Raw genomic sequence first — 1153433 nt, 5'->3', positions numbered from 1 at the left:
TACGAAGAGATAAATCAACGAGCAACATCTCACTTCTTTAAAATTAATTGCACGCCGGTAGCGAGTAAACTGGCAACGAACTTCGAAATTTTCTTCGCGTTCTGGATTTATGTTCGGCCAATCACCGAGCACTTCATACCGTCGGTCTATCAAGAAAAAGACACCGCGAAGAAATAAGCTCGACAATCCAACGCTCTCCTTTTCCTACCGCTCGCCCATCCGAAGGGAAAACGAGCGTCATTAATCGCGTCGCGGAAAAAGGCCAGAAAGGACTTCCGCGACTAGCTTTTACCTCTCGCCAAAGACAAAGAAGGAGAAAACGGGAAGCGAGGGGAGATGGAGGACGAAGAAGGAGACAGGAAGATCCTGAAAAATGTCAAAAAAGGAGGCGGCAGCTAGGAAAATGCTGCGGCGTGTTGTCAGGGCGGCTGGGGTCACCGCAGACAAATAGACCGTGTCAGTTTTAAAGCGTCCTTCCGGCGTGCAAAGGCATGCGTCGGTATTCGTGGAACGTGCGTTGTTCGGGGGACATTTTCCCTTACCTAAAGGTGGCCCTTCGGTCGCCACGGTAATAGTGACCAACAACTCGTCGCTCATGACTCGGTATTCGGAAATGTTCGATACTGGATATGCGGCGCGTTTCAGAAATCCCAACAAGAATCATATTTAATGAAATTACGCACGAAAATTATAAAATAGGGAGGAAAATTATGAAAACTTGACAAGTCATACACAGTAAAAAATTTTGTGTCAATGGAAGTCCACTCTCAATTTTGTGTTAAAATAACTCATTCATCGTGTTATTTTTGACATTTAGAAATGTTATATCGACATTTATAACATTTCTAAATGTCAAAAATAACACGATGAATGAGTTATTTTAACACAAAATTAAGAGTGGACTTCCATTGACACAAAATTTTTTACTGTGTATTTATGCATAATTATTTTAAATTATAATCACAATTTGATAAACGTAGACTATAGAGATTAAAATAGATTTCTTATTCTCTCACACAATAAGTCGATATTTCTAAGATTTTAATATCAAGCAAGTACTAATTAACATATATTGACATACATACAAATAACATAATTGTTCTGAAAAATTAAATCGGTGAAACAAAATTTTATACGTTGTCACAAATAGATTATCGAGTCTAAATCTAAGCTGAAGTTATAACTACATTAGAAACATTAGCCACCAAAAATTCTATAAAAATGAAGCTAATTAACTAAGATATATTTTTATATGAATACCGCTGAGAATGCTGAAATGAAAATTTGCCTCTTTCTGATGAGATAGGCGAGAGCATTCAGTACGTTATTGAAAAGGAAAATCGTTCGTCCCTCTCCAGAGATTTCCTGACATTTTTCCCTTTCGCACTTCACACGGATCTTCCACAGAGTTTTGAATTTATCGGTCGTCCTATATCCTCGCGCTCTCGCATCTCTTTCCATTTCCCTTCCAAGATCTTACGCCTAACCCGCTGGGATCTGGAACATGCTAATGGAGTTTCGTACCTCTCCATGGTGGACGATCGAGCAGAAGAGGTCGAGCTTCTTCGGTGAATGAGATTGCAGAAATGGAGCATTCGCTACGAGCAAAGTTCCGTGTACACGTTAAAGATATACAAAGAGTGATAAAAAATAAGCGCTTCTTGGCAGAGTTCACAATGCGAGAAACATCCCTTAGGATTCCAACTCGGTAGTTCTACCAGTATTACGTGACCCAAATCTCAATTTAATTCATCGTATATGTTTCAAATTTCCTTTATCACAAAAATTCTCCATAGTTTCTGTCATTAAAAAATTCTTTTAATGAATGTAATTAATGAAATATATTCTTCTCCAAGATTAGCCAAAGTTATATTTCGTATTAGCATAAAAATGAAACATGAATATTTGTTTATTACCTCATAGAATACGTAATATATATAGTCACTGTACTATTTTAAAATAGACAAAGTAAAATAAAAGAAGCAAGCTATTCTTCAAATGTTCTGCGGAAATTTAATCCGAGAAAACGCCGCACACGTCCTTGACACGGTCGTTTGTTGATTATCGCAGAGGAGAACTGCGAATTTATTGCCGCACGACACGTGATCGTCCTACGAATTCCTCCCGGTTTCCTTCCCCAGGACCCCATATCCTAAACAGTCAAACAAATGGCCGCGGAACGGATGCTCGTGAATCTTCTTGATTACCCGTCCTAAAACCACCGTTCTGACGGCGGATCACGTGGCCGACTTGCAATGATGCAGGGTGTTGCGAGGAGAATAGAGCTCATGGAACGCGAACTATGAACAATAGGACCGTGTATAGCGGCAAGCTGCTTGCGAAGGGACTACGTCCATTTAGGGAATTTTAATGACGATATATAGCGTGTTCTATATCGAGCAAGGAAAGCCTGTTGCTGGCGTTGTTGTACCGCGTAATGTTTACGTTTATTAACAATCCCAATTATGCGTTTTGTTTTATTCAAAATAAAAGTACAATAGTTCCTGGTTAGTTATCGAATCGGTGACGGGTTTTCAACAGTAACTCTAACGAAATTTCGCAATATGGTTTGCTATATGAATAATACAGAAGTAATTCACTGAGACAAACAGTGTGTACTTGTTAATTTGATACACGTCTAAAAATACCGCAGACGCAAGTTTAAAATGCTTTACCCAATTTAGGCATTAAATTGAATTGCACCGTACTTTTGTGGCATAATTGCGCGACACTAAATAATATCTGTAAAAGCGGAGATATGTGCGAGGAAGGAAAGTTTTGCTGAAATAACCATTTGAATAAAAATTTAGTTGGATGTCGTCCAGAGACCGACATGTAACTACGCGTGCACGCACAAAATGCAAAAAAACCTACTAGTCTAGGTCTTTCCCGCGATTTTTTCCGTAGTCTCATCTGCATTCGAATGTCGTAATTTGAATATTTAAGTTGCACCGTGTCGGGGCGGGTTATTTTTTCATGTTTCTGATGGTGAATTTCATTTAGCCATTTATGCTTATTCATAAATTAATACGCGGAGTGAATATTTTGTGTTCCGTCACTCATTTTCTCGGCCGCGAAATTCTGGCAATTACGAAAGTTAGGTACAAGTACAACGTACAAGTAGAACGAGATTTTACCTTGCAAACTTGTGACTAAGGCTACTTGTCAATTTGAAGGACTACACGACCGAAGACATCGTTATAAGAGTTGTCGTGTCGCAGCCCTGGAATCTATCCAAGGTGCAAGGTTGGTGGATTAATAGACGTCAGAGGGTTGAAAGTCCCCTGAGAAGGATCATCGGTGAGCTTATGAGCAACCCCTTGGTTTCTTGAAACTCGCTTGGATGATTAATCGTGGCTCCCTAATTAGTTCAAAAATCGGGACACCGATTAACGTAGTTGATTCTGGTGCTTAAAATTGGAGCAACACTGAAAGGATTTAGGATCTGACAACAAATATTCGGAAATTATTGCTCTATTTTTTAATTTAAAATAGAAATTGCAGTTTAGTTAAATGTAAAACAGCTTTCCCACGTTGTTAAATTGTACATACTTTGCAAATCCCGGAGGCTTACAAAATATATTTAAACAGTTAACGAACATTGAAAATATTGACACATTTTCGATGCCATTAAAAGTTTAACTATTAAAATCTAATTTTGGAAGTCTCGTAATGAAGCAAGTAATAATATATGAAGTAAATGAGAAAAATAATTTTTATACAGTTTAAAAATATCTTAGCTTAAAATTAGTCTCTACTTTAATTACTTTACTCAAATTAGTATCTACTTGAAAGAAAAAATATTTTAAGATAAGATAATCGAAAAGATTATGTAACATTAAAACATAATTAATAGAATAACAATTAAAAGAATAAATTTCTTTGTAGTTCTCTTTGAGATCCGTTTATATATTGCCTATATATTGAAGATTGGAATACACATTGAAGACTAAAAAGATGTCACCTTCTATGAGGACTATCTTTGCGATAATTATGAGTGATTTGTATCCATCCATCCATCCATCCATATCTAAAAAAGGCATGTAAAGTCGATACTCGAATCTAACGAAGTTTATTGTTGTCGCTTCATGAGCAGCTGTCATCGTATATTTTAACAGTGTGTATCAAGGAGTTAATAATGTAATAGTAATAGTATAATGTTAAAGCTAAATAGCGTGCGCAAAGGGCGCGTCTGTGATGTCTAGTATATGAAATAATATATACGTAATAGTAACAATAACTGTGACAGGTATCGTTTCGGCAACTAAATGACGCGTAATATTGATTTTAGAAATAGAGATAGAGAGAAAGAGAGAGAAAAAGAGAAAGAGAGAGAAACGCATCCCGCATGTAACGACACTTGCCTCAGGTCCCGTAAATTGGTGGGATAATATATGTCCGAGGTACCACGGAAAGCGAACGGCAAAGGGTTATCGTGAAAGCAACGCAAACGAAATTACATTGCCGCGCGTTCGGTAAACCGACGAACCCTCGTAATAAAACGCGCGCGAAAGGAGCCGTTTCACATTTGCGCTTTAATTAAAAGTGTACCATGCTTTTTGTCGATTCACGCGCACGCACGAACGGAGTAAACATTACATATAGCTTTTCGCGAGACCCGTTCGTTCGATCGGTCGTTATTCTGCATTACTTTGTTTGGCAATTAAATAGTTACGCGCGGCCCTTTGTTTATTTATTAAAATATCCATGTCTCGTATCCCGTTAAATGTCTGAAAATACGTATCTTTATGTCATCTTTAAACATCAAATTACTCAATTAATTGTTGCGTTGGTGACGTTTAATTTTATTTAATTTGTCAGTTAAATTGAATTTCATGTTACATATCTGATGGAATACATATTATCCACACTCATTTCGCGATGCACCTAAAAGAATTTATAACAAATTTTTCAGCGATATTTTGATCAACCTTTGTTTAGTAAAAAATGTTATAAAAATTTTTACCGCATTTTTATAACTTTTAATATATAAAGGATTTTATTTTTTAATATATATAATTGAACATATAATAAAAATTTATATTTTTAATATTAAATATGCAACGTGGAGTTAAATTTTGTATATATTAAATTATTTTCTAAATAAAATTTGCTAAAAATTGTACAAAACTACAAACAGGTTTTTATATCAAGAAAAATATAATTTTCTTAAAATAATATCAATTTAACAAGCTCTTATCTAGAAAATTCCCAGCGTTGCCGACTGTAAAGAATTTTAACACACACACAATGTTAAAACGGGGAAAATATTTATTTTACGAGTATTATACTTATACACATCTCATGTCATGTTTGCTGCGTAAATAAAATTTATATTAAACAAAATATAAATATTTATTCCGTTGTATCTGCAACATGTATGTACATACGTAATATCTAACATTTTCTAGGATATCTAACGTAACTCGTAAAGACTTAATTGGCAATTCGCTATTCTAAGAATTAGCGAATAATTGTCATTTTAAATCCCGTCAAATTCTTCGGTTAGGGAGGTTCATACAAAAATACACGAATATTCACATAAAGTAGTCTCGCGGATAACTGCCTCGCATATACAGGTGTTCCTTGAATCCGTTTTCCACGTGGAATTAATTAAAATGCGCAAAGTAAAAGTTATCCAAGCCTCTTTCTTCTCCATATGAACCGACCTACCACAGTTTCGCATCCGCACTATCAAAGCACTTTGTGGTCGTCCACAGTGCCGCAATTGTGTTCGTGCCGACCACAAGCACGCGCTTCGCAAGTTACACGGTCTAAATGTACACGACTTGGTAGGATTGTCGCTGGTTCGTCAAGAATAATTAATGAAGATTTATCAGTTCTCTCCCCTTTCGCCACAACCTTGTTCTCCAGGTCAGAGACACATCTCTTGCTAACGCGATTGACGCTAAAGCTTTTTATGCTTGTCGCAAATCTTGTGCCACAATGTTCTTGCGAAATACATTAGCGCGTGCCGTGAGGGAGCTTTACGGGATATTGCTTGAGACATAGATATACAAAGCCTCGTAACAGCTAATTCTTAAATTTTTACGATAAATTCTTTGCAAGCTTGTAAAGCGATTTTTTAAATTGAAGCATATCGAAAAAGCAATTATTTTGAAAAAAGTAATGTTTTTTCTAATATCTTCTACAATGCTTCTATTATTGTAGAATGTAGAATTGTAGAAAAACATTACCTAAAGAAATGCTTAATAATAGAACAATATTATTAAATAGAAAAGAGAGTATTATTATTATTACTGTAATAATAATAATACTTGCTTACTCATCATATTCTCTACATTTAATAAATTTTGCTTTTTTAAGATTTTAATTTAAATTTCAATAAGGTTTAATTAAAGTTTTGTCATAATATATTTAACGTTGAATATATTAAAATATTCAAAAACGTGGTAGCTTTGTTCCTTAATAATCGGCAAAATCGATTCCAAATTTATAGAAAATTCTGTCTGTGAAAAAGAAGTTTGGAATTCCAGAATATTTAGTGTATTATATCTTCTGGTTGACCTATCGTGACTTACAATTAGTAGTTGGTACATAATAATTATCATTTTTAACGAATTAAAATATAGAGACCTCATCTGCTTCTTTTTAAATCTGTAAAGTATTTATTTAGCATCGATTATTTTAATTCCACTTTTTATAGAAAGCGATACACTCTTTTACGCATTAAATTATTATTTAAATATTCATGCAAGGTATTATTTGATCAAAATAATTTATTTCCATTCAGCGTTATTAAAAGAAATGGTGCATAAAATCGACTAATACGCTTGCAGCCGGAAGTGGCGCGGTAATTCATTATCGATTAATCATTGGAACACCGACGAATGTAGCATTATATCCGCACTGCCATTAATATCGATATCAGCTTTCGCGATTAACGCCGATTCGCGACGGATTAAACTCGATTCATCCGCGCGGAATCGGCATTTCATGGGAAAGTAATTTACTCGACAAGAGAACGTCACGAAAAGAACTGAAACAAATTTTCTGCTTTTCTCAAGTTTTCTTTTTTTTTAATGTCACAAAAGAAAAAAGCGTGCTCATTAGATTCGCTGAAAATCAAACCTTTATAATACAAGTATGTCATGGATTGGAATCGCTCTAATTTGATAAATTCAATCTTTCGTGTAGATATTATAAAATATATCTTACGTCAGTTATTAACAATTATGTCGATCGTCGCGAGAGAGAGTAAACATCAAAATTATCTACATTTGCAGTATTGAAATCTGCTTCCACGAGATAACATCGGTTTCAAAGAAGTTTTCCCCCATCTCGGTGTGTGTCGTGCATCAATTTCACGCAAACGACAGAAATCGAATGCACCCTGCGCAACTTTAAGGCGCCGCAAGCTGCCAAATATCTGGCAGCGTTTTCCTCGGCGACATGAGTCGCCAGAAGAAACCCTCTCTCTCTCGGAGGGTTGGGCGACGCGGCGGTGTGTTCGCTTGGGTGTTTCGAGGCCGCGTAGTAGGGAGCTTGCGCCTAGCCAGGCCGACTGGCTCGAGCTTGCGAGCTTTCTAGCAGCAGCCAGTCGCCGGCTGCCGGGCCACGACCTCGCATCAACCCGGCTGCTCGTTCGCTTGGTTCAATACTGCGCGAGAGAGAGCTTTCACAGCCACGTTTCGGCAAATCTTTCGAGTTTGCGCCCGAGTTTTTGACAGACTACGTCTTTTACTGCAATCTTCGTCTATTCATGAAAATGTCACGAGAAGGGACGAGTTCCACGAAGTTTTGAAAACTGTGTAAAAATTCTCAACCGTCCGCGAGCTTTCTTACGCAAAGTGTCCAATTATTGCAAGCTTTTACAGTCGTATTCGTTACATTAAACGTGAGTTCTTCGACTGACTTGTTTGACTTTCTCATTAATTTGTTTGCAATAATTATATTCCGTACATCCGCGAGGTGAAAATTTTCGTGGTGTGCGGACTTGGTCGGGGTTCAAGTGCAAACTTCAAGCGCGGAATTCGGACGTGTAAGAATTTGTGTCAGGAATTGTGGTACTGAAGGTTGAAGGTTGAAGGTCGAGGTCGGGGGTGAGAATTACATCGTGCGAAACAAGTGACGCCCATCGGTTGTTTTTCCGAGGAACAGCGGAGTATGGCGGATGGGTGACAGACGCGGATCCACTGCAGGCTGAAGGTGTTTTTCAGCATCGGTGGGACCATGTGAGGCTTCGACCATGAGGGTGAGCGTGTGATTATGAAGCTATTTTACATATATATACGACAACAGTTTGAGAATTTCCATTTTTCAAGTTCTTCTTTTCTCACAATACTTTTGTATAATTTAGAACAAATGCGATTTAAGAAGTCTTACTCTGCAAAAACATTTATATCGAAAAATCAGATTTTATAAATCGCGACACGAATCAATCAGTATTACATGAAAAATGTTGTGAATTGTGTTGCAATTAGAAAGATTTAAATTGAAATATGAATTTTGTATTTATTTCTGCCAACTGTTCGAAATTTGCAAAGAATTTATCATCAAATATTATGTAAATATAAATTTACTTTGTCATGAATTGTGATTATGGGCAGTTATAACAATTATGTCATTATAACTTATATAAAAAGTTTTGTTTATGTTGCAAACAAAAAATTTCTTCGCGCATAGTTTAGATCTAACAGTTATCTACGTTAAATATTTACCTACAAAAAAATTATGTATAATAATAATTCTTGCTAATATTTAAAACTTAATATTTAAAAACAAAACAGAGAACTTGAGTCGCCAGTAAATAATTAAGAATTAATAGAGGTATAATGTTCGACCCAACTGGCCAAATTTTATTGCTCAAACCAACGCTACGTTTCGACCGTAGATTCCGGTCCTTTTCAAGCGTATAATGTACTCACAAATATTGATTGGTCAGACATAATGTCCAAACTATGTCGAATCTAAAAACTAAGCAACAAAGTTGAGAGCTCCGCAATAAATATAAAAGAATATAAAAAAGAATGTAAAAAATTCTATAAATAATTATATAACCCTGAAACTTACATATTTGTGCGTTGAAATTAAAACGATAAGAAACTTATTAAACGGCATAATTCGCTGTGTCAGAGCCGTGCGGTGGCAACATCCAAACTGACAAATTTGACAAACAGACCGTGTGCCGTCAATAACAAAACAGGTCGTGGAGAGGGAAGTAGCGAAGAAGGAGAAAGGCAATTATATTTCCTTTATAATATGTTCGTAGAGAACGTTAAGATTCTCCGTGTCCTTTTGTAAGTTAATGGTGTCATCAAATTTTTTAATAAAAAACATCTCCGCTAATTCCCTCTTTCTGATCTGTCTCTCTTTATGTATTATCTCTGGTTTTTTCCAATCGAAATCGTGCCCGTAAGATATTCGGTGTTCGCTCACTACGGAATGATTGCTAGTGTGTTTTCTGACATCATTCTGGTGCTCCCTGAGCCAGTTAGGTCGAACATTATACCTCTATTAATTCTTAATATTTAAAATTAATTAAATAATTGTGTTAGACAACGTTAATAAATAATTATTTTCAAAGTTACTGCAGAGCATGTAATAATTTCAATTTTAATTATAGCTCTTCCAGCATGGAATATGGAAGTTATTTAATGGTTGAATTATTTAAATTCTTTTTAATATAATTTTATATTTATAAAAATTCTTGCTATCTTCTTTGCAAACATAAATTAAAAATATTTAGATATATTGTATAATATATAGAGGTATATAAAGTTGTACGGTTTTTAATTGCTAAATAAATTAAAGAAAAAATAAATGACCTGAATGCGTGAATTTCTGTTTTATCTAAAAGGATATTATAATTGCGAAATAAATGAACATAATTATTCGCTTTTATTCGTTTACTTTTATTTAATATTAAAAACAGTATGAAAATTTTCATGGAATACACAGAGAAAATTATCAGAAGTTATAATTACGATTTCCATTGAACGAGCACATGGTATACCTAATATAGCTTTTCACCTCCTCGAAACAGCTTCAATTATTTCATGCTAACTAATCTCTGTAATTGATTAACTGAAAGCAGTTCAGTAGTGAATTATTTCAGTTGAAATTTATACTAGTGTGGGTAACCGACATACTTTGATATACATCTGCTATATGTTGTCCATTTTCGGTTCGCATATTACATATCATTTACGAAAGAAAAAATAATACGTAAAAAATACGTGAAATACTCTTCCACAAACTTTACTTCATGATAAAATATATCTTTCTAAAAAATTTAAATTGATGTTAACAGATCTTTATTGCCCAAAAGATTTCGCGTCCGGGCACCTAGAAGATTTATTCCAGGAACCTAAGTAATACCAATCTTTAACTGCCTTTGCGGGATAATTTAATGCCAAATAAAACGCGTTCGAATGCGACAAAACTTGTAATAAGGAATGATTTAAGTGACAACAGATTAAAGTCATCTGGGGAATTACAGTGGGTTAGTTCTCCGCTGCTGTCGACCCCGTAACACCAACGCCATAATACCCCTGGGCGAATTTTCATCCATAGTAGTTGGAGCGCAGCGTGGCATAACTTCTACTAACTTAGCCGAGTCAAATTGGGAAGTGTCCTAGGCTACGGTACTTCGAAATGGCTTAATCGATGATGTTCAAATTTTGTATCGTCTTAACTATCACAGTTGAAATAATTATCTCTCCTAACTTGACTTGCATGCGCAATAAAATCTTCAATGTTACACGTAAATTCTTATCTCATTTTCTAGATTCAATAGAATATTTTAATATTTTTTTCATGCTACATTCATGCATGTTAAAAAATAAATATAAAATATACACCCAATAAAATATATAGAAAATTTAATTATATCTCATTTAATTTACATATTTTAAATTTGGGAATTAAAAGTTAAAAAATCTACATTCTTTTAGATATAACAAAATTCAATTTAATATTTATTAGTTTCCTTTATTGTCGTACTTCGAAAAGAGCGATAACAAATCGCTCTAAAATTCAGAGAGGTCCCCAAGTACATCGTCTCCGAGATGCTGAACTACTATTCGAGCTTATTAAAAGATGCATACCATGATAAACTCGGGAACTCGTCGCCATACTAGGCAAGTTCGGTCACAAACTTCGGTGGTAAATTTTATTTGCACGGCTAACACGTCGGTACTTGCCGAAGATTTTCCCCTTGATAGTTTCGGGCACAGGTTGAAAAAAAAAATCGCGCTCGAGAGACACTCACGACGTACTTCACTTTAAGCTCCAGTTGACGCGAGAAATTTCGAAAAGTTCGGGACAGGTGTCGACGGAACATTCTCCGAGATAAATTACGCGTCTTGTCTGACAAAAAAATCCTGTTTTAAAACTTCAAGCGATGAATTAAGCCTGTAAGTATCTGGTTTCGCGTTGTAAACATCGTCTTTGTAAAATAATTTTCCCGTAATCACAATCTCGTTTTAATTGAGACTATTCAAAATTAAAATAAGAGCAAAGTCTCGCGTTTCTGATGATCCGTGAATGCAAAAATGACGTGGAAAATGGAAGATGCGCCGGTAAAAAGCCGCCAATTAAGAACATAATCAGCAACTGCTCTCAGACTTCGGTAAATGCTGGAATCTGCGAGCCTTCCTTGTGTTTCAAGCTTGATATTTATATTAGCAATGCAAATTGGAATCGGATGCGGCTAGCGCTGCAAACAACAACCAACGGAGTACGGCCACACAACATTCTGCGAGCGTTTACATAAAAGTAAAATTAGTGAACATATAAATATAGTTTACATCTGTATACCTTTTTTCTTTCAAGCGTAATGAAGTTGCAATTTTATAAAAGTAATTTTGATGTAGAATTACATGAAACTCGAGCTTTAAACACACGAGTGAAAATTACATTCCTTTGACATCAAATGGAATACAGTTCCGTTGATATAGTTTTTCCAAAGTAAATTATTTGTTAACGTAAAATATAAAACACTTCAAGCCGCTGAAAAACACAAACAATATGCGTTTACGATAAAGTATATATATCACTGAGCAATGCAATACTATTTGCATAGTAAAATTTCAAAAACTTCTCGCTTCCAACAACAAATATTTCTCCTAGCGAGTTAATCATAAGTGAAACAACGCGTGTTTAACTTTCTAAAATAGTTAGGATATTTCATGACGATAGTATGTTATTTCTTATTCTGGAAATTCTGGAGATTCGTTTTAGGAACCTTTTTACAAGCATTTTAGATGAATTTCTTTAGACATAAATTTAATATGCGCGGATTGTGTAAACGAGCTATTATACATCATTAACATATTTTGTTGGACATGAAAAATGTTTATATCTTTTATTGAGAAAGTTATGCATCTTTTTACAATCAAAGTAAACTGGACTAGCTAGCTTTAGTTCATATAATTTTGCATATGCTTTTAATTAAATCAACATTTAAATAGTTTAGAAGTGGTAAGTCTAAATACAAAGATGTGTTAGAAGAGATACAATATCAGACCGTAATGTAGTCCGGTTTATTAAAGTAAAATTGAAAATGTTTAAATTAAATTACGTCACTTTCAATATAACTTCAATTCACTTTAATCTTAATCTATTTTCTATAATTAATTTTAATACAGAAACACATAATATATGTAGCGTACATTAATATACAATTACGTACATAAAACCAAACTCAGCAAAATTTTCATTCGATATAACAACTGTTTTCATACAGAAATCTGTTACAATCGCGTAACAAGTGTAATGAATACTTCAATAATTGAATTAACGGGATTTTCATTTTCGATAGACTCTGTGCAATCCATTTACAGTTGTAGATATTAAATGGTTTTATTGTAATAATAATACATCGCAGTGTGTTGGAAACAAATTTGCGTTACTCGAAAGATGTGAAAAGTATTTTTGTGAAAGATATTTTTAATGAAGATAAATTTAAATGTTAGACATAGCTCGGTTAATTACTGGAACTCGTAATTGATTAATTGAGCAAAAAATTTAACAAACGACTCGATTGGATATGATATAAATGCATATACGTATTGCTATATTATCGTATATGAACATTTATGAGATAATTGGACAAAGTACAGATAAAGAATAGCTTATATTAGCCAGCATATGATATGTCAGGTTGTTATTGCATTATTTATATGTCTAAATCGCCTATCTATTAATTACAATTTTTATATCTAGTATAAAAAAGCATTTCGACTAAGATAAAAATTTCATGATACGAGCAGTGTGAGATAATTTTGACAACCTGAAAAGCATTTTTTCGTATAATATTTAGGTTTCTAAAAGTTTCCATTTCCATATACTGGGAATTTATATTAATATAATTATTTCATATGCATGCACACCGAAGCAAATGATCAAAAGATTTTCATTTTATGATATCAGCGAATAACGCTTTTAACGTAGCTATTGCTACATGACTCGTTATCTATCGATATAATTCTGCATTTAATTATTGGCAAAAATTTTAATAACGAGTGCTGTAAAATTTATAACATATATCGTAGAGCGTGCACAATCAGCACAGTAAACAATTTCCGTAATCGGATAGATATTTCTCCTTCCACATACGTTTTTTAATAATTGCCAATGTTAGTTGAAAATCTCAGAAATAAACGAATAAGATAATTTGTGAATATTTGATAGAAAAATTAACATGAAAATCTGGCAACGATATAAGAGAGTGTTATTTCTTTTCTGATAATAAAGAATTTTCGGTGAAACATAAATTCAATAAAATAAGTATCTGTATAACAAATATAAAAGTTCTTGATAGCCTAATCGACAAGAGGGGATTACGATATCTCCTGGATCGCCGAGAATACTGCCGAGTGAGCGCTCGATTCATACGATACCGGCGGCCGTCTAATTATGTATTCCCTCGTTGATCGAAATCCCCGTTTTCCATCCGAGCGACCATACTCGCGCCGCGCCGCCGCCCGTCGAGACACACTTCAATGGTATCCGTGCCGGTTCAAGCGGAACATCTTGTATCGCTCGTCCATAAATCGCCAACGGCGCGCGCAGTGATATCGTTAGCATATGTATTGCATTTTACTCGTTCCAGTATTACCGCCGCCGAGGATTGGGCAGTTTTATGTCGGATACGTAATAGGAAGAGATGTTACACGCGTCGAATGTGCTATAAAGGAGACACGACATGCATGATACACTTCACTAAAGAACGTCGCTAAGAATCGGGAAAGATTGTTTCAACTCGCTGAGATCGATTTCGCAAATACATTTAATAAGAAGATCAATGCAGAAGAGAGAATCTAAAAACTGTATCAAAATAGGCTGTAATCGATCATCTTAATTTATTTTTAGTTTTCGACATCGTATTGTTAAAATAAAGTTTGCTCCAAAGTTAATTGAGCGCCATAAAGATAAATAAATCAAACCACGTTTATCTACAAATTGCCAAAGTTTGTCGCTGATTAAGTCGATCTTTGATCTCCCGCATAAGCGAAGGGAACCAAGATGCTGGTTGATTATACATATATGGTATTTACAGGGCCTTTAGCCTAGAGTAGCTATAGGGGCAACCCGTAAATTGAGAAACTTCGAAATTCCTGGTGTCACCGTGTATGTTGCCTCGCGCAAGCTGCGTCAAAGTGTTCTTTCGCGCGATTTGAAACGTCACAGAACAGTAATCCGCGAAAATTATGCCGCAGAGTACTTTGTAAAATGCGTTTCGATGAACAATCTATAATTCTACAAACTATTCATGTCAAACGGAAGTTCAAACTTGCATGCAATTTTAAGACATTTATTTTCTTTCCATTTTTATTTTATCTGGGAAAGTATATATAATAATAATAATATATAAAAATTATTATTATTATTATTTGTGCAGTCCTCTCTAGTTGTACTTTTAAGATGTGGATTTAAAATGTGCAAGAAGTAAACTCACCACAACTCATTTCGAAAATTATTTTAGTCTCTGTAATAAAACTGCTCTACAAGTTGCGTCATACCAATACCAATCAAGTGCTTAATATCTGCAATCCCATATGATTTACTTTTCTAATTACATTGCTCGCGTCTAAACGGGACGACGTCTTCGGAGTCTAAGTTACTGGCGAATCCGTGGCGCGGATTCGTAATACTGTAATAACTCACAAATCCTACTTACGACACAATCCGACCCAGCATCCGATCGTTCGGCGTGGCACAGCGCAGCGTTCCAACTAGAACCGCAAGTAATTTATTTGGGTTCGCCAGCACGAATACGAATAATCATTCAGACTCTCGCGAACGCGCCGCGTTTTCATAATCCTCTTACATTTTCGGCGAATTGGGTCGCCGGAAATTATATGTTGTTATATTCGCAGTCGGCTATTTTGCTGGTGCATCGCTGATTTGCTGTGCGAATCAGAAATGAAACTGATATACGCACAAATCTTCTATCGAACGTAACGACCATGAGTATAGCATTAGCCAAAATTCAAAAAGAAGGAAAAATTTACGAGATGATATTACAGAAAGAAAACGCTAAAGCGGAAAAACGATTGCGAATAAGAGATTATTTAATTTGATCAAATTCTCATTCAGATTTGAGCGGATGCTTTTTATTACGTAAATAATGAAAATCAGTTTTCTTTTACTCATCTTTATACAAACAGTAAAATATCTCTGTATTGAGATTAAAATTTGCTCCTTCAGCTGTAGTTCATACTGGCAGTTACTTACCTCTTGCGATCTTTCTCATATCTGTTTCATATATGCATAATATATGTATAAGAATATCTCGGACTGAAGTGCTGACTGGCATCGTTTTTCCTTCCTATCTTTTCGATTACTTGACATCTATAAAAAGTCTTGACGATAAAAGAAATGTGGGAAATTGGTTGCCAGCCCGAGAAGCTGCGGAAGCTGAAGTTCCGATCGTCACGACGGATTTGCATATTTAATGTAATCACGTTAATCGACTAAAAAGATTCGGGCGTGCAAACGCGACGCGTGGGTGGAAACAGGTGGAAAAGGATTAAGAGATTCTCGCTACTTCTTGCAAAGTATCCATAAGCATCCTGTAACGAACTCAGGCGTAGCAAAAGTTTTCACAGCGCCTTATAAGCGCGCTGCTCCGCTTGAACGAACGCTCCATTACCATTCATGGCGATCAGAGAGCTGATTGAAAAGTTATTATAAGCACTGCTATATGCCCTCGGAACGTCGGGAAAATGAGGAACGAGGAAACTTGGGATGATATAATGTTTCATTATGATCACTTTTATCTCTCACGTAAAACGATTAAATAATTTTTGATTCCGTGTAATGAATTGTTTCATTATTACATTTTCTAGTTATAATTGAGCGTTGAATAAGCATACGAAAGATATTTTATCGCGACTATCAGAACGTGTGACATAAAACTTTGATGAAATCGTGAACTTAAATATTATATGTGCAACGTTATGGATAACGTTATGTCGAGAGAGAGAGAGAGAGAGAGAGAGAGAGAGAGAGAGAGAGAGAGAGAGAGAGAGAGAGAGAGAGAGAGAGAGAGAGAGAGAGAGAGAGAGAGAGAGAGAGAGAGAGAGAGAGAGGGGTCAGCCAAGTTTTTCCAACGTATTAATGCCTGCAGTAATCTAAATAATTTATTATCCGAACGGAAATGTCCATCTCTGCCACCGTCGTGAAAAAGTAACAACATTATTTCTATCCGCCCGTAAATGGAAGGAATAAACAGATGTATATATAACGAGAAATGGTACCCCATTGTGTGTTGGTGCTACTTTTAAACTTAGAGCGTGGGCTATAACCCAGTTTCTTTCCATTCTCGTGCATCTTGTTCTCTGTGTGTGAAGTTTATATCTTAATATACTCTTAATTTAATAAAACGCTGTTTTATTTTTAAAATATGCAATGCTCACGAGTTTATATAATCACTTGTATCCTTAATATTATTGAAAAGATGAAAAATAGATTTAGTGAAATAATTGCGAATACAATTAATTTTTCTTTATTGAACTTCAGCATATTTTCTTAATAATGACATATTTTCAATATGCTAATTATTGAACATGTGCTATAAATGTGTTTTTTCTAGATACATTATCCAGTTTTATTTTGTTCAAAGCAGTAAGGTTGTTTTATTTAAATAAAGTACATAAAATGCAGACGTAAAGAATACATTTATTACGTGAGACAATTTAAGAGCTCTACATATGTTCAGTATTTTGTGAAATATAATTGCTTAAAAACTATGCTTTTTCACAAGAATGAGTTATCGTAAAATTTAATTCCGTGTTATTGCATAATTTCTCACTTTTATCTCTGATAGTCTGTTTAAAATATAATGTGCAACAAGATAAAAATGAGATCCAATATATTTTATATATCTCTGCCTTTATAAAATATACCTTATTAATTATGTGAAACTACAACTGTCTTATCTGATTACGTTATTGGAATTAAAGAACAATTGCCTCGAAATCGCCATCATTATTTTAAATATATTTTAGATGCGTATCTCTATATGCCTAAAAAAAACATGATTCAATTACAAGGTGTTTCTGTTCCACGGTTGCAAAAGCGTTATTGTAGAAGAGCGAGATTCATTTTCACGATTTCCACGATGAAATATAAATTTCTGATCGCGCCAGTGAATTATGGACGTGCTTGGAAAAACGGCTGACCGGTACTTTTTCCATTAAAATGTTTAAATGATTTAACGGACGCGCTGCAGCCGCGAAATGTTTTCTCGTAGCTGAGGAAGGAAAGGAAAGTGCAAGGCAAGGACGAAATTAATAACGAATGCAACACTAAATGGAAAAATATAATATCGGCGCGGAGTGCCATTTTTAATTTTACGCTACGAGGGTTCGATTGAAAGATATAGAAGCCGCGGCTTAGACGATAATTAACGGAGGATAAGAGGAATCTCGCATCATCGACGAGAAAAGCGAGATAATAAATAAGCGAGGGATGTTCCAAAGTGAATTATATACTTGAATCGGCGACCGAGGTTATATCGGGGAAAGTTACGGTCGAGTTTGGCTAATGCGGATAAGGATTTAAATGTAGCTAGCGTCCCTCGTTCCTATTCGCGGAAATTGATTTCCTTGGAAAAAGATGAGCGCAACTTGAATAATGTGAATTTATTGGAGTAACGAGATTTCGTATTGGGTGAGCGGTTTCCAAGATATCTGAAGACATTTAAGAATAAAAAAATATTGGCCGAAGCCATATTGGTTAATCGCATGAATAGCATGTTTATGGAAAACGATCATTCGATACCGACGTCATAATGAAGCTATTTTGAAAAAGACATGCAAATTTCTAATTATGAAAAATCGATTAATATCGCGTGTTCTTGAAATCTCCAGAGTTTTTAATAGTAAATTTTAGATGTTGCTAATATTTTTTTATTATTCCTCCGAAAATAATTGAAAATGTATTATTATTTTAAATCAGAATAATTTGGCAAGAAAGAAATCGTAGTTTATCGTAGTTAATTTCTGAAAAAGCATTTTACAGAGGAGATTTAGATAAGTTAATAACACAGCTATTCTTTTCTTAATTTTGGTAAGATCAAATTTGAAATGACTTTAATTTTTTTGTAAGAACGTATTTTTACTATCCATTTTGAAAAAATATGTAAAGATTATCAACGCTAATAATTTAAGATAACGCAACAGTTACAACGAAATCCAATTCGGATGTTGTATTATAACTAACATAAGCTATGCAATGCGGAATGAAACGATGGGGAATAGACAAATGAGTAAGTAGAAATAAAAGAGTATTATGCCAAAGAGAAAGATGTTTGCATAATATATGAAAATTTCGAAGCCACCCTCTCGGGAATCATGAACGGGAGAGGGCAGCCAAGAGATGAGGGGCAGAGCCAGGCGGAAAGGTCAGAGTGGGTGCACTCCGGTGAAAGGAAGTCGGAAAATAAGAAGGATCTGCAGGTCACACAGGAAGCAAGGCGGCAACTGGAGTCGCTGGATTTCCGGAATTCTTTTACCCTTACTACGTCGTCATCGTCGTCGTCGTCGTCTCCTCCGTGCGCCTTTCAGTCAGCCTGTTTCAAAAGTTGTTTCTTATTTATTCATGAATTACGCGACGCGCGCCCTGCCGCATCAAAGGCAGACGCTCCGCGCAAAATATACCGGCGAAGAAACTTTCCATCCGCCACCACGGAAATCCGATGTTATCCTGGGCTAGAAGCTGGCAGGATTAATGGATTGATCGACTCGATCACATAGCCCGGCATGGCCCCGAGATGTTCGGTCGATGGAAAACTTTTAAGCGCGGTTTTAATTGGATGACATAGTATCCCACCTATCGCAGTGCAGATAACTGCCGTAATATAATGTTAAATATTCTTTACTGAATTAAATATACGCCTGTCCGCTCGTCATTATGTCAGGACATAAAAAACACGATCCGCGTCGTCAATTTTCATAGCAAAGTAAGTCCAGTTTGGCTCTCCTGGCAAAATCAATAAACCACTTTATATAGGTGTCTCATTGAAATTCATAGAGCAGAAAATATAAACATACGAGAGAGATACTTATAGCTTTTTCATTATACTCCTGATCTCCAAAGTTGAACATTTATATTTGTGGGTTATATGTTATATCCGGTACAAATTATGTATAAGATCATTAGGCATCTCAAATCTTTATATCTTTTATCAGTATCACATTTTGAGATACACGCTTTATATCTTATATTTTTTATATTTGCAAAGTGGACGTACATATAATGAAAACACCCTACTTGTTATCGTGTCTTTACAACGATCTTATTCGAGATGATCGAAAAGTTGAAATAAAACTTTGATTACCGTCTTAAGATCGTTCTTGATCCACTATTCTTCAAGATCAAATGGCACCGTACTCTTGGCATGATGTGAGCCCGGTCGACCTCGAGATTCACGGCACGTCGAAGGACTTAATTCGCGAAACGTCCAGAAAGGTGGTAAGCATGAATAATCGCTATGCCATGTTCCTCAAGTCGACTTTTGCAGACTCGGCCGCTCGAAAGCGGGGAAACCATCTATTACGCATCATTATCGAGTCTCGATTTATAATCCTCGCGAGCGTGCAAGCTCCTGGCCTGGGTTCTAATACTTTATTGAACGATCGGTCGGTACTTCAAGCTGTATCGACTCGCTTATGCACTGAAATCAGTAAACTTCTTAGAAAATACGCAAGTTTTTTGAAATAAATGACTAGATAACTGCATACTAATTTTCTATATTTAATTTTTTCTTCTTTTGTATTTAGTTGAAAACCTCTTAGAAAACCACTGATACTAAAATATGACTTGTAATATTAACTTAGTTTTTAATCTAATTTTACTTGTAAAAATAAAACTCAATAGTATTTAATTTAATTCAATTGTAAAAATTTTAAAAATTAAAAGAAAAAGGAAATAGTCTAAATCTCACTTCTCAATTTAATACATATTATTTTTTGAGCTACAAATATTAATTTTTCGTATATGATCAAATGCACAACGACATAAATCTCAATAACGAACATTCCAGGAGTTTGTAATAATTTTTAGGTATAATTATGTAGAAATAATTTACCAAGAATTCAGATCGTTTGTTTCTTTAATAAGCAAGTGTGGCTACCGATGTCTTCTTTTTCTCTTCTATTACTTTCTTATTCTCTTTTCTTGTTTTTTAAATGGAGGTCCAAGTGAAGATTAAGGATAAAGAATTACATGCCTCATTACTACAGCAATTCCTCAAAAGCCGTCGACCAACATGTAGCAAGGTTAAATTCCAGTTATTTACAACTATCGATTGCTGTTGGCAGAAATACTCCCACGTTAAAGTTTCAACTAACCCAATTAAACTATAAGGTTCTCTCTCATCGGAATCCTTCATATAATGTTATCGTCTAACCGCGATAACGAGCTCCTCGTTTCCCCGTAACATTCGCCATCGGAGAGAAGCTAGAAAATTTAATACCACTCTCTCGTCGATACGACACGACGCTCAAGGCTTGTCTCGGATCGTTTATCAAACTGCAAATTAATGTACTTGTCTAAATACGAGTATATGACGTACGTTTCTAATGTTACGAAACCATCCATTATGCTCCATTACGATCTACCCTCACAATTGACAACGAGGTAGAACATAGCAGGTGCATTAACAAAGGTCTAGTGAAATCTGATATTTATTATGACCTAATTTGCGAGGAAGATGATGATAACTGCAATGACGCTACATTTAATAACATATTTAAATATTTAATTAATAAAATAATTAATCCTTACGCATCCAATATGTATATCGTTTGTAAATAATCATTAATTTATATTGATTATATTACTACCGAATATTAAATAAATGTGATGAATATGTAAATATATCTCGTTAATATTGACGATTGATTAATCTCAATTATATGTTGCATGAAGCATGACTAAATATTTTTCTAGTAATCGCTAAGGAATTATCTATTACATTCTGCAGACAACTGGCTGGGAATGCATTCTTGCACTGCACAAAATTCAGAAAAACAGATCAATACTCCGATTTGCTCGAAGAATAATTCATGATTTCGCGAGCATGAGTGGTGCATTAATCGGTAACTATAACGGTTTTTTTAGTTTATGTCAGAAAACTCGCGTGCACGATGCAATGTCGTCTGATTTACGATCTATTGAAAGTTTGGGGAATTGGAAAAAGAGGGGGGGGGGGCATACGTTACTTTGATAACATTTCGTCAACGTCGTCTAAATCGGTATCATAAATCGATCTCGCGTGCGAATGCATATCGCGATTTATGCAACGCAATGAGATTCTTACACTCGGAAATATTTACCGAACAGTCAAAATAACGGTATACCATGCGAAAGTAATAAATTCACCACTGGATTGGACAATTCAGGAACGGAGAAGAGGGACCGTGGATTTCTCTTCCCTTTATAAATTTCCGATGCACTCAAAGTTCTTTTATATCGTGAATGCTTTCATGGACGTCTTTCCATTCCCTAAATGCATCTCGACATACGTGCAAGATTGTTCGATTTCTTGTCCCAGTACAAGCAATGTCTCTGATCTGTTGTTACCTTGATACGAACAAAATACGCATCACGAATCATCAGAGGACAATGATAACAAAATTTGTCGATTTTATTATTTTATAGTATTTTTTTATTTATTAAGTCAGGTTCTTCAGTCTTATTTTCATCACAAAACATGGATAAACTTTATTCTTTCAATTCAAATCTTTCACAGTAGATTTTTTCTTTCCTTTTTCAAGTGAAGTGATTCCTCAACTATATAAATTTTTAAAACAAAGAATTAAATAGTTCGTGCATAATATTCAAAATTTGTTACTAGCTATCAACTTGCCAATAACAATTGCTTGTTATAGTATACGTAGTGCTTACACACATACGAATATAAGATAAGAATGAAAGATAAATTCAGCTAAGCATATTAAAATCAATATTACTTGAACTTCACATTTGAAAATCAAGTTTACTTGAACAAATGATAAATCGATATGCGTACAGACAGATATGGATCAGATCGCATAAATTCTATCGATGTAGCTAAGTTCAACCCTGATTACTTACTAAACTATTTGAGATTTTGATATTTTCGTATCGGAGTTTTCAATTCCAGTTAATTCCCAAAATATACGTTATTAAAATATTATTCCGTAGTTGTAAAATCATGTATAATTATAAATAAATGTGATGCGCGCGTTATATTTACCACAATTAATACAATCGCTTTCTATATTATTCGTTTTATATTATTCTTTAAAATTTATCTCTACATACAAATTGATTCAATACGTATCTATATGATTTATAATAAAGGAAATGTAGGATATAAACATAGAATATAAATGTTTCTTCTTTTGCAGATTTCTCTCTTGAAATTATTAAAAAAATAATTGCGGTAAAAGATTCGAATATTTTTATTCATTTTTATTTCTCTGAAGTTATTTTAACTTCCTCTTTCAATAATTTCTATTTTTAAATGTTAATAGCAATTTCTATATACATTTTATAATTTAACTCTCTGTACCGCATGAGAAAGATTTCCATTTATCCTTTTTATTTTATTTTACTTTATTTGTGCTTTTCATCTGTATTTATCCTATTCCTACTAAAATCGTTGAATACAAAATCTTGTTTCAACAAATAAAGATTACTGTAACAAACATTACGTATTACAAATTTTTGAAATAAATTTTCAAGGCATATATTTTGAAGGTAAATTTAGGTATCATTAATACCATTTCATGACGTGGCATTAATACATGTTTGCAATTCTCCGACGTGCGTCTTAACTGTGCCGGCGGTTCGGCTTACGAATACCTTCAGGAAACGCCTTAGGCATGCCATTGTATACCTTAGTGCTCCAAACGTTTACAGAATGTCCCCGAGATGTGCTATTGTCTGTCCAAATATTCAGAATGTCCGCACGATGCTTCGTGGACACTATTATGCTAGTTAGGTCTGTACATTGTATGCTGTTTATTACGTAATCACCAGATATGCCAGCTCATTTAAATACGCACTAATGTGCAGCTGCACGCATCCCGTACATGCATATGAAATGCAAATATACATAATTATATACCGTTTATGTGTTTTAAGATTTGAACACAGCGACGTAATGAATTAACGGATTATACCGTGCAACAAAATTAAATTAGCAGAATTTTCATCACAAGACAACATGTCTCTCGACTGTTCCGTGACATATTTAAAGTTGAGTTTTAATTAACTAGATATATATTATTCAAGCATACAATTATTTGCGTCGCTAATGTATTTTAACAATTAAATTTTAAATTAAATTTCTGTTAAGATTTTAATATCCGGTTAAAATTAATTGTATATTTTTGCTACCAACGCACAATTTCAAAACTTGATTTGTCTTTTGACTTTCTATTAAATATTAATTATTAATCTACCATCGAAATCTCGTTATTTAACAAATGTCACTTTTATAATTTCTTTCAGTATTTGTTCTTGAAAGAATACCTAATTCTTTGATACCCTATCTACAAAATAAATCAATCATGATACAACTATCACTCGCGTATGATTTGCAGCGAACAAGTTAGTAAGAAATTCCCGCGAGGACTGAAGTAATCAGAAAAGAAATACATTCAATAAACTAGACACGTAGTTTCCCTGACCGGCTAGCACACCTTGCGTTTCTTCGCTTATCGATTTAACTTCCGCATTTTCATTTCGCGAAATATTCACGTGGGTATGAGATTTCCCGTTCTTCTCCGTATCTATCGTGAGTATTCGTCTGAACTTGCAGTCGGATTTCAAGCCGAGCATAAAGCCGGCAAGCACATTCGTTGAGCATGTGATTTTCATCTCTTTTTGCTCTCCTACACTTCTCTTTACTCGTTTCTCCCCTTCTCCATTCTGTCTCTTTTTTTATTTGATTTCTCTTACCTTTCCTTCGCTCTCTCTTTCTCTCGCTCTCATTTTCTATATAATATAAAACTGACAAGCGAAATCGTCGAGCACGCGATTCTGCTGGCTCTCTTTCTTTATTATGCATTCTATTTCTCGTTTTCTTCTGCCTCTTTCTGTTTCCTTTTCTTTCTCCTGTTTTTCTTTTTTTCTCACCTTGCGCATTACTCATCCTCTGTCTTATCTGTTATTTCTTATCTCATCCTCCGTTTTACTCCTATTCTTCACTGATTTCTCCCTTGCTCCACCTTTTGCCTAAAATAAAAGAAACACCCACACTCTCTCGTCAAGCACGTAACTCTCTCTTTTATCCCGCTTCTCTTTTTTCCTTCTCGCACTTTTTCCAACTCCCCCGTTTCTTTATGATTCCTTTATTTCTTACATCGTTTCTGTATTTTAACCATTTTTGTTTTCGTCCTGTCATTCTTATATTCTTTTCTTTTTTCCTCTTTTGCATTTTGCACTATTCTTTCTCATCCTTTTTCGTTTAAATCTCACAATTTTTATTTGTTTGCTGTTTTCCTTATTTCTCTATCACCTGCTTCCCTTTTTCTGTTATATTTGTTTTCTCTCTCATCTTTTCACGCTTTCTTGCTTCCTTCCCGTTTTACGTTATTATTTTATGTTCTTTTCGTTTATTCTTAACTATAATGTTGTCTCCGTTTTTTGCTATCCTCTCCATTTTTATCATACTTTAATTCTTTTTTCTTCTTACGCTCTATTTTCCGCTTTTCTCCTCTTGTTTCTATCCTCACTTCTTCTCTTTCATGCATTTTACACCCTTTTCCTCCGCTCTTTCCTTCCGTTCTTTTGTTATTCTATGCTAACTTTTCTCTGTCCGCCATCGCAATTTCACCTTGGGGTGCCGGTGTATTCGCGTTTACACCGGCGAAAGCTTTTGTTCGCGAATTGAAATGCCTTGCAATTACGAGGCTCGCGGGAAGTATCACCTGTCGGGTGACGCAATTTCTTCGTGGCTCATTGTTATCGCTCTCTCTTACTATTCGCGGGACGACTAACGAGCTGGCCTTGCATCGATTTTACGCGAGATTTTGTTGCATACCCCGACAATCCATCGGATACGACGATACACAAAAAGCCAAAGGCCCGGCTGGCCGTTGCGCCGCAAGAGCTGGGCAAGTCCACTTTTTCAAAGCTGTTACACGGAAAGCTGGAAAACAGTTTGGTCGTATTTCACAGGAATGCCGAATAATGAACGTGCTGCAGTTTTGTGACTAAATGCGCAATGCACTTCAATTGTTGTTAAAATCGAACGTTTAATTGATTTTTGAAATTAAACGTAGATCCGATCAATTTGTTTTACTCTGTCTTTCTTTGGTATGTATTATCTAATAGATGTGTTTGATTCTCTCTCATATCAATTAAGCAGCTTATTATAAAAGGCTTCTCTCTTTTTGTGGGTTTAACTTCAAAAGGTTACGAATTGCGGTGAGTACGTAGAAAGCAAAAAATTATAGGCTTGCATATATTTTCATAATAAACGACGAGTTAATAGACTTGACTCGCAGCAATCTAGTGTAATAATATACTAAATAATAATATGTTTTAAATAATAAATAATTGATTTAATGATAAAAGCAAAAGTTCGTGACTTTTTTTTAGGCATTTAATTATTCTGTTAATATGCTTAAGCAGTTTAATTTTTTGTTTCTCGTAATTATTTTATTATAATTCGACTATTATTCGAATTAGTACTCGAGACAGTTTTACTAAAACGAGAGCGATTGTTGAAATATCATTAATGTCTCTGTGCAAGCAAGCGCTAAATGCACTTTTGTTGATTAATAGTCGTCTATTCAACTCGAAGCTGGTTTGCGATTTTGCGTCCTGTCCATAGCGTAAGTACATCAAACACGATTACATAGCCGATGGGACTTGTAATATGTTGGAATTACACGCGGTATTTTGGACGGTAATATCGGTGCAATTTGTCTTTGATACACACGAATTTCGCTGATAACATTACGGTTATTATTTTGCAACTTTATTACCGTCGCACGCGGCTGCTTCTCGTTCCGCTACCATTAAATATCGCGTCTATACGACGAATGATGGTTTCGACATTTTACTGTCACATATATACACATACACGCAATGTTTAACGCTCGAACATATTACAATCGCACAGATTCGATTCGTATTAATCACGTTTCATAATTACGCTGATATTTTAATGCATGTTTCATTCTTATATTTAAACGTTATACAAAAATATATGCTATACAGTCAACGACTTTATATTTATTTTTATATTTGATATAAAATATGAAATAATTATAATTATAGTTATTCTCTTAATCATTTTTGATGGAATAAATAAAACAAATATTTTTTGTCATGGTGTTAAGTGGAAGAGATTTTCTTTCGTTTCTTTGTGAAGATAGTGATCCCTTATTAATATTATTACTACGATTAATATTCGTACAATTTTAACATATTATTGTCTGACTTACGTAAGTTATACGCACTGTTTATAAAACGTTATCCCCAAGAAATCGGTAAAAATTGAAAATTAATCGGGTTTAAACAAGTATGTTTTTTCATTGATAAAATTAAATTAACAGTGATTAAAAAATAGCGAACAAAAGTTTTAGAGTCTTAAAGTGGACATAAAGATTTGATCGAATCTTTGAAGTGTTAATTTACAACTGCAAGCAGGAAGATCCCGAAATTCGGGCGAATCTACTTAAAATAACGCCCGATGAGCAGGTACTCTAAATTCAAAGCAGTAACCAATGGAAGAAATCAGCACCGTGGGATTTCAACGAGATTTCCAGATGGCAAGAACGACCCACATTACATCAGCTCTCACGCACTCGAATGCCGAAGAAGTCGTCCGTTGCACCATTGGTAATGCTCTCCCGGCCGTATGTTTCGCGTAATTGCGGGGAATTTCAATGACGTACGAGGCGAACGTTCTCTCATGTAAGTCAGCTTGATCTCACCGAATCGTCGCGAATACGTTTTTCGGCGCCCAATCGCTCTTCCTTTCAACTTAAAGCGCCGAATAGTGAAACTTTACTTTGTAATTTCAGAAAATTCTTTAGCCATTTTCTCCTATCGAAGAAGAGGAGAATATAAGTTTGATTAATAGTTCGCTAAAATGTTCTTCGCTATCGGAGAAGAGGAAAAGATTCGAGGGAGAGCGCGTTTTTCGATTCTAACTGGATTCTATAGCACAAAAGAAGTAATGGAATTCGAGGCTGCAATTTTACAAGACGCGCCGAGAAAGATTAAAAGACTTGCTAATCCTTTTAGTTAATGATACGTAACGAAATAGAACCATCTGTTCGTAGAAGTATTCATGCTATGTCGCACTATTCCGGAAAAAAATTTCAAACATTTTATATTATACAAAATTTTTTAAATATTTTCATTTAATGTACAACTTGTAAGGTTGAACAATGTATCCGTATTACAAAGAAACTTCCTCTAAATACACAGCGGTAAATACCAAATTACTTGAAAATTAACTCACTGGATGGAATTAACATGCGTGACGAGCATTAATAATCCCTTGATGAAAACCTGATGTTTTTAAGAGCGGAAAAGCGATGCAATAATTAGTCGAAAATGCATACGGTAACTCATGCAGGTGGTTACATTTTACTTAATTAGAGAGTATCTCAATGACGACAGAAAAAAAAGTTGCGTTTTTCGACCGTGTAAATTCAATTCCTCTTACTTAGCGCTTGCGTCAATTAACTCGTCGCTCGGCCGAAAAAAACGCACTGCGAATTAATTACATTGCCGGATAAACGCTACGTCCTCACAGGTTACACAGTCCTCATTAAGGGACTCGTACCGGTGTATTTTTAATCTCCCGCAGTGCGAAATTTTACAAGAAAAGAACTCGTTCGATGTCGCTCGTACTTTCATACCGCTGTGGAACGCTTTGACCTCCTCCGATTTCTTTGTTGTACGAAATCCGATATTGCGCTATTCCAGTTTCGTCTCTGTGTAGAATGAGAGGAACGCTTTTCATTTATCGATATTCTTAACCCTTTGTCCCCCTCGTGGAGTGTTGGGCAACGCCAGAAGTTTTCGCTTTCTTGAGTTACCATCCCTTATAGTGGACGATAATTGGAACTCTTAATCCCGTAAAAGCCAAAAGGGTTTATTGATCTTAACAGTTACTCCATTGTCAAATAATACATAGCGATAATATTACTTCGCCGTGTAATATTTCTTAATTTATATAATTGTACATGGAGCATTTGAAAACAAGGAATAATTCGAGTTGCTTTCGTTCAACTCTCGCTATTCCTTTTTCAATATTACAATCTAATAATGTTAGTTATATATGCTTATCCCTTATATATTACGATTTCATACGGGTATCCGATATTTCACTGCTATGTAGTCAACGTTTTATTCTAGTGTGGTCTTATCGTACGATTACATTCTTCTGACGTATATATTAAAATGAATTCGTGGGATTAAGCAGTAAGTCGGAACAATTAGAGCGTTAAGAAACGCAAAAGCCCCGTAACCATTTCCTAACAGGCTCGAAGTCATGGCTTATGTAAATAACTAGTGGTAATGGTAGAAAGAAATTTCATGGGACTGATATTAAACCGAATGTGCTCGTACACCGAAGAAGAAGTTTACACGCGGGCGACAGTAATCTTGTGTAATTGCTGAGAATTTCAATGGAGGGTAAATACTGACGATCGCCCGCGTGTAAACTGAACCGCTTTTATTTAACACGTTTACGTTATTCAGGCCATTGAAGTAGCGTTGCGCCGGAAACCACCCTGTGCAACGGCGTGGTTTGTTTGAACGTATATTTTTAAATGCGAGGTAACCACTAAGAATGCGCCACAAACCGATGTCAAACGCGAATTCAGTTCTCAACTTGTTACGGTGCATTTTATGATCTTCTATGTACATTACATTAAAAAAGTTCACGACTTAAATGCATTAACTGAATAAACGCAACGAAATATCTCTGACTCAAATACGATCTTATATTGAAAAATACACTTTACCGTCCGTATTTTTTCTCGATGATTTAATGAATGAGACGTATTCTCTTAGAGAATTTCTTTCCGCGAAATAGAATTAAATGTATATATTTTTCAGTGTATTTCTTTGGCAAATAGGCACGTAGAATAAAATTTAATATTTTTGATAAGAATATTTAATAGCAATCTTGTAATTTCCATACTGGGGAAAGATACTACATCTAAAATTATTCGATTAGATTGTATAAATAGCTTTTATATATTTGAACAGTTTGCGGTAGCACCGATTATTCCGCGTAATTGCAAGTGACGACTTGTCGTTATAAATGCCTAACACAAAGGATCATCTGTACAAACTCAGATATACACCTCATTTAATCCGTTGAAATTACACTTCCTATTTTTCATCGTAATTAGATTCGACCAGCGGTTGCCTTTTCTTCTTCTGTTATTTCTTAATGTCATTAAGTACAGCACTACCGTAATTCAAGGTAATTTCATCATAAATAGTAATAGTTACAAAATTTTGCATATTGTTGTTTTTACCAAATAATGAAAAATATTGTAGAATACACTTTGTTTGATTTTTAAATTGGATAATAATAATTCAAAAGAAACAATTATGCAAGTGATAAGTTACGGCTTTATACAGAAATATGCACAGGATATAGATTTGAAAACTCTACGAGTACAAAGTACAAGAGTTTACTAATGCAACAAGGATAAATTATCAAAATTAAATGTAATTTCTTTTGAATACTCGCAGATCTTAAAGTTAAAGTTCCGAATAAAGTGACGCAAACTCTAATATAATGCACTTTAAGGAAAACACGCGACAAAGTGTCTCACGAAACGCAGACTGAGGCGGCTAGACCATTTCTCACTTTTTCCTCGTTTATAGTAGCTCGCCGCAATTAATGCTAATCTACGCATAGAATAAATGAAGGAAGAAAATTGAGAGATAGAGCGAGGAGACGACGGAAACTACACTTGGAGGCTGTGCAGCTCTGAAATATTCGAGTGCATTTACTCGTCCGTTGTTCATGCTTCTCTAACCATCAACCAGCGCGGAAATAGCTTCTCCTTCGCTTCGGTATAATATACCCAAATCCAACATCGATCGCACCTTTCTTAAGACCGTCTTAAAATGCATATCGCAATTTAGTATAGTATCGAATTTAGTAATATCGATCGAATGGCTTAAGTTTCCATATTTGCAAGGTAAAAGATAGTATTTCTCAGAGAATCTGATCCTTTTCTCTTGAACTTTTGTATCAGTAGCTCGAGTTTCACACATATGGACAATGCGTTTTAGAGAAATAACTTATGCTATGTACAGAATATTTCTGCATATGTCATATATGCTGCAACTCACTATACTAAATTGCTGAGGCCACTTAAATTTATTACATTGAAAGAGATATATGTTCTCAAATGTGGGCTAGTACACGACTCATCGCTTTGTGCTCGACTTATACACTGAGAAAAAGGATTTGCTGTATTAGCAAATCATTTGTCACTATAGTGACAACAAACACTTGGTTTGCTGCGAGAGCTAATTAATTTAGCAATAGTAGCAAACCTTTTGTTGCAATAGCAAAAAGTTTGCTACCCGCAGCAAATCAAATGTTTGTTGTCACTAATTTCTCTCAGTGTAAATAATTTCTTTACGACATAAGTTTATAGCTCATCCTGTGCAACGTTAACTAATCACGCTAATTAATTTTGATATATACGAGCTCGTAAAATTAAAAAGAAACAGTAAACATACTTTACACTACATTAAAGCTTTTATAAACTGTGTCTTATAAAAGAATGCTATATATGGAAGCACAAGAAAAAGAGAAAGCGTTAAATAACACGACAAAAGGGCGAGGTTTCATTTATTTATCGTACTATAGGAGTACTATAGGGGGGGACTTTACATTTACAAAAGAAATATATACATAACTACTTTCAACCATAACTGCTTTTGTGAACTAATTTAATTTACTGTACTAATTTGACCAACGTGAGTGTGTCGTAAACGAATTCTTCATAATTCGTCCTTCATTACTATTCATATCGTACACGAACAAGCGTGGGATACGGATTCTCTTTCCCTCTAGCAACGAGTCCTTCTACTTACAAGGAATTATAATTAAACAGAATATTCCAATGTTTCAAGCTCGGCGGTATTGCGAGAATTAGGGTAGGATGTAACTCCGCGTCGGGAGGTTCTTTCCCCTTGCCTCTCTCTTCCTTTCTGTTATGAGAAACGAGAGAAGAACGCGAGGGCATGTAGCCCTGGAAATTTCTCTAACTCCGTCATCGAATATTACCAATAAATTTTAACTTTGCGCGACCAATTGGAAGGCGAGTGAAACGAGAAGCGTAAAACTAAAAGGAAATTATCGCGAAACGGAAAGAAGAGAACGGGAGAGTAAGACCATTTTCTCAGTTTGTACATTTTTAAGATAAGAAAAACGCGGAGAGGGACAGTGTTGAGTTAGATTAATGAAATTGCAGGCAGAAGACGCGCATTCGGAGCCTTTATTGTTACTGTACTTATTTACGAGAACAAGCGTATCCCAGAGCAACGACTTTTACGCTATACCCATCGCTGCATCGCAGGGATTTATTTGCTTAAACATGATAATAAGTCGCTTTATTAAATTTCTCTCGCTCCGCACTTGCTTGCGATGCCTAACGTAACGATTACTGATATATCTTCTGTACTATTGTTTTTATTCATGTAAAAAGAATATTATCTCGCATTTAAATAACAAACTTTGGTTACTAATTTTTCATGCTCAGGTATAAAACTATCGGAAATAATTATGTAATCGATAAATTTTTATAATTACCGGCATTTAAAATATTGTATAAAGTTTCCTTGCACACAAATGCATTTTCTGCATGGATAAACATTAAAGAAGTTATTTATCGAATTTAACGGAATTGTTAGATTTCTTTATTTATCGTGGTAAATTTATTTAAATTGAGTACATCTTTACTCTTACAGACTATGAATAATTTAATATTATTGAATTATATATAAATAATAAGAAAGAAGTTATACCTTAATATAATTTAGGTGCAATTTTAAATAATTTAATCTACTTACAAGTTTTTAAATGTAAACTTTTTAAAATATGATTTACGTATTTTGGTAATTTAATTAAGAGAAATTTACTTTTGAGTTCGTGTAAAACTTTAATTGCATATGAGATTAAGATTATTTTGATTATAATTTGAAAATTATTACTTAAGAATTCAATTATTTTAACAATTTTTAAAAAATTGACCAAAAGCATTGTCCAGGCATTATTGCATTCTGTTATATATTGCTTCTTCTCTTATACAGCGCTAAATTGACTTTTTCTACTACGACTTATCCTGCTCGAAGACCTTATGCAGTTTCGAGCGCGACAGTTTTTGGTATGGGATTTTATGGAACGTGCCGATGTACACGATCAATTTCGCCGTCCGGAAAAAAGATGTATTTTCTCAAACGAGAACCGTTGCACCAAGTGGAAACTCCTCGACATAATGAAAAATAACAGCCGTGCGCGCGCGCGAGAGAGCGATACGAAGCTCGCGACGGATGCAAAAAGCGGGAAATTTTTTCCGGCCCCTTTTCCTGACAAGTGCGAGAGAGGGAAACGAGCTCTGGGCGTAAACCGGAAGCGAAAATGTTTCGCTTTTTGCTACGTCGATGAAACGGGCATCGCGTCGCAGTGGACGGTCGGGAAATGTTTGACAATTATTTTAATATTTCCGCAAACTTGCCGCAACTGACTAAAGCTTCTTTTCTGTCGGTACGTTAATTAAATACACTACGTCGGGATACTCAAAGATGCAAAACAGAGAAACCTTTGAAAATTTTATGCACGATATTCTTACAAAAGTTTTGCATCTACTTTTTTCTTTACAACTTATATTACAACTTATATTTTTAATTATTATTTTGCAGAAATAATAATTTATATGATTTTAAAAGTTTAGTATATTACATGATTCTTATATGTTAAAATCTTTCTTTATTATATCTGTATAATTATTAATTTTATTATTTGATTAATAATTTACGCAGGAAGATTTACGCAATTTACGCGATAAAAGAGAAAATATTTATTTATCACAAATTTCGTTGACAATAACTGTGATTTATAAGCGGCAGCATAAAGCTGATGATATATTCAAGTTAGCACAAGGTTATCGGCGTGCGAGATATAGCACTACCTATATATTTAAATTTCTCGAATTCGGCAAAGAAAGATAGCGTTCGATGAGAGAGGAGACATTGTACATAGACATAGCGTTGAATAGCAATGAGCGAATAAATGCAAATTATTCCGTGGGCTGTTTGAAAAATTTAATTAGAGGGAACTTCGCGGCAGTCGCGAAAGGGGCAATACCCGGTGAATCTTAAAAAGCGATAGTATCCGGGTCTCCGTTGAATTTCATAATTACGAAGTTTCCAAATTTCATTATTATGCGAAGAACGGGAGAGACAGAGAGAGACTGAAAAAGAGAAAGGCTAAGAAAGAGAGAGACAGAGAGAGGGGAACAGCTTATTTTATCGATGAACATCATCATATGACGAATGTCTCACATAAATATTTGCGTTATTATACTCTGTACGATATATGCAAAAATTGCTAGAATATTTTATATACATTTTTATTGAAATAATTCACACCGCTAAATAACAGGGTTAGGGCGCAAATAGTATTTATTTGAATGATTATTCTTTATCCCAATTATTCTAATTAGTTATATAACAATTATTAGATGTATTTTGGAAATATTTATATGTGTAATCACATTTATTCGAAATATAATAATGACGTCCCCAATTATTCAAATAATCTGAATAACTTATTTTGCATGGCGGGTAATTATTATTTGAATAAATTATCTAGATTCTAAATGAAAATATTTAATAGTTTGGCTAATTAATTACATATTTACTGATTAAATTAATTGAATAATATTTAATTTTTGCTATAACTTATGTAAAGATAAGTATTTTATTCTTAATAGAATAATTTAATTTTGACCATCTTTTTGATCTCACAAATTACTTCGAGTATCATGAAGGAAGAAAAGCACCCACATATTTGTCCTCGGAAAGATATTGCACACAATTCAACAGCACCCTGACACTTATAACTCTACGAAACTGTCAAATTCTCGGCTTTGGTAAAAATGGACGACACTTCACTGTACTTCTTTGACGGTTTGACGTGTCGTGATATTTTGGCAAAATAACGAAACGCTGATCGTGCGGTATAAACAGTCGCTTCGCTTGCGGCTTTCGTGAATAGGACCATTGCGGAAAAATCGGAGATACAGTCGAGAATAGAGTCATCCGAGGCTCGAGAAAACGCGATGCATCGATCCGTTGTTTATCCGAAGCTGCGACAGTGTTTCTGAGATCCGAACAAAATTTTCAGAATTCCGGATAATCTTGTCGAAAAATCCTGCAAAGCTCAGACTTTTGGACAGTCCGATATGTTTTCGCTAGAAACTTCTGCTCATGAAACCATCCCCTATGTTTCTTCTCACAATCAAAAATAAATTTCTATAATCCTGACATAATCAAACCTATATTTCATGAATTATAAACTTGTAAGACATTTTAAAAGTTGTATTGATGTATAATTTAATATACTTACACAATAATAAAGTTAATGTCTATATATGCCACGTTTCTGATAAATAATGGAACAAAATTAAACGTTTTACCTTTTTATTACTAATTAAGAAATTAGAAACATAAAAACTTACAAACACGCTGCTTTGTCTTCCACTTTCATGCCACAAAGAACAAGAGAAGAGAAACAAGCAACAAGGACAAAATAATTTGCAATGTCCCAAGGAGCCAATTACGGCAGAAAAGGTTGCATAATATTTTTCTGCACTAAGTCCCAGATTACATTTCAGTGTTTTAGATTTACTTCTCCGTATGACATCTGTGCCATTATATCCTGTGTGTATATTTACTCGACAACAGTAATATTTTTCATGCTGCAAAATATCAGCCGACATTTTCCTCTCGGATTACAGCGAATTATTTTATTGAACGCTTTGTTAACGGTAAATAATGATCCCGATGCGCCGTATTTTATCCATGTTTATCGCTTGGGCGCAGCAGCACGCGTTTCCTCCGCATCCGCCACATTCTCGGCGTATGCATGTACATACAGGACATGTTCAACACGTAGCACGTACCGTGCAGCAGGCGAGGAACCCCCTTCGGAGTATTAAGTCGTCTTAACTAGCGAGGGCAGCACCCTGGGCTAGCGTGAAAAGTAAGCTCGCACCGGCAATAAAACGTTCTCACACGACATGTAATTTCCTAATATTTACCATGCTTCTTTCGGATAAATTGCGTTGTCTTCAAAGCACATATAGCTAAAATAATTCTTGTTTTTAAGAATTTATTAATAATTTACTATCTCCGTGGTTTGGAATAAATAAAAGATAGGAATCCAGATATTTTTGAATTCATTTGATATAAAATTTTAGCAGTAATGATTTATGATTTTACATAAAGTTATATACAATTAAGTATATATCTATATAATCTTAAGGCAAGTAACAGCAAAATTTATTTTATTGTTTACGAATCCTCCGAATTATGTACTTGAATTGAGTCCATTGCATGTGTGTAACTAGCCGATAATGGAAACTAATCCATTAGCACAGTGGTAAACAGGTGCGATGAAAAGACAATTGCGTTCGATAAAAACGAGTGGCTTTTAATGCAGTTGTAATTGCTGGGCAAGGTAAATGAGAAAGTAACACAGCTCGAGACGTCGCGTCGCTAATCTGAACGGAATTAGAAGACGCCCGTGGCCAGACACTCTTGAAATTACACGGGGTGAAACAATTCCCTCAAATCACCGGGTAAACGAGGTATATCGTGCGCGCACGCGCTCACCCTATCTACTCTTATCGCACAACGATAAACGAGTAATAACACCAGTAGTTGTTCGTACTAATGTCGGGCTATATCGGTCGCGACCATCTCTACACGTACACCTGTACGCGGCCCGTGAAATTTCCCTTGTGCCATTATGGGAGGGTATCTTTCTGTTCCGTTTAGAAATTACCTCTGCGGAGATTACTGAAGGTACGGAGAAGAAAGTTACCGCTAGAATTTAGAAGGAAAGCGTAACGTGTTCATACAAAGTAGTATTTAACGGTAATTCCGATTTCCGTTGAAGACTGAAAAAGACTTGCTTATCTCTATATCTGATCTAGATGTAAAAACATAAAAATTTAGAATTCTAAGATTCTCGAGTAAAATCATCAGATTTTAAGAGTTTTCCAAAGTTTACTTAAATTCTTAGAAATGAGAATTTAATACCATCTAAAGCTCTTCGCATTATACAAGAGTCTGAGAATGCGAAAATTTATACAAGTTGTACATTAAAAATTAATATTTTATAATTGTCTTTTTTTATGAGATTTAAAATTATATAACGAGAAATCTATATTTAATAATGAAAGATTTAAGTAATTATGCGATGTGATTGGCAAATTTTAACGGAATTATCGAAATCCGTATTAAAATTAACGTATAGAACGTGGCAAACAAATGACAAATGCAGGAGGCTTTAATTTGATTCTTATCAGCCGGTGATATATTACATAATGGCCGACAATTCGCACGGGACATTAGCAATTTTCGGTACAGCCTTCTTTGTTTTAGTGCACATCGCATGTGCACAAAATGCAAGCGCGCACAATTGCAACCGCGCAATGCATGAGTCACGTACGGTCCATTGCGCATTTCCATCACTGCAAAAGCCAGGCTGCGGCCCCACAGAGCCGCAACGTTATCGTGTCTGGACCGTGGCGCATTCTCAGCCACAAATTAAGCTAATCAAACAAAATAATAATAGCCGCGCAAAACAGGGTGCCGGAATATCGCGCGGTTGTGCAGAATGTTTTGGCCGCATATAAATACAAAGGTGATTATAGTGACCGATAAATGTATAATTGTACGCTATTACAATGTGGGAAATCTGTTCATTGTGGTTCTCGATACCGAAGAATGGAACGTATTGTTTAAAATACAAAATTAAATGAACAACATAGAAAGTAAGTAAATAATAATTTTAACAACAATAATTGATAATAAGTAAATTAATATAATTCTCAGTAAACTGGAAACAATATTCTCTTTGCAATATAATGTTACAATTGTAAATCCATATGACTGCAAAAATGTTTTAATGCAATATTATCTTTGCACCGTATGTTAATTAATTTTAAGTTACTATAACATATTCCCTGGGCCAGAGTTTGAATATCGATTCGATATTCCACATAGGCAAAAGGGAGAGGGGCGATTATGTACAAACTCCTATGTACCGTAGAACAGCAAATTCGGCGGTCATTAATTTATTCTGTAACTAGGTACCCGCGAAAACCTATATCCGGGGCCTGATGGATTGTGTATACCCAATGGCGTGCACCCTTCCCTTCGATCCGGAGATTATCCTTGCGCCGCAATTAATGTTTGTTGGTGATAGTAATTAACAGAAGTTATACGTAACATTAAAATTAGCATTTTAAAATCTATTAGATGATATCATTACCAAATAATGTCAGATTATCTTGAAAAATATCTTACATAATTTCTATTAAAATTTATGATACAAAAGCAAGTTTTATCTTTGCAAGAATATTTAATATTATTTTATTGGAGAAAAAAGAAAGACAGTAATATTTAAAGAATATTTAGAGCAATATTTTTTTTATATTACTCTTATATTTATATTTAATCTTTAATTTTATTATTTTATTGATAGCATTTCTTTAAATAACTACAGTTTTTTGAAAATAAATTAAATTAAATAAATTAAAGAATATTTAAATAAAAGTTGTTCTCTCACTGGTAATTAGCTTATATATTATAATCGAAATACGCAAGTTGCACAATAATAAAACATGTATGTATTATATTGTAAGCGGTGAAAATTCGGCGGTAAAATTGTGCATGCGATAGCCTATATGCGATGGTGCAAATGTAATTGCACAGCTATCGCGGCCACAAGATAGGAAACCATAAACATCGCTCGCGCTTCCGCCGAGGCGTCGACCATTTTGCAATCGCAGCAATATAATTTTCCAGGAAACGTAATGGACGACGCATCATCATGATTGGGTAAATACAAAATGCACGTAATTCCAAGCCGCTTTTATTTTGAAATGGGAATAATTTCATAAATAATTCTTAATTTCCACACCGGCAACGCCGAACATTGTGTTTTTCCGATATTTGTGATTAAATATTGACTGCGTGACGTGCCGTGATATAAAATAAACATTCAAATGAAATTATACCGAAGCTTTTAACGTATTACATTACTTAAAATGTTTTTCGAGTAAATTAATAAGTTAGTTACGTTGTGACTCATTGTAAACAGCAATATATGTTTTTCTCAAATTACGTTTTTGTGATAAAAGAATATATTTAATATTTAATATTTAAAACTCTGAGTTATTGTACATATAAGTAAGAGATTCTATAAATAATTTTATATAATTTTATCTAATTGTAAGTACATAATATTATCTAAATAAAGAATATTTAATTTTTCTTTCCGCAATATCATTTACAATTTAAAATATTATATGATATCTCGATCTAGATACGAAAAGATGTTAATGATCCTGCCCTTTTGAAAGAAACTTTACCAGAAAATATACTTGAGATATCTTTGCTTTTTCGCGAAGTTATCGGCCGAAACCAAACGACTCTCTTGAACGAGCAGCAAGTACTCGTAGCTCGCGAAAGTGTTTCTTTGAGATCAAACTATGATCCTTCGCGTTTACGATTTAGCCGATAGAATCACAGAAAGTCAACCGATCTTGAGCGCTATAACTGGACATTAAAAATAGTTCCTTTTTCAATGAAAACTTTTAAACGCAATTCTCTTTATATTTACTTTATGTCAGACGTATCATTTATATCCCTAATATTATAATGTATACTCAATTTATATTTAGATCATTATCTTTTACCGAAATTTCTCCCTAATATAACGTGACAGGATTTCCTTTGACAAAGTACGCCCATGGTGTAATGTGGTCTTGTGATGTAACTATCGGATAACACATCGTATTATATTCATATCACGCTTGACATTCTATAAAGTGTGTTACATCCTTTATCTACGCGATAGATATCACAACGTTGCGCTCCACATTATCTAACGTGAAAACACACGGGTCATGAATTAGAATTCTTATCGTGCTCGCAACGATTAACTTCATCCTTTTTCAGTCCAGCGACTTGAACTGAATGCGAGTTTTCCGCCAGCAACAATATAAATCGCGAAGCTGTCGAACTTCGCGAAACCACGACTTCTCGTTTTATTTTTCATTTGACACCAAAAGTTGCGCGCGGGCTCGCATGCTCGATCCGCGGGCGCCGAATTCGCCGGGATATGGCGAAAGAGCTCATTTTTAACTTTTGCAAACGGTGGAGGAGAATGGAGTATATTTTTGGGCAGGCAAAGTTTCAGGAATTTCTACTTCGGCAAACTCGATGGGGGCGGAAGTTGCGGAATTGAACTTCGCACTAAAGCTTAAGACGCGCTCTTTTCGCTAATGCTGCACTTTTGGGATACAAAGGAGCAGCAGAATACAATACCGTGAAACAAAAATTAAACTTTTGGTAAAATAGAGATTAAGTTTCATGCTACGTTTGAAACTAATTTCCAAGTGTAATACCACTTTCTTACTATATCTAGCTTCTTTATATATTATTATTTATTAATTTAACTACACATTATTATTGATTATTATTACGTATTTTAATTAATATATATTATTTATTATAATTTATTTGCTTTTTTTACAACACAATAAGATTCATATGATTAGAGATTAATCTACATATTACACGCTCGTTAGAAGATAAAATATATATCATTAAAATTTTTAATATTTTCTTCTAATGACTTGTCAACATATATATTACCATTACATCAAGAGACCTATGTCCTCTTTTACGTCTACATAATATTACTTATTTACTTCTGCTTCTGCCTTTCCATTTAAAAATCGAAGCTTGCTCGTACCGTTTCTGGTGAGCGGAACTCTGAAAATCGAAGCATCCGGAATCTAAAGAAATAGCGATTTCGCATAGTATTCGCAAGGATTCTGTGATATACAGGATGGTTCGTCCGAATGCCTTGCACGTTTGCTCATATTACATATGTATGATATACATTTTATCCATTCTGCAGAGCGAATACATGTATATAATGTTGCTGTCACGTGATCGAATATTCGATGATATTACCCGGTGAATCAGGGTCAAAATGAGGAAGTATGCGTCAACGGATAGTAATTCATCGATATCCGACTGAATAATTTCCGGTGAAATTTTACTAACAAAATATGAACGATCGTTTACATACTCCAGAACGGCGATAATAATTTCGAATAGAATAACATTGGTAAACCTCTTTTTCCTTTTTTTTCGAAATGTCATTATTAATCTACATGTTTGGATAGCAATTTTAAATAATCTTCTTTTTTATATGTGAAAAAAGCCACGTAAACAAAAAGCATAAAGCACATTTTATTTTTGTGTGAGCTTGAAATTATTTGCGAAATAGAATGTTGGTTCTTTTCTCAGAATTATATTATGAAAAATACCTTGCATTATAAAGCAGAGGTTTAATTTAATTACTTGACAATCTCCTCAGAAAAGATAAAGTACAAAGTATGGAAAAAATACATTTTATTGTGTGTGGGTGATTTATATTAAAAATTTTTTATCTCAGAACTGTGTAATATATTTAATAACATATATTTAGTAACATATACACATTAGCAGATCAGACAAATCTATTATTATATCAATTGTATGTCAACATCTGTACATTAAAACGAAAAAGATAAAATAATAAATCGCGAAAATTAAATTTATCCTATATAATATTAAAACTAAGGATTAATTTTATTTTTGAAGTAAAAATTAATATATATTTTTAACTAGCTTTTTCAATTTTTAATAATAAAAGTACGGAAAAATATATTTTTTGACAAAGAGCAAGTTTTTACTGTCACAGACAAATCCATTGTTGCGTATATATGCAGCACTGCAAAATCTGAACTCGTTGAAATTATATGGCTTTCAATCCCAGCTTTTATTCGTGCCGAGTTGTTGATGAAATTTTTCACATTCCCGCGAAGTCAACGCGACAGGAAGTAAATCAAGGGAGAAAACTGCGAGCAAGGTAAGTGCTCCTCCGGACACACTAGAAATATGGGTTTCTGGTAGCAACGAGAGAGTGGGTGGCTAACGTCCCTTGGGAACACGGACGGCAAGGATTCTTTACGGACACTCTCGATAGGAAACAAGTCGCAGGAACGCGTGAATTCCCACGCGTAACATTGCCCGTGTTACATATGTACATACGACTCTCGGCGTTGGTCTCCCGACGGAGCTACACCCTTGTCAAGGATATTATCCGCGAAGAGAAAGTTTGCACGGCCCGACATTATAAGCAACGTAATTTATTATCATTAAATTATTTGCTGCACGGTTAGTCGTCAAAAATCGCAAAACAAAAATAACAGTCAAACAAAATTAGTTAGTTTATGAAATTGATTCTAATTCTTTTTCGAAAATTTCCGCGTCTTGTTCCGCGACCATGTTTAATTTTCTTCAATTAAATACAACCGCAATATACTTTTATTTTCTGCAAGCATCATTTTACCACAATTTTTCAAAATATGCTAAAGCTACAAAATGAATAACGAATTATGTAATTGATTTGGCAAATGTAAAACATGAAATTATGTTTATCCTATATGATTAGTATTGAAGCGGGAATTACGTAGTGCACCGTTGTAATAAGATTTTCTCGACACTTTTTAAATCGATATCTCGGCACGTGACAGCCGCGACGTTGTCACAAGTATTATCAAAGAAGTTTTGGCCATTAAACTTCAATCATTCTTCCGAGCGAAACCAGAAGAAAAAGGCAGACGGGGCTCTTGGTACTTACCCCGAGTTTCTTGTATAGTCATCATGACCCCAAGAAAACATATAGTTGCAATACGTTGATGCTTTACGGATTTGGAACGACACGGTATATAATCGATAGCTTACATAGTGAAAGGCGTCTCTCGATCCTATTACTTTGTTGATCCTTTACACATTCGCCAAAGGATCAAGACTGCGATTCATCGAATTAGAAATAGCCGATATACACCACAATTGGCTCAGCATCCGCTATTTTTCGACTAACCAAAAACATCATTTAATCTCTCTCACTATACATATATGGGCGCGCTATATATACATATACATAGGTATATGTATCACAGTACAATTTTTAAAAATTGCAATTTAGTGTCACACCTTTCGAAAAATTAAATTATAGGATCATGCATTACATATACGCGCGGGTTTGTTTTATTTTATTAAAAAAGGAAACTTAAATACACAAAAAACGCTGTTTTTAAAATATTTTCCAATGGATCTGCGAGACATTATATATTCTGTAATTATTGTGTATTATCACGATATTATCATATTAAGATCTATGGATATAAAACATGAAAGCTGGAAATATATAATTTCCATGAAAATTTCCGATGCAATAATAATATTTATATGCAGCCGACATTTTCCTCCAAATGATTACCGTGCATTCGCTTACGTAACAATTGCAAAATTAATTCCCGGGTATACATATGAACTTTCGATTAACTCTGGCGTGCCAGGGATTCCGCTATGGTCGCGTTGTAAACCATTATCGCGGCTTAGCTGGCCCATGAACGCGAACAACATGCCGCTGTGTTAATATAAAAATATTTTTATAATGCATACAGCGCGCTGTAGACTTAAAATTGAAAATTATGAATATTAGATATTGCATATTAACTATGACTCGAAGCGTTATCTTTAACAAATATTCTATAAAAAAAAGATCCTCTATCTATGTCATTTGTATAAAATATGTACACATATAAAACATAAAACAAAAAATGTAAAACATAAACTTATAAAGAAAACGATGGAAATATTGAATGTATAATGTTTCACGTATCTTTTTTATATTCCTTATTTGATATATGCATAAATGTTATTTTATTTCTATTATATGTAATTAAGTTATTATACAATTGCATTTAATTATTAACTTCAGGTAATTAAATTCTGTATCTTGATATATCGATACATACAATACATCGGAAGTGAAATACTATCTTCAAAGTATTATTTACATATATACTCGTATTAGATTCAATTTCTTATTATATTCGTACCAATATTAAAGTTTATCCATTTTCAGAGATGAATTAAAGTTCATACATTGCACATAGAAATATAAGCAAATACTTCATTATAAATCTGCGTAAGTTTAAAGTTTATCTCAAGTGTTTCACATATGCAATTAAATAAGTTCTACGATTAGTATCGGGATCTGTGATGATAGATGAAAGACATCTATCAGATATATCGCTCGGAAACATTAACGCGCGAGTCTGAGTTAACTCGGACAAGCGGTATTGACAAAATTGTGCAAGCCCGAGTTAACTCAGGCAGCGCTTTATGTCATATTCCCATGATGCACGCGCCCGTGTTAACTTGGGCATGAAAAATAGTTACACATTACACATTACACATTACACATAAAGTTATTTATGTATACGTACCCGATGAGTATAGGTGCCAGACGACCGGCTCGTCAGGAAGTTTAATTCTGTTTATTCTGTTATCAGAGCAATGTAACTAAAAAGACATACAATATTTGATGAGTGCATTATTATAGAGTTAATTTTTTAAATATTGTATTTGATCCAATATTTATGCTTTTTTGTCCATAGAAGTGAATTAAGTTATTATGCGTAATTATATTAAATTATTAATTTCAATGGATAAAAGAAATAATTGTTCTTTGCCATTTTGTTGCAAAAAAACAGTGCATTAAGAGGTTGAAGTAGTCCATAAGGAACTGTAAATTTAGTGATACGCCAATATTTGTAAACGAGTTCTTCTCAATACACATCCACACACAATAGATTTCAGCAATATCTGCGCTGCCGTGTCTCTACTGATCGATATCTGCTACTATTAATCTACGCGAGCAACGATAATCGATCACCATTCGACGTGGTGTAACGATTTATCGTGGGCGTTTTTCACCAGACGTTTATTTCAATGTCTAGTGTCCGCACACAACATGTTACTGATTCTTACAATTTAAAACGCAATTTTCGTGCATTGTAGCATTTTTTATTGCTTTTTTCCGTTTCTGATTATTATTAGAAATTCAATGCACAAAATGAGAATTTTGCAATTTATTTAATGCAAAGCAAATAGAGGAATAATAATGATCTAAGACATAAACATGCAGGAAAAATAAAGAAGTAGCTACTGCAGCGACTTATATGCATGCATATTTTATTGTAATAAAAAACAAAACAATGAGAATAATAAAGTAATAATTGGCAATTAAAACTTTGCTCAAAAATAATTAAAATTTAAACAAATAAGAGATAGTATCTAAGAATATTTTATTATATTATATAATATCTTCATATTATATAATTATATTATATAATATTATATAATTTTTATTTTATTATATAATATCTTCATATCTTGACATATAACTGCGGTATGTACTGCAGTACTGCAGCTTCGGGGTAACGCGTCACCTAGCTGCACTGCCGCAGTGAATGCCTCAGCATTGACACTGCCGGTTACTAAAGGGAGATTACTACGACGACAATAAAGACGTTCGGATCGTAAATATGCGGGATATGCCGTAAAATTTAACGATTCAAGTTCCCGGCCTCCTTTTCCCGCGCGCACAGATACGTTTATTCGCCGGGGTGATAGGCAGACCGGTGGCAGGTAGGGGGTAGCAGATGTCGAAAGTGGCGCAACCCTTGATCGCGTACACTCACATTTTGAAGTAGAAGTCGATAAATCTCACCCTTACGTTGCACGAAACGGCACATTCCGAGATTAATTTTGTTCCGAGATTAAACCGGCGCACGTTTCAGCCGAATTCCCGTTGCACGAGATACGTGTTACGAAAGGGACGCTTAGAGAAGCTGCGATCGAAGGTCGAGTGGCAATTTATTTCACCTACATGCATTTTATTGCAGCTATCGTCGAGAGAACAGATCGGAAATGAATAAGTTATTGGATATTGCACAAATTTCCAGAGTTTACCCCAAAATTTACGATAAAGTCTTACATATCTACAATAACTTATTTATAACGCGTTTGGTTATGCTATGTCGCTCTAAATTTATTAAAATAATTATGTTCTGTATCTTAATATTAAATCTTTTTATCTATTTAGGGAGCTCTCTTATCTCGTCAAAGAAAGTAAGTTTTTTCAGAAGGGGGAAAAGTATCGAGAAAGAATCAAGGGTGAGGGCAGATGTTTTTGGAAAAGTTTGCGACCCAATAGTACCTGGCGGCATCTCACCGCGATGAACCTTCTAATATAGCCGAACCCCATGGTGCTATTCGCCTAAGATCAATAAAGCACCTTGCCCCTCGCCATCACGCGCTTCCAAGGATGCGAGTTGCGGTCGCGTCCTCGGGAGAATTATGTTGAAAACGCTTTGTGAGATTCACGGAGTTTAAACTTAACGTGAAACCTGGTGCTCGACGTTAATTAGAATATTTTCCATATTTACACAGCTTCTTAGCAACATTTTTAAAAACTTTTCTTTCATCGTACTTCTCCCGTTTTATAAGTGTTTAATTGATACTTATCTTTTTTTACATATAGACTGATAAATTGTTAGTTAAACTGTTTTACGAAATGTAACTTTTACTCAATACATCTCTTTTATCGTTTAAAATAATAAATTAATAGGTGGCTATAAATAATTAATTGTATAATTAATGTAATTATATTGACCGCGGCATACTTGTACCAATACGTTGATCAATAATGCATAACATTACGCAATGTAATGAGGAGAAATTAAATAGCAAATAATTGATATCGAATGAACTATTGCATATATTACTAATTAATAGTGTGATTAACGGTAATGTGGTAAAACTTTAATTTATGCGTCATTGACAAGTCACTGACATTTACCATTACACGTGCTGATAACAGCATATTATCTTTTAGCGCTACCTCGATAATCCGACGCATAACCTGCCCCAATTATTTGAGCTAAACTAATTGAGCCGGGGCTGCCGTTAACATGTCGCCACTGCGCGCCCCATAATCTCGTGAGCGTTTTCACGTAGAAAATCGATCACAATATGGAAAACAACGAGAAATCGGGAAAATGAGCGGAAGAAGGAGAAAAAACGACATGGTTTTGGGCACACGATTTCATCTCTTTGCGAACAGAAATCTTTTTTTTGTGTATTTAAGCTAAATCTCGAGATACATTTTGGGATCAATGTGATGTCAAGCGAAACGAGCGTTCACAAATCCGTCTACGGCACAAGTTCCGATTGGTTTACGCCACGATGTTTTATTAACTCACAGAAATACCACGTTTCCTTTGAGAGCTGTATCTTTTGAAAAATCCCCGCCTTGCTGGGTACCGTGGTTAATTCATATTTATGTGGACAATGACCTCAGTAGAGAAACGGCTCCCACTCTATTGCATCGGATCTCCTTTTAATGCCTCCCGAGAGGGCTGCTCAGAATCTTCATAAAGGAAATCCGCGGTCGCAACTATGATCCTCTCGCGCAAGCAGTGCCCGGTGTCCTTTAATCTCGACATGGAAGGTCCCCCCAAATAAAACAAGACTCCCGACAAAGATTTGCCTTATCTCCGCCTCTCTGCTTTCATTTGTAATATTTATGCCACACGGACAGAGCACAGGCAGGATCAACGAGTCCGACGAGAATACATACGCGGTCACCCTCTGACCGAAGCAGATCTTTTAAGTCCAGCGGCAAATCCTTGTGGCGCAAAATATATTCAGGCGTCGCTGTTGACTGGCCGTTTCCCACTCATCATAATTACGCTGTTATAAATTATTCAAGCATTACGGTTGCTTTATCCTGAGATTAATCCTGAGATTTTTATTTTCGTTAGAAAACTTCCTGCAGTTAGATATACAGTGTTTACATACTCTAAGTCTTGAAACTGTAAAATGATAACGTAGATATAATTTTTTTTTTATAAATTATGGAAATTTTTGTCCCAGAAATTGAATAACGCCGTTTACACATTTAAACTTTAAATAAAATCGGCGTTTCGGATATAAAAGATGCAATCTCTGCGGCTGCGGTCTCTCGATCGTTCGCGTGGTAACAATTATTACAGCAGAAAGCGAGATTGAATTTAGAGAGTGCAGCAAACTCTGAAACTGTGTGGATCATTGAAAACACATGCTCACCCCTTACCGCAACGCTTGCACTCATCTTTGCCGCGACCGCAGCAATGCCGCAACAACGACGCGTCCTCCCTTTCCCCCGCTATACAGAACGGATGTTTCATTTGCGGACGCCATTATTGCAAGTGAATAAATGCCGCCGCTACCAACTCTCCGCCGCTGGGGTACCGGCCATTAATAACTCCCCGTAGGACGAATAACCGGGGACGCCCAAAGTGGAACGCCAGTTGGAACCATCGTTCGCTGCCGCGCTACACTTGGCCGAAGAAAAACATATCGCATTGTCACCGTGCTCTAATTAATATCGCGTGACTGTCGAATATCTCCGCGCCTCGATATCTGTGCGCGATTTTAGCGATTCTCGCGAGATGAAATCGAATTATCAAATTTAATTACTGCTGTAAAACATTAATAAGCTGGTTTTTTTTATTAACGCATAAATTTTACATCGCTATTATTCTTGCTCCATTAGAAAGAAATTTTAATGAGTAAATTAACCGTTATGTTGCCATTGTAGTTACGAAAAGAAATGATTAATATCATAAAAATCTTTAATAATTGAGCTATTCTGTACCCAAAATAAACTATGAAGATATATTAATATTTATCAGTGTTACAATTAAGGAGGATTTAATACATTAATATTATACATGAGTACAGTCCATTCTGCAGTGCAGATTGCACAGTTAGTGCGATCCATTCGCATTGCATTCGCTGACGTCCATTCTGCAAATATTTAAACTGCGCGAATCGAGATCAATCTACGCTTAATCCAAGCGAATGTAATCCTAATTCGGTGCCGCACTTAATCCAGCCAGCTTCAATCAGATCATATGCATCTGCGATTTTGGGAAACGCTCGGGCGCGTAGATCAGGTTTGAAATTCCGATGCACGCGAATTTACATCGTACACGCCTGATGTAGACCCTTGATTTAGCCGCGACCTCGCTGTAACTCGGACCTAATTTATATTTGATCCATACGAATCCATCTCTGAGGTATGGTGAACCCCAGCGTGATTCCGGGATTCAAGCTAATAAGTCGCAGGCTGCGATCAGGGGGTTTCTCTCGCATCTAAGATTAAAATCGCTTGCAGCCAATTCTCGAATGACCGATCCCCGAGTCTCTTTATGGACATCCTAATTATTCGTATTTATATACTAACGCAGACCGTCTCTTTGAACTTACGGCTTTAATATTAATAATACATTTTTTAAATATAAAATCTTGTTTTAACGTAACCTGCCGCGTATATGAGAGCTTCAGAGCTTGCACAGATTTCAGTTGTACCGCAAATGGCAAACTCATAATTTATTGAAACAAATAGTTGCCTCATTCTATTGCAGTTGTAAATGAACGATGTAAATGCAGAGGATATTGTGCAAATTCAAATAATATTTAAACAATTAATCGTATGTTAAATTATTCAAATAGAAATTTGCGTACATACGATACGATCAAAAATTCAATAGCGGGGGTATATAGCTAATAGTAAATAATTTTACCGCAACGCAAATTAGAAACATGATTACATTCCAATAATGATCTGGTGCTCGTTTAAGTTATTCAAGTCATTAATCAAACGCGAATATTGTATAAGGCTAGTCGTATAACTACCCTGGCTTATGTTACGAATCCGCGCGAGTGTGTATCTCGTTTTAATATTTTACTTCAACAAAAATTCATGCCGTCATTAATTCGGCATAAAAAACGCATATCGTGAACGCGCCTCATCGTAAATCTGCCACATAGAGGTCTGTACCACGCAAACCATTCCGCCACGGGACTGATGATGTTTTCGGGCACGCCAACAATGAAACTTCGTAAAACACAGCACATACACGCGTGCACGCATCACGCATCGCGACGAGCGCGCGATTTATGCGAACGTATAATGCGATTTCGGCTGCCAGCGCGCACGTACATGCTGTCTAAATGCCGAACCGCATGTCGAACAGCAATGTCAAACTCGATCAAGTTTCCACCGCACCTCGAAGCAAATATTTTCACCGCACGCTTGGCATTGTTCACTAAATTTGTTAGACGGCTCGCAAATGAGCAATCGCATGTAGATAGGAGTCATTCCGTTTTTATAAACTCATCACTTGGGGACTCTAACTGGCGTTTGTTAGAGGATGATTATTTGAAAGGAATAAAATTGTAAAGTCAAGAGGATACGACGCTCGGTAATGACTAATATAGTTTGTAGATATTAGAATAAAATTAATTTTTTAAAATTATTAATTTTATTTACACATTACGTATACATAAATATACAACGCATTGTGATTTTACGTTGACGAGTGATTCTATCGTCTAAAAATCATAACTGTTCAAAATGTCATTCAAATTGATATGTAATTCGGATCTCTAATTTCAACATGATTGCATGCCAACAACATGTTTCGTCATACTTGCATTTTTATTTAAAAATAGAAATACAATATTTAATTTTGGCATTCAAATATTTCGATTGATTATGAATTAATTGTGACAGATATTTTATTAAGTAGCCTGAGTAAATAAATAATTAAATAATTTTACACAGCAAGATATAAGAACCTAAGAACTTTGCGTGCAAGTTGCAAGTTGTCATTTTTCTTCAGACTCCGTCAGACGACAAATTAAAGAAGCAAGCGTGCAAAGACGCACACAGGTAGAAACTATTTCTTTTGATATCGACACACCGAGCAACAGCACTCGTCGCGGCTGTTGCAGCTGTAATGGGGTGATAACGACGAGACGAGTGCAAAACTTGAACAAGAGGGTTGTACAGGCTTTCAATGACCCGTGGAAGTAGTCTCGGTTCTCGCGTGTGTATTGATCCCTTACTTTTTTTCCTTAACGAAAGGAAAGTTCTTCGTTCTCCGGCTCTCGTTTCACGGGCTATCTCGTTTCAGCCGAAGGTATGTATAATTACACAAGCGCGGCAACTTGAAAAACGTCTAAATGGAATGTAGCGCCAGTAGTTAGCAACAATGGAAGTAATGAGAGGAGAAGATACTTTATCTGTGAGCAATATAGACATTCGTGGAGTTATCTCGCGAACGAAAGTTTAAGCGCTTATGAAAAGGAACGTTTTCGAAACTGTAATAGTCATGGAACTTTTAGCTTAATTATTTAAACACGCTCGAGATTTTATTAATAAAAGTTAATATTGAAAGAATTTAACATCTCTGTTATCTTGTAAATTTTTATTATGTTATTTTCTACATATTCTAAATTATTCTATAAATGATTCACATTTTTAAGATAACAATACAAATTGAAAATATTAACTTTGGGATTAGAAATATAATTTTGTCACCATTCCTAAGCTGAATTAATTAAATGCTTAAGTTTTATCACATTATTACGAACTGTTATTAACCCAACGACCCATTAAATTATTTCTTATCTCATTTCTTACGCACCTACATATATGCTCGATAAGATTGACGATTGAAGAACATCGAGAAGAACTTTTCTGATTCTAACCCATCCGACCGTCGCGTCGGCTCTACCTCGGTCGGTGGTGTAATGGCGTAATAACGACAAACGTGACTCCAAGAGTTGGGATAAGAGCTTTCAATGGTGTATGAAAGCAGCCTCTCCGCGTACTTTCTGCGCGTCTCTTATTTCACTCGAGCAGAGAGAAGTTGGGCTGCTTCATTCTCACCCGACTCCATTCTATGGCCGCTGCTGTATATAATTATACATAGGGAACACAAGAAAAAACTATCTACAGAACACTTCGCTAGATATATCCCTGAGAATCTCCACGCAGAGTTATGTCGCCTTTTGCATTGATGAAACTGTTACGAGAAAAATGAATTGTGTCGGAAATTAGGACAGGTTCGAGAACGCTATACGCGAACTTTATGGAGAATCATGCTTAATCTTTCTACTTAACTCGGCTAGGCGATTCCAGCAAGAAAGTTGTGCATAAGCATCACGGAGTAGCCCAAGGAATTTTTTTGTATAATTACATTACGCGAGATTGGAGAGAGCCGCAGAATTGCGCAGGAAAAAGTCAACCTTCATTTTCCGCCTGAAAGAGACTGCGTAATATCCTGAGAGATTTATCTGTATTTTTTACAGTACTGAAACTTTACCACAAAGGATATTGCGAAACTTTTGCTAACTTATATATTAATTGAAAGTATTATAAAGTCAGATGTAACGATTTCTGCTTTACTGCTTGATAAAGCGTATCTGAAGCAATTTAATGATTGAGTAAAGCGTTTAATAATTTGATGATAATTTTACATACTGTCAATTTTTTTCATATTGTCTTTAATCACAGTTGACGTAAAAAAATTGACAGAACAACATATCTATAATCTAATAGTTGACTAATTTGCTAATTCGTGCAGTGCATTATAATATAATACATTGCCCGCATACACATATACACGTCTTGTGCTTTGGATTTATCTATTTAAAAATAATCTCACTAAAATTATTCGAGTTTGTCGTAAATAATGGTATTCGAGACGAAAGCTGAAAATAAAGAGGACATTAAATTAAATTATATAATCTAGTTATAACATCCAGAGAGAGAGAGTACAGTATACTCACTTTTATGCTGAATAAATTACCGCATTAAATTCTTCATCGCTAGGTAGATTGCATTTTTTACAGTGTTATTATGAACCGATCATAAATTTCTTTTAATATATTCCAGCAATGCAGCAATTTTTTTTAATTTTTAATATTCTTTTGTAATACTCTCCGACAATGGTATAATTTTATAACAAAACTTATAATGCAGATTTTCCAAAATTTATAGTGCCATGTCTTTGGAATAATACATAAATCGGAATATCATGATTCACGATATTGCTACAGCGGTTATCTCACCGTTTTCGCAATTCAGCTATATTGCACAGCTGCTTTTTCCTTTTATTTATATCATATACCGCGTTTACACTGCCGTTAAGCGTACCAGCAAGCGCGACCATGCGATTCGCAAAAATTCGGAAAAAAAGAAGCATCCGTCGTCTGCCATCAACCGGTCGCCATAAAGCCCGCTGCAAATTTTGAAAAAAGCTTCACACCGCGTTTCGCTCGCATACGCGCGTCATCGCAAAGCTGCATAAGTTCGCTCGCGCGAATATTTCCGCGGATGCATTCGAAAGCGTTCCCGTGGCATCGCTACTACGGCGACGTGGTATTAAATTACACGCCGTACCGTGCGTGGATGGCCAACGTCATCGTGTAACGATATTACATTGAGTTTCGCACACGCACCGCGTTCCGCTCTCGAGTATATTAAATGCGAACCGTAAATGCTGTAGATCTCGCACGCGCAATGCCGACAGTTATCGCGAAGGACGTTATAATAATGCGCGTGCGAGTTATCGTCGCGTAATAATCGCGCGAGTACAATTAACTGCGATGTCGAGACTGTTATCGCTAACTGTCGGGCGCACTTGCAAAAGTTGTATTTTACAAATCATGCTGGAAAACAATAAAGGACAATTCTTATTATCTGACAGTCGAGTATGTGACGGACCCAAGAATCCGAAAATCCAGGAAAGCCGAAAATCTTAGGATTTAAGGACTTGAAGAACGGGCTCGAAGTATTTTACAAATATAGGGATCTATGAATGCAAGAAGTTAAAAAACTGAATTTCAAAGAATTCAAAAGCTTTAGTATTCACTAAAAAATAAAAGCATTTAAAAAATTGGAAGATCTAATTACAAGTCTAGCAAGTGAGAGAAGAGAATAAAAGTCTTTTTGTACTTAATGATAAAATAATATCTGAGAACTTGTCAAAATAATTTATTTACTTTGCTAAAATTTATTTAAAAAATAATAATGGTGTATCTTCTACGCTTTTTTTGCACAAGACAATTTCTCAGATATTGTTGCTTCGGGAGAAAAAGCATAGCTTATACGCCGATCGATACTGAACTGCACGGAATTAATTTTGGAACATGGCTCGATGTACGTGTAACAGCTGGTTATAGAACGCAACTTGTTACAATTTGCGAGTCATTAATATTGTAATAACAAGGGTCCAAAATGGAGGCAAAGTCACTGTGGAGGAAGAAAGAAAGGAAGAAACGCTTGTGCAAAATGTTCCGATGGAAACATCGTAACATTATCTCCACAATTTCAGCACTTATTTATTTAATTTTAAAAAAAGTGCATTTAACAGGCAACTGTTGTATAATATTAGATTATAATAATGAATTACCATTTAATATAAATGTTTGAATAGTTCTTAGGTAGAAGAAAAATATTAATTAAATAAAGAGTTTGTTTTTTATTATTTTGTAAAACTGATAAACTAATTTTAGTTTTTATAAATTTCTTTGTATACTAGGAAAATATTCCAATTACATTCAGTAGAAAAGATATAACTAAATCAGACGCGTAATCAGCAGAGAAGATGTAACTATATAACGGAGTTAGTGAAAAAAGATGTCATGGTCAGACAAGTAGAGTAGATATACCTATTCATTATAGGAATAGTAAATTACTAAAAGACGATCAAACACATGAATTTTTATAATATGAATTTTACATTTAACTATATTACATAAAATTACGTTTATGTTTTATACCATATATCTACTTCCAATTTTCTTCTAATATAAGCAAAAATTTGTATGCAGTTATGAATTTGAAAGCGATTCTATATTGGCATTACCAGCAATTACTCAGATTTAATTATATATCTAATTATCGAATATAACGTAAGAGAAACACACTTGGATAATTTATACATAATACAAACATATAATCTGTACGTAGTGAAGCATATAATAAGCTATCCAAAAAGTGTCGTGACAATACCGAAAAAAAAACGTGCGGAAGCGCAAGCTCCTCTCCTTCTTCGTTCCTATTTTCTAGCTTACTCGTCTCTCTAATATTAAACCCTGTCTCCGTCGTTTCTTCCTTCTTTTTATATCTTCGCTTTAAGCGTAGCATCGCTCGCATCGAGGAAATTTTTGCGGTACGTAAAGTCCACGCTCGAGACGTAACTGGCTTGCTCGATCTTGCTCACGGTATTGAAAAGGAAAGAAGGAAAGCCGAAGTAATAGATATATATAAGACGGGTTCGAAGAACGGGAAGATGAAGTCACATAATCTGCATGGCGTCGGTGTCAATGGGATCAGTCGCGGCATCTTCGGCGTTCTTTGAATTTTAACATTTCACTTCCGTGACTTGTTATCGATAATGCCTCTCGGAATCCTCGATAGCGCCGTTTTATGACGCAGACCTGTTTTCTTTGGAAAAATATCAATTTGATGATAATCTTTGAAAAAATTCAGTGCTACTCAAGAGATAAGATGTCGCCGTTATCTTCTTTCCCTGAATCTACTTGTTCGATTTAAACTAACTATAAGTAAAGAAGTACTTAAACGTCTAATAGCGTCAATTTATTTCTCGGAATCTTGACGTACAAAAATGATAGTACAAAGTTACAATAAAGGTAACGATAACGAAACAAATCAGTAATATCGCTCATTTAAAATATTATTTTTTAACATTTACCGCGCTATACTCTTAAATTAGTAAAATAACGAAATAAATACACGAGAACTGTTTAATAATAAATGTATCGCAATATGTACATTTTTTTTATAAGTAATAGACGTAATAAAGCGGATCACATGTTCTTTGCTTTGAAAGCAAACACAAACCATCGCTAGAAAATATCGCAGCAAATCTGGCTAAATCTCGAAAAAATAAGCGGCGCAAGAGGAATACATTATCGCATTGCCGCTCGTAGACATCATCAACGTGAAACTCGCGTCGCCGGAAACAGCCCGCGGCATCTCTTGCTCGCGGAGATTTAATGATATACGCGTAATTTCCTCTCGTGACGTATGCTCGAACTCGACTAGCTACATGCCTCTCGTATCCGCATGAGATACCGCCTGCTCTTTTTGCGTATCGCTTATCAAGCCGCTCGTTTCGCGCACTTTCCTCCCGTGTGCACCCGTGATTTAATCCTCGCAGGTACAATTTACCTTTAGCGATATTTCTTCCTGCACTATTCTACCTGATGCATAGAATGCAGTGACGAAGATCATGGTGTGGCATGGACGAAAGAAAATAGAATTTATTAAAAAAATTATATTATTGTTTCTTAGAAGCTTATAAACTTGTACAATACTAATGTTTATTTATTAAGAACGATATTCTATAATGGAAATTAACAGACAGTTTATTATGCAGTTTAAGTGCAAACAGCTTACAATTTCATTTTCAATTAATTATAAAAGAATGTATACTATTTTTTTTTATTTCAAGCAATTATCTTCAGCTTATTGTGTACTGTAAATTGGATACTCGTAATTACAATTAGAATGAAATAACAAGAAGACAAATTTCACTCATAACTTTTGGGACTCTTGTGAAAAATGTAAAGTACCGCCTTCTGTTCGTAGTTAAAGATCAGCTGAAATATGAGACGCGGGACAGCGTTATTGCACCACTATCTCTTATCTCACCTCATATGTAAAACGTACTTTTGTGATAGAATTTTGTACTTTAATATCCTGTTGCTCGCTGTTTTCCGCTCCCAGGATATCTCCGTCGGCGCAGGACACTGCAGCTCTCACGGGAAACCTTCGGACAGCCGTTTCGTTCACTCGTTTATTCGTTCGTTCGTTCGTTCGTTGCCCGTTACCGTACACAATTTATTTTCTCGGCTCTGCTCGTGATTTCTGCCGCATACGCCGCCAAGTCGTACCTTCCATAACTGCCATTTTTGTCGTATCTTGTTTGCAGAACGGAAATGGAAACGGAACGGATAGAAATTATTTCTTGCACATAATGATACGAAGCGTTTATTTATAATTGAAAGTTCAATGACTGATTATACTTGTATGGTGATTGATTTCTCAAAAATAGAAAGCTTATAATAATTTATAATAAAAAAATATTAATTTAAAATTTACGATATCATACGAGTATGTTAACGAAAGATAATACGTCATACTTCTTTATATATTTTTTTATTTTACGTCATGTTACTTCATACTGTGTATCATATTTCAGAAATAGACATCAAGTGCATTTTTAAATATTTCAATTTAACTTTTGTTGTACGTGCAGATTTATATGTAATAACCTAATATTTATGAAAGAAGATGGATTAATATATTAAAAAGCAAAAGATATATACATTGAACTTGTCACAAATATACAAGACAGATCTTATTACAGCGAAATGCTTGTCTGAGATGCGATAGAAATAAATTATGATAGAGACATAAGACATTCACGCATAATCCATTCTATCATAAGACCGAAGAGGAATTGTGTTTTGTAAATAATCATGCACGCGTTTCACGAGACAACGCGATAAGGCTATTCCGGTTGGACAAAGACAAATTATTTTTATAAATACATGAGAGAAAGAGGGTGCCGACCCTTTCCGGACAACAGGACCTGATATACAATAGGAGACAAATGAAACGCTGCTGCTTGTTGAGACGTACACCGGTCTCGTAATGTGTGTGTGTGTATGTGTGTATGTGTGTGAGCAAGGGATCGTCGAGGCCTCTAAAAAATTAACAAACCCGCCGTAGAGACGGCGCCGAGTTAATGGCCGCTGCAATATTCACTGGCCGAATGAAGTAGGAGCCTTTTCAGCGACGAGCTCGTCAGACGGTTCTCGCGATCGCGAGGCTGTCGTCCACGGTAGTTGACTTTAAAGTTACTCCCCCGCTGCAGCTTCTAACAAATTCAAGGCAACGAGAAACAACTTTTGTGAAAAGCCTTCTCTAATTTTTATACATATATAAGATACACAAGTCACACACATTTCTTTCTAAAATTTAGTTGTACGATTAATTCTGTTGAGAATCTCGTCTCTAAAAAATATATAATTGACAATAAAATTAATCATTACTAATTTTAACGTTATGTATGATAATAAAATCTTACCAATCTGTTATTTACTGTTACTTTAAAAAGTATCTTAAATTATAACTAATTATAAATCATTCTGAAGAACGACAGAAACATACTCAAACTGAATTTTATTCCACGTAAATTGAAGATATCGCATGCATAGCAAAAGCACTATCTCGCACACATCATCTGGGAAATGAATATCTTTCACGGCGATATAAATGAAATTGAAAGTGTCACATAATTTAGGTGCATGTTCGTTACTCGTTTCTCTACGGCGCGCGGCGGGAGGACAAGTTCCTCATGGACGAGATATTCTTTCCTGAAACGTCCTCGTAAGGAAGATGTACGGGATAAAAGTGTCAAGAGCGCCCTGTCTTGAGACATTTCCAGGGGAAACGCGCGAGAACGAGCGAGGTATAGTGAAAGAGAAAAGAAAGAGAGAGAGAACGCGCGCGCAACGCGCGAGGAGCATACGTCGTCCGCTCTAATATAAACCTTATCTCGTGAATTTTCCGTCATCGTGCTCTCTGTGCGAAACGCAACGACTCACCCTACGGCAGAGTTACTTGCCACTTTTACACACTTGTCCGGCATCCGCGCTGTGCCGCGCACGAAGAACACACCGGACCGTGTTATTATAATAAATTTTGCAATCCCGTTTGTGTAAGAGAAATGAGATCAATCCCATCTTTATGCATACGTATGCGCATGCAATTTGTATTCACTTCTCCCGACGTCTTTTGCATTCTGAAGAAACTGCTTTGTCGGAATGATAGCTTCGTAAAAAACAAGCTCGCGCGTAAACCTCAATGAAACTCTGTTATCCGCGGGACCCGTTTCCTAGTTCTCCATCTATTTCTCGACATCGTATGTAGACGTACTCTTGGTCGCGACACGTTCCTCTTCTGTCGATTATCCTTTGGTATATTTCTTCGCACACTATACAATCGTCGCATTGCGTCGCTGCGCGCTGGCGATCGTAAAGCACGAAACAACTTTGGAAAATATTATCACCCATTCGACCTGACGCGAGTCGTAAACGCTGTTCAGAAAGTGTCATGAATCTTGCGTTCTGTTCCATAAGAAGGAAAACAGGATCGAGACATCTTTTATCTGCGATACTCTTCTACGCGGTTATTTCTTCTCTACGATGCGCGCATGGTGTCGGATATTCCGAATGCATGCTACTTTATGAAGAAATATATTTATTGTCAGTGTGGCATTTTTATATATAAAGCAGTTATATTGTCATGCGCTGACAAATACGTTTTGATTACACAGTAAGAAAGAGAAAGAAAGAAATTGGAAAATTTCTTTCATATAGTAATGACGATTATTGTTTGCACGATGTTAACATGTATTATTTTAAGATTTTCATAATTCCTTAAATGTAATTACAGTTACGACAATAATTTATAAGCGTGCAATTATATTTTTATTATAATTTAAATAAGTATGATATGTACAATAACTAATAATGTGTTATATTAGAAATATACGTTACGTCAAAAACGTGATCCACGTATTCTGTCAACATGAATTGTATGTGCGAGCAAATCGATCCAAGTATCAAAATACGCTATCGTCAATATAGTATATTTTATATGACCTTATCGTCGCACAATTTATATCGGATATTGGACCGTGGCACACGTTTCGATGCTTATCGCACTCACATTTTGCGTAGTGATTTATACGGAAACTCGAATGTTTTAACCAACGTGACATACGAGATTGATACTTCTTCATTACAGTGTTGGATTACTGCGTTTTCAGTTTGTGTCGCTACCGGAGCTACATATCGCGCATAAAGAGTGCACGCTGTTGCACGTTCGAGACGCATGATGGATAGTCAGACGTAATGAGGAAAATACGTCGGATGCAGCACAACGTCAAAAATTGTTGCGAGTTCTACTAAAACCAAAATAAAAACGAGAGGTAAAAACGGCAAAAAATATTACGAGAATACTTGATTTTCATTGAAAAATTTGATGCACATTCTTGTTGTAGAAACTCCAATTGTGTTTAATAACCCTCGACTCATCTTTCAATCTTTTCAATTTCGAATCTCAACTACGAGAAATCTAAAACTATAAATCATTAACTGTAACTACACTGTAAACAATAAATAGCGATAAAGAATTTTCTATGGTGTAAAAGTGTTAAAATAACAAATATAATGTGTAAGATGTAAGGAAATGGGGAAAAAATCTTACTATTTCTTAAAGATAGTAATATACGTATAGAAATTTTCCTGATAATAATAATAATAAAATTGTTTAAATTAAATTAATAATGAAATAATTTATGTTACTATAACTATGTATGATATTAAGTTTGATTCTGAGTATTTCGCTGAAAATCTCTGTTTAAATAAAATTTTCCATTTCCTTCGTCGAGCTAACAATCCATTTCAAAATATTTTCACACCGGAAGAGATCAGATGAAGAAACAAAGAAATGTAGCTTGATAAAACAAGGCACTGTGAACGAACAGTGCAGCGGTGATAAAAGGGCAAACGGGGAAGAACTATTCGTAAATAGGACAGATGGTATATATGTGTAGTTCGCACAGCTTGATCGTGTCTCATCGCTTCCATTTCTGTATCACGTCTTCCTTCCGGTGCTCAGTTCTGTGATTTCTTTGCGCTACGACGATCATACTTTGACAAAGCGTGCGAGAAAGAGATGGACGACCTGCCGCGTCGCGAACATTAAAAAGAGACAATGAGTTCCTTCGCGTTAGCGATGCGAGAACGCGCGTCCGTGTAAGCTCGGACGAGATGGGCACGATACGTCCGCCGTGTTTTTCTCGTTTCTTCCCCGAGCGACACGGTGCATTTCGGATGCGTAAAGCAACGGGTTGTTTGTGGCACCATATGACGGGTCGCGGTGTCGAGCAAACTCGCAAACGTGGTACCTTCCGGTTAACGCGCAAAGCCAGATTAGAAATGGTACTAAAAGTAGTAATGCATTAATGAATATAAGGAGATTAAGCGCGCGTGTCTAGAGCGTTCACAAAACAGTAGAACTATTAAAAAGAAAAAGCTCCTATCTACATATTTTATTTTAAAATCCTAATGTTATACCATCTTTCTTCTTCTTTAGTACTGTTTTTATTTTTTAAATCCCATATCGTGGAAAAAACATATAATCTTTTACGTGCTTAAAGCTTTTAAAAACTTTATTTTTGCTTTAATTACAGTAATTTTTTTACATTAGAATTATTATCATTTTTCTGTGTGCTTGAAAGTATATATGTATGGGAAATTATATTGTTAACTTTTTTATAATTATTAATTTTATATTAGTTATATTTGATCGATACAAAGGAAATGTTTCTAGAATTCCTACAAATTCGTAACACATATTTAAACAAAATAAATATAAATTATAAACTTTGATATTGACATTGAACAAAGTTTAACACAAGCTATTTTCTATTTGTATGCAAATTTCTCTTCTCAGAGAATGTAACGTTAATCAAATTTACGTAATTAAAACTTGTTTAAACAAGCCTTGTGAAGCAAAACTTTGAAGACAATAAAGCCAAGAAGCGAATATTTGTTCATTAGAGAATTACGAAGCCGAATTCAGAATACGAAAGATGATTCGAGGTATAACCCATGAAGTATCAAGTAACAGAAAATTCAATAGTTAGAAAGTTGAAGGAATCTCTGTGAACTTCGTTTACCTCATACCCCTTTCGCCGAAACTACATAAAACATGCATAACATTCCGTTTCACATTATGAGAAAGAGACATTCCCTAGATAGTGAAATAAAATGCTTCAGCATACGCATATGTGTGTATTTTATGAAACAACACACATCGCGTCAATTGTCGAGAGGCACTCGGAAGAAAGATATTCGTTCCTGTTTTCTTTATGCAACTGGAGCGAAACGTAAACCGGCGGTAGTTTCAGCATGAAAATAATAGTATTTCTTTTCAGCCGACTGTAACTAACTGCCGAGTGCAAATTTCGCCAAAAGTTGGTTCACAGTTTGCCACACGTGGTCGCCGGCGAATACATGCAACGAATTCAACACCGTCACGTAACGGCGTTATTTATGAGGATGCAGTTTGTAGCCCGTGATTGCGGCAGAAATGGTCGGTATACGTTTGTTTCGGTATTTTGTCCTTCTTCCGGCTTAAGACACCGCGGGCTAATCCTTTTACTGGCTTGACCGAATCCCGCTGAAACGGATTGCCACCTCGTGTTAGCGTTGAGTTTTTGCTGGCGACCCTTTTCTTTCCATCAGATACCATTGTCTCGCCTAAGCGCTTCCACGGCGACGGACGTCGTTATTGACACGGAAAAACATTAGACTTTTTTTAACAAACCAGAATTTGGAAACAGAAATACAATCGGTTCAAAAATAACTTGAGTGGCAATTATTGTTAAAGCAGAGCGAAATATACATGTATATTTTATATTAAAAATATTAGCACTGTAGAAATTTACAATATAAATTGAAAGAGAATTTAAAAAAATAGAATTCTATATATATTTTCTTTAAGAATTAATTTTAACAATAAATAACTACATGACTTTAAAGACTGATTCGTTTTATTTAAATGCTGTAATAAGAGTATTAAATTCGAGAGTTCTTCCTATTATTTCTATAGATGGTAATTTGTGCGCTGAGTCCAGCATGAGAAAAATGGAAGCACCATATATAACAAAAGCGTAAATGTCAGCATACGAAACTAGTGATAAATGCAGCAACGATCACGCATCTCCATTGGGATATATGCATTCATCATTATTCTATTCAATGGTCCGTATTCATTTCCACTTTTTTTACGCCTTTTTTCATCGGAAGCGTTGCACCGCGTCGATCTATAATGCCGGATCCGAGACGAGCAATTTGAGGCAAGGGGCTAAAATATTCCGAGATATTTATAGTTCGCCTAATATTTAAATCTTTATAATAATCGTAAATTCGTTTTACAATAACAAACAAACTTTGTTTTATTTCACATAATAATTATTAGTTAATGAAGTACATGGCACATTGCATAATGTATTTTAAAAATTAAATTTACATTGATATTTAGACTTATATGACAAAAGTCAGAATGCTGAAACGTTTTTAATTAAACCTACTTACCTTGATTGTTATATTATAGATGAACTTAATAAAATAAATATATAGATAGATATTTCCGGTTGCAGAAAGGTATTGCAGCCATAATCCAGCGAATTATTATTATCAGGAGAGATCTGCAATGCCAGCAACACCCGTCGGAGGGATGATAAATGTTTGTCCCTATTTAGCCTCATTACCAGCGATTCGTTATGTCGCATATGGTCGCGTCGCCTCGTTGAAATACACTTTTACTCCTAAAAAGCATTACTTTTGATCTAGAATACGTTGTTGTTCACCGATGATTCTACTTTCATCTCAAGATATTATTAAAATATAAATATAGATATGCTACCGCTATATATATTCTGGTATTATACAAAATTAAAATAGATACGCTAGTAAATGATCAATTAAGAATTACAATTAAATTTTACTTCTGTCTTAAAGAAAAATGCTCTTGGTTTTAAGCAAAATATGTAGCATTAAAATGTAAAATCTCAAGAATGAAATAAGAATATTATAATAGCTACTATCAATAAGCACAACTTGTTTTAGCAAATGTTTTCTTTTATCTATAATAACTATTAGCAATGAGAAAGTAATTATATATTATATTTTTCTGAAAAGATATAATTGCATGACTTCTCGTATACAATTGCAAAAATGAGAATAAATCATATATGGCCACTTACGTGCGTATATGTTTTACATAATCATAGCTGTATGACTCCAACAATCAGATCCTTTTTAATTTCGCCAGTGTAATCCTATCTTGGATATTAACCCATATATAGGGAAAGCCCATTAATATCGAACAAGGCGACTCGCGGACGGCGCAGAGCCTGTCAAGTGACGAAGTCAGTACACACAAGCCGCATTTAGCCTTGGTCAGTTGATCCGAGATTATAATGTATGGTTCGCGTCCTAATATTGGATTAAAATGTAATATGCAGCGATGCGTACGCGCGCGAGTTCATAGATGAATCGCCTCATGTATACGTCCGCGCGTATGGCCATTAGAATACGATTATGCGATAGTTAATCACTTAATGGAAATATCCATATATTGAGATTTTCATTCTGGAAAGGATTAAGCGCTCATGACGGAAGAAGATTGGATTTGTACTATAAAAGTAGTGAGATAGCACTCGGAAAGTGCTGGTTTTGCTTTTTAGTGATATAAAATATAATACAACATCCAAATGCTAAGCAGAAAAGTCTCCCTCTCGTATGTTATTCCAGTGGAGAGTAAGAGATTCATCCTTCTTATTCTGATTGTTTGTCATGAAAATTAAAATTAAATAGAGCAGGCTAGAAACGAATAGAGAATTCAACAATCGTAAAATTATCCTTTCAATTTTGTAAAGTAGCAGAAGTGACATGAATTTTCGTCAATTCTATATCTCTATTTCTGCATTTTCCGCGTGATTTAAATGCCAGCCGTCACTTCTCATTAACAATGTTTCCGTAAGATACGCCGCTTAAATCGTCGAACGTGTTCGCAATTGAACTCTCCGCTCGGATATGCAGATACGCAGAATTCATAATTAGCGGTACAGTATTACGTGGCGCTGCACCTGAGCGCGCCGCATGCCATTTAACTCGCTCAAAAATCTCGTTCCTCACGGAACGAGGGGTTCAATTACGACACGTTCAACGATTCAAGTGGGCGCGGCATCACTGGATGTGATTATCGCGACGCGGAACGATGGAACTGTCGCACGGGTTCGCCCGCGTCATCCGGCCGTTTTACGACGAGGAAATCGTGCCAACGTGAGCCATGAATATTTATCAGCTTCGAGGACAGCTCGGTGGTGGCCTCGCAAGAGTGCCTGGCATTGATTCGACCGGCTCCGCAAGGTTCGGCATTGTATATACGGTGTTATTAGCGGCTTCCGAGTAATCAGCGTGACAATGTCGAGCTTATGTATTGTTTGTGGGGGAGGTAACAAGATAATGGATAGAGGATACGAACGTGCGTGTAGTTAATTCTGGCATCGCCAGATTTATTTCACATTTAAATCCCTTTGGGCGTGGCCCCCGCGGATATTTTTCTTCCTTCTTGATGAAATGCGATGAGCTGCAGAATATTTATCTTGGGCAAATATTTGCTGATTAAGGTTTACATTCTAAATACCTACATTACTTATAATTTCTCTGATCCATATTTAAATGCGTGAAAGATTGAAAAAAATCTTAAAATATCAGATTTTATTGATACCTACACCGTAAATAGTACTATTTACGTACATTTTCATAAAAGTGTAATTTGCATAATCTAAATCTCGCAAATATGCGTAAAAACTTGCATCTCTATTAAAATATAAATTTATCTCTATATATTCAGTTTTAAAATATTTACCGAAAATAATCTTTATTGAATAAAAAGTGTTCTGATGTACGTTGCATATCTACCAACGTTGCTGCCAACAACTTTTACAGAATTTAAATTTATATGCTGTTCACAATACATGAATAATTTATGATAACGTACACGTCGGATCGTTAATTATCTCTCGATAATCATATTTTAGTTCTTAACGGGATGCAGTAACCCGAGGCTTTTAAGCAATTAATGGGCGCCGTGTTAAAGGAGGGATATCGAAAGTGCCGGCGACGCAAATGCGATTTCGCGACATGGAAAATTGAAGGTCCCAGTCATCGCGCTCGGTGGAAAAAACCCTTCGCGGTTTGGCTTCCGACGGCTGCGACGAACGAAATAGATCATAAAAGTTTCATTAACCTGCTGAGTGCTTATGTTTCTTATTTTCAGCATTTTATCTTCGCATATTAAAAGTTGTTTTAATTCTACTCTAACAAATACAAAATAACGTTTAAATTAATAATTATAATGTAAAAATTATGACAAATCCGACTACTTCGGATATTTCGAACTATTTATGTTTCTAATTTTTTAAAATAAAATCGGCAGCTTGTTACGCGTTTCTACTTCGGACGCGTAAACTCGCACATGAGAGAAAAGTGGCCGTTCAGCCGCCGTCGCGGCTGAAGACAAACCTGAAGAGATGGTAGATGTCATGAAGAGGAAGAGAAAGGCGTGGCACTTCCGCATGCTCCATCCTCTCGAGGAAGCTGACGTAATTTCCACGCTGAATCAGCAGTCGGCGCAACCAGTCGGCGAGGCGCCGCGAGGCGAAAAGTCCATTAAATGTCCGACGAACAACGTCGCTTTTCTCCTTCCCTTATTCTTCACGTTACGTCCATGATATTCGTCACCGCGGCCAGTTTATATTCCTTCCAGGGACAGCCTCAGGTGCGCCTTCTGATTCTGTGCATCGATTCTCGCGCGTGAGGGACTTTAGCCCTTTATGGAAAGTTCCGTGCCATGCACACCTGACAACCTTCAGGCATAGTAATGCAGCGCTATAGCTACATTTTTCCGGGTGGTCAAACGATAATATAGACGTGAATGTTGTGCGCATCGAAAATGTCCACGCAATTTTGCGCGATGGCGAAGTACTTCGGTAAAATTGGCGACAGCCTCATACGTCAATAATTTTGATTCGTTACCTGGAAAATTTCACGAAAACGTGCCAAAAACGGCTGTTTATGGTATTAATTAATAATATAATTAATATTACGAAATTAATTCCGTTGAATTAATTAACTGCCGCACAATCGTCTGACTATAATAACGAGTTCCATGGATTGAAATTGCGGATCATAAAAATTTCATCATCGCGCGGAAGGTGGCCGACCGGCGTGAATTATTGCGAGACTTGCAGCGAAATTTCCCCAGTTACAAAATATTTATGGCTTCTTAAACCTGAATCGCAATATAGTGGAAATTAATTAAAACCATATTTCTCGGAGTACTTATTTAAGCAGGATTCTTTCGTTTAATTATATCTATGACAAAATTTGCAAGAAACACATTTGTATAAATTTTTATTATTAATAAAAGCTTTGACAATAAATTTTCATATTTTCAAAAACAATGAAGAAATTACAAAATTAGATATTTATTTTACAAAAAATATAGAGAAAATATGAAACTGTAATTAAAAATTTAATGATACAATTATATTTTTTATTTTCCTGTCTCTTATTTTTACTTAACTTCATTTACAGACGTTGAATTTGTTCCGATTATAATTTTTTACATATTTCATGGTTCTAACTTCTATCTCCTTGTATCTTCATTTGCCAATTATTTTCATGAATCTTTTCATGAATAAATTCTACGATACTTTCTGCCTCAAGCGGCAATATGTTAAAGTAACTGCAATCTGAGGTATATAATATAGTATTTTATCTTTATTCTCCTCTCTCTTTTTCTTACATAAAACTGGCGAATGAACAGTTCACCGTCCTGGTTTCTGATTACCATTGATCCTTCAAAGAGGGATCCACTTTGGATTTCTTTTAAGCCATATAAGCTTGCTCTAGGATTTCTCTGAAGTGAAAACATGTAACATCCGGTACATAGACTGATTTCACGTATTGGGACGAGTCCGGTAACATCTCGCCAATTCGTTCTCTCACGTTAGGATAAAATTTAACGACGCCCGTCTGATGTGCCGGGCTGACCAGCGACCACGGCAAACTACGATGCAAGTGCATCGAGACGTGCGGATCGAACTTTGGACGATGCACTTCGAAGAGAGCTCTACGGAGTTTCGAAAAGACAACCATTTCGCGGCTTGTCGGACGCCCTGACGAATTTACGATGAATATTCAGGCTTATTATTATCGCATATATTAGTCGCAAGAAGTTTTGTGTGTAACGATTTAATATTAATGAGTGTATAATAGTTAAGTGTGATTTTCAGTCAGTTTTCCAATAGTTTTTAGCACCCCATTTCTAACACGATTTCTATAGCCACGATCGATTATACATTATTACATTCGCATAACAAATTATACAATAAAGCTAATTGATCAACTACAACAAAACACAAAAATATGTGCATACTTATATTTTTAAATATCTACTAAATCGAAACTGTACTTTTTTTATATTGCAAATATTCTTACAACAATGGCAGTTTAAAAAAAAATTGTGTTTATTATACATACTGTCGATGTCGAATTCCATTTCGGTGAACATAGCGCGTTCTTGCTCATCCATAGTCGGATCTAAAATTTGTAAGTCAACTAATGTCCAGCTAACGGCCATATTGACAAAAGTATGAACGTCAATCTCTGTATTTGTGTCAGCCATTGTCAAAATCACATTTTCACACAACGCCTGCAGCACCAACATGCAAATAACCAAATCCAAATCGACACCCGCATCCCAAACTTGTTTTACGCTCTGCGAAATTCGATCCTTAAATTCCCACAAATACCTTCCAGCTTTGGCAATGCCTCGTCGCTTTAATAACTCTTCGGTTTTACCATGCAGATCGAATTTCCCGGGCAAAATGTTCCTATCAAAAAAGTTTCGAATTTTATTAAAATTCGTAATTTAGAAAACCGATGCTGCAAATTTGATGTTAAATTTATGATTTTAATATTAAACATTTTAGTTGTTATTTTAAAACAGACACTGCATTGAAATATTTCATGACAAACCTGACGGGCGAGGGAGGTCGTTTTGGTAATATAGTGCACTCGGCATCTTCGTCATTAGCGTAGAAAAGTCTTGGTTTCGGCATACGATTGTATGGTAGGAGTCTAAGGAATTTGAACAAAGCGATTGTGAAGAAGAGAAAACACGCGATCAGATCTCCGTGATTTCTCCTGGTCTGGCCGGAGATGAATCGACGGAAATCACGGAGAAGAAATAAGAACCGCTGGAGAACAGTCGTAGCTTATCGAGCTCCAAGCTCGAGTTTTTTTTCTGACAAAACAAAAGCACAAGAACAAAAGGAACAATAAACGGACGTACTGATTGACAATTAAATAGTACTATATCTAAGATGAAAGAGAGAGAGAGAGGCATGTAGTTTTATATAAATTATATATGCATTTTATATTATATCTGATAATTACACAAGTTTTTACTAATCATGTTTTAGAATATATGAAATTTACAAGATATAAAATATTGATATAATCTATTTTATTTAATAATTTATCTAAATTTTGATAAAACAAAATAGCATATCAGCATAATATAGAATAAGAGATCAAATCTGCAACAAATGCGGCAACAACGAAAATTATCAAGAAAATTGCCTCGATCGGTTCAATGCATTCAATGGTCACCATTTGCTACGACTGCATTTTATAATGTTTGTTGGTATCTTTTTAAGCAGGGTGCGATTAGATGGAAATTGTAGGAGATGTACTGCAATCATTCCGTTTAATTACGACTACAGCGCGTAAACGGTTGCGGGTTTACCTATTCTGCAGTTTCTTGGCGGTTTAGGTGAGGTAGTGATTGAGCGGAAATTGGTGGAAAAGTAACTGCGAGATTGCCCGACAATAGCTAGAGAGACTGATTTTGAGCAGATTGCCTTTTTTGGTTGCCTTTCATTGAAAATATATATTATATACTTTTTATAGAAGCGCAGTTAACGAATCTTCTTCATGAGTAAATAACACCAAAAAAGGTTTTAATTATAATAAAATTTTCTTATTAAACACGAGAGCTATATCTTGCTACTAAATAGGATTATTTTATGTGAGATTGCATTTTATTCGTAAAATGTCCAACACATGTAACATAAATAGAGATAAAGTATGTTTCTGAAAAGTAACGCGTTCGAGATTCACGCACATTTAACGAACATGAAGTAGCGCGAGCGAGATAAGGTAATAATAGGATAAAGCTGTCGCGCAAATAACCTGCAAATTGTGTTAAGTGACTGTGAATTACGCACGATCGATAGGATATTATTTCGGCTCTATCAGGCGCTCCTCCCCCCTCTCAAACTCACGAAAATTCACGGTCGATCTCGATAATGCTTCTTCATTCGAAAGAGAATTCAAATACACAATAAAGAAATTTTTATGAAATAGAAATGGTTGTTTAATCAAACTTTTGTTGATAACATACTACACAATTTTCTATTTAAAACAATTATTCTAGACTATTATCTTTTTTAATCTATTGTTATATTCCACGACATCATTTATTTATCCATGCAATAAACTAATAATAAAGTAAATGCATAATAATATAGAATAATAATATATACAATAACGTAAATATAAATTATCTACAAAACTTGGGGTTGTTTGTTAATATTGTAATGTATACTTGGATTTCATGAATTTCACTTACATTTTATCAGAAGTTTTCGCGCGGAAAGTTATTATCGTTTATGCTGAGGTATGAACCTGAGAATTACATATCTCTATATGGGTAAACATCGCTATATACATAGTTTTCCCATTTAGCAGTCCATTAAACTCTCAAAAGTAATCATCTCATATTATGTTGTAAAACTTGATCTCAGCAGTCACTTTTCACGCATAAATAAAGGTAAAAGTCTAAATTCTGCTTATATTACACTTAATTGTATCTAAATATCTTGTTTCAAAAGCATTTCGCAGCAAGAAATGTGTTCTTATTATTATGAACAAACTGATTCAGGATAAACAATATAAATTAACTATCACTTACAATTCATGAGCTAAAAGTGGATCCGTCATGTTAGGATCTTGATATTCGTGATCGTTCCTGCTCGACAACATACTTTTACAATATAACGGCGTTTTATCCTTTTCCACATTGTGGCACTTCCGATAATCCGTTTCGTCCTTTTGAAAATCCCCCGTTCCACTCGTGATGATCTCCTGAATCGCGAGATTCGAGATAGTCGTGCTGTTCGCTCAACTTCGGGGCACTCTGCAACCGGAAATGAAATCCGTGCACGTACATACGTTGTGAATGACGCCCTGCGAAGTCACCTTCTTGATCAAAAGGAATTCCGTTCGCCAAATAGCCTACGAACAAAATATGCAGTTGAAAGACTCCCGGTAAAACACAGCAAACACTATATTCGGTTTTTAACTTTTTATAAAGGTTAAATATTGCTATAAAACGTTTAAAATAATTACTATCCTATAAAATATTGTAAATAAATGTAACATAAAATTTCATAATTTTTACTATTATAATTGTGATATATTTGTAAAATAATATGAGCTTTATTTTCACTAAAATATTTTTTCTATTAAAAACTGATGCTTTATACAATTTTCTAAAAAATTTTTGCAATGGAGATTGTAATTTTAGACGACAAATAATTTATCGATCAATTTTGGTTAATATACATGATTTTATGCGTTTAATAAAAAAATATTGTTTGTCAAGGAATCAAAGAATCAAGGAATTTTAAAGTATCAAGTATCAAAAGTTCCAAATATTTACAAATATTTCTGTAAACATGTATTGTAATTAATTGGGATATTGGATTCAATCAATCGAGAATTACTGGTATAAAATCGCAGAAGGAACCCACAGAATTAGGTAGTTCGAACTCAACTATCGTCAGTCGCGGAATTTGGAAAAGTTATTCGTGAGTTATCAACGAGAAATATCGCGCAAAACCTGCAGCAAAATGTCAAATCGACAACGATTGATAGAGAGACCATTTATGGATGGATGCACGCATCATGTATATCGCTGCACCCACGCGTTCGTATAGAAGCTACAATTCTCGGTGCAACGAATTCTCCCAGGATCGCGTTAGCATCGGTATTTGCATCCAAAAATCACGTCGATGTTACGTCTGCGCGGATGACGATTGATAAAACGCGCAACTTGCACGAAATAAATATCGAAGTGATATTTATCATCGATTTGTTCAAGCAATATTAATTCCTAGATGTTATATTGCGCGAGATAATCAATTTTAATAACTGAATGCTCGACTAATTTTAATAACTGTTTTATCTTTAGCTACGACAATGCTTTCTTTATTTGAATCAAATATTTAAAGTTATAGAATCATAGAATCATTTGTGTAACATTATTGCAATGTCGATCGTTAAACTTTAATTTTTTTTCTTTTTTCAAAGAGATCAAAGAGATCTTTAATAGAATTTTTCCAATCATATATATACCTTTTAATATAAATTACTTAGTTTTCTTTTAATTAAATCTTTAATAAAAATATCCAGAGTACAACGGATAATCAATTTAATTTAGTTTATATAGAGATTAATACTTCAATAAATTATTTTTGTGCATTTGTGAATAAAGTTTTGCTGTCAATGTTATGGTTATATTTAAATCGTAATGCATTAACGATAAAAATTTACAGAGTATCTTTTCCTGATATGGATGGTAAATCGAACCCACCCGCTTCGCAGTATAGTCGAGTAGTCCAATCCTTGCAGAGCCTCGCAGATTGCTTCGCTCGTTACTTTCGTATCTTTGCAGGAAACATCGGATTTGCTCGCAACTTTCTCCGATCGACCCAACATCAAACTTTTTCTCTCGTCCGTGGCACTCTTTCTAAAATTCGAACCGAGAAGATTCGCGGCACCTCTGTCGAGAGAGATAATCTTTTTCACACGCCCCAAATACGCATGCTGAGTCACGTTAAGATCGACAGTTCCTCTTGACACTTGTAGAAAATTCTTTTCGATTGGTAAAAATTTCTAGTGCTTGCACAAATAGGAAGAAACGGAGCAAATTATAGAAAGAAATCTTTCAAGACAAATCCTATTTCTTTCCTGTATTTATATCGAACTACAAAACAGAACTTTTTGTCTTCAACTGTGATGTACTATTGGAAAATTTGATCATTTCAAAATCTCTACATTCGAACATATTCTGTAATCACACAACGTCAATGATTTATTGGTTTATGCTGAAAAACATTCGTATTTGGATATTTAGGTTAAATGAGACAAATGACGAAAAAACAATTGCAAATCAACTCCATTTTTATTAACGACTCGACAAACTTTTTGATCATTAACATTAGTATCTGCAGTCAAGCAAATTATAATTTAATTTTCAATAAAGTGTAAATTTGTACATCTAAAAATATACCACAAAAATGACGTGCTAGAGTTTTCATATTTTTGCGATTTTTTTATAGACGGATAAAATTTTGCTTCAATAAAATAACGTACATTAAGATAATGTAACAGAATTAATTAAATGAAATATACAAATGTAAAAAAGTATAATAAAAAATCAGATATAGTAATATTACTTGTGGTGTTTGTGTATGTGTGTGTGCCAGCGATATGAGTTTTATACATATATTGAATATATATTTTATAATTAATACATTGGAAGAATTACATTATTACATTATTAAGAATAAAAAGAAATATTAATTAATATTGTTAAAATTAAAAAATTTATTTGAAAAAAGCATAGAAAAAGATGAATAAGTTTAATTTAATGAAATAAGTATAACTAATGAACGTCACAATATAAATCTTTCAAAGGAAAACACTTTTAAATAGATAACAAACACAAATAATTTCCATTAATTGTAAGATTTAATCAATTAAATTTTTACTTAATAAGCTAATAATTAACTTGACGTTTAATCGAGATTCTGTTGATTCTCTCTATCTTAAACTTTACAGAAAGAAAGGTTCCAAAAAGAATTATTATTTCTGGTATAATATAAAACTGAATCGAACGATATCGACTCTTCATTATTTTAATTAAAAATAATTTCAGATTATTTTAATATAGCACTAAATTAATTTTATTATACAAATATAAATTTTATTCCAAAGATTGAATCTTAATACAATTATTATAATACAATGAAACATTTATTAAAGTATTCATTTTAGAATTATCTAATGGATTTAAATTTAATTTAAGTGCGACAAATATAATTATATATCGTCAAAAGATATTATCTCAATGCCCTTTTAAAATGTAAACCCGTATTGCCCAGTTGCCAACAAATCCGCTCATTCGCCACAACGATCTAGAGAAATAATGAAGCTACTAATTCCGAATTTAATTTATAGCGTAAGGTACAATTACAATTAGCAATATAATTAAAATCAACAAAATATCGTCGCAAATTGATTGAACAATACATTAGTCTCATTAGCTTAATGTTTGTTAGTTGACTCTGTATCAACAATACAACGTGATATACAATTAATTTTACTTGATTATTATTATCATTAACAAACAAGATAAAGAATTGAAATTGAAAAAAGAAACGGAAAGAAAGGACATAGAATTTAGAAGGGCTAAATATATAGCTTTCTTTTATCAGTATTAGTAGCAGCGTAAGCACGCATAGTTACCATTAAGTCGGATTAGGCATTAGGCCATTAGGCGAACAGAGCAGGACTAGACATTGTGCTGTTACCAGTAAGAACGTAAATCGTAATCAGTGACATTGATCACGCTAATTACGAGATCGTCGCAACACGTATTGTCCATATGTGATATACGTTTGTATGTGTGCGTATATGTCTGTACATGTATATGTGCGTGTTCAGAAGCAAAATTCTGTCGGTGTGCGAAATATCTGCGTTCGCTTTTTCTCGTGTCCGTTAATTCTTTGGGAGGGCACTTGAACGAAATAGTATTAGTTATAAGCTCTCGTTTGAAGTAATTACGTGTAGCCGGCTTAGCGCCCCATTGTTGGAAATTTCATTTCCAATAATCACGTGAAAAGGCACCTGCGGGTGAACGCAGTGTTCTTAAACGCAATGGAAGATCGTTACGTTGCGAAAATGTCTCTTCCGTACAAAAATAAATTCTACAAAATTTATTTTAAGGATTATTGGACATTTAGAAACTGGCGTCGCCAGTATTGAATACAAAAGTAATGCCACGTCCCGTAAAAAAAAAAATAGAAATCGAGGCGGTCTTGATACATATATATGTATGTAATTATTTATCAAGCCATTTTACAAGTTTTTCACATCCTCTTCCTTCTCCGCTCTTTGCAATTTTGCTGATGAAAATAACTCAATCTTTAAGCAACGATAGAGATTCAAAACACCGGAAAATTATGAGGGGGCGATAAGAGATTCATAAAGGGAAGCTGTCAACGATATACGGAAAATCGATAAAAGGCACCTTGTGCAACAAAGTGTGTTGCGTATCGGTTTACCGAATCATAATCGCGTTAAAGTCTGACTCATCTGCCTGGAAAATATTTGCCGCAGCTTCGTTTACATGGAAAAGGGACATGCGTCTGAACTCACCACCGCTTCTCGCGCAAAATTGAAACATGTCACATGAACATTAATGCCACTTTACAGCGCAGAATTTAATTTGACTGTTATTAGAGATGCGTAATACTCATTTTTATTATTTACGTGGCAGTCGAAGACTATAATTTATCAAAGTAAAAACATGTGATAAAACTCTATCTTATTACACAAACATGTAGTTAAAAATTACATATTTATACATTGTATACACATATTTATACGAATATATTTATTATTAAAAGTATTTAAAAATTTAGATATATTTGCAAGTTGTAATAGTTTATAAAGCATATAAGAGCATATGAATAGTTTTAAATAACTTAACTTTTTCTCAATAAAATTCCACATAATGCATGTACATTTTCATATAAATCCCATAACCATGTCTACACAAAAGACGGCAAGATATTACTTATCGGAGTGTCTCGTTAAAATATGGTTAATAAAAGCCGTCTACGTGCCGCCGCTTTGTGCGCGGACCTTTTCGTACTTTGTCTATTACGATCGCGTCGCACTCTTTTGCACTGCCTGCCGTTATTAAACCGTACAACACTTCGTCTGCGTGAAAATGAACCCTTGCTCGCCTCTTCGTCCGCCTATTTCTGGTCCTGGCACTTCCACCAAATGCTGGAAACGCGCGAAAACCAGCTGGATTTACGGCAAGAACCAACGCAGGAAGACCAAAGTAAATAGTCCTTTAAAAGTGCACACGGCTCTCTGTATGTACAAGACATCTATATACAGATATACATAGTTCTATTATACATAGATATAGAAACACATAAATACATTTATTAACACACCAGAATTCTAATTCAAATTTATAGAAAGAAAGCAATTTTTAAGACTATGATTGCAAAGACATGGAAAATAACAGTATCTATAAAATAATATACGCAATCTGTATTGTCAAATTACAAATTAAAAATAATATCGACATAATACGTAGGTTGCAAACTTAAAAATAATTCAATATGAAAATAATAAATTTAATAAAAATAAACATTATTAAAATAAAATACGACAAAACACATGTGAGTATACACATACATTCTATATATATTATATGCATATTCTGTAACTATAAAATAATGATAACGTAACGTATGTAATATTTCTAATAATGTTGAACATTAATTATTAAAGAAGACAGTCGTACTCTGCGATGGAAAAAATATTTTAACGTATAATGAAGACTTTGTATAATAATGCGTGAAATAAGAGAGTAGCATTCAGCAATGGAACACAAAGTACAAAAGGGCTTTCTCGTCGAGCAATGTTGAAGCTTTTAATCGCTGCTGGTACTTACACAAAAGAATTCAAGAGGCTCGTGCTCATGTAATTCTCGTTGAATCTTGCTGCGGGCTCTCGAAAAATTCTTTTATTATTTTAGTATCTTCGCAAAGGTAACCGCGATTTATTCGCAAAAGTTGACGGCAAAAAAAGAGTCTACGAGAATCTCAGCAGAAAAATATTTTTCTCATATTCATACGCGTGAAATAAGAGAGTTGGTCGAAACTCCGTCTCAAAATCTCCGTTCCAAATTCTCGAAAGATATTCTTCATCGACCGTAAAGGTACTACACGTATATTCTTTTCACATTTTATCTCGCGTCATATATTTTTACCATACACTGTTAAATATTAAAAGATGAAATTTAAACCAATATATCTTGAGTTAAAAAACATTTTGTTATTTTTAACTATACCACGTGTGTTGGAATTTATTATATTAATACAAAATAGTATTATTCTAACTTCATTGGTTTTAGTTAAATTAACAACATTTTGAGTAGAAGCAGTGGTGACATACCTATAGGAATGGTTAAAAATGACTCAAATTGAATATAATTTTACATTACAAATTTAACAGTGTAAGATTGCATATAACGTGTTTGTATTTTCTATAAAGCTTATTTATTTTAAAGAGTCATAGCCTCAAGCAACTCTTTTAGAGAATTTTGTCCCTATTTCTTTTTTAAATGAAAAATGAGATGGGTGCATATCAGCATTTTTCATACGCCCGGCATATCGAAAAAAAATTCCCCTGCTATCTTTTTACACTTCTCGCCGCCCTTCTTCGGTATTGCAAGCTCGCGAAGGGTCGATAATGGAAATACTCGAAGGGCATAGATGAAATTCCTGCTCTGAATCCAATAGTGACGAATATCCCGTATTTAAGATCGTCGAAAATGTAGTCGATTGGTATTTGATGAAGTCGCTATTGAGGGAAAAGAATGCTTACATGAGTCGAAGCTATTGCTATATCCAGGCGATTAACGACGCGATGGAATGTTATTATTTGTCGATCACGAGCGCTCATCAAATCAGTAATGCAATGTATTTCATATTTCACATAATTTTAGCTTTATATGATTTTTTAAATAATATAATATTTGTCAAATACAAGTCAAGATGTACAATTTGCTAAACACTTTTCCCTTAACAGTTTAAATGTTTCTTCAAATTTAGTCAAATTAAACTTAAAAATTAATTAATTGGCTTCAATAATAAATATGTCTATAATTAGTTACGATATCATGTTTTATATCCATGATATTAAAAAAAAAAGATTTAGAGTTCATGGAAGTTTATACTATGCGACTAACGAATACGTATATAACGTATTATGTGCCAATTAAATGACGCTTTGAATCGATTATTTCCAAACTAACAGTTGAGACGCTCCAGGGTCTTCCAATGTTACGTCTGCCAGTGAGACGCGAATTGAATGCACAAATGTATTGCACATAGGTATGTCGAATCACATAGAACACAGTCGAATCAGGGTCCTTTGTTAAGGACAAATCTACCACCGCGTTGTGCAATGGTCCATTCCGAGAACCAATTGAGTTAAGGCCGTTTGTGATGGACGGAACGCAGACGAGGAATTCTCTTCAGGGCAAAGTCGATAGTAGAAAACGGATAACTTACCAATGGTGCAAGTAATAAATGCGTAAGAAACCGTGAATACAAACTAAGATTTCAATCAAATCTACGTTACAAGATAGATTTCACTCCATTATGATTCCAATATTTTACGTAAATTTGATACGTTTTAGTAGCAATATTTTTTCACAGACTAGTTTGTGATACTTTATCTCTACGTATAATTCTTCTCTAGTATTTTTATGTAAATTTATCAAAACACTATCGTATATTTACAAAGTCAATTACAATATTTTTTTATTAAAATATTTTGCCGAATTTAATATAAAATAACATTAAAGGAATCTCTTTCTCTTCTTTTTACATAATATTAATACAAAATTTATAAATGCAAGAAATTAAATGTATTTAATAATATATAAAGCATGAGGTTTAGAAGATTCCAAAATTATATAAACTGAAAGTTTTTTATGAATACAAAAGCTTTTTATATATGTATAAGTATATGCTTTACTTCACAGATTTTTTAAATTATTCACTGGTTTCGCAACTTATTCATATACACATCAACAATTCACTTCCCCCGAGATCTATAGACGCGCATGACTAAATTAATCGTAAATCTCATTTGGAGTTTCCCACGTTTGCTCGTCGGTGTTAAGATTCGCGCCGAGAAGTCGCGGTGACGACGAGTCACATTGAGTTGGCGAAACAGGGGCGACGTTGGCGTTCAACTTCACCACGAGATGAGGCATCGCGAGCCGCCGCCGTCGCCGCCGTCGCCGCCGCCTCGTGGGCGACTAATTCAGCCGACATCGAAAGCTGAAAGCAAACTAATCCAAGTTTTAGCATCGCGGCGGCATATGAGGGGAGGTTGCGACGCTTCGCAAACTCGTAAACGAAGATTCGTATATAAGCGGAGCGAGCCCTTCGCCTGAGCCGAGCAAAAGCGACAAATTGCATCCGGAGCAATTGACTGGAGCGCTTAAGTTCCCCAACGCCGCGCCGGGCGCCGAGACTCTTCGAGGGATCGTGAAGTGCGACGAGACCGATTATCGAGTGCACCTGCTACGCGACGATCGATCTCGCTCCCGCGCTCAAGAAGAGTAAGCGCGTCGAGCGGGCATTCTAAATTCCCTCGGAAAATATTTATTAGACTCAGCGGGAACGACCGTCGAAAGTCTCTCCGAGAGGTTGAACCTGCGAATGACGTAGACTTGAATCCGCCTGTCTTCATAAAATTAATCAAAAAATGCCTGTTCCGCGGCGCGCCACCTGCTATCCGAAGTTACTGTCAAAGCACTTCAGCGAAATTAAATTTTTCGGTGAAATTACTGTCGCTTGCGTAATATGATGCAAAATCGGAATTACACTTCCCGTTACGTTCTCATAGTATGGTATCGTGAAAGCATCCATAAATGCAATCCATAAATATTTAATTTTCAATACGTTTTACGTTTGCATGTCATATAAAGTGGCTCAACAAAGTTCAATATTAGGCAGTTACATATTGCATTGAATATACACCAAAAACGCAAACCATTGCGCAACCAATGAAATAATATTTAGTAACAACGGCACGTTGAAAGGTAAAATTATACCACAAAGTTAGTTGATGAAAAAGTTTCCTCATTCAGTTACATTTCTAAAACTTGAGCTGCATAAAATTCTTGCGTAAAGGAAACTTTGTTTTCTACTTAATGCCAATATCACTTTATTTCAAGAGAAATTACGTTTCTCAGAACCTGGAACAAGAAATTGAATATTGAAAGATGAGAAGTTACGATGAATAATGACTCTCGGCATATTTACTAAGAAAAAAATTGATTGCAAATTCGCTCCTAATATTTGTTCCTAAAATATGTTTTGGCTTGGACATCCCGTGTGTGTAATGGATGGATCTAATATGTTAAACCATGTCCACTTCGGTTCTTCGGTTATACAACGATCGCGTGAAGAAACAAAAAATACTTGAAGATCCATCGAGACACGCTAAACGGATGTCACTTTGTTCAAAATTCGAAAATCCGCTATCTAGCATCCTTCGTTAAGTAAGCGACACTGGTTGTCGTCGTCACCGGCGTCGTCGTCGTCGACAGAATTTAATTACACGACGGTAAATTACTAGGTAATCGAATTGCCGGTGCCTAGGTCGCTTATGAAAAAGCAATAATCAGTGCGGATGAAGTCGGCGCAGCTGCAATGCGGCGCGAAAATTTTCAATGAGTTTACTCAAATCAAGATAATTTCGCAAAAATTCCTGACGAGATCACTTAAATGTCACTTACTTAAATCAAATTAATCGTGCTTGCTCCCCTACACATAAACAGTGAAATCAAATGTACAATTTATTTGCATAAACAAAATCTATTGCAGTATATCTATATATTGGACATTATTGATTACTTTTATTATAGTTTCTATTATTATCTTGTATTGTTATGTTTATATATAATATATATATATTTTTTTAAGTATTATATTATTATGCATGTATATTATTATTGAATTATAAACGGATGCAGTTATGCAATAAAAGGAACTAAGCACCCCCCATTTTCGTGAATTTTAGTTCTGCATTGCAGTGATCATAAACAGGAAAGAGATTTTCTATAAAAACATATACAATACATGGAATTGTATTTGAGGAAGATTATAGTTTGGTCATTATATTTAAGATAACGTTGGCACAGAATTTTGTTTCTAATATTTCGCGAAATTAATTTACTCTAGCGTAAAGTTTTGGAATTAGTTCCGCATTGCAGAATTGCGTCCAATTATCTTTATCTTGAGATGGTATTCTGTAAATTAGCACTGTTTGTGTTTTCCTCTTTTTGCTTCTTACCGTTCTCGTGTACTCTGTGAATAATTTCCGACCTTGCTTGACATTACATGTATCATGGGATTCAATTGTCGCAAATAATCCGCGCCATCCCGCCTGGATTTACGACTTGGTCCCTTAAATTCTCGTTAACGTGATTAGGAACGTAATTATGCGACCGCGACATCCTCTCCGGCAATCAACGCCGATGGGCAAATATGGCAACGATGATGTAACCGGTGGGAGGCTTGAAGGTAATCAGACATGTAAATGACACCGTTACCTCTGAGATTTGCATTAATTCCGCTAATCGTTTCCATCAACATCGAACGCGGATTCGCGGGGAAGTTAAACATGTAGACTGTCCCTCATAGAAAAAACTTGGACTTTCCATGGACCTTCCGCAACGAATAGCAAAAGAATATAAGCTTTATCCCATTACTATCATTTTATCATTTATTATTCTTTAAACTTTTTTATTATGAATGTTTGCTGCCGTCAAAAGAGATTGCATTAATTCAAGCATTCAAATCTACTAATTTTTCTATTACTACAATCGTTATCTTGCAAATGGAAATAGCTAATATTCAATATTTACGAATATCATAATACTGTACAAATAAATTTATTTGTCGTTATATTTTATTGAATAAATTAAAAGAACTTCCCTTCAAAAATTTAATTTTTAGAGATATTTAATAATATGAATATAATTTACTTATCTTTAATGTCAGATACAAGGATCTTAAAAAATATTTTTATCCTTTAAAATGCAATAATTTTAAAAGAGTCTGGTAATAATGGATCAAAATTAACGATTACACCGTATTGCAATTAACATCAGACAATATTAAATAAAGAGAAGCGGAAACAAGATAAAATATTTTGAGACTAGGTCCTTTTTAAGTACACGCGGATTACGATATTTGCGTCGTGAATAAGTTCGAAATTCGATAGCAACATTAAACATAAATACGTGTATCGCAAAAAGCACAGACGAGGTGAAACAAACATTGAAGTCGTGAACAAGTTCGAGATCGAAACCTCGTTGCCGAAGAGGATTTGCTGCTCGTGCGCGCCTGTACATCGGATGTTTCCAAGCGTGTACGCGAGGTTTACGAGCAAACATAGCGGCGTCCCCCTTGGTTTGCGTACCTCCGTGTAGCGTAAACCGAGACCATCGTGCGCACAGACGGTAACAAGAAGGCAGGAGACTTCCAACGACTTGTCCGAAGTTGCAAACTGCAGATTGCACCGGACCGACGCGACGGTCATATAACGTCTCGATCTAATTGCGAGCAATGTTTCTCTATCCCGCTCCCCCTCCCCCCCCCCTCGGCATACCGAGATTTAATACTAATATCGCACCCGCAGTTATGCAGATGTTGTCTCCCGCTACTAGGTAATAATATAGGCAAATGCATTAAGGTAAACTGTACGTGATACATAATCGCACTGTAACAATCTTATAGACGATACACTCTATAAAGGACGGGAAGGTAAATGGAGAATAAGAGTTATAATGATATATATGACGATAGGACAAAATTCTTAGTTAACAGAAACGGAAATGAGTTTTAAAAAAACAGAACGATATTGTATTTCCTATATTTTTCTTTTTAGAAATATTATGAGCGGATATAATTTATTGTTTGTGTCAAATGCGCATATTGTGACGTACAGTTTCATTTTTATTAAATCTATCTGTAATCCATAATGCACTTTGTTTTAAAGTACAAAGTCCTTTTGTTCTATCATATATGAGACAGTTTTTTAAAACCTTGCGGTAATCACTTTTTTATGTAATATTTTTTCCAATAGCTTCGATCACATTTTTTTCTTCTTCTAATTTTTAAAGGAACTTTGAAGCTATCTTTTTTATTCCCTCTTCTGTTATTCGAGCTCTTGCAAGATTCATTAGGAAGTCCAAGGGCAAAAATAAATCCGCCGGCTATATAAAAAAAAGCTCAGGTCCAGGATGACCTCCGACACCTTTCGTTGCGCGTGATCGTCTTGTTAAGCCGGTGTTTTGCCACGATCTTCTGGCTCTTGTACTCGACCGCTCTCGCGTTACGAGAGTAGGGTCTGGCTGGTTTTCGATTACCCATCTCGAGACCGCCGATATACACCAGCAATGCATTCCATTACCCTGTAACTATACGGTGGCGACCCACGTAAACCCGCTAATGGTAGGTCTGTTTGTATCTTTGTATGCGTACACCCGTGCATATCTAGACCCGGAATGTAAACTACCGCATAAAGCTGATTTCTGCATTCGCCATCCTCGGCAGGCGGGATTGCCTAAATTGTATTTCGGGCTTCGCGCAACTTAGGCAAAACCAGTTGGAGTGTCTACTTAGGTATTGACAAGTATGATCTACGGCAGCATATACTTTACAATATATGCGCAATTGTTGTGTCGCAGTGTACATATTTCTCTTGAATTGCGAAGTGGCGAATTGCTAGGAAGCTAACCCAATGCCAATGATATTGATAGAATAAGCGGATTGCGACATTTTTATATTTTCATCATAAAAAATCAATTTTTCATTGATTTATTTGCTATTTCTTTTGTATATTATTTTTATAGTTGCTTATGATTGTCTTTATTAATCTAGTAAAATTTTCAATCTTCGCATAGCGACAAATATTTCAGCTTTAACCCATTAAATATCCAATTACCAATATTTAATTTTGATAATTAATTAATGATTAGTTTATTCTTACAATTAGTCCATCGTGTTAAATATTACGATTTAATTTTTTTAGAGTGAATTTTATTATTATTTCTAATATAATCACTTACTTAATTGTAGTAGAATAGTTTTAGTTAAAATTTTTTGCGAAACGGTTGTTTAATATTGCCGACCAGTATTTTCGCTCGTCATTATTTATGTTTGTGCTTTTCTTTCTTTTATCACTTTTTTTATCGCTCAGTCTTTCTCGCCTTTCATTAAAATTTGCGAGTGCATGCACGGCGAGTATACGTCGAGATTTATGAGAGTGGCAGATCTTTAAGAGAATTACCTTTTGCCAGGTGGTGCTGCGAGAAAAAAGTACTTCTCTTAAAGGTTCTCGATACTGAGGAAAACACTGAGAGAAGCTCCCAACAAACGCCCTAAAAAGGATTACCTACGTCCTCCTACTTCTGAGAGCGCGATACAAAACTGCGCCGTTAAGCCGGACGCTTAAATCGACGTACTCTACCTGATAAACGATACTTTTCTTCACTCTATATTTTGTAAGTAACATGTCGGAGATCGTGTAAGAATTGCGCGCGAAGTAAGGTACGGAAAACGTGCCGAAAATTCGCTACAAGATATTAATAATTGTCTAGTTCAGCCATTAGTATCGAGTTCTTCAAACTTTAATTAGATTTTTGAAAAATAGCTCAATTGCTTTTTAATGATTAATGAGATTTTTGGATTTTAATGTGTCGCTAAATATTTTTATTTCAAGGTATTATGTAGCGCTTGACACTATAATATTTAGCGTTTTATAATTATCGGGTACTCAAATCCTCGAGTACTAAAATTGTTGAACCTCTAAATTTTTTAGGTCTTATTATTATTTTAAAAGAAAAGAATCTTTAAATTAACACATTATAATATTCTTGGATGAAAATTTTTAACCATTTTAGTAAGTTGCTGAATATTTTCAAAGTCTCAAATTTTATATTTAAAATTAGAATTGTATGTCTCTTGGATGCTCTTAGGAATTAATATATATAAATAATCATCATTTTTTTACAAGAGTGAATATTTGGATAAATTAATCTTACACAATATACATAACATACTTATATATAATCCATATGCAATACATATTATTAAATTAATAAATTATATTAAGAAAACACGTATTGGTACTTTGATCTCTGTTTTCATTATTTCATTGACAGATCAAATAATAATGCCGCGTCACGTAAACTTTAAACCTCACTATTCTCTCGCCCGTTCTATGGAAGTGGCAGAGCGAGACTCTTCTGGTTCAGACGAGACTGTCTGTCCCGAATTTTCTATCCCGCACAAGAGACACGATGCCTTTCATCCCGAAGAAAGCATCGTCGCGAGTACGGAGGCTGAACTTTGGCTTGATTACGAATTGAAGGTATACCGCGCGATTCTCGCCCACGCTCGCTCTCGCGAGGGGACACGAAGACGGAGTAAAGGGACGTCTGTCGGTCTTATAACCGACTCCACAATGTAGCAGCAAGAGCAAGATAGGAAAGAACAATTTTATCCGGCGAACAGTCACGTGTCGATTAAATATGTATGACCACTGTGTGGCACTAGACGAAAAGCGGAGAATTGTAAATCAGAATCGGGATTGAGAGCGTCAGAAAAGTCGTCGACAAATAGTGGAAACCTGAATGTATGTAAGCTACGTGTTAAGAATACATATGTATATATATATATATTTTATATATGTATCTATAAAGGACGACTCTCTCTTGAGCAAAACTTCGTAACGGAAGTGGCCGAGTACAGTTATCGTTATCGATGTACTAGGCAAGATTATAATTTAATATTTAATTATACATATATTATAATCGCAAACGCGATGGTGATTTATTTGTTAATATCGAATATGTGTGTTTCGTGCTGACACTTTCTCGTGATATTTTCGACGAACAAAGGAAAACGTGATTCTCGAAAATTTTTGCAATAATAAACATTTAAAATCATCGTGCAAGTTATATAATATCGGCATTGATAGAATTTTTATAAATGTTGCTTTATGTATCTCTTTAAGTTTCGTTTATAAATAAATTAAATATTATAGGAAAGCGCTTGAAAACTATAATGCCAATTGAAAAAAAGACTTTTACTTCTCTGCTGGAAAAATAGAATAAACTTGATATATTCAAATAATTTAAAACTATTTATCAATTTTTTTTCTTTTTATCGCTGACTTTTTAATGCTGAAGAAACTTTCTAATGAGCAGGAACAAGATCCAATACTTCAAAACTTCGCGTCTCCTTACAACGAGCTTTGTCAGAGAATCCGCAGGAGACTTGTAATACTTTCGACAATGATAAAGAAAAAATAAATGTTATTATTACTAAAATTTAAATATTATTACTAAAAATTATAACTAAAAATAAATATTATAATCGAACGTATCCGTGACTAATCTATGACAAAATACAATTTCTCTTTTTGCTACGTGTATGTAGAACATTAATAAACCAACATCCGTCTTGTATTATATTTAATAATAATAACATTATTATTATTATTAAATATATATATTATTATATTATTTGTTTAATAGCGCGACGTAAGTAAATCACTTAAGAGCAAAGAAAAAGAAGATAAAAGAATTGAAAGAAATATTTGTTAAAAAATTAATCTATATAGAATAAGGTAACAACGACTTTTTAGTGAAATGCATACTCTCTCCGTTTTCGCCAACCTTCGGATTGGCAGCAGTCGCAGTACCTCCGATGTAATCTCAACGAAAATATTAAATTAACGATCGATATTTCCTATTGTGCGGCTATCTAACATGCCGGCGAGATGTGGAAAGATACATGTAAAAGAAATGTGATGTCGTCGCGTCGCGACGAGATTGGGACTGATTCCGGACTCGCTCGACGAACAAGAAAACTATTACAGCGACATCAATTTCTGCGAGGTGTCCATTCATGCGAGACAATATCGCGGCGGTGGCGGCGGGAACGTTGTTTAAATATTGAGGCATGCCGGCGTGGCACGGCTTATTAAAGTTTTCGCAGACCCTTTTTTACCGAGACCGGGAGAGGAAAAAAGGAGTTTTCTTGCGATATCATGCTTGCGGGCGTAGCTTTCGCGAACGACTTTTTGAACAAGACCTCCTGACCCGTTTAAAAGTTTCGTGGCTTCTCCTCTTCCTACTCGCTACCCTTCCTCTCTCTAACTCGCTCCCTTTGCTCCTGTTTTTTTCGCATCCTTGTCACGAGTGTCCAACTTTCGTGAAATGTTTTCCCTTTTCTTCCACTCGGTTTTTCCTGGAGAATTATTATTGGGGCGGACATTTTAAGGTGTTTCCGTTGCACGCTGTGATCACGTCTAAGTTTGATCGTGTTATGCAGAATCCTCGATAGTTCTATAAAATTGGTAATTTATGTACCTTGGCAAATCTCAATGATTTTCTTTTAATAGCTTGTCATGAGCGTGACGAGATTAACAGTAATTATATTAATAATTTATAATTATTAACTGTGTTTCTGACAAACACACAAATCTCTTATACGCAAATTAGTATTGACAATATTTAAATATTATCTGAAATGCAAAAATATCTGTATATTCGCATTATTTGAATATATATAGCTATTTGCAATACAATTAAGTATCACACCATGATGAATATTTAAGAAAGGTTATTTTTAAACGTTTATAATATCTCTTAAGGTAAATTAAATTTTAAAAAGTTTGCGAGTTCTCTCTTAAGAAGCAAAAGTATCAAAAAAATGAAATGCTGGAGCAATAATATTTTAATTTCGGGTTGTATTTGACGAATGCATTGAAAACATTCTGTTTTTTCTTTCATATTTAGGTGTACAAAAACACAGGCAAGAAAGTTTTGTTTCACTTTATTCAGATTTCAAAATTGTCTCATCCGCGAATTTCAAAACTATCTTTCATTATTTCTCGAGTCTAAGACTTGAAAATATTAAATTCTTGTATCTTTTCGTCAGTACAGAGACTTTTCGCAAGGGATACCCTTCTGTCTCGCCAAATCGCTTTCAGAGGCGCAGGAACTCGAAAACGCCATTATCGCAGATACCCGTGCCTCATTATCATAAGCGCGCGATTCGCGAGGCTCGGCACGGCAGCTGTTAATCGTCACGTTCCCGATTCCCTTCTCGATCGCATTTTCCCGCCGGCTATTAAATAATTAAGTGCCGGCACTTAATTCGACCCAAGCGAGGCCTGGAACGCTGAAGAAGATCGATCCACCGTAACTCCAAAATACTTCCAGGGAGACGCGGTGAGACTATGTTGTGCTCGATAATGAGAAGTACTCAGCGAGAGCGATGTGTAATTAGAGACGATGGCGTGCGCCGAATGATTGAACGTGGTCGACAGTTCAGTGAAACGCCGCGTACGTTTCAGCGACGGAAAGAATAGTCCCGATAATGAGCGACACTTCGGCGGTCTGTTCCTAGTTGGATTTTGACGAGTGATTTCGTGAATAATGAAGAGCTGTCCTGAGAGTATTACAATAGAAATCATTATTTTCCGAATAGAATATTAACAAATTTCTCGTCAAAAGAAACGAGTCCGTTCTTCAGATGTCAAATTTTCCAATTAGAACTGAAAAAGATAGAGATAGAGACAGAAATAGAGAGAGACACACAGAGAGAGAGAGAGAGAGAGAGAGAGAGATGCAATTTTATATTTTAAAAAATTATAATAAAGTAAAACTTGACCGTATATTGGCGTTAAAATCTTTTATCCATATAGTAACGTTAAATCTTTTATCAAATAACATTAATGAGCTACGTAATATAATATAAATTGCTTGATTAATGAGAAACTCCGTAAGAACTTATAATTAATTAAGTTTAACTTCATTAACCACGTTAACTAATTAAACAGGTGTTATGATAAAATATGGCGAGTTTATATTTCATTTTTATGATTATCCGCAAAACATTACATTTTCATAATTTCTGCGAAACGTTTAAACTTAGTGCAAATAATGTAGTAAATACAGCAAGATTGCAAAAAAACGATGGCGCATTGAACCTCACCAGATTGTACCGCATCCAGTTTCTACTATTGTGTTTCTATCGTTGCCGCAAGGATTACAAGTACGGTTCATTAAAAACGGTTGTTACACAGCAGCGAGAAGCGTGCCATATGTACCTCACCTAACAACGGTCAGCGGAAAAAGGAATGCGGGAGAACAAACTTCTACCTCTGTAAGAATTTCCAATAAACGAGTTACACGTGTGTCGTTATTTCTCGTTTCGAGTAACAAAAGCTTCACTTTTTTCTTTAACTATCGATTTGCAATCGGTAGTCGAATTGTGTGTCTACATAAGATTCGTTTGTTTCATTTACGTAAATATTGTTTGCCAGTGGAATGTGGAAATATACTACGAACACTTGTGTGTTCTGTTTGGCTTTTTTTTTTTTACGAGCCGAAAGGGAGATAATGAATGACGATTGGCGATCTGGTCGTTTTACCAAGCACACGATCGGATCAAGCGACTACTAATTTTGCATATCGCGCAATTCTGCGAATGGATGAAAGGGCGTTTAATTACATCTCTTCCCGCGAGTTGGATTATCGAATCTGTCCGCAATGAATTTTCTACGAACTGCTCGGATCACGAATGCCATGTCACGAACTCCTAATTGATAATTCGAATCGCACGTAATTTTTTATGTAAAATTCTCACTTATTTGCGTGTAGCCACAAATCGCGACTGTACCATCAGTTTGAAACATAAATGCGAATTAAGTTGTAAATCTTTTCACCGTGTGATGTTAAATTTTACTCCAATGCATTTGCATTAAGCGCATCGACTTGTTCACAGTTGTTTTATCGCACGAATTTTAAAGGTTTTTTTAGAATTTTTACAAGAAATGGAATTGTTGTTCTAAATAAATTGTATATGTATTAATTTAAATTATTGAAATAATGTCATTGTAATCAGAATGTGTGTAATCCATCAAGTTTTATTTTTTATAAACTTTTAAAAAATTCTTGATATTAAGCTATTTCACTATTTGCAATTAGGATTAAATACTTGCAAATTGATACAAGATTTATAAAAAATAAATTTTTCAGTTTAAAAAAATTATCATTGTACATAATAACTGCTAATAACTTTTCATAGTTCTTATTAATTGTAATATGTTGCTTGATAACTCGGAAAATTAATTAATAACTTGGAATTTATACGTATTTGTCAGTTCTCTGGTACATAGCATATATTGAAAGAGACATTATAAATTCAAATCGTTCGAAAAAATTAATTTTTTCAAAACTCAGCGCGTTGCGACCCAGAATATAACATACAACCCAACATCTATCACGCGCACTTTTCGCCGACCAATTTTCAGCAGAGCCCGACTGCTCGCGATTCTGTATGGGGGCACGTACGTAGTGCAGAGTAAGTCATAGACGTAATATTCAGGCAAATCCTGTACGAGTAGTCTCTTTCCACGTCAGATGTGTATTTCGCGTGTTCGGAATTTGAAGATGCTACATGCGTACCTCGAATTTACGAAATGAACGTATATTTCAATGTGTGCTCCCCAATATCACACATTGGCCTGGAAAGTACCAGATGCATATAAATCTTATTTTTATAATCACACGGCGTTGATTTTGACAGACGTCGAGAATTTGATTTAAAATCGATGCTAACCTTATATGTACTCTTCTCATTTTGAATAATATGCAATAATTGAATTATTTAAAGTTTAAAGATATCTATGATCTGTATATTTCACAATCTTTTGTCTGCAATATAAGTAAACAGTTAACAGGCTTGGTTTAAATCGAATTCAGCATCTACCTCTGGCGCTTCCCAGTTGTAACATGGGTGGTTTGTTATTCCAGTGCGGAAGGGACGCCAACGCTGTTCTCTGCCAACTTTGCGCACGGAGTTATGTCCTCGCGGGCAAATGCTGCGCATAACTTCGCCACGAGTATCTGGCCTTACTCGCAGCTACTCGAATGCTGCGGCATATCCTGCGGTGCGGATAATATTGAGTTATACTTGACAATGCATACAGCTTTCTGTGATATCAATAAGCGAAAATTGTTACGTTAACGCGTACGAAAGAAGAACCACAGTTGTTTCTATACGAATTCTTTAAATTCTTTATAAATACGACTATTATTTTTGTGATTATTTGAAAGTTACGAATACTATTGACTGGATATCATTGGATTATAAATAACTTATTGTCATGAAAAGATATTACCGATAAAATCAGGATATTATGAAATATTAAAAAGTTTACAATGTAGAGTAGCCACACATAATTGTTGGCGATAAGATGTTTATATTAAATTTATATTATATATAGATATTTATATTATATATTTGAAAATAAATAAAGTCGATCTTTTATAAATTTTGATGAGATTGTATACTACGAAAAGGATTGCAACCAAGTTGCTGCCCCCATAAATAACTTTCTACCCCGATATAAAATGAATCGATAAAAATAATAATGCTCTTCTTTTCTTCCCGATAACTACCCCGGTAGTAGTACTAAAATTGGGTGCGCAAATTCGTGCTGAGCGAATCCATGCAACAATATTTCACGTTTGAAAGCACCGTATGCTTTTCCGATACCCGGCTGGTTTGTTTTCCTGTTTGCCTACACAAAGCTCAGCGCTATTTTCACATTTCAATCTATCCGACTGTAGAAAGTCGTTACACGAGTGCAATCGACTGTTCTCGTAAGCAAAACATTTTTGTGTTTTCGCGCTCCACCTACGAAGAAGCATGTCCCTTATACTTCATACGCGTGGCATTTGCGGATTTAGACATTTCCGCATAGATCCCTAAAAAAACGGAAGCCGAAAATTCGGTTTGTATCAACGCAATATACGTCGATTCTCAATCGTTTTATCTTTCAAATAATATTTACACATGCGGATCAAAACAAGGTGAATATATAGACTAAACTTTAAATATCTGGCAAGATTATCGAAAAAACATATTATGAATTCCGTTTTTAAATATTATGGACGACCGTAAAAATATCTTTTTATCTTTAATATATTTAATTGAGTTTAATAAAGTATTTTATAAAATTGAGAGTTTCTGTCTGTGCAAAGCATTATTTGCTTCTTTATATAGAATTGTCTATATAATTTTATATAGAATTATATAGAATTCTAATTATATTAAATGTCATTATATTAAATATCAGGGTTTTGTCACTAAAAGTGGCATTTGATAAATTTTAGGCTAACACAATTCCTCAAATATTAATTACCAAGTAAATCTAGGCGATTTGCAAAGCATCATTTAGCACCGACGCGACTAATGCACGATCGATCGACGTAAGTTTTCCGTAAAGATCGTATCACACTTGTTTTGCCCGGTCCCAACTGTGTGCCGCAAATTTATCGGAAATCAAGTTCCCTTTAGACCTCAGGCGTTCGGCGAACTTTGGATCGCGCGATTCGTGCGTCGAAGATGCGGTTTACCACCATCGATTCGAAACTCGCGCACAACTCCGGGCACCGTATCAAAGTGGTTTTCGAGCCCGTCAATCCGTTACCCTTCCTGCGACATAATGGTGTTAAACATCAAGCGAATGTTGTATCACGGAGTTAACACGTTCTACATGTGAATTTTGTTGCGCTGTCAGCGCGAGTATTTTTTTTCTGTGGATTTCAAGTGAAAAAATATCTTCGCTGTATCAACATTTTTAGACGGAATTTTATCGCGCCCGTATGAATATTGATTACAGAACTGTATCACTACGCAAATTGAATTCGATTGTTGCGGATAACAGATTTGAATTTTGATGCTTTTTGTCGAAAAAAAAAAAAACGGTTCGAAGAAACACGCGGTCGAAAACTCGTTTGACGTCACGCAAAAATACACAAAGAGATTTTATTTTCACCGTATCTGAAACGCCTCAGTGAAATGTGTGTATTCGTGGGTGTGCCCACCCGCCGCATGTTATGGAAAACTGATCGACTTCCCGTCAATAAACCGCCATTCTACTTTCAATACGCAATACTCGCGTATAATGTGGATTTATTTTAATTAACGTCAGTTCCCAGTCAATCATATGTAAAAAGCAAATTATTATGCACATCGACTAAGCATGGCTAAAAATATTTTAATTAGCGCAGGTTAATACACCGAAACAGGTCTCGATTATCGACTATTGCACCTGATTGCTAGAATGGAAAAAGAAAAATCGTATCGAAACGACCGGATTCGAAACGGGAATAAATTTGTGGCCGTAATTTGGTAATCGCTTGGCTCGAAAGCGATTAAAATCGGCGGTATAGGGTTTATAACAATAGTTCGGTTAACGGTACGTATCTGCGGTACGTAATGCAGTCCCGACTGCGAACGATTGAAGGTACTTGTTAGCCGACTAATTAGCGGCGGCAAACGAGATTAAATTACCGAAAAAGAAGGAAATTACGTAGATGCACATAGAACACGAGATGCAAAGAAAACGCGGAATACAGAGAAAGAGAGATATAGGAGGAGTGAAAATAGATAGAGAGAGAAAGGGGAAGGTCGAGGGGAAGAGAGAGAAACAGGGGTCGTTTTTTTATCACGCCTTTGTGCGTGCATAGCAGTACATAGCGCCTCACGCGTGGCAGCACACAGTGAAATTAGTTTAGACCGGAGCTTATGGTAGGACACAGCTGAAAGAAAAAGCACTTGCGAATCCACGGTAACCGCATGACTTTATTAAACCGTGAGGCAGTATTGTTGACGTTTCTCATTGTGGAAGCTTCTGTGTGAACGTTCGTTGGTAATTAGATCGCGAGAGATGCAACAAAATTTATGTGTGTGTGTTTGCAAATACATACATTTAATTTATTAAATATTTTGTTTCTATATTTATAGGAATAAATAAATAAATTATAAATGTATATTTATATTAACTGTATGTTTGTCGAAAATATTGCTAATAATACAAAAATATAAACTAAAGTAACGTTTTTAATAATAATGAAGAGAAGGATGTTTGTTTTGGATGAAATACCACTTATCGCTTTACACGTGTGTTCTGTTAATCATTCTAAAAAATATCATCGGTACTAAATTTTTATTAGAGTTGCCAAATTATTGCATCGCAAATTGCATTCTAATTAAGATCGAGGGAGTCGTTAAACATAAAAACACTGCGTTTTTTTCCGTATATAATTGCATATCGGAATAACACACCGAAATTACGAAAGTACACGAACGATACTCACAATCAGCGAAAAAGTTCCAATCTGTTGATTTACGCGAATTCTGGCAAAGCTATCGAACGCAAAGCGCGACTTCGAGCTCTAGAATGGAGAAATAACAACGCGAAATATTTCCAATCTCGAAGTTTCATGCTCCAAGTTCTCGCATTGAGCTATCTTGCCCCCCAATGCCTGATCCTTTCCCACGTCGCGCCCACCATCCTTTACACCCACACACAAATTGCATCCTTTGCACCCCCGCCCCCGCTGTGCTCGCTACGTATGAATCCTCTACCACGGAAATAACAAAGTTCCCGGGACTGAAAAGTTCGCGACAGTTTTATCTTTTTTTTTTGCCCCGGTTCTTTGTTTCTTGATCACGTGTGTCACACTTCTGTGACCACTTCACCCTTTGCCTATCGCGTAATTCCACGAACTACAAAGAATTATCTCTCGCATGATATCTGGCTACTCTTTAATAATATATGTACTTTAATAATATAGTATATGAAGTGTTGAGCAAATATGAACAATAGAATACCTAATTAAATAACAGTGAAGTTTTTTAGCTCAATAGTTTCCCATCAATTAATAAAAAATTGTATACTGCTATCAAAATATCACAATTAACCGTACTTGTAAGAAGCCTTTTAATTAAGATTACAATATAAATATTTCAACAATAAACAGAACTATTTATTTATTATTAAATCAGTAAAATTTATTAATTGAATTATTTTACACAATATATTATCTCTTATTTTCTAGACTAGATTATAAGACAATTTATGATTAATAATAAGTCTCATACTTGTTATTATTTATACTGCTGAAAAATAAAATACGCGCCTTTTCTTCTTATATAAGATAAACGCGTCATAAAAGAAATGACAAAATATAATAACTTTAACAGAAGCACTAACATTTCTTATAACGATTCAACTCTGTTTTGGGTCATACCCAGAATACCTCAAATCCCTTTGCCCGCATGCCAGATTCCTACCTCCAGCATGTGAAAGTCTCATACATAATTTACTCCGTATCATATACGGCGAGTGATCTGCAAAATTAACTTAAACACGAGTGTGCGCTGCGCCAACTCGGAAATGTGCGAGAAATATTCACGGAACCGGGGCGCGAGAGTGTTCGCCGAAACGACCGTATCGATTACGAACGGCCACAATCTAGGTAGCTGCAATTCGGCGCGCGTACCCGGGGAATCAAAACACGTCACGGTAAAAGGAAGGGAAAAAAGGAAGCGGAGCGGAATAAAGGGAAGGTTCCGTACGGATTCCTCCATCCTTTTGTCTCGATGTTTTCTCGCAGGACTATCGCACTTCACGGGCGCTTCCGCGCCGCGGCCGATGCTTTACCGGATTGCGCGCCCGAACCACCATCCATTTGCGCCGGTCGTCGATTTTCCTCGGCGACAGGAATAGCGCGAAAATCGCATCCGCTTTTTTTCCCAGGGAGCTAAAGATCGCCCCCTCCCCTCCCCCCTACGAAAATACACGCCGTTAGTCGCGTAAATCCACTCACCGATTTACGTATTACCATGGGGCGCAGCGTCGAGTAATTTATTCGCGCGGGGTTGCACGCGCGCTGACATTTTTCTATCATATCGGAACCATAAAACATTCGCCGTGACAGATCAGCGTGACGTATCCTCGTGACAAGTGTCGCAGTTTTGACGGGAATATTGCCACTGACGTGCCTTGCTTACATGTGTAATGCCTGACCGTCGCAAATCACGCTGGCCGCGCGGCGCTCGCTTGGACGCGTCGAAAAATTGCAACTGTGACGAGAACGCGTCGCGCTCTAAAATATGCACCGGCGGTATTTTTAACAGCGAAACAAAACTGGAAAACCACATGTATAGAAGGCACATCTCATAATTTTTATTTATTTAAATTGTCATATGAATATTTAAGCTGCATCCGAAATTTTATAATTAAACAACACGAACAGAATTTAGGATGTAAAAGTTGAGGAAATCAGATAATTTACGCATGGTAATAATGAATTAAGTACGCGTGACAAATTAAATAATATAAATACAAATACTATTATAAAATGACCATATACAGAGAATAAAGTTTTTTTCCTGTAATGGCTATATATAAGAATGATGACATTTAAAGAATCACAGCTTCATATGTTTTACAGAGTTTTTACACCTAATCGCTGATGCTCTCTAGCGAGATTCAATGCTCCAAGAGCATACGAATCATTTCTCTGACCATTGCCCGCCATCTTCACGTTTCTTCTATCCCTAGAGAAATTTCCATGAAATATTGCGCTCAGTCACGTAACATGAATTGCGACCGTGGAATTTCCGATTCACTTGCCTTGTGTTCGCGCATTTGCCCCTGAATTTCCACTTACATGCACCCGCTCTATCTGGAAGATCATAATTGAAAAATCTGAAAAAATCAAATAATATCTCGAAGAGAAAGATCTTCGCAAGCATCTCATCGTGATACGAAATATGTATCTATTTCGATACATACATTTAATATGTGTCTTATGCGTGCTGTACGTGCGTCGCGCGTATGAAATGCATTTTTAAAAGTACTTTCGCTAAACGTACCCTGATCTCGCATAAATGTAATACATAATTCTATAAGGGAGACATATGGCAGAAATTTTGCAAATTTCCGTTTCTTCCGTGCCGTATAAATTCTCGACGCGTTAAAATGCATGCCGCCGTTCGGGCGGAACGACGTCTTTGGAAGAACATCTCGAAGTAATTTTTCTTTCCAGCAGCGAGTCCCGGCGAAATGGCTCCAGCAAAGCTGGTTGCGGAAAGATCGAGAGTCTTCGATTGTTTTTTTAGAATTTTTTTGAGTTCACTCGCAGTAGCAGAGAGAGAAAGAGAAAGAGAGACAAAGCGAGAGAGAGAGAGAGAAAGAGAGAGAGAGAGAGAGGAAGAAAGAGAGAGTCCGTGCGCCGCCGCCGTGCAATTTCAAACGTTACGATGTCCCCGGGGAAGCGAAGCTACAAAGTAATTTTTCCCTCGCCTCTCTCTCTCGCTCGCTCGCTCCGCTCGCTCGCAGGATATTCCCGGTGAAACTTAAAAGTGCCGCGAAACCCAGTTTGCCTCGCATGACCCCTTTTGAAGCTCGCCTATGTAGTTCAAGCACTTGAATAACGAATGTAACGATGTTTCCCGTCCGTAACGTACGACGTTCTATGACGTTGTGCGCGGATACTATATAATACTCGCGTAAACTGAACCACGCGCTCGATATCGTATCGTACGTTCGCAATTGTCCCGAAAAATTCATGGATATCAGTGCGCGTTTGGAGAGCCGAAGCGCCCTTTTATGCCAAAATGGCTATTAGAATTCGGATCGCGACTTAAATCGGCACGTCGCTTTTTTATGGCCAAACGGCGTCGATCGCCAAATTGACGCGTTAATTATGAAACGAGCAATATCGCAGCTCCACGTACGAGCACGGAATATCGAATCGTCCACCCAATTTAACCCTTTGCGGCCGCTCATTCGGCGAGCCAGATAGGATCAAATTATCCATTCATTACGAAATAGCGGAAAGTGTGCGACAAAGCGAACTTTTAAAATCACTTTTATTATCAAAATATTAATCGAGCAGAAATAATTACGATAAATAATAGGTAATGCTTTTTTAAATCTGATCGTAAAATTAACAGATATATTTATCTATTGATACAGCAAAGTAACAAAAGTCATCTAAAGCAACAAAATGCTATTTTCCCTGACGTAATATTTAATGATTTGTGCCCTCACAGCAATAAATGAGACCAGTTGACCTAGTAAATAATCCCATGGATTGAATCTTCAAAAACATCGATGCACGCATCCACTGAGCACATTCAATGGATGGCACGCCTCGACTATACTCTTTTAATACGGTCTTTTATTACAGTTGACATTTGGATGCAAGCCAGTTTACGACTTTCCCTGCCATTCCTGCCTCCTTTTCCAGCCTCCTTCTGCACTTCCGCTTCCATATTCAAGGATATTAACGGTAGACTACAGACTTGCATGCAGAATGTATTTTCTAGATTTTAATGAAACTGCAGTTATCGCGAGTGCTGCTGAATGCAAAATTTGGATGATGGCAATTTCTCTTGAATAGCTCTCAGCGATAAATATTCCAGTGAGCCGTACAGTTTTGCATTTACATTATCGTATATACTATCGTATACTATGATCTCTTTAAAAGCCTGCCATATTATTGTAAAAAAATATACACTTCTGAAAAAAGTAAAGTAATCTGAAATCCCCTTTAAATATAATTTAAGTAATCCTAAAAAATTCTCTGTACATTCTTATCTTGTCTACATACTTTGAAGCGTATGCCAATTGGAATCAACGATTTAATTTGACTAGTGAGAATTGGATGAAATTATTTATATGAATTACTCGCCCTTCTCCCTCCGTAGAAGGAGACGGATCACGCGCAAAATTATGAAAATTTATTTCAAAGGCGGATGAAACCAATATCGACTCATGGTTAATGGTAAAAGCTAAGCGTGACACGTGCGGACGGTGCGACGAATGTAACGTTACTATTCAGCAACTGAATAGATTCGGTTCAATATCAATCGTCCATAGAAGTGAACGATCGTATAATCGTCGTTCGAACCAACGGGTAGGGTTTCAACAATATCGTTCATGGCACTAAATCACTTTCTATTCATTAATCATCAGGCGGTGGGTTACGTCATAGTGGATTTATATCTCATTTCGGCATTTTGCTTGCTCCATTAAATTCGCGGGGAACGAGAATAAAAATCTCTTATTTTGATAATTACATTATATTACTTTATACGGACAATCGATTGACATTTAAACGAATTTTTATATCACGCAAAATTGAAATTTTGGAACTATCTTTCTGTAAAAAAAAAAAAACACTTTTTAATAATAAAAAATTTTTTTTTCTTTGTAATAAACTATTCTTTATAATCTGCATATAAATTTTCAATCTATCTAGAAGTTATATTATTGTTCAGCAAAACAGGAATAAAAATTTCGTTTTAATTTATTGTTTTATAAAGAATTCCTAATAATTATCGTTTTTGAAAATAATATTATCTATGCTTAATTGCAACCTATCTAATAACATCGCGAAACATTACGAAAATATACGGTGTGATGAACCGTAAATTCCGTAATGATTATTGCCAACTAAAGTTAGCTTCGCGCAAATATTTCCGTAAGACCGCCGGAAGTTCAAACAACGCCGAGGCTCTCTCAGAGCCTGGCTGGCGCAGAAAGCGACGTGTATGGCCAGCCGAGTATGAACAGACCGCATTCCCGCGGTCAACGAGTAGTGCGGGTCGTCGTTTGGTCGGGCAGTGGATACAGTTAAACGACATTGCTCAGCACTCAAGTAATTCTCGTTCTTTTGTACACGGCTAGCACCGAGCTGAGCTAATCCCTCTTGTACACGAATCTCTCGACTCTCGCAGCTGATATTTTCCGATGCGATTGAACCTTTTATGTATGTACCTTTTGATTCATGCCATTCGATCTCGTCGGCGTAAAACTCAAAGATACAAAAGCAGAAATGCGCAAAGAAGCTTTATACGTTCGTTAAAGAGATGACGAATTTCATTTAACTAAACGATTATTTTATCAGAAATTAACGTTGTAATACTTGGACACCAGATTAAAAATACAAATCCTTGACGTAAATAATGCATGATAAATAAGCTTCTTCCATAATCAATCATCGTTGAGAAGAAAAAAAACCATCAATCACGCTTCCAAAGAATTTACTCTGAAGCGAGCGTGTTTCTCCTTTCGCTCAACAATCTCGTAAACAGAATAATGTACGGAACAAAGGGATATGCTTCATCTACAATCTACATTACTCTTTCATATAATCATATAACGTATGGGAAGGCACCGCAGGTTCGTCCCTACGGATTACTCGCGGCGAAAATTAAACCCCGGCCATCGTGTACGATTTTCCTCCATATTTGCAAGCTGCCTTGGCTGGCAAAGGAGAGAGCCTTGGAAAGTGAGCAGCGAGAGCTTTTGATGCCTCGCTCAAGAAATAATTCACTGTTTCGTTCCCTGAATTTCAAATCCCGGCGACAAGCAAACATCCACCGACATCGCTCGGATGAGCAGGGCTTAATAATTTAGAATCTCTATCAAAGCCGCGTGTCTCTTTCTCAAAAATATCACTCGTTTCCCGAGGTCATCGACTTCAAAGGGTACAAGGTGCGGAACAACGGGCGAGCTGTGTAGACGATTGTAGCTATCTCCTTCCCATGTTGTTCCCCTTTCGGTCTATCTTCATTACGCGAGATAATCCCGCGGGAACAATACGTTATTCTCGTATGTTGTGCTAAATATACATGTATCAAAAAAACTTTTACGACGTGGTATTAAATCGTTTTGTGCCATCACTAAAGTCATTCGTTTTTCCGCTCAGCAATTTATCTAACAAATTGCCAAGAAATAGCCTCTTTGACTCTGATAATACGTATACAGCACCCACACTCGAACAAAAACTTGTTTTTTGCACAATACTCAAAGTATAATACAGTATATTTATAATATACTTTGTCATAACTATTTAATAACTAATTAGCATTATATTGTCATATTTTTTAATTAGCAATTGCATCTCTAATTAATTACATTCTAATTAATGTTTAAAATTTACATACATTTTGCTTATCAATGAAGAAAATTTGTCTATATTTTATATTCAATTTTTGTACAAATGATTAGCTATCCCCTTTATCTTTTAAACACAATCGAGACATGGAAGATTACCTATTGCATTATCTGCTGTTGCAGAGTGGCGGCCAGAGTGGTGTATTGACAGTAAGCGTGATTATACTGTCGATTGGCACCTGGGTGGGCAGAGTCGGGCCACGTCCAGCGGATGGGGAGCTCGCGCTCCTGACGTCGCCGCGTGAGCGATTGGAAACCGTTCGACAGGTTCTTTCTGAGGTGCCTTTGATCGACGGCCACAATGACCTACCGTGGAACATCCGCAATTTCCTCCATAACCAGTTGGCGGAATTCGATTTCGACAGGGATCTGCGTCAAGTCGCGCCCTGGAGCAAGAGCGCGTGGAGTCAGACCGATCTGGTTAGACTGCGGCAGGGCATGGTCGGCGGTCAGGTAATTGCAAGATACTACACCCTACACGGTCGTGTATTTAAAAAAAATTTCAAAATAAATTAATAAAATAATAAAATGATTGAATTTAGTCTTAATAATATATATCCTTCGATAGATGAACGTTTGGAATCAATATTATTCAAACACAACTTTGAATATTATATCAATCTTTATCTGTAATTGTTATAATCAAAATTGATTATTAAGTTTCTTATATATTTAATGTAAAATGTATCACAAGAAACGCGTTCAAGAAGCAACTTGTTATTATTTGTTATTATGCAATGCAATAAGCAATCTAAGCTCGGATGTTTCGCGGAAACTATACTAGAGATGACTAGGCGAGTTTCAGGTGTCGGCGATATTATGAGCGTGACGGATTGAATGCATCGATTATCATCGCATGCGAGCACTCAGGAGCTCGTTAGGTCTGAATGATGCGAGCATTAAGCGCGTATCATGCTTGCACGCACACATATATTGTAGAAATGATAGTGATCTAAGGGGAAATAGTCGTTGTGTGCTAAGGATAATAAAGAATGCTATATAATAATATCGTTGAGTCTGTTTACTTATCTTGCTAGTAAAATTTAAAATAAAATTGCACATGAAAACTCGATATATTTAGCATAATATAGTTTTAATAAAATGCAACAATTACGCGAGGAGTTGTGCGAAAAAGGAATTTAAAAGAAAAAGCAATTTTTTTAACGCAAACAACATTGTAAAGGACGCAAAAACTTGCATTCTTCTCTTGTAAAGTGAAGAAATTGCATAACTGCGGGTAGAAATTACATTCTTTTGCACATTTCTAACATCATATATATATATATATATATATATATATATATATACCTAATATACATTGTAAAATATATTATCATAAAGGGAGAGATTTTCTTCATTTTAATCAATCCATGATTTTTTTAATATATAAATGTAAATTGAAACGTATATTTTAATTAAAAACATATTTTCTTAAGAAAATAAAATATTTTTCTATGCTTTATCTCCCGTATTTTTTCGGGATTATTTCGCCGTTTCTCTTTAAATATACGAAAAAAATATGGTCGCTCTCAACTACCTATACAATTCTTTCCAACAATTATATACAACGATTATTTTTTTTCTAGTTTTGGGCCGCTTACGTGCCATGCGAATCTCAGTATCTTAACGCGGTCCAGCTGACTCTGGAACAGGTGGACCTGATTAAGAGGCTCATAGAAAAATACTCCCAGCACATGCAGTTCGCTGCATCGTCGAGAGGTAAGTACAGCTCGCCGTAATGCAAAACGTAGAATGCTCGAAAATAAAATGTGCCGCGATCGACAAAGCGACAGCTTTATTCAACTGCATATTTCTGACTTCTAGAGATTTTGGAGGCTCACGGGAGGGGCAGAATTGCTTCCCTGATTGGAGTGGAGGGTGGGCATAGTCTAGGAAGTAGTTTAGCCGTTTTAAGAACACTTTACCAGCTAGGTGTACGGTACCTTACACTGACACACACCTGCAACACTCCGTGGGCGAAAAGTTCGTCGGTGGAGGACGACGATGAAGATGGTAAATTAGATGCAAGTTTGGAATAAACATCTTCTTCAGAATGAGCAGAGCTGAAACTTGCGAACTTGATCTCATACAGATTCATGGATCCGCAGTTAAGAAATTAAACTAGAGTAAACATTTAAAATAAATAAAATATCTCTGTTCATATTTTTTCCTGATATTTTTTCTAAATGATATATATATATCAATATTGTATTAAACGCGTTAAATTCTATTATATTGAATTAATTTAATACAATATAATAGAATTTAACATGTTATTTAATACCATATGGTATTGAAACGTATATTATATAACATATATCTCTATTTCTCTTTGACATAGAATTTATCGTAATATTTCACTAATTAAATAAAAAATTATGACTAAAGATTTATTAAATTAAATAATAGATGCGGTACACTAACTGTTATGTATTAATATTGTTTGACAAACTTAAAAGATTTACATCGCAATCTTTTTAATATAGATTCATAAAAGCAGAAATAACATCAATGTATCTTTCAGGCGGAGGTCTGACGACATTCGGTGAGATGGTAGTTAAAGAAATGAATAGACTCGGAATGCTGATAGACCTCAGCCACACTGCGAGGGCAACTATGAGGGATGCTCTAAGAATCAGTAAAGCGCCACTCATTTTTTCACACTCTTCTGCGTTCGCTATTTGTAATTCCTCCAGAAATGTGCCCGACGATATTCTTAAGCAACTGGTAAGTATACAGAAATTTCTATAGTCTGTAAAATACATCTAACATTGTTAAATATTTTTCGTTAATTGCTTGAAGATAAAAAAAGAAACATTTATTTTAATCACAATATAATTTTCAAGAGTTTACACACAAACAAAATTATATAAAAATTCTTTTACGACGTTTTTTTTTGTACAAAACATTTCCTGCAATAATTACAATCAGGATAATTATATAAGAATAACCAGTGCGAGTTAAACGACTTTCTTGCGACAAAATTCGCGTTGTGTAAGTGCGAAAATAGACAATTGGCGATACGAAAGAGCAACACGATGTGCCGAAGATAAAAATCCTTTTCTTTTTCTCTATCTGCCTTCACAGATCTTCTTTCAGCGAGCAGATAATTATCCTGGGGCGGCGCGGCGGCCAGAGTTCCAATAGTGGCTCGAAACATTTACCGGCGGCGATTCCTTTCTATTGTCGAGTTTTGTGCTCCATTAAGGAGCGCTCGGTTCACTTGAGCTCGTTAAGAGGCGAATTATCAAGGTCGAAAATTAACGGCACCGAGTCGACGGTGAATGCGGTACCGCGATAACGAGGTCTCCCTTCCGGCGCTCGTCGATTCTATCGATCCCTCTGTCGCCCCGGGGGTTGTACGTTTCGTTTTCGAAGCAAAGGCACGGGCTAGGGTACAGTTCTCTCTCCCATGCGCAAGCGGAAAATTACGTGTTACACCTCTCATTGAGCTGGCTTGAAATTCCCGGCGCGACGGTGCGAGGCACGTTCAAATCGCACAACTATAGAATTACGCGCTCCATTCTCACGTGCTTGTTTCCAGGCTGATAACGGCGGACTGGTGATGGTCACGTTTTACAATTATTTCGTGAAATGCGGACCTCAAGCCAGCGTCTCGGACGTGGCCGAGCACATATATTACATTAGAAACCTGATTGGCGTGGACCATATCGGAGTCGGCGGAGATTTCGACGGCATCAACAAGTACGTTAGAGACGAGATAAGGTCGAATGTGGAATTAATTAATAATATCTTTGAAAATATGTGTAGAGAACTATGCCTTGATCCTCATGTAATTTGCATGCGCGATATTGCTTCAGTAATAACTTAAGCTGGAATTCAATTATCACAAACTCTACAACAGCAACTATCGCAGAAGAGCTGATCCTTTATTTTCGCAGATTAATTTTCAGTAAATCATTTCGTATAATTTTCTTCGCAAAAAAATACAAATAATAATAAATAGAAAATAAAAATCGCGTTTCTAATTACGTGCGGAACCTCTTCCTCTCTTCGTAGAACTCCTCGTGGTCTCGAAGATGTTTCGAAGTATCCCGAACTATTCGCCGAACTTCTCCGGAGTGGCAAGTGGAACGTGCTTGACCTAAAGAAAGTCGCCGGCTTGAATTTACTGCGAGTCCTCAAACAGGTTAGAGTCGATTAAGGTCCCAAAGTGCGGTTGTACGTACATAAACCTTACGGCGCTCCGGGTCTTAATGCCACCATATTTCTATCGTAGCAATACATATTGCTAGTCTCGCTATGTTAGTTAACTGCAGTGCGCATCTATATAGCTTCCCTCAATCACATTGATAAATCACCGTCCTTAAATATTTAACAGACGATGAAAAGTGATGATAACAAATTTTCATTACGCGATGATCATTATTATTATTTTGTTCACAATTCACAAGCTTATATGCAATCCATATAAGCATATAGTAATCTATCATAGAAAAAATGGGACAAAAGAATATTATTAAAACATTTTCCTAAGCTCATAAATAGCATAATAATTTTATAACGCAATATTAATATTTTCTACGATGACATTAATGTTATTACGATGGCATTAATATTAATAATATTGCATCAGGTAGAACGTGTGAGGGACGACCTGAGGACAGCTGGAATTACGCCGCTCGAGGATCTACCAGACTCGCCGGACACGATCGGCAATTGTGCTCTGGATATTAACTCCGTGCAAAGGGTCACGGAAGTCTGATCGATCGACTGTACGCACTGCCCCGACGACATGCGAATTAATCTTATCCCAGCACGACCGTTCCGCGCAGATGGGCATGGCCGGAAGATCACCAGTTATGCCGAGAACGCGGATTCAAGGCGAAAATTCGATTATCTCGTTCACTACGACTCGTACGCTCACGAGAGTTCTTCGAACCTCGTGTAAAAGCTCAATTAAACGTCGACATTTGCGAAGGCTCAAAATAAACCTACCTCGATACCTGTTTCACAAAGGCGACGGGCAGCGGATATCGATTATGTTTTATTTAAAGGAAGGTATATTCGCGCGTTATATTAAGAAGTAATCTGAAATTATGTATTGTCAATAATTAATCATGAAAATATCAAATATTTAACATAAACTATGGTTATCTTTTATATTTAAAAAAATTAAACATTAACAATAACAAAAAATTTATTTTAAAATAATTCTTTTCTAATACGATACTTCTCTGGCTTCTTTAGCCATATATAACGACTTTATTTAAAATTACAAATTACAAGTTATAACATTTAATTGCAGAATAATCTGTTCGTCGCCATTCATTACCCATAATACACAAACAGACTTTTCTACTTGATAAAATTCTAGCGAATCGTTAACAAGCTGGTCATTACTTTAAGATCTCTACTATTTTGCTGCAAATATCTTCACGATCATGTAAATATCTAAACGATAAGTGATGCGCCATCCAGTATTTGCGTGAAGATAAAACGTCGATGCACGAGATTGTTTCTAAACTTCGATGTCTTCCTCTCTTGGAAACGATCGTAATATGTGTGTGAAACTGTGAATCCCGGCTGTATACCTTTGAACGTCTTCCTTCCCCTCATTGCACCGACGAAAACACACGTGCTCTACAAAGCGGAAGTCTGTAAGAAGGAAAGAATCGTCGTTCCTACGAGCAACATACATGACGCTAATAATTAACAAAATTCTGAAATCTCTCCTACGTACATTTGTAGACATTTTTTAAATTTATTATAGCTTAAGTCCAAAACCTGATTCCAGTTGATAATTATAATGTTTTAAAAGATTTATATTTTTATACACGGAAAAAATTAAATGGTATCATCATTATGAAATGTTTCGTTGTTTAATTTTTATTTCTGAACTATGTACATATAATCCCATAATTGGATTTCCGAGTTAATACGTAAAAGCTATTTTTTACATTTAAAGATTTCTTATAATTGCTTTGTTACTTCAAAAACGTAATTTAAAACATATATGATGTATGTATAATCAATGAATATAATAACTTAAGATATCAACATACTAACATTAGTTTTTCAACAATTATCTGAAAATTATGAAGTTACCAAAAACTCTTAAACTTAATTCTATAAATAGTCAAAATTGCCGATAAACGAATTATCTATCTCCGGACTTTCCAGTGTCAAAACTCAAACTTACACATATCAAAGTGAAATGTTAAAATTACTCATATTTTATACAGCAAAAGCCATTCTAGTTTTGCACAAATTTCTCACGATAAAGCTCGGAGTTACGGAGTCCATGAGAATATTAAATCGAGAGTCGCGTACAGTCCGAATATGTTGCTCGCAGGTGTCGATGAGGACATAGTTGATGACGGACGTACGTGTTTTTCGACGCATTATATGCCGGGCTGCAATCTATCGTTAAAACGCACTCGGCAGTTTCCTTGATCAAAGCATCATCTAAAGTCTAAAGACGGGACATTTGAAATTGCCTGGAATAATCGGTCGAAATTGTAGACGGGATCACTTTTGCGACAGTTTATTCCTCTGGTAATTTTTATATATCGCCGTCCACCTATCTGTGTCTCGTGTGCACTTATTATATAATTCGCGCAGGATGAAACCCTCGATCAGAACACTGTGTGAGAATCGAGTCGACGACTCGGACAAGAAATTAATCAGTTTGCGCGAATTATGCCTCACTCCGCCGTTGGGAGTAGGTGATAAATTCTAGGATATCAAAAGTTTCGTTGTATCTCTCGAACGAATTCTATAAATAAATGTTTCTATTGTAACCTTGCTATATTTCTCCCTCTCCGATACATACATTAGTCTTTATTTAATAACGTATATTTAATGTAAAACATCTGCTTTTGATAATTTAATAATTTTCTACCTTGGGTAACTTGGCACTTACTTTTAACATTTAACGCACTGAAAAAAAATTTTTCTGCATTTTAGTAAATATTAGTCTGCATACAACTGCGACTCCATTTACTAAAATAAAGAAAAATTTTTTTTCTCAGTGAACACATATACTAATAAAAAGGAAAATTTTCTTTATTTTAATGGAATTGCAGTTGTATGCAAACTAATATTTACTAAAATGCAGAAAAGTTTTTTTTCAGTGCGTGATTTAAAAATCATGTTATTTATATACTTATACTTATTCGAAAAAGATACTATACATGGCTTATTATACCGGCAAGTTACACCAAAATCTAATGAAAGGTATGCAAGAACTATGCAAAATAAACTTAACTTTATTATCCAGTGCGATATTCTTATACAAACGATGTATCATACATAGCTTCTTAATCGTAACATGTAATAATTACATGAGGGAATGATCATCAGTGATAATGTAAAAGACAATGATATTATTTTACAACGTGTAAATAGATGAGCACTAATCGTTAATATGGCTAAAACTTACATCTAATATCGAAATGGAGAAAATGTTATTTACAGAAGATTCACAAGGTACATGATTTACGTTGACTGACATTTCAACACATCAGAGACGATCTCAGCCACTGTAAAAAAAATCCGCGATTTAATAGAATTTTTAATGACTTACGGTACGTAAAAGTAAAAGCAAATATCTTGATATAATTTTTACGTACCTCTGACAAGCTTAATTTTATCGTCCCATTTTGCAAAGGGTCCTTGCTCTCGAATATACCTAAGTAAATGTGAAACACTCAATTAATACAAAATATTTAAGAGCATATAAATCAGATTATACAAGATAATCGAGAATCTCAGAATAAACGCACCAAATGCATCGCTCAAATGTAGGATCGCCGAGACAAAGTCGCCGAATCGAAGAGTACCGTCTTTCCTCATGTATCGAAGAATTAAAATGGATAATACGTCCGTATTCAATTGGAAACCTAAGATAGAAGTTATGATTACTCGATGATGAGATAAAATGTTTGAGCACTATATTACATTTTCTTTTTACGTACCAACTTCCAGCAGAGCATCTCGCAGTCTTTCCGCCTTAAGTATACCCGTCTTTTCCTTCGTGTGATTCTTAAAAGCGGCTTGCCAGTACTTTAAACTGCACATAAGATCTTTGAAGTCATTGAACTTCAACCGGCCACTCCCAGAACTCTGTTTAGAGACGCAAGAAATGTAAGGAAAGTATTTTATCATTTATTCCATTATTCTACGAAAGAAAAACGATTTTATTAAATTATTTTATCATATACCCCATTATCCAAATAAAGAAAATAAAACGAACGATTTTATTTAAAATTCTAATTAAATATCGATGTGTATTGTTAATTAAATAAATTATTTACACATAAAGCTATGCAAACAGTTATCAAATAAAAGCCTATAGACAGACCACAAATTTATAGCGGTCGAAAAAATATTAGAAAATGATTTTTATTGAAAGGATACGTCCATAGTGAGCACTACTTGTCGGCAGACTTCCATGCAGGCACAGCTTTTGATGTAATCTAGAAATTAAAGAAAAAACATTTATTTAGATCAACATTACATAATATTTTAGTGCATTTAACTTTTAGCAAGATTTTCTGTATATTTTACGATGGAGAAGCACGTCGTACCATTCGGTAAACAGGCTTCTAAAAGCTCCTGCAACTCGAAGGCGTTTACGGTTCTGTGCTCGTCGGCGAGCTGCAGAAACACGGCTTCGTATTGAGAAAAGCCTTTTCCTTCGAGAGGAGGTGCTTTAACAATTGCTGATTTCATTAACGACGGCGGGGTATCTAACAATCTGAAACAAATGGTGGTATACATGTAGAAAACGGTTTTCTTATCCACTCCCTCTTTCATTCTAGAGCACAATATCTTAATGTGTAATAATCCGAAACCGTAAAATTTTACGTATTTTAAATTCCAGACAAAGCACTTTTAATAATAAAATAATATATTACAAACACGCGCAAAAAAGAACAAAAGATGGATCAACAAAGATACAAAGGTAGCAAATCATTTCGTCGAAAAACAACTTTCGACGTATTGCGTTTCCTTAACAAAAGAGTGTGTGCGCTCGGAAGAGGCAATTACTTGATGCATCCTTTGAAATATGGTCGAGTGAGGATTTTAAAACTATAGTTGAAGGCGGGTATACGACATATCCTCACATGAGTTAATGTATGCTGCACATTAAATGCACCGAGGCGGCCATACGATCCTTTATGCCGCCTCGTGCGAGCGTATATGACATCGGTAAATGCAATATACCTACTTGAGCTTTAGAGGCTTACTGCTGTAGACCCGTAATGTGAAACTCGTTTCTTGAGTCGGCTCGAAGGTCGTAGGTACCAGCAGGTAACCACCCTGCTCGAGCTGACACCTGTGGCTCACCTGCCGACTATTCGTGTACTGGGAATTAACTAAGGACTTGTTCTTCTTGAAAAACTGTTTGTTTATCGATTCGGTACTGTTCTTCGGCAGCGTGTACGCCGTGAAGCCGATCACCTTAGGACAGAGCGAAAGTTCGATAAGCCAATTTTGATAAGAGACACGTTGGACGCGCGATATTCTGGAAAGGCTTCTTTACCTTCGGCTCCATGATTGAATGCTGGTTCAATGAAACGATTACTTCTTCCATCTCACTTAGAATCAGATGTAACTGTGGATTTATATGAAAAGTTTCTGTACCGAGAAAAAAAATACAGTCGTTAGTTAATTATTTATATAACTTGGTTGGATTAAATAATATAAAATAGTTCGAATCAACTGTTTACTGTCGCTTTTTGATGACTACAATTAATAATGTTAGTTATAATAACGTAACATTAGTACTAGCGATAATATGCAAACTTGTGAGTGACGTAATCGAACCTTGGTTATTTCGACATCCTCCTGCAGTGACGCCTCTCCTCCAGCTGCCTTGGTATAACTTCATTTGCCAAGTGTGCTTACTGTGTAACGACGGTTCATCTCTCGAAGTTTCAGCATCCAGATGCACAACTTCCAGATGAGTAAACGTCTTAACGAAATCTGAGTATGATATCCTGCAAACAGTAACAATACATAGTTGGGGCATTACATAACTTCAGCGAAGTTTGGAAGTCTAACTTACATATTCATTGCGGAGACTATTCAACAACATCTAATCCAATATATTTGTAACTTAAATTATTCAGTGAATGAATAACACAAAATTTTTTTTTTCATTCTGGCTAGTTTAATAAATTTTCTGATGTTATGTCAGTTGTTGTTGCGATTCATTAGAAATTATTCTTTTCGTTGTCCTCTTTTGTGTACTTACCAAAATTCTCCTTCAGCCATATTTCTTACAGCTAGCCGTTCCCTTTCCATTGCTGGCACTTCATCCCACTCGAGCCCACCTCTCGCCCAGGCACCGACATATTCCCCGCCGGGCCCAAGAGGATTCCTTAATTTTACTAATTGCACTGCTTCCCCTCCAAAAGTTTCCACCTATAACACCCAGATCATATCATTCTTTCAAATATCTTTTATTATTACTCTCGTTGTTCTTATGATTTATACATATACGTGTAAAAATGTCGAATGCGACTGATATACTGACCCTCTCAATCGCATACAATCTATAATTGATTCCCATTTGTATGCCATTAGCAAGCTTTTCTGTACTGGCACGTATCTAAGGTAGAAAACACGCAAGTGAGCAAAGTGTTCTGAAGAATTTCAGCTCTAACGCTTTGAAATATTCTGTACCTGTTGCTGTTGATTATTATTTACTGTACAAGTAATAAGAGACGTCATGTCCAGAAGTTTCGACAACGCTCGTCCACAAGCTGTGGGGTCCTGACGAATCGCGATGCTTTCGGTAATACCACCCGTAAGATCAGACAAACCATCCAGCAATGTACCATATTTGAGTGCCTCGTAAGAACCATGAAGTCTGAAAATAACGACATTTATATTATTTTATATTTATATACGCATGAGATAATATTTTTTTTACTTAACAATTAGGACATATTATCCTTCCAATAATAATCAATAAAAATGTAATGTTAAGAGTCCAAGAAGCATCAAACACTTTGAGTAAAAATTTGCGTAAATATAGTTAAATATATATATATAAATATTACTTAATAAACTCTATATATAAATAAAAATGTCATAATAAAATGTCAATAAATAACGCAACATAATATTTAATGGCAACAATCCGTTATCAAAATTTCAGACTTGATTCTGTATCTTCACGCATGCTACTTAGACCACCTACGACATAGGTGGAGTAATAAATGACTGAGCATACAAATAAATACGTAGAAAAAAATAATTATGAATCTCGAAGTGACGAATGAGTTAATAAACGAATGAGTGCGTTAATCATAATAAAATTGCCATCGCTCATCAGCCACGATTTATCGTGACGGCAAAGATCGATCGGTGATTTCTCACACTATTGTATTGGTACCATGCGCGCGTGTAGTGGTATGGACTTTCTTAATCGCTGGGTACTTAGGCCGGATGAGGGAAAGCGGATGGTTCGGATTCTTTTCCCCTTACGACCTCTCAGCGCTGACATTATATTATATACTATACGCCATTATAAACTACGCAAGAACCGCTTTCATCGAATCAATCAGCGAAGAATCGATGTCTACATACGGCAAAATTGAATGTTTGTTATTACATATAAGGAAATTCTTAATATTTTCATGCCACTATTATAAGCATTTCTGTTCAAGTTAATATAATTTAATGTCTTATAAGTATATGACAGTATTTTATAATTAATGGCATCTGTGTCCGAGAATAGTAATAACTTGTACACACAATCAAACATAAAGAAAACTTTTATTAAAATCACTTGGCCATTATTTTCGATATTTATGGTAAACTTGAAATAAAATTTAATAATACATTTTGTTAGCTAAATTTTTTAATTTCGCACATATGATTATAAAATTGGAACTATATATTTTTTTCCTTTGTGGTAAATAGCCGAGAAATTTCGTTAAAAAAATCTCTCTAGAAATAAATACTGATATACAAACATATTGAAACCAAAGCCCGGGATAATCTTCCACGTGGAACCCAAAGAGGAAACGTAATTTTATTAACGTTCCATAGCCGCTGGTATCGCAACAATCTCGATGATAACGAAGCTTTCAATATTGAATCCGACGGAAAATATAATTGGTATTTTATGGCGGGACCGTTCCTGACCTATGCGACGCGCAAGTAAAGGAAAGGTGGAGAGAGAGAGAGAGAAGTAGAAGAAGAGGGTCACGAAGATGCTCGGTGAACCTGTCGGAACTCGGAGTAAGATCAAGGGAGTATATATATATATGTATATGTATGTGTAAACGATATTATCTTCCTTGCATGTGCCGTTCCTGCAGGAATTAACATTCCGTAGATAACGGAGCTTGCGCAGCTCTCGCTTCGTTTCAAACGCCTTTTCTTTGTTATCGCGCGTGCGGTTTGCGCGTGTGTTCGAGTCAATCTGGAAACCGTAACCATTCACACGCACGATCGCGGGTGTTACCTGGGTATTTTCTCAAGGAAAACGTGCGTAACACCCAGGGAAAAAGATTCCGAGCGTGCAAATGGATCGGTGTTGCAGTCACAACTCGCGCTTCTTCTTAGGTACTTCCCTTTTATCTCGCTTTTTCTTGTAAGACCATAAACCAATACGCGAAATTTGTTATCCATTGTGATTTAGAGGAAACAATTTTTTGAAAGAAAGAAATTGGAAGATGATGCATAATGAAGATATAAAACTGTTACATAATCTTTCTATATAATATTTAAATATTGTATGCAACATATTATTAATAAAATTTTTTATTAAATACATTCAACAAATAATGATAAAATAAATTAATAATAAACTTCATCTTTGATAAATGTCGGAAACAAACACGAAGAAGCCATACAAGAGTTCGAGTAAAAAGGTCACCGCACTTTCGACCGAAAGAGCAACCGCGGTGGCTTTGTCACTTTGTGACTCAACGGTTAGCAGCACGTTTGCCTGTTGATGCACTTCCGTTCCGCGTTTGTCTAACGGAGCGATGCAGTCGCACGCGTATATGCAACGTCATTGTCACGTTGCCTCGCTCTTATTACCAATCATCTACATCATCGTTGTCAATCGCCTTCCGCTATTACTACGTACTCGTTACATCCTACTCACAGTAGCATTCTTGAGATCATTGCGTGACTTAGATGACGTATAATCACAAAATTATTCTCCTTTCGTTCATAAAACAGTATGGCAGAGAGAGTATAGAGGATAATCTCCACTAGGCTTTATTTATTATATTTATTCAACATGTTAGTTAGTTATATTTTTTAAATAAAAAAGAGAGGGCACAGAGCCACAACAGGATGTTCGTAATCTTTAATTAAATTAATACTTGACATACGTTTCGGTCTGTCATCAGTGTGATAAATTAAGAAAATACATAAATGCCGGAAATCAAAAAATCAAAATAAAAAATAAAAACTGCAATACACGCATTAATCGTACTAGTTTTTTATTGCAATATAAATTCGAATCGAACGTACATACATCCTATTTCTTCGGTGTCGAAAAGTAAAGTATAATAAAAATCAAAAAGTAAAAAATAGGTATTGTAATAAGAAGACCTATGGTATTCTATGAAAAGAGTCATGTTGTAAAAAAGAGTCAAGTATTCATTTAATTAAAGATTATAATTAAAAATTTAGCGAAACGTTAAAAACATATATGCATAAATGATAAACAGGCAATCAGAAACTCACGGCATCTACTTATTAAAAATAACAGCGAAATATTCACCCAACCGGTCATAATCATATTTCCGCCCCGATGAATATCGCGAATAATAATAAGTTCTATAGCACGTCTTGCGACATCGACAGCACTTTTTACTCGCATTTCGTTTCTCGATCAACAACTTTTAATACGTGCGCACGTCACGCGATTCGGCCTGTCAGATCTCGTTCTATTTTCTCTTACGTAAGCTCGGCATATCTTTCTCTCGCGTGTATAGAAAGCGGCGGATCGAGAAGTAACTCGACCGCTTAGTGAATCTAGCGTGCACTCGCATGATTTTACGAACATACGAACAGCGAGATCTTTAATGATACCGAGAGCCGAACGGGCAAGATCGACTTGTAACTGTCCGCACCGGCGAGCATCCACCTTCAAGGGATTATCGGCATGCTTTCGCGGCCGTTTTGCGCTCGCGGATACGAGCGTGGACTGTGGTCACCGGTGCACTGACCTCCGATCCATTGCTGGCAACCAGCGATACCGACTACTTGCCGAGTGAAAGTATCGGGGCCCTGTGTGTACCCTCCACCAGGCACACTCTCGCGCCAGACGTGTGCGTGCTGCGTGCACGCGAGTCACGCAGCACGTTCAACATAACGATCGGGCCGACGAAGTACCTCGACGCTGCATGATTTCTTTTCGGGTCGAGTGTCTTCGATCAGAATTAAAATAATGGAAATATGTGTTGAAAACTGTTACGCGGATCCGCTGCTACGTGTATCGCATTTGCAAGCATATTAATACTGCGAGAAGTGTATATAAATTACTTCTTCTTACGTAAAAATATTTCTCAAAAGATAGCTTCACGAGAGAGTGAGTTTATACAAGACGAAAGATAAACTCTGAATTTACATAAGTTCATTCTCGACGAAATTTAATAACTGTTAACATTTTTAAACAAAGTACAAATTTTATGTATTAAATCAGGATTACTTCAATTGCTGATATAGCGTTCTACTTAATAAGACTATAATAAAACGCAGTTATACATGCTTTTAATATAATTAGAAGTTTAAAAATGCATATATTTTAATTTTTTACTTTTTATAGATCAAACAATCTGGCAAACTTGATAAAAATTTATTATTAATAATTTATTAATACAAATAGGATATACAGTATATAAATAAATTGCATAATAAATATATATACTTATATATATATTTACAACTGTATTTTATATTGTATGATTTGTGAAAATATAAATACTTTCTTCACTGCTCAACATTTTAATTTCCATACGCAATTACTTTCCATTCTACGGGCGTGTTCGCACAATTTGCGATATTTTTCAACGCAACGCACTTTCTACAAAACGAATGAAATATACGAACAACGATAGGGGTCTGTTCGGTCGAGCGAGATCCGAGGGGAGCCAAACGATGTTTTCTAATGGAAATCGACGGAGCATGTTGTGCATATTCTTCTTGCGCATATTAGCACGCGAAAGAGCGCACGGAGCTTTCTAACCGATTGTCGATGCCGCTACTGGTTTAATAAAGCTTGGCCGATCGTTCCGGATCGGCCAGATTTACAGCAGGGTCGCGGCGAAAGAGGAAAGGTCGGCGAACGCGAGCCGCCTTCTTTCTCTTTCTCCCTCGCGATTCTCATTCTTCGCGATTCTCCGACCGATACCCATGGATGTGTGTCATCGCGTTGAGATATTTTACCGGCTCACGTACACGACGTGACACTATTGCAGGATTAATTCATCGTATCGCCGCGATTCCATCGGGAAATATATGGCGTTGGTGCGAAAGTGTGTCGATGATACGTCTATTCGAACCGGCCTCGATGTCCGATGATATGATATTAATCGAGCAATCCATATTTGTATTGCACTAACAATCTGCCATACACCATCGCACTCGATATGACTGACGATATAGCATTCTAATATACGAATAATTACGCAAAAAATCAATTCAGCTTGAGAATATATCAAAAAGTGCTATATGTTACTAATGGATACATTTGGCATTAATATAATTTTCTCCTATGTTTAACACATAAATGACACAAAGTATAAGATTACATTATGATTGAATTATTCAACTTAATCGCTTGCACAATGCATCGCGCGATTATTCCATACTGTAATTACGTTTTACTAAAATTACGTTGTACAACTTTTTACCGTGAAAACTACCGGGCATATGCGTGATGCGGTATTTCCTGACACACACGGAAATATGATACGTTAACGCGCTAAACTTATTACATCTGCATAACTTGTGTAAGAATAAGTATTACAACACTTACATATGTGTGTAAGGGTCACTTATAATATTTCCATCATCGCGCAATCATTATCGTAATCGTAATTACGATCGACACTTGCAGCAGAAAATTATATTTCCGCGAGTAAAGTCGTTTTAGCGGCTTCAAATTGCGTTTTAAATCGAAGTTGCAGCCTCAATTAACCGCGCTGTATATTTTAACACTGACGGCCGGAAGTCGCCGTAGATCTGCAACGTGCGATTAATTATTAACAAGCTACGACCTCGATGTCTGTAGTCGATGTTTCATAGTCGGTCCAACATGTATTATGTTTGGATACATATTAGACGAATTGTTTAATTCATCTAATATGTAATTAAAAAATCAAACTTGAATTACACATCGTGGACGTGCTAGTAATACAACATAGAAATTTATAAAATTCTTATTATTATCTTGTAATATATTGAAAAAACTGTACTATTATTATTGATTAAAAACGTAACACTGTAAACATAACATAATAGTGAACTTTTAGATTCTATTTTTATATGAAATAACACATCGCGCGTTAATATTATCATGCCCATAAAAATAATTTTAAATAAAAAAGGTTTACTACAGTTAACGTGCATTACTGAATGCACACCTCTTGACAAGATATACGCAATTTTTCCCGCTTGAAACCCGTCATCATCCTGTTCTGCTTTCACCAAGAGAGCCAAGCGCAGCCACGATCTCTCATTACGCACGTGTATGCAGTATTGTGACGTAAAAGTGGTGCGTTTGATGATGAAATTATAGCAGAATATGTTCACGGTTGTTAACTGGGAAACATATCACTATTTGCCAACGTGGTGTTTTGTCAGATACCGAGGTTTATGCGTATTAATATTATTTAGAAAAACGATGCATCCTTAGCATACTTGTAAGAAAAATAACTAAGTCTTTTTTTAAGCACTTATGTACATGATCCTCCTCGAGCGTGACGGATGCACATATTCATGAAACTCATCATTATTTAAATAGATATAGTTAAACAGTGTGAAAATCCTGCAATTACCTAGCCTCATTCAAAACTTCTTAACAACTTCTTCTTAAGCTGTTTAATATTTAGTAGCAATAAATGTAAACTTCTAATACAATTTTTAAATATATTACATGTAAAATTTGAAAGAATGTTGTTTAGATTTTTCATTCTCCATACAGATTGTTACATACTTTGATTCTCAATACTGCTTCTTATAATTTCAAACGAGTATCATAACAAATATTTTATATCAAAGTTATTTAAAATTTAATTAAAAATTATTAGGTAGAAAATTTAATGATCAAGAAAATAATATCCGTAACGCAAGAATATCATTTTTGCAGGGTAAATTACATAATACTCTTAAACTCATTCCCACAATGGGAAAACTATCACTCCTTATTTCGAAATAGGTAATTTCCCCTCTATTGTCTGAAGATAATAGATAAGTAAAGATATGTGACGAAAGAATACATGCACAAAACAAAATTTTCTACGTTATTTTACGAAGAATCGCTAAATAATCGTTTCTCGATCGTCGTTTACTTTCTCGAATCCCTTTTGTCTGACGAGGGACGAGGTCGTCTTTCTTTTCGATGCCATCACCTTGCAAACAGTTTCGAGAGCAACGCCCAGGCGGGGGTTTACACTCACGATGGGGCAAGAAATCGAGAAGAAGAAGAAGAGAAAAAATAAAGGAAGAGAAAGACAGGAGATGTGCGAGACGAGGATAACGAGGGAAAGGAAATGGTAGAGAGGAGGAGGTACGTACGGTCATCAGAGGAAGATTAAGAAGAGGAGCAAGGACCTCCGACAGAACCGGTCATCGTCGTCCGTTCGTCCGCGTAAACTCATCTTCCATCTCATGACGAGAGATCGCGCGCCTCGATTACTCGCGCCACGAATCTCAACGGATCGCGGGATGAGAGTTCTGTCTGTCGCCCAAACTGGCTCAACATCATCATCCCTCTTCGCTCCGCTTGCCAAAATACATAACGAGCAAAGCTATAAACAGTACGTTCGCGCCGCAACAGACTGTGCATTAATTATAAGTTTGATGCATGGCAAAATTCCGTTTCTCAATACTAGATTATTTTGAATGAAACTATACGGACTCGTGTAAAAGTTGCAATCACTATTTATTTGATTTTTTCCGAGCTACACTTCTTGCAGATTATTTTCTATAATTTATTTAATTCTACATTTAATAGTAATTTTACAGAAACAGTAATTGCAGTGTAAAGGTATCTTGCTACTTTGAAAAAATATTTCTTGTTGTTAGTTCATTTAATTCTATATATAGTTCCATCTAACGCGTTTAAGGTTTGGCCAAATTTAGAATAACATCTGAGAGTCGATCGACAACCACTCGCACTCACGCATACTACATCCACAGCAATGGTGATCGAGGTTCATCGATCGAACGCACTCAGGTCGATCTTCGCGCGCGAGTTCACCTTGAACAGCCACCTGGTGAACGCCTACGCCGCCCACGGCAGCTCGCCGTTCATCTCAAACTGGCTCGAAAACTATATCTTCGTTGTTAAGAACACAACATTTCGTCTTTTTACTTCTATGATCTTATGCGAAGATCGAAGATTACGAATGAAACTGCTTGTTGGTTAAATTAAACAAATAGAAAATTCCTCATGTATAAATAAAAATCTACATCCTCGTTTGTTATCAAGCTGCGTCATAATTAAAAAATCATTCTACAAATATATTGTAATTTAACACTTTATTTTATTTATGATCTCTTTAGATAAATTATATTTTAGTTTATCTGAAGAATTCGTTGCTGCTTGCAATAGTTTCACCAATAAAAACAATTTAAATATATTTCTTGTTGGATAAGATATAAATTCAGGCATCAATAAAGATACAATATTTCTACATTAACCTGGAAAACAACGTTGGAAAATTGAGGTCAAAGCCACATAATCGCTTAACTCATCAATAAATAACTCTCCTCAGTTTTATCTGGGTCAACAAAGCGCTATATTTCTTGTAGATGCGATCTTTCTGGTTTATCTACCCGCGGATTCATTTGTCCGTGAAGATCTGACGTAAAAAAAAAACGATCGAAGAAAACTTACTTGGCGTACGCTTTCTCCAGCAACGCCGGCCAGAACTGATCGCTATGGCGACTTTGCACGAAAGCCAGTCTTCCATGAACCGCTGGTAATCTGTCGTCGACGAGAACCTCCACCCACGCGCCACACCACCACAGTCGAAACCTAAACACCCCGGCGTATTCTGCGGTCGGCGAGCTCGACGGTTCCCCACCGCTGCCGAAACCCTGGTCGGCTGGTACCACCCTGTAGAATAGACCCTTGCTAAGGTGCAACACTCCCAGACATGACACCAACCACTTGTCACCTGTCAATAAAACGGTGATATCTTACATAATGTCCTGTTTGTAAAATCTAAATGTTCTAAAATAAAATAAGAGCTAAAACATTTTGTCTTAAACAATTCTTAGTAAAAAGTTATCCAAATATATCTTTATAGTAAACTTCTTGCAGCTACATTTCTTCATTTGACTTTTGTTCAATAATTTTAACAAAGATTTAATATCTCGTAAAGAAAATGAGATAATTTACGCAAAAGTCTGAGAACTACATACGGTAATTAGAAAAGATTCAAAAAGTTTAAGAAATTATTTATATATATATATATATATATATATATATATATATGTACATTGTTGCTGTTATAACCATTTTTTACTTTACTTTAATTATTTTACTTTAAAGTACTCATTGATATTATCGCCCTAAATTCATCTAATATGCGATAAATTAAAATTCCATTTCAATTCCAATGTTCAATATTCTTCAAAAACTTAGCAAATTGCGTGATTAACAGAAATAAATTCTTTTTTTTTTAAGATTGTTAAAGATAATGAAAAATGAAACGGCTCGGTAATGATTGTCGAACGTGTCTTAATGTCGTGAGAAAACTAGGATCCAAGAGCGACACAACGCTCTATCTTGCTGCATTCACTCACTTTACTTTCGTTTTCGAAGGTCTAATCGCTGATCGAGCGTTCGCTTTTACCGGCTTTTTGTCATTCGACGGAAGGAAAAAAAGGAAAATCGAGAACAAATTGCTCGAACACGGATTTACATTGGCCACTTTCGATAATGGCTCTCATGTTACGTTAAGATTAGCCTTTGGGGGAACATTAAAGAAAATGTGAATAATAATAGTTGAATTTTACGCTTCTAAGTAATAATCCGAGATAATTTATTATCACTTTCTCTTGTTTTCATTTATTATCATTTTAATTAATCTTAATTACTTATTTTATTTTTTTATCGTTCAACTTATTTCATTTAGAACATACCATTTTTCTCTCGACATTAAAATAATAATTTTATTATGTAACTTTTTATGATTCTTTACTCCAAGTACTACATTCAAGTATATACTCGAAATATCTCTTTACTTCGAGCAAAGTTTATCGGGATCGATCGAAGGACAGACCATGTCGACACACCGGACCGCGAAGGTAGATCGCCGAATTTTGCGGTGCGGCTATGTAGGTCGGTACAAATTATTACATGTCGTCATCTTGCTCGGCTGTGCGTGCTGTTGCGTACATGTTAACGGGACACGTCCCGCGCGCTACAGCGAACGCAGTTATATCTTCAGGAATGCGCCCGCATGGCTTACTCGAGGGCGCTCGACTTCCGGCGGCTCGGTGCAACACTCGTGAATTATATCCGAATCGCGGAAGAGATTACGTCGCAGAACGTTCTATGGTGCATTAGCTCGCGTCCGAGGTAAAGTCGTATTCCGTTTTAATATCCTGAATCGGTTGTAGTCGTGAACATTCGAAGGCAGAGTAAAATCCGAAGGAAGCGCAAAACTATTGTTACCACGTATAATAAGCGCGCGCGGTAGGCATATTTCACTATGCACAATAAAACTTGAAACTAAATTAGTAAAAAACTGAAGTTTAGTAGAACATACATAATAACCATATAATTAAATAAATAAAATTAATTAATTGCACGATAAATTATATTTTATATATATTTTTATTTTTGTGATTAAATATTATAACTAAAAGTAAAAATAAGTCATAATTATAATGTAATGCACTCGGACCGGTATTTGTAGTCAGATCTTATATTTAAGACTGTCTTAAGCATAAATTCAAGATGTTATAAATCAATCACAAGAGCCGTATTAGCATCTTAAGACATTTACTCAAGACGGTTTTGAAACAAGAACGGGCTATAAATACGAATCTTAATAGCAGTTGAATTAATTTACAAGTTTATTATTTAAAAAGACATTAAAAACAGAATTTCCTCCTCAAGAATGTGGAAATAATTATACTAATCATAGCGTATAATAAAAAAGTGTCATGGTTATTATCTGTCAACCTGTACTAGTAACGACCTGAAAACTGGTTTGGCTTCCTCTCTTCTATTCGACTTCCTGTTCTAGGCAGAAATCGAGAATTTCAAGAGGGATAGTTTATCTGCTCAATCACCAACGTTATTATTAGCGAAATTATTTACCATTTTATTTGCTAATCTTGTCACAGCGTTTATATATATCGCGAGAAAATAATTCCAATATTTGATATAATATGTAATATTTAACAAGTGTTACTACCTTCCTGACTTAGTAATTAGCGGAATAAGTTCTCGAGTAAGTTGCATGTTAAGTACTCGGCGCAGATGCACAAATTCTAATTTAATTAATATATACCGAGCTTTGAATACATATACATATATCAAATGTTATGTTTGTCGGAAGATGATTACGAGCGTAAGCTCTGACTATAATTAAACTGTTGATGTCATCCTGGTTTATTTAATTGCGAATATTATCTACGTTAAATCATAATTACAATGTAACATCCTCTCGTTCAAAAAGTAGCGTCGACAGTATGTAACCACTTTCTTAATTACTTAATTGATATCACCTGCAAGACTTGTAACTATTTACGCACGTACATTTCATACGCAAAGGAGTGCCAACATAAAAGAGTGCCAACGTTTTTTATGTCACTACAATTAAAATTCAATTCTTGCTCCTTTGATTACAAAAACTACACTTACAACATCTAAAAGTAACAAAGAAGAGTATTTCTTGTAACACATATTGTTCAGTTACAGGAAAAGTACGTATCTTTAAAGGAATAAAATATCTATGACACTTTGTGCACGAATATATTAAACATAAACTACAAATTTTTCGAATAACATTTTTCTTAGTCATTGATGTATTATTAAATGGTTTCTTATGTAAACAATAAGTATAACAAATTATAAAGTGACAATTTGTCGAGATTTAAGCAATAAACGGTTGTGAAAGTTTAATATTCGATTATAGACTCGAGGTAATGAACTCGCGTAACCTTTGGTCGCGCAAGAAGAAAAGGAGTTAGGTAGAAGCCAAGGTTTTCAAACACTCGTGTAAGAACACAACATATCATTATGTCTATCGAGGGAATTCCGTACTGTCGGGATAAGCAGGAAAGGCAAAAGCGGAACGACCATGTTCTATCATATGCGCGGATGCCTTTCTTTCGTAGTTTATTTATGCACGTTTTACTTCGGTGACGTTTTTAGAACATATATTCTTCCACATTCTACTCTTCTGCGTTTTCTTTTAGGTTCTCTGTCAGCTAGAATACAATTAACTCTTATAAATAACACTCAATACTCACCCATCTTCCCAGGAATAACGTCGAACTGAGCCGGCGCATCGCTGACGAAAATAGGTCGATTGCACAATTCCTGTAACAAAGGAAATTCTCTTTTACTCTTCTTCTGGTTAGTTGACGTTGATAATTATTCAAATTTTAAATGGTTATACATAAGTATAAATTATTTAGGTAATACAAAAAAAGAAATTAGAAATACAAAACATCAGTAAAAATAAAATGTAATGGAAATAATAAATATAACAATAAAGGTTGAGTGCAAACATGCACGCATACAAGTTACACATACAAAATTATTATAATTTAAAAATAAATTCAAGTCTGATGAAAATCTTTTATAATGAAAATTTTAATGTTAATTATAAAGTTATGTTACATTATGTATTACTAAACTTATTGGAACGTACCTAACGCATTATTTGTCATTGCATAAGAATTCCGTTGCGCATTTTCATTTATCCGGCATAATAAATCAGCGCAATGTGAAGCGCAGGTTCTACATATTATGCGAGTTACGAAGAATAGTGATTCTCATTGCATATTTCTCTATTAATGTGTTCATGATTCACGATTTGAGCTATTAGTTCAAGATAAATATTCCTGGCAAGATTCCTTCAAACCAACCGAGGCAGTTTGCTTATAATTTATTAAATGTTAATTATGGTTAATTAACTAACTCTGAGTACCAAATTTAATACTTTTATTGTCGCGTTCATCTCACATTTGACACAATTGTTCTGTAATAATTGCACAATCTTTTATCGTTACTCGTGTTTAATGATTCTCGTTAAAGCAGAATTGCATTTATTTAAGACAATTTTATACATTTAGTAAAAATTCAGGAAACTGTAATTACTACAAATAGTAATTAAATATGTATAAAGTTTTAAATAAAATGAAAAAATGTTATATAATAAATGACCATTATAAAATTTAACATTCTATGTTTATATCAGACAACAAACATGTATGTAAAGTATAAATATAGCATAGACTATCTTATTAAACTAAAAGCAAAGTAAAACCAAATCTCATTTGCAAAGTGGCTCTTTATAGATACCCAATCCTTATAAGCTTATCGCAACTAATGAAACATTACAGGACGCTATAATTTACGCTATAATTTGCAAATGTAATTTTTATACGTCTTGTAAAAAAAAATTTATAAAGCATTTACATTTGATTAATTTTTACTGAAATGTATACCATAATTATACAGCCCAAAGAAATAATTGTCTATTAAAATAATCACGTACACGCCTCGATTATGTTACCTTGTGCCAAATGGAGAAATGCTAGATACTAACGCGAAGCACCGTATCGCAATAATCGGGGCCGTATTAAATAACTGTTCTCCAACTGTTGCATCCCGTGCTGGCGTAATACCATCCTCTTTCGGCGCGTATTTCCGGCCGGTGGCACGATCGTGACGGGAATCGCAATTCGCGATGACGATCTTTCAGTGACTGTGTTAAAAGCGCGACGCACACACCATGCATGCGCGTTCTTCACGCAATTGTTGACCTTGTCGTAGGAATGTATAGCTGTCAGTGACTTTTATTGCGATCATTATATCCGACGCGACACACGGCGTGCACGGCCACGCAATGTCTTGTTCGGTAAGCAGAAAAGACCCCGGTTACGCGTCGACGGCTTCACTTGCCGCCCGCTCGTTTCTCGTTTCATCGTACAGGTTGCATAACTAACGCAGCAGGATCGTTGATCCCGCCATCTGATCCTTGCTTCGATATTCTAGAATCACGACTGTTTCGTGGACCTCGAAAGATCTCATTCTACTCAAGAAGAATAAGATTCGATGAGTTTAAAACCGGAATTTTAATATATTAACAAATTTATATATATACGAATAAAAGAGCTGATCTAGAGAACAGTCATACGTTTCAGCTATCTTAAATATATTTATAAAATATAATTGTTTCTAAAAAGAAGTGCAGTAATATGTTAGTAAGATAATTGTGAAAATATCAAGATCTTGTGATGGAATGAATGATTCCGTTAGTTTTGCTCTGACTAAAAGACACATTGTTCCACGATTATAAGCACGCAGGCGACAGAGCTACGTGTCAAGGTTGCGAACTGTTTTCGTTACGGTTCCTAAGTTCCACGTTGCACGTCTTTCCGTTCTTTAGGAACTGGAGCGAGCCGGAGAAGCTAGTTTAATTCCGAATTGCTCCCGAAGGAACGACTTTGTTGCATCGACTAACAGAGGAATGAATCTTTTAATGTTCATGCCCTGATTACAAGAAAAAAGTATGTGTCATTCTTGACATGTTTTTGATCGATAAAACTTTTTAATATATGATAGAAAAAAACTTTGGACGTATAAAGATATGTCAAAGTTAATTTATCTGGATTATGAATAAAATTTATATTAAGCTGTACGCATATAAGTAATTATATAATTTTATATACTTAACTAATTAAAGAACTGTTAAGAGTTAACTAATTAAAGAAATTAAAGAAATTAAATAAATTAACTAATTGAAGAAATTCTTAAGAGCAATAAAAATAGCGTTATGTTAATTTAAAAAAAATATATATATAATAATAATTTTTACTCGATCCAACTGTGTGGCATATTTATTAAACATAATCACAATGTTTTATCCATTGTTTTTGGTCCTTTTCAAGTGTAAATCTATAAATATCATAAAATCAGTAGAAACATCTCTAGTCATGAAATTGTGCCAAAAGCCAAGTATATCTAAAACCTAAATATGTATAAGCTGATTAGACCAAATGATATAAGTAAGTAGATCACCGTTAATATAAATTCCAAGGCTTACATGTTTTGTATGTCATATAAACGGTAAAATAATCCGTGTAACAGTAACACTTTATTTCAAAATTATTAAGCAGATGAAAGAAATACAATCTTACCTTCGGCCTTTTCCATTGAAACTGGAATGGCGGTGTCTGGTGATAAAAGACTGATGCTTGTGTCGCTGGAAATTCTGGATCCTCCCAGAGCTCACCTCGTTTCAAGCACGAACGCTTGATTCGTTCGTACTCGCTCATTACGTCCTGAAAAATAACATGGGCAAGATAACAATTTTAATGAATTAGGAGCTAACATCATTATTAATTTAAACGATTAAATACCAATTATATATTACTGATGTTAAAATCACCATTTAATTAATAATGTAGAAGAAATGTAATTTAATATTTAGATCTTATATAAAATCAAGATTATAATTGTAATGTATTTTGATTTATCCTTAATTATATTGATCGAAACAAGTCACATACATACACATGCACATGATGATAGCTATTCCCTAATTAAAACTATCTGGAATTTTCATGAAAGTAATTTTAGCTGTTTGTAAGTGCGTACGAAGACAAAAACCTGATATCCTCTCGACAGAGAACTTCCTACTTCAGTTAAATTAACAGATTACGCGATCTAATATTAATGGCTCGTTACTAATAGAGGGTGAGAATTTAACAGTACCTCTAACCGCATATATCGTATCCTCATTCTTCTCTCCATCTCATCTCGTAATTAAGGCACACACGGAGCAAGAGAAGCTCAAAACCTCTGAAATACTACAGTGCGGTTCTTGCGACGATTAATAATACGCATTAGCAAATGTCGACGTTTAAATTGCGCGAGGATATTATCAACTTCCTAAACATTCTCACGCAAAATAATACCGATACCATTTGAAAAGAAACTCGCAGGAGAATAAACGAACGTGATCCACGGATATCAAGAATTCACGATATCTTGCAAATCTTCATTCTAAAATATTTAAAAAAATGTTAGAAACTCTCTCACGTCCCAAAATGATCCTCTCAAAGAATCTTAAACACGCAGAATCTCAAAGAATATTAATCGTAGCGCTTTTAGAAAATATATCGCCGCGGCGCGTGCTGGTTTGGCATTTTTCGGAGGATCGTTTAAAATTCTTTTGCATATCCTTTCCCACGCCACAGGCGTACCTCGTTGACCTCCATAGATCCTTCGATAGCGATCTCAACGACCGACTCGCAAAATTTTGCCTCTCGCAAGGTAGATGCGTCATTGCTTCTAAAAATCCTCATAATAATATCTTGTCAGCCAAGCAAGGGCAACAAATCACTTTCGCAGGTACTTATTCGCGCATTCGTTAATCAACGGCGCATTTGTGACCTCGATGCGAGCGTCGATAAAGGTTTCAAGCTCATCGAACACATTATATCCAGGTCGACACTCTCTCCTCGTCGAGTTTTCACCAACCGTGGTTGCCGAACGATTCCTTTTCTCTACGCGGTATTTGGCAGGAAATAAAAGTCATTGACACCTCTTCACGAGTGAAGGCTTTCGGAATGTATTACAGCGATTAGCCTCGCCTGCCGCGCGTCCGTAACACGTGACTTTATGCACAGTTTTTTCAGCTGCCGGTCTAACCGGCAGCTCGTATCGACGATTCACACCAAGCTTAGCGACGATGTTCGCTCGTCTAATGGCCTTAAGTGATACGGCGTTAACGCCAACGCGAAATTAAGAAATATCCTGTCGGCGGCACACCGGATATTCGCGCGGAATACACATTCGCCTGGAAAAACACGCTCGCTACACGTAACCTGGGAATCTATTAATATTAATGCTCCCGCGATTGTTAACACGTTCGATACTTATTCTACTAATACCTCGTGCTTATGTGATAAATCAACATAGGAATGAGGAAATAAGAAAGGAAACGCTTTACAAATGGAATATTTGTTTCTTCACTTCTAAGTCATCGTGGAATGATAGTCACTCATTTCAAAATGTTATTATGTAAGAAATATTTTAATATAAAATATTCGCAAAATATTTTTTATATTCTATTATTAACAAAGTATAGAAAATTACGTCCATTCTTTAAGAAATAAAGATCTCAAAAACATATTATTTTATTAATTACTAAATTATATACATCGCAACTAATATAATTTTTAACTTAAAATTCTATTTAAACAAGTTTTATTCAAAATTTGTTAAATTAATTTCATTGTTTATATTCTTTTCTGAACCTTAGTTTACAAAATTCTCTTTTTGCAAATTCTTTACTCAATTGCCCGCTTCTGTAAAAATCGAATGCATATTAATTAAAATAATTTCGTTAGCGAAGCATCGACACGATATTATCACTTTGTACATTCGAAATATCAAGCAGTTGAAAACAAACGTCCACGCTCGTTCTGTCCTCACCTCTTCTCGTTGCGGGATAAATGTCGCCATCACAATGATTGGCCATTGAATCGTTTCTACGACGAGGGAGATGTCCTCCACGCCTCAGTGAGCCGTAACACCGTCATTATATTTTGCAACGGTCGTTGATAACATATTTTCACCGCGTAGGCGATAATGCGGGAGAAGGTGTGCGCGCGCGTGGTCGTGAAAGCGTCACGATTGCGAAATACTCAATTACTCGTCGGGGCGCCGCGTTCCGGTTTCGAGCATTGTTCCCGACGCCAGCTAATTCCACCAACGTGGTGCACCAATTAAGATCGTAATAAAACAGCAGCGGATAATTAGACCGGGGGCCAGAGGTCCTTCTGTCGCGCTCATTCAGCACGAAGTCGCCGCGTTTCTTTCCGTATTATTTCTTTCTCGGTGTCCCTCCTCCCTTTTGCAATATCGTTTGCAAGCAGCTGTTTTGTCGCGTTGGAATTGCCTTGGCATACCAGGTAGAGGCGTGCCATTTTGCATTGTCGTCGCTTGACAAAGAGCCGTACGTCTGAGCTACCTCTTTCGTAACAGATCGATCACGGGACAGTTTGATGTTTTTCGCTGCACCTGCACTGCGATAAATTATTTGCGGAAGTCAATGAGCGTGCCTCGCGCTTAAACGTTTTCACAATATTTTACGTTCACTTCTCGCAATTGGATATTAATACCGTTTTATTTAATGACCGGACAACTGTATAAAACCGGTAATAGATTATAATATTAGAAGGTTTCAACCAATCTCTCGGAGATTGTCAAAATCAGTATTTTTCCTGCTAAAATAAGAAACAAATGAAGTTACCATAAAGTAAACATTTTTGCACGAATCTCGAATAAGGAAGTGCTCACCGACGAAGTCTGGCTTTGCGCGTTGCTGTTTCGTAAATCTCGAAAATGGCCCTTAATCTACGTTTCCGAGCTCGAAGCCATTTTATCTGCCCAAGAGCAGCACGAGAGGTACGGTTATAATGACTGAAATTGCGGAAGGCCAAGGAGTACTATCGTGGATCCGCAGTCCACGTCGGGTGAGGTAAGCCATAAAGGCTTTCTCGACGACCACCGACACACCGCGTAGTGGTCCGTGCGCCTCAAGGCCGCGAGAGAGAACCAAGCATGAAACTAGTTCGACCGGTACGAGAGTATATGGTAGCTATTATATACCTAACGTGTATAGTAGATCGTTCAAGTATTCGCTTTAGCGGAAGGTGGTTGCTCAGGAATCCACCGCGTAAAACGCATCGGCTTCGGATACGTCTTCTAGAAATGCCATTCGAGAAATAAGACTAGACGTCTCGACATTCGTCTTTCCATTCATTTCCACACTATCGGCCATTAGTCGTTCAATTCTTCGACTATCAAAAACGTTTTAGAATTCTTTTACCAGAATGGTTCAATCGTGACCAAATCAATTTTAATTTAACGAACATAATCTTTTAAAACGACTCGTTCAGTCATACATATTATATATTTACTAATTGTTATTTAAAAAAAAGGGCTTCTTAAATATTTATATGTTTGTACCTATGAATGTATATAAAAACATATACATTCACACGACAAATAAAAATAATTTACCGTAAAAACAAATAGATATATCTACGCGCAAGCGAGCGCGATCGTTGATGACTAATCGTATACTTTCTACACTGGTCAGAGAATTTTTACACCAGGCTTGCATTGCATACATGGCCTTGAGACTCAGGCGCATCCGAGCGGAGTGCTCGCAGGGCGAAAAAGCGTGCTCCTTCGTCGTGACTCTGCGAAGTGGCGAATGATCGTGCGGAAATATGAGAGCTTTTGAGTTCTTCCTGTCGCAATTCTTGACACGTCACTCTTCGTAAGAATGTTTTAGATGCACGAGTCTCTCGAACGGAAGGATTTTACGTCGGTCACGTGTTCCAAAGGCGTACTATGTTCACTTTGCTACAAAACGAGCAAGGCCGACCGATTTGATCGGCGTACACGTTTGATCGCCAACGACTATGCTGATCGAGCGCGCAAATGCGAATTTTTTGCAAAATGTAATTTACAAGACGCTTGAATTCACAGAAATAAATTGTAGCGTATTAGGAACATTAGTTATTTTATATAATAAGAATTTCAAAAATTTCTTTTCTTGATATTTATTTTATGAAAAGAGAAATTTTAGAACAATAATATACGTAAACGTTGAGTTCTTTGCACTCTTAACGTTTGCATTTGTTTGATGTTAAAAACTTTTAATTAATCTTTGTCCAATTCTTATGTCACATTATGAAAACAAAACTTAGAATTAATAACAAATATTCAGCACTAAATACCATGAAAAATAGCCAAAGCACACTTTTAGAAAAGTATCTTTATATCAAGAGTTATTTTTAAATTATCTGATTCAGTGAAAGCAGCTGATTTTACGGAGAATCTTATCTCGGGCGTAAGAATGACTTCATCTTCGACAGTAAAAATATTTATTAGCTTTATCAACGTTATTCCCTTGATAATAGCGAGTAGGCCGAGATGCACGTCTATATTAACGGTACTCAACAGCGAGCATTCTCCGTAACCTCATGAACTGTGACCCTAATTTCCTCCTCTCTACTATAACTCGCTCTATTTTTTTTTCCCTTCACGATTATGCCGCCTCCGTAGATTCCGTTGCCTAGCTCATCAAAACATCAAAGAAGTTCTTGATTACTATTACGTGGCACAATCATGACGCAATAATAATCCGCCGTTAGAGATCATCGAACAATTTTACTCTCGATTTTTCATTAATACAATTTTATCTTTTTTGAGAGGTATGAGAATAGCTTTTTTTATTCTTAGTAAATATTCGAAAGTAGATACAGATATTGAATAAATATCAAACTCATTCAGACTGATATATATTTGTGTTTTAAGATTTTATCATATTATCTGCTTTAAAACTTATTTTTAAAAATTGTCTATATAATACACACACATAGAGATAGGTAGAAAAGGGGAAAAAAGTTTAAATAAAATATAAAATAAATAACTTTATACTTGAGTATGATAAATTATCCCGAGTTTCTCTGAGTATCTTTCGTTGAACCTTTATTGTTGCTTGTGCAGTGGTATTTCAAGGTGCGTTTTTACGACCGCAAATAAAACCGAGCACTCGTGATGGTTCCGTACCAACAGCACAAAGCGAAACAGGAAAATGACGGTAATTTCGATTACGCATAATTTGTCGGATCCTGCTGATTGCACTGTCTCTCGGCAAAAGCACTTTCTCTCCTCGATCCAAACACTTCTCGCTTTTAAACTGTTCACTGCAATTCGAAACGGTGTTCCGGCGCGGATTGCATTTTTTAACGTCTCAACTTGAAAGTCAAGCGTAATAACGTCTCGCTTTAGCGTCACCTTGGATAATCGTTTCGATCGATTTTCCTTCCGATAAGACGATCTCGCGAATGGTTTTGCATAATCGACAGGCGACAATTCACGCGCGCGATTTCCCTACCGGAAACCCGAGGCATGACACTTCCGCGACGCCGGATTCAGCATTTTCACTCGCGGTGCGAAACTAGAAACTTAGAAAGTTGCCACCTAACGTATTCAAATGCGTAATACAGAAAATCGGGCGAACGCGAGAGCGTTATTAATCTTTTTAAAAAGCGAGAGAACTTTGTAGACCTTGTAGAACCTGCAAGACGGAAATGAGTCATTTAAATTAGAAATTTCGCTGATAAACTTCTATCAAAAGAAAGTTTCTGAATAAATAATGTGATAGCAAATGACTTATTAAGAAGGGAATGTTAAAATATCTCTCCTATATTAACATGAGGATTTTTATCACATTTACCTTTCATTTGAAATAGATTTTTATTATTATTATATAAAATTGATATTAAAAAATATTGAAACTTATAAAACCTGCAGACCTAATAAATAATCTTCTTTTATTTCCAATAATATGTATGCAGACATATATATCTATAATTTATAATAATTTAAAAAACTGATCTAAAGAGAAAGTATATTAAATTATTATAGATTTATCGTATCATTGTGGCACTTTATTTGATTATAACTAGCATCAATGTTTATATAACACTTCGTTTAACCCATCAGCGTGTTTCTAACGGCAGAATTACACGTTGACATCGAAAGTGAATTTACTCGTAAGCACTCTCAATCAACGTAACGTGACAGCAAAGCACATAATGCACAGACGGTTTTAAATCTGCTTAGACTTTCATCCATACTTTCATGAATGATTTCTTTGCGACTAACGGGAAATAATTTGATCATAAAGACATTAAAGTAGCTATAATTTTGTTAATTATAAATGATTCAAGATTAAGGGTTTTGCAAACTAATTTTTGTTCTGTACATTCTCTGTAGTGTGCTCTAGTGTTAACAACGAGCGTTCAAGCCCTCCTGCTCGAAGTAGTTCATCCCGTAATTCTTTGCACGGGGTCTTTCATTTGCGATCCCTTCGCACGATAATCAGACAACCCGTAAGCAGCCGCTCGTACTCCCACTCCCTTGACAAATGCCGGAAATTTGTGCAAGCGCCTTAACGTTATCGCCTGGTCGATCGAGGAACGCGCGACTCTTGATTTTCCACGCGCGTCTACTACCTTGCCACGGTCTGCGGATCTTCGTATATGCACTTCCATGCCAAGTCTGGTGTACCAGTGACGAGGCTTTCCTCAACTTATCTCGCTTATGATAACCTCCATGTATCCATCATAGCCTTCGATAAGTTCAAGATTTTCTTAGCTTCAGAAAGCATAGACCGAATATCGCATGCAAATTATTATTCAATGTTATTATATTATATTCAATATTTCGCAATAAACACTATTAACTTATCTTGCTAATATTTTAAATTTTTAAATACGATTTTAATTTGAGAGACAAATGTATGAAAAATGCTTATAAAATTACGACTCGTATAATTTCGAATAAATATTCTAAATAAAGATGCATTAATATACTGTAATTCAATTTCATGACTAAATAAAAAATCTATGAAATATAAGTAATTATATTCTTAATAAGAAATTTCATTGAGGATTTATTTCCATATTGCAAAATTGGATTCAAATATTAAGAGACTTTCCAGCTTTATTTGATTTACCCGGAAGTAATAATTGGAATATCTCTTTTGATAAAAATTTCGTCGACACTCATAAAAAATTATGAAATATAAATTATAATGATACTCCTGCATTAGCTTCGTGATTTCACTTAACACTTCCGCAAATCAATCTTAAAGCTAAACTAGTTGCATTCTGGTTTTCTTTTTTTCAGGGCACTTCCAACTTCCATTTGAAATGGTTGGATGAATCAAATGCGAACGATAAAGCAGTTATTTATGAGAAACGAATTACATTGGTAATGCAAACGCGATACTCGCGAGAAGTCATAAATCGTTGTTTTCTTCGAAATGCATGCTGCTTAATTCCATTTCGCCAGCGCTCGCAACGTAACGTCCAAACGTACCCCGGCATCATAATATCCTTTAGCTGACACTAATTTCATCCCGAACGGATACTGATTTACGGGGACTCGCCCAACAAGTCGAGTTTCCTCGGCAAGGGATCACTTAGTCGTTTTTCTGATGTTCTTAGCGGGGTTGCCGCTCTCCTCACGATCACGCTCGAACTCTTCACCGCGGTTCCTGAATCGTAGAGCCTTACGCTCGAGTCTACAATTGACTCCTTCGACCCTGAACGATGTTCCTCATGTTCCAAGAAACACTTTCCTCAGACGGCTCGAGATCGATGACTAATAATTTCCGCAAGTTAACGGATCTATCGATATATCTAAATTGATTCGTCGTGTTTCAGTTATACATTTAAGATCCTATCGTTTCTCTAAGTCTTATCTATAATATCTCTCGTATATCTCATGTTAATTTCTCGTGTATCATCTGTGATAAGATGACTCAATAAGTTGTCATTGTGCAAAATTACTCAACATGATTAATTACATACGCCAGATTATCTCTTGTTAGAAAAAGAGAGCATTCCGTTTTATTAAACGGACATTTACATCAGAAAATTAAAATTAACTGCTCTTACTGTTTCCTGAAGTAAAAAGTATACGCTATACTAATTCTGACGCAAATAATTAATAGTAAAAATATTTAATGTGACGAACTGTTATTTCAAAAACTAGCTATTGGTTTTTTGATATTTTTTATTTTTATCGAATCGATGGGGCGAGAGGGAACGAATCGGAATCCTTCGATGTCCTTGAGTTCGCTTCGAGTTCATCGTATTCCTTTCTGCTTTATTCTTCGCTTCGAATTGCAATTCCTTCTTGTCTTGTTCCTCGCATCAAGCAATACTCACATCGAATTATTTTCACCGCCCGAGATAAGTTCACATAACTATAAACCCAGGATCTGAAGATCCAATGCATTATTCCTACGTAGTTTGAAATATCACTATCCACGTTTATTGTAAATGATAAGAAATGGTACGAATCCTATCGAATCCAGTCGTCTACAGAAATGTACAATAAATTTTCACAATATAAAGAGAGATAATTACTGTAAATACTATGACGACACGACCGACCAAGAGAATTGCAACGCCTACGCGAGAATGTAAAACTCGAGTCCCGTAACACGACATGTACAAGGGGCCGCATGCATTCCATTTTGCAATACACGGCTAATGTACAGCGGATTAATAAATCTGGAGGCGACGCAGGACGTTCTCTCGTATCTTGTACCTTAGTTTAGCTCACAGAGAACGAGGAAGGGCCGCATTTTGAGAATGCAGCTTTATCCGAAGGTATTTCAAATATAACTTCTCTTCAACTTCGTAGCTTCGTCGGCTAAACTACTTTGTGCACGAGTACGTGACACGTGCGCACATGTATACGTGTTAGTATACGTTAGTGTTGGACATCGGTCTCTCCCATCGATACTCCCGTATGTGCAACGTCTGCGCCGTTCGTAATTTGTGTGTTTCGAGGTCGCGGAGAGAAGAAGACCCGGTTTCGCAGGAGGCAGAGAATCTCGCAGCGGCGGTGAGGTAGAAACGCGCTGCGGCGCCGGTCGACTTCGAGGTTCCTCGACCATGTCGAGAACGCGAAGGAACAGGTGAACAGGTTGCCCCCCCTCCTCTCTTTCTCTCTCTTTCTCTCTCTCTCTTCGTTTCTTCGTTTAGCAGCTGTATTATCTTTTGGCGCGAATTTTGCTGCCGCGAAAGTGCAACGAGCGGTTAGTGCAAATTCGTGACGTCAATGTGCTGATTGCTGGGGTAGTGTGTAATTGATTCAGTCAGATGCCATAATTACATGAGGGAAATTCATCGAGTGAAACGCGAAAACATTACGAGTGAGAAACGTAAACATTATTTTAAGAACATAGCTATTACGTGTTTTCCCTCTTATGTTGTTTTCTTTTATTAAGATTCAATACTCGATAAAGATTCAGAAGTAACAACAAAAATAATCTCTTCGTTGCACGTTATAAAAGAAACAGATGTTTTAAATGTCTTCTCTTTTCTATACGATGACATTTTTGGACAGTAGAAATATTACCACTTACCACAGACTTCTGTAATATATAGAGGTCCGTGATTACGACCCACAGATTACACTACACGGATGTTCGCTTATAAGGGATGACTGACCTAAGCTAATGGACCTCAAAACGGAGTTTAAAGATGTAGGTAGGGATTTGCGGTTTATGGGTGACGCATTCGAAAGTAAAAATTCTTCAGAGCCGTATAGATTCTTTCACAATAGCGATGTCCTACGTTCACTGGCAACATTATAGTAATCTATGTTAAGTGCTAACAAAATTACCGAGTCGACTCATGTGCAATTACTTGGACAGGAAAGAGCTCGGAAGTATCGTTCACGCGACAGTTTGCTTTTCTAATAGTTACTTATTAAATAAATTAAAAAACACATTTTTCGTGGATGTCAATATACAAAAAAATATTAGACAATAAATATTATTAGCAATCTAACGTAAAAAAAGTGTAGATAAAATTTTAAAGCTTTTTAAAGCTAAAGTTGTTTTAATACACAATTTAAAATATTATTAAAAATTTATTAGTTTTAGAAACTCTCACTGGAAGAGACTTTTTATGAATAACATAGCAAATAACGTAAAGTTGAGAACTACTAGATTATGAAAGCAAAAATCGTGCGTCTTTTTCAAATACATATGTGTTACATATTTCAAAGAAATTATAATAAATGGAATAAACAGAGTGTGCGTGTTTAATGTTTAAAAAAATGCACGCCGCTACGAAGCGTAACGAGCTCATGAAAGCATTTCAATAGAAAATTTTCTATTACTCCTATAGTTACTCTTGTAGTTTAAATATACAAAAAAATCATATATTTTAATCTTTCATTCATTAATATCACAGGTAATTTGCCGTGAAAAATGATTCATGACGTCAATCTATCTTCATAAGGAAAATACGATACAATCTAATTTTGGAGCCACAATTCAGATGAATAATTTTGTTTCAATTAATAATCTTATATGAAGTATTTTCTCATGTATATTACGTATATTATATATATATATAAAGTATTAAATACGTAGATAGTAATAAAATTAAAATTAATTAAAAGGCACATTTTGTGTAATTTGACACCAAGATTTCAACAGTAAAGTGAAACCTACTAATGCTTCTCTATGTTAATATTTGTCTTCGCACTTGAATTACCATTCGTGTTTGCGTGCCACGTGGGTCCAATAATTTCCATTTCACTAGTTGGATTCGGTGCAAACAGAGCGGGATGACTTTCTCGCAAAGAAATCATTCTCGTCACATAGCGCGCCGCACCTTGCTAGAAATTCCGTAGTAAACTATCGGTAGAAACGGAGAGATGTGGGCAGATAAAGAAAACTTTCGTAAGAAATGCCTTGAAACTACCTTTATACACAGGCGAAAAGAAATTTGGGCCAGCATTTTCGAAATACAACCTAGATAAATCTCCAAATTTGTACATGACATAAAAGACAACATTTCTGACAATGAGCCATTAATATTTTACAATTTAAAAATTCTAAATTGTATCATTGCATGTGATATTGTATCAATTCGAATATAATATCAATTCATATCTTAATTGATTTATAAAAAATAATTGAAGCAAAATGTACCAAATTGTTTCATACAATTAATTTATAATTATTTTGAATAAAATATTGAAGATTATATAAAATGTATAATTGTTTTATAATTGAAACACATTAGTACAATTATGTACAATTTTATTTTTTATAATTGTACATTGCTATTTGTTATTTTTATAGTAATGTTAACAATGCCCTAGCAAAACAAAATTTAAAAAATAACAAAAGTTTATACTCCTTAAAGTTTATACGCACTTATCTGCTTAAAAGTCTACTTTAAATTAATAAGAATTAATTTAAGATTAGATGATGAAAAAATTAGAAGCTTAGATGGACATCAATAAGACTATTGCATTCTCGCACGTACTTTCGACTTAACACGATACTCACGTTAACCATCCGTAGTCAGGTTTCTGCAGCTTCTTCTAGAATATCGTTTCGCGCCAACAAGGCTCGAGTACCTTCTCTTGAACCCTTACTGCGTAGCCAGCACTTTATCACTTATATATCAGAGGAGAGCGTTTTTTCATCCGGCACTCGTTATCAAGACACTCCGCGCACTTACTGTTAAGTTCGCGCGCTACCAGCCACTCCGAGGTTTCCCTGAGTCGCACGGACGATCGCGTAAATCTCGTCGCGGAACGTGAGCGGAAGGTGCCGCGCCGTCGAGATTTCCCGGCAGACAAATGTAGAAAACAATCAGATCTGTTACGGAGAGCGTATACCGAGGCGCGAGAGAGCGCGGCCCCGCGAACGGAGCTGCTCTTCTGGTACCGACTGACTACGACCGACTGGCTGAATTGGTGACTGACTCTGCGCCGGCTACCCGCGCCATGGACTGCCACTCGTGGATCCGAAGCCGATCACCACCATCCTGGCCAGCCTTCCTCCTCCTTCTCTGACCGTCGAGCGACCGCCGGCGATCCTCTCTCTTTTTCTCTCCCTCTTCTAGACTCACGAACGACCGCGTCGCCGTCTCTTTCCTCGTGGCGAGGAAAGAGGCTGGAGTTATCGTTTAAATAACTAAAGCATGATACATTTATAGAGCGGATAATTATTTTGTCTATGCAATCAGCTGATGGAGATTTTGATGCAGCAATACATTGCGCAACCTCGTATAAAAGAGTTTGCGTGTTTTTCTTCCTGAGAGATGCATAAATCGTATCGAAATAAATATCTGTATGAAAACTAGGAGAATTGATAAGTAATTAAATATTATACACAAATGTTTATAACAAAGTACGTTTATATTTATATATACGTGTACTTCAAGGCTTTGTGAGAATTAGTGAGAATAATAAATATAATTAAAAGTCTAAAAATATTGTTCGTAACATATTTTCAATTAAAAATTTAATTCAATTTGACATAATCCAATAATAAAAAAAATATTATATTTTATATCTGTTACATACAGATATGTGTTTTAATCTTTGAAAAATTTGTAAATTTGTTCCTCTCTTTTATTTTTGTAATTTACATGCTGCAAAAAGTTAAATATCAAAATTACTCTTAGATTTTTACGATAACTGAAAACAGATATGTTGCCTGATTCTACTTTCCTCAACGTCTTATCTCACGTTTCACGAACGTGTAATTTCAAACGCTTTATAAACGGGTGTGCATAGGAGGAGGTCAAGGCGGAGATGACAGTGCGGATCGCAATCACGGGTGCCAAATGACAGGATTCGCGAAGGAGTTCTACGTGATCTACAGGAAACAATGACGCAGGCGATCAATGACGATACCAAATCATTCGCTATGACAACGTGATTTCCGTCTATCGATACCGTGGAAGCGGGTCGGTTTCGTTTCGGTCGCGAAGTGGAAAGTGTGCGAGAGAGGAGCGGGAGGAGAACGGTTGAAGAACACGAGAACCGATCTCGAGGAGAGCGACCGGAGAGACCCGATCATAGCTTGGAGGTATAGCCCGTTCTGGTGAAAGCTTGTGCACGTTGACTTTACTCGAAAGGTTCACTCCGGCGCCATGCCAGAAACTGTTCTCTTCATCGAGCGTAGTAACTGATTTAAAATTCTCTTTATGGAATCCGCACTGGATGTCTTCATATCTTTTCATCATTTTACAATACACGACATTAAAGTTAGAAACCTAGCAATATTTATCTCTTCTTCTATCCGTACTTATATTTATCTCTTCATATACGAGTAACTTTATATAGCTCTGTCTTTGTTCAATATTCTTCTTCTCTTTCATTACAATGCAAATAATATGTCTTTTCTTTTCTATAACATTTATTTTCTTCTGTATTTTCAATCTTAATAATATTTTCGGAATAGCTTCTCTAATTGAAAGAAATTCAATTCTAATTCAGTGTACCGTGTATGTGTGTATAATTCAACAATCAACTATGCAAGACTCATTTCTTTTACTTGCCTTAGATTGCATTGTTGTAATAACAAAGATGTAATTCTTAAAAATGCATACCAGATAAAAACACAATAAATATTTAAATTATTTGCCGTATTTCGTATCTAATATACATATAATAAATTCAGAACACTAAAAACTGTATTTTCAGAATGTGATAAGTTGGAGAATGCTAAGTAAGAATTATCAACTGGGATTAGCTTCAACAAGAAAGGTATATATTTTGTCGCCATCTAACGGGTGTGCCTGAACTAAAGACCGTTTCAACCGGGATGGCCTCTCTCAGACTTCTCTCTGCTTTTACTCTGGGATGTCACGTATACCGACAAAGCAATATTAAATAATACTGTTGATGCTCTTATGTTTAATAAATAATACAATAAATTTATATATCTGGAATTATTTTATACCCAAAAATTATATCGTCCAATATCTTTAATAGTATAATTTCTAAATTCATTTCTTTCATATTCAGAAAAATTAATACTTTCCGCATTCCTTATTTTTATATACAATTATCATAATTATTCCAACTTTAATATTACATGTTTTAAATCTGTATTTCACATATATATCTGATATTATTCTAAAGCCCCTTGCACAATAAGCGATAGCGACAGCGATAAAGTTGCCGACAAAGCTATACCTTTGTCGGCAACTTTGTCGCTATCGCTATATCGCTATCGCCTATTGTGCAAGGGGCTTTAGTCTGCGCTAATTCGTTCATCTTATTTTAATAATAATAATTTAATCATCAACAATTGATTATTTTAGCACTCTTCAGTTTTTGGGTCTACTAGTCCAAAAACTAGCAGTTAAATTGTAAGAAGTCTAATATCCATGACTATAGAGTCTTCAACGTTATTTCTCGTCGATAACCACGAGCACCATGCAGGTAGACCATGCAGGTTTCAAGCACGACTGAAAGATGGCAACTCCGTGTCAATTTAAAACAACAGATCCATAATAAAATTCCCAACAACGACAACATTCTAAAAAAATGACTTTAATTCTCATAATTACGAAAGCCCATTTCCTCTCGTTTATGATCGCTTCAAAATTTTTGGCTGTAAATACTTAATCATTGGAGGCTCGTAAAATCGCGCCGCATGGACGATCGCGGCGGCACTTCTGATGAATAACCAGCTCGAGAGCCGTCCAATTGTAATTTAAAACGACGGATGCTAACTCGACTAACGGTTCGAGAAACGGCGCTTTTGGCAACGCGCTCGCGCTGTGGAATTTCACGAGTATCCTACGCGAGATTCCCCGCGAGATTCGTAACGCGCTAACGCGCCATCCAGTCCGGACCTTTACGATCGGTAACGCGCTGCCTCTCATTAACGTGTAATTTATTCAAGAGGAATACAGAGAGAGGGAGAGAGGCGGCCGACGGCATTGCCACCCGCGGGCCTCGATGGCTCGCGGCTTCGCGCTCACTCGCGCCGAGAGCTTGCGCTTGTGGGAGAAACTCGTGGAGAAACAAAATTCATAAGATTCTGGAGATCGTCGGCGAGATAACAGGTCGTACTGACGGAAACCCACGGAATACGATAATCCGACTTGACATTCGTTATCCCGCTACTCTTCACGATTATTTGGACTCCCCGTTACAACTACCACTGAGCGGCTCTCTCTTTCTCTCTCTCTGAGAGTGCACACACACATTCAGTGCACATCACGTCCAATTAATAATCTTCTAATTCCTCGTCGAGCCTACTGAATGCTTCTGTCACCGGAGATTCAGTAAATTATCGTGTTATTTCGTTCTACAAGATACGCGAGGTATGTCAATAAATTCTAACGAACGCGAGAAAGTTATAAGTTAATTATGAACGCGCTTGTTTTCATGGATTCCTCGTCGTTTGTATATTATTTACATATAATAATATAACTTTTATATTATGATTATACAATATGTAAGATTATGCTTTACCTACTCAATGTAATACAATATGTCTTTCAAACTTAATTTTATTATATATATTAATTTGCTATATCTCTGTAAAGTTAAGATTTTAACAAGTCTCTCTTGTATTCAAAGACCCCTTTCAATTCTTGACTATAAATTTCCTATTTTCTCCCAAACTATCGTAATTCTAACAAATATATTTTCCGATGATAATGTCCAACAACATAATCTATAAACTGACCGACGTTATTGCAAATCTCAATGTGCGATCTACAAAACGCTATCATTACAGCATCCTTATGTAATGCTCCCTTTTCCCGATAACGATTTGCATAGATTATGACGTTACGATGAATGACAAAGCGATCTTTTTTACGCTCGTAAAATCGCACTCCGCTATAAACGATTTCGGAAGCGCAACTCACACGCATTTAACGTGCACTCTCGCGCATCGCGCACACCACGGGCGCGTCCCCATTATCTTCGGGCGTGCCCGAAGAAGATGCCTCCGGCGGTTCTCACCGGGCGACGAGGAAGACAAGACAACGGTAAGCGGGGTATATGATGGTATGTACACACTTCGGGAACAGTTATATTCGCGCACGTACCAACGACCCTTATTTATGTCGTCGCCGCAACCATCGTCGACGGAGACCCTACACCGGTCGTCCTCCTCGCCCTTTTCTCGCCCTTCTGCCTCCGCCTGATGTTCTCTTTCTCTCTCTTTCTCTCTCTCCGCGCATTATCGGGCGGCAGCGTGCTTTTACGGTCGGCGTATATCAATGGTCGGCCTAAAGGAAGATCCATGGAATGGCGATGCTGGCAGGTAGGGCCCCGCGCGAGATGGTATGGGGGGGCCCCGTGACAATGCCCGGGATATAAAAACTTGCGTAAAGCTGTCCCACTTACGTGGGACCCCGCGGGATTCACCGCCCGTGCTGAATGGGGCGCAATAACCTTTTATTTATCGACGGCTTAAACAGCGACCTTTCGCGTCGAAATTGAAGCCGCGCTAAAGCTCGAGAAGATGTCTTTCGCCGAGTACGAGAGACTGTAGAGCGAGTGGAAATCGTTTCCCTCTCGGTCGATTCAATTACACGATTTAATAGCGTGCTCGATCGCTTTGTGCGACTTCTGCTGTGCCACCATTATCGCGCCCTTTTTTAATTACATGCTCAATTACGATAGGTATTCGCCCGGACTCCAAGTGATTCCGCGGCGTTGTTCATGTCGAGGAACTTTGTGGAACGCGAAACGAACGCGACAGCTTCACCTGGCATCCCATTCATATTTGAAACCATTTTTGTTCCGATATCTTCAAAAGTCTAATGTATATTATTTTTCATCATTATAATAATAAATCAGCAGAACCGAAAATCGGGAAGCGAGAACTGCAATAGCTTTAACATTCTAAAGATTCTTGAAGAAAACCAAAATTTAAATATAACTTTTCTCTTTTATGATTCTTCTGCATTTTTCAAAAAAATAATTATAACAACTATAACCGAGAATTGCACACTGAGAAAAAGGATTTGCTGTATTAGCAAATATTTGTCATTATAGTGACAACAAACATTTTGATTTGCTGCGGGTAGCGAACTTTTTGCTATTGCAACAAAAGGTTGCTACCCGCAGCAAATCAAAATGTTTGTTGTCACTAATTTCTCTCAGTGCAGTCTATACATATCATCGCATGTTCATCTTTGAATTATTAACAACTGTAAGCCTTATTAATTTATCATCTTTTTTTTTCAGAAAAACTTTAGTATAGCAGCCGGAAGACACCTTCTTTTGACATTCTTTACACTTCTATGACGAAATACGTAGCTACTCCGATCTCTTGTCTTAATCACAATAATAACTGACGCACTGTACGCCAGTCGGTGCTCTACGCATTATTATAACGCGTAATCCCGCGTAATATTTATGATGCGCGCGACATGATCCGTATAATGTTGCGTTACACGATGTAGACCACGGCGCGGATTGATTCGCCGACATAGATCCGGTGCAGCTGATGAGCGGCTTCGGACCCCTCGCTTTAAAAGCAGATCCCGGGCTAAAGGGTGGGTGTGTACGTCATGGACGATCTTGGAGCGCACCGCGCCTATCTCGGAGGGCCCACCTTTTCCAAGAGGACCGCAGCCCTGGGCCCCAAATTCCTGCTCGACTATTACATGCTGAAGAAAAAGCAAAGAGAGAGAAAGAGAGAGAAAGAGAGGGTCGAACGGGTCCCGCCACACGAGCGCATTCTCTCCATTAGAATTACAAATATACGTGCCACACGGCACGCGCCCTGGGCGCTGAACTTCGTCGTAGCTTAATGTCAGGCATTTCGCGAGAAATTCATCACAGGCCCCGCGGCCTCGAGGCGAGAAGCGAAGGCTTCTCTTTACGGCCGTTCCACGACTCCGAGGAAGCGGACCGAGAGCGGTTGCGCCTCTCAGGGACGCGAGCCAAGTCGCAGACGCCAGATGGTGGAGACCGTTTTCGCGCTTTTTTATAAATTACAGAGAGCGTTCTGTCGGGTCGCGGTGCGGCCCGCTGCACGGATGCGCCGAATGCATCGAGAGAGAGCGCGGTTGATTTCTGAGCGCGCACGCTAGACTCCCGTACACGAGTTGGAGAACTGTGTGGCCACTCCACAAGGACTACCGTTCGTATATACGTATAAATGCACGTGATTGCTTCTATTAAAGATCTGAGAAGATTGCGCGATTAATTCCGATGAAATTACAGGGTTTGACAAGGATGGGTGTGCGCGAACTAAAATCGACGATTCATATATGCGGCAACCCGATAATTACGATAGCGAGGCACGCAGCGTCTATTAGCGGACTTTCAGAAAATGTATAACGGTATCCCCATACACGCAGAATGTTCTCTACCTGTTGCCACTTTCGAGATGCATTGAAACGTGTTGGGGCACGGAAGAAGATTTAGTCGCAGAAAAAATTAATTAATCAATGGATGATTTTGAGACACCGTTCTACTAAGATCTTTTCTAAAAGTAGAAATCTTTATCTTTACGATGTCTTATTTCCATCCTCGAGGGAACGCTATTTCGAAGACGAGACACCGAATATATCCCACGGAAACGGGATGCCGATCCCATCGATGAGAAATATACGTGTACACGCGTAATCGCGCGGCCAGTGTATCCAACCGCATTACACTTTCGAATTTGTGTACTTTCCCATGAGAGGGGTAGGAGCACGGCGGTGAAAGGAACAGGACAACACTCTTCATGCATGAACTCCTCTCTGTTCGAAGTATCGCGCGCCGAAATCAGCAAATAACGACGGTATCGGCGAAAAAAAAAACGGTAACAACGACGTCGCGTTGTCGATTTACGATGCGATAGATCTCTGCCGCTGGGTATATACCTCCATCTCATTCTTACAATTTAAAGGGGAGGGAAAACACAAAATTCCACCACGACTCGCAGACCGGTCGACTAGATGTTTCGCGCGATTCCCTTTGGGAGCTGCCAGCAGCGAAAAATCGTTATCACTCTTATACGTCGGCACGATAAGGCCCCTATTTGCGGTTCCCACGCCCGCTCATACACGGGCCCCGTGTACACACATGGATTTTTCGACGCTCTTTCGCGCTATCGCCCGCGCCACACTTATCGCGATAACCGACACGAGACGCCCGTCTGCGTCGACGAGGACGATCGCTAATTCCCCCTTCATCGTCTTACTTGGCTGACGCAGTGGTTCTCAGCGATGCATAGAAAAAAAAAGTAACAATTATTATTTATCGGAGAAAAACTCCTTCAGGAAAAACTCACAATTAGACAGAGAATGAAAAAAATTAAAGTATGATATAATAGAATTCTTAACCAGAAACACACAGAAGTCTATTATAAATATATATTATGAATTTAATCGATAAACACGAAAAATTGCTTGTTTATTAGTTTATTTCAACATTAGATATAAAATACGAAATAAGTCAATGTGTATTCGAAGCGCATTTAATTATCGCGCTTATTACCGAAGCTTATTCAACGTTTCTCTTACACTCGTTTCACCTTGTTCGTTCAATTTACGGAGTCTTCCTCACAACCGTCGATAACGTATCGAGTTTCCTCCGAAATACTTCAGCAAGTCCCAAAATATAAGAGAGCCGGGGGGGGGGGTCAGCGTAAAAGAAGGGGGTCGCACGGCGGAGTGCAATTAAGACGAGACACGCGCGGCGTCCCGATAAAGATGCGAATAAGATTTATGACTTTTTAATAATGTTTCTCGACGAACCTGACGAATGCGTCCCGGCGTCGTCGCCTCGTGTGAATCAACCTTGAAGACGGTGGCGTCCCGAGCCGGTTGCCTCACGGAGCGATCGTCAACAAGCAAAAGAAGCACGCGAATACGACTAAGACTTAATTAGCCGAGCAGAGGCCGGTCCAGGATATCCCACGTCGTTACGACAAAATCATTTGTGGACGTTGCTCTTCGGTTCTCTCTCTCTCTCGTCTATCGAGCGCGTACGATTGGGCCCGACGCGACGATTTAATTACCAGTGTCTTACGTTCCCTATCCCTCCGCGCCCGGCGCTCGCCTTCGATAATTAATCGGCCGCTTAATTGATTAATCGATTAATGGCCGGGCTTGATCGAGCGTACTTAGGTACCGCAGATAAATCGTGCGAGCAATCGGGCTGTCGTGAATCTCGGGCTTGTATTCTTTTTTTCGAATAACGACGCGACAGAAACGAACTTACCCGACGGAATTCAGTCGCAAATTACCTATAAACGAACACGTTAAAAGTTTATTTGCATTGCGACGAAAACAATTTACATTTTAATCATGGAATCTAGGTGAATCAATAAAATGCACAGTATAAAGTATTGGTTGAATAAAGTGGAACAATACCGTATTTATCTCGTATGTTCTAGAGCATGGTCTTATAAATAATAAAATAAAATACAAAATGATAAGAGAATATGCATAAAGACAAAATTTATATATTTAAAAAACTAGTAACATGACATGAAACACGATATATATCTCATAATTGACTGTATAAAATGACAAAAATAAAAGTGCTTTATCGAAAAACTACATATAGGAAAGCTACATTATGCAAATGGAAATGCGATAATAAAAAAGTCATAACAGTTAGTAAGTCAGGTAACAATTTCGCGATATTCACAAAAAAGAAATAGTAAATTAATATTATCTTGTACAAATAAGATGTCTTCACGAAGTCTTATTTTCAGATACATTAGCAGAGAGACTTATATTAGAGTACTTGCAGTAATATCAACTTTGTATTTGTACTCCATGAACCCATCGTATGACGAGCTGATGCCGGGCTGAGTGAGACGCATTACGTCGGGGATTTTTCACAGCGGCATCCCGCGTAATTACAACAGCAAACTTTCGGACGCCAGTAATTATCGGATTGTTCGCAGTCTGTCATCTGCACGCCCCTGTGTACCCGAGGACGGGACGTGCATTTCCCGCTGGTGCGATTTCGATCGGGAGAAATCCGACCTCGGTGGTTTATGCAGATTTCCCGATTCAAGAGTTTGATTACACCGCGGACCCTTCGGCTCTCGCGGCCGGAACTAGTTTAGCAGTTGGTTTATATCCACCGTAGGATGCGCCAAGTCGGTTACATCCGCGCCACGCCGAACCAGTTCCGAAGAGACGAAATGTGCGCGCGAGACGAGAGCGATAACGTAGTGCCTCCGATTTATCGCGCGCAGCGTACGGCGGCGACTCGCGAGCAAAAAATCAGGTTCGCTGTTAATCGTAACAGTAATTAAACGACGCGATATCGCGCGACGCGTTACGACGACGGAGGCATTCGCCGTGTATATATCACATGCGCAAGAATGCAAACGTTAGCGTCGCACAAATCAACGATCGCGTCCAGTAATGGTATTCATCCTGTATTTACTACTTGCACGTGACATCCGTTAACTAGAGCAATATTTCGTCATATTTATCAAGTAAAACGCATCACTATTAATCGCACATATTTATCAAGATATTGCATGCTACACTGTATTCTCTGTGATTCTTTAGTTATGATACATTTAATGAAGAATAAGATTTATTTATGTATTTACATGAAGTTAATTACAAAAATTATTAATTTTATTTACCTTTATCTTTAAAAGCTTATCCATATTTTGAAAAATTAAGGAAAAGTGAATTTCAAATATCATATACGGTATTTATTCCGAATGTGACATAAAATGTTCTACGTATCACCTATTTGTGCAGTTACAGTAATTTTTAAATTACTCATAAGCAATTTTGTGAAAACTGCAAATTTTGTTGGAGCAAAGTTACAATAATGAATTCGTGGTAATTTAAACTCTACCGCTGTGCTGTGGTGTGCGTGTGCGACTCTTTCCAATGGAAAAAATAATCGGAAATCTCCCCCATGTCAGGGCGAAATCCCCGGGTGAGTTCCACGAGCGTCGCGGTAACGAGGTGGAGGATGTAACGAACATCTGAACTAATCTCATTTCCGGGAAGGTTCTGGATACGACGGTGTTGACCATGATGGTACCTCCTTGTTCCGCGCGTAGGAATTAGTTTCCGAAACAATTCGGAAGCGAGGCACGTGCCTGACCGCTGCCTCGATAGCAAGTTTGCAATTTCGTGACGTTATATCTGACGATAGTCGCAGAAAAAAAGTTTCGATAGTTACATTTGCTCTTTTACATTGATTATGTAAAAATAAAGATATATTATAAACTGTATGTAGAGAAAGAATTTTGCAATAACATTTTCTATTATCACTTAATTACATATAACGTTACCTCCTCCAACCGAATAAATTACTGTTGCTTTTGTACCATGGCTGTATATATGGTTGGTTTGTTTAGAACCATCATAATAAATCCGAAACAGTCGGAGGTCAACTCTGAACTTTTGATCTAGATTCTAGATGAACCACGTGCGAGATTATGTCGCACATTTCCAGTTCCTTTCTCTATTCCTAGATTCTCGTTGGTACATTCCACATCGTGGACGTGACATAACGAGAATGTCAGATAAAAGAATTTTTTTTACGTACTGTGAGAAATAAACGGTGTGTCTCTTTATCATGCAATTTTTGAAAATCTTTATATGTAAGGATAAAATATATATTCGTAGAAATCAAATGCATTTGCTACTTGCGTGTACATACATTTTTATATACACAATGACTAAGAAAAAATTATAAGTATAAAGAGCTGCTCAGTAATCATCTTGCATTATCTTATTAAATATTTAAAAAATGACCATCTCTAATGAAAGGCGTCACACTTTTAATCATCGTGTAAATAAAATAATGGAAACTAAAATCTATTTCTCTACCAAGATAAATCAAGTTATTCTTGATCGTGGAATTACGTCCGATCTATAATCTATTTTTGATAACTTGAAGAAATTCGTTCATATAACGAATCATCGTACGCAAGCGCCGTATTAGGTATGTCGATAACTCGCTTCGTAATCAGCGTGCGATCGGACATCGTAAAAATATAACTTACCGAAGCGAGAAAAGAAAAATAGGCAGAGAGGAAGGAAGAAAAAAAGGGAAAAAACATACAGACATATTAGAGGCGTGAGTGAGAAAAGAATTCTTTATAGGATTCGATGAGCGCGCGATGGAAGGCGAGGAACGAAACCAACAACGGTGCGAGCGGAACGAGCGGCGCAACGATGGATGCGCGGAATTTATTACGACAGTTTAAGAATATAGGTAATTATTTACGTTTATTGTTCGATCCTGATGTTTATGGTTTATGTAAATTATACGCCGTAATGGGGTGCCTAACCGCCGCCTCTTCCTATACCTCCCCTTCGTCGCGAAAGCTCATCTTTCCGCTCGCCGGAGAGCTTAAGATCGTTCCGCGATATCGCCACGGATCCAATTCGTGCGTAACCAACAACGATCGATAGTATATCATCCATTAATCACGCAGGCACGACTTTCAATTCGCGGGTAACTCCGACGTTACGAAAGCGTACTCTTGTCTTAACGACATGATAATCCTTAATAGTATTCGTGGTGATTAGAACGGTGATTAACCCTTTGTGACTCCTAAGAATCTTGTGATATTTAAGAATATATTACACACACTATTTATGTGTATAAATTTATTATTATACATATATTATTGTAAATACATATAAATCTCTATTGACATAAATCAAGAATTATTTAAAAAATTTCGAAATAAGTAATCAAAGATTGGAACACAAATATGTTAATTTTCATATTTAACATAATTTGAAATTATTTTATAATTAATACACTGAAAAAATATCGGTTAAACTAACAAGAACTCTGAACTGCAATGGCGATTGTAATAAAAAATATGCCAAAATTAATTATCGATCTGGCATTTAATGTCAGAACAAGACAAAACTAGATTTAAAATCGATGTCCACTGATAATCTAATTTCCTATTCCGAGCTACCCAAATATTAATATTCGAACATGCGTACGCTGTTCAACGCAATATTATTTTCGGGATGACTGTTATATGATGTAGTCACTTTTATACTCGATTGGTCTACCGTATTCTCTCGTTGTGACTGATATCCAAGGGCAAGATCGGCAATCGACGACAACGACGACAACGTCGACGACGACGACGACGATGACGATGACGGCAGCGGTGGTTGCCGACATCCAGAGAGCTTTTAACGTCGCGTTTGCAAATTGGAACATAAAATCACGGTTGTAACGGGCATCGCTGATTGTTCGTTACCACCGTTGCCTACGCACCCGAGCGTGTGCATGTGCGCGCGCGCGCGTGTGACGATGCGTGTCGCGAGGAACACGTGCGTGTGAGTGCGCGTACAGCCAACCGACTGGCGGAGGTTAACTACCACGGAACATTGCATATAAAAGGCCGTTCCGATATTTCATCGGACGGTATGCGGTAGAGCCATCGGGAGCGTGTGTATCGAGGGCGAATCGATTTCTCGAGAGCGAGCCGATCGTTCGGCGAGAGCGCGCCCCGCTCGCGCTCGCATCGTCTCGATCTCCATTCTAGATCTTCATTCGCAATTTCGACTCGAGGTATTCCGGCTATTTATTATCTTACCGTCCGCATCTGCTGCCGGACCGCGAGGATCCACCGCCTATTGCATTTTTAATTAATTCATAGGCACATACGGTATCGCGCGTCGACGATCTCGCAACGTCGTCGAGGATTCGAAGTATTCAATTTCGTCGATCCTTCTCTTCTTTCATGAGCTATCGCTATATTACTATGTTAATCGTGGGAACAGTTTTATAAAAAATCTAATATTGAGGCAAATTAGTAAATCATCGATATGGATTTATACGAATTTATACAAACCCAAAATTTGTAAAGAATTTTTAAGTAGCGATCATATGTAACATTTCATCTTTTACAAATGGCAAACAAATGTCAGAAATCGAACATTAATTAGATGAAGGTGCTCACTCATGCATTATATATGCATATATACTAATATAAATACTAATCTTAATTGTATAATATGTAAATTATAGTTTCAATAAGAAATTGATGAAAGCGAGATTATATATTCTCAAGCACAACATTTTTTGTTATAAGATCTCAGATCTATCAATCTACAGAATGTTGCACGATCCTAAAACCAGTTAAAATCTAAACACCAAGTCACTCTTTTCGCACGATTACGATTATTTCGCACATCGATGCAGCAATCCGAGAAGGGAGCCTCTCGTCGTTACGTGAACGATGCTGCACCACAAAGTCAGCGGCTGTCCGGGTAATTACGCGAAATAGATTCGGTATCTCGATGTCTCCCGGCGAGGTCCCGGCCGATCGGTTGTTTCTCTTAACAAATGTCCATTACGGTCATCCTCGGTGACTCCTTCGACTCTTCGTGCTCGTACGTAGCCGGTTGACGTGCTCGGGGGCGGTGAGGGCCGGAAAGAACGCTGCCCCTCGTTGCGGTATTAGTTGCCGAAGGATAGAAGGGGCCGGCGGGGGCTTGGAGGCTTTCCGAGGCACAGAGGGCCCCCGCCGGGTTACTAATTGCAATCACGGTCAACAATCTGGTGAGGCAAGAGGCCAACGGATGCATCGGCGAAAAGAGACTGTGTTGGAAAGCGCTCTTGTGTCATGCCGATCGGGAATTAAGCTGCGTGCACAGTGATTGTTAAAACTCTGACGTCTGTCCATGCAAAATTGAAGTTTTTTTTTTTTCGAACAATTTGTTAAGTGGAAAGAAACGAATTTTTTTCACGTAAAATGTAATAATGGAATTGTACTACACAATATCGAGATGTTTATATAGCAAAGTATTATTTTAATACTACTAATTGACACGTTCGTCCTATTGACGCAAAAATAACCATTATTAACAATGATTTTTTACGCGGCATTTTTTTCGTGCAATAGCTTTTCTGAGCAATTATAAATTTAAGCATTTACGTAAACTCAATCTGTACCAATAGATGCGCGTTTTAAAGATTAAGATAAAATGTAAAAATCACATTATTCAGTGGTATAATAATGCAACGAAGTGTGCTTTCGCTGACGAATGCACGGCAGTGAAATGTGCTTAGAACCGGCAGCAGATTGGCCGATAGTTCGTTCGGAGCTAATGGGTACTCGCGATGGTTACTAATTGGGTAGATCGTCGTTCGTCGATATTGCAACCGGCAGCGGGATCCAAGCCGGCAGAGGGCCCAATGGAATCTCTCTATCGGCGGAACTGACGTCGGCTTTTGTGGCCGCGGCTCCGCGTACCTTGGAAAAACATGCCGTTGAACGGCGGTTCCCTCTTTCGCCAAGTCAAGGGCAGCCCTTTGCTATCCCGCCGATTCGCCGGGGTACAAACTGCTCCCCAGAAATTCCACTGCGGGAAACATTCGGCTACCGCTGAAGCTCCCGATACAGGATTAATCCTAGCCTCCGATGATTACACATTTGCTTAACGCTTTTTGAGACGATTCGCAGCATGAATCCCCCTTTTAAAAGGGATTATTTATGATATTTTTAAATTTATTTATAAAATAAATGCATTTTAATCTAAAAACGTGAAAATACTATATAAATATTTGCCGATATAGATTTTGCTTTATTATGCATATTAGAATTTGATTATTTAAAAACATGATCGCAATAATATGTGGCTTTACAAGAATATATTTCTTTTATTCCTATTTGAAGTTTGAGTCTGTTTATCTTGATTAAAGGTATTGCTACGTTACTCAATATATAAGATTTAATCGGGATTGATGAAATCGATGCTCGTTTCAGTGATAAGATAGTATGTAAGTTAACATGCATTTATATGAGTATAATTGTTTAAATAACAATGATCTGAAGAGCATCAGTCCCGTAATTTTCTTAACTTAAAGACTATTCCGAAGCAAAATCATTTAGTGATTTTCGAATCACTCTTTTCGAATCTTTTAGAAATTCCTCCTCTCCAGATTTAACAACTAACATGTAAAATATATTTTGTCAAGTGGATATATTTTAAAGGTACCACACAACCGGACCGGCGGAAGAGTTGTCGGGCCCTTTTAGCTACACGAGTAAAATATTTACTGTAAAGCCGCGCCGAGCGATAACGCGTCTCCGATACCAATCTAGCATGACGCATGGTGTCCTTCCGAGGAATTATGTTACCTGCGAGTATTTATTGCCAACATGCGCACGCGGCATACGAGAGAGTGCGTCAAAAAGAAAAGACGATAAAAAAAGCATTTTTTATGTAAAACCAAATTTTATTAATTCAGCTACAATTAAGGATGATAGAATTTCCAATCGTGCTTTGAGAGCGTATCAACAATCTGATCCAATGCGGCATGAGACGGTACAGGAAGCCGATCCTTTACACAAACACTTACAACGCTAGGATAACCGCTAATCACGGCGATACCAGACGGACACTCTACTTCGCAGAGAATATATCCTCTCTTCGACGAGCGGCAACGTCCTTGCGAGTCTCGGCGAACGGCCTCGAGAGAACCTCTTGCCGGGTTTCCGGGCTGCAAGTGATGCACGACGATGTGTGCCAGACACTCTCGCACGCCTAGGAATTCCTGACCCTGCCCACCTTGACTGCCTGCCCACGAAGCCAGCACCCAGGCAGTTGCCTGGAAGCGCGAGCCTCCGCGCCGGGCTCCGCGCGCGGAAGATAATCGCGGGCGTGTGCAGCGCGCGCGCGCGTGCAACACGCTGCGCGCACACGCGAAAACTCGCGACCGGTCTTGCATGGGCACGGCTCTCCGGCTTCCTGGCATCCCTTTGTTGCACCTACTACCAGCCGACTATTTATAGTTCGCGACCTATCGCACGCGCGCATACGAATGCCTGTAATACTGATTCTTCTCAGAAGCGACTCGAAATTTGCGACAGCGTCAAGTCAGGACATAGCATATAATCCAGCAATAGACATAGCAAAATAATCCAATATAATACTACGTTATATTTTTGTTTAATTCTAAGGTCACATAAAGTAAAATATTTAGATAATTAAGAAAACGTGATATTACTTCACGATTTTTATATATGCAATTAGTTTTAGCTGAAGCTGTAAGCCTCAGTAACTGAAGCGATTGTTTACTAAAGTTATAATTTCTTAATTTTCATTTTTTTAAATAACTAATTTTAAATAGTGTATTTTTATGTGAAAAATCGATAGCATTCAAATATTAGTTGATATTTAATAAGCAAATATATATGAATAAAATGTAATAGGTAATGTGATTTAGAAAGAAGTTGAGCATGGCATTCAGAAATGTTTCTAAACCGGCCATTTACTGTGGTACATACATCATTAAGAAGGTAACGATTGAAAATTGAGAATAAAATATTAGTCTCTGGCACTCCTTTGACCAGCTTCGTTGCTATAAGCTGTGCTCGGTAGATTAATGTGAAAGAAAGAGTGGTAGTACCGTTCTATACGTCCGCGCACTGTTCACAAGTACATTTTTCGCGTCTGAATTATTGCAATCTTAACGTGTTGTAATTACGTCGCGATGCCATTATGTTAAAACGGCGCTCCTGAATGACACCGGTGTGTCGCAACGTTACAGCGCGATATGGGCTCGAAGAACGATTATTGAACGCGATCGCGAGGGGTATAAAATCCGCCATTACACTAGATAACTATAGCCGGTGATATAGTGGGGCATAAAATAGCAGGCACTATTACGGCATTATTACGATAACTATTATATATTGTTACGACTGCGCGCGCGGACCTGAGTAACGACGAGCGCCGCCCGCTCGTGCGGGGCATCGAATGGTTCGTTCGCTTCATCAGGAAGCGATTGTCGTCGTCCCGGCGCGGCACGACACGTGGGACGTGAATCGTCGTAGGAGCAATCGTCTGGATAGACTTTCACTGGCATTTTCCTGGCGCAGCTATACACCCACCCGCGTTGCGCGAACGCGCCGCGCGTTCACGCGGCGATCGGCGAGGAATTACGACTCTCGACCGTTCTCATCGGCGATATGCCCGGTCGCGATAAATAAACGCATAATGCAGGTTTCGCGTGGCCGTCCTAAATTCGTGCAAACTGTCATTGCGTCGACTAGTAACGTCGCGGCAACTGAAGCGCGTATCCAATAACCCGTTGGCAGCGATCGCCGATTTATCGTCAGTTTTTCACCTCGGGGTGCCTGCTGGCACTCGTACAATCCATGTCGCAGGCGATACGATTAATACGCGGATGTCGTTTTGATGGCACGCAGCTGACATTAAATATAGGCTTTAAACTTATGTGATATAATAGTCCTATGTGAAGAAACCATTTTTAGTGATGTAAATCAAGCACGACGAGAATTAGACATGTATACCAGAAAGAGTTTGGCTTTTAATGATTTATACAAGCTGTCTTGCAGCTACCAGAACTATTAAAGATATATATAGTTTATGATGAGTATGGCTATGAGATAATGCCATTCAGTGATGTTACGAATATAAGTGAACATAACAAATAGAGGATTTTTAAGATTTAATCGATTTGCAATTATATGAAGCATTGTGGTATTTAGAAATCGATCGATCAGGTTTAAATTCAGTTAAATTGTATTTTTGCTGCTCTAAGTCGCCTGCAATCTCTGAAAAATTTTCATCAAATAAATCAATTGCTTTGTTTACTGCTTTAAACTGCTTTATTAATAACGTTTACCACAGACAAAATACATAAAAAATTAAAAGATTTTTCTCTAATACACATAGCACAAAGTGAAAATTATTTTTATACGTTTCTTCCAACTGTTAAATGACATCCAACGCAGTCGCATTGAGATAATGACGTGACAGATTTTATTTCGTCGCACAAAAGTGTTGTTATGCGTTAACGCGTTTTGTTATCGCAACGGTTCCGTGGTTTATGATATTCCCGACACGGTGGTATATCAGTTCCCGAACGTATACCTGCAGGTGGTCAATAGGTATAAAACGTCGAAGGCAGGAGAGTATTGCGAACGACGACCTGGCAGGAAGTAGCGGTCTCTCGAAAGAGAGCCTCGTCGTTTATGAGGTTTCTACAAATGAATTTATAATACCAGTATAATTGGATAATTTATGAATTATTGAATTTCCCGGCAATTCGAAAATCAGCGCATGCATTGAGATGCAGGGATATTGTCGGTTATATGTCTTGAATATTTGATTTACGATAAGCCCCATAACGCTCGTAATTATTAAAGCGAAAGAATTTGGAATTTACACTATTCCTGCTTTATATCTAATTAGTATCGATTCTTACCCAATAACCTCATTCGTTCAACGACGACTCGTCCTAAATTAGCTTTGTCATTTAGAATTCTGCTCTGAATTGATTATAGAAGAATAGTTAATATAGTTATACAGTGCATTACATGTTTCTGCAGGAGACAGAAATGTCTGACGCGTATCAGCTTATAATTTAGATATAAAAAGTCTTAATATCATGTAAAAATAATATTTTAATACTGATATACAGAATGTATTTGTTAAATAGATTTTATTTTGGAATTTATTCTATATTTTTATCTTTATATGGATTTCAATCCGTTTCATCTAAATAAAAATTTACTTTATTATCATTGAAAAACTTAGTTTCATATATACAACTTATGATAACTCTACAATCCTAGCATGTAAATCTCAAACGTTCACTTGCTCTTCCTTCAATCGTGATAAGCTTTATCTCGATTATTACTATAGCGGAAGGCACGCGCAAGTGGCAGCTGGCTTTCCAAACGATATGACGACCAATCGAACCGACATCTGTCGCGCAACGTGTAATCGATCGACTAATTAATGCGGATGAATCGGCGATCTTTATTAGCACCCCGTGGTTTTTGTATTTGCAATTGATTGCATAATTTATAGCATTACAATATATTTCAAATCGCGCCCGGAATGGACTAATGGACGGTCGACGCACATAAGCGTATTCAGAATAAAAAGACGTTGACGCGAGGGTTCGTCCGGAAGTAGCAGCGCGATTGCGGCCACGTGCATAAGTCTCTGCGTTTACGAGGTCTCTTCGCATAGAGGAGTGGCGTTTAGCGAAATTCATTACTTCGTTCATTACTATCAGCTCTTCTTCCTTCTCTCGTCCTCCCCTCTTTCTTTGCTCTCGGTTACGTGGCTGCGCCTTCGTATCGTCGTAATTTACGAGGCTCTCTTCCCTCTACCTCGTCTTCCCATTCGTTTAGCATTCGCACTAGCATTACAGCGTGCGTTGCACGCACGATCGGTGTATACGCTCGCAGTTAGTATAAAGGCGAACAGAACCACACGCGGTATTAATGTATAAATTTATGTGGACGGAAAGGGAGAAGGAGAAGATGTTGAGGGAAGAATCAAATATGACTCAAATATCAAATATGACTCAAATCACTGCGAACTACAGACAATCCATATTTCTCTTTTCTCTCACTTTTTGAAAATAAATATTTATTCCTATCATTATTACCACATATTGGTAGATAATGTTACTAAACGTTAATAAGTAAAACTTATTGTTAGTGTGACGGTTAATTAAATCGTAAATAGTAACGATCAATGTCTAATTATCACAATAATAAAATCTTATATCATCACATGTAATAATATCATGTATAATTATTACATATTATCACTATATAATCATCATAAAATTAAAATCTTAAGACTTAATTCTTTTTCAAGAAATATTGTTAAAAACTTACATCTTTGGGAAACATATTATATATAAATTAAATTACGTAATATGTGTATTACACAACTGGAGCCCAATTCTACTTATAATGATCTATAACAAATACATAATACTGGCATCATGCTATTAATATTTATTTAAACGATTCCAGCGTGAAAGACGTGTCAAGTATACTCGCTACTGTCTTTTAAAATTCTCGAATCGAAGAATTACACCATAGTCGTTCTTGTGGCTATATTAACGATTTAATATTTATTTCTTACGTGTTGGCGTAATTCATCGGCCGATTACTGTTATCTCCACAGTTCCAATTATTAGCCACAGTGGTTCTGAGAGCGCGCTGGAACGAGCGAGGTTGTCGTTTTCAAAGACTCGTCGGTGGAACGTCGTCGTAAAGAAGAGCGGGAGACCGGTAAAAGGTGCGTCCTCGAAAAAAGGAGTCGCGAGCGTTGGAAAGATCGATCGGCGATCCTTTTCAACGATCCGCCCTTCGTGTCTCCGACGCGGCACTCCTGGCCACCTCGTACCTTGCAATTAGCGACTTACGGCGTACGGACGGCCGTTAATTAAATTGAAAGCGATAGCCGTAGGAACGGCTTATTACTCGCGCCTGAGACACCACCTTCTAGGAAAACGGCTTCCATTTGCCTCTGTCTTCCAAACCAGCTGCTATATCATAAAACTGCAGCGCATTCGTGAATCTTGTAAACGACAAGAACGCGGTAACACTATACTATTGCGTGGAATATTTCTTACAAATTATTTATTTGCGTAATTATCTCTTAGAGATAATTATGGAAAGTTCCAAATACGAAATAAAACAAATAAAATAAAATTATAATATTAAATAAGCATTATTTATGGTAACATTATTATAAATTGCATGTATGGCAAACAGCACGTATCTGTAACTATTGCAATAATGTATAATTCTATCCTGATATTGTAATAAATTGTTAAAATATATTGTATTAAATGGGATTAATGTCAATCACGGTAACTGAGGATTAATAAAAATATTATTTCAAGTTTTCATATATTATTTATGTCTTTAGATATTTTTATATATTATTTGAAAAATCGGAAAATGACAAATTCGTTCAAAATTATTATTATCTGCTAAATTCCCTGTCAATTCCGTAAGCTATGCGAACCAAGGAAGACTATGTAAATCATTATAGCTTCACAATTGTCAGTAATATCTCGGCGAGGGTAGAGCAGCTCTCGATTTATGACGTTTGAGAATTTTAGCAGCTTCGCGTCTGTAACTGCCGATATAATGATAAATCCCGGTACAAACAGTCTCGATTTCACCTTGTGCACCGCGAAAGCATCCACTCCCTTTTACATCGGTTAACTTCCCTATCGAAGCTCTATCGGACCCTATATATATGTTTAAGGCGCACATAACCGCGCAGAATGACTGCACACACGGCGCGATTAAACGAATTATAACTAGCTGATAAACATACGCACGAGAAATAACATCTAGCAGGCTTTCTGAGGATCTTTCCAAGATCGCGCAAGCGAGAGAGTCGCGATTGCATATTCATGCTAGGCAAATACATATCTGAACCCAACAGTTTTCGTTGGGACCAGACCCAACAAATATGTACATATAACCGAGACTGCGAACACACACACCATACTAGTATTTATCAATATCGATGCACGGGGTGGTGTCTTCCACGTGCTATGTATAATACATACCGCAAGTGCAAGGGTCGATCCGATAATGGAGATAACCATCGCCCCGTATTTTTTTTATATCTAATCGCGGAAACTCGGCTGGCCAACCGAAGGTGATGTTTAATACTTACTACCGATCCCGTGGTCTTGTAAACGAAGACTTACGAGACACTGGGCCCAGTCGGGGAATAGTTCCAAGTACCGGCTGCGAACGCCTGCATGAGTAAGCGATGTTCCAAGGATGCACTTGTCCGCCGAGTATTCTTACTGGCGTCGGGTGTCCTACAGCATATAATGGAGATTAACACGATGGTAAATTCGTATTTCGTATATGTGAATTTTGTAAAATTCCGAAATAAATATTATTAATATATAAATTCCCAACATTTACATTGTACATTTTAGATTTAATTATATATTATTTTAATGTAAGCAAATATGGGTACCGAGATTTCCTATTTCTCTAATAATTCATATTTTAATTTTTTTCAAAAGCACGATAAGTATTTTAAAAAAATTCCTTAACAATTTATTTAAAAAAGTAAGACTGTAAGAATATCTTTTTTTTTCGTTTTTGCTCTGCCTGTTAAATTTAAGTACATTCGTATCTTGCAGCCGCGAGCCTACAGTTCTGTCTTTCGCGAAACCGACAACGCCCGTTTTGCATACCGAAGCAATGAATGCCGGGGCTGGAGAGAGCTTCATAGGATCCCTTTTCTTTCCTTTCCTCTATTTGCGTCCTCGTCGCGTCCGTTCCCCTTCCTCGTTCTCTAGCTATCTTTCTCTCAAGATAGCTCGAGAGGCTTTTACCTTAGCGCGAGAAATGGCGTCGCGGCCCTACATGGCAGCAAGTCGTTAACGCGGTGTCGACGGTTTTCTCCTCTTGACAGTCTCTCGGCATTGTTGGCGCCTACCTGCCTGGATTGCAACGACACTCCACCTATCAGAAGCCTCACCCTCGCTTCTCACCCTAATAAGGCGCTCATGAACACGAGGAATGTCTTGTGTGAGGTATTTCCGTGAGCGCATACCGGTCACCTTAGCTACCAACCATTGAAAACATCTATTTTATGACTATAATTACAGTAAGAATGCATTTATAAAATGCAATTTTATTTCAAATCACAGCATAACTTTTAATATGGACATTTTTTTGTTTTAATAACGTACAATGTGAGGGATAAAGCAAATTCGCATGGAAATACTTCTGCCATTTTATGAGTAAACTACTTCTCTATTTTTAGATCTACATAAATTATATTTATGCGTTCATTTTTAATGTTTCCTATATGTTTTCAAATGCATCCTACATTTTACATTTTTTAATTCTCCTAGATTAAAGAATATTTACATATAGAAACTCAATTTGCATGATTTTACTTTGCGTAAGCAGACGTTACAGACATGCAACGGGAACTAAATTTATCATAACGGCGTGGGTGTTCCAATTTGGAACTGCGACGATCTCCAAACTCAAGAATGATATACGCTGATTGTAATTTCAATGGAGCTCGCCGACATAAATCCATTCATCCAGGATGGAATACGCCGCTCATCCATATTAACCTAAACGAAACGGTTCTTCTTCCGGATGTGTCCGTGGTAGATGTCAGTGGACCATCTTTTCGATATCAATCTTTTACTTAAGATACAGTTCAATCAGTATCTCAACCGTTTATTTAATATATGGATACACTTCCATTATTGTAAGCCGCGATTAATGACGCGGAGTGCCGCTTCCTCGCCGTTGCATTTTACTTAAAATACCCTCGTGGACGGAAATCATTAAAGTGATATTTTAAAACATTATCGTAATTATAGCGCAAGTATTTCATAAGTAATTTTGTGTAATTTTTTATTATTTTAATATATTTTCTCGATCTATATCGTTAATGGTACAAACCGATTTATCGTCTGCTCTATTAAGCCGATATACTTGCTCGTTTGCTTCACAAAGTTCTTAGATTGAAAGCTATTGCTTGTATATTTATAAACGTCTATCTCAAAATTTAAACATATGTAGCTTTGTATATTATGTATGATAATATAGAATTTGCAGAAAAAAACATCGATCGATGAGCAAAAATAGTAAAATAATAATTATTTACATTTAAACATTAAAACTATTAATTCAAAATATATATAAGAATATTCTCTGTAGCTGGCCAGTTACCAATTTTATTAAATTAAAAGTTCCTGCTGTCCGTAATAACCACAATAAGTATAGCTCCCGCCAATGCTGAAATACTTTCGTATAATTGAAAGATCGAACGCGTTAAAGTCCATTTAACGGTGACGTTTTCCAGTTATTTATAATACACTCGACGCAAAAATATCCGTGTCCCGATAAATCCATCGTCCGTTGATATTCAATTAATATAATTGCCCGTATGTACTTTCGGATACCTAAGATCGATCGTTTACGTCCAGGATCTCGCTCGGTGCCCCCGGATTTCGCCATAGAATCAGGTGTTTCACTCTCGGCTGCAGGACGGAACGATAATCGCGCGAACAGTTCAAAGGCAGTGGTTTAGTGCGTGCTCACCGATCTTTAAAGCCTTTAATAAGGGGCTTTGGCAAATAACAAGGTCTGTCGAAGTAAACGTGTCTATTTACGAGATACGCGGCTACGCAAATTCTGTTTCCTCGATCTCTCTCCTTTTTGGTAATCACTGCATCGGGTTTAGGAAACTACTGATTAATTTTTCGAACATGTTGCCAGTACACGTAAAGCAAAAATTTCAAGAAACGCATACTTAATTAATTCCGGACTCTCATGGCAATATAACAGTGGAATATACTTGATATTTTAGAAAATGCTATATTTCTGTATTACTCAATATATGAATAACATCATACTTTTTTACAATAATGCACATGATTTTAAAGAACTGAAATATTGAAAATATTAAGAAAAGAACACTATTTATATTAAGAAAATTATAGCCTAATTATTATTAATAAAAAATTATTTTAAAATGTTCCGTGAATTTCATTATTTTAATAAAAATTTCTTATTTGAGACATTGAATTCGAGAGTATTGAATTTATTGAAATGTATTTAAAAAAAGAATATATTTGTTTTTAGTCATGTCTTTTTTGTTACTCGTCGAGTCGCGAATAAAAGAGAGCAAACATGCGATTTTACGTAATGAAAAATGACGGCTTTCCGAGTCGCCGATTTATCATCGATATAACGAGCCAAACGGCTTCGACGTTGATAATAATTAACTCTCATTGATTGGCTCTATTGTGAATAAAATAAGGCCCTGGTCGTCCGTCTCTTCGGCGTATACTAATCGAGACGGCCGTGTCACGGACAAGTGTCCCCGAAGATGAGACCCATCCAGCAGGACGAACAGTGGGAACACAAGTGTTAGCTTAAAAGCACATTAATTTCTCAGCAAAGCAAAATTTTATATTTTTTAAATAAATGTTGACTGCATATTTTTATGACACATTTTATATATCTTGCACATCTAAAAACAGAATCCTAAATAAATTAAAATTAATATTACAAAATACTAATTTCGCCGTCAAAATTAATATTCTAGATAATCCCAAGTATAAGCTTTATTAAGATAAGATTGATAAGATAAACAAAAAGAGGCTCCTCTTAAAATATCATTAAGCTATACGATTATATTCAGAAATAAAGACATCGTTCGATAATAGGTTTTCCGATTTCCTCAGTAAATATAGCTGCGTTGGTACTTTACAAAAGTGCCGGAAGATCTGAAAGTGCACGTAAATACGTAAATTATAGTTTATCGATATCTCGGGACGATTTGTCACGATTTCGGCGTATTTTAAATATATACGGAATGGTAAAGCAATACAAACGAGACAAAAAATAGGAGAGAGAGAGAGAGAGCACGAAAGAGAGCGATAACACGCGATTTACTAATCGTGGTATCGCCTCTATCCCCAGGGGTCGTGGGGTTGGACGATGAGCAACGGCGGTGTACATTATTCGTAGAGAGACCCCGAATGCACGAAATCCCCCTTTCTCGTGTGAGATACGACCAGACGTTTCGACTTCTCGGAACCGGCGAGGTCGACGAGCCTGGTGAACCGCGGGGATCCTCGCCCACGCTTAAAGCGGTGCACAAAGCGGAGAAATCAAAACCAAATTCGATCCGGGATCCGACGTTCCATCGGACATGGGTAGATGAAACAGGTGGAGTTTGACCTCGGTGGGTCAGCGAAAATTAATACGACCATCTCGAGACACAATTTGATTCTTTTACGTCAACCTTTTCCAACGTATTCAAGAAACATATCTTTCTTTATCCGATGTATGTAAATAAAATTAACGTAATAAATTCTACGGAAAAGAAAGAAAAACTTTCCTAGCACACCTGTATATTTAAAATGCACTTCTAAAAATAAAATAAATTATCATAATTTACTCCATTAAGACGTAAAGAAACATAAATGCATAAATTTCTGAGTCTGTCACGTTTTTAACACAATTTAATGCAAGTATCTTTGACGGTCCGCAAGAAAGATAGCGGGAAGGAACTCGAGTAAGAAGGAACTGTAGTATAAATGCTTCGAAGTACAGCCATTCGTTAAAGTCCATCGCAGGACTTACCATAACTCACGGTTTATGGCAGTATTAGATCTACGGTACAGCAACATGATCAGCTTTCTCGACGAGGGCGCGTTGCTTTTTGCGCCAAAATCGGCACCCTTAATACGCCACCGCAGGGCGATGTAACATGTATATTATCGGCGCGGAAGAATGCCGGCCGGTCGCACAACTCGAGAGAATGCCACGTTTCCGTGCGTGGTCTTAGGTATTCGCACGAAGGAACCTTGTTTTTCCACGGCGAACCATAAATCCTGGTACAGCGGCTTGCTACCCGACCGGGCTGAGTTCGCCACACAGATCGTGCCTAACCACGGTAAGATAATTGGCGAAATGTGGTAATCCCTAATTATGGGAGGATACCACGTCTAATTCCGCGACAAACTCGCGACGAAACAAAGGTCAACGTATTTTTTTCTTTTTCTGGATTACTAGCTGAGCTGTCCGGCGTCTCGGTAATTTGTCCGTCAAATCTATGCCTTATTATCAATGGATAAATGAACGACCGTGTGTATTTTGTAATAATAGTCACTAATTATTTTACCTATATTTTGCTCGAAATCGTCTCAGTTCTGTAACTATTACAGTCACATATTAATTATAATCGCAACTTATCCAGAAATGAAATATAATATATATAGTAAAATGTATTTGAATTTTTTTTCTTAAATAAATAAAAATAAATGAAAAATTTAAAGTGTTTTATTATAAACAAAACTATTTTCAACCTTTCTCTTTGAATCATTCAATGTCTCCATTATCAGTGTGCAAGGGGAATGTATAATCACAATAGTCATTTCATACATATTAGAAATATGATATAAAATTATATAATATTCCACGTGATTTGACATTTAGCCTGAAGCCTGAAAGTCAAATTAATATGTCTACGATTTCTGCGAATATATCTTTCTAGCGAGAAAGGTGCCATTGATATTTAATTATCCCATTAATACGGTCATCAACCCTCGTTCGCGTCGTGATGTTACATCAGGCACATAATTTAAATTTCGAAAAAAGGTTTTACTGCTCGTCAATGCTCGTAATTCAAGGATCGTCACATCGTTAAAGCGCAAACGCGACTATCGAGGTATCGCGATGACCATCGAAATTTTACGCGGCCGACATTTATACGGGATTACGGATATCTTTAACTATCCTACAGAGCCCCTAATAAAGATGTCTCCACACGGTTTTATATGACTCTATTATTGCGTAGGCAGCGGATTTTACGACGATCTTTACGTATTATCGTCGTGAGAGCGTACGCCACGTCGATCTCGCTTCGCAGCTCAGTTCATAGATTCGCACTCGGTTTTAACACCTCGTAAAATTATGAGCGATCGCCGCCTAATGCTGCCAGGCTATCGCAAGTTATGTGTCACCCCATTGTATTTCAATGTCCCTTTGATGCCGTCGATTCAAGCAGGTGGAATTCATATATATGCACTATCATCGAATCTGCCGGCGTAATATCTTAGGTCTTAGGGTAATATCATTCCGGTGGAATTTAACGCCGCAAAATTATTCATTCAATCCGCAAACGGACTATTCAATGTTCTAATTAAATACTCTTACGGGAAAATCGAAGAAAAGTTATTTAGGTATACTAAAATATGCAAAAGATCATACCATGAAAATCGTGGAGAGAAAAAAATATAGCGATAGCAAGATCAATGCAAACCTTTTAGCGATTTAATTTAAATTTTAATATTATTTGCCAAAAACAAGAAATTGATCAGAACGAAATAACAAATCAATCACAAGGAGAGAAAGACCAGTGCTAATTGGAAGTGCATAGCATAATAAAACATAAAATTTTAAAAGAATTCGATTAAGTGAGCGGACACAGCAAACATAATGTGAAGGAAAAATATACTATGTGTATATGGTTTGTATGTGTGTGTATCTGATGCTTTAATAGCCGCATAAACCTTCGAAAAAGAGAATTCTGTTATCTCACAACTTGTTAACTTATTAATCTATTAAAGAATTATAGAGTAATTATAGAGCAAAATCATATGTACGTGCGTAGATTAAGTGTCGCCAAGGCACAAATAGTGTGTTCGACGAATGCAAACGGTCGTTTGACAAACTCGCGATAATCCTAAGCGACGGCTATTAACGCACTGTTAATACGAACGAGCGGGCAGGCGACGAACGACATCACGGGTGGTTCGTCCTCGACGAGCATCCCAGAGAGATTCTGCCAGTGTAGACGAATGGCATAAATCAGCGGTGCATTAAGTGTCTCCCGTATTAATTAAGATAGCGCGCCCCGACCGCAAACGAAGACAAACAACAACAGATGAATTCGCAAAGAGGAAGAGAGAAGAAACTGTTTTGTGGAAGGAAAGAGCTTAAGCTTCTTATTCGCTCAAGAGCAAGAAGAATAAGTGGCAAGGAGAAAGAGGGAAAGAGAAAGGGCAAAACGGAGTCGCGAGCGCGACGAAGGTGGACGGCCGGCTAGCGTGATCCTTTATAAGCGGGGGCCAAGGGTACAAGACGGGAAGGTAAGAAGGTAGGCATAATGGCGTAATTATCCGAGGACGAGACAAATTGCATACACGCCTGCTCGCGACACGCCACGGTCCACATGTTCAAGCGAACGCCGCGCCGCCGCCGCCGTCGCCGCCACCGAGTCCGTCGGCCGGCCTCCACGGCGCGTAGGAGTCGAACTTCGGCCCTAAGGGGATTCTTCCCTCCCATGCGTCGCAATTGTCTCGTTAAAGTCGCTGCGGGACGCCTCGGAAGAAAGATCCACCTGATCGCGTGGGGTGGCGAGCCGAAGGGGAGAAGGGGATGGAGATGGTCGCGTACAGCTCACCGTTGTCTTCACGGTGAATTATATCCGCGATGCGGCCTGAAGATTATGATGCGTTCCTCGTTTATTCTACATGTATCTTCACTTGTCTGACATACGCGGAATACCAACGGACATTTAAATACCTTCAGCGTTTTGACGGAACGATGGCTTTTCTTTATCGGTACGGACATGGTCGGACGGTTAATCATACTAATCCGCGCAGACGTACCATATTACATTGTTGTTGCATGACTGCAACCGCTGATTCTGAAACTGTTTAGTTTCTGACGTTACGTGACTTCATGGATGCGAAGAAATATGTGTCGTGAGACACGCTTCTTACTTCTCGCTTATCTCAGACGCGGTGAAAATTTTAGAAAGAGAATTTGAAAGTTTGGGAAACGGTTCTACTTCCTAGGCGTACACAAATGCGATGAAGATAATGTGTATATAACGGTTATGAAAGTTACATACTTAGAAATCCAGGTATCTTTTAGCGATTGAGATAACGTTCTTCGTTGCATAGTTGCGATACGACTTTTCGAGTTGAAGACAAGCGTGATACTTGCGAACTTCTCGTTTAGTCGAAAATTCCAGTAATTGTTCTTGACTTAAACTATAGATTTAATTAATGTAAAAAAATAACATACTATTTCCTCGATTACAATTATGAATAAAATCCTGATTAAGATTCTATACATATAAAGACTGTCAAAATATAAGCAAACACATTACACAGGTTCGTATACTCATTTTATCTTGTGAATACGATTCTTAATAAAGATAATACTGAATAAAGTTTTCACGCTATAAAAATAAATTTGTTGTACGACATAACGACGCCTGTCTTTCAGCAATGAGACAATATAGCGTACGAGTACATCGAACCTTTGCATCGCAGCTCGCTTTTGCTTATAATCTCGTCGGATACCGCTAAGAACCGTGTCTTACGATCGTTTCGCTTTGCATCATTACCGTCGCGATAGCGCTGAAAATACCTATCTTTTATTACCGGTCTCTTCTTTATCTACTTACTTACGTATCAATTTACTTATCTATAAATCACTCCATCGGCAAATCTACGTATCTCTATCGCGGCGATACAGAAGAGGCGATACCTTCCACGGCGACGTAACGACCACCTAATGGGAATAGTAGCCTGCGCGTGTATAATTCAACCCGACCCGACGGAAGGCAGCCCCGTTGTTTCTGGCGCTACACCCTGACAAAGTGTTCTCCGCGAGAGAGAAAGGCATATGTATAATATAATCATACACACACACACACACACACACACACACACAGTAACAGCGAGATTGCAAGCTCTCGTGCTATCTCCCGAAAATACATCGCTCAATTACCAGCGAGAAAACCTCGAGGCTATTGTTACGACTTGCTTCTTACGTCAGAATGAAATCGGTCGAATGTGATCGGTTTCAAATACTTTTGCAATTCCGCAATTCAGATCTGTTTGATTAAAACGCGTCACGTAACGTAGCTTACATTCTTGTGCTACTTGTGAAAAAAAATTTTAAATCAGGGGCTTGCTCTCGATTTGAGCATTAGATTGTTTTCTGGCGTTACAAGAATATTTCTAAACAGAGAGATCAAGTCGGAGTATTTCAACACGGCATAATATTTGCTGATAAATACAATCGTGGAATTATCAAAATATGAAACATGAAGTTAAATGTAAAACATCGCAGATCCTTCATATCGATATGATATTACAAGGCGGATGAGACGCGACGAGAGTTATCGCCGCTTCGGTGCGCGTGAGAACGCTCGTGTTAGGTCTTCGACACGTGCGGTGCGGTACCGTAGGTAGAAAGGTGGCTCTGAATCGTCGGTAGGCGCAATACCGCGTCTTCGAGAGGTAAAAGTGCGTTTTCCATCAAGCGGCGAACCGCAATGCGGCGTAGCGCACATGGTAGTCGCGCGCGTTGGCGAGCCGGGCCGGGGTCCTCGCGGTTCCGCGAGGTGTACGTACGGTGCATCGCAAATTGTATTATGCCGCATGTATGCAGATATGCCTTTCCCCTGCCGCAAAACGCAATTGTCCCCGGTCCCCCGGGGTACAGTGGGACGGGACGACGCATAGTGCACAGCAAACGTAGACGCATTAAATGCGCGCGACGCGTAACTGTAACCGCTTGCACGGTTTGTAAGAAGAAGAGTTCCCTTCCTGTGCAAGTTGCGTGCGCCAAACTGCGCACGACGGCGTGCGTGATTATTTTTCCCGCGACTTCCCTCGCTCCCGGCTGCGGCGGAGCATCGCGGCGATTTACGAGTTTATCCTTTTTTCTACACACTCTCTCTCTCTCGTCCGGAGATAACGACTGTGTTCCTCGTACCGGGAGCGATTCTTTCTCCCGTACATTTTTCGAGACGATGATGCTGTCGTATAGCTCCCTCCCGGCAATTTCCGCATTGTTCGCGACACTATTATGACGATCCGCGGTGTTGACTAAGAGCATCTTCAAATATCGCATAATAATGTGTGGAGCAATCGAAGCAGATTTGCAAGTTGTCGTCCGTGACCATAACAGTCGCAAACAATAGGTGCAACGAGATATTATTATGCGAAAATACTTAACGATTAAATAACTAAATGTGCAATGTCAAATATATCCGAGCGAAATTCTTACCTTGATTGCCAACAGCCTTCCATTCAACAAGTCTATATAAAAAATGGTCGAGATATATGCTTGCGAAAACTCGTAAGGGTTCTCCAAATTATTCAAAGCAGTCCGGAAAATGTATTAAGACGTTTTATGCCGAGTGGATACGCTGCTGAGCAGACAATAGCGCGATAACTCATAATAGCATCGGGCATTATACCATTGATAGGATACAGGGCTATGTGCTCCATGAATGCCAATGAGAGCGCAAACAATGGTCCACGTAGGTAATAATTCTGTGATCCGTATTCTTTCGTCGGTAGATTTAAGCCCGTCGCGAACCCGCGGGCCGTTAGGAAAGTGCAACCGCATTTATTAGCGCCAGCCGGCGCGGCAGTCGCGCATCCGCGACGCGTCAACGTCCGCATAAATATGAATATGAGGCTTGCACGACGATACAAAATAATTAATTCAGATTTTGATAGACGGAAATAGTTCTGCACTTTAAACGCTAATAATATACTTTTGCAATATTATTATTAATAAATAGTAAATTTTGTAATACATTAAATCATGCAAAATCATATCGTGAGAAAGTCAAAAGCTCATGAAATTACATTTTTTAATAATAAATAAATATAAATTCAAAAACTTACAAAAGTATCAAAATTTATTAATAATTTATGTCGACTCTGTTTTATTTATTCGCGCCCCTGTAAAATGCATTTTATTTGCCTTATAAAATTCTGAATAACTTCGCATAATTAACTCCAACTTTGTTGTTGTGCCAATCGTCGCAAAAACTTGGGAGGGAATGCTCGAGCGCATCGAGACCATTAACTCATGAGGGAAGAGAAAGAGATACAGCTCGATCACCGTCCGTTTATATTTAGTTGATCTTTCGATCCACTAAGCCAGTAAACAGTCCGTGGATGGGACCCGGCTCTCCTTTTCTTCCTCGGCATTCGCGCCTGTTATTTTCGCCCTCGCCACCGGCGCATCTTCACGCAAAAAGGCCATCGGGAGCTCTGATCGGAGACAAGGGGGCAAAAGGTGGGTAGAAAAATGAGTATAGTGGAACAGGGGCAACAAAGGCGTACCAAAGAAGCATCGACAAGAAAAAGAATCGAAGAGCAGCGCCTACGCCCCAACGGACAGACTCCCTCTATTGTAATAGTCTCTTCCTCGTCGTTGTCGTCGTCGTCGTCTTCTTCTTCTTCTTCTTCTTTTCGTTCTTCTTCGTCTTCGTCTGCTGCTTCTTCTTCTTCTCCTCTGTACATGCATGCCAGCCACTGACTAAGCCCTCGCTCCTTCTGACAATGAGTCAGTGCACTCGCCACGCACTCGACGAGGGAAGTGGGAAAACAAAAATAAGATGAGGCCGTTCTCGAAGAGCAGGAGGAAGAGAAGGAGAACAGCAAGAAGAAGAAAACTCACCCATGGAATACGGGCCAACGACAGGATGCGATGCATCACTGTCGAGGATCGAGCTTGGTTGCGGGTCAAAGTTTACGGAATCGGGAGGACAGTTCTTCCTCGCGTCTTGTCCCTTTTTTCTTTTATGTCTGGTTTCCGTTGGTAGCTCGTTGCGCGCGAGGCGCCGGGACATAATTGAATTTTGTGCAAAATGAAGAATACGTATGTATATGAATACACGGGTCTCTCGAATATTTGCATGTCATTTATACGCAATGTGTCATAAATAATGTATTAAAAAATTGCTTTCTCTTCAAACTGATTACTACGTAAATGGAACGTTTTTTTGGACAGCCTCAAGGATTGTTTACACCATGTAACATCATGATCTTTTCAATGGTAAGCGACTCAATTATAATCCTGTCTGTATTAAGGATGCGCCACTGTACGTGTAGGAGAAAGGCGGCGCAATAAGCATCACGTCAAAGACCTTATTTCTGCAGAACGGACATCCGGCTACTTATTACCACAACGAATAATTCAGTCCATAATTCCCAAGAAGGAACGTAGAAAGCGGAGGCGCGTAGGTTAAAGTTCGATACGACAGATGGACGGTTTCGATTTTTCCGTGGTTCGACAGCGGTGCTTACGTTTGCTTGCCTACGCACAGAGGAAAGTGGTACGTGAGTGGATATCGTGAATCAATTTATTTGATGAGAGAGAAACTATGATGACACAGTACGCATCAAATGAAACTGATGACTTTTTCCGAGGCTTTGCGACTAATCATTTTCATTGACATTATACAGCTAATATAGAATTGGAATAAAATAAATATAGCTTCTTTGAGAAACACGTTTTCTTAAAAAGGTTATACATTTTTATATTTATAAATAAAAACACAATATGTGTCACAAACATAGGATAATGACAATCTCTTATATTCTTCAAAGAAAGAATGTCCTCATCTGTTCTATACTTGCGTGTAATATATTTTACTGTAAAAAATTTCGATAAGTACTTCCGAATAAAATCATTTTGCGGAAAGGCTTAGTATTTGAGAGACCGAGGCTTAACTTTCATTAGCTCTCGCACATATTCGCCCTCGCTACGCACGTATGCACGTCCGCGTACACTCGCGGCGGATTTACTCGCGCTTACCAATTACCGTTAAGCATCCAAGTTGAGCTGAGTCGTTTCCACGGTAATCTCGGTTTCTATAATCCCGCGCGCGCCTTCTTCCCTCCTGGCGATTGTCCAGCTGTCAGCCAGCGCGAAACTATAAGCGCATCTCTACCGAGAGCCGCCATTCGCTTTTTGTCCGGCTAGGCAGCCGCTCGCGCCGTGTCAGCTTTCCTCTTCCTACCCCGAGATCGCGCCCGTAGATTCGGCTGATCTTGGAAGCCGAATGATGACGGCGATGCAGATAATCCGAGTGCCGTGGCCGCTCGAGGCCACCGAAGTTTCTCTCGCACAGAAAAAAATACGCCCTCGGCAATCGGAAATGGCGTAATGACAATGTAGTCATAATTTAAAAAATGTTTCGCACAGTTATTGAACATGTATTGTCGGCATGTATCTTATGACATGGTTCGCCCTTGAATTGCGAGCTTGCGTTCTAAGGAAGAAAATTATCTACAATACTTGTAAATGTGACTCTTTGCCACAATTAACACGATTATTACTTACAAAGATTTTACGTACTTACATTTTGTAAATCATAAAGATTTTTACATCGGCATAATTATGATTGATTCATTTTACTAATGCTATTATCGATATACATTGGGCAAATAACAACAAGTAGCTTTGTTATCGAAAGTGATTTCTTTCGAAGTGCTCCAAAATAAAGCATTCGAGTATAATTTTCGATAAAGTAATGCTATGGTAATGTTTCTCTTCAATTGATGAGCATCATCGTCGATTTCGTCATTGTAGACAAATATATTTGTAAACAAGGTCTAGATAAAACGCGTATCCGGCTGTCGCTTCTTCTCAGAGACTTCGGTATTGTATAATTTATTCTTCTAACGTAGCCTATTATGCGGTACAAGATGTCATCTGGCATACAGATCTGGAAGAGAGCGTGCGACGCGATGAAGAGGGACAGAAAGAAGGGAAGGAGAGCGGGCGGGTTGAAGAAGAGGGAGAGATTCGTATCGGTAACCAGTAACACTGGTAACACAGGTAACTGTTAGTGACGTGACGATTTCGGCAATGGAACCTACCGGACTTGGACAGCCGCTCCATCATGGTATAAAGTCCCATCGTCACCATCGGATCAACCCAGGCGGAAAGACGTGTGTTTTCCCTTCCGTTCGTCCGCAATGGACACCGGCGAAGAGCGATAACCGTGTTCGTGATCAATCGGATAAGGTGCGGACCACCGTCGGTCAAAATTTATCACCGATATTGCGATCATAGTCGATTTAACCGTTTTGCATCTAAACCGTTTTGCATGCGAATCAAAAATGCGTAATTTCTTAGATGCCGTTAATCGGAAGATGAAGAAATCAAGAATACAGAAACAATCTCGTCAAGATTCAAGTAGTTAAATTCGAGACTAATCCGTTGTTGAAATATCCCTTGATCTATAATAATATTTCACGTTATTATGTTATCCAATTGCATTTTCGAATATTGTATAAGCAGAATTGAAAAGCTTGAGTCAGATATGATTGAACAAAATATCTCAGTTAGTTAATTAATCTGAATGCATATTTTTCAATCACCGTTGATCGATCAGATTAAGCCTTTGTCTGTGTTCTTTAAAAATGTAGGAATTCAGAAGCAATCTTGTTAAGATCCAGTAAGGTTCGATTCTAAGGTCACAATCTTTCGCATGCGATAGTTGGTGCAACGGTGGTAATAGCTCGCGAAATCGAAAGGTCACGATCCCGGGAAAGCTCGGCGCGATCATCGAAACGAGGCAAATCGTCGCCGATACCGATCGGTTTCCCCGACAGCAACGCGAATGCGCTGTCGAGATCGGCAGCGAGAAATCTACGTGACGGCATTAAGCGGCGATTTCGCTCGATTCTTCGTAAATTGCCTTTGTAAATTCCCCCCGCGGTGCAGAAATATTCCCATAAGATGTCGATCGGATTACATCGATTTCTTCCCTCACTTTGTGGCGGCCATTTCTTCGTTCGCATCGTTTCTTTATCGTAGGATATACTTGCGATTTGTCTCGGTAAAATTGTGCCAGAAGGTGAATAGTAGGAGGAAATGGGATGAATCGGCGTTGATGAAACGTTTGTAATGGCTTTCAGCTAAACTGCCAGTAACCGCCAGTCAGATATTTCCGTGCAATCATTCCTTCATCTCCCATAAGTGGATTTAACATGTGCGTTTGTGTGTAATTCATAAATATAATATTTTTTAGAATACTATAATGTATACACTATATGCCTTACTCTAATCTTGTTTTAAATAATAAATAATGCATATTACATTTGCTATATATGAGAAATGAACAAAATAAAGATGTACCATTATTCTGAGAAACATTGCAACAAATAATATTATCTCAAGAATTTATTATAAAAGAAAATATCCTATTTAATTTCGAGTAACCAAGATGAGTTGCTCTCTACCAGCTCCTAATGATACGTTATCGATCATCTTGTTTTACTATCGATCATGACAGAATCGCTCAGCTGTACGCGCGGATGCGTGTGTCTTAGAAGATAAAAATGCTGCACGAAGTGTGTACTACATCGAACACATACCATAACTCCCGGGCTTGTTTAAAAGGAATTTCATTATCTCTAATCTTGAAACAATATTGCGCCAGTAGTAGCGACATAGGGGAGGAGAAAGGCACGAGGAAAATGTAAAGGCAGCATGCCAAAGGTAACTGATTGAGAGAAAGGGAAAGAAGCGCGTGTACCAGAAATAAGGGAACAAGAATGAAACGTGCGGATAGCCGTCGATAGGAAAGTACAAATGAGAAAAAACGGAGGAACAATTGCCGCGAAAGAAACGCATGAAAGTATACCGGTTACATGAAAAGGATAAGAGGAGATGAGAGAAGACTCCTACTAGAGGGGAAGAAGAAACCAGCGCGGATCGCTTAAAGAGATCCCAAACGGACGAACGGGCGGAAGAGACGAAAGGGTAAGAAAGCATCGAGGGAATCAAGGAGCGAGGAAGAAATCGAGCGTTGTATCGGTTCGGGTCCGCGCGCATCGCGGTCGAACAACCCATAGATTCAATGGGTACGCGAATGGACCATCAGTCAGCAGATAATCTGTAGCTCCTTGGAATATTGACAATGACAAAGGGGCGTCCGATAGACGCGCGCGGGCTGCTCGCCGGCACAAGCGGCTACTACCTGCTACCCATAAGGCCCCCGCGCAGTTCGCCTCGAGCGCAATCCTTTCGTGCGCGCCACTATACCACTCTTCTGCCTCGTCAGCGAGCCGACTCCGCTCGTCCTCGTTTCATCTCGGTTAATTTCCCTCTGTCGCTTTTTCCGGGTGCCCTTGTTCGTCACAGCCGCGCTCAGCTTATCAATCATTTTCTGCTTCTTCTTCTTCTTCTTCTTTCTACGTTACGGTCTTAGGCGTTTTATAGTCAGAAACAAGCGCGGTTGCAGAGGCTGCTAGTTAAAATTATTAGAAAGTCTTTTGAATCCGTGCATTTATATATCTAATGTATTATTATTAATTCTTAATTATTATAGTAAATTACATAAAATTGATAATATCTACTTATTATGAAGAAATATAAAAGATGGAAGATTCACTAATGTGATAATAAAGAAAGATATCGATTTCAAATAAGAGTTAAATTAACTTTACTAGAACAATGTTTAAATAATAGATATTCCAATATAATATTTATTATAATACTATTAATATTCATATTTATTGCATCAAAAAAATAATTATAATTCTTTTAGCGCATGAAAAAGAGCAGAAAATGATATGTATTAATTACACTTCGTGTAATAATAACTTTCAATTTGTAACTTTCTTGTATTCAAACAAATATGAATATAAATATTTAAGGCGCAAATTAAAATGCTTTAAATAGATGCTCTAAAGCAACGCGTCATCCTTAGAACACCGTCTCCTGTCGAGCAGTTTGCGGGGTAGGAGCGTCGCTCATCGGAAACTCATCTATCTCTTCCAATGGCTACCGGCACTGACGTTCTAATGTCTCGCGCGCACAACAGCCGGTCTATGACGTCTACCAGATATCCAGTTCGTATCTAGCCAGGTCAGACGTATCTTAACGTCGGATCGGCACGAAACCCCACTCGGCCATCACCAGAAGCCAGACGGATGCTGGATAACGGCCGTGGCTGACCGAACATTAATCGTACCGACGGTGGACGGCTCCTGTTTTGAAAAACATAAGAGACCAACGAGGGATGTCGGATAATCGGGATGTTTGGCGCGATGGAACCGCTCGCTTCACGAATCATTCTGATTGCAAGGGTTCAAAGTCCAGTCATTTTTCACGAGAAGACGTAGCAAACAGTTTCGGTTTCGCGACGTTCCTCGCTCGATGTTCAGTGACAATAACAAGTGCGCGAAGCGCGGTCGTTTCAATAAAGCAGGATTCAGTTAGTTGTTTATAGCCGCATAGGATACAGCTCGTAAAGACCGCGAAACAGTAAAAACATCCGAGAGCCACGACGATAAATGGGATAAGAAGGAAAAATGCCGTAAACGAAATTCGATAGCTGTACGGGCACATTAAGAATTTGAAAATAGCGATGATTATTACCATGCACAATAGGATCGTAATATGACAGGACATTATTTATCTTCTATGGTGCAATAAGAAATCTTGCTGCGAAATCGACTTACAAATATTTGATGCTATTAGCCATTTCTTATTTCATCAATACCACGACGTCTATGGATTCTATCGAGAAATAAGTTCTAATGAATCAGTTGAAGGACATTAAGATTTTCAAAAAACTACAGACAGAAATCTTATTAATAAAATAATGACATTGCAACATTAGCTTAAAATAATTTTCGTTCTTAATAATTTTATAATATTAATTTCATTATAAGGGAATTCATACGTCATTAAATTTACCTAGGAAATTCTTAGAAAGTTGCCGTCATCCTCGATGTAACAAGTTACACGCGAATGCTTCGATCATATTGGAAATTTCCGGTTCGCATGATTCTTCCTCAGATTGAACTGGACGAACGCGCGGCGCGGCGCGGCGCGGCGCGGCGAGCTAAGAAGTAAAAACGTCAAAGTTCTGCGGCGGCGTGGAATGTAACACGCGGAAGAGCGGCCGCGAGCGTATGCGTCGACGACGAACAGGACGAAGAGGGCGGACGCGCGATACACGATTCCCGGTGCGGATAGTACCGAGGAGGCTCGAAGTAAGACTTCTCGCGCCGGCCGATGAAGAGCCGTAACCGAGAGAGGAAGAACCCGTTCGAACGAGGGTTTATATACCGCGTATAGCTCAGGGCAAGGCTGTGGCAGGCCTTGCGATACCGTCTCACGTGAACAAGTTGAAAGACTTTCAGGAGTCCGCGATGCAGAACAAACGATTCCTTTTCTCGTGCCTCGGTGTACGACCGATTAAAGTACCGCGCGCGAGTGCTAATAATTGCTCGTGACGGCTGTTTCTAGCCTTCGAGGTGAGGAAAGGTTTATTAGAAAAGTGCTCGTTTTTCGTCGCGTTAACGTCAAGATTGATTCGCGCTCCTGATCTAGGATTAGAAAATAAATGGATATCATTTTATCGCCCTTAACTGTATTTTACACTCTATGATACATGACATCGTGAAGTTGCAGAAAATGAAAAAAAAAGAAGGTAATTTCAAAGTACTTAATTCAAAAATTGCAAAAGAATGGTTGAAGTTTTAAGAGTCTAAAGAAATTATAAGAAAAGTATATACATGTAATTCAAGTGCACTGTATATTTTAATTTATTTATTGTCATATTCTTTATTCGCCCGGATTCGTATACGCGCGCGTAAGAAAACAAAGACCAGAATCAAATCACACGATCGAATACTACTGATCGTGCGCGGTTGTCATCGAAAAGGCGAGCTTCCTTCGGGGAAAGAACGTCGGATGCCGCGAGGCAGGCGAGGGCTAAGTTACATGTTACACCGGTGGGGCCCCTGGGGCCCCATTACGCGCGCTACCTCGTCGTTGGCGATATTACCGCAAATTGCCACCCTCAAAAGAGGAACGGCCCCGGCTCCGGCGGTTGCTGGAGCCACAGAGTCGGGCCGATTGCTCGGTGCATCGCCTACGTCTCGCAACGTCGGTTTTACAACTGGAGCCCCCTCGAGCCTCCTTCGGCCAGCCCCCTCGCAAGGAGCCCGCGCGTCTTCTCTCCTCCCGCGTCTTCCACTCCCACCATCCGCCTGTCCGCGGCGTGTAATACTGTAATCGGGCAATTTCGGGGCTTCTCCTTCGAATAAATCCATGGTTAATGCCTCCATTGGCTCCCCTCGCCTCTTTTCGTCTCCTCTTATCTCCTCCGCAGGCCTCCTACCTCTCCCCCTTCGTATCTTTGCTGTTCAACACCACCAGCACCACCACCTACTTCCCTCCCGTTCTTTCACCCTCCGTATCTTTCTCTTGTGCACTCGGTACGCTAAAAATCGAGAATATATACATATATATATTCGAATATATATATAAAGGATAGAGAAAAGGAGAGAAAGAAAGAAAAGGACTTGGCTTCTATCCGAGCACTCGGAGGCTCGCGTGCGGCTAAGTGGGCCCCAAGAAAAGGGGCCCCGAAAGAAGAAGAAGAAGAAGAAGGAGGAGGAGGAGGAGGAGGAAGAGGAGACCGGAGGTAAGAGGGGCATACAACACCATCCACTACCTTTTACCTCAACCATCCTTTCGCCTCACCCACCTGTCTGCCGGCAATCTTCTAGTAGCCTTGGGCTACCACTCCGCGGCTACTACAGGGGCTACTCTTCGGCTACCAACGTCCGGTCCTGGTTTCATTCGCGGTGCAGTAACCCTTCTGCATGTCCGTCAAGGATACTTTAAGACGAGCCACGCAGTTCCCGCGTGAGCCTCTTTTTAAAAAGATTTTTGGCTACCGCGATTAGATCAGCTGGATTGTAAGGATTGTAAGGATTCTATTGTGTGTTTCAATTTCTCGGAACGTTTCTTAGCTCAAAATACTTCGCTACCATTAGATTATTATATATTTTTTCTATTGTCACACAAAGTTCAGTCTATAATATTTTGTAAATTTAATATCGGTAACTACATATATCTGCAGTCTTTTCTAAAGCGATTTGAATCCATATATAAGAAATACAAGAATATTTATGTGCAATATTATTTTGTATAAACTTAAAATAAATTTTATAAATTAAGATAATAAAAATAAAATGAAAATTTTTCTACAATAAAAGAGCGTTATAGCATATAATTTACTTGCTGTAAAGATAGTTTGCACGAAATGTAACAAGATAATAATAAAACCGCTTGTAAACATCATTCACTAAAGATGGAACAAAAGAAAGTAGTTTATAAAATTGCCCATTCCATAAGAGCGATTTAAATGTCTCAGATCAATTTATAAAAGTACCAATTCTTTGAAATATATCATTCCCTTCTCCGCCGAGAGACGAAATTTCTGGTGCAACTTTTTGTGATCTCGCATCAGCAAGAATTTCCTTCACGAATTTCTTTACGGCTGCCGGCAAAAGATCATCGGGCGGCCGCCGCGCAAGTGCCCACGCTTTTTCTTACCTTCTACCTCCTCACCGGCCTACCCTAATTTTCGCGTATGAGCTGCCGGATTCGCCTCGGCATCCGAGATGGTTGCAGGTGATCCACCTGCCTACGCAGAAGCTGGTTCGCCTTTTACGCCGCTTCGAAAAATATCACATTAAAAAAGTGATCCCCAAGAGACAGAGTAACTGTGGCTTTTCTGACATTGTTTTCGAGACTATTTTCTTTAACAATTTGTAAAAATATTTTTGTATCTGTATAACAAAAGCTCTGTGAATTTATCATCCAAAAGAAAGCGAAATAATTGAATCATAAAATTTTATCCATTTCAAATTGTACAACGTTACATTATAAAGTTTTAATTATTATTGAGTTATTATATTGTTTATTTTCATTATATCTTATCTGACAATTTATATATCTAGCCATATTAATTATTCATTAGTCATTACATCATAAAAGTATACGCGCGTGTGTGTGTTTTATAAATATAAAATGTTATCTGTCATAAAAAATGTAGTAAAAATATTTTCATATTAAAATATTTTCACATAATGATGCATGTTTCACAATATTATAAATATGCTCCAAGATTTTTCAATTTAATCATTGATATTAAAAATGTGAAATAACTTAACAAAGATATTTGACCTGTGATGTGTAAATACGATTGCATTAGCAACTACCTATGGCAATTTTCGTCATCGCGTCCAACGTGCTCGGTACCTTACACAGCGGTCGATTTGAATCCAATTAACACTCTGGAACGAGCATAACCTCGCCGGAGCGAGTCTAATTAAAGAAGACCAATTACATTCCGCGAGATCTCGCAATTAGTCGGTAACGAGAGAAAGAGAGGACAAACGGAGAGACGGATCTTGGATGCGACGTTCGGAAGAGCGACCCGGCATCTTCTGTCTCAGCGGGACGCGCGACGAGTCACAGCTTCATCTTGGCGCAATCTAATTGGCCGGAATGGTCGCTTACTAATTAAGCATTCGGCTAATTATTAATTACATCGACGCGACCGCTCGAATTAATTCGCCTGGCGGCGGGGTGCCGGTTGCACCGCGGGGCATATTAACCGCGCATAAGTATCGCATTTAATGCGCGCGTGCAGGTCGCGCGACAGCGTGGCATACACCGAGAGCATGAGCTACAAGGACGTAGGATCCTGAGAATCCCGTGTTGGTAGGCTTTACGTGTGCGCGTCCAAGAAGTATCGCCTGTTCATTCGTGCACGGCTTTCCGATTTATCTACTCTTTCCGGCTTGGTAGAGCCGAATGAAATAGCTATTTCAAATAGCGGATAATAAACGCTTTTGAGAAACACCACCACAGTCGACACGAGTTGCATTAAGACGGCATGTGCAATATATGTCGAGGTAGAAATGGGATTCCATTCTTTTTTTTTTCTTTTTTTTTTTTGTTCAAGTCAGGCCGTTATTTCGGAATAGCAATAATCATTAAAATCTTTTTAATCGACGTACATTAAATTTAATTATTCCATATATTGCATATTTCGAAGCGATTTCATTTCTCATTATTTTTCACAATATTACCATTTACTTTGGGTATATCTCTCTCGACTCTCTGTCTGTCATTGAGATTTGCTTTGATATGTCGTACGCTACATGCATGGATTTACATTTTGAACAGACGTGAATTTATTAGTTGCGAATATATTAACTGTTCGAACTATTTAATTACTATCTAATTTTATGATTAAAGTAGCATCGCTTATCTAACAAAGGTAGTAGCTATTGCGTGCCATGAATGATGAATAAGTTGCACACAGGTAACGATTTGCGCGCGATTTATATGGCGCCAAGAGTACGTACCCGGAGGCTGTCAAGGCACAACATTGTCATTTCGATCCGTCTGCGTGGCGAAGCGATAGCGATTTAACGTACATACGTATGTTTATAGCAGAAGCTTAGGCGTTCGAGTGATTTGCATGCGCTCTGATACTCGTGAAAGGATTTATCAAGTCATACCTGTGATTTATTTCATTGGCATTGAAGGGCGCTCTTAAAACCTCAGCATCCTAAGTAGCAACATTTCTTACTTCATTTCTTATACTTAATTTGCTTCGATATTGTCGAGCAAGACATTTTTCGTTATTACAATATCATAACAATAATAACATGCATTCTTGTAAAACAATCAAGAATATATTATTATTTATTTCACTTTATCATCAGAAAGAAAGAAGAAAATATAGAAAAGCAATATTTCCAATATAAGAAATAAACAATATAAATTTATTCGCTTATAATAAATTCAATTTTAAACTAAATTTGAAATAAAATAGTTTAAAATTTCGTAAAAAAAACAGACGGAAAGCACATTAAAAAGCTTAATTTCACATTTGGAATCTTACTTTTACAATCAAAAAATAATAGCGAGTAAACACATAAATTTTGCATAAATGCTTCGGTACCGTGTACGTCTAATTTTTATCGATTGGAGCCAGCATGGCTTTACACATTTCTACTAGTTATCGGAAATTGGTATCGCGAGCATCGATACGGTTTAAAAACATCGGCGGCAATCGCATGTGCTTGTTGCGAGAGAAATCTTCGTCTCTGAAAAGAGTCCGCAAAGGATGTGTAAGAGAGGAAATCCTATATCTCATTTCGATTTATCTACTTTGTTCGGCAAATACTCGGGTACTTGTGCCGAGGAGCGCGTCCAAGGTATCGCGCCGGGGCGTAGGTGCACAGGTGCGACGCGCACGAGTACACGCACGAGGACTCGCAATTTATTTCGACGCACGCGAACGGGTAACACACGCGCTCTTGTTCGTAGATATCATTTATGATTATGGATCGCCGCCGTTTATAAGTTCGGTGGTACCTTGACCGACTACAAGCACCGCCTGTCGCGGCAGTGAGTATATCATCAACAGTTTTATAACAGCGGTGGTTATTAATAGCGCGCGCGCGCGCGCGCTGGCCCCCCCCCCCCGTGCACAGGGGTTGCACGTGCATTATTAATTCCAGGCGGCTCCCCGAGTATACTTTACTCGGGAGGGTTTCCGGATCGACCAGGTATCCTAGGTATATCGATTTTAATCAAGCTCGTATTATTAACGGGGAATTTTTCGACGGAATTGTGCACAAACAAGAGTCTCCGTCGTTGGATTGGATTACACCTCCGCGAACAGATGATTGACTTTTCATTATAACGCCCGTGGATGCGCGCGTTGTGCATTAGCTTCAAATTATTACCTATCCGCCGCGAAGACTAAACATTGAACGATCATATCCGCCGAATGACGTGCGGGCGCGCCGATATCTGATTCTCGATTATCAGATCGTCGGATCGTGGCGATATAGCAAAGAGAAGTTTTTCATAACCGAAACCCCAATCGCTGTCGCGGATGTCTAGTCATTACGGCAAATCAAACCAATTAATCTTGACGTAGCATCTTTATCTTATCGAACATTTCTAACTTTATGCACCCCGATATTATCGCGCGTGTCAAATTCAGAGAGAGACAACTGCGAAGTTGATTTACTTATTTGCGATTTACTTATCTAATTTATATTGATGCAGTAGCATTTTTTAATTATACCAATTGTAATAACATCACATCTTGATATCAAGTGCGAATTGCAAAGCATCAGAATCGTTGCAAAAATTAATAGTTCAACCGAGTATCAATTACCTTCCCCTTTCAGGCAGCCGCCAAAACTGTCGTAGTACGAGCGAATTAAAAAAAAAGAGCCTGATCGCTGTTGCGACGCGGGACGCAGGAGTGGTAGGACTTTAGTAAACGAAAGAGAAAAAGTCGAGGGCAGAAGTGGTGGAGAAAGAAGAAGAACACGACGCGAATGGCGCGCGGGGAGGATGCGGGAACGGGGAGAAAGGAAGGGACGATGTGCGTGCATGCCGCTCACGTAGCGTGCCAGCCAGCCTGGCAGCCTGGTGGACTCCCTTCGGTCTCTTCCTCTTCTCTCGCAAGTAAAAGTGAGGCCCCCATCTCTCCCTCTTTCTCTCTCCGTCTCTCAGTCTCTCTCGCTCTTTCTCCCGCCTCTCTGTCCCTCGCCTTTTTTCCTCTCTTTCTGAGGAAGAGCAGTGCTACGAGAGAGAGAAAGGGTATCTTCCTTTTTATCAAACTGCAGCCTCTTACCTGGAGCACTCCCACCCACGGCCCACCTGCGGCTGGATGGGTATTACAACAGGTGAGCGACTACCGAGAACGCTCGCCGCGACCTTAAAGCCGTATCGCGCAACGAGATTTTCCTGCGTGACGTCCGAGGGATTGACAGACTAGTGAGTGACCAATTAAGGAACGTTGTCGAATAGTCCCGCTTCTTTGCTAAATAAAGATGCGTCAATTACTTTCGTCCCTTACCGCCAATGTGTGTGGTACTTATGTTCATCTCAAAGGCTCATAAAAAGAACCTCGATATTTTTGTATAAAAAGAAATGACGGAATACTTTTTCGTGATTGTCTCACGTTTCATCGTTGTTGAAGTATTTACGCTGCATTTATGCAAAAAAAAAAACGCTTTGACATTGATGATCGACAATCTCGGCATACAGAACGAAAATACTGCTCGGAATAACTTGTTCTTTATCGCAAATTACCATAATTCGAGTAATATAATGTTGCAAGAACTAAGAACACGGTATAACTTATTTCGTGGTCGTCACACGAAGGCGCCTGCCCAAGTGCCGAACGACATAAAGATTATTTCGCAACGACACTGAAATGTGTGTGTGTGTGTGTGTGTGTGTGTGTGAATGATCGGGCTCGTCAAAATTATAACGGTTCCAGCTATACGGTGTATAACGCGCGTGGTTTTCACCGGCGATGTGTTCGCAGAGAGAACAACCTGATAATCTTCGCAGTTATGACGTATCAGAAATTAAATTGCGATGAATTCTAATTCCTGATATCTCGAATTTCTTAATATCCATTATCAAAGGGAATTCTGTTCGCAATTAACTGGCAAAGTCCCGAAGTAAACTGAACCGGTACACCTTAGATAATTTGCCAAGATACTAGCGATCTCGTTACCCTATCGCACTACCGCGATAGTAATAATAATAAATTAGTTTCTAATTAGTATTTTTATCACAATAATTGTGTAATACTCTCGATGGTATCAGCCTTCTTTCACGAAGTCGGTCGAAGATTTTTCCTGTATACAAAACGTTTATTCAAAATGTATATTATACACAGTATTCCGATAAGCTTCCCGACATGCGGCGCATATAGAAAATTAAATTGTAACAGAACGCATTTCAAATTAAACTGCGATTTTATTAATCGTTATTAAAGTGTCCCTCTATGGATTCCCAAGTTCTTCCTCCTTTCTTCCTACATTCTCTTTCTTTCTTGTGGCATAATCATTAATTACATATTTACACGCAACAAGAAAAGTGACATAATTCTTATGTGTGATCCAAATTTTTTGTATATATTCTCATCCTCATTCAAATTTGCTGTCAGTCCTTTATATCTTCTTTGGGAACGGACATCTTTGTCTTTCGTGTTGCCCTCGCATGAATTTCGGGACCGTTTATGACACAACACAGAGATCTGTCAATACGTTTGATGTATAAATAATGATTATATGCAAGCGAACGGGAACGTCTTTCATTGAAGTTATCGAATGGGACGATTCCTTCGTAGAACGCGAGTTTTTACGGAGTGTTTTTTATTGCGTGCGACCGAGTGCGTGCGTGCGTGCACGCTCGCGTGCATGCGTGCGTGAGCGAAATACCGAAAAGTTCGGACTATCTTCTTCTCTTCCTCCATCCCTCCACCTTCTCCCATGCCTCGTCTTTTTCGCCCTCTTTTTCTTCCTCTCGCGAGCCGTTCGCCGGAAGCGAAAGAAGCTCGAGTCCTGCTGCGATTAACCTTTTCAGGGGATGAATTATCTCGCTCGTCAGGTCCCAGTCTCGGCCTCGCGATATTGCGATTTCGCGATTCGTCGAAGGAACACCCGCTGGGAGTACGCGCTAGGAGTCGGCGACAGAGGAATTGTCGCATTATCCAGCTGTAAGGGACGTTGGCAACGATAATCTGCTCTCAAACAGCTTTTAACTCGAGAATTAAAACTCGCGTAATTTCAATAAATTTCAATAAATGTAAAAAATATTCTACATATCTAAGTTGTAACAATTACTGTAATTACATTACAATTAACGTTGCGTTAATGACAGTAAGCGTTTCTTAAACGTTTTTAATAGCAATCTCGAATCCAAAGATATTTGTTATAAAATGTATGTACGTTTTTATTCTTATCTTGGGTTGGTGGCAATTTAGTTAAATTATCTACAACGAAACATCGGAAAATATACTTAATTAATTAGGACATATCTATAGATACTTCATTAGGACAAGTCTTAACTATAAGAACGATTCTCTCTTGGAGCGACATGTACTGTGTAATAATCAATACAGATAGCACGAATTAATTGAGAATGAGTGGACATTAATTGAAAGAGAAAAAGATGAAGCACGTGCAAGTTTCCTTAAGCAGACAAGCGCGTGACTACGACTTAAGGATCGTGTAGGCAACATAGTCAACTATACGAACGAGAATCGAAAAGAAAAAAATTAATTGAGAACTGAAAAATTAAATAAAATATAAACAATTATGGCAGTTCAAATTTTCATCACTCGAAATCTTAAACAAATCCTCTTTTCACTTACTTAGAACTTGTGATAATATTTTCTTAAGTAAAAAATATTTAGGACTACGTGTTTAACCGCGTGAATAACGATTGCATGTTGCAATCATGGTAACAAGAGATAGTAAGAAATTAGATAATAATTTCAATCCTGAAATAATCCTGAAGCCATATTCCGAGAAACTGCGCGAGAATTGCCGGCAGAAAATCGGTCGAAAGCGCACGGCCCATTGATGTGCATGCAAAACAGCTAGTACTGGCTGGGTGAGATGCATGAATGAGCTCTCGCGAACTACAGTCGCTCGAGAAACTATCCGTCCCTCGCGTGCAACGCAAGATGCAACCGTAATGCGGCTCTCTCTTTCACGGGATCGGGTGCCGGTGGGTGCGTTCGTGTTACATACTTGTAAGGGCGTAACCTGTGCTCACCGAGACCTTGTAACGGTCAATCACGGATTCAAGAACTTGGGTCAATAATATCCTGCAAGCTGTATGAACGAAAATTATCCGAAATAAATACTCAAGTACTTGCTCAGGGAATTCTCGGGAATAGATAAATACTGCCGTATCTATACTTACTTTGAGATTAATAAAAAATTCTTATACTCCTTACAGAAATAGTATTGTATATAAAGAATAAAATTGTAAAGCTGGAAAGAGATTGAGAGAGAGAAAGAGAGTATGTGTGTGTGTGCGTGTGTGTTCATCAATGATTTATGCTTTCCAAATTTACTCCGTGCAATTTAGTATGTTATTGATCTGAACCCTTCAATTACACACACCGATCGATCGAACCACAAAAATCGCTTTGAGGTCACATCTTGACCTTTCGGTGGATCCTTTCTGAGCATCGAACTTTTATGTGAGAAATTAGCGTGTTAATATTACGATACTACGAAAGATCACGCGACTGCAATATTCAATGAAATAATCAAGAAAGATTTTTAAAGAGAGCTACTGGGCAATCGCTATAGTTATTTTAATTTTATATATATTCATTTATAAATTATTATTTATATATAATATATATAGATATTGTATATATATATCATCATTTATTCGCAATGTATAATTTGCAACTTACTCTAATTATATAGTATTATATAAGAACATAATTATAATTTCAAAGTAACATTTCAGATTTATTGACTACTTAATGAAAAATGTTTCATAATGCCATAATGATGATAAATGAACATATTTGTGATATACATAGCGTTTCATGGCGGGATCACATTTTATCTAATTACGTTTGATACGCACGAGTTCCCAAAGCCTGTCCCCCGCTTGATAGATGATTTAATAACGTAACATTAATCTGATCGTATCTCGAGAAATAGATTTCTCATTTTTGACGTAGAGCGTATTGATGCCAAATCACACTGTAATTTGCATTCGAATTTCTCGCAGGATTTCCATCCTTTCATCGGCATTTCACAAGGCCCGAAGTCACATGGAAAATGATTTGAGGTAGTCTTGTACGGTAATTTAAGAACCACATGATTCTCCGGGAGAGCCACGGCGCATTCGATATCGGCTTTGCGGAGGTGGACGACGATCCTTCGTCGATACACGTTCTTCAAGTCGCGTAACCCTCTCGGTAATCCGGGAAGATCGGATTACACACCTGCCAATAATACACAAGTCAGTGATATGCCCGTGATATTCCGTTGTTTCGTTCTTCTCGATGTTTCGTGTCCTCATCAATCTTGAGAACCAGAAAATGGGATCTAGCCCAAGAAAGAAAAAAGATACCAATCTCCGATAAAATTACATCAAGTCCAAAAAGTTAAGTCTATCAAACTCTTTAGCTATTCTTATATAAGTGTATAACTTGTCGCGGAAGTTACTTAATTTTTTTAAGTAATTTGTACTATAAGTGTACCACAAAAAATTAAGTTTAAGTTCTTAAAATTAAGAAATCAGAATCTGATAATAAATCGTGAATTGATTTAATTAATTGCGCATTAATTGTCAAAATAAGAATCAAAACCTGCATAACTTCAATAAAATTTCTGTTAGAAATATACGAAAATTATCTCTCTATATTCAGTCTTAACAATTGACCCGAGAAACTTTCTCCATTTAAAAACTTATACTATTCTTTCTATAGAAAGTATTGAGAATAGATTTGAAAGAATTGATAAGTTGCTAATTATAGCAGTTTAAATATATTCAATTGCATGTTTTTTTTCCCGAAACGCCGGTCTCCAATTAGTTAAACGGAGTCGATCGTGATCCAAGGCTGCGGAACAAATATATTCGCCATGCAAACTGGGACGTGCGATTACGCGCACGATATAACCACGCCTCGAAGAACGTTTATGCGTTCTGGCAACGAATTTCACTTCCGATTGGCGGAAATTATTCAACCCACGATGCTATATCAGCACCGGCGTCGGTGCGGGAGCTCTCCAAGGACGTAAATGCGTCCGGAGCGAGAGCGGGCGCAGATGCAACCGCTCATTACCGAAACCGCCGCTTTTATTGGTTACGCGTGAAGTTGTACGCCATGGTGGAAGAAAACGAGCTGAAGAGACGAAGAGAGACGCGAAACGACGGCAAAGAAAGAGAAACAGCGAGCTATCATCCGGCACTGCATGGCAAAATATTCTGCTTGTACATGCCGAGGGCGGTTGAAAGAAGTTTCAGTTCTTTCGGTTATATCGAGATCATAATTCGCAATGAAACATACTTCAAAATCTTGTATATAATGTTTCAAAATCTGTATCTTGTTGCATAGTTAGCAACCAATTTATCTATTTTACATTAAAAATTGTACTACTGAACAATCTCCTTTTTAACAACATTTTTAACAACAGATCATGGATAATTATATGAATCGCTTTAATTCGAGATTCTTATAATAATAATCATTAAGAGAGAGTGCATTTATAGAACACGTGTATTCGTTTGAATATTTCACTGCAGTATTCATCCCTAGAAAGCTCATTTGTATCGTGCAATAGAATAGTCGGAGAAAAAAGATGTGAAATTTCATAGAGCCCTTATGCGCTTTTGCCACACATTGACGTCTTTGAGTTGATGCAGGTTCTTTAGCGTGAGATGATGCCCCTTAATGAGAAACGGAAACGCGCAAATCCTTGTGGAGAGCGAATGGCCGGCGAATGGGCGAGCGCCAACAAATGAACGTATTAATTATTTTTCTTGATAATAAGCCCGCCATGCCGCATCATTCGGCATCTTCGCAATTATAGTTTCGTTTCGACCCAACGTAACTGACAGCCTATCAACGTGCGCGTTAGTCGTGAACCTCGCGGCTGAACCGGAGAACCGACCGCGACAGAAGTGGCATTAAAGTCTCCCTCGTATTCGCGTTTTATAGCTTTGTACATCACTACTTTTAAATACTTCGTTATTAAGTATTCGATTTCATTGTTGTCCTATGTGAAGTAAAATGAATTACCGATAACACGTCTGGAATACGATACGATACATTTCTATTGCAGTTTACAATTAATGCCCTTTTTAAATATAAAGTATTATTAGTATTAAAGTATTATTCTATACAATTTTCAAATAATAGCTAAATTATTTAAAAAGAATTTTACGGGAAAAAATATTATCCCTTATCACCATTAACTTCAATGCTCGAAAAATCATATTTCGATCATTTCTAGTCCTATATTTTCTTAAGATTTTTTTATAAATTTATAATATCTATCTACATATGTACCTGCAAAAATTTTGCGTTTGAACGAATTCTCACGCGTATATATATAAAGGATATCGATCTCGACGTGAGATTCGTTTACGTCATAATAAGACGGGCACGGTCGTTACAATTCATCAAACGATGACTTAATTTTATTACTCGCAAGATTTACTGCCGCCATTGGATTAATAAAACGGTCTATCGCGAGACCGGCGATATTTTATCGAGACAGATCCGTACGCGCGATCGCGGCCGCGGTGGTTCTCCAGTGGTCCACACAGTTTCTAATTCTATCGGAACGGTGTGCGGTAGATCATGACGGATGGATCGTGACGGGCGGAACGTATTGGATAGATCATGATGGATATATCACATCGGAAATATATTCTCATTTCGTATGGCCACATATGGAATTAGATAGACCGGCGTTTTGCCCGGCGCGAGATTGCTGCTTCTGAGGTACATCGATTTCTTAACCACTCGCTCCTATTCATTCGGCGCAATCGATCCGTCTCGATTTCGCGCCACAACCTTATACGGACGAATCTAATCTGCGGACACTGAATGGAATAACAAGAAAATAACGAAATTACGAAATTATGGAACATTATATTAATGATATCATTAAATCACTCTCGCTAAATTACTAATAAAATAAATTCATGAGGACTAAATGTAATTGACGTGACTGAATCTATAAATTTCTGTCGATCTCGTTATCTGTGTAATCACTTTTCCTATTTTACAGTATGTTCTTTGCAACTAAATGAATTTTACTTCTTAATGAGGCGCGCGTCGTGTATTACTTAAATAAAGTATCAAAATAATAATTACAGGTTATTACACATGTATATACTTTTTCTTCATTATTATTCAAAAGATTAAGTTTCTCGTATAGCTCCTATGATTTGCGCCACGATTATGCACCGTTACGCAAGCTTGCTCGTGAAGCAGAACGCCTCCCTCATTTTCTGCAGGTGTCCCGATCGAGAAAATCGGCTTCGGGGAACAGAGTCGTCATGAAAGTGGCGTTGGCGTGGGCCGGGATACCGACGCGTCTTCGTCTCCCTGAAATGAAGAAGGGGGCCACGTCTCACGACGAGGAATCCGCGAGGGAACGATCGATCAGGAAGGAGGCCTGACACTAATTGCGGGGAACACTCGGGGAACACGCGTGGTTCCAGCGCGCGGAACGATCGTCGGAACGAAACCAGCGTGATTTATCGCTTATCGCCGGCTGCCTCGTCCCGTTGATTGGCTGACGAAGAGGACTCCGGTTCGGCGCGACACTCGTGTCCTCCCTTCGATTTACGATCGGCGGTGTCCGGCTAGCATGACGCCGAACATCGTCGACATCCCGACCGGCCGATATAGTCGAACCGCTTGTTGATTGGCAACGAAATCGAACAGGAATTGCTCGCCGACGGTCTATTAGCTCAGTGTCCGGAAGATACATGTCTCGCGATCACGTACGCATAAGAGTCGCCGGCAGCGGCCGCAAGTAATGAGGCCGGCTTTCAGAGAGTGCATCGTTGAATTCGATCCTTAAATACCGTCGTGTCTTTACAACGCATTAATGCTACGACCTATCTATCACGGCGCTAATACATCTGGGATAGTTTCGCGATAAAGTACTAATAGCATTTCAGTTTAGTCGCGACACGACGAGAATGCCCGAGGAAGATCTACTAGTGATTTGAAAGTAATTTCACATGTCACTTCTGCGTACAAAGATCATACATACATAACTACCTTTTTCTCAGACAAGTTAATTAATTTCGAATTTTTGGATCATGATATTAAATGCTACATGTGACTTCATATTATCGATATATTTATATATCTTTAATATTATATGCATAATGAGAATATCTTGAATCAAAGTTAAAGTTTTATTTGATTGGCTTGAAATTTACCAAAAAGAAGAATCTTGACACCTATATATCTTCTTATTTGCAATTTAAATTGCGAAACTTCCTTAAAAAAATAAAAAGAATAAGAATAGAAGAAATTTTTTTAAAAATTTACCGTACTTTTCTCTCCGAACTTCACAAATAAAAAATAGTAAAAAATGTGCTGCCTGGGTTTTAAAATGTCCTATACAAACTTTAGATTCTACCGAATCGTCGAAACATGAGATACGTCACGATAAATGGAAAGATACTATTACGTTCTCCACGCAGCATCGACATTCCTCTAGTCTTTGCCGGGTATTTCGAATAGTCCGAGAGATTCGACTGGAGAAATTAGAAACTCCCACGACATACCTACTTCTTTAGACGGCGTTAACGCGGAACGGCAGTCCAACAATTTGCGAGACATGCATTCCTAAAGGTGGAATGACCGGTCACAACAGTGTCCGTCAATTTTTCTAATGCGATGCTTACGGGCACAGCGTACCTTCCGGGAAGCAGCGGTATTGTGTCCCGGAGATTTTTCCTTCACCCGGATGCACCTGATGGAAAACACAGGAGATGCGGCGTCGCATATGCGTGCAATGTTTTTCATGAAAGTCACGCTCATCATTATATTCATAAAATCATATTTACGCGTGATAATTTTAGTCGTTTAAAGATTTATCGCACTTATAATTATTTATCAGCCCATTTTTTTTTAATAATATAACTTTTATGAACTATTATAAACCTCATTATTTGTGAAATTAGTTTAAATTACTATTAACACAGTTGCAAATAGTTACGATAATTTTTTCATTAAAATTATTGCAAGATTAAAATTCAGATTTGCGTTTTTTATATCGCGTCTTTTGTCAGTGTCGTTGACTTTTCAAGAACGAGATACGGAAGCTCATAAAATTCAGTGATATCCGTTACGATAATTTGCGAATTTCCGCTTGATCTTATTTCTCGCATCCGCCGCGATGCAATGCGATATAAAACTTAATGAAGAAAAAAAAAGAAAAGCAGAAAGAGACAAGTGCGACGCATACATTATCGCACATAAAACATTACCGGTGACATCGGCAAGTAACGCCGAATAAATCGTTTCGCGCGCGTATTCTCGAATCCCCCTGAGGACCTCCGATGATCCAGTTGGCGAAGAAAGAGAGGGACCGGAGACGGACCGAAAGTGCATGCATCGGGACCCAATTACCTCGACTCGCGGTGCCGCCACGGCACGTACCGTTAGGAAGTGCGTATATATATATATATATGTACGAATGAACGCGGCGGCCACCCCGAATCAAATTGAGCGTCGTTCCGAGCGAGCTGTGTCACGTCCGCAAGTGCGGAAGAGCGTGTACACGAGCCCCCGATATCGGGAGAGACTCGACGTGGATCTGCAAGATGAGGCGGGAGTAGGAGAAGAAGGAGGACGGCAGGGCGAGGTTTCGAGACAGCCTCGAGGATATATCGCACTTCCGGGCTGCCCCCGAGGCCTGACCTTCTCGTCTCTGCCCGCGAATTCCTGCACGCCGCTGCGGATGTGCAACCGAGGACTTACGCCACGCCGCGCCGGCCTCCCGTTTTCTTGCCGTATGTGTTCGCGCGCTCGCCTCTTTCCGGTTACAAGCGAGTTACAGGAAAAGCTCGTTTCTTTGGATTAGAATGCGAAAGTAGAGTCTTGTACGAGACATTTGTACTTATGTAAGATATATACAACATGCGGAGCTAAGAATAAAATTGTTTTGTAAAAGCATTGCGTGTATATGCTGAAATATTCTAAACCATGCATTATTCATTTAAAACAGCTCTATAAAAATAAAGTATGTACAAAGGATAAAACTCTTAAGAATATGTAAAATACAACAATATAAATAATAACTCTGAAAAATGTATTAAAAAATTAGATGCAGTATTAAATACTTTATTGAGAGTGCAAAGATAAAAATATTGATATTACTCTAAAAATATCTAAAATCAACTGTATTTAAGATGTTTTACATAATGTTCCGATCTTGTTAATATTTGTAAAATTTTTCTATATATGTATATATATTTCTGCATCATCGTATAATGCATCTTTTATGCCCCGTATATTTTCCGGCTCTCGATAAGTCACCGTTACATAGTACACAGAGCATTTTAATGATTCGCAAACTATACCGGGGATGCAATCGCGCTTCCGTTCTATCCTCGGGGGCCAATTCATTCCTCTGCATATATTCCTGCGCTCGACTATTCAGTATTAATCAAACTCTCGGCAATCGAAGTCGAGATATTCTTGTTCTTATATGCGAAAAGGAAACTTGTGGATTTCTCTATCTTGTTAATTTTTTATTTGGGATCTATATGCATCATTTATTCAAGTATTTTGTTAAATAAGTCATACGAGAGAAATTTTCTATTAAATGAGTATCCTAGCGGAAATCGTTTCCTTCTTTTTTTAGCTATACCTATGTATAAAACGTTGCGAATTGTGAGAAATAGAACGTGGTGTTTCGAGATACGTAGTTTTCCCGAGAAGTCAAATAGAGTAAAAAGGAAGGAAGGCTTTAGATTATAAACAATGACACATGCGAAAACAATTAAACGCATTAACACGTCTCAATACTGTCTGCCTGGGAAGGTTTACCGTGGAACCTCATCAACTTCCAGTGAGAGAATATATGTATATTAGCCCTAGTGAAAGAATATATGTATATTTATACACAAAGGCTCTTTCGCATGCGCAAGTGATCTGAATAATGTACATTAAGTCAAAAACACGAAAACAAACGAATGATTTTAAAAACGCAGTCTCACGAAAACCAACTCCGACGCAATAAGGAAGAATTATTGTTATCACGATTAACTTCAATTAAAAGTTTCAAACGGAACGGCGCGGCGCGACGAGAATGTTGAGATGCCGAGATAATACGCCGGATATATTTCACTTCCGGAACGTTTCCGGAACGTGGGCCGACCTCATTTCTGTGAATTTTTTAGCGATACAGAAAAGTGACACTGCATCATTTATCAAGGCTCATTACTTCTATTTTTGTAGTGTCTGCGTTGATAATGCTATTAATGTCTCGCTGAACGATAAATTTTATTTATATGCTAGATATTTATTAACCTTAAATTATATAAAGCTTTGTATATAATCAAAATTAATTAAAATACTTAAATTAAAAATAAGTCAAGCTAAATGTATACATTTTCATCGTACTTTTTAACTTCACTATTATTAGTTAAACAAGTAAAAATTGTTTTCGAAAAACAGTAGAAATATGTCTATAATGCGCACAGCTTCATTATTCCGAGAACGTTAATTTTGTTAGTTTATCGAATTTCTTTGAAGATATTTGATCATGTTTTATATAATAAAAGAGAGTTATGAAGCGGTGGTGTCCAAAAGTTAATTAATTTATGAGGCCGCTTAATCTGATATTACGCGAATCCTGTCTTCGTCGGTAACGTTATGATAGAAATAAATTGCTGCCGAATGTTGGTCACGGATAGCAGGAGGAAGGAGGGAAGAGCCGAGTGCCCTCCAGGCGAATAAATAATCGATACACGAGAACACCACCTGCGAGAGAGGATACCTAAATATATTTCGCACTCCGTATATTTTCGGACAGCGCTCCGGCGGCATCGTTGCTACTGCAAGAGAAAGAGAGAAAGAGAAAGAGAGAAAGAGAAAGAGAGAAAGAGAAAGAGAGAAAGAGAAGAGGTCTCTACGTTGCGACCTCTGACCTGGACCAAATTATCGCCAATATAAAAACTATGCTACTATAACCATTAACATTCGATTGACGTTATTTTATGAGGGATATGACCAGAGGCCAAATTTGATGTCGATTGATCATTCTTTTCTTTCTTGATCTTTGCACCGCAAATTTTATTCCGTCACGAAATATTACACCTCTTTGCCCAATTGATTTAATTCTCCTTTTTGCACATTCTAAAAATTAGTTTATTTGGAATTTATAGATTCAGGAATCACATGATTTGCTTAAATCTGTCTTGTTATTTTTCTCTTTAATGGTTTAAAATGAAGCGGGAAATACCTATACAACGAGGGATTAAAAATATAAAAATATCGATTATTCATTTGTAAACACGGCAAATTCTTAACCAAAAAACATATTTACATAAAATTTTAGATTTTTATTTTAATTTTCTTGCAATATATAAAATCAATCTAGTTTTAATTAAACTAATACTTCTGATTAATTTCGTTTTTCTGAAATTATAGCTTTTTGCATATATGTTGACCGAGATGAAAAATCGAAATAGAGAGTCTGTTGGAATGCTTACGTTCATTGAAGAACAAAATTTCGTTATCAATTTTACATGCAAGAAAGAACAAGGCAGAATTCTCCTTATGATTCTGTCTCCGATACAATCGGTCGATCGATCGATCGGTCGATCATCATCGACGACCCGCACGCACCCACAACTCGCAGCCGTGTAAATCCAACGAGTTGGCGAGGAGAGGTAAGGAGCGCTTTTTACGATGATGGATCGCCGGTCGAACCGGACGGGAACGTCGGTCAGGTTCGCCAGGTTCGCCAGGTTCGGTCCCACACGGTTACACGCCGTGGGTGGGGACGCGGGAGCCATACACGTCTCCCTGGGCGCACATAAATTCGCACGAACCACCATAAATCGCGGGCGGAGGCGCGAGCGCGGGATGCGGGACGTGTCCGCTTCGCGGTTTCGTATACTCGCAGCGCGCGGTACGGCGATGCGGTCTCGTTTGGGAATCACGTTGGGACCTGGCTCTCGTCGGGCCCCGTAGTCACGAAGGCATCCGGTATAACCGAGACGGCCGTGCCGCGATCACCGAACCGTTCCTCCGACCGGTTCTTGTATCTCGCCGCGAATATGAATGAAAGCATTCTCCGGAGCGCGGCGCATTTACTACGGTAATTATTGATCGATGCGACAGAGACCGCATCCTGAATTTTTATCCCATGCGGAATAGTCCGCGATGAAAAAAGTAAGCATTGTCGTAATGACAGGGCTTTTTATTGTATTCAGATGCCTTCGTGCGATCGAAATAAATTCGATTAAATTAAACGGTCAACGGGTGCACACACGGAAACGCGAACCTGCAACATCCACGATTCGTTTGTTTTTATTTGCCGAGAAGAAGTGTATATTGATGTCTTAAATAAACGTTGCCATTAATTTAAATTTAATTAAAACTTATATTCAATTAAAGTAGCATTGAGCAATCACACACGCAATATAATCCTACTCGTTATATATATATATAATATACTTAAGCAATTTTTCATATAAAATTATTTATCTTACATTAAATAATATATGTTTATTCTTTATTTTAGACTATTCATTAAACTTATCCTTCTTCACAATATATAGATACATAATTTTATTTATTAAACAATTTATTAAACAATGACCAACATCGACTGATTTATACTGTCACCGATACCACCTGCAGATCCACGAGGCCAAAAATCGGCAGTGCATTCGTAAATCAAGGCATTCACGAGAAATGCGCGACGTCGGCAAAACCGTCCGCCGCTCTTCTGCTCGCAAGTAGAAATAACTCGTCGAACCATGAAAAGGAGTGAAGGAGGTGAGGCCCTGAGAAGGGTCCACAAGGAGAGCAACGGCCTTACATACTCGTTGGCCCACTACTTGTATCCCCGCGCGATACGCGTTCCGCATTGATATTATTTCATTAACTTTTTGCCAGTCGCCTCGCTTGTTGGTATAGTGGTTCCATCGATCGACCGCCTCCTCCTACAGACCTACTCCACCTCCCCCTACCCTCTTCTTGTCGATGCTCCCTCACTATAAAATCAGGATCGTCCTTCTCCTACCACATCCTCTGGATATCTTTTGGCAGATTGCACATGCACCTGCCATAGATGCAATGTGCACTTCACGGAGAAGAATATGATTTCAAATCAACGATTAATGTTTAATAATTCTTTGATCTACGCTGCTTCAATAATGTAGAATAAAAAATCAAAATAAAATACAAAAGTTCCTGAGTTATCCTGCATATTCGTTAAAATAAGAATTACCTATGTTTAAAATTAAACAGCTTTTATATATTACATTTTTAGTATATTATATATAATATACTTTAAAACCGAAGTATTATACTTTAAACCGATAATTCTAAAAACAATTGCGGCTGTTTTTTTTTATTAAATGGAACTAGTTGGTCCTGAATAAGCTTATGAGATTATGCCAAGGGTGCTTTTCTGGATTGTATATTGTATCACTCTGTATTTTAAGTGGAAAACACACGACTGATATATTATACATATAACTAGTTTTCACATGCGTGAGTGCAGTAGAACAACGTAATGCGATAGCCAGAACTAATCCCAAGCTCGGTCACCCGCTTCGCTTCCTGCTCCGCGTTACAAAGTACGGGCCGCGAGTCGCGCGGAGAAAAAGAGGATCGGCGCTTTATTAACGAGGCGTTCCGCAATAAAGCGGGACGCGCGAGCGTATTGCTCTCGTCTCGGGTCGAAAGAACCGCACGGGGGCCATGCTGTTATCGGGCCGATCTCCCGAACGGTTCCGCGCGAGTTCCTCCTCGCGAGAGAGGCGTGTTCGGAGGGCACGAAAGGGGTGTAGGTACGCGATACATTCGTTGCTCTTGCCCTCTCGCCCCCTCGCGTCCTCCTTCGTATCGATCGATTCTTCTTCTTACCCTCTTTTTTCGTATCGGACAATCCTGAATCTTTTTCGAGCCGTATAACTCGCGATCTTTTGTATATTTTCTGCCGGTTCCTAAAAATCTTGAAGAGAAACTTGGTGTTATCCGATTTACATTCTAAAGATTCGAGGATTCGATAATCCATAACTTGGTTATGCGAGTTTTTAGAGCTCATTCTTACAAAATCTCTTACATAATAAAATTGACTACTTTGTAACTTGACACATACCATTTAATTCTACTTCAAAATTTCTATAAAAACTCTCCAGAAAGCCACGTTTTGAAGCGATCAGTATATCATCTAACAATTCTATGGTATATAATTTATCTCTTATCTTCTACCGGAAAATTATAATCTCTCTCATGGGGGGTTTCATAAACTCACTCCACGCGCGCTCCTACGCATCTGAAAAGTGCGCTTAGAATGCGCGCACGTTCTCTCTCGGGTGTAGGTATGCGAGACCCGTGAACGTTAGGAAGGCGCAACGGGTGAGCTCTTTCGCGTATATACGTGTGCACCGCGCAATTGCAATGGGCTCTGCATTAAACATAAAGCCGAGCCCCCCGCAGGAGCTCGGGCAAGGCGGCGATCTCGATAAAAACCAGTCCCATTTTCCGCGCATACAACCGATCTGACGCTCCACTATGGTATCAGGCGTTCGTAACCGCGTTCCCGCTTTCGTATCCTTTGAGAATTTCTTTCTTATTCCTTCTTGACCGCCGCTGCCGCCACCGCCGCCTACCCCTCGTTGCTCCGCACGAGCTCGTTTTATAAACACAGCGGACGTAATAAATCCTGCCGCCGTTAATTCTAGCCCGAATCATCTTTCGTCCTTTCCCATCGTAATGGAACGCACATTCTCTAGTTAAGATCCCTGCTGCTCGTGTTTACTAAAGAAATAATCCAGCACGGGATTATCTAATTTGTGAAGCGTATCCTTAATGATGTACCATCAATATCTCTCAATATCTAAATACATATTAAATGATCATGAGAACCAGTGGTAATAATAATTAATAAGTATCCGCATCTAATTAACATAATTCAAAACGAGTAAGATATAGCGGTACTTCAGGAGGAATATTTCTGGCAAAGCTAGTCAATCATGCGCGAGAGACTCGCAATCAGAAGAAAGACGAAAAAAAGGAGAGACATGTACGTAAAAATTGCGCAGATATTGTCTCGATACCACATCTTTATACCGCGTCGCCACGCGTTTTCAGCACGCGGAATTCCGCGTAGCTCGCTTGACAATATCGGCGTAGGATCCTCCCAAGTGGGCATGACACACCGCGCGGAGGCGCATGTCGAACCGCACATGGACGACACGAGCCTTCAACCTTTTACGGGCTAAACGCACGTTCTTGATGCCAGTACCTTGATCAGAGCTGTGACAAAGCCGCGCCGAACGTTGCCCGCTTCTTATCGATGCTTACGTCGTAAAACGGCAGGTGGCATTCGTCTTCTGATAGACGACAACGAGGATGTCTTCAACGAGTTATTGGTGAACACAGGCTAGAGAAATGTTTATGGAAAACGTATGTTAAAGATGCGAGACGGACTTTATTTTATAATAATTAATGATGCCGATTCAATCCAGTCTGCTTTCCTCCAATCTTACAGAGAGAAAAAAATAACTTCGTAATAGAATCTTGAATATTTCATAGAATAATAAATAATCATCGTAAATAAATTATAAAGATTCGACAGCCCACTCATGTCGAATGAAACGCTTATATCGAGGCCATAAATATATTTCCGCGAATAGTCGTAGGAATGCTGTCGCGCTGACCGACGAGTCGCACAGTTCGAAGCTATATAGCTGGTTTTTATTAATTGCGAGAGGAGGTAATTCCGATGTCGCGCGATAGATCGTAATAGCTGAACACAGAGTCGTCTCGGCTACCGCGTTTCCAATGCGCTAATACCGATTAATCAACACACATTCGCGTCGTACGGCAAATACGTTCCGCACGTGGAATGGAATGTCGCAAGGATTCGCGAAAATCGCGTAGGCGATATAATGCCACTTCTCGCGGCGCGTAATGCGCGTGCGGTTGCGTCAGAAGGTAACGCATATGTAATTTATTAGCGTCGGGAAAAGGCGAATGATTCGATTTATTCCGCGCGGAGGCATTCGCGGAAAAGTTATGGCGTTTAGACCGCTCAATGCGCATTGCCCGCGGCGCGGATAGTCTAAAAGGGCTATTAGGACGGAGAGGACTTCCCGTTACGCGAACATCAACCCGAATGTTTTATTGTGCGAACGATCTATTACTAAAACGATTTGCAGAGGTATCCAATTTAAATGCAAAACACTCCGCGGTGCACAATTTTTCTCGCAAATGTGACACGTAATACAAATTACATCGAACTATCTAACAGACAAGAGATACAAAGTTTATTTCTCTGATAAGCACAGAAAAAACAATAAAATTGATATAAAAGAGATTGAAGAAAACACATAGAACGAATTTTATTATTACGTTACCTTACGGCTTCTTCTTCAACTGCAACTGTTCTTTTCAACAACTTGCCAGAGATACGCGATGCATTATCTCTCGTTACCCAAAACTGAAAATAAAAAAAAATAACGTTCAAAAATGTTAATAAAATAGTGTAAAAGTATTTAACGCGAAGTAGAAACGTGTGTGAATATAAAGAGAAGAACAAGCAGGAGAAAGAGACGAAGATTGAAGAGACGAACTCGCGCGATGCAGCCTCAGATGTTATTGTCATTTCACATTGCATAATAATAAGCCTTGATTAATTAACGGTTTGATAGATTGCGCCTGCAGTCGTACGGTATGGAAAATAATGAATCCGGTATACTAACTAGGAAGATGAAGATGAATTATTATAACTAGAAGAAAATGACGATAATGATGATGACGATGAAAATGAAAGACGATAGGCAGCTAGCAAGGCGAGGGAAAAAAACAATCGACATTGTATTCTTCTGCTTTTTTTTCCTCGTCCGCAGAAATTTAATCGCGAGACCGATTTACGCGCGCGGGATTCAATCTCTCGGCTTCACCGAGTCAATAAACACGTCACTTCCGTCATGTGCAACGTTATATAATATGGAAAACTCGACGTGGAGGCATTGATTCTCGCATCGCAAACAATACGATGCAAATTTATTAGCGGATTTTTCTTTTCAAAGCCTTATTATGCGCGGCCGACCGATCGCGCACCAACAAGGATTCCTTTGCCACTGTGCTGTAACGTATGCCGTCGTCGTATTATGCGGAGGCACCACCTGTGGATATGTCGATACGCATTATTTACAGGCACGCAACGACGCGACGTCCGCAATCTTCCCGCGACGCGACGAGACGGGCTTGCACCGCGGTTTGTTTTGCACCTCGACTAATTTTAAAACGGGTCAGCCGCGAGTGCGCACCGCCGCCGCGACGATACATGATTAATGACAGACATTAAGACAACGATAGCCACGCTTTAACATAAAAGACAATGGTGTCCACTAACAGCCTCGCACGTTTTCCCTAATGACCATTGACTGGCAGAGGTTTCTAAGGTGCCACCTTTGCACGCGAGACACGAGCGTCGGTTTCGAGCGCGCAAACTCGTTGCACCGGCCGGACTCTTGAGATCTCGGCCGGCAATCTGCTCGTGTACACAAATGACACGTTAGACGACGGAGTTAAAACAGCGAGTTCAACTATTTTACCCTCTCATTGCGCATCCTACTTCCAAGAATTGCCTTACGCCTACTTGTGAAGATTACACTAAAAGCAAGCCTTTGTAGAACGTCTGTTAAATGGATTATAACAAGAATAGATTATGAAAAGTAAGAGATTAAATTATTTATCAGAATTTAAATCACTATTTATTATTATAGTGTATATTTTTATTGTCAAAACAAAATTTCTACTTTACATCTGACGTTTAAACTGTAATCGCTAGAATGAAATTTAGAAAAGTAGAAGAAATTTAATTTTTCAGATATTAATTGAAATTAATATCTGAAAGTATAATAATTAATTACACTTCAATATAGGATACTCTTACTTATTAGATATTGGTTTATATCTAATATTGTATTAATGTATCATGTACAATTAATGTTAACATTTGTACATAAAATTTTACGAAAAAGCTCGTAAAAACTATAATCCTCAACTCATATATCTCATAAATTCATCGTGGTTTCACATTATATAAAGTTGACTCGCAACAATAAATTATGAAAATTTGAATGCATTTGTCTAAAGTTTCTCTTAAACGAATAATTATCTAATTCTCTTAAACGAATAATTTTTATTATATAAGGGTTCACCCTTATGTATAGTAAAAGAAGAAACCGCCGCCCCTTCTCCGTCTTCGGTGTACCCCGTGTAATTAGGTGGCCATTTAGAAGAAGGCGATCGCGCCGTAGAAACGCGGGTGCTCCGAGCGTTAATGGGAACCGTCCTGGTCTATCATTACGCGTAATACGGACGTGTAATACCGGCTGGTACCTCGCACATTCGTACACACGTGTATACATGTAACGTGCACTTAAAACGAACGCTCCTGCCGCGGACGGGAAAGATGCGCGCGGACAAGAATGGACAAGCTATCGCCGCCGCTGACATCAACAACATCACCGAGATGATGGGCACCACCATGTCGGTGTTGCAAACCCATATGAAATTGCATATCCAGGATCTAATAATCCATGCGATTAAACTATCTGTTACACTTGTGATGATGAGCGGGTATAGCTATATTTTGAATCAGACAAAAATAATGAAAAGTGAAGCGTGAAGAATGGATATTCGGAAAATTCGGAGACAAATATAACAGATGTTGATATTAGTTTTCTCTTTATCATAATTTTAAAATTAATAAACACAATAAAAAAAATTTTTTTTAATATAGACGATAAAAGTAAATATGGGAAAATAGTAAATATAATAAATAAAGAGACACCTTCCTTTCATAAATACAATATTTCATTCTGTATTCGTTGCTTCGATGCAAAATGACATAATATAATATATAGACGAAGAATCGATGAGAGAATACTTCTTCAGATTATAATATTTTAAATCGTAGAAGTAAACATACAGATTTATTATTTTAAGGAGGACAGGCGCGTGGAGAATTTACCGCTATCCCAGGAAAACAAAAAAGGAACGCGGAATCCGAGATAGTAATTTCCACGATTCCGAGAAGCGCAATGTTGTTACCATTAGCATTACTATTCGTACCAGGCGAGCACTTTCTCGCGCGAAGATGATCGTCCACCAACGACGAGAGCAAGAAGATCCGCGGAAACCGGCATTATGTAATTGGCTAAGGTTTTCATTAGAAACTATTATGAGCTACCGCTGCCGCGCGGCTGTCGGCCAGTAACGCGAAGAAACGGAATTATCGTGGAGCTTGAAGATACAAATAAGCCCGGCATCAGCCGGCATTGTGGCAGACACACGGTGGGGTTCCCTCGTCGACTACATTCAACCATCAAGGTCGCAATTTTCTGGTACCGTTAAGACGCTATAAATTAATTATCCACGTGCGTTTGCGCCAGGTCGGACTATGGAGATTATAGTTATCATGCGTTTTGTGTTATTGTGTTTTATCGTACGACGAGAACCTCTTCTAGAAGCACTCAAATCGGACTGTAGCCAATGTGACACGTGATTTGTTGACGCTGCTATGATTCACTCCGCTATGTTCCATCGGTCAATTACAAAAATTGAAATTTCTTTATTCTTAATTTATTGTCGATACAATTACTGTATGCTTAATTATTAGTTCATTGTTTCGTGGTTTTTAATTGTTTACATATCAAGCAAAAACGCTTCGCGTTTCTTCCATTATAAGTGACAAATTGACCAAACTCTGATTTGATCAATTAAGTACGACCTCTTTTTTTCAGTGACAATATGATGGATTACTTTAAAATGTTCATTACTTAAAAATTTCTTTATTTTATCGTTCATCGTACTTCATCTGGTTGTCTCATCGCACGTTTCGACTTTTTATAATCATCTATTATGTTCGAAAAATACCTCGTTTACGTTATACGATATCGACAATTCGTATCTTATTGTTGCGCGCAATATTGTACCGTCGGAACTCACTACAATCAAGACATTCCTATTGATGTTCCCGCGGCAGGGATCGAGATCTAAGACGACTCGAGAAGGAAACTGGTAGCCTTGAACGGCCTCCTATCGCAAACACAACGCCCGAGGCATCGAACGGCTCGCATTATCGAGGATAGAAGCTTGGCTCCCGCGTGTGGCTGTCTCGTATTATCTCTTTCTCTCTTATTCTCTCTCGTCGTCTCTCTCTCTCTTCTCTCTCTTCCTTCCTGACGTCGTACGCGTCGCCGGAGGTACGCGTACAGTTTATGGTTCTTGTCAATAGCTACGAACAGCCCACGAAATGCGGAAGCGTATTTACTGCTAGCCCTATGGCCCCTATTCGGATTTGCGATTGTGTTTTAACTCTACCCCGAAGACCTTTGCCTTTTTATTATATAAACCAAAGCCAATGGTCGAAGTGCATGTTCTACGATGATATTTATATTATTAATAGCGATCGAGTAGAGCTCTTATTGATTAAAAAATAACAGAGAATATCTAATAGAAAGAGAGCATATATAATTATATTAGAGTACATCAAAATTTATAAATTCTTTGTTTTAATTTAATAAAAGTGCTTGCAATTTTATTAAATTAAAAAAATTTAGTACATTAGATATTTAGTACATTCTCTATTATATAACAAGATGGAAGGTATTCCTTATTTTCTTGTCCTTAAATTATGCTTTGCTTCAATTTTTTTCTTAACTGTATTACGCTACCACTTACCAGAACACATAGGTATGTGAGATAAACATAAGTATCTACAGTATATTGAGTTTAGGTCCGTGAGCCTAAGCCTAAATGACTGCGCGGAACAGTCGTTCCTGCGGAATCGTGAGAGAATGCCGGATGGACGCTGTAATGAAAATAAACAATCGGCACGAACGAGTTGATATTTTTATCTTATGATGTTTCCATCTTATCTATAAACAGTTACTCTACTGTGCAACTACGCCGATTGCGCAATTGAAGAAATATCTTGCAGTCGTTTTACAAGTATATACGCGTAGAGAAGCAATTATTTCTACGCACCATTTACTCTAACAATAAGCTAAAAATTTGACGAACAACGGGCTTTTCAATCACCGTGCAACCGGCTTGAAAATTGCTTATCGGCTCTAACAACGTGCTTCTGTGTCTCGATTCAATAGATCGAAGATCGTAAATCATAGAGAATTCATCGATCCGAGTGCGTGTCGCGAGAAAGAAGCCGCTATTAGCTCGTATTGTGGGAATGTGAGACGGTAATCTGCGAAAACATGTATAATAATTCGTCGCGTCCTAATTAAATCCTTGCGAAGAGAGCACGGACCTAGGCTATGAAAAGCCACCATTGTATGCAAACGATGCGGTAAGAGCGTAGCCGCAGAATTTATCAAAGCGACCGATATGAAAAACGCAGAGAGAAGTGGCGCGGCTACGGCAGTCCCTTCCATCTAAACGTAACGCCCGAGGCTTCGAGAGAAACGAGTTCGCATTATCTATCCACATTCACGCGCACGTTCAGCCGAACGACTGTGCATTCGTGACGGGAGTGATCCGCGAAATTATGATCACCGATGGCAAATAACACCACAAAAATGCCAGCTGTCATTACACGACCTGAATTACTTACTCGGGTTAATACACTTCGCTTTTTCGTAAAACGGAATTTTTTAAATCGCGTGATTCTTTTGCTCGATACAACTGACAATTCATCGACGCTCGTTAAGCTCGGAAAATCCACTTTAATTAAAAATTTTACTTAAAAATTAATGTTCAATTATGCCATTTAGTGATGATAAATCAACAAGTTATTGTCTAGAAATTCCTATAGCGCGATGTTCATTACTTTCATAACCGAAAGGTTTGTACATCAGCCCTCTGGCCTCTTTCCCATCTTCTACAGAGAAATGCGTTCGCGACGCGTACGCGCTCAATTACGCGTCGGTATATACGCGCACGCAACATCCTCGGTGCATGGCGCATTATCCGCTGCTTACGATGGCTGATGGTCGCCTGATAAATTTACGGCCTTGCTCCCGGTATGCCCGGAACGAGTACAAGAGGGGAGCGGCCCTGCGTGTATTTACGGGTGCAAACGCTTTTTATTATCTGTACATGCGGTAGGTCACTTCCTCCCGTTCGCGTGCCCCGCGTGATTCCTGGAGGACGAGGCGGGAGCGTATCCTCTTGCCAACTGGACAATTACGCGATTAGCAGTTTAGCGCTTTTTGTTCCGAGACGGTAACGCGGTGTCTTAACGTCGTAATGTTAGGTTGTCATGAAAGATTTGTTGACTTTTCCAACGCGATCCTCGGGCTAATGACATAAAAATCCAGACTTTGTAAGATCCAAGAATGAAAATATGAAAAATTGAAAATATGATAAATATACAAAAAGTGATGATTATATATAACGAAAGTAAGTTAATTATTTTTGGTTTAAATACTAATTATTTAAGTCTAGATATCGAAAAGTGTGATATAGCTGTTCATCCGATATATCTTCAAAAACTTTAATATTGGGAAATTTTAAAAACTTAATTTTGTGTATTAGCTCTTTTTCAACAAAAAAGTTTTAGAACCCAAGTACCATGTAACGCACGAGCAAGATATAATTCACCGCAAAAAGATTTTAACAAGCTAATAGCTATCATCAAGATGCAAACCACGATAAATGTTTTACAATCACCAACGTTAATAGGAAGCGGCCTCGATGAGCGATCGCATCGACAAGCCCGATAACGCACCGATAAGCCGATAATTCAAAACGATACACGCTGGCGCGCGAGCTTTCCGCGCAGGATCGACCGGTATCATATTGTTCCAATGTTAAGCGGCAATTGATGCGTTACGATAAATTATAACGGCCGCGGTCGGCTTGTCAGTAATGATAAATAAATTACGTTGGCCAATATTTACGAGCTGCGGCGCGCGGGCCGCGCAGAAGGCGATCCTTCCCTCCCCGTATATAATACCGTATCGTGATAGCGTATCGGCCGATAATTCAAACCGGCCGGTCCCGCGGCCGACGACCCGGAACGACGCGTTTAACGCGCGTCGAAATTTTTCGCCGCTTATCGGTCGCGCGCGTGCTCGTGGCGAACGCGCAGCGCATCTCGTTGCCGCGCGCCAGCCAGGCTCTTACGGAAACCCGAGAGCCTGCGGATGCGCTTCGCTGAGCACCCGACCGCCGCGCACGCATTAAGCGCCGAGCAATAAAGTATCCTTAATACGCCCGTCGACCGAATACATTATCGCCTTAACGATTCGGAATGCGGACTGCCAGCGGTAATCGGACGCATGCCCGCAGCAGGAAAATTCTAGCGACATTGGCGCCATGAACAGCCATGCTCAATTCTCAATTCAATCGTGACGATTTCGATGCATAGGAAGAATGCACATCTATTAACTTGGACTAACTGATGAGAGCGTAGAACGTTCTTACACTTTTTCCAGCATATTTGTATGGCGACTAACGTTGGGCTTATCGTATATGTTACAATTGTCTTATTACAATTACTTTCGTATATCGATTATCTTTTAATCTAATTAAATATGTATCAAAAATCTCTTTATATACCTAATATATACATATAATATACCGCGCTAAAAAAAAAAGAAAAAGAGAGAAGAAAAGAAGACGAATAAGATGCTTATTTTTTGGAAAGGTGCAGTAGGTGCTGAAGACGGATGGTTCCTGGCCGGATATCATTTGACCCCTATTACCCTCTCATTCGTTTTCTTCTGGTCTCTTGATTTTTATTAATTTGTCTGCCGAACATTGAAATCCCCCTTCGACTTTGTTCGCAGAGAATGTCACACATTAAATATGTGATTTTTCTCATCACTGTTTATAATTTTTAAATTTTTTATTAATTCGTAAAACAATTGAGAAATAATTCATAAAATAATTGATTATTCTAGTCCAAAGGTATTAATTAATTTACATACAATCACACGACACTATCAGAACTTAATATTTATCTAGTTAATTCTAATTTATACGGAATAGCAACTATAGAAAATCCTTTAATCAATACCGTGAATTACATCGACCATTTCCCTCGAAAATATTGTCATTAATTTATATGCATTAAATAATTGTTTGGGAAATGCATGTTGTGCATAATAATGCAATGTAAAATGCATTCTCGATAAAATCAAATCATTATTCACACTAAAACGGGACAGACCCTGTTACAGATCGATTTTTAACCATTTGACCCCCATTATCCTTTCGTTCGTTCTTTCTCGCTTTTACGATCTCTCCGTTTCCCCGCCCCCGCTCGCTCCTTCGCCCCGCGCTGTTTCTCTTAATTTTTCTTCGCTGGCATCGAAACTCCACCGGTGGAAACGGGCCGGTCGGAAGAGCGGGAGAAAGAACGCGGGACGCATATTTATTCCCAGGAGCACACACCTAGGGTACACTGATATCTCGCCCCGAGGGCGGTTACGCAAGGATAATAATTATCGTCCCGGCGTACCTGGAGTCGAGTCGTGAGCGGCGGCGATCAAACGAGTCTGCCGAACGAGTCGCCGCCGCGAGGATGGTGGGGACGAGAAAGAAGCCTCGGGAGCCCGGAGAGAGGGATCGGGGGCCCGCCGCCAGCACCTGCCGGATAGGGGTCCTCACGGGCACCGAGGTCGCGACACGCGGATCGATCGAAGCGAGCCGATACCTCCGTCTTTTGTCTCTGATCTTCTCAGGAGTCGCTTTTGTGTCCAACCTGAATATTCTCATTAATCGTGATTCCGAACTCTCATTAATAATGACGTTATATAATCAATAGCAACCGTAAGTTATTTAGTCGGGACGGGATTGACCGTAATTAGTTAGCGGTAGTAGTCTGGCGAACAAAACATTTTTTCAAGTTAGGTAATTGGATCCTTTTTTTCTTAAATTCTGTTACAAAAAAAGATACCTCACGTTTTCTTTCTACTAAAAATTATTTTAAGCCCTTTAAAATAGCATTGCTCGATTTGTATTCCTACTCGTTAGAATAATAAATAAATATTATCTTTTAACGGTTTAAAAAAATTAATTTCTATCGTTCAAATTGCATGTGCACTTTAACACTTGCAACTCAATAAATTTAATTTGTAATCCTGTTTATCTAAAAAAATTAATGGCTCATGACTATTTGCTGGTTAATTTCTCCAACATATATAATAAACAATATCGTTGCTATTCTTATTTAAATTTAATAGAAACCATTGGAAAATGTATCCAATTTTTCGAAACAATATGCAACTACTATCGCCGATTATACAGTCCTGACAGAGACGCATTTGTATCGTGGTTCTGCGACTTATGTCCGAAGGACTCTCGAAAGAGTATGAGTCTAGTGACTCGGCTTGAGTGGGGCCCGTGGACCTCACGCTGCATACGCTGTGGTCAGTGGCCCCCGGAGGAATAATATTCCCACGCCCGCGCAGCATCTTTGGCCCCCTCCTTTACCGCTTTGCCACAGAGTCGAAGAACAAGACAGGTACAGAAAACCTATTCAGTTAAATGACATCTGTTCCAATATCCATTAAATTCAGGACAGACCACACCATTTTTCTACTTTGTTACAATGAAACATTAAATATTTCCTTACATATTTCTTTGGTCTGCAATGTTCAATCGTCATTTAACGAAGTACTATTTTCCTCTAAGACATTTTTAAGATCCTGATTGAATATTTCCGATTTCACTAAAAGTTAACACGCATTTATTTATCACCTCAAGAAGTATACATTCTCTTTTAAAATTAAGTAATGAAAATGTTCAAGAAATTGGACTGAAAAAACTTGATAGCAAATATAATAGCGACATGCAAATTATAGAAATAATGCGATGATAATTTGAAAATTACTAACGAGTGTTCCACGCAATGGTATGACAAATACAAGGTTTCGCGTGATAATGACGAAAATAAAGAGGCTGCACGATTAACGATAATGCCTCGAATGAAAAATTCGCGAGACCCTCTTGTACGCTGTGCGATTCTAATTAATATACTCCTCGCGCCAAAATTCCATGCCATCCGCGTATGCAGATAATTGTTAATAGGTAGCGGAACACACACGCACTGTGATGCGCTGTTTCTTTCTCGTGGGAACGTAATCCTCGTGTCACACTGCGTCCTTGGCCTTCGCGCTGTCTGACAGTGGCCACAAAGTCGGCACATAAGAGAGAGAGTTGCGCTTATCACTCGCCGGAATTGTAAACCGTGGTACAGCTTGACTCCCGATGTTCCTACGTCGCCGCGCGTTGCGATGGACATGCGATTAGAAACATCTTACATTAATGCTGGCAATTAATGTCAACTATACGAACATCAACGAGAATATGTCGATTCAATGCGAAATAAATATTTAGAAACATCATCGATATTTCTCTTTGTATTAGAAAGTCACAGTTGGTGTTAAATAATATGAGAATTTGATTTAAGCATTATTTGAATCATTAATGCAAAGATTTCACCGTTGCTCTCAAAATGTTTTAGGCTTAAAATTGTGATCTTTCCAGCTTTATATTAAATAAATTAGAGAATATTAATACAAAATTAATTAGTACAATTGACACAACATTTCGAAATAAATACGATATCTCATTATCAGTGTTTCTTTATGATACTATTGAATCTTTTACATAAAATCGCTATAGAGTATGAAACTATATCATTAATTACTATTTCAAAGAATTAATTAATTACAGAGATTAAAACATTTTTTATGATAATCATTATAAAATTCCTCAAGACAATAGAAAATGAAGCTTTCGCGTGTAGCAGAATTATAAATTATTATATCCGGTACCGTAGAAAATGAATCGTGGCGATCTTGTTGACGTATGTTTTGAACACACCATCGCAGGTAGCCGTTCTCATTAAAACACGTGACGAAGAATCGCCCCGGGTGACATCGTTTAGACGATGACTTTAATTGCCTGAAACACATTAAAATTCGATCCGCCTGGCAATCTAGTTTAAGCCTGTTACGTTCCTCACAATACACGTACCTATATAGAGCAACATCTGGCGTCTTTATCAATTAATAATTTCTTTAAGATATAGCTATTTAATCGCTTAAGCTTAATAACAGATCCAAAAATATAAATTGATTGAAAAAACTTTGATAATTGTGATCTATTAAGAAAGGCAAACACAAAGTCACACATATATGAAATTATGGCTATCTTTTTTATATTAACTTTTCTTTGAAAAAAATATAGAGCCAATAACTAAATTCTACTGTGTATAGATATCTAGGTTCAGTGATCAGGTTGAAATCTTTCAGCCAGTTTTGAGAAATGTGTAACGCAGAAAAACGCGTGCTCAGCATGAAACAGACCAGGATTCGACAGACATACATCGTGCGAACGCAAAAACGTAGTGACAACTTGCATCACCAATTCGTCGTCGGCTACGACAGCGAAACTCGCGGGACACGACAAACGGTACCGCCTATCGGTACCCCGGCTTTTAATTCTCGCCGTCCAACTTGCTCGATCGGGAGGGAGCTTGACCCACTTCTTCTTCTTCTTCTTCTTCTTCATCGTGTTACCATCGTGTGACGCGCGTCGTCACATCACCGGGACATCGATCGATCAGCTTAAGAAACACACCTGCGGTTTTGCGCACGAAAACATCACATTGCAAAACTATTCACATCCGCGTATTTGTATATATAATTTTTCTACATCTGTGCTTATTGTATTTTTAAAAATTCAATATCATGTACTTTAACTGTGGCTGCATTTCGAAATTTACTGTCAGCAACTGTCAGTACTGAAAATCTATGGTATACGTGTCATAAAATATAGATTTTCAGTATTGACAGTGAATATCGAAACGCAACCTGTACTGTAGAAGTACAATAAGGACATATTTTAAATAAATAAAAGAAAATTAAATTATTGCAAGACCATCATCCTTTCCCCTTTAATTAATATTTATACATTGACATTAGCAAAACCCCAATTTTTCAAATTAATTTATGAATATAATTTTTTCAATTTAATTTATGAATATATGTAGAGGATGCGACGTGTAGACCATTATCTTTTTGTTGAGTTTCTCACGCGGCCTCCATATCAATGAATAGCGAGTTTTGCGAACGTGAATTCGAGGTGCGGATAGACCTCGATATGAGAATATCTATAGGAGCTCCATAACAAGAGACCATGTAACGCCTACACGATTGCTCTGCTATCTTCGCTTCTACAGGCGAGTCATATGCGCTCGTCCCCCACCGTCGGCTTTTACGCTTGTACTCGGGAACGATGATGAAGAGGGCAACCTCCCGTGGATAGAAAAAGATCCGTTCTAACGAACGCTCCTCGTTGGATTTATGTCGCCGTTTATCAAACGCGGGATGAAAACGTAAGCGAAATACATATAATAAAACGAACTTCGAAGTGAGTATGTGGCTTTCAGCAACGCGCTCGCAAAATATGCGATCAGTTTTGGAATAACCGACTGGTAAAAAGTTTTTATGGATTTATCTGATTTAAACTTGAAGTTAATCCTGTCACTAAATTATTATAAGAAACGAGAATTCTCCATATTCCATAATGTAGAAGCGACGTTTTCACATTCCCGGGCTTTAGCTAAAGATTTTCCGAAATATATTATTATGATCGCTTAGGTAAATTCCAAACAAACGCTTAAAGGTGATAAGCAATAATTGATAGAGCCTAATCGAATTGCTTATTATCTCATTGAACGGCGAAACGTGATGAAGTTGATAGGATTTATACCGTCGCTTATAATCCACGGCGTGATTACATTAGCAATACATCTTTATTAACCCGCTATCTACAAACTGTCCTCGTGATCAAGTGTTGGTACTTGATTATACGGGCGTGATTCTCGATTGCTACGCGAATAAGATCCGATCTGGAGAAAACTTGTTCCCCGACACTCCACTTTCGATTATGATTAAACACTCTCCTCTCGCCGGTATTCACCTACTTATCATACCCGTGTCCTTTATCACCATGCAGATAGCTAGGAAGCAACCTCGAAAATTTATGCCGTTCAGGCTCGCCGCGACCGTCGCGCGTCGGGTGATATTAAGCCGATGGATCATCGCGATTACTGGCCGTCGTACCGGCGAAGTAGGCGAATCGTGCGACATCGACGTGCCAAATCTATAACAGTAATATCAGATCGTATCGACGATGATGTCTTCCTTCTATATACAGTGCAGGAAGAACGGTGACGAAGGAACGTCCCGCGGCAAGTAGAAACATCCGTTATGGGGAACGGCGAACCCGGGGCGACTCCATCGTTTATCAGACGCAGGAAGGAAGCTCAGCGCGATGAGAATAATGGAGCGTTTGATTTTTCACCTTGCACACACGTGATACAGCGACTTCTAGAAAGACGGGAGAGAAAACTCACGCATTTTCATGGAGGTCACGTAGCATCGATAAAACAAAGTCGTGTTCATGAGGCTTGTACCGGCCATCTACCGCGCGATTGATATCACAGATAATAAAGAAGTAACGGTATTGGTCTCTAACATAGAAAAGATCGCGTAAAAAGCACTGTATTATTAGGGAAGGGGCAAACATATCAATTTAACGACGATTTTATTTATAATAAAATAACGGATGGGGCGTAAGGCTCCAGAAAATTTTTTAGTTAAGAATGTAATTGCATATTATGCATCAAGAATCATCTATAATATCTGTCTATTTACATTAAATGGCTATCGTATTTTTACGCGTCTTTTTTCAATGTTATCGTTTTATCGAACAATCTCAAGCAGCACTTGCAGTAACTGACTCTTCTTTCTAGATGTCAGTTGCCAATTTCCGAATCGCGTGCTCAATCACAGAGATAAGCGTAAAACAGGTCCATGAGATCGTATATCGATCCAGCTTGTCGCAATCACTGGATACTATCGCGCTAATGAAAGCGATTATGACTTACGTAAGTTAAGATACAATGTATATGTGGCTCACGCAGCATCGAAACATTAAACCTATATCGGTGAGATATAAGAACGCATCTTCCTCCTTCGTGTACCGGCACGGGTGATGAAGAGAACACTCACCAGAGAACATACCTTTTCTCCAGAGTTTCCTGAAGCGGTGATGCTCCCGCTTATCAGATACGGCGCAAGAAGCAAAAACCTTTAGACTTGCATGTCGTACGGCAATTAAGAAAATTCGTGTAGCAATCGAAAATAATGCAACTTCTGAAAAGGTCAGACAACAACAATTACACAGTCTAAAAAAACTGATAAATTTTAAGATGAATATTGCGAGAAACTGGTACTTCTTTTTCTATAATTATAAAAATAATGGAGATCAGGATTATTATATTTATTAAAATATAAAATTCTTGTACACTTTCTTTTGATTAAAAAAAAAAAGTATTCCGCTGAAGTAGCATCTACCAAAAACGAAAGAGTAAAACGAGGTGAAGCTGTGAGTGAAGCATGATAACGCTTATCACGCAAAAAAAACTGCTACATAGCGTCTCGGATATCTCGCTTTAGAAATTGAGTTTTTCGACTGGTGCGTTTCATAATTCAAAGCTCAATGCGGTATTCGAGTCTTAATCTGGCTCTAATTCCACACGTCTTCCAGCAGCCGCGGATTAACGCGGTAGCTAAAGTACTAACCGCACGGATGGACGTGCGTTGCCTGCTTCTAGCAGATACCTGCTCGTCAAGCGAACTCGGCGGAAGCCGTCTCGCGAGTTTACATCGATTCACTCTGCCGCGGCGATCATATACCACCATCATGCTGATGTTGCGTAATTGCGGCTTACAACCGACTAAGCAAACTGATGAGCAATAAAATGGTATCCCCGAGCCGCTTGCAAACGCATATCAACGCACAATTCTTGAAACCGTTATCAAGAATCCATTGCTTTCACTTGATTATCCAAAAATACATTAAAAAACAATATTTTATGAATAACTCTAAGAAGTCGAATTGATCGAATTATATAACATTTCGACATTTATATTAATATAATCAGACTTCGAAAGATTTGTAATATAAAAAATTTTGTGAAATTAAAGTTTTTGTAAAATAGTACCATACGATCCGAATTTCACAATTAAACCATAATAATAAAAAAATAAAGGTATAGTTTCTTAAGCATATGTTGGAAATGCATCGCGTAAACAATACCAAGTATGTTAAAAATCGCGTTTTTCTAACGCGACGTGTAGGAAGTACTCGCGACCTTTTCTACCAGGAATCGATGTCTCCCGGTTTACGAAGAGACTTCAAGACGACCGGCACTAATCGAGACAAATGGTCATCGCGCGAAAAGGGAAGAGAAATCTCCCATTGGGAAGCGTGACAATGCAAAGAATGCGATTTGATTCCTTTACCATCTTGCACCGCTTTTACACCGGGAGATTTAATTTCTCGAAAACACAGTTCAACTCTTTTACCGTTAGAAAGGATATTCCGTAGAATTGATTGAGAAACAAAGAACATCAGCTTGCGATGAAAAAGAATCGCGGAGAGATTTACACAAAAAGAATTATTAAAAAAAATTTTTTTAAATTGAATGTAATTTAAATATTATATACACAGTAAAAAATTTTGTGTCAATGGAAGTCCACTCTCAATTTTGTGTTAAAATAACTCATTCATCGTGTTATTTTTGACATTTAGAAATGTTATATCGACATTTATAACATTTCTAAATGTCAAAAATAACACGATGAATGAGTTATTTTAACACAAAATTGAGAGTGGACTTCCATTGACACAAAATTTTTTACTGTGTATGTAATCAGTGTTATGAATCTATTTTTCATCCATATAAAGAATATACATTGTATTAAAAATTTATTAAAGCTTAATATTGCAATTGTAAGGAAATAGCGAAATGACTTCATGCGTGACATGATAATTTTATCCGTGGTATTATAAGGCAATAAAACGATGCGCTGATGATATGTTAAAATCGTAAAACGCTTTTGATGCGTTGCTAATATTTCCGCGTAATGTTTAAATATAACTCCCTTAATTTCTCAATCAATAACGCTTTAGAATCGTCCAGTTTTTTACTATTTACCATTGCACCGGAACAAATCTTTATCTTCGTGCGTACAATTAAATTGTCGAATTCAGGAACTCTGTTTCTGAAGTGGCGTTGAAAGAAAAAATTCGATAACTCGATACGCATGCCGCCGATCCGCAGGGATTTTGAGAGGCAAAATCAATTAGCCGTTAAATTTAATTCGACGTGGTCGCAACGTGTCGCAAGAAACACATTGCGTTACGCGCGAATTTGCCCGCGGCCATTAACAGCTCCGCTCGTCCGTTCCGCTCCGACCGTAATTAATTAAGCTGAGCTTACTGCCTGCTCACTTACCCGTCGGCGTCAACCGATCCCCGTACGTACCACCATGCGCGAATATCAGCAGGAAGTGTCCATGAGACATCTCGCTGACGAAAATATCGTTATAAGTTGCCCTCGGGCCAGCTGCTCGGGGCATCGCGACGAGGCCGCAAACAAATAAATATGACGGAGACGACGCGAGGCCTGACTCGTAAATCAGTCAGGCCTCGCTGTGGATTCTCTGTCGTCCAGCAAAAGCTTGGATTCTCATGCGCTGACCTGCAAGGATATTTTTCCAAGTGACGTGTACACTACAGTTCTCCCTTACGTAACGTCCAGAGCATGTCAAAACTACTACTTTTTTAGTTTGCAAATGTTTAATTAATTCAACAATGATTTTCTTTAATAAAGAAAATTTGGCTATGTATTATTTCGTGATTTTTTAATACTAACAATTTAACCTAAGATTAAGATTCTGTTAAAATAAAATTGAAGATGCACTCTCAACAACGTATCACAGTTCCATGAAGATACAAAAATGTAAATTCTGAAAGGATTTAAAGAATCGCAACCTTATACATAGATTAACAGACCTAAAGAATTATACGACTTCACTACATATAGCATATATATTATGATGATGATGTGACAGCCTAAAATAATAACTCATGGATCAAAGGCGTGGCCATTTTGCGACAATCAATCAAGATCTGCTCCGTAATATATTTAAGTAGTAACTTGGAAATGTGTTCAATTTATCTTCTATCAATCTATCAATCTTCAATGCCTTCAAAGATTCCTCCCATTTGAACGCGTAGAATTAACCGACGATTCTCATTGAGGCAAACGACCGGAACTAGAGTCATTAATGGCCCGCATGGACTTAATTATTACTTTCGGTAATTACACTTTTTGTAAGCGTTTCTACTTCGCGGCTGGAAAGGAGTGTTTCATTAGTGCCTCGTACGGTTCGTGACACGATACGTCATAGTTAACTACCACAGAAATTTTCAATATTCCCGACGCTATTAATTATGCAAAGATGTAATCTTACAATTCTACAATCGCCCATTGAAGCACTTAAATGCGGTTGATCATACACTCGGAATAATGGAAGAAGTGGTTTTGAATAATGAAAAGAGATACGAGTCATTAATCAGGATCATATATCAATCGATTCGCAAATCGCTCACCAATCGATTAGAATATAGATTCTTATTGACATTACTGCATAATAATCTTTCATACAATATCATGAACAGAAACTAATGTACTTCGTGTTTACAGCAGGTTTCATTATTAATGCTTAATGTATACTTATACCAATAGTGGTTCTTTTAGAATTTCAGTTTTCATAAAATACGCTAATTTTTAAGATAGACCACTAGTGAGGTAAAAGAAACAGGGACTAAAAGATAAAAAAAAAGCTAATATGCTAAAGAATATAAGAATCAAAACACACTTATATCCTTGGCCAAGTCTCAGAAGACGTATGGATCATAAGTCAAGGGTATTTCGTTCCCGCTGATTCGCGACGTTGACGTCGCGCAAATTGCTGTCCGGTAACGCACAATAAGGGCGTTTCGCGCGCGATCTATTGAGTTAAGCGGGGAAAATAATGCGCAGACGTGATGAAACGATGACATCAAAAGGGACGCCAGGTTTCTCTCTCATGAGGTCGCACAAGCTACGCGAGCCGCGGCGAGCCTCGTCGATCCGTACTCTCGCGAACAATTATCTTAATAGCGCGAGTGGCTCTAACGAATAGCGAAGTTTTTGCTTAGGCGAAATAAGGAGAGGGAAAGGCAGGACGCTGACGCTCCTGCTACTTCTCGTCCCTCTGCGGTATCGTCCGCTTGGCTCGCCGGTCCTGATGAACCGCGAGGCTACGTGAGGCTCGTTACCTCAACGAGAATACGAAAGAGCGCGTAAGAACAATCAAGAGAGAAAAGCTCGTTAAACCCGAAGTCGCGAGAATGTCTGCAGGATCGCATCAAAAAGGAAACCCCGCTATGAATTTGAGTTTCACCCGGACGCACTCCTCGTTAACGTCATTCGACGGTGTGATCTTATCTCGATTCACCTTGCTACGTGGTTTAGAAAGTTTTACCTGTTGCCTCCTCACTAAGCTCGGTAACACAAATTGCCAGGCTCCTGCTCTTATCTTTGTTTTAGCAATAAAAAATGGTCGCATTTCTCATACATATTTCAAATACGCTTTGTAATTAGGATTACGATTTAGGAGAGCGATTTCAAGGAGATTATTCTCCGTGATTTATATATTCGATCTATATCGCGCTTATGTAAGATGTAAGAAGTAAAAACGCTACAAAGGAACACTATTAAGATTAAAAAGTTAAATAAATCACTAGGCGCAGTCACATGGAATCACATAAAGTTAAACTACAAGTATGTGCTTTATACTTACATGCTACACTCATTGTCGTCGACTATACATTATGAAACAGTTACGAGATAGTACATTTCTCTAGATAGAAAATCTTAGAGTATATCATAGATTTAAAAAATTATATAAGAAAATTATTTTGACTTCAAGATATCGAATCACTTTCCCAAGTAACAAATTTTTTCTCCCATTATACTTTTTTCTTTAAAATTTTTAAAGCTACGTCATTAATCAACTTATAACTCGCCTTAATCTAATCTCAGAATTTTGTCTGAAAATCCCTATGAAACAATTTTCCAATCTTGGCAAGTTTATACCTTCTTCCGTGATAGAGAGGATCTATAGAAGCTAAACAATAACGCACAGATAAAAGAGAGAAGATAGCGATAAAGGGGCTATAGAATATGCCAAAGAAAATCTCCGAGACAGCCGATTATTAAACCTTCGCGGAAAAAGCGCCGGTAGATTCACGGTGATGGAGAAACGGTGTATAGACACTTTATCGGAGGCTACCGACACGACGGCTCGATTGGTTATCGAGAATCGATCACCAGGATTGCTGAACGTCGGTCAGCGTTCGGAGTCGTAGAAATCTCTTCTTGCCTCCTTGCGGCTCGTATTCGCTGAAAGATATGACGTTGATTGCTCGTCCGTGGAGGGGACCCGGTGATGCACCGCGCAAGTCGATGACCTTCGTGACGCCCGACCCTTCGAAGAGTGAAGAGAAAACGGCAAAAAGAAGGGAAAAGAGAGAAAGAGTGAGAGAGAAGAAAGGTTCGCGGCAAGAGGAACTTTGACTCCCTGAAACGTCAGTTTCTTCGTCATCGTCTTTGACGACGACGACAACGACAACACTCGCTTCGCGAACGTGCATAGCGGGCGGCTCGAATTCTTCGATGATTTCTCGAAGTTTTTCACACCTTGAGATTGCCGGTTATATCCCGTTAGCGAGCAAAAGGTTAAACGACGGCTAACGTTAACGCGAGTCAAACGGTGACGTTCACAAATCGATCGTAAATTCGTAACAATTGCAATCAATGATTATCCTCGCTTTTCAATCAACTATCAAAAAATTTCCAGCCTATTTCTTGCTCCGATCATCATAAACTGCAATGGTCCCTTCTATTTAGATAAAAAAAAATAAAATCTGATTAGTTTAATTTAATATAGACAAATCGGCAATATTGGATTGCAGTCAATAATGACATTAAAAATAAATTACAAAGAGAAACTTATGTATGTGTATGTGTACATGCATATTATAAATAGGATGGATATTGGTGGAATATTGAAGATGGAGTATTTTACGGAAACTTGTCTCGATTAGACTGAAGATACAATGTTAGTCCAACATATCGAAAACGATCGACCCTCGAATTAGCCGATAAAATTCCTCCTTTCATCCGCTCCCTTCCAAAAATATCTAGAGATAAAAGCGGGCTACTCGGACAACGTGAAACATCGTAAAAATTAGGATAACGCTTAAAGGTGCCGAACGCGGACGTACGAGACGTCTTCACGCTCTTATCTGTTTATGAGTTTCGGAGTCGTGGCGACTCCGCGCTGCGCGAGATGGATAAAAAAAATCGAACGGACACTGAATGACGCGGGTGGGGTCCAGCTAGCTCGTTTGAGACGACTGGACTTCTGCAGGGAGACGGAGAGAGAGAGAGGTACCGCGCGTTTCTCTCGTCCAGTGCCTTCGTTCAAGGCAAATTCGTCGATAACGTCCCACGCCTACCCGCCCGAATAATTAATCATCTGTTCTCGATGAACTGACGTACCGTTAGAGCAAGCCGCCTTCAGGGTACGTTGATCCTGCGTCGAGCAAAAACAATTTCAGTAACACAGCTTCAGTAAACACTATCTTGCGACATCAAAAACGCGACATGCATATTTTAATGAAACTATATTTAATTTAAAATAAGCGTAGAGCATTTATCGGATAAATATCGACGACAAAATGAACTAAAGGAGAAACTTTTTACAAAGAAAAAAGGCAATACAATATAAAAATTAAAGATTATTAATACAAATAAAGAGAAATATTATAATAAAACATAGCAATAATAAGATCAAAAGAAAATATAAATAAAAAAATTAATATTTATGTTTTTTAATGCTTTTAAAAAGTGAAAACGAGTCGTAAAAAAAGACTGACTAATACTGCTAATACCCAATTAACCATAAGTAAATTAGTGCCTCATTAGTAATTTAGAATGTTCCCTGATAAGATAATCATCCATTAACTATAAACGAGAATTCTTCTCGAGAGAGCAAACTTTCATCTAAATAATAATGTCGCAAAAAATATCGCAAAATATCAGCAGTGCGTTGATTTGTCTTTATCTCTGCAAACGAATGTGTTACAATGTACCTCGAGTACAAACATATTTGTCTCTTGCTAAGAAACAGGCTGCGTTCCTCTTAATGCAGAACACACTTGGCGAAGGATCAAACTACATGTGGCGCAATGTGGCGACTAAGATTTCGAAGAATCCCCTCGTTGAACTGCGAAGTTCCACCATAGTAATCCTGAAGCCGGTAAGAAGAGCCTTCTCGGTAACCCGATCTCGCCGAATTTTACCGAGAATTTTTATGGGGCTGCTTAATGGCGTTTTAATTGCGTGGCCTCGCCGCCTCGGTTGATTAAGCAGTAAATTCACGTATTCATAAAACACTGTGGTTTACGAATGTACAACGCGCGCACGTATATGTGTACATATGTATACATATACAACGTGCAACTTTTATCCCGCCGCTTCGCCTCTCGCGCATCACTCCTTTTATTATCCATCTTCCTCTTTTTTCGACTCACAGACCTCACGTCGAGAATTATACGCACCACGGCGTCATTTCGATCCTCAGCATGTCGCGCCTGATCGAGGAAAATCGCCTTCGCGCGTTTTACGACGCGTCGCGTGAATCACTCCGCGCATCAACCGACGTATCGTTCGCACGGTGCGATTAAAAATGATATAACACAGTAATTAATCGAAGATACGCTTTCATCGAAACGGACATTAACATCAGCGATCCGCGCGTCGGCCGAAAATTCTTTACGCCAGTCGGCGGAGACTAATGAAAAGTAGCAGCAGAGTTTAATCTTAATTTAACGCTCGTTAAATGAACGGCATGTAACTTCCTTATCCGTACGGTAAGATATCAAAAATAAAAAAGAGACGTATGTGGAAGTGGATTTCAAACTTATCTTTCGTACTCAAGAGTGTGTTACAACAGCAACAGCGTTGCGCGGTACAGATTAGTTACGTTTTGTCCCTTTCCAGAGTACACATAGCCCATAACTATAACGTAGATAGAGATGAAAAATATAGCTGACTGCGGTAGCGCTAAGCCGTCATCGATGCAACCGGCCCCCGAGATTGCTAGCTACTTTTAATGAGATGGATGCGGTTGCAGATACGCGATATCTGCGCGATAAATCACCAGTGATTCTATCTCGGCAGGGCATCAATACTGTACTCGCGATGTCGCCCGTCCGTCATTAACTCGATCGCGAGAGCATGCCGTCGCACGGATTTGAGAGAGAGAGAGAGAGAGAGAGAGAGAGAGAGAGAGAGAGAGAGAGAGAGAGAGAGAGAGAGAGAGAGCGAGAGAGAGAGAGCTAGAGAGATTCTTCTTTTAGAAGCTCGGCACGGTGCTCGAAAATGAAGGAGGCGTGTGAACGAGAGAACCAGCTTCGTAAAGCAGAAGAAGAAGAAGAACATGACGAAAAAGAAGAAGATGAAGAGTAAAACGGGGATGAGGGAGGTGTGTCCGTGCGCAGCGGCTACCTGCAAAACCACTCTCGGACGAGCTATATATCGCGGTCCCTCCCCCGCGCAGTATCGCTTTAATTTTAAATTAAAATTCATGAACGGGTTATTACCTTTTTGTCGGATCAGGTTACGCACTTTTTCGGGGCCAGGCCGTTGCGATTCTCCCCGGCCGCGACTCCGCGGCTGTTACCCTCGGTCGGCGTGCCTCTCGGTAGCCTCAAGGACGTTTATTTAATAAAACGTCATCGGAGCGACTAGATGCTCGTCGGCAATTATAAATCCTCGTTACGCCGCGAAAAATATCGAGCACCCCATAGATTATATCCACCGTCGAAGCTGTTGCTTCGCGTAGTGGAACATTGCTGTACATTACAAAACAGAAATTCTACATCATCTTCTTTTGGTTTCTCAGATAATTATAATTAGCAGGCATAATAATAGATGAACCGTCCGATAGAACAGCGATATGATGATTAATACCAGTTTTCGTATCAGAAAACAAAAAATTTCGCACGTAATTATTATTTATTTCATCGAAATATTTTTTAAATTTCATAAAATCATCTAAACCTTTATGTCACGCTAAAATAATTATGCGCGAAAAGTATGTACACATTTTCGCTCATAACTTATGTTATCACCAGCTAATTCTTCTCTGATTTGTAGATGTCAATGCGTTGTATCAAATATCTTTTTAATGATTACAGAATTCGTTCTCGGTATTGATATTTTCGCATAAATTATAAAGGAATGTCCAACACGAAGAAAAAAGTGAGTTGCACGAAAGAATAGCAACGCAACTGCGATTTCGACCGACCTCAAAATTATACTTACAGAGTCCTAAAGTTAAACGGGTCGGCATGTGCTCTAATAAAGCTAGGAAGAAATTGCCCTTTTTCGCGTAAAAACCACCTTCGATGATCGAAGGACGACACTTCGAGGTGGCCTTGGTCTTCCGACTAACCCGAAATTATTGTTCTCTCTCCGTGCCGGCGATGATTCTTCGAATGCCAAGGACGCTTTTAACGCGCGATCCTCTTACCCGACACTTACCGAACCTAACATTATTGTAAAGATTATTGGAGCGATCTTTTGAGTAACCGCAGTTTATGGCGCAACGTCTACGAGTTGCGAGTCAAATACATCTAGTAACTGATAAATGGTCCAATCTACACCACCTTTATTTACGCGAAACTATAGGTATGGTGTTAACTACGAACGATAATGTACCAGAAGCTCGATAAGAAATAACCATAACCACTTTCCCGATGTTTATAGACACAATAATATATATTTATATCCCAATTGCACGATTAGATAGATTTTATTCATCGCGCGAGAACTAAATCAACTCCTGAAATTACTTGTTCTTGCAATTAGTTCTAAGCCAAGGCTTATTGTAATTGTACCTTACCGTAATTGAAGAATTGAGTGTAAGTAGTATGCGACATTTGTAGCAGGATAAGAACATTATTTACCGATACTTCATATTATCTTTCTCCATTACTTTTAGATCAAATTTTTCGAATTTAAGCAATGATATACATGTGCGTTTGCAAAATTGAAACTTTCTTGAGTATTTCTCGTAGATTTGTAACTTAATTGTGGTAACATATTACCTCCAGCCTCTCTCGGCTCTTATTCCACTCATAAGATTAGATCATACTTTGTTTTTACGCGCGATAAGCATTAATGCTGGTGCTTCGTATTAAATAGCGCGTCGTAAAATGCGCTTTACCCCGTGGTTATTAATTTTTTTCATCCTGGTGAAATAATCTCCCTACACAAATCCCGTAGTCGACGAGTTACGAACAAGATCGTTGCCTCTCGCGAGGGTACCCGTGAACCGCGCGTTCAGCAGGACGTAGCGTACCACGTCATTAATTAGGAGCGCGCTCAACTCCCTGCGTCTCGAGGATTCATTTGGGCCCAGTAATGAAACTCGAGCAACACGCAACCTCAGCGTACCGAGCAACGGTAGTAAGCTCCGCTTCGTGTATAAATAAAGCGTATAAAACATCTCGTAAGGCCAGGAACACAAAGGGATGTATTTTTTTTACAGATTATCGTAACTTGTTTCATCGTAAATTATCATTATTCGGAATAAATCGATATTTTGGCATACTTTGTCATAAGGAGAACACCGAGAAGTCAAGTAACTTCTTGATGTCTTCTCTTCATGCATGTCAATCGCTTATCGTGTGTGTATATGTGTAAAAAATAAAAGATTTTTAAATTCTTCATATCAATTGTAGCTATATCTTATTAATATTAATTATACTATAAGATGTAATTTATGCCATTTACGCACAACTGAATTCTTGGAAAGAATAAAAAATAATATCAAGATTAAATTAATTCTGTGATATTTAAATTTAGAGACACACATTGTTTCTACATTAAGTTAATATATTATACTTTTTATATTAGCAAGAGACAAAAAGAAAGAATTAATGAATCGCAGATTTTAAATCTGCATATCACACTTCTTAACATAGTGATTTACAATCCTCCGCCGCTTATCTCGTTTTTTCTATTATTAGAAAAATACCTTCCACCTGGTCGTCATAAACTTATGTTCAACGGCAATGTGTTACTGTATTGCGAGACATAGCAAGGACGTTCAGCAAGGACTACACCCTAAGCCGTGACGGGCTTTGAACCGCCATCCGTCGCACTGAAAAACGTTTATTTGCATACCTATCGATTACGGTGCAATTTGAGAGAATATATGGCATACACGTTCGAGGTGTCCGCATAATACAGATGCCACAAAGTGAAACCCACGGCACGGCGAGCAAGATAGGCGGCATGTTCAGGGGCGGATTTAAATAAAATAATGTTCCAGGCTCATTATTCCCGCTATTGTTTTTTGTGGATCGACAATGTGTACATGCTTATTGTAGGTTGTAAAAGAAAATTATGTATGTTTGTGTAAAAGAGGGTAAATAAAGAAAGATATAAATAACTTTATCTCATGCTTCATTTAGTAGAAAATTTCCTTTAGGAAGATAAATTTCTAATAACAACTTCGACTAAATAAAGTTTAAAAGTTTTAATTAGAAAATACAAATATATACTAAAAATTTAGCTATTTAAGAAGACGTTAAAATATTCCATAATTAACTCTTATATTCCAAAAAAGATTAATGCAATTATTTTTTAATAAAACAAAATACATTTACCAACGTTACTGTCGTACTTTAATAAATAAATAATATTTATCGTATATGATATCAATTGTCTCATGTATTGAAGTGTGTATGCGAGAAAGATATAAAATAATTATAGAAATTGTTCACCAGATTAAAGCCTGAAACGATGGAAAAACTATTTTGGTTGAGAATTCAGGAATTCGCCTACAAGACACGTTTATCTTTCTTCGGAATGGTGTGCCCCCAACTCGGAACCTCGTGGTTCGGTACCTAAATCCAGCGCTGGCGGTGTGGAAACTCGTTTCCACGCAGCGCACTGCCCGGCTAGACATGCGTGGGCGTGCGTAACGTAGCGTAACGTAGCGCAGGCCGCTGCGAACGCAAGCGCGCGCGTATAAGAGGGAGGCGGAATGGCAGCCAGGCATTTCCAGATAATGAGCGGCACTTAGGCCCGCGTGGGTGGCTGAAAATAGCCCCGTACAGACGATACGAACCATCGTGTGGCCTGTAATTCGAGCCTTGGTCAGGTGCGCCGGGTCGATTACCTTAATTCTCGAAACTCGTTCCCTTCTCGATTTACAGGCGCTTCCACAGGAGGAAGCATTATATCCCGTCCAAGCGACTTCGGTAATACCACCTTCGCCGGACGCTAGTGCGAGATTGCTCACTTAACTTTCAGTTTTAAGTTATAAAGTTAAAATATTGCATTTAAACGCATAACTATACCTGCCATTTTATTTAAATCCGTCTGGACTTCTTGCCTGAAAGAGGTCTATCACCGCTAATAAAGCGGTCGTAAAGCCTGAGAAAAGGTTGTATATTGATTTAAACCTCAATTAACGCACGTAGTTATTATGATTTATATTTTCTTGAGGATATTAATTATTCGTACGACTTGCTTTTTTCGGAATTATTATCGTTTCCAAAAATTTGTATTTTTACGGATTATTTTTCAAGATTGTTACTTTCCTAGCCTGTACTAAAATTGTTCATGAAAGGATATTATATTCCATTTTTTAAGGATTAGCAATATTATCCAGAAAACTTACTAAATTATAAAAATAGCAATATTATCTACAAGACTTATTAAATTATATAATTTTTCAAGCAACCAAATTTCATATAAAAGCCCACTTGTTACATTTTATAAAATGGCAAAGGTAAGATTTGCAAAAATGCAAAATAATTTCCCGTTGACAGAATGCACCGTTAAGCTCGTCAACGGGTCACAGCAATCAATTTAAACAGAAGCGAACACACGCTAGACAACATAACGATGCGCTCCTCTCTTTCGCCCGTACCATTACCCGTACCGACCATTAAGTATCCTCGCCGCGACGTTCTCTAGGAATAATAACCGAACCCGCCGTCAGCGCGAGAGTCCTGCGAAGGGGGAGCTTGTTAAAGCTTTAGTTAATCACGGCTCGGACATCGGTCACACGTTGTCGTGCTTAATTCTCGAAGTACGCCGTTCCTCGCGCCTTGTCGCATCTCTCTTCATCCCGCGCGGTCCCACACCGTCTTCCATCCGTTCTCCATCACCGTCGGAACCTCATCCTGCCTTCTCTTTCCCCTCCTCTCATGAGCAAGGGGCCCATTGGACATCCCACATAGATGTATCTCGGTCTCCGTATCGCAGAGCTGAAAACTCAATTAATGCTTAATGAATTGGCACGAAGGCCTCTCCGGCACGAAGGAGGCCAACAGGCTTCGCTCGAATGAGGTTCCAACGCGGCCCACCAGTAACGAGCCGCACGGTAACCCGTGCAACCCGCACGTACATACATCGGGGAGGCCGAAGAGATACGGGGCCCGAGATACGGTGATCTTCCCGAGAATCGATCCTCCCTTAGTGGCGTACGCTCGTCTCTTAGCATAAACAGCTGATCGATCGGCACCGCGCGAGATTCAGCGCGATTCCGTAATCGGCGATTTCCCTGATCCGAGATCGGCACTAAGGGAAATACCGGTCGCGAACGCGCACGGCTTCAAATTTGATGAAAGATATTACATTGTACGTGATGGGCGGGATTGAAAAGTTCCGCGTGCACCGCTCGAGCGATAATCGCGAGTACGTGTGTAAGATTTAATGAATAAAACCTTCCCCGTATGCCTGCAAAGGGCCGTTAGCTCGAACTTCCGGTAATGGAACCGACCAAACGCCCGAAACTTGACCAAAGGTCAGACGTTCGTATTTCATGTAATATAACGTTCAAAATTCGGCAAATAAGAGACAGAAAAAATCTGACTACTTAAAAAAGTTTTAAAGGCTATGTATGTGACAAAATGTGATCAAGTTTTATTTAAATAAAGCTTAATTACATTTATATTTATAATATTCTTTAATTGATCACTCTTTAGTCATTTATTTTTCTTTTTTTACATTCGATCACGAAAGTCGAAGTGAGCATTCAAAACAAAAGTCTTGTAGAGAGATAACTTCATTAAGCACGAACGGTAGGAGGACCACGCGGAATAACATTTATCTTGCCACGAGAGGCAATGACTATAACGAACAAGCGAAGTTTTAATGAAAAACACGGCATGGATCATTAGCGCTGAACAATATTTACGAGCGGCGAGCGCGTGAACGGCTTAGATTCCGGCGTAAACCGGGGGTATAAAAATTTTTCTGAACCAGCTTTCGCGCGCACGCATCGCCTTCCCTGCGTGCTAATGGATCGTCAAGCTTTCCTCCTTTTCTCTTTTTTATTTTTTCGAACGCGTACGAGCCGAGGTAAAGGCCGAGGATTTCACGAGCGGCGTCGTGCATGTTCATTGGCCGATCCCGCGAAAGTAGGAGCGCAATTAAAAAGGGCCGCGTAGGAATCGTACGATACGCAATTTGGCGCTAAGTCCATGAAATACCGGCGACGTTAATCGCCCGCGCTACCTGGCGCACGATCATAAATGTAAGGCGTAAACGCGCCGGGAACGCTACGGTTATCCCACATGTTTTGACGAGGCTCATCTCGAGAGGGCGGCGGAAGGAGAAGGAAGCCGATGAAGTCGAAGTGGTCTCTCGGAGCCGCCTCGTTAGCTATCGTTAGTAACGTCGCGCTCGTCGAAAGAAAAGCTCTTGCTCTAGCTAAAAAATTAACCTTTGGGATAATACTAATACCGTATTGGAATTGTTGATACGTCACGTGCATGCAGTATGTTATATTCGAGATATTTTTTGCAGACACAACTGAGCGATTTCAATGCTCGGTGAAGCGATGTCGCGCCAAGAAAGTTCAACGTCTGCATACTCGATGCATATTTACGCAATGGTTCAAGAAAACAGTCTATTCCCGAATAAATGCACACTATATCGATAACTCTATCATTTTGCATGTTTGCAAATAATTAAACGCGCATGCCTTAATGGTAAATAAAGTAAAACACAAGATCGTACTTAAAAATTATAAAGTTCATATGTATATGATCGTTTGTATGCATCATGAACGTCATCGTAAACTGTTGTAATTAAACAAATTTCAAATATTTCTAAAATATATTGAGTAATGAATTTATCCAAATCTGATATGACCTCCACAAAATGAACTTTTTTGTATAGCTTTAACATTGCCAGTTTTTAATCGTAGGAAGAATTATCGACGGTGTACAAACTCGAACGTGAAAACAAATGCACCTGGTAACAATTATCATAACAATCCGCAAACGGTTATTCTTCGCAAACCTGGAAAAAATCCCAAGAAGAGAACCAAGCAGCTTTCTCGCAGCCGAGTATCGATAAGTTACCAAATCTCGACCGTCACGGATTACCAAATAATTCGTTAAATGTTTCGCGAATGTTCACGGAATTACCGGTAAGTAGATACGCCACGGAAGAACGGAGAGAAAAAAGGAAATGCCGGAAACAGGAACGGGTAACGCGTTGCGGCAAAAACGGGGCAGAGTTGGTTTCTTCCCCGCGAAGAAAAAGACGCGCGCTTCCTGTTACGCCGCGCGGCCGCGGATTTATTTTTCGGCGAAGTGAAATTAAATTTTATGTCCAGCGGCAATAATGAGACCGTTGGTAAACGCCAGAACGAAGGAGAGAGGAAACCACTACGAGATGATAATTTCACCGCGTAAAAAGGCGAATAGCACGAACTTGCATTTGAGCTCTTTTTCAGCAAGTGACTGTTCATCTCACGAGTCACTTAATTCCTATACTTACGAAAATAAAGAATGTAATATTTTCTAAATTCGTATGAAATAAAACAAGTAGAAAAGGCAGATGTACGATTGAATCTCTTAACGTATCGCTTATAAATTCGCGGATTGAAAAACAATGCTCGAAGAAGCGAAGAGGACAGGAGATATTGCTTTGTCAAGAAAGGTATATTAGGTATATTCCCCGTGAGAGCATGTCGAGGTGTTCGTGGCCATCGCGTGGGCGGGCACGCCGATAGAGCCTACATGCTCCTCGGCATGTGCAAGCCAGACTTCGTGGTTGCTCGACTTTTTCGATTACCTTTCTGCCTTTTTTATTTGCCGCCACATCGAGCCGCAGCGCGATGGGGCTCATCGCCAAGAAAAAAAGAGAAAGAGAGAGAGAGAGAGAGATGCGATGTTCGGCGCGTGGGAGGAACGCTTCGTTCGTTCGTTTCGTTGTGTTGGAGAATCGAATTTTAATAGCCTGGATGCCTTTGAAGATCCTGGTCGATCGCGTAACTCCCGCCGCAAAAGAAAGCGAGCGACGACGATGGCGGTGCACGGTTATCGATTTAAATATGCGGCAAACATCGAGTAACATACTTGTAAATATTGAAAAACGTCATTTTTATGCGAGAGCCTTACACTATTCTTTCGGCACGCGATAAGACGCAATAAAATACTGACTTGTATTAAAGTCGGTAAATTAAAGCTACGGTTTGTTCGATCTAAATTGTACCGTTCAATCTAAATTAATGAGAATTGTCACATATTGTTCTTGTAAGGACGGCGGAATTTTAATTAAGTTCCTTTAACCGATATGAAATTAGCACACGACGTTACGCGCGAATGCGGAGATTAATTCGAGCGAATAAATACGCGACTACGACCGATAATTACCGTCGACGTAACCGACATTGTTTTACCCTTTATTCCGCAACAAGATACGCTAATGGGCGCGCACCTGCTCGCGAATATTGGCTCTTCCACGAAGACTCCCGCTTCGACGAAATCGCATCGCGGAAGATTCAAGGCACTCCGCCCGTAGATTATGCATGCCTGTCCTCCTACTCCTCCCGAATGGCGAAGTGGAGCATCGACTGCACCCGCGGTATGAATATGCAACGCGCGTCCATCGCGCGCGTGAGCACAAGCGTGTTAAGCCTCGTCTACAGCTGAGAGCACGCGGGACAAGCTCACATAACATGCAAATCTACTTGTTCCCGCTTAAGTCATTCCTCAATGTATACTAAATAATAACGATTAAGTTAACAACATCAGTGACAATAATAACGCATAAAGTGAAAGAATTAAATACAGAGGGAAATTATAAGATAGTGCAAGAATAACATAATATTGTTATCATATGAATAAGATTTAAAAGTCATCAATAGAAATACATAAATTCATGAACGATACTAAAGTTCTGAGTCGATCGTAACGACATTCAGTACGATACGAAGTACAAGCAAATGTCTCTTTGAGCGTGTACCAGAAAGCGATTCGAATCTCACGTGCGTCGGGACTCGCCTCCAACATCCGCATTAAGTCCGGTCTACATAGGCCGCAATTCGCAAAACGCAAGACACACGCACAGAGATGTTAGATTGACATGTAGACTGTGCGTGTGTCTTGCGTTTTGCGAACTGCGGCCTATGTGGACCGGGCTTTAAACATCCTCTGCGAAAAATGCACGCGTGCTCGAATGTGGAAGCGGCTTGAAGGCGCGCTCACACGCGCGTACGGCGGCGCGGCGCGGCGGCGGCGCGGTGACGAATGCGTGCCGGGACTGCCGGGTACATCGGTAAGCATGCGTGTAAAATTGTACGTGCGACACACGTGCGTGTCGAGGGTGAGGCTCATGTGGGTGACTCTCTCCGTTCCACCCACACGCTACGTTCGCTCCTTGCTCACGCGCGACGACCGTACCTCGAATGGCAATAAATATCAATGAACTCTCTTTGTACCTGTCCCGCGTTAATTACCCGAGACCGTTTCTTACTCTCACGAGACCTAAAGAAACCCCAAGGAAAATAAAGGTCCTCTTAATTACACATAGCGGTCGTCCCATCCCGGCGCTTTCATTCAAGTCCCGACTCAGAGAAGGTATTAAAAGAGGGCTTTCGGGTTTTAATACCGTTAATGGCCATATAATAAACATCATATTAATAAGATATAGTGCGCTTTAACGGATGTATCTGCCATTCGAAATCTCGATAGCGGAAAAATCGCGTGATTTAATCCAGTAAATTAATTTTATTCCGGTGATTCGTTAACTCGGGATTCTCTAAGTGAAGACACTGGGAGTGCAGATTTAATTAAAATTCCTTAAAGTTGTAAAGAACGCTGTTAGAATCTTAGAAGCATTAGACGTAGACGGTTGGAATTCGCAGCAGGTAACGCCTAATCGCCTAATGTATTTTTAATTTATTGTTCATATAAAAACTAGATATAGGAATATATAATAAATATGTGCATACTATATAAATGTGTCCAATCCATAAATATGTTGACGTTAAATAAATATTTTATATGAAAAGGTATGTATTGTAATTTACCTTTTTCAAAGTCTTCATTGCAGGATAGAATCATCAGTGATTTTAATTTCAATAAAATTGTTCATTTTAATTTATTACTACATAATAATACGTCTTTATTTTAAAAAAAATATGATTAAATTACTATAGATATTATTTTTACAGACACTACAGATTTTTACAGATACTGCAGACACATGACAATACGCGTCTTTTATGCGTTGGCGATCCTCTTGTTCACATAAATTATGCTGCGCCAGATAGGCCCCCCAATGCCCGAACATTTGATTAAAATTATCTGTTGATACTTGTACACATTTAATCTTATGCAGGCTTTCTCCTTCGATACTTAATTTACGCGTGTTTATCGTTCACGTAACAAACGAAACTATTCTGCATGTTCAAAATCGTTTTCGCACTCAACAAATAAAGAAAAATGAGCATAGAAATTCGAGATAATAAAGAGTAATTTATACTTTTTTGGGAAAAATGTAACAATTTAGGAAACACGCTAATAAATCTTGATGTTGTTGGAACGTAAAAAATTCAGCACGTAGGTAGGTACGATCGACAGAAATTGATTCAAGATTGTATAAGTGATATATGATATCTCGTATTTCTGTTTTCTCATCAACAATATTTTTTGATACATTATTGTACTTGTATTGTCAAAGCTGATCACGTCTTTCGGGGGGGGGGGGGGGACTTACAGGTACTCCATATACGTCGCGTGTGGAATCGATATCCGTCTCGTAAAATCTCGTGATACGTCGGCTCACGCATTATGTCAACCGAGAGGATACCGGATTTATACACGAATCGTCGTCCGACCGGCGCCTTTATCGTCGCGCGTTCAGGTTTTCAGGGTTGTCGAATCGGTTTCGGTTATCTAAATTGCATCGGAATCGATGTCGGTGCCCACGGCTTTGCCGCGGCGTCATAAACCAGCACCTGTTGATACCGACGCGTGCACGGGGTGGTCCCGCACGTTGTCGATGGACGACGTGTAAAAAACACGGAGACTGCAAATACTTCCACTTGAAATATAATCGTTGAAAGAATTCATTTCTTTTTATCATTAACGAATGTGCCGAGCTCAGCAGACATATTTTACGTAAGATAATGATAAGAAAGATAAATGGAATACAAAGTATATTCGGAATAACCGAATATTTTAGAAGAATTCTTTTTCGTTGCAATTCCTTTCTCAATCTTTGCGATAAGTGAGCAAATAAATCTCAATTAAAGTTCCTATTGAAATAAAATCAAACTGAAATTAATTGAAAAATTGTGTTATTGCATCTTTCAATTAGAAATTTCTTTACTTTTATGTAGAACATTATTCTAATCAAATCATTTAAAAATATTCGTTCAATTCATGAGAAGATATTGTTCTCAATAATCTCAATATTTTCTCCAATATTGTTTCTAATTCATTACGTATAATGAATTAGATTATTGTTTTGGTATTTTTCAATAGTTTAAAAATATTATGTACAATGTATTATGCCCATTTTTATTAAAAATAATTATTCAGTCAATCAGTTGAATCGGTATGAACAGATCTTCATCTGTACGACAATATTATCCTATTTTTACGTTCCTCTACTTATGTCGCCATAAGCAGGCGAGCCACCAGAGAAATGGTGCAAAACTTGTTTGAGAGTTGGGATATTTTGAGTTTCCGTTGGCAGAAGGACCGCGGGAGAGGAATTCCTGGAACTGATCGACCACACGAACGTCCAACTCCTACCGCGTGCCCGCGTCCGCCAGAAGGTAAGCCAGCTCACTTCCTTTGTAGAATATTTCATCGTCTGATTAACGCACGGCCTCTAATCACTCACACGCGCGTTTCTCACCGACGCGTTTGCGGCCTTAAGCCACATACACACGAGCGACGAGCGCATATACTAGCCGCAGGACTTACACGAGTTCGTCGCGCAACACTTGTCACGGTACGATAATCTGACATTGAATAATGAACTGTGAATAATTACGCAAGGTGAAAGGCACGCCACCGGCTCTTCTGGCTCTTCGGAACGTTTTGACGTTCCGGAAGACTCGCCGTCTAACCATCGATCGTGGGTGAGCTCGTAAAGTCGAGGTCGATGTGCGACCTTCCAAGGTGACCAAGATGTGCGTTTAAACGTAAATCTATGCGCAAACTGTCCATAAATTTTACATCCGTTATTACATCGTATTATCATTGTACGAAAGTTTTTCCTTACGTATTATTGTAATCCATTATTAAAGACTGGAAACTTTTGCTTGCAAAATCTTTTCCTTCGCTTCTCACTTAAATATGTACAGTTATTCTTTTGCAAATCAATTTCGTAATTAACATTTTATACACTTACATCTCTCCATACACTTTCTATATTTTTATCAATATATCTCATTTTTTATGTTTTACATATTTTCTTTTATTATTTGGAATGCTTTTCACCATTCTATACTGGTTATTCAAATAATTGTTATGTATTATTGATTTATTCATTCTATATTTAATTTAAATAATTAATACATCATACTTTGACTTAATTACTATAAATAATGATTAATAGTACAGTCAGTAATCAATGTAATTATCAATAATACTATTATATTATATACCACGCATTTTATACTTTGAATCGATTCCTGACGCAGGATTAATTCTAGCAGGTAATAAATATTCATACTCTCTTTTCGTCCTTCTTCTTTTGTACACCTGGACAATTATAGAAATATTATTTTCTATTTTTATCTTTGGAGAAAGCGGAATAAGGAAGTTTAATGCTTTCAAATTATTTCCTATTCCTAGGCATCATTACGAAAGCAATTCGATTATGTTCCGTATCTATGGAAGAGATTATATTCTTATAAACTGCAATGATTTATTGGTGGATTGACGTTGCGCGCTTAGAAGAGAACCGTGTCGAAACACCGAGAGACAAAGACGGAACGAGTCGGCTCTACCGGCTCATTAATTTTCTCTATTAATGACTGCAATCAGCGGTACAAGTGTGCCCGGTGAGCGCTCAATTCTGTTCTCGATTACGAATGATCCTCGAGATACGATGCCGACGCCTAATCACCATCGGTAGGAGCGCCGGTAATCATTGAAGACTCGGCAAAGATCTCTCTATCAACCTTATAATATTGTCGATTCACGTTCAGTATTCCAATGGAAATAAATTATGGCAATCTATACCACAAGAACCAACTACCGGTGATATCTGTAGTACATTTGAAGTGAAAAGGAAACATTAGCAGATATAGATGAAATTCGGAAACAAAATCATTCAGAATAAAATTATTCCTAAGAAATGATATCTCATGAGAATAATTTATCAGATTTTAGAGCAGACTTGTATTGTTTTAAAATGATTGTGATCGTTGATTTTTATACGTTAACAAATGCGTATAAAAATTAAAAGATCTGAGGTCTTAAGAACTTTCCAAAAGAAATAAATGTAAAAAAAATAAATTTTGAAAATCTATAAACTTTAAAGAATCTGAGGATATGAAATTTCAGGGATGAAGATCTCCAATATTTCAAACGTATTAAATTTCATAATTTACAAACTTAAGGACGCAAGGTATTAATCGAGAAGGAAATTAAGTTCTCCAAAGATTGACCAAGATGCAAATTAATCCACACTACTTAACATAAATAACAAGTATACGATAAGTGGTCGCAGGCGACTTGGGTTGTCAGTTCTTCGCTAGTTGAACGGAAAGATAATCCTTCGCTGAAGGGCTATGAAAGGAGCTACTTCATGGCACTCCTCTAGTCTACCGCAAAAGAGAGAGCGGACACATATCCTCCTTCCATTCCTCAGCTGTCCGAGTTTCCCACAGTTCTCCGAAGGGGTGACCTTTGTTTCGGATAAGAAGGTCTAGCCAACTATCACCCTCCTTCTCACTATGCCCTATCTTAGGTCGGTTTTCACTACCAGCGATTTATCGACGGCGAATTGTGAAAGTTTATGTACCGAAAGTTTATGCGTTGCGCCGTGTTTGCGCCGAGCTCTCTTAACGACCGGTTTCTCTCCGAGGGATGATCGAGGAAAGCACCCCCCTTCTTGTACCCCCGTGAAAACGTGATGCGTATCGATTCATCATTCTAAGGGGAACTTTGTGCCCACCAACACCAACGAATTACGTGACAGCTACGGCTAGTGTTATTTCTTTGAAAGCGCGTAGAAAAGGCGAGAGGTACAAGGCATTTCAAAATCGCCGTTGCACATTTTAATGACAGGTGTTAGAAAAATCACTAGCGATTTATTCAATATCGAAGTACTGATAGTTTCTGAAATATAGCTTGCTTTGAATATAAGTGTCAAAAAAATCTTGTAAAGTATTTTATCATTACAGAAAAGTTACTATTATTTTATGTTAAATATATACAAATTTGAAAAAGATGAATACAGAACAAAATTCATAAACTCATTGTCAGTTTATAAAAAAATGTATATGGCCTTAATATTATTATATTATTATTAAAATAGGTATCGATAGCATTGTCAAACAGTGATTTGTGCATTGTGATAACAATTTGTGTTTAAAGTAACAATAACATATAAAACGTATTAAAATGATAATTAACATCATCATTCAACTTGATCTATCGAGAAATACACTTGCTACACTCATCGAACGGCTTTCATAGCACTCAGCCATCATTTGAATAATGCACGAGTCAAAAACTGAATATAGATGGACCTGGGGTAGCGGCGTGTTGATCTTACGAAAGGACAATAGCGTACAGACAAAGGTAAGACAGAAAAGAAGTCGATTTGGAGATAAATAAAAAAGAAAGATCGATTCCATTCGGAATGGATATCTGTGATATGGCGGGGGTGGGAAAGACGACTGAGAGAGAACATGACTGTGTGGTGGGCGTTTAGGACCGGTTGTATACGTGTACATGTGTCTGCACGTGTGTGGCTTTCCTCTGTGCGTTATGAACCGGGAGCTCGTTAATGCGCGTGCATGCCGTAACATAATGCGCCATCGAGCAACGCTAATAGTTGTTTCGTACCGACGACAATCTCGTGAAATAGGCCCCCTCGTGCTGGCCCATGTATCGTACGCCGGTACTTGTACGATTCAGCCGCCCACGCGGATCGCGGATGATTCACGCGACGCCTCCTTCGACGAGCCGACGCTCCTAAAGGACTGTAAATTTGTCTTCTTTACTTTCTTTATCCGAACCGTTCTGTAATATAATGCGCCTTCTCCTTCACGATGCTCAATGAAAACTGACGACCACGCGTTAAATTTTCAGCCTAACTTCTTTGATGTCTGCGTAGCGATTTGCACAATTTAGCTTAACGAGTAACGATCTATAATAAAATTATGACAATGATGTGTTAATATTGTACGTTAAGCTACTTTATGAAGATAACGAGATGTAACCTTTGTTAAAAATATACTAATAAATAATAAAGCTTTATCTTTCAAATAATTTTTAACAGTTTTTAACTTCATCTTAAATTTCAATACCGATATAATTTATTTCGCAGTTTAAAAAAGTAAACTGAGAATATAGCATCTAATCAAATTTTGATAAGGAACGATTTAATGTTAAAAGAGAGATTTGTTTTTATCGATGTACTCAAAAATTCACAGACAAATAAATTGTCTATATTGTAGGAAATTTTCAAAAAAATTCTACTAATTTGTATAAAAATAAAAAAACACTACCTTTGTCACTACCTAAAACTTCGGTTAGAGCAAAATATTTTATTACAGGAAAACGCCCGTCAATTTGTGCCGGCTCGACAGTAACTCTCGTTATAACAAGCGGCGTTATTACGTCGTAATGTCAGAATAATGGCAACTTTTACTAGAACAATGGTGTTGGCGACACAACGACGTACCGCCGCCCCGGACACCTTCGTTCGTGGGCAAACACGATGTTTCTTTTTCCCCTCTCGCAAAGAAAGGCACCGTGTGGTGCAGCACAGACGCGTTATATTATGTATCGCGGTCTTCGCCACCTACGTGAAAATTTTAGAGAGACACGACAACGGGATGCGGCGTCTCTCTACTTTGCATACGCGGATCTTGTTTCACTAAAGCACGTGTTAGATCTTAATGTATGCAATAACATATTTTGCTGAAAGCAGCATAAGGTGTAAAAAATAAACTTTCCGTATTACATCACTAATCCGAAATAAAAATTGAAATACTCTATGTGGTATTTTTCGCTTGTTATACAATTTTGTTTTTAATATTTAAAGAAATTATGTATTTATATAAAAATTTCTTTTGTATATTTTAATCAACAAAAAGATATTTTAAGCGGCAAAATTATATTTATGTCAAAACTAATCAATAATAACTGATGATCAAAGCTTATACGTTTCTCGTTCTGCTCAAGACATTTTAAAGGACGATTTCGGTGGTGTCATCGACCTTTGGAAAATAGCATCCAGGTGTATGCCGAGACTTGTTTTCCGAAATCTCTCGGCACGCATGAAAACGCAATCGGATGATACCGATGGAGGGTACCGATGGAACGCTTGGAAGGCGAGTCTCTTAGCTTTCCCAGCTCTAAACGGTAAATGTTCCCCTTCGCATCTTGCGCGGTCAAGAGGGTGACGTGTTCACGTAACGAGAGTGTGCTATGTAAAAAGGGGGAAGAAGTAAGGAGGGGTAAAGGAGGGGAACGCAGCCCTGCAGTTCTTCAAAAATATGCACCGGCAGAACGGGCGGTGTGCGTAAGAACACGTGTGCTTGCATCCGTCGAGAAAACGTGGGGGGTAGAGAGTAGCGACGAATATCCCCACGTGGGAGTGGACGCTTGAAAAATTCCTTCACAATACTCGTTCCCCCACAAGTCCGATCCAGAGAAATGTCATCGTTCTTCGCGTAATGCGCATTACTCCACCACAGGTCGGATTCTCACAGTCGAAAAAAACTTTCGCGAGTTGTGACATAAAATATTACTGCGATATTTCTATACCTTTAATTTCGAGAATATTTAAATCGTTTTGCTTTAACTAGAATTCGTGGAACTGGATTTACCTTTTTATCATTTCTCAATAATTAATTTGGTCAAAAACGCAATTGTACATTAATTGATAAATTCCTTCTGTCGTTTCTTTACTATATCTTTTACTTCTAATTTGTTTAATATATAAAATTCAGAAGGGAGGAGAGAGAAAACATAACTTCTAAAATTACAATTTTACGCATACGCGTTAAAAATTGAAAATTTAACATCAAATTTCAAAAATAAATATTTCTAACACCGATTGTTAAAATTTCTTTAAACTTAAGAACTCTGCGATTCCGATTCTTACAAGTTAGTACAAGCATCTGTCCTTCGTCGATTTTACAGTTCATTGATTTTATAATGAATGTTAAGTCACCTGCCGGAACTTTAGCGGGAAAATTTCGACGATGCCAAACTCGCAGCCCTGCGCCCTCAGTGCGTTAAATCCGCGGATCCCTCGCATGACGTGTCGGCTGCACGTATGGGTCGAACGTGACATTAAAGGTTCTCCGACGGTGTTTTGGCGGGAAGCAATAAGATGTCTTGCTTTTGAGGCGCGCCTGCGTGCCTTGCGCAATTCCCACACGAAGACTGTATACGCACCGAAATTTCCCCCTCGTCATCCCCTCGTTAATAACTCCCTCGACAATAGAGGGACCGTTCCTTTAGGTTCCTCGAACAGCGGGAGGAGGGGGATGCTGACTGGATAAAGGCCGCCAGTTACCACCTGGAGGCACCGTGCGCCTGGAGGCAACGTGGGAGCTGCTGGTTCGTGATATACTAGAGTTATATTTTTTTATATTCGCAAATTTCACATGCAAAAATAAGGAGATGAAATCCGGACGCTAAGAATAAACTGCATGAAAGTTACGTGAATTTGTGCTTGTCTCAAATCGTTACTTGAAATTTACAAACTTTCGAATAAAGAAATTTGAAGGAAACAGTAAAAATATAAGAGGTGTATTATATTAAGAAGTTTTGCGAGATGATAGTTTTCCCGAGAATTCTGTTTTGCAACTGAAACTAACAAATAGCGACATAATATAGAGTATTAGTTTGCAAGATACAATATAAGGCACATTATCATCGCTCCAGCAATTTGCGATTCACGATCAGCATGAATCGTGAGGCATGAATCAGAAAAATGAGAACATGTACAAAAAGATTTCTTGAAAAACTCAAGGATGCCGAACAGATATTAGAATTCGGCAACTCGTCGATCGTTAAGCTCAGTAGATACAGTGTAAGGCATATTACGATCGGCATTCGAGCAATTTGCGATCTGCAACCGACGAGGACCGAGAATCGCGTACCTGTCGCGTCGACAGCCCGAGCTCGCCATCCGCTGATCCGCCCTGTGTCGCGTTCCTCGTACGCGCGGCGCGCGGATACGCACGGTCTATTCGGAGTTGCATTGTGGAGCGACGGGCCGAGGTCAGGAGGTTCTGAATCATCACGATCCTTATCGGTCCTGTCGACTCTCCCGAGTTGCACGGGCAAAGGTATCCGAGACAGGTAACCCTCGGTTGCCCGAAGATAAGTCACTGCATGTCTAAGCGCCGTAGCCGATTATCGTCCTCGTCGATCGTGCTCGATTATCTGCAATTCAAAATGCCACCAAAACGACAACGAGGATGACGATGACAACGACGACGACGACAACGACAACGACGTGGAGAATGACGACGAAGTATACGCGGCATTATCTTTATGCGGGAGTGCTTCTGCCTCTCGCGAGCACTGATTTGCTCTCGCTCGCAATCAGCAACGTTGGTTACGTCGCTCGCATTCGCATACGCGTCACGTAGAAAGCCGTGCAATTTGTGACACGACAAATTGAAAGACTTTGCATTGGCGACCCGAGTCGCGAATGAAGTCGGCAATGAAACAAGAGCGATTGAAAAGAAATATTATTTCTATTGTAAACCCTAGTAAATTTTTCTCGCATGAAACTTGATCACTATTATTGTAAATTAAGCTTCAAAAGAAACAAAATTCAATAAACGCGAAAATGAAACGTTATCAATTAGTGTAACAAATGAGCATGGTGAATGTAATAAAGATTGTTTACGTACATAACAAAAAATTTTATTACTTCCAATCACAGCGCCCTTATTCCTTTGACACAATTACATTTGGCCTAAACGGAAGCAAAACATAATCGTACACATAACGTACAACCAGCCTCTGGACGAGCAGATCACAATCACATTGTTACCAAAACACTACTTGGAGCAGCAACAACGGTGGACCTAATTAAAATGCCGGTGCGAGTAGTGGAGGGCGGTCGTGGGAAAGGCACAGAAATAAAGCACGGCGAGATTTTCGAAAGACGATATCGAGAAACTCCCTGTTTCCTCGCAGAGGAGGCCTAGCCAGTATTTCGGCGACCCTCGAACCCTTAATCTAACCCCTTCGAGACGCGAACGTCTCTAATTTGCATGCGCGCGGTGCATTACATCTCCCCCTTCCTCCCTCTCTCTCTCTCCTTCATCCGCATATGTTTTCGTTCTCCTCGTTTGACCAAGTAAGAGCGACAAGTAAAAACGTGACGTGACGTCACCGTTACTGCGAGGAGCAAGCAACCCCCGGCGAAACAGCTGCTCGCAAATTTCTCACGCGTCCAAAAGCCACCGCGAGACAATTGAACTTGATTCCGGTTCGCCTGGGGTGGCTTCCTCGAGGTGTAAGAGACGAGGGCGAAGAAACGAGGGAGAGATCCGGTCCACCCATATGGGCACGCACCTTCCGCCGCGAGGAGCCCGCTCCGATGACGCTTCCGGAAAAATCGATAGACAGGTGGAGCAGATGCAATCAGGATATACCGCGCGCTTAGATGACACGGAAATCACCGCTGAACGTTTAAGCGAATCGCTTAACGTTTCATTGGAAATATTTCGAGATCAAATATTACCCGTTATTAACATTTGTTCATTATAAATTTTTAATATAGCTATTGAAAAATATTGAGTTAGTGATTTTTAGAAATATCTTCTATGGACTTATTCTATGGAAGTTATGTCGTATAAAAAAATAAAAATCTGCAACAAACTTAGAACGGTATATGCTATTTAAAATAAAGCATGCAGATAAATAAATCTCAATAAAATCCTTAAATTCTGTAAGAGTAGACCAATGATTCTTCAGGTTATCGTTTCACTATGACATGATTTTATAGTCAAGCAGCAGTCCTTGTTTACGATATATTCTTCTTTTGGGGACACGCACACGTAGCCGATCCTGTTAAATCCTGGATTTGGATCCTCTCGTCGAGACGCCGCGCCGCAACGATCAACAGCGGTTATCGATGTCGAACTATCTCCAGACGATTCGGCAATTCGACCTCATATTCAGAACTGAGGTCCTTGCGTCCTGATCCCGCTGTTCGACTCGGCTAGATATCCTGAGGTAATATGCATTCGCCGGCCAGCCGAATGAATTATGCAAACTCCCAGGGACCCGATCCGCACAGTCTTTATGCATCGATTCCTTCTGCCTTATTTTCGTTTCCTTTCTACGACGCGTTACCCGCTCCTGCTGACCTAGAACTTACAAACGTCTAGGAAAAAAATGTAAGGATATTCCAGACGAACCGTATTAGGCCTTATTCTTATTTTTGCCTGGTTTAATAACTAATAAAATAATTAATAACTCCATCAAATCACTCCAGACTGCCTCGAATAATTGTTACTTGACTACATTAACGTTACTATTACTATTAGATGCAGTTATAGTGACAATTTAATATCTAAAATGCAACAGTTATTAATCGGAAATCAACAACTTTCAGTTGTTGATTATGATTATGTAAGTTTGATAATATAAAGTTCTGTGTAAAAACTCTTACAATATATAACAGATTAATAAAATCATAATAGAAATGTAATAAAGTATACATAATACTTAACGGAAACCTCTTAACATCTAATTCGTAATAGATAAAAGTGATGTAAAAAAATAGGACAGGGAGTGATGCCAAGCGATTGTTTGTTATTCGCAACGGCACTAGCCGAAATATGAAATGCGCGCGTGTTGCTAAGCGAATTCAGGTCCGATCTAGCAATGGAAACTGCACTCGGCAAACTTACGGATCTAAATTCATTTATTCGACCGCGCGCGATCGACGCAGTCTGGTTTCCGCAAGCGATGCAAATACCAAACAACGAGGCGTAGGTCTGTTTGCAATTGCCTCCCACTGCCACTCCGTAGTATCATCGCCGTTAGATCTAAACATAACCAGCTAGAACACTTATATTTATATCGTATAACATTGTGTCTCTGAGAAAATTGAGCATCATCGATATTCGGATAGTTGATGTTATTTACTACGAAAGTCAGAAGTTTAAGAAAATATATCTGTCAAAGTTGATAAGTCTTTGTACTTTATAAGAATACAGTTAATTTTAAAAAATGATTAAAATCAGATATTTTTTGAAGCTATTGTTAAAATGTACTTAGCATCGATTATTATTTGTCGTACATAAAGGAACAAAAACGTAGAGATATCTTCGTGTATCGACATCGACATCAATTTTTTTAGTTTCAATCATTGTTACATCGATATATAGTACTGATTTCGATCACTGTAGTGAATAATTAATGGCAGGTACATTAATTTTTTTTCAAACCCTTGCAGGAACGTTCTGGGAAGTTGTCATTGGCGCGACTAAAAGAGGTGGAGTTCGATACGCTTGAACGACCGCTGTGATCGATAGAACGATTCCTCGCGCAACTCGTATTATATATTGCCGACGTGAAAAAAATACAAGTTGCTTAGTATTGGAGCATAGAGTTGCAACGTGACTATTGCCGGATTGCAGTAATGTGAAAACGTTTAATCGACGCAGCATCGACGACACTTCGTGTGCGATTAATTATTCACGACGTCGACAACTATGTTGCGCGTCCGCCTGTTAATCATTTGTTATATCGGAGCGCACGAGCTCTGCGTGCCCTCGTTCGCACTTGGCAAATGACTTGATTTACTAAGATCGGAGTTAAGATTAAGTAACGATAAATTAATATTTAGATCGCTTTTTCTACCAAGACTCGCTTTTCTATACGTATGTGTCTACGTAAAAGGTATTCCATTAAAATTGTGTATCATAAGATTGTAAATACTTATATGATTGTACGTTAGTATATACGTTTTTCTCTATTCATTAATGATATATAAATTTAATACATATGAAATTAAATAGAGATTCATAATTCCGTGCCAGTATAAAATTTTATCTATCGTTTGTCTAATTATATAAACTTACTGATAACGTAAAAGATTTTACAAAAATATTTTCCTATATGTAATATTAATTATTTAGATTCCCAAAATTATTACTAGAGTAGAAAAATATGAGAATATATTATTTTCTCTCTCCTCTTAAACATTGACGTTTCCCTATCCGAGATACCGTTAGACAATCGTTGTTATGGCCGGTTATCATAAGAAAATAGTCCATTTATTTCATCGGTTGGATGAAATTAATAACCACACCGCACCGGAAGTGGTACGTATCACGAATATTCTTTCACGCGCATTGTACCCACTTTCGTATTGTACCCACTTGGTAATTATCAAGTTACTTTCGCACGTTTGTTCTCACCGCGAAATTCCTCAAGTAAACCATTTGAAACAAAGAATGCAAAATTTTAATGAGATATGTAATCGGGAATGAATTATTCAATATAATCTAGTGCAATTTTAATGATTATTTGTGTCATACTGTATTAAAACTGTGATAAAATAATTATCAATAAGTATTGAAATAATTGACGGAGGATTGATTCGCAATTCAAATTGCAAGAAATTTATTTTGACAAAAAGAAGATCGTGTAAATTTATTTTTATCTTTGCAAAAGAGAAGGAAGAGAAAGGAGAGAGCGGCCATCGTGTGTCGCGGTTCATGACATACACGACAGAAGATGAATGCTCTGCGCTTTTGTGAGCGAGCCGCAACTCCTTGGGCGGGATGCGTGTTTTCTTCATCCCGCTCCGACACCGTATGTGTACTCTTATGATGAATGTCGACATTAACTGAAACAATAATTCAATTAAGACTACCGTTATTCGCGGCTCGCTGGCGTCGCGAGGTCGACAGGTACGTTGCTCGTGCGCGCGTGCCCATTGTGTATACCTACTGCCTGTAATATTGATGTCGATCGAACGATATACAACTGAAAGTCATTCGTAATTGATACCCGATTTAACGTTGTTATGAAACAGAATACGTCGTGGTTTTAAAAGTATATCTTATAAGACCTACACACACGATATAAATACATAATTAGTGTAATTTATCGGGTATTTATTGATCTTCCATGAAGAGTTTATAACTGCACAATTTGTAGATAAATGCGCAAAATTCTTTATTTATCTCCGCTGTCTTTACTTAATGTCTAAACTTAATGCTTTTTCCTTCTAATAAAATATAATATGTTATCAAATATAAATGCTGTTTACTAAATACGATAATACCATCAGAACGGAATGTCATTTTGCTTTTCTTTTGCAATTCTTCTTTCAATCTAAAGAAAAATAAAATTCAAACTACAACTACTACTTTCTCGTTTCAACGCAAGAAGGAAACTCGCGTTTATTTTACGACACTGATTCGATCAAACGAGTTTCCGTACTCTCGGGATTGATGAGTGCACGGGACCATTGTTTCTACGTTTCGTCTGCGGCTTTCGGTTTCCACTCTCGCTCTCGGCGAGAGATAACGGCGTAGGAGAGAGACGAGGGTCCCTCACCGAGTATAATTATTAGTCACGCTGTGGTCAGGGAATGTATACCTGGACGCGGTCTGACCGAGACCAGCGTAGATTCCATGTTATTTCCACTGATTACATTCATTATCGGATTTAAAGTTAGTAGACCCTTAGTTAAGAGCGTCCCGAGCGTCTCGTTGGCCTGCCGAATGCTACGAATCCGACTGGGACTTCTGATGCACGAACACGGCGAGGAGCCGCCGAGAACCGTATATTAATTTTATTAAGCCGCACCGATTATTTTGATTTGTGTTGTTCTCCACTGCCCTACTTCACTATTTCTTGTTTTGTTATTGCGAAAAAAGTAGACGTTTCCGCCGTTATTCCAAGCAACCAGACGAAATCAAATGCAAGTTTCATTATTATTAATGATTATGTTTGTACGTTTATGTGCGTGATTAATAGTTTGATTATGAAGCTACAATACAAAGTACTTATCAGTAGTAGTAGCAGAAGTGCTACGCCCACGTAAGATAATGCGAAAGACACGTACGTGTATAAAACACGTGTATCAAAAATATTCCGAAAATAAACGCTTGAGAGTACACGCGTTCTAAAACGTTCCGTATTTCTCTCGCACGGCGGGATATCACAGGCTATAAGAAAAGTCTCAATCGAGTGATCAGGTCGACGTTAGGTCATCGCTTGAATTCAAAATATTTTGTCGAATATTCACTGATTTTTTAGCGCAATTAACGATTAAGTCATTCTTGCGGTTATAAAGATAAAGTGGTTGACATATTTTTTTCTTAATACTAAAACAAAACAAACGCACATTTTGATTATGTTTTAATCATGTTTTGATCGCGAGTTTACTACGACGTTTTTAGTAAATTGTAATTACATCTGAATCTTTATAATCTAATATTAATTTCAATTTAATGTACCTAATCTTTAATTTTCATTCTTATACCCAAATTATAAAAGTAATTTTTTATTTAGAATAAATAATGTTTCTAATCATAGCTGCGTATGATATATATTATGTTTTACAAGATAAATTTGACCTTCTCATATTGCAGATGCATCAAAGCATGAAATGGATCAATGAAATCCATGACAGATTTTTCCGTCGGGCAATGAAATTGCTGATCGAACGATGTCATATTGGCCCCGATCAATACAATTGCGGCCAATTGTCGATGTTCCCGTTCCCGATCGATTGAATTTGCGGTGGGTGCTCGACACAGAAAATAATTCCGCCGTATCAATGCCGATGCGAATGGTACGATCAATGAGTGGTGTTCGAAACGCCCACACTGAACATTACGCAAACACCGATAATACGGTTTTATCAAGTTTTATTCATAAATTGTCCGCGTGATTCGTACAGTATATTTCCTCCAGCCTTCAGTGTGTCTCGTGATTTTATGTATCTCAGCTTTTATTTTCGAATTAGTCACGATAAACGAATACAAAAATGTTGTCGAGTAAAATAATTATGATAGATAATTTGCTTCTTTAGACATACGATTATAAATTGATGCATAATTAAAAGAAATAACATTGATAATAACACTAATATCAAATATTTAGAATCAATAAAATCGATGTAATGGGTAATACCAATTGTTGTAAACATATTACGATAATATTATTAACATATATAATAACTATTTTATTCTTTATACTATATTTTATATTTATTTCATATATCATCCTTGATCTATCAATCGTGTAAATAACATTAGCTATTACATATTCCGAATCGTGGCAATTGAAAGAAAGATATCAGATTAAACGCGACGATGTTTAATTTATGTATAACTTTATATAAATAGATAACTTTATCGTTTATTTGAATGCTCCTAATAAGCCTTCAAATTGTTAGTTCTTTTCTGAATAATAATTTAATAATTAATAAAATATTTAATGTTAAATATTGAAAAATACTTCAGTATAATAAATAAATTAAAATTAAAACTATTAAATTAGTCTTCTGACAGATGTATACGATTATTCGTTATATTCGTGAAGATATTAATTAATCATAAGAGTTAACTTATTCTGTGCTAAAATTAATTGCACAATTTAATTGTACGTAAATTGAAACAAAATATCACATCGTGCACGAAAAATTCGTGATATTGTTAAAATCTACAACTTAATTATTATCCGCGAAGCTTCTACGTAATATATTTTGAGAGAGCTGGTCTCGATACGTCAAACGAGATGATGCCGAATAAACTCGTGTCTGGCTCCACTATCGATACATTAATTAAAACATCAATGCTCGGCCGTGACTGGCAGCGAACTCACGCCCAGATTCAATGATTCGAATTTAATATAACGTAGTACTTTTATTTTGCTCCTCTTCTCTCACTTGACGTATCTCATTCTTCCTTTACGACGCCTGTTTTTAGTCTTGTTCTACAAGTCCGTTTTCTTTCATTCCGTTTACTCTTGCAAAATTTCCCACATACAAATTAATTAAAAAATGTATCAAGAGAGTGATTAATTTACTCAAATAATCAAAATTTTTTTAGATTTGGATTATCTTATTAAATATTCATAATATATCACGCTGTTGCTATACCAATAAAATAAACTTTAAAGAATTTTATATAAATTAAGATATATAATAAAATAAATATATTTATGTAATTTCTGGTGGTTCTATTGCTTAAAATTTAGCATTATATAATATATTATATGCTATATTATCAATGTTTTATTGTCATTAAAACGATATTTGCAATATATTCGAAATTTAGTTTACAATTTATGTATTTCATAATAAAGCATGGAGATATTTTCAGCAAAGAACCCTGTATAAACCTCGCCACCAGTTGCTTCGAAATTACATCACTTCGTGTACAGCTACGCGCAGCGTGGGACACGACGAATAAATCTCAACCCCCGGTGGACGCACCGGGGGCGGTAGCGGACGACTTCCGAGAGGAGCGGAGAATAGAGTAGTACGTGCTCTACCCCTGGAGAAGGGCGCGTCTCTAAGGGAGGAGCCGGGCAGCGAGGATGCCGTCGAGGAGGCGGTGGAGGAGAAGGGACGAAGAGAGGTATCGGAACGTGGCGTGGGAACGGAGGGAGAGAATGCTCGCCACCCCTCTCATCGCCGACTCGCACATCGGAAGGGGAACAACGGGGAAAGCGGGGGAAGGTGAGTTTTGCAACCCCAAGAGATGGTCGACAACGAAAATCGTCGTCGACACTTAGTCGTTTCTCGTTCATTGACACGCGTGGGTTTGTTTTTCAGTCTCGACGTGAGACACGCGAATTCGTTATGTGCGATTCATAATAGAAGAAAAAAAAATTCTAGCTGAAAATTCTTTCTTCCGGTATAAATACATATTAGCCAATTTACGCTTTTACTATTTACCAATTTAGGAAATTTTATTGTTAACTTGTTCTTTATCGACGCGTGCTGTCGTAGCCTTAAAGAAGAGTGCAGAAAATATCGTGAAAGGATATCGTGTACTCTTAGTTCTGAAATAATTCTAGAAATTATCGATTGTTATCATCATTTATCGATTTTTGATATGTTATGAAATGAATGCCGTCTCCCAGAGAAATTGTCAGCTTGCTACTTACATGAAAATCTCTTACGATGGTGGAGGTAATACATCCGTCGTACGTAAATGAGGAGCGAAGTTTTAAAGCGGTGAGTACAATAGATTATATAAAATAGTTCATAAACGATCATATTATTATGTTGCATCATATTATCGAAACATTCGATTAGTTTCGCTAATGAGAATGCTACCACTATAATCCGTGTAGGTAGTCTCGTGTGTGAGACGTTCCATTACATTAATCAATATTACACGTGTATGAAAGTCAAATTCATTGCGCATACCATTTTAATAGACATTTCTTTCAAAAGCCGACTATACAAATGTCCTATTTATGTCTATTCTACAATTGATTTGTTATTCTTGATAGAAGCGTTTTTATACTAAAAAAGATCATGCAATAACATTGATTTTATAAATAATGAATTAAACTGATGTAATCTCAAATTATTCACGTCGGTCAAGTGTTGGCCGTAGTATATAATTAACAATAAGTTGTTGATCTGTATAAAACGTATGCTTGTGTACCGTGAGGCATATTGAGAGGTTTCAAAGGTAAATGTACATGTCAAGAGAAAGAGAAGCCAAAGTAGAGTTTTCTTGCGAACCAAACGACACTCTACGGATACGTATGAGAAACCAAGGTAACGCGCGTAATCGAAGGAGATGGAGGAGCATACGAATCGCGAACGAGAGGCTGAGATCGGTGGAGAGAATGAAGTGGAAAAAGAGAGAACGCGCGCAAGAGAGTCTGACGCGGAGAGAAGAGAGGGTGCCCCATGAAGGGGGAACCCGGAGGAACGAGGGGAGACCGTGCGTGCCCCACTCCCACTGACCCTCTCTCTCCCTACCAAGGCTCGTGTCGCGTGTCCCATCTCCCACTTCTCTCCTACCAACACGTACAACACCGACACCGCCGCCGCCGCTGCCGCGAATCCGGTGTACCCACACGCGCGATCGCGCGCGCCCATGTGTGCATCTGCAAATGGTTTTGCTGTAGTTGGCCGCGCCGGTATCCACGCATTCGTTCCGATGAAAAATGTAGTAGGTATCCTATCGACGTGAAAGAAAGAAAGAAAGAGAGAGAGAGAGAGATAGGGTGGCCCGCGCGGGCTAGGGAAATTGGAGGGGGAGGCACAGGAGGGTACGTCGTACGTGTCGGAGATGCACGCGCGCGCACGACGGTGTGACGGCGGCCACGCGTGTGGTGGAAAGAGAGACCCCGTCGGAAGAGAGGAACGAGAGGACGAGAGAAGAGACGAAGGAGAGAGAGGTGAGACTTCTCCTCGGGGGCCTTAGTCGCCGACTGTCCGCTACTACGCGCGGTGTTAACACCACTATCATCGTCATCGTCCGGTCCTCTCTTTCTCTCCTTCATTGCTCTACCTATCCCTCCCACTCTGCCCTCTCCTCCTTTTCCCTCTCACCTGTTGCGGCGCACCCCTTTGATCCAGTCGTTTTCGTGCGCCCCGCTTGAAGATCGCACTTCGCAGCGACGCGACGCGCGCTACCTCGTTCAGTATCCTTGGAGATTAACTACCACGTGTCCTAGAAACAGCCAGGGTACGACTGGATCAGCGAGATCTTCGAAGGAAATCTCAAATAAAGGACGTCGAGATATCGATTGCTTCGCTTCTGGATAGCAGATCGAATCGAATCGTGGGTATTGATCGAAAAGAAGTTTTAACCGTTAGCTCGCATCACAATGGAAAATTATTGCTTGTGAAAGAGTAGTCTCTCTCGAGAAAGAACTTCCATCTGCAAGAAGTCGTAGTCACTTGTGAATTTCCAAAACGTATGATGTCTGGTCGACGGTTATAATCATTCGAAATTTCGTCGAAATTGGTCTATTTACGGATTATTCACCGAACTAAGATCAATAAATCCATGACACGACGACCATGGACGTGGAAAGTGTCGAACGGAGTATAAACAAGATTGTTATACTCTGCTACGTTCAAGATCTCCGAGTGTACTTCAAATATATGTGTTTCACTCGATATCGTTGAAAGTATCTCTGTAACTGTTTTCACGCAAGCTATGAAAGAGCGACCGCGGCGCAAACTGATGGAACAATTTGTGAGAGATAAGGTTGTCGAAAGCTTGACAACAAAAGAAGTGGAACACTACCGATGAACTTGTGGCCGTGTCAGTTCCCTTTTCATCCTAGTAGAAGTTGACTTGTTTAGAAAGTGAATTTTCAAAAGTGTCAGACAAATGCATATGAGTCCCAAGTGAAGTGGAGTGTTGGCTACGAAGTGTACTGGCATTGAAAGGTGCTCTCCATCTCGTCGTCACCATTGAACGACCGTCGATAAACGGATTCACGCTGCCATCTGCACGAGAGGTGAGATCGTCGCGAAACGTGATTCCTTATCAGAAACTTTATCGAATTTACATACCATTAATTTTATCTTAAACCGGACTCTGCTTACATGAACAAAAAAAGCCATGGAAGAATTAGCAAGTCATTCAGACTGAAATATTCGATTATTTTTTATATTCTAGGGTTAAATGTATTTCTCTAATATATTTTAATTAAAAAGACGAAAGAATTAAAAGACTGTCTTAATAATAGATCGTTGATATGCTGTATTAAACAAAGGTTCGCGACTTCTCATATTTATCAGGAGGGACAAGACTGAATTAGTGATGGAGAAATGTGGCGCTAATTTATTTAACAAACCCAATGCCCGCAGAGTTATGAATATTCTGTTATAATTGTCTATCATGTTTACATTCGGTTAACCTCATTTTACTAAATTGCAAAGCATATCAATATTATTGGCGTAATTTTTGTGTAAGATTATTTAATTGTCTCATATTCTTTCACTTATAAACTATTTATCAAATCTAAGATGCTTGTACAAATTTCATGATGTATTAAAAGAAAAGGAAATTCCTATTAACATTATGAAGCGCTTAAACGTTACTCATGTCGCCAGAGATTATCGGCGGGAGATATCACAAAAGTTCGTCTACTAATTGCTTTGGGACAACGGTGGACGGGGGTGACGTATGCTGCAACGAATGTCATTAAAAATAAATGGCCGTTTGCCTTATCAGAGATCGTCAGTATCGGCGTCTCTGTCTGTCTGCATCTATCGCTCCGAAATATTTATTAACGGTTCCTCCGCCACGTTGACAATTAAATCGGTTCCTTTTGTCCGTTTCGTATACACGTGAACTCAGGCGTCATCCCCGGCTCAAGAACAACGGGGCCCGATTGTAAAGCTGTCAGCGAGAACGATAAGCGAGCGTTAACTTTATGAGCGTTAACCCCTCAACAAAACGTGCGTTTGGTAAAAATAAACTTTCAAATGATATCATTTGCGGAGAATGTGTACCGAGAGCAAGTCTCTCGTACGCGCTCGCGTGCACGCTTTTAACGAGCGGTAATAAAAATATCTAATAAGCTACCGCCACAATAATTAATTCCGGCAATAGCATTAATCGTGGCCATCGAGGCGGCAATTATTTTTAAACGTACTGCCGTTACGCGTTTCATCGTAAAATTCGCTATACTGCCAGTGCTTTTTCTACCCAATATCCCGTAGCGGTGTAAAACGCTGGTTCTCTCAAAAAGCAAGACGCGCATTTACCGCGCATAAACGGAGCCTATCTTTGGAACATTTGGGCCCAGATAAAAATATTATCCGAGATCCTTTATATGTAATACACATATATAATTTTTTTAATTAAGGAAATAAATGCACCGTATTGGACTATATACAGAATATCCATTTCTATAACTTAAAATTAAGATAAGAGGATTGTGGATTTGCTGATATTGATTTTATTTAGCCTCATTATCACTTTCTCAGAGCTCCTAATCCGTAAAATAGATATTACGAACATTCGCGAAAAGTCTCTCGATATTCTGCTCCGAGACTTTCCGCCGTAAGTTATGGCAGACACGCAGGGTATCACATAAATCAAGCATGAGTATGCGGAATAAAAGGAAAAAAAAAGTGAGAGGTGAGGTACGGTAGACACCATAGGTATATCGTCTAACGCAGATACACTATCGCACAATAATAGCGGTGCGTACACGCTCGCGTTGGCACACGCGGGCGATTCGGTACTTACATAATTCGCGCATGTTACAAGTAGTAACGCGGGTAGCCGACATGCAATCCACTCATTCTTTCGCGGTTGGAACTGATTGCATCTGAGATACGGGCAAGGCGGGTAGCTCATAAGAATACGTTAGCACACAGACAGCTCCAGACAAAATAGACCACTCCTTCGCTCCGCAGCGCGCGAAAATCACCTTTTAACCTCGGATGTAATATCTACTTCAGATATCTATATATCTTCATATTGCCTTAATATAAATAGAACTGATGGAAACAGGCTCGTTTATATGTTTCTATTACTTGTTGTAATGCACGTTTAATTTTCATACATCTCATCATGCCTCCTTTAATCTTTCTGCAGAGGGATAAAATTATTCCAAGGAATTCTTTTTATCTTCTAAGTTTATTTTAAATGTAGGTAATTAGTATTCGATAGTCTGACACAAACATGGCTCTTTCATAGTTTTACAAAGTTTCAATCAGGCTGGATTATTTTTTGCTGATTTTTTGAACAAAAATGTTGTCTCCTTTATTTTGCAATACAGAAAAACATCTTAAATTAATTTACACATTTAGCTTTGTCGGGAGTAGTGCACGTCTTACTCGTGCGATCAAAGTGAAGACCGCCATAGCAATACTTTAGAACATAGTTACCATTACTACATTCATGATACATATTGCAGTGACATTCGTGAGGGAGTTTAACGCCATTCGAGCATAATTCCAGATTTCCACAATTTCCACCCGCACGATTTCCAACGCAATCTTGGCATGTGCGACTGAAGCACTTATCCGCAGGACAATATTCCAAACGCTTTTCACCGTTTTCGCACACGTAGAACATCCTACAATTGTCTGTTTCGTGAGGTATTTTGGACCGCGGCCAATTGCCATTTTTGTCCTTTCCAGGACACTGAGCGCAACCGGCTTGCCATGGCCAATCGCAGACCTGTTCGCGCCTATTGTAGTGCAACCTTTTATTCGGGTCTCCCGCGGTCATCAGAGGACAGTCTTGTAAGACTCCTTTACCCAGGAAGCACTTGTAAAACTTCGTACAATCGGTTTCATGTGGAAGATTAGTCGTGATGTTTGTCTCTGGGAATGGGCATTTTATCGGAATGTCCTGGTAAACTCCTTCCTTCTGAATCGATTCTTCAGGTTGATATTCCTTCGCAGTAACCTCAGTCCAAGATGCCAGGAAGGCGATAGCAATTACGTATATTCCTGTACCGAACGAAGTTATTGCTAAGATGTCAATCGTAGTACAATCAGATTGTCGACTTTTATTACAATCAGCAAAATGTCAATTATTTATTAAATTAATAAATTTGAATTAATAAAACTCTCGGCATGTACGATGTAAATGTATATCTCTATCGTTTTATTTTAATAATCTTATTACGGAGATACGTTAAGCGCTTACCCTTCATCGCCTATTGTCCAGTCAGTCCAAGATTTGGAAAAAGAAAAGATGTAACGTTCGTTGTAACACCTTTCTCATCGGTTCAAATACCGTGACTGGTTAAAGTCAAACGGACCGGCTTTTATAAATGTACATTATCGCGAACAAGGATTATCATATCTATCGATCTCTATCAAAGATACATATTTCCTGTTTATGTGAAAAAATATTATCCGTATCATTTAGCAGAAAAATCTTTATGCAACGTCAAATTTTAGTCATGAGTAATAGCAGTTTTTGTACGTCATCCGTAAAACAATAGTTATGACATGAAAATTTGATTAATAATGAAACCCTTTATCGTGCAATTTTTATCGTTAAATTTGATTTGGTCAAACGTGATTTATAAATACTAATGATAAAAGATACGTAATAATTTAAAGAGGCGCAAAGATAACTCTATTGATTTTTCAGATGTTAGATAAAAATCGAATATTATCGATCAAAGATACGTAATAATTTAAAAAAGCACAAAGACACCTCTTATGATTTTCAGATGTCAGATAATAATCGAAACTCAAAAAACCTTTCATCACAAATTCCTAACGTATTACTGTACTTCCCAGTTGTTCCATTGTGATTTAAGGATATACATGAATCATTGAATTCAATATAATCTTCTGTCACCAAAGTCTTGGACTTTTACGTCATATCTCAATTAACCTTTGCTTATAACGTTATAACGTTATCAAAGCACAATCTGCATTACTATCAAATATCATATAAAAGAAAGAAAAAACGAATAAGAATTTCTCACATAAGTTTAAATGAGTAATCGGTTAATCTTGCGGATACACCGAAATATCTCCGTGCCAATGAAGAGACAGTTGCAATGACATTAAAATACGACGAAATACGGTCAATCCATCGCCGTTGTCGAGAAATTTTGACTCCGACATCGTTGCGCGGTGTATTGTAACATTGTAACTCCAATCCAATATTTCGGTAGCATAATAATAATCAACAGTTGACCGTTCTGCAGGCGATTCATTGTTATGCTAGGTATAACATATAAAATCGTTATTATCGTATTTTACATATCCGAATCAATATACACGCATGAGTTTATTATTCTATATGTAATTATATCGCTTTATAATTACATCTTTCTTGAATCTGCACAACATTAAAAAGATTGTAAATATGTCTGTGTATCATCTCTCTCTCTATCAACTATCATCTATTGTTAAATTTGAATGGTATAACTACTGTGGTATAGTCAGTCTGTTTAAGTTTAGCATAAATGAATTAGATGTAATAATTAAAGTGCAATAAATTAATTAAGCTTCCAACAATGTTAAAAAACAATAAGCTAATTCTACTTTTAATTTTTGTAATATTATGTGAAAAGAAAAATAAAAATACGAAATTACGAGAATATTAGATATCTAAAATTAAGCCAAGTATGTGAATGCCTATTGCTTAATTCTAAGTAGCATCAAACTATCATTGTTCATTAAGTACTGTGACAATCACGACAAATTATTTTCGTTCACAATTATGTTTATATTATAAAAATTGAATTTTGTTAGGAGAAAAGAGGCTAGAGTTATAATCAATAATATATTCTTCAACATCACATTCTCTATGAAGGGATTTCGACATCGATTGATTGATTTTATTCGCGGTTTATCATCACGTAGCGGTACATGAACAAAACTGCAATGTGAAATACAATGAAGTGAAAGTAGTTTCGAAAGAATGAACTTGTTTCACCGGATCTATTATTCCTGATTTATTGGCGATGTTATGACGGTGGTGGCGTTCGATACGAAGTTTGTTTGCGATATGTCAACGCTGTAAAAAAATTCCAATATTGCCGTTTGCGGGGTAATGTAACGGCAATGCTTCAGTTAACGTTTGAACGCGTTACGATAATATATTCAATGCTTTAGAAATATCTAATACGTCCGTCGCGCGCATCCGTCATTTTATGTTGCGCCTAAAATTTAATATTTGCACAATTAGAATTTTTAATAGTTATTTATATTAACGCAAAATCGATTCTGCATTCTGTATATAATTTAAAGTAATTTAAGTTACAAATTTGTAAAAAATTAAATACTATTTCGTGTCAATTTCGTTTTATCATGTTATTATGTTTCGATATTAATACTTTCTTGATAAAATACTTTCTTTTTAACCTTTACATAATTTATAACGTTATAACAATATTATTATTTATAATTTAACAAAATCTAACAAGACGGATCTACGTTCGAAATTCCAAGGACAACGGAATCGTAAGTTTCGATATGGCCTAGCTATACAGATACCATTCGATCATAAATCCCCACGCAATTCCGGTTATCGCATCGAAGTAGACTGCCACTCGGCGGCAATTTGTTATCGGCCGATTTATTGCATTTCAGCGGCTGTCGCGGCACGTCGTGGTAAACGAAAGTATCTATTCAGGATTGCGATTTCTGTCGACAGAGTATGTCAGTGTACTGTGAAGAAATGCCAATGCACTACGCCATAACCCTTTGATCGCCATACGTACCTACCAGTAGCATAGCAACTGGGGGCTGGATGTACCGACCTTATTGTATATGTGCACCATATATCACTAGCTCTTGCATGCTCGAACTCGCACGCACGCACGTACGCACGCATGCACGGATGTACGGATGCCTAGGGGCTGGATTACGTGCACGCGTCATACGTATAAATACGTTCCGCGTAGCGATCATATGCGCGCAAGCATCGTGTGTGCGTGTATGCGCCTGCCCTAAAGGTGACAGATGCGTAGCGCGCACGCATTTGCGTCCCGGCACGCGAGCACCCTCGCACGACTCTTTTCTCTCGTACTGCAGACTTGCCGAGCGATTCCGCCATCGTTCAATGAGACGGTGCGTCTTGCGATGCATATAAACTGCATCCTGTGCAAAAGATCTGTGAAAAAGATCTGTATAGTTCTTCAAAATTTATTATTAATAAAGAATAGATTTCATAAAGCACACTAAAACAATATAACTATGCTCATGCTCTATGCTTTTGCATCTAAACGTATATTTTAGACACGTGATAAGAGAATAAATTATTATAAATAAAGTCAAAGTTAATGTAAGATAAAATAAATCACTGACGATGAAACACAAAATACTTTTCACAAACAATCTTTAAATATTTTGACTTAAATATTCTTTAATTAATTATTTTACCTAAAAAATATAAAAGCAAAGAAAAATGTTCATTATAATTGTAAAAAATTGTATGCTCATTGCTTAGTCTTTTCTGTAATACTCAAATTAATTTGTTTTCTTGATTTTACATTTCAATTTCCATCGAATAATAATGTTAATTGTACCGCAATTACCAATTTCTTGTGCATCTCAAGATGCGTAAGATACCGAATCAGATCGTGTAATCAAAAAGCGAAATCGCTACGCTACGTATCCGTCATGGTCATCGTTGCCGCGAGGATGGCCCGAGGTTTGTACATAAAAAGATCCGTACACGCGAGAGAGACACGTGCCGCAGGAATCGCAACTTTGGCGGAGCAGCTGGCGAGGCGAGCCAAAAGAAACATCGAGGAGTTTCCTAGTCTAGACCTAGATCCGTCTCTAGACGATCACATGGACGGGCAAGCAAACGGACAAACGGAAGGGAGGGAGAGAGAGAGAGACAGATCGCCAGACGTAGGGCCCAAAAGATCACGACGACGGTAGCACGTGCCCCATTCAAGACGCCGTCTTGCTGCTAGGGGCCCCTCCACCCTCGTAACTTAGCCTCACCTAATCCAACCTCCTTCTAGCCGGAACTATTCAACCGGTGACGAGGCGAGCTCTTTGTGACCTGAGTTCGATCAAAGTAGCGCTAGTACTGATTCAGCCGCCGCCGTCTCGTTTTCTTTCACGCTTTTTTTTATCGCGCCACACATCAGGAAGTTATAACGTCCGTTGCCTTTCGACGGGGCCTGCGAGGCCCCCCGAACTTAAGACGGCTAATCAGCGCGAAATAATAGAACGGGGAACGGTAATAAAGATTGGGTAGTGTGATGTTTCTGCTTTCAGCGCGTAACTAGTCCAATACCTCTCGAAACTCTGATGTTCTTCAATATCGTGGCTCGCGAAAGGAAAGGGGCATAAATTTTTTGCCGAGACATGTGAAATACATATATACAGATAAATTTAGTTTTATAGCTGCAACCATATAATTACAGAATATGTAGGTACTTATAAAATGCAGGGAGTTGATTAACAATTCTTTTAAGTAATTCATTTATCGATTCTTTGATCATGTTGAAATCACAATCTGCTTAACAAAATAAAAATTTATTTTTATCTGATCTAATTTTAAATATCAAGTATTTTAATAACCATATATCAAATTTACATTTCTTACATAAAGATGTAATAAAGAAATTATATATATAATTTCAACATATTAAATTCAATATCAAAGATAATGAGAAGTGAATAGAAAAACAATCAAGAGAGTATGGCACATCGTTTGTCAAATCTGGCATAGAAACCGCAAGTTGACATACATCCTGCCGCTTTACTCCGAACGTTCACCCGTGTCTCCATTTTCCCTTTTCTTCAAAGAAAATCCGACTTTCCAATAGTAAGTGCCAATTTGTCAGAGGTTCGCAGATAAATGGACATTTAGCACGCGTAACCGCCCCCGCACATAAATCAGAAAAAAAATATTAGCTTTTAGAAACGTTTACACGCCCTTCAGAAGCCTACAAGGGATTGCTTTCACTGCCTCTTGTAAACTCGGTGGCCATAAAGATTCGGAAGCTTTTTGACAGCTTTGACTTTTCTTTCGGGATAGCGAAGAGGGGGTAGAAAGGCAATGGGTCAACGAAGCTGGACCGCCCGTTGTTCCTGTTTGCACCATTTAAGGACAATGGTACGCGAGCTACGCGCCTTGAAATTGTAGTGGACATCGCCGTCCCGTTCAAAGAACCGTAAAGATCGCGGGATGTTCACTCGCAATAGAAAAAGAGAGAAAAGAAGAACGACGAAAACCAACTAAAGGAGCATAAACCTTCCTAACACCAGGTCAGGGTTCTTTCCTCAAGAGGCGTGTCATCGCCATGGTCATAAATTTATAATTCCCCAATTTAGCCAATACAAGAAACTCCTTCTTATCTTTTATTGTATTGTAGATATTCTCTTTTTTTCGCATTTTGTGCAGTAATCCGTAAAATTTAGAAATTATAAGTATCAAGATTCAAACATTTATATTTGCGCTTTTTCTTTGCAAGATTCGATATATACATGTATGTACTTCTTATATTATTCATATTTGCTACAACTATTGTAAATTGAAATAAAATAATTATTTATTTTTTCTTATGAATTACACACTCCACATTATTCTTTTCTTGTTTAGAAATATATGATTAAAATTAAAATTGATTTAATTAACAAGTATATCTAAATTAGCAAACATAAGAGCACAAATTCTATCTTTTTAAAATATTTAATCATTCCTAATATTATTTCTCTATAATTCTGTTTATTAAAACTTTACTTTAATATCCACGCTAATTGAAAAACAAAGCGACAGGCTAGTAACTTGATCAATAATGCGTTTTAAGCATCATAATTTTTGTTACATATCGTTCAGCCTCTCACGCAGTAGTCCAGGAATAATGGTGATGGCCTCTCATTAGTTCTCGGAACACTAAATCCGTCCGTCTAATTACATAGCGGCCAAGGCAAGTCTCGTATGAAAACGACCGCGCGAAGCAATGATGCCATAAGAATTTCTCTCTGAAATCCCAGAGAGTGTAGGTATTTTTATTTGATTCTCCATCAATCAATACCGTTACACAATTATTTTACATAAAACATTTATGATATTTTAATATATTTTGCGTATCAATTGAAGAAATCTACGAGAAATCGTGAGGAACTCATGACGATAATTTTTAACGTTTTGTGAAAACATGCCATCTGAAAGTCACGACATATATATATTTATCTTGTAACATTTGCTCAAAAAACTTCAATTTTGGCATAATCATCATCAATAACGAGATATGTTGTCCAAAAAAATCCTCTATTATATGAAACGTATTTTCAATATCTATATTATACTAATACGTGTATATGGAGAATTATAAGATGCAAAAATATGAAATAAGAAATAATTCTTTTTAAATTTTTCGCATTGCGATAATTTATGCTAAACGTTCATTCTGCGTCATAATATCACCGTGCTCGCATGACGCGTCGCTACTGGACGTTACCGCGGTTAGTAATATAGCGGCGGTGAACCAATTCAGGTTTCTTTGGGGCCCGACTTCTCTTTTCACGTCGCCTCGAAAGGAGAGCTCGATATTCTTTCAGAAGAGCGATAAAGGTTTCGCGCGCCCGGGCGCACGTTGAAAGGAGGACTCTCGCAGCGTGTGAAACCATCGGCGCGATCTGCCGCGGGCGATCGTTAATAATAAGGCTTCATTATGGCCCGCGGAGCAACAGTACATAGCGTACAATTACGCGTCAATTCTGTCAACGTGTATCGTCACATCGCGGGATACCTATGCTATTCCTGAAAAGAATTATAGACATTCATGCGGTACACACATACGCCGGCCGGGCCGTGGTATGCAAGTTTCTTACAATTAGAAAATATTTCTTTTCGATCTACAACACATGTATGTACAATCATAAGCATATCGAGATTTTTCCTGATCACGCAGATTATTTTAACATTGGCAAAAGACATCGTCTTTCATTTAAAAAAATTGTACAGTCTAAATCACTTACGATATTAGTATCTAAGATCTTATGGCTGCTTACAATATTTTAATTACATCATTTTAGTATTTTTGCACATTAGGTTTACTAAAAATTTTAAATATGTTTACAATTTTTAAATATTTGTATCTTTTTATGATTATATCTTTAGATTCTTGGGCAGTTAAACAAAATTTGAAATCTCTTAAGCTTTAACAATTTGCAAAAGAGGGAAAGAAGGAACAATTTCCCTTTCTTTTCCAGATTACTCTGATCAAAAGATTTTCTCAGAGCATTGATATAGCGGTGAGGCCCCCCACAAGATCATAATTATCTTCGCAGATCCTTCGATGCCTAGAAGTAGACGTAACGCAACATGACGGGCAACTCGGCGTTGCGCACCTCTCGCGAAAGATACAAATTGAGATAGCTGCATCACACAGAGGGCTACATCGCACCCCTGCGGCTTCGTTGTTCCTGTGCCATTGTCTCGTGAATACGTGTACGGTGAGGGGGCGGAGGGGGCCCTAAAAGGCACGTACACGCGTGGTTTACACGCGGAGTACAAGGCAAGCTGCAACAGCGAGCGCCTCATCATAACGGTCGCCGACGAGGTCACGGGGAATACGGGCGACAGGACAGGCAGCCAGCCCGAGGGCCATTATTGTGTGCGGACGACGATCTTTATGTGAGATCTTACACGGGGTCCTGTGGGGCCCCCTTTTCCGTCCTGCGTCGCACGCCCAGTACGGAGGGTGCTGCGGTTTCGCTATTTTTCTCTCCCTCATCAATCCCTCCCGTTCTTCCGTGCACTGAAGCCCTCTGTAATCTCTCTCTCTCTCTTCGTACTTGGGCACCCTCTCTTCAACGTCCTGTAAATCTCTTTAGGCGTTGAAAAACACTATACATAAACGTGAAGAAGGAAGGATTTTATGACCGGGAAAAAAGTCACCGATTGATAACCCATGACTTCACTAACAATAAGTTAATATAAAATAGGTTTTTAACACTCTTGTCTGGCTTCAATTGTTTATCCTGGGTGTATAACAGTCCTAAAGCCTTTATCAAAGTATATAATAGTTCTCTTTTTTTTTTAGAAAAATTATTCTCATTTTTTTAAAAAGAGAAAAGAAGATCGGTACAAAAGAATTTTACAAAATCTATTTTTATTATACCTTCTTATATCTTATTTCTCTTCTCATTTAATGTAATGTCTAACGTTACTCTAACGGGGATTCACTATCTTTGAATTAAATTATCCAACAAAGTAATTATCCTGGGGTACAACGAATATCTTTACTCATCTCTATCTTTTCGTTATCCGTTCACTCTTTAAAATTCCATTCTCGCAATTAATCTTCGCAACGACGGGAGTGTTCTTCATACAAAAAACCATCTATATGATTTCTTACTCACCATTATTTATCTTATATAACTGATGCTACAATCCTGTAAATACGTATTCGCATTTAGATTCTATCAAGAATGTATCTCCCCAAGAATAAATCGTGGTCTCTTTTTCTCTCTCTTCCTCTCTATCCTCAATGTCGCGATAGGAACACACTCAAGCGGCGGCAGTGGCGATAGCATGGTAGGGGCAAAATCCTAATGAGGATTCCCTCTCTACACCGGTTACAGCCGACCGGCGCAAAGTAAATGAGCAGGTGCCTCTGGTATGCGCCCCGCCTACGCTTTCCACTCCGCTCCTCGTTCTCCACACACGTTTCTCCGTGCCTTTGCTTTTTTTCTCACTCTCTTCTCGCGCGCTCGTGATGGGAGATTGCGTGGAAAAATGGTCGCCGCACCCGACAAATTATTCGTTTTCCTTCGCAGTCTTTCCCTGCCGACCTATCCCCTTTCCTACAGTCGCGACCAGTCACGACCGTATTAGGGTGCATTAGGAAAGCCAACGTCATAATTTACGCTCGAATTCTCGGTGTTCCGCTTCGCCACATTTGGGAACCTGTTGCGCTACGCGTTGTTGTGTCGTAGGTGGATCGTGTAAATTACTTCGGTATTCCATGTGCCACTTTCATGATGCAGGCATTACTTAAATTTCCTCTGTCCTCTTTACGTTACTTCTATGGCCCGTGTACTAATCCGTATATTTATGATTCTCAAGCGGCGCCCGACCTTCCTATTATATTACTTTACAAGTTTATTCCATAGATATCTTAAAGATTAAATTATATTTAGATGGACATGCTGCATTTCCAATAAAAAGGGAAGAACTTCACGACTGTAAAATCGCCATTCTAAATTAATTGGATTAGTAATTATAGAATATCTCCAATAAGATTCGAATTTCTAAGTGAATAAATTAATATTAACTATATATAATTATACGTTACAGAATAATAATTGTCTAACTAAAATTATGTTCTAATTAGCCTAAAAAAGGTTAATTTTTAATTAATTTTTTCTCTTGGACGATATTAAAATACGAAAAACATCAAAATTTTCTTCTGTAATAAGCACTTCTTTAAGTATTCTGATTATTTTTAAATTTTCTGTGGCTTGTTACATAATCGTATATCAAAATGCGAGTACATTAAGTTCGGGTCTATTTTCTTCCGACGAAAGCAATCGACGAAAGCAGGAATTTAGATGAATCGACATGTAATCCCCTTATCTGTTCGATCACGGATGACGAATCGACGGGACGGTCGTTAGACTTTCAGCCTTGAAGAGAGACCTTCCGAAGGTGAGCAGAGACGGTGACACGGCTGGCTAAATCGGGAGGAGAGTTCTCGGAGCAAGACTCCTCTCTTCTAGTCGTACGTGCCCGCGAAGAGGTCTTCGAGACAGAGCAAACGCGCGCGCTTTTTTAATACCCGTAGTCGTGCATGCTCAGTTGCGTGCTCGCGCATGAACGCGCGCTCGCGCGCGCGTACCTGCACGTGTTTGCTTAAAATCTTGACGCATGACCGACCGTTTGATTTGTTTTTCCTTCCTCAGGGCCGGTATAGATGCTTGCACAAAACTAAGATGTCGGCCACGAAATTGTTACCCTTCAATAATACCAAAATTTTTTCTCGAAACAGGGATATAGTAATTACTATTTGATGAAATTATTTTCGTTTCTTCTTGTGCAATTTAAAAAAAATAAAATTGTGCTTTTCATATCCAAAAATTAATCCACAAAGTTCCGCAATTCCATTTCTAATTAATTCTAATTAATGTAAAATTACTTAATTGACACTACTGAATGCAGTAATTTAAATGATAACGCGAAAGTGTTATTTGACCTCGAGATGGGCGAATCCGATCCTGATTTCTGGAAGAGAAGTCACCGTCCGTCCTTCGTCGATCGTACATTACTGGCGACCTTAACGACGTGTACGTCTCACTCTATTCGTCTTCCAAAGTTATCGTATCTTCTCTCGCCTCTCGGAAAAGGACGAATACCTCCCTATGGGACCTTCCTTCGCCGCGGTATGTAAATACGAGAAACGAGAAGGCTCCTCATCTCGGACGACCGACCGCGGTGCATCGTATCGTATTCCGCAGCCATTTGTCTTCGCGATCCGGGATTACGTTACCACGATGATACACGATGACATTTATTTCGGGATTTGTTCGGCTCGGGCCGTGGTCCTTTCTCTCCTACCCGGGAATCCTTCATGGGATACTCCTTTCGTCGCGAGCCACGCGCATTTGTGCACAGCCGGAATCATGCGAAATGAATGCCCGAAAAAGACATTTTCTTAAAAATTATTCTTACACATATTATCATACATAAAAATAAGACAAAATTTATCTATTTGAGAAGCTTAGTAAAATATAAAGATAAATAATAGCACTAATTTAAATTTTTGCAAAATGTCAAAATTTCATAAATAATAGAAATTATTTCTTGAATGTTACATAGCCAAGTTCATTATACCTAAAATTTAGAAAATTTTGTTTTTTTAAGTGTTATGTGTGATGTACCGTATATAAAATTATGGCGGTTCAGATTTGTTACCGGTACCGGGGTGTTCTCTCGTCATGCAGGGTATTAGCAAAATCTGATATAACGCGACATTACGAGCACGGAGATTCTGTAAACGCAGATGCCGTTACGAAATCCCAACGTAACGCGCACGAGCTCCCTAAAAAGGGAGCGCATGGCGGAGATCAAACAGCTGGATCATCTCGTGCGTGCCTTTAGGTAAGGATCTCTTTCTTGCGGGAAAGGTGGGTATACACCCAGGTGCAAAGCTCGAAAGGCGTGCGTCACAATGCGCGTACGTACGCACGCGTGGTTTGTGCGACGTGACGTGAAAGTCGCGCGTAAAAAAAAAAAAAAAGGAAGTGCAGTCTTTACGTTAATACGAGTCAATGACCGTTTTTTGCCTTCTAGGAAAGTGCATTCAAAAATACGCGGGAAATCTATCTTTATCAGTGTTCATCATTGAATTGTTAAAATATATATAATCATAAATAGATATATTTTTAATTATAAATTAATTTGTAATTATTAATTATTTTATCAGTATAGATGTGATTGATGTAAGTATAAACATGATAACGTACAAGAATAAAAATTAAAAATAAATTTGTATTTTAATGTATTTAGCAAATCAGCAATTGCGGAACTATTGAATAACACTTGTTTATAATTAATATATATTTCTATAGATCTCTCAATTAGATCTATCTTTTAGAACTCTATTAATAGAAATAAATATAAATTTGATATGATTATGGTTTCCTAGTATATAAACAGTCATTTACCGGTGCATCTATTTTACTGCATTTTCATAATCGACAAACATGTGAGCATCGATTCGAGGAAGTGGTAATCAGAATAACGCAAATTGCATCAGTTGTTTCGCACTTGACAAAGAGATCAGAGAACAACGAGATACATTACGATCTATATATGTTGTACGCGCGTTGTGTCGCACGCTCCAACCTGCAATTACGTTAGATTTTACGGACCGACCGGCGCGGCGACGAGGTGCGTGGGCACACGCACTGTGGAGAAAATGCCGCGCCGTATGGATCGTTTCGAAAGTGCAACGGTTTCTAAGAGGCGTTAGATCCGACCTGAGCTCATTAAGGCTAATGACGTGGATTGCGCAATTATTCCAATAAGCGATGGTCCGGCCCGAGCTTCTAACCTATCAATTTGTTATAATTACAAGGAGAGTGAGAGTAGAAGAATATATATATGGCTTCGTATTAGTCTACGCACTTACCAAAAATTACGCCTCTCGATTATAGGAATATTACTTATTATTAAGATGGGATAGATCGCGATTTCTGGTTCCGAACATACGTCGTCACGATTCACACGAAATTATATTGACCTCGTCTTTGTGGAGCTTATTAATGTCGACAAATCATCATCATGATGGTTCATAAATCATCTAAAGGCGATTAAAAATTATGTAATCGTGATTTCCTACGAAAGTCTGTAACGACAAATCATATTTGACTGCTCGCCAATAGCGAGTGATAAACTATACTGAGCGAGCTCGTTGCTCGTTGTTAGGTATTTTATTTTACGTGGTAATAATTCCGCGCATTATACGCGAGAAGAGGAAATGGATGACGTTAAATTTGTATTCGTGGCACGCGAGAGTTCCTAAAATAAATCAACTTCGACTATTCCGCGCTTTACGGTTCTCCATCTGGCATTAGGTCGCCGCCGCGCCGCGGCGGCTTCTTCGGTAGAAAAAAAGAAAAAATGGAAAGAGGAAAAAGGCAAATACGAACGTCTAGAAAAAATTCAAACGGTCGAGCAGCCACTTAGCGAGTACTCTCGACATGGTGGACACGTGTCTAAAGTGTGGCCGGAGCCTCAACCACGTGTCAATATCTCAAGGGGCATTTGTTTACAAAAGTCGTACAAAGAGAGGACGACGCGTCAGGTATTTTTATCAGAAACTTTCCAAAAGGCTATATTTGAGTTTCTGCGTTCACGGAACGGAGTGGATGTTCCAAATTTGTCAGGCAACTTGTTTGCGATTATTCTTGAAAAAATGTTGCTAAATAAGATATACTTATTGCTGATTAAATAAAATATTTCTTAATAAACGACAAATTAATGAAAATCAATAATTAAGCGACATCGACAAAATATTGGCACCTGAAACGTCGTCAGACATAGAATATATTGAATTTCGCTTAGGAAAAATTATGACTGCGATGGTCCGATGGTGCTTCAGCAGAATCATTTGATAAAAAGATAACTTTTCCAATGTTATCTATTGGAAACCGTAGAGTCATCCGTGATAGTTTAAGAGCTATGCAGCGCGTGCAACGCCGCGCCGCGCCGCGCCAGCTTTCTTATCAAAATGCCTGTGCGTACGTGTGTACGCACCCTTGGACGCGTGGGCAGTCCCGGCGAGACGCCAGTAAGATCGCTCTTTCTCTTTTTCCTCCTCTCTCCTTCTCTCTCTCTTCCTCCTCATTCTACACGTCGCGTGCAACCCTATTCCCTCTCTCGTCCCTGTATGTCGTTCTCGCTCTCGGTCACCCTTGGCTATTTCGCCAGTAAAAACAGCGTGAACTGGTCGGTCGCGTGCACGAGGTAGGGAGATAGGCGTGGTTCGACGTTCGTACGTGCACCCACGCGCGATGGTGTGCGTGCGCGTACCTCGCGCCTATTGCTCTCGGTTAGGCTGACGCGACGACTAAGAGAGGGAACCGGTCTCCGGAGCCGGAGTCGTCGGAGAGGGTACCCAAGTCGATGGTGGGGCCAGCTGGCACGGGTTAAACATTGACGGCGGAGGGGACCTAAGGTCCGTGAGACACGAAAGTCAGTGGGGGATGCCGAGCACGTGGAGAGAGGGACGGAGGGTGGCGAACGCGGCCGAAGGTGAAACTTCCGAGCCGCCGCAGCCTCGTACTCCTCGCAGTCGGCGCGAGACCGCGCTACTGAAAGGATTGCCGTGTTGTCGGCTGTGCGAACGTGCGCCACGTCTTTCTCCTTCTCCGAGGTGTCCAACAACGCGTTCTCTCCCTCTCCCCTCATTCTTTCACTCTCGTGCGACAGCGAGAGAGCCGGACCACGTACGAGGAGTCATCGGAGCGCGAAAGGGGAAGTCCCACGAGGGGTTGTTCTCGAGAGGGATGCCGTTGCTCCCGTAAAAAAAAAAAAAGAAGCGCGCGCGATCGTCCGTCGTGGCGAAGGATCGTCGCGGAACAACTCAAGTCCGCTTATTGAGTTCGTCAATAGTAGCTGTCACGTGATACTTGGACGGTGACATCCCGACGGACCAGAGAATTCTGTGATCTCGATGTGCCTGATTGATCTCGCTAGCCGGCCGCTCGTATTAGTGTCCCGCGCGAATCTCTAACTGTTAATGATAGCGGAATATCGGGGGAGAGAGAGAGAGGGGGGGAGAGAGAAAGAGAGAGAAAGCCTACGATCGTTAAACGCGTGGGAGAGAGCATCGTCATTGCACATCGTCATCGAGTAGTGCCATTCCCGATCTCGACAGGAGCGTTCGTTCACACGTGAGCGAGAGGCGGAGGCTGTGAAGTGCCGCCGTTGAAGGGATCGGCGAAATTTCTGTGTGTATGTGCTAATGCAATGTGATCAAGAGTCGCTTCGTCGAGCGATCCCGCAGTCGTTGTTGTTCATTGTTGTTTCCGTTGTATATCGACTGGAGTATTGTCCGAGGGTATTAACGCCGCGAACTGTGCGCCCGCACGACGACGACGGCCCGAACATTCGATTGTTACTGTGATAAAGGAAGGAAAGGATGGTCCCTGTATAAGCTAAGTTCAGTGCCTGCTGTATTGTGATTTGTGACTATAAGGAGATAGATAAGGAGGGGTGTCCGGTACGATTAAAGTGTCCCAAGGTGGAGGAGGTTGAATCTCCGGAGGATCGGATGCGCGGCAGCCCCTAACTGTTACCCGGTAAGCGACGATCCGATCTTGCCACCCTTTATTGGTGAAAGCGCGCCGCGATGTCCGTCGATCCATCCTAATTATCGATACCTATTTATCGCGAAGTCTCGCTCCGATCGGATAGGGAAATCGCGAATATTGCTGGTATAAAAGCAATGTTTCGTTAATAATGAATATCCCATAACGTTATTTTCATTATGTGTCATAATATGCTGGTCTCTCCGACTTCATTTTTGGTGAGCGTATATTTTTTTTAATAGTGGTTATGCCCGTCATGTATAACGTGAAAATTAGTGCGGAATTTGTGAGCAAAAAATATTATGTTTTATAAACTAATTTTATATGGAAAGAGAGAAAAAAAATTAATTAAAGTATTGGAAAGTGGAAGTGTAAGATATTATACAATATGTTTTACAATGCTAAAAGATTATCGTGCAATTTTCCCTTGCGGGAATATACTGCCTATGTTATAAAAATGTCACGTTAATCGAGGGTTACCATAGTATCACAGGCGCGCGCTATATCGAAACTCGGTTAACGGAATAATATTTCGTCGTAGTTTTATTCGCTGCAACTTTGTTGCTTGCTCTATTAATGTCACAACTTTAATCGCTGCTCCCATTGCACGTTAAAAGAGAGAGAGATAGACAAAAAAAACAAAGAGGATTAAACAAAAACTCGAAGAGTTGTACATTTTATCGGATGGCCCATAAATTGGGGTAGCAATGTGCTGCAAGTAATCGCTTAGTCTTAGCGCATTGAACGAGAGCGAAAGAAGCATCCGCGGAGGAGTCTCGTCGGAGGAATCGAGAGAGATAATAATCGTGCAACGAACTGCCATTTAATATCAAAGCCGCTTCTTCCACCCTCGTTGACACTAGAATGCGTTTATAATCGATCTCACAGAAGCGAGTTTTCCTTCGTTGTCACGTGCGAGGGCGGTTTTAACATCGTTACGCCGCGCTCGTCGAAGCGTCGCGGCGCTAAGCGTCGGAAGTGGAGCGGACACGCGTGGTAAAGTAAATACGTACGAGGCGTACGTTCTCGACTACTCTTTTTCACGCTCGACCTTTTCCGCCTCGCGGTTGAAATTTTCAACACAGATCGATGCAGAAGTTCGAAAACGAGTAGAAAATATTTATTTATTATTCCTCGATCGTTGCCGTAGAAATACATTGTTCCAAGTTGTACGCAACAAGGAAATTTAAAAAAGAAGTATTGCGGATTTTAAATAAGCACCTTTAAACAATAGTGCAAATGCGTGTGTTATATTTTAAATTAATGAATTCTCCAAGGCTTTGTTTTTGTGCATTCATTAGCTGTAATCTCATGTATAAATTGACAGTCAAAGTCAACTGCGACAGTGACGAGTAGTAGTTTAATATTGAAATTGGCAATATTTCCTAATTTTCTAATTAAAGTTTACCGATTTAATCTACGTGATATGTATACATGCATAATGTAGGATTATTCTTTCTCTCACTATTTTAAAATATACTGTACTGTAATCCGGATACGTGCATACGTGGATATGTATATGCTATCGGAGATTTCGCACTTTCGATAGTGTGATCGTACGGGATTTGCGCGCTGCAAAGACTCGCGAGTTTTGAAAATATCTCCCAGCGACGTTACGCTGAATACGGGTTACCATCTTACGCGCGAGGGTGGCTTAATGTCGGAAGTGGAGCGGACACGCGCGTTAACCCAGCCACGTAGAACGATCTGCTGCGACCAATCTCGTTTACGCGCTTCGTCCCTTCACGCCTCGTGACTTTGACGCGTGCTAAGCGTGGACACGTACGCGTTAAATCTCTAACGTCGTTACCGTCGCGCACGCGCCGATCTACCGCATATTACTACGCGGAAATCGGCCACGCCGAAAGTGCGTGCCAATATACGCAAAACAAACTATCGGATGATACAAATTAAGAAACGTTTAATTTAAATAAGAATAGAAATTTCAGAATATCTCAGTTTCCTCACCCCATCTATTAGGGCTATAGTTTCGTTTTTAGATTGATATATATGAATTATAATTTTGTACACTGCTTTTAACTTATAGTATTTTAATAATTATATTTATTTTTATAAATATATCCCAGAATATTAAAGAAAACATAGAAGTAATTTTTTGCCATTTCCATGATATTAAAAATTCTCTACATAATATATCTTAAAATTAACAAATCTTATATCAATAATATATCTTACATACCTACGTTAAATATTTTCTTTATTGTCATAATGTCGTTATTAATTTGGTTAAAGGTATACTGATTTTTGACATTGGATATAATCAGTTCATAGATTTAATCATATCACATTACTCAAGATAAATCGTCAATAACAGTTTTAATTTCTCTTGCATTTTGGGTTTTAACGAATGTTTATTGAAGGAAGTAAGATATTCGTGTGAAACTTACTTCCATTGTTTCAATAAGTTCTTAATACGACGGAGCAATCCCAGAAGTCAGCGTCCTTCTTGACGTGCGTGGTAAAGAGAGTGGCCGGACACAGAGCACACAAAGTGTCAGATGTCACGGCTGTCCTGCCTCATTTGCAAACAACGTACTGAGCGACGAAAACGTTCTTCAATCCCACGAGCGATTCCCCTTTTAGCGTCAGCGCCTCATTTCACATGCTTCTTTGATACATGATAATCGTGTTAATGTAAAAAGTGTTATATAAAGATAAATTATTCCTATTTTGTTTACTATTTCAAAAAACCAAATTTTGTGGTTATTCGTGCCTGTCCTTACGAAGGGAATTATTAAATCGTAATTATTTGATGTACACTTACACGATAGATTTAATAAAGCTCTAAATTATAGGCGCGATTTGGATATGACTAATATTTTACTCACGCATTTGGGTTTTAATCTATTTACACAATTTTAATATTTCAATCAGTCTTATATTAATTCCAGCAATATGCTTATTAAGTGTCACTACACAAAAAGGAACACGAATCATCGAAACTAGACATAGTTTTTCTCAATTATCACCGTTCGGTGACTGTCATCCGTCGATCGATATCTATTGGCGGGCACGATTTATCGTGCTTTATGCACATATTCGCGCCCGCCGCCCGCCGCCAGTCGCCGATGCGCTGCAGCGGCAGCTGCATCAGCGGAGCCCTGGGTCCGCGCGCATAATGATACATTGCGCCGGACATGAAAGTTATAAGCTTTAATTCGAGGCTCGCGCGATTCACCGTGCGTCGGTGACCGTATATCGATCGCCAATTTGCTATGCAGATCGAAGGCCTTTCGGTACGCTCGCTCCCTGACGCAGCCCCTGCAATCTTCCTCCACCTCCTCTGCCCCGACTCTTTATAACCCTCCTCCCCTCGTCGTTCTTTCTTTCTTCCTGTACGCATCTTTCGCGCTCCCACGTAAAGACGGCGGCCGTGCAGAAATAGAATAAGCGAGGATTAAGGTAGTCGCTATCTCGGCGATAAGATTACACGCGACTCCTCCGTTAGGAGAGACAACTACCAGCGCACGAGCGTTTTGTTGCTCTCCTGCAGCGACCACAGCGCGAAACAGTGTACGCGTGCTTCTCAGGTTGTTCTTTATTCTCTGAAACGATTATCAATGGTAGGAGGGTTTATCATGTTTAGTGAAGTTCCTCGAAAAATATCGCACATTCAATTTTTCCTAGCATTTAGAAAGATTTAATGTTCTTAAAATTCAAGAAATATGTATTAATTTAACAATAATCAAGTTTTCACGGTAATAACTGGAAATAAATTTGATTTTATGTGTTCCAAAATAAACTTGATTTTCGAAAAGAGACCAATTCTCTCTTTTATTTTGCCAATCAGAAATATTCATTATCGAAACATTTGAAAATGCTCAGATTCATTCGTATATCAATCAATTTCGTGTTTCATGAATTCTGCGTGCCAGCGCATATCTTTCTGTTTCATAGATAAATGTATCGCGGAATCGATCTTGTCAGATCGATTCCGGCGGCAGATATATTTCTCACGACGGCACACGAGAGTACGACGGCTCGATATCGCGATTTTTACTGATTCAACGGACGCGGGACGATCGAACGTGAGTAATCTCTTCGTGGCACGGCGCCGCAATTAGGAAATCCATTTGGCGTAATTGCGCCAACGATCACTCTCGGTACTAGCTACCGCGCTTAATCAAACGGCCGCCGCCATCCACTTCGCCATTTACCTGTACAGAACATTTCATGAGCCTTCGAGGGCTACAAGTGCGTATTTCTTAATGTATTCGTAATCGACTTCTTCTTTCTAAAGATTGAAAACTGAGCGTAAGTACGAAACTACTTAATATCGGGAAATTACGAAATTTTACCGAATTAAACTTCAAAGTAAAGTTTCGAGTAAAACTTGAGCCAAGACGCGGATGTGATAAAATCGTATTCTTCAGTCAATGCGGTCTTTTAAGTATATCTCAATTTAAGATCTCACAAACTTCAAGATGTGTTCCAAGATGCATTTAAAGCTGGGTATACACTTAGCGAACAAAAAGCGAACGCAAACATTCGTTGTCATTATTCAACAGATATAATCAGAAATCTCAAATTGCTACATGCAGCAAACACCGAATCTGTCGAATTGTGTTTGGTGCAACCAAACAAAAAAAAAGAACAACCAACCTAGGAACATAAACGCGAATGTCCAAACGTTCGCGTTCGCTGTTCGTTCGCTAAGTGTATACCCAGCTTAAGATGTCTTTAGAAATTAATATATTTATTTTATCTTATTGATTCGAATCATCTCATCTCTAAAATTTAATAAGAAAATTCTGCGGAATATCGTGTATCAGCAACGAAAGGCGGTCTCCGACGCGGGCGCAATCGCATATTTCGATTAGATGCATATTTGCAATCTTGTCAATCGATATTGGTTGAGTAGGGGCAACGATGATAACAAGAGACAGTGGCGATCGTTAACGATTGTAACGACAGCCGATTACCGACTTAACGAGCATAGATCGGTAGCCTCGCAGTTCGCTAAGTTCAAAGAGCATGTGACTAAATGACGTACATATACGTATTGTTCTTTTTACCCAGAAAGACACTTTTAAGTAAGAGAAGCAGATATAAAGAAGACTTTGATAAAATTTCACAATTCCATAAATGCTTATCACTGGTTGGTTTCTCTAATACAAGTTATACATCCGAGTGAACCGAATAATTCATAAGAGATAGCAAACTGAACCATAGTATTGAACAGATCTTGTTTGTAATGAAAAAAATATTAAAGGAGATCGTGTATGTTGTACACGCAAGCAACGGAGTGAAAGAAATTTTAGAATATATTCTGAAAATATACAAGGCATTATGAATCCACACACATTCATGTTAAATTTTTACAATTCAATAATTTTTAATGTAAAATAAATTATTTTATTCTGTTATTTCTTTATTGTTAATATTGGGTAACGCAGTGCTCGATTTCGTTCGTTTTAGAAATGATCAAATAATATATTCTTTATTAGTTGTAATTATTCATTGTTTCAAAGTATATATATCGGAACCGTCGCAAAGGATTAAAAATGTATTCTTTCGTGTTTTGTACGTTTGCATTTCGTTATTTCATTATTTTATTATCTGAAGAACATTCATTCGCACGTGATTTCGAATGTACGCCCACGAAAATCTGATGATGTCGGCATAATGATCGGTGATTATGCTAATCGCGGAGTCTGCGAAGGCAAATCTCCCGCTACGATACGCGTTGCGAATTGTCACCTGCACAACGCAAAGAACGCACTGCAAATCGTACTCGCGAGGAGGCACGACATGCAAATCACGCCTTCAAGGCGGTCCGTAATTGACGATGTCGATTTTTAGAGACGCACGTTCAATAGGCGGTCGAAAACGTCGCGAACGTAGACATCGCGAAAGCCTATATTTTGTATTGTCAGTCTAATGATTCAATGGATCATAGCTACGTGTACAATATCATCAATAGAAACCGTTCAACGAAACGTATTTAATCTTTGAGGCTCGATGAATGGCGAAAATTCGAAGTTTTCTAGGAATTCTAAGGAATTTAATCGTTCCGATTCATATCTGATAAATTATATTAGGTATAATATAGAGCTTGAAAAAATTGCGTTTAATTTCCCGCGTTCATATAATAATTCTTTCATCGTTCAAATAAATTATATATACTTAGTTATTATAAATTTCGTATTTAACGCACAATTGTAATTATTATGATTTTCTTTCATTTGAAAAAAATTAGTGTTATTTAGAAACAACATACGGGCCAGAGAGAACATCGTTTTAGGACGGTATGAAAATGTCAGTGAGACTTACGCACGCGTAATTGTATGCACCGACGACGAGCGGACGTACGGAGGCGTGTGAATTCTCCTCTAATTAATTCTTCGAGCGAACTGATAATACGGTTCTGAACGCGTCGAGCGAGCGAGCGAGCGAGCGAGCGAACGAAGCAGTGGAGTGCCGCCGCGTAGGTGGGCTCGAACGCGGCGCGGCGGAGTTTCCTCATCGCGTGGCACCGTGCGCAGGTGTAGCCTTCGCGTAACGAACGAACGAACGCCCGATAGCTTTCGACGATATTTTATACCGTTGTCTGTCCTCCGTCGATTCCCGCCGCACGCCAAGAGATCTGTGGAAAGTAAACGCTTGCGTAAAACCGTCGTCCGTCCCGGTGGCCCCTCTCGCTGGCTCTCCCCCCGTGTCCCAAGGCGACTTCGTGCCAACGATTCTAAAATGTTCACCTCAGCGGGCGAGTAGGGTAGCCAACCTGTGCACAGAGGCAAATTTCGCTCCGGCTTCGTTTTAGCGTCCTACGCGAAATTCTTCCAGCTGCATGGACAACGGCGAATACACTTGATTTACGCAAAGGCGCCGTTTATTACTTAAAAATATAAAATGTTAACTACTATAATGATTTACGAATATAATAGATGTATATAAGAATACTTTTAAATGATCTCAATTTAATATAATAGAGCAAAGAAGTTAGTCATGCAAAATATATATTTTAAAATTTGCATTATAAAATTGGTATTTCTTTCAAGAACTTGGCTTCACATTAATCTGTGAATTGTGGAAAATTGTTATGTGTGCTTTGTGTACTCATTGTCGGACACAGGATATTAATGCTCTAAATAAACCTATTAACGAACTTTGTATCACATCTCAGCTACAGGATGACGTTGATCGTTCTAGCCGCGAGATATAGATACACGAGCGCGGAGGTTGAAGTCGTTAATCACAACACCGTAAAGCTTAACCGGGCGCGCGTGCCGGGTGGGTGAGAGCGAGGGTCGCACGAGGATAACACGGAGGGTTGGTTTCACCGGCCTTGACCGTGAATCCACCCCCCCCTCCCTCCCAACACGGCACGGAGTTGCACAGGTCGGTTGGGTTCGTTCCACGGCACAATGCACACGGGCGCGCTGTGTGCGGTATGTCGTCTCGTCTCGCTCTTCCTCCACTCCCGCTGGAAATCAATATCGCTCTCCGCTCGTGCACCAGCAGAAGCTGCGTCGCGCCTACGGACCGATCCACTCCAGCCAGGCGACTCGGATGTATAGTGTTCTGGCTCGCATTGAAAAATATATCACGGTTTATCGCAATTACGTATTACTTTGTTTATGCATTACGGATATGTCAAATAAATTTACGCGAAAGATGGATCAAAGATCGGCTGTTGGCGCGCTAATATGACGCTAGGATACGAATTTTAAGTAATTCCAAATTATTTCAAACAAATGTATTCAAATTCTGTATTTAAAAAATGTCAATTTTAATTCGTCGTTGCGTGACATTTGGGTTTACGAGTCACGAAATTGGGATACAAAATTCCACTCGATTATAGTTTCTCGCGATAAATGAAAGTCAGTGGCCATAAGATGCAAAGGGCTTATTCAAACTGTAACAAACGAATATTGCAGCGAAAGCTACATCACAAGCTTCAAATTGGAGCGAAGCTCATCCGTGCGGATGAACCATGAAGTACACCCGCATTAATAAATTGCATCATTTGCTGCGACAAGCAATATCTAACTCGAATGTATTATTAGCGAATGTTATTGCGACTGGTACAATATTTCTGTTAATGGATCCCTCGAATCTTCCGCAGGACTTTAGATTGCTTACAAGTAAAATGATATACGACAATCTGTCTTTCGAGGCCGAAAGGTGCCAAACATAGATATTCTCTCTGTTATAATCTAAAGCCGTTAATCTTGGAGATTATTCGCCATAATCGTAGCGCGACACGAAGCTCCTACATTTATCTTATTATGTTTGCAAGCGTCAATATTTTGCTTTAACATTACTTATACGATTCCACCGATTTAGAAACTTCTTTTTAATTATCCTCATAATAAATGTAATAAATATTAAATTGATAATTCATTCATTTCTTACAGTATAATTTAACTTGTCGCAGTTTAATTATAAGTCTCAGTTCAATCAAGTATAATATTAATTGACAACAATACGGACTGTTAGTTTTTTTTATGATAAAAACTGAAAAGCACAAAGGAAAACACAATTAAAATTAACCAATGTTAATGAGACCGGCTCTGATAGGCAACCAGAGTCTATCTACCGTTGGGCGTATAATATTGCGATGTGCCTGGGACAGGCAGCAGCCGGGTATATCTATCAATATTTTATATGCCGGTATCACGATGTCTAATACTCCCACTAACGTTGCGACGCGGCGGATTTAACGGAGTAATTAACGCCCACGCACATCTTCATATCGCCAAGTGTCGCAATTGCCTTTCGCCGCAATTCGCCACTTTAATGTAAGCAGATCGTACCGGCACTACCGGCAATCCGATGGCGAAGGTACGCAACGGACGTGATGTAGCGATTCACGATTTCCGGCGACGAATTTTTCGCCTTTTCCTCGCCAACGAGGATCGTTAATTGCCTATCGGCACGAGATCGCGCTTTGTCGCGACTCGTACATACGGCTAAAACAAAAATCGACGTCCACGCGAGACAAGCTGCATGTTTACTGTTAATTGGACGATGGTGAATTTGCATTTTAATCGATCGCCAGTTCGAAGCCGCTAGCGCGCGTTTTATTTACCCGTGAATCACGTTTTTTGAAATTTCCAATGTGGTAGGAGACTCGTTGTGCGGGTGCTTATACGAAAACAGTCAATGTCCGGCAATTTGAAAACTAATAAGTGGTAATCGATTATCCCCGCTACTCCCAATAACATCCTTTAGCCTTTCGTTAACACGGTTTTGGCACACGGCATAACATGTTCACGGTGTGATGCGATAACCCGCCTCTAATTTAAAATCGTTGCGCAATATGTTTATAGACGGATTTACGTAGATGTTGCAGTTTATCATACAGCTTACAGTGTTAAAATTTGTTTCTATATACTGTCTAGAGCAAAATTCGATAACGCGTATCGAAGTGCAAAGATCCCAGACATTTTTATACTTTGTTTGTTATTTACATGGAGAAAGTTCGCAAGGTGCTTCGCACTCGCCGCCGCTCGCGCTCCCTCGCCCGGAATTTCCGATGTTTATATAGGTCAGGATGAGATGCGCGTGGCGCCTATCGATCGACCCTGGAATGAGTTCAAGGTCGCGCATCTCGCGTTTCAGAGGCTGCACTGCTCTCTCGTGTTAGTATAAACTACTACCACATTCGCATGCTGAATATACGAGCGATAAACGTAAAGCTTGTCAGACTTTTCAAAGTGATCCCGAACATCCGGAGTGTTTGCATCGACATATTTCATTGGCGCAAAAAAAAAGTAGCTCGTATAATATAACGCGTGATGCTACTGTTTTAATATACCCATTATAGAAAAGAAGTAAAGATATTTTTATGCTTATAATCTTTCTTATAGTATTTTGTACATGAAACAAATTATGTGTGCCATATATATACTTGTCGATTAAAATTAAAGTTACATATGGAGGGGTAAGTCAATATTTAAAAAAATTTGACTTACACCACTATGGCTCTTAACCTTCCATATGTATAATGACACGATCCGAATACAAAGATATTAAAATGTATAAAATACTAAAATCAAATGCAAAATTGGAAATCGAACATTATTCGGTACGTCAAGATTGAATATTAAATTATGTATATGTGTGTACACACAATATTGATATCATATTATAAAAGCTGTTTTATCCTCGATAACAAATCTTCTTTCGTATGCGCGTACTAACATCGCGTCGTATTTAACGCGTTTCATAATTCATAAGATTTTTTTATACAACATAATATATGCTAGTAATTCTTATATAATATCTCCATAAATGTACATAACTGGTTTCTCTGATTGTAAAATATGGCCGCGAAGATCACCTTCCAAAGTATTACGACGATAAATTACTTACACAAATATATAATAAATTACACTTTGGCATTGTTATAGGCGCTTATGTGTCTTCACAACGTTTTGTATAGAATATAAAAATATTCAACTAAGATGTATGTGTCAAAGATTTTCCAAAGTAATACTATGAAATATAATAATTTAGAATATATATATATATATATATAGAAAATATAATACAAATTAAATAAAAACGAATTTATTATCCTAGACTCTTGGCTCTTGTTCATTTTTTACAAAATGAAAGATGTGTATTGTTACGTGGCAATATTCCTTTCCTTTACCTATTGTATAATGGAAAGTGCAAGATTAATAAAACTTTGACAGAATAAAATACGTTATATTTATTTAGATTATTGCTTGAAGTTAATACGACGCGATAAAGGCTTAAAGATGTATCTCAACCACACTACGCGAACGCACTGATTTCAGTCATTTAGCACGATAACATTCGACTCTCGCGCTCGAAGCGTTAATCTCCGGACCGATTCTCATCGTTCTCGTTTTCCCTCGCCTATCGTCATCCCTCTTCTTCATCCTTCTCCTTTCATCTTGCGGTTTGCTCGTTTCCGCAACCGTTGCTACCGATGAACGATCGCCGGCGCTAGGAAAACGATCATTCTCTATGGTCGAACAGGTAGCTGGGTTGGGCTTGGGTCGTTAAGTAGGTGTATGTACCTGCCGCGCGCGATCGCAAAGTTGCCGAAGTGCTATTCAGCTACCGGAGTTAACAAGTTGAATCAAGCTTCTCTCGTCCGACTCTCGCGGTCATCCACCCTTCCTCTCGCTTCTCTAGGCACGAAAGTATCGAAGAGAAAATCGATTTGGAAATTATCGAGTTGAAGAAACATGTTACAATTGATCTTTTTTCGAAACACGTCGGGACTAATATGTCAGTTTTTTTTTTTTACGATTGATTAATGGACCGATTCTTAATTTATTCGTGGAACCATTGAAAAGTATATATTTACTTATGCTGATTAACAGTTAATCGTTATCATAATAATTGCGGCAGAATAAGAGCAATGTAAGTTTTGTAGACAGACCGGAAAATGGTTATCTTGCGTGTAATATTCTTGAAAAGTCCAGTCAACAAATCTATTTTAAATTTATATTCAATTATTTATATTTCAATATTTCTCGGTATTTTGAGACACTGAACTATAAAACGTCAATTTCCTTATGAACTAAGATTTGAATAGCCATTTTTAAAAATGTATTGAAACTAAGGAAAGGGGTATTACTTTGATTAATCAATCAAGCGTCGTTTATCTCTAGTCTCTAGTCTCCGCTTCTTCGTAAGACGCCGATCGATATGTATCCGTGCGGGAGAAAACGCATCGTGAGAGATATCGATATCTAACCACGCGCCTCGAACCGAAGATGAGGTGCATGAGGTCCCTTTACCTCTTCCCGCGCTCTTGTATTCACCGCTCGTATACATACAGAAGCGATTCTTATCGGAGATCGGATCGCCATCCTCTTCCTCTTACGGCAGCCTTACGTTTGACGTCCCGAGGCTCTCGGTCAGTGGTTCCCAAAGGATCGATGTTTCTCACATAGTATATGTGACGAAAAGCAATACTCCGCGAAATAGAATATACGTAAACAAATTGACATATCTTCAATGACTAAAGGAGAAATTAATTTTAAAATTTGTGCATTTATAAAATTTTGGATTCTTTGAACACCTGAATATTTTAAACTCCTGAAGAATTTAATAGTTTGTTAGATTTTTAAAATTCCCAATAAATCCTATTTCCATTAGTTTAAATAGGCTTTAAAAATTAACGATCATAGAACCTTTGGTACTTTTACGATTTTAAATTATTAAATTTTGGACTATTATTTTCTTGGCACTTTGGTTTTTATAAGCATTTAGATTTAGAGCGTACAGCGTGAATACATAAGTCTGTACATTTTTAATTCGATGAATATCAGAATACACAACGCATAGAGAACTTTTAGAGGCTGATAAGCAAAACAATATTTTTTTACGAATTTTATAATTTCTTCAATTTCAGTATTCAATCTCACAATTTCTCAATAATATGAGAAATAATATGAAGTTGATGCCTCAATGGAAATGTTCGTTCAGGATATCCGCTGTTGAACTACCCGAGATTAATTTCTTATCTGCGTCGATTGAACAGAAAAAATGATGTCATTAAATGTCAATGTTAAACAGTCGAGTCGCGAGTGGCTCAGATGCGCGCAAAATTTCGTTGCGTTCAAGGTTCACCCATTACACCTGTTACATGGTGGGCTTTTCAGATTCTTCTTCTCTCCTACCTCTCATTTGTAAGCATTTCGTCCCTCCTCTCGCCTCGAACTTCTTATTTGTTGGCGCGGCTGCCTCTAAACGTTCCTACCTACTTCTCGTCGGTCTTTCGGACCGCACGGCAATAAATTCTCCGTGTTGCTACTTCTTCCTTGTTGCTCTCCAAGTTTTTTTCCTCTCGTTTCTCCATCCTTTTGACCACTAATCTATTGTCTTTTCATCGACATTATAAACTGGAGGTACAAAAGATATACAAAGGTTTGAAAAAATGCCTCAAAATTCGAAAAATTAGACTCGAAAAAATATAGTTCAGTAATATTTCATTAATATTAAATTTTTTAATAATTGAATATAAATATAAAATAAATTTATTGAATATGTGATCAAGAATTTATGTGCAAGATAACTATTTTTTTATAATACTTATTAATACTTACAATATTTCAAGCAATAAGATTTTTCTAAATTATTTGAGTTTTTCAAAGATATCAACAAATTTTCATAGAGATTGTATACATCGTCTTTCTTTACTAATTTCAGCGGTCTAATTTTTCAAATTTTTGTTTTAATTTTATAGCATTTTCCCGTACTTATGCGAAGGGGATAATTAAATAGCGAATCTGCGAATGTAGAATTGTAGTCGAGATTATTGAAAGCCGTCCGTACTAACGCGCGTTAACGATATAAATTGTAATGGTAATTGTATAAACATTGCATTTGGCTGGATTTTCGAATGTTTGATGCCGTTAGATCTCAAACTACAGCTGTTCTATGAAACTGAGATGCGTTGGCTCGTGCGCGCGATTCGGAGCGTATAATTTAAAGCCCGATCACTACGGAAACATTCAATATTGACTCGAGTATGTAAACACCAAAAAATATTTAGGCTTTCGAGTACACTAGCGTCCCGAAAATCCTGGTCTCCAAATATTCGACTAGTCAAACATCCAGATGTTCAAACAAACCGCCGAATTAGTCACCTATCAATCGAATATCGAAAGATCAGATATAGTATGTAAGTAATCCTTAAAAATATAGCCTTTAAAACTTTTGGTATTTGTGTGTGTGTATATCATGAAATAAATATATGTTTTTTGATATCATAAAACTTTATATCAGATTTTAATATCCATTTTGTATTTTACGAGTTTTACTCCTATACTAAAACGTTACAAATTTTTCATTTTTACCATCATTAACAACCTAAAATGGCGAATATTTTCAAACTTTTCCAAAGAATAAATGTACCACCTAATACAAAATTAATAAAAAATTAATAGAAATATTATGTATTAAAGCAGAAATAAAACAAACAGAAATAAAAATTATTACGACCAATTCTACAACTAAATTTGTCTCTATCTTCTGTTTTCGACAATATTGTTATTGTCCATTACCATTTGTTTTATTCTCTGTTCGTTAAAATTACGAGCCACCTGTTACTTGTTCTTATTCTCGCAGCTTAATTCGTTATTTAATTTCTTTATTCTTGATATGTAATATTTTAAATATAATTGAATTTAATATAATTGAAGTATTATACTTCGAAAAGGGGGGGGGAGAAAGAAAGAGAGAAAAATTTACCTAGTTTAGTATTTTTTCCTCAAGGCTATTTTATTTAATAGCTATTTTGAATGGTACATTAAAATAAAATACCCTGTACATCTACCTTGCAGGTACCACCATTTTACACCATCGCGCCATCATCACTTTTTGTCGTCGTATGCTATTATTATTTCAGTTTATACCCGGTTAGCCATGTAGAAGAATTGAGTGCAAGTATGAGGCGCCAGGTGTCTTCTTCGAAAAAGTAGCTACGGGCTCGATACTGGTCGCGCGAATTCAGACACATCGAGCTGTAGTGATTAATTTTAATTGGCCCATCTGTCCTGCCAAACCGCGCGTATACCTCCCTTTTTCAATATCTGCCTTAAAAGGATGACTTTATCGATCGTGATTTATATATATGGTGTGATTTATGTATGGCGATTCTTTTTGAGCGAATTCGCATAAAGATTCGTACACTACTGATAAAGATCATCAGCTTGATAAAGTATTTTCTGTCGTCTATTTTGTTGACAGCTGCAACAACGTTATAAATCCCATCGAGATCTCATTCGGATTAACTAACTTTTTCTACATTTATATTCATTGTAGATGAATGAATATTAATTTTATTACATTAATTACACGTAATAAAGTGTCATTCTGTTTAATATTTTTAGGAAAATGTGTGTGTTAGAAATAATATCTTGACTAGATTCTGGTTTACTTGGACTCTTTGCTGATACTAATTAGCTCTAGTTACTATTTTAGTTACCTGGTTACTACCAATAAAGAGAATGCTCCACTTTGAAATTTGTTCGACGGATGGAAACGAATTCCATCGAACTGGGTCATTTACTTAAAGTTTTATCGATCACTGCGAAAACACTGCTTGAAAATTCTTTATTTACATTGTTGGTGATTAATTTTCAAGAATTTCAAGTCATTATGCACGATTAACTTTGTCACGCTCGATCAGATAGAACATTTTTTCTAAAAACGGAATGTTTCTGTCGAATTAAACAAGTATATAACATGCTTTCTTTCTGTTTTTTTATATTAATTTACATATGTATAAATAATATTAATTTATTATCGCGGATTGAATTACTTTTATTTACTACGTAATATATAATATTGCAAAATCCAAACGATACTGCGAGAGTTATTTTCAATTAATAATTATAATTTTCACACATTTAGTATGTGTTACTGCTTATTAGATATTGAAAGCGTGTATCTGCTATTATAATAGTAAAACTCATATGGATATTTAATAACAGATACATAGACAACAAGTAGAAACCTTTGGCCGCTTCCTCCGTCCGTATCTCCATAGAGATTTATCATTTTTTAGTCAGAAAAATGGACGAAAAACCGTCTTCTGCGCTTCCGGACGTCTTCTGTAGACCGCGCACTTCCTTGATAAGATCGCTCCTTCTTGCGTGGTATTAAACTCTAATCTCCGAAGGGAAGCGGCTAACCAATGCGGAAGGCGATTGCTGTACCGCGCTTTCAAAATTGTATTACGAAAAGTATGCAGAGAAATTAATATGTATCATATTCTACAATCCATTATGTTATCAGATCGTTCCAAATTGATCAATTTAAATTAATTGTTATTTGGTTAAAAACAAAATTAATTTTAATAGTGTTTGCGGGATTTTCCGTTATTATAATTATGATTTCCGTAGTACGATTCAAGAGTTGTTCGTTATCTTTTCCTCACATAATTCGTAGACTACAAATTACGCGGTTCCTATCGGTATAAATTACAAGTTACTATCAATTTTTTTATTTTGAATAGTTTGGCTTTTCAGGCATTCTATCTTTGTCCCTTTAATGACAATATCTTATTTTCGAATTACTGAATTTCTCACATCGGAATTTACAAGACCTAGAAGAATCTTCTGGTTCGCTGTGGACAAATAAAGATAAGACAGTCATTTCGATAAAAAAATATTACTTGTTTTATCTTTTTTTCCACGCAATATTGTACAATGCACACGATGATATTGAACGGAATTATTTGCGGAATTATCGTGCTTGTTTATCTACAATATTATATGTTTGTATATATCTTGTTTAATATTGAACATTTATATTTTCCGCTCATTTCGAAATAATGTAAAGTGTGCATCGTAATTATGAAAATATATATATTTATGCAAGCTATGTATTAAAATAAGTATAATTATTGTTGCGTCGCAATAACATCTATTTTTAAAATTATGGTATCTCTTATAATCAATAAATAATTATTATTACTCGAAACTGTTCGATGAATTTACATTATTTAATATATTTTCATTATATTTACCGATTCTTCCACGTATAGAAACTGTAATTCGAAGTTTAGTTTAATTATAGAAAAAGGACAAAGTTGATTCTTCACGTGTTAGATAATTTTCTGCTGCGTGATGAGTTTTCTTATCTTTGCTTGAGGCGTTGAAGTGCGAAGTACGAATTGGAAAATATTATAGATACGCGGCGAAACAGATATTTATCGATTACTTTCGCCATCGTTGACAAACAAATACAACAGCCGCATTGCAATAATTACAAAACAAATTTCAGATTTTAGAAAATTAGAATTGATATTTGTTAAACTTATAATATGATAGTTAATTGTTTCACTATCTTGAGACATGATATTAATTTACATTTTTCTCTCTCTCTTTTTTCTCCCGATTTGATATTGAATGAAAGCATTATATCTTTACACATATATCTTTATTTACAAGCCTATCTAAACCGACATATTTGTTTTATATATTTAGCTGGATAATGTCAAATTGCTCAAAGCAATAATTTATGCAAACAATTGTGTAATTTAGATTTTGGCATTCAATTTATGTAATTGGCACGTAAAATTCTCGTTCATAGGATATTTTATCAGGAAATTCGGCGCAAGAGAAGTTCTTCGTACGCTCAAAACCGTTCATAGTTAGGGCGAGACATTTACTGTACCGCAACGAAGTTAAAGTTACAAGGAGCCTATTCTAGGTTTAATGCACCTGCGACTACAGTTTTACGACTGGCTCTGGGAGATCGACGTCTCCTTGCGAAAATAGAACGTCATTTGGGACATTGTCGCAGTTCTCCATGCGTGTGAGCAATGAGGATGCGAAACGGGATGAACGAAGATAGCCGCAGGAAAAAGAGAGAAAGCCTTCGGTGCCGACAGTGACAGCAATGATTTAGAAAACGGTGTCCGCCAACGCGCAAAAGCGCGTACGCAATTTCAGAGCTGAAGCTCGCCCCACACACTATATCTCGCGCCGAATAGAATGAACCCTAGTTCATGAAAATAAATCATATAGAAATAACTTATAATTAATATTCCTTTAGTAATCTGATGCTTTTATGCGCTCCTATTTATTTAGTATTTCGATTACTATGCTTTTATATATATGTATAATTAGGAATATATAATTAAGAATAATACTTATTCATGGGAATTACTAAGTTAATATTAGCGGTTACCGTGGGATTAATGTAAAAATTTTTAATTAGCTATTCCTAACATACTATAGTGTCCCGTTAAGACTTACGCGTCGGTACGACGTGGAGGCGGTGACTTCTAAAACATGAAGAAATCGAGGGTTAATGCCTTTTGTTTGTCTTGGCGGAATCTCGACGAAGTGAGTAGCTCATTTGCAATTTCGTTCGCTCGAGAACAGTCTCGTAAGAGATCTCGAGAATGCCACGAAAACTCTCCAGGCATTTGCGTCGCACACATATCACTAACGTTTCTTCATCATCATCCTACGTCTTTTTGCATTGTCGGAAAATAGACACCGACAGAAATTATCTATAGGAATCCCGGAGAGAGAAAATTTCTAGAAAAAAGCTCGAATATCGAGAGTATAATAAAACGCCGCGATTATATACATGTACCGAAAGAAAAGAATCACGTGATATTCTTAGGCGATTTATCGTCTTGGAAAAGCTAGAAGAGAAATCTGCCGCTCTCGCGGCTCTTCTTCTCTCGGCGCTTATTTCCATTAATTCTGAAGCGATGGGTCCGAAGAAGGAGTCCTTCCGGAGGACGATGTCGACGGCGCGGCGTCGCGTGGGGCCGCCATTATGTGGGCAAGTGGAATAGCCATAATATCTCGCGGGGCCTCCGCGGAAGGCCGTAACGCAATAATGTGTCGACTTTATGCGACAATTATCGCAAAGGCTCATGGCGCGGAAAGACGACGAAACCGCCGGCGAGATCGCATTAACCGGCGTATGGTGAGCGTCTCAGCGTGTGGCACCTGTCCGGTCTTTCCTCTCTTTTTCTTCCACCCTCCTGCACGCTTTACCTTCGTCCTTGTGCAGACACATCGCCATTAGGACTTCTTTTCTCTCGAGATCCTTCTCCGAAGAGTCTTCGGAGTGTCCGTTGCGACATAAGAAAGGCCTCCCACTGACGTGCGATCATTGTGCTCTGGTTCCCTAGCCTTTTGTGATTATACCGCATATCTTTGGCCTTCCGGTTAGAGCAAATATCTGTATCATTGTTGAAAAAAAACTTTCGAAACCATTAGGACTAAATTTTGTATTATTTTAATCTTCCTGAATTTAAATAACAGAAGAAAAATTTTATAATATACTTGAAATTAGAATGTTTTAAAGATTTTGGATTTAAAAACTGTAAAACTTCTCAAAAAGCTTGAATTTCCTCGTAATATTGCATCTTTAATGACAAAAAACGTCGAAATTAATACGTCTCTTTTCTACAGAAGCACGAATAGATAGCACGAGATATTGGCATGATAAATTATCACGTTACATAAAATAGAACGATATTACGAGAACGGTGAAAATCGGTCAGATTATCTTTAACACGATTTGCACAAAACAAATCGGCCGTTAATTGAGTCAGTAATCAAACGGTACGTATTAGTCATCATCTTTTACGCGGATGAAAGTATCACCGCGTAAAATCAGGCGTACCGACGTAATAGCCGTGACTACCGCACAAGTTATTCGATCCCGTGTTTGTGCGACAGACCATATCAAACCGATAATTATCAACCTCGATTGCAGACCGGAGATAGCGGGTGCTGTTCGCAAAACCGCGCAAAATCTCAGTAGGTTTAATGGCGTTACTGCGACTTCGTGAAGTTCTTCTCACAACGAGTTCTTGCGTGCACGAGCTCTTCTTTCTTGGAAAGTCGATTCTTCGAGAGCTCACGTTAAGGCGACGGAGATACAGAATAAAGTAATATAGTGACTAAAGCTGGCGCAATATCGCTGTTGTAAAATAAACGAGCTCAGACCGTGATAATTTTTCTATAATGCATCTTATCGTGAGAGTAACTTTATCTGCAATAATAATTGCGCTTTAGAACACAAGAGTACCGTTGGAGTAATATTTTTTACTTCAGCGATCAGAACTATAGCTATAATTTTATTATAACACTTGAGTATAATGTTGTAATAGTTTTCTTAACGTATGAATTAGCTTTATAATAATGATTTGATATTAGCGCGCAAGAAATATCACAATAATTCCGCTACTGTGCAGAAATACTGTACAAAAATCACACGTGCTACTATAATTTTCTTTCATACAAATGATAAAGCATATCAAAGTGATAATTATCTCGATTCATCGAGTCGGAGATAATCAGCTGTTGTTCGCGTAACGATGAGCATTTGACGCGTAAAACGACAACAAAGTCGTCGTTTTCATATATTAAATTTTTTCATATATTAAATTATTGTAATCATACATGGCGATAATTTAATATCGTAATATTTGGTTCAACTCACGACAGAGATACGAACACGTCTGTGTGCGTAAAATTTCACGAAATGCTTCGAGCTTAATTCCTCACAGCGAGTGATACCTTCACCTTATTCTTTAGTGTAGATTCTACGCTGATCAATAACTAGCAAGTACCAACAAATTAAGTAATAATCTGTGCAGATGAAATAAGCTGAACCAAACATATCCCTAAACTCTTATGAGAAACGAAATGTTTAAAATGAAAAAATTGCCTAAATCCAGTTATACTATTATTTACAATGTATGTACGCAGCGGCATTTTAATGCTTACGTCTGTAAGATCACTGCTTAAGCCAGAATTTACAAGAGACCAAACTTTAGAAAGCCAAACTCGCGCGAAAGTGGAACGAACGTTAAGTTAAATAGTTAAAAGATACAATTCTTTTATTATTGAGTGCACACAATTAGGATCCATATAGGAATAAAAAGCACTGTTATAAGTAAGATCGTAAAATAAATATGGTTTAATAAAAGTTTCGTGACAAATCTTTAACGCGATGCTCCTGGAATGAATGCAATAAACTCTGTTCGTTGATGATTTCGAGAAAGTTAGCAATTCCGTATGCTGGAACCACGTGGCATTAGACCTTGTAACAAGTTCTCCCGCGCAAGTTCCGTTGGAATTCCCGACGATTGCACCGGAGATGAAAGTGGTGCGTTTTACTTCGTAATAAATCGTTGGTATTAATGAGTCGCGGGCGAGATGAAAGTCGGTGTATTCAGACAGTTAATCGATCGGCTCATTTTAGCAAAGTGTATCACGTGCAGCGGCGAGAAGCGCGGAAAGAAGCGTGTTTGTCGCCCCACCGGTGCATTCGTCAAAATCTTCGTAATTATTTTTGATAAATGAACGAGGGGCACACGGCGCACGGTCGTTCGAGACGGCTCGAGGTATGCAGTCAATTCAGTGATTTTCGCCGGCGATGTGGGCTGAATGCAATTAAAAATGTGTCATTGTTATTAACGACTTCTTGATTTTTTCTTCGAGTCGAGGTAACAGGAAAGTCGTCCGAATGGGGAGGGGGAAAGCCAGCGATTAAAACAAGTTAATAAGCGTTAATTAAATCGGCGGGCTGTAAAATCGCGATCGAGAGGCGCATTTTCTTAATTGCATCCGCAGGCGTGTTCCTTTTTTGTTTTTTGTTTCTTTTTTGGCTTACATTTTATGTATTCCGGCTTCGATAAAAAATTCATTTGTGATAATTACCCGTCGTGGATTTAAGGAAAGTCAACGGTATTCCAAATATAGGATAAAAGATCGCGATGTTTAATTTCGAACAAAATTACCAACGTTGAATCGCACACTAATGTGCATCAATTAACGAACTCGACGTTTCGATCGACGGTCCTCTTTTGAAGAGATAATTTCCAATTTCCTATTAATTCGTAACATACTGATCTCCTTTTCATTCGATCTCACGTCAATTTCCAAAATCAACTATTTACGCTAACGAATCATTCTTCTTTAATTAAAAGAAGATATAAATAAAAAGTAAACTTTAACTTTCGCTATGTTTCAAATGTTCCATCTATATCGAATACATCTATAGGGTAAATTCAGGTAAGATGACTATAGAGGAAAAATGGTCAATCTAGCTCGCCATGAAACATCGAATGAACGTGGGTTGGCCACCTTTCCTCTATGGCCATCTTACCCGAGTTTACCCTATCAATCTAGTAATCTAGTTCTTATTTTTACTTTTTTTACACTCTTAAATTGAGTTGTATCTTACTTTCATGTTTCTTCAAATATTTATTGCACTATCACTCATAAAAACGAATGTACGTTATGTGTAAATGATATATGAGCGGTCGCAGCATATTGTCAATGAGTCCGTGGATTCGCTAAGCCCAAATAACTGTAAGTACAGACCAATTACCCCTGCGGGATCCAACGGATCAGAATGAGACAGTGTCGCAGCAACACGCTTTGAAGCGTTTATTCGCCGAACCAGCAGTATTTTTCTTTCCACATTGCTAAGTCGTAGACACAGGTCGGAATTCCGTACGACGTCTGGCAGGTTAAGCGATTACTGACGTGCAATCGCGACTGTTTTATAACTTTTTTCTCTTTACTTCCATTTTTTTCCCTATCCCGCTCGTCTACATCGATCTCGGCGAAGCGCGAAAGGAAATCGCTGCGAAACATCTTTATAGCGGCAATCAAACCGTGTTTCCTCGCGGAGAAACTCACGCCCGAACGGAGGGATCGGTTAATCCGTTGCCACCGATGAAGCCATAAAACGAAAAGTTCGTGAAAACGAGGAATGCGACCGGCTGCCCGGTAGGCTTAGCGGAAAAACGGATGACACGGTAGCATAAATCAGTTTCTATCATACGTCTACTAGTCAGAAATATGAAAGAGTGGATAAATGCAATTAGTAAGGAAAAGTAAGACTAAAGGAATGTACGTTCGAATCTTTTTGGGAATTAAGATTATTATTATAAGACAATCTTATATGCATTTATTTGTTTAATTATTTACCTACTTACTTATTTATTTTATATATTGATATTAATGTATTTAAAAACGGCATTTAAAAACTGTTGTGAATATACAGTCAACAAAATAAAACTAGAAAAGCGACATTGTATTTTCGCGCAAATAATACTGTGTTGGCGAAGATCTAGTGAATAAATCACTAATGAATAAATAAACAATATACGTAAGAGCGTCAAATCCGCTTCTCGACTAGGGACCGCGGAAGCCCATAATAATGCCGGATTATTAGACGTATCGTATTATTGAAGTGCCGGATTAGCGAGAGCGTATATAAAATCTCGAAACGATATAAATTATATAATTAATGATGAAAAAGAATTAACTTAAATACCGAAGTTTGTAGCATGCTCAATATATTTTTTCTCTTTTATCAAAATTGAAGTTTATCACAATTATAAAAAATAAGTTAAAGCCCATAAAGATATAAAAAATGCAACTTTTTTAACGTTAGAAACAAAATAAACTATTATAATTTCTGCACCGTCATTTTTTTCCAAATCTGAAAAGTATATCGCATTTACCCGCGTAATACTGCACGAGATGCGAAATAACGATTTATGCGAGTGCGATAAATTTTATTCAAACTCGTCATTAATTATCCATTATATTGCGTATTTCTTTTTCGTTTCCAGCATGCGCATTATTTCCTTATTAACTTTGTTTTCACATAATCCCACCCGACATACCTGTTCTGAGCGCATATTACAACATTTATCAGCATGTTTCGCAGTGGATAAAACCATCAATTAAAAACAAACTCGTGATTAAAATATTTGGAATTAATATTTTATCTGCGCCATGGCATATATCGTTTATACGCTGCAGCGAATGTTATTTTGCCAGATAGCGACAATTCTATTTACAGATTTACTTTGCTCTCGGTAACTTTACTTTTAAAGAAAGCTTTACGTGTGGACTTTTATTCGTTCTAAGAACGGCTGCGGAAACGTAATAGTGATACCCGCGAAAAATCGAGGCTGTTCGTAACGAGCTGTGGTGACGTGGTGCAAAGTCCGGTCGGTCATGCGAGGATCACTTAGGGCGGTAATGACGATCGGTCGGCCAGATGGTGGCCGCGATAAAAACTCGCCTTCACCACGGCCATAGTCACCATATAATACCGTCCGTCCATCCATCGTAACGCGTCTTCCCCCTTCTCTTTCCTTCCTCGTGGATCATTTACCTTTCCGTTCTATCTGTCGAGCTATTTTCCAGTGCCGCCGATCTCTCGCATCTGCTAGTCTGCTAGTTAGTTTTAAAAACACTTTCTTCGCAATATTTCACATTATTTTTATCGTATATTTCCTTACCGTAAGAAATTCACATTTATTAATTAGTGATAGTAATTTAAAATCTCTTTATTATTTAACTGTAAGTGAATATATTAAAGCTTTTAAATACAATGGACGTTAGAGAAGAAGTGTGTATTTTTCTAAAAAATGTAATATAATGAAATTATATAAAAGTAACAACGGTATTCGTTACTTTCTTACGTAAAAGATATATGACATTGGCATATTTATATGATGTAGATTATATTATACTAGATCAGAACACTTGGCTAAAATTGTTAAAAATAAAAATTCATTACATTACTAAGAAATAAAAATCCAAGAAACAAAAATGCATGGAGTGAAATTATTTACAATAGTGGTTAAAGCGAACATTTTTTTCTGACTTTTTGGAAGAAGCGTATCGATACCATAATCGGGAATGAAACCGCATGAGAACCACTGCGATACGGTTAATCGACACTTCATTCGACGAGATCGTTTTTGTCGCGTCCGCGAAACGGGACCGTTAATTTCTCGCTCCGCGCCGTGAGATTTAATTTCGTAATTTTACGAGCGGCACGTAAGAGATCGGCGCCTTCATCCTCTGACGAGAGAGATCGTGCCGATCCACATCGAAATAGGCATATCTCGATGAATCGAGGATACTGCAGCCGACTGACTAGCGCCCACGCTGGGTGGATCGGGTGTCGAACCGAGATCATCTGCGTAACACCCAATCTTTTTTTCTTTATACGGATAGAGCCGTCAGATCTTGCAATTGGTTCTCTTTTCTGATCGCGTTTGCGAACCAAGTGATTGCACGAGTGATGGCAACGCTGCTCGGGCGGGCGATTCGTTGAATGACAGAGAGGCAATGCGTGGAGAAGAGATCGGCCGGTCGATACATCAACGATAGGAGAGGAGCGCACCTCGCCCGCGCGTTCGATGACTCGGCCCGATCTGCCATCTAGATACCGTGCGCGATATCGCTGCGAGGAACTCTGAAAATCCGCGGGCGGATTCTCGTCGTGGCCGAGCTATATAATTTCAAAAGGCTCTCTCCCGGCGTCTACGGCGGGTGATTTATGTAGGACGCGTCGCGCCCGTTGCGGCATATAGAAACTGCCGTGGAGATGGCGAGGTGGAGCCGCCGCGCTGCGCAAGATCGTACTCCGGATAATCCTGTAAACTGCAGTATATTTCGCCTTTACAATCCACCGGCGCGCGGCGTTTCTCTCACGCCTGACACCGCGTCGCATTTTAATACTGTCTCGACAAAATCGCGCGAAATTTCTCACCGCGCAGTTTACTAACGGACCGCGGGTTCCTTACACCAATCGTGAAAATATGATCGTGAATCTGACGAATAACGAATAACGAATAACGAAGATTTACATGAAAATATGCTTAAAAATATTTTACGCAAATTATATATATGATTTCGTATATAAATGTTAGCTTTTATTAGAAAAAACATATATAAGTTTCTATAAAATCTTTCCATTATTACACGGAATAAAATTAACTACCGTGGCAAATCTGGTCGTAAAATATGAACATCTAACATTTTTTTGCTGCGAGAGCTATATTTTTAGCAATAGTAGCAAAACCTTTTTTAGCCATAGTTGCTAAAAATATAGCTCTCGCAGCAAAAAAATGTTAGTTGTCCATATTTTACGACTCCTTTTTCTCCGTGTATAATTGGAGATTATATAAAACATTAACATTTTAGAAACAATAACATGAGAAAAAATTCCATCTTCCCTTTAGCTTTAATTGTGTTTCATATCAATCAAGGATAAAATTTTAAACTAATTATCAAGGTACTTGATATCAAAAATATGAAATTTACTCGATAAAAACAATGTTTTGAGAAAATGTTCGTCACTGAAGCGATTTTCCGATAATGACCAGGCGTATATTTTGTTCATGCAGACACGTTTTCTGCTCAGCATCTGTAATTTCACCGTCTCGCTACGACGCGCATGCGAATGTGGAACCTGTGAAAACAACCCGCTCTGCATTCTCATTTTTCCTCGCCCGCCGCGTTATCAGTCTTGCTCGCGCACCGCACGGATCTCGTTCTTGCATAATATACGTGGCCTGCGTGGCCATTCGCGATTTTATGCCTTTGTCGTAGGAAACATTAGTAAACGCTCGATAAGGCGTTTGAATAAAGTATGGGCCATTCGTTTCGATATAGCGATATCAGATTTCTGTAAAGCATTTCGACGTCTATTCCGCCGATCGATTCGTGTCACGCGCAAAATCCGATCGTAATTTATCATTTCCGCACGTACTTAAAGCGATTGGAATGTTAAATAATGTTATTTGTTACACGTTCCTTTTTTCTTATCCAGTAATGCTTCCAACAATTTTAACTTTTAATATGAAAATGTTTTTTTATATATGTGTTTATAAATACATCATTATTATTATATCAGAGAGAATATTGAAAAATGAAAATGCTTATTATTTTTCGCGCTTCTTATTTTTACAAATATTCCATCAGATTTGTTATCCAACTTCTATTCCTGTTCTGCGATAGAAGAGAATTATGATTTACATGTAAAAAATAACGTCCTCGAGTCGAAGACGTTTCAACGCGGCCACTCGCTTGCAGGAATGCGGCGATCAAACACGGGAAGTGCGTACGCGGCGTGTGCGTGATGTTTCGACGAAAGAAAAAACCGCGCCGTCGCGAATTCGTATAATAAGCAAACCTCGCGTTTACGTACGTAATGACCGAGTAGCCAGTCGGCAGGCGCGCCTTCTCGCAGGAAGGAAAACCCATAAACACGCGCGATCGGCATGCAATGCCTCGATCGGCGTGTCCGGCCGGATTTTTTCCAATTTTTGTGCCACTGCCACCGCCACCGCCACCGCCACCGTCACCGCCACCGCCACCGATCGCGTTCCCGAATGGCGATTGTGACTATAGTCGTTAGATTGGCACCTACTCGCGAGACGGCCGCTTCTAATTATAATGATCGCCAAATGCGGTTACTGTTTGCATGGCCGCAGAGACGGTAGCGAAAAAAAGAGGCGGCGGCGGGCGGTTCGCATGCCGAGCGGCTCGTGAGCGGCTCTAATTTCTATCTTGGGCTTACGAGCGCGCACCCGTTTCTCTGTTTCCGTCGGCCGCGAGGTCGCTCGATATCATTAGAGCCACGGCATCGGCTGTCGACACGTTAATTAATTGCACCCGCCGCCCGTTCAGGCAGTTTTAATTGGTGACTCGGATCTTGCACGGCGCGTGCACTTGACTCTGCCTTCGCAACGTCGACGGAATACTCTCGCGAGCACGGAGAGAAGGATCTTTAAACTAGAAAGCGATAGACCAGCGGTTAAGTTTATTGGAAAGATACAGACGCCTCTAGACGTCAGAAGAACGATCGCGTGAAATGTTATACGTATAGAATTCTTGGATTTAATGAGATTGCATTTGGCACAACATTATAGACGATAGAAGCATAAGTTGCAATAATTTCCTCTTAAACATGATTTAAAAAATTTATACAAGATTCATTGAATAGTTGATATTTGAATTTATATACTTGTGGTTTGACTCTGTGATGTGATAATTCAAAATTATATTGTAGAGTACTGCCTGAGAATTTTAATACATAAATTCATTGCGATTTAAATGATCATAAGTTGGATCTTTTGCATGCGCTCGTATCAAGAACTCTGTTTCGTGCAAATAATATATTGAGAAAGTAAAAATAAATGATAATCGATAACTGGTTTTTGTAAAAAAAAATAATATTATTTCAAGTAAAAAAGCGATGTTAAATCTAATTTAATATCTTGCTTTAATATTAAAAAATCTTTCGTGATCATTATATCTATTATAACTATAATATACTTTAATATTTATATACGTTTTAGTAATCAATTCTCACACACACATACATGTACTTCAAACACACATATACATATTTTAATGCTTATAATTAATGTTTGAAGCGTTTGAAAAAAATAACTGAAATTGCCAGTAAATCTTGTTGGGTCCCCTTTAACATAAAACGGTAAAGAATTAAAGTTTATATCACGGCAGTCCGTTTAAAGCTGAAGTAAATTCTTTATGTGCCGTCCGATGCTTGGCAAATAGTCAGTATTTATTTGTAGACGCTACACAAATAATTCATATTATTGTACTAACGATAGACCATTAATATGAGGACCACGGATAACGTTCGAGAAAGCGAGAGCAAGGTAAGAGCACTCTCGCGCTCGGCACGCGACGTTCATTAAAGGCCTCAGGGTCGGTTGCTGCCGAGCGGGCCCTTTTTTTACCGGATACCTCGAACCTGCAGTGTCTCGGGCCGGTGCGATATCGCGCCTGGCCCCCCTTGTCTGAGCCGTTATTCGTCGGCGTCTCGTCGGGGGTGGTTAATTTACGTGTCGGCTAATTTACGCCGGCCACTCATCATCATGCGCCGGCTTATTACTACTCTCCTTCTCCTCGTTCATCTTTCTTCCGCTCCTATCTCTCCTCTATATCTCTTTCTCTATCTTGCATTCACGTGAATCCCTCGCGATCGCGCCTATGGCGCGGGTGGAAATACTCTCTGACGGTTAAGACGAAGTACACATGTCCCTCTCTTCATCATCTCTGACTACGCGCTCGTGTACCGTGACGATTGCATGCCACATGCGACCAAATTGTACTGCCGCGATTTCTCGCCTCACAGCACAACACGACTTTGTAAAATAAACGTATTTCAAGAGATTGTTAAATCCGAGATGAATGTTCAGAATCAAAATTCAAACGTTAAAGACTCCTTTGCATATAAAGATAAAGATAGCTTCTAGTTTACGTTTTACTTTTTTCCTGAAAATATTATGCCAGAACTTGATCGATTATAACATCAAAAACACTTATATTTTATCATTTTTTTATAATTTTATAATCTTACATGTATTTCTATTTTATGTGATCAATACTTGATAAACAAAAGATTTACAAAAACTTCTGAAATATATTTTAATATATATTTCGAAATAATTAAATTCCGACAAGCATGAGAAGATTGAGAAGTGTTATAATGTAAACAATATTAAATGTTATATTCATAAAGCACGTCTTAGCACTTCTCGATTTGGATCTTGTACGCGGGAAGTTCACGCGTATAATAAGAATTATAGCGGAAACCCATTTGCCAGCGACCACATATCCGGTAGTCCGTAATTCAACTCTCCACGAAAATGAGTCATCTTAGGTCCTTCGTACATTGGTCACTTCTTTCTTCCGCAATTTTTTATACTTTATAATTCGGTCCTATACGACTACGTGTGCACCTTTTTGGATACTGTAACATTCATCTATAACGTTTTTTAATTAATCTATAACGTTTTTTAATTAATACGGATAAGTATAGAAAATAGAAATTGAATTTGATATTTCTGTGATGAATAGAAAATCGTTAAACTTCAAAGTTATATAATTGAAACCAAATTATTGTAGATATACTAATTTGATAATAAGTTTCAAACTAGAACGCTTGTTATAAACTTTTCTTTAATTTTTCTTAATCTACGATTTCTTCGAGTGAGCATTATTCTGGATTTATAAATAATGGATTTATAAAAAATTTATAAATGATATGATAAATAACTCCGAATAGAAAAAAAATCACAGCGATCATAGAGTAATGACAACATCAAGGATCGAGATACGGAAATTGCGCGCGATCGAAAAAGAGCAAGCACCTTTAGGTCCGACGCAGACTGCCGGTTTACGTGATCGCGTGCAAACTGCAGTACGGGACAGGACGGCAAGTAGAAGGGAACGAGGGAGGTCGATGATATTTGCATACGGGAGATCGCGAGTCCGCCGCGAATGTTTACGATATCCGCATAATGAGAGCGTGGGTGTTTCTATTAAGGCATACGGCCTATACCTGCCAGCTAAAGAGACCCGACCTATCCGAGGCTGATCTCTCTCTGAGAGAACTCACATTCACGCACGTGCGAGCGTGTGTACACGCGTATATAACGACCACAGCTCGAAGGAGACCTTATGCTTGACACCGAGAACTTAGAATCTGCTTGTGCATCTGAGTGCATCGCTCTGTGGAACTTTCTTCCAAGTGCCACTCGTTCCTCTGATTCCTTCTTTTCCTCCGCATCTAATCTCGTCGAAACGATTCCTTTTTAACCGAATAAACGAACAAACACCCACGCGCCACGAATAAATAATTGAGCTGCGTTCGACGTTGAGATATCTCGACTTCGTTGAGATCGACATTGTCGGTCTCAAGAATTTTCCTCGCTCCGTAGAATTTATCTAGAATTCTGCATTGCGGATTCTGCGATGCCTCGAAAAGAATATGGATTACTCCATAGATTTTCGTTTCTCTTTAACAAGAAAACAATTTTATCAAAATATGTTATTTACAGCTGTTTCATACGAAGTCCACTATGTAGATAATCTAAACAATTACAGATTAATTGTAAAATCCATAATAGTTTTCTAATAAAAGTTTTCAAAAATTCAAACAACAGAACAATGATTTTTATAAATTTAAATTGAGTATTGTCGAAAAAATATTTTCTATAAATAATTTTTATACTTTTCATATGTCTGATGAATGACTCTTATCTATCTTCACTTTCTTTGAGTCCAAGCTCTGTGTAAATGAGTCTCTAGATTTCGCGTGCCTGATTTCCATGTAAATTATTGCACGGACAATCGTCGGTTTCGCGCGACGAAGCGTAAAATATGTTCAACGAGCGTTGGACGAAGAGCCCAAGAGACTACTAGGAGATGTCTCTGTCGTTTGGCGAATGCGATTGCGTGCAGCTACGCGAAACGACAAAACGAGACAGGCCTAAGGAATCGCCCACGCCTTGTACGCTGTCGTCTGCCAGCCTCGAATTAACCCGCAATTACACGATAACGTCCGCCATACGAATGCCGTGGTTGGGATAGATTGTAACAGCCGTTACGACCGAATGCATTTACGCGTGTATACGCGCCGCACTACAGGGCTGGCTTATTATCAATTTTAGAGGATCTGTTAACTTACGACGTCGGAAAATTATATTTAAAATTTTTGAAAGATATTATAATTCTAATGTCAGATCATAAAAGATCATTAATTTCATTACTTTATAAAACCAAATTTTAATGAATTACTATTTCATATCCCGAGATTAAATTACTGTATTAAGTAAAGGTTATGTACAAATTATATTACTATATTATATTTCAGAAATGTGTGAAGTAAAATCGATTATTTTAATATCCTTTTGTCCTTTCTAATTTTATATATATGCGTTTTATAAATTCCTCACAAAATCATCCTCGCGCAAATCAACGAGAAATGCTATCTCATGAAATGCATACAATTTTAATTATAACGTCTTTTTTTAATTAGTCGATTATTTTCACGTCTGATCACACATCGCCTATCTTATCGATAATCGTCGTGCTAATGATCGCAATTTACTATACACGAAACCATCTCGTGAACGACGTTGTAATTCTCAGCGTATCATCAAAAATGTAGAATCGACCGTTGGCTCGTAAACTTTTCCTTCTTATCGCTTTTATCAGATATTATCGTTAAAGCTAAAGTGTAATTACTACGATAAACGCCAGTTCGTTCATACACGTGTGGTTAAACTTTGTCAGTTCGACATAATAATTGCATCCCGCTCGCGGAAAGTATTACAGCTGTGTAATAACGTCTACCTCTCTTGTCAAATTCCTGGCAAATTTTCTACTCGTTATTATTGCATTTTTCCGGTTTGAGGGGCCTCCGTGACCGTATATGAACGAATACTGCGCTACATTTTGGAACCTGCTGCAGTTCTGCTGCACTGCAGTGCTATGACACTTTCGATGCGGCATCGGGACAGCGCGCATACCACACCGTACCTTGCATCTGAACTGTTTCGGATCGAAATACGCGTGCCGAGAAGAACCCATTTGAAGCGGGTTATTATCAAAAGATGAAAGTTTTCAGTCATTACCTTATTTTAAAGTTTAACTATTTGTAGGTTACATAATTTATTTTCTTATACGTCTATATAAACATGATACATTATATTGCAGTTGTTAATAATAGACATATCTTAAAAAATCAGCGCACCGTACCGTTTATATCACCTGAAGTTTAATTGCAACTACATATATTTAATATTTCGAATTATAATATACATTATTGATAAATATAATTATCTACTAAAGTATTCCTTTATGTTATTAAATATTATTATATTAGAATGAAGCATTTTCTATGAAAATGAAGCTTTAGATTCTTTTTAGGTCTATGTAATTATATACAATTTATTAGACTTATTTTTTAACAGAAGAAAAATTAAAAAGACCCATTTTATAACTTATTTCGTCATGCGTTTGTTTTCAATCCCATCATCAAATATTCACGATAGTTAGGATTTATGTCTGTGTAATCAGACAGTGAGATACTTTCCCCTGATTGTTATAAGGATATTCAAGTGCCGCTCTCGGAGCGGGTTATGTGTGTTTTTATGCGCGTGCTCGTAAAGAATCAATGTTACTCGATTTTACGCGTAGCTGATATTAAATTTTTATTATTTTCCACTCGCATTGCGTTCTATTCGCGGATCATTTTATGTAATTCGGTAGCAAGTTGCGCTTTTGATATTTACGGCCCGCGGTGCGTACCATAATGACATGCGATAAATCGCGCGCACTATTATAAACGGTGCTGTTCATATTGCGTTGTCAATGATATGAGTTCGCGGAATACTTTAGCGCCGTGACGCAAGGGAATCGATTGCGGACAATACGGATAGCGAACAGGAGCAAATGTTAAACGAATTGACTATTTATTTGTCGATTCGGACGTCACCGCATCGTATTGCCATCATCACGGATGTGTATTCTAAATTATCGCAATGTATGCCCACACAGGCTCGGCCATTTTCACTTCGTTATACGTTCAAATCGTCGCAATAATCTAAGTACATGCATCTATTCATGCAAAGTTTAATTTGATAAATTATAATTTGCATCCTCTTGGCTCGATCGCAATTCATCTCATTCAACAAACTGCCGCACTTCGCGATAACCAAGTTAAATATGTACTGCGATTTACCATGGCACTCTATTTTCAAAAACGAAAATTGCTCTGCTTTAGAATAAGAAGATTCAATTTTACTTCTTCGAAATTTTACTTTTCCGAAATATATTTTACACATATTAAATATTATAAATGTTAAAAATCATATAATAGTTTCTTCGATATTCTCTTTGGAAAAATCCGTTATTCAAAATAAGGTCGAGTGTTCTGAAATATTCTGTATGCACATGTAAGCTTTTTCAGGTGCGATGCGGCTCTCTTTGGTTTTCGTCGAGAGAGCGCTAGGTCGTTAATGATTACCGCCCAGTTTTACGCTGGCCCGTAAGGCGCCGACATACGCGTCACGTCTCTCTTTCTCTCTCTCTCTCTCTCGTGTATGTGGCGTGGCGTGCAAGGTGCAAACCGTAAAAAGCCAACGACGTCGACCGACGAACGACGGCAAGCAAAGTCGCGCGAGAGTTTAATTACCAGTGCGCGCCTCTCTTTCTCCCTCTTTCTCTCGGCACTTGGAGAGGGTCTCGGGACCGCGGGACCGACTGACTAACGACTCGACGATCTTCGCGGCCGCGGAGATCCCTCGGCGGATAACGATAATTTCAGGAGCGTATTTTCAAACTGCCTCGTTTGACTCTCCTCTCTCCTCTCTTCGATCGCTGTCGCCGTCTCCCTTTCGCAAACGGATCGGCTCGGCAATCGGAACGAAGAGAAATAATATCGTTTCGCGGGAATGGGTTGGCATTTGCAGCGGCATTTAAATATATCTAGAATCTGCACCCTCAGGAAGTGAAATGAAAGAATATCGAGCGTTTACGTACCGTAATGGGATGCGCGGGTTTTGCGGCGGCGGCCAGGTGCATGGAGACGCATGCCGTGGAATAAAATGCGAGCGGCGCCGGGAAAACGCGACCGAATGAGAAGCCGGGATAATCGGATTATGCGCCCGTCGAAATGAACTCGCCTTAATGTCGACAGAACAGCGTGACATCGCAATACGTTTCGGTTGACTGAAAGATCGCAGAGTGTAATGGAGAGTTTGATGGGGGCATTTCGGAACTATGACAAGTAAATAACGGAAGTATATCGTATTTTTGATACCTTTCTCAAGCTTCATAAAAATATCGTTATTTGGAATGACTGGAATGGTAAAAATAAAGAGTTGTTAATACAATTATATTAGAGATCAAATATATATCTACTTTTTAAAAATTTGATTTATCTTGAAGTCTACTAGTCTTCAGGGCAAATTTCCAAAAATCTACAGATGCTAAAAAGTAATTTATCTATGCATGGCGATGAAATAACTTTTACAAAAATGCGGTATTTTCAACCTATACTGAATTATAATGCATTTACACGTGGCGTAAAAAGAAACAATTGAACTAGAAATCCTTATAGTAAAAAATGATTATGTGCGCGAGAATAAAATGCAGATAGATATCTATATATATACCTGTTTTTCCTTTTTCATTTGCTTAACATATCTATATATGGCACAATCCATTAAAATGAAGAATACGGAATTAATGTCTTATTCAATAATGCATGATGCTGGATATCGCCATTTCAGCGTAAACAAGTGGAATCAGAGGAAACGGGGCGTTATCACATCGGCAAATTGTCCCGAAGGCGGTGTGATTCAGCGAATTCTAGCCCGTCCCCTTATATAGAGACGAGGGCGATCGATTACACGCCAATCGGATCGATGGATCGCGCTAACTAGATCGTAAGAGTCGAGGACGACGATGCTCTATACCTGCCTATGAGCGCCAAGTCCCGCCTCGCCATCGCAGACGCAAAAACCGCGTCTCAGGCTGACATCTTTTCGTGGAAGTTATCTAATGGAGGAGACTCTTGGCGACTCTCCGGTATCGCGATGCTCTCTATAAAGCGAAACCACGGAGGTTACTTTTATAATAAATGCATGCCGAATCTCTTGAAAAAGCTACATTGAGACTTTACGTGATCTTTCTATCTATCTGCATGCAAATTATATATGTATAAAATTATAAACATACAATAAGATATATCGTTGAACGTTTTAAAGATCTTTCTCTACAAATTATGTACCTATATCTTTTTACGTCGCCAAATTGCTTTTTTTCGAACAAGGATCAGAATATGTATGACGAGCCTACCTCGTTTCCGTCAAAAAGTAGAATCAAAGCCTCCGCAAAGTCGAGCGCAATCTTGCTACACTTTATATGCGTCGCGTCGTATATATACACGAAACAAAAAAAGAGACATGCCATAGCGGCGTGTTAGCATCTTCGTTAGGAAAAAAGATGAGCCGACAAGGATCGAGGAAGACGCAGAGAAAGATAAACGATCGCGCGCGCGCCTCGTTCGTCTCGTAAAACTTTAAATCAGTCTAGTTGGCCTGTCAGTCGTGCCATGAATACGCACACACTATATCTGCGCGGTGCACAAATTGCCACGCATTTAATTACTGTCCAATATCCAGCGGGGGGCCATTAATCACCCTCTCGATAACCCGTAATTTTCCGCCGACGATAAAATCTGTCGCGCGACGGACGCTCACTCGAGCTAGCGACTTCTTTGCATCGTAGAGAGACCGCATCAGGGGAAATGCTCTGCGGAGGGAAGAAAGACGGAGAAAGGAAGAGATAGATGGAGAGAGAGAAAGAGGCGGAGAAAAAAGAAACAGAATGAGGAAAGACGCATTGCTTCTGCAACTCGTTCCGCGGAAAAGTGTGTGCTTGGCGGAACGAGTCCTCCGCTGCTCGTAGGCTTGATATACGTTGTCAATCTCCTAGACGAGCCACCGGCTGGTGTGCTTCAGATAGGCCTAATGGTTAACGAACGTTCATTCGTCGAGACAGATCGTCGACCTTCGATCGCCGGCCGTCTCGATTCCTCTAATTCTTTTTGCGGGCCTCGCCCTCGCGGGAAGATACGCTCGGATGGTCGCAGCTTCACTACCTCGTAGCCTATATAGATACCAACCACCGGCTTCCCTTCGGTAGCCCGTCTGGTTTTTTGGTAGCAGTTCGCCAGAGTCCTACCGCCACCGCGGCGAGCCTGTCTGCCTTAAGGCCGCTCTTCCTTTCCGAAGCAGGAACGCCGGATGGACAGCCAATAGCGAAAGGCGCGAGTCACGTTCACATTTATATAACACACACGCGTAACTACATTTGTTTTTATATATTTTTTTACAAAGACGACATTGTTTTTAATAACACCTTATGCTATTTCTTTTTTAGATCGTATCTATCTAATTACATCTTAATTAATCGTTTAGGTAAATGAAAATGATGATTAATAATGCATCAAATCGTATTAAAAGACGCTATATCAATTGCGATTATCGAATGCAACTTGTAACTACAAACGTTTGGAATGTTGATACGATTAAAACACAAAACTTTTATAAAATTCTAAGATAAAAATTCATTTTTAAATGTCACATTTTTTTATGTTGCGTCTATTAGAGTGTAAAACGCCAAAGAGCATTCTGACAAAGAAAATTATTTTTTAAGGAAATGAAAATGTTTTTTGTATGTATCTATGTCTTCAAGAAATAGTGAGCATAAACTCGCGCGCTAATCGTACCCATCACTGCCGTGGCGCAGTGGCCAGTATATGGGCAGATCGTGCAGGAGAGAAAGATCAAGCGCTCCACCCACGCCCACGTCTCAACCTGTTCTGTTTCTCCCGTCGAGCCACGGTTACAGGTGCCTGCTCGAGGGCATTCCTGCTGGAATTCTTCACCGATGATCGTCCGCTCCGTTTTCTTGCAAACTCATATCCTCGAATCATCACATGTGTATCAAATCGTAGATAGCAACATCTTTACTACTTCTCTTTCTCGATACGAATATTTTGCTTATATCGAACTGAATGCAATTTATATTTTTCTTTTCGCAAAGAAAATTATTATTAATTTTTATGAATATTTTGTTGTATACTTTTAAAAAATCAATACTGTCATATTTTTCATATATCTTAAAATTTTTGTATCGTTAGATTAGCACTTGAGAGCCTTAATCTAAATTTTTTAATCATCAAGGGAACACTTCTTAAATATCATATGGAATAAAATTATTTTTGATGTGCATTTTGTTAGCTTAAGATAATTTCATTAAACGGAAAAGAATAAGAGAAATAAAGAGAGTAATGAAATATCGCAGCAAACTCTCTAGAAGGGTACTCCTCGATCCTGAGCGAAGGCAAAAAGGAAAAAATCAAGGTGGTGGGAAGGTAGCGAGTAAGTACGCCCACACCGTCCTCTTTAGGGGACCTGTTCTCGACATTTACGTTCTGATATCTTTTCACTTCGTTTACGAGTCCCCTTTACGTTTTACGACCGATCATCGAGACCCTTTCTCTCCGCGAATGAAGGCGGAGAAGGGTAGGACAAGTGGCGGCGCCGAGAAGAATAAAAGAATAACCACTGTAGTAAAGAAGAAAGGACCGAAGCGCCTCGAGCACCGTCAAACAAGATTCATTACGGATCTTCTCTAATCGAAGCGCTATTCTATGACATGAATGTTCAGATCTATTATCTATCCTCTTTTGATTGATGCGGTTTTGTAATCAAGCCATGCAAGTATCAATCTATGAATTGACAGCATAAATATAACTTTTGTTAAGAAGACATCTAACCAAACACTTTATTCAAGAACAACCTCCCGCTAGGAACGCGCGTTCTTTTCTGTGACGCCACTACATGTCCTGCAAAAGTGTCATCTAGCTAATAAAAACAATCACTAGCCAACATGTTAATATTCATCCTGTCTCTTTAAGAGAACAGCATAACAAGACTTTCGAATGCGCATAAAGCAGTTTTTTTTGTGCGACAAAGGCGCGACAGCGACGAGTCCTTATTCTAGAATCCCGAGAATGCCCCGGTGGTGCAAAGTTGAAGGACGCACGTGGATTGAAATAAATCGCAGATTCAGCCGCATTAAGTCACTTAAGCGACGTCATTTAAGCGACTATCGAAGTCCGCCTCTCGCTGCCGCGATGGGACTGTGGCCAGGAATTCGCATGTTTCTCCATGAACGGATTTCTCGGTATTCATCGGAGGTAAGCGGGGCTGGCCGCGAAGATCGGTCTCGAAACGGCGCACTACGCACGTACGCGTCGGTATGCAGCACGCTGGAGCCGCTGGAAAACCGTTGGACAATTCTCCACATCCGCGTCCGCGACGCGACATACCGCGTTTTTCCAGGAAGCTGAGTAGAATCTTTATTCTACGATCGTGACGTGCTATCGAGACCGACGGCAGACTTGCAATTGAGATTATGCACGCACACGTGGCGCCAAGATACCGTCACATCGGGTGCCATCGTATGTATTGGTTTTAAAAAGATACCTTGTAGTTTGATTTCTCATATTCAATTATGTATTTAGTCTGCAAAACTGGAAGATCCTAAAAATCTGATTTTAATTTATTTTGCTCTCCTCTTAGTTTCATTTAATATGTATAAACACTTACAGAAAATTAATCGATTATTTTAATCTAATATGTCTCTCTTTTAACGCCGTTGGTTAACGAAAACGAAATCCTAAAGTTCATCATAAATTTTACCGAGATTGGATAACGTCGCATCATAAGTAGTTATTTACATCATGTTTGATTTTTAGAATTTTATAAGCTTTTTATCTGTAAAAGAGCCGCAAGTAAGAAGAACCGCCGGTAATGGAGTCCCCAGAGTTAATTTTTTTAAAGTGCTGCACACATGAACAATAGAAATTCGCCCACGCCGTCAAAAAATCGCGGTGTTAAATGCCAGTCATCGGTAGTCTGTTCGTTGATTCACGTGCTCGTGCTCGCGCGATTTAAATTTCAAATATTCAGCAGATACGTCTCTCAAGTTACATCGCGCGGTCTTATGACAAAGTGACGTTGTCACATCGAACAAGACGAACAGTGTGGTCCACACACATACATTTACATGGTGGATTAAAATAAATATTTTAAAAATCCCACACGACTCTTCGTCTATATTCGTTTCGTGGGAATTGGGTCCCCGTCGAAAATTCTGTATTCTACCAAGAGAACGCAGCGTATCATTATTCATCAGTCACTTCGTGAATCGTCAAAAATACGCAATTTTCTACACTTTCAGAAACGCGCAATAATGTTTTAATAGATATTCAATTAATTATTAACCCATGACAAATCTCTTCCGTTTCTAATTAATTTCCTTAGTAACGACCGTGTTTCAATAAATGATGATGCCGCTTGTTTACAAAGTGGGCAAGATTCTTTTATCGAGAACGTTAAAAAAAGTTCCGTTAGTCGTGGAGTGGTCGAAACGGGGCTGTATCGCGATAATCGGTACGGGATCGAGCGCGATCTCGTCGAGAGGCGATCGTCTCTCGGCTTTTAATGGCGGCCACGGCACTAATGACAAATGATCGGTCGATATCGCGGCGCAAAAACGTGACGAATATTCTAATCGCGTCTTGTTACGACGACTTGGCGCTTTTTCGTCGTCTCCCCCATTCTCCAGAAGACCTCCGTTACCTAGATTGCCATTCGTTCTAAGACGAGTCACGCGCAGTCCACACCTGTTGGTCTTGCACGTCAATACCTGTTCTTTTGGGATTGGTAAGATGGCAAGATTATATGCAAACGGTCATTCACACTGATATTTCATTGTTCTCGCGATTAATATAATAATTATATTTAACGTTTTGTAAAAGAATTAATTTTCGACACTTTTTATTTTTGATGTTGCTCACGTTAACCTATTTGCTTTTAACATAAATCGCATTTCATGACAGAGAACCGATGCACAAGACCGATGTCTTATTTTATAATATTTATGTGTTAAACTCTGTATGGTACTATGAACAAATTTTTCAAAAGTCATATAATAAAGTCTATTCTTGCTGGTCTATTTTAATAGACATACTAAGTTTTGTACTTTTGTAATATTTCTTTTTAATTTATTAAATTTTGCGCTTAAAATAGCAAAAATATATGAACGCCTATAAATTTTGAATTATTTGTTATAATTAATAATATTATTTGCATTACGTGATCATATTAAACATGAATTGATCGAAGTTTATGTCTCTCGGAATATTATCATTAACCACGTTTCATTTACAAGTAGCGCTATCATAAATTCATATATTATTACGAAGTCATAGTTTATTAGCACCTGCGAATCTAAACCTCGCCCGTATAAATGTCACCACGATATGTCAATTACTATCATTAGCAAGCTAGCGTTGTTAACAACAACGTTGCGCCAGCAAAATACCATCTAATTCAATGGCGCTCAAATCTCAAAGTATAATAACATATAATTGGAAGTTATTTCTCTGAAAATTAATTTGCGTTCAAGTGAAATTATATATCTTGTGAAACTCAAGCCCGAGTCACATACTCTGAATAATTTCTAACATAAATTGGAAAAAAGATCACGACCGAAGCAAGTAAAGTAATATATCTATATAAACCTTAGCGTAGACATATATCAACATAACAAGGCATAATTCAACGATTAAACAGATTATCGAAATAATAATTAAGCAAATGCACATGTGCGATAATTTAATCTATAAACGTCACCGCACACTTGTTCATTATTGGTTCAGTGCTATTCAAGTACTGTTTAAAAGCTAAATTAAAAAATTTATTTAAACTCGTGTAGATAACATGAGCATCTTCGAATAACATCATTATCTTTTAATTGTTTCAGGACGAGGTGGGTGGTAGTACGGTGGTAGCCGAGGGTGTCGTAGGTGGCATAAGGGGCCCAGGCGGCGGGTGCCGCGCATCCTCGATGACGATGGCCGAGAGCGCCGTGGAGGACGCCGCAGCCGCGCCCCCGGGCCCGGCCAAGCCGCCACCACCCTCCTGTACAAACAACAACACCCTCGCGGCGACGGCCAACCGCAACCACCGGAACCCCCGCAAGAAACGAAGACGGTTGGAACAAGTAGTGGACACATTGCAGGCCCATCGCAGTTCACCATCCGAAGGCGAGGTGTTGAAGTTCGAAGGCAGCGGTCCCGTGTCCGAGGAGGAAGATGTCTTCGGCTCGCCCAGATCGTCGTCCTCGCGATCCGCTGTGGATACCACCGCCGTGATTGGCCAACTACCATTGAGGTTAAAAGATGCGGAAGCAGTGATGTCAACCGAAGAGGAGTTCAACGAGATCAGTCAGCAGTATCACCATCATCCCCACCGACCATACCGCTATTCGTATCATCAACATCACCATCATCGACATCGTTACTCGCCCTATCAGAACAACCACCGATTGTCGGCGACCAAGTACTCGGACTGTATGTGCAGCCAGTGCTCGCAGTCGCTGGCTGCGTCGGCAGCGATGATGTCGGCGACCTCTCTGCAGACACCGCTGTCGCGAACCAGCTTCACGTACAGCAGTATATGCGGCACGTATAGCATATTCGAGCAGTACATGCATACCAAGTACCTGTCGTCGTCAGGCGACACCTTCCGCGGACGCAGTCACTCCGATTCAGATGTTGTACCCAAGTGGGACGAAACGCGGGTACCAGCCGCGACCACTTCCTTTTCCTCTGTCGTCAATCATCCTCCGCGAAGTAGCTCTCTCGAGAGTGATGGTACAAGTCCTCAAGAATCGCCGTTGGATCTCTCTATGAAGAATCTGATGCTACAGTCCACCGCGGCTGCTTCGGCAGCCTCCAGCAGGTCACCGTCTCTTCAGCTGCTACCGTCTGGCATCGTAACGCGGGGTTCCGTCAGCGTGCCCGTAGTCAGGGGCGATGTCGCATCACCCACGACAAAAGAAAGCGTTGCAGTACGGTATAATTTGGAGGTTCTACCCGTCGTTGAGGAAATGGCGCCGGGCGCGGACGTGGCTTACGTCTGTCCAGAGTGCGGACAGATGTTCAGTCTGCATGATCGTCTGGCAAAGCACATGGCATCCAGACATCGTCGACAAGGTCTCCATGATGCCTCGGCGAAAGCATACCTCTGCGACGTGTGTCAAAGGAGTTTTGCGAGGTCAGACATGTTAACTAGGCATATGAGACTGCACACCGGCGTCAAACCGTACACATGCCGGACTTGCCGACAGGTGTTCAGCAGATCTGATCACCTCAGCACCCACCAACGAACCCATACCGGCGAGAAGCCGTATAAGTGCCCGCAGTGTGCCTATGCAGCCTGTCGCAGGGATATGATCACCAGGCATCTGAAAACCCACAATCGGTGCGCGGACGGTCCTATCCCCAAGACCGAACCCGGTCTACTCGCTGGTGAGGAATGTCCCACTTTCGACCAAAACGTGACAGGGACGCCATCGACGGTTATTAAAGCTGAATGACAACGATCGGTCGGATGACCCTGGCTGCACTCTAGCTCCAGGTCTCAGCGAGGACATCGCGATAGGATCGATCGAGGATCCTCAGGAACCTTCGCGGGTCGATCAGGACTTCGTGGGAACATGTTGAGAGAGCGAAATCACCGCTCGACAACCTTCATGAAAATATCCAAGCGTTAGAAAAAAATCGATACTTGAAGAGATCGCGATCTTGATGGAATAAGAGAATCGGCGAGAGGCAAGATTTGTTTTGTTGTCGTAATTCGATTTCGCAAGAATTCCGACGGACACTAATCAGAGTCTGTGATCGAGCTTGAACTTCTGAGACGACTATTTTGGAAGAGATTGCAGCTAGACGCGTTAATTTCATTCTTTCGCTGCACTTTGAAGTTCCTACAGAAAAGTTTATAATATAACCACATCAATAGATTTAAAGAATTTGTTAATAGATTTATGCAAATCTAACGATTATTTCTTCTCTTTTCTTTTTCATTTATGATATTAAAAAAATTGGAAAATACATTAACAGTGTGCATGTAACTTTTTCTACAAATTAATTTTTTTTTGCTTCAAAATTATTGCAACGTTTTGCAATCTTTTACTATATTTGCAAACTTGAAATCTCCCTTATGCACTCTGCTCAGCGAAAGAGTTAAATTCGCAGTCGAAAGCAGCATGGAGAGCTGAATGATAAAAATGAACTTCGCTCCCGTGAGTATTATATTGTATTTATCAAAAAATAAATTATTTTTTGTTTAACGATTTTTTTTACGGATTGCCTAAAAATTATCATCTTTCACGCGTCACACGCGATCGCGCGCGTTAACAGCGAACAATGCCGAACAGTATTATCGTACTTCTTCGCCCTCCGCATCTGATTCTGTTTCCGCGATTCGAGTTTTATTCTTCCTAATGTTTCATCGCGACACACAATATCGTGACTACAACTTCGGCCAAGGAACAGTCCGAGAGTAATCTATTTGCATGCGTAATAAATTATTAATTTATCAATAAACTTATTCCTCGTCTCATTTGCAATTATTATTTGCATTACATATATCTTTATGTATATTCTAATAATGTTTTCAAAATTTAGAAATTTTCTTAAAGCTTAATCTTATTTTTTTTTTAAGATCTTATTTGGTTATCAACTGTATCGATTGCTGTTCTCGGAGATTTCTTGATTGTCATGGGAAAGATACAGCACCTAACCAATTGCTCTCTTTGTACATCTTTCGCTTTTTCGTTCTCGAGTATAAAATTGAGACACACACAAGCTGAAAATAAAGCATTCCTGCTCGGCCGCACAAGTGCACGGAGGTACATGAAAGCGGTGCTTAAAGGCTCAGCGTTAGAATCGAATCGTGTTTTTATCGTGCTCGTAAAACGACCACGTGTCCAATAATACTGTATGTACATAATCAATCACATCGCGCGTCATTTCTTCGCGAAAGACTTTCCTAATCTTTAACATTAACTGTAGAGAAATCTGGAACGTAGCCAGTCGGCGACGCGAACATACGTGCCAAATTTTAGATGAATATTTCGGACACGCGATTAACACACGCATCAACCCCAGTAAATTGTATGTCGAGGTTTAATGAAATCTTTCTTATTTTTTATATAAATTCTTTAACTAAAAGATAAATCGAAACGTAAATCGTTGTCCAGAATTTAATATGATTTAAAATCATATTAAATTAATCGAAGATACAACAAAAGATTATATAAAAGATTATAAAAAAGATTCATTAGACCTCAGTGAGCAGTTAGAGTTATCCTGTTTAGAACATATCTGTCGGTCGAGCGCGATTTGCGGAACGGAGAAAAACTATTGGTGACGAGAGAACAATCTCGTCAACAATCTCAAAAGAAGGCGAGACAGAATCAAATCAATCAACGAGATAATTTCTCTGATTGAAAGTTTATTTACCGCCAATATTTTTCTCATGTGTCCATATCTATAAATAGCGAGTCGCCATTGGTAACCTCGTCGATTCGCCCGAAACCTGCTCAAGTTGTTGTTACTTGAAAACTTGTTAAGTCGACTTTCTATAGAAGTCGAAAAAAGCAAAAACAGTGATGTATTGATAGTTATAAATGTAATCGTGATCATTGTTTTGCGATGGACATTTTGTTAATGCGGAGTCGGGAAATCACGCGATCGCAAGAATAAGGACAATGTGAAAAAGAAATAAACATATTCGTACCTGCAGAAAGAGAGAGAGAGAGAGAGAGAGAGAGAGAGAGGAGAGAGAGAGAAAAAAATAATGTTAAAGCATAATAAAGCGTATAGAAATAACGTTAATTAGTGAGTAATATTATTGACACTATTATTGCGTTTTATTATTGTAACTATTACGATTATTAATTATTCGCGCCGCCGCACACCGGTAAGGAGATAAAATATTTTTTTATACAATGCACTTGAAGTATGTGACTTCGCGAAAGGCTTCGAATACGTGAACGCGCGAAGTTCAGTTTGAAAGTTGTTCTCACCTCGAAATTAATGCTAATTAAGTAATGTCGAACGTCACGAGAAATGATAACGTCGGCGTCAGTTCGTTACGTTATCGAGGAACGAACATTCAAATTGACAAGATCGATACGGTCTCTTCGAATTTTTTTAACGTTTTCTTGTAGAAGCTAAGTAAATAAGTATGCGCGGAACAGCGGTCGTTGCGGCGCGATTAATCGAAACTGGTTGTGGTGCTTAAGCGAAAAAGGGCGAATCCGACAGGTATCTTTGCGCTGTGAATCGACGAAGACAATCTAAAAGTATACTCAAGAAATGATCTCCGTACGGATAAGGTAGCCAGGCCGAGTAAATGGCGGATTGAATCTGGTAATGTTGCTCTAATAGATCTACAGATTTTTAAAAAAGTACTTTATGCATTATTTACCAATATTTCTCTCACATATCGTAAAAATGTATAAGATCTAGAGAAAAATTACAGAGAAAACAAAAGTAAATATGATAAAACGTCGAAAATAAAGATTTAAATAAGTGCATAGTAGATATTATGCACTTATTCTACAAGAGTATCCTAAGAGATACTCTTATGTTGAAATACATTAAACGAAATTTCGTCTCGCTGTTTGCTCGGTACCGCGAATAAGTTCGTCTCTCGTTTCGGAAACGTCAATTCCATATAGTTTTACGATAGTCATATGGTGACTCGTTGAGCAGCACGCGCCGACATAATACTCGAGCTTACTCAGCCTCGATCGTTTTGTCCTTAATCCTTATCCTATACGTATGTATATTTGTGTACTTCCGATGTATCTCCTATTCCTCGTCGAAAGAAAAGTAAAAGTATCAATACGCGCTGATATACGCGTGGCACGCGCAATGCGTGATACGCGCATAGGTATATCTCTGTATTTTTGTATATCGAGATTTTTTCTAATTACCTATCTACCGATTAAGCGTTTTCAGAGGACGAGTAAGTAGCTATTGAGGAGAAAGTATTGTTGCTCTCTGCTTGCCATTTTACTTGCCCCCTTGATCGAACAATTGCTTGCGGTGTTTATCGTATGGTGCGACGCGCGCGAGGGAGGATCGTCGAGTCGAAGGACACTCGTTTCGTTTTTTAATCGATAATAGTTGAAATACATGTGCGGCCATGCGACCGGCTACCGTTCTAAAATAAAATCAAACGTATTTTTTGCTAATTGCTTCCTTTTAACTTATAAATTAATTAATTACGAAACTAAAAATACTTCAGGATTATAAACAAAAAAATATACATCTCAATATGTGATGTGCGATTAATTTTCAAGTGCAATCGAGTCTTTGACGCGTTCCAACGTTCTTTTTTTGTTTCTTTTGTCATATTTCCTTTGCGTGATTATTAAAACGAGAGCATCGAGACCTCTTGACGTTATCCCTCGCACCAATTCAGCCTTAAACTGACAGAATCTCTTGCGTAATAAGTCTGTAGTAACTTAAGTAAGAAAAGACGTGAGAAAAGAACAAAACACGTTCGCGTCTTCGGGCAGTTAAGCGATCGCCGTGCCAGACCTGTTCTTGTAATTATTAACAAGTATATATAGCCATTCGTATGATTATTATTATTTCTATTATTAATATTATTAATTATTATTAATATTATTATTATCTCTAGTTACGTTGTTAAGTGATTAATCATGTTTATGCTTCTATTATTTATTTTGTTATCCCGTTCATGAGTCAAGCTTTCTATTCTCCTCTCTTGTCTTTCCTCATTATCTCCATTCTTTTCTTCCCCATCCTATTATATAATTTTCCGTTTTACTTATCTCCATTTGATTCATTTATCCTTTACCGTCATCGAATCGGAAGAAGGGAGAGAGAGTTCAACTTAAACGAAAAAAATTTATGGCAATGTCTTATAATTTATAATAAATATTTAACACATTTTCAACTTGAATAAGACAAAACATATTTTGAATCTCAAACTCACCTCCCTTTTCTCCGACTTACATGGCACAAAAGAGCTTGTCTCCGAAGAGATTTTGATCTCCAATTCCCAAACAAAAGCATATCTTTTGTAACGATAAAATGCTGATGAAAATTTGTATAAATGATTGATGATGATTGTGTACGTTAATTTATAAATTATGTTGTGTTTACGATTCGTGCCAGAATGGAAAAAATATAATTTTTCAACGAATCATCTCCGTACTTCGTCATTTTCACCCATATGTTTCCCATTATATTTTGTTATTCTATACATTTCTATATTTTTTCCTTTTTTTTTAATGTGTGACTTATATTTTAATATAAACTATTAAATATTAAGTAAATGAACTGTGTGATATATTTATTGAAAGATATTTTGGTAATATTAGTAATATAATGATTTTAATCCGGACTACACAGAAGATTAAAGACTTGCAATAGACTTAATTTGCTTTCGATTATAATTTAGAGCGATAAAATTTTGTTTAAATCCTTTCTAAATGTTAATTTGATAATTATGTCGGAAAGTATGCGGTGCCTTGCAATGTTCGAGAGTTCGTATTTAGGATAAATAGATAAATCAATATGAACAGATGCGAATATATCTATCGTATCATTTTAAGGCTGAAACAAAAATAAATTATGTAGGAGCAGGATTCAAGCGAATTATTTTTTCATGCGACTTTTGGATAAGAGAGTTAGAACTTTCCGATATATACACGTGATTAAGAATTCGTAATCTATATCTATACACCGGCAGTCAGTGTTGTGCAAGACAATCGTGATTATTACCCAAATGAGAAAGTGTATCAAATATATAGATGTAACTAACGTGCTGTTGCTATTTAGATCGTACGATTTATCACATATCTTATACAGAACAACTTTTAGAAACATTTGATCAATCGATAAAACTATTCCTATTTATATCGTAAACAGATTTGATTAAAGAAATTCTTATTTGATGAATATTTGCATTTATTTGTATAATGCACAACACTACTCGCGATACCTACTGCAATACTGTAAATATTTCAAGGCCTTTAACAACAAGGGCTTACATTCGTTTTGTCACGATGTCATCTTTGTATCCTTTTCTACTGCCATGAATTTATAATCTGCATATCTGTACATCGAAATAAGAACAAGAACCTGTATGTTGCTGCACTTCTATGATGGAAATATAATATATACACGTTACTTGTTTCTTACTAAAGGATCTCCATAATTTTTCGTTGTACATTTATTTCAAACCTATCATGACAAAATTTTATTTTTCTTATCGTTTTAAATCTAGCTAAATAAAAAAGCACATTTTTCTATATTAGCTCTTAATTCAAATTTAAATTATGTGAGATTATTAGAAAAATTACTTGAGAAAAAATTAAGCAGAGAGAGTGAGTATCTTATCAAAGTAATATCATATATAAATAGCTTTGCATTTCCTAATATACATTTATTAATAGCCAGAAATATCTATGAATGTGTAGCGGATACCAAATGCTCGACCGAAGATGTAGCACGAAAAAGGGAAGTAAATACGTCCCGATTGAGACGACACTGATAACCCGGCCTGAGGCCTGAGTGGCCTGTGACCCAATTGCCAACAAATTCACAAATAGTCGATATGCATGCTTCTTCCGCTTCGTAGGCGTAAAAACAACGAAAGCAGTCAATGTCGTCTATTTTCTCACATTTGAAATTTTTATGACAATTTATCCACATTTATTAAAACCATATTTATGTCCAATTATCCAGTAATTGGATTTAAAACACGTTATACTATTTATAGAAGTTTCTTATCTAAGCTATTAGAACTATCAAAAATAGAATTCTACCGTTAGAAATTGTATAATTTGTACCATGTAACTTCTAGAAAAAATAGTATATAATATTTTAACGATGAATTGTAATTATTATTGAAGAAAAAAGGGCTATCAGGGTCGAACGCGGATCTTAGTGCGTGATGTCAATCATTAGATTTATTCTTCAAAATACAGTACTGTATTTTGAAGAATAAATCTAATGATTGACATCACGCACTAAGATCCGCGTTCGACCCTGATAGCCCTTTTTTCTTCAATTTTTGAATTTCGAGGGTCTACTAGTAATTTATGTAATTATTATGTCCAGTATTTATTATAAGACCCAAGATAAGTATCGTATGATTATGGTCATCAATTCCTTTCGATTTCGCTTGACGTAGCCCAAAAATGAAAGCGGGAGAAAGGTGATGGGTATGAAGTACCAATATTAATTAATTATACTTCATGCCATAATTAATATATTTGTCAAAAATATTTTTTATATGGAAGCGGATTATTTGATCAATGTCTCATGCAACCGCGTGACAAAGCTTTAATCTAGTTAATAACGATTGATTTTTTAACCACAAGATTTGATTGAAAAAATTGAATTTGAAATTCGGTGGATACGAATCTATCTTTGTCACAATATATGCAATACGTATTGTATCACACGGAAAGAACAGTTTTGCTAAAGTATCTAAAAATTTAGCAGATCTGAAAATAATTTTATTGGATCACCAAAATAATTATATGAAACGCTGAAGCAATGATAATAAAAAATTTTGAATATTCTAACAACTAGCTTGAGTGCCCTATAATCTACATAATTATTTTAATGATCTAACAAAATTTTTAGATTTGTATCTAGTTAAATTTTTGGATACAACAGCAAAACCGTTCTTTCGGCATAATAAGGGATAATAAATACGCTAGATTATATAACACGCAATAACATATTTGGATATTCTATTATAGAAAATTGATAATCAACATAAACTAATAAATTAATACAAAGAAATAAGTCGAAAGCCTAACGCAGCATCCAAAATGTACTGTAAATCGTGTTAAGTCTTTATCCAGAGAATGCATATTGATGATCGGCTTGATGTTTACATCACGCGCCTGAATGAAATTTCAGCTCTACACCTTATTATACGCGCATTATGCGTTCGCTGGACGTACATCGCATCGTATCCTTTTTGGCGCGATCGATATCCCGGATAAGCGGTAATGGAATAATCGACGTTTCGTGTAAGGGATATTCGGATAATCGGCTTGCCGATGCACTATCTCCATAACAATATCTGCTGACAATTTTTCAAATACACAAGCTCGCCCTACCAGCTGCGGCGAGCGTGCCGTAATGGATACAGTCGCTGTAACACGGACGAAAATGCGTCAATAATGAAATTAATCCGTTTTCGGATCCTTAAGCATTCGGACCACGCCGAAATTCCGGGCGTTCTCTCCATCCGAATGCGAATATCAGCCCTATCGACCGGAATAGTTCGGTCTATTTGCTATGCGCTCGAAGACTAATTAATATGATACTATACCAGATGATTAATAATCCGATTTGCACGAGGTCTGTTGTTTCACGTATACTGTGCTTATTTTAGAGATTTTATTTCCAATATATTTCCATAGATTGTATATAGAAATATAGTATTGTTATTAGATTAACATATAAGTTATTATCCTATTTTTAATAAAGATTTGATAAACATATTCATTTTTTAAATAAAAATATTATTACAAGAAGAGATCGCATATATGCGACATAATATATATGCTATCAAAATTATGCTCATTATCGTACGACACGGTTTCAAAATTATAACTAAAATAGAAGAATCCGCTGATATATACGAGTTTCTTATTTTTGCAGCCTTCATATCATTCTTAGAGGTAACTCTTACCTCTCGTTATCTTTGTGCGAGAACGTGATGATGCTATGATACTCTAAGAGGTACCAAGCATACAGCCTTGAAAAAACGCCGACGAGGCAAATCGTGCTTCTTTCGCCCATTCCTTTTCGTTATAATTCTACTCCATGAATATCAGCTGTCAAACAATCTTACTTTTGCGAAATTTGTATACCTACCTAATCTCTTTTATATTTTACTTATGAATGCAATTAAAAGCACACAAATTCTATTTTTTTTACGAGCTACTAATATCTAAATTAATTTTCTTTCATCTACCTATAAACAATCAGCTATAAAAAATTTTTTGTTTTCTTCTGTTATCAAATGCATGCACTATTCTAAAATTGTGTGTGTGATATGTCCATTATTTATACTCACTAACTTTAAACAATATTGAATAATATGTATTTCTAATTTTAATTATTTAATTTGTTTTAAGTCTCTTTTTCTCTCTCTCTCTACCAAAAGCATCGAAGAAATCAAGGCAGCGTTAACTCAGAGTATCACATCGTCGTGTGAAATCGAGTTGTGGAAGAAAATCGAAGGAATATCGAATTGGCAACAGTCTTTTGTGACGATTTATGGATTTCCTCCCATCATCGTCGCGACGTGTCGGCACTGCCTTTCCTTTCCGCGAATGGCCGCGCGCGCCGCGCCGCGATGTAGCATGGCACCACGTGACGCGATTCCTGTGTCCGTTTTCTCGCTTTTTCAACGCATACACACGCGCAATCGCCAATGCGAACATAAATTATTGCGGACGATGGTTGGAAAACAGTTCCGAGACGCAGACAAAAAAAGCTCGCACGATGCATTAGAAATTATAAGTGCCGCATCCCGCGCCACGCCGTTCGCTGATCGGTTCTCCGCTGACTCCCACTGATCTTTTTTCTCATAATACTTCTTTCCTTCCCGGCCACTTTTTCCTCCTCTTCCTCCGTCAATTCCACGTGAACCGGCCGCGATCGTACTTGTCACCGCTCCCCGCTCCACCCACGCCGCCGCCATGCTCTCAGCTTTCTACGGTTCTCGGACCGGTCCCATTTTTTTGCCGCGACAGCCTCCTTTACCCTCCCCCCTCCCCACTTCTGAGGGAGTCCACCGCTGTCCTTTTCCTGATCTATATGTTCGTGTTCGTCGTCCGTTCGCATCTCCGCTCGGTCGCCGCTCCTCTCTCCCTCTTTCTATCTCTCTTAATCTTTTATGTAGTGGAACGACTTGTCTATCTCACAGAAAAATATTGATCGTTCACCGAGATACTGCTCGGACTGAAATGAGTTGTCGTCGTTGCCGCGAATTGGCACCGTCATTCGATCGTTATACTAGGTAATAATAATAACTATCGTTACAACCTCGCTCTCGCCAAACGTTATTATATAGGACCGGAAATAATTTCATTGGGTTGCGTTTGTCCAGAATTATGTTTGCAGTTTAGATTTTTTTCAAAATGATGACGGACGCGCGAGTTCTATCTTGTACGAGATTCAATTTTATTCAATAATCATAATGCCATAAGAAACATATAACTTTTATAATTTGTCGAGAAATTATAAGGAGAGTTTAAAAACATGAATCTTTTATAATTTGTCGAGAAAAATTAGTGAACAGATAAAGCTACTCACGATACTACGTTCAATACTCAATGTTGAGGTAATAATCGATCGATTAAGGATCAATATCCTTGTGAGCGAGCAACGGAAACGCATAATCGTCACTGATGATGGGTGCGAGGCATCCGGCGAGTGGCTCGATTGCTTTGATTCATGAGCGCATTCGCGGCACAGCGCTAATTGAAACATATACAGGCGTCGAACCGTTACAATTATCGGCGCTTCCAGCGGTAACATTTAATTTCTAGTAATGAACGCCAAGCCGCGGTGCAAATCCGCAGATTCACGCGGATCGCGCGAGCGCGAAGATTAACGAGCGCGATGTGCTCGTAAATTACGACTGCGAGCGGACGATGAGACACGGTGCGACGAACTTTGCACACCATTGCCAAGCAGTCGCTTAATATGCACGACATTTAGTGAAAAAAAGCTAAGTCGACAATTTTTGAGAACGGCAGATTGAAATATATCGGAATTATACATCACTTATTGTGCAAACATCATAATGTATTTTTTAAGTTTTCGTATCATTTAACTGATACATATTATTTAATTTCTCATAATTTAACAATATTAATTATTTTATTAACTAATAGTTTGATAAATGTAATTTACTATTTTTTCTGTATATATCTTAAAATGTGTATATGTGTGTGTGTGTGTTCTGTGTTTGACGCTCTTACTAAACCGATAATATCGCTTATTTGTGATTTCTAATTTCTTTCAACATAGCAATATATTATATCGTATTAGTCGTGGCTACTCCCGATAACTCGCAATCCTTAATTATATTCTTTATAACTTTTTCAACCTAAATATCACTCGTGTCATTAAAGGCGTTATTTTACATTATTGTGGACACTTTCATAAAACAAAAACCAGACAGATTGCGAATTAAAGAACATGTAAGCTGTTCATTATTATACGGTAAATACGGACCGAACGCCGATCGAGACCGTGCGTTTGTCTCGTAACATGGCATTAGAGATCGCGACAAAAACCAGTTTACGAGAGAAGCTGGAGACCGGAAACCAACAATAGACAAGTTCGAGCGTGAAAGAGGATACGGGAGAAAAATGTGGCGCGTTTGCGCGAGTTAGCGAAAAAGAAACACGCGCGAGTGCAGAGGGAAGCGCACCAACGCAACGCGTGTGCGCAACTTTTCTTGCAACGACGACCTCGAGGCATCCGGTCTTTCGCACGCATGCTGAGCACTTCTCCATTTATTAGGTCCTTGCGGCGTCGCACGGAAAAACTCCACGGAATGTCAAAGACTTTGAACCGTTTGATATAACTAAACGTCGCGCGTCAATCAATAATGATATTTATATTGTACAGCTTGATCCGTGCCTTGAAGCGGCGACTTTATTAAGCTAATTGTAAGTTTAGCGATGTGTTTAACCGTCGTGTAATCAACTTAATGTTTAATCTAATTTAAAACTTTTACTTCTCTATTTTATCGAGATTTTTCTTTAAAAAGATTATTAGTTTAAATGCTGAAGAAAAAAAAAATATATATATATATGTCTCCTAAGGATTATTTAAACCAAGTATCAAGTTAATATAATTAAAGATGTGTGTATATATATATATATATATATATATCCTTAATTACATTAACTTACGCTTATCATTAAATAAACTGTTTGCTCACAGATAGTAAATTATGTCATTTCATGTGTCATCAGGTGACATGGCAATTCTGCAAAGTGACACGACATCGAGGAAGATCGCGCGTCGCGATATTGTAATCGATTAATAGCCATCGCGAGGCCAAATTTACCGCGTCCGTTAAATAAACGATCCTATCGGCAGGTGCTGCGTACGACGCGAAGAGAAATACGCGGCGCTGCGTGACGTACCCGAAAAAAGAAAAACGAAAGAAAACCATCTCCACCGACGCGATATGACGATGCAGGAACGCCGGAACGTTTTACGCGTAGGCGGTCGCGATAGTATCGGATCGGTGGTACTTACGCCCAGATATATCTCTGTACACATGTGTATACGTACGTACAACAAGCTCTATCTCTATTACCCGGCTAATTTTGCACGGCACGGCACAGCACGGCACAGCACGGCACAGCACGTCACGCCACGCGAACGCGATCGGCCTCGGATATGAAGTCTCCGGGCTACGGGACGAGCCGCGCTTACAAAATGTTCGCGCCGAGAAAACGAGGTAGCCGTGAAGCGAGAAACGAGTTCCCGGCGTGAAAAATATTAATTGTAAAGGAGAGCTAAGTGTTCGATAACTTTGGATACCGCGCGCGACGAATGCGACCACGAGCGTGGTAGCCAACTTATGCCTATGTCTTCTTACGAGCCTGTTATCTGTCGGATGAAATCATTTCGAGCAATCTCCCCGCGAGAGTTTTCTTACAATCACATTTCCTACCCCAGATTGGCTATATTTCGACTATATCCTTATTGAAGCTGTTCTAATCTTGTTGCCAATCGTTTTAAACAAGTCTATCGAACTACTTTTAAATTCTGCAACGGTATGTTTTACTGTCAATATATTCTTATATAATCCTTTATTTTTAGAATAATAAGCTTAACACACACACGCGCTAAACATTTTTAATAATATGTATCACATATTCTTCTTTTTTTATTCTTTCTTTATTAGTCTAATAAAATTTTTTAAATACTTCCTAATAATATTGTGATATTTTTTCTATTTTTCTATATGATATTTTTAAACTTCTATAACTATTTTACAACAATATAACGATAAATTTTTATATACAAATTTTGGTTAGCAATATAATTTTTAAAAAAATTTAATTTCGTTTTCTTTCGATTTATATCTTTCCTTTATAATTTCTATTTTGATCACACAATTAATCTATTAATTTATTCGCTACATATTTGTACAAAAAATAAATTAGTTTACGTTTTTAAATATTTGTATAATAGTGTCTTTCTCTCCGCTTCCTCTCTATATAGCTTCTCGTAATCGGCGGCATTACGGAACATCGAGTTCGATACAGGATCATTGAGTACTTGTAAAAGTATTGAGGTATAACGAATCGCCACAGTGGATAATCCACCTTCGTCGTCGCGTTTTTGCGTTACTTTTGTTGCGTTTACGCTTACCGCCGTTTAAAGTCAGGAAGGCGAATGCGAGACTCGGAGTACCTGACAAGAAAGTCCCGAAGATCGCGCAAGACTCGCGGCGCGATAATGCGCTTATTCATAGCGAATAATCCGCTTAATATGCCGCGACACTCAGTTATTAACACGCGCGCGCCGGTCAATTAGCACGGTTTTTCGACCCACGCCCGAGATTAAAATGCTCGGGATTAGTACCGGTAATTATACTGTATCGGGCATTAATTATTCCTCATCTTCGTTCGCGCGATCTGTGCGTTATAATTCTTCGGGAATAGTCGAGAGACGCAATTAAGCGGGCGGATGTTGCCGTCTAGGATGCAAAATTGCGTTGCATCTGGTTGAAGCATCTTATAACGATTTATTCAGTTTAATGTGAAAATTATTATTATTTTACTTGAAATTGTTATGTTTTATTAAAATATCCACTCTTGTCCAGATAATAATAGACATAAATTTATAATAGAAATATCGTCACAAGTAAAAAATATATATATTATAATGTTTTCTGACGAAGATAGATGTGAAGAAAATCGTACTAAATCGTCACGCAACAACAATAAATAATTAACACTTGCTCGATAATACTAAGATAGTAATAAGTGTATCATATTATATATAGTAATATCGATATATTTCTCGCGTAGAAATTATATCTGGTGATAACGAAGCAAGTAACATTTGACACGATTGCTATTAAACGCGATATCGTATTTCTCTGGCGTGATTATGGCTGATTAAATCGTATCAAAGTATCTTGGCGTCGCCGCGGCGGAATTAATGCTAACGCATAATCGTTATTTCTCGTAATGACTTTTTACCGAATCGCAGCCGGGGCCACGCGGAGAAAACGGCTCTCAACTTCGTTTGCTTCTTGCGAAGGGAAAGCCAGCGGGACGTCTCGAAGAGCGCACACGTACATCAACGCGTACAGATATATACTCTTTTATATCTTTTATATCGTTTCGCGATTCGCGCGATCGTCGACCAACGCGCGAGACATTTATCTGGCGTAATGGGCGCGATCAGACGCGATCGAGCCGATCGAGAATTACGGCAGCACGGGGAGAGCTATCAGCCGGCGCGGCGGTACGGCGTCGCGTCGATCCCGAACGCAAGCGAAATCGTTGGCCGACGGGATCGTAATTATCTCTCACAGTCATTAGTCGGAAATATATCAGCCGGGTGACACGCGAAAACGCGCACTGACGTGCGTCTACCGACCAATGGACGAATGAAGAAGGGCACGGAAGATACTGATCTCGGAATATCGTATGCACCTTTCCTCGTATGCACCGTGTGGTGCTGCCGCAGGTGACTGCCAATCCGTCGTGGCCGTTCGAGCAATCGGCACTCTTCAACGTGGAGATACTTATTTGCTAGCGTGAGCTTTAATCACTCTCCTTGCAGTTAGCTACCATTGCGAACAAGAATATTATTCCAATAGTTAGATATATACGCCCGCATTAACCAATATCATCACGTTGTATTAATAGTAATGTTTTAGTAGTAACGATGTTACAAGAAAAACAATAAGAAGTATGTGAAGTGAAGTAAATTATAATTTTTCATAATTCGCAGATGTATTCCCTAAAATAATCCGTAGTTCTACTTTTCTCCTTTGAGAACACTTTGAGAACATCAAAAAGAAAAATAAATTTTCGTGGACCTTACGTTGTGTACGTGTGTATGTGTGTATGATTTGCACAGAGCGTGGGCGTAAGGATCGTTTTATTGATCGTTACTGTCGCACGACTGAGCATAGATCGACCTTCATCCTTTAAGATTCGATTACGTCTTTAAAGTCATCTCGAATGCCATCCATCGCGTCTCGCGAGACCACACAAGGTGACCGACCAAATCAGGTGGGCTTAATTAATCAGTGTTCATTCTTTCCGATTCCTCGACGGAGAATTTCGCCGATCGTCACCCGATTGAAGATATTCTTCGGAAATGTCACGGTTAAGGAAGAGAAGATACGAAACGCGACGAGAGATTGGCCACGAGATCTTCACGAGAGATGAAGAAAGATAGAGAAAAGAGACGACGTAAGACGCGAAGAGAAGAGGCCCCGCAGGCCGACGAAGAAGGAGAGGAGGACAAGGGAGAACCGTAAATTTCCGTTATGGGACTCCTCGTAAAGCCGGCTCCGGTCGGCGCGATAAAAAGGCCAGTCCGCAGGTTGCTGCTCCCGAGGATGACTCCTTCCTCTTGCCTTCCTCCTGCCCCCACGCCCCCTCTCTCTTTACGCCTTCCTTTTGGGCAAGAACGACCGGGAAAACTGTGTGAGGAGAGACGGCGGCTGTCGTCTCCTACAAAGGTGTCCCTTAAAATTCGCGAGACACTACGATCGGCAACGCTAAAGAGAAAGAGGGTACTCGGCTCGAAGAGCCCCCCCTCCGCTCGTTAAGGCGGCGGTGGCGACTTTGCTCATCGGCTCCTCGCATCGTAATTGCTGACGCTCGCCCACGCGAAATCTTGCCAGGCGTAAATACGGCTTAATGTCCTCCTCCCCTTCTTTCGTCTGCTTCTTTTTTCTTTTCCCATGCAACGTTCGTGTTCTTCCATTACTTGGATGCAATTGACAATCGAATGCCTTCTTATTTTTCTATTTCACAGCACGATACTGTCTTACAGAACGAAGTCTGATTTTGAGGCAAATTATAAAAGAATTCATAACAAATCGCTACAATTGAGACATAAGGCTTGAATTAATCATTCTTGCATCGTCACAAAGTCACAATGCAATATTATTATGTTACTTATAATAATTAGCTATCAGTTTAATTTATATTAAGAATTAAACGGATTAAAAAAACTGCAAATATTTTCTATCTCTCTTTTACGGACATCATCTCGTATATTACAAAAAGTCTTTTATATGATATAATGAAACTTTAACCACTTAATATCAAGAAACAAAATATCTGTAATATATATTAATGTTTAAAAAAAAGTGCTTTTAAACGACTTTTAGAACTATACGCTTGCGGATAAATCTGGAGCTGCATGCTCGCTTTATTCATTATGAAACGGTATAAACCGGGTCGCCAACCGAGATCAAATATTATTTTACCTTATCCGGAAATACCTTCGTGTGAATTTCATACGTAAACGGGCATAATTTGGACTACAGTCTGTGTGCACGGCGCGGCGTCCACATTCAATAATATATCCGGCGTGTTCAATTTGATTAACGTGGATTGACATCCGCGAGGGGTGAGTGCACCTGAGCCCAAAATCTAGAAATTTCGGCTAATAAATAACTGAATCGTTGGGAGAGGTCAGATGCGATATAGATTTGCTTCGTATCATTCCATCGTCTATTTGAAAATTCGAGCTCATCACCCGGATGCAATATGTCAGTTATATACGGGATTTAGGTCAGCTTTAAAAGTGGCGTAAATCCTCCGCGTATTTTAAAAGCGATCCGTTAAGCGTATTTCGCTTAATAATATCGGAATTCGTTTACATGTGCCAAATAATTTATTAAAATTTAATAATTTTTCAATGGAAAGTATTATCGATTCATTCTTTAAACCCTTTTTACAAATGTAAATATATTCACGATATTTCACTGAATTGTAATTAATTCTTTAATTCTTTAGCCTTCTTCTCTTATTCTGTGGCTTATTAACTTTTGTTAAGTTTACGATAAGATATTATTTTTCAACACGTGACACGTGGGGAAAAAATTCGTAAAAATAATTTGCACGGCCCCCTTCCGTCCGGTTTCCATCTTTTCTAATTATCTAATTAATGTAAATGTACGTCAATAACTTACAAGCGTTATTGACGTACATTTACATTACAAGAGGCTCATTGACGTCGGGCCGTATGTAGAGAACAAGAAGATGCGTTCGTAAATAGTACATCCTGGCGATCAATAAACTGCAATTCTATCCGCCGTGGCAGAGTCATTCCGACGTAGTACGAGTAATAAAACAATCGTTTCGTTTTCCCGATTCGTAGTGGCAACTCAAGGTGGATTGCCGGCGAGATATAAATAATGTAGAGCCATCGGTCGTTAGCTCTAAAAGAGCTGCCTGCTTCTCCGCATTTCTACCATCCGCCGTTGCTCTTCATCCAGAGACAGATTGTCGAGGATCGCAATGGCGAAATCGATAGACGGTGGTCTGTTTCAAATTATTATAACCGTTTTTGTCAATTCGCGAAAATAAGATTGCTTGTACATAATCCCTTTAGATAAAAAAATATCAGCGTCTTATCTCAGAATTCAATTTACGCTAAGCTCAATGTGGTCTATTAACATGTATATCATTTTTTAATACCCTCTCGCTATTATTTGCTATTATCTCACTATGAGTGTGTCAAACTCCGCGACATTTATTGAGCACCAACAGAATGCCCTCGGTTTGCACGCATGGTCGTTGCTGATTTTGTCCAAACACGGATAGCATGTTCGTGGCGAGAGAAACGCGAATGCCTGAAATGGTTGGGACTTGGTCAATCTGTAAAACATCGGCTCTATCAATGACTCTAAATACTTTCGCGTTCGATCATGCCCAACTTTTTGTAAATGATTTCTCCTAAGTCGTCAACGAGGGGAAAGAAAGAAAAAAACTGCGACGGTTTTACTACCCACGGCCACGTAGTGAACACGCGAAAGGAGACTCGCGCATGTGATAGCCGTTTCATGAAAAGTTGCATCCGATTGTTCGATTATAAAGCTGAATTTATAAATATGTTTCTGTCATAAAAATGTAAGTGCAAGAGTGACTGGAATAAGGGATAATCATAATGTTCGCGGTAATTCAAGCCCTTATTATACATGTGTGAAGAACAATCAGTAATTCAATTATTACATTAAATATTTATATCTGTCCTACAAGATAGAAAAAATTCAATGCTAAAAAGTTTGTGATAAATAATTAAAATTTTTAGTAAAGTTTTATCTGTGTGCTCGAGACTTCCATATTAGATTATTTTAAAAGTTATCTAAATGGCTAAATAATGGACAGGCTATAAAAATATAAAATGATATGATGAGGTAATATATGTATCATTTCTTGCAATAAAATACTTTTATAACAAGGCGAATGCTGCTTTCGACGCAAGTGGAACAATCGCAGTGACAATTGTAACAGAGTGCACAATAATGCCCGAGCGAGAGAGCAGTGCTCTAACACCGCCGTGGATCTTCTCACGGATGAAAAGAGCTCGCGCGTCTCGGTTGACCATTAACTTCTAAATCTTCGATTTACGGTCGGTTTCTCACGCGTTTCAACTTTATGCGTGCGAACAATGGCCGCCCACGCCGTAGTATTATATTTATTCGTCGATTTACCTGGTGAATGCGTGTACGCACCCTTCCTGCGCGCGTATATGTATGCACAACGTCGCAAGTCCCCGCGCGCGTTCACAGCGTGGCGTGTATATATCTCCTTCACTTCCTTTCCGCAGCCATAAACTTTCGGAGTATCTTCTCCCTACTCGACACGCCGCGAAAGAACGAAGAGAAAGAGCCATGGCATATACATTGTCAGCCACACTGCGGCTTCACGCATTCTTCCCCAAAAATGAAAACGCGTTCCTCTGCTCGTTAATCCAAGAAATATTTTTGAGCTCATACCTTACGATTATCTATTGATTCGATGTAAGATTGGATATCCTATTTTTACATCTTAGTTTTATTTAGTTAATTTAATTTCATTTTCATCAATCAAATTATGCGCCTTAGACATGCATATAGAAAAGCAGATTAATATAATTATAATATTATACTTGTCTATTCCAGATAATTTGAAATCTAATTCATATCCCCAATTAAAAATATGTCTAATTTTTTATTCATGATATTATTCCTAAAATTAATAATATAATTTTGTCCCATATTATAGATAACATAAATGGAGCTATGTCTATAAACTCTCTCTTTCATGATTCAGAATGATTCAGATTCGAAAGAATCTGAATTATTAAATTATCGAGCAAGTATTACATAGTAAGAGTGATTTCAGTCTGTTTGCTAATTAACAGATTAATTTTTATTACCATTAAAATCAAATCGTTAATTCTTATGTCGATATTTAATATAATGCAGTATTTTATTTAATTAAATGAGTTGTATTTTGCAAGCGCTTTGAAATTTAATCGCAGAGACAATTCTGATTCGAGAGAGACGAATGGTATTGACCAGGTCGACGAATTTATTTATATCTGCTGTACGAGAAACTATAATCGTCGTATTATAATACTTGATCGAAGCATGCGAAAACTATTCAGTCTCACTCGAGAAAAACAAAATTAACGCTAACGGAAAGCACCGTTCTGATCTTCATCAATATGAGCAGCAAGGGAACGAATGTTTTTGCAGAACGTACAATGAAATCTAAAATGGACGAAGTTTTGAGGAGAAAAAAGGCAGGGGAACAATGAAAAATCGATTAGACGCCTATTTAGTGGACTTCGAGATAGCAAATGTACCGCGAAGCAAATGTCGAGCGATTAAAGTTAATTTCGTCAGATCAAAGAGATCGGGCTGTCGATATCGAATTTTTTGTCGGAAACTCGTTCTCCAGTTGCGAAGTCCTCTGTTCTCCTCGAGGAAGGCGGATGGCTTGACGTCACCTTTCTTTCCCCGTTCCGCCCGCGGAATCCACGACCGCAGATTCGTTTCGAATTTTTTTGTAGGTGCATGCGGGCACACCTACGTCAAATCGTAAATACATTTATTCATGTTAGGCAGTGGCCAAGTATTGTATTCCATTCGAACGACCCGGTAGACAATGAAACGGGGGCGTTTTCGTCGGTCTCTTGTCGGGCCCGTCGAGAAAGAGAAGGGAGAGGAATTGTGGATACTGGTAGCGAGATAGCGATGAAACTGTTCCGAAATTTATTTTGTTGTCAAAGACGTCAATTATACGTCGGCGAACTCTTACGTTCTCTAACGATGCATATGTACAAAGAAAATCGTCGGAATTATTGCAATATCGATTCTATGATGCATTTGAAAAGTTTCTATACGATTCTATATTAATTCTGTACGAATTCAAATTAATCCAACCAGCGGTACGATTTTAATTTTAATGTCGTTTGTATAAAAGTATATATAGTCAGTTTTTCATCGTAATATTCGATCGTCACGATCATTATTCATGATTTAATTATTACACTAATTATTTGCTAATGCTTCTTTTTCGTGTTAAAAATTTATGTTATTTATGGTATATTTTATTATACGCGCGCATTAAAAATAAAACGGCTTTTTAAAATTATTATTTAATCATTATATAACATAGTGCTGATGGTTGTACACTTAAAAGATTATAATCAATATAAAGAAGAAAAAATAAAAAATCTAAATAACAAAAATATGCTCGAGAATATCGTGTTTCGTATTCACGCGCGAATATCCACCGATGGGGTGTACTAAAGACTAACAACAAAAAAAAAAAAGATAGAAATCGGCGGTCCCTTGATAGAAGGATATCCACTATTTTCTCGCAATTGGCAACAAGGACGATCGATGCGCGGGACGTTTAATTGGCAATTATTTGTTGAGGCAGCGAGACCGACACCATAAAGCATTGTAAATCGACGAAGGATAAATCCTCTCTTCGTCGAGAGGACGATCACCGGCGATCCTCCCTTCTCTGTTTACGACGAGAAATACATCCGGCTACGTGAACGCAATCGCGAGACAGTCTTCTCCCGCCCTTCCTTTCCATCCTTGCGATTTCCTTTTTTATGTACGCGCTCGCACACGCGGATGGGAGCGATATATGCATAGAGAGGCACAAAGAACGCGGTTTCGTGCATTCGGGAACTGATCAACCAAGGAAAACTTACGAGAAAGCAGGTATCATCGCGCAACATAACCAATCAATCTTCGATGCTTGAAAAAATTTTAGTGAGAGTTGATGATTTATGAGCTAATGTCCATACCATTCGGAGAGAGAGAGAGAGAGAGAGAGAGAGAGAGAACCATAATATAGTTAATAACTTCACTTTAATTTAATTCTTTTCTCACCCTTAAAATAAAAACTTTATTGCAGTTGTTTCAGTATGCGTTATACGATTGCATTGTCGCAGTAATACCTATTGCAAAACGTATTCTTTTATTTTCGCTATTTATTTCAGAAAATATAAGTAACGGCTCGAAGGTATGCAACGGTGAACGTGTGAAAATAATTTCTAAGAAAATATATTTTTTCCGCGAATAATTTGTGGCTTGCACGTTCCACGAGATGGAATTTCTCCAACTATACGGACGTACAATTTCTCCATACACGAGTCCGAAAATCGTAGAGAGAATGTAGCTGTAACGTCGCGAAAGTAACGGAAGGGAGAGAAAGAGAGAGAGAGAGAGAGAGAGAGAGAGAGAGAGAGAGAGAAGCATCGATCGGCTCGTTAACCGCCTGCACCTGCATAGGAGGTGCACATATCGTTTGCGCGCGGCCGTGGCGTACGTGTGGGCCGATCTCGGCGGCGACCTCGGGGGCTGTTCGTAGCACTGTGTGTGGAACCCCCCCGGGACCGCAGGGAGCCGCTTATTACCGATGCGGAATCAATTTCAATTTCGCGCGGGTTCACCACCTGCGATGCCGGCCGGTCGCGAAGGCCGCGCGCCTCGCCCTGAGATTACCTGGCAAAACGAACAAGCCTCGCAGCGCGCTACCTCGCACACGTGCTTTTCCTGTGCCTCGCGTTCATTCAATCCGAGCAACGTATACGGCACGCACAAGCACGGTATTCGACTCGTACTTATAATCGTTACTCTCGCATCTCCTCGACTCATTACCGAAAATAAAGGATAATTTGACTCACCGGTACGACGCGCAGCAGCGGAGTTGCGGCATCTCTCGCTCTCTCGACGCTCTCATCTGCAAAATAAAGATACATATCCGAATTAGTGTCGTCCAAAATAATTATCTGAATAATAATCTGAAAAAGTAATTAATGCGCGCGTCTTTCATCCGACTGTCAAATAGATACGTAGTAAAACGATTATATATATTGTCCAAAAGAATTATTTTCTCAAATATAAATTTTCATAAAATTTTATAAGACAAGTAAAAATTTCTTTCTCCCTCATTCTCGTAAATGTAACATATAAAATTCTATTATGTGTAATTCGCAATTCGCGATTTGCAGTGAAATTCGTCGTTCGCTGTTAGCAATTCGTAGTTGATTCGTTTGGTACAGCTCTATACGCGAATCAACGCGAATTAACTGATTCTTTGATAGGTATTCGCGATCTTTCATCGAAAAATCACTCTGCTGGAGAATTGGCACGAATTTAACGAATCTGTCCCCATGCTATTCGCGAATCTCACGCAAATGGCAAAATCACGAATCGCACATAATCTGACATTCTAGCATAATGTATAATAGAATAACGTAATAAATACATAATATAAATGACAAATGAGACTCACCTACGGTTGCTCCGCCGTCGCCTGATGCCTCCCGGGCCTCCTCCTCCTCCCCTCAGATCCCATCGTTGCACTGGCACTCGCGGAAAACCCTCACTCGCGGAAACACTGAAATTAGCTCGCCTATTAATGCTCGCGCGTCACTTTAAACGGCACTCCCGGCGTTGAACGCACACGACGCCGTATGTCGCTCCGTTTTGCAACGAACAATGCGGAAAGAGCGATAACTTACGAGACTACGAGCCCGGAGCCACTCGACACCGCGACGTGTCGCAAACGCAACGGACGCATCTAAGATGGCGGAGAAACTTCGCGTTCGCAAATCGCGCTACCAACTTCACGCGTCAGGGGCAATTACCAGGACGCCGCCGCGACGACGCGACGCTACACCTGTCGCTCGTAGCTACGCTTTCTTATACTTTCTATACATTGAATATTAAAATAATACACGCTCCCGTTTTCGCGTAATTGCCATCTCGTCTAATAACGCGGACAAATATGCGAGTTGAGAAATAGACGAGTCAGAAATAAACGTTCGCGGGACACGAGACTCAAAAATATAATCGTCACTTTGTCGTTTGCCCGTATAGCAGATTTCGATCGAGCAAGCTCACGAAACGCACGTTTCAATGATTTACGAACGCCGAACGATTTGGCCACGCTGCAATGATTGTCAGACATTGATAGGAGGGTGACGAATCAAATTTTAATCAAATACGTCGCGATGTTACCTGACTTGTAGCTGATCCGTTCTGTATCTGTGACGTTTCGTTTATTCGTTTTCGACGACGAAAGATTGGACGACGAAGGTGACGCCGGCAACTTCATACTGACGCGACGCGCAATACGACGCTAATCAAGTTGATTGGGCCGGACTCCGGAGTCGGATGTCGGAACGCACCCGATAGGCCAATGAGAGAATTTCTTTCATTCTATCGGCTGCGTTCCGACACTCATCTCTAACAAACGACTAATTGTAGAACCGGCCTTAGCTAACAAAAATGCGATCGATTATTTGAAATCGAAATTCAATATTATCCATGTATCCCCATGTATCATTGTAAAAATTCCGCGAAACACACTTTATTTATGAACGCTCGATATATCACAGCTTTCTTAGTTATTAATTACACTTAAATCGTCGAAGATTTAAAAGTGCGATGCGCGAGATTTAGCCAGATCGAAACGTTATTAAAGAAACACGTTATGCATGCGAACTCATTGTGAGTAAATATCGTGATGACACAACCGCTTGTAGTTCACATCTTTTGTTACTTTCTTAACTTCGAACGAGTGAATTAAGGAACGAAAGCGAAATACGTGTCTCTCAGTGAAGAGATCCTCGATGTGCGTACAGCTTGTTAATCGCGGGAGCCAATCACGCGGATCGATACTCGTTATAAATATTCGTAGTGAACGATCGTGTTCGACGTAAGGTACGATATTATTTATTCTCATAAATTTCCATCCCCCGTTTCGATTCTTATTTCGAATAAGTAAAGAAAAATGAAAACGAAGTACTTTCTCGACAAGGAGAAGGAGCTATCGTCTCGATGTGCTTCCGATTACTAATCGTGGGAGTCAATCACACGGATCGATATTTCAATATTTGATAAGTATTCGTGAGGAACGATCGCTTTTGGCGTCTCCCAATACTCGCCGTTATCGGTTATCATATCACGAAGAATAATGCGACGATATCCGAAACAGCTCGCGCCGCTAACCGTTCGAGTCTTGGTCCTGTGTGTACGCAATGCTGAGATTGCTGAGTAAATGCTAGAACACGTTAGAACGCGTCGCGGCGCATGATTGGTAGGGCGGGGAGTGGGAGTAAGCTGACTAGCCACGGTGCGCGCTCTCGGCGCGCCTAGTTCCTTACCCCCGCTGCCCCTACTACTCATGTTTACGTCGTTTACGAGGTCGCGCGATCATCGTGTATTCGTATGGCGTCTACGGCGACGGTTGAACGTACGACGACTACGACGCATAGCACGGATTCGGCAACCGTAATTGGCTATTGTTGAATCACGTATGTGCTTCACGGAGATTTACGCGATCGAGATACGTAGCCCGAACAATCGATAAAGCGACGATCGTATTAGATATCGTGTTTTGACGATTAAATTCATTATAGCTTTGTTCGCGTCGCATGCCCCACCATGCTCCTAATCACTCCAACGCACTCCAAAAACTCATCTGCTCCAATCGCCACCTTTTATCCGTGATCCAAGTGCTCTTGGTGTTTATTGGAGTATGCGACGCGAACAAACCTGCGATCGAGATATGTAGCCCGAACAATCGATAAAGCGACGATCGTATTAGATATCGCGTTTTGACGATTAAATTCATTATATCGTGGACATTTATGTTACAATCGCGAGATAGCAGTCGTCATAAAACAGTGAGTGAATACTGCACGATTAGTGGCTTGGTAAAACAGACGTATAGTGTCGGTGCGTTTGGTGCGTTGCGTGAAAATGTCCCCTTCGCGATTTACGCGAGTTTTTTTGCCATTTTAATCTCGCGTTTGTTACGTGTGCTCGCGGAACGTCGCGTCGGGTAGCGAGTGGATCGCAGCTTCGTTCTTCGTTCTAAATTGCCTTCTTATACGCGTTATTCTTTCATTTTAAGTAAAATGCTCGGTGCTTGTGATTGTGATTAACGTCGATTAATTGTGATTAGTGTCGCTCGAAGGATCGCACGAGCATCGTATTCCGACGGTTAAATATACGACGCGTGGCACGGATTCGGTAACCGTTAATTGACTGTTGTGGAAAATCACTTGTGTGCTTCACGGAGATTCACGCGATCGAAATCTGTAGCCCGAGCAATCGATAAAGCGTATTGAAAATGCGTCAAGTGCGCGATTAGTAGTTTGATAAAACAGGGGTAGTGTCGCCGCGACTCTGGTGCGTGAAGTTGGCTCCTTCGCGATTTACGCAAGTATCTTCGCCATTTTAATTTCGCGTCCGTTACATTTGCTCGCGGAACGTCGCGGGTAGTGAATCGAAGCTCCGTGATATTACCTTCTTCGTGTTATATTCTTTCATCGTGAGTAAAGTGCGCGTTGCTCGTGATTAACGTCGTTCGAACATCTTATGCCGACGGATAGATGTACGACGCCTGACACGGATTCGGCAACCGTACATTAGCTATTGTTGAATCACGTATGTATTTCGTGGAGATTTACGCGGTCGAAATCTGTCGCCCAAGTAATCGATAAAGCGGTGATCGTATTAGATACCGCGTTTTGAGCACATAAATTATATCGCGAACGCGCTTATGTTACAATCGAGAGATAGCAATCGTCGTAAAACAGCGAGCGAATAAGTACACGATTGTTCAAAATGCGAAAAGTGTACGATTAGTAGCTTGATAAAACAGGCGTAGGCACTGTTGCTGTAATCGCTTTTGGAGTGTGAAGTTGGTCCTCCGCGATTTACGTGAGATTCCTCGCCATTTTAGTCTCGCGAGTCTCGCGTCTCGCGACCGTTGGGTAGCAAGCGGGTCGCAGCGACGCAGCTTCGTTCTACGTGTTATTCTTTCGTCGCGAGTAAAGTGTGTCGCGTTGTCGCTCCAAGTATCGCGCGAGAGCCTTCGACAGTATTCCGACGGTTAGATATACGACGATCGCGAGGCACGAATTCGGGAATCGTACATTGGCGATTGTCGAAACGCGTACTTGGCGGAGATTCACGCGATGGAAGTATGTCGCCCGAGCATCGATAAAGCGACGATCGTATTAGATAATGCGGATATTCATCCTCGCGACGCGAGACAGCAATTCACAGTCATAAACCAGTACATCGTAGTACTGAGAGAACGATTAGCGTCGCCGCGAATCAGGCGTCGGTACTTTGACGCGTGAAGTTAGCCTCCCGCGATTTACCGCCAAGTCCCGTCGCTATTTTAAGTAGTTACTCGTTTCTCTCGTACGCTTGCTTACGGTCCTCACAGATAAACGGAGCGGATATTGTTTTCGGAGTCTCGTGATATTACTTTCTTCGCGTTATTCTTTCGCTGTAAGCGCGTTGCGTCGGGAACTGTGCATTAAGTGTGCGTTTACTGTGCGAAATGTCGCGTGATCGTCATATTCTAATTAGTGCGGGCGCGATCGTAATTAACCGAACGTTTTCGCGAATGTTGTGCTACATGTATATGCGTGTGTGCATCTGTGCGGGAGGAAGCAATCTGATAGAAGCTGAGAGGAGGAGGAGGCCTGGGAGGCATCAGGCGACGGCGGAGCAACCATTGGTGAGTATATAATTTATTTTTTGACACATTACATACGATATTTAGAAATAATTATTTAATCTTTGTTTCGATTGTTTTTTTGAAGAAAGAAAAAGGTACGTGTTGCGAGAGGAAGGCAATCTGATGGAAGTTGAGAGGAGCAAGAGGCCTGTGTGTGGGAGGCATTAGGCGACGACGGAGCAACCATTGGTGAGTATATATAATTTATTATTTGACACACTATATATACAGGATATTTGGAATCAATTATTTAATCTTTGTTTCGATTGTTTTTTTGAAGAAAGAAAAAGGTACGTGTTGCGAGAGGAAGGCAATCTGATGGAAGTTGAGAGGAGCAAGAGGCCTGTGTGTGGGAGGCATTAGGCGACGACGGAGCAACCATTGGTGAGTATATAATTTATTATTTGATACACATTACAGGATATTTAGAATCAATTATTTAATCTTTGTTTTGATTGTTTTTTTGAAGAAAGAAAAAGGAACGTATTGCGAGAGGAAGGCAATCTGATGGAAGTTGAGAGGAGGAAGAGGCCTGTGTGTGGGAGGCATTAGGCAACGACGGAGCAACCATTGGTGAGTATATAATTTATTATTTGACACATTACAGGATATTTAGAATCAATTATTTAATCTTTGTTTCGATTGTTTTTTTGAAGAAAGAAAAAGGTACGTGTTGCGAGAGGAAGGCAATCTGATGGAAGTTGAGAGGAGCAAGAGGCCTGTGTGTGGGAGGCATTAGGCGACGACGGAGCAACTATTGGTTAGTATATAATTTATTATTTGACACATTACAGGATATTTAGAATCAATTATTTAATCTTTGTTTCGATTGTTTTTTTGAAGAAAGAAAAAGGTACGTGTTGCGAGAGGACGCAATCTGATGGAAGCTGAGAGGAGGAGGAGGCCTGGGAGGCATCAGGCGACGGCGGAGCAACCGTTTGGTGAGTATATAATTTATTATTCGACACACATTACACGATATTTAGAATTAATTATTTAATCTTTATTTCGAGTGTTTTTTAAAGAGAGAAAAATATTTTTATTTATAAGAAGTTATTAAAGTAATCGTCTTATTAAATCTACTTACTTGTCAAATAAAAAATTCAATATCTATAATATTTATTATTCAATATATTAACTATTATGTATAGCGTGTGTGTATGTGAACGCTAGTATAATTTGAATGTTTTTTTTTTGCAGATTGCAGATATTAACTCCGCTGCTGCGCATCGTAACGGTGAGTCAAATTAGCTCTTATCTTAATCTGAAATGGATCTGATTTAGCGGAACGTCTTACTCCTTCCACTCTTAAACGTTTTTCTCTTTCTCTTAAATAATCTTTTCGCTATTAAACTTTCTGCTAATGTGATCCCTTTCGGCCTTCCTATAATAATATAAAGAATATAAAAGAATTCGGATTACGCGATGCGTCGCGCACCGAGGCTCACAACAGTCTCTTCTGTTCTCTCGTCGGTAAAAGACAAAAACGATCACTAGCGCTTTCGCGATACCGACATCTATTATGTTACGCATCAAACGCAAATGATCTTACCAATAGATCGGTTTTTAATGTGTGTATGACTGTCGATTTTGCGTGTAAGAAGGCACACAAACAATATACATTAGATCTAAAACGTTCAATTCATATTTCTTCTATAATTGTATTTTATTTCGTTGTGTACATATGCATTTTTTAATCTGAAAAAGGAATATAGAAACTACTTTCATAGATTTTGAAATTACAAAGCTCCAATTCGACGATCTCTATCTTTGTTATTTCTTAATATACCGAAAGATAATTGAACAGTCTAATCTTGATAGCTATAAAGTATCAAGCAAGGCGCGTTTTAAGCGCAACTCGTATGTGCCAAGGAGAAATATGATATTTGTTTGTGCCGTGCGAGGAGTCACTCAAAATTTATTACCACTGACGTATTCTTTCGATTCCTTGCCAACTATATATTAGCTCTTATCGTATCTCTAGTATACATTTTAGTATATATCTTTCTTTTCGATGCTATTATATTTAATTAATTACCGCCGCGGCACGCTACGCCATTTATTATAATCTTTACGCCACTCGATATCGGCGCAATCCCCGCGCGATGCAACGTGCAATTTATTTGTCTCGAAATTACTCGTGTAAATAAAGTCTTATGGTTACCTTGCAAGGTGCAAGATGCTAAAGTCATCTAAGGAGTAAACCGAAAACGTGCTACCGCGGTGATGTTATAGATAGATATTGATCTATTTTATTATTATGGGTCCCGATTTATTTTGCGCGACTTCGTTTATCCCGTATCGTCCCCGATCAGCGAACGTACGTGTTCCGCAATAAAGAGGTAGTTACACGCAATGAAAATTGTTGCAGCTGTGCATCTATTTCTCGCCCAATGGCAGGACTTACCTCCTCTAGATCTTACATGTGAGATTATGTTATTCAGCTTCCAACATTCACAACAGAGATACGTTAAAGTCGCGATATAACCGTTTAGCACAACTTTTTTTTTATATTATGCTCTTTCGAAAAGATAAGTACAATGGCATTCACGCCGATATCTATTAATTCGTGACTCTTCGATTCTCACGGCTTCCTCTCGTTCCTTTATCCGTCTCGCTAAAGTATGATCGCGCGCATAAACGTTTGTGCACGTGTTTACCGATAGGATTTTATATTAAGCTGTAAATATGCTCGGCTATGCGAAGGCACAAGGTACGAGCGTAAGTCGCGCAGGTGTAAAAGTCGGCGAACGCGTATACGATCGTGCGATTTAAAATATTGCCGATAAAGTTTGCTGTTTCATCGAGATTGGAATCGCGAGGTTAGAGCTATATCGGTAGATACGGCCTCACTAAAGCGATCGCATCAGCCATTTCAGCGTCGTTTCCAGCGGGGAGTTAAGGACTGCCGAAAGAGAGTAGCCCCTTACCGTCGGAAAGCGTCAATATTCATGGTCTTTAGTGGCTTTTATCGCGATGCAATTATCTTTTTAAACGTATTCGTAACCTACAAATAAAAACATAATGTGATTGTTTAAATATGTACAACTATCTGTTTCTCAAATGTCAAATTCTAAGATGTCATGGATTTACTTTTTTAAGATTAATTAATTGGATTTTCTCGAGATATCAGACTTCTATTCATTTATACTATATTACCCGGGGCTTCGCCCGGGCGTCTTTTTTTTAAACAACTTTATTTGTGTTATTACAATTCGAATCCCCATTTTTTATTGTAAATTCTTATAGCTTACTTTGTAAGCTTTTTAAATTTTTTTAAATTGGGTTGTAGCACAATGGCATATAGCCTATGTTACTCAGGAAGATATAAGCTATCCACCAGTGTAAAAATTTTTTTAATCGATTCAATGGTTTCTAAGATTACCCTGAACATTGGAACAAACAAACTTTTCCCCTTTATATAATAGTAAAGATGTATGTATTAAATTCATAAAACTTCTGCTAAAAGATGAAGGACCTAAATGAGAACGAATCGATAAGTGGAACAATATCGTCTTGGTTAATTAACTTTCTAACTACTTTATATTTGACATATTCTTGTTGACACATGCAAATTTTTTCAATAAATTTATAAAATTTAGCTCGAAATCGATTACTTTTGAACTCTCGGAGTATAATTATCGTTCGGGAAACAAAAGATAGAGTAAATCCGGGTTTCACTTTCGCGGCGGGAACAAGAGAGTTGAGAGGTACGCTCAGTGCATCAAAGTACGAACCGTGCAGTATCTGTACGCACCGTTGTTGAAGTGGGTTCGGCTCACTTTCGTTCCGTTCGCCGTTCGGAGGATGAGCGGCGACGGGTTGTGGCGGCCAGGGCGGTTATAGAGCCGTAGCAATCGCCGTGGAAGAGGGGTACCGAGAGAGATGCCTCGCTCTCTCTGAGCGGAAAAGGACGAAGAGATGGTCGGTGCTCTCGCTCTCGAGAGGTTGATTGAGGTTGGTGGGTGGCCCCGCGCTCTCTCTTTCTCGACGCTACCCGGTAATGCCCTCTAATCACGGCCAGCCATTGACCATTACGGTTAAATACGATTTTGAGCGATCCCATCCGCGGCGGAGTCTCGGCGGAACCGGGCGCGGTGGTGTCGGTATACGCACTACTTGCTCAATGTAGCGTGCGATACGGTACATCCAACGTTATTACGTCATATTTTACCGTTAATTAGCGTATAATGTTTCATAAAGATGCCGGTCCAATGATATAAATGATCCATGCGCGCATACAGATTTAATTGTGACATATAAATGATGCTGTGTAATATTATCTTGTGAAACCGCACGCTACGTTTTTATACGAAACGCATGTCTGATGGCATAAATCTGCGATAACGCAGATAAAATTTCTATTAAGATAGCTATAGGAGAGAGATTGTTAAAATATCGTGGAGCTATGACACCAAGTCACACATAAAATATTTATCTTTGATATCTAAGATCTCGGTCTTCTAGATTTTATATATAGGATCTGTTCTAACGAGAGATATTTATCATAGAGATATTTATCATAGAGATCAATAAAATGACAATTCATGCTAATGTAAATATTGTAAATCAACAAAGTCGCCTAATTACCTGGACAATTTCTCTCGCATTGCACGATCATATAATTTAACGATGAATGCAATCAGGATGGAAAATTTCGATCTACTTGCAGTAGTAGGTCTGCAGTAGTCGATCGCGCATTGCTAATCCTCAACTTCCGACGATTATTTTTCCATTTTACGCGCTCGCGTTTCTCCGGATATATTTCTCGCTTCGGAATGTTTCGTTCGAAGAAAAACTCGGTTGCTTCCGGTAGTATGATCGAAGTCGTGCCTTTCCACCTTCCCTCTCGATTCTTTCTTTCGTTTCTACGACAAGGCACTCCTCCTGCAGGTACCGACGATGGAATGTAAATACGTCGTGACCAATAGGTTTTATGGTTATTGCCATTGCAACTCGATAGGCGAGGGCACAGTCTTCTCCGCTGTCGCGTACGTCTCGTTTCTTCTGTGGCGAGCCGCTCGCGAAACTTCTGCGACTTTCACCGCGTAGAGGAACCACGAGGCCTCGGACAGTCCCATCGACAGTACGCATCGGTATTTCCCAATCGAGTCGATTAAGTGCGTTTCCGGCACACATACTGTTGCCGCTTTGACAAGTACGTTATTCCTTGACCTCTTTCATATGGAATATAATGGCTATATAATCGTTATACGCCCATCGAGTAATTTTTCATTTACTTACGTGTTGCGAGTCTCAAAGCTATATTCATACTAAATACTGGAATAGGCGTTTTAATTATGCGTTAATTTTTAAGTAGCATTGTCAATCTTCTTGCAAAGATAAATGATTAAATAGGATATAAACAGTTTGAATTACGGTGAGAACTTTGAGTGTAATGCTTTTAGGATGAAATGTAATAATAGATATTAGTTAGTTCAATATGATTGCATAAACTGTATTTTATTGGGTGAAAACTTTATTGCCTCGTGCAAGTTGGGCGTTTACAATTTTTTCTAGATGAATAATGTCCAAATACTTGTCAGATTTATCTACTTGGTTATCAACTAATGGTCCTTTTTCCGTTTTTTTTCTATCTCAACCATTTCATTTTCTTCTCAATAAGGCGTGGACTCCGCCTTAAAACCCGTTTAGCATTTTGCTTCTCTCCTTGATTTTGCATTTTGGGTGTAATAGTGAAATCCTCGTCCTGTAGTTTAACATGACTTTGAGGCTTAAAAAATTTAATAGGACGTGCCACTGTATCCGATATGTTTAAATAACTTTATTTGTGTTATTACAATTTAAATCTCCATTTTTTATTGTAAATTCTTATAGCTTACCTTTTTTTTTAATTGGGTTGTAGCACAATGGCACATAGCCCATGTTACTCAGGAAGATATAAGCTATCCACCAGTTTAAACATTTTTGAAATCGATTCAATAGTTTCTAAGATTATACCCTGAACAATGGAACAAACAGACTTTTCGCCTTTATATGATAGTATACAGGATATCTTTATTCATTTTTTTAAATGTTACCTCGTTTCCTAATTATAGCCACTTTTTGGCACTAAAATTCTTGGAACTTTATTGCGAGATAAAAGTATAGATAAACGTAAGAGGCCAAATAAATATTAGACATATTGTGACATTTATTTGGTGTTCTACAATCATGTTCCGGATATCGCGATACATTAGTTAGCTCGCAAAATTCCGTCGCAAATCCAAGAGTCGGATCAGCCCATAAATCGTACGCGCTAATTAAGCGATAGTAAACACCAATTCACACCATTCGAGACGCGCGCGCGCGCGCACACGGTACCGTTAGGTTTTATCGTTCCACGATGATTCCGATGTAGATACTGATGCGAGCTTTATCGTCTCAAAAAAGCGACCATCAACGATATTTACAAGGGATATGATCGTGGGAGGCAGGTAGAGAAAATAACGCGCTTCGCGATTTAGAGAGGCCGACCACCGTCCCCCTAACTGGGCCGTAAACATCGTCGGTGAATTTATCAGGCCCAGGTAGCAGGTACCGCGCATACATGACGCACATTTGCCGACGTTCGACCTGTTCCGCAACGCGGATTATCGCGGAAATTGCGAAACTGCTTACCGCGCGCGACGATCAGCGTCGCCGGTGAGGCGTATACCGCGCGCGGCAGTGTGGCGTCTCGGCGCAAAATCGCTCCTCTCGGGCGAATTCTGTGGTCGCGGCGGCGGAAACGAGCCGCGAAGATTACGGCAAAAACTGCTCCCGCAGTCTCTTTTACACGTGCTGCGGACCGCGCAAGCGGGAACGTAGAAGCGAGTCGAGCGAGCGAAGAAGGAACGAGTCATCGTTCGACTTTTCCGGAAAAATTCTCGTGCCGCACGTGTTTCCTCTTCCTGCTGTCCGTTACTGATCACTCGTGCTTTTTGTGATCATTTCTACATTCCTTTGTGACCGTACTGAAGTACTTATCACTTACACTTACACTATCATATTAAAGTATTTATCATAAAGATAAAACTAATTAAATTTTTCTGAAACTGATATAACTAAACATAATAGTTTTAACTGGCACAAGGAGATATGGATAGATAAGCTATTTATTTATTTATTCACTCTGAAAGCAATATTATAAATTTTATAAATTTTTCCCAAATTAATAAAATACATGAAGATATTCTTTGATCAAATAAAATATGAACGTTGGTAAAAAAAGATATCTGTATTATATTAAAAACGGAAATATTATCGCAAGAGGTTAATTGCAAATAATAAAATTCAATCATGAAATTTCTCTGTATTTTTCATTTCTTTTTATAATATCTGATATTACGAACACGCCCATGCTTCTCCGAACGTGATGGTGGGCGGAAATTCGCATTTATTACGATGGAAGTATTCTTGAAATCATTAAATATTCGATTCATCGTAATCGTGGCGTTGCAGTGCGGAATTCGTTTTAATTATATAAATCGCTTCCTCTTCCGCGTACTTCTATGCGTGCCGTAATTTTTGCCTTTATATGATTCTTCCTTGAGTACTCTCACTATACGCGGATTACTCTTGTTCTCTTCTTTCCTTTTCTGCCTCGCACTCTCACCAAAATAAAATTTTAAGTACGGGTCTTGTGTACCGTGGCTGAAGTTACCTACCGCATAAAACGCGTCCGCCCGCTCGACGATTTTACGGTGTACGGTCCGTGGTTTGGAGCGCATCTCGGGCCAGAGCACGGTTTAAGTACCAATTAAAGTACATTTAAAGAGAAAAGACTTCATTATTTGACCGGGGATTGCACGTCGTGCCCTATTTATTCGTAAACGAACATTCGTTTGATTTATTAATCAGGCGCCATCTAATTTCGTTAAAACTTTCTTCGGCGTTATCATCATATGTATCGCAATAAAGCATATTATTGCTTCGTGACAAGTACGCAACTATGTTAACCACTCCGCGAACTTCAAGTGTTGTTTTTTGCTGTTTAATGCTTGAATAAGCAATTATTTTTTAAACTTTATAATTATGAAGCTTATATTTATAGATATTTAATCAATTTAGTTATTATTTGATGTGTTGATTTTGGTACTAAATTGATTATATAATTTATTGTTCTTAAAATATAAAGTCTGAAATTTATTACTCCTTGGTTAACTTAACAAACTCCACCAAGAGTGTGGCGGTGCTCTATACGTGTTTTTCAGGAGTGGGGGTGCTAGCGTAACATGAATGCAGCACCTCCACTTTTGATATTAATTTCCTGCAAATGGGGAGAGATTGACTCTCGATATACGACAACGAAGGATCGAGCGAAGGGCTTTCATCCCACGCGCACAAGTATTTGCTATTGTGCTAATTTCAAATTATTCAATTCTTGCAAAAAAATTGAATTTTTATGATATATTTAGAATCAGAAGATACATAGGATCTGTTTTCTGTTGCTGAACTGACTGCACTAGTTCAAAGTTTACCTTTTTCCTTCCAATGTGGAGTAAAAAAGATAAACTCTCAACTAGTGCAGCCAGTTCAGCAATAGAAAACAGACCCATAGATTGTTATGTACATAAACTTTTCTTCTTATCGATGACACCAATATCTCGAATATCTAATACAATTTAGGTTGACGATAAAACAAAAATATTGTAACTGCATTTTCCAACATTTTCTCAATTTTAGTCAAAGCGAAAAAAAAACTTTGTCATTAAAATGTTCGAGTATCTGTTTAAATGTTTTCGATACCTAAATGCTCATAACATGAATCAAAAGAATCAACTACTTCAAATCACGTCATCTTCTTATTAACATTTAATCCTTATAGTTTAAAAAATCCTCACAAATAATATTAAATTTGAAGAAATCTCTACATGAAATATCTCTGAATATTTTAAAGATCGATCGCGAGGAGCAACCGTGGTGTTCTTTTCGGGCCGAATCTAATTCGCTTCCGCTCGCCGCTTCCGCTCGATGCGTGTCTGAGAGGCCGATTCGAGCTGCTCGTTAAATTATCTCATTATAATCGGCGAGCTTTCGATCGATCTCTGAACTATCTCCCTCCTTCTCTCTCAGCTGGATGCGGCACGACGGTTAGAGAAATCACGGCTGTTGAACAGACGTCCCTCGCGGAACAACCGCGAGAAAATTAGCATAGGAAATTGCGCGGCGCGCGGCGATGAGAATCTTAAAGCGTGATTTGTCTTCGCCGGTCATCCACGCGCCAGGCGCGGTAATCAATATACGAGGTGCCGCGATACAAAATTATGCAATTAAGCTCGCAGCGACTCTTGAGAATTGCAAGCGACGCACTTGACAAACAAGCTTCATGCTACAACTTCCGGTATCGTGACGTTATAAATTAATCTTGTCTACCGCTTTTTCCTTTTGCTTCTACATACTACTAGACATACCTATCCAAAATACATCTCTCAAAAAACATTTCTCAACCTAGTGCAAATCTTTTTAGAATCTAATGCATTTCTCTTTTAAATTGATGAAATACTCTCAAGAAAGTCTTTCTCTTTCTCCTTTTTATCTCTATCTCTATCAATCTATTTGCCATTTTCAAATATATGATTATTAAATTCTGATAATAAAATGATAATATAATTCATATTATTACTGTAATAACTTGTATATTTTACATTGTCGATAAATTCGCAATACACGTCAAGAGTCATCGCTGTCAAGAGTCGATGCGCAATGAAAATGTTCGTAACATTTTGTTACCACATACTCGGCACGCACTAATCTTTAACAGACTTTGTCCTCGGGTAGGAGTCGATTCATCGCGAACGATCGAGCAACGATAACACCACCTATTACGACAATACCGGTCGTTACGAATCGGTCGAAGTCGACGGCAGAGGTTTTTTGCTTAAGGCGAGCTCTCTCGCGCGCAATTTCTTGCTCCCGCACGCACGACCTCTTCCACGTCCGTCTGTTCCTTCGGAATCGATTTACGAGCAAACGCCATTGCGTCAGTGCTCGGTGGCCACCACCACGCGTTGGCGCGTGTACGCACACGCCACGTTTCTCGTCCACACTAGTAAGGCGAGGCGATATACTATGGTACGCGCGCGAACGCGTACCCGGTGGGCAAGTGGCCTTACAAGGACGTGCTGCACGACACGGCGGCTGCGAGAGTATCGCGCCGTAGTCCTGAATGTGCTGCACGGCGGCGGTAGCCGCCTCACATAGAGCAAGGATTTACATGCGCGCGTACGCACATGCGTGCAGGTTACACTGATGCTGGCGCGCACATGTACGCGCGCACTGGTAGGTCGGACTTGCATATCACGGAACGACTCGAGAGGCTATCCGCCGCGACGGCACGTGCTTAGAGCGTCGGTAAATTTAACCAGTTTTCCCTTAAAGTGCCAAAGATAGTGACACTTCTGGGGAAACAAATAATTATTTATCATAAAGTTTTTAATTTAAGTATTCGCTTTGATTTGATAAATTTGACATGAGCGAGTCTTCTTTTGAATATTTTATTTTTTAAGCAATTTTAAGGTACGTCTAGCAGGACACTTAGCAAAAATGTGTCGTGCTGACGATTTTTGGCAGTTCTAAAGGTATAATAGTTCTCGGCAGTTCTACAAGAGTTCTGTGTTTTAGTATTGGTTCTAAAAAGAGTTCCGGTGATTAACTACTTTTAATTATTTAAAAATAATTAAAAAGAGTTCCGGTGATTAACTATTTTTAATTGTTTAAAAGTCAGTCAGTGTTCAGCAACAGAAAACAGACCCTATGTATCCTCTGACTCTAAATATATCATAGAAATTAAATTTTTTTTACAAGAATTGGATGATTTGAAATCAGCATAATAGCAAATACGTGTGCGCGTGGGATGAAAGCCCTTCGCTTGATCCGTCGTTGTCGTGTATCGAGAGTCGATCTCTCCCGTGTTCGGCGATATCTTCGGCCGCGGGCGAAACCGAAGAGATTGTCGAAAGTGAAAGGAGGCGAAGAAATCAAGATGGATCGTGCGTTCGTTATAACGCAGGTTTTCTCGCTGCGTGCAGCACGCACCTTCCACCTTTTTCCACGTGTCCCAAGGACTCTCGTGGTGAGTGCGCGGCAATCGATAGCACCGACCGATAGCATGCGTTTCGTGTTGGAGATGACGAAGAAGACGAAAAGGCAAACGGCTACGAAATGTCATCTTAAAACATTTTAACAAAAGATTTGAGTCGAAAAAAGTAAATTATTACAATCGATAAAAAAATGGTTGTTATTTTCTACAATATATTTTCTTTTTTTGTCGATTATACTAAAAAAATACGTATTTATGTATTAAAATATTTATATGGGACTTATACGTATTTATATATTAAAATGTATCAGGCCTTAAAAAATATTTTAGACTACTCAGACACGCATTAATCGTTTATTCATTCATAATAAGTTAGTATCTTATTATGACAATTGTATTTTTTCATAAATTTGTTGTCTTTTCCTCAAGTTCTTTAGTGAAAAGATAGTATATAATCTTAATCTTCTTATTCAGTTTGTAATCTTATTATTTTTACATACCATAAGAAATTACATAATTGTACGAAAAATATAACTCCACGATGTGGCAATGCGTTTTGTTGCCACATTGTTCTCATAAACAGCAAAGGTAATTCCGAGTCTTCGAAGTCGTAGGAACCAATACTTATGCTCATGCCCCGATACTCAAAGTTGCCTTGGGACGAATTCCGTTATGTTTTCGTCCATAAAGTCTAACCGCTGTCCGTTACGTTCCAGCGAAAAAGAAGTCTTAACGGCGCTCGTTATAACAATTTCGGTGCATCGCCGCACACCCTTTCGAACAATAAAGAGGACCCCCCCGAAATCCAGCGAAGCGCATTGCAGATCTTTCCAGATTCTTTCAGATGTTACAAATAATATAACATAACATGTAAAATAATTATTTGAACATTGTAAATTCTGTCTCTATATAACGGAGCAATGACTATTATATCGCTAATGTATATTAATGTCGAAACGCTCGAATAATTTATAAATATTGAAATTAAACACTCGAATGCTAAATTGCCAATCAAATATCCGTATACACGCGAACATCCAACATTTGCATATTTAAGAAATCTCAACTGTCCAAATATTTTTCAAATTCTCAAGTGTATGCGGCACTGAAAGGACACACAAACCTTCAAATACCGCAGTGATGGCTTCGTTGAAACGTACAAAACGAGAAGGCACTATCGGGGCAGCAATTTTATCGCGCGTATTCAGTCAAGATTCGTATTCGTACCTTCGAGTACCATCGAGTTTCGTTCAACTCAGCGGGATTCTCTCGTGATAGATTCTCTCTTCGGAGAGTGAGAAAGAGACAGAGGTGCTCCAGATTGCCGTCCAAAAGAGACATGCGAGTGCACGTCACGTAATCGCAGAGTTCTCCGGGGGCGAGAAGAAAGAGAGAAGGCCCTCTTTCACCGCTCTCTTGGTAATTTCGTGCGCTCATACGAAGGATAACAGCGTGAGGGATCGGTCAGTATATAGGAAGAGGAAGGGACAGGGGAGGGTGAGGGAGAGCGGCGAGCAAGCGGTACCACGAATTTAACGATTCCGTCGACTTTACGACGGCGATCGCGCCGCCCTTATTATAACGCGGCTCAGGCCGGTTTCGGATCGCCCTTGGGAGACACTCGCGCATCTCTTCTCGCGTCTTCCACAAGAGGCACCCGCGCTATTACGTCATTAAGGCGTCCAATAAACTTCTTTTACTACTTCCTCGACCGCCGCTTCTCACCGCGTGGTCGTTCAGCTCGTCCGCGTTGCGTCGCCGCGATTTCGTCCGTGACATCGCGCGGGTCTTTCACCTCCTGTGAGTGCAAGTCGTCGCCCTTTTTCGAAGTATGAAACATGAAGCATGAAGACCCTTTTAAGACTTATAGTATAGAAAAGGAATTAAATAGTTTAAATAAAAAAGGTACATACAAGTTATTATTTACGAAAACATCTAAAAAATACAGATTTTCGCGTACCTTAACTTTAATATTGCTTGATCAATAAAGATGATATAAAAGGGAAATTAATTTTATTGGTCAATAAAAAAGATCGAAATATTAATATCAATCAAGTTATTGTAATAGAATTTATACTTAAACTTTTTTACATCATACTCTCTGATTAACAGAGATAATTTAAGAGAATTTTCGATGAAATCTTGTGCTGTTATTTTGATAAATTTATATCATTTTGATTGGACTTAATTACGTATACAAATCTTTTATATTTTCTATAGAGATAGTGTTTTTGAAGTAAATTTAAATGGAAATGTGTGTTTTTATTGAAATGTGAAGAATTCTAGATATATTGTGATACCTTGTTGATTGTTATCCTTAGCCAAGATTGGAAATGAGTACCATATCATATCTCGAAATACGAAGTATTTTGTTCCCGATCACCTCGGGCTAATGAAGCCTCGCCTCGAGTAGCACTAAACGATGATATGCGACTTTATATGTATGTAAAGACTTAGTTATCCTAGGAACTGCAGTTTAATTTAAATTCCGTCGGAAGACGAGCGTCTGGAATTTAAAAATGAACGGTGGATTCGATATTTACGACGATTCAATGACGGGAACATCCCGTCTCGTGAACACGAGATTTAATTTTATACAGTGTCGGTCTGATATTACGTAATTCATGAATATCGTTATACGAACATTGGAGATTTCAACTGTTTCTCACAGTTTCGTGGAGACGAATTATCGTAGCGTGTTTATCTCGGTAAACCTTTTTTTCTTTATTCGAAAATCATGAAAGGATAACGTCGCGCCGACACACAAGGTGCGAGTGAATAGGCACGCACCACCGCTATTCATAATGCGACAAGAAAAACGAAGGAGCCATTTCCCGATTGGATCTTTTTTTTTTATTATTTCTCTACACGATCTCCGATGCCCAAAGTTCTGGCCGGCTGCTGGAAAAAGTGTTGTCGACCGACATTTCTCCGGCGCGACGAACTTTCGGCACAGCATCCCGGTCCAGACTTTCGCGGTACATGTTCTCTCGGTGTGTGCTATTGACCCTTTTTCACTACAGGTGAGTTGGGAGGGGCCTCGGACAGGTAGATACACCTAACCCACGTACCGTAAGATACCAAGACTAACATCTAACGGGTGTCCATGCACGAAAACGCTTTTTTCTCTTTTCTCACTGTGTGACACTTTGATTTGCATCCTGTCTCAATCAATCTGCAAAATCGTTTAATTAGATATACGTAGAGAAATATATATTACATTACGACAATTAAATGCAACATTGAGCATTTCTAATATTACAGTTACTTTATTTTTATCAATGCTTGGATTAAACATTTAAAAAAGGAAATCTATTTTTTATCTAAGAAATAATACTCCGAAGATCGTAAAAGCATAAACGGCACCGATAATCGCTTAAGCCAGCTACGAACAATTAGAAAGACGATGACTATCGGATGGTGTTATCTTTAAAAGTTATTCACCCAGTATGTGGCGTGGCGCGATGCTGTGTAGATATGCGGCGAGAGTGAGCATAAGGTGCACAAACCATCATACATGCCCTTGCATGGCATTCGTGTGTTACGACACGCGTATGCACACATGCGGAGCAAGCTGAGCGACGTGTGTGTGCAGACCTGGTTACATCGCTATCGTTGTGGCCATTAAGTACATTGTGCTGGAAGGTGTTTTCTATAATGGATTCCTGTTGTTTATTAAAACGGAAGGCTCTTTACAAAGTGCTGCCGTTTGCTCCTTAACGACGCGCGTCTACCTTGAATTATGCCGGTCTATCCTCTCTGCGATATTGCTTACCAATAGAATGCACGCAATTAAAAGAATCCAAAAAGCGAGTGATTTATGCACGTCTTGCGGTATATATCAAGCGACGAGAAGAAACTTTCTTACTGATGAAAAGTGCAATTTGTAATTTAAATAATTCGAGTAAGCTGTTCAATATAATAAAATAAGGGACAATTTTTTGGGATTTATTTCTATATCAAATATATTGGGTGACATATATATTTATTTTATATATTATTATCTTTTGGTTAAACTAAATTAATACGTTGATATTATAATTATATCTATAATGAAGTGTATATACAATAATTTTGTACTTTGTTACGCACGAAATCGGAATACTTAGATTGGTTTCATTAATCATTCGCCGACGCAATAAGCAACAAAAACGATTCAGAGAAAGAAATGAATTAGCTCAATGTTGATTGTTACTTTCTTGCGAAATGATACAAACAGGAAGCACGTTTAAGCGTGCCGGGATATTCTCGCCACGCGACAAAACCCGTAGGGCCGCGTGCGGACGCGACGCAATCACCCGTTACTACAAAAATGAGAGTATTTATCTCGATAAACTGCGATTCGCGGGTATAGAAAATTACCTCAATTTAGCTGCAAGATCGTTGAAACTTTTTTCCTTCTTTCTCTCTCTCTCTCTCTCTCTTTTTGTTGCGCGCGCGATATTAGTATCCCGCGCTGTCTATATTACGGTCGTCATTGTGCGTCGTATTACGGCATCGCACGTGCGTGACACGACGCCCCGAGAAAGGCTCGTGCGTATTGCGAAATATCGAATTTAACGAAGCTGGGGAGAGATAGAGAGAACAGGTGTACGCGCGCGATATTGGAAACTCAGCGCGCATATTTCAACTCTTTTTCTTTTGCCGGCCTTCTGCCTCCCGGCAGTATGATAATCAGAAGCGGTAAGAATAGAGTGGCGCGGATTATAGAGTTAACTGAATTAATGTACCTTGTCGTTCTTTAGTTTTCTTCGAAAAATATAAATCACTTTAGAATACAACAGAGTATAGGATTTCCAAAGAGATTTGTTTGTAGAGAACTTGATAAAAACATTTTTAAATATGAAAAATGGAATTCGGTATATAAAAATTGAAATTGTAAAGTAAAATATATATAAGCGTTTTTTAACGTTCAGGAATATAAATTATTATGTGCCAGGTTCAATGTCAGACAGAATTTCTAATAGATATTTTTGGACTAAGGCAGGAATGTTTAAGTATCATGACGTTGTCATATAATTGGCTCGAATTGTGCAAAAGCCACGCTATTTCTAAGACAATTTCATGCTTCTAGTTGAGCTACTTACTAACTGGAACTTTAAAGACCCGTTAGAAAACTAGGGATTAAAGTGCCCGAGGAAATCGAAACTCTTTGGCGATAATAATCGCAGTGCACAAATATTGTGATTATTGTGCGCTGTAGCCCGGCTGCTTCGTTCAAACGCGATCATTTCTCGTTGTATAATCTGACGATATACAATCGGCTGTTTCTCGTTGTGTAATCTCGTACGTTATATTTAGTACGTATACCATGAATTATTATTAATAACAGCGTAAAAATTTTCAACAATAATTTAGAAGTATCTTATCTACTATAATTTTATTACACAAATAATTATCCGTTTTTCGATGTCTGACATTTAATTCAATTACTGAGAAAGATATATTTGATATAACGAGGTAATGAAAAGGCACTGCAAGAAAATATATCAGAACTGAAATAATAATACATTTACTAACATTTTCTAACATCTAATTTTCTTATATGTATGTTTATTCTAAATCGACTTAAATCGATAATAAAAATCTTTTTTCCTTCACTTCTAACTCTCCAAGTTGCTGCATTGCGGCACAATGGCGAAGTGTTCGAAAGCGACAGCGTGACCGAGAAAGTAGCTCGCTCCAAGGCAGAGCTCTCTGAGCCTGATTGATAATCGCGTTCTGCAAATATCGCGATTATCCGGTGTAATCTGAACACGAGCGCGAGCCCATGGTATATGCGATCGTTACTCTAGCGAGAACAAATAGAGCAAATAGAACTCCACAACTGTCCGTGATCCTCGCGGGCACGTGATAGCTAATGTTGCGCACAAGATTCCGTCTCGCGAGCCAAGTTCGAGCGGGTTCGCGCGCGATTGAATTTTACTTCCGGCATAGTACGAATATACCTAATCGAAGATTCAATGGCACGCTAATTTGATCGGTCAATCCGGTATCACGCTTGGGTGCGGATCATCCCTTTTCCGCGAGCGTTTCTTGCTGCGCAGCACTTTGCTAATAGCCATCACAAGTCTCTGAATCCCGAGTGTGCATCTTCAGTAGGAGGAATCCGATCCATTCACTGACTTTTTTTCGCCGCATCCTCGTTCTCGCATACGTCGATCCAATCAGCCGACCGAGGGTTAGCCTCTCGTCCCGGTTATATCGACTTCTCGACGTTGCCGTCGACGTTGCTTCTTTTCTCTTTCCTCCTACTCGTTCGCCTCATCATCGCTACTATTCACAGATCTTAAGATCAATATTTGCTTAGCTTGCCTGCTTCCGTTTGACAATCGTTTGTATCAACAATTCTTCGCGCGATAAAACGGCTAAACCCGAATGCTCGTGTGTGTGTGTGTGTGTGTGTGTATGTGTGTTTGCGTATCGAGAATCGAAAGAGCGAAAGAAAGAGAACATTCTGAGAGAGAGTCCGGCCAATTTGCCGAGTTCAATTTGAAGCGAAGGGGACTGGGAAGTGAAAGCAAAACTTCGGGTTCTCCTATTTCGAGATTTTCAGGACATACGCTATCATAAATACGCATGTAAGTTGCAATATGCGTAATTGCATCGTTCGATCTGCGATTTGCATTTACGTTTTTTTAAAATGGAGAGAGATTTAATCTTTTTTCACTCTTTTCAGGTAGAAAAATTTTTGCAATTTGCATATCTTTGCATAAAAACCACTTTTTAGACAGCAATTTTTATTGATGAATTATTTAGCACATATATCTATATATATTTTTTTTAATGCTATAAGTTAAAAACTATTTGCTAATTAATTTTATGCTTATTTTTATTATATACTACAATGCGCACCTATCGTTCATTATCGCGAGTTAAATAAACAATTAAGAGAACAAATAAATAGGTTCGCGCGAAAGTTACTGCGTTGCTGTTACCTGTAATCACGCAGGTTCGTTTGTCGACGCTGACTGCGTCGTAAAGTCGGACAGAATCTGCCACGCTCGTTTCCGTCGTCCGCGAGTATCCCTTTGAGATTAATGGCCGTCGTAAATATACCGCGTTTCCTCGTATCGGCCGGATCCTGTGCCGCAAACGGTGCGCATTCTGCCGCACCGAATGCGTATGCAAACCGGCATTGCTGCACGCGTATCGCGGCGAAGTCACGTTTGCGCGACGCGGTGCACCTGTGTAAACGTAAACCGGCCACCGGAGTTATTACGGCAGCGTTAACTCGTTCATTCGCGAGACGTTACCTGCGTTACGCGAAATTAATCCCGCGACGCGCAGCAGGTAGTTTGCGACGTACCCGGCGTACATCTCATAAAATAATAATACGTTGTAACGAGGCGTCACCCTCGTTATTACTCAAAATGGATATTCAGATCGCCAAGTTTAGTTGACAACTTCTCGTTAATTACCATTGATTACTCACCATTGATTACTCACTGAAACGGATGTTGAATATCTAAATTTAAATTCGGCAAAGGTGTAAAAAAGCGAAGTTAAAGTTAAAGAAAATATTACAGAAATATATGGTCTGCTTTACAAGGGGATTTTAAAACATATAATTGTCCGAATTTCTAATAAACGTGTATTTTCGTTAGTTTTATCATTATAATACTATTGAAAAAAGGAAATTTTTATTATATTCTATATAAAATTATCTCAGTTTAAAAGAAAACTATTTATCATTTATTTCACATTATCTGCTTTTTTGAAATTTTAATAAAGAAAAGAATTTACATTATATCGCGGAAATAAGTTTTTAAAAATAAAATTAAATTGATGTAACTTCCCATTTTTGCAATGTGAAAAGATCTTTTGAAAAGAGTTATAAGAGTCGACGAACTTATTAGTGATATTGTAACACAAAAAAGAGTGAAAGGTTCGACCGGCGCCGCGTAAAAGGTCCGCGCGTGATAATTAGTGCGAGCTAGTGGATAATAGACCTCTGCGGAAGAAAGACACGAGCGAACGGCGCGCAACAGTCGGGCATTAATTAGGGGAATAAAAAATAATAGCGTACGTTTATGCCAAGTGCGCAAAATCATAATTCACTGACTGCGCATAGTCGAGTATCTCATGAAAAACCACAGACTCGTAATTGTAATTGATTTCATGCGGCCGCTTCTCTCTGCTTGCGTTCTTTACTGCGAAAGATAAATTAATCCGGACCACTGTTGTATTGTCACACTTGTATTATCTCCTTTCTCACGTTACACCTTGCTAGCGCACCACGGGTACCATGTGCTTATCCGCTTATTTATAACGAAACTCAGGCAGCGCCTCGAGGAAATGGCGATGCGATTCACGTGACCCGCCAATGCAATTGAGAAAAGTCCACTGTATTGCGCGGAGAAGCACGTGACGAATTAATGTTTGTTTGTCGTTTCCGCGCTTGTCATCGACGCAATGGATATGTATATATGTGAAAAAATAAATAACAAAATAATAATAAAGAGCATTGCAAAAGAAATAACGAGCAACCTGGATAGCTGCTATAATAATAAAGGTTTTGTGTAACTTTAAAGTGACTCAGACAGAAGAGAAAGCATGCTGATATGTATATATACGACAGAAAAAATTATATTCACGCAGGGATTAGATTTTACTTGTATTCCACAGTATTTAATATCGTGATTGCAACCATAAATAATCGTCTGCAATAGTTTCGCGGCAACTGCTATTCGAAACCGTTTCAGCTTCCATTTCGATGGTAGGTAGAGAGAGAACGGATCAGCGGAGCAGGTATCGAGAGTAAACGCGCATGTTCAAAAATATCGTGGACGCGTAGCGGCAAGAAGATAGCACCACCGTTTGCAATTAAAAAGCGATTTAAATGCTAATGGTCGTGCGTAATTAATGCGCGTCACACGCGAGCCTACGCACTGACGCCCCGCGCCGCCCTCTCCACTCCTTCCCCCCCTTCTTCGCATGTCAATTATTATTTCACCGAGAGATCCGGGGTGGAAACCTGCAGGGCGGACCCGAGGGAGGCAGACGTATCGATTTTACGAGACACACGTCCAAGCTGTCGATGGATTTATAATGGATTACTTGGCGGAGAAGAGTATCCATTTTGTGCACCGTGAAGATCGTTAATACTACTCGGCGCAGTCGACAGCTCAGAATATCATTTTCACTTTACCGGAGAGCCTCGTGAAAGGTGTGCCAGTAGGAGGTACGCTAGCATTGTATTAAAGTTGCTTCAACACTTTGAACTCGGCGGACTTTTGCAATCACGGCGCGTCAACTCTTTTTGTGTCAACTGTCAAACTCGAAAAATTATAAAGTAATCATTCCTTTATATTTCATCTTGTCGTGAATATTTAGTGGTTGTTCAATAAGGAAATAATAATAATTTGTGTCGGGCAATTGAATAAATAATGAATTAACATGCAATAATCAATATGTAATAAAATAGGTGTACAAAAATTAACGCTATATTTCTATATATAATTGCCTCTATACATTCGACCTTGTAGATACTGAATAGATACTGAGAGACCGTGAATATTTTCTCGTGTCGAGCGACAAATTCTCGCTTAGTTATCATGCGGGATAATTTATCTGTGGCCTGCCAAGTAATTGGATTCCTTCGAAAAGTCGATATTTGTCTTCGTGTTGTAATTGGGATACGCCATTGGGCTCGTCGCCGATCCAGTACGATCGTAAATAGATTTTTAATCGGGCAATTTATCTTCCCGAAACGTCGCGGTGCACTCTCTTCGGCGTGGCGCGCGACTCGATCCCGAGGGAAAGTATCGGAAAATTGACTTCAGGGAGGCCCATTAGCCCATTACCGCCTCGAGAACAGGTCGACGATTTCTCGGGCTAAGTGGCCCGCACGATCCATACACGAGCTATCGCGCGATATCATACCCGCGACATGTAGCACCCGTTCGTGTAAGAATCGTAATAACAGTTATCGCCGTCTGTCAATTGTCGATGAAATAGGAACTCATTAATTCAATAATGTGACTGCGGAGAGATAAGCGTGTTCGAAAAGAGCCCGTTCCCCAAAAACAAGCCGCCAAACGCAACTTCCGCTCTTGTCTGATAAGACACATAGTACAGTTACGTTGAATTAAACGAGGCGCAGCTTTGTATATCGACTTTGTATATCGAAAGGCAAGGAAAAGGATATTTTCAAATAAGAAAGAGCTTATTCACTATTCTTAATAATTGAAGAGCTTATTTCCAAACCGTCTTAAGACTCTTAAGCCGCTTACAATATCTTATAAATATTACAGTCAATCCCCGATTTTTTAACAGCTGACACGTGATTGCCATCGTCATGATTTATTTTATTTGACGCAATCCGAGGTGTGAGGAACACAATTATTCGCGAGGATAATCTTATTGAAATACTTTCAAGCGAGCGGTTCTCTCCTCCGCACGGTTAAAACGATTTAATCCACTTCACATGCACGGCCGAGAACGCAGCCGTGAACGATCCGCGATTGGCAATCGATTAATCGGCATTATCCGACAATACTGACAATTCGTCGCGCCAATCTCCCAGTTCCCGTTTACCACTCGCCGTGCAAAATTCTACGTCAGTTTCTTTCGCTGAGGTCGAGTCGCCACGTTCCGTTGTCGGCAATCATATCGTGTATTCGCGCTTTTTGTCAATTGCAGTCGCTTTATTTTTATTGCAATCGCGCTCCTGACAAACTACTTTTTCGTAGAGGCAAATTCAAAACTCTTTTCTGGACATCATTCTTGAAGAAACACTTTTACGATAGTAATTATTATTAACTTACTAATTACAGATTTAAATTTAGTCGTTTACCCGTTAAAGATACTTTATTCTTTCATATACTTAATGTAGCAGAACGTATATACGGTTTTAATATATTTTCGGCCCTGCAGTTAATTTTAGAATATATAATTAAAAGTTGCTTTCATCAAATTAAAACAACAGAAAAATTTATTTTAGGTAGGTATACGAAAAATGTTGATAAAATATTTTTGATTGAAAAATATCGAGGCAATAATCTATATATTATAGCAAGATTATATCATCAATACATTTAAATGAAGTCGCTACATTTAATATTGTAATGAACATAGACAACCAACGAACTGACAAACGGTCTGAGAGAATTAAGAAGAATCGCGAAAGGGAAATTGATTTATCTCTATCTCAGCTCTCTCTCTTTCTGGGATAGTAATTAATCGACACGAGACCGCAGCTTCTCCATGGTTGCCAATATTTTCCTCTTTCAAGTTAATAACCGACCTCGTCAATTAAAGAGCTCCTCTAATCGAGGCTACGAGTAAGTTTTACATTATTACGCGTCAGCTGATCGCGAGTATGAGACGGGCTCGTGCCCTTTGGCCCTCCTTTAGTTCTCAAACGTTTTCTCCGAGCTTGTTCTTTTACATTTCTCTTTCCCCCACCGCTCCGTGTATCGATCCCGCATGGGCGATTCGGTTACGTTGATGGTCGACCCCCAACCGCGGCTGTCGAAGAAACGGAGTGCTCGTCGTCGATTAAGACGTGACCGATGAAGAGAGGCCTATCGAAACTTCTTCGAGGTAATTCCGTTTCCTCGCGGGGGTTGCGAGACTAAGCGTGCGTAGGTCGATGGTTCTCGCTCTGTACTCCTTTCTGCTCTCTTCGGGAACGGAATGATCTATGAGGGCAAGGTGGAATCGCGCGCTCCAACGGTTTGCGTTCTTCAAAAATGGTTTCATTAGAATCCAGGCGCAGTGACGCTTGACTCTAGAACTTTTCGAAAGGAATCAAATGAGCTATTTAGAACTATTCTGACTTCAAATCAAAATTTTTCATTTTTTTTTAAAATAAATTTTTCTTTTATCAGGAACTCTAGTACTTGTCAAAATGCTTTAGATGAGCTATTCAGAACTATTCGGTCTTAAAGTTGGGTGTGAAGTTAGCATTTAAAAGGCATTTTTTAATTGCCTTTTTCAGAGTGTTAATTGCCGGAACTCTTTTTATAAACATAAAAATACTTTTATACTCTTCGAAAAAAAGCTGAAACTCTATAATCAGAACTATCGAATTTAAAGTAGGGGTGCGAACTTTACACACCCGTTCCGCGGACGGTTAGGAAATTATTCGATTTACATGAAAGCGAACGGCGTTTAGTATCCTGCCGTCGCGGTTGTTTATGCGTTCATTCGAAGCGCGTCGCGGTGTTTTTCAGCTCTTCGACAAATCCGCCGAGTCATGTCCTATCTTTAGCCCGGCCGCGAAGGTCGAGCCGCCAAGAAGATCCTTGCTTTACGATATCGCGCACCTTCCGCGCGCGCGAAACAAATACATCGCCCGGGTGGATGTACCGTGAGAATGACGCCTACGTGAACCAGTACTCGCGCGGGCATTCGGGATATTTGAACGTCGGGGCACGGGCGAGCCTGCGAGATCTGAAACGACGATCTATAACGTGGATCGTGAATCCCACCGGTCGTTGAACTCACTCACGGCCATTCGCGGCGTGCCATAACGAGAATTTTAACACCCTCGCTCGGCTTGGTCGGCCCCTTTGCTCCGTGCCGAAGGGTATCGCTTCCATGTGATGGCGCGTATACCGACAACGTATGTCCGTTACTCTCTCACCGTCATTGCGGCATCCTTAATTCCTCAGATAAGGAACATCGAGTAACTTGTCTGGCCCGGGTCGCAGCTCCAATTCTTAAAAGTCAGCCTACAGAGATTATCGCGGATAAGGTAATGTCGTTGCTCGAGGTACGAGGCAAACTCGAGGATACCCAGCCGCGATGTTATTCATGGTAGATGAACTGTGACGCGGGACTAACATATAGTATAACTTATATAAAATGTAATTTTCTTTATAATATATTGAATAGGAAGTTAGATAAGCGCTAGATCAACACTCGAATCACGAGAATTCAATAGATAACTCCTCGCCAATTATTCACGTTCGTATATTGCACGAATCGAAATTGTTATTATATAAACGAATACAATTCTGCGAGAAACCTCAACTATCAAACGTTAAGCTCTTTCTGTCGAGTCTTTGTGTTGACGCATGTAAAGTCCTGTGTAAGCCGCTTTTACCTGGAAGGGAACTGGTTAACGAGACGGTTGTCTATATGCGTTTTAAAAAACTGGCTTTCTTTTTCTCTCCTCATAAAACTGAATCATATTTCATTTCTTTTATCTGATTCGAAACAACGACGCAGAAAGTTAAACAATTATGATGTGCGCGAACATAACGACATCGTGAAGATTATCGTCCTTTTACTCAATGTCATTGCGTATTAACAGGGGTTTTAAAATAATCCGGTTTTATCAAATCTCTCTCGTTTCTTTTTATTTGCATGTCGCATAAAGTTGTGATTACAATGAGTATATTTTTAAGTATATGTGTACAATACAATTATATGTGTAATTTTTAGCTATTTCTATTTCGTTTGTATATCTATAGAAATATTTCTTTTAAACATACATGTCTGAATTTATTTTTTTCAAATGCTCGTACATCTGTATTACATTTCTCGACAGTTTAGGCAGATTTGACATTATCGAAACCGTTTGCGTCTTTATTGAGCACGTTGAAAAATACGGCTGCGTGTTAATCAGCGATAAGAATCGGACATGCGTAGGTCAAGTGTGCGGATCGTGCGATTCTCGTATTTGTTCGTCTGTAAGTTGCACGCCCGTTGCTTTACTCACGCGATGCGTGACTCGCCGGAAACAAAGGGAAGTCCAAGAAATAAAGCAACGTGGATCTCCTCGCGCAGTTAGACGTTTCTATCATTTTTACGCGTATTTACGACTTGATTACAAGGCTCTTGGCCGCACAACGAACGCCGGATACAGCTAACAGGCATTAATTACTACATCATACAACCGAACCTAACTGACAACCTGTTGCGTTCTTTCTAGTGCCTACCGGTGTCGCCGCTGCCGCACGAAAAGTGCGTTCACACTACGAATTTCCCATTCGCGAATTATTATGACAATCTTTCGACAAATATATACCAATCTATCGAACGCTACGCTACATTTCCAGTCTTTTTCAAAAAATAATAATTATTAAGATATATAAATGAATTAAAGAAATATAAAAACAATTATTAAATTAATTTATTAATACAAATGTAATTTTAAGCAGACGGCACTTTTTTTATTTCGTATTCTCGCATCTGTTATTAGAATAGCGCCGTATATTAGATAATTTCAACGCATCCCGTATATATTGTAATATGTTTCTAGTGCGAGATAAATTCTTATCAAGGTTTCTTAAAAAAATAAAAGGTTTTGATAACATAATTTTGGTAAGGATAATGCAACAAGGACGGCTCTAAGTTTGCGAAATGAGATGAGAATACGGAGAACTGGAGATATCATATCATGAGCGGTAGAACGGCATACGATCTGCCGCGCTGTCGCCAGTGAGGATATACGAGCGATCGCGCGCTGATGAATCGCTCCGAAACTTCAGGACGCCCCGGGATGGTCCGATATCGTCGCCACCGTTACCGCCGGTGTAAACGGAATCGTAAATCGTTGAGACGATAAATGACAATTGCGGTTGACACGATTGGCTGCCGTACGTGATGCCGGGCCGGTGCGAAGCCGCGCGGGCGTCCGAAAGGGAGGAGGGAGAGAGGTAGCTCGAAAGCGTGGGTGGATGCAAGATAACGCGTTGCATTACGCGCGTGGGACGTTAATAAATTATTATTGCGCCCCGCGCGAGATCCCCTGCCGCGGAATGATATCTCCATTGTCCTTGCGAATTAATAGCCTGTGGGCAACGCGTAACGCGATGGTTAACTTGCGTACAGCGAGTAACAATCGCCTGAGTATCTTATAGTCCGTAAAGGATCAACGCGATGATCGACGACATTGCTGCTCGAGCGCTCACAAAATTTATGGTACTTGCGGATGCAAATGTTACATAATGAGAATTGACAGATATATCTCATCGCAGGACAATATTCTCGGGAGAGTTATTACGAAGGTAATGAGATAATTCGAAAAATGTAAAAAAAATTATGTATCATATATCAAATTAATGCATAAAATCGCACGTATTAATTTTTTTAGCTTTATTGAAGTAGTAATATTTGTAGTAGTACTTGAAAGTGAGCGTGAGACGAATAGAGCATTCACCAAAATCGTTGCGCGTGACGACGACCAAGCATGAAAACTTGGGAGATTTTTATCGAATATGACAGGTCAGCTGTACCTAATTTATTTCGTTTTATTTCTTATCTGGCGAGGGACACGCATTTATATTATGGAGACGCGTCGCGCGCGGGACAAAGATCTCTGTCGCGCGTTCTTTCCCGGCGATCCATCATCGTAACAATTAGTGTTGGCCACGTTTCTTTATCGGCTCGCACGTGGGAGGTGTAGGTGGAGGACGAGCCTTCGTGCTTGAGGATGATTCAACGTCCGATTGCATTAATGGCACCGTGGAATGTCTTTGTCTCGATTTGGTAGCGGAAGCCGCGCATTCTGACTCATTGCACACGAGCTCTTTTACTTTCATTCGCCTTTCATTTAATATTATCAATTTAACATTATCAGTTTTTTGCATTAAACTTATGCAACTAAAAATTAAAATTACTTAGATAACTCTTTCGCCGCTGAGTTATCGATTTTTATAATGCATTTGAAACATTGCGATTATATAGCCTCACAAACGAGAAGATTGAATTTTAATAAGGATCGAGTATCGCTTTGCGTGAAACTAGTGAAGTGGAATATGAAAATGGATTTAAGAGTTAACGGTTGCAAGTGTTACAAGGTATGATTTAGATACGGACTACTTTTAACGTATGATTGTACAAAATACAGTTACTAGCAGCGATGATGGTAATAACATTAATATAGCTTCTTACTCGCATTACACCATCGCATAACGATAAAGGCTGCCTCCGTATTGACGTACCCGTTAGTCATGCGTCAAAGAATATACTGTGCGGGCTACTTACTGTCGGATCAATCATCTAAATATATTGGCGTCATTACGAATGCGTGTAATGCCGATAAATCTATTCCCGTCGCCTTTACGTTCACCGTTCTTCTTTGTACGTCTCCCTGTCGCCAAGAAGTATCTTTTGCGCGTGCAGTGCGACGAATGACGTTGACGTTTGCTTGGCAGTGTGACAATTATTAATGAACATATCCACAACACTTTGCTCGCGATAAATTCTTTACGATCTGTTTATGTTCCATGGTTTGTAAAATATGTGTTAAAAGCATGTATACTTTCCGGTAGTAGATAATGCAAAAGGGATTTCTCTGGTAAATTCATGTTATACAATTATGATAAGCGTGTTTTTTATGGTATTTGGTTAAAATAAGCAACTCAATTATGTATATAATAGTATTAGTATACTGTTAAGTTGTTTTTCTTGAAATTTTTTCTCTAAATGCAGAAGAGTCGGTATTTAGGATTTAGCAATTATTTATTAAAACTGAATTAAAAAGAATTTGGACTTTGAGAGTCTTAATTTTGCAAAACTTTTTTTATTTGTATAAAACCGTAGCATCTATCTTTATTATATATCTTACAAAAAAATCGAGCGAGATCACAATACAAGGAGCTAATTTAACCAGCTGTAATAATATATTTAAAATTGAATGAAAGAACGCTGTTAGATTAATTTGGATAGATTATTACTTTATGCATATTATTTTGCGATAGTTTTTTAAATGTTGTTTACAAGAAACATTATTGCATTTCCAATGTTTATCTCAATAACATAATTATATATTTATAATTATGCACATATGTTAAACTAGGAAATTATGTCTTGAGAAAGAGGGTATCGTATTGTGGCTACTCACCATTAGGCTAATGAACCGCTGTTACGTTATAGAGAGCTTGTTACGTTCGCGATTAGAAATGTTTCATCATTGATAAGGCAAAATTATTAGCTCTTCGTTCGATCTATTCTAGAAACTTGCCGAGAGCGATAAAGACTCTGTTAATGGCTCGGCGTTACACCTGGATGGTTTAAATTTCCCACCGGTGTGTTGTCCACCAGACCAGGCGACCAGAAAGGCCGGTCTTGACACAGTAGATTTATTGCCGTTAATATCGACACGATATTAAAATGCGCGCCTTAATTAGGAGTTCGCGTCCCTTAGTGCCTCAAGCGCATTTTGTCGAATTCTCTGATACGCGCGTAAAATACATTATGCTTTACCCCGTTTCGAAATAGCTACCAAGATTGTCGGTTAACCGGGCCGTGTCTTACAAATTCATGCCTTTTACTTGTCAAATTTCGTCCCACAGCTGCCTCGAGAAGCGGTGGCGTTACCAACGTAATTAATTTCCCGATAAACTGTGACGAAAATACCGCTTCAATATATAGGTACTTATGTACCTTTATCGGCGATCTTTATTTGTTTTTCAAATTTATTTTTCTAGTTCATAATCGTGAACACTAAAGAATTTGTTTTCAATCATCTGTTAATTGATAAAAATATTAGCGTTTTAGTTGTCAAAATTCTATTATTGCGATTAAATAAATAAAAAGCTGATAATTGACAGCAATGAAAATTAAAATGTTTTATACATGTCGAGAATAAAAGACTGAATTTTGATATAATTAAAGAGAGAAATAGGGCACCAAGTAAAACCATTTCCAAGACCGAATGATTGAATTACGTGACACTGAACTCATCTCTCTTTCATAAAATAATGGAAATTAACTAGTTATTTTACAATAGAAAGTCAAATGTAATAGATTTTTATGATTTTACTGATATACTCGGAAAAAATGATATCTTGAAAACAAATTCTGTTTTTGGTTTAATATTTCAAGTTTTAAATTTTATTTTTGTCAAAATTTAATGATTTTTTACTTACCCATTTTTTGTTCTTAATATCTTATTTAAGAGACAAAATTGACACAAGATAAATTTTATCGTATCCACAATATAAAAATTTGTGATTTTATCTTTATACATACATATCATAATTATATTGCTTTCGATTCCCATTTTCCGTCAAGCGCGAATCACAGGTTAGTAAGAATAGATATTCTCTCGTTAAATGAATAATACCCATTTTCCAACGCTCAATCTTACTGGGAAACGCGAGATCACTTTGCAACTCATCTCATCTCAACTCACCTGATGCGGTCAGCGATGTTAGTAGCACCTGCCGAATGAATCGGTTAACTCGTCTCGCTCAGTGGTGGGTATAACTCCACCGAAATAGCGTATAAGCCATGTGGAAACGTCGGTCGTTATATTTATGTACGCATATACGTTACATGTTCAATGTACTAGCACTTACATCTCAAATATCAATATGGATTTTTCAGATATTCTAATTTTTTTCATAGATCTTTTTTTTTCTTTTTGAACGGTAATAATTTTGTTGTGACAATTAGCTCAGTTCGTTTATTGTTAAAATGTTAATAAGCGATTAACATATACGTAATATTTAATCCAAGCATCAAGCCTTAAAATTCGCTTCTTAAAAGAATGAACTCGTGTTGTCAGATTTATTATCTTGCTGCTGAGCTAAGTACCTATTCTTTTGTCAGTGCGATCCAACGCATGTCATACGACATCAAGTGAAATACTTAGCTTTTAGCTTACTCACTCCGCAATGTGACACTGCATTTCGAGATGAAAGTGTTGACGCGAGATCGTACAATTGTTTTGTCTTAAGATTGTCCTTCCTCGATGACTACTGAGCGTTTTACTGCCTCTCTTTCGTTTTCTTTTTCATCCTCCAATCCCGTCATTAGATACTCTTCTCTGAGAGAAGACCCCAAGCATTTGTGAATAATTTCGTCTTCTCTTGCTCCACTTGTTAATTCGACGATGGCTCCGCACAATGAACGAAGAAGAAACGTCTCTCAGAGGCTAAGTTCTACCACATCGTCCACATCGGACAGTATTATGACTACATAGTTAATTAATGTCCCGGATTATGTTCCACCGAGGCACTTCTTCTTCCAGTCCGTTCCTTCTGATTTAACCGCAAATTATAATCCTCCCGCGCTTTTGTACGAGAGACAAATCTGTCGGCTATTTCATTTCTTATTGCGTGTGCTCAATATGTCTTTGCGGAGCAAAGTTATTATGGCATGATTCCATCTCTAAGAACCGAGAGAAACAGCGTGGACAATTCTTCTTACTCACTCTAACCACGCGAGTTATACAAAATATTAATATTATGAATTGTGGAAATTGTGCGTTATAACGATTGCAAAACGAGAAATGCAGCGGTTCTACATGGCGCATCAATTTACGTGACTTTACACCGCCAACATTTGTTTTCGTAGTGCTATTCTATACAGTATATACACTTTGTGGAACTAAATTATCATAGAATGAAGAGGTGGAAAACAACAGATGAAAATACAGCGATGTTTAGATAAAAAGTAGGTAAATTGTACTTATACTGGCACAGAGAGAGATCGATATTTCTAAAATCGTGATAAAAAAAAGAAACTATACAAAAAAAGAATATGGAACAATTGCCAATTTAAAATATCATCCATTATCTCAATAACCACAAAACGTTATAATAAGTGAGATGTGTATATTCTTTTTCATTATATAAAATACTAGCTGGTTACCCGGGGCCTCGCCCGGGCGTCTGTTTTTTAAACAACTTTATTTGTGTTATTACAATTAAAATCCCCATTTTTTGTAAATTCTTATAGCTTACTTTGTAAGCTTTTAAATTTTTTAAATTGGGTTGTAGCACAATAGCACATAGCCTATAAGTATAATATGGTACTCAGGAAGATATAAGCTATCCACCAGTGTAAAAATTTTTGAAATCGATTCAATAGTTTCTAAGATTACCCTGAACAATGGGACAAACAAACTGTTCTTCTTTATATAATAGTAAAGATTAATCATGCATGGATATCTTTTGGAGTTCTTCAGAATATCTCTTAAAGTTTCACGCTCATATATTACTTAATTTAATTTGGTCTAGCCATAATCGAGACTCTATCGATAATAAAGATCTGTTATTCCAGTAATAATTTAGTCTCGTCTTTGAAGCTAATGCCCATGTAAATCATAACGGACCGTCAAGCCGCGCTCACAAAGTCTCGGTCGTCGTGCGAGTATAAAACAGATATTGCCATCGCGGTCGGCGTAAATTGTGTTCCTCAGCCGCCACCGACTTCAGACACAAAGGCAGCCTACGGTAAAACGTACATTAATCAAATCCAAGCGCAGGCGTACATCCAGCACAAAGAGCTAATTGAGATTTCTGACCATTACGGTACGAACCAGTGACCTTGCGCTTGTTGTTTAGTACTGATTTACGATTATTTTCAATGAATATACTTCATGCGCATAATACCCGCGAAAATCAAGAATATTCTTCATCTTCGATCATTCTTAATCTTCTTGGAGAGTGAGAAATCGTCTGATATTCAAAACTTTTTCTATGCTATATTAACTTTGCTAACATTCTAGCATCCCTAAATTCTAATATAAGCCTTTTAACGAAAGAATGATTTTTCCTATATTTTATAATTTCCACTTAATTTGTTCAACTTTTAGAATATCAAACTCACATATATTTAAAAAATCATTTAAATTTTTTAATAGTTTAGTTCTTATACAAATAAAATCAACATATTGAATTTTTTAATTATGACAAGATATAGCAAGAGATGTTCACTTTTTCCCCCGATACTCATGATTTCCTGTTATCGACCTCGACTCGACTTTCGCACCTCATTTGCACGAATTAAGACTGACCGACGCCCTTCCTCACGTGAATGCGTTGTCTACGACACGTTCGACGCGCATCAGGGCGATACAGCGCGCGTAGACGGTCGCTGTTGTCGGTATCGCACGCCCAATGCGAAGCAGCCCGAGCGTGCATAATGCGTTAGTGCTAAATTTACGTTCTGGCGACGCGAATCTAGACGTACGTAGGAGGAGTCCGCCTCTTGCTATCTCCTTCTCCATGTTTCTCTACCTCTTTCTCACACTACGATTTCCCTTCGCGGCCCGCCATTATCACCGTGTCTCCTCTCTCTCCAATCTCCTTCAAACTTGTCTTCTCTCGTGTATGTTCTCTTTATCCCTCTTCTGCTAACCCTCCCCCTCTCTCTTTCTCTCGCACACACTTGCCTTGCGCAAGCTGCCGACGGTGTTGCCACTTGACTGGCGATTTGTTACTCGCAACCATACGCGATGAATAATTGCGACGTCACGCCGCCAAGGCGTAAGACGCGGTTTCCACGTCGGCGACGGAATCGTTTCCTACACGGGGACGACGACAACGAAGAAGACGACGACGATGACGCCGATGAGAGCGTCCCTCATACGCGAGAATTACGGTCGGCGGCTGCTGACGTCTGCTCCGATCTTAATCCCGTATCGTTCCATCGATTTGTTTCGTGTATGTCCTGTTTCAAGAGCAAAATCTGCGTTGCTCACGACGGCCTTTAACGCTTGCAAATTCTACTATGGGCAATTTTCTAGTTTTCCGAAACCATAACTTAGTATCGATATCGCGTGATATTCTAAATATCCTTAATATTATATTTCTTACAAATTAGCGCCCAAGGGTTCTCTCCAGTGCTACTGTGTCTGTTATATTATGCAAGTATCTTTAGATATCGGATCTAAGATTCATATCACAATCATTTTTGTGTGCTCCTGATAGCGGTAATACATATATATAACACGTCATTAACCTGCCCACACGTGAACAAGATCAGAAATTGCTCATTTGCTATGGACTACGGTGGTTAATTTGTCAAAATTATATCGATGTGAAATTATCTGAAGAATTATGTAGCTCTTATATTGCAATTTATCCATCATGCAACCTGTACATTTTAACTTTAACAGTAAGGTGGGGGGCTCAAAATTCGTTCCCGCGCCTAATTTCGTCCTTTTCAATTTCTCGGTCCTGTCGCTAAAAGCGCTATCGGCGCCAGCACATATGTAGAAAGAAAGGCAAACAGAGCCACTTGTGAAAGTTAGGTGATCCAGGAAGCTTCCGTACTGGTTTTATGAAGATTTATCGTTTTCTTGATAACGTGAGTTCTTAAATTGCAATGTCATTATTAATAGTCCTATACGCCTAATGTAAGCGTTGTTTTTATATTCTCTGCATGTCATTGGCTTAGGTACGTTGTCAATAGAAGGGTGTGTGAGTTGTGTGCCGTCAGGTTAACTTGGTGAGAAGGTATATAGGAACCTCGATGTTAGTTTGAGGGTTTTTTCTAATTTCGTCCCCCTTCATGTTCCTAAATTCGTCCCCTGGGTGAGTGAAATTTATTTGTGATACTTGCTTGGAGAGAGAGAGAGAGAGAGAAGGCTAAATGCTCATTTTAAAAAATAATAATAAGTTTATTAATGTTTTTTTTTCCAAGTAAAGTTATATTTTTTCTGAGTTTTGGTAAATTCATGTTTTTAATTTTCTATACGTATAATTTGTATTAATCCACTACAATCGATTAATTATGTTCACTTTTGTAATGACTTTTAGTAAATAATATGAATAAAGTTGAACATTAAAAAAACATTGTAATTACCTCATTTTTTTCGGAATTTAGTAGGTATGGGGACGAAATTAGGAACACTTTTTTTGGTTTCGTCGAAAGCAGACACTTTCGAAATTAATTTTGTTGGGTACTAACAATTGATTATACAGGAAATTTGGCTTGGTTTCTAGGTAAATATTTAACGAAGGTAATGTCAAATTTTTGAGCTCTTACATCATTTATACGGTCTCCAGGTACGAAAAAGTAACTAGGGGACGAAATTTGGGCCCCCTACCTTATAATCTTTGCTCTCTTTCACTGGTATGAGAATAAAAGATCAGTAGATTGCAAAGCTTCTCCATGTATTGTTTTAATGTACTTACTCATTTCACTCTGAGTAAAATGCAAAAATTCTTTGTAATGGAGCGGATGTTGTTCTCGTAAAAAAAGTTATTTCAAATTTTCTTATCTATATCCATTAAAATACTATCAAATTAAAGAAAATTATCCAGAATTTATTATTTTTTTATAATATACGTATACTAATATAAATCTAGAAAATTTTATCACACATAAAGAATCGAAATACAATCGCGTCACAATGCCAAGCAACAAAGAAATACGCAAATAATACTCGCTAACTTAGCTGTCGAGTGTCGTGATCGACCTGCCGCAACTATAGATAATATTAAACGCGCGCGAGTTACAAAGTCTCGCCCGGCGACACTTTCCCCTCGAATAGAGCCGTCTTAAAGCCGCGCGTGGATACGCGAGGGGAGAAAAGGGGGTTCGAACCTCGGTAACCCTAAGTGCCAACGAGTCATTAGCCGGGCAAATGGCGTTACGGTGCCTGGAACACGTGGTATGGAGTGTGTATTCGATGCTCGCTCGCTCGCTCGCTTGCAGACGCGACCAACATGTCATAATCAGCTGGCTGTGAAAGCAGACGGAGAAATGCGCAGCCCATTAGGCGAACAACGATGACCGGTGTTCCGAGACGGTGCCGGCCGTTTGTCGTCATATCGCGCCGCGGTGAGATTCAACCACGCCGCAATGATTACGACGCTGACAGAGGCGCGATTCGCGAGCGAGCGGATGAACAGCCGAAACGACGCGCCACCCGCCAGCCCATTATCCGCTTCCGCGAAACCTATTCAGTCGTTTTCTCGAGATTTCAATGGACTGGAGACACGGACCTCTCCCTGTCTGTCATTCCAACGTCTATCCACGTAATTCGGGATATCAACGGGATCGAGGATATATAATTAGGTGTCATACGTGACGGACGTCTCGAGCGTTTAAACCGCGGCTAATGACGATATAATGTTGCCTTGTTACACGATTATTACTGGCCGACTTTGTATAAAGCGATATATTTGGGATAATCCGATCAGTTTCATCGTTATATTATAAATAATTGACAAATATATCGTTAAAAAGAATCTCCAAGTATAAAAGTTAATGTCAATTTTATTATTAGCAATTTCTGAAAAGATATTACTTCTCTAATTACCAACTTTAAGATTACTACAGAAAGATAAGCCGCCGATTAAATATTTGTACATAATAATTATTTAATATCTAAATATCAAATAACAAAATACTTTATAAAATGACGTTATACTACTAATTTACTAACAATAATTGTCCTAATTTTTTAATATTATTACGATTAATTCTTTAAATCTGATAAAAGATATATCTTTAAAAGTTCAAAGCGTGTGAATCATTGAAAAATTAATAAATATTATTTAATTAAAATCTAGTAGAATAACTAAATAATGGTCTACTCTAATTATACGTTTGCTACTCTAAATCTACGTTTATTAATTTCTGCTAATATTTCACAATTACAGATAGCTACTGACCATTGATATCTTGATATCTTAAATTGAAAATATTGGAGTTCTCATTGTATTTAATTAACGATGATTCCAGAAGATTTAACTTACAATAATTCACTATTACGCATGTGCGTATCTAGCAAGGCTATAAATCTTAGGATACGCGCTCTCTCTTCCTCTCTTTCGAAGTTGTTAAAAAACAGTTCCTCCCGGTTTTGATTAGAATGTATGAAACACATCGATCGGTGCTACCCGGTTAACGCACTCTGCTCCGTACGGAAAACTAGACGGTTAATTCCCTCGATAATAGAAGAGATTGAAACGGGAGGTGAGAGCAAAATTGACGAGAGATACACGAGAAACAGGTGGCGTTTTCTCCGGTGTCGAATCTTTTGCCTTCGTCACGGTGAGGCAAGGATTTTCGCGTGCGGACGCAAACCTGGTCATCTCATCTCTCCGTTTTTTTTTTGTCCGTACGACACCGCGACACCGATCGCTGACAGGTTTGTGGTTGTCCCCTTATAATAGCGCCACACGGCGTGCCACCGTATAGCTATCTCGCGAGTACCGTATAACTCGCCACACTGACTTCTATTTATATTCACGAACGTGTGCGACTCATACAACATACGAGATGTTACGTTAATATACGCAAGTACCATGAGATAAAGTTACCTTTACATTAAAAAATAATACTTAATATTATTCTAATTTATATATGTATATAAATATGGAAATAACAAGCTTTTCGTGGGTATTATAAATGTATATACAGATATATATTATTTTTTTAAATTAAAAAAGAAGTCTTTTTCGATTCTCGTCAGATAAAAATATGTAACAAAAGGATTTATTTCAATATCCGTATAAACGTGCTGTTTAAATTGCATCTTAAAAAGAACATTTGTACGATTAATGTAACAATTTTAGCTACAAGCAAAAAATAAAATCTCTTATTGTTCCGAGATATTAAAATTATAATAATTTGACACATAGTCAAATAACATCCTGTATGTGAGTTTGTTGATTTCGAGATTTTTAAGTGTGCACTTACGTTGGTTGATTTACGGAAAGATGATCGTGTTACAAGTTACGACGTATACTTAGTTTCGCTTTCGATCGAACATCGTCTCATGTGCAGGACGGGATTTCAGTTATAGAACGAACGGAGAACACAGAAGCCGTATGCACGCCTTCGTGCGAATCGCGCTCGCCGATCTCGCGCCCACTTGAGATAATTGCGTCGAAGACGAGGTGATTAACTGACCAGGGTGACTGCGTGGATTGTGGGTCGGCGATCTATTTCGATCTAGGTACTATTTTCCCTCGCAAAAGTGCTCCGATGTCTTCTTAGCTACATTATCTTCTGTTTTTTTTTGTATGTGAGGTATATGGAGAAATTAGGAGTTTACATTCTTGACTTTTATACATATCATTTATTATAGTAAATATATAAATAATATCGTAATTGTCTCTTTCTCTTTCTCTCTTATTATATGCTAAATAATAATTTAACAGTAATTATAATTAATAGTAATACTGAAATTTTGAATACTTATATTAATACAATTTAATTTAAACAGTGTAGTTCTCGCGAGACAGAATATATGTATTATCTTCTTTTTATGCATGCATTATTATTCCAGGTATTATTATTTTTACATAGAATGTATTATTTTCATTCCATTGTATGTTAATAATTTACACGAGACTTTAACGAGTTCTGTCTTTCCTTTCCTTTTGTCGATTACCATTATTCTTCCTAATTTTACACGACTGCTGACTTAAAATAAGTTATCTCGTAATACACGTTAGTCGTAAAAGGGGGTGGCGAGAAGGAGGGGATTGTCACAATGCGCGTCGACTCGTCGCAAAAGGAGAACACGCTGAGCTTTCGCACGTTGTACGTATGTTACCGCCTTCTGATCTCTTTTATCTCCTCTACGTATTCCTTCTCTCGTCGCGCCTCATCCAGTCATCCTTTTTCCTTTCCCATCGGCGGCGCTTCGCTCCCTTCATTTACTGCAAGCACGCAAACCCACGAGCAGACCTGACCCTCTCTTCTTGAAGAACAAAAGCCGGTCTGCCTTCCTTTCGGATGCGACCGCGCGGGGTGAAGTCTTTAACTTCTTTTCTTTTTCATTCCGGACGGGAGATTCCATCTCTGTGGTACTTGCATTGTTTTATGTGGCGAGTGTTTAATTAGAGCATCCCAAATGCGTAGAACATTTCACGCGCCACCAAGGACATGACAAAAGCTTATATAAATTTATATGCCTTAATTTATTTATCATCTTATATTAATTTTTCATGGTTCGAGTTTGTATATTATTTTTGTTTTCTGTATATATTCTGGACATATATTTGCAAAGATAACTATTTGTTTATATGAATGATAACGTGGTCTCGAAAACTTAGTGATACAAGGATTTAGATTTAATTGATTTGAATGTACGCGCGAACGGAAAGACACACACGAGCGTTCGTCTACCCTCGCGAGTCTCACGGCTTCTCCTTTCAATGAGATCTGTGACAACGCGACTTCTACTCAATAGCGTTCGTTGCCTTCGTGATGCACCACGATGTACATACGTAGTGCAATAAGGAAACTTGGTGCGCGGTCGACGACGGTCGCGCGAGCAGTTCGCTCTCTCCACGCCGCCAACTCGAATAATTCACATTGTCCGTCGGGAATGGTAGGCAGTTCAGGGTTTTCTTTTGTTAATTATTTCGGGACACGTTGGTGCGAGGAAAGAAAGCCCCGCGAGGCAGAATAGATCGCGCGATTTTCTCCGGACTAATTTAGCCGCGCTCTTATTTAACGTATTCTCTCTTTCTCTCTTTCTCTCTTTCCCCGCGTCCGTGTCTCTTTCTCGCATTTTCTTTCTCTTCGTCTACGCCTCGCTGCATCTACCGGTGTGTGCCTTCCTGCTTGGAACTCAACTCGATTATTCTCCTCATTAACACCATCTGTATAAGTACAGCGAACGATATTTTACGATTGACATTGTCGCAACTCGCAACCAATCGGCCGACCGGTTGGTATCTTGTCTATTGGCACACAGGACAGATCTCTATCACTGGCCATTTCTATTGATAACGACAATCGAATTCATTAGTGAATCGTCGATAAATAAAACGGTCCCAGCTGTATCTACTTAATTCACATTTCCGAACTATTAACCTCAGCGCAGTTACGTTAATACACGCGTCCGCGTCTAATTTTAACGGATCGACTGGCTCGACTCGCCACCGCGTCGTTCCGAAGACGCACACTCATTTGCGGAAATTTCTATCGGCGCCGATCTATCTGCTGGATAACGGCAGATTAATGAGTAGGGGATTGGTAGTCGTTCGCGAACAACCCGACGAAACCTCGAGATTGTTTTCTTTTTTTGAGCTTCCGTTGTTTTCTAGTTCGTTATTTAGTTTTAACCCTTCGGATATTTTTTAATCTCTCTTACGTTATTGATGAAATGAGTTAGTCTTATAATTTTAAACATTGAGATTACTAAAATAGTAATCTCTATCGATTTAAAATATTTACTATTTTTCTCTTTTTTAAGTCTCATTTAACTTCGAAATTTATCTTTAGAATTATATACAACGGACTTTTTATTTTACAGCATCCTCTTTGGCAATATTAATTTTTAGCCACATTTTATCTCTCTTTAAAGAAATTTCTATATTATTATTTTGCATTACCTTTTGTCAATGTTACATTAATTTTTAGCTACGTTAAAATGCAAACTAAATTCGTTTATGGTTTCGAGATCGAAATCGTCTCACTATAGCGAATTCGTGTGCATTCCAATCAAAGTTCCTCGCGCTCGTGTACCCGTCGGGATTTCCTCTTCTCCCTGCTGAGCGTCCCCGCCCTCATCGTCGCCGCTTGCAATTTTCGACGCGCCTTCCTTCGCCCAGCGAATTAATGCTCGCGGTGTTTCAGGGATCGCGCGCGCCATTCATAACGCGAATGTTATTAGTGCAGATCGGAGCAGATATACCGCCCGGCCCGCGTCGTGTGGTTAAAATAAAGATGATGAATGCCCGGCCGTCCCTCGCCGCGGCACTGGATGTAGATTAATATCGGCCCTCGCTCGCTTACTACTCCGCAGTCCGCGCGCGCCTCCTACTAATATCTGCCGCCCGTAGTAGGTAGTAGGTACACGAGGATCCTGGATCGTCCCCCTCGTATTCGATCGTTTGCACTGGTAGCATCTTCTTGACGAAAAATCCTTAAAAAACACGCATTCTCTAATTCAGAGATAAAATCTATCAAAATGAGAATTATTATTTCTTTTATCCATCGATTCTTGGGGAGTCATGCGAAAATAATCTTTTGCTGGCAAGAACGTCTATTGGACTTACTATTCGCAGTAACAATTTTAGAAGTGTAAAAGCTCGTAATTATAAAGCATTGATAAATGTAAACATTACAGTTAATTTATGGGAATTGCTTAAGGAAGGATTGTTAATTACTATTTCATTAATTATTTTTTCTTTATATATTAGCTCTGAAAGATCTTTATAAAGTTTAATCTTGAAACGAGCTGAAAGCAAAGTATATTTATTTGTTATACGTCCTGTTCACAACAACAATTCTATTTCTAAATAATGTGTTAAATGAGTATAACGATGTGCTCTCTCGTAATTTTGTTCTCGATATTGCGTGCTTGATCTTGTACGATTCCGTGCCAGTGACTTCGATTCTCTTCCGATGTGCGAGATGAGAGAGTCGTTGAGAAAGAGCATGGCGTTTCTCCCGTGATAACATATCTTACATTATTGCGAACGACTATCTGTAATTTTTACGAGGCCCCTCTGCAGCCAGGCAGCTGCTTCTGCATTACACGAGCTCGAATTTCGAATTTGAATTATTATTATAATAACGGCTTTCAGCGCAGTCTATACGTTCCGCGCGCGTTAAGTATAAATATTCAGATGCTCTCGCATCGTGAGTACGATTTACCGGTGCGGGACGTTAATGAAATCGCGCACGCCACGCATACCTCGATAAATTTGCATAGTAGTTGCGTGCATATTTAGTCGGCCGGCGATTTCAGTTTAAGCCGGGGATCAAGGAGTTCGATCAACGATGTTGCAAACAAGCCTGCATCTCGGAGTTTGCTTTCTTCGTTGAAAAACGGTCCAATACACTCGACGATTTGTGTTTGTGTTTTCGTAAGGTATAATATATATACTCATACACGTTTACTTCGTGTACAGTTTTTACTTTTTAATGACAGGGACGAGTGACATAATAATTGTATGTGATTATGCGTTAATTGTAGAACTTTATTTATAAGTCTAAGCTTTATATGTAAAACATTAAAAGTGATACTTTAGCTGATTCTATTTCTCTAAATGTCATAGTCTTCTATACTTAACTAAGATTAATCTTTTTTCATCTTTTGTGGCTACGTATAAGCATTAAAAAGTTAAAATGAGTGTAACTTAATTACATTAATTATATAACACTAACGTAAAACAATCGTAGTTAAAAATAAACCTTCATGTTTATTTTTAACTACGATAGTTCTGATCTTTAATAAATATTTTACATTGATATTACTCATTACAAATAAATTCCACGACACTAATTTTATCGATGAGGATGTACAGATTTATTCAATGACTATGCTTTAAACGTAGCTTCTCGTAACACACTTTATCTTTATATAAGTGTGCCCTTGTCCATTTAAATGGCAAAGCTTACACTCGGATCCGCTTTTAATTGGATTATACAATTGTAAAGCGGAAGCGATCGAGCGAACCAGTGCCAATGTATGCTCGGCGTTACGATCTCGACGAAACTCATCGACGCTTTAAAGTTTGCTGGAGAGCCGTTCGTAAGCCACCTTCGACACTAACGATCGCGTGAATATCCGCGACATCGACGCACGTCTGTATAATCCGTCGTAACGCGTCGCGAGCGGGTTTTCCTTCGCATATGAAAACGCCTTCTAACGAGACAAGGGCGTATCGCATCCAGGTAAAAAGAGAAATATCGCGACTTAAATCTATCGCTTCCACTATTAAAGCGGATGGTCATCCGATCGAGACGAGTCGCGTAGGCCGTGGCAGGGGCGGAATAAGATCTTTCAGAGATTATATCCACACTGAAATTTTAACTAAATCATTATTCTTTATCTTGCAACAAGATTTAGTAGCCTGAAGCAATCTATGCAAATTGTATAAAGCTAATCATTAAAATAAAAATTGTTATATATATATATATATATATATATATATGTATGTATGTATATTATATTAAATTACAAATGTTATGTCAAACAAACAAAAACAACCTTTAATAAGGTTTGAGTTTATATAATTTTAATTTTATATTTTATATTTTATGAAATCTTAAAGAAATTTATATTTATATTAGATCAGATTTTTTATTTTTTATGATTAATTTTAAAATGGTATCTTTTTATTTTTATATGTTAATTTCATAGTTGATATTAAATATCTTCGTACCTTCGAGCCTTTTATGGTTTTTTCGATAAGTCCGCCCCTGGGTCATAGTTGCGAGCAAGCGAAGGACGAACGATAATGTCTTGGCGACATACTCCGGACGCGTTTCAGATCCTGTTCGCGTTATCCGGGCTCGCGCGAATGGATGTACCTTTCGGTCTGACAGAAGACGCCTTCGAGCAGTGCTGTTATGTCGCAAACCCGATCAACTCATATGCTCAGAATTATGGCTTATAATATAACTGCCAGTTATTAGATTACTACTAGATCAGATTTCAAAGTTAATAATTAATCATTAAAACTTGTATTTAAAAAAAGATCAATATTTGTAATCATAATTTGCACGTGACTAATAAAATTTGCAATTAGTAATTTATCTATTCATCGATTGACTCGCGGCATTTATCGAATCAGTATTTAAACGATAAGATTCTGTTATAGATAATGCATCAACAGAATAAAGTACAACATATGCAATAATAACATTAACTGAAATTGATTAGAAATACAAACAGTATTTATTTACATATTTCATAGTACATTAAATGAGCTTTCTTAGCGGTAACGAATTTGTTAATACACAAAGCTCGATGCTTCGGCGCTTGTTTGGTAACATACGCACTGTGTTGTGCGGTTATCTTGAGCCACTCGTACGCCGAGACTCGAGCAAAGCAGGTAGTGGCGCGAGTTGTTCCGCATGTCGTCGTCACATTACTCTTCATGATACGATAGCAACGAGTAGTTATAGGAGATGCCAAACGCGATTGTCCCTTACGAATAGTTATCAAGTATCGATCCGTGTGATTAACTCCCACGATTAATAATCGTAAACACATCGAGACAACAGCTTTTTATCGCAAGTATTTTTATTTTTCTTTACTTATTCAAAATAAGAATCGAAACGACAGGGGATGGGAGTTTATCTTATTGTATTTTATAATAATTATATTTCACGGAATCATGGGCAAAAATGTACATTTGACAGAACTGTAAGACTTTGTCATAATGATTTATTTATCTGACGTATGCCGTTTTTATATTTTCATTAGAATTATAATTTTGCAATAATAAATAAAATTGTTCCAACCTATGAAATCTTCTTGTAGCAATGCCGTTAACAAGTTATGAAAAGGGGAAGCTAATAATTGTACTTTATTATATCATTTGAAAGGAATATTTCTTCGTATATCTCTAATTTAATCGACGATCTAACTGCTCGTTTAGAGACGACAAGGCGCGATACGGCGAGATATAAATCACGAATGTAAAGTCAACTTGTCACTCTTTCGAGAATAGCAGGGGCCTCCAGGGAGACTAAACGCGGGCGCTGTTATTCGTTTTCGGATGACAGTGGGTCGGCCGCGCGGCGTTCGATACGATCGGGTCAAGATCGGCCAGCAGCCAAGCAGCAAAGAGCCGCTTGGCTGCCAAGAGCAGAAGAACCGAGGGCGCAGCTGCAGCTGATCGGGGCCGCCACCACTCCCTTGCCGGTTAAGTTGGCGCGTGCCATCCCCATGCTACCTATCTTTCTTTTTTTTTTTCCCTTCTTCTGAAAGGTTTCAGGTAGTGGTCTTGGATACGTTACCGGGACTCTTGCGTAACGTACATTCTATATGTACCTGCCGCGAAAAAAGTGAGGAGGGTGATGGATTCGAAACGAACGAATCGAGACTTGCACATTGCGTGCTGTTCTCATCAAAGTAGCCATCATTGATCATGTTAGATCATGCTGCGAAATATTTTTATATTCATAAAAAAGTAAAGTTGCAACTTTGCTTTAGCGTTTGCAATCGTTATCTCAACGATAGTATCTATAACTGCAATCATAGCTGAACTAATTTATAATATAAATATATATTTAATTTTATTTAAACTAAATTTTAATTTAGTTAAACTAAATTTTAATTTAATTTAAACTCTGGTTTTTGTTATATGTATACTTTTCGCAAGCTGATGAATTCTGAAGAATTTCGTTAATTCTCTAAATTGAGATTCACAGCAGTGTCACCGACCGCAAAATCTGTTCTATTTCTATCTCTATATTTTACTCAATTTTAATTCAATATAAAATAAGCAATTTATTTTAACAATTATTCTCTATCCTAAAATTAAAACAATCTCGAAAATTGCTTAATGTCAGTTCAAGAGAAAAAGTAAAATATATTAGTTAATTTCAGAAGCTATCATTTTTCATATTTTATTTTTCTCTATCGCGGATAAAAAGTAAGATTTCACGCGCGCACGTTCTCGTCAATCAATACCGTAATCAAATTATAGTCTCATCACGCGAAACGCAACGTCTCTGGTGCTGAAGATAAATCTAACGGCTCCAACGTTTTTTGTTGTCAAAAGACGCGTGCCAAAATTGAAAGTTTAGTCGCCCGAGGCAAGATGGGTAGTAAAAAAAGAAGCCGGAGCTCAGCGGAGGGGCAAACAGCTGAGTCGCATTGAATCGCGTCGCGTGTGTGCTCAAGGTGTTCGCCAACGGCTCAGATTCGAATTCAACGTGCAAGAGGATCTTGTCCCGTGCCTTCCTTTCATAACGCTTCTTATTATGCTCCCCACTAAGCCTGTCCAGGAGCCGGAATTTCGGTTAGACTATCTCCTATCGCCACCCTAGGGCGGGTGTCTTCCTTCGGGATGACTCGAGGATCCACGTGTCGCGCGCTTAATATACCGTGACTTCTGAATAACGTACCGATCTGGTACGTTAACCCTAGCAGAGAGAGAGAGAGATAAGAGATGATATATTTACGTCTTACAACTCTTAAACGGCATTTGTGTAATTTGTACTGTCATAAAAGCTTAACATCAGCGTTAAGTTATAGTTAAGCATATCTTCTGATAAAATCAGGAATAGTATCCAGGGAGTTAATTGATTCAACTTTTTTTATATTTATTTGGCAATTTTTAAATACTCAATATATTCGTATAGCAATATTAGGGAGCGCAGTGTCTAGTTGTAAGGTGCCAGACTCATAATCCTGAGGAATCGTCGTATAGCAATATTAGAACTTATCATAGTTCGATTTTTATTATTTTATCGATTAAATTCCTATTGCTTCCTTCTTCCTGAATTTCTTCTCTTTGACTGAAAATTTGAATATTTTTTTCTGTCATTCTTTTCACATCGTCTGTAACTCAGACGACTTCCAAAAATATTCCTGTCCAAATTTATTTCTTCGTCTGCGTGGGAACGTGCCTACGCGTTCTCGTGCTCGTCTAGTCTACATCGTCGTAACTTTGTGTTCAATTAATAGGAATGTCACTGTCCCAAATATCCGTGCAGATATAATCGAAATAGCTGCGTTCCCTGGTTGCCGAATCACATATATCTAGTGTAAGCTCGTGCCAATCAAATTTATAGCCGTGCGCCATTGCTCGCTAACGAGAAAGAGGTACATGCATGATGAGTGAGAGAACGAGTAGACGAGATAGAGCCTAGGCATGTTCGAAATACGCGACATGTAACAGGATAAGGTAGCCTAAGAGGACGCCTAAGAATCGGATTAATTTTCAACGAACGGCGATCGGGGTACACCTTTTACAACATTGTCTCGTGAATGGTAATCGCTGAAACAACGTCACAGATATTGATTCGTAGAAAGAATATTCGCTACAGAACTAGAATTACCGGTCGATCGGTGAACGGTTATCGATGTCGCTAATGCTAACTATCACTCTTACGCCTCGTTTTATTACGCGCGCGTTCTGGATATATTTCACTAGTTACGCGTCGTGGATTATCTACGACGAGCGCTCTGATTAATTGTCTGAAACGACTAGCATCGAAGGTATCGATCCACGTACGCCAAGTGTGGCGTGGTGCGCCCGAGATCCCGCGTTTAAACTGGATCTCTCGATCTCTCGCGTCTCAGACGCTTCCGAGATGCAGATAGTCATCGGTAATTATCGTTGGACCTTCGATAACCCGCGGATAAGCGGAAACGCTGAGGCGATAAGGAAACGTCCAGGCGCTATTCGAAAATAATTTCGAATAACGGATCGTAAACAGTATAGGTACGTGTCGCGGTTTTAGCTCGCGTCAGTTTATACCGGGAGGGGTTTATCTCCGGTTTTGTATTTCGTTCGATTGTACGGGTTGCAATAAAGTATCTGAGATGTAGAGAAGAGAGCGTACCTGTTACTAATCGCAATAACTCGCATCTCAGATGCCCCCGATAGTGCAACGGTAAGTAGGCAGGCATTCCGGCATATGTGAACGATAATAAAATAGTAATAGGCACGCTTTCCATTATTGCGTCGAGCTCCGGGCGGATCTGGAAGCCCGCTTTCCGTTCCGGGGAGAGAGAGAGAGAGAGAGAGAGATTCATTATTATGCGCGGGCAGGGCAACCTGCGTCGATGCTCCCGTTTCAAGGAACAAACCGATCTCTTCCTTTTCACTCTCGATTCGTCCTTTGTACCTCGTCGGCCTATTTCGCGAGGTAAATGCACTCGCGGGTCGAAAATCGATAGCGCAGGTATGCGGCAGATGCGGGGCTTCAACCCTCGAGGACGATGAAAATGGAACGAAAGGGAACGTCTTCATTCTATACGTTCTGGAATCGAGCTCTTAGCATATTTATTCAGCGTAAACGTCGTCGAACGAATATAATCGTCATGAAAAATTGAATACATTTCTGCATGGTGCGCAGGTGGTCGCGAAGGTGCTTTCCGGTTTGTCTGATGTGTCCGATGTTACCGGATTTCCTCCGGAAATGATATCAAATCTTCTTTAAATTCAGTTTCTTCTTGTTGCAAATAGAAAGACAAATTAATGTTTTATGTAGTAATCTGGATTTTACACATAAGATTTCAAATCTTTGGAAATATATATTCGTAAGAAGAATATTATGAAATAAATTTTATTTGTTTTTGAAGAAAACGCATTATTGCATTATTTCTAATGGCTTAGAAAGATTTATACGGAGAAATTACAAGATAAGTAAATTTTAATCAAGAGATTTTCTCAAATATTTTTAATTAAATTTTCGATAATAAAGTTAATCCTGCGTTATCATCAAGCCCCGTCGTTTTTCTTCAAAACCGAACGCGACGGCGCAATCGTTTTATCTCGTTCTTATGAAAGTCCATGTCGTATATTGTCCCGACACGTCGAAAAGCTATCGACTACGCGCGGCGTCACGGCGTTAAAACCTGCACGCGGCGGCAATACTCCGCTTTATAACCGTCCAATCAGATCGGGATATTATCTCGGCAATATACAGCGACGTGGCCGCCGATTGGAGCAAACCCACGCACCGTCGTCTCATATGCATATCTGCGCGTTTAATAGTTAATGGTCCGCCTCGCCGTTACGTCGCGCTTCCCCACTTTCCTCAGCTTGCGGCTGCCCCCCTCTGCCAACACGAGTACGCGACGACGATCGAGATCGATACAATCGGATCGGTGAGTTACCGGTGGACCACCGCACCGTGTTGCCGTCATTAACTTTATTTTGCGAGATTCTGTCGCGATTCCGCATCGCGAAGATAACGCACACAGTCGCTCTTCCTTTAAACTATTCCTTTAATTGTTTATCAAACGTCTGCGCCCGCAGCATCAGATTCATAGCCATTTGATAATAACAATTTAATTCAAGAAAACTTTTGTGCGCGATTAGAGAAATCAGTTTAAAAAAAAATTCGCATTGATAAATAACGATTAATAATAATAATAATAATAAATTAATATATTGAAGAAAGGTGGAAAGCAAGAAATGCATTTTAAATTTATGATAGATGACAGCTATGGTGAAAGCGGCAATATATAAGTCCCATCCTAACTTCGCAACTGAGATTCTGATTTAAAAGGCTAATCCGGCTTCCAAGCTGCTCGCTCAATCAACGCTTAAGCTACCTTAACCCTGTTGAGAGCTCAATCCAGAAATACTAGCGATGGTAAAGCGGACAAAGCAAATGCATTAAGAGAAAGAATACACGAGATATGCGAAGATTGGTGTAAATTTAAAATTTAACTTAAATTTCGTTTATCTCTAACGTGTACTAACATTTCAGGAATCATATTTTTATATTAGTAATTTATTTATATCACTTACAAAAATTAATAAAATGTTTCTTCGCAAAAATGAACGAAATTAGTAGGTATCTATTTAATATTTGTGTATCAATTTTAAGAAATTGACAGCTATCGTTGCTTGTTATCTAAGTAGAATATTTAAATTCGTGTTAAATGTCGCATTGATCGACGAGTCCCGTTATAAGGTACAATGCGTTAAAGAGCCAAAAGATCGAGCACCCGTTTCCGTTGATTTCTCGCGCGTGATTCGCGGCCTAAACTTAGCCCGATTCTCGACTTAGGAAAATGTTTCCGAACACAATCGCTCGTCTCGGTAGCATTGCTCAATGTCCGACGTTACAAGGCCTGATGGCTAGAACGTTTGTCATGAAAGAAACCAGATCGTAGTGTGCGTAGATTGCGTAATTGGGATACTTCCCAAGTCAAATCGAACAAACGACCAATCGTAGTCGGAATTTCGTTAAGATAATCAGATAAATACTAGCGATTATTCTGAATGTATGAATATTTCGTATATCGATGGTATATATTTATGAATAAATACCTCAGATAAGAATTCTTAGAATAGAGCTTGGACATTTGAAGAAAGTACAGTTAATCTTATAAAAATCATAAGAAGTAAATACTGACGGCTTTGAACATCGATAATGATTTCCAAAAGAAAGTGAGCCTTTCACGCAAAGTTTTTAGAACAGCAGTATTGCTTTGACTAATTTTGTTATAAAGAAGTCTTTCTCAAGCATAACCAGTATGCTGTACGTCATAAAATTGTATTCAACATATATATTGCAGAGACGGTTAACATGTCTACAAATGATGAAAAAGGTAGAAAGGTTTTCTTTCTTAGGTTTCGAGAATACGATCGGAAAAGAGATCCGTCTCTGCGTGACGTCTCCTGGGGTGCGTTCGGATTCCCCACTTGAGTGCTGAAGATCTATAGTGCATGTAACATATGCTATAGGATTTTTAGCACTCGGGTGGGAGATCCGAACGCAGCCCTGTATAAATTTGTTATAATTGCTTAGTTTGTAAAACCATAATCTCTAACGATGTTTATACTGTTAAAATAGACAAGTATATAATTAAAGAAATGTTCATCAAAATTGACTTGAGATTTTTTAAAATAAATTATAATAAAGCACATAAGACTAAGCAGTACAATAAACAACTATAAATCCATTTCTGAATAAAATTCTTGTGCTAATTAGTAGAAATTAGCAATTTATTAAGATGTTTTTCAATAAAAAATTTCTTTCATGATTTTTGTAATCATTGTAAAGAAACAAATTATATCTAACAATAGAATGCCTCAAATTCGAATTCTTAATGTTTATTTCATATATTTGCATTACTGTCGCGTAGAACTTGAAAGGGCGACGGGAGTAATTAACTTTTTTGACAGAAAACACAATGTGGCGCGTCGCGCACACAAGGGTAGATTAAATTTATTAGAAATATCTTTAGCGCAGACTGCGGTCGTTCTGCATATAATTTCTAGAGGATATTCTTATTATTCCGAGGGCAATTATAATCTCCGATGCACCGTGCCGTCGAGGCTATATTAATTCGCGGCGACGCCGTCTGAGAATGTCTTGCGTATTAACAGGGGCCACTGGACTCGCACAAGTTTTAACCGATGAAAGTGTCGGTGTGTGGGAGCTTCTACCAGTAGGAGCTTTAATTTAGATACGGGATATGAGTAATCCTTATTCTCAAATCAATCTTTCTTTACGGAAAATTTACGAAATTAAAGTGGAATAATCGAGAATTTTGAGCTATAATCCATGGAAAAATTGTTAGAACGTCAGTACACTAACTAACTAAAGATATTATAAACTGAATTTTAAACGCTCGGATTCGAAGATTAATTGACAAACAGCAGTTGTGTTAAAAACACATGATTTAGATGCTTGTTAAGACTAATTTAACAAACGATAGCCCCTTTTTTATAGTACGGCTATATAACAATTCTGTCCATCGGCGATCGGTATTTTACGGATGGACAGAAGGACGCCCACTTTCCGATCAGGAGTAATAAAAACGCTGTGCCCCATTCTCGCATACTAATAAAACCATTTCGTTGTGATAATATTATGATATAGCTTTCTTCTCGCATGAGATGACACCGAATTATAATAATGCAAAAAGCTTGTCACGAGAAGCGTGACATAATAAAGTATCAAATTATTTAATAAAGACAAATTTAGTCAAGCTATTGATAAAAATCGTAATAATGAAATAAAGAAAAATAAATGACTATTGGAGAAAAAATTTTAATTATGTGATATCGATTAATTCTGCGATATATATAATCTATATAAAAAGTTCTTCTATTTTACAACCAAGTATTTTTTGAATTTCCACATACATAACACCGTTTTACTTCAAATGATATAAATTTAAGTAAGTATTAAACATACGAAATTTGATATTAAATTGGCAATATTTTAATCACAACATATTTTAATTACAAATTTTGCAAAACGCCCATGTTATCAATAAATTATTAATATATCTGTTACGTTAAATTATTCGATTCGACAAATTACATCTGAATGAATCGACGAAAATGTAAAATATGATGTGTAAGGTACAAAATTTGTTGTACGTTTTGCGTCTGTAGTTTCAGCATTAAAGTTTACTGTTGCCACGTGCATCTGGTAGAAGTTCGTCGTTAGCACCTATCTCGTCAAGCGTATAGGAAAAGCGCCTAAGGCCACCCTCGCGCCATGTTTAGACACGGTCGCTATTCGTTTGATAAACGACCGGTGGGCGGCTGGTCAAGCGGTCAGTATACAACGTGTTGTCAGTATTGTCGTTGCATTGTGCTAACTGCGCGGAAACACGACGTGTACACGATTAGCCACCCTCGTAAACCCTGGTTAAGAGGGGTGCCGCTTCGGCCACCTTCAAGGCTGCGTGTCCTCACATGCGTATATATCACGAGGGGGACGACGACGACGACGACTACCAGCTGGCGCTATAAGGAAGCGCCCTTCTCGCGGGATTTTCGTCTCCATTGTCCTCGTAAATGCCTCGCGTGAACGTCCGATCGTCACATGCTGCGTTCTAGACGGATGTGGACGCTTAACTTCGATTTTTTATCAATGCCGCATCACCCTCCGTCATTTTTCCTTCTCACTTCAAGACAATAGTAATGGCCCTCGGCACTTAAAGAAAGAAATAATATAGCATGTGGCGTTATCTATGTTTATCATGAAGATAATGAAATTTTATTGCAAGTCAAATGTCATAACTAGGATTAAGTAAATGAAATGGTACAATTATTTTTTGATGAACATAATTTTAGTATAAAATCATTAAAACATAAATCTATAAAAATATCTTTGAAATTCAATAGGAATTAGAATGGCGATTATTAAATGTCTACTATTATTTTAGAATATTATTTTAGAATAATAAATTGTATTGTCGCATTTACCTAAGGATCTCGATTACAATATTTAATTTTTCATCGTATGTTACTATTATAATTGAATTTTAGCTTAGCATACAGTTTTGACTGGTAGTTCAATTTTAAGAAAGTTTTGAGTGGGAATAGAAGCCTTATTTCAGATCGTACGCAAAATGATCTCGGTCTCGTTTCCTTCGTAGTTACGTCTCTGAATATACGTTCACTTTTTCAATTATGTCGGACGCTATCATCGACGCTACAACCGTAATCACTGTCGGTGTACGTTTATCGGTTGCACAATTAAATTATCATAGCCCTTTCAGGAAAGAGGGCTTTCGCGTTGATCCAGGAAGGAATAAGCCTCAGGCCAATATCCGAGAAACCGGGCTCAACCCGCCGTACATGCGAGATAATTTATAGAAATATCCATCGTTGTACGACTGGTTAATGCCGCGACAGGAATGCATTCGGTATTTCTACATGTTGCGCTCGGCATAATGCATCTCGTTTTCTCCGACCGACGCTTTTGAAGTAACCGACCACGTAAAGATGTTTCGCAAAGATTTTCTATAGATATGGAGCATTCTCAGAGTCTAATATATTTAAAACCTCTAGAATCTTAGGGACTTAGGAGTATTCTGACTAAAATAGAACTAAAGTATAGAAAATATGTATTTTGCATTAAAATATTTTATGACAGCAAGAAAGTAATACACGACTCGCATACTCCGAATACTAAATTTGATTAACAAAGTTTTACAGCATCTATGAAATATTTGAACGACTTCTTTACTTAATTAGAACGTGAATAGTTTATTATCCTCTTAAAATTTCCATGAATCTCGACAAAACGAGTACGGATTTCATAATTGACAATTTTAAATTAGGAACGACATCTAATTTCTCAAATACACAGTGCTCGTACTTACACGTGTAATGCTTGTGTGTACGGCTTTACATCGACATTTCTTACGCGTGACAAGTACGCGCTTACAGGTGTAACGACGGAAAATATAGCTCCCTGGACGCACGCGATTCACATTTTGTCCGCGTATCGAGAACGTATAGATTCTTCGAGGTCCCGCGATACTCGTTAATTAAAATAGCGAGCTGTTAGTCCCGTATTAACGCCGGGTTTACTGCCGTACGGAATTCATTGAAACGTGCGTACGACCGTCACTCAATGTAATTACCCGTACCGTTCCCAGCCGGCGGTGATCGCGAGCGATTCTCGTTAATGTCCAATGCTCCGTAGTTCTCATAGAGGCTAAGCGCGCGTGTTTTTCACTCCCGTCATGTATGTACATAAAAGGATTTATATATCACCACCGGCACAATCGCGCTTGATTCCGTTAAGCCTCTTTTATGATAGATTTTATTTTCTATCGCCGGTGCATAAAGCCGATGATACAACAGACGCGCCTCGCAAATATTCGCGATATCATATACCTTCCACGATACGTTATTTCGGCTTCGGACAGACAATAACCCTAACCAGAGAGGATCAAAAAAGGCTTATAATATTTCCGACTAATTCTATTTCTCGTTGAACTACGTACTATGATTTTGGCTTATACAAAGTTGATTGTAGTTTTCTTTAATTTGAAGTAAAGTTCTCTGATATTAAAATAAAGTTTTTCCTAATTGTTACTTGTTAATTTCAATATCGAGAATCTTTAAGTAATTATCTATTTATTTAAAATAAAGTTATTAGATCTAGAAATATATAAATATTGGATTGTAGGTTATGTATTTTTATTAAATCACGCTTAATGTGTTTTTTATTTAATTAGAGTTGAAGCACCAACAGAAATATACTATTAACATGACTGGCACTAATAAAATTGTTTAATTACCCTGATATTAATATAATTATCTTCGATTGATCATTAGACTGATAGTTCTTCAGTCAAGAGATAGCGAATTAATAATGAGATCCTCAGAGAAGCGTTACACCGTTGTATCTCACATTCGTTTTCATTGAATTTATTTAATAGTCCGGAAATAACTTTCCTATACTAAATGCAATTTTCATTAAGAGTGTTCGGTCGCGTGACACCGTCTTAATTCGTAATGGAACGGCTGAACGAGTAGCTGGTTTCATATAACGCGCTGATTTACAGGCGTTAATTAAATATCCAGTTTGCATGATTCCAATTTGATGCGGCATAAATGTGCAGTGAATGTTTCTTGCGCGATGATACATGTCGCTTATATCTCGTTATACGCGGACAATTCTCGTCGTATCAGTTTTCTTCGAATATACAAAATGCAATTCACAATTTTAGAGCAATGTGTGCATTTTTCTACGCGATTGTACAATATTGTTTTTAACTAACTTTCACCATATTTTAATTTCTAATTTTTAATCAATATAATTAGAAGTATAAACATTATTTAAAAAATATCAGATAGGATATTTCAGAACTACATTCTTTCTGACTGGAAGTCATAAATTATATACATCACTTCGTCTTTTTATTTTTCAAAGTAACTGTTTCGTTATTGATAATATCCTATATTTTTCGTGTCACTTTAAAATATCGTTGTTGCAAAAATATCTAGTTATGCATATCTGACAAGTGTGCTATTTTAAATTAGTCCAGTATTATTTCGTCGCATTGAACGATGGGTGTGATAAATGTTTTCTACATCTCGTTGTCTACAAATAAATTTTCGATTTTCTCGCGCATCGTGCTTGCTTCGAAACAGCAGGTGGCGTTTGGATCCAATTTTAAGGGCGTTCGCGCGATGAATCTCTCAGATTTATATGGCCTTTTTAATTGCGTGCGCGCAGGATCCGTAGGCGGCACGAATCACCGCGAAGGGAACTTTATTCGAGTCGCACTCAGAAGATCTGAATCTTCGACAGAAATCACCTAATAAAGAACACGCATTCGTACATTTACGTTTCTATACGTATATACGTGACTTCGGTGAAATATGTCACGTAATAAATAGATCTAATTACCCTTTAATTCACCGGCTGCGTACGTTTCTGAGTAATTTTGGGGCATAACAATATTATTTCGGAGATAAGGTCGAAATCATTTGCGCTCAGTAAAAAAACAACGCAGTGGTATATGAACCATACCTGCCTGCGTGTTTCACCGCGACCGTTTATTTCTTTTTCTCTCCCCTCTCTTCTCTCTCTCTCTCTCTTTTCCCCTCTTTCTTTTTCTCTCTCCTTCCTCACGTTGGAAGCGTGTTCAAGCCACAATTTGCCGGCAGGTGCTCCAAATTGAAAACCCTTCGTCTACTCCGCCCCTGAAGTGCGTCGCCTACGCGCCTTCTCGGTACGAAAATCGCCGGTTATCGCGCGGCTTTCCATTGTGCGCCTGTTAAATTCTCGCCGCTCGGCCGATCGGTCGATCTTATCGCGCCGAATAAAGTAACGGACGGGCCGGTAATTGAGCAACCGCCCGCCGCCAGTCGCGGTTGTAATCTACGGCCGGATTGTCCGATTCGTGCGCGTAAGCAACACGCGAAAAGCCTCCTTACGTCCCGGCGTCGCGAATAATTAATCTCCGCGGGGAATTATTACCATTTACGCGCGACATAAATCTCGCGGACCGCGCGCCTTTAGAAATCGGATGGATACGGGATCTATGAGCGCGCACCGAAAAGCGTACCGAGTTGATCGGCAAATTACGTGATTGGATTGGAAATGGGCAGAGAGATCGATCGGTGTCGCTTTCCATTCGCACATTGCACGGCCGCGGTGGTAAAATAATGAACGGACAGCTTATTGCTTTGACGTTTAATAATCTCTCTTGAAAGTTCACCAAGAGTATGTCTAGAAAGCACTGTTATTTAATATCCTAACAGAAAGGATATGTTATTTTATATTTAATATCCTGAAAAGATTAATCTTCTGAGATGCTTTTTTAAAATCAAACCTAATACTTTGTCTATGTTTCTTATTCTATAAGTTTATTTTACTTTATACTTATTAAAATACGTACCATACATTAATAGTATATAAAGATTTAGTTTCTCTCTAGTTTGAATTATTTCGTATAAAAAGTATATTTTTTTACGTACGCTGATGATTACATTTTTCCAAAAAATTAAAATCAGCTTTTTTCATAAAGCATCAAATATTTTCTTTTAACAGAATTTAATTGACATCTTTATATTTAATTATTTGACAATTCTACATCAATACAACGATATATATGCCTAGTCCTTAAGACACAATCTATATAACGTTAGAGGAATATAATTTCAAGTTTAAAAATATTGAGCAGCGTTAAAAATTATATACCCCAGCGGCGACGATCACATAAAGACTCATAGCTCCTGCGTCTTGTCTGGTTAGCATTTTCAAACGATATTCTCGGCAGTCTCGGGATACCAGTCTCTATAAACGATGGGGACATCGTTCCCGCGCTCGGGTAGACTATGTAAAGCGTAAGTCTCGCTTCGGGTGGTGCCTCGTTAAAAGAGAGCAACGCTACGGCGCTCATATCTCCCCGCGTTGTAACATGAAACCACCGATACAAGAAACGGGCATTTCCGGAAACGTACGAGAGAAAGAGGCTATCTCTTATCGCGTCGGTAAAAGGTACGCCACGATTCCTCGAGATACCAGCCTCGCTTCAGGTGCCAATAGCACTCGTTTAACAACGAGTCGTCGCTATAGTTATTATTCTCAGTTTGTAACAGGAAATCTGTCATTAATTTCAGAAGTTACGGGTACAACCGCACTGAATTCCGAGTTACGAGACAACGCGAGACAGCGTCGCGCCTTCCGGACAGGTCATCTTGCATTAGCTGCAAACAGTACAAAATATTTTACGCGGATAGCAGGTTGTCCATATATACGCTGTGACAATAACTTAATATTCTCTTACGAGACATACCTTCGCTTTGCTACAGACATAGTCTCGTAAAGCTACATTGGAGTACTAAATTATTTATTCTATATCAGGAGTTTTGTTAAGAAAGCTGATAGCAAAACTCTCCGAGGTATAATCTACAATGTCTTATATTATATCATGATGTCTTAATATCACCCAATATTATGTCGCATTAATTCATGAATTCACAGAAACTTATTTCTTTTCGTGCGTAGTGATATTGTATGTTACTTAAGAAAAATCTTTTATAGATAACATATTTTTATCTCTAATTTATCTCTAATATTATCTCTAACGTATTTTTATTTCTGATGATATCTAAAATATATGGTTGCATATTTCAGAGCATAAACGTTAATTATATGCATTCACTTTTAGTTATTTAATTGAAACTCATGACTTAATTATATCAATTTAAAGCGAAGCCTTTTTCTAACGCAATCACTCACGGGTTGAGATAAATTCAGAACGGATTAACTTCATTAGCAGGTTAATGATTTTACCACAGCTCAGTCGTTCGTATCTCTTGGAACGCAGATTGGTTTACTGTCAGTTTTAACGCGCAGTTGACATATCGCCAGTCATATTTCCCGGTCGCAGGAGCGAGAGCTGTCGGGCGACGAGAACACAATTTCGCCGGGTAGCGGTATAAATTTGCGAAAAGCTATCTAATATTAGCCGACGTTTAGCGGCAGTGCACCGGGCAGTGCCGCATGAAGTACGAGTCTCGCACTAGGTGGTAGTGTTGGTGGTGATGATGGTGGTGGACGATGGCTAAGAGGAGAAATGGCGCTGCCGAGTGCGGCGCTTATGTCTTCCTCTGGTAATCAGCTGGTACCTCCTGCCGGTCGAGGCCTCGTCAAGTTATGACGCGATGCACCTGCCATATGAAAACCATCGCCGCTCGCCTTGGCGTCAGCTTGATGGTGCCGCTTCTTGCGATGCAATGACGCCATCTTACGATCGGTCATCGGCAATTTATTTATTAATGAGTTCGGGGCTCCGCGCGACGTGGGCAGTACACGACACTGAAGAGTCCACTTTCTCCTTCTCTCGCTTCCTCCATCTTCCTCTAAGACCCTCCTTCATTGTCTTCCTCGTCGCTCAAACTAATTAAACGTCCTGCGGCCGAGAGAGCGAATCGGACGAGTCATGATGCGAGTCATGTGCAGTCATGGCGCCGTGTTTGTTCTTGCGACAATACGATGCTACGCGATAATGGCAGCGATTTTTTGCGGTCGATCGTCGCTTTGTCATGCCCGAGTCGCGGCGACTCCAAACTGTTATTCACGTTATTCATGCAGCACAAGCGAGAGCTTCTTTCGATTTCGCTCTCGTTAATGATTTCCCGATCTTCAATGGCTAGTATAGATCACAGGGGAAATCACTTGATCATTCAATTATCTGCGCTGCTAACATTCTCATCGGGCGTTTAAGAGAATAAACTTATAACTACGATCTGTTCTTTCTTCCGCGTTTTGTTTCTCCGAACATAAAGATCGTCGATGATCTCGCCGAGCGATTGGTAGCCGATTGGCGTTTTCCTTCTCGCACTGCTTTCTGGAAAGGATCGAGTGGGATCGATTATCCAATTATCCGCGAGCCTCCGCTTATATTCTCGGTGTATGTACGTTTATGCGGACGCTTTTTCGCCGAAGGCTGCGCATGCACGGCGCCGGCGTAGCGCGCCGTGCGCGCTGCCATGCGCCGCGGCCGGCCGCGTCGTGCCACACCGTTGCGCTGCATGCGTGTAAGTCACCGTGTAATTTATTACCACGCCCAGCGAGATCTTAATACGAATCACTTATCGGTTACCGCGGATACGGTGCGCACCGCGCGCGGTATCGAATGTATACGCTATAACACACGTCCGAGGACTAATAACCGGGAGAGGCAATTAAGGCGAAGCCAATGGACGCCGAGGGAACTCGCGGTTGCGTTTGTTCCCTTTTTCTCTCACTCTCCGCCCCGCACCTCCCATCAACGCGCCCGTATCTCGACGCCTACACTATTTCCTGGAAGACGTGCCGTCCTTCATCCGCCATCTAACGCGACGCGAGAAATCGGAGCGTCGGTTAAGAATTAATAAGGTGTACAGTAATTTAGAAAACCATCGATAGAGAAACCACCACGGGTTATGTTAATGCGGTGCTACCGCGCCGCGCTGTAACGAGGTATGCATCGGCCGTTATCACTGGATAATACCATATTTTCCGGATTATAGATCTGCATACGTGAAAAAGACCGCAGTGGTCTTTTTTTCTGTCTTTTTATGGGTGGCGCAAATTACTGACCATCTTAATCGAACGTTTATTAGACGTCGTTTGCGGTGTCATAAATCTGCTACGTCGCTTTTTTTTACCGGCTTTCCACGAATTAATTTCATTAGATTGTAATTATCATGTCATTGATTCCTTTTTGCCACGTTTATCGCGCGTAGAAATTTGATATTTAATAGATATTATTTTATTGATCTAAGAATAACAAGTTTTAGATTAATTCAGAACATACTGATAAGTTATTTTGACATGACAATATGTTATAATGATTGCTCTTGTGACTGAAAAATGATCTAAAGTCTAAGAAAGCCACTACCACTGCAAGCCAAATAATAGCGATATCATTTTTAACTCGTTATTTGCGTAGTTTAACAGAATTTAATTTTTTTTGTAATTATAATCTCTAGAGATATTATCTCCCCTAATAGAAACTTCTTTTGATCGCAGGCGTAATACGATGTAACAATACAATATTCTCCTCTCTTTTTCTCTTTTTCTCAAAGAAATTTATACGCCAGACGCGAATAAATTAATGTACTTGAATTATACTTAGATATTGAATACTAACTTAAATACCGACTCGTACTTACGAGTGTGAGAGAATACGGTACCGCGTTGTTACTTTTCTTCCCGCGCGATCTTATTATTCGTATCATCTTACCGAGCGGCGATACAAACGTATATAAGCGCGCGTATACAAACGTATGCATACAGTCGCGATAACTGTACCGAGACAATAAGCCGGCGGGGAGTCAGGATATGGTCTTATACGTCTTAATGCGCTCTCATTGTTAGCCGTTACATATCGTCGCTACGTATACGGCGGCCGGCGTGGTCGAGATGCAGCGGGAACTAAAATCAGATCGACAGGAGTACCAAAGGTTCTCCATGGTTGGTTTTCTGTACCCCGCGGAGGTTACGGATCAGTGATTTAACTGGGAAACACAGATGGAATCTGAAGCACATTGTCTCTTCTTTCATAGATCGCGCGATACCGCAAGCGCGGTCGTCGCTGCGTCAGTTTTCTCCTCTCGAGCGTATAAGCGTACTAGTAGGATCGCCCTTCGGCTGTCTTTGTATTATACAGAGTGCAATTCTGCGTAACATAATTTCTATCATGCTGTATTCTACATTTAACAGAAGAGTTACGTAATCTAGGAGTACACGAAATAATGATTAAATTTTGATACTGCATAGAATTAATCGATAAAGCGTAACAGAAAACAAGAATTAATGTAATACAGAAATGATATCTGTATTTGCAACTGCAACGACGATGATAAAGTTATAAAGATTCAAGTATGATGTAATTACTATATCTCCTTCTATTAATATGCATCCTATTAATTATAAATTGTAATATGACAGGTAAAAAAGACTATACTTATATGGAAATTGACGCTAAGCTATTAATATCCTAAATCTCTTACAAATGTGCGTAGCAATTTGCGAGATCCCGTTCCGCCGATTAGCAGCGGCACTCCTATATTACTCAGATCGGCGCATTTAAAGTCGTGCACGAAGAACGATCGCGCGTACGCGTCGGGAGCATGTACCGGTAATGCGCCGGTACCAAAGGAGATCGGTAGCCGCGGACGCATAATGCGGCACAATATTTCCACGGACGTATGGGAGCACCCATGTACGGGGGACCACACACTGGTAGCGTTCAATTTATATTTTGGGCGGAGTTACGTTATTTATTGCTGCCGGCCTTCGTGCCTTCGACTGCCATTCCGCGTGCCGCCTTCGATGTAAATGGGACGAACCGCCCTCTCCTCCTCTGAGCGGCGAGCCAGCACGAGCATGCACCTTAAAACGCATATCGATGCAGGTCCATCTGTCGGTCTCTCGCGCGCTATATTCCCCTACCCACTCTTCCCCCTTCTCGTTTTTGTTCTCTCATGCTCTCGCGCCGGGGCTTCTTCCACGTGCGCTCTCAGCCGCACTTTTGACCCCGCAAGATACGCGTTTTAACGAGCCACAGTGCATAATCGCGGAGACGTAAATTTTCAGTTTTGCGAGCGGCCGCTTCCGCGAAATGCTCGTATCAAGTAATTCACAAGGATCTCCCACGTTCAGATCCGTTAGATCTCTCGTCAGCCTTTTACCGCTTTCGTAAATAAGTCGCAAATAGGCTTTATACGGCTTCATAACTGTAGCGATCAGCTGATTCAATTAATGTGTACATTTTTGCGATTGTTTTTAATGGGCTGATATCGGTTGTGTTGACTTTACGAAGATTATTGCTTATGTTGCCAACGCGATACTAAAACGTTAAATGGTATTACAATATATTAATAACTAGATAATCTCACGCTAATAGTTTTTATTACTTGTGTCGACTTTAACAATGATGTTAATGCTAATGTATGCTCTTATTGAATTTCAAGATTTCTTTTCTCTTTCGTCAAGAAAAGGGGGAAAATTGTTTTTAAAAATCCTTTTGCAATAAATCGCGTGAGTGACTAAAACATTGCTTATATCTTGGTGAAAGCGCATTTTTAGTACTGATATAATCGATTTGTCTCGAATGTTGAAATTCGAAGGGAAAAGTTTCGTTTCTAGTGATATTTCACCAAAACGTTCGTTCGTGAAATTAAGTATTCACACCGTTTTCGATTCCCCGCTTTTTTGGAGTGTGAAACATTAATGACGCTTTAACTTTTTAATTCTGAACGTGAAATAAATTGTATGAAATAAATATTAGTTCGAAAGTGAGGTAGTAAAGTTTTCAGTCACTTGATGAGTGAATATTTGAATACCTAATTGTCAGAAGTTCCATTTAGTGCATGTTTATTGGGTTATAAGTGTATTAAGTGAAGTGGTAAACATTTTGTATTTTTAATAATACATTGTTTAACACTTTACATTGCATAATATGAATCAAAGATTCAGTCAAGATATACAACAAATAGTCTTTTGGCTTTTCACTCGGTAATAATTGATTCTCGTGAAGAGGACCTTTTCGATATATGATTCGATCATCTCAGAATAACAATAGTTAACTTTATTCAGGAATGACAAAGTGCATTGTTATTCAGCGGTCCACGTGCAAGACGATCGCAAACACGTCACTTGCACACACATTGTACGCGATCTTTTTCACTTACAATTAGACATCATTGATTATAAAAATCCGCGGGCTTGGATGCATACAGATGTCCAAAAGATGAAGATGGAGAAAGCAATAAAGTGCTGAATAAACGTTGCAAACATATGAGCGCGAAGAGGCAAGTTTTGCGAAAAGTCGGAAATTCGATTCCGTCTAGCGTGCGTTATGTTGTGTGATTTCACCGAAGAGTCTAAGGTCTATACAGATGTACAAGATCCACGTGAATGACACACAGCAGCGACAGGAACGCATAAGAAGAAAAAAGAACAGGACGATAAGGAAGACGAAGAGAGAAGAAGGAGAAGAAGAAGAAGACGAGGAACGGAGCTGCCACTCAGCGGCCTATAAACTGTATGAAATATTAATAATGGCGCCGCTCGTTGGCCGTGGGCTTCGGCATACTCTGGACTGGAACGACTGCGAAAGAGACAGGTCCCGCGGGATCGTCGTCGGTTCGTTAACCCGGGCCCCCGCGCCTGTCGATTGAGGGGCCTTCCGAGCGAATTTCCTGCGATTTTTTGCTAACGACTTTCCTAACGAATCTGCGGCGCATCGTTAAATGATGATCGGCAATGATGATCTTTGGACGTCTTCTGATCGTTTAATCAATTTAGCTGATCTGCCACGCGTCATTCGATCGCATGCATTTCACGCTTGATTACGTTCAAAAAATGCACGATGACGCGGCATTTAAAGAAACTTAACTTTGAAATGTATTATTGTGAATATTTTTTTACTTAAGTAGTATAATTTTTATATGAGTTCAGCAACGATTATTTTTAATTTAAATCATATTTGTCATCTCTCTGAATTATATACGAAAAGTATAACATTTTTATTTAACAAAATAGTTAAATTTTCTAACATTATTTATTTTAACTGGCGCATCTACATTTCTCATTCCAAGTCAGCGCCGAAATAATTTAAAATTATAATCGTAGTTATATATTCTAACAAAAGATCTAAAGACGCATACAATTTTAATAGATCGGACGAAAAGATGAATATAATTTTGAATGCGTAAATAAAGGTGGTTTGGTTATTACTATACTGAAGATTTATAGTTGGATAGGCTTTTAAATATCATTCGTAGGCAGCAGGTGCTCTCGAACTTACCAAGGTTCGACCACTGACCACGTCACAGTGAAAGACAATAGACCGTATTACATTGTGACAGCTCTCAACCGCTCTCAACGTTCATAGTTCGATCGTGGTGGGTTTGACGTCTGTAAGATCGCGGAACACCTGCCGTGTACACGGTTATCGAGCGATCGTTCGTCGTTCACCTTGACAATTATAAAAAGAAACGACAGTGATTCTCTCTCTCCCGTTGTATATATGTATATTAGCGGAAGATAACAAGACAGCATTAGGTACTAAAAAGATCTAACGACACGAGAACGTGTCACTAGAGGAATTACTACGTCAATATACGTAACATAAAGGAAAACGCAAAATGTGCGCATCGAGTTTAATCTAAGTGCTCAATGTCGATTCCGTAAAATGTATATTCGATCGACGGCGACTTCTATTTTCAGAGCAGAATATCTCGTATGTTTATCCGTCGACATATCATCACCGCCGCCGCGATGGCAAAACGATTCTTATCGGCCTTATCGCGGTGGACTGAACACCGAGTGATATTCGAGCGACTTCGATCATTAAAGAAGCATGTCTCGAGCGGTTGATTACTCATTACGAGAGAGAAAGAGGGAGGATAAGGCTCGATTAATCCTGATAATTAGCGTCTCAAGCGTTCCCCAACTACGTTAGGTCGGCTTCTTCTTTTTTCCACGCAGGTACTTTAAATGGGTATTTACGCTTACATTGTCATAATTATTTCATAAGGACCACTGTAAAGTCGGTTACGTTATTACACCGCTGCGCGCTGTGTACTCTCTTCTTCGTTTGCCTCCGTTCTAAGTCTTTCTTCGCGTAGGGGAACTCATCGTCGCTCGTACGCGCGCCCAACCGATTTTGCCGCGGGCAGGTAATTATTATGCAAAATGAATCGTCTACTTTAGCTCTGTTACCCGGAAACTCGGGACGTATCGTCGTTCTGATATCGGTAAAGGAGAGGAAGTCTGCTGACGGACGGATCGATATCGGAACGTCGACTCGCCGTCTCGGTCATATTTCGATCGTCTGGATACTCCGGAGATCGTTACGACGATGTTAATAATTGCTATCGGCGCGTTGTACAAACCGCATTCGAGTTCGCTAAGCTGTCACTTGCCATGTCATATCCGAAGAGGCAAAGAGAATCGATGGGTTAACGAGCGCGCGTCAGTGGGAATTAATCAGCAATGGCGCAGGTGGCAAGGACACACGGCTGTTGCCGTCTTGTATCTTGATCTATCATACATCTCGCATTCCATCATTCGTCGAGCGCGCCACGTCACCACGAAAGTCAACATTGTTGACCGGCGAGTCAGATCGGCGCCATGGCGGTGATATTTTACGCGGTAATTTCACAAAATTAACGGCGTCACTCGGTCGTGCTGTAAACATCGGCGGCGTGTACATTTCAGTAAATCTATGCCGGGAAAAAAATGACCGCGATTCGCAGTCCGTATTTAGTCCGATGTTTGATATCGGCCGAAACATCGCGCGGGTAGGCGCGTCATCCGAACGCATGGAAGGCATCCGGTTATATCGTTTGCTGGGATGCGACGCGTTATCCCGATCTGTTATCGCGGAGCGTGAAAGAGCGTGATGCGCCGCGCGGTAACGGGCTGATAAGGGATAAATTTTGCGCGATCGGATCGGCCGATAAGACGCGAGAACTCGCCGCTACGCGGAAATACGATCCCCGGTTGGTTTACGAAACGATCAATCGGCGGCGATCGCCGGTCGAGTGTTACGCACATACTTCTGAAGACTTAACGAGAAAGTTAGTAGGAATGCGTCGACGGGCGGTAAAAATTGGCCCGTGACTTTTTAATTGCCTCGATACAGGGTGTGTCGACGGGAGAAAGATAAAGAGAAGCAGAGAGAGAAGCGTTCAAGAGATCTGTACCGACTGATTATAGAAAATTAAACACGGCCGCGGAAGCGACGCTAATACATAATTATTTTGGCGTCTGCTACGATGAAATCTGTTTATCGTAGTTTATTACGCAGAAATCGTTCAATAAAATTGTGCGTTTAATTTGAACGTTGATAGTGTGATACGCGAAATTAAATAAAAAATAACGATGTGCAATATTTAGGACGGTGAGCTCAATAGCTGCCAGGTTTTATTTAAAATAGAATTGCGTTGCCTTTTTCATTCTTTATTGATAAATGCCAAGAAGTTGGGAGATAATTATATACGGGACATAAATATGGAAATTGTAACTTTTGCCGAGTTTCAGCAAATTTATAACTTTTTGTTTGATGCAGGTCATATGCAATAATGCATGTATGCATACAAAGTATTATATGTATATGCAGGAACATCGAATGTTCTCTCTTTCTCTTTCTCTCCGGAGGCAGAACAAATTTTTCATTAGCAGACGTCGTAAAAACAAGGATTCATCTTTTTTTTTGCGCCGAAAGATACTTCCTGGAGTCGTCGGCTCGCGAGTCTTGCCTTGCACGCCGGTTGGCGCAGAATTTCTGATGTTTTGCGGGTTTCTTCGTGCAACGATTTACGCTCTCCTGTCGGGCGTAAATAATAATCAACCCTCTCCCTTCTGCTTGAGGAAGGCACTAAATCCCATCACTGATATTTCCCTCCCACCCTCTCCTCCTGCGCCTGACGTTATCCTCAATTACAAGTGGCCGCTTCGTTTCGGTAACGAGCGCTCCGTGTGCTACCGACCACCGATTCCTTTCCTTGCCCGTGCAATTTTTTTGCTAGCCTGTCCCGCGTTTTTGTTTAATCCTCCTGTTGGCGCGTTGGCAGCACTCGGCTGCTGCAATGTCCCAACCGGCATGCACATAAATCTTGCGCACTTCGGTTGGATTAATGTCGTGGTATCAACGGTGAATAAATCAACTTCAGATAAATTGCCAAGAAGCAGATTCCATTTCGGGGAAATCAGTCGCGAGCGTAGCAATAGTGAATGATTTGTTTATTATTAAAACATACATATAACATGATAATTCGGCAATATTCAGAAAGTTCTGTTAATTATGATCAATTAAATACAAATATTAAGAAATGGAATTTAACCGAGTTTAACTCATTATTAATCACAAATATCTTTTATAAAGTCAATGAAATTATTTTGTAAAATTTTTTTATAATTTAAATATGAATAACTTTTTAACATAGGAATACATTGAATATGTATGAATCTACTGTTTTGATAAAAATTAATAAAAAAGGAGAGTAGCGGAAATTTATATTAGGGGGGAAACATTATATATATATATATATTTATATATATATATATATATATATCTGGTGCATTCATTATGGAAGACTGAGAACTGCAACATCTATTGTAATTCATGCAAATTCCGCGTGGCCAATTCGCGATTAAAGTTTTATTCTGGCTGAACTAAGTATCGACGCCGCATTCTTGCTGCCACATTTTGTAGTGAAATATATCTAATTCTGTATGGCTTGTAATGAGCATGCCCAGTTTGTGTGACTATAGAGATTTCAAATCTGTTAAAGAGATTGCGCAACTCTGTCGGTATCTCACAGTATTGCAGAACGTACTTTCCTAAGATCATGCCTTTTACTCCCTGATTTTTTATAGGCAAAGAGCGTTACATATATTTTACTGTATTACAGTGATAAAAGATTTTTTTTACGTTCAGTTTTTAAACTCGAATGCAATATTGACTCGACGGTGATTTTATTGCAAGATTGACAAAACTTTTAAAGTCGTCATGATCGCGCATTGCATTAAGGTCAATCCGTGACTGACCCTGGCAGTTCATCACTTCGGGCGTGCGACGTCTTGTGGGAGGTATAGAGCTTCCATAGTAAATGGCCTTACCACCAGCAGTGATTTCTACAAAGTACATGCCGGTTACACACTTCGCTACCGTATACCGCGTGCATACGCTCGAGGCTATCAGCGTTTCCTAATAAATCGCGAATTTATTCTCGCGGCACACATAAATCCCTATCCGGTCGGCGCGAAGAAACTCATCGGGTATTAAGTCCTAATTAGCGCGTGGAGCGGACTCTGTACGCACGTCGTCGCAGTAAACTATGATGAAGTTGTGAATATATAAGTTGCTAATTATACGGATGGCTTGGTAGAAACGCGTGTTTTGCGAACAGACGCACCGCAGAATTAATAGAGCCGAGATTATAACGAAAGAACCGTTAATAAAGTTGATCGGGAACGCTATATCCTCGTAAATTAGGATTCCATTTCTCTTGTAATTTATCTTAAACGCGTTTTTTTAGTTGTCATAATTAATCTCGTATTATATTGTATGCATTTTGCGTATGCATTATGCTGTTAATTTGTCACATGCAATTAATTTTTATTTCTTTAGATATTGAGTCGTTGAATATGAGACATCGTTTTTACAGTAGTAAGTTTTAATAATGTTTAAGGAGAGCAAAATACGCTTAATAGAAAAAATTTAGCTCATTTTTAATGCAAAGTTCTAATTTTTGTAAAACGTAACTTTCTGTTTCCCTTCTTTCTGTACAGATCAGAGTACTTCGGACCAGCCTAGCCAGTTTCGCCTCGTGTAATTCGCGCGGTATTCTAAAATAAACCTATCGATAAATAACTCTCTTCTTGCACGACTGTCGTTTTACGAACGCGCGCACGCGGTTCGGTATCAGGTGCGTACGCAGTGCGTCATCTCGATAGGATCTCGAGTCTGATATATGCGATTCGATACGACGACTGAACATTCCGCCCACTTACCTCTTGTACGGTCTGCTCGAGCTCGCGAAGCGCTCGTCGAATTTTGTCTCGTAGTCTGCTCCCGCTCTTCGAGATCCGTTCTCGCGATTACCGTATGTACAAAAACACTTCAATTCCCGGCACTTCAATTCCTGACAGACTGTTTTTAATGAGGATCATGGGAGACAGTGTTAAAAACTCTGCACAACGTCCCTTATATGTTTACATTTCACGAAACTCTTCGGGATGTAGCGATAACTAATTTCGATTGAACTCGTTTCGATAGGTATATGATTTGATTGAGTAGGGTCCATTTCTATTGCGTCACATATATGGCATTAGATATGTAATGCGGTCTTTAATATAAAGGAAAATATGTCAACGCAATAATGCGCGTAAATCCAGCTCGAGCCAATAATACATTCAGATTGGATTGAAGATTGAATCGAGCAGCCATCCATCATACGAACTGATAGGTGTCACAACTCCAAAGTTTGAGGTCTAAAAGAATCTCATCTTTGGGGAACTCTTTGCGCATAGAAAGCTTTGGACAGTAGTTTTTTGTAACGGGAAATGTTGTATTTTGTAACAAAAATTTTAATTTTTAGCGAGATATAATATGACACTTTGACATGTATATATGTATGTTTCTATTTGCCTAATTATGTTAATCTCGAAAACGATTATACTCGTAAATCTCTAGATTACAAGAAATAAATCTTAATAGCGATTTATATAGACATCATAAGTCATTGATACCGATAGTAAATTATCACATATTCCGTTTAAAAAAAAAGAAGGTGAATAACTCATCTCTTCACATTCAAAATAGTGAACTGAATAATCTCTTAATCGATGGAGTATCGTAAGATATAAAATAATAATAATAATTTTCCTTGATTACTTTTTTAAACAAAATAAATTTTTTTGAAAACGAAATAACAATAAGCTAAATTTCAAGCTCAATTTCTTCATTTTTATATTGAAATGTGACAATAAACAGTAATAATAGATTATTCGTAATAGATGACATTGTACTTGATGAACAGACACACTTTTAATGACTTATTTGACAGCATGACTCTATTATTATCACACCTTTATTATTGTAGCATAAGGGAATGATGTCTCTATCGAATGCAAAATATTGTCGCGCGTGTAATCGATTATTCCACAGAGTCAGCTGAGAATTTTTTCTCGACGCGAGAGATGAGAGATAGAGGGTCGATCGAGTCGAACAACGTTTAATGTCCATTCGCGCGTAGTCGTCACGAAATAAGCGATCAAAAACCGTCCGTGGCAGGCCGCGCGCGAGACGGTTTTCGTCTTATCTTACATTCCATTACGCGGACAAGCTCGGGGACGACGGGTGGAAAGCCGCTTTAATGGCGGTTATCAGATTCAAAACCAATATCCTACGCAAGGATAAGCCGGGCTGTGGGCCCCGGTTGAATGATGTGGGCAGATAATCATGCGAAGCGGAGGTATCTCGACGCCACATGTCTCTCAATCGCCACATACGTCTCCTTCTCCCGCATGATGGATATATCTTTTCTGTGTACGTATATATTATATATATATATATATATATATATATATATATATATATATATATCGGACGCGCAAGAGACCGAAGCCGCGCATTGGTTGCTCTCGCGATCTTCCCAGCTGCCGAGCCGATCAAAACTTTCGATATCGATTGGATATAATGACGCGCTCGTATATAACTATTGGATACTGCGGCGAACCGCAGGGTATATCGCTGCTCCAGACCTAAAAGGTAAGAAGAAACGCGTACACAGTTGCATGAAAGTAGCAACCGCGATGAGTGGAAAGGAACGATCGGCAGCGCTCATTGTCAGTAGACCACTCTATCGTCGAACCATCGATAGCCGATCGATCGCCATTTATGTTGAGCTTTCGCGCCAATTATTTTTCTACACGTTGGTTGGCCCGATTGCAAGTTATCGATCTGTTTGCCACATACATAGATTGAAAGATAAATACTTTGCAATTTACTTTATTATGTCGTTCCCAAAAAAATTATTTTAATTAAAGAGGCAGAATTAAGGAAAAAATAAAAAGATAAGCACAAAATAATTAACATAAATATTTCAATGCTATCAAATTATCATATTAATACTCTACGTGTGTTGGAAGTAATTTCAATTTTCTTATCTCTTCTTATTAAAAAAAAAAAAAATTATTTTACTCTTTATTATTATTTGTTACACGTTAACAATATATTCTGTCAATCGATACTTCGGGAGTGGAGAGAAAAAAATATTCACTTCTGCCTTTTTTGTCTTGCTTTTTCTTCTTTTACCAATTTATCCTTTTACATCTTATTTTGTTCTTACTCGGCGTGAATGGCATGATGCGCTCGTTAGCTTCGTATACTATCGCGTGTACACGCACACGCGTTTTTTCCGTCTTCAGCAACATATATGCGGTGTGAGTATCGCTTGATCGAAGTATCGTCCGTGATGATCAGGATTGTAAGACAAAAACATAATTTCTGTAATGTAATCTTGATTTTATCAACATATTTTTATTAAGAAAATTACATGATGAAGAATCTACACGTACAATATAATATACTAATTTTTATTATACAATTAAAGATATTATCGTTGAATCTTATAAAGTTAGAAAAATACATTTCAGACAATTTTTGGAAATTTAAATTTTATACGCTATAAAGATATGTAAAATTATGTTGTCCTGTGAATCTAATATTGATGTGTAATTGTTATTCTTATATTATTATTATTATAGACTTATATATGAAATAATCCCTCATATGATGTTTAAGAAAATGAAATTTATTTTGCTTAAAGGAGAAATTGTCTGAAATGCGGATCAAAAGAGAAGTGATATTGTCGCGACGCATATATTATACAGTCTGCTTCTTACGACCACAGAATGCCTGACAATGAAAAGTGAACACTGAGCACTGACACGTATCATGCCTCGAGAGATCCGCGCTTTAAACTCATCCGCGCATATCGCGTCGCGTCTCGCCTCGAAATCCAAGTTTCTTGGTAAAAGTTGGTCCCGTTGCGCGAGGAGGTCCCCTCGTATATCACCGGGGATTACGAGCCGACGCGACGCGACGGCGAGTTAACTCGCACAGGGCGTTTCACCGATGGACAAGAAAACTTCTTCGCCGTCGCCGCCGCCTTCGTCGTCGCCGCCTTCGCCGCCGTCGCCTTCGCCTTCGCCGCCGCGTGAGTCTGTCACCGAGAAAAATGTGGGTTATTCTTCTCCGACTGTGATAAATGCGCGCCGCCACACGGATATACCTGGGCCGACGCGGGCACACGCGTGGACGTCTCCATTTCCTGGTTAACGAACGATCGGCGTCCCTCTTCTTACACCGTGACGCTGCAGCATGCGGCCACCGTTGGTCAGCCGGTCGACAAATTAATGTCAAAGGCCAATTGGAGAGACGCGTCGCGGGCCGAAGAACGTCGCGTGTCTCTGAGGCGGAAGCTCATCTTAGGATTCTTGATAATGATTCGACGTGAGATCTAATCTACTCTCTAAGCTCGCGCGCGCGCGCACGCTCTCTTCTATCGTCGTGAAAAAAAAGCGTATCGCCACCCGTCTTTCCCGTCCTTCCATCTTTCTGGATTTCTAGGAACGTTAGCCGCTAATATCTCAATCAAACGGTTTATCCGTAGGATCTCTCTTCTACCCACGGCTTATGTGACTTTCACGTATTAATTAGCGGCTTACTCGCGCATCCGTCTGACGTGGTTAGCAGTGACGTTTATAGCGTAGGCAGCCAGTTTATTTGTGCCGTTGTTTTGTATTATTGCCAGGACGATTCCGCATCCTACGTGAGCAAGCAATCGTCTTAATCATTTGGGTACCAATATATGCGTATATATTTTTACATGTTCTAATTATATTCTAAATTCTAAAACTTTATCTCAGAATTACATCTTAAACGATATTTATATGAATATGCAAATAATTATCAATCAACGTTATATTAAACTTTTTATTATATAATCTTCTTATGAGAGAAAGAAGATTGAGAATATCTGCATTATCGGCGGGATGATAATAGATTATAAACGAGCGAAAATATAACATGTTAATGAGATATCCCGACGAGGCTGTGATAATTAAGGAGCCTAGGACAAGCTTGAATGGATCTGCCAATTATCAATCCCCGATAAATGATCCTTTTGACAAGTGGTATTTATTTTGCAGCATCATCGATAACTGAGCCGCGGCATTAAGCATTGTTATTGCTACCCGTAGCAATTCATTTTCTTTCAGGGCGACGTAATTAATTATCGCGGGTCCGATCGTCAACGCGCGCCGATGCCGAGGCGCGCTTGTAAATATGGTTTCTCGCGTACGTAAGATCCATCGATCCGCGGATCGATCGATCAAACGGAATGCACACGACGTCGCGTCGTGTGCGTGCGTGAGCGCAGCGCTTGCTTGCTTCTTTCGCTGCACGAGGATGGCAGCTGTCTTGTCGTTCTCAACGAGAGTGGAGGGAAAAAAGCCATTTGTATTATCAGCACTGCGTAATTATCCCGGCGCGGTTTCCGTACAAATTGCACGATGTTTAGCATTTTTTATGCTTTATCGCGTGTTTGCTTCGGGGCATGAAAGGAAATAGTCGTCATAACGAACCGGTGTGTCCTGTGCGCGAGCTTTCGCATTACCCGTTTAATGAGAAAATCGAGTTGAGAGCGAGAGACGGCGCGCGTCGAAGCTCGACTGTATAGCGTTACAAAATTTGCCACGGTAAGTAGTTAATACCACCGTGCAGCTGGTACCGTTGGTCGTCCTGCGCATCACGATGACGTAAGTTGCCGATTATCGAAAAGATCGCACAGCTGATCGTGCCGCTGGTTATTTGAGTAAATGAAGTCGATAAGCATACATGGTACAAAATTGAAAGTTAAAGGTACCCAATACGTGTCGACGTTAAGGGGAGATCATTTGACGATGCGCGGTTTCGAAGAAACTTTTACGCCACTTTTGCTTATCATTGCGCTTAATCGCGTTGCTAACCATATTCTTAACAACATCTTTCATTAGCATTTTTCTCGTTGGTGTCTTTAAATGAAATCATTACAATGTTAATATTTATGCAGATAGTGATAAGAAAGCGTCTCGCGCATACATGCACCTAGAACGCTATTACCGAGAACGAAACGAGATTTATTGGCGAACAGACTGTCAAATAACAGAATGTATAATGGACGGTCGGCCAGCATTTCTTCGGAAGAAAGCGGAGCATTTTTTCGAAGGGTTTTACCTTGAGGGCTTGGTTAAATCTGCGAGATCGGCAAGCTGGAAGTCCGATCACGCTGACTCGCTGCATGCGTGACTCTTACGCCTAAAGAAAAACGATGCGTGTGCCAACATATGCGAGGGCTGACATAAATGAGGCTGCGAACATATGGTTGATTCATATACATATCATTATAGATCGCAGATCTGAGCTTCTACGAAACGACGTGAGTTTGAACTTGTTCGCGGTTTATTCGTGGCGTCTCAATGACGAAGACGGTCATTAAATCGAGCTTGAACGGAATTTCGAATCATCCTCTACATTCTCATCATATTCTACATTACATTACAACTTCTAATACGCCATTATGTAACATATAAATATTTCTAAGATTAGTGGTTATTTAAGATGTCTTTTTTAAGTAGAAAAAGAGAGAAAGAATAATTAGCTTTTCTCAAAGACCTAAAACGATACAGAATAATAGCGATAATCGCGTTATTGATCCTTACAAAACCTTCGATCTCTGTCAACTCCGAGCAAGGAAGTTTCGAAGAAAATCGAAAACGAAGTTAAACTGCGCGGTTCGCGTGCGTTTGATTACCCCCTCGAGCTTCGAGTCAGGTGGTTGTCTACCCGAACCTTGAAAACTTGAGATTCAAACGCCGAAGAGAGCGAGAATTCCTGGTGTAGTAGAGTGCCTTCGGGGCCATCGGTTTCTGGCTCTGGAACCGGAGACTTGTCCAGAGAGACTTTACTTAGAATTCTCTCTGCGAATGTCTCTATTCAAGGTCGGCTGTGCGCGACCAATTAAACATAATTACTATTTTTAACAGTTTTTTCATGTAAAAGCTAAACCGTTAAAATTGTTAATTCTGTTTCTTCGCCAAAGTAAGATAAAGTTGTTTAATGCAAACCGCGATTTATCGAGATACAATAATATAATTTATGTGGTTTCCTGAATAATTATTATTATCGCCACGCATCACAATTATCGATCCGATAATAATACATTGTCAGTTATTTCTCGGTATTATTATCGGCCTTGTTTTCTCTTGACGTATCACTCGTTCGAACGAATACTCGCGCTATATGTCTCATACACTTAAAAATATATCTCATGCACAGAAATATATGTATATAATAATGAGAACTGTTCTAGAGAACTACTTCCCCTTCTTTCATAATCGATGTCATATTCGACTTTTGGGTTCTCTTTGCATGTTTATAATATCAATGTACCGAGTCTATCATTTGTTTATCACCTGTCAAGACATGATTTCCGAAGTGATCGATATTCGCACGAATGTTACGTAACGTTTCCATTGTAACATAAAGAGAGATATGTCTTAAAATATAGTGATACTAAGGAGAAATATATAAAACATTTCTTCAGGAATAAAACAATTTTTTTATTATCAAACATTTATTAATAGCACTTAAGTAAACGATTAGGAAAGCAGGGCAATTTAAATATTATTTACAATATTTCGTTTTTTTTTAATTCTTTAAATTTCCGAGTTTTTGACGCAAAATGGCATAGTCATCATTCATTAAACGCGAAACTTCCAATTATCTAGAATATTGTTTGATTTATGTAAGGATTATACATAGATAGAATGATTACGAAAAGTTTGCAATATTTCGATGAGTATTAGAACTCCATCGAGAGAGTCTTTCGCGAAGAAGAAGGCAGCCCTCGTTCCGGTGGAACGACTCGGCGGACAATCCTCCTCTCGTCGGAAGATCCCGCCGCACGATGATGGATGCGCGTTAGCGCGGGAGTGCGCGAAGACAAAGATCCTACGGACTCCCTCCCGGCGTGCGCAACGTGCATTAGTTTGCGTCGCTCCCGCTGTGCGCAAATTAGAGCCGAGAGTGTAGCAGCGCGCACTGCCGCGCGCGTCTCGCGGCGCGGAACGAAGAGATTCTGGTGGAGAATGGCCGCGGACGGATGAGGACGGACGAGAGAGAGCTGGAGGGAGGCGGGGGGTAGGAGGATAGCAGGCGGGTGGAAGAAGTGGCGGTAAGGACGGGAGTGAGTGAAGAAGATGGTACGGAGGCGAACTTGCGATGAACGACCGCAATCAACGCAACACCGCCCCGCGAAAATTGCCCCCTTCTTCTCTCGGAATACACCCGGAATATATTATCCACACACGGGTGTTCCACGGCACGGCGCGTCCTCCTCGCTGGGTCAAGGGGTCGCGCACTCCGGAACGGACATGGCCCCGAAGGAAGAGAAGCGTGCCCGTGAAGAGCCGCACGATCGACCCTGCAGCACACCGTGTTGCATCACGAGAAGAGACCCGCGAGTTACGATTGCATTTCTCGAGACCACCACAAGATCTTTCTTCTAGTTGTTCAATTCCGTTGATGTGATTATTCGATTCATCCTTTCACATTATGTGATGAACTCCGCATGTCCGTGTCGCTTTATATTTTTGGTACAAAAAATATCGCAGAAAAATCTTTGTAGTTGAAGTTTGGAGTGTTCTTGGAGCGAAAATTAAAAATTTGTTCTAATCAAAAAGGATTATACAAAGAAACATATGTAGATAAAGACATAATAAATATAACAAAAAACGGATACATCGAGTTAAATGGAGCACTTTCGGGCCTCGACTGTTAACAAACTATTTTATTACAGTCAAGAATTTTAGAGAATATTTTTACACTTGTATATTTTACAAGTCACAGGAATCAGCGTTTTTGTGAAGATTTTATATATATTTTTTATAATTTTTTTAAATTAAGGCAATTTTTTAATTTTTTTTTATAAACGCTCCAAACTTTATTTACATAAAAATCTTAACATTATTTTCTTATGTAAATTGAGTGAGGTTTATAGAATTTTTAATGGAAAAATATATTTGTGATAATCAAATATGTTCGTTATGTTTCAAATACGTAACGAAAAAAGTGAACAGATATTTCTCGTTAAAACGTAAAACTTATCTGTAGCTCAATTTATCGTATAGATATCATAAGTATGGCGTATGGAGTTTAAATAAGATTTTAATAGTCAAAATCGAATTAGATTCTTATGTGACCGACGTCGAACAAATGCAACGCCGCGATGTAATGCAGCTTCCTCCAGAAAAGCACGAGTTATTCTTTTTAAGGTAATCCTCTCTCGATATTGGTTTTGACGGTGCCCGCGGGACAGGGACGCGTAAATCATTACGCCACTCGTGGCAGCAGGCCTCGACCGCATATCCGCCCTAGGTGGAGTAACGTGTGGAAGTCGGTTCCACTGTCAGTATCACTGAGATATGTTAGCTCATTACCGTGACGTATAGCTGCCGCCGGTAACGCATGCCCGATATATTCATAATTGTTGCGGTGCCGGTCGCGGACTACGTAAGATCCTCGAAGAAGATTCCTGCGCGGTTCTAGCGGAATCCGTTTATTGGCTCGGTAATTCCGGGCACAACAAAGTTTCGAGATATGTACTGCCGATTCGCGCCGGCCGATAGTACCCTCTGCAAATAAACTGCCGCAGAAATATGAGCTCGCTTCGCAACCGCGCTCTCGCGCCCCTCCACATCTCGGGACAACTTTATTTAATGCGCATTCAATATATCCCACGTGCGCTATCGGCCCGCCAACGATGCTGCCTTGTTGCGATTAACTGGCTATTACACCGTAATGCATACTACGATTTTTTTCGACTTCGCTCTCGCGACGGGATACGGGAATAGGATAATTCCGGTGCACGCATAATAGAAGCATAACATTGGTCTCATGCTAATTTTTCGAGTACACGAATCGATAAGTTAAGACTCAAGGGTCTTGCATACCTAGACAATTTATTGCGTGATAAGTTGCACAACAAGTTACATAGGAAAATATAGTGGACTGCGGAAACAACCGCACTTCCAATTTAAACCAATTCATTATGCTATCTATTGACCATTAACGCATTAATTTACCATGTATTTTTTTATTTAGTAATGGCTACGTTATTCATTGGAATATAAAGGGAGCTTTCCAGCAAGCGACACAAACATCGTTCTATCTTTCTTTTTTGGTAATGAGTAACAAAGATAAAACGATACTTGTGTCGACTTGTGTCGCTTGCTGGGAAGCTCCCAAAGTTGCGTATACAGTGCTTTGTCCTAATTTATTTTACATTTTTATTAAACGCAACACTACTATTAGTTAAATTTATCGTATTTGCAATTTTAGTCTAAATCGTAGTCAAGATTATACACAACATAATTGCAAAGTATCATGCAAAGACATGCCACGGTTACGCGCTGATAAGATATCGTTCTTATAACAACGTAATTTCACATTACATTATTGTAATTTCGAGTTTAAGTTCTCCTAGCCGCCTACACATCGTCCAATTAATGTATGATAAGGGGAAAGCAAAAAATGATTTTTTTTTTCTTTCCTACGCTACCAACATAGATAATTACGGATAGCCAGGATAGTTAATCACGTCCGAACGGTTGTCCGTTGACGGTTTCTGCGCCTGGTACCCAATTTTACCGTGAGAAACCATCTTCGACAAACTGTTATATCGCCCGGTACTTTAATCGACCTAGAACCTAGAACCTAGAACCTAGAACCGGCCCTATGCGTAGGTGTTCGGGAGACTTTTCGGGGCCGCTTTGAAAATATGCGTCCACCCGACGGGCGCCGATAGACATTCTTTCACAGGTGTGGAACGATCTCGAGTGTCCGGTCGAGTTTATAGGATGCTTGAAAGATGCCTGAGAAAAGGGCGGAAGCCTGCCGCTATAAAAGGATACTTTCTTAACGATCTCACCTGCGTATATTATCATCCAACATCCGCGCATCGTGCTTTAAACTTGCCTATAAAAGCAGCTTTACAAGTAAAACGCGTATAGAATAAATTTTTTAACAAATCTTCGTCTAGTCGAGAGAGAAAGAAAGAGAGCGTATGTGTGTGTGTGTGCGCGTCTGCCAATGATATATGAACGTAGAGACAAAAACAATTTGAAGCCGATTTACATAGGACTGTTACAGCATAAGGAAATTACTAATTTACCTTGTTGACGCTGTCGCTTTTTTTAAATCGTCGACGTGTGGTTAGCAAAAGACCGACGTGCACGCAGATGGAATTCATAAAGTTCCATCGAGGAATTTGATTAATTGATCTGGAGGTTATAGGTTCGATACGCTCTTGAGAATCCCGCGATCGGTTTTCGTCCGGCTTTTATGCATACGAGCCTGTCCGGTGTAACGAGATTGAAAAAAAGAAAATTTTGTATGCTAATGTACGATCGACGCTCGCGTCTACAAATGGCTATATTAATAGCGTAAAACAGGCGGCAACACCATCGTCGGACTAACGCCGAGCAACGGACAGTGAGCAAAAATGTTACGCAACGTACATACTTTTTAACTCACGGCCGAAGCTAATCGATTTAGTTTTTGTACTTGTTGTTAATGCCTAGGTTACGACGTTGAGATATAGTCCGCGACAGAGAGAAAGAAAATTTATTATTGCTTGGAGCTCGCTGCTGTCTTGAATATCATTATCTACGTCACATATCATTGTCATATATAGGTCTATTACGTCATTTACATGTCATGTTTCTAGCGACGTGGTAATTTAATTATTCGACAAAACGGAAACGAGGATAATTAGGCAATGAAGGAAAGAAAAGATTAATATACGAAAATATATAGCATGTAATTAAGCTTTTTAAGCTTTAATTAATGATGATTAGTCGATCGCTTTGGGGAAATTTAGTTCGAATATGGCTATGTTCGCAAAATTGAACAATTGCCAAGTGCGTGATAAATGGGACGATAGGTACGAAATGTATGCAACAGGTATTCGCGCAACTTCGAGGTGTATTCCATGACAAGTAGAAGAGGTTCCTTGTTACAAGTAATCGTGAAAGAAGCGAGGAATGGCGGAGGGGCAGGCACGTTCAAGTAATACCTTCTTAACTTTATGTATACTACGTAATGGTTGGTCGTTTATCACCCTCGCTCTACACGCGAGATATAAATGCGTTTTCGATTAATTCCTTCCGCCGCGCTCACCGGCACGCTGGCGTCCGCGACCTTATGCATTCAGAAATACGGTGCGAGGATGCAACCGGGTCACGCGAGTCCGCGTGACGATAAACTGAACGGATGTTATATTCGCGCCTATTTGCTCGGGATCGTTTCGCAATCGATCTTTTGTGAGCGCTGTTGCTCTCTCTCTCTCTCTCTCTCTCTCTCTCTCTCTCTCTCTCTCTCTCTCTCTCTCTCTCTCTCTCTCTCTTTCTCGCAATGTAGCGATGTATTATCGGGGCTTAACGCACGGATAAACCGGCATGCATCGCGTCGCCCGATTTATATCTCTATCAGTGCGTAAGATGTTCCGCTCTTTTGACGCTCTGTTTACCCTTCGAAAGCAATTAATATATACGAAGAGTTAAAATTCACGCTATACGCGCGCTAAGCCGGATGGACATCCATACAGGTCGATGAAAGTAAAAATAATAATCCTATACTAACCCTGCATATGCAAACGACTTCGCATTTTTTTAATTTAAAAGTGGCGAGTGTATTGTAAAATTTCATAATTTAAGTATAATCTAATTTAATCTCTAAAATATAAAACTATACATAGAACAAAACTAATATTCTAACAAAAAAAGTCGAATTGTTTAATTCTGATATTTATCTTACAATTATTTATCTATTTGCAAAGTTTATTTATATATAGAACGTCGCGCGGTGCATACTTCGTTTACTTCATTAAAACCAGACGCGATAATCGCACGGTGCAACTTTATATCCTCCGTTCTTATCCCAGCACTTTATCACTCGCGTTGCTAGAAGCGGAGCGGAGCAAGGCCCGATTAATTCACAGGCCGCGCGCGGTGGCGGTGGCGAAGGAGGCCAGTACCTAAGTCATTAACGTCAGGGCCATCGATGGGACTAATTAGCCCCGCACCGCCGTACTTCGGAAGTGCGCACGGAATGGTAGCAGCTGTTTCGTCGGGAGCAGGTGAATCTCGCTACCGTTCACCGAAGCCATGGCACTACAGCTCGGCGACGTCGTCCTAATCGCCATCGCGCCCCTAATGACGTCCAAACCCTTTCCCGCGCGGCCACACGTTCCATTCGAAGTTCGCTTAATTGGCTGTACTGACCAGTTATTTATTGCGCCCCAATATATATACTTATGTATATACTTGGCGCTGTCTTTTAACGCCATAATAGCCTGTTGACGGGGCTATTTAGACCTTTTAGATCAGTTAAGAAGAGTTTGTGGAGCAATCGTTGAAAGCGAAGTGTCTGTTTTGAAATGCCGCTATTGTACGTGATTGCGTAGCTTTATGCATCGATGCCCGTTCCATGTTAAAAACTTTATTATTCTGTTGGATATAAAGACTCGTTGATGTTGAACAACAGGCTCTTATGCGAAATGAAAACGCAGTGCATACATATAATTACTTTTCATAAATATTAAATAATTTAAATATTATTAATTATCTCAGAAAAACATTGTTTACAAATTTTACTTTAGTCATTGCTATAATTAGTAATGCTAAACATTAGCATGACTTACATTCAGCATTGCCGTAATTTAGCTTCGGCAAATCGAGATGGTATCGTTTGGACTACAAATAAGCTTTTAAATTGTGTAAGTATATCTTGAAGAAAAATCGTCCCATTGCTGTTTTTTCTTTCTGTTGATGTCGCAGCGACAAGCGTGTAATGCGTACGCACATGGCGCTACGTAAATACGCGTCGGCATCTCGTTATCAGCTTATTGGCGATCGCGTTTACACACTCGCAACGATACCAGAATCCGTAACATCAGTGAACAGGCAAGGAAAACGGAATAAAGAAAGGAGGGAATATAACAGAGTTAAGGTAGATCAAAGAACGCCGACAATAATTAAAAAAATATGCGTTGATGCATACTCTCTTGTCAAGCAATTCCCGAAAGATCTTATGCTGCTGCTATATCACCACCAGATGTTATCGCTTCCTCCTTCTTATTTCGATAATACAGTTACTCATTCATCATCTTGTCTATAATCTATAAACACGCTGTATCTCTAAACTACCTTCTCTATGTTCTCTATAACTCAATTCTTGATCTTATGTTTCGACCAGTGTACATGTAGTAAAAGGGAGGAAGGAGGTGATTAAGGGGAAAGTTTCAACATCGAAATTTAATACTTATAAGTGTTAATTTTAACGTTTTAATTTAATGGGAATAAGCTTACTTTTTAAATAAGTTTGTTTATTTGAAAATAAATTGCATGTATGTATATCAGTACAAAAAACATTGTACATTCGTACGAACAGCCGGATATGTGAACATTCTGACGTCTTAACGGAAAGCATATTATCTCGATCCCATTCCGGTACGTAACCCGCGCAAAACTCGCTGCGCGACGATTCGGCCGATTCGCTTTTAAGGTCTGGATTAAGATTCTTGAAATTATCGTTTTTGTGCGGCTCCGAATACCGACGTACGCGAGTAACACGTCGCATTCGCATTGCTCGCCGATTCCGCAACATAAATTAACTTTATCAGTGGGGTAATCGAGGATCTCCGCGTTTCCACAACGAAAATCGCGGGCGAGCCGGCAAACTTATTACAGATCTATTAGATCGGCCGACCGGGATAAGGAAATATCTTCAGGAAAAGCCCGCGCTTTGGCCATACGCACTCCTAATGAACGCTGTTTACGAATTACGAACGCTTCGTTAACTCGCGCGCACGCGGTCGCGCCGGGTATTCGCGGATATTCAACGAGGAATGGTTATCGTAACCGTTTTTGCGAGCTGCGCTATAAAACCAGGCATCCATAATCGTAAAACCTTTCTCCCGTGCGAATTTGCCGTGATCAATAACCCAGTTATGTACAATATTGTGCACCGAACAACGGCGCGCTGTTGAAACAATCAAAATTTTAGAAGAAAATATAGCACTGATACAAATATTTTTATTTTTAAATTTAAACTAAAAAATTATTATCGAAAAATTGCCTTTTAAAATTATCGTTGGACGCTAAAAAATAACAATATCAATTTTCCAAAGAAATGTTTACACAAATGAATCCTATACATTGCTTCTTTATCATTTATGGAAACTGAAACTTCTTGGAACACCAAGGACTTTTTTCTTCTACCTTTGCGATACGAATATTATGACGATCTCCGAGAGAAAATTTAAGCACGATGTTCGGACGCTGGTAAATGTGAACATTCAGTTTACGAGGTAACATGGTTGCAGTACCGGAAACCGCGCCCGATGCTACGGGCTATCGTCAAAAAGCCATCCATGCGGCAAGTAGGTACCGAAAGCTCGGACTGCTGCACGGACAATGTAGAATTTCGTTGCCCTGCACTGCCTTGCCAGGTCCCAAGATCGTGACGTTCATCACATTGTGTCCGTCGGGCGCGTCGGGTTGCCAAGAATTTCGCCCGGAAGCGACAAGCGCGAGACCTCGCGTTCGCACAACCGCGTTCGGCTTTAACGGATATCGTGAGAGATCGTGGGCGGAGATTATTGTGATCGCGGCGAGATCGCTCGGACAGTAACAATGTTGCAGAACCAGGAAGCGAGTCCCTAAAGCGACAATGTAATGAGGAGCGATGCAAGAAAGTGGCAAAAGGATCGGGCATGATATATGCTCTGGATGTTGCCGGTGAAGATGGCGGAACGGTTGGATTGGCGCGCGGTATCTACCGTATTCCATTTTGTATAAATATACCTTTCTGCATCGCGAGAGATAAAATCTATACAGGCAATACCGGAGATCGTCTCGGAGAGAGCGAAATAGACAGTAAAAAGATATTCGAGCAGGTTGTCCGAAATACAAAGCGACCGATGCGTAATTTCCTTAATGGCGTTTAAAAATTATGACGAAGAATCCCGGAGGCGTGCAACAGCAACCCGGAGTTCTCGTGTTGTACAGAAGCACGGAAAGTAATGAAATTTCAGCTTCAGGCTCCCAACTGTCAAGGAAGAATAATTTTCAGTAATATTCATATTTTACATTGCAACGAATGTCATTTTTGTTCAGAAGAAAGCGACTTGTATAGAGAAACTTCTCATAAAATCTATCTCTAAAATAAGTATAAGATATAAGTTTAGAATAAAAGGGAACGTAACTTCGCTTTAAATCGCTTGCTTGCGGCTTTTGCTAAGAATTACAAAAATTATTAGATCCTGTGCAACATACGTCGTATAAATGTTGTCAGAAAATCCTCCAAAGACGACGAATTGACAAACGTGTTACTTACGCTTCGTATTAATTTTTTCGCATTACATAATTATCCATTAGTTTATTCTTTAAAGCTGTCACGTCTTCAGGAAGTGTCTTTGATATCCGCAGTTTTACGCTCGAAAACCTTATACCATTGTTTTTAGCGGAATACATTCTTTAATTCGTCGGAATTTTTGCTTGGCAGAAGGGTGACCGTGAGCCACAAATGCACCTTGCATCTATCACTTTCTCATTCGCGAGAAAATGCGATCACCGTCCGTGTCTCTCCAAGACTTATTACAGGATACATCTGTTTCTGCACCGGTGGTAGCAGCAGCGTGCAATCACGCACGTAATTCGAAAGCAGAAAGAGGGAAATTGCCGATTAGCCAGGCGCGTTTCTTAATTGCGTAAGGCATTATACTTCAAGTGCAATCGACAGCCTTCGCAGTTATTCTTATACTGTTGCCAGTCATTCATACTGTCTAGAGATAAATGAGAAAAACCAGGTCATCTAATATTTAAGTGTATAACGAAAAAAGACAAAAATTGATTTTGACATGTGAAAATAATTTGCCATAACAAATAATGAATCTTTGAATATCGTGCTAGATCTCATATATTTGAAACGACACTTTGAGTGATTGATTAAAAAGAATTAAATATATATTTTTTATATTATTATAATATAATTGTATTATTTTACATAATGTAATTATGTTATAAATTTTTAATAACGTATTTATTTTGAATAAAAAGTCAATAATCAAAGATTTAATTAATAATGGATCTATTAGGGTGTAAACTCGGGTAAGATGGCCATACAGGAAAGATGGCCAACTCATGTTCATTCGATGTTTCATGGCGAGCTAGATTGAAAGAACATAGGTTGGCCATCTTTCCTCTATGGCCATCTTACCCGAGTTTACCCTATATTTGCATAAGGAAATTAATATTTTTTTCTCTTTGTTAGAAATTTTAATTATTTTAATTATAGTATACGCACTATCCGAGAGATCATTTACCGATATATATATTCCTAGTCGTACGTTCCAACTTAAACAAGATATCACATGTTACACGAAGGCGTGTCTAACATGTCATGCGTCGCTGCGATTTCGCATCCGTTATTTCACACAATGTGTATTTTATGCGTCATAATCAAGAATTACGGGCGCATGGCGCACGCGGCGTAACTTAGACTTTCGCTTGACGAACGCCGCGGACCTTCGCGGAGGCGCGAGGGGGAGCTTCCGAGTTCTTCTCTCATGTAGGCGACAGTACGGTCGGCTCTAGGAAAATGTAATATAACTCGTCGCGCTGTGGGATGAAAACACCGTGGTTTTACTACTCGCGATGCGCCAAGACGTACAACGGGTGGCACCTTAAATAATGTGACCTGCCGACTCGTTGAGCGACAATCGTGTGTCTTCTCGCTCGGCGGAGGTGCTCGTCCTTCGCGAGCACGACAGTCACGCGTGTTGCGTTGAAACATGCGGGGATTACGTTTCGTAAACTGCACTAAATCATTGTGACTGCAGTGCGCCGACATGCGCGTCTATCGCGGCTCGAAATTCTGCGGGATCCTCTGTTACATCAATATCATAAATATTCTTTAATTCTTTAATTTTTTTTCGTTTTGCATGTATCAGTTTATGGGAATATTTCGTTAGCACAATTACTACTATATAAAAAAGAATTGCAACAGGAAAGAGCTTTTAATAAGAAACTATTAATATTAATTATTTATTGTAATAGTTAAGGATTTAAACAAAGAGATCTATGTAAAGTTAAAATAATATTAAAACTGAATGACGTAAAAAATATTATTTCTATGATACTTTTGTCTGCCGTTATTTAAATAAGCATTGCTATTACAATAATATCGTTTGATATTTACCGTTTAGTTAGTCTGTTGCCTAATAGTCGTCTATTATATTTAAAACCACCAAGAATTATGGGTTTTACGATTTTTCCTAATATTGACCGCTTATAAATTTGTGTGACGTCCGATTTACATAAATCGAATATGAATTCGATTTGTAAGTAAGAAAAGAGGATTTTCCAACAGGATGTCAAGCACTAATAACTTATATTCAGCGACATACTGCGAATTTTCTAAACCTACTATTATCCCCTGTTGCAATATCGTACAGGTGCGGAGAACGTTTCGACCGGAAAGAAAAGTCTCGCATATACGTCACGACTATTTATAAAAACTAATGGCGGCTAAACACTATAACTCATGAACTCATTATACCTAATAGCCCCTGGCGTATTTATGTCGAACGAGTTCGTACCGCTTCTCGGTTTTGCGGCTTACAAATTACACACAAACCAGAATTATCTTGCCGGGGTGTGTATAAAAACGTGCTAAGATTACATGACAGAAACGCAATTCTGATCGATTAGCAAATTTTGGTAGACCAAATTTTGTAGATACGTAGTCACAGCGTTGCTAAAGGCCTATATTTTACGCAGATGACAGCTATCCGCGTCGTCTGAAATGAGAGTTATACGTAGTATGATTTTGTGTCATAAATTTAAGATTTTCTTCTTGAATCAGTTTTTCACTCAAAGACGTGCAAGTCAAGGTAGTAATGTTCTCGTTGCAATATTTATATTTAATAAATAAGTGAAAACACGACTGATATGGTATACAATCAATTAAAGAAATACACAAAACATTTTATGGTCCGGACTGGATCTTGATAGCCTAATAATATTATTCGTGTGAATTTTATGTGCATTTCTTCGCCTGAAATAAAATACACACGAATAATGTTATTAAGCTACCCAAACCCAGTCCTGACGATAAAATGGCGTTTTTTCCTAATTAAAATTATAAATCGACATCGATAAATTCTTTTCAACAAATATCAACGCCATATCGATCATTCACGATATACTGGACGTCTGATCTTGACCGCTCGAGTCGCCTGCACGCGCTCCGCCGGAAACGCGACTTTTAATCCGCTCACATAGCGTGAGGAAAGATCCTTCGTGCACGCGAAGTCATTCAAGCGTGAACGACGAGAGGAACGGACCATCCCCCTCGGGCATGCATTAGAAGTGTCCATTGAGTCGTCTAATTTTATACGTTGTAAATCTCCTCCTACACCCGATGACGCGTCGCGTGCACAAGAACCCGTGTTTATGTATATCAAGATGCCTACACATGCGACTACGTGAATCCGCACCATACCGCACCGCAGGGAGCGTGGTGCATACCACGGTTGCATTAGGTCTGTTCTTTGCAGCTGAACTGGCTGCACTAGTTCAGAGTTTATCTTTTTTACACCACATTGGAAGGAAAAGGATGAACTCTGAACTAGTGCAGCCAGTTCAGCTGTAAAGAACAGACCAATTATTACGTTAGCGAAGTGTACCGTGGAGATCTCCGCTATAAACTATTTCGTAGCGTCTCTCTCGATAGTTTTCTTATCAGAGTTTGTCACATGGCAATCAAGAGAAACGACGGTGGCGAAGCCTCACTGACGAATATACAAATCGATTGCAACGACCGAGTATCGTACGAAACAGCCGTTCTTCGTCGCATTCAGGTCATCAAACTTACGCGGATTACGTAAAACCGTCTTAGCATCCTGTTGCCCAGACACGAGAGGGGGATGATATATAGTCGTTACGTCGATAGCGCGCGAAGAGCTTGGGTACCGATCATCGATCATTGTCGCTCGAATATGGAACGCAAGAACGATAACTCGATGTCCACCAACGTCGCCGCGCAATCGTTATATTTAATATTAGCGCTAGTCGGATATCGCTCGTTATGAGCGATTTAATAAGAGTCAGCTCGTAATAGAGAACGGCCGTTAACAGCGAGTTTCTTAACGCAGATAAGAGCGAATTGTACGTTTTACCGTACGTGAATTAAGTTTTCTTCGAGCGAAGATTTCATCCGACTGCGCAAAACCGTAGGATGAACGTTTACAAAATTACCGTGACCATCTTTCATCTTGTCCGATTGTTACGTCAGCCGTTATTCGTATCAACCGTTGAAGCATCGTCCGAGTTCATAGGGCATCGACGTTGCGGCCGGGCAAGAAGAAGGAAATTCTAATAACATTCGGAGAGGAAGATAAGAGTTTAATTATTCACGCAAAGCGGGGTTCCCCGGTGCCTGGGCCGCGCGGAGGGTCTATCTATCGGGCCCCAGCGCGTGTGTGCACACGCGCTCGGGTTCGCATGGTGGTGTTTGTGTAGTACAGCGGTACGTATAGGGAGGTATATACCTTATATCTACCTATCGTGAGCGCGATAAATCTCGCGGAGTCAGGTGGACGATGGTCATCAGCTAGTTGCCGCGTGTAAGAGGCCCAACGGCTCTCCTCTCCGAGAGGGGCCGCGATGTGCCTGGGTTTAAGTCTGTTCTCATGATGCCGGACGGCCTAGCGACGACCCACGACCCTGTTGGCCACAACTTACCGCGCGGTACACCCGCAGTATGCTTTCTCGGCTACGATCCACCACGGCATTCCTGACCCTAACCGTGACGGCGGACCGGGCCGGAATACGCAATTCCGTGGCGCGACGCGGAAAAACGCTGGATGCAGGAAATGCCGCATCGATCGTGACGTCGCGTCGCTCGTACTAATACGTTGGATGTTCGCTTGATTTCCTTAGTTAGGTGATTGAAGCTCTCTTTGGTCCACACAGCGCGATACTGCGCGACATAACGTGCAATCATAAATTAATAATATTTCGACATTTCGAAGAAGTTTGTAATTAAGAAACATTTACTATGTTTAGGACAATAATCTGAATTTTTTTGGTAGTTATTTTTTTTACAAAGAGAGAGTTAAATATTAAAAAAATATTTTTTAGATCGTTTGGGAAAAGATTTCTCCAGCAAAAATGTCTAGCGACGCTTGGATATTTATGAGCAGGGAAAAGAATTCTTAAGGGTTATAAAAAATAGATTCTGCTGAGGTCAACTGCTCCTGGAGCGCAGTCCCGAGGCGTTCTGCGCGTCGCTGAACTACCGATTTAGCAGACCGGAATACAAAACGCGCGCAGAGAGGGCGGAACGTCAAAGTGATTCAACTGCTCGACGCGAAATCTCTACAAATCATGAGAGGAATGAGGAAGGGAGAGGGGGAGGGATAGCACCGTAAGAGACCACGGGACCTCCTTACAGTTAGAACAGTACGAACTAAGGGGGCTTGGCTCTCATTAATCTCGGGATCTAATCTCGTCAAAGGGGACACTGCGAGATACGCGAGGACAAAGGGCTTCCTCCGGCGCGGTATCGCCGCGCAATCTCGTCACATCGGACGCTCGCGAGGCGGTGATCGCGAAACATCGAGAAGCGGGCGGGAACCTGCGGCGCGAGATAGAATCTCGACGAGCGACCACACAATGCCAAACATATTAATTAATGTGCATCGCCTCGGGAGCCGCGCGCAATGACGTGGGACCGTAGGTGGTACATTTCGAATACCAAGTGTCCTCGCAATATCGTAGTACCTTGTACTTAGTAGTCACAATAACGACAGTGATAGTTTGGTGATAATATAACAATACGCATAACTATATATTTATTTATTTATTTCCTTACTTTTACATTGTTCTTGTAGTTTTCTCTTACGAGCTCGCGTGTTTAGTAAATATTACTTAAATTATATTTTTAACGCATATTCGCAATTTAAGCGAATATGCGTTAAAAATACAGACATTATTCTTAGGAGATTTAAATGATTCGCGCGTGCTTCGTACATAGCATCGTACGTGCACGTCGAACTTGAAGCACTATACGCTCGAAAAATGGGCGTCCGCCGAACGGACAAGTTCGCGCGCGCGCGAATATAATTGCGCGCACGAATATTATCTGCCCGTTTCGTCGGGGAGTAAATCGCGACTACGTCAAATGGGCCGACTAACTTCAGGGTGCGAACGCTTACGCGCATCCTCATTACGGTTTTTACTGCCGCAGTTTCTCCGAACCATTACATCGTTACACGGCCGGGAGAAGAGAAAGAGAGAGCTCGCGGCGGCGGCGTCTCGCAAAACGCGCTCTCTCGGTCGAGCGAACGCGACCGTAAACGCGAGACAAAAATATTGATAAACCGGACGCAAGCTCGCGGGATCGCTGCATTACATACTTTGTGCGCATCCTACTTTCGAAGCGGTTTACGAGTGCTCGACCGTTTGAAGGAACGGCGCGAGGCGGACCCGCGCGCACGAAGTCTTATCGGACGATAATTTGTCGCTTAATCAACGGGCGCGATTAAGAAAGAGTCAGGAAAAGAGAGAGAAAGAGAGGTAGCGAAAAAAAAGAGGGGATCTTGATATTTATTATATTTAATTTGCGCTCTGGCGAAGCGCGGGTAATTTGCCGCTAAATAAGAGCAGATGAAATGTTAGAGTCATTTTACGAGCGCACTTAGGCGGCATGCGGAGGCGATCTTGGTCCGCCTTCCCCCTCATTCTCCTTCTCGTCTTACCCTGTCCCTTCTTCGCCTCGCATCCCGTCTTTTTGCATCCCATGCGAAATCATTTTCCTAGGTCCTTTAACGAAGATGACGGTGTACTCCTGTCACAAAACAGGGATCTCGCTCGCGGACATTAAATTAAAGGGCCCTCTCCCACCTTTCTTTCTCTATCGTTTTCTCGTCGCCGTGAGACGTACCGCCGGGATCGTTTTCTTGCGTATAATATCCTGTCATTAGTCGCCAACCGAGAAGAAACAAAGCGCGCGCACGGCTTAGCGCGTTCGGCTTTTATCGCGGCAGCGTTATCTGGCTGCTTCTACGTCTTCTTCTTCGTTACTCTGTCTTCCCTTCCTTCCTCGTTTTTCTCCGTATTTCGTCGCATGATAGCGCGACCAGACGCGTTTTACGGCGCTTTAACGCCCCGATGCCGCCGCCGGCAGTGGTGCTACGTGCGCTCGACGCCACGGAAATCTGGAAGTACGGATGCACGGTTGTATGCACCGTGACGACGTTCCGTGGAGAGGAGATGATTCTGTGCTTCGGCGTCTTTCATGGCAGACGGTGGTCGTAGCAAATATGTTAACAAATACAATACTGTTACTCACTTGGCCTTCAAACCTTAATCCGGCGCACTTTTCAAATTCCAACATTAGATATCTCGAGGTGGCCTTAGATTCTTAGACATACTGAAGAATCTCGCTCACAGGCTGCTTTAAAGTCGGCAGTTATCGCATAATCGATTTAACTAATAAATTCTATCGAAATTTACTATCGTGCCTGCCAGATCGTAAATTCTTTCGAGCAGAATTACTTTTCCGATCATATTAGCAATAGTTCGCGTGCGTTTTAAACTTTCAATGACGCTTTATTAGGTAAATACCACGCCGGTATAATTAATTCGGCCGATTTTATTTTCGCTAAACCGGTCGATTGATTTTTCGCGCGCCTTCCGACCAAATGGAGAAACTAATTATCGACGCTGCCGATAATACGCATTGTCGTCCGCCTCATTGTTCTCCGGATCTATTGTAGCGACGTGGCAAAACACATCGTCGTGCCAGTCTCGCCTCTCGCTCATTCAAATCGGCGAGCGGGGCGCGTTGCGTTTCGTCGCGCGTTTCCATTTTGCACGTGCATAGCGTGAGAGAGACGCATGTGGGTGTTGCGTGATTTAAGCGTCTCGGCGGCACGGCCGCGGGCGATTTTCTTGATCCGATCCGTTCGCAAGTCGCCCCCGCCATTGTGCAATCGTCGCGTATTACATATACCGTATCGTGCATTATCAGTTCGTCGATTACTCCGCCTAATGGCGGGTCATCACGCCAATCTCCGTCAAGCGTGTTTACCGACTTGTCGATTTATATACCGATTCTGCAATCCGAAACGAAACTAAGGGAAATCTGCGAAACCTCGTCAAGATATCTTTCGCCATTGCAGTATTTTTAAGAAATCCCACGCGAGAGGTAAAGAGATCACGGGATATCCGGAAAAATACTTCTATAATCTCGTTATATGTACAATATATTCATATTTATTATAGCGTTCAAGATATTTTTAGAATATTATTTAGATTTTTATTATAATTTCTATATATCTTTTTACTGAATACAAAATGTACTGAATATCTTAGAGAGCACATATGCAATAGTCAGGTATTATTCTAATTCTAGTTAAACAGCAATTCAATTATACATTTGGGAAAATCGATCTTACGTCATTCAGGATGATTTCAATATATCCATTGCCGTACGAGATTCTGGGTCAGAAGTTCACGAAGTGCCTGGACCCGGGTAATTCTATTCGCCGCGGAATCCCGGCGAGCGCGCCGGATATTTTTGTCAGAGGAGTATCGTAGCGTGTTTGCGGCGTGCGGAGAGAATGGAGAAAGAAGACTCATTTAATTGCGATACTCCGATATGGCGGAGAAGACGCGGCCTCGCTGCGCGACGCGCGATGAAACGTTTTGGAATGAATAGAACGCACGGCAACGGCGATAACTAACTACGCGGCTAAGCGTGCGTGAAATTATAAGTTATTGCAAATGCGCCCGTAACTCGCAGAACACATCGTTTATGTCGCTACTAATTATCGAGTTTATGGATTCCGGCTTGCGATTATTCGTCGATTTCGAACGATTAACGTAATTTGCTCTACAGCGAAATTGTGATAAACGAATTTATTGCATACTTCTAAAACCCGTTTGTTTATCACTGCAATTAGACATTTTTTTTCAATGAATAGAAGAAAATTTTATTTTTAGGATAGTTTCGCGAGATCCGATGTAACATGTGCACTTGGAATATTGCACTGTTAAATTCGTAGTGTCAAATTATACTAAATTTGAGTCATTTTTAACCATTCCTGTAGTCAAGAAAATGATCGCCACTGCTCTTACTCAATATGTTGTTAATTTAACTAAAATAAATCAATGGAGTTAAACAGTACTGTTTGTGTTAAAATAATAAATTATTTCGACACACATGGTAGTTGAAAATGTTATTTAATTCAAGATATATAAATTTTATTCTTTAATATATTTAACAGTGCGGAGAAGCGATTTTAATAAATCATTATAAGCATGAGATTTTAAATATAATTATCAGATTGAATTTAAATAGGCTTCATCGATAGATAGCACCTACACGATCTTTGCGATGAAACACAGCTAAATATCACTATCACGCGAATGGAACCTTTCACGTTTTCCGTGCACAATTTGAACGGATCCTCTTTGTGACTCGTGGGCGAGATAGGGCGAGATACGTAGTCGATGAGTAAAGGCAAACATTAAATCGCGCTACATTACGAACAATGCAATGTGCCCACACGATCTGAAATCTTCTGTCTGTCGCCCGCCCCGAGAATTCCTCGCGGCCGCGGCGCGCACCAACCCACCATGCCGTGGCCCGCATTCTCGACGCCACCCGCGGTCTCTAGCCTTCGTAAATATCATCGCGCGCGCACCATTGTTACTACCTTAACACCGGTGATTTGACGTAATTAAAGTGCAAAGTCCGTTCCACCGTCGCGATGACATTTGATCTCGAGTAAATTCAATTTGTGCATTCAGCGGCTTAACACACCGTCCCGTCCGTACTGGACGATCGCTAATTTATGCCCTGGTACGACGTCGAGATCGGCTAATTGTTTTTTCTATAGCGCTTCTCCGAAGAGCCGTACGTCTTGTTGCGTGTCGACTCGCGATCACCCGTAGATCACTCGGCGGCTCACGCCCTGCGATCGGCCGATCTATCCGACGCGTAAAAACCATTCGGCCGGACAATTTGCGTGCCGCTCCCGGACGAGAACGGATTCTCGTAGGATCCTTCGCACCTGGCATTCCGGTTCCCGTCGCGCAAGCGAACGGCTGCCGAGATCGCAGCGATCGGAGATGTCGCGGGCGATTCGCGTGGGCGGCGAGTCCTCGAGTGAGGCTTCTTGCGGTGTCATTAAGATACGGTTAATTTACGGCAGTCGTAATACGAATGTAGAACATTGTTCAGATTATCAGCGGCTAAATTGTCGCTTCTTCGGACTTCGGACGTCTCATTACACCGCGCACAGCAATAAATCAGGACCTGGCAGCTCTCAGCCGCTTTTCTTGCTGCTCCCTCGCTTTAACTGCTCGAATAATGTAGAGATATAAAATATTTTTTCAACGCCGCCGTTAAAATATAAATATGTAAACACACGATACTGTTGTCTTTGTTTAACAAATTTTAGTCTTTTAGTATATACGCAATGAAGTTAAATGAATATTTATCGGGACATTTCTGCAAATTTTGCTAGAAGTTGGTACCATCTTTACAGATAAGCAAGGAAGAGAGAAGATATTTCGAAAGCACGATCGCATGACGATCAATGATTACTCAAATCCTCCCCTCGCGTCAGCCTTAGCGTTCAGAGTTCTCCCTTCTCCATCTTCTTTCCGGTCTCGGTTGGCATTCTGCGGAAAACCCGCGGCGCGAATTTCATATACACGATAAAATATACCGGTCGAGCATCGAGTCCAATTAATCACTGTTAATTACGGACGCGGGGGTCGGTCCGGCGAACGAGGGCGATTAATGAGTAATTGATTTCGATCACGCCACTCGCCGATTGGGAAAAGAGCTACATCGCGGTCACCGAAGATAGTCGATCGTAAATTTTCTTTTCCACACTGGATTCACGTATGTTTAAAAACAATGAGTGTTACGATCGTTCGTGACTATCACAAGATTAGGAATTTATACAGATGTGCGCAGGATAGATAAATCTTTCTGGGTTTGTTAATTTCTGCTATAAATTTTTAGCAAAGTAGAAAGAAAATCTTAGAAAGGAAATTAGATTTTCCCCGGATATTAGAAATATCGATTACAATTTTAGACTTTTATTAATAGTATTTATATTGCTTCACATTATTATATTTTACGCAACTCTTTTAAAAGATGACATGTATATCGTTTACTTTATGAAATTTCTGAACAGATACTTATTATGAATTATGAAAGCAGATGTTCGAAAGTAGAAACTTATCGTGTTTAGGATTAAGTTAACTCATTCGTCGCTGCTTGATTGCGCTCTGACAAGCGTGTAATTAGTGAGCCTTAATTTCTTGATCAAATCGAGCTTCGTTGGTATCTCACTTCTTCCGCGGTATTGACGATGCCAGCTGCGATTAAACGTATCCGGTATGCCTCCTGTGGTCCTACGTCGGGTCCTTCTGTCAGATAGACTAATCTGCGATTGATCAAGTCCCAAACTCACGCGTACTATCTGCTCGATTAACGATCGCTGGACTCAGCTGACTCGCCAGTATAATTCAAATTCGAAGGCAGCCAAGAAGTGCCGTGTATAAATGTGTGTTGTGTTGCGTGCCGAGTTATTATTCATAAACACGAAAGTATATAAATTCTTCACTCCTTTCCTCGTCCCGCCGTTCGAGCGGGACCATACCTGGACAGACCATATCTCTGCAAGGTGGAACGGAACGCGTGCAACGACCCTTTACAAAATCTTCCTTAATTTCATTCCAAAATCGCGTGGACGAGTTCGCCGATTAAGCCCCTGATCACTCGTACAAGAATGGATTTTTATAAGACGATGGCAATTCAGATAAGCTTTCTGCAACGGACTTTAAATTGCATTTGCTTTGAAGCAATTTTCAAACTGTGATTTAGGAGACTTGATTAAATTACAGTGCGTTTCGATTTCAGTAAATCTAGTTTTGAATAATGCATGTGGAAAAATATAAAAATATTTTAGGATAATATTAATAATGTGTTATTAAAAATACTTTATTTAAAAAGAAGCTGAACGGTAAATTTGCTTTGAAATATTGTATAAACGTAATTGCACAGATATAATTACAACGTTAAAATCACATCATATATAAAGAAAATTCCCAATAAAATTGCGCACAAATTCGTGAGACAGTAGAAGATGCAGCATAACGTCGGATTCTATTTTTGCCAGTATAATAATCGCAGTTCCTACGCCTGAATCGATCGTAGTCACTGGGATCCACAACGAAACGATGAACAGGTCTTTAATTAATTAACGCCGAGTTTCATCTTGAGACGTTGAGTTTAAACGAGGATGCGTTGATCGACGGTCGATTTCGCCGATCGATAAGGGAGCGTCGCGGACGTCGCGGAAAACGCTGAGTTGTGATTACATTGTTTGGAGCTGAATAGAGCCGTCCGTGCACGGATACGCAACACCATTGTAGGCACTCAGAGAACCTGCCGGTTCCGTGGTTTCATACCTCTCTCTTTCTCTTTTCCTTTCTCTCTCTTCTCTCTTTCTCTCTCTCCTCTCTCTTCTCTCTTTCTTTCTCTCTCTATACGTGTGTTGGGTTTATATAAATACAAGACCGGTAACCCAATGGTTACCGGTTTCACGTACCGGAAGGTGCTCTCTTCGAGGTAGCTCTTCTCTCAACTGCGTTTCGATTAAAAATTATGTCATTGAATTACCACGACCCGCGCATTAACTATATAAAACGGAGATTCTACGCGGCGACGTGTGATTATTTACAGTTAGCCACGCTAAGAGATGGCTGTTTCACAGTGATGGCCTCTGCTGTAAAAGAAACGTACGTTTCGGCCGGGATTTGCAGCCTCTCTCGCGTCTCTGTCATAATTACGATTTATTTTAAAATCAATTAAATGGCGGCGCGAGCACCGGCAAAAAAATTACCGGTTGTCACCGATGCGTTCACGTCACGTTAATCTCTTCGCTAAGCCCGAGTATAGCGCATCGCTTGCATATCCAACTCGTTACAATCGAAAAAGAGCGATCAAGAGCCGATCGAAAAAGAGCGTAACGATCGATCGGAACGTCCGTCGATTAAACTGACGTTCTTGACAACTCTCCGAAATTATATAGCGCGAACGCGAGAGTATGAAGAGCCCGGAAGACTGAAAAGGACCTTTGTTTCGCATCGCGATGCCGGCTTTAATGTCTGTGCGAAGCTGATCTCGCGAGGATTCATAAGCGCATGCAATACCGTCACATTTGCGAAAGTTCAATCTTCTTCTAAAAGAGAAAATAAAACGTTGTGTTAAATTTAGATTATAAACAATCCTGTACCTCAAAACACACTTTACCAGAATTACAGATTCCTGTTGATAATATGAATAATAATGGAAATAATCTATAAGAGCAACGTTTCGTGCATCATTAGAACAAAATTTATGAATACGAATAGTGATTAATAAATAGAATGAGATTTAAATAATTGCAAAATTTTATGTAATTATATTTGACGCAGGAGACAACTAATGTTTTTGGTCGTACACTTCAGAGAGATAGTGGCGAGGATATTTTAAATAAACTCATCTTTATTTATACGCACAGAGATCCTCTGACAAAATATCCGAAGAGATATCTAAACGTTCTGCCATAATGCCGTCCTGCTACGCGTATGGTTACTCATAATGCGTATAGATTATCGCGACAGGATTAATCGGAGACACTAATACGAGCGATCGACGGACGAAAGGGATAATTAAAATTCTTGGTGCGATTCCGACGAAAAACAGAGCGGTTAATGCTATCAACGTCGATATCGACCGCGCGGAACCCCGCTAATTAGCGATGCAAATGCGAGTTGCAGGGTTGCAACAGGCGATAGGACCGGTGTGGATACAACCAGCTTGCTTTTAAGATGCCACAAAAACCGTATCCGTATAGCGTGTCTATTAAACGCACGTCGCAGGTGTAACGTCAAAGCTCTTCCGCTAACCCACAGTATTTATGGCTCGTCACGCTTTTGCGGGGCTTGCATTCTACCCGCATTTCAACCTTATCTCAAGGTTAATTAAAGCAGAGTTAATTAAAAGACCGTAGATAAATAATTATCGATATCATTGGAAGGTCTTATTTGACAAAATAAGGTGCTTTTAGAAATAATTTTCTCACCATTTAGTAGAAATTGTAGTTTAGAAAAATAAGTTTGAATAATAATATATGCTACTAATAATTAATATACTATTTTTATAATGCTATATTGCGATATCTTATTATTTTAAATTACAAGTAACTCTTTTACAATTCTATAATTAATAAACATAACTCGTGAAAAATTTCGTGATAATATATCGCGCCTCCAATGTCGTATGTGTTGAAATTAGTATAGTAATTGCAATCAAAAGAAAACAGAAATCCTTTAAATTACGCAAATGACTCAATGGAAAAGTAATACTACCGCTTTCTAGCCCGCAGCAATAACATTATTTCCAGATCCGCGTTTCCAGTCGAAATATCAATCATCGGAAACATTCACGACACCACGAATTCAAAACCTGCGGCTTTGCCGGTTATGACTTTTTCCAACAGAGGTGTGACATGATGGACGAGGAATGAATTTCACAATGGATAATTATACGACGTAAAAGCGGTCAATAAACTCGCTCTCGCGCTAACGACGACTATAAGCTGACCGACGCGGACGTGCCGAACTGGAACCAGAGCTATTCACGTTCCATTTTCGCGATCGCGTCGTCCTCGACGGTTCTCTCGCTCTCGGATTTTCATCCGGATCGAAAAGCAGACCGGTTTGCTCGCCGCACCTACGACTTCCGGCCGGATTCGCGGGGCCGCCCGAGTGGTAAGAGGCGCTCGTAAATTACGTTGAACTTACGCACCCGATATTTTCTTCGTGCGACTATCGTACCATCGAGATCATTATCGTAAACACACTATTAACACCACCGTTGCTCGGGTCTGGACAAGCTGGCCGGGGGTAAAAGAGCCATGTACCAATCTAGACTTATAAAACTGGCCGAGTGTCCAGTAATAATGTGCGAACGCGCTATCCATCAGCTGGGACAAAACAGTTAAGCGACTATACAGCGCTGCTCTAAAGCGGCTGTGGTAATGAACGCCGATCGGACGAGGCGAGGCGAAAAGAAATCCGGCAGACCACGCGCTGAATCTTCCGTATCAAAGAGGAGCGGTGATAGTATATAATTCACGTTTACGTTTTGTATAGTTGATCGTCCGCCACTGCCATTCTTATTACAATTGTAATAGATCTAGTATTTCCGGTCCTTTTTTTATCGTGCTACTCGAAGGTAATATCTCAAGCGAGAAAGCCAACATGAAGTTTAAGTCTTGGTGAATTTAATGATTTAAATATATTAGAACTCTATATGGAATTTATTTATATATTTCTTCGCAATAATGAAGGCACGATAATTGATATAACACGTATCATTTCATATCTGTAGCATTGAAAGTTGATCGATTTTAACATCGGAATAATTTTTAAAGAGAGAATTTTAAAAAATTGTCAAGTTTCTTAAGTTAAGGAGATGAAACGGGATATCGAAGTTGAAATTGTATGATTAGGTGGCGTATACATCCATCACGTAATGTCAGTACCGTCTCGCACAATGTAAGACAGTCGATTAGGAGAGTGCTGGTAGATGATGCGGCATACTTGCCCGCTAGTTAAGCACAGGAGCCGTATTGCGATCGATCGTTAATAACACTTCGGATTATAATCGGATGCCAAGATCGCCACCTGCTGTTTCCATATCGTCGATGTAGCCTAATTCGAGTACCCGGTAGTTATCAACGATGCGGATCGCACGAATTAAAATCTCTCTCGTGTGGTCCGGATATATTAGCTGCGAAGATGGCGGCGCAATTAAATTCCTCGAGCGGTAACACGAACTGGAGAAATAATCCTGAGCAATGATTCATTCCTCTCAGTTTCTTATTGTATCTTCTCAGATTTTTCTTTTTTCTTGCTTCCGTAAATGCGAGCAAACATAAAACACCATAATCTTTTTTTGTAAATGACAGCTCGTCCAAAAACTGAGATTATCAAATTAATAAAGTCAATAATTAAATCATGTAATTATAATGATTGATATTTCATATTTAATATTTTAAATTCAAAAATTTAATCTTAATTCTACGCTTTTCTAAATCCGGAAGACTTAAAAAATTCGACTGATAATAATTATGCAAAAATGCATTTCTGCATGTTTTCAGCAGAGTTTCAATAAAATTCCTTTAATAATATTTTATTAATAGGAGGATTAATTAGAATCATTTTTTAAACCTTACAAATTTGTTAAAGAAACAAATGTGTTAAAATAAATTTTACATATAAATTTGAAATAAAAATTATTAGCTTTTGCTTTCAAACGTAAGAATAAGTTAACAAAATATAAAGCAAGAAAGATTACGTTCATGTTACAAAAAAAAATTATTTCCGACTTCCGGGATAAAATCACTTGCGGTAATCGACTTCATATTTTTTTTGTTTTGCTAATAGAGCGTTAAGTGCTCGGCGAGCACCACGTTGCGTGTACGTTCGGACACACTTCTTGCACACACCGATGTAAGTTACGATATAAGTTAAGTCAAGAAATGTCCGCGGGCGTAGCCTCTATGGGCTAACTCCTAATCTAGCCCCGGAGAGTCAACGCTGCCGCCGGTGGTAGCATAAATCTACCTTAATGATATCACCGCGTAATGCCGGGATGACGCTATCTCGGCCAAGTCGGTGCATGTGAGAACCCACTGACACCTCGGCATCCGGAGTTTCACGAGCAATAGCGCGCAAAGAGAAGATGGTATCGCCGAGGTTTTCTCTCTGGACCTCTTCCTGTCCGTCCTGTCCGGCACGTCATTTAGGTGGAACCACGCAGCGACGAGCGGCGTGAAACGCTGTTCGGGACACGATGGTTACGCCTGCCAACGACCGCGAGTAACTTCTATTCTCCGTGCAGTTTCGTTATTTTTTGACCAAGTAAGAAAGATTACCAGAAAAAGCTACTATGAATTCATTAGTACTCTTATTTTTTCGCGCGACATTATCTCATAAAATAATGCATTCTTGTCGTTTGCGCAATTTTGTGAATTTATTAATCGAGAAGATGCATTATAATTGTAATGCTTCATTATTCCATCAATTAATAATAAACAAAATTTTATTCAGAGTTACTCTGTACGTTCGTATGACATCATTGCGTGCAAGTCTCGTCGGAAGCTGATATCGCATTAGGAAGACAACGGAGACAAATCAACTAACATTTTTAGATTTAATATGCTTTTTTGTATCAAAATTAATACCTTGGATGGAGCACTAAAGAGAATTTCGCTTTTGAACGGAAAAACGGCGAACGGTTCTCCGACTATAGGATCTTAGGTGTTAGAAAGAGTCACCGTTAGAATCGCATTAGTATCGCTTGATAGATCCTCGGTATTAGCGTCGCGTCGGCCTCCGGGGAAGAGTCCTGTCGAAGAATAGGGAGCAGTTAGATCACGGCATTGTGACCGGCGCGGCGGACCCGCAGGACATTTAAACGGGAATCGGCAGATGTCTTTCTCTCTCGCTCCGTGTCTCTCTCGCTTTCTCACTCGAGACCGGTAAATACCACTAATCACTTCTCGATCCTTTCTAACGTGCCTTGACCCCGTCGCGACAAGAGTTATAGCAGTCGGCTTTATTTGAACTACCGCCATCAGGACCTCGAGCCACGTTCGCACCTGAAAGTCGTGCCAATGCACCCATGAATATCGTGATTTCACTTTTCGAAGAACACGGCAGGAAACATTAATCGGCGTCTCTCGATATCATTTAAATCCAAGAATAGCTAATAAGAAGGAAATAAGAGGGTTAATTGAAATAAGAACAAAAGTAATTGATGGTACAACAGTGTATAATTAGTCAGTGTAAAGGAAACATATAAAATTTGTAAAAAGTCGAAGACTACAAAACAAGGCTCACTGTCGACGTACATTTCGGACCACTGTAATTTATCGCAAAAATAAAACAAGATCTAGATTCATGAGAGTTATCCCCGCGTCACTGATCGATAACCACCGTGTCGAACAATTATTAATCCTTTGCAGTCTCGATTAAAAGGTTATAAAATTTGCTTTCTCTTCCAAACCAAATCGAATTTTACGAAATAATGTACAATAATACATTTCTTGATGTATCCAATAAAAATGTTCAATTTTGTATAAAATTTTGATCTCAATTTTACATGGACGATATACGACTGCGAAGGATTAAGATCCGCAGTATCTTTTCGTGGGTAGATGTTCACGGCTGATCGCGATTTCGGTCGTCAATCATCTCCTTGTCACTGCTACTCGATCGGCTGCGCGTCTGACTTCGATCTCGACTACGGCTCTGGTGTCTGGACGGCGTCTGGTTGTTGGTACTGTTCTTGTATAAATAAGTCATGTCCTTTCGGAGGTTCTCCACCGGGGAATTTTGCAAGGTGTCCTCTGTGCGTTTCCTGGACGAGCATTTGTTGCACCTGGCTGCAAGAGACCTCGTCCTAGGAAGCGGTGGACTTCCTCTCCCTCCGCTTCTTGTGCTTCTGCTTCTCCTCCTCCTCCTCCTTCCTCTGCCTCGGCCTCTGCCTCGGCCTCTGCCTCTGCCTCTGCCTCTGCCCCTGGCCCCGGCCGCGCCCCTGCCCCTGCCTCTGCCCCTCCTGCGACCTCGGCGACTTCGTCTTCGCCTTCGCGATACTCCGCGGCCACGTCGTCGCCTCCTTCGCCTCCTCCTGCCTTGCTCCAAGGGCGCTACGGTATGCGCTTTGTACATCATGTCAGGATCCGTATTCAGGCTGTAATAACCACGGTCCCTCTTCAGGATACCGTAGTCCAAGCCGCGTTTCAAGGCAGCATATATCTGCGAAAAGAGCACCCCTTTTATTATTACTAACGAACTTCTTGTACGATTAATAAACGCTCTTTTTTACTGCGTTTATTAATCTACAATTTCTAGTAAAAATTTTTCAAGTAATATAATAAAATCAGAAAATTTTAAGATATCTTTCGAAATTTAAGAAAATAAAATTATCAAATTTTAAACATTAGCGTATTAACAATAATTATTATATAATAATTACTTCTTTCTGATGAGAATAGGAAATTAATATTGATAGGAGAAGTATCATAAAATAATATCCGTAAAAACATGCTTTTTGCACAAAAAATGAATAATATTGATAAAATATTTTTGGTAAACTGGTAATTATTAAGTACCTGCTTTTGTATGTTGGCGTCCGACCCCGTATATTGGGATTTAATATAACTCATGATTTCCTTCGACGTGGAACCACGAATTTCCCGCAGATTGCGAATGGCGGAGGCCACCAAGGCTGACATTTTTGGCTTCGTCATATTTCACCTTTTCTCGCCTCTTCTATCCTTCGAAAATATTCCGAGATGGCAATGCCGTTATGTGTCGTCTCATGAGCAGCTCTCGTCAGATATTTAGAGGCCGGATGCGAGGAGCTCGGAGAGATCGAAGGCAAGGAGATCGTCGTCGACGTTAATTTCAGCGATCCACTTATCATCTGGCACAATCCGTGATGTTCCGGACGATTTCTAAATATTTGCGATGGCTCCTTTGCGACTTCCCGAAATGTGCGACGACGCTAAGATAACTCGGACTCGGTGAACGCTTACACTTGGAGACGGCACATTTAAGCTGGTGCGCTTAAATAATCACTAAGAAGATTTAATAACCGATAAAAATCGGTCGTATCGTGGTGCCGAATATGATTTTGGGAAGAGAGGATGGAATGTGTTGCTCGTCAATGGCCTGTCCGGAGATAACTGAGCTGTTGTTATTGATGCGCTATTTTGTCCGACGCGCGTTGCTAGGAAGAAGCCACGGAATCTAGATTCAGATCGCTCAAAAAGTGAAGATCTGTAGGCGATTCCGAAATTTTATTCAAATCGTAATCGAATATATGAAACGTTATGGAAATAATTCGTAGCATAAATTCCATGTTTAGAGAGATTAATATTAGCATAAGAAAAGTGGATATTATGCATGAAAACGCATTTTTATTTTTACTTCTTTTCGTAAATTTTATCTATTTTATTGATATGAGATTATGATAATATGTTAATTCTTACTTTACATAATCCAGTTAGATTAATAATTACAAGATGTATTAATAATATGAGCGTATCATAAGAGTTAAAAATAAATTCAAGCAATAATTTAAAAGAATTAACATATCGATCGTAATAATAAGAGATAAGAAGTCTCGCACGATAAGTTATATGCGACTGTCGATGTTGATCGTTGAATAGCCTCGTTTCTTGCTCTTCGTCGCTCATTTCATATTCCTCGGGCGCGCGGTATCCTTTTTTACATTTCCCGCATAATTAGCGTCGTCGCCGCGCGTGCATTGCGATACAGGTAACACGTATAAGTACTACCGGCCGAGTGAATATCGTGTCACGTAACCGAGATGCACCACTCCCATTGAAAGCGCCTTAATTAATAAGCTCGTTTTAACACTCATAACATCCCGGCGCGCATAATTAAGAAAAATAAGCGGCACGATCGGTTATCGGCGGTGTGTCGACCGATGATCCGCACGCGACTCCGTCCGATCGATAGTAGCCGCTCATAATCCCTACCCGAGCATTCATCATCGTGATGAATGTAATATAAGTAATATTAATGACAACAAAACGTTTGCTGTTGCCGAAAATAAAAAGCGCGGAATCGTGCCTCGCTCGTGGCCGCGTCTCTCGTTCCGTTGAATGCAAATGTGCCTCTCGGTGTATCTTGGAATCGCGGCGGTGAGCGGCGATGCAACATTGTGACTATATAAATCTAATGGAGGTTCGGGGTCATCACGTCGGGGTTTACTCGAGCTTTGTATATGAAATTGCGCTACCGTGTATATACTGTACGGTAGCCGGCGGTAATACGACGACGCGCGCTTGCAAGGGGTTTCTCTCTTTCTCCGCCCCGACTCGCGACTCGTCTCATTATCCGTCCTTAACGGTGCCGTCGCCGGCAGAAAAGAAACCGCGATTTCAAGTCGCCGCGCGCGCGCGCGCGCGGAACGCGTGTATCCCCGGACGGAGACGACTTGCCACCTCGGTAATTGGACAGTCGTGGGGATAGCCGCGGTTTACAGGAATAACGCGGCAATTTAGCCGGCCGCTTAAGTCGCTACGCGCTCGCTCGCGCCGACGATTTCGTTCGTTAATCAGCACCAGGTGTCGCGAAATACCGCTTCTCCTCGAATGCGCACCTGCTTGCAAATGCCTACGTCTATACTCCAATAATTATTTATCAACGTCGCACTGAGAGCGGGGGGCACGACAAGTCGGCGGCGTTCCGAGTTCCGACCGCTCCGCGCTCCGGCATGCGGCATTCGGGCGTTTTATTATTCATCGATCGAGCAGCGACGACGGCGCGCTTAGATCTCCTTATTTCTATCCGCAGTATTTCTTCCTCGCGACGACGCGCGCGCGGCGTTAGAACGATCACGAGTGCCGATGTATTTCCGTAATTAAATTCAATCGACGTGCCGCGCGAGCGTAATCCGCGATATATCATTCGCGACGGCAAAGGCGGTGGCTTTGCTCCGTCGTTAATTGCGTTGTTACCCGCATGTCGTAGATTGAATTTGCTTTGCATCGGTCGCTCTTGGAAGCCAAACTTTGGTTCTGTGATAACATCAGTTCCAATTTTAATTTCGGAGTAGCGCATCTCGATGCAACAACTCGGATCTCGCGGCGCGTTACACGTATATACCGATGTTACCGATGTCGCGCGAGAAATTGCTTCACCGACTTCTCGTATCGTGAAGGGAGCACCGGCAAAACCGATCCTCCAGGAACTCGAGGACCGAACGTGACTTCGTAACATCGCTCGGCGGCACGACGAGCGAACAAACCCGCGCGCTCCGTTCCGAGACTTTGTTATCCGCCCCGTCGGGAGTGTCGGGACTCCGACCGGGCGACAGGACCCTAACAAATGTCGCGCGTCAGGATAATTGCGCGCGGAATTCGCCGCTCCCACGAACGTGTTGTTCCTAACGCCGCGGGAGGACGACGGGCGACGCAACTCGGGCAAGGTTTCTCGTGCCACACGCTCCTGATGCCGACGGAACCGCAGCGGTTCCATGTTTCATGCGTCTATCGTACGAGCGTGTGTGCATGCGTGTGTATGTAAGTACATGTATGTGTGCGGAGGAGCCATCACCTCCCTCGCCGCGGGATGTCCGGCCGGACAGAATGTGGCGAACCGAGCGTGACGATTGCCCACCGAGGCATTTTTACACCTACGCTCGCTCTTTCCAGGAATCCATCGATCCCGATCCTTCACACCTCGCGGCGTCTAATCACCGTGACTTCGCCGGCGTACTTTCTTTCTCTAATTGTAAGACAATGCCGGGGCTTCCCGGAGCGCGTATGCGCGTCCGCGATTTTACTCGACGTAGTCCGCTTCTTGTTGCTCGGAAAGTCGTTAGGATGTTGCGAAAGGAACGCGGGACCGTTCGCAAGAAAGCTAAGTTCGTCACAGATCTTGCGCCTTTTACGATCGCAACGGTTTATTATATACGAGGCATACTTCGATGAATCCGTACCGAATTGCAGAATGTCCAATTTCCGTTAATTATAATTCTAATCATCTTATCTATTTATCTACATTAAATTATGTCAAGTAGGTCAAATAGTAAGTAATAAAATTTTATTTCTATAAATTATCTAACTGTTTGCGACAATTTCTTGTTTTCTCAATCGTCTATAACTCGAGAAATATCAGTACATTGACGTTTCAATTAAGGAAAAATCGAGACTGCTTATCTATCCTGTATCTGTCGTTAAAATGAAAGACACTTTTAATACATCCTGTGTAGAAATTCTAAGATTTTTTTAGCTTAACCGTAGGGTTAATTGCTACTTGTAGAGATCAAAAGACCTAAGGCTGCGACAACGATCTTAGAGGTGTCACGGTTCGAGGACACAGCGCTCGATTGCGCTTCGAAATATACCCGGAGGACGCTTATTAAATGACAGTAGAGTCCGCATGTGGAAAGACACAACCCTCGTGACACCGGTGTCGTTCGGCCGACCAATCGACGTGTCGATCGGCACATTGTGCACCGTACACCGCGATGATTGCGATTGGCCGGTTCGGGCACCTTTCTGCCTTCCGCAACCGACAGTCGCGCATAAGTCGAACGTATTATTCGCTTTGCATACTTGACTGGCGGCGCCCGACGCGGTTCATTATCCATCGTAAACGCGTTTTTTTTTCCACCGCAAATCGCCATTTTGGATTAATTATCGACCGACTGGGTGCGCGTCACATTAGCGTTTTCCCCCGTGGCGCAATATACAAATTATTTGATCGACCAATCATCGAATGCTCGCTCGCAGCGGTAAGTACGATCGCGCGCATGAATATTACGAGCGTAATAAATAATTGGTGTTCTCGGAACGGAGAGATCAAGACGCGTTGACAATTTTATTATCATAATTTGTCTCGCTCGCGAGCATCTATCAGCACGACGGTGTGGCAACCAGATTTTAATTATTGCCACGCGGAGATATAATCTTACGCCGCTTATGACGCTCGTGTCGCTTACGCTTTAGAAAGTGTTATCCACAGATAGGTACTCATTAGCGACGTAATTTTTCGTACTTGTCGGAAATTGTGGCCATTTCTGTAATAATATAATTCAATGAGAGCATCGCTTTCACAGAGAGAGTGAGATATTAACTTAATTACAATGATCAGTTCACATTTTTAATCGTATGTTATGCATTTTCTGCATATCTTGGATGATGAAGTATCCTAAATGCCGGAATAGCAAAAAATTGCAAGAATTATAATGTTTATAATTGCCGCGAAAGCGTCGCGTAGAAATAGTTTTACAATAATAACAATGAATCTGATTCGTCGTCTTTCATCAAATTATATCTATTCTTTCATCATCGGACTTTTGACGCTCTGGTGTGCTGCATTAGGTTTAGGTTTGCATCGCATTGCACGCGAAGAGACGGCGGGTCCGGCAAAATAATCTCTCTTTCTTTATCTTCTTTTTCTACTTCTTCCGTTCACTCGCTCATTCTCGCGTGCCGGATTTTCGGTTCTCAATGGGTTCACGGCGGAGGGGTGAATTAACGGTCCAATGAGAACGGGCGCAGTTAATAAACCGGACATATTAAACGATTATATTAACGCAACCGTCGCCGGAGATTAATGCACTCGCGGCTCTCGAACGTCTCACTCCTTTTCGCACACGAGCACCGAGGAAAGGTAGAAGCCGACAAGAAATATGATCTACACGCAGTGTGGGCACCATTGCACCGCGGTAGCCTTAAGATAATTACGACCGTATGATTTTTGCGTATCGAAAGGCTATAGTTCGAGCGACAAGTCGGTCGATTCGAAAGCGGCGCGTATTAAAATGAACTTTTTTTAATATCGTTTTAATCAGGGTGTAACGCATCGCAAAGACAGCTGTGATAAACGTCGTCGAGCTTATGAAATTGTTCGAGTCACTATCATAGTAGTGATTATACCGTTAAATGTGTAGATTAATTTAAAAAAAATAGACTGTATTCAATAATGTAGGATAGTGAACCATTTGAATCAATTAATGATAAACCTTTTAATTAATGATAAAGCTTTTTTAGAATAATTTATTTAAATTTCTTTCTATAATGCATATAGATATTATATTATGCATATAGATATTTCCAAATTATTATTATGCTATGTATTAATTATTATTTAACATTCAGCACCATCTACTGTTTATGGAATAATTCTAATTACAATATTTCCTCTTAAACATAATTTTTATTCTGTGGGGTCAAATTCTTCTATTCAAGTCTTGAGTTTTTATTTTTTTTTGCGCAAGTAGTTTATATTGTTTGATTAAAAAGTTGTTTGTAATTCGAAAATGTGACAGTATAGTTTTTCGCGGAAGAAGATATTAAAAGCGATCGAAGAATCTTCTTGTGGAGGAATTTAATGTGAAACCAAGTGTGTACGGAGTAGATATGAGAAGGAGAAAGAGGGGAAGGAAGGAGGTTGCAAGAGGGAACGTTTGATTACACGAGAGCAGGTGGACTAGAAGAGGCGAGAACACGAAGCTACTCGACTGTGGTAGCGACGTAGGTTTTCTTGGCCCACCCGCACCTACCATCTCGTCTCGATGTCACGTGTTTATAAATAGTGCATCAACGTAATTCCTGGCGGCTGTAACCACGGCGAAAGATTTACGAACACCGTGCTTCGAGTAGACGAGACGTTCCCTGAATGCGGAAAGGAATTCGGCGAGAGATGTAATAACGAGGTTGAGCGACTCGCGCCTGGTTAGGCGTTACCGATGATTCCTGAAATGTTCCGTCTGGCTAGAGATTGTCGGGAATATTATCTGGAGCTGTCACGTTCACGCATTATTACCTGTAGGAAACATGATAGAGGATTTCGTTACGTGTTGGCGCTGAGCTTTGTCAAAATCAGATTACAATGTTTTATTCTATTTTCTCTTTTTGAAAGCTTATTGTAGGTATTTGTAAAAATTACTTCAAGTAAAACAAAGATTTAAATTAATAAAACATTTTGATGATTTGTTCAACAAAATTTTAATATTTTTACGAATAGCAATCCAACTTGTTGAAGAATTTGATAAAGTATGTTAAAACTTGTACAATACAAGACGATAATTTAAAAATGTGACGCACTCAAATACCTATATCGCACTTGCGTTATAGATCCCAGCGGCATTACCGTAAAAGTGGCTTAACTGGATCCGACACGAACGACATTAGAATTCCGAAAGCCTCGAAAGTCGTAAAGGTATCTTCGACAACGTAACGACACATATTTCACGGATCATGACTTTCTCGGATGCGTGCTAGCTATTTCGGCTATTTGCAACGCTCGCTTGTGTCGGACATGCATGCTCCCTCGTGTCTAACGTCGCGCTATTCCGCAATGCGAGCAAAGCGTTCGTGATTTCAGTCGAAATCCACGTCCGTGGTCTAGTCATCATCGTTGGAATTCGTAGCTCGACGGCGCCGATCGTCTCCAATTAGTCGCGCGCTTACAAATCGCGCGGTCCGAACATAATTAATAATACGGGAAAACATCGTTGTCGTTGCCGACAATGCAGAACGAATTGCGTACCAACGAGCGATCTAAATTTAGTGTATTTGCATGCTCTCGGTGACGTACGGAGTCGAAGAGTATCGACCGTGGTCGAGAATACCGTCGGAATTTGAAGGCAGAGCTAATTTCCTTAGGGCTATTCGTGTGTACGAAATGAATAAAATATATACTGAATAACGTATGAAAAGGTGTATATTATTGTATATAACCAATTTAAAGGAAGTGATTTTGCAATCTTTCTATAAAAATAGCATAGTTGTTAATTTATTTTCACACGATATTAAAATTAGACAAACGAGAATTAGAATATTTATTCTATAATATAAGGAATCATCTTGAGACACATAACGATCGATTTTATAATATATCAAAGTGTACAAAGATGCGTTTATTTCGAGTATATGTTACATTCATAATATAATATTTATTCATATTATGCTACATTGCGTTTGTCACATTTGTATCTCGCAGCGACATTAGTCGAAGTTAATTTGAGAGGAAACTCGTATATTCCTCTTGCAACGCGATTAATCACCTATTTTAACGACTCCCGGGATATTACTCGGTACGACATGAACAAGCACTTAAATTTGACATATGGTGAATGCAAAAGATCTGTATCGTGTAAAATCGCGCGCAGAGACAAAACAATCGGGCGATGCACATTGAACTTAGAGGAACGGGGCTGAGAAATGTGGCACGAAGTGCACGTTAACGCACGCGATTCCCTCTTGGCGGATTATATACGCAGACATTTGTTACGTTAATGGAATTTCTGCGACTAGCAATACACAATGCACGAAGAAATAATGGAAGTCGTAAGTTGAAACACACCTCAACAAGATCCAATTCCGGGCGAGCTCAACACACGTCATCGAATATTAATTTCTGATTATTTTAAAATTTGTTGTTATCAAGATTAAGATCATGTAAGATTTCCTATTAATCATAAATTCCACTATGAACTTTAAAGCAATTTTCCCTAAATAAAATTGTTATATCTTAATAATAATTATATATAATGATTGCAATGTATATATTTTTTTTCTTGTTTTTTTCATACATTTTATTTAATATTTGAACATTAAATGAAATGTATCAACAAAACAAGAAAAAATATACATGTACATTACGATTATCATATGTATAATCTGATCATTATGATATATCCTACACAGATTTAAAAGTAGAATGTATGAATTTAATAGTACATACATATACGCACACGCACACACACACACACACGTACGCTTGTGGATATGCGTTTAACAATAATAGATAATACATTGGAGTAAAATATACATTTTATTATAATACTGCATAACATTAGTTATTATACATATTAATATTCATTAAGAAATGCACATAAAAGTAAAAAAAAACTAAATTGCACAATGTCTTGCTTCAATAAAATAATGAACATATCTAAACGTTTTATTAAATTTATGTATATATAAGTATATATATTTGGATTACCCGTATGGATGTATACGGGTGATTTAGATCGTCCAGAAGTAGGTGTTGCCGCCGTATCGGCGTATTGGTAAGCTTTCGGTGTCATTTCAGAGTAAAAAGGAATTTGTAATGTCTTGTGCTGGCTTGGCTCTGCCGTGCTGATCATGTTCATATTTGTTATTTAATTCCTGTAACATACATAATGCGTTTTATTAAAATTTGTAAAAAAATGTTCCGTTCTTTTTCTCTTTTTCTAAAAATACCATATAAGATATTTTGTATCATAGACCGTACGAATATTTATATATATTTTACATTGCAAAAAAGAATATTTTTTAAACTTTATGAAACACATTTATAATGTTCGAAAAATGTTTTATTTTCAATATTAAAGTTGTGCACATAGTGCATTTCATTAATCAGATTTAAATTGAGAAATTTAATTAAATTTTTAAATTTTAATTGAAAAATATTTGAGCAAGAAATCCATATCGTTTCGGTCGTAATAATCAATTAAATTTCAATAAATTGGACAAAAATAAACATTTTTAAGCACATAAAATGAATTATATTAAAGCTAGAATCTTTACCTGCAAAGATTTCTTTTCGGGTTCGTGGTGTGCAGCCCGTGGATCCGATCTTTTCCTTCGGTTGTGTACCATCTGGAGAAATATGATTCTTATGAAATATTCAGTAACTTACATGATCAATTCGTGTACAAAAACACGATAAATATCAGCGTTATATAATTAACAAAAAAAGCTGTCAATAATACAGTGATGTACATATTTGTCGCATAAGGCAAATTGTTAGGTGTTACATATAGGTGTTTCGAATTAAATATTACATTTAAAAATATCAAATAAAATAAAATTTGAACTTTCAATAAAATGATAGTAATATAAATAAAATATTGCGAATGTTAAGTTAATGAAACATTATACTTATACCATTTTCTCAGATCAAGTAATAGGATAATGAGCATTTACCAAAGATTGAGGATGGCCGACATACACCGAGGGCCGTACATATCCATGACCTCCTATTCTTGCGAAATGCACATGGTGTGGCCTCTGTAAATAATGGTAATAGTTCGGTAAATAATTCATAAGGATACACCATCCCTATGAATCGAACCAAGCCGCGATGCTCGTTCACATGTGTTAAGCTATCCACATCGTCCACCGTACCACCATTATTTACCGAACAATTACCGCACCAGGTATCGACGCGATATCTTCCGGGAGTTCAGACGGTGTGTCTCAAGTGAAACTGTAAAAGCAACACGATGTTTCCGCACCGAGGATTAGTGAATAAACTTTTCTGATATCAATCAATCAAAGTCGGTCCCTTATTACTCATCGTGAGCACATGAATCGTGGACCATCCGTCGCCATGATTCCCTGTCCTCAGCTCTGCGCATCGCCTCGTGGATGGGTCCCTGCGTGGCCCCTCTGACGGCATCGCCCCACCTGGTCGGGGATCGGCCTCTGCTTCTCTTCCCCTCGACCTGACCAACGATCATGAGCCTTTCCAAGCTGTCCGGCTCGCGTCTGGAGATGTGTCCGAAGAACTGCAGAATACGCCTTAGGCAGATCGTAGACAGGCGAGTTTGAATCCCAAGCTCTTGCAAGATTGACGCGTTTGTGCGACGGGCCGTCCAAGGCACACCCAGCAATCTTCGCCAGCACCACATTTCGAGCGCATTCTATCCTGCTCCTCAATCTTGCCTTCAGTGTCCACGTTTCGGCGGCATATAGGAATACCGAGAAAACCAGGGACTGTACTAGTCGGACCTTGGTCCTCCTGCTCATGCCACGATTCCTCCAGATCTTGCCGAGCCGCCTCATAGCATCTTTTGCCATTTGGGTGCGTCGGCTTACTTCCCTGTCGCAACTTTCATCGTTACTGATCAGGGAGCCCAAGTACACGAAGTCCGAAACCACCTCCAAGTCACGGAGGTGCGCTGTAGGGTCCCGGCACGATCAATGAACATCAACTTGGTCTTGCTTCTGTTTATGTGGAGTCCCAGTTGCACACTCTCGACCTCCACCCTACGAAGCAGCTCTGCCAACTCGCTTTCTGTTGTACCCAGAATCGTGGTGTCGTCCGCGAACCTGAGATTGCTGATCTTTTTCCCGACTATTCGGACGCCCCCTGTCCAGCCCTCCAGCACCCTGCGCATGATGTACTCGTCGTAGAGGTTGAAAAGCTTTGGCGATAGGATGCAGTTCTATCGCACTCCCCTCCTTGCGCTGAAGGGCTCTGAAGTGGCATCCTCCAGAAAATTTTCTGATATATATTTTATATTTATTTAATATTTTTATCACTAATCCTTGATGTGAAAACATCGTGTAGCTCTTCACAGTTTCACTTGAGACACACCGCCTGAACTCCCGGAAGAATACGCGTCGATTCCTGGTCCGGTAATTGTTCGGTAAATAATGGTGGTACGGTGGACGATGTGAATAGCTTAACACATGTGAACGAGCATCGGCTTGGTTCGATTCATAGGAATAGTGTATCCTTATGAATTTTTTTCTATGAATTTTTTCCATTATTTACCTGGTCCGGTGTGTCTGAACTCCCGGAAGATACCGCGTCGATTCCTGGTCTGGTAATTGTTCCGTGCGATATTGTTCAGTCGGAGACTGTGTCCAGTACTGCGGAGCAGACTGATCTTGCAAATAGCGTGGTTTGCTATCGTATTGATGTTCATAGCCGGGTTGAACGAGGACGCCGGCAAGTGCGATACTTGCTAATGAGATTGTCACTGCTAAGAACTGAAATAATTAAGGAAACTTTAAGCAGATTTTTCTCGAATAGATGTTCGATATGGCAGAAATTTGTTCCCTAAATAATTTATTTAACAATTTCAAATTATTGAAAGGTTGTATATTTATGGAGTTACTATGGAATATTATTTTGTTAATGTAAAAATCGATTTAGAGGAAAAATACAAAAGAGAAATAAATATTTTATTGTATTAATTTCTACAAAGATTCTGTCTAACGCTGATGATATATGGTTTAATTATTATTGAAAAGTTCTAGTTCCAGAAGTTAAAGACTCATAAAAATATTAAATAAACATATGTCAGAAAAGTTTACTCACTAATCCTCGATGCGAAAACATCGTGTAGCTCTTACAGTTTCACTTGATACTAACGCGATTCCTCAGTGTCACTAACTTAAATAACCCACTAACTTATAACCCACTTAAATGACCCAAAAAGAATCGCTGACGTTAGCTTGAATTTTGCGTATTCCATGATTTCATTAGTTTGCACATTGTGAAACCGCCTTGGACAAAAAGTACAGACGTCATTAAAATTTTAAAAAAGTATGTTATGTATATATGTATTCTAAAAATATTTTTAAAATACATATATACATAACATACTTTTTTAAATTTTTAATGACGTCTGTACTTTTTGTCCAAGGACGGTTTCACAATGTTAAAATTTTAAAAAAGTATGTTATGTATATATGTATTGTTAAATAAATTATTTAGGGAACAAATTTCTGCCATATCGAACATCTATTCGAGAAAAATCTGCTTAAAGTTTCCTTAATTATTTCAGTTCTTAGGAGTGACAATCTCATTAGCAAGTATCGCACTTGCCGGCGTCCTCGTTCAACCCGGCTATGAACATCAATACGATAGCAAACCACGCTATTTGCAAGATCAGTCTGCTCCGCAGTACTGGACACAGTCTCCGACTGAACAATATCACGCGGAACAATTACCGGACCAGGAATCGACGCGATATCTTCCGGGAGTTCAGACACACCTGACCAGGTAAATAATGGAAAAAATTCATAGGAAAAAATTCATAGGGATACACCATCCCTATGAATCGAACCAAGCCGATGCTCGTTCACATGTGTTAAGCTATCCACATCGTCCACCGTACCACCATTATTTACCGAACAATTACCATTATTTACCGAGGCTACACCATGTGCATTTCGCAAGAATAGGAGGTCATGGATATGTACGGCCCTCGGTGTATGTCGGCTATCCTCAATCTTTGGTAAATGCTCATTATCCTATTACTTGATCTGAGAAAATGGTATAAGTATAATGTTTCATTAACTTAACATTCGCAATATTTTATTTATATTACTATCATTTTATTGAAAGTTCAAATTTTATTTAAATTGATATTTTTAAATGTAATATTTAATTTGAAACACCTATATGTAACACCTAACAATTTGTCTTATGCGATAAATATGTACATCACTATTATTGACAGCTTTTCTTGTTAATTATATAACGCTGATATTTATCGTGTTTTTGTACACGAATTGATCATGTAAATTACTGAATATTTCATAAAAATCATATTTCTCCAGATGGTACACAATCGAAGGAAAAGATCGGATTCACGGGCTGCATACCACGAATCCGAAAAGAAATCTTTGCAGGTAAAGATTCTAGCTTTAATATAATTCATTTTATGTGCTTAAAAATGTTTATTTTTGTCCGATTTATTGAAATTTAATTGATTATTACGACCGAAACGATATGGATTTCTTGCTCAAATATTTTTCAATTAAAATTTAAAAATTTAATTAAATTTCTCAATTTAAATCTGATTAATGAAATGCACTATGTGCACAACTTTAATATTGAAAATGGAACATTTTTCGAACATTATGAATGTGTTTCATAAAGTTTAAAAAATATTCTTTTTTGCAATGTAAAATATATATAAATATTCGTACGGTCTATGATACAAAATATCTTATATAGTATTTTTAGAAAAAGAGAAAAAGAACGAAACATTTTTAAATAAAATTTTAATAAAACGCATTATGTATGTTACAGGAAATCACAAATATGAATATGATCAGCACGGCAGAGCCAAGCCAGGACAAGACATTACAAATTCCTTTTTACTCTGAAATAACACCGAAAGCTTACCAATACGCCGATACGGCGGCAACACCTACTTCTGGACGATCTCAATCATCTTTCGTTACTTATACGCAAAATCCAAATCCATATATGGATCGGTTGAAGTTGTGTACTTGAACATCTTCGCGATGTTCTTCTTGAGCTGGTAAACGTAGTTTCCTATTCTCCCTGCATTGGCCTCGATTTGCGAATCATTGGTTGTCGATAAGTCTTCGTTACTTCCGTTAGAAGTACTTCCGTTAGAAGTACTTCCATTAGAAGTAACGAGGAATTATCGACAACCAATGATTCGCAAATCGATGCCAATGCAGGGGGAATAGGGAACTACTTTTTGCAGCTCATGACGAACATCGCGAAGATGTTCAACGCAACAACTTACACCGATCCAAGCTGGTTGAATCGAGACTTTAAATTAAATTGTCTATTTGGGATATGTACGATTAGTAATGCTAGTAATAACATAATAGGGTAAAGTGCCTATTTCGGATCAGATCCTAATTCGGATCAAAAAATTTGAAATGCGCAATTTATAAGTAGGTATGTTTATAAGTAGATATAAGTAGGTTGAAGATAGAAAAGATAAAAGACGATCGATAATTCTGAGATATTTTGCATAATATTCAATGCAAATGTAATTTCGTGTTTTTCAGCGAAATTACATTTCAATCACTTTCCATCAGAGATAGAGCACTTGTAAAAGTTTTAATAAGTCTCGAGATTAAATCACGGAGAAGGTTAAAAGTATTACTTGACTGCCTGTCCGATAATCTCACAATCCCTTTTACTTATGATCGATGGGACGCTTTAACTCGGCGAAACGCCATTTCTCGCAAACGAGGGCGACTGAAGAGCCGCTTAAAGCGGACGCGACGATCTCCTTCCGTAGTCACTAAATCATGCGATTCTAAGCTCACAGATGCGAGTTTATAAATGTATCTCCCACGCCCTCCACTGTCTGGCTGGGATTTCTCTTTTTGTACTCTTTTCAACACCCGCTCGCGACTAGCGATGTCTTTCGCTCTCTCGATTCTCTGTATTACGTGCGAATGTTTTGGAAGGGAAGATTAATCTGCCTTTTCCTGGACGTGTGATATTAACACCACTGGAGAAATCACGTGTGGAAAAAATATTTTTAAACTGAAAATCTGGAAACATATTTAGTACAGGAAAAAAATATATATCTTGTTAAACTTTACAGAAGAGACATAAAATTGGAATTAAAATTTTATTATTTTGAATATTGCAAAGAACATTCCGGAGCTTTTATTTCTTATAAATATTAAAAAATCTATTTCTATAAATTTTTAATTTTTTAATATATTATTTTTATTATGTCAAATATTTTAAATACGATTTGATATTGCCATCAGTTCCAACGATGAAATATATTACTTTGAAATCAGTTGTAAATTTTATTTACAATATAATTAAACGTTAAATATTAATATAAATAGTGCAAAAATAATAAAGATAAAACTTAAATAAAATACAAATAAATCGGGCACAATACATTTCATTTATGGATCTACCATCTATAAAACTTCACACATTTTTGCAATCCATATGGAATAAATTGAGCAACGTCAAATTTAAGATGTAATAAAGATTTAAAGTCATTTTAATTTGACGTGCCATTTCTCCGCCCCGAAAAAAATTAGAATACGCGATCAAGTGGCGGTGTCAGTTAATGAAATGATAATCGATGTGCTTAAGGGGAATAATTACCAGCGGTGTGGTTATCGTAGCGGCGCGCACTTTGCCATCGGCGGAGAAGATCCGCCACGTTAAGAGATGACAACCGGCTCTCAAGCCCGTAAACGCCGACGATCAATTAATGACATTTATGACAGCCGACTCTACTCTTAAGGGGTACCGGAGAAGCGCGTCCTCTTCGTCGCGTCGAGAGCGTCAAAGTGGCTCGTGGAAAACATCCTCCGAGAGCTCGTAACGAATTAACGATACGTGAGAAAGAGAAAGAGAGCCCAGTCTCTGTCTGCAGTTTTTATTAATTATCATTTTATTAATTTTAATTGCGCACACGGGTGGGGGCGAGAGTTGCGAAGCCAGTATCCTGAATTTCTCGGTCTTATGTTAGCTGCACGATCCTTTTGCGGAAAGCACTTTTGAGTGAGCGTAATTCAAGCTGTGTGAAATAGGATCTCCTCGATTTCCGTAAAGTTCTGCATAATTACAATCATTCGCGTTTCTTACGCAATACCAATTTTACATGAAACGTATTCCTTGGCTAAATAATTGCTATTTGAGATTCAAATACGGTGGCAAATTCCATCATTTTTTCGGTAGACCTAATTGTAAGCAATTTCCTTTTTTTTTTATCATTCGTTTTTCAACTCTGCATTAACGATTGACTTCATTCCAAGCGCGCCGCCGTTCCAGCGCGAAATCTTTCCGGCTCGTCGACTTTAATTGACCAGGGGGTGGTCCACACTGCTGGACATTCACTCGGAATCATGCAACAAGGAGCGAGGCTGTTTGCGACGCGCGGCGCGCGTGAAAATAGACGCTCAATGCCTCACAGTCGGTGCAGACGGTAGACGGCGGCTGCCAACGCGACTGCCGGCGTTGCCTGCGCGATGCTTGACTGTTATGAGCAGCTATAATAACAGTGGCCAGTTGCCGCAAGGAGGAACTCTCATTAATGGTACACCCGCGAGACTATGAATCGTGGCCCATGGTGGAAACGCGCCCGTTCTGAACGGGCTGAGGCCCGCATGGCGGTTGCGAACACGGATGAATGTACTCGCGCGTGTCTCTCCCGCGCGAGAACTCGTCGTCGCCCTCGTATCGTGACGCCCGTGACAATAATAGCCGGTGCGAATGGTCGACTCGCGGCTTGCGCGCGTCCACGAGGAACGATCTTACCAAATTGTCTCGAAAATCGCGATAAATCAACACGAAGTATCCTACGGCTAACAAAGGCGATATCATTAATACTGATGTCGCGTGCGCTTACATAAATATTCGCAGAGATGAGATGGAGATAATAACTTTTGTTGAAGAATTGCGGTGTTAAGTATAATGAATATGGATTAAATGGTGCATCACAGCATCACGCATAACATATTATAATAGATACATACATAAAAATTTACATCTCGCGGAACATATATACCTTTTAAAACATACAATAATTTTATAATATGTATTAATTTCAGTATATTTTATACATTAAACGAAATCTTGGGAACCAATATCTCAGATCTTTTATCAGTTATTGATGATAACGTCGTATCATGATAAAAGATGTGAGATATCGGTTTCCAAAATTCCGCATTATTCGTTTTAGCCCGCGGGACATTAAATAATGCAACGTTTTGATTAAAAGCATTAAAGACAGTCAGCACGAAGCGGTAAGCGAGTTCGGAGATTCCGTCAGAGTTACGAACAACATAGGAGATCACTAATAGCGCGGGATGGCACTCGCAACAGCTTCTTTATCGATGTAAACAACCGCTAGAATCACTGTGGACGCAGTACACTGTGCCAAAGTGCCGTCGTATTTTTGGAACGCACTCAGCGTCATGGCGTCTCACGTCAGCACGCCCTCGCTTGAGCCACCAGTGTCTAGGTGCTAGCAAAAAGTGCCATCAGACAGAGTCTGTCCTCATCTAAACTCCGTATGAGGATGAGGATATAAAAGAAGCAAATAAGCGTCCCGTCTACCGCTTAATCCACGTACGGTCAGAGTTTCGCCGCGCAAATAAAAAAAATCGAGGGTTCTGTTTTTATACAACTTTCAGTTTAGAGATTTGCAGCAGTTATCCAAACGATCAGCTGAAGTCATATTCATTAAGTTTATTAAAAAAAATTATTCGGTTTTCCTTGTATTTTATTTCAGTTGCAAACAGGCACAGATAACGGAAAGATTAAAAAGATTCTTTAATCCCGGCATACGTTTTGTCGCGCATCGTTTGCACTTCTTTTTTAACGGCGTATCTGATGTGGCGTTAATTCGTTCCCGAAGTCGCAAACGCGGTTCCGCGCTACCGCGGGAAACCAATATAACGTTTACGAGTACACATAAGAGACGGTCATAAATCAAACGCTTGAAAACGAATGAAAGGATAGGGATCGGGCCGGTTTGCAACATGTGATACATCAAGGCGCGGCATGCCGCATAAATCGTGTTTATATCGTGCCAAAAATCAATGTTTGACAAGCGATATTTTTTCAACTTCTTTATAGCGGTGCTACCATGAGCGCGAAACTTGGTTGACAAAACGAATATGCAACATCGAAATAAAATGAGAGCAATTAAGAAGTGAAATTTGTCATCAATGTTGCGCGAAGTCAGGCCACTTAATACATACAGAAGTGATTTATTGCGGTTAGAGAGGGTCGCTTCGTCATTCTGTCACTATCTACTCTTAAAACTGAAAAAAAAAAATTATATAAAACTCAAAATGACTGAATAGTGATTTAAGATTTTGAAAAATAATAATAAAAATAGATAATAAAGTAGCTCACACGAATAGCGGACGGGTTGTTACGTTTTAGTGATAATAAAAACGGCAACAATTTCAAATTTACTATCCAATAAATTAATTCTTTGCAATTAGCGTTTAACTATCTAATCTACTTAAACAGGAACATTATCGGAAGAATTTCAGAGGAAGATAACTTATAAATGCTTGTGTTTTATTATATTTTTAGTTCTTGATTTTATGACAGGGAGATAATTTTCAGTTGCAAGAAATGTTACATTTTACGGGTAGAAATACATTCTAGAACGAGAAGATATTCTTTATACTCTTTAATACTTTGATGGTGCTATATAAAGATATAATTAGGGTCATAAAAATTACCGTAAAATTAATTGGGCTTACCCAATTAATAATACGATAATATAAAGATAGATAAAAACCTTTTTAATTTTCTTTTCAATTTTATGTCCTTAGTGACAGTTTTCACTAATTAAACCAAATGATGCCCAACCTGTTTTACTTTTACGCATTTTATACGGTAATTTATCGTCGAACACATTAATGTCATCGTTCTTGCGCGACGTAAATCCCGCGGAAAAAGAGCAGAGATTGAAGAAGTATTTAAAAGATGTCTATTATTGGGAAGGAAAAGCGCGCCATGCGGGATAACGGCACGCTCGCTTGTTCGCTCATGTTGGACGTCGACCAACTTAATAACATAAATGTATCTAACACATATCCAGCGTGACAACTGTTTCTTCTTCAACAATTCTCTAACGTGGTTGGCATCTAAACGATGTCCGGACTAATGTGTATCATTGAGCGCGACGGAACCTCTATTTAACCCATCGATGCCGGGGTCGAAAATCCACGCTAAAAGCGATTATAATCCCATTTCGGACGGCCGTTTCGTGAGTTTCTTTATATCTCGTAATTACTACGTATTTGATCGGTGTTTTAACGCGCATTTGTCAACTTCTAGCGGCCGTCGCTTTGCAGCGTGTCGCGATTGTGTGTCGCTAGGACATTTTCCGATTAAACCGTGTAGCCCCGCTTAAAACAGGTTCCGTGATTGATTTTTTTATATATGTAGAACCCGATACGCTTCGTACATGACAGCATTGCTTCATCGTGACGATCGTAGATGACCCGTGACTATTTAAGAGCATAAATTCTATTCCATTTAGCATTATTTGTTTCTGTCGACGATTAACCCGAATTGCTATGACGAAAATTGTCGGGAATATTTAGGAACTATAAACGACGCGTGACTTCCAAGTTAATATACCCGAGCTTATTTTTTGCTCGGCAAATCGGATTTTAAATGCCGCTCGCAATACATCCGCGCGGATCTGACAAAGTGGTAACGCTAAAGAAAAGAAAGGTAGAACGGAGAACACATCAAATTTGCAAGTGTTATTCTTATCTATAATTTTGCAGCCTAAACTTAACCGCGGCATAACGATCCGCCGATTAAACGAGACATTCTGATTCTGCATAATTTACTGTTTCACTTAAGCGCTCACGTTCTGTCTTTTTTAAGCCACGTCGCTTAACGGACACTTTTGTACCGCATAGCGTTAACTACAACGAGCTGATGTATTATTGAGCCAGTAATTACGTCAAAAATCTCGCCATTGTTACAATGCTAATCTTTGATATTACCTTTACGACACATCTCTAACTCTTCCCTCGCTAAGCAGATAATACGTTCATATCTTGCGGCAGTAGATAATTTTATTGAGTTTTATATTACATTTTTGCCATATAAAATATGTACTTTTGTAAATATGTAATTAAAATCTAGTAATATGATATAGAAGTACTCAGCGATATAAATTCTTACATGACATACGACATAGTAACATATTTAATAAGTAAATAATATACATATAATTATAATTAAATTTTTGATGCCAATTCTAGCAAAATGCTGATTGTATTTGTGTGCATGTTCCGATTTTTCATCGATTTACATCGATTTACGGTTGCTGCCATCGAACACGATCAGTGCGAATCGTTTCAGGGACTCCAGCGACACCGGGTTAATTGACTTCGCGTTTTCATTGTCCAAACGGTCACGATCCATTTAACGTGGTTTATTTCGGGGCGACGCGGCGCGCTCCGCGCGGTTGAGCGCGTCTGCCATGTGGGTGTTGCGCGCTGGTAAATTCCCCGCTATTTACTAATTTTGACGATTCCCTGCGTTGCATTGCGTTGTCATGTAATGCCACGCGTTAATTGCATTGCGTTCTCGGTCTCATTGTGTCCACGAATCGGCTACGATGCGATGCAATACGACGTTCTTCGTGGTTGAGCGACGAGTTACACTATGGGTACAGTTACAAGGGTACGCTCATTTGATTATCGAGTTTCTTTCCTACTATATGTTTATACGCAAGCGATATTTCTGTAGTAACTTACGATAATTCACTCGTTTACGCGGAGTGAATTATCGTAAGTTACTACGGAAGTAACGCTCGCGTAAACATAGTATGCGTCTCTGGAATATTGCTTTCTTATTATCAGTTATGGGCACACATTCACTGGATACAACATATTTACAACAGGATATTAATTGTCACATTACGGTTTCTGTAATCATTGAGTGCTGACGACTGTATATTGCCGCGATTATGTTAGATTATCATTAAAACTGGATTCTATATTGCAATCAACAATCAAACACAACTTTATTAATACAAAGTTTTAAAGTTTTTATATTTAAAGATGTTCCAGATTTGACCAACTTTTACAATTCTAAATCTGTCAAGTATATGAGTTGATCTCTGCTTAGAAATTCTATATTAGAGATACGAATAACTTACGATAAAAAAATTCTGTCAGAGAAATAGGCATAAATTTATATCTCGCAATTTTCTATCTTTGTGTATATAGCATCCGAGATCTGTCATTTCCTCCTTCGTTTTTTGTTTAAATTTTACGACAATCCAATCGCGAACAGGAAATGCGACTCGCGACCATCCTCTAACAATTGTATCATATAACCCTATCTGCCGTGTGGGTGTCGGCCGGTAAATCTTATGTGCGTAATATGTCGCACGCCTGTGTCACGCGTGCGTCCCGTTGACAATGGAAGTGACGTGCGTGCTCTGAGTCGTGCATGTACAACGTGGGTATAACGCGTCGCGGCGTTGCGACAGCCACGCATCGGCGACATCATCGGGCGCACCCTGAAATCGAGAAGAAACAGCCCAGCTTCGCGCAACGACGACAGTGTGCTTCTCTTCGTGAATTTGTCGGCACGACTATAACCTATGACCGCCGGCTGAAGCAGTCCCCCCCCCCCGTTTGTGATATACGCGCGAAAATTGTCACGCGAGACGTTATGGCTCTGCTTGCTATCTGCGATACTCAAACGCCTCGCGGACGCATAATATTGAATTATATAATACGTAAGGCCGCTACATAGTCCGCCACATAATGCAGCCTAGTAGGCTAATATTTTCCGCGATACTCGTCACGTTCTTAGGTGACGTAATAGAGACTTTATGCAGTGAGTTCTCTATCTTAAGACAAGTTAGATCTTAATAATCAAAGTACATTTAATATACCTTCATTAATCGCGTTGGTTCTTCAATATACTTGCTATTTCTGTTTTACTCCACTCACTTTGCATTTTATAAATTAGATTTTGTCATACTTAATACCGCAACAAACGTTAAAAAGAGACGAAGATCTGATATTTATTCTGAGTTAAGTTTTATTTCCGAGGTGAAATATTTATCATTATCTTCATCGTGGCGTGAATAGAAGTAATTTCGGCTAAGCGACAATGCGTTCATTCCTACTCTGTTTTCTTTTTTCTGTATCTTTTTTTTTCTTTAAATTCCATAATGTTCCACGAATCCACTGTCAGACTAAACATCTTATTCCAGTCGCAGAAAAAGAACGACGAACGTATGTCCCGTGCGAACAATATCGGATGGTGCGAGCCGGAAGAACGAAAAAGTACCAAAACGAGAAAGATGATGTATGAGAGAGAAGAGTCAGGTCTGGAACGCTCGGGACTTTTTGAGAGCGACAGATGCTCGTTCTTTTTCTTCGGGTTTCTCTAGACGCGAAAAAATTCTTCCTCTGTCCGGGCTTTTGCCAAAATCGTCTGAGAAAAGACTTATTCATTGGTGTCTCGTTTTCTTTGATATGCCTGGCGATCGTAATTCTACGCATCTATCTAAATGGAAATTTTGATCTAATTAATAAAAGATTTCTTATCAACTTTGCAATAATAGAATCGGAATGAAAGGAAATCAAGATATGAAATATATTATCACCCTGACAATTATGAGTAATCAATGTTTATTGTATTAATATAAATGTTTTACATTCGCAATGTCATTCCTCCATTCTTTCATCGATTTTTTCAAATTTGTTCATCACGCTGCGCTTCCGAAAAGCTCGATTTTCTGATATATTATCAATTCACTCAAAAATATAAAAATATAAATATAGAATACAAGTATATGTTCATAAGTTATAGCTTACACAACGCAACCAGTTGCCGAACTGTCAAACTTTTCTCTAATCGGATGTGTCTCCATCGTCTGCCGAGAACTGAAACGCTGAGAGAGAAAGAGAAAGAGAGAGAGTGAGCGGGAGAACGTTTGGCTCGAGACGCGCGGTCTAAGTTTGCCACAAACGCCGGACAACTCTGATATATTAGTTTCATGCGCGGTTACATAACCGAGCACGAGAGTTCTTCGGCTCCTCGCGCGCGCGCGCGCGCGAGAGCGCGCATATTCGACGTCAGGCGCTGTCGCCGCGAACGAGGCGTCGACGTGGTCCTCGTCGTCGTCTACCGCCTCGTCGTCGTCGTCGTCGTCGTCGTTGTCTTCGTCGTCGTCTTCGTCTTTGTGGTCGTCGTCGTCGTCTTCGTCGTCTAAGGTCTGCTGCATTTGCATTCTGCTGGCGTCGTCGTGTCTCACAGGAATACATATGCGACACCATGCGATGACCTTAGTACTGCTGCCTTCACTTTGACGGAACTTTGATAGATGTCATAGATGTGTAAATTCCGTTCTGCAGCCGATGATGGGAGTTTTGATTGCGGCACGTTCGTTAGCACCGAAACGCAATATCGTTAATCGGTGACCCCGAAGGTCCGTCTAATCGAAACGCTGATTGTCGGCGTTTACGACGAGATAGGCATGATAAGTCTACCGCGTTGATGCGTCTTTGCGAAACGCGTCGTAACGGAAATTGATGGTAAAAAATGTGAACGGTGATTTCCAGAATTATCAAAGTGAACGGACAATGTGCGCGAGATCTTCCGCGATAGAACAATCTGCAGTTTATGCTTTCCAAATTAATACTCGGGAAGATCTTGCGCACTTAGCCCACAATTCATTTTTGTGTCATGAAGCTTCGATCGCGATGCACGCTTGTAAAATTGCTAAAGGCGATGATTACAATCAATTCAGGCACATTAGTGTCATGAAAAATCATTAGTTCTCATCAATTGCAGCTTTCACGCTGTCTTTGAACATAAATCAAGCTAGAGATAAACGGTATAAAAAATGAAATAATTTAAAAAGATATCTGAAAAAAAGTTTATTAATTTTAAAGAAAAGTAAATTTGTAGATAACATATTACATAAAAATAAGAATAGAATGTCCGAAGCCAAATTTCTACCTAGGGAACAAATACGAATTAGAGAGAAACATGCGCGTGAGAACGGGCTCTGTTGTTTCCTCAAATGTGACATGACAATCTGACTTGTCTCATGCAGAACATTGTGTATTCGTGTGGTTTTATGGTGAACGCAACAAGAGATGAGAAACATGATGAAAAGCGAATATGATTTCAGTACACTCTCTAAATTCATAGTTCTTTCGCATAACGGTGTAACTCTTTGAAAAATAACAAGAAAATGACATTTTTTCGCCAATAATTGGATGATATTAAGCATTCAGTAATTCGCAATACTCTTTGATTAGATTAATTGCGAATAATGATCTTCCGATACAACGAATAGGAGGTAGTGGGAGGTGTCGGGCCGCATTTCGCTGTTTTGTTCGAGGCAACACGACAGTTTGGTGTAATAGCTACACGTGTACTATTGTTCGTTCAATCTGAGACCACCTACCTCAGACGCCGCGTGTTATACACGCAAGAGCGAGTTGAAAGACGAAACAGACAGAGAAGGAAGGACGCAAAGAAGGAAGATTTGGAGGGAGAGGGGGAAAGAGAGAGAGAGAGAGAGAGAGAGAGAGAGAGAGAGAGAGAGAGAGAGAGAGAGAGAGAGAGAGAGAGAGAGAGAGAGAGAGAGAGAGAGAGAGAGAGAGAGAGATGTTGAAAGAGAAGAAGGAAGTTAATAGTGATCCGCTTGTTGTTCGGCGATCCCGTGCATCCAAAGTCAAGCCATGTATAATCGTCACTATTAAGGCTCCTGGTCCCTGAGCCGAGAACTCCGAAGCGACGGTGGCGACGTACCGTCGCGGTAGAAATAAGAACTCTCTCCTCTCACTCTCTCCAATGGAGAATTCTGTCCTTTCAGTCCTTTGTGACATGTTGACAACCTATTTTGTTGTGCGTGCTATTTCTTTATTATTCGCTCTGTGCTTGTGCTCTAACGTTTAACGTATTCGTGAAAGTCGTAAAATTGGCCGAAAAGTAAGATTTGCACGCGGAAGGAACGTTTTCACCTCCTTTCGATAGTCGTTAAACGGCTGTTTTTCCCGTATGTTTAGGCTTCGTTTTATGGTTGTTTGTTTATTGTCGAGGGAAAAGGGTAGTTTTCGGCCATTTTCGGAAGTGTTCTGAAACAATCTATAGTGATGTTTTATTGAAATGTCTTTTTATTTGAAAATGGCACGCACAACAAAATTGGGTGTTTTCCTCGCCTCGATAGTAAGAATCCAATATGGCCGCGGTGACTACCCAGGAGCCTTAAATTACTTCCTCGCCACCCCCGACCTTTTTGATAGACAATATGACAGAAAGTTCTCTCTCTCTCTCTCTCTCTCTCTCTCTCTCTCTCTCTCTCTCTCTCTCTCTCTCTCTCTCTCTCTCTCTCTCTCTCTCTCTCTCTCTCTCTCTCTCTCTCTCTCTCGCTCTCTCTCTCCTTCGTTTCGTCTCCCTTTTGCTACTTTACTGCTTTGCGAGTACCAATAAAAGCATAGTGCTTCCGCAATTATTAGAATATGCGATCGATGGATTATAACGCAAATCAGATTAAACTGAATGATTAGAAAGGTTCGAACATGCACTCCATGCGTTTCCATCTGTCAAAACATGGTAGCGGAATGTCTGTGTGTACTAGATTATAAATACATCAGTAAAAGTATCGGATATACTGTTAGATAATTTAACGTTATTAAATTATTCTTTAAATTTATGGACTGTTGATTTTATGCAGGAAATAATAGTTACCATACTAAATTAATTATATGTCAAAATAGCAGATTCATCAACAAATTGTCATAAAGCTGTATTCACAATCATTCCTTCTTAATTTATAATTATATAAATTTGAAAACTGGTATTCTTTCTATGTAAAATGTCTACTTTTTAAATGTGCTATTTTATTTTAAAAATTAAATTACTATTTTATATATTCGTAATCAGAGAGAAATAAAATAAATATATTAATTTATTGATCGCTTGCTTCCTAGTATACTATGGAAATACCACCGTTTGCTAATATACTAGTATAGTCGGGTATAGTTCCCGAATCATATAATACGTAGTTAGTTACACTCGAGAAGAAGAACGCGCGCGTTGTTTCAAGAAATATCAAGCTCATTGTACGACTCGTTAGTTCAGATTTCCTACTCCGTAATTCAGAAGATGCTAAGATGTTGTCACGAGTTTATTCTCTTGCAATTAGTGCCAGCATGTACGGCGACATTGCACAAGTTGATACGAAAACGTTATTTGTCGGGCACGAGTCTCAACGTATCTGCAGACACGTGCATACTGACGCACACACGGTGCCGTAAACATCGCGGATGTTTTATCGTACCGTCGCGGTGGACAATTATATTGCCAGATGCGTCGACATTGCTGACGATATCACCGTCGTCAGTGGCATCGTCGGGAACAACCGCCGCCCGTTGAGAATTCCTCGTGACTATACCTCGAAATTCTCGGTGGATTTGCATTACGATGTTTCGCGTGCTGTTTCGTGCTTCGTGCATCTCGCACGCAGGCATGCACGCACACGACAGAATTACGGGTTACTTGACACTTTGTTGTCGGACAACGTAGCTCCGCGTGTATGACTCACTCATCATCCAACTTGTCACAATTTTGGCGATCCAGTTGCGTGCTGCTTATTAGCCGCTCTCGCTAACGCGACTTGTCGCGGGACAATGTACGACACGAAACTCGTTTCATTTGACTACTTTATTTAGGCGAACAAGCGCGGGAAGATGAGTTAACGCGCTCGCGAGAGAAACGTCATAACTCATAAGTTATACTCCACTTGAACGCAACAATGCAAGTGTTGTAAGGATTATGTTCGAGACACCTCTCTCTCTCTCTCTCTCTCTCTCTCTCTCTCTTTCTCTTCCCCTCGGTTAGCCTGTTCGCTGAATATAAGCAAACACCTCTTCCCTTTACCCTGCTATCTTAAGTACTTTCCCTTTCAGTTCTAGGTTCTGGCTCGTTATGTTCTCGTTTCATCCTAGAATCCGCATTCTCCGCGCATTCCGCGACGCCGCACTGACGTAATTTCGCATAATACGCCTGCATTGGATTCCTCTGGCAAGGCAGCGCGCGTAATTTCCACGATGCCGCTGCCTTTAACGCGCAATTCGAGCTGCCACGTCGATGACAGTGATATTGCCGTCCTGCGAGCGGCGCCCAGTTAACAGCGATCGCTGACTGAGACGTGCCACCGTCATTTGAGAATGGGTATCCCGTTCGTGGCGTCGAAAGCAAAGTTGTCACTAACTTGAACATGCGATTCGGATTTCACGATCGCAAAACGTTGCCGGGTAAATCTTACATGGACACGTTGAAAATGAGATATAAATGATCATCGGGTAAAGGACCTAATAGGATTACGATTTTGCATTTCTGATTCAATAGTCATTATTGTCATTAATCGTCAAAAAGGTGATAATTATTTATCTTATCATAAAGAATTTGTAACAAGTTCCGTTAATCATAAAAAGAATCTCGATAATTATATACTTTATTCTAAAAATTCTAAAAATTACAGAACTCCACAATCAAATGAATAATGTATTACATTATTTTTTTTTATAGAAAACTCAACGTTACAAAATTGCTATTATGTTTGTAGAGATATCATATTTAATGTAGACTTGATCTTCGATGCTCTAAAGATTTTCCTATTATATAAACTGGATGAAAACAATTAGATAGAGCTATCGATAATAGTATCTCAGCTAGACACTAGAGAGCAGTAATCTCTTGGTCAGTCCTATGATCTTATTTTTCATCAATTTTCTTCCTAATTATAATTTATAAAAAATGAACTCTAAATGCAACTTCGATAAGCGCAATACGACGGAAAGATTATTCTTTATATTGCTTTTATATTATTTTTCGTAGTTTTTACAATTATTTTTCTTCTCTCTCTCTCTCTCTCTCTCTCTCTCTCTCTCTCTCTCTCTCTCTCTCTCTCTCTCTCTCTCTCTCTCTCTCTCTCTCTCTCTCTTTGATCGAAATCGATATCCGCTCGACAATGCGCATCAAAGATCACTTGGGATTTGGGTCGGTCAAGAGAAGGGAAGAGAAGCGGTGAGAGAGACATATTTATAATCATCGTACAAAAGGCGTGATGGAAAAAGTCCCGATGCACTTTGTGCAGCTCGATTGCGACTTACGTAAGCATGTGTGAGAGAGGGACAATATTTCTGCGCGTGTCACGCGACGAGACGACCGCTCAGACGGACGATGCGACGCGACGGACTTACCACCCACGCGAGCGGCGGCCAACAGTGGCGTTCTCCATTTGTCTATCCGCCCTGTCGTCCGTCTTGCCAATCGCGGAACAGCGTGACCGACGCGCACATCGCGACGTGTGTCCCCCTCGTCGTCGATGACGTATATGTCGTTTCGCGGCGACAGCGCGCACGGTCCATGCGAAATGTTACAATCATCGCTCATTCCGCGGAGAGATTTGCCCTGTGGCCGGTCGCGTTTGCCCTCCTTCCGCGCCTCTCGCGCTCGTCGTCCGTCGTCGTCTCGCTCGCGTTAGACACACGCACCACGGCCACGTACGCGGCTGACGATTCTTCGCTACTATTTCAAGCGAGCCGCGGAAGCGGGTCCGCGGTCGAGTCTACGAGCATGTCGCGTTGGACCTTGTCCAGGGCGATCGTCCAATCGCCCGCGGAGATTATTAGCGCGAGCGCGCGGTTAACTGATTGTCGCTGAACATCCCGCGATTTTGCGAGTGAGCATTAAACAATAAGCATTAAAAAAGCATTAAGTAAATTAAACAAGGCGTTTATTATTAGTTTGAACGTCGAGTTTGAACATCATTATCGTTATGAAATTATTAGCATGCCACTTTAATATTTGATGGTATCACTGAGGAAATGATATCCTACGAGCATAAACCTCAATAAATTTAAATAATCTAAATTTTAAAAAATAATCAATTTGCATTGCTGGATATTTTGTTGTTAAAGATATTCAGATTCAATGACTTGGAAGTAAAAAAGAACAATCAAATGTGTTCTCTCTTATCAGAGTAGAATATGTCGGGATACTTATTATATTTTTCTGAGCTTGAATCGACGTTTTACACCTCCGTTGAGTCAAATCGCACAATAGCAGGTTCAAAAGTGATGAATAGTATTTGTAATGTTCAAGTTTCTTTCATGTCAACAAGAGACAAAACCTTTATCCGTCGGATATTGTTATCCACGATATGCAGAATGGATTTTCTATAAGGCTGCCTTCATTCCGAAAGATTAGGCATTCTTGTCGGATTTCGATGAGATTGTCGCGAAACGGTGTGGAACGTGCTGAATACTAGGACGCGCGCATCTCGGATGCGTACCAAAGCATGGAGAGAGTCGTACGAACAGAGAGTGAAGGTACGACGAGGCTTGGAAAGAGCCAGACGTCGCCTGCAATAACTTGTTGCACCCAACCACTTGTTGCACGCCTCTCAAAATTCTTCACGCCTCGCCGAGCAATTTTACCGTAAATTGCCTCTTCGGGAAAAAATCTCTCTCTCTTTCTCTCCCTTTTCCTCTCCCCCCTCTCTTTCTTTCCTGTCTTTCTCTCTCTTGTGACGTATCTCATCGGGTGCGAGGCCAAGACCGATGCAGGAAGACTGGTCGAGCTACGAGCTACGAGCGTGGCTCGTGGTATCGCGAACAGGAAGAGCCGAGAGGAAGTTAATAGACAAACGTAAAATAATAAATTGAGATTTTGCCACGAGAACCGCGGACGGTTCGCGGACGAGAGTCGCGGTTATTATTCCATTTGCTATCCTTACAAGATTTCCTTGCGCATTATAATTTATCGTGCATCATAATTTTATCACGGTAATTTGATTTTAGAAAAAAAAAATGATACGAGAGCAAGGGGAATAACGAAAGAAATGAAATTTATTTTAAGCAAACTTGTTTTATTTGTTAGTTAAAATTTTTAACAGAATTAGCTTGTCACTCTTTTCGTCCTATTTAGTCATGTGTACACGTATTCCAAAAGAGAAACAACTATTTCTTTTATGACAAATTTAGTATGGAAAACCTATTTATTAGATTAATTTTATTTCATAATGAGGATATTTCGATAAATTAGTCCAGTGCAGTGGTTTGGAAGTTCGCTGACATCGGTATTCGTGGTAAAAAGTACGATCATTTACATCGTCGTGCCTTCGTTCGTCGCATGAATATAACAAGCGTCTCCGGACGTATCAGCGAAGCTCGTATCAGAAGACATATTTTTTCTTTTTTCTTTTCGTGAAAGGATACCTGCTTATCGCTTGCAGTCATCCGTCATCGTTGTATCGCCTTTACGATTACAAAATCACGCCCGCATGCCAAGGCTTAAAGGCAATTAAGGCTCCGGCGATCAAATTATTCGGACATGCCGGTCCTTTGACGCTGCGCCGCCTCCGTAGTTACATGATTTTTCATGTCGCGATAGTGTGCGTGATCTCATAACACCACGTCAACCGGAGCTGAATACGAACTTGGCGGATATTTAGCACTTAAGAATTTAGCAGGAGAAGGTATTACCATGCAAACTGCTGCATTTAAAAATATGCATTTACAGATAATAATAACAATAAAATTATAATGATATTAAAACGTAGCATTATATTGAGCTTTGATATCAATTGATGTATATCGACTAGAGTGCAACATTTTTGCGTAAAATGGACTTTCCAACAATAAGTATTATGAAACACAACTATTATTTATATTTTTTTTATTTCCTGTACATAAAAGTGTAATTTACAAATTATATAATTGAAAAATTACTTTAACATTTCGTTAAAGCATTTCTTTCATAAATAGTTACATTATTTAATCTATTTAAGGGATCTGTTTAATCGATGATTATTTAAACACGTTCTATTGATCTGACATTTCATCGTAAAATCTCTTCAAACATAATGCCTTTAAAACTTTTGAAGCCTGCTCCGGACGGAGCGTCAACAAAACCACACGGCGAAAGAACGAGTCGTCTCGGTTTCAGACCAAGTCGCTTTGAAAGGGGAGCGGCTACATGTGGATTTATTAAATGCTGAACGATGCGTAGTACATCAAAGTAAGTATTATTAGACGGTGACACGTTGCGACGAAAATAGGAACACCCCCGCTTGTGCGTTCCAAATATTGTTGGAACCTCGACCTTGCTTCAGCGTAGCCATACATCATCGTCCACTGAACGTCTCTCTTCTGTTTCCATCTTTGTGCTAGCGGACAGTTCGCGTTGATGCCGTTTCATTAACGTCAGCAAACGTAACAAGCATGTCACTGTGTTTCGTAAACGTATGATAAATATTTAATCGTGATTGTGTCACTGTAATGTACGCGTTGTGATATCGATATTCAAATTTTTATTACGCTCTACATTGCTTTAGAAAATTATTAATTACCGCATCCGAGAGAAAAGGGAATGTAAATAAAACATTGAATGTAATTAATCAATTCTTCATATAAGCGTATGGTCACCGCTGTAAGGGCGATATTCAATTCTCTGGCTATTAGACGCTTAACTGCTTGTAATATAAGTCGTCGCGCGAACCAAGACATCTGACGTCTTTTAACGAAGATTAATTAAATGCGTTACGATGACAGTGATAAATCGCGCATCGATATAATGTCGCGGTGATATTGCACGTTTTAAGATTCCTGTACACCGGCGATTAACTTCTACCAATTAAATTGCCTTCGCTAGCTTGGCCGCGTCCATCTACCGATTGGATGATCGCTCGACGATCGCGAGGAAGCTCTGAAATCTAAGTCATCGATACCACGATCTCGTATCGGATCTCGAAAGTAGGTATCGTTCGCTCAATCCTAACGCGATCAACGTTCACGCTCCACATGTCGCGACGAACGATCGAGGAAATCGGCCTATTGATCGGCACCGATTGATGCGACGGATATTACGATGTTGGCGATGCGTTATGATTCGCCGCCGAGTCGTGGAGATCCTCTCGCCGTGTGTCACCCTCTTTTTCTCGGCCGATTAATACACTCGTAGCGCGCGCAATTAATATCGGCGCGTTACAAGCGTACGCGTGCGGCAAAAATCGTTTCCAATGCATGCAAATGAGCGACTCGGCATTAATTAGCGTCAACGTCGAAGCGGACCGCCTTGTGTTGCGCGAACGTATAAAAGACCGTATAATGCAAAAACGATCCATACATTGCGCATTATAAGCGCATATATATGTGTATGCGTCGCGTGTCTCCACCGATAAATGTCCGCGGTCGATAGCGCGCGTCAAACGACACCAAGTTTTATTTTTCGCCGAGCGGAAGGATACTCGGAGCATCAGTATGAATAGTCGATCGTAAAGTATTTGCGCTCCGTCCAATTAATCGCATGTCTGTAAATAAGAGTTCATTTCTTTCCGGAGCGTGTTAAATTCTGTGTTACTTTGTACACCGATATTATTCGTTAGCGCCAGAGTGTCTTAACCCGATTATAAGGGATTAATTCTAGGTAATTGTATGCAATAGATTTGTATGATTTATTTTGTTAATGCAACAGATATATCGGTGTCATTTGACAAGAGTATTTGAGAGGAAAGCTAGCGATTGATTTAATGGAGAGCGACATCGGTTTCTGCAAAATTTACGATTGGAAGAATAAAATTATCTTGTATATCACGTACGCTTTCCTATACAATTAATATGGTATATTATCGCGTACAAATCAACACGTCCAACATCGTCTGACAACATATTTCGCATGTCGCACCGTCTATAATTACGATATTTCAAAGTCTACAATAAGGTAGTACTAACATAGTATAAAACTCTTTGGCACTTGTCCTGTTGATTTAAAAGTTGCTATTATTTCTTACACGATTATTACCTCATAAACACTTTTGAATGCTAACATCTATATCTGCATTGAGCAGAAAACGAGCAAAGCGAGCCGACCAGGAAGTATTGCTGTTTTTCTCGTTTTCGCGTTAATTTATATGTCCAATATAAATGTCGTGACTTGTAACACGCAAAATTTCTGAGGTCATAGAAATTCATGAACATAATATGATGTATTACTATAGGAAAGGCGTGAAAATTACCATTATATTAATATACTAAATGGCAGTAAATTTACTTCATAAAGATTTCAAAAAGATTTTCTAATTCTATTATTTTTCAAGTACATCAAAACTTCTACAAAATATACATTGTACAATAAGCTAGTACACTGCAAAGCCAAGTGTGTGATTTTTACACACTTTTCAAAAAAATAACACGCGTACAAATGCGTAAAAAGTGACTACACGATTTTACACACTTAAATGTGTAAAAATAACACACTTATGGATTTGCAGTGTACTTGTAACATACATTATTTCTAATGAAAATGAGGATAAAGGTTCAATTAACAATTATTCGCACTCGTGACTCTCGCATCATTCCTTCGAACGAAGAATAGAATCGCGTCGGCAACGAATCGTCCGCGAAGATGTTCGCCCGATGCCAAAGAGAGAAAAAAAGTCTCGATTCACAGCTCGACTTATTAATGGCCGTTGCTCGAGCCGTCGTTCGAGCGCGCTAAAGGAGGCGTACGTCTTGTTTGCCTTTCCACCTAATTCAACTGGCACACACGCGCCCGGGCCTCGAATACTGCACACGCATACTATACGCACACGCACATACGCACGCATCGCGCCTCTGTCACGGAAATCGCACCTGTCCGAGACTCGTTCGTGCCGCGAGCCTTAAGCCTGTCAGCGAGATTCATACGGACTCGGATTGATATATCTCCGCTGAGCGCGAATCCGCTCGGCCTCTCTCCTTTCGGTGCTTCTTTCACCCTCTTTCGCGTCTTGCCGATCCAACTGCGACGAGGAGTCGCGCGGTCATTCGCGCGTTTTACGCTTAGCATTCGGACGTGTACGAAGAGACCGAGATGATAAAGATACAGAAGAGCGGAGTTCGCGCTTTACGTCACAAGCAATGCAATTATTTCGTATAGCAGCTGTAATAGAGGATATAGAACCTTGCGAGAAATAGCAAAGGTATTCTCGCATCTCATTACAAACGCAAAGGTTATCAAATCGTGATTTGGAAAGAAGAATGGAACAAAGAAAGTTATATAATAAGATCATAAGTTTAAAAGAAGTAAAATTTTATGAAAATATACATTTTATTAGACGATTTTATTAGAATTTTTTTAAGATACCACAGAATTTTTTTCTTGAAAAAATAAAAGCTTTTAACTTTACAAGGAAAATCTTCACTAAATCTTGTACTTACATATATATATATATATATAATACGAAATTTAGTATAAAATTAAAAATCAATTAACAGTAACTAACAGTAAAATAAGTCTTTTCGTCATTTTTTTTTTTTAATAATTCAATTGTATGTATCAAATGCTTCGTACTTGTCACTACCAAATCAAATCATTCTATGACAATTAAAAAAATTACATTTATCAACAAATTGTGTTATAAAATTATCACGAGTTTTAATAATTATATCCGATTCAAGATATGCTCCGCGATTAAAAGAACTACGTACGAGGAAGTAGCGCGATATAAAACCGACATGTAAGGAGGGGGTATTCGCGTGCATCGCGATGACGTACGATAAAAAATCTCATTTTCGTTGCACCTTGCGCGCGGTGCTTGCCACGCCCGCTAAATTATGTTTTCCCCAAATTGCTTCGCGCCACGCCCGCTCATACGTTTTCGACATCGAGAGGGGTTGACGGTCGTTAAGAGACGGCCGATTTTTCTTGCGCCGGTCTTCCGCTCGCGTTTCAACGTTTAAACCCCCATCAACCGACGGCAAAAACTAAAAGAACAAGACTAACGTTCCGGAGATAACATTTGGAAGCGCTTTACAAGATGTGTACCCTTACGAATTCAGAGATAGTATGTTTTATGTTTGTTTTGATCTGCGAAAATATCACAACTCAGAAACATAGACATAACACAGAAAATATATGTAAAATATACTTGAACCAGTTTTAATGATCTTTTTATAAAATGTGTTTATAAATATATGCAATTATAATATGTTTAAATTGTAGATTATTACAAATCCATATAGTGAGATATATTTTATAGGATATAACATCAAATTTGTAATTTTTAAAAGAAAGACTTAGTTCGTGATTCTTACGCTTCTGAAATGCTATAAAATTACAAGGTAACAACTTGTATGTCCGCGATCAGAACTACGTAGTATCCAGTTTCTCGAGATTTCTTGGCGCACGAGTAGACCTCTCGCCGGATGAATGGAAATCGCGTGAATGACCGAGGATCGCCCTCGGGTGATCGGGAGAGGCAGAATGAGCGGCGGCGATCCGGTATGCGTGATCGAGAATGATCGAGCGAGTCTTTCAACCGAGCTCCTCGTGATTCCTGCAGATCGTTCGCTGTAGGGGGATCGGTGATGAGGAATAATCCTCTCTTCGTGGTGCATACGTACACACGGTTCGGGGAAAGGTGGGGAAGCGGGAAGAAGGAAGGCGGGAGCCACCGAGAGAGGGACGAGCGAGGAGAAAGAAATAGCCAAGTGGAAAGTGGCAGGCCACCGTTACCGGCGCGGCCAAAAACGCGCCGCCTCGAGGCGTACAATATGCAAACGATGCTTTAAAACGGGATATCTGCTTCTTCGTGCCGTCGTCGGTATTATCTCGGTTTTACTGTTCTCGCAATGCGCCACGGCGCGGCGGCACGCCTGACGCCGTCGGCCCGACCGGACGGGCGGCACATTAGGTCCACACACATCTGGACCTAGCTGGACGCCAGTAACAAAATTTTATAGGGCCCGTGTATTGAAAAAAGAATTGATAAGAGATCGACGAGAAATCTTTGATGTCTTGTTAACGCATATAGTATAAAGTCTTGTATCTCTAATAATTATATTATTACAGATACATGCGAAGGCAGTTCTAGATCCTCTTTGTTTGTCAGAAAAAAAAATTACGTGTCTGATTACTTATTGTAAAATGAAAGAAAATAGGTGTAAATGATAAAAAACGAATAACACAGATGTACAACCGACCGAGAAATAATATCAGTAATTCTTGAGGTAATATCCTCCGCTCCCAAAATTCGACAATCCTGCAGCGGAGCATTTTGCTATTCCGAAGGGGGTTCCGTTACGAGCGGGCTCGCGTAAACGCCGACGAAGAAGAGGCGCAAGAGGAGCCTCGGGGAAGGACCAGGTCGAAGAAATAAGAACGACTCACGAAGGACGAGACGAAGAGGAGAGCACAGGCGGGGGAGGAGAGAATTGCTCTACATATAAGAGAGCCGTAGCCTAAGGCGCGACTCGGCTACCGACGTTCCCTCTCGCTCTCCGGCGGAGCACAAGACTCGAAGGGGACTCGGTAGAAGAGTGCAGAATCGAGATTCGAGGCGAACGAGGGAGAAAGAGAGACAGGAAAAAGAGAGATGAAGGAAGAGCGAGAAGCGAAGGTGGGGTACGTCCATCTCATCCATCCTTCTACCTTCTTCCTCTCGTTCTTGCTTCTCCTAATGATAGCGTGCACGTTGCCCCCCCTCGATGCACCGCGCCGGGCATCAGCGGCTCCGGCAACAACAACGGCAGCAACAGCGGCAGCAGCATCCAGCTTCGACGAATATATACAGCGGTGTAACACGACGGTTGGTGAAGGCGAATCTAACTACCAGAGCACACCTCCGCCTCCGTGCACTAAAACATTACCACGCCGGCAGCGTCGACTGCCGCCGCGCCGTTGCTCCTTGTAGGGTATCATCCGAGGCACGTATAGAGGGCCCTAAGTGCTACTCCGGGGTCCCGAACCACCAGTGGTACTCCTCGGTTGTTCTACTTTTCCTCTTCCTTTGCCGCTATCGCGAGGGAGAGACGGATAATCGAGCGAGGCCCGTGATTACCCATTGAGGGTGGAATTCATTATGAAATCTACTTTGATATTACACTCGCTTTTCGCTCCGTCTGGCTCCTTTGTTCGCCGTGCGCCCCGTCAGCCCCCTTATTAAAATAAATAATTTTAATTTCCGAAGTTATTCGCGTGCAGAATATTATAGAATAGAAGGCTACGTAGACTTCTTTGCTGCTTCGGCTTGCTCGAGAGGGAAAGGGGAAGATTGACGACGAAAGTACGGATGTTCGCGTATTTTTGCCGCGTCGTTTTTTAAATTACATTTTTCTTGCTAATATAAAATTATCCTGTCACATCTCGTTAGCCGCGGTCAAACGGCGATGGAACGGCCTTCGAAGCGGCCGAGTCGAAGCCGAGCGCATTGCAGGCCGAGAGACGTGACCTCGCGGCTGAAACCCCGCAATCTGTCTTCCTTTCTACAAAGTTGAATTTCAATTCTAGCGTGTGTCGACTTATCCGGCGGTAATTGGCGCATTTACCGCCAGACGTTGTCTACATACAGAACACGTTCGGGCAACGGACACGTACCGGAACAAGAAAACGCCCGTACGAAACGATATAATCGTATAATTTACACGCCACAGCCTCAAATGGTCCCATTGAATACAATCTAATATCTAATTTGCGGGCTATCTATAGATAATTTCGTGCGCGTTCATGAGTTAATCCTATACGCTTCTGCAAGCGGACTTGTATGTACGTAACGTAACATTTGCACAATATTTTATATAATTCTTTGTTGTGAAATAACAGCTGCAATATTAATCTGCAGCAACTTACAATGATGCGAATTGATGAAAGACTTATTCTACAACGAACTCGATAAACATGTACCTATAGATGTAATATAATCTTCAAGTTATAATCTTCATCTTCCCTTTTCTCTCGTTTAAAAAGAACTCTGATGTTAATTCTAGCAAAACTACTTTGGTATTCGGTTTATCAGATGATAGACCGCTACGGTAGATACTTAAACTTATTAGGAAATCACGCGTCTCCCATATTTTAACAATTTCTTTTCGACAACTGTTGAATGTCTCTTAAATTGCACGATTATTATGCGGGATAACTGTCGCAGACTGAGATAGTATCGATAACACTGGAAGCGCAGAGTGCCGTACGAAATGCATTGATCTCGAGATTACTGTGCGGCATCGCGTCGATGTCGAGCGCGAAATTGAAATTCAATTGCACACACGGGGAGCGAGCTCCTTCGGTCATCCTCACCGCTCGTTCTCCACTTGGCGAACCTGCCTGGCCTTCCCCACCAACGCGTTTCTCTCTCGTTTTTTCGCATCCCTTCTCTTCGGGCGGGGTTTTTGCGTCGTTTGAAGGAGAGAGAGAAAGAGAGAAGGAGAGAACGAGACAGCGAGCACGCGGTTCGTTCCACGAGCGCTCGCCGCGTAACACGACGGTCGTACGTGACAACGATAATCAGCGAGTTAAGTGGGGTTTAATTTCCTTTGGGTGCGGGCGGGTGGAGAGAGACGCGAACCAGAGTGGCGGCTGTGTTACGGAGCGGCGCGGAGGGGTAGGAGGGAGGAAAATGCGTGTATACACCTGCCAAGAAACACGCAGGCTTGTACACAACATAGGCGGATCTTGTGCCGACTCCCGTGGACGGAAAAGAGAAACGTGGGGGAGGGTGGACGGAGAGCGAGAGAGGAGAGAGAAGAGGATGGCTGAACGCGGCTCGACAGGGACACACAAGAACGTCCTGAGAGCCCGCCCGCGCCACCTGTAATTGGGTCCAATCATCGTGGTTCTCATGCGAGCTCTTTTCTAAGATCCCGCAAGTCGATATGTGTGAAACGACGAAGCTGCTAAGTCAATGGCTTACGATCGGAGACACATGGAATTGATAGAAATCGCGTTTTTTGATATATTTTATTTACGATAAAAATCTCGGCAAAAAACTCATGGAAAAACCATGACAGGTACATGGTAGAAACATATATTTATGTCCATGTAAGCGATGGCAGAACATATTCATTAACGACTGGAAATTATAGAATCGATTTGCTTTTCAATTATAAATCGATGGTTGCACGATAGCGAGGATCGTGTGTCAAAAACGTTTTATAGCTGAATAAAATGTTCTGGGCACCTCACGATCGTAATTGGCTCGCTTGGATAATTGGACCCAATCATCCTGATTTTCACGCGACACACCTGCCAAAATCCTATAAATCAACGTAAACGTGACAGCTTGCGTGAACGAAAGAGATTCCTGTGACTCGTAAAATTACACAACGAATTAAAGGAGTCTCTTATAAACTCGTTTGTGCGTAAAAGACGCATCCTGAAAAGAATAAATTGTGATATTACATAAAGGGAATATTTGCAAGTACACTTCGTTGTATAGAGATTGTCTCTTCAAGGAATTTGCTTTTGGCTTTGTTACTTTTTTAATCATCACATATTTTATGCGTTGAATAAATAATGCATCTCTTCAAACTTTTCTACTTATGTATCTAACATAAATTTGCATAACTGTAAATAAAACGACGTTCCATTATTTGTTACACGCCACTGTGCAGATTTCGCTGATAATTGCTAATAAAGATTATATCAAAGATAACGTTCTCGTGAAGATCTTTAAATGATTTTTAATGTTACGACATGTTATTTCTTCAACACTTCCGCAATCACATGCACGCTTTCGTTTGCTACGTTTTGCTACATGTTGCTACGCGTGCCATCGACTTTAATCATCGCATCGGTATAACCGCGGTTTCCTGGGACTTCTCGTTTCTCCGGATTCGAATGAGAGTTGCTGTATCTACAGGAGTCACTACGCATCTTCGAAGGCAGCTGCCTCGCCTCCTTTGCCTTGCCTATACAGATCGTACACATCTAAACTCGATAGAGCGACGGATAAGAACATCGATTGAATCCGAGCAAATATAGAATAGGGTCCGTATCTTACGATTATAGATATAGATTTTTTTTTAACTTGACATAACTACATATTGTAACTATCTGTTTATCTGTATTCTGAAATTTATTGTTGAGCGAGAAAGACCGTATTTTTATATGTGCTTTTACAATAAGAAATAGAAAAGAATATTTAATATTTATAATATAATCTCTGATTACTTAAAGACAAAAAGGAAAAATTAATCAAAGTAAAAATATATAATTTATTTAAAAATACACAAGAAGTACATCAAGATAATATTTTTGAGGAAAACAAAAATTTTATTGTGCAAAATTTGTGAGTGTTATTATGAAGTTATTATTTTATGTTAATGTATATTTATGAAGAAAAGGCGATCGGCTGTATTGCCGATCGCAGCATCTATTGATAGCGAGGAGATGATGCCGTCGTGCAGGCCTATTAATTTCTAACTGCAGATAAGACTCAGGCGTTATAGAGCAATGGAATATATCAGTAGTCGCTTTGTCGGTAGCGAGACTCGCTACCTAATGATACCTACTGCATCAATTATATCTTAGCAGATAGAATGCTAATATGGGAAGTGACAGATCCGTAAAACGACGCTTTGTTATCTAGATCTAGATAACAATCAAAAGGAACGGGATAACGATCGTGTAGTCACACTGTGATTTAAAATTAAATACATAAAACGCAACAAATATGTCGATACATAATTTTATTAGTAACAAAGTTAAATTTTCTTTGTTCAATATATACATAATTATTTCTATTTTGCTGCACCGATTTCGACGAGACGTTATTGTCGTATAGCGAAATAAAGTTTGAGTAGAAAATGGGTTTTGCCTTATAATTGAGAAAGTGTAGAGTATCTATGATATTACCTTGAAAAATCTCCTCGTCAGGATTTACGACCTTTTAGATTGCGATGATGAGAAAAGTCATTGTCCGAGAACTCGTTAGAGCTTACTTCTTATTGTTAGCGTCTGCATGTTTATGATCTATTCCGAAAATTTGATGTACCTTGTCGCCGTGTAGCTCGTCACAGGATGTCCACTCGGTCGCTTTAAACTACCGAAGATATTTATGATACTACTGTTTCCTCGTAGTTGCACAATGTAACGTAGATGAAGAGCGAGTGGGTAGCATAAAGGTGGGTGTTGGTTATATACCTTAAGCTGTGAAGCTGTTAATGACACCTACGATGTCTCTTCAATGAAAGCAGCCTCGAACTACCATGACTACTTATATCGATTCGAAAGAAGTAAGACTTCGATCTATCTTGAGAACATCGTCGTATTTTCGTTTCTTATCTTGTAGTAAATCTTACACATACCATCGAGAATCTTGTTTTAGAAAATATACATATATTGTCCATTAAACACTTTTACTTATTTAAATACGTTTCTGTTATTCGATATTCTCGGTTGTTAAAGATTATTTTCAATTATAAATTACAAACGTATAAAAATCCATACAGAAAGAGATTTACGTTACCCTCAGTTATCCTCAGTCGTCGTAAGAATATTTTACATTTTATATTTTGTACTGTATCTGTATTTATAAACTCCTTTTCCTCTTTCCTCTATTTTCTGTTCATTTCTCTTTCGCTTCGCGCTATCCTTCTTCCTCGCTCCTTTCTCTTTCCCTTCCTCCGCCTATTTTCTTTTTCCTATTTTTTCTGCTGGTCTTTTTACTTTCATCTTCCTCTTCTTCCATCTCCTTTTCCTTCTCCTCTATGCACTTTAAATGTGTTGCATGCGCGTGAACTTAGTATACGCCTCCACCTGCTACTCGAGGATGAATCGACGATATAAAAAGTGAAGAGAGAACCTTAACTCGTACCTTCATAGCCATTGAACGATTCCCTCTTTAGCCGCGTCCACAAATTGCCTGCTTCGTGATGCAGTTTGCAGAAATATGAGATTGCTATATCTAAATCGCTCTACACCGGCCTGTGGTTTCGTCTTCTGGACATTAATTTCTAACAATTACATGAAGAAGAAGTAGGGACAATGACATAAATTTCAATTCTAGCCATCTATCTATCAAACTTAAGGTCACATCCTACGTATTAACTTTTTGTTATACGAAAGAGACGTCCTTTTAGAAGTGCCTATCAATTTAGACAGTTTCATGATTCTATACCTACATTTTAGTAGCAGGCTAGTTAATTTTCATTCTTCTCATCCTGTTGATATCCACATGTGTGGACACAAACAACAGCAAGTCCCAATAATATTGAACCCTTCGAACGAGAAAGTTACGCGACTGGTTGGCAGTAAAACGCGCGAATCGCCGTTCCCAAGGCGCAAAAAATCGCGTCATAACGGTTAAAGGCCGTTAAGGTCCTGATCCTGGTTTGTTCGAGGTGGCGATTTCGTCACGATTATTTTTCACTCACAGCCGGCTCTCGCAGAACAACAAATACTTTCGGGGCCAGAGAGTCCCACGGCGCGGCGCCGTGCTACCGGGTCCGCTATCAGGATGCATAATCGACTGGCATTCTCCGGGAACGACGGGAAAGGAACTTATGGCAACGTCTTGTAATGACATTAGTAAAGCGGGACGAGACCGTAGCTCATCGGTATGTGCCGGAGATTCCATAGATGAGCCGTTGATACGCTTTTATTGATGCAATGTTGCTTATCTTAGCATAGCGTGGGATTTGTTTTCGTCGATTGAGTTTGGAAGATCACTCGAAATTCATTTCTTTGTCAAAAGCAGTCTTCAAGTGTATTTAGTAGATATGTTTCATGATTAAATATATTACATTAAAAGAAGTATCTACATATATATTAAACATGCTGCGAAATCACCTTTTTCCTGTTTTTGATTAATTTTGTAGAATAAAGCGTTTTTTTGCGATGCCATATCTTTATTTTGATAAATGTAAAAATTGAACGTTTGGCTGAGTTTATCCTGTTTAGCATCTTGCATTAATTTACTTTCCTATTACGAGAGAACGATGTCAAGCGAGCTGTCCTCTTTCAGTAACAACTTTGTTAGAAAATGAACGTCGCAAAGCCGATAAGGTCTCACTTTGGCGCGTAATCGGCGGTAAGAATCGGTATGAGACATCGGTACACCGCTGTCGGGTTAACTTCTTATTCCAGTGTGGCAGCGTTCTTATCTCGTGACGCGCTCTTTTGATGCTTGCCTTTTCGGTCTTCATTTTTCTCTCGCGGATTATCACTCGCCTCACGCTCCAAGGTATGTGCTGTCAACGGTTGACGATAAGGGAACTGTAAACGGCCATCTTTAACCTGTTGCAATATCCTTATATGCATAGATAGTATCTACATACTAATTAGCATAAATAAACATCGTGTCGTGGAAAATAAGGCTGCGCTCGGCAAGTCAAAAGTGCTTCAATTTTACACCGATATTACGAGTAATTTTTGAATAATTCTATAATTATAGATGCCTTGTCATTGCGGAACGGGGTGGGGGGCCCGTCATCTTTCTCAATTTGTTTTTTCTTCTTTTCTTAGCGTGACGTCCGAAGGATATCCTCATGTTCAGGCATTCTGCGACACCCGTGTACACTCACGACGCGCGTTCCTGAATCAAAGCTACCCACGTTCGTCTTTGGCAAAAGGGAGATCAAAGGCATGCGCGGGTCCGTAATGCGGACGCGGGTTCGCCACCCGCGTGTAAGAAATAATAATAATTAAATGCGCTTAATTACCGGCGAGTTGCCGCGAAGGATTCGGACGGGCGATAACTCAGCGCCGGGCACTCGGGGCGGCGGGCAGAATGGCCGACGAGAAGCATTTGGTAGGATATTGCGCGTTGTGTTGCAAGCGTGCGCAGTTCATTAGGGTGGATCCTTTTTCGGCTGGCGAGGCAACGCGGCCCAACGGGTGAGCGCGAGGGGACGAAGGGGGGTAGCGCGCGCGAAAGAGGCAAAGATAGCTGCAGAAGCACGAAGCAGTTAATATTGTCTCCTGGGGGCATATTTTACGGCAGATACAATCTTCAGGATGCCTCGCTAAAAGCTACACGTGTTTATCAGCGTAAGCCTTGCCCCCTTCGCCCCCGTCCGCCGTTCCGCGGACCCCTCTTTCGTATATCTCGCCGCATCTTCCTTCTTCCGTCTCCACCTAACCGTAGGCCTCTTTCTCTTTAAAGCTCTACAGCTCCCGAGCCCTTCGACGCTGTAATTTCTTTCGGGATAATTTCTGCCGTCGTTTTCATTCGCCCCTGCCTTCGTCGTTTCCGGATTTATTTATCGAAAATCTCGCACGTTCTCTTCGTAACCCATGTGCCTCAAGAAAGAACGGCGTCCGTCATGGTGAGATATTTGTATATCGTTGAGTTTGATGTTTGAAAAATTTACACAAGAAAGGGAATTTAATTTTTCTTTCAAGAAAGTTTGTTAATAAATCCGCCGAATTCAGGAATATTACACAGGAATAAAAATATCACTTAAATAAAAAGGCAATAAAGTACGTGAGTATGATTTCTGTGTTTGCAACAGCGAGGTTTCGTTGCGCGCCTCTCTCGTCTTTCTCGCGTCGCGTTCGGTTCTTGTGCGCGTGGGACGGGTATGCAAGTGCATCTGGTATATAACGAAGGTCGCTCGTACACTAGCTTGTCTACCGGCTGATGATACCCCCGTCGAATGATGCGCACCTACCTGCTTCTCGTACGCCGAATACCATTCCCGATACCCCTCGGGCGTCGCAGCCCGAGATCAGGCCCCGGTAGCCGCGCGCTTCTAATATATTATTTTCTCTCGCTCTCTCGAGATACCTGCCCTCCCGGTCGGCGGTACTTATCGAATTTTGTAATATTAATTATTCCCAATTTTCTTATTTAATTCGTGGGCGAGCCGTGCCATTAGTGTAGTGAATGGTGCCCGAAGCTAAAAATTTCAACGGCTACAACATTCAAACTTGTTTTTATTGTTGTCCTTTAAATATAGCCCGTGGAAGTACAATTATTTGCATTATGGTCTCTCGTCTAATTATCTCGCAAAAGTGCACGTAAATATCGGACATCAAGGACAAAAATTAAGATTATAGTTGCACCCTGTCATTTATCAATGTCATATATGTATATTACTCTATTCTTCATCGTTCGATTTTATGTTAGATAGCGTTTATACTTGATTATAAGTCCTTAATTTAGTTAAATTTATTATTTGGACAAATAAGAAGATTTTCGAGATCTTAACCAGAGCAGAGCTGCAGGTTCGCATATATCTATATAATATGCAATAAATATCACATAGAAAGACACAGTTTTTCCCGAGCGTAAAAGACAAGCAGGTATGTCTCTTTGTCCCGATTACGAAAGAAGGCCGGTCTTGGCTATGATTTTCACATTTTTCGAGCGAGTAATAGATTCATAAGACAACCCTCCTTATGTAGTCCACTTTTCCTTCCGTTCGACCCGCTTGACATTATTTATGATCCCGATATAATCGAGAACTATATCGAATATACAGCGTAAATAGCGTATTTTCATTGCGCATATAATTCATAAGAGAAATCGCCACCTGCTTCGTGTACCGCACCGCGCCGTTATTGCGTTTAATAACTTTTACAGTGCGCACCCGACATTTCGCCGTCGCGAACGGCGCCTATAAAACAGTACGGTAATAGTAATATTAATCGATTATTGCGCTAAATGATAGTTCACGCACGGTGACGTTGAAAAGGAGGGATAATAATCACGCGCGCACGCGGCATAAAGAAAAATCAGTATTGTGCAGGTAACAATCATTCATGACACCGCGTTCTGGCGCCGTGTTCGCAGCCTGTTCGCTTGAGTGGCGAATCAATCATATCGTTATTGTGTTATCTTTCCGCGTGACGATTGCGCGCGCGCACGCGAGAGAGATACGGGACAGTGATCTCGATAGCGAAACGGAGGCAACAATTTCCGAACCGATCTTTTCATCACGTAGAATTATATACAATCGTGATGTGAACGAATACTCCTTTTTCAACGGTATCCGTCTGATAAATCGACAGTTTCCATTTTTTATTCACCTTATTACTAATTCAAGATGCGAATTCGAAAGTGGCTAAAAGCTTCAACATAAAAATAACCATTACGTTTTCTTAATTTGATCTCTCCGTCATTGAAGTACATGTTTGTGAGTGTTTTCGGGCATTCCGCAGAAATGCGTGCTAATGTGGTACAGGAAAATATCACAATGGCGACGAAATAAAATTGGAGATCGCACGCGATCAATGCCAAATGAACGAAGAAGCGGGCCAACGAAAGAGCGCTTATTTGCATATTCAACACCCAGTCGTGTTACGACAATAAAATGCCGCTAAACACGTGTTCCGCGGTACGATACGGCGTGTCCCCCGACGCCCCGGTACCATCGGAACGTTCTTTCGATACGGGTCGTGCTTCTTCGCGAACAGGTAACACACGCCACCGACCATAATCGCAAATTACCCGGGTACGCTGAGCATGTGTACGCACTCGCGATTACACGTTTCTTCGTTTACTCGATACGGAAGTGTCGCAAATTGACTCACTCGAAAGGTCTCGCGTGAAAGTCCTATATAGTTTGACAGCGAAATGACGAATAGATATACGCGAAAGTTCCTATTTACATACGTGGCGAGCGACACGCTCGCAGTACCTTTTACCGCAATCCCTCGATCCGCGATCATGAGTTCGTTCATTTCTATTAGACTTATTAACACGTTGACTATCATAATAGTCATCCGTCTTCCGCCTGATTTTCAGTTGACGCTCTGGTAATCGTTGGTAATCGGTGTTATATTAAAAAAATTTTTAAACACTTATGAAAAGATAAATGCTATTTAATATACAAATTTGAATGACATAAATGGCTAGATAACAATAAAATACAATTCAATACACTACCTATAAGAATATATTCTTATTTAATCATATTACACAATAATTTAATCATGGTATGCTTATAATAATAATAAAAATTCTACTCGCTGAGAAAATAACGTGTTAATAACTATATAACTAATGCTCACTAATACTTTTCCTGCAATTAACGCCTTATATGTACATGTATAAAGCTGAATTAATGCTTCGAATATTGACTTAAAGATGACTAACGACCAACGGTTCATTATCGTTCCTCGATAAGCCGCACAAAGGACGCGAATCGTGCCGTACCGCTGGCAAGGCCCGCGAGCAATTCGCGCCAGCGAGCTATGCTCGCGCTTGCCGAGCAGCGTGCGTGGGCGCGAGCGATTGTCTGGCGTGTCTCCTTTTTGCGCCTAGATCGCTCGCGGCAAAAATGAAAATAGCTCGGCTATGTGCGCTCGCGGCTAAGCCTTACCTCGCGGGCCGCGTACGTTACCTACGTGGGCCCGGCCGCGCGCGAAAGGGCGGACAGCCGCGTGTACAAAGGTGTCTGTATGCGTGCGCGCGTGTGCACGTCAAACCGCGTCGCTTAATTCTACTACCGATTTACGTACCGCCGCCGTATCACACGACGCGCGCATACATATGCACGCACGAGACGGCTTTATGCGTCGCCAGTTTTGTTCCGTGCGTCAAATGTCATGCAGACACCGGCCGCTCAATGCGCTTGGAGGTGTCGTAATTTCAATTAAAATCAGATCGAAGCGTGAAAAAACCTTTTTAGCGCGAGATCGATAAGCATCGATCGGTTCTATCAGCTGTCAGTCTGAACAGGTGGTTATGAGGTCATTTCAATTTTCAATAAAGCTACTGTTTTTCCTTTACGTCTATCTCTCGCTGCGATCTTGCGAGAAAATATGACTTTGTACGAGGTGCACGAGTTATAAATGTTCTTATTGATAAAAATGCACCTGCTATCTTGGTATATTTGTTTTTCAAGAAATATTAATTTAGCCACGGATATATTGCCAAGTTTTTCTCGAACGATCGAGGTATCGCGAACTCTCGAGACGGCGAATGATAGATTTTGCCGCACCCTGCTGTACATGTCGAGATTATGTATATTGTCACGCTGATTGGCGTCGCGTAGTTATGTCGAGTTTATACGTCTCTCGCATAATAGACACGACACGACCGATGTCAAAGAGAGTCGATAGTCGACTCCCCTCGCAGCGGAACGCTGCCGTGTGCCACGCGTGGCACGGATTCAACGGGAAACCGGGCCCCGGGCACCACTAGTATTTTGAAACCGGTCCCCGCGAGAGGTCCGGAATGACACCTACGCCTTTACGCGCGGCTGGCGAAATCGATCGAGGCGCGACGAATTTCGCTGACATACCGACTTCCAATCGGCACGAGCGGCGAATTTCTCAATAGGCGTGCAATAATTTAGCTGCGCCTGATAAGAAGCGAATAAAAATCTATGAGAGGTAGAAATCACTCAATTTTTATTCAAAAACTAAATTAGATGTTTCGTTGCAAATTTAAGATTACTTGATCATCTATATCGAAACAATTCGATTAAAATACATATAGCTTCTAGCGCAGAATTATCAGACATTAAACAGGATCGGATTAAATTGCGAGACATCAGTTCTCGCGACTCCGGTTTATAACGCTGCATCAATTTCAAAGGAGATTCACCTTGGTGTCGAGAGACGAGACGCGATTTTCAATATATATAACTTTTGTTCGAAAGCTTAATTACTTTGTCACGTATCCGAGCACGTATAAGTGTCTTATCTCGCGATCATGGGGCCGAGACCAAAGGATGAAGTGTGGAAGACCGCGTTTCGTGGGAATCGATTCAACGGCGATACGATCGCCGTCGTCGTTAATTCCCATCAGGCATCGCGAGTGTGATACTAATCCGGCAGTCGGCCCGGTCCCGAGGCGAGGAGAAGGACACGGTCCGTGCCGTGCCGTGCCGGTTTCATGCGCGTTTTCTTATTTCGAATGGGGCGCAAAAACGTTTTAATCTGACGCAAGAATGGGTGCCGTGACGGCTCCTTCGTTAGGTTGCACCCACGAAGAGGAACGTAACTGATACTCGCCCGCATATGATCGGATAAATCCTCGACTCGATGTCGACTCCTCGTCATCTCGCCATTTCTCCGTGTCTGTAACTGATCTCTCGCTGTCGTCACTGATCTCGTATCGGGCCAAAAAGAAAAAAAAATGTAATAAATCGAAAAAGACGCCGAAGCCTTAACTTTCTAAGAAATTATTCGTTCTTTTTGAAAGAACGCTGATGTCTGTTAAGATACAAACTGCACATATTAATATTTAGAAACTAACACAAGTACATAATGTATTCGAAATGTTCCAGTTTTTAGGCTTACAAGTTAAAAATTGCATAATGATATTAACTGACTTACTTATTCCATCTTAGAACAGAGAGACTGTAATTCTTTGGGCGCTTCCAGAGCTTGTAAGGATAAAACGCTTTACGCGCCTTTCGCGTATTATCATAAGAATCACGCGTTTATGCGATCTCGCGCATTATCGTAAAAGATACGCGTGGGAAGGCATAAAGAATAGCGATAAGGCTTCGCCTCGGCTTCGCACGATTCAATTGAATTGCGGTAGCTGCTGCTACATAGGGGCCATTGTGCGCCCTCATAATATATGCGATTCAAATGAAATTGTAACGAATGTAGTAAGTTGGAGGAAGCAAACAGCGCTGATTTTTTTTCTATATTCAGACGCCGCGCGATAGCTGCTTTCTCTCGTTTTCTTTCCATTCCTCTTCTTCGAGTTTGTGGCAGTTATAAAGTATTGTACCATTTACAAGCACGCGGACGGACAGACGGCTTCCCTTTATCCTATTCAACTCGCATTATCTCTAGATTGGAATTCACGAATTTTAGGGGAGATCCTCCTTTCTGGTATCAGAGAGAAGTTCAAGACGTCCTCTGAATGGTCGAGTCAGCTGTCCGCTATGGTATTTTTGACGTCGCCGTCTGTTGGACCGAGCAACGTCTCTCGGTCGAACGCTACGGCCAGGGATTGCAGCTTTTCATCTCCGCCTTAAACGGGATAATTAACCGTCTCTGCTCGCTTAACGGTAAAGCACGATATTTCAGGTTGAGCGCGGCGGCGGCGGTACCGGGCACCGGTCATATATTGTATCCGAAGGCAGAGTGCAACCTCTCGCGCGCGCGTAAGCCGCCCCTACGGCTCTGCCCGCGCATTACGCACCTTGTAATTTCGTCCAATTAAAAGCGGTTGATAGTGATAGTCGAGAAGATGCGGCGCTCAACCCTAGAGAGACTGCGGGCGCATTTCTATTAGCGCACCCACAGAAAAGACTTCTAGATACACAATGCTATTACTCTTTAATCTATCATAAAATAGGATCAAAATAGGGCCAATCATATTTAGTATTGAAAGAAGAATATTTTAATCTTAAATAGAGGAATTCTTAAATCTAGAATAAAATAATCTTGATGATATCCCTCTAATTTTCTCAGAAAGATTTAGATAGCAATTTCTAATAATCTCATAATATTCTTGATTCAACTATAGACGGATCTAAAGGAAATCTTATTCTACTCTTGCGGAAAAAAATTTGTACACTGAGAAAAAATGTTCTGGATTTTAGTAAATATTAGTTTGCGTACAACTGTGACTTTATTTATTAAAATGAAGAAAATTTTCCTTTTTATTATTAGTATATTTTTTTCTTAGTGTAGATTGTCAGGAATCTTATGTTATTCTTCCAAGATCCTTTTTGCGATAAAATAATTAAAGTAAAGGTTTTTGAAATACAGATATTATGAGCGAAAACACAGATATTATTTGGTAAACTTTTATTCATAATAAATCAGATCCACCAGGCAATAATTAGATCCACCACAGGCTGCACGAACACGTTACTCGCGTATGGCTGAGAGAACGAGACGTCTGTCGTAGCATAGATATTAATTAAGGTAAAGAAAAACGTAAGACGAAAAAGGTTGTTGTACAATAGTCTTTCATGACTTACGTTTTACTCTGCCTTACTTTATATCCACGACTATGACGTTGATGTAAACACACGCTTCGTTCTCGGTCAGTAGCGTATCACGTTATTGGCGTTAACGAAAGACGGTAGCACACATCGGTTTCGCGCTAAATATTATGGCGCTAACACGGCTAACATCGCGTGAAGATTTAGTCTAAACACAAGAATATATAAGCTTAAATTTATATATATTACTCTTGTTTCAAAAGATATTAAGTCAATCTTATTTTATTCGACAGAGGAGAATTAAGAATTATTAATTTGATCTTAATATTGTTTTATTTTTATACTGCTTCAGGTTGTGATGACATTAAACATGTCAAGAATATTTTTTGTCTCGTTATTAGAAATCCTTTCTGAGAGTGCATGGTATAATAGTAATTAAGTGTAATAAATAGAACATGAAAACCATTACGATCAATCAACTCGTTGCTTCAAGGTAACGTGGCAGAAATTGATAACAGAGCCATATCTGTAACACTTACTACTCGAAAACTTTAGCAAACGTTTTTTAAGGTGGTGTATATTTGTAGTCGTTGAATCTTTCGTCTTTGACACTTATTCGAGTATGAGCGTTCTCCCAATGCGGGTAAAATGGATCGCAAGGCATCATTGTTTTCCGTTTATCTACAGTGGTTCTTATATATATATATCCAATATAAATAGGCCAAAAAGGTGGAATATATTTTGTAGTTATAGTAATCCAAGGTTGAGTTGTTTCGTTTTTCTTCTTGAACTGGATAAAGAAATCCTCTATTCCCCCTGCATTGCTCCAATCATTGTTCCAATACCGTATATTATGCTTTATACTATATATTTACTTACTTTAATGATATAAACACATATTCAGAAGATTAATTAAAAGGATTAAAAGGATAACATATTAAACCATAACATTTAAAGTTTATGTTTGGAGCATTGGTTGAAGTTGTGTCGTTTCCTTTCTTAAACTGGATAAAGTAATCCTCAATTCCCCCTGCATTGCCCCAATCATTGTTCCAATACCTCGGATAATTATATAAATAGTTAAAATTAGAATTTGGGGACGGTCTGTCATTTGTGTCATATGGCGCACCGGCAATCTCATTGGTTGCCGATAATTCCTCGTTACTTCTGTATGGATTTTGCATATAGGTAACGAAGGGTGGTTGAAATTGTACAGAAGTAGGTGTTGCCGCCGTATCGGCATATTGGTAAGCTTTCGGTGTCATTTCAGAGTAAAAAGGAATTTGTAATGTCTCGTGCTGGCTTGGCTCTGCCGTGCTGATCATGTTCATATTTGTGATTTCCTGTAACATACATAATGCGTTTTATTAAAATTTGTAAAAAAATGTTTCGTTCTTTTTCTCTTTCTAAAAATATCATATAAGATATTTTGTATCATAGACCATACGAATATTTATATATTTTACATTGCAGAAATAGTATATTGTGCACCAAAGGGCGAAAGAAGCGTTTTTCAAACGAGTGTGAAGTTTGGCAAATCACATGAGTCTGAAAAAGCTTTTGACCCGAGGTGCACACGATATTTTTCACAACACCTTTTTATGGAAATATTCGACTTTTGAATGCCTGTAGAGTGTATGCGTTTAATATTCCATTCGTACAGTTTGTACGCGCGTGTAGTTAAATAGAAAGAGAAAAAGAGAGTGATGCGGGGTCCAGGGGCGAAGCCCTTGGTGGGGGGTGTGGGGGGGGGGGGGCAAAGCCCCCCACATAACACAAAACTAAAATAATAATAAAATTTTAAAAAGAAATATAAATAATTTTCGAATAAGATACAAACCGTTTTCGGTCTAAGCTTAGATCTTAGGCAACTCAATATTAATTTCCGTGTATATGTATTATTATAAAATACATGTACATATATATTCCAACTTATTACTGCACGCCGATCACAGTCGGATATAAATAATTTTAATTATTGCAGTAAATCTGATTGATTTGGGATTTTATTTAGGGATATTATGTAAATAGGTTTAATTAGTTATCTCATTAGTGATATTATTAAGAAAAAACAATTTCAAATCAGTAGTGTTTTAATACAAGTAATTTTTGAAATAGTAATTATTTTTTTATTTATTGAAATTAATATAATTTTTACAAAGAAAAAGTCTTATTAGTTAGTGAATTTAATATTTACATTTTTCAAATTGGAAGATCGGATTATTTTCTCGATTTTATATTGCCCGTTACTTTACTTTTTGCCCGCTATACGGAGCAGAAAGTACCAACTTTCCTCCCTAGGTAGGAAAGTAACAACCTTTCTCCCTGTTCAGCGGGCGGAAAGTAATAACTTTCCTCCCTGGCGTGAAATTGGCCACTTTCGCCCCTCTCTACAGACATGGAAAGTCGGACTTTCCGTGGAGGTGTTGTGAAAAGAATATTTTTTAAACTTTATGAAACACATTCATAATGTTCGAAAAATGTTCCATTTTCAATATTAAAGTTGTACACATAGTGCATTTCATTAATCAGATTTAAATTGAGAAATTTAATTAAATTTTTAGATTTTAATTGAAAAATATTTGCGCAAGAAATCCATATCGTCTCGGTCGTAATAATCAATTAAATTTCTATAGATCGGACAAAAATAAAAATTTTTAAAGCACATAAAACTTTACTACTTTACTACTTTACTACACATAAAAATTTACTACTATAATCGTTATCGTTCGATTTCCACAAACTCGAAGATATTGCGCGAATCTCGTAAAAAGTCTATATTAAAATAAATCGTCGCAACATACCTTGTCTTGGGCGACGTATGAAGGTTGCGTATGACGATTTGTATAAAACTGGTGAATCATACTTTGCATTGTGTTGGGTATGTAGTATGTACGTCCAGGGTGCATATATTCCGTATAAAAACCGAATGAACGTGGATTTGTTACATAGTCATTGATCTGACGGTTTTCCACCCGCTTATCTGTAATTTGAACAGTTTACATTGAAGCGTATTAATATCGGTACAATGATTTATGTTCCTGTCTTATTGGAACTCGTATAAGCTAAAGTTACACGACTTTTAAGATAAGCGGTGCATTAGGTTATTATTTGAAGATGTTAAATTTTAATCTTGTTCTATGAAATATTTACCAGTAGTATCAGTAGGCTCATGTTCTGGAAGTAACGAGTCGATGGTTGTAGGATGCTTGGCGTCAGTTAAGGGCGACTTCGCGGCCACATCATTGTTATGTGCAACGACCTCAGATTTACTCGATTTAGTGCTTGCAGGATCCGATCTTTTTTTTCGGTTGTGTACCATCTGGAGAAATATCATTCTTATGAAATATTCAGTAACTTACATGATCAATTCCTGTACAAAAACACGACAAATATTAGCGTTTGTGTTATATAATTAACTCCAAGAAAAGCTGTTTGTCAATAATACAGTGACGCACATATTTGTCGCATAAGCAAATTGCTAGGTGTTACATACAGGTGTTTTTAATTAAATATTACACTTAAAAATATCAAATTAAATAAAATTTGAACTTTCAATGAAATGATAGTAATATAAATAAAATATTGCGAATTTTAAGTTAATGAAACATTATACTTATACCATTTTCTCAGATCAAGTAATAGGATAATGAGCATTTACCAAAGATTGCAGAGGATGGCCGACATATCCATACACCGAGGGCCGTACATATCCATGACCGCCTATTCTTGCGAAATGCACATGGTGTGGCCTCGGTAAATAATGGTGGTACGGTGGACGATGTGGATAGCTTAACACATGCGAACGAGGATCGGCTTGGTTCGATTCATAGGGATACACCGTCTGAACTCCCGAAAGATATCGCGTCGATTCCTGTTTCGGTAATTGTTCCGCACGATATTGTTCAGTCGGAGATCGTATCCAGTGCTGCGAAACAGACTGATGTTGCAAATAGCGTGGATTGCTATCGTATTGATGTTCATAGCCGGGTTGAACGAGGACGTTGGCAAGTGCGATACTTGCAGCTAACAAGATTGTCACTGCTAAGAACTGAAAAAGAATGATTAAGGAAATTTTATGCAGATTGTTCTTGAATAGATATTCGATATGGCAGAAATTTGTTCCCTAAATTATTTATTTATGTAACAATTTAAAATTATTGGGAGAGAGATTACATATTTATGGATTTATTATGGAATATTATTTTATTAGTATAAAAATCGAATTAGAGGAAAAGTAAAATGCAGAAAAGAAATAAACGTTTTATTACGTATTGATTTTTACAAAATTTCTGTCTAACGGTGATGACATATAACTTTATTATTAAAAAATTCTAATTCCAGAAGTTAAAAACTTATAAAAATATTAAATAAATGCAAAACATGTCAGAAAAGTTTACTCACTAATCCTCGGTGCGAAAACATCGTGTTGCTCTTACAGTTTCACTTGGTAAGACTAACCGCGATTCCTCAGTGTCACTAACTTAAATAACCTGAAGAATCGCTGACGTTATGTTGAATTTTGCGCATTCCATAATTTCGTCAGTTTGCACATTGTGAAATCGTTTCGAGGCAAAAATACCGACGTCATTAAATTTATAAAATCGTTGCTGCAAATTGCTGATTGACTAAAAAACTGGCATAAATTTTTTTAAAATTTTATTCAGTTTATAATTCAAGAATTTTCCAATCTTATAAAATAAATAATTTGCTAAATATGTATTTATATTAATTGGCAGTATGTGAAGTGATAATGTGCCATGTATATATTTTGACAGACAATTAGGTTTCCTCGTTGACTTAATTAATGCTTAATTGTAGTGAAATTAATTCACCTGTTACGTGCGTATTCTTGTAGTCGTTATTACGGTAAGCATTATGGAACGACTGGCCAACAATTCGTACTCTTTAAATCTGAATTACTGAATAGTCACTGATTCACAGTACTATTCACTGATTCAGATTTAGAGAGTAACTTCCGTTTAATCAATGCGCTTTTCCCTAAATTTCGGATGAATCAATTACATGTAACGGCAATATCAGACTGCAACGCAAGATGATACAAACAAAGGGGCCTACTGCATCCTAAATTTGTCATGCAGTAAAATTCTTACTACGTTATTGACAACCAACTTGAAAGAGGACGCAGCGGAACTCAAAGATCTCTGTTTTAGAACTGATCGTACAAAAGACCGAATTTATTTCGCGATAACGTTCATTCAGATGTAAACCTGCTTTCAAGTCAACGAACGTCTATCATAGATTTTTTTCTCATCAACCTGCTGTTTTTAAGGATGTAAGTAGCTAGAAATATGGATTTCTTTATAACATGAAAGTCAATCCAATATTTATAATCCAGTCTTGAGGACTCGAGACCATCAGTTCTACATTTTTGCACCGATATGAAAAAATTATCGTAATTTCGACGATGCAATATTCACTGTAATGGAGGCTTTTTGAGAATCGACGATGACCCGCAGGATGATTCGTCTTCCTTATCTGCATGGGCTGGATCTGTGCCGCGTGCGGCCAATAAAAAAAATGAGCCGTTAAACGAGATCACGACGGTGTATATGGAATTTAAACGATCTCATAAATTATTATAAATAGGGATTGCGAGAGTGATTCCTAGTCCGACAACAAGCTACGAAAATTATCCGCCCGATGCATGTAAGACCGCGCACCTGCTCTCTCTCCTTGCACGCACCGTCTCGCCGTCGCGCGCGATAAGGGGAATCCAATTTAAACGACACTCTCGTAATTTTATATGGAGCGAACAAGCAATAAAATTCATTTTCGCAGAAGCACGGCCGAACGGCCGCACGCGCCCTATAGTTAGCCAGATGAAATCATCAAATTCGAAAGTTATATGATAATTTTAATCGCAGACAGGTTCATTGACGTTCCCGGCAGTAATAATAATAATAATAATAATAATGTAGCGAATAATAAGATAATGACGTGCAGCGGTGCCGTATCGGGGAATAATGTTCACGTACGTCAGTACTCCACATATGACCTATCATCGCAAAGATCTATCGAGTGCCAGCCACGTATTTTCGTCCCAAATTATTTCTACATGTAAAACAAACATGTATATACGTTGTCATATTTTATTAGAGAGGAGAAATCAATGTACTGGCATGGACTCAAGCGTTTAAATTTTATAATACAGACGTAAATGAATTGCGCCGTAAGAATAACCGGACTGCGCTCGTGCATATAAATATCCGAATTTATGTGCACGCCGTTAAAAGCGTTATGTAGACAAGTGTATATTTGCGCTGCACGGCATAGTAAATCGTCAAACAATAGATTTGTCCTGGGTGCAATTAACATTTCTGCTAAGTTTCGTATCTCGCGAAGCGGGAAGGGGCTCAAAGCGAGCTCGTGCTCACGCTCATTAATAACGCGATTATTAGGCGCGGCGCCAATTTACGCTATTCAGATTTTAACCCAATTGGCATCGGACAATCGGCCGCGCCACGAGCCATTTTACCTTCCTATGAGATTTATCTTCTTTCTTGCGATGCACCGCGTGGCGATGCCACCTCAATAATTCTCCCTCTCTGTTTTCGTTTGCGTAGCTCGTGCTCGTCGAATAAATTTTTACCCGTCACCGACAGCCTCGGCGTGCTACGCCTACGCGTGCATCGAGATACGAGAATAATACGCCCGGAAAATAATACTCGCACTTCGAGGACATATAGAAGAGACTTGCGCCGAAAATGTCTCTTTTGCAAAATAATTCGATTGCTATTCGAGCATCACTGATTTCTTTCTCGTATTATTTTTATTTTTATTTTACATCAAATGTCTCTCCAATAACTTTTGAAAGCTTTCGATTTAAACATGTATTGACTTAAATATATCGTTATTCGTAGTTTTGTTAATAGAATTATCTTTTCTATCCATTAATCGTGCGATACCTTCTATGTTTCCAGGTGGGAGCTAGGGGCACAGGCGAAAGCAGCATTCCGGAAAAGAGCTCGCTTGCTCGCGCACAGCACGTTCGCGTGGGTGGAAGGTCGAAACAGGATTCACGGATCAATGTGTTTTTGTCGACGGAGGCGAAAGGCAGGACGTGTAAGAACTTTTGACATAAATCGCTCTTGGGAACTTTCATTGAACGTAATTGGATCGCGGCCAAATGCTGGCCGGCTTGTCATCGATGGGCAAAAGGTCGTCAGAAATCGAGAGCGGCGCGGCGCGATTCTTACGCCGCGGGCGAGCACCGATCGCGCGGCTGATGGCAGGACGTCTCGCGAGGAAAGAAAATCGGGACGAGCGATTTGCCGGAGAACAGAAGAGAAAGGATATCGATATAGTCGCGGAAGCGGGCAGCGTCCGCTCGAGATCGATATCGAGAGCCTCGCGAATTAAATCGCGATGTGTGCCGGCGCGCTTCCGGTTACCGAAGATTCTATCGCGAAGTTGCGATCGCCAGCAGCTATCCTCTCGCTATCCTATCGATACAACGCGTATCTCCTTTTTTCCTCGCGCGTGATTTCTAATAAGATTAAAGAGCCGGTTGTGCCGGCGCGGCGCGCGCAAGCCGGCACTGTAACAAATAGATCGTAGCGTTTGCAATAATAACGATCGCAACTAGGCCGCGGCCTAGGCGTGTAAAGCTAAGCCGTTTTGAAATACCGAACAGCCGGATAATTGCAGCGACAGGTGGCGTTGGATTGAGATCAGAATTTTTATTAATGAAATTTGCAAGCGCGGATGCTTAATGCCCGGCTCGGGTAACTCACATTGGCGTATTATCGAGCGGATAATCATCACCGATTTTGTCTGCGGCCTCTTTCTTATTCTTCATAATATATGTAAGAAAAGAAAGCTTTTCTACTCTCTTGAACGATATATTTTTCTAAAATTTATTTAATTCCCTCTCTCTCTCTTTCTCTTTTCATTATATGCGACTTATCCTTTCAGTCTTTCTGCATTCGTATTAAGTCTAATCTCCGATTATATATAGATTAACGTCAGTATCGATTAATAAGCACACCAGCAGAGATGTATTAAGGCTGTAAAAATCGCGGCGCGGTCCTTTTTCTGCGGATCACGTTGTAGTGGAGGCAAATTAGGTTTTTATCTCGGAACCGGTTAAAACTACTCGGATTTGAACGTTTTTTTTTTTAAATGTAGGTAATTAAAAACACTACAATGTTTATGGGTTAAAAATTGACGCTAATTGTTTATTTAATAAATTTATAAAATAAAGTTAATAAATAAATAAAAGCGTCAATTTTTAACCCATAAACATTGTAGTGTTTTTAATTACCTACATTTAAAAAAAAAACGTTCAAATCCGAGTAGTTTTAACCGGTTCCGAGATAACGCACTTTTTTGGTCTAATTTGCCTCCACTATTGACACTTTGTTTCCAGTTGCCGTTATCATAAATTTAATTACGATTAAATCGACTCCCGCAACTCGGCAGGGTATGTGTTTCCAGTCACATCGTCCGTCTAATAAATCGACCGATCAAGCTACGAACCGTACGCAACGCGCCTCGCATTACCGCGAACTCAACGTTCGCGATTTACATACAATCGCACGACTTGACGCAGCGTTTCGCGCGTTTTCGACGCTCTCTTCTTAGACGCTGCGTTTGTATCACTGTTCGATTTCCTGAAGCCGGTGACGTTTATTACATTGACTTTACGCACGATTCAGCGACTAAACTTTTTCATCACGAATTCTCTACGGAAATGCCTGAATTATTCGTGTAAAAACATTCGAAAATTGCACGTTTACAAATAAGAAAGAAATATGATTTTATATTATTTTTTAGAGACAAGTTTTCTGTTTTATTTGAACATAATCATAAATTTTCAAAGAAAAAAAAAGGAAAATTAATGAAAATGTAAATTAATTAATATGATGTAAATAGATAGGCTTTGATCGAAATAAAAAATATATAAAAAATAAAACGAAAACACCTTCGACCGCGTTCGAAGGTCTGTCGATAGTTAGTATAGATGGCTATCGGAATTATGGCTCCAAATTGAGCGTTATATGCACATTATAATATATCGACCGGGGTATACTTTTTTTCAGGATCAGGCCGACGAATCATCCGCGTTAGTGATGCGCCCTGGCGAAGTTCACGTTCAGAGGACCGTTACGCGAAGAAACAGCTATAAATCTGCTGGATCGACACTGATTGCGCCCATAAATCGATCGACTTATTAAATCAATTAAATCGATTTATTAATTTTGACGCAGAAATCGCGGGACCGGTCGCCATCTCGCCAAGGTGATTGATTTATCGGCCTTAATCAATTTCCATGCCGAAAGTTTCGCATGAATAAGTAATTCCTCTCCCTGCGTGGTCCTCGGCTATTAGCAAGTCGTCCGAATATTACGGATATTATCCGGACGACTTTCGGCGTCGTGACGCAGCGCGCTCCATTTTTCAAAATGACCAGAATTTCTCGAGAGGAGAAAGGATCGTTAGGTCAACCCTTACGGAAGAGACACGGTTTCGTAATGAGGTACCGCGAAAGCTGATATAAAAGATAAATGATAAATGAGACAAATTTAAAAAGCTGTTTAAAGATCCGCTGCGCAAAGAGACGTAGCGCTCTCAAGCAATATCCGGAAAATAAAATAATGCATCGATGCTATGTCTGCAGATCATTCAGTACACGTGTTATTAATCATTTACGCACAGTTTTTTTTACAAACATCCCATTTCCTAGTTTGATGGATTCTAATGTTAGATAGGTGGTTTAGAGCCATTACGTATCCTTCTCGATTTTATCTGTCCGTGACTCCCGGTCGTTGTTTAGACACGTTATACTTATACAGCGATCTTAGTCACGATGATCTGTTATCGTCGCGAGATAACAACATTGTGTAATACACAGCGGTACCGATCGCTCCTGTCGGTCGCTACTGGAAGGTCGGCAATACGTGTCGATGACTATCTGAATGACACTCGACTGTCTTCGAGTGCTCCAATTTGTTTACAGACGCGCGCGAGTATTACCTTGATAGACCTCCTGTCGAGATCGACCATTTTAAGTAGCATTCAGAACTCTTAAATCGCGTTGAAATTATGGTGAGAATAGAGATCCGTGTCTGATGTCTTTCCTGAAAGCTTTGTGGAGTTTAAATTAGATTTTAAGAGATTAACATCTAGTTTTTTTTTTCTTTTGACTAGCTAATGATACTTTCGTGAAATGTGATCGATTACATATTGACTCATCAGAAAGATTAATATTGTAACAATATTATCGAACGATTATAGGTATTATTAGTATAATTATATGAGACGCTCGGTGAATACGAACCCGTGATTAAAAATGAGCCGTGACGATGTTTTTACAAGCACTTTTTATCGAGGATTCTCTCCGATATGGAAGATTGTGAGCTATGAACATCGATGCCTTTTGAATTAACGATCGCTGTGAACGCACCTTTAATTGTCGGACCCTGCCAACTCCGCGGGATGCCATGCCTCGAGTCAAGCATTCCTGACACCCTGAAGTGACTGTCGGAACCAGAAATGGAAGGAGAAAGAAGGAGAAGCAGAAAGAGACTAAGAGTTAAACCAAGAGACCGAGAAAATATCTAGAGTTCCGTGGCAATAAAAAGACACTCTCGTCATCTTCGCTCATTATTTGCGTCCGACGATTATCCAGAATCAACAATCACGTAATAACGCCTTCGTCGGAGTCTTTAGCCTCGCCAATTAGTGTCCTCACTTAGTGCTAAAATAAGTGCCTCACGGCGATTCAGTAATCTAATAGTTTTTATCTAGAGCACTACGTGTGATTTCTGTTTTATTTATCTTGTTTATTACAGAGAAAGAGAGAGGAGGAGGAGAAAGTATTGTACTAGTAAATTAGCGTGATTTCGCTGCGTATTAAAAATATTTTTCGTGACGAGGATGGATTTCACACGAGAATGCAATGCGGAAATTTCAGGAGGGATCTCCGTCCCGATCTCCCCACTTTACGCCGCTTTGGTCACCGTGCTCGTTGACTCTCTTAGTAACCCCATAATGCACCGGCATTGCGACGCCGAAATGGCATTAAGAAATAACGGCGCCTCAGTCTCCTCGTAAATACCACACGCGACCGTTCAAGAGTGTGCCTAGCGCCTTCTTGAAATACTTAGTCTTCGACGCCACACATAGAACTCCAACTGATCACCTGATCTTTTACCAAAAGAATTCTCTAAGTTTGTATAAAATTTTGTACTACTTTTGGAAAGTGAGAGTCATCTTTGGAATTTATTTTGAAATATCCGCAGTCAAGAATTAGATTTTAATATAATATGTAATTGAAATAGTCTTGAGTATTTATCTCAGGAGTTTCAACACAGACATGAGATTCTCTTTAGAAATTCTTTTTGTGTAAAAAGGGTACTATGTTAACTGCACAAGAACAGTCGTGGATAATATAATAGCAGATTGTTACCGCTGTAGTCCCGTACGTTGTCGTAAATACGCGTGTAGTAAAGCATGAAAGCTAATCCGCGCAGTTTTCCAGCGGCGTCGATTAGCCGTTAGTCAGGGAAGAATTACGGGAGGGAGAGACGGAAGAAATCGCGCGAACAGTATCAACGACGTGCGAGTACGCGCCAAAAGTCGTCTACGACGGCGTCTCGGGCGTATACTGTTGGTCGGCGGTCGAGGAAATAAGAGTGCATCTGCCGCAATCCCTGACGGAAATAGTAGCCAGACTACAGACGGAGTCTCGTTGCACGATATTTTAAGTGATATCAAGTTATTAATACCACGCGGTAGGTATCCCGCGCCTAAATATACATTTTTGGCGCGAGCCCAAGTCATCCCCGGCTGGTTTTAATCGCGGGGGGATAATGTTTTACTCGATAATTGGAAACTGTTGGTTTCTCGCGTGGTCTCTCCCTCGGTACATCGGTACTTGATAACTTTTAATTGGGTCTTATCGATGTTTACAATACGTCTCACATCTGCTATACTGTATGCCGTCTCGATATTCCTCGGAGAAAATAGCGAAGTATCCAGATACTTTAACGAATCCTTAAAGTTTGATCGTTCCTTCAGCATTCTTTCATGGTCTTTTTTATTCTTTTTTCGTCTTGCGTCAGGCAAGACATCACTCCTCTGATTTGATAATATTTCGTATTGTTATTATATAGTTCCAAAAAAAGAAGGAAATTATCTACATTTTTTAAATATTATATTTATACATATACATCATACTTTACACAGTTGCTTTACGCAATTATTAAGCGATCGATATTTATTGGAATGATCAATCTTTCGCGATTAAATGAGAGATGACCGCGACGGTTACGTCCCGCGGGAAGGAGGAGGTCAATGGTCTATCAAAAGACGGTCGAAGAACCCTCTCGCGACAGCTTTAATGGTGGGAGGGTTGGTAGTTAGTAGCTGAAGAAGCATCTGTTAGCGCCAAGCATTTACATGTAAATCAAGCACCACTAAGAGAAATAAACAATTGGAAACAAGCGTGCGAGACGAGCCTGACGTACGGGAAGATGCGCAAGCAAGTTTCTGCTTGAAGAAAAAAAAAGGACGAGACGAGGAAGATCCGACGTCGAGTACGAGAAGGGTGCGTATATGAATTAAAATCGTTGCTCGCAGCACCATTGTCACTCGATCTGTCCGATCTCATCCGTGAAAGTCACTGTAATATTATCTAAGATTCCGCGCTCCACTTTGTGAAAAGCAAAGCCTCCTGCATTCAGTGCCCGGACATGGGCACTTTCCGAGTAACGTTATAAATGTATTATTATACACGCATCAATGTTGGTGAAGTTGAATGGCTTCCAATTCGGCTCTTGGATCCTTTTCAACATGACATTATATATTATGAAACTTATTACAAAGATACGTGAAAGAATCTCCACCTCAGAATTTGGAAATATTCTTCTTTTTTTACGTAAGATTTACGTTTAAAGCTTCTCCTTAGCATTTTAATAGTCCGCACTTTTTTATTAGACTTCAATAAATCAGTAATCGAAATATCCACATTTTATTGCGCCAAAAACAATCTCGGTAGCTTAATAATCGCGTCACGTAGGAAATAGCGGTCAAGGAAAAAGATTAAACGCCCGCCCGAAATCGGACTATAATTACCCGAAGAGTAAGGTCACCGCATTACATCGCCTCTCTACGCTGCGCATACGTATATTGAGGTTCGGTGAACCCACACGCTATCAATCTTGAGACGTAATCGTCGACGTTTCATTAGAGCGGCACAATGTAGGCGCGCGAACAATTTCCGTTCGCGTTCCTCTCGGACGTACAAATATCTCTGTAACGGAGCGGCGGACGTTAATTCGCATCTTCCTAATTTCGAGTTCTCATTATTTATTCTCCCCGCGTTTCCAAATAAAGCGCAGCATGCCGTCTGCGTCTCTCTCGTATGGTTCGGCGGTAATTTCGTATTTTCTCTCATTAAATCGACGTCATTATTGGTAGCTCGCGCGCGCGCGCGCGAGAACGAGCGCTTTTGAAGGGCGAAAGAGCCAGTAATTGCAGGTGTAATACGTCCTTCGTTACGGACGATTTATTCGTTTCTGTTAGTCGCACGCAGAGGTCCGATCGCGATCTGTACGAATATTTCAGGATCTCGCCCGGTCTTCGTTTCAGCTTGCGTTTCCACCTTTTTCTTGTTTCTTACACTTTGATACTGGGACGCATCGCAGATATATGTTGACGTATGTAATAGCCAAGCAGCAGCAGCAGCTGGTTTTAACACTGTACGTCTTGTCGACTGCATTCTGATAACAGTAAATCCTTGTCGACTCTCTCTCTCTCTCTCTGCCTTATGTTTTTGTATAAAATAAGAACATATTCCTTTGCTTTAACATCTTCCGAAGTAATTTCAATAAAATGTTAAAATATATATCTCTCTCGCGACTTGTACAAATAATTTTATACACATCCCGGGCATTATATAAAATGTAAAGTAACGCTTTCTCTCTTGTGTATTTTAAGTTCACTAATTACAGCTCTGGTCGTATTCTACCGCCAAACGCGCGGCGCTTGAAAACTCACGATAACCGATACCGATAGTAGCGCCGACCTTGCGGAGTGAGCGAGGGTAGCAATTTCGTCGCGGCTTAATAAAATATCAAGCACAACTCTCGTTTCTCTCTCGACGAATCCTTTTCATCTAAACGAGCGGGTACGGGGATTAAAGTGAGTTCATTGAGAATTTCTGAATCACGTTTGCCCCATTCCCGAGGGGCACACTCGTGCCCGCCAATTACGAGAGAAGCTGCTTCCCTCTACGGTTCTTCCCGTACTCCAGCCTCGCCTCCTGCTTGCAACCGCGAAGGTCACGATATGCGCTCGACCGCAGTTACCGGCCTCGGGGAAACAACGAGAACGAGAGGAGGTGACGGTGGGAGGCAACTGGGCACCTGGCCTTTAACCCAAACTCCCTCATACCGCGAGATCCGCGATCCTATATTGCTTTCCTTTTTATTTGTCTTGTGAGGTCATCGATTATTGTAATCGAGAATATGTTGACTGTGAAATTGTTGTGTGAGATATATATGGATCAAAAATCAATTATGTGTTGAAAAGATTTCAAATTTATAGGAAAGTGAGTGTAATCCTAGTCGTGCGATTTTAATTGTTTAATTAAAGTTATTTTTTCCATTAATTACAAATAACTTATTTTTTTTTAACACATATATTATGCCGTAAAATGCTACAGAATATAACTCTGAAAATCCATTAGAGATGCGCGTATCTAATAGAAACTTTTACCTCCAGATTCGAATCTTTTTGAATTTAACTCCGAGTCCGAGTAATATTATCTGATAGAAATCGACGAAACCGAATACGAATCAAAATAGTAGAGGTGAATGAAAGATATCATGTGGTGTAACGCCAGCGTTATCAATCGCCTGTAAATCGCTTTCGTTCATTTTTATCTTTTAACGATAATAATATGAATCCTGTATTCCGATCTTGAAAATTTATCTCTAGCAAACAGCATAATTTCAATTTTTGTTGCAAGTTATCTTTAATTAAATAAATAATTCACACGACAGTCTTTTAATGAATTATTCTTGAAAAACAAGTAGTAATTTATCGAGAATTTCTAAGAAGCTAGCGTAAAACTTGGCATAAATATCGGTATGAATATAAATATCATTTATACGCGGTGAAGAGAGTGAAGTAGCGGTGGAGAATGACGTTGACCTAATTTCAGATTAGTAACTGTCGCACATGAAGATAGAGCGCACATGTTTCATTTGATTTGTGTCATAGCACCACGAAGACAAGTTGTCTAAGCATCTCAGCCTTTCCCCATCATATTATCTTAATTAGACCACCGTAAACATAATAAATTGGATGAATGTTACTGCGTATTGACAAAATGATAATTACAAATCCAATGTATTAATTTTGATTGAACGATTAGATTCACATCCACTATAAATTTAAAATCTTCTTAACGCAATGTAGGATTTTAATATTATAATATTATATATCATACATATATATGATGATTATTACATTTCGATGATTATTATATCTCTAGATCTTTTCCATTCTTTGAAGTATTAACGTACATTTATATAATATTACAAATTTCTATTAAAATTTCCATCAGATATATATGGTATAATGAAATAAGAACCAAGAATGAATTATAACAAAACTGTATATATAACGCTGAAAATCGATAGAACGAAAGCGTGGAAAATTTATATTGTTAAAGAAGAAATCTGTCTGAGAGAATCTATTCCGATAAATCTATGAATCTAAAAGGAAATGTTGAAGAAACGCATCTACGTGCTCGTGTCCATTCTCACGGACAACTTTCTTATAAATGACGTGTTTGTGTGTGTGCACGCGCGCGTCCGTGCATGTATGTGTTTGATCGATAAAAAAAAATCAATCTTCCTGTAGAAAGTCGCCGTAAACACTCATTTTCACGGTCGAGGGAAATCGTGGGTGTACGGAAGAGACGAGCGATAGGGAAGATAGAGGTGGAGGCGAGTATGCGCGCCCTTGCCCGTTACGAGAGAACGTGCGCCGGCTTTCGTGCCTCGCCGAGATAAGTGGTGTATGATTTGGCGATGATTGATGGGGTCATAGGTCAAAGTGATCAGCGGCGCTCCGGGCACCTCGGCTCACCTGACTCGGCGCGAACCTGAAAGTCTGGAATACCGGGGGCCCTCCCGGCCCTCCCCGCGTGTAATACGCCTTCGCTTATATCCTCCTTCGCTGTTCCCCTTGCGGTTTTTGCTCTCCCTTTCTCTTTCTCTTACTCTTTTTCTTCTTTTCTTGTTCGCTGGTGCCACATGCGAGTGCTCATCGCGCTTGATATCGCGGTGCACCGTCGTTCTCGTCGGCACCTTCGAACGGGCCTCAAGCGACGTAACGATTTAAGACTTCGATGCGTGTTTGGATGATGTTTCATTCGCTGCAAAACGACATGCCGCCGGGTTGGATTGAAAGAAAATTATCGCCGCGCTTTGTAAATGCCGCGAAGGAAATGTACTGTGTCCAAAGAACATTTCGACGCAGTTTTTGATCACTGACTTTGTCTTATCATCTTACTTGAAAAAATTTTATGAATCTTTGACATTTGTATACCTGAATAATAATAATACTCTGTGTAAACGAATAATTATTGGTAGTTTAAAAATTACTTTATAAAATATTGTAACATCAATAATGATTGAGATTTTTAAATTGTTTTTAAAATTGTTTTTGAGCGCAATAGATTTAATTGTCCAATTTAATCGAGATGCATCCTCAAATGTCCCAATCGCGAAGCGATCATAACTTTAGCATCTTCAAACGGATTTTTTAATTTACAAGAATAGTCAATCATTACGCGGGACAGTCGGTGATATACGCAGTAATAAATAAACACCAGTGAAAGTCACCATGTTGAATACAGGCATAAATTTAGATTTATCGGCAAAAGTTTAGCGACGCCGCGCCGGTGACTTCTGCAACCCTCAGGGGCGAAAGGAGAGAACTCGCTCGTCGCGCCATTAAAATATATCGACATCCGCGTGTAATAAAATAGAATCTCGCAGGTACGTGTTCCCCGCAATCCATTCAATTTCCACCTGCATGCGCGCCGATTAATTATTCGATCGGATGGTTAATCATCGACACTTATGATAATGAAATAGATGGATTCGACCAAGTGAGAAATGCTGCCCGTTGATGCACCTCTGACCCCACCCGACTCAATAGTTTTAATTGTGGCGTATAAAGCGCGTTTCGTCTCTAAATGTGAAACGATCCTGGGTATCGACGAGAAAAATGACCGTCCGGCGAAAACGGACAGAACGAGGATCTACTCCTTACAAACTTTTTTCAGCTCGGTGCATTACGAAGCCTGCTCAAGCAATGTCGACCGCATTAATTCGGGATAATCAATTTGGGCCTAATTGGGGATTACGACGAACCGCTCGGGGGCCCTCAGTCCCGCCTCCTCGTCCCTTTTTCTCCGTAGGAACGCGGGCGCGACCGCGGCGCTAATAGATTAATTTATTACGCCAAAGCCCTCAAAGACACCGCCCGACTTCGTAGCTCGGCGACATATTAGTATCGTGTCACGGCCATCGTTAAACGAACTCAACGGAGAACCGCGAACCTTCCCCACCGACGGAATGTTAATTCCGTCGCAATGTACGCACCGGATACGTCCAGGAATGCACGCACGATGTGGGTGATATCGGACCTTTTTTTGATTGCACCTTTTTTCTGAAGTTTCGTAAAATTCAAGGTTTACAATTTTTCTATTTACTATAAAATCATAATATCAATATATTATATTAGTGTTGTATTAAAATAATTAACATATGGCGTAATTCAAGTTTCTAATTTAATTACGGTTATCATGTTAGGCAACAGATATATCGTATTGATCTCGAAGATTTGTACACGTCGCAGATCTGAATTCTTCGAAGTTATACGCTCTCAATCTCCGGCATATGCAAACGTGACAAAACGCGCCTATCGTATAATAATATTACGGTCCTTTACACACAGTCTAATCACAATTGCCCCGTTACGGTTGTCTCCCTCGCATTTGTTAACGCGTTAGATCTTATCCCTTTTCATTACGTTCTTATGACATTACGATCATGCACGGAATAAGCCCATTAGTGCTATCATAAACCAGCGCCGCAGACTAATACTGGTCAATATAAACGATCTATTCCTGTCTCACACACTGCAGTTTTCTCTTATCGTCTCCCGACGATCATCGTCAACGTCTTCACAGTCTCTTCCCCGCGATTGCTTTCTGCGATTGCCAATTGAATATTGAACGACATACTTAACACATCGAGTGTTACGAGAAATATCAGCCTACGATGCTAAAATTATTTATATAGAACGTCTGATGGATTGAGAATTGATTACAACTTTGATTTATAGTTATGAAAGACGTATTCTAGCATTTCTCTAATAATAAGTGATATAAATACTTAGAATATATTTAAGTTATTTTATTCGTTGCAATAAATATAATTGATTATGTCGTGATCTCGCGAATCGAGCATATATCATACATTTTATATTTCTTCCTTTTTCTTCAGATTCTTTTTCGACAGATTTTTCATTGAATCACCATAATTATGATATTTCTCGCACGTCCGACTATTTGTCGATTATTTGTCGGGGACGTATAAAAGCTTCCGCGAAAGCTCGATTTACACGTGGCATATACTCAGTCCAGCATTCGTTCCCCGGGAAGAAGCCCGCGTGAAATCGCGAGAGGCCCTTAACTCTCAACACCATAAATCCAGGCCGCGTAGCGTCATTAGCACCGAATAACGAGGCCGATGTTATGGTTGCTCCAGCTGGAGTCCCTATCGCGGTCCCACGTCCGAAATAACGATACCCGTCACCGATGCAACCGTGGCGCACGGGGTGCGTCACATTCCCGGGAGTTCCCAAAATAAGCCCTCTCCAAACGCGACTCGTTTGCACGAAGATTCCGGGATTCGCTGTGCGGAAATCTTTCGCTGTTTTCCTGCGAATTTTTTTGTGTCTGCAATCGCTCATTACGAAGTGTAAGATTTTGACAAAGAAATCATTCAATATTATTAAAAAGTTTTTATGTGAAGTATATCATATGTGCTTTCGATGGAACATCAGATTTATAAATTGTTAAATGCTTATTTTTATACTTAATCTTAATTGATATAATACGTTGGTTCTAAATAGGTTTTTTTTACTCTTTTTCAGTTTTATGTAATACTCCTTTCCAAAAATGCTTTGCGTGGGAATATTGTGCAATAAAAGGGATGACTCATATTTACGAAGAAGCGTCGCTTGCGATCTCGCGAAATCCATTTTCGACGTGTTTGGTTTTCGGGAGTATACCCATTTTATATATGCTACATAATTTAAGTTTCCAGATTATAGAGCACGTGCTCGCGTAGCTTCCTTCCTTCACTTCTCTCGCTCCTGTTCTGCTTTCTCGATTTCTACACGCGATCGAGTTGGAGAACAACGCACTAAATATAACGCCGAAAGCATTTAAAATTATACGCAAAAATTGGACGTTTATTTTGATATTAATTTTATTTACCCATTTTAAATAAACATAAAATTTATCCCGTTAAAAATTAAAAAATTCCATTGTTTACAAAAATGTCTGAGGCTGTCTGTCGTACCTTTAGATAAATAGAGATAATTTAGCCCAGAGATCGCGCGCAAGCTGAACCGAAGGACGATGACGTAGCAAGAACGAATCGATCCCGTCTCGTCACCTATTCATATCGATCTACGTGGCGCGACGAGAGGTCCCATGGAAATTTATTTATCTTACGATCGGCCGGCGAACGACAACACCCACGTACTCTCACGTCCCTCATTTACGGCCGTCTGAACGCACAACGCGCATTCTCGACGCACAGAACTGTCGACATCGCTCAGTTCCGCCAATGGCGATTACGCTCAAAAAATTAAAATCGTCGTTGCGTATCCTGACCGCTTTTACACGGTTTTTTTTTCCCCTATACGCTACGTAAATCTACGCACAACGAGGTAAGGTGAGTCACACAGTTGGGAAAGCGTTGGAACGCCGGGCTTCGTCATCGTCCAACGATCCTCTTTACGGCTAACGAAATCACGCTCGTGGACGGCGAGTAATTCGAGTTTAATATTCTCGCAATTTTAAAGAAATTTTTTGATCGCTTTAATGGTAGCATCGGCCGCGATAATCAGGAGGGCTCGCGCGCGCTCATATTATTATCGGTGTGCTCCATATTTTTCCGCCCTCAACGCCGTGAGTGTGCACGCACACCGGCACCGAAATCGTTGTGCAATTACTCGCCCATAAACGAGCGACGCTAAAGGAAGTTATGCGCCCGGCCAATAAAAGCACCGTCAATGACACACACGGCCGCTAGCAAAAAGCGTTAATGGCCGCCGCGCACCGTGCAAGGCCCACGAGCACAATGTGTACGTTATACAGGGTGCTTCTTCGCTTGTCTGCTGTTAGAGAAGCGGGCACGGAGGAGCCCCGGCGATAAAGCCGATCGGTCAAGCTGCCGCGCCGAAAATTAACGCGGTCAATCACCGCCTAACGATTCTACTGCCAGATAAGAATGACATTTTAAATATCTTTATTGCGCTTTTTACAACGTATACCGTCCATTTAGGCTCGTCGAGGAAACGCCAACTCCTTTATATCTTTCCACTTTGAAGCATAGATAATTTGCGAAACGAAATGACGAGATGTTAACATTAGAAGTGTGCTAATGAACGTGCTGAGATAGATAATGCGGTAAATAACTGATTAAGAAATACTCTTAAGTAATTAAATTTTTCTCGTAAAAGAGAAGAAGATTATTTTTATTACACTGTTATCGTCAGACTAGCAATCAAGTTTAAAATTTTTGAATATTATCGATTTCATTCAAAGAGAATACAAGAATGTAAAAAAAATATCATTATTATTTTAATATTGTTATAACGATTAATAATTCGAATTTAATTATACGATCTTTTTCATTTTCAGGAACTTATAATTGAGATTCTGAAAAGAAAGAGACAGAAAAATAGTAAAACTTATTGTATCTGACTGTATATGTAATGATATAAAATGAAGAGCTAAAGGTTAAATAGAAACTCTTTATTAATTAAATATACTAATTGAATATTTATTTCAAACATCGCTCATCCTCTCTTTTTCTCAGCGCCTCAATTACATTACTCCATACGATCACAAAACGAGTAATAGATGCAGCGAGACCATTCGTTGTCTGCTCTATATACGTACATCACGCATATCTTCGATAATAAACATTCGCGGGCACTGCATCGCGCACACCATCTCTAATTGAACTACTTCGAAAGTGACACCCTGTGTGCATCCACGCATCCGCGATTAAATCACTCGGCGACGTCGAGAGCCACCGCGGTCAACAACACGCGGCGGCGGCGGCGGCGGCGGCGGCGGCGGCGGCGCCGCGGCCGCGCCGATCGGCCAGCTCCCCTTGCTCGCGGACCATAAATGCTTCCTTTGCCGTGCGCGCTCTACGCGAATATAATACGCTTGTCAATAATTTATAACGCGGTCGTTAACGGCCGCTTTTTTTCCCTCCCGAAGGTTCTTGCCGAGGAACGCCGACGACGTACTGTCTTGCGCACTTTGCGCAACGACGCGCCCGCATTCGGACATCTCTTCTTTCTCCGGGCCCGATAATCGTTTATGGGTTCGGCTTGATTCCCATCGTCATTAAAATCTCTCGCTCGCTCGCTCGCTCGCTCCTCCAATTAATTACGCGCGAAATGCTTCGGCGATCGGCGTGAGCGATGGCATACCGCGGCTGAACTGCAGTTGCGCGGTGCTTTCCATCGTGGGCTACTGTATATGTACGGCTTATACCGATCGCGGCGAAGATTACGTCGGAGTTCTCTTGCCATCTCGAGTCGGCGGTCACGGTCTACCATTGAGATCGATGATAACTGCGTATAGACTGCATCGGAATTAATTAAACGAGAATCGTGGAAGCTTCATAAGAGTGCCGAAGAAAAAATGAAGGAAGCAGCTTTTGTTGCTATAAAACTGAGATTAAAATCGCTACAATTTTGATAGGAATTTACTTTCCGTAGATAGGGGAAACGTATTTTCATTTTTGGAGTAAGTTGCTTCGAAATTTAAAATTATATTTGAGCGATCATACATTTCTCTCTGTTAAACATATCCCTAATGTTAAAGAGAGCGGTATTAGTCTAAGCCGGTAAATAAATTGAGATATTGGCTTCTCTTGCATTAAGACGCTGTGGACGCTGCTTAAGAAGGACAAGCAGTACGCTGGCAGGTCAACAAAAGCATATTTCGCATTCGCTGGGCATAAGCAGCATTAACTCCAAGAATAGTGCTAGCGTGGGCAGCTCTCCCACATGCCTCCTTACACGTCACACGCGCGTCACGCGAAAGAAGCAGGTAAAGCATTCTGTCCTGAGACAAAAACGAGCATAAATACGATATCTGTCCGACGGAAAAGTTGTGAATTTTATCAAATCGTGTGGTATCTTAGAATCAAAACGTCAATACAATATTATTAGGGTCTAGTTAGAAAAAGTTACAATAAAATTCAAAAGACTATCTGCTCTATTTACAAATTACAAAATTTGCATGATTTCTTTACATTTACTTATTTAAATTATAAAATTACATGCTCATGTGACAGACATTTCATAATCATAAATCTCTAAAATTAAGAAATTAATATTATCTCCTTGATACACCAAAGTACATTCCTTTCTTAGACTGCATCATACTTTTACTACCGCTACAATATATAAAAAATATGTAAATAAATAATTACAAGTATATTTCCGCAAGAAAGTATTTTAATTATTAAAAACAAATGATATTTGATAATGAAAAAAAGTTTAGTATCATCCAGTCGAGTTCTCCGTGGAAGTATCCAGCAGAGAGGTGATTACAAAATTTAAAAGTGCTCTGCAATTACATTTATAGTATCTACATTATTATCATCGAGAAACTTAAAGTACCAACGAAACGATCAAAGTATAAATCGTTCTTAACGTTAATGCTTCCGAACACGCAACTGATATTAATCGGCCCTTAATGAACACCCACTTAAGACGAATCGATAAACAACTTTATTTTCGAATCGAGGAATATCTCTCTCCCCTTCTCGTAATAAGATGTCGCGCTATCTCGGAGAGGAGAGCAACTCCCTGCGGGAGAGTCGTCGTTCCTCTCTGTCGGTCCGTCACGTCGTCCGGAGCGGTCGGCCTCGATTAGGCCTACAGAATAAATTTCTGCGGAGTGTGGGAGCGAGGCGGCCGAGGTCCTCGTCTCCAATTGACCCCACTTTGCTGCGAAACTCAAGTCACTACGCGGGCAGATTTCAGTACGTATACACGGGCGCATGCCTAGATTTTCGCAGATTACGCGCGGGTCTCCCGCAGGTGAACCGTGCCGCGGTAGATCGCGCCGGATAAACACTCTACGCGCGCGCTTATACCTTGGCCAAGATTAAGAAAGATAAATTTCAGCGATATAATAATAAATAGTATAAAGTATAATAATATTAATAACAAATTTATGATAGTAATAAAACCATAATTATAATAATTATGTAAATGTACAATAATCTTCTTATTCGCAAATGAGAGAGAATGCATGTCTACACTTTAGAAATCAGAGATCTTACAGAATACATTCTCAAGTTTAGCGCGAGGCAATTCCGCGAAATTTATTTACCGTTTGTTACATGGCTAGATGGGTTATCACTATTGCAGTCGGCCATTATATTGCGCCTACAAAAAGATTCGAGGGATCAAGCAATCGCAGAGTTTAATTAAAATGATATCCTTGTGAAAGAACGAGAAGGATGATAATGTTTCAAGAGAGATTTTTATTTCTATAGACGCTAATTTTTGTACAATATTGCACAATTTTATTTTATTTATTATATTACCATCTTTCTTTCTTTTAAGCATTTATTCCTTGATATAAACTTTCTCAATACGGAAAAAAATTTCAATTTAAATAATTGTTTTAATATATTGAGAATTTAGGTCAATTATATTGGTGTTCGTAATATTTGAAAGTTTTTATGGATTATAATTTCTCTAAAAATAAGTATTTATTCGATCGTCTTCGGTAATTGAGCAATAACACGACTTATTTTACATATGAAAAGAAAGTTCAATAATCGAGACAATTTTCACGGTTGCAACATTGCACGTAATTTCTCGACATTAAACTTATTTTCATTGACGTCACGCAAAATTAAGATCATTATCACGACTCTCCTTATAAGATAACGAGTCGGTCTCACGCGCAAATATAGTACATAAATGACGTAGTGGGTGGTGGTTTCGTGTGGACGAGTGTTTAAGCATTAATTGAGACAAGAGCCGCGCGTTGGTGGTCTAAATTCTTCGCTATTCCGGGAAAGCTATTTTAAGAGACGTGTATCTACGACAATTCGCCAAGTCCAAGGAAACGAGGGGTGAACGATGACGTGCATCGATATGTAGGCTTCCACTATTTGCGAGATGTCGCAGACGTGTCTCGCAGCTGCATTTTATTGCGTTCGATAAGTACTGACACTTTCCATGAAAATATTTGTTTCGCTTTTGCTAAACGAAACTGATCGATATTTAAATAGCATTTATTTGCATCCATACATAATAAAGGCGACTTTGCTAGAGATAGAACAAAACTCCATAAATTTTCGAACAAATTAAAATATATTATCAGAATATAATTATGGCAATTAATGCTCAAGTTTCATTTATTCCGATGTCTTTATTTACTTATTACGAATCATTAATATTCCAAGAAAGATGGAACTTATAGTCGAAGTATAATTTTATTTTTCTCGTATCGTAATTTTGGTTTGTATATATTTTTTAATTATATTTTAATACGTTTTTTATCCTTATATTTTATATTTCCTTATTATATATACTAGTCTCAAACACTCAATCCTTCCAACACAACGATTACCAATAAACTTCATGCTCCTTTACAGGCTGACTACTTGATAATTTGATGGCACGTGAAATTGATTATATCCCTTGCTGATAAAATCAATGAATCTACATATATTGAATAAAAAGTAGTAAACATAAAATAAAATACATCTCCCAGGTGTATCACAAATCCATTTTTTTATTTACGACAGATTGTGCCGATCATTAATTCAATAAATCATAGTTGTCGTCCCGGTCGCTGTCTAGAGTTATTAGTGTCAGACGTGTCCAATATCATTTAGATTAGCTCGAAATTGTCCGGCTCGGAGCAGCACTCTCGATCGTGTCGGGCGGGGAACGACGCCCACACGCGCAACGCTACGTCGCGTCTTAAGTGGTCCCAATGAAAAAAGCACACGCCCGAGTCTCCGGGGCCGGGTTCCCCGACAGTTGCATTATAATTACTACAAATTGAATCGTTTAGCCGCTTTTAAGGTCGTGAGATAGCGCCCGGCGGGAATGGAACGCACCGAATAAATCCGTCGTCGCATCCGTCCTTGATGTGCGCGCTCGCGCGCTCGAGTTTATCGGTGTGAGGCCACCTTTAATGAATGTTATTTGCGCAAGAAAACGGCCGGTCCGACGTTAAAACCGCTTTACCACCGATCATCCATCCGTAATCTCCATCGGCTTAAGAGAATATCTACGATAAAAGCAATACTCGATAGGCGTCTCCAATTCGAGACTCGTTAATGGAATAATTAAACGATTACTTTTCTCTATTTACTTCATCCTTCCTTGCGAATGTGCAATGCCTGAAATTGATGGAAAAGTCGGTTAGTCGTTTGTAACGGATTTTATTATATACATAAGACATTTGAATCTGATCGTTACTATAGTTTCATAAAGAACTATAAATTACCAGGAAAAATGCTATTTGCTACGATGAGCTTATTAAATAAATTCCAAAAAATAAAGTCATTAATTTTGTTAAAAATCCGTAAATAAACTTGATAAGATCTTATTTTGTCTCTCTATAATCAATATTTATTGAATTATTGCATGATTTTTATTTCTCGTCCTCTTAAGTATTTTTATTGAGTGTATTTATAATACATTTTTTAATCCTTCATAAAATACATAAAATATTCGGATGTTCTTAATTTTGCGGAATTTTTCTCAACTTAAGTTTGCACTGAAAAAGTAAAAAATAATTAACTCTTGATATTTACAAAGTTAATTTTGCTATGAAATAAACTTCTGAATATTTTGTAGGTACGTTATATTTACGCTCCAGAATTTTATATTTAATATATGCTAGAGGCTAATTCGCTTTAAAGAAACTAAAAAATTATTAACCAATAAAGTAAATATAATTTTAGTTGACGCATTGTGTTTCCGTTTGCATTCCTTCGAATCTTTTGCTTGATGAGGGTCATAAATGCCCATAAATGTCTTGCCCTCAGATCGGAAATTTACGGCCGCTGTTCCGTAAAACGAGGGACCGGCGATTATCGCTCTAATTGTAATTAACGTCTCGCCGCAGCGACATGAACCCATAATTTTTTATTCATACGCGTATTTATGGCTTTTCTTGAGTCGACGATAATGACGCTTGTCGCGCGAGCGTGTTGCTTTTTAATACGAAATTACGTAATCCCGATAACATCGGAGCGCATTACGGTAGACGTCGACTCTCGTGAATGTCTCGTCGTCTCCGTGACTACAAAGAGTGATGGAGGGATAATTAGCGACATAAATTAAGCCACTTCACTAATATGTTACCTTAATTATCTTGGCTACTAAAAGCTGACAAATTCCGTGAGATCGTAAAATCAGGAGCTACAGTTTTCAACGTTAATGACTTAACTTGGAGCTTCGCGGCAGAAACCGGCGCGATTATCGATGCTCTAAAAGCGCTGCTACTAAAAAAAAAAGAAAATAATTTTTACGCATTGATATTCGTTCGTTCGTACGCGAGTATCGAATTATGCTGCGTCTGCGCGAATTCTGTCGCGAAATTCCGCGCGACTTGAAGCTTCGCGGCAGAAACCGGCGCGATTATCGATGCTCTAAAAGCGCTGCTACTAAAAAAAAAAGAAAATAATTTTTACGCATTGATATTCGTTCGTTCGTACGCGAGTATCGAATTATGCTGCGTCTGCGCGAATTCTATCGCGAAATTCCGCGCGATTGTCACGAAAAGAAATCCGAGATGACGCTCGCGATCGATTTTATCCGTTCTAGCTCGAGGAGAATCTCTCCACAATGTAAATATCGCTTTTCCCCCGAGGCTGACTCTCTTCGCCGAGCGGAGCGCGGCGATGAATATTCATGCCGGTAATGACGCGGATAATTGTGGTGCGCGCGCGGATCCTAAAGAAACTCGAGGGGGACTACGCCTTCTCTGTACGCTCGCGCCTTCTTCGAGGGCCCTCGGGGCGGATGCGCGCGTAACTCGGTGGTTAATTCAACAACCATCGGCGGATTGGAAAACACGATTGCAATCACTCCGCGGTACGGAGGTGGAAGAAACGAATGGGACGTGCGCGCGACTCGCCGAGGCGGATTACGCGGAAGGAATATTAAGCGCGAGCAGAAGCGAGCAGCACACCGGTTTTAAGGCAATAAAGATGCCACCGTCCGCGATTTGTTTTAATATTAACAAACTTCGTAGCTTAATTGACTTCGTCCCGCGCGATCGTAAATTATATAGGGAGAACGGTAGCAGCCCGCGAGACGGTAGCGAGAGAGTAGCTTTCATGCGTTTTCATCTACTCGATAGGCCACGGTAAATGCTCGCGCTTCAACGTTAACGTTCGCATAATTTCATCGAATGACGGTAAGACCGACGTATATTAATGAACAGCGGAATTTCATATCGAAAATATTAACTTTGATATACACGCATAAATTAGGAAAACGGTTAAAATCATTTGCGCTCAACAGCTTCGTCGAAATCGGAGACGAAATCTGCGCGCGTTTCTCGCGAGAGTGCGAGTGAGTAAACGGGTTGAGAGAAAGCCCGATATGCATCGAGAGGGGATTGGAGAAAGAGGGAACGAGAATATAGAGAGCAGCAAAGTGAAACGTCTCGGGCACCCACGCGACCGCCAGTCCAGATGAACTGTTTGTGCGTTTCAGTGAATTTACGAGCGGGCCGTGGCCCCGTGCTATGGAGCCGTCGTATATTAGCAGCTGAAAGCCAGCAAATGAGATCCGGGAAACATTACAATTACCATCGCAAACAATATTCCGCGGCGCTCGGACCCGAGAAAACGGTTATTTACAGCCCATTATAGTCAAGGGACAGCCAAAGAGGGAGGAAGGCGCATAACGCGAACCGCCTCTCGACGACACGCGTCGTGGACGAGCCCCCTCCTGAGAGGAGAGTAACTCCGAGAGAACCGGTGTGTAGAGCATACAGAAAAAGATTCTGTGTCATAAGAATAGGAAGCGGATTATTACTTTCTTCCGTTTTAATAATCACATTTATAAGGTATTACATTAACGTGCATATCGAGCTGAACGTTAATTGTACATGTTGATGTTTGTGATTTAATTTTTACTCTTTTATAAAATCTATTACAAACACCTTAATGGCTTTATACTAAATCTATTTAAAAATCATTTGTCGAATTTGTGAACCGTATCAATCTATATTTGACAAATTTATGAAGCAGGCGGTATAATAATTTTCAGCGTACAATTACCACACAGAGAGAGAAAGAGAGAGAGAAACCATCGCACGGAAAATAATGAAACGCCATTAGTTCGCGGGAGTCGCGATGATTTACGCTAAGCTCCTTGTCATTTCTGTGCCGCGCGCCGCGGGATGATAAATTCTACAGCGTCGCTAGAAAGTCTTAAATCCGGCGCCGGTAAAAGTAATGAATAAAATGATCCCTCTCGCGAAGTATCATAAATAAATCGTCGACGACGTCGCGGGGGCCCTCATTGTACTCGGGCGATTACTTCGCCGCGCATTGACCACTTGGCAGTTTAGCACGTAGAACCGGCGGTTTAAAGGAATTTTTCTCGAGTCAATCACGTACGCACAAACACCGGCTTGCGCATTCCGCCGCTTGAAAACAGACGTGTACAATCCATCAGCCAGCAGATCATTTCGCGGCACGCTGTAACGCGTCATGCTTAGTCGCGGATTGGAAAAAGTGCATCAATGCAACTGGTTATTACATGGACGAGCAACGCAATCCTCTATAATATCTGAATTCACACATATCGAGAAAGCTGCAACTATTACGCGGCATAAATAAATGTAAATATGCGCGGACGCACGTCCGTCTCCGTTTATCTATACATTCGATAATCTATCTTGTATAAATGCATGACGCAAGTGCAGTGATGCAACAAAATGCGCACGTAACTCGTCGAACGGCCTGCAGAAGGGATAAAAATTAAATTAAGGAGCCACTGTTTTATGATGCAAATTACGCAGTGGATTTGATATTAATATTGATAAACAATACAAGCGTTCTAGACATGTTGCGTTAAAGTATATTAATTAATAGTTTCCGAGATCGAAATATCGAGTTGTATCAGAATTATGAATATGACAACTGGATCGATTGAAATATTCGGCGTGATATGTAGAAAACAGCGTAGAAAATTAAGTCATTATATTGTGACGTTATATAATAAGAGCGTGTAAGTGTATAAATACATAAATATATGGAAAGCAAGATGTGAGTGTGAGTATGTGAGAGCGCGAGAAAAGAATTGTAATATTTAAGGTAAGGAGAATTGGTATGACTTCACGCGTTAAATGTCACGAGTCTAATGCCACGTGCGGCACCCTGATGGACACCTAATATCTAATAGCTATGTCACAGACACACACAAAGCAGTTATGAAACAAGTATCGCGACAGCCTTTCTTCTTTCTCTCTTTTCGTTATGTCCATGGTGCCCTGTGTACCGGGATACCGCCTAGACATTAGGCGCATTCAAAGCATTCCTCAATGTTTCACGGCAGAATTTATAACATATTTAGTGACCGGTGCCGCGATACAACCAGCGAGATAACGTCGCGCGGTTCGCGGTTCGCGTCACATGTGCACGGGCGTATGCACATGCGGACCCTCACGAGCAACCCTCGGTCGGAGATTTATGTACGGCGCATGGAACGCGTCGTTGTCGCCATTGTGCGAGCATTAGGTAACTCGGTTGGTGCTTCATCATCGCCGATATAAAGGGAATAAAAAAGCACGATCGACTGGACGCAACCGGCGCGGCGCGGCGGTCTCGGCTGTAACGAGAATAGCTCACACGAGCGGGATGAAACGCGGCAAAACAAACTTTGAGACAAAAGTTCGAACCAGCTAAAGCGCGACTGAATAGAATAGAAATCGTTATGGGAAACTTTCCTACTGGCTACTTGCTACCCTTATGCTATATCAGCTATTATAATGCAAGCGACAGAACTATATCATCGGAATAAAATCTCTTCCCCTTAGCAAGCTTAGATTGTGTGACCTCATTTAATAAAATCTCAGCCTCACGTTTTTCGATTCATGCAGCGCCATAAAACTCCATAAATTGTTTTATGATAAAATTAAATTAAATCTTACTTTAATCTTGATTGAGCTTTAATAAAGTACCGCAATGATTTCTTGAAACCGTTATACGGTCATTCTTCGAAACGACCAGAAATGATCGCGCTCAGCGCGCGCGCTGTTGATCGTGCAATCAATCGTGGACTATTAGTACGTAAGTGGTAATTTCTACACTGAATAATCACGCAGACTATTTTACGGTTCAATTACCCGCGGCAATCGCTTTTGGAAGACGTTACGACCGATCATAACCAGTCGGGACGTCCGTCAACGGAGCCGCGAAGCGTAGTGACGATCTCATCGTCAAGTGAACGAGGTCACTTCCGATAATTCTAGCAGCTAGATCGGCTCGATCTAGACTGCCTTCGGCCGCCTGCGAGAATGCGGCCGGCATCTAAATAAGACACAATCGTATCGAACAATCGCATACCGCCGCTTTGCTGCGGTGTACGACTTTCTAGCTTAGCGTCGTCTCGACCGGCCTTGCTAGGACTACCGGCAGTCGAATCGACCAGCCAGCCAGCCAGCCAGCCAGCCAGCCGGACTCGGACAGTCTCTCCGCTTCGTTCAACAACCTGTTGCTTTCCGGCGCCGCGCGTTCGCCGCTGCGCGATAAATCGCGTCACTGGAATGCCAGCCTCGGTCCAGCCGTTGCCAGAAGGGTAGATTTCTCTGCAATGTAGAAATATTTTATACTTGCAACCCTAAAAAAAGAATGAGAAGATCCTTAACTCCTGAAAACGTATAATTATCACACAAATCTTCGTGAGAAATCGAGTATGAACTTTTTGTTTTAAAAATAAATAGTGATTATTGTAAAGAAAGTTTACGATCGCGTTTAAAACGTTATTCGTTCTCTTTTATCGTGGAATTTTTTCGAGTAAAAATTTAAGAAGTTTTTTACGATGCTGGGTGAAGAATTTGTGAAAATGTGGAGAATTTGTAATAATATTTCGAAAAAATTTCATTAAATTCTTACAATGTGACGCGCGGGCGGGACAAAGAAAAGACCCGATCCGAAGAGATGACTAATGATCGGGATTGGTGCCCGACTTGCTTTCGATGGCGGTTAATTAACATTAAGCGGGCGTCTGTTACGGGCTGTTTTCGCTCACTCTCTCTTTTCTTTTTTCCCCGAGTGACCACGCAACTATGTACGTATATAAATACGACGGTTTTCTCCTTCCTTCCGCGGCTCGTGTCTCGTGCTACCGCGTCGGGATTCCGGCGATAATGATACGCATCAACGCATATATTTGGCCGATAATTAAAATTAATATAAAGATTAAGAATATTTATGATGCGTGGTACCGGCTCGCGGATTCCAAGCGACGTGCTCTCGATGGCCACGCGAGCGCTCTCTCGGATCCTCGCAATCGCGCGGGACGAAATTAATGGTATCGTTCGACAAATGTTCGTTCGTACCGAAGCCCGCACAGAACGTGCCCTATCTATTTCAAAGCAGTTTATCTTGTAATACTATTTGCCCAGGGTCTGCACGGGTTTCGCTCGCATGATACACGCGCCAATTTCCGCTATCGCAAGTCTATCCGACATAACCGCTTAATATAAGTAGAGCGAATAGAACGGAAGGATTTGAGCAATTAAAATTGATACTGCTGTCTCTTTGCACAGGTGTGAACGTTTAATAAACGAGGAGTAAGTCTGTAAATTCTGTAAATAAGCGTGTAAAGTCTGTAAATTCTTTAATAAATTTCAAACAATCACTTAAATCAAAACATAATTATTTGATAGACTAATCTTCAGGCCTAGCAAGATATTATATTATAGTTTCAATTTTGCTTTGAATCTATGTTAACGCAATAAGATTCTAGTTTCAGATTTAACTATGACCATTCAGAGGTTGCAAGAAATGTTACTAATTAATTTAATTTTATTAAATTTCGCTTCCCAGAGTCACCGGATACTCCTAAGGCGGTTAGACGAGTCAATTTGTCGCATTATCCACTTCTTGTTCACTCCTTGTTTATCGCGATTGCAGTTCGCGTGAGCACGATGGAACCTACAATTTCGCGACGTTCGTTTCTGTGGCACTAGCGGATAATTTCATCCCATCGGCGTGGTTTCCGGTCGCTCTCGTGGGATGACATAGGAGGACGATCATTCCACATCGTAGTCGAGCAAACACCTCGTCATCGTTGTCGAGCTGGTCGCGCGAGCGAAACTGCCGCCTCCTTGTCGCAGGCACCATCGAGCACCTGACATAAGTCTATAAATACGCGGACAGTTCGCATAGCGATCGTGATTATGATCCAAAAAAAAATCTGGATCGACGATAACGATCGGGTTTCATTCTTCCTCTATTCACGACTATCCGCATTCGAATGCCGCAATTTTTACCACTTCGGAGATTTTGTCTCATACGTTTGCGTGTAAATGTTATTTTAGGATTCATTTCTGTCACAGTTAAAAAATCATTAAAATTTCACACTCGACAAAAGAATAATTGTTATTTGAAAATTTAATGTATCAATCACTTCTCTTGTCTCGATTTAGAATTGCCTGCTTTTAAATCAGCAAATGTCGCGAATCTTTTCAAGCGCAAAGTATATTTTTTAAAACCCTCATCTTTTTGAAGCCTTTGGACTTCTTTTCGTATAGTCTTTTTAAATTAAAAAATTAACACTACAATAATTGTTCATTTATTTTGATTCTGTCTATATTTATCGTTATTCGATATCGGTCCAAAATCTTAAACAGGTGCTAGTTTCCTCAATCGCACTTTAATAACTGCATCGTCGTCAAATCCGCCCTGATCACGTGCCTCATTGATAGAGCCTAGACTTTTCGAAATGCAAATAGGACCGGTGATATTCATAACAGTCCGCGATAGGAACACAGGAAGCTTCGCTTCGTACGCGCTCTCGCGAGCCTTGTTTCGTTTTTTTTTCTCGCGCGCGAGCCATCGTTTCTTCCTACGTGGTAGCTCCGGCGGGTCCTTAGTTGCGAAGTTTATGCGACGGGTACGGGATGCGTGGCGGATCTGTCGGCAGGCTCGTTCGCGAATCGCAGGCGACAATAATGCTTCTAGTAAATAAATAGCTTTACGTGATCTTCGGCCGTTACGGGGGATCTCGTCGTCTTTCGTTTTTTCTCTTTTCGCGGGATTCCTTTCCTCCTTTCCTCTTCTTCCGAACCTTCCTTTCGTTCCGATCTCTCGTTATCGGACTCGACCTGGCCTAACGCTAACTGCATCTCGTCGGGAACTTAAGGTACAACTTACGATACGCGCGCGATGTCAACTCCGTGCCGCGAAACATTTATGCATAATACAATGTGATGTAATAAGTAATAATGTCTCGTGCCGCGGAAAATGTGCCCGGTTACTTGTTCGTGGTCTCTGGAACTTCTACGGTTTCGCAATTAGAGTAGCCTGGCGAGAACGCGCAAAAATTCGCGCGCGCCTATTGAGTCAGCGTCGGGATAATACGAGCGAGTGAAATAGCAGGAATGCAAACGACGATATGTATAAGTCTCAGTTTTTATTAATAGCACTTAAATATTTCTCTAGATCCGAAGGCACGTGTTTCTGCTCTTACGAAGGATATTGCCTGCTCCGGTATGGTAATGTATTCATAAATTTCTGGCTACTTCAGGTTATAAGAAAAGCACCAAGCAAAAACGTTTGCAGCGTGCCAGAAATTCGGCAGCAGATTTTATCGATATATTATTTGCATTGGATTGTATCAATCACGTCGCGGATCTGTTTGATCTCTGTCACCGATATCTTTACCGTTACACTCTATTAGCAGATCTCTTTAGATCTCTGCTGGAGTTCTTGCGAGCCGACAAAATTTGCAACCTCGCAAAATCCGCTTTCGTCGGACATGGTTCCCCGGGGGCCATAATAATGACAAAGAGAGGGATGCTTTTTGTATCGCCACGTCGTACGCGCATGTTCTATTGATTGCTTCGATGACCGTACACAATATAATATCGCAGAAAAAAAGCGCAATTACGCGAAAGCGTACATAGTAGCCCATATCTCGACGCTTACGCCGCGCGCCGCCTCGCCTCGGGACGAAGCAGGTGCCTCTCGTGCGCCTCCTTCGTGTTTTATTTGCCGAATTTCGCGCGTCATGCGGCCTAAATGATATTTTTATTCCTCGACAAGAAAAAGAAAGACGCGTACCTCCAATACTCGGTGCAAAAAATAAATGAGTCACTTACGAGACGTGAAACTGTGAGGCTCGCGGAACCCGCTGGGTGTGTCTGAAATGCATCAGGAAGTTCCCCGCGTTCTCTAGGTCTAAACGAAGTAGCTGAACGAAGTGTTCGAAATCTGAGCGACATACAGAACGAGCGGCTTCAGAATAAAAAAGGACGGGGAGAGATGGGAGGAGGCAGACGAGAGTAATCGTCCATTCACTTCTTGACGTACCACTCGTCCTCCCGCTTTGGCCGTCGGCCTCCTTCGACCTAGTCCTCCGTCCTCGTCTGGCGCGGAGGCACCTGTTGTGCCCAGACTCGAGTCACTGCCGCTGTGTGGCGGCTGTGATCAGTGTTGGGTTCCGACGGCGTTCGATGATTTTTCTCTCGTATTGTTCCAATAAAAAATTCAAGTACATATAATCGAAAGATCGAATATAATTGTAGCATGTAATTATATTCGATTTCTGTCAGTGGTCGGCCTCGTTATTCCATCACGGACGATTTTCTCGACAACAGAAGTAATTATCCACATGTGATGATTTCGTAACATTTGCTTTATTGTATTGCGTAACATTTACTGCAATTGTTTATCGAGCACTCGTGAAATGCAATTCTCCAAATAAATTCATAAATTTGCACAGTTCACGAAAACGCAGTAAATGTTACGAAGTAATATGTCCATTAGATTCGAAAGTGATGAATTTACGTTTTAAAGTATCTGTACAAATGCCGGATCGTAAACTTGAATCAAGTGTGTCGACGCTATTTAGCGTTCGCCACGTCCGTGAACTTTCTCGCGTCATACGCCAGGCCCATCTCGCCTGGACTCTGAAAATTATCCGCGATGTCGAAAGCGTCGTTATGCCTATCTCCGGGGATCGAGCCATTTCACTCGAGTTTATCGTACGGTCGTCCTCTCGCCGCTTAATTGACAGTAGCGCGCTCACGACAGGGTTAAACGGAGTCGCGCATTACCGGTGCGCGTTCTTATTATCGTTAATTTTAATTAGGGATTACCGCGGGTGTCCGCGGTCTCTTGTGCCACGGTGATGCACGCGGGGATGCGGACGTTCGCGGGAGCAGCGGGACGTCCGTCCGCCGGAAAGGAGGCTGCCCCCGCCGCGGAAGGTGACGCGATAGAGGGACCCGGGGAACAAGATCCTGATCCTGGTTATAAACGACCACACGCTGCTCATCGCGAATAGGGAGTCCCGCGGCGACGAAGCGCGTCGTGGGACCACGTTTTCCAAGAGAACGCCGGACCGGAATCCCGCGAGACGTTCCGACTCTCGGGGGCCACTTTTCTCCCCTTTCCCTCCTCCCTGGGTAAATCTTCGACTTTCGACGGCGATATCTGATCCCGCCGACCGCGGCTCTCGACGGCTCCCGGATTCCGGTGCCCATGCCGCGGAGTGTCCCACTTAAAGCCAGGGAGAGCGGAGCGTCCCGCGGCGGTCTCTAATTCCTCTAATTTGGCCGGGGACGATAAAGCGTGCGTGCGTGTGCGCGACCGCCTTCTGCGGGAGTTAAGTCGATGAAATTATTGACGTTGTTAAAATCCTGATTTTCGGCCGATCACGATAGGCTCATAGAATGAAAGTGGCGGGCGAAGATAGAGGGATATCAGCCTCTCGATCGCGGGGGATATCCGATTTCAATGCTACGGTTTCTCTAAAGCTAAGTTGGAGGAGTTAAGAGGATCATTACTTGTAGCACAGTTATTGTTGAACGCCGTTGTCGTTATTGGACAGTGCCTGTTTGCGATTGATGGATAGGCAGATTTAATCAAAACATCATTATGCCGTTTTTGTAATTAATTATATTTCCGTTTTATATCCTATGTCTTGAATAATTGCTTTCCTGAAGTTTCTTAACAAGAATTTCTCGTTCTGCAGGTACTTCTTCATAAATTTCCTATGATGCTACTCGTCGTTAAGCGAGTTATCATCATCAGTTATCGTCGTTAAGCGTGATTTCTTGCGGAGCTGCTGCTTAAATTTCTTTATCCTACGGAATAATTGCTTTCGTGGAAATGAAAGTTTTCTCGGTTTGTAGGTACTGCTTTGCATATCCTTTAACTACCCTTCGTCGCTAATCGCTCACTGTCACAAGTTACCATTATCAATCCTTTTTCCTCCTTAAAATTACCGCGAGAGTCCTCATCAGATCTCGAATAGAAAGAGAGAATATCGCGAGCTTTTTACTCCTTCAGTTTTTGCATTATTCCCATCGTACTTCGTCGAGTCATAATGACGGCGAAAAATTTCAGCGGGCTCTATATCGCCGCTTCACGAACATCACTCCACTTCCCTCACGAGAGAGGAGAAACGTTCCTCCTAGAGCGAGGTTCGGCGCGTCGGACAATTAAATATTTTTAATCGCCCGGCGTAATTGGCGCGGATTAGAGATGCCGTCCATCCACCGACGGCCGCGGCCCTTGATTATCGCTGATCGTCAGGGCAAATAACAGTGAGATAAAGAGCAACCGAGACGGGCAAATATAGAGTGATGGGGGAGGAGGGCGAGAGCGTGGACCAGCCTTCTTGCTCGTCGGGAGAGCGCCGGTGGTGGCATTCGGGGCCCGGAGTCCGGGGGCCCCGAAGTGCGTTTCAACGGAGGGGAATACTTAGCGGAATACGTCCCAGTGATTATTGGCCGTGATAATGATCGAGTCGCTGCGAGTTGTCTATGGCGTGATTGCAGGTCGCGCCGTTGATCCTTAGGCCATGTGGTGCGAGGGTGGTTATTAAGAGCGACCGGTTCCATCTCGAGCAGCGCAGCGGGGACCGGGCTTAGAAGGGCACAAAAGCTCTCTTCGGCTTCTCAAAAGAATGCATCGTTGACGCCGCAACGCGGCGGGTTTTCGACACTATGCGAAAAACAGATCGAGAAAGAATCGGCAGCAGTCAGACTAGACCGGAATCATGTCATGTTTGAGCGAATTGCGAAGAAATATTATAGATATTTCTTTGCACTTTATTTCTTGAATATTATCTTTGTTACACAAAATTCTTATTTTTCTGTAATAAGCGGTAAATACTTCGTAATATTGGAAAATATTTTAATAATAATAAGTGAAATAGGACCGCTTTGATATACAATCAATTAGAGAACATATTTTATATATTAAATTATAATATTTTACATGTTAAATTTTATATATTAATTTAAATCATATTATACATTGTATAATTTTTATTATTGAAAAGAATCACATATTTTACATATTTCTAATATTTTCAAATTTCCTTCTATTTTGAATATCTTTTACTGTTCGTCGATGATTTTCGGGACTCTACAAATTCTTTATTTTGACATGGGTATTTAGCTCGACGTATTTACCCTCGAGAGACAAAGTAATGGGTCTGCAATTAGGCGCGAACGATTAAAACGGGGCCTTAATTGGCCGTAGTGAAGGCTCCTAAGAGAGATTTGCACTCTTCATCCCTCTTCGCGCGTCCATCTCCTCTCCTTCTTGCCGCCTCTTTCTCTTCATATCTGCTCTTCTCGCTTCTTCCTCGCCAGTCTCGTAAGCGGTTAATGCTAGGCGATAAATCATGTTAACTCACGTAAGTAGTAACTAGTAACCGATTCGCGTTTGTACGACTCTCGTGAGATATTGGCTATTACGTGGAGTTATGGCGAAGATGCGCGCGTCCGACCTCCACCCGCTAGCTACGAAGTTGCAAACGATCCTAGATCATCAAGTCTGCAGATCTTGAAACGTATCTACTACAAGCTATACGTCGGTAGAAAAGAATTGATGCAAGATTTAACAATGCCGACGGAATTTCAACAGAAAGAAGGTAACAGTATAAAGAGGCCGATTCATTGCCATCAATCGTATGAAAACAAAAAAAATGTTAAGCGTTTAATAATTTGCACGCGAGAAGTGTTTAAAAAACTGGCTTTTTCCTTTTTTTTAATATTATTTTATACTATGTTACAACATCACAGGATGCGTTTCATCGTCTATCTTCTATACCTATCTTTTTGTATGTCTATCTAACGGCTAGACATGCCATCCAGATTCATGCAAATATTTTCGAGCAAATACCTATAATAATCTTCAGCTTGCCAATTAAACGAATTTTTTCACTCTGTGTTTAGTAAGCGGTTTTTTCCTGCGTAAAATTGTGCTGCGCTCGACATTTTCTGTCACGCGAAGTTATATTCGCGCTGCAGGCTATGAACGCGTAAAAACCATATTTAGAAAGAAATAAATTAGCATTTTTTCTAAGAAATATTAATATCTCACATGATATATAATAATAGATAACACAAAAGTTTTTATGTTTAAACGTAGGCTTTGTCTTGCTTAATTAAACTTGAATTTTTTTTTTGCTCACTATCCTATTACTCTTTGATGTTCGATTCGCTCTTGTGTATTTAACAGTGCAGCGTGTAGGTGCCCGCCGTCGTCCACCTACCACAAAATGTATCCTTAAATAGCCACGGGGATAACAACGTCGTCTAACGCAATAATTTACGACGAACTAAAGTACCGCGAAGACGCTTTTATGCGAAGCGAGAAAGAGCGCCGACCGATTCTCCCGAAAGGTGGAATGCCTGGACGAAAGGGCCCCACAAATTACGCGCGTTTCGTCGCATTTTATTCGGGTCGTGTCTTTGGGCAGGCCCCCGGGTTCAATCCCGGGTCGGTGATTACGAATTTCTGGGTTCGAATGGCCAGGCGACTAGGAACCACGTCTCTCTGTATATGCCATCCTCCGCCGCCGTCTTCTGCCAGGACGACGACGACGACGACGGCGACGACGACTGCGCGCCACGACGAGGGCGAGGAGGACGGAATCGTCTTAAGCGCCAAATTGCACGTATGCTAAGTGGCCGCGATTCAAATTATTATTATCATCTCCTGGCCACGGGAATTACCCTTCCGAGAATGGTTATACGCGGGGGTCGGGGACGCGCCGCGTTTATACGGCAAGGATCGTTTCGCTTTTGGGGGCCCCACGACGAGGGCAGCTTCTCTTCTCCTCATTTGAATGCGATTTGGAGACTGCCAGCGATGCGCAATTCTTCGTAATCTCACCTCAGAACAGTTTTCTGAAAACAAAATCTTGCGCAGATATATAGATAGATCAATGAATAACACAACAATAAGATAAAACGACCAAAGAATTTGCTGTTAAAAATATTTTAGAAGTAAGAATGTATATGTTTAATAAATCAACTGTATATCATTGTGGCTATTTTTACTGTGCTTTTTATATTAAATTTCGCAATTTAATTAATTTTTCTAAATCCAATTTTTAACATTTTAGGGAAAAAAATGTAACAAAATGTAGAAACGTGTAGTATCGAAAAATCTGTTACGATGAGATAAAGCATGAGAACCTCTGCGGAAATGATAGAGTATACAAAGCAATTCGTGCGCTCGAGCTCGATTGGAGGTGATTCTCGTAATACGTTATTAATTTGAATACCTCGTGCGTGATGAATTATTTAACGGCGCGATTAGCCTAATGCATCATCGCATGGCCAGCATGGCCTTTCTTTCTAAGTTCCCCGGTTCTCGTTCATAAGCGCAAAATCACTTGTTCGTGATCACAAACACTAATTTCTCTGTTCAACTCTAACTAAAAGCCCATATTTACAATACACCATATCGAAGGACTCGACCAATTTTGAAATAGTTGAACAGCTTGAGAGTCAGTTTGATATTCGCGACATATTCGTAATATTTCTTAATTACAATTCGAGCGAGGAATTTGGATGATATCTGTCCTGAGACTAATGTAAAATTCATTTTCTTTCCGGCTAGAAAGCATTACGACGAGTATAGTTATCCGGAATCCCAAAAATTCGAATTAGAGCCTATTGCCAAATATCATCGAGCAAACCGCAATAGGAACGTAGAATTAGCGAGGAAGAGAGAGCGTCGCACCTCGGGGGTCATTCCTGGAAGACTGCGCGAAGCACGGCACGCCGGGGCCCCGATTTTGTAGGTGGGCCCCGATAGAATACAGAAACTACATTTGTCCTCGGGGACCCGGGTAACGTGTCTGTGCTCGTCCCGGGACCGAGCATTGCGCACCGATAGTAATTAGGGCTCGTAATATGGCCCGCGGTGAGGATTTCGAAAAATCCCCAAGCGCCAAATCAACCGAATTCGTCGAATCGACAGATGGTTCCGACAGACGCACAGGAATTCCGTGGGTGGATCCTCGCCCCGGGGACACTTCCCGAGATACAGGATTAGGTCCAGAGATCACGGAATTGGTCTCCGCGACGGTTGCCTTCGCCCTTCTATTCTTCGCGCCGGCGTCGATGAAATTTATTCCAAAAAAGGCGCATATAATATAAAATATATTATTTTTTACACAATTTTCACTTATCTCTTTTATCGTATTATCACTTATCCAACTTTATCTTCAAAAATCTATGCTTTACAAATGATATCATTCTGCATATGGCTATAAAATGTCGTTTTTAAAATACTGATTCTTCAAATTTTTATACCAACCATCTCTTTCTTATGACCATTACTTAATACTTCCCTTTAGGGCAAACAAATTTGTTTCAGTTCCACGAAAATCGTGCGAACGTACATCGAGAATTTTTTACCTGTTCGGTGTGCAGTCGGTAGACGTGATATATTATAGCGGCAGTTTTTCCATAATCTACAAAAACAAGCTCTATCTAAACGTCGAAATTGCCGGTTCTCCATTAAATGATTCTCATTAAAAATTTCTTTTCGAGACTAGAAGGGTTTACGCTCACGATCAGCGTATCTCTGCTTCACGGAATCGGATCCGTAGAGCGCCGAATTCGGCGCCACAGGTAATACATGCGGGTGGAAGATTACATGATTACAGTTATTATGGGAAATTTATAGAAAATCGACCGAGCTTTCATGGCGCGTATATATACCATACCGTACGAACCCACATGCCGACGTAATTTCTTTCTTACGGGGGCCACTAATCGGTCCGATTACCCGAATTTCTGAAAAACTGGCCCGATTGAGATTAGCGGGGGCCTTTTAATGAAATTCCGATGGGTTGTTTGGGTGTGATTTTCGTTATCATCAATACGACCACTTTAATAACGTAAATTTTATTGTTTAAATTAGACGTGACATATTATATCGTATCTACAAGAAAAGTACAAAGTTATAAGTTATATGTCATGTGTATACTTATATAGTGCGTTACGTGGTAATACTCGAGTACGAGATAATAAGAGACTTTTACTTTAGACATTTACCAACTCGTTTGGAAATATTGTGAGATGAGGATATTACTGTTGTGGGATGAGGAACGTGGGGAGACGGGAGGGGGAGGAAGAATAGCTCACAAAAAATACAAAAATAAAATGTAAATCGCCGAAAGCAGCCACGACAGAAGGCACGATAAATTGCTACATGGAAGCAGATGAGCTTGCATTGAGTCGCTATTAACAAATAATCGCTTCCGTCCCATTCCGTTTGCTCGCCATCGTCATTCTGATCTCTTTTGTCAATCATTACAAAATGCAATGAAGCAGAAAAACAAAGTTGTTGGATAACAAGATACGAAACGCACTGTTATCTTGATTATTTACGAAACTTTGAATTTCTGCCAAAGTCATTTAGAAAATCGCAAACTGGACAACATAAAAAAATAATTAATAAATGGAGTATTCGTAACAATAATTTTATCAAAAAATTTGTTCTCCAAAGAAGAAAATAATTAACAGTATTACATCATGCGATCTTGTGAATGATTGAACGTGAAAGATCACGAATTTATTTAGCAAGCGGTTAACTTCAACCTTCCTATTATTCACCCGTTTTCCCTTTATTTTGCTTTTACTATCTCTTATTATTTCTTTAATATCTCTTTCCCATTCTCCTTGAATACATTCGCGATCTTAAAATATGATTTGTCCGTACGCCGAAAAAATATGCTAATAGGACAAAGTAAAAGCTCGCTCTTAACAACGTTGACGTCGAAGTAGGATAAAACAAATAATGATATGATTGCATTATCACTCGACAAATTAGTGATTAAATCAAAGAATTGCCGAAGTCAATTTCCGATGAACGTGTATTTACAAAATCTTCGTCCCATGTTCAACCATTGAATCACTACATCGATGAGAAAATTGCTTTCGACAGTGTAAAGTGATGCGCACTTTTCTCTTTTTCTCTCTTTCCATATCGCTGTTACTGCGAGCTTTGGCGATTGCGACAAGCAACTTAAGTCTAATTGTTAGTTCTTACGACTTTATTTTACTAAAGAATACTATCTTCTTTGCGCGTAAACTTAGTCACATGTCGCGACGAATCGCGTATATAAATTGCTTGACGCTCGGATAAACTCTCGCGATTTATATTATTTTAGTCCGTAAAAAATAGCGATTAGTATGAGCGTACGTATATAATTTCTTTCGCAGATACAGATATATATCTATATATATGTATATACTATGTACTAGAACGCGTGTGTATATTTGGCTTGTGAGTTGATAACATGGAGATGGAAGTATGAGCATCTGTGTAAATTAAATGCGCGCGTAAGTTGCAACAATTGTGGCAATAAGTTTTTCAATAAATCAAGAATAAAATAAGTAGGACAAATAATTCTATTTAAACGTTGTGAAACGATGCAACGATGCGGTACTGAGCGAAAGTAAGAGAGCGTTAAAAACTAGAAATTAACGTCCTGTACAGGAGCGTGAGTATCGTATTTCTAAAATTTTCTTAACATAGCTCAACGTATCTACAATACAGGCATCTCTGATTATAACAAAATATTTAAAAAAAAAAGAGACCGGGAAAGGGGATATTATCGCACCGCGGTTCTAATAAGTACGCGTGCGTTGTTCGTGATAAAAACATTCTTCGAAATCTGAAAACCTACCCTCATATTGTGCAAAAAGAAGATATTTTAAACTCACGATGTATACGATCCAACTTCGCGTAGCTGTAAAATAGCATCAAAGCGAGGGATTATTCATCCGCAGTCTTGTGACTCCCGATATTTAATTCATAGCTAAAAACAATCTTACTGATGCTCCTCATCTTATATCGCGCGATTTACGCGTTCTTTATTCCCTTTTAACCCGAGTCTTCAAAGCGTGTTACGTTTTAATCGTTTAAATGCTTTACTTTCGTATCAATGTATTACGCTGAATTAATGACGTAATCGTACAAATTAGAGTTTTAATTGGTCATTTAACAAATAATTAAACTGTATGCAAATACGAAAATATGTTAGAACATTAATATCGCTCGAATTTTCACTTTTTGCGATTGTAATGTTTCTGGGATTACTTAAGAATCGAAATCAAAGTATGAACCTTTTGTGAGAATCAATGTAAAAAAAAAAAAAAAAATCTAGACAATATTGTCAAAGATGAATTATTATGGTAAGATGTTCTTAAAAGAACGGACAATAAATAACGGTGCGTTATCATGTCGGGCCTTTAAACAGGCGGTAAGGCCCACAGGGTTGCAGTTTTGTCAGCGGAAGTACTGAGAAACGAGAACTCCGTCGGATGCCAACGTCCGGAGATGACTTTGTCCTGATGTTGAGCGACTACGACGCTAGGTAGAGGCATTGTAAGATCGCCTGCAACATGTATTTCATTATGCTTGTGTTATTCTATCGTTATAGACACTTGTATCACAACAGTATTAAATGTTTCAATTTCTGTAAGTAATGTCTCTTAGAAATTAAAATCAATGAGGAACCCACCTTGCAAGTCTGTGAGTACCAATTTGTTATCGTATCCCGCCGTCAATAAGTAATACGCCGACGGTGAGAATCGTATGCTCCTGATATCTGCCGCGTGAGGTTTGAAGCACTGCACCGTTCTGCCGCCGCGAATGTCAAAGAGAACGCAGCTGCTGTCCTCGTGACCGGACACCAACAATCGGCCAGACGGATCTACGCACAGCGCAGCTACGGGACTGCCGACCTGCAATGGAATCAGATTCTGATCAGACAAATAATACTGCTTCCATTCTTGACAACCAGAAAAAAACGTCCGATAAAAATCCGATTTAGAGGGAAGTGACTAATGCTGTGCGATCGGGAGAGATGGTGGTGCAATTTAATAATGTAAATCGAATATTTATCGGACGTAGAACTTAATATGTGACACTAGAACGAAACAGAAAGATGCTGACGATGCCAAGCCGGATTCTAAACGATGAAATTTCTTTTCTAATTTTATCCATTCTAATTTTTATTTTTGATGATCACTACAGGCATATCGACGGAGAACCCGACTCACCCGGCTCCCAGGTACCGTCGCAGGTGTGACCATGTTGACGCAGCTTCTCGTCCTCAGATCCCAGAACCTGACTGTTTTATCCTGCGATCCGCTGACGAACATCGCTCCGCCCCAGTTGTAAAGCGTCAGCACGTGGCCGCTGTGGCCGCTCAAGGCCTGGAAAGGTGTACCGGTCGTGCAATCGGTAACGTAAATCTTGCAGTCGCCGGCACCACCGCTGATCAGAAGGCTCGACTTGTTCGACGTGTCCTCGAGGAAGCACAAGTCGCGCACCGTACCATCGTGCATGGTCAACTCGACCTCTTGCCCTGCAGATTAGAAAAATATATATAGAATCGATCATCTAACGATAGTAAGAAATATTAATTTTTAAGAATTAAATAAATCCGAGTAATAATAACAAACTAATTACGTATCATGATAAATTTCTAAACTATGAATTACTCTTCGATGTCTGACAAATACAGATTTTCGAGAATTCAAAGATGCAAAAAAAAAAGAAACTTAATAATTCATGTATTTAAATATATGAAAAATTTAAAATAAAAATGGGTTCAGTCTATAGTTCATAAAGCCTACTTTTCTCTTTTTTTATTTTAAGTTTTTTACGAATACCAAGATTACATCTATTTTCATCTATTTACGTCTATCAAACAATACCTTCGAGATTCGACGTATCGGCGTTAAAGCGCATTAACTTCACAGTTTTATCGTTGCTTCCGGTCGCGATCAACCGCCCGTCCGGTGTCCACGCGAGGCAGTATATGGAGCCTTTGTGATGCTTCGTTCTCTTGAAGAGAACGGTGGGTTGATACGTCTGATGATCCTCCCTGAAAGATATGCAATGCTTCAGTACTAAGCGATGATAAGCAATAAACATTTCGACAACTCGGAACATTTCGACATAAATCATTCGTCTAAAAAAAAAAGGTTTTCAATTTCGCTCTATTTCACGAGCCATCAATCTTCCCCAAAGAAAAAGAAGAATGCTCGGGGTTCTCTCGGACGTCGCTTTCATCGAGCAATTTTCCTTCCTCGTTCCCAGCCTTCATCAACCGCGTCTCTAATTGAAGTCGATATCGTTGCATATTGTGCACGGAGTTCGGCCGTGGAAACGAGGGAGAGGCTCGATGATCTTAAGGAGCGTGCCGTCGCTTTCACGGCGCCGGTTTTTTTCTGCAGATTTCAATTAAGCGCAGCTCTTTTCCCACCACGCGCGGCCGACGCGCGTGTGAGATCGCGAACGTTCGCTCCTCTCTGCCGATCAAGATGTTCGCTCGTAAAATCTGCCCCGTTGTTAATTATCATTCGTCCCCTTGAGTCTATTCGACTTGAGCATGACGCGCAAGATTAACGTCACTTCTGCCGCAATTTCCAGCGAGCGCCGAAGGGGAACGACTTTCGAAAGTGACGATACGATTATTTGCAGAGGCGGTTTCTCCGGATAATAACGACATAATTGGAGAAGAGGTTCGTACTGAGTGATAAAAGTGATGGAACAAGTGAATTATTGCGCAGTTATTTGAGAAAAGGATTAACAGAAGTAGTGACGTTAAAGAGAGAGAAATTCTCTGCTGAAATATATGTAATAAGAATTTTTACAAAAAAGGCTCTTATATTAAAGCCCCGAAAGAAAATTTTAAAACTCTATAGATTTAACTTTTAATCGCGCGCGGTCAAAATCAATAAGTTATTATAATTATAAGTATGAAACAATTTAAAAAATTAAGCCTTGCTATTTTTACTTGATGAATAACTCTTTTGGCTTTACTTTTGATGCATCTTGCATATGGTTTAAAAATTAGAAAACAATTATCAGAATGGTAAACTGTAAACGTCGCCAGAAAAGAAATACATACTGCTATTTGCTAGAACAAGTATCTATAATATTCGAGATTAGCTATTTTTTTATATTTTGAAAGTTGTTTAAGGAAGAAAAATATATCAACAAAAAGTAGAAATTCTTATTTCAAGCGACATATGTAGAAATACTCTCGTTTATCAATGAAGCAGGTATATGTGCACATCCGTCATGTTTGCATGTGCCTAATTTACGTTAATTACAATTATGATTTTCACATCTCGCTATTTAGCATTTCTTTTCGTTTGTATTAAAATTAACTGCAAATTCTCACGAGCTTTTCTACGAGTGTTTTATGTATCCTCTATTTTATTCTTAGTTAGGAAAATCTTTTTCTTTACAATCTCGACAACAGCACTTGCCAACAACGTTACTTTGATCACAAGAGCACAGGTAATGAAACCGCAGACTTATTGACTCTGCAACACGAGATGAAAATGTCGACGGTATTAAGTTCGTGATATCTCAATTTCGAGTCGAGCAACGGAATTACGACGTTCTAATTGAACGATCACGGAGTCTCTTGATAGTCAAGTTCTCACAGAGACCTCCCGTCGTTCGTATCATTGACTTTTGCTCCTATCGCAACACCGAGTGTCACGGAGGACAATCTCCTGGCGCCTCGTAATTTTACGCAGGTATAATTAACGAGCTCGTGCGTATCGTTGACGTTATAATTGCGGCAGCACCTCGGACAGCGTAGTCGCGTTCTTTGGAACCATTAAGCGGATTTTACGAGTCGTTTATTCGCGCGCGTTGTTGTTACGACACATGATGAACTTATACGGCGGTGTGCTTGAGAGACGTTCCGTGTTCGGTGGCCGTCCCGCAATTTCGAAAGTTACGCAAGACACACGCATATGTTGTCGCACTTTATGTTTTGCCGCGAATACGGAGTAGGTGCAAATTTTCTGTGTGGCGCAACGGTAATGTATCTCGCGCGCGTAAACTTTCTCGACGCCGCGCCGCCGCCGCGCCGCCGACGTGAATCGTTCCGCCCGTGAAACAGCAGCGGAGCACGAGGCCGCTATCGCAAACGGACAAATGGAAATTGCTCCGCGTTATTGACTTTGGACACAAATTACAGCTCGTTGAACTTACCGGAACACCGTAATACAGCGTTAAATGCGCATTGCCGTGAATTGTTAATGGTAGACGGAATATTTGCGAGTGAAAGGTGACCATTTGTTGTCTACCTTGTAATGCAAAACAGACTGTCTTGAACTGTAACGTAATGCTACCTCAAAAAATGAAACTACAGTCCCGTTCCAGGCAATTCCTACGCATCGTGCGAGCACGATTTTTGCCTCGTTATTATTCTTAATTATTACTTCGTTATTTATTCACCCGCGACTACTTTACGTTCTCCGGTTGTTTTTATCGCGAGTTAACGTTACTTTTTATAATCCACTTCCATGTCTCACAATGTTCTTTCTCGTTCACTGAAATTTACAAATTGATCTCAAAACTAATCTGAATTTGTGTGATTTTCCGATTCTTAACGTATTTAGTTAAAAAATAATATTCAAGAAATCATCATATTAAAATTATGCGGGATTGTTCTGAATTCGCGTGACCGGTGCAAATATTGATTGGAGGAAAAAAATATTGCGAATCGCGTTCAGGACGATGTAAACGGAAACGACGTGCTGCAGGCTGCAGCGTGCGGTAGCCGGTAATGGGAAAAAACTGTACCGGCAATCCACATTCGCTGAACACGCAGGAATGCTCCGTTTGGCATGAAGGCCTCTGCCGCTCGTTAGGCCAGCATGCCCGCGTAAAATTAGTTTAGCGGACGCGAATTTATACTTGACCCGCCTCAAATTTACATACGACGAAGCTCTTTTGTTACGTATGAGTGACAACGAAGACTCGATTATAATAAATGTAGCTCATAATCGTGCAAGATTATTTTTTCTTGGCTTTCTATAACATTAATTTAATTTAATACATACTCTTTAATACATCTTTTTCATACTCTCAAATAATCTCGGATTTTTTAAATGCTAATTAACCGGCAATTAGCAAGAACCTTGTTTCGCGTTAATCATTAATTGCGCTTTTAAAACGCTAGAGAGTAATTATATCTTTGAAACTATGAACCTCTCTCTCTCTCTGTAGAACGGCAGGACTCTCTGTAGAACTTTTAAAGAACGGCAAAATATTCATTACCAACCTGTTTTCCATCGATACATATTTAAGTCTGAAAGTTTAGCAGTAGAGAAACGATCACGATAAAAGTTTTTAGCCCGTGCAAAAATATTATTAAGCGTATATATTACATATGCATATATTACAAAGTAACCCCGCCAAATTACAGCTCATGAATATTTGCAATAATACCGGGCTCCTTGCCTCGCGATATAAGTGATATCTATTGTAACGTGAGAGAACACATTTGATTAATCGCGATCTCTGTTCTAATTACATCGCGGAGCGAAGTTGCGTTGATATTATCGCATCAAGATGATAGATAAGCCGGAGCTTATTGAATAGCGTGACGCGTTCCGCTGTAAGAGCCGTGATTTCTCTCGCGCTTCGCTCCGCGAAAAATGTTTCGAGGTGCGCGCGTTATCTCGGGATCCGAAACGTGTCCACCGCGAGGTAGAAACGACGTCAAACACGGCTGAGCAGGATTTATCGTCGCCACGACGAGTGGCGAATTTTAGCTCGCGAAACTTCAGCGCGCTTATCGCGAACACGTGAAGTCATTTCGTCGTCGACGATTCTTTCCCCGACGATCGGGATCGGCTTTTAGCCGACTCGTAATTTACGGTTATTTACGCCGGCGCCGCTAAAATGTATCACAACTCTCTCCCTCTCTTTCTCTCTCCATTTTTCGCGGGAGCGTGAATGTAAGTTCATCTGATTTCTCTCGGCTGGACGGGCTGCCGTGATGTATTCGCCTGTCTGAGTTCGATAATCGCATAACGCAAACCCGTTCGTTATTTTTGCATAAGGCCGCTGTAACGATACAGCGATACCGCGATTCGTCAAAACGCAACGCGTATCGGAGACTGTCATTAGCCGTCGACATGCCATCTCGAAATATAGCTTACGCGCCAACGAAAGGCTCCGTTGCGAGACACGCTCCTCGAGACAGACGAAGGCGGTAATGTTACGATCGCGTTATTTCCGCGCTTCGATTGACTCGCAATCGCAATTTAACGATTTCCCGAACGTCCGGTGCGAAACGGCTTCCACCCGCTATCCTATCGGACTTCCGCCGCCGATATGAAATGCATTTTGTAAGAAAGTTCAGTATATCAATATCAATATCAGTAACTGATTGTCGATGCATATTTAAGTGGTAAATGTGAAATTGCATTATTCATAACAGCATTAATCAGCAGAATGTTCGTGAAAATATAAATCTTTAGGCAGCAGATCGATCTATGTATTTCCGAATAGCGATTTCGAATTATTGCAATTAATTTAATTAATTAGTTAGGAAAACATTAAGATTATTTCATAGAATATTTAAATTATTATATTTACAGTTTCAATGAGAATAAAAGTGAAAATATCACGAACTTGTCAAAGAACCCACAAATGCGATACTTATGGAAATTATTGAACGTCGGAGATAAGCTCCTCGACAATTAATTGTCGCGTAACGAACGTGATTCTCACCTGACATCGTGCAGCTTCGGATAAGCGCATATTCGCAGCGTCTTCGAGTTCGATCCCACGGCGTACAGCTTCCCATGGGGGTGAAATTCGGCGCAGCGTACCGCCTGCACGTCCTCCAGAGCGGTGACGGGAACGAAACGCGGTCTCCCGCCGCCGTTGCTGCTACCATTGCTGGTCTCGAGTTCCGGTCTCGGCTCTTGCTGCAAAACGAGATGCGCGATCGTGTTACTCAATTTGCTATTAATACGTAATAATTATCATCGTGCGAGCGAGCGCACGGAACTAATAATATGCCCGTTGTGTTGTAGCGCGCAGACGATTAGAAGCCACGCCGCGCCGTTGCAGCTCTTGCAGACGGAATGCAACGCGGAAAGGTAACTACAACTATCGCGATACACACCGTACTGCTCTAACGAGATCTAATGATTCTAATGAATGCCTGCCGGCACAAAGTAACCGTTTTTATTTGCGGATAGGACAAGTACCATCGCAAATTGCGGATGCAATTCTGCGTCCGGTTGTAGCGATGAATATGGAAACGTTGCGGTGAGATGAACGTAATATCCAAACAATATCATTGCACTTGATACTCGCATTCTCATTGCTTCCTATCCACTTACAAATTACGTAGATATGGTGGCGGAATACAATACAATTATATTTCCACATGTTAATTGCATATAGAAAACAGTAATTTTAATATTGATAAAATATTCAAATAAATAATTTAATAAAAATGTTCAACAAAAAAAATAGACATCAATGTGACCCGTGCACAAATAGAATTAACAAATTAAAAAAAAAGTAAACTGTCAAAGAAGAATATTTGTAAGAATTGTTCAGATTATGAATTACGAGGATAATTTTTACTTTTTTGAAAGAAACATTATATGAGATGTTAATTACATTTACCTGGATAGTTCTATGATAATTAGCGCTTTCAATTTAACTCTTTCGCCGCTACTAAATTTCTTTTTTGAATCAATTAATGCCTAACATGGAGATATGCATGTTTATGTACACATGAAGAAATTTCACTTTCTCGTTTCGCGCAAGACGCAAATGATGTGCTCTTCTTGTGAGACAGTTATTACTCCGAACTCGCTAAACCAGCTCGCGCATTGCAGGCAGCGAACCGAACGGAAGGTGAAAAATTCAGAAATACTAGAAAGTTGGACCTTAGATGAATTTCTACCTCACTAAGCTTTTTGCGTATAAACATGTTTATTTACTTCAATATTTATGCGATAATCTTCCACCTAAATCGGAAAAGTGGTGATTTTTTTTTCTCTTCGACATTATCGAACAAAATGCATGAGTTGGCACTATCGATAAAGGTTTTCTATTTAAAAACAAAGAAAATACGCAAAGTGCACGCGGTGAAACTAATGTAAATCGATAATTTCACATAGCCATTTTCCGCGTAGATAATCGTAATAACCGTAATTTTATTTCTTCAACATCGACAGTTAAGCAACGGTTATGGAATTATTATTCATAGAGAAAAAGCTCGCGACACGATGGTTTTTTGGCGCGAAGCACTTCTTTTGCTGAAGCTACAGGTCCGGAATCGTTTCGCGATTCGTGTTTGCGCAACGACGCGCTTCGCCACGCTTTTACTTTCAAACCACGAGATTGGCCGCGACCGTTTATCTAGATGGATAAATTAGCAAAGCAAATGAACACGCTCTGGCCGCTGTTGTTCTCTTCTTGGCAAACCGTGCAGCACGAGCGGAATTATTAGCGCTCGCGTGCGTTTTCACGCGGCGGCGTACGCTTAACGGCGCCGAAGCTACTTCTTGCCAATTGGAATGACTTATGTACGCGTAATTAGATCTCGAATGCATGCGTGACAGGGGCATCAGATCCTTACGAAAAGATAAGCGATATAAAGAAGCCATGAACCGATAGAAATGTTTTCAAGTTTAATCGTTATTAATATAATTTAAAAAAAAAATTCGTAGCAATGATTCGATGTAAAGATAAATTCACAAACTTGTGAAGAATATATATATCGTTGTAAAAAAAGTAACGTATAAGGAACAATGGAAAAGAGATTGCATTAGGAATGGTATTCGATATGTCACTTTTGTTTCACAATTCCATTCTTGCTTGAATAAATATCGAGTCAATAACCATTGTATGATTCATTGATTTCTTTCGATAAAAATTTTTTATCTAGTAGTAGATTCAATGAGTCAATCCGAACAATAAGTGAACGGAATTGGATGGTGAATCGGACTGGATTTTTAATTACAGTGTCTCGCTTGCTAATTCTACCTTTCACCTCAAGTTGTTCTAATTTGCTACGAAACAGCCATTCTTACGTCCAAACGTTATATTTTCTGTGAAAAATCGGATTTTAATTCGATTCACCCTTCAGTCCTATTCGCCGGCTATCGTTATTGTCCCGTGACAAGGGAAACGACAGTCGTGCACTTCGACGATCGCTCTTTTGCGAGCAGACGTCGGTCGTCGCGATTTACGAGCGAGAACGGGGCCATAGAGGAGAATCGATCGTAGATCCGAGAGAAATTCCCATTTCCGCGGAAATTCTGGCATTCTCCACGATCTCCCGGGCGGCTTAACGAGCCGGAAACGTATTCTCGATCGTAATTCTGTTGGGAAAAGCAGATGAAACATCGCGCATCGGTAGAAGTATATCTGAGAAGCCTAGTTTTGCCGATCGGTCAATCAACCCGTCTCGACCATCGCTATAGACGTTCGGTCTTAATAGCTCTGTACAGCCTTGCGAAAGCGACGATGTAGACAGAAACTTTATAGCATATGGATGGATACTTCAAGATCCCGAACGAAAGCGGGACGAAGATGATGCAAATGCAGTTTCGAACATCGTACTGTTTCGCATTCGCTCTTTCGGCTGTCTGTATATCAATAGAATCGATGAATGAAAGTCTTACCTAACATGGTAACAAAGCGTTATTCTTCAATAGGATTATAAGATATAATTAATAACTTAGCAATATATAATAATTCTTTTATATTCTTATGAAATGAAATATATAACCTATATATGAACAAAAACTATAGTTGTTGAAATCTATCATAAATATTAATCGAAACATCGATACATCCGGACGATTAGCAATAATTGACATCCGCGACCTTAATTCCCTTATAAATGGTCATCTCCTCCGTACTCTTATAAGGAGGAAAGGGTGGATCGCGAAGGATCCGCCGGATGCCCTGAAGGCCTTCGGACACGCGTCTCCGATCGAAGATTGGAGGGACGGATCCAACGACGCGTGGCACGATGAAAAACAACTAATAAAGAGGCCTTGACCTGATTGGCGACTCCGGCTTTTTACTTTCCTCCATCGACGCATCGTAAAAAAAAAAAAAACCGATGCGACGCACAAGAATTTACGCATATCGCGCATATAAAATATGCGAGATATCAATTATAAATTCACTCGCTCTAGATGCAGCCTGCAATCGACGTAAGAGATCGCGACAGCGCGACGTACATTAACGATATTAATGGTATTAAGCGATTTTTGTCCCGCGGATCGCCGATGATCATCATGATCAAAATTTTCACTTTTCTCTGAAAAACCGGTTTTACCGGATCTATTCGTGATCGTTTTCGATCTCGGACGTCTAGACATTCATCGAAAAAGAAACACAATTTGATGATTAGTTTAATGAAATAGATGCGAAGGACGAATAAATGCAGAGTACGCTCGATTATATTTCGGATAACAAAATCCGATGCAACCAATCGTTTTCTGTATCTGGGTTACGGCATACTTTTTCGTCGTCAATCGGTATTCAAACAGAAATCGAAGGTGCACGCGCGTGCGCGCGTGGGCTTAAGGGCATTCGAGATTCCTACGCACGAATTTCACCGTGTAATTTTACCGTGACATCTTTATGTAAAATTACGAATGCCCTGCAACCGGGAAGAGGACGCTCGTACCACGCGCGCACAATGTTCTTTAAATGCATATTACGTACAATTAATGTGCTCAACTCCTTATTTAGCGTGTTACATTCAATTAATGTGATTAATTATTGTTACACTCGCCTTAGCTTCAGATTTTTTTTTATCAAGATACGAAATGCGAAGTTATATTAAGAAGTAATTTCTCTTATATTAATGAGAATAACAACCGAGAAATTTATTCAGATATGCTAAGCGAATGCGGAAGTGAATTAACCATCGCGGATATAATGCTCAATTCTCAAAACAATTCTCGGCGGTGTCATCGGACGCGGAAGATCTTTCTACAATTGGCGAAAGACATGGCCTTAAAAAATTAAAGCAGATTAATGAAGAAAAAGTCACGTTATCAACTCAATCGAGAATGGAATGTAAAACGATTCCAGAATTCTGGCGACATTTCATAAGAGGTCACTTGCAACCAACAAGTTTTCGCACTTTTTTCACCTGCGAACGAGATATAATTGCAATTCGGTCTCAAACGAGCTTAGTATGTGCAATATTTCCCGACTAGAGACATTTAAATCGACCGGTCACTTATGGAATTCTTGTATAGTTCAAATGATGATATTGAATCACCTAAGGAAACCGAGGCTAATGTGCGCCTAAGTCCTTAGATATCGCAGCGCTGGTTATTACGCTGGTTATTAATTAATGCGACTGTTATTACCCGGGCTATTATAAAATCATTTTTATCCTTGCGAGACCATCGAAGTACGGTCTGCGGATGTATCGTCTTGAATTACGAGCGACGTCGCATTAATTTTCTTACGTAGCGGTAATTTCGACTCTCGAGGAAGTCTCCGTAACTTTCTAACCGTATGTACGAAACGCACGCGACGGAGATCATAATTAAATGGTCGATTACAACGTGGCGCAAAACGCTCTTAGTTAATAGCAGACTCGTTGCGGACCGGAGCGGGAGAGGAATTCGAAAATTATATCGTCGGTCCTTTCGACATACGTGTGCAATTCGTGCCCATTCGCCGAGAAAAAAAAATTGCCCGGCCAATATACGTTCTTCCTCTTAGTCGTCACGAACTAATGTGTCCCGTCACACCGATTAATTGCGCAACGCGAAGAATACCTCGCTTTCACTGAACAGTCACTGGATTGCCGCGTGCGCACCGGTCATTTACCGCAATAAATCTAGTAATCAATCCAATTTCTTAAACGATTGTTTTTCGCAACGAAGTGTGCGCGCCGAAACGAGCAGGAAGTCGGGGAGCATGATGGAGCTTTGACGAGCAACAGAAACCAATCGACATCGCCGATCAAGCGGAACGGTCTGTTTTTCCATGTACGCTCGTAATTGAGATTTATCGATAAAGTCACAATATGTAACTTGTGCTTGGACGCAACATCACGCTCTTGATCGATCCGCGAGCCTACCGATCCGCTGATCTGGCAATCTGTCGATCCGTCGACACGGCGTATCTAATTAGCGACGAAACTGGCTAACAATGTAACGATTTAATGACCGGCAGCTGGTTAACGACACTTCTTAACTGCGAGCACAATGTACACTAGATTGCGATGGATCACCGAGACGCGATCGATCGTGAGAAATAATGGAATATAATCTCGTGATCGTCAGCGAGAATCTCTCCGTGGCTCCGCGGAGCGTGGAATAAAAGGTCGAGATTATTCGCGTTGATTAGCGATTATTTCGACGGGGTGAATTAACTTTCTTAATAAAAAAGTAACGGTTGATTAACTCGGTACCTATCAGGAACACTTTCTATACCGGGTTAATCGAAAATATGGCTCATTGAAGGTGCATAATTTAGAAAAAGATATGAACCGGAACGTATTAGTATTATAATAAAAAAAAGAACAGGACCTGTGCAACCACTTTGTTTTTGACATTTGCGAACATGAATATGAATGAAGAGACATTTAGAAATATAAAAAAGATTTTTTTATAATAAAAAAAAGATATATAAAAAAGATGTAATATATAGAAAAGAAGGGAAAGAGTATTAGAAATCAAATTGAACTATCTTATTAGAATTAAGAAATTCTTTTTACAAGTCTATAATTATTATCAATACTCCGCCATTTTCTTGGTTTATTTTGTGCATGTTCATACAAAAATACACCCTATCGTTCCTGAAGCATTTTGTATAACACAGCTGTGTAATCTGCATAGCTCGTCGTGTAAGCTACTCAAGCGGCTATTCCTCGAAACAATAAACGCGACTTTATTTATTTCCGTTTTGTGAGCAAAAATGAATTCCACGGAACACTTTCTTCGACCGACATTCACGATTGCGACAGACGCGAGAAAAAGTGACTGTCCCCATGTTGAATCAAAACGCCAAGTTCCGGAATTGTATAATTGGCAACGAGGTGAGTGCGAAATGAATGTCGCGACGTGGTTTCTCCTTGAAACGAGCATTTTGTAAACTCATAGACGATTATAATTCTATTATTGCGTACCAGATGATATTGCTAATTCAGTTTAGAACGCAAGAAGCGGCACGTTTCCGGAATTAAGAGCGTAAGAGTCGCGGATTGTGCAACCGGTCGGTCACCCAGACCAGATTAGCAAACTCACTGATCTGTAAATCTCAGCCTGAAAGTCGTTCTGGCAATTTACGTGTGTGCGAAATTGTGCATTAGTCACGTAGTTAAATACATAATACGGGGAGACACCGCGATAACTTGCACGAAAAATTATATCGAGAATGAATGGGCCTGTCACTCAGTGACTTACGAGATGACGCAAATAGAATCACTAATTGCCTTTATAAGCTATTATTAAACAAGAAAATGTACATAAAAGTTTCATACACAAAAGAGATAATAAAATGATATTACATATGTTGGACATCAAAAAGCGTCGACAAGTTAATTAATAAAATTAATGAAAACGTTTAATCAATTACTTATAGAAGGGACTTAACACAGTTTTTAAAAATGTTTTAACTCATGATATAGCAAAATATTTCTATTACATATAAAAGGATATGCGCATATAATAAACAATGTATTAAATATTTATTGCGAGATTTTTACTTGATACGTATAACTCTTTCGGCAATACAATCAAGAATTATATTTCGCGTAAAAAAAAAACCTCTCATATTCCTTCATTAAGAAAAGTCCGCTTATAAAAATCTCAACACACCATATAGCTACCGCGTCGCCTTCCCGACTTGTCGCTCCTATTCTCCTCGGATTTTCTGCAGATTTTGCCGACTCTCTCGAAGGTGTTCAGCGCGCGTTCCTCCGTATCAACGTCCAGGAGATTCTCCATAGACTTGCGAACCTGCCGACAAACGTTCACGCCCTTAGGGCTGTTCCGCTGCAAATGGTTGCCATTCTCGTCGTGATAATCGTCCCACTCGCTCATCTCGCTCCTGACATCCTCTAGAGACCTGGTTCTACCGACGGCACACGTGCAAGGTGGCATGCTTCTGGTAAGGCCGCCCGAGCTCTTAGCTCGTCCTCTCGGCCGTTCCATCATCATCATGCCCGGTGGTGGCATCGCCACCGGCGATACTTGAAGCGGTGACATCGCTTGCGGCGGAGGTGGCATGGCATTTCTGTATAACGGGGCCAGGTAGTAGTAGTCCCGCGATTTGTTGGGATTCGCGGTAATCCTCGGAGCGGGCACGTAATTGTAGTCGGGGATGTGAGGGGTTATCCATTGGGCCAAAGTATCTAAGGGCACGGGTCGATAGCAATAGGACGGCGCTCGGTTGTTTCTGTACATCGGCGGCCAAGGTCGGTGCTGCTTTAGATCGAAACGGGGATCCATACGTGGATCCAGCACTCGGATGTCACCCATCGTAAATTGTGATCTGTATTGCTCCTTATACTAGATTTCGGAGCCAATTACTTTAGGATCAGTTGAGATATACTGTCATATTTCCTCAACTAATTTCTTCAGAAAATACGCTTTATTAAATAGGTATACTCTGTAATTATATTTCAATATATATTTTGTATATCTTAATATAGATATTAATTGTTTTTGTAAAATATTAAAGTTTTTCTTTAATGGTCTTTTCAGTCGAAATAATTATATGCTTTTCTTCTCAAGTAAATGTAATATCCTTTAAGAAACCGGCTGCTGAAATAATTTTCTTACGTGACAAACGATTATCACGTTTGATTATTTCAACAATTATTGATTGTTAAAAACTTTGGAAAAATCGTTAATAATTCGACGATAATGACGTCGTCAAAGATCAATGTCGTTGAAAGTGGTGTTTGATGATCGCGCACTTAGAGAGTTTGGCACGCTCGGTCGGGTAATAGTAATAGAGAGATTCTGGATTAGAAACGTTTCTCGTGGAAGGACGATGAAGCGAGGATCGATAGAAAAGTTCGATCATGCGCGACGAGAAATTTCGGTTGATTTTCACTACTGTTCCGGTGTCCTCCGGGGAATTCGCGGCGAGTGTCAACGAAAAGAAAGATCACTTTCAAATTTGATTCGACACCTCACTTCACTATCGGACGGACTTATCAATTTTCTAAGTTGTCGCCGAAGGTTCTGTCATTTTGACTCAACATCGTGCTCTTTTCAATCGTCGCTCTCGGATCTCAATCTCCTAGCTTTTCTTCTGCAAGATTTACCGAGGAAACACCGTAATTTCCGTCACACTCGAGAAACACTTGAGGCGATCGAAAAACGCGGATCGCGAGCTATCGCGGCCCGTGCTCAGCTGGGTACGACGAAGGAGTGCGTAGACTACGTTCTCGCCGAGCCACTATGGTCCGTTGAGAAACGACCCACTTCTCCTCGTCCGAACGCGAAAGACTTCGTCTCTCCTACTACCGCGAAACTCATCCCCTTTCTTTCGCGCGTATCGTGCGAAGCGAGAGTAGTTCGCGGTTCCGTTTGGGGGGGAAGATTGCTCGGATCTTAAATAACTCGTTGTCAAATAATGTTGATTTATGGATTTCGTCACACTCGCTAGAATAGGAATAAAATGTAGTATGTTTTCGACATAGATAGAAAGGTTGGGAAAGCAAGTGAACTTATAACATTTGCGATAATGCAAATGAATCATTTTTATAAGTACCGGAATTTTAATAAGAATTCTAATAAATAAAAAGACTTTTAATTTATTTATCTACTCTGTAATATTATATTTCGATTTATTCATTGTACCCCTTCCACAATTTAGGAATACCAATCATTACATGGTGCAATATAACAGAAAATAACAGTTAATGAGAAAACATCTGCAGCTACAAAACTCTATAGAACAGCTCCATATAAGTGAAATTTAATTTAGTGTAAATTGCCACATTGATGTAATAAAGATATAAAATTGAAGTTAAAATACTAGAATAATTATATCAAGACAAGTATGGCGTGAAGAACAATGGTGATTGCATGATAGTCTCGCAATATGCGTGTGATCTCATTTAAAAGAATCAGCGAAGGATATCTTCGTTAGAAACGTAGCGTGTAAAGATCACGCAATAGAAATAGAATTAAGAAAAGGACTGCATAGAGGTAGAGACGCTTGTTACAGAAATGCGAGCGTTGGCACTTAAAAGAATGTAGAATTTTCTTCAAAACTTCAAGATAGATGGAATATGAACTTTCCATGTGAAAATTTATAATCTTAATTCTGTTCCATCAAAACTCACAAGATCTTCAAGATCAATTTTCGAGATCTGCGAACCGAGGAAAAAGAGATATAATCGCACCCATCGGGAGAGTTTGACGTACATGACGGATGAAAAAAACAGAAAGAGGAGCAACGGCAACATTCGTTTTCTATCCTCTCTCGCTTTCACTGCGCCATCATCTTTTCCAGCGACAACCACCGGGGCCCATCCGCTCGTATTAATCTTGTTTCGAGATAGAAATCGCGTCATTATTCGCAGGAAGTGAGAACGAAGGTGGGCGTCGAGAACCGACGTGTCGGCTCGATCGTTTTCATATCGCGAAACGCGTTGCCTCCGCGAATTCAATCGCGAATTGTGTCGCAACAATTCTCAATGTGCGTCAGGACGGAATTGAAGGTTGCTGCAAAGCTGTGGCAAAGAACACAGAAAACACATGCATAATAGCATGATAGTTGATGCTGTTTCTCCTTTTCAGTCTGTCCTTCGGACTTAGGCGGCTGCGAATACGTGCGTGCTTCAAGATTTTTATTTAGATTTGTAAGTACTTCAATTGATACGCTTGAATTTTGTTTTTGATGTAGAAAAAGAAGACTACGGGTACATTTTAAATTTCGTTTCAGAATAATCGAAGAGTTTCTCTATATACATAAAAAATAAATATTAATATCATTTACATGGGCTATTTATCAAGTAACAAGTAACAGATAAATTATTCTTGTGTTTTATTATGAAGATTTCTAGATTGAAAACGAACTTTCTATCATTTTTACCGTTTTATAGCTATGAATATGAATGAAGTAAACCTGAGTATTATTAATAGTATAGCTAGTATCTATTCGATTAATTATGGGTAGTTTTATTCTCGATTCCAAAATTTTTTAATCATCCATGCATAAATTTGTTTTCATAGAAATATTATATTTTATATAATTGTTCTTTTATAGACAGTAATTATATTCGTTTATTGTGCGCGAACGCATGAGATAATTTTCTTTATATTTCAAAGTTCTTTATTCACGCAAGAATGCATAAGTATGTAAAATTAAGAGCATATATATTTAAGAAAAAAAATGTGAAAAGAGAAATTAGTTCATATCTATTTATTTATTAACAATGTGTGTGGAGTACAGATGCGCACTACTTATTTCCAAGGCGTTGCGACGAATCATATAACTCGTTTATCCTTGCAGCAGCACCGTATATGGCCCGTTGCACTTTCTTGCATTGTGATCGATGCCGTTAACAGCCAGGAGTTAAATCGATATTATCACGTGTGTTTTACAAATTTCTTCGGTCGACTGATTTTACGAGCGTTCTGCGTATATCGCGCGAATGGATTTATCCCGACGACTGATCCGGGGGCAATATGTATATTTTCGTCGCGGCACAAATTACCGGATCTCGCGTCTCGAGAGAGGAGCCTTTCAGATAAACGCGAGTAAGAGTTTATGTTTATGTGATTCATGGCATGATTCTCGGATATGGATGATGACTTTACAGCTTAAAGATAATGTTGTTTATTATATATATGCATAATTTCACTCGAACACTTTTCTCAACTTTATTTCTCACAATACTAATTTTTATTATATACTGATTTATTAATATTAAATTAGGAAAATCGCTTTAAATGAAGAAAAACATGCTTTCTGTTGATATTAAAAAATTGGAGATATCTTTTTGGTTAAAATTATGTCTTAGTTGCTTAGTAGCATTGATACTCATAGACTCACGCCTCTGGCGCGCATTCTTTGAAGAAAAAAAAGATGTCATGTGTTTTCTTCAACGCGGGGCGCCGCCCTGTCATACGATCACGCCAGTTTAATTTTCCCATTGCTGCTTTCTCCGATACGCTCCGTTAATAATCCACCGCGATGTACGGCAATCATCCACTATTTTTCTTTCCGGTCTCTCTTCCTTTTTCGCGCCGCGGCATCATCGGTCGCTGTGGCGCGTACACGCGAAATTTCCTTTCGCCGCGGTAATTAGATAATTACGCACGAGCTCGTAAATCGTCATTCGAGTAATCATCAACCGATTATTAACCGTGTTTTGCGCATCGCTTCAATTTCACTTGCGTTCTCAGAAAAAATATACGAATATATAATACTCGTTGATTATATACCGAGAACGAAAGTGGTTCGATCCTTTCGCCGTGTTCAAATCAAAAGTCACTCGAACAAGATCATTAATGCAACAGATAAAATCAGGTCTAATAATATCTTAACTAATCAGAAGAATAAAGCAATCCTGGCACTACAAGTAATCTAATAAGTGATAATACCTATAGCGACTAATATGTGATATAAAGTCCTTATTCATTATTATACAATTACAATTTTCTACAGTTAGGTATATTAATTCGACATTGAACGTTTCGCCTGTGTGATATAATGTATTATATAATGTTTCTCAACTGAGAAACTTTAATCTGTTTAGATTCTATGTGAACCGGAATTGAATTTGACGAATAACCGCGAGATACAAATGTTACGGATGAATTTCTCCAGATGGACACTCGAATCAATTGACACAAAAATCACGGAAAATAGACCGCGAAGCATATAATCGACGCGAGACGTCGATGCGTCACCTCCGCAGGACATCTGCGTTTTAGAGAAAGTGTCGCGCGACACAAAAAGTAAATTGCCGTGATCCGGTGGCATGAGCACACGCGATTTATCTCAACGTGCGAAAAGAGGATAGGGCCTTTCGGATATCTTTTTGTCACCGCGTGGATCTTCGGGCAATTATCGTGGTCGGCCACCGTTAGAAACGCTCGTCCCAGTGACGTTGGGTCGTCGCGTGCGAGCGTCGATGGCGGACTATCGCGCGTCGCTATTAAAATGGCGATGGCTCTCTACGTGGATGTAGATCGCGAGAAAACGAAATCTGGAGCAGGCGTTTGTTTGGGAGACAACGGCGGCAGATTATCTCATGACGAAACCGAGGGTGATCTACACGAACCGCGAAAGAGTTCATCTGATTAGGTGGAAGATTACCACCTTGGAAATTGGAACGTAATAGCGAAAGGAAGACGATCCGCATCGTTAAATGGATGATATCGCATTATTAAAAACGTAACAGACGATATTAGCATAATGTGTTATTAATATTAACTACTGAATATTAATTAATTACTTTCTTAACGTATAATATACTTATACGTTAAATGTCAATCCGAATTTAATTTTTTTAGCACAAAAATGACAATTTAAAATCTATAATAAAAGAAGACTAATAAATTCAATAAATATCTTCCTTTTGTTCAGTTTAAAAACTTAATTTTTGAATTCTAATAATATTGTCTTCTCGCGTAGAAAAAATATAATCGCATTCCTTTGTATGATTGAAGAGAAGAGGTCATTGGTCAAATATTAGTGCGTCTACGTAATGCCTACACGTGTCCAATACGATTTCTTCTTCCTCAAAAGGAAAACGTCATGACTTGCGAGAGCGCATCGACAAGAAATGTTGTCGAGGTCAAAGTTATCGCAGAAACAGGCACACGTTGACCGAGTTTTCGGTACCGGAATTACCAGCTACCAAATTCCTACTTCAATTCGCGCAATGATTTTGCATTATACAGCTGTCAGCCCACATGAAGAATACATTTTGTTTTTTCTCACGGTCCACATTCGCTTCTTTTCCTTATTCATCAAACTTGATTCACATCTTCATTATCATTGATCTTGGAAAGTTCTTTGTATTGGAGGTAAATCGTATAATTCTACCTGATGATCAGTCCTTATTTCTTGCGATCCGGTGGCTACTATCGCGAGCGCGAATGAAAAATTACTTTATTTGCGCGTGACAGAGCAATCGGATTGACCTTTTCATTTTGAAAAGTTAATCGATGGCTGATACTTGCAGTTGAGAAACAGCTTACCGGCTCCAACTCATTGCGCACCGCGCGAATAGAATTCGACGTGCTGCACTCGTACGCGCACCTTCTTATCCGAGAAGCCGCTTGCAGCGTGAGAAAAAAAAAGAAGCGCGACCAGTTTTCTTGTAAAACCGCTTGCGTAATGCTTGCGTATTGCGACCAACCGCGACTTCTTTCGTTCGGAGGTTCAGAGCGGAGTTCGGAGCGGAAACGAAAAATGTAATGCCGAGTATGACCGGATTGCCGGCGTATCGTGTACCGTTAAAAATACTAATAACAGGTTGACTGGTGCCTGTCACGAAAACGGGCAACGCGATAACCGGCATAACGAAGTATAAACCGTACATTACCATTTACCAAGTATACACGCGCCACGTTGCAATTATCATATACGTCCTTTCTTGATACGTGGACCATGACTTAAGCCACCGCTGACGGATTATACCGAAAAAAAAAAATCGAAAGCGATATCTCGGCGTAAAAGGCGGAAGGATAGAGGTTTCACACGCTCGCGATGGTTCAAAATCAGAATGTTGCCAACGAAGTTGGTATGACGTTAATTATTGCTGCGTTGATATAATACGTATAAATCATTGTACTTACAACTTTTATTTTTAATTATACTGTATACTTAAAATTTTCATTTTGCTGGCTAATTAAATTAATGTATTGCTTTCTAACTAAATTAACGTTATCCTTTTTTTTATCTTCGAATAATGAAAAGGTTATTGATTACAAATAATTAATAAAATTGTAAACAACATATATTTATGAATATTAAGCGATAATCACTGAGGATAAATGATAAGTAGTATTTGGCTTAATCTTCTCTTACGTCACTTCAATTAAATGAAAACTTGAATTCCGTTAAATTTCTGATCTGTCATTAAGTGTCATAAATTAATTTACAGCATACACGAGCATTGCGGTGTATCGTGTTTTCACAAATTACGAACATCACGATTGAGAGAAAAAATCGCGCCGGTTTGCGGCAATCACAAGAAATTTACAAGAAAGTGGATTACAAACATTAGATGCGCCTGGTCGAACTTGCATCCATCAGCGCGAAGATTGCGACCCAGATTTTCTCGGCAATTTAGCTGTTCGGCCACGTTTTGAGTAGAAAGTAGAATTTTCAATTTACTTTTCTTCTTATGAATGACAAGAAAAACTCGGGTTTATTAAGGCATGCTTATTATCGCGAAATTAAAAATAAAAATTAAATACCAAAAAAAGAAGAAAAAGAAAGATCGTCATATACCGATAACGCAGAACTCGTCAGTGAGATAGGAGAAGTCTTGACCAAGGATCGTCGAGGTAGAGACTGTTGAAATCGTTTACCATCAACCTTCTGGTACATTCACCAAGCTAACATAGGTTTCTGTTTTATCCACGTTAAAGTGTGGTGTTTGTCACACCCGGTGTATTACATATAAAAAAACCTGGTACTTTTAAAAAACGTTAAAAAAAGAAGCAATTGAAATGATTTAGAAAATTTAGATATACTTGAAGATATGCTTTTTTAAAAGATATATTAATAAGTGATACCAAAGATTTCAAAACACAATTTTTTAAATTTTTCTCATAAAACACATTTTGATTTACAAGGAGTTAAACAATTTTAAAATTATGAATTATAATTTTTTTCTCAAAGAAAACATGATTCGAGAAGCAGTATTTTTAAGATATACGTACTGATGTTTTAAGAGAATTACGATGTTAATAAGAGGATTTTATTTTATATATACTTATTTGTATTCAAGACATTACACTCGTATATCAAGATGTTATATCCGTGAACTTGAAATTTTTGCAGACGCTCGCATAGTCATCGCCGCGCTTTTTATTATTCTCGAACACCAACGTTAAAGTATAATTGGCATCATCATCATTCAAATGGCGATTACCGTTTTGTTGCCGCCTACAAATGGGAAACAATAATCGTTTCGGCGGCAACAAGCGGATGATGGACTATGACATCGTTAGCAATGTAAATTATCTCGTTTTCTACGCGTGTAATATATTCCAAAGAGAAGCGATATTCAATTTACGATTAATAACGCAATTAGATACTCTAAAGCGTGTATAGAAACTATATTAGAAGTAATCTGGATCCCGTAATTTGCAATCGCAATTTTAATTAAGAACGTTTGCAGATCGTGATTGTACCAATCTCGATTCTCATCTTTATTTCAAAATAAATTTGAGAATAGAGGAGATACGTTTGCGTCCTCTAAAAAAACGACTAGAATATTATTGTGCTTGAGGAGCAGAAATATAATGAAGTATACTTGAGAAAGAACTCAGAAAGAAAACGAATATTCATAGGCGTTGTCGGCCACGTCGGCGAGCAAAGGTGCAATGACGACCCACGCGGATCACACCATACATGGAAATCCGACTGACCGACAAGTTATTACTGATGACGAAAGAGGGATAACCTGCGTCTAATTTTAGAGTACGAGAAAAATACCGATCGTTGCAAAAACATGTTTGCTCTGGTAAGCGTCATATTAAGTCAATTACTGTGTAATCGTTATATTTCCATCTGCAGCTTGGCAACTAATTGACATTCGGTTACATAATTCCATTAGTATCCGCAAGATGTTTCAACGCTTCATTTAAATCTGAAAGCCCGGCGCGGCGTTACGATGCAATATATGAAAGAGAGATGCACTAAAGTTGGTTTTACGAGACTAAAAACAAAACGTCGAACCACAAGCATCTCTCGAAGAAACGATAGATGTGTTCGTTCCGAATGATTGAATAAGGTTTTATCGTCGTAAATGTCAACCATTTCACTTGGCAAAGAAAATGTTCGCCACGGATCATGGTCATAGCAGAATACAGTTTGTGGTACCGATAAAAAGGTCATGTGCCAAGGTAGAGACGAAGAAAGGAACGCTCGATTTCACTGAAATGCAGGATGAAGAGACGGTGATTACATAGAGGACTTTCACCAAATTAGCAAACATTTTGCGTCGTGCAGGTCTCCCGGTATAATGTTTCGAAAAGTATCGGAGACTATACGTGACGCGAGCTCGAGATCTCACGCTTTCCCGGAACAGTTTTGCACACATTGCAAGATTGTTCATCAGATTACAAATAATCGAAGCTATACGTTCAAGATAAATTTACACATATATTAATATAAATTATTATATAGAATTTAATTTTAATTATATACACGTAAAGGACTTGTGATATTCTTTCGATCACTTGCGATACGCTTTCTTATAATTAGAGTATTATACTATTTATTAATGAATCATATTAATATTTTAAAAAAAGTTTAGAAACTTTTAACGGCGAAATCAATTAATACTATGAAACTCTAGCATAATGAGTGGACGATAATTTGATAAGTCTAATTTGCACGTTAATAACGCTGATAAAACATTATTTTATTAATTGAAATCACAGCCGGCAGTATTCGCCAACCACGCAAAAATCTTTTCTAGAGTTAATTAGTGGAGTTGAGTACCGCATGAATTTGAACGAACATTTAATAGAGCCTTATTGACGTGTGCTTCATTTAATCTTAATTATGTTGTTAAATTAGCCGTTAATTCCGTTAATAAAAGCCAGGGAATACTACAATAAGAGAAATACGAAAAACTATTAATCTTCAAAGAAATTATAAGATAGACACGTAAAAGACTTGTGATATTCTTTCGATCATTTACACCTACATTTTCTTATAATTTGTTCCTGATAAGATATGTGTATGCGAAAGTCTCAAATAAGTTTCCTCACCTGAAACTCCAAAGAATCCATCGTACCATCTGAGAGAGATTCGTAACCGATTCGATTCTTCCGCACGAAATACGGGAGAAACTTTTTCTCAAAACACGGTAGTCCTCGCATGACGATTGAAAGAAGTGATGCTTCTTCGAGGTCGGTTTTGCAAGGTCACACTCGAGATTTTCGGAAATTAACACCAGCAGTAGATAGATACCCGTCTAGCCTAGACTGTCTGGCTGACAATAGCGGAGTGAATGACCCTGCCTACTTGAACCGATTGGAACGTGGATCCAAGTCTTCGGTACTTAAAGACTCGCGAGCGCAGTCCCCCGGATATTCCGGGCGATCGAGAAGATCGACTTTCCATTTCTATAGATCCAATCCCGGATCACTTTCGAAAATTTCCAAAAATCTGCATCTACAAAGACTACCGTAGATATTTGTACATATAATTCTGTACAAATTTTCGTATCGATTGAAATTGTGTAGGATTTTTGTAGTAGAAAAATTTCAAGCTGTCTAATAAATAACTTTTACTTTACGTGAAAGAAACCGCCATCTTGAGTACCACAAATAATTTAAAGTGCTTTTCCATGTTCCTGTTAGATCATCCGCTATCAGTGCTGCACGATACGTGCAGCACTTCTGAGTCATCGAAGTTGAAAATTAACATGTAAAATAGAGTAATTTTTACGACCAATTCATTGCAAAATTATTACGATTTACCTAGCTGTTTACTTCCGGCCAGTATTTGTTATGCGTAGAGAAAACATATTGCACTACCGCGGATGGACGTGCGTGACACACGAAGTATCCTTTCGTGGGTCAATTTTGGCTAGTTTGTGCGCCAATAAGAGTCAATTTTTCTTAACGGTACCGAAACTGGCGATCGGTCAATCATCTTGGATGTCGTCGTACCGTGAGACGGAACGGTTCCGGAGCCGTGTGACACGCGGAAAATCGCGCGTGCTCGTCGACCGTGAAGCTGCATGTAGGTAAAGCGCATCGCGCACGAAACACGAAACACACGTGCGGCACAGACCGGATTGAGGAATTTCGATACCCCGCGTGGTACAGCAACAATAAAAATATGCATTAGCCGAATGAAAAAGCTCAACCTTCTTTCTCTTTGTATGAGCTTAATATAATGATTATCAATATATCAGCAATATTTAAAAAAAAACGCCAAAAAATTAATTTCAGATCTACTTAAAAAAACCAAAGTTGCTTAATATTTCGCACACTAAGATATTAGAAGAATGAAAAAGCAAGAATCTTTATCTTGTATAGTGCATAACTTGAAAAACTTATATTTCTTGAAAAAGTTTACTTAGGTATCATAGATTTTTTTTTAGCACTGTTATATTAATGGGTAAATTCATGTATATGCAAAAAGTCATTCATGTATATGCAGCGTCGCAGATATATAAGTTCACAATGAACTAATATAATGATGTAATAAGCTACTTTTAAATTCTCGTGTTCGAAAGACCATATCGAGCGCACCGACGTGGATCGTGTGTATACAACCGTAATTCTCGCGTTATATAGAAAAACCGAGCGTCCACAGAGGAAGGAAGCGAGGGAGAGAGATAAGGGGGAGTCTGTCCGCAAAAATGTGAATTATCGCTGGAGCGAGCGCGTAGGCTTAACCGCTCAGGGCCGAACGCTGTGCGTAGGTTGCACCTGCGAGGAACTTGTTTCAGGAAATGCTCGGATCCATTGCCTACAGGGCAAACAGCCGGAGAACGCAGGTTACACCGTAATAATGCAAGAGCTAACGTATATTTGCCGGAAAAAGTTAAAATTATAAAATATTTCTCTCTTATCTAGTATAATTTATCAAACATATCAGAATATCATGAGAGTAAGATTCTGTGCAGGCTTTAATTCCTTCTTTTATAATATAATACTGTTAATATATTAAATAAAAATTAATTAATTGTAAAGAATAAGATTTTTTTCTTTATCAAAATGAGATTATTTCAGTAAAATTTTAGTTCTAGCGCATGGTTCTTCCTAATTGTGCACCTAATAAATTATACAACGTGACAAATGTTCATACAATATGCTAATTTTAGGTTTATTTTTAAAGATTTCAGCGATTATTGTGCACAATAATAATTAAATATGATTAATCGATAGATTTTGAGAACAAAAAATATATCAAACTTAAATATATCAAGACTTGAGCGGATAGAAGCATTGTCGCACATATTTCCCCTATCTGCAGTGCGACGCTATCACAACGTTTTGATGACTAACACTGCGTGACACTTTCATACCATGCAAGGCACGTCGATGACGTAAGCACATATCGGAAGTGTGTTTGTTCCCCTCAGTGTTACGTGGAATCAATCAACTTAACAATAAAAGTCAGTATCGTGAAGCATCTTATCAGAAAAAAAACACTTAAGTAGAGCTATTTAAAAAATGCAGTATAATTTTAGTCGGGAAGGCAAGCAGGAATTAAAACCGGTATAATATTGATGAGTCCACAGTTCGATATTATAAACAAACAAAAATGATTTCATAATGCCTTATTCGTGGCAATGGTACGAAGTATATTTTTTCATTTTATAAAAATGCAAATTAAAATTACGAAATAAATTTTATCAGTTCCGAAATTACATATCGCAAATTTAGCGAATCTATTGCGTCATGAAATGCCTCTAATCATGGGATCAGTTTGCAAAATCCTGTAGGTTAGATTTTCTAACATTTTTTTCACGGACTCCAATTGTCGAAGAGCGGGTTACACGGCGTAACTGCGTTCCGGTAGATACATACCGCAATCTAATATTTAGCGTACACATTAACGGATCCTGAGGTTTTCCCACGCGTCAGCGCGAGTCACTCGTGTGTGTAGGATCGCCTAACAAGGACCGATAAATTTTTACTCGCTCTCGTGCAGCAATCCAGCCAGGTAAGTCAGCCTCCGGCTGACAAACCGACGTATTTTCATGTCGCTCGTGGCATGAGAATGGAAAATAATGCGAGACAATTCGCGCAACGTAGATACGAACGTTGTAAAAGTGCTTTTCACACATCCTACAGATAACAAATATTTCTAACTTTATTACGGGAATAATAATCTACTCATGTGACAAATCCTTTTCACGTGGACATGTTTGCCGATCGACTTTCATAATCATATCTATATAACCGCGCTATAAAAGCGATATTACCGCATAGCTTACTCAGCTCTTCTACTTATCGATGGCATCATCAGCGGCCTTTCACATGATCTCTCTTTCTCTCTCTCGAAGTAAACAGAACTCGTTACCTGATCGGTACCACCGCCGTAGCTTCCTTCCTCCCAAATCGGATCATCCCATCCGCCCGAGGAGCCTGAAGAGCCTCTGCGACCTGGATCCCACGAGTTTCTCTTCAGGTTATCCAAGGAATCCGTGGAGAGTCTCCTCCGGTCATACGAGCCACGTCTGCCACTAGAAAGCGCCAACTTGCCATCGGGCCTTCTCAGGCTATCCGAGATTGAACTTGTCGTCGATGACGGATCGCCGCTCAAGGTCACGTTCAGGTGGCTCCTCAAATTCCCGCTGGAACCGGCGAGGCAGCTCTTCAGGTTCCCGTTGGAGTAGCTGCGCGCCTTCAGATCCCCGTTCGACGTGCTCAGCCCGGTCCTGAGGCTCGCGCGGGGGTCCGCGGAGGTCGCGAAGAGGCTGGCCAAATTCGGAGCAGCGTCGCGCCGCGTTGTCGCCGGTCGCTGAAGATTCGTCATCGACTTCGCCACGTAATCCCGTCGCAACGGCGAGTTGTAGCTCGATAAGGTGTCCTTCCTGAGACAGCCCATGGAGCGGCCTATGGGGTCTCTTCGTAAAGGCAATCCGCCGATCGTGTTCGAAAAAAGATCCTTCCTGGTGTTGTTGATAGCGCTCATAGATGATCCCAAGGGATTCTTTCTCAGGGTACTGGGAAAGGTCGAGGGGTGCAGATCTCTCTTGGGCGGCGACATCGGTATATTCAGCGATCCTCTTCCGGTCGGAGACGTGCCGGTGTAACTATAATAGTCATGACGTCCAAAAGAATCTTTCTTGTTCGCGTGATACAGACTACCGACTGATCCTCTGCGATTCCAACAGTTCTCTTTCGCGTGCTTGCCGTGTATCTCGCAACATTTGTCGATCTTAATCTCGTGCTTGATTAATTCAGGATTGTTCTGCAGTTGCTCCAGTTTAACGTCCCTGAAGAGCTCCTCGAGGCGACGTATGGCCGCTTGCTGGTGTGCCGATGACATTGTGAGATTACGATGAGGAAATCTTTTCTCGAAATGTGAAATCAATTGGAGATTACGGAATCCTCTCCGAATTTTCCGGACCTTCTCGATAAAAATGTCTAGTATTCGACCTTGCAAGTATACAATTTCCACGCTTCGCTCATACACCACATAATTGCTTTCCAGGTACTTATGTAGGAATTCGTCCGTTCAGATTGTCTCGCTTGGTGACTTTTACGGCTACCAGGATGTTAATTAGCTCGCAAAAACACTCCTCGACCCCGATGTAAGTCAAGACGGAAGATATTTCGTCTTGGTCTTATTGTTCATCGACCATATATTCCGTCATAATATGATAATGCTTCTGTATTACCGTAACAATAATAATCTTCTAAATGCCTTAGAACATTATTCGGTACCGAGGAAAAATCCTCCACGCTTTGTTTTGCAGATTCTCGAAATTTTTCCAACCACATCCACTTTTGTTAAGTTCTCTTGTTATATTTCAGCGAGTTTCAGCGGCGCACTCACGTATATATACGTTTTTATAGTAATAAAAAAATGCTCTATTTTATATGTAGAGAATTGTTAACAATTACGTAGCATCACGTAGATTTCATATAGATGGTGTCACAAGATAGATTTAATTTGCAGTATACCAACGTCCGTTCGATATACAATTATGTACTCACAAGACCACGTCAAGGGACTGGCGATCTTCGATTCTACCTTCGCGGCTCGTTAAGCAACCGGCGTATGTGCAACGTGGTGGGAGTGCGATTGTAACTATATGAAAACGCGTGTGCGTCGTAACACACGTCTGATGAGGTACTGGAGTACCGCGGTACGCGCGAGACCCGGTGCCTCGAAGGAGCTCTCCGCCATGCGGTGATCCCCACCAGACCGGTGTGCCATTCGTTCAAAGGCGAAGTATCCATATTAGGTCAAACCTTATGGGTTTGTCACGCAAAACTGCGAGAGAACCGTCGATATGACCTTGGCACGTCGCGGAATCAGGTCGCCAACGAAGGCGCGCTTCATGACTATGGGGTCCAGTTACCATCTTGATAAACGCCGATGCGCGATACACATGCCTGCGCATCACTAGCGAACTCTGCGCTAACGCATCATAACGCGATATTTCCTTCTTCACGACAGACGTATATCGTTCTGTCAAATCTATTTTTTTACAGGGAGAAACAAATACTAAATATGTTCGCAAAAATACGATTTTGAAGAGATCGCGTCAAAGGCCACACAATAAACTTTGTGGAAATATTTTTAGATCTATACGTATAAAGTGTTGTGTGTTTCAGAATCTTTATAATCTTTAACAACCGATTATGTTAATCCGCCGATCTATCAATCTATCGATCTATCAATTGGAGAACAGATGATTATAGAGCAATTATTTTTTAAATGTTTAGATAATCTTCAGAGCGAGGTTAGGTAGATAAAAAGTAGATAAATGGAATCGGAAAAAAAATAAATTTATACTAAACGCAGTGCAATTATGAACGTCAGCATTTATCTTCGTACCTAATTATCACGTAATTAATCAAATGTTAAGGATAAATTCATAATTGTGGTAGACATAAAACATATCACACACGGCGAAATAAAAAACAAATCACAATTTTTAAATTTTCAGATGACTAAAACTGGTTTAAACATCTCTAAACGAGATTTGGTTGTAGCGTCGAATCTCGATGTGCAAGAAAAAACATTTCCATTGCAGATTGTTGCGAACTAGAATGGCAAGTGACTCATTCCCCAGTCTATGTAAACACCAAACCGCATTATGCTTTTAAGGAATAGTATTATTTTTTCTCTTAAAATACAGATACATTGTAGGAATATCATAAATTGAAATGAAAATTAAATAAATTAAAATCAAATTGTAACAAATGAATTAAAATCAAATTATAAAACATGATCCGAGTTTGGCGAAGAAACGTATATGAAAGCGGAAACTAAAAAGAGAGAAATTAAATTAATTTCGAACAATATATCAAATTTCTTTTCGTAATTCTGCTAATTTCACTTAAATGATAATCATTTACATTATTTTCTTCTTTATAACAATCTCCACGAGATATATGTTTTCGAAACATCCGCAATAGCATTATACTTTCACTAATTGTGAGTAAAATGACTTTTGAGTTCACTGAGGAACACAAAAAGATTTTTTTATATAAGATATATCATTAAACATGAACGCAATAATTAATACGTTCATACTAAAGCATTTTTTATTTGTGACAGTGTGATCGTAATTAGCGCCATCTACTCCTGATTACCGGGAAGGCAGAAGAAGGATTTGCGAGCATGGTATCTGGTGAACGGAAACGTTCTTTCGTGCAGCCAACGAGATGGAGCCGCAATTGCGTTACACTTCATAGAGGCAACACAGATTGCGGCGAGTGCATTTGTGTACCGCATATATCGCAATCATGCAAATATGTATATGATTTCTGTAAATAAAGACTACAATGCACCCAAAATTACATTTGCACAATCTCCTAAAATCAAATTATGTTTTCTTAAGCATTATACTAAAGCATTATATTAAAGCGAATTAGAGCGAATTGTATTAATAACTATGTAATTTGCTCCAAAAGAGGAACGATAATTTAACTGATCATACTGGTTAATTAAAATTGCTACAAATGTATGTTATGATCGCATTAGTCGTAACTAATGTAAATATTTTAGCTTTCTCTCTCTCTCTCTCTGTCATAATTTTATAATATTAGAACATCACAAGCGGACATTATGCTATTTATTTTCTGATGCCATGTATTTTTCAATAGATTACAGTCGAAAGCATAATTTACTTGTAAATTTATTTCAACTTTAATTTTAAAATTTTAGATCTTAAATTAAAAAAAAATTATCTTAAATTTTATAAACTTCTGATAAATTAAAAAAAATGTATTTAAATTTGATTTAAAATTTAATTAATAAATAATAATCCTCTATGCTTATTAACATTTATTGGTAAATTTATGCATTATTAACCCACCCAATGTATAAACCGTCAAAACATGTAATGACAACCGCTCACAATACGAAGTAACATCGAAATGAGCAATTAGCATTACTACAGCAATTAGATGCGAATATCCCTTGAATCCCTTTTTAAAAAATGGAATTGGTATAAACATCTTGTGCTAAAGATTAAATATAATTTATAATTAAAATATATGTGAATAGGCACGTTTGTTTAATGCCGTAATTCGATTTTCTCGGAGCATGTTGCTAAATATCACGATGACATGATGCGGCGCGGACCTTCGAGAGCAGAATCACCGTGAAGTAGCGCCACGATCATAAAATTTTATCGCGACTGTCGGTCGGTTGCAAGTCACGTATTGTCAGAAGGAAACGCGCGTGCATGTATTCGCCGCGGGTTATCGAGTTACCCGGCTTCTCTTTGACACCTACACGAAGAAGCAGTGGCCTATTCCGGTTCACCTTGACGATCGAAGATAAATAACGACTTCGTTCCGCGTGCTGGAAAGGGTATACTCCCTCTTGAAAAAGCGATACATTCGCAATACCGGTGTCGCGTTGTGAACCGAACGTGAGTTGACGTTATCACAATTACGAGTATTATGTCTGTCAGCGGTTGTCAAATCGGTTTTGAAGGATCTCAAAGCTTTGATTGGGCTAACTCGTCTAACTCGGTTCGATTCGACCTCCCACCGTGCAACTGTCGGCGACCATGAAGTAGCTTCTACGTAATTCTTTCGGATGAGTGGATGACGGTAGAGCGTAATGCGTCGAAAAATCTCGGAAGGGCACCCACGCGATAACACCGTTTCTGTCAATAACGCGATGCTTCCTCCAATTGTGCGCGACAGCGAGATGATAATATCGGCGCTCTTGTGCGACGTAATTTACATGCTACTGCTACGTCACAGCACAGTATAATTTAACATCGAACGAGAATGGACATTAGAATTTCGAGTGTAGGCGTAGATCTCATCGAATTCTTGCCGCTGCAGTCGTAAAACATTAATCGCTTATTGGCGTCTAAAAACATTATCTTAATTAACGTCTAAAAACATTATATTGACGATTATTAGATAATCTTAATAAATTTGACAAAATAATATCATCGAAATTTGTTAAAATAATCTACAAAGAGAATTATCGTAGAAATTTGATGCTAAATGTTTCGCAATTATTAATAAGTAGAGATAATCTCGTCGTTAAATTTTCACCAAGAGAAACTGCTCTCTCGCAGCTGTTGACTTTATTAATGCGAAAATCAAACGTACCGCTGTCATCGTATTTATGACGCGAAGGCCTTTAGATGCGCACGATTGCGAATGTAGAACGCGGATGGATATTCGCGAGGTATGTCAACATGAACTTTCATAGCCGATCTGCAATTCGCTAAATCGTACAAAGACAAACGGGTGAAAATGGAGAGCCGGTAAAGCTACAGCGTCGCCGGCACACTTACGCGGAAACGCAACATTTCGATTCTCAGTCGCAGTTGTCGTATAGTTTTCGCGCTGCTCTAACAGTTTGTTATACTGCGCCGTTGTTGCCGACGATGTATCGCGAATGAAAGAAAACAAAGGTGCGTATAACTGTACCAAGCCCTCTATCAGTATGTGACAAATAAGCGGCCAATAAACGTACATTAAAACGGGTATCGTAACATGCCGTTGCGAAGTTTAGGAAATCAGTGATTATATCGGGATCTCTATAAAACGCGTTTACTGCGATTACCCACACCTAGCTGACGTCACGGCACTTCCGCGAAATTATTGTATTGCATAATGCAAGCGTGTCAATAACGAGGCCACTGAATCCAAAGCAGTGATATTTTTTTGTACGAGAATAAGCATTTCGATTCTTATCATTTGACATCGTTTTATTCGCAGCATTGTTTTTTTGTATCTACGCAATTAATAACAAAAATAAGTCAATCTATGTCGAACGTTTAAACCAAATTAAGTCATAAAGCTCATGTTTCGTTTATATATTGCATTATTTTAGTTTGACAATTGGTTCAAAAATTTTCTTGTTGAAAGTTTAAAATTATTAAGTATAAATAATTTCTAAACCAGCTTTCCATATGAATTCTTCAGAGTCATGCTCTGTATATGTGGTCAGGATTGAGCAGACACGATATGCGAAATACGGGAGCAGAAATGATGCAAGGACAGAATGTAATAAATAAAGACCAACTACTAATAATAAGTCATCATTGTTTAACATTATATCCTTCAAACGGCACGTTTGCGTAACTAAATAGCCGAATTTCGCAGACACATTGGTATCACCTGTTTATTTGTCACTTCTGTTCGTGGTAAACGAGCCACCATTCGACTCTTTTCATCGTTGTAACATTTCCGCCGTCGAGGACAGAAAAGGGAATTGACATGCAAATTTTCGGCTACCAGCGCGCCGGTCACTATTATTGTATTATCCGGCGCGGAAACGCGTAATTTCGTATTGCATGTGAACATTGATCACGAGTGCCGTAAATCTCTAAATTTTATAAAAAGAAAATTTTACATAATAAACCATATAGTATTAGAACTTTAACACTATATTGTATACAGATTTTCAATAAAATAAAAAAATAAAAAATCACTCAAATAAATGTGTAGTTAGTTACTAATTAATTGAAAAAAGTCATTTTTTTCTGATATAAAAAAACGTTTAAAAAAAAATGAGCAGATGAGCAATGTATAACGAAAGATATAAGAAGAAAGATCAATCGAGTCCAGCAAAAGGGCATACGGAAGATTGTCCCATAGTTAATTGGCAATTGAGGCAATTACCGTTTAATTGACAATTTCTTGATTAGCCAAGACTAATCAATAACGAAGAGAATTAAGCCAAAAATGTAGAGAGCCAATCAGCGAAAATAAAAGACTTATATAAATTTTATTACGGTATGGATATATAATCGTATAAATTGTGAAACGAATGTATGATTTATTAATAACGTGCATTTATGAAAAAAAAAATATATATATATAATTTGCTAGAAAGATACTAAATCATAAACTTAAATTTCTATTTTCTGGCGTATCTATGTTAGTATACGAAGTATGAATTTTCGATTTAATGTGTGTTTAATCAGATTTATGAAGCGTGATATATTTATGTTCAGTAATTTCAATATGTTAAACAAAATTGAATTATACATTGGGCAGTTTCCACTCATATAAGTTTACATAGCGTACATACATTCCGTTGGCTTTATCGGCGCATTTGTCTTTTATATTGAGCATTACGTTCTTACTTGGCGTAAAAATGGCGCGGTAACAATCTTAAAATCTCCTCTGAATTACACCGGAAGAGATGTGGAGAGAGATATCGATCGGTTTTATGTGCCTGCTATCTCGATCGATTCGCGGAAAATGTGGGAAAGCCGGTTTCTCCGGCGAATTACGGACGACACTATAAACGTGTTATAGCTTTTACGTCAAAGTCTATAGGAAATACGGAAAGACGGATAGAAGGTACGTTCTGTACGCTGTACTGCGTGGTGGCAAGTCAACGTGCAATTTTTTTTACGATGGGACAACGGACACATTGCCATAGACACGGTAATAAAATGACAGTATGATTTAGAGGAGTACGTCGATGCTCATGATTTACGCTCGTTATGCGATAACCGAATGACATACTGTCGTATTAAATAACGCAGCGCACGAGTGTGCGTAAACGTAATATTACGGTCTTGTTAAAAAAGAAAGCAGCCGGAGATTCGTGGGCATAAAATAGACAGCGACGCTAAAACATATATAATATTTCAAAATTCACTTACCTTCGGTTTGATGACGTCGTAATGTCCTTCCGAGACCCTTGAATCATAAATACCGCTTGACACCGAGTTTTGCCTCCTGCAAACAACAAAATGCACGATCAATTTAAGTATGTCATGTTGTGAAAATAAAGATCATGAATTTTTTGGAAAAGACAAAAATGTACGCAAATAAAAACATACAAATGTATATAATAACAAAGGAGAATGTGTGTGTGTGTGGTGTGTGGTGTGTGTGAAAATTAATTATGTTTGTCAATTAAAGAATATCTCTAAAAAAACGAGGGATTGAAGGAGATTTGATGGTTAGATAATCGGAAAAAGAAAATTATTCCGACGCTAAATGTTATCGATATTAAATGACGCAATGCCGAGAGAGCCATAATTTTTCGCGTATCTTTCGCAGTGGGATTATCGGGGAATTTATACACGATGCGACTCGAGGAACTTACGCGACTGGATCCGATCCATTGATCGTAGGCTTCGGCGACTGGATTCCAGACCGGACAGGTGCACTCGTGTGAACGGGAGAAGGTCCTTTGCTTCCCAAAGGTTGCTTTATTCTGCAAATGCCAGAATGGATGCGAACGATAATTTTCAACGGCAATCAAGTTTCGCCGCGATTCACACGCGATCATAAATTCTCTTAAAGTACGAGGAATTTATGATTGAAGGTATTAGTTTCGTCACACGCGATATCATCTGTCATTTATTAATCTCTCATTTCCGTTGATATTTCCAGCCAGTAATCTCACTATTAAGCCGGCGTAAATCCAACTGTTTATTGCACGTTACACGCAATAACTTTGTAGAGTTGCGTAAAACACATCTGAATCTAAGAAGCACAGGATCTAAAATTAATCTTTTTATAAGCAGAAGTTTATAAAAAAGTAATTCTTATTAGAACATATATTACAAGTAATTTAGTCGTTTCCGCTTCTGAGATACAGAGATTTTCTCTATCGAATTATTACAAATAATTCACGATATCCTGTTTTTAAGTGCCTACTCTTTTTCGCTTTCAAAGAATAGACCTGGGAATTAGCCATGACCGCGATTTTCATGCAGAAACAGAAATAAAGTCTGAGAAGTCGCGAGACCTCTCAACCCGAGCCATTACTCAAGTGAGACATGATTTATCGGGGATTCGTTGTCACCCTCCGAGTTCCAACGCGGGAAAACGAGAAGTTGGACCATCTTGACCTCCGCGAACTCAGACTCGCGGGTCTTCGTGGCATGAACAGCGGATTAAGTGTCTTTTTAAATGTAATCTCAAGTGATATGCGATGTGCGATCATGAACAACATGTAATAATTCGCAAGATGCGTTATCTCTCTCATAAGACTTGATGTACGTAAAATTTCGAAAGCATTTCAATTTTCTCGAAGTCTCCTGGACCTCAACTGCGAATCGACGTAATCGTTCAGTCAAAAGTGGACCAATTTCATAGTGGCATTTGGTCGCGAAGGAGCTGTTAGTTTTTTCAACGTAACGGTTTGATATGTTACATCGCAGATGATTTACAATCCGACATTCTCTAAATCACTGAAACAATCTCTCCAGTCGATCACCGTGCGATGGCTCAGTTTTCGTTACCGTTATACAAAATCGCGCTGCATCACGGCGCGTGCTGCGTTCTCAATCGAAGTAACGTTTTGCGATGCGACATGAGCTCCCGGCGCAGCTCCACAAGCTCAGCAAGTTGCGTCTTTGCTGAACGTGGCTTATAAGTTATACAATACAGCGAGCGCGATTGACTCATATTCGCGGAAATCGTGGTAAACAATTTATATTTGGGAGTACTAATCATCTCTCGTTAATACATTAGCCGACATTGATAAATATATAGAAAATTATACGCATAGAATATAACGTGACATTGTAGATAATGTTTATCATGTGGCAATCTAAAAAAAAGTCAGCGTTTCAGAGTATGTCATTCCATAATGTCAATTAATTGCAAATCTCTTCTGAAAATAGCAGCTCTAGATTTATTTGGAAATGGATTATTCAAGAGATTAAATTAGATCTCAAGAACAATGGATTGTTGAAATGACTATTCGCGCGATATTAAATGCTCATTAAATCTTTGCGATTTATATAAGCTTTATAAAACTTTTAGTAGAAAAGAATTAAAACCTTAAGATTATTAAGAATTAAAATCTATTTAATATTTCGAGAACCGAGGATGCTTTGCCTCGAGAATGCTCCGCCTCGAGAATGCTCTGAATAAATCATACTGCGGCAAATGTCACCGAGCGATCGAACGAGTAGGTAATATTTACCGACTTATACACGGCGGCGTGGAACCAACGCTCCGAAGACTGCACGTGCTGCTGTGACTGTTCTGTTTATTATAAGTCGGCCGATTGTTAGGAGGCTGAACGCAGACCCGCTCAGCGATGCGGAATCGCGGCGTCGTCGGTTTGTGATAAATCATGCTTCCTGCACACTTTTCTCGTCGTCAAGCCGCGACGCGTCTTCACGCCTTCATCGCCACACATACACGGGTCTCTTTTTGCGCGGACGATTTCGATTTTCGTTTCTCGACGAGCGAAACTCGGGGGTCGATGGTCCCTCGCGGTCGCAAACGGATCGGAATGCACTCGACGATCGACGCGGCTCCGAAACGCGAAAAAAAGGGGCGAGACAGACCCGATACCGACTTGACCGCTCAAGAAGCCGCGGAATTCGCCGCTCGTTTCGTTTCGCAGTTGAAGGACTGACGTGCGAGAGCGGTCGCGAATAAGCGGTATGTCGTTTGCTGTCGTGCAGCTGCAGCTGCGGGCGGTACCGGACCGATACTGCCGGCCAGGAGGCCCGATGTGGAGTATCTCGCGAGGGAGCAAGAGCGGCGGCGGCGGCGACGGTGGTGGCGACTATACGATTCGCCTGGCAGCGGCATTAGGCACGACTGAGCTCAGGCCTGTCGGTGCTCCGACTCCGCTCCGTAATAACAAAGCGTATCGCGAACCTATCAGAGGCTGCTTTGATTCCCTCCGGCCGCCTGCACGCGCGGCACGGCGCGGCGCGGCGCGATGCATCCGCGGCGATCAGCTGTCGCTGTGTGTGCAACCGCGATACGTCTCGCGAATGCGATTCACGACGAGAGATGTAGAAAGTTTTGCGAGTTCTTAGGGAGCTCAAATGCAAATGTAGAGATAAATGAAATAAGGGGGGAAAACACGGTCTGCTCCTTTAACGGAGTAAGTAGCGTGACGACATCTCGCTCTCTTTTTTGCATTTTGATAAATAGAAAGTTAAGGGGGAGCATCACGAATGATTAACAGAAATGTGTATAGGAAGTGTTAGATAATAAAATCACGCAAGAAGTTCTCTTTTGGATGTAACTTAATTGTCATTTGCTTGCTTGATCAATGTGGATTCGAAGATCCTAATAAACTCTTAAAGTATAATAGGATATTTGAGGTCTCTAGAGATTTACCATGATATACAACTTTATCCAAAAAATCTTAAGAACTCATAAATGTAGAAGAGAAGACGTGAAATTATAGTGTTAGCAGAATTTTTTGATCGAGCTATTACTTTCAACTGGGTAATAATTTTCGAGCGAAAGAACATCGAGCGCGCGAACAATCGCTTTCGGGAGAATCGCGCGTAGGAACATCTGGCAGATGTCCCGCTTCGAGAAACAGAAGCTACAAGCAGCGCCTCACAGTTATTTCTCACGTAGTTTAAAATGATATACACGCGAGTTATACTCAATTTCACAACGTATCGCCACACTTTCTGCCTTACATCAGCAACGAACGTGAGACTTTATGAATTTTCAAGCGCTGCTCTGACCGCTCATCGGCAAAGGAATTCTCCGGTCTGCTTTCTTAAATCGTTCCCGCGCATCGAGCTTTTTACATCGCCGCGAAATATTTCGAAAGATATCAATGCATCAAACAATGCCCGAGGTTTTTCCACGTCCTTTCCTACTAAGGTAGGCTTGTAATTCTGCGTTTACCCGCCATCAACAAACTTTCTCACTGTTTTGGAACGTGACTACGTACGCTCACGCGATATGAAATTTGTAGTAACGCTATTGTACCACCGCGCGAATATATTCACAAATCATATATTACCTATGTATAGATTTGTCTTGAAAAAAGTCTCGGTCAACATTTATTGTCAATGTAGGTCAAGAAACGCGTTGCTGTCGAATTAAATGGAGTAATTGAGATTTTTTGATAAATAGACCAAATACAATGAATTTTGAAAGATAAAGTTGACTACTTTTTGTGATAATCATTAAATAAGTATAATCATTAATAATTTATTTATAATAATAATAATAATTAATTTTCATCATGAAAAAATGATTACTTTATTCCGTTTATTGATACTTTGCTGCCACATTTTCGATTTTGCTTAATATATTTCTAATGTAGATATAAGTATAAGATAACATTTTATCGTAAACTGTAATAAAACTGTATACGCTTCTATCGTAAACTGTAATAAAACTGTATACGCTTCGATAAGTTTACTTATTACGTAAGTTCGCAGGCAATTAGAAGAGAAATTAATTATACAATTATATAATTGTGCTTAGTAACTCAATTATGTAATTGTATAATTAATCTTTTGACTGCATAAAAATTTACACAATACAATAAACTCATCGATGTGGAACGATTATTCAAAGCGGATTTGTTTTTCTATATTCATCTCGAACCACACAACACCTGGAGTGTTCAATGCTAACGAGGCGCTTTTAATCCAAGCGAAAGAGAGAAAGAGAGGGACTGCTTCGCGATTACTTCGTATTCCGATGATGTTCCAACAAAGCCTCGTTTGTTACCAATGACGACCGCTCGCGCGTTCTAATTACGCACTGCATCTCGCCGTATTCGCGCAAGTAGGTGGCTGCGTTACAACGGACGAACAGCATCAAGTCTCCGTGATGTAAAGAGAATCCGAAGACCCATCTTTGGCATCGGCAATGTTATTGAGTCGAAGCAATTTCTCGCCCAAGGAAATTCGATGCGTTATATTTACGTGGACGTAATCGACGGTAAAAGCATATTTGTCCGCACGATATTCTCGGCAACGCGGTATAATTAGTGGAAAGGAAATTATTAGAAAGACCAGCAATTCATTCTTATATGTACGACTCATGTGTGTGGATTTAAATTTTATGGTACATTTTCCGAGACTTTTTATAAAGGTATTTTTTAGAAATACTACATTATATGTACGTTTTTCCTAATTTTATTCGAGTCCTTGAAAACTTCTTCGTTTCACTTTATATCTGTTTTCAGAAACTACTTATATTTTTAGAATTTTATATTCCAGAATAGTTTCAATTTTGGAGATTTAATTTCAAATAATTTTATTATCTAAGATATCTGTTTTTTAATTTCACTGACAAATTAAACAATTTAAGAATTTTTTGTTTTTCACGTTTTCAGATTCATAATAATACGAAATAATAATACCAAGAATGTTTGCATAAAAATAAAAATTACTTTTCAGCAATATCATTGTTTTGAAAGAAGACAGAATTCTTCAAAGATAGAGTGTCTCAAAGGGAGCTTTATATCAGTCGTTAACAAAAACAGAACGCGCCGTCCGATAAATCTAGCGAATCATCAAGAATAACCACGTTTGTTGAACTCGCCGAAGGATCAAGGGCTCTCGTTCGGCCTCCATCTCGTCGACCGCGAAATGCCGTCGTCTAAATACGCCGTATTTCGCCGCTAACGAACTGCCAGACACTCGAAGCTCCTTTGGACCGAATTAATTCCTCGATTCATTCCGCGAAAACGTCGACGCCGCCGACTGCGCTAGCTAGTCTCATTAGCACGTTCGTGAAAACGTACGTAACCACCAATGAAAATACTATTCAACCGCATACGACGAAATAGTTATTACTCGGAAAATATCTCGTAATACACTCATATATTTTAAGCTAGCTCTTCTAAACCAGCTAAAGCTTTCATATAAATGAAAGATGAACGATAACGATAATAATAATTTTATTGCTACAAATTATGAACGTTGCATCAAAATTTCGATTTAGATTATAAAAAGTGTTGATTAGAATAATGCAATTGTGGATATTTAAATAAATAATGAATCTAGTTAATAATCTACGCTATTTCCCAATCCATATTACCACATTCTATTTTGAACTTTCTATCGCGGCATCGTTAATTTTCAAGTTAAAAGAAACGTGATAATAGTTAAATATTAATTTTTCGTTTTAAATAATGTGACGTACGTTCGCAAATTCGAAATAAGTATAAATGTACGAAGTTTACGTGTTGGCACACACTTTGCAGGATATAGTCACGCGTTTGAATGAAACAATGCGGCCATAAATATAGAGGTATGCGCGTGAATCATCGATAGGGCAGGACCGTTGGCGGAATGGTACGGTCACCGTTTTGCTGTACACGCATCCGGTATCCGGTTCGAGCACGATGTCAGCGGTCGATGCCAATGAACCGTGATCGAATTCCGTTTTCAATCGCCGGTCTCTGTGCGAGTAACGTTCGCTTTCTTGCAGAATGTTTCAATTGCAACACGGTATATCGACACGCATTAAAATTATTTCTTGAGATCGATCGTTGTATATAGCGCGAAAAAACAGGTTTATATAGACAAAAAACGCATTAAAATTATTTCCTGAGATCAATCGTTGTATATAACGACAAAAAACAGATTCATCTGAAACTTCGAATTTTAATCAGCGTTAATTTTATACAGGAATTATGTATGAATGAACCAATCGACTTCTCATGTTCAAGTAACTTTTAATTGGAAATAAAATTAATATAAGTCTCAAAGAGAGAGAATCTTGTTAGAATATTTTTCAGATAAATTATTTCAAATATTTAATCAAAATTTGCTTTAATACAAATCTGTTTTAAAAGATTACGGATATTGAATAATTTAATAAATTCAATATTACGGTGTTAAATGATTTAATATTTAATATATTACTGTATAGAATTATAATAAATTTCTGGAACGACTAATTCCATGAATTTTTATAGAAACTCATCTACTCAAGAATTTCTTAAACGGCTTTCACATAGGAAAATCATGTAGAAGTGATCGAAATAGTCAAAATAATCAGTTTTTTCTACCGATTCTCAGAGGAGGGTAACAGTCTATTTTTAATCAGTGCTTCATCGGAGTCTAAATCTAAGCTGCTATTCTCGGCACATGTTTTACTACAATAAACGTGACAAAGGCATTTAGCTATCGCCATCTGTTGGAGAATGCAACGGGCTCCGACTTTTCATTCAGTACATTCGATGCAACAGGATCGATATAGACAATATTGACAATACACATATATTAACTATGCGGTAATGCTACTTAAAAATTATCGCATTTCTTAAACTGTGCAACTGTTCTTTTTTATGCTTTATTACGCAAAAACATATGTACCTTTCTGGCAACTTAAAAATCGTAAATATGACGATTTTTCATTGAAAATATCTACTTTTTAAATAAAACCTAATATTTTTAAAAAATTACTCACCCTTCTCCCTGAAGTCTATTATCTGCTACTTGCATGGGTAACGGTGCAGTTAGCTGCCTGACTAATTCGTCCCTTTCCCTTTCCTTTTGTTGGATAGTCTCCTGCAATCTTTGCTTCTGTTTCTGGTATTCTTTAAATAGGCCACCGTTGTAACTTTGTTCGAGGTTGTCGCTAGGAGCCACCATCGCTCTAATCGGTATTACGGATGGGTCTGTAATTTTGGCTGCGACTCCAGTGGGCTTTTCCGTCAAGGAGTCCCTTCTGGAACTCCTGGCGGTCGAAGGCGCCGGCGATTCCCTTCCAGCCACTCTGCGTTCCGGCGTGGATGTCGCTGAAGGATCCACTTCCCCACCTATAAAAAAAAACATGAAAAAAAAAAATTACGGGTTACTTTTAAAATAATTTAGAAACTTTCTATGTAATATGGAACTACTTTAACAGATCCGTCGTAGAAATAATAAAATCAATCAAAGCTAAGTAAATTAATTGAAATAATTAAACATGTGTTATTAAGTACTTGCTATAAAAGATCGATTAAAAATCTAATCGTTCTTTCATTCAAATGTTTTGTATGATATGTGCACGTAGCGATATTATTTAAAAACTTTTAAATGTACTTCTAAGATGTGCTTTGTAATCTTACCGTCGGGGCTTTTGGAGTGCCCTCGAGTTCTCGGCGGAGCCTTAGGTTGAGCATTCATTGTGGTCTCTTGTATCGAGGGTAGTTGTTGAAACTCGGTGTAATTCGAGCTAAGGAAGACATCACCCTCGTTTTCGAAGAGCCTATCGACGCTAGTATTCATCAACTTGTTGTTCTTGAAACCGGTTAAGTGGAAGCTAGCGAATGATGACCTGGACATCGGGTTTACGTCGCCGACGGATAGCGCCATAAGTGCCGCCGATGGTATGGATGTGTTCTTGGGACTCCTGGGCCCGAGGCCAGCCTCCAGAGCCGGCACTAAACTACGAGACATCATGTCCGCGGCGGATCTCGGCCTGGTAAACGGCATGGCGCTGTGCGGAAACGTCTTCGGTTTGATCGGCGTTATTAGCATATGTTCCGTCCACGAAGTCTCCAAGGAGGGCCTCTCCAGGCGCTCCACGTCGACGTTCAGGGTTCTTTGTGCAAAGGGTACAGCAAACGTCTCGGGAGGTATACTTTGAAGCCATGAGAGCAAACTTAAGTCCGAATCGCTGAAGCCCACGGACCCATCCAGTAGCCTCGAGAAACTCATCTCTACCTATAACATAAGAGAGAATGCACGGAATTAAAAATCTAAACGAAACATAATTAAATTATAAAATATAAATACTATAAATAATATAAATAAAAGTATAAATACTATCAAAAATGAAAATAAATGTATAAATATATGTAAATATTATAAATATATATGTATAAATAAACAATTAAAAATTTTATCAAGTAATTATATAGTTTACGTGTATACAGAAAAAATAAAAGTAACTTTAATTTTAATTTTGATATAATTTTGGCAAATCTTATCCTTTAATAAAATAAAACAAAAAAAAAGATAAAGAGACAAAAATCACCTGTTCGCTCTCTTTCGACCCGGTAGCTTTCGCTTGGCAATAATTTACGCAGGATTCGTACAAGATTCCTTTGATGATGAGCTGAATGAGCCGATCGTTTTTCGCCGAGGTGATCGGATGCGCGGGGTCGGCGCTCTTCCTGTCGCCCGGCAGGAACTTCTCTACCAAAGGGTGAACCTCGCGGAAACATTGTACCCTCGCGTTACTGGGATTCCAGTCCTTGTACTGCAGGTGATCCGTCAGCCGCGGCAGAGTAAGCAACAGGCACAGGCTACTATATTCTTCCTTAGAAGGCGCGACCTTTTCGAGGTCGCTCAACACCTTGACAACCTCCTCTACGGCGTTGTCGACGCTGCCGTTCATCCCGGCGGCGATAACGTTCGCCTCGGACTTGATGCACAGCAGCTCGACATATTTGTGGCGCAGGATCGAGTACGTGAACTTCCTCATGTCGAAATCCGACAGCGCTTCCAGCGGCTGGATAAACTCGAGCACGTCGTCCCATTGTCCGTCGAGGATCAGCTGGCGCAGGAACAGCACGTCGTCGCTGTACTGGCCGTTTATCACGCCGGTCTCGCGCTCGAGCGAGAGCTGCGAGATGTGAAGGTCGCGGCTGTGGAGAAACTCCAAGGTCAGTCGCACCACGTCCTCCTCGCGCAGCGTCAGGTGCGCCGCCGGCATCACGTACCGAATACGCAACCTGGATCATTTCATTAAAAACATAATTTGGCGTATAGTGCCTCGAATCTTTATGCATTGCACGAAGTCATTGAGACATACTTCGTAAAAAAATTTCTATCGAAGAATAAATGAAAAATTTTGATGCTGACATTGAGTTTTGATTATTCATGAAACGTATAATCGTCTTCTGATAATGAAGTCATTTTACAAAAATACATTTCAGTTTCTGCAAAATAATTGTGATCATTCGAATTATAATAGGTTTGTCGAGATACAGAGGAAATTTAAAAAATTCATAATATAACGTTTACGATTTTATAATTGGATATGACATTATGGAAAAACATGTAACTGTCGCACACTTAACACTTAGGAAGAGTCATATTAACACGAGGAAACTAAAATGATGTAAAATTAATATATCAAATTCGTTGGACTATCAAACTAAAACCTTTGATTTTTAACTTCCTATCTTTAAAAAAAAAACTTTGCACAAACTAGGCAATACGTATTACAAAAGTGATATTTCATTCTGAGAAATATTGAAGTTGCCGCGAATATTACTAGCAATTTAACATGATATTACCGTATCGCTAGTAGATATTACTATGTAATATCTAAGAATTATTAAATCGCTTCAGGAATTTACCTCCTAGTTTCAAGTTTCGCGTGCTATAATATAATGCGGGAAAATGAAACGCAGACGAAAGATTGCTTAGCAATATTTATATTCAGAGTGGCCCGCAGCGAGAGAGAAGTCTAGGTTCTAGATCAACGTCTCGGCATCCAGCCACCCACTTATGCGATAATCAGGGCACGTCTGCGGGTGCGCTGGCTCCGTAGTGCAACGTACTTTCGGGGAAGTGCTATTTCGTGCATTCCATACATGCATATCATTACTGAGTTTCGTAATCGTGCGTTTTACAACAAACGGAAGTCCGCGCGCGAATCGAATTGCGTTCACACGAATCCTGATGATCGCTTTACAGTTCTTTTGCGAGCTGGCTGTTAGGCAAATGCGTGGTGTTTACAACATAACGCAAGCACACGCTATTTTGTGTGATGTTGTGAGCGCACAACGTAGTTAAGACTAATTAATGCACTTGGCAACACCAAGTGCCTCCGATACGAAATCCGACCCTACACGGAAAAAAAATTAGCTACTGTAGCAAATGTAGGGACACCTAATATTTTTTTTGCAGCGAGAGCTATAATTTAACAATAGTAGCAAAACGGTTTTGCTACTATTGTTAAATTATAGCTCTCGCTGCAAAAAAAATATTAGGTGTCCCTACATTTGCTACAGTAGCTAATTTTTTTTTCCGTGTAGCGACGGACATAAAATCCACATCCGCCGAAAAGACTGACGATTGCATCGGGCGACCGATCATCCGATGCAACTCGACACGACCAGAAACGCTGACCGCGTAGGGTTAGCGCTAACGCGGGAGCCCCCGAGTTAGCGACAGACGCGGAAAAATACCGCCGAATCCGACGATCGGCGGGCAGTCGTCAGTTAACAACGAAACGGTAACGTGCGTCTAAAATATAAAAGCGTTTCAACTTCGCGAGTATCGGAACTAGAATAAAGGGAACTGATGTAAAGTGTAAAAGGGAAATATATTTGGCTCAATTATTGTACACATTGCGACGTGCTTTACTCTCCGACTCGGAATTCCCGAATCGTGTGCCGGCCCTGAGAACAACTCCCGGTTACGGCACAACAAAATGTAGCAATTTGCATCAACCATATTTTCAGAATATATGTACACACAGAAAAATATCGTTCTACAGCCAAGAAAAGCAATTACTCATTTTATTTTATTTGGTTTGAGTAATAGTTTTCTTCAACAAAGAATATTTTCTTAATATTAGTTTTAAGATATACTTATCATAAGTATTAGAAAAGCTTATCATCATGTGCTTAAAAGAAGAATTTATTCTTCTTTCAAGTATATTCTGAAACTTTATCTAAGAAAAGCAACATAAGCTTGATTTGAATATTTACTGATTCTTTAGGTAAGAATATGAAATACTTGGCTGTATAGAACAACATTCTTCTAGGTTAGGAGGTTTTCGTGCGCGGTCCGGAGGGGTACAGTTTAGAATATTAAAATTCCTGTCTTCAGATGGACTCGAACTCGGTTCCTCGTGGTTATGAGTCTGATACTTTATTACTAGGCCACATCTCTGATTATATTCTTAGTGCTGCAGTATCTAGTTTTGACAGAAGTGATTCATTGATTTCAAGTATATTCTGTAAACTTTATCTAAGAAAAGCCACATAAGCTTGATTTGAATATTTACTGATTCTTTAGGTAAGAATATGAAATACTTGAAATCAATGAATCACTTCTGTGAAAACTAGATACTGCAGCACTTCAGTACTACCTGCAGAAATCTTTGCAGGTAAAGATTCTAGCTTTTATATAATTCATTTTATGTGCTTAAAAATGTTTATTTTTGTCCGATTTATTGAAATTTAATTGATTATTACGACCGAAACGATATGAATTTCTTGCTCAAATATTTTTCAATTAAAATTTAATTAAATTTCTCAATTTAAATCTGATTAATGAAATGCACTATGTGCACAACTTTAATATTAAAAATGGAACATTTTTCGAACATTATGAATGTGTTTCATAAAGTTTAAAAAATATTCTTTTTTGCAATGTAAAATATATATAAATATTCGTACGGTCTATGATACAAAATATCTTATATAGTATTTTTAGAAAAAGAGAAAAAGAACGAAACATTTTTTTACAAATTTTAATAAAACGCATTATGTATGTTACAGGAAATCACAAATATGAACAAGATCAGCACGGCAGAGCCAAGCCAGGACAAGACATTACAAATTCCTTTTTACTCTGAAATGACACCGAAAGCTTACCAATAAAAGTAGTTCCTTATTCCCCCTGCATTGGCCTCGATTTGCGATCGATATTGAGGCAATGGCGGGGGAATGGAGAATTTCTTTATCCAGCTCAAGAAGAAAAACGACAACTTCAACCAATGCTCCAAACAGGGGGGATCTAATCTATGTCCCTAATTATGTACTTTTGACAAGTAATGATCCCGAGAGCACTTTTCCAATCATCACTGGAGATAAATAGCGTGGATTGCTATCGTATATTGATGTTCATAACCGGGTTGTACGAGGACAGCGGCAAGTTCGATACTTGCCTATGAACTTCACTTGTCGGTGTCCTCGTTCGACCCGGCAACATCAGTCTGTATCGCAGCACTGGATACGATCTCCGACTGAACAATATCGCGCGGAACAATTACCGAACCAGGAATCGACGCGATATCTTCCGGGAGTTCAGATGGTGTATCCCTATAAATCGAATCAAGTCAATCGAATCGTTCAAGTGAGCCAGTCGATCAATCTCAAATACATTTAATTGTAGTGTATACTTATACACTACCCTCAATTGTTTCAAATAATAGATTCGCTGCTAAAAAAATTATCAAGTACAGAAGAAAATAAAAATAACATAGATAATTGGAATCGGAGGCCCGAACTGTATGCCAGCTCTCCTCAACCCTTGGTAAATGTTCATTATCCTATTACTTGATTTGATAAAATGACATATGTTTCATTAACTTAACATTCGCGATATTTTATTTATATTACTATCATTTTATTGAAAGTTCAAATTTTACTTAATTTGATATTTTTAAATGTAATATTTAATTCGAAACACCTATATGTAACACCTAGCAATTTGTCTTATGCGACAAATATGTACGTCATAAAAAAGACCCTAATTACTATTTAGAATTATCCGAATTTATATACAACTATACTCGTATATAATATGGTAATCTTAATAAGTTTACTATAATCTTTTAATCTTTTAATTAATCTTTTGAATATGTGTTTAAATCATTGAAATAAGTAAATATATAATATAATGGCATAATATAAAGTAAATAATAATAAATGTATAATAAGTTTAAATCTAAAACATTCTGTATATCCTTTAAATAAGTTAATTAATAAGAAGATAATTTCACGATTAAATAAAAACCGATAATATCCGAATTGCATATCCAAAATCATAAAGTTTTTTCATGGAATATAAACACACCGAAGCACTTTCACTAACAATCCCAACTTTGACTGTAACCAGTAAGCGCACACAACGATGAGACGAAAATGCAATTTCAGACAATTTGCCGGGAGAGTTAATTGAGCCGAACGCGGGAATCGAGGCGCCGCCCGTACGTCTGTAAAATATGCGAATACCGGAAAAGGAGAGCAAACACTGATCGAGATTTCTGACTCGCCCCCGGGTGCATCTCTCTCTGATGAAATGCAATTTCCTCGATTCCGCGGAAAGCTATTTCCTATGGCATGCGCGAATGTTTATCTTTCGTTATTTTTATTGACGGGGCAAACATCGCATCAAGGTTCAAAACGCGATAAAAATTGGTCAGAGAATTATATTTGTTATATTTGTCCGAATAGAATTAAATGCAAATCTCAGCAAACTACAGAAATGAACAGATATCGAACGAACATTAAATCATAACCCTCGGCTAATGTTTTGCGGAATCAATTGGTATATAGTAATTGCAAGATCCATTGATCGAGATGCATCGTTGATCTCTTCAAATGGATACATAATGCGTAGCTGACGGCTGTTGTAGTAGCAGGTTGTAAACTCATCGTACGCGTTGAGGTAACCTGAACCTGAACGCGTGGTAACGGAACACTTAGGAGTTTAAAGTGCGCTGGAAGTTATGAAACGAAATGTAAAAGGCACGCACCTTGTTTACAGCAATGTAATCATCAACGCTGATGCGTGAATGCTATCGCGAAATAAATTCGATATTTTGTACGTTCAATTCTAAACAGAGATCTTTAAGTTTCGCTGCGTCCTCTTTCAAGTTGGTTGTCAATAACGTGGTAAGAATTTTAGTTACAAATTTAAGATGTAATTGTGGCCGTTTTATTTGTATCATCTTGTGCAGCAGTCTAATATTGTTGTTACACGCAACTAATTTATCCGAAATTTAGGGAAAAACACATTTATCAAACGGAAGCTACAAATTGTTGGCCAGACGTTCCACAACGTTTGCCGTAACAGGGACTACAGAAATCGACCGTTACGCTCGTAACAGGTGAGTTAACTTCACTATAATTAAGCATTAATTAAGTCAACGAGGAACCTTAATTGTCTGTCAAAATATATACATAGCACATTATCACTTCACATACTGCCAATTAATGTAGATACATATTTAGCAAATTATTTTTCAAGATTGGAAAATTCTTGAGTTATAAACAATATAGAATTTTAAAAAAAATTAAGATCGTTCTATAAAATAGAATTAGAAAGAATAAGATAAAAAATCCTTGAAATAAAGGATTTAAATATTCAAAATCGTAGATAGATTACACAGAAATATATAAAATTATGTTATATATATTCTATTTCGCTCTATTTTATTTTTTATCTTCCAAATGTATAAAATAAAATATTTATTAAGCGTTTAAAAGTTTGTTGAAGTTTTATGTGCTTTTGGTATTTCAGATCTTCAAGACTGAGATAATATCTTCAATGTACTTATTAGTCGTTTGTATTCTGCAGGAATCTTTGGTTTTTTTAATACGTCCGTTCTTTACTCTTCGATAATCGAAGCGTGTCGAGGTCTCTTGGCCGGAAGCCGGTTTCATTATAGAGAACGTATAATCTCAAACGTATAATTTCAAACTCCGATTCACGAAAGTGAAAAAACTTCAAACGTAAAAAACGCCGTCGCCGAGTAAATTTCAAAGGGAACGCTCGTAAGTTCGACGAGCCCGAGCATTTTGTCGTCCCCCTCCGACTTCAACTTTGACATCTCCTTGACTCTTTGAAGCAACTTTTGCTCCGCGTTTCCCGCGTTCGTAATTCCAACTTGCCGACGTTCACATATTCCGTTTTCTTCGCGATATTATATATGCGCAGGCGACAAGGATCGTTTGTTAATTTATACGACCTTTGAGGCAATCCAATATAACGGCGCCGCATCCTTCTGCAGGACAGAATTAATCGAGTATGCAAATGAGAGGCAAGTATCGCTCTCGCGGATCACTTTGTTTTCCCACACATATCGATTTTTCCGGTTAAATGAACAATGAAACCTTCGCAATCACAGGAAGTACGGATATGAGAGAAGTCTATAATTTCTCATTCTAATTCTAATAAATCAACATTTATAAGTAATGTTAAGCTATTACTTTAATTCTGTCATGAGTTTCATATTAACACTAAAATATCATTGATATCGGAACCTTGAAGAAACTAACGAGTTTATAACTCACGGTTGCTTAAGTAACTTCTTGATTAAGAAGTTTCAAAGTTTCAAACTACAGCTTTCAATATTAGACGATGGCATAAATCATGAAAAAAATTAAATTTAAATTAAAAATAAAAATTTACATATCTATGATATGGCAATCAAGCTCTTAATCTAAGGATTATTTTCACGCGCGACAAAATAACCTAATTAATCTTTTATTTCTCAGTTTTTGCGCACTATATAGCAGAACAACCTCAGATTGCTTTGATAAACTGGATGTATTTTAAATGCTTCGGAAAATCCTTTTATTTTCAAAATGAGAGAGAGAGAGAGAGAGAGGGAGGAAAATATGATCTGTGTGCTATTATAGTAATGCAAACCGCTTATCTGAGAAAAATTCGAAACTCACGATTTTGGTGGAAGCTGGGCGCGAATACGCTAGAGAATTTATATTGCCTGCAGGAAAAAAACAGAGAACACTGTCGCGTGACCTATCTCTGTGGGTAAATCAAGCGTCGAATACCGGTACCGGTCTCGGCTTACGGGGTCAAAGCTGACCCGCTGAATACCTCCATTACAGGATAGTTAATGGTTTCTTTGCACCACGAAGAAGATTCCCTCTTGGAAATATTGCTTCTGGTTGGTGAAAGAGCGGAAAAGCCTTCCACCACTCGTTCTTATCACGCTAGCGCAGGTTCAACGACTCAACGTACTGACACACGAACTTAACATCACATCGTTACAAGGTTCTAAATTTAACGCAAACACTGCAGTGCATGAAACGCTAAATTAAATCTGTCAACGCTAAATTCGTCGCTAAATTAAATCTCACAACATTAAGTGGAACCTGTCGACGCTAAACCTCGCTAAATTAAGCTGCCAACATCAAGATGTCTCGCTAAATAAAAAAAATCTATATTTCGGTTATATATATATAGCATATGTATGTATTTAATTTTATAATAAATCACAATGTTTCTTTAAATAATAATTACACATTCTTGGTAAATCGCAAGCAATTGTAATAAATGTCGCGTAGAAAGGTTAGCTGTAATCAGAGTAAAAACATTGTTAATAGTACTTCCTCACATAAAATATACCAAATCTTCGCTATATCTAACGATGACTCATCAGTGCATTTACTACCATGTGCGAGAAACGAAATACCAATGATATTTCGACGACAGGCGATGTTTGCCATTATACATATATACATGAAACCGTCTTTAGTTGTTAGAAAGAAAAGCTCATATTACATAAAAGAAAACAGGTAAAAATAAATTTACAAACGTTGATAATCGGACGATTGCAGCTATTACCTGATCGTTCTCGGACTGCATTACGAAGGAAAAGTAGAGCCGCAGCATTAAGATTTTTTGCTACTGGTGCAACGTGGAAATCGAGCTATCGAAAATCCGTGTGTTATAAATGAGCGAAATCAAGATACATACAAGGAGGTTAATATACCTATCTCAGTAAGTCAACTCAGGCTGAAAGATCGTATCACTAAGTAAATCACTTGATTCGGGAAGAGTTTTTATTTTTGGAGTAAACGAGTATCGGACGGGTACCAAAGGGAACGAGGAAACAGGAATCATGCATAAATTATCACAAGTAATTAACATATTTACGTCTTCTGGACCGCGCGTTTATACGTCGTGGCGAACATTCACGCGAGAAAGAGGGCTCAAAAATTCCTGAGTAATGTACACATTACACGCACGACGCGAACATTTGGAGCGAGATGCACGAATAAAATCGACGGAGCACGTGATCGAGGATGCACGTACGAGTGACGTCGCGCGACGCACTGACTCGTCGTCGCCGGACGTCGGGGCGCCGTCCGTCGCGACGGCGCCGACGTATCGGCCGGAAGTAATACCCTTTGCGATTATAGTCACGAGAATGAGCGCGATGCGCATCGAGATCGCGTCGCACGTGCATAAGATAGTCCGCGAGAAAATCGATCTCCGCGACAGTCTCTAGGAGCGAACCCCGTACGGTCGCGTCACGAGGCGCAAAAGGAACCCAATGACGTCACTGGAACATCCGAATGCGGTTAAACAGTATCCGTTAAACGAGAAATAAATCGCGTGTAAGGTCAAGACATTAATGGGAAACCACTATCCACTTATCCCTCGGTGCACAATTTAATCATCCAACGTTGAGAATCTTCTTTTCAACATTTAAATATATACTTCGGTTTATTTGTTCGATTACCCGTCCACGTTGTAATTAAATTGACTTGAAGATTGAAGAAAATGATACACGAGTTGCTTCTCCGAAGTGACCATCTTAATTGGGATTCTAATTAAATACAATTACACCTGAAGACGAACCAGTTGCGGTGACGGGTTCGCGAATATCGAGCGTTGCATTAACGCGAAGAATTTTAACAAGTGACTTCGAGATAAGTCTTGCGGCTCTGACATCTTCATAAAACCGACCGTGGAAGTATAAGTCTCTCCCTGTGACCTCTCTTACACGACCTACACCTACGCAAGCACCTTCTCCGGATTACCTGCGGCCAGGTCGACTTCCGTGTCGAAGAAACATATCTCCACGGCCGCAAATATCTTATTGCCGAAGGCCAGTATTCACCCATAAGCGCTTTTTGCATAATCGCGTCGAGAAATGGTGGATAAAGCGAATAACGGCGAATCTCACAAAATCCTGCGAGCGTGTCGGACGCCTTACGAAAAAAAAAGAAAATTGCACACTACGAGCTGCTTATGCGATAGTAATTATCAACAAATTAATATTGCTACTCGCGATGTAAAGCTAATTGAATAGCGCGTTCGTTGCGTAAGATGTTTCGAAAGAGGCTATTTATACAGAAATTAATTTACTGTATTAGCATGTACCGTTTCAAATCTCGGAAGAAATAATGACAGATTAACATGCAGGTTTTCGTCAAAGCGCACGCGCATAGACGTTAATCAAAAAATATATATATCAGAAAATCTCTTGCAAACTGGTTTAGGTAAAACGCGTGCCATTTACGATATAAGCACAAACATTCTTTTCGTCAATTAGCATCAAATGTAGCAATTTGCATCAACCATATTTTTAAAATACATATATACATGACATGCTTTTTTAAAATTTTAATGACGTCTGTACTTTTTCTCCAATGACAATGTCACAATTTCACAATGTGCAAACTGATGTAATCATGAAATACGCAAAATTCAAGCTAACGTCAGCGATTCTTTTTGGGTCATTTAAGTGGGTTATTTAAGTCACACTGAGGAATCGCGTTAGTCTCATCAAGTGAAACTGTAAGAGCAACACGACGATGTTTCTGTATCGAGGAATAGTGAGTAAAATTTTCTGTTTTACATTTATTTTTACATTTATTTAATATTTTTATGAGTTTTTAACTTCTGGAATTAGAACTTTTTAATAATAAAGCCATATGTCATCAGCGCTAGACAGAAATTTTGTAAAAATCAATACGTAATAAAACGTTTATTTCTTTTCTGCATTTTACTTTTCCTCTAATTCGATTTTTATACTAATAATATTCCATAGTAAATGCACAAATATGTAATCTCTCTCACAAATAATTTTAAATTATTAAATAAATAAATAATTTAGGGAACAAATTTCTGCCATATCGAATATCTGTTCAAGAACAATCTGCATAAAGTTTTCTTAATCATTCTTTTTCAGTTCTTAGTGACAATCTCGTTAGCAAGTATCGCACTTGCCGACGTCCTCGTTCAACCAAGCTATGAACATCAATACGATAGCAATCCACGCTATTTGCAAGATCAGTCTGTATCGCAGCACTGAATACGATCTCCGACTGAACAATATCGCGCGGAACAATTACCGAGCCAGGAATCGACGCGATATCTTTCGGGAGTTCAGACGGTGTATCCCTATGAATCGAACCCCGATGCTCGTTCACATGTGTTAAGCTATCCACATCGTCCATCGTACCACCATTATTTACCGAGGCCACGCCATGTGCATTTCGCAAAAATAGGAGGTCATGGATATGTACGGCCCTCGGTGTATGTCGACCATCCTCAATCTTTGGTAAATGCTCATTATCCTATTACTTGATCTGAGAAAATGGTATAAATATAATGTTTCATTAACTTATCATTCGCGATATTTTATTTATATTACTATCATTTTATTGAAAGTTTAAATTTTATTTCATTTGATATTTTTAAATGTAATATTTAATTCAAAACACCTATATGTAACACCTAGCAATTTGTCTTATGCGACAAATATGTACTGTATTATTGACAAACAGCTTTTCTTGGAGTTAATAATATAACACAAACGCTAATATGTGTCGTGTTTTTGTACCCGAATTGATCATGTAAGTCACTAAATATTTCATAAGAATGATATTTCTCCAGATGGTACACAACCGAAGGAAAAGATCGGATCCTGCAAGCACTAAATCGAGTAAATCTGAGGTAGTTGCACATGACAATGATGTGGCCGCGAAGTTGCCCTTAACTGACGCCAAGCATCCTACAACCATCGACTCGTTACTTCCAGAACATGAGCCTACTGATACTACTGGTAAATATTTCATAGAACAAGATTAAAATTTGACATCTTCAAATAATAACCTAATGCACCGTTTATCTTAAAAGTCGTGTAACTTCAGCTTATACGAGTTCCAATGAAACGCGAACGTAAATTAACGTATCGATGTTAATGCGAATTCAATGTAAACTATGCTTAAGAGTGTACAGATAAGCGTTTGGAGAACTGTCAGACCGTGAATAACTTCTTCGTATCCTTTCAGGAGTTGAACCTGGGTTCAGCTGATTCATTAATAACATTTCCAGAACACGAGCCTACCGATACTAATGGTAAATATTCGAAAGAACAAAAATAAAATTCGACATCTTCAAATAATAATGCACTGTTTATCTTGAAAGTCGTGTAACAGCTTATACGAGTTCCAATGAAACGCGAACGTAAATTAACGCATCGATATTAATGCGAATTCAATGTAAACTGTTTAATTACAGATAAGCGTTTGGAGGACTGTCAGACCGTGAATAACTTATTATTATCCATTCGTCTGAGTTCAACTTTTTCATTAACAAACATAACACTTCCAGAACACGAGCCTGCCGATACTAATGGTAAATATTCGGAAGAACAAAAATAAAATTCGACATCTTCAAATAATGCACCGCTTATCTTGAAAGTCGTGTAACAGCTTATAAGAGTTCCAATGAAAGGCGGACGTAAATTAACGTATCGATATTAATGCGAATTCAATGTAAACTGTTTAATTACAGATAAGCGTCTGGAGAAATGTCAGGCCGAGAATATTTTCATTATATCATACATGCAGCTATACCTGGATTATCTAAAAACTATGTTTCCATATGGTTCAACCCCTTCAACCTCTTCAACCCTTGGTGAATGCTCATTATCTTATTACTTGATCTGATGAAATAATATATGTTTCATTAACTTAACATTCGCAATATTTTATTTATATTACTATCATTTTATTGAAAGTTCAAATTTTATTTAATTTAATATTTTTTAATGTAATATTTATTTCGAAACACCTATATGTAACACCTAGCAATTTGTCTTATGCGACAAATATGTACGTCACTGTATTATTGACAAACAGCTTTTCTTGGAGTAATTATAACACAAACGCTTATATTTATCGTGTTTAATTACAGATAAGTGTCAGGCCGAGAATTGCAAATTTATATTTTACTTTGAGCTAATCCTGAATTCTCTGAAAGCTGTTTCATCAGGACATTGGACCCTACGGGAAGCATTTCGTTCTGTAGCAGTTCATGTGTGGGGTACACCCTGCAGCACACCCCCCATGAGGGTCCCCCCACATCCTATTCCTTTTACGGTCCTTTAACAATTTTTATTGAACCAACAAACATAACAATAAGACGTTAATTTTTATAAGTATATATTCTTCCTCCTTTGTCCGCTTGGTAGACGAACTTTTATATACGATTTTCTAAATAAAAAATAAAATGTTTTATTTCAATATTATAAATCTATGTGTATGTACTAATTCCGTAAACGTAAATATTTTAATAAGATCATGTTCTTTTCGTTACATTTTTAACATGCCATAAACCTTATCATATCATAAAACTCTAAATAAAAGACTTACTCTATACATAATATAGTAATCTTAATAATTTTACACTGTTGGAAAATTTTTGTAGTTTAGTTAAAAAAGATCCTTGTTAAAATTTTTGTGTAAAATAATCAACACATACATGTGTAGATTTAACATATGCCTACTATGTTAATTAAACTTTACAAATTTAAAATGTAAAATTATAAAAATAATTTTAAAAATATGTTAAAGTAACACAATTTGAACGTATTTATTAAATGTGTTAAAATTTACAGAAAAAGAGTGTTAATTTTACTCTATAACAGAAATGGGAATAAAAATTTACAGAAAAAGAGTGTTGATTTTATCGTACAATCTTAACTTCAACATAAAAGTTATGTTAATTGTACACATAATTAGCCTCAAATTACGATCAGAATTACATTTCCTTTTTGTTGAAATATTTTAACGTATCGGTGTTACCATTTAACACATCCATATTATGTTAAATTAACACAAAAATTTGAGTGGACCGTTTGGGACATATGATTTATGTTATATTTAACACAAATTTTCCAACAGTGTACCTACTATAATCTTTTAATCTTTTAATCCTTTAAACTTCTAAATACGTGTTTAAAACAGTTATTCATACGGAAATTGAATTTACTGTATTAGCATGTACCGTTTCAGGATGAGATTCAAATCTCAGGAGAAATAATGGAAGATTAACATGCATGCTTTTGCCAAAGCGCACGTGCATAGAAGTTACTAAAAATATATATGCATGTATTAGAAAATCTATCTTATATTAAAAATGAACATTCTCCTGTATATTCTATGACATTTTTATATAATTTGCCGTGTATAATTTTATCTATAATTTTATTATTTTCTATATTTGCTGTTTTAATTACATATACCATTATAAAAAGTTCTGACAAAGTTAGGTTTCTCTCTAAACTCATAAGAATATAAATAATCTTCAACAGTATATGAATAAATATGCTTACGCATTGTTTCCTGGATAACACTACTTTCTCAATTAAGGATTGACATTAAAAATAAATCAAGAGACAAGGTAGTGTCTCGCGCCAAGTACACGCGGAGCGAGACCGACCGTGACTCTTTTACGCGACGCGACGATTTGTGAGTACTCGAGATGTTGAGATCTCGATAACGAGTGAACGGATCAAGTTCTAAATAGGCTTAATCGATAGCTTGGGGTCGATTTGGGGGGGGGGGGGTACGTTCTTTTCATTTTTCCGCTATATTAAATTACAATATTTTTACAATGACGTCTATTTATGTATAGAAATTAAATCATCGACATTAAGTTAAGTGTCAAATTAAATGTTCCTAAATGCAGCTTTTGCCTTTGACGAATATCAAAGCGAAGAATGTAAGAATGGACTTGACGAAGTCGGTGCAGCGCGACGTGTTCTGGAGCAATGTCCGTTCCGGGCTACGTGCTTCCCTTAATTGAGCATGCACTAATCCCCCTTTCCCCCGGTTGCTGGCCTGGAGGGGTCCACGCGGCACGGCGATTCCCCACGTGTGGTCGCGCCTTAATTAAGCGTGCGCCCACTTCGAGTCAGACGATTCTTTTCTCATCTTCCTCGTCGTCTCGACATTAAACGCGTGCTCACGTATACGCGTAATAAATTGAGTTTGTGCATTTTGTATGCTTGTGTGCGAAATTGTACTGCTGACGGTCCTAGGACGGAGCAGCGACCGTGAAGAATGCGATTAACTCCACGTAATTTGGTGTGACTATCGGTTAAAATACCAATTTTCGGTTTGTCACGTTATCCTTCTCATTGCATTGCAAAAGCACAAAGTGCTAAGGTTTCTTAATAATGTCTTAGCCGTCTTGAATTCTGACGTAAGAAACGAGGAGAAATACATGAATAATTCTTGCGCTTTACATTCACTAATTTTTCACGAATAAAATCAATATTCTATTTAATGGAGTTTGTAAAATATGGTAGAAATTTGCGTATTTTTTATTTTTGAAAAGAAAATATATCATATAATTATAATATTATAAATGATTATGTGTGTGTACCTATATGTTAAGATCTTTAGAGAAATTATAATGTATTAATATCAAAAATATTTGATCTAAAATAATCCTGTTTTCCATAAAAATAGCAAAAATTTAGAAAGTTGAAATTAAATTAAATCGCGTTTTGATTCTAATTAAGAATATCGAATATTTAATTCGCGTGTTAAGTGCTGATTTATTTTAATCGGGAGAAAGATCGTACAAGATCGCTTTCTATGGCAATCGTGTAAGATTTAGGCGAAGTGTCAAGTTCAAGGTATTCGATGAGATACGTGCTATTTTAGCACGAACCATCGACTCACGATGACATTTACCGAAGTTCTTGCAGTCGTTTAAAAACTCATTTATCAATGTCGCAACTCGTGTAACTTTGTTACCATAAGATCATTACGATCTGTCTAAAGTCAAAGAAGCAAGTCACATTAAGAATTATCCCATTGACACTCGCGTAGAATTAAATGTGACTTTTTCCTCAAAAGATGATTCAGATATTATTCCTGACGTAATTTATAACGTTCATGATGATGACACGATACGAATCTACAATCAGCACAAATATTGCCGGAGCGACATCGCAAGTGCCATGTAATCTCGGAGTAGACCTGTTTATCAGTGATTCATCGCTGCGGATCTTCCTGAATTTATTATAGAGGTCAAAGCGAATCAACTAGTTGAGTAATCCGGCGGTTTCCTCATTTCTCCAGTATTAACTAATGCCACAGAAAAATTGATCAACATAAGTCATATTTATGCTGATCAATTTTATGCTTAAATGACGATTTATGTAAGATGATAACAAATGTCTTTCTTTACTATGTCTATTTGTGTCTATACGAGAGTATTTTCTGTGCAATTTTACAAAATTCTTACTAAAGCTTTCCACACACGATATCAAGCTACTAATACATCTATATTTTTCAACATTACAATTTGGAGTAGAACAAGACTTTTTCTATTTCGTGATTATTAAATGCCGATTTATATCAAATTCGAGGGAAAAAATCAATTTTTTTAAATATTTATTGTTGAATAAAATAAAATGATTCTATTTTCGTACATTTGTTTTAGTTATCTTGTTGTATTATTATCTTGCCATCGGTTTCTCCCGAACTCCCATAATTATCGGTACGTCTTCCACCGAGTATCAGGAAAAATTCGCTGATCGAGGCCAAGTTCGTGACGATGTCCGGCATCGTCTACGTGATGCATCGTCACGATCGGAACTAAACATACTTTCGATCCACCGCATGTGCGTTCCGGCATGAACGACGCGTCGTCATGGGGCGTTTATTTCTCCGCGAGGAGAAACGATCTGGTAGAATTTCACCGACCCAAAAAACGACTTTTCTGACGTCGCACGAATCTTTTTTCCCCCCCTCGCGGAGATATTCCTTCTTCCTACGACTGTTTCTTACGACATGGAAAAGAGATCGCGCGATGAATCGGAACTGATCGCTCGTACTTGAGCGATGATATTGTTCGACGCAAGGAAAAAAAAAACGATACGAGACCACTTGAAAAAAAATGAGATCGCGCATTATCACGGGAATCATACGGGACTCGACGCCAAGTCATTTGGAGCAATTTGCGTTGAATCAATGCGTATCGCGGGGACTTGAATGCGTAACGGCTCCAAATTTATTACCGTTGCCCGTTCTGACCGAATTCACATAACGCAATGTCTTGAGAGGTCAATCGTCCCACGATTATTGAAACGATTACTTTCAAAGTGCTTCCTCAATATACGATGTAATATCGCGATAAGCGCGTGGTAATTTTACACGATAGACACGTAGGAGCGCGTGCTCCTTTACGTGCTAACTTTACATCATAAATACCGTGGTTAATTACCGAACCGTAATTGTTGAGAATGAGATCAGCATAATAGCACGGCTATAGCGCTTCATTATACCTTCCTAGGGTATCCTTTGAGAAATCCTCAATTACAGCGATCGCCGATGACATTACGACGACCATGGTAGGGCTCGTATCCCATATCTCGACAGATGAGAAAATCTTAAACGTTTTGACGCGTACAATCACCGCACTAACGATTTGATTCACTGCACATTCGCACAAATTGACATTTGACGACACCAGTTTTTCTCTCGTAAAATAATTCTTATAACTCCGCTTCGAGAGTCGCGCTTGCTGTTCTATATTTAAAAAAACATCGAGGAGGTCCTTCATAAATCTGATTAAAATGCGATACGCGGTAATGCGTCGATTATGCAAATCCGATCACGATCGTGAATCACCTTGAGGCCCGATTCCTCTGGAATTTATCAATACTCATCGAGTCGACGACCCTAGATCAGTTGCGATCTGAGATAAGCCTGGTCGATTTCTCGGAAGATGAATACCGAGATACCGGTGAGAAACGCGCGTTGCCGGCACACGCCACTAACAATCGGCGAAGCAGGATCGAAGAGGCACATAATACGACGACTGACACGGCAAGCAAGTCACGTCGATCGGCTGGCCGGCGCGCGAATAATTGTTTTCTAAATTCAGATCACACGACTCACCGCGTTTTGTGTATAAACGACCTAGTACAAGGTAATAATTCAAGGTAACTCGCGATCTCATTAAAAACTACTCGCTGCACTAATTAAATTAATTTCGATGAAGTTCCAAGTGACATACATGTTTCACTTTTATTCCGAATTGACTTTTAAAATACCGTCCGAGAGATGTATGATCGCAACCCGGATCGCAAGGTAAATAAAAATAAAAATTCCTGCTCCATTTTTTGAGATACCGAGTCGCGGTCCCACAAGGAAGAGCGTCGTCATCGACGGTTACGGTTTCGGCGAGCGGCGGACTGCAAGTGCACGCGAGATCGCGGGGAGAACCAGCCGGTGCGCCGTCCGCAATGTCAAGGAGGAGAGGAAGAAGGTCCGAAGCACCGAAGGTGCTCGCGCCGGTTCCGAGGAGGCGCATTCACCTTGCCAGGCTCTTACGCACTTGTGTGCACGCGTAAGCGAGCCTGCGTTGTTGCCTCGGTCGCCCAGCGGGTCGTTGCGTGCACGGTAAATGCGCAATATCGAACCCGTGTGACCAACGAGTTTCTCTGTCACGATAACTCCGAAGCGCCGGGCTTCCACAACCTTGATCTTGATCTATACGTTACGAAGTGTCGCGCCTTGGTCTGGTACAGTTATAATACAGCGAGATCTCGTCAATTGGAAGCCACTCGGCTATTACGACCGAAATCGATATATCAAGAGTAAGGAATCTTTATTTTTAACTACCATACAGAGGAAAAATAGCTCAGTCTCGACTTATCCTTTATATGGAATGGAAGTCTCTTTAATTTTCTCGAAACGGCACTCAAAAAGACAATAGCAAAAATTATTATTATAAGATCTCCGATAAATGAAAATGTTAGAATTTATTTATTCATAAAGATTGCTTTATGATAATTTTTATGTTCTGAAGTTAAAGCTAAAATTGTACATGGATTATACTTAGATAATAATATTTAGTACACTAACATTTCCTTCTAAAGTTATTCGTACGAAAGTAAACTATCACGTTAGTCTTGTAAAAATATTAAATATATATGTCATTAATAAAAACGTTCAGAGATCAAAAAATAAGTTTGGAAAATTTATCTCTTAGATAAGTAAATTAATAATACAAGACACATATCACCATTAAGCTTAATTTTAAAGTATAACGTTGTTCAGTCTGTTACGATAAAATCTTCACAAGCGAAAGAGGAGGATCAATAAACTAGCATGCTACCGACAAGGAAAGTCATAGATAAGAAGAACCCGTAGGGCACTTCGTTTCATACGTCAAGAGGCAATTAGGCGAAGAAGGAATTCTCTGTTAAGAACCGGTCGGCAATTGTAAGATTGCTACTGAAAGAGTCGGGAAGTCTTTGTTCTCGCTTAAAGAAGAGAAATCGCTACGACGAATCGCTTATAGTAATGTTCGAATAACAGAATATAAGAATAGACGCGATTCTTGGCCAACCTGTAATTACTCGCAGCCGATTACAATGCCGTTAATCGCGCTAATGAGAGCACGCTTTGACGGAACTTATGCGTTTAGAATGCATCGTACGCACACCTTGGTCACACTCTGAATACGATGAAACGACGACATTTAAATATCGCGAGCCGCTCTGCTGGATGATTACGAGCGACAAGTAAATTCGCGTGAAAAGAATCTCCTGCCGTTGCCGCACAAAAAACACCGTATAGTTATACGCATTCACCGAACAAAATTGGCGACTTTCTACTTCACATGCATCTTCATTATATTATACGAAAATTGCATGCAAATTATACCACTGAATAATATATTTCATGGACGTATATTATAATAAACGCGACGTTTAAAAAATTTCAGACAACCCCTGAGTCAAATCTCTCTCATTACTGAAAATCAAAGTTTAACGTATACAGTTTGTATACGTTAAACTTATACAGTTCGTTTCTCGTTCATTTTAGAGTTTTTATATTTAGATTCCTTTTTTATAAAATCATAAAAAAATGTCCTTATAACAAAGCAATCATATTTTATTATATACACTTCCATAAACTTTCCTTTCCAGTTTATAAATAGGAGAAATGTCTTATATTGACTTATAACACTTTTCCGCCTATACATAACAGTTCATTTATCAATCGATTAATTATCTCTAGTCAATCGGGCAACTTGTCGACAAAGAAAAGGCGTGCATATATACGAGATGCGTTCGCAAACACATTTACATAATTAATGCACCTCACGTACCCACTGATGCGACAAGTTTGACATATCTTTTAACTTTCTATTCTAACAGCAAACGCGAAAGAAAAGGAATTGAACCAAAGAGAAAATGTAAAGTTGTCTTCTGATTCACACTTTCAAATGCACATACGTGCAAAATGAAATATATCAATATATAACGACACAGCTGATTCAATAATTTGCACGTGGTATAATTAATTAGCGTCATTAGATCAATAATTAGGATTCTCTACGCTTTAATTTAGAACGGAAAGACATCTCGCGTGTTAAATGGCGAGCACGTGGGCATGAAGGTTGCGTGTTGAGCAACAACTATATTAGCATTTTACATAAACATTAAATTGCGCCATTGCCACAAAGATCTCATCGTTTATTATATTCATCTAATATTCACATTTCAATATTCGTATTTTAGGCAGTGTAGAGTAGTTTTATTTTAACATCGCAATATAAGTTATATAAAATGCTAAATTATATTCTAACAATTTAAGAAGCCAGGGTGCCTTTTATTAGATGACTCAAGAATTAAATGAATTATATTTAAATAATAAATAATCAGGTACGCTTACATAGGGAAACAATGTTCCATATGTGTGGCATCGTCGCAAGAGCAATATTTTTCCCACCCGAATACTTTGTATCAATAACGCCGATCCAATTATCGGGCGTGCCGATCGCAACATGTGTTTGGTTGCAGTTCGTAGGTACCTGTACGGGTAAAAATAACGGTACGATGCGATCTCTCGTCGCCGAAACTGGTTCCCCGAATGCCTCGGAGAGGCGATTCGATTATAAGAGGCGGACTCCGCGCGGCGCGTTAAAACCAACCGCGGCTACGGGGAATAATCGTAGAGAGAACGCCTTCATGAATTTTCATATCAAACGAAACTGTTCGCGTCCCGCGCGATTCGCGGCGAGGTGATCGCACACGTGCGTGCACCTTGGTGACAGGTAATTCACCTCGGTGGAAAAACGGTGAGCGCTCTCGCTCATAGGTACGGCCGAGAGATAGGTGCATTGTGTGCATCTAGCGCTTCGTCCAGACGAGCGACAGGCGCGTGCTCGACGTTACGACGCGTGCTACGCACGTGTCCGAACCAGTTTCGCTTCGCGACGGCTCCCCCAAGAAGGTTCTCGAGGTAGAGCCTATCGTCGTCTGAGTCGTCTCGTAAATCTCGTATACAACCCGACGAGATCGCCCGTTCTATTAAACGTTCTTTCGTGTGTCGTGTGTTTCGTGTGTTTCTAAGAAATCTTCTAAGAAAGAAATTTTATTTTAATTTGTATATAACTGCATTTGACAAATTAATCCCGCTCGTGCTTTAAATAGTTTTACATTGAAATTACGGAGTTTAAGTACCTCTGAGATTTTAACGCCGATTCGGCTGACACAGCAGAGAAAAACGTTTCGTCTGCGTTAATCTCGATCGCGATACGCAGTCGGGCCATGAGCGAAATCGATTTAAATCTCGAGACGCCGCGTGATTTACCGTTCATCTGCACTGAGCGTAAAACAAAAAAAAAATGAACGAAGAAAAAACATTACAGCAGTAAAATCTCGTCGGAATCACTAAGAAGCTTGATGAATGCGATATTAACATTAACCACCTGTTCGTGCGGACGTCATTACTCGGCAATAAACACACACGTATAAATACAGGTGTCCACTTTTTTTTGCGTGTATCTTTGCTCCGAAATTCAAAGCGCGTTCTGCTTTCAAATTTTTTACGCATTCCGTTTCTCTTTTTTTTTTTAATTAAATAAATATTATTTAATTAGCGTTCCGCACGAAATTTGAAACAATTTCTCTCTCGTATCTGGCTTAAACTAACAAACTTTCAAGCGCAACTCTGCAATAAATTATATTTATATAAATGAAATATGTATAAATATAAGTTATGTTTTATAAATTAAATATAAATATAAATTACATTAACCTTTAAATGTGCAATTTTTCGTAGCGTTCTGAGTGTTTTTACAAATAAATAATGATTTTCTGGGCCCTTGCATCTAACGAAAGAAGGGTCAGAAAGAACAGAGAAGGCCCTTTACAAATATATATATAAGGTCACGCGTTTTCAGTTCGAATTTCATAAAGGACAGTACACGAAGCATCAGAGCATATATGCAAAGGGTTAAATAAGCTTACTCTATACAAGTTATGTTATACGCAGAATGTTGAGGAGCAAATATAATTTTTATACATAAACAGAAATAAACCCACCTCGCAGTTATTTAAATCCGAGATGAAGTTAGGTGTAAAATATTAACCGAAAGGATCTCGAGCCGGCGCACTGGATAACAACATGTCGCGACGAGAGTCGTAAATAAAGCAATATCGCGGAGCAGCTAACGGCAGCTGACAGCACGTCTTGTGCGGCACGGTAAGGTGCAATTAAACGCACGTTATGAATGAACCAGCGCAATGTCAGGGACGGTACCTTCCGAGGACGAGGCGACGTCGCGCGCGCATCCCCTGCGAGCTGACAGAACGCGCCTGCAAGTGAGGTTAAGAGACGTCGTCGCGGGGGAGGAAAGTACGAAGCGAAGTGATCGCCGGAGGGCGAACGACCGGAAGTCCGCGCCGTTTTCACGACGAGTTAATTTCCTCGCGGGAATCGCGTGGGACGAGGAATCTCCGAATCTTCTCCGAGTCGCGCGACGACTGAGGGAGAGAGAGAGAGAGAGAGAGAGACTCGCGCGCGATTGACGGCGAAACGTGATTTCGCTGGCGACCGGAGACGCGACCGCGATTCGCGATAAAAATAAACACGGCGATGCCGCGAGGCTATGACAGCGGAAATGCCGCTGTCAGGGTGGTACGAACGCGCGTAGGAGCAGCTCACACGTCTCCTCGCCCGCTCGCCGTATCTCCCCCTCTCTCTCTCTCTCTCTTTCTCGGAGCAGAGACGTCTGCCGTGCTGTGTCGGTTGTCGCGCGACGGGAAACCCGCGCTCGCCGCCGGCGGGCGCGCGACGCGTCTCGGGGATTATGTAACTATTGTTGAACGGCATGTAAATAAAGGCTACTTACCGCTGATCGAGGCGAAAAACGTCAAGATCGCGCGCGCACACACACACGTTACACGTTCCGCGGAGACCGCTCGCGGCGCACTGCCGCGCGATGGCGCCCGCGCGTCGCCGCCATCTTGGATCGATCGCCGCCGCGACCGTCGGCGGTCGGCGGCCGATGGCCGGGTGGGACGCGTGAATCCGTGAATTTTCCAACTCGTCCGTGTGCGGAAACAACGATGGAACGATTGTGTGAGAATCTTTTCTATTCTTGCAGATATTCCGTAATTTGCATTTTAAACGAATACGGTAATATTACACGATAATTGTAATCCGATCAATTCAAAATTCAACCGGCAAAAATTACTGAACAGCGAAATTTCAAACTGTGTAATTCGTCCCTAATCTCTAATCTCCTTTCCCACGTATTAAATAACGAGATTAATATTTCTATCCATTAGCAAAATGGTACAACGTATTGATAAGTTAATTTCCGATTAAGTCAATGCTTGATCGAATTTATCATGGAAATGCAATACAATATTTTATATATAATAATAATAAACTTCAATTCAACCGACAGAAATTGCTTATAGCGATATTTCTGACTACATAACTAATCGCAAGCTCTCATTTCTCTCTTCACATGTCAACTAATAAAAGAAAATATATATATCTATCCATTTACAAAATATTATTATTTAATAATTTAATCGCCGAATTTATCGCGAAAATGCAATACGATAGCGCGATTGATTTTGCAAAGTTAAAGCTAGGACATTTCAGTTTCAATCTTTTTGTCTCTACATTCCCAGCCAACGCAGAATATTCTAATAATATTGTAGCAATAGTATAACATCTAGTTATATTGCAAGAATCTTACACTATTGCTGTTCTGCGTTGCCAGAATTGCAAGTGTACTGTAATCTCGTCTAACGCTAATTCTAATTATTATAGTCACCGATAGTGGAAGTCTCGCGATGCGAAATAAAACGACCCGTTTGATTCTTCGCCATTTAATGTTTTCTTATACATTTAGAACATAAATAACAACAACTAATGCGCGTAACATGTATCACGTCGGTTTATTTGAGAGGGGATTATTGGTGAAACGCAAAATATAGCGAGGTTACCAAGTTCTGTGTACGATAATAATAAATAAATAGTATAAATCTCGGAACGTATCGGCAAAATGACACTCGCAATTGTCATTTGATTCTTACAAGCTTAGAGCTTAGAGCGTAAAGAGTAACAAACGACGTGCGCACGCAACATTCATATACACGACCATTAAACACAGTTATTTGCGGAAATAATGTATTTGAAATATTATGAGCATCGAGCGAGTAATAGGAATAATATTAAGTGCGTGTACATATACATACACACGACTGTTGAAAAAGTATAAAAACAAATGAAAATCGCGAAATGCAATTATTAGAGTGACTTGTCAACTGCTTTATCGAGATGCATCCAGACATAAAGAATTTTATATATATGTATATAATTATATAGAATTATATATATAATTATTTATATATATCTATATATATGCATATATACATATATATATATATATGTATGTATGATGTATAATTATATATATTGTATATATAATGTATACAATTATATGTTAATAATATATATATGTATATATAAATTATGTAACCTGATTTTATCTATCATCATCACCCGTTTCTATTATTTAAATGATATTTAGAGTAGCATAAGTTCTTAAATATACATTTCCTTTACATACAATAATTCTCATCTGAGTATCATTTATCGGTACTAAATATTCGATCATTTCTTATAAATAGTACAGAGAATTACATTATTTTACGAAGTAAAATACTTAAGAGTCATAATTGTATATGGATATCTCTATTATATCGTGCATGTGACGTACAATCCAAACTCGCTTCTTAATTTGCATAAGAAAGTTTGATACAAGCTTACACGTTCTTCTGTCTACCGTCAATAGCTAAATTACTAAATTTACGGAGATAGAAACGGCTTATTCATTACTTAACAGGTATATCCTCTCGCGTCGCAGACTTATCACCGTATTAAAGGGATGCGTTTCATTCTAATATATCCTACTGTAATTTGCGTCAATTCCAAATTTTATGAAAAATCACAAAACAGCACTGAAAGCTTAGAACGTGTGCGCGTTGCGGCAAATGCCGCAACCTAGAGCGAACTCTTCTCCCGTCGGTGGATGTTTCACATGCAGTGGACATTCGTCCCCTTCCAGTTGCTTAGCCTTGGGACCTTAGAAAAAAAATCAGTGTTATACGTTTGGAAAATAATTACCGTTATGAGAATCAGAAAAGCGTATTTTACGTACCAGCGGGACACATAGGCAGCTCACTCTTCGGAATAGTGGTAACACGCTGAAAGTCATCGTGGCAGGGCTTGCAGAAGTGCGTGGTTCCGAAGCAGAAGAATACCGCCACTGAACAGCAATATCGGCATTTATACTCGAGGAAGTCTGCCCCGTGTTTCGGGCACATCTGTGCCCTTGCCACGTCGCTACAACCGCCGCATACTAGTTCGGCAGGGTCGAACGATTCTCCACCTAACTGTGCGTCGCAGCGCGCCTCGCCACCGTAGTAAGCCTTCTGACACTTGTAGCACACGTAATACGCATACCGTTCCATCGCGTAAGCAGCGGGGTCTTGATAACGACCGCCAGGTGCGAAAGCTCCTTCGGCCCTGCGGAAAAACGAAATAATTTCAATACAGTTATATATCACGTCGATCTTTCGATGTCAAGTATTGACGAGAAGATATTACTTGTGCAAGCCTTCGTATTCCAAGCGCATTAACGCCTTCCTTCGTACGTCTTCGTAGAGCTCCTTCACAGTTGCCAATTGTTCGGACAACGTCGGATGATCCATCGGTATTTTGCAGATCGGACACAGAGAGAAGCCGAATGTGATTCGTGGTCCCACCCAGCGCTTCATCAGGACGTGTCGGCAACAATGCAGATGGAACACATGGCCGCACTGCAACTGAATCGCCGGTGCGCAAGACAGGGCCTCGGTGAAGCAAATCATGCACATGTCATCGGCGTCCTGTTTCAAATCGGTCCCTGGTAAGCAACGATGGAGACAAGGCAGGCAAGTTCTCTCATTCCTAACACCCCCACAAATGTGACCGCAAGGGTGGACCATGTTACACGCGTTTTTCGCGTGTTCCTGGCAATCGTGATCGGCGCAAATGTTGCCTATTGCTAGTAATCCCGTGTTTCCCGTGGTACCGCAAAATCGACAAATACCAGTAGTGGCGCCAACCGGCTTCCTCGGCGCGCCGTCGCGAAATTCTACCAGTGCCTTCAGTGTCCTGCTATCTGCCAAAGCCAAGATCCAGAAGAGCTTCGTTCTTCCACAACCTTCGTGGAGATCCACCCGTATCGCTTCTTCTTCCTCCTTACACACTTGTCTGAGATGCGTTCTCGTTCTTCTGTGAAGGTGTAGAATTCTATCGCATTCCGCGCACAAATTACCGCAGACGTTACATTGAATAATGGCCGTGGTTTCGTCATCATCGTGATTACTACATGTTGGCTATAAAAAAAAAAACAAAGTTAGTTACTCTTACACTGTACACGGTAGTTTGAAAATGCAATGATAATTTTACCCGAGGTGGCAGTGGCTGTCCTTCAGAACCGCTCCATTGACCAGACGACAATCTTTCTACGTGTTCCGAATTCAAAACGCACAGAGAAGCGAGTGCTAACCATAACGTCGGAGATCGAAGGCATTCAGTAGGATCGCGACTTTTCTCGTCCAGTCTAGTTAAGTTTAGGATATTTTCCGCTATAGCCGCTTTCGTTACAGATGCCCATTCGTCCGATAGCTTACCCTAATATAAAAAAGAAGACATTAGTTTAGGTATTACAAAACGAACCAATCGTGATACTCACCGATGCCATGTCCTTCAAAAGTTGAATTATCACTTCGGCCAGCTTACGCGTCATGCAGCCCCGTAACCACCATCTCGTTCCAACATAACTTTTCGGATGAATGCTGGTAGCTAACGAAACAGTTTGAAGCGCTTTGCCGTTGTTTTCCTTTCCTTTTACTTTGACTTGCACAGTTAATGCTTTCGCAATACAGCTTAAAAATACATCGAGAATTCCGGCGGAATGTTCGTCGAATTCCGAAGCATGAGTAAAACCGCTATTCGCTGCGGATACGATGCTGAAATCAGTAGGCGGCAGTCGTTCGACGTTTATAACGTTCGCTAGTGTTTCAGGTTTAATTTCGGGCAATATTCGCCGTAAGAGAGATGTTACCTGAAAAATATAAAACAATATTATGGCGGAAATTATTTCAAACCTCACATTTAATTTTACAACGCTAATAAAACATACTTGACGTTGCACTCTTGCCGATCCGGTGTGCAATAAGCTCAGTAAATCTTTTAATAACCCAGTCTGATGCGATAAGTAATATTGTCCTACAGAACTACCGCTTAGAGCAAGAACCATAGAAAGCATTTCGAAGCAATAAGTATCAGCCGCTTTTGGAAGATCACTATTGTCGCTCAACACGCTATTAGCGGGCGTCGGCGAACATAAAAGTGTCTCCCATTCTTCTCTCAAGCGTATAGTCTCCTTTCTAATCGCTTGCACGATATGAGTACACACTTGTTTCTGCAAATGTGTTAAATTGCTTCTGCTGAACAATATTCCAACCATATGCTCCCGGAGATCGTTACTGTCCTCCAAATCCTCATTAGCACCTTCCGTCGGTTCCATCTGTTGTTGCTTTTCTCCTTGTATAAGTTTACCAAACACCTGTAATACGCAACGCGACATTGCAGAAAATGTTACAATGAAAGGTAAATTACGAGAAATCATGTCTACTCACCTGAGATGTGATTAGTCGAAACACCTTCAAAGTTTCTGCCTCGCAATTTCTTTGTTGAATAGTCTGTGCGCTTAGCTGTTTTCCTACTTTCAGAGATCCTCCTTCAATCTCGCCCAACATTCTGATTTGACGAACTCTCAGAGAGTTATCTGGGCCCTTTAGTTCCATACCCACAACTATATGGCGTTGATCTGTGAAAAAAATATTACAATCCTAAGAAAATTATATTATTGCATACTGCATATAGAGGGACAGAATTAGCATTCTTGAAAGATACATCTTCTTTGAATATGTTCATGTTTGAATAATGTTCATCTTATTATATTAATAATTATAATTTTTTATATTACCAGTGATGGGGCAATTAATCCAACCAGCTGATCTACTTTCGATCTCTACAGATCTTAATTTTATCATCTCGTCGGGGTTGACACCAGACAGGAAAGTTACGCTGGATACTTTGTGCTTGTGAATAAATTTCAAATTAGACAAATATTATTTGACAAAAGCACGTCAGTTTTATGAAAAAAAAAAGAACTTACTGTTAAATCGCGGCAATTATCGATGTGTACATACAACATCCTGGGTAAAGAGTGAGCGCCACAGAGAATTGTAATCACTTTAGTTTTGTTACGATCTTCGTCTCCAGATTCCCAAAATGTTTCTGTTGAATTGTCTGTTAGGCTACCAATCATGGCTTGTCTACTAGAGGCTTTGATCTCAACGCTGGACGTTAAGTCTTTCAAAGCTTCTACCCAGCTGCTTATTTGTTGTGAAACTGTCGACTGATGGCTCTCGTGCATACTCATCGTAACATCTTCTTCTTCTTCGGACCGTGAGAGAATTTTACTGATGTTGCTAAATACGTGACTTCTATGTAGAAACATATGATCTGCTGGCGTAAATCGAATACCCCAACATCGAATCGCAGCTTGTTGTAACGGAGATCCTATAAATTAATATTATTATAGTATATTTATTAAATATCTGTTTTAATTTGCTGAAGCAACTTACCAAGTGGTGGTAATAGCATTAAATCCGCAATTGTTTGCAGTAAAGTATGAAACACAATAGGTAGCGGATGTACGGACTCTCCGGCTATTACTAAATCACTTAAAGGATGCTCGCTGACACCAATCATATCCTACAAATTAAAGTATATTATAATATTAAATATCATATTCGTATACATTAACAAATAAATTCTTATTAAAAATATATCACTTACGTGATCTTCCTTCTTCTCCGTTCGGTTATCATCATCGTTCGCATCTGTACTGTCAGAAGGAACAACCGGTGTAAGAGACGAGACGAACCACCAAAGTAAGTCGTGCAAGCAAATTGGTTGCGTCACGCTTCTCAAAAGCCAATTTAACGCCTGCATCGCGTAAACTCGACAGGCGGCACGGCGCAACGCTTGCTTCATCGCAAGCTGCAGATGTTGCAAGTTGTGCTGTTGAAGAACGAACAACATTACAGGTCTCATGAGAATCTCTATCCGATCGTTACTCGCTACTTCGGTTTGACTAGTTGATACTATAGCAGATTGATCCATTGATGGCACTAATTTTTGCAGTGCAGCGGATGGATAACATAGAAGCGAAGAACCCGCCTCTGAAAAGTAGCAAAATACATTATCAATATTTATTCAGGAAAAAATTATCTCCGGCTTATTTGTAATTATTATTTAAAGTAAAATCGTACCGTTATTCATTTCGCTACTGCTGTTATTTCGTTTCCTCATCATAACGACTCTACCATCGTTACTATTTCTGGCCCAAGGTGCACCGGTAGACATAGATACCGATCTATGAAACGTACTACGATTTTTGCCGCTTTCATTATCACTATCACTCGTTGGGTATTCTGATAATGGCTGCAAGTAAGACGATGATGATTAAAGCGATGCCGATTATTATAGAAAAAAAAGAAAAATATTTCTTTACCCTGCCGTTTGTATTGTTAAACGTGCCGCTGTTTCCCTCATAATTATTTTGTTGTCCATTTTCACGTCTCAGAGTTTCTTCGTAATACCTTTCGTCGTGACTCTGCGAGTGATGAACACCTAAGGCTTGCAAACATTGGAATGGTCCAGTTGGCGGAAATGGTCCTGTTGCCTCGGGAGGACTATAATTCTCAGCTACGGACGATAAAGTCTGTGACGGTCGTCTCTGCTGTTTAGGGATATTAAAGCCAGAAGCGCTAGCCAGATCCAACAGAAACATCGCATTGTTCTTCATAATTATGTGAGTTTCGTTTCCGCCGGGACTATTAATCGGAGATAAGACTTTGCTCGTGCCATTCTTTCTTTTGGAAATCCCGCTGACAAATTTCTTCGCAAACTTACTCTTTCTGGCTTTCAGATATTTATCTCTACACGTGTCACAGATTAGATACCACGAGCTACCACCGACCCCGCCATCGCCGCAGTTGCCTGCCCACCCCACGCAATAATTTCCGCCACTGTTGTATCCTTTTCCGCCCGCGTGCCAGCCGCAGCCTGGATGCATCATCTTCATATGATAAGTGACTGGATGTGGGAACATCAAGCCACAAAGTTCACAGATAGTCTCGCGTTCAATTCCCGCTAAAACCTCAGACGCGTTTGCTCTGCCGATAGGCTTCCATTCCTTCTTCTTCCGGCTGCCTTTCTTCTCACGTTCTTTCACTTTGTCCTCTCTAGGACGTTTCTCCGGTATCGGTCGTTTCGCCAGCTTCATCGTTTGTATCTGCGATATGGGACTGGGCAGAATCGATTGTTGTTCGATGGCTTGCAGGCAATTGGTACTGAGTTCTTCCCATAGAAAAACTAGGCTCTTTAACGCCGGTGGTAGTACCGCGACCGTATGAAATTCAGGCAGGGAACTAAGCTTGCCCGTACTCGCCTGAATTTCTTCTTTGATCGTGATCTCCTGCTTTTTCCTACTCCTATTGGCATTAGCATTTGCGGCTGAACGCGTGAGAGTCTCCAACGTGCTGGGCTGAATGTGCAAATAATTCCCGGCGTTCGTCACCTCGACGGAGTGTCTCTGACGTGCTTTTTGCTCCTGTTGCTGTTTATCACTGGATTGCACCATGGTTTGCCTGGTTACGACCAGTGCACCCTGTTTCGGTAAACTAGGGTGAAACTTAAGGAAACTAGCGCAAGCCATGGCATCGTGTACAATTCCCTCGTGCCACAAAAACGCAGCGAAAACAGCTCTCAGGCACTCCGCCACGGAAGGACTGATCGCTTCTTTCACCTTGTCTTTACAGAAATTTAGAGCACGATTAGGACTAGGACTCTGTTGCGCGTTGGCGGGTGACATGGCACGTTTTGCTCTCGTTTTCACGGCTTTCATGTGATCTTTCCTGTTCATTTTCGGCGAGTGTCGCTCGTCCTTTACTCCGGATGAACCGATGTTGAAATGACCCTTCATAGCCGTCGTAGCGCTCTCGGGGCTTGTCTGCGTTTGCGCTTGAGATACCTTGCGCGGACTTTCTTGCGAATCCTTTAAGAAACAATATACTTCTCAATTCTTTGTATAATTCTATAGACGCTATTATATATGAAAGTCTTCTCACGTGTCTTTTCTATCGAGAAAGATAAGCGTTTAAGCTTATCGGAAAGAAGGCTTTTACGCTACATTACTTACAGCACATTCCTTCTTGGGAGTGCCGGGCGGACTAGCTATGCTGCCCTCAGATCTCATATGTAAAGAACTGCAACTTGGACTCGGTGATAGATCACGCGTATTGGCAGTAGTGCTAATACCGCTCGGTGACTGTGATGGATCTCTCGTCAGGCTGCTAACCAAGGCACTTGTGTCGCTTTGCGTTGAGCCGCGACGTTGCGACGTTGTGCTGTCAACCATCCCTCCTGACACTTTAAAAGAAAAACAATAATAATATATTAACAATCAAGTTGCACGATTTTCGGAAGATACACATTTCGGATATTTAATGCAGATGGCAAGGATATCGGTTTCTCACCTTACTGGTAGTGACAGAGCAAGACATTTACAACATTCGCTTATTACAATTCATTCAAAGAGTTTAAATCGTGCAGACTCTTCGTGCGAACGTGTTGAAAATTAAAAGTTTCAAAGGATATGTAATATGTATCTTGATATGTATTAAAGTGTAAAAATAATAGCAATATGGAATCTTGTACTATAATTGTTTGTAGTATAAATCTCAATGTATTGTAAACTAGGATAGGGTGAATTAGCGTGTATTAGTGATCTTACCTAACGGGGAGAGGCCGACACTTCGGGGGGAGCCGCAGAGTACAGGGCTGCTACTCATACTCTCTCCCCCTCCTATCGCGCTTCTCCCACCTAATAATTTTGATTAATTGTAGTATATTTATGTTGTGTCGAGTATATCTTAATCGCAAAGCTTTATCACATTCTCGGATTGCGCAATAAAGAGTTTACTTTGTGCGTACGTAATCATTCGTATCATGCGTGTGCAAAGAACGAAACGATGTCGCGTGCCATTCCGATTGCAACTACGTTATCGCGCATGCATAATACGATATCGTAATATTCACTAATCAATACGAAGTGAATTCTATCGTGCCATCAATCCTATATGTAAAGTAAATGGTGATAATTACAATAAATCTCCGAAGATACAGAAATTGTGCACTATTCGATATCTTACAACTCCAGTACGGTAATTCAATAGGATAGCAGCGAGTACCTGGTGCGTTAGCAGCAGGAGGGAAGAGGCAATTGCCAGAAACAGCTGGCTGTCGACTGGACCCAGCTAAGATCAACATGACTAATTTGTTTTAACTAATCCATATAGAGCGTATTCAATATCATAGTTAATATAATTGTCTAAAATTGTTCTATTAACTATCGTATATTTTGTTATAATATTACTATATCAAATATTATGTCTTTATTCTAATACACAATAGAGAAAAAATACATGAATACATAAAATATTATCTTACAAGTATCAGCATCCGTTCTCACAGCTTCTGAAATAATTTCATTTTCAAAGCGATTGTAATGCCAAATTATACAAAAGTACACACACGGACGTATAATGTTAGAAATGAATTATAGAAATAAATTAGTTTGATAGAGAAATGATGATCACACGTATTCAACGCAATGCAAGTAACACATACGTACCGGGTATTGGGACTGGACTGGAAGAAGGGCTGTGAAATCTTGGTGACCCACCTTGGGGATTCTTTGGCGAAGAACTTCTTGACATTCGCCGCGGAGTTTCTGGCGGTGTCGCTCCATTGCCATTTGCGCGGCTCTCTCCCATCGCTTTTACCAACTCCTTCACAGATACGCCCATGAATTCAGAGAAATCTCTGAAAATCATTAATAATACATGCTAAGATGGATACTTGTATATTAATAGAAAATTTTTAATTTAAAAAATTTAAGAATTTGCAATTTATGATAAGAAGAAGCAATATGACTTAACTTTTATGCAAAAAAAATCGATAATTCGAAGTTCATGTATGAAACTCAAAAGAAATTTTTAAAATTAAAAAAAAACTGCATAAATAAATCCTTTAACTTGAAAAAATTGCACTCCATTGAAATATTAAAAACTTTTCAGAAGAATACACATGCGAATAAATACCTGCCCGGAGAACTTCTTTTCTCTCTATGACATTTGTCATCCCCTCTCAGCCATTTTTGAAGAGCGCTAAATTTTCCTCCGCCACCTTCTCTTTCCCGTTCCTTCGCTACTCTTTCCTTGGAGTGAGGTTTCGGGAACTTTGGCGTGCCATCAGCTTTTTCTGGTGTGAAGCGTTCGCTCCCTAAAACACATACATTTAACAAATGTTTGAATGCAACAAGTTATTTAATTGAATTTCTTTTTACGATGATATACCTGGGGAGTCATGTTGATTGTACGAGCCAAAAACAAATGGGTTTGTGTTGCAACCATCAATAGATTCCGCCGTATCTGGTGTGTAATTTTGCGTGGTAAAGTTGAAGCCTTCATGACTAACGGAAGGTACGGAAAAATCGAAACCTTTATTACTTGGTGAAAGGGCCGGGTCCGGTAACATCGGCTTCTTCTCAATCGGATCGTTTTCTAACTCCTGCTCGAGTTTCATATAAATTACGCTGGTCTGTTTATTAATCGCAAGCGACCATGCCTCTACGCCTCGACCCTTATCGAAGCAATATTTCGTCACTGAATCATCATCGATGCGCACCCAAGTTCCTTCGTGATTTACGCACTGTAAGAGATGAATCACGAAGTGCCATATAAAAGGAGAGATGCGGGTACTTAATAGTAATAGATCAACTTACATATTCTTGAACTGTCACGGTATTTCCAAGCGCTAACATTCCGATCGGCGCGCCTTTCAAGCTCGGTTTGCTTCTAATGTTGTGTCCGGAAGCCCCACATTTCACGACTATCATACTTCTTCCGGCGTCGAAAGTCACCGTTTTTCTCTTGCTGCAAGCATTAAATTAGGAAATGGTCGAAAATGGATGACAGACGAGACATTTCTTACGTACTCATCGCTAGTGTCAGGACGTTTCCGCAAAATAGTCTCCTTGATGACTTGATCCAAAATGGATTTTGGTTCCTCCACAGGGAGAAGCAGAGTTTTTCCTAAATGTTGATTGTATTGTAAGCACCAGGCCTCAAGATGACTACTATTACAGTATTCCTTGATCGTCTCTGCGTTTAATCGCAACCAGACACCATCGTCATTATGAATCTAGCCAGACGAAAGCAGAAAGAATTTATTATCTTAAACATTTGAACATTTAATTCGTCTTAAAAATGTGTAGAGGAATAATTTAAATGGAAATTGTACACGATAAGATTATATAAAATATTTTTTCCGATTTTGCTTCCCGATATCTTCGATTTTAACGAAAATGTTTTATTTGTTCGTCCTTAGAGCCAGCTTTAAAATAAATTCAATATTAAAGCGTCAGTAATTAAAGCTTGTTAATGGTATTACCTCATCAACGAAAGCTATAGTGCCGTTAACCGAGACGAATCCGATCTGTTCGCTTTGCAGCGACGGATGGGCTCGTATTCTCAAGCCGGCGCTGTTCTTCGCCACGAATTTTCTGAGTCTGCTCGGCTGAAGCTGAGGCTTTTTAACAATGTTCTGAGTGGGTGGTTGCATGCCTTGCGGAGGTTCCTTCACCTCGACTTTGTAATTCTAAATAAAGCGGAATTGGATTAGTCTACCTAAAGCCTATTTTAATTTCAAGCTTATTTCCGACTACAAAAGCAGAAATTAGAATTGAATTCCGTCTAGCCCTGAATATCACGAGTATTCTCGGGAGATAAATGATCTACTACGCACATCCTCCATGTTGTAACCATCCACCGTAATCATCAGCGAGTACCATCCGACGGAGGATGGGGTCCACGTAGCGCTGTAACTTCCATCGCCGTTAGGCCTGACCAGCATACTCTCGCTCGACCTCTTCACGGCGGGTGACATGAATCTCAGTTCCTCGAACGAGTAATTCTGATAGGCCTTCATGATGGTAATGGCGTAGAAGCACATTTTGTTGTTGATGGTCACCTCGTACGGAACGTCCAAGGATGGTTGCGGGTGACCGCCAAATGTCATGGGGTCCGGTTGGGAGACACGACGGATCTTTCTACTCTGGTCGGAGTCCGTGATATCCGTCTTGTCGATCGGCACCGCTTTGACTTCGATCTGTAAAGAGATGATTTGCGTTCTCGACATATATCTTAGAACTCACCCGATGCCGCGTGCTTCGCATCGCGATATCCGAGAAGGAGAAATACCTTCAATCCGGGCACGTGCACCACTTCGCCGTATTGATCTCTCGTGAGTACAGTGACGATGGCTGGCCATCCGCATCTCATTTCTTCTCGTGAATATAACGCCTCGCATTGAGAGGGATCCACGAAGCTGTCCGGTTGCAGCCATCGCGCGAGTCTGCCGCCGCTGGTGCCGGCCGAGCAGGAGACAAAATCGCGCAGGAATAGACGTTCGTTCGAGTGACAACTGAAAATAGCACGCGTACGAAATTTTAGAAAGATTGGAAAGACGTCCCCTTTCTCTCGCTCTCATAAAAATTAATTTTTTATATCGCTAGATCTATATATACAGCCACAACTGTGTGTGTTTAACTCTAATTAATTCTGTCCTTCTTTTCGTATTGCAACTCGCAATTTATTACGTACACATTTATGAACTTCGGTCAATATAAAATCTGGTAACAATACAAAAGTCTTTTATTCTGAATATACGAAATGTACAAGTTGCACGTCAACTTAATCGTATATTTTGGTTAAGCAGTATGATATAAAATTACGTACAAGAATAGTGAGTGGAGAATTTCTGCTAAAACCTTTAGTCTTTCGTTAGTCACATTAGAAGGATAAAATAGACTACAACGTCGGGAATATCAGACCATCGTAATGAAATGTATCGGAATATAAAACATCACGAGAGTTCGCGACGATTCATCTTTATTACGAAATCTCGGTCTGAGCCCATCACGAATGCAGGGGACGGCCGCGAGTACGGTTCGTTAAAACGAGTTTGAGAATCGCGATGCCCCTAATTGGTCGGTGCCTCATATCGCGGATCCCGTCCGGGTGGATCGCGAAATAGAGGACGATGCTCCTCCGTCAGTCAGACAATCGTCGCTTTCCCATCGTTCGGACTCGTCGGGCTCATCCCTAATAAGGCGCAATCACGCCGCGGTTCTCCTCTCCACGGGTCCACGTCGACGTGATCCGCGCCTCGCTACCTATGTACAGCGGAGTCGACCCCGCGTTTTTACCGCGTCGCGAGAACCGGTATTCTGGGAAAATCACGCGCGCGAAAGGTCTCGCGAGAGTTCAGTCATTACGGTATCGCCGCGTGAAAAATAAGGGTCTAATTAAAATTAACGGCGAACGGGAAACCTCGACATTTTCTATGACGACTTCTCCGCCGTTGATGAATCTACGATGCGTCAAACGCAATAAGCAAAAACTTAATTAAACTCCGGTATGACGAGCATGTGTAATTCTTTTCAGACCTGTATTATTTATTATGAAAAAGAAATCTGAACGTTCGACGAATCGTCACTGCACGATTGTAGATGATTCCCGGAGTTCTTAAAGAATTTTCGTCGAGGTAAATAAAATGGAGAAGAGTATGAGATTCATGTTTATGTTGCCCTTCTTGAACTATACATTCGAAGTTGTTTTATTTCATTTAAACTGATTTGTATAATCAATTTTGGGACCGTTCCAACAGACCTCACCCCCAGAGTCAGAAGGCGTTAAACTCCGATAATACCCCGAGTCACGACGACGAGGTACCTCGGGACTTCGGGTGGTTTGCGGTATCAAACCATGTAACGAATGTAATTTTCACGCAGTCAGATATAAACGCCGCGGAAGCAGGGCCCTCTCGCCATCGATCATAGTCACGATGAAAAAGATGAACGAGCGGCACGCCAAAGATAATAGACGCCCAGAGGAGGACGAGCCGGCATAATGCGCGAGAGATCGCAGCCCCGAGGACCGGGAGGATCGGGAGCGTGCGGCTTTAAAGATCGGTATCCACGTGACGTACAGCCGGTACGTGACCATTTCGGAAATGGGCACTTCGCGGACGACGTCGCCGCCGCTGCCGTCGCCGCGTTTCTCCCGGCCTGGAGGAGCGCGTTATGAATGAATGGACGACGTCGGGTCGGACGTGTACGCGGGGCCCGGAGGACACACGCGCAATTTCTCATGGGAAATTAAATGGTCGGGTTTCCGCTCATAAACCGAAAAGCTACGACGGTAGCAGGGCGTTTTAGGGAAACGCTATCTGCTGCCACGAAGAGCGACGAGGGCGACGGACAGCCGTCCTCCGGACCAGGCTGTCTCCGTTTTTACGGGTATCACCCTCTTCTCGCGTCGCGTATTTCCGGCGACGATGGCTCGCGCCCGCTTTTTGTCGCCTGCAACGTATCTTCCCTCGCTCTCGACAAGAAAAGCGTAATCGCGGAGATTACCGGCGCGGGGCTTACGGGATCGCGGAAAAATCACGAACGCCCGCACAAAAATCCGCGCGATATTCGTACTTGTGGGATAACAGTTCTCTCTCGATTTCACTTGCGGAACTTATACGTAAGAAGATAAAGTTTCGGAATTTTTAGGAAACTTTGCGAAAGTTCACGTATTAGGGTCGAAAGAGTTCTCCGGTAACTTCGAAATCCCTTAGACAGTAAGTTTGATAACATTCTAAAAATAGAAATTCTATTTCCGTCCAATACCGTGCGATGCATGTATGGATGCTGAAAGGAAACGTGCATTTTCACTAATAAATAATTTAATGGTTAATTTGAATAATATTATCTTTTAATGTTAATTTGGATAATTTTATCTTCAATTGATTTGGATAATATCTTTAATTAATTTGGATAATATTATTTTAATGTTTTCAGCCATTAAATATTTTCAAGATTTCGTAATGCGGTTGCAAACTTCGATAAATGCTCTTTACGTTTAGCAACTAGATTTACGGTACAACATAACAATCATATTCATGATCTTTATAGCAGCGGCACCGATTGGACTCCATTAACCAGGGTTACGAGCCCTGAACACGGTTTACGCAATTAACATCCGTGACGAACGTGGGTCATCAACGTGGCCGAGGAACGTAAGTTGGTCAAGGTCGTCTTCGCAGGTGTGCGCCGACGGTGTGGGCCCAACGCGCTCAAAAAAATCGACGACCGCGCTCTCGTGGTCGATTCTCCTGACCAACGTAGCGAACCGATCGGACCCCGAAGAGGGCACCGACGTCCGTCCCGTATTCTCGGGCCCGATGACGAGTCCTGGCGTTTATCTCGCCGAAGGCCGAAGAGGGAGAACGCGCGGCGAGAGCTGAAGCGAGCGAGTGGCAAGGCGAGTCGAGCTACATGGATCTATGGTGGGGAGCAGACACCGATCGTGCATGCCACCGGCTACAACAGTTTAAAAGCAACCTCCGTGATGATCGCGTCTGCTGGCCTCTAAATCGTCCCACCGCTTCTTCCTTTTCCTCGTCTCCTTCGGCAACGAGCCGACCGCGCGCGTATCGAGACAGTCCGCACGAGGCAGTCCGCTCGAGATAGTCGGGGCCAGCAGTTTCTTCCACGCAGCCGTGGAATGTCGATCGTTACGGATCGATAAGTGGAGGAGATGAGCCTCCCTCTCCGCCCGGACGCGGAATCGATCGATGGAGGAAGTTGCAAGTGGATGAAGAATACAAAGTGGGTGATACTCGCAGGCGCGGTGTCTTCCGCTCGATCGATGGAGTGAATCGATAAAAGGGTATCCGCTCCGCGCGAGTGCGCCGTTTCTTCAAACCGCGAGTGAATCGGATCGTTATGAGAGAGGCGAGGGATCGACGCTGATCGGCTCGTGATGATCTAACCGCCTCGATCGGGGGAGATCGTCGCAATGAGCGTCAAGCGAAGAGTGTTCAGCGCCCTGGACGGGCTTGTTAAATGTGATCGTGCGATCGTATGCTCGGTGTTCCTATGGCATCTCGCGTTCCTGCTGTGCATCGAGGCCGCCAAGCCGGGGATATGCGCTATGAACGGCTGTAACTGCACCGTCATGGCGCATACCTGGATTAACATCAAATGCGTCTTCTCCAAGGAACAGGTGAATGCGTGAGCATGTTCTAACTCGTTACTTCGCTGCCGGGGCGATAATTTTGCGTTCGTACACACTAGAAATACCGAAGCGACGGCGAGGCGTCGATCATACCGAGATTATATACCGTAGGTTCTCTCTTTCTTATCACGCTCCCTTGAAGAAAGATAATTTACGAGCTTAACGGCAGCATAAGATTCCTGCCGAGTATAAATATATCTATTCTATATATATCAGTGCATTCCTAAGATAATAAAGTTAGAGAATAAAAGTATCAATCTCCGTTTTTAGTCTTATCGCGTTAGAAAAGTATTATTTGTTAGTATCGCGAGACATCAATGATCGCCGTCGAAGCAAAAGTAAGCGGACGAGATAGTTTTAAAGTTATCAAAAAGAGATTGCTTTTCGCGTGCTGTACGCGACGACACGCGATATCTCGAGATTTCGCGAATTACGCGAATTCATTCATTTCGGCATGTCGCGTTCCCTGCTGCGAAAGAGGAATTCTTAACGCACACGGCAGTGAAAGTTTGCCGGAGTCTTGGGAGACTTGGATTCGCCTTCTACGCGGGATTAGCATATAAATCATTGGCCCGTGAAGACGGTGGGAATCGCATGCACGCACGCGCACGTTCGATTCGTGCGCGTGCACGCAAGGGTATGCATTCGTAAGCATAACTGAAATGGGCCTATAAACGTCCATTTCCACCAACGCAGATTTTAACTTTAATCTCGGTTCAACTCATTTTTTATTTTTTTCCCTAACTTCTAGAACTAGAAAAACTAAGCATTAGTAGAAATGGACGTAAAAGCGATCTAAAGTTAAAAATAATTGCGAATTGATATTAAAAATTTAAACCTTTCCTCATACGAAAGAAATCTCGCTTGCTCGTAATAAGAGAATAAAGACATACATTGACATGTATATTATTTCTGGGCTTATGTGAGGGCACGTTTCTTTCTTTGTATGTATTTCCGTAACAAATGCAGCATCCTTTTGTATTCCAGTATAAACGGTAGTGCCGTATTTGTAATAGAAATGAAACAATTTTGAGGATATAATAGAGACGTTGGAAGAACAAAAGAACGTAGGACCGTCTTTGGTCTCGAGTCCGTCCCTGCGTAAGTAGGGAACAGGCTGTAACTTGTACTTGCCACGTTTCTGCACGTCGCAACGTGCAGCAGCCGTAGCTCCACTTTGCCGCTCTCGTTGTCAGCTGCACTCAGCTGGATACCATCCGCACAACCGACGTATTACGAAGCTCCGCGCTTCGTAATTCACGCCAAGTTTTCAACAAGAGAGAAGACTTGGATAGAAAACGTGATAAAACTATCGCGCGTATAACTGTCTGTCGGGATAACTTGTTCAAGTGCAACACCGTAAGACGAGAAATGTAGAGTAGCAGCTCGTTGATTTGAGATTTTAAGGCAGATCTGGATACAACGCTGAATATTATAAAAGAATTTCTATGGTATGGTATATGTTGCGCATTATGGTGAGAAATTCGATTTGGTTTCGAGCATAAATCTTACGATGCGTTACAAGGTAAATCTTCAAATAAGATGGTACATTATATCAGTTTCTGATGTGGAAAATTGCTTTTATCACAAAAGATTAATGATAACATCGTTCACAGAAACGCGTTCGATACATTATATAATATTTAAAATTATCGTTCCTCTCGTTCAAATTTTAAAGTGAAAACATCTAAAGAATTATTTGACTCGTCATCAAAATATAAGCTGATATAAAAAATAATAAACATAAAAATAATTGCGCGTGTTGATTTAATGCTGCACGTAATACGCAGAGCTGATAATACAGAATTCTTCTTCGGAAGGGGAGAAAAATGATTCATTGAATTTCTTGTACGCTTCTTGACCGCAAACTGGAGTGAGCCTATTCCCTATCTACGCTACAATCAACCGCTCGCATAGAAACGCAACGGAAACCAGTTTTAAGGGGCATTCACAGCACGGCCTTCTCTCTCTCGCAGTAGCCCGACGCACTGTCTAAGGACCTTATTAAATCGTTTCGTTTCATTGCTTTGTCGCCATTCACTATTACAGTCTTCGGACTGCTCCGTTTTAAACGCGCTCCGAATAATCGGCCTCGCAACAGAATATAATACACATTTTTCTTCTCATGTAATTTCTTCATTAAATAATAAACAAAATCCAATTAGGAGCTACAAATAAGTCGATTTACATATTTGAAACGTTTATTAGATATTAATCAAAGATAACGATAAAAATGGATATGTCGGATTAACGTGAATTGCTCATCGTCAAATCGACATTTATGCTGAAAAACGTAACGATATATAAATATTTCGCCGTATGCAAAAAATTTAAAATTTTTAAATCAATATTTTAACGCAGATATTTAGATTCATTTAGTCATATCAACTTGCTTGAATAAGATGTAGTTAATATGATTCTTTAACGTAATTTCGTACAACTTTTAAATCGTTGAGAACGATTCTTATCTGTCAGATAAACGCCTACCGTATTAAGCGTGGGCGTGACGCACAGAGCATGTACTCGGTGTCCTCGGCAATTGACAGACAGCAAAGTGACCGGTGTCGATGAATCAAGTCGATAATACGGTATCTCGATCCTACCCCCTAAGAGTAAAGTAATAAACGCGATGCCCGAGAGCCATTGGTTTCTTTTTTAGAGGGACCTTTAGAAACACATTTAGCTTTCAAGGATGATATAATCGGGAAGCGAGAGCATTGACCAAACGAGTCGTGACGAGTCGTTTTGCTTGCTCAACGGTGTCTACAGAAACAACAATTGGCAGCGTTAGGTCACTATTATACTACCGGACGGCAAATACTTGGTAATCAAATCAGATTCAGCCACGGCGTCACTTATCATTCCAACGCCATTAATTCCATTTACCGTGTAGCCAGCATCGTCGCGCGGTAACTGGCCGGCAACTCCTTGCCGGCTCGTACAAGTTCACTCGTATCGAAACAAGGACATTCTAATTTGATTGGCGGAAATGGCAAATCAAGCGATGATCGAACACTGAAATCACGGTGATTTCAGAAGAGCGCAGAAATGTGTGTATTTCTCGCGTATCTCCCTCGCGAGGGAAATAATGGGATGTTTCCTCTCGTTGGTTATCTATCCCATCAATAAAAAATGATTGAGCTAAGCAAGGATAAGTTTGTACATAGGCTATCCTCCGCTATCTTAGAAATCACTAAACACACTACTAAAGAAAAATACGACGTTATACGTTTACGTGTCTCATGTAGATATATATTAACTTTATCTTACGCTATATACATATAATTTCTTATATTTTCTTAGAAATCACTAAACACGCTACTAAAAAAAAGACGTTGTTATGCGTTTACGTATATCTCATGTAGACATTTAATCTTATGTTACGCTTATTTCTTATATTTTATCGTACTTAGATCAGCTCGAGAATGTCAGAATAAATTCATCTATCATGTTTCAAGAAACTCGATTAAAATATTAAAGCAATGCATACTTAACGATGCACCGGCGTGTTACATCGCGTCGTTAAATCTGATTACGACTTACTGAGGCAATTCCTCGCAATGACCCTCGCGCGACTTAGATATGTGAAAAGATTTCCGACAATAGCCAACTTGCTTGGCACTTTGCACGAGTAGATCGACCCGATAGGTCCCTCGCATTCGTCCTCACGCATTCGGTTGAACCTAGGCGATTTCCGGCGCATGCAATTTCCGGTCGGAGGGTCCATTACGGTCAAAGTAGAGGTACGATGCATTGTCCGAGCATAGCTGCTTCACGACTATTTTCTACTTCGCCTGTTCGAAAACCTGGAATCTATTTCACCGTCGTCGCTTAAGTTTAATAGTGACGTAATTGTTTCTTCACTTCGTCTCGGCTTTGGAGTCGAATATTTTTAAGAGAACTTTTCTTGTTTTCTTTTACTCTTAATTTAGAAAGAATGATCAGTTGACGTTAAGCAATATTGGTAAAGGACTCATAAATTAGATCAGAGAACGATTCACGAATTCTGTGCTGATGTTCTACGCGGCTGCATGATTTTGAGCTTCATCTTCAGGTGCATCGCGCTACGCTAAAGCCAAGATTTAATTGAAACGTTTCGCGGCACCGTTATCCGGTGGCCGTCGACCCGAAATTACACGTGGAAACAACAATTAACGTTGGCGTACCACGTGTTGGCCACTGCGCCGAAACAATTTCGGCATGGCGGCAGTTTAGGCGTGCGATTTAACGCTCACGGACCCGTTAATAAGCGGCGGCTTTTCCCGACTAACTCGATTACAAGCCGATCGCGCGATTATGGTCGGGGCGGCTGAATCTGTTAATGTAAACCGGCGAAAACAATGCGCCGCCGATTAAACCGCGGTTGCGTGCATCTCCGCTGCTGGCCCTTTCCGCAACGGTCTAGCAATGCCACTCCTCTTTCTCTCTCTCTTTCTCTCTGTTCCCCTGCCGTCTCTCTTCGCCTCTATATCTCCCTCTCTTTCTCTCGCCACAGTAATCATCTCGAGTGGAGCAAATAAACCTAACAATCGGAACTGGAAAATAACACGTCGCGCGAAATCGCGCGAGAGCGATAGCGGCACTTAGGACGGAAACGATGCCACCAGATACGCGCGCATGTACACGTCCGCGCTGTACACGTTCGACGACCCCGCTATAGAAATATCAACTTGTGCTAGTTGTGCTGTGTGCAATTATTATTGAAGAATTCAAGGAAACAGAGCCGGGTCTCGAAAAACGAGGGAGCGAGGTGAACGATGACGCGTCGAATTTTACATCGACATCGACGGGGACAATGCGTAACGATGTCCGCCTGCCTCATCCTCGAGGACGGTCGCACCTCCGCGGCTCTTTCATACGCCTCGCTTCTGCTTCAGCTGCTTCGGTGGATTAATAAATTGACGGCTCACGTGGTTGCTTAGGACCCAGGGGGACGGCGCGAGGGTACAGCGGGGTAAGGGTGTCGCGGTGGGAATTTCGTGCGGACAAAACCGCGCCGCGATGGAACGCCGGGTCGATCCTCGCCTCGGCTCAATTTATTCACAATAGGCCCTTTCAACGAATTACACTCCGGTTCACGACGTATCTCTCCGGCCGGGGCGTCAACGCGAGAGAGCGTAGATGATGCGGGTTTGGTTTGCATCAGCGGGAGGCGAGAAGTGTTCGGGATAATCTTACGTAAATCGACGTCTACGAGCTTTCGACCCTCGCGCGAGCGAATAGAAAATTCTATATGTTGGCGAGCGACGTGGGTGTACGTATTAGAATTTATATTATACGGCGAAGTAGTGAAGTAGCGCGGTCGCGACTAGAAATATATATGGCCAGGACGCATAAATAACTACGATAATTACGAATCTATAAATAACAGTTGATATATTTGCATCTAAAGATCTCGGTGCATATTGCGTCAGAGATTAACGTAAAATTATAACGGCAGTTTCTGAGGTATCTCATAATATAATTATTATGGTCGATTGCGATCTAACTGGGGAAAACATTTCCACGTGGAAATTCGACGATCGCCATCCGATAAGTCATCACTATTTTCCGCCGTAACTGCTTCGACCTGCCTTCGTGCGCCCCAGCGCAATATTTCACAATTAAAATTGGCGAGCGTGCAGCCGCGAGCGTCGATTCGAAAACAATTTCCCAGCTTCACATAGCCGCACCTACGAAGATAGAAGCGAGAGCGAGGGATCTTTTATCGTACTCGTGAATCTCGGAGCCGCGCTCTCTCGCCGACACACTACCGGCCCCGATAACTTCGATAACCCAATAAACGGCTCGGAGAGAGGAGAGATGGGAGATGCGATCGAGATCGCGCCATTATCACTCGCGGCTCCCCTCGCGGCTCGCGCAACCCTACGATAAATTATTTTAGGATGGCTCGCTGCGCTGCGCACAATACATGCACGCGCATCCGAGAGCCGATTGCGGTTCGCCGGCTTTGTCTGGAGAATTTGCTCCGGGGGCGTAGATATAGCCCGACGTCCTGCTTCGTTCATTCGCAACGATATCTTTCTCACTCACTCTCTCTCTCTCTCTCGCTCTCTAACACACCCCCCGCGAGCTCTCATGAGTTATCGCGATTAGCCACACGTGCGAAGTGCCTCGCCTATCTGTACGAACGCATTCCTGTGTATGTTACGCGTATGTGCATGGCGGAGACCGACAATCGCGTAAATACACATGTGCACATTTATGCTCGCTCGACCCGGATCATTCGCCGTGTATCTTCCGCGTTGCGTTTGAAACCGTATAATCCGGATATTCCGATGACTGTGCGCGCAAGGGTGATCGAGTTAACGTTAGAAATGGTCTCTGCACTGCACGTTTAAATTTAGAATGTCATTGTCCTAATAGAAGATTTTACACTTGAAAGAACGCACGCATATCAAATTAGATCTCTTTGTTTGATCAGAATATAAGATTATATAAAGTCAGAAGACGAGCCATCGGATAGAACAGTCGATTTTCTTTCTCTCTCTCTTAACAAAGAAGATAAAAGTTTATAAAGATGCTTAAAATAGTAGTATTTTACTTCAGCAGATTCTCTATAATTTTGTAGAGAGAGAAAAATTTAAGATATCATACCCATCCTAATAATTGATCAAATTTTCATCTCTTTATTGATTTATAATATCATTTAGTCTACGATTGTCAATCTCTTTAGCATGATTCATATATTTATTAATTTAATTATTTGAAGTAAGACGGGACTCGTTCTCCGGGAAGCAGAGCACGTAAAGAGACGCAATCGATAAAATCTTCCCTCGATTCGATGTAGCGAAAAACGGAGATACAGGAAATATAGATCGCATGAGATTAAAGCGATAGAAATGAAACGGGAGCGATTGCTGCGCGCGGCTAGCACGTCGCACTTAGCAGATCGCAGGCCATCCAGTACCCGGTGTGCTGCGGCAATTAACCGAATTATCCCTTGACGCGACCCGGCCGAGGCCCCCGGCGGAATAATGGCGCTCGCTCGCTCGCTCGCTCGCTCGCATGTCGGCAAAGGCAGGCGTATCCTACCGTGGCCGCATATGCGAGGGCGAGTAGTAATTTCATCCCGTGCGAAGCGCGCGGCGAGAGAAGGCAAGTGTCAGCGGGTGCATCGCCATTCCGCGAATTAACTTCCGGCATTCCCCATGGCGATCGCCGTAACGCCCCCGCTTCGAGCTTCGCAAATTTCGCAAGAACCAGATATCGCGGCCCTGGTGGAGAACTTTGCGTCTTGTACCTCGATCGTTTCGCACGAAACGCCAAACCCATATGGACAAATGCTACCGAATATTAGTAATGTGCGATAACGCCGTCTAGAAAGATAGAAATTACCTAGCGGGAGATATCACGGATATCATTATACATATGTTTAATCACATCCATGCCGCGTCGAACGTTGATACAATAACCACAGTGCATATTTAAGTAGCAGTGTATATTCAGAAACAAATAGTTGTATTCTTCCTTCGATTAGAAACAAATTTCTGTGTTCTGTCAGTAATCCATAGTATAATTTTTTATTAATTTAATACAAGTTCGGTGGCTTCGGGAAACAATGATATGAGTAACAAATTTTGCCAAAAATCCAGTAAATTTATCGTCGCAATGACGATTGCCAAATTTAATATTTAAATCTCATAATAATGCGCTCTAGGTAATTAAATCGGAATTGTTTAACGGTCGCCATTAGAGGATACGAGAGAAATGCGTAATTGTAATTTCGTTATGTCGTGAATAGTATTAAATATTCAGCCTCATTACGCAAAATTATCCACGGTATATCAATGACCATATCGGATAATTAACAATATACTTTATTTCCGAAATAAACTTCTCGATCTAATTTCTATACGGTTTAAAGTTAATTTAAGAACGCGAACATCGTTGTTCTCGGTCGGCCCATTAAGAACCGGCGACCATTCTCCGGCGTTTTTTAAATTAAAGAAGGGGGCTCATTACGACCGCGATTAATTTCAACGAAGAGAGTAGACGGCGGCGCCTCGCGCCTGAGGGATCTCTACCATGCCGGAGTTTAGAATAACTCGATTGTCGTCCTCTCGTTCACCTCGAACTAGAACTAGACACAGTGAATTGGGTTATTTTTACACGCCGGAGACACACCCGAGCTGTTTCCCGACTGCGTCAATTAGCCACGGCGCAACTTCGACGGTGACGAAAACGGAAACTTGCGGGGCCTTCCATATAGGCCTCGGCGGCTCCTTCTTCGCCGCGCACACCTTCCATTTATCCGGTTCATTCATCTCGCGACGATCACCTCTCGACACCTCGATAAACGGATTTACACGTCGTGGATGACGAGAATTGTCGCGGCGCGGCGCGGCGGGAACGTCATCTGCGTTTCGATTAGCGCTCGCATTAGAAGTTAATACGTCGCCCGATGATATACGGCCGTCAAATATCCACGTCGATTCCAATTCAAACGGCGGATCTTTGATGTACGTGACTTGACTGCCGTGAATTTCAACGCGCGAAATCGACATGCGCGACACGTACTTCCAAGCTGCTTAATTATTTATCCATTCGACGCGCGGTGCGCTTCTCATCGCATAATTTGGGGGTCGGTTGTACTTGATAATGATGGAGAGGACTGCCGAAGGCTACGCGGAGAAATTCAATAGAAAGGCGCTCACTTATATTTTCCCATATAATTCATCTTACGTAACTTCTCGTTCTTCTCGTTTTATTTTTATTCATCCGTCATCCGTGTCGGCCATAATGCACCGGCTTAATTACAGTTCTCTTACTACCTTTTCCCCCCAATAATTTTTGTTGGATTGGATCGAATACCGTAACACTGTTGAACCGTAATGTAAATTGGGAAAGTTTACGATTTATTTTTATCTTTATTTTAAAACAACTCTTTAGTGTAATCGCGCGGGTAAAAGTACAAAATTTGAGGAATCTGACAAGTTTCAACAATTCAGATCTATCTCTGTGTTTCTCTGTCGAGATGAATTTAACATAGAATTTTGCGGCAGTCCTCCGCAAGTTTCCCAAACAAGTTTCCCAAATGATACGAAATGACGCCTTGCAAGATTATAATCAGCACAAAAAAGTATTTCTGTGCAGGTAAATTTCTAGAATTTTATGTAGGTACTGTTTTTCAGTAAATGTTTGGCCCTCGATAGATCTCATTTCGTACAGTAATTCTCGTAATAGCTGTTCAATAACTTGCTCAGTTAATTTATAAAGTTAACTAAAATAAAACGGCAAGACATTCTATCACATCTAAAATTTTTGTGAAAATTTTCAAATAACATAAATTAATTTTTCGCATTAAATTAACAAAACAAAAATACATTCAAAATACTTAATTGAAATTAATGAACCGCAACGGATTAACATGCTGTGGAAACTTGCAGCGTTCAGCATCGTTTTCTCTCGTGTTTACGCTGGCAAACGACTAACGCGGGCGAAAATATTTTAACGTTGGCATAAACCTCTATACGAGCTCTATTAGACTACTATAATAAGCAGGGTTTCGTGGTCATTTCCGTTCGTCATGAACGTGGCGTCCGGCCAAAACTATCGAGTTTTCTCAATGCCGCAGGACAAAGTCGGTTACCACAGATCCACGGTCCGACGGCATTCGCGCAATCCAGTTAAAGTGGTCCGTTCCCTTTATTTCCGCTCCGACGCATTCCGAGCGAGCGCCGGTCGCGTTGTACAAGTCGAAATAATGTTTCCTCCCGTGTGCGCCATGCCGACGATGTAACCCTTGCGAATCATCGATATTCTAGACAGTCGGCTTGAGATCCTCTTCGGCTAACGGTACATGTACTGCAACCTCCGCGTTGCGATCCACGTTGCAGTGCTTTCTCGCCAGAAAGCAACGCTCTCTCGATATTATGGACTTGTTTTCGTCGCAATATTGCCGCGTACAACTGTTTGGATAGCTGATCAAATAGCGCAACATTAATTAATGCATTCTCTTTACCGAGTCGCAAAATAAAAATCTTCGACGTACAAATTGATTTATTTCAAGAAATATATATTAAAAATTGCACGTTCAGTCTTAAATAAAAGTTTCTAAATGGGTGATTCTCGTGTTCAAATCGAGATACCAGACATATTAGACAGACATTACTAAGAAATCACAATGCCGAACTTAGCGTTAAATGTATCGTAAAAATGCCGGAATTCGAAGAAATCTCGAGGTTTCCCTCCCACGAAAGTTTTCCTCCGAACATATGGAACCGGACTAAACCGAAACGATAACGGAAACGATTCGACACGCTCCGTTGCGGAACGAAGCGAAACGAGGCGGAGCGATATTAAAAAATTTCTGCTCTAAAATTTCAGGGCGGATCGAAACAAATTGAGTAACCGTTCTCGAATAACTCCAGCTGGCAGAAAATTTTTCGGAAGCTCATGTTTCCACATGGATTTCTTTGTCGAACGATCGTTTTGTCAAGAATAATTTAAAGCGAACAATAAGAAATCGCGCGGTCTTTGATAATTGAAATCCGGCAAACATTTTGACGTGTTAATTAGCATGAATTGATCCCACAATATGTTTTCCATATTCAATAGCGCGGCGGCTCTTGTTAAAGCTCGTCAATTATATCGCAACGTGGACGAACGAGCGCGGGCGGGTATGGAAATTAAACTGCCACGTAGAACGCATCGCGGCAATAGAAAATTCTACGATGGCTGCGGGCCAGCGCGCGATCCCTCGTCCCCGGTACCGCGAAATTAATTCGCACCGGCGTTTTAACATCGTTCGTAACTCGCGCGGGACCGAGAGAGAGAGAGAGGAGAGAGAGAGAGATGCTCTTTGTGCCCGAGGCCCGCGATGCAGAAATAACCGGCGTTACCCGCGCGTCTCGACCCTTGAGTCACACCGGCCGTGTACGAAATGACATGACTTTTCAGAAGCAGTCTTAGTCATTCATCGAGGAAGAAGAGAGAGAGAGAGAGAGACAGAGTGAGAGAAAGAGGAGAAACGCATTTTCCGACTTATGTCGCGCAGCGTTCGCGCCTCCCTCCCGCCACACCTGACCGCGTTCCTCTCCGTTCCGTCGAAGAACCGTCGACTGCAACAGCTGTTTCACGGCACGACGCATCCGAAGTAACATCACCGATGATACACAATGAAAGCAAAATCCGATACGAACGCGCGCAAATAGCTATATCGCGCAGCACGCTTCGTTTAAAGCTGGGTATACACTTAGCGAACGAACACCGAACGAACAGCAAACGTAAACGTTCGTTGTCATTATTCAACAGATACAATCAAAAATTTCAAATTGCTACATGCAGCAAACACCGAATCTGGTCGAATTCTAGTATATTTGGTGCAATCGAAAGAAAAAACAACCAACCTAGGAGCAAAAACGCGAATGTCCGAACATTTCGCGTTCGCTGTTTGTTCGCTAAATGTATACCCAGCTTTATACACTCGACGTCGCGGTATTTCCCGTGCTTCTATTCTGTTAATTAACTCTGTCCGCGCGGAATTTTCACGCTGGATTGCAAGGAAGTCACGCATATTTTTAATTAGGAACAAACTACCGCCACACCGACGCCGCTACATTTACTTTGTCCGCGGCGTTATCAGTCGGAGCAGCGTGTATCTCTATGGTACGCGAGGTTTAATGCACAGGAAATTCGCTACATATTGCAGCTGATGTATATCGGAAAGCAATACGACTTCGTAAGAACTTAAAAGAAAGCGAAATCACGTGTCATTAAAATCCTCATAAAATGTCAGGTATCGATACATATCAGAGGCAAGCAAATTGATAATACGCATCTCATAAATTGATTTCGACTGGATTTCGCAACTGTGCCCGGTACGTGTTTCTGAGCTTCGCCGAAATACGCGTTATCGGATGCTGTCATGAAACTGAATCCAATATTATCGGAGATCGTATCTGTCCGGATAATCTGAGTCGTAATGAAGCTGCAGTCACCGTGATCCAACGAGATCGTCTGGCATAGAGCTGCCCTCGTGCGCTCGTAATCGCGATACATTTCATCTCATTCCGCTCGACATTTACATTAATCCGGGATATATACGGACGATATCGATGTCCTCCTCTTTCTTCTTTTTCCAATAGAGAGCATTCAAGGGTGACTCGTCGGTTGAAATCGAACCGCGAATTATGGTGGATGGGAACACGATGAAAACACGACTACGACGAAGCAAGAAAGAATAAACCGGAGCCTCGTGTTACCCGTGGTGTAACCGAGAGACGGGATGCGAAAGTCGAACCGCACGCATTACTCGACGCGACGAGCGCGAACAGTGGCGCATGACTCATCGGCGTTCTAATGAACTCTTGAAACGATTTTCCGGTGCTTTGAAGGAACTAGGGCCTGGGCGCCGCATTATGTGGTCTACGTCTGTTTGACTTTTTTCGCATGAAGTCAAACGTGAAAATAAACCAGGATGCGCGGAAAAATAATTCTCTACGGAAAGTAAACATCGCGCGCATGCGAATCTGGAAGATATCCAAACGGGAAGAGAGTAATAATATTTCGTCCGTTTCGGTAACTGAAATTTTATTACGCGCAGATAAATAATCGTTTTGGACGAGAAAAGGAAAAATGTCAAACGAATGGCACCTACAATAGCCGCGGCAAAATTTTTTAACAAAGTAATAATTTTTAGAATACTATAGTATCTTTCTACGTCAAAAGTCTTTGATGTCAAAACCGCAAAAGAATGATATATAGTTGTAAGAAAAGTTAGTTATCCCGTGCTTGCGCCTAGCGACACGTACAAAATAATTCAATCGTTGAATGTTTGCACCTTAACATCCGTCGTCACATTTCTCTTTCCTTATCTCGGAAGGCATTATAATGAATCAACTCATCGTGCAGTTAAGATTACTTAACATGTCGCCTAACACGTCGTATTTCCCGAGCATGTTTAACACGCGCGTGTAAACAGCGTTGTGATATCTCAGACGAAAATATCTCAGATAACGGATTTAGTTGTCGGGGGTGGGTCAAAGGTGCCGTGAAGAACCGGATGCGCTCGCGTGCATCACGGCAAACAAAGAGCTCCGGTCTAAAAATAGAAGCGAATAAATAATTTCTAATAAGCGCGAGAAAGGATATCTCCCCGAGGGGCGAACGAAAAATCGGAACGGCGCTGATGTTTATTCAAGGTATTTATTTAGTGGGATCGTCAAAAATTCATATCTCACGAGAATCGGATTTTTCGAAGTCAGTTTTCGGCAGAGAGATTCGGATTATCGTTCGCGGGCTGGCTGCTGAATATTTCTCCATTCTGTATTTTTCAGCGATTTTCAGCGGCGCACAGCTGTTCTATAGCCGCACAAAGGATATTGAGGGCATACGGGGATATCACCTTTTGGAAAGCTTATCGCGATCCACCTTTCTGATATAACGTGGAGAGAAACTGAGAGACGTTAAGAAGTCCGAGTGACATATATGATCGGGCTAGCTCAGGGAATACACCGACAAACTGGCGGCGCTGAGATAAATCTATAAATAGCCGCCAGGAAGTCGATGCAGAAATCAATGGAAATATTTCAAACTTAAACTCTGAAATTCTATTATTCAATAAGAATAAATTAATGTTTTGTGATTTATTTTACTACTTATCTAGGTATCCTTAGCCATAAATAAACAAAATTGCTCCTTTTTTATAATTTACGAAACCATATCTACTAAATCAATTAAAATGTCATTATCACAAAATGCTAAAGACATAGGTACTAATTTCTAAAATAGCTAAACGATTTGACAGTATCGCTGCAAATAACGTCAAACGTGTTCTTTGTTCTATGCTGTGTTAGCCTAAAATACAAGATTTTATGGTTTTTGATAGTGCAATAATCCTCGACAAGACTGCTGTAAATCATGCGAGGTCTTAAGTAAGGAAATGTAAACGCGTTTATTACGTTTCCAGAAAATGATCTTAGTCAGTCGTCTTGTTATGATACGCATTACGCAACCGAGATGTAAATCTGGAGAAGGAGAATGACGAGGCACACGGCCTTGGCAAGATATCGATGCCGTGGAGCGTTGCAATCTTCTCTAATTGTACTTGTTAACGTGTAAATCGTAAACAATAAGAGGCTCGATAACACCATCATGTTCTATCTTTCGTTTCGTTTTCACTCTAGAGCGTGGAGTTGCTGGAAGGGACCATTCCGTCGAATGCAACGGAACTCGAGGTCTCTCACTGCCAAGAATTGAGAATACAAGCGGGCGCGTTCGGCGGGGGTGCGCCCCTGAAACGCGTGCATGTTTCGGGGATCAACAACGTGGTCGCCAAAACGCAGGCCTTTCAGAATCTCAGCACACCCAACACGCATCTCGAGGTGTCGGAGTGCGATAGCGTGTTCCTGGAGAGCCACGCCTTCCGGAACACGCGCGGCACGCTGAGCGTCTCGATATCGCGATGCAAACACGTGGAGATAAAGCCGAACGCCTTCACGTGGCTGCTGTGGCTCAAGATGAGGGATGTACCATCCTTGGAGCTCTCCAGCAACGCCTTCAAGTTGGAGGCGCCTCAACCCGGACGACACGGACCAGCGACCAAGGTCGGATATCTCGCAAATTATTCTCGTGTCCATTACACGCTGTTAAACAATGCTCGTATATAATGTCTACATTCATTTTATCTTGAAAATTACAACTGATATTAATCTTGATACCGATATTGGCATCTACATAATATTCGCATCTCAGTTACATTACGCTATTCATTTCTGATATCGGATAACATATTCATATGAATAAATTACATAATATCATTCATAATGCTCCGTTTTGAATGTCACTAAATGAAGCTCAGAACAATTTGCACTAACATGAATTGTCAGTTAATTAAATCTAAAAGTCCGCGGATAATCCTTAGAGCGGCCAAGTCTCGGAAATGTTAATTACAATTTTGTATGAATTACCTTTGATACAGATTACGTTCCAAAATGTGAGGATTGCGGAGTTACCCACGGCGGTCTTTCCTTCGGCTATCGCGGAAATTCGCATGGACGACATCTCAATGAGGGTTATACGCAAGGATGCCTTTTGTGCCATGACTATTTTCAACGTGATTATTAGCAACGCGACTATCCAGGAGATTCAATCCGGCGCTTTCAGCGACAGGACTCTTATCCAAAACCTCGAATTTGTCGATGTGCAACTTAAGAATGTCGACACGGCGGCCTTCAGAGCCGGGCACGATAATCTCACGATCCAACATTCCAGGTTGTCAACATTAAATTTACTTTACGACCCTTACTGTTATCGCGCAGCATAAATTCATGGAGAAGGAAATAAAAACTCGTAGACCTTTTTCTAGAAGGCAGATTCATATTCAATATTTCTAAATTAACTTTTCGATGTTTTTCAATTTTTATTCCTTAATTACATTTTTATTCCTTAATTATATTCTTAAATTTCTTAATATTCTTTAGTGGGTACTAAGTACTAACATGCGCTATAATCTTTTTTATTTTATCTTTCTCGTACAGATTTTCCGAGGTGAACACTGGTGCTATCAATACATCGGCAGCGACTGTAACCTTCAACAACAACGAGTTCCAACACCTGAAACAGGGCTCGATCGTGTTGCATCAGTGGAACCACATAGCGATCGACCGCAATGTCTTCGTCGATTTGGAGAGCGACGCGATTAAAGCGGAGGTCGGTGCCACTTCGGCGCCCAAATTCGAATTTTCCTTCACGGACAATCGTATACGAAAAGCACGGCCGGGATCCCTCAGGTTCGCGGCGATCTCGCAGAGCGTGAACTCGGCGCGCGTCGGCAACAATTACTTCAACGAGAAGTGCAGTTGCAATCTCGAAAGCTGGGTACGCGGAGTGACAGGTCGCAACAGCTCGGTCACGTGGATGATGGACTCCAGCTATTGCATGGTCGACAATTTCCTGAAAAAATGCCTGAATCTGCCCGAGGGTTATATGGCTATGCGAAACTTCACGCAGCTTATATGCACGCAGCGGGATCACGTCAATTGCGAGAAGCCGTCGCCGAAGCTAGAGCCGAGTGTCAGTCCACCCAGCGTAGGTCCTCACATCTATCCAAGACAGAAGGGATTCTTCGACATGGAGATGAATGAGTCGGAGCAGGTGTCACACGAGAAGAGGATCATCGTCATCGTATGCGTCGTGGCGGTCTTCGTCGTCGTCGTGGTGATCCTAGCCTCGGGGATCCTCTATATGCGCCGTCGCGGCGTATGTCCCAAACTGATATCCGGCTCATTGATGAATCTATCGAACTGGCTCTCGTCCAATAACGGCATGACCGCCGCGACGTCCGCTAGATCGATATCGAGGCTGAGCGTCCACGAGTACGCCGGTCTCCAAGCGGAGACTAGGATTCTCGAGATGGACACGCAGACGGAAGGTACGGAGGACGACGACGAGGAGGGTGACGTTTACCCGTACACGGAGAACAAGGCGACGCAAACGTTACCGGAAGAACTGACGGAGGAATACCTGAGGGATCTCCAGGAACGGCTGAACGATCCCGACAATCATAGCCAAGCGAGGGACATGATCGAGCACCTGTACGATCTTATCAAAGTCGAGGAGAGTTGCAACAACAACAATGACCGGCAACCGACGGGTGATCGGGAGGAGAATGCGTATGATGTGATCCGACCGAGGATCAGGAGACCCCGCGGTGCACCGAGACCGTCCGTCAACATCGGCACAAGAGCACCGTCCTTGGATAAACTGCTGCCGAGCGGGATGCGTATCAGACCGCCCATCACTGAGTACGCGCAACCGCGCGATCAGCTCGGTCCACCGATCAAAACCACCGATCAGAACCATCTGTATGCCGAGTTGCCGGGCGACGAGACGGTGCCCAGTACAAGTCGACTGTCGCAACCGATGCTGGAGAGCCTGATCGGCAGGGGGCCGCAGCCGTTACCGCCGGACGTGGTGAACGATCATCTCGTCGGCAATGATCGTCCTCCGCGGAACCTCGGCTACGGTGCCGACGATTGCGGGCCGCCGCAGAGCCCAAAGCTGGACTCGCGGAATCAATCTGCCAAGCCGATGAGCTTCCTCAAGGCTCTCGGCGAAAGTATCATGGGCGCGTCCGCCGGCAAAACGAACAGCAAGAGGCCGAACTCGCTGCTGTGCGAATACGCCGAACCGTCCGACACGACTCATCTCTACTCGGAGCTGTCGGAACCCCAGCAAACGTCTGCATCCACTAGTAAAATGGCGAACAGGCCACTACCCACCAAGCCCGACCAGGATTCCGTCGCCGCGAACGCGGCCAAGGCGTAGCGGCGTTCATTATCTGTGATATAAGTGTTACGTGTTGTCGAGAACGAAGATTTAAAGTGTTCTCTTCTTTTTACCGGCTGTATGAGGAAAGTGCTCGCGCACGTGTGCGTGCGTGTGTTTGCGCGGTGCGATTGCGCAAGAGAGTTTCCGGCGAGAACGGGTCGCTTGGAGTCTCTCAGCTGAGAGAGATTGTGTGCCTGTATTACAATGGCGGAGGAAATACGCGTTAGAAATTAGTGCAATTCATGCGTACAAGGCTCGAGCTTGTCGGCCTCGGGAGCGAGAAGTGTCCTTATTTTTAAACCGTGTATGAATAAAGCCTTGTTAGAACAATCGCGTACAACGTTGCGCACCATTCGGATGATGTTCCTGCGGAAGGGGAAGTCACATCGCGTCTGGATCGACCAAAGCAACGTTTACGCGAAACGTTATCGCAGCGAAGGTGTGCCAAAATTAGTGCATCGCATATGACTGTATATTCGCGCTCGTAACGCGAATAAATCGATAAAACCTACCTACTGCTACGCGTCCGATTAGCGAAAAGTTCGAGAGAGAAATCAAAGGATTATTTATGTTTATCTGTGACAAATGGATGTAACATAAATTTATATATATTTGCTTCGTCAGGTATTATTAAATAAGTATTTTACAACTGACATCTGAAAGAAATTAATCACTATCCACACCCCAATCCCTGCTTTTAAACGTTTGAGTTTATTTCTAACATTTTAAATTCCATACAGACCGAGGGTCGCATTCAGAAACTGCTCTTTAATATTTCACAATAATTTGATTTTTATTAAATTATTAAGAAATCATCCATCGACGTATGCCCATCTTTTTAATGGCTTATTTGTTCCGAATTTGTATCGCATATTCTCATCAGATTATATTTTCTGTGTCAGTATCAACCTACGTGATTTATTTTCGTAATACGAAAGCTCGCATAGAAACACGGATATTTCTCTTTGTTTCCGCAATCAACCAGTCTGAATGGGCGATAAAGTACCGGTAGGTCCAACAATCAGATCTCCCTCCGGCTGCTCTCGGACAAGTATCTCTCGTTTTAGATAACGCGCGCGTTGCTGGAGAGCGTATTTCTCCAATTCACAAAGTACTTATTCGTAAGTTCACTGAGCGCATCGATTTCTCCTATCTAAATCTCTCATGTTTAAAGTATCCCATACCATCGTTGTCTTATCTCGAGGAATTTTACGATTCAAGTAGTTTTTTCTGGACGCGGCCTTCCGCTTCGCTCCTCGGGAATGCTTCCGAGTTCACTGGTTGTCACGGCGCGGCGTACTCGTCCCTTTTATCAAACGGCCCACAGTGGTGCTTCACTCGAAGGGAGAAGCACCCTGGGAGTGATGCAGCCGCGAACCAACGCCAATTCGCCTCGGAACGTCCGACGAGAGCCGAAAGATATTCTTAATCCCTCTCGGGGCGCGCAGTCACTCGGTGTATATCCACGGCGAGACCGAACTATTCCATGAAGAATGTAAGAAGAACAAATAGAGCCGACTAGCAGTCGGGGCGGGCTGCGACGCAGCTGTTGACGTCTAAACGGCCGCCGTTCTCCGCTTCCACGGACAGTAAAATCCAGAGAAAACTTCGTTCAGCGAGTTGCGAAGGCGAGCGCGACAAAGACACTCGGGTTTGATGGAAAAAGTATCTGCGCGAAAGGATCGTGAACGGAATATGTCTCTTTACGGCGACAATTAATTTTCCTAATTTCGCGTCTCGCTCGATACTCGCATTCTGCCTCTGTATTCTCCGGCGAGTCTCAACCGAGGTGTAAATTTATAAAGAGCACTCTTAGTAATTCGTAGTCAATTTTTCCCTCAGCGCGAATTTAATCTAAGACCTAATTATCGCGCTATTTAACGTTGAAAATTAAAGCGCCCCGGTAAATTAAATGTCAGGAGCGCAAATGAATAATGGGACTTAGTTACTTTTCAATTAATTTAGAGAGCTAAATGTTCATGGAATTAAAATTTAATTTGTTAGGAGAATAATTTAACGTTAAAAATTAAACAGCTGGTAAATAATACAAATCAAATAATCAGAAAATTATTTTTAACTGACAGAACATCTCACTAACGCTCTACAAGGAAGAACGTTACTTATCGATGTGCATTTTTCTGAGAATATCTATGAATCATATCTGATTTTGATAATTCCCAATTTTCTCCTAGATAAGGAACACTAAGCTTTCTGTCAATATTTGTGTCGCGCGGTACATCTTTGTGCCTTTGGTTATCTCATAGATAAAATAAGGAAACATTCATTCTTTGTCTCTGGCATTGTGTTAGAAAAATTTGTGAGTTATTGCGTTAAGACCAGAGAGACCATGGAAAAACTCTAATGTTTCAACAAAGGATAATATTTAATGACACGCGAACACGTGATCAGCAAATGTTCGCTGATAATTGAACATTATCTTATCTACGCGAAGACAGAGCGAAACTTTTTATGTCCGTGTAATTTTTCTACCGAAGTCACGATTTATCCCGAATTTTATCACGCGGTACTTTGTCGACAGGTTAAAGAGCGATACCAAGACGTGCGCTATACGAAAGCAGCAGCCCGCCCGCTATCGTACACCGATTCGCGGGATTGTTTATGGCCGGCCATTTTTCAGATAAGAGTGTCATTTTTCTCGAGACCGGCTGCTCGTCGTGGAAAGTCAAGAGAGATGGCCGAACGAGTTTTCAACTAGATGCAATTTGTTGCTTTCTCTTCCCCCTTCGATATCCGCTCAGACAATGCCCCGACTCGAATTTATGGATACTTACGTATTATTTAATTTATGATCAACGTACACGTCTATGAATAGCCGTATTCCATCCAAAAGAAAATACAAATGTGCCGATATATCTATATTTAAAAATATGGGATCTTCTTCAAGAAGATACCCAAAGTTGAAAAATATGTATCTGAGTTTCGCTCAAAGCTTATTACAACAATACTCTTTAATAAAAATTTAAGTAAGATTTTCCTCAATAACTAGAGCCAGCATAGTTAGAAAAGTATCACAGGAAATATTTATCGTACTATAAGTGTCTTTATATTTGAAAAGTAAAATACATTCCTTCGTATTTTCGTAAGTGACGAAAACTGGGCCGCGCGGCTGAAATTATAGCGTATCCAATTTCTGAGTCTCTCAAAATCGAATCTTCGAGTTTCTAGCGGTAGGCATGTCAAAAGGTCGCGGAGCAGAATAGGTGTCCGAGGCGGAAGTGGATGAGATCAGGGGGCGGCTGTGATCCAGCGTGCTCTCTCGCACGGGAGAACCTAATCCGCCAAGCCAGATCGGCCAAGCAGCAGGCAGCTCTATCAGGTTTCATCAGCGAGCCAATCATCTCATCACTTGGATGGCCGTGCTAGCATCCGATTCGCCGTGCTCTAACCCGTTTCTCTGGTCCCTGACCTAATCCCTTGTGTCGGGAGATACCGGGAAAATCGATCGAGGATCGTCTCTGCGCCGGCGAACATCTCGCCGGCGGCTGGCACGACTGGGTTATCGAAGTACCGAAATCATGGGCCGATCTGGGGCTTACCCTAAGCCGAAGCTTAGATCGTAAATGGATTTTCCATCTCATGATTCTCTCCCTCTTTCCCTCTCTCCTTCTCTCGCTCTCTCTCTCTCTCTCTCTCTCTCTCTGTAGTCCGCAGTCGGATAAAACACAGCTTACGGTATAACGTGTCAAACTATTGTAATTATCGTGAAACTCTCCGCAACACGCATTAGAAGGAATGATGATATCGGCTAGCACGTGCGACAGGAAAAGCAATTCGAACTCGTATTTGTTAGTCGCGTCCACGTTAAATCTGTCACTGACGTAACCGTTAAATTTCATCGCAAGTGCACACTGCCTAAAATTCGCCGGCGATAATTAACAGATAACGTTACCATATGGCCGTGATTGTTTAATTCAACGAGGAGAGGAAAATTTTCCATCTCGATTAAAAACGGAAAAATATGGGTTAAACGGTGGATATGTATATTAGCCAGCAGTTCGCGCGCGTTGCATAAATGTGGAACATGCAATTTGTTTATTTACATATCGATGCGTTTACAGCATATATTTTCGAATGCTCAGGTGAAATAATATTATCCCTGTTTTTGATCGATCGGAACGAAACGTGTTTCATCCGTGTTTCCATTTCGCAGTGACGATATACCGGGTGGCGTGTCCTTAATATACGCCATCTGCGTCTTACGATCCGGTGTGTCACCTGTCGCAACGATATTGCATCCGGAGATCTAATGGACCTTTAAACCGAACGTCTCTCTATATAAGCTAACGCGTGTCATCGACCTCGCTTCGAGAACGAGATATTCCCCGAACAAGTTACTCGCGGAAAACGAGAGAAAAAAAAACTGCAAAATCCTGAAAAGAGAGCTGGCTGTCGCGACTTTGTGAGAATTAATAGTAAATCCGAAAACCAGAAAAAAAGATTCTTCACTATCGTTTCTCTCGGTATTACATCTTCGCGCTTTAAGCCCGAAAAAATGCGAAAGAGAATAACGGTTTCCATTTGCAGTAGTGTTATTTCTTTTTTAGAAAATTCGGGTCACGAGAGAACCATCTGTAGCGATCTCCGGTGAATGGAAGTTCGACGACGTACGGAGGGCCGCTTTCAGTTCTTTCGGATATTCATGGAACGTCGGATAAATCCTTAAATATTTTAAGGATTTACTGGAAAACCATAGACGCATACTTATTATTCTAAGAAGCTTTTTCCAGGAGAGCGACCCCGGGGCTTCGGCTGCAACGTGTGCTGTATAGGGTGTATCCGTGAAATCGCGGCGCGTTTGCCAGTCACGTGTTGAGTCTCGGGGTTTCTCGCGCGCGCACGAGAAAAACGAAAACGCGAGACAGAGACAAGAAACAGGATGTCGCGGCAGACGTCGCAAATGCACACAGCGGACGCGCAGAGCGCGCGCGGAAACCGCCGCCGTGATAATTATAAATATGTACCAGAAAGTGCATTCCGTTCGGGGCGCTTCGTGCTCCAGAAATAATGCGATTCACCGGGCGCGCGTAAATCCGCGTCGAGACATCGCTTAAGGAACGAATGCTGCGCGGGTGTAACAATATTGCGCTCGCGGCTACAGCGACAGTGAAGTACAAGTAAACGTGAAAGACATCTTTTCTTCCACAGAATTAAGATCGATACCTTTGAAATTCTTTTGGATTCGGATCAGAACGTCCAATCTAATTATATATCCAATCTAAAGTGAAGCTGCGTAACGTACAAAGTGAATTTACAAATTATTACTGATCGTGCGAACAAGCGCTGTTTCCTAAAACTAATTAAAAGTAGTAAAAGCTTATAGAAAAGTAAAAGTGCCGCCGATCTATCAAGAATGCGAGGACGAACTTAATCGATACTAATTCTTTCAATATTGATAATGAGGCTTCAGATAAGAGCACTCCTTTATTGCAATTCGCCCAAGTAATTGCGCTTTGCAGACGACATATCGGACGAGCGATTCGTAGTCTCGCGTCCTCTTCCCCATTGAAATCTAAATATACCCCTTGATATTAATAGCGTATGGTGCGGCGGTGGCAGAAGAACCGTTTCATACGCCCATGATGCGGTATCCTTAGTGCAGGAAAGAGCGCATTCCGCCGGGGCTATATGCAAACCGGCCGACAATGCGATCCTGCGAATTCTGCAAAAGCGCCATGTATGCGTCAACTGCAATTGTTCGAATCACATTCATAATCGTGAGACGTTCTAAAAAAAAAAAATATGCCTAATAAAGAAATTAATTAAAAAGTTTTTAAGTATTTTTAAAAATATTAGAGGTGCAAAAATATCAGATTCGAAAAGTTAAAAGTTAATTGTGTTTGAAAATATAATAAAGAGTCATACAATTGTGTTATACTCATATTTTTCACGTGTTCTAATTCGAGTAAAGATATTCCCTTAAAAATATAAAATGTAATAAAATAAAGATCATCTGTTATTTACGTAAGTCCTAAATGAACGCGACTTGACATAAATATTACTCATGTGTTTAATTTAATATCGCATCGCCGACCGAGATGTATGCGGAATAATGCTGGCCAGGAATGGTAACGTCTGAGAAATGAGACGGTAGGTGGAGGTCAATAACGCATCTTTTCTCATGATATCGATAACGCTTGAGCTATGGACCGTCTATATTTTGCACTGATTGATCGCTCGGTCATCCGGAAGAATTATCGACCGTTCGATTCAGTCTAGAAGAGTTATTGTACCACTCGGTTTCCACTGGAAACGCTCCGACCGTCAGTGAGTCTCCCCCGCGACCCTTCCCGCCGCGATTATTCATTTCCTACTTACTTGATATCGTCGACTATGTCGCGAAAAACGCGTTAATGATTAGTGTAACGCGACTGTGGGCTTCAATGAAAAAAGCGAAGGGAAGGGCTCCAAGAGGGAAAGAGGAATGACTCCTTATAATAACGTGCACGCCGATCGAACCGTAGGAGGAGCGCGATGAGATCATCGGGGCGGAAGTGATGTTTGAATGGAGTTGAGAACTTAATTCGTCTCGCTCTCGGCATTCTTTATCTCTCTTCTTTTCGCCGTCGTCGCCGCTGCCGTCGTCGGCCCTCGTCGATCATAATGCCCCGTCGCGACGTGAGAACTCATTATGGCCGGACAAAGTGGCAATTTCGTCAGATTAAGCGCCACGCCGAAGCGGGACCCGCTTGCGGAAGGATGCGATTAAAAGTAAAATGTATTGCGATGAACAATGATTATCGAGCGTTCGAGGAATCACTCCAAGTAAACATAAAGTTAGCATTCGTAAAGAGAATGTGACAGCAGAAAATCGCTAATTAATAAAATTTATATTGCAAATAGCATAGAAAATTTTCCATTTAATTATAATATAGTTGGACTGTCTAAACACATAATTGAATATTATAATAAACAAACTTGTAAGAAATTTCATTGTAAAATAAAATCTTGGAAAATTTGAAAAGTAGCATTGAGACGGTGACTGCAAAAAAGGAGTATAAACCGATAAATCATATTTGGAATAATGTTTCAAAGATTATATTTTAGATCCTGTAGAAGAAAATATTTGAAAAAAGAATATCATGCATTAAATTTTGAAAAGTGGCATCGAGACGGTGACAGCAAAAAAGGAGTATAAACCGATAAACCATATTGGGAATAATGCTTCAAAGATTATATTTTAGATTCTGTAGAAGAAAATATTTGATAAAAGAATATCATGCATTAAACCATTTATGCATCAAATTTACCTGCATTAATTTTTCGATAAAAAATATATTATTAAATATTCTACAAATATTCTACAAAAACGGTGAAGCTTCTGACGTTTAATCATTCGACAGTAATATAGTGGACTAATAAAAACCCCAAGTCGGTTAGCACAACTAGTTATATAACTTTCCAGAAATCGATCTGGAATTATTAAATTGATTATTATTGACATTTTCTAAACACATAGAGAAATAACAACCTCTAATTTATGACGTTATTTATTTATCTTGAAGCAAACTTTCTAAAATTTTTGCGTGAAAAATAGCCAATCAATTATGCATGGCAAAATGCATCGTAGGCTTTTATTATCCCGCTATTATTACCGTGAAAATAATTTTTACGTCTACTTAAGAGGTATAAATATTTCAGAATGACGTCTAGATTTATCGCTGATGGAGAGAGCCCCGGCGGTACCAGTCGAGCTTTTCTCGTCGTGAAAAGTTCAGAGTGCGGAGGTTGGTGCACATCGTCCTAGATGGCTGCACGCTGCAAACGGGGCTTCTACGAGGCCGGCAATGCATCACGTTGTATGCACGCCGGGTATTCGGGGTCAAAGGGCCACTAGGTCATCCGATAAACTCGAGCGGCAGGTCCTCATAAAGAATTCGCGCGCGACCGCTGAAGAATTCGAGTCAACTGCGGGAGTAACGACGACGTAAATGCAACGTAAATGCACTTTGTGTATGTGTACTTTGAGCGTCACGTCTTTTCCGCCAATATTTCATCTGTTTCACGGAATAGAAGTCCTGATGTCCGTTTAACGGTTAATTAACGAGATAGTTTGTTTACCGATTAACCGTTGCGGAAGCTGTAAATCGATTAATCGGCGATTAATTAGCGGACATTAATAGAATTGCAAAATTGATTTCCCCGCTCAAAGGGACCAAAAGCTTAGGGAAACATTCGCACGATGCGATATCTGTAATAATAACGATAACAATGCGTTCCTCTACAAGACACTTTCGATCGAAGACTCGTTAGAGAAAAAAAAACCGAAAATCTTGGATTTATACAATAATTGAAAATGAAAGAATTTGCAACAAATAGTTGTTTTAGACAGAGTAAGTCTCGGCCGCACAAATCATCTGAACTGATATCGAAATTGAAGTTTCGTTGTTGAAATGCCTGGCTCTCTGTTTTAACGTGGCCCAAGGCGGATCGATTTTGATGCCATTCCCCTCTCCTGTGAGTTTAAAAAAGCGAATAATAAAATCGAAATGAAATTTTTGGTGCGCGGACACGCCGCCGGAATAGATCGAACGCTCTGCGTTCGGTTACACGTACGGAAAATTGGATGAGACGCAATTTTCTGCCCATCGTACTAAATCTGTTTCCCAAGTTTTCAGCGCGCGCGAACGTTAGCGATATAGGAATTCCAGTTTAATGAAACATATAGGTGAGAAAGCATAGCTTGTCCGATATAATGTCAGAGTTCATAGCTTAGAATTTATGCATTTTAACGGGACTCATATAGCTGTCGCGTGCCTTTTTTTCACGATAAAAAAGAGAGAGAGAGAGAGAGAAAGAGAGAGTAATTTATAATTCACTGCATTTATGTAGCATGTATAAATTCTTCTGTTGAATAAAAATATAAACATTTAAAATAAAACATAATATCAGGTATTGAATAAAAATGTAAATATTAAAAATAAATATAATATCAGATGTTGAATAAAAATATAAAGATTCAAAATAGACATAATATCAGGTATCACATGCATGATATAACCGTACAATTATTGTATTACTTATTGAATCTTCGATGTTGCTGAACTCACTTTTAGAAACGTTTATTAATACATGATGGCTTACCATTTTCTTTTAACTTTAAAATGTATTATTTTCTATACGTTTATAAAATAAGATATTTCTGTGATAGTTACAAACAAATTTAAACAAACATAAATTTTTAATCAAAAAGTAATGTAATCCTTTAACTGTTCTGTATATTCGCACTCGAATAAAATTGGGAACTTTGCAATAACGAAACTTTGTCCGAAACTTAAACAAATAATCGATTCTCCATACTGTTTAATATCGCGTAACTAAAGGGATCGTATAGAATCGAAATACGGGTTTTATCAAAATTTAGAGAGAAAGCATTTAGACGCATGTAACCAAATACAAGAGAGAGTATTGATGAATAATAAGTTACACTCCAAAGCTAACGGCAACCGCCATATCAAAATAATCAAAACAGAATGCGAATGAAAACCACGTGAGAGCTCAAATATCAAAAAATATTTGCCTCGTAAAACAAATCCAGCTTGACACTAAAGCTGAATTCAACGGCCATTATTTCTGTTTGCGCATTTCGGTAAAATTGCGGCTCAAATGTCTCTTTACAATTTACGCTATATCGCTATCCAATAAGATCATTCTAAAAGCAGTATCAAATCAGAATATATACAGTTTATTGTTTATCAATATCTATTGCCACCGAAAAGCTAAAAAGAGATCGAAAAATATTATTTCAAAACGGAAAGAATATTATATATTAAAAGGTAAATCATATGTGTAATTCGATAAATAAATTGAAATCAACATGTAAAATTAAATTGTTTATCGCATTAGCTTATTTTGAAAGCTAACCGGAGCGTGAGCATATTTTCTGTAATATGAAATTTAATGACATTTTCTCTTTTCATTTTTGTAATAAATTCCACAATATTTTAAAACGAGTTAACGTGTAGGTCGAGAAAGACGCGATTCGTCGTTACGTGACAATATATCGTTATTATTTTCCGCTTTCGGTCGAAATACGTGTTATAGCGAAACAATGAGACGTCCAGATGACACGGATAAAGATCCGTCGGATCCGTCCGCCTTTCTGTCCGCTACAATTTTGCGGGGGTTACACGCCCGATGTACGGCGGAGAATCGCGTGATTCATTATTCACAGCTTCAGTCCCTATCTCCTCCCCCTCCCCCTCCCCCCATTCCGTCGGTGTTCCTAATGAAAGATAAACACAATCAATCCCATCGTGGTCGAAAGAGGGAATATTATATCGGGTGGCCGTGTAATTTTGTAGCCGCGGGCGGTGGTCCAGCCCTCGCGCGCACCCCGGGCCCTGCTGTTTTCGTTTCATTATATCATGCTCCGCCGGGTTATCATCGTACTAATTACCCGTTCAAAAGGACGCGGATGTCCCCCATCGAATCCACGTAATTGACCGAGAATCTTTTATCAGGCTACCTCGATTTTTCCGACCGGGATCAAAAGCCCCCCCCCCTCCGACGACAGCCGTAAAGCACACAATCGCACGCGTCGCGGACGAATTTTCATTTCGACGCGACTCACCCTGTGGCGCGGCGAGAGAATCGCATTTCGTTCTCTTCCCTCGCGAAATGCGCCGTAATTCAAAAATGTCAAAATTGATTATTGCCGGATTTTCGCGCCGCGATTTTAGATATGCATGATTATAACAACGCTTTGCCGTAACACGTGTACGCGACAGGCGGCGTTATCTCTAAACAAACGGACACGCATTTGCAACGGCGACTCGTGTTTATTGTCACCCAACGCGGACCATTTATTACGAATGAAATACAATGGAGTTTTGCAGAAGTACCGGTAACGAGAGCGATACAAATTTAATGCCGGTACCGTAGTAACGTACCTGCTACGGACATTGAATTCTGTAAATTCATTCTGCGCCGGATGTTTGGATATAATATTAATCTTCGAATATGGCGGGCGCGTAAAACGCGCTCGTCGGTTCATCGCCCGCGCCCGATATTATATCCCCGCGGCCCACAATCGAAAGAACGGACATTTGCAAATGTACGCGACCAGCATCATTTCGGCCGGCGAATTACAGCCGCACGCGGCGCGCGTACGTTTATATTACAATAATATTCACGTAAGCCGTTCCACCAAAAAATCATTCATTATTAACGTCGTAATGATTAAACCAGTAAACGTAGTACAGCGTCATAAATAATATAACCGCGGTCGCGCGGCGCGAAGTAAAATCCCCTAAAATCACCCCGTATGCGGGGAAAATACCGTCGCGTGCACAGTCATAGAATTAATGCCATTTGATTCGGCGACGTGACGCTGCTGCACGACGTACGTTAGCCTACACATAGCTCGTACATCACTAAGCGGGTAATAACGTCTGGCAATGGCCAACATTTTTCGAATAAAAATTCGCTCTTTATTTCCGTCATTAATTATCATGTCGATTTGTTCGCTCGTTCGTTCGTCCGTTCATTCGTGCGCACAGCTTTTTATTAACGTACAATCTCGTGTTCATGGCAGGTGGAAAAAAAATGTGGGCAGAAAAATATACAGGAGGGGGAGGTGGGGGAGACGTGGGGGCGATAGAGCAGTATCACCGCCAACTATTAATCCCCGTCGCTATCGAACCCAACTCGATGTCCCCTCTCGTATTAGTTAAAGAGAATAATGTCAACAACAACAACAACGAGAGCATAGTGATAACGTCAGTGACGATCGTGTCATCGACGAATGCAATTCGCTTGAGCGAATCGCGCAAACGCCCGACTGAAAAACAACGATTCGCAGAAGCGTGCATCGCTGGAAGAGGGTGAAAAAAAAAAGAGAAATAAATACTCGATAAAAATGGCGATCTCGTTACCACGGAGAATATGAAAGGCTTGCACCGAGTGCCGCCGCCTATACCGGCCCTTGAATTTCGAAGCTACATTATTAACGACGGTATATCGGCTCGTTTCTCCCTTTCGTTTGCGCTCGTTGTGCTCAATAGCTCCTTTTCGCCCGGATTATTTATACCCCGTGCACGCGCCGTATTAAAAATGAGTAAACCAATTACACAATTCAATACCTTTTCCGTTGAAAGCTGGCAATTGCCGGGATTTACTAATAAAACGTACTCGATCTGACAAAATTAAGTTCGTAGATATATTCTTTTTCTTTTATTTTGATAGCATTGATCACATCTACTCTTGCATTTTACGTTCCATACACTTTTTTTAAAACTGCTGCAAGATTAAATAAAACTTTCGTTTACAAAGTTAACTAATATTACATTACATTAATCAAATTACAAAGAATTTTATCTATCCTGGATGGTACTCATTTGACCTCTTTCTATTCGTGTATGAATTATCATCTTATCGAAGCATCACATCTGCACATGTGTTTTCTGACACGATTGACATACGCACGATATCTTTTTTCTGTACAGATACATTTTTTTTGCAAGAATGAGAAGTTTCGTTCCACTAAATAGTACAGTGTATGTACGTTCGTACAAAATTTATACTCGAACGTTGTATGTCACTAGCGAGTCCGGATAATGGATAATTTGTGTTCGCAAATGAAAAATTTCTGCTTCTTTCTCATATTGTCTTCACCGATATTTCGCCCGCTCTCGTTGCTTTTACACTATTTCGCCGGGCTCGCTCCAAAGTTCGCCCCCGAGAAGAGAAGCGCGTTTCCGAGGAAAAACCATATTAATTACCGTTCTAATTACTCGGGTCGAGCCGTGGATGTTTTACGGGCTCTCGCGAGGCGGGCGTCTAAATCGAATAAACTCCGGCACGCTCGAGGCCGATAATTTTCCACGTAGGTATATTAGCCGGTAGGTAGCGAACGCGCGAATCCGGTCCTCCATCCATCCCTATTGCCGCGTTACATCGCGATGCTTGCGCCTGAAAAATCGGTACACGCGAAAGTTACCGATTAATTTTCTAATTAGTCTCACGGCGGATCGATCGCGGCGCGCACCGCGCCGTTTGTCCGCGGCGTTTAATTACAAAATAGTCGCTTGAAACGCGCACGCGGATTCGTTGTAAATGCAGATACCATTGCAACACCCGCTTCTTAAGTTAAATTACCGGGGTTGTTTAACGAGCGCCATTCGTTCGCCCGGGATCTTGTTAAAATTAACGAACGTTCTTTGGCGCAACCGATGCTTTTAAAATGGACGACCGATGGCACACCGGATGTTTCCCCTTTTTTCACTCTGGAGCCCTCATCTCTCTCGCTCTCTCTCTCTCTCTCTTTCTCTTCTTCTTTTTCTCTTTCTCTCTCGATAGCCTAATTAATTACGAGTTTAAAGACGGAATAAAAATACGACAGAACCGCGATGAGGAGGAACGCGCGGAGAAAGGTTTATCGGCAATAGAATCCCGTTGTTTTAATGGGCTAATTTTGTTTCGGCTTTAACAAAGTCAGCTTAATGGGAAATTTCCTTTTTCCCCGTGAATAATTGCCCTCCTTTACCCTTCCCCCGCTCCTCCCGCATCTTGATGGATCGAATGCGACAAGTTTAATTTTAAAAGCGTCGAACGCGCGGAATAACCGCCTCGTTATATATTCATATTGTCGCGTGACTGATCATAACGCTGAAACGTACTGTCGACACCTCTCAAGAGTGGATCGATAATGCGGTTGAATCGAGATTATCTATGCATAAATCTCTGGTTTCCATTTAAACAATCGTTTCTTTTGCAAATTACAATTGATTCGCTCGGAACAAATTCAAATTTCCTCATCATCAGTCGCATTACATTTATACGAATTATTTAATAAGACATCTTGTTTTCAAAATTTGTAAAATTTCAATTTTTTTGCTCTAATAAATACTTTCTGTGCTCTAAAGGTAAGATAAAACATTCGTTTTGATTACGTAGTGATTCATTGATTAAGTTAGCAAGCCGACGAAGCGTTCTTAATTATTGATCTCACGAAAGTCCCACAAAGTCGCGGGCAATCGTCGGCTTGGAAGCTCGACGAAAATTACAGGCCAGTTGAGATAATCTCGTGACGTATCTACTATTGTAAGGATCGTACCGCCGAAGGCGATGAATTCATTACCAGATTGTTCTTAATTATAATGTAGCCCGAACTGACTTGTAACGACGTTAAAATTAATTCGCCGCGATCCACCTAAGTCTTAACCGCGCTCGGTTTGCAAATTGCAATCTTCCGAGCGGGATAAACATGCCGGGAGGTAGGCTTCTTATTAGGAGGTTTAATCGCCCGACTTATTTATGTAGAGTAATTAATTAATCCCACGTAAATCTAATCTTGATCGCCCTGCGTGTGGCATTAGAGATGTTGGGCAAAGTCTTCACATGTTTTTCTCGATCTTGCAGTTTAGGCAAATAACCCTAAAGTCGCAGGAAAGTGCTTCGTTTCGAAAATTAAGTACATTAATCTATCTAACGAAATCTACGAAATTATACGAAATTTTTACTTCACTTGATGCTATTCCTGGAAAATGATTATTCCATCCCTCCCTTAATCGAAATGGAAATAATTGCCGTAAGAAGTAATTGAACGGGCGAAATGACGACATATTCCGCCATCTCATTTAAATGCAAAAGCTCGCATTATACACATTACAACGGCATAATGATATCACGGAAGATCCAAAGGATTAAAACTAACCCCCCCGGCATTAAGTTCGACTATACGTGAAGGCAATTTTGATCTTGATTCGTCGGACTGAGTCGACACAGGGGACGTGGAAGTTATGTAACTCACTTGACACGATTATTCTTCAAAGAGCTTACATGATGCGAAATAACCCTTAATGGATTCGAGATGCCGACGGGGACGATAAGCACTTTCAACGAAACTCAACGAAAAATCACGATCGTGGCTTTTCAGATATTCTCGCTTTTCGTGTTAATCGAACTCGTTCATGTCCATGACATTATATATAGGTATCGCTAATAACTACCTGGATTTATATTTATATCTATATTTTTTTACACAGCGAATACGGCACAAGTTTTAAATGTATATATGTCGTTACGAAAGTTTAAATGTGTTTCTAACTATAATACGTAATTATCTTATTCATGAAATTATTTCATCAGAAATTTTTGAAACACGTTTTACGTTTGCTTTTATGAATATTCATATATACGTCAAAATTTATTCCATACAACGTATAGAAGGCCGTAAATAAACAAGATAATTCACATCGAGTGCAAAGTCCGACACTTGAACAACATCAATTTAGACTTATTACGTGACGTGGCGTTTCATATACGTTTGCAAAACATGAAGTTAACGAATTTTACGCCACGCTAATCATTATGTTTCTGACAAATGGCTTCGCGCGATAAGGACTCTTTCGCGCACGATGAATAATTTATCTCGCCGGTCGACCCAATAATTGCAGGTCGTCCGAATGCGTAGCGAAGTTTCTATCGAGTGGGTAATCGGCGTATGTATTTGCGTTTTACTATTTGCCCGGTATATAATTACGGTATCAGTTGATATACGCGCAAATAAATTATTAATCGAATACATATGCGACACACGCGCTGCCGTTTCTCTATAACGCAGATCTATTAATCGTCACTTTACTATAATACTAGGTACGCGATTGCGCAACCGACGGCACACGCATACGTTAGTTATCAAATCAGAGATTGCGTGATGAGTCGCTTTTATGGATCATACGATCTGCGTGATAAACGGGAGCGCGTGAAACGTTCAATCTTACAATACGCCTTGCGATACGGCGCTAATTATTCCTTACCATTGCGATTCGTAACCGCGCCGCTATTTTCCTAATATACGCTAATGGGAAATGAGACGTCATAGAGACGGAGAGACATTTGCACAGGCGCTCATCATCAGTCGACTCGAACTTAAGTGCCATTCGGTTATACCGTGCCCGGCTCTTATCTCGGTCGCTAACTCGAAAAGTTAACAACCATCAGGATACGTACAAACGTTTCGTCGCTTCCCGAAATGTACTCTCTCCGCCCTAATGTACTCCCGCGGACGATAATGACGAGGACAATCTACGAACGGCTCTATGAACCTGGTAGATAACGCAAGTCGCGCACACGATCCGCATTGGATGCATCAGAATAAGGAGCTCGCAAACGTGATTTTCTTTTTGCAAGCTACCCCTCGTTCACCATTACGTCTTTATATCTTTGAAGTCGGAAGCTATTGACGATAATTTAAAGCGAAAAGCTTTGCCGGTTAGGAGCAAAACATATCGCAATGAGAAGCAAAGCACACGTTTGCTTCTCACTGAAGTGACGAGGAGACTTCAAACGCTGCAAGCGCGCCAGTTAAATGTAACATGTACTGCAATTTTACATAAATCAATAGCTTCTCTCTCTCTCTCTCTTCGCGATAGCTTTATGTCGGGTAATAATATTTGTCTCAATAAATTAAAGTTCAATAAATAACAACCCCGCTAGAGCTAAAGCTTACTTTTCCGGGCTCGGTAAATGCGCAAAGTTCGAAGCGTTAAGGAGATGCATGCAGAGCAGTTCACTGCACGCTCGCTCATTAAAATTTAGCTGCGAGGATGCCTTGTTTCAAAGGCGTAGCACGGCCGTTTGAAGACGGAACGTACCACGACGAAAGAGTAAAAACGCTCACTTCTCACGGTCGGAAATATTTATTTTTTTTATTGTTATTCTTCTTTTTTTAACACGGCAACTCTTTTACGCACATAATATACCAAGAGTCTACATTAATTAATTGCAACAGCCAATCTGAAGTGTTCGAACTTCGGAATCGCCACGATTTACGGTAAATTTATTCATTTAGTAAAAGAAAGCACGAAAAAAACAAATCTGGTGAGTTTCGTGTCATCTCGTAACGTTGAAACGAAATTATCTCCTCCGCGAACAGTGAGACCGTGTTACCGACAATTACGGCGACGATTGTCTTCGACATGCACGTAACTTCTACAACTTGTGAAAATTACGTGCTACTTTATCGTCGTGTGCTTTCTCTCCCTTTCCCCTTTCTCTGTCAATCTTCCTTCGCGCGTTCCGGGGGTAAGATATACTCTCAGCTGGAACCTGCGCCACGAATTTGGCGGAAGCCAAGACGCGTTCTTAGGTGTTCTCGGAAGTTTCGATCGAACTTCTCCCCAGTCTCGTCTCTCGTCGAAGCGCCAAACTTGTCACGCAGACACTCGCCGAGTCTTTCACTGGCGAGAGAGCGACGAACTCGTGCGTAGTTAAGTGCCAATCAGTATTACCCGAGGAATATACGAAGCGCGTGTATTTTAGACCGTCACCGTCTCCACCGCATCCGCGACGTTTCTTCGATTAGAACTTTACCGTCGTCAAATATTTTCGAAGATTAATAGGCGAAATCTCCTCGCCTGCGATATCAACCAGCGAGATAAAACGTAAGCTACCTCATTTATATTGGAAAATGTCTGAGCAGACGCTTTAAGCTCAGAGTCGATTTTCCTTTTTCTCGGGCACATATTTGATAAATGACATAACGAAAAACACATTTAACGATTACATTTTAAAGGATTCTATTAAACTGAAAATTCGAATATTTGAGACATTTCTAGATATTTAACGATGGAACTATATAGAGTAACGAAATTTTTATAAGTTTACATTTATAGCGAATTTTGGAATGTGCATTGGTAAAATCAAATTTGTCATATTAAAGTCATGTAATCAAGTTTATCATATCACAAAGAGATATAAAGATGTATAAGAGATAAAATCAGCCAGAAATTAAGAAAATATTAAGAAAAAACCGATATCAGACTGATCATCAAGAATCTGTCGCTAAAAAATAGTGTGAAAAAATGGGACATCCTGTAATATGGCAATCTGCATGGAAAAAAAAATAATGTTGTATCAACAGCATCATTTTTTGTATCAACAGCATCAGTGTTATCGAGATAAAATTTATTGATGCAACATCAATATTATTAATAAACAAAAAACATCAAATAATTGTTTTACTAATTTAAATATTTGGTCCAATAATATCCAATCGAATTAACTATTTATGCTTGTGGCAGCCCGTGACGTTGAAGTTTAATTAAAGCAACTTCATTTTTTTTCCGTGTGGGTCGCACAAAATTACTCGATAGCAATAAACTGGTTTTGCGAACTAATAATCTACGAGTGACCGACCGCAAATCAGATCGGTACTTCACGCGGAATGTATCTCGCAAGGAAGTATGCCCAGGGATTCCTTGAAGTTCAAGCAATGGCAACATCTGTTGGCAACATTAGCCGCGAGACAATTCGCGGCTTCCGCCAGATTCCGCGAAATCCAAAAGTTACGTAACGGGAGAAGCCCGTAACGACGGAGGCTCGGGTATCACACCGGCGTAGATCCCTTTCCTGCAGGAATAGCTTTTCCGGATGGAGACCCGAAGGCCATGCGCCACGTAGGTATCTTTCGTGGACGCGCGTGACCCGACACGTGGTTAATCTCTTTAGCGTTCTGATTTATGCGAGCACATGTTTACACGTCGCGCCGTGTGGGCCGCGCGCGTAATTTTGATTGTGTATCGCGCGCCTAATTAAACGTGCGGTCTTTACGGGACTTACCCCGCCGCGCGCGTCTCGCCGCATAAAGTATCTTTATCACGGCAGGTGAGCACGAGCGAGAGATGCGTTACTGCGTGTACGCGACGGCCACTTGGGAGTTAGTTCATCCGCCGCTAAAAGCGACGTATCGTACATGCTCTACTCGTTTCTATCGGATTAATTATTACACACTCGCAACGGGGGTTGAAACTGCCTCGCGTGACTTCCTCTTTGACTTTCCTCGAGCGACTCGACTCGATTAAATCGTATCTACATTTTTTTCACCGCATTTACCTTGGAAACTACTCAACATACTGGTTTCAAATAAAAGAAACAAGCAAACAAATATTACAAACAATGCGTGTAAGTGAATAAGAGATACACGACTGCAATGTGAGATAATTTATCGAACAAATTGGAAATTTAATAAGCGAAATACATCAGTATTAGAGAAATGTCGAGATCGAAAACTTCAATTATTTCCGAGTATTCTCTTAGCGTTCAATTACAGAACAGTAATCGAAAGCGAGCAACAGTTAACCCGCTTTCGAGTATGCCCAAGGACTCATATCGCCTCCCCGGGGAACGTATACGGATGTTCTCAGAAAGTGGCTCTTTGTGCCACGTCGGATTCGATAGCGGAGGTTGGGAGAGAAGTTACGGCAAGACGGAAATGGCAAGACGGGGAAGAACAGGGGTGGAGAGAAAGAGACAAAGAGAGAGGAAGAAAGAGAAATAGACTAGCGCGCAAGCTCTGAGAAAATGCTGCAAGTAGCCACAATTGTAGAAGACCGGAAGGGGAGAACTTGGTCGTAACAACTATCGCTCTAAATCTTGACACACCGCGAACTACTTACGGCGACTTCCACTACCGACCGTGAAGAGTTTCATTATAAAAGCCAAGTTGGCCGCTCGCGCTCGGCCCGCGGCCGAACGGAACCTCACTCCTCTCCTCTTCGCGAGTACCAGGATCGCCGACTCCGCTCGTTCGCGACCGTCTCCGTGAATTTCCCATACTACACGGGTTGCCGCATCGCAACCCTCCATTCGAATCGAGCCCCACGGGCACAGGCGCGGAGAGCTGTAGCCTTCGAGCAAAGTTTCCGAACATTTTAATCGAGTTCGGAAGGAGCCCGACTATATCCGCAAGTATTTAGCCGCGAAACGAAATCGTTTAATATCTTCGACTTGAGCCACCGGGATGCGGCGTAATCATTCCAAGTTCGGAAACCCAACGATAATGTAAAGGAATCGATGTTCTGATATAGCAGAGGAAATAGTACGGAAACTAAACGTGGATCGAGCATTACTTCCGGATCATTTATCACAAGTAATTTTTATATTTTGCATGAAATAACACGTACCAACAGATTCTTTAATTTCTCTCTTTTGTTCAATTATTTTCTACCAGGTATAACGATATTTACACAATGCTCATCAATGTCGACAAATTATAAAGAAATTATTAATTGGAATTATTTCAAGTACTTTTATCGTTGGTTATTTTTAACAATGCATCCCTCGCGAATAATCAATAACGTTAAAATATGTAAATGTAAATATTCGATAAAAATAGTATCTTGTTTTAGCATACGAGTTAAATTATCCAATATTCCAACTCGCCGCTCATATTGCGCATCCCTCCTGAGTACACATAAAGAATTAATTTTACTGTTTTCTTTTAATATTTATTTTATCAAGTTTAAAAAGCGCTTGTTTTTTTCCAATTGTGCGATCAGAGTCGCGTCACGAGAGTTTCTGAAAACCCGATTCCACGATAAGAAAAATCAGTCTTCCCTCCGAGATCCATCGAACGAGCGAACGCACGTCGCTCGCATCTACCAGGCTGCATATTCGCTCTAAATCCGAGTCGCAGCACCGATCCCTGTTCCACGGTTAACGAATACGTCGCGACGACGTTGACGGAGCGGAAAAGGATGAAAGATCGTCCTGGGAGCGAAGGCGACGTGGAACAAACGAAGACGAGAGGGAAACGCCAGGTAAGACACCCAGGTTTTGGAGCGAATGCAAACACGCGTTCTGCATTCCGAGCTTGACACGGCCGCGTTTACGTACGAATTTACAGTCGACCGAACCATTGTAAATCACGTCGTGGTCTACGAGATGAATTCGAAATATTTCCCGCGACGCTAACGCAGTCGCCATTGCGGCAAGCAAGAGAGAAGGTCTTCGTATCGTTTTAACGCCGGGCGGGCGTGCCTGCGTTATTTCTTGCAAATTATCCTCTATATGGACTAACAAATTGAAAATAGATTTATAAACGTGCAAAACGCTGCAGCGCGGATAATTTGAGCGTCGATCCGAGCATCCGCGTACGCACGATTAAATAAATTATTAACAGCATATTAATTTCATCGTCCAGGTCGTTGCAGTCGATACCGTGGAGTCCCCACGAGAGATGCTTGACATTTTTTCATTCCAATTTTATCTCGGACGCTCGCCAAATAACGTTATTAAAATCCTTTTTAGCAGAAATTCAAAACGATCGTACTGGAAATTATAGATTATCGAGGGCCGACGTTGTGAAAAATGATCGAGTACACGATCGTAAGCATTCAAAGCAAAACGCGTCGACTTGATGCACGCAGTTCAATCTTTTTATTTTTATTTTTTAAGTCGGCCACGGCTATTAAAATAATTAAAACCAGACATACGGGTTTATCACGCCCTTACGCGCGAAAGAGTTTTATTCACGCACATATTCCGTGTTTTATCGTTCCGCTCGCGAGAGTGAAAGCGATATGACCGAAGGTGCGATCGCGTCATTGTTTATATTGCACATCGAAACTTCCTGGAACAGGGGAGCTACGCAAGCCCTGATAAATCGATGCGATACAACCATCGCTTATACGCTACTGACCCGGGGCCAACTTCGGTTTCAGAGTTATCTGCAAAGTTATTCCAGTTAAGCATTCCAGTTAACTCGGGCAAACTTCTAAAAGCATCCTGCGTTGCCGGCAAAGCAATGGCAAATAAAGTAAACGAGGGCACGAGACGTTAATCCATTACAAGCTTCTCTTGCAAACCGGTCGTCTACTCGCACGAGGAGAGAGCGAAACAAACATTTGCTGGTTTTAAGTTCTTGTCTGAGTAAAAAATAACATCGACAGATTTCAGCTCTTATATTTTAGGTCTTAACTCAAAAAACTTAAAACTATGTCGTATATTTGGTTACTAATATGTATATTAAATAGACAATTGTATTCATCTAAACTGAAGAGAATGGCATTCAATAGTTTGTAGAAAAGATTAAATATAAACAAATTTTACTTGATTCCATTATATTGAAAAAAATCCAATCTATTCCTCCCATGTTAAAACCGTATATATTGAGAAATTCATTGATGCCGATAGAAAATTCATTTTAACCTGGAAAACTAGGTCACTCTGTGTACTTGCGTTTAGCGTATAAAGTAATAAAAAAGTTATCGCAACTGACGGAAAATGAAATCTAAGAAATCCATTAAAAGATATAGAAAAGAAATAAATCTGTTTCAATTCCGTGATATGTGAAAGGTTCAAACTATGAATATTTCGTATTAAATTACGAAGTTGTGTATTAAATTGCGAAATTTAAATAACGTAACATATACATTATAACGTGTGTACACGTATATTATGTATACATTCAAGAGCTCTCATCTTCACCCCTTACGTGGTGAATGCACTGTGCGCAAACTACCTTCTTTAATACAGTAGCACGCGCGTATTAAGTAGAGGAACGTGCGAGAGAGCAACCTGCCATTAGGGAAGAAATATCTCTCGTGCAAAACGGCCGCGTGATAACGCGGGGCGAAGATTCCCGTCGGAGATTCTCTCGGAGTAACGCCTTGATTCGTGTTCCGTTAGGAGATGGTTATTCTTTTTTCGCAGATTGATCGCGGGCCGCGTCCACGCAACGCGGAGAGGAAGACGAAACGTTGGGAGCGAAACAGGCGAGGTTTTCCGCATCCACTCCGTCACCGTCTTCCCTGTGATAGTTTTCCGCCGAGATGAGCCTGTAAATGCGGTGTAACAGCCGCCCCGTCGTGCGAGTCGCGTTCTCCGCGCGAAACTTTGCGGACGGCGCGCGAATAGAAAACCGCGCTTTTATCAGTCGATTCGATAACATCTCCCATCTGCAGAGTGACGAAACGCGTAATGCCTGAGAAAAGCCTTCGCTACAAAGAGCCTCGGTTTACTGCGAGCCGTAAGTTTCGCCGGTTTATCGCTCTCCCTTGCGCGCGCGCGCGCGTAAACTCGCGATAACATAGCGCATAACTCTGTCGCACACTGTCACCCAAACAAAAGGTGCATTTATAGCGGTTCCGAGAAGAGGAACTGCCTTGCAAGCGTATGCGAACGTAAACGCGGATGCCTGAAGACGTTTCGTCGCGGCATCAGCGACGTCCTCCTCTCGTCGTCGTTATAAAAATCAATAATGCATTTCCCCGCATTTCCCCCCCTCTGCATTATCGATTAACCCGTTTGACTGATCGACTCTTGCCGACCCTCGATTCCATTACCGTCGCGGAAACCGGTCTCTCATGCAGCAACAATCAGTCTCTTCTTTCCGATATTGCCGGATAAACTGTGCTGATCGCACGGTTCTCGAATCTCACGCTCGCGATCATATAAAAATTTGATGCTGGTCACAGTTATTTTTTAGTAAAACATACATTAATTGGACCGCGAGATTTATTTTGTTTATCTCGCATGGAATAAAAATACTCTCACTGCGTTATGACTGAAATTTTACGGTAAACACTGAACATTGCAAAAAAGTGTAAATATAGGTACTATTATTTAACTTTGGAGAAACAATAAACTTGAAATTACGCTTATAGCGAATAAAAAAAAAGAGAGGTAATAGAATTCGCACATAAAATAAAATAAAAACAATTTTTGTTAACCTTTTAGAACGTATATGTTTTATAAAATATAAAGAGATTTACAGAATTTAATATCACATTTTAACTGGATTTAAGAATTCACAGGGCTAAGCAATGAAAAATAGAGATATATTTCAGAGGAAATACTGGAAAGTTTAGCATTAAGACGACGAGACTTATGTAAGGACATAAGTATGGCTGTGCTTGGCAGAAAGGTATAGGATAACTCGTCTAAAGTAAAAACTAAACTGAGGATTATCTTTATCTCGAGATAAAATGTATCTGACACTACTTCCTTGCGCCGGCTTTGTCTAATATGCAAATGCAGTCGAATCGATAAATTAATTTCGTATGTATTATCAATAATTAGTTTACCGATTGTACAGACAAGAGGAAACGGCGCGTCACCGTATCGGCGTTCGCCGTCGTCTTTCGCGGCGGCTGCTTTTATTAAATTAAATGTACTCTTAACGAAATCGGTACCAATCGCGCCCATTACGCCGGAAACTCCTTGACGCAAAGTAACTTCCATGAGATTACTTCGTCTACTTTGTCGTCGTCGTTGTCGTCTATCGGGGGAACTGGCGAGAGATTTTCTCTCGCGTTGGAGAACGTGACCCGGTCTTCTCTTTGAATTTTTTTCTTCTCCTCGCCGGATGGAAGAAGGAGTCACCTCCTCTTTCGAAGAGAAGAGAAGTCCCCTAGTTACGGGAGAATACTCCTGAGACTTTAATGAATTCCGATGGGAGGACCAAACGGCGATGGTGGACCCGGGAGTGGGAGTAGGGAGAAGGGGACAAGAGGAAGGATAAAAATGGTAATTACGATATAAAGGGGTCCCCGAGATAAGAATACCCGAAGTAAGAACGAGTAGCGCAAAAAGGAAGAGAGACAGAGTAAGGGAGAGTCGAGAGGTGGAACGACAGGTTGGATGGAGACGAGGGATGGAAGTAAGAGAGATGGGGTTAGAACCGCAAAGTTATGAGCTATTCGCAGACATCTAGAAAGAGGTCGAGCGGAAGAAACGCCAGGGAAAAAGTTAAGAAATGGACGGGCATAAAGAGCGAGCGAGAAAGAGCGAAAAAGGACCGACTCCGTCGCGCGTCGCGGAGTTTAAAACTCTCCCCCAACGGGGGGGACTTAATAGTTTATTAAAGATCGCCCATTAGCCGTAATGTATTTCCATCTTTCATGCATCGGGTCCACCTCTCGAAATCGTCCTCGATCACGTCCGGCTGCAGCCTCGTCGGGTCATTAAATTTTCCGTTTCCTTCTCAGTTGTTACGCGCATGGAGAGAACTTCTCGCTGAATATTAATCCCGAACGCAGCCGGCGCGAAAACAATGCCCGGTATATCGGACGCGACATTAATACTGATATAGTTCCTTCAGACGAGACTCGTGTCCAGAATGTAAGAAGCGCGACATAAATTTAAAGATATCGAATAGTCGTTCCTAACAGATACGATTCTAACAATTTTCATTAAATTGTACTGTAGAGAAAATTGTAGCAAATGTTTTAGAACAATATCAATGGTATTAGAAAGATATAGAAAGTTTTTATTATTCCAGAAAGAAGTTTTCACATATTTGCTGCAAATCGCTAATTACGCAATCGTTATAAAATATGCAGTTATACTTCGATACAAATGTACTATAAATACGATAATGATATATTGCTAATTTGCAATGACATGACTCAAAAAACAAAGATTTTAAGAAAATAAATTTGAATGTTTTAAATTATTAAAATGTTGTAATATTATTTTTAAATGCGATTTTAGTGTAATAATTGATTTTTAGAAGCTTAGTTGTCATTCTATTAGTAATAAGAGCTCCAAAGACCCGTTCTTTTTTGTAAACAATTTAAAAAAAAAGACAATTTTTTGTCGTTATTACAGCAAATGAGCAATATATGACCAAATTATATGAATGAATTGGCCTAAATGAACGATATTCTGCTCCGGTTAAATGTTACCGTTGTTGTTTGCAAAAGCGGAAAATTAAATTGTCAATGACGTCGCAAGTAAATAGGAGAACAATCTCGAGTACCATTTGGAAGGGTAGAAACCTTCTCCCAGGTATTAAATAACGCTAACTTTCCGAGATCGAATTCCGGCGTCTATTTTCCACCTAAATCCGTGTCTAAAAGGAACAAGGGCCTAGCCAGGGGAAAACGAATCTACCTACCCTTTAAGGCTATTACCGGAGATCATCCCCGGTTTTCAAGAGCATGGGCGGAGAGTACCTGCCGAGTAGCAGGATAAACAAGGTGGGTTGCGCTCGGAAGTTAATCTAATCCTACGTAATAAGGCTGTAAACGAAGAGACGGGGAGTGAACCGAGAGTCGAGTGGCCCCCGAAAGGAAGGACGAGCGAAAAGGGGAAGAACGAAGCGGGGAAAACGCGGATAGATGGGAGGAAGCGAAGCGGGACGAAAAGAGGGACAAAGTGAGTAGAAGACGTAACAGGAAACGGATAGGCGTCGGGGCGAAGAATGATTAAGATGCATCGGTTTATAATGATACGGCGGTGTCGCAAGAACGGCGCCGTCGCCTATCCGCGGGGCTTTCGAGCGCGCGACGCGGAACTTAATTACCGCTTAATGAAACTCCCAGGTGAAATGAAATCCTTATCGGCTCGCGCGCGCGATGCTCCCGCGATATCGTTCCGCAAGAACATCCGCGACAGAGCGCGGATCGCACACTACATCAAGATGATAGAAACCCGTTGGACGGGATATACATCGTTAATAAGTAAAAATAAGCACGTGCGCACAGCGCGACTGTAACTGTACATAGCTATTTTGCGACGTCTATTTTTATACATGGAATAAATAAAAAGCTAGTGAAGTAATTGAATTTTATATTAGATATCTTGTAACGCCAGGTGACTCAAAAATTTCTGTTTTTCTGAAAACAATGGCGTATATACCACTATTATAGCGTGTAACGATACAAACGATTGTCTGATTCTAATCTGCGTTGCATCAAATGCGCGCATTGATAAGTCAAATTTCCAGCTCTAACCGGACTAAACCGCCTCAGGCATGGCTACGGAGTACAACTGTGTGAGGCAGATGCTGTACACACAAAGCGGCTGTCGCGAATTATTCCAAGTGCTGCAGCAGGTAATCGCCTACTTACGCCGACAGGCAGGATTAGCATCTCGGACGTGTTTATCGTAGGATTACCAATTTTATTGCTCGCGTCTTTGCAGACGCGAGTGCGTCGAAAGTGGATTCTTCTCTCTCTCTCTCCCCCCTCTCTCCCCTCTCACTTCTCCGAAAAGGAAATGCCCTTTCCAGGTTTTGTGCGCCTCTCGCCCCGGTCGTCCCACTGTTGGCGCAATCTTCCTACCTCTTCTCTCTGCCTTCCAGAGAAGATCGCTCCCGCACTTTTGACTACCTTCCTTTTATCCCCATTTCCAATAGAAACGGGGAAAAACAGTGGGACAGAAAGAGGCGGCAGTGCCGCAGCTTTCCTCGCGACGAGAGAATTCCTCCTCTTTCGTTCTACATTCGCGCGCATTACATTTTATTCCGCCAAATATGCGACCAGCCGAATAAATGCGCATGAGTGCCTTACAGGTACTCTCACAAGGGTGAATAAAAGAAAAGGGCGTGAAGAAATATCTGTCGTACGTTGCCTATCCGATAATATGTCATATTATAACATAATACGACATATTTGAGGAAGAAGCGATATTATTTGAGAAAGAGGCGACAAGAGAGCGACACATATTGCTCAGCTTGAAACGTATTTTCCGAAGATCCTATTGTCAAGATATTCGAAAAAAACGTCGCGATGTTATTCCTCGATAAAAAAAATTAATTTCTGAATCAATTGCAATAATCGCAATTTTAACTTCTCATTATTTATCAATGATTAATAATTATTTACTTTTATCTATTATTGTAAGTCTCCAAAAAACTTTCAATATACTAGAGAGTTAAATGGATAAGCAATATCTGTTTTTAATTTGTCTTTACTTAATCAACTACGGAAATATATAATCAAATACTTACTACCAAATACAACTACCATAAATTAGAACTGAATAATATGTAAGTAAACTATTTCGGAAAAATTCTTATGGATGATGCAAATTGATACAAACTAAGTAAATTCTTAGCTTAAAATATACTATGACAGTTCCTTTTAATCTCTATCCCATTGGATATTCAAATTTATGATTCCATACAAAATCGCTATGTAATAATTAAAGATATAATTAAATTAACGCCGCGGCGTTAATCTACGGCGCACCGTTAAAATACAGTTGCGGGTGCATTGTGGTATTTATTACTGTTTGAAGAGAACGCAATCGTCTAAGAATTTTGGGTAGCTCCTTGGCATTAGCGAGGCAACCACACCGTGGATGGGGCCGGACATTCAAGCAGAAGTAAACTATTGTTCTCGTTATTCAATTGCGAAACGGAAAGCGACAGGGCAGACGAACGAGTAAAGAGCAGGCGTGGCGGCCGGACGAGACGGAGAAATGCAGCCTCTAACAGAGAGGAAACTCTAGATCTCTTGAGGGAATCCCGAGTGCACTAATTGCATAACAACGCAGGGCAAAGGGGTCGTCGGTGTAGATAAAGGTTCGTTCGTGGCCACAGCACGTAATACCGAACGGCGAAAGGATCACCGCCAAGATACAGTTCGATCGATTTATCCTCGATGAAAATACGAAGAGAATATGAAATTATACTAAAAGCGGAACGTATCTCTGAACCACGTAACTGTTATATCTAATTGATAAAAGTATTAGAGCGTAAAAAGTATATTGCATATATGGCTTTAAGTAAAATAATCTTTAAGTAGTAATAACTAGTAGTAATAATTCTGAAGAAATTTATATAATTGAAAAATTAAGCAATTCTTCATGTCTTTCAGAAAAAAGCACTTAACGTCGTTTCCACAAATTAACTTTGGAGAGAATTAGAAAAATTGCGAACATCTCGCGGAAGTTGTAGTAGTTAAGAACTTTTGTGAGAAAATTACTGCTACTTCTTAACATGATAGGGGAGACCGGGGCTCGTTGGCACCGTTTTCACAATTTCGGCATTTGAGTTTTTAAACAACTAATTTTCATGATTAAACAGTACTAATATAATAGAGAGAACCTTTCTCTACATTTTCATGCCAAGAACGCTCCTGTATACTGTATAGTTTCTTTGTAATAAGTGAAATACGAACATGCTGCATTGTAGCCAACTTGCCCCGATAGTAGGGTAAGTTGGCTATGCGACAAAAGTCCATGTTAAATTAATGAAAACGTAATAGAAACACAAAACGGGTAACAGATATGTACTTCTTGATAAAAATTGTATCTTTTGAAGTTATTTTATAATGACCGAATAGCAAAATGCTGTTACAGAAAAACAATTGTAAATTATTTTAGATGTAGCTTTCTTCGATATAAAAATATTAATATAAATAAATATCTAGCTTCTATCAGCATTGTAGGTAGCAAATCACATGCTCACACAGGTCTCACGCGCGCGGGAACAACAAGTCAAGCTAAGCATGCCTTGATATGAGCCAACATACCCCATCCCTACATGCGTTTGATTTCAGTCGTTTTCTTACAATAAATTACTGTTGTTCCTCAAAATGACATGTATACTAACAGAAACTTTTCTTTTAACTAATAATACGTCACTTTGATTTACTTCTTAAGCTGAAGAGCATTAATACGATATTTTGAAACGCTCGAAAATTTACTTGCCACCTCTTGAATCAGAGTTTTCTCTTTTTCTATTGTAATACTTGTTTGATTAAAATAAAACTTTGGGAAAAGTACCTATATCATAAAAGAGATATTTTGTGATAACTTTTCCATTATTTCTTTCGCTATAAATACATAAAACGGAACGCATTGCCAACTTGCCTCTTATGCCAACGAGCCCCGGTCTCCCCTATATAGGATTCTTGATTGTCAGAAAATATTTATAAGAACGTTCAATAAAACGGAAAAATTTCGGAATCATTTCATATGCAGCGACCTAATAATTTTATGCTATTCTCATGGTAATCTTATGGTAATTTATGATATTCCTGTGGTACTCGTTCTAGATCGAATAACGACTATACCTGGTGTTCTTAATGCAAAAATCCGATGACCTCGTTACGATTACGTTCGCGCACGTATATCGTAGACAGTCGTGTATACCGTAGTCGTTAAATCAGATGGACTAGCAAATCGATGACAACGCCGGGGGGAATACATTGGCGTTAATTAAGTGGACACTTGTTGATTGGCATGGCACGAAATCCAATAACGCGACGGCGTTTTCGAAAGGCTGGCATTCGAGAGAATCTCGCCTGAAAACGACGAAATTTACGTTGTGCGCTCGAATTAACCGTCGGTAGACTCGGCAAACTTCCGGTAAAAATGGAGAAACGGAATGCGAGCGAACGAGTATTGAATCTTGGGTGCTTTTTTCAATGTGTTCAATGCATGATCTACAGGAGACTATTAATTCGATGTATCATCAAGTACCAAATAGGCGGCGAAATGGCGACTCTTACGAGGTATATTACTGTTTCCGAGTAATTTCAACTATCCGTTGCAAAGCACGGTGATTGGATTTAATGAAGATGATCGAACGCGACCGATTTGCATTCGGGCGAATGCCCGACGGTCTCACGGCGGAAAGCCGGCTCGCATCCGGCGAACGAATAATGCCAATGACGGCTCAACTCGTGGAATTTTAGGCATTCTAATCGGGAAATTCCCAATATACTTTGGTAGTACGCGGACGGAATGCGGAGATATATCGATCGCGCGCTACTAATCGGATGTCGAAGCCACTGTGCATCGGATATGTGCGCGTGATTCGATGTGCGCGCTATATGAAGGAGTAGCGCATCTTTCGCGGCACTTACAGGGAGACGTGAACCACAGGCTATACGAAAGTAAATCTCGGTTTGCTCTCGTATTGCCCGATTCGATGGATAAATTCGCTCGCGAATAAATTTATTTCTTCGTTCCTTCATTGGAAATATTACCCGATACACCGAGATATCGCTATGTGCAATCCCCTTCATAGATAGGTAACATCGAACATCGATGTAAAATGCCATTCGTTCGTATATACATGCAATGCATTGTTAAACATCAAATCTACAGCGACACAATTTCTCTTTTTAACTGCGTAAAATATCAAAGAATATTACATATGTACGTCGTTCATAAAATAAAATATAATTTTTTATCCCTCTTCTAAAATATAAATAGTAATAAAAGATTTATCTTGAGATTTAGAAATAAGATTTCTCTTCTGTTATATTGTAATCTCCTTCTTTCTCCCTCTTCTTCTCCTATTTCTTTCTGTATTATATTTATCGCATTATATTACTAGATACCTACTAAGAAATAATAATCACATTTTTCTCTCCAAATAAGCACGTTTCTGTAAAACATTCGCGTCTACGATACCAGACAGTCACATTTCGCCGAAATATCTTGCGTTAAAAGTCTTGAATTGCGTTTTATGAGAGCATATAAACAAGGGTAATGGAGGGATCATTCAGAAGAATTACGCCTACGCGTTGCAAGGCCGACTGAGTAGAACAAAGTGTCTCGTCTCGAGCACTCGGGTTCGTTAGCACAAGTGCATCGAGCAGTCGCACGGCCGTTGCCGCTCGGCGCCATGAGCCAAATCCAACGTTTTCCAAGCAAATTAGCACCTACCGTGTACCAGCCGACGGCTAACGAGTAGACGGAATCTCTGTCACCCCCGCTCGCGCGGCCTCCCGGCCAAAGCCCAAGAGAGCTGTTTATCGCTATGCATTATGGAAAATGTAACACGCACACACGCGTTCCTATCTGGTGCCGTCCAATGGCGGAATATTAATCGAGGTAATTAACTCACGAATTAAATATCGTCCGCGTATACCCGACCGTTTACGTGTAATCGCTCGTAGGCCACCGTGATATTTAGAACGGCGATTTATCGCGCAGACTTATCTCGCTCTAAGCTGAGTTTACATTATATTACTTTTAGACGATGTGGTATAAAATCAATTAATATCACAACCATAGGAGAGAAACTCGATAGATTAAATTTAATAACATATAATAATCCCAGAGGATCTCTGAGATAGATTAGTAATCCCTTTCAATTTCTAAAATTCTATATGCACCAAATTGAATTATTCTCCAAGTATCTTATTAGTATTTAAAGTGATATTTGTAAATTTCATTTTTGTATTAATTAATTATTAATTATATCATTCATACTTTACGGAACAGCGCATATTGCAGCTAAAAAACCGATTGTGTATCTTAACAACGTCGTAAGTATATCGTTTCGCGCAGAACAAACAGAGTGTTTGCAGCGCGAAACTCGGGTGCAGTAACAGATGCGGGAAATCGTTTTGCTACACGTAGAAAGACAAAAAACAATTAAAGGAAATTGCAAATATAAATATCCGAGTCGCATACCAAGCCACAATCTGCTACGAACGCTTGGTATAATTGCGCACATTATTAAGCCGTTCTTTTTTCCCCTGTGAATGCAATAATCATGCTCGCAAATAAACAGACCGGCCGTTATTACTATTGGAACGTCGTTATCGGTTCATCAGAGCGGAGCAATAATTAGAGATAGCAAATAGCACTGCGCAAATACGGCGAGTATTTCCTCTTTTTGCATCATATACTGATACAGGCGAATTTGAGAATCATTTAAGCCTTCATCTTACGCATCGCTGGCAAACAAATCGCGAAACTCGCAACAACACATATGATGTAACGATACACGTTACATCAAGAATAACAAAATCTCGATCCGGCTCGTTAACGGTGATTGTCGGATAATGTAGATAGAGATCAAGACGATCTGAACGCAGACTCCTTCTCAGATAAGACCGGAAATACCGTCCGGGAGCGTAACTCGCTCTCTCGCTCCTTCTCTCCCTCTTCGCCGTATTCGTGGCCCGTGGGCACTCGAGGCCCGTCATTTCCGGCGGGTTAACTAGGATAACGATGTGTAATCACAGCTGTCGAGAGCGGGTACGCCCGATTATAAACACGGCGATGCTCGTGGGACGTATAAATAACGCAAATAACACCCTGCGGCCGGCCACCATCCCTCTTCCCACCTTTCTTCCCCCCCTCTCTCTCTCTCTCACCCCTAGGAAACCCGCTCCCTTTCGCGCATAGCCAAGATACTCCGGTTTGATAACCCGCCTTCTCGAGCACCTCGAGCACCTCGAGTACTTGAGTGAAACAAACGGGCCCGGACCGCCCGGATCTAAGCAGCACAGCAGCGAATGAGCGACGTTTAAGTCAACGTATTTCGATAAGAGAAATGTGGCCGTAAACAATCAAGATTTAATCGACACAGATCAGCAACAAATCTGAACGATGTAAAGTCAGTTTTGCCATAAATGAACCACGCTGTTTATTCGATCGCGTTCGACATGGTGCACCGAACAGCAAACGCGGCAATTTTAGCCGCAATGGGACCATTCGATTGAAAGTCGCGAGCAGGAATCGTTGTGGTCGAGCGTTTTATCATTATTACTGCTACCATTGTGTTATTATTATTATTATTATTATGAAGCGAAATAATGCAGGCTGTCGAGTGCATAGCAGCGGAGCAATTTCCAAACGATAAAATTAATAGATATTATAAAATCATTCAAAATGATGACCTATTAATTTAATGGACATCAGAGTATTATTAAAAAACCAATACGCAATAGCAATTACGTTGTCGTGAAATTATTAATATCCATTGTAGAATTCTATTCATCTAACCTTATTCATAAGCGTTAAATAATTTTTATGTTTATTACCTTTTTATAATTTTCTTTCTTTAAATTCTCGCTCTATATAGCTCAACTCCAAAACGTATAAATAAATGCTTTAATATCTCTACTGTTTTCTCGCTCGAGATACTTCATTTTGTACATATTCACGATCCATTACCTCTTCGTCAGGAATTAAACGTAACCGACAGAGAAATCCGGAAGAACATGATTAACGACGGTTGCACGAACATATCGGCAAACTCTCTAATTTATAAGAGCAACGTGCGGTCGCGATAATAAATTACGCGACGGGCGCAAGCGCGTAAATATTAGTCAGACAATCCGTATCGCGCTCGCATCCAGCTCGTCGTAATTTACATTTTCCAGTAATCACAATCCTGGCGTAGTGCGGATATGATTTTCAACGGTATTAGCATACATCTGGCACACCTGCACCCCCGCCAATATTAATTGACACGCTACGTCTCTCTCGCAAAGAACGATACTGTTATATTTATGCTTGGTAATACATTAATTATATTAATGTTAATTAATAAAAACAGATCTGATCAATTTAATGCATCGCTGAAAAATCATCGCTGAAAAATCGATCAAATGTGATCGGAAGAAAAAACTTAGGGAAGTTTTAATATTGTCAAAATAAAATATTTGAAAAAATTCAAAATACAGATTACGAAGATAAATTAAAGAGAAAAAGACAACGTGTGAAAGAGAAAAGGATGTTTATATAAAAATGGAGATAATCCCAGAACTTGCTCAATTACATCGCAATTTGACGCACTACAAAATTCCTAAATCATTGAATACAAAATAATCATTATAGTTTTTATGATAAATTTGGAAATGAATCTTGCTGAAAGAGAAATATTGAAGAAGATCATTATTCATCATTTTTCCAGATTTTAAATATTGAAATAACATTATAATTTATCTTACTTCTCACATAAGCTTCGGATTAAAATTCTATCAGAATAAAGCCCCAGTCTTTGTGCAAAGCTTGTGAGATTAACTAAAGAGAGAATACAATTTCATCATTCATTTTCTTTCTTAAAGAAAGCTTAATTCGTCAAGAACTTGTTATTCTTAATCGTTAATTATAAGACGACAGGAAGATGTCCGACATTCTGTAGATGCACTTTGACCGTGCTATTATATATACGTGTATCCGAGAATTCTTTAAGCAAGATATTCCGAAAGCTTCGTAGAGACAACGATAGCAAATGAGTGAAGTTGAAGTAAAAAAAGACTGCAAAAAAAAACTACAAAAAAGGAAAACAGAAATATCGCGTACACGGGACTAAAAATAATGACGGAAAATATTTCCACGTTGTAACTCGGAAAAAACTGTGACCTAAATTTTCGCATGAAAAATGTACGGATGCTAATTGGCAACCTCGCCCCGCCTGGGCGTCGTATTATTGAAGCCGAATATTAATTCTGCGGTATGCGCGCTTATGTCAAACAATTATGAAGACATACAAAGCGCAATATGCAAATTAATGCGCGCAGCCATGAAGACACAGCAAACTAGCAGGGAGGATGAAATTATGGGCTGTGGCTGGAAGGTAGAAAGGTTGTCGCGAGAGACAGAAAAATATAGCTACCGTACACACCGACGATAAACAACGAAAGGGCGTAACATTTCTTTACGCCGTCTCTAGATTTCCCACTGAATACACTCTTCCCGCTTTCTTAGCTTCTCCCCCGTTTATATCCCCCCTCCCTATCTCGAGAGAAATACGCCACGAACGATAATTAATTTTGCAGAAAGTAATTAGCGATGTTTTATGCGTAGCGCGAGCCACGCAAGTTTTTGCCCGCCGCGCTTGTTTATTTTTCTTCAACCGCCACGCATTATACCTTTTTAGCTGTTTCCGCATATACGCGCGCTCGGTCGTTCTATAACGCAATAGCCTCGCCGCAACATGAATTTTCCCGGACGGTGAAAGCCACGAAATTCATTCAAACCCGATTCGCGTACCAAATTCGAAATAATGACGTTTACGTTGATGCACTCGGAATCAAACTACTTTCCGATGATCGAAACAACGGATGTATATGGATCGACACGATTCGCCCGTTCGAGCGAACCGCAAATGCTCGGTCGCGCGCGCGCGCGCGCGAAACATCAGCGCGATATATTTTCCAAAAGTTGTACACTCACCACGGAGGAAAGTGCAAGCTCGAGGCAAGTCGCCCACTATCTCTTACCTGAAACAGACAAAGAGAAAAAAGTCTTTTAAAAGGAAAGCTTCGCATACGCGCACACACATACACACATACATGCACATCACATTTCAAGAGGTATATCGGTTTCCACCACGCGAGTGTTCCCGCACAAGTTTCCGGAACGAGACCGAAAAGTTGTCCGCGCGCGCAAGGAGTTTAATCGTATCTCGTTAGATTGCTCTTTTTTTCCATCGTAGAGGACTCCTCGCCTCCCACGCCTTCTCCTCAAGCCGGGAAAGTTCGCCGGCCTTAATCGCCGCCAAAACTCGTCGCGACAACTGCCGACACGTAAGCCCTCCGTTGTCCCAAATTGCATCGCGTAATTTCTTCTTTCCCGCTTCTTATAGCCCGATAGCCACCGGAATGTCTCTAAATGCTGCTGAAGGAAGCTTCCCGAGGAAATTACTCGTACGAGCGGCATACCAGGCTGCCGCAAAAAGTACCTACTCCGTTCGGACAGAGAAGGAGATATCCTAAAACTATTTTAATTGCGCGGAGGAGGACGTTTACTCGATTTGCGCGCGTTTAGGAGACAGATGGCTTAGAAGATGTATGGCCTCGGTTCTCTTACACGCTTCGCTCAAATCAATGCGCTTAAATATTTGCACAGACGATAAGAGCTCGCGGCTTGATTGAATATCCGGTGCCGAAGCCGAATTCAATATTTCACGGGTATTTATCTTCCTCTCCCCCCCTTTTTTTAATCAGGACACACAACTGTTCCGTTATGGCGAAACTTCCATAAATCCCAACGCATCGATATTGGAAATTAATGCAAGGGAAGTGATTTTTTTTTTAATTCACCCGGGACATGGAATTGTGTACAATGCCCTGCGAGAAGCACTGCGCACAATGCACATATTGTTTAGGTGATATATGACCGACCAATTCACAAAATGTCGACGCATTTGATCCTCGAAACGATCCACATTTTTCGAACAATAATATTATACGGTCATTGAAAATTCTAGCCTGGCTACGAAATCAAAAGCAGAAAAAAAAAACACGCGCCGCGACCGTACTAACGATCGCGGCGCGTAAAATTACAATCAGCATACAAAATCGAATCAACGCCTGGACAATCAAGCGCGATGTTTTCAAATCGTAAACGAGAAAATGTGTTTTGTACTCGCGGAGAGCGCTTCGGTTTGGCCCTCTTTCCTTTTAATGCAATCGCTTCGTTAACGCACTTTTTAAAACGCGCATCATGACATAGAGTTTATGCAGATAAGTTACATAATAAACCAGCAAATCTTTCGAATTTAATGGCAGCGAAATTTTAATTATGCGCCACCTGGGTCGCTCATTCAAAAACTAATGTAAATAAATTTAAAAAAGTCCTAAACTTGTTTTAAAAAATTCAATACCCCGCGTTACATTAATTTCCGCCCGGTTGAAATTCGCATAATATTTCAAAGCTGAACCCGCGGTCATTTCAACACAAGCGATTCGCATAATATCGCAAGTGGCCCAATTTGTTTGTAATTTAACGTTAAATGAAGGTCTTTCAAAGCCAAAACCCGAGACGATGAGTCAGACAACTCACTGGAACAAATCGTTTTCCGCGCAATGCGGGGAATGATAAAAGAGCCGCCGAGACGAGAAAGAATATACGCTGGTTTTAATGGCACGGTAAAAGAAAATTCAGAGAGAGAGAGCGCGCGCCGTAGGGTGAGAGGGGGTGGAAAAATCCTATCAGAAAGAACTTCACTCCGTGTGGCCGTGTTTGCTCTCTTTTCTTACTAATGAAACCATTAAACACGCCGTCTTAGCGTGCCTCAGCTCTCGGGCGATCTCATTTTCGTTTGGTCCGCTTGCAGAACTTGTCCCATGAACCGCCCCCTTTTCTTATTTCATACCTTTTATCTTTCTCCCTATGTTTCTCCACGTTCGCGTCTTCGCGAGAAAATAAAGACGGAAATCTACCCGGGCTCAGACTGTCGTAAAACGTTTCTCACGATGATCAGAATTTTCGCGAGCTGAAAAGAAACGCTAGCTCGGAATTAATTCAGAATCTCCTGCGCGATTAGCACATTTCAGCCGTTCTGTAATCAGTTACCTCTGTTAACATACGTGCTAATAACTTCGTTGCTTTACCGCTTTATCCCAGCATTTCCCAACGTTTATTTTATCATATATCTGCGAATGTGCTTTATTTAATTCGAATTACTATAGTGGTAATAAAATATATTATTGTAGTCGCAATATATATTTGTATATTTTGGTTATTTTTAACAGATCAAAATATTATATTTCATATTTCATCACAAAACAAACTCAAAATATGATAAAAAAATATTTGGACAGTCGCATTGATATTTCAAGAAAATCTACGGGAAGAGCGTGTGAACGAAACATCTTACCCGAAAATAAAATACAGTCTGCGCGCGTATACGGAAGACATCGGCTGTGGCAAAATTTATGCAAACGGGGAAAAAACCGGGAAAACCAGCGCAAATGAATGGGTACTACCCTTGTTACTACCGCGTAAGGGTTCTCGCTAAGAGCTGGCGCGGACAAGGCATAAGCCCTTTCTCGTGTCGCAGCGTGCAAAGTGAAAAAAGAAACGTGAGCAAAGTGTCGGCTCCGCAACGCACCCACGTATATATACTTATATCTACGGCATCATACCGAAAGAGCGGAGAAAGAGAGGAGAGAGAGCGAAAAAAGACGGGGGCGTTGACGGGACGAGGAGGGAGGTGTTGAAAGGGGGAAATATTTTCCACGTCGATTTCCCATTCTGGCTGATGGTAGCGCAATACCATATGATAGCAGAGGTCAGCCAGCGGATGCACTCGACGAGGATCGTTCTCATGGCGATCACGCACACCTTTCTGTCTTTCCGTGGATACCGAAGTACGCGACCGGCATCACGTACAGATAAAAAAAAAAATTTTGTCCGCTCGGCGCGGAGATATTTCGAAATAAATATGCCGTATAAAAGTCCGTCGCATCCGGTAATAAATATTTTCAGAAATAAAATACATTCCCGGCGACTAGATAGAGCGACTATTTTTCATGATCAGAGTTTCGGAGATATGCGCTCTTGAAGCGCACGGCAAGGCGGAATAAGAAGCGTACGGTACTCGCAAAAATGGTACAAGAAAAATCGAAGTAACCTAGATCTGCAAATCAATCTTGACAAAAATGATAATTACAGATGTATACAGATATTTATTTCACGTTAAATTTTTATTTTGCCTGCCATCAATTGCAAATTTCAGATTTCGCCTCTTCTTTGTCATATTTTTTACTTATTATATGTTTTGAAATTTAACGATTTTTTAAAATTCATTTATATAATAGCTGCATAAAATAACTGCATGTTTTATTATAAATTTTCGCTTGATGAGAGTTAAATATACTGCGACATGCAACAATAGACCGTAAAAAATCTGGAATCTTCAGAAAATGCAAATCTTTAAATCTATGACTGTTTAAAGCCGCACAATCGACATTGCAAATTTCTTTCTTATCGCATGCAGTCGTAGCATGTTCTATTATATAAAATATTATAGAAGCAGTGTTTTCGTATAACCGAAACATTGCATACAATTGTGAGATTGCCTCAGTTAAGACAATAGAGTGTTAATTAGTGTACACTATGCTTTATTAACAAGATGCATTGACAGACGTGTATTGGAACGTTTCATGAAATGTGTATTGAAACGTTTCACCTACGTAAGTTAAGAGAATGGGATTATCGCAATATTCTCGTTTGATAGATGCTAGACGTTCACTGTTTGTGATTACGGCGACGAGACATCGATGAGGTGGATACCATTTTGGTGATGCATAGGGCTTAACGCACGTATTCACATGGATAGACAGTGGATCTACGGATCTGCCTGCTGCTAATCAGGGCTTTATTGGCTATAGCCAATTAACGGCCTGCAATTGGCACGCGAACAAAGCCGTGCGCGCGTTCCAATAGATCGACCGGGGCTTTCTGCAACGCGCGTGGCCCAGCCGAGCTCCGAGCCGAAGGGCCGAAGATTAGAGGAATAAGCCAGGAGAAGAGGAACAGAATGAGACGCCTGTCTCGAGTATTGCCCAAATGCCAGCGCTAAACGATTCCATTATCTTGTCAGACCTGGCCGTGGATCAACGTGGATCGTAGCCGAGCATAGAAATCATGGTCCGTGATTTCCTGCCAATGTTCCCGCTGAATCCAGGAAATTCCGGCGAGCGTCCGTTGTTGCGCGATACCGCAATCGACAGACGTCTCTATATATGATCGGCTATACGGAATGTTTGATAATCGCAAAATCGCAAACCTGGCGATGTCTCATACCGCAAGATTCCCAAAATTATTCTTTTCCTCGATCAATTTCTTCACGATTTGTAGATTTATTAACGTTTAAGTGCACAGTGAATTTCTTACATATTAGAATTTATTCAGATGTACTCCTTTCTCAAAAGTGTTATTTGCTCAAAAATACAAATAAAAATTTTGTAAATTTTCTAGATTCATTACATTCTGAGAAATCGATCATTTTAATAGCCCTAATCATCCTTATTTTGTACGCTAATCGTCAATATCTTGTGCATTATTCGGAAGAAAAGCCGCCGACGGCCACGGAGAAGCGAGAATTTAGCGAAAAACGAAACACATCCGCTCGACGAAGATCGAGTGCGCTGCAACGACCGCTTTACTCCGGATGCACGACGTCAATTTTTCTCCGTTTTCGTGAAAACTTTCACCTCGAAACAAGGGGCGCGTAAGTTTCCCGAGAGATCTCGGGATATTTTTCTTCTGTCTCGCGCGAGGGGTAATGTAGTATGTACGAGGAGGAGATACTTCCACAATATAAAGTGGACGTATGAAATTCTCCCCAGAGTGGCGACGCCCCGGGCCATTGTTGTCAGAGAGAAAACGGGGCCATCGATGTTTTCTTTTTAAGCCTGACGAAATTACGGGACCCTTCAGAGCGAGGAATCTGCGCGGAAGATTATTAAACTCAACTCTGCTTTGTCAACTAAATATTTCAGAATACCAAGATTTATCCGTGAAGCGGAACAACAAGATATTCCCGAGGAATATACGCGATGTGAAACGACGTGTCACGATGCTGCAGAGCGAAATCGAATAATAAAGAACCAACGTGTTTTTATGATCCTATCCAATGCTTGTGCATAATGCATCGCTTACGTATCCGTATCATACCGATTCGAAATGCGCATTTATTCCGAGATACACAAAGCACGTACCATAAAAATCGAAACTTAATTTCCGGTAATACTAAACTTTGTACATAAACGCGAACGTGCAACGCAATTATTTCCGAACATTCTAAAAGACGTTTCCCTCGATAACAATCGCAAGCCGCTTCATTCTGGTTGCCTTTAAGATTCTTCAAGATTTTCCCAATCGCTAATCCTTTTAGGGCGCGAGGCGGACAAGGAGGATTACGCCGCCAAAGTACGTAACTGCCCTCCACGTATACGAAGAGTGGCTAGAAAAGTACGTGAAACGAGGTCGAGTCCCGACATACAGTCGGGAGAGGAAGAGTGTTGGTCAAACTAACTCCTTCTCAGACGGGCCACCATCCCCTGGACCGATGGTGTCAAGCCCCGGCCAACGGTAAACAATGAAACTCGTAGTGTCCGGCTTTCCTGGCGGAGCTCGCCGAGAAGGAGAGGAGGAGACGAGACTTCCGACGGGCTCGCCGGAAAATAAATTTACGGTTGAGCTCAGTGCCCTAACCCACCGGACCTACAGACTACAGACTCGCGGAAGAACGAACGGCGGGGAGACCATGAAAAGGAGAGAGCGCAGCCGCAATTGCCGTTTGTCATCTCGAGAAGATATAAGGCACGAGACTTTTCTGACACGGGGATTATCACCCGCGCTCGAGGGATAATGTCGCAACGCAAGAAAGTGTATATTTTCTTAAATATTAACACGTTAAAAAATATAGATAAAACCTAGATCTGAATATAAGTACAAATGTCGTTTTAATGATATGTTTAATGCAACATACTTAATTATCAAAAGACATTTAAACAACAAAGGGAATATTAATCGACTCTACTGGCCATTATAATCGCCAAGGCAATACGACCACAATTTGGTTCGATTATCGTCAAGACGCTCTTTTAACCAATATAAGCTGGATGTAATCTTTGATACTTATATATAAGCATCTCATTTAAATAATTAAATTTATTGCGAAAAATATTACCTCAGCCAGGGTTCGAACCTGGAACCTCCCTCATTCCGTGATGGGTGTCGTACCAATTCGACCACTGAGGCATGTGGTAATATTTATCGCAATAAGATTACATCAGCTTATATTGGTTAAAAGAGCGTCTTGACGATAATCGAACCAAATTGTGGTCGTATTGCCTTAACGATTATAATGGCCAGTAGAGTCGATTAATATTCCCTTTGTTGTTTATTATTTGACTAGCGAAATAAAAATTTTAAAAGACATTTAGTCTGCGTGTTTCATAAAATTGAATAAAACTTTCGAAATATTTTATTTGCAATAATCCAAGATAAAGATTGCAAGAAACGCCATAAACAATGATAAATATTAAGGAGGTCATGATTTTGTAACATTAAAACATATCGACCTTAGCTTTCCTTTGCTCTCACATAAACTTTGAAAAACCGGCGTTCAAATATGTATCCCGTGGTCGATATTCTCTCGTCGGTATTCGCTAAAGCGTTCTTTCCTCTTTGTGGTACCTCTAATGACGGTCCTTATCACCCTCATAAACAGGGATTTACCTTCACATATTTCTACCGCTCGGTATCCTTGCTATTCGTGTTCGTTCCCTATATTCGTTTTTCAAGAGGCAAGGATTCGACGCTATTCGTCGAACCTTCCTGCCTTCCCCGCTCTAATCTCGGCTCCACTTTTCAACGAAGACTAGTTGAATACGTGAATTCGATGAGAAATATGAGAATAACGTCTGACTATATATATTTATCCGAATTAAATATAGAATTATTAGATAACCTAAATGCTTCATACGAACATATTAATTATATTACAATTAAATTTTTAATTGTTATAGACAAATAATCTCTACGAAACAAATAAAAAATCAGACAAATAACTCCGTCGAATAATTAAGTCGAAAAAGATTGTTTAGAATAGGTTGATGAGGATGAAAGAAAAAGAAAGATACCTGTCGATACACGTTCGCCCGCAAGTAGAAACCCTTTTCCACCGATTGGCAGATAGTACGTGCTCGACGCTCGCAAGCATTCTTTCAAGCAAGGGTCATCCCTTCAGGGCGGATAAGGTGAACTGTTACTGTAAAAAACTTTCGATCCCTTTCAGTCAATACTACTACTCGTTACTTTTTACAAACGCCCAGAAAGCTTACTCCTTGCTTAATACAGTATCTCATTACACACGACAGCTTAATGTATTTCCCTCATTAATAATGGCAAGAGAAAAACTGCTTCTGATTAATCACGAAAGCTGATATTTATTGAAATAATACGTCTACTCTCAAGCAACATGGCATTAATTCTAATTCCTTAGTGGTGAATTACTATTTCCTGAACCATTACCTAACTTGTAGTTACAATAAAACGATTTCAATATAAAAATAACATTTTTGTTACAGATTTATAAAAAAATTATTATTAATCGCCACTGACGCAGATCAGAAAAAACTTTGTCGATCAGCCTCTATTTATTAAAGAGAAGAGACTTTAATCTCGTCTATTCACTCTCCGCCTCTCTAAAATGACATATCCCTTCTGCAACATAGCACAGTACACCGTCTAAAAGACAATAATCATTGCTGTAGCCGCTAATGGCTTGTTGATTAATTAACCACGGTCTGGCGATTCTCCAAATGTTTTCCCTCCAGCTCGACAATATGCCTTGGGCCGATCGATAAATTGTTTTTGTTCAGCTTTATTACGACAAATATCGACAACAGAAGCTTCAAACGTATATAATCTCCTCGCGTGCAGCAAATTTAAATATAATTATGAGTTCTTGTGGCACAGCAAATTAAAGTATAATTCTTTTCCCGACAATAGCTCCATAAATTCTTTACATTTAAAACAGGTTGCGTGCAAAGAAAATTGTAACTGCACACGTGTTACATATGTTAATCAATAAATAAGTAACATGAAACAGAGTGCAAAACAGTTATAGAATTATATATTTAACTACATTTTTATTTGTCACGCGCGTCTCGTTTTTATATTTATATGCTCTCCGTTATAACAAATATAATCGGGATAAGTCCGATGTATGAACGCGGGCACAAACATAATGTCTCAGTACATATCTCGTGCGAGCTACGGTATAGTCACGACTATCGCTGTCCATATTTAACGACGTTAAATGTCTCCCAGAGCTCGCTGTAAGGACACCCTGCGGCTCTTTGGATTCCGCCCATTCGGATTCGGATTCCGCCTCTGTGAAGCTCGTAAGACGGTAACCCGGCCCGGAGTAACCCGGAGTAACCCGCACACCATATATACCGTAACACTGAATGCGATATACGGTGTAATGCCGTAGCCCTAAATCAAGGGAACCTCCGTAGGACTCTGAAGCGAGACGAACAGACGGAATAATTATTCGACGAATTTGCATGCTGATTTTGAGGTCACACGTTTGCTTCTATGATGGTTCGAGAACCGACGACGCGACCGTCCCTTTCCCCCTCCCACCTTCCCGCGTGTTCTCCATGTGTCCGACCACCATCCCTTCACGGATGACGCGCTTATGAGCTTCCGTACTATTGGTAGTGGCATCCAATATGCGTACAAATGTGGCCTGTCTCCCCGTTAATTTGGCAGAAATATGTCAATTATGATTTCCAGCCTATCCTCTTGTGACATGTGCCTAATATATGTACTTTGACATATCATCGACGTACGATTTAATTCTAATGAAATTTAACGTAAATGAAGACAAGTCATCTCTCATTATACAAAGAGTGGTAATGACATATTGTGATTTTACGAGAAGTAATTAACGACGTTTCACAGAATAATTGAAAACCCTCCTATATCTTTATAATAACGTTATACGATTTTATAATAATAATTTACAAAAATATCTGTCGAGAAATTATTGTTCTCGTTACAATGCTAGATATTACATTGATATATATTCTGCTAAATTACGATTTACGTAACTCTGACTAGCTTAAAGAACGCTACATCGGCCTTTAAGCAAAGCTGAATATTTCTTAACACGTAATGAACAAGGAGTAATTTTTTTTCCCGGCGTTGGCGTTGCTCTACACGCAGGAAGCGTAGTCCTGATGTTCTTGCGTTAAAGTGTCTCTTTGATTTAACTAGTCTGGACAGGACACGATATCCATCTACTTTGCATGAGCTCGCAAACCACTCAGTGAACACTGTCAATGTTTATGCAAATCTCGAATATGCGCGCGGTACGAAATACCTTGTCCGCCTGTGCCAATTTTCTCCATGGCTGTCGCAACAGTCGCACGTTATGTCGCTACATACGAGTCTGTGTGCGCGCCGGTGCTCCGAATTTTCGCGAAATTTACGTAGCGAGAAAGCGCTCTTGTTAAGTAATTGCAACTTTGAATCTTATCAACCGAAAGAAGAGAGTAAATTAAGCAGAATTTATTTTATATTCCGAGGTTTTTTTCTTAACAGAGGACCGTCACGAAGATCCTTCTCTTCGTTTTAATAAAACTTTTGGAAGCTTCCTGAATAAGCAAAACCAATATTCACGTATTTTCTTTTCTAACAGACGTAACTTTCCTAAGTAAATTGTCGCAGATAGATCTTATTTTGTTCTTCTTCCGCTCTCTGCATTTAAAATCATTAAATTTCTACAAGAAACTTTGATAACATTGTAATTTCACTAAATCTATTGGCAAAGTTATTTTTGTTTGACCTATTCCGCCAATCTCACGACACACATGTACAATGAAAGACATTTAGATATATATACACGCGCTTTGTTCATCAGTATCGATTCTGTGCTGAGTCTAATGTCCTAAATTCCGCGACCATCAATTACCACATCTGTGGCGATGTGCGCGCGGGAGGAAATTGGCACGTTCGTCGGAGTAAAGCTCGTTCGGGATTATGGGCCTCTCAGTAGATGCGAGTAGTATATGCTCTAGTTTTATTGGGTGTACACGCACCCGGTCGGCCGGCCGGCCGGCTGGCCAGAGAGTTCGACAGTATAAAGCAATCACCAGAGGTACGTAGCGGATATATGCCGTAATTTCTGGTCGTGGCGTCATTTCGTCTCGGCAATTAGATCCGGCTATAACAAATGGGAACGATCGTTGCTACACAACGTCCCTCACACTCCCGCCGCGCCACGGTACGTACCCAAATACCCGTCGGGACTTCGAGGTGATAGGGGACAGAGGTAGGCGGTAATACACGCCGACCGCTTTGAAAATCCAATTCGAGCCGCGAGCGCAACCTCCTATCCGCGTGTCGATCCGACCCATCCATGTAGTCTCGATAATTGACCGGAAATCGAGGAGCAAAATGAATCGAAATGCTCGCTGCATTTTATGCATAGCGATGAAGCAAAGGGGAGGGGGTCTCGCGAGGGAGAGTGCGTTTTAGAAAATTGCCCACGAGATGCACCGAGCGAACGGGAGCAAATGGCAAAATATGCCACGTCTTAGAAAATGCTTGCAATAATAAACTGCAGTCATTTCCTCGGATGTGGGAAGAAGCGCGTATTAACCACCAACCAACGAGACTCGTCGGCAAGAATATTTGCATTACGTGCGGGGTCATTAAGACCTCAGCAATAATTTTTTGTAATTTCACGACGGAAAATGCAGTTGCTAATGGATATTGAAAATGAATATTCATGGCACGAAATATTACAAATAAAATTGTTACGTTATGAGAGAAGAGAGAGAGAGAGAGAGAGAGAGAGAGAGAGAGAGAGAGAGAGAGAGAGAGAGAGAGAGGGAATATACAACATGAATTGAAGACATATATTAAAGTATATCTTCGCCTGGAATTATATTTATCCTCGCGCTCGAGTCCCGCTGCATATAGCTTCTGCCTGCTAGATTAAATTTGATACTTCCAAATGTTGCGTAATAAATTGTTTATTCAAGATTTTGATAAATCGTTGTTTCCCAGTTATTATTATTGCAACCGGCGATTATCTCAAACAACTACGAACTCTGAGTGCTCGGTATTGCTCGAAACGCAGTATTCAAATAGACGTAGCGGCGACCACCATATATAGTTACTAAATAGCTAGTAGTCGTAACTGTAAACCACCTGGAATTGATCGCGTAACCAAATCGCGGCCAGAATCTACTAGAGGTCTAGCCCCGATGTAACTCCCAAATGTGTAAATTTACGCAAATAATTTAACTGTTAGATATCCTCAGTTATCTGTCAGTTGCGTGTTCATCAGTGTTTAGTAGCTTAGATGCGTCGGTAAACGACCGCTGAATCTATCCGTGGCATCGCCACGGAATATTACATACATTTGATTTTCTCATGTTTCAGTATATTATCTCAGAATATTATTACTACGAATATATTATACAGAATATATTATAAAATACATATATTACCACAAATATCTCCTATCTGTGAGTGTTATCTTCAGGTAAACATCCCCAGATACACACATTCAGATAAACACGCATGCGCAAACAGATTTTAGTCTTTTGTGTTTCCGCGTGCAATCTATAACGCCAGAAATACCTTGTGCCATTCGCTAATCCTAGGGAGTATACAAGAAAGGTCTCCTTTTTAGATTCTACTTAAAAAACTCGTTCCAGGAAAGGTACACGGTGGCATTTTCCAGACGATATACTTGGCATTACCGCATCTTTTTTAATATAACGTAACTGCCAGCTGCTCTATACGCAATCACGAGGGATAAAAGCGAGGAAAAAGGGAGTGTACGATAGTTCACGACTTTGTGATATAGTTACGAAGTCTCGAGGCTACTTCGCTACGGACGACGGGGACTGCTTCTATTGGCCCCCACCGGAGCGGGATTATCTTGACGCAAAGTTCGTCTTCCCAGCTTCTTCCCAGCCGCATTCGTAAAAGGACTTCCCGAGACATTAAAGATACTCGAGTCCGCACGCGCGCCCCGAAGAGGACGGCGATTTATCATCCCCGAGAATCCCGCGGACCGGATGGAAAAACCTATTTTCTATCTCTACACCTCCGTATTTCTCTATCGATATTTCTTTCCCATTTTCTTTCACTCTATTCTTTTGGTTTTGCCATCGCATCTCGCATTAATGCATTTACCGTTGCAAATCACAAAATTGTTAATGAGCAGGTCGTTCAACTCGAATCAAAAGTTGTAATACGGTTCAGTGTTGTAGCTGCAACATTGAATACGGATTCATTTCGATGTAATTCACGGGTTCATGGCTGTGTAAATTAATTCTAATGTAAAGATTGCGGTAATAAAGATACGCCGCTACAAAATGTTAATTATTATACATTAAAATTTATATATTATAAATTAAAATAGTTATCAGAGGTACTAAGTTTTAGTTACTAATTTTCATTTTTTTTTAGTTGCCACTTCTAAATCGTGTATCTATCATGATGAAATAAATAGCATTCAAAAATTTAAATATTATTACCTAAGATATCGGTGATACATTAGCCACTGTTTTTTATACATTTTTCGCCGTGCGGTAGTCAAAGCTTATCGCATGTCACGTTACAAACATTCAAAATATTTGAACGGATGGCTCTCATGTGATCCGACAAGCAAACGTAATGCTTCATTGATGGAAAACGGCATGCCGAGCTAGCTGGATAGCCGATTAAACGCAATACCGTAATTGCAATGTCGAATCGGGTACAAGCGTGTTTAGTGCGTTGAATATACAGACATCTGCGGAAAGCTACCATGCCGTTGTTCGAAAAAAACTTTTTCCAATGTTCTACGTAATGCCTGACAGATCCAATTATTGACTGTGACGCGAGACGTAACAATGCGTAATTATCATTTCGTTCGAACGAGCTGGCTGAGCTGGAAATCGCATTATCGCCGGCTGTTCGATCGAGGAACGCGTCATTGGTTTATAAAAACATTATGATATACTATTTGACAAGCGCATTCGTCTCGTCACAGGGAACATTAGCGAGGTATCGAGAAATATCGCATGAATGCAGTTAAGTCACTTCGCTTGTTCGGAGAATTAACTTTCCGCAATTTCATTAATTCGTCGTTATGCTCTGTGACGATGAATTAATCTTCGCGAAAATTTGTCGAATCGAATCAAGTGAAACGAAATGGAGTCAACTCTGGAAGAAAGCACGTTATACATTTTTTGTAGTATATACACAAGTATAATTATCGAGTTTATAAAAGTTCCCGCTGTTGGCGGAGTCATTGTTCGCCTCTTTGTTTCTCGTCGCTTGTCAACGCTTCTACATCCAGGTGAGACAAGAGAAACCAGATGCAGACTCCGGCCACAGCAAAAGTTCTCATAGGATATATAGGAGTCGGCGCAGACAGGCTTTGGGGTTTTCGATGATGGATGGCTCGTGATCATAAATTAAGCTTCTACCCCGAAAAGCCACCACGACTCACGACACGTACACGTCGCACAACACGCCGCGTTCTTGTCACCAAGTTTCACCATCGTCTGGCGCGTATAAGACGAAGCGTGTGTTAGCGAAGAAGTTACGTTTACTATATAGATACCATTTTCAAGATTAGCTGTGTTGGACTAAAACAATATAAATGAGCGGCATTCGCCAAGGATCTTTTGTATGTCTATATTTAAAGTAATTAACTTTTATTTCGAAATATTTTAAAACGATCTAAAAAATTTCAATATTAATTTCTTTTGATAATAATTAAATGGTTAATTTAATATAATTAATTGTAATTAAATATAATTAAATATGTGAATATATTTATGCAGTAATTACGCAATTCACTTTATCCATATAAAACATAATAATAAATACACACAATCGCATGTATTAATTCAATATCTGTCACACATATATTTATATTTCTATTCCATCTATTTAATTTTCTTTCACCGCATTTACGTGATGTCTCGAATATTCAGGTGGAAAAGTTACGACATTTTATTAATGGCAATTGCGAACAGTGATACATCATAATTAAAGATGAAAGCGAAGTTATGAGTTACGACAACGCGCAGCCAAAGGTACGACTCGCGTCGGTCGGTGAAACGTTACTTGAATGTCGCGAAGGATACTTAGGTTGAGCAAAGTGAGATAAGTAAGTGTGTTCCCTGGTACTTGCCGAACATGCAACCCAGGTATATTCCCTCCCGTAAATATGCGCGCTCACGCGCGCATAACTGCAGGATGTTAATGAATGTATATACGTGCCGCGTGGACGCGAAAATGCGCGCCCGACGATATCAACGGCGACGCGTCTCTAATGTCGGCCGCCGGGTTTCTTGTCTCTGCGGAGGTTTGCGAGTTGCCCCATTGTTTCGAGCCCGTGCCGTGGCACGACGCGCCATATGTGGACAACTTGCACGCCTTCCTTACACGTTACACGCGAGGCGAACGCAAATAACGCGGCGAGTATAAAGTCCGCCGGTAATGGCAAAATTTTGGAAAGCGTCACGTACGAAATTAATTGCTAAAATTAGATAGTGCACAGATGGTAGTTAATAATCGATAGTTCACAACCGTTCGACTCGATGTTTCGATATCGACATTTGCAATTACGAGAAATAGTGCAGTGGCTGAAAAATATTGTCGGACGATCCGACACGTTTGCTAAATAAATATTCACATCACGTATCCTTTCAATATTAATTAAAGTTTGTGTTTCCAAAGACTGTTAATTTTACGTTCGGAGGTATGCGGTTCAAAGCCGGAAAGAGAGACAAGAATATTGAAATCGGAAAACTGAATGACCACTAGCTCGAATAAATAAGCTTTAATTTATAATTAATATAACACCTAAAAACGGATGATATCGTGTTTTTATTTCTGAAAAAGATTATGTTACTTTATACAATAGATCGCGCATAAATATGAGATCAATAATAACGTATTATTTTATCAATGCATTTTCACAAAATACTGTAATAAATCATAAAAATCTTTTTTATGTTAACCGACTTTTTGCACGCACATTAGAAAGACACACTGCAATATTTTTGTATGTTCGAGTTTCCTGGTTGCGGTTTCGCTCGTTACGAGAGTGAATCAATTATTAAAGCCCTGCGGGACGCGTATGACAACTAGGAGTGCGCGTACATTGTACGCTGCATGAGAGGATAATGCAAATGCGAGCATAAAGCTATGCCGGAGTAGGAATCGGGCTCGGATAACAAAGATTCGTGTTACGCGAAATTAGACGCGGATCAACGGTCAAAGTACCCAACCTTTATTAGGCTGATTAAAGCGTTAGGTACATTATTCTGTTCTCCAGCCCGTATGACAATTGAAAATTGTTATCTCGATATGTCTCTCTACCAAATGCAACAGATTGTAGCCTGTTTACAATTATGTTTGTGGCGAAACATCAACATGATGCCTTGTTTCGTCCCAAGCAAATAATTACAATCACATTTTAAATAAATGCAAAAGTAATGATGCTGAGGTATTACATTTTATGTATTGCAGTTTCACTGACAATATATAGCGAATAGTTTAAGCACAAATATTAATATAAGTGATAATGTATATTAACATCTCCAATTATCTCAATTTTACATAAATATATATAAAACATATTTTTGTACATCTGGCTCTGTCATGTATTTATTCATCTTGAATGTATATGAATATCCAAGATCCAAAAACGTTATGTCTTTTATCTTTGCATAGATATTATTTCTTACTTCAATGTTCTTTGATAATGCTTTCAATATTTTCTTACTTATAGAATAAAGATTGCCTCGTTCGAATTGATAAATAAAAATAATAGATAAATAAATACTGAAAAACGTCAAAACATGCGTCAATTTCGTTAATAAGACTTCCTGCATGACATCGGATACCGACGACGAGAAGACGAGTTCAGTTAAAAGCACGAAGTCGCGACTGAATGTGCACGGTTGTAAAACGCGCAACTCGGATATCCTCTGGACCACCGGATGGCTTCGCCGCAAGAGTAGCAGCCTGGTTAGGTCGTTAACACCAACCCTGTACCAACATTCTCCGACCGCCCCTTTAGATCCTGACACAATGCAGGCTACCTTGGCAGCCGGGCGCAATCGTTTTATTAGAAACGCCGCGTCAGCTTCCGCGGTAACGGAGACACCTCGGCAATAACGCCGACAGCTCGTTACAACGTTGATAAAGCGCCGTGTGCGGCTAAGCCTCAACGCGGCGACGCTTCAACGTTGACGACACGACGACGACGACAACGACGACTACAATATAGACAAAAGTTCGTTCCCCGTGTGATTGAAACGCGGAATCGCACGACGCAACTTTTCCGATACGAATCCATCCTGTCGTGATAGCGAGACATTAAAGCAATCGTTGTTATGAATCTTGCGAGTAAAACACTATCTTAAAAATTCATGTGGTGTCATTTTTGTCGATTTTAGTCGATGTACGACAGACATGTTTCTCTGCGCTTTGATTAAAAATTATACTGATTAAAATTACTTTTCTCTACAAAAGAGGGTATTTTCTTTATTATTTTATTTTCAATATTTAGTATTTTCATAAGCATATATATTGTTTCAATTATTTATATTACGAAATTTAGATGAAAAATTAGAATGCTTTATCATGAGACAAAATATTATCGCTGTCATTAAATATTAGACATACCAGTCAATCTCATATTTACTGTTCAGATTTTCCGAATTTAAAGCTAGCAGTATAAAGGTATCTTATTAAAATTTTATAAGATTAGAATTACCAAAGTACCACTAAATTACAGAAATATAGAAGATAAACAAGTTAAGTTAAATTATACATATATTTATAAGTTAAAATACATAATATTAAGTTAAAATATATAAACTGAATTACTAATAAAAGAATCAAGTCTTGCAGATCCTTTTTGTCCCACTTTCCGGTCGCACACTTTAAAACGTAATTGTCAGAATTATTCAACGTCATGATATAATTAAAACAGTGAGTTATGAAAGTTTAATTCATGGATGGTCTGAAAAAGAGGTCAACGCTAAGAATAATCTATTTTCAGATTGATGTTCAAATCATATATGCTGTTTGTCAAGATATTTTAGGATTGACACAAATCAATCTCTAGAGAGATTAAAACGAACTTTCGGACATATATCGCCTGGAACACAGTTCGGCTTTTTTACGTTAAAAATCTGAAGCGGTTACCAGTGTCGCGCATATCTGTAAACGCATGGTAGTTCCGCTCTCTTGACGACAAAACGATCAAAGAACAAACGCAGATTAATCAGCGCAAGCCGAAGCCACGAATTACATACACGAGTTTTTCCATGCAAAAACTGAAATTGCGTTTCTCTGTGCAATCCACGGGATTCGTAAATCTCACGATGGCATAAACAATAATGGCTGGCATAGATCACGATTGTTAATATTATTCCTACTCAACTGTAAGCAATAATAAAAAAATTAAAAAATTTAATCTACATTTATATTTAAGTACCTACATTTATTGCGTTTCACTCTAACGATTATGATAAATCATAAAACAAATTAGTTTCTATTAATTAGACAAAATAATGTATCAAAAATATATTGCAAGATTTCCAATATAATTTTTAATACAAATAATTTACCGACTTCTGGAATTCACGGTCTTACGTATTTTGCGAAAACTTATGCTCAAAGCGTAGTTAATCTTTCATCGGGATTTACGTTTTAATAGTCTAAAAATCATCGTACAACACAATACGAACAGCCAGGTTTGCACTCGGGATTTCGATAAGCGGGATGTCGAAATGAAATGGTCAAAAGGTCCGCGGCAGCGGCGGTGGCGGCGGCCGCAGGGGAATTTTTCCGGGCAAAAATAAAAATCGGGTTTGCCCCGGTACGATGCGCTCTGCCGATCGTTGCCGTTACGGAAGGCACAAACTCGATTTACAGCGCGACACGCGACACGCACTGGCGATAACCACCATGGTTAACGACGTTTCCCTATTGGCGCGTCGAGCATCGAGTAATTTGATTGCATTGGGACAGGATGTTGGCACGATGAGAGAGATAAAAGGGAAGAGGGGAAGCGGGGGAGGAGACACAAGTAGTGGTCTGAGAGCGGTTGGCGGGAGATAAATAGTGCACGCGCGTGCGTGACTGCATGTGTCTACGAGAAAGAGAAAGAACGAGAGAAAGAGAGAAAGAGAGAGAGAGAGAGAGAGAGAGAGAGAGAGAGAGAGAGAGAGAGAGAGAGAGAGAGAGAAAGAATACGCCCAAAAATGCCCTCTTCGATAACATATGCGTGATAACATTTCCTACATCGTTTCGCGTTTAACTATGATATGGTATAATGTATAAGTCCCTTTTACGCGATATTAAGGTACATCTTTATATAATCACCTTTCAATTTATTGTGTTTTTTAGCCTACCGGAAAATAAAGCAGAGATTTTTGTTTCACAATCAAGTGGTAAAGATACTATTTAATAAATGTGCTAATAAGTATTTAAATAATATCCAGTAATATCGTCCGGATATCAGAGAATTAATTTACAAATTTTTAGTAGCGATATTTTGACTTTTATAACAATTAATCCTCGTTTGGTGACAGCTGTAGACATCTCTCGAGACCCGTGAATCAAATGTTTAAAAATAATGTCAAAACAAATGGAAAATGTACCTACAGTCAGTCAAATACATGGCAACGTTTCAAAAAAGAAGATAATATATTTGAATTTAAAATTATCGCCGTATTTGATTAAAAAAACGAGATAAGATACTCTCTATTATATCAAAAGTTATATTTATACGTGTATTATGTAATAATTCAATATAAATATTATCAATTTTTCACAAGATTAATTTTTTAAAGAATTTAATCGCTCAACTTTTCATCTTTTATGTCATGTAATAGTAATGTCTATTAAAAACTATGAAGTATTATACACATAGGTAGTCAAAATAAAGTTATATATAAAATTCCAAAACATATAGCGAGTATGTTCTTACATTGTGCAGCAATTTTTTGATCTCTTGACTTGAATCAAAATTCGTGATTATCGATTTTCACAATTCATCTTTCAAGAGTTATCTAGTCTATTTTATTCTATAAAAAAAATGGTTACACGCAAGATATTGATCCACATTGATATTTAATTAAAGGAGAAGTCAAACGCTCGTTATGAGCTAAGTTATGTAAGAAGGTCAACGGCTAAAATACGAACACAAAATAAGGGTTTAAAATAAAATCTAGTTTATTAACAATAGTATATTAAAAACAATTGGACGTTTCGACTATACTTAGTATTCTTCAACAACATAATTAAATATAAATATCTTTTTTAATATTTAATTATGCAGTTGCTAAAGAAGACTAGTGAAGAAGTATAGTCGAAACATTTAATTGTTTTTAATATACTATTAATATACTATTTAATACACTATTTAAAAACCTATTAATACTGTTTAAAAAACCAACATTCTTTTGCGCTCGTATTTTGAGAACGTTGGTCTTCTTGAGATTCATAATAATGTTATGCGTACTGTTATAAAATGTTATGACGTTATGAGTAAGACACCATTTAACATTATACAAGCTAGATAGTTCGATAACTAGGTAAGAAAACATGATTTATATCGCTATACGATATACACAATATATATACACAATAAGCATACAGAATTGCGTCACGAAGTCTCTAGTGCATTACCGAGCTTTCTAATTCACTCTCTCGTTTTTCCTTTATTCGGCAGTTGTCTTAACCTTTGCCATGTTGGGATTGATTCGTAGTCGGTCTATCTCGCCAGGATTTATTCGCAGACTGGTTGGCAGTCACCCGGCCGGAACAGCCGACTTGAGATTAAGGCGAGTTGTCAATAGTGACCGAGAACGTCGGCAGCAATCTCGACTCATCGAAATTCCAACTGGAACGACGACGACGACGACGACGACGGCCCTTAGGCTAATCTTCGATAAGGGAGACCGTCTTGGAATTGGCGGCGAGCAAAGTCGTTAAATCGCGTCTCCCGTCGATTTACATTCGCGATGATCTGCCAACGTGCCTTTCAGTTTTTTCTTTCGATCCGTATCACGGTCGCCGATTATAAGACGAGAAAGAGTGATACTTTTCTCGATTACCCGAACTAGATATTTCCTCAATTCTCAAATAGAGATATATAATGACGTTTTAACAAGAGCAAATAAAAATTAAGTAAAAGAATGTGAAATGAAGAATGTTATGTGCATAATAGAGAGAAAGATAGCCAATTGGAGTATTTTGTGTTACTATACCTTTTTGTGAATGAAATAATTATATAATAGATAATATTAAAATATTGCGAATTAAACGATTCATTATTTTGTCTTTCATTATGCCGAAAAAAATACAGAAATTTCTTGTAATTCCTTGTACTGTAATCTTATTACAGTACTTCCTTATGTACTCCCTTGTGTACTCCCTTAATTTCTTTAACTTTCCTCGGTTTTTTATAGTTTTTTAGATTTTATATCAACATCCACGTCGCATTCGCTTTCAATTATCAGCTCTTCCAGCGAATATCACGTTATATAAATGAGTTATTACATCGAGTCAAGTGACGAACTAACGATCGCGGACGAAAAAAACAACTACCCGACTCTAATTTAATTTATCGCGCGTATCGAAGCTTTAATTAATTACTACAGATGATTTAACATGCTTCTACTTGGTCGGAACGCGCTCTCCTGAATGCGATCTCATTATATAACTTATCACGTTCAACGATGCCTTTTGACATAATTTCGAGTTTAATAATTCGAGACGCGGCAATCACACACTAAAATATCCGACAAACGTGAAGGAATCAATTACATCATCTGCCCAATTAAAGCAGCACAATTTATACGCCACGTGGGGCGCGATTCCGGTCGACCCGACTTCGTTAAGGTCTAGAATTACGCGTTGCGTTTCCTTCCAGCGCGATTGAGTTTCAATTTCTCGCCTACGAAACGCAGTAGCGCGTAACCGTATTTAAGGACTTAAGAGAGCCGGCAGCTCTCTGTTTCAAGGAGTCAGCTTTCTCCCTGGTGTCAATTTCAATGCGATACGCCTTTGTGCCTTCCTTTCTCTCTTTTCCGCCCGCGCGTCTTAAACTTTACATCGTCTCGCGTGTCTCCTCCTATTTTACACAGGTCGACGTCCGCACTAGGATTGTCCACCGCAAACCGGAGCTCGCTCTCTTTAATCTTCACGATAACGTTATCGTGCTTAAATTCGAAGCACGATATCCTTCATATTACTTCCGTGTGGATTCAAACAGAGTTCCGGATAAATGAGTAATCAAACAATCTTGAATATTTGAAAACTCTGAAGTCTTTGAATAATTAAACACTATTTTCAGGTGCAAAATTATAACAGTTGCAGAGGTTGGTAAAATGCGTGGTAAACATCGTTACGCGGCTGGTCCGGTTTAACATTGCACGTTCAAATATTTAAATTCATACTACTCCGTCCAGCATGTTGGTCGGAATACATAGCAGAATAGTTTAATCAAAATATAATATTTACACACATAAATATGTTCGTATAAAATTATTATGGCATAACAAAATATTGTTTTTGTAAAAAAAGTACCACAATGTAATTTAAATTTTTATATTAAATGCTTTTAAAAATGCTTTTGTGTATTTCAACGCGGTAATCGATAATGGAACAACGACAAAACGGCACAAAAGAGGCCGGATGTACAATGATATTAAAATATATCGAGTCGAGACTAATGCGTTCTAACTGGAGCCTGCGCGAAGCTCGATGAGGTAACTTAATTCCTAGATTCGTTAACGTTTTCGAGATCGAAAGAGAGGAGAAAATTCATCGACAAACGTCTAAGATACGTTTTAGACCACGATGAAAACCATGAACGGGAATACAGGTTTAAATTCGAATCGACGGCCTGCCAACCACAATATCTGCTTCATCTCAGGCGGAATAAACGTAGCGCCGCGGCGAGGTAACCACCGATATTTCCCGTCGTAGGCTATCGGAGAGGCGACTTAATAGAAGGATAGTAGGGCGTCCTCTTAATGGAATATTGCATAAAACCACTGTGGCATTAACCTCTGGCCGTCGACCAAAGCGGTGCAGCAAACGGGCGGGCGTATAGTTATCGGTAGGTCTCTGACGCTTCCAATAATTAGGACGGTTATAGGATTACGATCTTTTCTTTTGCGCGCGAGAATCAAGGGACCCAGAATTACGCACCCTCGACGCTTCTCCCCCAAAGCTGTAAAGTGACCGTCCGTTGACGGTAAATGAGCAAATTGCTACCTTCGTACGCAAAATAATTAGGCGTATTTGATGTAAGTGCTACTCTTTGGCGGTCCATTTCCGCGCAAGTTAATGATCCGTGGAAACGACCCGGCCCGTCCCCGCGCTCCGGTCTCTTGATGAAATATCGTCGATCCAATTTAACGATAATTAATTGCACTTCAGTCGAGAGGACGCGATCAAGAGCGATCGTCCGGCCACCCGATGCACTCGATTTAATTCGATTACGCGTCGTAAGAGGAAAATCCGTCTTATCGCGAAAAATCCGGAGAAAAATTGCCAACGTCGGATTAAAGTCGGCGGGATTTTCCTTCCCTTTCTTTCTTTCTTTCGTTCTTTTTCATAAACGCATTTATACGTCGCACCTGTCGCTCGTCGTCGGGAAATCTAATTAGTAATCGGTCCGCTCACGAAGCGGCGCGGCTTAAAAGTGAGTTTAAAGTGGTCCCGCGCAAAGTATAAACCGCCTTCCACGCCTTCCACGCCTTCCACGCTCTCGCACCACCACCGCGTTGTCGTCCCAACGTTCCAATTACACCGCGAAATTACGGCTTAATCTGAATACGACGCGCAGAGAGGGTTCGTTCGTTCTCTCGCTAGCCCTCTGAACGAGATCGCTCGACACCTTTGTTTCACGCTCCGGCGGAGTTCGATCGGTCGGTCGCCTCGAATCCGCGCAGAGTTGAGTGCCAGGAGGGACGACGCAGTCCGCTTACCACGGTAAAACTTTGGCGAGACCGATCATCCGAGTCCGCGCGACGAAGAAAGATCCCCGCCGTTGCGTTAATTAATCCCGTCCTAAGGATGTAAAACGTATCAGCGACATTAATTAATACCCCCGCCGGCGCGCGGCGCGGCGGCCGGCGAAACGAAGCTTCGCAAAAGTTTGATAAGCCGGACAATACCAGCAGTGCTGGGCATTTAAAAACGTAATAGAGTTCGTAAAGTTAAAATGTGATGATATATTCGCGTTTCGATCGTGAACGCATACATTAACGTATGCAGGTATGTCCCTCTCGAGCTTGCCATACGCCATTGGACGCTAATTAATTAAATAATTTGCATTCAGAAATTTTTCACTTGAATTTTAATCAACGAGTTATTCGATATGCACGAATTAAACATTTCGGCAAATTTTACATGACGCAGTTATGAGCGTAGTAACGCGATCTTATTTTCTAATTAATTCGGCCTGGATTTCGCGAAAATTCAATCACTGCGTAAGGACTTTTGCCGCATTTAATTACACAATACGAATAATATCGCTGACTGAGTTCCGTATTAATTAGATCGATTGTGTGCACAATAGGTAACTACAAATACATATATAGACTCTCTGGAGAAAATCGAGGGGGTTAAAAATACGAGAGCGCGAGCTCGAAATATGGTAACTTGTATTTTCCGATTTCGGGACAAAAACATTTGCTGACTGTGTGGACGAGCGGAAAACGCTCTGTCGGGGCCATGCCGGAAAACAGAGTGCAATTCGAGCGCGCGACTTTCCAGCCCTATGCAGCGAATAATCGCGGAGATAGAGGCGGCAGCGGGGCTCGAGTTAAATGATCGATCGGTCGTTCGGTCCGCGGAAACTCTCGTTAATCGTCCGCTTCCGTTCCGTGCTTCCCCTATCTCATCACGATGGAAACTCTCGTGAGATAGTTTCGAGCCGACGATTTCGATAGCGCTCCTCCCCGCTTCTATGCCATCGCTTTTCCCTCTTCTTTCGCTAAGCCATCGGTAAGCTAACCGTTATTCCTTTTGCGGCGAGCAGGAAAATGGATCAAAGGCACTTTCTCTCATTATCGGGGGTTTATTCTTCGTAATTTTTAAATTATTTGTTTCACGGCTTATGTAATATTAAATATTCTACGAGTATTTCTACGCGGTATATAATTTTGCGAAAATAAAACAAACCGACAAAACGAGTTTATCGGATGTGCATAACGCATCACATAGCAGTGGCATTAAAATGTTCAATATGCAGAAATTTTCAATCAAATGCGTTATAATATTTTCAACAAGTATAATCTCATATAACTTTTATAATAATCCAAATTTTTATTTCATTCATGCATCTTCAAAACGCAATTAATATCCAATTAAATCGTTCAGAATTAGTGAGCGTATTGCTTTACTGTATCGAAATTGTAGAAAATAATTAATCTGCCCCTCGTAAATATATTTTATATATATGTATATATATATATATACATATATTTAAAAAATTGTATTTTTCCTATTATAGAATCATAAAAATTGCTACATAGTAAAATTAGTGTTATTAATTTTTTTGTTATTTATTTTCAAAAAGATTCTTCGATTATGGAAACATAATAGGAAAATTAATGTAAAAATCAACTACAATTTTAAATGTATAAATATTTTTAATAACTATTGCCACAGAATCATAAAATATAAAAAAAACATCAAATATTTTACTCAACTGGGAATTTTGTTCGATAAAACAACACAATTCAATAAAATAAATTTCATTATATAACTGTTAGTTTCTTTTCTTACTATTATAACTTTACGTCAAAGAACCTTTTTTATTCACGTTTATTTATCTATTATCATAAGCATGTTCTTTGTTCATTTCGCGTGCCAATGAGAAAGATAAAATATATCGCTATGCCGGTTACAAGAGATCGAATAAAGTCTCGAAATGAGGCGGGTGACCCGAAATCAATATGAAATTTTACAACCGGAGTGTCACGATAAATCGTACGGTCGCCTAATGCCTTGATGATCCAAACGTGCAAAGGGAACGAAAAAAAATGGACGCAAGCAGCGCGCTCGGTGATCGTAAAATCTGAACCCGCGAACCACGGCGAGGAAAACGAGAGTGGCGACGAATCGGGGATGGAAGAGACCCGGGTGGCGATACGATGGAGAGTAACGCTTGCGCTGGAAGGACAAACTTCATGACCGATTTTTATTGCCATCCTACGACCGTCCTCACTGCTACCGTCATAAAAACGCGAATGGTCGTTCCGCTTCTGCTAGAGTAAGAATTTCAGATCTCGAGGTGAGCCCCAGGATGCGCGGCAAATACCTCGAAAGATGTAAGAAATCGAAGACGGCGGATGTAAGTAGAAAGCGAGCCTAGAATCGTATATTTGTCATCTCATAAGATAAAGATTGATCATGATTCCTATCGAATTTCAATATAGATCACAAATCAATTAAATTGTTCAAAATAAACCTGAAAGAGAGAGAGAGAGAGAGAGAGAGAGAGAGAGAGAGAGAGAGAGAGAGAGAGAGAGAGAGAGAGAGAGAGAGAGAGGATCGAAAATTTATGTGTTAAACACTTAAAATATTTTCATGTTGTCTAAATAGTTAAAAAATACTATTGCGCTACTACTGCGCTAATCTAAAATATGTAGCAAAATCATTACACCTCAATTTTATCCAATATATATATATACTCTTGATAGATCATATATATTGTGTAGTAGAATAAGAAATAAAGAAAAATATCGTTCTCTGTAACAATACTGCATTTGTAAAGACAATAGACCACTATCCAATTAAGAATCGAAGGATAACAAAGGTGTTTGGACGAATTTCGTGCCTTGCATCACGTATAAAAGACGGACGTGCATTTCAACGGCAAATAGTCTTTCGTCAAAAAAGGACAGAAGAGCAAGGATAATTAAAGAAGCTAACCCAAGCTGGACACTGGCCATCTCCAGTCCGGGAAAGATCTGAGAGCACTGAAATTCCTCTTGGATGGCGGAGTAAATTCGCTGGCGAGCGACTCGAATACTAAAGTTGCGTCAAGACGCGATGCACTGGATCGCGCGATTCAGGAAGACACTCGCGCTGCATGCCAACGAATTTTACATTTCCGCAAGTAACAAGGGAGGAAAACTGAGAAATGAAACTATCGGGACACTTATTTACGTAGCGAGAAGAAAAAGCGCAAAATATGTTCATAAAACACAAAAATACATTATGATACAAATGCGCTATTTTAAAATCTTATTTTAAACTTATTGGAAAAATATAATTATGCAGCGCAATGACATTGACTTGCAATATTAATAAAAGATTGATATTTTACGAGATTGCTAAAGAAAGTATTTTTCTAAAAGATCAATCAAGTTTCTAACAAATTTAATCATTTTCCCAAGTTCGCGGAATAATTCTTCAAAAGAAAGAGAAAGATTAAAAAATTAACTCAATTCAATATAACTATATCTAAATCCATATTTCAAAGCGTAAGCGTTGTGTGTTTTCATAAAAACCATTTGCGTAGACTGCCTGGAGGCAGTCCATTAACAGCAATATAATACCAGTGGAAAAACGTAATGCCCCATAATGTATGCAAATATTAAGGAGACACGCGTCCGTGCTATTCACCAAGATGTCTATTGTATGGAAAATGATAATAAACGGAGCGATAGCGGATCAAACGACAAAAAGTGCGTGCTGCACTTTTGTCGTCGCTATCTTCGCGCGCGGTCCTCTGGAAGCTGGAAGCTTACGCGTCTGGAACTTTGTCGGGTAGAAGAGGACAGCCACGAGAGGTAGAAGAAAAAGAATGAGAGCGAGAAGAAGGAGAAGAAGAGCGAGCGCATAAAACATTCAGGGTACCGCGAGGTACCGGTGAATAATGCATAACCGAGGAAATGGACCGCTTAGGCGATTTAAATCTCATAAATGCATCGCCCGTTTGTTCCCAAGGACACGTACCGTTTTGTCAGGACATTCGCCTCCGCGTCTAGTTCGTATCCGTGATTCCCCCTTCGATCCATACGTTGCGAAACGAGAGGAAACGTTCCAACGTATTCGCTCACGAATTTATGAATTCATAAGTGAAAAGGAACTCGGTATTACGAGACAAAATGAAGGTTATAAGCACGATAGACAACATAATTTCCCGTCGTTTCTTCTTTAGCGCTGATACTTTTTAAACTCCATCGTGCAGCGTGTACCAGCGTAAGCGATATTACCTGGAGCATCAAAGTTGAAACTTCTCGCGAGGAATACATTCCAGAAAGAAGTCATGCGCAAACCTTCCCCTGTGGATGATACGATAAAATATCTTCAAAGTGAAAGCAAGAAAAAAGAAGTACGCACTGCCAGAGGGATTCCCTGCGGACTGCGGTACGCTCTCCACTCGTACGAAAGGAATCTGTTTCACTTCGTGCTCTTCGACAATGATTATAACGAATCTTTGCGAAGCAATTTTCGTGTCATCGCGGTACCCAAGAGGCAGTTGGTTCATTGTGTCGAAAGGAAAAAAAAGAAGAAAATGTCGCCTCAAAGAATGAATGTAAGAAACAGCCAGCCTTAATCCTCGTACCTTCTTTTTCCTTCTCTCTGGCCTTCTTCGCCAGGTCAGGATTTTCCAAACAATATCACAGACGCTCGAAGGATACTTTCCAAAAGAATTCGCGTCTTTTGTGAGATTATTTTCTCTCGTGCTATCGTTAATAGGCACATCGATATTCAGCGCGACCGCGTAATAAGCTTTATTAAGAGGTACGCAAACCCCATCGTTTGTGTAATTAATAATACACAGAAGCGCGACTAATTACAAACACGTTTTTCCTCTTTGCACGGAGACTGGAGACCCTCATTTACCTCCTTCCAGTCACGACGTGAAGTCACCGACGAGAAAAAAACTCAGTCTCGTCGGTGTCGTTTGAAGTTTAAAGGGTTATCCAAAGTCACCCTCTGTTCCACGTGGCGGAGTGATTTTTGATTGGGTCCAGTCGCGAGTTATTGAGGTAAAGAACGGCGCCGACGCGACGGTCCAGAGATGAGATCGAAGGGGAAAATAACAGGCGAAATCTTCATTCGTGCAGGACTCGGAAGGAAAAGTCGGATCTCCGTTCGTTCGTCCTTCCAGAAAATCCGCCGCCTCATAATTCGCTTTTGATGGATGTTGCTGCGAAACTCATTTCTGCGTTGGTTCGAAAACTAACAGAGCTCGTCACGCAAGAGAGAAAAGACTCGCACAAGAACAAAGGAAATATTTTCATGCCTTAAAAAGCAAAGAGAGGAACGATTATACAGAAGAAACTTCATACAAAAAAAATGATCAGCGAAATTGTTACAACACAGAAATGATCTCAAAATTATCACACACACTATCACTAATTATTATCGCATCGGTTATTATATTAATTATTAATCATAATCATAGAAAGTTTCTATTTAATTTTTTTTTAATAACAGAGAGTAATAAAAAACGAAAAATACAAATCTTTTTTTATATTAACGTAATAAATAAAAATAAAAGTTATTAAATAAAAAAAGACGAGAAGAAAGTAAAGCTTAAGCTTAAGCTATAGAAGAAAGTGATCGATGAATGGAAAGACGAGAGAAGACTAGAGGGAGAAGAAAAAAATGACAACTTCGATTCGTTCCAAAAATTCGGCAGCACGAGAGGAGATTGGTAACTCAGTTTTAGTAACTCACTCTCAACACGATTCGAGTCGGAGAAGCTAGCCTCAAACTCTCTGCCGGATGTAACGTGGCTCGCGCTTCACTGAACGTGCAACGAGGTCGACGTCGCTCGCGTGGAAACGAGTTTGCACCCGAGTGCTCGTTCGTAGAGAAACGTTTGACCCGAAAAGGGGGGTGCGATCCGCCGCGTTCTTTACGCCACCGGGCGAGAACGGGAACGGTGTATCCATTTCGTATTCGTCTGGAAAAAAAATTCACGCCGCGGGGGAAACCACCGTTGGAAGTTCGTGAGTTTATCAATATCGAGTTGGAACAGTTCACCACTTGAACCGCTTTCCTCGCGGTTTTCTGCATATTATTGCTGTCGGCGATCACGAAACTTCTTTCAAAGCGTGGCCCGCAAAATTACCGCGATTTCAAAAACGCGTAAATCAAAATGAGATGTAAACCTATCGGATGCGGTTTTCAGAGCACGATTTATTCAGACGAGGAAAAATCCAAGATACTGCACTTTATAAAAAGGAAACCGTATATAAATATGACGCTGCGGCGCTCGTCGCGCGAAAATAAACTGCACAAAACGCTAAGGAATATTTTAAAGCACCTTAAAGTATCATAATGATATACAGGGCGTATCAACCTCGAGACATCCTGTATAATTCATAGACGACACACGAGGGGATACGCGCACAATGCTCTACGGCCGCTCTCAAGTGACTCTATGCTCTCGGCAGTGAATTCAAATTAAATAGCCGGCAAAAATTGAAATAAATGTATAGGCAAGCGTAAGAATTTGACGTGACACTGAAAGCCTTTCGAATTTCGCATGGCGCACCACAGACATTGCATAAATAGCTTAGTTTCCTTATTCAGTCGGCGAGTCACTTCGTGATTTGTACGTGGCATAACGATGGAACAACAATAGCACACCGAGGTACAATCAAGAGCTCGAAGCTGTTTACTACAAACAGCTTTTGTCAGGTTGCGCTACTCGAACTTTCATTGGGGAGGGTGACCCTTCGTCCACCACTCTTAGTTCACTAACAAGACGAGACGACGGGCGTCGAGTGTGTGCAGCCAAATGAATGTATACACGAAAAAAAAATTGCGTAGACAAAAATTATCTAGAATCCCCGCTGAGCTTGGCCACATTCTATACAGTTAATAGCGTTTCTTTTATCTCTAACAGAAATAACGATTAATTCACCTAGCTAATAATTATTATGAGAGAATTACATAATTTAAGATATAGCAAAAACTATATATAAACAGAAATTACATCTAGTTATTTCGCGTGATTAACGATCCTCCAATATACGTCTGAAAATTTCCAATATATTTCCAAGCCCTCTGTAACTAAATTTGTCATATCGGTGTTTAAAGAAAAAAAAGGTCGAGCGAATCAAACGACGTCCCTCCGCGCTCGTGTAATGAAGGCCCAAAGATTCAATCGAACGTTCGAACGGCTGAATGTTTGCGGTCTGATTGGCGTTTGCCCGCCGATTCAATTGCGGCCGGTTAATCGGAAGAGATTAAAAGTGGGCTCGATCGAGCCGAACGAGGTAGTATATCGGAAAGGTTGGATCGATTATGTTAAACGACTGTGGAGCATACCGCGCGCTGGCGGGAGGATTTCGTAGCCGGACGAACTGCCAGCTACAATCCCACGTTAAAATTTCATAAATCACGACTATGCGCTATCGACGGTAAACCTCAAAAGGCTTCCACGGCTCGATGAACCCAGGAAGAGTACGTCGAGCTCGCTGCCACTATTTGCGCCGAACAAAAATGAATTGAGAAGAATGAAAATTACTATCGGCGATATATATATATATATATATATATATATATATATCCCGTGCGCGAAATTTTGACAACTGCGTTCCACTTTCAGAACACATCCATCACATTTCACAGATCCCCGGTTTCATTCGCCGGTCAGAAATCCGAACGAATGTGATATCATCGTGACGAATACTTCGAATAACGTTTGTAAATTTCGTTATATTTTATTCGTAATACAATTGCATGTAAACAGCGTGAGATTGTGTCAACAAAACAGAGGTAACGATGATTACGGCAAATTCCATAAGCGAATTAACGTGAATCGAGGTGTTTGATATACGGATAGTTTATTTAATCGAGCTTCGTCGAAGCGTAATTATTTTTATCGCGCGAAACACTGGCATAAATGTTTTTCAGGGAGGGAAAGGGTGAGGCGATAATTGCAATTTCATGTTCTCCACTTTTTTTAGCTAGATCGCTCATGCTAGAAATTACGTATATCGACGACGAAAGTATTTTGTAAATTGCTCGCATTAGGGACGAAGCTGTAGAATATATTGTCCGCGTAATGAGCACCCGGTATCTTTTGTTCCCGGTAATCTGTGCACATATTTCTCTGCAATTAGTTTAATTACATCTCGTCACGGTTCGTTTATTTGCATAATTCGGACAAATAGTCCAGTGCGGATTTGCGCGCGGTCAACGAACGGGAGCGTGTACATATATATATATATATATATATATATATGATCCTATATATCCCCCACGTCGTATCTCATTTTCGCTATCGTGTCATCTCGTCGAAGGAAATCGATCTTCATATTTTTCTATGACTTGACGTACGTCGATAGCTCTGAACAGTCTGAACGAATCGATAAACGTTATATCCGACTTTCAGTATGATCGTCATCTAGGCACTCTGCGCACGCTTTACGATCCTCGTGTAATCATATGGGAAAGGTGGTATGTTGGAAGAATGGAGATCTTCATAAAATGATGGATGTCTAATAGAGAGCGTGAAAAGGTAATATCCGAAACGTTATTGGATGTAAAGCCGCTAAAATACGGATTTTTCTCCTCCAAAATTTTTTTCTCAACAACTGAATTTAAATGTACTACTAGAATAATTATGTAAACATACTGGAATAGAAGATTGTGAATATCGCACCACGAAATATAATTACGCGTTTATGTATGCAATTATTAATGCAACCCATTGTAAAATAAACCGAATTACAAGTTACAAATATAAAGCAAATGCTCGATGTAAATCCATGTCGCGTGTGCGTAAATCTTGTCTACGTATTAGCTCAATTCCTGTTATAAATATACATGAATTATGGTAAATTGTGATCATTTTCATAATCCTCAAACAATAAACATTATATTAATAGTAATTGTGTATTACTATCATTATATATACGTTACATGTTTTTAAAATTTATCAATAGTGTTCTTATAAATTATGCGGTGTCGTTTTCAACTATATAAATGATTGTTGTTTCAGATTGTCATTTAATCATGTTTGTTACACGACATATAACAAACACATACATACACATTTTGATTATTAAATTAATAAAATCGATTAAACAATATCGACAAAACAATACAAGTTTTAGCATTCATTTCATTCAAATACCCACCCGTGTTTTCGTGAACGGATTGCTCATTTCCTGTCGAGAAATGAAAATTTCAGCCATGCAATTATTTATCGAATGACGTACAAATACTTACAGATAAATGGACAGTAATTTTATCGAAGAGCCGTTATAAATGTCACGATTTATCTTTTCCCGCGGATAGCGGACGGATTTACGTCGCATCAGATTTTTATGTCGCCAGCGGGAAAAGCTGGCTCGGTATTGTCCCGCGTAATGCGAACCTTTATTTACGAAAAAGCAGAGACAGTGCGCGCGTATCCATAAATGTTTTTCATATGGACCCCAACGATACGCGATTATTATTTTTCCCTGCAGAACGGAGAGTGATTCACTCGTTTGCTCATTTGTAGCTTCCTCTCGCGCGCGTTCTCGTACCCGCTGTTAAAAACATACCGGCGATCCTCACTCGCAGAAGCGGCACGTTTTTTTATCACGTTCCTACGCACTCGTGTTTCTCTTTCGAAGCTATAAAATTGTGCCATCTAGAAAACGTCGGGTATTGATTAACGAGAAACAAGAGCAATCGCAGATGCGAGAGAATTTATTTAACGTGGTAGAGTTATTCTCTATTTTACTTTTTCCTTTTTAATTAAACCTTCAGCATATAATAAAAATTGATTTAGCAAATATAGATTTGAGTAATTCTTTCTTTATTTCCTTTTGTCTTTCTCTCTCCCTTGTTAATTTTGATCACGGAAATCGTACAGAATATTAAAAAGAGGAAACGTCTTATAAATAAAACAAAAATCTTGTAAAAAAATTCCTGTACTCTTCATATACAATTCTGCATGCAAGACTTCGTACCGCGAACGAATTTTCAACTTCTCGTAGAGATAAACAAATTTCTGAATAACACTGGTCTCTCGGAGCAATTCAGCACATACTGAAAAGCGCCGGAGCATCTGCCAGCTTCCTCTTTAAGTCCTTCTCTCTCGACTCTCTTAATATCTATAGTTTTCCCAAGCGGAATTCTGTCGATCTCTTCGCACAGAAGCAACTACTTGTCAGAAAAGTCATTAAGCAGCAACGACGCGCGCTCTATTGGAATGTTGCAGTAATTATAGTAGTTTCGAAAAGGAATGCGCTTTTCATTTCGGCCGGTAAAAAGCAGGGTGAAAGATGACCGTGTTAGCCAGTGGAAAACATTGCGTTGCATACCGGGAACAGTTTCGCGGTTGCACGAGAGTACGGAACGGTCACGAATATCCACGAACATTTCCTCCCTTCGTATAGCGCCGTTCACACCAAATTTTACGGAAGCGCTCGGAGGAGACTGCTACATCGAAGTTTTCTGTTTGCCTCGGGTAAATATTTAACCCCGTACTCCGGACCATTCTGATAGCTACCTCGTCTTTCTCTAGATCTCAACCGCCCTCTCGTCGTTCGCTCCCTCTATACATCTCCATATGTTCGTGGCGCATGAATCTTCGGAAGCCTCTTTTTGGAACCGATCGATCAAATCTTACACGATCCGTTCCGGGGGCGGTATTTCGATCAAGTGTCACCGTGTAACGCGTTTCCTCGCTGAGACGACGCGAAATCCACAATGATCGCGTCAAGAATCCGTGACACAGATTCGTCGAAGCCACTGCGGAGCGCCGCATAAAGTGCAGTAGCTGCGAGAACCGGTGTTTGCGATATGACGGAAGAATTTTTCTCTCTCGCGCCGGGGAAAAGAGCGTAATTCTCGAAATGCTATGAGAACATTTCAATCGCGCGATAATCCGTCCCGAAATTAAATAACACGCAGGATATTTCTCTCATAATAGAACATCAAACAACGAACATATCGTACATTGTTCGCCGCAGTGAACGATCACTGGATTTTCACCCTTGAAATTATTTTAGCCGAAAATTCGATACGCGAAAAACCCTTGTTTTACAGCAAAAAAAACTGCGACGCGCGCACGATTGTAAGTAAAAATGAAAAATGACGCGGGCATAGGACGTGCGAAACATTACCCGCAACAACGGTAACCACCGCGAAAGTTTAACGTTACGTTTTACGTATTTTACAACGCCATCGGACACGCCTCGCTCGCGGACCGGCTCTACCAACACCAGCGCGGACAGTACAAATACATCAACGTCCGTCCGAAATTGCTCGCCCCGGCGTTCGTTCTCGAAATTGCGTTGATGGAAGGCCGGCGCAATGCGAACGTGTTACCTTTCCGTAATTTGCAGTTGCTGCGCGTTAAAAGAAAAGTCCACGCGCGAATCGACTGACAGAACGTGAGAAGTGGAGCAGCCCGCTTCCGAGCGATCGATCTCGTTAATTAGATCGGAAGACAGGAAGCGTGTTAAACGTGAGATGTTGCAGCGGCAGGAAGCTCCGCGTTTTATCGAGGTTCCTTCGGAATCTCTGTTCTCGCGAGGTATATTGATATACGGTGTGACTTTAACTTCACGCGACAAGAGTGGAAAGGCTCGTTTGTTCCTTTTCATATGCGTCGTTTCGCTTGAAAAACTTTCCGCTCGCGTGCTCGACAATACGTATTTTTCCTCCCGCTGCCGGTAGCTGTGCCGCGAGACGACAGACAACAGAAAGGATGGGGTAACCAGGTGGCGAACTTACCAATAAAATTCAAAACGCGAGAACGAAATACGCATCGACGCTCGGGGAAAGAGCGAGACAATATATCGTCCGCGAATTATCAAAAGTGGAGAGACGCCGATTTCTCTTACGAGCGAGCGTCACCCCATCGGAAGTTCTCGTTTTTCTTTGCTCTCGCGCCCTTTATCCGCCGACGAGAGCCCTGACGCAATGGTAGAGCCTGCGGGGATGCTGGAACTCGGTCTTTGAGTTGGCAATAAAAACAACGACAGCTCAAGGGGTGCGCGAAGCGGGGATGAACGTGTCTTCGCCAGCTGCGGCTCGTCTCTCGCGCTGCGGCAATAGGGAAGAGCATTGTGCAATTAAATTATCACCATCTCCTTCTGCCGTCTTTCCGTCATCTCGCTCTTTTCTCGAACGACGTGAATGTTACGCCCGAAAGAGCACGATGAAATGTATTTATTAAATAATCACACCAGCGTGTTTCTCGATGTCAATAATCGCATTCAAAGAAAAATGTCAAGTTATCGAATTATAATCGAGACTCCGCAAAACGCCGCAAAAATGCATTTCAAACGCAAAATACGAAATAGCCTTGGCTAAAGCGTAAAAATGTTCACAAAAAAATATTATTCAAGATCCAGTTCTGGATCGAAAAAAATGGCGTTCTTCTCTAATTGAAAAAATATTCTTTCAATTATATTTTAAATTATACTTAATTGATTATAAATCATAATCCAGCCAATCTCAGAATATACATATATGTTACTTAAAAGTTATGTAAGTGTTATCTGTGTATGTGTGTACGAATATAGAAAAATAAAGACTAGCGCTCATCAGACTAATTTATAACAAATTTATAAATTTATTATAAATAATTTTAAATATAATAGGAGCAAGTGTAATAAGTTTTTCAAAAAAATATTGCCGTGCACAATTAATCCTCCCTCGATGCAACGCTTCGTACACGAAGGAATGTCCGAGATGCCGCGCGTGTTTCACGTTGTACGACCAATCAAGGATAGCTGCCAAGGGTCCAACTCGATTCAACGAATGCTTTCAGTTTTTTTTTTTTTTTCTGTCGGAGGAAAACGATAGAGGCACGAAATACATTTCCACCCCTCTACCCTATCTCGTCCCCTATTCGATTTTTTGCTGCGTAGGGCCACCAGATGCCCGACGGCCATTATATTGCTTTCAGTTCACGACGGAATTTCGCGTTCTCCGTTTCCTTACCCGATATATGCTTTATCGATACCAATAAGGGCCACGGCGTTCGACCGCAGTTCTAACCTGGCTATCGAGTGGTATCTAACTTAACTTCGCGATAGAGAAACTGCTCTGCCCCGGCCCGAGGAAGGCGCGGGGCGAGGAAGACAGAAACAAACTTGGAACTTCTCGACTCCCACCCGATGTACTCCCGGAAACGTCGCCCGGGGACTTACAAGGAGAACGGGAAGATCTCGCCAGCACGAAGTTACCAAGTCGAAGGAAGTATCATCTACGTGACAAGCCGATACTTACATACAACATCCTAACAGAGAGAAAGAGAAGGACAGAAAGAAAGACGTTGTATATAATTATCCTGTTAACTGAAGTCTTATGAACGGCGCACGATTCAAGAAGTTCGTCTCGACCCGACTCCGTCGCCGATAGCGTGCATCAGTTTGCCATACGTACATTTCGTCTGCATACCTACACGAGGAGATACGTGCTGAGGAACGGCTCGCGACTTGACGAGGAGGTCCGGTGCGGCTATCGGAATTTAATCAAGAACAAATGTTTATGCACTAAGGCGTGACAGCAACAAGTGGCTTAACATCGTATAACTGACACTTTGAAATGTGCTGGCTAAACCAGACGTAAAGTCGAACCCGTCAACGTGGAAAAAAATACCGACTCGCGAGCGTTACGTTCGTGGAAGCACGTGAATTGAAATAAAATTATACAGATGGAGCGACGGGATGCCTCTCTTGAGAGAGATATCCCGAAGGTATATAAGACGAAAGAAGCGGCGAAAGGGCTGGAAAGACTCTTTTCTAAAAAAGGCAAACACAAAGACAGCACGTCCCTTCGGACATCGCTGGAAAATGAAGGAAAACGTACGTACCAAACAGATTCCCTACAAAACTAGCCGGAAGGCAAGTCTCGTAAATATCATGAAATAAAGGAAGCTAGGGGAGGGAAGGTCGGCCGCGGAACGAGGTCAAGTACTTTCCGGTTCGTGTTTCCGAGTTGTTGATCTTGAAGAGGAGGACTTTGCAGACACAAAGATCGAAATCTTTGTCACGAGCCGAAGTTTAGATCCCGCGCGGAAGGATAATATCGTAACTGACAAGAGACTGGCTGGTCCCCAAAGGGAAAACGGGGGGAGGGGAGGGAGGGTCAGGTATCTTAGCTTGACAAGTTGATGCATCCCGCCCGCCTCCCGTATCGGGTTTCTTGAAAGCATCGGCGAACGGGTGGAGAAAGGTCTTATCGAGTTCGCTCACCCAGCGGGGGGAAAGCGACGACGATACCGGATCGACGTGCCTCGGCTTTTGAAATTCTGCTGTTGAGACGATTTTATAGTGTATACGCGTGCAAAGAGAAACAAGGGATTTCGATAGATCCAGATGCGTGTGCCAGTAATGCTACTACCGTTATCGCGCGATGCAATTCTTCTTCGGAATTCTCGCTCGTTCATGGAAAGGCTAAAGGTCTGCTTACATTGGTGAACGAAATCTGTGCTACATCTCGGAAACAAATAAAAGAACAGTTTAATCGTTGTATCAAAATTCTTCTGACAAATAAGTCACATGAAAGTGTGGGAATTATTATAGAGAAAATTGCAAAATCAGCATACAAACGTTTGATCAGCGTTTTTCTATGTCGCTGGAAATGATACGCTGGCTATCACACGTCTCGCAAGCTCTGCACAATCGCAATCTTTCCAAATTCGCCGCGGAATATAGTCCTTTTCCTCGCAGTATTATCTCAATGAAGTGTTCCTTCGGGATCCGAAGACAGATCTCCGGAACGACGAGGCAGATAGATCGGTCTAGGAAAAGAACGAAGAGCGTGCGGAATAAGGTCGCGATGTTCGCGCCAAGTTCGAAAGTCACTGGCGAGTAACCCCGCAGTTTTATCAGGTGAATTGTATCGGTGTCGGACGTGCCGGGTCCCATCGGGCTGGATTCTTCGACCGCGCGGAAATTACATTCTCGGATGGAACGCGGGCAGCCAGCAGTGCGAGAAACGTAGGAAGCGAACGGATAGAGGTGGCAAGACGGAAAGGAAGAAAAGATCACGAACAAAGGAACACGGAGGCGCTAACATCTCTTCGTGTTCGTCGTTGTCTGGAATTAAATTCTTCTAAAGAATGCTACGTGTCGTTTCGTCGCACTTCCAGGGTGTCGGTCTCTGTGCTTTCTGTAAAAAAATGGGCCTAAACTCGATACCGTGACCGGAAATTCTGTTGCATCGTCCGTAAAACGAAAGAATACTTTGTTCTTGTACGACTTGTACGTGATCCCGCAAAACTTACGGACAAAAATTATTCAAATACAAATTCAATTCTTTCGTTTATTGTATTAATGTCTACAAAATATCTTCGTATACCTGTGTATCTACTTTAACGTTTCCATTGTTGGAGAAATATTTCTGAAACTATTAAATTGAAATACTTTTTTTTTTTTTAATATTACTGAATAATTTACAAAATTTTTTTATTGTTAAATTATCTGTGAAATTAATTTTTTTGTATATTTGGCACGCGTGTAAACCAAATATTTTATTTAAAAAAGAAGAAAAGTAGAATATTTTTATTAAATGGATATTTTTATATTATATTCACTCGCTCTTGTTAGATTTACAAAAAAAGCATTCAATTTTAATATAAAAAAATCAGTCTGAGCAACTAGTTTTACTCGTTATCTGAAATATATATTATTCTATCCGACTTTGTACGACGGTATAAAAGTAATGCGTACGGTAAATGAGCATCATTTTTCAAACACAATATTCTCATTGCATGGCAAAATCTCCGTGCTCGGAAGATACGAGTACATTGATACTTATTAAGATAAATACTCTTTCTTTTGTACTATGGCATTATATGCATTCAAGTAGAAGGCTATTTATCCAACATTCTTGGTGAAATATGAAAGACCTTTTAATATTACATGTTTGAATCAATATTCACATATTTAAATCTCCGTTCACGTAATGCTACAACTTGCGGTAAACGAAACTGCTCCGCGCAATGCCTATCGAAAAATATAAAATAGTAAGAGTAACATAGGGTCCCCTACAGAGAGGGAAAAATCTTTCCGTGCGCGCTCAGAATCGATCGAATGGAATCACTTGCGAAAATATGCCAAAGCGTATTACGCGCGTGCACATACACGGACCGTAAACACTTTGCATCATCCAAGTTCGGTCCGGATCGCCAGACTGAGCGAGTGCACAGGGGTAAATTAAAATAGGACTCTGATATTCCTGTCAAAGTGCACAAGGAACTGGAGTGAAATAACATGCGCAGACAGGGCGAGAGATACCGCCGTGCAAATATGGCTCGAATGACACCTTTTTCGTTTTTACGTACTTTTCTCTGCAACGTGACGGCATATTTCCCGGTGGTTTTGCTAATTACATATGCAATTTGCAAAATAGCTGCATATGCGAAGACTAGTAATGAAGACACTGCTGATTTGACATACCCCGAATTTCACTCTGATGTACCTTTCAGAAAATTGCGAGATAATTCGTGGCAAAACACCACGCAGCTTCGTTGCACGTGAAATTATTCTGTTGAATAACGCACCAGATGCACGAATCTTTTCAAACCTAACCATGGTTTTTTATAAAGTGATTGTATACATATATATGAAGAAATGAGTTTGTAAAAAGATTTCTATCTCGTTTGCTTCGAGCGATGCAAAGTTCGTTGAATCTGTAACGAAGTCTTTATGTTCCCTGATAGAAAAGTCTCCTTGCGAGTTCATAACTTCATAGCACATACAAAAATCATAGTAGTTATATGAGACATTATTATATATATGTATAAAACAAAATATGACTAAAAATGATAAAAATACTTTGTAACAATTTTTGTTTAGTAAAGTATATGAATGTTTCGTTGATATCTTTCTCTCTCTCTTTCTCTCTCTCTTTCTCTCTCTCTCTCTTTATAGATTTAAAATGCTAACAAACTTAATAAAGATGATAAGCATGTTGCGTTTAATATACCAACATGTTTAAACACAGCCGTAAAATTAAAACCAAAATAGAAGTATTATATTAACGTTTTTTAATCATTATTTTTATCATCAATTTAAAAACCAATAAATTCTATGTCTACGAAATAAAAAACAATTTGATCATTCCGACGCCAACAATGCAATCAAATTTTCGTTAATAAAAACTATCAATTTGTATCGATAAAGCATAATGCCATTGAATCAGTGGCATTCAATTTTATTATCTCGTGTATTATCTCGAGAATCGCGGACGTAAAAGAAGAAACGAATAACTCATCGTGCGGTGCCAATGGCACGCGCCCTCTTCTACTACCCCAAGAACTCCTCGAGGAATAATTCAATCTTCGCAAGTCGGAACGATCGAAAGTTTCGGGGAGCGCGTTCTTAGAGATTTCGAACGATGGCTATTGGCGGGACGGAATCTACGACTTCGGCGACGAACCGTTCGTTGGTGTACCGCCGATCCTTCTCGCCTCTATATCATAGCAATTTTACGCCCGAGCGGACGAACCGTTTCAAAGCTCACTGAACTCGCGCGAAAACTTGGAATGATTTGTACGGCTGGCCCGGTCCCCTCACTACTCCACTTTTACGCGGACAGAAAGGAGCTTCTTAATCTAAATTCTGCTATAGCAAGTGCGTCATAATGTTAGATTTTTCAAAAATATATGTTATGGTACACATACGTGAAAAAGTACAGCGGTAAATAATTTGTTCACACACCCGTATGCGTTGTTATTCACATTTCCAAACAATGTTCTAACATATTATCCTATAATAATCACGAAAAAGCAAGTGAATGATGTAAGCATATCAAATAAAGTCACATTCCAATTCGAAGTATATTCTACAAATTTATCCACAATTTACGAAAAATGTTAAAACAATCTCGACTAAATAAAGTCACTGGGAGTTCTATTTTTATGTTTCTATTCTAATTCTATCGTGAACTTCTTTCGAAATTTACATATAATAAAACTGAGAGAGTTTTAGTGCATTTAGTATTTAAATTGTATACAAACGATTTCGGTACGAAAACCGGTTTATAGTACACATTAATGTGAAATATACACTTTGTCTTCTATGGCGATGTAAGTAATAATAAGCAAACGCGGCAATAAAACGAGCTGCTGCAACGGCAAATTAAACTTGCTTTAATACTCCCCGCCGAAAAAAGCGTGCGCTCGTTAAAGAAGCGTCTCACAAAGTGCTTCCTGGTTGAGATAAGGAGGAAAGACACCTAAAACCGAGCGTAATCGTTGCGCAAAAGAGGAGGAAACGTCGTCGGAAGGCGGTGACGCGATGCAATATTCTTTCATTGCCCCGCCCCAGCGATCCTTAATGTACCGAGGTTTTATGCGACATGTGCGACGGGATGCCTCGTCACCACACGAAACTTTAACAGAGAATTCTGGAAATCTCCAGACTTTGATTTAGCCATTAGAGTCAAAAATCCTGATACGAAAATGTCAAGAACGTAATAACTTTCGAGTTGGAAATGATCGAAGTTAGCCAATCATGTCAAGTTCGCACGCTCCAGTTCGCAATTGCGCTTATACGCGCATACTGAGTTATTACTGACTTTCAGATCTAAAATGATATCAAAATTTATTTTATTAAACTTCTCAGCTAACTTTATTCTTTGACTTTTTATATAGCTAACAATCAATTGATATCGACAAGTTGTGTATGATTGCTAATAGAAAATTTTAATTATCACACGCAAATTAAAACGTTTAATAAAATTAATTTATCGATAATTGCGAATGGATATAGACCATAAAAGATAAGTATAAGTTTGGGTAAGCTCTTTCTATTACAAGAACAAATAAAAGTAATAAATTAACGCAATTTGTATTCATAGATGAATTAAATAAAATATATTATATAACGCAAAAATTCTACGCAATATCATTGGCCAACTTTGCTTACTTATGATCTAAAAAATATCGTCATCTAGAAATATTTTAATGTGAGTATATGATACTAATTGAAATGCATAATGCGTCTTTAAAGTATGTCATAGCAATTTTGAGACATTCTATATATTAAGTCAGGTAAAATACAGTGAAAAGCGCATGGGTTTTGTCCATTACGATCAAAGCACAAAATTGCTTTACCAAGTCTCGTAAAAGGCGTTTGCCGCCTTTTACGAGATTCCGTCTAACAAAATACAAATTAAAATCGCGGTGAATGCAATTCAGTCAACTCGCAGCTAGGTAAAATATATTAAAAGGCGAACGAGGTAAAAATGACAAAAGATGATAAAATTTTCAAGGGGAAAACTAAATAATAGAGTACTGCAGAGGAAATTTAACATTCACTTCCATAAATTAAAAAGAAATTAGATATCAACAAATAGATTAGCATGAAAGATTTAAACAAAAATAATATATATTTCATTAATTAAAAGTAAAGTAAATAAATATAACAAATAGAGTATTATTTGTCTCGTATAGAAAGTAGTAAGAATTTAATTTGGATCAAGGCTAAAATCAAGCCGTTAAATGAACCATTCATTTGTGCATTCCTTCAGATTAGACCATGATTGCTTTGCTACTCTTTCGTTTAACGAACGATTCAACAATCTGCTGCAACTATTCGCGTTTTCTTTACTATTTCTGGCAGCATCTACGATTAAAACAAGTATAAACGCAATATCTCGAAAGCATCACGTTTGGTTTCCAATACCCGGGCTTGTGCACACCTGTATCCGTGAATAAACCATACCGTGCTTCGCCGCTCTCGTAAAAATTGAACGTACGAGTTTCAGTTGGTGAAAATTTTCGGCGGAGTTTTTCCTCGCAACTAGTCGAGCGGGGAATGACGGTTTGTTCTCTGCGTTCTTTCATTTTCGTTCAAAAAAATCGACGAACTTGCGATATGTCATTCTGTAATTTCTTTTAGTGTATAACAGAGTTAAATATTCCCGATACAGAAAACTACATTTACATCGAAAAATATTTCTGTTAAATCTGATTTCCGTTAATTTCTGTTTATTCTGATTAAATAAACGGTTAATAAACAGACGGATATTAACTAAAAACCTCGATAAAGCTTCGAATAGAGTTCTCTATGAAACAAATATATGTACCAATAAAAAATTTTTCCTATTTCATACACACATTTATCCTTTAGCTGATCAATTAAGGTTCAACTTTTTACCTGTCCAATAATAATTTAACGCTAAAAATGTTGAAATAATAAAATGCCTAGCGAATATTCACTACCTCTGGTAAACTAACTTAATTTATGACTATACAATCATTATATTTTGCTAATATTACTTGCTATTTCGCGCGGTTACAGAGATAAGCATGGTAATGCAGTGTTTACTCAACGACGCGTCTATTCTGCAGCCCCATTTCATCACGCTGCTTTTTCGCAAACTAAATCTAAAGTCAGGGGGAGATCATTTGTCGCACGCACACGGGGCACGCAACGCGTGCAAATATTTCGTAGACAGCGTCGTCGTTGGCATCGTCATGGCGCGGTAGATACGGTCGAAACTTCAGCTTCTCTCGTTCGTAAACTTCGTAAACCGAGTTACTTTAACGGGCGCAAAGCCCCGCGGCCGGAAGTTCTGACTCTCTTCCGTCGCCGTAATTTGGTTAGGTCCGCGCGCGTTGCTTCTTACCGCGATATAGACAAACTCGCGGAATTGCACTATCTTTCGCGAGCTTCTCTTCCAACATAGCGGCGAACGGTCTCTAAGCAGTTAGAAAGGGCGCGGACGACTTACCGTAGCGGCCGCGAGTAACAAGGAAAAAGCTCACGCTGTTGCAGCAATTTCCTCGTAATATGGAATTTATATCGAATAAAGAGTGATAGGATAATAAAACGAGACTAATAAAATACACAGCTGCTAAAATTACGTTCAACCGAAAATTAAATAAAGAATTAAATAAATCAAGCGAACTCTAGTGTTCGGTCGAATAATATCCTTCCTATGAAAAAAATCGCATTCAAGAGAAAAGGTCATAACAAATTGAGCTAAAAATTTTAAAAGGTGAAAAAAGTACAATAATCGTCGATTACATAATATTACAGTAATGTATGTAAGCATTATACAATCTGTTTTGTATCTTTCGCCGCGACTTCACAGACAGATTATTATTCCTATGTGAACGCTAATGTCTGTTGATTTCTACCCGACTTTCTCAGACAATAACAAAGCTCGTAGCTGCGGCAAAGTTGCAAACATGTTCTCACCAAGTAATCGGGTGAAACTACCAAATCAAGAAGTATTTGCCTGCTACGAGAAGTGAAACGGGCGCGCACGCGGCAAGTAACGCCTACTCGAATAACCTCGGTGTTCTGGATAGTTTCGAAATTACTCTGACTGCACTTCCGCATGGTGCGTCGAGCAACGCGGAATAATTGCATCGCATTAAACTCACCCCTTTACAGCCGGGCGTTCCCTCGCGCGTGTCCGTATGGGGATACTCAGAGATAAAAAATTCACTATCATCCGTGAAAATTTTTGATCTAGTGAAAAAGTTGAGCTTGCAAAACTCCGCTTTAGAAAAGTATATATACATTTTCACGAAATAATTCGCGATATACCTACGAATATATACATGATTCTCTAACGATGATGTCTAAATGTACTTCTCATATACATATACATTTTATAACATTAATAAAATTAATAAAATGCAATGTTCGCAAGTGAATTAATTTCTGTTTTATTTTTAAACTTTAAAATTTTTTATTTTTGCAAACAATAATTGTACATATCTTCTAAAAACACCTACATGCACATGGAGAGAATTTTCTCTTAAAATTTACCCTGAAATCATGGTAGTTGTGGGACAACATGTACCACCAAGAATTTTATGCGAGCTATTCTGATTAATATCTACCATAATAAAAAATATTAATATCTATTACATTAAAATATAAAATATGTTTGATTAATTTTACTAAAATATATCTAGAAAATTTCAATAATTTTTCAAAATTTACCAATCTGCTTGGTAATTTTTATCACGTTGTTTGTAAAATGTCTTTTGTATAATTTAAAAATTCCTTGGTTGCCAAGTTGTCCCAAGTTTGTAGTAAATTTAAGGATAAAATATAACAAAAAATTCTCTCCGTGCACCTACTGCATCGATAACAAAAGCATTTAAAACGTTAATGTAGCAAAAAAAATCGAATATACTAGTTCGGGAAATAAAGAGCCAATTGAAAAATATAGCTCAGCAGAACACGATTTAATAATTGCGGTTCAAATCGCGCAATTATTTATAGTTAATCCGGACACACAACATGACCTCTCGAATTGTACGACCAAGCCGATAAATCATCGTTGCCGCACGCGCGTTCGTAAAATTATAACGAGGCAATTATAATCGTGAAATTTTCATCGTTAAACGCGAGCCATTAAATCTTTCGTCCGCGCGGAGTCCGCAAGAGTCTCATTGAATTACTGAATCTCGGAGATGCAAGAAAGAGATCTCCACTTTCGGACTCCGCGGTTCGTGAAACTATTCCACGAACGCTTAGATATCTTTCCACTTTTTCTCGGCGAGTGGAGAGACCGGGAGAGAATCTATTTAACTTTTATGATGCCCTAGGAAGGGTCTTTACTGTTCCTCGATAGACCGGCGCGTTTCGCTCGAAAGGAAAACTCTCTCTCGAAAACCTCGACGGCCTTTTTGTTCACCGGAGTAACCGGTGATCACGACGATACACCGGATAATTCTCAAATAGCGATGGCGGTCGATCGTTTGATGAAAATTCGTCGGAACTCAAACTAACGTTGGTCACTCTGGAAGCGCGGTAACGAGGTAGCGGTCGCGAATTCAATCTCGGTCCCTGACCGACGATTTAACTTCTCCACTTGCCTCTCGACTATGAAGTTCTCCCCTTTCGACGAAGTGGATCTTTCAAGCACAGTAGACAAGTGAAGTGTTTCGCAACTGTTGGAACAGGAATGTTTGCGCGTTATTTTCCCATACTCGACTACGTGGTGTTCTCTGGCCGCGATCGATGTGTCGAGCGGCAAAAAAAAAGAGACGACGAGAGAGTCCGCAGCTATCAGTGAGGCGGTAAGATTGATAGAGGAATCGGTCGTTCGATCGATGAACCTTCTACCAGTCACGATAAGCACCGCCGCCTCGGGGGATTAAATCCGCGACGTAATTGGGTAGAAAAATGACCAGCCACTGCCGTTTCAACGACGAACGAAAATAGCGTCGTCTGATATTTGTTACTGGGACAGATATTTTTTTCTCGTTATCGATATACGTAATTATTAGAAATTATATTGTATTTGCAGATCGAAAAAAAATTGCAAAAGTTAAAAATTGATTTTTCAGAAATCGTTAAAAAATCTTCATAAATTACGCAAATTTAATAAATTTTATTATCCAGCAATAATATATTCAAACTATTCTGAAAGTTTAAAAATTTCAATTAGGAGACATTCATAAAAAAAAAACATGTTACACTCACAACGGTACTTCCTAAAATATATGAGTGTAATCTTTTTATATTAAGGTACGATTTATATTTATATCAGATATAAAACAATCCTCCCGGAAAGGTGGAACTTTCTCTTCCTTTTTTAAAGAGGGCGACTAATTTTAATGAGCAACCTGTGCATCTACCAGACACGTCCGGAGAGCGACCTAAAGACGTACAACACAGCGCGGCGCCAGGTGCATCTAAATGGGGCTAGCGAGGTCTAGAATCACTTCCAACGGTCACGTTTCGGTATTTACGAGCTCCCTCTTTCGCTGAGACGGAACCACGGACACCCATCGACCCAATCGCAGCAGCCAGCCAACTCAGGATCGTTTCGAAACCACCGATGGTACGCTAACGTACATCTCCAAAACCGCATCCTCGTTTCGTTGACCGTACGGACAAATCGACTATACCATTTACTACCCGAGTTATTAATTGCCGTTATAAAACAAATTATAAAACTACACTACAACGAACTATGATTACTGACTCTACCTAAAAAATATTTCAAAGTAGGTATTGTAAAAATAATGTATACCTTACAAATTCATTTTAAATTTCTTATCTGTTATACCCCCCCCTCTCTAAGACACTATAAATTTAATTATTATAGTATCTAATTATTTTTAATAAAAAGATGTTCTCACTTCAACTCGCATTCTAAATTATATATTTTACATAACGTTACGTATAAAAAAGGACACTATTTATATTGTTCAGCATTATACAGCCTACGGTAACTGAAAGTGACATCTCGCTAACAAAACGTATCCTCAAAAGCTTTGAACGCAAACAATAAAATGTAAAATTTCGTAATATCTCTTATGAGCGAGCACGCAGCAATTCTGTCACAGCAGTTGTGACAGAACGGGATGCTGCGTACAGACCGCGACAAACCCGTCTAGCAAATTGCTTTTAACCTCTACTCTCAATGTGGAAACTAAATCGCCAATTCGTGAAGGAAGTGCCCGAGAAACGACGCAGAATGTCTGAATAGCGTAAACCTTATTCATACCGCGGCTCCAAATCGCAACGAAGTTGAGCCGTAGGAACGGCTCCGAGGAAAACTATATTGTTCCACGTAACAAAGCCACTTCCCCCTTGTTATACGCATTAGGATCACAGTTCAGACGTAACATCTTGGAAGAAGGTACGATAGACGCATCGAAAGAGAAAACACGACCGGGGCAAATATTCCCCTACGCACAAATCCTTATTTATACGCGCGACGTAATCGGATTTCGGAGGTAAGAATTCTCTACAGTTTAAAGTACCCATAAAAGTAACGAACGAAATTTTTCTTCATTATTTTAAAGTAATTTGAAAATGTTGGATTGATATATCGTTTCGAACAGAGCGCGTGCAAACTGCACTAATTACCCGTGGCTGTCCAGCCATTAGTATGAATAAGTAAGCATCCCCCCGCGACCGTGAAAAATAAAAGACGTTTAATTAAAGAGAGTCTTTAGGGTGAATTTAAATCGCCTGATTTCGTAAAGTCGTCTCGTTAACTTTATACTCTTTTTCGATGTACTGTATTCTTTTGTCGCGACACGAGTGTTTGCATTAAAGGAAGTTTCCTTTACTATATAGAATCGTAATTAATTTACATAATTCTAGAATCCTCACAATATTCACAATTCCACGTACTTTTTCTTTGTTCGGATACTTTCTTAAAGGAATTCAGGACAATTATACAATGGTCGGATTATAGATAGATCCGGTTCGCTCTTTTCCGTTAAATCGTTTTATCTCCAAGAATCTTCCATCAAGAGCACAATGGAGTCTCAACAAATTATTTAATAAGCTTATTATCCTCGCAGAATTAATAATCTATTTGATAAGTTTCAGAAGAATAATTGGCATTTCTTTCTTTCATTTCCCTAATATTTTGTAGAATAAAATTATAATAAAACATAACTTTTTTTCAGCTACTAGAAAATTGGTTATAACCATCACGTTTACTAGTAAAGCCTTATTATTTCACTTATATTTTTTGCCACAATTGGTAATTCACGCGAATTAATATTTTCGCACCGATTTCGATGCACGACTTAGACTTTACAGCGTTAAACGCCATTTATACATGCATGAAAGAGGAAATCGAAAGTCACGAATCTATTCAGAACTCTATGCATCCGCCACAGCGGACGGACGAGACCACTTATCGCGCTCGAGCTGTTTAAATATGCGATGCACCGCATCGTTCCTGTAAATTTGCGAGCATCGGAGATGCGGGAAGTCGGTTGATACCGCCGTACGCTCGCTCGCGCGCGTCAAGAGGGAATACCGAGACTTCGGCGGACTTTGGATGCCTTAATATTACATTCCTGGTTTCCTTCGTGTGCCGTCGAGCTCCTACGACCGGTCCATAAGCAAGCACCCTATCCTAAAGCCCGACGGTGCACGGCACGGAACGCTGCTGCGGAACGAGCCAGTTGGCCCCTGGAGAATCTCGGGAGATCCTCTTGTATATCTAGCGGAAGTAGCTGGACTCGTTTCGTATACTTCAGCCATATCATCCGGAAAATGCGGCGGGACTCGGAAAATAACGCAGAACGCAAGAAGAGACGTCTCTCCTCTGAGAACGTGCAGCAACTTAATTCCTTTTTGTGCTCGCAAGAACATCACCAATTTACATTGAGTTTAAAAATACGAAATTTAGAGATACCCGCGAGTATTGTTTGCGGAAAACCGTAGAAAACGATGTAAAATACTGATTATATTTTTAATCTCTTCGAGTTTCCAAAGAAATGTTTTGCCATAAAATTATTATGCATTAATATTCCATTTTATATCCTCATTCATCTCTAATTGTATCAGAATTAAAACGAATTTGTTCACGGTGACATAAAACTGTGTACAATTGCAGGTAGCTGTCGACAGCAGATTCGTGCAATTATTTATCCGCGAATCGCCGCATAGCTTATGAGCAAGAGAGCAGCTCTGCTTGGCTAGACGGCCCGGCTGGTGAATTATGAGCGAATAGCCCGAATATTCTTCTGCAAATACCGTCTTTTGTCTCAGTCTCTTTAACAATTAATAACGCGCATGAATTTTCTTTCGTCCATCAAACTGATCCGCGCGTTGCCATAAAAAGGGGGGGGGAAGAGAGAAGAAACTGGAAATAAAGTGGAATGCGGGAGTATATACGACATAATGGGGTAACAGGTAGTAACGGGCTGCGCGAAACAGGGCTCGAGAGCTTCAGGCCCATAGCATATATCATGCGGTAATGGTCCCGTTGCGGCGGGGGCGACAGCGACCGCGCTAAAGTATCTACAGAGGGTCCCATTGGCCGTACTCACCGCAGCCTGACGTGGAAATAATAGCTTTTCTGAATTAGACTACCGAATAGGGGCACCCCCGTTCGCGCGTATCCGACAACGGACGCTTCGAAAATCCTACGTTAGCCATCGACGGCGGCCCGCCAAGATTCATGCGCCGGTACGCGAAATTTAGAAGGGACCCCTCGAAGCGCGCTCGTTAGTAACGAGGGTATACAGGGTGAAATTATTTAGCGGTAATGCGGCCAGGAGCTCGTTTCGTGCTCGCGAAGGAAGAAGAAGAACGGGCGATGAGCAAGAACCGTACTTATCGATTTCGCGACTCGTTATTTTTCCCGAACGACGATGGCGAAAAGACTTTTATAGTTTTTCGTGGATAAACTTTATGGACACGTCATCAGCCGTTCACAAATTATAGCGGCAATCAAGATAATAACAATTTTCAAATAAATGCGATACCGCGATATCTGCCGATAATATTGAAAATATTATTATGTCGATAAAAACTGCATAATTATACGCATATAAGTATGCATTTGAAAGTAATTAAAATCACGTTATTCTTTTCTATCTCACAATATTTTCATGCGTATTAAATAAGTTTTTATTTTCAAGATATTTTTAATTATATTGAGTTTATTATGAAAAATATATTTCAATTTATTGTTATGTCATATTACTCCAATTGATTTTCCTAAATATTTTATGTCGGATTAGAAGTAAATATATTTCCTACACACGTTTAATTATCGTAATTCTCAAGCGGGATACTTGCTGGCGAGCTAGAACTCTTTAATTCAATCAGGAGCGCAGACGAAACTGTACAGAAACAAGGGGTTAACGCTACGAGTGTTAACGCTTCGTTGGCTCAATAAGAGGGAGTTTCCCGAAACAAAACCGTGTAACAGAATTACCGCGCATGGTGCGCATCTGTTACGTAACAAATGTTTTCCGCGCGATTTTAGCGCGTTATAGAGGAAAATGGCGAGCGAGGAAGCGATTGAGCACGACGGCGCCGCGGAACGTAAAGCTCAATGCGCCTGATTTCGTCAATGCGACGCGCGCGATGACGCGAGTCACGAAGGGATAAGTATAAAATCTAAGACCAACTTGCGCGAAAGCTGATTTTCGTGCCTCGAGATCGATCCGACGGGGCGGGAAAGCTCATTTTACGCGAAACCGTTTCCCCGGAAGCAAGGGCACGTACGTAACACGCCGCTATCGTTGCTTACCTTATCGATGACTCGCGATAAGAGCACGCTATATACCACGACCGAAAACCCGAAAAATACTGACCTAAATGCAGTTATCGTGCACTCGGTTCAAACTATAGCGTAATATTAAAGAGACTATTTCTTGTAATTATAGACTAAATTTATATAATAATTATGCATAAAATACGGCGATTAAACGAAAAATCTTAAAATCGCCACATTTTTTGCTCCAATTTGGAGTAGATTTTCTCTTAACTTTTAAATACTCAAATGTATAAATACTCAGAAGTAAAAATATGGCAAGACTTGGTTCTCTATTTAATTTCAAGTTTAGATTAATTCGATTTTATCATGACGCTTAGCAATATATGTATGTATGTATACACATATTGTTGAAAATTGAAGTCATCAAAATTTGACAGTTTCTCTGCGTAGTAAAAAAGTAAAGAATAAAATATAAAGTACAATATTTCTCATTGTTAGCACAGCAATATTCCGCTTGGTAACGGCAAACTGTCCAGTCAAAGGACGCCTTTTTAACGGTGCCTTATGTCGGTCAAGCGTTTGAGCAAACGTAGCTGAAAACGAATCGCAAACCGTTCGCCCGATACCCGTAGAGGTACCGTTAAAAAAGCACCTCTTTCATTAATACAATCGATACGTTCTACCTTTCCTGCTCATTTGCATTGCAATACGTTCAACATTTTTCTACGATACACGACCTCGACGTTCCACATTCGCCGCGGAAATTCGACACGGGGCGTAAAATATCGAAATTCATCGCACTAACGAGAATTCGTCCCAAGTTGATCGGCATTAATTATGTGCGATAATTATATTCGCGAGACCTCGATCCCCTTGGGTCGAGAGTGTCATCGAAGAATCTCTCGTTGACCCATGATGTTACATCGCGCTATTCTTCTTCTCTATACCAAACAGCCGATGCGGCAAACAGGTTCCGAACAACATTCCGGTAATATATGCGGTTTCGTATGCAAACGCAGAGATACAAGGCCCACCCTTTCCGCACAATGGCTTATGTCATATTCGCTTTCCATTCTCTCCCTCTTTCTCTGTTATCCCTCTTTTGTGCTCCCATTTCTATTTGCCCTGTTTTCTCTTTCCATCCCCTGCAGTACTATACAGTGTGTCCCAGGAGAAAAGGTCAATACTTCGGTAGGTGATCGGTCACTGCGAACGAGAAAGTTCCTGCAAACACGTGTTGAAATCCGAGCTGCAAGGTGCATTAAGGTTGAATACTACGCGATCCTACAAATCTCTAGCATCTCAAGATTAAAAGTTTCGCGAAGACTTATTATTTTAAAAAGTATATCGGTTTTGTTTTATTATTTAAGATCTGATATCAAAAATGTAAACATTGTATAAGTTTCTTTTTAATAATAATGTCATTTGCCATGTTCGTGTAGTTTTTTATTCAAAACCACTGCGACCGACAAACTGTATAGAATAATGAACACCTGTTTAATCGAAGTTTCTTTATTGGAATGACTCTCGTCTTTCCTCCTGGAACTTCCTTTATCTTGCTCATTTCGGTCTTCGTTACTTTAACGCAAATCGCACTGCAGACCGACGCGTTACTCCGATCTATTTTTAGATACCTACGTCACTCGGGCAACTCTGAGTAGCTCGCTCGAGTTAGTACGCTTGTATAACTGAAACTGCTGATTGAATCGAGTGTAGCGCCGTCGAGCCGAAGCACGGCATCGAATTATTTAAACCGGTAACGCTCGTGATCAAAGCGTAATCGAAAGTTGAGAAAATAACATGCTCCCGCGTTTACATTATCCATCTTTCGTCCATCTCTCAAGAGTCGCGATGTCAAAATAATGGCCTTCCTGTATTAGACTGTCGAGGCAATCGCGTATAACGCGGGTAATTTTGTATATCGATTACTCGGTAATTGCAAGCAGTTGCTCCACGATAATTTTCTACAAGAAAGTCTGCCCGCATAAACGTAATCTCTCTTTAAAATTCATAACTGCGCAAGATAAATTGGCGAAAAGTACATTCATCCTTCATTCATCCGGTATCTCGTGCAATTTCAGGTCAAATATCTGGGTATAATGTTAATAATTTTAAGTTGCGACAGCACAGATATGTGAAAATGATCCTTTTTCGTATTTACACCATTAAAAATTAAATTGCCGGATTTTATGTTTGATTTTATGTTTCGAGCTTTCCAAAAATCAAGAAAATATTGAAGATAAGCGATTGAAAGAAATTTTTTCCAAGACTTCATTATTTTGATCGCAGAATTTTAATCTGTTCGAGAATTCTCCACGTAAATCGAAAAAATCGATCCATGTCTCCCAATACGCTTTTGTAAACTGGTTGTTTTACTTGTTTATATTCCATGAGATGATCATACGATTACCGATATTATTGCATTCGTTTCGCATCCGGCAGACTGTCTCGGTCAAGTATCGTTCAATCGACACGAGACATGCGCACATAGTTATCATTGCCGGTAAATCCTCTCTCTCTGACTTAAGAGTTTTACTTTTCCCGACTGGTCACATTATTCGCGAGAAATATGAAAGACTCGGATAAACTCCGACGACGTCGTAAAACTAATAAACGATACTCCCCGATCGACGACGTTTATCGGTTCGGTGACCTACCGCTATCATTCGTTTGCAGAGAGTTTCAATCTTTCGACCGATATTTTCAATAACCTCACGGCATGTATACGTGTAGGGCTCGCGATTCCTACACATCGCGCAGATATCATAAAACCCACTATGCGACCCGTGGTTAACGAGGTATCGCCGCAGAGAAAAAGGGACGGAAAGAGACGGACGAGAAACGACTTCATCGAACTCCTCGCATATGTTTGCGGCTCGATTTGACGAGCGTAGCGACGATGCCCGCTGTCACTACCTGGAGGACGATCGAGGATTCCATTCGTTCGCCGGTGCTTTCCAGAACGATGCGTTTTCCATCCCCACTCCTTCCTCTACCCGCGGTCCATGTCCCTCTCATTCTCCCTTTACCTCAATCGTAAATTATAATCGTGAAAATACGGCTTTTCGGGACATTAAACGGACGGGTTCGCGCTTTAAATAAAGTGGCGAACATTGGCGAATGGCGAGGGACCAAACTGGAGGGAGGGGGTTGGTTGGTTAATGCGGCACAAAGGGGGCTGCGGACCAGACCGACCGCGGGGCGAGCTTATAATTCCTGATCAGCATAAATCTTCTCCCTCACGCGCGTAACATACCGCACATATAGTCGCCTCCTTCTGCATAGATCCACAGTCAAAGTTAACCCCCGTCCTCTCACACGCACAATAAATACCCTTTCCCCCGGGGAGACCGTCCTCCGATGCAAGGCCGGATACCACTTTGAAGCGGATATCCCGGCCAATGGGAGACGACAGGATCAAAAGTGCCTTCGAGATGGTACGAATTGCAAATTTCCTGCTTAACATTGCGTCGAGAGAGGGTGGATGAATGGCGGTGCATAATAAGGGTTATAGACCGTGCGGTGTTACCGTGTATGTATCACGATAGGGAGGACGACGCCTCGGAAAGCATTACATATCCGACTCCGTCATAACGCCACGGAAAATCTTCGTTGACGCGGAACGCCGGTTTCTGGGGCAGAACAACAAAGGTCTATTGATGCGCACGCCATTGCCACGTTGCATGAGATGTTAGCTCGAGTTTTCAAATTTCCCGGCAGAATTGCCAGATAAAATTCGAAAATTTTCCTTTTTCCTGGAACGTACGGCCCGTTTGCTGGACTTTTGCGAAATAAAATACGAAATATTTAAAAAGGTCTTTAAAAGAGACGACTGTTTTCTCACAAATATAAATATACTTGACGAGGTAGCATAATAACGAAACGTCAATTAATATTGTAAATAATAAATGTTTTACTTTATTTCTATCGCTGCGGGAAATACTGAGAAATTTTCGCAATTTTATTCCTCGTATATTTTATAATGGTTTTCGTTTTCCCAGACGTTTCTCGGTTTTTACGATATGTTGAATATGTAATAGCAATCGGTATATTATATTTTCCGTTTTCTGTATCAATACTAAAAAATATATATATTCACACGAAAAACATACAGCGGAGTTCGGTGCAACGGATGATGGTGCCGTTATTTAGTCGACGATAATCAAAGGAATGATGCCCTGTTCCTCGTGAAACGGGCCACTTTGTGGCTGCCGTCGCGATCTATACGATGCTATCGATGCACACTTGCGTTAAACGAAACGAGCGCTTTGAATTAAACGATCGCACCGCAAGGAGCCCTAGATAAGGGCTTAAGAGCGTCGAAAACAACTTCCGGTCGTCTCGATTCTCCTCTTGATATCTGACACGTCGGCATCAGTGACTGGTTAATCGGTAGTTAATGAGAAAACGACGTCAAATATAATCGCTACTAAACGGAAGCGAATTTTCACGTTAAATTTAATAGAAATATGAGAATGTTAAAATAATGAAATTACTAATTAATCACTTAATTAATATGACTATGAAATTATTAAAGTATAAAACCTGATTAACGATTGCTCTTTACCACGAGTAATATCGCGAAACTGATGGTCGCCAGATAGTTTATTGGGTCGTTCAAAATCCGCATAAAAAGAAATCAATTAAATACGCGGTTTAGCGTGGCTCATATATGGGTCATTTAATCAGCAAGCCTCTCTCGTTGCCAAAACCTGATACGCGGCCGAAATGCGTTCGGTGTGCATACACACAGGGCGTGAGCGTGTGCCGCATTTGTTTGCGTTGCACAAACAGGTGCCGCAGTTACCTGCGTACTTTGTCGAGCACGGAACAAGCGTCAATCACGAGATCTGCATAACGCAACGAGGGTCAGAGCGATCGATGGACCGGGAGCGACAGGAGACCAGACAGGAGATCAGACAGGGGGACCGAATGCGTTCTTTCGAGAACGTGGGGAGATAGCGAGCGCTAATGAAACGGCGAGTTCCAATTCTCCGCTTCGGAGAAATCGGAGTGTGCGTACACTAATTATTCGACGAATTGCGTCATTAACCGAATAGTCTGAATTTGCTCGTCGCGACAAGGTGAGGGAGGAGCCGGGCGATAGACGGGGAAAAAGATACCCGGGGGTGTCGCCGGCTCTCCCGTCGGATAGTTCGTAGACTCGTTACGTACGTTTCGTCGTCGAATGTCAAATCGAATTTCTGCGGTGGCGCCCGAATTGAAATTACTTTCCGCGAACTTCCCCCCGACATCGGAATCGTACGAATCGACAATTTTTTTCTGGTTGTCGCTCTAATCCGAGAGAGAGAAAGAGAGAGGGAGATTCCGCCTACTCCCGATGAATGAACACGCGATGGCGAATCCATGCTTGCTCTTCGTGAACGCGAGAATGGTACTCGAGCACCTCGTTACAAAAATCACCGCTTCCTTGTTGCCCGCCGCGAGGGCTGCACTTAGGTTGAAACGTGTGTATTAAAACGTGTGTTATCACCGGTTGCTCGTAGCTGCATTAATGAAATCCGATGAAAAGGCGAGATTAATGCGCATAAATATCTCGCGTTGACGGCGTAAACGCAAGCGGCCGCTTGGTGCGTTCCGAGAAGCGAACTCGTCGGGGTAATTACGTAAGAAATATGTACATAGATAGCGCGGTCATTAGATTTCCACCGGCAGGTAGGAGGTACGCGTATCATTTTCGTCGCTTTCTTCTGGCGAAAGATTGAAAAGAATTCCGCACCATTAGGTAAACCAAGAAGCGGGTCTAAATGAGGCAGATTGAATGTAAATCGCGTACAGAATTATGTGGATGCACCAGTAAATGACGATTAAGGAACGCAATTAAATGATTTATCTATCTGATAAATAATATGCATATTGTCCTATATACTAAATCCAAATCTTCCAAAACCATCCAATTACCAGTAAAATATTATTAGCTTTGATGCCTTAATTTTTAATTATATCAGAATGTATCATTAGCGTTATAAAAAATATAGACTGTTTGCGAAAACGAATATTCATGGTATTGATACTCGTTCACGGAGATCAATTTGTTATACGTGTACTCAAATTGTTGACATAAAATTCGTAATGATCGAAAGAGATAAGGCACTGTATAATCAGAAAATAGAATAAGCAGCGCGATACGAGCTCATTTTACGACATTCGACTTTGGTAACAGAGCTAACGCGTTTCTCGCGTGATCACACGTTTCTCACATATATACGTACGCCATCGGCAACTACAGTCATTAGTCCAAAATCTACGTTTATAAAGCGGGTACTAAATCACTGGTGGGTCGTAAGGAAATACCTCTTAGAATAATCTTGAATAGAATTTGTATTGCTCCGCCACGTCATTTATATTATACGCTTGTACAATAAAAATTCATATTCACAGAAGTCATATTTTACATAATTGCCGTGTATCACTGGCACGTAACTGATTAACTTTGAGATAATTTATATAAAAGATACCTTTATTCGGTGTGGTTGATGAAATACTTATTAGACTTTATTTCACTATTTTATTTTATTTCAAATAACACATAATGAAATCATTAATAAACGTAGATGGATGGGCTATAAAAAATTAAGATAATCTTTGCATATTAAAAAAATTAATAAATATTTCTATTAAATGTATGAAATAAAATATGTCATATAATTGCGAAATATTTTCCATCTTTTTATTAAATAAGTTTTTGGCAATATCATATTTATTTAAATGAAAAATCTGAATGTTACTTTCTTGCACAAGTTGATACAATATTTAATCTTGGAAGAATATAAAGAGAGACCAAATGCAAATGTCAAATATTAAAAATATATGAGAAAAGAAAGTAATGTAGCTAAATATTAACAACTTTCCTTCATCACATTTTATAAATATTAATTTATTTTTATTTTACATCAATACATACAGCAAATAACTTATTCCAACCTTCATCCATATCAATACCATGATGGAATTTAAATAAAAACTTAATATTCCAAATATGTCAATATTTTGTGAGTTTTATTTTACTTCTATTTTTTTATTTTTTATTATTTATTTAAGCAATAACATGGAATATTCTATTAATAAAAAAATCAATTGTAAAGTAATCGATACTATAAAATTACGAATAACTTTAATATGTAAATCATCATAGTATTCTCCAATATGCTTTCTGAAACTCGTATTTACATACAAAATATTTAGTAAAAAATATAAAGAATGATATCTTTACCAAATTTAAAGACAAGCTTTTTTACGAAACTCAGTCGATTATTATTATTATTCACTTCTTATCAAGCTTATTTTAAATATTTCAATTTTTTAATTATTCTTCAATTTATGTCTACGAGTTTCTCTTATATAATAATTGTACAAGCTACTGGTGAATTATACAATTAATATTACATTGTAAAAGACATCAAAATGCGCCAATAAATGATACAGCAAGCTCTATTTTACGAGCTTTTATTAATGAGATAATTCCAAAATTAAATTTCAATATTAATCTGTTTTAGAAATAAAACATTTATCTACCATGTCCTCAAGCAATCGACATGATAGATGTCATCACATCTTGTGTATATTTCATACAGTTTTCACAGATTCATTATCTCGCATTGGAAGATAATTTAACACTCACCGATACGATGCGCAACAGCGAAGTGTTAGTATAAACTGCGTTGAACTGTAAAATAAAAATACGGCCAGGTTATAGTAACGCTCAAAATAATATTTCAAGAAATAATTTTCGCGCACATAAAATAATTATCAATTATTTCCACAAGTAAGCAGATCATAAATACTGTACTTACCCTTAGGTTGCTCCGCCGTCGCCCGACGCCACCCAGGCCTCCTCCTCCTCCTCTCATGTTCTTGCGTTCCTGTTTCTTTGCAGCACAACTCTCACTCGCGAAAACGCGGTTAATTACAATCGCGCGTGCACTAATTATCGGTATACAATGATCGCGCGACACTTTGCACGGCACTCCCGATGTTAATCGCACGCGATACGTGCTTTACTGCGTTACGACGGAACAAGTGCGCGCAGAAGATACAATCGTACGAAGCTATGATTCGATCTATGCACCTAACGCATCACAGATACGTAAACGAACGAAGCTCGAACTGTGGGGAGTTCTAATGCATGGAATCAATATGAAAATACCGAATTTACGCTGCAAACATTAATACACGGAATTAATTATGATTGGATTGATCTTGTCGCAATCGCGTTTCGAATCATAATGCGACGACGTATCGAGCTCGCACCATTGTCTGCGTGTTTGTGTCTCGCGATGATTTCGAAATGCCCGTATGTACACAAAGGAACGTTGTTGCGAAAGCAAGTGTCGCGCCGCCTAAGATTTAATAGCTAAATAAATGCACATCAAACATTCTGTTCTTTGTATCTCGAATTAATAGACGATACGTGTCACGGCTTTCCATTACTTGTATCGCACGATCCAGAAATTCGCATATTATTTCGCGTCAGTTCAAAGATGATAGAGCAAATTACATTTGCGAAACATCAGATCTACGCGTCGCCAGAAACGTAAGTCGTAAATTATCACGAACCAATAATCTACTATTCTCATTTCCTGTCGATCCGATATCTCTTTCGGAGATGGAAATCGCGCGAAGTATACGCTTCAACAATTGTCGTCACGGTAGACTTGCGAATTGTTAATTGCAGGAATCGAACGATCGTGCTTTGAGAGATAATAACGCGACGATATGCGGAGCTGTTCGCTCCGCTACCTGCCTGCTCGAGCCTCGCCGCGCGAATGATATTACGGTGAACCACGCGTAACGTAAATACCGGTACGCCGAACGCCAAAAAACATAAACAACGCCGAGCGCCGCGCGCTAGTCAAAACAGCAATTACGAAAAATATTTGATATGTAAATATTAAATTGAATCTATAAGAAACTAGCAAAATCGATTATTTTATCGACATTAATTTAAGCAAGCATAAGCTCTTTTCTTTTAATATAGACATGGAACGTATCCGTCGATGTACATCTGAACTCGTTCGTACTTACGTCCATGCTCGTTAAAACAAGCTCGTTCATTCGTGTTTATTCGCACTCGTTGCTTAGTCTGGATTTTAAATAAATTTTGATTGATGAGCTATTCTCTCTCATACTTCGTTTTATGGATTTGTTATAGCATTGCGCAAGACTTTGAGATATGTATAATTTGTTTGTCGATTTACATATCATATATTTATATATCATATATTTTTCCGTTCTTTAATTAATCTCCAGAGGACACGATATTAAATTATTATATTAGAATAGCCTGTGTTTTGCGTATCCTATTCTTTTAATCGGTGCGAACGACATGTTACACTTATACCAGTGTCTTTAGAAAAAAAGAACCGATATACTATTGATGGAGGTACAACGAGCGTAGTAGCTGGTAACTTGAGTGGGTAAATAAGGGGCGTATTTGCTTGTGGCGGACGCTTTGAAAACGAGCCTGCACTTTGAAAATTACTAGCCGTCTAGCAATAATTAACTTACGATTCGTAGCGACTCTAGGCGGACAAGGCAAACATTGCGCAATTCACGCTACTTGGTATTCGCATCGTTAAACAATTACACAACGGCTCTGACGAGTTCGTCGACTTCGTGTCAACAACCGCGTCGGAGAGATTTCAGTTTACTTTGAGGGATTCGAAGCTTTTCGTTCGCGCGCTTTAGAAATTCTTTTGTTACGACGTCCAAATCCCATAAAAGCAAGGCGCAGCCAAAAACAATTGGCATTTGCAAATATGTATGTTACCTCGCAGTTGGCATTAAGGTTATTTAATTAAAAATGTAACGAAACGAATGGCTCATCTGGCGTAGCAAGGATTACAAAGTTTTCTTTTAGCAGTATTTAGCTAGTTAGATTATAACTAGAACATTTTCCGCGTTGCCCATAGTTAAAGCTAAGACAGCAGCTTATGAATATTAAGTAAAAAAGGGATTCTTATTATTAGATTAGTTCGCGAAGAAGTTTAATGTACGTTAATGGTGTTAAGTTTCATACTTCCGCTTAAATTAGCAGACATCTATAACGTGTAGATTTTCCTTTAATTAAATCTGAGCGAGGCCAACCGGAGAGATTTCAATCTTCGTATACTCGCGCTTCGCCCGAGTGTTTAAGTTTTCCTCAATTCTACGGATATGTACGTGATGATAAAGCAGTGGTGTGCATGTCTTTTACACGCGCTCATTCGTTCATAACGCTTGTATGTGTGCCGCCGTCTCGCGTGACAAGATAATTCGGAAAGTTCCCTCGGTAAACGAGGTGGCGAATGGGACCGAAGTTTAAACGAGGAGGGGGACAACGTGGAAGTGGATCATATCGAGGAACGTTAAGAGAAATAGAGGAAGATAGAAGCAACGGGGGAAAGAGAAAGAAACGGAAACGCGAGTGGAAAGCGGGAAAAAGCGGGAAATTTGCATCTACGCGATTCAGCCGGTATAATGGAATTAAAACGAGGTGGCAGAGCAATTAACTTTCTGACTAATTCCGTGCGTCGCATCTTCGCACGTACGTATGTACGTATGCTTGAGAAAAACAGAGGACGCAACACCAATTTTTACTCACTAACTCGCTTTTAAATGGTAAAAGTTTTAATTTAAAGAATAATGAACACGAATGAATTATGATAACAAATTTAACTAATCAAACAAGCTTTAATTATTAAAAATAATTTAAAACAATTAAGATCTAATCAAGACTTACGCTTGATTGCGGGATCTCGAAATTCAGACTTTTCTATATGTCAGTTAAAGAAATTGTTTGCTCGCGCAATACAAAAATTTTTTTAATTTTTATACGAGCGAAAAGATATATTGTATTGTTATTTTTAAGCTGATTGATCGAATAATATAATAACATTTTGGATTACGCAATATAATTCCCTTACACAATCTCCATTCTTGCCATAATTGTGTAAACGCACGAGCATTTTTTATTAAATATAATTAAACAAATTCTATCTTAACCGAAGATTGCCGCATGTTCCGTCATTCCGGTTTATGGAGTATTTGGAGTATATGGAGTATATGCTCTGGACTGTCACGAACAAACGGCTGATACATCAGTGCCCATTGAGGAGGGAACGCCGCTGTAGAACGGGACGCGAATAAACGGAGACGAAGGAGAGAGGAATCGGGCGAGAGGAATTGAGACAAGAGGTTTGTTCCCCGTGTAATTACAATATATACTGTCAAGATCTTTGTACAAGCGTCGGAAATCCGCGGCAAGTCAACCGTTCACCGAGCAGCATCACTATCGATCCGAACATGATCGTGGTCTCTCAGCGTTTCCTTCCGGAGAGAGAGCTTAACCCCATAACGATGGGTTAATCTCTTCGAGGTGGCTCACCAATATCGTATACGCCCGGAAGGAATCTCGCAGCTAGAGCCCTAATTCTCGGAGCCCTAAGTCCCTGGAAACTCTAATAACGTCCATTGTGTCTCACGAGCAGCATAAAGAGGCGACATCGATATCCCGGTCAGAAGTTTCCAATGGCAAGCAATTACTTAAAGTTTTACCGAATTGTATTAGTTCGACGCGAAAACGAATCCGCGGAGAGCCAATCCATTCCGAACGAATTGCCGAACCACTTTTCGAGAATTTCGACGCAAGGAGTATTAAGCCGAGCGTAATGGAAGAATAACTCTTAAACAATTAAATTTTTCGATCTGTTCCATATTTCAGAATGTATATAAAACTAATTTTCAGAATAAGTTTATTTTCACATAATGAATAAAACGATATAATAAAACATGTATAAAACAAGTGAAAAATCAGCAATAATTTAAATAATAAATTATAAATTTATATCAACAATTACCTATAGATATTTTAATAAAATAATAAGAACACTAATCGTCTTTGAAAATAAAAAAGTACTATTTTTACGCTTTTGTAAATTTGGATATCTAATTCTGGAAATTAATCTTCTCGAGAATAAAATCTCGTATAAAAAACTTCATGCTACATTTTCCATTTATTTTTGTAGAATCATGTCCTCGTTTGTACCACTCATTACAGGATTCTCTGGATGGTTACATTTAAAACTGTCTCTCATTCTCTTTATTCTAGCTAAAAAATTTTATGTTGTCGGTTTATGCGAATATCATTGCAGGATTAATCCCGGTTTAATTGACGTCGGCTAATTAAACCGAAGCTTAACTTCATTCTTTTCGTCTCTTTCTGACTTGAATTCCGGCAAGAAATACAGAATCGGTTAATTTCAGATTAAAATTAACTGCTCTCGGGGTGAAATCGACCATAAATAAAATACGTCTCGAATCTACCGTAACAGGGCGGACCTACTCGAACGTTGGGCGAACGTTGCCAGTGCGATAACGATAAAATCGGTTTCCTCTGATAGCACCACCTACGAATCGACTCACTCGGGAAGCGTCAGGAGCCACAGCAGCCGCCCTTGTCGGCGTACAAGCGTCAGAGATATTACTTGGTGCGAGCGTGAACGGGGCAGGGGGTGATCTATTATGAGCCTCGCGTGTAATCAGGCGAGCTTCAGGCGCGAACATAAACACGGACGCGTACACGAGCGTACGGATAGGATAGGAGGTGATCTGCGATTAATCTCGCCCGTAAGGAATATACGGGGGAGGCTACTCACGGGGAGCATCGAATAAAGGAGATGATCCGGACGGAGCCGATTTTCGTTGTACGAAAAACAAACTCCACGATGACTTACAGTTTGGCTCTCGCGCACGCGGCAGAGAAAAGCGTCGGAAATAAATCTCGCGCAATAACCGTCAACTTTAAATCCACCCCTTTCCGGCCACTTAATAGATGATGCACGTAATCGTGAGAGGCACCATTCGTGGACTCCGCCGAGTGTTATTCTGTAGCGTTTGAAAAACCTCGGCTCGTATCTTTATCTCCCTCTTTCTCTCTCTCTCTTTCTCCGTCTCCGCACCTTGATACGTCGCGAGAAAACTCCGTTTTGCACACACGGTAAAAGCCCGATGCATACAGTACGCAAAGTCCTCGCGGCGTTTGATCTCGCGTTACTTTTCCGATCCTTCCGAGTACCAAGTTTCTTTTATGCAAAAGGCTCAAAGAGAATGGCGTGTGTGTTCCTACGCATGTAGTATACCGCTATACCAGTGACTGGAATAATGCACGGTAAGAAGAGAGGAGAGAAGAAATCCCGAATGAGAGGATGAGGCAAGACGATAAAACGAGGAACGAAGACGGGTAAGAAAGAGAGACGCGGGACACGGTGAAATAAGGATAGAGAAAGAAACGAGACTTCCTCGTGGGACGTTAACTCGTGCGCGTTCGCCGGCGGCGCGGCACCGGGCGCTTTGTACTCGGGCGCGAGTATCTTTGAGTACCCGGTGCACACATACATCAGGCAACGGCGGGAAGCTCGGCGTATGGCGCGGCGTGGAAGGGGGGTGAGGTGGAGAGACGCAATTCCGTCCATTCGGAGGCATTCGGGCGCGAGGTTTGTTCCGCATGCACTTTGCATTCGCGGGCGATGCATAATTCGTACTGTCCGAGCACGCGGCGTACGCGCGCGGCACACACGACGTCGTCCGCCTCTCCTTCCCAGCCTCCTCACCTCTTCTCCTCCCTAGATCGATGGATCCCATCGATCGCGGGCGCACCCCCTTACGTGTACCCCCCCCCCTTGAACCGGTGCGGTGCCGAGCGTACGAGCACGCGGCGCACACACAAATTATGCACATGCCGACGTGTGTTTGCGGCGAACGCCCATGGACTCCGCATACTATCACGAATTATCAGAAAGAACTGTAATCTTCTATGAATTTAGCTATTAATAACTCAGATCAAAGGAAGTTCGCTATTCTGGTTGAGACAGGAACTAATAGATAATCGTGCTATACATCTCTTGTAAAAAAATTATTAGAGACATCAGAACGAGAGACATAAATGGTGAACACGTCGCGTTTCCTACTTTCTGTAGTCGTGTGCAAGATAAAAATAGATATTTCATTTTTAACGACGACGAAGATAATACGAACAGTACGAATAATAACCTGCATCTTTTGAAAAGAATATTGTGGATACATCGCATGTATATATATATATATATATTTGTATGTAAGTAAAAAGCGCGCACGTAACGAGACACTACATTTCGCTTTTCGAAAGAAAATCCTGCGCGATATTTCTCAGCAGGTGCACCGCAGATACAGGTGAACGACTGACAACCGAGTAAATATTGTCATGTAGACGAGCGCACTCTTCTCGTCACCGGGAACGTATCTCGTAATAAAAGGCGGTAGAATTCTCAGTTGGGACGATATCGCCGATAAATCCTTTCTTTCACATGCAAGTAATAGACGTTCGAGGGCACATTGTTGTCGGACGGTAATATTTATCGCCGCGAACGGCGACCATAAGTCTCGCGAGAAACGGTTACAAGGATTTTTCGCGTGGCGGTATACTTTTAGCAATACGGATTCCATCAAGAATGTAATAGAAACGGCCGTTACTCCGGAAAGTGGAAATAACGCGCGATGTCCTTTATCGCGGGAGACCTATCGAACGATAATAAAATTGATTCATCGTACACATGCGTACAAAAAATTTCGAAGCTATCGATACTCTGCTCCGAGTTTAAATATTACTCTATCATGCGGAACGTGATAAATCAGATCTGTTACGCGCATCTCTCTATTGTGTAAAAATTTTTAATCCACCGATATTATTCACGGATCTGCCTACGTGTAAGCATGTTCAGTCTCGACGAATGCAATCCAATACCGATTATGATATATTTTTTCCAAAATATGATTTTTGCGTGTCAAAATTGAAATGTCACCGCAATAAATCACTCGTTAATAAATATCCACTTGTTTAGTATAATTTCAAAATAACGTAAAAACTATTTAGTTTCAGATTTTTTTTTTAGAATTGTATTTCGCTTTCTATATAAACTAAAACCTTGTACGATGCACCGACATCAGCATGAAAATATCGAATATTAAAGCGCAACTGTAACGACTAAACTTTTTCCATCCACTCTGCCATGTTGGCAGAGCTGAAAAGACCCGTAAACCAAATAGCCCCGTTTTACGCGAACTCCGCGCGTTTGAAATCGTTATCTTAAATCTTTCATCGCTACGACCAGGAAACGGAGACCACTTTGCTTCTCCTCGCGATAGGCAAATGATAGCCCGTGCCAAAATTATTGCTATCCATCTTAACGTATATTCAGCGGTCCGGATATCCGTGTACTTGCACTTCGATAAAGTATAGGGCGCGAAAGTGGCCGACCTTAATTGTAAAACGGAAGTCTCCTTATCGATCGGTACCAACGACGTAACTAACGGTCGACGAACCCTCAGGTATTCCCGATCGAATTTCCGCATAGTTTCTAATTCCGGCGCTTATCCGCCTTCAATTTTGGATCGACTTCGCGGTTTCTATCTCGATTGTTGTCGGAATAATCGCACTAATATAATTATAATAACTTGCTGAAAGAGCTAAGCTTGCGCGGACGTTGTTTGACGAAGTGCACAAATTAAGTATACCTATAATTGAAGAATTTAAAAAAATCTGTAAACAGATTATTTTCAAATTTACTTCTTTGCTAATATAAGTTCTAAACTCTACAACCTGTAATATCTGTAGACACATGTTATTTATATTATTATTTACAGAAAAGCAACAATTTCTAATATTCTCTTTTTTATATGACATTCACTTATGGTATTCTGTACATTGGAGTTTCAATTTAACCCTGCACAAAATATTTTCCTGAACCTATCAATTTGACGAGCTTGTTAAACACCTCTTTGAAGCTACAGCATTGGCAGCGACGTTGGTGGCGCCTACGCTCGTAATTTTCACGATGACGAAGAAATCACCGGCGTGTGGAGGCGAGCTGCAGGGCTTTCAGAAAGTCGAGTAAAAAGTAACGTTATTAGTAACTCAATCATAATGTCCGGTGGCCAACAAATTGTAAAACTCAAGCAAAGCTTGCTCGCGGTCGAAGAATATTGACCGTAACGAAGGCAACCGTAAATTTATCGCGGCTAAGATAAATAATACAGCGATGCTGTTACTCTTTACCGTCGAAAATATTTTCGTCCCGTAAAAATTGAAATAACGGCCCCGTCGCAAGCACGTGCACGAACAATTGATTCATAACGAGTGCCAAACGAGTCTGAGATTGCCACGCCGATGTCGGAACTGCCGGCCGTCGCAGCGTAACGTAGTTTATTACGGTTGACCGTGTATTAATAAATTCCGTTTACGAGCCAACAGGCGACGCCTATAATTCTTCGTTCGCCCTGTCTTGCCACGAAAATAAATAACATCCGACGCGTTCTTCGATGCGCGAAAACCAAGCAAAGAATTATAGAACGTTCACGTCATGAAGGAGCAGCGTTACCGCACTCGGGAACGTGGGGCGGAAAATATTTAATAAAATCATGCGTTATTGTTAAAATATTGTCCGGATATGCGCAGGGCGGTCGTTCCGCTTCTCAATTTATTAGCAACCCGCGATCGATTCTCATTGGCAGCGCATGATTAAGTTTTTATCGAAATCCGAAGTCCCGTGCAGTCACTCGTAAATTCGCGTGAGCGCACAAAATTCGTACGTCGCCCACTGTATATACTTTTGCTCGCGAGCGATATACCCGGATCGAAATACCACACGCAAAAAAGAGGGACAAAGAGTGAGATCTCTCAGGCAAACCCGATTTGCCCAACAGCTCTAAAGCCGATTAAATCGCCACTTCTGTAATACGCGCTCTTCAATATTTAATTACGGAGACTCTCGAAGTTGTATCTATGGCGGCGATATTTCTCACGGATATTGCTGCTGTATCGCTCGATAAATTTCAAATCGACCATTTCGTGGTTCGGAAGATCGTTCAATAATCCTGGCTTTATTGGACGAGACATAACCCAACTGTGACGAAACGAAATAGAAAAAAATGTTTTAATAAAAAATATAAAATTAGAGAAAACAAGATTTCAACTTCGGTTTTTCTCAATCAGTCAAAATAAATGCGCTGTATAATACATGAGTCGCTGGACATATCGAACATTACATCATCACAACATAAAATAGTAAAATGCGCATCGCGTGCGATAAATATCGGGAATGTCATGCAAAGTACGGGTAAAGTATATTATTTTAATGTAATGATTAATACACGCGACCGTAATTAACCGTGTTTTCGCAAGTGTAGTGTTATACGAATGCAACGAATCTGAGACAAAGAGCAGAAGCCCTCTGGGACTCTTAATATAATCACAATTCCACTGAACATCGTACTGATGAGTAACACATTATCTTTTATTAAGGTAATGGATCTATGTGAGAATTATATTAAATTTATAATATGTATATATATATAAATGTATCTATATATATATATATATATATATATATATGTAAAAGTTAAAAGTATAAGAATGTAGATAAATGTAACATCATCTCATATCGAGACCTTTTACATATCTTGAAACGGATGGACTCTCAAACAAATTAGGTAGTAGAAATATTTAATCTTGGAATTGATGTAATTGTCAAAGCATTGAGCATTTTATACAAAAATTGACAAGCACAAGTAAGATTTTCAGGAAACATAATTATCTACATCACGTATAGATAAAAATAAATTTATAATTTTTTAATTTATTGTTCAATTAGTGAAAAAAAGTAGAAAAATGAATCTATGATATAAATAGAATATTAACATTTTTAGCACATTTTTACTTAAATTTTATCATCGTGTTCATATCATGAATGATAGATGAGATTCAACTCGCGAATAATAAAAATTGGAAAAAAGATGTCTATGCAAGTTAGATTAATAGTAAGTTAAAAATAAAATATTTATAAAAATTCCTAGTAACAGAGACAAATAATTATTTTACTTGCTTTATTTTTTCCTTTCTAAATATTTTTTAAAATAGAATTTAAAATCAGTATATAATCTTTTTATGCTCCCACGATTAAATGTTCTAGTTCTCTATAAATTGATACAATATTCAAAAATCTTTTTCGACATACACTTTATAAACATAAATAAAAAAAAAATAGAAAATATTCCATTGTAAGATAGCATATTTCAAGCAATTTATTTAATAAAGAAACATGCTAATTATTATTGATTATTCTTATAATAAGCCAGTTTTATATTCTAATTGTTCATAGCCTATCCATCCTGATTTGTTGACAACTTGATAAAATTTTAAATTTATTATTTGAAATTCGCTTAATAATATGAAATCCAACAATTCATATAATGTTCATTCATATGTAACATTGTAAAATATTCCATAATCGTATATACTTTAATGATCAAGTTTCACGGGAATAATTGCTCATTTCTCATATCAGAATACACTTTCAGTAGATATTCTATGTATTTCTCCGCCTTTTCTCAGAAATTCAATAATTCGCATATTATTTTGTAGATACAGAATAAAATCGTAATCGTAAGAAGAAATAAAATATCGATAGGAGAATGTAATATATGTGCAAAATTCCTCTGAGAATGAAAGTTTGTAAGAGTAATGAAACTTCTTGAGCTTCGAAGCACAAAATCGCAAAATGTAAGTCGCGATAACACGTTATTGGTGTTCGCACGTGCAGCATTTCTATTCTTTACAGTCATCGACATCTCGGCGCGGTTATCATATCGACATTGTCCATTATAACTTCTGCGGACGAAATCGGCCGAGACTGCAAAGTCGAGAGATTGCAAAAACGGAATGCACAAAAAAGTAAAGTGTTGTGCATCACCAATTGATAGCGCGGCGAAAAATGGAACGACAGAAACCGTTAATGCCGATCTGAAAGATACGTATGCGATGTAATATCGGAGAATAAAGCTCCTTTTTACAAAAATTTTCGATCACAATCGAATGACCATCAAGTTTCATCGACGAATAAATACATGTCGCCTATTTCGGTTCATTATAGAATTTGAAGAAATTAAAATTATAAGATAAATAATATTTTTCCCTGCTATATGCTTTAGACTCTCTGCTATGTGCTTTATATTTCACGAATCGATCTTGCGCGAACCTTCTTTAAGTATAGAAAAAAATTGGAAAAAATCGAGATAAAAACGGTTTTGAAATATATGAACAGATTAAAGAGAAATGCGCATATGCATACATACAAAAGTTATTTATCTGATTCGTAAATCATTTATGTGTGGAATATTGCTTTTATATCAACGATTGTCAGATAATGTTATATTTAGTTTCAATATTATAGAATAATGTTAAAATATCACAAATTTCTATGTTTAACAAATTTACTGTAACTTAAAAAAATTATCTCACTTTAATGTATTTGATTATCAGAAGAGATGTTTTCCTTGTAAAAGTATAAAGTTAAACATTTTTAGAATGCGACATTTGACATATAATAAAACTCAAAATAGAAAAATTAAAATTAAAATTTATATATTATCTTCATATTATTTTATTGTTACAAAAATAAACAAAAAGAGATAGTATTAAGTATTACGAGATATTATTTTATTCCTACCTACTTTCGGGTTTAGTATTTTATTATAAAATATTTATTCACTTAATGTAGTAATCACAAACGATAATAACAGGATAAATAACAAGAGACTCTCGATAATGAATAATAACAGATATGCCATGAAATATAATAGCGATAAAATATATATTATCGAAATAAAACACGTTAATAGAGAACAATATACATCAATAAATCAAGGTATATAGTTACAATGATTAATAATATCTTGCAAATCCAATTAATTGCAATTGCTTTTATAATATGTGTACAAATATATTTTTGCAAAAGAATAGTTATTTATTCATTCCTTTGGCGTTTTGTGGCAGCGTGCCGCATCGCAGCTCAAAATTTCCATACGCGAAACGAAACGAGAGACAAATTCATTTCTCATTGTTCTCGGCGGACGCATCGGGCGTCGTAACCCGGAAATGTGCCGCTTACTCGCACCTGTCCCGGTAATACATTCTTTGTATTCGCGCACGCGGACGGTGGTTTAAATTTCCAACTCGGCCAGCAGTACTGGCTGAGCAGTACTAAAAAAAAAAGACTATATATATATATAAACTGGCACGCATGTGAATCTCATCGTCACGCTGCGTAGCAGAGAAGAGACAAAAAAATGCGTCCACGGTGTGCCGGTAAAGCGCACCTTCTAGCGTTCTAGCTGCGCGCATCGATAATCCGCGCTTCGAGAGATTTAGCTTTGACGTAGATTTTTTGCTTCTCTTTTTTTTTGTCTCTTTCATTTATGTATCAGCACGCGCGCGCGTGAAATGTGCATCCGACGACCTATGTATGTAGCTCGCGGCTCTTTGCTATTCGTTAGCCGCCATATAACTTTAATTAGACGAGACTTATGGACAACGTATATATCAGCTGCAGCTGATGTAGTTTTAGATGTGATTTCCTTTTGACCTACATGTACCTTTCGTTTTTTCTCCCCCCCCATCGATTTGCTTGTCGCGATGTATTTGCATTAGAGATGTCTCATCTCGAGGTAAATCTGGAACGCTTAGAAAGTTACGATTTAGAAATCCATCTCTAGATTTTGTGTCTACGGAAAAAGAAGTATAGACATTTGTAACCTGTGTTACGTAACTTATTTATATTAAAAGTTTCTTGATCCCATGAAAGGGAGAACTTAATCCATAAAGAATCAAGATAATCATGGCTCACGAGGCAGAGCGTAATTCTCTTGTGTAAGATCTGAGCTGTTGGGTTTATTTATTCTTCTCGCGAGAGAGACTCTCTATCCCTCTTAAATCCGTCGCTTCAAAGCCGTGATAAAGTTGCGCGAAACGCCGGTGATTCCACGCTGCGAGCTGCCAACTACCATCCCGGCGCTCGCTGCTTGGCAGATCGAACTTTCGCGCGGGGTAGTATAGGAGAAGGTACACGTAAATACATCTATGGTGTATCGATATATGGTATATCGAGCTTCAAAGGGTCGCATCCACACGTCAGCCTTTCAATGGCCAACACTCCGGGGCTGTATCCGGTTTTTTAAAAGCTCACCCTAGCCCGCCACTATCCACACCGCAACGACACAACTTGTCACCCCACCAGCTGCCATCCCTCAAAACGTTCCTGCGGTGATGCATCCCTCCTCCGCCGCTCTCTTTCTATGTGCGGCCGCAATTTATATTTTTTACTCCGCGAAACCGGCCGAAATGCATACACGGTCTATCGCCCGCTTTCACAGGGCTCGACAATATCGCGTCGTCAAATGGCTCGCAAGAATTAAGAGAAGGAGCGAACAAGCAAGCGCGTAAAAGAAAGTGGGAAACGATTCCACTGTTAAGTAACTGAGTTTACAATAATCGCTAAAAATAGTGAAAAACGACATAAGAAATTAGTGAGGCTTCGATAGCGCAAGAGATACCGGGGGAAGTACTCGGTCAGAAAGTCGGCAGTTCGTCTTTCTCGCTATCGAGGAAAGGAAGGAAGGAAGGAAGGCTTTTGCAAATTACGTGGGGTCTGAAGCGACTTGGAGACTTTCAGAGTTTTAATTACTCCGTGCAAGAGACGTTTTCACTCTCTGCCTCTCTCTTTCTCTCGTTCATCGCCCTCGTTTACGTTTCTGCTATCACGTCGAGGCGCTATTTCAATTTTACGAAAGATTTCCAGCTTTGACGTGAAAAGGGCGGCGTTGCATTCTATCGACGTGTTCTAAAACTCGATTACATTTATAGTGATTTGCAAAATTAATCAAGGATTTCAAAAATTCTCAAAAATGATTTAGAACTTTCTTATTTTAAGAAATAATGTTATCTGTTTCATTCTGATAATTTTTTGCAACCTTTAAAAGTCTGTTTATATGTCTGTCCTTTCTCTGAATTCATGCTTATTACATTAAAGAATTTTATATGGAGAATTTTATATTTTATATTTTTAAGACATCCGATTCACGCACATCATTGTGCCTATATTTTTCTAATTGTCTAATCTCTGTTCTAATTAACCCGTAATAAATCGACATGGTAAGATGCCAAATAACTTTTTCTTTTTAAAGACGCAATATTAAACGCGAACTTCTCGTTTCTCGCTTTTCTTTCATTAAGTGACCAACTTTACTCGTGTTTTGCTTATTAAAACAGTAACGTGATGTATAAATCTCTTACAGGTCGTAGTTTTACTTTTGCTTCCGTTTCCCTCGCAACATAGTTTTTGCAGGAAAATCGTTAATTAAAAACATTTACGAGCACGCGTAGCCACTTGAGGCCGGTTCTACATTGGTCGTATCGTAGCGTCGTAAGTCGTAAGTTGTAAGAAATTGACCAATTACAGTCGAATTTGAGGAGAATAATCGACTGTGATTGGTAAATTTCTTACGAGTTACGACTTACGACGCTACGATACGACCAATGTAGAATTTGCCTAAGATTTGCGCCGCTTACAATCCGCTAGATACCAATGCGTAATGCTGTGTATGTGCGTCTGTGTGCTGCGAGCGTGTTGATAAGAGTAAAAAATGAGAAACGTTAGGCGAAGTCAAAAATATGGATGAATGCAAATGAATACACAATTTACGTATTTAGATTATTTCAGACAATAACTGAAATAGTTCATTCACCTTATTAATTCAGCACGCGAAAAAGATAAGAATTCTATAAAGATTTTATGTCTACAAAAGAATAATTAACAATTAAGAAAATGAATTCCATCGGTGATGTACTATCGGCGAACAGATCTTAATGGCGCGCGACGGATTCATAAATCTTACGATCGTTATTTTAGATAAAATTATTAATTAATCAAATTATCGAAAAAGTCTCTTCCGCGACTGGTAACAGCCATTAACGAGCGCGACCGTAATTCAGTGCTATTTCTACGACCCGCAATTTCTTATCGGAACACGTAAGTCATGATAGGGGACGATCGGGCGACAGTGACAGATGCCACCGATCTACGGGAAAAAGACCTCGCTAGAGATGCATTAATGCAAAAAAGAAGAGGCATCGCTATGCAACGCGACGGCAAGATTCCTGAAGCAAGTGACGTTAACAGTTTCAGACGGAGAACGCTGATTATTTTCCATAAATACCCCGCGAATTTACGGAACACAAAGTTACGACGGGGTTACGGCGTGAATACAAATTTATGCGGCACCGACCGTGGCACGACGAAAAAACTTTTTTTCCTTCGTTGTAAACCCGTTGCAAAGTTGATTCCAGACAAGGGAGAGAAAAAAAAATATGCCACGCGCGCGCGTGTCAGAGTCAAGAGGGGGCGGCTGCACGCACCGCGGTATCCGCGGATAAATATTTATACGTGCACTCACGCGTCGACATCGCACGCACCCGGGGTGTTGTGTGTACGCGTGCGTGTTCTCTCGTCGACGTAAAAAAAAAGGGATTCACTTTTCGCGCGAGAAGCGCGACGGGATTTTACGCGTTTGCTTTGACGCTCGGAATATCATTTTTTAAAAATTCCTTATTTCTGATATGGAGATATAATCAAACAGATTCGATAGTAAGCGATATTTCCATTTAGAATTTCACCTTTTTTATCATAAAAAAAATCAAGCATAGTTCTCCCTCTAAGTTACCTTAAGTTGTGAAGAAATAATTCACTGACAATGAGAAGTAAGAAAGTTTCATAACTTTCATTCTAGAATTCATCATAAATATGTAACAACATCGCAACTGGATGATCCATTGCAGATATATGTTACGTATTTGCATACAAATATAGTATACAATATAAGCTTCTCTGAAAGATAGATGAAGCTAACATGGAATAGAGAGAGAGAAAAGAAGACATGACAAATTTAGTTTTGATATTTTTAGACATAACTTGTTTTTACAATTTTACGCGCGTGAAATAATGCAGAAAAACCGGAATAACTTTCTGAGTTATTAACACATTACTTATTCCGTTAGAATCTATTACGGATATACACACTAACGTATAACAGTGTCGTCCCAAATGTAAAATTGCCTGAAGATATATGTATACGTTTGGGTATTATGATTATCGCGCAAGTTTACGGCTGTATTTATATACGATATCGCTCTTATACCGCTTTTTCGATTACCACCCGGATCGCAAAACGGTGTCTAAAAAATGATGAAAGATATTAGCCTCCCCGCGTGCGCAGAGATATAGCTCAAGATAGCGCGCGGAAGAGGAGCAACGTGAACGTAAAGGCGAGAAGGGACGGCGAATTTATCGTTAATATTTTTCGCGCACACAAAATCTTGAGCACGAAAAAGAGAGAGAGAGAGAGAGAGAGAGAGAGAGAGAGAGAGAGAGAGAGAGAGAGAGAGAGAGAGAGAGAGAGAGAGAGAGAGAGAGAGAGAGAAAGAACGTTGTTTCGATATTTTTTCTTTTCCGAAGCGGGTAGCGGTACCATACCGAGAGTCGGAAAATATAGACGAACACAAGGCTGAAATTTACGTCGATGCACGTGACACACGCGAACAAAAGCACCGATACCGATAAAGTGTCGTTTCGCCTTCGAGGTCAACCTTCCTCGTTGTGAGTTACTCGGTATTATATACGCTTCTCGTTAGTTATTACAAGTTCGGATGCCGACCGCTGAAAAGTTCGCAAAGTGTCATTCGTTTACTGTGCGCCGTGGAATTCTACCATTCTGTCGAGAGCCATCGACAACGTACGCGCGTGTTCGCATTTGAATACGTAGATGAGAAACGAGCTGCGAATCTTTTTAATCTATATATACCTCGTGTATGCAACGAAAGCTTAGACAACAAAATTGCGCATACGGACGAAAGAGTCGTAATGCTCGTAACATATAATCATACGGCCGCGCGCGAGTAATGAGTACTCTCCTATATCTCTCTTTCTCCCTTACTCTCTTCATCCCCATCTCTCTATCTACGACTCTACGTTGAAAACACCAGGAAGAGTGGAGTCAGATACAACGTTGCTTTCCCCGGGGGCATCGAGCACCGGAGAAACTCGGCAAACAATTATAACTTCCGGTGGGAAACAGCGGTGTATATCGCCGCCGTGCTGCACGGCGCACGTCGTTGCGAAACGCTACATTTATGGTCCCGTTGGTGTTATCGAGCTCTGAATTTCTGGTTTCGGAATTTCCAGTTTCACCGCGCCCGGCTGCGGTCGGCCGCCACCCTCGGCAACGATTACCTTTCTTAGCGCTGCGCGCGATTCAATTCATCCCCCCCGGCACGTTCGCTCAGACGCGAATTCCTCCACATCGGGATCTCCTACTGACGAGGCGGGGTGGCTTCATATCCTCCACTGACGCGCATGGAAATATCGTTTCCGTTAACCGTTAACCTTTCGCACTTCTAGTGGGAATTCTTGCTTCACGTCAGCTGACACGGAGCTATTTTCAAGTGAACTACTGACGCGTAAGTAATTAATGCTTCCACGCTTCACTTCAGTGACTGTGCTAAAATAACAATGTCGAATGATTGACCGAATAGCTTGTTTCAGTTCCGACGAAGCAGGAGTTCACTCTGAGCCTTTCATCCGCGATCTACTCCCAATCGAAATAATAATAATAATGAAAGAAGTTTTAATAAACGAATCTGCGATTATATGGAGATGTTCCTAGCCAATTAAAGAATTACTCGGGGCGAGTAAGTGTTTCTTCGTTTTGTTAATTTATTATTTATTATCCAAGATAAAGTTCAAAATTCTCTAGTGAGTTCTTATTTGTATATCTCGTTTTTTGTATTCGACACGTAGGATAGTGCGTACACGTGTAGTGGATGCAACATGCTCACGTAATCCCTTTCATCGTCGGACCACAAAGTTTTCCCATTTGGCGAGGGTATGTACACTTTTGTTTTCACCGCGCGGTAAAACAAATTTTCAGGTGCATTTCGGAACACTGAGCGAGCGTTCTCGTGCACAAGCTCCATTTGACTAGGTGCATTTCGCCGCCGCATTTCCTCCTGTCCTTCTTGCAAGATCCACTCGCAAAAAGCCATCTCTTGGTTGAATTCATGACAATGTTATACAGTAGGCTCACTTTTTTTCTAAGAGAAGCTCGTACCGAACGTATGAATGTTTGAAGCATCTCTGAAAGAATCGTTAGAGTACGTCGGAAAAATTATATCGGCCTGGCAAAAGCGTTTCTCCCAAGAAATATAAACGTATAACATGAGTGAATTTTTAATGATATCGCGGCATAAAAGTACGCGAAGCATTATCGTTTTGAAACTAACAATAAGTATAAGCATCGGGTTTTCAATAAAAACCCCGTACTGAAAATAGTAAACTCATAAATATTGAGTTTTCTTTTAAAGTTCGAAAGAAAAGCGAACGTTCAGAAGTTGCTAAGAAATTCGCTAAGAAATCAGGAAAATAGATAGAAAAGTTACCATTCGTGTTATAGAATTGCACTTCGTGTAAGAATAATTATAAAAATCAATATAATATTTTTTGGTAAGCTTATCGAATTTACCGTTCTAAATAGGTCACACCTGTATATACCAGTAATTAATCACCGGTTTAGGTCAAATAAAAAATTGATGATGTAATCGTGTAGTACGAGTAATATGTCATACCAAACGACAGACCGATAATCAATCGAGATCACGGCGAGTGGTATCAATTAGAATACTTAGTACCCTTCGTTCGATCGTTCATTTCCGTCTAGCTGATCGCCCCTACACGAAGTCACGTTACTTTTTCAACGTCATAACGAAATTGGAAAATCTATCGAAAGTAGCCACGGTTACGATTAATCTTCAACGACAGTCAGATCGCAAGCTTCTCGATATTTTACTCGTGCGATATGACGTTTGGCTGCACCGAGAGCAACGTCGGCGTCCTCGGATAGGGTATACAGGCGGGACGGCACTGCGACAAATCGATCATCGAAATATGTTTCTTATCGGGTTCCCGCCAGGGTCTCCGCGAACTTGAAGGTGAAAAGTTGACCCGCGTGATCCCTCGCGTGAGATTTCGGCCCGAGGTTTCAACGCAACATTGTGTCGCGACATGCTTCGCGGCACGGAGACGAAACTGGGTACAAGTGTAATGTAAGGCCGCGTGCACATCAGCGAGCGATAAGCGATGACTTGCGAGCGATGAATGGGGAGGTGAGTAAGCACGCTAGTTACTAAATAAAATTAACAAACATGCGTTATTCAATGAAATTGTATACATCGCCGATAAACAGTGGTGTTGCGTGAAACCAACCAGAGTTCACAGTAGGATCGATCTTCCACATTATTACACGGAGAGAATTTTCTCTCTTAAAATTTACCCTGAAATCATGGTAGTTGTGGGACCAACATGTACCACCAAGATGTTTATGCGAGCTATTCTAATTAATATCTACAATAATAAAAAATATTAATATCTATTACATTAAAATATAAAATATGTTTGATTAATTTTACTAAAATATATCTAGGAAATTTCAATAATTTTGTAAAATTTACCAATCTGCTTGGTAATTTTTATCACGTTGTTTGTAAAATGTCTTTTGTATTATTTAAAAATTCCTTGGTTGCCAAGTTGACCCAAGTTTGTAGTGAATTTAAGGGTAAAATATAACAAAAAATTCTCTCCGTGTAGGTTGTAATAATTGTTAATAACATTTCTATGATTATCAATAAATAGAAATAGCTATATTATAACAAAATTTAATTTCAGAATTTTATTAATATTTCACTAGTTTTAATTTTCAATTATATTTCAAGATAACTTGAATTATAAATGTTATCATTCTGGTCGTCATGTACACGTTCATCGAGTTACTCTCGTCGAATTATTTTTCATAAATAAATTTCCACGTCTCGCTTCAGAATTCGAAGCTCATCGTTTATCGTTTATCAATGTGCACGAAGTTTAATGGTGTGCGAGGAGTATAATACGACGGTGGAAAAAAAGTAGGAAAAAGATAAATCTAAATATTAAAATAAACATGGTAGAAACGGTGTTTATCATGAAATATTTTTGCACCACAGAATAAAACGGTCACAATCTGGACAGTATTCTCACAATATAGAAATCAGTTGTAAAAAATCGCCGTTATCGAGTTACGAAGCGTCGTACAATTACGGAAATGAATGGTATAGGTCGCGTGCGTTCTGCTTGTATTTCCTTTTGTAAACCCCCCACGAGATTTTCGAAGCGGATCAATGTAGGACGGAAATCCAATGTCCCGAAAATCCATGGCTGTCAAAATATCGCGAAGCAACGGGAGTAGTAACATCCGTTGAAAGCCGTCGTATGGATTTTAAAGCGCCGCGATGTCATCCGTGACATCTTGTCAGAAAAGTAAATGGCGAAATCAATTTTCAAAATAAGAGGAGAGGAACGTTCCGCAATCTCGTTAGTTTTTCCATTGTCGAAGCTTTGTATCCCAATTTGTATGACAATCCACGATTCACGTTTATCCAATATGAGATATCTAATAATACAGAGACAATCGGAATTTATAAGTTAATTAACAATAGGTCAGAATTTTGAATCTACAACATTGTTAAAAATTCATTCGCTAATCGCATTGGTCTTCTCGCATAAATCTTTAAACATTATTAAAGATTTACGAAATGCAAGGGAAAATGAACATCAAAATATGAAATAGTGGTACGCTTTTATCAGAAGCAATTTATCATGGGTTGTCAACTCGGATAACTCAATGCAGTTATTAGCTTATCAAACTTCGTTTCCGACTTCATTTAAATATCTCGCCTTTCCGATCTGATTCTAATAACAAATACAAAGTGCAAACTGTTGATACATCATAGGTCTAACATTTATATACAAAACACAAACAAATAAATGAAGAATAAAAAACCTCTCGATAACAAAGAATACTGATTCCTCGTTAAAAGAGTCTTCTCTCATAACGAGAAATCTCAATTATAATACGCTAAAATACTGCCACATTTTTTCCCCGCAAAGATTGGTAATAAATTATTCGTTAATACCAAAGAAAGATAATATCGTAGGAGCCAAAGCATCGAGACTTAACAGTATCTTATATCAGTCGTGTCTTATCGGTTGTGACTGATAAGAAGTTTGCAAACGTAAGGAAAAAGAGTCGAAAAGGGTCGCGAAAGATAATGAGATAAGAAAAAAAAATTAATTCAAGTAAAACAATGACGTTTTCGATTTTTTAAATAAACTGATACGTTATTTCGGTAAAAGTTACACAATAAAAATAATAATAAATATTAACTCACTCAAATATTCATGAAAAATAATTGGCACGCTAAAAAAGTTGGCTAGCGGATCAAGAATGTAAATCTCCCGCTCCCATCTTTCAGGAAAAAGAAGTGGACTTACTGTATACTCTAAGAAGTATATAATAAGAAAAATAAGACGCAAAGAAATATAAGAGAGATAAAGAAAAAAGAAAATATTGAGCCAATAAAAATGTACGAAAAGTTAATAATGACGGAACTTTTCATTGCATGAATAAACACGACACAAATCTTGGAAAGAAGATATCTGTAAAATATGCGACAGAATGCGAACGATCATGATTGGTTAAATATCGATACCAAGTTTATACATATATTATCCATACGAGATATCATCGTGTATTAAGAGATTTAAGTATTCAGAGATTAAAGACTTGTTTAAAAAAAAAACTTGAGGATTTACATAGAGAGAGGCAAAGCGAGAACAGGAGCACGAGATGCGCCGCAACGGAGCAGAGGACGTACTGAGTGCCGATCGAGGGAGGGAAGTTTGCCGAGCTCGGTGGGGATGCGTTTTACTCTGGAGGGAAGAGATGGGTGGCGTAGGAGAAGGGAAGCACAGAGAGAGAGAGAGAGAGAGAGAGAGAGAGAGAGAGAGGATACTCGTGTCGCGCGATAACCGTCGCCGAGGTGCAAACCAGCCGCGAATTCGAAAGGCGGCCAGTCGCTGTTAGCGCGTCGACGACGACGCGTCGCGAGGTTCGCTTGTGCGCGGGATTAACGTAAAAGCCGAGGCTCCGTTTCAGCTTGACGCACATCTCGTTGTAAGTGTTCTCGTCCGTAAGGGACCGGATAATCGGCTCAAGAGGAGTGTTCTGCTGTGCCGATGTGAGCGTAGTGCTCGCGCGAGTGAAGGAAAATTATTCCGATGATGAAAAAAGGAGCCTAGAAATACATGATCATCCCCGATAGCAATACCAATTCTTACGTCAATCAGTGTTAAATGAGCGAGAGATTTTTTTTTTCTTCAACGCCGCAAAAGGGACATAGGCATGCTTCTTGAATACAGAGAAATTTGTAACGTTTTTTTCCCGATGTATCCCATACAAAAATTCAACGTGACACGCGAACGAATACGACGCAATCGTATTGCATAACGCGATTGGCGTCACGCGGCAGCTGCATCACGCGTCGGAATACAAACCACCGCCTTTCTGCCGGGACCGCATAAAATAAGTCGCGCTCGGTCTGCCGGGTCGTAAAATAAATCGTCAGGTCGAACCGCGGCATTGAACCATGAAGTCGATCGACCGTCCACGGCGGCTACCAACGTCGTCGTCGCGCGACGAGACGAGAAATTCCGCCTAGCCGTCGCGACGGCTGGAGTTTATTCCGTACGATCGCACGCCCGAGAGAGGCTCGCTCGAATGGATCATCGCGCGAGAGCGTAATACTTGATTTCCCACGTGGCATGGTGCGGGCTATCTTCTACAACCGCGCCAGCTGCAGGGTCGATTAATTGCTCGTTTCTCACAGCTAACCCTGCCCCGTCCTGTCCTCCCCTCGAGGAAAGAATCGCCGCCACCCAGAAGACTTAATTGTCGCGTCACGCGAATAAGGTCGACGTTACACTTGTCGTATAAGCATTATCAGATGTGCTGATTGCCTGAATTTCAGACTACCGATATACGCGTTGGAATGTATCTCTGTACAGAATTTGCGGAGAGTTCGTGAATATTTTTCTCTTTTTTTTTTTAACAAAAAAATTTTCCATTAACTTCCTGTACGTCAAACTCATCGCGCAGGTAAAATATTGACTCGTTCGTGAAAAATGCGAGTCATGAAAATTTTCTTGACGACCGCATCGAATTCTGGACGTTGGATGTTTGAGGCGGGTCTCGTAAACTGCACCGCAAAATTCCGGAAAGAAATTTATTGTATATTCGTGGCCCTCTCTACAAGGGCTCTCGTGATGTAACAATGTTGGAGTACCCTCGGCTGGGCTTTGCCCTTCTCGCCTACTGTTATCTCGAAATTGAAAACAATGCTGCGAGACTAAACATTCCACCCGGCGTTGCTCTCTGCGTTGCATGCATAACGTTACTTGAGTTACGAGCCGCAGGGCCGCAGCGGTGCAAATTATATACCGCATCTGGATTAAATCGAGAAACATCGAAAGATATTGCATTCCCGAAGGAAAAACAGCAACCGCTGAGAACTACTTGCCCAGATATCGCACGATTAAGAGAAAAACGATATGTTGTTGCAAAATTGAAAGCCTATTGCTCTTTGACTTCTAGCGATAACGCTATGTTTAGATCGTTTACTGATCGAAAAAATGAACATTGATAACACGATATCTCTAATTTTGCGACAAACATTTTCCTTGGATGCGCGATATAAAATAAAGATGAAAAATTACACGGTAAATTGTGTTCGCTCAGCAATTCTTTTTTAATGCACAGAAATCAATTTCTGAAATATCAATTTTTATAATCGTATATCAACGCGAAATCGGTACACGACTGCTCGTAAAACAAAAATTTATCTTCCAAGTCAACAAGCATAAAGTCTTCATTACGTGACAGATCATTCGGGGGCGAGAGAGGATGGACAGGCACGAAGAAAAATGTGTCGTTTAGAAAAGGCGGTCGAGCGTGTTCTCCCGTAATGTAGGTTATCGTCAATTCCGTGCCGATATCAGTCGTGTGTCGCATTAAAAACGTGATATCGATAACGAACAAAACCGATATTTTTCATTCGCGTTCGAAAGCACCGCCATTCGTTATCGTAACAAACATGGAAATGAGCAAGTGCCGCGGTAGACGCGTCTCTGTACAAACCTGCGTTCTATTCAAACAGAATCATCGGACCGTTACACCGTATCGCTTGACACACGTGATTTTATTTTTCACACGCGCAAAACCGACAGTTCGATCCTGGCGTGTTCGGCTCGTCATTGGAAATGTTTGGCTGGTATACGAGGCGCGCGATATGCAACTGCATTCGAAAATAGTGACGCGGTGAAATGCATTAGTAAATAACCTAACTAAAAAGCATTACTGCATATATTTACATTCACATATTTACTGCTAAATAAAAATTATCCTTAAATTGACAATTTCAGATTAATGATGAAACGCAAGTGCAAATTAAACCGGCGAAATTATTAACATATAACAATTTTAATTATCAAAAACTGCCAGTAGTATATCTGCATTTTTTTCGGAAGAATGCAATTTCATTACATGCGAATAACCAGTGTAGAAATGAAATATGCGATTATTTGCAGCATTTTCCAACGCGTCTGTTCTATTTCCGATTACGGATAAAAAATCGCGCAAAACGCGCCTCGTCACTCGCCGGAATGAAAGTGCAATGAAGTGGGCCGGCGATCTCGGAGTTTCGATAAAACTTGAAAATGCAGCCGTGTTTTGCACGGCCGAAAATTGCGACTAAAACGCGGCCACGCCAAACGATCGAAATACACTCGAACGCTTCGGTTAAATTAGCTAAACGCGACACCGGGGGAGAGCTTATCAATAATCGATGTACATAACCCGCCCCCGCCCCGTCGCTATGTATTCCTCCTCTCCCCTTATAATACCGCATTAATTCGTCAACCACGTCATGTGCACCTCTAATGACGGCCGACTTTATTCAAATCGCATCATTTTAATATGTAAATAATCGAAACGGGTCAGAACCAGCTCGATGAAACTCAACCAACTATTTCCTCGTTATAATGAGACAAACATTCTACTATTGGATTGTGTGTACAGCTCTTGAACTATTTAACAAATTCGCTATTTAGCGAACGTGCCATGCATATAAAATTGTACAATTTATAATATAAACATATTCTGAACGAAGAGAGAGAAAAACAGAAAGATAAGAGAAAGAGAAAGAGAATTAGGAATGCACGAAATAATTTTTAATTAAAAAGGAGCTAAGTATTCTCTTTTCAACATTTATCTATCGAGAACGCGGGGATGAGACGGAACCTTTGGTCAAATCATTGTCGGATTAACCCTCGTCTCGCGATCAAGCGGATCGCAGTCCTGAAATCCTAGCTTAATCCTTGCGTACGGAAAAATTATTCCTCCCAGGATCTTCGTAAGCTACTGTGAGGGTTGAATCTCGGCATTTCTCCTCCACTATTTCTCCCTCTGATCTGGCCTCGTTTATCGTTATCGCCGTCTGCGAACGCTTTCCCGGGAGGATGCGGACAATTCTTACAAGTCGCGGCGATAAAACGGATGGGAAGATAAGACGTTGCCAAAGGAATAAAGGCGAATGTCTCGAAACGGGGGATGGACCGCTCGCGGAAGATCGTCATCGCCTTTTCTCTCTCTCCTCTCTCTCTCTCTCTCTCTCTCTCTCTCTCTCTCTCTTTCCTCAAATTGCATGCAGCCGTGAGGAATCGCATACGGTATTCCGGTGCAGTCGCGCACAGCCGAATGGGGCGCGAGAAGTCGACGACTTGCCGCATATATATGTACGTATATTGCTGGTGAATCGACGTCGTACGAGAGGAAGAGTCACGTAATCGGAAACGATTTACTCCTACACGTACCTCACCCCGTACCTTACTTATCGTGTCGCGTGTCGAAGAGGCAAGAGAGACGGGGCCTATCTGTTTCATTCAGCCGTATGTTTCAGGAACGATAAATATGCGGGCCTTTCCGATTACCCGATCTCGAGTCTCGGACTCGGAATATATATGAATATCCATTAACGAGGCGTAAATCAGATGGGTCGAAACGTTTAATCGTTGTACCGCGCGGAGATGGGATCCATTCCATCGTCGGCTTAGAATAATTTGCGTTTTCGTCTCCGTCCGTCCACAGCGTATCGATTTCGTTATCTAACTCCCGTTTCGGTGTTTTCTCTTTTTTTTTTTTACGGCATATACGCTCACTCTCTTTGGCTCTATTTCTCTGCCCTGCTTCGCTTGTGCGTTAATAGTTGCCGCAAAAGCGACGCCGAGGGTGACCCGCTACCGGTCAATTAATCGTACACAAACGACTGCCGCGCACCTGCTCTTTTTCTCTCTCTTTCTTTCTCTTTCTCGATCGTTGCGTCGATGAACAGTGAATATTCGTTAATTAAAAATGATCTACCGGTCTATGCAGCGATATATGAGTTTTCCCTCGCGATATTATTATCTCTGTTGTTGAAAGCGAACGATAACGGGATGAGTAATGAAGCGAGAATTAACACCAACGTGGCAAAACTACAAAAACCGATATAAATATTCTTATGAAGAATGTAAGCGTTTACTTTACAAATATGTCAATAAACGTAAAAGCTTTACTTATTATTTATCGATACACTATTCATAAATTAATAAGAACATATACGAAAATATAATTGATGTAAATCTCAGGAGCTCAAAGGTTCTAACTTGTAATTTTTACCAAGCTTAATATTAAGATTTTTTTGTAATTCTTAATTAATGCAATGAGCAATTAGCTTAGTAAAAGTACCGCATTAATAGTGAGGTATCTCTTCGTTGCTACTGAAAGTAGAGCGAAAAGCCGAGAAGCAGACTGAAAACCGGACCGGAAGAATTTTGAACGGTCGTCATTCGAAGGACTCGACCGTAAAGGGAAATTCTTCTCGAATCCTTTGAGTGAGACCGCCTTTCATTCACAACGCTCTTTTCACGTTTATCGATCGCGCCCGCTTCCACTTCATGCCATTTCTTTCTTTTTTTTTTGTTGTTATTGCCCGAATAGACCAAACTTTATTTCAACGAGAAATGAAGATATCAAAGATACATTTCATTGACCATCTGTGGCGAGAGTTTCCTAGTTATAAGTTACAAGTACACTTCCTGGAGGAGTTTTTTCGGATTATATTTATTTAACTTCGAAACAGAAAATAATGTTACATTTGTTACATCAAAACATAAGGATTAAATTAAGCACAGATTAATTAATTTAATAATTAATTCTAAACTTGATGATGTATCCTATAAGATACTTTAACTCGTTGTACTGACTCGTAATTAAATTTATTAAAATATATTTTTAAGTCCTTGAAATTAGTGTAAACTATGTTTTCATATTTTCTTCAACAATTATCATTACACGAATATTCTTTATATTTTATTCCAAAATATCTTGAAAAATGATATCAGCTTTAAATCGTTTGTTACTCGGTATTTCTCTTTAAACAAAACTTAAGCTTTACTTGTTTTTAATTTACTAAGTTTAGGAGGTTGTTGAGGAGGCCAATGAATAAGACGATTTTTTCGTTGCATTGCAAAACTACCATAAATAACCGAGAAGCATGTTCGTGGAACGCTAACGCGAAAAGTTTACAGTAACGGCAGTTGACATATTTGTACGGTAAACAGAACCACGTCATGTCGAGCGAGAGCAGTCTGATAACGCAGGAATGTAGGCACGATTAGTCACGCAACGGTATATAGTGGAAGAGTATCCGAGTGGCAGATCGCGGATTATCATCATCGGATATTGCGACGCCCGTCATTTGATGCAGCGGTATCGTGTGGCACTTTTCAACAGTTCGTCCGTTCCTATATGATCGAGCGTGATAACGCAACGTGGTATTATTTTAAAAATCGAGACAAAAACGTTATCGTTCGGTATCGTCGTGCGACGTCGACGTGTCTTCTCGGAAAAATCGTCAACTAATTTTCGCTTTATTAAGTTATTAAATGTACAGAAAAACACTCTCCGTGAGAACGCAAGTTTTCGATGTCAAAAAAAATTTAATGCTAAAAGAGAAGATAAAAGAGAGTGAGAAATGCAAGGTTTTCTAATTTCTCTATCCTTACAGAGACGGACTATCGTTTCCAGAAGAATAAGATCGAAGAGAGGAAGAACTCTTGTGATGAGGCGACGCAATGTTCGAGAACGTTGCACACTGTCACCGGCAAAATTGGATCGTGCCAACGTCCCAACGAGGAAGCGAAGCATCGAGACGAATGTTGTAGTAGAAGATTTCTCGAGTCGGCGGTTCGAATGAGCTTCAAGGATACTTGTACCGCGCGATCGTCGTCGTCATTGAGAGGCATGAATTCATCCAAAGACGGGACGCGGATTATGATCGAATCACGTAATGTTGCGTGGCATATGTCACGTGCCACGACTAAATCGAGATAGTTTTTCGTGGTGCAAGCGACATTAATCGCGAGCGCGAGCGAGTCAGCATTTAATCGCACGCTAAGCCAAGGCGAAAATTGAAAGCGTCGGATTCGACGGTGCAGATTTAAAGCGCAGACATGTCGGGGCGACCTAACGGTCGGCTCGACGTGAAATTGCCTGACGCCGGCTTGGTATAAAACAGCCGGTAATAAAGAAGAAGTGGCGTGAAGAAGAAGAGGGAACTCTTTGAGCGCATGGCAGAAGGAGAGAGAGGAGGGGAAGAAGGAGCGAGCGAGAGGCGCAAAATGGGAGCAACGAGATATGTGTTAGGCAGCGCGATCTTAGGACTCTTTTGGAGCAGTTTACTCAAGGGCGTCCTGACCAACTCCGCCAGCAGGTGCGATTATCCGCCCTGCTCCTGCGACCACTACGGCAGATTGACCTGCGACTGCAAGGAGGAGGGAGAGGTAGGTTCGACACAAATCGTATCTCTGATAAGTATTCGCGAGAGAGTCGATTTTCGATTGAATCTCGGCTTGATATTGCGTGAAGCCGACGAAAAAGTACTCTCCTTATCAGGAACGTAGATCTAGGCCTCGTATCTTTCGGCTCCGAGACAAGGAAGTATATATTTTCTTTTCTCGTATTTTAATTCGAAACCCGATTCTGTTCAACACGAACGAAAACACATGTAACTCGAACCCTTATTCATATAATAAATACTCGCACATTTTGAGTATTTCATTTATAATTATGGTAGAATAATACAGCGGGTAAAATCTAAAAAAGAACAATTATTATCTCTGTTAAATATACACTTATCATATTTTAATTATAATTATTCGTTTTATTTGCTGCTCTCATATTTTTACGTTTCGTTTTATACGGAAAGAAAAATTCTCTCTCACTCTCTGATAATATTAATAATTCTCTTTAAAATATTCCTTCGTAGTTTTTACGTGGAAACGCAATTTTATAGACATCTATTTTCCGGTAGAGCCGTTCGAACTTCAGGGTCGGGTTCTAGGGTTAACTCGGTACTTTTCATTCTAATGGTTTCAACGCCCCGATCGGATGAGAGTCGTCCGATCTCTGTCTCCGATCTTTCCTACCTTTCCACCTCAAACGATCAGAATGATACGGCGAAGGACGATAGAAGATAGAAGTATTCTCACGCGCACTCTCTCTCTCTCTCTCTCTCTCTCTCTTTCTCTCCCAACAACGAATTCGTGCGAAAACCGCGACGGGGTCTATCGCTATCGCACGAAAAATCTCAGACAATGCGACACGGGGCTCTGTCTGGCCGTCCTTTGTTCCGCGAGGGACGTTATTCCATTTGCGAATTACCCGACGGGGAGATAAAGGGGCGGTACCGCGGGTAGCTCCATGCGATGGTGAAATCGTAAAACCCGATCTCTTCCGCGGCCGAGAGGAAAGGATAGGAAAAAAAAATACAAGAGAAAATGTTTCCTCGAGATCACAGCGATGTCTTCGGTGCCGCATATCGCTCGAAGCAACGACAAGAATCGAAAAGTAATAACCGCGTTCCGAGGCTCGCTTTACTCCTATTGTCGTTATAAACTGATCGGCATTGTAAATCAGAAAGACAGAGAAAGAGAGAAAATAGAAGAGTGATCAGCCAAAACGAGCCTAATCTCCTGACTACGCGGGGGGTTCTCGTAAATCGCGAGGGTCCCAACTGCGACGGAGGGATGTGGAAACCCCCATAAATTAGAGCGTGTTTACGCAAATCGGTAGGGTCTCGCGCGGGCAAGAAGGGCAGGCAGGTAGATACGTACGCGTACGAGGTAGAATCCGCCGATCCTTCTCCACCCTCTCGTAAATGTTTCGCGTTTATCCCCCGGCGGCCGCGCACCCTGTTCGTTCGAGCGGGGAAAAAAATAGCGGGCGATCCCTCGGCGATCTATGATCACGCGAGCTGTTCGTTCTTCGTACGGCCCGCGTTTCCGACGCTTCCGGCCATCCGCGATATTAAAGGAACACCGGTGCGCGATCAAGGAGCGTCTGCCTACGTGCAGCTACGCGCTAAAGGCACGGATGATTCATAATCGCAACGCGATATCGCGATAAACGAGCACCAGTCGGACTCGAGAACGGCGCTTCTTCGTGCACCGAGGAGAATTTTCTTCGTGACGCGCTGGAACTGGAAGTTGTCCGGAAACCGGTATTCGTTAAATCGAATCGAATACACGAGCGGAGGCGAAGTAAAGCGGAGAAACACGGTAACGCGAGTACTATCGCTTTTTCCACCGCCGGAATTTATTGAATAAATTTGGAGACTCTCTCTCCTGGTGATGAGAGTTTGAAATTCGACTTCGCCAAAGTTTCTTTCCTCGTCCTTCTTCCGTCTTTCTCTGCTCGCGAGCGTTGCTCTTTCCAACTTCCGTCTTTTTCGCCCGCGATGGAGAAGCGAACGGTAGTACGAGGTTGAAGTAATAATACGATAAGAAAGTAATGAATGCGATGGGGATGGCTACATGGAATATATACGAGTATATATATCGCGCTTAACGATTACGCGACAAGATAAAACAATCAACCCTGTTACTACAATTAAAGTCCCTCGCGTTATTTGATTTAAAACTCCGAGATTTTATCAATTTTACACGCGGGAATAATTCCAGTATCGCGGTACTGGTACGCAAACGAATCTCGTATTCGTCGCGCGGAGAGAGAGAGAGAGAGCGAGAGAAAGAGAGGATTGGTGTACGCCACGGAAATTTAATCGCAGCCACGTTGCTCCAAGCGCGCAAATATTTCGCGATGCAACGACGTTGTTTTACTGCGCAACGTACCCCGGACGAAGATAATGTTAACGCGCGTCCTCGCCAACGTCTCTCGCTGTCATTATTGTTCCACGATAAAGCGTTCTTTGTGTCCGCTCGAGTGCACGAGGAGCGTGCATGCCGCATGCTGCCAGCGATTCGACAATACCGTAAAATTCGCGCGCGCGTGACGAAATGACCGGCCGGAAGAAGATGAGCTCGAGCGAGCGAGCTTTACGCTCGCGAGAAACGATCTATCGATGTATTTATACGCGTGTCTATTCCTGATACGCTGACAGTTTCGACGACCTTGTACTCGCGCACGGATAAGAGCAAAAAGTGAGCCATGTGTGCGGACTTTATCGTTGAGCGGAAGATATAATAACGCGGATTACAAGAAAGAAGTGGCTCGCTAACGATAAGGAATATAAATTGCTCGAAACGGGATTGAATTTCTGTTGCGCGGCTAATTGGTCGAAAACGTGCTTCCCATTCATCATCGATGACATATCACGCGTGTGGAGCGAACTCATAATTACACTGCAACGGGGAGCACGAAGGAAATGTGATGGAAGAGAAAATTTTAGTGCAAACAAATATTTTGATATTAATTAATATTCTAATATGATTCAAACTTCAAATTTGAACTTCTTTTCAAGTGTCGTTATTTCTCAAAATGCAGAGTTATAGTAACAAATTAGTTAAATAAATAATAACGTAAATATACAAAAACTTCAGAAATTTTTAAGAAAAAAAAATTTGTAAAAAACAGTTGAAATAATAAAGAATAAGAATATATCTTATATAAGATATACAGCAAACTCATGAAATTTATGGTTCATGATAGCAAAATTAATTTTCCTGTTCTTTCCGAAAATATTTTCTCAGAAAATATAACTCACAAAGATCTTAAGAAGAATACATTTTGAGCAAAATGTATTCTTATAGAAACTAACAGTCTAGACAATAAAGAATAGAGATCTTAGGGCGCCAAGTTTGTGGTTAGTGGTCGTGATTAATTCATGTGTAATAGAATCTGCTTTCGCGAGAAAGAGTTAATAATACTGATAATAAAAGAAGTTGGATTTACAAATTATCGAAAACGCTTTGAACTCCTTTTAACAATGGAAGCCCACCGATGGATCCTCTGGGTACGAAGTCCTTGGTCGCGGGTTGAATAATTGACGGAGGGCGTAAATAATTAAAGCTGCCTTTTAGCGAACGCGACCTTAAACTTACTCGCTCCGCCGTAACAAAAGAAACGGCGGAATAAGACACAAAATGACGAAAAAAAAGAGCGTTCCGGTCGGGGGTGTAAAAGTAACGGCCGTAAATACTGTCGGAAACGTAAGGATGCCATTTCCAAGGAAAAGACGCGCGCGGTTATGAAAATACTTGGAAAATGGAAAGACGATGGCGGAGCGAACGTGCCGTACCATCCACGAGAAAATTGCAACGGATAAAATTGCACGGTTAAGCAGCAACAATCGGTTCCTGTAGCAATATCGCGGTTATTCCGCTGTACAATAAGTTAATAGTAATGAACAGGATTGTGATAGAAAATTAATGAAGTGCTCCGGGTGTAAAAGTACTTCGTTAAGTATCTCTGTTAATGGGAAATCGAATTGTCGCTCTTGCGCGAAGTACTAATTAAAATAAAACGATAATCGGGAATCAACGGCAGATTGGTCATAATTTAGTAATTAGATAACATACGCGAGATATTTGCTCGAAATTAATCGCATTAATCATTTTCTACTAAAAACTATTACACGAGTCCAAAAAGTTCAGACAACGCGAGGATTTTTGCGGGCAAATTTGATGTCATCACGGAAGAATTGTTGCGCATAAATTCTTTATGGATCATAAAAGAGCTTTCGGTTCCATTTCTGGCGCTTTCCGTTTCGCCGTTTCGTTTCCGGTTTCAGCCGAAGGTTTCCTCTTGTCCCTTTCTTTTTCACGCGGCAGGATCCGACTATCGCATCTCTCTCCAATGAGCTTAATCCCACCCATTAAACCAATCTCATTTTCACTTTCATTCAGCAAAGTGTCTGCCTATTCGGCGGCGAGCCCTCAAACATTTTCCCGTTCGATCAGAAACGTAAAAAGGCACTTTCGATTACTGCCATAATCGACATTAGAGCGCTCGTAATTTCCTCGCGGATTATCCCTTGACGAAATCGCGCGCTCCGTCGCGCAGATTTCCTCGCGAGTATGCAGTCGGGAAAATGTCACACGGCGAACATGCAAAAAACTGCTGGGAAAACTAGTTCGAGGCGAACTAACGCCCGCGCTCGAGTTTAATTCCCACCGGGAATCATCCCTCTCGTAATCGACAAGCGCACGCTCAGCACGAGAAAAAGGACACAGGGTCAGGAATGTGACGCGTGAAAATGCCTGGAGAGTACGGAAGAAGGAAAAGTCTACCATCCGTGGAGAGATTGCTCGAGCGTAACTAAAGCAGAAAATATGAACGGAATAAAGATATGTTTGCTTGAAGATCGAAAGAAAAGCGCCATCGCCCTGTACTTTCTGGTTCCCGCAGAGCTTACCTCACGTTTCTCAAGAAACGCGCAAAATTCTCATGAAAGAAAATTCAGATGTCCTTTGAGATCCTGCAGAGTTACGACAATGATTCGATCTGAGACACGACCTACCCACCATTTATAAATTTTATGTTTTTGGGATACGTCAAATGCGTTGGATAGATAAGCCGTCATGATAAAGAAGCCAATTACATTTCTCTATGCAATAGCCTTGGGAGGTCATCGAATTTTCCGGAGAGACGGTCATAACTTCAAAAAAGGATCTAAAACTAACAATGTCCGGACGTTTTCTCCACATGATGTATGATTTAAAAGTGTTAGCAAACGTCTCTGAATAAGATTTTTCGCAAAGATTGTACGGCTGAAAAAAAAGGCTGAAGCTTCAGTGTCTTTTGTATACATCTCCGGTAAATTTTCCCAAACAAGATAAAGATAAATTTTAGTTCGGAATAGGCAAGTACAATACGTTAGTTGATAATCTCCGCTCGACGTTGCGCGTCTAAAAGTAGCCATGGACAATGAGACAGGAACAAAAGGGGAAGTTTGAACAGAGGTAGGACGGAACGAATGGGGAGCAAGACATTAATGCGTAAGAACGACAGGGCCTGAAAAAGAATAGCATAAAAGCCCTTTTCTTTCATCGGCCTATGTCGCGCTTTTTTAATTTCTATTCTGTATTTTTACCATTCAACGGACATTTTGCCTCGCGTATTTTTTCCGCATTGAAATCCTACCAAAGATCGTTCTTTCAGTTTTATCTTCGTCTTTATTTATAAAAAAGCAATTCATTAGTAAAAATTTGTTCTAACGACATTATGATGGTAATATGCCAACCATTATTTCTCTTTTTCTCTCGGAATACAACGTTTGAACAGAATCGATTAGGCAGAGAAGTGAGATAATTAATGAGAGCAACATACGTTGCCGCGAGCGACGCACACGAGATATCTCGCACGGTCCCTTTGTAGAAATCAAAGCAGCAGAGAGTCGCGATGCGCGTTTCGCGATCGACCGTTCGATGCACTAGGTGTCGGCGGGCGTTATCGGGCGACATTCCGACGTCACGACGAAAGCTGCAACCGGCGCGAATAAATGAGGCAACGAAATACATTGCGAGCAACATTCCAATAACGTGGCTCGACGCGATGGTGTACGATGCGAGGCGCGCTGCGAGCCTCGCGAAATTATCCGTGTCGCTTTTCCTCCGATTCCATCCGCCGCGCAGATGTACAGAACGGTTCTCTGTTCAATATATCGAACGTGCATCGTTTACGTGCGCGACACGTGACGAGTTCGCGCGGAGCGGATAATCCCGCGCAGTCATCTAATTCGTATGCAAGGGCAAACACGTATTAGCACGCGCCAGAGCGGAAAATCCAACAGAACCGATAGCTCGATGTAAATTCGCGCGAACAGTCGATAGGGGGAAAAAAAAGCTGGCTAAAAGAAGGGAAACGTGACTTTCGTTTAAATCGATAATCTCTGCGACGTATCTTTCGACGGGCGCAAGATGAGAACGATTACTATGTCGCGAAATTAAGCTCCCTCCGTAATTATGATAACAATATTATTCACGGTAATTAGCGAGACTGGGCGCGCACGTCGCGAATAATTAGGATAGTTAGACCTGCTTGCAATTATAGCTATTCGATCCTCCCTCTCAATTATAGCTATTAGAAACCTCCCTCTCAGTATACTGCGTCGTACCAGATTACGCTCGAATGTTAACTGTGTCCTCTCCTCTTAATAATATCAAGGATTAATCTCTCGGCGAAAGAAAGAAAATGTATTATCCCGACTATCTTTAATATATTTTGCTTTCAAAAATATCTTTTTATTTTCGTAAATGAAAAATAATCTACAATAATGGTCGAATGGAACAAATGTAATTATTACAATTATGTTTCCAGCTCTTTCCTATATAGGTAGCTAAATTAAATGTAGATATAAATATAGATATTAAATACTGTCAAAATAAGTCCCTGACAAAAGATTGTTTTAATTTGCAGGAATTAATTCTAACCACGGAGGGGGACAGACGGCTGAGTCCACACACTAGCAGGATAGCGGTGAGCAACTGCTCATCCGTGATCCTCGCGAACTCAAGTCTAGTCTCAATGGCCGGACTACGATCGGTGGACCTGGCGAACGTGGCAAATCTGACCCTGGTCAGACAAAGCTTCGAACTGTCGCCGTCCAGCTCGCGCACGCGGATCACCGTGCGGAACAGCAGCATCGACGTGATGCCGAGTTTCGTCTTTCGCGGCGACATCGAGGCGATCACGTTCGAAAACGTGCGGATCGGCCAGCTGAGTGCCTTCTCGTTCGCCAATTTAATTCACACGGAAAACATACGATTGGAGAACTGTCGCGTCGAGACGACGGAGGCACAGGCCTTTAAGAAGTTCGACGTCGGCTACCTGCACGTGATAGGCAGCACATTCGGCGACCAGCTGCCGAGTCGCACCATGAACGACATCGAGGTCTATCACAAGTTCATGTTGGACGGCGTGCGAATGGGCGTCGTGAGGAGCAACGCCTTCATCGTGAGGGGCCCGCGCACGGTGGCGATACAGAACTGCGTGATCGACAGCCTGGAAAGCGAGGCTTTCGACGTGACGGCGGACGGCGCCGTTATCATCAAGAACAACACCATCGGCAGCATCAGCGTGGGCGCGTTTCTAGGTATTCGCGCGGATCGCGAGACCAGACCGCCGCCGTCGTCGTCGTCGTCGTCGTCGACGCACGGCCTCATCTTCAAGAACAACAGCGTTGGAAGCTTCGAGGAGGGCTCGCTGATGTTCGACCGCGCGAGCTTCCGACTGGAGCTCGACAATCTCATCGTCTCGCAACCATGCGACTGCCAGATGTTACCCATATGGAAGAACTATGTGCTCAACTACACGAACGTCTACTCGCGGTTCTACGCGAGAGAAAACTCGCTGGTGCCGCCGCAATCGCAACCGCAGGAGCCCATCAACGAGACTCCGGAGACCTTCCTGTGTCTGGACGGCGGAACGGACGGCGCGCCGATCACCTTTGTCGATTACGAGGCGCGTCATTGCTCGCTCGGCGGCTCCATGCTCGTCTTCATTCTAATCATCGTGGGTGCTATTCTCGCCCTGATAGTATGCGTGTGTCTGATCGTCTGGTGCTGTCGAAGACGCCGACGAAACAACAGGAAAAAATGGATCAGCGTGCCGACCAATGCACCTGACGTGGTCTCGAAGAAGAACGGCGTAATCGGCAGAGAAGCTGCAACGTCCGGCACGCCGGTCGACAGTAGGATAACGATGGTGGTACCGGACGGCAGATTGTACCGAGAGACGGAGTTTCACGTGATCGTCGAGAAGGCCGAGCCGCTCACGACCGAGTTGTAACGAGACGCCCCGGGCGGCTCGACGAGAAGACCCACGATCGTCGCTCCCGTTGAAGAAGAACTCGAGTGGGCGGAAACGTCGAGCCGCTTTAGAGTGTACAAGCTGTGAGAGCTGCGAGAGACGCCGTCGCGCGATCGGCGCCAGTGAAGAACAGTAACCGTAAAAACTTAGACCCAATGTGCTCGGAGAACGTGAGAGGAGTCCTTCCAATGGAGAGAGGGAAATTTCTCGGATGTTACTCGCGTGCGTAATATAGACTGCGTAAATCGTTGTCGCTTGGAGTATAATAGAACGCAGAAAATGTACGCAGTCCCAGAATCGTGTCCCGTTTTTAATTTAATCGATTGTCTCTCCTAGTACAACGCAGTTCGTAAGCTTCCATTCACATATCATCTGCGGCCGCCGATTATTCAGACCGCGCGTTCTTTTCATTCCTTGAGCCGTCCTCTACCTCGAAAGCGGTCACGGCAATTAAAAAGTTCTTTCAGAACGAGTCGCGAATTCGGGTAATCGGTCGCCGCAGCTAGTTAAGTTTATCATTAAACTTTCGAAAAAGAAAGAGGGAGGGCCAGTGTCGTGGAAGATGAAACGAGACCCTCGTCGAAGCGATGCGACTTAGGAAGCAGAAGAGAGAGGGAGAAGAGCCATAATTCGTAGAGAAAACTAAATTCGCTGTCTTGCGTAAGATACGCGATTGGACCGACCTTTCGCACTCCCGTTGCTTTCAGTTCATCGATCGATAGCGCGGTTATCGAGGAAACATTAGTGAGTGTTTCGAGCGAAAATCACGGTACGAAAGGGCAAAAAAATGGGATAACCGCTCGCTTGGACAACTGTGCCATTCCTGGAGTGACACAACACATAATTCGTGTCAACTCCATAAAAATTCTGATCTCTCGAACACAAGAGAAAAAAGCGAACTGTCGGAGATGAAACTCTTCGCTATAAGCTTTCATATCAAAATCGTTCCAAACTATCGTTTTTATAGAGAAGAAGATTGATATAGCAATGTAACAAGTTAAAAAGCGAAAATAAACCGGCAAGATCAATTTATTAAAATAAAGAATACCCCACACCTCATACCAGTGGCGAATTTATAAGTTAATGGCATATATCGTTTGGTAAATTGTGTTTTCAATTTCCCTTTTCAGCTTTAAAACGTATTGCTTATAAATAATAAATAATTACGTCAATTAAAACAAGATTATTCTTTTTAAAATATACTTTTTGACATAAATGCCTTTTTATTAATTTTACTAAATATAGAAACTCTTATATATTTTTCAATTAATTTTTGTTAAAAGAATCTCCTGGAAATGTAAGCGTCAAGCCCTTGAAAATGTAAATCCGCCACTGCTTCATACGAAAACAGCGAAATCCGCCAGACTAAAACCAGTGAGTTAATTTTTAATTGTATCTTGCTGTAAATTCGTTATCATGTTATTTTATTAATGCATTTATTTAAAGCAAACACTTGCTTTGAAACTGTGCGATATAAGAAAAACTGTTGTTACTGTTATTATAATTTATATTTAATCTTAAGTAAGTCACGGTAATCAAAACGTTACGATTGTTCCGCGGAATTTCTGTGTGTTAACGTAACGCTGGAAAATTTCAGCGGAACAGGTGATCTTGTAAAACCAAACAAAACCTACTTCAAATGTACATCCCGCCATATAGCAATATTCTTCGATGCGTTTGATCTATGCGTGTAATGGAAGCATTTTAAAGGACTTGATTATGAGCGAACGTATTCCCCTAGATCATAATCGATGAAAATAAATAAACGTTTTCCTGTCCCTTTCCCCTTTAATTAAAAGGAGGCATATATCGCGACATTGATCTAATATTTTGATAATCATAAAAAGGCATTTGCCGATTACGGAAAAAGAAGTAAAATAAAGCTTGTCGGAAACTGTAATATATCGTACGGTTAAAATTGATTTATTAAACAGAAGGCCCAAGCACTCGAAGCACTTGAAGACGGAGGTAAGCAACGCTTCGTCTCGAGCGCATGAAAGAAGATAATTGAGCCTCGGAAAAAACTTTTTGTGCCTCTTATACTCGATAACTCGAACTCCGCCAAGGTAGGTTTTATTAGCATCCCGCTAATAATATCGAAAGATCAGAGTCCAATACGCCGCGACGTATGCAAACTGTATGCGCAGGTATGTATGCGTGTATACGTGTGTAATTATATCGTTGTGGTGAACAAAATCAGTTTATAATGTCATATATAGTTATAATTATCGTGAGACTGTGATATAACAGCCGCCGACTGTATAATTTGTTTCGCATTGAACGACCGAAGGTACAATAAAGACGATACCAATAATGTACTTGCTAATCGTATTAAGATTGTTCTCCAAGGAGATCACATGCTAACATTCCTTCAGTTAATAGTAGATACGTATACCGTTTATTACATTGGCGAAAATTAATTAAATTTTACCTATTCGTATTTCGAAGTTAATTGCAAATAAAAATGATTATATAATTACAATGACTAAATGTGTGTGAGCAAAGTCACATAAAACTCTAACTGACCAGAAATTATCTACGAATATTTTATATGTTTACGTTTTACTAAAATGCACGATTCGTATGTGCCACCGCGATTGGATAACGTCAGATATTCATGCGGATTTATGACTTATTTACCACGGCCTTGTTTAAGACATCTTATAACACGCAACGAATGAATAAAACATCGTTTCACTACAATCTTTTGCAAGATAAAAAAGAAACTGTATATATACATCAAATGCATCGATTGTAAGAAAAAGACATTGGAATTTTTTACACATAGAAAATATAATATGGATGTAATAATTATATTGATCAATTTTCATGAGATAATAATTACAATCTATTAAATTTCTGTTACAGTTGTACAGTTTCTTTTTTTATTTCAATACCAAAACTGGTGTTAGGCACTTACCTGTATGGAAGCACGCCGTCGAGAGCCTGCGAAACCGTAGGTGGCGATGCAAGTGCGAATCCTCGTCCAAGTAATGCCGAATGTACGGAGAAAATCCTCTTTGCCGTTTCCTGCATCGACTCCAAGTCCTCTTCAACCTCTTCCGCTAGAAATTGTAGTACAGTAGATCAGTTTATTAAGAGAAACCATATATTATTCTTTATACTATATAATTGAAATAGTAAAGGTTTGCCTGTTTGAGATCTTTTCAAAAACGGATTAACTAGAAGCATTTTTACACATCATATATTGAAATATTTTAAATATAAATATTAGTACATTTATAAACATATTCATATTTATTGATTTATTAATATAGAACGAAAATTCAATCATGTCATACTTACAGGATACTGGAGGCAATGATAAATTCTTCTTCATAAGACTTGCAGCGCATGCTCCTCCGAGGAAAGACAATTCAATTTCCAAATTCTTTAAACCATAGCCGGACGTTATCCAATCGTAACCAATAACTAAACATTTGAAGCCATATGTGATTGAGCTCTCATTCTTCATATAATCGGATGCAGTTTCCAGAGAAAATATCACTTCATTTCCTAAACACCAAATAATTTGTTGAACGTTATGTATTATATATTTCGTATATTTTTAATTAATGTTACATATAAACATACCTGGTAACACAACAGCATTTTGCGGCCATTGACTTTGAACATTACTCAACTTATGTAATACTGGCCAATATAGAGGAGCATCTTCGCCCGTAATATTTGGAATTGTCCTGTAAAGATAAAAATTAAATATAAACGTAAAATATAAGTATGTAATATAAATGTATATTATATAGAAGTGCGGAAGCATTTTATCTACCCTGTGGAAGAGTTGGGAATTATATTTGGTATATAAAGTTGGAGATAATCTTCTGGTTGTGAAGTTCCACATTCTGGAGTAAATTCAACAGTTAACCACTTCACTGTTTCCGGAAAAGTAACTTTATAATACGATACTGTCGCTGGTTTATAAGGATGTTCGCTTTCTAGCCAAGTATAATGATGGCTGGTAGTAATTGGAGGAGCAAAGTGTGATTGAGTTTCGCTATCTTGAGATATTTGAGAAGCTCCCATCGTGGACAGTAAGTTTAAAGCTGCAACGTGTGGCAACATCTCTTGTATTAGAGTAAGGATTTGTACGCTGCTCTGAAAGATGCAAAACAAATTTATATTAAATTTATATTTCTCTTGTTATCACATTTTCTCATCTAATTGTAAGATGTTCATATTTTAAAAGTCTTTAGAATTACTTACTCTAGGGTCTGATGTAGCTAAAGGACTAATGTGTGCCATTACTAGGGGTAAGAGAGTCGTTATAAAAGCCGCGTTACCAAGGACTTCATTAGCTATTACTTCTTCTGCTCTTTCCCTTGCCAGAGAAAAAATTTCATTCGATCGTTGAATGATCGTTGCTGTCATGGCGAGAGTACATTTTCTCGCTTGCACTTCCGCCATGGCTTTATTCGTGTGTTGTCCGTCGGAATCTTGCGGATTTGAATAGTATAAAATGTGTGGTATTTGACCTCGTGTTTGTGTTGTGCCTGCAATAACATAGCAGCATGTTAATACAATCTGCATATTGTATAATATTGCACGATACATTTTTCAAATGTAAATATAGATTTAACGTACCATTAAAACTTAGAGAACAAGCCGTAAAGGTAAACGTTGTGCCATCGGCTCCTTTGACAACGCTTAGTCCACCGTCACCGTTACTAGTTCGTCCTCCGCGATTCCGTAGTCTAATAGCATACTTAATATTCTCTTTTATGAGCACTGGTTTGTCAAATTTCAATTCTACTATGTCATTAATACAGTCATCCGGCCCGAAGGATCCTCTTGTAAAATCTAAACTACTCCAACGTTGAGTATGCGATGGATCGTTACCAGTATTATTTTGCTGTAATAAAGTGACCATGATTAATACTATAAAATTCAAATTTACAGGGGAACAGTATGACAAAATATTTTTATATTACTTACATCATCTAATAATTCCAATTCGTAATCATATACTCCCGCACCTCCATAGATACCAACACCAGCTATAAGGATGCCCGGTCTATCGACGGAAAAGCAAATAGCATCCGGAGAACCGTTACCCGTATTCCATGATCTTGACTGGTTTGTCCTTGTAAATCTTGAGGGAGTCGTATACATGAGTCTGCCGCAAGCTGCTTGCAGTTCATCCTCATTTCCGCTCGATTGTGCCGCCAATTCGGCGATTACCCGCGCTAATAAATAACAGCAATGAAGGATCAATTCTGGCAGAGATTGAATCTTTTCTCTACAAAGGCTTCTTTTGACTGGTATCAATATCAAGTCCAGCAATCTATCGAGTACTTCGCGGAACGACCAATTCAAGATCTCCTTTCCGGAGCTTTCCACTTGGGATTTGTAACTGATTTGCTCGACCAAAATCGGATACTGATGACTTTCCGTCGAATTCATCATGAGTAAACCGGCATTGTCAGACGGGCTGAGCTGCCGCTTCACGCTGTCGCTGTTGTCCATGATGTTGCTCAAGATTGGAAACGTACATCTAAGTCGTATCGCCGAGTTGCACAAAGAAGCCAGCACGGCCGAAAGGAGACGATCTTTTGTAGTTGTGCCTTGTTCTTTATCGATATCCGATAATAACTCGCACAAGGAGGTCCATTTAAGATACGCGGTAGGGTAAAACGCGTGATAACAAGCTACAAACGTTTTGTGACATTCGTCCAGTATGCTGTTTGTCATCTTATTTCCTAAAGTATTACTAGAACTTTTGTTAGATCGCGTCTTTCCTTTACTTTTCAGAGCAATTGGTAGAGAATCGGATAAAATTTGACGCAATAATGCCCGTACCTCGCCTATACATTCCGCCAAGCGCACTGACTCGGGAGGGGTCTTCTTAACGACATGATTGGGATAGATTTCATTGGCATATGTTCTAAGCAGTCTTAAACTGGCTTTGCTTATGTACACCAATCGTTCCATTTCGAGCATTGCGTGAGTCGATGACGCGATATGAACGGCCACATCGGCCAATGTCGCCTTCAATGTGTTCCAGCTCCATTGAAGAAGAGATATCAAGGACTGGAAGCACTCTTTTGTGACAGTCCTACTGAATTCTCTCTTCAGGACATAGACAGGTTCAATTTGATCTCTCTGCCTGTTTGATGTCTGATTTTCAGGTGTAACAACGCGGTACAGTAACTGTGGAATCTGCCCGGCGTTAACATCGGTGCCATTGTTCGATCTTTTAGAAGACTTGAAATAAAACATGACCTGATCTTCCGCCGTGACCATTCCCTGTCCACCGGAACCGCAATCGCTGGAAGGTCCACCGACTTTAGCCCATGCTACGTACCACCTGTTTGCTTGCAAGGATATAGGTTCGTCAAACAATATCGAGTATTTTTGTCTTGGGCCGCATTCATATGGGATCTCTTCTGTCTCTGCGAGAAGTTCGCCATCGTTCTCTTGGTCTCCACCGTCAATTCCGATATCAAACAGCTTGATCTTCGCAGTATACTCTCCTCGACCGCCAAATAAACCATAGCCTCCCAATATAATGTCTGTATCAGGCATAAATCTAATCGCTTCGATCGAATGAGCGGAATAACCCCATCCTCCTCCGTGGCTTTCAAACCTGCTAACAGTGGCGTAGTCTTCGCGACTGTAAACCTTGCCATGTATTGATTGATTACATTCGTTTTCTTCAACTATCGATAAGTTTTCGTCTTGAGCTTGCGTCAATGTATCCAAACAAGCTAATAAATGCATCGCGGCTTGAGAACGCGTTACAAAACAAGTCGAAACAACCGGAAGCGCTAAACCTGGATTGAGCATGGAAGCCTCCAAACCGGGTATCGCTCTAGCTTCTGTTGATATTATATTGTACAAGCTTATTTCGTTATTTGCTGAATTGAAGGTCCAAATAACGTTGTACAAAGGATCTAAGCATGCTGCGCAGTTACTGAAATCAACCTGATCCACACCGCTATAACTGTTGCACGCTCCATCACGTTTACTTATCACCAGACTCTTGAAAGAATTCGCGTGTTCATTCTGATGTGGTATCAAGATAATACAATTTTTATTCGCCATAACGGTACTCCTTGTCAAACTAATCGAATTTATTTCGTCTATCTTAACATAGGTTTGATCTCCAGCGGCACCGATCCACGTCGCTCGTCTACCCCATCGAGGACCTATATTCGGGACTACATTTGGAAAGCTATGCCACGGTTGGGAGCGGTCGGCACGACGATTTACCTGAGAAGTGTTCGTAGACTCGTTCTGACCGTTCCACCAATTCATGCCGAGCTGTCCCTTTTGGTATGCACCAAACGTGTAAACTTCCCCCTTTGATGTGAGTATAACGGTATGATTGCTCCCAGCAGCCACTTGAGTAGCAATAGTTGGCAATTTAACTAGAATCGGTCCTGCATGTGCCACTAAATCTCCAACGCCTAACTGACCGTATATGTTACTACCGAACGTATATACTTCTCCGTTTTGCAGAAGTAACACTGTGTGATGCAAACCACAGGACACTTGAATCACAGGACTTTCGCTAGGAATAGGAACTCTGGCCGGTGATATACTGGCAATTCTCGCCGCGTCCCCTCGTTCCACGTCGCTACCGCCGACACCTTCCTCGACCGTGAGATTAACTCCCAATCCCAATGCCACCTTTTCCGGAAACCCCTTTTGCACGATACTAGGACCGGCTACGCGCTGATTATTCGATCCCTTGATTTTTACTCCATACTTGACGGTACTCGGTCCTGCTTTGCTCTTTTGTCGTTGCTTTATCTCACCCAATCGTCTCTGTAGATACTCTCGGAAGTTGGAACCCGATATGCCGTTGCTGCAACTCTTTCTTGCACACGTACGACAACATCCGCATTCCGCGCATCCGCTGTCTCCTTCGCCACATCCGCACTCTTGACCGGGATTCCGATCGGGACGTATACTACTCAGACACGAGATGCTATAACCGGTACATTCTCTGCATATCGTACAAACCATACAAACGCGATGCCTCCACTGATGTTGCCCCGGAGGACACATTCCTCTCGTTTCCTCCCAATCTTCCGCAGGATCCACACTCTCCTCTTCGGCTATTATTAATTCATCTTCCCCTGTACCCATTTCCATTGCAACTACCGACACTTCTTTATTCACAGTATGTACCGTTGTAGAATCACGACCACACTGTCCCTTATTATTTATACCGAACGTATATAGATGTCCTTTGTTAGTTAAAGCGGCGGCATGAGCCTTTCCTAACGATACACGAACTATACATACGTCCCTCAAATCGGTAACTAATCCTGTCACTGGATCGCTATGTAACGTATCTTTACCGAACATTAATAGAGAGCCATCCTTCGTGACTAAAGCAGTAGATCCATTATTACAAGCAGCGTCTACAATAAACTGACCTTCCACTTTTGCCATTTTCTTTGGTTTTACTGGTTTTGGTTGCCTACGAGCTTTATCTTAAAATAAAATAAATAATTACAGTGATTTTGTGTCATTATAAATTAAAACATTACTATAATCTACTAAACTTACTACTGTCTCCATCTTCTCCACGTCTAGCAGTGCCAGTAAATAGTACAGAACCATCCTCCATAACCATAACGACATGTTGACCATCATGACCTGCCGCAAAATGCGTGATCCTTGGACCTTTACCAAAGGTAAGTTCCAACCACCTGTTAGGCCTTGTATTGCTCTTCATGCCTAGGCAAGTTCCTTTTCCGCTATATAATAACTATAAAAAATATTAAAATTAAATATTAAATTCAAGATCAAATAAACTAAACGTATAACATTTATATATGAAATATTGAGTAATCGCAACAGCTGTTTGAAATATCTCTTAAATAATACTTACTTTTCCAGACACTGTTTTGAGTAAGCCAAATTCTTTTCCTGCTGTAACCATCGCAATTTCATCGTCGCATCCTGGATTCAAAGTATGTATAGCTTGTTCCTCATCAAATGTTGCGTATCCAAATATATCTACGCATTTTCTTGCCAATTTCAGTGGTAGCTCCGAGGCAACTGTCACGGGATTACTCAACGTGTTTATTGTACGTACTACAAAACCTTCCTGTTAAGATTAAGAAAGAAGATGAGAAAAAATTAAATAAATATTTCAAATAACAATATATTTATACGCAATTAAATTACATCTTTGCCAGCTGTTATCATTCCTAAATTTTCACCATCAGAAAACATGACAGAGGACGACCAATCTTTTCCTTCCAGCACGGCAATTCCTGTTACTATAAGTGTTTCTGCATCGATAATTAATAACTCACTCTGTTTTCTAGGTGCACATTTAAAATATAATGAATTCTGTAAGTAAAACTTTGTATAAGTGACACATTATTAAATCGTTATACAGTCGTAAATAAACTGTAACATTGATAACTTAAGCATTAATGTGCAACTAACATTAGCATAACCAAGCCATCCTATTTCCGTCGGATAAAAATCTGCTTTATGTATGTATATATGTCCCCATATTGTACCACTGTGACCACTTCCAATTTTTAGTAAACCACGAGATGTATGCAGATATAAATACTTTCCATCGCTCACAAAACTACGTTCATTCAATATCATATTGTTCATCTCATTTGGTAACTTAAGCATAGAGGTATATATCTTGGAACACTTAGGAACGCCATATGTAATCCAATCTGGTCTCACAAGTTTTCCTAACAAAACAGCATGTACACTTCTCTGCAGAGACGTTAACACACATGGCATCTAAAATACAAAAAATTAAACTTTATAATATGATATGTACTATATCATGCAACAAATCAATACTATGATTATATCGATAATAAGATACCTGAATATTTTGTACCGCTAACGCTCTAGGAGACATAAGCAGAGCCGCTATTGCTGCCAACAGCCGTCCAGTATCTCCTCTGACTACAACAAGACTCAATAAACACGCACAAGCAACAGCTGTCAAGTGACTGCCGTCATTGGCAGCGGCTGACTCAGGGCCATGAGAAGTTGCAAGATCCAATAATAGATCAAACAGCGGATCTAAAAAAGATAAATTATTGAGAAGTTTGTCACTTTGTCAATTGAAAAGATCAATTATTTAAAGATACAAACCAATGACATCATCTGGTTCAGATTTGAGGCCTTCTGGTAGTTGCCCTTGTAAAACATCCAATAAAGCTGATAATGCTTTTGTACATAAGATTGGATCGATTGTTCTACTCTCTCGCATCAACGTAAAAACACTTCTTAAACCGATACCTACAATCTTTATTTAAAAAGTTGTTAGTTACGTATGTCATAAATTATACGTATTGCATAAATAAATGTTACAATACAAAAACAAAACAAAAATTTAAACGCCACAACAGTATGTGGAAAGCAAAATTAAAGAAATTAATTAATTCTAAGCTGCTTTTACCTTTGGTAAATTTTGTATAGTTGATATCCTATCCTCATCATCACTTTCTGTGTCTATAGTATCGCTAAGATCTGGTGGTGGAGAATTACAGTTTGACGCTCTATAAATCTCACTTGACAATTTTGCATGTTTTTCTAAAATAGCACTTCTCACGCTAGCAAACACAGCAAATGCTGAGGCATTACAAGATGTTTCTATCTCCGGTGGATTATTGTAATTTAATTCTCCATTTAAATCAATCTATACATATACATAAAATGTGTCAGAATATGTTTTATCCCAGAAATTACAGGAGGAAAAAGAATTATTAATCTCTGATACCTTTTTCTTGTCTCGTTTGCGAATAGCTTTATTTTTCTTACACTTTCTCCATTCTCCCTTATTCCTAAAAAATATTATAATTCAAATTCCTATTTAAATTGACTACTATACCTACATAAAACAAACGTGACAAAATATATTTTATAGCACTGTGTGATTTTGTTTTAATTATAATAAAATTGTCTTATTATAAATAAATATAGTATAATTAAATTACAGCGACAATTATATACAATATCAAAATATTACAAAAACATTTCTGTTTATTCTATTTGTGAAAAGACTTGGACAAAAGTTACTCTATTTACATGACTAAAAACTTTAATATTGTAGGTAAATATGATGAGAAAGACTCCTACTACGCTTTTAACGAAATTAATAAGTCATTCGAAAAATTCGAATGAAGAATAAAAGGGAATAAACAGACAAACTAATATCCAATAAACAAAAAATTTGAGGTTACGTTCTACGCCGATAAAACGCGGCCGTGATGCGCATTCAATTAACGCCGCGGTGTCAATTAAAAGTTTCCTTCAATCGGGGATCAAATTACGCGATTCCACCGCAACGTCGGCCGATCGAACGGCAAGGGAAGCCGATCGGCGGCGAAGTGTCACCGACGACGGCGTCAGGTAAACAAATCGCGGGAGAGGTTATACGTCACGCATTCGTCGCACCTCTGCGCCTCGGCGACGTTCTTGAAGAGATCGTAAAAACACTTGGCGTAGCTCTCGGGCTCGGGCAGCAGCCTCTCGTTGTCCCCGGACACCATGGTTCGCGCGAAACCCCCCGGCACATGAGTCACCAAGTCATTTTCGTGACACTATTGATCGTTGACACTCGCTGGCCGCGTCTTGCCCCCATGTGATAACGTTACATACTCCCGGGGAGTCCTGGAAAGGAAAAAAAGGGGGTACTACGCGACGGCGAGCGCTACTTGGACGCGAGCGGACTCGAGCGGATCCCACGGCCGGCGATTTACTTGGCGTGCTGCACAGGCCACGGCGGCCACCGACGAGATTCAAACGCGAGACGTCTTCGCTCCGTAAGTTCGTCTTGAAACAGTGGCAGACGGTACCGCGAGTACTCGCCGCGACTTCGATAGTCGAACGGCGTTATCGCGCGCGACGCGCGATAACGTCGAGCCGAGAATCGCGATTCGCGCGCGCGAACTTCGTAAACGCTCTGCTAGCTCTGCCCACGTCGCGCGGCGGGTCGGCTCACGGCTGATGATTATTTCACGCGGACGCGAAATGTCAACGTGTTTACGCGCATGAACACGTCACGCGTATGTTGGCGTGAACGCCGTGAACGGGAGACGTTTCACGACAGCGCGCGTCATTCACGCGTGGAATTCTATTATTATTCATGCATTACAAGCGTGCACGTCCCGCCCAGGCATATTTATTTATAAAATTATGATCGCAAATGGAAACGGCAACAAAGACTTGCACGATAAGACGGATAAGACTTAGGGGCCGATATCACAGTCTCCGATTAACGCGTGATCCTCCGATTAAACCTCACTCCTCGTCTCTTTTTAGGGGGACAGTTAGAAAGAGATTGCAGAGTGAGTTTAATCGGAGGATCACGTTAATCGGAGACTGTGATATCGGCCCTTATCGATCGAATATTGTATTCGCGAGGAGTCGTTTGTCCGAGAGAGAGCCCGCGGGTGACGCGGGTCGCCAGCTCTCGCAAATTGACGTAAATCTTGATTTTTCCACGCACGTACTTACATCAGCGGCCCGACTTTTCCGCCCGTCTCGAACGAAGATGAGAAAAGTCGGCCGTTTTTCGCCGCGCGACGAGATCGACGGCGAGAAGCGACAATCTTTATATTCTTTATTACGACGGGATATGGCATTGAGCGGATCTCGATACACGCGAAATCTCGACGGGTTTCGTTGATCCCGTACGCCCGTACGCGTACGCGTGCGTCTCTCGCAGCCGAACGCACAAGATGCGATACGGCACAATCTGCACGGGTATACGGTACGCTTCGATAAACGTGTCACGTCGTGATTAACAGAGGGGCCCAGACGTAAATTCTACGAAGCATGAGCGGAAAGTACTCGCTGCCGTGGAACGCGAGAACGACAGAGTAATATCAGACGCGATAAGGCGCATATATGTCTCGCGTTTCGCGCTGTATGGTGAAATTGCTGTTGTGTAGGGTAGCAGAGACATAACCTCAAAGGCGAGGCTTCTCGGTTCGATTTTCTGATTTTCGATCCGCTGGAGCACTTTGTAGTCGCGCGATTTCCAAAAATTCATTTTCGTCGTAATTATTTCTCGAATCGAGACGCGCGAGACGCGTATCTGCACCTTTTCGTAAAATTTGCGAGAAAGCACCCAGTCATGTATGTTGGTTTACAAAACATGCTTATATCTCGTTTTTATCTAATCTTTTTAATTTTCTATCGTGACAGATCAAAAAGCGGAGGAGGCATGTATGATTAATACAGTTTACCAGCTGAAAGAGGCAAGTTTTAATAAGGAAGACTTAAAGGGGAAACACTTTTACTTGCATTTAGTCATAAAGCTGTAATACTAAAGTTATGTACACGGATAAGCAGATAAAAACGCTTATAACATTATCATTACGTACATGGTAAAAGGATATGACTTATCATGATATCATCTTTTTGGTAAGTGGCATAATTCTCAGGTGCATGCTTCGCGCAAAGTGGCATTTGTCATTCTATTACATTCAAGTTCTCTTTTCAGCCTAGTCAAATACGAGATTTGATTGTACGATTGTACCACTGTTCTGTAAATGTAACCTAAACAATAAGCAATAACTCGTTGAAGGAATCCTAATAAACTAGTGGGAATGGGCAATTGTTTGTGTAAAGATACTCCAGGGATATACGACATTGAGACATATGGCAGTAGAAATCATGCAGAAACTCAGAATACCATAATACCAGAACCGAGTATAAGTATAGTCTCGTGTAGCGATTCGGCATCCCCTTCCTTTAAGTTTCCTGCCGGGTCACATATTGACAAACTCGTATTGGAAACACTTGGAAGTCTTGATACTCTGGTAGATAAGTAAGTAATAGACGATATAATATGCATGGAATGTATCTGTTTCTTATATTTATACGCTTATTTGCATATGTTTAGTGATCATGAGCCACCGCCAGCAATGTTAAAATTGAATTCCATTGCGGACAAGGAAGAGGGCTGGATACAAGTAGTCAGTTCCATGGTCAATGTTATTCCAATGAACAATCCGTTGGGTCCTTCGGTTATAATATTATTACTAGATGATTGCCCTTTACCTTCAAAGGTTGAAATTTATTTGTAATTTTTGATTCTTATTATTCCTATCGTCTCAATTTATTTGCTATATTTCAAAAATCAAAGCAAGAGCAGTAATAACGATAATTCTTTTCTCGTGTTGTAGGAATCCGTGCTACGATTATCAAATATGTTTCAATTGCCTCAAAAACTTGGACAAATACAAATTACAACTACGCAGCAACGCAATATATGCGTAGTACTTGGTTGTATTGCAGAGAAACTTGCTGGTCCTAGTAGTATTGCGATATTATCTGACGCTACTTTAGATTATCTAGTTTCAAATCTAGTATGTTATTTATTTATTACTAAAATGTAGCAGTATCAGTGTTTGGTACTTTTTAAAATTATTTTTTTTATTTTTTTAGCGAAAAGATGTTGAGCCTTATGTAATGTTATATTCTTTGATAGCACTAGAGAAGTTTGCACAGACAAGTAAGAGAAATATTTTGTTAATAAATTTTCCGTTTTTTATCATGTCTAATGATTGTTTATATGTCAACAGGTGAAAATAAGGTAACTATTAAGAAACGCCTTATGGCGGAAAAACAAAATCCATTACTGGAATTGGAGAAATGGGCTACGGAAACGCATTATGTACGTCGACAAGTTGGTTTCTGTGCACAGTGGTGTTTAGATAACTTATGTAAGTATGATGTAATCTCATCACAAGCGCCATTTATCTGCTCCGCTTGGTAAGCGACAATGATGTATTTATAATCAATCTTTTTCTTTTTAGTCTTAATGGAAGGTAGAAAATATTCCCACGACTCCGTCGATGTGACGGGTATTAATGTAATGTTAAATACGAAAGATGTAAGCGAGTACCTGAAAATATCACCTAATGGTTTGGAGGTAGATATTCTGTTACACTATATTGTATTTTTGCTAATAGAGATTATATTTTACTGTAATGATCATTTATTGTTATTTTAGGCACGATGTGATGCATATTCCTTTGAAAGTGTACGATGTACGTTTCAAGTAGATTCAGGAATATGGTATTATGAAACATTGATAATAACTACAGGAGTTATGCAGATTGGATGGGCCACAAAGGACAGCACGTTTCTCAATCACGTGAATATCTATATTTGAGAATATTTTATATTTTTCATTTACAGAATTATTGTATATTATTACCATAAAAATTATTTTTTAATAGGAGGGATATGGTATAGGAGATGATGAATTTTCTTTGGCCTATGATGGCTGTCGCAGACTGATTTGGTATAATGCACGAAGCGAAAAATTTCATGACAGACCATGTTGGAAATCTGGTGATATCTTGGGTTGTTTATTGGATTTAAACAAATTAGAGATAATATTCTCTATTAATGGCGTACCACTTAAACCGTGCATTCAAGTATTTAAAACAGTAAGGTACATATATTTGTCCTTTTTTCATATGTCACGAATGTCCACGCAAAATCATAACGGTAACATCTACTGTTACTTTTAGGTCTGGATTCTTTGCAGCGGCTAGTTTCATGTCATTCCAGCAATGTCTATTTAATTTTGGACATGTACCTTTCAAATATCCACCCACTGATCGAGAATTTCAAAAATTTAATGACTATGCTACATTGAAACCAGAAGACAAGATCATACTTCCTAGGCACATATACCTAGATCAATTACGAAGGCTTAGTGTTAGGGAAGATTCCTGTACGTTATGTTTCGATCAGAGGGCATCAGTGAGGTTACTGCCATGCAACCATAGGTAATATTGTATTTTAATTCGAGTTTCATGAAACAATGATTTTGTAAGAATATACATGACGCAATAATTGTTTTATTTTTACAGAGGATTTTGCCAAAGGTGTTCAAAACAGTTGGTTGAATGCCCAATGTGTAGGGCTACCATTGAAGAAGTAGCGTCAGATAACATATGACATCGATCATCTCATATCAATATTTACGAATTGTTTCATCACTTCTTTGATGTCATACAATTTTTATGGAAATATCACGAGATAATCATAATTATAGATAGTTATTTACGCCGTGTATTGTATACAGTTATCACGTGTCACATAGTATTTTTCTCTATGCAATACAACGCATTAATAAATAGAAAGAACTACAAATTAATTATAGAGAAAAGAATTCCGTGATAGTACATTGCAAAGATTTGAATAAGTTTCTATTTTAAAAATCAAAGATCTTAAAGAATGCGTAAACAAATGTTTTACAAAGACAAAACATTCTCCTTTTCCATACTTCTCTATACTTTTTCTACTATATAGATTTATAGTAAGATATTTTGTGATTTAAATGATATCCTCACGAACATTAACTTCAAGAGATTAAGTATAAATGGCTATATATATACTAATTTATATGATTATAATAATGAGTAGAGAAACAAACAGATGCGAGAAAATTATAACAAATAGATCGGAGAAAATTATAAATCAGAAGACGAGCATAAATCAGAGAAGCCGAAAGAGCTCAAACTCCGTATGAAAAAATTTCATATAGGCACTTTTGATGGGAGTGACGTATGTATTTGTTATCACACGAATAGTCAAACAAAATTTGATATATTGACTGGTATGAGCGCTTTTCTTCATGATATCAATGAATACAATGGTTGCTCTATCGATTGTGTTTATAGATTCTCGGTTTGAAACTTGTGACTGAATCATAAAATTCGAAAGGTTATTTATTCATTAACTTGAAAATGTATTTCCTCTATTAGAATTACAAAAGTTCAGATTATATCTTCAAACTATTTAAATTCTTAATTAAGTTGCGTAAGTGAACATTTACGACTAATGTAACTAGTGATCTAATGTAAGTTTATCTTTAAGGAATTGTGAAATACTGATAGTATATATTATATCAAAAACACTACATTCACACACATACATACATATATATTATATTCTTGGGAAGATATAAAGAGAAATTTAATGTTTTATCATATACATGTATTTTGCAAGCATTTTTTTATAAAGTCTTATTTTCGTTATCAATTACCTCTCCCGTTATTCTAATGCAAATAACCCCCAAAAATTCTTCCGGTAGTGAGTATACGTGATAATTAAAAAATGATGTATTTACGAGATCTACCATTTTTTAACAGTAATGTATGTACTTTTCACTCAGTATCAAGATTAGATACAACAACGCCCTAAACGAAACTTTCTGAGAAATTTCATCTATTTATCCCTTTCTCTTACATTTAAATTAATAATATAACTGTGAAGAGTATTATATATTTCATTATATGAATATTTATAAATTAATTTAATCACATAAAACTTGTTTGTATTAAAACAGAATTATTAAAATCTAGTTTCAAATAAAAATATCGGCATTGCTAGCTCGTTTGGAATGCCACTGTATATCGTTTGAAAAATTATGATATGAGAAATTATATAAATGATTTACCTGCGTTGATATATTATAGTTTTTACAGTCGCACCAAGCTTCACACAAGATCAATCCATGTCTGCATTATCAGCCTCCAAGTTTCTGGAATTGGAAAATAACATATATCATGCATAGAATTAGGCGTAATATTGTCGTCTAAAATATTTTTTCTAAAATGGAAGATGATCGCGATTGTTACTAGTTACTGTAACATTTAAATTAACTTGTGCGCATAATGAATTTGTAAAAAAGTATAGATAATTGAAAGAACATTTTCGCGTATCTCTGACATAATAATCTGCACTTATCGAAACTACATTGATTTTAAAGTACGCTACAACATCGGATTACGATTGACGAAACGGTAAGTATCGAATTACGAAGCGAATTACGTGCCTGTTTTTTAACGAAAAACGGAACTGTATTCGCGGACGCACATTTGAACTCGTCCGCAATTTCGATGTTCATACGCATTTTGAAGCAAAGCTCGCTCCCTCGTTCGCGATCGCAAGCAAAATGAGAATGTTAAGCGCGCGATCGTTCTGTTCAATCACTTAATTGATTATTAATTCCCGTGCTTAACGAGAGAGGAGAGATTCACTGAAGCGTCTTTTCGCGCGATTTACTTATTCGGAATAAGAATCAAAACGGAGGCAGGAGACGCGCGAATTCTGATGAGGTTATCGTCTCACTGCGATACGCGGGACAACGATTCTATTAAGATCCAAATGTATCACGCGCTTCGAAACATTTATTTCTCACGTACAATTCACTCACCGTTCATGGCGCACTGCAGGAGACCCGCCAAATCACAGCCGGGAGGGTGACACGTACGGCGTCATCCAGTCCAGTACGGCATTCGACGTTCATCTCGCCCAGCGACAGTATCCCACTTGTTTCAGTCGACACGAGAAGCAACGGAGCATTCGGCGTACGTTCACCTTGCAACACTCTGTAACCGGATTTCTTTTCGTTCACGAGAAAGAGGAATTACACGAGCGACGACGTCCCGCGACTCGCACCGACGTTGAACGCGTCACGTATTACTTGCGCGCGCCGCTGCCGCCGAGCCGCCGCACAGTCGGGTGAGACGTCGAACGCGATTGGCTCCGCGCGAGCCGAGCCCCCGCGACCTGCCCAATCACGTTCGACCGTCCCGAGCCGCCGGCGCGGCGTACGTCGATCAATTCGTTTGAATACAACGTACCTTCAAAGTCGACGCGCGGCCGGCGCGGCCGATTCTTTTGTCGGCGAGCGGCCTTGCCACTTATTTCTATCAACGCTCGGAGTATCGTTACTTGTGGGAGTTACTCATTTATCATTTTCTCGATGAATCTCGCACAGGAATAAAGTGTTGGTGCTCCGCGCGCCATTTTCCGTGCTCAGTGCTTCGTGCTGTGTCATTTGAAACGCGCTCCTTCCTGCGATTGGCACTCCTGCTCTTCGTTCCGCGGGCCGCGGGAATAATCGACTACGCGTTCAACAATCCGCAAGTATATCAAGTGTTCGTCGGAATGGATATGTCGTGCAAATCGCTCGCTCGAGACGGAGATATCGAGGCGAAGGAACGCACAGGCAATTGTGAGTGATGTGCAGTTTCGTTGTAATATTTACGAGTGATTGTGGGCGATAATCACTCGCCCCGCCATATGTCTGGATCTCGTGTCGTGCTTTGAACTTCGATCACCGAAATTATCGTGTGATTTATCTCCGATTCTCTCCGAAGGGAGAAAGAGAAATGCAGTTTATATTCGCGAGATTGATGTGCTCGATACCGTACCGCGCGTGGAATATTTAATTTCAATCGCGTATCTTTGATTAATTTACGTGGAAAGCCAAAGACGGGGAAGCTAACGTACCCTCGTCCGCCGCGCCGATTTAATTGAATAAACGAACCGCAGCCGGTTCGTCGCGTTTGCTTCGGAAGTGCCGTTCAAGTAATCGGAGTAAAAGACTTTTTCAAAGCCCGTTTTTTAAGAATATGACGGCGACGGAATATCTTGTCATGGGCTTTTTAAACGGGAGTGCCGTACAGTACTTATCGCGCGAAAGACTTTTACTGATTAGTCCGCGCGCGATTGTAGTTTATTATCCGCGAGTTTCTCGCGAGTGTCCTGTGCGAGAGGAGGAGCAGGAGGAGGACAAGGAGAAGGAGGCCTGACATCCTGAGAGGAGGAGGAGGTCCGAGAGAGACATCGGGCTCCGGCGGAGCAACCTTGGGGTGAGTATCATCTCTTATCTGCATAAAATTAATAGTTCTTTTCCATTTATTTGGATTGTTTTATTTCTTGTTTGAAATAATTAGAGAAAAAGAAATTATCTAAAATTGTACTCTTATAAAAATCTTTTTGGTAAATAGATATTGTAATCGTGTTGTTAAATATCTCATTGAGAAACGAATTAAAGACGTGTAAGAATTATCTTTTGAAATGTTGATTATTTTGAATGTTTCTTTAATTTGAATTTTATATTTGCATGTTACAGTATCACCGTAGCTACGTAGCTGAATAACTCCGCCCGTTGCGCATCAGATCGGTGAGTCAGAAATTCTTTTTATTGAGTAACTTATTGCGTAACTGTTTTATAATGTTGTATATGCATATTGTAAGGTAAATTATAAGAAAATTTTATTGTACTCGTATATTATATAATTTCAATTTTGTAATGTAATTATTTTATAATGTTGTATATATTGTATGAGATATAAAGTAAATTGTATGAGAAATAAAATAAATGATAAAAATGTAAAAAAAAACGTATTAATAAATAAAAGAGGACCGCCGATCGGAATCGGCGGGGGCGGTGGAGGGCCTCTATCGACCTGTTTCTATCGGATGAAATCAGATAGAAACAGTTCACATATCAGAAGATATTTAAATTAACATTTTTAATAATGCTGTAAATCTGAAATATAAATGTGAATGTTTATTTTGAATCTCTTATGCATTCTCATGCGTTATTTTGATTTCTTTATGAATTCTGAAGTATAAAGTATTTTAAATCTTTCATACATATATTTTTACTTTTATATACATTATCTTATCAATATAAATATAGGTACAATAATTTCGTCAAGTAATTAATCGTAATATTATTTGTACGATAAATTTAAAAACAGTTTAATTATGTGGACGAGTCTATTAAAATGTGCCAATTCTAAAATATAAATATAAATGTTTATTTCGAATATTTTATACGTATACTTTTACTTTTATATGTATCTTTATTAATATGAGTGTACGATAATTTCATCCAATAATTTTTATGTGACCGTAATATTATTCGTACGATAACTCTTAAACGGGCTGATCATGTGTGGGTCATCTGGACGAGTCCATTCTAGTACAATAACTACAATAATTACAATGCTACTTGAACATTTGTACAAGAATTATTTCGCATCTTTTATACCTAAATTTTCACAAATCTGTTTAAATCTTTATACAGAAAGTCAAACAGAACAGCGTAAACAAACTCGCTAAAATGTACATACGTGTAAGCGTCTAATTCTCGTTGCGAAATCTGATTATTCGTATTTCAAGTTTTCTTGATATTCAAATATTCAGTCGCGCGCGACGCGCGACCGTTTGGCTGCCATGACAGTTTCCCCGGCTCTTCGGTTCGGAACGCGAAGCGCGATCGCTCCGCGAAGTGATCGCGAATTTCACCGGTTAAGAGAGCCCAACGAGCGCGAGTTTTTGTCGGGAGTGTTGATCAAAGTGACGGGCAATCTGCGGAACGTATCAGTTCTCGTGGGCCTTCGCGACCGATGCCGTTTCGTCGATCGCGATCGATGCCGCAACGTACTTTGCCACAACGTTTCGTTTCGATAAGTGTAGATTCCTATGTCAACGGCACGCGAAAATGATCTTTATGTTCTTTCGAGAGACTCGGGGCGCGATCGGCGCACTTTTCGTCAGATATGACGTCGAAGATGTAAATCATCATTATTACATCGCTCATTCCTGTAACGCGTAATGGAAGATCCGCCATTCGACATAGTCGGTTTCACGTTTCGGCATACGGTTCCCGCGTCGAAAATGCGCCCGCTTGGCCGCCATGACAGTCTCGGTGGCGTCTTCAGTTCGGAACGCAGAGCGCGATCGCTCCGCGAAGTAATCGCGAGTTTCACCCGTTGAAAGGGCCCAACGAGCGCGAATTTTTATCGGGAGTGCCGACTAAAGTGACGGTCGATTTTCGGAACGTGTTCTTCGTTCAGTTCTTGCGAGTCTTGGTAATCAATGCTGTTTCATCGGTCGCAAGCGATGCAGTGCCGTGCTTTGAAACTGGTGAGTATAAAATTTGATGCGATAACTATGCTTAAACGATTCATACATATATTTTGATATTTGTGTATAAAGTCTAGTTGATCCATAATTACAACATTATTAACTTAAATAATTATAATAAAAATTTACTATCATTTGAATTTACTTAATGATATATGTGCGCCATCTATTGCGTCGAGATAAAAGCGCAAGCGAAGCGATCGAAATGAGAAAACCCTATTCGGCGCGAATTCGAATTTCGCGATATCGATGAGACGCTCGCCAAGCCCGAGCGCGCGAGAATCGATATCGGACGGATCTCGATTCGCGCCGCGAGTTGGGCGCGTGGCCGCGGGAGCGCGCCGCAGTTTGTTACAAGATGGCGGGTGAGTGAGTGCCTGTGGACGGGACGAGACTTCTCCGAAAACACGAGGGATTTTCTGCTAACCCGTGGTGTTTGTGGGTTTCAGATATATCCTACATCCAGACAGAGGATCTAGAGGACCCGGACGAGGGTGAGTACCCTGTGCGCGCGCGCGCACGCGTATTTCACGAGGGCGAACGGTGCTGTCGCACGCGCGCGACGGCAGAGCAAGCTCGGCTTGTTCGACCGCGGCTCGGCTCGGTTCCGTGCATGGCGACCTTCCTGTCGGAGGGGCACGTCGCTCCCGCGAATATTTCGAAGCACGTGCGTGCGTGCCGCGCGACGCGTGGCACGCGGGACCGCCGCGATGCGGCGTGATTTCAGCGCGGCTCCCCGCCGCGGGTTTCGAGGTTAGGATCGCGATGCGCCGCCGCCGTCGCCGCCGCGGCGCGAGACCGGGCGTGCCGCGAGGGACGTCGCGAGTACTCCGGCCGTCGTGAGACAGAGAGGGTTTCACGCGGGACGACCGCTCCCGCACGCACGGCCGCGATATGCCGCCGCCGCGCGCGCGGGGAGCAGCGCGTTTCGTGAGATCACGGGGCGGTTCTGTCCGTCGAGAGGGGGCGCCACGCCATGCAACGCCACGCCGCGCGCCGTGTTTATCTCGGCGAGAGGGAAAAAAGAGGATGAGGAGCGACGGGACGGCTGCGGCGACGGAAAGAAAGAGAAAAGGAGAGAGGGAGGGAGAGAGAGAGAGAGAGAGAGGGCATGCGTTCGCGTCGTATGTCGTATCCCTCGTCGCCGTCGTTGTTGTGCTCCGGCGAAGACGAATGCGAGGAAACGTTATTCGAAACTGAATCGCTTTTCCAACGATGGGATCTTTATCGGAGCAACCACCTGCGGTTCGCATTGTAAAGCATTACGCACTGACGCCAGGTCGATAACAATCTTGAGAGATTTCGTACGGCGCCAATATTCGACGTGTGTCGGTTGTCGATCACCGACGGAATGATTCAAGCCCGATCGCGCTGTTGAGAGAAAATTGACATTGCACGACGATCATGGTGTACGATAAGGTCGAAAAGTGTCATTCTAGAAATTAATCTGGAGATTAATAACTTTTTAGAATGAAATATCCAATGCTATTGTCGCGATAGATATATCTTGGATGGATTCCTGTTAGACTCCAGGTTAGACGTAGAAATCTTTCTCGCTTATCTATAACGTAGAAATGTAAATGTATGAAAATTATAGCAATTCTAATCCCTGTTAAAGATACGTTGGAGCAACCTTAATTTCGTGGATGGGAAACAAGAGTCGAATATATGATTGATATATACAAGGCACATGTGGATACCATTATAACTGAAAACGCGTAATAACCGTTCGCCGACGTCTAAAATACAGTGTATTCGAGGCGCAGAGGAGTTCGGACGAAGGTCAGAGTCACGAAGAGTGGCGGCATCTCGGCAGATTAAAGAAAACGGCGCAGTTAGCGCGCGCGATTCCTTCCCCTATCGGGGTTACTGATCTCGGGTTCCTCTTCTATCGTCTATTTGCGAGTGCCATCTGTCGTAAGTAGGGCTGTATTAAGGGTCTCGTCGGTCCTCGCCGGTGATCCGCCAAAAAACCGCCCGGGTTGCCTCACGTTTGTAACGAGAAGAGCTGAGAACGCTCGTACGGACTCCCGAATACGCTCTCGTAGTCAAACGCGAATAATTTGTCTCATGATTATGCGTCACATAATGAACTCCAGTTCGTTCCGCTCCGGGACACGTATACGCATTTATCTTGGGTCTTCCTTCTCCGTTTCTCTCATTCACGCGGGTATCTTCTCCGTCGGCGCCGACCAAGCTGGTCCTAGCCGCCTTTATCTTGCATTCCAGAGACCGTTTTATCAGCTCCGCGCCGCTTATATTTCTAAACGTGTCTAGATAGAGAGAAGTATTCGGATCAGTAACCTTCTCCGATGCCGAAGCAAGCCCAGATCTAGATTGAAGCGATCGAGAAGACGTTCCACGTGAACGGTATTTGTTGAGTAGAGTAAACGTCACAATCAATCGTGAATCATTGATGCACGATTACCAACTTTATCCTCATTTCTGTCATAAGTAATAAAGTGATTTTTATTATTTTTTATATGGACATGATACAAATATCTGTTTAGAATATGTTATTAGCACAAAATTTGCACTTAAAAGTAGATTGATATGAATATGCATATGATGAGAAGAGAATTTTACTTTAGTGAAAAGCATCTTTATTAAAAGGGTTTCTTAATTGGTCATCACCAGCGCAAGTTGTATATAATTCTATTGTCTAGATCGCATTGAAAAATTTTATTTCTATGTATGGAATCCTGCAGGGATGACTGATCTGTACAATCATTTAGATTTAGCGAACTTATACGGTTCAAAACTTAACACATACATTTATACATCATAATATATCTATATCACACATTTATATGAATGATAGTACAATAAACATTTGAGAAAAAGTTAAGACAATAAAGATACAATCTAATTTAAAATTATACATATAAGAATATATAAATAAAAACAAAATTTACATACGTGTTTGAATGCAGCAGAATAGCGAAAGTTAAAGATATTTATTTATTTATATTCTTTAATTAAAAAATATATATTGACGGAAATTTATGAAGTTTTTCAAGAATGTGCTACACAATGCTGTATGACAATGACCGTGGCAACCATGGTAACTGCCGGTAATCGATCGCGATTATGCAAATTATTTGGTGACTGGCCGTGACAGTTACTGCATTAGACGTTTCTCGAGTACCGATGACTCCTGCTTTTCATCCGTCTGATGAAATCGTTCCGATTGTTTGCGGTTAACTTTTAACGTTCGCTTTTACTTCGTTTGTTCTAATGAACACTTAAACGAATTTATAAATACCAAGGAGAAAGTAAATTTAGGTATTTTTAGAGAAACAGGCAACTTTATTGATCAATGATTTGTGAAACGTGACGTTTTGTCAGAAGGGTTTAAATTTCCCTTATCACGGAAAATAAAGGAAATAATTGGGAATAAAATAGATCTGTAAAATGGATAAGAGATCATGAATCGTGCGCGATGTAAATCAATTTTGACAATACAGGATTTTCTGTCATTTTGCCCGCTTTGACATAATTCTAATTTGTCTGCCATCTCTTGATATGATTCATGAAGTTTTTATAAGCTCTTCTTTCAGACGTCTCGTCGGGATATCTTTTTCTTTCCGCCGCGTAACGTCGACTTTATCCGACCGGACATGAGGATGGATAAGGGGCGGTAGAGACAAGGTAGGGGAAAAGTATACGGGGTATGGAACGAGTATAGGCGGATGTATAAAGAAACTTTAATTTCTTGGCATTGCGTGAAGTTCCTTGCCCTTTCAGCCTTTTCGGTTCGGTGGTCTGTTTTTGATAGGAAGACTACGCCATCGTCTAGACGCGGCCAGGGGGGTTACCTCGGCTTTTATAATCGCAACACGAAACGCACCCCTTGACGTGCTCGAACGCAAAAATACCAGTTTTCTTTCCCTCCTCCTCTCTCTCTCTCTCTTTCTCTTTCGCTTCCTCTTCTTTTCCCGTGCGCGTCAGTCTTTTCTATTCTTTCGTCGGCCGTCGCCCTTCCGATGCCTACGTATGGGCGCGTTACATTAAAATGATTTATTCACCTTATTAAATTCGCATTCGAGACTAGCTAAGTACGCGCGGAGTAGACATCCCGCCGAATCGCAAAACCGGAATCCGTCACCCTTTCGAGACGACGAACTTCGCGAAGCGATTGCGTACTTCTTTTTTTCCCCCCTCTCTTTCTTTTTTATTTATTTCTCTTGGCGTCTCGCGGTGGATCGTTGTCGTAGACGACACCTGTTTTAATCTCTTTAGAAACCATTTTTCAATGTAAATGAAAAAAAAAGACGAGTTTGCCATTTGTTTGAAATCCGTTTATACATATCTAGTTCAAGTTAGACTAGAGTTAACTTAAACTTAAGTTAAAATTTAACTGAATTTTTTTCTCTTTCCAAGGATAGAACAGTGAAAAACCGATCGAACAAATTTCAATTAATTTTTTCAGGAATAATTTTATTAAATCCTCAAAAAATAATGTTTACAAAAATTTTGTCATACAAATTGTATAACGTGGAAATTTTTGTAAATTCTTTTCTAGTATGCGATATACGGATATACGTCTTTCTTTTTCAAATAAAACAATCGCATGTGTGTCGTCGCTTCACCTTTGAACTAGGCAAACACGAATGATTTCGAACTAGATAAAAACTAGGATATGTCAACATTTCTCCGTCCGTTTCTCCGTCGTCATCATGGCTTGGTTGAGCCGAAACGAGCCGAGCCGAGCTGAGAGGTGGCGCCGTCTCTCGTCGAAACGGACGATCGAATGGCGGCCGATTATTACATGACATTCCTCGAATACCATTCCAATCTCCAATCTCTCCCTCATCTCCTCTCGCGGCCCGACCAGAGTCTTCCACCCTCTTCTCTTTTCCGTTTCTCTTTTCTGACTTTCTCTCTTTCTCCCTTTCTCTCGGGTTCACCCTTTCTACGTCTTTTCATTATAGGGCATGCCTGCAGAGCCTCTCTTCCAGCATGCAAGAGGCTTCGATGTCGAAGTAGGCGATACGAACGATAAGCATTTCGTCCTTCTTCCTTTCGTGAATCCTACGTTAATCCTCGAGTAGCCACGTCAGGTCAATTTGACTCTCAAACAATTTTTCCTTTTTATATTTAAGAAGGAATGAGATAGAGACTTTCTCATGTTGTTAAATCTGTAGATTTCTGCGATCGAATATTAAATTTATTTGAGATAAGATCCGACGTGGTTAATATGTATTTTTTTCTATAGCTTTTCTATAGAATATTTGAGATCTCTAAATTTATGTAATTGTAGTAAAAAATCTAATAAAAACGTTAGTATTATTCTATTTCATTAAAACGTTTGTAGCAACAATAGTGACCGTTTTTATATAAAGTTTCAAAATTTTTTATCATAAAACGCTTTATTCAAAAAAGTTTCTGTCTTCATCTAGAAGAAGTCTCCTAGATTCCAATGATTGCACCGTGCGCAAAGGTTTTATACGCAAACTTGCATTAACGTTTCGGTCTTCAATTATACGTCCACATTTCCTTCCAGGACGAAGCGCAGTTCAGGATCGACCGCGCCCTTACGAGAGAAACGAGCGATAAAAAGCGTGTGGTAAAAGATGTTCTCGAAGAAATCGATTTAAGAAAAATTCGTATGCTCGTGACATTAATCTATTTTCAGAGAAATAGGACGGCGTTTTCATTTTCGTACATTGTCACATTTAAATCAGAATTTCCTGGCATACAGTTTTCCCTGATATTCACATTCGTAATACGAGATGAGGATCAGACAGGTTTTCCGCTAAGCGGTCATAACTTGTTTCATTACACGAAATATCGGAGATACCGTAGAAACAATAATCGATTAAAAACTATTCGTCCGTTATCGAATTGATTATTTTACGCCATGTATCGATTCCACGCTCCGTACTCCGTTCTTCGTTTCGCCTCGCTCGGTTTTTCGCGAGATGCCAACGGCGGCATCCCGAATTTGTTCTCGCCGGGGTCGTCGACGAGCACTGAGAAATATCGATTCGCGGCCGTCTTCCATTCTGACTGTAATAGCGCGACACGAACCCCCGAAGAGGGACAGTGCCCGACACCCTGTTGCGGAGAGAGGGACGGAGAGAAAGGATAGAAGCCGTCGGTAGTGAAGATAGTACGATTTCTCGTAAAGCCACGAGAGCGAACCCATTCATAAAGACGAAGCCGTGACTAACGAGCAAGGAGAAATAGGCGTGAGCTTTGGTGCCCATCCATCCCTTTCTGCCCTCCAGTCCTCCTTCCGTCCATCTCTGCTCTTTTTTTTTTTGTACCTTTCCTTCTTTCTCAGTCCAGTTATTTTATTAGTCAATCGAACAATACTTCTGTCTATTCGCTAATCGTGTTGTTTACTCTTCGATACCTTCCCTCGCAAGCAAAGATGTAACTAATAATAAAAAAAACCGTAGATTAATCATTAGTGTTTGTATCGACAATCAATTAATTTTGAATAAACTTTACCAAAGTTTTAACTTTAATGAAAGTATGAAAGTGTTTTATACTTCAATGTGAAACATATTCGGTACATTCACATTTTAATGCTACATGAACGCGAAAGTAATTTCTACGTTTATTCGTAGAGTAGAAATGTTTGGCATAAAGTATGATTGTTCGTATTTATAGCGTCGAAAATGGACCGTGTCGAAATCGTACTAGTTTCAACTCCGGAATCGAAATAGATTGCAGAAGTTACAAACGGTTGTAAACACAAGTTTATTTAAATTCTAAGTGATCAAAGATTCAATGCTAATTTATTGAAGAATCTTTGAATGAAGGAAGGTAGTGGAGTAACTCTAGGATATCCTGTGCATTTGTAACGTAAATTTCATTCTCGTCATTCCTGAATGTTTGCGTGCAGTCGTAGGCGCATCGGAGCGTATTTAGCGCTGGTAGCATTTTACTTCTTCTCGAACGAGGCATCCCGTTCTGTTCTCTTTGAGTGCTTCTTCGTAAGAGAGAATACGAGCAAGAAATGATACAATCCGCGATCGGACGTACGAGAACGATGACAAGTGGCGGGCAACGAACGGCGTCCTTTCTGGTAGAACGCTTCCGCGTTCTGTCGCGCGAACCGATCTCCGGGAAGAATGCGACATCGCCGATGACAACGCGTCTCTCCTCCTGTTTGTTTCCAGAAGCGCCCGTTTAGGAATCGTGCCGATGTCATTGTCTCGAGTCGTCGCGATACCGTGGAAATCGTACGACGCGCCTTCCTGCGAGGGACAGCTTCGAAAGTCGGCCCAAGATACAGTCATAGCTCGCACATTATACCTTCCTATATATTTAAATAATGTCTCAACAAATATTGATTGTGTCTGAAAGCTTATGCATTGTTTATTTATCTAAATAACTGGATGCTGAACATCGTAAACTATAAACACGTTAAATTTAGCATCAAATTGATATCGACCAGTTTTGCAAAAGATTGAAAATAAATATAAAAGACACAGGGTAAAATATACCGAAAGAGCAAATATTTTCGAGACCGGCTTAGTTTGAGAGTAAATTAAAAATAAATAAACTATGCGCTATACAAGTTCGTGTTCTGGGCACGTATTATGGAACTTTTCGGAATGGATTCTGATAGGAATTGTTTAGTTATTTCCTAGATTACTATTGTGTTTTCTAGGGAAAACGGAATAATTCTGATCGGAATTAATTCCGAAAAGTTCTATAATACGTGTCCTGTATTCAAACGCAGATTTGCTCCGGAACAAGTAAAGAGTTTTTATCAGAAATTTCATGTTGTCAACTTCTACTAAGTGACATTTCCATCGGTCATTATAAATTCATAGAATTTGAGATTTCGCGTAGATCTTTACGGAGTATACCGAAACCGCGTAATACGTGTATGATGTATTTCACCTGATCGACGCGAGCGGGATAGGGGATAGGTAAGCTTCGAAGGGGAAAGTTTTGATTGGGTTACGAGGACCGCTGACAGAGGGATCGATGAATATCCCGGAAACGGAAAAGCTTCATGTAAACGCACCCTCCGCGACTCTACCATCCTATGTCTCTATTTTTCTCTTTTTCTCTCTCTCTTTTTCGTATGGCCTTGGCGCAACGTTCGATGGAAAACCACGGTGGTCCTTTCCTCCCTTTTTCGGCCGGAGGAAGGGAAGAGAGGAAAAAAAAACAATCTCGCTAATTTTCCATCGTGCACAAGGGCACTGGGACAACCACCCTATGAAACCGATGTGCTTCTCCCCATTTTCGAGTATTCAGTCGCTCGTTCGCGCTTCAAAGCGGGCGCCGCATCAAAGGTGCGCCTCGACATTTATCGGGCTAAAACCGTCGAGCCGCGTAAACCCCATGGAGTACCAATGGCATTCCCTCGTGGATAATTTACGATCTGCGACATTCCTTCCTGGTCGACACAGATTCAATCCAACCTATCCTGTAAACTTGGTATTTGCTTTGTAGAATTACAGAACTCGTGTATTAGACAATATACGCCGGTCTCTCGCGCGATATATTTATGATCACAAAACTTTTTTTTACTGATTAATCTATACTTTTGATGCTAAGAGTGATCGATTATTTTAATAAGAGCACATCTTTTTATATGTGAAATATGCAGAAGTCTGTATTGAGAAAACTTTGACACAGATTTATCTCTTGTCGTCCTTTAATATTATAAGTTTTATAAAACGCTCTTACAAACTTCTTTCCTACAAACTTTTATCACGGTTTGATAATTGCGCAAATGCATCCGCGATATTCTCAAGGAAGAGCGATACGGGGATAGATTTGAAGCGATAGGTTTATTCGAGGAAGGGCCAATATTCCCATTAATCAAATCTCGAAGAAATGGAAATGGGGAACAAACAGCACGGTTTTTCTGATCTGAATAAAATGCGTCGTACAGACGGGCGTGTGTGTGTGACCAGTGTGTTATCAGGTGCTCCCAGGGGAGAATGAGATAACGACGGAATATGTCGTAACATATCTTTACTTCCCCATATACTCTCTTTTTTCTTTCTCACGCGTGCCAGTGTACCGACACATACGATATGTGCTCTATTATGTTTTCTATTTTGCTTCAATGTAGATGTAATCTACACAACTGAACGTCTAGACATTAGAAATTTTACATATATTTCAGTGATGTAAATACAAAATACAAAAATACAAATTATGTAATTTATCATACACATTAAAAAGTTCATATATATTTTAAATAATTTCTATAGAATTGATATCACGTTGTATGCGAGTCACACTTTTGGTGTATTAAAAAAATTCAATTTTATCTAATTTTTTCTTTTGCGAAATAGATTTTTCTGAAAGAATTTTCTTTATTTCCGCCTGTTTTTCTGCTTTCGTTCGATTAAACATCACGTAGTTAAATGCGGTACCTACTCTTCTGAATGAACCGAGTCTGACATTCCTTCCGTCTTTTTCAGAATGCGCACGTGGATCCCGCCTATACGCCGCGAACGTTTCACGTGTATGAATGCTTAGTGGTAAAACTGTAAATAAAATTCCAGACTGCACTCTCCCGCGTGTCGCCGCGGAACAACGACGGCGCTCCCCAGGTGCACAAACTTCCGTTATCGCGTATTCCTCTCCACTATCATATATTTCCCGAGTAATGCGTAGTGTCGGGGAACCGTGCTTATCGACGAACATTTCGATGTTTTCTTTCAACCCTCATATCTTCGGTTGACGTTTTATTCATTTATGACTTTCAAGCGTCAAAGCTCTACGATGCATAAAACGATAATTTATGCGTTAATAACATAAAGTTGTATTTTCTTCGAAATATTAAACGTAAATCGTCAAATCTTGAGAAGAATTTAATTACGATGGAGATCTTGTATAAGTTTCTTGGGAATTAATTTAATATTTGAGTACGCGTTTAATATTTGATACTTTACACTCCTATATCGTGATATCCTATAATACGTATATGTGTGTGAAATTGATAGAGCAAGTTTCAATATCTTTCCATAAATATTTTTTAAAGGACTTACAAATAACGCAATGCAATATTTTTAATATCTTTAAGCAAATAAATATTACAATAAAAAGGAAATATTTTCAATAATTTTTAAAATTTATTTTTCAAAATTAACGTAGAAAATTAGAGGTTTATCGGCTAACAACATCAAGAATCGTAGTCATAACGTAAAAGACACGATTTAACGTTCAATCGCAATTGAAATTTGTACGTTAAGTGATACGGTAATATTTGATAGTATTGTACGTAATCATTTGTTTTTGCTTGGTACATGTACGATTGACGTTCGACGACTCGAGATGAGAACGAGGTTGAAGCTCAAAGCGGCGCGAGGAACGGCCGCTCCGGAATCCGTCGGTTCCCGCGCAATTGTTACGACAATTTAGCGCCGTTGTCTCCATCTCCTCCTTCGTTATCTCGCCAACAAGTTAATCTTTATAAATAGCCCGAGCCACGGTTATATTTAATCCTGACCCTCGCGGTCGCAGCTTCCATGTTGATACTTCTCGACTCCGCATCGTCAACGTCAATTTAGCGCAAGACTTGATATTTGAAGCATATATACATATATATATATATATATATATATAAGAAGAGAGATAAGCGCAATATTCATTCGTCTTCTTGCTGTTTTGTAAAAAATTAGGAGTAGAAACTTTAACTAAACTTTTTATTTCCATCTTCAAGTCGAGGAACGTATATACGTTACGTTACGTATTTTACTTACAGAGTCTTGATGTTCTTTTAACGAAACGGTCGAACGCCATATCTTTTAACAACCTTTTAATCTTCAATATATCTTAGGTAATTAGGTACCAAATTAAAATTTGATTAGAATAAATTTCATTAAAATTAAGTGGAGAATAAAATTGTATTTGCATCACCGAGGATGTGCGAGAAATTGCTATTTTAATTGCGTATAGTTTAAAGATTATTTAACAATTCGATGATTCTATCAAGGAAAAATCAATTTTAAATTCAATGGATATCAGTAGACGTAATTTATATAACTTTATTTTATAAAATAGATCCTCGATATTTCAAAATTACATTCTTCGGCTAAAGACGTCCCTTTGATACTTGCACGAAATGCGTATTTACTGATAATATCCGTCGGATCATTCTATATTAGGGACTATGTCAATTGAAAGACTAACGGGATTGTGACATTGATACGATATCTCGGAAGCATTAATCTTTCTCGCGATGAAGCGAGTACGCTTGTTTGAAATATCTGTCGGCCGCGCGTTGTCAAACTGTCCCTATCGCTTCTATTGCTTCTTGTCTCACATTTCGAGTCACCGCTCTGATATTTCTAGTGGTTCTTCGGTCAACCTAATTTCAGACACGACTGGTAATCGATCGTTTCTTAGGCTCTACCCCCATTTTCTCGCGAATATATATGTCCATTTTACGCCGCCGAATAACGGCGCCCATCGCAGCCGCGCCGATCGATCGTTCAGTTCTAATTTTTCGCCTTTCACATGAGAGAGAGAGACAGGACCGCGGCCATCGATTTTGCGTCGTTTCCCGGCTCATCAATGAGAGCACATTGTTTCTGGCGAGTAGCACGAACGATTCTTCGGGCAAGACTCGAGCAAAATGGTTCGTGCGAGTTAATCTTAGGGCTCGACCGGCAATAAAACCGGACTGCCCTTACATTCCTGGGTAATGCGTCGTCCGCTATTTTAAGCCCGGGGTTTAATAAACTTACGTCGCTTAATTAGAGCAACATTTCTCCTAACTCATCTTCGTCTGCGTTTTCATCCGCCTTTTAACCGACCAATCAGACGTTCGGTCGCTATTGTGTATTTCTTCGCATATCGTATATATATATATATACGATATATATATATGATATATATATATATATATATATCATCGCACATATAATTCCGCGATTACGATTGAGTATAGGCTTGTAGTGAAAATATCAATGCCTTTTAATCTATCTTTTTTTCTCTTATAGTTTATAACACTTATAAATAATTACATCTCCAATAACTAATATTTTGGATTCAATTTGCAAAAAGGAAATATAATTTATGTGAATAATAAATGAAGTAAAATGTAATGATATTGTAATTGTACCAATATAATTAATTCAAAATGTTAATTATTGGTTATTTATAGCGTCTCGCACGTTATTACAGAATAATTGTTTCGCAAAATTTGAACCAGACCTTGATCAATCGATAGGTTTATAATTCACCGACGATAAACACTATATGGCAATTTAAAAATAGGGGCTGGAATGTATACGCTTAGCACATCATCGTCTAATTTTAGGCCGCCAGATGGAAAGCAATTAACACGATTTTTCACGGTAGAAATATTTCTGTTCCGCGAACATAACGTCTTTGCGAACGCGCGTTTACGCATCGTGGGTAATACGTAGGAAGTTGCATGAGTTGCGACTTTTCTGCTTTTTCCGCTTGTTCCTTGTGTACTCGTGTGTACTAATACGCGCATCGAAGTCGCACGACCCGTATCCTCTGCCTCTGCCTCTGCCTCTGCCTTTCAGTTTCCGCTTCTCTTCCGCTCGGCTTGCTATAACGCAGGGTTATATATATTCGTCCAAATATCGTATCTTCGCAGAATGAATTGGCGAGCGATTGCGAAATCGCGTTCTTAGCCTTTATATGTCTTGATTTGAGTTATTAATGTTATTATTTTATTTAACAATTTATAACATGCACAATTAAGTGGCGCAGCTTCTCCAACGCTTGTAATTGCAAGAATGTAAAGTCGATGATTCGATCCTTGTATTATTTTTGTATTATTTTGCGTATTTGATCTTTTGACGAGTACTTAAATCCAGGTCTAAATTGGAAAATCTATTCGGTTCTTGATAAACGCATTGTTTTGACAGGTACCAGCATTGAATTAGTATTCTTCGTAAGATCAAAGCGCGCTGCTAATAGTGTTTCATTACGCTGTTTCTGTACGCATTCTACGCGCCGCGAGACTAGTTACACGGCGGCTAGTTTTAGAACGCTATTTACATCCGTCACGCATACGTCTTTTCAGTCCGTCTTTCGAATTTCTTCTTGCCCTTTCTCCCCGGTCTTGCGCGTTAATTCTTTCCCATCTTATATTAATAAAACGCGTCACCCCTATGGGTACTCATTTTCGCCGTACGCACAGAGTACTTTCTCTTTTGTCTTCGATCGTTTCTATGCTTCCCTCCCTCATGTTGTAGTCGTCGCGTCTCTTTCTGCCCGTGACTATCACGCGAGCTTACGTGCGTACCGTGCCGTGAGCTGCGCAACGTGTATACGCTCAGACCATACTATGATACTATCAATGAATGACTGACTGTCTGGCGTGTGTGACGTGGCCACGCACATTGACCATAATGACTTATCTCTCATTCCTTCTCTCTCTTCCCCCCCCCCTCTCTCTCTCTTTTTATACTTTCCTGGATGTTTGTCGTCGTTACGCAAGCACGCGACAAGCATGTTTTTCTGACTCCTCGCACAGGCGAGTTCTTAGTGCCACAAGAAGATTGCTATTTAAAAAATTTTCCACGTTTACCTTCTTTTTCTCCCGCAATACATGATATTTGCACCGCACGATATTTTCTCCTGTCAAAATTATGTTGACGTTTAACATTTCTACAGAAGATGTCGACATATTTCTATTCGTGGAAATTTTTGCAATCGATATAAATAGATCGTACATAATTACTTTCGGGATTTAGTGATTAAATTGTGAAAATATAGCTTAAATAAAATGTTATATTTTTACATAAACGTATTTATTGCGTTTATAATTGTGCTACAATTTATTATTTATAATTTGTGGATGATAGCATATTTATTAGACTCTTAAGAATCTGCATATCTCTAATAACTAAAAAGTTAAACCACTTCTCAGCACGATTATAATTGGTACCATCTCACCGCGTTGTTATTACTGCAGAACATATAATCCCTATAGTTAATAATCATTACCATACGTGATAATACATTTACGGTTAATCATCGTTACAAAAGCGAAATACGGTCGTTCGTTAAGCGAGCTCCCATTTGATGGAGCAACGCGAGGAATAAACGCGACGAAAATAAAAAAAGGGAAGAAGCGCGAGTGAAAAAAAGAAACGGAATGAAGAACCGAATGAGGAAAACGTATTGTAATCGCGTACTCTCCTCATATTTTTCGCTCTCCATCCCCTTCTCTCTCTCTCTCTCTCTCTCTCTCTCTCTCTCTCTCTCTCTCTCTCTCTTATCCGGCTTATTCTCCTTTCGTCTCGTCCCGTTCATAGCGCGTTCTCCACTCCGTTCGTTCGCTGTGTGTACGCCGTTCTCGTACGATCTCTCTTTCGTGCCTGCACGCCCTGCTATCAGGCGAACATTAACGGCGCAGAGCGTATGATACAACGACGTACGATGCAATCAATGAATGACGGCATATATAGTGCAGGACGTACTGTGACCGTGATGACTTTTCTTATCTAACGCTCCTCTTCCTCTCTTTCTTTCTCCGTTCCACGGCAACCATATTAGCCTTTCTGTAGTACGCTTTTCTTCGGTTCGGTACGCACGCACGCACGTATTCGCATTTTCGCGCTCCCCTGACTCCTACCACCCCCGCGGCCTCCTCCGTCTTTTCCTCCTTCGTCTCCTTCTACATACTCTCCCCTACTTCCTTCGTCCGGTTTGCATTACTCGCGATGCGTATGCCACCGAGTACGAGAAGGAAGTCCCCCGGTAGAGACAGCTCGACACGTAACGCGTTTTTCTATTTGTTTCACAAGGTCGGGTTTAGAAATTTCTGAGTGATTTCTTATATACAAAATCTTATATACAATATATCTCAATACTGTCAATTTTTTACTAGGAGAATTACTAGTTGTTGCAGCGCGAATAAAATAAGTCGCTTGAAAGATCTGAGGGAAATATTTACCGTTCTCTAAGTGTAGATAAGATATCACATACAGCCTTCCATAATTTTTAAAAAATATGGGTACGCCTCGTTTCACATAAAGTTTTATTTAGGAGACCGTTTGTGAGATATAGAATATTCCAGCATGGAACTATACGATGCTGCAATATTAGTTAAACACAAGATCTTTTATTTTGAAAACGAAATAATTTGTACGAGAGGATTGAACAATATCGTTGAAAATCTGGGAAAGAAATTTATATCATATTTCACAATACACGCACATTAATTTTCTATACTATTGTATTCATGAGTGTTCTTTTTAATCACTCTAGAGAAGTCTGCACTATTTCTGAGAATGTAGTAGTCTCTGTCTTTATTCTTTTTTCGCGCGAGAAACACATAATGTCCTAGGACAAGTCTAAAACTCGGGGGAACCATCAGAGGGAATATTTGAAATCGAATTTTTTCGCGTGGCCTTCGACTTCACGTATAACTCTTTCCAAATCCAGGTGAAGATCACGGCAGATTCCTCCGATTGCCCCTCTGAATCTTGAAATACCGCTTCAGAACATCGTTCTCGAGTTGGAGGAACATGGGGAACAGGTTGGGAGTTCTACGTCGTCCTCTTCTTCATCGTCGCCGTCATCATCGTCGTCGTCGTCGTCACCGGTCGCGGCTATCGATCGGTCGCGGGCGTCGGCGTCGGTGCCGCTCGGTGGCGCCCCCGTCAGCTCGGGACGGCGGCGACGGCGCTCTGCGTCGCTGCCATCCGCCCCTGGGGGGCGGCGGGGGACAAAGCAGCGAAGGAGGAGGGGGGTGGGGGGCATCGACACGCAGAGAGCGATCGTGCCTTTGGTGGAGCCGGCAAGAACCCGGCGTGTACGTCGGACAGTCACGTTAAAAGCGGATTTATTAGCCGGTAGGGCCGCGTTCTTCTGTATCGCAAAATGTCCGGTTCGCCGTCTTCGTCGTCTTCACCGTCGTTCTCGTCGACACCGTCGTCGTCCGCTCTCGGGGACGACGAGTCGCCGGTAGAGAGAGAGCAGAACCGACTCGTGAAAATCGGCGAAGTGCCCGCGAGAAGTGCGACGGTCGTGGATTTCGCTCTATTTTTCGTCCTTTTTTTTTCACGCCCTGGAGAACGAGCGAGTCGCGAATCTCGTCGTGGTCATCGTCAGCGAGTATGCTCGTCCTACCGGCGTATCGCGACTGGCACTCGCGAAGTGTTGGTGGAAATTCGACCGAGACACGGCACTCGTCGTCGTCGTCGTCGTCGTCGTGGGAAGAAGAACGCTCAAGGATAAGTGGCAAAGTGTGGCGTTGGGACACGGTAGAAATTCCGATGACGAATGATAGTGACAGGAGTACGCGTGATCTCGGGTTAAATCATGCGTGCTCCGAAAGGCCGGCCTCCGCTGTCGCGTTGCGCATCGGGAAGGAACGCGGCGTAAAATTCACGAAATTCGTCGTCCACGACATTCCGAGGGATATCCTCGAGGACGTTTCACCACTGGACTCGCGATGTCGGAGCGAGTCTCAAGACGAGCGGCATTCGTGGAAGGAAATTTCGGTTCAGCATGGCTGACGCCGCGACATCGACGTAGGGGTGGTTCTTCTAAAATATCAGTGCGAACGATATCGCGGGGTGAGAGTTCCTCGAAAGAAAACGGGAGTCTCTCGTTCTCTATGCTCTTGTGAAAACCGTGAGGCACGGTGAAAAGCGGCGAGATGCGTTTGGCCAGTCCACGCATGGCCGTTTCGGCCAAATGATGTCGGAAAATGCCGGCCTCTCGAGAGCCCGTTTCAGCATCCGGTTTCTCCGACACCTTTCCACCGCGCGAAGCACCGATTTCGCGACCGACCGGACGGGGAAAAGCGGCAGAACGAGCTGCCGGATTGAATTTGTCGTCGTCCACCATCAACAAGTTTGCCTCATTAGGGAACTGGGCCACCTCTGGAAGTAGATTTTAAATGTCATTGATCGCGCGACCTTCGATGGAATTTCGCGTACAGTTATCACGTCATCGCTCCTCCGCCGGCTAAAGTGATCGGCTGTCCTTCGGCTTACAATGAGTGATCCTCGTCGTGCGATGCGTGCGAATCGATTCGCGGAAAATGTGATGTGTGCGTGATTCGAGTGCGCGCCCTTGTCGAAATACGGCGTAGATATGTTTTATTGGTGCTCACCGCTCGTTTATGTTGGATATACCTGAAGGAGCTCTTTCCGCTGCCCTCGACATAAGACAGGAGATCGCGCATTCTTGTAGTAAGACCTCTTTCGCTTTTACTTGGATATATGTACTTACAGTAATTGCGGCTGAACGATTCGACGAACGAAACGTAATCCGATTTAGACGTCACGATTGATTTACCTATTTCGCAGAAGAACGATATTGATATTCGTGATGATATTGCCAAATACTTTTACTCTTTTATAGCGTGACGTTAATCGATAATTTGTCAAGCTTATTTTGCTGTCGTCAATCGAAACTCCAGGAGTTTGATGAACGAAATGTCGCAAAAGCAATCTTGAAGGGAATTGCTTTTATTTCTCTATAATAGAAATTTTTTAATATAAGTATAAGTACGATGAAGAATAAATTGATGAATAACTTAATAGATACATTCAAAAAGATAATAAAACTATAAATATTGCTTTTTGACGCAAGTTAGAAAAATCGTTCAACGATTCGATCTAAAATGAAAGCTGCAAGAACGGCCATTCATTCTTTCATAATAAATTAACTCCCTGATTTATTATTAATCATCTAACCTAATTAACTAGTTTCTCTTTTTATCCTTCCACGAGTCTCATTGGCGAAAATACGTTGTGTAATTAGCGCGGTGAGATATCTCGCGGTTAAAATCGGGTATTATGAAAGAGAAACACTCGTCGAATCGTCGTCGACGTTCGCTTCGCAGTCCCGGAGGGTCCATAATGGTTTGTTATTGATCTATCTCCGTGCGCCTTCCTTACACTTTTCTTCTTCCTTTCGTCCTTCGTCCTGCTACCTTCGTCCATGCCGAGGACGTTGGGTGGTACACGAGGGATCGAAAGGAGGGAGAGCGGGGTGGGAGAGCACGGCAGTCCCACACAGGAATTTCGCGTACTCCGCGTACCGCACAGATTTCCGAAGCTCCGGGAGAAAAAACACCCTCTTACTCCCTGTTCTTCTTTTTTTTTATCAAGAATCTCGCGAAAAGTTTCTGCAAGAGAGAGAAAGCGAAAAGAGCCGCTGTGAAATATTTCGTGGTCACACGGCTCGATACAGAGAGAAGAGCGCTTCTTTTTATGATTAAAGTTTAATTTCTTTCATTGACAAATATTATTATTATATCCCAATATCTTCAATTATTTTGCGATAAAGATGGCTGCTTAAATTATACGATTTTACATATTATAATTTTAATAAAATATGTCTATCTGCGATAAACACTTTCAGAAGATCGATAAACTTGTGGACAAGAAAAGATCAGTATGGGATCTTTTAACGATAGTAAGATATTAGACAATATATATTTTTAAATAAAAATTTAATTTTTTGTTTATGTTGATTAAAGTAATTTTTATTTAATTTCTACTTAAAAAATGAATATTTATGATAAAAATATTTCCCGATTTCATTGGTGATAACTGCTAATATGTTTTTATGCGACGTTGCTTTTCTATAATCTCTTCTTATTTTATCATAAAATCAATGCATGCTATTTCGAATTTCCCGAAATCGGTTTCTTTCGCGGTACGATATGTTTCCCGAACGCAGGATCGAACATGTCTCTGGGAATGATATTAATACCGCATATAGACGTTACCGTGAAATTCGATCAACCGGAGCGGCGATGATTGACGTCACGACTCTATCGTCGGAATGCAATTAATATTACATAAATGAGACCCCGCGAACTTGTATCAATTAGCACAGTTCTCGTCATATGGCGGATCCGTCTGTAATTCGCATATAATGATGCAGGAACTTTTACTTGCCGTGTGAGAACACTTATGTTTGAACGCGTGTCGTTCAATTCACCGTGTGTATCGACGTGTCTTTACGCGCTTGTTAAAATACACGTTTACCTCCTATACACAGTTAATGTAAGAACATTAAACGCCTGCTATAACCAACGAGGTACACGAGCTCAACGTGTGAATAAGCAATGCAGCGCCACGATCTAAAAACCTTCTATTCTAAATTGACGTAAGTCGACAGGAGCTCGTTGTCGATGAGGACTTACAGTCGTTCGATATTCGCGAGTGCAGCAGCAGAAGCGACTTCATTTTATCATTTGCCGATAGAGAGAGGAGAGAGAGTACGCTACGCTGTCTGAATAATAAATGTTCCACCATCGACACGAGTCGCCGCATCGATACCTTCATACATATGAGCTCACCTCGCTTTTCAACGAAACGCGATCCAAAGTTAAACTCGCGTGGAGTGCTACTCTACTCTTCGCGAGAAAAGACTTTCGCTCGCCAACTGTCCGTTCTTCGTTTAGGCTATGATTATCCTGGACTTGGTACCCACCTGTCATTACGATACATTGTGGTGACACCCATCAAGTTTCGTGCACCGCTGCGGAAGGGAAATATTTGCCGCGTACTTCCTGATTATATGCCTCCTCGGGTAATCACGAATCATGCGAGGAAGAAATGCCTACATTGTAATGCTGAGCTATTTCCTTTAACTATTTTCACAATTTCCCCGTAAATACCCTCGAATACTCGATCGCGTACGAGCGCAATAATAACATCGCAATATTTATATTATAATATTAGGTATACCTGAACCCCTCGATGTAACTAAACAAGACCAAACTTAAATTTTCTTTCGAACCTAAATGATTTTCAGTTTTGTTTAAGGAGAATAACTAGGATTAATTAAAAGTATAGTTATGCTAAAAGAAATTTTAATAAATTCGCGGAAAATTTTAATACTACAAATACAAGAAAAATGATCTCTATGTTTATGATGATAACGGAAACACGATAGTTTTCCGTAATCTATAGCATTGCGAACAACTCGAAGTTACACTGGTAACTATCAATCTCTGTATCTAAATAAATTATTGAAAACTTACTATACGCTCATGTGAGTGTATTTTCTCACAGATCTGGAAATATAAGCCCGATCATTGCTCGCGTCGCATAACATGACAAGATTGCAATTAAAATGGTAATCACCAGTTCGATAAAATGCCATCTCCATTACAAAGCGGCCAACTACCGAGAAAATATTAATCTACATCCTTGAGCGTTTCTACGTTTTATAAAAATAATGAAGGTGCTCGCTGGATGGCTTCCTTTCGGACGTCGTTTCATCGTAATAACTGTGGAATAAGAGGGCAGTAATTACTTTTCGTGAAATTGTCACGTTTGTCGGGTCCTTCCTCCGTGTACCCCGTACTTCGGTTATTACTAACAATGAATAGCAGTGACCGTGTTAACCCCTCTTATGACAATTCATGATACACAGTACTTTGTAGAAAATAACGTTTCACGGTATATTTACTGTAATAATAATAATAATAATAATCTTTATGACAATATACTACGCCACCATTGTCCTTTTTTCAAAATACTACGCTTATGCATTCTCAATAATTAAACTAAATTACATTTATTATTTATTAAATGTGTGATACAATTAAATTAAAACTAATAATTATTATTTAAATGATAAATTAAATTTTAACTAGATCCTTTTATCATCGTCGCTTTATCAATATTATCAGATTTATCGCAAAATATTAATATAAATCCCTATATTAAAAATTCTTGGCCGTATAATAATAATTATTATTTCTGTTAAGATTTTTAATATTTGTAAAAGTTGTTATTTGGCGGATATAAAGAACGTTTATCGAAAGACTACGTATTACGATACCGAACGACAAAGGTGTCATAGATCTCGGTGGTCGTGAAACTGGTCGGCGTTAGGCAGTCTGGATATATCGAGGCGCGAGAGAAGGGTCTTCCTCAGGTTCTCCGGCTTCGATCCAGACGGGGACGACCTCTCCCTCGCCGGAGGAAGGAAGGAAGGATGGACGGAAAGAACCGAGCTAGAGAGGCCGGCGAGAAAGAGAAAGAGAGAGGAAGAGAGTGAGGGGGGTGCACGCATGACCCTGAACCCAACCGCCGTGGCACCCAACCCCCGGTACAGGGGTGCGAAGCCTCGGGAGAGAGAACTCGAGATAGAACGGACGAAGCAAGGGCGGAAGAGAGGAGACTACGGCGGGCGAGGGGAGACACACCGTATATACGAAGAAGAGAGAATAGAAAGAGGGAGAGAGAGAGAGAGACAGAGAGAGAAAGAGAAAGCTAGAGACTACGCCGTCGAGAGAGAGTACAGTTCCCGAGATCAATACTCCCGCGTCTTGCGATCATTCATCTTGCCACGCCCCTCTGCTCTCTCCACACATTTCCTGTCTTTCTCATTCCCTTTCGTTCATCCCCTTTTCCCCGTCGATCTCTCTTTCTCTCTCTCTCTCCTTCTCTCATCCTCTCTTGCTCTGTCTGTCTCCCGTCTCCCCTTTTCTCACCCTCCGCATGCCGCGATCTTCATCCCTCTGGTAGCACCCCTCATAGTCGCGGTCGCCGTCATTTGGCGCCCAATCGTGGCGCCTAATACGAATGGAGCAAAGGGGAGAGAACTTTCCGAAGGTCGCAGGAGAGAGGGAAATCTAAAGAGAGAGAAAGCGTGATAACGCACAAGGTGGTGGCTCCGGTTTCCTACGCATTGACTATGCGCAGTTTCATGGGAAAATGACGATTTCTTAGATTCATACATCAAATATTAAAAACTGTGTTAATTATTCGTGGATAATCATGCGCATGACACTGTTTTAATTTTGCGACTATCATTTGAGTTTATTAAATAAATTTTAACAAAAGGTTGATAAAACGCGGAAAACAAGAGATATTTTACATGAGTTTAATCGAATTATTTAATATATACTTATTATAAATTTAATTTTATAATTCTCATAAATATATGACCGATGTATTTTGTAATCCGTTATATTTTAGAATAATTATAACTATAATAATTTTAGTTTTTTAATTTTTGATAATATTTTATATGATATTAAACATTTATTATATATAAAAATATCAAAATATTACAAGATTTTACTTTTTATTATGTACGGGATTAAACACTAGTTATTCGGTAATTCGGAAAAGAACTTTCTTCTTATGTGCAAAGATAAATAACATATATAAAATAAATTTTTTTTATTCGGTTGTGTGCTTTCTGAGAAAACCTACTTTGAATACGAAAATACGTGCGTCTCCTTATGTATTGATACTTATGAACAACTATCGTGTAAAATTCTTGCGCGAAAGAATTTATTTACGTGACGTTGTGTATTTATTTCGATACTGGGTATACTGTTGTCAGTTTTTACTTTCGACGTATAGACATGGCAAATAAGCGAGGAAGTAAGCTCTGGGAACTCTTACAAAAAAAAAATGGTAATATTCTAACCTCTAACTGTTCTTAATTATTATTTTAAAGAAATGAATGTAAAGAAATAAATTGGTGTATAAATATCAATATATAATGAAACAGAAGTAACTATTTTCATAATCGAAGTAATCTTTTTTCAAAACAACACAACGTTTATTTTATATTTCTCATTTGTCCTTTTACAAGAAATCATTTCCTCGCCGATCGTATCACAGTTACTGGACATGTCTGGCATATAGATTATTGACAGAAACAGATGCTTGTTTGACAGAAGTAGTAGTTTATGGATAAAGTTAATACAGCTAGAAATAAAGCCAAGAAATGCTTTGTGTTACAATATAGACAAATTTTCGTGTACATGGCGCGTTGAACATGATTTAAATAAATATTTGCAAGTTTTGAAATCAGCCTCTAGTCGGTAATGCCTGTATTGAAAGAGTGAGTACATCGAAGAACGTGTCATATAATGAAGAAAATAGTTTCGAAAAGGGTGGATACTCGTTTTAGATAGAAGAGCTGATAGATACGAATCTTGCGATAAAAGAGAGCCTACAATCAGATTGGCAAAAATATCAGATGAGAAATCGATATATCGATTCTCCTTCCGGTATCTTATGCTAGGTTTGCTTTCTTCTCATTTATATTTTGTCCATCTTCTTTCGATAACTTACTGAGGCAACTCGTGTCATTTTATTTTGCATTCCCGTTTCCGTTTTTGCGGTATATTCTTTTAATTTAAGGATATCGACGAAGAAAAAAATTACTTTAATTATGAAAATAATTCATATTTTGGAGGAATATACGAGGAGTAATATTAAGTCATGTAATTATTAGAGTCATTTGAGGAATATTTAATTTGCGCAAATGATCAGAGATTGAAATCTGTATAATTTTAGTGAGTTATTTTTGACACTATAAATACAGAAATATATTTTATATTTATACCAATCGTTGTTATAATTTTTCTATGTTCGTAATATCGAAATTATTCTCGAGTTACGATTGAATATTTCATTGAACACAGTAGTGACAGAAGATAATTGCGTTTCTCTTTTTTCATTCCTATTATTAATTTTATAACAAGATATATCAAATATAAGCAAAGTTGAAAATAATTAAAATTTTATTTAACAAATAGACAAATCCGTTTATTTATTCTTTATTCGTGAAAATCGTCATGTGAATAACCTCTGTTATTAACCTTAGAGAAATGTGGAATGCGCTGTCGTGAAAATTTGGCATAAGTGCAAGAATTAACCTAATTGAGGCTCATGAACTTAAGTGTGGCCGGTAACCGTATATTAACCAATAACTGTTTGTCCTAGTTCATTGCCTTTCGTAACTTCGCTAAACAGGTAGAATGGGAAAAAAGATCGATAGAAATCAATATTGTGTGGGAGTGTAAAGGGTGGCGAAGAAAATCAACGGGGGCATTGCAGGGCAGGCGAGATAGAGGATAGCGAGGAAGAGCGGAGATTTAAGTAGGGGCGAGCTCGTTCAAAGTCTCGGGGATGTCCGTGATATCTTCTCCTTTGAATCGTTTCCTCGCTGCTATCGCATCACCTGTCGCTGCCATCGTACTCGTTACATTCGCCGATCCTTCCGCCGCCAGTGGCTTCGTTCTTCATGGCGGATAAAAAGAAATCAAATTACGTACGATCTGTCTATAATCGATTCGGTTATTCTTCTGAGGTCAACGTGGGCGATTTCTTAGAAACTCTTCTTTCGTAATATTTCACCGCGCGCGCGTCTCGAAAAATTGCCTTGTAAAAAATATCCTGATTTATTTATATATGAATAAGGAACAGTTAATAGTTTGTTTTCTATAAAAATTTGACATATCGCTTTAATTCGTCTAAACAAAAATAATTCCCCATATATTTTCATATATTTCACAATATGGTGTCACTAATTCTGAATTTATCAAATGTGCAGCAATGGAAGCCGAGGATGACGAGGAAGTCAATGACAGTAATGAGAGTTTCGACGAATCCAGAAATGTTTGGGGCGGAGGCGGGGGTGACGAAGGCGGAGGAGACGAGCAGCTCTTTCAAATCAACCGGCTGCAGCAACACGCCAGCTCGGAAAAGAGCTTCGACCGGTAAGTAGCGCTCGGTTTCACCCTCTAAAAGTCCGTCATTTATGTCGTATGACATAATTCCTCTCGCTTTGGCAAATCCTTCACGATATATACGGAAATATGCAAGTGTTGGCCGTATAATTAAAAGCTAAATAAAAAACACACACGGAGCTTCCTCTCAGCGATCGTGACGGTTCGCATGGAAAGACCGAGAGTACGACGATGTACCATCGTGCGAGAGATCGCTGTCGAATCAATCCAAACGCATAGCGTAGATTACGTCAATGTGTCGCTATGCAACAGCATTTATATCTTCCGCTTTGCCCGTCATTATTTTGCGCTTCACCGTGATCCTCTATTCAGTCTCCGATTACGTGTTGAATAATTATTCAATAATTCGTTTACGCTCGATACTACAGTGGCCCAGTAGGTCTTTTGATGACTGGAGAGATATATATAAAAGAGTGTACATTACATTTACAGTATAATTAAATCACCCTGCGTTTTATTTCGTGAGATATTTTATTTATCATGATGAATAAAATTCGTCAAAGCAAAATATAACGATATATTTGTAGAAGAATTTCTTTTTTAAGTTTCTTTCTCGCAAATTGCCAAGTGAGGGTTTAACAAACTTCCAACGCCGTGTTTTCTCCCAATTTCTTCAAATGCTTATTCTTAGTCTCGTACCTTTCCGCCCGAGACGGCTTATATCGGCGTGGACAGAATTCACCCGAACGTATTACCTACTACGAGAAGAAGAAGAAGAAGAAGAAGCTGCTATGCATGATTCGGACGTTGTGAGCGCGGACTAGCCAAATATACACGGTGCGTCAGCGTCGCGGCGCGCGGCGTCGCGTCCTCCCTTCTCTGCGCCGTTTCAACTGCCGGGCGCCTCGTTTGAGGTCATCGTCATCCGGCCTCTTGCGCTCTCTTTCTCGTACGTGCGACCATCCCCCCTTCCTTCTCTTTGCGGTACCCTTTATACCGTCCCTTCCCCTATCTGTCTCTCTTCCTTTCTCGCTCTCTCGTTGTCTTCATTTGTCTTCGTTGTCTCGTTCGGGGCATTCGGATGCGTCTCGGATGAGTGAACTTTGAAGCAAGTATACGCGAGTACGCTTCTATGTTCGCGAACACGAGATCACCGAGGACGTTATCACTAACAAAATGGAGGAATCGATGAAAGGATTGTTGCAGATGTCAAAATAAACGAGCCATTAAAAAAATATTTTTTTATATTAAAAAAATCACGGAAATTACACTTTCCACATTCTTTATTTCGCATCTGATAAATAATCTCATTAATGGCGTAATCTTTCACAGCGCTTTAACAATTTTTTTTAGAAATAACTGTATAATAAATGAAATAATTATTGCATTTGACATCGCGAGAAATACAAGTCGAGCAAATATTTTCGTTATAAAACTAATTTTCAAAATAACAACATGTTTTGCACAGATTTCTTAAGCTTTCAAGTATTTCACCGGCTAGATTATCGCAATGAAAATCTTTGTGACCTTATTAAAAATTCCAAGAATTATTACGCGTATATAACTGCAGGAAAAATATAAATCTTCTACGGTAGAAGAGTTTTCGATTCGCCTCGCGGTTAAGTGGACCTAGGCAAAAAGCGGAAATAGCGTGCTGCCCCAGTCGCCGGTAAAACCGCCGTTGTTTTTTCGCAAACTGTAGTCCATGCACGAGACCGTACTAAGAACATTAGCATAGGCGATCGAACATAATCGAGCTTTCCACGAAAAGATGCATCAAACTTTCAAGAGAAATGTTCTGATCTCAATTCGTATTGTCGAAAGTTTAACGCTCCTAGCATTCCCGAAATAATATCAAAGGTGTTGTATAAAAAAAGTACGGATAAAAAAATGTATATTTAAATAGATATATGCATATTTGAAATAGCTTCTTTTATATTTCAACATATTTCAGATATATTATAGTATCTATAATGACATTTCTTGATACAAATTGTTCAAATTAACGAGTCATCTTTAAGTCGATAGAAAAAAGATATTTCTTGTGGGTCGCAGTTGCGTGTCGCCGGCTGCTCCAATACGCCGCAGCGTGTAATTAAAGGCGTGTTTCGTAACCGCTCACGCGTTCTTGGACGGTTTCCGATTACCCACGGTTAGGGATAACGTGCGCGTATTACGCGGTCACAGGATTCCATGGTGTAACCACGTAGTTTCTTTCGGAGTATACGAGCCCGGGAGACGTCGGGTTAACGTAGAAACCAAGACGTTCTCGACGAACGAAGAATATCATAGGCATGACTGCACGCTCGCTCCTCTCTCGTGAAACTCACGGTATTAAATTCATTTTTTCACGTAAAAAATTAATACACGGTAAGAGCGCACGCGAGCTTATATTAAACCTCGTGGCGTATCTCTTTATCTTGAAAGCATTCTCGCGCGCGAAGGCATATCCTCCTGACACTTTGATCTTTATTCGCATCGCTTAACGTTAAACGTGACCGCTTGACTTTAATTCTGTGTTTACCTCGAATACACCACATCAGATCACACGAATAAAATTCGTACGCGGTTAAATATATCATCAAACCTGCGAGTAGAACACAGATTCTTTGTTCTTATATGCCATTAACGCGTTGCGCTGTTCGTTCAACCTAACTATCTGTTATGTCGGGACATTAACCTGGCGGTCTCTTTTCGGAGAAGCGAGAATTGTTGATGGGCAAGTAGAATTATCATCGGCGACCGTTCTAGACTTAACGCTAATACTTTCGGCGTCGCGACGCAGTTCCGTGAAACGCGCGTCACGCGTGCATGGGAAATATTTCGGAATACCGAACGGGTTAGAGGGGCGACGCGCGACGGGTCGACACGACGGGTTTGTCCGGATGGTATGCCGTGTGCGTACGACACCGACCGGCAGACGAAACAAAATACTGCTAAAATTAATCTGGGCCTTAGGTCATGTCTGCAAGGAGTCTAGACGACGACGACGACGACACCGAGGACGACGCGACTCGCCGCCGAAAGTGGACCGAAGCGTGTGGGCGCGATACTTTAACGAGTTCTGGTATTTCGACACATTTCCGACTTCCTGCTACGCCCTCCCGCGTGCTCCGTCGTCGTTCTGTCCCTTCTTTTCCGCTATATTTACTACACCGTCTGCTCCTTTCCTACGTTAGGAGCATCGCTTGTCTGGAAAGTTTAACGGAAATATACAAGAATTTTCCTTCTCGTCAAAGTAATCGGAAGATTTTAATAAGTTAACGAATATGATTTTATTGTTGGTTATACGTTATACGTGGAATATTATTCTTACATTAAAAATTTATATTAAGGATAAGGATAAAGTGTTTTCCGAGAAAACAAAAAATATATAACAAAAAAATTTAACAGTGTTCCTCAGAATGAGAAGACATTTATCTCATTTCGATTGAATGTTAAGAGCGAATAATAAAAGTCAAAAATATATGTTACGATATTTCGTACACCACGAATAAATATTGTTTTCACATTATTCGAGTCGTCTTTCTTTCTTCTACTTTCTGATCTTTTAAATATGATATATTTCTTTATTATTTACAATCTTATTTTAATGGCACTATCAGAGGCGAGGTGAAATTTATTTCCCTTTTTCGCTTGTTGAAATTCAATACTTTGCCAGAAAGCTTTAGAGATCATCTCCTATGAATCTATAAGTTATGTAAAAATCGCTTATGTAAATTTAATCGACAAGGCGCTTTTTGTTTATTTAATTTTTTTATCTATATTCATTAATCATACAATTTATGAAGCATTACGTACAAGGAATTTCCCCATAAAACCGTTCTAAACCGGTACATGCATTAAGAAATATCGCTGCACTTTAACGTTGCTGCTACATGCTACAACGACAGATCCTAATTCTATTATAAATCACCGTTGGTAGGCCACGAAAGTCCTTTATCGCAGATTACAACCCTCTAACGCGCACGTCACGAATTCGATTTGCTCTGTTAGTTGATGTGAGTCAGAAACGACGAAATTTGGTTCGACGATGACTGGGTCGATCCCGGCCGTCGAATATTTGCCATGTCGTGCCTCTGTTGCCACTGCGGAGAATAGATAATACGGACATTGTTCAGTGTGAACACAGCTTTCGGCCAGATGGCATGATTTTCCAATCGTCACTCCGCTTTTTCTTCGCCCGCTGTTGGTCGCTCACTCCCGCTTTTCATTTGCAAAATCATTACCTGATGAGGAATTGAGGGTTATTCGTTAGGAAATGTCATTTATTTACTTGTTTACTCGTTTATTATGTTGTTCCATGAATTGACTCATTACGGAAATAGAACAGTTGACTTCGTCAAAAGAGGCAGAAATAAAAATGATACAATAGACAAACGTTATTTACCGTTTCAAGGAATCGCTGTTTTATTATGCATGCATTTTATTATTTATGATGTTGGTGTCCGAGTTCAATTAGTAAAAACAACCATTTGTCACAGTTATCGCGTAGATAGGTACGTAGAATGTTCATAATAATTGTAAATCAATATTGAATAAATATTTCAGCATGATATGTGAGTGCGATTTTGATCAGATAAGAGTTTAACTCACTTTTAAGGATACAGATTGGGGAAGGTTACGATTCAGTAACGTCACCTTTAATAGCTCCATGATTGCATGATATTGCGCGACGTAAAGCAACGAAAGAGAGCAACGAAGAGAGCACGTTGGCCGATGCGAATTTTATAGCACGGTAAACATTGCATATCGTGTCAATATGTTGCATGCGTAAATAACTAAAATATTTACCACGATGCGTAAAAAAAAAAATGGCAGTTCGTCAATAATGCATGTCGCAGCTACAATGGGAGAGATCGCGCAACTGCGGGAGATTGTTTTTCCAGAAATCGCAGTTGGAGAGAGGAAAAGGAATTTATTTCAGATTATGCAATTGACAATTGATTGGCAAATCAATTGAAGAAGGTGTAGACGAGAAGTGCGGGCGAAGAATAAATAATCGCTCGTGCCGGCATTGCGAAGTGCCAGTATCCGTAATTGCCTCCATCGAAAGGGTCTCTAAAGAAATCGTAAAGCCGACCGAGGCACGCGCCCTATGACCATCTGCCGGTCTTGTTCCTTCTTCTCGTCGTTACCCGTCTTACCTACTAGCCGCGTATACTTTTTCCGCGCCTTTGCCTCCATTCGAAAGCGTAACCATCGTACGTTAATAACTCCTTGGAACTGAGAGACGCGAGACTAGCAGCGCCGTTCAATATGATATAGCTTTTAGACATCTGCCACGGAAAATGGTCATTAAGGCCCCCTCGCCTCATTAACGGTGTCGCAATAACGTAGAAAACGCAAGCTGGTAAACTTTTAATAACGCGCACTACGCCGATTATATTGCTCGCCTCGTTCGTTCGTCGCTCGATCCGCGTCCTGTCGTGAAAATTTTGCGTTTACACACGCTAGTATGTTCAAACACCGAGTAACACGCTTAGTCAAAGTACTTAATTTTATTTATTTCTAAAAGTTTATGTCCTAAAAAGAATACTTATCTTTTTTAGAAAATAAAATTGTTGCACATGCGTAAAAACATGGTTGCTTAATAAAAATCAAGTAGAGTCTTATTGTCTTATAAAGTTACAAATTTATTTTGAAAAGCGATTTCTCTTTACGAGCTGAATTCTAAACACTAGTTAAGTTAAAGTTTAACAGAATTTAGTTTACAGTTCGGAGGTGAATCTCAGTTTAAATTTTAGTCCACTGATTTCAATCAGTTGTTCGGATAAGGGTTAGTAATGTAGTATTGTAAAATGCCTTGGGGAGAGTCTTGAAAAAAATGTGTAAAAAAAATGCGTAACTACTTTCTCGATGCGATGTGCCGACCAAGGAGGGATTAAGGGATCGCCGGATCGACGAGACTAACGAAGAGGAAGCTGTGGCGAGGGTAGCGCCAACGGAAACAGCTACGAAAACAGTCGCGTCACCGCTAGCAGCCGGCTTTTAGGTCTTTGCTCTCTCGTGCAACTTCTCGCTTTGTGTCTGTCCCGTTCGTCTCCTCTGTTGGCAGGGCCGGGTGTTTTTCCAAATGTCAATTAAAACATTCGATCTTCATAACAAGGGAATTACCTATATCAATGCTATCATGAATGAGCGAAAAAACAAATTTATCGACTCGCGAATATCGTTATTGCATAAGTAGAATGAAACTTTTTCTGTTTGTCGTATTATCGTGTTTTGAATGCGTTAAATAATATGACGATTACTTTTATTGATATTAAACAGACTTTATGCTTCGAACAAGACATCTTTCAAAATTTTTTTCCAATTAAATTATATATTTTTTAAACTTTCTTTATATAATAACTAATAACTAAATGATATAATTTCCATAAGCAAAAAGAAAACTTATCATCGTCAATACTTTGATTCTATATTATTTTATAAAAAGACTCAATTACCTACTTCTAATTTTTAAAAAGTAATTTTTAAAATATTAAAAAAATATGCTTTAATAGGCTTATTCATATTTCTAAAATATTAATACCACTTCTAGCATCTGAGTGGGTGTTAATTTTCCGAAATTTTAAAACATCCAAAGGGATAATCTAAAAATGCATCGTTTCCTTTCTGATTTCGATGGTCTCCACTATTTCCGAAATGAGAGCTTAGGGTGCTCTACGCTCCGGTTACGGCAGTGGCTGCCTGTCTCTCTCCACATCCTCCGCACCACCGGCATCGCCGGGAGTAATCCGTGTGCATTTACGACCCTTGCTGCGCGCACGGCCGTAACAACGTGCATGCGTGTCGGTGAGGGGCAGGTGTGTACACTCGGGTAGAAACGAGACTTATTCGTGGGGAGAGAGAAGAGCGACGAAGAGAGAGGGAGAGACAGAGATGGAGCATAGAGGGAGAGGAGGAGTAGCGCGTGCCGCCGTCGACCATCCGGAGGCCAGGTGTAGCCTTTATCCATTTTACTCGCGTTTGTTACCCTCGGACCTCTACGATTCCGATGCACCCTCTGGGTCTCGTTGCTTCTGGGGTGCCCTTCGGCCGATGCGAGTGTGCGGGGAAAGCGAGAGAGAAAGAGAAAGAGGAGAGAGAAAGAAAAGAGATCGACGCGGCGATCGACGACCAGCGTTCCTTCGGAACACTGTGGCTTCGAGATGCGAATTTACACATTGCGCCCCTCGCAAACACGCGCGCGAACGATGCCCTCGTGCCTATCATCGCGTTTTCGCTTCTTCCATTTAAATCGTAATGTTCAATTCGTACTCTATGCATATTTGTAAGACATTGTGTGTGTTCCTTTAGATATATATGTATGTGACTAGCTACGATCATGATTTTATTTATAGTTGCGACATGATTTTGCGGGGATAAATTCAAGAGACGTGTTGTATATACTGAATTGAACAAAAAAGTTTATTATCTACTATTCTAAAAATGTAGAAATATATTTTTAGTATGGAATATTAACATGAATAGTACGTATGAATCACAAATTAACGTAGCTATTTAAAATACTTGTTAAAAAATAAACATAGTGAAATATAAAGACAAGCGATCAGAAATAGGAGCGAGGTTAAATTTTTTTAAAATTAATTTTTAATTAATGCTATAATGTATAAGTCGGAATTTTTCTCAGATAGTAATATTGTATGATAACGAGATTATGACTGCAAGGAAATGGCGGGGTGCCATTTCACCGGAAGATCATAGGAAATAGACACCATTTAGAATCTTAAAAATTCACTCCAGCTGTCGTGTCTGGCGCGATCGACGAGTCTAATTCTAGAGCAACGTAAGAGGGATAATCACACTCCCTTTCGTCGTCCTTGTCGTCGTTTCCCCTGTTCATCCCCTTGGAGCGGCACACGCCCACGCGGAAATGACGCCCGCCCCGGAGTAATCTACGTGACCCCCAATAACGATCACTTCAAACAGCGTTCTTGCAACTACGTTGCCGATTTTTCTCTCCAATTCCGGCGTGCTACTTATCAGATGCGAACTTTGATCAAAGAATTTAGATAAAAGTCTAAAGTAAAAAGGGAAAAAAGTAGTTCTTAGTCGTCAATATAAACGCATTTATTTTTTCGTCACTATTTCACGTTTCTATGCAATAAATTAAGAAATTGTTCAGTAGAAAAAAATACTCACTCTTGTTGTATTGGTAGAAATGGTACAATCACGAAATAGTACAATCATAGAATAGATATCACAATTAATGACCAACGTTAATTGAGCTCTGATTCTAAACTATAAGGATATAAGATAATATAATGAAAGGTAATAACCGTGAAAAATTAATGATTCTATTAAAAAAGGCATGATTCCCCACCAGGTTTCCTCGCGTTAAGTCGACATGGACGAATTCACGGTATTTTTCTTTTCAACGCAATCGTGATACTAGGATCAACATCTTTCATCGGTTATCTCGTCGCAAACATTCCATGGATTGGGACAACGTTAAGGAACTTCCCTCCCAGAGAGAAGTGCGACCACGATGACGACAAGGACATCAACGACGACGAAAGCCTTTTGACGTGCATTAAACACGATGGCAACTAAGTGTTTCTCCACGGTGTTCGTTCTCCGCCAGCTCTTTCTACCTTTCTCTCTCGGTCATGGTGACGAAACTCCCGGACTATTCTATCCTCTAGGAGGATCGAAGATGAAATAACCCGATCGAACCTTTTATCAACGGCCATCCTGGGAAACGTGGCTACGAGTACCATTTGAGAGCCGCTTTCAGAAGTAAAAGAAGTTTGGGAGAGACCAGAACGGAAAAAACTTTAGGCGATTATTTTGAGTATCACTTAGAACTTCTGAAAGACAAAGTCCAAGGAGAAGCGTCAAGTCGCTAATAAGGAAATTCGCGCGGTTTACTTTCGTCGAAAGATGAATTGCTAAACAAAAACTTATATAATGATAAACGTTTAATATATATACATATATCATCAAAAATATATTTAAAATTTAGTGCATGAAATTTAACGAAAGACGAATATTTTAACTTTAAATATTATAAATTTACTTGAAAATTACTTCTTTTCCTTTGTATTTGCTCGCAATATGATTGAAAACAATACAATCTACTTTTTTGATAGATTTTATTTGATACTTTCTTGAGATATTCGACAAGATTTTTCGCATAATACGAGACGATTCGTTGATCCATTATTAGGCGATGGGGTTCAACGCCACGGCCGGTTCTTCGAAAAAGAACAGAGGCGAGGCGATTGGTTATCATGTTACGACGCTAGGCTCGCGTTAAACCTGGTAACTGAATCTATCTTTGCCCAATCGCTGTCAAATGCTCGACAACGTTCGAATTTGTCCAACCAGGCATACAGCTTTTGGTGCTCTCTTTCTTTCTCTCTTTTATCCTTCTCTCTCTCTTCTCGGTTTGTCAGTCAGCTACCAAAATATATCGGTAGAACGCGTTTTCAATGCGATTGCGTCCACACCACATTTAGCGGATTGTATAAAGATATAAAAATTGATTTAGGGATTATAATAATCTTTGTAGTTTGACTTCTGAATGGATCTTGTTTATTTTGGAAAATTTATCTCAAATTTTCTTTTCTTAGACTTTATTTGCTATCGAGGTATGCAAAAATATGTATTTTAAGGCAAAATTCATGTTTTATTTTGAAAGAGAATTTGGTGTCTTTAAGATCGTTGATCGCATCACTGCAGAGTTAGTGGTATGAGTCAATCTGTTACACCCGGAGGAAGACAATCGCGCGGCAGGTTCTTAATTGCCGTTGGCACGGGGAGACTGCGGTAAAAGAAAGAGAGAGAGAGAGAAAGAGGAAAAAATAGTAAGAGAGGCCAATCGCCGCATGCACGTTCGCGTTTCTGCACGCGCTACGAAAGAAGAGTCCAGGTGCGAAGTGCGTCCCACCCTCTCCCCCTCGAAGCGTCTAACCACCTTTCGACCGGCACCTCGTACGTCGCGATCGGTAGCGGGGTTTTTGGGGGAGAGACTTCGGAAGGAGCTCTCGGACGCGGCGAAGGGAAGGTGCCCGGGGACGACGGCTCGTTTTAAGGACGCAGTGGGCCCCTCCGGTGCCGCGCCGCGTGCCCCGTAGGTCGAGAAACGCGACGCGACGAGACGCGTCGGAGAACGGAGGAAGAAGGGGGCTCTCGGCAGGGCGGTTTGCGCTGCGGCTGTGCCGCGCGCGGTGAGGCAGCTGCAACTGCTCGCGAGATACGCCTTAGATCGTCGTGGCACGAGCCTTCACGGCATGTGTTTCCTTCGGTTTCCTTCTCGCTCCCTCCCTCGTTTCTTCCTCTTGCATTCTGCTCCATCCCCTCCCACGTGTCCGTCCAGCTCTCTCATCTCTTTCTCTCTCTTTTTCTCTTTCAGCGCTGTTGATATTATCTTGAATATATATGCCATAAATTTTTGTCGAGTACAGATTTATTTCGGAATAAATGAATAAGGCCGAATTTATTGTTATAACTTTTTACTTGTTCTTCATAAAAGAAAAATATAATATTATAGAAGCTCAGGCATTATTAAAATAATAAAGCAATGTTTTCAATGAGTATCAATAGAATTTTCTGTTTCAATCGGCTGCTATAACACGCAAAATTTCATCTCATATCGCAGCTACTAAATGAACTGTAGTAGTCATGTTTTTCCATGTGATCATTTACTCAGAAATATTTTATTATCTCTTTATGAGATTAATATATGTTATATAACTAACTCAAATTGTACATTCACACAGAATGGTAATATAAGTCCATGGGATTACGTTTGGAAAAGAAGATAAATACTTTATTACGAAAATTATATGATTAAGTCGATCCATTAAATAAATTCTATTTTTTTTGTCTATACGCATCTTCCTCTTTTAATGGTTTCGTCATTATTCAATTTCGTATTCAATTAACAAACCAAAATTCGTATCAGACGCTGATGATTGTATGTTACATATTTCATTACAAGATAGTCCTTAAGTATAGTGATTACGGAAACTAGCTCTCTGTGTACGAAAGATACCGCTTTAATGCTTTTTTTACCGGTCCGATGGACTTGTATGTCCTAGTCTTCTCGAAAACACCTTGTACGCCATCACGTTTATTGATGTCGAGCACGCGACTACCTTCGTGCGTAGCTAATGATCCCTATGCATTGATAATGGAGGTTACGCACATCCAAGAGCTGGCATTCTATTCCGCCGCGTTGCACAATTGTAAAACTTGAATGTATTTTGCGGTTGAATCAATCTGTCAACGCGTCAGTAAACTTAGTCAACATGAGATCTATATCGCAATCGATATATAAGAAACTATGAAAAGTGAGAATTATCGAATAAATATCTTCGTATAATAAAATTTGTCATACGTAACATATAAAACGTCATATGTAACATATAAAACAATTTTGTGGACAAGTAAAAATTAACCGAACTTGGAAGTTTAATTAGCACAAAATATTTAACGTCGAATTTTAACAACTTAAAAATTATGATAAAGGCTCGACACGTGATTTTTCGTGCTATATCCACGCATCTTAACTGAAATGTTTTATCCAACTCTATTTTGCGAGATAAAGAGTTCATTCCTTTCTTCACGGATATCAGACCGGGAAAATGAATGCAGTTTTCCCCGGCGCATTCTCGAGTCCCGCACGAGCGTGTCACGATAAGAAGAAAAAAAATAAAATCGGGCCGAGTTACCTTTCTCTCCCGCTCCCTACCCTCTTCCCTACACCTCGCGGTAGCATCTGCCGCGATGAAGTGATTTCTTAGTGCCGTGCACCTTTTTCCTCCCTCTTCCTCCTCCCTTTTCCGCATAGCAGCGCGTGTATCGCTCCGGGGTGCTGGCCCGATGGGCCCTATGGGTGGAACCGAGAAATTTAGATTAGGTGCAGGTAGCCAGGTTGCGTGTACGCCGTCAGTACACCTACTTTCTTACCTTTTCCATCTTGTTGCTCGACTCTCTGGCCGTTTTACCCTCGCCCGTGACGTTCTTGATTTTTCATCGCGCTCTCTTCTCCTCTCTATCTACCTACCGCTGTCTATCTCTCTCTTTTTTGGCGAAGAAATTGACGAAGGAGTTGAAGCAGCTTCCTTCGCGCGCGTACAAACGCCGTGGTATTGACAGGAACCCGAGTTACCGTCGTTCGTATCGCAGCTGACACACACGCGCCACGTGGTTATCCAGCAGGCACCGTGCATCGTATGTCTGTATACAGGGTATATAGACTCACTTCCCGCACCCGCCTCTGGTTTACGGATCATCTTCCAGCAATTTGGAACCCATTTCGTCTTCGCGAAAATTTCATTGAACGCAACATTGTGTCGCAATTTTGGAACATTCAAATTCAGTCCTTTATTGTAATAATGATCCTCGATAAAAAAAATACTTAACTATGGTATGCTTTATTTTATTTTTATTCATATCATTTTTCAGAAACATTTTAAAATATTTTTTTTGCATATCATAGATGATTATTTTATGTACTCTAATTTTTTTAAATGCTTTATATTCCTGTCGTCGAAAATTTTCTTTAAAACAGACCAGTAGATCGGTACAATAATAAATTACCTTGATTATTTATAAGTACGCTAACAGTTGCCTTTACATGTTTACACGTATTTAAATACACAGTGTATATATATTGCATAACGTTACAATCATTCGTCGACTTTCGTGGGGTTTGCTAGACAGCGCGTGTCCGATAAATATTTTCGATGCCCCGAGCACGCGTTTATGCGAGTGCCACGAGTTCGAGAGTGCGAGAAGGAATCTCTTTCGAACGGAGGGCTCGCTTCTCGAAGACGCCAGGCGTAAGGGTCGATGGTTATCTGACTTCCTGTCCGTTCGTACGCCCTACGTGCTTTCGCGGTCGAGCGAAAGAGAGCGAGAAGCGAGCCCGAGGAGAGAGGAGAAGGCGAACGAGCAAGAGCAATAAAAGCCCGACCAAATAAATACAAAAGATAATCGACACCGCGCAGACAGTCGTGCGAGCAGCGGAGGCTCATCCCCCATCCACGTTGCTCTTTTTTACTTTTTCCGTCCGACTGGCATCTGTCGGTTCTGCTAAGTCTCCGGCGTGCAAGAAACGCATATTGCCGCCAAAAACCGCGGCGCAACAGGAAAACAAGCCTCTCATTTTGCTACCGGCGCGTTTATTTTCGTGTATTACGGTAAATTGATGAGATTACTTGCAGGAAGGACGCAATAAACGTGCACATCAATTTTACCTCGTAATAAAAGGCAATTATATTGTTTTTTTAATTAAATTAAAGATGATAATTTTGTTTATAATATCTTTGTAAATAATTAATAATTTTGCTCTTGTAGTGTTACACATAATTCGTAAAGAAGATGCTCTGTCGGGACGCTCGGCGAATTCGCCGTCGAATTTCAGCATGATCGTTAAGAGTCGCGTGGCCGTTCGATGCATTTACATTTTTTACGTATTGCCACTTATTATGCCTGGGCCGAACGAAAGTGCCGAAGTATCTTAGTCGACGGCTCTGGAAAAAAGGAAGAAAGCGAACGAAAAAAGAGATTACCGCGACGAGAGAGAAAGAGAGAGATGGGGCGAGGGGTTGTGGAGTCCGGGCACGTGACCGGAAGGCGGGGGGCAAAACGGCGCACGCGCCATCGTCCTCCACCTGGCGCATCACCTGCTGCCCCCTGCTTAAGCCTCCCTGTCTCCATCTTCCTCCTCTCTGTCTCCGTTCTCCTACTCCTCCGCGTCTATCCTCGTTTGCTCTTGGCCTCTCACTCCACCACCTTCGACTCTGGCCAACCCTTCGGCGTGTTGGGCTTTCCTCGCGAACACCATCCCGCTTCTCTCCCCCTTTCCCTCTGGCTGGCAGACAATATTAAGTAGCTGATGCAATGTACTCTCGCACATTATGATGTATATTTATTATCTCGCGCGCGCGCGCGCGCGTTTAATTATGATGTAATTGTTATCTACACACTTCGAACATTTGGTACTCTTTAAATCATATCTTAAAATCCAAATGCTTCGAATACCAAATTTCAACTATCACTAATCTGTTGACAAACAATTTTGTAAAAAAAAAACTGTTATAAATAGATTTGTCAGAAAAAGTATTTTTATTTTTCGCTAAAAAATAGAAAAAACTTTTAATCTCGATATTAGCTGAATATAATTTAAAGAAAAAGAAGGAGAAATCATCTATATAGGAACATTAAGTTTTGTTTTTTCAAATAGCGATATCTTATAACAAGCTATGTAGATTTCGTAGAAAGATTCTGGAGAGACATATAACGCGAAACAGGACAGTCCTTCCCTCGTTTCGATGAGATCTCGAAGGACAGGGGGATGTTAAATTAGTCGCGAGACACGAATTTCTTTACCTAACACATAATTAGCCAGCCACGAAGATGACTGAGCTCCTTGTAGGACGATGACGATGACTCATAATGAAGATGACGATGAACGTTGCGCAATTATCGAGTGAGTCAGGACGCGCGCGCTGAGGGAAGCATGGCAGCGCCAGGTGACAGATGCACGAGCCTTCGGATGCTTTCCTGTATACTTACAGGGTATCCTTAATGAGCGAATCCATCCGTAACACACGCAGCACGGGACGATAATAGGAAAAAAAATGTTGATCGATATTTAATCAAACGTGTCATTAGCAGTTGAAAGGGTTTTCGATACTTATCCGTCTTGGATTATGATCGCGGAAGCGAGTGGATATACGCGCGTCGGTTTTCCACGTTCGTGCACATAATTTTTCATCAATCATTCGATAAAGCGGACTTGCAAGATGTGATAGCTCGTCGAAATTACCCCTAGATTTTTCTACATTTTCTCGACCACTGTCACATCCCTAATTACTATTTAGTTTTGTTGTAACAGAATGAATTGCAAAAGCTATTTATTTTCTCGCGATTAATAACATAATCCGAGATGACTGATATAGGCGGTTTTTTAAAGACCCTTAATTGACCTGCAACAATGTGTCTCGTTTTATTTACTCTAAAAGGGAGGAGCGCAGTGAGGATTAATTTAAAATTGATCCAGATGCTATAGCATATCAGAACACGATCATCGATGGTTTCGAAGATTGTGAAGTTATCGAAAAGAGATCGGAGGACGCTGGACTATCGGACAATGACACGAGATCATTGTCCTGATCGCGACAAGCTGGCACGCCGGCTGCGACATCGATGCCAAAGACGCTTCCTGCCAAATCGGTCTTCCGCAAACGCGACCGACATTGTTGAAAAGAAAATCCTTGCGAATAGCTAGCATTGTTAATAATAGATGAGTGATTCTTCTATGTTTCTCCATACGAGAATTATTTATTTTTTAACGAGGATTCTCTCAACGACCTCTCGTACTTTTTTTTTTTTTTTTTTTTTTTTAATTGAATGATCGGAAACTGTATCATAAAATTTTGGTTTTATCGATATATTTATCTTTTTTTTTTTCATATAACTAACGTCGATTGTTTATTCTTTTTTTTTGTTGCAGGTAAGTCTTCAGAAGTAGAAAATTTTTCGGATTTTGCGTTGATTTCATCGTTTGGAAAACGTGAGTAATAGTTCATTAAATAAAAAAATGCGCTTCGTGTTTTATTTCTTTTTGTTACATTTTATGTCGCGTGCGAACTTTGAAATTTTAAGGATAATACTTTAAGGATAATTTTTCTATATTATTCGCCGATAATATCGAAAGTTTTACAATTAAACTTTTACAATTAACATACACAAACGTTGAATTAGGTTTTCTTTGAACCATCGAACAATTTTTAAGCTCTCTTACTATATATGTAACTAAATATTTTATTATTTTATTTTTTCTCCTGTATTTCATTTTTACATCTTTACATTTATAAGTTCGTTATACGAACAAATTTTATCGAAATGATTTTTCCCCGACTCTTAATCCTCTAGATACTCAATTTTCTCTATTTGATTAAGTAATTTAATCTTTTTTTCTTGAACGTTCCACTTATCTCTTCAAATTTTTATTTATTTATTTTTTATTTCCACCCTTTTCGTTCTTACGGGCATTTGTCGAATTTGCTTTGCGGTCTATAAATGACAATCTCGGCACGGTTATTTCACTGATGTTGAAAGTGAATGCACTGGTCGCGGTTTGTACGTGGGAGTTCGTGTTATTTGGGTCGCATCGACTGCTCTCTCTTTCTTTCCTTTCCTTCCTGCTCCGCCCGCGCCGCCATATAGACACAGACGTAATATATTACTCTCACTTCAATCCGCTCTTCCTTTTTCTATTTATCATCTCTTTATACCTCCTCGTTAAATATTCGTGCGTATATTTGTCGTTTGAAATAAACATGCAATTTAAAGAAAAACTATGTTAACACGAAAATAGAGATAAAATTACTTTTCTTCATACCTCGGTCGAAAGTACGTACTTTCGTCCCTAATAGCAGGGACGAAAGTTTAACATTTACTCCCTGTGAGAAGTACACGCGTGCGCTCTATAACCTTAAACCTTAACGCCCTTTAACCTTAAAAATAGTCATCAATATTGTTCTGTCGTCAGTTAATTTAATATTAAAATATTATTAAAGTCAATTCAATAATCTAGCAAAAATGAACAATATGTCATCTGATGAATCCGTAGACGAGGAAGAAGTTATACGAAATTTCGATGCAGAAGCGCGATTGATAATAAATACAGATACGTTGCCAAAGAAGTCTGTTGATCGATACAATCTTGTTTACAACACGTATAAAAAGTTTTTAGCTTATAATATGTTTTTTTTTATAAATTTTATTATAATTAATATAATTTGTTAAACTAATGAAAATAAATACATTTTTGATAGAATGGAATTAATTTATTTTTACAAAATATGACAAGACTTGACTCTTCGAATGTATTTGATGCCTGCCCCCACGACCAGCAGCACTCGCTTCGCTCGTGCCGCAAATGTCGGGGGCAGGCATCAAAAACATGCTTATTAACATTTAAAGTTAAAAAAAGTAAAATTAATAACGTACTTTCGACCGGCTATGAAGAAAAATCGTATACACTACGCGGGCCAAAAGTTGAAATCTCGGTCCTGCTCGTCATGATGCCCTCGGCTTCGCCTCGGGGCATCATGACGCGCAGGGCCGACAATTCAACTTTCGGCCCTTGTAGTGTAATATACTTTAATATCGCTTTCTTTTCTTTTTCAATATTGTTAAAAAGCATCGAACCATACCCATAATTAATATCGCTATTGATATCAAGATATTGAAAGAAAAGTATCGATATTTTTTATGAAATATCGACACCATCTCTGGTTCGCAAGTTTATTCGTGCGGTAAGGTCGCGCATACCGGTTGGTCGAGCTTGAATCGTCGTCGTTGTCGCCCGTTGTGAATGAATTCGTTATCTGAGAAAACGGTCGCGACCCGCCTGGCGATGCTGTGAACCGTGCCGCGTAGGGTCAGTCGCGTCACGAGGCACGAAACGCAAGGGTATAGAGAAACAGGCCAAATGCTACGGGATTTGCGCTACGCATGTAGAGATACGTTCGTACGCTTTCTCGTACGTAACCAACGGTCACGCTATTAACCATATATCTGAAATTCTAATCGCACGGCTCCATTAATATTACATGTTGTAAAATAGTAGACTGTAAGGGCTCGAGTACTGTCAACATTTTTAGATTTATGTCTTTATTTTATGGTCCAATAATTTGCTTTTTATTAAACCATTGACATTTTCCACGATTCAACAATCTACTTTTGAAATTCAAACATTGACATTTTACCATGATATTTATCATTCCCAGTAGAATAAAAAAATAGAAGTAAATAATTGTTTTATGTGAAAGGGGGAAAATTGTCGCGCTCAGATTTGTTATGTAAGATTAACGTATTACTCTTAGAAATTGCGTTAGAAAAACCGAAACGACTACACGAATTTATAATTTGGTATATACTTTTACTCAATCTTCTCGGACTCCCGAGCTCTGTTTCACTCTTAGAGAGGAATCTTATTCGGCAAGCTTATTAAGATCTCTCGCGAGATTATGATTGTCGCGTTTGTAACGTATACGCACAATATCGCTGCGTTAACCGTACGCAGTCCCCAGTGAGAGCGTGCGATTCAATGTCGCCCGAAGTCGCAGTCAACAAAACAATGTGTGTGTGTAATCGCTAAAAATACTCTCTTCCTTTCCGCTCAGCCGTCGTTGTCGTCCTCCTCCGTATGGCCCGTTCATGACTTTTCGTCTTTCTTCTTTCTCGCCTCTCTCCGCGCTTTCGCGCGTCGACAACGAACGAATACATTTTGAAAAACCGTACGGCTAATCACGGCAAACAACAATAATGAGCTCGAAAGCTACGTTTATAAAAATAACTTCTCGTCCGCAAAAATAACATTGTTTAAAATGTTTTTCTGGTGTTTTGGCTTTGCTCACACAAATTGATCCGGATTTACGGATTATATTTCAAAGTGCTAAAATTTCTAACTGCTAAAATTTAAATCTCCAAAGAATTTAGAGAAGAAAAAGCGATTATGCAAAAAATCTGAAGAATATATTTCTTGCAGTATTATTGTTCTTTTTTTAAAGCTTCGTTAATGTACGATTCTGTCGGATAGATAATTGCAATTCAAATAACAATTGTGGTCTTTCTCTTTTACACGCATCACATTTTATTTACATTTCTAATAACATACGACAATCATTAATGATTCCTGCAGTGACGATTGTAGGAAATGCAAAATTTGTTTTTTGTAAACCAAATCTTGAAACATTTGTCGTATGACGACAATTGTTAACGTCATCTGCGATGACGCTGTCATAAAATGGCATTGAATGGTAAAGCGCGTAGGTAGGTTTGACGTTATCGCGCAATTCATTCGCATCACGAAAGTATGTACTTTGTAGATAAGGGGAATTATTCGTGGTTTGCGCCGACTATGATATTACTTTAACTCCACTCCGTGAAGTTCGAATATCTCTACCTTAGACTGACTTGCAAAATACCCTCTAGTGCGCATTTGATTCCGAAACTCGAAAAGATCAAATTAGGATGTCTTTAAGCCTCGCTTGAATATGCCAAAATTGATAACATCGTTTCATAAAACATTCTGCTAATTCTATAAACACAGATTATTCGTTTAGCGACCTAAATTTCGATAAGGCGTTATCACCCGCCATTATATAATTATATCGTGTACTACTCGCGTACTACTCGCAAACTCTTAAGCGACTTAATTTAGAGCTTTTCATTTCATTCAAAATACCATTCGCGCGTTTCATTCATGCAGCCGGTTCGTAAGATGAAATTGTTAATCTACGTTGATTTTTCTGCTGGTCATCTAGTAGTCATCCACTAGTAATTCAATTGAGTTGCTCTGTTCGTACGTGAGAGGTTTCTTGAATCACCGAAATACGTGGAAGCACCATTCATCACCTATTTATCACTCGCAGAACTCGCAATCTTGCGACATTATATCACGCATATAGATCGACTCATTCTTTCGTAACGTAGCGTTACTATACATTTGCGAGATATTACTATTTTCAAGTTCGGCGAAACTAAGATTACGAGTCACTCGAACGGGATTTTAAGAAAATTTGTGAATCACTATGTAGTGAGTAACTATGAAACCAGTTTTTAAGACCGTACGAAATTGTCTTTCTCATTCATGACGATCTCGTCAACGAATTCTTGGAAAGTCCATTTTTTTGTTTCTTCCGCCCGTGCCAAAACTATGAAAATGTTTCTGGGAAAAGTCGATGACGTCGCGAAGTAAAAATTGCATTGAAACAGATATGTTTCCTGTTGTTTGTGACGAATTTATTTGCCCGACTTGATTGCTAATCACTTCTAATTACTAATTCTTCCGATAGTGTTTTCTGAAAAATATGCGCGCAGCGAAAGTGTCGAGAAATATCAAAAAATGAATTACAATAAAGGTAGGATTACAATAAAAATAAAATTGAGCGAAATTGAAGAAATATTTTATTTAATCAGCGCAGGTGTATCGCGACAACGTCGTATATGCAGATCGTCGTGACGCAAATGTCAATGCGCGTTAGACAAAAAACAAGCGTAAGATAAAATGCAGCAACAAACCTTTAATCAGGGAATAGCATTATGAATTTAACATTAGGCCTTTTTGTCAAATAAAAATATTATTTTCTGGAGCTAAATGGCGATCTGTGATTGTAGTGTTGTAGTGATCTAGTGATCTGTAGTTCCCAAATTCTTCATTTCATTATAGCGTTAATCAAAAGTTTATGTTATGCTTGATCAATATTCAACAATTAAGTACATGACAAATAAAATCTTTATTTAGCAAAAAAGAAATTTTTGATCGTCTAAGTCTTATCAATCGGGCCATTCGCGAGCGCATCCTGCCTTCATTTCTCAGCATGCCTACCGCAGAGAGCTAAACTGCAAATCCTGAATTGCGTCGATGAGGTTCGTTAAAAAGTCAAATTATCGAGAATCGCTCCAGTCGCCACGACGACGCGTGACGTCTGTCGACGCGAGCGGGCCGCAACGGGTCTACGTCACGCGTCACGTTACCTACCTACGTCGAAGCCACGAGTACCGAGGTCGTTCATCGAGAACAATAATAACTAGCGGTATCGAGGAAACGAATTTCTGCGCGGTTGTCCGGACGAGTGTTCTGACGAACGTCATCGAGCGAAACGTCGCGTCGTCGAGCGTCGAAATTACCCGGGGATGATTCTAGGACGCCTACACGTCTATTGAGGGGTATACGGTTAGCCATTTTAATCATAAACTTGGCACAAAGGCAAATCTTTACGAATGTCATCTATATTCGAGAAAATTCAGATATTAATAAAAAATTTGAAACCGTAGAAAAAGGGACTTGTGGACCAAGAGAGAGGGATTTAGAATAAATATGAAAAAAATTCGGTTTTATTAATATGACAAAACAGAGTGTTTGATACATTATTACTATTATCATTATTACTATTAATGACGCGAGATACACAAATATATATAAAGAGATGTACAAATTTATATCAAAGTTGCGAACAATTTAAGGATGTATTTTAAACTAAAAATTGTATACGCACACATTTAATCGATAATCGGAAAACAGAAGAGATATAGAACATATCTTCGAGCATACATCTGAAAAAGTCTTTTTCAGCTGCATACTGAGGAAAAGCGATACTTTTTATTTAACGTTGAAAACGTCGATAGCGAGCCCTAATTGAAAGGCTTCGGTCAGGTGAAAAGAGTCGAACGTTTTGTTCTAATCGAATCGATTCTCGCAAACGGTAACTGCCGCGTGTCCGCGCTGTCATCAATCACGTGACCGCATATAGGCCATCGAAACATTCAAGGTCTTTCATCGACAATAACCCGCGATAATTCTGAGTAACAAAATGATCGGAAGCTTCCCACAGCAATAATGAACGATAACTTCGAAGTACTCGATTTTTCAATTACGTTTATAATTACCAGTAGTTGTCATTGCCGCCGATTTGTAATTCCGAGGATGAATATTCGGGCCGATATTAATTCTGATAAATAAAAACAACTTTAGCTCGCGAGAAAGTTCCGCGTTTGCTTCGTGAAAAGAGAAAAGCCGGTATTTTCATATTCGAGGTTTTCCTTGCGGAGCAATTGACAGGCGTGACAGCTCCGGGAAGGAAATACAGAAGTTTATGAAGGCGCCGCGTTCGGAGTTTCAAGCATACGGTAGTTTCGCGATATATTAAAGATTCAGAAAAGAACGCTGATGTATCCCTTTTATTCGCTCGGCTCTATAAAGACGCGATTGTAACGCTCGCGCGCGCGCGTATTTACGCTTTGAAACGAACGGTCCACCCGGGATACGGAAAATTCAATGTTCCCTGATCGCTGATCCTACCGCATTCCTTTATTCATAATGAAGCAAGAATCGCGCGCGGATTGAAGGGGGAAGAGGAAGAAACTGTGTTTCGCGCGAATGCGGAATGTTTTCGCCGATGAAAATTTCACACTACGAGAACCGTAAACCCTTTTCACTCGCGCGGAACTCGTCATCGCTTTGTCGCCGTCTTCTGCATCGTCGTCGTCGTCGTCGTCGCCGCGTCGTCGTATTACGCCGTACTCGCTCTCTCCACCCTACCCGCGGCAGTTCGCAGACACGCACGAGCACGAGCGTCGGTTACGTGTGCACCACGGCCGCTTTTATCGCGGCACGCACACGCGCATGCACGTACGCACGCATGTGCGTACGCGGTACGCACTCACACGTGTGTGCCGCGCTCGCGTCGGCCCCGGTACAGCGCCACCCCGAATACCGGATGTGACGACACTCGCGCACTTGGCCCGACGCACTCTCGAGATGTCTCCCCTGTCCCCTTCGCTCCCCCTTTTTCGCGTTTCTCGCTTGGTCGGAGCGGCGCGCTCCGAGAACGCACTTTCCCCTTTCCTCCCCCCCCCTCTCTCGCTCTCTTTCTCTCTTCGTTCCCTTCAGCGGCCCACCGTCGTCGTCGACCCGTTATTTACTCTCGTAGTTCTGGCGATGGCCAGTCGCGGCGTTCCCGGCACGCTTGCGTCGCATCTCCTCGGGCCGTTCCGTCGACGCGCGGCGCGCGCGGCATGGCGCGGCATGGCGCGGCGTGGCGTCCGCACTCGCGCGCGGCACAGTCCCACGCGGCTTCTCGCGCGTGTCCGCTACTATACTCGCCCGCCGTGTTACGTACGTACGCTGCACGCACGCCTTCTCCTTTTTCTTTCCTTCAACGTCTCGCATTTATCTCGCGCCAGTCCGCGACGTGGTTCCGCGAATGCAATGACAATGCAACAACAGCGACGACGACAACGGCGACGAGGATGACGATGGTGTCAAGTCGTTGCCCGAGCCGAGGATAGATGATGTACGCACGCGGCGAATGAGAGAGAGCGAGAGAGAGAGAAAACGAGATACACACTCGCGCGGCCATTTTAACCGCGCGGTGCGCTAAGCCGGGCCACCCAGTGTGCAACACGAGAGAGACCGCGACGGCTGTGTGCCAGCGCCACCGCCACTGCCATCCTCGTCGTCGTCCGTCGTCGTCGTCATCATCATCATCGCCGTCGTCGTCGTTCTCTAGTCGACACGAATTGCGTCTGTCGGCTGTCGGAGTCGGGCTGCGCGCCTCGCTTCTGCGCACGCGAGTCCGTCGCGTATCGCGCATATTAGCCGCACGTCGGTTCTGCGTCTCTTCGCCGATCGCTCGTCCGCGCTCGTCGAAATAAGTGAAAACACCCGGCGACGCGGGGAAGACGCGGGAGATCACGCGACATGGATCGACCGACGTGTCCCGCTGACGTTCGCCGGGAAAGACATTCGCGTTTCTCGGTGAAAACGAGCGGCTACGGGACTCGGTTCCGGATATTACCGCGATTTCGCGATGTGATACATCGTCGTGGCGTTCATGCGCGCGCGCGCGCGCGCGCCCGCGACAGAGGAGGACACGTGCCGCGCGCGAAAAAAGATGCCAATCGCGGCGCGACGCGGAGTCGCGGAGTGACCGCATCGAAGTGACGCGCGATGACGCGCGATGACTGACTCGCGAGAAGTTTACGGACGGGAGGATCGCCGCCGTCCAGGGGGATGGAGGAGGACCGGCCAGAGGACACCGGAGAACGCGAGAGACCGAGGTGAGCGGAGAAGGAGCGCGAGCTCCTAAATCCGATTAGCGCGACGGAGAAAGACCGAAAAGGAGAAAAAAAGGTTAGAACGATTCGCGGTTGGGTCCCTCGCCTGTGCGTGCCTCGTGGAGTCGCGCGCTCGCGCGTGCACGCGATTCAAACGCGACGCAATTCCACGACGGTGCCCGCGCGACGAAGGAGCGCGAAAGCGAACGACCGCGGACTGCGAAGTTTTCCGCGCGACGTAGGGAGCTACCGCGTGACACGGAATCTGCGCAGTAGGTACGCCGCGGATTCGCAAGCGCCGACGTTGTCGGCGGCGCCGCTCTCTCTTTCTCTCTCTCTCTCTCTCTCTTTCTGTCTCTGTTTCGAGGTCCGAGCCAGACGAGCGTCGTCGACGAGGAGAGACATACGTAAGGAGAGAAACTCTCTTGCGTAGCCCGAAAGAATGGCAAACGCGAACGCGAATTCTTCACGTAGGATAAATCCGTTCAGCTCTTACGTTTAAAATGTATTCTCCCGAGTTTTGGAGCAAAAGAGCCAAAAAAGTGGAGCTAGAAAGAATTGACTGTACCCCAATTGGGTTTTAAGTAAAAGGGATTCCTGTCCCTTTTTAAAGGCGAAATCTACGAGGAAAACAAAAATATTCCTGGTAAAAATAATCGATTTCGACGTCCTATAGTATTCTCGTTTAATCGCTGTAACGATAATTGGACTAAATTTTCACGAACTCGCGTGCGCGATCATAAATATATTTGACATGTAAAGAGCGACAGCGTTAAATACGTCTGACCTCTGGCATTTCGCGTTGAAATTTTAATCCGTGCTCCAGCACGAGGAGTACATTTATATGAAAATCGACACTATAACTGCTCGTAAAATCGAACGTTATCTGTTTTCCTCTCCATTGCTTCTACGGAGTATGTAATTCGTTTTTTCGCCCCTAAGACTTCTTCACCTGGTAATATCTCGATTCGTTTTTCCATATCTGACGTGACGCGACCGACACCTCGATTTCTCGATATTTTAAACTCTTCTGAACGCTTCTGCACGTTGCCGAAGGCGCGCGGATCACGTCAACGGATACCCTCCACATTCTCCGGGGCCGCCCTCTCTTTTTCGCCCGCGCCCACGGAGCCCCTAGCTGCTACGAATGACGTGGGCGACGCTTACGTAATGCCCGACCGATAAGGTGGATAATGATAAGCATCGTCGTCGCCGTAGTCGTATTCGTCTCAATCTTCGTCCCCGTCTCTATCTCCATCTCTGTCTTCGTCTCCCTCTTGGTCTTCGTTTTCGTCGTCTTCGTCGTCGTCGTCGTTTTCGTCTTGGAGCGCGCGGCGGTTCCGTGCGAGCCGGCGGCGCCTCTCTATTTTCGAACATGCGAGTCACACACTTCATTATCGTCCACTGCCGCGACGCGACGCGACGCAACGCAATGCGTCCGAAAATGCCGCCGGACCGATAAAAATGTCACGAGGTAACGAGTCAGCCGACCACGCGGTCGAACGCGCTTCTCGATCAGCCGTGAAAACGGAAAGCCGCCGTTATTTGGCGCGACATTTGCTGATAAATCTGCTCCGTTTTTCCGGACGATAAACGATACGTGAATATTCGTGAGATGTCGCAAAGATACCTAAAAGACGTTAACATCTTCGAGATCGTCCCCTTATACGCCCCTATACTTTGGGTTTTGTATTGTATGGGAACGACACGCTCTCTTTATTCTTTCTCCTTTGAAGTGTAAACACACATTTCTCCCTTTTGGCGCTATGATGCATAAATTCGTAAAGAATGTTTCTACAATTTGAATTAAATAGAAAATTATTTCGAGACATTTCGTTTAGGTATTGTATAAAAGTAGCTAAAAGCTTGAGGGTTAAAAACTAATTACTCATTTCATTAAACCTATTTCTTACATTAAAATTCTGTCGAAATAAAATCTATACATGAAATTACACGAACATTAAAGTTTTATATCTATTTACATTTTTATGTGTGAGATCCAATTTGTATAGATGTGTCAATCTTATCGCCTTGAAAATTATTAATTTTATATTCCGAGATTAGGATTTCTGCCTATAATTTATTTAACTTTTCGCGAAGCGGCTGGAGATTTTATAACAGTTTGTACAAAAGTAAATTAATAGTACCTATACTAATGTTTTCATCTACGTTAATATTAAATAATATAAGTACAATTGCGTGTATTAGATGCTAACTCGTTGTGTTAAAGAAAAATGATACGATAATTGAGCGAAATGACGAAACGGTTGCGAACCGGTTGGGACGAAATGGCGAATGTAATTCGAATTGTGTAGGGTTAGGGAACGTGAACAAGTGTGGAGAAAAGGTAGAGTTAAATAGAAACAGTTCTTTCGTCTCTGTCAGGATTCGTAGTATTCGAAAATCGGTTAGTCCGACCGCGCTGTTCGGCTGCCACATCGTCATCGCCGGCACCGCGAAACTCTGGACGCGAGATTCGACGGCTCGTATCGATCGTCCACGTTCGCCAAAGTGAAGCGACGACGGCGGGGTGACGGCGGATAAGCGAGAGTTCCTCTCCGAGCCGATGACCTCCGTCGTCCAAGGACGCGATTCCTGGAAGGTATAAGGTCGCGTTTGCGAAATAACGGAGTTCTCCTTGGAGAAAACGGGACGGGCACCAATCGATCTCTATCCCTCTTTCGCCGTCTATTTCTCTCTATCGCCCCCGCCACTCATCCCGAAATCCGCGAAATCACTTCGCAACGTTTGTAGAGAGGAGAAGATCAGGATACGAAAGATAATCCATTATGTTCTCGACATGAAACGTGGAAACGTTTAATTCACGTGTACGTCCATCACACGTCCGTCGTGTTTATTTGAATTTTATACGCATTCCATAAATATCATTTGCATACGGGGCTTCATAAGTTTTATAATACCTAAACAAATTAATTTTTAAAACGTCGAAAATTACATCTCGATGGCTGAAATATTTTTGTCTTATATCTCGTGTTTCTACACTCCTCCGTTTTTTAAATATTTTTTTTCCCATTCGGAACGCGTTCGACATCTTGGCGAGATCGGATCGAGGCCGTCGCCGCTACCGCGCCGAGCCTCGAAAATCGGCGCGGACCTCGATAACGCGCTCGAAAGCAGACCGTGACTCATCGAGTTGCGACGCGACGCGAGAACGAATCACTCTCACGGCGTGACGCCGAGATTCATTGCTCCGCGGCGCGATGCCGGGACCTTCGCGGGAGAATTACGCGCGACGGCGACGTCAACGCTTCACGCCGGCGCGGCGCAGCGGCGCGAGCGTCGCTCGTTTTGCGAGTTGCGAAATCGGTTTGCGATTTTTTCATTCGCTCGCCTTATCTCGAGTCGCGAATCCGGAAATTTCCCTCGTCGTCAGAAACGGGAGAGACGGATGTTGGCGGTGGGGACTCGGACTTGGCATGGCGGCAGATAGGCAAGATGGCGGCGCGGTTGAAGACACGTGAGTGGTCTTGAGGCGTTGGCGGTCGCAAAGAAGTATCGACGATTCCTCATAATTTTTTTATCGATTTTATTGCACATTTCGTGCGTGATTGCTTTGTTCGATGTTAATCTCGATAATCGTTGAATCGAGCTGGAAAATGTCTGATACATGTCCTCAATCACAATCTCAACATTTAGCCCGCGAAAGGAGACACGCAGAACAAAAAATGATGTAATTTTCAAAAAATATTCGCAAATTGAGGTGAAAATTATTTTATTCCATAAAGTTTTTGTCGCGAAATTAATCTAGAACGAGATATATCGCAGAATTTTCAGTGCTTTTCCTTGTCTATTTAGCTATTTCCAAAAAAAATCACAGATAGAACTCGGGCGAACGTTGCGAGGTTTTTTTTGACTGATGTGTACGTGTTGTAAACAGGTACGTGCGTGTTTTTACAACGTGCATCGACCGGTCGGAGGGTTTAAAGAAAACTGGTATGCGACCGTTAGCGCACGAAGTTCTATCGATTTTTATTTCAAAGTCCCAGACGTTTCTTGAAGCCTCAAAACTTCCGAGTACTTAGCTGAGCTGGTATTTCTAGCTCGCATTTTCTTAATGTCTCTCTCAGGACCAGTTTATTGTGATATTAAAACTTGCGTAAAATCTAATCAACATTAAAATTTTAATTAACGACCAAAACTTTTTCCTTTTGCATTAATATTAATGTTAAAGATACCTAACGTTTGACAGCTAATAAATTTATATTTATTGTAGAAATGTGACGAAAATTTGAAATATACTAAGTATGTACTGTATGTAATGTTGAATGTGAAAATGTAAATTTAATCGAATAAATCTCAGAGAAAGAGAGAGAAAGAGAAAGAGCGTATGCATTTATAATAATAAACAACGTGTTGGTCTATTAAATAAAATTAGAGATAGTCACGACAATATTTTACCACGTTTATCTCTGATCAATTTCTTTAATGTTAGGCGCAATCTGTGTACCCGATTAATGATTAATCTACGATATACATATATATATTTAAATTAAATTAAGATTTGGCAATAACGGCGAGTTTCTCCAGACATCGTTCGACCGAAACGGGTCGCTTCCTTCTTAGGTAACGCCGTAGTAACCCGTTGTTGGGCGCGCGAGGAAGGGTAACGATATTATGTGCTTAAGGGCGAATGCGAAAGGGGTGTGTCCGAGAGCGGTGGACGTCGGAAGCTGTAATGGAACTTGATGGATGCTTTCGCGGAAAAGTCGATGCGGGTAAAGCAAATTAGCACCCGGCGGAGGGACTGAAATTGTAATATGCCGTCGAATGGGTCGCTCTATCGTGCCTCTAACAACTCTATTGCGATTTGTTGCCAATCAGGCTAACGGCATGCGTTCCGTTACCTTGTTTACGTCACTAGAATTGATCAGAACGTAATGCAGAGTATTTAAAAAAATATCAAGTGTCACTACAGGTTAAACTCCGATAAATTTGTCGTTGATATTTCCTTAAACCATTAAAGTTCGCTGGAAACTTTAATTGCCACGACCTTTTGCGCTTGTAATTGCATTCAGGCAAAAATTATTACGATTTTACTTTTAACGCTCAAAAGAAAATATCAACGCGTTTATCCAAAACAATGCAGTATTACCGAAAAATTTTAGAAACTTAATAGATAGATTTGATGCGTTAAAAATAGCTGAAGAAATATTATCTGTCGTAAATTTTTAATATTGAATATCTTTTAATGAAGTCTTAAATTAGATTTCTGTTTGAGATAAAAGCATATCAAAATTTCCTTAAAATATTTTGCGTTTACTTTCTAGCTGTAGTTCGCTGTTGAACATTTATTGAAAGCAGCCGCTGTTTTCTTTCTCTATATCTGCTATCAATGTACTTAGGACATCCGGTGCGGACACATTTCACGTGAGGCAATATATTGCATTTATTGCATTAAATGCAGGATGTAAGATATTTCTGTGTGCGAGATCTATCAGGTTAAATTAAACCACATTTTTTTACGTCTCGTATATCTGCAGCTTGCGATCCGCACGTATGGTAGAAAATATCAATTGAAAGTAACAAGCGCAAACGCGTTCGAAAATTATTATTGTTATTGCTAACGAGAATCTCGATCGCCAATCGTTTAATTGCATTGGCATCGCCCGAGCCAGCGATCGACGAAGCGTGGCGCGTGGTTGGATAAACGGAGAATGCATTTGGCTCTTGTTACTATCATAATTATCCTGGCGCAGCTGATTCATATTGTGCATTCTGATCGTGGATGTTGCCCTATTGTTTTCCACGTGCGTGTAGGCGCAGGGTGGTTGGCCCGCGAACGGAGCGCCTTAAGAAAGGGTTTGAAACTCAGGTGGGTTTCGTTTCCGCTCGCGAAATCCTTTATCTTCGTACAAAGCATTAAAGGACTTTAAGATTAACATTATGTACCTATATGTGCACAAAAAATCAAATAATCAAATATTTGAGCTTTGCGATTCGAAGGATGATTAGAATTATAATATTTTGACTGTAAATATTTTTTGAAAGCGATGTATTTTTAGCTTTATTTTTCAACGTGATGTGTTTTTCATGTTTGTTCGCAACAGATATGCAATTTGATGCCAATTTTACATACCTGCAATATCAAAAGAGAAATTCAGAATTATCCTAGTTTCACCTTCTGTGCAGATATAATTTTAATATGAATAAAAAGTATTTTGTAGTTAAGCTTATCTATTTCAAATTTAATATGTCGGTGGTTCAAATTTTTACACGTATCTTTTTAGTCAAATGCAGCATCAAATGACTTCGACTGTTTCTTCGTGATTGCGCAGATAATAACTTAATCCATTTATAACATTAATTTTTATCATCAAAAAGACATTATTTTATTTAAAGACGAAGAAAAAAGGATTTCTCGATATTCTGGCAATGATTTTTCTTTTTTAAATATCCGTTAAACACAGTTCCTCTCTTTTTCTGCCTCCTTTTTTCCTTCTGTTTCATAGAAATGCTCAGAAGTCATGGTCAATATTTTACACCGTTAAAACGATGTTATCGAAATTCTCCTCTGCGACATTCGTTATTAATAATCTTTCAAATACCCGAAACTCGTCGGAACGATCGAGGAACTCTGACGATCGCGTGAGGGACTGCCGGGGAGAGAGAGGGTTTGTTTTGGTGCGTGACTCGCGCATAGGGCGCGCGTGGCCCGTACTCTCGCGCTCCGTGCCAGGCACGCAACCGGTGCGTACATACTACGTACGTATACGCAAAATGCGCGTGCACGCGGGCCACCTGCGTCTATACTTTGTAGACGAAAGATAGAGTACCGATAGCCCCGTCCACGTCCTGGCCGGTCGTGATTTAGGGGTCGCTATGGCGCCGCGATTCAGAAACAAGGGTTCGGCGACCGAGCTCACTCTTTCCTCCCTCCGTTCCTCCCCACTCTCTCCCTTCTTGCATAGTAATCATTGACTTGATGAACATTTTTCTCATTGCTCGTAAACCCTATCGAATTCTGTGTTAGCGCGCGTTGCGACTCGGTTCATCAAGGAAGAAAGTTGGTTGAATAAACAAAATGGCGATCATTTTAGCGCGAGTGTGTAGCGTATATTTCTAGCGCAATTGTATAATTAAGTTTTCTTACTGATTGCGAAGAAGTGAAGAAAATTGTGCGCAAAAATTGTTAATCTTCATTAGAGGATGTTTCGATCTTCTGTAACAATTCATCCGCACATGTGATATTATTACATGTGTTATCGGTTATCTGGTATTATCGAGGAGCGATAGAACGAGTGACGGCGGTGCCATAAATTCTGAAACTGAGAAACTATATAGTTCTACGAAGTCTGGCCAAAAATAAGCAATTTAGATCACGAGCGCTCTCATTTCCTGTTCGCTTTCTGCTTTCCATCGTCAGTTGATCGCCATCGTTCCTCGTTTCAACGATTCCTCGTGTTTTTGCTACCAAAGGTATCATCGCGACTGTCATCGGCTTAACAAAATTTCTCGCGAAAGATCGCACACTGTTATACAAGTTCTTATGTGTACTTTCGCAATCATATAGAGCATATATTTCGATTAATCGAAAATTTCGCGTCAAAAGAAATGTAGGTAGGTTGAGAACCGTATTTAAAAATGTCAGAACTACGTTTCTAAAGAAAACATTGCGAAACGTGTGCAACACTTGCTCTAAAAATGGCATAAGTTTGTTCTTAAAACATCGACTTCAATGGAATCCGGATTTAAATTGCAAAGGTATCGATTTTATGAAATTCTGTTTAATTTATTAACTTACAATACCGCGTATGTTTTATAGCCGTGTCGCAATTTTACGCGAGAACCATAACGGTATTTAAATTGTTAGACTACATTCGGCGATTAAGTGACGTCAGTAATAATGGTATAAAGTTATAAACCATCTCTGCAAATGTACGCATACGAAATATTAAGCTACATGGACCTTTGTAGGTAATCTTATCCTGCTTTCCTTTTTTTCTTGCCGCTTTCAAATTTGGCGCGCCTTACAATAGCGCAGCGTATTAATGGCGGCTGTGCGGCGTTCTATGCTGTATGGTCTTCGCTCCTTTCTCGTCAAAATTCAAATAATACAATTTTACACAAATAGGAAAACAAAATATTTTTAAATTTTTGTAGACAATCGGTGATATGCCAATAAATAATAATAAAATAACTACAATAATAATAAAATAATACTACAGTACTTAAGAAACAATTCCAATTATTCGAGATATTTATGGCAGATGTACGAAAATTATTAGAATATACTTAATATAAAAAATCCTTGTAAATTAAAAAATTCTCATAATATTAATTCTAGAATTAGCAAAATTCTGTTATAATTTCGAATTAAAATAGATTTTATAAGGTAGATTTTAGAAGTTTTAGCAGTTATTTAGTAAGAAAAATATTTTGGTGTACAAAATGCATTATCGTCATATTACAGAATTCCGGTTACCATAATTGAATTTCTGATTATCTCGATATTTTGTATAGCTAGAATATTTGATAGAGTTAATTATAAGTATTTGATTCGTACCTTTCTGATTGAATGTACTAGATTTCCAATTTATAGAAACAGGTTTTTTTCTTGTTTTGCTATTATCAGGGAGTAAAAATGTTACATGGCGCGTAATTTAACGATAACAAAATAATTTAACATCATTCAAAACTGACAGTCTTTATTCGAAACGCATTCGCCACCGATTTCGTTGAAAGAGAAAGACGCGGAGCTCCATATATAGCGAACCAGCAGGAGAAGTTATCGGTGCGTCGCTCGCTCTTTGAAATAGAAACAAACTTTCACAGTGGAAGCAACAAGTAATTACTTTAAAGAAATTGAATTATCCAAACGCACGGCACAATGCCTGAGCTGCCGCCCCTTTAAAGCGCACTCGCGCCTCCTCGCGTAATCGAATTCTCAGCAGTCTCCGGCGTCTAATCGAGAATCGCGCGTCCGCCAAAATGCACACTCGCGAACGGGGGTAGGAAAGCACGGGGATGGAAAACCTCTTTGTCTCTCACGCGCCATTCGGTTCTTAGTGTACGCGACTTAGCGGGATTTCTCGCGATATCATTTACCGGAGAGCGTAGCTAATCCGGAACAATATCTATCCGCCCGTGTCGAGTAGCAGAACGTTTGTCTAAAATTTTATATATTTTACATGCGTATTTTTATTTTATTTTGTTCTTCATTATTTTAATTGTAAACTTTTCTTTTGGAAATATCTGGTTACTGAACAGATTGGTTGGAAAATCCAGAAGTAAAACAGAATCTTGAATCCTGTCCGTCGATTTCTTCTTTTTATCGCTAGTGTAACACGCAGTTCACGTACCCAACCTTTTGTATTTTTACTTCTTTTAGTACTAATAAAAATATTAATTTTTCAAAGATAAATTTGAAAGAAATTTATAGATGTATCGACGCTCGTTTTGTCGACCGAGGACGGTGATGGATTTCCGCGTGCGAGTCGGTAGTCCGTAAGCGATGTTCGTTCACCACCTTCCCCGTTTTCTTTTACCATGTGCGAGAAGGGAACGTAACCCTCACTATCCACCCTTTGAACTCTTAAGGGTGCACTCGACGCTCGGAAAGATGCTCCCGAGCGCTCAATGAGGCCAATACCGCGAGAGTGCGGCTCTTAATGAGGTTACGGGATACGACTCTCTCCATCGTTCTCTCTGCCTGTCTGCGTCGCGTTCCTGACCCCCTCGATTCCGGTACGGCATGGGCCCGACGACCGCTTCTCAAGGGGGCCGGGGGCAAAAGGGGGGAGGCAGCAGGCAGGGGCGGGAGGTGAGGTGGTTGATTTGGGCGCGAAATTGCCCGACAAAATCAAATTTCATTTCGCCGGAGGCGTGTCTGGACAATCGAGCAGCCAAGTGGCCAGCGGCCAATCTGACTATCTCGTCAACCAATTTTGCCGGTGATTACTTTACTCGCTGCTCTCTCGTCCGCCCCTGGGGGCGCACGCAGCGTCGTCGTCGTCGCCATCGTCGTCGTCGAATGATAGGTGTTTTTCTCGCGTTCTTACCCTCTCGGGCCGCGGCATGCGCGGGTGGGACTCGAGAAATCCGTTTTGTGAAAACGTCCTCCTACGCACTCGCGTCAAACGATTAACCCTCTCGATGCTTGCGTCAATAAGACTATCTTATAGAACTATTGTATGGTGTAATTTTGTTTAAACACTATATAAAAATGTTTTTTTTTTTATAGACATTGCTAATAAACGTTTCTATTTTCTTCCTACATTCCAATAAATATCAAAGTGTCTAACAATCAAAATTATTTGTAAAGTAAAGCTTTCAATGCATAATTATTTCCAAATCATTGATGCACAATTACAATTGTCCGTTTGAATATTAAAGAAAAAGTAAAAAGCTAGATTTAAACTCGAATCAACACTGTTCTCAACTCACTAAATATTCTCGGATTTCTCAGTTTTGTCGACTGATAAATTTTTTTTTTCATCGAGCTTAACGAACTAAAACAGCTCCGTTGTAAACCCAATGGTCCGGGAGGTAACTGGAAATTTAATGAGCAAGGGGAAAATGAAAAGGGTATAAATATATGAAAAGAAATAACTTTATTGCTCGTTATCAACATAAAACATTTTTACAAACGTGACGTTTAACGTCCAGTGGTTTCACCGTATGCGCGTGTGCGAATGTTGATCGGCGTAGCTTCCCACGCGACGGACCACGAAAGCTCCGGCTAATCGGCGGAAAAATCTCAAGATCTATGAAAAAGAGACGTTGCACGCGGTAGTAGAGAATGCGTACATACGTGCTCGCTCGCATGCAGCCGTGTTTGCGTGCGCGCTCGTTCGTGCTCGCACAAGGATCACTCTAGCGGATTGCGCCGCGCGCTTCGCGAGCGAGCGTGTAGTAGGAACAGGGAGAAAAAGGCCCGAAGATCGGGTCCAAGTTTATAAAGGTTCCTGGAAGGGCGGCGACCTCCCTCGGTCCCCTTTCATCCGGACCGCGGCCTTCTCCGTCTCCCTCTCCGGCTCGCCGCGTTCATTCTCTTTCTCCTTTGCTGTTTCTCGGATCTCGCATCTCCGCTTTTCTCCTTCTCTCTCTTTCCTTCGACTTTTCGTCCTGCCTCTTCCTTCGTTCTGGTCGTCGCCACCCCTCGCCTTACTTCCTTTCCTCGAGAAGAGAGAAAAGATTCTATAAGCTGTCTTTCTTTTTCTCTTAGAAGAAAATATATATATTTGGAAATATTCCAATCCGGAAAATTTACTCTAATTGTGGATTTCTTAATTTTTATTTTAGGGAACGACACACATGGAATAATTGCATTTTTGCATCGATAATAATCAGCATAAATAATAATAGAATAATACATACGTATAGAAGAAGTAATATTACTTAAAAAAATTGAAAGATACAAAAATTATGTAACAGAAAATTTCATATTAAAAGATTATTATAAAATATTATTGTAATATGAATTGGAGCGTGTGGCATATATCGATTTACTACATTTATTATTATTTTGAATTATTATGTTACTTATAACATCTTTATCATTTTTGTTCTAGGTAAGTTCCAACATGCTTGATTTATCTACAGCTATACGTTCCACATAGGCGGTGAGTTCTGCAATAAAATTCTAGTGTTTACCGATACGATACTTCCGACTTGTTTTCCTATGTTGCGAAGCACATCGCAAACGTCAAATCGACGTAGTCCACGTTGATCCATTCTCGCGCGTTATAAAGATTTTACATATTCCGATTTTTATTACACATAACTTGGGCATAGGGTGCAAATTAGATAGTTCGTCTTCGAAGGGTTAAACGGCTCGGACGTGATTCGAGTAGCGCGAATGCTATTTGTCCAGCGGTTATCACGGTTATCGTACCGTGCGGACAACAACAAGAAGAGTTTCTACGTTCATTGACGTCTTCCGACGCGTCACGTCTGCGCGAGGAGACGAGCGTGTTGCGCGCAGAGGCGTTCGCGAGAGAGAAGCGCGGCCGAAACGATCCTCCTTGACGCGGTGCGCATCGAATAAGGAAGCGGCACCGTACGCAGATCTCGTTCTCGGCGGAGAAGCCTACGACGCAGTTGCGAGTACCTACCGCGGGAGCAACTGCGTCGTTCGAATAAGTATAAGAGGAAGCGGGAGAGACGGGGCGGGTTGCGCGGGAGGGCGGAGCGGCGCGGCGGAGCGGCGAGGGAAGCGAGACGAAACGAGTCGCTCGCGTCTGTGAAAGTTACGGGCTAGTCACGTGGTCTTACGTTTGTTCTCGCTCGCGTATCTTTCCTCTTGGTGTGCGCGCGTACTCACGCGCTCAAATCGTATGCGTGTCTGTCGTGCGAGCGCGCGCGTCATTGGTGGCGAAGGAGGCGAAAGAGAAAAAAAGAGAAAGAGAGAGAGAGAGAGAGAGAGAGTGAGAGTGAGTTGGCGCGAAGGGGGCGAGGGGGGGGTGGTATGCGGGAAACGTTTTCCTCGGTTCCCACGGCGCGCGCGACGCCTCTCTCTCTCCCTCTCTCTCCCTGTCTCTCTTCCTTTATTGCCTTCTCTCTCTGTTTCTCGCGCCATCGCGTCGTACACGCTTGTGCGTGCGTGAGTGCATGCGTATGCATGCACGCGTGTCTGTGTGTATAAGCACGCTGTGTGTCCCTCCACCGAAAGCTCAAGTGTCACGGAGTGGGGTAGAGGGGGAGGAGGGGGGGTGGCCACCGTCGCCGATGGACCGCCCGAGACGCTGCGTGCCGTGAGTCTCTCCGGGAGATAGAGACGGCGCGACCTCTGTGTCTTTTCGTATGCGACCAACGAGAGAAGATGCGAGCGAGCGAGCGAGGAGACGATTGCGGGACAAGGAGACGATTCTTCCCGTTTCCTTCTTCCTCCTTCGACAACCTTCATCCACTGACGACATATCGGAATCTCACGCCGTGGTCGGGACTCGGAGAGTACTCTGCGCGGGGAATGTTTCGTCGAAATACGTCCCTCCTTCTTTATCCAACAAGTACGATGTACTTAAAAAAAAAAAATCAATTTTGGTATTTTTCTCTTCTAAACGGTTTTTTTTATATTAATTGATATTGTGTAATTCTGAACACAAAGTATGGGTACTCTATGATAAAATTAAGGAGATTCCTATAATCTTACTTGAGAGAAATCTTACTTGACTAATCATACATTATATATTTACTCCAGTTTAACGATACTCTCCGTAAATTCTGTAAAAAAACGAAAAGTGGAGTATGTCGGTCTCATATTTTAGAATAGTATAGAAGATGTTAGCGTTAATATTGTATTGATACGTAACAGTTATCATAACGTTAATTGGCATCCGTTAATTGGCGTGCTGTGGTACAGAATTAACGCTTGCGGACTGTTGGGAAACTATTTATGCCGTTAAGATCATTAGAGAGGTATGCGACGGTGTGTATGACTCGCGAAAGAACGCGGTCGTGCGGAACGAGCTCTACCCGAATCGCGTATTACGCGCACGAAGCAAGTGCGTGCTCCACCATCGTCAAAGTACAATGACGGTTGTGACCCTGCCTCCTGTCAACGCGATCACGAGATCGGGCGACCGAGTCGAGTCGAGTCGAGTCGGGTCGGGTCGCAGTCGCTACGGACGACGAACGGAGCCACGTGGTTCGAATACCGGCGCTACGGTCTCTCCAGGACTGGTTCGCGGCGTGGTATTCGGGATTCGTACTCCTCGACGCGTACAGTATCCGCGACGGGGTCCCGCGCCAGACATTTCCCTTCCCGCTCGCGCGGTTCATTCGCTCCCTTCCGAAATCACCGCTGTCGCATTGGCGGCATTCTCTCACGTACCGGTCGCTCGCGTTACGTTCGTCGTTCTGGGTAACGAGAGAAAGAGAGAGAAATTAGCGAAGGTAAAGAGAACAGAAGGCTTAGTTAGTTTCTAATAAAAATCACGTTTTCGAAGAAATTTATCGAATTGCAAGCATGATTCGGCATTGATCGATCGATATATGGTTTGCTGCATCGCATACCTCCGATAATCAAAGGGCAATAATGTCAGTCGTGACCATTTAGATAAAGTTGTTTTATCTGAAGACAGCAGATACTTAAGAAAACTTACTTTTCTTAAAGTAAACTTTTCGAGATTAGATAAATTGAGCATTTCAGTATTTGAGAAGATATCCGCTTTAGGCATTTGAAACTTTAATAAGCTTGACAATTAATCTGCTCGTGGCTTCACGTAGAAAGGCATAAGGCATAAGTAGGCGATTGATCCTGGAGACACAACCGACGACTACTTGCGCAGAAATTCCGACAGTGTAGCGCGTGTTTTGACCTCGCGGTGTCTCCAAGACTTCCAAAAGGAAGCAGCCTCAGGGCCGCGGTACTCCGCGATGGAATTTCGAGGAACAGAGCGGAGCGAGAAGGAGAGAGAGAGAAAAAGAGGAGAGACCAGCGTGACCGGCGCGGCGCGAGAAAAAGAGAAGGAAGGACTAGAAGGAGAGAAATGCGCGATGGGCGGCGTGGCGCTGTGGCGATGTGGTGGTGATGATGGTGGGATGGCTGTCGTTTGTTTCCTGGTGTTCTTGCTGCATAGTCGGATGCTCTCTCGAGTGTACCTACCTACTCGCTCCCTCGTAACGAAAGGGCAGCACACCTTGGCTGGCCATTGGCTCTTCCCTCCGTCCTCATCCTTCCTTTTCACGGGAGAAGGCTCCTCTCTCGCTCTCTGTGCTCTCTCTTCTCTCTCTTTCTCTCTCTCCCTCCTCTCCCTCTTCCTCCTTTTTTCTTTCTATCTCTCTCTCACGTCGGCGGGGTTCTCCGGTGTTCCACATAAATACACAAATACCCTGGCATAGGCTGGGACCGGCGCGCGTATATACCGGGACCACGGCCGCATTCCACGACACCCGCCCCCTTTCTCCCCCGCCTTCTCTGCACCTCCGCCTCTCTGCCGCGTCTCCTTCGTTTCGTCCACCCTACCCTCCTGTATCACCACCGACACTACCGCGCGCGGCGGGCGAGGCCCATCTTCGGGACTCTTTACCTCTCGCGGCCCTCGAAAGGTCCACTACGCCCTCTCGCCCCGCACCGTTCTCCTGTCCCAAACGCCTTCGATCGGGCGGGCAACCTCCGTTTCCCTTTCCATCGGGTTCTCTCATCTCGCCCTTCGTACACGGCGCCACCGGATGCTTTCGCAGATCGCCTGTTCCTTTCTCACCTGGGTCCTCGCCAAGGGCCTCTTCCTCGTTCTCCCTTGGTTCTTCTTCTCGGATACTATGCACTTCCTCTTCGTTCACTTTACTTGAACTTCGTTTGATATTCCTTTTTCTGTTTGTTCGATTTACCATTTCGTTTTTTACATCTTTTTTAATCTGTATTATTGAACATTTTTATTTCTCTTTATCTTCGATGATGTCTCTTTTCTCCTTCGTTCTTTATTTCTGTCCTACGTTTTGTACTCTTCTGTTTTCTTCACCTCCTTGTTCTATATTCCTTTAGACTTCCATTTCTTCTAATATCCTTCGTCCTTCTCATTTTGTGTCGTTATCTCCTCTTTGTTCACATCTTCGCGTTCCTTTTGGCTACTTCATTATTTTTGCCTTTCTTCTATCCGCCAGATTCCCTTGCTCGCTTCGATGTGCGCATGCTTGCGCGGACGTGCTTCTACACGAGCGAGCGGGAATATTTTGTTTACCCCGCTCTGTCTCGGTTCTTTGAATTCTGCGGCCCGCCTTTCCGCTCGTTTTCTCTTCCTCTTCTCTCTAAGAAGCCGTGAACCTCCTGGAGTCTCCAATGGAAATTGACGTTCGTCCACAACTGTTTTTGTCATTTTCCTTATTTATTTTCTTTATTTTCGACTTTTGTGTGCTGTCACTTTTCTTTTTTTCTAGATTCATGATATTAGTGCCAATCAAACCACTAAAATTTTGAATTAGAAATCCAATTTGTAGAAAATTTAATCGTTGTTTTCTTGTTGCATCGAGAAAAGAATCTAAAATGTTTCTTTTGATCTCGTATGATAATAGTTTCATTTTTAAAAATTTTTATTTTTTAAATAAATCGTGAAAAAAAGAAGGGATCTATAGGGAAGAAATTTTTTTTGTCAATGTATTTCAGACTGTCTCTGCACCGATGTATCACGATTTTCGAGAACTGTAAATCAGTCGAAACTGGAAACGGTTATCTCCATTCCTTGTTCCTTTCTCATATAATCACTCCGTAATCGCGCGCCACAGAGGGGGTCCTTTTCCTTTATCAGGCCCGGCTGCAGCGCTTTTATCTTCGTTTTCTCACGCCCGGATTTTGAAAAAGAAAATATCACGTTTCGGCCGACGTTTATGCCGTTTGAGCGTAGCGCCGGTATACGTAAGATTACCGCGCGTCTGCGCTCACAAATACGCGTACGTGCGTGTGCACATTCATGAACGCGCGCGTCCACATTTTCGTAAGATTATGCAGTTATTCCCAGTATCCCGGGTTTCTCTTCGGCGCAGCACATCGGAGGAGAAAGAGGACGTGGAAGAGGAGGACGAAGATACGAATAAAAGGGAGACAGAGTGAGACCCCCTAAAGGAGATATATAGCACCGAGGAACGAATGAGGTCCTTCCGAGAATCGGGCCACCGACACAGTGCCCGAAACTCGCGCGCGCGCCCACGAAGGGTTAGAACTACCCCGGTCGGTTTTCTGGTGCGCGATGACTACAAGCAATCGACTACGATCGTTCCTATCTTTTTTTCAGTCGATTATTTTTTTCGTTTTGATACCACCTCTTCTCTCCACGTTCTTTCTCTCTTCCCTCCCCCATCCCTCTTTCCCCTTCCCCCTCCCTCTCTCTCTCTCTCTTGCTCTGCGTGGGTAAATTGCTCGTGAGATTCGTCGGGATCGCATTCCGGTGTTAATTCTTTTACACCTCTTCTTATTCCTTTCTTATACTTCGAGATATATCGCGTGCTCCACGCTATATCTTCGTCGCAACGATCACCGATCCGCTTTACGATTCATTACGGGTAAACGCGTTCGCCATTCATTCTTCGCAAAAATGGCATAAATATATAATTTTATTACGTCCGGTTCTCGGCGACGATAATCATCGTGATCGCGATATAGCCAATTTTTAATATAACATAAATCTTCGACAATTCAAGGTAATATTTTGTATCTCTTTCAGCGTTAAGTTATATTATGCAATCAGTAGCATAAATCATTTCACCAAGTTAATGAACAAATTAATGCAAACATCTGCCAGTAAATGACGAGTTTAATGCCAAAAGAAATAGCGCAAATGTTTTAGACAAAGAAAATAATTTTAAATCAAAGAATTTAATTTTTTTTAATTTTAATTCCAATAACAAATTCTATTTTCGCTATTCGATAATACTCGGGCAGTTATTTCGGCGCCGAAATAACGAAACCTCTGCAGCATCCACCCTCTGCATAACGCGACGAAGAGCGGCAAGAATATAAGCAGTGAACTGCCTGGCGCCACAGCACGCATACACACGCACTCCTGCCTTCCTCCCTCTCTTTCCTCGGGCCCTTCCTCGGAGAACTTTGCTGCCTACGACTCACGTGACCGTCTGCATTCTGTGTTTTCTGTGAATGACTGGGCTCGCGGACCAATCCCGAGGAAAGACAGAGGGAGGGAGAGAGAGAGAGAAAGAGAAACGTTGCTGGAGCAAAGAAGAAAGGAGTGAAAAGGGAAGGGGGCGGACGCAGCATCATTTTGAGCATGGAGCCGCGCGCGTTCCTTGGCCTCTCTTGAGACCGAAACCGGGATTGGAATTCCCGAGGATAGTTCTACGCGGTCTCGATTCCTTGACAGATATCGCTTCTTTCTTTTTTATACCACGCTTCTGCCGATAGCTCGGCGCTCTTCTCTTTCGGCGCTAATCGAATTTTTGCGATCGCGGCCCATTTTTCGCGGGGATTTTTTGATTTTTTATTATTATATCAGAAATATGAAACTCCGACGCCCGAACGGAGAAGAATATTTACTATAACAATAATTAAAAAATGGTCCTTTTTATCCACATTTTTCGTTAATTTTTATTTTTTATTATGCTAATTATTGTTCTTTATTAATCCCTATATAGTTATTGTCTTTTATCGCTCTGACATTTATTAATTCCCGCTATATATTTTATATTTTGTTTTTAAATATTTTTACTTATTTTTATATATTTATATCTTTAATTTACGTATTTGTGCTTTTAACTGATGTAGGTAAATAGAAAAACAACAAGAAATAAAAAGAAAAAGAAACTTAACGTTATTGCGACAGACTGATTGTTGATCCCGGATCGAAACGATCGTAAATTTGTATAGTTCGTAAAAGTCATACTTAGCAATATAGCCATATTTTTTCCTTTTTTTTTTATATAGAAAAAGAAACTTGCCTGTCTTTAGAAATACCGACGGTTTGGTAGGTAAAGTTTTTTGGGTCGCACATTCTTTTAACAGAACGGACGACTCATTGAAAAAATCCCGACGCAGACGCCTATGCGTTTGAATGCGAAAGATAAAATACATATATCTTTCATAATCTGATCAACTCAAAAGCGATAAGAAATTTCCCAGTATCGCAGTAGGGTCGATTTTTCCCAGTACCGTCATCGGTCCTTCATAGAATGTTATCCAACGTTAAGCAATAGTCTTCACTTTTGTCAATATTAGTCACTCTGTATCAGGATATCAGGCTCTCAAATATTCAGCTTTATCGAGAGTTTAATATAAAGCCAAAAGTTAAATAAAATTTTATAGAAATTATGTAATCATATTATGTGTAATATATATAATTCAAGGAATTGCATAATTCAGAATAGTAAATTCGCTAATTTCAGTAATGGTGAATTCCCATGAAATTGACTTGTTTGTCACCGGATTAATCCGTGGGAAAATCTTTACGGATAGACTTTCTTCCTTCAGATGGAATAATGGAAACCGAGAGTGATCCAACCTTTTTTCGGATAATCTTAAATATTGTGACTATATTGCCCGCGCGCGTACACATCGCGCCTACGCGAAACGGAACAGGGTGCCGCGTGGGAAACTGGATGGCACTTTGCTTCTTTCTTACCCTCGATCGTCCCGGTAGACGATTCCGAGTTTCTCACGTCGCATTTATGGACCGTAACGAGCGACAACGAAATAGCGTCAATTCTTTTCTCGTACAAAGACGATATCATGATTCTTCGCGATTTTTATACCATTACTCCGAGCATTACTCTTTTTTCTTTTCAGTCTTATGTTCTTTTTATATTTACGTGATATCCGATTAAAAATATCTATTGATGTGTAATTTTTCATAATGTGTATATTATATGTTGTTATACGTACATTTTTTATTTTTTATTAATTTTTTTTTATTGCCACATATTCCTGATGTAAATATATTTTTTAATGATCGATAAAGAAATAATATCCTGGTCATGTTTAGTAATATTGTAGAGATATTCGGGGAAATCTCGAAAAGTAGTTGTGTTCCATGCTATTCGGTATAATGTACTGAGCCACTTGACTTCGGTATAATTTTACCCATAGGGGTGCTTCATATTACATCGTAGGAAGAATTTCGTCAGCGTTTCTGCCGCGCCTCGTGAGAGTGGCGAGAGGAAGGATCCGAAACTTGGCGTAGGAGAGGAGGTAGAAGGGCAGGCAGACTCTTGAGAACGGCCCATCGATTCCGGGAACCGTGGGGTAGGTCCTTTCAGAAAAAAATGTGTCCATAAAGCGTGCATCGGAGCCTGGGAAAAGGAAAAAGGCGCGTCGTGGGACGTTTTCCCAGATCGTAAGGAAAAGAGATGCGTTGAAGAAACGCAGGAGGAAGGGGAGGGGAATCGCGGGAATGTCCGAAAAAGAAAAAGAGGAGGAGAGGATAGGTCAGAGAAAGCCGTCGAGAAATAAAACGACATTCGACAATTTATGCTAAAGTCCGCGTTTCTCGGAAATTCATTGTCGATCCTCATCGATGATTCGTCCCGTTTTGTCTGCCACTTTTTAACTATTCCGCGATGACGACGGTATGGTGGCTATGAATATAGAAATATCGATGCGTGAGAAAGGATAGGTTCGAATAAAAGGAGGAAGATTTTAGTCGCAAATTTTCGCTCAATTTTTTAATTCGCCTGTGAGAACTCTTGAATAAGCAGAATACATCTGCTTTCAAAGTAGAACTAGAATTTAAACTGTCGAGCAAAAAGACTCTGTAGTCGTATAAAACGTTTATCTCGTATTTAACAAATACAGCTTAACGAAACGAATAAAGTTCAGTTTTCACGTTATTTCACAGTATAAAAGACTCTACGTTTTGATAGTTTATGTTAGATTATTTAACATCAACTTTCTCTTTAAGAAGAAAAAACTCTCCTTGTTCGTGATACTTCAATTTGTTAAACATGCCGCGCACAAACGCGGGTCCCGAAAACAGTTGCGGTATCTTGTTAGCGCCATACGCGAGCGGCCATCATAAAAAAGTGAGAAACTCGAGAGTCTGACCGTTTCCGATCGAGGGCTCCGACACTCGGCGATTCTCGGAAGGTCCGGCACGAAATTCGAAGGTGCCGCTACGACCTCGGGCAAATGGAGATTTCGTATGTCTTGACCTTCGTCAAGGGAGGAGCCCAAGAGCCGAAGCAAGGAATCGGCCGTGGCTCCTGCTTAGGCCGACGATCTTTGGCGGCTTGGCTCGCTAAGAAACTGCGAGCTTCTTCGAATAAAACGGCATAGCCCTCTCAACCTCTAAAACCGTATATCAATCTTTAATAAATCCTGATATATTTTCATTTAGCGCGACATAAAATATTGTTCTATCATAAAAATTTATTTCAATACTAATGAATGAAAACGGATTTCAGTAAATTTATATAAATAAACATAATTTTAGTAAATTTTTATTTATTTAGATATATATTATATATTATATATAGTGTTACGTAAATGTGTAACAGTACGTATAAAATTATAATGAAAGAAATGCTTCCATACATTCATCCATCGTAGAAGTTCGTTCAAATAATAACGTATTCACTTTCTGCATACATCGATTTCATGGAAAAAAATATTCTGTAACACTCTGATATCATCCGCATTAAAAAAATTTGGCTGCACTTGCCCCGTGGAGCGTTAACCTAGCTATCTGAGAGGGAGAGAGGGAGGATAATGGAAGGGAGAAGCGTAAGGGATGGAGAAGAAGCCGAGATGAAGAAAGGGAAAGAGAGGCCGATTGGGAGGTGAAGATAAAGGGATACGAGGCGGCGGCACGACTAAAGAGTAGAAGCCGTAAGAGGCACTCCCTCAACAAGCAGAAGCACGGTGAGAGAAAGAAAGAAGGAGGACCAGCATCGTGCGTGGAAAAGCAAAAAAAAAAAGAAAGAAATTATAAAGAGGAGGGGAATATATACAGCGAGGAAGAGACGAGATGGTGGAGAAAAGTGAAGGGAGGGAGAAAAAGATTGGAAGAGAAGGAGGTAGCAGGAGAAAAGAGTAGAAAGAGAGGGAATGGGGGTGGAGGGCTAACCGTGCGGTCTGAAACCCTCGCGGTATCTCGGCCACGATCGCCGCGCTTCGGGGCTTTATTGTGTTGTAGCGGGCTAAAGGCCCCGAAGAGAAGATGAAACACGGGGCTCCGTTCCGTCGAATCTACCTCTAGTTATACATCGTATTATGATACGCTTCTAACGACCGTGAGATGCCGATAATGAGAGGCGGCTCTGGTGGGGGGGGGGGGGTGGTACTCTCGTCTCCTTTTCCTCTTCTTCCTACCTCATCCACGTCTCTTTTCGTTATTCTTTGTTCAAGTATCCGCAGATCTGTTATGGACCTTGTCGCGAGAGAGGCACGTCAACCCCAAAAATCATATCCAAATTTCTCGAACGAGAGCGATGGGATAGTTCAAGAATTTATTTATGTTTCCGGTAATGATAAAATCGCGCCAAGTAAAGACACTAAACGCATCGTATTATGTTTCTAATGGAAAAGTTATGTTTGTTGAGAAATGGATTCTTAAAAAATTGTCGAATAAAAGAGAAGTTATTCAACCTACTTTATACAAAAGTAATAAAATTTCTATTAGGTCATCACTCGAAGAGACGATTATCGGATAACAAAAAGATTTTTTGGGACAAAATAATTGTTTGCAATTGTTTATTTTTAAAGAATTTATTTCACAGATTTCTTTTAGTACATATTTTTAAGTGTAATATACTATGTATTTTTAAGTAATTTTTTTTATAAAAAGAAATTAACCGTTCTACCTTCCTTATGAAAGTTGAGTCATGTTCTTCCTATGTCAATCGACACGATTTTAAGATAAGAGTCGCGTGGCCACCGCATATAAGCGGGACAGTGCTATCCGTATAAGCGCTATCTGTTTTCCTAAGTGGCATTCCTACCGTCATATATGTATACCTATATATATGTACACACATAGACGTTTATATGCATATATATTACATATATATACGTTTCTCTTTTTTTGCAATCGCATTTTTCTCTCTCTCTTTCCCGCGAGATGTCGATGATACACGATCTACGGATCTTGTAGGCCGGCAAGGTAAACGGGTTTCTTTGCTCTGTTAATGCCGCTCGTCCGCGATAATTGGTGATCGGGCAATTCTGTACAGACGCACAGTGAGAGAAAGAGAGAGAGAGAGCGGGACATACATGGGTGAAAAAAAAGGAATGAGGAGTGAAAGAGTGAAATAAGCGACAAGAGAGGAGGGAGCACCCGAGGGCTCGGTAGGCGACGCCTAGTCTACCTCGAATATTCTCGGCTCCGGTCATTAGCATATCGAATGAACGGCGAAGTTCAAAGAGTCCCTCGCGAACATCTCATGGAAAACCCACAGCATTTCTTTTAAGAATGTCAGCCCGTCGCGAAAGGACTTTTTGTCCCAGGACTTTTGATCGATCCTTCACAGTTCGAACATCCTCCCTCGTTATTTCTTCTTGTTAGGAAGAAATCTATCAGTAACGCATGGGCTAATTCGGTCAAGTGTAAAATCTTAGGAGGAAGGAATTAAAAGACATTCAGACGCGGAAGAAATGATTCAAGAAAGAGCCATATTTGTATATAAATTTGCAAGCTACTGTATGGTATTATAATTTATCCTTTATCGACATCGAGATATGTTGCAAACTCAGCAAGCTGAGTTTTTACATTATTCTGTGATCAAGTTGGATTCTTTCTTAGCGAAGGGATATCATGCTTTACCTTAGGAGCTATTTTCTTAAAAAAAAAAATATTCCCACAAGTTGGTTAAAAAATCTTATAGACATAAATGATAGCTAGATATATCCAGAACGAACCCTATTATTCTAGTATTTTGTTTGATCGTTGAAAACGAAACGCGCCGAGGATACTTCGCGTGCGGATTAGGTACACCTTTCCGTGAAGAATCAGGGGAGAACGCTTTTGTGGAAATTCAACGGACGGGTGTCCAATGAACGGGAACAGGGATAAACGATACCGTAGGTCCGGCACTGAACGCGCGCGGCTCGACGGGTCGGCGCGGACATTCCACGGCCCACAGGTAGCATTAAAGGAATGCAGATAGGATGAATGAGGTGGTCCATGCCACTGTCGATGGATGCGGAGTAGCATGAGAAAGAGAGAGAGAGATGGAATCGAACGATCAGGGGCGAGAGGGGGGCGGTGGACTCGCGCGTTAGTGAGACGAAGAGATATGCCGGGAGATGTTGAGAGAGACGGAGAAAGGGAAACCGAGGCGCATTCCACGTTACCACGATAATTAACGGCTATATTCCAACCTCATCCCACGGAGCGAGTCTCCGATGGTAGATGCGAGAAGGAAAGAGAGAGAGAGAGAGAGAGAGGGGGGGGGAGGAGGAGGAGGAGTGAGAAAGGGGGAGAGGGAGAAGAGGAGGGGAACGATGAGCGAAGAGCATTTGAATAAAAGGCGCGAGTACACAAGTTTCCTTTAATCAACGCATTCTTCCGCGGTAGCGTAAAGAAACTCCGACCACGCGCAACAACGCGATAAGATTCCTCCGCGGCGTATAATCGTGAACGAGCCGATTTATTTTTGTTTATTATTGTTTGCCCCCCAATTAACATTTAAGAGGAATCAATTTCGCGAGACTTTGGGTAAAGAGTACAACTTCAAATTTGACGGCAAAATGGCGTTGTCGACATCTCGTATGTGATATCAATAATCGAGGCAGTTTAGCTTAGATTAACATAAATACTTTTAGTAATAAAGTCTTATTAAACACAGAGTATTTTAAGGCACGCAGAAATAAGATTTGCTGTACTAAAAAAATATATTTTTTAGATTGTTACTAAGATTTATTTGTGAAGTTTATGTATACAGATATCTACATTTTTATACGTTTCTAAATCTGATATTAAGAAATTGTGCAAACGTTATTTTTAGTTTATTCGAAATTGAGAAGGATAATTCAGAAAGTGACGACAATTCAGGATTTCTTTATACAGATATTATTTGCATTGGCGCGATTAAATCATAGCTTCAGCGCGAGAGGCAAAGCGAAAGTGTTTCCTTCTCGCATCTTCTGAATCTTTTTGGAGACAGGGAATCTCCAAAAAACATCTTGCCACTGTTGAAAGAGAACGTTTGAGTTGCACGTGACCAAGAGGAGCAACAGATACGGAGAGGGCTATCGCTCTCCATGCACTGGGTCACCGACTGATAAGCGGCTGCGGTGTCATACGAGAAAAAAGCGCTAGGCTACGATATTACTTGCGTAGAAAAATAAAATGCTCAGTCTTATACGCCCCAACACGATAATGGGCCCTATTATACGGATGGAAGTATCTTTTCTGTCATGACAGCGCAATAAACACACGTTACTCTCTTGACACAAACTTGCCATAAGTGACGTGCATTGCACTTCAATTTTTTCGAGAATTCAAACTATATTACACAGATTTCGATGAATTAAGATTTCGATACCATAGACACACGAAAATAGTTTTTATTAGTGAAAATGGAGCACGAAATATTAGCAACTATAATTGAAATCGGTAAAATTGTTTCTATTTTATTTTTATATAAACGTAAGATGTCGTAAATACCGGGCTTTAGAGATTGCGCATGATTATTTCCCTCTTACTATTGTCTCTTCTTCCTCTACGAGAAAAAGGTGCACGCGATAGTTCATTGCCACATTCAAAGCACCTTCCATTGAATGTAACTTATGGATTTCCAAGGTTCCGCGATAACTGATATAATCGTGCCGTATATAAATTTACATTACCTGTTTTTACACTATTCTATTTCTTCCTTTCTCTTTTTTATTATTCTGAATGTGATTCTGAATTAATTTTCTAGCTAATAATATAACTTTTTGTTGTCGATTTGAAACAAAACTAAAATAATTTTCTTGGAAAATCGTTAACCTTTAGTTAATATATTGCCAATTTGACATAATATTTTATATAAGTATATTTCAGTTTGACGTTGTAATGTCTGATTAGTTATCTTGATTTTAACCGGCTTATATATATTATTTATTTTTATGTAAAAAGTAGCTTAGAAATAGGCTATCGAAAGATTTTATTGCTATTCTAGTCTGTTTTTATTTCTATCTCTCAATGCGCACAACATTCGGTTTTTCCGTCTTTCATTGTCATCTTGTCTATCTCACGAGTCGATAACGGAGGGAACAGGAGTGCGGCCGCGGCGTCGTCCGATTTCGAAACAATCTGTTTTCATTCATGATCGTGGGCACGACGGAAACGAGCTTATTGCTCTTTTTGCCGTGGTGCGATCACGCGGTTGCTGCTCGATTCATAGGAACGCGATCAATGGTCGCCTAATGTTCTAGGGTCGATAAGCGACAAGCATCTGTATTTTTCATGATCGAGAAAAAGAAACGCATGGTGTCATTGCCAACGCCTCGTTACTGTCACTGGTTGTTTCATAACTTCCCGTCGATTGCGCTTACATTTAATATATACATATATTATACAAGCATATTACAAGTATTTATTTTATCTCTGTTATTTAGACATTTATTTTATTTATTTGTAACTAATAGATCTTTACTTTCTTTTGAATCGTCGATTTTCCAAAATAATTGCATTAATTGACCGAGACGCGCTTAACGGATTTACTCATAAACGTGTTTTCAAACGACCGAAACACATTGTCTTAATTCAATACGCTACCAATATCGCATTCCAACGGTGCTGAACTAAATACTTCTCGCGGAGCATATATCTCGACGTCATCCTCTTTCAAATGAACGTACGAGGTCGATAGGTCGATAACCGGTTAGTTCAACTTGGCCGTTGACACTTTTATGGAGTATGATCGGCACCTTTCTCAGTTTGACTTTATGCAGTATTTCCTACTTTCCACAGGATGCTCAGGATTACTGAACATCTTCACTATAAATACTAGAAGACAAAGGAAGAAAAATGACAAGATGTTATAATATTATAGTGACAATGTCGAAAATTTATAAATGATGAATTTAAAAACGTAAATAGATAAAAAAACAACTTTTAATTAATTTGACCAATATTTTACTTCAAGTTCAGGAATTTAGTTCTCAAATCGCGATTTAGTTAGCAAGACAACAGGGAGGGAGATTAAAAATAAAAATTTTGCCTTTCGCTAAGTCGATCCCAAATTTTTCGTAGAAACTGTAATTAGAGGTACGTTCGATGGTTCCTCAGGATACCTTGCATACACTTCCTCGACAGTTCCGTGGATCGATCATTCGAAGATCGAATTCCAGGGCCGCGCGCAGGTACGACAACGGCGACCTAGAAAACACGACGCGGCCCACCGCAAAGCCTACCTCGTCTCGTCGTCGTAGAAAATTTTTTTTCATTAAGCCTCTCCTCCTTGGCGCCTGCGCCTAATCCAAATGGCTCCGTTTGCCTCCTCTCTCTCTTCCTCCTGTCCCTTACGCCTCCTCGAACCGCGTCTCTCTCGCTCGCGACAGCGGCCTCTCGCCCGCTCGCTCTCCTCGTTTCTACGTCTATGAATGGGATTCTTTCGTGAACAGCGTTCACGCACACCGGCGCATGCCGCGCGCAGCTTCAGTACACATCGCCTCGCAGCGAGAGACAGAGAAAGAGAATGGCTACGTGCCTCCGTAGTATGTACGTACATTTCACACCGGCCGCACGATTCCACCGCGCGCATTCCAACCTATTCCCATGACGAAATTCAAGACGAGTCGCCTCTCTGATAGCTCCGCTCGGCCGTACCGTCGTCGAAGAGCAAACTCCGGCGACGAGACTCGGCGAGCGAGCGCGAGGCGGGCAGCGGGAACGGCGGGGAACTCGTTTTCGGAGTTCTCGAACCTCGACAAGTTGATTCAAGAAACTCTCCTCGTGAGTGGTCTCGTTTAAGATCGCCCGTCGCTCGCGGCGAGAAGAAAAGAAAACTCCTCGTCCTCTCTTCCCACACACCCACGCCAATTCCTGTGAGAATTTTCGGGATTTTCGTAAAGTGGCGAACAAGAATCTCCTCGGTTAACTCGCGCCGCGCGTGACGAGCCTCCGCGAGGTTTCCTTTTTTTTTTGTTTAGAAACTTTTGATGAGAAACCAAGCTGCGCGATTTTGAATATTCGAGTTGTTTAGATATGTGGATTGGAACCTTACCATTTTTTAGAAGAATTTTTTAGAAGATATTAAAGTTTAAAAATCGATATTTTTCAAGGGAAATATTATGAAATATCCTTTTTAGAAAGAGTGGATAGAGAGATTACATAATTAATATATTCTGTATTTTTTGAGTAAAATTATTCTAAGGTGTCAGAAAGTTGTTGATAATAATTCTTTTATTCGATTATACAATATTATTATTAATATATTTTATCTCTGTATATATTATCTTAATATCATTATACGAGAAATTTTCTCTCTCTCTCTTTCTCTCTTTCTGTATACTTTTATTGCATATTAAAGATACCTACCTGTTAATACATACATATACAACGCGTTACAACTAAACGTGCTAATCCAAGTGAATTAATGAAATACGAAAGTATTAAATTAAAACAGATGTAACTTAAACGTCCCTTTTATAACTGATTTATTTTCATTTTTGTATCGCGAGAAATTTCATCGAGGAAGCGCGGTCGCTTTTTACAAGGCCGCGCATTTATCATCGCTGAACCACTTCCATGTCCGGTACGTTTAATCGACCTCTTCCGCAAAATTCTGATTGTCAAGCCAGACAGGAGAGTATCAGCATAGCTAAACTGCATACGTCATCGTCATTCATGATTTTTCCCACCCATTCACGCGTGACGCGTTGTTTCCGACTTAGTCATCGACTCCCATCTATAAGTTTGCGGAAGTATTCTGAGATAAGTTTCTTCATTGCGGGTGCTTAGTTGTGTGGAGGAGAATTAAGATTGATGATTATACGTTCGAAAATAATAAAAATAACAATTTTGAGAAAAATAATTCCTTTAATGTCGATCGTCGTTCCATTCGGAATTTTTAAAGCCCAATCACCGTACTGTCGGTCATATAGCGAAATAGTATTATCGATCGGATGTTTATACGTTTAGTCATGTCAAGAAAATTACGCGTTACCACCATTTTATGTAAGATATTAAAATGTAGAGTTACGGTAACTTTTCTCAACGTTACTCTCGACACTATTTTTTACGGGCGGGGCTCGTGCGAATTTCGTCGGATGCGCGCGCGTGATAATTAACGCGGTGACGTGTGACCGGTAAATATCAATTCTGCGAAAGAAACGGAAGTTCGGACGCGAGGAGGAACATTAAAACGAGGGTTTGCGTTTTATGAGCTACGTAAACGCTGCGAAATTGCGCAGTTCCACCCACGCGACACGGTCGTTCACCCGCAACGTATGATTTTCTTATAGCTTCCGCGCGTGTCGTTAGGAATAATTTTGATTTCTAGCTATTGCTTTCGGCAACGTGAGGCTTCTTTCGATATGTTCGTTACAACAGCACGCTATTTGTCTTTTGCATGCGCGATATGTCCGGGATGTGCACTGAAAAAAGGGACGTACATGCCGATATTATCGATCTTTTGATTCTTCGATTGATGGTCTTTGATGACAGCCTGGGCTTCTCGAGAATCATGAGGGTCATAGTCGGAAGTTTTAGCAGGGAAAATTGCAACGTTGCACGGTACAAGAACAAACGGGGTAAAAATAGATTTTGATAGTGCACTTTGTTAGTAATTTACGCGAAACGTGAGTGAAGACAAGAAGAGTATAAAGACAGTGTAAAGAGAAAATATCCTTTGACGAACATATATAGCAGTAGATAGTTACAACATCAATTTTTTACATCACTTTTTATCGCTTTTTTACATGTGACCGGACGTGACGGTGGCAAATATTCTAATTTTCCTAATTTTCGTCAATTTTCTAAATGTGTAGCGAGTCTGACTTAACACTCTTGGTTTATGTCGATTGGTATACGGACTTTTACATTCGCTTAACAATAAACCGGCGAATTTCATCGTCAGGTAAAAGGAGTGAAACAGGTGAAACCGCCGTTACACATTACCGAGCACTTAATAGCACGCGCGCACACGCGTGGACGCTTAAGAATTGCTAATGTTTCCTCCTTGCGTAGTTCAGCGTAGAGTGAAGTATTCTGGAGCACGACCGCGCGCATAGAATAAGAAATGTTTTTGCGATAATATTCTGTATAGAAACGTCGCGGTGGCGGTGTGAGGGGTGAGTAGGGTTCCATAGGAATTATATGATGGGAAGGGAAGCAATTATTGGGATGATGGATGGCCCCAGGGCGCCGCCGTAATGCTTCTCTAACCAAAGATCTCTGCTCCTCTCACCACCTCTTTCTCATTCTCCTCTCACAACAGCCCTCGTCCTCCGCCTCTCCGCACTTGATCCACCACCCTGCTTTCTCTTTCACGAAAGTGGAAGAGAGAGAGAGAGAGAGAGAGAGAGAGAGAGAGAGAGAGAGCCTGTTACAAGAGATTTCAAGAAATTGACAGGATTGTGCGAAAATGCTATTAGAAAGAGATTACTCATTGCGTTTGGATCCACGTTATTCAGTAAATTTCCGAATAAAGTAAACCATGAATTATTATATATATTGATATAATTTTATCAAGCAATATTTTTTTATAAATATCTTGAGAAAAAATGTACTTTACATAAATTCTTTGCGAGAAAAAAAAGATTTTCTGTGAAATGTGTGCTCTTAGGTTTACAGACTTAAGTTAATATATTAGTTTAATTTAAAAAGCTATAGCTAAAATAATTAATAAAACGTGAGAGCTGCTTTAGAATAAAATAGTTGCTTTAGATATTCACGAAGCTGCGAATTCTGAGGATAAACGCGTTTGAATCCTATCCGCGATCTTGCATTCCTGTCGTGTTTACGCATGATTCGTCGCGTGATTCATCAACGCATACTTTCGTGACGTCTCGTCAAAGCCGATTCGATTCAATCCTATCGATACGATTTAGATTTGACCGCTAATTCGATTTACTTTGCAATAACGAGCAGCGGGATGAAATCATGCGGTGAAGGGAGGCTCCGCCTTGATCCGAAGTCTAAGGTTCGCTAACCGCGACATTTTCGGACGCATGCTTCTCGGTACGATGCATCACATGTGCGAGTGTGCATAAGCGATCTTCGGAAAGCTGAATGACGACAGCGGCAAGGTGCGATGAAGGGCGAAATTGTTCTAACTATGAATAATTGCCTTTTAATATCGTTATATTATATATTACCATTGTTATTATTATTATTAAGTTTATTATCTAAAACGCTTTCTTGTGTGATAGATGCAAGAAAATAACAATGATTAATTACGAGCAACAATTACGTGAAGTAGGTTTTTAACAAATTCCGACTTTAGATAAATAGCCACGAAGAATTTCAAGCCAAATTTTTACCGGCAGATTAATATTCTTCGTGTTCTACCTCGTTTTTATTAAGTCCCAACATTTAACGATAGTATCTCGCAACATTCCGCGAAAATAATTTCACCGCTTTTGACCAAGAGAGGAGATATCGAACGATCGCTAAAGATGAAGGAATCGGTTTCCAAGAGACAAGAGATCCTTAAGTACATGAAGGATTTAAGCGACCGTCTTGAGTTTTATTCCCCTCACGATCCACACTCGCTGATCTTCTTTCGCCGGACTACGTAGAACAGATAGCTGAAGAAACCGTATATGGATTCTCGAAGCTATATTCCATTCCTCTTCTTAACCCTTCCCCGTTTTTATCGTGGTCTTCCGCCTTCGCCTCGTTCTACGTCGAGCCTCGCAAGATACACGGCTGCAGCTACTTCAGCTGCAGCTCGCGGATTCTCGGGTCGCCATTTTCGATCGCGCTATTCGCTATTACCTTCACATCTCTCCACGGCATTTAATACGTTGATTCTTAAACTTCTCGCGACTCGCAATGAGTCGTACATTTTATAGAGCTGAAACAAAACTGGCTCTCTCGTGTCTCGTGTCTCGTGTCGTGAAAGCGACGTGAGCCGATGGGGAGTTTTGAATTTTTTATTATCTCACGATAGATTGAATCTGTTGCAATCAGGTTCGGTAAAGATCATTTCGTCAAACAATTCTGTTTGAACAAATGCAATGATTTCACGAATTGATATTATCCGTTTATTTGCTCGTGACCGTTATTGGCCTTTGCAATGTTTGTTTATGACGTAAAAACATTGCACGCGCCGTATCAGCACAAAGGCGACCTCCTTGTAACGAAAGACGTCCCACTCTCGTCCATCTCAATTCTGTTTAATCACGCATTGCGCAGCTGTGTACTCCGATATCGAAGCACAGCGCAAGAGCGTAGGAGCGTAACATCGATCGACGAGCGATTCCCATCGTTATTTATCTTCGTTTTCGAAAATCAAGAATTTGTTCAAGTAACTTACACCATCGAGACGCAGAGATCCCCCGTCGCCAGCATTTCTTCAACAGCATCCCTTTATCGCCCGGCAATTTTTGAAATTACTTAATTTTTGTCGCTGTATCACTATCAGTTCGAAGCAAAAAAAATCGGAGATCGAAATTCGCACAAATAGGTCGAAATAATAACAAAGTCTGAACAACCGCGCGAGAGAGATACGGATCGGAAACCTAAAGCGATCTTCGCCCATCCTGACGATGATAATAATGTTCTGACAGACCGGGGGAGGATATAATGAGGGGGGACGGATGCAGGTAGGGCGGCTGTCGGCGCTGAAGCGATATGATAAAGTGGCGGCGCTAACCTTTCGAACAAACACCGGTACCGACTGCATCGTGCCGCCGCGCCGCGCCGCTCGCCGTTGCAATCGACGCGCTACGCGCTAGGTCAATAACACGAATAAACAATACGTTTCACCGATTAAAGAATCTAATTGCCTCTTGAATCTCGCGATTATTCTGATTACCTACGTATACAACAATTCGTTTAATTTAGTGATATTTTACGTCCGTTGAAAAAAATCTGAAGATTAAATTAAGTAATTAAAAATTAAAATGCTCAGACATATTCGTTTAACGATAGATCGAGCAAAATTTAGAGATAAAGATTTCTTTGAGAAGAGAACAGGTAATTTTTTTGCAATGAGAATTTTAATTAGATCACTATCTTGTGATGAAATCTGAATCACGTAACTTATCCATGATTTCTGTGTGTATATCAAGTTTTTTTTATTTATTCTCAATTTGCGGTTGAAACAAAAATGGTTAATGCTACTAAAACGTTATTTATTCACCTCGTGGAAATCACATAGGTATAATTTAAACGGTATCGCATTGGCGTTTCCATTCACCAAGGATATTGACATAAGGTGGCAATGCCGCCGGTGATAATCGCGTGTTAATCCGCCAATGTGGAGACACCGTATCAAGCTGCATCCGGTGCATACATCGAGGCGCGATACGGTTTCGAGATCGCACGCGTAGCAGCATCACGCGAGTCGATATACGAATTCCTGGCACAAAGGGAAGTGGCGGCGATTAAGCAACGGGTATGCATTCCGCGAATGCGCTTTCCGTTACTAACCATCGAGAGCGACAGAAACGCCATCGCTTCGGTGCACCGTCATTAAGGACAGAGATGCACACCAACGGATATAACTAAAATATTATTTCTGCAATTTATTAATTGACTTTTGCATTCCTGAATGGAACTTGAATTTCCTTAACAAACGTATTATCCTAAATTAATGATAAGAGATTAACATATTTTTGTTTAATTAAAAAAAAAAGTTGATAATATTTATTTTATTGTGAAAAAACGTTTACTACTGCAGTTAAGGATCCCACGACGATTATTCTACTGCAAAGAATTATTGCATTGTAACACGCGAGGGCGTCGTACAGCCGATTATTTAAATACGCCGGCGGTTTAACGCGGATTTGCGTTTAAGAGAAACGAGTTCATGGTAATCGCCGCTATGCGCGATACGCTAATCGCAGCCGTTTTCTTGTATCTGTTATGTATCCGCTTCGGTGATGAGCGTACCGACGACGACGGCGACGAGCGAACCGCGCGCTACTTCGACGCGAATGTATATAAAACGGGCAAAACCGTCGACCTAGTAATAAACGCGCCGCCGCGGCACGTCGAAGACGATTGGGAATGTATAGCGCGGAGGGGAACGTAATAGGTAGAAATAGAAATGCCAATGCGATTATTGCCGTCCTCGCGGCGACGGTGGCGGGTGAAACGGCGGCGATTACTCAACGCAACATTGAGCAATTGTAGGAGGCAAGAGAGTGCCGTCGGTTGAGTTTGCACAACAACCTGCGTTATGTACACGACGCGACGATCCCTAGGTGAAAACGCAAGGACGTATACGGCAGATATATAAGTTTCTCCTTAATAAGGATGAGCCTGTGCGATATTCTGCACGCGTTTACGATCGCATCCGTCGACCGATCGAACAGAATACAGAATGCAGAAAATGCGACTGGTGCTTTTGGCACATTTACGAAAGTGCAACATTGCTAAATAATATTTTAAACGGTATAATAAATACATAAATTGTTAAGTCTAGTAAATAATCTCTTTAATTTACAATCGTGTGCAAATAATTGCAATTTATATAATATCGCGTGTGCTCATTTAAGAAAAATGTGCGCAATTATTTTGATATGATCGCGGAAATAAACACATGAATTATTTACTACTTATTCTCTATAATAAATCCACTCAAAATGTCATAGGTCGACGGCCACCTCCATAAATTTATGACGCGAGCGTAATCCCGGGGAAATATCGGGACGCTATCGATAGCATGTCAACATCGTATCCGGGAAAGTGGTTCCGACGAACGCTGGTCAGCGCGATAGAGAGAGAAAGAGAGAAAAAGAGGGAGAGGGAGAAAGTAAGAAGCGGACCCTCGTCGTTTTCACGCATCTACAAAGTCGACGCGAGTTCTCGCGTTGCGGTCTACGATATAGTAGGAGGTCACAATGGCCTCACGGATGCCTACAAGGTGCTACGTTCACATCGCTCCCCAAGCTCAATTATCATATTGGGTCTGAGACCAGTTTTCTCTGTCCCTCTGTAACCCCTCGTCCGCGACATCCGTCTCGCTGTTCTTCTTTCCGGGCTAAGGCATACATCTCTCTCTTTCTCTCCTCTCTAGCCTTCCTCCCCCTCAACGCCCGTCTTCTCTGTCTCTCTCTTCTTCTTCTTCTGTCTTCTCTCGGTTTGTTCTCATTCGCCGTTTCTCTCACATTCTCCATCAAGATCATTCCTCCTTTCTCCATCTCGTAGCCGAGTTCGATCGACTCTCTCCCTTTCTCTCTTCCTCTTTCTCTTTCCTTTTTGCTCATGCCCGTCTCTCCCGCCTATTGTCGACCGCCTGCCAGCATAATGCATCTTAAACGGCGGCGCCTCAAAGATCGACGCCTCGGTCTGGCCTCTTCGGAATTCTTCAATATAAATTAGATTCTTGAATGGGGATTCTAGATCGGTGGTATGACCGCGACCGGTGTAAGGGAAGGGTACCTTAGGCCAACTGAAAGGGAACTCACGTATGTATTTATTTATCTATGCGTTCGAATATTGGAATATATCTCTTCCAACTTCCAACTTCGGCGCCTTTCTATCGTCAGCCTTTTTTTTTATCGCTTCCGACGTGAGATTATCTTCGGAAGTCTTTTAAATATTTGACTCGGTGGAGGGGGAACGTAAATTAGAAAATAATATATCATGTAAGTATTTCACGGGTCTTAATCTTATTCGTCTCAAATAATTTGACGTAAAAGTATATAAATATTTCCTTTTTTAATTTTAGTATAAAACATTACAAAGTTGCATATATATGTTTCAATAACGCATATTGAACTCACCAGAATACAGGAAGTTATTTCTTTTTATCGATTGCACAAATTTGTACAAATAAATATGTAGGAACAAGAGAAGCTTTCTGATTTAATATAATAAATGTAATTCGCGTAAATAATCGTTATAAGCGATTAAATATTATGATCGAACGAACTTGCGCGTTGTACGTTAATCGAACTTCTGTAGTTTCCTGGAAAAAAGGGCCACCGTCTACGATGGGCGCCGTCATCGATCGATTCAATCCTGAGAGGTGTACTACACCCTTTGCGGCGCCTAGTGTTTTCCTTTCTTTCGTACCGCCTTGACTCATCCGATCTCGTCTCGACCGATGCCATCGGCAACCGAGGGTTAGAAGCTTACGAGCGATATGATCGCGTGAACAAAAAGTACCATTGCAATTCTCGTCGGTAATCTCTTTCTTGACTTTCAGATATGACATCGTAAAGTGAAATATGCAAAGTTTGAATTTACGCGAAATAATCAGTAGAGCTTGTATCCATTATGGACCAAGGTATCGAATCTTAGAATCATCACTCATCTATTTTGACAACATAAATCTTTTTTTTCTGTACAATTAAAACGAAAACCGTAACCGTCGTAATCGAAATCGATAGTCGTGATTAAATTTCAATGCTACAGGCAGAGGAAGTGAATATCCGCGCTTAAGAATGGGAACACGATGATTGACGTAAAGTACATTTTTCCGTGTTTACAACGTCGGGAATTGAACTTAGATTTCTATTCGATGCCCTTTGGACTGAAATGCACGTAATCGAGTTCCCCCATTATCGGAACAAGTTTATGTGTCGAATCGTGTTTACAAGATCCGTAGCACGTTGTAACTACTTGATAGTCCCAACTGCATCGTATATCGCCGGATACCCACACTGGCGATCAGTTGCTTATCTGTATATTTGTATAAACATACTTACCTTCAGTGTTGCGTCCAACGTTACGACGTCGGGGAACACAGAACAAGAGAGACGGCTATAAAGTTACAAGGGGAAGAGATCAAAAAGAGAGAGAAGAGAGAACACAATAATCATCGATTTATTATGTCAATCCGATGTCAGAATAAACTTGCACAGATAACTATTATCTTACAACAGTGAAAATTGTGCGCAATTAGTAAAGATACAAAGAAGAAGATATTATTCGGTTACAACGTATTTTCGTGCGAGAAAAAGTGAGGTTTGCGTGAAAACCGAAGTTAAACACTGAGAGTCAAAATTAATTTATTGAACCGGTGGAAGGTGATCAGCGCAACTTTGGAGCTCGCGGAACACGTATAAGTTATTCGTTTAACTTAAATTTTTCCATTTTATTTGTTGCTATTAGTCACGCACAATAACGTACGGTGAACAGCCTAGCGTTAGATCAACGCCGAAATAAGCTCATGCGGCAGAAAGAGAAGCGGCGGCGTCATACGCGCCGCGCTTAGGCACAAAGCGCGAGAGGATCGAGCGAGTCGACGAAAGAAAGAACGAGACGAGCTGAAGAGCGCAAGAGAGAGAAGGAGTGAGAGAGGGGTAAGAGGAGGGAGGGAGAAAGGAGAGTACTTGCGGCGCGTAGAGAAGCCCACACGAGTCTGGCCGGATACTCACACTTCCGGTCCTACACATGGGCCGCCGGCCGCCGCGCCGGGGCGTCGTTCTCCTTTGCTTCGCGCGAGAGCGAGATTAGCATGTGTGTGCGTGCGTGTATGTAATGTACGTGTGCATAGCCGGCCGTCAGGCTCGCCACTTGCGCTCGCGCGCGCATGGACGCACACCGAGAGACAATACCGTAACGTCACACGCGCGACTTATGCTCTTCCCATGCCGACGACGACGACGACGAGGATGGCGGCGGCGGTGGCGGCGACGGTGTTGGTACAATGACGTCACACTGTCGGCACCCTACGCGCGCGTACATACACCCACACTAGCCTAGGCCGCAAGTCGCTCGTTCTTCGCTTTGTACCCTCCTGAGACCCAAAGCTACATTTTCAGTGGCATTCAAGGAAAAAATGGATTGTTTCATATTATATGCGGGATATAAGAAAAGAGGGTACTATTTTTTGTTAATAATCGCAATACTCGATCAATTCTTAAGTGTTTGTATTTATAAACTAGGCTTTCTATGACTTATTGTTAGCGTCTTTTGTCTTTGTATTATTGAGTTTTACGTATAGTATATTTTAGATATAAATAATTAACGATGCTACATAAGTTTAAATGTATATGTGGCAAGGATAATATTTCTATATTTTTAACTGGTCTCTCCGTCTTCTCTCTTTTTTATAAATATAAAAATATTTAGTTACTTATTGGGACACACTTAGAAGCTCAAATAACAGCGGATACATCACTGATATTTTGCAATTTATTTCCTTTCTGTATGCAATTTTCTCATGTTCTTCTCCCGGCTCGATAAATTGCTATTCTGAGGGATATATCGAATGCTCATTACGAGGCAAGGGGACAAATTAACGACGCGAGTTTCCGTCCGGGCGCCACGCGGGTCTCTCGATGAGACAGATTTAGACCTGTCGCAGGAAAAAGTGGATGCGCGGAGGTTTACGCTGCCTGTTTACAGAGAACGCGGGCCCGAGTGGTAAAAGTTCACGCCGCGCGCGGGTAGGGAGGGAGGTGCGTCGAGTGGGGAGAACGGGGGAGCAGCGGGGTGCACCGGCAATTCGAGAATCGGCGACGACTTCCGGCGGTTCCGTTGACCCCGCGGCAAAAGTTCGTCGGTACCGCTGCCGCGCCGCCGACTTCTCTGCGACGCAGAAAGAGCGAACGTGTGTATTCGCGGAGGGACGATCCGCGAATCCCTCTTCTCTCTCTTTCTCCGGTGAGAAGTGTCTTGCGATCCCAAAGCGAGAGACCTGCTGAATGCGCATCGGATGAAGCGTCATTCACCTTAATTCAACTGAGAAACTGTCCCCGTTCTTTCGCAACGTCCAATTTATAAAGATAGATCCTTTGAATTTTATTTATAACAGTATGAAAAAATTATATGGAATGCTCCAGTCGTACGACGTGTCATTTAAACTATAAATGACTGGAGATAGAAATAAACTGGTGATTTATACACTTACGGAGACATTCAGTTTGAAATTTAAAAGAATCAACAAATTACCTCTGACTCGAAAGTGCGCATTGTTAATTAAATCATACTTGTCGATTAATTTTTTTCAATCTTATTTTAGAAAAATAAATAAATTATTGCCCCATTGCAAGATATTTAATGCTTTAAAACATGCCCGTTGAAATTAAAACATGGAAATTTTGTAACGATAAAATATAAGAGCTTGTTTTCGAAGTTCGAAATTCTTTCCGATTGAATGAAACGCCGTTGCCTTATTAACAATGAGACGCAAGTACGTTCAATGAGAACCAGAGGGGCGGAGGTGTTGAAAACGGAGGTGGAACGTCCACGCACGCGATAGCTTCGATTTATACGCAAACGCGCATTCCGGATGCGAGCCTTGCACGTAGGAACGCAGTTAAGCGATCGGCCTCGAGCGAGCAGTCTCTTATAGAAACCTGCGAAGCTTTGCACTAATTTTCCATCCGTATTCAATGTGTAAATTACAGATGGTGTCGTCGCGAATTTCACGCGCGTGTGTCCGGAATAAAACTCGCGCGAAGCGGTACAAGTGTAGGAGAGATTACAATAGAGCGCACATTTCGCAACACGCGTCTAAACAAACGTGTAGTAGGTACACAAAGGATACGAAAGTTCTCATGGACAATGGTCGTTCTACCAGCATGGTTATAGCATAACGGACTTATTTATTGGAAATTAAAGAATTTCGCATGTTCACCGCGTAAAGAAGAAATGATATTCGCTGTGGCAATTTGCCAATCGGTAAGTTTCAGGAAGATGAAGGATTTGTCTAAGGGCGGCGTTATGAACACGAACACTATGGTCCAATCTTATATTCAAAACCGTCTTAAATTCGTCTGTCATAAACGGTGTTAAAATTCCATCTAACCAATAAAATGATTGAAAAATAAGACAATATTCACTGTAAAAGATCGGACTATGAATATGAGAACAACAAACTTTTGCTCGCTTCGTCGTAATTACATGAAACGCGTAAATGGCTAAAAAAACGGATCTTGCGGATAAAGCAGCAAAGGGATGGGTGTGTTACGAGCCAGGAAAAGGTGGCGACGTCGAGGAAAAGTGACGGCGGCGGTGGCGAAGCGCGCGCACGCGCGCGCCGTATGTCCGACACTTTATGAATGCACGCCGCGGCCGCGTGTGCGTGCGTACGTGCGTTCTCGCGTATACGTATGCGCGCCCGTACTACGTACGATACGGCGGCGGCGGCGGCGGCGACGGCGGTCGCAGTACATTCATGCGGAGCTCCGGCGAGCGTATTTGTCGCGCGTAGCGCGCGTAGTAAGTACCCATACGCGGGCGACGCGTGCGTGCGCGATAAATGGAGGGCGCGATGAATGTACTTAGAATATCGTTGCCCCGCAGAAATCGTTAAAACGAGCCCGTCTTGCGCCTGCGGGCACGGGGCACGACCACCCGCGCTTATTCACGCCGCTGAAAACACGCGAGATCGATATGCATAAAGATTTAAGTTACACCGTCACTCTCTGTGGCTCTTCGGTGCTAATCGTGTTACATCATAAAGGACCTGCCGCGTCTTATTCCATTTTCGCCAAAGAGTGTACAGATATGATCTAATTTACATGATCAAACAGTTCGTTTTTCTCACTTCCATCTTAAATTCGTATTTATAAACGTGGAGTATGGTTATTAACTATGGAAAGCTTTGTAATGCATAAATTATGATTATTATTATTATTACGATTATAATCATGTAATTAATAATTATATATACTGGCATAAGCCTGAATTTAAGGGTTCAACGCGTTGCACATTTTATTGTCGAATCGTAATTTTATTAATATAAGCCTTTCTGCATATGTAAAATTTTGTTTGGATGATTGTTTTACGCCGTGACACTCAATGCAACGTTTACATCTCGATGTTTCTTTTTCTTATCATGTACGCAACGTGGTCAAACGCCTTCCGCGCCTGCGCCTTGTACAATAATAATTACGCTCATTGACATTTTTTTCCGGTTCATTCATCAGGGCTGACCCGACCCGAGCCAGAAGGCGGGCGTGCCGCTTTGCCGCACCTCGTCGATCTCACGTGCTTTATTGGAACACAACGCCACAACGTGCACGAACGTTTAAACACGAACGCTGTGCATTCCACTTGCGCTAGATGTGTTTTTCGTACATATTTATTTCCGTACGTATTTTATATAGCGTACAAAAATAACATCGTGCATTCAACTGCTCTGATTAATGACACGCATTCGAGCACTCTAAAAAAAGCGTGCACTTTGCTTTTCACGACGGTTTAACAAACGGTATTTCCGATAATCCTGACAAATCGAAACCATGAAGTAAACAGAGGAAACAGAAAATTAAGCGGAGATTTAATTACGCTACCTAAACGTTGAAATACAAAATGCTTAGCGTATTTTTTATTTTTACACGAATGTGTTTACGTTGCTCGATCAATGTCAGCTTCCGACGCTTCATTCTTTATGCTTGACCGTAAATTCTACGGCTCGGCAATTGTGCCATGATATTTGTGATAATATTTTTTACATTCGCCAACGTTACCCGAAAAGCGAAGGTTTACGTCCGAATATTTAGTCAAATATTCATACACTGACTCCACGTCTGCTTCCTACTTCATTTCTTGCGCCTGATTATACACCGCGTAACCGACCCTCTCCGTTGCGCTGAAGTCACCTCGCTTCACGAAGTACACGTTCTACACGGCACGCACGTGTGTCCGCGAACCCGCGTAACCACTCACGCGAAAAAACACCCTCGTTCGTAGCGTCGACTAATTAAAAGGTGCAGCGCCGAATAGACCACACATCGTTTCTTCATTAAGAAACGTTTGTACTCACTTCATTAAAATCGATAATATTTCGTATAATTTGGATGGTGATTTATTTATTTATTTTTTATTAGAGAGAAATGCGGTGATCGGTGGAGAACAAGAAGATCTTTTTCCTAATAAATCGATATCTCAGATTTTTTTATACCTTATTGTTAGAAGTGATTTTAAATTTAGCTCATTCAAAAAATTGTGTAACATAATTTGCCATTTTTAAAACCACATTTAAACAGGATTTATTTAGGATTTATTTAGGTTAACAGGTTTTTTTCTTTTTTCACGGAATAATACGAGTGGCAATCGCCAGGTCGATATTCGAATTAAATACAGCTGTAACTTGGTATCGAATAACGTGGTATCGAATCACCGACAAATTTTATTCGCGTAAACGCTTCTACCGCGAGCGCGAACGTTCATTCGTCGATATTCGAGTAGCGTAAGTGCAATCCTCACGATCAGGTTGCACGTTACTTTCGCGACTTTCGGTGTCGCGCTTACAATAATTACGCTCACGCAACGTGGCTCATTGACTCCTTTTTTTCACCCTACTTCTCCCGCTGCCGCCACCGCCGTCGCGGTCCATTCACCGGTCCTGCCGACCGAATAACCCGCCACCTCGAGTATCTATTTGTGCATTCCATATGTTTGTGTACCAACGGTGTATGCGTGCGCGCGCGCGTATGTGTGGAGAGGGGGACACGATTCCGTCGAGAGAAACAACACCGTAGAACAGTGCGCGACAGACTCACGGAGAGGAAGGAGGAGGACTATCTTCTCCTTTTCTCCCCGTCTTTCTCTACCTCTCTCCCTCTTGCGCATACGCGTGAGTCTTATACGACGAGCGTTGCGCTGCGGGAGGGGAACGAGATGCGAGAGGAGAGAATTTCCTGTTGTGAACGTCTTCGAATGCATCTGCCCCAGCCTCTTAAGCCCAAGCCACGCGCGAGCACGAGCACCTATTAAGGCGCCACGGATAAAAGTCACGGCTTCCTTTCCGTAATTAAGGAGTTCGCTCCGAAAGGAGAACGTCATTAATATCTCGAGAGATACGAACTTAAGAATTTGAAATGTAGCGTTCGAAAAATTTGATCGACTCACGTATGTAAAAGTAGAGAATTTGACGTGATAATTCTTTATAAAAAAAATATAACGTGAAAAATGAGAAATAAAAAATAGCAAAGTTTATCGTCCTCGCAAAGATAATTGCGATAATTATTTTCAAACGATGAACACGGACACAACCGAGAAAAACATTGCAATGGACGGCGTTTAGGAAAGTTATCTCTTGTTATATCTCGTAAGACGCAACCCTCGGTGTGAGGTACTCCAGGGTTAGTAATCCCGTCTCGGCTTTCGCGTATCTCGCCGATGACGGCAGACAAGAACTAGATAGCTTATCGTCCGACGTCCAAGTGCGCATATCAAGTACAAGGTACGACTGTCTTTGTCGCGTCCCCATAGTCTCATTCCTCGGCGCGATCTTTCTTCCCCGCGTCGTCGGCGCTTCCCGTGTATATACTGTGTGTGCATTACGGTCGTTCACACGGGCACGAGCAATGGAATGCACCGGCGCGGCGTCGCGCGCGCGCGCTCGCTCGCTCGCTCGCAGGTTCGTGTTGAGGAACCGTTAATGAATCCTCCAGTTTTTTTAGACCGCCCGTGTGTGTTGTCGAACGTGTCTCGTCGGCGCGGCGTGAGGGTAAGGGCGATGGGATGACGGAAGACGCGGACTGACCGGAACGGAACGAGATTTGGGATCCTCTTCCTCGGATTGGGAGAGAAGAGCGCGAGAACGCTCTCGCCGCGAAACGCGCGTGTATCGGGGAATACAATTCACGATGTGATTTCCTTTGGCATTTTATTTCCTCTCTCTTGCTCGCTCTTTTTATCTCTCTGTGGAATTCCCGACTTCAAGATAATATCATATCGCGAGAGCAGCTCTTTTTTGCATGCAAAAAGATCGAGAATCGTAATATAAAAATCTCAATCAGTCGAGGGTTTCAATCCTTTTGTGTGCTGAAAAATATGTAGGGGAATAAAAATTTATAGTGATATAGTTTCATTTTTTTTTTCATGAAATTTATTTGTGCATCTGCAAACGATCGCTTGATTAAATTTCATACAATAACTGTTGTTTGTTTACATAACTTATACAAATTATTCATTATTCTCATGCATTCCATGAAATTCGACGGTCATAGACATCCGTCAAGTATACGGAGTCTCGCGCGCTGATCCGTTCATTTTTCACAAGCTTCACATATCTTCTTTCAATCCTCTCGTGCGTGCTACGTGAAAGAGAGAGAGAGAGGGGTATCGGTGCCAGCAGGCCCAAAGCACACCGATACCGGCGGTCTCGAGAAACAGGAGAAGAGAGACAGGAATGAGAAAGGGAAAGAGTGAAAGAGAGAGAGAGGCAGTCACCACCAGGCCGGTACGCGGTTGCAGCTCTGTTTGGCGGCAGTCCGCTTCTGAGAACTAACGGGTCTGCCCCTTTTCCCCCGCAGCCCTCCTCCACTCCACTCGCGGCAACGCATCGCATATCCTCCCCTCTGCTACGTCCGTCCTCTCTTACCCCTACCCCTCCGCGTACGTGCATCGCGCCTGCGTCAGCGCTGCCCGCTTGCCCGCTTGCCTGCTGCTTGCGCGTTGCTTTTGCCGCGTCGTGCGTACTAGCGAGTGCGCATCTGGCGTCTGCGCATTGGCGCGAGTGTGACGCGCAAGCAATCATTCTCAGTGTGGCACGGGCCGTCGTGCGAGTACGTTGTGCTGTCGATTGGTGTGAGCGGTGCCGCGTCTGTGCGCGCGAGGACACGTTGCTTCCCTCGTGACTTCCTCTTCTTTTTTTTCACTTCCTTTCGACCACGCGGCCACTCACATTGTGCTCGCAGAGACTGAGGATTAAGTGCAATGTGCACAACAATGAGTACAATATCGAGCAACTACTTTCCCAATAGTGGCATGGAAGAAATAATGCCAAAGTGCGGTCGGAAAACAGATACATTACAAACGAGACAAGAGAGTCGTGGTCAGCGATGCCGTCCCCCGGATATAAGACACAAACGACGACGCACAATCGGATTGGACACGAACATCGGTGTGATTCTTCGAAAAAAACTTCTCAGGAAGCGCAAGTACAAGTACGAGCCGTGCTGCCTACGAGCAATGGAATCGCGCGAGCGCATGGAGCGCGACGTGGAAAGCTCTCACGGAAGCCGTTTCTCAGGCCTAGTCTCCCACGTCGCTCTTATCAGCCGTACGAGCACTAACGATCGGATATCGTGACGCGGGCGTCATGCGGGTGACGAACGTCGGTCGTCGTTCATAACCGGTGCGCGCTCGTCGAAAACGAGCCGCGTGTTTCAACGGGATATACTGCGTATCGGTCGCATCGGCCCCGGGAGGATCGAGGAAACCCGCCCCCCTCGTCGACGAAGCTAAAATAAATGCGGCGTAGGTGGTGGCCGCCGCCGAGTCTCGCGACTCGCCGGCGAGTGAAGGAAAAGAAGAAGAAAAAAAAAGGAAAACGCGAGTAGCGGAAGCGCGGGAGAGGAGAAAACGCGGCGTGGTTTTCGACCCGATACTCGGATTCCATTCCTCCTGGCCATTGAGGAGAGGAGGCACTCTAATGGACCCTCGTAGCGCACGGTCACGCTACACTACGGTGCGCCATAGTGCGCCGCGCGGAGACTTCCGGCCCGCCACAGGAAGCGAGACACACGTGTTCGGGCGTGTGTGTTCCCATAATACGATCTGCCTGCCCTCGTCCCCCCTTCTCATCCGTCCTTCTTCCCGTTCTTTTCCCTCCTTCCCGCTCGCCTCTCGCTCTACAGTGCGTTCCATATTCGACGGCCGGGGAAAAGGAAGAGCGAGCGCATCGTGTATATGTGATACGCGCGTATCCGTTTCGTTCCTGCATATACATTCGATCGTTAGTTCGTTTGTTCCGTTTGCCGAAACGTGCATGAAGAAAAGTGAAACGGAGCCATGAACGAGGAAAAACCACTGGTAAGATAACATCGAGACGAATATGTAACGACTCTTATTAGCTTTACACCATTCTGTAACGGTTTCTTTAACCGCATTTGCTTTGCTGCTGACGGTGCGTGGCGATAGAAAGAGAAAGAGAGAGAGATAGAGAGAGAGAGAGAGAGACCAACGAATTTATGTACGAGCGAAAGTTTCGACTAAGGCTCTAAAGGATTGAAACGTTTACGTTCAGAAATTCTGAGTGCCAGTGGATTAAAGTATCGCATTTCTATTATGTTCAATTCAATCGTACCGCGCGTTTAATTACTCGGAATACGGTTTTTCTACACGACCGTGTTATGAATGAATCTCATATCAACGTCTACGTTTCTCGCGATCGGAAAAATTCTCGTCCTTACATTCTCGGGTTGCATTTCGTTTAATTGATCGATACAAACTTTTTTTCCTATATGGTCATGTTATGAATGAGTTTTCAACGTTACATTCATATTTCCCGATACGGCCGTACGCCCGCGGTGTAGAGGTGCTCAACCGTGTTGTTCCCCCGTCATTCGGACTTTGACCCGTTAATCAGAAAATACCGAGAATACTTCAATTTATTTAAATATGTAACTTACAACTCTGGATTAGCATACCAAGTTACGATAAAAACTGCTCGAAATTGTAGAAATTTTTGAAACTTTATTTTTCTTGACGCTGAATTTTTTTTACAAAGTAAATCAAACATGAGACTGCTTCGCCAATAAATAACTAACAATAATGATTTTTTTATTTGACCAAACTGGCTATCTTTAATAAAAAGATTTAATATAAAGATCGCCAATTTGGTCGAATAAAAAATTATTACTTTTACAAAATATTTCAAAATTTACTACATCCTATTTGCTCGGTTTAATTTACGTCGTTAAATTTCACGACATATTGAAAATAAAGTGAAGCCAAAAAATAATAGAAAACGCTTGGTCAACTGTCCTGTTAATAGAAATATTTAATATGATCGTTTATAAATGCGATCGTGCTGCTAGGTAAAGTGTTAAACACATGCTTTTAACTATGTAATAATTAATTAAAATAAAAAATCCTAATCCGAAAGTATCGAGATCATAATAGTCTCAAAATTATAAGCTTCAACTAAAGTTGAACATCAGGATCAAGTAGAGTCTACGCGTTCAGGGCCGTAATTATGTGCACACGTGTACGTTGATCATCATTATTTTTCTCGGCTCATTGGATATAAGTTTTCACCGCTCAATTGATTCTGTTTTCTTAATAAGTGTAGATGCTGCTTAGACTACAGCAATTATCATAAATTTAAATAAGATTTAAATTTATAATGTGTACATACATCTTGATTACTACTTAGAAATTGTTTAACATCGTAAAATCTGATTTTATTAGCGAATAAGGAGCTATGGGGTGCACGATAGCGAAAAATGCATGTAACAGAAAAATAGAAAGATTTAATATACACAGCTGTTCCATCAATCAATATCACATTCGTTCTTAAGGAATAAAGTTATAATTATTAGCGTTTAATTAAATCGATTTAAAATATGCAATTTTCGTGACGTGACAGGTGCCTAAGTTACGAAGAAAGTACAGCGTACACCGATCAACGTCCCGGAAAACGGGGAACCATGAAATTAAGACTTTACGTGCTTCTTTCAAGAGCGAAATACGATATAGTGATACCGGTGTGTAATACCATTTTCGAAGCACTCGCAAACGAGAATCCCGCGCTTGTAAGCGCGTGCGTGCGCGCGCGCGGCGACTCAGCGGTGTTTCTCTTATCGTGCTCATCGCATTCCTGAATATTATTGCCGTGCATTTTTTTCGCGCTCGCTTCGCGTAACCGCGTGCCTGCCTGCCTCTCCCGTCTCTCTTCCGTCCTTGCTCCGGGTATCGAAACTGGTGTAATCTTAGTGAATTTAGATGCCGCGCGTGTGCGGCCGACGCGCGAAGGTAATTTCTATGTTTATTTCGCATTGCGGGCATGGGGTGATTTTTCCGTATTTCCACGGAGATTCAACCCCGTCAACGTTATACCAGTCTCAATATCCGTTCGTAGCAACAGTCGCCTCATTCGTTTCCGTTTCTTCGCTTAGCATAATAAAACTTTTTTTTTTTGTACGTACGACGTTTTCTCTCTGCCGCTTTTTCGTCGTCGAGCTGCTTAAAGCTCATCTCGATCGTACATTGAACTCATTAGCATTATACGTACGACTGTTGCTTTCGGCGTTTCTTCGAATTCCGCTTAATTTCCCTAATTGGAAACGAGTCGCGGCCCCTTTAACGAGTGGGAGCAAACACGTGACTCGCGAGAGCGAGAGCGCCCCTTTGTCTCGCATAAAGTCCCAACTCTCCTCCCCACGAAGAGCCTTATTACCTCGGACGTTCGTTCTCGCCTGCTCCGCTGGCAAAGCTCGGCGGCCGCGGCGGCCTCAGCCCGCCGCGTTGAGATCCTCCAGATTCTTATGCGTATGTTGTATTATGGTTATATAGGTGGGCCGATCTTTCTCTCTTTTTCCTCTCTCTTTCTTTCGCTCGTTTCGCTGCCGAGCCGTGAATGCGAACTGTAGGAGGCTGAGTTAAGGACAGGTACCAGTGGAATGCCGTCTTCGGACCGACCGCCTGAGAATCCCGACCTCCGTGTTCCGTGTACCTCTCCTCCGATGCGATCCAAACACTCTCGCAGCGTGCCGCGCGCGCGCACGGCCTCGGACCCTTATGAATAACAACAAAGCGGAAGACGCACTGCTCGTGAAAATCGTCAAATCAAGCTCGGTCAAAGAAAAGCGACAATATGAATTGCACTTTGACAAAACAAGTTTACAAGTTACAATTCTCTCTTCACATCTTTGAAAGAAATTAATGAATTCATTAATCTTCATTAACGATGTTATATATTATAAAATTTGATAATATAATTCTCAAAGGAAAATTCTGAAAGGAAAGAAAAATAAAGGATTGCATAATTACTCCATTTTATATTTGTGATACATATACTTGAATTATTTCGATTTGCATTATCGATTCAATGTACCGTAAGATCGAGAACAAATAGTTAAGTACAATCAGTAAATATTACATTTATAGCAGGAAATCTGTTTTACAGTTGTAGCAATCGATATCTATTTGCTTATTTTTATCTGTCTTCATTGTCTAGAAACGGAGTATACCTTTTATAAACCGTGTATAGTGAATTTTCAGGTAAATATAAACCAATTCGCTGTGAATGTCTAAAAATGTCTAAAATTCGACGAAGATCTTAATGCTTCTAAAAGAAACTCGCGCAATATAAAGTGTCTCTCTCTTTCTCTTTATATATATATATATATATATATATTATATGTAATAAGCAGAATTTTATTTATATATATATACAATTCTGCTTATTTTTTATGAATAAGAACAATCGTATTCGCGCGAAATTCGCTCGTTTGCCGGCCAAATTATCAAACGCGGGAGAATAAAGGAGACCGCGTTATATAGGTGCACACGTATCGTTTCGGGGCCACGGTCCGTGCCTTGTTTACGTCGCCGTACAGAAGGGCCCTCGGGGCCCGAGGCGCAAGGGGTCCGGAGCAGCGTGAGAGCGGGCGCCTTCGCCGCGGAGCATTTAGCGCGGTGGGCGCTCCTCGCCGCTCTCCGCCGCTCTCCCTCCTCCTCTACCCGTCTCAACCCCGTCGTGCTCTCCGCCCTTCCCTGGGTCTCTTTCCCTTTTTCTCTCGTGCGCCACCACCGTCGCTCTCTTGCTCTCGAGTAATTTATCGCGCGGCGAATTCTAATTATCGTTCTGCCACTTTTACAATATCTCGCCCTATTATATCTTATAATAATTAGAGAACTGTTTTCCAAAATGAAGCGATAATTTTTCGGTCTAATATTAAGACCGATTTAATTATTTAATTACCATAAACGGAAGAGACCCACACAAAACTTCCTTAACGAACTAAATACAGAATCTGCAAGCGTATAAAATATTGTATAGTTTAGATTGGAGGATGGTTTACCGAAATAATAACTGAAAGAAAAGCGATCTGTGTAGATTCGGTATCAGAAACATCGCGCGAACGTCCGCGTCGAAAGATCTCCGCGCAGGGAACGAGGCACGAATGATCGCGGGGTCCCGGTATTCCTAGGGGACCCGTGTCCCCGAATATCCAATAAACACCGCGTGCGTACAGAGGAGAGCGCGCGGTCGTTTCCTCTCCGTCTTCCTCGGTCGCTCCTTTTTCTCCTCTTTCAGCGAGGGCAACGAGGCCGGCCGGCCGGCCGGGGCCCGCCGCCGCGCCGCGGTGTGTGCATGTGCACACGACGAGGACGGACGAGGAGCGTCTGAGCGGCCTGCGGCCGCCATGACAGAGCGGAATGCATGAGAACGCAGAGCTACTGACCCTCTCCCCGTTCTCTCCCCCCATCCTCCTCGTCTCATATATGCCTCTCTATGTCTCGTTCCCTCGTACACTCCCTTAACCCCTCGAGGACCCCTTTCACCCCTCCTCCTACTACTCCTCCTTCTCCTTCCCCCGCCGTTTTTTCTTCTCGCTCTCGCTCGCGAGGTGGAAGTGTTCACCTCTCTTTAATCTCCATATCAATCTCGCTCGCCGAAACCGCCGAAACGGCCGCCGTCGGGCTTTTAATCGCGCCGATTCGGAATTATTCGGAACAACGCTCGCCCGTACCTCGGGCTTATCCTCGTAACGCGTCGCGATACGATGTGCACGTCTTTCGACGCGCGTCTCTGCCTCTCCCTCCTCCTCCAGTATCGTTAATTCAGCCGAGCGCGCACATAATTGACTCGTACGGGCCGTAGCGCGAGCGCACGCATTGCCGGAGATAAGGAGAGAGATATTCCAACTTCCAACCGCGTCCGGATCTCCTTCGATACGTGCTCGATAAACGTTTCTGAAAAATTCCCCGTGAGTTCGATACGTTTCTATATTTTACAACACGCTTTTTTATAGTAAATAGTAATACATTTACATTTTAATAAAAAAAGAAAATTTTAAATGCGTTTAATATTCGCATTTCGTAAGTCTTTTTTTTTTAATTTATGTTATGCAAATAAAGTACTTAAATATAATAAGTACTTTATACATCTTTCGCGATAATAAATTTCTCACGTTGTCTCGCTGTCTTCGCGACCGCAGTTGCACCAAGTCTCGCGCGAGGATGTTTCGCAAGTGTCGAAGGAATCGAAGATCGCGAAGTGAAGCAAAGAAATTCGACGAATATGTCCGGAGAGACTACTCTTCCGCGAAGTCGTAGTCGAGCTGAAAAAACAGATGGAGACCCGCTGATGCCGTGTCTACTACCAGTGAGTGACAAGACGACTACTCGCAAAACGCGATGCGACGAATGCGCGGCCAGAGGTGCATATACATCGGACGTTTCTCCGTCGGTGTCGGTTGTGTCGTGTGCCAATCGGTCACATAACGGTCGCACGGTCGTAACACGACCGCCGCGCGCCGCTGTCGCCGCCGACATGACGTCAGGAGATCGACGACCGTGTATCCACGTCGCCGCGACGGTCATTCATACGACTCGATGGAAGCCCGCGCGTTGGAATCCGAGCTGAGGAATGCGACAGGAAATAGTCGCATGACTGCGCTCGCGCGCGCCCGTGTGCGATCCACGGGGAAAAAAAATCCGCATTGACTTACATATCGCTGGCGCGATCTACGCGATCGCCGCATCTCGCTCGAAATCGCTATAATTTCGGTGAACTCGATCATTCCGATCCTAACGAGATTATAATTGCGGGTTTCGTGCTCCCCTTTGAGATACCGCGGAATGAAGCGCGCGGCATTTAAATGGCTCGTCACGTAAATGGAAACCTCGTCGGTAGCCCTGCTATACATCTTACTCTCGTGACTGTCCTCGAAAGAAAAGGTCCTAAACCGACTGGACGTATAAATCTCACGCGCTTTTTTTTTTTCATCGATCGGCGAGCGCGGTTGCGTGATATCTAAAAATCGAGATGTTTGCACGAACCGTACGCGGGCTTATTGCCTCGCGCGCGGTGCCCATAATCGAATCAAAAGACTCTCGTTAATCGCGCATAACTGGCCGCCGGCCGCATCGGGTAATGGTGGAGGGAACGCGGCGCGCGAGGCCGCGCGAAGAGAGCGTGCAATAAAGTCCCGAGCGCGACTTAATACCGCGCGACGGCTCTCCTCGTTGGGTCGTTGACTCTACGTTTCTTCTTTCTTCGAATCCTGGGGGCCCCCAGTCTCTCGTACCAGATCCTCTGTGCTCGGCTCCTCGCACACGCTCTCCCGACTCCCGACTAAATCCGTCCCTGCACCGGGGTCCGGCTAAATCCCCCTTTTCTCTCTTTTCTCTCTCTCTCTCTTTCCCCTTGTGCCGTACCCTTCTACGTCCTCGCTCCTTCCCCCCATCGTTTTTCTGTCGGCGTGCACGCGGATACTTCTTCGTTCCTGCTAGACGGTAAACAACGCCACGCCATTCCTACTTCTCCCATTCATATCTCTCCCGCGAGCGTCTCCCGAATTATTAAGATGCCGTCCAGGAGCGTACGCGTGGGATGATAGTAATCGTCGTTGACATGAGCTTATACTTCCTTTTTCTTTTCTTTATTTTTTTTAATCGCCGTGAGTACGGGATCAGCACTCGAACGGCAGTGATCAATTTCCAATTCGATTGATGTTATAACTTCTCTTTTACGCTATGAAAATTAGAACACTCTGTATATATAAGTTTTATTCTTGCAATTAAAATTGCAGTTAAAAGAAGCAAAGAGAAGATGTCGAGTTCTTACTGTTTATACTTATAATTATATTGTTATATCGTTCTCGCCTAATAATTTACGAAGTGCATTTGGTGTCATTGGAGCCCATGAATCACTAATGCCTACACATTTGACTCTTTGAACTTGTTGCTGAGATAAACGACGACAAGAATGGCACTTACAGCTGATGACATATCGCTTACGTATTGCGCTCATTTTATTGCGTATAGACATTATTTGGGAAAATGACAATTTGCATTCATGGATGTTCGTAGCATCAAAAATTTATTGAGATTATTAGAATTTCGATGAAAATTTTGACGTGTTTTATTCTCGTTTACTTGGCATACTTCTGTTTCTGAGGAGAGAAACGCTCATCAAAGTCCTCCGAAAATTCCGATCGTCTTTCTTTCGACGTCGCGAATCAATACTTTTCTGCGATGGTCGTTCCGCGCGCGAGAGACTGTTCAACAGGTGCTCGCTTCTCGGCGGAACGATGTGCCGCGTTGTGTTCGGTCGAAAAGAATACCATCGAGAGAAAAGAAGTAAAGAGCGAGAGAGAGAGAGAGAGAGAGAGAGAGAGAGAGAGAGAGAGAGAGAGAGAGAGAGAGAGAGAGAGAGAGAGAAGTCGATGAGAAGAAAAGGAAGATGCTAATTGGAACGGCTTGTAGCGTCCAGCAGCGCGTGTTAACACGACTTCCAGGTACTCGGCATGCTTTCTCTCTTTCTCTCTCTCTTGCCTTCTCCGTTTCTGGGCCCTCGCGGACGAATACCTCAGAGTAGTCGCTTCCGGCTAGATGCCGGCTTTCCTCAAAGAGAGGAGTCTCTTTGAAACTAGAACGGGGACGCAATTTAGGGCGGGGTGCAGTGCCGGGAAATATGCGTCAGGCATGTTTGCAGTTCTCGCGGGAAAATGAGGAAAATTTCGTTAAAAAACCATGAATGACTTTTCTACTTTCAGTGTTTTTTTTTCTTCTGCCCGCTCTCTCCCCCTTTCGTTTCACATTTCGCCCGCCTCTTTACCGTTTCCTCCATTTTTCCCCTTCGTATATACGCCCGTTAGTCGGACGTTCGACAAATATTTGCACAAATTCAGGGCGACTGCTCGTAAATTAGAGAAAGAGCGAGGCGAAAGCAGACTTTGAAATTCTTTAGAGCTATACCCCGGTTGGCCCTTAGCCCTTGTTGCCCTTCTACTTCTCTCGTTTTCCCTCGATACAATACGTGCTCTTTTCTTCTCGTGCCGTTTTTTTGACCTTGGCTCTCGGTAGAAAATCGAAACTGTCGTCTCGAAGTCGTGCTTCGAAGTCGATATCAATCGCATCAGCAGTCTTTGCTCGTGGACGCGTGACTTGTCGTGCATTCCCCGAAAATTGCCCTGCTCCCTGAATCATCACGTTGAATCATGCTCTCGCTTGTTCTCGCTTGCTCTCGAGTTCGAGTTATTAGATTCCGCCGTCGAAAGTACGTCAATTGATGGCCGCGATAGCGCCCGTAGCGGGCCCAATCGAGGAGATTAGAAGCTAACGAGCTGTGATAAATACGAAATTCTCGAAGGCAGCGATTACTTGGGCTCGATAATTCTCACGCACGTCATCCGTTGGAATTTACGCGAAATCAGTAGATAAACTAATAGGAAATTACTTGTTTACTTGTATTTGCCGTATCAATTTTACACTCACGAACTGTGTGAGTTAGTCAACTTAATGATAAGATATTTATTTTTATAATTTATATTTATATTTATAATTCGTATGGATTATATTTATAATTTTTCTATTATCCTGATCCATCCCACTATTTCGGCGTTGCATTATTATTCCATGTCAAAGAAATTTGCGAAAATTTCGACCGAAAGAGAAATTTTTCTTAAGGGATGGGGAGATTATATAAGAGACAGAAATATGGATTTCATCAATCGTTTTGCGATTTTGCGCGCCCATGAGTGCAACGCGAATATGAACGAAGGGATGCAAGAAGAGAGAGAGAGAGGGCTGGAAGACGCAAAGCGGCCGAAGATGCGGCTTCTACGATGCTGCGCGGATCACAGAGCGTTCGTAGTCGCGCAAGAGAGAAGGCAAGAACATTCGAAGCGCGCGCGGCTGGAAGGGCGAGAGAGAAACGGAGGGCTACGAACGACGCGGAACGGGGATGACGGCGGGGCGGGGCGGGGGGGGGTGGACGGGGAGGGAGAAGGTATCGGGGGTGGGGGCAGTGGCGATGTCCTAGCGAAGGTCACGGCCGGGAATGCGGTTTACGTCCGTCGGTCCAAAGTGGCGTGCCGCGTTGCGGAGTTCTCTCCTCTCTCGCTCTCGCTCCCTTCGTCTTCCTGCCCTCTCGGATGCCGGCCACCCCCTCCCCCCTCCCGCCGCGTCCCGTCTGTCCGTTCGTTCGTCCGTCCGCGTCCGTCGCTATCTCTCTTCTTCTCCCGCTCGCTCGGGGCCCCGCGGCACGGCGCAGACTGCAGGAATGCACCAAATGCACCGCGCTGACCGATACCCGTCCCCGTTCCACCGCTTCCACTTGTTTACTTCGGCCGTTTGCCTCTCCCTGTTCCTCCTCCCTGTCTCTCTCCTTGTCTCTCCCTCACGGTCCTTCGTTTCTTTTTTCTCCGGTCGGCTACTCCGCCTCCGCGGGCCACTCTCTCGCATCCTTTACATCGTTCTGCCGCCGCCGCCACCGTCGTCGTCGTCGTCGTCGTCGTCGTTGCCACTCCCGGGTACGGGCCCGCTTCTCTACCACCGCGCGCCGGTGTGGTGGCGCGCCTCTTCGACCGAACACGCACGCAACGCGTGTGGACCGGTACGCAGAAGAGGCACGTTGTGTCGTCGTCGTCGTTGTCGGGGGATACATACCGGGTCGTCCATCGGCGACGCGTTCTCGCGCCCTCCCGCCGCGCTTTCTCTTTCTCTCTTCCCTCCTCGAGGTGAGCCTTCCCCGTTGGCCTTCTTCGCCGTGTCCTTCGATCGCGCTTCCTTTTACGCCCCGGTCCCGGGATGACCCTCGCTCATGGGAACGCGGCCCCGGCGGTATCGGTTGTCGATCGGCGCCGTTGACGGGATTAACAGCGGCTAGTATTATCGATCGTGACCTGTTCCGAGGGTGTTATCTTAAAAGAGATCTTAAAACGGATCAAACAATGACCTTTTTACATATCTCTCTGAACGGTTCCCAGTACGTATCAGGAAAGTCTAGCAAATTTTACAGACTTTAATAGACTTGTTTTCAAGTTTTGCAAGAATCTTAGAGTGCCACTCTAAGACCTCTTTATATCAAACAGATTGAATAGAAATATTTAATTTTATGAATACATAACTGCTCAATTTTGACTTCGAGGTACACGTTAATTGCACGGAATAATACACAGGTGTCTATTTCGTAACAGAGAAACTACTGCGATAACTGAATTAGATTCTTGATAGTAGATCGCAACGTAACGGTCTCTTTGTTCTCTGATTCCGTACCATCAGAAACTATATCACCTCCGATCTTCGATTCAAAGGTGGACGCGATAAGTTTGTTATTGATCAGCGCGTCGAGATCGTGATCGATAAGCGGAAAATATTTGAACGAGTCTTAAAGTTCGGCGAATACGGACCGTAATAAGAATACGGCGCAGCCAGCTGATGCGAAATCACAGGGTGCAGAGACCTCGGTAGAGATTTGACAAACTCCTCTCTCCTGCCCTCCCGTCCCTTCTCTCGACCTCGTCTCGCGCATCCCCGCTCTATTCTCGTCTGTCTCTTTGGCCCTGACCCACCCAAAGGATGCAGTCACCCCGCGTATGGCCGACGGGATGCGCACGGAGGGGAGCGGTCTCCGAACCGCGTCTGTAACTAGGAGGAACAGAGAAGAACGCACGCACACACGTACGCATTGCGCTTGTGTGTGCGTGTGTGTGTGCACGCGTGAAACGCACTCCGTGTGCGAAAAGAGAGAAGGGCGGGGAGAAAAGAGAGAGAGAGAGAGAGAGACAGCGAGCGCGGCGTGGCGGGGTAAGAGTGCCGGAGGGGGTGCGTTCCACAAATCAATACCTACGCTGAATCCCGCGTGTGTGTACCAGCCGTGCACGACGCACGAAACGTGTCACCCACCGACCCAAACCCCATGGACGATATAGCAGCTGCACGCACAGGCCCGGCATATGTCGCCGCTGTCGCGCGCGCCTAAACGTTAGCGGTCGCGCCGAATCTTAGATCCCTCTTTACGGTTGTACGCGGTGCCGATGTAGCGAACAATTTTTCACGAAAACCCTATCTTAATTCCGCTACTTGTAATTTCGGCGACTTATTAATGGCCAGTTGCTTTGACATATACGTCACTACCAAATTATTATTGTTATATAAACGTGCAATTTTTTTTATTATATGTTTACTGGTATATTATATTACATTTCACATTACACACATATTTATATAAATTTTGGCGGTCTTGAGATCTGCTTATTTATGTTTGCGCCAAGTAATTTTTAATGAATGGTATTGTCTCTCGAAACTGACGAAACTCGTATGCGATAACGATTTCAGTTATCATCCTTCTACGCCCAATCTTTCGCCAAACATATTTCTGATTTGCTTTCGTAACACGGATCGAGGTCGACAATGACGACGACGGCGACGGCGACTATAACGAGAACGACGATCTCGAGCATCCGGTACTATACCGTATTGTGAATGGAAAATTTACCTTCGCAATGTACATGTTTATCTCTGAACATTATTCTTATGAATACCTTTTTACTTTCAGCTTTTTTATTTTTTATCTTGCTTCGATATTTAACTGCATTTTAAAATCAAGTTTGATTGGTGTCGACAGCAAAGATTCGGACGAACTTTCTCAGGTCATAAATATGCAATTGATTGTAATGTCCGCGCTCGGCGTCATTTAATTTTTTTACGGATTTTCGAGTTTTCCCGGTGTACACATGGTGTACGAGAGCCGGGCGTATTCCCGCGCCGCATCGTGTAACAGTGACGCGACGCGGCGCGACGCACTCGGCCGCCTGTCCGATACGCGCGTTTACGTGTGTGCGTTTTGTGGCGGCGACGTCTCTGGCGGAGGTGGTGGGGGATTTCATTCAGTGCGCCTTTCGCCGGCCGCTGTGCGCATGCGCCCGTCGGCCGCGCGTACACACGCTACTCACGCTGACTCCCTCCCACTCTGACAACTACGCCGACGACGGCGGCTGAGCGGCAGCGACAGCAGTAGGAGCAGCAGCAGCGTTCTCTAACACGTACCCGTGTACATACGTATATGTATGCACGCGGAACCTTGTACCCTTTATACGATCGCGTATGAACACACGAACGCACCGCGTACAACGCGCGTAGCGTTCGCTCGCTCGCATGGTCTCTCTCTCTCTCTCTCTCTCTCTCCCCTCCCCTCTCTCTTCTCTTTTTCTCTCTCTCTTCGTGTATTTCTTCGCGTGCGAAAGAAGTATGAGCGTCACAAAAGAGAGCGAATGCGCGGCGCAAGAGAAGGAGGCCAGTGCGAACGTCCGAGTGACCGGACCGTACGAGGGGGAGGTGGAGGAGAAGGAGGAAGAGGACCACACGCCGTTTGCCGGCGCTGTGTTGTTGTATCGCGCGATCCCTCGTTGTGCGGAGACGCACACGTTTTCGAGGCATTGCTTGTTATTTCAGAGTTATAAGTAAAATTCGAAATTCTGTTACTATTATTGAGCAGAAGATTTGATAAATCTTCCAATAAATGGTTATAATAAAGGCGCTATGTCACAACGTGTAGCACGCTGAGATATCTAAAGCTTTATCGCGATAATTTTATTATCGCAATACTATCAATGACAAATGACAGTAGTAGTAATGACCCGGAAAAAAAAGAAGGAATCTATTGGACGATAAGCTTAAAATCTTATCTCGATAACGAAGACGCTTCTCCATATGCAGAAAACAATCTTGTTTAAGTCTCGATGTTACAAAATTGATAGACTTTGCGGCAAGCGTTAGAACACACAGTTTTACTACGGTTTATGGCTTGATACCGATAATTTTAAAAAATGGAGCGAGAGAGAGAGAGAGAGAGAGAGAGAGAGAGAGAGAGAGGAGATAATTATTATTTAAGTACTTTTTGTTATTTTACATATTATATGTTTATTAAATTTAAAACATCGCCAACAACATCATATATCGTGACACAAAAATATATTGCTCAATTAAATTACAATAAATACAACTAATAAATTGAACAACTCGAAATTCGGTTATAAATAGATTTGTAATTTATACTCGGACAGGTGCACGCCACGGGATACGATACGTGCGCGTGGAGATCGTAATGAAAGCGACTAAGATAGAGTATACAAAAGCAGACGCGTGAGACCGGCAAACGTAAAAGACTTAATTACGCAACTGATACTGTCAAATTGGCTGATTTTGTCGTAATTATCACATATATATATATACGTAGATGTCATCATATGGATCAACAGGTTTTCTTATGAAAAGTCGCACTTTCGAATTTGAAAGTGCATATCAATAATGTGCGCGATCCGCATCCCGTACAATAACTTCGCGCATCGAGACGGTTTCGATGCCGGACCGAAACAACATTGACGCATGTGCGTGAATAGTAGCCACGAGAGAAAGAGAGAGAGAAGAACGGTGCGTTGTAAAGTGCGGTAGAATGTACTCTTTGACGTAGGGCCCCGTATTGGCGCGCGTTGCATTCCCCCGCGGTGCATTGACTTCGCCTCCCCTCCAGTGCTTCGGCCAGCGCGCCGCCACCCTCTTCGTCTTCCCCTTCTTTCGATCCCGTTCCACCAGCCCTCTTTCCTTGCCCCTTGTCGTTCTATCTCTTTCTTCCTTTACCTCCCTCGTTCGGGCCTTCTTTCTTTCTCTCTCTCTCTCTCTCCTCGCGTCGGGTTCTTCTACGCCGCCGGTCATACCACCGCACCTCACCCCACTGCTCCCCTCCGTCGGTGCAAACGCCGCTTCCCGGCACAACAACAACATTCCTTCTCTCTATAGCCTCTTCGTAGCACGGAGACTCCGCTACCAGACTCGACGTCTCTCTCTTTCCCACTCTCCTTCCCTCTCCTTCTCTTCTTGTTTTCTCCTCTTCTTCTTCTTCATCTTCTTCCTTCTCTTTTCCCTTAAGGTCTCCGTGCGGGTGAAAGGAAGAGACGGAAAGCCCGCGCTGTTGAACGGCTCCGCAAAACTGGTCGCCCGCGAATCGCATGTCCGGATCGACCTGATGCCCATCGGACAAGACCGCCGCATAGTTTCGCCGCGTATATTGTATTTCGTTCGATATATTCAAGACATACCATTCGATCTTCAGTTCCGGTATCGAAATCTCGCGCGGAAAGATTGGAGCAAAAGTCAACGAATTTTAATGTTCTCTCTCTCTCTCTCTCTCTCTCTCTCTCTCTCTCTCTCTCTCTCTCTCTCTCTCTCTCTCTCTCTCTCTCTCTCTCTCTCTCTCTCTCTCGCTCTCTCTACTTTCCTCCCTTCTCCTCCTCTTCTTTCTTCTCCTCTACTCTCCTTTCTTCTTCTCTCCTTTCTTTTCCTCTCCTCTCTTCTGCTATGCTTTTCACTCCCCTTTCCCCCTCCTTCTTTATCACAATTTCCTTGTGTGCTCATATCGAGATAGATATTAGATATAAACTAGACTAAAAAAAGATTGTTAAAAATTTATATTATTAAAATTTTTTATTATAAAATAGAAAGATTGACTGTGTAGGTGTAGGATGATGGATGCAGTAAAAAATTGCTTCTTATCCACTTTGTGAAGAAAATTACATAACAATATAAACAGGAGCATGATTGAAGCTCGTTGAAATAATTTTGAAATGTAATCACATTGTAATTTCAAAAATCTTTCTAAGAAATACTTTTAGCAATAATTTTATATTTTAATTCTAATGTATTTCATTCTTAATAAAATCAAATTTTTTTGATAAGAATTTTACAGAAGTAGAATTCTCTTTTGTATTGTTAAAGATAACTAATGTATCATGCTTGTTGTTTGTGGCATTTCCGATTATTATAGGTATATGAAAATAATGTCTATCAAGAAACAGTCGCTAGTTAGAAAAATCCTCTCTCGATTAAGTAATTATTAATTATTGTGTGGTCACCGTTCTTTTCTTCTCGGCGGCCAGAAAAATTCTTCCACGTGTCGCGTGCGCACCTGCTCAGCTTCCTATACTAGTCGGAAACTGAAGATCTTATCGGGTTATGTCTTGAACCCGCGGAATGTTTTCAAGAGAGTATACTAGGACAGACGTCGATGATGAGACTAAGAAGAGCTCGAATGGATGAAAGCTCGGGAGACGATCATCAACCACCGAAATATCATTCACCTTAAATAAGAAAAAGCGCACCTCCCTCTTTTTTTTATCCTGTCACTCATTCGCTCTCTTCCGCGACACTTAATGCATAGCCAATAACGTGTCAACCCTTCCTTTTCTTCGATCGTGAGGAAGATACTCTTGAGCGTCAGAATCGTCGCTCAAACGAGAGATGTGCTTCTTTTTCCCTATTTATGGATTTCCTTTTCCTCAGGAATACAATACCATCCCTTGCTGGTTTTACTTTAATTTCTATAGAAAATATTTTTCTATAGAAGACGGCCGTAACCGATGGTATTTCACATCGTGAAGTTCGAACTATCCGAGAATTCTTTTACTTCTCTTCAGGTTTACTTCGTTCGATTCCGTACGGTAAGAAGTTGCGTTTCTCTTCCTATGCGCAACACGACGTTCATTAGTTTTATTAGCATGACCAGAGTATCCTTGTTGAGATACTCCTAAGTTGAGAGCCCTTTTGCACTTGCATCCTCCATTAATTTGCTTTATAGTCCTCCATTAGTGCATTTAACTCTGGATAAGACAATAGAGCGCCAAAGTACCTGAGTTCGAAACGGTGACGGAGAGAAAAGGATTATCGGAAAATGGGATGTTAAAAGGAACTAATAAATTCACAGAGCGGTAAAAGAGTATCAGGTCACAACATGTTCCATGTGCGGAAATCGGTGTTCGACTACAAGTTTTAAAAGTGACCATAAATGGCCTTTTGTGAAACCCTAGCAGGAATTTCTTGATTTACGAAGAGATATTTGTAGAGATATATTTTTCTCTTTATTTTTAACTTGTTTGAAAAGCAATCTTTAAACGAAAAAAATTAATAGTTGCTTTCTTTTGTCGGATATTGCATTTTTCTTGTTGGAAGAAAATCGATTTCTCCACAAGTTATTTTTTCAAGTCGAACGAAGTCACAATTAAGAGTAAGACAAAGATTATTTTAGATTATTCAATTAGTCAAAAGTATTTTTAATGTCAGCATAAAATTAATTGCAGATCTTTTTTTAATCAAGAAATCGACCAATGTAGACACTTACACGACATTAACTACAAAATTGCGATTCTACATACGGAACTTTATTATTGAAAAATTGGCATTTACTTTCACTTTTATTCCATTTATTACTAAGGGCGACAATGAAATTAGATCAGAGAGAAATTCTTTTATCGTATTTTAATCTCGATACAATAATCTTTATTTTCTTCGTCCATTGCAGGTGTAAAGATTAATGCGCCCCAAATTATGGAGAATAATTTTTTTAACGTTGCAAAACACCGTTCTGGCATAGTTTTATCACTTGCTCGTTAATCAAAAAGCTAACTAGTAAGATAGAGTAAAAAGATAATTTTTTTTATTAACGGTTTTACAATCTTCGAGTCTCAATGCATCGAAGTTTTTTTTTCCTCGGAATCCCGTACAACTTATCGATATTAGGATACTACAGAAAGAGTCCACGTCAACTATGACAGTACTTGAAATATATCCTCTCCCTTATACACACATTTTATACATATATGTATGTATGTACATATGCATATATATACCTTATACATACACAACTACAACGTTACTCGCACGCGTGAGAGCAACGGGGAGGAAGAAAACGCCGTGTTCTTTATCGATCTTCGCGAACTACCGCGATCATGCGCGTGGTAGGCCGTAGGGAAGTGTCGGCGCCCGTACTTCAATTTTGGGCCAGGGGGTGGTTGTCTGGGTCCGCGCGAAACGAACTTAAGTCGTCGTCCTACGGGATACAGGTGGGTAGAGGGCGCCTGGGAGCAGGGCACACACACGTCCTGTACCGAGGAGAGGGATTTCCGCGCGGAGACTCGTAAAGCGCGCGCGCGCACGGGCGCCTACTCCCGAAAATTCCACAGGGAAGACCGTCTTCGTTCTCCCTCGCCTTCGTCGACGTCGTCGTCGTTGCCGCTGCCGCCGCCGTGGTCGGCGGCCATGTTTGCGCCAGTACGGTAGGCGTTCACGGGCGGTACCGTTTAGCCGCGCGTTCTCCAACTACTTTGGAGAACGTTTCTGCCCCACTCGGCGACGCGCCGCTACATTCCTGGTGGGGCACCGCCGGCGGTGTTCCGTTGGTGTCGCCTCCACTACCGCCGACGCTCCGCCGCCGCCCTCCCTACCTCGTCCGCGGCACCAACGCTCGATCCCACTCGCGCGCATTCTCGCGTCTCCTTTGCGAGAGGGGAGGGTCCCCCGGGCGTCGTGGTGGGAGCGAAGTCACGCCGGGAAAGGGCACGCAGGAGGTACGGGTGGGAAAGGGTAGCGACGTGATCGAACTACACGGCGACGATACTTCGTCTTCCACTTCCTGCTCTTCGTCTTCGATTCCACTCGTCGAGGAGGGCGGCCGCCGTCTTCATGGCCTGCGATGATAGTGCGCTGCCCGCAAAACCGTCGTCTCGTCCCGTCTCGTTTTCCTTGTCGTACTTGTCCTGATGCTTGTTTGCCTCGATACTCGCTGTTTTCTTCTTCTCCTTCTTCGTCTTCTTCTTTTATGGCTCTCGCCAGCTTCGGGAGATGGCCGTGTTGAAGCCTAACTCGGTTTATGTATTTAATTATCGAACTTATTCGAGTTCGTTGGAATTTCACGGGGCCGAAATGCGTGGACAACGAGTATGAATAATTGATGAAGATAATCGACCGTCTTGGAATTTGCGGCGTTTGCCCTTATTATATTTTCCTTTTAGCACTTCGACGTTAGGTATATCATGTGTACGGTCGTTAAGATGGACACATGTTGCTTCTCAGTACCTTGCTTCGGTATCTTCGCGGTATCTTCCTCTGTCTTCTTCTTTCGGGCTCGAAGTTTGAACAGATGCTGATTAAATCATGCTTATATTTATGCGTTTAATTATCGAACCGAGCTCATCGAAATTTTTATGAGCATCAAAAGACAGGTGTAACAGAAGTACAAAAGGAAATATGAAGTACACGAAGTTCATTCTTGCATTTTTCTTATAGCAATTTAACGTTAGGCACATTCCTTTACCCAATCATTATAATGGAGACGAATTGCTCCTAAATTGCATCTCCAACTTGTACATAATATATAATAAAATAGAATATAATTATTTTTCTTTGTTTAATTTATTAGTTAATTATTATTACATAAGCACGTAAAATTATGAAAAAGTACATAAAATTAATATAAAGAAGCTCTTTTGTATTATTTTTTAGTATAGTCTAAATTAATTTACTTAAACTAATCAACTGATCTAGAGACAGTTTACTAATCACGTGTATTATAACGTAAATAAAAATTATCAGAGACATGTGTAAGAGCGAATGAAACGATAGATACGTGATTATTATTAAGAAACGATAGATATATACATAGTTATTATTAAGAAACGAGAACCTATGATCAGTTGACTACGTCGAGCAATATTAGAGAGAAAAAACGATCACGTAAGGAAGTGAGATGATGTATGAGTGGAACGCAAACATATCTTAGAAAGCGAATATACGAATGTCAAACACATCGTGTGTTGACTTACATCGGAAAATTCCGTTAGCTATTCTATCCAGTTGCTGTTGAAAACAGCAACGCAAAGTTATTTTGCTACACTTTGCAGCGATTGCTTGTATTAACATAATTAAATTAGTTTCGCAAAAAAATGCAATTCCAATAGAGAGATAAATCGATAAGCTAACGTTGCAAAACGTGGTGTTAGCGGGGGTAACGCAACACGTTTTAACGCGTATCACGTTTTTTTAGACACTATTTTTTAAATTGAACGCATCTCATTGCGCGAGCCAATTCAGGATAACTTTTATCTTAAAAGATGCAAATCGATCAATAATGTTATGCGGAATACCTGACCGTGATCTAACGTCACCGTTTTTATTTCCTGTTGCAGGCAAATGGTTGGGCGTATATTGATGGAGATGTTTCGCGCAGCGGTCAATAACAAAATAACGCTGGTTGTCGAGGAGGTCATGCAACATGTGCAGCTTGTTATCGACGACAATGGTAAGTCGCATCGTATGAATATCATTATTGAACTAAACACTGATTTTGAAATGCACCTTTTTTGTTTTTTAAATTGCTTGCACAATTGCTCAGGCGTTGCAGCAATTTAAAATATGTAATTGTAGCTTTTGCGGAGCTAACAGTCTGCAAAAACAGTTAAAAGACGTTTCGGCTAACAGCTTTCTTATACGCTTATTTGTGTGGCTTTCTTGTGTATCTTCTGAAAAGTTTTACACACTCAAAAGAGTGATTTTTTTATATTAAACTCTACGTGTCTATATTTTTACTGCTTTATTTTACAATGTCAGTATTGCTTTTTAATGTTTTATACGCTGTATCGAGAGCAATGATAAATTGTAAAAAATTCATTGCCGCGCATTTTTTTTTTGCACCTTTGCAGACGTTGGATGTGGAAGGATTGAAAATGTTCATTTCTGAGCCAAAACCTTCACACCACTCACGCATGTCGAAGATGTGACTGGTTGCTGAAAATTTTGCTTTGTAATCGTGTTTTCTAAATTATTTTATTGCATAGCTTTTGCTTTTTATTTTGTATCTTCGTTTGTCTGTCATGTTTAAACTTGCTTATATAATTGACGCAATTTATTTACTAAAACAAAGAATGATATGGTCGTAGACTATATTTTATAGACAATAATTTTAAGCTGCGTAATATGTCGATTGCAAACGAAAGAACAATATATTTATTCGATAGTTTGCGGAATATTATTGATTTCCACGATATTCATGATGCTATCGGGGATGTGCAAAAAGTTTCTGAAATTTGTCTCTCGTGCGGTTGAAGCCGTTAGAGGTTCTGTCGTACTTACCAAAATTATACAACGTGTATTTTTATTCTAAGCTCGTGATCTATACTTCACAAAAACTGCGAGCACAGCATCGATTACACGTTTTAAAGCCTACCATACGTAACTCTTCTTTTTTTTATCAAAATAATGCCGATCAATTTGCTAGAAATTAAATTTTCTTTCGGGCTTCGTTTAAAGTTTAAATAATTCCGTGCTGATACGGAAAACTTGCGGTTGATATTGCTAATATTAGCAATATCAACAACTCCTTACCGAAATTTAATAAAATGTGTAAAAATAGTCGAATATCTTAAGGTCCGTTCTGCTGAATTTTCACGTTTGTACAGTGTAACATCACGTGCATATCATGAAAAATCGAACGTATCAAAAGATGGAAACATATCACCAGAGTCAGTAAATTTCTAAGCAAAAATCTAAAAAAAAAATGCAGTATACTCAACCACGGTCATCAAAGCTTGTCGCGCATAATTCTTCCATTACCGAAGTAATGTCTTGTGTTTCGCTACAAAATTGGGCACGTCTCCTTGTATGGGAAAGAGAGGGGGGGCCCTTTGAGTAACGTGTTGCCACAGGAAACGTATAAATATCAGCAACCGGCTGTATCGGGGCTGTTTCTTGGGGAGAAGACAGGGCACGGGTCGTTTTCGTTGGGGTCGAAGGAGAAGGACAAGATGGTGCGGCGAAAGCGTTATCGTTAGGGGCAACGACGAGAGACGACGACGACGTGCCCTCGCTTCCGGTATGGCACGCGCCGTGGTGCCCGGAAGCCTCGTGGATTCGAGGATATGGCATTAAGCCGCCGCGATATTTATACGAGAAGGCACAGCCCCCGGTCTCAAGCGTAAACCCACTCCGTTTCTTAATTTAAACATCGCCATCTTTGGCTACGAAGAAATCTTGCGTAAAAGCCGGCGCGCATGCTGGTACCAGGATTCACAGACGATGCATCCTTCCGGCACCTCTTGATATCCGAGACGCGTGGCGGTCCATCGATCCGGTGGACGCATTATTTCGTTACACGATCGAATCGCATGATAATTCGTTCTTGTATGTTTATTTTTGATTGCCAGTTCCAGAAGAACGATCATTAACTTAGAGAAATAGAAAATTAATTGAAAGAAGATAATTGTACGAGAAGTAATTTCTTAACTGACGAAAGTCAATGAAATTTACAAAATTTTGAACGAATAAAACAAACTGCATGTATCTATAAGTTCTTTAAATGTTACATTATTGTTTGATTAGAGGAACCAATGTTATATTCGATAAAAATATTTAATGTGAAATATCAGTTTATACAATTGCTATTTTGTCAAGAAGATGTTTTCAAACATACAAATATAAATGAATGATGTTAAAGATCTATATTTTAATTATATTCTTTGGTTGATTGTGTTGTTTATATTTGACCAAGTGTAACCAAATTACCCCTTTTATTGATATGAAGTACTTTTAAATTAGGCAAGTAAAGCTGATTACATGAATATTTGGTGTTAAATGCGCAATGAGGATACAAATTAAAATTTATTAATTTCCAATGAACAATTAAAAATTGGTTAAATGTCGTTCTCGACAGACGGATTTTTTCGGGAGATGAGAGGATTATGAGTAAGGAAAAGAAAAATCGTAGACGTAGAAAAATTTAGACGGAAATGCAGTTTTCACCGCCATGGTGCAGAAACGGCTCGGAATGGTCAGTTCTAAAATATTTCATCGATGTATATCTTGATAAACATCGACCCTACGGTCCAGTTCTTTTGAAAAAACATTCCTTTTACCTGAAGTCGCCTCTAGAAAAATGTACAAAATGCACCAAACCGATGTATTCTTTTCCCAAGAACGTATCCAATTCAACTCAGGCCTTTTTCCTCTTTCAAGAACCCCCTCAAACACGCTAAATATTCTTATGCATTTCGCGTTGAATTTATTCTAAGCTTAGCTCTTTTATCTTACATTTATCATGGATAACAATATCACAAATTTAACGTATTAAGATTAATCGCTGATAATTTTTTCTATCGAGTTTGTGAAGACAAAATGAAAAAGCGTATCCTCGTTATAGGAAATAGAGTAAAACTATTTTAAGAATTTCACTGTGCAAGACGCTGTAGAAGAACGCAAATTGGCAATATAAATGTAAGATGAAAAATTAATCACGTTTATAGAAACTGACATTTGCATGTTTACAACATGTGGTCAAATGTTATCATAAATCGTTATCAAATAATAAATTACAAATTCTGTAAATTAAATACTCTTAATGCAAAATATAAATTAACGACAGTTGTATGTTTAGTATGTTTATGACGAACCGTGATATCCGGTACTACGGAATTGTTGAATTATAAAATGGAAAGTTGACAACATAACAGCTCATTACCGTAATTTAGTTTCATTATGATAGAAAATTTTGACGCTTGATCGTACAAATATCTAAATTAAATACTTGTAACAAATTTGTAAAAAAAAAAAATAATCGTCTCCCGCAGTGTCTGGAAAAAAAATCAGCTTGAAATCTAATCTATTGGCTGGAAAACCAGTCGGGGCACTACGCAATATGAACGCAGTCCATGTCGCCCATCCGGAAATGGTGATGTACACGAGGGATGATGCGACGGGTGTATCCCGATGTGCAGTACTCCAAAGGTGATGGTGTCCTAACCGGCTATTTTTAGAGGCGAACCGCGAAACATCTTGCCCCGTGAACACGTGCCACCATCGGTGTTTTTCCGTATAGGGGGGGGGGGGACATGCGGAAGGGGGGCCGCGATGTACGTGCATCAGCAGCACCGGTTCAGGGGCACGCGACACGCGTGCATTTTATTCGGCGTTTACGTATTTTTGGATACGCCGCTCGCGCGACGAAGGGAAGTCGAACTTCCCCTGATTTTTGAGGGGATCATTGACCTCGTAGCTTAAAACTAGGGGGGCTCGAAACTGGTGTAAAATCCAGTCTCGAGCGCGCGAAGAGGGTCTCGATCTTTCGTGAAAATGGAGATGCGGCTATCGAAATAAAAAGTGCGTTCCTTTTCCGTACCTTATAAACAATATGAACTAAAATCTCAAAGAAATTATTTTAGTCACAAAATATCTATATATTTATTATATTATTTTGCTTTTCGAGATCTAACCCGCCATTGTTACGGAAACCGATATCTTAATTTCTTAGGAAATTAATTCAATTATTAGCGATAAATTTCTCACACAAAGTTACTATTTTAATAAAATACAACGTAAATGATAAAAATTGTTAACGGTAATAAATAAAAAAATAGTATTTTTGTGAGATTTGACAATAAATTCACGATTAATTCTTTGTGATTGGATACATAAATACATGAACTCCTCGCCAAATTATACTAAATAAGGATATTAAGTCATATCTGTGTTCATGACTTCGTTTTTTTATTTGTTATGCGTATACTGTAATTTCATATTTTTCGAATATTGAATATGGCTGTTGAATATGGCCGAAATCTCGATGACACCATTTTTAAGATGGCCGCCTGTAAAACACGTGCATGTATTTTGATACTTTTTACATTATTACTACTTATCAATAAGAGATAGAGATTTGTGTGATTATTCTTAACCACACAAAAATAATTCTAATCAGTTATTGTGAGAAAATTTATCTACTAATATTTTTATCGTCAAAATTTATTATTAAATTACGATGAGAATATTGGTCTTCTACCGTAATTTCTACGATTTAATTAATCGTGGTTCATGCAATAACCGTTTTACCAAAAAAGTAAAAATTCCAAAAAGACCCAAGAATGCCAACAAAGATATCCTCCCCCCATATCTCGTAGAGGAATGCACGTGGTGATGCTGAATCTTTGACAGCGGGGTATTTTTGACGGAACGCCCAATCAGGCAAAAATCAGGCGCGTACCGGGACAGAAAAGGCAAGAAAGGAAAATAGGTTTTCGGCGATGATTAATGGCGATCTAGCCTGTGTGTAGAAAATGAAAAAGCGGTTTGCGAGTCCTTCAAAAGAGCCTCAAGAGAGCAAGACAGGCAGAAAAAGAAAAGAAACGTGTAGGGAGCCGCGGTTTCCGTAAAAAGTGAGAGGGAAACGGAAAAGGCAGAGAGGGAAGAACGAATTTGAAGGACGTTCAAGAATCAGGGATGTCGGGCCTCACGAAAGAGTACATGTACGTCATTTTCTTTCGCTCCTCCCTTCCTTTCTTCCCTTATTTCTTCACGCATCCCTTCCACTGAGTCTTTTGGCCCACGGTCCTATCGTGAGGCCCCACACAGACTGTGGCACCCCCGCTTCTAGCATTCCCCTCCATCGCTTTTCGCAAAGCTATGCTTCCCGCGCCACATTTACCGCGTGCCCTCAGTAGCGTGTAGATCGTCCGAGAGCTTTACTCGAAAGCTTTTCTTCCCGGGATTCCTGCGTGGATGTCGCACGTGACTCTCGAATTCGCGGGGAAACGCTAGCACGTGGTATCAACATGACACCTAGGTAATATTCGGAGGGGAAAAAAACAATTTAATTTGTTTAAGCAATATACAACTAACTCTCCGTGTCCGTTGAATTTCTATAAAATTTAATTCGTCGCTGCTAAAATAGATTTTTGATCTTATCTTAGGTTCGGGGGTACTTTCAGAACTTAAATTTGCTCGCACCTATCGATTCAATCCAGTAATTTAAATTAACACGTGTTATAAATTCTTGTTGCTCAATTCTTATTTGGTCGACGAGATTCGAAAACGCTCAGATCCTTCTCGAAAGTTTACTAATTCGAAAGGACGAATATATTTATTATGTATCTATGGCATTCTTCTAACGTTCGTTTTAGAAAAAATTAATATTATCCATTTTCGAAACACGTTATTCGAATAAAGATCACGAGAACATCACAGCGGAGTTTATTCGCGTTCGATCCGGTTAATTAAATCCGATTTCTCGCGAAACTTCTTGTATTGCTAGAAATCGAATTAAAAATTAAAACCGCTCTTCCTGTGTTTTCGAAAACCATACTAATGTACAGTTTCTGTTCACAGATTCTTTGGTGCGGTCGGACCTGGTGGAGCAAATTCCGAATGTGGCGATTATCTGCCACGAGGCGCCGCATCTCTTCGGCGACGTTCTCCGCAATCACCTACTCGGTATCGTGATGAAATACCTGAGCGACCTGGACAACCAGGCAAGTGATCACGTCACGCTGCATGCCTATATCGTGTTTTGAACGCGTTCCTAAGGGCAAAAACCGTAATATTCCAGCGGCGATGTAAATATTATGAGACGTTTTTGCTCCACAGGTACGGCAAATGGCCCAAAGCGCGCTGACAATGTTGGTGAAACGAGGCCTCCTTGACAACGACACGATCGAGAATGTTATCTGTCCCACGATAGAAAGCTTGATCTGTCCCACGATGAATGACGAACATGTCCGAACCGCGAACATCTCCGTAAGTTTCCCGCGCTTCATTCGTTTTCTTCTTCTTGTCGCGAGAGCGAAAGATAATCGAAAACTTGACATGAAAGAGGCTGTACGTAACATATTCTTCAAGTTACACATTGTTATCTTAAATTAAAGAAAAGATATACGTATGAAGGACGGTAGGATTGTAAAAAATCCTTAAACTATCTTAGAGAAAATAATTCTGCAAATCGAATGTTTTTATTGTTTATTTCTCTTCCGTAGATGGTGTGTAGAAAAAATAGATGAAAAAGAATATTTTCCTGATATTTTTATTTTCAATATTTACAAGTTAATATTCTTAACACGTTCCGTGCCTGAAACGTTGAACTTTCAGGACATTTAATATTTTGAGTATAAAATAATTATCACATGATGTATCGTCGGTGGTACACGTGATCTAAATGGACAGGAAAAACGACATGTTAAGTAAATATAATTACTTAAAATAAAAAATATAAATATAAACTATAAAATATAAAATGTAATGTAAAACAAATATAATTACTTAAAATAATCACGATTTTCTCAGATTTGCCTTTTGTATAGCCTATTTTATGTCGAATTTTCATCATTGACGCGCGAAAAGAATTTCGAAACCTTAGACTAGAAATAAATCACACGCGGCGGGGAGTCGCGTTACTTTGTGTGCGAAATCGAGAATATCTACCCTCCGAAATCGTTCCTCCATATTTACGGATTCCTCCTGAAAGACATGGGTAGTGAGATGTTCTTACGCAATCGCGTCTCACTATCTTGTCTTTCATGCGGCGTCCGCTCGCCTCGGCGACGTTGCGCGAAGAGTATGAGAATCGCGCGATGAAAATTACACGGTTTATCGCGCTAGCTGAAAAAGCGAGTTGTCAAATCGAAACAAGAAACATAGCGATAAGAATATAAGAAGAATGAGAGCAGAAATAGGGAGAGGGAGAAAGAGTAAGGGAAAGAGAGAAGAGTTCGGCAAAGACGCGGTAAACATCCTTTAGGAGCAAGATTAAAGAAGCGTGGAAATACTTAGCCATCGTCGATCGAAGATTTTCATAAACAAAATGAAAGCGGAATTGGAGGCGAAAGGAGCGTGGAGTGTTTGTGGAAAACGCGAATACCGGCATCCCGACGAAAAAGACAGGGCATACTTTTACCATCAAAGTTGGTTTGTCATAGAGTTCGACTATCACAGCCAGCTTTGATGATCAAAATTGTGTCCGTTTTCAACACGCTCCGGTGATTAAGAGAACGGAAGGAAAAGTGGAGGAAAATCGAGCGGCAGAACAGGAGAGGAGCGGGGTGAGGAAACACGTGCGAGACATGAGAAAGACGATGGAGAGGCGAGAAGACGACACGTCGGAGGAGCGCCGTTGGAGCATCATGAACGGGGATATACCTTTTGCGGTCCGATACATCAAATTGGTTGTGGAATGTTTCGAGTCATATCACAGCCATTTTGATGAGCTGGCCCGCAGAATCGATCGTCGAGAAGATTCCGCTTTCCGCCATCGATATATATACCTGTTGAATCGATAACACATGCGACGCATCTGGAGACAAGCGCGTAGGACGGTATAATGGAACGAACAAATGGAAAGGTCTACCGGAAGATCACCGTGACGCTATATTCACATTTGCATCAAATTTCACGAGAGAAGATTACGCGATCCATTCTGAGAAATTACCACGGGAAGGCTCCGTCCGACGAATAAGCGCCGTGCAGGAAGGAACGCGATCCAATCGTCAAATTGGTTGTGGCGTGTTGCTCCTCTGAATTTCATATCACAGCCATTTTTGACGATTTTGATCGCCGTTTTACGCATCGCCCCCTCCGTTTACGCCGTGCGGAAGCGTGAAAGGATGTAACATGCGAGACGTTCTGGAGATTGTATCCTCGACTGCAAGGAGGAGAGCGTGCTCGCGTTGCTCACAAAGTGGCTGTAATATGCTGATGTAATGATGCTCATATCACAGCCAGCTTTGATGAGCGTTGCGGCACTCACAATTCAACGAGTTTGGAATGCACGAAAAAAATTAGCGGCGAATTTCTCTCTATATTTTGACATTTAGCGACTAAGGAATGGTTAGTTGGAATAAGCAGAAAGATAGTTACAAATAGCGAATGAGTATAAATAAAAGTATCGTTTTTACCTATATATTTTACGTTGCAAATAATAATTTTTGAAAAGTGAAGTTAAGAAGGATATGTTTACATAATTATAAAAAAGAGGATGTTTACAGTAAAATAATTTATGTTGCATGTAGTCGTATGAATTTATGTTATAATATCCGTATGCTGCTTTTCAAAATGGAAAGGATGGATTTGCATTATTATTATTTCGTGTTGTGATTTAATTTTTCAACGTAATTAATGTAAATACGTTCGATCACGGTACTTTCGCGCAATTTAATTTATTTAAATGCGATTATGCAATTTGTAATAATTCAAATAAATCTTTTTATCTTTATCGAGATCGAGATATGCCGTTTTGTATGTAACATAAATGTAGTTGTACATCTTGTGTACAATAAGCGCTAATCCATTAACTGATGCACGTCTCTCACGGAAGGCTGATTGAATAAAATCGACTGTTCCTCCCATCAGAGTGGTTGTGATGTGGTGCTATCGATTCATATCACAGCCAGCTTTGATGAGCGGAACGGAACGATGTATTCCACCTGTTACATAATACTCTAATGTAATTTTATAAATATTACTTAATACTTAAAAAATATTGTCCCCTCTTATCGTTCGTTATAATTGTATACTTTACTTAAGTACGTTCGCATATGCTTAATGTTTAATTAGAATTTAACTAGAACTTAATTTCCGTAATCAGAATGATTTTGAGAAGCGCCTGACATTAAAATCGGCATAAGCGCGTATCTGTTTACGTTTAAATTTCTCATTGCGCTTATTTATTTTCTCAACGTTCCATATTCTATATCAATTCGCAGCTCATGTGTAGACTGGCACCGCTGATTGGTAGCGAACTTACAGAGACAGTCTTTCTACCACGATACCTAGACCTATGCGAGGATAACGACATGATGGTGAGGAGAATCTGCGCTACTCACTTTGCGGAAATGTGCACCGCTGTGGGAAAGGAGAAATTGTATAGCAAGCTGGTAAGTCTTATTCATAGATATAAAAATGGAAAGCTAAAGAATCATGGTCGCATTTCAGTCTGATATGAACATAGTGGTATCGTCCAGTTTACTGATGACATTCGAATTGTCTCTAGATTCCTACGTTTGTTGATCTGTGCGGCGACAGAGTGTGGAACGTGCGAAAAGCGTGCGTCGAGGTCATGATGCCGGTCGCCTGCTGTTCGACGCCTGAACATCGCCGATTGTTACTTGCGGACATACTGGCTAAACACTTGAACGATGACTCCAAGTGGGTGCGAATATCGGCCTTTCAGATACTCGGACCGTTCATATCGACCTTCGCCAAACAGTTCGCCGAAGTCACGTACAATAAGAACGGCGAATTAGTGTATACCAGTAAGCAGGATAATATCCGCAGGTATAGTGGCGTAACTTTCCTACTACTGTTGTAATTTGTGTTCATATCGATCTAAATGCGTGTTTTTTTTTCAGCCTACGTTACTCGTACGAAGGAATCTTTCCTATGAAAGGTGCGATCAAAGGTCAAATACCAGATATCGACGATAGTACCAAAAGTTCGTTTTATCTGCCTGTGATGAATGTGAGACATGATAGCGTTAAAATATTGGATACCTCAGAAAAAAAAGATCGCGAAAGAGCCCTATATGAAGTATGTTTAAATGCTATATCATAACGTTTCATATTTATTGAAATTTGTCTTATATCAAGCACAACGGAAATTATATTTTTTATTTTTAATCTTTCTTTAATCTTAGAAATCACGAAGAATAGTTAATTTTTTAATTAAAAAATAATTTGTTTTATTATAATTCTACATGCAAAGTTCGTTGTAAACTTATAAATTCATATGTGTATGCTCTTTAAAGTTTAAATATAAAATTATTATATTTCTGATTTGATTTCCAGGAACTTCGAATAATGTGTAATGAACATGAACTCAAGAAAGAGATGGAGGAAACGGAGAAATATAATCCATTTTTATATTATTATATACCTCCGGATATACCGCTGGATGATGAACTTACCCATGCTGCGAGGCAATCGGTGATGAATCGTAATAACGCCCAGAACGCGACGGCAACGGAACAAAATTTGACCGAGGAAAATTGCTCGTTTTCCTGGTCTTCCGAATTCACTCCAATTGCCGTCGAGAATTCGAATGAGGATGATTCAAACATAAACGAGCAATCAGTCGATAAATTCGATGAACAAAAGGAAGAAGAAGATGATGATGATGATGACGACGAAGAATGTTTTCCGAGGGCGGATTCGTTGGACGACACCCAAGAATGTAACCTCGATTGTACCCTAGACGCCGATTGTACCATACCTAGAAAATATCTATATCATATGTGCTATATAGATTCCATAGGCAAGAATGACGAATCTTGTGAGAACTTGAACGCGAAACATAATGGACAAGAGATCGTACCTCAGGAATTAATCAATTATTACGTATCGATGGCCGATCCAGAGCAATGCGTGGACATGGGTGCCGAAATCCCGCATCATTGTGCCTTCAGTTTTCCCGCAGTCGCGTTTACGCTGGGCAAAGAGAACTGGCACTACTTAAAAAAGGCTTACCGGTCGTTGTCGAGCGCGAAACACTGGAAGGTCAGGCGTACTCTAGCATCCAGCATTCACGAGATTGCCATGATATTAGGCGAAGACCTCACTGCCACTGACCTCGTGCCAATCTATGACGGTTTTATCAAGGATTTGGACGAGGTCAGAATAGGTGTGCTCAAGCACCTTGCGATCTTTCTGAAAATACTCAAACCCGCCGACCGCTGTCAATATCTACCAAGGTTAAGCGACTTCCTCGCCACGGATAACGAATGGAACTGGAGGTTCAGGGAGGAACTGGCCACGCAATTGCTCGAGATTGTGAGCCTGTTCAGTCCGAGCGACGTGGCCCGGAGTATCGCGCCGCTGTCTATCCAATTGCTTGTAGATAAGGTTGCCGCCGTTAGAACCATCGCGCTTGAACTGGTAGGATATTTGGACTTCTCGCATATATTGCAATTTATAATTGTTCCGCCTACAAATTTGAACTTGAATTCCTTCAGATTACGCAAATACTGTGCTATTTGTCCACCGAGGACGTCCTGGTGACGTCCCTTATTCTCGAGCTTCGAGAGACTCTAGTTCTAGACGCTGATAAGTGGACATACCGGCAAACTTATGCACTCCTGTGCGCCCAACTGACCCGCAACAACGCGATCACGGGAGAGAAGTTCTGTAAGGAAATGTTACCATGTTTGATAACTTTGTCACGCGACAGAGTACCTAACGTAAGATTAGCCGTGGCGAGAACTATAGCGACGGATGTGATTGCGATGGGTTGTAAGTATTAATATTATCATCATAATATGTCGCGCTGATTCTGTATATTGCATCTCGTACTTTTTTATCTTTAGTGGACAATTTGGGCATGGAAGCGATGGAAGAAGTGGAAAGAATACTCACGAAAATGCGCGTTGATGCGGATCGAGATGTGCGAGTGCTGGCCGGTGGTGAAGAGCAGCAAATAGACATACTGGCTTATTGTTCCTCCGACGAGAACAATCAAGTCGAACAAGCAAGAAATATACTATTTTAATAGTGATGTATTCTGATCTCACAGATCACGACGAAGTCACTGCGGTTTTATATATAAAAAGAAAACGAACTTTATATATATACACAATATCACGAGATGCGCCTTGGTTCTTCCACACGAGTGACTGGTTCTTGTAAAATGATAAGCCAAAAGTGTGCAACTAGCTGTGAACATCAAGCTTTGACCGCAAACTGACATACACGTATCAGATCTACTGGATAGTTGCAATTGCAGATAGGTTGACGATGTTAAAACAAAGCTCAAAGTTGTCAAGCATAGCGTTCACGATTTAAGTAGTCGAGTGATAGGTAAGATTACAATTTACAATGGTGACTGATTTGCGTCCTTTTAATCTAGGACAAAATTATGAGTATCAATGCGCACGGTATGCGACCATTGATACTTACTGATTACGTAACGATGCATGAGTGTAGGAGCATTTGTATGTATGAGTGAATACGTGCGCGCGAAGAATAGGTGCGTTTTATCATTGTGATCAATTTGTATATGTGACGCTGTTCTCCTGAATAGTAAAGTCGAATATTAAATAGTTCAAAGCGTTACATTGACATGGTCTTTCTCATTCGCTTAATTCTCATTTCACGAATGTTCGATTGTACAACATTTCGGCACTATATCGTGTATCGTTATTTTGTAGCAATTTTTTTTTATTGTGCACTTAGTCGGGAGTGAGACGCAGCATAACATCAAAATGTAAATTAGATATCGATAAGGCGCATTTTGTTTAAATCAGCATTTAAGAATGTGCCATGCATGAGAATATTTCACAGATTGTCAATAAATGTGTCGGATAATTGACATCTAAAATAATTATGTTCGATGAAAGAAAAATAGATACTAATTATATTTGCAGGCTACAAATCACAATCTTTATCAACAATTGCATTTTATTATCAAATGTCCATTTTACCATGCATTTAAAAGTGGTCTCGAGGGATATATTATCCAAGTGTCCAGGAAGAAGATAAAAAATGTTGAACTGTTGATGATTGAAGACTTACACTAATGACGTGATAATGTTCCGATTGTAATAAAATTCGCCGCATAAACATGATACATTTGTATTTGTTGAATATTTCTTTGACAAATAATTGCTTATAGAGAGTACTATCATGTCATCTAGCTTAATAATAGGTGAATTATACGTTGCTCACAATACACTTCGATTCTTACGTTACGCCTAAATTGATGGGATAAAAATGTTAAATGGATCGAATTTTATTAACATTTTTCTATGTCAGTATCACCGAAAACGAACGTAAGAGAAAATTGTATTGTAGGAAACTTTATAAATATTGTACGATATCAAATTTTATAACATACAAAAGTGTGCGGATTGCTGATAGAGCGAAGTCCTGCGGCATTTGATTAAAAAAAGAGGGGAAGGAAGCATTGTATAGATTCATTTCTACCTGCTCGTATACCGAAAGTATACGCTCGTTAACATTTTCTGACACGATTATTAGCGAAGAGGCGGACAATCGTATCTCGTGTGACTTTGTAAAAATGAATTACGATGATTGAGCTGCGACAGACTTACTCTTTAAGCAATGAACGCCCTCGTTATTTGTGAATACTGAAGGCGAAGAAGGAGATATTGTTTAAGAGTCCTGTATAATATATTATGTATTTGATAATGAGACGATGAGAAATATACATCAAACGATTTGTTACACAGTTATGCGAAATACAACGGTGTTACACATGGATTGATAAGCAAGGAAGGTTCACGAGGCTGTACAAAATTCATTCGTACGGCGATAACGCACGAATTTTAAGAATTTCGTCGTTTAAATTATCTTCCCGGAGTGACTCATCATCGATCGTTAATTGCATCTTTGATAGTTCCTACGTAATGTAAAATATGAGCACGTGATCCGAAGTCATAAAAGTCTTTGTACGAAAACTGTGTTACCCACAGAAAAAAAAAAGAGAATAAAATAAAATGATGTCAAAGAATTTAATACTTCGCGAACTTTCCTTATCGAGAAGCAAACTCGAGATGATTCTTGTTTACGAAGCGCAGCTACATCAACAAGTGATTCTATAGGAGGAGTATCTTTCAGAATATTCCGAGGAACTTGCTTGGGGGACAGGCCGGCAATTGGCACGCTTTCTCTTCCATCTCGGTTTCCGCGTCGTTGCAATCGTGCAGGCAATGCCGCCACCTAATCTGTCGACCCTTGCCGCAGGTGACGCTACAGCTGCTCCAATCCATCCACCTGCCCCACTTGCGACGCGATCTCCTGCTCGTCCGATACTCCCCCCGCGCGAATCTCGAGCCGCCAGAACGCGTTTGAGATATTCTTTTACCCGCTAAGGCCGCCTCCTTCGCGAAGCGTTGACGGCTGTCGACGTTCTTGGCGATCTTGGACGTGGAACTCGAGACGTCCTTCTCCAGAGAGGTCCTCGGTTCCTCCTCGTCGACCGCGCGAACTGCGTCTTTACAGGAATCCCTCACGCGTAGAGTCTCAGTACGATTACTCACGTATACTTGCAGTTCGTTTATCTGAAAACGAAGGGTATCTACAGTAAATTTAAAATATAATCCTCGAGGAAAATTCTTAATCGAACGGTTCCTTACTTTGACGATTAACTTTACGGCAAGATTTTTAATCTCTTCGATCGATCTTACAGCGCGATTACCGCGAGTCCTTCTGTCCCCAGTCTTCCCACGCTTGCTGTCTCCGATTACGATTCCTTGGTCGGTGTCCTTGAGACGTCTCGATCCCTTCGCGTTCTTGTCACTTCGTAGATAGCGCTTAGACATAATTTCCTGGTTTCTCTTCGCGCGCGACTTCTCGTCCGAGGATCCCGCGGACATCTCATTCGTGCGATCGTAGTTTCCGTTTTCCGTATTTCGGTCGTCCTCGATTCCCGGCACGTTGGATCTAACCGGATGAGATTCCGTGTTATAAAACGACGTGCTTTCAGGATCGCTCGTTTCCGGGACTGACGCGTTACTCCCGCGATCCAGTTTCTTCAGCGTAATCTCCACTGTTAAATTATTAGCCTTCCTTCCTGCGACGGAGTCGAAATTCGGGCCGAGTTCGAGATTCGTGACATTGAGATCGAGAATTTCGTCGCTCGCGTTGTATTTCGGTGACGTAATCGAACAGGGACTGGTCCCGACGGGACAATCCGTCCAGCGGTTGGGACTGATGAACGACGACTCGTTCACGGGAAGTTTTTCGATGCGAAAGCGCAATTCCGCTCTTCCGGTATGCACGAAGGGTAACATAACGGTGTTCTCCTCTCGCTGTTCAGCGAGACTTCTATTGTTTGTTAATAATGCGTTTTCCTTCTGACTAATTAAGCCTCCTGCTTCCTCGACGTTGGCAGTGTCAATGTCAGTGTTCAAGTCGCTATTTCCGGACTCCCTTTTTTCTATCCTGGACTCGTCGGTCGTTCTGACGGGCATTCGGATTCCTTTATTTTTATTTTTTTCTCCTACAAATAAATGAGATAATAAGAAGAAATTCATTCTGAGAAACTGAAAGTTCCAGCTCACATTCATCTAGTATTTATATATTCGCGATGTTGCGGGTTGTCTATATACTCTGTATTGTGTCTATTACACAATATAAGTTAAAAATAGGTTTTTTCAGTTTTAAAATACTCTCTCGTAAAGGTTTCATTTTTTATATGGTTCTAAATATATTTATCTAAGATTTTTTTGCTATAAATATGCCTAGCATAAATAACAACCCCTCTCTATATCTATTTTAGGTCTGTTTCTCAGATTAAAAAATAATAAGATAATTTAAGGATCTAAGCAACAAACTCTTTCCTTAATGTCGACCGTCTAATTCTGAGTTTTATTCGATTCGTAAAAAATATCATTCCTTACAACATCCCTTGAGAATCGAATAGTATTTAGTAAGGTACGGATACACGACTTTCGATATGTTTGAAACGTGTGAAATCAACGACAACATATACTCGAGCTTAGATCCTTCGTTTTTTTCTTGCGAGACTGATGGGAGGACTTCGAAACACCGTTCTTCTTTTTTTCGTTTTTTATCTCAACGTGATGCTTTGTATGCCCGACATTTCCCTTCACGCGTTTCTTGCGATATCCGCTTTTCGACAGGACCCCTCGTTTGCGTCGCGAGCGCGAGACAACGGTATCCACAACGGTAGGACTATCGGATCGGTTCTCGCGATCCGAGAGTGATCCTTCGAACATCGAATTGCCGAATATGCTGGCCGCGTCGGTCCTGAGCTGATGAGAATTTCGCGGAAACGAATCGACGAACTTTACAGAGCGGCTCGATCGACGAACGATCGGCTCGTTTCTTTTTACACGAACGTGACTCGCGAGATTCTGATCGCTCGTATCATCGGGATCCTCCATTATAACTGGACCGTTATAGTCCATTAAAGTCCTTCTGTTTGCACTGGTGTTTTTGTATCCTTCCTCGAGATCTATATTTCTTGCTACTTGAAGTCGCGAGATCTTGTTCGGGAACGATCCTGATCCGACAGTTTCGATCGATTCGTTTCCACGAGATGGTCTTTGCCTCCCAAAGCTTCCGGAGGAACCGTGCGCCAGTCTATCCTCTCGAGAATCCAAGAGGAGAACGTTTCGTTCTGGAAAAAATGAGGAAGGTTGAATGTCGCGCTTGGATGACTAAACATTATCATTATTTCGTGATATTTTTATTATTTGAATCTCTTAAAGGCCAAAAAGAAACCAATTAACTTCCTGAGACAAAAGATACAGAGAATCGACGAAATTACAAATTAATCATTGAAATTACAAATTAATCGTGTGCTAACAAACATGCATTACAATTTAATTACAATCAATCGATGCTTACAAACTAATCGATGAAATTACAAATTAATCGTGCGCTAAAATCCAGAAATGTACAAAAACGGGGTTTGATTAGTTTGACTTTCGAAAGACTCATTTATCGCCCGTTCCAACATGCGTTACGTATTTGTCGCTTTCGCGAGCGTTTGCAGAATCGTTCCGAAGGACGGATGAAGAAGTCTGATAACTGTGGCGATAGATACCTGGACACGTTTTATTTTCTGTCACGACGAGGCGAAAGAGGAGCGTCAGTATCCAAACAGCCGAGCGGATTACCAATCTCGGCATAACACGATTCGTTGGGAAGGAGCTGATAAGCAGAACGAGATCCGCTACGTGTTATCATGAGCGTTTTTTAAATTGTTCATAGGTGTTGAGTGGCTGAAACGGACATGCCTGCCCTTGTTGTAACTTGTAACTCCGACTTTATCGGCGAGAAAACAGAAACGAGATAACGCGGCTCGAATTTACGATCGTATCCACGTTCAAGCCATTTAGAAGAATTATCGAATAAAAGAGAAATAAAATGAAACTGGAGGGATTTCTGTTTCAAACTTTATTCTCTGTGTATTTTTAAGGAACATCTTTCGAAGAACGTTTTATAATATTTTGTCGAGAGGATATTGGATTTAAGATAGTTGATTTTGCTCGAGTTTAAAAAAATGCATTCTGCCAATGTAATGACCATTTTATTTAATTGAGATAATATTGTAAGATCGTTTAGTTCTTATACATATGCTATATATATAACTGATATATATAGCATATGTAGATTGAGATATAGCGTATTTCTTGCAATATGGTTCAATAATAATAAGAAAAATCACGTAAATTTTAATGAAAAATAATTATTTTAGTGTAGAACAAACGTTATCCGACCTGTGCGCAATATTGGATAACTTTGCGTGTCAATAAAAAAATCAGCGTTTGTCGTACGAAAAAAAATACAAGGGTCTTTTTTGTTGCAAATTTCGTCCACAACAAGATGCATACGATAAAATTTGTCTCAAATAAATTCTAAGGCTTGAAAACAGCGAAAAACTAAGACTATTCCAAAAAAATCAAAATTTTTTGCTTATATAGCTACAAACTAAAGAAAAAGGGTCTAAAAAATCTGTTACACCATGAAAAGTATTCTTTGTAGTTCTCAGATAATGTGTGATTTTTTTGAGATTTTTAATTCTATTTTAAATGACGGAAAAAAATCACCGGCGCAACAACAAAAAAACGATGAAATCGAGGGTTTTCGGGATCCGAGTCTCGGACTTTGACGGCGCGTGCAAGCTAAACGACTGACTTGACGATAAATGTTATTCAGATCATTATTGTAGATAATTTTACGCTCTACAAAAAAGTACGTATAGTTAGTTACCCTATCTTGCTTAGTTTTCGAGATATTTGAGAAAAAATATAAAAAATTGCATTTTTTGTTGACAATATTGTTAATAACTTTTTATTGCGCATTAATTTTGCGAAGCAAAATAAATCTCACTTAGAGCACCTCAAATCAAAGCGATTCATGGTGGTTGCAACCTGGGAAGATTAATTGGAAGGTTCGATGTCTAATATGACTGGCCTATAAAGTGGCCACAAATGGTGCACCAACCCTACTAATAATTTATACTTATTGTGTTGTTATAGCTATTGCTCATCGAATTACAAATTCCCCACAAACAATATTTAATGTTAAACAAACCGCTTATGAGGTCGTAAATAGATTTGTTCCAATAGCTCTGATAATTATTATTTGGGGATCTGTCGGTTGTGTCATATGGCGCACCGACAATCTCATTGGTTGGCTGGCTTGGCTCTGCGGTGCTGATCATGTTCATATTTATGATTTCCTGTAACACACATAATGCGTTTTATTAAAATTTGTAAAAAAATGTTTCGTTCTTCTTCTCTCTTTTTCTAAAAATATTATGTAACATATTTTGTATCACAGACCATATGAATATTTATACATATTTTACATTGCAAAAAAGAATATTTTTTACACTTTATGAAACACATTCACAATGTTCGAAAAATGTTCCATTTTCAATATTAAAGGGTAATTATATAGATGGGGGGGACCACACCTTGGATGACCTTGATATTTTAGTATGTTGTCAAGGTCACCCTCCTGAGTGACTTTCAGAACGTTTCAGCCCGCGCTCGTTATTCGTTAAAAAGTTATTAACAAAAAAAATTTGGAAAATATAGCAGCTATTTTGAGTATTGGAAGGCATAAATAACTAATATATATGTGTGTGTGCCCTGCTTTAAAGAAAATCACAACATCTATAAAGCAGGTCATACACACGTGTGTGTGTGCCCTGCTTTAACGAAAATCACAACTTCTATAAAGCAGGGCATACACACGTGTGTGTGTGTGTGTGCTCTGCTTTAACGAAAATCACAACTTCTATAAAGCAGGGCACACACACGTATATATTAGTTATTTATGCCTTCCAATACTCAAAATAGCTGCTATATTTTCCAAACTTTTTTTGTTAATAACTTTTTAACGAATAACGAGCGCGGGCTGAAACCTTCTGAAGGTCACTCAGGAGGGTGACCTTGACAACATACTAAAATATCAAGGTCATCCAAGGTGTGGTCTCCCCCATCTATACAATTACCTATTAAAGTTGTGCACATAGTGCATTTTATTAATCAGATTTAAATGAGATGAGATTTAAATCAGATGAGAAAAATTAAATTTTTAGATTTTAATTGAAAAATATTTGCGCAAGAAATCCATATCGTCTGGGTCGTAATAATCAATTAAATTTCTATAGATCGGACAAAAATAAAAATTTTTAAGCACATAAATGCACGAATTTACTATTGCGCGAATCTCATAAAAAGTCTATATTGAAATAATCGTCGCAACATACCAAGTCTTGTGCGGTTGAAGGCTTCAGATTTGTATAAAACTGGTGAATCATACTTTGCATTGTGTTGGGAATGTTGTATGTACGCTTATCTGTAATTGAACAGTTTACATTGAAGCACGGTATTAATATCGATACGTTAATTTACGTTTGCGTTTCATTGGAACTCGTATAAGCTGAGGTTACATGATTTTCAAGATAAGCGGTGCCTTAGGTTATTATTTGAAGATGTCACAAATTTTGTTCTTGTTCTTTGGAATATTTACCAGTAGTATCAGTAGGCTCGTTTTCTGGAAGTAACGAGTCGATGGTTGTAGGATGCTTGGCGTCAGTTAAGGACGACTTCGCGGCCACATCATTGTCATGTGCAATGATCTCAGATTTACTGGATTCCGTGCTTGCAGAATAGCGTGGATTGCTATCGTATTGATGTTCATAGCCGGGTTGAACGAGGACGCCGGCAAGTGCGATACTTGCTAACGAGATTGTCACTGCTAAGAACTGGAATGATTAAGGAAACTTTAAGCAGATTATTCTCGAACAGATGTTCGATATGGCAGAAATTTGTTCCCTAAATTATTTATTTAACAATTAAAAATTGTTGAGAGACTTTACACACATATTTATGCATTTACTATGGAATATTATTTTATTGGTATAAAAATCGAATTAGAGGAAAACTAAAATGCAGACAAGAAATAAACGTTTTATTACCTATTGATTTTCGCAAAATTTCTGTCTAACGCTGATGACATATGGCTTTATTATTAAAAAGTTCTAATTTCAGAAGTTAAAAACTCATAAAAATATTAAATAAATGTAAAACATATGTCAGAAAAGTTTACTTACTAATCCTCGATGCGAAAACATCGTGTTGCTCTTACAGTTTCACTTGATGAGACTAACTCGATTCCTCAGTGTCATTAACTGTCTGGAGTTGAATCAGAGTTGGAATAACGATTAAAGTCGAGACTGAAATAACAGACCCGATGCCGAAAACTAGGTGTTGGCTCCGCGGCGTTTTCCGCCCTTTTTATACTCGAAATGGCCAGAATCCTTCGCGCAAGATTCTCATCACTTCCTACGTGTCTTAAGGGGGGAGGTTTTCTAGAAGTTTCTGGAAACGTAGTTTTGGGCCCCATCTGGATTTCAGCCTATCAACAGCCGCCCGATAACCATAGGATAAACCAAACATTTGTATTGACCTGAGCGTTCACTCGGAATTCTGAGCCAGCATGCGTCGTCTAAACCGTTCAAAAATTCCAACGTGCGTCGTCCGAAATTTTAGGATAAAATTTCCGTACATAACGGTACAAAAAACCGAATTTCTTTTGCAAACTGTGAACACGGTGCGTGATGCCTTTTACGTTTCGTTATTTCATAACTTTCAGCGCACTTTAAACGCCTCAGTGCTCCATTACTTCGACGCGTTATTATACGATAGTTTACGACCTCCTACAATCGGCAGCCGTCAGCTATGCTTATGTATCCACCCGAGTCGAAATTTTACTCCTTCTTTTGACCTCTTATTTTTCACATCTTAGGATTCTGGAGGATTCTGGATTCTGGATTCTGGATCTTAGGATTCTGGAGGATTTTGATAGGTTCTATTTATATAACAATTGCCACTCTGAATATAAATATCGCTAAGCAACATATCTTTCGTCTGCGTTTTATTTTCCCGCATTATATTATAGCACGCGAAACTTGAAACCAGGAGGTAAATTCCTGAAGCGATTTCATAATTCCCAGATATTACATAGTAATATCTATTAGCGATACGGTAATATCGTGTTAAATTGCTAGTAATATTCGCGGCAACTTCAATATTTCTCAGAATGAAATATTACTTTTGTAATACGTATTGCCTAGTTTGTGCAAAGTTTTTTTTTAAAGATAGGAAGTTAAAAATTAAAGGTTTTAGTTTGATAGTTCAACGAATTTGATATATTAATTTTACATTATTTTAGTTTCCTTTTGTTAATATGACTCTTCCTAAGTGTTAAGTGTGCGACAATTACATGTTTTTCCATAATGTCATATCCGATTATAAAATCGTAAACGTTATATTATGAATTTTTCAAATTTTCTCTGTATCTCGACAAACATATTACAATTCGAATAATCACAATTATTTTGCAGAAACTGAAATGTATTTTTGTAAAATGACTTCATTATTAGAAGACGATTAATACGTTCCATGAATAATCAAAATTCAATGTCAGCATTAAAATTTTTCATTTATTTTTCGGTAGAAATTTTTTTACGAAGTATATCTCAATAACCGTGCAATGTATGAAGATGCGAAGCACTATACGCCAATTTATGTTTTTAATGAAATGATCCAGGTTGCGTATTCGGTACGTGATGCCGGCGGCGCACCTGACGCTGCGCGAGGAGGACGTGGTGCGACTGACTTTGGAGTTTCTCCACAGCCGCGACCTTCACATCTCGCAGCTCTCGCTCGAGCGCGAGACCGGCGTGATAAACGGCCAGTACAGCGACGACGTGCTGTTCCTGCGCCAGCTGATCCTCGACGGACAATGGGACAACGTGCTCGAGTTCATCCAGCCGCTGGAAGCGCTGTCGGATTTCGACATGAGGAAGTTTACGTACTCGATTTTGCATGCGCCACAAATATGTCGAGCTGCTGTGCATCAAGTCCGAGGCGAACGTTATCGCCGCCGCGCCGGGACGAACGGCAGCGTCGACAACGCCGTGGAGGAGGTTGTCAAGGTGTTGAGCGACCTCGAAAAGGTCGCGCCTTCTAAGAAAGAATACAGCAGCCTGTGCCTGTTGCTTACTCTGCCGCGGCTGACGGATCACCCGCAGTACAAGGACTGGAATCCCAGTAACGCGAGGGTGCAATGTTTCCGCGAGGTTCACCCTTTGATAGAGAAGTTTCTGCCGGGCGACAGGAAGAGCGCCTACCCCGCGCATCCGATCACCTCGGCGAAAAATCAGCTCATTCAGCTCATCATCAAAGGCATCTTGTACGAATCCTGCGTAAATTATTGCCAAGCGAAAGCTACCGGGTCGAAAGAGAGCGAACAGGTGATTTTTGTCTCTTTATCTTTCTTTTTTTTTTTTTTTTTTTTTTTATTAAAGGATAAAATTTGCCAAAATTATATCAAAATTAAAATTAAAGTTACTTTTATTTTTTCTGTACACACGTAAACTATATAATTACTTGATAAAATTTTAAATTGTTTATTTATACATATATATTTATAATATTTACATATATTTATACATTTATTTTCATTTTTGATAGTATATATTTTATAATTTAATTTTGTTTCGTTTAGATTTTTAATTCCGTGCATTCTCTCTTATCCCACATAGCATGCATATCAAAAAGACGTCCAGAAGATATCCCGAAGATATCCTATCTCCTAAAATGTCCTAAATATATCTTCTTGATATGCATGTTATGTGGGATGTTATAGGTAGAGATGAGTTTCTCGACTGGATGAGTCCGTGGGCTTCAACGATTCGGACTTAAGTTTACTCTCATGGCTTCAAAGTATACCTCCCGAGACGTTCGCTGTACCCTTTGCACAAAGAACCCTGAACGTCGACGTGGAGCGCCTGGAGAGGCCCTCCTTGGAGACTTCGTGGACGGAACATATGCTCAAATAACGCCGATCAAACCGAAGACGTTTCCGCACAGCGCCATGCCGTTTACCAGGCCGAGATCCGCCGCGGACATGATGTCTCGTAGTTTAGTGCCGGCTCTGGAGGCTGGCCTCGGGCCCAGGAGTCCCAAGAACACATCCATACCATGCATCGGCGGCACTTATGGCGCTATCCGTCGGCGACGTAAACCCGATGTCCAGGTCATCATTTGCTAGCTTCCACTTGATCGGTTTCAAGAACAACAAGTTGATGAATATTAGCGTCGATAGACTCTTCGAAAACGAGGGTCTTCCTTAGCTCGAATTACACCGAGTTTCAACAACTGCCCTCGATACAAGAGATACGGAAAAAACGATATGGTTGCCACAGTCAGAAAATAGTAACATTTGGCGCAGTCATATCTGTAGTGGTCACACCCACATTGATGGATCATTATACACCTATATATGGTTGGGACAACAATAGAGAATTGATACCAGCGCTGGCTGGAGGAATTAACTCGGTCCAAAGGAGCTTCGAGTATCTAGCAGTTCGTTAGTGGCGAAATACGGCGTATTTAGACGACGGCATTTCGCGGTCGACGAGATGGAGGCCGAACGAGAGCCCTTAATCCTTCGGCGAGTTCAACAAACGTGATTATTCTTGATGATTCGCTAGATTTATCAGACGGCGCGTTTTGTTTTTGTTAACGACATATAAAGCTCCCTTTGAGATACTCTATCTTTGAAGAATTCTGTCTTCTTTCAAAACAATGACATTGCTGAAAGGTAATTTTTATTTTCATGCAAACATACTTGGTATTATTATTTCGTATTATTATGAATCTGAAAACGTAAAAAACAAAAAAATTCTTAAATTGTTTAATTTGTCAGTGAAATTAAAAAACAGATATCTTAGATAATAAAATTATTTGAAACTAAATCTTCAAAATTGAAACTGTTCTGGAATATAAAACTCTAAAAATATAAGTAGTTTCTGAAAACAGATATAAAGTGAAACGAAGAAGTTTTCAAGGACTCGAATAAAATTAGGAAAAAATTACATATAATGTAGTATAGACTAGTACTAGAAAATACCTTTATAAAAAATATCGGAAATGTACCATAAAATTTAAACCTACACACATGAGTCGTACATACAAGAATGAATTGCTGGTCTTTCTAATAATTTCCTTTCCACTAATTATACCGCGTTGCCGAGAATATCGTGCGGATAAACATGCTTTTACCGTCGATTACATCCACGTAAATATAACGCATCGAATTTCCTTGGGCGAGAAATTGCTTCGACTCAATAACATTGCCGATGCCAAAGATGGGTCTTCGGATCCTCTTTACACCGCGGAGACTCGACGCTGTTCGTCCTTTGTAACGCAGCCATCTACTTGCGCGAATACGGCGAGATGCAGTGCGTAATTAGAACGCGAGCGATCGTCATTGGTAACAAACGAGGCTTTGTTGGAACATCATCGGAATACGAAGTAATCACGAAGCAGTCCCTCTCTTTCTCTCTTTCGCTTGGATTAAAAGCGCCTCGTTAGCATTGAACATTCCAGGTGTTGTGTGGTTAGAGATGAATATAGAAAAACGAATCCGCTTTAAATAATCGTTCCACATAGATGAGTTTATTGTATTGTGTACATTTTTATGCAGTCAAAAGATTAATTATACAATTACATAATTGAGTTACTAAGCACAATTATATAATTGTATAATTAATTTCTCTTCTAATTGCCTGCGAACTTACGTAATAAGTAAACTTATCGAAGCGTATACAGTTTTGTTACAGTTTACGATAGAACGTTACAGTTTTATTACAGTTTACAATAAAATGTTATTTTATACTTATATCTACATTAGAAATATATTAAGCAAGATCGAAAATGTGGCAGCAAAGTATCAATAAACGGAATAAAGCAATCATTTTTTCATGATAAAAATTAATTATTATTATAGGCTCAAGGACACAGAAATAATACCTATTCCTATTACAGAAATTGAACTACTAATAATTTATACTTATTGAACTACTTATTAGTAGTTCAATTATTTATACTTATTGTGTTGTTACTCATATTGTTCATATTCATTTCACAAACCCCCAACAAACAATATATTTTAATGTTGCGCAAACTGCTTACGAGCTCGTAACCATAGTTGACTAGCCTTGCTGCATTGGCCAGTAAAGTTTTGTACCAGTCTTGGTACCAGTAGCTCTGAGAATTATTATTTGGGGTCTTTGGGGATCTGTCAGTTGTGTAATATTAATATTACTATTACACTATAATAATAATATTAATATTACACAACTGACTGATCCCCAAAGACCCCAAATAATAATTCTCAGAGCTACTGGTACCAAGACTGGTACAAAACTTTACTGGACAATGCATCAAGGCTAGTCAACTATGGTTACGAGCTGGTAGACAGTTTTCGCAATATTAAAATATATTGTTTGTTGGGCCATTGTGAAGTAAACATGGGAAATTGTAGTAACAATTCATTAAATATAAATACTAAGTGAACTACTAATAAGTAGTTGAACTACTAAAGTATAAATTATTAGTAGTATAGGTATTCATATGGCGCACCGACAATCTCATTGGTTGGCTGGCTTGGCTCTGCAGTGCTGATCATGTTCATATTTGTGATTTCCGCCTGTAACACACATATAATGCGTTTTATTAAAATTTGTAAAAAAATGTTTCGTTATTCTTTTCTTTTTCTAAAAATATTATATAACATATTTTGTATCACAGACCATATGAATATTTATACATATTTTACATTGCAAAAAAGAATATTTTTTAAACTTTATGAAACACATTCACAATGTTCGAAAAATGTTCCATTTTCAATATTAAAGTTGTGCACATAGTGCATTTTATTAATCAGATTTAAATTGAAAAATTTAATTAAATTTTTAGATTTTAATTGAAAAATATTTGCGCAAGAAATCCATATCGTCTGGATCGTAATAATCAATTAAATTTCTATAGATCGGACAAAAATAAAAATTTTTAAACACAAAACGAATTTACTACTATAATCGTTATCGTCCGATTTCGAAGATATTGCGCGAATCTCATAAAAAGTCTATATTGAAATGAATCGTCGCAACATACCTCCGTCTTGTGCTGAAGGCTTCAGATTTGTATAAAACTGCGGTGAATCATACTTTGCATTGTGTTGGGAATGTTGTATGTATAAGGCTTATCTGTAATTAAACAGTTTACATTGAAGCGTATTAATATCGATACATTGATTTATGTTCCCGTCTCATTGGAACGTATAAGCTGAAGTTACGCGTCTTTCAAGATAAGCGGTGCGTTAGGTTATTACTTGAAGATGTCAAATTTTAATCTTGTTCTATGAAGTATTTACCAGTAGTATCAGCATCAAGCTCCTGTTCTGGAAGTAACCAGTCTATGATCATTGGATGCTTGGCGTCAACATCATTGTCGTGTGCAATTGGTTGACTGAGGACGAGAGCAAGTGCGACACTTGCGAACGAGATTGTCAAAGCTAAGTACTGAAAAAGAATGATTAAGGAAACTTTATGCAGATTGTTCTGGAACAGATATTTAATATGGCAGAAATTTGTTCCCTAAATTATTTATTTAACAATTTAAAATTATTGAGACTAGATTATATATTTATGCATTTACTATGGAATATTATTAGTATAAAAATCGAATTAGAAGAAAAGTATAATGCAGAAAAGAAATAAACGTTTTATTACGTATTGATTTTTACAAAATTTCTGTCTAACGCTGATGACATATGTGGCTTTATTATTAAAAAGTTCTAATTCCAGAAGTTAAACTTATAAAAATATTAAATAAATATAAAACATGTCAGAAAATTTTACTCACTATATTCCTCGCGGAAACATCGTCGTGTTGCTTGTACAGTTTCACTGATGAGACTAACGCCGAACGCGATTCCTCAACTTAAATAACCCACTAACTTAAATAACCCACTTAAATAACCCAAAAAGAATCGCTGACGTTAGCTTGAATTTTGCGTATTCCATGATTTCATCAGTTTGCACATTGTGAAACCGTCTGAAAGCAAAAATACTGACGTTATTGAATTTTTAAAAAAAGTATGTCATGTAATGTGTAAACTATGAGCGCTACTTAACAATAAAAAAAATTAAGCTCGAAATTAAACTAAACTTATGAACGCTACTTTAAAATCTAGTAACATCTCTAATGATTATCGTCTCTAGTTCTCTCGGAATAGTCGGAATTGACAACGAATCCCTAGGCGAATCGTTAAAATCGTTTTGAGCCGCTCGCGCCGGGCAGCAATCAAGTCGATTTTACCTCACGTTTTCGTAAAAACGCATTTACAACTTGCTCGACATGATTAACACGGTCCGTCTAATATCTCGGCAGAGCCTTCCTCAATTTCGCCAATTTCACAAATGGTAAGGTTGAAGCTGTTGCGAGTTGAATAGTTACATAACCTAAATCTTGTGTCTGATCATTTTTAAAGGGTGTGAGAACGACTTTGACGAAACTCCAATTTATTTAATTAGCGATTAATTCAACTGACAAAATTGCTTGCAGCAACGTTTTCAACTATATTATTCGTCGTCTCCAATCCGATCTTTTTTTCATGTGTCAGATAAAAAAATTAAGTCTTGCCTAGCGAGTTTTGTATATCTTACCGTGTATGCCACAGTAGAATTTTCATTATTTTTATTAATACAAGCATATAACGATAAAGTATTGTATGACATGATTAAGTAAGATTATATTCTCATATCGAGGTTTACTGACATTTCATTTGTTTGTTGTATTTAGCATTGTCCGACAAACGGAATCGAGCACAGCAGCAGCGACAAAGGCCACATCACCACCATCACCACCACCACCACCTCCTCCTCCTCCATCTGGTGCTGACAAGCCGGTAGATCCGAAGATCGATAAAATAGCCAATGACATCACCTCTCTCAATTTGATAGAAGTAGCAGAGCTCAGTGATCTATTAAAGAAACGACTGAATCTGCCAGATGCGCCTGTTATGCCTATGGGAGGATTTGTTGCCGCACCTCAGGTGATTGTCGTCATAATATTTTATGGAATATAGGCCGGTATTCATAGTCGATTCTTATAATTAAGACCATCTTAACCATTTGTAACTCCTGGTGACATTTCTGTCACAAACCGGCAAAGTTTCCATCAACATTCTAAATCATGAATTTATCTGTTGTAAATCAATTTAAAATAGTTGTCATATTTTTTATTTTTGATAACATGAGTTACAAAGGGTTAAGTACAATCTTAAGATGTCATTAACCAATCACAGAGCCGTATTAGCATCTTAAGATATTACTTAAGACGGTCTTGAAATAAGATCTGATTATGAATACCGGCCATAGTTTTTAAGGATAAGGAGTTTCTATTGAATTTAACTTAGAACCGGTTGTTCCAATCTGTTGGTAAACTAACTAGTAGTTAAGTTGTTGAATCATATAAATCATAAATTCAGCTATTTTATTTCTATTACTCAAATAAATGTCTTTATTTTTCCTTCAAATTGAACAAATATAGACATAGTTAGTTTACCAGCAGGTTGGAACAACTGGCCCTTAATCAGATTAAAGGATAAATAATAGAGAGTGGAATTGAGCTTCTCATCATACAAAATAAAATCTTTTAAAATAAAATTTGAGCAAACAACTTTAATTTTAATTTTTACAACAATCAATAACAATTTTAATTTTCTTTGATCAGGATGAGGAAGAGCAAGTACAAAAGCAAGTACAAACGGAATTCACCGTTAAGTTGATGGCATTCGACGAGAAACAAAAGGTACCGCTAATCAAAGAGGTGAAGAGCTTGTTGCCGGACACAAATCTCGTTCAGGTATTAAACCGCAATCTTTAAAAATATTAACTATAATATTATTGAGAATTAATCGTGTCTTGTGCAAAAATAGGCCAAAAAGTTCGTCGAAAGCGCACCCGCGATAGTAAAGGCGGACATATCGAAGGAAGAAGCGGAAAAATTGCGAGATGCTCTGCAGAAAGTTGGTGCTACAGTCCAGATTGTATAACTCGTATGGGTGAATACACATATTGTTATGTATCTGTAATGTTATAATAAAACTTTACATTTACTCACAGCAGTCCTTTCTCCTCTCCTTAACTGCTAACTCCTTAAAGAGTTATGTGTCGTCACATTTTTATCGTACATTTGGCGATTATGAAATTTTTATCATTTAACAATTTAAATTATGTATATAAAATATTTCTCTACGCTGCGCAATATCTTACGAGCAGCAATATTTGTTTCTCTAATAAAAAGTCTTTACTAAGTTTTATATATATTATTTATAAATACATATGTTATCGTCTTAAAAAACTTGATAAAATTTTTTTTACTAAGTTAGAGAAAATATTATTTTCCGCTCGTTTGAAGCAAAGGCTATAGTGAGGAATAGGACCAATATACGAACATTAATCGATGTTACAACAATTTTAACTTATATCCAGATTTATTAAATTGACGTTTCGTACCGTACTCGGACTTCTTCAGAATTGTCAATTAAGCGAATAATTAATTACTAACATATATCGGGGTCAAAACAACAATCAATCAAGCATATGGAGACGTGTCGCAATCACATAGTCAAAACTTAAAATTAAAGAACGCTTTCTTCTCAAGTCAGTCATGCTCCAATTAAATTTTCGACTGACTTGAGAAGAAAGCGTTCTATAATTTTAAGTTTTGACTATGTGATTGCGGCACGTCTCCATGCTTGATTGATTGTTGTTTTGACCCCGATATATGTTAGTAATTAATTATTCGCTTAATTGACAATTCTGAAGAAGTCTGAGTACGGTACGAAACGTCAATTTAATAAATCTGGATATAAGTTAAAGTTATTAGAGAAATTTTGTGTCTATATACCCAATACTTTGAAGTCATAAGTATTTGAATTACTTTTCTTGAATTTATTATTTCCTATTTTATTATTTTAATAATATTATCTTTGCAGCATTACCAGCTCATGCTAATTTTCTTATCTAATAAATATTTTATCGCGATTATCTGTGTGGAGTAAATATCCGCTAACAGATAAGCGATTAAACAACTTGGCCATCAGGATAAATAGTTTATATTTTTATATGACGAAGAGAGATAAGACATTGCTATAACAATTTATTAAACATATCTAAATATTCGACAAGCTGAAATGTATTTAATAAGCGGAGTTCCAAACATCAAGCACGAGTGTGCAAAATCTGCTTTTTTTTCCCAATGCGATGAAAGAGAAATACAATCAGAATCAGAGGAGTGTTCCACGGTATTCGCGAATTGAACAAATCAACAAATGGCGCTGCGACGGCCATCATATCGATAAAGCAAGTGCCGTGCTACGCGCTTGTCGAGCCCCGTCTTTTCTCCCGATCACGATTCTCGTTCAACAAAGTCCACGAAAATTCCAGACAACTAGACAAGTTCGTCCCGCCGCGCAATAGACGACGGTCTCGGCACTCCCGGCTACGCGGAAGCGTCGAGGAAGAAGGAGTTCCGTTCCGAGTTTACGCAGCCGATCGATCCGCGCCCGTCGGATCGAGCCGACGTCGGCGACGCGACGGCGACGCTCCTGCCGGCCACGACTACTGCCACGATGGCCGAGGAGGCTGACACAAACGATAACGCGGCGATGGAAAGTATAGCGCTGAACATAGCGGAGGTGCGTAACCGTGCGGCGATTAACGCGGCCTGGTGGAACGGGGCGTTCGGCGACGCGGGTGAATCCGCGATCGCGCGACGGAAACGGCAACCGTGAGGTTAACTCGATGGGTGTTTCTTCGATTTTGACAGGTCGGTGGCACCGGCGGCGGCGACGGCGGCGACGGCTCGCCGACCGCGACGACGGGCGAGGTGGGCGCGCTGCAGTTCCAGGCGTCGCAGGTGATCGCGCGGCTGGAGCGGGCGGTGGAGCGGGCGGCCGACGGGGGTGGCGACAACGACGACGACAACGGCAACGGCGGCGGCACCACGTGGAACAACCCCTCGGGATTCCTGGCGCAGCCGAGGAAACCGGACGAGATATTGGCGTTGATACAGGTGCGGGGTGGCGCGGGACGCCACGTTTACGCACCCACGTACGACCGGCGGAAACCGTCCGTCGCAATTAAGACCGCGGCCGATAGCGCGTCACGTGGGAGCCGTGTTTTTGTGTCGTTCGTTGATTGTGTACGTCTCGCGTGTCCGCTGCGAGAGTGCGAGATGATGACAGCGGAGTACATGCAAACTTGATTTCTGCATCACTGATTTCTCACTGATTTCTATTGCAGCTTTTACGCGTCGGTGTTTATTACTATCGCTTTTCTTTTTTCTTCTTTCTTCTTTTCTTTGTTTCTTCTTTTCTTCATTACTTCTTTTCTTTGCGTCCTCGCTCAAACCGTGATTTTGAGACTGTGACATGTAGAGACTTATTTGTGTACTTTTCAGGAATAGAGATCTATTTTGTGTAGTTTTCGAAGCTTTTTGAATGTAGAATAGAGCATATGAAGCGGAGAGTCAAAGATAGAGAACTTTGATTCCTATCACCGATTTCGAAATAAATTCTCCTTGGTCATTCTCTCGGTCATTCAAAAATAGAAAATGGAAATGAGATACGAGCATGTTTTATAACTCTAGAAAGATACATATACATTTTCTTCTTCGGATATTTTCTGATATCTTTTTTTAAATAAATTAAATATTGTTTCCGACGTGTATATGCTAATATACATTACTTATTGTCTCTTTAGATATATTTCGGTATATTCACATAGACATGAACCAATGCAATAAAAAATATTGTCTCTTTATTACGTTACTTTTTAAATATACGTTTTGTGTTTTAGCATACACACATTTCTTATTTTTACATTACATTTCTTTCTCAGATCTTGATTTCTCTACGTAAATCGTAAAAAGGTAGAGATACAATCGATAACAACCAACATTTACTATGAGAAACCAAAGACACCTAGTTTTAGCAGCGATTTCTGTTTAGGACTTGGTAGTTCACGAGGACGCGCCGCAACCAATCGAGCCAGGATCCACGGACTCGCCGATCAGTCAGATCACCACCCTGCCAGCTCTAACCGAGACGGCAAAATTGGCCTTAGTCACGCACACTATCTCGGCTTACGCGGTAGCGCTACCAAAGTCACACGCGCAGAAGCTCGCGGGTCGTCTCGCGGCCGACACGACGAGATGGCTGAGCCACATCTTTCGCTTCGTCGACTGCGCGTCCTCCTTCCACGAGGATCACCTCGAGGGGCTGGTCAGGGTTACGCGACTCGCTCTACATCGAAAATACCCGCGATACATGGAGGAGGGCTTTACCGCACTCGTGTCTCAACCACCCCTGATCTACAGCTCCGTCGCTGCACCCATGGGTGTCGTTCAGCATTTGTGCAGACAGGTAAATACTCCTCGATCCTTCCTCTCGAGCGTTAAAGCCGAGTATAGGAATATCGTTCAATTTAAAAGAATGTTGTTTGCAAGAAAATTTGATAATTGATTCTTTGTGGGAATCTGGAGAAAGATTGATTGAAGGTATATAACGCATTAAAGACTTGTTGTATTTTTGTAGCTCTCCTTGCCGCTTCATTGCATAAGACCAATCCCACATAACACTATGTTCGGCTCGAGGCACACTATGGACGTCTCGGCGCTGGAACGACGCTTAGCGGAAGACACTCAGTCGAACAACGTAACGCCATTGCTAGTCCTGGCCGAAGCCGGTTCGGTGTTGACGGGCCATTGCGACAATATCACACGATTGCGAGCGATATGCGACAAATATAACGTCTGGCTGCATCTCAGAGGGCATTCGCTAGCTGCACTCGCGCTGAATATGGCGAAAGATCTGGTAAATATTCGCGTAGTTTATCGTTAGTAAAGTTTGGGGATCTTTAGCGTCGCCAAATACTTTTGAAGAATTTTTCTATAAATTCGTTTCTATTACAGCCGTCGAAAATAGCGGACAGCATTACGTTACCGGTCGGAACGTGGCTTGGTATACCGTCGCTACCAGTGGTCGTATCCTTTCACATTTGAACTAGAATGTGTTAGAATATTTTAAAGATTCCTAAAAAAGGGATTGCATTTCTCTTATCATGTTTCATATAGATGATTTAGTTATATTCTTTTGATATTTAATTCAATTTTACATATAATATTAGTCAATCGTTGCTCCGATTTTCCTTAATTTTTGCTTATAGACATTGTACAGATTAGCAGATATTAAAGGGGGACGACCCACTCCAAGAGATACTACTCTATCGTTAGTTTCAGGATTGATGGCAGATTCTCTATCGAGGCGACTACCGACTTTGCCTTTGTGGACTGTTCTGCAGGTTTTAGGTCGAGAAGGTGTACATAATAGATTTAAAAGATGTTTCTTGGCTGTGGAAGAATTGTACAATAAGATTAAGGCGTTCTCTTGCATTAGAATACTGGTAGGTTTTTATGCACTTCCTTAAAAAAATGAGTATCTCAATCAAAGGAGTATCTCTATCAAAATTCATCATTGATCCTCTTTCAGAGTCAACCGCCAGGCGGCGAAACAGAGTCCTATACTTTAAGCGAATATCTAGCAAACCCCGTGAACAATTTACAATTATTTGAAGTAGTAGCCAACGCGTTAGTTTTCCAATTCGTATCTACGAATAAGGATCTTCAAGCCACGGATCGCGTGCTGCCTTATTACGATAAGTTGAACTCCTGGTTGGGACAGATTCTTCAGAGGGACATTGACAATATACAGATAGAACTTTGTGATATAGAGCAGTGCGGTGTTGCGATTCGCATCTGTCCGTTGGAGAATCCCGATCAGCCACCCACGACCGAAGACATAGACAATTTAGTGACCTGCCTTGATCAACAAATAGTAAGGCTATCTTGGATCACGTTAATTCATATTCCTACCGAGCGCAATCATGATGATTCTTCGATTTCTTTTTTTAATGAATAATTTCACCTAATAAATTTTCTCATCGCATTTAACGTTAAAAAAATATGGTGGGGATATGACGTCGCGATTACAGCCAACGACGATCGTAAACTCGTTAATAACGCCATCGTAATCTCGTTGAATAGGAAATATTGCTGGCGACAGTGGAACACAAAGACACCTTCGTACGTTTAGTCTCGGAGAATGATTCTTTGCATTTAGTGGAAATGCCGGGCTGGGCCGGTTTGGGAGGTGTGCGTTATGCTCCACCTACCTGGATTCACGTTATGACCGATCAGGCAAGGGAGGAATTAAACAAACTGAATATGCAATTGGTCGAAACCCTGCGCAGCACGGATGCCGCGTTTTCCCTCGGGGAAGGCGCGGACGGTCTAGCTTGCGTGCGATTTGGCATGGTGACACAGGACACAGGCAAGTAAAGGCGCTTTCATTACCATTACAATTTTACACACATGTGCCTCTTTCATACGAATGATTATTGTTTACAGACGTGGCCGAACTATTGTCTTTAGTCTTGCAAGTTGGCCAGGAGGTGGAAGCTAGTTCTAAAATGATGGATACCATCTCCGAAGTAGTTAAGAGAGGCATCGAGACGGCGCAAACGGATCTGGAGAGAGAAAACGCGGAGAAACTGTGGCAAGAGGGTATCCTCAGGCACGTTCCCGTCGTAGGAACTTTTGTCAATTGGTGGAGCCCTATTTCGAAGGAAACGGGTGTTCGCGGCCGTAGCCTAAATTTGCAAGCTGGTAATCGTAGTTTCCATGCAACAAATATTTACTCGTCATAATTGTATTTTTTCTTAGCAATGTAGATATTCGTGATAATCGTGATAAATAGAATGTTTTACGCGATATTTGTTGATACAGGTGTCGTGGAGAGTACGGAGAATATCTACAAGTACCACATGCAGTTGCAACCTAATTTCACAAACAGTAACGGTTCCGGCGCCAGAACTCCGCCTCAGCCGCTAGTGCAAACGCCAGTCGGTGCTAACAGTCAAAGCCACAGTCGATCGTCGAGTCACTCTAGCCTGCAGAGCGGTAAGAATGTACCTCTAATAAGCAATGTCAGTTCTCAGCCCCAGGTGAAGGAAGAATCCGCGCAAACGAAGTCGTAGTAAACATTATTTCGATAAATTCGAGAGCACATCGTTCCAAGTTGTTAAACTTGGAATAAGAATAATGCTTTCTGAACGTAAAACGCTAAAACATTCCCTTTAGGAGGTACAGTCTTTAGCGAAATGTTAGACCGTATCTTGTATAGCTTATCGATTGGGTTAAATAGAACGAGGTGCGTGTGCGACGGTTTAATTTTAATCTTGCTGCTGATACTTTTGACTGGCTGTTTCTCGCCGAAGATATTTCTCGCTTTTACGTACCTAAAATCATGTCTTCGCAATCTATTTCCAAAAATTTCGTAAAATTCCGCTATTGTTTGTGCTATCGAGCCTGACTTAATCATGGAATGGTCCATGTACTTACTAGACTGATAACACGTAGCAGCGTCGCTTTTATAATAAATTCATACATAACAGTTTTACTGAAATACCTCTCGCGGTATGATGGCCAGAATGAAATAATTTTCTCATCTAATCGATTATCTTCTTCTCCTCGTGCTTTATTAATACTGCGCAAGATAATATATTTTCTATCATATAAAAGAATATGTTGCAAGAAAATTATTTATTGTTGAATAGTAGTTTTATGTATAGTATTATGCACTTTAATTACTAGCCCGCTAGCCCGAAATATGCTTACATTCTTACAGCTTTTTTGTCATTAAAATTATTTAGTAATTATCCTTCATTCGCGGATTTTTGCTCTCTTTAAATTGCTCGCTAATCTTCAAATTAATGATTCGCACTCGTTAAGTTTTACGTCTTCATTCGTAAGCACAATACCGCAAATAAAGTGTAATAAGAAAATATATCATGTGTTTACTTTATGCATTAAAAATAAGCTATGTACATTTTACCTTTTATGAAGAAGATTTTGAAGAACATACTTGAATGAAAATATAAGAAAAGCGTTCTGGTATTCGAAAGATGTTAAACAACTCGCCAAAGAAACTTATATATATTCACGTCGAAAAAGAAGATCCGTATTGTTGCTCTTGTATTATGTAATCGATGATGACACCAGGAAAAAATATTTCAATGATTAAGATCAATAAATAAGTTATACTGCATTAGGAGATTGTTCGTAAATTGTTGAAAAATGTCGAAGATGCAAATAAATCAAGCAGTATGTATATTTATGTACCAAACTTGTAATAAAGCATTGCTAAATGAATAAATAATATAAAGTAATATAAAAACCGATGTCTTTTCGCGGCGCATTATGTAGCGGATAAATTACGACGATACGATATCAATGCGATAATTGTGGATCTTAGGTTTTTATTTCTCTTTTTATAATATTCATGTTCCGTTACAATAGGAGGAATTAAATCCGGAATATGGCAATTAGACACAATCGTAATATACAAAAAGTAGTATCGATTAACGAGCTTCGTTCGTTCTCCTACATTTTCTCCTCGAGATAAGTCTCTTTATATTACATCAAAATTCGCAAAACCGCACATACAAAGAAAGACGCAATAAGAACGTTATAACTTACGTAAGTTCTCTGGAGTAGTCGAGTAGCCTCTACATATACTTTGTAAATAAATCTCTTTCGCGCAGTGAGAGAGAAATACGCAAAGAAGAAAAGATAGTATATATGTAGATACACACACATACTATCTATACTTTCACTAATAGATATAGCGAGAGATACGTCAGGAATTAAATCGAGAAAGTATCGAACAGAAATATATACCGATGGACACACAAATATTTATGACAGAAATAAACGTTCCGTCCCGTCACATCCCATGCCGAACACGTGTAAAATATTACATACTTATGCAGTATACGAATATACGGAAAATTAGAGCCCTGGATCCTTCGGCGTATCCAGTATCAGTCTTGAAGGGTGCACAAAAGCTTAGGTCTCCCGTCTTCATATCCCTCCCTTTCTCTCTCCCTATCTCTTTTACATATCCGTATCTGTCGATGTGCGTGTAATCAAATTCTGCGCGATCTTTTTTGATTTTCGTTTATTAACTATGTTTTCCTTTCTTTTTTATTCTGCGATGAGAAATTGCCGTAGGCCAAGAAAATTCTCCGATTCGAATGAGTTCCTCAACGTCGTATATCATTACATCACTCCCATTATCTCTGAAAATAATGAGTTTCCGTTCTTTCTCTCTCTCTCTCTCTCTCTCTCTCTTCCTTTCTCACGCATACACATATATGTATATAATAGACGTATACACTCGCGTACGTACTCTCTCTTTTTCTCTCTCAGTCATCCTGATCTCTTTTTCTCTTTTGTTCGTGTTTGTCACGCAAACGCTCTCTTTTTCTCCTTCTTTTACACCACATTACGTTTACCGTATAAAAATGATGAGAAACTTAAATGCTGCTTTACTCGTTAGAAAAACTGGTGTGCAATGTGCCTCAGACTCTCGTTTCTACTATAAAAATTGACAAACGATTTATAATAAAAGTTCCGTTAACAATCGTCTAAATTACAAATTCGCATATTAAGAGTTTAACAACGTTTCCTGTGTTCTAGATTATTTTAAAATACGTGTTAAACGGGCTCTTTGGTCGCCTGTAAGTCTCGCTCGTCGCCAATTTCGCTCTGGATTATTGAGCGCGGATCGGATATCTCTCCTTGCGGAGAAATATTCGAGTAGAATTTTCACCGACTGACAAGCGACGTTTACCTGCAGGTTTTCAATCTGAACAATGCTATATTGATCCCGTTTTTGCGCGCATTGCTGTAAAATCTCGAGTAACCAAAGTTACAATATCTGAAGATGTCCATCTCCAGTGTTTTATGAGTTATTAAAAAAGAAAAATGATATATATGAAATAAATAAAAGAGAACTCAAACATTAATTCTTTTTTTTTTTAATTAAAAAACCGTAAAAGTCCGTTTATCGTAAATCGATATCGCGAAGAGCCGGAAAACGAAGTGGAGAGCGAAAATATTTGTTGCAAAGTACCAAAAGTAAACGTGACGTACAATGAATAGCTACGTATGACGGATACAGCGCATATCTGTGTTAAAACACTGAAGTTGGATTATTTTGTATACTTTCTCGATAAGCAATTTTTCTCTTAAAATCTAGAACATGTATCGGGGGCAATGACGCACTAATATAGCTTCCGTACGTATTAATAGTGACGATACAAATATGTTTTTAAGAAAAAAGATTTCTCTCTACGAGTCTTATTCCTTTTTTTTTTCGGTTTTCCTCAAATTGAGCCGGGTTAAAAATTTGGCAAGAGATCTTATTACTGAATGTACACAACTTTATATACTGACTAGGATACTTCTTCATCTCCAAAGTGAACAAAACGATATTCGTTCATTTCCTATTACGCGCACGCGGTCGGTGCACCGCGCGCGCGCACATTCACATATATTTTATCGTCGAAACTTAAATTAGCATTCAACTAAACTATATGCTACTAGTCTACGAGCTATCGCTCTGTAATAAATATTACAATTATTTACATTGGATTAAGTTCTTTTGCTATTCACGCTCCTCTTAAAATGCTCGGTATTGCGATTATATAATTGATTTTTACTCGACTAAACACAAGCACTAAGAAAATCCTGGAAAGTAGTTTGCGTTAAATGCATGTTTCCCTGGAATGGCACGGTTTTCCTTTCCGCGTCGAAAGTCGTGGTTAAATCGTTCAATAAAAAATAATAAAAAAACGAATGGCAAAATGCTTCCACGCAAAATCCGTAATAACATCTAGATTCGGTTTTATCACACTTCACGTTTACTCGATAATCTTAAGTGTTACTGCTTTATATACAGACTTACTGAATTATATGCGGATGCCAGTACAAAGTCATTTGCGTTTGCTGAAAATCTATCAATTCTTACAAACTTTTAGATAAGTAATCAATTATAGAGAGAAAGAGATGTACCGAATATTATCAGAGACAGGCATCCGTGGCAATTGAGGAGGAATCGCCAATTCGGATACTCGCTGGATACTTGTAACAGTAGACAACTCTTGTCCAACCGGCTATTATTCAGGCACAAAATTACTCTTCCGGCACTCGGACCCGATCGTCCGATTCGACGAGTACCGAATAATCGCCAGATACCCGGTATATCTCTGGTGTTATAGAATGTCTCAGGAAGACTGCGCTCCGCAGAAAATTCATTCTCGACCCTTACGAAGTATAAGATTCAGTTTTTTTTTTACGACAGATTTATTTTTCTTACTGTCTTTAAAAAGAGTATCTTCAACTAATACCGCCTGTGGAAGTATGTTTCCAAATATCCTTTGTCGTTATGCCGGACAATCAGTTCCTTTTCAGCCCATTTTTCGTTTGCACATAAAAACTGAAAACCCATAACGCCTGTGCTACCATCGTATTTGTACTTAAAAGTATATTCGCCTGAGCATTGGCAGTATCGAGCGTGGCCTATAATCAATCGAATTCTGCCAAAGAGTCTCGTAAAAATCACCAGACACTCGTGCGGTAACTAGATGTATATGTATACGTTTTCACACACATATAAAGTATATTAAATATCTCTCACGGAAAATTCAACATAGATTCGTTCGGTTAAAATGTAAAAAGTATATAAAAAACCGTTATATCTCAGTAGTTCCCTCATCGTATTTTGGTATCTCCTTCGGGAGTCACGATATATCTGACTCCTCGCACGTCAAACGTCGTACGCAAAATTAACGGCTAATTTAGAATGAACAAGCGAGCAGTATCTTTGTAAACGATATCGATGTAAAGCTTTGTGTGAAGGTTTCTTTTGTGCATGTTCGTTTCATGCAGCTTTCCAGTCAGCCAACAAGCAATGTAAATACATACGTCGCCTCTTCAAGTATGCATTCCGGTCTGTCCCTGGATACTTCGCGCGCGGTCTAATCAAGAACGCGATAACAAAGAGGGAGGATAACATAGAAAGGACGTACCACAATCACTGTACATGATATACAAGTACAAAATCTCGGATATAAAGTATATGTCTCACACAAGTTCCTAAGTTCTCTAAAACTCTTTTTTTTTCTTTCGTCCCCCCGCCTCATTTCTCTCACTTTTGTCGCAGGTCCCCGAAATCAATTCGCTGTTTTTTCTTCTCTCGGTTTTTATAGGAACTCCGAATCGCATGTTCTGAGTTTCGTTGAAAGGCGAAACTCTCTTTGTAAAAACGATACTTCTACTCTCTGCGAATACTCACGAACCCGCATCCTCTTCCGATTAGAGTTCCGTTACAGCGTACAGATTAGGATCGCTACCCTGTACCTGACTCAGCGTAGCCACCGTCGGCTTCTCCTGCCTCCCCTGCGCGCGATTATACGTGCCGTACATGTTCGGCACCGTGTTGTTCGGCGGGGCGGTACCGTTAAACTGGCTGCGCGAGAAATTCCTGTCCAAAGTTCTGACCTGGTCCTGCATTTGATCCTGAATGCGAATGTTAGGCGCCTTGTTCCGCACCAACGAACGAAACTGATTCATATTAGTCTGTGAACGCGACTCGAACTCCCACGTAGGCTGCTGACTCGCGGGATTCGGCGGGAGCGGTCGATTTTGATTCCAGGCGGGAGTCGGGCCCCTCTTCAGACTGGCCAGGTTCTTCGGATCCAGCGTTTGCGTCTTACGCGAGTCCTGGAAAGTAGCAAGATGCGCGGGTCCGTGCGAATTGTGAGACAGGGTACCGGTGAAGGACGCCACGCTAGGCGTCCAAGGTGGTTCTCTACCTGTAATTGTAAAATGTAATAACGCAAATGAAAATCTTACAATTAGTGAATGTTATCGTATTATATACGTCAGAGTATTGATTTTTTTTTAAGTATTTACCGGGCCCTGCGGGGGCGTGCCCTCAGTAGAAGTCACTAGACTCTAGCGTCTTGCACTGCCTGCTCAGAGTCGCGTACTGGCCAGGTTGATCTCCGAGTCCAGAACGGTGCTCAGCTCGTCCACCCGTTGATTGCTGATTATGCTGAGACGATTTGTGATCCCCGCCCCCTCCGCTCCCGTTAACACCCCCACCTCTGTAAATGGCGAGGAAGGACGAACAAAGTTGCAGCATTATCTTTGTTTTACGTAATGACCGGTTTCGTTATATATATATATATAGCTTATCTAAACATTAATTCAAGTTCAATCACGCCTGCAAAACCGTCTATACATGTTATATTTACGTTAATAAAATAGGATTACAAAGCGCGCTATACTATTCCTTGTAACAATATTGTATAAAGCAATTAAAATTGTTATTTGCTAAGAATAATATTCAATCTATTTCGAAACGCTTATGTTCCGAAAACAGATATTCAAATAATCAGAACATCAAATATAAAAATCAAGAATGGCACAGTTATTTATATGATGCAGTTACACGTATTTTATCACGTATATTCGTCAAAAGCATATACTAATATAAATATCGATAAAAACTTGTATTCTTGATGATGATGGAACTATGTATGATAAAGCAACATTCAAAGGAGACGCATCGAATCTAAGTCGGTAGTTTAGCGCGATAAATATTAATTGACCTTTTAGTTTAAGTAGCTAAACAAATTAAAGAGAATAAACTGAAAATCTCATGCACAAACTTTAACATGCTCTCGTGCAGTTGACGTGCTCGAGCAGTCGCAGTAGCGTAGGACGGTGGGGGCGGCGTTAGCAAGAGAGGCTGCTTAATCGTATTATGAGTGCCAAGAGCATTCGAATTAAGCGTAGGGGCTGTAGGCGGGTACGACCCTTGGCCTCGAAGGGTCCTTGCTGCTATCGCCTGCGACGCCGCCGATGGTGGTAAGTAAGGATCTTGCTCGTCAACCTGATGATAATCCCTTCTGGAACAAACGCATCATTACTTGTTTAATTCTCAACGAATACCATAGATCTCTTGGAAAGGTGGGCGATCGATCCTTCGGTGCCTGCTGAGGCATTGTAATTAATAGCAAAATATAAAAATAAAATATTACTTAATTCCCTCTTCTCTCTAAACGATTCCAATATATTTACCGTTTTCGTATATATATCCATGTATGAGAATCCACCCAAACCAATACGGTGAACAAGAGACCTGCGGCTAAACTGGCTACTAGCATGAAACTCAATCCATACCTAGAACACATTATAGAGAAACGTTATAAGTTTATATATATTATATTCCGTGTAAAATTGTTTTAATCAAGATGCGAAAATATTATTTGGTTTTTCTGAACTGTAATTAAAATATAGGCAGAAGATATAGACTTACAATCCCAAGCCACACAAACTCTTGGCGGCGTGAACGTATTGCTTGTGCAGTGGTTTACAGTCGAGTAACGTAGTTAAGCCAGACACGAGTCTGTCCACGGTATTAACGTCTGTGGACAAACTGCTGAGCTTCGGCTGGAGCTGCTGATCTTTGAACAGTTCTATCGCTAATCGAGTCACCGTGTTCAAATTATGCCTCATGCTGCTCACCGCGCGCTGCGCGTCCCGCAATCTCTGCGTGAACGGATTGCTGCGCGTGTTTTCGCAATGCGTGTAGTACGAGAGTACTTCGGAGGCTAAGGTCGATGGCACGGCTCTGCTCAAGTAACCGTCGGGCGACACGCAGAGATCACCTAGAGCTACAGAAGTGGCCAGGTATAAGGACGCCATGAGCCAAGAGACGATAACCGCAAACAAGCCAAACACGGAAAATCTGAAAGGATGTTCTATCAAAGCAACTTCGTTACGATTTCATCTATAACTATAAACAAGAATCCGATCTATTCCTCTGCTCAAATTTTTGTTACAGTTTTAGATAGTCTCAGTCGAGCGTGTAAAATAAACGCGAACAAAGATACTACAAATGCGAGGAAGACTGCCGAAAGATCTATATTGCCTATTTCAATCAAAGGAACATACGTTATGAGGACACATCTGGAGTGCCGTGCAACACCGACCACCAGAACTACACAGAGGACAAGTAGAGCGCTCAGGACCGCCATAGTGATAGGCCATCGCAGCTGTTCGATCTTCTCGCCCAGTCCGATGGCGCCGGCAAGACTGATCCCGCTCAAGGGCTTTCGTATCTCGAAACTCCGATTTACGGCGATGCTCGTGTTTTGCTTCATGCCGTTAAGTGCCGCTAGCAGCCAACCTAGCACAGTTTTATTGCTGACCGGGGCGTCGAATTCATCTCCGAGGGCAGTTAGTTGCGGCTGCACTTTTTTCTTCAGAGTCGCTTCTATAGTGTCAGTCTGTAAGAAAAGTATAACGTTGACACTTAAATAGACATAGCCACTATTTTTAATTGCCGCTACGTAAATTGTTTAAACTGTCTTAAATTATTTCAATCAGATCAGGTGTTTATCTATTTAAAAAGAAAAACTAAAAAACTTTTTTACAAAGAAAAAGACACGAAGGCATTTGTCTCATACATATTGTTATCTAATTTAAGGCTTTTACTTTCAGAATCTCCATGTTTATCGGAAATTTTTATTATTGCAGTGTGTAATAAATAAAGTTCTTTCATTACATGTAGTACAATAAAGGATATTAACGCGTCGCGAAAAATAGGAAATACCTGATTTCTGACGCCCATGAGGATCCCATCGACATTTTTCGCGGCTGCTACGAGTTGCACCAAGCCGTTGTGCACGTCGTCGTTGCCATAAAGACCGACAGCGACCGCTGCACTACAGACCAACGCCAGGATGGCTAGTGAACACTTCAGCGCGGTTATCGACTTCTTGGGGCGCGGCCTTCGGTCGCAGCATCTCGTTACCAAATAAACCAGCAATACCAGCAAAGTTAAGATCAACCAGGCTGCAGGAATACTTCCCAGTATCCCGAGGCTCTGTAAACATTACATCCGATCATGGCCTTTCTCCTCCTTTCGCAACTTCACGTAAACTTTACGTAACTCTTAAAAAAGAGATTACGAAAAAAGATCTAAAAACATTACTAATTTTCAGATTCTTACTTATTAGATTTTATCCATCAAGTTTCATAAAATTAACGATTGTCTCTATCTAGTAAAAAGTTCTTTTGGGAAGTAAATATCTGATTTGGAATTTAATTAAGGAAGAAGCTTTCTTGTCTCTTCTTCTCGGCCGAGAAGACTCGAAGGGCAGCCCGTCCAAACAAATAACGTCGAAAAATTGGTATAGCGCCAAAATTTCCTCGTCTCCACTTCTTACTCTAAAACGGCAGTATTGTCATCGTCAAGGGCCGCATTGCAACGCTATTCCTGGCGCATTTACGCATTTACTTCGTACGAGCCGCACTTATGGCCGTCTCGTAACTTCTACCGCTCTCTTCCTACCTCCCCCGAGGCTTTTATCTCATTTCTCGGCGGTCTTAGCTCCGCCAAACCACCCCGTCGAGCCGCATGCATGACGAAAGCGAATGCCGGTGGAGACGAAGTTTCGCGCGCCCGCCTCCTTATCCTTATACCTCGCCCCAAGAGTCCGTCCGACTTCGACGGCTGAGGAAGACGAGCGAAAAAGGCAAGAGGGGACGAAAGTGTGCGAGAGGGAACGCACGGAGAACACGACAGGAGAGACGACGAGAGAGGGAGGACGGGGAGGGATGTGCCCGTGGTCCGACGTAGTTCCCGAGGATGTTGAAGCCCGCTCCCCCGCGAGTCGCCCCGGGCGCATTATGCGAGAGCCTTTGTGCATTGTTTGAGCTTTCCCAGGCATTGTGCTTTTCAGTTACATACACCCGGATTCTTGCGCGCTCACGGCATCCACCTGCCCCCTTCTGGCCTTCTTTTTTTCTTCGTCAGTACCGCCGTCCTTTTTTTCTTCTCCTTCTTTTTATCCTCTCCGTTCTTTTCCCATGTTCTCGCCCGTGTTCCCGCTACCTTCCGCGCGGACACGTGAATCGTCTCTTTTTTTCTTTCCTTTTGGTTTTGCGTGAGCGAAACGAGTCGACACGCGGTCTTCCTCTCGTTGTTTCGTTTCCAGATGCTCGCTTCCCGCATTCTTATCCGCTCGTCGATGTACATATCGATCCGAGATCGGCACTTGCGACCCGATAACGCGAATCTACAACCGATCGCAGGCGATAATCCGAAGTGCCATCGCCGCTCGTGGTTACTAAGAGGATATCACGCGGGATAACCGCCGGGGAATTCTAGGTCGTGGTACTAACAGGAATTGGCGAACACTACCCCGAATCGATAGCGTATTAACGTAACGTTCGCCTGCGCGACATTTAAATCGGCCAAAGGCAGTTTGCGAAACGCTCGAAAAATCGGGGAATTGAGACTTCGACTCGATGTCAGGAGGGACGTTCGCGGTATCTCGCGAGGAGAGATTTTGCATATCAAATATTTATATCAGTCGTACATCTACTTCGGGAACATATCGTCCAGCCCGGATTGGAAATAAGCCGAGCGTGCCGATATCCTCTTGAGGACGTTACGACGGCCATCAGTATACACGTCGGGTATGAATAAAATATTTATCTTGAAACTGCCACCGTGGGCCGTATGAAATCCGGATTTTCCGTGCAATTCGCTTATCGATCCGCGCGAAGCTTAAAGGCTCCGGGACGCGCGCGGTCCGATTAATCCCGACGCACTTTGTTTTAAATCAGCGGAGAGATCGATTTGCGCACGCCACGGTGGCCGCGCGGGGGGGTGGCAGAAAGGGAAACGGGGCTCGGGGATGGTGCCCGATAATCGGGGCCAAGGAAGTCGGGACCGACGGATTGTCGCGCCGACCTACCTCCAGATAGATCTCGGAGTGGGGATTGAACGTATTATTGACCGAATGTAAAGAGACGTTCAGATGCGGCAGACTGTGGAAGATCCTCGCGTAGTGCGGCACCGTGTACTGCTCCGGAAGCTGTTGACCGCCCGCCATTGTGGAGAACCCTTATCTCTGCCGGAGGAACCCAGTCGAAGCGTCTCTCCCACTCGTCAAGACATGCTACGCGCGAGCGAGCTGCAATCAGAAAATAACGAATTAATTGGCGCAAGAGGGAATTTGTCGGAGGCGTGTGTGGAAACGCGGTAATGCCGCGGACACTATCTCGGCATTACGTCAACGTTATACGAACGTTAAAGCTCGAATTCTTTTTTGCGACGGCTAATTGAAGGAGCATCTGCGCCAGCAGCGCGATATTTCCAAGTTTCACATTTGCATAATCGAATAATAATTCCTACACGGTGTCGCACCACCGTCGTGGCTTTTACATCTTTTATCCGAAATACATTTGAAAGCTCGATATGGAACGTGAGCTATTAAAACTTTCTAGGTATTATTATTCAATTACGTAACGTAAAAGTTGCAAGTGTCCTCTATAACCGAATGCAGGTTCTAGTTATTACGACCGCCCCGAGTTATTTCGCGTGCTCTTTCCAATAAAGGAATGGAAGGAGAGACGAAATATCAGACTTAATAATCTAACAAACCTAGATGGCTCAAACTTTTTTTCGGAAACATGCAAAAATTTTCCCGTCATGTCATCGTTTAATAAATATGTTCTCCATCGCGATCAATTCGCGAGCTAAATGAGATAAGTTTCGTGTTTCGCGGAATATCCGTTTTCATCTGTTGTGCATATATAAATTTCTATATTATTCTGCCGCATTCGTTTGAATTGCATTGGGATTCGAACTGGTCTCGAGTAATGCGGATATTAATTCTCCGGAGATCAACGTTTTTATACGAATAAATTAAAAAAAAAAAGAAGAAATTTAAATTGAAATGGAGCGAGAATAGAGTCGCAGTTTAATTTCGTTGGAACGAGCCACTTCGCGCGACGCTACGGCAGTTCATGGAAGAGAATTACTCGCAAATTAAATGTCAAATTTTCTAAAAAGGCTCATCGAGAGTTTTAATTCGATTATCATTTCATTAACATATTGCGCCAGTTTCCGCGCTGCGCTCTTCCGTTGCGAGAGTCACGATTCAATCTTGGCTAAATACCGCCCGACGTCACTCAGTGTCGCAAAACGTTTTACCGTAGTGATTCAACTCTTCCGTAGTGGAATCAACGCGCGCTTAATTAATGAAGTCTGTGCCAGCCGGCTCTCCGTCTCTCTCGCTTCATTGACATCACTGAAGCGCGCCCGAAAGGATTCCCGAGGTGCCTTTTTAGCCATCAAATCGCCTGAAATAAGTTTAATGGGCCCGAGCACCGCTCGGCGGGGCATTATTATATCACTAAAACTTTTAAGAAAACCTTAATGTTTATTAAGTCTGCATCTTCTTTCAATTCTGTACCTTAACGTTGAAATAAGTGAGCAAGCTTGAAATCGCGTTGTAACGAACAATAAATACAATTACTTCTTAATTTAATAATCTCTTTATTGTGTAATAATAATATTAAGAATAAACTAGTAGACGCTTATTAGCGTAAATACGATTTGTACCGCTCTTGAAAAATTCAAGAACATTATACGCGCAAAGAAAAAATTACACCGGGTCGTTTATCACAATTTAAATAACAAATTAGAGATCTATTATTTATCTCGCAGAATAGATTGTCAAATTTAGGAAAAGACAATAACAAAGGCACGCCTCATTTATCTCGTATTATCAAAAGCACGATTGATAAATTAACACCGCAATTAATATCGCGCGCGCATTCGTCTACGTGATAATAAATAAAACCGAATAAATAAAACATTCACGTCCGCGTGGAGTCTCAATCGGATTTCTGTAATGATATTAATGGAAATTAATTCGCCACGAGATGCGAACGTATTTACGCGCTACAGTGTCAAACATGATGTAACGGTATCAGCAACCGATTAGCACAACGCGTTTTATATGCATCAGATTCTATATTAAGCTCCTGCAGACATCACCGCGAGCAACAAATACCTATCTCCGTAATAAATATATCGCGGATCGATAAAGGTGCAACGTACACGTACGGTTTATTAACCCACTTTCCCGATTCCATTCTATCCTTGATAGCGTATATCGCCGCGACAACTCCGCAACACGCTTCCAATATACGCTCGGTGCATTCGAAGCCGCGGAAAGTCCACGGCGGCGGGCGGTGCGTGCTTCTCGATTTCAACAACGGCCTTGTAACACAATAAACGCTTCCTTATTGGCCTTATTGCGTGATATTATTGCGACTTGATGTTTCCAAGTACGGCTAAATGATCCCAATTGTCTCTCGAACACGCGAAATCCACCTCAAGTACGGTGTATTTCACTTATAATGCCTGCGTTCGTTTTCTTCCACTGGGAACATATACTATATTAAAAATCTATAATATACGTAACGTACCCTATATATTTTTAGTACATGCTCCCAGTGGGAGAAATTGGGAGAAAACGAACGCAGGGAATGTAAGCAGATTTAGAAATATGTTAAGAATTTAGGATAAGGCTCGTTTCATGAATTGATTTACAAATTAAACGAATGCGGGGACAAATGTCGAGTCGCGGTGAATTTTATCCGCATCGCGCGGTCTAAAAATCGAATACTTGGCAACAGACGCGAATAATCGATTTGGAAATGAGTCGCTATTGTTACTTAAAATTGCCTGTCGACCGCGCGATTGATTTCATCGCGCGCGCGCACGCGAACAAAAGTTCGAGAGTTCATCGTGCGATATTCGAAAATCTTCTATTTTGCACTATCGCGCACGCCGCAGCGGCTACTCGTTCGATAAAACCGGCAGTTATATCTCGCCATGCCGGAAGAAACCTGCGGCTCGAGTGTCACGCGCATTCATATATTGACTCACCGTGCGGGCGCGTCATTGTATGAGTGATAAATAAAGTCCACCGACAATCGTGCCGTGATTTTAAACGAAGGCTGCTTATATTACAGTCCATCTATGCTGTCATCCCGGGCTCGTAACGTCATCCTAGTCCTGTCTTTGTCTTTCAGCAGGGGGTGCGACGCAGCGCGCGTCGTTTCCTCTCTTTGTTTCCGGATGGACGAGGGTGCCATCGATCTCGTTTTTAAGCGTGAAAAAATGTTAACGAGGCAGACAAATAGAGCAGAATTTCGCGTTACTTTGGATCACTCCAGCCGGACTACTTGGGGAGGAGGGGGGATACTCCAAACTTATTTAACTTGTAATATAGTTCGAACTATATTAACACCATCGGCTTTTCGCGCAACGTATGTACTTACACGCTGACGTTATACTCTGAAAGTCGATAGCCTAGTTTCGAAAGTGAGAAGCTCAACTAAAAACTGCAATCAACTGTTATCAACTCTGTTACTCGCGCGAAACTGCGAGTTAAATTTAATGAGTTAAGAAAAGAAAAACAAAGTTCAAAGATACAAGATAAAATCGAGGAATGAAAACAGAAATATCAAGTTTCTTCACTAATAAAAGTGACTTAAGTGACCCCGTGCGGGATTTAGAGCTTAATAAATAATTTTTTTTCGATTTTTTTCGTGATATTCCAGAGCCACTTAAAATACTGAATGTAATATTATCTCTATCAATGTAAAAAGATAAATGGTAGTCATTTAAAAAAAACGATAATTGTAACATTTTAATAGATACATAAATCGCATAAATTTAAGATTGCACCTTAAGTAATCTGGGAAGCATATTCGATCGTAAAAAAAAAAATTATGCGTCTAGACGGCGAAAATGTACCTAATAAAACCCAAGTTGCCGAGTTCAGGTTTTAAACCAACTTTAGAGCGCGTGGGAACTAAAGCGATGAACTAAATTCTCTATTATAGTCCGTTTGTGTCGCACGTTTTACTTTTCGCGCTCGTCCGCAGGCTTATTTTTTTTTCCTCCGTTCGAGCTGCGCACGAGGCCTATTTCGTTTTAAATACATAAAGCGTAGAATGCAGCGTGTAACGCGAACGTAGCTTACGCCTCTCCCGGCAATATCGAGTGAAGGAAAAAAAACCGCGCCTCGTCACTAGAGACGAACCTTCCGGAAAATAAATGTTTGAAGCTTTTAAATGAACAACAGTGAACTATTGAGCTTTCCTCACGTCTGGATATTTGTTGTTCGCGCCCTTATTATCGCTCAATTCGCCAACGTTTTTAAGGACGTTCTTTAACACGTTGTTTTATGAATTCAATTAGGATAGGTACGCTTATGCGCAAGAGAGTTTGTCGACAGGCGCTTCCTCGCACCTGTCCCTCCCGGCTTATCCCGAATGAAATTTTCATCGTTCCGGCGTGGTCTTCCGCTATCTCGTGTCTCGACGGAGGAAGCGAGCAGATTGATCTTTTTTTCGGGCATTAAAACGGTAATCCGACCGCCCGGCCGCCGACTCGAGCGTATCGCGCGAATCGCGCGCGCGTCCGTCGCCGGGCGCAAAAAGTCATCGACCGATCACGGTTGTGCCGGTCGGCATCGCGACATGCAAACCGCTACGATCGATCGACTATAACGTGACTGTAACGTCGCCTATGGGGCCGTACGGTGACCCCGCGAGAGAAACTACGGCGATCGGGAACAAACGAGGGATTCGTATATATATTCAGGTATATGTACGCCGGAGGGACGAGCTCGCTACGCGACAACAATCGCATCTCCGTCCATCGTCTCTCGTCGCGAAATCAAAAAAAGCGATCGCGAACGTCACCGCCGAAGCGAGCTCTCGCCAGCGATTCAAAATTAATCAACGTATTTGCGTGGAGGCGGGCGATAAGAGTGGCTGATAACGCGAAATTTCTGTACTTCGCAACTTTCTGCGTGCAAAGTCACGAGATACTCGACGTCGGAACGATTATATCGCGAAGTTAACATTGTGGAATGTTGAATTGCGGTAATCAGTCGGAGTTTAGACCCAGTTTAGCTCGAGGATTACTTTGAGAACGATATTTTGTGTTTCGCTGTTTATACTTAAAGTCTATTAAAAGTCTGTAAAAACAACTCGGAACTTCAAAATTCCTGACGTTTATACGCACAGCTATAATGTTCATTTCTATCGGATTAACTTTAATCTCGGTTCAAAACTTGCTTTTTATCTTTTCCTAGTTCTAAGAATTAGAAAAAGATAAACCCGTAAGTTAACCCGAGATTAAAATTAATCTACCTTGGCAAAAATGAACTGCTCTCTTTTGTCAGAATAAACAGGACCGTTCTTTTTGTACAGTTCAATCTTTCCACGCTCAATATATTTAAAGTGGAGCTGTAGGTCTCCGTCCGTTAACTGCGCTTTTCGAATAAAAAATCTGATAAGTTGATCTGATTGGACATTGGAGGCGGAACGAGGCAGGAAATAAAGTACGAGGCGAACGTTCGGGACGTTATCGCGCTTTGACGATACGAGGAAGAAAGAATACGCGCTCGCTCTCTTGCGGTCGTACTTTACTGCGTTTTGTACGTTCAGGAGGGAAAAAAGGGCCGTGTGTCTTCGGGTCTTAAGGAAGAATAGATAGCGGCGAAATGTGGCAGGGCGTGCGAAAGCACTGACTAAAATGGACAGAGCCATAAACGCCGAAAGCGCAAACAAAAGGAAACATAAATGATAAGTGTGCTCACGTGTGGCGCATACTTTCCGCATTCCTCCGCCATCTCATTTCTCTTCCTTCCGTAACATCTGGGTCCGCGCGCGCGCGCTCGTCTCGGCGATGTAATATTTAAAGTATTGTCTCTCTAATGCCTGCCGCGCATGTATTTCTCTAAGGCCGGCCGTACTTTACAAGCTTCGTCCATAATGCACCGCATTTCCGCGCCTTTCCACGAAAAGCTCTTCGTGGATCGACATCGATAAGTAACGAGTGAACGTCCGCGAAAAATTTCGAACCGAGCCGGAAAAGCGATAAAAGGAGATCTTCGTTCGATCTCTCTCTCTCTCTCTCTCTCTCTCTCTCTCTCTCTCTCTCTCCTCTCGCGATGCGGCGTAACTCGATTTGAAAATTCGACTGATTCGTTTGCCAAATTATCCAAATCGATTTGTCATGCTAATTTCCATCAATTCTAATTTTCGTTTAACGTCCGATTTAACATTTACCGCGAATTTCCTAAAGCGAGATAGCTGATCCGATATTATACGCGAGATATTTTGGCAGTTTATCAATTACACGTATTTCTCGGATATAAGCCTTCCTCAGATTTCCAAAACTCAAGAAATTATGAGTTTTTATCGAGTATCAAATTTGATAATAAAGGTAGCCAATTGGGTCGAGTAAAAAATCATTATTGTTAATTATTTGCTAGCGAAGCAAAGTTTCTGATTTTAATTATACACCGTTGACCTGAATGAAGAATGCAGGTGTCTTATCGATCTTATTATCTTATTATTAAAAAATTGATTTTCCAGTAAATTCTAATCTGACGTCTATTTAGGATCTACCTGTGACGTCTGTTATTTACTTTCTAGCGCTCCGAATTGGAGTTTACGAAGCCGTCTGTTCTTCCTCGAAGAACTTCCTGAACTGACACACATTGGTGCAATAAGTCAGAATGAAACAAAACATACTCGTCTCACTCTAATGCATACCGGGGAAGTTCTTCGAAAGAACAAACTTGTCCGGATAGCAGTTAATTTCAATAAAATTCCGATTAACTTACCGAACAATGCCCGTACTGTTTGATTAACAGAGATACAATTATGTACTTGTTTAACACGAACAAAAGATTAGATTGAGAACGAGTTGTACAGCTAGACATTTTAGCAACCCTGTCTATTGTCTCTAATTTCCCTTCAAGTTAGTGAGACTTCGGAGTCGGATTTCACGTCCTCCCGCCCGTCGAAAGGACTGAAATCTTTCCTTTCCCTGAAACGCCCCTGCTTTCCTAGCAGATTCCGATCGAAAATTCGGTTTTTCAGTTTCGTTCGAAATTGAAAAGGAATTTCAGCGACGTAGCCAAATCTGTTTTATTTTCCACAGGTTCTCCAAAGGCTTGTTTAAAAAATATTTTTATTGTATGTTTAGAAATTTTGTTATTATTGTGATACTATGGATAGTATATCCATAGTATCACAATAATTTCAATAATTTTAATAATAACAAAATGTCTAAATACTACAGGTTGTGATAATAGGATTGTGATAATAGTAGGATGCGTAATTAATATTTTAATAATTAAAATAATTAAATTATGATAATTATAGAGAAAAAGTGTATAGTACATATATGCGCGCGTATACATATGTCCCTTCTAGGCTTTCCACGAAAGTTTATTTCGGTTTTCGGTTTCGGTTTCGGCCGAAATTAGAAAAGATCGTTTCCGTCGGACTCCACTTAGTCCACTTCCTATACCCGATAGCTAACGAGTTGCGGGGGGGGGAGGGAAACCTAGGCTCGCGGCGCACGCTATCGCACGCTAAAAAGTCATCGACCCATCGTAATCGCCGGTGGTAAACCGCTCGGCTAACACTCGTCCGTCCGCCACCTTCGATCATATCGCCGCTCCACGCTCGTCGTCGTCATCGTCGTCGCGGCCGTCGCGTCGCGGCGCGAGGCCGCGACGTTCGTTTCTCCGACGGCGAGACGTCGCCTTGCGTTGCATGCGCGATGAAAATGGGTCCGTTCGATAACTCGGCGGCATAGAAGGCGGGCGGTACACATCCGCGTATCCGGTGTATCCGCGCGCGCGGAGGAGACGAGGAGAAAAAGGCGGTTTCGGTATTCGGTACTCCGGCGTCTATCCTTCCCTCGCTTTTTTTTTCTTTCTTCCTTTCTCTCTCTTTCTCTCTTCGGACTCCGCGTGCGACTTTACCGTACACCCGGCTTTTACGAGGCTCTCCTCTCGGACCACGCTACGCAACATCTGGTTGGGATTTCTTTCGGTTACACGGAGGGCCTGTGCGACGAAATCCAGCTCCACGCACGCACGCACGCACGCACGCCATCGTCCCGACGGCTTCTCGCTCCTTCTTTTTCTCGCTCTAGCTCTCGCTCGCTCTTTCTCTCTCTCTCTCTCTCTCTCTCTCTCGTTTCCACGCACACATGCACCCGACCGACGCGTTTCACGGAAAGCTACGTTCAATGTATTCTTGCACCCACACACCGTCGGCCCCGGAGTGTGTACCGTGTATCGATCCCCGAGAGTACACACGAAAGACGACCGTGAGCGCCATCGGGCTCTCCTCTATTTCCTTCCACTTTCCTCGCTCGTTCTCTTTCCCACCTTCCGCATACACCGTATCGTTCTCTCGTTCCCTCTGCTTTCCTTTCGATCTCTCTTGCTTATCTCGTGAACGGAGTCGAGGCGCTGGGTTCTTTGTGGCGTCCGCCGAGAAAACGCACACGCCGCATCGCGCTGAGCGAGTACAAGCGGATAGGCATATGTATATATCGGTTAGGGCGAGTCCGAGAGAGAGAGAGAGAGAGAGAGAGAGAGAGAGAGAGAGCGTGCGTGCTCCACCGGCGGTGGGTTCGCGTGACAGAAGCGCGACGGTGGTTACACCCCCTTTCCCATTCACCCTCGCTCACCCCCGCGCGGCCGCTAGGACGAGGACGATTCAAACGAAAATAATCGCGAGGCGTCGAAGCGTGTCGCGTCGCGTCGCGTCGCGTGGCGCGCGCGCGACGAGACGGCGTCGGGACGGCTTGCGCTCCTCTTACCTCGATTCTTTTTCCTCTCAGTGACAAACCCGTACGCTCGCGTACGTGAACGACAACTGACGACATACGACGCACACCTGACCGTGGTCCGAGCCCGACTGACTAGCGACGGAGCGACGCGGCGCGGCCGGCCGGGGTGGGGCGGCGGCGGCCCGCGGCCGTCGGCCGGCCAATCGCCGCTCCGCTTGCGCGCGAAGGATTTACGGGCCGCCGGCCGCCCGCCGCCCGCGCCGCCAGACCGGGCCGCGCGCGCAACTCCGTTGCTCCGTTCTCGCTTCGCTTCAGCTCCGGCCGACTGGAGTCACTCCTTCACTCTAGCATCATTGCTCCGACTCCGGAGTCCGGACTGTCCGGAGCGCGGCGTGCTCCGGCAGAAACGAGACAGGACGTATGTTATGTCTCGTATGTCTTTCCAGGCTGCAAGCAGGAGAGGGCGACGAGGCGTCCGTGAATGCGACTGGAACGTGGGGCGACTTCGATCGAACTCCGGTCGATTCGATCGACGGCGACTCATATTCGAATCCCGGTGGACTTTAATCGTGGAATAATCTTCACAATTATGTCATTCATCGTCCCCCGATCTCCAAGATTCCTTCCTATGTGCTAAGACATCGATAATGCTAATGAGATAGTACGGGCGTTGATATAGTCACATTCACAGGATGACTCCCATTAGCTTATCAAGTAAATTAACTGTACTATATCTCGTTAACATGGACTACATGGACAGAATTATCAATCTGTTGTTTAACATATGATGAAAAAAAAATTGGAGAGACGATATAGATTAGATATTTGATCTGAACGAGTCTGTCGAATTAATCGTTGATTAAGCTAATTATAATTAATTATTAAGTAATGCTTGTTCCATTTCATTAACATGATTGTTTTTAATGTAGGTAAATGTTGCTTCTTAAGTAATCCTGCCGGTTGGCAGATGCATTTCCTTTCGATTTTTCCCTCCCCTTTTTCTGTTTTGTTTAAAATTTGAATTTTATAACATAACATACATAATTCTTGTCCATTAAAACATATTGACGCCAAGCTCGTGAAAATTGGCCGCTCGTCTTTCCGCGAATCCGAGAGAAGCCTACGGAAAGGTCCAATGTCCATTTCTATCAATGCAGATTAACTTTAATTGATAAAAATGGACACGAGAGCCGAGATCGTCTCGGTGCGGAACGGAAAAGAAAAGCACTTTGCACTTTCTGTCTCATCGTATTTATTTTCCAATCATTCAAAGTTATTCACGATTTCTGCGCCATATCGTCGGTAAGATATCAAGAGTCGCAGCGCCGTCTCGGTTACTTAAGTCCCCGTTTTATTTGGTCGATAAGTAAAGAAGTTTCGCAGAAGAGAGTTTACCGCTATAATCCTAAAAAGATATTCAAAAAGACACGGTATGCATTTATGTATACATATATATATGTATATATACGGTCCAATGGAACGAATTAGTAAGATATCACGATATTTTTGCCCCGCCTCTCCTCCTTGTAAACGTGTAACAAAATGCAACGTACGACGAGAGCCGTAGATCGAAAACGACCGAGAAGTTAATATGTACTGCAACATGCACGAAAATGGAATAACACATTTCTCCCGTATACATATGTAATATATATATATATATATATACACATCCTCTATTTCAACGAAAGAATAACTAATATTTAATAACGTGTATATGTGTGTGTGTATGTGTATATCCTCAGTCGATTGACGGAAATTCTAAAAATCATATCGGGTAGCACAGCAACTCGCGACACATTTTGCCGTTTGCACTCTGATCACCGTTATTAACTACCCGTGTCCACGATACGTGTGACTAGTAATAAATGTTAATTAATAGAATAACTTAAACATCTTTCATTCTTTATATAATCTTGTATGTATACATATATATATGTATATATATATATATATATATTTATAAATTCTCGCTTTCACGCTCGCTCTCACGTTCGCTCACTCTACTCGACATCCAAATTGGAATGATTGTTAAAACTGAGAGAGATTGAAGTATATTCAATCGCGAGATAAGAAACCAACTGTGGATTTGTTTTGTTCTCCGTTATGTAGAAAAGCCGTACCGCGCTGAAAATTGATCGCCCATCTCTCTCTCTATCTCGCATTAGCGGAGCGCTGTGTCCACACAGTCGTTGGAAGAACTTGACTGTAGGCTATGATATAAACTATAACTCTCACAGGTGTTTCCTAAACGATACTTAAATCAGACAAGGATATTGCAAAATTAACGTTACACGATTCGGTGTGACTCTCGCAAAAAACAGTCTCGATATCTAAAATAAAACGCTTGTGAGTAATACGTATGATTAATATGCTTAATAATGTGTGACGTGTGTATCAGTATTAATTACTTAGATAAGGCCACTAGTGGATGATACAGGTATAATATAAATATTACAGTTACAAGCATAGATTCTCAAAGCAAACGGTCGAATAGCTACGCTAGTATGTCCAGAAACGATCAATCGTGGAGGAAACGAGATGTGTATTTGTTAACGCAGGATTTGTGAGTGTACAAATTTGTTTTTCGTTATTGTCATATACTTTCATTGTAAGATGACACGATGCGAACGACGTTTGCGTTGACACAATGACGTTGTAGACGCGTTACGACTGCGCTAAACCGCTCCGGAAATATCTTCTTCCTTCCTCTGGACATAGGTAGAATTTAGTTGCCTATTGCATTCAAGGTATTTAACTGTGTTAATATAAACACTAGAGGTTTCTTTTCCTTCTCTTAAGAATATACGCGATTCTTCATATACTGAGTATAAGATTTGTCTTCCTTTTAAAAAGCTATCTTAGCTGCTATCATATAATACAATCCACGCGAGCTGTATACAAACATGGTATTACAATTACAAAAATTACTAATGCCTCGTATTTCTATTTATCGTCCGAAAGATCGTCTGCGGGTAGATTTGTTACACCGCTCGAAATAACATGCGCGAAGAGAAGCGCGCCGCTGAAATCCGTCATCCACTTCGGCGTCCATATGAGAAAGCAGTTTTTTTTTTTCTATATAAATTCGAGGTGAAGGAATGACCTTTTGACGTCTCTCGGCGTATCGTCCCCCGTTCAGTAATCGAAAAATAACGGATTTATATACTCTATCAGAATTGTTTTTCTTCTTTTTTGTTTTAATCTCGTCACTCGATGTTGTTCAAACATCACGGCACACCAGGCACTGTACATTGAGCATCGCTCGAGCCAGACGGAGAAGTCTGGCTTATATCGTGTGTTACAACGTGGATTCGTGTATCACCGTTGTATTTGGATCACTGCTAGCAGTCTGAATTATTGCTGGCGGTATGTGTGGCGTCAGTGTGATGGATGAGGTCTTTCGCATAGGTTTCGGAGAGGCCTGCAATCAAATATTAATATACAATGAAGAATACTCGATTAATTTTTACTCTTGCCATATAACATTATTTATCAAAAACGGTGTAACGACTTTATCACGAATATATCTGATGTATTTAAGTAATAACATGTATTACATACCCATTCTCTTCTGCAAGGTGCTTCGTCATCTGAGTAGTGATCAATCTGCCCAATATCAGTTTCCGTCGCCGCGTTCCTCTTCTTCGGCTGCAGAGTCGCGTAATTGCCGCAGCCTCTGGTGAAGTTGGTCATGTTCTTCTCCTCGACAATCTTCTCCTGGCATAGTATCTCTTGCGATTTACTTTGCTTGTTGTTCGTTACGTCACTGGTGCTCTTGTTGTTGAAATAAAACGGCGGCATTTTCGACACCCAGTGATCCAGACCGGAACCAGTCGAGCTCGTGGACGCCGCGGACGAATTTCCCGTGGAGTTATTGGACAGGCCTCTTCGCTGGTAGAACAACATGTACGCCGCGTTCGTGATCAGATTCGTGTCATTGACCGCTTCTACGCGCGTGTCGTCGAAACAGTACCACTGCGTATCATACGGATTTCTACAAAACGCCGTGTAATGCCCGCCCTGCAGATCCTGCCCATGGTGATTGCATATCGCATAGAGATCGTAGACATTCTCGTCGTACTTGGGGATATTGTGTTGCCGCGGTCGCGGTTTTTTCCAGGGCGACCAGCCCAGGCCGCCCAAGCTGGTGACATTGTTATGCGTCGTTTGAACGCCATTGTGGGCGAGATGTGGCGTCATGTCGAAGCCGTACAAAGGAAAGTCCACCAGCATAGTCAGCTTGGACGTTGACCGTTGCTTAGACTGCTGACGAAATCTTTTCAAGTGTATGACTAATATATCGGGTAGTGACCAGAGACCTAGCTTTTTTACGACTTCTTGCTTCTTGTTGCAGTAGGGACAATGCCACGCGTCTTCCGCGCCCAGTATCTCCGCCCGCGTGTACAGATCGAAACATTCCTCCAGGGTGACCGCGCCGCCCAGTTCGGAATTAGTTTTTAACTGTTTCACACTGGCGTGCTCCTCGATCTGATCGCTGTCGTCCTGTATAATATTGGATTTGGTGGCCTCATCCCACTCGAGGATCAGCTTCACGTGTTGTGGACCCGAGTCGTCGGCACAAAGAGCCAACGCTTGCTCGATCTGCTCCGTGTAAAGCGGATGCTCCACGCAGGGATCGATACAGGGATGCTCGTCCTGGATCGGCGTCGCCGCCGGATCCGCCACACGGATGTTGAAGAGCCCCGGACTCTGGCTGGTCGTGAGAACGTCGTCCGCTAACGTGCTATGCATCTCTTTGAGCAGGAGCTTCTGCAGATCCTCGTAGGACGTCTCGCGTGACACCTGCATCGTGTACGGGCTGCCGAAACGTTGCCTCAGATCCCCCTTCACGAGAACGTTGATCCAAACCAACAGGATGTACGCTTGCTCCGTAGGCTCCTTCAATTGCGGCAGCTCGATGCAGTAAAGTGGATCGTTTTCCATAATCACGGATAGAGGCTGACAGTCAGAGAAGGTTCTGTGGAAAGAAAAAAAGAAAAAGTCTTATTCTTTTTGTTCTATTATTATGATACAAGAGATAAGTATAGAGAATAGTAATGTGCAAACATTGCAAACCGATCGAATATCGTTAAATAATTAAAAAAAAAAGTTGCCAATTTCTTATCTTCGTACCTTCGTGCTTTCTTTAGCAATGCGCGAGTGAAATTTATTGCCAGCGCTATTAACTGTTTCCTTTTTTCATCGCTACGTACTGCAAGAGTGCAATTTTGAAGTTTTTAAACCACAATTTAACCTGTGAAATCCTTCGTCGTGGATCTCGGTCAGTAGCATGTGATTCTCGTCCACGCCGGTGTCGCTGGCCAGGATCTCTCGTAGCTCCCGCACGTTGGCCGCCTGATTCACGCTCACGCCGATCTTGACCTGCCGCGGCTGCTGCGACGTGTAGAGGACGTTGACGTAGAGATTCATCTGCCGATGATTCTGCGGCACCGGCACCGACACGCACAGAAAGGGGTCGAAGGTGTTCGACTGCCGGTGGCATCTCGGACAGGTCAGACTAGACCGGAACTGCGCTTGGAATACGGCGTGTACGAACGAGTTGTTACACCGCACGTGATTCGCGAGCGTCTCCGCGGCAACGATGTCGTCGGGTCTGCCGAATGAGTTCTGCAAAATGGAAAAAAAAACGGAATTAGAGCGTGTTAAACGACGAGGTAAATCCGACTCGTGAAAATTCTAATAAAATTACTTCGAGAGTGGCCTCGCCACATCGGTTTTACTTGACAAGTATACGCAATCATCAATCTGTAACGAACTCAGTTCTATTTCTTTTTTTTTTTTTCGCAGCTCTGTTTTGCAGTTTATGTAATCTGGGAAAATGGGTTTGAGGCGAGGCTGTCTGCGCCGCCGACACGAAGCCGTACGCACGCAGACGGCGCGGGCGTGAATCCCGAGCGAGGGGTCCGCGACCGCCTTTCTTGCCCCGACTCGACGTTAACGCGAAACTCGGTTATCGCTCAAAGCACATAACGACAATCATCCGTAACGCGTCCGCGGTCTATTAATAGATCACCGCGCTGTCGCAGCCGCCGCTTGGCACAGCTCCTTTTTCCCTTCGCCGAAAGGAAGACTATACGCGGAACGTTAAAAGGAGGAGCCGACCGAACGCTAACGAACTCTGCGCGGTTTCGACACAATTGTCGCCGATACGCTAAAACGCCATGCGCTCATTAACGTAAGCACTTAGCGACTTAACGTTAGGACCCCGATGCACCGATTGGCACACGATTGAGATAATAAAAGGTCCCCTTCGCGCTTTATTCAACTCGACGACTGGACAAATGTGTGCGGAGTCTTAAAATAATCTCTATAAAATTGCAATAATTATATAGAATGACGGGGTGATAAGATAATGCTTTTGCTATTCAATAGACCGAAGTTGAACGATACGATCGAGCGATATGACATAACTCGACGTGCCCGGAAGCTTCTGTGTTGCCGCGTTCCGATATTTTATCATCAACTAGAGTACCCACTCTCGCGTATAAACATTTATTTCAGAGATATCCCAAGTGTTTAATTTTATCGAATAAATTAACAAAATGTTGTTTGAATTAACCGAGAAAATTATTACAGGCGAGAGAGAGAGAGAGCTCTCCAGTTTTGTTATCGAATGCGATTCGTTTGCATTCCGTTTCGGAGCCTGATTCGGAGCAAAGATACGACCTCCCGTTAATGGGATAATAAATATCGAGGCTGCGCATTTTCGTAGCCTTCGAGTTGGTCGCGAGTCTCTTCACAGAGAGCCGCGTAAGAACGAGGTAGCGGTATATCGCGCATTCGACGCATTGTGGTAAAACTTTATTGCCTGCAGGCTATTCAAACTTACTGTAAGTAGCGCATATCATGTAAGTTATAGGAGTCATTATTGACCAGCTGTTCGCACTTTGTACGTCTATTTCGTTAACGTAAATGGGATATAACGAGCCTTGAAAGAAAATCGATGTTATCGAGTATTTACAAATAGGCGGCGATTCGTAACGATGTAATTTCCTAATAAGTCAAATAAAATTAAGCAAACCGCGGAAATAATTGAGGAGAAAGATAGAGAAAGAGAAAGAGAGAAAATAATGAGTAAATAGCGATCGATATGTATAACACAGAATAAATATTGATATTTTCAATTAACAAGAGAGATCCTCGGAGAGATCTTATGTCTAATCATAAAAATGTATAAAATTCACAATAATAATTATTAGATTAATTACAAATTAATTATGAGATCCCGATGACCGAAACCGTCAATATTAATTTATTCTACGGTGAAATAAAATTTTTTCAAGTCAGATCACGTAGAAAAGTCACCTACTGGACTTGCGACAGAACTTGCCGTTACGTAACGCAAAAGCTCGACATAATTCCGATAAATACCAATGCGAGATCGCGCTGGAATGTTACGTAATACCTCGAGCGACGATATTTCAATGTGATGAAAGGTACCGGTGACCCTCGTTAACGCGGAGCGGAACGTTGTGGCGACCGACGACGCACGCGGGCTCGCTCGCTCGCTCGCGCTTTCCGAAGCCGTGTAATTTGTAACACGCGATGAAAAACCGCAGAATGGGATAATCACCGGGCTGATCGCGCAGGATGTATCAGCGATCCGGTTGCCGGAAGTAATTTCCGATGCGTATACGGCTGGAACGACTCGCGCTCCGACAATTGGTCAATGTCACGCCGGTGCACGTGTACTCTCGCGACTCGGTAAAACCGTCATTTGTATACGCGCGCCCTTACGAATATTCAGCTCTACAATCGTCGATCTTCCTGAAAGCATACCGCTAATGGATCAGCCGATGGATGGATTGGAAACACGCTCCTCGATCTGTTTAGCGCGACCGCGTTCTCGCAGGAGCGAGCCACTTATCGATGACCACATTCGATAGCTATCAAATGATTGCGCATACAATATCGGCTTTACATCTATGATTTCTCCCGCGACACGTGATACCTCCCGCAAGATTATACCTCAGTTTTCTAACTATTTGCGAAATTTTCCCGTTACGATAAATTCGTTCCAGCCGTATCTTCTAACGCGACATGTAATATACATTTAATTCGTTTGCTTTATAAGAATGTATAATCACAAAGCTGAAATTTCATATTCGATGTCGATCTGACTTAAACATTATTGTGTCGAAATTCTGTTTGGCTGAAATTTTTCTCGAGAAAATGTACTTTTTCCCAACGTTAATTGCACGATGTAACATGTAACGGCTTCGTAATTTGCTCGCAAAAAATCAGAAGACCCGATGAGTCGCGTGTCATGATTCATGAATTCTGCCGGTCGCGGTTTTTGTCGACTCAGTGAGTCATAAGAGTAAAAATAAGAACGAATGCGGAAGGAGATCTGTTTTAAAATATGCGAGCACGCTAAATGCACTTTCCGCTTTCACAATCATCTTTCGCTTCGCGAAACGTTTGTTTTATGTTTGAAAGTACTTACAGATACCGATAATTGTTAATGTATATATGTAATTTAGCAAACATGTATAATTATAATATGTATTGTACGGAAACACAATTATAAATTATAAATGTAGATACTATTTAAAAATATGTATCACAAATTGAATAAACATAAATCTCATATATCCGACGTGTATAAAATTTATGTTTATTCATTTTGTAATACATGCTTTTAAATGTCAATAGTTATATGTCAATCGCGCGATATATAATCAGCTGAATATATTTCGAATTTCGAAACATTTTAAAACGTTATATCTCGCTTTTAAAAAACACAGAAAGTACTCTTTCAAGCTCAGACATCTCGACATTATCAGCGTCTTATTTATGGAAAGAAATGTGCTTTAACTTTGAACGTAAGCAAACGCTCTTGCTCTTACATAGTTCTTTCGTGAATAAAAACAAAAGTATATCTCTCCTCAATTACTTCATATCGTTATATTTACCGAGAAAAAGATGTATGATTTTACGTTAAGACGACATATTAAGACGACAGACGGTTTGTAGTAAACTACTGTTATAGAGACCATTATATCAGTGTGACACTGTGAAAATAAAACTTGTCTAAACAATTTTATTATAAGATACAAAATCTCTCTGTCTCTCTCTCTTTCTCTTCAACGAGATGCAAAACAATAAGATTAAATCTATTTTTCTCGTGCGTAGCTGTTTTTCTTAGTAAGATATCAACAAATGGAGCGCCACTTGATACGTCAACGATAAGTTCGCGATACGCGATTCCCTACGATATGACTACACAAAAGGCGATTTCTTTCGATACGGATTTGTTTACGCGATGTCCACGTGGAGCCTCGTCGATTGCGCTCGCGTATCACGGCCAGTGTGATGCAACATTTCCGAATGCGTGCGCGCATATACGACCATCGATGCGTGGAATTCGAAATATGCGCCGGAACAGCGCGATTCTTTGTAATTTTTTTTTTTTTATATACCGTTCGCTCTCGCGTGTGCGTATGAAACGCAGGAGATGGAGGGAACGGGTCACGCAAGGATGATCGGGCGTAACGTTCTTTTTTCGCGTCCACGTCGCTCTCGGACGCTCCTCGACGCTATAAATAGCGTTACGTAAATATTTTGCTGACAATTACGTTGGCTTCCCTTCCCTCCCCCACCCTAGTGTTTAAAAAACGAGTCACATCCATCCGATGACCGGATATGCGTGCGCAACTCGCTGATCTCTTCTCGAACCGGATTACATCTGGAACTATTTTAACTATTAACATATCCGGTTTTTGCGAAGATAGAAAATCTCGCCGGTTAATTCGCAATTACGTGCGTGCGATCGATTGAAATCAGTGCATCACGTTGTAAACAATATGGAAGATAACCCCTTCCCTTTGTAATTATTCTAGCATAATTCAAATTCGATGCATCCTCGGACCTATACATTTTAAAATTAATTAATTCAAGATTGAAAATAAATTCTCATCAAAATACGAATTATTCATATGTTAATTAGTCATGTGATTAATCCGATGTAGATTATAGATTATTCATTACAGCTTAGTCATAATAAATAATTGCTAACATTAACAGATTAGAAGAGATTTGTCACAACAGCCAATGTCACCGATTCGTGTGTAATTAGATCAAAATGATCTCGTTGATCATAACATACAATTGTTAAATCCATAGCATCAAATTATACTCGATGTGAGTCATTTTTATAGGTCGCCAGTCGCCACTACTCCTATACTGAATATCGTTAATTTAACTAAACCAATGGAGTTAAAACAATACTGTTTTGTGTTAAAATAATAAATTTTGACACACACAGTAGTTAAGAATAACAAAATGTCATTCAACTCAAGGTACTGGTTTAAATTTCATCCTTTAATATTTAACAGTGTACGCACAATAAAAACCGCGGTACTTCGAAACGGAATGCATGCGATACTCCAATTGCACGATTAATCTGTTGAGAAAAGCGGCGAGGGGCATCGAAGCTGGCGGGCGAGGTGTGAAGAAAGCGCGAGCGCGGGTTGCGCACGTTGGCGCCGTATGACAGTAGTTAGTCCACATGTGCGCCGTAATCCGCGAAAAAGCGCTCGGCGATGCGAACTGATAACTGGATCTCCGTGGCCCCGTTCAAGGCCGGTCCTCGTTACGGTACCCCGGCTCCCGTCTGCGCGGCATACGACTCCGATTTCCTCGCGCTCGACTTCGCGGCTCGGCCGCGACCGCCGACGATCCGCTCGCGCGAATGTGTGTCGCGCGTGCGATACGGTTTTCTCGAAGCAGGCACTCGAAAAAGAAGACGCGCGAGGTGTATGTCATCATCTCCATGCTCGAGATCGCGAAGATAAAACGCTCGCGCAAAAACGGCGATAAAAATGACGTGTCCCCCGCTTCACAGAAATGGCATATTTAATCAGCGACGTGGTAATCACTGATACCGAATTCGAACGATCGGGCGGTTCGGTTATGAGGACCTTATCTTTGCTAACTCGGCAAACGTATTGGAACCGCAACCGAGAGGCGAGCGATAAGATAACGGCGGGAGATGAATAATCGCACAAAGATGAAGTACAAAGGCATGCCCCGAACGCATAAAAACGCGCTTATTTACACATAATTCACCGGTAGTATCTAACTCGTTATTTTATGTTCCTTTGCTTGGTAAAAAACAGTTTTGACCGGATTATCGAGTTCACGATATTCTTATCGTCTACTTGCTGGAAGTCAAAGCGGAGTTCATAAATTATATCGCTCGTGTCGTTCGATTATTTTTCTTAACATGATCATGAAAATGTTTGTTTAACATGAAAAAGAAATGTGACACCGCCGATACGAGTGCCGATATTTTTAAATGATATAACGATAATGATTGATAATTGTGACGTTATTTACACGATTTCGTGACATACATTAAATCAGTAATGATAAATAATTGTGCAGTCGTCACGTCGTTAATCTGAACGATTTCGTAACACGCTTAAAAAGGAAATAAGCGATTATCAGCTGGTGAAATTTCACAGGGCGATTCGTTAATTTTCTCGTATTAACGTACATTTCCTGCGCCACGATCGTCAGCAGGGCCCTCGGAATTAAAACCGCAGTTCGGGGAAACCGCAATTCTCTCGTGTGACATACATTTTTCGGACTGAAACTCCTTTTCTCTCTTTTTACCTCGGCGACATTTCAATCTCGCATCGTCCACCTTGGGATCTCGTAATTGAAAACCGTAGCACGTATATTCCGAACGTGAAGCAAATTCGGGTTAAGGTCTCGACTGACTGGCCGTTTGTCGATTGGCACGTTTCGCGAAGCGGGTAAATAAAAAATGGAGCGAAGCCCATCGCCGCTCGGCTCGCGTTTATAATCGTCGAACTGTATTTTTGCATCGTAAACCGAAGCTCCGAAAATAACCGACTTATTGTCAACAATCAAACTAAACTGCCACGAGAATCATATTTTATTGCATTCTCTGTACTACACTCTCGATTATGTATACCAAATGGTTTATATAATTGTATTTTCTGATTTATACCTAATGTACTAACAATATTTATGTAAAAAACTCCCACTTTCAGAATCTCAGTACGATCGACAGAATCTGTGCTTTCTCTCGGTATTTTTCAAGATTATCTTTGAAGTACTCGCGCGAATCCAAGGAAATATCTTGGACTCGAGCTTCCCTACATTTTATTGCCTTCTTTTTTTAGAAATACCAATCCCTTTTACGTCCCTGCGTTCTTCCCATCCTCTTTTCTTCAATATTTTACTTTCTATCTTCTCACTAATTGAAAATGTACGGCGAAGGGGGAACATGACTTTATCGTAAAGACTCGAAATCCACGGAGCGTTTTCTAAAAGATTTAAGATGTTAAAGCAGACACGTTGTCACGGAGATATAAGATCCGAGGAGAGTCAGGGCTCGTGCACAATGTGAGGAATAAGGAACAAGGAATTCTCTCTATGTTTAATTCCTTGTTCCTTACTCCTCTCATTGTGCACGGGCCCTTACAGAAGGCGCCAGCCACCACGTGAAATATTTGTCTTTAATTAAGATAATCAGCGTGACCTTCTTCAACGAGCGTTAGGATATTAATTCGACATTGATTTGTCTCTATTATCGCGTGCGTTCGGTATTTAAAAGACGGTCGATTGTATCCATCCCTCGGCTCATGCATCCATACGTGGCGAAGGTGTCGGACGAGATGAAGCGAAAAAGGTCGTCGGTGCGGCTCGCGTGTTCGCGGCTTCCACCAGTCACGCACGCGGGAGATTGTCAGCGTCCGCACCGAGAATATACGCTCAAGTGCAGTCGTGCCTACGCACCGTACACGCGGCGTACTTTAAGAGAAAAGGACAGAAAGAGGAGGAGAAAGAGAGAGAGAAAGAGCCGCAGCGAGCTTTCGTCGAGCGTCTCTCCGGCTGGCCACGACGATCCAAGGAGAAAGTTTCTTTCGTCGTGACGCCCGGCTCGACGATTAAGCGGCTACCGAAGAATGCGTTTAATTGCCCACCGTGCCCGCTACGCTTTGAAGTAGAATGCTACTCATGGTCGTTTTAATTACTCGCGCTCTATGCTGAACTTGTCGGATTTAATTGGAGATGGTCGCCGTTATCCTAATGCTAGAAGAAGTATCGATGTGGGGAATTTTCTTCCTATTAACCATAGAGGGCATAATACAGCAATGGATTTTAATTGTGTGGCGTAGACACTAGAGTAGAAATATCAAAATGACTAGAGATACTTGTATCGGACGATAATTATATTATTGATAAGCTTCAATACTGTGGTGCAGCCAGTGTTTTTCCTGTTTTCGTAAATCAAGCAAAATAACGCTGATTCATCAAGAGCGACTCGTCACATTCTTTCCTCAAATAAATTGTCAATGATTTAAGTATTGTACGCGTATATTTGCATATTTTATTAATCAAACGCAAATATACGCGTATTAATTTTATTAATTCATACGAGTAGATTACACTATTAATATATATTGTTTTACAGATATATTAATATTAGTTGTTAATTCATATCCGCGAAATAGTTCATTTGTAACGATCTCATTTGCAATTACAAAATTTCTAAATTGTGACAAAATAATTTCAAAATAAGTGTAGGTACAGTTTTAACATTCCTGACCGTAATCACCTCATAGAGCGAAGCTTCTTAACAATAATTTGTCATGATAAAAATATCGCGCTACTTCGAGAGATAATAACAAGATAATGACGCTTCTCTTTTAAAAGACCATTTCCACTTTTGTTATCTACTCGTCGCGGGGAGAGATACCGCGGGTATAGTTTCCATCCGAGGTCAAGATACGACAAGCGTCTTTACGTGGACGAGACGATCGCGCACGTGCGATGTTGACATCGTCATTCTCGTTTTCGCGCCGCGCGACCTTACCGCTTCGGTATATTGCTAAAAATACGCCCGACGACACGACCAGCGGCGTCTAAAAATAGGCAGGAGCAACAATACCATCCCGCGTCGAAGGAAAAAAAGAGATAATAATTCACAGACTTCGAGATAACGACGAAATAAAAGTCGAGATTGGATCGACGACTATTCCACACACATTCCCCAGATTCCCATTCAACGTTGGAAATAACGTTGTCAAGCCCGAGAGAGATGCGGCTAAAGTGGCTCAATTTAAATCGATATTAGTCTCATTAATATTAATCTCGAGATCTCCGATTGAGAGCTGGTAACAGTTTAATTCCAAGCGTCTTCGAGATACACGAATCACCCGGGGCAGGATCAAATTGAACGCCGAATCGCGGGACGATAATTATTCGCGGCTCTCGGGGCAGGAAGGTATTTCCCTCTTTTACGGGACAGTTTAATCGCCGGCGGTAACTCGCGAACGCGCATTCCGCGATTACGGCGAAGACGAAAAAGAAGAAGGAGATGAAGACCCGGCGCGCGGCGGCAGCCGGCCGGTCGAGCTTGTCGCGCTCACCTTTATGATCTTGTACTTCTTCTTGGTCGCCTGATTGAGATCCTCGTGCACCTTGTCGAGCAGCCAGAGGAGAAACTCCTGGGCGTCGTGCTGCAGATTGCCGCGATACTGGCTGCCGTACTTGTCGACGACGCTCTTGAACGCGGTGCTCATCTCCGGGTCGTACTGGCAGCTCCAGATCGCCTTGAGTAGGAGCGCGAGCTGCTCGGTGATCTCGCCCTTGGTGCCGTACTTCTTCGAGTTGAGCTTGTTGCGGCGGGACAGGTCGACCTTGTACTGATCGAGGACGAAGTACTCGGCGAGGATGTCGGTGTGCGAGAGGCACTGCAGCACGGCGTTCATGAAGCACGTGTTGCCGTGATTACGTAGGCCTATGACACCCGGCACGCGGTCGGGCGGGATGTGCGCGGGTCGCGGCGGCGGCACCCTGATGTCGCCCGCGCTCGAGCCAAGGTCGTCGCCGCCGCCGACGCCGACGCCGACGCCGACGCCGCCGCTGCCGTAACGTTGATGGTGGATCGCGGCGGCCTTGTGGCTCTGGGCGCCCACGTTCGACATGTGACGCACCATCTTGTTGATGAACTTCTTCCAGGAGGGCCGGCGGAACACCTTCTTGCCGCTCGGCCGCTCCTGGGGCTCCTGATTGCCGGTGGTCTGCTGGCCGCCTAGGTGACCGCCATGCAGCCTCCCCGTCGTCGCGTTCTGCCGCTGCTGCTGCTGCTGCTGTTGCTGCTGGGACGATGGTGGCTGCAGGTTGTTCCGGACGTTCTCCTTGGCGCCCGGCGCGCCGCTGTTGACGTCCCTCGCGTCCCCGTGGGTCTGCTGCTGCTGTTGCTGCTGCTGCTGCTTCGGACGTCGCCGCGACATCCTGCTGCTGGCACTTTGAAACGGGTTTCTCGGCAGTGTAAAGGTGCGCTTGAGCCGCGTGGCGCCGCGCGGCTCCGCGGGTTTAACCTCTTCCTCCACGCCCAGCTCGCCCTCGGACACCGATTTCATCACCGATGTGCCGCGTTCGGGTCGCGCGGCTTTCATCGCCAGCCGCACCTCGCTGGCGTGAGTCCGATTCCGCTAAGCTGGCTGGCCGGACCTGGCTAGCTGGCTCTGCTCTGATCGGATAAGCACGACCGCGAATCTCGCTCGGCGGCCGTACAGGCTACAGGCGGTCGCGGAGGTCGGCCGTCGATGACGCTCACATCACGTTTTCCCCCCCGGGTCCCGGGTGTCGTGTGTCGTGTCGGTGTTACCTCGACCGCGACGTGGACGAGGCTGACAACGGCGACAACGTTGACGGCGACGTTGCCGCCGCGGGACGACGACGCGGACGCGGCAGCCGCACGTCCCGTACGCGCCTACGCGGAACCGCAACCGGCGCAACCGCAGCCGCAGCAGCCGAACGCAGTCGGACGTCACGCAACACCACGCACCGCCTCGTAAACTGCACCACGGCGGCCATCGGCGGCCATTTGCCGCGCGTATCAAGGGCTTCCACGATTTCACACGACGCCTCGGCACTCTCGGCGGTCGGCTGAGTCGGCCATAAACCGCCGTCGGCCGTCGGCTGGCGACATCGGTGGGCCGATCGGGGGAAGACGCGCGTTCGCCGCGACATCTCCGCCGCGATGTCGTTTCGGAAGCGACCAGCGACGCAGCGATTCGAATTTACCGTTGGTCGCTAAGACAGGAATAATAAATAATTTGCGCTATCATTATTATTATTCTTTTAATAATTTTGCAGCTTGAAAATTATTGGTGATATTTGAGGAAAAATCGATTTGAGAAATCGATCAAAAAAGTCCACAATGAAAAATAGGATGGTTTTTTAATGATAATCATATAGGTATATCGCTCTTATATTATTTTTAAAAAGTAATTTACAGCTTGAAAATTATTGATGATATTTGAGAAAAAATCAATTCAATGTGTAGAAAGTGTTAGACACTTGTTAGTTGACAAAAACTTGCGAGCGGATCGCTTTCAGTTGAATACGATCGAAAAGTCATTGTCAGCAATGGACATATCCCTTGCTGACGATGTCATTTCAGCGAAAGCAATATCGTTCAATCGATCAAAGTCGCGTCGTGTCCGTTTCCACCAGTATTTTCATTATGATCGGTTCGGAAAGGATTCGCTTTATTCTTCGAATTAGTGTCTTTCATCTTCTTTTAACTGATTTTTCACACTCGTGGAATTTAACGTCGCTGAACATATCGGATGACGTTCTAATATGGAGATTCGCCGTGTGGAGAAATCGCGCTTTTCTGGCAATTCCCAGGTAGGCAAATAAAAATAACAATATAATAAGTTGTGAGTAATCCGCACAATCCGTGTCACGTAATGTGTAATATCAAATATATAACAATTAATTCTAGAATAATTTTAATACCCCTTTTATTTTTAAACCCCTTCAAAAAATTGAAACAGCTAATAACAAAAAACTTGTAACTTAAATATTCTTCCATTTGTAAAAAGAAATATGAGATTATTATATCTTCTCGCTCGATTTCTTATTAATAGTTTTAAAATGCTAATCATAATCACGAGTGTAAAATATGCACAGGATATGAAATATTAATAAATATGATTTAATGCATTTAATGTGTGGTAACTTATGCTGTACGAAGTCAAAAAATTTTGTTTTTCTTTCTAAATAAATAAATTTACATTGTTAAATGTGTTATTACAATATATTATCAGATCAGGAAATGAAAAGGAAGAAGAATGGAAACCAACTTTAGTGGAAGTTTTCTGGCCTGAAATTAATTTGTCATTAAACGTTGCAAACGCAGCAATCTCTCCAAAGCTTTTCCCTAAAGAAGGATCAAAGCACGATTATGAAACTCCCGTATCCGTAACGGGATTAGACGTGGATGCTCGTGGACGATTATGGATTCTAGACGCGCCCGATGGACATGATCGTTGGCCTCGAATTCTCATTTACGACTTGAAACGAAATGATCGATTGGTATCTATTAAATTTTACATTATCTCTAAATCTTAGGACTGTCAATTAATCCCTGGATGAAAATTTCAAGGCATTAGCATTTTTTTTTTTTTGGTAATCTTTCCGTGTTTAAATTTAACGTTCGTATTTCGTAATTTAGCAAGCGGACTTGAATTTGTATTTTGTTATCATACTCTACGATGTTCGGCAGTTTCCACAAAAAAATTCGTCCAGAAATATTTTTATATTTTTAACAAGATTTTTTGTACTTTTAACAAAGTTATAAATAAAAATATGGGCTGGTCTGAGAAATACGACACGTAGTCCGCATGTAGAGAACTAAACTTTAATTTAAAATTTCATAAAACAAAGTGCGATTTACAGAAATTATAAAATGACAGAATTTTGCTATTAATAGATTAATTAATGTGATAAAATAATATGTTATTTAATCTTGAATCATCGGAGCTTGGATTTTATTTCTAAAGATGAATAAATATTTGGAATAGTTTCATCTATTTTTAAAAAATGTTCAAAGGTATCATCCACCGAGTTAACTAAAGTGTCTTCGAAGCGATTAAGGTCTCTCGTGATTGATCCGCTCGAAGATCAATGGGGATTCTGTGGATATATCGCGGATGCCGGTGACGAAACGATCGTCGTTTATAGCTCGGGTAATTTACTTACATTAGATAGGATCCGAGGAAAGTTTATGAGGCGCTACAGAAATTATTCTTAGTTTTGTGTCGATTGCGATACGAATTCCAGGATTGCGCAAGTGGTGGAAATTGAGAATGTTACACGGGCCCGAAATTCCTCGCGTGGAATCCATCGACCTCGCTGTTTCTCGGAGGAGTTCGACCTTATACATGACGGGGCATGATACGCACGATCTGTTTAGCATTGATCTGGAAAGGATTAGGACGGATGGCGTTTTACAAATAACACCTTCACGCGTGCGTGCTAAGTCAAATTTATTTTTCGGTATTATTCATCGTACTGAATTGATATACACATCAGCAGAGTGTTCCATATCTATCGACAATTTTTTATACAAGTTTTAAATAAGAATGCAGACAGGCAACTGTGTATGATTTTTTTCATTGTCCGCATTTTCGATAATAATCTTTGAAAATGCGGACAATGATTCGTAGATTCTTTTTTAATGATATTATTTTAGGGAGTACAAAATGTAACGGTGACCTGGCTTGGGAAGAAATTAGGCTCTTCCGTAGGCCTGTTGAGCGATTTAAAAGACGGCCTGCACTATTTTATGACTTCAGAGAGAGCCAGCGTGCGATGGGACACTAAGCTTCCTTTGAACGTAAATTATTTAATTCAATCCCCTCTAAAAGCCGCATTGTGAATAATTGATTAATCTGTCCTTTCAGGCGCAGAGTCATTCGGTTCTGGTACAAAACGATGACGTCCCGTGCATAACCGATTACATAATGGATGCGCGAAGAAACGTTTGGGGCTTAGTGAATTCGAAATGTCCCGGCGCAATAAAGAAAAATATTTCAAGTAATTCGATCCTTAAATTCAGAACAATTAAAATTCAAAAGTACTCTTATACATTGTAGTGCAATGCTCGTTTTTTCAATTTTAATAAAACATCTAAAGGAAAGTTTCTCATAGAATTACGGTTGTCTTAATTCTTCGATCTTTGCCCTTATTTTTACTGTTAATTACTTGAAGAAAGTAACAGATATAGAACGTCGGTATTTTCGAAATGAGGAATAACTCTGACTAAAAGGAAAAAAAACGTCGAATAGTTTTAAGACGTCTTTACCATAAATGAAACTAGTTTTATCCCTATTTATACATGGGTTACATAAGTTGGCACGTGTGGCTCCGTATATATACGTTTACATAAGCTGGCGTTTATTAGCCGTTTCGTTTGACTTACATAACAACACACAATTACAGGTATTATATATAATTAATTAATTAATCACTTTTTTCGATCGTTGAGCAGGTGAATAATTGCAAGGTTTTAAAAACAATTGCCTTGAGAATTGACAGCTATATGCCGGAATCGATTTGAACATCGACAAGTAACTTTTACACTGGTCAACTCGTCCAAATACGCGATCTTAGAGCGCGATAACATGCGAATCCTTTGTCATAGTTACGTTATTATGGCAGAAATAAACATTGTACATTAATTGTCTAATTATCTATGCAACTGAAAGAAATGTTCCAGCGCGTTACATTAATTGATATAATATTCGCAGATTAAACTTGCTATCTACGAGGATCAAGGCGCAAGATGCTGCCGGTTACATGACTAGATCAGCGACAAAATAGAACTTGACCTTCCTATCTTTTTTTTTTAATTTAAGCGACGATTACGCATTAATTAATAGATTAACTAATGTCATAATATTGAGAAACGCCGTATGATTTGATAATCGCCGCGAAGAAAAAATTTGATCGTTTGTTCGATTTGTATAGAAGTAGGAACTAAAATCAACATAATTTTGTTAAAATTATTTCGATGCCGTAAATAATAGAAAAATGTACCTTACGCTAATTGTCGTGTCTCCATTGCCATTCCATTGATAACTATTTTTACGTGTCCGATGCATCGAAATACGAAGTATTCTCTAAAATTACCGATTTCAATTCCTGCTTGCGAGAACATCGAATTATATAATCGATACAGTCGCTCTCTGTTATTCCTGTCCTAACAAATAATTTCTATTCGTCGCAACCCTTGACCACGGGATGAATGTTCACGGAGGCGCCCGAGCAGCTTACGGTGTTCTGTATATAATCCTGGAAGTTGCTCTCGATCACCCACATGAGTCTCTTGTAACAAGGAACCACTTGAGTCGGCAGTCGGCAATTGCAAGCTTCACCCTTTTGCACCAGAAGGAAGTTCTCCTGTCTGAAGGGTGTCTCAGTGTTCCACATGTAGATATCGGATTCGCCTGAAAATAAATAAATCATGTTGTTCTCAATTAGATGCTAAATTAAACCGCGATTATCGGGAAAGTTTTTTTTTTTTACTGTATGACTTGCTGCGCAAGTTACTTTCCCTCATTTTGAGAAAAATGCGGAGATAATCTATAAGACTATTCAATTATTTTCTTACATTTAATTTGTATAACTTTACGAAGAGAAGAATCTAAAATATCGTGTGAAGATCGATGCACGTCGGACTGAAACGCAAAACGGAAACTTACCCTTATTTCTGAAGAAAAGGGAGCAACCATTATCGGTTCCGAGAAGAACGATCTTCTGTTGCTTCGGCCCGACATCCACGACCGCTCCCTGAGTGAGGCCACGTCTCAGGTTCTCGGCCTTGATCGCGAAGAGCCTGCCGGATCCCAAGTAAGTAAAATACAACACCGGCGTGCCGCAGCTCTTCTTCACCAGCGTCGAGTAGAGAACGTCTTTGCGTTGGAGACCGGCGGTAACGGCGTTCGGAAGGATCACTTTGTATCCTCGGTCCGCGGTGACATTGTAAACGATAATGGACCTGGAGGCGGCGTCGGTCACGTACACATATACCTGGCCGTCGTCCGCGTAGTCGACCGTCAGATATTGCAGACGGGACTGCGGAGTCACCAGGTTACTCAAATCGATCACCTTCACGACCTGTGGGACACCGTGTCTCAACGTGAATCGTTTATTTCAGAGCGGTGTAATTCTACCTTCAATATATCATGAATTTTAATGAAATATCGCGTAAAATATTTGTGATTTTAACGAAATTGTTGAAAATCAGAGTTACGTGACTTATATCTAAAGATATTTTTCTGTTTTTTATATTAAGGTATTTTTTAAAGAAGATTTTTGTCATTGAATGTGGTTTTTCCTTCATCAAATGATTGTAGTAATCAAGACATCTCAAAGATAAATGCTTCCGATAATAGCCTCTTTTCAATTAGAAATAATAACTGTCGTGTAATTATTATTAAAATTATTATACGCGAATTGGGAACCTGACTAGTAAGCACCTTCAACGTTTATTAATCGTTAATTTTTCATACCTTTCCGGATTTTACGTCAATTCCGACGACTTTCGGGGGACATCTGCGCACTGGCTGCTCCAAAGTGTTTACGATACCAACGTCCAATACCCACAAGATCTCTTGAATGTCCAGAACCAGGTCCACCACGCTCTGCAGCGCCTCGCAGTTGCCCTCTTCCTGGATCGCCCAGCAGGGGAACGGTGTCACCTTCGGCTCGCAAGTTTTTGGCTTCAATGACATGACACCCAGGGTGAACGGCACACCCGGCTTGTAGCGCGGCATCGCTATGATCGCATCGTTCTTGTAGATCTGCATTCTCGTGGCAATGACATTCCTGGGATGGTAACGCCCGCTCGTCGTGTAGATGTTCTTCGTGCTTTGGCATGGCCAATCCAAGCTGTTACCCGACAGGATGAACGACAGCTCCGACAGCAACACCTTTTCGCACACCGCCAACGATAAGCCACTAGCCAGGATCACCAGGCACAGAGCGCTCCTCGGGATTCTCATCCTGCGCCCGTTTCTTATGACACGTTGCAGTAATGTCTCGATGTTCTCTATAAAAACGCATAATAAAATTTAATTTTTAAATTACTCTCGAAAAATTATCCTATAGTTGTAAACTTACGAAATTTTACGCCAAATGGTAATTACTAAAGTTGATGAAGTTGATAAAAGTTAAACATATATAAATTTAAATGAATAAGTATGTAGAATACATTTATTCTTAAATCATATGAATTTTAATTGACGCAAAATTTTTGGAACATTAAGAAGATATGTTATTAAATTGTGTATAATGAAAATTGATTTATACGTATATATATAGATCATATATTTAAAGAAATTTTAATAAGTATTAAGGAAATAAACAAAACAGTGCATTCTAAGTGAAATAATAATACAAGGCAGTTGAATGTGCGACGAAAAAAAGGTATAAAAACTTACATCCCGTGCAATCAGTTGGGCGAAAATTTTTGAATATGCGAATCACTTATACAGCTTTATACTTATATATACGCCGATTGTGAACCAACTGAAATTGTTTACATTTTTATTGTACGCCACTGTCTCCTTCTACCCAATATTTTGCAATGACTTTCTTGCTCAAGTTCGATTAGTAAAGAGGAAGTATCTCGTGGGGTACGCATTTTTTAATGTTATTTATAAATAACGACGAGTCCAGGAAGACGCAGAAAACGGCATGCTTTAAAATGCAGTTAAAACCAGGAAATGCAACGTATCCAGGAAATTATCTTTTAGTTTTATTAATTTATCGCACTTCCGACTTCCGCTCCTACAAACGAACGCTATCTATAAATTTCTTTAATAAAATCATTTAATTTATTGTTATCTTATCTTTTTCAATAATGCTGTTTTGTAATTTTTATTCTCAAATTAATTTTTGTAAGAATTGATATAAACAGGGCCGTCAAAGTTTATTCTTGCTGTACTGTTATAATTGTGCTTCTATATATCATTATTTTTCCAAAGAAAACTATTCTTTATATTATTTGTACTATTATTTGCAAACTAAAAGTATAAAAGAATTTAAATGTCTAAAAAATTTTTATATTTTCTATACCTTTCACATTCTTTTATAACATGCAAATGAATAGTATCCTACTTATTTCTAGTACCAAGTAATTCCTTCTTATCTTTGTTTTTATAATTGTAACATATTGCATTTATGAGAAGAAACTCTCCTTGATATTATTCAAATGCCTATCCTTTTTGTTCTTGTCACTTAATAAGAAAAAATATTCTTGTGCTTCAAAATAATTGAGTTACATTAAAAAAATGTTCGTTTATTGTATCTTTTATTTATAATAAATTCGCTGTAAGAGTATTTATAGAATTAACGCGCACTTGCGTTTGGCATTTCCAGTGCACATTTAATAGCATTTTGTGCGGAACTGCATTAAGGAACGTGTCCATGTCGACTTGCCGCGCGCGTCGCGACTAAATATTTTTCAAACAAAGACGTTGCGCAACGTTTCGTCTCCGATGTAAGCAGGATTATAAAACTGGCGTAATCCGGAGGATTTTACAGTTTACGGTTTGATTCGATCGCCAAAAGAGACGCGATCGAGGCGGTCGGGTTACTCGAACGGACGGGGGAAGCTCACAGAAAGTAAGGATGCTTTTCACACGAGCGGTGACGTTCGTCGTCGCCGTCGTCGTTCTCGTCGGTGCCCACGGTGATGTCGAGAATAAGAAATGCGATGGGAACGGCATCGTCCAGTGGACCGGCGGCTCCTTCGAATGGCCTTGCGCGGCCACGAAGAGCATGTTCCATAATAGCGGCCGTTTCATCTCGAAGAATGTCCTCGCCACCAGGGTTGCGATCTCCAAGGACGACGCCATCCTCGCTTTGCCCAGGTATGAGATGCGTAATTTCTAAATTTATAATGCAATTGCGATACTTATAATCAATTTAATATTTTTGTTTCGTATTTCGGATATTTCTGCACGCGACTTTTTATTAACCCTTCGTTAAAGGATGTAATAAGATTATCTTGAAGAAGATTAGAGAGCAGAAATACATCTTTTATATCGCAATAAGTTGTGTTTAGTAACATTCGATTAAGATTCCGAATTACATTGAAACAGGTCTGAAACAGGTTCTGTTGAGTCGTTCTAGATAAAGAAAGTTGTAAAACATTATCTTACAGTAATAATTTATGGTCTCACGAACTGATATCGATGTTTTCAATAAAAAATAAAGTTCTTTTAACATAGAAGAAATATTTCTCACATTATTCAACATTTATTTCACACGATATAAACATATTTATGCAGAGAAAAAAAATCTGTTACAAAAGAACCCCACGAAAAAGCAACATTGTCGTTTATATTATTTACATAAATTATCACAACGTTGAAAAAATTACTTTGTGAAAAGGAATAGCCAATTTTATTTGTACTACTTTCGATTCAACGTAAACGAATCGCTTCTCTCTAATTGCATCCAAATCCAAGGCGAAAGGGTAACCGGATTCTCCGGTGAGTTTCTCTTTTAGACGGAGAGAGAAAAGTGCACTCATTGCAAATCGCGTGTTACGTCAGTAGCGATCGATACACGGCGGTAACAATCTTCGCAGAAATTAACGAGAGGCACGAGTTCGACGCGAATCGAGATTGCGAGACGCGATCGTGATCCGCAAATTTCCAACGCGGAAAGAAAAATAAAGCAGTCATCTCGCTGATATCTACGAGGACTTTTATGCCCGTGTTCAGAAGATAACGGCGGGAGTTTTTCTTCTCCAACGTGGCAATCGAAAGACTCACATCCGCGGGCCTTGTCACGGTTGCAGATCCCGTAATGAGAATGTCCGCACACGTGTGTGTAACGGTGTGGCGACATTGACGGCGATCGTATCTGCCTCGTTTCACGAAAGGGAGGCGTTTATTGGTATTTACAGCTGTAAACGCACTGAAATGCACTTCAGCTCGACGATAAAAGCGCTTAATCGCGATATCTTCATCTTACTTCCTTTCCATTATACGTGCATGATCATTAATCTTACTGATCGTCGGCGATTTTGCACGCGGGGTTAACACGCGATATTACCGGGTTAATGCTCAATATCAGTAGGCAGCGTTATTTGTATAGTTGATTGCCAATTAACGAACAAGTCCGAGGCATATCTCACAAAGTTTGCTTTTGATCGATTGAATATAGCAAATCGACCGTAAGGTGTAAAGAATGCGCACTTTGGCAATTTATATACTTCGAGAAGCGTACGTATAATCTTATTGTAGTAGATTTGCGACACTCTGTGCATACTAACCGTGAAGTAACATGATTTTAAGAAAGAACATTAATAAAACGTTCAAGGAAATTAAATGTTGAAACACGAGATTGCCGCACAAATCTCGTGTTTAATATTTTCCGACGGTAATACGAGAGATAGAGATAAGAGAACAATGATACCTTAAGAATTAAGAAATATACTAACGTTTACAAATGTTCCTTCAGATACAAGTCTGGCGTGCCGGTGACACTAGCCAAAGTCTCCCTGAAAGATAAGAACTGTCAGGCCAGTCTCTCGCCCTTCCCCTGTTGGTCGCTTCAGGAGGAAGGTGTACACACCGCGCTGCAAAATGTCGTGGATATCTATTTGGATCCCCAGGATATCCTGTGGGTGCTGGACACGGGTGTTGTGAAGTCCCTCGAGCAACCGGAGCGCAAATGCCCGGCGAAGGTTGTCGCCATCAACATAAAATCCGGCAAGGTGAGACAATCCATTTCTGAAACTCGCGTTTTAAAAGCTGCATGTTATTTTCTTCTTATAGAAGTTCCGTCGAAACATACAGATGAAAAAGAAACATTTCTCTTTACATAAAACTCTTATTATGAATTATGAAAGCACATGCAAATGTGCTTTAATATATTTATTTGCATTATTTAAAACGTTTATCTCTCTTCTTTGCTAAAAAAAAATGAAGAAATTATTTATTCCAAGTTTTATATAATTTTTTAAGTCACACCATTTGCGCACGCATTCATGTTATTAATCCACATCGCTTTTCCTTTTTTCCTTTCGCAATGTGTTATGCAAGAAGAATTTTAAGCGCCTTTCTTTTAACAAACAAACCATCACGATAATATTCAATTAAAAAGCTATTTCACGTAAGCGTTGCGATATTATTTATTCGAATTTATCAAGAAAAGTACAATGTTATTTCTAGTTCGATATTTTAAGAGAGACGGGTTTAAAATTGTTTTTAACATAAAGACAGAATTGTATAAGCAACATATAAAATATTTCTCTTTTCTTTTTTCTAAAAAATTGGATCGATTCCTCGATTGCGTAACGTTGAACGACAGAACATAATGCAACGGATGTTTCTTTCTCCAGGTCGTGAAATACGTCGACCTGTCCGGCCTGACGAGCAGCTCGTCCCGCCTGCAGTACGTCGTGGCCGACTACAATCCGGACGGCCGCGTCTTCATCTACGTGTCCGACGCAGCCGCGCGGGCGATCCTGGTGTACGACGTGACCTCGGGTCGCGGATACCGCGTCGTGCTTCCGCCGGCGGTGACCATGAGCTGCGACCGCCGTGACGTGCTCTATCTCGCTCTGTTGCGCCACAGCGACGGTACCACCTGCCTGCTCTTCACGTATCTGGGCAGCAGCCGTCTGTTCACCATCCGCACGGATCACCTCCGGAGCGGTAACGCCCACGGCAAGATAAACGATCGCGGCCCGAAGCCGAAGAAGATGGTCATCCTGGGCACGGACAACGGCAGCGCGCTCTTCTTCCGCTACGAGGGCGAGGGCGAGGTCTACAGATGGGACTGCGTCACTCCCTTCGTGCCCGCCAACTTCGAGCCGGTCTACAAGAGCCCGCGGGACGAATGCTGCCTGGCGACTCACATCGTGCCCGATTACAAGAGAGGACGGATGCGCGTCCTCGAGAGCAACTTCGCGGATTACATGCAGGGCACCGTCGGCTGCGGGGCCACTCACGCCTTGGTCCCGATGTAGAGGCGAGGTGTTCCTCGCTCTGCCCGATCGTGAATAGATCGGGGAGAGAAGGAATATAGAAGCGCAGGTTGATAACAGCGACATGTTTCTCGGCCCTCCCTCGATCGAGAGTACTCCAGCCGGGAGATCAATTACAATTCGACGAGATTACCTTTCCACGCTATAGATGCGGAACAATATGTACCTTACGCCAATCGTCGTGTCTCCCATTGCCATAAGTGTACAGCGTAAAGATCACTCTTGTGTATATGTGTATGTGTATACGTGTGTGTATATATACGTGTGTCTGTAGCGTCGAAACTCGAACTCGCCAAAATTACATCGGCTGCATTACGCGTCCTTTTGCAGCCGACGATGCAAAAACCCCGACGGTAAGCGAAATGTCAATCGCTGGCATTCGTCGGATGGAGAAATAAACGTACTATAAAAATTCAGCGTTTTTAAATTTGCCCTGAACGCGAGACTCGCGTATCTGGTCTGCGCTCTCGACGCATCTCATCGGTTTGAATCTTTGCGAATCAGAAATTAAATTACTTTATGCGCAATCTTCTCTGATTAATTACGCGGCTCAGTTGGCGCGAATTGATCCACCGCTTTTGATCAAATACTTAAATTAACACGATTAATATAATTAAATTAAAGCTCAAGCTCTGCATTATATTTTCTTGCAAATTTATCGAGCGTATTCTCCAAAGTCTAACTTTTTATCTAGAATTTTGTATATATTTTTTACAGATTATATAGAGATCGCCTTATCTTCGCCTCGATCAGAATTATAAAGTTACGTGCAACAAGTTCCGTACGTTTGAAAGGAGAAAAAAAAGGAAACGCCTGCGAATTGCGTTGGGCGTGAAAAAGTTAATCGCATCGCGTGTGTTCTATACGCAGACCCGGCATGCAATTCGCCACTAACACCTTTCCTTATACGCTCTACCTTCCACTTCTCGTTTTCCTTTGTAAAGTAACGCACGTGCTCGGCATAAATTAATAGCTTGTACCGAGGACGAAGAGTGCGTTTGATTCTCAAAGCGGCATCGGTTTTCCTTTCGAATTCCCATATCCAGTTTACCAACAGCTTTTTACATCGAATGTCGAGTGAGCATTTCTTTCGTTTTTTTTTCTTTCTCTTTTTATATGTACCAGAGTTCGGTCATTGAACCAGAAGCCATGTGATATATCGGAACTTTCAATGAAAATTGATCCTCAAGATCAGATTATCTTCCTGACTTTATATACGATACCCCGCGCAATGAAAGTCCAACTGTATCCGATTACGAATTAGGAGATTTCTTAATTCCGCGTCGTCTGATCTTTGACTTTATAATTCGTCGGCTTCTCGTAATTTATTCCGCGCGTTAAACTGTGCATAATTCAATCAGCATGAATCACTAACGAGCGCATTATAAGCGGTAATTATATTCAGTCAATGTTGCTTGAAAGTGTGTCAAACCTCGAGATAGTTGAATCGAAATTAGACGTGCAACTAATAGCCAATTGGACGCTGACGCAAAATGCCCCTTGGGCTTTAAGATAACGAAAAAAATATCGTAAATATTATTATACGATTCAATAAAAGAAGGAGAACCGTTCAAGTCATGTTTCTTATATCATTTTTTTAAATTTATTTTTTAGACATGCAAAAATTCGCCTACAAAGCCGTGTATACTTGCAATTAATTTGATTACGATCAGTTAAGTCGGTAAAAAAAATAAGATCTCGGTCGTAATTCCTCGCTAATCATACGTTCTCGCATATTGTAATTATATAACCTGCTATTGATGGCATCTAGCTGAAGTGGCATATAAGCGCTTGACATTTATTTGCATGTACGCCTTACACTTAAGCAATTGGAGGTAAATATGTGTCGTTTAAAATATCATATTACCGGTCTTGACACTGATGTTGCAAATTCGAGTCTTTGAAAAAATGTTAAAAGCATTACTTTTCTCGTCTGGCTTTTTACATTTCTATTAAAAAAAGGATTAGATAAATGCGGAATGATTATTAGATATATAGAAAAATTAATATACAATTTTTATTGCCATATATATATGAGGGGTTAAAAACCATAGGGGTGTAAGTCAAATTTTTTAAGATATTGACTCGTGTGCATATATGCAATCTATACAATATATAAATTGCATCTATGCACACGAGTCAATATTTTAAAAAATTTGACTTACACCACTATGACTCTTACCCCTCCATATGTATATCACTGTTTATTTTTTATTTATAGAACCAGTTACAGAAACGGAATTGTGATCGCATCGCGAAATTAAAATGAAGTTAAATCCTTGGAACCGCTCGAAAAAATAAAATTATTGATGATACAGAACGAATTCCTTTTCGCATGTCGTTCGTGTTTTGCGTTACGTAATTTATGGGACACGTGGTGCGAAATTATCACATTGAGCAACTGCATATGTAAATATTCCTTAAAAAATATCTTACTCGTTCCCATCCCTACGATTGAGAATGTGCATGTCGATCCAAGACGCCGTTGCAGGTCGATAGCGGACCGTTTCCGCTTCGTCGTGGGAACGGTGGGCAGTCGTGATCATTCCTATGGTGTATTTCCCATAGTGTTCCACACGAGGTATTGAGCAACAACGAAATATCCGATCTCCAACGAAACACACGTTGCAAACCGTAGGCATGGTAATCGAACACTACCGTGTTATTCCGTCCACCGCGTTTCCCTATCCTTTCAATATACCGCGCTAGAAAACATCCAGTTGTAATTGTTAATAATTGCGCGCTTTGTTGGCGAAAGATCACGCTAGTCAGCTTTCCGATCAGCCGTAATGCTGCAGAAAATTCAAGCTGACACAAAAGAAGGAGAAAAAAGAAAGAGAAGTATGAATTCTAATCTTTAGTTCTTTTATGTCGAAAGAAGCTTATATTAAAAGCTTATATTAAAAATAAAATTTTGTAATATATAAAATATATACTATTTGAAGCGTTCTATTTTAAAATAATGTAGAAGGTTTAAGGGCCAATAAACAAGCAATCGAGAGATGTTAAACTTAAAAACAAAAATTTAATAACTCTGAAATATACATAGGACATTTCGATCTGTACAGTTTTCTTCAACCATTAAATAATAAATATAATAAATTAAATCGTTCTATAATATGTTCTATAATATATAGACTGAATTCATACATACTTTGAAAGGTTTTTCTAACATTACGGAAGAGTTTGTAGAATGTAGATGGTTAGACTACATTCTGAAAGATCATAAATCTATTCTCGTAAGATAAGATATATACAGTAGCTTGAGTCTAAAAGTATTCCGCATAGTCTAAGTACACGAACACTAAAGCCTTAAGAGTACAAAGAATAGGCTAGGTAGGTATGCATGCTCTCTGTTACACGGAGAGAAAGTGATTTATCGGTCAGATATAAAGGTTGGTATCCGGAATCAGTACGCGATGTACAGAATGCGAAATTCGCTCGAAAAAGAGATCAGAAAAATTAAAAAAAGAAAAGCTACGGCTTGTAAGAAGATAAATTTCAATATTTCAATATTTTTCCGAAAATATGGAAAGTTTGTTTACCGTGGAGAAAGGAGATTCCGAGCGGAGTGCATTTCAATCGTTTCTACGATTCCATTATTCCTGCATACTATCATCAAAAAGGTTTCAGAAATCTCGCTCATAAAATCAAGTGACTCTACGTGCATGCACATCCGTCACGAAAGGAGTGAACGACAGAAATAAGTCGAAGAAAAGGAGATTATTAAACTGGCAACGCTCGAGATTGTTTGTTCCCTGTTATGTGTCCGAAGTTGTCTCGTAATTACATGTCCAATATTTAAATTACACTTTAAGGACGTTCTCCGGTCCTTATACTAGAGAAAATCGATTTTCTTTAGATTTTCTTGAAACTATGAATATACGTTAATTTAGGTGTGCTTTATGCGTGGTATAAATTTCAGTACCTCTTTCGGTATAAAAAATCAAGATACTGAGCCTCAAAGTTTCAATTTTTACCAAAAAAAATTTTTTAATTTAATTTTTTTTTAATTTTTGCATTTTTTCCTTATAGAACTCGACGAGAGGAGCAACTTTGGTCCTTTTGACCAACCTCGTATCTTTTACCGTTTGGCCTGGAAAACCTTTTCATTAGTAAAAGTTGAAACTTTGAGGCTCAGTATCTTTATTTTTTATACCGGAAGAGGTACTGAGAGAAATTTATACCACGCATAAAGCACACCTAAATTAACGTATATTCACAGTTTCAAGAAAATCTAAAGAAAATCGATTTTCTCTAGTATAAGGACCGGAGAACGTCCTTAATAATGGGCGCGGTCTTTAGTTCCGGGCACTTTCGATCGAGCCAAGGACGCCTACATAAGCGTTATAATTCTATAGCACAAACACCGAGTGCCATTTCGTATTATTTTTTATGATATTTCGTAATATCAAACGACGGCTTACTAGTGATGCAGTCGGTCATTGATACCTCGTTCCATCACAGGCGAGTGAAGTTCTTTCGCGTATGCAGCGTGTCGCGAAACGAGTGTACAGCTTTTTTTCAATGGATCTTGAAAAATCCTGAGAACTTCGCATCTTTCTCATTAATCTTAATTAATATTACCGATATATTATCCGAAGTCATCAAAACTGGACACGTGAAGTTTGATGCCTCATTAAGTTGTTATCGGATTCAAAGAAATCTCTGCCATGCTTATCGCACTAAAAATTGGTGAAGAATTTAATTTTCTGCGGTATCAGCCCGTATCACGAAAGCATTGATTTTCGACTTACGGAAGTTAGGGGAATTACGAGGGCGTGGAGACCGCGAGTAATGCCAGTCACGAGCCACTTTCTTCACCGCCTTGCGAGAAGAGACTTGCACGAGACTGGCCCCGCGGTTCGCGTTAAACTCCGAAGTCTTGGAATGGTCTTGATCGGTGTAGGCGTGCTGCCCCTCGATAGACCGTATGATTGTGCGTATACGAGTAAAAGTATATATGCGTCTCGTTACACAATGCATTCGAGTTGTGGTACCCTGTCTCTTAAGGAGCCAACGAGTTTCTAACAGGCCGATGCTAGAAAATTGGATCAGTCGGTGTCCGGTCGGTAGAACTTGTGGTACACACTCGTGTATACCACATAGCTATCCTTCGCGACAGTTGACGCGCTGGTACCGCGCTCCGGTTCTATCCGATTCGATTATATTGTTACCGTTTCGCTCCTCGTGCGTGTGATTGAAGCGGTGCGTGCGGCTGAAGCTTCGATTTACCGTATTTTAGCCTCTAGCCTTGCAACATGAGGTAGGTAACGGATGCAAGAACGATAAACAAAATAATTTAACGAGAAAGTCTCTATTTTTATAATCGACAACGTTTGGCTAGTGTCGTGACAGTTCGACCATTTGGTTTTGGTCGGATTAATCGTCACGACTTTTTCGACCATGGGTTTTGGTCGTTTCTAAATTGAAAATAATTTAACTCTGGAATACGGGCGGGGAGATCGAGCTCTTGCGTTTGTTTATTTTCACGCTCTGTACTTGCAGTCCAATTCGCTCAACAATTTCTTTTTGCAAATAAATTTGACATGTCGAAACTTTGTATCTCTTGCCTGTTAAAAAGAATCTCAAATGGCAATTTGATAATATCAATTCTTTATAAAGAAAGTATTCCAAACTGTGACTGACAAGACGTACATCTATGCTTTTCGCGGAATGTTTCGACATGTGATTTAAAGATAACTCGAGTGTTCATTAAAATTAATTAATTGACAACCCGTTCGTTTCTTAATTTTTTTTTAGGCACGTGCTCTTGGCGGCGATCCTGTGGCTGCTGTGCGCCAGGACGAGGGCGGGAACGTTGGAAACCGTGGCTCAATGGCCGTTGCTGGAGTTCGCGCTGCCGAACGGCTTCGAATATCAACCGGAAAATATAGTGATGACCGGTATCGAGATATCCTGGAACAGAATCTTCGTCAGCACGCCCAGGTTACGCGCCGGTGTGCCGGCCACCCTGAGCTTCTTTCCCAGGAAGACACCGTTGGGAAGCAGTCCGCGGCTTCAGGCGTATCCCTCGTGGGACTGGCATGGTGCCGGCAGAGGAGAAATCAACTGCTCCAGATTGATCTCGGTGTATCGTACCAGGCTGGACAGCTGCGACCGGCTGTGGGTCGTTGACGCCGGTGTCATGACATCGATTGACGATTTCATGCCCGTTTGCCCGCCGAAAGTGGTGGTCTTTGACTTAAAAACCGATCAAGTGGTTCGTCATGTCACTTTTCCGCGTGAGGTGAGCAGAGCGACATTATCTTACGATAAAATGAGATGGACATCAGTGAAGAATCCAGTGAAGAATCCAGCTTGTGAATAGCGCATTTAAAAATCAAATATAGAAATAAGTTTGGAGAGCAGGCGTAAATATGTCAGTAAGCATCATGGAGAAGAGGACGATTTATACAACACTCGCGAAAACTATTCTTTTGTTTCTTAAAGAAATAATTCTCTTCAATTATTATACAAAAATATTATTTATTTGATTAATTGAGTATGGAAAATTTCCAATAGATCTTTATTTCATGTGAAGTTATTATTAAAAATCAGTAATGAAAGGAGAATGTTGGAAATCGTTTGTAAATAATCAGTACGATTGATTTAATTTACAACTGTAATCCGAAACCGGTTTTGTGTGCAATTTTATGCCACTGTGTCAGCAAGGCTTATGTGTCGTTAGAAACAAGCATGGAAACAGTGATCATTCACTGGTATGTACATCTAGCCTGAAAAACAAGTTGATTTTTAATATTTAAGATGTTTTTGCGTAGGGTTACGTAAAAGTGTGTAATTGTTCCAAGCAATTATTGTTATGTGTTCTTTTTCTTTAGGTGCTGAGACCGGATTCTTTGCTGACCAACGTGGTCATCGACGAAGTCTCGGCGAAAACCTGCGATGACGTGTTTCTTTACATGACTGACACTCTCGGACCAGGTTACACAATTTCTAATTGGCTTGTTAATTAAAGGCATTTTAAGATTATTTCATCGATATTTTAGATTTAATAATTTTTTTTCCGATTTTCTCAGTCAAATAATCGGTCTCGTGACAAATGTATTTATAATTTTCTGTGTGTTACTTTTCCATTATCGAAATATAATCGTACAAGAGAATGTGAGTCAGAAAAGATAAATATCTTTCTTCAATATAAAGATACTATAAAAAAACTAGGCGATTTAAATGGATCCGAAGAATGAGCATAATATTTTCTTTCTCAAAGCTATATCTTTTCCGGAGTTAAAAAATTATTTTTCTTTAAACATTATTAAAAAAAAAAACTCATAAGAATCATAATGTTTCCCCAGGAATTCTTATCTTCGACGGTGCTAGAGATAGAAGTTGGCGGGTCGTTCATGCATCCATGTTTCCTAATCCAGATCAGGCAACGTTTAAAGTGAGTATAAAAAGTTTCGTATCCTAAAATCTAGAAAAATATGAATTAAATAAAAAAACAGATTACATCGCAACAGACAGATTAGTGGAACAATAAATTGAATTGTTAACGGAATTATTAAAGGTAAATTTTTTTTATTTTATCACGGAAAATATTTGTATATAACATATTGTATATATCACTTTGTTACATGATATACGTATAATTTTATTTTGTTACGTAATAGAATTTTTCCAATTATACATATAGCTTGTTCAACATTGAATGGGCATTTCCTTAGATCGGAAGCGACACTTTCGAGTTCTTAGACGGCGTGGTGGGATTAGCTTTTTCACCAAGACTCGGGACCGTCTACTATCAACCTCTAGCAACCGATCGTCTCTTCAGCGTGCCCACCTCGGCTCTGCAAGCCGGACCGCTACCTTTCGGTCAACAGTTACCTGTAACCTTGGTCGGCAGAAAGTCGAGTCAAGGTCTGGCATTGGCCGTGGATCCTCGGGATGACAAGATCTTGTTCTCCCCCTTTACGGAGACCGCGATCGCGTCGTGGCAACCGCAAACGAATCAGCAGAGGTACGAAAACCTCATACGAAATACTTTTATAAGTGTATCAGATTATTCTAAAGAATTCGCGTTAAATAATATTATAAATTATGCAGTGTTATATCACTCCAACATGACTAAACTTTCAGGATTAATGCTTATCAAAAAACATTTTTCTTGTATTTTGATTTATTTTGATTTATTTTATACATACATTGATATGTTATTGTAAAAGAAATAATTTATAACAAATTTGTAATTGGGAAAATAACAAAGTCTACCTGAAGCGATTGCATACCGTGTCACGCAAACCGGTTTCCGCTTTAATCAAACGGTCGCAATAAATTGGCCGCGACTAAGCCGAGTGAATGCACCGTATACGCCAATCCTATCTAAATTTCTTCTGAAGTATAGACCAATGTCAAGTTATTAGGAATTCCCATAAGGAAAACGAATTTGCTATGGCGTTAATCGTTTTTAATCGCAGAAATATTTCCTCTATTATATTTATCACAAAAAGAGAAAGACTTGAAGACCTTTCATTTCCTTTATACTTTCATCTTTTCGTATTAAAAAAAATATATTTATTGCTATCAGACATTTCTGACATTAATTGTAATTTAATTGTAATCTTCAATTTTTATAATTAACAGATTTGTTAAATGTTAAAGTTAATTAGGTAATTAGGTAATAATCGATTATCAATCATTATAGTTATAATGCATAATATCATACAATGTATTATTTCTCATATTATGAGTTATAATTATAATTGTATATAATTTTGCTAACTTTTACATATTTCTTTTTTCAGGATACTCGCTTACAGTCCAGAAAAATTACAATTTACTGCCGACATTATATGGGCGAGATATGACAACGGTAATTTTTGGATAATGACGTCAAGATTCCACAAGTTCTTTTTGAGACAGGTTGATGCACGTCAGATTAACATCCGCATCATGAGAATCAAAGTGGATAATCAAGAATTAATTTCGACTCCTTATAATCAGCAGATTGACCCATATTATTCGTCAAATTTCTACAATAACACTCTAGGATTCTAAACAAAAAGTATTAGGAGAAACCGGTGTGAAGTCGTCACTATTTTTTTGGTGCCGATTTTTAACAAAACAAATAATTTTAGTAAAATGTGGTATACCGTTGTAAAGAGTGAAGCCTTGGCTACAAAATTTATGAGGACATTTTTGGTCTACGTCGCTTTGTTCAACTGGTATAGAGTGAAAACGATAAAGATGCAAAAATTGAAATGTCAAAATTGCCTGAACGGAGTCGTCACTCCATTCTCGGACTGATTACTCTTCAGAATCACTTATCTCGAGATTCGGAGAGAAAACAATATTTAAAATTTTTGACGCGCAAAAAATTTTACTTTTGACCTCCGATAACACGTTTGCCTTAATGAAAATCACAACATGGCATATAATCTCACTAAACTCTGTTGGTCACATGGGCACCATAAGTAGTGTTTACAATATTAATGGCGAGTTCACACAATATACAAATTTCGAGATAATTGTAGTGACGACTCCGCCCCCCGGTGACGACTCCGCCTCGATCTCTCCTACTACAAAAGATTGCAGAGATTGAAAGAAATGCGACAGCACGTATGCGACACGCGATATTGATGTTCACAGAAAATATCATTAATGACATTTAATTCTGAAAGCAAATTTTATGATAAAAATTAATAGAAAAAAATATGTATGAAAAAAAGAAAATGCCATATAGATAAAATGTTTATATTTAATATGAAATACCCACAATTAAAATATTATTATAAAAAAAATTTTTAGTACTTATACTTTTACTACTAATTCTTATACTTTTGCGATATGCTTATACATGTGTTACGAAATTTTTAAATTTATTTACTGTTTTACGTTACAATGTTCTAAACCTAAGAAACTGACATGAAAAATATGTTAATTCTGTCAATTATCGCAACAATATGTCAATTTGACAGTTATCAAAATTATAAACGTTTTAAAATATTTTAATTTGTTATTTGTAGAAAATAATTCTTTTAAGAATTTTGTAACATATTTTCTAGTATTTTAAGAAAAATAGAAAATATAAAAGATTATTTTTCTCCTAGAAAGACAATCTTGGAGTATACAATAATCTCAAATTATTATATTGTTTCTGATATTAAATGTTTAAAATAATTTTATATTTAATTTATATTTATATTTAAATTATATTTAATTGTCACAATTTAATACTATATTAAGTTGTGACCATTTCACACAAAGTTAGTTAAAATACACTATTTTTACTCAAGAATTACTTACTTATAAATTGTTTGAGAATTCGTCGGAAAACTAGGTTTAACTCAATATTGCCAAGCTTGCGAATTCTTCAGTATGTAATATCGACATTCGCATTCTTTTGCAGTTGCAGCCTAACATTTAATATGCTTAATTTATTTTCATCGAAAGTTTATAATGTTTTGTGATACCTTAATATTAATATTATCAACACTTTTCTCAACTTATAAATAACATTTCTCTTTCTGTCTTTATTTCTCATTTGTAAAGTTAATCCGATACATATAAAAATTCAAATAAATATATTTGTACATAAATTGTTTTTTCCGTGAGATTAAAGACAAAATGACGAATAAAATAACTCAAAGATATATGAAATAAAATTGTAAAATAGACATCTAATATATCCGGTTTATATTCAATTTTCTTATTAGAAAGAAGCATCGAACCTGTTTCTGCAATTAAAATTGTAATTATGGCTATAACGTACGATGACTTATAAATTTAATGTCAAATGATAAATAAACGAGAGATTGGGACGTAATTAACAAATATAATATATATTCCCTGAAAACGTAGTGAAAGTTATGCTCTCGAAAGGTCGTGTTCTATTACATACGCAATGTGAAATTAATCACTTATTTTCCAGTATTTTTATAACGCAAACGCTTCAGTAATTTAATAAAATACATATTTTGCTGCCATTTATTTGCTAAATAAATTATATATTTGCGATTACACATTTAAATGTAATTACGTACGTACAATTTTGCAATCAAAATTCTATACATAATGTAATCTGTAGTAGTTCAAAGTTACATTACAAGTCGTTTTCTCTCGAAAACTTAAGGACAACGATAAAATTTTTTGCTAATGCTTCGAAATTGATTCGAATCCTTTGTAAGACAAGCAGAATTGCTTGTCGTGGTTGTTCGTGGAGCATTATGTTTTAAAATAAAACTACCTATATTTTTGCTTACATAAATCAATTTTCTTCCTTTATCGTCTCTGCATACAAAAATAGTAAAGTGAGATTACTGAAAAATACTATAGATATTGGTAGTATAATTTCTGCTAATACACTTTAAATGTATATTTTCTATACATTTAAAATATTTAATATTTAATTAATTAATTTTTTTAATTTGCACACAATGGCTATTTGTATTACATGTACGCACGTAGTAAAAAATTACTAGTTATTCATTACTTCTACATGCGTCATTTTATTTCGGCTTGCCGTCAAGAAATTATCGTTTGTTTTAACGAGAACAAGATAATTGCTATCAGAATTACGTGTTATCTTCCATAATGACAAACGAGTTGGATGCAAATAGCCAAGGCGAAAAATATACATGTGCGTATACATGATGTATTGTAGATACCTATTGCGCATGCAGATGTCTTCTGTACATACCTACTTCTCTATTAATTTCAAAAAGCGCCGACAAGTCATACTGGAAAAAAAAGCATTTATGCAGAATAGTAGTATTCATTACTCGGATGACATCACCGTTTGTCTCATCGTCCTTTCTGCTTAAACCTATTAAAATGCCGGCAGAGCCAAGTGATTAAAAAAAAAACAAGACAATAAAGCGAAATTAAAATAATGTCTCTACGTTGAAAAAGTACAAATCTTTTAAAGCAGCGACTGAAAGACACTTCTGAAATCGGTTGTTATTACATCCATTAAATAAAACAAGCTTTTATGTCAACATACATAAAGTACCAACGTGTAAAGTTGAAAAATATTTGACAATACAAGTTTATTTATGCGCGTATTAAACGTTATAAATTTAAAGATAGCAATACTATATAAAAAGTTTTTATATTATACTATTTTTTTTATACTTATATCACATAAACAAAAGTCTCTGTGCTCTCTTAAAAACAATTTTTTATTTATCCTTTTACATTAAATATTAAAGATATGTGAGATAACATTAACAGCTTTGTAAAGCAGTCGCAATATTTTGAGATTAATGACAAATTTACTTAATTTTTTTATCAGAATACGCGACACCTGCAGGTGTATCTCTCGTGGCAAATTTTTATCGCAAATAAATTCAACGTTGTGACAGGACCGGAATTATAATGGATGTTTTTGCATCTGCGTAGAATGGTAGAATCCAGTCGAAAAGTTGCTTTCAAATCGCAAATCATAGTCGATAATCGTTTCGCGCGGTTTTTCATCGCAATGATCAATTAAGTAAGTATACTACAGCGCGACGACAATTAATCGCGCGCGCAACAGGCTTACTATTCTCTTTAAAAACACGGGCACAGTTGCTTTCGCCATTGGTTTGCCGATTCTTCCACTCGCGTGCGTAATTTATGCAGAAGTGAAATACTTGCGTATATACACTTCACTTGCGTACCATGACCTCAAACGGCAATCTTATCTTCGCCAAGACAGACGGCAGTGAGCAACCACCTCCCTTTGACGTTTCTGTTCCGGTGGAGCGGAGATGTTCGGACGCGAACGCGTGAAAAGTTACGCGCCGTCACGAGAAATCTCGCAGTTGTCTCTCGATCGTCTCGTAGTTCGGACCGTGAGACCGGGACATCTCCTGGTCCTCCCGGAATTATCGTTCACATTGGAATAACATTTAATTATCGGCGTGAAAAGAGTGGAGCGACGCTGGAGAGTGTCGCGCTCGCCGCACGTCTGAGTTTTCTGTTGCAATACACGACGGATATTGAGAGGGTATCTTGAGAAAAGAGAAAACTACGAGGAAGAGAAGATATCCCGATATCCTTGATGATCACATGAAATTGGGGCATTGACGCTCGGAAAAGGAGGGAAAATAAAGAGAAAAGCGGTTTGTTTAATATTAATCGTTTGCGCTAGCGTAGCATAACAACTGCCTCCGAACTTCTCTATCCGTGACAGTGAAAGTGCCGAGGAAAGAAGGAAAAAAGGCCGGCTGCCTCTTTAACGATTTACTCGTATTTACGAAAGAACGAGCAAGAACGTCGGTTGCGAATCGCTATCTGTTCAATCTGCACAATCAAATTTGAAAACGAAGAAACGCCTGTAAAATTACGTCGTATTTACTCACTAAGTAAACACGATTACGAAGAAGTGTCTACACAAATTATTGACGAATTCATAACTTAAGATAAAGCCGCATCGTAGAGAGGTAAGGAACATTTATCAAAGAGTTTGGCTTATACTGTAAATAGACACTTGCAACGTGAAGATAAAAAGCATCATTTTTTTAAATTATCCTGTTGATAAGAGTTTCTACCACTAACAATAAAGGAAATTAATCTGTAGATTATTTAAGTTATAAAATATTATAAATATATATGACAAAATTTATGAGATTAGCATTAGCTTTATATTCAGAGTAACTTCTTACGGAATAAAAAAAAATTTCTTGTTTGAAGACAATAATGTAAACGATATTTTTTGCGATTATTAATAAGTATATTTAATTAAAAACATAAATTTGTTAAAATTTGAAATTTGACAGCTCTATTATTGTATGGCCCATAAAATGGTCTATTTTCTTAAAATTATATTATTAAATTTCTATTAATAGAACATTGTTTTTTCTAGATGGCTTTATTCTGGAATTGTTATTGTCAGTAATGTCAATATACTTGCAATATATTATTAATATCAAGTTTTTAATTTTAGTTTATAATTTTTTGTACAAATTGTTTTAAACTTTTTTGTATCTGTTTAATGGTGCATAAAAACATTGATGTCAAAAGAAAGTTAAATAAAAATATAAAGATATATTTTTTTGCGAATGCTTGTACGAGATAAGTTTAATGAAGCATCGAAGTTCATTTTCCGTAATGCTGACTTAATTATTTTTTTAATCAAATTTTATCATACAATTTCTATGGTGAAAGTCTATAAGGTTAGAAAGTGCATTAACTTAACTAATTTGTACCAATCGTTCGTACCTACGCGCGGATAAACGCGTAATATTACACGTTCGACATCTGACATTTAATTCTCGATTACATCTTGTTTTAAATATAACGACGCACCGTCTTAAGATACATGCATTTTTTAATTAATAGATATAGACAGGTTAAAATAAACCTCTAATTACATTTTATGAAGACTTTTGCTAAAGAAAATATTTAACAATATTAATATATTTTAAAAAATCTATACGCAGTTATATCAAAATAGAAATTTTAATAAATGTATTCAAAGAAAAAGACGAATAAAAATTTATCGCAAATAAAACATCATCGTTTCCTTTCCTTAAAAGATAAATAATGAAACTTGTTTACAGATTCACGATGAAGGTTGAACCAATCCGGTTATTGCACCGTTTAATTATACCGTTCCTGCTTTTGCAAGAATGCACCAGCTTTGAGAAACTGAAGGGCATATATTCTTGGAAGGCTTTGGAATTCGCTTTCCCAAATGAGCATGCTAGAGGACTTGCTATTCAAGAAGGCCGCTTTATTCCTGGAGCACCTGTACCGATCGACGTGGATTTCTATCACAGAGGTTTTCAACAATTTCTTACGTCACTCCAAATACATTTAAAATTATTCTAAATTAAAATTATTATAAGTTAGATAAATGTGATTTTAAAACACTTGCTATTACTTGACGATCGTTAGTCTTCTATTTGATGAAATTGAGTTAATTGCTAATTGGAGAAATAGATTATTTGTATAATTATAGGTTACAATATGGAGGTTTAATCGCGATCGCGTAATTGAACAATCGTGATCTAATTAACAGTTCATGCTGGTATGCTTCCCGTTTCTTCATTATTTATGCATTTTAAGCAACGAAACTTCTTAAGTAATGAAAATATATTGCGATAACATGTTTGCATAATTTTTGCATGAATTGCAACTACGCAGGAATAATAATTTTCATATTGTTGTATATTATTGAGCCGCCTTGGCAGATAATTGAAGAGATTGTCGTAAACCAGAAAGTCTACATAAACACAATTCTTATTTAACTTTGTTGTACAATTGCAACTTTCAATGTTATTATTCTAAAAAAATATTGTAGAAAGTAAAGAAATAAAAGAGTATATGGAATATTTAATAGAATTAAAGTATATAAGAAATGCAGAATTATAGTAATTTGGATTCAAATATAGCAAGTTACATAAATATTTCTCCATAAAATTAAAAAAGAATCTCAATTAAAATCCTTTTAATTCACGATTGTTTTACCAGACGAGCTTCACGAATCGTTTGACAAATTAGCTAGTTTAAATCGTCTTACTTAAGAGTTATTAACTAGTTTAATGAATACGTAGCTAAACAAGGATCCGTAGTCTTCATCACGATTCCAAGAATTCAAAACGGGATTCCGGTCACTCTCGGTTACGTGACGAACGATGTTTCTCCTGAGGGAAATCCGATAATTGCACCTTATCCAAGCTGGGAGTGGAACAGATTAGGACATTGTGACGCGATCACCAGTGCATTCAGAGTGCAGGTAATGACAAGAAAATTTTACTTGTAAATTGTATCGATAATCTGTCGCCGTCGCAAGAGTATTGTATTCAATAATATAACGTCACATTAATTGATCATGCGACAGTAATATTAAAATTAGAAATTGTACACCAATATGACTTTAACGTTATTTTTAATTAAATGAATTTTACTTCATTTCTGCGATATCGATACAATCGTAATGTGAAAAGAATCGGTAAATTGCAAAATCACGTGAATCGTCACTTCATTTACGATCACTGACACAGCCGGATCTATAAGTCTTAAAGTTAGGAATCATTCCATCTTATTATCGGAAATCGCACCTCGCTCATTCAGAGATAAACACACGTCGCGTGACGAAATGGAAATAACGCCTCCTCTCTCTCTCTCTCTCTCTCTCTCTCTCTCTCTCTCTCTCTCTCTCTCTCTCTCTCTCTCCTTCATTACTATTCGAAAAACTCGGATAACAAACCGAACGTGTGGCGCATACGCGGAAACTGTCATAAAGAACACAATATAAATTATCGTAATCGCTAACATTGACCACCAGGAAGCACGTTTTCCGATATCTTCCTCACGATGAGATTGTGAGGTGCCCACCAGCGAGACAAGTATCCACCTTATCATTATGTACCATGCGCGCGATCCGGAACAATGCTCTTTGCTGGTATTCCGCGCGTGTTGATTGAGGCTTAAGAAAATGAGCTCGGATAAAACACGCATACGGAAAGAACGGTTTTGCTGAAATATGTATATAACAATTAGGTCAGAATCTGAAAATAATTATGTTGGACCACCAAAATAATTTAAAAATAATTTAATTAATTAATTATTACTTATATAATAATTAATTGCTAAAGCATGATAATATATGCTGTAAAAAGTAGATATTTTAACAATTTGAGTATCAGTAAGTCTTGTAACAAAATATACAATCGTTAATAAATAAAATATTTGTTGCATTGTATTTTGTAAATGAAAAATATGGAATAGATCTCTTCTATTAGTTACCTAGTTTTCAAGAAAAAAATTATTATTATTCAAGTTTTGGGTATAACATTAGAAATTATAATTTTACGACAAAAATTATAATTTCTTTTTAGGTAAAAAAGCATTTTTTATCTGAATATTTCAAACTAACCGTATAAAAATATTTTTGCAAGAAAGAACGCGGTAAGCACAGCGTGCATATAAGTTATCTCTACTGTTATATGTCAAATGTCTTGCGTTTGTTTGATTTACAATAATGATAACTTACGATTTTCATGCTAATCATGAACATGCAGAATCTCTATGTATGAAGATAGAAGAGACCCAAGCAATATGTTATCTTTTCCGAGAAGCAAAAATAAACTAGAACTGCTTATTAAAGTTGAAATTTACATTGAGACTGCTTAAGGGAAATTTAAAAAGCAATACGCTTAAATTATAATTATACATTGCCTTACGATTGTTACATTAAAAACGTATGGCATAAATTAAGACATAAATCCACTAAGTTTTATTTAAAAAAAAAATTAACTGCAAATTTATCCAAGAACTGGTAGAAAGCTAAAAAAAATGCAAGAAATCTGGAACAACTTTTATTATATGTGAGAGAAATTAATTTTATTTTTTCTAAATATAATAACATTAAAAGTATCACGATGATAATAATTATACATAATTATACATAAATAACATTTGTTTAAGTTTAAAATTTGATAATTATATTATTCTAATTCTAAATATGTATTAAAATTTTAATTATTATTTTATGTCATGGAAACTTCTTTTTCTTGCTAAAATAATGTCATGGAGACTTTATATTTTCTTGGAAAAATAATTTTTCTACGGATCGACGATTGCGCATTCTTATTAAGAAGCAAGTAAAAAAAAAAACATTAACTGCAAAGAAAGATATGATCACAGGTGGACTCGTGCGACAGGTTGTGGGTCATCGACACCGGTAAACTCGAGGAACGGCAGATCTGTCGTCCTCAATTACTGTCGTTCTCGCTGCGCACGAACAAGATCCTCAGCCAGTACAAGTTCCCCAAAGACCAATTCAAGGATGATTCCCTGTTCGTGACGATCGCGGTCGACATCCGCAACACCGGCGACAAGTGTCAAGACACATTCGTCTACATCGCCGACGTGACTGGATACGGATTGCTCGTCTACGATCATCGCAACTCCCGCTCTTGGAGGATCACCAACAATCTGTTTTTTCCCTATCCAACTCACGGAACGTTCCACATCAAGGGGGACACGTTCGATCTCATGGATGGCATTTTGGGACTTGCCCTGAGTCCCATGAAGCAGGACGGCGACAGGATTTTGTACTTCCACTCTTTGGCCAGCAGGGTCGAAAGTTGGGTACCCACTTCTACAATCAGGTAAGAGAAGACGGTTAGACTTTTATTAAAAGGAGTTACAACTACGTTGCTGTAATTTTTCGGTTTTAAATATCTAAGATAATATTTGAGAGATATATACTTTATATGTTATATATAGCTCATTAATAAAATGACATTAATGAATCATTAATAAATGATTAAACACGTATTATTAAAAAAATTAAAATAAATTCTAGTAATTACAAGTTTTAATAAAATGTTTTGTTTTTAACTAAATATTTAAATTTATTTTCTATATGCTTGAATTTATCTTTAAATAATTGATATTTGTGGTCATTTCGCAGTCAATTTGCAGCCAATGTATGAAAAAACAAAGATAATAAATAACAAGAATAATAAATGTTCCTATATGGATTCTACTTTGTACAATACATTCTTCGCCTGTCTTTCGTACAAAGCGTACTTACTCCGGTGAATAGCATCTTATTACAAATGAGTATTCATTATTATCTAGGAATTATAGCCTCTTTCAAGATCACTCCGATGCTGCGCCAAGGTCGTTCCGTCCATTCGCTATGGAAAGGTCATCGCAGTCGGCCGCTCAAGCCATGGATGAGAACGGAGTTCTCTTCTTCGGTCTTTTGTCAGATCTCGCTTTAGGATGCTGGAACAGCATCAGTCATCCCGAATACGGTGGCACCAATACAGAAGTCATTGTCGTCAATCCTGATACACTGCAATTCCCGTCTGGATTAAAGGTACGGTAACAGAATATACTCCTTTGACGTATATTTCTACAGCTATACCTAAAACTACGTATTGTAATCTTTTAATAAATTTTGTTAAAAAAATAATAATATTAAAATATAAAATACTCGCGATATTCAACGCAAAAATAAAACTGTTGCCAATAATATTGTCTGAAAATTTTATAGTAAACGATGGAATATGTTATATTTAAAATATATTCGCGGCGCTTTTACAGCCAGCGCAAATTGCATTTTCAATTATTCACAATTCTAGTGCAATTTCAAGAAAGCTAATTTAGTTCTGTCGAATCTTACATTCCTTTCTTTAGAAGAATGGTTGAAGAATGATATTTCTTTATACTTTTTTTTACCTAAAGTTTAGTAGTGCAATCAACATAATAATTGATCTTATTGCAGATCATTACTGCGAAAAACGGCCGTCAAGAGCTGTGGGTTCTCACGTCGTCGTTCCAAAAATTCATGACCGCGACTATGAGCTCGAACGAGACGAACTTCCGGATACAGGCCGGTTACGTGGACGAGCTGATCCGCGGCACCAAGTGTAACGGCGCGCGTCTCAACCTTGACCGCGGCTACGGGACGCCGCTGTTCGCCAAATGAAGATCGTGGCACCGCGGGGAGTTCGATGATTCGCGTTTTCGGCCGGTGACGTCCGCCCGGTGGTACAAGTATCCGAATTTCTTCGCGCAGTACCGCCGTTCCCCATCCCCGATCCGGCCGTCGTATTCGTTCCCAAGAATTTCTACCAGACCATCCTTCTTCCCTTGGCTCGTGAGATCGATCTACAGTCGCCGACCAATCGATTACACCATCTTTATTGATCATAATAAACGCTAAAGAACGCGCGATACTATACGTACCTTGATATTTTTGTTGCAAAAGGCTTCTCCCCCAGAATATCCTCAAGAATTCATCAGCTCGAGGAGCCATAAAGCTACTCGTGGTGCCAGTTAAGCTTTACAGTCTGTTTACAATAGTTTATTCTGGTGCTGTGGTATATGCACGATTCATCGGAAATAACCACCACCAACGGATAAAATATTACCGTTCCTATAATATAAATATTTTGTTTAATTTTATTGACAATAGTGGACAGTAAGTATCGGAATGCGCGTGCATTTTCGGTTTTGCAGTTCATGTCGCGTGTTTCATGTATATCCCTGTGCAATATACGCGTTATTACTATTACTATTATTGTTACTATTAAGAAATAATATTTACAAATCATTTATTACGTAATAAGATAATAATGAAAAGAATAAAATAATTGTAAATGTACGCTGAAGCTAGCAGTATCGTATTTAATAAATATTATTATTGCAAACACAAATGCAAATTGATCTAAAATGTTATCCATTTTTCTGATTGTTAATGGTATTCTTTGAAAATATTCGTGTTCTTAAAATAACATGTTTATTCCGAATGTGTTTTATTCCTTTTAATCGTAATTCCGATAATATTTTTAGATTATATATTTCTAAATTATAAAATACGAATAAAATAAGAAAATCATTGGTTTCAAAATACTTATCAGAAGGCTATTAATAACTTCCTATTATCCTGTCCCAATAGCTCGCTTTTGGGGTCGGTCTGTCAGTTGGCGCATTGACAATCTTATTGGTTTCCGTCGTTCTCGATAATTCCTCGTTACTTCTGTGTGGATTTGAATCCGTATGTACCCTGAATCACCCCGATCACCCGTATACATCCATCCGTGTGATCGGGGTGATTCAGGGTATATACGGATTCAAATCCACACAGAAGTAACGAGGAATTATCGGGAACGACGGAAACCAATAAGATTGTCAATGCGCCAACTGACAGACCAACCCCAAAAGCGAGCTATTGGGACAGGATAATAGGAAGTTATTAATAGCCTTCTGATAAGTATTTTGAAACCAATGATTTTCTTATTTTATTCGTATTTTATAATTTAGAAATATATAATCTAAAAATATTATCGGAATTACGATTAAAAGGAATAAAACACATTCGGAATAAACATGTTATTTTAAGAACACGAACATTTTCAAAGAATACCATTGACAATAAAATTCAGAGTTGAGCGACCCAACTGGCCAATTTCCATTTATTAAACTCACGATGTTTCGACCATCATTCTCACTCAACTCTGAATTTTATTGTTATCTACACACTGGCGGATTCAATAATTTACCCCATTGTTAATACCATTGACATTCGACAATATTTTATTTATATTACTATCATTTTATTGAAAGTTCAAATTTTATTTAATTTGATAATTTTAAATGTAATATTTAATTCGAAACACCTATATGTAACACCTAACAATTTGTCTTATGCGACAAATATGTACGTCACTGTATTATTGACAAACAGCTTTTGTTGTTAATTATATAACGCTGATATTTGTCGTGTTTTTGTACACGAATTGATCATGTAAGTTACTGAATATTTCATAAGAATCATATTTCTCCAGATGGTACACAACCGAAGGAAAAGATCGGCTGCAACCGAATACCCGAATATCCGTATATACCCTAAATCACCCCGATCACCCGTATACATCCATCCGTGTGATCGGGGTGATATTCGGATATTCGGGTGAATACCGAACTCTGATTGTTAACGAATTCGTTAGCAAGTATCGAACTTTCCGACGTAATCAATCCCCTCGTTCAACCATCAGGCTATGAATCCGATAGCAATCCACGCTTAGCAGTGATTTAAATCTAAGATTCTGATTAATCTGATTTAATTAAACTGCTAAGAACTGAAAAAGAATGATTGAGGAAACTTTATGCAGATTGTTCTTGAACAGATATTCGATATGGCAGAAATTTGTTCCCTAAATTATTTATTTATTTAATAATTTAAAATTATTGGGAGAGAGATTATATATTTATGAATTTACTATGGAATATTATTTTATTGGTACAAAAATCGAATTAGAGGAAAAGTAAAATGCAGAAAAGAAATAAATGTTTTATTACGTATTGATTTTTACAAAATTTCTGTCTAACGCTGATGATATATGGTTTAATTACCGAAAAGTTCTAATTCCACAGAAGTTAAAAACTCATAAAAATGTTAAATAAATGTGAAACATATGTCAGAAAATTTTACTCACTAATCCTCGATGCGAAAACGTCGTGTAGCTCTGGCAGTTTTACTTGAGACTAACGCGATTCCTCAGTGTCACCAACTTAAATAACCCAAAGAATTGCTGACGTTAGGTTGAAAATGGCGTATAATTTCATCCGTTTGCACATTGTAAAACCGTCCCGAAACAAAAAGTACAGACGTCATTAAAATTTTTAAAAAGTATGCGTTTATATATGTATTCTGAAAATATGGTTGATCCAACAGAATAAAAACAGGCAATAAGTAAAGCAAAAATTATTTAAAAAGTAATTATTATATATAATTCTTTCTCTTATTAAATTAAAGAATTATTATTTTGCTCATTATAAAGAAAGAGAGAGATATGGGAGCTGGCTTTAATTCATTTATCCCATAATTAGAAAAAAAAAAAACAAGACGGAAAAATGGACTTACACGACGTTGCTTATATAAAGCTTGCAAAATTTTGTCTTTTTTTCTCAGGTGTACACGATATAGTTGTCGCAGGATACGAGCTCATAATTTACGATATGAAAAAATCTGGTGACTTAAATCCACGATATTCCTTCGTGATCCAACCGAGTTACGAATTACACCATCAAGAACGAAAGTTTCCGATTGCCAGATGGTATCTCGGGAATGGCGAAACATGCGAAATGCATTTTCTATTTCAGGCCTATGTCTTTCCATAACATGTAGAAACTACTAATCTGGTAAATTTACGTCTGCTTACGTGATCCTTAACAACAGCTATATCGATCATTGGATAGTATTTTACTCCGGTCTGTCCACCCAGAGCTGTGCCTGTCAGAACACTTTCAAGCTGCTCAACAAATATAACTTGGTTAGTTTAAAATGGTTGGTTAGTTTAATAAATAATTTTTCTAAAATCTTATCTACAACTGATTTACGAAGTAAACTTTTGGATTAATGATATATAGAAAATATGCTTAATTCGTATAATATTAAAGAATTAAAGTTTAAAAGACATCTTAAATAGGAAAAATGGGGTGCCTATTAAATTGAAATTTCTATTCATCTAAATAAGTTTAGATCTTTCTCTTATTCTTTTAATCTTAAACATTTCCGGCGAAAAAGAATACTTAACTTATTAAAAAAATCAAGTGTTCTGTTTTGCATATTGTTACAATTCTGACAAAAATATTTGTGATGTGATTTGTGATGTGCAGTGATAAGCTATTGTTATAATCACAATAAAGGATTATCAGAACTATATTACTAAAAAAATAACGTAATAATTGATGAACTTATCGGTTAAAATAAATAAATGACAAACAATAATTAATTTTATTTTTCAAAGATTTAAGATTAATACTGAAAAATTATTAATATATAATTTGATATGATTGTTTTTCTGGAAAATTAATAGCATCAATAATGAATTAAGATATAAGAAAACTTGTCTCAAACAGTTATCGAAACCACACTTGAATGTTTGCGTTAAAGAATAAAATAATTTAGAGATTGTTATTAAAATATTTATAAGAATGTTTCTGTATTTACACCTAATGATTAATTTAAAACTCTAATTATTCGGATAATAACACTACTGCTTTTCAAGAGAAAGTTTCTTAAACCAAAAAGCAGTATCTAAAAATTTCGTTACGGATTAATATAACCGCTTATCTATACATATTAACAAGCAGTCTTTTTACAGAAAACATATCGCGTGCATAATGCCATAAGCGTAAATGCATAGTGAGTTAGAAATCAGATTAAATTCGCGTTTATCCGGTTTAGTTAATTATATATTTCCTCTAAAATGCGCGCAAATAAAGATATTCGCGAGTTATTCGAATTTACAGAAATATTCGGATCAATTTAGTAAGTTACATAACGTGAACTTTAAATTTCTATCATCAAAATATAATTTTTAAATACTTAGTAAACCGTATCGTATTTTTAAATACCCAATAGACCATATCGCATGGCTCAACCGCGAAATAAGAGATTTTTAATTTTTATTTCCCTAGTAGAAAGTTAGTATAGCTGCTGAAAGTTTTGAAATGTGTTCCTATTAACATGTGCGTGTGTATCACATCTGATACAATCTACACATATATTTTTTGTGTTAATAAGTTACGATTTAATAGTTACGCAATTAATTTATTTCACTTTTCACGTTTTTTATTTACAATAGTATTCACTTATTATATTTTTATAAATAAGTGTATTTCGCAGTATTAATATGTTGTTACTTCGAAAAAAACAAAGTGGTAGTATTATACCTCGAAATAACCTAAGTAACAAGTGGTAGACGTAATATCTTTGTACCTCGCAAAAAAACCTAAGTAAAATGTAGTACGTAATCAAGTGATCTATTACAAAAAAGAAATAATATCTCTTTAAATTACAGCGCCAATTACAAAGAGAGAACATATATATTGCCTCAAAAAATAATTGTACTACTTTGAAAAATCTTTACATTGTGTCAATTAGAAAAAGAATGTATGATAACAATTTTAATATACGATTACAAATTTTTATTTAAATTTAACCAGGGAATACAAGATAATTAAATACAAAGTTTACATATGTATTTTTTAGTGGATATGATAACAATTTTATCAAACTAATAATTTTTAAATCCAAGGAAATACTTAAATGATACAAAGTTTACAAACATATATGTATTTTTTAATAAAATAAAAGATTTAACAATAAATTATTATCAGCGTGTGTGTATGTGCGAGCGAGTGATATGGGCAGTGACGGCGAGTGATGCGGCTTATAATTAGATAAGTAACATTTGCTTCTCTCTCGCCAGAGAATAATAAACACAATTAAGAATTTTTAATTGACTATATACTGGCAACGATTATAATCGTGACAACGGTTAGTGTCTCTTGATGCATAAAATATTTCGATTGTCGCAGATGCAATTTAACTTAAAATTATATCTCCTGCATAAGATATTATGCTATTTATTTATTCCAGCTTTTTCAGGAATATTCTCGTTGAAAAAAATTATTTGCGTGACGACACGCAAAAAAAATAAACAATTAGGAATTAATAATTTAGTTTGTGCTACCCAAAAACTACTTTTACCAAAACTACTTTTAATTTTATTTTTTTAAATAGACACTTTACAAGAAATTTATATTTTAAAAAATTATAAAATATTTAAATAACGTAGTTAAAAATTAAATAATATCAAATTATTTTTAGAAATCTATATAATTAATACAAATATAAGTAAAAAATAAATTCTTTCTCTTTTTATGTACACATTAAGCTGACTAAGATAAAACAAATTGATTTTGTGTTTTCACTTTCGAATAAAGAAAAATGTGCGGTTCTATAAAAATTCTCAGTATATCGCAAAATCTTTCGCGAAACATGCGTACGTGCGTGACGAATAATGTTCGAGACGTAACAAGAAATATAACAAATAATATTGCATTTAGAAAAGTATGAGAATTCCAGTTGTTTTCGAAAAATTATATTTTCATGATAATTGTATTAAACACAAAACGATATGTTATTATTCGTTATTTGTTATTATAGGTCGTACAGATAATTCATCTTCGACGTTTACGGCAACACCTCGCCGGTGACTGGCCGATGCATTGAATCGGAAGGAAATAACGAATCATGGTGTAGACTTTAACGGAGAGGGTGTGCGGTAAAGGGCACAAATATCGCGAAACTTTGGCGAAGAGATACAGTGCGCGTTGCAGGAGTGTCGAAGCAACAGCGCGTTGCTCTAGTCAGGTACCCTCACCTTTCCATAATCGCGTGCTGCAAATAATTACGTGACTTTTGCACATAATTACATCGCGGTGAGACTATTAAAAGGGGGCAGTGCGGTAATACTCCACTTGTAATACTTCACATATTTCATCACTTATAAGGTTCATCATGAACTTATAACAATAATAATTGACGCGAGGAGATGATAATCGTTCGGAAACGTCGCAAAACGATGCGTGAATTTTCGTCACCGTGTCGAACATCGTTCATAAGCTCGGCGTCTAAATTGTTAATTATAGTCTCGGTGTCTGAGTATCGATGTTGCTTATGAAACGCTCGGCGCCGGCCGCAGGAGGAAGTAAGTGCGAAAGCGGAAAGTACTTCTAATCTCCGGTGGAAAGTGGCATTTATGCTAAAATCGAATAGAGCGTCTCGCTTCGCTTGCCAAACGAGTCATCGGAACGAAGCTATTTCAGGCTGGCGTGAATTGTACCTACTCGTATTTGAAGCGGACGAAGAGAGAAAGAGATGCAGAGAATTCGCGCGCGCGCGCTTGTTTCGCGACGACCCGCGACCGTGAGCTTGAGTAGCGAAATGTCGCGTCACCGAAGAAAAGTGCATACGCCGCGTGTGGAACTAGTGATCGTATTGCATCGCAGACTTCACCGGATTCACGTTCACGCGCGGCTATAATCCGATACATAATTTTACCATATTTAAGCGATACGAATTAAAGTTCTTCTACTTTCGGTCTATTAGAATTGGTTGTTAAGAGAGAGAGAAAGAAAGGGGAAGAAATGAAAGAATTGAGTTCTTTAAGTATTAAAATTATTGTATATAAATATTATAAGGAGAAATTAAAATTAATAAAATAAGGAATAAAAAAAGAAATCCACGTTGTAAATGAGAGTAAATACTACTCTATGAAAACATCTGCGTAATTAGAGTAGAAGACCTGCGTCGCTTCGGTCAAAATATTGGATTAGAATTGAGGGTATTTATTTTGATTAAAATTAGAAAGAAAATTACTATATTAATGTATTAGTAAAATATTATTAATAATAAATTCTATATTATATTTCCCTTCTAGAAACATTATTTGAAGATTTTTATGGAAACTCTAATTTAAAAATAAATTTTCCACGTAATTTCCTTAATTTCTCGAAATTTTGGAAGAAATGTATAATTATTTAATTATGTCTAAATTTATAACTTTCTCTTTCCATCTGTTGCATATAGAAACAAATTATGATTTTGTCAACGGAATGCGTTTTTGCATTGAGTAACATTTCGCATGCGTAACCGCGAAATTATTGTGGCATATTGACGCAATTATCGTAGCGTTTCGTTGAATAAAAAAGCGTACCTACGCTGAGAATTGATCGAATTAGGGTTATTGAAATTATAGCTTACGCTATATTTGTGTGTTTTGCCATTTCTGATTTAAACTTAAATTAAATTATACAAATTTTATAAATTAATTAAGTAATGGATTAATTCATTTAGCTTAATTAATTAATTAAATTCTTTTCTTTTCGTAACACGTGTAAATATATGGCAATGGCAAGACATAGATTATTAATTATTTTGTTGATTTAAACACTTCTTGAAAACATATGACGCCTTCATTTTTTATCTAATTATTAATATTCATGTATAAATTTCAGAAACATTGAATTCTGATTACATAATATATAATCATCGCGCAATATAAATATTACATTATTTTATTCTTTTATTATTTTAAACGAACATCTCGCACGCATGCTTGTAAGTATCTCCGTACTAACAACAAGATTAATCATATCTGACATAACAGTATTTACGGATCGCTTTTTCTGCGTTTACGCAACGTTCGGAAGAAAAGGCGTTCGTAATCCGTCTGCGTCCATAATACGATTATCCGGCAGATAAACGTTGCATCTTTGACGGTCTCGACTTTCCTCTGACAGCTTAATTATCGTTTTCGCCTAATCGGCTTACGTCATTATACTTCCAGACATGCCATGACGAGAAAGAAAAGGAGCAACGATGTGGAGAGAAGCGGATGGTTATCGTACCGACGACTGTCGATGCCCCCGAGGGGAACGAGTCGACCCAGCTATTTCTACGCCTCCCCTGATTATACTTTCGGCAACACCAGGGATGACTCTAGTCTGAACTATCATTATGACTTCCGGGACCGCGAGAGGCAGCACGATTCGCCGTACAGATACCGTGAGTCCTTAAATGTCGGCATGAAATTTATAACCGGCTCCTCGTAACCATGTACTTAGCTTATAATTTGACATATAAATTCAATATAATTAAATAAGAAGATAGATACTATAATTAATAATAATATTAAATTTAATTATTTAACACAATCACGCCAATCATCACCCTAAGCATATTTATTGTTTCTTAATTAGATACTATTACTCACAACAATATTGGTGACTTTAATACTTAACCAATAACTTTATAATTTATTTATTTAAATTTAAGCACGTTGCATTTTACCTAACCGCGTTTTTGGGCATTTAATATCGCAAGGGATTTTAAATCGCAAGAATTAAAAGTAGAAAGTAAAAAGCTGGTCAGTAATATTTTCACGGAGGTAGTAAACTTCAGGCAGAGCCTTAAAATGGTACAGCGTCGCGCGTTTTTTCGCGTAAGTATATGCAAGTCGCCCGTACGCAGGCAATAGAATTACGCAGAATCAGTATTGTTACAACGTTGTAAAATTCAAACGAGTTTCACCTAGAGCACAGGTAACAAAAAGAAACCGCCCGGTGTCGCCTCGTAAAAACGCAATTATGCTTGCTGGTGCCGTAAAGTGAACCGCCTTCCACAGAGAATGCTCGCGCAATCATCGGGATGGCTTCCGTTTTTTTTCTTTTTACGAGACGTTCCTCTCTATATGCTTTTGTTCCTACTCCATATATATATGCTTCTCTTCTTTTAAAAAACTAAGCTACAGTTATTAAGATTCCTGTCAAAAGATACCGATAACCAGATAAAAAAATTAGAACGAAATATGTAATCCAACGAGTAGTTCTAGCAAGAGTTCGTTGCAACGATTGTAACAAAAAAAAGATTTATCGGTGCAACTGCGTTGATCTTTATTAAATTGGGAATAAAAAGGGGAGCCGCGGAGCCTTCGTGTTCGGTGCCCTAGATCTCCTGATTCGCGATGCATTACTCGAGCAGATGCACGAGTTCCCATGAACCCATCCACCAATGACCTATACCGCGACTTACGAGCCCGTGAGCCTGTAATACAGACGAGAGGGAAAATCATCTTCGGGAGAAGGGATTCGCCATTCTCTCCTTTCGTAGGATCTAAGACACACTTACGACCCGGATAGTGGAATATGGTAGTCGCGTAACATCCATGGTGCCATCCCGAGCACTCGTCTCCCTCGCGCTCGACATCGCACCGACAGTACGTCGTTAGGGCGAATATAGCTCGGAGTTTAACGCCGCTCCCGAGTCCCCCGGGTCCCAAATATAATAGACGCCGAAGAAGGACACGTCTTACCGCGCCGCTCGAAGTAAGTAAGGAACGATCAGCGGACTCATCATCGCAAATCGCTTTCGCTCCGATATTCATGTCAGCGAATAATGCGGCGCGCTTTCGTACGTTATGCATCATACGTCACATGCTGACAGATGATTAACATTTAATCGAGCACCCGGTGCCCCCATCGAATATTGATGACTGCCTCGCGCTGCACGCGGAGACCCACTTACCTCAATAAAGAGGAGATAACATTACCGCGGGATGTGTGACTCCGCGAAAATCTCACTGCATTTCTAATTCTATTGGGAACATTAAAATGCCCGTCCTTCCGTTCATTTTCATTTAATCTTACAATTCCTATTGAATCTCGTAACTTATAACGGTTATAATGATGTAATCACACAGAACGCAATAATTTGACGCAATTTCGCGTCATAAAAATGTAAATTTTATCATGTGGAAGGCGCATCCTAAATTCTGCTTCACAGGTATGGCGAGCACGGTACCATGGTTGCTGTCAATGTCGCTACTGGCCGTCCCAAAATTTGCGGCTTACACGGGCCCCAGTTTTCTATCCAGGGATCTTCAAGCACCCGCATTGCCGTTAACTTCGGCCATTTTCACTCCACATTTCTTTTCGACGCATGTAAGACGCAACATAAACAGTTTTATTTATTAACTTATACGTAATCAATTATAAATCAATTACAAATTATCTGTAACTAATTTTTTCTTTAAATTTTCGACTTGAGATATATGTAAAAAAATATATATTACACATGTAATAATATTTACTTTTGTTTACGACATTTATTAGTTTGTTTAGAATTATTTTATTTAAAATAATAACGTGTTTCATGAAATTTCGTCGTGCCTTGTTAGAACATCAATTACAAAGATTCTCCATCTCCATCATCGGCTTACGATGAACACGCCGGCTCGTCACGTTCACGGAATTGCGATAATCACCAGCCGGAGGAAAAATCACCGATATCCACGAACGTAGGCAATCTTTACGGATCGACGCCACAATCACGGCATCGCGTTGCTACATCCAACAACCTGGGAAGAAGCGGCCCCTCGAGACCCGTTGGAAGAGCCATCGATTTGTTCCGCGCGGATCCTCACTCGGTCAATCAATTGGACTTCCACGATTTCGGCGACGGTTTCGAGCCGGGACGCATTATAGACGATTACGTTGGTCCCGCTATGGAACTAGTACGTGACGCTTTTTGTTGTTTAGGCGAAAGTGCCCGAAAGGTTTCACAACATCTATATGTCAGCGATTCTGAACCGTAATGCTCGAAGTGAAGAAAGTCTCTCGAACAATTTGATACAGGCCATCTGCGTGTAACAAATTGTTAATCATACTGTTAATACGCGCAGTTTCATTAATATAAGAAATAATAAGTCAATATCAGGCACGGTCGTCATAATCACGCTTTTCTACTTGTCAAGTATTTTTTACGAACATTTTTGCATGCTGCATTTAAATATAATCGATTATTATACATATCTATATAATATATCAAAGTGATAAAAAGGTCACTGTCCCATTTTACAGATTTATCTTATGAAATAGAAATGGTTTCATTGACGAAAAACTATTTACAATTCGGGATGATATAACTATTGTGGATTTTTCGCAACAGGTTTTATATTCATCTACCTTTTCTTTTAACAGATGTACGCCTGGTCCACGATTGATTTTGAATTCGACAGTATCGACGCGCGAGATAATGCTATATTCGAGGGCGACTATATTGCGGAGAATAACTTGCCGTTGGGCCTGGAGGTTTGGCGCGATAAAGTCTTCATTACTCTGCCAAAGTGGAGGACTGGCATACCGGCGACTCTGGCTACCGTACCCAGACATTCCAAGACGAGGAGCCCCAAATTAAAACCGTACCCTAACTGGCAGTGGCATCAGCCAGGTTATCTCTATGCTAATTATCAGATCCTGCGAAAAGTTCTTTGCCGTTTTTTTGAAAACTAATTTCGAGGCCTTAATGTGCACGGGATTATTCTTGATAATTAATTACCATATGCAATTATAGTTATTTTCACTTTTAGATAATCTTAAAGTTAACGAAGTTTCGAAGTTAATGAAGATAAATATTCAGTACTACCGAAATAATAATCCGTTGAGCTTTTTTTATTTTGTAAATTTAAATTTAGCTAGAAAATAGAGGTGCCTCGAAATACGCGATAGAAATTTGAGAAAAATACTGTTACTAATCCAAAATGCAGTTTTAGTTTGCAGTTTTAGTTCCAATGTAAAGATAAGAAAGTGATTCGCGCGTTGAAAGATTTTGCGAGAACTGATTGTGAATTCTACTAGCATTAAACCGAAGAGTCTGAGAATATAAGAAACAGCAATATTATTTCCACGCAATCAGGAAAACGCGGAAACTGAGTAAAAGAGTTTCTCACGCGAATTGTCTCGCGATAACAAATGAACTCGTTTTACCATACCATTCCCTGTTTAACGAAACAAGAGCAAACTGTTAAGAGGTATTTAACTTATACTGCCGCACGAGAGAACAAGCCAGTAGGTTAACGGACCAAAGAGAAACGTAAAGAAATTTTAAACCAATTTGAAAAAATATAGCTCTGCTAAAGAAACGGCAAAAATTTCCGCGAGATTTAATTTATCTAAAGTTTGTCTACACAGATCCGCTCTATCTGAACTCGTTGCTCGTTCCACCTCTTTCCAGGAACCTGCGAGAGTTTAACGTCAGTCTTTCGAGTTCAAGTGGACGAGTGCGATCGGCTGTGGGTCCTCGACTCCGGCAAGACGGAGCTCGCCAAAAGATCCAAACAGCTCTGTCCGCCCGCCATATTCATCTTTGATCTGCGCACCGACACCCTCATCAGGAAGTACACCCTGCCGGACGAGCAGATCAAACAGGACTCCCTGTACATCAACATCGCGGTGGATATCAGAAACAACGACTGCGGCTCCGCGGTGGCGTACCTGGCCGACGTCTGGCGATACGGTATCGTGGTATACGACTTCTTCAAGGACTCCACCTTCAGAATCGAGCATCACTTCTTCTATCCCGATCCCCTGGCGTCCAGATACGAGCTGCACGGTATAAAGTTCCAATGGACCGACGGAATATTCGGGATAGCGCTCAGCCCCGTGGACGTTCACAACGACAGAACGCTGTTCTTCCATCCGATGTCCAGCTTCCGGGAGTTCGCCGTGTCCACGTCGGTCTTCGACCAACAGATCGGGGAATACAACACGGAAAAATTTATGCCCGTCGGGAAGCCCAGGGCCAAGGACTACGGCCACGCCTCGGGGTCCGCCATCGACAGGAACGGCGTTATGTTCTTCAACATGGTCACCAGGGACTCCGTGTGGTGCTGGGACACCAGGAAGGAATACATACCGCAGAATCTGGGAGTGATCGGGACTAGCAACGAGTCCTTGGTGTTCCCGAACGACATTAAAGTGGATCACGAGCCGGATCAAAGTGTGTGGCTGCTCTCAAACCGATTGCCGATGTATTTGTACGGGACACTGAATAGCGGGAGTATTAATTACAGAGTGTTCAAGGCGAACGTTAAGGAGGCTGTCAGGGATACCGTCTGCGATCCTAATTACGTGGTTCCTGACACGGATCCGGGCCTCGACGATACTTGCTGAAAATTCTATTCATACACACCTCTCGTCATATTAAATTAATTCTTCATAATTCCAATGACAGATTTCTTAATATTAAAATTTCTCTTATTTTAAAGTCTAAGTATTGAAGTCTCCAGCACTGAATTAGCATTAAACATCGAATTGTTCACGGAGACTTTTTTTTCTTAGGTTATTCCGTTTATTTATTGCATTCTTGATTATCGCCAATTGTAAACTATGATAAATTGAACGGTTTAGTAGACATATCACTGTACGATATTTAACACACATTGTTTAGCACAAGCACGTTATTTAAATATTCCTATTACTGTAAGCAGTGCAAGTCTTCCGAGTTACCAATGATTAGACAATTGTATGTAAAATTTTTAGCATAAATATATTTTGTACATACGTAAACTGTATTTGTATAAAACTTTTACTAAATATATATAAATTTATTATATCCGATAGAAGTGAAATTAACATTCCTGTTAATTTACGACGACTGCTCAAATATTACCTCATGTCAAAATCGATCGATCATCTTCAAACATAATTAGCACTTATCAAATTGAAGATGTACAAAATTTTGTTAGGATGTTAATAATGATGTTTTGTAATCGCAAATTTGTCAATTCAGAGAGAGTTGCATCGCAATATCTTTCTGTTACAAAAGATTATTTGTAATTTAATAACGGAAATTAGTAATTAATCAAGTTTGTAATATTTGGTATCTTATCTTTTTGTTTGTATTATATACAGATCAATTTTTGGACAGATAGCTCACTTTACGCGATGTCTACGTTAAATGTTATTTAGAGACTAAATATCTATGTTATGAGCTAACACGCGCAATTTCTGTTATTGAGAATTATGCGTAATCTCTTATTTAAGGAGTGTTAAGAGAGCTAAGGTATGGGATCGGTTAAAAAGTCCTCCATCAAACTGCCGTCTTCCAACGAAACCGGTGTTCCTGGATCGTCGTTTCTCTCGTACGTAAAATAAAAACTATCATCCTGGTGAAGATTATCGTCTGAATGCATCTTGAAAATTTTTTCTGTCAAAAATTCATTTGCTTCTTCGTAAACCTCTCTACTTTCGTTTTTACTCATTGCGCCGTCTTGCATCGTGGTTTCTAATTTGAAAGTTTCAATATTCCGAAATTGTGGAATTGTATTACAGTTCGTAGTTTTTAAATTCGTTATTGATTCTTTTCTTTGATTATTCAACATAGCTACGCTCTCTGAAAGTTGGGTCAATTTTTGAAGCTCTTCATCACACGATCTTAATGCGTGGCAATTATCTGATTCAATAAATGACGATGGACCGGGGAAAGATGATTTCGAAGAATTCTTAAAAATACGATTAAACGTACTCTTCTCACTTTTATTATCCAACGTGTCATTGTTATTATTATTATCGGATAATTGTAACGTTGTATTGTTACAAGTACTTTCGAGGGATAAATTATTCTCGCATATCTCGTTTTCAGAATGAATATCGATTGTGCTTAAATATTTTTCATCTCTCGAATTATTTAATTTTTCTAATGAACTATACGATGTAACGTTTACGTCATCCGGACAATTATCATCACTTGAATTCAAAGTTTGCTCAATTTCGTGAATTGCATCATCAACGTCCGCGTTATTACGCGAAGAAATTCTATCGCACTTATTATTATTTTCTTCGTCGAGATTTATGTCATCCGCATTGGATTCTCGAGCTTGAGGATTGCTATATACATTCACATTACTTACGTACTCTTCGTACTCATCGTTCGGTGACGCAACATCGCGTATACTTCCCTCCGACATCTCAATATCGAAGTTTCTTAATACACCGGTGATCAATCGGACGGGCAAATTATCGTTAATCGCGCTGTCCGCGCGATTGCAATCCTCGTCGAATATCACAATATTTGTTGTTCGAGTACTTTCAACGCTCGAACGCGCGTTCTCCCGGGATCCAGTCGTCGAATCCTCTATGATCACGGTTTCCGTTTCGCTCGGTATCTGTTCCCGACCGATGAATATTATGCACAGGTCGTGGCCGCGCTCGCCTCCGGTACGGCGATCGTCATTAGCATTGCGAGAGAACACTGGATCTGCAAGGGCGTTTCGATCGTTTCCCACCATCCGCTCGAGATCGAACAACGAGTCCCGATTGCGCACGACCATCTCGTTGTTCACCCGGCAGACGAACTCCGTGTCGAGGTCCTCCCGCCGGAACGTCGGGAAATTCGGGAAGGACTCGCCGAACCTCGTCTGAGCGCGCCGGAAGACCCGCGCTATGATCTCGGGCTTGAAGAAGAAAGCGCTGTGCAACGTGCTGGCGGTGTTGTCGTCGACGATATCGCGCTGATGACTTTCGCGAAATCTCCCATCCTCCAAGAATTGACCGTGCAGATTCTTGTTGGTCAGTATAATGCCTCGCGGATGAACGGTGCACTCGATGTTCCTCGTGATCTCTCTGAGATTCAGCGACATATGCGCCCGTCTTGCGCAACGATCATTTAGATCAGAGCCGCGGTTCGCGTTCCGATGTACGGGGATCGTGATACTCCCGTGGCAGCTGCCCATCGAAAGACGATTATAGACGCTTGTCGGAGCCTCGACATCTTCGCATTCCGATGGCGTTTCATCTCTCGATAGATCGCGTTTTCTCTCAGTGCGCAGCTCTCTCTCGTTTCCCGCCCGTATGAGCTCGTCACGAACTCTCGAAGCGCTTCGTTCATCAACCGATTGCTGGGAACTTGGCGACAAATTATGCCCCCTTGTTCTTTCTGCCTCCCTTTTATCTTCCGGCAAGGTGGGATCGTTATAAGTTTGTAAAACTTTCGTCTTCGGCACTTCAGATTCCTTCGCCAATCGTCCGTAATTCAAGGACGACGAGTCGTGTTCCTTTCTCACTTCCAACTCTCTCTTGTCCTCCGACAAAGTAAGCTCGTTATAAGCCCTTAAAGCTCTCAGCTCTATCGCTTCGCGTTCCTCAATCGATAGTTTGAGATTCGCCGGCGGCAGATCGTGCCTTTTTCTCGCTTTCGTCTCTCCTTTATACTTCGACGTAAAATTATTGCAGTTCTCTAAAGCCTTCATCTTCGTCTCGTGTGCCTCCGCGTAATTCTTTTCCCTAAATGACGCCACGTTGTAAACGGAACGCAAATCGACCGATCGTTCACTTCGCATCTGCTTGTGCTTCAATCTATGTCGCTCACTAAAAGAGTCGCTCGTCATCATCGATTCATCGTGAGTTTCAATCTGAACGCTTTTTCGGCAATTTACAATTGTGTCTAATTTATCAGCCGCGTCGACGACGTTCTTCGCGCATCCCGAGGGACGTGCAGTTTGGGCCAAAGACTCGCTTCCCCAGGACTGCTTTCCGCGAGATTCCTCCCATTTCTGGATCTGCTTTCTTAAACGGTACGCTTCTGAATATTTGAACGCAGATCTGTCAGGTTTGCTTCTCTGCATATTGACAATAGGTGTGGAGAACCCGAATTCCTTTCCATCAATATCGTATTCAACGTTCTTACCATCGATACCGATTGATCGCACGTGTCTGCCGGTTTTCGAACTATTGCGCAAGGCACGGTGACACGCGCATGATACTTTCGAGTTTTTATAGCTTTCTTTCTTACTCGCGCCTGAACCAGTTGGCGTTAATTGCGCGTTGACTTGAGGATGCCTTCTGCGATCAACTCGGTCGATCCACTTCTCCTTCTGGTTTACGAGACAGAATTTCGCTTCTAATTTTCTCACGAGGGAGGCACACGGCTTAGCCTCCATGCTTCTTGCAGTCTTACCCTGGAACGAAGAATACTGTACAATCTTTGCGACTTCCCCTTCTTCTTTCTTTTTTCTTTTCTTTTTCGCTGTCACGTAAGTGTCACAAGATTCCGTTGATTTCGCGTGATTATCTACTTTGTCAGTGACATCGTTGCCTTTTACCAACAATATATCTTCTTGGTTTCTAGTCCAATTCTGTTCTTTCTCGTTAACCGGAATAATTTCTATTTCCTCTTTTTTATTTACCGAAGAATATCCCATATAGCCTTTTTTTCCCCAAGTGCGATCTACAGCTTTTTCTAAGCCATCTTTCGCCGCCTGTTTATTTCTCGATGCATCGATCATCTCTTCTTCTTCGATCTTTTCCAAAGGGAACTGCGCTACTATGCCTTCTATCACTTCAGGTGTCTTCGCTGTCACGTCTTGTTCTTCCCAATAAGATCGCTCCTGTATCCTGGCACGCGCGTCCATCACATCTTCCGCGGTTACCTTCAGCATCCTCATCGACTTTTCAGCCACGCTCAAGTCGTTAACGTCGGAATTGTAATCATTCGTGTCGCTTGTGTCTTCGGTGATCAGAGTCGTTAAGGATTTGGCATTCGCTCTGCTGGACAATTCCTCAGACAGCCTGTCTAGATTCAACAGACTCGCGTACTTGCCCCGTCTGATTATCGCTATGCCGAGACACTCGTCGTCCAGAGAACGGTTGACTCTGCCGGGAATATTGACGATATTCGCGATACTTCTCCGCGCGATTATTGCGAACCTGCGGATTTTCGCCATCCTTCGCAGCTGCGTGTACCACTTGAAGATCGTGCACCATTTGCAGGTCGAGATAACTGGAACGATCGATGTTTTCACAAAGAATTTCTGTTGTTTAAGTAAGGCATCTCATGCCTGCGCTACAACTGTGCACCTTTCGTCCCTGATCAGTTCTACTTCCATTTACTTACCTAGACCTACTGTTTTTTCTGCGATAAACTCAAAGAGGAGCGACGTCGAGCCGTTTCCCTTGCGCCACAGCAGGAAAGTGACGACGATTACGATGACTTCCAAAACGATATCTTTAAAAAGACTGAGCACCATCCAAAGTACGAGCAAGTTCTGCCGGCTTCGCGTTATTATCGTGTAGATATTAGCCACGTATGCGAGGAGTGAGATGCGATCGATGATAAACCGTGCGACGACAACCCACGATAGAACTGAAGAAATTTTTCATCCTTAACTCTTTACTTCTATGACGAGAATATTTTTAGAGATCGCGTCAGTACGATACAATAAGAATTGGGTCTTTATGTCGAGTATATATAAGACGAAGTGCTAACTCGTCTTAAGCCAGTCGATATCCTCCACGTCTAATTCGTCGGGTTGCGAAACCGAGAAGTTCGAGATCTTCTCCAGTTGCCGATCCCACTTGAGCCAGCTCCAGTTCAAAGTGGTGCTGACCTTGACAAAGTGATGCAACACACTCATTAGTGTTTAAATAGGACAAGTATCATTACGCGAACATTAAATCCTTACGACTTATATTTCACATAAATCTTTATACTTAATCATGAATGTAATCAATAATTATATTATATTTATATCGTAATATGTAATAGCAATTCAAAATAATTTGGGTGATCGATGTATATGTAAAAGTGTAACTGACAAATTTGCAATATCACAACATGCATAATTGAAATGCGCGTTGAAATTAACCTTTACGATTTACGATCCTAGAAGCATTGTAAAAGAATAAAAATCTTCGAATTTTATTTAAATTCTACGAGGTATTGTCTCACAAATCGTGAACACTGTTGAGATATTTACCAAGCCGAAGACATTTATGGACAATATTTCCAGCTCAAGAGGTACAAAGCCAGACATTGTGTAACCGGGACACTAAAACTAATTCAACCTCGAGCGTATCTTTTGTCCTTAAAATCATTCTCGATTTAAACTTTTCAATTTTGAATATTCTTGATTTAACAAATATTTTTTATAATAAATAGTAGTCTACTTAACCTGACAGGTTAAGTAGACAGAACAACTGCACGTTCGCCTGCCATCGATAGACGTGTAAAATTCCGATGTTTCGTTTTCTTTTAATTTTAATGTAATTGCGCTGAGGGCAGAATATTAAATTAAAATTTTAAAAATGTTCACATTCGGATTAAATGCTTAACAGTAGGAATAATAAATCTATTTACTATAAGGAAATGAAAACATAAGGAATAAAGAAAGGGGTATTCGAAGGGAGCACACATTTGTACAGTAAAAGTAAGACAGCCTGAAACACTGCAACTGGTTTAACGCTCCTGCACATTTCAAGATCGTCTTGAACGAAATAATTTACCGCGCATATTATTAATTATAAACACAATCTTTAACTTGCTATTCTTTTAATTTTTCTTGAAGATACGCTTATAAAATTATGCTTTATTATAATTTATATAATATCAAGCTTATCTTCGAACAAACTCCATATTGACCATTAATTATAATCACGATTTTTAACTTGCCATTCTTTTGATTTTTCTCGAAGACACGCTTTTTATAATAATATTTCTTTTTTAAATATAAATATATATTATATACATATATCTTATAACGTCTATAGAAAAACAAAGTCCTAGAATTGTTTGAACTATCCTTTTTAAAATACTATTACATATTACTCCTTTTTGCAACCATTTTATAAGTTGTGGCGGATCGTAATTCTCGATCAAATGGTCAAGAATAAATTGGTTGTGCTAAACTAGATTTAATTACTACAATTATTATTCCGGAATAAACATTGCGAGAGCGGTTCCACTTTCACGTGCGCTAAACATATAATAATATCTTTTATCAATAAAAAATATATATCACACGTATGATATAGATTATATATGTGTATATATATATGTATATAGTACATAATTATATGTATATATACATGTGTACAAGGGAAGTTTATTTGGTCAGAAGTTGCCGAAGCGAATCGAACGAATATTCTTATTTCAGTGATACGGAATCGTCGTCCCCGCGTGTAAAACCACTCATTACCTATGCGCGCAAATGTAGCGGGGCAATGTCAGTCGGTTCATCGCGATGTTATCTCGAGGTCGCCCAACGTGCGCAAACTAACGAGCATGTTAGTGTAGCGCGCAGTGCCTCGACTCTGTCTCGGACTGTTTCTTCGAGAAACCTATCGCGGAAATTATACATTGTGGCGTAACAGCGATATACGCACAATATTATACACGCCATACGTAATTGCGATTGAAAAGGGCACGTGTCACTCACGTCGCAATTTTTGCTTTTCGCAAAGCAAATTTATTCTATACTTTTATCATCGCGTTCGTATGTGTCCGCTGATAATTCAGTTACATTTCTAAAGACGCAGAAAGCAGAAACGTCTACTCCGCTCTTGACCTCGCGACTGCGTGCTGGAATATTGAGAGAATTTCTCGTCCTATTTCGTGCAGCGGTACCGCATGTAAGTATCCAGACAAGATTTTAATAAAATAGAGACAGCTCTCAGGAAAATCGAAAACATCCTTTCCCACATCTGTAAGGAAAGTCGCGTGAAACTTCATTAATTCGGAACGGGAGCCGGTTCGTCGCCGCGCGACTTGAGACTCCTCGGAGTTAACGACCGTGTCGAGGAGACGCGGCGACGCGCGTGGAAAGTCGCGGTCGCCGCGACTTTCCCGGAGATCAGCGAGACGCGCGACGCAAAACGTACGGATGATCGTACGAGAGCGGCAAAGTTCACCCTCGCCTCGGCAGGAGCGAGCCGCGGTCCCATTGCAGGCGTGGAGATAAGTCCCGATCCGTAATAAAAAAGAAAAGCGTGATCGAGCACGAGCGCTCTCGAGAGCCTCGCACACTCTCAAGAGAGAGAAAGAGAGAGAGAGAGAGAGAGAGCCCCGCGCGCTCTCCACCGCATCTCGCCGCGGTCGCGGCACCAGCGATACACGGCCCGCCCGCTCGCGCGAGTCGGAGTCGCGGTAGCGCACCGCGGAGCCGACACGCGCGTGTAGGCCTTCTCCGACGCGCCGCGGTGTTGGTGCACCGATGTAGGTGTAACGGCGCGTCGTAGGTGTATGCCACATCGCGGTTTGGCGCGGCCGCGCCGCGGCAACTGTTCTTGGCACAGTTTCTGGTCATCTCCTATTGCGAGCGGAACGCGCGCGCGTTGCTGGACCTCTGCGTGTGCGATCTCCTCCGCGTCTCTCTCTCTCTCTCTCGCCTCTCGCCGCGCGCCGCGCGTCTCGCGTCACGTCACGTCACGTCTCGCGGTTCTCCTTCGTGTGCAGCATCCGCGTACGTTTCCCCGAGTCGGCACGCACCGTGCACCTGCGCGATCGATCCCGAGGGAGAGAAGAGAGGAGCTACCGAGATTTTTCTCCCCGAGAAAAAGTGAGTACGGAGCAGCGAAAGAATCGTGAATCGCCGATACCTTCCTCCGCGCAGTTCTACGATCGGTGATATTTAAAGGTTGTATTGTATTTTATCGGCGGGTCGAAGTACTTGATACGCGACGTCGTGATATCGACGCATTAATTTCCTTTTAATTGAACCGCCGATCGAAAGTGAACGCTAAATTGCCGATGACAAAGGTAACAGAATGCAAACGGTGACGCGTAAACAAGGTGGCTCGGTGATGATGTAACTGATCGTTCATAGACCGTTTTATAGTGCTGTAATAGCGTCAATCGCGTTCATATAGACTTCAGTTTTCATTCTAGCCGTTCGCTATTTCTAAATCATGTAAAATTATTAACAAAAATGACTGTTACTCGACCCAACGTATCATACCAAAACAAAGTGAACTAAAAAACAATACAATGAAAATTTTAATAAAAATATCTAAGTCATAAAATAAAATAAAATAAAATAATTAATTTGATGAAATTATCATTAATGACAATAATTTAGTACACATCGTTATTCTAATTAATAGAAACTATATGAATATACATATCGTATGAAAAGATACTTTGAAATACCGACGAAGAAGATATTTCGTAAAAGTCATAAAATCCAAGAAACTACGTTGTAACGTAAGAGGTAAAAGAAGGCCGCACCATTGGTCATGACTGAGGTATAAAAATAAAATACGCGCGCGATTTCGCACGGCGAAACCTTTAGGTGTGCCTCGTAAATAACGCGCGACGATGCGTTTTCGTAGACGCTTGGAAATCACTTGACACTGGCATTCCTCGCGTCCGTGATACTGACGCGGGACGACTTTTGCATGCGTTTTGCGGAATCGGCGACGGCTAATTAACGTCATTAAGAAGGTCTTCTGAGACTCGCGATTAATCCAATAAAGCTTGCAAGATCGACCTGCTGTTATTATTCGCGCGTACAAACGCGCAGCAGCATCCTCGATCGCGTAAATAGAAATCGCAAAACTGAAACCAATTTTAAATGAAACAGAACACTATGTAATATACAATCAATTAGGGAAATTGCCATTTAAGGTCCGGACCTAACAATAATATTCTGTAAATTTTGTATATTTCTTTCAAACTTAGTAAACTGCGCGCTGATTTTTTTCGGTCTTTAAAATACAGCTTTGTTAAAACTTAAATATTAAAGGATGAAATTTACTAAGTTTAGAAAGAGTATACAAAATTCACAGATTATTATATATTATTAGGCTACCAAGATTCAACCCGGACCTTAAATGGCAATTTTTCTAATTGACTAAAACCAATTTATCTCTCCCATCACTTTTTCCATTAGTGCGAACGATCAATCGATAAGGGTCTTCAAGACGACCTTTGGTACGCCGCGCGCCGTACAGTATCGATCTTCTCCGTTCTTCGCTTCTCTTGACAGACCGCACCCCTGCTTCTTACATTAATTGACCGTCGAATGAAGGGCACGCGAGATATCTCCGCCGTGCCTTCCCTTTTCTTCCTGATTAATCACCGTATCTGGGTCAAGATAACTGATATTGGCCTATTTAGCGGACCGATCGAGCAGTATCGTGTATTTTTAAACGGCATTTTTTGCGCGTGGCTTACTCACCGCCTAAATTTAAAGTCAATCGCACACGTGTAACGCGCCAATCTCACCCACGTCGATCGCGACGATGTCTTCCGCGAGAGTTCTTTTTTCTTTCGTTATCTTCATCGCATAATATTCGTAGGTGCGTGTTCCAAGCACGATGAACATTCGACCGTGTGCATCGCGCTTGAAAATGCAAATTAACGCCGGTGTCATTAAGCATCGCACCTGTCGACACAAAGTACACGTTAACTTTTATAGAATAAAATGAGATTTGTAAAACGTAAAATATTCTTTAGACGTATAATTGAAGCCGAAATTAGTCGATACTTTATTCGGAACGTGGCTATAAATCTAAATTTATTATTAACTAATAGATTTACGCAAACGTACATGAAGTCATTATTGGATCATAATTTAATGTAAACACGTATATACATTTTCCACTTTCGTAATTGATATCCATGTCATTAATAATCAATGCCTTCGGCAACGATTACGCAAACGCGTAACACTCGTTTATCGCGGCAGCTTGGAGTAGACTGCATAATACCGACATTTAAAGCGCTCGCTGTCTTTAGGAAAATGATCCCCGAGCCTCACACAGTGATCTCTTGTACGGTGACGCAATCACTTTTTGCGCAAGCCGGATAGAATCGCTCATTTCAAGCAGCGCATAGTGCGTTCTTCCGGGATGCACCTACAAGTAGCAGCCTTATCTATTAACCGAAGCAACATTTGCGTTACGTCGCGAGCGTTACAACTGTAATTTTAGAAATTTTCGTCACATAAAGTGCCACCACACTTCATCATTATTTCTGTGATTGTTTCTCCGATAGATTGCTACTTCGGTTTCTTGCCGAGATCATGTATCTTTCCTAACGAAATGACCGACAGTCAATATAGTGACATATTCGTCATCGCCGATTATAACACCTAAAGTGAGAAATTTCATGCGAAATTTATGCATTCTTGTGCGAACTATTCGTCAACAGACCCCGAAACCGGTTTAGCACGGCTCGTGTAGCTAGACCTAGAAAATGCGCCAGAAATTCCCCGTCGATTAGTCCGGCATCGAGTAGAACAATTCTCGGCGTTAACTAACCGTGTCATTTAATTGTTCCGTATTTTCCATTTAACGTCCGCGAAACTGACGGCGAGTCTTCACGCCGTTTAGTAAATTTACTTTGAACTTTCTTCAAAGATCATCTCACGAAAGATACAAGAAACGTTCGTTTAAATTTTTCTTCCTTCTGAACCGAGATGGCCGAGATACTGAGGCCTCTTAATGTCTTTTTTTTTTTGTCGACAGCCACGCTCTCGAGTGTCGGTCAAGTACAGCCGTCGAGTTACCGTGAACCACCAAGGTAATCTTAATCGGCCGGTCATTATTCGACGGTGATGCGGTGGCTTTTTACGCGAAGTAAACGGCGTAGGACCGTGAGGACGCGTTTCCTTATGAGGATCGGTAGACCTCGGGCGAACTTGGTCGGCGAACGTGGTCGCGGCCGCGTGTACGCGCGATTCCTTGGCGATCTTGCTTCTCCGGCCGACCTCAGAAAGAAATATCGGACTCTTCGAGCCAACACGCCTACTTTCGTTTGTTTGCTATTCGCTTGGGCAAAAATACGACTTGTGCACTGTTAAATATTAAAGAACGAAATTTAAACCGGTTTCTTGAGTCAGATAACATTTTGTTATTTTTAGCTATTTTTTGTGCCGAAATTTATTACTTTAACACAAAACAGTATTATTTTAAGTTAACTCCGTTGGTTCAGTTAAATTATCACATTGTTTGACATATATTAAGTAGGAGCAGTGGATTTATAGGAACGGTTAAAATTGACTCAAATTGAGTTAAATTTGACACTACGAATTTAACAGTGTATACGTTGACTTTAAAAATAACTGTAGAAAGATCGCATAATATTTAAAATTTTTTAACATATATATTTAGTTAAATTAACATTGTTTAATTAAATTAACGACATATTGAGTAGGAGCAGTGGCGACCTATAGGAATGGTTAAGAATGACTCAAATTGAGTATAATTTGACACTACAAATTTAATAGTGTATCGATGGCCTTAAAAATAACTGTAGAAAGATCGCGTGGTATTTAAAATGTTAAACATATATAATTACGGACGGGTTTACTTCGCAGACGAGAATGTATCTATCTTCCGTCGCCGGATATCGGATCTCCCTGGGTGTTTGAGAAATAATAATAAACGCCGGAAGGAAGGTCAGCGACGGCGAACACGCGACTCTCTTAAGTGTCTAAAATAGACGTGAGCGCGCGCGGCCCTCATGCCAATGACCCAAATTTCCCTTATTCTCGACATAACATGAATTGACTTCGCGTACGATGTTGCGATATACATCGCGCCGGGAACGGATCATTCCGTCGCATCATCGCCCAATATTCCGTAACCCGCTATCACGTCATCGTTCCGCAATCGGTGGGTGAGGTGCGGGTGTGGCGGATATGCAAAGCGTATTCGGATCTACTTCGATCGAGATAGTCGTGAAAAGATGAGCCGACAGAGTCTTTAAAAGTAGAGTTTCTTTATTCTCTTTATTCGAATTTGTTAGCAAATGCCTTTGGTAATTCTTCATCTATCATGATACATCGATGTCTACCAGATTTAATAAAAGAGAAGAAGGAGAGACGCGGAGTATAATTCGATTAACATTTGATAGCAAAATGAATATTATCGCGAAATATTACATATAATAGAATTATATTTGTGATAATAAATATAATATATATTTGTTATTTCGATATTTTATTAGTTTCATAAAGGAGTGGAATTTGTTTTAATTTTAGAATGCAGTTGACGACCTGTTGCAGATGTTGTTCCCTGAAAACGGGAACAATCTTCAGCGGAGTATGTGGTATCGTAAGTATACAATCATTTCTGTCATTTCCACAGCAGGCACGTGATTCAATTACTACACAAATCTGCTTTCGTGCAGGTACTAGCCGTGATTTCCCTGATCCTGATCTTCACAGCAAACGTAGAATGGAAAACGATAATCGTCGACATCCTAGACAAGACGGCCGTGAAGATCATCTTCGCGATCAATCTCTGCATGACCATCCTGATTTCTACGCTGCTCATAATCGGCGCCTTAAGAGTAAGGAAATATTTCCATTTGTGTCTTTATATAACAATAATAAATCGCAGAAGAATAATCAAACCACAGAAGAGACTTAGAAAGATTAAACTATAAAGTTGCTAAATGTTTAAAAATTCTAAATCCAAAACATTTTCGTAAATTGCCGCAGATTTTCGGGAAATCAATAATTAACGATAAAAATAATAATTTTTATACATCTTGTACATTAATTATATATTGTATATTGATTGTGTATAATTGAAATATATATTACGCATAATAATATACAATTATATAGTATTATACATATATATGAGTATTTTTCTTAATTTATTTATTATGTAATATTTTATGTATGTAATACTTTATAAATAAAATATAATCCTAACGCTAATCGGTTTGGTTTGCAGAAAAATACATTTATGATGCTTCCATGGGTGGTTCTGGGCATTATGCTGGCCGTTGCTCTTCTTGTAAGCGTCCTTTACACCTCAATTATGTTCTTCATAAACAGCGAAGTTCTTAATGGCGCTCTTTGGCTCGTTTTCGGTCTAATTGCTGTCGGTGAGTATTTAACACTTTAAGTGCAACCGCAAATCTTCAATAAAATTCTTGTCATTAAAAAAGAATTTAAGAAAGGCATTTCCTTTCTTGTTTATCATTACGATCGGGGACAAAAAAATTATTGAAGTCACAAGACTATTGACAATATGTAGAAACATTAATCGATTTTAATTAATATACATATAAAGACCGTTTATCTTTAATAGCAGATTAATAACAGAAATCAATTGTTCTTTTTTATCAAAGAAATTCATAGAAATTGAGACAATATTTGTGCAGTGAATGTAAAACTCTCACCAAAACTTAATATCGTTTTAATCTTTTGCAGTGGTATACACGTACATGTGGCTGGTAGTGTACAGCTATTTCCAGCAACTGAGGATCGAGAAGATGAACAAAAGAATGGGTCCTTATGGAAAACCGTACAATTACCGGCGAGCATGAGGGCAAGATTGAATGTGTAGATACGATTGCAGGGGCCTGTCCGCGAAAGCGATCGTGGAGAACGGCGTGGCGACCGCAGCAACCGCTACCGCTCGTATAAACATTTATAAACTCGTGTCAACTCACAACACGTTGTTACAATCGGTTACAAGTTGCGGTGGTTCATATGTCGTTTTCGCCGTATCTCTGATTCGCCGAATGACATAGGACTGAAACCGTTTTTTCTTGCAGTCATTATTTATCCGATTAACGACGCGGGAATATCTTCTTGTTAACTGTAAATCTGTGTAAACAGTGTCATAAAGATATTCCTGTCACAGTTTTTATTTGCACCAAAGCACGATATATTGCGATTTACATGACCGGATGTTTCACAAAAGCATCCTGTAATCCGCGTAAAGTAAGCATAAACTTAGGACATTTGTACATAACATCGTATTTATTATAACTATTATTAATTATTTTGCCTAACGAATAAATACTCCCGTAATTTTAAAGAGTTCTGCTTTCGAGCGACTAGAGCGTCAAATATTCCAAGTGCAATTTATTATATCAGTGGTTAGCAATGAATCAGAGAACATGCTTTTTATACGCTATTAATTAAATACCAAATAGCATTAACATAGATTATTACTTTTATCGTCTAAGCTTATCAAAGTCTTAATCAAAGTTTTTTATAAGATAAATTTTCAACAAAGAAAAATACTGCCCTTGTCGAAACATAACAGCAATAATAATTAAGATAGAGTTTAGAGTCAGGAATTTAACTTGTCTTTATTTAATTTTTTTAATTTATTAAGAGAAAGTAGCGGAAGTACCAGGCGTAAAGTACGTTTTGCGCGTAATACCATTATAAAACGTGAATCTCTATATTTTAATTGTTTACTTTAATTTTTTTCCTTCTATATAACGTGTGCCATTGTATCTTTTCCAACCTAAATTAATTATATTATAATTTTAATTTTAATTGTAATTATTTATACTATTTAATTATTTTAATTTTCAACGTTAATATTACGAATAAATCAATTTTTTTTCTAAGCCATCTATTGCAATCCTGAAAATTATGGTATCTTTTTAAATAAATCCTTTTACAAAATATATCCATTACACATAAATATATTTTAGTTTCACAACAGTAACACAATTCTTTTGAATTTTACGAAATACGTACAATGTACGTCGTACATATACAATTATTCTTTTAAATTTTACTGCGTAATTGCATATCAATATAAGTCGATCATCTAGCTAAATCAAAAGATGTTCTTGTTGTACAAGATTGTAAAATTATAACGAGAAAAATTTTAACAAGGAAAATCGGATCTGCAATTTAACAAAAAGAAATAAATGTCATATAAGAAAAAAACGGTCCACAAACAAGAAAAATTTAAGGCTGACTGAGAGCATTTTCTATATTTTCCCGAATAAATACGGCGAGACTCGCGGCGGCAAGACTTGTCGTATGATTGTCACATCCAAAGTCAGTTTTCGATGACGATCGCCGAGTGATTTTGTGTTCGTTGGAATATCTGAAACATTCAACATAACGTCTACACTTTGCAATATTTTTTTTGCACAATGTTCAATGAATGCATGTAGAATCTCTAATATTAATACATTAAATATACAGATAATGCATTCTAGGCTGAAGTTGACATATTTATGTATTATTGTAATGGTACATCTTATGTTAATTGTGACATAATAAAATATTATATAACTGCATAATTAGAATATATTTTTATGCACAAAAATATATTCGTAATGCATGAACAATTACCCGGATACGCCAAAGCAACCGCTCGAGTGAGGCCAGCTTAATATTACATCTTCAAAGTGTTTATCGACGAATTCGTAGTAACCTTCCATGCCACATAAAACGACTGAAAAGATAAAGAAAGGCACGCAATATTTATCACATTTTATTTTATATATGTATACACTTTCTATATACTTTTTATATTTAACCCTTCAGCTGCGGAAGGAGTGTATATATACACAATCGTCAAAATCCATATTACATGCGATCATGCCTCGCGCATGATCGATTTTCTTTCGAAACGCGAGCCGTAGTTAAAGGATTTAACACATAAAGTATTTTTTATCGCACGCACTTTGTTCCATCATGAGATCCTGCGCAATGTTTGGAAAGTTCCACGCTTCGAGATTGACGAGATCCTGAAGGATTCTGGCACAATACGCGGGCACCAAGGAGAAGAGCGATGCCGTTTTGACCTCCCCGCATCCCATCTAAAACCGATTATTTTTTTATTAATTAAACTTACACATCAGAGATAAGCGTAAAAATGCTAAAGAAAAACCTTCCTCTCTGGCTTTTGTGAACGTAATACGCGCGTGTAATATAATAAGTAAACGATATGGCAGTTAGGAGTTTTGTAATTATATCTTACTGCTTTAGCGACTTGAACGATGAGCAGTCTATGCGTAAGAGGATATCCGCTAGCATCATCTTCCTTCGTTAATGTTGCGACGCAAGTGGCAGGAATCTCGCATTCCTCTTTTAAACTGCTACGCATAATTTTGACTAAACATTGATCGCTTTCCGTTTCATTAGGCGTTCCATGCCACATCGATCGAACGACTTCCCAATAGCTTAATAACTGACTGGGACTGGATCTCGATCTCGAAAGGACCCTCGTCCACGATATAGGCTTTATCCACAGATTGGGATTGTTTAAAGTCGTTAGCACTGTAAAACTTTTGGCATCTCACAAAACTTGACCGATAATGTAACATCCGGTAGCATATTAATCAATAACTGAGAGAGTTTTCCAACAATATGCGTTTAAGTACGAAAAAAAAGGCGAGTTTTAATTAATCCCAATTTTGAAAAATTATTAACTTGTTGATTAAAATAAATATAACATTTACATTGTTAAGTAAGAAAGTATAACATAGATAGTAATATAAATGATGTTCGTAAAATTTCTAATTTTCCTTAGTGCGGTTGAAGAAGATAATATTTTTAGCACTTAAAATCAATTTCTTTTTTTCCTCTTAGAAAAGCTTTTTTACATTTTTCTACAATTATTTGCACTTTTTATCTCTCTCATAAGTTCCTGAGTTTGCGTCATTTCAAATACGGAAAACGTGCATATAGTAAAGAAAGTGAAATACAACCAAGAAGAACAAATATTTAATCTATTATATATCTATGGTACTTGCTTAAAGATCTAGTTTCGTTCTTCGCAATAGTCGTCATCAAGTTTCTTCGAGTCAAATCGGACAGTGCGACCATTTCTTTGAGAGCGATGAAGAATTTATCTTCCAGATCTTGCACGTTTTCGTGCAGGAGCGCCGCCACCAAATTAGCTTTTAATGAAGAAAGACAGATTGATCACCAAATTTATTCAAAATCATATTACAAATGTGTGTTTGTGTTTTTATATATCTATTTTGAAATTCTTGGCTCCTAATTAAGGCTTCAAATTTTAGAAATCTTAATCTGCTAAATTTCTTGCTGAAAATATGCGATTATTTATCGCTATCTTATTGTTCAGTAATTCTAATTGGCGATTATAATGATTTTTTTTTGTATACTGATGACTCGGTAGAATCAAAACGTTCACATCGCCTTTGTCTACTCTAGGACACAATAAACTATAGCCATTTTAACTTTGACTTCCTTTTTTTGCTCGTATTGAGCCCTTTGGGCTCTCTTTTAATTATTTTACACATAACGAGCACTTCGTATTTATTTATTATATGATTCTTTACCTTCGGTTAAGGTGACACCGAAAGCAGCGTCCAGATTCATCTGCCCTGGTCTGTCGTTCATGTAGTCGAGAACCTTTTGCAGGGCAACTAGTTTTTGCTCTAGAACGATCGATATTTTATCATTCTACCTGATACATTTCGAGACAAGTTCTTTCAAATGTTTGAGAGTGTTCGACAAGAAAATATTGCATTTAATCGAGACAAGAGAAACGTGTCCAACATACGTTTCTATCTTCTTGAAGTATCGCGGAATATAATATATTTTTAATTCAATAAAAAAATTTTTGTCAAATTTACTTAAAACCGTTCTCCCGGCATTCGCTTTCCACGCATTTCTTATCCTATTTACTGACGTTATTAATTCACTCACGGAAACTTTCGGGATCGAATGCCGCTTCGGTTCGCGACGAGAAGCAGGCGAACAGAAGAAGGATCCCGAGGACACTGGTAAATCCTGGAACTCTAGTTTCCATCGGCACGGCCGTGTAAAGAAAAACCGATGAACTTCATTTGCACGCCGTCTATATAAGCCAAACCCCCACCGTGAGCCGGTCGAGCACATCGACTAAAGTACTAAACTAAACGTCAGCTAAATTTATCGTCAATTGCCTCTTCGATGAAGAAAAAGCGCGATGCTCTCGAAGCGAATCGGTAAATGCCCGAAGCACGTGGTAGCACTTTTTCTTCATGAGGCGGACGTGTCCCGATAGGAAAAGTGTTCTCCACGGGACCACGCTGGATTATCGCGGCTTTCCGACCACATAGAGATTCGCTCTCTATTTTCAGCGGCGCTTGTATTTCGATGGAATTGAAAAAGAATTATTTATCTGCCTCATGCACGGTAGCTTGTAATTAAAGAATACATCATCCTTTTAAAGGTCCTGGAATAAGGTTTCTTGAGTAATAAAATCCTGAATTCCAATTTATTATGTCTAATTTATGACGCTCGATTTCTCCTCTGGATTAAATATCTTCTTCTCGTATGCTCTCGAACGTTAGAAAAAACTTGTTAAATATAGAATTTTATATTAAATCAATGTACGGAAAAAAAACAATTTAATTGGAGCAATTCTCAAAGTTAAAGTTAAGATAAATGGCAAAAAATTTTCTGCCCGCTTTTCTTTAATAGATATTTCAATCTCGATGCTATACATTAATAGTATATCAAGTTATAATCATGTTTAAGTAATCTACTCGTTTAAGTAATCTATTTCTTTTTTCTTGAGAAGCGATACTTTTCAAGAAGACAATTAAGTATTTAAAATGCATTTTCAAATTCTCGGCCAACAATCAAAAATATATTTTTAAAATATCAAGCATCATAAAAAAAAATGTACATATATTTATATACAGGTCGCGTTTCTACTTTGATCGAAGTAGAAACTATCTCATGTAGGTACGTATAAATCTACGTCTAAACGACCATGCGTGCCTGCACGAATGGACAACCCGTCATACTGATCTGTATGTCGCTGCAACCAGAGAGAAAGACGGTATGTGCACGTTTTTGTGGTTCTCTTCCACGCTATGTCCACTATTTTGTGGTAATGTCAACGATTTTGGGGTTCTCTTTCATGTTATGTTCACGATTTTTTGGTTCTCTTCCCTTAGATTCACGATTTTTTGGTTTTATTTCCAAAGAGAATACAAAAATATATTTTTAAAATATCAAGCATTATAAAAAAACGTTTCCACAAAAATAAATTTAGATCTCTTTGACGAAAAGGATTACAACTTAATCTTCTGCTTTATTATCGGATATAATAAATGAAAGAAGGTACGTGTCTTACTTAAGAAAAATGAGTAGGAAAAGAACCCGTAATACGTAATATCTAAAAAATAAATGGTCTCCTATTTATTTATTCATAACACAACTGTCATATATCATATAAGCAATTTACAATACGCTAGAATTAATACAAAATAAGCCCCTTTTATGCATATGCCTTATATTCAGTTTTTCAGTTAAAACTATCTTATATTCATATCATTTTTCTGACATGATTTATCTTACATCTTTGCATGCAACAAGTAAACGTCGTAAACTTTCTGTTATATTTATTTTTTATTTTCTTAATAATCACGAAGTTTATAAATAGAATAAATAGTCGCAGCAATAAAAACGGTCGAAAGTGTTTCCTTTCATGCAATTTCATATATTTCCTAAACTTCTATTAACTCTGCTACTTGTATTCATTTTTTTTTTACAGTTAAATAAAAATGTCAACTTTACTTCTCAGAGATTTTTCTGAAAGTCAATTTTCTCATACCTATTTTTTTGTTACAAACTTCTGTAATAAAATTCCATTAAATTATGCTTATCAGTTTAATTTAGACAATGTACTGGTATAATTTATGATATAAATATGTTATAAGACACATTAAGATAGAATAATATATTAGACTATATTATATAAGATAAATAGAATTATAAAATTTTTAAATTAATTGTATATGTCAAATGCATATGTCAGAGGAGAGGAGAGTCTGGCAAGTACAAGTGCTAATAGTCAACAAGTACTAAGCACAAAGTTGCAACGGTGAGTTGAAATTGTTTAAAACGTATGAAAAAACGTATTACTACCGATCAACCGTTAACGCTACGTTCCAAGCGCTCCAGTCCAATACAGGTCGCGTTTCTACTTTGATCGAAGTAGAAACTATCTCATGATGTATATGTAATATATTATTTATCTGATCTCGTCTATTTCAGATCACAGGTCATCGTGTTGGTCCGCGTTGTCCCCGAATTCGATCTCCAGCTGCAGCCTGTAGTCCATGGCGACAAAGACGATGACCAGGAGCACGGGCAAGCGGAATCTCGACTGCCAGCCGAGCTTCAGTATAAACATCAAGGAGCGATGAAGGGTGCCGCTGTTTCCCAGGAAAATGTCAGTAGGCATCCTTCGCATCCTTCGATCGGACCTTGGGGACGTGATCGGGTCACGGTGCTCCGCTGTGGGTACACTTCAGCACACGTTCCTGGATCCCCACTAGACGGCGAGTGACGGAAGTCCTCGGTCATCCGGGATTCGGTCCATGTTCCTCGAGGCAATCGGATGGTCTACTTCTCGACGAGCGGCTCGTCGTGATGGTGAACGTCAACGCTCCACATCGCCGTATCTATTAAATTAAAACCTCCATCAACACCCCCCCCTCTCTCTCTCTCTCTCTCTCTCTTTGGGCCGATATCACAGTCTCCGATTAACGTGATTCTCCGATTAAACTCACTCTTCGTCTCTTTCTAGGGGGACAGTTAGAAAGAGATGGAGAGTGAGTTTAATCAGAGAATCACGTTAATCGGAGACTGTGATATCGGCCCTTTCTCCCTGAAACGTCAGATCGCGCAACAGAATCGGATTTGTACGATGTTAATCATCGTGACGATACTAACTGCACTATCGTCCACCGTCTTTGACATCCACTTTTGACAGTTCTCCGAGGCTTGACCCTTCGCCCATACACACACAAGTCGAGGTGCACGTGTGTGAGCACGTAATCCTGTTGTTCGTCAGAACAGAACGGATTAGGATGAAGGTTAAGGATTGGCCGAATTATAATTATTCTAATCTTCGGTCGTCCGCAATTTCCAATGACTCCAGTGGCTCCAGTGCGTAGCATGCGTAGTGTGCTGCGTGATACGGATATTACGGATACAGATTTAACATCTGTAGTGACACTACCGCCAGTACATCCATTTTCGAAATTGGTACTACGTAGCCATGTTCATTTTCCGACACTGCCGATAAAACATCATTCTAGTGCGCGTCCGCGCTACATCTGCAAATGCAATGGTGTTATCACAGATTAATAGATCTATTAATAGATCTATTAATCTGTGGTGTTATACAAATTAAAGGATAAAGTTTGCCAAAATTATATCAAAATTTAAATTAAAATTACTTTTATTTTTTCTGTATACACGTAAACTTTATAATTACTTGATAAAATTTTAAATTGTTTATTTATACATATATATTTATAATATTTACATATATTTATACATTTATTTTCATTTTTGATAGTATATATTTTATAATTTAATTTTGTTTCGTTTAGATTTTTAATTCCGTGCATTCTCTCTTATGTTATAGGTAGAGGTACAGATGAGTTTCTCGAGGCTACTGGATGGGTCCGTGGGCTTCAGCGATTCAGACTTAAAGTTTGCTCTCATGCTCATGGCTTCAAAATATACCTCCCGAGACGTTCGCTGTACCCTTTACACAAAGAACCCTGAACGTCGACGTGGAGCGCCTGGAGAGGCCCTCCTTGGAGACTTCGTGGACGGAACATAATGCTAATAACGCCAAACCGAAGACGTTTCCGCACAGCGCCATGCCGTTTACCAGGCCGAGATCCGCCACGGATATGATGTCTCGTAGTTTAGTGCCGGCTATGGAGGCACTATTTGAGCTATAATTGTTTATTAAAAAATATGAACTTCCAGCGCCAACTTATTTCCGGTATCGTTTACTTAATGTTAATTAATTTTTATTAAAATAGAGAGTAGTTTTCCAAATAATAAAATATATTTCGACACACTTTATCCAAATGATTCTGGAGCGATTGGATAAGAAAAAAAAATTTAAGCTTATTTGATTTTAATTAATTTTCAATTATTGTATGGTTTTCCAAACTCTAAAAAGCTTCTTCCAAATTTCTCCAAATGATTTCCAAACGACTGGAAAAGATAATTATAAATAATTTTTAATTAGTTTGCCAAGTATACGTCGGTTCGGGTGTCGCTGGCGTGCGTTGAACCGTGAGCCCGGAGCCGGAGCCGGAGGCCGGAGCCGTGAGGCGTGGTATCGTTTCGTTTCGCGGCGGCTTGGCGTTTGGTTAGCCGCGACCGTCATCGGCGCGGGTGTGTTTTGTCGGGACAAGGGCGATCGGTGTGACCGGAATCATGCTCGGACGTCTCCCCGCGTGCGTCATCGACGTGGGCACAGGGTAAGCGCAATCCCCGGGACAATAGAACGCTATCAAAATTTCGAGGAGGGCGGGCTCGGCTTTTAGGTTAGGTACTCGATCTGTCATCGATGACACGCACTTCGGCCAGACCCACTGCGAACCGCGTCCCCTTCACCCCTCGCAGTGATTCACCAGTATCCTTACGTTGATAAAAGAACCCTTTCGTCTCGCGGCAAATCTTATCGACGTGCGTAAAAATATTCGCCGCCCACGCGCAATCTCGACACGCTCGAGCTCGTGGTTATCTATCTAATCGTGGCGTTATCTTGCAGGTACACGAAACTGGGATTCGCGGGCAATAAGGAGCCCCAGCTGACCATACCGTCAGCGATCGCTATCAAGGAGACGGCTAAGGTCGGCGATAATAATGCGAGGAGAATTACGAAGGGCGTGGAGGACCTGGATGCCTACATCGGGGATGAGGCTTTTGAGGCCACTGGATATTCGATCAAAGTACTTACACGCAAGCCACTTGCTCGAAGCGAGCACTCATTTCTCTTTTTCCTGACGACATGTACTTATCAGATGCATTTTGTTTTCTTAACTTGCAGTATCCAGTGAGGCATGGACTGGTGGAAGATTGGGACTTGATGGAGAAGTTTTTACAACAATGCATTTTCAAATACCTCAGGTCGGAGCCTGAGGATCATTATTTCCTCTTAACCGAGCCACCTTTGAACACCCCGGAAAATCGGGAATACACCGCGGAAATTATGTTCGAGTCGTTTAACGTGCCGGGACTTTACATAGCTGTGCAAGCCGTTCTCGCCTTAGCAGCCTCGTGGACAGCTAAGAACGTGGAGGACCGCACTTTAACGGGCGTCGTTGTCGACAGCGGAGATGGTGTAACTCACGTGATTCCAGTGGTGCGTACAGAAACGTCAGATATCGTTTTAAAGTCACGCTTTTTGTATCTATAATAGTTCTTGTGCATTTGCAGGCAGAAGGTTTTGTCATAGGAAGTTGTATAAAGCACATTCCTATCGCTGGTCGCGATATTACCTATTTCATACAAAGTCTGCTGAGGGAACGGGAGATTGGGATACCGCCTGAGCAATCGTTAGAAACAGCCAAGTCAATCAAAGAGAAATACTGTTACATATGTCCGGATATATCGAAGGAATTTGCCAAATACGATAGCGATCCTACGAAAATTAAGAAATACGAAGGTATTAACAGTATCACCAAGCAACCTTTTGTGGTGGATGTCGGATACGAAAGGTTTCTGGGACCGGAAATATTCTTCCATCCCGAAGTGAGTAATTATCCGCGCATGTAACTGCTAATTTATATAATTAACTTCTACATGTTCTGTATATCTAAATACTTCAGTTTTCCAATCCGGACTTTACAACGCCGCTCAATGAAATTGTTGACGATGTAATTCAAAACTGCCCAATCGACGTCAGGAGACCATTGTACAGTAATATCGTATTATCGGGTGGCTCCACCATGTTTAAAGACTTCGGTAGACGATTACAACGCGACATCAAGAAAATCGTCGACACACGGCTCAAGCTCAGCGAAACGCTAAGCGGTAGCCACATTACGGTAGGTATCGCGATAATATGCAATTTGCTTACGAGCGGTAATAACGCTTTGTATTCAGTTATTAAATTCGGTTTTATATTCCAGCCAAAACCAATAGACGTCCGTGTGATATCGCATCACAAGCAACGTTGCGCGGTATGGTATGGTGGCGCATTACTAGCCAGTGATCCAGAATTCTACACGGTTTGCCACACGAAGAAGGCATACCAAGAGTACGGTCCTGGAATTTGTCGTTATAATCCCGTATTTCACAGTATGGTTTAAGAAATAAATGGGACGAGCACAACGATCGGAAATCACTTCTAAGAGTATTGTCATTTATAAATGTAAGGACTCAAATAATTTACTCCGTTTTTTCTAACATGGTGCTAAACGCAATTAAAAGTAATTCAAAGATTTCGACTTGTTTGTACACTTGATTTTTTCACTTTTTACAGAATCATGTTGGTATGTTTGAGTACATGATTTGAATTCATGATTAGATTATGAAAATTAATGTATGTTTATTCCTGTTCTCTTAGGATTTAATCAATCGCCGTTCATGCTGTGTATGAGGTGCACTTCCATAGAACTTACTATGTATATTATTTACTGCAGTATAGATATATTTACAAGTTTAAAAAAATGCATATATAATAACAGATTTATGAGATGATGTTACAATAATTATCTGTGGTTTATGTAGTGATGCACAATAATGCAACGTTACATGATATATTCAGAAGCATTTTTACATTGAGCAGAAATTCTAACAAAATTGCACTTTTATACATGAAATTTCTTTATACACGAAATCAAACGAATCGGAAACTATCTTGGATATTGAACTATCGATGTACAAACTACTTTTTTGCATTTTTACATGTACTATTTAAAATGATGTGTGTGTGTGTATTATTTAAAATTGCACAATTTACGTAGATTTCTTCTTTTAGTGTTGTAAAGTTCCATACAATTAGGGGAAGTCGTTATTATGCGTGATCATCGTTCTCCTCGCTAAACAAAACAAAAATTACAAATCATTAAATTAATATCACCTGATGTTTTTAATTGCGTATATATAATTTATATGTAATTTATGAGTATGAAAATTTAATTTGCAATAGCCCGTATTATAATTAATAACTTATTTTGAGTAATTTAATTATGAATGATGGATAACTACAAGAGAATAATCAAGATGTTGCATTCCTATTCTTCCATTTTTTTTTACTTTTTATTTTTTATGTATGTACTTACAATAGATTCAAATCATTTAAAGCAGCAGTTGCGCCATTGATGTCCGTAAAAAGGGAAGAGAAAAAGAGGGAAAAGAAATTTGAACTGCTTTCGGCTGGTCTATCGCTTGCCGTAGGTCTTTTATAAATATCGATGCTGTCTAATGGCGGTAATGGATCGTGTGATAGCATTGGGTCCTCGCTCTGAATCTGGAACAAGCAATATATAAGTTTAATAAAAGTTGAATTAATACATATATTTCTTAACCCCATTCGCAGAGTACGAGACATTACCTCTTGACCGTTAACTATAACTTCTTGCAAGTCTGATAATATAATGTGTCTCAAAATGTTTCTTGGCAGCTTTCCCCGATAGCGCTTGCTACGCTTTACTTGACAGTACTTGATATAATCATCTTTAGACTCAATTCGACCTAACACAGCGTGCACATTTTCCTCCAACCACGGTAAAATGTCTGCTTCCTTCCAGAGATGGAAGCTACGCACTACATACAATTTTTGCAGCTTCTCTAGAGCCAGTGATGTGCTAGCTTGTGCTTTAGAGTTGAAGAATTCGTGGCACATTACCTAAGAAATGAAATATTTTATTGAGCGTAAGAGTAACATTTCTTCCAAGCACTCATCGTGCTCTGAAATAATAGATTTTCAGGAAATGGTGTATCTAAGAAAGATTTTTTTTAAGTCTGCAATACCTTCGAATCTGTTTGTATGTTACATTTCTCCAATAAGAGCATCAATACACGCGGAAACATGATAAGAGCGTTTTGCAGAAGCGTATCGGCATCAGTTTTATTTCCTAGACGAAAGTGAGCCAAGGCCAGGCTATATGCTACGTTCGGTAGTTGAGTTAAATTTCTGGAGTCTTCCCACAGATTACAAAACTTTATGAACCATTCATATTCTTTGGCTTTTAAGGCGTAGAAGTCAATGGACAAAACCACTGCTAGTGGATCATCCTCAGGATCCAATGACAGAAGTAATTTACAAAATTCCAAGCTTGTTCTGAAATTTTTCATAGAAATTAATGTAAAGTCTCATTTTGCTCGCTCTAATATTCTTTTTACGGGTATTTACCTATAACAAGCACGTCCGCCGACAAATCCAAGATGTTTAAAAAGCGTTATAAAAAGTGCACGATTCTGTTGCTTTCTGTAGTCCAACCTACACTGCGCAGTTGTTATATTGAAGAATGGATGAAACGCGCATTCTAAGCAGTACAGAGCCCGTTTGATAAATTCTGCTGCATGGGCTAAGTCGTCGTTTATTTTACACATTTCAGATACCTGCAGGAGGGAGTCTATATGGTAAGAATGGGCATTTACTATATTCTGAAACATAATAACTTGTATTAACATTTATATACCACACAGATATAAGTAAAAGAATTTGTGTTACTAGTATATAAGCTTATATTATGACAAAACAAAGATATCATGCCAGAATTGCAAAGCACAAAATCTAATATCGCTATCCAATCTCGTTCTTTACTCACAATTATGTTCTCTGGATTCAGACTTTCAACAGCTTGCAAGAATTTATGCTGTATCCCTTTGTACGAGGCGCTATGTTCATATACAAAGTACTGTACATTCTCCGTAGTCTGTATAGAGTTATCTAAAGACATGGATAATCCAGATTTTCTAGTTGGTACCCAGGTATTATCTTGCGGGCAGATCAACCATGTCTTCTTTAAATTCCCACGGCCGTTATTATTGCTTCTCCTGCTGCAAGAATAGAGTACTTCTTGCTCAACAAAAACTTGTAAATTACGGCATACGTTATCCATATATCATTTAAGTATAAATGTAATTGTACCTTTGTGTAGCCTCTATAGTTTTACTACCAAAGATCCTCTTCAATTCGTTATATGGATTCAAGTGTTTGCGTTGTACAGTCAATATGTTTTCCTTGGATACTCCATCGACCCATTGCGCTTCCAAAACTTCATTACTGCAACCCGGCAGCGGCTCCCCCAGCAATTTGTTCACCTCCCTTACGCTTCGTTCAATCTCGTCTATGTTTTCATTACACTGCGCGTCGTGCTCTTGCTGGTGCTTGACTCTCTCGTTCTCCAACTTCTTATGCTTTTTCTTCCTCTTTCTACGTTTCGTATCGTTATAATCTGCATTGTTTATAACCAGGTCCTCATCCTCGTTCTCCTGCCTGTCATCGGTATCCTCATCCCTATCGGAGTTCTGATTCAACTGTGGGCATATCTTATCGTCAACATCGCCGTCATCCAGATGGGAATAAAATGACAACGTTAACAAATTCTACATACCACGTCGAATACATTGAAAGACTTGGATTTGGCGTTGCTGGTCACCGGGACTTCCGTGTCACTCGCATTATCGTTATCCTTCTCGAGGGTCATCCAGCCGTCGCTGCCGTAAACTTTTTTCATATATCGCGTAGACATTTTAGATATATATATATATGTATATATCTATCTGGAATGTATTTTTTTCAAGAGTGGGAGATTGCAGCTGTCTCTCGTCGCGAGAATGCCTGCGATTCCAAGCCTCGTAAAAGTCGTAAACCTCGAATATTCACCAGCTCTCCGGCAATCTGTAAAATTTATCACCCAGCCTCGTCAAAATCAATACAACATTCTGGCACACATTTTCCACATCCGATTGCGAATTGGCGCACTGACACACACGATGCGGTTCTACCTTCTAACTGCAGACGGACGATCACCTCGAGCTCGAGACTCTCGAGAGTGGGAAGAGTATCTGGAATGCTCTGGAAGAGGGCTTCGTTCAGTTTTCGATCAAAATACAGAAAATTTGGAGGTCGCGAGAGACCGTCGGTAAGCGAGTCGAACGTAAGAGCTGGCGAACGGTGAGGAGTTTAACGGAAGGTTAACGACGAGCGAGTCCAAGCGAGTCGACGAGAAGAGACAAACCCCTCTCTCCTTTTCTCTCTCTCACTCTCTCTCTCTCTCTCTCCCCCCCCCCCCCCTCTGGCCTCTCTCCCTCTTTTGACACGTCACGCAGTTTATCGGGTTTATCCCAGTTTATCCTTGTCGGCGTCGGTCGTTAGAACGGTCAAAACGCGCGAGAGAACGCGAAGACGAGTCTGCGCTGCGCAGCCCCTAGGTCAGCCTAGGTAATTCGCGACTCGCGTTCACCGTCCACGTGTGAGCCTTCTGGTGTGTACATATCAAGCCGGATGCGTGCACCTGCTTACGTGTACGGGTACGGAGTCGGGGAATGCGCGCGGGGCACGACAATCGCAATCTGACGTCGCAGACGCACGAAGGAGTGACCCGCGTTCCCGTTTCACGCGAGAGTCTCGACAAGCATGACCGTCAAGCTGAAGCTGAAGGACGTGAAGGACAAGCTGAAGGAGGACACCCTGGACCTCAGCTTGTGCGACTTGGAGGAAGTGCCTGTGCGAGAAATCGTGAGTCCTCTTTAGTTTACTTTTTTTTTTTTTTTTTACAGAACCGAACGGAATGCATATGGGAATCTGCTAACTGTACTTGTTGTGTAGAATATTAAAATATCTTTTACATGATTTTTCTGACGCAGGCAGTCGAGGGACAAGCATTATTTAACTTAGCAGTATTTTTTAAATTATTATCACATTAATGTGTCGGGAGCGCCAGGAGAGAAATAGGAGTAATTTGCGGTGTAACATTCCTTACAAATTATGTTATGTTTCAGGCATCTCTTAGGAAAGCAACAAATGTCAATTTATCAACCAATCTTCTGGTTTCTCTGCCGGTACGTTATTCCTTTTATATTCAGTGAGGATTTTTATGTAATTTAAATATTCAAATTAAACACTTGTGCTATTGTAAACATTGAAGGAATGAACATCTTTTGCAGGCCACTTTTGTTACCTTAAAACAAATTGTGAAATTGGACCTCAGCAGGAACATGTTGGTCGAACTTCCCGAAAATTTCGGCGAGATGACTCAGTTGAAACGTTTGGATTTATACGCCAACAAGGTAAACGGCCTTCTTTTTTTTTATACCCTTTGACAAAATTTGCATTTTAATTTGCGTCGTTTACAGATCAGCAGATTACCTCTGAGTCTAAGCGAATTGAAAAATCTAAGGTGGTTGGATCTGAAGGAAAACCCCTTGACCGAGGCCGTGGCCAGTGTTGCGGGACCATGCAGCAATATGCGCGAGTGTCAGGCGTGCGCTCGTAATATCGTCAGCTATCTGTCCAACGTTAAGCTCGCCATCGAGGAGGAGAGATTACGTAGATTAAATAATGCCACAGGTGTGTGTGTGTGTGTGTGTGTGTGTGTGTGTGTGTGTGTGTGTGTGTGTGTGTGTGTGTGTGTGTGTGCGCCACTCACTATGCGTAGCACTCATTTAAGTCGCGCATAACGTTAACGGCGTTATTTCAGGCGACCCGGACAAGGAGGTGACGAGCACGAAGAAGGAGGGCAAGAGGAAGAGGAAGAGGAACGCAGAGAGGGAGAAGACGAACGGAGATAAAACTGATTCTCCGACGCAGAGCGATGGACGTTCGCAGGACAATAGCGATAGCGTGAGATTAACGGGATCGTCGTCCAACGCCGCATCCGCGCGTAAATCGTACAGCTCGACAGGTAAACTGAACATTCATTCCAGCAAACATTAACTAACAGTAACATTGCGTTATTATTTCCCACTCAACAACGTAAGTGCAATGTAATACAATATAAAACACATGCAATATAATACATGTGTTACAATGTTAAGTAGGAAATAATAACATTGACGCGATGTTACTGTTAGTTGGTGTTTGCTGGAATCTTGACCTTTAATTCGCGAGGTTTACGTTTACTTTAATATCACGTATGGGTTTCATGGCTGCTCCAGGCACCGGGCTGTGCCGATCTCTCACGTGCGTGATCATGTGGCTCTTCGTGATCAGCTCGTTGCTCACCATAACGCTGACGTTACTCTCGTGGCGTTACGAGCAACAGACGGACACGTTTCTGCAAAGTGCACAAACGTTATCGGGCCTGCCGTTGAAGAGTTATCATCGGCAGACCACCGATTATTTGCAGCGTGTAATAAAGATCGCGACCGTGCAGATCAAGTCGATTGTCGATACTGCGAACGATTTCTACAGGACACAATTCGAGAGTGGCACGAGCAAAGCGGCGAAAGAGCTGTAAAACCTTGGTTGCGTTAATTATGGAAATCAGGGCACGTATTGTGAAACTGTTCGAAATAGATTCCGATTGAAATTATTTCGATTTTCCTAGAAAACAATAGAAAGCTGGGAAATAATTTAACAACGAACAGAATCCATTCCGAAAAGTTCCATAATACAATAAGAAAGGCATTTGAAAATAACTGAAATAACTGAAATTATGCATTTTGAGATTTTGTTGTATCATAAGAGCTTATTTTCGTCGAAAAATAAACAAAGAGATATTCCGGATAAACATGGTTACTTACCTTTCAACGTTTCGTCCTTTAAGTTCTTAAGAAAAAAAAGAATAAATAAATTTGTAAATCGGACCCAGTTTTTACAGTATTCGAATGTGCCGCGCGGCCCGCGCGTATGTACGCGACGACGCCTGACTTCAAGTGAGGAAAGTCCCTAGAGCCACTTCCTTCCCTCCCGGAAGTTACGCGCGCGGGAGAGACGGAAACGCTGCGCGCGGTAGAAAATGGCAGAAAACGACGCCGTAGCCAATCAACCCTGATCAACCCCACGTTTTTACGGAGAAGTGAATTGATTGGCCCGCCGCGTTAATAACAGACAATTCGTGGCTCGCCCGCACACGACGCACACGCAGCCGAGGGACTCCGTTTTTCAACGGCGTAAAAACAACGGCGGGGAAACAGGTTAAAGCGTTCAATCTGCTTCGCGCGCGAATAATACCGAGGATGGAGAACAGCGGCGAGAGCGGAGACGACGGTCCTCTGGGGCCGACGTTCCTGGGTGGCAGCGCCGTTGGGACGTCCTACATCGGCGTGCAGTCGGACGACATGGAAGGTAGGTTAGCGTTCCCTCGGGAGCTAACGTTGAGAAACGATCAAACAGCCCCGGATTTCATCCTCGTATTTTTTTAATCAAAAATAGAATAGGCTGGTTCTCGGAGCGGAGGAGGAAGATACAGGCATGTAAGCTTCTCGGACTGTAGACTGTTTACATCTCACAGTTTGCCACTGTTTACAGGTTTCTCGACCCGTTTCCTTCTATTTTCTCCTATCGCTGAACAACGAACGATTTTTATCCGTCGATTGCCTCAAAAAGAAGCGGAGCGTGTTGAATTTCTGCCGAGAGAGCACGTGCCTGCATTCTTGAACCCTCGCGTAAATTGTATTATCGAGATATAGGACCGGTTGTTCCAACCTATTGGTAAGCTACCTGATAGTTAAATCACATGTCTATCTTTGTACAATGTAAAGGATAAACAAAGACATACATATGATTTAACTATTAGGTAGTTTAGCAACAGGCTGGAACAACCAGCCCATAAAGATGTAGGGACGTATCAACTCCATGTTTTTTTACGAAAAGATTGATACTTGTATTTAGACGGTATATTTACATGGTAAGTAAATGTATATTTACATGGTATTCCCTTGTAAGTCGTCGTGGACCAGATTACAAGTCAAATCCCTTGGGTAGTAAGACAATGTATAAATCTTAACAAACTGTTTTTTTTTTTGTTTTTTTAACAGACGATCCCGAAAACACAGATGACTCGAATCACGGCACGGGCGATCCCTTGCAGAGCCCCGGGGTTTCCACCGGCGGCGGGCCGCTACGCGAGCAGGATCGCTTCCTGCCGATAGCGAACGTCGCCAAGATCATGAAGAGGGCCATCCCGGAGTCAGGAAAGATAGCCAAGGACGCGCGCGAGTGTGTTCAAGAGTGCGTGTCCGAGTTCATCTCATTTATCACGTCGGAAGCGAGCGACAGGTGTCACATGGAGAAGCGTAAAACTATCAATGGTGAGGACATTCTGTTCGCCATGACTACGCTCGGCTTCGACAATTATGTCGAGCCGCTGAAAGTGTACCTGCAGAAGTATCGCGAGGCGACGAAGGGCGACAACCCGCCCAACGCCGGGGCGGCCACTGGCAATGGAAAGGCGGAGCCGCAGAGCATGTACGAGGATCAGTTGTTCGCTATTACCGCGACGGCGGCCAGCGTGACCACTTCCGACACGTCTGTCATCTACAGTTACTCGACGAACGAGCAGATGCAATTTCAGCTTTCCTGATCATCGGGAGTTAAAGTGATATTGATATAAGTATTTATCGCGTATTTGTACGGAGACACACTGTGTGATCTGTGAATCATGGGCATGATAACGATCGCGTCTGCAGATCCAATCGCGCGGAAAAGAGGAACGGTTTTTTCGCCTAGCAATATGCGTAGCAAAGTATCTTAAGCTTTTAACATTAAGACAATGATCATTATTAAGATTCGGCCGAGAACGGAGAGTGTCGAAGGGTAAAGTTGAGAAAGTAACTTTAATCTTTGTAAAGAAGCAACTTGTAAGCGTGAGCGTAAATAAACCAGGAGACTTCGCGAAACGAGAAGCCCGGTCGACGTGGTGTTGGGTGGTTTTCCTTTACTTTCTCGAATACAGCAAGGATAGAAAAAAAAAACGTAGCCGATTCCTTTATTCTTCTATTGTTTAAGCTCTAAGACGCATTTAGACTACTTCTTTAGGTTCTTTGCGAGAGCTCGCGCGGTTCAGGCCGCAACGGAAACTAGGATCGTGTAATCGGGCGCGAGCCCGGCAGTAAATCGGCGTTTACGGTATATAGAATTCATTCGGTAGAAAATGTCCGTGGCGCGCGCGATCACGTTGTTCTTCACTCCGGTAATTGGGCAGGTGAGAGCAGAAGCTCGTGTCCCTTGGTCGCCGGCGACACGGAGCGGCTCGTGGGCGCGACCGGCCGTTCTCCTCGTTCCTGTTGCGTCGACGGCGGCAACAGCGAGGCGGTCGATAACGTTCCCGGTCCCGGTCGCGCGTCCGCTTTCCTCGCCTTCTCCTTGTGCGAGTCGACGTGACAGAATCGCCAGAACCGACCGCACTGACCGCAGTGGCACAGGCAGAGGCACAGCAACACGCGGAAAAGGCAGCACAGCAGACCGGCGCACAGTAACGACGGGCCGACCAGCCTCAGCTGCGGGCTCAGGAATCCCTTCTCCCCGGTGCCGACGAACGAGATAACTAAACCGAGCGCGGTGGTCCCCAAACCCACGTAGAGCACGGTGTTGACCGCCGCGCTGACCTCGCCCCGCTGCAGGCGAATGGCGTTACTGTCATCTTCCTCGTCGTCCTCGCCGCTGCTTCCGTAACAGTAACTGGCGTCTCTTATCTGAAGCAGGATTGAAGCACGATTCCGTAACACCTTCAATTTCTTGATCAATATTAGAATTAGAAACTATATCCTTCTTTCCTCCTCTCCTCCTTCCTCTCTAAACATTATGTCAGTATTTGATAAAGTTACCCTGTTTCTTTTCATCCATCGCCGATGTGCTTCGCACTGCTTCGTTTGGCTTTTGCTGTAGCCATCCGCGTGATACCCGGGCGATGTAGGAGATAAGGGAAGGGGCGAAGGTCTGTTGCATCCTTGCCACGCTGCCTTGCCGCCAGGTCCCTGAACGCCGCACTGAAATACGTAACTCTCAGACATGTCGTTATGAGCAGTTGTTAAGGCCAATGAATCGCATGATCTTCCGTTAATGTGGGTACTCGACGCATCGAGTCGTTATATTTTTTTAATCGATCATTTTTAATTTATTTGTATTTCGCAACTACTTTTTATGTACTGTACAACAAAATTCCGTGAGAATACTGTGTATCCCCATAGCAGTCTAGGTTCGCCAATAAATATGTATAAAACCCTTTATGTTTTTTTAGCTCTTTTGAAAACATGCGTCCTACGTGAAATGAATGGAATATTAAATAATAATGGAATATTATTTCGGATATGATGTGGTAAAAAAAATGTATGATCTACCTGAAGAGCGATTGATACGTTCCTTACGTTTGCCTAAAGATTGCTCGATCGATCTTGCCGTAATCGGTGCAAAGAAATACCAATCAATGAGATACGCGTGTACGCGATCAGATAGAACTTTCACGGTCTTTATTCATAACGAGCTCGGTTCTAGGTGTCAGTACTCCGAGAAGAATTGCACGACGTCGCTAAATTTACGGCGTTAATTCACGCGAAGAAATCAAAATTGCTTTTTCGACGACCGTGAACTCTTTTGATACTTACCCCGTACACGTAAGATCGTGGGGGATATCGTGGTAGCGGCGGAATGAGTCTGGTGGCGAAATTGGAAGGTAATTCTCTAAAATTCACCGCCTTACCCCCCCGTAATCGGTGTTTCTCTCGTCTAATTAATAGAGCAGCCTGCATCCCGCTTATTCATTCGCGTATACTATCGATCGAGAGATCTCAACTCCCCTGATTGCCCCGGGTTTTTTCCTCTTTCTTTTTTTTTTCTCTTAACCCTTCGCCTTTCCCCCCGATATGATGACGAAGAGACCTGCAGTCCACCTCAAAGTTCCATCAGCGATCGATACCGAACGTTGCGTTACTCGCCATCGGCATCGATCGCTGCTCGTTCTCGTCGACGATAATCGTGGAAGGCATGTTTCACGCTATACTGAAATTACATTACGAGCCTTTAGCCGACTTGCCGGGCCAGCAAGATATTCGGGCATGGAGAATATCTGTCGCCTCTCTTACGCTGCTCGACGGGCTTTATCGCGTGTTATGCGCCACCAGACAGCCGATCGATGCTATTTGCTATATAACGTTGTACGAGGTGCCGGCAAAAGAGATGTGGTGCGATCAGGGGAAGCATATGCGCTTTGAGTGTGGGTGAGTCGCGCTAAAGCGATAGAGAAGTGAGCTTGTAATTCTCATTGATCTAATTTCGTCAATGATCGCACTCGGCAGAGATAACGTAATCGAATTCTCGGTCGACGAGTATCCAGACACAAAACTGGCGCGGAAAAGTTAAAATGAGCTTTCCCTCATCAACCTTTATGGCGAAACGTTGTCCGTCTAAAAATTTTATTATCTCGACTTTAATCATTAATATAATAACGAAGTCCATAGACTTGAAAATTTGAAAAAAAGAGACATACTGAAAAAATAGGACAAAAATAATGCAAGCGGACGTTGTAATGATTTTTTTAAGTATATCATACAATAATTTTTTGTTACTTGTGACAGCATCAGACAAATCGGATGCTCAACGGTCTTCTCTGCCTAATGCGCACATTGCGGGAGGGACGCATTTATCTCGCTTTGCATGATTTCTGTGATAAATACGCGTGAACTATACGTAAGAAGGTGGAGAGTGATGGTGATTTGGGCGAGAAATAGAGAAAGATGAGAGAGAGCGGCTAAGGGACAGCGTGAACCTGGAGGAGGCTGGTTATGAGGAGAGAGTACCCGAGACGATGTTACCCACCTGTAGCTCCGAAGTAGGAGGCGAGACTCGGAGATCGAGGATCGAGGGCGGCGGGAAGGGAAAGTTGCTCTTGTTGGCCGGGAAGGTGGTGGTGGCGGACGCCGAGGATTCGAGGGAGAGCGGGGGCGGCGAGATCGGGAACTGGATCGGCGAGACCGGGGCGACCTGCTGAGACTTGTGATGGTCGGCGTGATGACGGCGCCGGTCGTCGATAGCCGGATGGAACGCGGCGGACGACGACGACGTCGACGTCGGCGCCTGGTGTTGCCCTCGCGGGACTTGCGGTGCTGATGCGACTTGGTGCGGACGGGCGGCGAGCTTGGTCGGGTGGTGGTGGTGGTGGTGCTGATGATATTGATGGTGATACTGATGCTGGTGTTGGTGCTGATGCTGATGTTGGTGCTGATGCTGGTGCTGATGCTGATGCTGATGCTGGTGACGCGCGCCGAGCGGTAAGCCGGTCTTCAGTCTCGGCGGAACGACGTTGACCGGCGCCTGCTTGTTGAGCTGCAGCCGCTTCTGCTTCCTCCGATTGGCGATGCTCGCACCACCCGCCGCGGCGTACATCGCTCCGCGGGTTGCCGGATCGCGTCCTCGCTTCCCGTCTCAAGGCGTACTCCGTATCCGGGGCAGCCCCCGTTCTCGGTTACGAGTTACGTCGCATGACGTCGATGATCGGTCCTTGCCATGGCGCGCGTGTGTGTGTCTCTCGCACCCTCGTTCGTATCCCGAGGGAGTATCACTCCCTTTATTTTTGGTCTTTCTCTCACTCTTTCCCTTGCCCCTCTGGAAAGGCAAGAAACATGACGGAGCTCCGCCCGTCTGTGGCGCCCGTCATTACGGTCTACGTATCTAAATCACTATGCAGCAAGCACGACTATAAAAGCGATCCACCCTTACGTTGAGTCAAATTACCGCTAATCGGCGAACGCGTAACGTATTATATTAACTTGACGACTCGTGTATGCAAGTGGATACAAGTTATCGCGATCGTCTTCCACGTGTATATCTAATTCTGGAAGGCGGGTAATGTTTATTCCTTCGATTCAACTGATTTCCAAAGTTCAAATCAAGCAATATGCCAAATATATTCTTCTTTTTAGCTATCGTTTATTAATGTTGTATCTTTTGCATTTAAAGCAACATAAGTACATACCTAGATGTTAGGGTAGAGAAAAGGGAAACGAAAGATTGTCGAAAACGAGTCGTGAAATTAAAGTATCATACATTACAGATATTGTGACCAATTACAATCGTTCTTACGTATAATTTTTTAAAAGGGAAACGAAAAATTGTAGAAATCGGGTCGTAAAATTAAACATTACACATTACGGATACAATTAATTATAATTAGTCTTACGTCACAATTTTTTAAATAATTTTAACATGTTATTTAATTAAGTCTTAAGATAAAATTGAAAAATTAATGTATCGAATAATCTCATTGAAATCCGCCTTTCTTGATTCAAATAATATTATTAATTACATAGTTAGTATTTAACATGCAACACTTATAATGCTTTGCTTAGAGTGTTATATCGGGTACTTTGGTTATGCGTTCGCTGAATATCCGGAAAGCAAATGTAAAGTTACGTTTTAGTTTACATCTAATTGCATTACCACACTTACAGTTCTAGCACAACACTTGAAAATTCTATACATACATTATATACATAATCAAGTAATATTTAGGAACAAATTTTTCATGAAATTGCGATCATCTTTCCCAATTTCATAAATTTTTCACATAATTTTGTAATAATGGAATAATATTACAACTAAGTTTAAGTATATGTGTATATAACAGAATAATTATGTAATATTTTCTTTAATTGTAAATTATTTTACATATTAAAATATTTTAAAACTCAATTCACATTAATAAATGACAATTTTGCGAAGTAATTTGATATTTTTATCTCATCGAAGCAAAAATTATTTCTTAAATTTGGCTTCGATAAAATATATGTTGTTGATTTATTCTTAAGTAAAAAATTGATTAATACGCGCAATATAAAATACATTTGATTTATTCAGCTTGCTCAGAAGGATTTAATTTTAATTATGTATGCGGGAAACATGTTTACAATATTCTTTAGGCATATTGTGATAATTCACAGTCGTCATATGTCACACCATTAATTATTTACAATAATCTAAAAAGCAATTTTTATTTTATACATATTTACAAACATTCACATCAAAAGTGCTTGATTACACACTGCAAGCGCACATTGCGAAAAAGCAGCAATGAGAAAAGAATTAGTGAAATAAATTGCAGACCATGTACGAAATGCACGAATTTCTGTTTATCGATTACAATGACCCTTGATGACTGATTTCAGCAATTCTATTAGTTTCAAAAGTAATTAAATTAATTTTTTACCTCTTTTTTCTTTTCAAATAAAAAATTAATCGGTTATATTTAGATTAATTAGTTTATTAATCGATAAACTCGATCACTAAGAAGCCAACAATTGTTTGAGTTTTTAACTTTAATTTGTATCTAATTGCAAGTCTTGTAAATTACTGAATCTAACAGAATCCAGTTGCACTGATAATACAAATTAATAAATTAACGATTTTAATGTAATAGAATTTCTAATAATTTAATAGTTTTATAAAGAGAGGAGGAAAACGCATAATTTAGAATGAATTCAGACTAACGAACTAACGCGATTAATTATTTCTCTTCTTCTACAAGCAGATGTAGAAAGAGGCACAAATTAATTAACACATTTCTCTCCCTTCTTGTCTCCTCTCTATTTCTCTTTCTTGAATTCCAGTGCTGCATAAATAATGGTGGAAGTTTAACCGCGATGTTGGTGAAATAGGCCGGAAATTATTCATATCGACAAATCAACTGTTATACCCGAAGATTCAGGAATCGTTCTTCAATACAGCTGTTCACGGTACGATGGTTAAAAAATGCATGACGGTTGAGCTGGACGACGAGCGTTAGTCGTTGGTGCCTAGCGGATAAGCGGCATGCATGATGCATATAGGACGGATATGTGCATGCACGAAGATATAGACAGGGAGATATTCAACGTGATGGTACCGCGGGGACAATCGCGGTACCAAGGATAGTTCACGACGAGCAAGACACGCAAGAGGCTTCAAGAAGAAGAGAAGAGCGTTATCATCCATTCGTGATAAGTATAATAGAAAATCACAGGCTGGCTGGTGGCCCCCGGGCACATCATCTAATTCTCTTTCTCGCATCGTTCTCTCACGACAGCAATGAAAATTACTTTTTTTTTTAGAGGGTGAATATTGGAGGAGTCTAGGGACAACGAAGACGACAACAACGAGGCCAACGAAAAGGCTACGCTCGAGTATATCATTATCTTTCTGTACTTTTTTTTTTTCAATTCGGTCGCTAACGACCGCTGCAGCAGCGAGCGGCGGCAGCAACAGCAATATATAGCAAACAAAAAAGAAGAAACAGGCATCAAGCCAGCCAACAACATCAAAAACGACTGCGCGTACCGACAATCCGAGAGAGAAAGACAGAGAGAGGTAATCGTGTTCAACCCCCTTTTCTCTCTTTCCCTCTCTCCCTCTGCCCTGTCTGCCTTGTTTCCTCGACTCGTTCACGATAAACAGTGATACATCGACATTTTGTCACCCCGTCGCTCGCGAGGGTTCCCTTCTTTTACGCGCTGCCCTTGTCCCGTTCGTGCCACTTTTATCGCGGACGGTTCGGTGCACGAACGACGACGATGACGCGGTTCAACGAATGGCGCGTCTCACTCGATCGCCAGCAAGGCGCAACGAAGCCTCCATCGCCCTCCTCGCGAATGTAGACGCACCCGTCACCCCCGAGCGTGCGTGCGACCACCCACGACCACCGACTGACGAACGAGCAGCCGCAGACAGCCGCACCGCACGCGCCTCTACCCTCTTTCTTCTTTTCTCTCTCCTCTTCTCCATTTCAGTCTTTCTCTCTCTCTCTCTCCCTCATCCTCCACTTCATCCCTTCTATCATCGGCAGCCGCGCGCGCAGGAGGAACCTCGCGCAGGGTTGAATCTAGGCGGGGGTGCGAACATAACAGCAGCTGACCTGTCACTTTCACCGCACTCACACGGAATTAAGTGCCGCATTCGTAAAAAAAAAAGGAGACTTGACCGTGCTTGCAAAAGGATTCGGTTTTGAGCTAAGATTAAAGATAATTGTCGATAGGAAAGAGAATTCCATATAAAAGAATTCATATAAATAAGAAAGGAGAGAAAAGAAGAAACAGAATTCATATATATAAAAGAATTTTTTTACGTTTACTTGGACTGCAGAGGGGTATTATATTATTACAAAATTACATACGTACAAGTTAGAAAGAAGAGATTATTTTGTTGTGCTAGGAAAGAAAGAATGTTACGCCAGCAATAGTAAATTGCGCTTTGCGTTTGTACAGCAATTTATATATATTTGTTATTCTTATTTTGCAAACGTAACAAAGGCGTAGGGATGTTGTTGAACGCAGGGGCGCGCGTGCGAAAACGCCAAAGTCGAATTCTAGGACAACCCGCTTTGGAGGGCGCCTATCCGCCGCCCCGGCTATAACCCGGTTACCTCGCCTTCTCGATCTCACCCGAGTCGATATCTGTGCTAGCCCGTTGCCTTTGACCTTTCACCTTTACCGCCCTAGCCTGATTTCGCGATGCAGCCAACGACCTGCCTTATATTGGCCTACGTACTTTGTCGAAATTACGACAATTTTTAGGGCCAGCGCACGAACATTGCCGTAGCGTCTTACGACTTACGTGAGAATCTTGCGTTACGCGACACGTAAGCCAATCTTACGGCAACGCACAAAGAAAAACGTAACGTAATTAGTCTTATATGTTACGTACGTTATGTTGCGCTTTTCTTCGTGCGTTGCCGTAAGATTGGCTTGCGTGTCGCGTAACGAAAGATTCTCACGTAAGGCGTAAGACGCTACGGCAATGTTCGTACGCTGGCTCTTTTACTCGGACTGTTATAAATATTATATAAATGTAATAAATATTATATATATATGTATATATACATATAATATATATATATATATATATATATATATATATAATATTATATGTATAGAAAGTATAATAACTAATATGTAATATAAAAAAATAAAAGAAATAATATTTGATAATGTTAATAATATTCATTATGTAAAAATAATATTTGTTTCATGGATGAACATTTTTGTTATCTGGAAATCGTTTTTGCTGTAGAACTATAATAATATATATGTGTTTAATTGTTAGGCAGGAAATATAAGAGAAGAGGCAGAAAAGAAAGCTCTACTTTCTACATATATAACAGAAATTTAATTGGTTTCTTTTAATTTAATTTAATTTTCATACACAATTATTTTTGTGGAGCAAATATTTGATATACGTGTGTCATCTATAATAATTTATATGCATGTAAAATTTTTACTTTGAAAATTAATGCTGCCATCTTGGGGCACATCACCGACATCTCATGTGAAGAGGGACAAGACCTTACAGTGCGTAAATCACGAAGGAATTTTGGTGCGCATCGATGATGATTCAGTGGCGAAATATTGCTTTGATAAGGGTCGAGGCGTAGAGGTATGGTCGCTTGCGATTAATAAACAGACCAGCGTAATTTATATGAAACTCGAGCAGGAGTTAGAAAACGATCCGATTGAGAAGAAGCCGATGATACCGGACCCGGCACTTTCACCAAGTAATAAAGGTTTCGATTTTTCCGTACCTTCCGTTAGTCATGAAGGCTTCAACTTTACCACGCAAAATTACACACCAGATACGGCGGAATCTATTGATGGTTGCAACACAAACCCATTTGTTTTTGGCTCGTACAATCAACATGACTCCTCAGGTATATCATCGTAAAAAGAAATTCAATTAAACAACTTGTTGCATTCAAACATTCGTTAAATGTATGTGTTTTAGGGAGCGAATTAACGCTTTACACCAGAAAAAGCTGATGGCACGTCGAAGTTCTCCAAATCACTCCAAGGAAAGAGTAGCCAAAGGACGGGAACGAGATGGTGGCGGAGGAAAATTCAGCGTTCTTCAAAAATGGCTGAGAGGGGATGACAAATGTCATGGAGAGAAAAGAAGTGCTCCGGGCAGGTATTTATTCGCATGTGTATTTTTCTGAAAAGTTTTTAATATTCCAATGGAGTGCAATTTTTTCGAGTTAAAGAATTTATTTATGCAGTTTTTTTAAATTTAAAAATTTTTTTTGAGTTTTATACATGAACTTCGATATTATCGATTTTTTCGTGCATAAAAGTTAAGTCATATTGCTTCTTCTTATCATAAATTGCAAGTTTTTAAATTTTTTAAATTAAAAATTTCCTATTAATATACAAGTATCCATCTTGGCATGTATTATTAATGATTTTCAGAGATTTCTCTGAATTCGTGGGCGTATCTGTGAAGGAGTTGGTAAAAGCGATGGGAAAGAGCCGCGCAAATGGCAATGGAGCAACACATTTTTTATTAATATACATTTAGGGTGTTGGGTTTATAAATTATTATACATAATATTAAATAATTGAAATAAAAGTATTTTAATTATTACTTTAACTACTTCAACTATTTTTACCAGTTTATATCGAACATTAAAGAATATATCGCCGAGGTATTAAAGAATATACATACAATAGATCTAAACGGCTGGTTAAGCTATAAACCCACTTGTTCTGGGACATGTCCCAAACGGTCCACTCAAATTTTTTATGTTAATTTAACATAATATGGATGTGTTAAATGGTAACACCGATACATATGTTAAAATATTTCAACAAAAAGGAAATGTAATTCTGATCGTAATTTGAGGCTAATTATGTGTACAATTAACATAACTTTTATATTGAAGTTAAGATTGTAAGATAAAATCAACACTCTTTTTCTGTAAATTTTTATTCCCATTTCTGTTATAGAGTAAAATCAACGCTCTTTTTCTGTAAATTTTAACACATTTAATAAATACGTTCAAATTGTGTTACTTTAACATATTTTTTAAATTATTTTAATAATTTTACATTTTAAATTTGTTAAGTTCAATTAACGTAGCAGGCATATGTTAAATCTACCCATGTATGTGTTGATTATTTTACACAAAAATTTTAACAAGGATCTTTTTTTAACAAAACTACAAAAATTTTCCAACAGTGTAAAATTATTAAGATTACTATATTATGTATAAATTTGAGTAAGTCTAAATAGTTTTTTATTTAGAGTTTTATGATATGATAAGGTTTATGGCATGTTAAAAATGTAACGAAAAGAACATGATCTTATTAAAATATTTACGTTTACGGAATTAGTACATACACATAGATTTATAATATTGAAATAAAACATTTTATTCCTTATTTAGAAAATCGTATATAAAAGTTCGTCTACCAAGCAGACAAAGGAGGGAGAATATATGCTTATAAAAATTAACGTTGTGTGTGGTTTTTGGATCTTTGAATCCTGAAGCTCGCTCAACAGGATTGGAGAGGGGGAGTAATTGATTAGTTTTCTCGCTGAAGATGGCTCAATCCCGAGCCGAAACGTACGATTGTATACACTGGGAATAAATCAGTGATTTGATCACTGACTTACGCACTGATAACGGCGTCTGACACTCATAGCCATCCTTTTTCAAGTTTTAACGTCTCATTGTTATGTTTGTTGATTCAAGAGTTGAACTTTACCATATACCTGTGCGTATGGGAGCATTGCTGTATTCGAAAGTTTGACGTCCTGATGAAATATCCTGGAGAGACTTCAGGTGTAGCTGAATGTGGAATATGAAGTATTCATTCATGCCCCGACAGAACGCCAGACGCTTATCTGTAATTAAACAGTTTACATTGAATTCGCATTAATATCGATACGTTGATTTACGTTCGCGTTTCATTGGAACTCGTATAAGCTGAAGTTACACGACTTTCAAGATAAGCGGTGCATTAGGTTATTATTTGAAAATGTCACAAATTTTATTCTTGTTCTTTGGAATATTTACCAGTAGTATCAGTACGCTCGCTTTCTGGAAGCTCGTTTTCTGGAACTAACGAGTAATAGAAGGGGTGAGGACGCTTGGCGTCAGTTGAGGACGACTTCGTGACCACATAGGCACTGTTTTTGGTGTTGGAGTATTTAAACAAATCAGGCAGGGGAATGGATAATAAGTCGTTTGTCACGGCCTGACATTTCTCCAGACGCTTATCTGTAATTAAACAGTTTACATTGAATTCGCAATAATCAAGAGTTGAACTTTACCATATACCTGCGGGTATGGGAGTATCGCTGTAAGTTTCATGTCCTGATGAAGTATCATGGAGAAACGTCAGCCTTTCCTGAATGTGGACTATGAAGAATTCATTCATGTCCCGACAGTACGCCAGACGCTTATCTGTAATTAAACAGTTTACATTAAATTCGCATTAATATCGATACGTTGATTTACGTTCGCGTTTCATTGGAACTCGTATAAGCTGTAGTTACACGACTTTCAACATAAGCAGTGCATTAGGTTATTATTTGAAAATGTCACAAATTTTATTCTTGTTCTTTGGAATATTTACCAGTAGTATCAGTACGCTTGCTTTCTGGAAATTCGTTTTCTGGAATTAACGAGTAATTGAAGAAGGGAGGAAACTTGGCGTCATCAGTTGAGGACGCCACATTGGCATTATTTTCGGTGTTGGAGTGCAGGGGAATGGATAATAAGTCGTATGTCACGGCTTCACATTTCTCCAGACGCTTATCTGTAATTAAACAGTTCACATTGAATTCGCATTAATATCGATACGTTAATTTACGTTCGCGTTTCATTGGAACTCGTATAAGCTGAAGTTATTTCAAGCGACTTTCAAGATAAGCGGTGCATTGCGAGGTTATTATTTGAAGATGTAACAAATTTTATTCTTGTTCTTTGGAATATTTACCATTAGTATCAGCTAGAAGTAATGAGTCGATGGTGGTGATTGTAGGATGCTTGGGGTCAGTTAAAGACGACTTCGCGGGCACATCTTTGTCATGTGCAATGATCTCAGATTTACTAGATTCGGTGCTTGCAGGATCCGATCTTTTCCTTCGGTTGTGTATCATCTGGAGAAATATCGTTCTTATGAAATATTTAGTGACTTACATGATCAATTCGTGTACAAAAACACGATAAATATAAGCGTTTGTGTTATAATTACTCCAAGAAAAGTTCTTTATCAATAATACAGTGACGTACATATTTGTCGCATAAGACAAATTGCTAAGTGTTACATATAGGTGTTTCGAATTAAATATTACATTTAAAAATATCAAATTAAATAAAATTTAAACTTTCAATGAAATGATAGTAATATAAATAAAATATTGTGAATGTTAAGTTAATGAAACATATATCATTTCATCAGATCAAGTAATAGGATAATGAGCATTCATCAAGGGTTGAAGAGAGCGGCCTCCGCCCATATGGTAGATAAATTGTTTTCTACGCCTCGATTCTTCCATTCTTTTACGCTTTACCTCTTTTGGATCTTCATTTTTTTCTGTTGTCTGAACTCCCGGGAGATATCGCGTCGATTCTTGGTCCGGTAATTGTTCCGCGCGATATTGTTCAATCAGAGATGGCTGCGAAACAGACTGATTTTGCAAATAGCGTGGAATGCTATCGTATTCATGTTCATAGCCGGGTTGAACGAGAACGCCGGCAAGTGCGATACTTGCTAGCGAGATTGTCACTGCTAAGAACTGGAATGATTAAGGAAACTTTAAGCAGATTATTCTCGAACAGATGTTCGATATGGCAGAAATTTGTTCCCTAAATTATTTATTTAACAATTTAAAATTGTTGAGAGACATTACACACATATTTATGGATTTACTATTTTAGTATGGAATATTATTTTGTTAATGTAAAAATCGATTTCGAGGAAAAGTAAAATACAAAAGAGAAATAAATTTTTTATTATGTATTAATTTCTACAAAATTGCTGCCTAATGACATATAGCTTAATTATTGAAAAGTTCTAATTCCAGAAGTTAAAGACTCATAAAAATATTAAATAAATGTAAAATATATATCAGAAAAGTTTACTCACTAATCCTCGATGCGAAAACATCGTGTTGCTCTTACAGTTTCACTTGACGAGACTAACGCGATTCCTCAGTGTCACTAACTGTCTGGAGTTGAATCAGAGTTGGAATAACGATTAAAGTCGAGAATGAAGTAACAGACTCGAAGCCGAAAACTAAGTGTCGCTCCGCGGCGTTTTCCGCCTTTTTTATACCCGAAATGGCCAGAACCCCCCACGCGAGTTTTGGGCCCCACCCAGTGAGAAATACCTCATCAAAACGATATCAAATTGACGTCAAATAGATGAAATTTTTATCTATTTGACGTCAATTTGATATCGTTTTGATGAGGTATTTCTCACTGGGCATCTGGGCCGCAGCCTATCAACAGCCGTCCGATAACCGTAGGATAAACCAAACCTGTTTGTATTTATCTGAGCGTTTGCTCGGAATTCTGAGCTAGCGTGCGTCGTCTAAACGTTCAAAAATGCGTTTAAAAATTCCAACGTGCGTCGGCCGAAATTTTAGGATAAAATTTTCCGTATGTAATAAAAATAACAAAAGATAAACATTCGCGCATGTCATCGAAAATAGCTTTCCGCGGAATCGAGGAAATTACATTTCATCAGAGAGAGATGCACCCGGGGGCGAGTCAGAAATCTCGATCAGTGTTTGCTTTCCTTTTCCGGCATTCGCATATTTTACAGACGCTACGGGCGGCGCCTCGATCATTCGGCTTAATTAACTCTCCCGGCAAATTGTCTGAAATTGAATTTTCGTTTCATCGCTGTGTGCGCTTACCGGTTACAATCAAAGTTAGGATTGTTGGTGAAAGTGCTCCGGTGTGTTTATATTCCATGATGAAACTTTTATGATTTTGGATATGCAATCCGGATATTGTCGGTTTTTATTTAATCGTGAAACTATCTTCTCATTAATTAACTTATCTAAAAGATATACAGAATGTTTTAGATTTAAACTTATACATTTAATATTATTAATTTTATATTGTGCTATTATACTGTTTACTTACTTTAATCATTTGTTTTAAACACGTATTTAGAAGCTTGATTAAAAGATTATAGTATACTTATTAAGATTACCATATTATATACGTGTAGGGGAGACCGGGGCTCGTTGGCACCGTTTTCACAATTTCGGCATTTGAGTTTTTATACAACTAATTATCATGATTAAGCAGTATTAATATGATAGAGAGAACTTTTCTCTACATTTTCATGCCAAGAACGCTCCTGTATACTGTACAGTTTCTTTGTAATAAGTGACATACGAATAACATGCTGCATTATAGCCAACTTGCCCCGATAGTAGGGTAAGTGGCCATGCGACAAAAGTCCATGTTAAATTAATGAAAACGTAATAGAAACGCAAAATGGGTAACAGATACGTACTTCTTGATAAAGATTGTATCTTTTAAAGTTATTTTGTAATGATCGAATAGCAAAATGCTGTTGCAGAAAAACAATTGTAAACTATTTTAGATGTAGCTTTCTTCATCATAAAAATATTAATATAAATATATATCTAGCTTCTATCAGCATTGTAGGTAGCAAATCACATACTCACACAGGTCTCACGTACGCGCGCGGCAACAACAAGTCAAGCTAAGCGTGCCTTGATATGAGCCAATATACCCCATCCCTATATACGTTTGATTTCAGTCATTTTATTACAATAAATTACTGTTGTTCCTCAAAATAACATGTCGTATAGTAATAGAAACGTTTCTTTTAACTAATGATACGTCACTTTGATTTACTTCTCAAGCTGAAGAACATTAATACCATATTTTGAAACGCTCGAAAATTTACTTGCCACCTCTTGAATCAGAGTTTTCTCTTTTTCTATTGTAATACTTGTTTGATTAAAATAAAACATTGGGAAAAGTACCTATGTCATATAAGAGATATTTTGTGATAACTTTTCCATTGTTTTTTTCGCTATAAGTACATAAACGGAACGCATTGCCAACTTGCCTCTTGTGCCAACGAACCTCGGTCTTTCCTATAGTCGTGTAAATTCGGATAATTCTAAATAGTAATTAGGGTCATTTTTATGAAGTGATAAGGTTTACAACGTGTTAAAAATGTAACGAAAAGAACATAATGTTCTTATTAAAACATATTTATTTAAAAGCGTGATACATATACGTAGATTTATAATATATCGAAATAAAATATTTTATTTCTTACGTAGAAAATCGTATATAAAAGTTCGACTACCGAACGGACAAAGTTTGAGAAGGAATGCACTTTTATAAAAAATTATGCTCGCATGGTATAATAGTAATTAAGTGTAATAAATAGAACATGAAAACCATTACGATCAATCTACTCGTTGCTTCAAGGTAACGTGGCAGAAATTGATAACAGAGTCATATCTGTAACATTTACTTTCTGTACGCATTTCTCTGTTTATGTATGTGTGCGTAGAGGTATATGCGTTTCCCAGTGAGAAATACCTCATCAAAACGATATCAAATTGACGTCAAATAGATGAAATTTTCATCTATTTGACGTCAATTTGATATCGTTTTGATGAGGTATTTCTCACTGGGCTGAATCATCGATAGGACAGGACCGTTGGCGGAATGGTACGGTCACCGTTTTGCTGTACACGCATCCAGCATCCGGTATCGGGTATCCGGTCTTTCCAGCACGATATAGGTCAGCGGTCGATGCCAATGAACCCAGGTAGCACATATTAGTTTCATATACGTTTTTTGAACGTATAGTTTTACAACCGTAAAGAACCATTAAGAAACGTTTGAATAAAAATGTTTTTGAAACCATGATTTAAGAAACGTATTTTTTACGTTTCTACAGTTAACAAAAATACCTATTTGTTAAATTTTTTCTTTCAAAATTATAATTTGCTTTATATATATGTATATATATATATGTATATATATGTATATATATATATATATATATATATATAATAGCTTTAATAGCCTTTTTTGAAACATTTTAATTTATATTGCACTAATTATTATTGCACAAAATAAATCATTTTATCCATGCACATATATCCACTTATTTACTTAAATTAATTTTGTCCTACCGGTCTTAATCTATTTGTCATCGGACAATTCAGCAGAACGTTTATTTTGCAACTGTTGAATGTTTTCTAAGCACAGATTTGTCCGATGACAAATAGATTAAGACCGGTAGGACAAAATTAATTTAATTAAATAAGTGGATATATGTGCATGGATAAAATGATTTATTTTATGGCCATTGAAAGAACATTTATACGTGTGTTCCGTTTTGAAGAACTTTCTGAACCCAAAAAGCGCCAATGCGCGTTTAATGCGCTTTGAATGTACATTAAACTTTGCATTAAATGCGGATATTTGTCCCGCATTATATGCGCATTTAATGCATATTATGGAAGCGCATACCAAAAAGTGCACCTACGCTCATTGATCGAGGAGCCCAATCGATCAGAGCTCTGTACTATATTGGACTTTTTCTTTGTGCCTAGCTTTTAAGCATTGCTGTGAGCACAATTAATTCGCTCGTCCTTTGAAATAAAGTTCAGTTAAGTAACTATTTAGTTAAATATTTTACAACCTTTAGATATCAGTTAAAACTTTGTTACTGAATAATACCTTTTTTCCTATATTGAGTATAAAGATTATAAATTTGATTCTATCATGAGTGTTAAAAGAAATGGTTAACATTTTTAACTATGAAGATACTTAGTATACTGAGTTTATATATTAATTATTTCAAGATAATGACTCTGATGAAATGTAATTTCCTCGATTCCGCGGAAAGCTATTTTCGATGACATGCGCGAATGTTTATCTTTTGTTATTTTTATTACGTACGGAAATTTTATCCTAAAATTTCGGCCGACGCACGTTGGAATTTTTGAACGCATTTTTGAACGTTTAGACGACGCACGCTAGCTCAGAATTCCGAGCGAACGCTCAGATAAATACAAACAGGTTTAGTTTATCCTACGGTTATCGGACGGCTGTTGAGAGGCTGAGGCCCAGATGGGGCCCAAAACTCGCGCGGGGGGTTCTGGCAATTTCGGGTATAAAAAAGGCGGAAAACGCCGCAAAGCGACAACACATAGTTTTCGGCTTCGAGTTTGTTACTTCATACTCGACTTTAATCGTTATTCCAACTCTGATTCAACTCCAGACAGTTAGTGACACTGAGGAATCGCGTTCGTCTCGTCAAGTGAAACTGTAAGAGCAACACGATGTTTTCGCATCGAGGATTAGTGAGTAAACTTTTCTGACATATATTTTACATTTATTTAATATGTTTTCACAACACCTCCACGGAAAGTTCGACTTTCCATGCCTGTAGAGAGGGGCGAAAGCAGTCAATTTCACGCCAAGGCGGCATAGCGGGCGGAAAGTAAGCACTTTCCTCCCTAGGGCGGAAAGTGACCACTTTCCACCTGCTAAACAGGGAGGAAAGTGGTCACTTACGTATAAATATGTACATAATATAGTAATCTTAATAATTTTACACTGTTGGAAAATTTTTGTGTAAAATAATCAACACGTATACATGGGTGTAGATTTAACATATGCCTGCTACGTTAATTGGAGTTAACAAATTTAAAATGTAAAATTATTAAATAATTTAAAAAATATGTTAAAGTAAAGGAAATAGATGAGGCAATCGGAGCCAAGCGCGGTAATCAATGCGCAGACAAATTATAATAATAAATGAATATATTAAAAACGAACGTTTCGACACTTTTTTTGTGTCATCTTCAGCGTAAAGAAGTTACTTAAATTCATAACGATATAAAGATTTACATGAATAATCGAGACGAAGTAGTGTATAAAAAGGCGCAGTCAATAAGTAAAATAAAACAATAAGTTGAATTCATACGGTTGTAACGAAAAGAGCCTATACTTCGTTGTTAAAGTAACACAATTTGAACGTATTTATTAAATGTGTTAAAATTTACAGAGATAGAGCGTTGATTTTACTCTATAACAGAAATGGGAATAAAAATTTACAGAAAAAGAGTGTTGATTTGATCTTACAATCTTAACTTCAATATAAAAGTTATGTTAATTGTACACATAATTAGCCTCAAATTACATCAGAATTACATTTCCTTTTTGTTGAAATATTTTAACATATGTATCGGTGTTACCATTTAACACATCCATATTATGTTAAATTAACACAAAAAATTTGACCAATCAGAGCAAAGTTTACTAAACTTGAGATCAATTTTCTCTATTGAGCGCGTTCAGCAGACCAAGCCGCTCAGTAGCAGTCGAACGTGATTGGCTCTTACTTTTAGAACCAACTAATCAACACTGATTGTTGATAATGGCTTCTGCACACAGGACGCGGAAACGCTTGCCGCGCGGCAAGAAGCGACGCAGTAGCCAATCAACGTGTTGCTTTTCCGTAAGAACCAAAAGCCAATCAACTTGCAGCTCTTACAGAAAAGCAGCAGTTTCATTGGCTTAAACCGAAACTCGGACCGATTTCTAGTATCGTGTATGTACACAAAACTTTAGGGCCGATATCACAGTCTCCGATTAACGTGATCCTCCGATTAAACTCACTCTGCATCTCTTTCTAACTGTCTTTTCGTCTCTTTCTAGGGGAACAGTTAGAAAGAGATGCAGAGTGAGTTTAATCGGAGGATCACGTTAATCGGAGACTGTGATATCGGCCCTTTTAGGGTTACAATCCATGGAAATTTAATTTGAGTTAACTAGGGATTTTCGTTCGTGCGAACCCTATCCCCCCTCTTTTTTTATGGAAATTGTCTTGTAACCCAAAATTACTAATGAGATGTCAACAAAAGAAACATAATAATTAATAGGCCTCTGGCCTCCGATGTAGAGTTCCCCAGGTCTCTCTCGCTCTACTACTCTACAGCAAGTGCGTGTTTTTCTACAGAAACACGTGTCTCTCGGTCAGTTCCATTCGATGAGGCACACGCGTGTATCACTCTGGGAATTGAGTGACACTATTTATTAGAAGAAGAAGCGGTTAGACATAACCATGAATTCGGCGAAGAGTAACGGCGAGACTGGCAACGTGCTGGAGGAACTCGGTGTACCAGGACAGGAATGTTTGAGAGACGCTCTAACAAGTTGTACGGATCCACTGAAAGCCATCGAGGGATTTCAGGTAAAAATTCGGAGGAGACGGAGGCATCGTTCACCAAGCGCAGTACCATAAGTTAAAGTTAGTTTATATTAGATTTGCAGCATTTTACATGGCAACGATATTTTATTTCAGCTGGAAAACGGTATATTACTACCGTCGTTGCGGCCTATGCTACCTCTGCTCGATCTGCACGGAATCAGAAGGTTGGACTTTCACGCCTCCGTTCTCGAGGAGTTACGGGACAGGCTGACCAAGCAGATCGATGAGATTGGCGTGGAAAGGGCGGACAAAGGCGCCGCCGTGGACAAGAGGCTGAAGGAATTGCTAGCAAGAGGCTTTCCCGGCGTCAGAATCCCTGCCTTGCAACCTGTTATTATGAGTATCTTGAGGAATACTCCACACATCGAGGATAAATACTTGCGAGTGTTGATTAGAGAGAAAGAATTGTACAGTAACGCCGATACGGAAGTAAAGCGTCAGATATGGAAGGATAATCAAAGTCTTTTTGGCGACGAAGTCTCCCCATTGTTCAGCCATTATATCATTGAGAAAGAACATACTCTCTTTGACCATCAGAACCTGAACAATCCATTTTTTATGCCATCACCTAAGGTACGTTACAATTTAAATTTGCAAATCACGTTGTACAACTCTCTCACTTTGCACAGGTGAGGAGACAAGGGGACTATGTGCAGAAATTAGCCCATATGATTGGGCACAGTGTGAAATTGTATGACATGGTACTGCAATTTCTAAGGACTTTGTTTTTACGCACAAAGAATATCCATTATTGCACTCTGAGAGCAGAACTGTTAATGGCTTTACACGATTTAGAGGTAAACGTGTCCAACATATTTGCATATATTATTATTGATTACTTTTCTAGATTTTATTATTAGTGAAGCATAATGATATATGCCTTAAGCTACATTGCTTTGATTTATTGAATTTGTTATTTTATTGCCAGGTGCAAGATATCATTTCTGTAGATCCATGTCATAAATTCACGTGGTGTCTGGACGCCTGTATCAGAGAAAAGAATGTGGATGTTAAGAGATCTCGCGAGTTGCAAGGCTTTCTGGACAGTATTAAGGTATAAAATTGAATCAAGATTGCGTCTTATAACTTTATTTGGAAAGCGATATGATCTATAGTTTTTATAGAGGGGACAGGAGCAAGTATTGGGGGATCTAAGTATGATTTTGTGTGATCCCTATGCAGTAAACTTTCTCGCTAGTAGTGCAATCAAAATAGCGCTTCATTTGATAAACAGTGAGGCGTTGCCCAGAGAAAATGCAGTGCTTGTACTGTTGTTGCGAATGCTCGCGTTAGGACTGTCCGCTTGGCAGATGATCGATTCGCAAGACTTTAAGGAGCCAAAACTAGACAGTCAAGTTGTCACAAAGTTCCTGCCGGCACTTATGTCACTCATGGTAAATATGAAATAATGAAAATATCTGTACTGTCCAGAGAAATAATTTAATTTTGTGATATAGAAACATGGACACATACAAGTAATATGGTCATTCCTTAGGTTGATGATCAAATAAGGCAGCTCAACTGTAAACTTCCACCCGATGAGAGGGAAAGTGCAATCGCAATTATAGAACATTCCGGACCACCTCCCGATGCGTGCCAGGCGTACGCTCAGCTTTCTGGAGTAGCGGCAGTTCTGTCTATGTACTATGCATTACACGTTGGTGGTGGCGGCGGAGGTGGAAGGGGCAGGGGTGATGCCAGAGGTTTGATGAGGGTACTTGCGACATTACCGAATTGTCAAGCACAACGGGCTTTTGAAGATCCATTTCTACACACGCTGGTAACATATCTAACATAATATATTTGATGTATCTTGTAATTATTATTAAATATCATCGTTGTCTATCATAATTGCATCAAATTCCAAATTACAAGCTTTCATATTGACAAAGTTGCTTTTTAATTGCAGGTTTCGTTGTTAATATCGAACATGGCTGACGAATTCTCAAATGAGTCTTTCTGTACAGTAATCTTTGACGAATTCTTCCTGGCTGGTTTAGGTAGGGACAACGTTACACGACATCTGCTAAAATTACTTTGGTACATACATCATAAATTGCCGTCCACGCGATTACATTCGTTATTGAAAGCCTTGCAACCGACAAGTCAGGTAATACTTCACAATATCCAGAAAAGTCCGTCAAAGTACGTTCCGCGCGCATTAGATGTGATAACTTACAATTAGTTATGAAGATATTTTGGTTTCATTATATGTATATGTATAAGATTAATACATATATATTATATATGTATTAATCTTAAATCGTTGATTTAACATCTTTTAAATTTACAGCACAACGAAGCAGTCCACACTCTTTACGAGTCTCTACGTGACAAAGTTGGCAGTCATTCCACAGAGGACCAATTAGCAGCGACAGCTCAAATGGACCCGTTACTTGATTGTCCTTCCTCCGTGTTTACTGGAATGCCACCATCAACATCGAGCACGTGCTCACTTTAATATCTAATTCAAGAACAATGAGTGGAAAGAAAAAATTTGAGCTTCCTCAATTTATAATATATAAGAAAGAGTGATCACTGTGTGTGATGTGTGCTATCATTGTATATCTTAATTTAATATTGTGTTGTCAGCATTTTTTTACTCTTTTCAAAATCTCCAGCCTCTGACTGTATAAAATTTATTATCCTACACAGATAAGATTATTGTTTATCCATTTATTCGATAGGAATGATAATGCAGTAATGTCACGCGTCTCTCGAAAAAATCGTCCGAGTTATCAGAAATTTATTCCGAGCTTAAATTGGAATATTTTTTTCTCAATCTAAATAATAGATTGTATTGTTTTATTTATTAAAAGGATTCTATTAAGTCCTAATTAAAATTATTTGTCTATTTCTTCAACTGAACTTTCGCAATATTTGACTTTGATTCACGTGCTTATTGTAACTTATATATTTAATAAACCTCTAAAATAGGGAGAAAAAAGAAGAGTGTAGAAATACATTAAATTCTTCTTAAATTTGGAACTTGGTATTACGACTTCAATTTATCACAATTCAACACTAGGAAGAAGAACTCTATTTCTCGGAAGAATATTCTTTTAATAATTTCGACCATTTTTCAATCTAGATTTAACTATTAAATTAAATTAAAACTACCGAACAAATTAAAAACACTCTTTAAAAACGGACAATAATGAGAAACGTAAAAATAAAAATGAAGAAAATTACTAAACGAAGTTTCAAGATTTCGGAGTTTTGACAATGGTTTCGATTTGGACGAAAAAAGTCTCGGATTAAAATTCGCGCAATTGTTTAAAATACATCAGCTGCGTTGGCCGCCATGTTCGAGCTGACGCACGCGCGGAAGCGAAACGGACATTAACGTCCGCTGATCCCAGCTGATCGCGACGTGCTATATATAACCCAAAGGCAGGGTTGAAGGCGTTAACGCTCCTAACAGTGCCGCCAGAAAATGAGACGCGGCCCGGTCGTCATGGAGATGGAGGGGATACTCACACAAAACATGAACCACGTCCGTGTGCGCTCAGTGCTTCGATTGCCTTCGGCTGAATAAAAGAAGGCAGACATATGATCTTCTGTCCTTCTTCCTCCCGCTCGATCCGTACCATAACTCGGGTGTCCGCATTTCGTTTTACCACGCAGTCCACACACTGGCAATGTTATATGTATATGTACATACAATTTGTAATACTAAAATGAATAAAAATATTAAAATATTAAATATTAAATAAAAATAAATAATGTAACGATACACCATAATAATGTACCTACGATAATTCACTCCGCGTAAACGAGTGAATTATCGTAAGTTACTACCGAAGTAACGCTCGCGTAAAAACGCAGTATATATCTATTTTTATATTTAATTTAACATTTTTGTTACACAAATAGAAAAGGAAAAGGAAAAGGAAAAGGAAAAGGAAAAAAAAAGGAAAAGGAAAAGGAAAAGCCCGATTTCTAGTATCGTGTACACAACAACTTAACAGAAAGGCTGCAGATTGGCTATCGCACAGTTTTTAGCCTTTTGCCTTGCTTTGCCTTAGGTAGAGGTAGACCTCTCTACCTCTACCTCTACCTCTACCTCTACCCTCTACCTCTACCTCTACCTCTATCTCTACCTCTACCTTTTTACCTCTACCTCTCTACCTCTACCTCAACCTCTCTACCTCTACCTCTCTACCTCTACCTCTACCTCTACCTCTACCTCTACCTCTACCTCTACCTCTACCTCTACCTAAGGCAAAGCAAGGCAAAAGGCTAAAAACTGTGCGATAGCCAATCTGCAGCCTTTCTGTTAAGCCGTTGTGTACACGATACTAGAAATCGGGCTTTTCCTTTTCCTTTTTTTTTTCCTTTTCCTTTTCCTTTTCCTTTTCCTTTTTTTTCCTTTTCCTTTTCCTTTTCCTTTTCCTTTTCCTTTTCCTTTTCCTTTACCTTTACCTTTACCTTTACCTTTACCTTTACCTTTACCTTTACCTTTACCTTTACCTTTACCTTTTCCTTTTCCTTTTCCTTTACCTTTGGTAATGCACCAAAGGCTTAAAGCCTTGTGTACTCGATACTAGAAATCGGGCTTTTCCTTTTCCTTTTCCTTTTCCTTTTCCTTTACCTCTACCTTTACCTTTACCTTTACCTTTACCTTTACCTTTACCTTTACCTTTACCTTTTCCTTTTCCTTTTCCTTTTCCTTTGCCTTTGCCTTTACCTTTGGTAATGCACCAAAGGCTTAAAGCCTTGTGTACTCGATACTAGAAATCGGGCTTTTCCTTTTCCTTTTCCTTTTCCTTTTCCTTTACCTCTACCTTTACCTTTACCTTTACCTTTACCTTTACCTTTACCTTTTCCTTTTCCTTTTCCTTTTCCTTTTCCTTTACCTTTGGTAATGCACCAAAGGCTTAAAGCCTTGTGTACTCGATACTAGAAATCGGGCTTTTCCTTTTCCTTTTCCTTTACCTTTACCTTTACCTTTACCTTTACCTTTTCCTTTTCCTTTTCCTTTTCCTTTTCCTTTTCTATTTGTGTAACAAAAATATTAAATTAAATATAAAAATAGAAATATACTGCGTTTTTACGCGAGCGTTACTTCGGTAGTAACTTACGATAATTCACTCGTTTACGCGGAGTGAATTATCGTAGTTACATTATTATGGTGTATCGTTACATTATTTATTTTTATTTAATATTTAATATTTTAATATTTTTATTCATTTTAGTATTACAAATTGTATGTACATATACATATAACATTGCCAGTGTGTGGACTGCGTGGTAAAACGAAATGCGGACACCCGAGTTATGGTACGGATCGAGCGGGAGGAAGAAGGACAGAAGATCATATGTCTGCCTTCTTTTATTCAGCCGAAGGCAATCGAAGCACTGAGCGCACACGGACGTGGTTCATGTTTTGTGTGAGTATCCCCTCCATCTCCATGACGACCGGGCCGCGTCTCATTTTCTGGCGGCACTGGCTCCTAACCTAAAAGGAGCAAAACAAAAGAAAAAAAGCTGATCGCGTCGACGCGCGTGAAGGCAGAAAAGCTATTTTGTAATGTTTTAAAGCGCTTTTAACGGTGAATTGTTTTGTCACGTATTACCGTCCTCGCGTTCATCCCACAGACGAATAATACTATGACGATGTCAGCTACAAGGAGACAAATGCCTGAGAAACAGAGGCAGAAGAGGATGAGGCACGGTCGTATACGACCGTGGGATGAGGTAAGTCCGCTTATTCGCTCAGTCGAAAAAAAAAAGAAACAGATCTCGCGAATCTCCCTTCTCACCTGAATTAAATTTCGCTTTAAGCAAGGCGCAGCTGCAGCTGGCCGTGATAAAAAAGAAGCAATGCGACGCGAAAGCTCTCGCGATAGTTGTGCAGCTTCTGGAATCGCACCTGGATCCTGACTGGCTCCTTCAGAATGTAAGTGCGCTAGCAAATCTAGTTTTCTTCGTATTTTGGCAGTTTAGTTTAGACGTTCAACAATAATATCGTAGTGATTTATTAATGACTTATTGCTCTTACAGCTGGGACTCATAAGCAAGAGCCACATGGAAGACGTGATAGAGGAGAGAGCGATAGTAAAGCTGTGCGGTTACGTTCTCTGTTCGAACCAACTGACTGTCGTTATCCGACAGAAGTATCACATATCGACGCGCGAGAATAAAGTGTACAACGTCAGCAAGCGGAAGAACTTTTGCAGCTCGTCGTGCTACGGGGCGGCCAATTATCTTCTGGAGCAGATGCTTGAGAGTCCACTGTGGATGAGAGAGAAAGAGGATATACCGGTCTTTCAGATTCTGCCTCTGAGTTCTAAATCTACGCAGTGCAGGGACGAGATCGACGTTGCTGCTAAAGAGATTTTTTAATAGGTACTTTTTAACAATAAAACTTATATACATAAAAAATGTAATTACAAAGTGGTTATCAAATTGTGCAAGACATTTAAATAATCCAGACAAAATATATCATACAATAATTAATTATATTTTCAAACAATATTTTACGTGAAGTTAAATATAGAGATAATAATATTAAGGGATAATAAAATTAGAAAAATTTTAATATTTATGAAACTATTTCAGTTTTTTATTATTTATCGCTCTATTTAGATGCGCCTACATTGTTTGTTATGTCCATTATAAGTCTGTCTAAATAATTGGAATCTAATTTGTACGTTGTGAGAATCATAGACGTGTACATTGAGGCTTGCTTAGATCGGAGCAACAACTGCAGTTGTGTATCAATCAAGCTCAACCTGGAATTATATGTATATATACTTTTAATATAAGCTTTTTAAAATCAATTTTATATTGATTTTAAATTAAACATTGCAATTAAACTTACATTTTAATGACTACAAGTCCCACGAGTGTCCATTCGGCGTTTTTGAAGACAATATTTGCAGCAGATAAATTAAAAGTGCTAATCAAAATCTTGATTAATGAGTACCTCTCATTATTATAAGTATATTGTGCCAGTGAAGAAATATTCCCATTGGTCGTTAAAGCGCGCATCAAATCTGGTAATCTGTAATTAACAATGCGCGAACATGATAGCCATCATCGAATTTTAAATAACTTTTTCAACATTTGAGGTCTATTGCTTTGAAAAAAAATAGAGATCATTACATTTTATGAAGGTTGTCCAAGAAAATTCGGCGACGAAGTGCATTAGGCGTGTGACTGCCTGTTAATGGTAATACAGGCTCATCGTTATCATTACTTTCCGATTCTTTGGCGCTATCCTCAGGTGGTGGAATTGTCGTTCGTCCTTCGTAAAACGCACGTACCTGTACACATACTACAAATAGTTAATACATCCTGTTTCTGATTAAATTAAGATTAATATTTTATCGCACCTTTAATTCCATTTTCTTTCCATCCTCTTGGAGCACAGAGAAGTGAGGTAAAGGTTTGAGCTCTTTCTCTCTCGTTTCGTTTCTCTCTAAATCGACACGATCCTCCTTTTCATCCTGCACTTGCAACTTGTCTAACTTTTTACACAACTTCTGGTATCTGTCGTACTGCGTAAGTTTCTCTAACAACTGATTCTTCTCATCCGCCTCGCCGATTAGAAGGCAAAGCGTATCTTTTGTAATCCATTCTCTAACGCTCTGTTCAACATGCATCGCAAGATTGTGACAAATATTGTTTTGTACTGCTGCATTGTCATATTTTTTCGGCTTGTACTTTTTACTTTTATTAGTTCTCTTTGCTTCTCCTATTTTTTTATGTTCACTGCACGCAGATGCAGAAGAAATTACAGTATTATTACTACTACACATTTTGTCCGATTGTGATTGTATCATTTTTCCATTATTAGGGCTATTATTTATTTCATCTAACTGAGACTGTAATCTTTTTTTATTTTCATCGTTTTTGTTGTCACTCATTTCGACTGATTGAAGCTGCAACCTTTCACTAGTGTCATTTTGATCATTACCTATTTCATCGGATTGAGGCTGCAACGCTTCATCATTATCACATATATTTACATTGATATTTTTACTTTCTGTATCCTTATTGTGTTTATGCAAGTGTAGAATATTCTCAGATTGGCCAGCGATTTCTATTTCCAAATTCTCCAGGTTATCTACTTGCTGGATATTGTTATCGTAGTTACTTCCACGATTTGTAAATTCTTCCGAATCACAGTCTTCGCTTTCTTGATTGCGTAGCTCCCATAAATGCGTCTCGCGATCAGAGTTGGGCAAATATGTAATCTAATTAATAATTACAAATTACAATTATAATGTAATCATTAATGCAATTAATAATTACATTTTATAATCGTTAATTTTTGTAAACAATTAAATGAAATAATTGTGAAAAGTAATTGTGTACAAATTACAATTACGTAATTGTTAAATGTTAATTGATTAAATGTAATTGTAATTGTAATTAGGATAAAAGTGATTAAGAGTACATGTCGTCTGAAGGTACATATAGTTAATACCTTGACGCAGACAGTGATTGAGCTAACTTTACTGTCATGGAAACTCTACCAATGTTTATTGACTTGTAGGAAGATTATTTTGTTGTTTGATTATATATATATATATATATATATATATATATATATATATACGTTTGAGAATCAAAGATAAGTTAGCAATCAAAATTATTTTTTATTTCTAGATTTTAAGAGCGTGTCATTATATTTCAATAATAAAAAACTAAGTGTTTTATTAATGAAGAACTTCTTACATTTTATATTATTATTTAAAAAATAATCTCTCTTGTTTATAAAGTAATATACAATGCATTTCTTTCTTTGTATAATCTATCGAGTTTTTTGAAAATTATATGTCGACTAAGAATATCAAATGCTTCGGAGACTAAAAATACACCATATCGCTACTTTGGAAGAAAATAGGCACAACTCAAAAGGCATCAGTTTAGAGAACGTCTTTTAAAAATTTAATCAAATATCACTGATTTTCAAAAAATCACATCAATAATCTCTTTTATCCAGTTAATACAATGACAATGTAATTACAGTGTAATTATAATTATGAGTAATTACAACTACAAATTATTGTAATTACATTGTCATTGTAATTACATTGTGTGTGTGTGTGTGTGTGTGTGTGTGTGTAATTGCATTACTAAATTAAATTAAAACTTTCTGGCACTTACATCGTTCAATGAATGGGAGTTGCAGACCTCTTCTTTCTCAGGGCTCGATACATTGCACGCCGCATCTTTTTCCATCTGCTTGGTCGCGTTATGTTCCATAGATTCTTTGCTGTCGTCATTATTGTCAGCGTCTGCATTTTGCGACAATTTAATTCCAGCAACGTCGATCTCGTCCCCGCACTGCGTAGATTTAGAACTCAGAGGCAGAATCTGAAAGACCGGTATATCCTCTTTCTCTCTCATCCACAGTGGACTCTCAAGCATCTGCTCCAGAAGATAATTGGCCGCCCCGTAGCACGACGAGCTGCAAAAGTTCTTCCGCTTGCTGACGTCGTACACTTTATTCTTGCGCGTCGATATGTGATACTTTTGTCGGATAACGACAGTCAGTTGGTTCGAACAGAGAACGTAACTGCACAGCTTTACTATCGCTCTCTCCTCTATCACGTCTTCCATGTGGCTCTTGCTTATGAATCCCAGCTGTAAGAGCAATAAGTCATTAATAAATCACTACGATATTATCATTGAACGTCTAAACTGCCAATATACGAAGACAACTAGATTTGCTAGCGCACTTACATTCTGAAGGAGCCAGTCGGGATCCACGTGCGATTCCAGAAGCTGCACAACTATCGCGAGAGCTTTCGCGTCGCATTGCTTCTTTTTTATCACGGCCAGCTGCAACTGCGCCTTGCTTAAAACGAAATTCAATTCAGGTGAGAAGGGAGATTCGCGAGATCTGTTTTTTTTTTCTTTTTCGACTAAGTGAACAAGCGGACTTACCTCATCTCCTTCGGCCTCTGTTTCTCAGACATTTGTCTCCTTGTAGCTGACATCGTCATAGTATTATTCGTCCGTGGGATGAACGCGAGGACGGTAATACGTGACAAAACAATTCACCGTTAAAAGCGCTTTAAAACATTACAAAATAGCTTTTCTGCCTTCACGCGCGTCGTCGCGATCAGCTGGGATCAGCGGAGGTTAATGTCCGTTTCGCTTCCGCGCGTGCGTCAGCTCGAACATGGCGGCCAACGCAGCTGATGTATAATTTTAAACAATTGCGCGAATTTTAATCCGATACTTTTTTTCGTCCAAATCGAAACCATGTCGAAACTCCGAAGTCTTGAAACTTTGTTTAGTAATTTTCATCATTTTTATTTTTACGTTTCTCATTATTGTCCGTTTTTAAAGAGTGTTTTTAATTTGTTCGGTAGTTTTAATTTAATTTAATTTAATAGTTAACAGATCTAGATTGAAAAATTGTCAAAATTATTAAAAGAATATTCTTCCGAGAAATAGAGTTCTTCTTCCTAGTGTTGAATTGCGATAAATTGAAGTAATACCAAATTCCAAATTTAAGAAGAATTTAATGTATTTCTACACTCTTCTTTTTTCTCCCTATTTTGGAGGTTTATTAAATATATAAGTTACAATAAGCACGTGAATCAAAGTCAAATATTGCGAAAGTTTAATTCAGTTGAAATAGACAAATAATTTTAATTAGGACTTAATAGAATTCTTTTAATAAATAAAACAATACAATCCATTATTTAGATTGAGATTGCCTAAAAAATATTCCAATTTAATCGGAATAAATTTCTGATACCTCGGACGATTTTTTCGAGAGACGCGTGACATTACTGCATTATTATTCCTATCGAATAAATGGATAAACAATAATCTTATCTGTGTATGATAATAAATGTTATATAGTCAGAGGCTGGAGATTTTGGAAAGAGTAAAAAAAATGCTGACACACACTTAAAAGATTGCCAGAATATATTTCCTGTGCTTTTCCTTCTAACGGCGACATGCCGCGTTTGCCATTAGCTACAATATTGTTCGACTCATACTCTCTCTCGCATTCATAAATATGAAAACACACGCACGCGCTGCTAATCACGAAATGAGGAATATTTATCTGTACACCATCGACCGCAAGATTGTTTCTTTAGATATATATTCGCCCCCGCGCATATCTTTGTTCGTTATTCGGCCTTAAAAGATAAGTATATTGTCGTATTTGCTTTTTAAGTTTCTTTCCGTAATATGATAAAGAGTTCTTCCGGAATTTTTCGGAGTTTCTCGTGGAAATTCCGCAAATGTCACAATTTGCGACACGAGCAAAGATGTTTTATTAATATTTTCATTATTATTAAGAAGACTAATCGTATAAATTTCTAAAAATAGAATTATCTAAACGGCACATTAAAAAAACGTTTAAAAGACGCTCTAAAAGTTATCCTAAAAATTTATAATATCTTTATGGTATTTTTTAGACATTTGAATTTATCCTAGATTACATGCGATCAACATTCTTATCAAAAATAAATGTATCAAAAACTCTTGATAAAAAAATTCGTTTTCCGAAAATTTTCCGAGTTTCTCTTAAATTTCATATAGACAAAGATTACTTTACAAACGTCGAATTTGTTTCCTCCTAATCAAAATTCAGGCAATCTCAGAGAGAATCGTATCTTATTTTATATTTAACTGAGTATTTAAGATACTCGAGTATCTTTAGATATATTGAATATATAAAAGGATAGAGAAATAAATTCGACAATTTTAAAGCTAATTCCTAATTTATGCAAGTGCCTCCGCAACTTTTCGTATTGGAAACGAATGGAGTCGATGCATAAAACGCACACACGTTTAAAAATAAAACACTAATAAGGAGGAGAAAGTTTCTTGCATCTTGCATCAGGAAGCTTAGAGTCACTGTTGATTATTGCGGATTGATCGCGCCACGATAGTTGCGCTGACAGATTCCCGCGCAAATATCGCGTAGCGACGATTCCCAAGTTGTGCAAAGGGACGTGAAATCGTGTTGTCGCCGATTTTGCAAAATTTAGAAGGAACGGAAATGCAACGAATTCTTACAGCGATTAAGCCGTTTATTCGCGTACGGACGTATTATTCGAATCGCGAAGCGTGCGTCCTGTCTTGCTTAACTATCTTTACTTAGCTATCCCTTCGTAGATCACAGTTTCGATCGTAATACGCAAGGTACTCCAATAGAAGTCGATTAGAGAGCAATTTTTCAACTATTTCTACAAAATGAAAAGTCAGGAAATCTTGAGAGAAATATTCGTATCAATAATCTCTTTATCGTATATTTTACAAAAAGATACGAAACAACTTCCAAAGGTAGCAACATTTGGAAGGTAAAATAGAACACTTTTCGCCTTAGTAAACTTTCTTTCAACTGCTCCTCAAACCACTTATTGAATAGTACTTTCGAACTTATTGTACGACAAAATCCTACTGTGAATTGTTTAAGGCACGCTTGCTGAACAATTGATACGTCACCACGTAGGGATAAAGAAGACGATTAAAACTAATACTTCAAGATATTGTACAATTAATATTTAATAACAAGAAGTAAAACACACATTATATTAAAAGTGTATTTATAGATACAAATTAATGTTCAATTTGTATAAATGGATCTAAGAATTGATCTATTTATTTTACGTTGATCAGACTAATACCGCAAAAGGGCATTTTTAAGAATTTTTTTCTGCTTACAATCAAAAAGTTAAAAAAAATACATCTAACTTCGACATTTCTTTTTAAGCGACAGTTTAATATCTTTTTTAAGGATCTCAAGTATTGCTTGTTTTTTTCGACGTTATCATAATTTAAGGCATAATGTAGAAAGAAAAAATTAATTTTTAGATGTATCCATATTTTCTGAACATCTAATCTGCGTCTAAATACACTTTTTTAAATTTAATTTGTGCCTTATTCATTACGAAATATTAATCAGATAGTAATATATTATAATATTAGTTTATAGTCACGGTTTCTTGCTTTTTTTCTCTACGTGTGTCGATCTGATATATCACGGGACATTTTAGTTTTGATTGATATTGAGCATGTATATTATATACATATATATATGTATATGTATATATATATATATATATATATACAATATCGCTTTCGATTTGAGCTATTCTTAACGACTAACGTAAACCCGATGCCGGCAACATGTCGTCCCGGCATTATCCTCTCACATTAGCGCATTATCCTTTGCGTAAAGGACAATGCACAACGCAAGTGCTACGAGATTAACCCTTTGGCTGCGAAGGGCGCGATACGCCAATGTAAAATTGTGATATCTATGACAGCGGAGGGAGAGAAAACGGATCGGCAGATTATCGCGAGGACCCCAGGATCTAAAAATCAAGGGTGACTTAAAATTTAGAGCTTAACGCTAGGCCCGTATTCTCGTCATACATTTAGAATGATATGCATAATCTCATTTTATATTTATCTTGTTCATATAAGGTGAAACAGGATTAAATGGCCGCTTATGAATGCCAAACGCGTACGATGACAATACGGCCCTCCGAAGAAGCAGAAATTCAATGGTCGACAAATCTCGAGGGATTTGAGAATTGATAGAGCTGCTCTTTCTTAGTTATAATAATAAAGTATCGACACTCTTTACATGTCTTCTTGAAGGAATGCAGTGTCGCTAAATATATATACTTGACAACTGATCTCCTTAGGATATACGACAGCTCGTTTTTTTCATATAATGTTCAAGCTTCGATATCATGCATGAGAGACCTCGTATATATAAACGTAGCGACACATAACTTCAACATCGTTTTTCCCACCATTATTATTTCGTAATAAACACTGCTATACAAAAAGTCTTCTAAATCACATTATTATTATTAATCATTCAGCGGCGCCCAGAATCTTTCAGATTCAGCTTCGTATACAAAATTAATATTTTTTGGCAGCATCAGTTGTAATAAGAAAAAAAAAAGAAATGTATAGTTAATATTATTTATTCGTACTTTGAGAGTCTTCTTTTATGTCGTATTTTATTTTTTGTACTCAATAGTCATATTAATTAATATTAATTAATCATTATTTATGATTTTTTTTGTTATACGATTTAAGAAGAGAAAAAATTTAGATGCACAATAAAATTGAAATTTAACAGATTAAAATTTAGTTTGAGAAATGAGTGTAGAAGAAAGAATTTTGTTACACGAGTCCGAATATACTCGGGCGTCACTTCCTACTGTCCCGCTGTTTGAGAGTAAAATCCTCTTGAAGTTCAGCCCCTTGAAACTAATGGACCGCAACACGGACGTCCTAGTTCGTGTTTGCACAAAATGTCATTTCCTTTCTATTTGCTTTTCTTTTCTCTTTTCTCTATTGTCATGGTCTCGCTAAGCTGTCGTGTGATTGAGCACCACTGCAATTATAGTTAACTCTCAAATCCCCGATAAAAGATACCTCCCAACATCGATTGTACGCTCGTAATGGTTAACGAACGTTTATTAAATGTACTGGCCATACATCGAACGCGAATAATATTCTCCCAGTATTATTGGGAGAAATGAATATAAACTATATACGAAACATCCTACGTATACAATTCAAATTTAGTTTGATATTTTCTGAAAAGATATTCTCTCTAAAGCTATGATCTTATTTGAGACTCCAATAGAATAGTGGTTAAAAGTAGAATATATCGGGACAATTGATCTATTTTTGAACGCCATACTCTTGTCTACGAACTCGGTGTCTTTCCTTGATTTACGACAGTTCTTTCTTTCCAAAATCAATTATTAGTCCTGTTTCAAGGGACTAAATTCGATCGAGGGATCTCCCGTATTGCTCGTCGCGTCGATAATATGTCTTTCACACTTTTCCCTCGCGACTCTCTCTAAGGATACCGGGGATCCGCCAAATGCCGCGTCGACGCGGAATACTGCAGATTGTGGTAGGATCTGCTGCGTCTATAATCGCGTGGTAACTGATTCGAGTGGTGATGCGCGGCGTAAGGTCCTGGGCAAGGAGCACTGACCGTTCGCGTACCGTTGCCGTCCTCGCCCGACTCTCGCGGTTGCGTCACGGCGCCGGGATAATCCGGCGGCGGATGTTGGGGTTCACCGACCGCGGATTGGAACTGCGACGTGCCGTATAGGACGCCGATGGATCGCCTCCACATGTCGTGGCGACTGCTGATCTGATTCGGCTGCTGCTGGTCCTGCTGCTCCAGTGGCTGCTGGCGCCTTCTGCTCTGCGAGGAGCCGCTCTCGGTCGAGTTGCTGTCCTCGCTGGTACCCAAGCCGGGATCTCTTTCCTCGAACGCCGCCATATTCATTGCGAGATTGTCCTGAAGCGGCTTGATGTCGCCTGGACCGTAATAGACTAGATGAGGAAGCGGGATCACGTAAGGCGGCTGTTGCTTCTGCTGCTGTTGCTGCTGCAACTGCAGTTGCAGCTTGCTCGCCTGCAGCTCCTTCTCCTGCGTGCTGTTCTTCGTGTTTTCCACTTCACCGGGCTCGCTCACACCGCCGCCGCAGGACCCAGGCCCGAAGAGGGACAGCAACACCGGCAGCAGGAACATACCGTGCATGGCGCCGATGAAGATCACCAGGAAGACCATTTTGAAAAATACCAGGAAGATATAGGTGCCGGCCAACAGGAGAGCCATCAGGCCGAGTATCGTCGAGGCGGCGCCCTGAACGATCGGCAGGCCCAGGCTGTACAGGCTGTCTTTGACCCGATCCTCCGCCCGCTGTCGCTTCGAGCTCATGTAAGCGTAGCAGATATGCGCGGTGAAATCGACGCTGAAGCCGATACACATGATCAGATTGATCATGGAGATGCTGTCGAGGTTGACGTCCCACAGGGCCATGTAGCCGGCCACTCCCAGCTCGATCGACACGATGCAGAAGGCGACCCACAGGCAGCAGAAGATGTTCGGGATGAAGATGAAGCTGATGAGCATCATCACGAGCGCGCCGAATATCATGCACTGGATGCTGGTCGGCTTCACCAGGTCGAACTGGTCGAAGTACACGAAGTACGGATGGTAGACGGTCGCGTTTAACGGCGACGCCGTGCATATTCCGCGCAGCTCCTTCACCATGTCCTTCTCCTGATTGGTGCCGCTCACGTTCACCGGCTGTATCACGAACCGACTCGCCACGATCTTCTCGCCCGTGCTGTCAAACTTGATGTCCAGGGAGAACTCGGGGTTGCTCGAGAGAAAGTGCTTCAGATTCTTGATGAAGCTGTGCTCGTCCGCGATGCTCACGTTTAGGAAGTCGTTGTTCGCCGAGTCGATGAAGCTGCGGAGCCAGCTCTCGGTGTAGACTGAATCGCTGCTGATGTACTTAGTTGCTTCGAGGCTTCTCGTCAGGTTCTCCATCTGCTCCTGGATTATCGGATCACTGTAGTTGTATTCTCCAGACACCACCACCTAGAGAAATAACGAAATAAATTAAAATGTATTCTTTAAGAGTAATTTGTTAAAATATCAAACTGAAAATCGCGACAAACGAATCTTCCGCAAGAAAAAACTGAATCACTTTCGCTCAAGAATCTTTAAATGATCATCTATTATTTTTCTCTCCTTTCCCTTTCTACAGTTCACGAAAGTCGCAAACGTAACGTAACGTTAAATGTCGCGGAGAATGTACACCGTTGGTCGGGCGCCTTTTCGGGAATTCCTGCGGTATTCCCCGTGAAAGTAATTTCGAGAAAGCGTCGTGGTCCGGCTTCCTCTCCAGCGCCAGCGGCGCGAAGTCGCAGCGTCACGTTTTGTCATGATTATGCAATTTGTCCGATCTCCGACACGTTGACGCACGAACGCATTTCGACGTGAACGCGTTTCGCGAGCGGATCCAATTACGTCGTACGTCGGTTATTAAGAGTTCACCGTGACAGTAGTTTCTCGGGCGCGAGTGACGTTTCCGCGCAGTCATCGGAACTTGACGGCTCGTGACTCGTGACATCGGGACGTTATTAATATCGCGAGGAAACGCGATAGCGCGAGACCATCTTCGAGAAACGTACAACTTTCACTACAATGTATCGGACTAGAAGGTCCGATCCCCAGTGAAATTCTCAGTCTACGACCACATCTCTCTCACTGTATTCGTAATTTTACTTCGTCGGAGAGAAAGAGAGAGAGAGAGAGAGAGAGCTCAACGCCGCGCAAAGAAGCGCGCTCAAGACGCATTGAAATCGCCTCCGAAAGCCGCGTTATGAAATATTCAATTATCTAATTGAAACAGTCGCAGAAGCTGCAAGAAACTTTTTTGCAAGAAATTAATGCACCTGTCGGATTTTACTTTTTATAAATATCGCGCAACTTTTTAAAAATACATGACTTTAAGACGGACGATTTGTATCAGAACTCAGGATAAAATTCTACTTATATAATTTTATGTGCCGTGTGTAAAGTCGTAAAAAAGCTCATAAATAAAATATGTACAGCATACAAAATAAAATGATTAGATTTCCTGAAATCTGACGTAAAATTATAGGTCTTTTAAAATGGATTTAAACACCCAGATTGACGATATTTAATTAATTCGTATTTGTGGAAATAAAATAAAGATAATAGACACATTAATTAATATTTTGCATTCGATAAAATAATGATAAAAAAAAATACATTTAATATCATTCTAAACGTAAATAATAAAAAATCTCGAAACTATTTAATTATCGTGGCAGTAAAATAAAAATAACTCCCATGTTTCGTGTGACCATTTTGTTAGAAATGTCGAAACGTCGGAAATAAAACAGAGAAAGGAATCTTCCCGGATGTGTGCGCGAGTCTAAATGATCGGCGTGAAATTATTTGGCATCACGTGATTCGGGTAAACAAGCGGGGATTTATACGGGGATCTCTCCGATTTAGCTGGGTCTTTCTCGTCGATCGGTTCGAAGAAGCGTGATGTAACGGACATTGCTTTTCTTGAGGTTCACGCTAGCCAGCCGGAGAAAGTTGTTTGCACGATATCGCGGGGAGCACGTGACATAATTGCGCGTACCGGATTATGCGTGGCAGTTCCAAGCGTAACGCACTCCGTTCTTCCGAACGTTTCTTTTTTTTTTCTTGCGCCGCTTATGAGGAAACATTCCGCCGGCGAGTTTGCGTGCATGGAAACCGGAACTCTCTAAACTCTAAATATTGACCGACGCGGCTCTCGAAGCGTCAAGAAACAAGGGTGGGATGAGGACCCGCGCGGTCATAGAAGCGCCTTATTTTGCATAGTCAATAAAGTGGTGGCAAAAAAATGTTATTGATCAACAATCGAGGTGTCGAATTGGAAATTGAGATTTTTTTTGTGCGTCGCGTAACAGTTACAGTGTTTACTTTTTGTCGCAGCTTTTTCCTGGTACTTGTGCAGTTTTTCTGATATTCAGATAAAATTTGTGAGAGAGTAATAAAACGATAATATTGCACACGAAATAAAAAATTTGGGAAACTTGTATCCCGATTACATCACGAGTAACTTTCGAATCGAAATTTGCGAATATCTACCTGTATCCTGTAAGAGTACTCTTTGAAGTACAAGTCCTCGCGGTCGTAAAAGGCAATCGAGTAGGAATCTTCCTTGGAGAGCTTGCGCCGCTCCAGGCCCTCCTTAAGGGTCGTAAGTCCGTAAAGAGCGCCGAGAAGGTAGCATATGAAAATGAGGATGATAATGGCTTTCACAGGGCGATAATTTAACGCGGCCGCCAAGTAATCGCGGAACCAAGTCATGCATCCGTGCTCGGGATTGTCGATCGGATTGTGAGGGTCGTCGGGATCAATTCCGCCGGAACACAACGCTCTGTACAGCCACGATCGATGAGCTGAAATATGTCATATGTCGTTTAGGATAATAATTCTATAATAAACTTAAAAATTTCATAATAATTCCTTTTTATTATAATAAACTTCCGTTTAATATAATTAATTTCATATTAAACTTAAAAGAAAAGACGTTGCTTGTCCTGATGGTAATTCTCGGTTCTAAGATATTTCATTGCATAGATGTTATAATCCGCGATATCGAAGCAACATCGGTCTTTTCTTTTTCGGCACTTTGCAGTCATCGGCCTGACAATGTTTGGAAAAATAAAATATGGAGAAAGCAAACTCTTTCCTTTACATAATGCCGTATGATCTAACGAATTAACGGTTTCCGAACGTAACGCGTGTCTGTCCGTATTGACGTAACATCGATACGTCACGCGGACGTAACGAGATTTCGAACGGTGGTATTCTGCATAACAACGATCGACTTATACAGTGAGAGAAAACAACGACGTAATTATAAATTTACAAGGAACTGACAATTCATGAGTAATTAATCAGAACTAGTATTTAATAAATCGAGAATTACCGTAAATTTCGGTTTTGTAAGAAGATCGTAATGCAATGACGTGAAAGAGACAAAAAATTACAATATTCCTACAGATAAAACAATTGTAATACTTACTGGATTTGGACAGCGGTTCCACTTTGCAGCAGATAACGCTGTGCAAATTTCTTTGTTCGCAATAACCGCTGATCGCGACGCATCCGCTGAAGAACGTTAAGTGAAACAGGAAAGTGAAGATCACTGCGAAACCTGTCATTCAATGCATATATTAATATTAATTAATTATATATAAATATTAATGACTTAAGAAATATGAATTCCAATATGCATATCAAAAAGTCGTAGTTAATTTTCGACAACTATCTTTTTTTTTTAAATTGTTTTATCACGTTTGTATCTCTTATCCTTAATAAGAGAGAGAGGTATCGTCGGAGTTTTCGAATATACTTTGCTTGTATATAACTTGCTTTATTCGGACGTTTCGATACCTGAGTAAATACAGAAGATTTGGACCGAAGGAAACGGCGACAAGATGCCGATGAAGAAGGATATCATGTCCGTCAGGGACGTGATGGTGATGGAAACGGCAGCCTCGCTCAATGTCGCCGCCATCCTTTCCGGAACTGGTTTGGAGATGCTCGTCCTTCTCCAGGCCGCTAACATGACGAAAGTATCGTCGATCCCTATTCCTGTAATCGAAAAGCACGATTTACACAATTGTAATTTCTCGAAAAGCGATGCTGAAGAAAAAGTAAACTCTAAACTTATTTACATCTTCGAAGAATATTTTTTTCTTTAGTTTCCTTTTTCTTCAATTTTTTTAGCTGTGCGAATTTTTTCATCGCACGAATTCTTTTCCATTATTATTATTATTATTATTCAGTTCATAATCTTAAGAAAGTTCAAACTATTTTAGTTTCTACATTCAGGATGGAATCGTGAATATTTAATCGTGAATATTTTCCGAGAAAAATATTGTTTAAAGCAATCAATACGTTTTCTAAATACACTCAATTATTCCTTGAAAATTTATCATCGCCCATTCTTCGGTTAGTTGTCACGTCTGTCTTCAAATGTCACGTCCAATTTCTCAGAGAGCATGAACAGTAATAGAAAATGTGTTTTTCGCGATAAATCAAGACCGCGGGACAATGCATTCCGCATTCGTATTGGAATCTTCAAAACAATACGTAATTGTTCGTGACTAATGAAGACGTTATCATATGACGTTTCTTCTCTCGAGTGTTTAATTTAGTTCTATTTTATTCTATTTAAAATCTTTTATGAAATAAAATTACAATTATATTGTAATTTATTATTGTTTTTTAATCTTAATGATCTACTAGCTAAGTAAAATTTTTAAATTTTATTAGAGAGAGAGAGAGAGAGAGGAGTATATCAATCGACTTTCAAAAATTCGCAAATTTTCCTCGCTCTCTTTTGCTCGATTTAATTAGTCGAATTAAATCGGACAACACGGGAAACTGTTGATTCTTTATTAACGCTACGTGTTTTCGGATGAAATTCGAGCGAATAACGGTCGTTTTGAGAATTGCGGTCGGTCGATTGGATCGAATAAAGCTGTTATTATTGGTAAAGACTGACTTCGCTCGGCGTCGAACGCAGGCGAGCGCGACGTCGAAAGGGAAAAAGCGACTTCCGCTTTTCACATAAATCACAGTTCGTTTATTTCGCTTGTATGCACCAGACGAGCTAACATGCTTATCGTCGAGAACACGTGTTTCTACAGACGCGACAGGAGATTACGGCATCGCATTGCAAAAAAAAAGGCGAAGCTCAGATCGTTATTTTCGTTGCTCAACTTAAATGCGAAGTATCAATTTAAATATCGATTGTGACAAATCGATTGTGAGGGGATTGGGACCCAGGTAGAACACGAAAGTCACAATAAAGTCAAACGACGTCAAAATAATGGTAAAATGACAAAAAAATAATTTTGCCCTCGTAATTTTGACATCATCTTGACTTTATTATGACCCTGTTCTACCTGAGTAATGAAAACGAGGGAATTATGTATATGTATAAAGTATCTCGAAATTATAAAAAAATATCTGACGAATTCGGAATAATTTTATTTTGATCAAATAAAGATATTATGTGATCAAAATTTCTTCTATTAACTATTAAAAGTAACGTATTATTAATTAATAATGAAAGGACTTTGCACTAAATTTGTAAAATATATTACAATCGATGTGTCTATATTAAAATGCGAAACCTCGCGCATTTACGCTAATTGTTTCATATTGAAGGATGAGCTCGGAATTATAGAGATATGTATATAAAAACGGTAACGGTTTTTCGCAGCTCACCTATCATGAGGAACGGCGCGGCGAGATTGAGGCCGATGAAGTCGACCCCCAGGTAGATGCACAATCCGAAAGCGGCGACTGTTGCCATCGCGGCCGAGAGGTTGCCCAGAAGACCGAGCCAAGGTTTGCTGCGCACCCAGTCGGTCATCATGCACGTCACGACCGAGAACAGGCTCATTATGATGAACGTGCTGGCGAAATACGGCACGACCGTCTTCGTGTTGGCCTCCAGCTCCAGCTCGAGGGTCCTCGAGGCGAATCTCGCGGTGCTAATGTGCTTAAACACACCTCCGTCCTCGGCTTTGCCGACGACTTCCAGAAAAGCCTCCTCCCAAGCGGCGCCGCTGATTCGGCAAATTGAAAACAGATCAAATTATATCGAAGAACACTGAAGAATATATCTACCGAAGACTATGTGAAACATTAGATATAAGAAAATTTTGGCCGACGGAAAAATACGATAGACTTTATTGGATCTTGGTTTTTGTTTCTTCTCTAAAGTTTAGCTTTCTGAATGCTTCCTGAGTACAAAATAATTTGACCCACGGTCATTATGTATCCGAAACAAATATGGCTAGAAGACCATCAATATACATATATGCTTTACCATCTTCAACAATAACAATGGGCAATATAATATGGTCACGGATGAATCACAGACACTTATTATTTGCGCGGACGCCGCTGATAGCAATAGATGATTCAATTGGTCATGTCCGACCGACGACCATGTAGCGAATTAATGAGATACTACTTCCACGAGCACAGCTGATTATCAAGCAGAAAAATTTGACTTGTAGCTCTTATAAAAGTGCATTCTGCAGTTCTATGCGACGCGACGTAACAAAATGAAATATACAAAACTTAGACCGCCGTTTACACATTTTTTTAAATCAACACTGTTAAATATTAAAGAATGAAATTTAAACCAATACCTTGAGTTAAAAATATTTTGTTAGCATGTGTGTCCAGTATTAAGTATTTTAATTCCATTGGTTTAGTTGAATTAACATTGTTTTAGTTAAAAACGACATATTGAGTAGGAGCAGTGGCGACCTATGAGAGTGGTAAAAATGACTGAAATTAAGTATAATTTTAACAGTACGAATTTAACAGTAAATATTTAAATTTTTGACATATAATTATATTAAGATATTTTTGCCAAAAATCGAAATCTGGAAAATGGAAAATTGCTACTGGTATTTATTAACGTGACAATATGTTCCGCAAATCCTGCAGTATTTGTGCGCGTAAAGCGTATATTTTTCATGGACTTTGCACACTCCCGAGTCGGTAAACAACGGTCGACATTACTCGGCCGTCGTGCATGATTGAAATAACTGGACCAATTCCATCGAGCGAATACCGACGTGTTTGCGAGCGTGATCGGTAAGACTTACATTGCGTCCTGCCGTGGACTGCCGGCGGTGATGAAGTAGGCGAGCTGCACCGAAGGCGTCGATTCGATGATGGAATCATCATTGACGACGCTTCCGCCGAATTTCAGCGCGAGCACAAGAGCCTCCCCGGTGTTGACCGGGTTGAACACCCACGGAAACGTCAGATTCACGTCCCGCCTTTCCACGTCCCTGGAAAAAGTTTGAGGCTCGATTTAAAACGCGAATCAATCGGTTTGTTTTAAAACACGCCGTTTTACTTCTTCGCGTATTCGCGTATACGGAATCACTTATTTATTCATTTTGTTAATGCGTTTCGCATACTTCATTATCACACGTAGATCTAAAATGTCGTTGGCGAAGCAATCGTCGAGCCATCGCGCACAAATTTGCTCGTAGGTGAACACCTCGTCCTCGTACTTGGCCGTGACGTTCCTAATTAACCAGTCGAGCTGCTGCAGCTCCTGCCAAATCGCGCTCTTCAGCATATTATGCCCGCCATCCTTGGGAATCACAATTACTCGACCGAATCGGCCTGCAACAAGCAACGGATTCAATCGATCACTAACCAGGAAATAAAACGAAACCATTCTTCCGGTAGTAGCAAAACACATTGGCTTCTGTATTGCCTTCCTATAAGCGCGGCGAGATAAAAAGTTAGTAGAAAGTCCAATTATGAAAATATTTCATAATGGAAATCAAGAAAGTTAAAAGAAGATTTTTTTTTTCAAGTTAAACCTTATTTTAAGAAATAACGACACACTTGAGATTCGCTTTTTAAGATCGATGTTGAAAGTTGTGATTGCTCCAGGCATTAAAAAAAAAATAATAATAAAAAGCGAGAAAGAATTAGATATACAGTTTTTCTGTAGAAGAGTTTTATATAGGCGTGTCAGGAATATATTATATCTATGCCGACTCTCGACTCGAAGGATTACAGGCTCGCTGGATTCCTCGCGGGCGAAGAAATCGCGTGAACGGCAGGCAGGATCGAGACGAGACTCTCACCTGGTCGTGTGATACGGCTGACATCGAATTGGTGGCTGTAATTGACTTTGAAGTACTGCTCGACTATCGCTCGCTCGGTCTTGCTGGGGCCGTTGACGGGCGAGAAGAGGTATTCCGGGTCGATTTCGTAGTGTATCCTCTGGTAGCCGGTGAAACATATGCACGCCAGCAGTATCGGCACGATTACGAAGTAGCCGGGGTGTCGACCGACAACGAGGCCAACCTTGTAAAACGCGCGGTTCAAGAAGTCGTCGACGCACGTCAAGTGCCACATCTGAAAGCGAAAGTACAATAAAACCGTTAATCATTATTCCATCTGATACGTCGCTGGAATATCGAGGATCGAGACCGAGTTAACGAAATCTTTTAAGCTACACTATTAAATTTGTAGTGTCAAATTACACTCAATTTGAGTCTCTTTTAATCATTCCTTTACGTCACCACTCCACTCAATATGTCCTTAATTTGACTAAACCAATATAGTTAAAATAATACTGTTTTATGTTAAGATTTAAATTTCAACACATATGGTAGTTAAAAATAACAAAGTGTTATTTAACTCAAGGTACTGGTTTCAATTTCATCCTTTAATATTTAACAGTTTTGGTAAAATGAAACTGAGGTGCATGTGGAAATTTAATAAAATGTGGAAATCACAATACGTCGTTAATTTAACTAAACCAATGAAGTTGAAATAATACTGTTTTGTGTTAAAATAATAAATTTCGACATACAGGGTAGTTAAAAGTAACAAAATGTTATTTAACTCAAGGTATTGGTTTAAATTTCATCCTTTAATATTTAACAGTATAGATAATTCTTTGGAATGGGTATCAGAAAAAAGATAATTATTAACAATAGTAAAAGCGTTACGGTTATTGAGTTGTACACGGTCAGATTGCCGGGACATTTTTTAAGATTTCGCAAAAAAACAAAGGGTGTACAAAAATTTACGCCAATCTTCGTCATTTGAAAGCGCAAATCAAACGGTCTACGGAATGATAGAGTCGGAACAATCAGTCGCTTCCTGCAAACGATCCCTCGGATGAGCCGCGATCGACAGATCGTTTGTTGTGTAGAAACTGTAGAAAGCACACTTTACACGCGCAAGAAACGTTCCGAGCTGTCCAATTAGTGTTTTGCATTTCCAACACATTGCGCGTATATACCGCGGTAAATGCAAAGTAAGTTGCTGGGTGAATTGCTGGTGTACAAGATTGAATCTCAACAACTTATGGTTCGTTGAACGCGCAACGCGAAAAATGCGCCGTAACGTATAGTGTGTTTTTTTTTCTTTTTTCTCTCTCTCTCTCTCTCGTTGTTGTTACAAAAATTTATTGTTCGCTTAAATCGACGAGCGCGCCCGATGATAATTGCGCTGTTTGCTTATTCAACGCTCCTCGAAGTTAGAATAAGCGGCGGAAAAACTTGTCATCCATGTATCATAAAGAGTCACGGCTTGACTTCTTACGACGCGGTTTTGCGGAAATGAGATTTCACCGAAAACAAGTCAATAAAATGTGAAACGAGACGTAATTTATTTAAGACACACCAAAAATATCTTCGATATCGGATTTCACGAAATATATAATATCCGACAGAGAGAGAGATTTGTGCCGGGTGAAGAATTTAACAGGAACACGTGGTCAGAAATATAAGACACCGGATTGAAGGATTGTTACACTCACAGAGAGCCCGTCACTTTCCTTCGGATTTCTAAAGAATTCTGGAATAGCAGAGTCCAAACTTATGCGCGTGCGAAATTGAAATGTCAATTTTAGTCCCGGGTTATAAGCGATTGAGGCATTGGAGGATTCGTGCGAGAGAAGCATTTAGGATGATTGTCATTGAAATCATGTAGAAAAGTGTCGTCAGACTTGACCTACATTGTTCAGAATTACGTGTTCGGCGTGCTGAAAACTTAACGAGATTGACTGTGCTTTATAGGAGCAGATCATTCACGAAATCAGCAATGCTTACGCACTTTAATCCTTTATTGCTCAGTTTCGTAAACGTTCTTTCTTATCTTCTTTTCCCTTTCTTATACTTCTTTTCTACATCCTTTCAAACATGTTTTCGTTCCGTTTGATATATGTATAATCTACGAACCTATATTCATTAACAATACGATAAAAATTATAAGATGTTTTAATCCTTGCACATATAGAATATCTCTTTCCCGTATAGAAAAATAAAAATCGCGTAATTATCTCAAGTTAATCTAAAATAGATTTTCAATTTACCGCTGTTAATTAAACAAGTTTAGCCGACCAATGTCGCGGCGTAAACGATTCTTAATCGATTTTCGTTTAAATTTGTTGCTATTCATAACACCCCGTATCCATTAGTAAATCAATAAAGTACCCGGACTGGTCTCTCATATTCCTACCTACGTAATGACAAAATAGAACCGATTGTAATAAAATTACTCTAAGTTATACTTGCAAAATTATACAATCAAATATACAATCAAATTGAAATAGCCATAATGATATAATATAAATACTTTTTTCCGGCTTTGTTATCGTCGAAACATCAAAATTAATCGAGAAAAAGAGAAAGATAGAGAGGATTCCTCCCCCTTGGTTAATGAAGGCGTACGGTTGGGTGGTTTTTAATCGAAAGCCCTTCGATCGAAACGAGAATCCCGCATCTTTTGTTCCGACACAAAGCCTTTTTTCACGGGACGATGGTGCCCTCATAAGGGGGCAAGATTACATGACACGACCGAAGGAGAATGAATCACCTTCGTCAGATTTTCACGCACGTTCGTCTCCTCACCTTGAAGTTCCGAGATGGTTTTTAATTCATTTTGCGTATATAGAAATATACGGTAACTCGCGGAGTTTTAATCATCAACTTACGTCAATCGACGTCAAGCCGCGGGCCGAAAACAGACGGAGATTTCTCGCGGAGATAGTCCTATCGAGGTATCAAATTATCCTGACGTCTTAAATATCTCGAATATCCTGGGATTTAATATTTTAGCAGTAACATCTCCGACCTGACAAGTTCCTTTGACGATAGGACGACTGAATATGCCGTTTCAACGTCCTTTCGTATACTGTAATCCTCAACGAACAAATTATTTTTTAGATGTGGCGTAGCAGGCATTATGCCTATAACTAATTAATAATTTTGTATCCGTGACGCTTGAAAAGGACCGAAACCCACGGTCGAAACGTAGGGTTTTGTCAAATAAAGTTGGCCAGTTGGATCGAATAAAAGATACTTAAGCTGAATTTTTTCATCTATATAATTCTCAAATTTGCTGTTTTTAATATTTTAGTTTATAGCGAATTCGGTTGGACGCACCAGTGCGCATCAGTTGCACACTGATTTAATCTCTAATATTTAAAGTAAAATGCAAATATTTCGACTGATAAAATGCCCGATATATGTTTTACCAAATAGTACAATGAAGAATATTGAGGATTTCGTGACTTAACCCGTTTATATTAAACATACACTTTACGTTGATTTGTGTACGACGGCTTTAATGTGCACTGAGTGCGCACTGGTGCGTCCGAATTCGCTATGAGTTTAGAAAAAAAGTATACAAAATTCACACAATATTTATTATTAGACTATCAAGAGTCGGGCCGTAAATGATGTTTTTCTCTCTAATTAATATAACATTTTAATTTAAGTATTTCTTTTCGGACAGGCTATCTAAATAAAGCGTTCACGGTTGTAAAATCCTGAATTCGTCGAATTCATCGGAACAGAAGGCTCCGTCCAAGGCTTTTTCGCCGAATCGTTGCATCAATATCGCAAACCTCTTCATAAATTTCCGTGTAAATCGATTCCCGACGAAATAAGGAGCACCATAAATCTCCCCGGGAAAGCTCGGTACCAGCCTGGACCGTAGTTTTGCGACACGAAACGGCAAACGGCCGCCACGGGTATATAGATTCGCGCATATAGGGGAGCGACTTTCTAAAACCGTTCGATCCTGCCCGTGGATTTTCCATCGCGTACATTAGCCGAACAAAAAGGGGGGAAACACGGGGTGTCGCCGATAGGCAGAAGTTCAGAGGCCAGTGCCAGCGGTGCACAGGTGTTTCGCGCGGAGAAAGTCACGTTGAGGACATTGGGTAATCCCGACCTGCCGCACACCGTCGTTGCTGCCCGTTTAGAAACGATTGAATAACGTCGCGTAACAATTGCTTTTGCCGTACGTGCGGTCTCAGGTTCACCGGTAGCATCTGCATGGCGCCGACCCCGTCGGCGGGTGCAAGGTAGGAAAAGAGCTATCGGTATCTACGTGTATAATTTATACGCTCAATGTTGATCTTTTCAAGTTTCGATGACGAAAGAAGATATACGATATCTTGTATATACTGTTCACACGTCTCTTTGTGTTAGAGCTCTCCAGATAATTGCTTCGCGATTTTATCGGTATAAATAACTCTGACCTGATCTGAATAAATAGCTGCGATAACTGGAGTTATTTAGATTGACAGTTATTGTCTTAATAACAGACGTAATTAAAATAGTTTCGTTGGTTTATTTGAATCGTTATTAAAGAAGCAGAGAGATGAGAAAATTCGAAATAGTGACCTATCGGCTAAACAATTTTTGTCTTTTCTCACGCGAAATTATATATAATAATTATTATATTAAAGCATATCGGGTGATAGTTGAGAATAAATCAATAAACTTTATTGAACAATGATCTGTATAATAATTAGTATGTACTGGTCTCAATCGCACTGGCCTGACTATAGCTTGATCTTATTTACTGTCATTGGTATCATCGCGTTTTATAAACGAAGAGCTCTCTGCAGCGGAAGATCGAAGTACACGCTGTTACGACAGATTATTATCTTTAGGTCACTAGGACACACGCTGATATCTTCTTGACTCTTTACCAGCGATTACGAACGAGGAAAATCACGTTTTCTAGCTACCAATAATAGTATTGATAAACGAACATATGCCCTGAATAATTTCCGTATACAAGAATTTGCAGAATGTAGAACCTGCCGTGCCGAGGTGTTCGCAACAGATGTAGAAATTTGTGGGGAAAAAAGAAGAAAGAAGGCGTAACACTTTCGAGACTGCAATTTACAAACCTATTTACTCATATCGCGCATTTAAAAACAGATTAAGGGAGTCGTGATAAATTTTGCAATAGACCTGCATCAAATTTTAAGCACTTGCTGAAGTAAAACAGGATCTATGAGAAGCGTACTACGAAATAAGAAAATATATAAGGAATATATATAAAGAAGACACGTAATACAAAATCGACGATACAAGAAGAAGTTCGCGTGACCTATCATCGAGGCGTCAAGTGCGATAGGATCTGTGATAGAAAAAGAGAACCTTCGAAGATTATAATATCACGCAAGAACGTTGATATGAATGAACAAGATTAAAATTTTGTAATATCGAGAATTTGCGATGCTACAAATTTAAAGTTACACTGTTAAATTCGTAGTGTCAAATACTCAATTTGAATCAGTTTTAACCATTCCTATAGGTTGCCACTGCTCCTACTCAATATGTCGTTAATTTAATGAAACAACGTTAATTTAACTAAACCAATGCCAATGGAGTTAAAATAATACTGTATTAAAATAATAAACTTCGATACACATGGTAAAAATAGACAAAATGTGATATAACTCAAAGTATTGATTTAAATTTCATCCTTACTTAATATAATTTAACAGTATAAAATTATATCACTGAAATCGATGATCTGAGGCAGCAAAACCGTGGCTGTGGATTCGTACAGTAAAAATCTCTCACATCCCGGCGCACATAGTAATAACTTTCTTTAAAAAAAAATCTAAAAAAATAATGATAATCAAGAATAATTACATTTAGATGGATAAAATGATAGAGTTGAGCTTGCCGAGAGAGAGATCTTTTATTTATTCTAGATAAGTGTATTTCTTTTACATAAAAAAGATATTTGTAGAGCTGTCGGGTAATAAACTATCGGTCCGTCAAAATGCTAATTAAATGATTAAATGATCCTGCGGTTCCAAATGACAGTTAAAAATGTAAGACACATTTCCTAACGATTCGCTCGCAGAATTTTGATTATTCAAATTCATCTCGAAATCTCCTGATTCGTGAAATATTGCACGTAATAATTTTCGTCGATGGCGGATACATTGACGTTATTAACTCAGTGCAATATTAAATGAATGCCAGGAGAAAATTATTTCAATAACAAAAGTAACAAAGACAAGTCGCATTTTATTTATTGTTACAACATGCTATTTTCTATTACTTATTAGTCGTAAATGTCTGGTGGAAGTATCATTTATTGACAATAATTGTTGCCCCTTGAGTTTCGTAATCATTGCAGTTTCGTGTTTAATGATAAAAACAACTTTCCTTGCACTGCCTTCTAATATTACTATAATAACCGATGGACTCAGTGGGAATGAAATTATACGGATAAAAACTCGCGGCAACACAGGGAAAGTATATTCAAGCATAAGAGTATATTCAAGCATTAGAGTGATTACTTCCTGGAGACTAGCCGGAGTTAGCGAACTATACGCTCAAGTGACTGAAAGTAAATCGGTGAACGAGTTTTTAATTTAAGACACAATTCATCTTCCACTCTCTCCGTTGCCGTAATATTGATTTTGGCCGGCTGATATTTATTACGTTTAGCGTGATCGCGGACTCTACGCTTGTCCTTCTTCTCGCCACGAATATTATTACCGTTGTCAAAATACGAATCGTAACAGCCTAGGAAAATTGAATGTCAATCAAGAGCCTTTAACGGCAATAAAGTACACGCGCGGCCATTGTGCGATTGAAATATTACGCGATCGTTACGTCACTATTCGTTACCGTTTATTTAAATCATTTAATCGTTTACGTCCACCTCATTAGTCAACGGGTAACGCGATTTGTTTGAAACATTCGCTCGTTCGAAAGTAACATCTGGAGTTTGCGTAAATGTCGTGCAATTAGCAATACGCGTACGACACCGAGCGCCCGTATTCAATACGCGTCACCCCATTATCGTGTCGCAATTTTTTTTGTCTCGCAACCTTTAATGGATATATATGATTTTACGCGCGCGCTATGAAAAGAATTTATTGATTATCGCCGAATCTAATCCCCGCGATCGGCAACGTGCAATATTATCATTATCATTGCAATTTGCATCGTTCGCGCGATCGTTATACTAATAACTAATAACTAATAGTAAACGACGCCGACAGCATTTTCTAGCTTGTCGCAATCGCAGCGCCGATTAGCGACCGCGGCCTCCCTTGTCCTTTCGTGAAATACCTTTCACATACGCGATCGCGACACACCGCACGCAAGTGCGTAAATGCCTACGCACGTGCCCAAGAACGGACGGGTGCGCGCGCGCGCACGGACGCACGCCCGATTCTTCTCTGCCTTTAACGATAAGCAAGTGCAGCGTGTCGATGTGAAAGTATGCCGTGACTAAGGAGAGAATTTTCCATTTCGTTATTTACAGGCGGCGCGCGGCGCTTTCGTTCTTCTTCGCACGCCGCGGCCCTTTCTAAACGTCCCTAAACGCCCTCGATCGCCTTTCTCTCTTTCTCTCTTTCTCTCGCTCGGGAATGTGCATCCCTCTCGCCAGAACGTACCTTTGTCGTCACAAAGGTTCACGTTCGTTTTGCTGGATAGTGGACTTTCCGCCTGTCGTCGCAGACAGTTTCGTAATTTCACCGCTCCCCGCGCGACTTCGTGGAAACCGATCGAACGAGATCGGAGGGATCGATCGAATTCTTAAAGTCATACGATCAGAAGTCTTTAATGTAAGATCTCAGATTCTTGCAATGGAAAGTCCATTGAAATTTACGCGTGTTTAAAATTTCGTTTTTCCCGATTCCTGAAGCCATTGAAAACGCTAGAACCTCTTCCCCCCCGAAGCGCCTCGATACCCTGTTAAATTCATAGCGTTAAGTTATACTCAATTTGATTCATTTTTAATCATTCCTATAGGTCGCCACTGCTCCTACTCGATATATCGTTAATTTAACTAAAACAATGTTAATTTAACTAAACCAATGTGTTAAAATAATAAACGACACACAGGGGGAGTTAAAAATAACAAAATGTTATTTAACTCAAGGTATTGGTTTAAATCTCATCTTTCGATGTTCAACAGTGTATAGGCAGATAGCTTCCGAACATTTCTCAGGTCCATTTATCCCGCGATGACCGCGCGATTTCATAAAAAAAAAGATTACGTGATCCCTCGTTTCCAGTAGTTGAGCTCTCGAGCAGTTTTCTCGCGGTGAACGACTTCATTTCGTTCGATATATCCCGGATATACCTTACGCAAAATGAAAGTGAGAGTGACACACGGGAGATTTATGCCCGAGAAAAATAGCCGGGCATGCAACGACCGAGCGCCAGCGCCGAGATGCAGCTTCGGCAATAAAATTACGAAAGTAACAAGCATACTTGGGATCGCCTCGGGTGCCCCGAATAGGAGAGACCCGCGGTAACTCGTTCAGCCCCGACAAGTCCCAAGTCTTTTTTCTCTCGAAGGCGAGCCGGTGCAATCGCGGCTTCGCAATCACGGCGCCGCAATCACGGCGACAATAATACGGTTTTTTGTCCCGCAACACGACCTATCCCTACTATATAGTCGCGCGTCGAGAGTTAATTTTAATTTTAAACGAGGGAAAAACTATATAAAAATATAATATTTGTACGCGCGCGTGTGTGAAAGTAATTGTCCAAGGCTGCATACATGTATACGAGAACGCGACGTGTGATAACTTTAATGACAGCTTCTCTGGACAACTTGGTGTGTCGATTTTATCTTATTGTAAGTGAAAATATCTCGATGCGCGCATCGACGATTTATGAAATGTAAGAGATCGAACAACTTATATACGATCGTCGATCGCGGGACATCACGTATGTTAAAATTACGTATTTACTTTGTGATATCTTATGTAAGGAAAAAGTTTAAATTATTTTTATTATTTATGCGTTTTTCGTCTAAATTGGTAAAAAATAAGTAATTTTACTACATTTTTTCATCTTTTCATCTAAATTGGTAAGAAATAAGTAATTTTATTTATTTTATTTTAAAAACCAAAATATCTTAAAATTTAAATATTTTTATGATTATTATTAAGTTTGTATAATATGTCAACATTTTCTTATATATATGTTGAATATTCAAGCTACATTTTAAGATTTAAAACTTAAAAGAAAGTACACAAGAAAAGTAAATTCCGAAGATTTTAAAGTTTTTCATGAAATAATCCCTTTAAACGCGTAGTAGAACTGTAGTATTTCCAAAAGAAATATTGTCGTGACAAACAGATTTGAACGCAGAATAAAAAGAATTTTTCCTCGTTTTCGTGAAAACCCGGATATCTCTGGTATGTTAACCTAAACCTAATAAAGGTTATTGACCTAAACCTGGTACGGAACCTAAACCTAGATTCGAATTATTGCAGCCACAGGTAGCAGGTTGGTCACTTGTGGACAAAGAAGTTGTCCGTTTTCAAGCAGAGAGCCAGCTGAAAGTTTGGCCTCCTTTATATTCTTCCAACATCTTAATACAAGTATTTATTGTTGCTATTCCTTTTCTTTCATCGTGTGCATTTTGCAGAAAAAAAAATATATATATGATAAACAGATCTTTTTTGTTATACGCTAACATTAAATCGTATATTGGTGCAATAAACTATAGAAAGACTAGAAAGTCACGATAAACGATCTCATTCTCGTTAATGCTTCCGTTGAAGAAGAATAAATTCTACAAGTTGGTCGAAGAATGGATTGTAGGTCGAAAAAACTCAGACCAACGTGGCGATCGGAAACTCGTAAAAATATATTCGCAAGAGTCAACAATTGTGACTAAACGTTGCTTAAGCGTTGAAAGATATTTTGCATCGGTCCAGAACGCGCGTGAGTGTTTACGAAGAATATAAAATAACCATATCGAATTCACTTTATACCCGTAAGTGTACACGTTCGGGGTTTCCTCGTTTCTCTATAGTCGGCGTCTTCGACGACGAAAGGGTTGAACGCTACATAATGCTACATGGTCGAGTCTTTTCTCTTTGTTTTTTTTTTGTTTTCAAAGCCGTGAACTATTGCAAAATCGCGTCGCGACTCGTCCATCGGCATCGTTGCGAGCGATCATTGCAGAAAGGGAATCGGGACAAGGTTGGGTTGCGTTTCTTAAAATGACGTACGTATATATATATATAAATCGAGCTTTTATAACTCGCGTGCGTCGCGCATATTTATAAGCGCGTTATCGCACGTGTGCTAGCGGACCGGAACACACCTTTGCACCATTGCACACCTATCTATCCCTTCGACTTTTTCCAAGCGTTACTGAAGGTCTAAAGCTTAGGTATAATGTTAATCCAAAAATAATTTTGAATCCAACGGAAATGCCTTGAAAATTTAAAGTTACAAGATGACGCATTTACATCTCAGCGCTATTATACTTATAGATAATTTAAAGTTTACATTTTACCCGGAACGGATGTAGGTAAGAATAAACACGCAAATTTCTCGGCTTGCCAGTATTATTATTATTATTATTTCGATTCCGTTTGATGGTTTAATTATGGAGATAATATTTATCGGGGTATAATTTGATCGGCGCCTAAGGCCACGTGTAGTAGCGTGTATAATAAGGTAAATCCTCGATCAACGCCTCGTTATAAAAAGAAATTCCTCAGGAGGCACTCGCTTCTCGCTCGAGGAAAAAGTTGACGCTTCGGTTGCTTCACGCATGTGAGCGTGAATTATGTTGCTCTCTACGTCGCGGTGAACTTTATTACCGTGACATAAATCTATAATGAGTAGTGTATGCGATCATTATCAATCTAAAATCAAGTAAACATACTACACGTGTCGCGACCTAGAGTTGAAAACTGTACTGAGCGGAGACTTAAATAGACATGCCTTCGATTCTTTAGAACTCTGCGAAAGCGATCTTTTAGTACTTACTTGCGCAAAATTAAATATTTATAAGATTGATTTACTCGCGGTTGCAACCTTCTGAAGTTATGAACGTTTGCGAAGTCAAATATAAATCATCCGCTGGTTTTCTTTGCAAAATCGGCTATAAAATCTCCGAGTTTGTCAACGAGTAGGTATTTATACATGTTTACTTATATATTTACAATTTACGCAATTTAAGGTATCGATAACGTAACAGACGTTCTTCAATCCACTTGATCCTATTGAATAAAAAAATGGATTACACATTGTTAAATATTGAAAGATAAAATTTAAACCAATACCTTGAGTTAAATAACATTTGGTTATTTTTAACTACCATGTGCGCCGAAACTTATTGATTTAACTTCATTTAGTTAAATTAATATTTTTTAGTAAGAACAGTGCATGGCGGACTTATAAGAATGGTCAGAAAAGATTCGAATTGAGTACAATTTGACACCACAAATTTAACAGTGCACAAAACGCCATTAGAATTAACATTTAACGTAAAATTCATGGAGAGGGAGCGAAAAGGGGCGCGAGAGATTGTTTTACGGGAGAAGAATTTGCGGGACCAAGAGCTCCGCTACGCCGGATGAAATCATACACCGAGTTTACAATTTGACTCACCGATTTGAATCATTATTATCGGATGGAACAATGAGACATTTTCACGTTGGGGAACGGCGGTTCTCGCCAGTGCGGCGTAGCGGCGTAACGCGCCGCTCCCGATCGCTCGCTCGATTTCTTCCGATGAAACGGTTACCGTCGACGCAGTTCCGCGCGCTCCGGTCGTGCGCAGTCGCGTGCTTTCGAACCGGAAGAGATATCCCGTGCGTTTAATTTATCGGTTACGGAGAATCGGCCGCGCGGCGAGGCGACGTGTTGGTGCACGCGCGACGGGCCCCTGAGGAACGGTACCGGACGGCCGAGGGAGGGCCCTCTCTCTCTCTCTCTCTCTCTCTCTCTCTCTCTCTCTCTCTCTCTCTCTCTCTCTCTCTTCCCGACGCGCGCTTTTCTCTAATTTAAATAGATTGCGTAAGTGTTCGGATCCTCAGAAAACTGCAGTCCGTAATCGACTGTAATTTACGCGCGCGCGCGAGCGGGCGTTCGCTCCGCTTCGCTCGATTCGCGGCTCCGGTTTCGCGGGGAGATAGATAGCACGCGAAAACGTTGATTTCGCACTCGCTCCAGTTGCGTCCGAGGAACTGGTGGTCGCGCGTAGAATCGTTACGCGCGACTGACACGGACGGCGATGGTAATGCTCGATGAAAGAAAAAAGGAGGGAAAAAAAAAAGAAACGATTATCTCCGGACGATAATTCGTAGCGATCGGATCGGCGGACGAGCGGTGAATAAATCGCGATAAAATTCAGGGCGGCTGGCAGATGGTGCGGGAGGACGCGAGCGCGTCTTCGTCGCGCCGCGCTTGGTGCGGTGCGGTGCGGTTAGCGCGTTGCTGACGTTTTGATTGATTTTTATGTATATACCTAGGCAGTATTTCTTTTTATAATGTCACGGTGTATAAATATCTGTATATTTCTTACTAACTCTCTTGTTATTTATGCGACCGGCTCGATCTCATGCATTTATTCCGATCGAAACCGCCTGACAGCACTTTCTCAGAGAATTACCAGGTTCCCTCATCGCGCAGGATCGGACTTTTCGATTTCAATTGGAATAATTTTGTAACATATCTTGCAAATATCGGAAATACAGCACTGGCCAAAATTATTTACGTAACTCTTTTAATTATATAGTTAATTAAAATAAGTAGTTATATAAATAATTATATAACTATTATTAGACCTATTGAAGTTTTTTCTAAATAACATTTATTATTGAAAGAAATAAAAAATAAACGCATAAACGCGCTCATAATAATGAACGTAGACAACTTTTAAGCAATAGAAGTCTTTCCTGGTGTTAGATTTAGTACAGCATAACGATTATGAGAGTGCCTAGTAATTTTCATCGAGGTAGATCTTATCCGAATTCGATAGTTTATCGGAAAAATTCTTGTTTCCGGCTGAAAGCTCGACACGTCGTGCCTTGAAAAGAATTCAGAGATTATTTTCATAAGCGAAAAACCTAAATTTTTGAAAGCGACGGCGGACGTCCCGCAGCGACATTTTACGGCGCTCTCTCCGGAATGATTTTCTCGGCGCGGCGAGAAAATGATCGATGGAGGAGGCCCTTGCGAATATCAGCAGCGTCCCCTCGCTACGGATTTGCCGATCAGTAATATGCAATTCCCCACCGACCCTCCGAGGTCAACAATTTGTTACGGGGACGGGGATGTTCAAGGAATATATCAACAGCGCGGTTGATTGACCCGTTGTTGGAGAGCGATACTTTTTTTTTTTTTACAACCGACTGAAATCTTTGCTCCACTGCATTGCGAAATGCATACGGATTGTGACCGGAATAAAACGTAAATATTATTCGCAGCGTAAGTGCAGATTACATTCAAGTAAAAAGAGAAAGGAAAAAACAACTTTATTGAAATTTTTGGATATCACGGTCAAATTGATATTTTTTATTGCTACAAGCTGATAAGTAATCAATCGACAATTTGGCGACGCAGTTATTACACATCCGTATCTAATTGTACTAAACTTGTAATTTACTATATATAAAAGCGGTTTCTTTACACCGCAAATCCACGTCTAAAAATGACACATTAGACTGAAGATCTTTTTACGTGTTTCTTTATGTGTTAAATTACGTCATTTACCACGTGTAATCGTATTAAATTAAAAGTTAATACGTCCAATCGTGTTAAACATGACATGATTTAAAACGGCAAGAAATATGCATGAAGAGCTTCAACTAAAATAACACACTTGGATTTACGGTGCAGGTTTTTAAGGTACCTAAATTTAAAGCAAACGAGAATTCGTCGATAATCCGTTTTGTGCGATTTATTTTGATAGGCGCGTTAGAGAGGAACGAAAAATGTCGTTTTACAAAAAATGTCTTGTATTTTATTATTGACACAAGAATATTTTAATATTTGCACATCCTGCGCGACACGGGATCCACCACTTCCACAAAAAATTCGACTTCCGTGGATCCTCGAAACGACCGATTCCCACTACGGCCGCCAGTCATTTTATTATTTAGAGACGGTACAATGGCCTCTAATAAGATAATAAGTGGTTCTGAGACAATGAGTTAACACGAAAGTGAGTCGACGGCGCGGCGGGGCTTATAACAGCGTAAACGATGACTAAGGGCTTGCACTAAACTACGCGGGCATAACATAATCGTAATAATAACAAAAGCACTTCCTGTTTATACAAGAGGCTCTCTTCCGCGATAGTGAGAGAGAGAGAGAGAGAGCTTCCCATTTAACGGGAAATCAACTCATTAGTTAATCTCCCCAAATTTGGAAATATGTTCCGTAAGATACGTTTTTGTTCCCCGTTATCTTCCGCGCCGTAACGTCGATTGTTCAAATTTCGTAAACTTTAGAGGGAAAATTCAACTCGACCGATTCGCCGATTCGCGATTGCGCGCCGGCTGAGGGCGTCCGGTTTTTATTCCGGTTGGCACCGTAACATCGTATCCTCGCGTTAACTTGCAACGAACGTCACGGACGGCTTGACGGACGATTACGACTCGCTTAAGCGTCACTACTTACCGAACAATACGAATTGTGCAATTAATTGAAGCTCGTTAATTGCCCCGCGGTAAAGTCCGTTTTCCTCGTCGCCACTTTCTACAAATTATTTCTATTCTGCTTTCTCTCCTCAAAAGCGCGAGCACGCAAACACCCATATCGTTTTCTTTTTCTTTTTTTTTCAGATTCCGAAAGCAGCGATCAAACGGAGGATGTTAAGATAAGAAGAAGAAGCTGCATTATGTGCAAATCGGTATATTCAATCGAGTATTAATTGCTTGTATTAATTGCTTGTATTGCGAGTATTATTTACTTGCGTTAATTCATTTTCGCTCTTGCTTCCTGCAATTATATCTTATCTACTTTAACGTCGCGCATGCAAAGAAATTGAAAAATATATACATATGTACAAATATACATATCTGTATAAAAGTACAAAGTTATTCTCTAGCAAAAATACTTCTTCGCGATTTCGGCAAAGGACGCCGATAAAAAAAGGATCAAAGATTCTAACGGGAAGAGAAAGCAGAAGAGCGCTTCAAGGCTCACTCGCGCACTTCCAGTCGCGAGAGCGCAAAAATCCGAGATTAATCCCCCCTCCCCCCGCTCGAGATCGATTCGGTGACAATTACCTTGTTCCTCGATTCGGCCGGAAGCGCGTTAAACCCTCCACAAACTCTCTCTCCACAATAAACTTTGTCACCACCAACTAGATCTTCCGGCGGTATCCGAGCCGATATCGATCTTTTCTTCTTCTCCTCTTCCTCTCGTCGCTTCTCCTTTTTCTCCCTCGCGGTGGCACTTGGGTCCGCGTGTCCCTCTTGTCCTCCTCGGTCGGACAGACGGGCAGGGGGGAAGGGACGGGGGGCGCGGGGGGAAAAAAACGTCTTTCACCTGCACGTCCTCGTCCGTCCGCGTGTCATGATCGACGGAGATCGGAGAATTCGTTTGCCGGAGGGGGCGCGAGCGTGAAGGCGAGCGGCGCGGAGCGCGAACGTCGTCGGCGGGAAGCGGGATACGAACTGCTCGGCGCGTCGCTCGAGATTCCGCTCGTACCTGCTCGCGCTCAGCTCCCTCGTGGGCCTGCCGAGGAGGCGCGCGTCCGCTCCGTTCGTCCGCTCACCGCCGAGGCGGGTATACGCGTTCCACGCGCGCCGAGATCCACACACGCCACGGCGCGGGAAGCGGAGAGAGGAGCTCGCGTTCGCGTGAATTTCGAAAAAAATTACCTCATCCCGAGGAAATTTCCCCGTTCGGCCGGAGAAAGTTCGGCGGGGCAAGCTCCTGCGAGCTACCCTGTGAAAATCTCTCTGCTCCTTCTTAATTAATATCCTTCAACTGATGTCCATTAAAGCAGACGACGTCCCTGTTTTTCTCGTTTTATACGCGAGCGAAATATTATTGATAAATAAATAATCCCTTACCCGTAAGTTCTTTTATATTTAATTTCCGAACCTTACGTAATAAGAGTTAATTATTTAACGGCCGCGGTTGTGTAATCGCTGCCGTTCGAAAGGCAGAAACCGGAGGAAAGCTCTCGAAGGAGACGGACGGACGGGGGCCTGTGGACCGCGCTGTACAATCTCGGAGATGAGCTCTGATCTTCTCTCGGCCGATGCGACTCAAACGCGTGGAGCGTAGCCGCATCCGTGGTAAACGGAAGTGATGAGTGTGGCCGCGCCGCGCTTATCCAGTTTGACACTTCCTTGCCGGACCGGTCAACGGCGCGTCGCAACATAAACGACGCGACGGTCGTCGTCGTTTCGCGAAAACGTCACGGAGAGGGGAGGGGGAGAGGGAGAGGGGCAACGACGTTCGAAACGAAATCCCGCTTTCATTGATTTACGTAATAGATTGTAATCGATTCGGCTCTTTGTTACGCCGTGTTGCGCGTTGCGCGTTGCACCGGGCGAACAACTGACCGGTATATGTTCCCGTATATTGCCCGATATCTCGGGGGGGAAACGGCATTCCGGCCGCGAAATCACGACGTTCGCGAGTCCTCTGCGTTCTAGCCGAGATAAACCGAAGAACGGCAGAGGCAGAGGTGATTTTGAGTCAAGGATACGGCGAAAGATCATCTAAAAATAAGACATTTCGAGAGGAAGACGGAAAAGAAAACACTTTCTTATTATTTTCACTGAATGTGATTAATATTTCATGGAATTCCGGTACATAAGAAAAATTAATGCGTGATAAATATTTATATATTCCTTCCCCTCCCTAAAAAGTAGACAGCCTTGATTCGCGCTTCCTTCGTCAACCGAATGAAGATCGTAACGAATTATATTTGTGACTTTTTAGTACATATTCTTGGATAAATACTAAAAGCGATTCCTTCCCGGGGGAATTTCGATGCGAGCGGCCATCGTTCGCGAGTCGCGGCGTCTTGGGGTTTAACTGACTTTAATTGACGTTAAACGTCCCGACGATCGCCCGCAAGTAAATCATTATTAAACTCCATTCAAAGTTTCCCCCTTCTCCACTTCTCGTCATTATCAAACGTATATTTTCACGCGTACGTTGTCGACGCACTATTATCGATCGCTTCGGGGCGTTAAATAACTCCGTAGTTGTCTCTCTCTTTGCTTATCGTTCCGTTTCTTATCGCGAATTATAGTTTCTCTCTTTCTCTTCCATCGACGTACCGTTAGTCGAGCGACCAGAACATCCGCGATACCTCTCGTGTGAATACGCGGTTTTATTTTTCGGCGTGGCGTGAAAGCGATCGAACTGGTCCATACCGTGCGCGCGTGCAACGTCGACGATAACGAGCCCCGCGCGCGCGCGCGCGCATTAAGAGGGACAAAGGAAAATTGATAAGCCGCAAATACACGCATTATCTCCCCGGAGAACGTCAAGACACCCGGGCCCGACCTTCCACCCCTTGTTGTAGATTACGACGGATGAGATAAGAGCCGCCGGGACCCGGGACCGAACCAGCTATTGCAGCGCATTTACTGCACTCCGCGACCTGGCGTTTCCTTTTACGTCACGTTTTCGCGCTTGATCGACTCGATCGTGCCGCGATAACCAATATATTTGCGGATATATCCACTACTCCGGGGAAATTCCTCGAGGATTTATTCAGCGTTAAAACGGACTAACGTGATTTTATTCGGGGCGAGTTTCGTTCAACGTGTATTCCTTTTTCGTTAATTTCGCGTGGTTTAATTTTCATCGCGGAATCCATTTCTAAAAGTAATATAAATAGAAGTTGGCGATAAAAATGTTGTTTCAGAAACCTGTTTATATTCAATTTAATTCTTCTGGACTGCTACGCTACGCGAATAGTTCTATAATAAAATCGCTTCTTCGAAACTATCATGAATATTCAGTTTTATACTTCTGAATTGCTAAACTGCACGATTAGTTCTTTTTTAAATAAAATTGTTTCTTCAAAACTATCGAGGAATATTAAAAGATATACAAGATACTTCATTTACATTCGAGTCTGGGGATTATGTTTTTTTTAAACAATAGTAAAAGGAAGAAACGATAAAGAAAAATGATGATTTTCTTTTCAAAAATAATCCCACTGACAATTGCCTGACGATATTTTTGTAATTCAGCTGGAAATGCATTTACCGCGTAGTTTCGAAAAAGGAATAACGAAAACGAGCGAATTGAGAAGGGTCTTCTTTTACAGCTATATGATATATGGAACTGCTATAAGATAGGCATGACCAGACAAAGGATCGATTTTTTAGTCAGATAACAATGCAAGTAGGTCCAGAGATTATTCGTCGGAGGATCCTCGAGCCTACCTGTGCAGGTAGATTCTTGGGAAAAATAAGGTTTACCTTCGTCTCACGACGTACAAGATCGAGAGAGCGTAATGGATCCTAATGATAAACCTAACGGATTACGGCGTACTAAATACCTTTAAGAATTTTCCTATAGCTCTAAGGTATAAGGTATGCATTCTTGTACCTTTAAGAATGCATCTTACAGACAAATTATAATTAACGTACTGTTACAGTTAGATAAGTTCTAATAATAGACCTAACGGGCTACGTGCCATATCAAATATCTTTTCTTATAGCTCTAAGGTATAAGATGCATTCTTGTATTTTTACGAATGCATCTTACGGATAAATTACAATTGACATACTGTTACGGTTATGTAGATAGGATAGCTTCTAGTAAAAGACCTAACGGTTTATGCCATACCAAATATCTCGAAGAATGTTCTTATAGCTCTAAGGTGTAAGATGTGTTCTTGTACCTTCAAGAATACGTCTTGTATATAAATTACAATTGACATACTGTTACAGTTATATGGATAGGATAGATTCTAATAGATCTAACGGGTTATGCCATATCTCGAAGAATTTTCTTATAGCTGTAAGGTGTAAGATGCATTCTTGTACTTTTAAGAGAATGCATCTTATACAGATAAATTACAACTAACCATATTGTTCAGAAAGTTAAACACACATTTGCGTGTATTTAGGGTATTAGATACTGTTTTCATTGCAACTACCAATTACAATTAAATCAATTACAATTAAATATATTTTCTGTGATTGAACTGTTCTGCGAGTGAAACTATTTTAAATTGGAGTATTATTAAAGGGTAGTCAAAACAATCAAGTATAATGAAGGCAAGTAGACTGAATGAAGTAATTGTTATGTAAACGACATTATGTCCGAAAAATGGGTTAATCACGGAATGGCTTAAAATATCACAAATCATCCGTGGGAATGGTGACACTTTCACGACTGCACCCTTGAGAGGTGTAATTTGGCGCTTTGCACGATCTAATCTAGTTTCTCCAGACGCACTCGCTTTCGTCATTTGTCCGCTTGAATTTCACTAATTTCAGTAAGAGCTCACGCCCGTCGATTACGATCGAGATTGCGGGTTTAAGATATTACTCGGTCGTGTGTTTCAGGTAGAATCTTTAAGTAGATAGTCTCGCGACAATTCTCGAGACATTAAGCCAAAAAGGACGATTTAAACTGGTCCATATTTCTTTCAGAAAGAAGTACCTGAGTATATCACTTACACTTACACAATCTTCTTCTTACAAAAAAAAAAGAAAAAAAGCAACGCAGTTTTTAATCAGGGAGAGAATACATTTGAGAATACTATCATATGAATATTAAGTCGAAAAAAAATTCCCAGAAATAAAAACCAATTTCTATTCTATTACACTTTTCGAAATTTTTGGATTTTAGAACATTTTTAGAATGATAATTTGTGGATTCTAATATGATAAAATTCATGAATTTTGGTTTCCTCGTTATTTTTCAAAGACTAGTTGAAATTAGAAAGTGATGAATTAGACGATAAATTTTTAACAATTTTACGGGTAAAAAATTGTTGGAATCCAATTGTATCTGTCACATTATAAAAACGAAGCGAATACTTTATAAAAATAAAATATAAGCTTCTAGAGAGAAAAATACCATTTACGGTTGAAACTGAATTTTGATAGCCTAATTAATAATAATATTGTGTAAATTTTGTACACTTTTTTCAAACTCAATAAACTGCGCGCAGATTTGTTGTCAGTCTGCAAAATACAGCTTGGAACAACAAAAAAAATTCAGGTTTAAAAACCATGGCTAAAGTGATATTTTTCCCCAATAAACTTTTTACAGCGATTTAAAACGCTCATTATAGCATCAAAATTTAAATTGATCGATTTAAGTATGCAAATTTGATGTTCCAATAAAGAACTGTGTTTTAAAGACCAACAAAAAATCGGCGCATAATTTATTGAGTTTGGAAAAAGTACAAAATTTATACAATATTATTTATTAGTTATAAAGATCCGGTTTGGGCTGTAAATGATGTTTTTCTCTATAATAGATTGTGTCATAACTGTTTTGTTTCACTTATTATTATCGTTCAAAATAAAAGCTGTCGAGTCTTTCTCTTAAAAAATTCTTTTACCAACTCGAAGTCGATCTTTTCTTATTCTAGATAAAAATTTCCCGTCCGATCTATATTAGAGCAAACAATTCATGTATTTAAATGCATAGCATTCAATATTCAATACACATAATTATTCAACAATACAATACATATTCTAATGTAATTTATAATTTAGCATAATGTTACGAATTACAATATCCAATGATAATCTTCATTGTTCACATTAATTACCGTGAAATGTTTGTTGGTCTAATTTTCTACAGCCAGATGATACTTTGTGACATTCGATAATCGCATCATCGAGAAAATGCGCTGAGAAAACGCTCAAGTTGTTGAAAAAAAAAAATAATAATCTCTCGACGCAAATAGATATACGTCACGAGATTTTGCCTGCTGCGCATCTCGTTAACGAGGGTGCTCGTTATCATTAGGATACCGCAATGACATTCCGTAGTAATGATCTTGCCGAGGCTACGGGATCGGGCACGCGGGCAGGCGACGATGATAACGATAACGTGATGGATTGCCATTCAAACATTTCAAAACGCCAGTGATCAGCGATCCTCGAGGATGCATTCCAGATTGCGGGTCGCGGAAAGAATCTCACGATCGGCGACGCGGAACAATTGCGCAATGAGATGGCAGGGAGATTCTCAAGTCCGCTCACGATTTCGAAGCGGATTACGGAGGCGATGCGACGCGACGGACGTCGCGATATGACGTCTGCGCGTCTGGAAATATGTCGCAGAATGCCGTGGCATGCGCGCGGCCTGCTACAAATTTATTCCTCACGATGATATACGCGTTACATCACTATACCGGATGCCCTCTCGCTCGCCGCGACGATAGACGCGCGCGAAGGGACTTAAACCAAGAGAAATGGCGGTCGCTCTCCCAATGCCAAGGCGACGATAGTCGCAGGGCGATTTAATGTGGACGATTAAAGGATTCTGACGAAGTAGAATCGCAAGTAAAATTTATGGTCGCGACAGCAATATTTATAGTCGCGCGTCTTTAATCCTCACGAACTGCACACACACGTTATCTCGTTGAAGATTTATCGTAATATCGCGTACTATACGAGAGATTGAATTTATGAATACGCGCTCGCGCAATGTGTTTTCCTTCGTGTAATTATTACGAGCTGTACATATACGTTTTGATACATTAATTTATTGTCATGCGCGAACTGAATTAGTTTTAACCGTGATGTGACTGCAGTTCTGTCAAAGTGATAATTCTCCAAACATTCGATCTGTTAATCTTGTTTACGTTCTTGGTATTGTTACATTGCTTTTTGCATAAATTTATTCAATTTCTCAATATATAACAATACTTATTTTCAAAATCGTGCGAACAATAGATTTGTACTGTTTAAAAAAGGAACGATTATATTGAGAGCGTTCTGAATTACTGTTACAGAATTATAAATTAAAATGAGATGGCGAGAGATGTCACTTCTATATCTTTTCTCGCGTCATTAATCTTAAATAATGCTCCTCTCGATTTATAAAACTGACAATGCCTTGTCCTCACTCTGATAGTGTCTTTTTCCCATTTGATATCAAAATAAATATACTGTTAACTTAATTTGAGTCATTTTTAACCCTTCCTATAAATCGCCACTGTTCCTACTCAATATCGTTAATTAACTAAACCAATGAAGTTGAATAATACTATTTTATGGTAAAATAAATTTCGACACACATGGTAGTTAAAAATAACAAAATGTTATTTAACTCAAGGTATTGATTTAAATTTTATCCTTTAATATTCTAACAGTGATAGAAATGCGGCTTGTTCAAGAAAGAAATTGAATCGACGTCAATCGGTTCATCGATCGCACTTGTCCCTCTCGAGGTATCTCTCTCTTCGCTCTAAGCGAGAGGCATCGCTTTCGGACCAGGGAGGGGGATATCTTATTAACAACAAAGAATATCGCTCGTCTGGAGACCGTTTAAGTCCCCGCAATGCCGCGGGGGTGTTCAATTACCAATGACGGTTGCGTGCCCGGCGCGGTGCGTCGCGGCGAGACGCTGGTAGACGAGACGCGATTATCCGCGTGTAACTCTCCTCGGGCCTGCGCCGATGTAAAGCCTATTCTACGACGGTTAATTTCATCTTTCTGCGAGTCTGCGTTTCGCGGCCCGCGTAGTCCCCGGCGACCGGGAACACGTCACCGCTGTAGCTCGCGTTGCGGCTAGAGTTTTGCGTTTTGCGTTCATTGTAGAATAGGCTTAACGCGTACGTCGCGCGTCAACCGCCCCGATATGAGAACCCCGAGACTAACGCGTCAACTGCGGGACAATCTAGCCATCAGTCTTAAACGGAATATATTTACGAGGCCGGGCCGAGAGAGCGCGGCGATGCCGTGGAGCTTGGATGACGACATCACGGCATCCGCTTTCCTCGGCTCGATCCCTCCCCGCGGGAAGGGGGGCCCGTCCTTGTCCCGCAGGCCTTGCTTTTCACGCACGCGTTTACCTTATTTCGCGAACAGCCGCGCCGAATAAAGCGCAAGCAGATTCGCGGGAAACCATCGCGAAGAACCTTCGCGCGAAGTGGCCCGAGCGGCGAGGTCGAATCGTCGATACGCAGCTGGATCGACGGGAATTCTCTGCGTTTGATTGTAATGAAGGGCGATCGGGAAACCGGCTGCCCTTAAACCGGTTAATTTCGAAAACCGAGGCAACCGGAATTAACCGGATTAATCTGATTGCAACGGCTTGATACGCGTTAATTTTAGCTCGCGAACTCAAAGGGAAACCGGGCAGGATTATATGTACGTCGTTGAAATTAACGTGGAGTAATCCTCTTGATGAAATAATAGAGCAGCTTTGACAAGCGTTTGCCACGAGCATTTCACAATTTTGTAGAACCCGTCATCGTCGAAGCTGGTTTATTATCCTGACTATTTTGTCCTTCTGCGTTTTGACGACCGCGACGCTTTAATCCTCTCAACCGCTCGGCGGCTTGAAAATACTTATCCCCCGTTAAGCAAAGAGACGAAATAAAGATGTTCACAAAGTACAGCTGTTAAAGGTGTTTTCGGCGTCAAAATTGCCGTATGATTACGCGGTAATTTCACTGCCGAGGAAGAAACAACCATGTCTCTTACACGTTGAAATAGACGGTACAAGTGATATCTGTGTGAAAGATATTCGGATTGTGTTTAGCCGTAAAAGTCGGTCACGATGGTGGAATAATCCGTCAGTCATCTCGCCTCTCGCGTCTGTCTCAGGTTGGACGGTAATTGTCAGAGAAAGCTCATTATTATATCCGGGGGAGACCTATTTTTAATAATAATCGGCGGACGGGACGAAGAAAACTCTCCCGGTTTTCGACGAAGAGCGCGATAACCGACACCGGCTTCGACCGGGAAAACCCCCGCATTCGATAACCGCGCCGGATAAGGGAAGGTCGATAAACGTCGCGCGGGTGAGCCACCCTGTGGAGACCGACCAGCCCGCGTCGTGGAAAACTCTGTTCGGGCTTCTCTCCAGGGCGGAGGGTAATCGGCGGGGTAGCGCCTGCGCCTGGAAAACAACCCCCCCGCAAATCTACCCCTGCTTATCGCCGCGGTCGGGACCGGCAGTTCCATCTCGGGCAGTTCTGTCGGTGTACGCGCCGCAGGAAGGTCGGCAATTTCTCTCATTGTTCTCGTCATCGTTGTCACCGTCGTCGCCGTCGTCGATTGTCCGGTCGGGCGCAGTCCCCCCCCCCCGTCGCTGGACCGTCGACAAATATGCGGAAAGGGTGGCCGAAGGGTGTCTGAAGATGCAGCCTCGCTCGGCCCCTTCGTGCGGGACGGAAATCGAGTCGCGTCCACGTTGTCGTCATCATCATCGTCGTCGTCGTCGTCGTCCTGACGTCGGGACGCCGTCGTTACCGCTCGCTGGTCTGCAAATCGGTCCCCCGGGACCGGCCACCGCCGAGGGATGCTCGCGGAAATGGTCCGGCTCTCCTACCAGCACAGGGCGTTCTACTGCTACGTGATTCTGAGCGTGTGGATCTTCCTGCTGGTCGCTGGTAAACGCAACCAACGTGTGCCATCCCGCTGAACGCTGACAGAGATCGACCTGTGCCGTAAAAATCGGTGTAAAATTCGAGTCGCGTTCTCTTCCGATCTCGATACCGCGGTTAGGCGCGAAGATGATTCACACGTATCTATCTGCGACGCACGAGACTTCGTCGCGTTTTACGTCGCAAAAAAAAAAAGGGATATCGAATTCGCGTCGCGATTGATCAGGAAGAAAGGATATTATCTTCGCGTCGCGTTTGTATACAATTGTCTCTCTCGGATTTGACCCTGTTATCTGAATTTGTTATCGACGAATTCCCTCCGGGGTGCTTAAATCTTTTAAATCCCTGGCACGGGTTTTTTATTTTTAAATGTAGGGTAAAACGTGGATACATATATACGCTGTCGCGCAGCTACTTGAACTCTTCTCCGCTCGCGTTATCACTTCGGCTTTAATAATAGAGAACCGTAATAATAGAACACTTTAGTTTTTCAATAACGTATTATATAGCTGGACGTTATCAGGTGACATCAAAGCGACGACTATTTTAACTTTCTTTTTGTCGTAGAGTAAGGGAAGTATCCAATCATAGCCGACATCATAGTCCAATCATAGCTGACATAGTATGCTAAATCGACCGCCAGGAAAAAACAAATTCATTGTAATCTATTCGACAATGAACTTTTCTATGAATATATCATTTTTTGGCGAAATATAAATACAGGGTGGAGCTAACATTTTCCCCTAATACGTCGAAAGTTTTATTTTAATATTAATATGTACTGTCCGACTAAAATGCTTTGGGGAGAAAGAAATTATTGCGCTTAAATAAGAGACCTTTTTGAAACCGGCGCCTGGTAATAATATCAATCGTAAAATGATATGAATATGAGTAAAATTATGTGAAATAAGATCTTATCGTTCATAGATTATATCGATTATATAGATGCAAGTTTAATTATTTTAATATTAATATCATTATATTAATCTATTTTATCAATAATCTATTAAATAATACACGATATTAATCACATCAAATTAAAATGCATTAGAAATTCTAGTACATGAATAAAAACGCTAGGAAAACGTACTTTTTGAAACCAGTGCTTGATGATATAAATCGTAATAATAATATGAATAAAATTACCTATTGATTCCAGATGTAAGTTAAATTATTTTAATATTAATATTAGATACTATCAGATTAAATGAAAGTGCATTATAGAGAGGGAGAAATTATAGTACATAAATAAAAAAGTTAGGAGAACGTTGTCCTTTTTGGAAACTGGCGCCTAGTGATATGAATCGTAATACAAGTAAAATTACGCGAAATAAGATTTTGTCGTTAATTTAAAGGCTGCCGATGTGCCGATTATAGACAATATTTCTTTTTCGTGCAGGTATGTACAAGTATATCGGCGTAGATGAGAAAACCTCGGTGCAGACGAGAGTACCGAGCAATGATTTGTCGCTACGGGAATTCCCGAGAAATTTGAAACCAGACACGAAGACGAAGAAGATCTTTCGTTTCTGCAATTTGCCGCACGAGATAGCCGCGGACACCGAAGGTACCACCGTGCAATTATCCTACTTTTGCATTAAAAAAACGAACCGAAAATGTAACATCCCCGTCACGATGACCGACACTTTTTACATCATTAATCAATCATTCTCATCAATCATGCAATGTTAAAACGCTATCCAAAGTATCAAAGAAGTCGATCGTCAAAGCCCCTCGCGCATAATCGCGATAAATAGTAAATGGGCACACAGAGTCAATAATCCCGTTTGATCTCACTCGAACTAGAAATCGGTGTAAATCACTTTCATCTTGCACAAACGTGCGTTTAAAGCGTACGAGAGTTTCAAAATTGTCTTACTATTATACGAGATTGCACGTAATAACGCAACATAAAATATCCGCGTTACCTCGCTTTCCAACAGGGAAGCTCGACGGCAACCTGACGCTGAGCGGCATCCTGATCTTCATCCGTCACGGCGACCGGGGTCCTCTCACGCACATACGGAACATAAGCAGCATCAATTGCGGGGGCGGCGACCTCGGCACCGCGACCGACCTCGAGACGATATACGAGAACTACGTGAGCTTCGTGCAGAACGCGTCGAGCTACTCGCGGGCCGCCTGGGCCCAGTTCCTGGGCCCGTTCCACGGCCTCCCCGTGCTGCCGGCGAACGCGCGCGACTGCCGGATCGGCCAGCTCACCACCCTCGGCGTTCTGCAGCTGCTGAAGACCGGGGCCGCGCTGAGAAACGCGTACTACCATCGGCTCAACCTCGGCAACGGCACCTCCTTCGGCAGGGACGTTATCGTCTACAGCACCTCCTACCGCAGGACCGTGCAGAGCGCGGTCGCGCTGCTCTACGCGCTCTTCGAGAACGACGGCTTCCCGAGCTTGACGAGGATCAGCCTGCAGGAGAGCCAGAGCTATGCATTCTGCAGCAACGAGTGCGCCTGTCCCGCCGCCGAGAAGTTCCTGAAACAGCACTTGAAGGTAAATAGTAAGCAAATTGAGATAGCGGTATGTCGGCAGATTGATAACAGATTTGATCAGACATGTCAGCAGACGTTACTGATATCAACTGTGTCCGCATTCAGCTTACAATTAGCCAGCAGAGTCTGCTAAGATAATCAGATAGCAGATTTGCAGCAAAAATCGCGCAAGTTCCCGCAGGATCTTCTCGATTTCTGCCACCAATCTGCTGTCTGATTATGTTAGTAGACCCTGTTATATATTTCTGTTGACGTTCTGTTGATATCATGTGATACATATGATAAAACCGGCATCTAATCTGTAGTCTTTCTGCCGACAATATTTGTAGAAGATACTTGTAAAATTTGTAGCATCTGCTTTCGACAGACTAGCTGTCTGGGTATGCGTGGAATGAACCCGAGAAACCGCTTCGTAGATTTCCCGCATATTTGGTGTACGAGAGATAAAGTCACGTTTGACATTGTTTGAAATTCGAGCGATATAACAATTCGCAATCGTTTACAAATCTACACGACTGATATACGTTCGTTTAAGAAATGCAATCACGAAACAATCTTTTATGCGAAGTAATTTAAATCCGTCGGATCTCTCGCGCAGTAGTTTCGTTTCAGTTTTTTAAAGATGTACATGTATAAAAATGGACTTGTCGTCGTCTTTCCACCTTTTTTTTAAAGGGAGAGATCCGATAAATTTACATTTACGTTATTCCCGTCTTCCGAGGAAGTTTTAATGACCTGAGATCTCATTCCAGTTTTCTCGGAAACATGTTAAATAATCTGCATCAACATCGCTCTTCACCTTGTGCTCTCTCTCCAAGGAAATCCAATAAAATTATCTGGGTCGTTCTAGGCTGGCAAACGCTGGATTTCTCAGCGCGTCATCTGAATAAAATACTTGCACGCAATAATAATTTTTTCTACGAAAATAATCTTGCCTCCGTAACCCCCGGGCGCTGTCCGTGCGCTGCACGTGACCCGCGGAGACGTATCGCATGTTTAATGCACACGAGAATGATCTTTTTCGAAAATTTCAAGAGAGCTCGCGCCAACGTTTTAATAATTAATTTTCTCATTAAGATCCCATGGAAAAGTTCAGGATCTTCCATTAGAAAATTAATTACGAGAAAAATTATTCAAAGTCACATTCAAGAGCCGCTCGACTGTAATTTTGACGAGTGCGATCAAAAGCTTTCATACAAATCTCCAAAGCCCTTAATTCTATTGGTGAACTTCTTGCTGAAGTGCCAGCCAACGTTTCCCGCTAGTTATTGGTATCGGAAGAATAATTCAGGTCTTAATAAAATATTCGTGGAGAAACTCCGGGGGGAGCGATTCGCGATAACGTCGGAGGATCGTGCGACACTCCGCACAGACACGTTTACTTCCACTTTTCCCCCAGGAGACCTCCAACCATCTGAGATCCCATCCGGCCGTCGGGGAGCTGATCAAACAGGCGGCGAGCGCCGTGTTCGAGCTACCGGATCAGGCGCAGACCTGCGATCCGAACACGCTGCGGGACGCGTTGTTAACGTACGTGTGCCACGGCGCCTCGCTGCCGTGCGCGGACCTCGACTCTCAACGCACGTGCGTGAAGAGCGACCACGTCACCGGGCTGTTCGCCTACACGGACTGGGAGTCGAAGCAGGCCGCCAAGAGCAGTAGCCGTAACAAGTACGGGCTGCTGAAGGCGTACGGGATGCTGCGCGGCATCGTCACCTTCATGCTGCGCATCATCTCCGAGGCCAGGCCCAAGATCGTCCTATATTCCGGCCACGACAAGACCCTGGAGTACCTCGCCACCGCCCTGGGCATAGTCTCGGACGTGGCGACCCACTACGCCTCGCGTCTCGTCATCGAGGTCTACAAGATCAATCCGCGGAACGACAATCGCCTCGCCAGCGACTTCTACTTCCGCGTCGTCGCCAACGGCCGGGACCTCACGCCGAAGGTCCCGTTCTGCAGGAACGCGAACACCTACGTCAGCGACGACGGGGAACTGAGCGTGGGCAAGAAGGGCGTCAAGCTGTGCCCGATCGAGAACATCGTCAGGCAGCTGCACGACGACTATTTCGTGCCGTTCAACGCGACGAACTTTAAGGACGCATGTTCGAGTCATAAGATGCGCTAAAATTAACGGGCATTCTCTAACTCGTTAAGCAAGATCGATCCGGTAAGAAAATAGGCGAATTAAAAGGAATGAGAGAAAGAGAAAGATATATATATATATATATATATATATATATATCGTCTTCGGTGGTAGTAAATATCTTATCTTTGAAATTAGAACTTCAAGACTTTAGCACTTTTTTAAATTCTCTTTTATCTCTTTTTATCTTGAATATACTGGCCGTTTAATCATTATATTCGTAAATATTAAACACACAGAGAAAAATCGCTTTAACACAGTCTAATTTTAGATAAGGTATTATAACATTCTCTTAAAAATGGCAAATGGTTTTTCCCAGAACAAGAATAGGTAGAAAGGAAAAAGAAGCATTTGTACAGGAAGCGTAAAACCAGTCTCTCGTTATAGAGATCAGAAGTTCATTCACTTCACAAGGATGTGAATTCTTACCAATTCTTTTTAATTCACCTATTTCTCGAACGTCAGATAAGTATATCGAGCGGATCTCGAACAAGTTTCCAACTTGCACTAAGCATTATAGATAAATAAGCCGATGTGAAAGTAATTATTAACATTAACGTTCGAAATACATCTGAGGGAAGCTAATCCTTCAATTTTCCTAACAAATCTCTCTTACGCGGCGTAAACCACTTAAAACGCAATTTTCCCACCTAATAAGAAAGTATCTTGACTCTATCGCAAATAATCAGATTTACATAAGATTGTTCTTTTGACATTCGAGACAAACTCAGTTTTAAATTTTTTTACATTTCGCTATATCGACGCACAGTTAACGAAATTTAAGATTGTCCGAAATTATAATAAAATTGAAGAAAAACGAGAAAAAAAGAGTACATAAGTTGCCATTTTAGCAAGGAGCAAGCCTTATCTTCATAGACATATACCTAAAACTTTAAATTACCGTATCTTTAGATAAATTTAGAGAAACGATAGCGCTAATGAGAACCGATTAGTCGATTATTATATATTTTATCATACACTCTATTGTATATATGTAAATATATATATAGTGCTTTAGAAATATATATATACTAAAAAACGCAGTCGTATTCATTCCCCGACTAATTAATACGCGTAGTACAGACAATTACGACAAAACGAGAGTAACAAACGAGATTAATTGCGCTTTAAACAAAGTATTTGACGAGTGTCTTCATTCCGAGTAGCGGAGTATAATCGTGGTTTTCATATTTAACAAAAGTTCGACACATGTTAAAAAAATTGATTTTTTATTACAGGCATCAAGAAAACGACATGCAACTTTCGATATATAAAAAGCTTACAATCTGTTGGTAAATAAATAATGAACGCGTCTTACGGCGTACAAGGCACGCAGATTCACATATTTATACTTAAAATATACCTACAATATATCTATATAAATTTACATAATAACAGTATGCCGTAAATAAAAGCAACGTCTGATGGCTCAAAGCCGATTATGATTTTCGCAGAAATTGCTTTTACTTCGCTGACGTTTGATAAAAGCCTCTCGTGTATCTTACAACGCTAAAACCCACTTTACATGCACACATCCTTCTTACTATTAATAACATCTCATTATTCATGTTTCTCGCAATTCACAAGTGACACTTTGAGATCTTGCGTCACCAAGATCAATAAGAGAAAGACAGCATCAATCAAAGTCTCGCATGAAAACGGTAATGAGTTAAAAATGTATAAAAACCGGCAGTCTATTACAGAGTCCGTATAAATGCCCAGTTTCAATTATTTCCGGTCGAGCTGACGAAATTTATATTCTCTTCATTAGTCGCTAATGATTAATTAGGACTGCAAATCGTGCAGTCGAACGGAAATAGAAATCCCATGCAGATCGATCGTCGACGATTGCCATTTAATCACACAATACACAGAACGCGTTTATCAAAAATGATAAAGTAGAATCGGACAACTTCACATTGCGCAAAGATTCAACCACTTCAAAAACGCGAGTATATCAAATGCACTGTATCAATAAGAGAATTTAAATTTTCAAGAACTTTATAATTCGATAGAAAAACGCTAATTAACTTTCATTATTTAACTAAGATCTTAAGATGTCGAAATCTACATATTTATATATATATAGGAATCCAAAATTAATCACGTTTCGAATATATTTATTTGTCCAAAAATCTAAAAGAATAAAAAAATCGCGCAACCATAAAAAAAAAACGCGAACTGTATGACATACTATTCGAATATGATATTCGGAATATTAACACTGTACAGCTAAACTTCTACATATTTTAAAAATATACCTATAATGTTATTCTGAGATAACATGACTAGTACCAGACTCTGCCATGACTGAGCCGAGTGTCTCTTTGAGAGTGTGGAAATTTCTTACTTCTTGGATTAATACTGCTCGCTACTTCCACTGAAACATACAATTCGATATATAATGCATAATAATGTTAATAATTAATTAAAATAAAATGCGAGAAGTACATTTCGTATTTAACCAAACAGTCGAACTAATTTGAACGTAATCACATTAACAAATAGAAAAATCTGATTTTTGAGTCAGTGATTGATTGAGCTAACTGATCATGATTTCAGTAAGATAATATTTTCTCCAACAAAACTAAACAATGAAACATGTAATATTTCTAAATTAGAAGCGCATACTTTCTTGTTGAATAATGCTTATCCTTTTTAGATATTTATTAAAGATTTTCGATATAATCATCTTTCAAATCTTTATAGGTTTTATAAAAATAATATACCTGCTTATTGTTTTGACTTACATTGTCGCCCTTTCTCTCACGGGCGGAGAATGATTCGATGCCAGTGTCCGAACAGGTGGCAAATCACCTAATGGGTCGGTACCACTCATGATAGCATTAGCACCCACGATTTTCCCCATTCGCCAGCGTTTGGTCATCTTTTTCATCCTGTGTACACTGACTATCGTGAACACAATGATCCTGAAACGCACCTTCCTATTTTGAGGCCTCCGCGCGTAAGAACGTTGGTCTCGAGTCAATTGCGCAAGCAAGTATAGCGTATTCTCCTCACAATATTCATAGCTGCCGATTGTGCACAGCAGGTACTTTTTCTGATACACCAGCGCTTTCCGTCTGCTTTTCTCTCGTAGATACATCCCATAGAAGTTTTGTAACTGGAATACAAAATTCACACATTGTTGTTATCTACTTTGCAGCATAGACTTATAGTTAATTAATCTCTATATACAAATTGTTATGAAAAATATATAAATTAGACCACTGTTAACTTCTTTTAGTTCTAAGATACTGAATTATTTCAATTTTAAACATAATTAGATTCATATAATTAAACAAAATTTTATACCCTCTCGATAGGTGGCATCTGGTGACTCGAAGCCTGTGTAGTTTTCAATTTCTTCAATTGCCCCTCGAGCAATTTCACACGTTGCACCAACAGTTCTCTGTCTGCTTTCAGCTTGCCGAGTTTATCCTCCAGATTACTCTTGTCGACAGCGTATTTCTCAGCTGCCTCGCTTAGTTCCTTAACTTTCTGCATGAAACTCGCGGGAGCATCCTTGACATTCTCAATTAAATCCTTAAGTTTCCTCTCTTTTTCTTTTGAAATTAGTAATCTCGTATTGAGCTCCGTCTCTCGCTCTTTCAAGGAATCTACCGTGCGCGCAAGCTTCAGCTCCCGGTTTGAGGACTTCTTCAGTTCCTGTTTCGCACAATTTAAGTCGGCCTCCAGCTCTATCCTAATTTCCCGGGCGATGTTAATCTCCCTGCGCAATTCTTTGATCTCGTCCAGCTCAGCGTCTCGTTGATCTTGCTTCTTGTTTTCGGTCAATATTTTTAACTGCTTCTGGAGATGATTACAGTCCTGTTCTCGCGCTCTCAACTCCTCTGTAGTTCTCCGCATATCCGCCTCTAGGATTTCTTTCAGTCCGTTGGTCAACGCTAGGCTGCTGATAAGTCTTTCTTGTTCCTCCATTGCGATCTCTAACTTCTTCTCGTATTTACTCATTTCGTTCTCCAGTTTCTTTATATTCTCTCGTAGTTCCGCATTATGTTCGCGGCTTTCCTCAAGATTTTCGCTCGTTCTTAAATATGAAAAGAAAGATTAGGAAATAAAATATTGCTTACGGAACAACTTCAATCTCTTGTGGTTATCTTGTTTTGCTAAAATGTAATTAAATTCTATCGGCATAGATATCAATGTTTGCCGAGAAAAGATTATAGGCAGATAGACATAACTAATATGTAAAAGTAATAAAAAATTAAAAAATAAATTAAAAATAAACGCGTACCTGTCTGATTCATTTTGAACGGTTGCAGCAAAGTTCGGCAAGTTTCTACTGGCATTTTCGACTTCCATAAATTTTCTCATAAATGTCAATTGTGAATCCAGATTAATCTGCTGTTGTCTCATCGATGCTAGATCATTATGGAGTTTCTCCTCGTTCTCCAGAGAGGCTTTCAACTTTGTCTGCAAGAACTCGATTAACTTACTCTCCCGTATTCGTTCTACTTCCGCCATCCGACGATGTTCGTCTATCTGCGTCCTCAAGTACTCCACCGCGTTCCTCTCTGATATAAGTTCTTTGTCCAACTTAACCACCTTCTTCGTCTCCTCTGTCAAATCCGCTTTCAGTTGCAGGATACGATCCTCGTACTCAGCGATCTGATGTCTCATTATATCTCGTTCGACCTCTAAATCATCCTTTAATCTCCTTAGTAATTCATTGTCCTTGCGTATTTCATTCGTCTTTTGATCTTCGGTCGCTATTCCATCCACGACTTCATCATTCTTAATTACCTGCATAAGTTGCTTATCCAATCGTACGGAGAGATGCAATTCTCGCTGGACCATGTCCTCGATATCGCTATCCTCCTGCGAGCGTCGCGCAGACACATCTTGCAACTCCTTCTGCAACCTCTGCACTGTATCTCTCAGTTCCTCGTTCAGCCTACGTTCTTCCTTCAATTTTCTTCTCAGTTCCACAATATTACCAGATTCTTTCATTTTGCTTTTTATAGTCTCCAGTGCTCGCTGCAAGCTCTTGCTATCATCGCTCATCTGCCTGATTACCTTGTCCTTCTCCTTTAGGAACTCCTGCAGGTGATGGATCTCTTGATCCTTGTTGCTAGAGGACGACGGCGAGGACGTGCCCGACTGTACGTCACTCATTCGCCTCGCCATCTCCTCCAATTTACGAATAACCTGATCCCGATTGTTCAAACCATCTGTCAGCCGTAAGATCTCGTCTTGTAACTCGGCGATTTCTCGCTCGCGCACATGAACCTTTGTCTTAAATTCGTATAGTTGCTTGTTCTCGTTCTCGATCTCGATATTGCGCGTTTGAAGAGTCTCCAAGGCGATATCTTTATCCAGGACGAGCTCTTTGAATCTTTGCAGTTCCTGTGTCGTATCCTGCAGCAAGAAGTTGCTCCTTTTCATCTGATCCTTTTCTCTAACTTCGATCTCTCTCTTCAGCTTCGTGTTGTTCGTGTTTAATTCCGTGATGATCCTTTCGTTCACCTGCATCCTGTCCTTGTAATCTTCGAGTTCGTCCGTCTTCAGTTTCAAGATGTTTTCTACTTCCTCCAGATCCTTCTTTATTTTACTTTCCGACGCTTGAGCCAACTCGTATTGTCCTTTATAAAAATCTTTATCCCGCACTAAGTTTTCGACGATCTCCTTAAACTCATCCTGCAAGTCCTGATGTTGTTTCTGCAAGATGGTCAATTCCGTCTCGTACTTGCTCAAAAGGTCAGACTTTAAGTCTAGCTCCTGTTGCAGAGCTTGCAGCTTATTCGACAAGTTTTCGATCTCCTTCATTTTTTCATTCAGTAATTCCTCGATTCGTTGAGAATCCTCGCTAACATCGTTGTTTTTGGGAGATGATGATTTTGACTCCTCTCCGGAACGCTGCAACTCCATTTCCGAGTGACCGACATTCCCATTACTGTAACTATGCGTATGGGAATGCAGATCCAACGGTGGTACTTGCGTGTCCATCTTATCTAGATCGAGCAAAGGTGCTTCCAAAGTGCTGAGACTGTTCGTGTGTAACGTGTTCTTCGACATGGACGTAGGAACTCTGAAGCTAGAGATATTGTGTGGTGTCACATGTGTCGCGTTAGGCGCTCGAATAGCTTCAGGGAATTCCTCACATTCCGAGTGAATGGAGAGGATATCGCTCAATGTTCGCGCACTGTTTTTGGCCTCTGCTTGCTTCGTTAGTTCTCTTAACTGCACGTCGTCCAAAGCGAGCGATGAATAGGCATTCAATTGTTTCTCCTTTTTGGAGAGCTGTTCCTTTAGATGATCGATCTCCTCGTTCTTATCCGCCAGCATTGTGTCGATCAGTTGTGGCAATTCTAGTTGAGTGTGCTCCTGTGTCCCAAGTTTTATCTGTAGCATTTTCTTCTCCTCTTGAACGAGTTTTAATTGGTCTTTTAATCGCTCGATCTTCTGCAGTGCACCATTTTCTGACTGTACGAAATTTTCCATTTCCGCTTCTTTCTCTGCTAACATTTGATTAGCCCTTTCAAGCTGGGCTTTCAACTCCTTCAACTCTATCTCTTTGTCGGTGATAGTTTGCTCCAGGGAATGATATTTCGTCGTAGCTTCATGCAACTGCAATTCCAAACGAGATGTTGCTTGTTTCTGAGCGAAAGGCGCGCTCTGTTTGTGCTGCTCCAAACGACCGCGCATCGCTTCGATTTGGAACAGTTGCTCAGATGCAGTCTGCTGCAAGATCTCCTGTTCCGCTAATAATTCCTCATTCTGATTTTTCATTGTTGTCAACTGCATCTCCAGATCCTTGATCCTCTTGAAAGCTACTTCTTCGGCACGTGCGTGTTTCAGCATTTTGTCTTTCAGCTTGAGTACTTGATCCAGCGGCAGCATCGGCGGTGAGGACGGATCATCCGGGGTCAGACATCTCGTCGCGTCGATTTGCTCCCTGATCGAGACGTCTTCGCTCGGCTGACTCAAACTTAGATTGGAACCGCACATATGGGCAGATTCCATCTCTCGAATTCTCTTGTCCAATTGATTTTGCATCTCATGCAATTCCGCTTTCATTTGCTTCAACACGGACGAATTGACGTTGAAGTGCTCTGAACTTAACTTGTGCTTACTTAATTCCTCCTAAAACACAAAGAGCTATTCTGTAACCATTTTCACCTCGCATATATTATAATTTATACATTTGCTCACTTTACTTACTTGTAAATGGTTAATTTGCTCGTTCAGATGTCTGTTCTCGCTACCAGATTTGATAGCATCGAGCTCTTGAACCAATTCTTGTTGATGCTTCGTCTGTGCGGTTATCACGGTTTCCAGTTGATTGATTTGCATTTGCAAGGACTCCTCCTTCTCAATCTTGGCTTGCAGCTGCTGCTCTAAGTCAGTAATAATCTCTCGCAAGACCCATATTTTATCCACCGCAGCCTTCAATTCACTCTCCTTCTCCGACTTCTTCGCCTCGGTGTCGGACATTAATGACGACATCTCTCGCATCTGAGATTCGAGAGCCTCCACCTAGATCGTAAATCACATGTATATATATGCGAGTTATCAACGCATCGGTTTTACAGGATATCACCTATATCTCCAGTCAAGCGTGACCCAACACATAAAGCATGGGGAGTCGTGTAATGTATCATATTTACTTATATAATTTTAAGTTAATGTACAGTGGGTAAGAAACAAAAATAACTACATATCTAATTAATAATAAAAAAAATTAAATTGTGACTAAAAAAATAAAAATTACTCAAGAATGATGATAAATAAATAAGATATATGATTCTACCTAGAAGTAGTCTGAACTTCTTTATTATGCCATATTTAAGCACTTTTATTTATTGTTCAAGAAATTTGTAAAGTATTTAAATGCATTTAGCTAATTATATTGTAAATATAGACAATTAAGTAAACAGTAACTTGTTACATAGCTTATCAAATAGCATTTTGATACTATGGGAACAAACATATGGGTACTTTTCTTACCCACTGTGCGATTACGAAAAAACTGTAGAAAAAGTTTAAAAATCAAAGTAAATACAACACTCACAGCTGCATTGATGTCAGTCGTTTGAAGCTCAGGGACGTTTAAAGTTGTTTCAGACGATAGCTCAGACTGCTTTGTGCGACAAACAGAAAACCAAAACCAGAGTGCAGAAAAAACATTGTGTTAATACAATTAGTCGTGATGCGTGACACTAATTGCTGGCGATACAATTAATTTCCAAAATGATAGCCCTTTCAATTGGTAGTTAAACTTACGTTCTATATTATAATGTTTTCAAATGAAACTATTTTTTACTTTAGATTAAGAAACCTGCTGGTCAAAGTGCATATTCTACAAAGTACAAATTTTAGAATTACAGAATTTATATTTATATTACAAGATTTTATCTAGTATTTTCACTAAAATAAACTTGATAACCCATTTTTCATGGATCAATATCGTGCAGTCTTTTTCCAGCAGTTTTACGTCTATGTTAAGTATTAAATTAAGTAACCACAGAAACCTAGTTAAGTTTTGAAGATGGCAGTCATTATGCCAGTTGAAATTTCCTAGTTAGTGCAATAATTACCATAGCAAATTAAAAAAGTCTGTATTAAATTAATTAATCCTTAGTTAGCCGTAAGCCAAATTATTGCATAGTATTTCTGTTAACATCTTTAAATTTGAAGAATCAAGATAATTTTTTTTTAATTTTTCCGAGGATAATTATACATATCGTAGAAAAGTTCCGACGTATTTAAGACAGTGTTTTGCAATGCTCAGCATATATGAATATCTTTCATCAATCGACATGAACTAATTAAGGATTAATTGAGAAATCCTAAAGCTAACCACAGCGGGTGATTATAAAAAGCATATCGTGTTTACTCAACAAAAAATCTTTTTGTTACAAAAAAAATAAATAAATAAACGGGAATTTTACCTCGGAAGTGATACGCATATCTCTTTCTTTGTCGCGCTCGCGTTCCTTGAGTTGCTCTTGCAAAAAGCGAATTTGTTTCGCAGCTTCGTCTCGTTCCATTTCACGCTCACTCGCTTGCTCGTCCAGAAACCGACGCGTCGCTCGTAACTGCTTGTCCGCTGCCTCAATCTAAACAAACGTAATTGTAATTAGAGATAATTATCGTGTCCCACGCGCGTCGACGCATGTAGTAAAAGTAAATAACTTAATAGTTCATTTGCTGCATTATTTAAATCATTTGCATGTAACGATAATCAGTTACATATCTATGTATAAGAAAAAAAAATGATAATCGTCCTTTTTAATTTTTCAGAGTTTAAGATTTTTTTATATATGAAGCAATTGTATTAATCGCTTTATAAAATTAGTGAGATCAATGCTTTAAATATTTTAAGAGAAATAAAGATAAAAATAAATTTTTGTGTATATATTTACAATCATTAGAAAAATAATATTCTCTAGTAAGAAATTAATCATAACAATTCAATAATCATTTTATTTTAGACTTTATGCCCCATCTATAGTAAAATAAAATAATAGTGCAAACTGAAATAAGGTGCGATAAAATATAACAATGTTAGTAATACCGGATTCTTTCAGTTGTTGAAGTAAAACTTCAGATGTTGAAGTAAAACAAAGAAAAATAATGATTATTTCAAAATGTTAAGGCAGAAATATAATTTAATGTTAAAAATTACTTAATATTAATAAAGCATCTAAAATATAAAAAATAAAAAAATCTTTTTTTTTTTTAGAATTTGAGATGTAGAAGCCAAATATATTCAAATATCCATTTAATTAAAAATATGTAACAATAAAGTTAGAGAATTACGAAAAATTCTGGCTTTAACAAATTTTGGCAATTATAAAATAAGCACTAGAATAAAAAGTAATACTTCTATGACGGAAAAGACATGTCCAATTGTAGTGACATGACACATTTAGATGTCTACAATATAGCATGCAAGGCAATTATTTTGCAATAACATGCATTAAACAAACGTGGTAATAATTGTGTATGTTTTAATAACACTATGACAAACGTATGTGTAATTAGAACTATGAACAAATATTAAAAATGAAATAAATTACATTTCAACGGAAGCTCGTTTTACACTTCTTAATTAGCGGGATGTTATACGTATTAATTTATTACAGCCGATCTGGAAGTAACTTACGGACAGCGTTTACAATAATATTAGTAATTCTATAATTTACCTTTTTGCAGCAAACCCTGTGAATGTATGGGGTAGGAGTAGGTTCTAAAGGTACCTGCTGGCAAGACAATAGAACGCCAATCAATCTTTTAAAACTGCATCGCAGAGCTCTGCACTTTTAATTTGGGAAGATGCCTCTCATTGATTAATCGAATACTTGTTTTACTGACGAATAGTATTTTTTAATATGTTTAACTGCCATGCATGATGTTCTAATTTCTGACTGTTTCACAAATTACTGAATATTGAACATCATTTTACACAGGGTGTATAAAGAAAAGTGAGCATTAAATAAAGTGAGTTTATCTTTAAACTGCTAAAAGATTCAAAATCTAATTAATAAAGCTCAATAAAGTCAAGAATATAAATATTTAAAAATAATGGAGTATAAGAATATAAAAAACAAAAATTGTAATAAAAATTAAATTTAAGTTTAAAATACAAGTACATAGAGATTTAAAGCTCTATGATTACACACACACCTAAGAATTCTGGGATGAAAGGATCTAAATATCCCACTTTCTTCAAACACTCTGTATATAATACTGTGCATAATACAACATAATTCTAATCCTGATACATATTCAATGAAGTACTAAATTAATGGTAGATATATGTGTATGATATAAACAAATTTTTCCATAATTGCATTGTGTAAAAAAAACGTGCCATACAAATAAAAAAATGATTGTGTTAATTGTTGCTACACGGTAAAACATGTACGATGTAAATAATGTAAACACGAAGCTCGGAAATACAGAAGTGTGTAGACTTAATGAATTACAAAGACAAGTTGTTTTCAATACACCGCAATATTCATCACCGTACTGACATACCAATATCGAATAATTAGAAATCATGCAACAATGCATTTTGAGTGAAAATAAACGACTTTACCTGTTGTTGTAAATCTTCCCTCTCTTTCCTCGCGTCGTCTATTAGTTTGTCATTTTGCCTGCACAGCTCTTCTATTAATTGCAGTAAATACGACACGTCTCCGCCGCCATTAGACAACACATGTCTAGCTGTAATTAAAATAAAAATATCGTAAGAAAAACATGAATAAAAAATATAAAATGAGCATTAAGATAAGTAATAAAAAGCATAGAATACTCTATGTGCCACCTCTACACCTTCGGGTAAAAAAAGGACAGACTAAGAAAATAAATATATATATATTATATATTAATTTACATAAAAATCATATAATTACCTTTTTCTTGCACTTGTGAAAGATCTTGCAATACAATGTCGCCCCTAGTAAAATCGCTTTCGCCATATCCTTCCGTGACGACTTCTTTTTTACTTTCTGCGTTAAGCAACTTACGCTGAAGTTCCAAAATATGTAATTTTAGTTGTTCTATTTGTTCTTGATAGTTTATTATCAAGGCCTCAGCGTCATTCAGTTTCAAGGAGAGCTCTTCGTTAACTTGGCTTGCTAAAAGATTCTCATTTGACGACAATGCGACCTTGTCCTCGCCATCAGATAACGAAAGATTGAAGATTTGTGTGCTATCGGACTTCAACCGTCTCAAACAAGTCTTTAATTCTTTTCTTAATATTTCGTCTATGTTTTCGTCAACTAAATTTTGCAACGTTTCGTTGTCGCTATTAACGATGGAAGTTATTTTGCTGGATTGTGGAGCAAAATGGACTCTCTTGATCTGTTGGGTTGACGGATCCTTGTGCTTTGTTTCAGGTAAAATAGTGCTGTCACTCTTGCTCAATCTTTCTTCATCGATAAAAGAGGATTCTGTCAATTGCCTTTTCAGAACTTCGTTGATCAGAGTGTTGTTAACTTCCTCTTCACAGATAGCGAAGTAATTAACCAATTCTCCAATTAGATTTTTAAGAGTTACACATGCCTTCCACAGATTGTCCCTGATAAAAAAAGAAATAACATACATAAGCAATGAAACGTTAGAGTTGAATGGAAGAATTGTGTTATTAGCTTAATTTTAATTAATTTAGATCCGGTTACACCAACGTCGCATAACTTTAACTTAGCTTAACTGTCTTCTTTAGAAAGAGACAAAGAGTGAGTCATAAGCTAAGATTGAAGTTATGCGACGTTGGTGTACCCGAGTCTTAATAACTTATTTTCAGTGTATGTGTCAATCTAAATATTTAATATTTTAGTACTAAACATTTTTATTTAAACGATTATGTTTTCTATCTGTTAAACCAAAAATAATTGTTTCAATACTTATCAATTACCTTTCCTTCATGATATTTTCTGACGCTCCGACACAACTAACTTCTCGGTTGTCGACTATATTCGATTTAAAACTGGCAATTTCCTTTTCATGTTGTTCAAGCATTCGTGTTACAATGCAGCTGTGTTCGTCCTTCAGATGAGCTAATTCAGCGCTATGTATCTTTTTTAATTCCTCAATTTCTTGTTTGGCGTTGCAAGTAAATTTATCTCGCAATTCGAGTAATTCGGCCGGCCAATTAGTTTCTTTGTCAGCCTCTACTGACAATAGTGCCTGCAATTATAATAGATTTTACAATTAGCTTCTAATAAATATATCGATAATGCTTATTAGTCAAAGTTTGTACGAGAACACACATATAGTAACATTCAGGAATTATCTTGCTCAAGAACATAACCGGAATGATAAAATAAGGTCAGATCCCTATTTGCAAAGCAAAGTGAAAGGATCGTGGAACAATAAACGAGCAGAAAAAAATTTTATTACATAAAATATGGATTTATTATCATTTAATCAAACAAACTGCACAGAGCCTTCTTCAACCAATTCATAATAATATAAAAAGAGATTAGGTCATGCTAAAACATCATGAGTTACAATAAGTCTAATAAGAAACCACGACAAAGTTGAAAGCATTTTTGTTTTAAACTTAAATTTTTTATATTTTATTTTTCTTTTATATGGTGAGGACTAGCTCAGTTTCACCGTTATCTATTTTTATTTATTTTAATATTTATAACCTAATTTCTTTTTATATTATTATGTATTGACTGAGGAAAATTCTGTGCAGATTAGATAATAATAAATCATATTTTATATATGATAATATCCTTTTTTGTTTATTGTCCCACGATCTTTCCACATAACCGAAATGGTTTAATCCACATCTACCTGAAATTGTTCTTGAAGAGCGTTGACAATGTCCTGTCTAGCTAGCGCAATCTGCTCCTCTAATTGGTGATTGTACGCATCACGCAGGCTGGACAATTCACCATTTTCCAACGCTTCCCATTCTGTCTGACAATACTACATGCAAATAGGAAATCACACAGCGGTATGTTAGTCACAAATAAATTCGCATTTCAATATAAGTTACTGAGAGAAATAGCACAAATAATCTTTTTCATTACTACACAGTAATGAAAAATGTAGCAATTACAATAAATGTACGAACATAGACACAGACAATTACAAATCACAGGAGATCGTGGAGATCAAAATTGTACTGACAATAAGATGAGAAATGATGATTAACACATACCGATCACACCATGCATCTAATTTCATACATAAACCTTCAGTACGTTAATGACAAGAATTGTCGACAAATCAGTATTACCCTTTGTAACTCATGTTATCAAAAATAAAAAATATGACAACTATTTTAAATTGATTTACAACAGATAAATTCATGATTTAGAATGTTGATGGAAACTTTGCCGGTTTGTAACAGTATTGTTACCAGGAGTTACAAAGGGTTAAAGCAAACGATAAGCGGACAATTCTTCCTCACCTGGTGCATAGTAGGTACAGTCAATGCATGCTTCAATTTCATCTCGATGTCGCAAATTTGACACTCGTATAACTCTTTCTGCTCGTCGATCGCTTTCTTGTGATCAGCCTTGATATTCTGAATTTCATGCACTTTGTCTTCTAATTCCTGTCGCAAAGCTCGAATGCTGCCCTCATATTCCGACTCGAGACGTGCTTGGTTTTCAGCGTCTAGGATCTTACTCCTCAGGGATTCCTCGATGGCGCTAGGTGTAGCCGCTCGGGAGTTTGACACATTTAAGCAATCTCCGGCACCGCCAAAATACAGATCGTCCGTCAGCTCCTCGGTTTCGCTGTCGTTATCGGAAATCCGTTTCGACTGTTGACTGAAGATTTCCTCGGAATACTGTTTTTCCATCTGCAAGCATTTCCGCTCGAAGTATGTCCTCAGTTCCTCCATCTCTTTGGCATGACGTACTTCGAGTTCGGTTCTCAAATCGTTTAGGCTTGCATTACCATCCTTAAGGAACAAAAACTATACTTTAAAATAAAATATAAATAGTCCTGCTCAACAATGTAAAAAATATAGACACAAATATCAGATCGAATTAGAATAAAAATAATAATGACTTGCCTTGAAATTCTGCAGCAACGAACGTAGTCTCTGAATTTCTTTCGCAGAATTCACTTTAACAGAATCCAGTTCTTCTTTATGTCGATTCACCATCTCCTCGATTTCCCGACTCAGCGACTCTTTCTCCGTCCACAAGTTTTCCAAGGATTTTTGCAGCGAGCATTCGCTGTCCTGTTGTTGCTGCAAAGTAGCATTCTCCGCCGAGGACTGCGTTTTATCGGCGGCTATTTTCTCGCATAGAGCGTAATAACGAGATAATTTTAACTTAACTTCGTCCGAACTCGACTCGCCTTCTAGAATTTGTTGCAGCTCCTTATACAAATTCTCGCTGTTTTTCAGATATTTATCCGTTAATGCGCTATCATCCTGGCTCTGGTTCTCTTTAAGATATTTAGATGAAATCGTGCTGTTCAGGGAAGTGTTAACTTTACTGTTATCGCTCATCGTTAGAGTCTGATTCAATCTTTCTTCAAATTCGGCGCACTGTGCCCACGCGTGAGCCAAGCCATCCCTCAATTTCTCGCACTGCGTTTCCGTCTTCCTCGTTTTTTCATCAGCTTGTTCTAGTTCATTATTCGCTTTGGTTAAATCTGCTTCGAGAGTCCGAACTTTCTCAACCAGTAGCCTTTCCGTTTCCATCTTCTCCTCAAGCTTTCGCTTTGTCATCTGATGTTGTATAGCCTCCTCATTGAAGGTCTTATACATAGTTTCCCCAAGTTCACTGACAGAGCTTACGCTCGTAAAGTCAAATCGCGACAAGGACTTTTCCGTATCGTTGAACTTACCGCTCAGGGTTCTGTCGTTTAACTGACTGCTTTCAATGATCGATTGTGCTGTGGAATATCTGCACGAAAGATCGTCCAGTTTGAACTTTAAAGTAATATTTTCCTGCTTTAGCACAGCGGCATTTGATAAAGCCTGTTCTAATGATCGCTCGATACTTTCCTTGGATTCCAAGATGCTCATTGATGTGATATGCTTCGAGGTCATCTCTTCCAACTGAATTTTGTGCAGCATAATCTGTTCATTTAACAAGTCCTTCTCCTTCTGGAAATGCAAGTTTTGCATACGTCGTTCGTTTTCCGCCTCAAATTTCAACTCGTCGACTTTCATTTTGTAAAATTGAACCTCCGACTGCGCGACCTTCTGCGACTCGGTGTGGTTCACCAATTCAAGCTTCAACGCCTCGACGGTTTTCTTATAATGAGCTAACTGCGCCTGAAAGACAGACAATTCCTTGGCATGCCTGCTCTCCAAATCTAATTCCTTGTTCAAACGATCGGCCAACATTTTGTTTTCGTCCTTTAATATTTTCATGCACTCATCGTGCTTGGCTTTTAAATTCATAATTTCGGTCTGATTCTTCGAAGTTAATTCCTACGAACACAATATTTGAATGAAAAATCAATAGATGTTGGCATTTCTATAAAATTTACTAAAAATACTATTAAGTAAACTAGAAATTTATACTTTTAACGATACATATTCTCATGAAATGCTTACCTTTAACTCTTGCTGGTGGCGTATCGCATTAGCGTTTGTCACAGTAGTAAATTTGTCCGAGATATGCTGCATGTCCTGTTTAATTTTATCAACACGTGCCTCATATTGCCTCTGTTGCTCCAGTGTCTCGTCGATATTCAGATTCTTCTCTGCGGCGCCAAGGCGAATTTGCTCATTTAGATTATTTATCTGTATTTTGTAATCATTGATTTCTGCGTTTCGCGTTTCCCTCTCTATCTCCAATGTCTGCACATGCTCACAAATGTCCGTCAAATTCGCGTTTAATTGACGAATTAACGCTTCCTGTTCGCTCATTGTCGTTTCCAGGACCTCAATCTAAAATATTCGCAACGATGTTTGACATATAGCAAGATTATTAATAACTGCAAAACGTAAAAATATGAAGTGCATTATTCACCTTTTGCTGCAAGTTCATGTTATTTATTGCAGGATTGTTGAGCTGCATTGAGTTTAAGGCATTAAGCTGCGCTGTTACAGCATCTCTAGCAGATAATGCCTGCTCTAAAGATGACGTTAAGTGCTCTATCAGGTTGTCACGTTGATTTACTGCCTTTTCAAACTCCTGTAACTGTTTTATGAAAAGCACAACGTTATTTAGTTCCAATCATCTTATAACAATATAAAAAAATTATTATTTATCTAAATTATCATTAGAGTTAAAAGTGTAACTACTATTATTACTGAAAGTAAAACATGAAATTAATAAACTAAGATCAGGCTCATATTTGCAAAAGCATAATGGAAAAGTCATGGGATAATAAATGTGAGCAGAAAATAATATTATTACATAAAATATGATTTATTATCATCCAATCTGCACAAAATCTTCCTCAGCCAATATATAATGATATAAAAAGGAAAACTGTGCAGTTTGAAACTTTCTGCTAACTTTGATCAAATAATAATAAATTATATTTTATGTGATAATATTCTTTTCTGTTCATTTATCTCACGACCTTTTCACTTAAAAAAATTATAATTTATTAAATACATTTAAAAAAGAAATATCATATTAATTATAGAAATGGTTTTCAAATAAATGTTCATTAAAGAAAGTTACGTCTATTGTTCGAGAGCACGCGGTAGCGCGAGGTAACAGAACGACCACAAAAAAAAAAACAGCAAGTACAGAAATACAATAAAATAAAGCAAAGTATATTTAAATTCTGAACGTATGTACAATTATTTACAGAAAAGTTAAGAATGTATTACCTATACCTTCCCAGCAAAAAGTACAGTAATCTGAGAAATCCAATTATATCGGTTGTATGCATACTTTAACACGGCTTACTACTATTTAATATCATAACAAGGACATTAATGTTACTGATTTAAGTGATTTTAACCAGTTTTTATTATTATTAACAGCGTATTTGTAAATATTCTTAAGGATGTATGTCCGTTCAGTCAAAATAAAGGGATCAAGCTGAAATTTACAGAGATTGTGCACTTATATGTCCTAAAAACCTGTGTTAAATTTCAGATCGATTGTCTGACTCGTTTAAAAGATATTAATTTTTTAATTTTGTTTTTTAGTTAATTTAAGTTTAAAAAATTAATATCTTTTAAACGAGTCAGACAATCAATCTGAAATTTAACACAGGTTTTTAGGACATATAAGTGCACAATCTCTGTAAATTTCAGCTTGATCCCTTTATTTTGACTGAACTGACATACATCCTTAAGAATATTTACAAATACGCTGTTAATAATAATAAAAACTAGTTAAAATCACTTAAATAAGTAACATTAATGTCCTTGTTATAATATTAAATAGTAGTAAGCCGTTAAAGTATGCATACAACCGATATAATTGGATTTCTCAGATTACTGTACTTTTGGCTGGGAAGGTATAGGTAATACATCCTTAAGTGCCGTGAGTGATAGCGCGCACGGAAGCGAAAAGCGGCTAAGTTAGTAGCACAAGCAGAGTCGATATCAGAAGCGGATTGCGAATAGAGTTTAAGCGGTTGCACGAGCGGTGATACAAGTGAACTGAGCGGGTGAACTTCGAGAAGAGAGCCTCCTCGACGCGGCGGCGAACCTTTATTATCTCCGAGACGAGGCTCTCTCTCCGGGCTAATCACCAATAAATTCATCGCGTTTAAAAACGTTGAAGGATATTAGAGGACTCGGTGCGTCATTGGTGGCCAAGAGTCGCCCGCGGAAACGTTCGCACCCAACATGCGCGGAGCTCGGATTTCGGAAGGGTGATTGGCTATCGGCGTCCTACTCACGGCAAATTTTCGTTTGACGATCCGAGGAGATCGTTGCTTGTTTTTGATCGCAATGTTAATAGCATGGATTTTTTCTTGTGTGTGAGAGCGGTTGCTTGACCTTGTTGTTGACGAAGAGATGTTAGCAAACTTTTTGGAATACGAATAATAGAAAAATCCATGCTATAACTTAAGAGCAATACGACTCATTTCAGGCGAAATTCTCATTTATTGAAAGCGCGCGAGTACAGGCATGCAACCGAAAGCGAATTTTGGTGCGAATTACCGCGATCTCAAACATCTATAGACAAAGGATGTAATGTATGTACTTACTTTTATGTGATACAGGGATATAATATCCCTGCCGTGTGTACTGCTGGCCTGGCTTTGCGACGAGTTCGGGGAGGCCGTCTCCACTCGTAAATGATCGATCTCTGCATTTAAGGCTCCGACGATAGCTTCTTTTCCTTGGAGTAATTCCTCGAGCTCTGCCACTCGCCCCGCCAATCCTTCCAAATCGGCATCGGCCTCTCCCTCGCTTATGCTAACGCTGCTGTGCGTTATATCCCTGGAGGATATGCCTTCGGTTACCTAATACAGCGACAGAAGACAAATGTAATATAGTTTACGTAGAAACGTCGCAAATCGAATAAACACTCAGCATGCAAACTATTATATCTTTTCCTCTTACGCGAGATTCCTTGTGAAGCATAGACTTCTCGTGCAAAGACTCGTCGTCGGATTGTTCTACGTGCTCCATGTCCCCGCCCTTATCCTTGCTCGATCGTTTCACCTTGTACTTCTCCAACTGTAACAAACAAGATACAATTACGAATCTCAGGCGTTAATTACGAGTGACAAAATGGGCAACGCACACAACGCAAACATAACCTTTAGAGGCTGGGAAGCCTATTTTTAGGCTCCACGAGGAGCTTATTTCTCGTAGTATAACACTTTAACACGTGTATGAAAAAGCCTGCCCATCCTCTAAAGGTCTAAAGGTAAACAATATAAACAAGCAAGGGATTGCTATTGCTGCAATTCGAGCAAGCTGCAGTAGCGCACAATAGAGGCGATATTGGGAATGGAAGGAAGGAAAAAACAAGGAGAAACCCTTACCATTTCTCTGCCGGCCTCCAGCGAGCGTCTTCTGCGCTCGTCCTCGTCCTGCGTCGCGCTCATCTCGACGGAGCTCGCGAGTCGGCGTGCATGAAGGGTGCAAAACAAAAGTAGTCGTCAGCCACGCGTTCGTCAGCTTGTAACCCGCTACATTTCAAATTCTACGCCTCCGCGCTGATTAGGCTCGACTGCCAGCTGTCATGCGGCCTTCACTCGTAACGCGGTATCACCTGCCTTGCCCGATCAAGCAATAAAAGCACGAACCTCCGGACTGCCTCCGAGGAGTATTCAGAGTTAATTAAAACGCTCGATGAAAGCGGTTAGAAAGGCGGTTGGTCTTGGTTGGTCTAAAACTCTAAAACGGTCGCGCGGCAGTCGTGCCAACCTGCACGACGAGCAAAAGCTGCTCGAGAATCTCGAGATTCGATTCAGAGGATCGATCATGTATCTTTTCCCCTAGGACGGAACCGTGTGAAAAGTGAAATGTTTATCTCTTTCTATTCAACACCAATAGAAAGAGATAGTTACATGAAACTTTTCACTTTTCACGTTTCCGCTCTAGGGAAAAAGTTACATGATCGCTACCCTCTGCACCTCCCGTAAGTTAGCCGGTCAACTTCGACTTTATTAATTTTTTTTTTTTTTAATCGTTTGTTGGTCGTTTGTTGGTGATTGTTGGCCTAATTAGAACGTTTGTTGGTTCTTAATTTTTGTTTAAATTAAAAAAGAAAAATTAGCCTTAAGTTAGCCGGAAAAATTTTATTTTTAATTTAAAAAAAGCCTAATCGATGCGTAATCGTTTGCTGATGATTGTTGGTCTAATTTTAGCGTTTGTTGGTTTATTATTAGTCTTAAAAACGAAAAAAAACGAAAAATTATCTCACATTAAAGTAATCGATGATTGGTTTATTTGCCTACGACTTAAGGTTTATTTCTATCAATTTAAGGCTAACATCTATAAAACTGGCTATGAATACGGGCCTTAACATCGGCAGAAAATCGCGAAAAGATCAAGAAACATGGTGGTTCCCTTGATTTTATCAGTCGAAATATTTGCATTTTACTTTGAATATTAGAGATTAAATCAGTGTACAACAGCTTTAACGTGCACTGAGTGCGTACCAGCTCTGACAGTGAAAAACGCTATAAAGAGGATTTATATCTTATTTTTTCTTGCATAGATAAACAGAATGTTATCGGAAAGTCATCTAAGCATTTTGAGAAGAATCTTCGGAAAGATGAACGTAGAAACCAATTGTTGCAATTAAGAAGAAAGAAGCGCGAGCAAGTATTTGCGCAGAACAGAAATCTCGGTGGTTTTTCTTCGTCACCTGTTCTTATCTGGGTCATACCGTTGCAAAGTGACGTGGACATTGTTAATTAGTTACAGCAGATACAATTTAAAGAACATTGTATCTGCTGTAACTAACATGGACGAAACTGCTAATGTTGCTACTAGTCCAAATGGCATTATACATATTGGGTACGCTATAAAGCAGGAAAAGAACTTGTTTATTCTATTATTAGTGAGGTAAATTAAAAATTTGTTAATATTATATATATATATATATGTATTTGTATTAATTTAGTGTTCCAAGACTGAAACAGTGGTTTTCTATCATCGTACCATCGATGGGTGACGTTTTAGCAACATTAGATGCAGCCAAAGTTGCTACCACGTTACTCTTTGTTACTTCTGTCGCGAGTCAAGCAAACGATGGTACGCAGAGATATTATAGGCGATTGAGACAAGGAAATTATCGTGTCTTGCCTTGCTCAAGGTTTACCTTCTACAATAATTGCAGTGCATAATATTCAAAGACTTCATATTAAGGTAAGTAATGATACGTTTAACACTTTATATAAAATTTACAAAGAGTAAACTCTTCACAATAAAGAATTGATTAATTTCTATATTTGCTCCAAAGATTTATATGTTTTAATATTTTATTGCTTTTCTTATGTCTTAATAAAATTTACATTATTTGTTTAACGTCTTAAATATTTAGTAAAATTATTTTAATTGGAATAAATAAGACCGTCACTCACAAATGGACGACCTTTGCGGAAATTTCTAGCAGATGACACCCAGATATGGGTGACATGGCACTCAAAATGTTAAAAATCTTAGAATAGAATATAGAAATTAATTCATTCTTTATTGTGAAGAGTTTACTCTTTGTAAATTTTATATTGCGCATGTCAAACGTGTTACTCATCGATTATTGTTTGATACGTTTTAAACGGTAAAATAGAAACGTCAAGAGTATAAACAATCTGTGCAACATGCAATTTCAAAATGGATTTCCGAAGAAAAAGTTCTTGAATTGGACACTGCAGCCAATTGCTTAAATATGTTACGGCGTGCTGGATCACAAAAGCAAAGAAGTTTGTTTTACAAAGATATCTTTTGGCCGAGAAAGTCTCATTTGAATGTGATGGATTACTGGATATTGACTCGCATCTTTATATTTTTGGATTTTCACGTTCATCCATCAGCCGCACAAAGTATTTTAATATTCTTCCTTCAGTTGCAGAAAGTATGTATAAAAAAATAATATATATAGTTTTACATTTTTTTATTAATAAAACTAAAATGTATGCATACATTTAAACGTATATTTTCATTTTTGACAAATATTGAAAATCTTTTTATTATTTATGATATTTGGATTATTTTAATATGTGTGTGTATGCATACTTTTTTTCTATTATTTAGAACTAATATAAACATGCTAATTGCACCTAGAAATATTTTTTGATATATATTCTTTTATAATTTATGTTACAGCTTGCACCTGTTTTACAAAATCTTCAAGGTTCAAATAAAAGGTAAAGTTATATATTCTTTATAATGCATATTTAGTGTTACTTTGGGTTTACGTGTAGTGTATATATGATATGTTTACATAAGTACAATAAAATAATTGCTTTATAGATTCGACAAAATGCCACGCAAGATTGCCGTGCCACCAGAAGAGAGCATCCCAGTTGTAAAAAGATTTATGAAACAGTTTGAAATTGAACCCTTGCGGAATCTATCGCTGAGCTTTTCTTCATTTTCGATCAGATCGACGATCCACTTCTTGTGTACGTTGTAAAATACAGCCGAGAAATCTTTATTCATCAATGATCTTGTAATATGCCCTTCTGTTCAGCCTCAGTGCCAATAAAAGATAAAGATAACGATACATTTATGGCTAATTGATAGGGTTCATAAAACTTGCGGTTCCAAAATCATGATCGAGTCTAGAGCAACTTCCTCAGTGTTGCCGTAGTCATGTAATTAACATAGGCCATTGTTTCGGTGAGACTAACGATTCTTCCTCTGTACCAATTGACCGTCGTCTAAATATTTCGTTGCGCATAATAAATGTACCTCTGGCTCGAGTCTTGACCAGAATTAGTGTATACTGTTGAAGATCTTCCGACAGTTTAGTCTCAATATCCACGTCCGAATACCGTTGCAACCAGATTTGGTAGAATGATCCGCATACGACACCGGACCTTGTGAGTTGAACTTAGAATAGGCATCGGACATACGGGTGGTAATCTTCTCCTCAGTATTCATTATCCCATTGCCGGATAGATCGTATAATTTTACGATATAAGTCTATACGAACAAAAGATGGTAATATCCAAGAAAATGTTAATATTTATTTGAAACTTACTTATATATTTGTAACTGCAGCGAAATTTATACAAACCTGCTATTATTGACTTCTTCCACATAGACTAACACTTCTTTTGCCTTCGAGTTCCTTCAATTGTTTATCTACGTTGGACGACGCTGGCACATCTTGTAGGGAGCATTCTAACGCTTGGTTCTGCATGACTACGAGCTCTCCAGGTAGAGCTAAAGCCTAGATCATTAGATTGTCATATAATAATGGGAATTAATGAATATCAAAACTACAAGTTTCTTATTATACATATTCATAATTTACTTATAATTTCAACAGTTCCAATATGACAATTTCGTATTGCAACATGATATATGGCATTAACTCGCATCGTGGAAGCAATAAAACCTGTAGAAATATTTGTAAATATCTGTCTATGTACACTCTCATCATTCAGGATTTCATCGTATGCCCAGTATCAATGAACTTTACATCAAACCCGACGGACCGTGTACAGTTAATCACCACAGCTCGCTTCCATGTTCCATTTGTATAGACTAAACAACCCGTGCCAAGACATAACTCGCGAGTTGATAATCGCGGCATCACCTGATATTAACTTCTTATCAATAAGATTCGCTTGAGTTCAATGCGAACGATCGTTAGGCTGAATGAGAAGGTACAAGCTCTTTTCAATGTTAAGTTATTGTTATTTAGGAAATTTGAACATTATGATGAAACATTCATTATGATACTGTTACAATCAATTTTTAATTATTTATCTGTTAATACCATACATCGTGCAATGATATTTAAGACATTTTATTTTATAAAGTCGAAATTATAAATATTACTACAGTTTCAGAAAGTACGATTCGATTCATTCAGGAATGTTGGGCTAGATATAAATTTTGTTATAGGATGAACCAGATTCATGATGTTAGTCATTTGTGTTAACGATATATTAAATTTTTAAATACATGAATAAAATTCTTTTCCATCACCGTAATATATTATATTTCAGAATCAAAGTTCAAGAAATAATATGAGTAATTTCTAATTTGTTTAATTTTCGAATCTTAGAATTTGTTTAATCATTTAAGAAATTGAGAAATTTCAATTTAATTACAATTAAATTACAATTTAAATATATGGATTTTGTTGTAATTATTAAATAATGATATCATAGCTTGTGAATAAGACAAGCCGTTAGTTCATGGTTGTTAGAAAATGAGAAGTTACTTTTCTAATTTTCCATAAAGTTTATGAGCAATAATGACAGAATATGATTCGTGGCTGAAATGCATTTGTACTAAATAATACCTTTGTATCTTTATTAGCCATGTATTGATCAACAATGCTTTCACATTTTGAAGCAGATGGAAGCTGAACATAAAACTAGGTTGTATTTTTTACATTAGAAACTCTCGTTTTGAGAGTTTGGCCATTCAAGAGGCTTATGTCCACTCTTTCTATAACATTGAGTTTTTTACTTCTGTATCATGTGTTTCTGGAGCTAAAATATAAAAAATATAATGTTTAAGTGTGTCAAATAATCTGGCATTTAACATATGAAATGCATAACTATTGTTATAATGTGCATCGGAATATAAATGAATTTTGAAATAATTCTTACCACTGATTGTTTCAGTCGAGGTTTTTGTAGTAAAGGCTGCAAGATTCTTTTGCACCAAAATATTACTCACATCTTGTCCATCATGGTTTAATGAAATTATATATTGATCGTCATTAAAAACTATGGAATATGCATTCGTATTTATCAGCACTGAAGCAATTATCGAGCGCGTTACTATCCACTTCAGACCAATTCGAGTTACTATTATTAGGTACGATATCTTTTAAGGAACACTGCACTGCTAATCTAGGCAGATGCATAAATTTCTTCTCGACAGAATAGATATTATATTGATCTACGATTGCGCAATTTCCAAAATCTATGTACTGAACTACGTATGCATCCTTCCACGTATCAATATTCACAACTTCCGCTCGATAAAGAGCTCTATCTTCAGAAAATATAGCTATAACTGCTGAACCAACCTAAAAAAAGTTACACTTTTATTAACTCGATCACAGTAAAAACAAAGTAACACTAAATATGCATTATAAAGAATATATAACTTTACCTTTATTTGAACCTTGAAGATTTGTAAAACAGGTGCAACCGTGTAACATAAATTATAAAGGAATATATATCAAAACATATTCCTTTATAATACGCAGATAAGAACAGGTGACGAAGAAAAACCACCAAGATTTCTGTTCTGCGCAAATACTTGCTCGCGCTTCTTTCTTCTTAATTGCAACAATTGGTTTTCTACGTTCATCTTTCCGAAGATTCTTCTCAAAATGCTTAGATGACTTTCCGATAACATTCTGTTTATCTATGCAAGAAAAAATAAGATATAAATCCTCTTTATAGCGTTTTTCACTGGCAGAGCTGGTACGCACTCAGTGCACGTTAAAGCTGTTGTACACTGATTTAATCTCTAATATTCAAAGTAAAATGCAAATATTTCGACTGATAAAATCAAGGGAACCACCATTTGATCTTTTCGCGATTTTTCTGCCGATGTTAAGGCCCGTATTCATAGCCAGTTTTATAGATGTAGCCTTAAATTGATAGAAATAAACCTTAAGTCGTAGGCAAATAAACCAATCTTCGATTACTTTAATGTGAGATAATTTTTCGGTTTTTTTCGTTTTAAGACTAATAATAAACCAACAAACGCTAAAATTAGACCAACAATCATCAGCAAACGATTACGCATCGATTAGGCTTTTTTTTAATTAAAAATAAAATTTTTCCGGCTAACTTAAGGCTAATTTTTCTTTTTTAATTTAAACAAAAATTAAGAACCAACAAACGTTCTAATTAGGCCAACAATCACCAACAAACGACCAACAAACGATTAAAAAAAAAAAAAATTAATAAAGTCGAAGTTGACCGGCTAACTTACGGGAGGTGGCAGTAGCTGGCAAAAACCGCGAGTCTGGCATCCTTGAATGGAGATGGAGATTCGTGAAACCGGAAGAGACTCTCGTCACTCGTGCTTTGTATCGATTATCGAAAATGGCGCGCATTGCGACTTTTTTTAAGTTCAAACGTGACATTTTATTTTACTGGATATCACAATCACAGACGCTCGCGCGCGCTATTTACCTTATTATACAGTTATTATTACACTATTAACTCCTTAAATCGTACATATATATAAATTAAAATTTAAAATTTAAAGTATTTACTATTTTCTGATATATATATAGATATTATATATATATATATATATATAGATGTGACCTGTTTTTATCTGATGTGATACATCCGATAGAAACAGATCAACCTATAGAGGCCCACCACCACCACCGCCAATTCCGATCGGCGGTCCTCTTTTATTTACAATACGTTTTTTTTACATTTTTATCATTTATTTTATTCGCTATATATATTTTTTAAATACATACAACGTTATAAAAGAGTTACATTATAAAATTAAAAATATAAGTGTACAGAAAAATTTTATTACAAAAACTTTACCATATACATATATACAACATTAGAAAGGTACATTATACATTAAAATATAATATGCAATAAAATTATATACAATATTTCTTTTCGACGTGTAATTACATATGCAACATTCGGTATGCGTACAATAATGCGAAATTCTTATGAGCAACTATATACGATCAAGAAGATTGTTAATAAATTTATTACTAATATTTCCCAAAGGAGACTGTTAATTATTGGCATGCTATACAGAATTTACAGTTTTGCAAAGTTCCCTTGTTTGCCACTACTCTCTAGCTTTAAAAGTTTAAAACATAGATCAAATGGGCAAAAGTATCTCTGAAATGTTTTACATTAAAGTGCAAAATAATGGCATTAACCTACAAGAGGATACATTAGATCTTTGTAATGATTATTCACCAAGAGACTTCCACATAACTGACATCTTCTATTTGTCTTTATTTATTGTCTTGTTTTATTTATTGACCAGTTCCTTTCCTTTATACATATAATGCTTCATCATATTAGATTAGTATCCTTTTCACCTTGTAACCGAAGCTAAATCTTCAGTCGGTGCGCCAATCTTACACAGAAAGCATTGTCTCGTATCGAATTCGAACACTATTGCGAAGTAACTATTGCGAAGTCGACTGTTTGGTAAGTAGATTACACATTATCATATAACACTTACGAGTTACTATATTTATTAGATAATTTCTTTGGTCTTTTCTCTCTGATTTATAAGTCAGCAGTCAATGCCACGGGTGATTTTGTTCACAAATTTCGCGTCCTAACCACTGATTTAAAGTACATGTCTACATTTCCACTTTATATGCGTTATTATTGACGACTCGTTTTAAGATCATAACCGAATTTTAATTTATTATAGTAAATATTACAAAGTTTGCATAATTGAAAACTATATAAGACGATAGGGCTAGTGAACAAAGCTAAGTATAAGTGCTTAAAAATATGTATTATAAATTAGTAAATTGAAAAAACAAACGTTTCGTCCTTGAATACGATCATCTTCAGTGCGCGATATACGGATAAGAATTATCCAATGGAAAATAGACAATTGTTGAATTCCAACGGAAAAAACTTAAGTTAAAATCTTACATTATAATTAAGAATTGATTCGATAAATTACATGTGTAGTATCTGACCTTATTGAGAACCTCTTAATGTCTCTCAATAAAGTCAAATACACATGTAATTTATCGGCTCAATTCTTAATTATAAAAAAAAACTTAATTAAAAACCGATATATTAATTCAAGTTTTTTCCGTTGGGATAATTCTTATCGGTATATTGCGCACTGAAGATGATCGTATTGAAGGTCGAAAATGTGTTCTTTCAGTTTACTGAAATACATATAATACATATTTTAAGCACGTATACCCAGCTTTGTTCGCTAGCCCTATCCTCTTATATTGTTTCAAATTTTAATTGTTACATTTTGAAGAGAGTCTAAAGCTTGAGACCAAAACGTCTGTAATTTGTATTTATGTTTGTATTAAAGTTAATTTTTGTATTTTATATCTCTCACTTTAACAACGGCATTTTGCTCTTATTTTCCTTAAGCTTGGAATATGATATATATATATACATATATATATATATATAAAGAGCGTATTTCTTATTTTTGTTCAATTTTATATATTCACTTTATGCTCGTCGGAAAGCTTAAGATTATTTAATTTACCCATCACCGCGTCGCTGAAGATGGCTCAAAATTGAGCCGAAACGTATACAATTTGTATATTAAATTATTAATTAAATATTACATAACGTTAACTCAGGCACAACTAATCGCGTTAGACTTCAAAGGCTATACTTTTTTCGTTACCGGTTAATATTCTTAGAAATCAGATACGTAGCTAAAACGCATATAAGAAACTAAATCGAATTCCGCGGGAAGTTAAATTACAAACATCGCGTTAACAAAACAATTTGGAAATGAATAGAATCAAATAATCATGTTTACAACAGATATCCAGAAAAAATGATTTGTGTCTTTGTTAAATAGCAATTGCCCATATTTTTAGAGTTCCCAAAAGCATTTTTTTTAAATATCGATTAACCATTATTTTCTTTTAATGATATACTAATATCTCCTCAATCTCGTAAATTATTAAAATATTACATTCTCTTTAACTATACAAATGTAAGAAATATATTTTTAGAGAGAAACTGCGAAATGGCGTTCATAATGGAGTACTGGGTCCTGGATTGCATAGGAATTCTTATAATTCTCATTGGAATCGCTTACTACATAACTCGCAATTTCAAGTACTGGAAAAAACGAGGCGTTCTGGAAATACCGCCAACGCCATTCTTTGGCAATTTCAAAGAGTGTCTATTCCTGAAGAAATCACCATCATACTTTCTAAAAGAACTCTACGAGCGAAAGAAGGATGTACCTTATATAGGTTTCTACATTTTAACAAGCCCTTCTTGTTGCTTCGCGATCGCACAGTCATTTCGGCACGTCCTCACGCAGATTCTAATTTTGACAATCGATACTCCTCGGCCGATCCAAAGGATCGTATTGGTTACGCCAATCTCTTCTTCACGAGAGAATCTCACTTGAAAATGGAAATTCAGAATAATGCAATTTTTTTTCATAACAATGATGTACATACGTATACATTTGACCTGATGCTAGAATGCGGAAAGCATTTAGATGAATATCTTGACTCATTGGAATTAAATGGTAAGTTGGAGGGTATATTAATTTAAATATCCTTGAAATTAAGAAATGTAACAAGACGAGAAACAAGATAAAGACTGGACTATATTACAATCATCTGTAAAATTTTTGTAGTATTAAGATATTTTTGTTACTCTAATGCACACGTAGATGTTTGCTTGTTCTCTTCTAATATAATATAAAATGCGAAAATCAGTATAATATCTGCAGGCTAACAGATTTAATCAACTGATAATTGCCGGCAGGTAATGGACAAATAATGGACGTAATGGATGTAAGTACAAAATTTACCATGGATGTGATATGGAGCATTGCTTTTGGAACGCGGTGACGTGAACACGTTTCAAAATCCAGACTCCGATTCAGCAGACATGCCAAAACGATGTTAGAAAATAATTATAGGCGCACCTGACGAAGATGCTCGCAATATTCTTCCTACCAAATCTAACTCGTTTTTCTTGAACTAAAAGTGTTTCGGTAAGAAGACATCCTTTTTATGCGCAAAATTTTCTGGGAGACAATGCGGGATCGCTATAATATATATCGGAATATGACGAAGATGAGTATCCTGAGCCTCCTTTATTCCCAAATCGATCCTCACCCGCGTTATTATAAGAGATACGACCTCATCGATATTCTAGTCGACATCAAGTGGAATTTCTGGATGGAATACACTGAAAATTTCGGTAAGCGAAATAATTACTTTGACATAATTTATATAAAAGAATAAATAAAGATGTGTACCATAACGGCTTGCGATAACAAAATCAGAGTAACCGTCATGTTTGATCAATAATCATGAGAAACGAATTTATTCACGGCAAGTATCAAAAGCTTTTAGAACTTTATAGATAAATTAAATTTCAGACTTGAACATGTCGAAAGATGATCTTTTGGCACAAGCATAGTTTCTTCTTATTTGTTTTGAAACCATCTCAACGACTGTGGCCTTCGCGTTGTATGAACTCGCATTGCAACCTAAAATTCAGAACACTCTAAGAAATGAAATACTCGAGGTACTGAAGAAATCCAATGGAAGAGTTACCATAGCATGGTATGCGACTATCATCCGCTGAGTCTCTTTCGTAATTTTTTATTTTTTTGTAAATTATTTTTAGTGATATATAATTTTTAAATTTAATTGTATATACATTTATGGCTTATATGCAAAGAAAATATATTTTAAGTCACAGAAAATGAACTAAAAATCAAGAAAAGTCTTATTTGACTATTGTAATTATAATTTAATGAAAAATTATTTTTATACCTTGTTTATTATTACCAGATGGAGCCAAACTCACTGTCATTACCGTATCTCGATATGGTGGTCTCAGAAACTTTGAGAATGTACCCGCCATTGGATTCCTAAATTACATGGCTAGAAAAATTATGAAGTGCCGGAGCACAATCTCGTAATTGAGGAGGGTACGCCGGTTTACGTTTCGTTACTTGGCCTACACTATGATTCAAATATTTCCGCAATCCTAATATATTTGATCCGGAGCGATTTAACGAGAGGACAAACGTAACATACCGGAAGACGTCTATATCCCATTCGGAAGAGGCGAACGTTTTTGTATGGGTAAGAAATCGATTTTAATATAATCTCTATATCCTACATTAAGATATTAATACATATTTCTCAGTTCTTCTTCATCAACATATATAGACTACATACACTTATATATTTTGTAGCCGAGAAATTCGGACTGTTCAAACGAGGTTAGTCTGCTTATAATATGAGTAAATACAGATGACACGGTGCGAGAAAACTTCGATACCAGTAAATTGATCCAAGAGGACCCATGACAGTGCCATTAAACAATGTATTATATCTCAAGGTCCAGAAAATTAACCCTTTAGCGGGCTGTGTACATAATTATGTACAGTCAAAAAAGAAAACTAAAAAACTAAAAAAATAAAAAACTAAAAGAAAGTAAAAAAACTTCATCAGGGACGATCGGGATCGATGTGTGGCCCCTAAAGGGTTAATACTATGTTATTTAGAACAAAATACGTTTTTAGTTAAAATAAATATACATTATCCTTTTACTTAAGGACGCAATCAGTGTTTTGATAAAAATCTGTATGATTAAATATAAAAATTAATAGAAGAGTGCCCAGAAGATGATGAAGCAAGACAAAGAAATGCTATCCTAAACCTTTGCCAGTTTCGCCAAGAAGGGGAATGATGATAGAAGAACCAGAGCCGGTAGTTCAGGAATGCAAACACGTAATGCAGAGAAATCGGAAGGAGAAGCATACCTTTTACTAAGAAAAAAATTAGAAGAACCGCCGTTTATTGAACACATAGTCCATGCAGAAATACACAATAATTCAATAAATCAGATAAATAATAATGAATCTTTAGAAATGCACAATGATCCAATAAATCAGATAATAATACTGAATCTTCACCTTTAGAATCGTCAAACATTATAAATAACACTCAAAACGAAACACTTGAAATAAACATCCTTAGAAAACATTAACAACAATGACATGAATTCTTTAATTAGCGACAATGAAAATATAATACTTTAATTCACAATAACTGTACCATCTAATCTTTTAGAAATACTAAATAGTTTAACAGGAGATTGTGAAATTATGAGATTTATCAAATAAGCCTACGCATGTAATTATTGCGAGGACCACACAAAATTACAGAGGAAAGAACCAACGACGACAAACCGAAAGACGACCAGAAGATCAAGTTACTGACGATGGCGACTCCGAGGAAGAAGAGGAGGTAGAACGAAGTGAGGAAGAAGGAGACAGCGACAGTGAAGAAGATATAGACACAACATTCAATGAACTTACGATTACAGACGAGACCTTGGACAGAACTGAAAAACAAATAATAACGCGAGGACAAAAATACAGTATAATAAATAGTCGTGATCAAATTTTATGAGAAGAGAACATTATTTATATTCCTAACCGCAAATGGTAAACCTACTATTCGATTGAAAAACCGATTAATAAACTTTCCGCGAAACACAATAATAAACCAATTATATTTACCGCATGTTGTTCCGCCGGCGCCTGATGCCTCTCCCTGGCCTCCCCTCCTCTCAGCTGCTGCTCGGATGTCCCTCGTGTTCCCTCGATGCGAAGCAACGTTGCTCCTTCCCGCGTGGACATTTTCTGTAACATAAAAATAATCGAATCGATTAAATACGTGTCACGCGAATCGAACATCTTTTCGTTATTCAGTAATATTATATTTTAAATTACTTCTTCGAAAAAGGTTTCTACGTTTAGAATCAACTTGATCAAAATTTTCAAATATTCTTTTACTATTTAAATTCCGAAACACGGTTTAATGTAAGAACTGAATAAGCACAAAGAGGGATTCTATATCTTAAAAAAAAAAAAAAGTAACACTTACCAGAAGTGTTGGTACGCCGATGCCCGATGCCTATCCTAGGCCTCCTCCTCTCTCAGAGTGCTCGGAATGTCGCTACGCAGGATTCCCTCGCTGCTCGATGTCACCTTCTGCGTCGTTATTTTCTGAAACATTCAAATGAACGATTCGATTAAGTAAAGACAGAAGAGATAGAAAATTTTTGGACATAAGTGACATAGTACGTGAAAATCAATTACACTCACCACTTTCTTTCATGCTGTTCGGCCGCAAAATCCACCCCCACCTCCGGGTCAGATAGGAGTCTCGAGCCACATTGAGACTCGTGGCAATGCAGTGTGACTTCATCCCTTAAGCAGAAAAATCCAGAAGCATTCAGCTATATTGGCATTAATTTTACAACGTTTTTGCAATATAGTCAAAATGTTTCTTGACTTTTCTCGCTTAATGGAATGTAATTGCTGAAAGGAATTAAAAATTATTCCCTACCTGCGTTTTAACTAGGTCCCTTTTTTTTTTTTTTTTTTTACGTGGTGGAAATCTTCCATCACTGGAATCCCCACGCGTCCTGGAGGCAACCCTCAGCAGTGGCAACCAGTCACGGTGGCTGTGCCACCGATCGGGGAGCACCACTGTCGGGGAGTGCCTCCATTCTTCCGGGGTTTGAGTGACCAGGACCCCCCTTTCGGAGGAAGACTCCCCCTTCCCCGGGGCGGGGCGGGGGGAGTGCCGGATTCTGCGGAGAGCAGAACATTAAAGTTCCGCCATTTCCCCGCAGCCTACCGGCTACAACCACCACGAGTGACCCTAACAGAGGATTTATTAGTACACGCTCACTGCTGAGAAAGACGTGATGTCGCCCGAACAGCAGACGGGGGAGAGGGGGGGATTTATTGTTTCCACGCCACTGCTGAGAAACGTGATGTCGCCGAAGGCAGACAGGGGAGGCATTTATTTTTACACGCTCACTACTGAGAAAATCGTGATGTCGCCGAAG

The 1153433-nt window shown here is 39.6% G+C and overlaps 41 protein-coding genes, 11 long non-coding RNA genes and 1 pseudogene across 104 annotated transcripts; 27 read left to right on the top strand and 26 right to left on the bottom strand.

Moving 5' to 3' along the window:
- Window positions 1–7525: 7525 nt before the first annotated feature.
- On the top strand, window positions 7526–106886 carry LOC139768581 (dipeptidase 1). The gene is made up of 8 exons (XM_071698911.1): window positions 7526–8215; window positions 100246–100575; window positions 101709–101841; window positions 101947–102135; window positions 102647–102849; window positions 103667–103827; window positions 104143–104272; window positions 104720–106886. Exons 1-8 carry the CDS (start codon window positions 8210–8212, stop codon window positions 104846–104848), a joined length of 1281 nt encoding a protein of 426 aa, XP_071555012.1. The 5' UTR covers window positions 7526–8209; the 3' UTR covers window positions 104849–106886.
- A 448-nt stretch (window positions 106887–107334) lies between these two features.
- Window positions 107335–137954, bottom strand: Calpc (calpain C). The gene is made up of 16 exons (XM_071698899.1): window positions 137463–137954; window positions 125683–125826; window positions 122785–122854; window positions 119189–119471; window positions 110779–110965; window positions 110630–110704; window positions 110348–110517; window positions 109918–110090; window positions 109634–109728; window positions 109319–109551; window positions 108675–108844; window positions 108505–108563; window positions 108063–108210; window positions 107871–107987; window positions 107718–107776; window positions 107335–107627 (listed from the first exon to the last, which is right to left on the bottom strand). Exons 1-16 carry the CDS (start codon window positions 137469–137471, stop codon window positions 107601–107603), a joined length of 2019 nt encoding a protein of 672 aa, XP_071555000.1. The 5' UTR covers window positions 137472–137954; the 3' UTR covers window positions 107335–107600.
- Window positions 137955–251319: 113365 nt separating this feature from the next.
- Klu (zinc finger protein klumpfuss) lies at window positions 251320–317815 on the top strand. 3 transcript variants are annotated; one of them, XR_011717394.1, is made up of 3 exons: window positions 269033–270064; window positions 310558–312882; window positions 313305–317815. XR_011717394.1 is itself a non-coding variant. In XM_071698890.1 (2 exons), exon 2 carries the CDS (start codon window positions 310642–310644, stop codon window positions 312172–312174), a length of 1533 nt encoding a protein of 510 aa, XP_071554991.1. In that variant the 5' UTR covers window positions 251320–252312; window positions 310558–310641; the 3' UTR covers window positions 312175–317815. The 3 variants fall into 3 exon arrangements, 2 of the variants coding, with proteins under 2 accessions (XP_071554991.1, XP_071554982.1); XM_071698890.1 differs by lacking the exon at window positions 269033–270064 and adding an exon at window positions 251320–252312 and having other exon boundaries at window positions 310558–317815; XM_071698881.1 differs by having other exon boundaries at window positions 310558–317815.
- LOC139767922 (probable chitinase 10) lies at window positions 253776–255546 on the bottom strand. Its single transcript, XM_071697664.1, has 2 exons — window positions 255468–255546; window positions 253776–255268 (listed from the first exon to the last, which is right to left on the bottom strand). The coding sequence occupies exons 1-2, from the start codon at window positions 255472–255474 to the stop codon at window positions 254604–254606; spliced, it is 672 nt and encodes a 223-aa protein (XP_071553765.1). The 5' UTR covers window positions 255475–255546; the 3' UTR covers window positions 253776–254603.
- Window positions 317816–336766: 18951 nt separating the features above from the next.
- LOC139768549 (uncharacterized) lies at window positions 336767–339269 on the top strand. Its single transcript, XR_011717393.1, has 4 exons — window positions 336767–338730; window positions 338816–338919; window positions 339011–339114; window positions 339200–339269. It is a non-coding gene; the product is annotated as an uncharacterized lncRNA (long non-coding RNA).
- On the top strand, window positions 339269–500129 carry LOC139768542 (uncharacterized). The gene is made up of 6 exons (XR_011717386.1): window positions 339269–339303; window positions 339387–339490; window positions 339574–339671; window positions 339931–339967; window positions 497427–497568; window positions 499548–500129. It is a non-coding gene; the product is annotated as an uncharacterized lncRNA (long non-coding RNA).
- Window positions 412916–418365, bottom strand: LOC139767901 (uncharacterized; annotated as a pseudogene).
- On the bottom strand, window positions 439122–440906 carry LOC139767915 (uncharacterized). Its single transcript, XM_071697651.1, has 2 exons — window positions 440482–440906; window positions 439122–440125 (listed from the first exon to the last, which is right to left on the bottom strand). Exons 1-2 carry the CDS (start codon window positions 440617–440619, stop codon window positions 439529–439531), a joined length of 735 nt encoding a protein of 244 aa, XP_071553752.1. The 5' UTR covers window positions 440620–440906; the 3' UTR covers window positions 439122–439528.
- On the bottom strand, window positions 448672–468438 carry LOC139768424 (uncharacterized). Of its 2 annotated transcripts, XM_071698591.1 has the most exons (5): window positions 451955–452151; window positions 451406–451623; window positions 449830–449913; window positions 449431–449502; window positions 448672–449028 (listed from the first exon to the last, which is right to left on the bottom strand). In XM_071698591.1, the coding sequence occupies exons 2-5, from the start codon at window positions 451557–451559 to the stop codon at window positions 449018–449020; spliced, it is 321 nt and encodes a 106-aa protein (XP_071554692.1). In that variant the 5' UTR covers window positions 451560–451623; window positions 451955–452151; the 3' UTR covers window positions 448672–449017. The 2 variants fall into 2 exon arrangements, 1 of the variants encoding a protein (XP_071554692.1); XR_011717358.1 differs by lacking the exons at window positions 449830–449913; window positions 451406–451623; window positions 451955–452151 and adding an exon at window positions 468121–468438.
- LOC139768417 (uncharacterized) lies at window positions 490790–495008 on the bottom strand. The gene is made up of 5 exons (XM_071698580.1): window positions 494887–495008; window positions 494144–494533; window positions 493636–493804; window positions 493287–493465; window positions 490790–491825 (listed from the first exon to the last, which is right to left on the bottom strand). Exons 1-5 carry the CDS (start codon window positions 494905–494907, stop codon window positions 491391–491393), a joined length of 1194 nt encoding a protein of 397 aa, XP_071554681.1. The 5' UTR covers window positions 494908–495008; the 3' UTR covers window positions 490790–491390.
- A 32095-nt stretch (window positions 500130–532224) lies between the features above and the next one.
- Window positions 532225–601194, bottom strand: LOC139768485 (WD repeat-containing protein 47). 3 transcript variants are annotated; one of them, XM_071698723.1, is made up of 11 exons: window positions 601111–601194; window positions 578186–578885; window positions 577275–577872; window positions 576632–576983; window positions 569580–569690; window positions 569131–569206; window positions 540900–541099; window positions 536066–536235; window positions 535406–535713; window positions 534865–535105; window positions 532225–534738 (listed from the first exon to the last, which is right to left on the bottom strand). In XM_071698723.1, the coding sequence occupies exons 2-11, from the start codon at window positions 578864–578866 to the stop codon at window positions 534593–534595; spliced, it is 2883 nt and encodes a 960-aa protein (XP_071554824.1). In that variant the 5' UTR covers window positions 578867–578885; window positions 601111–601194; the 3' UTR covers window positions 532225–534592. The 3 variants fall into 3 exon arrangements, with proteins under 3 accessions (XP_071554824.1, XP_071554806.1, XP_071554815.1); XM_071698705.1 differs by lacking the exon at window positions 601111–601194 and adding an exon at window positions 586801–586958; XM_071698714.1 differs by lacking the exon at window positions 601111–601194 and adding an exon at window positions 586801–586956 and having other exon boundaries at window positions 534865–535087.
- LOC139767907 (uncharacterized) lies at window positions 588134–591290 on the top strand. Of its 2 annotated transcripts, XM_071697638.1 has the most exons (7): window positions 588134–588488; window positions 588845–589216; window positions 589552–589720; window positions 589897–590016; window positions 590179–590295; window positions 590455–590577; window positions 590857–591290. In XM_071697638.1, the coding sequence occupies exons 3-7, from the start codon at window positions 589552–589554 to the stop codon at window positions 591048–591050; spliced, it is 723 nt and encodes a 240-aa protein (XP_071553739.1). In that variant the 5' UTR covers window positions 588134–588488; window positions 588845–589216; the 3' UTR covers window positions 591051–591290. The 2 variants fall into 2 exon arrangements, with proteins under 2 accessions (XP_071553739.1, XP_071553729.1); XM_071697628.1 differs by lacking the exons at window positions 588134–588488; window positions 588845–589216 and having other exon boundaries at window positions 589405–589720.
- Window positions 601195–602088: 894 nt separating the features above from the next.
- Hiw (MYC binding protein highwire) lies at window positions 602089–778385 on the bottom strand. 11 transcript variants are annotated; one of them, XM_071698656.1, is made up of 42 exons: window positions 777692–778385; window positions 777015–777078; window positions 776694–776933; window positions 776387–776540; window positions 776112–776314; window positions 775706–776023; window positions 775439–775606; window positions 775140–775358; window positions 774815–775016; window positions 771230–774738; window positions 770879–771146; window positions 770501–770787; window positions 770067–770392; window positions 769871–769977; window positions 769583–769792; window positions 769197–769341; window positions 613727–613949; window positions 613272–613634; window positions 612918–613124; window positions 612463–612668; window positions 612250–612400; window positions 611975–612176; window positions 611822–611896; window positions 611567–611747; window positions 611098–611288; window positions 610914–610940; window positions 610655–610720; window positions 610198–610287; window positions 609604–609833; window positions 607915–609459; window positions 607673–607844; window positions 607197–607582; window positions 606983–607112; window positions 606511–606917; window positions 606319–606433; window positions 605969–606159; window positions 605470–605895; window positions 605020–605391; window positions 604734–604958; window positions 603888–604660; window positions 603439–603806; window positions 602089–603362 (listed from the first exon to the last, which is right to left on the bottom strand). In XM_071698656.1, exons 1-42 carry the CDS (start codon window positions 777784–777786, stop codon window positions 603247–603249), a joined length of 13953 nt encoding a protein of 4650 aa, XP_071554757.1. In that variant the 5' UTR covers window positions 777787–778385; the 3' UTR covers window positions 602089–603246. The 11 variants fall into 11 exon arrangements, with proteins under 11 accessions (XP_071554757.1, XP_071554710.1, XP_071554719.1 ...); XM_071698609.1 differs by having other exon boundaries at window positions 611822–612176; XM_071698618.1 differs by having other exon boundaries at window positions 610914–610937; window positions 611822–612176.
- LOC139768502 (uncharacterized) lies at window positions 616794–635520 on the top strand. Its single transcript, XM_071698733.1, has 4 exons — window positions 616794–617581; window positions 631723–632142; window positions 632517–632809; window positions 633076–635520. Exons 1-4 carry the CDS (start codon window positions 617375–617377, stop codon window positions 634862–634864), a joined length of 2709 nt encoding a protein of 902 aa, XP_071554834.1. The 5' UTR covers window positions 616794–617374; the 3' UTR covers window positions 634865–635520.
- Window positions 641104–643771, top strand: LOC139768538 (uncharacterized). Its single transcript, XR_011717385.1, has 2 exons — window positions 641104–641596; window positions 642527–643771. It is a non-coding gene; the product is annotated as an uncharacterized lncRNA (long non-coding RNA).
- On the top strand, window positions 746745–768594 carry LOC139768527 (uncharacterized). Of its 6 annotated transcripts, XM_071698802.1 has the most exons (4): window positions 746745–746897; window positions 747007–747091; window positions 757236–758010; window positions 764885–768594. In XM_071698802.1, the coding sequence occupies exons 3-4, from the start codon at window positions 757798–757800 to the stop codon at window positions 766253–766255; spliced, it is 1584 nt and encodes a 527-aa protein (XP_071554903.1). In that variant the 5' UTR covers window positions 746745–746897; window positions 747007–747091; window positions 757236–757797; the 3' UTR covers window positions 766256–768594. The 6 variants fall into 6 exon arrangements, with proteins under 6 accessions (XP_071554903.1, XP_071554892.1, XP_071554937.1 ...); XM_071698791.1 differs by lacking the exons at window positions 746745–746897; window positions 747007–747091 and adding an exon at window positions 751102–751249; XM_071698836.1 differs by lacking the exons at window positions 746745–746897; window positions 747007–747091 and adding an exon at window positions 751119–751313.
- LOC139768547 (uncharacterized) lies at window positions 774856–775416 on the top strand. The gene is made up of 3 exons (XR_011717392.1): window positions 774856–774942; window positions 775148–775221; window positions 775293–775416. It is a non-coding gene; the product is annotated as an uncharacterized lncRNA (long non-coding RNA).
- A 186-nt stretch (window positions 778386–778571) lies between the features above and the next one.
- Window positions 778572–783254, top strand: LOC139768507 (RING finger and SPRY domain-containing protein 1). Of its 4 annotated transcripts, none has more exons than XM_071698770.1 (12): window positions 778572–778721; window positions 779447–779665; window positions 779745–780071; window positions 780147–780312; window positions 780430–780612; window positions 780692–780758; window positions 780829–780969; window positions 781063–781178; window positions 781260–781403; window positions 781489–781706; window positions 781786–782046; window positions 782131–783254. In XM_071698770.1, exons 3-12 carry the CDS (start codon window positions 779851–779853, stop codon window positions 782216–782218), a joined length of 1605 nt encoding a protein of 534 aa, XP_071554871.1. In that variant the 5' UTR covers window positions 778572–778721; window positions 779447–779665; window positions 779745–779850; the 3' UTR covers window positions 782219–783254. The 4 variants fall into 4 exon arrangements, with proteins under 4 accessions (XP_071554871.1, XP_071554862.1, XP_071554846.1 ...); XM_071698761.1 differs by lacking the exon at window positions 778572–778721 and adding an exon at window positions 778747–779009; XM_071698745.1 differs by lacking the exon at window positions 778572–778721 and adding an exon at window positions 778747–779118.
- Window positions 783255–788333: 5079 nt separating this feature from the next.
- On the top strand, window positions 788334–913876 carry LOC139768388 (serine/threonine-protein phosphatase 4 regulatory subunit 1). 4 transcript variants are annotated; one of them, XM_071698540.1, is made up of 11 exons: window positions 788334–788487; window positions 812249–812414; window positions 900076–900188; window positions 906038–906180; window positions 906296–906445; window positions 909403–909573; window positions 909690–909973; window positions 910048–910225; window positions 910483–911568; window positions 911646–911922; window positions 911997–913876. In XM_071698540.1, exons 2-11 carry the CDS (start codon window positions 812251–812253, stop codon window positions 912176–912178), a joined length of 2748 nt encoding a protein of 915 aa, XP_071554641.1. In that variant the 5' UTR covers window positions 788334–788487; window positions 812249–812250; the 3' UTR covers window positions 912179–913876. The 4 variants fall into 4 exon arrangements, with proteins under 4 accessions (XP_071554641.1, XP_071554633.1, XP_071554650.1 ...); XM_071698532.1 differs by lacking the exon at window positions 788334–788487 and adding an exon at window positions 803711–805113; XM_071698549.1 differs by lacking the exons at window positions 788334–788487; window positions 812249–812414 and adding an exon at window positions 834783–835979.
- On the bottom strand, window positions 846531–848092 carry LOC139767906 (uncharacterized). Its single transcript, XR_011717242.1, has 2 exons — window positions 847590–848092; window positions 846531–847112 (listed from the first exon to the last, which is right to left on the bottom strand). It is a non-coding gene; the product is annotated as an uncharacterized lncRNA (long non-coding RNA).
- Window positions 913517–918324, bottom strand: LOC139768410 (uncharacterized). The gene is made up of 4 exons (XM_071698566.1): window positions 917222–918324; window positions 916142–916792; window positions 914784–915646; window positions 913517–914708 (listed from the first exon to the last, which is right to left on the bottom strand). Exons 1-4 carry the CDS (start codon window positions 917304–917306, stop codon window positions 914262–914264), a joined length of 2046 nt encoding a protein of 681 aa, XP_071554667.1. The 5' UTR covers window positions 917307–918324; the 3' UTR covers window positions 913517–914261.
- A 7740-nt stretch (window positions 918325–926064) lies between these two features.
- On the bottom strand, window positions 926065–928417 carry LOC139768386 (uncharacterized). The gene is made up of 5 exons (XR_011717345.1): window positions 928326–928417; window positions 927411–927602; window positions 926920–927067; window positions 926661–926752; window positions 926065–926193 (listed from the first exon to the last, which is right to left on the bottom strand). It is a non-coding gene; the product is annotated as an uncharacterized lncRNA (long non-coding RNA).
- Window positions 927783–929667, top strand: Mrpl12 (mitochondrial ribosomal protein L12). Its single transcript, XM_071698509.1, has 4 exons — window positions 927783–927970; window positions 928350–928602; window positions 929283–929414; window positions 929488–929667. Exons 1-4 carry the CDS (start codon window positions 927906–927908, stop codon window positions 929602–929604), a joined length of 567 nt encoding a protein of 188 aa, XP_071554610.1. The 5' UTR covers window positions 927783–927905; the 3' UTR covers window positions 929605–929667.
- Window positions 929668–931027: 1360 nt separating this feature from the next.
- Window positions 931028–936849, top strand: LOC139768351 (pyridoxal-dependent decarboxylase domain-containing protein 1). The gene is made up of 10 exons (XM_071698467.1): window positions 931028–931251; window positions 931383–931628; window positions 932566–932979; window positions 933151–933429; window positions 933528–933599; window positions 933782–934018; window positions 934105–934449; window positions 934659–934944; window positions 935022–935279; window positions 935400–936849. The coding sequence occupies exons 1-10, from the start codon at window positions 931186–931188 to the stop codon at window positions 935648–935650; spliced, it is 2454 nt and encodes an 817-aa protein (XP_071554568.1). The 5' UTR covers window positions 931028–931185; the 3' UTR covers window positions 935651–936849.
- Window positions 936850–936914: 65 nt separating this feature from the next.
- On the bottom strand, window positions 936915–941090 carry LOC139768376 (uncharacterized). Its single transcript, XM_071698496.1, has one exon. The coding sequence runs from the start codon at window positions 941088–941090 to the stop codon at window positions 940833–940835; it is 258 nt and encodes an 85-aa protein (XP_071554597.1). The 3' UTR covers window positions 936915–940832.
- Window positions 941091–941193: 103 nt separating this feature from the next.
- Tty (tweety) lies at window positions 941194–955142 on the bottom strand. 4 transcript variants are annotated; one of them, XM_071698477.1, is made up of 9 exons: window positions 955042–955142; window positions 946295–946513; window positions 944143–944415; window positions 943482–943816; window positions 942844–943275; window positions 942606–942707; window positions 942194–942433; window positions 941433–941626; window positions 941194–941332 (listed from the first exon to the last, which is right to left on the bottom strand). In XM_071698477.1, exons 2-8 carry the CDS (start codon window positions 946430–946432, stop codon window positions 941455–941457), a joined length of 1692 nt encoding a protein of 563 aa, XP_071554578.1. In that variant the 5' UTR covers window positions 946433–946513; window positions 955042–955142; the 3' UTR covers window positions 941194–941332; window positions 941433–941454. The 4 variants fall into 4 exon arrangements, with proteins under 4 accessions (XP_071554578.1, XP_071554590.1, XP_071554588.1 ...); XM_071698489.1 differs by having other exon boundaries at window positions 942341–942433; XM_071698487.1 differs by having other exon boundaries at window positions 942194–942430.
- Window positions 955143–956246: 1104 nt separating this feature from the next.
- Window positions 956247–970985, bottom strand: LOC139768338 (ubiquitin carboxyl-terminal hydrolase 31). Its single transcript, XM_071698425.1, has 4 exons — window positions 969444–970985; window positions 960269–960642; window positions 958576–959992; window positions 956247–958435 (listed from the first exon to the last, which is right to left on the bottom strand). The coding sequence occupies exons 1-4, from the start codon at window positions 970473–970475 to the stop codon at window positions 958313–958315; spliced, it is 2946 nt and encodes a 981-aa protein (XP_071554526.1). The 5' UTR covers window positions 970476–970985; the 3' UTR covers window positions 956247–958312.
- A 134-nt stretch (window positions 970986–971119) lies between these two features.
- Window positions 971120–974024, top strand: LOC139768341 (uncharacterized). The gene is made up of 6 exons (XM_071698439.1): window positions 971120–971715; window positions 972138–972405; window positions 972923–973058; window positions 973153–973340; window positions 973565–973708; window positions 973776–974024. The coding sequence occupies exons 1-6, from the start codon at window positions 971474–971476 to the stop codon at window positions 973965–973967; spliced, it is 1170 nt and encodes a 389-aa protein (XP_071554540.1). The 5' UTR covers window positions 971120–971473; the 3' UTR covers window positions 973968–974024.
- Window positions 974025–974247: 223 nt separating this feature from the next.
- On the bottom strand, window positions 974248–977463 carry Yellow-g (L-dopachrome tautomerase yellow-g). Its single transcript, XM_071698451.1, has 4 exons — window positions 977316–977463; window positions 976386–976924; window positions 975576–975990; window positions 974248–975320 (listed from the first exon to the last, which is right to left on the bottom strand). The coding sequence occupies exons 2-4, from the start codon at window positions 976875–976877 to the stop codon at window positions 975088–975090; spliced, it is 1140 nt and encodes a 379-aa protein (XP_071554552.1). The 5' UTR covers window positions 976878–976924; window positions 977316–977463; the 3' UTR covers window positions 974248–975087.
- A 941-nt stretch (window positions 977464–978404) lies between these two features.
- LOC139768330 (protein yellow-like) lies at window positions 978405–982294 on the top strand. The gene is made up of 3 exons (XM_071698412.1): window positions 978405–978749; window positions 980350–980605; window positions 981233–982294. Exons 1-3 carry the CDS (start codon window positions 978508–978510, stop codon window positions 981860–981862), a joined length of 1128 nt encoding a protein of 375 aa, XP_071554513.1. The 5' UTR covers window positions 978405–978507; the 3' UTR covers window positions 981863–982294.
- A 4847-nt stretch (window positions 982295–987141) lies between these two features.
- LOC139768092 (dopaminechrome tautomerase) lies at window positions 987142–991629 on the top strand. The gene is made up of 6 exons (XM_071697932.1): window positions 987142–987146; window positions 987644–988130; window positions 988723–988825; window positions 989197–989285; window positions 989566–989858; window positions 990643–991629. Exons 1-6 carry the CDS (start codon window positions 987142–987144, stop codon window positions 990893–990895), a joined length of 1230 nt encoding a protein of 409 aa, XP_071554033.1. The 3' UTR covers window positions 990896–991629.
- Window positions 991630–994840: 3211 nt separating this feature from the next.
- On the top strand, window positions 994841–1002000 carry LOC139768312 (protein yellow-like). 2 transcript variants are annotated; one of them, XM_071698394.1, is made up of 7 exons: window positions 994841–994941; window positions 995013–995262; window positions 996382–996602; window positions 997378–997559; window positions 999473–999939; window positions 1000415–1000658; window positions 1001067–1002000. In XM_071698394.1, the coding sequence occupies exons 3-7, from the start codon at window positions 996389–996391 to the stop codon at window positions 1001268–1001270; spliced, it is 1311 nt and encodes a 436-aa protein (XP_071554495.1). In that variant the 5' UTR covers window positions 994841–994941; window positions 995013–995262; window positions 996382–996388; the 3' UTR covers window positions 1001271–1002000. The 2 variants fall into 2 exon arrangements, with proteins under 2 accessions (XP_071554495.1, XP_071554487.1); XM_071698386.1 differs by having other exon boundaries at window positions 994841–995262.
- Window positions 999143–1001159, bottom strand: LOC139768322 (uncharacterized). The gene is made up of 3 exons (XR_011717331.1): window positions 1001021–1001159; window positions 1000368–1000634; window positions 999143–999929 (listed from the first exon to the last, which is right to left on the bottom strand). It is a non-coding gene; the product is annotated as an uncharacterized lncRNA (long non-coding RNA).
- A 6082-nt stretch (window positions 1002001–1008082) lies between the features above and the next one.
- Window positions 1008083–1015091, top strand: Y-h (yellow-h). Its single transcript, XM_071698370.1, has 6 exons — window positions 1008083–1008483; window positions 1009489–1009706; window positions 1011483–1011640; window positions 1011877–1012212; window positions 1012679–1012928; window positions 1013712–1015091. The coding sequence occupies exons 2-6, from the start codon at window positions 1009496–1009498 to the stop codon at window positions 1014647–1014649; spliced, it is 1893 nt and encodes a 630-aa protein (XP_071554471.1). The 5' UTR covers window positions 1008083–1008483; window positions 1009489–1009495; the 3' UTR covers window positions 1014650–1015091.
- A 436-nt stretch (window positions 1015092–1015527) lies between these two features.
- On the bottom strand, window positions 1015528–1019589 carry LOC139768083 (uncharacterized). Its single transcript, XM_071697920.1, is given in 2 exon segments — window positions 1015528–1019255; window positions 1019370–1019589. Coding segments are annotated over 2 exon segments (3861 nt in total). The 5' UTR covers window positions 1019503–1019589.
- A 1932-nt stretch (window positions 1019590–1021521) lies between these two features.
- LOC139768280 (uncharacterized) lies at window positions 1021522–1029034 on the top strand. Of its 4 annotated transcripts, XM_071698334.1 has the most exons (6): window positions 1021522–1021882; window positions 1025720–1025774; window positions 1027237–1027309; window positions 1027386–1027547; window positions 1027940–1028093; window positions 1028422–1029034. In XM_071698334.1, exons 3-6 carry the CDS (start codon window positions 1027238–1027240, stop codon window positions 1028535–1028537), a joined length of 504 nt encoding a protein of 167 aa, XP_071554435.1. In that variant the 5' UTR covers window positions 1021522–1021882; window positions 1025720–1025774; window position 1027237; the 3' UTR covers window positions 1028538–1029034. The 4 variants fall into 4 exon arrangements, with proteins under 4 accessions (XP_071554435.1, XP_071554417.1, XP_071554425.1 ...); XM_071698316.1 differs by lacking the exon at window positions 1025720–1025774 and having other exon boundaries at window positions 1021523–1021882; XM_071698324.1 differs by lacking the exons at window positions 1021522–1021882; window positions 1025720–1025774 and adding an exon at window positions 1022160–1022808.
- Window positions 1029035–1029640: 606 nt separating this feature from the next.
- On the bottom strand, window positions 1029641–1035815 carry LOC139768260 (UPF0764 protein C16orf89 homolog). Its single transcript, XM_071698276.1, has 8 exons — window positions 1035673–1035815; window positions 1032649–1035401; window positions 1032279–1032377; window positions 1031727–1031873; window positions 1030952–1031250; window positions 1030655–1030790; window positions 1030321–1030423; window positions 1029641–1030069 (listed from the first exon to the last, which is right to left on the bottom strand). Exons 2-8 carry the CDS (start codon window positions 1032749–1032751, stop codon window positions 1029928–1029930), a joined length of 1029 nt encoding a protein of 342 aa, XP_071554377.1. The 5' UTR covers window positions 1032752–1035401; window positions 1035673–1035815; the 3' UTR covers window positions 1029641–1029927.
- A 46-nt stretch (window positions 1035816–1035861) lies between these two features.
- Window positions 1035862–1036819, top strand: LOC139768300 (uncharacterized). The gene is made up of 2 exons (XR_011717327.1): window positions 1035862–1035987; window positions 1036373–1036819. It is a non-coding gene; the product is annotated as an uncharacterized lncRNA (long non-coding RNA).
- Window positions 1036224–1037101, bottom strand: LOC139768303 (uncharacterized). Its single transcript, XR_011717328.1, has 2 exons — window positions 1037008–1037101; window positions 1036224–1036691 (listed from the first exon to the last, which is right to left on the bottom strand). It is a non-coding gene; the product is annotated as an uncharacterized lncRNA (long non-coding RNA).
- Arp3 (Actin-related protein 3) lies at window positions 1037038–1039831 on the top strand. Of its 2 annotated transcripts, XR_011717318.1 has the most exons (7): window positions 1037038–1037228; window positions 1037522–1037702; window positions 1037801–1038115; window positions 1038190–1038504; window positions 1038582–1038800; window positions 1038885–1039126; window positions 1039322–1039831. XR_011717318.1 is itself a non-coding variant. In XM_071698228.1 (6 exons), exons 1-6 carry the CDS (start codon window positions 1037185–1037187, stop codon window positions 1039062–1039064), a joined length of 1254 nt encoding a protein of 417 aa, XP_071554329.1. In that variant the 5' UTR covers window positions 1037038–1037184; the 3' UTR covers window positions 1039065–1039202. The 2 variants fall into 2 exon arrangements, 1 of the variants encoding a protein (XP_071554329.1); XM_071698228.1 differs by lacking the exon at window positions 1039322–1039831 and having other exon boundaries at window positions 1038885–1039202.
- On the bottom strand, window positions 1039383–1042937 carry Nulp1 (Nuclear localized protein 1). 3 transcript variants are annotated; one of them, XM_071698217.1, is made up of 9 exons: window positions 1042714–1042937; window positions 1042320–1042606; window positions 1041854–1042242; window positions 1041531–1041759; window positions 1041113–1041366; window positions 1040731–1041040; window positions 1040312–1040605; window positions 1040040–1040227; window positions 1039383–1039796 (listed from the first exon to the last, which is right to left on the bottom strand). In XM_071698217.1, exons 2-9 carry the CDS (start codon window positions 1042455–1042457, stop codon window positions 1039772–1039774), a joined length of 1827 nt encoding a protein of 608 aa, XP_071554318.1. In that variant the 5' UTR covers window positions 1042458–1042606; window positions 1042714–1042937; the 3' UTR covers window positions 1039383–1039771. The 3 variants fall into 3 exon arrangements, with proteins under 3 accessions (XP_071554318.1, XP_071554310.1, XP_071554300.1); XM_071698209.1 differs by having other exon boundaries at window positions 1041531–1041762; window positions 1042701–1042934; XM_071698199.1 differs by having other exon boundaries at window positions 1041531–1041762; window positions 1042714–1042934.
- A 155-nt stretch (window positions 1042938–1043092) lies between these two features.
- On the top strand, window positions 1043093–1045439 carry LOC139768267 (uncharacterized). Its single transcript, XM_071698289.1, has 6 exons — window positions 1043093–1043446; window positions 1043710–1043769; window positions 1043875–1043997; window positions 1044064–1044277; window positions 1044408–1044611; window positions 1044865–1045439. The coding sequence occupies exons 1-6, from the start codon at window positions 1043345–1043347 to the stop codon at window positions 1045164–1045166; spliced, it is 1005 nt and encodes a 334-aa protein (XP_071554390.1). The 5' UTR covers window positions 1043093–1043344; the 3' UTR covers window positions 1045167–1045439.
- Window positions 1045440–1045637: 198 nt separating this feature from the next.
- On the top strand, window positions 1045638–1048878 carry Nf-yb (nuclear factor Y-box B). The gene is made up of 2 exons (XM_071698304.1): window positions 1045638–1045996; window positions 1046689–1048878. Exons 1-2 carry the CDS (start codon window positions 1045888–1045890, stop codon window positions 1047231–1047233), a joined length of 654 nt encoding a protein of 217 aa, XP_071554405.1. The 5' UTR covers window positions 1045638–1045887; the 3' UTR covers window positions 1047234–1048878.
- On the bottom strand, window positions 1046533–1054335 carry LOC139768249 (uncharacterized). Of its 3 annotated transcripts, none has more exons than XM_071698244.1 (4): window positions 1053956–1054335; window positions 1050464–1051323; window positions 1048477–1048638; window positions 1046533–1048344 (listed from the first exon to the last, which is right to left on the bottom strand). In XM_071698244.1, exons 2-4 carry the CDS (start codon window positions 1051028–1051030, stop codon window positions 1047835–1047837), a joined length of 1239 nt encoding a protein of 412 aa, XP_071554345.1. In that variant the 5' UTR covers window positions 1051031–1051323; window positions 1053956–1054335; the 3' UTR covers window positions 1046533–1047834. The 3 variants fall into 3 exon arrangements, with proteins under 3 accessions (XP_071554345.1, XP_071554355.1, XP_071554362.1); XM_071698254.1 differs by having other exon boundaries at window positions 1050464–1051285; XM_071698261.1 differs by having other exon boundaries at window positions 1050464–1051249.
- Window positions 1054336–1056926: 2591 nt separating this feature from the next.
- LOC139768217 (uncharacterized) lies at window positions 1056927–1060703 on the bottom strand. Its single transcript, XM_071698186.1, has 7 exons — window positions 1060540–1060703; window positions 1059965–1060189; window positions 1059388–1059550; window positions 1059025–1059207; window positions 1058727–1058852; window positions 1058463–1058666; window positions 1056927–1058290 (listed from the first exon to the last, which is right to left on the bottom strand). The coding sequence occupies exons 1-7, from the start codon at window positions 1060558–1060560 to the stop codon at window positions 1058148–1058150; spliced, it is 1065 nt and encodes a 354-aa protein (XP_071554287.1). The 5' UTR covers window positions 1060561–1060703; the 3' UTR covers window positions 1056927–1058147.
- Window positions 1060704–1066309: 5606 nt separating this feature from the next.
- Window positions 1066310–1070392, top strand: Nelf-b (negative elongation factor B). The gene is made up of 8 exons (XM_071698127.1): window positions 1066310–1066668; window positions 1066780–1067259; window positions 1067316–1067483; window positions 1067615–1067740; window positions 1067811–1068080; window positions 1068182–1068466; window positions 1068596–1068796; window positions 1068980–1070392. Exons 1-8 carry the CDS (start codon window positions 1066540–1066542, stop codon window positions 1069145–1069147), a joined length of 1827 nt encoding a protein of 608 aa, XP_071554228.1. The 5' UTR covers window positions 1066310–1066539; the 3' UTR covers window positions 1069148–1070392.
- Window positions 1070393–1071975: 1583 nt separating this feature from the next.
- Window positions 1071976–1073471, top strand: LOC139768197 (putative RNA polymerase II subunit B1 CTD phosphatase RPAP2 homolog). Of its 2 annotated transcripts, none has more exons than XM_071698146.1 (3): window positions 1071976–1072386; window positions 1072478–1072588; window positions 1072693–1073471. In XM_071698146.1, exons 1-3 carry the CDS (start codon window positions 1072300–1072302, stop codon window positions 1073032–1073034), a joined length of 540 nt encoding a protein of 179 aa, XP_071554247.1. In that variant the 5' UTR covers window positions 1071976–1072299; the 3' UTR covers window positions 1073035–1073471. The 2 variants fall into 2 exon arrangements, with proteins under 2 accessions (XP_071554247.1, XP_071554256.1); XM_071698155.1 differs by having other exon boundaries at window positions 1071977–1072386; window positions 1072474–1072588.
- LOC139768174 (putative RNA polymerase II subunit B1 CTD phosphatase RPAP2) lies at window positions 1073225–1076805 on the bottom strand. The gene is made up of 7 exons (XM_071698116.1): window positions 1076590–1076805; window positions 1076386–1076500; window positions 1075807–1076286; window positions 1074027–1074890; window positions 1073797–1073957; window positions 1073513–1073695; window positions 1073225–1073423 (listed from the first exon to the last, which is right to left on the bottom strand). The coding sequence occupies exons 1-7, from the start codon at window positions 1076646–1076648 to the stop codon at window positions 1073270–1073272; spliced, it is 2016 nt and encodes a 671-aa protein (XP_071554217.1). The 5' UTR covers window positions 1076649–1076805; the 3' UTR covers window positions 1073225–1073269.
- A 762-nt stretch (window positions 1076806–1077567) lies between these two features.
- On the bottom strand, window positions 1077568–1106644 carry Ptr (patched domain-containing protein). Its single transcript, XM_071698104.1, has 9 exons — window positions 1105890–1106644; window positions 1090690–1090963; window positions 1090006–1090216; window positions 1089685–1089873; window positions 1088285–1088628; window positions 1086440–1086640; window positions 1086069–1086200; window positions 1085126–1085439; window positions 1077568–1083049 (listed from the first exon to the last, which is right to left on the bottom strand). The coding sequence occupies exons 2-9, from the start codon at window positions 1090961–1090963 to the stop codon at window positions 1081505–1081507; spliced, it is 3210 nt and encodes a 1069-aa protein (XP_071554205.1). The 5' UTR covers window positions 1105890–1106644; the 3' UTR covers window positions 1077568–1081504.
- Window positions 1106645–1114753: 8109 nt separating this feature from the next.
- On the top strand, window positions 1114754–1120654 carry LOC139768189 (2-phosphoxylose phosphatase 1). The gene is made up of 4 exons (XM_071698135.1): window positions 1114754–1115173; window positions 1116567–1116734; window positions 1117111–1117679; window positions 1119078–1120654. The coding sequence occupies exons 1-4, from the start codon at window positions 1115083–1115085 to the stop codon at window positions 1119804–1119806; spliced, it is 1557 nt and encodes a 518-aa protein (XP_071554236.1). The 5' UTR covers window positions 1114754–1115082; the 3' UTR covers window positions 1119807–1120654.
- Window positions 1120655–1121036: 382 nt separating this feature from the next.
- On the bottom strand, window positions 1121037–1139646 carry LOC139768131 (uncharacterized). Of its 9 annotated transcripts, none has more exons than XM_071698020.1 (19): window positions 1139196–1139646; window positions 1138768–1138884; window positions 1138410–1138667; window positions 1136258–1136428; window positions 1135840–1136175; window positions 1134337–1135713; window positions 1133725–1134237; window positions 1133103–1133237; window positions 1132213–1132484; window positions 1131209–1131876; window positions 1130893–1131020; window positions 1129997–1130053; window positions 1128740–1128907; window positions 1127860–1127928; window positions 1127010–1127324; window positions 1124083–1126931; window positions 1123140–1123875; window positions 1122575–1122948; window positions 1121037–1122204 (listed from the first exon to the last, which is right to left on the bottom strand). In XM_071698020.1, the coding sequence occupies exons 1-19, from the start codon at window positions 1139256–1139258 to the stop codon at window positions 1122183–1122185; spliced, it is 8628 nt and encodes a 2875-aa protein (XP_071554121.1). In that variant the 5' UTR covers window positions 1139259–1139646; the 3' UTR covers window positions 1121037–1122182. The 9 variants fall into 9 exon arrangements, with proteins under 9 accessions (XP_071554121.1, XP_071554140.1, XP_071554131.1 ...); XM_071698039.1 differs by having other exon boundaries at window positions 1127860–1127925; XM_071698030.1 differs by having other exon boundaries at window positions 1129997–1130050.
- A 505-nt stretch (window positions 1139647–1140151) lies between these two features.
- On the top strand, window positions 1140152–1142317 carry LOC139768209 (uncharacterized). Of its 4 annotated transcripts, none has more exons than XR_011717310.1 (6): window positions 1140152–1140284; window positions 1140377–1140678; window positions 1140785–1141029; window positions 1141451–1141735; window positions 1141987–1142027; window positions 1142134–1142317. It is a non-coding gene; the product is annotated as an uncharacterized lncRNA (long non-coding RNA). The 4 variants fall into 4 exon arrangements; XR_011717304.1 differs by having other exon boundaries at window positions 1140157–1140309; XR_011717312.1 differs by having other exon boundaries at window positions 1140200–1140217.
- A 373-nt stretch (window positions 1142318–1142690) lies between these two features.
- On the bottom strand, window positions 1142691–1144941 carry LOC139768122 (uncharacterized). 2 transcript variants are annotated; one of them, XR_011717284.1, is made up of 6 exons: window positions 1144455–1144940; window positions 1144142–1144334; window positions 1143311–1143427; window positions 1143143–1143226; window positions 1142903–1143058; window positions 1142691–1142808 (listed from the first exon to the last, which is right to left on the bottom strand). It is a non-coding gene; the product is annotated as an uncharacterized lncRNA (long non-coding RNA). The 2 variants fall into 2 exon arrangements; XR_011717281.1 differs by having other exon boundaries at window positions 1143143–1143427; window positions 1144455–1144941.
- Window positions 1144942–1153433: the final 8492 nt, after the last annotated feature.

The sequence above is a fragment of the Temnothorax nylanderi genome, unplaced genomic scaffold, assembly GCF_030848795.1.
Source record: "Temnothorax nylanderi isolate EJ_2023f unplaced genomic scaffold, tnyl_v1.0 TNYL_tig0002_pilon, whole genome shotgun sequence".
NCBI lineage: Eukaryota > Metazoa > Arthropoda > Insecta > Hymenoptera > Formicidae > Temnothorax > Temnothorax nylanderi.
This window is presented reverse-complemented; position numbering and strand designations above follow the sequence as displayed.

Coding starts and splice junctions, on each gene's coding strand:
- LOC139768581 (XM_071698911.1), top strand. Junction 102,136..102,646: donor GGAGGACGACGATGAAGATG/GTAAATTAGATG, acceptor TGTATCTTTCAG/GCGGAGGTCTGACGACATTC. Junction 103,828..104,142: donor GATTTCGACGGCATCAACAA/GTACGTTAGAGA, acceptor CTCTCTTCGTAG/AACTCCTCGTGGTCTCGAAG.
- Calpc (XM_071698899.1), bottom strand. Junction 110,966..119,188: donor CTGGAGAAAGCGTACGCCAA/GTAAGTTTTCTT, acceptor CGTTATTTTCAG/ACTTCATGGTTCTTACGAGG. Junction 110,091..110,347: donor ATGGCTGAAGGAGAATTTTG/GTAAGTACACAA, acceptor TACTGTTTGCAG/GATATCATACTCAGATTTCG.
- Klu (XM_071698890.1), top strand. CDS start 310,642: ATGACGATGGCCGAGAGCGCCGTGGAGGACGCCGCAGCCGCGCCCCCG.
- LOC139767915 (XM_071697651.1), bottom strand. CDS start 440,619: ATGACGAAGCCAAAAATGTCAGCCTTGGTGGCCTCCGCCATTCGCAAT. Junction 440,126..440,481: donor ACGCCAACATACAAAAGCAG/GTACTTAATAAT, acceptor CTCTTTTCGCAG/ATATATGCTGCCTTGAAACG.
- LOC139768424 (XM_071698591.1), bottom strand. CDS start 451,559: ATGAACATCAATACGATAGCAAACCACGCTATTTGCAAGATCAGTCTG. Junction 449,914..451,405: donor GTTCAGACACACCGGACCAG/GTAAATAATGGA, acceptor CATTATTTACAG/AGGCCACACCATGTGCATTT. Junction 449,503..449,829: donor TCGGCCATCCTCAATCTTTG/GTAAATGCTCAT, acceptor ATATTTCTCCAG/ATGGTACACAACCGAAGGAA.
- LOC139768417 (XM_071698580.1), bottom strand. CDS start 494,907: ATGTTTTCGCACCGAGGATTA. Junction 494,534..494,886: donor TGTTTTCGCACCGAGGATTA/GTGAGTAAACTT, acceptor ATTCTTTTTCAG/TTCTTAGCAGTGACAATCTT. Junction 493,466..493,635: donor TGAGCCTACTGATACTACTG/GTAAATATTTCA, acceptor TTCAAATTACAG/ATAAGCGGGTGGAAAACCGT.
- LOC139768485 (XM_071698705.1), bottom strand. CDS start 586,838: ATGTTCGCCACGACGTATAAACGCGCGGTCCAGAAGAC. Junction 576,984..577,274: donor GCACTCCAAAAGCCCCGACG/GTAAGATTACAA, acceptor TTTTTTTTATAG/GTGGGGAAGTGGATCCTTCA. Junction 535,714..536,065: donor CGATACGTCGAATCTCGAAG/GTATTGTTTGAT, acceptor TCTAATCTGCAG/GGCAAGAGGTCGAGTTGACC.
- LOC139767907 (XM_071697628.1), top strand. CDS start 589,537: ATGATATTTCTCCAGATGGTACACAACCGAAGGAAAAGATCGGATCCT. Junction 589,721..589,896: donor TGAGCCTACTGATACTACTG/GTAAATATTTCA, acceptor AAGAGTGTACAG/ATAAGCGTTTGGAGAACTGT. Junction 590,017..590,178: donor CGAGCCTACCGATACTAATG/GTAAATATTCGA, acceptor GTTTAATTACAG/ATAAGCGTTTGGAGGACTGT.
- LOC139768502 (XM_071698733.1), top strand. CDS start 617,375: ATGAGCGTCAAGCGAAGAGTGTTCAGCGCCCTGGACGGGCTTGTTAAA. Junction 617,582..631,722: donor GCGTCTTCTCCAAGGAACAG/GTGAATGCGTGA, acceptor TTTTCACTCTAG/AGCGTGGAGTTGCTGGAAGG. Junction 632,810..633,075: donor CTCACGATCCAACATTCCAG/GTTGTCAACATT, acceptor TTTCTCGTACAG/ATTTTCCGAGGTGAACACTG.
- LOC139768527 (XM_071698802.1), top strand. CDS start 757,798: ATGGCAGAAGGAGAGAGAGGAGGGGAAGAAGGAGCGAGCGAGAGGCGC. Junction 758,011..764,884: donor ACTGCAAGGAGGAGGGAGAG/GTAGGTTCGACA, acceptor TTTAATTTGCAG/GAATTAATTCTAACCACGGA.
- Hiw (XM_071698609.1), bottom strand. CDS start 777,786: ATGGTGTCCGGGGACAACGAGAGGCTGCTGCCCGAGCCCGAGAGCTAC. Junction 611,289..611,566: donor AAAAGAAGTTCTCCGGGCAG/GTATTTATTCGC, acceptor AATGATTTTCAG/AGATTTCTCTGAATTCATGG. Junction 609,460..609,603: donor CTCCCAAGAAGGAATGTGCT/GTAAGTAATGTA, acceptor TGTTTCTTAAAG/GATTCGCAAGAAAGTCCGCG.
- LOC139768507 (XM_071698770.1), top strand. CDS start 779,851: ATGGGCAATTGTTTGTGTAAAGATACTCCAGGGATATACGACATTGAG. Junction 780,072..780,146: donor CTTGATACTCTGGTAGATAA/GTAAGTAATAGA, acceptor GCATATGTTTAG/TGATCATGAGCCACCGCCAG. Junction 782,047..782,130: donor TTACTGCCATGCAACCATAG/GTAATATTGTAT, acceptor TTATTTTTACAG/AGGATTTTGCCAAAGGTGTT.
- LOC139768388 (XM_071698532.1), top strand. CDS start 805,044: ATGTTGGATATACCTGAAGGAGCTCTTTCCGCTGCCCTCGACATAAGA. Junction 812,415..900,075: donor TCGGAAAAGAGCTTCGACCG/GTAAGTAGCGCT, acceptor TTCCTGTTGCAG/GCAAATGGTTGGGCGTATAT. Junction 900,189..906,037: donor GCTTGTTATCGACGACAATG/GTAAGTCGCATC, acceptor TTCTGTTCACAG/ATTCTTTGGTGCGGTCGGAC.
- LOC139768410 (XM_071698566.1), bottom strand. CDS start 917,306: ATGCCGAGATTGGTAATCCGCTCGGCTGTTTGGATACTGACGCTCCTC. Junction 916,793..917,221: donor AGAAAATAAAACGTGTCCAG/GTATCTATCGCC, acceptor CATTTTTTCCAG/AACGAAACGTTCTCCTCTTG. Junction 914,709..914,783: donor CCGTAAAGTTAATCGTCAAA/GTAAGGAACCGT, acceptor CTTCGTTTTCAG/ATAAACGAACTGCAAGTATA.
- Mrpl12 (XM_071698509.1), top strand. CDS start 927,906: ATGATTAACACGGTCCGTCTAATATCTCGGCAGAGCCTTCCTCAATTT. Junction 928,603..929,282: donor GATTTGTTGCCGCACCTCAG/GTGATTGTCGTC, acceptor TTCTTTGATCAG/GATGAGGAAGAGCAAGTACA. Junction 929,415..929,487: donor CGGACACAAATCTCGTTCAG/GTATTAAACCGC, acceptor GTGCAAAAATAG/GCCAAAAAGTTCGTCGAAAG.
- LOC139768351 (XM_071698467.1), top strand. CDS start 931,186: ATGGCCGAGGAGGCTGACACAAACGATAACGCGGCGATGGAAAGTATA. Junction 933,430..933,527: donor TGAATATGGCGAAAGATCTG/GTAAATATTCGC, acceptor TTTCTATTACAG/CCGTCGAAAATAGCGGACAG. Junction 934,945..935,021: donor CATGGTGACACAGGACACAG/GCAAGTAAAGGC, acceptor TATTGTTTACAG/ACGTGGCCGAACTATTGTCT.
- LOC139768376 (XM_071698496.1), bottom strand. CDS start 941,090: ATGAATCAGTTTCGTTCGTTGGTGCGGAACAAGGCGCCTAACATTCGC.
- Tty (XM_071698477.1), bottom strand. CDS start 946,432: ATGGCGGGCGGTCAACAGCTTCCGGAGCAGTACACGGTGCCGCACTAC. Junction 942,434..942,605: donor TGGATATATATACGAAAACG/GTAAATATATTG, acceptor CGTTTGTTCCAG/AAGGGATTATCATCAGGTTG. Junction 941,627..942,193: donor CTGCACGAGAGCATGTTAAA/GTTTGTGCATGA, acceptor CGCCATTTACAG/AGGTGGGGGTGTTAACGGGA.
- LOC139768338 (XM_071698425.1), bottom strand. CDS start 970,475: ATGAAAGCCGCGCGACCCGAACGCGGCACATCGGTGATGAAATCGGTG. Junction 960,643..969,443: donor AGAAGTACAAGATCATAAAG/GTGAGCGCGACA, acceptor TCCATTTTGCAG/AACTCATTCGGCAGACCCGA. Junction 958,436..958,575: donor CACCTTGCAGAAGAGAATGG/GTATGTAATACA, acceptor ATTTGATTGCAG/GCCTCTCCGAAACCTATGCG.
- LOC139768341 (XM_071698439.1), top strand. CDS start 971,474: ATGTCATTTCAGCGAAAGCAATATCGTTCAATCGATCAAAGTCGCGTC. Junction 972,406..972,922: donor TGAAACGAAATGATCGATTG/GTATCTATTAAA, acceptor AAATGTTCAAAG/GTATCATCCACCGAGTTAAC. Junction 973,709..973,775: donor ACACTAAGCTTCCTTTGAAC/GTAAATTATTTA, acceptor CTGTCCTTTCAG/GCGCAGAGTCATTCGGTTCT.
- Yellow-g (XM_071698451.1), bottom strand. CDS start 976,877: ATGAGAATCCCGAGGAGCGCTCTGTGCCTGGTGATCCTGGCTAGTGGC. Junction 975,991..976,385: donor TTGACGTAAAATCCGGAAAG/GTATGAAAAATT, acceptor GGTGTCCCACAG/GTCGTGAAGGTGATCGATTT. Junction 975,321..975,575: donor CCTTTTCTTCAGAAATAAGG/GTAAGTTTCCGT, acceptor ATTTATTTTCAG/GCGAATCCGATATCTACATG.
- LOC139768330 (XM_071698412.1), top strand. CDS start 978,508: ATGCTTTTCACACGAGCGGTGACGTTCGTCGTCGCCGTCGTCGTTCTC. Junction 978,750..980,349: donor GCCATCCTCGCTTTGCCCAG/GTATGAGATGCG, acceptor ATGTTCCTTCAG/ATACAAGTCTGGCGTGCCGG. Junction 980,606..981,232: donor TCAACATAAAATCCGGCAAG/GTGAGACAATCC, acceptor TTCTTTCTCCAG/GTCGTGAAATACGTCGACCT.
- LOC139768092 (XM_071697932.1), top strand. Junction 989,286..989,565: donor CAGATCAGGCAACGTTTAAA/GTGAGTATAAAA, acceptor GCATTTCCTTAG/ATCGGAAGCGACACTTTCGA. Junction 989,859..990,642: donor CCGCAAACGAATCAGCAGAG/GTACGAAAACCT, acceptor TTCTTTTTTCAG/GATACTCGCTTACAGTCCAG.
- LOC139768312 (XM_071698394.1), top strand. CDS start 996,389: ATGAAGGTTGAACCAATCCGGTTATTGCACCGTTTAATTATACCGTTC. Junction 996,603..997,377: donor CGTGGATTTCTATCACAGAG/GTTTTCAACAAT, acceptor ATGAATACGTAG/CTAAACAAGGATCCGTAGTC. Junction 997,560..999,472: donor CCAGTGCATTCAGAGTGCAG/GTAATGACAAGA, acceptor ATATGATCACAG/GTGGACTCGTGCGACAGGTT.
- Y-h (XM_071698370.1), top strand. CDS start 1,009,496: ATGACGAGAAAGAAAAGGAGCAACGATGTGGAGAGAAGCGGATGGTTA. Junction 1,009,707..1,011,482: donor CGATTCGCCGTACAGATACC/GTGAGTCCTTAA, acceptor TCTGCTTCACAG/GTATGGCGAGCACGGTACCA. Junction 1,012,213..1,012,678: donor TTGGTCCCGCTATGGAACTA/GTACGTGACGCT, acceptor TTCTTTTAACAG/ATGTACGCCTGGTCCACGAT.
- LOC139768280 (XM_071698334.1), top strand. CDS start 1,027,238: ATGCAGTTGACGACCTGTTGCAGATGTTGTTCCCTGAAAACGGGAACA. Junction 1,027,548..1,027,939: donor TCATAATCGGCGCCTTAAGA/GTAAGGAAATAT, acceptor TTTGGTTTGCAG/AAAAATACATTTATGATGCT. Junction 1,028,094..1,028,421: donor TTTCGGTCTAATTGCTGTCG/GTGAGTATTTAA, acceptor AATCTTTTGCAG/TGGTATACACGTACATGTGG.
- LOC139768260 (XM_071698276.1), bottom strand. CDS start 1,032,751: ATGGAAACTAGAGTTCCAGGATTTACCAGTGTCCTCGGGATCCTTCTT. Junction 1,031,874..1,032,278: donor CGGTGTCACCTTAACCGAAG/GTAAAGAATCAT, acceptor CTTCATTAAAAG/CTAATTTGGTGGCGGCGCTC. Junction 1,030,791..1,030,951: donor TCGTTCAAGTCGCTAAAGCA/GTAAGATATAAT, acceptor AATCGGTTTTAG/ATGGGATGCGGGGAGGTCAA.
- Arp3 (XM_071698228.1), top strand. CDS start 1,037,185: ATGCTCGGACGTCTCCCCGCGTGCGTCATCGACGTGGGCACAGG. Junction 1,038,505..1,038,581: donor AAATATTCTTCCATCCCGAA/GTGAGTAATTAT, acceptor TAAATACTTCAG/TTTTCCAATCCGGACTTTAC. Junction 1,038,801..1,038,884: donor TAAGCGGTAGCCACATTACG/GTAGGTATCGCG, acceptor TTTATATTCCAG/CCAAAACCAATAGACGTCCG.
- Nulp1 (XM_071698209.1), bottom strand. CDS start 1,042,457: ATGTCTACGCGATATATGAAAAAAGTTTACGGCAGCGACGGCTGGATG. Junction 1,041,041..1,041,112: donor GGCGGACGTGCTTGTTATAG/GTAAATACCCGT, acceptor GAAAAATTTCAG/AACAAGCTTGGAATTTTGTA. Junction 1,039,797..1,040,039: donor TTAAATGATTTGAATCTATT/GTAAGTACATAC, acceptor TGTTTTGTTTAG/CGAGGAGAACGATGATCACG.
- LOC139768267 (XM_071698289.1), top strand. CDS start 1,043,345: ATGACCGTCAAGCTGAAGCTGAAGGACGTGAAGGACAAGCTGAAGGAG. Junction 1,043,998..1,044,063: donor TGGATTTATACGCCAACAAG/GTAAACGGCCTT, acceptor CGTCGTTTACAG/ATCAGCAGATTACCTCTGAG. Junction 1,044,278..1,044,407: donor TAGATTAAATAATGCCACAG/GTGTGTGTGTGT, acceptor GCGTTATTTCAG/GCGACCCGGACAAGGAGGTG.
- Nf-yb (XM_071698304.1), top strand. CDS start 1,045,888: ATGGAGAACAGCGGCGAGAGCGGAGACGACGGTCCTCTGGGGCCGACG. Junction 1,045,997..1,046,688: donor GCAGTCGGACGACATGGAAG/GTAGGTTAGCGT, acceptor TTTTTTTAACAG/ACGATCCCGAAAACACAGAT.
- LOC139768249 (XM_071698244.1), bottom strand. CDS start 1,051,030: ATGTACGCCGCGGCGGGTGGTGCGAGCATCGCCAATCGGAGGAAGCAG. Junction 1,048,639..1,050,463: donor CTCCTACTTCGGAGCTACAG/GTGGGTAACATC, acceptor TACGTATTTCAG/TGCGGCGTTCAGGGACCTGG. Junction 1,048,345..1,048,476: donor GATGGATGAAAAGAAACAGG/GTAACTTTATCA, acceptor ATCCTGCTTCAG/ATAAGAGACGCCAGTTACTG.
- LOC139768217 (XM_071698186.1), bottom strand. CDS start 1,060,560: ATGTTTTCGCATCGAGGATTA. Junction 1,059,208..1,059,387: donor ACTTCTAGCTGATACTAATG/GTAAATATTCCA, acceptor GTTTAATTACAG/ATAAGCGTCTGGAGAAATGT. Junction 1,058,667..1,058,726: donor CGATACTCCCATACCCGCAG/GTATATGGTAAA, acceptor GTTTAATTACAG/ATAAGCGTCTGGAGAAATGT.
- Nelf-b (XM_071698127.1), top strand. CDS start 1,066,540: ATGAATTCGGCGAAGAGTAACGGCGAGACTGGCAACGTGCTGGAGGAA. Junction 1,067,260..1,067,315: donor TTTTTATGCCATCACCTAAG/GTACGTTACAAT, acceptor CACTTTGCACAG/GTGAGGAGACAAGGGGACTA. Junction 1,068,081..1,068,181: donor CGGCACTTATGTCACTCATG/GTAAATATGAAA, acceptor GTCATTCCTTAG/GTTGATGATCAAATAAGGCA.
- LOC139768197 (XM_071698146.1), top strand. CDS start 1,072,300: ATGACGATGTCAGCTACAAGGAGACAAATGCCTGAGAAACAGAGGCAG. Junction 1,072,387..1,072,477: donor GTATACGACCGTGGGATGAG/GTAAGTCCGCTT, acceptor GCTTTAAGCAAG/GCGCAGCTGCAGCTGGCCGT. Junction 1,072,589..1,072,692: donor CTGACTGGCTCCTTCAGAAT/GTAAGTGCGCTA, acceptor TTGCTCTTACAG/CTGGGACTCATAAGCAAGAG.
- LOC139768174 (XM_071698116.1), bottom strand. CDS start 1,076,648: ATGACGATGTCAGCTACAAGGAGACAAATGTCTGAGAAACAGAGGCCG. Junction 1,074,891..1,075,806: donor ACTCCCATTCATTGAACGAT/GTAAGTGCCAGA, acceptor ATTATTAATTAG/ATTACATATTTGCCCAACTC. Junction 1,073,958..1,074,026: donor GAAAGAAAATGGAATTAAAG/GTGCGATAAAAT, acceptor GTATGTGTACAG/GTACGTGCGTTTTACGAAGG.
- Ptr (XM_071698104.1), bottom strand. CDS start 1,090,963: ATGTGGCACTTGACGTGCGTCGACGACTTCTTGAACCGCGCGTTTTAC. Junction 1,088,629..1,089,684: donor AGTCCACGGCAGGACGCAAT/GTAAGTCTTACC, acceptor TTGCCGAATCAG/CGGCGCCGCTTGGGAGGAGG. Junction 1,086,201..1,086,439: donor AATCTTCTGTATTTACTCAG/GTATCGAAACGT, acceptor ATTGAATGACAG/GTTTCGCAGTGATCTTCACT.
- LOC139768189 (XM_071698135.1), top strand. CDS start 1,115,083: ATGCTCGCGGAAATGGTCCGGCTCTCCTACCAGCACAGGGCGTTCTAC. Junction 1,115,174..1,116,566: donor GATCTTCCTGCTGGTCGCTG/GTAAACGCAACC, acceptor TTTTTCGTGCAG/GTATGTACAAGTATATCGGC. Junction 1,116,735..1,117,110: donor GATAGCCGCGGACACCGAAG/GTACCACCGTGC, acceptor GCTTTCCAACAG/GGAAGCTCGACGGCAACCTG.
- LOC139768131 (XM_071698020.1), bottom strand. CDS start 1,139,258: ATGAGCGCGACGCAGGACGAGGACGAGCGCAGAAGACGCTCGCTGGAG. Junction 1,131,877..1,132,212: donor GAAAATATCATGAAGGAAAG/GTAATTGATAAG, acceptor TTTTTTTATCAG/GGACAATCTGTGGAAGGCAT. Junction 1,130,054..1,130,892: donor GGGAAGATTTACAACAACAG/GTAAAGTCGTTT, acceptor TTGTCTTGCCAG/CAGGTACCTTTAGAACCTAC.